This window comes from Scyliorhinus canicula, chromosome 11 (genome assembly GCF_902713615.1).
Source record: "Scyliorhinus canicula chromosome 11, sScyCan1.1, whole genome shotgun sequence".
Taxonomy (NCBI): domain Eukaryota; kingdom Metazoa; phylum Chordata; class Chondrichthyes; order Carcharhiniformes; family Scyliorhinidae; genus Scyliorhinus; species Scyliorhinus canicula.
In genome coordinates this window covers 152,774,178-153,753,969 of record NC_052156.1, presented here as the reverse complement: position 1 = coordinate 153,753,969, position 979,792 = coordinate 152,774,178, and the positions used below count along the sequence as shown (strand labels likewise).

Here is a 979,792-nt window from a genome sequence, read left to right as displayed (position 1 = left end):
GACGGAACTGGAGGTGAAAGTTGAACTGAAGGGAGGGAATGAATTTAGGAACCTGCAGGTGTGAGACTTCCTACGCAGGCAAGTCGCCACCGTCCCGCTCCTACCATCAAGGGGGATAAAGGATAGGGTAGTGTTTTTGCAAATTCACCACTCTTCTTAGAATTCCCCCTATACCGAAAAGGGAGTGAACAGGGATTCTCACTCCCTGACTCCGATGCAGGCTTCTGTGGGTGCTATTCAGGTCAAACTATCTTTTCAAGTTATCCCCCGGTATAACCCATACCTTCACCGAAGAATTTTACCTACTTACCCCTTAATAGCATCGATGTCCTGGGTCCTGCGTTATTAAGGAAGTGAAGTAAGCTAATAACCACTTTTTCAGGTTAAGTTATTTTATTATTATTATACTTTTTTTTTCTAAGTTGCAAACACTTTCTTTACAGAAAGGTAAAAAGATTAGTGATTCTGGATGCTGTCTGGTTGGTTGTAGGGACCTTCAGACCCACCTTAGCATTTTAACTTTAAATCCTAGCCTTCTTTAAATCTATTACAGTTTATACTCGGCTGCTTGCCTTGCTTTTCCCATGACCGAGTTCTCTCTCTCTCTCTCTCTCTCTCTCCTCTTCTCTCCTGATGCTGGTTCTCTGTTTTCTGTCCTCCTTCCTCTGTGCTCCGTTCTGACCTCTCCAGCTGCTGCTCCCTCGTGTTCTGCTCTCCTGATTGCTGCTGCCTCATGGCTGGGGGGAAGGAGGAGCCCGCACTTGATACTTTTTTGGCGGGAAAAATCGGGACCTCCGATAGGGGATGGGCTGCGGGGCTTAAAGGGGCATGGTAAGTGTCTTATTTAAAATGTTTATTCTTTCCCTGTACCCTCTCAGACCAGATATTGCCAGACTTCAATGTTTCAAATGACACCTTTTCTATATTTTCCAGAACAGTAGTTTCCAGAGTGTAGGTGGGAGAAGGGAGGGTTTCAAACATTTATAAGGAGCTTATGGGGTCAGAGGAAACATAGGGCGAAATTCTCCGCAACGGCCGATGCCGGCGTGAAACCCAGAGTGTTTGACGCCGGCGTTGGAGGCCGGTCCTCGCCCCCTATTTCCCCCCCCCGGGGGGCTAGGAGCGGCGTTGGGAGAAACTCGGCCGCCGGGCCTTGACGCTTGCATCAAGGCAGCGCGCCGAGAATGACACGGCCGCCGGCGCCTAAGTGACGTCAGCCGCGCATGCGCGGGTTGGCGCGATGCGTGGTTGCCGTCTTCCCCTCCGCTGCCCCGCAAAACGTGGCGGCTTGATCTTGCGGGCGGCGGAGGGGAAAGAGTGCGTCTCTTAGAGACGCCGGCCCGACGATCGGTGGGCACTGATCACGGGCCAGTCCCCTCCCGAGCACGCCCGTGGTGCTCGTTCTTCTCTCCAACCCCCACAGGCCCCACACTTACCTGTCGCACGCTGTTCACGCCTGCAACGACCAGGTGTGGTTGCCGCCGGCGTGAACAGGTCGGGATCGTCGGGCCCCTCGATCCATCCGGGCTGGAGAATCGCTGGTCGCCGTGAAAAACGGCGACCAGCGATTCTCCGAGCGGCATGTCGCAAAACGCAACACGCCATTTTGGGGGGGGGGGGGGGGGGTGGGAGAATCGTGGGGGGTGCCAGAGCGGCCCTCCCGCGATTCTCCCACCCGGCCTGGGGAGCGGAGAATCATGCCTACAGACTGAGGAGCTGAAACACAAATGGGAAGAGGAGTTAGGTGGAGAGTTAGAGGATGGTCACTGGGCGGATGCGTTGAGTAGGGTCAACGCGTACACAACATGTGCCAGGTTCAGCCTGATACAATTTAAGGTCGCTCACCAGGCTCACATGACAGTGGCCCAGATGAGTGGCGCCAAGTCCAGAGGTGCCGATTTTCTGGGTGTCGGAAGATCTGGGATTCCAGGAAGAGAAAAAGGCAGACGTTCTGGCCTTTGCCTCTCTGGTAGCCCGGAGACGGATATTATTAGCTTGGAGTGACTCAAAGCCCCAAAGTCGGAGACCAGACTAACTGACATGGCTAGCTTTCTCTGTCTGGAGAAAATCAAGTTCGCCTTGAGATGGTCAATGCTCGGGTTCGCCCGGAGGTGGCAGCCGTTTGTCAACTTCTTTCGGGAAATTTAACCGTCAGCAGAAGGGGGGGAGCTGTGGGGATAGTGTAGAGTAGGAGGCTAGAAAAGGTGGGACCTGTGAGAGAGGAAGACAGCTTTTGCACTATGTTCATAATTGTATGTACACTGTTTCTTCTGTTAGTTATAAAACCATAAATACCTCAATAAAATGTTTATTAAAAAAAAGAATTGACAAATGTTTCTTCCTCATGTTGATGGTCCTGGAGAAACGTGACGATTTTTGATGTGCCTCCCTCTCCTCGCTGTATTCCAAATCAAATTCTGGCATCACTCCGCCACCCTTCTTGATTTAACTTGTCATCTGTCCTAACTCCTCCAGGATACTGTCAAATGGTCATTTGTATGAATCAAGACAGTCAGCCTGAGCCAATATTTATCACTCAACAAACATCACAAAAAGTGTTTCGCCGGTTACTATGACATTGCTGTGTGTAAATTGGTGTCTGTTTTTCCTACATTACATTAGCAACCACAATTCAAAAGCACTGAAATTACTATAAAGCACTTTGGGATATTCTGAAATTGCAGAAGGACTGATGTAAATGCAATTTAGTTCTTTATCAGAAGATCATCTGTTTCCACACATCTATTGTTGTCTCTCTCTCTCTCTCTCTCTCTGGGAACACCAGTTAAAGATCAAGAACAGAAGCTTTAGCTGTTTAATCCCCCTCCGTAACCTGACTGAGGCTCATCATAATTCCCTTCATTGGGATCATCTGCTGCAGGGTCGGAATCTCGGGCTCTGGAGTAGCATGTGTCCCTGAGGTCTGATATGTGGTCATCCCGAGTAGCTTCTGAATGAATATACCTTTCAAACATTGACTAAATGTGTTGTCAGAGAACTGACAAATGGATTATAATGTGGGAAAACATGAAATTGTCCATTGTGGCAGGAGGAATAAAAAAGCTTATTATCTGAATGGTGAGGGATTGCAGAGCTCTGAGATGCAAGGGCATCTGGGTGTCTTAGGGCATGAATTTCAAAAGATCAGTATGCAGGTAAGCAAGTAATTAGGAAACCTAATAGAATGGTATTGTTTATTGCAAGGGGAATTGATTACAAAAATAGGGAGGTTATGCTTCAATTATGCTGAGCATTGGTGAAACCACATTTGGAGCACTGTGCGCACAGCATCGGTCTCATTGGATGCAGTTCAGAGAAGGTTACGAAACTAATACCTGCAATGAGCGGGTTGTCTTATGAGGAAAAGCTAGACTTATATCCACTGGAGTTTAGACGAGCAAGAGGTGACTTAATTGAAACATAGGACCTTGACAGGGTGGATGTGGAGAGGATGTTTCATCTTGTGGGAGGATGTATTGGCATCACTCTTTAAAAATAATATTTAAGATGGAGAGGAGAAGAAACCTTCCCTCTCAGAGGGTTGTGAGTCTCTGGAACTCTCGTCCTCAAAAGACAGAGATAAGGAGAATGTATTTGGAACCCTCTTCCTTAAAAGGCAGTGGAAGCAGAGTCTTTGACTATTTTCAAGACGGAGCTAGATAGGTTACTGGGGTAGGTGGGAATGTGGGATTGAGGTTACAATCAGGTCAGTCATGATCTTATTGAATGGTGGAGAAGGCTTGAGGAGCCAAGTGGCCTAATCCTGCTCCTAATTTGTATGTTATTTCCCCCCAATGTGCTCCCAATGCAGAAACATGAAAAAAAACCCAGCAGTTATCTCAAATTTCTTAAATAAGCAAAATACTGCAGATGCTGGAATTTGAAACAAGAACAGAGGAAGTGAAAAAAACTTTGCAGGTCTGCCAGCATCTATCAGGAGAGAATCTATCAGTGCCAATGCCCCGAGTCCAGACCCTTCAGCGGAAATTTGTCTAAAATTTCTTGTCTAGCGAATGCTTCACCAAGGAAAATGGTACCTGGCACTATTGACCACCATCCAATCACACGGGACACAGAGGAAGGTACATGAATCAGTAGACATGGCACTTACTCTGATCCTGGTTGTTCAGGATCGAAAATGGCACATTCTGACTGGTCATATACTTGGAACCTGATTGGAATTAATGGGTTAGCTCTCTGCTATTGGATGGATGTAGAACAAATAGGCTAATTAGTCAATTGCAATTCAAGTCCTCTTGATGTTCAGGGGGTGAGTGTGTGCAGACATTCCTCAATAAAAACGTGCGCTCATTGTGGCCTTGGTGCTAGAGACTGTGTTGAGGAGCGCATGTGGCACATGCAGTGCGGAAGATAAATCATCAAAGGAACAAACTTGTCCTGGTCCTTGCTTTGAGGCTGCTTTGGAAATGGCTGCAAAGAGAAGAATCAAAGAGGCAAATCGGGAATTTCAAGATGAATGGACTGATTCATTCCCATGCATCCCGAATTCGGCTGGTCTCCCTGTGCGTCTCATTTGCATGGGAATTTCACCAACAACAAGAAATCAAATCTTGAAAGGCATTGGACAAAATTGCACAGTGCCTTAGCTGAAAGTTATCCAGCTGGAGAAGCCTAAAAGAAAGTGGTGTTGCGGGGGAAGAACAAGGCAGAGAAATAAGGAACATATTTGCTAAGTGGGCAGCTAAACTACTGCTAGTGTTGTGGCAACTCAAGAAATTGTTCAATGAGGAATGGCGTTCACAGATGGTGAATATGTAAAACAGTGCTCGATCAAAGTCTCAGAGTAGCTGTACGTTGATTTGAAAAAACAAAACTGAAATTATTTTAAAACATTAAAAAATGCTTTTATCTGCAAAGACTGAGGGATAGAGCAATGAAAATGGCCACAGATATCACCAGGCAGTAGATTGCGCATATAAATTCAGCTCCACAGTAAACAAGCATTTTCAAATATGCATTTCTTAAAAGCCAGTCAAGAAGCCAATTGATGAACGTTTACCACCCTTTCTGTAAATTAAAACAACAACTTTGGTCCAGAACTTCCCATTTGGGTTGGAATTCCCATTTCCCACCCAGATTAGACAACAGGTTACCTGGGATATCTTCTTCCAATTTTTTGGGCCTGTCTTCCAATGGAGGGTCCTTCCAAACTCAGGCAGTGCCGCACTCCTTGCAGGAAACAGTGGAGAGAATCCTCTTGGAAGCTATGCCCCCTTTTTATGGCACTACTTGTCGTATTTCGGTAAGTAACACATTTAAAGGTCACAAAGCCAATTTGAAAAGCAATGCGGTGAGGGGGTAGGGTGATAGGTAACCAAAGAGAAAATGCTGGGAAATGTCAGCAGGTCTGGCAGCATCTGTAGGGAGAAAAAAGAGCTAACGTTTCGAGTCCAGATGACCCTTTGTCAAAGCTAAAAGACAGAGAAAGTGGGAAATATTTATACTGTGGAGTGAGAATCAAAGATGAATCACAGAAACCCAGGGAAACGGGGTGCTAATAACCACAGAAACTAGGGGAAGGAATGCTAATGGAAGTCCCCAGAGAGAACAAAAGGTATGAAAGGCCAAACAGCAGAAAAACTAACATCAGAGGGTAAACTGTGACAGATGTAGATGTGGGGGGAGGGGAAGGGGGAAGCAAAGGGGAGAAAGGGTAAGGAAAGGTGGATAAGATGGGGGGGTGGTAAATATATATAAAGAAAGAAGGAAATGGTAAAATGAAATGGGATGAAAACAAATGGGTCGAGGTGAGGTAGAGCTAACAATATCCAAATGGCGAAGACAAAATGGCTCCTATGAGGTAAAAAAAACCAAACCAAAATTGATTGTTCTTCTTTCTTTCTCAGATTCAAGTGTGACACGTGTTGTGTGATAAACGTGTACACTTGGACCTCCAGTATTGTTGCTCAGCGCAAGTCAGGTAGCATGCAATGTGTAAGAAGCATCTGCTAAGACAGATGAAATCATTTCTAATTTCTAATTTCTGTTATGTAAGTTGAATGGGGGTAGAGTTTAATTGCTATTGAAGCTAAAATCTCAACCCTTCAGTCTTTTTCTCTCAAGTGTAATTTGAAAGGTCATTCAGAGGTTATGGACAAGCTGCCTCAGTGTCAAACAACTGTCATTGTTTTCAAGTGTCTGGATTAATTCTTTGAGAATTTACAGCGGTTATGGCTCCTATTTTGAGAAAGGGGTGGAATAGTTTCTTTTTGATGGACAGAAATGCACATTACACATGTCATTTTAAAATATTAGGAATATAGAGAAAGATAAAGCTATTTAAAGAAGAGACAGTTGGTCAAACACCATCTGGAATATTTGCACAGTTCTGATCACCTAATTACTGTTTTTGACAAGGTACAGATGAACCAAGATGAGGCAATTTAATTTCCGACAAAAGGTTAAGGAAATGGAGCTTGGAAAAAGGAAAGACTTTGGCGTTTCTGTCTCAGAATTTCCAGATTATGAAGGGGATTGACAAGATAATGAGACAAATTGTTCAGAAGGGGTCACAAGTTGAGAGTAATTAAAAAACAACTCAGATGGAATTTGTTATGCACAAAGAAAGAACTTGCATTTATGTAGTGCCTTTCACTACCTCAAGATATCCCTACGCTTTTTTGCAGCCAATGAAGCGGCATCATTGTTGTATTGTCACTAACGTGGCAGCCAATCTTTACACAACAAGCTGCCACAAACAGCGGGGCAGGCATGACCAAGTCCAAAGATGTGCAGGCTAGGTAGATTGGCCATGCTAAATTTACCCTTAGTGTCCAAAAGGTTAGCTGGGGTTACGGGGATAGGGTGGAGGCATGTGCTTAAGTGGGATGCTCTTTCCTAGGGCTGGTGCTGACTCGATGGACCAAATGGCCTCCTTCTGCACTGAAGGGATTCTATTGTATTCTATCTGCTTCTATGATGTTGCGGGGAACAGATTTACTATATATGTTACCAAGGAGAGCAGACAACGTATAGCTAACTGACCATAAAATACATACTTTCTTGGACTATTCCTAAAAAAGAACCCTCCCCGATCTGAAATAATTTATCTCCAACAATGAACTGGATTATTTTCCATTTTGGTTGGAGCTATTGCGACATTGCAGTTTTCTGCACCATTGAATGGGGCTTTCTGATATTCTGCTTTCCCTCATTATTTTTTGTATTTGCATAAATGTTGATGACCTCGAGAGACGCTTGTTTTGGGTCACAGATTCTTCAACAGCTGCTATCAATTGTTCCCGCCTTCAGAGGCAGCTGGGACAATTCAAGTGTGGTGAGTCTAGACAGAGACCTGAATCGTGTTCTTTTTCAGTGGCAAATCCATCAAGCAGCTCGGTTGGGATCTATGAAAACTCAGCCAACTGAGGCAAGACAACTCGGAGTGACAGGCGAGCCCCCAGACTCCAATTCACAGCCTTCTAGTCAATAGTCAAGAACTCAAATGAATCAAACTCCCCTAACATGCTGAATTTACTTCCATTGTTAGTTGGATGATTTGATACTTCCCTGTAAACTGACAGTAGCGATGATTGCAATGCAGCCCTGTGGAAAAATGTAGGCAGGTTGAAACCTACACTAAACCATTCAATGCAGGATTAACGTTCATGCTACACAGACTTCCGGTGGCGGCCATGGAGAAGTAGATCCCGCCTGTGACTGACTTTTGGACCTTTTTCTCCCGTTTTTTTCTGGATTTTATTGGCTAAATCGTTGAAGAGTGAGACTGTAAGGAGAAATCCCCCTCCAGTGTATGGAGAATTGGACCAGAAGTGGCTGTTTGAGAAGATAATGTTGTACAAGGAAGACGTGAGCAGAGCGAGCAATGCGGGAAAGTATTGCAGAGAAGCAGGTCCCCGGGGAGACAGCACAGTGGTTGACGGAGCAGCTGGTGAAGTTTTTTGAAGATTGCTTCGCCAAGCTTAAGAAGGACACACTGGACCCGATCAAGGCTTTGATTGATCAGGTGGTGCAGAATCAAGTAAACCCACAGACGTGCGATCCAGGAGGTGGAGAAAAAGATGTCCGAGGACGAGCAATACCTAACCGTGCTGGAGACCAAGGTGGAGATAGCACAGAATTTACAGTGCAGAAGGAGGCCATTCGGCCCATCGAGTCTGCACCGGCTCTTGGAAAGAGCACCCTACCCAAGGTCAACACATCCACCCCATCCCCATAACCCAGTAACCCCACCCAACACTAAGGGCAATTTTGGACACTAAGGGCAATTTATCATGGCCAATCCACCTAACCTGCACATCTTTCTGACTGTGCTAGGAAACTGGAGCACCCGGAGGAAACCCACGCACACACGGGGAGGATGTGCAGACTCTGCAGACAGTGACCCAAGCCGGAATCGAACCTGGGACCCTGGAGCTGTGAAGCTATTGTGCTATCCACAATGCTACCGTGCTGCCGAGATGATGATTGACCACCAGAAAAGAAAGCAGGAGAAGCTGGAGGACCTGGAGAACAGTCCAGGAGGCAGAACCTGAGAATCGTCGGCCTCCCTGAAGGCAGTGAGGGATCAGATGTGAGGGCCTATGTGACAAACATGCTGGAGAAGTTGATGGGGGCTGAGGCATTCCCTCGGCCCCTGGAGGTAGATAGAGCGCACAGAGCCCTCGCGAAGAAGCCCCGAGTGAACGGGACGCCGAGGGCGATGGTGGTACATTTGCACCGTTTCCTGGACAAGGAACACGTTCTGCAGTGGGCCAAGAAATAACGGAGCAGCAGGTGGGAGAAATGTGAACTGCGCAGTTATCAAGACCTGGGCGCGGATTTGACCAAGAGGTGAGCTGGGTTTAATCGGGCAAAGGCGGCCCTCTTTAAGAGTGGGTGAAATCTGGGATGTTGTACCCAGCCTGTCTGTGAAACCTGATCTTTACTCCAAAACACCAGACGATGTATTGATTTTCATCAAGGTAAAAAGACTGCATGTGAACTAATGACACTGAATCCTTGGGGAGAGTATTGCAGAGGTGATTTGTTGACAATCACTTTTGTGCTGGTTTGAATAAGTAGTGTGATGTGCAATAAGGGGCTGTTTCGATGGCTAAACTTAACTTTGTCTTACTGGGAGCTGGGTGTTGGGGGTGTGGTTTCTGTGGTTTTTCCACTGTTTTTTCTGTGATGCTTTGAATATGTTTGCCCAAGTGGGGGGAGAGGGGAGAGAACAATGGGGAGACAGACTGTTTGGTGCCATGGCTGGGAGCTATCAAATCAAGTCAGCTAGGTCAGCTGACTCACGGAAGCACAGTGGGGGGCGGGGGGGGGGGGGGGGGCGTGAAGATGCGTTAAGCTGGAATTTGATATGGAGCGGTTGCGTTTCTGGTGCTGTTACCGGGGGAGGGGGGAGGGAAGGGAGCAGGGTGGGGGGGGGTGAAGCTGCTTGCTGACAGGAGAGGAACTGTTACTAGGGAACAAATGGGAGGTCGGGGACGGCGAATGCCTGAGGGGGGAACACGCGGAGGCCGGGGACAAGGCTGGCCTAAAAAAGGTGATGGCTAGTCGGCAGGAATGGGGTGGGGGTGGTGGGGGGAAGCTCCCCAACCAGGCTGATTACATGGGGGGTAGCGATCTTGATCAATAAACGGTGGCATTCAATGCAGAGAGAATCGTGTAAGATACGGGGGGGGTAGGTACATAATGGTGAGTGGGAAGCTGGAGGGGTGCAGGTGGTACTCGTGAACGTATATGCTCCGAATTGGGACAACGTGGAATTCATGAGGCGGGTGTTAGGTAAGATCCCAGACTTAGAGTCACATAACTCGATCATGGGGGGAGATTTTAACACAGTCATTAATCCGGAATTGGACCGGTCAAAATCCAGGACATGGAGGGTGCCAACCGCGGCAAAGTAATTGAAGGGGTTTATGGAACAGGTGAGGGGAGTAGACCCGTGGAGGTGTGCATGGCCAAGGGCGAAGGAGTTTTCTTTTTTCTCCCATATCCACAAGGTATATTCTCGCATCGATTTTTTTGTTCTGAGCATGGCTCCAATACTGGGTTGGTGGAGACTGAGTACTCGGCAATCGCAGTGTCGGATCGTGCCCACATTGGGTGAATCTACGGGTTAGTTTGGTGAGAGGACAACACCTGCTATGGAGGCTGGATGTGGGGTTGTTAGCGGACAAAGCGATCTGTGGATGGGTGAACAAGTCCATCCAAAACTACATAGAAACAAATTATACGGGGAGGTCTCTGCAGCAACGATTTGGGAAGCTTTGAAGGCAGTGGTCAGAGGGAAATTAATCTCAATACGGGCCCACAGAGAAAAGGCGGAACAGGCTGAGAGGGGTATGTTAGTTGAGGAGATACCCAGGTGGACTGGAGATACTCGGAGGCCCCAGATGCGGGGCTACTGAGGGAGCGGCGGAGATTACAGGTGGAGTTTGGGCTGTTGATTACAGGGAAAGCGGTGGGACAGCTGAGGAAGGCAAGGGGGCGATTTATGAGAATGGGGACAAGGCAAGCAGAATGTTAACGCACCAGCTCAGATAAAGGGAGGTGGCCAGTAAGATAGGAAGAGTAAAGAGTAGGGGTGGGATTACAGTCCTGGAGCCAGTGGGGGTGAATGAGATGTTTAAGGACTTTTACAGCAAATTATATGAGTCGGAACCCCGGCTGGGGTGGAGGGGATGAGGCAGTTTTTGTGTCAGTTGAGGTTCCCGAGGGTGGATGAGGATCTGGTGGAAGGGCTGGGAGCCCCAATTGAAATTGAGGAAATAATTGAGGGGCTGGAGGGCATGCAATTGAGCAAGGCCCTGGGGCCGGATGGCTGCCTGGTGGAATTCTATCCGACGTTTTCAGAGATACTGAGCCCACTGCTGCTGAAGACATTTAATGAAGCAAGAGAGAAGGGAGTCCTCCCCCAACTATGTCGCCGGCCTCGATTTTATTGATCCCGAAACGAGAGAAGGATCCGGAGCAATGCGGGTCATACAGGCCAATTTCTCTACTGAATGTGGGACGCCAAACTGCTGGCTAAGATACTGGCCACAAGGAAAGAGGATTGTGTTGTGGGGGTGATAGGGGAAGACCAGACGGGAGTTGTAAAGGGCAGGCAACTCAGGGCCAATGTTTGAAGGCTTTTCAATGTTATTATGATGCCCTCAGAAGGAGGGGAGATGGAGGTGGTGGTAGCTATGGATGCGGAGAAGGCTTTTGATCGGGTGGAGTAGGATTACCTACGGGAGCTGCTGGGAAGGTTTGGGTTTGGTGAGGACTTTATTGACTGGTTGCGGTTGCTCTATCAGACACCAGTAGTGAGTGTGTGCATGAACCGGCTGAGGTCGGTGTATTTTAAACTACACCGAGGGACGAGGCAAGGGTGCCCCCTCTCCCCGCTACTGTTTGCTCTGGCCATGGCGTTAAGAGTCTTCAGGAACTGGAAAGGGCTGGTTCGGGGGGGGGGGGGGGGGGGGGGGGGGGGGGGATGGAGCACCGGGTCTCGCGTTACGCAGATGACCTGCTCTTGTATATTTCAGACCCTTTGGAGGGGATGGGGGAAGTTATGCGGATCCTCGGGGAATTTAGGAATTTTTCATCGTATAAATTGAACATAGGCAAAAGCGAATTGTTCGCGATCCAGGCAAGAGGGCAGGAGAAGAGACTGGGAGAGCTGCTGTTTAGAATGGTCGGAAGGAGCTTTCGATATCTGGGAATCCAGGTGTCCCGGGAATGGGAGGCACTGCACAAGTTAAACCTATCCCGGCTCGGAGAATAAATGAAAGAAGACTTTAAGAGATGGGACGTACTCCCGCTATCACTGGCGGGGAGGGTATAGACTGTGAAAATAGCGGTCCATCCAAGATTTCTGTTGTCTTTCAGTGCCTCCCCATCTTCATGCCAAAGGCCTTTTTCAAGCGGGTGAATAAAGTTATTTCGAGCTTTGTGTGGGCGGGTAAAACCCCGCGAATGAAGAAAATGTTGTTGGAACACAGTTGGGGGAGAGGGGTGGGTCGGCGCTGCTGAACTTTTGCAATTACTACTGGGCGGCTAATATAGCCATGATCAGGAAGTGGGTAGTGGGGGAGGGGTCGGTGTGAGAGCGGATGGAGGTGGCATCATGTAAAGACACAAGTTTGGGAGCACTGATAATGGCACCTGTCCCGTTCTCGCCAGCCCGATACTCCACAAGTCCAGACGCGGTGGCGGCTCTGAGAATCTGGGGGCAGTGGAGGAGATATAAGAGAGTGGGGGAGCATCAGTTTGGACCCCGAGTTATAATAATCTTCGGTTTTGTACCAGGTAGGCTGGATGGTGGGTTCCAGAGATGGCAAAGGGCAGGAATTAGGAGGATGGGGGATCTATTTATAGGTGGGAGCTTCCCCAGCTTGAAAGCCTTGGAGGATACATTTGAATTGCCAGCAGGGAATGGGTTTAGGTATCTGCAGGTGCGAGACTTCTTGAGAAGTCAGGTTCTGACCTTTCCACTGCTGCCACTACGGGGGATACAGGACAGAGTAGTCTCCAGTACCTGGGTGGGAGAGGGGAAGGTTTCAGATATTTACCACAAACTTTTGGAATCGGAAGAAACTACAGTGGAGGAGCTTAAGGGCAAGTGGGAAGACGAGCTAGGAGGAGAGATAGAGGTGGGTCTGTGGGCGGATGCCCTAACGCATCCTCATCATGTGCCAGGCTTAGCCTGATACAATTCAAGGTAGTCCACGAGGCACACATGACGGTGGCCTGGATGAGCAAGTTTTTTGGGGTAGAGGACAGGTGTGCTAGGTGCGCGGTAAGCCCAGCAAATCATGTCCACATGTTTTAGGCTTGCCTGAAGCTTAGAGGGTTTTGGCAGGGTTTCGCTAAGGCAATGTCCATGGTACTTGAAACACGGGTGTTGCCGAGTTCAGAGGTGGTGATCTTTGCAGTGTCGGAAGAGCTGGGAGTTCAGGGGGCAAAAGAGGCTGACGTCTTGGCCTTTGTCTCCCTGGTAGCCAGGAGACAGATCTTATGAATGTAGAGGGACTCGAAGCCCCGAGTGCAGAGACCTAGGTTAGTGACATGGCTGGGTTTCTCAGACTCGAGAAGGTAAAGTTCGCCTTAAGAGGGTCAATGGTAGGGTTCACCCGGAGGTGGCAGCCGTTCGTCGACTTTCTCAGGGAAAATTAAAATGTCAGCAGAAGCAGAATTCCAAAAGTGTGGGAGGGAGTGGGTGGGGGGGGGGGGGGGCAGACTGTTTTTTTTTTCTTATTGTTGGGGGGTGTGAGGAGTGGGATGGGGGTGGAAATGCTTGTTGTACCATGTTTATGTCGCTGTTATTGTTATTATTATAAAAACTTGCAAATACACTAATAAAAATATATTTTTTTAAACTTGTGCGACACAAATGCCAGGCAATGACTATTTGCAGCACAGTAGAATCTAACCATTAACCCATTAACATTCAATTACATTACCAGTGCTGAATTCAACATTCTTGGGGTTACCATTGACCAGAAACCTAAGTGGACCAGCCATAAAGATACTGTGGCTACAACAGCGGGTCAGTGGCTGGGAATTCTGAGTGTGTAACTCACATCCTGACTCCCCAAAGCCATCTACATTTGTTATGGGCCAGGGTTTAGAGAACCCCAAAGTGTATCATGGAGTTCACCTGACCCACAACTTTTACTAGATTGTGGTATGAGGAGCACACGGCCCACTCTACAGATGTGGTAGAGCAGAAATAGAAAAGTATTTTTTAAAGCAAAACAATGTTTATTCTATGAACTCAAGTTAACCTTTTTAAAACATACAGTGAACATCTTAGCAAACATTAATTCAAATACAACCCCCAAAGAATACAACACTAAGTAATCCTTTAAGCTTTCCTTTTAACATCCAAAAGACTTAAAACACCTTTTACCAGAAGCACATCAGGTTAAAGTCACCACTGTTATTAGTTTTAAATCACCAGGATCGATTTACACTCTTTAGATTACAGATAGAGATTCATACACCTTCTGGCTGTGACTGCAGCTATCCAGCTCTGAAAACTAGACTAAAACACACCCTGCAGCAAACAGCCTAAAACAAAAGTAAAAAGCCAACAGGCAGCCCAGCTCCACCCACTCTCTGCAGTAATAAACACCCATTTCATAAAGGTACTCTCACTGCAGATACTTATATACACACCCATTTATAAATACCCATTTCTTAAAGGTACTCTCACATGACACAAGGCACAAGCTTGTTAGGAGTTAAACTAAAAAGTAGGACCTCAAAGGTAGTAATCTCAAGGTTGCTACCAGTGCCATGAGCTAGTCAGAGTCGGAATGTCAGAATAGGTAGGATGAATGTGTGGCTCGAGAGATGGTGCAGGAGGGAGGGATTCAAATTCCTGGGGCATTGGGACCGGTTCTGGGGGAGGTGGGACCAGTACAAACCGGACGGTCTGCACCTGGACAGGACTGGAACCGATGTCCTAGGAGGGGGTGTTTGCTAGAGCTGTTGGGGAGGGTTTAAACTAATGTGGCAGGGGGATGGGAACCGATGCAGGAAGTTGGAAGGTAGTAAAACAGGGACAGAAGCAAAAGGAAGTAAGGGGGGAAAGTGCAAGACAGAGAAGACATAGTCAAAAATCAAAAAGGGCGACAGTACAAGGTACAGTGACTGAGGGGACCTCAGTGAATAGGCCCAGTAATACTAAAAGGAGTAAAACTGGAGATGTTAAGATTCAAAACAGAGGTAAAAAAACCAACATAAGTGTACTTTACCTTGTAGTATTCGGAATAAAGTAAATGAGTTGATGGCGCAAATCATCGTGAATGACTATGATTTAGTGGCCATTACTGAAACATGGTTAAAGGATGGTCACGACTGGGAGTTAAATATCCGAGGGTATGAAACTATTCGGAAGGACAGAGTGGATGGTAAGTGTAGCTCTGTTATTTAAGGATGACATCCGGGCAATAGTTAGTCGGTGCTATGGAGGATAAGGTTGAATCCAATTGGGTGGAAATCAGGAATAGTAAGTGAAAAAGTCATTGATAGGAGTAGTCTATCGGCCACCAAATAGTAACGTTATGGTGGGGCAGGCAATAAACAAAGAGATAACTGATGCATGTAGAAATGGTACAGCAGTTATCATGGGGGATTTTAATCTACATCTCGATTGGTTTAACCAGGACGGTCAAGGCAACCTTGAGGAGGAGTTTATAGAATGTATCCGCGATAGTTTCCTAGAACAGTATGTAATGGAACCTACGAGGGAACAAGCGGTCCTAGATCTTGTCCTGTGTAATGAGACAGGATTGATTCACGATCTCATAGTTAGGGATCCTCTCGGAAGGAGCGATCACAATATGGTGGAATTTAAAATACAGATGGAGGGTGAGAAGGTAAAATCAAATACTAGTGTTTTGTGTTTAAACAAAGGAGATTACAATGGGATGAGAGAAGATCTAGCTAAGGTAGACTGGGAGCAAAGACTTTATGGTGGAACAGTTGAGGAACAGTGGAGAACCTTCCAAGCGATTTTTCACAGTGCTCAGCAAAGGTTTATACCCACAAAAAGGAAGGACGGTAGAAAGAGGGAAAATCGACCGTGGATATCTAAGGAAATAAGGGAGAGTATCAAATTGAAGAGCATATAAAGTGGCAACGATTGATGGGAGACTAGAGGACTGGGAAATATTTAAGGGGCAACAGAAAGCTACTAAAAAAGCTATAAAGAAGAGTGAGATAGAGTATGAGAGTAAACTTGCTCAGAATATAAAAGCAGACAGCAAAAGTTTTTACAAATATATAAAGCAAAAAAGAGTGGCTAAGGTAAATATTGGTCCTTTAGAGGATGAGAAGGGAGTTTTAATAATGGGAGATGAGGAAATGGCTGAGGAACTGAACAGGTTTTTTGGGTCGGTATTCACAATGGAAGACACAAATAACATGCCAGTGACTGATAGAAATGAGGTTATGACAGGTGATGACCTTGAGAGGATTGTTATCACTAAGGAGGTAGTGATGGGCAAGCTAATGGGGCTAAAGGTAGACAAGTCGCCTGGCCCTGGTGGAATGCATCCCAGAGTGCTAAAAGAGATGGCAGATGCACTAGTGATGATTTACCAAAATTCACTAGACTCTGGGGTGGTCCCGGTGGATTGGAAATTAGCAAACGTGACACCACTGTTTAAAAAAGGAGGTAGGCAGAGAGCAGGAAATTATAGGCCAGTGAGCTTAACTTCGGTAGTAGGGAAGATGCTGGAATCTATCATCAAGGAAGAAATAGCGAGGCATCTGGATAGAAATTGTCCTATTGGGCAGACGCAGCATGGGTTCATAAAGGGCAGGTCGTGCCTAACTAATTTAGTGGAATTTTCTGAGGACATTACCAGTGCAGTTGATAACAGGGAGCCAATGGATGTGGTATATCTGGATTTCCAGAAAGCTTTTGACAAGGTGCCACACAAAAGGCTGCTGCATAAGATAAAGATGCATGGCATTAAGGGTAAAGTAGTAGCATGGATAGAGGATTGGTTAATTAATAGAAAGCAAAGAGTGGGGATTAATGGGTGCTTCTCTGGTTGGCGATCAGTAGATAGTGGTGTCTCTCAGGGATCCGTGTTGGGCCCACAATTGTTCACAATCTACATAGATGATTTGGAGTTGGGGACCAAGGGCAATGTGTCCAGGTTTACAAATGACACTAAGATGAGTGGTAAAGCGAAAAGTGCAGAGGATACTGGAAGTCTGCAGAGGGATTTGGATAGGGTAAGTGAATGGGCTAGGGTCTGGCAAATGGAATACCATGTTGACAAATGTGAGGTTATCCATTTTGGTAGAAATAACAGCAAACGGGATTATAATTTAAACAATAAAATATTAAAGCATGCTGCTGTGCAGAGAGACCTGGGTGTGCTCGTGCATGAGTCACAGAAAGTTGGTTTACAGGTGCAACAGGTGATTAAGAAGGCAAATGGAATTTTGTCCTTCATTGCTAGAGGGATGGAGTTTAAGACTAGGGAGGTTATTCTGCAATTGTATAAGGTGTTAGTGAGGCCCCACCTGGAGTATTGTGTTCAGTTTTGGTCTCCTTACTTGAGAAAGGACGTACTGGCACTGGAGGGTGTGCAGAGGAGATTCACGAGGTTAATCCCAGAGCTGAAGGGGCTGGATTATGAGGAGAGGTTGAGTAGACTGGGACTGTACTCGTTGGAATTTAGAAGGATGAGGGGGGATCTTATCGAAACATTTAAAATTATGAAGGGAATAGATAGGATAGATGCGGGCAGGTTGTTTCCACTGGTGGGTGAAAGCAGAACTAGGGGGCATAGCCTCAAAATAAGGGGAAGTAGATTTAGGTCTGAGTTTAGGAGGAACTTCTTCACCCAAAGGGTTGTGAATCTATGGAATTCCTTGCCCAGTGAAGCAGTTGAGGCTCCTTCATTAAATGTTTTTAAGGTAAAGATAGATAGTTTTTTGAAGAAAAAAGGGATTAAGGGGTATGGTGTTCGGGCCGGAAAGTGGAGCTGAGTCCACAAAAGATCAGCCACGATCTCATTGAATGGTGGAGCAGGCCCGAGGGGCCAGATGGCCTACTCCTGCTCCTAGTTCTTATGTTCTTATGTACCTGTGGAGCCTCATGATTATCGCCCGCACTGATTCCCCAGCCCTGGACCGTTGTCGAAGTGACATGTGGGCACGGTCTACATCCGGAGGCAGTAAGGGGGAATGTGTAAGGCAGAGAAGCCATAGACAAAAATCAAAAAGGGCCACAGCACAGGGTACAGTGACTGAGAAGAGTGTGAAAAGGGAAGTGGTCAATGCAGGATTGAGGGTGTTGTACCTAAATGCGTGCAGTATAGGGAACAAAGTAAATGAGCTTGTTGTGCACATTGAAATTGGCCAGTACGATGTTGTGGGCATCACAGAGACGTGGCTGCAAGGAGATCAGGGCTGGGATCTAAGTATCCAGGATATATGTCCTACCGAAAGGACAGGCAGATGGGCAAAGGGCGCGGGATTGCATTGTTAGTAAGGAATTAAGTTCAATCGATAGCAAGGAGTGATATAGGATCAGAAGGCATAGAATCTCTGTGGGTAAAGTTGAGGAATCGCAAAGGTAAAAAAACCTTGATGGGCGTTATGCAGAGGCCCCTTAGCAGGAGCCTGGATGTGGGACCGAAAATAAATCATGAGATAGAAAAGGCATGTATAAAAGGCAATATTACAATAATCATGGGGGAGTAAATATGCAGGTGGACTGGGGAAATCAGGTTGGTAGTGGATCCCAAGAAAAGGAGTTTGTGGAATGTCTAAGAGATGGCTTTTTGGAGCAGCTTGTGACAGAGCCTACTAGGGAACAGGCAATTCTGGATTTGGTGATATGTAATGAGGCAGACTTGATTAGGGAACTTAAGGTGAAGGAACCGTTAGGGAGCAGTGACCACAGTACGATAGAACTTACCCTGCAGTTTGAGAGGGAGAAGCTGCAATCAGATCTAACGGTATTACAATTAAATAAGGGTAACTACAAAGACATGAGAGAGGGGAGGTTCAGTCGGCAGTTAAGAAGGTAAATGCAATGTTAGCATTCATGTCAAGAGGCTAGAATACAAGACCAAGGATGTACTTCTGATGCTGAACCTGCACATTAACCTTCAGAGAATCATGAACATGGACTCCCAAGTCCCTTTGTACTTCTGATTTCCTAAGCATTTCTCCATTTAGAAAATAGTCTATGCCTAAATTCCTCCTTCCAAAGTGCATAACCTCACAGACCCCATTTGGAGTATTGTGAGCAGTTTTGAGCCCCGTATCTAAGGAAGAATGTGCTGGCCTTGGAAAGGGTCCAGAGGAGGTTCACAAGAATGATCCCTGGAATGAAGAACTTGTAGTACAAGGAACGGTTGAGGATCTGTACTCGTTGGAGTTTAGAAGGATGAGGGGGGATCTTATTGAAATTTACAGGGTACAGCGAGGCCTGGATAGAGTGGATGTGGAGAGGATGTTTCCAATTGTCGGAAAAAGTAGAACCAGTGGACACCATCTCAGACTAAAGGGATGATCCTTTAAAACAGAGATGAGGAGGAATTTCTTCAGCCAGAGGGTGGTGAATCTGTGGAAGTCTTTGCAGCAGAAGGCTGTAGAGGCCAAATCACTGAGTGTCTTTAAGATAGTGATAGATAGGTTCTTGATTAATAAGGGGTCAGGGATTATGGGGAGAAGACAGGAGAATGGGGATGAGAAAATATCAGCCATGATTGAATGGTGGAGCAGATTCGATGGGCCGAGTGGCCTAATTCTGCTCCTATGTCTTATGGTCTTCTTCGATCTAGCAAAGGCCTTTGACTCTGTCAACCGTGAGGGATTGTGCAACAGCTGTTGCACGTTTTGCTATGGGTGTAAAACGCGTTTATTGGAGTGTATTAACTTGCCTCCGTTTAAAGGCCGTGTGCTTAACACTACTAGGCTCTGTGTATGTATTTTTCAGCTCAGGAGTCGCCAGATGCCGTATAGACACCACAAATATTCCAAGGTCAGGTTCAAAGTAATAAAACGATACACCGATTAGTAAGTTCCAAACGATCAATATTTATTATACAATTATAATAAATACGCATGCACACGCTAAGGGACTAAGCTATGACTAAACTAAGCAATCAGAATACTTAACTAAACAGGAACAGGCAAGGTCAGGGAGCGAGGCCTTCGTTCCGGTCTTGGTCTGCAACCTTCAGAAAGCGTGCTGGTCACTGGGGGTCTAGTGGGCCTGGTTCGCGTAGCGAGCGTCGTATTGGCACTTACGGTTCGGCGGCTGGTGCTCAACGGCTGGAGTCAGGATACAGTTCGAAGTTCTTGGTCAGAGCCGGAGCACGAAACAACAGACAGGACCATGTGTGGGGGTCTACTTTTATAGGGGTCCCCAATGTCCTTGCCTTTTCCTGGGCGGGCTTTACCTTCAGGTATCGATTGGATCGCTCCCAATCGATATCTTTTGAATTCCTCCAATGTGAGGGTCTCTCTTGATGGCGGGGGCGGTTTCTATAGTGGATACTTCTGGTGCCGCTCTGTCTGGACATCCACTTAAAGTATCTTATTCAAACCCAAATGTTGCCATTGTGTGTGCCTAGATCTGGACTGCCTCATTAGTATGTAAAACGTTCTGCCATTATCACCTTTGGTTTGAGATCTTCCACCTGACCAGAAACTAGTTTTGCTGCTTGCAAAATGCTAATGAGTGTTTGCAGGCTGCTGCCTTGGCTAAACTGTTTTTCCCTGCAGTCTTAGCGATTCTCCATTTTGTTTAGTTCAGTGTCCATTTTAGGTGGCTACAGTGGCTACATTCCCTCCTTGTGATCCTCACAATCAAAATATTGTGAAGGATCACCTATGCACGTTGCCTCGAGTGCATCTGGGTTGCCTTCTTTGTGTTCCCTGACCTCGGCAAGCTCCTGAGCGTCTACTCTGTCCTTAACTATGGGAAGAAAAATTTTTTAACTGACATCTCTACTTGGCGCTATGTCAAAGGGGACATGCATTACCAAAAACCGGGAACCTCTACCTATTACAACTATCCTTATCTTACCTTAAACATTTAATTACAGACTAAACCTCATCCATTCATACCACATCACATAACATTTCCTGACTCGGCAGTCGAGTTCAGGACAATATAATACATGGGTATATTTTATTTTATTAACACAGTGCTTTATTATTCATTGAGGGGCTGGGGGGATTGGTGGAAACCGAAGATAGGAGATTGAACTCCATAGACGGTTGAGGGGCAGGAACGGGAGGCTCTCCTTTTCCATTTCCTCAACCTGAGGGTCTGTACGAGTATGACGAGGATCACAATCACTAGCAGTGATTCAATCACGTATGACATGGAGTACCATGTCATAAATTTTGTGCACCAGGTCTGAACCTCACTGATCAGAGCTGAGCACTGGGGAGTTGCTGTAAGTGAAACATTTACGGCAGAGGTTGTGGGGGAAACGTGTCTTGCTTCCACACAAACAAATATAACATTTAAAAGCAATAAGTAGGCTTCTATCATCTTCTCTTCGTTCTCCTTTTTCTTCCTCCTGTATGGCCGATCCTTGCTGTGATCCCTGTTTCGTCCTTCGAAAGCTATGGGATCAAGCACAGTATCTGTCAATACAGCTTAATATCCGTACTTGTTAGTGTATCTGTCTTTCAATTCCAATTGACCCATTAAAAATGACTGGCCAAGTCACACCCTGTGACTCCCCTCATTTTTTTTTTCAAAAGCGAATTTAATGAACACAATACACCTAACAACTCTCCTCCTGCGAGCCGTCTCGCAGGCTTTGCTCATTTACCATCCGAATGTTCCTGGATGTAAATAGCATGTGGGGCCTAAGGGCTGCCTAACGAAAAATGAAAACAAATTGGAAACAAAAGGTCGAATGGGTTGCGTATGGGCCGCTACGGGTACGATTTGAATGGGATCCCCGGGTAGGGCGTGCTGTGCCATACCCGAGCTTGGCTGACCAAAGTGGGTTCTCAGACAGGGCGGGTCCTCAGTGCCGTTTGTCCACTGCCTGAGTAACCTGGAGTAAACGGGCAAGAATGTGTTTACCGTGGATTTGCAGCCTCTATTCGCCGAATAGAGGGGCACCTAAAAACAATGGAGGAGTCAAGATGCTCCTTCATCTGAAAACAGGGAACAAGTCGTGAACCGTGTCGGTTCACCAGAGGATACACCTGAAGTTCTCAGAGGTATCTGCAGACAAACTAACGTGCGTGCGAGGTTGTCACAATCTTTTCAGCTGAAAAGATCTGCAATCAAACCCTTAACATATTAACAAACAAACATAAACTGACAAACAAACATGCGTGCAGGTTCCATCAGAAAGGACATCGCTTCCCTCAAACGATTCCTATTTTACATCATCTGGACACCTCACTTTTCCTCTGTCTCTGTGAACAGGGTCACAAAGGGGTTGCCGTATCGGGATTCAGACACCGTGTCGTCCTGCTCTCCCGGATCCCACACCCTTGTGTGGATCAGGCATGATATCTTTGAATTGTGTGACTGGGGGTCACGTTCGTCATTGCGGACAAGTCGGTACGAATTGTCCCTGTGCCAGAGTGTTGGGTCCAAAAGTGAATGGGTATTGTCGGGGTCGTCGGGGTCGGGTGGTGGGTCTGGGTTTTTAATGTAAGTGACTTCCATGGGGTCACTGTAGTCGGGGTCACTGTCGCTGCAATGTGGGCTGTAGTGTGGTGTGCTGTGGCTGTCCTCAGAGTCAGTGTCTGTCTCGCTGTCTCTGCTGCGGCAGCTTGTGGGCGTTTCGGGGCGTGGTCTGTCATGGTCAGTGGGCGGAGTCGTGGGCGAGTCCGATGAAGAACTGGTCTGTGAGGGGGATGGTGGAAACGTGTCTCTAGTGGGTGGGGTGAGGTGTTCTGCTGCGTCTAGCAGGACATGGTGTGCATGGTTGGCCTGTGTTCCATATGCCTTTAACTGGTTGATATGGAACCACGCGGTCTTACCGTTAGGATATTTTATCCTATAAACTGAGGGGCTAATTTTATCCGAAATTGAGTATGGGCCAGAATATTTTGGTGCCAAAAAACTGCTGGGGTTGTATACAGATAGCATTACCTGTTGCCCAACCTGGAATTCTGTGGGGTGTACGGTCTTATTAAAGAATGCTGTGCTTTGTCTACGGCGTTTCCCTAGCTGAACTGCGGCTGCGATCTGTGCAGACCTCACAGTCTCAACCAGGTCTTTAACCGTCTTTTCGTGTGTGAGGGCCGTCACTTCGGGGCTAGTCATGTCCAGTCCTAAAAGGAATTCTGTACCTTTCATAGGGCGTCCGGTCATGAGTGTGTGTGGTGTGTATCCTGTGGAAGTTGAAACTGTATTTCTGATGAACATGAGTGCAAATGGGAGCACTGAATCCCATGTGGAGTTGTTCTCCTGAACCATTTTTCGAAGCGTGGATTTTAGGGTCCGATTCATGCGCTCTACAATCCCGCTGGACTGTGGGTGATACGCAATATGAAAATTTTGTTTTATGCCAAATATTGTCAGGACGTTCTTCATGACCCGTCCTGTGAAGTGAGATCCCTGGTCCGAATCAATGCTTCGGGGTAAACCCCATCTCGTGAAGATGTGGTGGGTCAGGATCTTTGCAGCTGTCTTAGCTGTATTCGTTCTAGAGGGGAATGCCTCTACCCATTTGGTAAAGGTATCGATGACCACCAGAACGTATTTATAGCCATTCCTGCAAGGGGGCAATGGTCCTATAAAGTCGATCTGGAGGTTTGTCCAGGGGCCATTAACTGGTCGAGTATGCCGAAGTTGTGCCTTTTTAGAATACCTCTCCGGGTTATTCTGGGCGCAAATAAGGCAATTCTCGATGTAGTGACTTACATCTGTCCTTAGTTGAGAAAGGACGTACTGGCGCTGGAGGGTGTGCAGAGGAGATTCACTAGGTTAATCCCAGAGCTGAAGGGGTTGGATTATGAGGAGAGGTTGAGTAGACTGGGACTGTACTCGTTGGAATTTAGAAGGATGAGGGGGGATCTTATAGAAACATTTAAAATTATGAAGGGAATAGATAGGATAGATGCGGGCAGGTTGTTTCCACTGGCGGGTGACAGCAGAACTAGGGGGCATAGCCTCAAAATAAGGGGAAGTAGATTTAGAACTGAGTTTAGGAGGAACTTCTTCACCCAAAGGGTTGTGAATCTATGGAATTCCTTGCCCAGTGAAGCAGTTGAGGCTCCTTCATTACATGTTTTTAAGGTAAAGATAGATAGTTTTTTGAAGAATAAAGGGATTAAGGGTTATGGTGTTCGGGCCGGAAAGTGGAGCTGAGTCCACAAAAGATCAGCCATGATCTCATTGAATGGCGGAGCAGGCTCGAGGGGCCAGATGGCCTACTCCTGCTCCTAGTTCTTATGTTCTTATGTTCTTAGGTTAGGCCACCAACAGAGCTGCCTGAGGTGCCTCGTGGTTGCGTCGATCCCTTGATGCCCGTGTCCATCATGGAACAAAGCAATCATTTCATTCCTGTCCTGCTGCGGGACCACATAAAGCTGATCCTTTATGATCACACCCTCATGTGTGGTCAGTGCGTGTCTGAATTTGTCATACTGTGGCACAAAGTTGCCTTTGAAAATCTCCCTGAGATCCTCATCTTGCTTCTGTGCCTCTACTAAATCCTTAATATTGGTCTGTGAGACTTGAACTGCGCTCACAGGGGCGCTAGCTGGTGCGCTAGCTGGGGGTGTCCACAAGTGTCCTCGCCTGGAACCTGCCTTAGCCAGTGCGTCGGCTTTTACATTCCCAGGGGGGGATGACCTATGGTGGCTTCTTACTTTGATAATGCCGAAGGTCCTGTCCTTCGCTTTCTCTAAAATGTGTTGGAGTAAAGGGGCTGATGGAAGGGGTTTCCCATCTGCGGAGACAAAACCTCGTGTCCTCCACAGGGGCAGAAAATCTGTTAAACTATTACAGACATATAGACTGTCCGAATATATGTCCGCTGGGCTGGGGAAAGAATCGGGGTGGTCCACTATATAAGCTATGGCCGCGAGCTCTGCTGCCTGCGCGCCTAAGTGTCCTGGTAATTTTAAAGCTATCTCTTCGAGAGCGCGCCCCTGCGCGTCCTCGACATAGATGCCGCATCCTGTGATACGCTCACCTTCTAAAACTGTGGATGAACCGTCTACGTATATCCGTAGTGGTCCACACGGGTCTGTGGGTTGGGGGCTTTGTTTTGGGTTCCCTATCTTCCTGGGGGGTGTCTTTGCTATAAAGGGTCCTGTGTTATGTAAGGGGGCTACAATTTCACATTCATGGGGCTGTCCTGGGTATTGGAGGTTGTCGGCTAAAAATGTGTGTGTGCGGGTCCGTTTTACTGTAATGTCCCGTCCTTGTAAGAGTAGTGTCCACCTAGCTGCCCTAATCTGGCTAACTGAACCGTCCTTCAGTCGACCGTCTAGGAGTAACTGTGTGGGAGTGTGCTCGGTCAAAATGGTGGTGGGGTTGAGTCCGGTAATGTACGAAAAATATTGCACTGCCCAGAAGACAGCAAGGAGGTGCCTCTCGCAGGCTGAAAATCCTTGTTCAACTGGGTCTAACAGTCGGGAGGCATAAGCCACTGGTCTTAGCTGCTCGTGCCGTTCCTGAAGTAACACGGCCGAGAGGGTCAGATCTGTGCTCGCTACCTCTATTGCATAGGGGGAAAGTTGGTCTGGGACTTGTAGCGCGGGTGCTGCGCTAAGGGCTTTCTTTAACTCTTCCACAGCCTCTGTATGCTGCGGAAGCCATTCCCAGGGGGCTCCTTTCTTAAGGAGGTCTGAGAGTGGGGCGGCTTTTGTCGCAAATCCGTCGATGTGGTTCCGACAATAACCAACCAGTCCTAAAAACGACCGGAGGGCTGAAACATTCTGGGGAAGAGGGCAATTTGACAATCGAATCAATTCTTTTGAATTCGATCTCGCGTTTGCCGTGTGTGATGACTGTTCCCAAATACATCACTTTATTTTCCAAAATCTGGGCCTTTCTTGGGTTAACTTTACAGCCAATTGAGGTTAAAAGTTCCAGGAGTTCGGCCAGAAGCGTAATGTGCTCTGCCTTTGTGTCTGTCTGCAGTAGTAGGTCGTCTACATACTGTACCAGACATTCGGGGCGGGAAAATTTTTCTAAACCATTCGCCAGCTGTCGGTGGAAAATGGAGGGGGAATTGTGGAATCCTTGTGGAAGGCATGTCCACGTATACTGTTGTGCTTTGAAGGTGAAGGCAAATTTGTACTGGCACGCCTTTGCCTATGGGATTGACCAGAAGCCATTGCTAATGTCCAAAACCGTGAAATATTTGGAGTTGAGTCCCTGTTTGAGCATGGTCTCGGGACTTGTTGCTACCGTGGAGGCTACTGCTGGGGTTACTTTATTGAGTTCCCGATAATCAATGGTCAGACGCCATGATCCGTCGGGCTTCCTCACTGGCCAAATAGGGGCATTATTGGTCGAGGCTACTGTTCTAAGCACACCTTGCTCCAATAAGCTACCTATCACTTTCTCTATTTCTCCCTCTGCTTCTAGGGGAAATCTATATTGTTTTTGTGGTCTGGGGTCAGGTCCGGTAACGTGAATTTGTCCAGCCATTCTGCCGCAGTCATGCCGGTGACTGGCAAATGCTGTCCTATGTTTGTTGAGTACTGCCTTAACTTGTCTGTCCGTGTTTAGTGTAGTCGGGTCAAATGAATAGTCTCCTACTGCGCTAATCCTGTTAGCGTACTCTCCTACTGTGAGGGTAGCGGGTGCTCTGTCCGATCTTGCCATTCGCCAGACACACTGGTTCACTGGGTCGAACGACAGGCTATGTGCATTCATAAAATCTATCCCTAGGATGTGTTCTGCTGTCCGGGGAAGATTTACTAGAACAACGGGGTGTTTGGTGGAAATGTTCCCTAGCTGGATTGCTACGGGTGCTGTGATATGTCCCTGCTGCGAGTGTCCTGTGAACCCGCTAAGTGTGATGGTGGAGGTGGTCGGCCACGTGTCTGCTTGTGCCGTGGTGGTGGAGTTAATTGTGGTGCGGGAGCCTCCTGTGTCCCAAAGTAACTCTATGGGCTTCCCTCTTAACTTTGCCGTGACTACCGGTCTTCCTGATGGATCCCATAGTGTGTCACAGACCCAAGTGGGGGAGCCCGAACACCGTCAGTCCGTTCCGTCCACATTGGTCTGTCCTGACTGGATCCCTATACTATGGATCGGTTTTGTTTTATTCCTGTTCAGAGTGCCTGTCTGCTGGCCTCTCTGTGATCTCTGGGGTCCATTACATTCCTTAGCCCAATGTCCTAACTGTCCACAGTTGTAGCATTCCTGCGACTTCTGTGGAGGGCTGCTCTTTCCTTCATTCACCCACGCGGGTTTTTGGTGCTCTCTCACTGCCTGTATGTCTGCTGCAGCCTGAGCTTCTTCTGGGGATTTCACTTTACCTCTGCCCTGAACTGATTGCTCCCAAGCGCGGGACAATCTTTTCAGGACCCACTTCTCATTATGGGCCTCCTCTGAGGGGTCATAGCTGTTGCAAGCACTCTGTCCTGCTTCTGTTGCATGAGAAATTATGGTGCGCGTCCATTTAACCATATTTTCACGGTTCAAATGGGCTCTATTTAAATCGCCAAATACTGCGTTAAAATGGATCCACAGCCTTCCGGCGAATGCTGTGGGGTGCTCGGATTTCTTCTGCCGGCACTTATTATGTCCTTCTACGGGGTCACCTCGATTATACCCTATGGCATCTAAAATGGAGGTGTGCATTTCCTCTAGGGTGCCTCCGCCAACGTTCTGTGGGTCGGGGAGGGCTGCTACAACCGATTGGTCCAAACTCAGAACTGTGAGTTTAACCTGCTCTCTCTCGTCCAGGCCGTACATGGTAGCCTGTTGCTTTACCTTCGCGAAAAACTGGTGGGGGTCTGCGGTGGGGAGAAACGGAGTGATCTTCTCACACGCGTCCCTGAGTTGGGTTACAGTTAAGGGGGTGGTGTAAGTTATATCGGGTGCACCTTCTGTGGTCGCTTTTCTCTGGGTGGTGACTGGATTCATTGGAACGGTAAGGAGCTGATCTGTGGGGGGTTGGGGTGCTCGCCTTTTCTGCTGCGCTGCTGGCGCACATGTTCCCTGAACATAACGCTGCGCTGTCTCACTTAACTCTTTCCAGTCTGGGGCATTCTCCTCATCTAACTGCGTTCCAAAGGTGCTTTGAAACCCATTTTGCACCGAAAGCAGCGATTGCAGCTCTGCAATCTGCTTCCTGCATTTCGCGTGATCTACAGTACTCTGTCTTTGTTCTGTGGTGGCAGCATGGAGTGCTCTCAAAGCTGCTTTAAGGTCAGAGCATTGCCTCTGCAAAGCCTCTACCTGCTTCTCTGATTCTTCTCTTATCAGGACGGCACGTGGCACGTCCTGATAGGCCTTTTCGTACTGGGTCTGGGAACTGCTGAGATGGGCTAGACAAGACTGATGTGCCCTCTTGGCATCATCCACCTCTCTACCTTTCTCTGCCAACTTCCCTCTAAGTTCCATATTTTCCTTTTCGATGTCCCTGACATCCACTTTACTCATTCTATTTCTTTCTTCTAATTCTGCCCGGAGCGTCTGAACGACCTCCTCTGTGCCTCGCAATTGTGCCAAACAGGACACAATCGCCATCGGCTTACGTGCTTTACTCATATTTTTCTTGTGAATTTGAGAGAGGTTCTCCCACCAAGTATGTCCTATACTTCCGGGACCTGTCTCCTCATTCAAACAAAACTCTTTCCAAAGGGGCCATCCCTTTCCTTGCAGATACTTGCGGAGTTCCAGCTCCCACATGGGACACTGACCTACCCGGCTACTGCTGGTCGCTGCGACCACAAACCGTTCTGGGTTCATGAGGCGTTCCATTGCCTGCATGGCCATTTTTCTGACTCACTTTAATTTTTAGAACAGGGGGTGTTGAGGTTATGTCTCTCGAAACGGGTAAGGCTTACGCTATGTTCCGTTCACAAAACTACCGAAAGTTTGTCGCAACAAAAATGCTTTCAGGTTTTCCTTACAACCCTGTTAGTACGCATGCACTAAACACACTTCCGAATTACGTTTATTCCTTTGAACACCTTGAATGTTTGTGATTTCTTTCCTTTTTCTTTACCAGATTTCTAATTCAAATTTCAGGGTCCTCGACGGAGTGGGGGTACCACTTATAACCGTGTCCCGGCGGAGTCGCCACTAAATGTTGCACGTTTTGCTATGGGTGTAAAACGCGTTTATTGGAGTGTATTAACTTGCCTCCGTTTAAAGGCCGTGTGCTTAACACTACTAGGCTCTGTGTATGTATTTTTCAGCTCAGGAGTCGCCAGATGCCGTATAGACACCTCACAAATATTCCAAGGTCAGGTTCAAAGTAATAAAACGATACACCGATTAGTAAGTTCCAAACGATCAATATTTATTATACAATTATAATAAATACGCATGCACACGCTAAGGGACTAAGCTATGACTAAACTAAGCAATCAGAATACTTAACTAAACAGGAACAGGCAAGGTCAGGGAGCGAGGCCTTCGTTCCGGTCTTGGTCTGCAACCTTCAGAAAGCGTGCTGGTCACTGGGGGTCTAGTGGGCCTGGTTCGCGTAGCGAGCGTCGTATTGGCACTTACGGTTCGGCGGCTGGTGCTCAACGGCTGGAGTCAGGATACAGTTCGAAGTTCTTGGTCAGAGCCGGAGCACGAAACAACAGACAGGACCATGTGTGGGGGTCTACCTTTATAGGGGTCCCCAATGTCCTTGCCTTTTCCTGGGCGGGCTTTACCTTCAGGTATCGATTGGATCGCTCCCAATCGATATCTTTTGAATTCCTCCAATGTGAGGGTCTCTCTTGATGGCGGGGGCGGTTTCTATAGTGGATACTTCTGGTGCCGCTCTGTCTGGACATCCACTTAAAGTATCTTATTCAAACCCAAATGTTGCCATTGTGTGTGCCTAGATCTGGACTGCCTCATTAGTATGTAAAACGTTCTGCCATTATCACCTTTGGTTTGAGATCTTCCACCTGGCCAGAAACTAGTTTTGCTGCTTGCAAAATGCTAATGAGTGTTTGCAGGCTGCTGCCTTGGCTAAACTGTTTTTCCCTGCAGTCTTAGCGATTCTCCATTTTGTTTAGTTCAGTGTCCATTTTAGGTGGCTACAGTGGCTACACAGCCTCCCCAAATTTGGCTGCCCGCAGAAAGTCATCACCATTCTCTGCTTGCTCCATGATGACATGCAAGCCGTGATCCTCAAAAATGGAACCACTACAGATGCTATTAGTGTGCAAACTGGGGTCAAACAGGGCTGCGTCATCACACCAACACTCTTTTCCATCTTCTTTGCCCCATCATGCTGAAGCTCCCTGCTGGAGTGGTGCTAACCTGCGGGACAAGTGTGAAACTGTCAACTTCCTATGCCTCCAGGCCAGAACCAAGACCACCCCAATCTCTGTCATCGAGCTGCAGTATGCAGACAATGCCTGCGTGCGCACATTGAGGCCAAGCTACAAACCATCATCGAAGCTTTCACTGAGGCATGTGAGAGAACAGGCCTCAGACTAAATTTCGGAAAATAAAGGTCCTATATCAGCCCGCTCCTGACATAGAAGACTTCCACTGACCATCAAGATCTATGTTTAGAGCCTGGATAATATGGATCAATTACCATACCTCGGGAGCCTCCTCTCAGTGCAAGCAGACATTGACAATGAAATCCAGAAATCCAGCATCAACTCCAAGGTGCCAGTGCAGTCTTCGGACGCATAAGGAACAGGGTGTTCAAAGACTGAGACCTGAAATCCAGCCCCAAACTCATGCTCTACAGAGCAGCCGTTGTCCCCACCCATCTGTATGCATGAGAAAAATGGACAATGTGCATCAGACACCTCAAATCCCAGGATAGACATCACCAACGTTGCCTCCGCAAAATCCTGCAAATCCACTGGTCGCCATTGACCAGCTGCAATGGGCGGGTCACATTGCCTGCATGCCCAGCATAAGACTCCGAAAGACTCCGAGCACGGCGATGGCTGGCGGTCACTAGGAGGGCAGAGGAAACACTACAAGGACACTCTGAAAGCCTCCCTAAATAAATGCAACATCCCCACCGATACGTGGGAATCTCTTGCCTTTAGAACGGACAAACTGGAGAAAAGGCATCCGCGAGGGCGCCAATCAGAAAGAGAATCCAGAGTGCCCCACCCACCCCACCTCATCACGCACCAGCTGCCAAACCTGTGGCAGAGTCCGCGGATCGGACTATTCAGCCACCACCGAACCCACCTCCCCAGAGTGGAAGCAAGTCACCCTCGACCCTGCGGGACTCCTCAAGAAGTCGCCACCCTCTCCAATACCTTGATAACCTTCTAACCAGAGTTCCTGCTCACACCTCAGAGGCAGGAGCCCAGGTGAACTGCCTCTCATTAAGGTTGAATGTAATGTCAATCTCACCCTCTATGATCTTCCAATACTTGTCAACAATGTACAAAATATTATCTTTAGTTTCTTTTCCCCCCACCCTTGTATGTTTACCTGCACAAGAAAACATTTCTGTAATCCAGTACCCAACTGTCACTCAGTGAACTCTAGACTTCAAGCCAACATCCCAATGCACGAGGTAACGTAAATGCGCATGCGCGCCCGCGGCGCATTGTGGGGGTTGTGGTTCCAGGGGGACTACACTTCCCATGGGGCATCGCGGGTCGGCGCCGCCTCCCGCCCGTCTCCTAGCAACAGCCTAACAACAAAATGGTGGCGCTGGGAGTAAGGAGGTAAGGTTCGCTGCCTCCAACCGGGGAAGAGGCTTCCCGCCCGCCGTTCTTGTTGGTGTGGTTCGAGTTGATGGAAGCAGCAACGGTGAGCGAGGGCGAGATGACGGGCAGTGAGCCGCCGCCAGAGGAGGGAGAGGAGGAGGACAACATGGAAGAGGAGGAGGAGATTGTGTGGGAGATGCTGGACGAGATGGTGCGGGAGAGCGCCGAGGAGGCCCTGGAGGAGGGGGTGCAGGAGCTGGCCCGGCTCCTGCTGTGGGAGCTGCTGGACGACGAAAGCGGGGAGGTGGTGGAGCAGTTCTACCAGGAGCTGCTGGACAGCGCCCTGAGCAGCAGCCAGAGCAGTAACCTTGAGGAATGCCAGATACCAGAAGAGGAGGAGATGCAGGTTTGTGACCATTGCAACGAGAACGGAGTCACTGCAAAGGGGCTTTAGTCATTCCAACAAGAATTGAGATCAAGATCAAGGGGTGGCACGGTGGTGCAGTGGTTAGCAAGGCTGCCTCAAGGCGCTAGAGACCGGGGTTCGATTCCGACTTTGGGTGACTGTCTGTGTGGAGTTTGCCCTTCCCGTGTCTCCGTGGGCTTCCTCCGGTTTCCTCCCACAGTCCAAAGATGTGCATCGCTAATTGACTATGCTAATGTGTCCCTAGGTTAGGTTATGGGGTGGGGAATTGGCCGCAGGTTGGGTGCTCTTTGATGGCCTGATGGCCAACTTCTTGGTGGCGACTTCTTGACATTCTCCTGATGGCCCCTTCTGCACTGTAGGGATTCTAAGACATTCCAACTGGACACCGCCCCACTCCACGAAGCACTTCATTGACTGTCCAAGTGGTTTGGAAGTTCCTGAGGTTGTGGAAGGCACGATAGATCTCTGAACTTTTCCCATCATGAATTGAATCACTCCGGTTGGAACTGAGTAGCTGTACAACCAAATTGTTCCGGTGGAAATTGAGCCCTCTGTAATTGGAACTGAATCAGTCTGATTGCAGGGACTGGTTCCAATGGGAATCATTTTGTAATTGGAATTGAGAAAGAAAGCAATGTTAATGAAAATCAAATCACTGTAGTCGAACTATGCTACTGTCGCTGAAACTGGCTCACTTTAATAAAAATTGAGAAACTCAGATTTGGACTGTTATCCCTTGGTAATAGACTCTAATCCAAAATCTGAGCCGAGCAAAACGGCTCTACTCCAGGATACCTTAAAATGATTGACTCACAAGTTTTTTTCTTTAATGGGGCTTGTAGGAGGGAGACCAGCATCTCTTGCTGTGCTATGTCTGACTGCTATAAAAAATTCCCTTGACCATTTTCCAATTCACATCTTGCCATCACTGCACAGTTGACATTGCTGTGATGACTGGGACATTTAGCTGTGAATTCCCACAAAAAAAACACCCTTTTATTTGGTGTATCTCAGGAAAACACTAGACAATTTCAACAAGTGTCTTCTTTTCCAGGAAGAATTTGATGGTATATTGACAGAAAAAGGACTAGTGAAAGGTTTATCAAATCTGAGCCACACGGCAGCTGGATTGGAACTGGCCTATTGCAGACTCTCCCTGCCGGTAAGTTTGTTGGCATAAACTCTTACTGAGAACAAAGTGATATCGGCCGATGAAATGGGCTGAGAATAGTTTTCCTAAATACAAATTATAACTGTTGGTCAACTAAATCTATGCATGTGAGACTATGCAGGCATGATACTCAGCTCTATACTGCCTACATTGAGCTATCCAGTTATATTTTGGTGCCAGGGCAATATTAAGATTTATCCTCCGTTTTCTTCTATTCACCTTAGCTATGGAGCAGTGCTGGAAATTTCTGTTGCTGAATCTTGACTTAAAGCCAGAAAAGTTTAAACATTAAAAGCATTCACTTACACACTTCCAGCCTGGCTGTTCAGTGTTGCATTTGAAATCACTGCTGGTCATGCACATTCTGCCAAATACCTTCGTTACTGTGAATTAAAATTATATATTTTTATTAATTTACGGGATGTGGGCATCGCTGGCTAGGCCAACATTTATTCTTCTAAATACTGCTTAATAGAAGAGCTTGAAATTTTCTTTATCACCATGCGCAGTATCTTTCATTAAAGGTCATCAAGTCTCACTTGTTGACTTAATAGCAGAGATATTTGCTCATGAAAAAGGAGCGCTTGCAGGTGCTATGCACTTCATTTCAACAAGGACACAGTTACAGAGCTGTGCCATCTTCTTTGACCCAAGACCCACCATAGCGTTGGCATTGCCAGTGTGGTCAAGATGAGCATGTCACTCAACTTTTATGCCTCTGCGCTTTCCAGATTGGAGACTATCTGTATTAATCAATTTGTTGCCAAATAGCTTGTGCATTGTCCAGTAAAGCAAAAATTTTAATCTCCTTTCCCACTGAACTGCAAGAGTACAATTGTGGCATAGCTACCTAATTTCAAGGTGTTACTAGATTTTCCAAGAGGCCAGCCTAACCTACATGAGCTGAAAGGGGTTCTGCTCTACAGTAGCCACCAGTGCTATATTATGGCGGCCAATACCCGCTTCCAAAGCAGCACCATGGGTAGAACATTCAGACTTTGCTAGTTACATCCATAAACAGAAATATAGTGCAGATACAATGACCATGTAGCTATCAGGATACTTAAACAGCAGACCACCAACATGTTAAGGGCAGTACGGTAGCATTGTGGATAGCACAATTGCTTCACAGCACCAGGATCCCAGGTTCGATTCCGGCTTGGGTCACTGTCTGTGCGGAGTCTGCACATCCTCCCCATGTGTGCGTGGATTTCCTCCGGGTGCTCCGGTTTCCTCCCACAGTCCAAAGATGTGCAGGTTAGGTGGATTGGCCATGATAAATTGCCCATAGTGTCCAAAATTGCCCTTAGTGTTGGGTGGGGTTACTGGGTTATGGGGATAGGGTGGAGGTGTTGACCTTGGGTAAGGTGTTCTTTCCAAGAGCCGGTGCAGACTCGATGGGCCGAATGGCCTCCTTCTGCACTGTAAATTCTATGATAATCTATGTTAAAGTAGTCCTTTACATGTCAAGTTCATGTCAGCTAGTGGTCCACCTTGGGTTGTTTTATCGATGGTATGGTAGGATAAAGCTATTTGCCAGCTAGTCCCTGTTATTTCAGTCCACATTAGAAGGTGAATCTCCAGTGAACCAACTTGGACTAAAGCCTCCCAGGATAAAGATGGAATATCTATTGTGAAGTGGCTCCAGTCCACTTAACGTGGCTACAGAGCTTCGAGTCCCTTTCAGAACTACTGCAACTGACCTTTTCTAAAATCTTTGCTACTGAAGAGTTGCTGAAAGGCTTACAATGATCTCCAGCAGAAGTTTCAGGCATTCCCTTGTTGACATCCAAGGGGACAATTTCTCGCTTTATAGCTTAGCCACTCTCTTTATAGGTCCCTTCAGAAACAGCAGCCGTGGCCAGGCTTTAGCCCATGACAATGAGAACAAATTTGCAGGGTAGTGGGGAAAACTAGGGGGAGTGGGGTTAGGTGAGTTGCTGTTGCAGAGAGCTAGCATGGAAATTGGGCTAAATGGCTTCCTTTTGTACTGTAACCATTCTGTGGTTGCTGTTTTTTCACATTACTCTCCACAATGGGAAATGTACTCCTGCACCAATCTCAAATACATTGGAAACAGCTTGATATATTGATGAATTATATTAGTGTCTTTACTGGTTGTGCTTCCCATCAGCACTGATATGTTCCATGCGACTTCAAATCCTTGACGGTGACTTTTTGGAATTGATTCACCAGCAGATGGAATGAATGTGCTGGTTGATTACTAAGCAAAGGAGGATCAAACTCGCAGTAAATGCCAGTTGGTGCTCAAGTGCCTTATACCACTTTATTCTAGTTCCTAAAATGACTTGAAAACTGATTTAGTCACAGCTGGCACTGCTGCATGTGATGCATTGAACATCAATGTATGCCTGTACGGGAGTAATCTAACAATTCGAATGACGGGGTTAATCCAAGCAACCCAAAAAAATTTTTTAAAAATGAACGAAGGCTCGAAGCATTCATATGCTGTGATAAGTTGATGAAGTTTAAATTTTGAACCAAACTCTTACATAAGATATGAATCTATTTGTATTCATCTTATCCAGTAAGCCCTCTTTTCTATTTTACAGAATTACGAGCTTCATGACATTACTATTCTTTACAATTGCACTCACCTCCAGAGGTTGGAACTTCCTCACAACCATATAACAGGTATAAATATTTAGATAAATGCACTGGAGGTGATCTTACAACAGGATCTCAAGAAAATTTCAGGGACATGGTGAAGTCATTACTCCAGTCCAGCCTAATGCTGCTTTCCAGATGGGATGCACACCTAAGTGGCAAATTGGCCTTGCATGATAGCACAGAGATGCAACTCATTTAAATACTTTAATAATGCTTCGAGGATTTGGTGCATGACTCGCTGGGAGTGCTACAGGGATCAAGGCCGGAATGCCATGTGCTGGTTGAGAGCTGAGTTTTGTTTATTGGTGTGTCATAGAGTCTTCATTGAAGAATAGACCAGAGAAGTGGTGGAGAAAAGTAAAGATGGTCTTGTAGAAAAAAAAAGTCACATAGAACATAGAACAGTACAGCACAGAACAGGCCCTTCGGCCCTCGATGTTGTGCCGAGCAATGATCACCCTACTTAACCCACGTAACCGGTATACCCGTAACCCAACAATCCCCCCATTAACCTTACACTACGGGCAATTTAGCATGGCCAATCCACCTAACCCGCACATCTTTGGACTGTGGGAGGAAACCGGAGCACCCGGAGGAAACCCACGCGCACACGGGGAGGACGTGCAGACTCCGCACAGACAGTGACCCAGCCGGGAATCGAACCTGGGACCCTGGAGCTGTGAAGCATTGATGCTAACCACCATGCTACCGTGAGACCTTGGATCAATTTCCCCATGCCTCTCCATGGGCATCCACTGAAGTGTCCATTTCAACAAAGAACAAATGGACTTTTCTTTCACAACCTCGAACGACCGCAAAGCACTTTGCAGCAAATGAAGTACTTTGAAGTGTAATCAAGGTTCAAATTTATGAAACACAGCAACCAATTTGTGCACAGTAAGGTCCCACAAATAGCAATCTGATAATGGCCAGATACATTTTTTAAAAAAATGATGTTGATTGAGGGCCAAATATAGGCCAGGGGACTGGTTAAAAGCTCCTCTGCTCTTCTTCAGAATAGTGTCATGAGGTCTTTTATGTCCATTTAAGAGGGCAGAAGGGGCCTCAGATGTAAGTCTCATTTGAAAGACCACCTCCAATGTTACAGCACTCCCTCCTCCTAGATTTTGTGCTCCAGTCTCTGGGATTAAACTTGAAACCAAAATCTTTTGAAATGAGAGAGCTACCAACTGTGCAATAACTTTTATGGGAGGAATTCTCCCATCCCACCCATGGTGGGTTTAGTAATGGGCAAGAGCAGAGAATCTAGCAGGAGCAAAAAAGTCAGAAACCCGCCAGGGTAAAAACAGGTTGCAATTCTCCCAAGGCAGTTTAATGGCGGCTTGGTTATCCCACTGCCTGGTGGTGTAAATACCATTTGCATCTCATGAATGCTCATTAAAACCACCGCTTGCCAGAATCTACCCATTTTTTCCAATCTTGCGTCACACCAACATGAATTCACATCTGCTTCAAACCCATTTTGGAAATGAGTGGCATGCCCAAGTTGGACCTCCGTTCACTCAAGGATTTGAGGTGAATGCTACATACATAATCTACCTGCCACAGCAGTGTCGAACACAATAGATGAGATCCAGAATAATTGGGGGAGGCTGGAGAATAACAGGAGTTAGTTCTACCTTCGCATCGTGGTGCTCTAGGTAAATGGGAGGTACATGGATAGCGAGGGAGTGAACGTCAAATTTGATTCTAAAGCAGAGGTGTAGTAGCATCACCTTGACCCCTTGAACGATGGGGTCCGAATCAGTTCTGTCTGGGATGGGTACGTGGCAGTGTAGGAGAATCGCTAAGCTGGGCTATGCAGCCCCTTTTGGGATGGAGAATCACTTATTGGTGCCACAGTAGCAGATGCTTGCCTTCTTTTTCAGGGTGGTGGCCTTTTACTTCTGGCTGAATAACATTTAGCAGTCTCCTGTAGCCAGGTGGACTGGAGAGAGTGAGATGTATGTCTTGGACTGTCATCTAAATTTGGCACCGGGATCTTCGAACCCACCAGCTAATGATGCGTGGTCAAATCAGCTCCTGAGCTGCCAGGTGATTGGAGATATGCTTGCCTTTAATTAATTAATTAATGAGGTTCCAAACCTGGAATCGTGTCACCATCCTGGCTCGTGGGAGTTGCGCCTCTGGAACCACCTGCCACTGCAATATCCTAAGCGTTTGAAGTGCTGTTTAGGGAATCCTTTCTTCTATTAATTTATTCATGGGATGTGGGGTTTGCTGACAAAGCCAGCATTTGTTGCCCATCCCTAGTTGCACTCTGGAAGGTTCTTGAAGAAAGGGAGTTCATATGGTATAGGTACACCTACAGTGCTAAATAATCTAATGACTTGGTTTAACATTGATTAATTAAACTAATAAAGATAGAAACGATTTAATAATTAAAATACAGGAAATATATGGAAGCATCAACTCTAATCACAAAGTCATTTTTAGGTGTATGTTTACAAATATTCTAGAAAGAATATTGCACCAATTGCAAGCAGTAATTTCAAAATAATCAGGGCACAATCAAACAAGAATAAAGCTGAATTTGTTTGTTCCCTCTGATCTCAATTTCAGTTTTCTCTTTGTTTCCATTAGTTTTTTGAAGAAGAAGTTTATATTTTGTTGAAAAAATGTTAAAATAGAATTTGATAAAAATGCAATCTTTTCTATAACCTTTGGACAAACACTTTTATGGTTTACAGATTTGCGCTGTGTAAGCCGTATGCCCTACCTATTGCAGCTGGATGCCTCTCACAATCAACTGAACTCACTTGCTGACCTAAAACTACCCAAAAATATTAAGGTAAGTGTTGAGTGGCTCTTAAAGATTAAGAACCATCCAGTTTGGAAAGGGTTGAAATATGATAAATAACATACAAACAAAGGAGGTTTGAATGAATTTGATAAATATGGTACTGAATGTATTTCCGGAGGCGGCATTTAGAGGGAAAGTCACACGTTGGGCAACTCCTGCTCGAGGCTTTTTTAGGAGTTTGAATGCCCTGTCCCGGGGGCAATTTTTTGATGAGCGACTGTAGGAAGGCATAAGTCGCCATGAAGAAGGGAGGGAGTGAGGGTTCACTGAGTGAAAAGGCCAGCCCGGGAGCTGGCACGATGGCAGATGCTGGACCGCTGGGTGGGGCCTCCCTGCTTACGGCAGAAAAGATGACCGAGGTGATGGCCTTGACGTTGGAGAAGCAGTTTGCGAAGCATATGGAGGTGCTGAGTGAGGAGATGACGGTGGCATTAAAGATGTCCGTGGACGAGGCAATTGCCCCAGTGAAGGTGGCTGTGTCGAAGGCGTTGGCAGAGGTGCGGGAACAGGGTGAGAAAATGAAGGGAGTGGAGGAGGCCATGTCGCAGCACAACAATCAGCTCACCTCGATGGGGGAGGAACTGCAGAGGGTGGTCGAGGCCAACAAGGGACTGCAAGCAAAGTTGGAGGCTTGGAAAAAAGTTCAAGGCGGCAAAATTTGAGGATTGTGGGCCTGCCCAAGGGGGTGGCGGGCCTGAGCCTGACTGAGTACTTGGCCAAGATGTTGGCGGAGTTGATGGGGGAGGGAGATGATCCCTCTCGGTATGAGCTGGACCTGGCTCATTGGTCGTTGAGACCAAAACTGAAGACAAATGAGCCATCAAGAGCAGTGATTATTTGTTTTCACAAGTACCACATGAAGGATAAGGTTTTGAATTGGGTGAAGCAGAAGCGGTGCAGTGGGCTGGGGCTGGTGCTGGTGTACGCATTTACCAGGACTTAACGGTGGAACTGGCAAGGAGGCAGGTTGCTTTTGGCTGAGTAAAGACCACACTGTATAACAGTGGGGTGCGGTTTAGTGTGGTGTATCCAGCAACGTTGAGGCTGACATACAACTCCAAGAGAATTTTACTTTGAGGCAGCGGAGGCGTTTATGAAAGCGGAAGGCTTGGGGCAGAAGTGAGCAATGGGACTGAAGATGGGTCATGGACTGTGAGGAGAGGAGTTGGAAGAGTGTGTGTATATATAAGTTCTGGTTTCTATTTTTACCTCGCGCTGTTATAGAGGTTAAGTTTTGTTTTTTTGTAGCGATGGATTTTCTGAACTGAAATTTGTATGTGTGCATGGGATATGTTGAGTTGAGGAGGATATGTTTTTTCTGGATATTTTCCCGGGACTGGGTGAGGGGAGGGGGGAGCTTGGGCAGTGGACCCCGTACTAGAAAGCTTTAGTTAGCTAGTGAACGGAGGTGTGGTGGGGGGAGGAGCTGCGGACATTGGAGCATGGTGAGCAGGTTTCGATGGGTTTAGGAGGTGTGAAGTGGGGGGAGGGGATCAATACTGGGTGACGTGTTTTCGAGAGGACGTGCGGAGGGAGGGGGGGGGGGGGGGGGGGGGGGGGGTTCAATGGTAACAATGAATGGGGGCAGGTCCGGCCCAGAGGGCAGGGCGCGGAGTTATGATGATGATGGATAGGAAGGGAGGGAGGGGGAAAGACCCTCTGTTAGGTTAGTCACGTGCAACGTGAGAGGGTTGGGAGGGCCAGTATAGAGGTCGAGGGTGCTTGCACACCTGTAGAGTTTGAAGGCAGATGTTGCAGGAGCCTCATTTGAGGGGGAAGGATCAGGTGAGGCTTAGGAAGGGCTGGGTTAGCCAGATGTTTCACTCGGGCTTTGATGGCAGTCTTGGTTAGTAAAAGAGTACAGTTCCAAATGAAGAAAGTGGTGGTGGTCCAGGCTGGACAGGCCGCAACCACGCTCGCTTGCCCAGCCAGGGAGGGGGTTTAATTGTAAGGGGAAGGTTTTGCAGGCGCTGGTATGGGAAGCTCTGAAGATGGTGGGAGGTGATACCGTTTAAGGCAAAGGTGGACAAGGAGGAGAGGGTGCAGAGGCAAAGGTTGATAGACGAGATATTGGAGGTAGTTAGCAGGTATGCAGAGGACATGAACCCAGCATTTTTGGAGAGGAGGAAGGAGTTGCAGACGAGTTTTGATCGGTTGTCTACAAGGAAGGGGGTGCGCCAATTGAGGCGGGCGATGGGAGCAGTTTATGAGTATGGGGAGAAGGCATGTTGGCAGGCCAACTTCGGAGAAGGGTGGCGGCGAGGGAAATTGTTCAGGTCCGGGATAGTATGGGGAAATTAGTGGTAGCCCTGAACCAAATTTATACGGCGTTTGAGAAGTTTTATGAGAAGTTGTATAGGTCGGAGCCACTGGGGGAGGATCGGCAGATGTAGGAATTCCTGGATGGTATGGAATACCCAAGGTTGGGGGAGGAGGATAGGACCACGTTGGAGGGGGGCGATAGGGGAGCAGGAGATAAAAGAAGCGATTGGGAGCTTGCAGTCAGAGGAAAGTAGTAGGGCTGAATGGGTTCCTGGGTGAAATACTAAAAGAAATTTAAGGATACGTTGGCGCTGTTGATGGTGGGGATATTTGAGGAGGCGACAGGGAAGGGTGCTGCCACAGACTTTGGGGTAGGCATTGATCTCCCTGTTGCTCAATAAGTATCAGGATCCAAAGCAAATATTTTGTGTTGTTCAGACTGTTTTAGTTTTTATTCCAGTGCCTGCCGATCATTTTGCCAAAGGCGTTTGTATGGAGGTGGAGAAGATGATTACCTCATTTAATTGGGGGGGAGGGGGCGGGGAGAGGGCGGGGAGAGGAGGAGAAGAGGCTAGGATTAGAAAAGCGCTGTTGCAGAGAAGACGACAGGCAGGGGGGTTGGGCTTCCCGAATCTATTATATTAATACTGGGCGCCGAATGTGGAAAAGGTGAGGAGCTGGTTCAAAGGGCGGGACTCCCAGTGGATTAGAATGGAGGAAAGTTTGTGCAGGGGATCAGAGCTGAAGGCGTTCGCAACAGCGCCGCTCCCGATGACCCCGAATAAATATTCGGGAAATCTGGTGGTGGTGGCGACGTTGAAGATCCGCAAGCAGTTGAGGCAGCACTTTAAGTTGTGGGCGGGGTCGCGCGGGGTCAAGAGAGTTGCCGATTTGGGGGAACCAGGGGTTTGAGCCAGGGAAGTGGGATGGGAGTTTTCGGAGAGGGGAGTTAGGGTATTAAAGGATTTGTTTCTGGGAGCCTGGAGGAGTTGGGGAGAAATGTGGACTGGGGCAGGGTGAGGTATTTAGATAACTGCAGGTCCAAGATTTCACCAGGAAGGAGGTTCAGAGCTTCCAGATAGCGCCGGCCTCCGTGTTGTTGCAGGAGGTATTGGCGAAAGGAAGAATGGAGAGGTGGGGGTGGTGTCGGTGATCTACTAAACTATTCTGGAGGAGACTAGGTATCATTGGAGGGGATTGAAGCAAAATGGGAGGAAGAGTTGGGGAGGGTATGGAGGAAGGGCTGTGGAGTGAGATGCTCCAGAGGGTGAATGCATCAACCTCGTGTATGAGGTTGGGGCTCATACAGTTGAAGGTGGTATATCGGCCGCACCTCACGAAGACAAGGATGAGCCAACTCTTTGAGGGGGTGGAGGATGTGTGTGAGCGCTGTGGGAGGAGCCCCACAACCAATGTTCTCATGTTTTGTCCCTGTCTGAAACTGGAGGGGTATAGGAGGGAGGTCTTGAACGTCATCTCAGGGGTTGTGCATGTGAGGTTTGAACCAGGGTCCCTAGAAGCCGTATTCGGGGTGTCGGACCAGCCTGAGCTGGAAACAGGGGCAGATGTCTTCGCCTTTGCCTTGCTGATTACACAAAGGCGGGTCCTGTTGGGGTGGAGGTCAGCTTCTCCATCCTGTGCCTCAACGTGGTGGGTAGACCTGTTCGAATTTTTAACACTCGGGAAGGTGATGTTTGAGCTGATGGTGAGGATGGAAGGGTTCTACAATCATGGTCATTGTTTATCATGCACTTTCAATAATTGGATGCCATCGAACATTAGGGAGGAGGGGGGGCGTTGGGGGGGGGGGGGGGGGTGTTGGGGGGGAGTTTGAATGTACGGTTTATTGGTTACCATGTGTGGGATGACCGTGGATTCTCTTTTGGTCTGTCTTGTTTTGTATTGGGGATGTAGGGGGGAGGTTTGGGTTTGTAGGATAAAGGAGCTGTTGGTCAGGGGATTGCTATTGTATTTGCTATTGTTGGTTATCTGTTGTTGGCTGTATATTTGATAAAATGTGAAAAATTAGGCGAATAAAAATATTTACAAAGAAAAATGCTATTGAATATGTATTGTTCAGTTTATAAAAGCGTATTACTTTTATTTCAACTTGGGGCATGAAACATAGCATATATTTCTTTGACTAAGTTTGCATTTGTCAGGTTTCTGAGCTTATCCCACTGGCAAGGATCCTTGAGAATCAGCTGAACCTGTTTGGAAATCATGGACAGAATATTTGGGATTTTCTGATGTATACATCAGGATTGGCTGCATGACAAGTGCTGGCTATGCTGTGCTTCAATGCACTGAACATTAATGACTGACCTTGCAGGCCAGTGACAGCAGAAAAGGCTTTGAAGGAGCAAAGCTTTAATCCAGCTCCCACCCTGAACCCCTAAATAAATGTAGCAGCAATTGATCTTGGTTTACAACATTTACATTTGATTATGATGGGTTGGGAATTTGGTAAACTTTTCAAAAGGAGCAGTAATGGAGGTGAGGGTATAGGATAGAACAGAACCAAGACAGGTTCCCTATTTCAGAGGACAATACTGCAAGGTATTAATCAAGTAGTAATCTTCCATTTTATACTCTTGTGCAACCATAAATATCCAAATTGTTTTTTTCCATCCACTTTTCATTTGTGTTTATCATAGGAATATATTTTAGCTATACAATTAATTCCACTCCCTACTCATCAAATATCTGTTTTGTACCACTGTTATGCTATGGTTAAGTATTGGTGTTGTGAATGTGGATGAAGTAGTTTGAACTAACGTTGTTCTCAGATGTACATGGCCCAGTTATATTCAAGACAAGGTTACTATGTATTTTATGTTGCAGGAAGTGGACCTTTCCTACAACCAGTTAACTGGAATGAAGGAGCTGTCAAACTATCGCTTCCTCTTTAAGTTGAATTTGGACAGTATCCTTTACCTATTTCCCACATTTGGGAGAAATATTAAGAACAGCTCTTGTTTTGTTTTGCTTTGAAATGTTTTCATATTTTCTTTAATTACTATTAGTTGGTCTATGGTTCCAGTTATGGGTATGAGTGACAAGGAAATCAAATCAACCCCAATCTTATGAGTGGGGATTTGATGTGCCAATTGAGGCTTACCAAATATAGGAGGGCATAGAAATCAGGAAAGAGGGATTGGGAACAATTATGGCATGGTTTAAGTCACTAAGGTTAAAGAGATGTTTATTTAGCGACCGAGTGAGGAAAATAGGGAAGATATTTTAGGATGTAGGGCTTGGACCTCAACTACATTGTGGCAGCGAATTCCACAGGCTCACCACTCCCTGGATGAAGAAATGTCACCTCATGTCAGTCCTAAATAGTTTGACCCGTGTCCTTAGACTGTGACCACTGTTTCTGGATACCGCCACCCCCAAGAACATCCTTCCTGCATCTACCCTGGCTAGACCTGTTGGAATTTTATAGGGTTCTTTCAGATCACCTCTCATCCAGCGAATATAATCCTAACCGACTCACTCTCTCCTCGTACGTCAGTCCCGCCGCCCCAGTAATCAGTCTGGTAAACCTTCCCTCTATTGCAAGAACATCCTTCCTCAGAAAAGGAGACCAAAACTGCACACAATATTCCAATGCGGTCTCACCAAGGCCTTACATAATCACAGCAAGGCATTCCTGCTCCTGTACTCAAATTCTCTTGCTATGAAGGCCAATATACCATTTGGCTTCTTTACTGCCCGCTGCACCTGCATGCATACCTTCAGTGACTGGTGTATCAGGATACCCAGGTCTTGTTGCAAATTCCCCCTCTCGATTTATAGCCATTCCAATAATAATCTGCCTTCCACTTTTTGCTACCAAAGTGGATAACCTCCCATTTAGCCACATTACACTGCATCTGCCATGCATTTGCCCAATCACTTAGCTTGTCCAAATCACACTGAATCTCTGCATCCTCCTCACAGCTCACCTTCCCACCCAGCTTTGTGTCATCTGCATATTTGGAGATATTACATTTAGTCCCCTCATCTAAATCATTAACATATCTTGTGAACAGCTGGGATCCTAGCACCGATCCAGCGGTACCCCACTGGTCACTGTCTGCCATTTGGGAAAAAACACGTTATTCCTACTCTTTGTTTCCGGTCTGCCAACCAGTTTTCTATTCACCTCAATACACTACCCATGCGTTTTAATTTTACACGCTAATCTCTTATGTGGGACTTTGTCGAAAGCCTTCTGAAAGTCCAAATAAACCACAACCACTGGCTCCCCCTCATCAATTCTACTAGTTACGTCCTCGAAGAATTCCAGCAGATTTGTCAAGTATGATTTCCCTTTTATAAATCCATGCTGACTCTGTCCGATTCTATCACTGTTTTTCAAGTGCTTTGCTATACGATCTTTGATAATGGACTCGAGAATTTTCCCCACGACCGATACCTGGCTGACTATTCTATAATTCTTGGTTTTCTCTTCACCACCTTTTTTTAAAACAGTGGGGTTACATTAGCTACCGCCAGTGTATAAGAACTGTTCCAGAGTCTATAGAATCTTTGAAGATGACACCAATGCATCAACTATTTCTAGGTCCACTTCCTTAAGTACTCTGGGATGTAGATTATCAGGCCCAAGGGATTTATTGGCCTTTGATCCCATCAATTTCCCCAACACCATTCTCTACTAATATCGGTTTCCTTCAGTTCCTCCCTCCCCCCCTCTAACGCATTGGTACGTTATTTATGTCCTCCTTTATGAAGACAGAACCAAAGTATATATGCAGTTGGTCAGCCATTTCTTTATTGCCCATTATAAATTCCACTGTAAGGGACTTGCATTTGTCGTCTTCAATCTTTTTCTTTCACATACCTATAGAAACTTTTACAGTCAGTTATGTTTTTATGAGCGCGGAGACAGATAGACAGGTGAGACTTCAGTAAAGATCGCAGAGAGAGAGGTGAGACTTCAGTAAAGAGCATGGAGAGAGAGGTGAGACTTCAATAAAAAGTGCAGAGAGAGGCACAACTTCAGTACAGAGAGCAGAGAGTGAGGCAAGACTTCAATAAAGAGCGCAGAGAGAGAGGCAAGGCAAAACTTAAGAAAAGAGCACGAGAGGAGTCGGGAGTTTAAAAAAAACGCAGATGATTGGTGAGCAAGTCCTGGTGGGTATTTTTCAAACTATATTAAATTGTAAGTCTTTTTAAGCAAGGGTAGGGACTTAGTCAATTAGTTAATTGATTAAAAAATATATATGAGCCTTAAGTTGTAAATTTAAAGGGTTTAGTCATGGCAGGAGAGCTCAAAGCCATGGTATGCTCTGCCTCTATGTTGGTAGCCGGGCAAAGTTGCAGTCCCCAGGAACAGCATGTGGCCAGTTGCAGCTCTTGGACGCTTGGGTCTCAGAACTGGAAGAGCAGTTAGGTAATCTGTGGAACATCTGCGAGTCTGAGAGCATCGCGAAAAGCACATCACACCACCGCTGAAGGGAATTGAGGAAGGAAGGAAATGGGTGACCGCCAGGAAGTCCAAGAGAAACAGGCAGGTAATTCAGGAGTCCCCTAGAATCCCACTTACAAATCGGTATTTTATTTTGGACTTGCTGCAGACAGAGCCATGCTTCTGGCACCACAAGCAGCCTATGTGTATGGGTGGGGGCGGGGGAAAGCTGCACTGATAGGAGTTTATTATAGACGCCCCCCCCCCCCCCCCCCCCCCCCCAAGGTGGTCAGCAGGAAATTGGGGAGCAAATATGTGTGCAATTCGCAAGAGGTGTGTAAAAATACAAACAATAAGGTGATTCCAACTTTCTCAACATTAATTGGGATTGTCATAGTGTTAAGGGCTAGACGGAGTGGAGTTCTTAAAATATACACGGTAGTTTTAAGAACCTTTTAGGTCAATATGTACAGGGCCCAACAAGGGTGGCGCAGTGCTGGACCTAATTCTGGGAAATTAAGCTGGACAAGGGTCTGAGGCATTGGGGGGTGGGGGGGGGGTAGCATTTTAGTGAGTGTGACCATAACATGGCACAATTTAAGCTTGTTGTAAACAAAGAAAAAGACAAATTGCAAAAAACATTTTTGGATAGGGGGAGACCAGATTTTAGTAAAATAAGGCAGGATTAAGGCCAAGCTAGATAGAGAAGCGTTACTTGCGGGAAAATCTCCAGATGAGCAGTGGGAGGAGTTCAAAAAGAAAATAGGAAGGGTACAGGCCCAACATCTTGCTATTACCCTTTGAAAATGGAACTCTGTGAGAGAGACAGTGAGCAGATTGACACATGGACTAATAAGGTATTGGGGTGTTGGGGGTCTTAAAAGTGGACTAATCTCCAGGTCCAGATGGATTGTGTACCAGACTGCACTGGGAAACGAGGAAGGAGATTGCGAGGGATCTGCCCCAAATGTTTAATTCCTCTCTTGCCACAGAGGATTGGAGAAAAGCCAATGTGGTTCCACTATTTAAGAAAGGTTGTAGTGATAAGCCAAGGAACTACAGACCAGTGAGTCTCACGTCAGTGACAGGGAAATTATTGAAGAAAATTCTGAAGGAGAGAATCTTGGTGCGATCTCAAGAAAGAAAAGTGTCCATTCTGGACGGGAAGTGCCCAGAATGACCATTATCTAATGGCACTCTTTCTACTGGCCTCAACGGTGAACGCCGAACTGAGGCAACACTCCGTTGCATTTCCTGCACTTAGGATCTCCGACAAGCGGGTAAATGGTGTCCCGATCTCTCGACCCCCCCCCCCCCCCCACCCCACCTCATATGGGCAGGGCACCCCCTGCGTTGATGGTAATGGCGGATGGGTAGGGGGGCGGGGGCGGGGGGGGGGGGGGGGGGGGGGCGTGAGAGAACCATGGCCGGAATGGTGAAGTGGAATATGAGTGGGTTTAGTGGACTGGCGAAGAGAGCGAGAGCTTTTGCGCATCTGAAGAGTTTAAAGGTTGATGAGATGACGCTGCAAGAGATCCAACTGAGGACCAGGTGAGGCTTAGGAAGGGTTGGATGAGCCAGATGTTTCATTCGGGGTTTGATATTAGAGCTCGGGGGATGGGGGGGGGGGGGGGGGGGTGTGATTCTGGTGGGTAAGCGGGTGAGGTTCTAGATGGAGAAGTTGGTGGCGGATCAGGAGGGCAGGTATGTTGGAGGGGTGGTCAGTGCCCTTGGCAAGCGTATATTTAGGATGACGGATTCGTGAAGCGTACGTTGACTGCCATTCCGAATCTGGATACCCATGAGTTGGTTTTGGGAATGGATTGAATGGATTGAAACACAGTGCTGGAGTCGAGGGGGGGACAGGTCCCAGCCAAGTCCCTCACTTGCATATACCTGAATTTGCTTCCCTTCAGCAGCTCCACCCTCTCCTGAGTCTCTTCTAGACTTGGAAACCTCTCTTCCAGGTACAAATCCCTCGCCCTCACCACCCCACCTCCCTCCACATCCTATACATGCCATCCGTCTGATCAAGACATTCTTGACCCTAGTACCAGGGAAATAGCATACCATCCTGGAGTCTTGTTTGCGTGAAACGCTTATCTATTCCCCTTACAATTAAATCCCTATATAACTATTGCACCCACAGTGTTTACTCCTGCTTTGTGCAGCGGAGCCAATGTGGTGCAACAAATTTGGCTGTTTCTGCTTTACCCTGAGAGGTCATTCCCATCAACAGTATCCAAAATGGTGCGTCTATTTTGCTGGGGAATGGACATAGGAGATTCCTGCCTAGTCGTCTTGCTCTGCCTGGTGGTCACCCATTCCCTTCCTGCCTTGGAGTCTGAGCTTGCAGTGTGTCCACCTATCTATATGTCCTAGACACAATGCTCTCCGCCTCACAGATGTTCCACAGTGTGCTGTGTTCAACTCTGAAACCTAGGTTTCCAGGAGCTGCAGCTGGAGACACGTCCTGAACACGTGCTGGCCCCAGGCATTGGTGTGTTCCTGGCTTCCCGCGAGGAGCACACAACAACTTTGAATTCTCCTGAAATGGTTATTTGGAAGATGCTTAATAACAGATAATATCAATTACTTCAGGGCCCTTCTTTCCTGGTTTTGTTACAACGGAATATAGCCATTACAAACTATAGGCCACAAAATACAGACCTCCCTACGTGTACCCGAACAGGCGCCGGAGTGTGGCAAGTAGGGACTTTTCACAGTAACTTCATTGCAGTGAAGAAACAATAATTTTCACTGTATACTAATACATGTGACAATAATAAATCAAATCAAAATCAATGTTAATGTATGCCTACTTGTGACAATAAAGATGATTAATTTTACCCAACCTTACCCATTACTTATCAATCTGCTCCCTCCCTTGTAGCCTGTAGTGCTGTAGCAGGGCAAGACCACTCTCTGAAGATTTAAAAGTTAGAAAGCAAAGGAAAAAAATAGCAAATCGCACCGCTTTCCCCTCTGCTCCAAATTCCCGATACCCACACATTCTGGCTGTCTCTCACTCATAATGTGCTCTCTCCCAGTGCTTGCGCTTCCAATAGTCCCTTTCTTAAATAGAACTGAGGTGAGCTGAGATGACTCATGCACTAGTTAAGCTTCAAATCTACTGAGGCCCTAATCAGGCACGAATGATTAATAAATTTAGAGTACCCAATTATTTTTTCCAATTAAGGGGCAATTTAGAGTAGCCAATCTACCTATCCTGCACATCTTTTGGGTTGTGGGGGTGAAACCCACGCAGACACGGGGAGAATGTGCAAACTCCACACGGACAGTGACCCAGGGCCGGGATTCGAACCCGGGTCCTCAGCGCCGTAGGCAGCAATGCTAACCACTGCGCCGCCGTGCTGCCCTGAAGATACAAGTCAATTGGCCAATATTATTGCAGAGGAAAATGAAAACAGAAAAGTGCTGGAAATATTCCGTAAATCAGCCAGCATCTTTGAAGATCAAGACAGTTAACCTTTCAGATTAATTACCTTTCAACAGAACATTCCTGAGTTGTCAGATTTGGTTCAGGGAAAAGGCAGATGTTGCTGTATCACTAGAACACATAGCTATATACGAAAAGATGATATCTACAGCAAACATAAAGTAGTTTGTCCGCCAGATGAGGGATTGGGAGTCTTGCCTGCTGGCTGGAGAGCCAGCAAGAGACCCTTGCTGCCTCTTTTCGGGAAGGCCTACTGAAACTCAACCGCCAACCACTTATGGGCCTCAATTAGCAGTGTGGCACAAAGATTGACCATGGGTCTTCCCACCCATAACTTAATTCTGATGCAGGTTGGAAGGTGGCAGGGTTAAGATACACCACCATCCCACCTAATTAAATGTTTTTCCTGCCTCCAAGCTCATCACCAGAAAGAGCAGAAGATTTTGCCTTAATGTAGGAAGGGCATAAATAGAGGGAATTTTCCCTTTTTACTGTGGAAAGAAATCCCAATTACAGCAGTTGAATGTGAGAGTCCCGAAGCCTGATTTGCAGCTTAAGTAATGAAATAAAATTAATTGGACTTACAGGGGATTTGACTTGTTCAATATTTCTGGTGTATTCTTCTTTATGAGTAATTGCTGGTTCACAGACAATCAAATCCAGGCAATTGAAGGCTTGAAGAACTGCATAAGTCTCCGCTACCTCAGTCTTGCAGAAAATATGATTTGCGAAGTTCAAGGTTTGCACAACTTGCCGATTAAGCTCCTTTGCCTAGTAAGTCATGACTTTAATAAGCCTTGTTGCTTGTCTCTTTCTCTTTCCCTTTTGTTTCTTGTCTAGACATATGAGGAACAATCTTTAAGCATTGCCCATTGTTCCTGACATTTCTGATATTTCAGATAATGGCTGGGAGAATCCTCAGGATATACTCTGAAGGCAATAGGTGTTATTAATAAAACTACAGATTTCTTGGGCTTGACAAGTCAGTACTTCTACCATCTTCATCCTCACCATGTCCCTTAATTCCTTTAATTTTAAGAAACACATCTAATTGTCCTTAAACCAATTTATACTTTCTGCTTCAATGGTCACTATTTCACCATGCCCAATCATAGAATTTATAGTGCAGAAGGAGGCCATTTGGCCCATCGAGTTCTGCACCAGCCCTTGGAAAGAGCACCCTACTTAAGCCCACACCTCCACCCTATCCCCGTAACCCAATAACCCCATCTCACCTTTTTGGACACTAAGGGAAATTTAACATGGCCAATCCGCCTAACCTGCACATCTTTGGACTGTGGGAGGAAACTAGAGCACCTGGAGGAAACCCACGCAGACACGGGGAGAACGTGCAGACTCTGCACAGACACTGACCCAAGCTAGGAATCGAACCTGGGACCCTGGAGCTGTGAAGCAACAGTGCCAACCACTGTGCTACTGTACTGCCCATCCATTCCTTTTCTTTCTATTAATGTCAAATATGTATTGTCGAAAAGAATGGGAGCAAACTTTTAACAGTTACAAGTGGTTCATGACATTGCTGCAAAGTCAGTTCTGCAAGTTGGAGGCAACATTTTAAGAACCAGCTTCCCATACTGTTTAACCTGGATGGGATATACAGTACCAATTTGTAGTATAAATTGGAGGTGATCCTGTGTTGCGGTATTTGGAGCCTAGATGCTTCCCATGTTGTAGTAACAATTAGCTGCACTTTTATTTTAGCCACTGAAGGGCCTTAATTGGCTTAGAAGCGGGAAGGCTGAACTTGACTATCCCCACCCAGAATTAACTGGAAGAGTCAGGAAGGCGTGACTCTCTGCCTTCCTGCTCCATTAAGTGCCCACCCCACTTCCTAGTCTGCTCCCTGTGGGGCCATTACATTCCATTCATAAATGTGGGCTGTAAAGTACCATGCATGTATGAGAAATGTAGCGAGAAAATAATATATTTTCCTTAATCTTTAATTAATTATAAATTCCTCAAAAAATATGCATCTTTTAAAAAAGATTTTGTAGAAGAATCGAGTACAAAGATACAATTGCAAGGATGACTTTTAGATAGTTCTCTGATTAGTAATATTTATTGGGAACTCGGGTGTCAATTAAAGGTTGTCTAGGCTCATAAAGCCCTTTGGCAGATTTCAAACGCCGTATTCAAGTCTTTATTAAGCTTTTAATTGGAAATGCCATCACGTTAAACAGCCTCCAGAAAACTGCTGCATAATGCCATATGTTCACTGCAGTGAAGGAAGGTGTAAATAATCTTTAAATAAGGAGCACTCAAAGGAGTCTGGATGGTTGAGCTTGATTTTGTGACAGGTAAGTACTCTTCCTGAATTTGTGCCAAGTATGTGTCCTCCATATCCTGGCTCGTGTTAAAGATTGATATTGGTCAAGATTTTTAGGACAGTAGGGTTTCCTGTCCTGCCATCCTAAGAGTCAGAGAGGACACTTCCCCGCCAACACTGCCTGCTCTGCAGTCACTTCGTGCTTGAATAAGCGTTAATTGGCTGCAGTCAGGACTTTCACGCCTCACTCAGGACAGGTCCTGCATTTGGAAACTGAACTGATTGGCCAACAGCTCGCTAGTCTGCAGCAACAGAAGATGCAGTGGCCAGAAGTGTAAATTTCTGGTGTACGAAGCACAGGTCCTGGAAGAGCACGGAAAGGTGGGTTTTCAGAATCTCTGGGCGGGGAGGATAGGGAAGACATATCCTCTGGGGGTGGATAGTTCGGCACTGGGGTGTCGGGATAGAGGCCAGAGGTGGGGAGGAGATCCAGTGGCTACGTAAGCCCAAACTTAGAAGGTTTCTGATGGAGGTCCCCATCCTCCACCCCCAATCATTTTTGGGCTTCTCCCCCACCCTCACTCTGCCCCCCCAGAGACTCCTTAAGTAGGGGGCTCCCCCCAGAGACCCCTTAAGTCAGGGTTACCCCCAGAGACTTGTCCACTGACTGTGACATTTCTTATTATTCGCAGAATCATTGATTATTACAATACAGAAAAATAGGCCATTTGGCTCATCAATCCCATGCTGATGTTTTTCTCCAGATGAAGAACTTGGTTCCATTCATTTTCAGTATTCCTACTTTCAAACAGACATCTGATTCAATAGGAATTACTTCTGGACTCAGCCTCAACAGTGGCCCAGTTTCACATTCCAACTGAAAAGAGTTTATTTAATTCATCCAGACTCTAAACTTTAGCTCCTTCTCTCTCCACAGTTGCTGTAGGACCTGCTAAGGTTGTCCAGTATTTTATGTTTTTGTTTATTTAATTCTTCTTGTGCTTATCTTAAATTTTAGTTCAGTCATTGCAATCTTTTTTTTACTTTACTTTTAATCTTTATTTATTTGTAGCCCTTCAGACCCTTGAGGATGTCTCTCGAGTCATCCCATTGAAAACAAAGAGCTCTGACTTCTCAAAAGCAAAATACCGCAGATGCTGGAAGTCTGAAATTAAAACACTCAACAGGTCTGGCAGCATCTGTGAGAGAGAGGAATCTCTCCACAGATATTGCCAGAGTTGCTGAGTATTCCTTGCATTTTCTGTTTATATTCCTGACTTCGCACAGCTCCTGTCATTTCTGGTAATATCCCAAACCTTCCTACTATGAACACCTGAAAGTGATAAACGTTAGACATTTAGGGCGGGATTTACTGGCTGTTCACACCGGTGAGAAATTCCGGTCCCATGCTGGTGCACAGGTTTCCCGGCGATGAGGGGTGCTGTCAATGGGAAGTCCCGTTGACTGGTGGGACCGATGGATCCCTCTGGCAGGCCGCCTCCACCGCCGAAAAACATGCGGCAGAGTGGTCGGTAAATCCAGCCGTTAAAGTCTTAGAAAATTCAACATTGCGTTTCTTTTTATTCTTTTTAATTGTATGTATCCGAGCTGCAGGTCCTACTGCTCCTTTGCTCCATTTAAGACCATTTTAACATAAATAGCCGTGTACCTGATTCGAAAAGAAATTGAGTTAACAGTTCCTTGTCTTTTTTCTTTCCTCAGCATTGCTATTATTTTTCTTAAAATGCTGAATGTAACTATGCAACTGAGTCTCTGAAAAGATGCAAAATTTTTTGTATAAAAACAGGGCATCTGACAGTGCCATGGGGAATAGAAAATCAAGAACAAATTATCTCAAGATGCCAAATATTTTTCTTTCCTATGTTTGTAATTGATTCACAGCGAGGTAACAAGATCACAAATGTGAAGGGACTGGCACAAATGGGACGCCTGCACAAGCTTGATTTGTCAGACAATAGAATAGAAAGTTTGAAAGGGCTGGAGGACCATGACCTGCTGGAAACCATCAGTCTGGAGAAAAATCAGGTAAAAATCTAAGCTGGCCTCTGTAACAGTGACTGACCGCTATCATCGATTTGTTGGAAATGCCCATCTGGTTCATTCATGTCTTTACGGGAAGAAATCTGCTGTTCTTAGCTTGACTGACATGAGTGTGACTCCAGATGATAACAGCCTTCTGAATTGACCTTGAAAGCCACTCATTTCAAGGTCACTTAGGCATGGATAGCAAATGCTGACCTTGCCAGTGACCCCCATATCCCTACAACATTAAAAAAAGAGTGGATTGCAAGGTTTGCAGAATTCCAATCCAACCTGATTTATTAATTGTATTGTAATTACATACTTTTGTGCAGTTCTCAGTTAGTGCATTCCTGTGCAGCTAACCATTATGCTGCCTTCAGAATGCACACGTGTTGAAAAATAGGTACATTGTGACTGAGTTAACGGCTTGGTATGTGGAGGGTGGAATTGCTTTGACTGAATTTTCCGCTCTATAAATAAAGGTTGTTCATCCTCTTAATTGAAACATTTTTACTCTTTTCTCATTCAATATTGACATTTCATATTTCCAAGTTTAATGTATGATGAAGAAGAGGCTGAATAAAACTTCTTCCACAACGCAACATTAGTGTACCAGTTATTTCCGCTCTACACCATCACTGTTCCATAACTTCAATCTCTGGAGCACCATCTTCACCAGTAGAGGGATAATTAAATTTCCTCCACTTGCTGTTGCTGCTTTCCTGTCAATAAAATTATTAAATGATGACTAATCCGAAGATACTGGGCGGGATTCTCCGTGAGCCGACGTTGAAATCGGGAAAGGCGATTGGGTGGCACAGTAGCACAGTGGTTAGCACTGTTCCTTCACAGCTCCAGGGTCCCAGGTTTGATTCCCGGCTTGGGTCGCTGTCTGTGCTGAGTCTGCACGTTCTCCTCGTGTCTGTGTGGGTTTCCTCCGGGTGCTCCGGTTTCCTTCCACAGTCCAAAGATATGCAGGTTAGGTGGATTGGCCATGCTAAATTGTGCCTGGTGTCCAAAACGGCTGGGTGGGGTTCCTGGGATATAGTGGAGGTGTGGGCTTGGGGAGGATGCTCTTTCCAAGGGTCGGTGCAGACTCGATGGGCTGAATGGCTTCCTTCTGCACTGTAAATCCTATGATTCTATGAATTGGTCGTAGGCCAAAATCGTGACGGACGGGAGTGGGGGCGCATCAGAATGCCATACTCCAGTGCCTCGACAGCGAGGTCAGTGCCTCGTCAGCACGGTCAATGCATTCTGCATATCATTAGCGAGACTGACCTGGTATTCTCCAGGGCCGCCGCAATGCTCTGCCTCCGCCAGGAGATGTTATCAATAGCGAGTTTCACTTGTGGATTTAGAAATCAGGAAACAGGCACCGTGACCGATGAGTGAGAGAGAGGAGGTAGGAGATGCAGAAGTTGCCATTCCTGCCGCTGGAGGCTGGTGGGGTGGGGCACCCCCATCAGTCCCGGGGGGGGGGGGGGGGGGGGTGACCAAATTGCTGCTCCTGAGGCCATGTTGACACCATCGAAAAATACGACGGCGTTTACGACGGCGTCAACACTTAGCCCCCCGGATCAGAGATCCCGTTCCAGCCTCGGAGACTTTCAACGGGTTTGACGCCTGACGAGATTCCGGTTTTGGCCCTCGCACCTGATTCAGCGGGCTGTCATGATTCCCGCCTGGGGCTAGCGACTCTGGAGAATCCCACCCATCCTTGGGACTGGATATTTGTTTCTGGGTTTGGGTTAGAGTGGAGGCTGGCAAATGATAAAATGGCGCTCACATAATGTGTGATGATTTCCCACCTTCATTCCTTCCCCTGCTAATCTTTACACCTTTACGAGGATTGGGGAAGTGGGGGGTTGGAGGGAGGTGTTGATTTGGGGGAAGAGCAGGGAAGGGCGGAATGTGAAGTTGCCCTTTGCGATCATTGGGTGCATATAGGTAATTCAGCAGCTCCTTAATTCATTGCCTTCTAAGGTCTTGACATTTTTGCAGGGACTGGCGATCTTTGGGAGCTCTAGCCTGTCGGGGACAAGAACATGGAAGGGTTTTATTTGAAAAAAGTGGATGTTTTGAAAAAAGTATATTCTGCAGAAAGAAAATGTTAATAACATTAATACTTCCCCCCTCCCATGGCAGTTTCCACCTCTCCATCTGCCTGGCCAATTTCAAAATTCAGGTGCTTTCATTTTTTTTCTTGAATGGTGCACAAATGATTTGGGCCAGAACACGCCTTGATTCCCTGACATCCCACCTCCATTCCTGCCCTTATGCCACTAATTAACTGCATCAATTAGCTCATCGTCTCCATCAAAAATTGGAAACTTTATCTGCTTCCTGTTCGGGGCACGTTTGCACCCAGAAACGTACCCACCTTGGCAGCCAAAATGCAGCCCTTGGTGTCCTCTCCAATTACTTACCCCTTCGACTAGCTTCCTAACGGCTTACAAAGAGGAAACCTCCCTTCTATCAAATCGCAACAAACACAATTAATAGAAGATTTATGTCACTTAAAGCTGATAAATGTTGACTGGCAACCTGGACGTAGCGATAAGCTTTAAAGACATCCAGATATAAAGATCTAAGAGTTGTTTAAAAATAAGTCCTTTTATTGATTTTTGTCTTCTTTCTAGATCAGAGATCTGAATGAAATAAAGCACATGCAAAACCTTCCACTTCTACGAGTCCTGAATCTACTCTGGAATCCAATACAGGTACTCAGGTAGCAGAGGGAAATTGGTGGTTGGAGCAAGGGTTGAGCGTGCTGGGACATGGGTAGGATTTGTGAAGAGAGGGACTATATTCAATTGGTGAACTTCCTTCACCAGCCATGTGGATGAAGCACGCTGCCTACAATTCTGATCTATATGTATATTCATATGATTGGAGACAGCTATCTTTGCATTATCATTGCATCAATTCTAAATTTCAATTGTGCAGTTCAGAAATGTTTAGAAAAATCTGATTCATTACAATATTGTCCCTTTCAATGCCCGTTGATTAGTAGACACAGAACCCATGGTGCTCTATCTCTTAGAATTGTATCCTACAAAAAAAATAACTGAACAAAAATCTGCCTATCCAGTATCATGGATGTTTGTTTCAAACACATTGTTTCTTTTGATTTCTCTTTGTTCCATTTCTGTTCTTTCCTTTTGAGGCAATCTTAAGAACCATCTTTGGACAAAGTTGTTTTGATTGGCTGGCTGACAACATGTGAGTTGGCCCGAGACAGTGTTTTGGCTGACAACAGTCAGTGATTGGTTCCTATCTAATGATTGTGAGAGAACCTCTGATTAGACCTTGAATAAAGAAGGTCTCTCTCTCTCTCTCTCACACATACACCTGAAGTAAAGGATGTGTGATTGTTCTAAAACCAATGAAATGATCTTGAAAAACCGCTCGAGCTTAGAAGGAAGAAGCATCAAAGCAAAAGTTTTTATTATCATAGAATTTACAGTGCAGAAGGAGGCCACTCGGCCCATCGAGTCTGCACCGGCTCTTGGAAAGAGCACCCTACCCAAGGTCCACACCTCCACCCTATCCCCATAACCCAGTAACCCCACCCAACACTAAGGGCAATTTTGGACACTAAGGGCAATTTATCATGGCCAATCCACCTAACCTGCACATCTTTGGACTGTGGGAGGAAACCGGAGCATCCGAAGGAAACCCACGCACACACGGGGAGAATGTGCAGACTCCGCACAGACAGTGACCCAAGCCAGGAATTGAACCTGGGACCCTGGAGCTGTGAAGCAATTGTGCTATCCACAATGCTACCGTGCTGCCCTAATGAACTTTTGAAAGATTTTAACTGAAAACCACCATAGTGGATTGGAGATCTTTTATCTTTTTTACTTTATCACTACTTTTCTGTCCTCTCCAACACTCTTTCCCTCTGTTTTTTTAAATGTAAATTTAGAGTACCCAATTCATTTTCACCAAATAAGGTGCAACTTAGCGTGGCCAATCCACCTGCCCTGCACATCTCTGGGTGTGGGGGCGAAACCCATGCAAACACGGAGGGAATGTGCAAACATCACATGGACAGTGACCCAGAGCCGGGATCGAACCTGGGCCCTCAGTGCCGTGAGGCAGCAGTGCTAACCACTGCACCACCATGCTGCCCCCTTTCCCTCTATGTTGTCTGCATGTGTGTGTCTGTATAGAGTGGGGCATGTTGGAAAGGGATTGGTGGGGAAGGGGTATTAGGTAGTCAGTTATATTTTTGTCAGTTGAATCATTTTAGTGTTTAATAACAAAAGGTTATTTGTGTTAAATTTACAAACCTCGGGACTGCAGTTTATTGGGCTCAACCAAGGTCCTCGGGTATTTCGAAATAACATCTAATTTCAATTGTATTGTGACTCCTGGTCAAGTGGGGTTGAAATTGACTGTGCACTAGCCAAGGGAGTGGTAACATAATTTGGGGGCATCGTCCGAGGATCTTTGGAAAGATAGACAGCGACGTTTGTGATGCAGTATATAATAAAGAATTTAAGAGTTCACTCCGTTCTGTGATAAGAACCCATGTTGAAGACAAAAGGGTTATGTCCGCTAGACAAGCCGCACGAATGGCTGACGATTATGAGCTGATCCAGAAATTTTAATCTTTGGTCTGTCACCCCCATAATTTTCAAAAGGATAGGAAGTGGGAGAGTGAAAGGAAGGTAGGTAGCCAAAGTAAGGAATGGATAGCTGGAACTTCTCCGAGATATCCTTCTCAGACCAGGAAGGAAGGTACTAAGAGGTGAGACTCTTAAAGCCTAGGTGTTACCATTGCAATAAAGTGGGACACGTTCGTTCAGCATGTTGGAAGCTGCAAGAAAATTCCAAGGGAACGCAAGTGGAGAGTACTATAGGGTAACTGTACCTCTAACTAGAACTAGGAGATCTGAGATAAACACTGCTGTGGTAGCAGGTGCAGCAAATGAGATAGATGGGAGATATAAAAGGTTCTTTCCAAGAGAAAGATCACCCCATTTTCATCAGATGATGTAGCCAAACCCAAAACTATTTTAAGGGACACAGGTGCTACGCATACTCACTTACTGGAGAGGGATTTGGTTTTCCCTACGGAGAGTTTGATGAAATCTAAGGTGTTAGTGAATGGGATAAGTGGAGATTATATCTTAGTTCCATTATATAAAGTAAAATTGGAGTGTGATTTATTGTCAGGTCCAGTAGTTGTCGGAGTGGTTAAGAAGTTACCAGTGGATTATTATCTGTCTTTGGGAGGTAGGAGAGCGGTCACGGGCAACGGTCGCGTCCCGTTCCCAGGGGTGAGACAAAAAAAATGAAACAAAACGCGCAAACCGGCCGGACTGCTCTCCACTCCGCCCCCCCCCCCCCCCCCCCCCCCCCCCCCCCCCCCGCGCACAGCAGGAGAAAACGCAGGGACCGAGCGAGGACTGAGCCAGCGATGGGGATCGAACCAGTGGCAGGGATCGACCCCCCCCCCACCACCACCAACGGCAGGAAAGGCAGGAGAACGCGGGGGCCGAGCGAGGACTGAGCCAGCGGCAGGGACTGACCCCCCCCTCCCAAGCCGGCGGCTACCACAAGGCAGGCGGCGGAACAAAGGAGGACACCCGGCCCAGCCAGAAGCCTCTCTCTCTCTCGACCCTCCTGACCCGGCGTGTGGGTTAGTGAGAGGAAAAAAAAAGAACTTCCCCAAAAACATTTTGAAGAGGAAACCTGTAAAGAGAAAGGGGGGAAAACATTTCTTCCTTTTAAAAAAAAAAAAAAATCTTTTGAAAAGGGGTTTAAGAGGGGGAAAAAAAGTGTTAAAGGAGAGAAGGGAAGGAGAAAACAAAAGGGAAAGAGGGAGAGAAAAAAGGGGGGAAATAATGCCAGAAGGTAGCCATAGCAGAGGGAGAAAGGGCACCGGAAGCAGAAAGGGCCATGGGCGAGCCAACTCAGACGAGCTAACCAGCAAACAAAGCAGTGGAACGGAAGGTTCGCCGCAACAAAAAGAACTGGGCAGACAGGAGCTATTTCCCCTTGGGGCAGGGTGGAACTGGAACTGGAAGGCAGCCTTTGCCAAGGCGCTGAGCTGGAAAACAAGGCAGAGGCTCGGGCAGACATGGAGGCCACGGTGCAGGCAGCAATGGCCAAAGCCCTGGTAGAGGTGCAGCTCGCCCTGGGCAGAGCAGAGGAGAGACTGGAAGCCTAAGAGGAGAAGCTGGAAGCCCAAGAGACAACGATTAGGGTGGGGGGGGGAGTGGGGGTGGTGGCGTTGGGCGTTGGGGGTGGGGGGGGGGAACCACCACTCAACAGAGACAGGAGAGCAAACGGGGATAGGAGCAAGGGAAAGAGGGACAAAAGAGAGGTATATGGGAAAGGGGAGTAAAAGGGGGGGAAAGGGAGGGACCAGGAGGGGGACATAGGGAAGGAGCGACAAACAAGGCTAGAAAGAGAATAACAATAGAGCTACAAAGTGCCACAACCAAAGGCTCGGAACAAGGAATCGCTGCAAGCATCCACCCAGTACGGTCTAGGGCGAAGGGAGACTCCAGAGTGCAGAGGACTACCCGAGTGGCGGATGCACAGTGGGCGGCCATGTCGGGTGCCCCCTGGACAAAGAGAAACCCCGGAACGCAGGGATCTGACCGCATGGAGAGAGCAGTGACAGCGGCCATCCTGGACAGCCCCCTAACAAAGGGAACCCCGGAGTGCAGGGACGCGTCCACCAGGTAAATATGGTTAATCCCACAGGAGCTGTGTACAGGATCCAATGACTGATAGATCAAGCTCTGAAATGGGGAAAACTTCAAGCATGGCAAGGGAACTCGATGACTTTATGGAACAGGTGGGAGCGGTGGACCCCTGGAGGTTCACCCACCAAGGGGAGAAGGAGTTCTCCTTCTCCCCAGTGCACAACATATACACCAGAATTGACTTCTTTGTGGTAGAGAAAACGGTGCTTCCAGGGATAGACAAAGTGGAATACTCCTCAATTGTGATATCCTACCACGCTCCACACTACATGGACGTGAGGCTGGAGACTACATGGCAGTTGCACATTGCCCTACTAACAGACAACGCCTTCAACGAAAAGATATCACAGGCCATAGCAGAGTACACGGAGAACAAGCAAAATGGAGAGGTCTCACCCTCCACGTTCTGGGAAGCGCTAAAAGAACAAAGAGGGGAAATTATCGCTTTCAAAGCTCGAAGAGACAGGGCGGAAAGGGCGGCCAGGCAGCAGCTGGTCAACTCCATACTGGGGATAGACCATAAATACTCCGAGGCCCCGACCATAGAACTCCTGGCGGAGAGGAAAGAGCTACAAAGGAACTTTGATCTGCACTCCACCAGGAAAGCAGTGCACCAACTCCACCAGGCACGTGGGACCCTATACGAACACGGAGACAAAGCCAGCCGCCTGTTGGCACACCAGCTTAGAAAGCAGGCAGCCACCAAAGAAATTGCACAAATCAATGATCCCAGAGGCACATTAGAAACCGAACCGGAAAAGATTAACAAAACATTCAAAGCCTTCTACCAAGGGCTGTACACCTCCGAGCCCCCAATGGGGGACTCTGGGATGAAACGGTTCCTTGATGGACTGGACATACCAGTCGTGGGGGAGGGCAGAAAACAGGGCATGGAAGCACCAAAAGCACTGGGAGAGATCATGGACAGCATTAGCTCCATGCAGGCGGGGAAGGCGCCGGGACCAGACGGGTTCCCGGCATACTTCTACAAAGAATTTGCGACAGCACTGGCCCCGCACCGGCGGGAGATGTTCACAGACTCGCTAGCGAGGGGCACACTGCCACCTATGCTAGCACAGGCCTCAATCTCACTGATACCTAACAAAGATAAAGACCCATCGGAATGTGGGTCATACAGACCCATCTCACTGCTGAACGCAGGTGCCAAAATACTGGCCAAAACCCTAGCCAAAAGGCTAGAAGACTGCATACCAGAAGTGGTCGCAAAGGACTAGGTGGGTTTTGTCAAAGGTAGGCATGCTAACCTCGAACATCAGGCGCTTGCTAAACATGATAATCCCATCCGGGGAGAGAACACCAGAGGTGATCGTCTCCCTAGACGCAGAAAAGGCCTTCGACAGGGTTGAATGGAAATACCTCATAGAGGTACTGGAGCGGTTCAGGCTTGGACCAGGGTTCACCTCCTCGGTAAAACTCCTATACAACGCTCCTATACCTATGCAAGGCGAGCGTACGGACTAACAACACCAACTCCCGATACTTCCAGCTGCACAGGGGCACCAGACAAGGATGCCCACTGTCCCCGCTGCTGTTCGCTCTAGCGATCAAACCACTAGCAATTGCTCTCAGAGCATCATAAAGCTGGAGGGGGATCCAAAGGCGCGGCAGAGAGCATGGAGTCTCACTCTATGCTGATGACCTGCTCCTCTACATTTCGGATCCACAAAGCAGCATAGACGGAATCATCGCGCTCCTGAAAGAGTTTGGCAACTTCTCGGGCTACAAACTCAATATGAGCAAAAGCGAGATCTTCCCGGTTCACCCACAAAGAGGGGGGGCAGCACTAACGGGACTGCCGTTCAAACAAGCCCAACACAAATTTCGCGACCTGGGGATCCAAATAGCCCATGACTGGAAAGAGATCCACAAATGGAACCTCACCAGTCTGACAGAGGAAGTAAAAAAGGACCTGCAAAGATGGAACACACTCCCACTCTCCCTCGCGGGAGAGTCCAGACGATCAAAATGAACATGCTGCCCAAGTACCTCTTCCTACTTAGATCCATCCCGATCTACTTTGCTAAGGCTTTTTTCAAAGCACTAGACAAACTAATCATGGCGTTTGTATGGGATGGGGGGGGGGGGGGGGGGGGGGGGGGGGGGGGAGAATACTAGGATCCCAAAGCAGGTCCTAAAAAAACAAAATCGGGGGGGGGGCTAGCCCTAGAATTCTACCACTCAACGGCGATGGCGAATAAGGGGATGGATCAAGGAACCAGAAGCTGAGTCGGTGCGTGTGGAAGAAGCCTCCTGCATGGGGACCTCCCTCCGGGCCCTCGCTACAGCGGCACTCCCATCCCCACCCAAAAAACACTCCAGCAGCCCGGTGGTGACAGCCATCCTCCAGTCCTGGAACCAACTGCGGCAGCAATTTGGCCTGACCAAAATATCGGACAAAGCTCCCATCTGCAACAAGCATAGGTTCACACCAGCGCTGACTGACGCCACCTTCAAAAAGTGGGGAGAGGACGGAGGGACACTGACAGTCAGGGACCTATACACAGATGGCAGGGTCGCAACAATGGACAGAGAAATTCCAGCCGGCCAGGGGGAACGAGCTAAGGTACCTGCAACTCAAAAACTTCCTACGAAAGGAGACAAGGACGTATCCACAACGACAGATATTACTGGAAGAGTTACTGGACGCAAGCATCCTACAAAAAGGGAACTGTAGCGACGTGTATGACTGACTGGTAGAAAGGGCCGACACCGTACTGGACGCAACAAGAAAGAAATGGGAGGAGAACCTGGGGATTGAAATAGGGTGGAGACTCTGGAAGCACTGCATATGGTCAACTCCACCTCCACGTGCGCAACTGAAAGTGGTACATAGAGCCCACTTAACAAGAACTCGTATGAGTAGGTTCTTCCCGGAGGTGGAGGATAAATGTGAATGGTGCCAAGGAGGCCTGGCCAACCACTCCCACATGTTCTGGTCTTGCCCCAGACTTGCAGGGTACTGGACAGCCTTCTTCGAGGCAATGTCCAAAGTAGTGGGGATTAGGGTGGAGCCATGCCCGAAAGTGGCGGTCTTCGGGGTATCAGACCAGCCAGATCTATTCCTGGAGAGGAGGGCGGACGCCCTTGCCTTTGCCTCCCTGATCGCCCGCCGTAGAATCCTGTTTGGCTGGTGGTCAGCAGCACCACCCAAAGCTGCAGACTGGCTGTCTGACCTCTCAGAATCTCTCCAAATGGAGAAAATCAAATTTTACCATCTGAGGATCTGACGACGGCTTCCACAGAACATGGGAGCCGTTCACCCAATTGTTCCGCGACCTGTTTGTGGCCAACGAACAAGCAGAAGAATAGCCAGGTAGCCAAGAATCAGGGAAAAATAGCCGAGGCGGGGGAGGGAGGGATAGACCGGGGGGGTGGGGATAGTAGCCAAACCTAAGAGAAAAGAAAGGTGAACCACAGGAGAAGGAAGAGGGAGGAGACAGGGAACAATAGAGGGGAACCAGTGAGGTGGGGGGGGGGGGGGGGGGGAGGCAAGGGAATGATAGCTGGAAGGAGGGCACAGGAAACAATAACAAACTTGGCATCTACAGGAGCAGAGAACAAGGAAAATCCGGCAAAAGACGCCACGAACGGCTGAAGCGGAGGTGATCACGAGATGACAACGGCAGCGAAAACCGTCCGGGAGAAGCAATCGACAACACCAACACCAGATCCATTCGCGTATTGCCCTCTGTAATTGTTCTGTATCTGTTTCCCCGGCGCCCAAATGTATATATACCCCCACCCCAATTTCCCACGCCCCCCCCCCCCAAAAACAGATGCCTACTTATGTGCTAAAAACAAGATTGCCAATTGTACAGAGCGGCTGTTGTTGAGCTAGCACATAATACCCTACTAGGGTGTTCCCTTTTTGTGCGTGTTCCCTTCTCTTCTATGTATATGTATGTATTCTATTTTCTGTACATAACGGTAAATATACTTTATTCAAAAACCCAATAAAAAACATTTATATATAAAAAAAGAAGTTTACAGTGGATGGAGTAGATATACTTTTGAGGAACGAGTTGGCAAGAGTGAAGGCTGTGGTTTCACCCAGGGAGGGAAGATAAGCAGACAGTACAATTAGAGGAATAGTTTCCACATATTTCTCCAATATGTGTGGTGACCAGGGCGATGGCAAAACAGAGTCCACCACCAGAGATGGAAGTCACACCACAATCATATTTTAGAGTAGCAAATCAATTTTTAAAAAATTAAAACGCTGAATGCTTAGAGTTGGAGTTTATTGTTGCAACCTTTTGATGTTAAAATTGTACGTAATAATAATTGCTTATTGTCACAAGTAGGCTTCAATGAAGTTACTGTGAAAAGCCTCTATATCCCTGGAAAGAACAATATGGTGGATGGATTGTCAGGAAATTCAGCGGCCCTATAGTTAAGTTTAAATGTTGATAAGCGGCAGATATAAGAATTAGGGGAACTGGTAGTGGGAAAGGAAGGATGAATGGATGTGTGTTTTGTGTCATGTACCTTGGTATGAAATGTCCTTGCGAAGATGTTTCATCCCTCTATGTTAGAGTCCTTCCTTTTGATTTCCCTTTGTTCCCATTTCTTTTCTTTTTATTATTTTTGGACTCAAAATCTGAATGCGCCTTTCAAGCAGTGAACTTAAGCTGAGGTAGCTTGCTCGTCAGGGCACTGTGATCCAAGATTTATATTTTTGGAGAGAAAAATGGAGACCCATCGGCGCTGAGGAAATCTTAAGAACCTGCTTTGGAAGAAATTGATTTGATTGGCTGGCTGGCAACTGATACGTTGACCAGGGACAGGGTTCTGGCTGACAACAGTTAGTGATTGGTTCCTGCGGGATGCTTCTGAGAGAGCTGGGCTGAAGTGTTTAAACCTGAACAAAGAAGACATTTTCTGTACTCTCTCTTTTCCTGCTGAAATAAAGGTCTGCCTTATCGTTCTAAAACCCGTGAATGCTGGCACATCTTCACTATATATTTGAAATGATCTTGAATCTACAAAGAAAGTAGGCAGCCTTGCCAGAGAAAACCCCCTCAAGCTTAGAAGGAAGAAGTATCGAAGCAAAAGCTTGAACTTCTGAAAGACTTTAACTGAAACCCATCATAGTGCATTGGAGACCTTGGCCGGGATTCTCCCCTAGCCGGCGGGGCAGGGGTCCCGTGAACCACTCCGGTGTCGGCCCTTTAGGGGCCAAGCACTAACCTTGAGGGGCTAGGCTCACGCCGGAGTCGAGGCCGAAGGGACTTCGCCGGCCGCGCATGCGCAGGGGAGGGAGTCACTTTCGCGTCCGCCATCGTGAAAGCTATGGCCAACGGGGAAGGAAAAGAGTGCCCCCACAGCACAGGCCTGCCCGCCGATCGGTAGGCGCTGATCGCGGGCCAGGCCACCGTGGGGGCACCCCCTGGGGCCAGATCGACCCGCGCCCCTCCCCCAGGACCCCGCAGCCCGCCCACGCTACAGTCCCGCTGGTAAGGGAGGTGTTTTAATTCACGCCGGCGAGAGAGGCATTACAGCAGTGGGACTTCGGCCCATCGTGGGCCGGAGAATCGCCGGGGGGGGGCCCCACCGACCGGCGCGGCGCGATTCCCGCCCCCGCCGAATCTCTGGTGCCGGAGACAGCGGGGGCGGGATTTACGCCTCCCCCCCAGCGATTCTCCGACCCGGCCGGGGGTGGGGGGGGGGGGGGGCGTCGGAGAATCCAGCCCCTTGTATCCTTTTCACTTTATCATAATTTTTCTTCCCTCTCCACACCCTTTGCCTTTATGGTGTCTTTGTGAGTAGAATGGGTGAGCTGGAAGGGGGGGGGGGGGGGGGGGTATTGGGTAAGGAGTATTAGGTAGTCACATTATTAGGTCGGCACATTTTGTCAGTTGATTTCTATTACTGTTCAATAATAAAATGTTATTATGTTAAAGTTACAAACCTGGGGACTGCAGTTTATTGAGCTCAACCAAGTCCTCAGCAATTTCAAAATAATATCTAATTTCACTTGTGTTACGACTCTAGGTGAAATGGGGCTGGAATTGACACACCAGCCTAGGGGCTCATTAATAACACATCAACGACCTGTAAATAATTTATGATTTAAACAGGTGCTAAAAGTTTGTATAATATAACAACAGTTATTTCTCGGCTGCTATTTTTAATCATAAAAAAGAGCATTAAGGTCAAATTAAAATCTCTGGTGCTTGGTTGGTCACTCATTTTTGAAGAAACTATAGTTTGATACAAAGTTGATGTTGTCTTAATTGCGTTCTTGAAACTACTGTTAAGAGAGCAGCACAGGTGGTGCAGTGGTTAGCACCGCTGCCTCACGGTGCTGAGGACCTGGGTTTGATCCCGGCCCCGGGTCACTGTCCATGTGGGAGTTTTCACATTCTCCCTGTCTGTGTGGGTTCACCCCCACAACCCACAATTGGGGAGAATGGGATCAAAGGCTATGTGTAGAAAGCAGGATTAGGCTATTGAGTTGGATGATAGGCCATGATCGTGATGAATGGCGGAGCAGGCTCGAAGAGCCAAAAGGCCTCCTCCTGCTCCTAACTTCTATGTATCTATGTAACACAAAGATGTGCAGGGTAGGTGGATTGGCCAAGTTAAATTGTCCCTTAATTGGAAACCGGGATTTGGAGTATTGGGATCCAAGCTCGATTCCTGGCTTGGGTCACTGTCTGTGTGGAGTCTGCATGTTCTCCCTGTGCCTGCGTGTGTTTCTTCCAGATGCTCCTGTTTCTTCCCACAAGACCCAAAAGATGTGCTTGTTAGGTGAATTGGACATTCTGAATTCTCCCTCAGTGCAACCGAACAGGTGCCGCAGTGGGGTGACCCGGGGATTTGCACAGTAACTTCATTTCAGTTAACGTAAGCCTACTTGTGACACTAATAAAGATTATTAAAACATTTTTAAAAAAGAACTATCGTTAAGACCCGAGTTATGAATCTTCCATTGGAAGGGAAGAGCTCCATGGTGAAGTTCAATCATTTAAAGGGAGACTGAGCCTAGGACTTGCCATTTCTGCTTCATCTCCGGCAGTGAAAATCCTTCAAATCTGTGGGAAATGTTATGATTTTTCAAATCTCCACCGCTGCTGAGGGAACAAAAGGTCAGTGTCCTTTGTCAATTCAAAAAATCCAGGACAAACCTGGTCTTTTCAAAGGTGCAGAAAATAAAAGGAATAGAATCTAAACTTGTTCAAGAAACCTTATCAGAAAGAAAAAAATAGGGTTTGCATATGAATACTTTATTAAAAATGTTATTAAGTGTTTTTCTGCAAAATTTAGCTCCGCTCATATTTTAATTAAGTAAGGACTGATCTCATTTATAACATGAATATCGTTATTTATTTGAAATAATTTGAAACTTACGAGACATTTTTATTTTTATCTGCATTTGACATATGCTTCACAGTTTTTAAATGCTCATCTGCATTACATACTTACTGTGAATTTTAAGTTATTAATCATCTACATTTGTTTAATTTTAGTTCTGATATGTGTTGCAGATTTATTTTAACTATTAACAGTGTGAGGTATATGCCTTCCCTCCCCACAAATCCACAATTCCTCCACCACCTGAAGCTAAGCAACTCTTGTAACCTTGCCCAATTAACTACATTTTAATGAATGATCTTCAAATGCCAGTGTCAGCAATATATTGCACCCTAAAGACACCCCAACTAAGCACATCTCTATTTTTGTTCCAACATCCAGAACAAATTCACTTAAACCAGGAGTTTCTGATCAGTTTTTCATTGAAAGTGCCATTCCTCTGCCATGGTCCAATGATGCTGAGGCCATTTGCAATCCTATTCAATGCCATCCTGTCTGAGATCAGACTTGGTGCACGGCATAGGGCCCTCCAGGTCTGTGTGAGTTATTCCTCGGAATAGCATTCACCTTTAACTCCAAATACAAAGTCTTGCAACCTATTCCTCCTGTTGTATTCTGACAATGTTGAAATGAGACTCTGATCGAATTCCTTCCCATGATCACAGAACTATTGAGCTCCTTATTTCCCTTGAGCTGCCTTTCCTCCAAAAATCTGCAGAATTTTCAAACCAATGCTACTTCTGGTTTCTCTTGTCTGTCTATTCTTTTCAATCTTGGTGATGTCCAAAGCCACGTTGCATCTCAACAGTTCAAAAAAAATCTTCCAGTGCACAGTAAGAAATATAAGTTTCTTGGAAATAAATTTCACAGAGTATTCAAATGTTAGAAATTAAACCACAAAAAGATCCCAGGGGAAAACCGCTTGGCTGTGTGCCCAATCCAGTATAGTACTTTCTATGAAGCTATTCTAAATTCAATCCTTGCAGTAAGCCATATCTTGTTGTATTTTCCAAAAAGGAATATCCTGATTATTTATTCTGGATCCTCTTCATGGTGCAGAAGCTGACTGAACTGGATTATAAAAAGGTGAAAGCAACGGATAAGGTAAATTGAATAATTCTTTGGCAATTACTAATAGGGCCAACTATATGGAAATGCTCGTGTTCCTGTAATGCAACTTTACTCATTGGAATAGACCAGTTTTAAAACATTACTTTTATTATTGGGCCTCAGTGCACTTGCATACAAACTGCTGAACCTGCTGTACATTTACAAACACACTACAGTTTTTCATTGTTTTGTTTTGTTTCTGTAGTCACAGTTTAGTTTTGTTGGAAAGTTTTAATTTCATGGCAGGTTCTGAAGATTAATTTATGACCACTCTAAACCCCAAGGAATGTATCGCGTGAACGCTTTTTAAACCTTATGTGCCGAATCGTCCATAAGGTTGACCTGCGCACTTTTGCAGCTCACAAACTACACCTGACCCACATGACTCCACACACTGATTTTGTCATTTCACACCTGAGTTCGATATGCAGTGTAGTTTACGAGCCGAACTGGAATGCATGAGGAGTATGGGTGTGGAGACAGGCCAGTGGAAAGGCACGCCTTGGTTCTCCAACACCATATCCCTGTTCCAATAGTGTTTTAAGGTCCCTTAAAACTCATTCCTCAACCCCTACCCATCTCTTGCCAGCACATGCCTCTTCAGATCATCCATGCCAGCGAAATGCTCTCATGTATTTTCCATGCCCTCTCAGATAATCCTTGCCACATAAATAAATAATAAAAATAATCACCTATGCCGTATTTGTGTTCCCATGTATCCTACATGCCCTCTCAGATCAGGCGTGCCACCTTTCTGCCACCCACATATCCTCTATTCTGTTATGGGCTAGAGCTTAGAAACTCCAAAGTGTATTCTGAAGTTCACCTGACCTACAACCTTTATGTTGAATTTGGCAAGGATGAGCACAAAAGCCTTCACTGTAGGTGTGATTCATCAATCTTCCTCGACACTTTAATCAAAACAAGATTTATTCTAAGAATGTAGTTAACATATATATGTTATATATGTAACACAGCAAGAATTTTTATCAATTACGAACATGAAGACGCCACACAGTTGCAGTAATCTATGTATAACACTTTTTTAAAAAATAAATTTAGAGTACCCAATTCATTTTTTCCAATTAAAGAGCAATTTAGCATGGCCAATCCACCTACTCTGGACATCTTTGGGTTGTGGGGGCGAAACCCACATAAACACGGGGAGAATGTGCAAACTCCACACGGACAGTGACCCAGAGCCGGGATCGAACCTGGGACCTCGGCGCCGTGAGGCATCAGCGCTAACCCACTGTGCCATCGTGCTGCCTGTATAACACTTAATAAATTCCCCCTTAGCTGTTCCAATTCAATAACAAAATCCAATTAAACCAAAACCCCTTTTCAAGGGCGTGGCCAGCCCACTGTATTCTCACTTGAATGGGGCTGGTCCCTTTCCTGAAATTCTGATCCAGGTCCAACCAGCAGATTCAAACTCCTTCCGGAAAGCAACTATATCTGTAAAGTTACCAAGGCAGTTAGCCACAACCAAAGTGCTTTTCACTGGAACAGCGTTTAAAATGAAAACAGAGAAACATGCTTATTTCTCCTTCTGCAATCCAAAGCAATCAAACTGAAACTGAAACCTAAAAAAAAACCCTTTCACCTGACAGCCGCAACCCAATGGGTTACAAGTCACATGATAAGAGACTAAACCTTTCTTAAAGGGACACACATGACAATAGTCACTCACCGCGTTTGCATTATGTGCAGTCCTCGAATTCCATGTACCACCAATGGAAAATATTTTACATTCCTTGGGGAAAGAAATTAATAAAAGAGCCTCCATATCATTGATTGAGAAAAAAGGATTCTGCCATGTGGAAAAACTCTTTGTAATATTTGTAATCCTATTAACTTATGCCAACAAACCCGGAATCACATTAATGGGACAACATCTTATTCCAACGTCTTGAAAGTGTCATTCATTCTCCGATGAATGAATTAGCTACTGTGCTAAAGCACATTAACGCTTGAAAATTTACCAAGGGTCACGGCTGTGCAAATAGACTTCTCTCTAGGAAGGAAAGAACAGCAAGTGCTCGCTTCGGTTTCAAAGCTGAGTAACCATCGATTAGAATTTCTTCAAATGTACATTTTTTTCAGGTGTCAAAATAAGGTATTTTTAAATCAGCCAGAGCCATTTAAATCACAGTAGAACAGTTGACAGCACAGACTGATAGAACATTTAGTAACATTTTTAACTGCATTATGGTACATTTTCCATTGGGAAAGCACTGTAATGTATGTGAACAAATTGACAAGGCTGCTCAATGTAAATGTTTTTTTAAAAATAATTTTTATTTAGATTTTCACAAAATATCAACAACACAAAATATCAACAAGAAAACAGTATTGACAAAAATAAAAACCCCCAAAACCCAACCCCCCCCCCCCCCCCCCAGTAACTACAAAAAGAAGAAATAGATTAGCACCCGGCATATTCAACAAACACATGTACACATTTCTCCCCTCCACCGAAACAGCCCCCCCCCCCCCCCCGGATTGCTGCCGGCCTATTTTCCTATCGTTCTGCCGGGAAGTCAAGGAAAGGCTGCCACCGCCTAAAAAACCCCTGTACTGATCCCCTCAGGGCAAATTTCACCCTCTCCAATTTGATGAACCCCGCCATATCATTGATCCAGGCCTCCGCGCTTGGGGGCCTCGCATCCTTCCACTGAAGCAAAATCCTCCGCCGGGCTACTTGGCACGCAAAGTCCAGAACACCGGCCTCTTTCGCCTCCTACACTCCCGGATCCACTGCTACCCCAAATATCACGAGCCCCCAGCCTGGCTCGACCCTGGATCCCTCAACACCGTGTTTGCTACCCCCTTCCAAAATACCCTCAGCGCTGGGCATGCCCAGAACATATGGGCATGGTTCGCTGAGCTCCCCGAGCACCTAGCACACCTGTCTTCGCCCCCGAAGAACCTGCTCATCCTCGTCCCGGTCATATGAGCCCTATGTAACACTTTGAACTGTATGAGGCTAAGCCTCGCACAAGAAGAGGAGGAATTCACCCTTTCCAGGGCATCTGCCCACGTCCCCTCCTCAATCTCCTCACCCAGCTCCTCTTCCCATTTACCCTTCAGTTCCTCCGCCGAGGCCTCATCTACCTCCTGCATTACGTGGTACACGTCCAAAATCCTCCCTCCTCCAACCCACACCCCCGAGAGCACCCTGTCCCGTACCCCACGTGGGGGCAACAGAGGGAACCCCTCCCCTTGCCGCCTGGCAAACGCCTTGACCTGCATGTACCTAAACATGTTCCCCGGGGGGAGCCCAAACTTCCCCTCTAACTCACCCAAGCTCGCAAACCTCCCATCTACAAACAGGTCCCCCAACCTCTTAATACCTACCCTGTGCCAGCTAAGAAACCCGCCATCAGTGCGGTTTCTGGAACAAACCGGTGGTTCCCCCGTATCGGGGACTCCGTCGAGCCTCCCACCTCCCCTCTATGACGTCTCCATTGCCCCCAAATTTTGAGGGTAGCCGCCACCACCGGGCTCGTGGTATACCTCGTTGGAGGGAGCGGCAACGCGCCGTTACCAGCGCCTCCAGGCTCGTGTCCACACAGGATGCCATCTCCATCCTCTTCCATGCTGCCCCTTCCCCGTCCATTACCCACTTATGCACCATCGCTGCATTGGCAGCCCAATAGTACCCACAGAGGTTGGGCAGCGCCATCCCCCCCTATCCCTGCCCCGCTCCAAAAACACCCTTCTCACCCTCGGAGTCCCATGCGCCCATACAAATCCCGTAATACTCCTATTGACCTTCCTAAAAAAGGCCTTCGGGATAAGGATGGGGCGGTACTGGAACAGGAACAAAAACCTCGGGAGCACCGTCACCTTGACTGACTGCACCCTGCCCGCCAGCGACAGCGGCAACATGTCCCATCTTTTAAACTCCTCCTCCATTTGCTCCACCAGCCTTGTGAGGTTAAGTTTGTGTAGAGCCCCCCCCCGCTCCTAGCCACCTGGACTCCCAGGTACCTAAAGCTCCTCCCTGCCCTTTTCAGTGGGAGCCTACCAATCCCCTCCTCCTGATCCCCCGGGTGCCGACGAACAACTCACTCTTACCCAGGTTGAGCTTGTACCCTGAAAAGCCCCCAAATTCCCTGAGAATCTTCATCACCTCCGGCATTCCACCCACTGGGTCCGCCACATATAGCAACAAGTCATCTGCGTAAACTGACACTGGGTGCTCCTCCCCACCCCGCACCAGACCCCTCCAATTCCCCGACTCCCTCAATGCCATGGCCAGGGGCTCAATTGCCAACGCAAAGAGCAAGGGGGACAGGGGACACCCCTGTCTCGTCCCCCGGTACAACCGAAAGTAGTCCGACCTCCTCCTATTCATGGCTACGCTCGCCATCGGGGCCTCATATAACAGCCTCACCCAACTGACAAACCCTTCCTCGATCCCAAACCTTTCCAGCACCTCCCACAAGTACCCCCACTTAACCCTATCAAAGGCCTTCTCCACGTCTAATGTCACCACTATCTCCGCCTCCCCTTCTACCGCTGGCATCATTATAACATTCAGAAGTCTACGTATATTGGTGTTCAGCTGCCTTCCCTTCACAAACCCCGTCTGGTCCTCATGAATGACCCCCGGCACACAGTCCTCTATCCTTGTGGCCAAGATCTTCGCCAACAGCTTGGCATCCACATTTAACAGCGAGATCGGCCTATATGATCCACGCTGCAGGGGGTCCTTGCCCGCTTAAGGATCAAGGAAATCAGCGCCCGTGACATAGTCGGGGTAAAGCCCCCACCTCCCTTGCCTCGTTAAAGGTCCTAACCAACAGGGGGCCCAGCAGGTCTGCGTACATTTTATGAAATTCGACCGGAAACCCATCCGGCCCCGGCGCCTTCCCCAACTGCATGCTGCCTATCCCAGTGACCAGCTCAATCGGCGCCCCCAGCCCCTCCACCTGCCCCTCCTCCACCTTCGGAAATCTCAGCCTGTCCAAAAAGCGTCCACCGGGGGTTCAGACCTGTACCATTCCCCATAAAAGTCCCTAAAGACCCCATTAACGTCTACCCCCACCCCCCCCCTCCCCGGCACCACACTCCCTCTCCTATCCTTCACTCCACCAATCTCCCTGGCCGCGTCCCGCTTACGGAGCTGATGCGCCAGCATCCTACTCGCCTTCTCCCCATATTCGTACACCGCTCCCTGTGCCTTCCTCCACTGAGCTTCCGCCTTACTGGTGGTCAGTAAGTCAAACTTGGCCTGAAGATTACGCCGCTCCCCCAGCAATCCCTCCTCCGGAGTCTCTGCGTATCTCCTGTCCACCCTCACCATCTCTCCCACCAACCTGTCCCTCTCTCTTTGCTCTCCACTCTCCCTATGGGCTCGGATGGAAATCAACTCCCCTCTAATCACCGCCTTCAATGCCTCCCAAACCGTCCCCACTCGGACCTCCCCATTATCATTGGCCTCTAAGTACCTCTTGATACACCCCGAACCCGCCCGCCTACCTCCTCATCCGCCAGCAGCCCCACCTCCAGGCGCCAGAGCGGACGCTGGTCCCCCTCCTCCCCCAGCTCTGTATTAAAGTCCCCCCCCAATATCAGGCCCCCCGTCTCCAGATCCGGAATGCGGCCCAACATGCGCCGCATAAAACCCGCATCATCCCAGTTCGGGGCATAGACATTCACCAGCACCACCCGCTCCCCCTGCAGCTTGCCGCTCACCATCACATACCTCCCTCCACTGTCAGCCACCACCTTTGACGCCTCAAACGACACCCTTTTTTCCCACCAGGATCGCCACCCCCCGATTCTTTGCATCCAGCCCTGAATGAAACACTTGGCCCACCCATCCCTTCCTCAGTCTAACCTGGTCCGCCACCTTCAGGTGCGTCTCCTGGAGCATAGCCAAGCCCGCCTTCAGCCCCTTCAGGTGCGTAAACACTCGGGCCCGTTTGACCGGCCCATTCAGCCCCCTCACATTCCAAGTTATCAGCCGGATCAGAGGGCTCCCTGCCCCCCTCCCCTGCCGACTAGACATAACCCATCCACTGCCCGCCCCAGGCCAGCGCACCCCGCTCGGCCCGTTCCCCACGGCGGCAAACCCCCACCCCGGCCCCCCCGCATACTCCAGCTCCTTCCTGGCCATTTCAGCAGCAACCCGGTAACCCCCCCCTCCCCCAGGCTAGGACCACTCCCAGCCGCGTTACTCCCTCCATAGCATTCCCGTGAGCCAGCTAACTTCTGCTGACCCCGGCGACTCCCGCCACACCTCCGACCCCTCCTAACGTGGGGCTACTTCTCCTCCCCCATGCCCATCAGCAGATCCTCCTCTTCCCCCTCCCGCTCTCGCGCGGGAAAAAAGTCCGCGCTTCTCAGCTCCGACCCCGCCCCCATCCACCCTCAGCGCGGGAAACAAAAGAAAAGCCCGCGCTTTCACCCTGCCCGACCCCGCCTCCTCTAGGGTAGCTCCCATTGTCGGCCCCCACCACCAGATCCCCTCACTCCAAGTCTACCCCCCGACTCGAGCCCATCCACCGAACCCACGCAATAAGACAGCGCCCCACCCGCCCTAGAAACAACACACAACCCGCATAAAACAGAGAACCCCCCTACCAAAAATTAACACAGTTACATACAAACCCCCACCCCCAACCCTCAGTTAGAGTCCAACTTCTCGGCCTGCACAAAGGCCCACGCCTCCTCCGGGGACTCAAAGTAAAAGTGACGGTCCTTGTAGGTGACCCACAAACTCGCCGGCTGTAACATGCCAAACTTCACACTCTTTCTGTGGAGCACCGCCTTCGTCCGGTTGTACCCGGCACTCCGCTTAGCCACCTCCGCACTCCAGTCCTGGTAGATCCGCACCACCGTGTTCTCCCACTTGCTACTCCGCTCCTTCTTGGCCCACCTAAGCACGCACTCTCGGTCAACGAACCGGTGGAACCGCACTAGCACCGCCCGTGGCGGCTCATTCGGCATGGGCCTCCTGGCCAGTATTCTGTGGGCCCCCTCCAGCTCCAAGGCCCCCTGGAAGGACCAGCTCCCATCAGCGAGTTCAGCAAGACGACCACAGGTCTGACCCCTCCAGCCCCTCCGTGAGGCCCAGGATCCGCAAATGTTTCCGCCTCGACCGGTTCTCCATCTCCTCGAACCGCTCCTGCCACTTCTTATGGAGCGCCTCATGCATCTCCACCTTTACCGCGAGGGCCGAGGCCTCATCCTCTCTTTCGGAGGCTTGTTGTCGGAGCTCCCGGATTGCCACCCCCTGGGCTGTCTGCATCTCCAGCAGCTTGTCAGTAGTAGCCTTCAGCGATTCTAGCAGCTCCACTTTGAGCTCCCAAAAGCAGCGCTGGAGAGTCTCCTGCTGCTCCTGCGCCCACTGCCTCCATTCCTCGAGGCCTCCGCCGGCCGCCATCTTGTTTTTCTTTCCCCACTTTTTCCTAGGCGCTGCCACCGCTATTTTGCTGGCCCCACTCCTGGTCCAGACCATAGAACACTGGGGATCTGCTGCTGACACCTTCCCACGTCGGGAACCGTCGATCAAGTACCGCTGGGGGCCCTAAAAAAAGCCCAAAAGTCCGTTCCTGGCAGGAGCTGCCAAACGTGCGGCTTAGCTCCGCATAGCCGCAACCGGAAGTCCTCAATGTAAATGTTAACTTACCTTTAATGGACAGATCCCTAAGATGAATAACTGCATTTAAAACACATCTATGTTACAATGCATCACCTAATAGTGTAATTTGAAGGTGTGAAAACATATTACACTTACCTTTCGGAATATTCCAGATTGCTCAGCTACTCTTCTATTTTCTTCACACACTGTCACACCCGGCATGCTTTTATTTTTTTGTTTGATAAACCACTGCTGTCTTCTTAACTGTCCCCCACCCCCCATTGCTGACATCTTAACTGTTCTCGATGAAGTTGATGAAAGGCTGCCACATCTGGGCATACTCCTCCACGGACCCTTTCAAGGCAAACTTTATTTTTTCTAGCCTGAGAAACTCTGCCAGGTCACTCACCCATACCCCCGGTTTTGGGGGCCCTCAGTCCCTCCTGGGCTACGAGGGAGGCAAACGCCAAGACTCAGCCTCTCTCGTCCCCTGGACTCCTGGGTCTTCTGACACCCCAAAGATTGCCACTTCTGGACTTGTGACCACCTTCACCTTCAGGACCTCCGACATAAAGTTGGTAAATCCCTGCCAGAATCCCCCAAGCTGTGAATATGATTCATGGGCCCATCTGTACAACGCCCACACCTATCTTCCACCAAAAAACCTGCTTGTCTTGGCCACAGTCGTATGTACCCTGTGGACCACCGTAAACTGGATAAGGCTATGCCTAGCGCACGGCGAGCATGCATTCCCCCTCCTCAGGGCCTCTTCCCACAGCCCAACTCTCTCCCCAACTCTTCCTCCCACTTGCGTTTTATTGTTCCTAGCAGGGCTCCCTCCTAATCCATCAACTCCTTGTAAATTTTGGATACCTTTTCCTCACCTACCCCTGTCCTTGACCTGTAGTCTCTGGGGCAGCAGGTGAGGAAAGGATGATACCTGCTTCCGGACAAAGTCCCTCGCCTGCAAATACCAGAACCCATTCCCAGCAGGCAACTCAAATTCCTCCACCAACTCCTCCAAGCTCGAAAAGCTGCTTTAACTAGTAGATTCCCAAACCGCTCAAACCCCGCCCGTTGCCAAGCCTGAAACCGCCCCCATCCAGACCCCCCCCCCCCTCCCCCCCTAGAACAAACCAGTGGTTCCCCCAAATTGGTGCCCAAATCGAGGTCCCCTCCATCCTCAGGTGCTGCCACAACTGACCCCAATCCGGGCCACCACTGCTACCGGGGTTGTTGAGTATCTGGCCGGCGAGAACGGCAATCGCGCCATCAACAATGCCCCCAAACTCGTATCCTTGCAAGAGGCTGCCTCCATCCACTCTCATACCGACCCCGGCATGCTTTTAATAGCCTTTCAAAACTCCGTGCCACGAGACAAAAAGTGCGGAAAGAAACCTGATCTTCTTTCCCCCATCTAAAGACTCACTACAAATGGGGAGCATTTGAGTTTGGAAAACCAGGCATTCCCAACCCCACAAAAATACCAGAGGAAAATGTTGTTGGTTTTGAAATATGGAGGAAAATCAGATGTCCCCAAAAGCTAAATGTGGCTGTTCACGTATCACAACACACCCCCGCACCAAGATAGAAATTTGGCTCCTTGTCAGCAAGGCTAAGCCATCTACCAACTCCCCAAACTGTGTCAGCTCTTAGTTAAACTTAAAATATAAACAGGAACTAAACATTTCTGAATGCAGTGATAGAGCACGGGTTATATTTATATTATCAGCAGATAGCCTTAATTCTCTGAAAATGGTGCAGGAGATAATTGCGAAGGCTTGCCTTCTCATTGCGACTGTTTGAACCATTAATTTGTTGTCCTTGTGTTCTGTGGCTTTCATAGATTATTGCCTCAGGCCGAAGAGATGTGAAGAGTTATTGGCATTCTATAGGAGGTGATTGGAAGTCTTACAGCATCTCACAAGATATTCTCAATTCAGTTTGTTTGCCATCAATTTGTGTGGCTCTCAGTAAATGTTATACAATCTATTACACTAAGCACTATACTTAATTTCATTTAATTTAAGTGACTCTTTGTCTTCACTGTGGTGTAACAATTCTTGCAGGATGCTTTGACTCATTGCCTCTGGACCTCAGCTTCCCACTGTGGTTCTGTAATATTGTCTGACTCAGCAGCAACTACATAAGACAGTTTTATTAAAAGGGCTAGAGGCAAAGAATCAAAACATCTTGAAGAACTTCCACAACGAACTGAAGGCAACAATACTGTAAATCCAATTAATCATATCATATATATGTGTTCCAAAACCAATTTGGGTGCATGAAAAATTACACGATTCATTAGATTTCTGACTAATTCCTGTCTTCCATAGTATTTAAAATATAACCAGGCCATTTAGACTCACTGCCTCACATCTTCTTAGTAAAACAATCAGTTCAGGGGAGACTACTCCTTATACTGGTGATGAGGTCTGGGAGATGGGGGGTGGGAGGGGCGCACCCTTTAAAGTTGGCACCCTGATCTCTGTGAAACCAGACTTGCCAGCTCTATCAGGTTCTGCCCTGCCAGAGTGATGACGCAAACCACACCCGACAGATTTTCTGTGCACTTAGGTGCCAGAAAATCTAATTTGGAAACTCGGCTCCTCTGGAGAGAGAATTGCCAGTATTCAGTCAGTGCCTGACACTGACAAATGTTGGTAAAATTCCAGCCTGTGATTCATTTGCAGATTTTCAAAACAATATCTGGTCAGTTTAAAGTAGTGATTTATGATTCGAGCTAATTCATAGCACAGTATTCATCTTCAAACTGTTGGTTCTGTGCCAGTTACTTGACCTGAAAAGTTGCAGTTTATTTTATTAAATAAACTTTGTTATTAAATCAGCTTTGACAAAGGGTCATCTGGACTTGAAACGTTAGCTCTTTTCTCTCCCTACAGATGCTGCCAGACTTGCTGAGATTTTCCAGCATTTTCTCTTTAATTTATTTTATTTATTTGATATCCTAAAACAACACAAAACATTGTTCTTTGGTGGAGGAGGTCGCATGTTGGATGGCTCCTGCTCGAGGCTTGATTTTTTAAGAACTTATTGCCTGGTCCCAGGGGCAATTTCTTGTTAACTAAGTTCAGGAAGACATAAGGAACAAGGATGTCCAAAACCCGAAGGAAAGCCACCGTGAAGAAGGGGCGAGTGGCGGTTCGTCATCGAGTGGAAGAATCTGCTCGGCAACTGGAAGGATGGTGGAGGCTGGGTCGCTGGTTGGGGCCACACTGTTCACGGCAGAAAAGACGACTGAGGTGATGGCTTTGGAACTTGAAAAACAGTTTGCAAAGCACGTGGAGGTGATGAGGAAGGAGATGATGGCAGCTTTGAAGGTGCTGGTGGAGGAAGCGATTGCCCCGGTGAAGGCGGCGGTGTCGAGGACATTGACAGAGGCGCGGGAGCAGGGTGAGATACTGAAGGGAGTGGAAGAGGCCTTGTCACAACACAGTGATCAATTCACCTCGATAGGTGAGGAGCTGCAGAGGGTGGTGGAGGCCAACAAGGGTCTGCGAGCCAAAGCGGAGGACTTGGAAAATAGATGTAGGCAGCAAAATCTGAGGATCGTGGGCCTGCCCGAAGGGGTGGAGGGCCTGAGGCTAACAGAGTACTTTGCCAAGATGTTCGTGGAGTTCCAGTGTGCATTATCTGTTTAATCACCCAAGGCCAAAAGGTGAGTAACGGTAGTTTTGTAAGGGGCACCAAAAAGAGTCCTCGATTGTCGAGAAAAGCAAACTTATTTTTATTTAACACATTAACTATAAACACAGGTCCAGTTAGTTGGTGCCTTGGCTGACTCTATTTTTGAAATGGCACATTGCCTTAGTTAAGGATTCCCCGCCCCCTTATCGTGGGAGATTGTATTCGGCAAGCTCCGTGAGTAGTGGATCATCCCTAGCCCGTAACACCTGTGCGTCACAACAGGTAGGATGGGTGTGATGGAGTCGGGATCACGGGAAAGGTAGGCCGGAGGCCAGGGAAAGGTGGTGGATTTCTGCAACCTCCACGTCTATTGCACTAATGTAATGTATGTGTACATAAGTCATTGAAGGTGGCAAGGTATTTGCAAGAGCAGTTAATAATGCATATAGTATCTTCGGCTTTATTAATAAGTGCATTTAGTATAAGTGTAGGGAAGTCATGTTGAATTTGTATAAAGCATCTGTTAGGCAGGTGTTTTTCAAACTTTTTTTCCCGGGGACTTACTTTTCCCAACCGGCGGACCTTTGGGACCCATGCCGGCTGACAGCGACCCACGCCGGCCGACCTTCGCAACACACCATTATTGCTTACCTTTAATGCGGCTGGTGAGCCTGCTTGGTCCTCACAATCTCATTTGGATCATCATTCAATGTTACATTTCTATGAAGGTCTTCAACTGATTTAAGTTCTCGCTGCATCCTCTGAAAAAAAATCAAGAGGTTTGAACTCGAACTCACCGTGCTTAGTCTTCAAATGCCTTTAAAGATTGGAGGGTTTTAACCTTTCATTTGCTAGTACTTCCCTGCATACAACATACATGGGCTTTGCATCCTGATTTGCATTGGCACTATTAAAGCCATACCTCAAGAAATCATCTTTCTCCTTTTGTTAACGATTTCTGTTTCTTCATTTTTTGTTTGCCAAAGGCCCTGGAGCTCTGGATACAGCTTACACCAGCACTGCTTTGTCCTGCCATGGACTCTCCTGTGAAGCTCTCACCAGGAGATTCAATTGAGAGATGCTGGTCCATTTATGTCTCTGGCCCTCTCTTCCTTATTACAAAACAATCCTTCTTCAGTTGAGGTGGAGCAACTGAGGGGCATCATCTGCCCTAGAAGAGGGCATCGCCACCCTGCCAGCATTGTGCGATGGGCCTGGCGTGAGGTGGGCACGGCAGTGAGTGCTGTGGGGCAGACTCCTCAGTCTGGGGAGCAGTGCCAGAAGAAGCTCCACAACCTCACCAGGGCTGCCAGGGTAAGTGCCAAGAGGGTGCCCCCGGGTCACAACAATCCCCCCCCCCATTTGTCCCTCATCACCCACATCCCCCGCCGGGCACGAGGGGGAGGGGGTGGCGAGAGTGAGTGGAGGGTGGTTAACAAAGTTGTCACAGACCCACATGAGCGCTGGGACCCCCTGGAGAGATGCCATGGTGTAGCTGCAACTTTTCCCCCCAACCTGTGCCAATATCTGAACGCCCTGATGTTCCCTGCCGAATTGTGATGATCTATCTATGCGCCCCCCCAACAGGACAAGATGGCTCACAACAACCGGGAGAGGAACAGGACCGGAAGGGGTTCACCCATTCTGCACCCCCTGACAGTGTATGAACAGAGGGCACTGGACCTTGCTGGGGGATCTGGCACCCGGGAGGTCGCGCAATGCGAGGTTGGAGGTGCTGAACCAAGTGAGACAGCCCTGCATGACAACCCCCCCCCCCCCCCCCCCCCCCAGCCCATCCTCTGTCCCCTCACACTCTACCCACTGGATACTCCATCCTTTGTCCCCTCACACTCTACCCATTGGACCCCCCATCCTCTGTCCCCTCACACTCTACCCACTGGACCCCCCATCCTCTGTCCCCTCACACTCTACCCTCTGGACCATCCTACGCCCGGCCGAGCATGTCTAACTAACCCTGTATTATCCTGTTCCCTAGGGCATGGTGACAAACGTCCAGGGCCGTCTGCTGCCACACATGGGCGCCCATCTGCCACGACCACCGCACCCAGGGCCGCGCGCCAGAGGATGGCAGGAGGTCAGCCAGGAGTGCCATCCTCCCAACCCGGGACCATCGAGAAGGATGCACATAGGACGGCGACACACTCAACAGAGTCACCTGAGGGAGAACCAGACTTGGGCCACGTGCAGCCTGCGCTCGGATATGACTGGGACGAGGACACTGCTGATTTTATGACGGACGAGGACCTAGAGCTTGCGGCTGATGAACCATCAATTGGACTCAAGTCATGAAGAAGTTCCAAATATCAGGCTTTAATGAACTAGTTGTGTGCCCGGCAGTCGACTTACAGAGAAAGGCCGACTGCCGGCTGCTACGGGTTCTTAGCAGGAGGCCCGCCTCGTAGGAGGGGATACCGGCCTCTCGGCCAATCGGCGAGCAGTCACATGACTAGCCTCAGCCAGTTGGCAGAGAGACACATGACCTGTCTGAGCCAATGGGCAGCGAGTCCTCTGCACCAATGGTACTACTCTGAGGTACCGTAAACCTCCTAGTCATACCACCACAGCGGCACTGCTGTCTCCCACACCATCCACCATTCCAGAGACACTCACCTCGATTGGGCAATTAAGTGATGAGGTCACGGTCTGGTGTGCAGCACACAGCTGAGCCGGTACAGCAGGTGGAGGTCGGAGCAGCTGAGGGGCTGGACGGTCGGAGGGCAGCCCAGGCCCATCATTCAGCTGGCTCCCAGACGTTTCCCGGGTTCCTGGATTTACTCGACCCACGTGGACAGCCGATGCATTTTGAAACCCAGGGACACAATGACGGGATGAGGGCCGTCTTCCAGCAGCTGCAGACGCAGTTAGCGGAGTCAAACCGCGTCCAGGAGCAGGGAGTGGTGCCGCTCATGGCAGCCACCCAGGCCGACACCGCATGGGTGGCGTCCGCGGTCGAGGCAATGGGTGAAATGGTTTCGGCCATGGGTCAGGTTCTGCAAGGCATTGGGCTTAATGTGCACGCGTCATCCTCGGCCCTGGACAGGGCTGCCCTCTCACAGGCAGCAATGCGCCAGAGCCAAAACGACATTGCCGGCGCGCTACGGGCCCTGGCCGAGTCTCACCAGGCCATGGCCCAGTCCCAGTAGGCCATGGCACAGTCCCAGCAAGCCATGGCACAGTCCCAGCATGCCAAGGCACAGTTCCAGTCAGTCCCGGAGAGCATCGACCACCTGACACACGTGCTGGATGGCGTCGCGCACTCACAGGTTGAGGTCGCACAGTCCCTGGCGGGAATGTCTCACTCCCTGGACTCCATCTCAGCAAACCTTCGGACTCTGGTCGATACGGTTGCAGGCCTCCAGGGCTGGCAGCGCCAGGTGTTGGTGGGGCGACGGGGCACCTTCCCGCTCGCACCTCCGTCCCACAGTGAGGCCCAGGGGCCACCGGGCTCCCCGTGGGAGGAGGAAGTTCTGGGGCCCGTCCAATTAACTCCATCACGGGATGTCCCTGAACGCTCGGCCTCCCCCTGTCCCATTCCTGGTGCATCGGGTGGGCAGCGGGCAGAGCAGAGTGGCACCATGTCATCCGAAACGCCCGCAGAGCAGCCTGGCACATCAAGGCCGGGTCGCCCCTGGAAACGAATGCCGACGGGGAGACATTTCACAAGATATGATTCTCAGCAGTCCGCCTCCCCTCCAGCTGTATCACCTGGGGATTCTTAGACGTAGTGGTAGGGTCCGTAAGGCAATGAATAGGGACACAGAGTAAGTTGACACGGATGAAGGGCACAGTTTAGTTGTAGGGCATCTAAGATGCTAGGGCATCTGTACATAATATTCACCATTAAACTCACTGTTGCACCTAAGACTGTGTGATTTTTCCGTTGCTACGGGGATCGTGATGGTGACCGAGTGTTGCTGGGGTTGACGAGCGGTGAAACTTCGGTGCCGGGTGTGCAGTTCTTTCTCCCCCCCTCCCACAGCTACCCCACGCGGGCACGTGATGGAGTGTCCCTGACAAACGCAATGACCACCGAGATGGATGGTTCAGCTATTGCCATGAGTCAGACTTTGTCTAACGATTCTGAGCTCACAGCTCATCGCAGAGCGGGCTGTCATCATTCAACAGGGCACTGATCACACCCGCTGACACAGCCATCAATGTCGTGCCATACCGTTTTGCCGCAGTGGTAAGGGTGATCTCGAAGAGCAGCAGTGTACGCAGTGCCGGGGAGAGGGAGTGGTGGTGGTGGCAGTTGTGTGCTGACCGTCTGCGCGACTGGCGATGCTAGTGGTAATGTTCAGTGGTGCCGTCGCATACGACGCGTGAACCTTGCTGCCACCAAGGCGTTGCGTGCCCGCTGTCCTCGCCGGTGCGGTTGTGCAGTCTCTTGGACATTACCAGCACCCGGGTCATGTCTGCGTGCTGCGCCCGACGCACCACCAACCTCCCCCTCCTCCGTCTCCGTGTTGGCACCACTGCCAGTGGCTTCTGCCTCCGACTCCTCCACCAGGGCATCTCCCCACTGCATCGCGATGTTGTGCAGCGCACGCACACCACGACAATGCGAGCGACCCTCTCAGGCTGGTACTGCAGGGCCCCTCCGGAGCGGTCCAAGCACCTGAATCGCATTTTCAGCAGACCAAAGAAGCGCTCCACCACACCCCTGGTTGCTGCATGGGCCTCATTGTAAAGGGTCTCCGCGTTGGTCTGAGGCCTCCGTATGGGCGTCATCAGCCAAGACCTCAGTGGATAACCCCTGTCGCCCAGCAACCAGCCCCTCAGCCGGGGGGGCTGTCCCTCAAACATAGCAGGGATGAATGACTGCGCAAGAATGTACGCATCATGCACACTTCCAGGGAACCTTGCGCACACGTGCATGATCTTCATGTGGGGGTCGCATACCACCTGGATGTTCATGGAGTATGTCCCCCTCCTGTTTGTGAACACTTCCCTGTTGCCTGCAGGCGGGCGCATGGGGACTTGAACACAATCAATGACCCCCTGGACCATCGGTATCCCGCCCATGTTGGCAAATGCATGGGCTTGTGCGTCTTGATTTGCTGTGTCCTCGGGAAAGGTGATGTAGCCGTCGGCGATGGCATGCAGGGCGTCGGTCACATCCCGGATGCACCTGTGCACCAATAACTGCGAGATCCCGGATAGGTCCCCGCTCGGAGACTTGAAGGAGCCCGTCGCATAAAAGTTAAGTGCCACCGTCACCTTGACGGCAACCGTTATCGCTTTCCTCCTCCCGTTCCACGTGGGGCGAGGTGCGACATTAGTTGGCAGATATGTGCGACCGTCTCTCTGCTCAACCGGAGTCTCCTCCTGCAGGTGATGTCCGGCATTGTCTCGAAAGAGAGCCGGCCACGGTACACTCTAGGCCTCGCTCGTCGCCTCTGGCGCCCTGGCTCCACCATCAATGCCTCCTCCTCCCCCCCCATGCTACTCGACGACGGGCCACTCCGCGGCCATTCCCTCTGCTGCTGCAGCTGCCCCTGCTTCCACTGTGGGATGTGGCTGTGGACGCTGCTGGATGTCCAACTGCAGTGCAGCGGCCCCAACCACTGTGCTGAACATAGCCGTTCGGTTAGAATACATTATGGTCAACTACAGAAGGGGGGGGGGGGGGGGCAGAGAAACGACATGTTAGACGGAGGTTAGTCGACACCTTGGCAGCCGCCTGTCACGGGATACCTGTGTGTCCCGGTGGCCTGGTCGCGCTGCTGACACGCGGCCAGCCTAACCCCTGGTCACTTTCTGCATCCAACGGGCAGTTAACAACACGTCCTCCTCACCGGTGCGTCAGTGGGCTGTGGCCATCAGCCATAGGGCAACTAGCGGTCGTGTCCTCATCACCGTTCTGCCATGGCAGGGCGGCTGAGATGTTGCATCCGGGGGTGGACGACCCACTCCACTCGCTCCCTCACCCCCCCCACTTCTTTCTCTCCCCCTCCCACTTCTCCCTCTCCCCCCCTCCCACTTCTCCCTCTCCCCCCTCCCACTTCTCCCTCTCCCCCCCCCACTTCTCCCTCTCTCCCCCCCACTTCTCCCTCTCTCTCCCCCCCCACTTCTCCCTCTCTCTCCCCCCCACTTCTCCCTCTCTCTACCCCCCCCACTTCTCCCTCTCCCTCCCCCCCCCACTTCTCCCTCTCCCCCCCTCCCACTTCTCCCTCTCCCCCTCCCACTTCTCCCTCTCTCTCCCCCCCCACTTCTCCCTCTCTCTCCCCCCCACTTCTCCCTCTCTCTCCCCCCCCACTTCTCCCTCTTTCTCCCCCCCACTTCTCCCTCTTTCTCCCCCCCCACTTCTTCCTCTCCCCACCCCCCCACTTCTCCCTCTCCCCCCCCACTTCTCCCTCTCTCCCCCCCCACTTCTCCCTCTCTCTCCCCCCCACTTCTCCCTCTCTCTCCCCCCCCACTTCTCCCTCTTTCTCCCCCCCCACTTCTCCCTCTCTCTACCCCCCACTTCTCCCTCTCCCCCCCTCCCACTTCTCCCTCTTCCCCCCTCCCACTTCTCCCTCTCCCCCCCCTCCCACTTCTCCCTCTCTCTCCCCCCCCCACTTCTCCCTCTCTCTCCCCCCCCCCCCACTTCTCCCTCTCTCTCCCTCCCCCACTTCTCCCTCTTTCTCCCCCCCCACTTCTCCCTCTCTCTACCCTCCCACTTCTCCCCCCCTCCCCCCCCCCGATGGAACCATCAATTCTACGGAGACGTGCTTGTAGGATTAGAATAGCGGTTTTAATATACTTACAACAGAGCCAGCCTGTTAGCCGTTGATCTTTCGGTGAACTGGCTGGCTGACTCTGTGGCACGGATCTTTATACAGTAGCTCCAGGGGGAGGAGTTCTGGGCGGAGCCAAGAGGGGAGCCCAGTACAAACTCTCGAGTACTCCCAGAGCTACTCCCCCTGGTGGTCAGGTAGTGCAACTGCACTTACAGTATTGATGCACATATATACTTGGAACAGAGTGACATTGGTAACTATAATGCCGTGTGAATCTCATTCACCACATTCACCCCCTGTGAAAAAAATTGAGTCTGGCGGGGGTGGTGGCTCACAGAGTTAGTCTGTCTGGTGGACGAATTGTTCGTTTTGATCTATGGAGCACCGGGGTTGCAGCCTCTTGCGGAGGCTGGGTGGGTGTTGAGAGCTGGGGTACGATGGCAGACTCCGGGGCGGGTCTCGTCCAAACTTCATACACCTCTGACTCGACTGGGGGCGCTGGGGGCGGGCTGGTGCTGGCACGTGGAACAGGTGGGGCGAGCTTGCGGAATCGAGGGCGCAAGGGGGCGGCAGCATAGGGAACAGGGTAAGGGGTTCCTCAGTGGGGGTGGGGGGGGGGCTGGATCCAGCGGGTGTCAGGTCCCGAAGGGATACTGTGTCCTGGCGACCGTCCGGGAATTCCACGAATGCGTACTGGGGGTTGGAATGGAGGAGGTCAATCGAGGTTGGAATCGACAAGGGGGTCAGTTTTGTGCCCCGTGGTAGTGCCCCTAGAAAAAATAAAGAGCCGCTCGTGAGGGGTTTGTGCGGAAAACGCATTTCTCCTTATTATAAGTGAGGTTTAATTTCTGTGCCGTCTGGAGAAAACGGTGGAGGTTGGCGTCGTGGTCCTGCTGGTCATAGCCGCAGATGGTAACATTGTCCAGATATGGAAACGTGGTCCGCAGCCCGTAATGGTCTACCATTCGGTCAATTGCTCGTTGGAACACCGAAATCCCGTTAGTGACGCCGAAGGGAACCCGGAAGAAATGGAAGAGGCGGCCATTGGCCTCGAACGCCGTGTAGTGGCGGTCCTCCGGGCGGATTGGGAGCTGGTGGTATGAAGACTTCAGATCCACCGTGGAAAATAGCCGATATTGGGCGATCTGGTTAACCATGTCTGCAATTCTGGGGAGGGGATACGCGTGTAGGAGCATAAAGTGATTTATGGTCTGGCTATAGTCGACGACCATGCAAAATTTTTCCCCGGTCTTGACGACCACCACCTGAGCTCTCCAGGGACCATTACTGGCCTCTATGATCCCCTCACTGAGCAGCCGTCGGACCTCCGATCGGATAAAGACCCTATCCTGTAGGCTGTATCGCCTGCTGCGAGTAGCTACTGGTTTGCAATCTGGAGTGAGATTGGCGAAGAGAGGAGGGGGGGCGATGCGCAGCGTGGCGAGGCTGCAGATAGTGAGTGGGGGCAGGGGCCCGCTGAGGGTGAGGCTCTTGAGGTTGCACTGGAAATCCAGGCCTAATAGGAGTGGCCGCAGAGGTCAGGCAGGACGTAAAGTTTAAATTTTGAATAACTAGCGCCTCGAATTGTGAGCGTAGCGACGGTGCGTCCTTGGATTTGGACTGAGTGGGAGCCCGAAGCGAGGGCGATAGTTTGGCACACAGGAAAAATAGGAAGCTTGATGCAGGATCGCTGCGCTGAGTTGCGGGCCGCGTGATGAGTGCCCGGGGAAGTCGTAGTCTTCAGATGAGCTTTCTGAGCATGCCGATGCAGATGGGGCCCATGGATTGCACGTAGTGAGCGGTGAGGAAGATGGCGGCCCCCATGAGTCACACATGGCCGGCCGCATGGTGGGGGTTTGCCAAGATGGCGGCCCCCATGGATTCCACGTGGCGGGAGGGATGGAGTCGGGGCGTAGGCCGCAGCGTTTCGGGCCCCCTGGTGTTGGGAGCGATTTGTTCTCTCTACTGGGGAGTTTAAAACTGGGGCCCTTTTGGCGAGGCACACTCTGGCATAGTGGCCTTTCTTCTCGCAGCTGCTGCAGGTCGCGGATCGGGCTGGGCAGTGCTGCTGCGGGTGCTGGCTTTGGCCACAGAAATGACAGGCTGGGGCAGCTGAGTAGCTGGCTGGAGCAGCTGAGTAGCTGGCTGGGGCAGCAGAGTAACTGGCTTTGGCAGCGCGGTAGCTGGGGGGCCGTGCGGCACAGGCCTGGGGGGATTGTTGGTCGGGGTCCACAATGAGGTCGCGCGGTCCGCGGGAAACGAGGTGAGGCTGCGGAAGGAGACCTCCATAGTGGTAGCAGCCTCCACAGTAGTATCCAAGTCCTGGGGCCCCTTTTCTAGGAGTCTTTGGCGCATATAGTTAGATCTAAGGCCCGCTACGAAAACATCCCGCACAACAAGCTCCCTATGTTCAGCCGCGGTAACAGCTTGATAATTACAGTCATTAGAAGATTGTTCAGTTCCCGTACAAACTCGGCTAGTGTTTCTGTAGGCCGCTGACGGCGAGTCGTAAACACGTGGCGTGCATAAACCTCGTTAATGGGCCTAACGTACATTTTGTCAAATATCGCCAGCGCTGCGGTGTAAGAACCGGCCGGATTTAGCTGTGTGGAGATTCTGTGGCTTACCCTCGCGTGCAGTAGGCTGAGATTTTGTTCCGGCGGTGCTGGCTTCTGCCAGGTAGGCCTTAAAACATCTCAGCCAGTGGGAAAAAATGTCCTTAGCCTCTGCATCCTGCGGGTCGAGTTCTAGGCGTCCGGGCTTGAGGGCTGCTTCCATGATTTACTTCGACTGTTTCGTAAGTATATTAAATTGATGGAACCATCAGTTCTACGGACACGTGCTTGTAGGATTAGAATAGCGGTTTTAATATACTTACAACAGAGCCAGCCTGTTAGCCGTTGAACTTTTGGTTAACTGGCTGGCTGACTCTGTGGCATGGATCTCTATACAGCAGCTCCAGTGGGAGGATTTCTGGGCAGAGCCAAGGGGGGAGCCCAGTACAAACTCTCTCTGCTACTCCCCCTGGTGGTCAGGTAGTGCAACTGAACTTACAATTTTGATACATGTATATACTTGGAACAGAGTGACATTGATAACTATAATGCCATGTGAATCTCATTCACCACACCCCCACTTCTCCCTCTCCCCCACCTCCCACTTCTCCCTCTTCCCCCCCCCCCCGTCCCACTGGTCGCTGCATTCTCGGGGATGCCTTCCCACGTTTGCGGAGACTCCAGGACGGTCCGCTCACCTCCTCAGTCCTCGTCAGCCAGCACGACTGGCTGGCGACTTTAAAAAGCAGTTGTGAACGGTGACGTCGTGACCTTGTGTCACGACGTCGGGACTTCAGCCCATCTGGGCCGGAGAATAGGGGGGGTGCTGGAGAATCGCCATTTTGGCTGCATCGGGCGATTCTCCGTGTTTTTGCGCGCGAAACATGATGACAAAAATCTGGCCGGTTGGGAGGATAGCGGGAGCGTGTCGGACCGACATCGTGGGAAAAAAACGGCACGGCACGCTATTCTCCCAACCGGCGTGACATCGGAGAATCGCGCTCCTGGTTTCTCATCCTAGCAGGGGTCTGTTTAGGTGTCTGAAGGCTGGCAGCAGGCTGAGGAATCCGCATTCTAGGCAAGTCAAATGCCCCTTTCTGCTTGCCTAGGTGTGGGTGCAGCCACAGGCCACCCTGAAGAGGGATTCCCCCACAGTGGTAGCCAGGCTGCTGTATTGTTTTTATTTAAAGATTTTAAAACATTTGGAGAGAGGCGCTTCTATTTTGAAGCATGCTCTCTGTTACTTACCATTACAGCCTGCTGCTGCTCTTAAGTTAGAAGGCCTCTGATTGGCCCTCCAGCTTCGATAGCCTGTCCGCCACCCTTAACTAGGCAGGGAACCTGATCACTAAAATAGGGGACGCTCTTGTGAAAATCCCTGACAGTGACTGTTTCCCCTCGGAGGGATTCCAATCCTGAGTTCTGTCCCTATCCTTGGAGGAAAAATCCAGCCCTATGAGTCACTTCAGCACAGAAGGAGACCGTACCGCCCATCAAGTCTTGCTGCAGAGTTCTGGGCAAGAATTGAAGCTGCTAAAGTAGCCATGGCCTTCTGCTGCCTCTGCTTGACAGGAAATCAACTTATTGGCGTGACTTCCTATTGGACTTAAGCGCCAGGTTAAGATACGTCCCAATGTAATTTTCTACATATCATATATAGAATACATTGATAATATTGATTGGATGTGATGCATATGAATGTGGCTCTTTTTGTTTGTTCTTGGGATACGAGTGGTGCTGGCAAGGCTGCATTTAGTGCTGGTCCCTATTTTCTCTGAGAAGGTGGTGATAGATCTTTTGGGAAATTGATACAACCCAGTATCAGGACATTTCATAGAATCGTAGAATCATAGAATTTACAGTGCAGAAGGAGGCCATTCGGCCCAACGAATCTGCACCGGCTCTTGCCAAGAGCACCCTACCCAAGCCCACACCTCCACCTATCCACATAACCCAGTCACCCCACCCAACCGTTTTGGACACTAAGGGCAATTTAGCATGGCCAATCCACCTAACCTGCACATCTTTGAACTGTGGGAGGAAACTGGAGCACCCGGAGGAAACCCACAGAGACATGGGGAGAACGTGCAGACTCCGCACAGACAGCGACCCAAACCTGGGACCCTGGAGCTGTGAAGAAACTGTGCTAACCACTATGCCACTGTGCTGCCCAAATATCATTTGGAATGTCAGAATGCTATCCAGAAGGCATTTTATGAGGTGCTGCACAGAAGGTTAATACACAAGGTTACATCACAAGGTTAGGGGTAATTTATTAGCTGGATAGATGACTGGATGATGGACAGAAGACAGAGAGTCAGAATAAATGGGTCTTTTTCCGGTTGGCAAGATCTAACTAGTGGGGTGCCACAGGGTTTGGTCCTTGAGCTCCAACTGTTTACAATCTATATGGATACAGGGATAGGACGTTCTACAGCCAAATTTGCAGATGACACTAAAATAGGTGGGTCAGTAAGTTGCAAGGAGGAAATAAGAACCTTACAAATAGATAGAGATAGGTTAGGAGAGTGGGCAAAAATGTGGCAGACAGAGTTTAATGTGGATAAGTGAGAGGTCATCCATTTTGGTCAGAAAAATGGAAATGTAACTTGATGGGGACAGAATTCAGGGTGCTCCGGTACAGAGGGATTTGGGTGTCCTCGTGCATGAGCCACAGAAAATTAGACAGCAGCTACAGCAGGTAATAAAGAAAGAAAATGGAATGTTGGCATTTATAGCTGAAGGAATAGAGTATAAAGGTAAGCAAGTGTTGTTGCAACTGCACAAGGCATTGATGAGGCCGCACCTGGAGTATTGTGCACAGTTTGGGTCACCTTATTTGAGGAAAGATGTAGTGGCATTGGAGGCAGTTCAGAGGAGGTTCACTGGATTGATTCCAGAGATGAGGGGTTTGTCTTACGAAGAGAGATTAAGCAGTGTAGACTATGCTCTCGGATTTAGAAGAATGAGGGGAGATCAAATTGAGGTATAAGATAATAAAAGGTATGGATAAAGTAGACATGGAGCAGATGCTTCCTCTAGACTGAGAGGTCATAGTCTCAGGATAAGGGGTAGCAAATGTAAAACAGAGATGAGGACTCCCAAAGAGTCATGAATCTGTGGAATTTGCTACCCCAAAGTGCAGTGGATGCTGGGACAGTGAGTAAGTTTAAGGAGTTAGACAGATTTTTAATTGGTAATGGGTTGAAGTGTTACAAAGAATGGGCAGGACAGTGAAGTTGAGGCTATGATGAGTTCCGCCATGATCGTAATGAATGTTGGAGAAGGCTTGAGAGGCTAAATTGCCTTCTCCTGCTCCTAGTTTTTATGTTCTAATTCCACCTTCCAGCTCTTGGTCTGCAGCCTGTCGGTAACAGCACCTCAAACACAAATCTGGTGTTCTTGATTAAAAGGGGATTTCTTGATTAATAAGGGGATCAGGGGTTATGGGGAGAAGGCAGGAGAATAGGGATGAGGAACACATCAGGTATGATCGAATGGCAGAGCAGACTCAATGGGCCAAATGTCCTAATTCTGCTCCTATACCTTCAGGTCTTCTCCTCAAACCAATTCAGTGTGTGGGGATATGATCTGCCACAGTGGTGTTAGGTGGGTATTCCTGGATCCTGTCCCAGTGATGGTGGAGGAATGGTGATGATGTATGTTAGAAGATGGTGTGTGACTTGGAGATGTTGCTGTCCCCATGATATTGCCCTTGATGGCAGTAGAGGCCAGAGAGAAGTGTTTAGTCAACTTTAAGTAGAAAGCAAAATACTTTTATCGAAAAGAGTAAACTTTCTGTGCACACACTGGTTAAAAGGCATAACGCACCTATCACCATACATTTCAGTAAATCATGCCCAAGGAGCAACGGTGTTCCTTACCACCAAAAGGCCTTAAGGCCCAGATTTCACACAGAATATTTTTATTTTGTTTTCTTAATTTGTTTTACATTAAAGATAGACTGAACAACCTTGCCTTACTGCGGGAGAATGGTACTAATAGTTTATACATAAGCTAAGAAGAATAATTCTGCTTCTCTTGATGGCACAGCACTGTAATGGATTATGAAAAATATATTTACATCCACTCTTTCTTTCCCAGGTTCTGGCAATCAATAAATATAATCCCCCAGTTGAAGTGGTGGCTGCCAGCGATCACATGACCCATATTATGTATGGGTTTCAGCAGCACCAGAAGATCTATGACAGGTATGTATAATGTCCTTGACTGAAAATGTGTTCTTCACCTGTAGAGGGTGCTTAAACATTGCAAAATCTTAAGCCTGAAGGCAGGAATTTGAAGTTGTCTGAACTTTTAATGCTTTTGCCCATTGAAATACCTCCTCCACTTTCATTTGGTGCCCCATTTTGTTTTTATGAAGCATTTTGGATTATTACATTTTGGTGAATTGTTCTCAATGAATGTAACAAGGCTTTTGAACAAGTCTGATTTGTCTGATTCAGCATTGTTGAGCACCTTGGGCGTGATCTACGCAAAGGTTTCTAAGTGTCATTTGCAGCAATGTTTGAAAGGGTGTCCTGATCTTTAAGTGGGCAATGTCGCATTGCTCACACACATGGACATTACCCTACTGTGGAGTCGCTGAGGGCCCCCCTTTTCAGGCCTTCCCCCAACCTTCTGGAGGCCCCTTCATACTCGCCCTGCACCTCCCCTCCCCTCCCCTTCATACCTCCCCATCCACCTCCCTACCCTTCATACCCCCCATCCACCTTCCTTTTATGGGTATGGCCCTGTTCAGACCCTGACCACCATGGCACCCTGGCAATGTTCCTGCCGGCTTTGCAGAGTCAGCCTGTAACATTGGCAGTGCCAGGGCAGTAGTGCCAAGGTTCCCATATTCAACAGTTAGGCCAGGGGCCATCCTACCCTCTCCCTGACCACTCATTTCCTGAACGGTGCCGGGCTGGGCTTTACCTGGGAGATGGGTAGATGCTGGTAGCCGTTAGATCCAGGGTCAGCACGACTAAACGGGTTTTAAACCTACTTAGGCGTGTGAGGCTTGGTCCCACCCATTGTGGGCGGGATCCTGATTGATACGCCTCGCGAGACCTGGGTAGATCTTGCGAGGCGAGGTGTACTGGTTGTCGGGACTCCCGCGGGTGGCCCCTCCCGGCATCTACTGGTCATGTCACCCTCCCATTCAAGCGCAACGCAGCCGGAAGATTGCAGCCCTTGTGGACTTCCTGACAATGAGTGTCGACTATAACATTGCCTAATCTGAGTTTCTCAGCACAAGGATTTATTTTCCAACATTATACATTCCACCGATGCTGTGATTGGCATCTCTTCAGGGTTGTATGTTTTAATTATTGGAGAATCATTTAAGGAACAGAAGATCAATTTAGATGGGCCATGGACTTTCTTTATCTGTATATATATCTTGCCATTAGCCTTTTATTGAGTGCCTTACTATCATAAACCCTTCCAGCTATTTTAGAAAGAAAAGAAAAATGTGTTCCAATATCTGCTTTCGAGCTGTTGGGACAGCCAGCATTTTTCAAGTGCAGTCACTGTTTAAATATCAGGAAAGCAGCAGCCAATTTGCACACAGCAAGATCCCACAGTGAGGAATGACCAGATAGCCAACATTGTCAAAGAAAAAACAGATTTAGTGCTAAGAACTAGTCAGGGTATATATTCTCGCTCATTATTGCCAAATTAAAGTCAAGCCCCAAATTTCCACAGGTTTTCTGGTGCACTTCTGCCTTAAGTCCACTTGGAGTACAGTGGGAGGATTGGGCAGAAGTATGTAAATTATATTCAAATGAGGGGACTATGGTCTCTGTCATTTGCACCCCGAGAGTAGAAACCGGCGGAATGGGGTCAGGGTTTTTCAAAAGATTAATCAACAATATTTGTTTGATTATTCCAAGCATTTGTATCACTATTGGGTGATTGGGTGATGTGCAGGAGACAGGAACTGGAGGAGGCCATTCAGTCAACTCCCCCACCCCCAGTCTGTTTCACTGTTCAGTTGGATCATGGCTGATTTGTTTCAGAACTCCATACTGGTGTGGTTCTGTAACCCCTGTGACATTATACAAATGTACAGCATGTAAAAAGTTAATGTTATGTTAAGCCTAGCCACTAGAGGGAGCTATGGGACAGTGCTATATATTGCACAGGCTCTTGGACTTCTGGGGGAGATTAGGTTGGAGCTCGAGGAGATTAGATTCATAGTGTATTGCAGAGTTAGTTAAAATATAATTGTTATAGTTAATAGATATAGATAGTGTTAGTGAGTGTAGTTTAATTCTTATCGATATGTTTGCCATTTGGAATAAGTGTCAAACTCGTATTTAGTAATGTTAAAATAAAGTTAGTTTAGTTCTTTAAAAAGAGCTTTGTGTATCTTTGTGACCACTACATCTACCATCCTGGAAACCCCTCACAAAGATCACCACAAACCCTACTGAAAAAAACTGTAAACTCCTTTAGAAATTTTGAACTGACCATTCTGCAACCCATTTTGCATATTTGCTGCCTGAGCAAGGTAGTTTTCTATACAATGTCACGGTGGTATTAGAAAAATTGCTTTTTGAGTGATGCATATAATTTGGTTACGATTAGCCAACAGCTATTTTCCCCTCTGTATTCTTGATTCTAAGAGATCATCCACAGCAGTGAAGGCATATTTATAGTACATGGCTTAGCCCAAACCATCTTAACTACTGTCTGAAGCTATAGAAAGAGAACAACTGATTTATTCTTTCTTAGTTCCATTGCTTTTTATTCTCCCAAGTTGTCATCAGACAATCTATTCAAAGATGAGCAGTTTAGCCTTCTTTGCAAAATAGCTGCTTTTCCCAGCTGCACACAATTACCAGTGCCTCAAATGCACAGTAAAAAATGCATTTTTAACCTCTGACTGATCTGTCAACTGTTATATATTGCCCAAATGTTTTATGGCTCTTAATTCTAGATTGACTTGGTCCTCAACCATTTCTCAGGTTATTTATTATTTATTTAGCGGATGCAAATCCCTGAAGGCAAGTGCTAGCCTCCTCATTTGCCAAGTTTAGGGTGACTAGTCTGCCACTTAGCCTGAAGAGGGGACATTCCTCAGAAATGTGCAGCATTGTTTGTGTCTTTCCACAAGTGCATAAAGAGTTTGTACTGAAGTCCCAGCAGTGAAGGTTGGCTACACAGGGTCTCTGGCCTATCCTAAACCTATTTAGCAGGGACTACTCTCGCCGTGGTGGTTCAAAGCCTACCATTCAACAGATGGGCTTTGTCATAAGGAACTGCTTAGTAACTTCCTCTGTTTCCCGTTCCTTGATCTAAAGGATTTTAAAAAATATATTTTTTAATGAGATGTGGGCATTGCTGGCTGGGCTGATTTATTGCCGATTAAAGCCCTCCATTTCAGAGGGCATTTGAGAGCCATCCACCTGTAGACCTTGTTGCACGTTTTACTTGAGTGTATTACGCGTTTTATTGGAGTGTATTAACACGCCTCCGTTTAAAGGCCGTGTGCTTAACACTACTACAGCTCTGTGTATGTAATTATGCTCTGAGTCGCCAGGTGCCGTATTTAGACACCTCACAAGAACCTCACCTCACAAGGTCAGGTTCAAAGTAATAAATCTGTACACCGATTAGTAAGTTCAAACGATTGATATTTATTATAACAAATATAATAAATACACATGCATACGCTAAAGAGACTAAGTTACTTCTAAACTAAACGACTAAAATACTTATCTAAAACAGGAACAGGCAAGGTCAGGGAGCGAGGCCTTCGTCCCGTTCTTGGTCTGCAACTCTCAAAGTGTTAAGGTCGTCAGGGTCTAGCAAGTCTGGCTCACGTAGCGATCGTTGTGGTGAAACTTACAGTTCGATGGCTGGTGGCTCAACGGCTGGTGATGGAACTGGAGTCAGGATGCGACGTATCAGCAAAGCGATGAAGACAGCAGAGAGCCGGAGCCAAGACAACAGACCGGACCATGTGCGGGGTCTACTTTTATAGGTCCCCCCCAAAGTCCGTGCCTCTTCGGGGCGGTCTCTACCTGCTGTATATCGATTGGGTCTTCTCCCAATCGATATTTTCCAAACCCCCCAATCTGAGGGTCGCTTCTCGATGGGTGGGGCGGTCTCTATGGTGCTTTGTGATGGATACTTATGGTGCCGTTTCGTCTGGGCGTCCACTCAAAGTATCCATTCAAATCTAAATGTTTCTATTGTGTGGGCCTAGATCTGGATCACCTCATTACTATGCAAATCGTTGTTGCCATTTACACCTTTAGCTGAGATTCTGCACCTGGCCATAAACTGGTTTCTGTACGTGCAGAATGCTAATTAGCCTTCTGCAAACTGCTTGTCCTTGCTAAGACTGTTTTCTCCCTGCAGCCTTAGCAGTTCTCCATTTTGTAGCCCAGTGTCCATCTTAGGTGGCTACAACCTGACCTGATAAGGATGGCAGATTTTCTTCCCTGAAAGACATTAGTGAATGGATTGGGTTTTTATGACAATCAACAATGGTTTCAAGGTCATCATTAGACTTGCACTGAGCCCAGTGGTAGTTAGTTGGCCTGTCTTTGCGAACTGTTGGAAGTATTCTTGATAGCTTTAAGAGCAGACCAATGTTCCATAGTGTGCCAGTGTCCCATAGTGTATAAGAAGCAGCTGTGAAATGGAGTACCATTATGCCTGTCTTCAGGTTGTTTTGGAAGCTATTTTCAATGCAGATGGTGAGTGCCAGAACATTTAACGGTTGGTCACACATTCAAGTGTCTTTTAGCGGTTTACTTCTTAGTTTCTCCTAAAGTATAACTCCAGTATTACCTCTGTTGTTTATTCCAAACTTTCTTCACTGCATGATGTAAACTGGAGGAAAACCCATCTCAAGTCAATTTTGACTGAGATTTTGGTTGACACTGATTGGCTGCAGGTCATCAAAATAGCCATCAATTCATCTCAGTAGCCAAACTCCCATTCTGTTCAGAGTGAAAACCACCTTCCTAAATGGATGCTGAGCCTCACACCTCCATTTCAGGTGTGGCATGTATCGATTGACATTTCAAATTAATTACAGTCTGTCTCATATGCAGCTAATGTTCGATTACCGCGGCAAAAATGTTAAAATTCATCATCAACAAAGTACTTCAGAACGCAGTGGTATGTGTGATTGATTCCACTTTCAGCCGGTACTTTTGAGAAACTGACATATTTTCTGACTGGTGTGGGTAAGCAGAAATCACAAAATTGAGTGGCTGCTGATCGTACTCATTTGGATTGACTGCAATCACTATGATGCTAACAGCCAAATCAGCAGGATCTGGCCCTGATGCGTGGACCTGACAATCGCTCTAGAGACCTTCATACCAGAAAATGTGCTTCAAAAACCAGTTGCTGAGCCATTGTTGTCATTTGCTGCAGGAAACCTGCAGTGACCAGTACCATAGGGTTGGCCATAGGGTTGGCATTGCCAAAAAACCGTAAGCAATTTTACCAACACACAAAAAAACATTTTGTCTCCATCACTTTCCATCCTAGCATTTACTCTTTTTATCCGTGACAAATCAATGTGCTGTCCACAGAGGTCTGAAAGGATTGTCTGATGCATTGATCAGCTTCACTAACGATTTAATTGTCTTTCCTACTGACATATAGCAAAAATGTGGCATTGTTACCTAATATCACTGCACTGCAACATTTGCTCAAGTACAAGAGCTCCTTGATGGCGACCAGCAGGTCCTTACTCCTCTAAAAACTGGCTAAATCCAATTAACTAATTAACAAGCTGCAGCTGCAAGGAGAGCCTGAGTAAACTGTTTAAAGCTGGTTTAAAAACTCAGCTTCTTCTAATCCAAACAGCAACTTTTACGTTAATTTACTAAATAATACAAAGGCAAGGCTTTGGATAAAAATGAACACTTAATACCTCTCAGTTCCAGAATGCCCACTTTAGCACTCTTATTCAGCCCAAAGACAGCACTCCAGTGCAAACAAAGTCAGCACTGTGAGATTATCCACGTTTATGCTGTCTAACTCTAGCCTCTGAAAACTGGCTTAATCCAATTAACTAGTAACAAGCTGAAGCTGCAAATAGAGCCCCTCTTTAAAGCTGGTTTATAACTCACCTTCTTCTAACGCAAATAGCAACTTTTAAGTTAATTTACTAGATAAATGAAAGACTAGACTTTTGATAAAAATGAACTTTTCATATCCCTCAGTCACTGAATTGCCTACTTTGGCACTCTAATGCAGCCCAAAGTCAGCACTGCAGTGCAAAAAAAAAGATACGTTTTTCAAAATCTCACTATGGCTGGCATCTAAAATGTTTCTGTGCATTTCCCAGGCTAAATGTGGGTCAAAATTCTCCATTTGGGAGACTAAGCGTGCAATTCTCCCCCAAAAATTCTAATTTCATTTGTAGCGGGTTTTTCAGGAATTTCCCGTCGGCTCTGCTGGTGATTTCTCCACCGCTATTCAATCGCACTTAGTTATGTTTTGGGCCGTGGGGAGTTTCTCATCAGTTTAGCCCACACTTAGATTTCTTTTGGCCTTGGGGAGCTGCCATTTTGAAAGGGTGCCCCGGTCTATAAGTGAGCTTGCGGGTCCCCCACATCCCTCACCCTTGGCAATCTCACCCCCCACCCACATGGGCACTACCCCACACCTCCCAAGTGAGGACACCCGCTATGGGGTCCTTGCGGGTTCTCCCTCTTCAGGACCCCCACAATCCCCTTACAGCATCCCACCCTTATCCCCCAACCTCCCAGAGGCCCCTATTTACACCCAACTCTTCAAACCTCCCCCCATCACCCTCCTTTCATGGGCATGGCCCCCGTTGCCCCTGACCCTTGGCAGTGCCACCCTGACACTCAGGCACCCTTGCACTGCCACCCTGGCATCCAGACAGTGCTCCTGCCAGCTTGGCAGTGCCACCAGGGCACTTTGGCCGTGCCAGGGTGGCAGTACCAAGACATCAGCTGGGCAGTCCCATGGTGCCCATGTTCCAGGGGGAAGGCCAGGGAGCCACCCTACACATACCCTGACCATGCAGGGGTCTCAGACGGGCCGGGAGACCCCCTGGGTGCCATTCCATCTGGTCCACATTTTTGTTGACCAGTGCTGAACGGCGCCCGGCTGCAGCCTCGCGGGGGAGGCCAGCGAATCGAGAGAGGCTGGTGGATGCTGGGTAAGTTCATTGAATGTCGGTTTAAAAATGGTGCTTCAGCATTTGATCCCGCACCTTGTTGGCAGGATTCTGACTCCAACGCCTTGTGGGACTTGGGTGAATCCCACGAGGCGTGAAGACTGCTGGGAGGGGTGCTCCCGGCATTCACAGGCTACACTTTGCTCAAAGAGTGGGCAACACAACCGGTGGGTAGCGCCCTAAGTGTTGACGCCAAGACTGAATTGTATGCGGTTCGCATTCCCATTGGGGGCGCTATTTTTGGAGCAATTCAGGACATGCTAATGGGCCAGCACTCTGCCTACATGAATCTAGAGCAATTCTCTAGATTCCTGCCGGCGTCAGAATTACTGGGGCCGGAATTCACACTGGCAAGCTTGACAAGCTTATAAGCATTCCATTCCCCACACATTCTCATTGTAGCCACGAAGATAGCTCAGAGAAGACCAGCACCACGCTTCACTGAGTCGGAGCTCGAAAGAATGTTGGATGCGGTAGAGGAGAGGCGGGACACCCACTTACCCAGGGTGTGCAAAGCTCCTGTCTGCAATCGTCAACCAGGCCTAGACAATCAGTGCTGTGAGCCTTATCAAGCAGACAGGCATGCAGTGTTGGAAGATGAATGGCTACCTTAGGGCAGCTCTGCTGAGCCACTACATCTGTTGCTCATGCATCATTCTTGGCTCTCACTCCCTCACATCACACCCCCACTCCCATAGAGGCAAACCAAAACCCACCTATCTGCATCTCCCTCATCCCACCCTGTACCAAACTCCAACAGCCATAATGCATCTTTGCCCAGGTGCCTAGTTGACACATGCCACCAGCTGCCCAATCCAAAGAAACCAAGTCTGGACAGGTATCGCGCCTCTGGAAATTATGATCCCATCGCTGGTGGAAATGCAGACGCAGAGCCAGGATTTACAGGAGGGACTTTCAATAACTTTCAGCACCTGCAAGTGTAGCTGGAGGTGTCCAACCACCTTCAGGTGCAGGAGATGGTGCTGACAATATGTAATACCCTGGCCAACTACGAACAAGTAGCATCCACGGTGGAAGCCCTGGGTCAAAATGTCACAGCCATAGGTCAAGACATCCAAGCTTGGGGCACACTGTGCGGTCATAGAATCACTACAGTGCAGAAGGAGGCCATTCGGCCCATAGCCGACACTCTTAAAGAGCACCTTACTAAGGACCATGCTCCCACTCTATCCCCGTAACCCAGTAACCCCACCTAAACTTTTGGACACTCGGGGGCAATTTAGCATGGCCAATCCACCTAAGCTGCACACCTGTGGGAAGAAACCGGAACACCCAGAGGAAACCCATGCAGACATGGGAGAACGTGCAAACTCCACACAGTCACCCAAGGCTGGAATTGAACCCAGGTCGCTGGTGCTATGTGCCACTGTGCTGCCGGTGATGGCTGAGGTTCAGGACAGGAGAGGCAGCCAAGTACCAGGCCCACATGGACATTGCTGCGGTGCTCCAGAGCTTGGGCCATTCATAAAGGGCCATGGTAGAGGGCTGGGCTTTGACTGACTTGGACCAGTCAAGAAGGACATGACTTAGGCAGAGAATCACTGGCTGAGGGGTGTGGCCCAGTCTCATTGCTCCATGGTTGAGGGCATTGAGACACTGGTTGAGACAAGGGCGGGGCTCCAGGCCTGGCAGCACCAGTTGAAGGTAAATCATCCGGAGCCCCCTCTGGCTTCACCTCCATCCCATGGAGCAGCCCGGGGACCATCGAGCACCCCGAGGGAGGAAGAAGTGATGGGCCCAGACTGGTGTCTGCCACAGGCAAGATAATGGACCACCTCAGTGCTTCTGAATCCCCCCACCTGACACTGGCACACCTGATGGGCAGCGGGCAAAACAGTGTGGCACCTCGTCACCTGTGACACCCGAAAGTAAGACAAGGCATCAAAGTTCAGGCCCTCCAGAGGACAGCCACCAAAAGCATCTCAGGTCAGAGGCGAGATATGCAGCAGGCCACGTCTGATATGCTGTCTGGGGGTGACGCCTAGAAGGAGCAGTAGGCCACATAAGACAAAAAGGTTAGACACTAGTTAATGAAAATGAAAAATGAAAATTGCTTTATTATCACGAGTAGGCTTCAATGAAGTTACTGTGAAAAGCCCCTAGTCGCCACATTCCGGCGCCTGTCCGGGGAGGCTGGTACGGGAATCAAACCGTGCTGCTGGCCTGCTTGGTCTGATTTAAAAGCCAGCAATTTAGCCCAGTGAGCTAAACCAGCCCCTAAGTTTGAAGTTAAGTTGGCACGAGTGCAACACATAGGTTAGAGGTAGGGTGAGGGCACAATAATATATACCGTCACTATGAAACACCTTTTCATCGATATTCCGACCTGCCTCAATCCTCTGTCTGAAGTGTATTAGGGATGGGCTGGGGTGGGTGTAGTGCAGGGGTGGACAAACTTTTCCGTACAAGGGCCACATTCAGAAATTCACAATTTTAAAGGGCCGCATAGTATATTAAGTAAAATAATTAATATTTTAAATAGTCAAAAATAAAAGGTCTTTAAAGAAAAAAAAGCACATTTATTTGAAAAACAAAGTAACTCAGTAAGTAACAGAACAATGTCGATGAGAATGATGCATCTGACTGCAGTCATTTACCAGTTTGTTGAAATCAGGTGTCAAGTTGCTTGTGCTGATCCTTAACCCTGACAGAAGCACAGCCTGGCCGAGTCAACGATAAAAACGTGCGTAGTGGGGTTGATGAGTGGGGCTGTCTCATTGGTCGGTTTAGTTGGGGCTGGTTTAGCTCACAAGGCTAAATCGCTGGCTTTTAAAGCAGACCAAGCAGGCCAGCAGCACGGTTCGATTCCCGTACCAGCCTCCCCGGACAGGCGCCGGAATGTGGCGACTAGGGGCTTTTCACAGTAACTTCATTGAAGCCTACTCGTGACAATAAGCGATTTTCATTTTCATTTCATTTTTGAAAAGCCGCCGGGGAAAAGCCGCTGAAGTAAATGCGCTTATTGAATAAGCGCATTTACTTCAGCGGCTTTTCCCCGGCGGCTTTTCAAAAATGCCAGTTATGATTCCGGGCAACTCATTGGCGGGCCGCATAAAAACCTTTGTCGGGCCGCATGCGGGCACCCATGGTGTAGTGGGTGTGCCGGGTATGGGAGGTTGGTGGTGTGGGAAAGGGGCACCACTTGGAAGGAGATGGGGGTATCCAGAAATAAAAGGCTTGTGTTCTTGAAGCACTTCATCATCTAGTTTCCAGTATAGAATACAGTTTGAAATGATTCTGAAGCCGTCTGATTAAATTTATAATTCTGAACATGCGGAAGCCAAAACTTAGCGCACCTTAGAAACAGGATGGATTTTACAGGAGGAGACAGATTACCTGCCAATACCCCCAACCACCGAAAGGTCTTTCGACACTGCGTCAACCAGAAACCTGGGGCAGCCTTAATTGTTTTAGAATGGAACTTGTGCCCCTATCTGGGAGGAAGTCCCAACCTGAAGAGAGATGCCGGCCAATCTAAACGGCTGGCAGCCCTGTAGTCCCAGCAGCAACCACTACTGGGACTCCAGGTGGTGCCTGGAGACGAAGTGTCATGAATGCTGGACTTCAAGCAAGTCTGAGAATTTTGAACAGGCCTGCCTGGCAGATGCCAACGAGAGGGGGAAGGGGAAACGTATTTAAAGGTTGAGGTGGGAGACCTAAATGGTGAGGGGTGTATGATGTTGTGAAGGGAGGATGCCTCTGATGGGCACAGGATATCCCCCAATAGAGGTAATCATCCCCTTTCCTGCCAGCTGCTCGTCATGCCTTTGCCTTCCCTACCATGTAAAATTTGGCAGAGGCAGAATTGAGGCCCTTCAGTATCCATTAATCATGTTTGCCTGTAAAGAAAGTAGGAAGTAGCATTTATATGGCATTTTTCAGGCTGTCCCGAAGTGTTTTTCCGTCAATTAAATACTTTTGAAGTGTAGCCACTGTGTAATGTAGGAAATGTCACAACCATTTTGCACACAGCAAGATCCTGCAAACAGCAAGGAGATAAAGACCAGATAATCTGTTTTAGTGATATCGATTGAGAAATAAATGTTGTCTGGACAAGGGAGAATTTCCTTGCGTTTCTTTGAAACAGTACCATGGGATCTTTTACATTTACCGCAGAGGCCTAAATTTAATCTTTCATCCAAAAGACACTTTGTACAGTAAAACGTTCCCAAATGTTTCGTTCTCTCACACCTCTGTTATTTCACTTATTTCAGAAGTTCTGACGGGAGCTTTTTAAGAGCCTGTAACTTTTTTTTCTCTGCAGCACCTTGCCTAACTTCGATATTCCATATCCCATGCTGGTTCTGGTGGGGCCCCAGGCTTGTGGAAAGCGGGAACTTGCTCACATGCTTTGCCAAGAATTCAGTGACTATTTTGGATACTGGTAAGAACAGACAAATAGTGATGGTTATTCATCAGTACCTCATGAAATAATAAGTAAATGACTTGTAAAAACAAACAAAAATGTTATCTGTGTACAATGTCCGTCTATTTCATATATATTCTACGTTAATCCAAGCAATATCTTGACAATGCTCTAACGGTAAAAGGTGAATGGCTCTGACTATGGTGACATTAAGATTGAACAGCATTTGAAAATGGAAAATGTAGGTGAGTATGGGTGGGGGGGGGGGGGGGGGGGGGTGATCAATCTTGTTCTCTTTCTACATGCCAGTTTTGACACTTTCCAGTCTTCTCATGAAGAACAAATCCTGATCATCCAGTAGCAAAATAGGTTCAAGTGAGATGATTGGATCCTTCCAAAATATTACTGCATCACCCTGCTCCTTGAATTAGTCTGGAAAGCAGGACTTGCTTATTAGAGATGCACAATAAATGCAGACCTTACCAGCACTGCCCATATCCCATGAAGGAGTAAAAAGTGTAATATGATCACCAGAGATGCAATATGGTGCATCATTTGAAAAACAACACCCCGAACACTGCTGCATTCTTCAGTATTGCACTGACGTGCCAGCCTGAATATATTAAAGTGTTGGAGCAGGGTTTGTGTCCACCAAATGAGCCAGGTTGACATTGGAGATGCAATGAGACTTAAATGTTGGACAAGATCTGACCCAATCCAAAAATGCTAAATTATGTGCCTTATATGTTCTAACTTGACGGGCCTGTAAGTTCCTGGACCTCAGTGTCAGATTTGGGATGGTGCCCCAAAGAGGCGCTGTGGAATCCTTCTCTGGAGTCCCCAGGTAAGTGTTTACATGGCAATTTTATAATAATTTTTATTATTGTCGCAAGTAGGCTTACATTAACACTGCAATGATGTTACAGTGAATCACCACATTGCGCCTGTTTGGTTACACAGAGGGGGAATTCAGTGTGTCCAATTCACCTAACAGCATGTCTTGTGGGAGGAAACCGGAGCACCCGGAGCAAACCCATATAGACACAGGGAGAACGTGCAGACTGCACACAGGCAGTGACCCAAGTGGGTCTCGAACCTGGGTCCCTGCGCTATGAAACAACAATGCTAACCACGCCGCAATGCACTAACTTCCCCTGGACAATTGTTGCATACCATTGGAATTAAATTTAAATCACTAACGTTGCATCGTTCTGCCAGTCTTACACCAATAGTTACACTGAAAGCGTTAGGAGAAATAAAACCAACACTTCTCACTTCAGACTGAGCCCCGCACAGGTCATCCTGCACTCTCCAAGCCCCCAACCCAGACTAATCAAATCCCTTGAAATCCCCCAGCCACATGGGACTCCCCTGCCCCTCTCCCTCCAACCTGAGGGCCCAACTCGCGAAGCAACTCCTATGGTGGTATGCATGTACACATCAATATAGTTGTCTGTCAGTGCACATAGCTATTGGTACAACCTTTGGCCAGCAGGTGGCTTTAGAGATTTATTTCGTGACTCGAGACACCTGCCAGTTGGTAGCAAGTCGTACAAGAGGATAGTCACACTTGGAGTAGCTCCAGGAGAATTCAGTGAATTCATTTAGTAGCCATCATCTGTATTATAGTTCATCAATTATCCTTCCACAGGTTTGTTAACAAATTATCTTTATCGTCAAACAACTATATAGATAAAACAGTACAGCACAGAACAGGCCCTTCGGCCCTCGATGTTGTGCCGAGCAATGATCACCCTACTCAAGTCAACCTATCCATGTAACCCAATAAACCCCCCCCCCCATTAACCTTATTTTTTAGGACACTAAGGGCAATTTAGCGTAGCCAATCAACCTAACCCACACATCTTTGGACTGTGGGAGGAAACCGGAGCACCCGGAGGAAACCCACGCACACACGGGGAGGACGTGCAGACTCCGCACAGACAGTGACCCAGCCGGGAATCGAACCTGGGACCCTGGAGCTGTGAAGCATTTATGCTAACCACCATGCTACCGTGCTGCCCATATGTTCTGTGTACATCGTTACAACAGGTCAAAGCACTTTAGACCCTTGTAATTCCAGCGGACCATCACTTTACACCACTGAGTAGAAGCCACGTCCATTGTATTTTTAGGTAGAGATTTGTTAGGGGTTGATGTGACCATCAATTCACTCGGAACACGATTGGAAGTAAACTGTGGTTTTAATAGTCTTACAACTGAGTCTGCCTGCGACCAGAAGAACTGAGGGCAGGCTCACACGGCTGCAGCACTTTATACTTCCGGTCGTGGGAGGGGCCATGGGCGGAGCCAAGGGTGGTGCCCTGTACAAGCTCCTCATCTCCCCCTATGGGCAGAGCCGCGCAACGGCTCACAGACAGAGCCCACAAGGACACAATACCATGCAATACAATACAGTGTGAATTATATTCACCACATTCACCCCCTGTAAAAAAATCATGTCCGGCAGGGGTGACAGGTCTACAGGTTGAGCCGGTCTAGTGGCCGAGTCGTCCTTTGGGATCGGCGGAGCACCGGGGTTGCAGCCTCTTCGGGTGGCTGGGTGGTGATGGTTGATGTGGGTATGAGGGTGGACTCCGGGGGTGTTTCGGTCCGAGCTTCGTTCCTGGCCAGTGCAACGGGCGAAGGGGGGCGCAGGAAACCTATAGGCGCGGGGGCGCAGGGCGTGGGGGGTCGAGTGGGGTGTAGTGTGAGGGGTACCTCGGTGGTGGTGGTAGTGGTGGATCCTGCAGGCGCCAGGTCCCGGAGGGAAACGGTGTCCTGACGGCCGTCGGGGTATTCAATAAAGGCGTAGTGTGGGTTCGAATGTAGCAGTAGTACCCTCTCTACGTTTTGTGTGTCCGGACATGCTTCCGGAGGAGAACTGGGCCCGGTGTCCTCAACCAAGATGGGAGCGAAGCTCCCGTGATAGTGCCCCTAGGCACCCTTTACCTTCTCGGTGGAGAAAGGCAGATTTTGGGCTTTGACGTAGTGGGCGAGCCGGGTGACCCCCAGTTGGCAGAGGTCCTTGTGGATAGCCTTCAGGCGGTCATCTTGCGTGCTGGCGCATGTGCCGCGGGACAGGGCATCTGGGGGCTCGTTGAGCTTCCCCGGTCGATATATGATGTCATAATTATAGGTGGAGAGTTCGATCCTCCACCGCAAGATTTTATTGTTTTTTATTTTGCCCCGTTGCGAGTTCTCGAACATGAAGGCAACCGATCTTTGGTCGGTGATGAGGGTAAACCTCCAACCTGCGAGGTAGTGCTTCCAGTGCCGTACGGCTTCCACAAAGGCTTGAGCTTCTTTTTTGACTGAGGAGTGTCGAAGTTCCGAAGCGGAGGCGGTCCGGGAGAAGAAGGCTACTGGTCTCACTGCCTGGTTCAGAGTGGTGGTGAGAGCGACCTCTGAGGCGTCGCTCTCCACCTGAAAGGGGACGGATTCATCCACCGCCCGCATGGCGGCTTTGGCGATGTCCTCCTTGATGCAGTTGAAGGCCTGGCGGGCCTCAGCTGACAGTGGGAAGAGTGTGGTCTTAAATAGTGGGCGGGCTTTGTCCGCATACTGGGGGACCCACTGGGCGTAATAAGAGAAGAATCCCAGGCACCTCTTGAGGGTGCTGGGACAATGAGGGAGAGGGCGCATACGGTCCGGGTCGGGGCCCAGGATTCCGTTTTCCACGACATAGCCGAGGATGGCTAGTCTGGTAGTGCGGAAAACGCATTTCTCCTTATTGTAGGTGAGATTGAGTTTCTGGGCGGTTTGGAGAAATCGGTGCAGGTTGGCGTCGTGGTCCTGCTGGTCATGGCCGCAGGTGGTGACATTGTCCAAGTACGGAAATGTGGCCCGCAGCCCGTACTGGTCCACCATTTGGTCCATTGCTCGTTGGAACACCGAGACCCCATTCGTGACGCCAAAGGGGACCCGGAGGAAATGGAAGAGGCGGCCATCTGCCTCGAACGCCGTGTAGTGGTGGTCCTCCGGGCGGATTGGGAGCTGGTGGTATGCAGACTTCAGATCCACCGTGAGAATATGCGGTACTGGGCGATCTGGTTGACCATGTCTGCAATTCTGGGGAGGGGGTACGCATCAAGGTGCGTGAACCGGTTAATGGTTTGGCTATAATCAACCACCATCCGGAACTTTTCCCCGGTCTTGACGACCACCACCTGAGCTCTCCAGGGGCTGTTACTGGCCTCTATGACTCCCTCACGTAGGAGCCGCTGGACTTCGGCTTTGATGAATACTCTATCCTGCAGGCTGTACCGCCTGCTGCGAGTGGCTACTGGTTTACAGTTAGCGAACAGTGAAGGGGGGTCGATTTTTAGAGTCGCTAAGCTGCATATAGTGAGTGGAGGTGGAGGTAGAGGTCTACCGAAGCTGAGTGTGAGGCTCTTGAGGTTACATTGGAAATCGAGCCCGAGTAATAGTGGTCGGGGAGTAGGTACAGCTGGAAATTAGAGTAGCTGGTGCCCTGAATCGTTAGGGTCGCGACGGTGCGCCCTGGGACCGAGTGCGAGCCTGAGGCGAGGGAGATAGTTTGCCGTGCAGGGAAGATAGGGAGGGAACAGCGTCTTACCAGGTCAGGATGTATGAAGCTCTCGGTGCTCCCGGAGTCGAAGAGGCACGGTGTCTTGTATCCGTTGATTTGAACGGACATCATCGACCTCTAGAGGTGCTTCGGACGCGACTGGTCCAACGTGACTGCGTTGAGTTGCGGGTAGTCGGCGGCTTGAGTGGCCCCGTGATGACTCAGCAGTGCTGGAGTGGCCCCGTGATGACTGTCCGCGGAGGTCGTAGTCATCGAGGTGAACATCGGGTGATGGCCAAGATGGCGGCCCCCATTGATCGCACGTGGCAGGTGATGAAGAAGATGGCGCCCCCATGACTTGCACATGGCCAGCCGCGTGGGGGAGGATTGCCAAGATGGCGGCCCCCATGAGTCGCACATGTCGGGCGGAGTCGGCAGACACGCTGCAATGTTGCGGGGCCTGCGGGCCTGTGAATTGGGGGAGCGATTTTTCTGGACTGCGGGGGAGTTACTGGGTTTCGATTTCGCCAGGCATACTCTGGCATAATGTCCTTTTTGACCGCAGCTTCTGCAGGTCGCGTTGCAGGCCGGGTAGTGCTGCCGTGGGTGTTGGGGCTGGCCACAAAAATGGCACGCTGGTGCTCCATAGTGAGTGGGTGGCCGCGCGGTGCAGGCGTGGGGCAGTCGCTGGTCGGGGGTCCACGATGGGGTCGCTTGGTCCGCGGGGAATGAGTTTAGACTTCGGAATGCAACCTCCATAGTAGTTGCTAGCTCTACCGTGTCCTCCAAGTTCTGGGCCCCTTTCTCGAGTAGTCGCTGGCGCACATAGTTAGACCGGAGCCCCGCAACGGACACATCACGGACAGCGAGTTCCATATGCTGGGAGGCCGTTACAGCCTGAAAGTTACATTCCCGAGCAAGAGCTTTTAAGTCGCGCAGGAAGTCGTCTAGCAACTCTGCGGGGCGCTGGCGGCGGGTAGTGAAAATGTGCCGCGCATAGACCTCGTTTACCGGCCGCACGTACAATCGGTCAAGCATAGCAAGGGCCTCAGTATAGGAGTCGGTACAATTGAGTTGCGTAGAGATACGATGGCTCACCCGTGCATGCAGTAGGCTGAGTTTCTGCTCCTCTGTAGTCTCGAAGGTGATCGATTCAGCCAGGTGGGCCTTGAAACACCAAAGCCAGTGTAGGAAGATTTTCTTCGCCTCTGCAGCCTGCGGGTCGAGTTCTAATCGATCAGGTTTGAGGGCTGATTCCATAGTAGTTTTCTTCAAGTTTTCTAAGACTATTAAATTGATGTGACCATCAATTCACTCGGAACACGATTGGAAGTAAACTGTCTGCGACCAGAAGAACTAAGGGCAGGCTCACATGGCTGCAGCACTTTATACTTCCATAAGTGGGAGGGGCCATGGGCGGAGCCAAGGGTGGTGCCCTGTACAAGCTCCTCATCTCCCCCTATGGGCAGAGCCATGTAACGGCTCACAGACAGAGCCCACAAGGACACAATACCATACAATACAATAAAGTGTGAATTACAGTTAGTTTCTTTTCTCTGCCAATTCATAGCACAGATGAATTTAAGGGGAAGTTAGATGACCACGAGGGAAAGTAGAATAGAATGTTCTACCAATAGGATCAGGCGAAGAGTTGTAGATGAAGGCTTGTATGGTGAATGTCATTTGAAAAGGACTGTTTCTGTGCTGTACATTTTATATAATGTAATTGCAATCCTGTGAGAATTGTAAATGGAGTCATAGCTAAATCGGTTATTTCATTTAATTGTTAGGCAATAATGATATCTTAAATAATGCTCATGCGTGTCACACAAGTAAAGAATGAACCAAGGACTTCCGGTCACACATTTGGCAGCTCCCGCTCATGGTGGTCTTTTTGTGGCTTTTACACTAGATTATTGCAGAAAATTTGTAAAGTAAAGGTGTAGAAGTGAGACAGAAGGAGTGGACCCCCAGTTTATGGAGCTGCGGTCCAGAAAAAATCAGAAAAGGAGGAACCAGAAGGTGGTGGCGAGTGAGGAGCAGACATCGAGTGTGGAATTGGTAGATGGGCAGGGTCCAGCCCCGTCAGTTCAGTGGTCGACGGCCTAGTTGGTGAGCTTCCTGAACTAGAATTTCACCCAACAACATAAGGAGTATGCGGAGGACCTGGCCCAGGCAGTGGACTTGATCAAGGCGGTGGTTGTCCGTGTGGAGACGAGACTGACGACAAGAGGCTGGAGGAATTGGCGGCGGAACGTGAAGAGCATTCCACCTCGATGGCAGCAGGGATTGGGATGCTGCAAGATCAGCAGAAGCGGCTGCTGGAGAAAGTGGAGGACTTTGAAAACCTTTCTCGGAGGCAGAACATTCGGGTCGTGGGTCTGCCAGAGGGAAGAGAAGGATTGGACGCTGATGCGTATGTGGGGAAGTTGCTGGAGAAGCTGCTTGGAGAAGGTGCGTTGGACTGGGCCCACAGGGTGCTGATGTGCAAGCCCCAGGGGGGTGAGCCCCCGAGGGCGATGGTGATACGATTACATCGGTTCCTGGACAAGGAACGTATTATGAGGTGGGCCAGGTGGACGGGGCGATGTACGTGGGAAGATGTCGAGATCCGAGTGTACCAAGACCTGGGAGCAGAAAGAGGAGGGCGAGCTTTAATAAGATCAAATTGGTCCTGTATAAGAAGGGCATAAAGTTTGGACTGTTGTACCTGGCCCACCTATGAGGGCCGGGAACTATACTTTGGCTCAGCGGAGGATGCAGCAGACTTTATGAAAGGGAATAAACTAATAGGAGAAGGAGGACCTTGAACTTTGCCTGCGGGGAACTGAGCTATGCTTTGTAAAACTTTTAACTTTTTATTTGCGATGTTCAGACGTATCTCGGAGGTACTGTTTGTTTCTTTTCATTTTTTCAGTTCTGTTTGGGGTTAGGTTAGTATATAGTACTTTGTTCAGGGAGATGGGGTGGGTGTTTGTGCTCGGACCTTGGGAGGGATTGTTTGTTTTTGCTTCTTGCCATTGTTTTAACTGTTTGCACTAAGAGCGGGGGAGGGGAATCAGTGGGGATGCTAGGCACCAGGGGCAGGACATGGGCCAAAGACTGGCCTAGGAGAGGTTATGGTTGATTGGCAGGGGAGGGGGGCGGGGTTCCCCTGACCAGGCTGGTCACGTGGAACGTTCGTGGACTGAATGGGCCAGTCAAAAGGGCTTGTGCGTTCACGCATTTGAGGCAACTGAAGGCGGACGTGGCTATGTTGCAGGAGACACATTTGAAGGTGTGGGACCAGATTATGTTGAGGAAGGGATGGGTCGAGCAGGGGTTCCATTTTGGATTGAGCATTAAAACATGAGGGGTGGCGATCCTGGTCAAATGAACGGGTGGCATTCGAGGTGGGGAAGATAGAGGTGTACCCGAGGGGTAGATTCATTATGGTTAGTGGGAAGCTGGAGGGAATAGCCGTGGTATTGGTGAATATATATGCCCCAAACTGGGATGATATTGAGTTTGTTTAGAGGGTGCTCGGGAAGAGCCCGGACCTGGATTCACATTGACTGAGCATGGGGAGACTTTAACACGGTCCTGGATCCGAGGCTGGATCGGTTGAGCCCCAGGTCTGGAAAGGTGTCAGCTGTGGCAAAAGAGCTGTGGGGGTTCATGGAACACATGGGGGGCGGTGGATTTGTGGAGATTCGGGAAGCCACGGAGTAAGGAGTTTACATTTTACTCCCATGTGCATACGCTGTACTCCTAGATAGACTTTTTGTGCTGGACAAAACGCTGTTGGCTGAGGTGGTGGATACTGAATATTCAACAATTGTGGTGTCAGACTACGCCCCACACTGGGTAGATCTGCAAGTTAGCAAAGGGAATAATTTCATGGACGGGTTAAGTAACCCCATTTATGAATGGTATAAACGTTATATTTGATGTATTAATATTAAGTGTGCTATTTCTACTATAAATATAATTGGAATATGGATTTCATTATTACATCAATATCATTACAGTCTATTGAATATACAAATCTTGTTGCATATGAAATGACTACATGGGCGGCGCGGTAGCACAGTGGTTAGCACTGTTGCTTCACAGCGCCAGGGTCCCAGATTCGATTCCCGCTTGAGTCACTGTCTGTGCGGAGTCTGCACCGGAGTGTGAGGACTAGGGGATTTTCACAGTGACTTGATTGCAGTGTTGACATAAGTCTACTTATGACAATAATAAAGATTATTATTATCACGTCTCTCCAGAAAATCAAGTGAGTAGTGATTAAAGCTGATCGTTATAAGCAAGTACAGCTCCAATAACCAAATATTTCTTGTGAACCTTTAGGCACGTTTAACAAATTTTAGGCAATTGTGGGAAAGAGGGACAGGATAATAGTCAGTGAGAGGGACAGGGTAATAGTCAGCGAGAGATGGAAAGAGGGACAGGATAACAGTCAGCAAGAGGCCTTTTTTGTCACCACTCCTTTCAAAATTTATTTTTATTTGAACATTCTCAGTCCCAGTATCCAAGAGGAATTTAGACAATGACTATGACAAATTATTACGGTAAACGGCTTTTGATGAATAAACTGAGTCAGTTCTGGGTCAATGTAAAGTGATAAATTACACAACTAGAAAAAAATTACATTTTTGTGGTACACCCACACGTGAACAAGAAAAATAAAATCTTCTTTCACTGAACAAAAAGACCTCCAATTGAATGGACAGTTTTTCTGTGCCAATGGAATACTCTGCAAAGTTTATTTCTAAAGGTTAGGTTGTTTTTCTGAGTTTGTCATGTTCACATTCCCTCCCCTATTTTCTTTCCTTATTCTCTCTCTCTTGACTCCCAACACCACAATGTGCTCATTCCACACAACAAAAAATGATAATTGTTCTGCAGTATAATGTGTGCGTTATGAGCATCTCACAATGGAGAAGAGGAAAAGGTGGATGAATCTCACACGTTTTTGTAAGTAGAATAGTGGTTAGCAATCCAGAGGTCAAAGAAAGTTTTAAATATTTTATGAATTATTTACTATAAAACAAATAGAACAAATACAGATGCAGCACCATGATACTTGAAAGAGAAAACATATATATTCTAATGGCAAGGAAATAAACTAAAAAATAGTATTACGGTCTGGCACATTAAGATAATGTGGGACTGAACACAGTACTGCCTGCACTGATGTAAGAGAACACATGACCAGCATCTCAGGGGTTAATGCAATGTTGGACATGTGAAGAAGTAAGCATGGAGACTTCTCCTAATTGAGACCTTTACTGTATCTATGTATAAAGTTTCTAGTAGTGAATACATACTTACTTTTGAACTATCTGAGAGTATGACTACCTTAATAAGACTTGCTGAACTACGCTCAACACCTTATAACATGGTGGCAGTGAAAGGAGCAACTCAAAACATAGCAGAGACTGCAGAAAAAAAAAATCCTGGAGAACTGAAGAAAGAAATCAAAGAAGCATTCTGACTGAAGAAAAGCTCAAGATGCAAAGGCACAAAAATAAATTGTCAGGGAAAAGTTCCATAGAAAGACTTTTTGAAGTTGAAGGCAGAGATTAAATACCTCACTGCAGCAGAAGACTCCATTGAATCCCATGGAAGCTCCTCTTCAATACCCAGAATGTGCAGAGTCAGCAGACCTAGCAGGGGTGAGCTGAACATTTTAAATTCCTACCCTGAAAAAAGTTAAATACTACAGTATTCAGAAATTGAAGCTTAAATCGCAGTCCATGAAACGCAATTACTGAGTTAGCACTTGAACATGTGGCCGCTGAGCTCGCTCTGAACAAAGAAAAACAAATTTAAAATGAATCGTGACTATAGTCGCCCAAGAAACACGAAGACAAAGGATAAATCAAATTTATTTTAACTGAAAGTATAGCCGCACCTGCGGCATACAACACTAGTGACCCAGCCCGGGAGTAACAGGAACTCCCAGACTGGGTCGGGACAGTATTTAAAAGGCTCGACAACGATTACCAGCTGGATGGGCCTCTGCCTGTTACCATAGGAACTCTTACTCAACGAGCCCCACAGGAAGATCAGTGAGCAGGTTCAGGGACGTGATGCCAGCTTGGAGGTGCCTGAAGGTTCCCAAGTCCATTTCCGTTTCCAAGGGGTGACCGTTGACCCGGAGATTAATTTCGATAGGGGCAACTTTGGAGTGGTGATGCATTAGTTCGTCCTGTTTGGGATGGTGGATTTGCGTGGCCCGGGCCTGAGGTAGCATTGGCTTCCAGCCTGGGTGGCATGCATACTGACGATTCTGGGAGCCTTGCCTTGGGCATATCCTTCAACCACAATTACAGCACTCTCGTGACTGCTCCCAAAGTCCTCTGGGGAAGCTTCTTTAACACTCCGGTCATCGGTCCCATGTCTTTGTGTGCCGTGGCTGGGTAATGACCAGGTGGTGGGCGGGGCACGGAGATGCTGTCTACAGGGAGTCCAGTTTTCCGATGCAGGGGACATCCAACACTGAGCATACTGCAGTCCATTTAACATTGGAGTTCCTGGGTCCCTTTGTTGGCATTTTCTAGGGATAGGCACAATTCTATGGCTCTTTTAAGATACAGGGTGGGCTCTGCAAGCAGTTTTCTCTATGTCGTGACCACACGAGTTGGTATCTCTGGCAGGGATAGCCATTCTCACAGTACTCGGCCATTTTCATGAGCCTCGTTAGGAACTCCATTGCAGGCTCTCTAGGGAGTCTTCCGGCTGCATTAAACCTGTAACGCTGGACAATAACTGATGGTGTAGGGTCATAGTGATTTGCCACTAGGTCCACCAGTTCAGTAAAGATTTTTGAGTCCAGGACCGCTGGGTGAGTCAGGCTCTTAATGATGTTGAATGTCTGGGCTACACAGGCAGTCAAAAAGATTACCTTCTGTCGGTCGTCACCCTCTATGTCATTTGCAAGAAAGAAATCGCGCATTTTTTCAGTATACTGGTACCAATCCTCCACACCTGAATCATACAGCTTGAGTTTCCCAAATAACGGCATTTCCCTTCATACACTTCACAATGGAGGTGTTTGTCTTTTAAGTAGTGATGTCCCGTTCTTGCTCCTCATCGCCAGTGAAAGTAATCCAGGAAACACAAAGCTAAAGGTTAAATCAAATTTATTTGAACTCTAAAGTAAAGCCTCTCCCGCGGAATACAACACGAGTGTCCCAGTCTGGGAGTAACAGGAACTCCCAGTCCAGGTCTGGGACAGTATTTTAAAGCCTCAACAATGAGTCCGAGCTGGACAGGTCTCTGCCCATTACCATAGGAATTCATACTCAACAAGCGCACACTGAGATCAATGAGTCGTTCCGCATGATCCTCGTGAGGTTTATCACAGCGACTGAGTAGGCAGCTTTAAATGTCCAGAAAAAGCTGGGATTCGATGCTCCCAAGAACTGAGAACATTGCATTAAAGCGAGGAGGACACTAACCAATCAAGCTAGGCAGCCGTCATTGAAAAATTTTAAATGCTGAGATTGTGAATCTTAATTGTGGGAATCAACCAAAACAGGCAACCGTGGAAAACCCGCTCGGTGCAGAAGCATACTGTGGTGGTATGATTAAAATAGCTGCCTGCCATTGGTGCAGAACACCGGCTTACCATTGGCCCTGGTCGGTCATGTGCCTCTCGACCGATTGGTTGAGACCAGTCATGTGACGGCTCCCCGATTGGTCGAAAGGCTGAGTTAACCCCGCCTCCAGGGCGAGGTATAAATACCCAGCACAGCCTGCGGTCGGCCATTTACTGTAGTCGACCGCAGGGCTAACATCTAGCTTATTAAAGCCTACTTTTGTACAGCAACTCGTCTCGCGTTCAATTGATGGTTCATCACATACCGTGGCGCTGTCTTAGATTTTTTTGACACCTCTTAATTTTACCCATGGATCACAAATCCACTCTGACTGCCTGGAAGCTGTCAATTACAGCCTACTAAATGCTATTTCTCTGTTAAGTGAATAAAAACTTTGCAGATCAACAGATCTGAGAAGTTTAAAGCCTTGTGATGTGGTTTTGGCTTTTTATGAAGTCAGATCAATTTGGGCTTATTCAAGGTCCAGCTGAATCACAAAACTGGGGAATCTGGAGAAAGAGATTTCTTAAAAACAGGATTGCTTCAGGTCTGGATAAAAACAGAAAGTTGAACAAGTGAAAATGCACTGTTTTATTTAGTAGGCCAGATAGCCGAAGACGCAATGGGCTGGATTCTCCATTTGGGAGACTATGTTCTCCCGCCGAAGCTGAATCGTTTCTTGTTTGCGCTAACGCTAGGAGCAGCGGCCAGAAGCGATTCACTTTGCCCAGCCAAGCAAATTTATGCATTGTGAGGATTGCAAGAGATTCTGTTCTGAATCTTGCTATCGGGCCGCCATTTTGAGTGGGCGACCTGATAGCGAGGTTTGGCATTTGGCCCCCCTCCCCTCACAATGCTAATCCTGCCTACACCCCCTGCTGACAAGTAGGGGCATCAACCTCTCCCTCCTCCACCACGGGAATTGCCGTGCACTGCCCCCCCCCCCCCAATAGTATGGACACAAGAGGGTGATGAGACCCACCCCATATCAAAGACCCCCACCAGATCAGAGACACTTTCTGCATAACAGAGAGCCCGCCCCCAGTTTCAGAGAACCCCTATCCCATACATTTCATAACAGAGACCCCTCGCTTCCCTCAGTCACACCTGTCTGGAAGCTAAAGAGCATTCCAGGCAGAAACAGTGAAAGAAAACACTGCTTTTTCACTCACCTGTCCCTTACACCTGATGCCTCAGACAGTTATCTCGAAAGCAGCAGCTCTGACTTCATAAAAAGCCAAAACCACATCACAAGGCTTTAAACCCTTTCAGGTCTTTTGATCTGCAAGGCTTCTATTCACTTAAAAGAGAAATAGCGTTTAGTAGGCTGTAATTGACAGCTTCCAGACAGCCAGATGTCTGGATTGTTTATTTTATCATAGAGTTTACCGTGCAGAAGGAGGCCATTCAACCCATCGAGTCTGTACCGGCCCTTGGAAAGAGCACCTGATGAGCCCAAGCCTTAACCCTATCCCCGTAACCCAGTAGTCCGGCCTAACCTTTTGGACACTGAGGGGCAATTTAGCATGACCAATCCACCTAACCTGCATTTCCCTTCATGCTTGAATGAACCTCAAGCAGCTTGCTGTGAACCTAACTGCCATGTTTATAAACATCTTGCTGTGATTGGCAGGTGCTAACCACATCAAAAGTAGTTTGGTACAAATAAACCTCACTGCCCAGTTAGTGAAACAGCACAGAAACAGGGACCCTCTCGGCCAAAAGGAAGCAAAACACCATGGAGCACAGCATCTCAAAGCGTGATCAATGTCCAGCAATTGCAGCCCAATGCTTTCAATATAACTAAATCAGACACTTCAGGAAGCTGTGCAAAGCCAAAACATCAAAATGTACAGGAAATCCCAAGCGTATTCACGAGATCAAGACAGCACAGCAAGAGGAAACACATTCATGCCTATGTTGAGGTAGAAAATCCTGGATTTTCAATTTGGAATGTGGACATCTCGGTGAATGCCCATCTCACAAACTTTAAATTGGACATGGAAGTCAGTGTTATGGTCCTACTGGACAAAGCACTGTAGTTAAGAAATAAAAGCAAATTACTGCGGATGCTGGAATCTGTCAAAAATAGAAAATACTGGACAATCTCGGCTGGTCTGACAGCAGCTGTGGAGAGATAAGGGAGCTGGCGTTTTGAGTCTGAATGACTCTTTGTCAAAGCCTGCTAATAGATAACTTTCTCAATGAGCAACAGACAAACCACTTTCTGGGACTGGAGGAATCTAGCTCCTACTCATAGGCATAATTCTGGAACCATTAACATATAGGGGTGTTAGAGAGAATGGATCCGAAAGAATCACTCGACACTCTGGTCTGCTCCAAAAGTCAATCGGTTTATTAATTACGCTGGCGGTAAGCAAAACACTGGGTACACCATGCGCACCTGCACTGAACAAAGTCAAATCATAAACACTTATACATTTTCAGTTACTCAGCCCACCTCGGCTGGACACGAACCAGTTGTACAGATTATAGAATATGTTTCGATCCAATGAAATTACTTATTAGACATGCTGGGGCTGCATGATCAGCTTGTGGACAGGCAGACGTTTCTTAATGATATTACCCAGATGTCTTAGCAACCGTCCTGGGCCATTACAACACCTCACAAGCTTGAGACTTCCTTATCTTAACTTTGTTAGTTGGTTCCATTGTTTGTGAACAACTTAACCTTGTCTAACTTGAATGATTTATCCTTAACTTCATTAGTGGCTGGTCCCATTGTCTGTATTCATGAAGATAGTATGGGGCTGTTAGTACAGGATATTTCTGCTTAACAGGCTGCTTCTGTCTGATTCAGTTTGAATCTGCCTTACCAAAGAATGTGGTCAAGTTATTGATATTTGCTACAGATATTAAAACACATTTGGTATTTAGAACCTGTTAATTATGCAGGTGCTTCTGCCCGGGAAGTGCACTTTAACATCGGCAAACAAATCTTCAAGCTAATGTATGTCATCCATAACCAGACTTTTTCTCTTGAGAGGAGATGCATTTGTAGCCCAGAATCTCCTCAAAACGGCAAAAGTTATCAAGACAACGACTGCCATAAATTATACAAAATCGCAATATCCAAAAAAAGTCTTGACTGGGATTTCAGTGCTCTGCATTGTTTTCTCTCTTTGCAGAGTGTGTTTGTCCATGTTAGTTACAGGTGCCAGAAGTCTCAGATTGGCCAGACCAGCCAACCACTCAGATGGTTACCATAACATCTTGAGTAGATGACAGTCCAGAAAGGCACCAGCAATGCAAGAGGTCTCAACCTCCAGTTCCAATGCCATTTGGAGAGATAAACCATAAGACAGATGCTGCAATCCCTAACCAGCATGACAGTGCTAAAATCAATGATGGAACCGAGTAGCAGCCAGCCAATGATGAGCCCACCGCACAGCCAAATGCAAAGGTGTACTTATTACCAAGTCACATCTTTGCAACAGGAAGAGCTATCTCAGTGAGCTGGTCAAAGGAAGAAGAGGAAAAAACAGTATAGAGACAAGCCCAGAGTTTACCTGTTCCATGAAGAATGTGATAAACCAATCACCATCTATCACTACAATTGGGGAATCAATAAAGAGCGATCCAGTGCCAAAGAACGGGAAAAGAGGATGAAAAGAGACCCAGATGCCTGAACAACCTGTGATTCAGCAAAGTTTACTTGCAACGACAGAGCCTATCTCTTCTCCGACAGTAGTAAGAACAAGATATAGAAGGATTATAAGGCCACCAGAGACGTATGAAGAAGCAAGTATGGTGACAGCTCCTAACTCAGACCTTTAATGTACCTATGTATACAGTTTATTGTAGTTAATAAATACTTACTTTGAAGTATCTAAGGCTATGACTATCTTGATCAAACTTATGGACTGCACCCAACATCTTAAATATCCTCATGTTAGTCAGTATATACTGTCAGTTGGCACATAGAGCTTATACCAAAGAATAGTCAGGTACAGGAAGTCATTTATATTATTGAAAATAAGGGGGTGAACTTCTGACTATTGCAAAGATTGTGATGTTGAACAGATGGTTGTGCAAGTGCATTAAGATGCTTTGTAACATATTTTGTGTGGTTGAAATGAAACATTGGGCCAACTGAAAAGGAAAGCATTGAAATTAATTAAAGCAGTCAGCAGGGTGCAGATGACCAGGGGACTTTAATTCTTTGTCATTGTGCTGTTCAGTTTTGATCAGTGCAAACTTTTTATGATGCATGTGGCAGTCAGTCTTTATCAGACTTTTCATCCTTTGTGGTAACCCCATTTTCTGCTTTGTCCTGTACACAAAAAGCAGGACAAATCCAACCTGCCCAATTACACCCTATCAGTCTACTCTCCATCATCAGTAAAGTGATGGAAGAGGTCATCAACAGTGCTATCAAACACCATTCACTGAGCAATAACCTGCTCACTGACGCTCAGTTTGGGTAACGTCAGCGCCACTCAGCTCCTGACCTCATTGCAGCCTTGGTTCAAACATGGACAAAAGAGCTAAACTCTTGAGGTCAGGTGAGAGTGACTGCTCTTGACATCTAGGCAGCATTTTATCGAGTATGGCATCAAAGAGCCCGAGCAAAACTGGAGTCAATGGGAATCATGGAGAAAACTCCACCAGCTGGAGTCATACCTAGCACAAAGGAAGTTGGTTGTGATGTTTGGGGGTCAGTCATCTCAGTCCTGGGACATCACTGTGGGAGTTCCTCAGCATAGTGTCCAAAGGCCCAACCATCTTCAGCTGCTTCATCCATGACCTTCCTTCCAACATAAGGTCAGATGTAGGGATGTTCATTGGTGATTGCACAATGTTCAGCATCATTGTCAACTCCTTAGACTCTGAAGCAATCCACAAGCACATGCAGCAAGACCTGGACAATATCCAGCTTGGGCTGACAAGTGGCAAGTAACATCGTGTCACACAAGTGCCAAGCAATGACCATCACCAATAAGAGAGAATCAAACCATCACCCTTTGATATTCAATGGCATTAACATCACTGAATAGCCCCCTATCAACATTCTGAGGTTTACCATTGACCAGAAACTGAATTGTATTAGCCTTATTAATACTGTGGCTACAAGAACAGATCAGAAGCTAGGAATCTTGCGGCGAGTAACTTGCCTCCTCACTCCCCAAAGTCTGTCCATCATCTTCAAGGCATAAGTCAGGAGTGTGATGGAATACTCGCCACTTGCCTGAATAAGTGCAGCTTCAACAACACTCAAGCTTGACACCATCCAGGACAAAGCAGCCTGCTTGATTGGCACTCCTTCCAATTTACTCCCTCCATCACCAATGCACAGTAACAGTACCATCTACAAGATGTACTGCAAGAACTCCCCAAGGCTCCTGAGGCAGCACCTTCCAAACCCACAATCACTACCATTCAGAAGGACAAGGGCAGCAGATGCCTGGGAACACCACGACCTGCAGGTTCCCCTCCAAGTCACTCACCATCCTGACTTGGAAATATATCGCTGATCCTTCCCCGTCACTGGATCAAAATTCTGGAACTTCCTCCCTAATAGCACTGTGGATGTACCTACAAACGGACTGTTGTGGTGTAAGAAGGTAGCTCAGTAGTGCCTTCTCAAGGGAAATTAGCGATGGGCAACAAAATACTGGCCCAGCCAATGAAGCCCACATCCCATAAAAATCAATTAAAAAAAAATTAAACGTTAACCATCTAGGCTACGATTCAACAATCCTGTTGCATTCGGGTGAATTGCCGCGAGCCCAAATCTGGCTCTGCACTGGGCGTGAAACCTTGCGCAAGTCACTTGGCTCATTTTACCTGCCGTGATCTGGATCTTGCTCTCACTGGGTGTGATCCAGTTCTTAATATTTAAATCAGCCTCACGGCTCATTTAAATACCCAGATGCTGGATTTACCCGGCATCCGGGACTCACCAGCCGTGCCTGGGAGACCTCACCAGGGCACGGTTTAGAATTGGCCCATACAAACGTGGACAGTCATAACAGCACCAATGGCAGTTTTCCAGGGCATTGGAGACCCCCGACAGGGCAAGGTGGCACCCTGGCACATCCTTGACACCTGGGCACTCTGGCAGTGTCCTCCAGGGTGTCAGGCTGGCAGTGTCTGGGTGCCTAGATTCCAGTTTGGCACTGCCAGTGGTCAGGCCCGGGGGCGGGGTGCTTTGCCAGGTAGAGGGGATGAGGGAGGTTCCAAGAGACCTCTCCAAGGTGGAGAATGTGAGGAGGGAAAGGGGTGGGTCAAAAGGGCGTGTGGGGGCTGAAGTGCAGGGGGGCAGATCGGGGCTGCCGGACAAGGTTGCACCCTGATCTGCGAGGAGTCTTTCCAGTTGGCACTGCCAGGGTTCCCGGGGCACTGTCCTGGTGCCAGGTTGGCATGGCTAAGCCTCGGGGCCTGAGGAGGGCTATGCCTTCCACGGGAGTTCACTTCCGCCATCATCACAGCGGTCTACATCCCACCTCAGGTGGAGGTGAAGAAGGCGCTTGATTAATATAAATAACAGTGAAACAGAATACCCAAGGCTTTGTTCATTGTGGCCAGGGACTTCAACCAGGCCAACCTCAAGTGTGTACTGCCAAAATTCCACCAACACATCTCCCACTATCTTTGTACACCATTACACAAACATCAAGGATGCCTACCGATCCATCTCCCAACAACACTTCGGAAAATCGGACCATAGGACTCTGCTCCTTCTCCCAGCATACTAGCATAAATGTAAGGGGGGAATCCGGTTAAGAAAGTCATGCAATGCTGGTGCGAGGCAACAGAAGAGCTCCTATGCGACTGCTTGGAATCAGTGGACTGGTCCATATTCAAGAACTCAGCGGCCAACCTAAACGAGTAGCCCACCACCATCACAGACTTCATCAGCAAATGTGCAAAGATTGCGTGCTAAAGAAGGTAGTTAGTACGTTTCCGAACCGGAAACGATGGTTTAATCGGGAGATACACTCCCTACTGAAGGCCAGGTCTGAGACATTCAAGACAGGCAACCCTGATCTATGCAAAAAATCCTCTGTAAGCCAAAGTCACAGATTAACAATACGGACTCTTGTCAGTTGTGACAAGGCTTAAACAACATAATGTCCAACAGCGCATTCCTCCCTGAGGAACGCAATGCATTCTATGCTCGTTTCAAGCAGGAAATGAACAAACCGTTATCAACTTCTCCAGCAGCCTTGGACGCACCCATACCTAACATCACAGCTTCCGAAGTCAGATCAACCTTCTTGAAAGTGAACCCTCAGAAAGCAACGGGTTCTGACGGAGTCCCTGGTCATGCACTCAGAACCTGCGCGGACCAACTGACGGGTGTGTTTGTGGACATCTTCAACCTCTCCCTATTCCGTTCCGAGATTTCCACAAAGAACAATGAAAGATTACAGCACAGGAACAGGCCCCTCGGCCCTCCAAGCCTGCGCCGCCAGATCCTCTATCTAAAACTGTCGCCTATTTTCTAAGGACCTGTATCCCTCTGGCCCCTGCCCATTCATGTATCTGTCTAGATACATCTTAAATGATGCTATCGTGCCCACCACTACCACCTCCGCCGGCCAATGTGTTCCAGGCACCCACCACCTTTGCGTAAAGAACTTTCCACGTATATCTCCCTTAAACTTTTCCCCTCTCGCCTTGAACTCGTGACCCCTAGTTATTGAGTCCCCCACTCTGGGAAAAAGCTTCTTGCTATCCACCCTGTCTATACCTCTCATGATTTTGTTGACCTCAATGATATCCCCCCTCAACCTCCGTCTTTCTAAACAAAATAATCCTAATCTACTAAACCTCTCTTCATAGCTAGCGCCCTCCATACCAGGCAACATCCTGGTGAACCTCCTCTGCACCTTCTCCAAAGCATCCACATCCTTTTGGTAATGTGGCGACCAGAACTGTACATAGTATTCCAAATGTGGCCGAACCAAAGTCTTATACAACTGTAACATGACCTACCAACTCTTGTACTCAATACCCCTTCCGATGAAGGAAGGCATGCCGTATGCCTTCTTGACCACTCTTTCGATCTCCGCGGCCACCTTCAGGGTACAATGGACCTGAACACCCAGATCTCTCTGTACATCAATTTGCCCCCCCAGGGCTTTTCATTTACCGTATAGTTCGCTCTTGAATTGGATCTTCCAATATGCATCAACTCGCATTTGCCTGGATTGAACTCCATCTGCCATTTCTCCGCCCAACTCTCCAATCTATCTATATTCTGCTGTATTCTCTGACAGTCCCTTCACTATCTTCTACTCTACCAATCTTAGTGTCATCTGCAAACTTGCTAATCAGACCACCTATACGTTCCTCCAGATAATTTATGTATATCACAAACAACAGTGGTCCCAGCATGGATCCCTGTGGAACACCACTGGTCACAGTTCTCCATTTTGAGAAACTCCCTTCCACTACTACTCTCTGTCTACTGTTGCCCAGCCAGTTCTTTATCCATCTAGCTAGTACACCCTGGACTCCATGAGACTTCACTTTCTCCATCAGCCTACCATGGGGAACCTTATCAAATGCCTTACTGAAGTCCATTTATATGACATCTATAGCCCTTCCCTCATCAATCAACTTTGTCTCTTCCTCAAAGAATTCTATTAAGTTGGTAAGACATGACCTTCCCTGCACAAAACCATGTTACCTATCACTGATACGCCCATTTTCTTCCAAATGGAAATAGGTCCTATCCCTCAGTATCTTCTCCATCAGCTTCCCTACCACTGACGTCAGGCTCACCGGTCTATAATTACATGGATTATCCCTGGTACCCTTCTTAAACAAGGGGACAACATTGGCAATTCTCCAGTCCTCCAGTACCTCATCCGTGTTCAAGGATGCTGCAAAGATATCTGTTAAGGCCAGCTATTTCCTCTCTCACTTCCCTCAGTAACCTGGGGTAGATCCCATCCGGATCTGGGGACTTGTCCACCTTAATGCCTTTTAGAATACCCAACACATCCTTCCTCCTTATGCCAACCCGACCTAGAGTAATCAAACATCTATCCCTAACCTCAACATCCGTCATGTCCCTCTCCTTGGTGAATACCGATGCAAAGTACTCGTTAAGAATCTCACCCATTTTCTCTGACTCCACGCATAACTTTCCTTCTTTGTACTTGAGTGGCCAACCCTTTCTCTAGTTACCCTCTTGCTCCTTATATATGAATAAAAGGCTTTGGGATTTTCCCTAACCCTGTTTGCTGAAGAAATTTCATGACCCCTTTTAGCCCTCTTGATTCCTCGTTTCAGATTGATCCTACATTCCCGATATTCTTCCAAAGCTTCGTCTGTCTTCAGTCGTCTAGTCCTTATGTATGCTTCCTTTTTTCTCTTAGCTAGCCTCACAATTTCACCTGTCATCCATGGTTCCCTAATCTTGCCATTTCTATCCCTCATTTTCACAGGGACATGTCTGTCCTGCACTCTAATCAACCTCTCTTTAAAAGCCTCCCACATATCAAATGTGGATTTACCTTCAAACAGCTGCTCCCAATCCACATTCCCCAGCTCCTGCCGAATTTTGGGATAGTTCGCCTTCCCCCAATTTAACACTCTTCCTTTAGGACCATTCTCGTCTTTGTCCATGAGTATTCTAAAACTTACAGAATTGTGATCACTATTCCCAAAGTAATCCCTGACTGAAACTTCAACCACCTGGCCGGGCTCATTTCCCAACACCAGGCCCAGTATGACCTCTTCTCGAGTTGGACTATTTATGTACTGCTCTAGAAAACCCTCCTGGATGCTCCTCACAAATTCTGTTTCATCTAGACCTCTGACACTAAGTGTATCCCAATTTTGGGAAAATTAAAATCTCCTATCATAGAACAGTACAGCACAGAACAGGCCCTTCCTCCCTCGATGTTGTGCCGAACAATGATCACCCTACTTAAACCCACCTACTTATCACCACCACCCTTTTGCTCCTACATCTTTCCATAATCTGTTTACATATTTGTACCTCTATCTCACGTTCACCGTTGGGAGGTCTGTAATACAGCCCCAACATTGTTACCGCACCGTTCCTATTTCTGAGCTCTGCCCATATCGCCTCACATAGTCTTCCATAGTGCCCTCCTTCAGTGCAGCTATGATATCCTCTCTGACCAGTAATGCAACTCCTCCACCCCTTTTACCTCCCTCTCTATCCCGCCTAAGCATTGATATGCTGGGATATTTAGTTACCCTTCCTTCCTTCAACCAAGTCACAGTAATAGCAATAACATCATACTCCCAGGTACTAATCTAAGCCCTAAATTCATCTGCCTTACCTACTACTTGCATTAAAACAAATGCACCTCAGACCACCAGTCCCTTTGTGTTTATCATCTGCTCCCTGCCTACTCTCCCCCTTAGTCATGCTGACTTCATGATCTAGTTCCTTACAGGCTTTAGTTACTACCTCCTTACTGTCCACTAACCTCCTCATTTGGTTCCCATCCCCCCTGCCACATTAGTTTAAACTCTCCCCAACAGTGTTAGCAAAAGCACCCCCAAGGACATTGGTTCCAGTCCAGCCCAGGTGTAGACCATCCAATTTGTACTAGTCCCACCTCCCCCAGAACCGGTCCCAATGTCCCAAGAATCTGAACCCCTCTCCTGCATCACCTCTCATGCCACGCATTTATCCTGCCTATTCTTTCATTTCTACTCTGACTACCACGTGGCCCTGGTAGCAATCCTGAGATTACTACCTCTGAGGTCCGACTTTTTAACTTGGCTCCTAACTCCCTAAATTCTGCTTGTAGGACCTCATCCCGTTTTTTTACCTATATCATTGGTGCCTATATGCACCACGACAACTGGTTGTTCACCTTCCCCCTTCAGAATGTTCTGCAGCCGATCTGAGACATCCCTGACCCGTGCACCTGGGAGGCAACATACCATTCGAGAGTCTTGTTTTCGACCACAGGACCGCCTATCTACTCACCTACTCCCTTTATTGAATCCCCCATGACTATAGCCCTTCCACTCTTTTTCCCGCCCTTCTGTACAGCAGAGCCAGCCATGGTGCCATGAACCTGGCTACTTTTGCCACTGGTGAACCATCTCCCCCAACAGTATCCAAAACGGTATACATGTTTTGGCGGGAGATGACCGCAGGGGACAGCTGCACTGCCTTCCTGTTTTTTCTCGGCCTTTTGGTCACCATTCCCTTTCTCCCTCAGCAATTCTAATCTGTGGTGTGACCAATTCGCTAAACGTGCTATCCACGACCTTCTCAGCATCGCGGATGCTCCAAACTGAGTCCATCCGCAGCTCCAGAGCCGTCATGCGGTCTAACAAGAGCTGCAGCTGGACACACCTGCTGCACGTGAAGGAGCCAGGGACATCAGCCATGTCCCTGAGGTCCCACATTGAGCAAGAGGAGCACAACACGGGTCTGAGATCTCCTGCCATTTTTAATGTTAAGCTTAACTTAGTCCAACTATAATATCAAATAATAAATAAATGAAAAAGAAAAATTGTTACCAATCACAAGATAAAATAGAAATAGAAAAACCTTACCTTATCAACACACCTCAGGGAAAAGAAAAACTACTTACCAGTCAGCAGCCAATCACTTACCTGCTGGTTGTGACATCACGGTTCAACTTCTTTCTACTTCTACCTGCTCTCAAGCCTCCCTCTTGATCTTAACTCGGCTGGGATCCTTACAGTGATTTTTTTTGGTTGGAGGAGGAGGTAGGGAGGGAAACACTGAAGAAGTGTTTGGGGTTTACCTGTCACTTGACAACAGCTCCTCCACAAACCACCTTCTGGATACAGTGACCGCAATGCACCGATGCAAATTTTCCCCGCAACCGCAAATCAGTGGCTCCGCTCTGTTCTCCTCTGCTGGATGCTTGCGTTCACTTGAAACGGAGGGTGTCTTGCTCAGGTACCCCTTCTGGATACAGTGACCTCAATGAACTGATGCAAATTTTCCCCGCAACAGCCAATCAGCGGCTCTGCTCTGCTGCCTTCAGCTGGATGCTTGCCTTCATTGAACACGGAGGGTGTTTTTCTCAGGTACCCTTTCTAGATACAGTGATCGCAATTCACTGATGCAACACAGCCTAATCCATCACGCAAAACCGCCTCCCATCCATTGACTCTGTCTACATCTCCTGCTGCCTTGGGAAGCGAGCAGCATAAACGAAGACCCCTCCGCCCGGGTTATTCTCTCTTTCAACCTCTTCCATCTTGCAAGAGATACAAAAGTCTGAGAACACATGCTAACAGGTTCAAAAATAGCTTTTTCCCCGCTGTTACCAGACTCCTGAATGACCCTCTTATGGACTGAACTGATCTCTTCACACATCTTCTCTACTGAGTCGTACTACACTCTGTATGTTTCACCCAGTGCCTGTGTCTATGTATTTACATTGTATATTTATGTATGTCTAATGTTTTTTCATGTATGGAATGATCTGTCTGAACTGCACGCAGAATGATACTTCTCACTGTACCTTGGTACACATGACAATAAATTAATCAAATCCAAATCCCATGAAGGGGCCTCAAAGATTGGGGGTAAAAGGGGGTTCATGTATGGGGGGGGGCAAAAGGGATGTGGGGGCCCTGAAAAAGGGAGCCCTCAGCGACCCCATAGCGGGGTGTTCTCACATCAGGGGGGGGGGGGGGGGGAGGGTGATGCCCGTGCCTGTGCAGGGGGCATTGCCTGTGGGTGGGGGGTTTAGGACACCCTGAAGCTGACTTAGAGATCGGGACACCCTTTCAAAACAGCACCCCGATCACAGAGGAGCTGGTCTCCCCAGCGAGTTCAGCTCCCCACTGCAGAAAGTGTGGGCTGGAGCAGGAAGAAACTCCCCAAGGCCCAAATAAACGATTAAGTATGGATGAATACCGGTCTGGATCTCACCCAAAACACCAGCAGGAAACATCCTGCCAAACTTGTCCAAAATGACACTGAAAAATTATTTGGTTGAATCATGCACCCAAGGTATCACTTTAGTAAATCTATGCCCCTATTTCCTCACAGGTCACACAATCCATCCAAAGGTGAGGTGCCAAAAGGTGAACAGGTGCGGTCTAAGCAGGGCTTTGCATGTCTGCAGCATGACTTTTATTTTAGTGCTCTAGATAAAAGGTCAACATTTCAAAGTCTTTTCATTCATTTTCTGTATCAATCAATTACGTTTTAGCCATCTGTGCACATGGACCTCTAAGGGTCTTTGGATGACCACTGCTTCCAACTTTTCACTGTTAGAAAGTACTCTGATCTATCCTTTTCAGTTCCAAAGCAGGTGGCCCCCTTGCCATTATTGAAATCCATTTGCTACCGTTCTGTCCATTCACTTTTCTATTATAATCAGATTTAAGCAATCTAATGTTTGAGTAATAGTTCTGCATGTTACTCGACATTTTACCCATTTTTCTGGTGCTTCCAATTAAACAATTCTGTTTGAACCTCATCTGACAACCAGTTTTCTTTGACTGTGGTTTGCTTGTGGTTCCAGTGTCAATCAGCCATTTGTGCAATTTCCTGTCACATGGCTTTTTAGTGTGATCACTCAGAATTCCACTGTTAGCCTTATCGATTTTCCCAACATGCAGAAGACTAGTTCAGGGAGTCACTTTCCAATTACGGAATTTAGTGCTCTGTGATTTATGCACAAACCAAGGTTTAGAATTTTGGTCACATTTTAATTAGGTGCTTGTGGGTCAAGAGGGGAATGGAAAAAACCTTCCTGCAGATGAAGAATAGCCCTGGTGGCTGTAAGTAAGGGCATAAAGATTTCCTTCAGTCAACATTACCAATAAAATCATAAACAAAGTCTTTAACACTACAATTTCAGTGAAGCACTACCCAGAGGAAATCCTCATGAATGTATTTAAAACTTCAATATACATAATAGCCAAAGCAAACCTTCCCCTTGGAGATTTGTAGGCTCGATGAACTCATGGCAACACTTGGAAAATTTCCTTTTATTTATTTCCAGAATAGCAAAACTTCAGTCTGAATATGGAATGTTCTTGCCCCCTACTGATGGCATTCAGCTAATGCTGCGTACAAAAAGTCTGCGACTACATTCAGATAGGGGAAACTGTTTCTTTCTAGTTTACTGTCAGACATGTCAGTCAACACGTACTGTATCTCCATTATATTATATTAGGCTGTCAGCAACCTTGAAAGACAAATCAGTTGGCAGCATTTTCATTAAGTGTGCTTGGGCAAATTCTGTTTCTGTCGAACTCCGCTGTCTTGGTTCTGAAAAGAAACTAGATTTGCATTATCATGTAAGTGATGGAAATGCACTTCTTTGTGGTTTTCCGTGAGGCAAATTTGCCTGGCCTAGTCTTTGAATTCTCAACTGTGCTGTATTTGACCTTCATTCAAAATTCCCATTTTTACTCAAAAGGATATATTTTCTAACTTTGCACGGCAGGTGCGGTGTCTTCAGCACCGGGGATGCATGCATGAAACTTGTGTCTTTGCTGCACACAAACTTTCAACCAGTACTGAATGAATGTAACATTTTGGGCATGCTCATCTGAATTTCTGATGCACATCTTTCCAAATTGAGCAATGCCAGAAACTGGTCGTGATCATTTCTGGAATTTACCGGTCTCGTCGCGCCCAAATTTATGATGCGTGAGATTCAAATCTATCGAGAGGCCTCTCGTTGGATTTGGAAATGTCTTGCGAGATGTAGGGTGAGGGTTCGTCTTCCCTCCAGGTGGGAGGGGGAGGGGGAGGGGGGGGAGAGAGTACGGTTACGGGTGTGGAGGGGGGCTGGTGCCAGGAGCGCAGTGTTGCCTACTCATCCTGGCCTCCCTGAGGAGGTTGTGCAGTTTCTTACGGCTGGTCTGGACGGTGTTTCTGACAGTGTTGACTGCCTCTGCCATCTGTGCCCAGGCACGGCAATCGGCAGCAGTTGGCAGCCTCCTTCCCAAGCTGGGGTACAGGGTCACCTGCCTCTCTTTCACGGCGTCCAATAGGGTCTCAAGCTCTCCGTCCATAAAATGGGGTGCCACTCTCCTCGCTGCCATCTTGTTGGCTGGGATGGCATGTGTGGGGAGTGAAGTGTTTATATGCGGCTGCAGCTTGTCAGCCTCATAATGTCAATCGTGAACCCGCCAAATCCCTCACAGTTTCTCATTGGAATTGAATGTGTTCCATGTGGCGCCGGTATTAGCCTCTTCACAGTCGTTGAATCGGTCCAGGTTGGGAGCCAGATTTGCTGTTGTGGAACTCCGTGAATCCTGCCCTGGCTCAGGAGCAGAGAATTCCAACATCAGGATTTGCTTAACCAGGAACCAGTGTAGATAAGCAAGCACAAGGGTAAATGGGATTTGGTGCAAATTAGGACATATGCGTTTTGGATGGGGTCAGGTTTGGGAGTAGGTGGGTAGAATGTGGGAGAGCAGCATGAGAATAGCCAAGTCTCATAAGAACATAAGAACTAGGAGCAGGAGTAGGACATCTGGCCCCTCGGGCCTGCTCTGCCATTCAATGAGATCATGGCTGATCTTTTGTGGACTCAGCTCCACTTTCCGGCCCAAACACCATAACCCTTAATCCCTTTATTCTTCAAAAAACTATCTATCTTTATCTTAAAAACATTTATGAAGGAGCCTGAACTGCTTCACTGGGCAAGGAATTCCCGATGCACAACCTTTGGGTGAAGAAGTTCCTCCTAAACTCAGTCCTAAATCTACTTCCCCTTATTTTGAGGCTATGCCCCCTAGTTCTGCTTTCACCCACCAGTGGAAACAACCTTCCCGCATCTATCCTATCTATTCCATTCATAATTTTATATGTTTCTATAAGATCCCCCCTCATCCTTCTAAATTCCAACGAGTACAGTCCCAGTCTACTCAACCTCTCCTCGTAATCCAACCCCTTCAGCTCTGGGATTAACCTAGTGAATCTCCTCTGCACGCCGTCCAGCGCCAGTACGTTCTTTCTCAGGTAAGACCAGAACTGAACACAATACTCCAGGTGTGGCCTCACTAACACCTTATACAATTGCGGCATAACCTCCCTAGTCTTGAACTCCATCCCTCCAGCAATGAAGGACAAAATTCCATTCGCCTTCTTAATCACCTGTTGCACCTGTAAACCAACTTTTACGACTCATGCACTAGCACACCCAGGTCTCTCTGCACAGCAGAGTTTTAATATTTTATCATTTAAATAATAATCCCTTTTGCTGTTATTCCTAACAAAATGGATAACCTCACATTTGTCAACATTGTATTCCATCTGCCATACCCCAGCCCATTCACTTAACCTATCCAATTCCCTCTGCAGACTTCCGGTATCCTCTGCACATTTTGCTTACCACTCATCTTAGTGTCGTCTGCAAACTTGGACACATTGTCCTTGGTCCCCAACTCCAAATCATCTATGTAAATTGTGAACAATTGTGGGCCCAACACTGATCCCTGAGGGGCACTACTAGCTACTGATTGCCAACCAGAGAAACACCCATTAATCCCCACTCTTTGCTTTCTATTAATCAACCAATCCTCTATCCATGCTACTACTTCACCCTTAATGCCATGCATCTTTATCTTATGCAGCAACCTTTTGTGTGGTACCTTGTCAAAGGCTTTCTGGATATCCAGATATACCACATCCATTGGCTCCCCGTTATCTACCGCACTGGTGATGTCCTCAAAATATTCCACTAAATTAGTTAGGCATGACCTGCCCTTTATGAACCCTTGCTGCATCTGCCCAATGGGGCAATTTCCATGCAGATGCCTCGCAATTTTTCCTTGATGATAGATTCCAGCACCTTACCTACTACCGAAGTTAAGCTAGCTGGCCTATAATTACCCGCTTTCTGCCTACCTCCATTTTTAAACAGTGGTGTCACGTTTGCTCATTTCCAATGCGCCGGGACCACCCCAGAGTCTAGTGCATTTTGGTAAATTATCACTAGTGCATTTGCAATTTCCCTAGCCGTCTCTTTTAGCACTCTGGGATGCATTCTATCAGGACCCAGAGGCCTGTCTACCTTTCGCCCCATTAGCTTGCCCATCACTACCTCCTTAGTGATAACGATCATCTCAAGGTCCTCACCTGTCATTGCCTCATTTCCATCAGTCACTGGCATGTTATTTGTATCTTCCACTGTGAAGAACGACCCAAAAAACCTGTTCAGTTCCTCAGCCATTTCCTCATCTCCCATTATTAAATCTCCCTTCTCATCCTCTAAAGGACCAATATTTACCTTAGCCACTCTTTTTTGTTTTATATATTTGTAAAAACTTTTACTGTCTGTTTTTATATTCTGAGCAAGTTTACTCTCATAATCTATCTTTCTCTTTATAGCTTTTTTAGTAGCTTTCTATTACTCCCTAAAGATTTCCCAGTCCTCTAGTCTCCCACTAATCTTTGCCACTTTGTATGCTTTTTCCTTCAATTTGATACTCTCCCTTATTTCCTTAGATATCCACGGTCAATTTTTCCTCTTTCTACCATCCTTCCTTTTTGTTGGTACAAACTTTTGCTGAGCACTGTGAAAAATCGCTTGGGAGGTTATCCACTGTTCCTCAACTGTTTCACCATAAAGTCTTTGCTCCCAGTCTACCTGAGCTAGCTCTTCTCTCATCCCATTGTAATCCCCTTTGTTTAAGCACAAAACACTAGTGTTTGATTTTACCTTCTCACCCTCCATCTGTATTTTAAATTCCACCATATTGTGATCGCTCCTTCCGAGAGGATCCCTAACTATGAGATCATTAATCAATCCTGTCTCATTACACAGGACCAGATCTAGGACCGCTTGTTCCCAGGTAGGTTCCATTACATACTGTTCTAGGAAATTATCGTGGATACATTCTATAAACTGCTCCTCAAGGCTGCCTTGACCGACCTGGTTAAACCAATTGACATATAGATTAAAATCCCTCATGATAACTGCTGTACGTTTCTACATGCATCCATTACTTCTTTGTTTATTGCCTGCCCCACCATAATGTTACTATTTGGTGGCCTATAGGTGACTCCTATCAGTGACTTTATTGCCTTACTATTCCTGATTTCCACCCAAATGGATTCAACCTTATCCTCCATAGTACCAATGTCACCCCTTACTATTGCCTGGATGTCATCCTTAAATAAGAGAGCTACACAACCTTCCTCACCATCCACTCTGTCCTTCTGAATAGTTTGATACCCTTAGATATTTAACTCCCAGGCGTGGGAGTATTACTGGACCCATTCACTGAGCTCCCCTCAGTCACTGTACCTTGTACTGTCGCCCTTTTTGATTTTTGACGATGGCTTCTTTGCCTTACACTTTCCTCCTTACTGCCTTTTGTTTCTGTCCCTGTTTTACTACCTTCCCACTTCCTGCATCGGTTCCTAGCCCCCTGCCACATTAGGTTAAACACTCCTCAATCGCTATAGCAAATAGCCACCCCTAGGACATCAGTTCTAGTCCTGCCCAGATGTAACCCAGTTTGTCCAGATCCCACCTCCCCCAGAACTGTTCCCAATGCCCAGGAATCTGAAACCCTCCCCCTGACACCATCCCTTCAGCCACGCATTCATCCTATATATCCTGTAATTTCTACTTTGACTAGCATGTGGCACCGGTAGTAATCCTGAGATCACTACCTTTGAGGTCCGATTTCTTAACTCCCTTCCCAGCTCCCTGTATTCTGCTTTTAGGACCTCATCCCTTATTTTACTTATGTCGTTTGTACCGATGTGTACCATGACCATTGGCTGTTCACGCTCCCCCTCCAGAATGTCCTGTACCCGCTCCGAGACATTCTTGACCCTTGCACCAGGGAGGGACACAACATTCTGGAGTCTCGTTTGCGGCCACAGAAATGCCTGTCTATTCCCTTTACAAGGTAGCAGGGTAGCATGGTGGTTAGCATAAATGCTTCACAGCTCCAGGGTCCCAGGTTCGATTCCCGGCTGGGTCACTGTCTGTGCGGAGTCTGCACGTCCTCCCCGTGTGTGCGTAGGTTTCCTCCGGGTGCTCCGGTTTCCTCCCACAGTCCAAAGATGTGCGGGTTAGGTGGATTGGCCATGCTAAATTGCCCGTAGTGTCATAAAAAGTAAGGTTAGGGGGGGGGAGGGTTGTTGGGTTACGGGTATAGGGTGGATACGTGGGTTTGAGTAGGATGATCATTGCTCGGCACAACATTGAGGGCCGAAGGGCCTGTTCTGTGCTGTACTGTTCTATGTTCTAATTGAATCCCCTATAGTTCTTGCAGTGTCACACTTATCACCCCTCTCCTCTGCAGCAGAACCAACCGTGGTGCCACGAGTTTGGCTGTTGCTGTTTTCGCCTGAGAGGCCATTCCCCTCAACAGTATCCAAAGCGGTATATCTGTTCTGCAGGGGAATGGCCACAGGAGTTTCCTGCACTACCTGCCTCCCTCTCTTGCTCTGTCTGGTGGCCACCCATTCCCTTTCTGCCTGCGGAGTCTGAACCTGCGGTGTGACCACCTCTCTGTATGTGCTATCCACGATGCTCTCCGACTGGTGGATGATCCACAGTGTTTCCAGCCGCCGTTCCAGCTCTGAAACAGAGCTTCCAGGAGCTGCAACTGGAGGCACTTCCTGCACACATGCTGACCCTGGGGACTGGAACTGTCCCCCAGCCCGCCACATGGAGCAAAAGGAGCAGTCTACGCCTTGGAGCTGTCCTACCATGAATTAGTCCTTTAAATTAAACCTTTGAAATTAAACTTTAGAAAGATGTTTTTGTGTCAGATTAAATTCAATCCCCGTGTACCATTTAATTAGATTTTTTTTTAAACTGAGTATTTATCTCTCTTGATCTGACAACAAATTAAAAATAGTGATTTAATTGAAATTTAAAAAGTCATTTAAATCAAATTAAAAATAGTTATTTAAGTCAAATTTAAAATTTTAAAAATAGTAATTAAAATCAACTTAAAAATGGTAAGCTCAGTCAAATCAAAACTAGTATTTAAATCAGGAACTCCAGATATTCAAATTTCGCCCTGTCTGACTTTCAGCCAATCAGGTCACAGTCTCGTGTGACATCACAATACTGTTTTTTTTTCCAATTTTGAAACAAACAAACAGCTGTCTTATCCGAGAGTGCTCTATACTGAAGTCACGCCCTCTCTCTGCGCTCTTTACTGAAGTCTCGCCCTCTCTCTCTCTCTCTGCGCTCTTTACTGAAGTCTCGCCCTCTCTCTCTCTCTGCGCTCTTTACTGAAGTCTCGGCCTCTCTCTCTCTGCGCTCTTTACTGAAGTCTCACCCTCTCTCTCTGCGCTCGTTACTGAAGTCTCACCCTCTCTCTCTGCGCTCTTTACTGAAGTCTCGGTCTCTCTCTCTCTGCGCTCTTTACTGAAGTCTCGGCCTCTCTCTCTCTGTGCTCTTTACTGAAGTCTCGGCCTCTCTCTCTCTGCGCTCTTTACTGAAGTCTGGGCCTCTCTCTCTCTGTGCTCTTTACTGAAGTTTCGGCCTCTCTCTCTCTGTGCTCTTTACTGAAGTCTCGGCCTCTCTCACTTTGCGCTCTTTACTGAAGTCTCGGGCTCTCTCTCTCCGTGCTCTTTTCTGAAATCTTGGCCTCTCTCTCTCTGCACTCTTTACTGAAGTCTCGTCCTCTCTCTCTCTGCGCTCTTTACATAAGTCTCGCCCTCTCTCTCTCTGCGCTCTTTACTGAAGTCTCACCCTCTCTTTCTCCACGCTCTTTACTGAAGTCTCGTCCTCTTTCTCTCTGCGCTCTTTACTGAAGTCTCGCCCTCTCTCCACGCTCTTTACTGAACTCTCGGCCTCTCTCTCTCCGTGTCTTTACTGAAGTCTCGCCTTCTCTCTCTCTCTGCGCTCTTTACTGAAGTCTCGCCCTCTCTTTCTCCACGCTCTTTTTTTTTATAACTTTAGATTACCCAATTATTTTTTCCAATTAAGGGGCAATTTAGCATGGCCAATCCACCTACTCTGCACATTTTTGGGTTGTGGGGGCGAAACCCACGCAAACACGGGGAGAATGTGCAAACTCCACATAGACAGTGACCCAGAGCCGGGATCGAACCTGGGACCTCAGCGCCGTGAGGCGGTTGTGCTAACCACTAGGCCACCGTGCTGGCCTTTCTCCACGCTCTTTACTGAAGTCTCGCCCTCTCTCTGCGCTCTTTACTGAAGTCTCACCCCCTCTCTCTCTCTGCGCTCTTTACTGAAGTCTCGGCCTCTCTCTCTCTGCGCTCTTTACTGAAGTCTTGCCCTCTCTCTCTCTGCGCTCTTTACTGAAGTCTCACCCTCTCTCTCTCTCTCTCTGCGCTCTTTACTGAAGTCTTGGCCTCTCTCTCTCTGCGCTCTTTACTGAAGTCTCAGCCTCTCTCTGCGCTCTTTACTGAAGTCTCGGCCTCTCTCTCTCTGTGCTCTTTTCTGAAGTCTCGGCCTCTCTCTCTCTGTGCTCTTTACTGAAGTCTCGGCCTCTCTCTCTTTGCGCTCTTTACTGAAGTCCTGGCCTCTCTCTCTGCGCTCTTTACTGAAGTCTCGCCCTCTCTCTCTCTGCGCTCTTTACTGATGTCTTGGCCTCTCTCTCTCTGCTCTCTTTACTGAAGTCTTGATCTCTCCCTCTGCGCTCTTTACTGAAGTCTCGTCCTCTCTCTCTCTGCGCTCTTTACTGAAGTCTTGGCCTCTCTCTCTCTGCGCTCTTTACTGAAGTCTCGTCCTCTCCCTCTCTGCGCTCTTTACTCAAGTCTCGGCCTCTCTCTCTGCGCTCTTTACTGAAGTCTTGGCCTCTCTCTCTCTGCGCTCTTTACTGAAACCTCGGCCTCTCTTTCTCTGCGCTCTTTACTGAAGTCTCGTCCTCTCCCTCTCTGCGCTCTTTACATAAGTCTCGCCCTCTCTCTCTCTGCGCTCTTTACTGAAGTCTCACCCTCTCTTTCTCCACGCTCTTTACTGAAGTCTCGTCCTCTTTCTCTCTGCGCTCTTTACTGAAGTCTCGCCCTCTCTCCACGCTCTTTACTGAACTCTCGGCCTCTCTCTCTCCGTGTCTTTACTGAAGTCTCGCCTTCTCTCTCTCTCTGCGCTCTTTACTGAAGTCTCGCCCTCTCTTTCTCCACGCTCTTTTTTTTTATAACTTTAGATTACCCAATTATTTTTTCCAATTAAGGGGCAATTTAGCATGGCCAATCCACCTACTCTGCACATTTTTGGGTTGTGGGGGCGAAACCCACGCAAACACGGGGAGAATGTGCAAACTCCACATAGACAGTGACCCAGAGCCGGGATCGAACCTGGGACCTCAGCGCCGTGAGGCGGTTGTGCTAACCACTAGGCCACCGTGCTGGCCTTTCTCCACGCTCTTTACTGAAGTCTCGCCCTCTCTCTGCGCTCTTTACTGAAGTCTCACCCCCTCTCTCTCTCTGCGCTCTTTACTGAAGTCTCGGCCTCTCTCTCTCTGCGCTCTTTACTGAAGTCTTGCCCTCTCTCTCTCTGCGCTCTTTACTGAAGTCTCACCCTCTCTCTCTCTCTCTCTGCGCTCTTTACTGAAGTCTTGGCCTCTCTCTCTCTGCGCTCTTTACTGAAGTCTCAGCCTCTCTCTGCGCTCTTTACTGAAGTCTCGGCCTCTCTCTCTCTGTGCTCTTTTCTGAAGTCTCGGCCTCTCTCTCTCTGTGCTCTTTACTGAAGTCTCGGCCTCTCTCTCTTTGCGCTCTTTACTGAAGTCCTGGCCTCTCTCTCTGCGCTCTTTACTGAAGTCTCGCCCTCTCTCTCTCTGCGCTCTTTACTGATGTCTTGGCCTCTCTCTCTCTGCTCTCTTTACTGAAGTCTTGATCTCTCCCTCTGCGCTCTTTACTGAAGTCTCGTCCTCTCTCTCTCTGCGCTCTTTACTGAAGTCTTGGCCTCTCTCTCTCTGCGCTCTTTACTGAAGTCTCGTCCTCTCCCTCTCTGCGCTCTTTACTCAAGTCTCGGCCTCTCTCTCTCTGCGCTCTTTACTGAAGTCTTGGCCTCTCTCTCTCTGCGCTCTTTACTGAAACCTCGGCCTCTCTTTCTCTGCGCTCTTTACTGAAGTCTCGTCCTCTCCCTCTCTGCGCTCTTTACATAAGTCTCGCCCTCTCTCTCTCTGCGCTCTTTACTGAAGTCTCACCCTCTCTTTCTCCACGCTCTTTACTGAAGTCTCGTCCTCTTTCTCTCTGCGCTCTTTACTGAAGTCTCGCCCTCTCTCCACGCTCTTTACTGAACTCTCGGCCTCTCTCTCTCCGTGTCTTTACTGAAGTCTCGCCTTCTCTCTCTCTCTGCGCTCTTTACTGAAGTCTCGCCCTCTCTTTCTCCACGCTCTTTTTTTTTATAACTTTAGATTACCCAATTATTTTTTCCAATTAAGGGGCAATTTAGCATGGCCAATCCACCTACTCTGCACATTTTTGGGTTGTGGGGGCGAAACCCACGCAAACACGGGGAGAATGTGCAAACTCCACATAGACAGTGACCCAGAGCCGGGATCGAACCTGGGACCTCAGCGCCGTGAGGCGGTTGTGCTAACCACTAGGCCACCGTGCTGGCCTTTCTCCACGCTCTTTACTGAAGTCTCGCCCTCTCTCTGCGCTCTTTACTGAAGTCTCACCCCCTCTCTCTCTCTGCGCTCTTTACTGAAGTCTCGGCCTCTCTCTCTCTGCGCTCTTTACTGAAGTCTTGCCCTCTCTCTCTCTGCGCTCTTTACTGAAGTCTCACCCTCTCTCTCTCTCTCTCTGCGCTCTTTACTGAAGTCTTGGCCTCTCTCTCTCTGCGCTCTTTACTGAAGTCTCAGCCTCTCTCTGCGCTCTTTACTGAAGTCTCGGCCTCTCTCTCTCTGTGCTCTTTTCTGAAGTCTCGGCCTCTCTCTCTCTGTGCTCTTTACTGAAGTCTCGGCCTCTCTCTCTTTGCGCTCTTTACTGAAGTCCTGGCCTCTCTCTCTGCGCTCTTTACTGAAGTCTCGCCCTCTCTCTCTCTGCGCTCTTTACTGATGTCTTGGCCTCTCTCTCTCTGCTCTCTTTACTGAAGTCTTGATCTCTCCCTCTGCGCTCTTTACTGAAGTCTCGTCCTCTCTCTCTCTGCGCTCTTTACTGAAGTCTTGGCCTCTCTCTCTCTGCGCTCTTTACTGAAGTCTCGTCCTCTCCCTCTCTGCGCTCTTTACTCAAGTCTCGGCCTCTCTCTCTCTGCGCTCTTTACTGAAGTCTTGGCCTCTCTCTCTCTGCGCTCTTTACTGAAACCTCGGCCTCTCTTTCTCTGCGCTCTTTACTGAAGTCTCGTCCTCTCCCTCTCTGCGCTCTTTACATAAGTCTCGCCCTCTCTCTCTCTGCGCTCTTTACTGAAGTCTCACCCTCTCTTTCTCCACGCTCTTTACTGAAGTCTCGTCCTCTTTCTCTCTGCGCTCTTTACTGAAGTCTCGCCCTCTCTCCACGCTCTTTACTGAACTCTCGGCCTCTCTCTCTCCGTGTCTTTACTGAAGTCTCGCCTTCTCTCTCTCTCTGCGCTCTTTACTGAAGTCTCGCCCTCTCTTTCTCCACGCTCTTTTTTTTTATAACTTTAGATTACCCAATTATTTTTTCCAATTAAGGGGCAATTTAGCATGGCCAATCCACCTACTCTGCACATTTTTGGGTTGTGGGGGCGAAACCCACGCAAACACGGGGAGAATGTGCAAACTCCACATAGACAGTGACCCAGAGCCGGGATCGAACCTGGGACCTCAGCGCCGTGAGGCGGTTGTGCTAACCACTAGGCCACCGTGCTGGCCTTTCTCCACGCTCTTTACTGAAGTCTCGCCCTCTCTCTGCGCTCTTTACTGAAGTCTCACCCCCTCTCTCTCTCTGCGCTCTTTACTGAAGTCTCGGCCTCTCTCTCTCTGCGCTCTTTACTGAAGTCTTGCCCTCTCTCTCTCTGCGCTCTTTACTGAAGTCTCACCCTCTCTCTCTCTCTCTCTGCGCTCTTTACTGAAGTCTTGGCCTCTCTCTCTCTGCGCTCTTTACTGAAGTCTCAGCCTCTCTCTGCGCTCTTTACTGAAGTCTCGGCCTCTCTCTCTCTGTGCTCTTTTCTGAAGTCTCGGCCTCTCTCTCTCTGTGCTCTTTACTGAAGTCTCGGCCTCTCTCTCTTTGCGCTCTTTACTGAAGTCCTGGCCTCTCTCTCTGCGCTCTTTACTGAAGTCTCGCCCTCTCTCTCTCTGCGCTCTTTACTGATGTCTTGGCCTCTCTCTCTCTGCTCTCTTTACTGAAGTCTTGATCTCTCCCTCTGCGCTCTTTACTGAAGTCTCGTCCTCTCTCTCTCTGCGCTCTTTACTGAAGTCTTGGCCTCTCTCTCTCTGCGCTCTTTACTGAAGTCTCGTCCTCTCCCTCTCTGCGCTCTTTACTCAAGTCTCGGCCTCTCTCTCTCTGCGCTCTTTACTGAAGTCTTGGCCTCTCTCTCTCTGCGCTCTTTACTGAAACCTCGGCCTCTCTTTCTCTGCGCTCTTTACTGAAGTCTCGTCCTCTCCCTCTCTGCGCTCTTTACTGAAGTCTCGGCCTCTCTCTCTCTGCGCTCTTTACTGAAGTCTTGGCCTCTCTCTCTCTGCGCTCTTTACTGAAACCTCGGCCTCTCTTTCTCTGCGCTCTTTACTGAAGTCTCGTCCTCTCCCTCTCTGCGCTCTTTACTGAAGTCTCGGCCTCTCTCTCTCTGCGCTCTTTACTGAAGTCTCACCCTCTCTCTCTGCGCTCGTTACTGAAGTCTCACCCTCTCTCTCTGCGCTCTTTACTGAAGTTTCGTCCTCTCTCTCTCTCTCCGTGCTCTTTACTGAAGTCTCGCTCTCTCTTTCTCCACGCTCTTTACTGAAGTCTCGTCCTCTTTCTCTCTGCGCTCTTTACTGAAGCCTCGCCCTCTCTTTCTCCACGCTCTTTACTGAAGTCTCTCCCTCTCTTTCTCTCTCTGTGCTCTTTACTGAAGTCTCGCCCTCTCTCTCTGTGCGCTCTTTACTGAAGTCTCGCCCTCTCTTTCTCCACGCTCTTTACTGAAGTCTCGCCCTCTCTCTCTCCACGCTCATGTTAACAAAGCCATGGATGAGGGTTTCACCAGAGGATAAGCTGAGGCAGGGGAAGAGTCAGGCAATGTGATGGAGGTGGAAATGGGCAGTCTTTGTGACAGCACAGGTAAGTGGTTGGGAACTTGATTCGGAGTGGCATGGTAGCACAGTGGTTAGCACTGTTGCTTCACAGCTCCAGGGTCCGAGGTTCGATTCCCGGCTTGGGTCACTATCTGTGCGAAGTCTGCATGTTTTCCCCGTGACTGTGTGGGTTTCCTCCGGGTGCTCCGGTTTCCTCCCACAATGTGCAGGTTCGGTGGATTGGTCATGCTAAATTGCCCTTGGTGTTCAAAAAAGATAGGTAGTGTTGCTCAGTTACGGGGATAGGGTGGAGGTGTGGGCTTGAGTGAGGTGCTCTTTCTAAGGGCCAGTTCGGACTCAATGGGCCGAATGGCCTCCTTCTGCACTGTAAATTCTGTGAACTCATCTTGGTCATAAGTGACCCTTCTGCCTCATTCAGGGAGAAGGATGGAGTTGGTGGCTTGAAGACATTGAAGGAAATGTTAATCTCCATGGGGATCGGGAAATGCGGATGGATGGAAGATCAAAAAATACTGGTGTATCAGGAACTCGTCAAGAACCGGCCAATTCCCACATTTCTGTACTTACAAACTACAGCATTACCTCCAGGGACGCCTTCAAGAACTGGGATACAACCTTCCCAAGTTGAGGCTTCATTAGTACTGTTTCTGTCCTGATAATTACACATTGGATCCATTCTGATCTTGCTGGAGTTCTTTCAAAAAGTTAAATATGAACAGTCAGGTGCAGTTTGTGATCATGCGCATCTGTTCTGATTTGTTGAGAAACCCAGAATCAAGATGCTAATTTTGTGGCTGAGTTAAAAAACCATGGCAAGGCCCGTTCTACCAGCTTTCAGACTTCCAACTTTGCCGTTTCCCCTGCTGGGAGCAGGTCCAAAGGTTAATATTCTGCCCAAAGACTTTTTAATTGGCAGAAATTTATACTCATCTCAAACTGGATGTCAGACTGCACTGTCACAAACTTAGATTAAGTGGCAACCACTTGACAGTTTTGACTTAATTCTACAAGCTTCTAAATATGGTATGTTATACATAATTTTATTCATCAGAGTCTCCATTTTTTTGGTTTGCCTGAGGTTATTGTGAAAACAAATAGCACCATCAAAGCATAGCGGCTACTTAAATAGCTGCATCAATTACACATGTACAAGTTAACAGCAAATACAGAAAGATGATGGCCAGGACTTTCTGCTCCCATTCACGTTGGGTGGGTTTGGTGACGGGAGTGGAAAATATTGCGAGAAGGCCAAAATCGCATTCTACATCAGCGTAAATGCGTGACGTGATTGTGTCCATCAGTGACGGGCGCATTTCCTGATGTTCTACACTGGGAATATCATTCAAATATATTAATAAATAATTATCAGGCCCCTACGCCTAATTAATTCCTCCGAATCAGAAAATCGGTATGACGGTAGAATGGTTTGAAACTCAATGGTTTACCAAGGTGTGCACCTGGTGAGCAGACCTCCCTGGGAGCTCAGGTGAGTGCAGTGTTCAGGGGGAGAGAGAGCCATGGCCCGGCAGTGCCGAGGGCGGTACCAGGGAGGGGGGCGACCGCTGGGGTGGCCTTTGAAAATAGTGGCCCGATCCTTGAGTGACTAACTTATTGGCTGGAGGGGCGAATCAGAGGCCGCCCCACCAGAGACACGTCAAGGGACCTGCTCGCTGCTTTATGTTTTTCCTTCAAAGTCCGGAGAAAGGCGCTATTGCTGTCAACAGCTTCAGTGTCGCTTTTCCCGTCTTGCCGATTTCTGGGAAAATCTTACTTGATGGGTGGAATTTTCCCATTTCTGCACAGTGTTGGCTGAGGCAAGAAAACTGGCATGCAGCTCACCAACGGTGCAGCCGACTTTACTCGCCACATTGTGCAGCACTCTGTGCAAAAAGAAAATACAGAGGTCCTGATCTCTGACTCCCCCTACAAAAAAGGGTAACTCCCTCCCACGTCCCCTCTCCAATGGAGCTCATCAGAGGCACCTCCCCACCACTGCCCCTGGTACTGTCCCCGGCCATGTGCCAGTGCAACTGGGGCAGTGGCAATGTCGGGGGCAATTCCATGAGGCAGTGCTAGGGTACTGCCCAACCATGTGCCTCTCCCCCCAAGACCTATACTTAGCTGTGCGCCCCTGGTGGGTTTCCTTGACCGTATTCATGTTTTTAAGAAAATGTGGTAAACCTAATGTGGAGGAATGATATATTGGGAAGTCCGCTAATGATATTTAAATGTCTTGAAATGAGGTTACTGGGCGGGAACCCTGTTCCATCTTTTGAAGGGGGGGTGGGAGTTGGCTGGGAAATTAAGAAAATGAGATACCTCACTGGCATGATTCTTGTGTTCCAGTTCTCTTGGGATTTTACGCCCATGTCACCATTTGTGTTTGTGGCGAATGTGGGCACAAAATCCCACCAATTTCTCTTTAAAGGAGCACAGTAAGAAGTCTTACAACACCATCACCTGAGGAAGGAGCTGCGCTCCGAAAGCTTGTGTTTGAATCAAACCTGTTGGACTTTAACCTGGTGTTGTAAGACTTCTTACTGTGCTCACCCCAGTCCAACGCTGGCATCTCCACATCTTTAAAGGAGAGTGCATATCTCGGGAGGACTACATTTTGCCAGAAGTGCATTTCTATTATTGTGAGGAAATAGAGATAGTTTAACTAATTTCTAATTGTATTGTGTATGTTGGAAAAATTGACGTAAATTGAAATAAATTTATTTTGTGTTTCTGTATTTGTATGCTAAGAAAGGGTTAAAACTTCAGTTCAGCTTCATATTAAACAAAAGTGCTGATAAGTCTATAGGTTTTAGTTTCAATTTAAATTTTGCCTGCATTGTAATCAATGTTTACAACATAAAAGTACTTACAGGCTTTAAAAAATCTAAGCTGTTGCTCAGCAAGTAGAGGTCCACAAGGAAAATCAGAAGCAGTTACAGTTCAGTTGGAACCAGGTAACTCAGAGGCAAGGAACATTCAACGGAAACTGCCAATACCAGCAGGACAATGCAGAAGGACTGACGCAAGAACCAGAAGCTAAAGAACAGTCAGAAATCAGGGAATGTGAATTCCAGGAAGTTACAGGAACAAAGAGCAGGGGCTGGCTTCTCCGACCCCCCCCCGCCCCCCCCCCCCCCCCCCCCCCCCCCCCCCCCCCCGGGCCGGGTCGGAGAATCGCCGGGGGGCGGCGTGAATCCCACCCCCGCTGTTTCCCGAAGTCTCCGGCACCAGAGATTCGGCGGGGGCGGGAATCACGCCGCGCCTGTCGGCGGGCCCCCCAGCGATTCTCCGGCCCGCGATGGGCCGAAGTCCAGCTGCTGTCACGCCGGTCCCGCCGGCGGGAATCAAACCACCTACCTTACCAGCAGGACCGGTGGCACGGGCGGGCTCAGGGGTCCTGTGGGGGGGCGCGGGCGATCTGGCCCCGGGGGGTGCCCCCTCGGTGGCCTGGCACGTGGTCGGGGCCCACCGATCGGCGGCGGACCTGTGCCTGGGGGCACTCTTTTCCTTCTGCGTGGCCATAGCGTTCACGATGGCAGATGCAGAAGTGACCCCCTCCCCTGCGCATGCACGGAGATGACGTCAGCAGCCGCTGATGCTCCAGCGCATGCATGAACGTCCGCCGGCCGGCGAAGTCCATTCGGCCCCAGCTGGCGTGGCGCCAAAGGCCTTCCCGCCGGCTGGCGGGGCGCCAGCCACTCCAGCGTGGGCCTAGCCCCTCAAGGTTAAGGCTGGCCCCTCCGCACCTTTGGGGCGGCCCGACGCCGGAGTGGTTCACGCCACTCTATCCCGCCGGGACCCCTTGCCCCGCCGGGTAGGGGAGAATCCTGGCCCAGAAATCTGGAAAAGAGTTCTGTTCATTGAAGTCAGAAGCAGAGAGAATGGCTTCCAGTTGAAGACAGGGCTGCAAGGTGCTGACCTGGAGATGTCAGCTAATGAGAAACCAGACGTCTGTGGTGACACTTTAATATAACTTGTGAAGCAGTGGTGCTCTGGTGGCGTGGCTTTGTACTTGAGCGATTGTGTGGAAACTAAAATGCATTTAGTAATCCAGGGCAGGGGAATACCAAAAGGGGAGGTTGAAATCCTGGATGTGGATCCTTGGTGAAGGCATCCAAGAAAAAGCCTTGTGTGGAAGAAGATTCCAAAGTGTGTTCTTCAAAAGTGAAATTTGGAATCCCTCGTGTGAAAGCCAGAGTTCCACTGAGACCAGTTGACTGACAGTGTAACAAGCATCTGGGGGAATTTGAAGAGAAACCAACAGAAGTTGTTTAGGTTGAATCTGTCAGTTTGTGTCTGAGCACATTTCATCTGTTGGTTTACGGGAACTGTGTACTTACTGAGAACATTAGAATAGGTTTCATAACTTGTGTTATCCTTACAATGCTGTAAATATCTGAAAACAATATAGCTGGTTTGAAGGAATAGTGCATTATAGTTATTCTTTACTTGTTTAATAAATGTTTTATTCTTTTGTTAAAAGTTAATCCACATTCCTGTGACTGTTCATCCACGTCTCCGAACAAAAAATAAAAGTTAGGATCTATCGAGACTCGTTCCTCTCTGGAACCTGAAAGTCCAGTAGCAACATCAGTTGGGATCACAACATTATTTATCTAAGAATAAATACGCTGGATGATGCCCATCTTGGCTATTGGAAATCAATGGGATGAAAATAGGGTGCATGCTTCAATGGACAGGTGACCTCATTACCAGATTACCAGCTAATGAATGTGAAAGTGATGAGAAAGCATTTCCTTTTTAGACGTTCTCTGAGCTTTTGTCTTAATTGGAGTAATCAGCTACTCCATTGGTGTGCTGCAGTCATAATACCTCAGGAAAGACTTACAGCATGGCTATCAATTTGATATTGGGCTTTGGCATGAAATGAGTTGTCACCATCAAGTCCATATTGTTATGGCCTTCACTGAGTCCGGGGGAGGGATTTTCCGCCCCTTCCCACCAGTGAAATCTTTTGGTCCTTCCCAAGGAGACCCCTGCGGCAGGCTCCTCTATTGCAGAATGGGCGAGCCACACAAAACTCTGTAGGCATCAGCTGGACCAGAAGATCCAATAGCTAGCCACTTCAGCCACCGAAAAGCACTACAGGGGCAGCTTATGTGTTTGCAGACCTTTTACAAGGCTTAAAAGAAATATGGAGCTAATCAGTTCACAAGGAAAATTTTAAGTAACTTTTTCATGATGGTTATTAGGGAAAAAAACTACTGTTGACCTTGGAGACCAAAAATACTGATGCATTAAAACTGTTTCTTAGAATCTGCTGTTCTCAAATGCCATGCTTACTATGCTTGTCTGGCCACAGCATATGAACAAAGTGAGGAATGTTGTTAAATTTAGACAAAAGCATTTTTCTGTTTAGTTGATTCAATGCACATGTAGTGGTGGAATCTGGTACTTGTTTCTGGCATATGAGCATTCATGATATGATCCATTTATCTTCAGTGTAAATGTCAAGTACCTCTTTAGAATAAAACAGCTGCATCAGAGGCTTTGAGCTGAGCATTTTAAGATCACCAGCAAGCTGTATTATTCTTTAATACGTTGTTTTTTAATTGATTTAATTTCATCTTATTCCCCTTTCCTGAAATCTTCATGCAGCCCTTGCCGTTTTTTAATGGCAGAACAGTTTTGATGGGGAACTCAATGCACAGGAAAGCACCAACTAAAATTCTACTCTGTGCAACTGCTGAGCAATTTTCTTTTGCTACAAATGTATGTATGGATTTGCAAACGAAAGGCAAGTGATTTGCGACCGCTCAGACTCTGGCACCTCCACCACCTTTGAGATTTGCCATGAATGCTTACAATGCTTAAACTGCAAATTGCACGACATGTTCATTTTGTGAACTGCCACACCACACCAGATAACTTCCTAACACATTTCATATGTTAGCAAAGCTTCTATTGTAAATAACTCCATGCTGATCTCACAAGAACGAAAGAGATAGGAGCAGAGAGTAGACTGTACGGCCCGTTGCGCCTGCTCCTCCATTCAGTACGATCATGTCTGCTCCTCAGCTTCCTCACCACTTTCCCATCCTCTTCCCGTTTCCCTTGATCCCCGGAGAGACCAAAGACCTGTCGATCTCAGCCTTAAATATACTCAAGACTGAATTGTATTTCCTGGTGGCAGTTGTACTGGATGTAAACATCTCCAAATTAAATGAGATAATATTAAAGTCGCCTACCAGAGTCTGCTGTCGTGTGTCAAGAATCCTTTGTATTATGGTATATTGACTAGCCACTGAAACAAGAAAATAAAGGAAATTCGCCCTGAAAATATGATGGCGTGAAACTTCAAGGCTCTTTGTGACCAGTACTAATTACAGGGCCAGCCCTTTCGAAGGCATGTTTCTTTACAGAATTGAATATATCACACAAGATTCAGCATCTTTCTAACTGTTCCACCACTAACAGATCTGATATTTTGAAGCTCAGGGTTCATAGCTCAGGGACCAGCTTTAGCTGATTTTCCGGCTGCCTACATTGTTAGATTAAGGTCTTAAATATGATTGTTAGTGACAAATGCTGTTTTAACAGAAGCATTCACAATTTTATTTTGAATAGGTTACAACTTCTGTTAAAGTGGCAGGAATTGTATAGAAGCATGTTAAACATGTGTCCATGAATTTAACTAACAGTAATTGTTAGGCATAGAAGTCAAAATGGAATGAATTGCTCGCATATTTAATATTCTGCCTTCAGATATCTTTAAAAGCTATACTTTAGGAGAGCTAAACTTTTGCAAGAGCATACTTAACATAAATTCATGAAGCTTTATTTTATGCTAGTCGCCTGTGGTAATAAACATTTTTTATGATTTATTCCATGCCACCATAGGAGGGATGTGATATATGTAAAAATAAGAAAAATCATCCCGAATGGGGAATGTTCCAATTTAGATTGTTTCTGCCACTAGCATATTTAGCAAATAATGTTGCAGAAATCAACAGTTGTTCAGTACAAAAAACAATAGATTGGCCACTCATCCTAAAGTTCAAACCACTGTTGTTGATCCTGTGCTAGCCTTGCCACTTAATTAATATTCATTACAGAAAAAAGGGACATGTCAAAGCTTTCCGCACAGCACTCATCAGGACACTTTGCAGGAAGGCCAGTATAAGTGGAAAGCAACAATTAATACTGTTTGAGAAGCGAATGCTTATTGGTTGGCAAGTTGACTCTGTTGGATGTGATGCCAGGGAGAATGCACCAATTGATGGTGGCTGACAGATAATAGACTTTACCAATCAAGGTCCATTTGTCAACCAATCGGTATCCTTTTGTCATACAGTATAAATGGCTGCCCTCGCCACACCCCCACCCCACCCCATATATTGGTATTCTAGCAAAGTATCCTGCTGAATGCAAGACTGAAAGGTTCAACATATCTCTTTTTTTCAGCAACACTCAATGTTTTGTACTATCAAATACCGAATAATTGTTTCACAGATTTGGGCTAAATTACAGCCACTGGCAAAGTTCCAGATGTGAAATAGTAGCTTTTCCTCTTTCAATAAATTCTTGACTAGAATTTGAAACCTGAGAAAACAATTGAGTAAGTAAAGGGTTAACAAATAGTCCAAGTGCTCTCGGGCTTTTGCCTTCAGGCCTGAACAATAGCGACCAAGGCAATCTGCATTTATCTTTCATTACTTGAATATGCTATTGTTTGTTTAAAGAAGATGAAAAAGAGTGAAAGCAGTTAGACATAAGCTTTTTACTATTTAATCTTGAAAAATAAATCAAAACCTTAATAATCAAAATAAATTTGCCCAAAACAGCCCTTCTCCCTATTCAATTAGAGTGTGGCAGAAAAACAGATCTGAAACATTCCAACTCTATGTAAGCATTCAGGTATGCAGAAGTGTCAAAGGTGCTGAGCGCTGGAGCAGCATGGTGTTGCAGTGGTTAGCACTGCTGCCTCACGGCATCGAGGTCCCAGTTCAATCCAGGCTCTGGGTCACTGTCCGTGTGGAGTTTGCACGTTCTCCCCAAGTTTGCGTGGGTTTCGGCCACACAAGCCAAAGATGTGCAGGGGAGGTGGATTGGCCATGCTAAATGGCCCCTAATTGGAAAAAAATAATTGGGTACTTCAAATTTATTTTTTAAAAAAGGTGCTGAGCAGGATTCTCTGTAGGCCGACGGCGAAATCGGGATAGGTGATTAGGCAGAAAATCGATTTTGACGTCAAAATCATAGCGGCGCCGGGTTCACGCCAAATCGCAATTCACCCGTGTTTGCAACACCCTCCATGATTTCTACCTGCCTCACTACGGGGTGCAGGCCTTCGGTTGGCAGTAACAGCAGGTCTGGTCCATGGGGAGGAGGATGATGATGACCTGTTCAGGAACGAGCTCTGGCGCACAGCACCATTTGACAACGTCTGACTCCTGCCCACGGTAGCACTTTCCACCATCCACCTGGGTGATCCCTCCATGCGAGCTGGTCATTCCATAACACTGTCCCATCGATCCCTTGGGGTTGGGGGAGGGGAGATGCAGAGTGATGGGACACCAGAACGGTGAGCGCTGGCTGAACTGGGGTCCTGGCCCAAGCCCGACGCCAATATGCTCCCCCCCGCTCTCCCCCAGCGTCCCTCTGCGGCCAGCCCAGATCAGCCCATCCCTCACACCCTTCTGACAGAGCACCATTGCACGTTGTAACGTCATGACCATGGGTATATTGTGAACAAATGAACATATACATACATATACATGTTTGTGCCCTGGCCCCTATCGCTATTTCTATGTGCTGCACCCATGACAACTTAACTGATGTCTACCTTTCTGGCCTTACCGGCTCTAACGCTACACCTAGGTGGTTTCAATGGCAGTACATCAGGAATGGAGGCAGCCTGCAGCAATTCCCGCTTTGTGATCTGGATCCTCTTTGGCGGCCATCTTCATGGGCTACCGGGCCTGGATAGGCCCAGCTGCTGCTCAGGTGTCCCAGGTGGCATGTGCTGGCCCAATCTGCTCACTGCCCACAAGATGCGCCAGGGACATGAAGGGGGGAGTCTGAGGCGCTGTGCTGTTCTGGCACCTTTCCTGTGGGAATCATCAACACTGGCCCCATAACCGGCACCTCCCACGGGCTGCTCCAAAGGATGGGGGTGCTACCAGAGCTAACCACTGAGGCTCCCCAGCCACCTGGGACACCCAAGCACTGTGACTGGAGGGCTGCTGCAATGTCCAGTTGGCCCTGGCACATGGCTGCCTGTGAGAGGACAGCCTCCTCCTGGGTCTCAGCCACTGTCAAGGTGCCCAGGTGGCATTGCCAAGCCAGCAGGAACTGTCAGGGTTGCAGTGCAAGGTTACCTAGATGCCATGCCCATGAAATGAGGGGGGAGGGGGGCATGGAGGATGTGAGAGTGAAGGATTGGTACCCTGGAAGCGGGGGCATGTAAGGAGGCATGGGGGGCCTGAAGAGGGGGACTCCAGGAACCCCATAGTGGGGCATCTTCAATTGGGGGGAGGCGTTGTGGGGTAATGCCCATGGGTGGGGGGATGTGGGGGATCCACAAGCTCACTTAGAGATCAGGGCAACCTTTCAAAATAACAGCCTGATCTCGGGAGTTCAGCTCCCCAGTGATGAAAATAATTCGAAGTGTGGGATAAACCGGTGAGAAACCCCCCAGGTCCCAAAAAAGTGACTAAGGCCGGAATTCTCCGGTTGTTCCAATTCAAGTTTCACGGCGGTGTGGAGTGGTTACAATGGGAAATCCCATTGACAATTGGTGGGAAGTGGAATCCTGCTGCCAGCAAAGGGCACGCAGCCGAGAAACAGGTGGCTGGCGGACGGAGAATCTCAGCTTTAAGTGTCGTTAGATAGCGGCGTGGAATTCGCCGGCAGAACTGGCAGGTAACTCCCAACCAAACCCTGCCACAAATGACACAGGGTTTTACCATTAGATCGTGTCCATTATTCTCATTTATTACTGTGGACATTGCTTTCATCATTCTTCATCCTAAAACATGCCGCTTTACTATTATTAATAGTGGCAAGTACTTATAAATGAATTTTGTTCCCCTATACCGGAAAGGTTAAGGTGAGCTTTGTCTTTCCAGTTACACTCAATAAATTGAGTGATTGAATAATTGTGGTGGAATTTATTCAAAGCAATCCATTATTCTCTTTATTTTACATGACTATAAATCGAGATGTTATCGAGAACTCGTAAATGTAGCTCTTTTACATAAATCTGGTTAATTCCAAACTTTTTCCTTCATTCTGGCTTGTATGTCACAGGGTTTTACTTCTGATTCTGCATGAGATATTTAATTTATTTGATTCCATTCATGTGTTTTTGTAAAGCCTATTCCGCTGAATGCCTCCAGGTAGAAGTAAATACATTACAATAGCAGGTGGAATTTTCACAAATGTCAAAGTGCCATATTTGGTGAGAACACCTGGTGTGATTCCCCCCGGCCCCGGTGGTGCAATCCAGATCGCAATCCCCACATGAAAACAAACGTGTCTGAGGCACAAATGCCGGGATTCTCCAACCTGCCCCGCCGCCGGCTTCCCTGTTCTCCGGCGCCGTTTTTCGGGCGCCAGCGGGATTCCTGTTGCGGCAGTCGGGGGCCGTTGATAGCGGCCCCCCCGGCGATTCTCCGGGCCTCGATGGGCTGAGTGGCTGATGAGTTTTGGCCAGTCCCGCCGTTGTGGATTACTCACGTCACACACGGCGGGACCTGGAAGGTAAGTGTGCGGGGCTGTCCTTGCCGGAGGGGGGGGAGGATCCGACCGCGGTGGGGGGGGGGGGGGGGGGGGGGGGGAGGCTCCCCATGGTGGCCTGGCCCGCGATCAGGGCCTACTGATCTGCGGGCGGGTTGGTTCCGTGGAGGTCTACTTTACTCCATACCGGGCCCTTGTAGGTCTCCGCCATCTGGCCCAAGGGCCGGTGCGGAGAAGGGAACACCCGCGCATGCGCGGAAATACGCCGGCCATTCCGCACATGCGCGAACTCCCGCGGGCCGTTCGGCGCCGGCTGGAACTGCAGGAACCACTCCGGTGGCAACCTAGCCCCCTAGAAAGGGGAGAATTCCTCACTTTCGCGGGCCGTTGACGCTGGAGTGGTTGGCACCGGTTTTCACGCCAGCGTGGTGACATAGCCCCATTATTGGAGAATCTCGCCCAAAATGTCTGATTTGCCAGCCCCGGGAGTTATCTGAGCACTTCAATCAAGGGGGTGCTGCATTCATTTAAATGGCTCCACAGTAGTTGCTCACAGTCAAGCCAGGAAGATGGCGGCCAAGAAGCTAGCTCCACAATTCACCGACGAGGGCCTCACAAGAATGTTGGATGCCGTGGTGGAGAGAAAGACAACTATTTCCCCTCAGACAGACAGGAGACCATCCAGCAACGCCACTTGAGAGACAATGACAGCACTGGTACGGAGTGCATTGTCAGAAGAAGATGAATGATCTACTCCAATCAGCAAGGGTAAGTGCTCCCTCTCTCCTCTTGGCACTCAGTCACCCCAGAATATCACTTAGAACCCATAAGCTTCCATCTCACTGGTTTCTAGCACTCGATCTCCTTGAGCACCATGGCTGAAGGGGTTCAACACCATGGTTCAGACATTGGTGGGCCTCCACGACTGGCAGCGCCAGATGACACGAAGGCTTCTGGAGCTCACTCCAGCTCTCCCCTGTCCCATGGAGTAACTCAGGGGCCCAAGAGCTTCCGGAGGGAGGAGTAACGGTTGGAGCACCTCCCGGAGACTTCCACTCAGGAGAGCGTTGGAGTGACCAGCCCTTCTGAATCCCCTCTTCCTGATCCTGATACTGGCGCACCTCGGACGGAGCAGGCAGAACAGGGTGATGCTGGAACACCAGTAGTACCCAAGTGCAGGCCAGGGCGCAGCAGGCCCCGGCACTCCAGAGGACACCTGCCAAGGGTATCTCAGGCAACACGGCCTGGAAGACAGAAGGTCACCTCCACTGATGATTTGTGTCCTGGGAATACACCTGGATGTAGTGGGAAGATTTGCAAGTCTCAAGAATTGTAGGGGCACAAGTGCGCATAGATAGCTGGGGGTCTTTATCAAATGTCACAAGTGCACATGTTGTCACGTTAAAAACTCTTGTTCTTCACAACCTTTTACCGTATTAACCCTCCTAGTGGCATACTGCTCAACCCCATCTGGACACAGCTTCTGGTACAAGCTTGGAGGGCCGAAGGGCCTGTTCCTGTGCTGTATTGTTCTTTGTACAGCTCTTCTCTCAGGCCCTCAAAGTCAGGCAAATGGTTGGGCCCACTCAAAGTGAAAATAGCAGAATTCTTGAATGGACTTGGGCATTCATCAGTGAGCCCTAGATTCTCACCCCTAATCCCCCTCTAGTGCTATGGAACAAGGGGATCTAGGGCCTAAACTCACTCGCCCATGAGCCAGCGAGTCCGCGTTCTGGCAATAGACCAGGCAACATAAGCAATAGCTGAGGAACATCACAGAGCTTCCCTCACTGTGAGCCGTCGTCATCCTCTTGCATTTTCTGATCAGTCGGCACAAGGATTCCCCGGGCCAAGCACCCTGATGAATAAGGTTTACTGCGACCCATAAAGCGATGCGGGCAGCCCTGGTCCTTCTGCTCATGCGAACACTTGCCCCCACCGACCCTCCGGTTCCTCTCTAGCCTCTCCCTTCGCTCCCTCCTGGTCTTCCTCATGAGCAGGGTTAACTGGGCGGATCTGTCCAGCTCGAGGGCTAATGGATCGTCAATGGTAGGTGCCCCCCACCCCCATGAGGCTCTTTTACATAAATCTGGTTAATTGCAAACTTTCCTTCACTCTGGCTTGTCCGTCACAGGGTTTAACTTCTGACACTGCATGAGAATTGGCACCATATTGCCTTCTCTTTCGGGGTCTCATTTACCTCTCTTCATCCTTTTCTGTCTTCCCCCTCTCCTTTTAATTGGATCGTAATTTCACATGGTCTTATCCACCATGTGAATGCTCTGGAATTTCTCAGGTACTTAGTTCGAAGCTGAGTTGAATGTATCAGTTTCCAGAAGCCAGTTGGACTCATGTCTCCTAATTATACAATGTCGCAATCTTTGATCCTGAAATTATCAAACACCTGAATTAAAGCTTTACTGAATTATCCTGAAAGCATGAGGGGTGCAGTCAGCTTTTTTACCTCATGCTTTGCCAGTTTGATTGGTCTTGGAAATTTTCTAAAATAAAAGAAAGACAGTAACCATGTTGGCGTCTTGTATCAAAGTGTCCCTGAGGCTGTTCACAACTGCACTTAAAAGGCTTGACTGTATTTATAACTATACTTTTTGTAAAAAGTCTTTGAAAGTAAGGATTTCCAAATTATTTTGAATTTGCAAGAGCATCTTTTGAAATATTATTGTATTGGTGCCTGTAGTTTTAGAATTGTGTGGACACTATGTACATCTGAAACTAATAGCTTTGTTCTCTTTATGTCAGTTTAACCAATTTGTACGAGGACATCCGTTTTCCATTGGTTTCACCACCTTTTATGGCCAGACAGCACAGTAAAGTTTCTTAAAATATAGGTATTGAGGAAAGACAAAGGAAACAAGCCTAGCCCACATTAATACAATGAAAGTCTTCTCTCTTTGTTAATAAATTTATAATAATATTAATAATAATCTTTATTGTCACAAGTAGGCTTACATTAATACTGCAATGAAGTTACTGTGAAAATCCCATAGTCACCACACTACAGCGCCTGTTTGGGTACACACAGAGAGAATTTAGAATGTCCAATTCACCTAACAAGCACGGCCGGGATTCTCCCCTACCCGGCGGGTCGGGGGTCCCGGCGTAGCGGAGTGGCGCCAACCACTCCGGCGTCGGGCCTCCCCAAAGGTGCGGAATTCTCCGCACCTTTAGGGGCTAGGCCTGCGCCACAGTGGTTTCCGCTCTGCCAACCGGCGCCAACGGCCTTTGGCGCCCGGCGTCGGGGCTGGCCAAAAGGACTTCGCCGGTCCGCGCATGCGCCGGTGCGTGAGCGGCCGCTGACGTCACCACTGGCGCATGTGCGGTGGGGGGGTCACTTCCGCCTCCGCCATGGTGGAGGCCGTGGCGGCGGCGGAAGAAAAAGAGTGCCCCCCACAATACTGGCCCGCCCGCTGATCGGTGGGCCCCGATCGTGGGCCAGGCCACTGTGGGGGCACCCCCCCGGGTCTGATCGCCCCGTGCCCCCCCCCCCCAGGACCCCGGGGGCCCGCTCGCGCCGCCAATCCCGCTGGCACCAGAGGTACTCCAATTTTCGCCGACGGGAGAAGCCTGTCAGCGGCGGTACTTCGGCCCATCGTGGGCCGGAGAATTGCCGCGGGGGCACGCCGATCGACGGGGCGTGATTCCCGCCCCCGCCGATTCCCGGGTGGCGGAGAATTCCGGCCACGGCGGGGGCGGGATTTACGCCGGCCCCGGGCGATTCCCCGACCCTGCGGGGGGTCGGAGAATTCCGCCCCACGTCTTTCAGGCTTGTGGGAGGAAACCGGAGCAACTGGAGGAAACCCATACAGACAGTGAGCCAAGCCGGGAATTGAACCCAGGACCCTGGAGCTGTGAAGCAACAGTGCATGGAGCAGCAGCCAAACACTACCCATAATACAATACTAATTAACAGCAAGACAATATCTCACTCAGAGAGACCATGCAGATGATTTGTACAGTAAGTAAAATGTTGCAATTGAAGTTATGGCATGTTGTGGGACTAATTCTTCTGCCACTACATGTGCAATATTGTAAATGTGTTCTTCTCTGTTTAGTGCTTGTTTATTTTTTCATTTCTGGGGAGACAGAAGTCAAAGTAAATCTGATTTCAGCAAATACATGCTAACCAAAGTTATCACTTTTTAAAATTATGCACAAACTCTCAACCTAATTACAATTTTTAGGCAAAGCTTTTAAAAACCAAAGTGTTTACTCGACCTTAATTTCAACACTATTTTCGATGAAGCACTCTAATAATGAAAAATCGTTTTCATTATGCTTTCGAATTATCACTGCTGTGCCCATAGAATCGTAACTATTATTTTGGAATGCATTTACAATGTGACTACACATAGCAACTAGGGCATTTTGTCTCTCTGCATTGACCTGAGACTGCCTGATAGCAAGCATAATTGGCTGCAAAAAAACCCCAACAAATATCATCATCCTTTTTCCAAACGTTTGGTGAGTATGAAAGTCACCAAATTATAAATTAAGTTGATAGTTCTACAGGAGAAAACAATCGAAGCTCAGTTTGCGTATTCCTGTCAGTATTTGCCAAGATATCTGGAATTTTAAACAAGCTATTTCCTTTTATTTTTACATCTGTTACATAGATCCATCTGGTATCAAGTACCTTCAGAGCTGCCTCTCTGATGTGGCAGATCCAGAACAGGATCCTGTATTAGCAAAATGATTGATGGAAGCCTATATTTTAACTTTTCTAGTATCAATCACACAAGCCGAAGTCCATATTTTGGAGAAGAGGATGGATGTGATTATCATTTTGTAACTGAGCAAACATTTGAAGAAATGATCCAACTGGTAAGAACTCTCTTGACATTGGAGACACATATAAGGAATTGGACATAATGAATGCATAATGTTTTTTTATTTAACACCTTGGGAAATCCAGAATTTTTAATAAAGTGGAATTGGTTGTGGGTTTCAGTCAAAATGTGCCAAATACACTTTATTGTATTTCCTTAAACAATAAGGACATCTGTTTGAATGCCTTGAGTTTATCTCTCATTCACTATTTACTTCCTGTCAGCCTTACACAGCACCAAGATGTTGCTAAGTGTGCTTTACACTTAATTTGCTCTGTTTTATAACCTTGCTCTAGAGTCGCCAGGTATCTTTATGATACCACCACGAGGTTCAAGTTCAAGTGCTGATCAATAACTCAATACACCAGTTAGTAAGTCTCAATCAAAACACATTTAATATATACACAGTCAATCGCTACTCATGCATAAAATACTACTCACTAGACTATCTCTAACACGAAAAGGCCAATACTTAGCTTTGGATACTGGCCCACCAGGTCAGGGGAACAAATGGCCTTTCGTTCGATTCTGAGTCTGCAGGCTTCCAGCTGGTATGGACTAATGGTTAGGAGCGCCTATCTCGTAGCGTGCGTTGACTGGACACTTACTTGGTTGGTGCAGCTGCTAGGCAGGTCACGGTCAAGGGTTGTTTCGAGCTGCTGAGAGACCCTGCCAAGAAGAACAAATTGAACTTGGGGACTCTATTTTATAGTCCCCAGGGGCTTCGCGCCCTTTTGGGCGGACCACCGTATCTGGTTCCAATTGATTCGACTAAGTTCCAATTGCTTCTATCGATTTCTCTAATACTGGAGCTGTTCCCTGATCGCTGGGCGGTTCCTAAGTGTTCGTTGGCCTTCCTTTGTCTTGGCTCCTGCTGGCGCCGAGGAGTCTGGTTTGGTCTTGATTACTCTTAATGTTATCAATTGTTCCCGGGGATCGCTCGCAGATGGTTTTTGGTTTTGGGTCTGTCTGGGTTTCTGCAAGTCCTATTATACAGGAAACTTTGCACCTGCTTGTTTTCCTGTGCTTGGCCATTTCTCCCTGCATTCTTAGTGGATCTCCATTTTGGAATCGGGAAGTGGCCAAACCAGGTGGCTACAAAGACTACTTTGGTCAGAAATGCCACTATGTCCTATTTGACTCCAACTCTGCTGCCTTATCCTTTTTTGTCCTTTTCAAAACCTCTCTTTGATTTGATACACCAACTCCATCCTTCTGGAGTCTTTCCATTCGATGGTCTACCTCTATGGTACTACTTTTTCATGGCTTCACACATACATGTCTCAGTTTACCAGCACATTTTTAAATGGTTTCTTCGCCTATGCTGATACAGTCTTTGCTATTATGCCACAAAGCTCTACCCTCCTAGATTTTCTATTCCTCCTAGCTTTTCTATAACTCAATAACAACGTAGCAATGTTGTTTGTTACGATCCTAGTTAATGTTATAACTGGACAGGAAGATCCTAGAATGGCTCAAAAGACCATAACTTATTATTTTTACAAAATGTGGAGGAACAAAATCACCGGACTGCTAATTAGTTTTAACAACATGAATTTTTTGAATTAAACATGATAAAATTGGATTATGATACAATATGCGTTAGTTTAACAATTCCACAAAGGTTTTAGGATTATAACGGATTAGAAAATACATCTTAAGAGACTTCCGGTTGCGGTGATGCGGAGCTAAGCCGCACGTTCGGCAGCTCCCGCTATTAAAGGACTTTCGGGCCTATTTTAGGGTCCCAAACGGCGCTGTTTCAATGATTCCCGGTGGGGGAAGGTGTTTGGAAGAACATTCCCCGAAATTTATGGTGCTTACCCGGAGTGGGGCAAAGAAAAAGGCTGCAGCAGCTCCCCAGGAAAAGCGGGGGAAGGAGGACAAAATGGTGGCCGGTGGAGCACCCGAGGACTGGTGGAAGTGGGCGCAGGAGCAGCAAGCTGCTCTTCTGCGCTGTTTTGCGGAGCTGAAGGCTGAGTTGCTGGAGTCCCTGAATGCGACTACCAACAGGCTGCTTGAGACCCAGACAACCCAGGGGGTGGCCATTCAGGAGTTGCAGCGGCAGGCCGCTGAGCGGGAGGAGGAGGCTGTGGTCGTCGTGTGGAAGGTGGAGTTGCACGAGGCACTTCACAAAAAGTGGCAAGACCACTTGGAGGAGCTGGACTTTCGCACGAGGTGAAAGAATTTGAGGATCCTGGGCCTGGCGGAGGGGCTGGAGGGGTCGGATCTTCCGTCTTATGTGACCACGATGCTGAGCTTGTTGATGGGAGCGGGGTCCTTCCATTTGCCCCTGGACCTTGAGGGAGCCCACAGTGCTGGCCAGGAGGCCCAAGACGAATGAACCCATGCGGGCGGTGCTGGTACGGTTCCATCAATTCAGTGACCGGGAGTGTGTGCTGCGCTGGGCCAAGAAAGAGAGGAGCAGCAAGTGGGAGAATTCGGTAGTACGAATCTACCAGGACTGGAGTGCGGAGGTGGCTAAGCGGCAGGCCGGGTTTAACCGGTCGAAGGCGGTGCTGCATGCCAAGCAGGTCAAATTTGGAATGCTGCAGCCTGCACGTCTGTGGGTGACATATAAGGACCGGCACCACTACTCCGAGTCCCCGGAGGAGGCATGGGCCTTTGTACAGGCGGAGAAGCTGGACTCGAACTAGGGTCTGGGGGCTGCAGGGTCCGATGCACTACGGTCGTTACTGTTTTTGCTGTTGCTGTTTTTGTAATTTTGACATGTGTTTTCTATGCTGGTTTTTGCTCTGTTTCTGGGTGGGTCTGTTGGGTATGGTTTTGTGTTATGTGGGGAAGGTTGGGGGTTTCTTTTTTTATTTTCTCTTCTGTATGGGGCTGGGGGATGGGGTGGAGCTGGAATTTGGGGCGCTGCGTCAGAAGGATGGGGTGGGCAGTGTGAAAGCGCGGGCTTTCCTCTGGTTTTCCGTGCTGCGGGGCAGGGTGGGTGAAGCTGGCGGTGGGGGCGTGGCCTCTACTGGTTTTTTCCCGCGCTGAAGCGGTGCCAAGGAGGTGTGGCAGGAGAGGGGATGACCCCATGTCGGGAGGGGCCGGGTTTTGGCGGGAGTTGCCGGGGTCAGCAGAAGTCAGCTGACTCACAGAAGTACCATGGAGGGTGCGTCGCGGCTAGGAGGGGTCCTAGCCTGGGGGGGGGGGAGTACCGGGTTGCTGCTGGAAGGGCCAGGAGAGAGCTGGTGTGGCCCGGGGGGGTGGAGGGGAGGCGGTATCGTCATGGGGGACGGGTCGGGCAGGGTGTGCTGGCCTGGGGCGAGCAGTCGATGAGCTATGGCTAGTCGGCAGGGGTGGGGGGCGGGGTGCCCTCTGATCCGGCTGATCACCTGGAACATGAGGGAGCTGAATGGGCAGGTTAAGAGGGCTAGGGTATTTTCTCATTTGAAGGGGCTGAAGGCGGACATGGCTATGCTCCAGGAGACCCACTTGAAGGTGGCGGACCAGGTTCGTCTGAGGAAGGGGTGGGTGGGGCAGGTTTTCCACTCAGGATTAGCGAAGAACCGGGGAAGAGGGTGGCGTTCGAGGCGTCTGAGGTGGTGGCGGACAAGGAGGGCAGATATATTATGGTGAAGGGTAGGCTGCAGGGAGAGAAGGTGGTGCTGGTTAATGTGTATGCCCCGAACTGGGATGATGCCGGCTTCATGAGGCGCATGTTGGGCCGCATTCCGGACCTGGAGGCAGGGGACCTGATCATGGGGGGAGACTTTAACACGGTGCTAGATCCCCCACTGGACCGGTCCAGTTCAAGGGCGGGTAGGAGGCCAGTGGCGGCCAAGGTGCTGAGGGGGTTTATGGACCAGATGGGAGGGGTGGATCCCTGGAGGTTTGGGAGGCCGAGGGCGCGGGAGTATTCCTTTTTCTGCCATGTCCATAGGGTTTATTCCCGAATAAATTTTTTCGTCCTGAGCAGGGGATTGATCCCGAAGGTGCAGGATGCCGAGTATTCGGCCATAGCAATTTCAGACCATGCTCCGCACTGGGTCGATTTGGAGATGGGGGAGGCACGGGACCAGCGCCCGCTGTGGCACCTGGATGTGGGGATGCTGGCTGATGAGGAGGTGCGTAGGAGGGTCCGGGGAAGTATTGAGGGGTATCTTGAGACTAACGACACGGGGGAGGTCCGGGTGGGGATGGTCTGGGAGGCTCTGAAAACAGTGATCCGGGGGGAGCTGATTTCCATCCGGGCCCATAGAGAAAGGAGGGAGAGGAGGGAGAGGGAGAGACTGGTGGGGGAGCTCCTGGACGTGGATAGGAGGTACGCGGAGGCCCCGGAGGAGGGGTTGCTGGGGGAACGGAGTAGTTTGCAGGCCAAGTTCGACTTGTTGACCACCAGAAAGGCGGAGACACAGTGGAGGAGGGCGCAGGGCGCAGTATATGAGTATGGGGAGAAGGCGAGCAGGATGTTGGCCCATCAGCTCCACAGGCGAGATGCGGCTAGGGAAATTGGTGGAGTGACGGATAAGGGTGGGAATGTGGTGCAGAAGGGGGCAGAAGTGAACGGGGTCTTTAGGGACTTTTACGAGGAACTGTACCGGTCGGAGCCACCGGTGGGGGGATGGAGAGCTTCATGAACAGGCTACGTTTCCCAAAGGTGCAAGAGGAGCTGGTGGAGGGGCTGGGGGCGCCGATAGAGTCAGAGGAGTTAGTCAGGGGAATTGGTCAAATGCAGTCAGGTAAGGCGCCGGGGCCGGATGGGTTCCCGGTGGAATTTTATAAAAAGTATGCGGATCTGGTGGGCCCCCTGTTGGTGCGAGCCTTCAATGAGGCATGGGAGGGGGGGTCTTTGCCCCCGACGATGTCACGGGCGCTGATATCTCTGATCCTGAAGCGGGATAAGGACCCCCTTGCAGTGTGGATCATACAGGCCAATCTCGCTCCTCAATGTTGACGCTAAGTTGCTGGCGAAGATCCTGGCCACCAGGATAGAGGACTGTGTGCCAGGGGTGATACACGAGGATCAGACAGGATTTGTCAAGGGAAGGCAGCTTAACACGAATGTGCGGAGATTGTTAAATGTTATTATGATGCCGGCAGCGGAGGGGGAGGCGGAGATAGTGGTGGCGCTGGATGCAGAGAAGGCGTTTGATAGAGTTGAGTGGGAGGTGCTGGAGCGGTTCGGATTCGGGGAGGGGTTCATCAAATGGGTGAGGTTGCTCTACGAGGCCCTGATGGCGAGTGTAGTTACCAATGGAAGGAGATCAGAGCACTTCAGGCTGTACCGTGGGACCAGGCAGGGGTGCCCCCTGTCCCCTTGCTTTTTGCACTGGCGATAGAACCTTTGGCTTTGGCGCTGAGGGAGTCGGGGAGGTGGAGGGGCCTGGTGCGTGGTGGGGAAGAACATAGGGTATCGCTGTATGCGAACGACCTGCTGTTGTATGTGGCGGACCCAGAGGGGGGAATGCCGGGGGTGATGGAGCTGTTGGCTGAGTTTGGGGGCTTCTCGGGCTATAAGTTAAATCTGGGCAAGAGTGAGGTATTTGTAGTACACCCGGGTGATCAGGAAGAGGGAATTGGGAGGCTCCCGTTTAAGAGGGCAGTGAAGAGTTTCAGATACCTGGGGGTGCAGGTGGCCAGGAGTTGGGGGACTCTCCATAAGCTTAATTTTACCAGGCTTGTGGAGCAGATGGAGGAGGAATTCAAAAGGTGGGACATGGTGCCGCTATCGCTGGCGGGTAGAGCGCAGTCCGTCAAAATGACGGTTCTCCCGAGGTTCTTGTTCCTCTTTCAGTGTTTGCCCATCTTTATCCCTAGGGCCTTTTTTAGGAGGGTGACCAGCAGCATCATGAGCTTTGTTTGGGCGCATGGGACCCCGAGGGTGAAGAGGGTCTTCTTGGAGCAGGGTAGAGATGGTGGGGGGCTGGCGTTACCCAACCTCTCGGGGTATTATTGGGCGGCCAATGTGTCGATGGTGCGCAAGTGGGTGATGGAGGGGGAGGGGGCAGCATGGAAACGATTGGAGATGGCGTCCTGTGGAGGCACAAGCCTGGGGGCCCTGGTAACGGCGCCGTGGCCGCTCCCTCCTACGAGGTATACCACGAGTCCGGTGGTGGCGGCTACCCTCAAGATCTGGGGGCAGTGGAGGTGACATAGGGGAGAAGTGGGGGGCTTGATGGAGGCTCCATTAAGGGGGAACCACCGGTTCGTCCCGGGAAACATTGATGGGGGGTTCCAGGGTTGGCACAGAGCGGGCATCAGACAACTGAGGGACCTGTTCATTGATGGGAGGTTTGCGAGCCTGGGGGAGTTGGAGTAGAAATTTGGGCTTCCCCGGGGAACATATTCAGGTATCTGCAGGTAAAGGCGTTTGCTAGGCGGCAGGTGGAGGGATTCCCTTCGCTTCCCGCGAGGGGGGTGAGTGACAGGGTGCTTTCGGGGTCTGGGTCGGGGATGGGAAGATATCTGATATCTACAAGGTAATGCAGGAGGTGGAGGAGGCGTCAGTAGAGGAGCTAAAGGCTAAGTGGGAGGGGGAACTGGGGGAACAGATCGAAGATGGGACATGGGCTGATGCCCTGGAGAGGGTTAACTCTTCCTCCTGATGTGCGCGGCTTAGCCTCATCCAATTCAAGGTGCTGCACCGGGCCCACATGTCCGGGTCTAGGATGAGTAGGTTCTTTGGGGGCGAAGACAGTGTGTGTCAGGTGTTCGGGGGTCCAGCGAACCATGCCCATATGTTCTGGACATGCCTGGCACTGAAGGAGTTCTGGAAGGGGGTGGAGAGGACGGTGTCGAGGGTGGTAGGATCCAGGGTCAAGGCAGGCTGGGGGCTCGCGATTTTTGGGGTTGGGGTGGAGCCGGGAGTGCAGGAGGCGAAAGAGGCCAGTGTGCTGGCCTTTGCTTCCCTAGTAGCCCGGCGGAGGATCTTGTTACAGTGGAAGGATGCGAGACCCCCAAGCGTGGAGACCTGGATCAATGACATGGCGGGATTTATCAAGCTGGAGAAGGTCAAATTTGCCCTGAGAGGATCGGTACAAGGGTTCTTTAGGAGGTGGCAACCTTTCCTCGACTTTCTGGCTCAGCGATAGGATACTGGGTCAGCAGCAGCAGCAACCCGGGGGGGGGAGGGGGGGAAAAGGGGGGAGGGGGATGTTGACTATGTTTGCTTATTTAATTTAAATTTAATTTATTTTCTCTTGTTGTTTACTGGGTTTGGGGGAGTGGGGGGGCAGGGGGTGTGTGTGATACATGCGATGATACGGTCTTGGGGGTGTTACAGTTATTATGGTGTTTTATTGTTGCTTTTCATTGTTTGTTGTTATATTTTCTGTAAAAAATTTCAATAAAAATTATTTAAAAAAAAAAGAAAATACATCTTAATCAGAATCATCTCATTAACACAAAGTCCCTTTTAAACATACTACATGACTGTGGGCAAATAAACTCTCCATTCTGAAACACAGGGAATATTTCTGGATACCGCCTCAGAATCCCCCCCAGATCATTGTCACGTTAGAGTTTCCAAACTCTACTTCCAAAAATATGCTTTAAAATCTTCTCTCATAATTAGCAGTTTGCATTCCAAAATCCATACCGGATTTTCTAGATGACAACAAAGCTTATGCTCCACTTTTACCACCGAATCCAGTTCAGGATTTTACACCAACTGCTGTGCAAACTGCTCGTAATTGCGGCAACTCTCGATTCCCAGACTGTGGGCATGATTCAGCAGACTTCAAACTAAGTCCGCTATCGAGTGCATTTAGCCGGATGTTTCTTGGCGGCTGCAGTGCCCTGAAACATCTTGCAATGAATGGTTATCTTTGGCCTCAGAGTGTTTCTCTCAACCAAGGCTACACTTTTTGCTGGCAAGCTTTGATTGGGGTGCCATTTTGACCTTAGGGAAGTCCCTGGGAATCCTCCCTCACCCACATCCCCTCCAAGTGGCAAGGCCCCTCTGGGCCTGACCCCTGGCAGTGCCACCCCAGGTGCTGCCAGGCTGGCACACTGGCAGTGCAAGGGTGGCACTGCCAGAATGCATAGGTGACACTGCCAGGGTGCTTGGCTGGCAGAGCCAAGGTGCCATGGGGAGTGCCAGGGTACGACCCGGCCCTGTCCCCAACCACCCGGCCTGAGTGGCCTGCTTAGGTGCCGTCACGACTGGTCCATGTTTGTGTGGGTCAGTAATAAACGGCGTCCTGGCGTGGTTTCCCAGGTACAGCTGTTGAGTCCTGGGCGCCAGATGAATCTGGCGGCCGGGTATTTAAATGAGCAAGCACGGACAAGATCCTGTTTGTACCGGGCAGAGTAAGTTGGGTGCCTGGAGCGGAACCCGATTTGGGGCTCTCGCGCGATTCCCCCATTGCGCCTGGCTCTAAAACAGGTGCAACGGGGTCACTGAATTGTGCCCTGTATTAAAATGGCATCAGACATTTGATTTGAAGGCTGCTGTCTCATTTTAAATCTGGTTATTGTAATTGTCTCTTTAAATCACAGCACTTTATTTACTCGTCCTTGAATTCTTCTGAACAATACCTTGGTCCCTGTTCACTTAACTCCAGTCATCTTAAACATTCTTTCTGCCCCAATTCCCTGGTTATCTGGGCTGCAACTTGTACTTTAGCAAGCCTGCCTCTTTGCAGCTCCCTTCCTGCCCAGTCTTTCTTCTGGTGAAGAGGAGAGATGCTCACTCCCCAAGGTTCTGTCTCCAACTGTCAACAAATTCAGCTAAAACTTAAAAGCGTTTTTAAGATCTTTACAAGGGCCTCTAGTTGCTAAGAAACCCCTGCTAGTTCTATTTATTCTTCACACTGTAACCCTCACTAAGCACAATAGAATCACATGTTGGAATTGAAACCAACCCCCACACATACAACATCCTTGTCCAGCAGGAATCTAACTATGGGGTTTACCCTTCCAGGCACAGAAACATAGGTGCGGAATCGGACCATATTTTTCAAAGTGTCAGGCGCAGACTGAAAATTGGCATGATGCTCTCCAGTTGCACTGACCAATTTTCACTCCAGACCTTGAGCCTCTTTAAAGAAAAATATGTGTGGGCATGGTTTACGCCATCATTCTGGCGGGACGAAGCCTGATATAACCGGCACCCAGCTCCACAGAGATCGGGGCACCATCTTTAAAGGGTTCCCTGATCAGAATAAACTGTTAATTCCCCCCTCCCACTATGAGAGTATCAGGAGCACTCCCCCCCCCCCCCACCCACCCCCAACACCACCACCACCACTACGAAGGTATCGCTGGCATTCCCTCCTTCAATGCCCACTTCCCCTGTGCCTGTAAGTGTTCCCCCTCATTGCACACTCGTCTTGCATCACAGATAAATGGAAGCCCTCCCATTGGGGCTTACACCAGGGCCCACTCTGGCACAGGGTGGAAGTGCCAGGCTGGCATGACCAGATTGGGATTGCCAGGTTAAAGCTGATGTCCCAATCTCTGTGTAGCTGGGTGCGGGTTATATCAGGCCCTGTCCCCCAGAGTGACGGTGTAAACCTGGTGTTATATTAGTCTTTGGTAATATATTGTTACTCTTTGCTTTTTCTATCCAGAATGATCTGATGCTGTGATTCTCAAGAAACCACCAATCTTCAACTTAAAGCAAAATAGATTTAATGAATAACGAATAGATTAATATTGAGTTCGCACACTCAACAGAACTAAAATTAGTAATCAAGTAATTCAGAACAAAGTATCAACTATTTTAAACTACACGTGCTAACTATGCTGTGATCTATCTCTCTAACGCTCTGCTGTCTCGTCACTGCTGGTTCGAAGAGACCCAAGATCCTTTGAGTTCTCATATTCATACAGGAATCTAGTGTTGCCATCTAATGGTTGTGTTCCACCAAGATGTAGTCATTAACCCTTTGTATGTCTCTCTATATATACATATCACTAAACCTGGCAGTGCCAACCTGTGCCGGGGCAATGTCAGGGCATTGCCTGGGCATGTACCACTCCCCCGTGGGCTATATTTACTTTCACACCCTTAGAGGGATCCCCTCGAATGATTCACGTTTTTAAAACGCTGTTGTAAACCTCACCGACATGACTCCTGTGAAAAAAATATCTTCTATTTGTACAGTAGGCCCCCATAATATAGGGAAACTCACTTCGCTGGGAAGGTGACACTTAGACATCAGTTCTTGTGACCTGGAATTCAGCGTTTTGGAGTGACAGTTTTCTGTAACTCTTCTTCCATTCTTTTTCACATTTTAATTCTGTTATTGAAAAGTGAAAACATGACTAAGTTGTATAATGTAATGTATAGAACTTTTTAAATTGCACTTTATAATCCTAGCGTTGGTGCCTTTTATCTTATTGGCACAATTTTTTCCCTTTGAACATTTGCATTCCCCTTTTATTTAAAAAGCAAACCACATCTTCTCTCCTCTTGTACGTACACAATTGAGTACTTGGGAGACCAACTATCTGGAGCTCAGCAGGTGGTGCTTTGTCATATCTCCAGGATATAATAGTTGGGTTGTTTTACTCTTTGATTCTTCATACCTGCTCTCTCTCCTGTGAGAGTCACCTTGAATATGTTAACCATCTAACTGACCATGCAACAACTATGTTCAGAGGTTGTGCATGAGACTTGCTACTAGGATTCTACTTCGGCATCTTTGAACAGGAGATGAGCCTGAATTAATTCAGACATCATTCAGCCTTTCTCACCATGAGATAGCACCTTGTATTGCCTACCTTTATAATTCTCTATTATGGTAGAGCATGGTAAGTAAGCTTAGTAAGATAGAAGAATTGTATGTCTAACTCTTAGCATTGCAATATCTGATTAAAATTCACATCTGAGCCCAATTCTGATCAAAACCTAAAAATCTCGTGCTTCAAAACCTAATGCCGAGTTTGTTGAAGGACGTAACCATTAAAGAGAGGGTAAATCACTGTGACGACAGGGATACTGTGTGTATTTCACCACAGTGAAGAAACGGTTACTGATAAGCCTCAAGTGCTCTGTACTCTGCATTCCATCTGTCACGCTTTGTGACTCTTTATTATACACTCGTTCACCCTAATTGCTGTTTAGCTCACAGGGTTAAATCGCTGGCTTTGAAAGCAGGCCAAGGCAAGCCAGCAGCACGGTTCGATTCCCGTAACAGCCTCCCTGAACAGATGCCGGAATGTGGCGACTAGGGGCTTTTCACAGTAACTTCATTTGAAGCCTACTTGTGACAATAAGCGATTTCATTTCATTTCAGTGTTTTCCAATTTTCCCCTGCCCTGAAGGTGATGAGTCATGTTGGTCTACAGCTGGTGACTCATGGCAGCTCAAAGCCCTCCGGAAGCTCACTGGCGAGATCAATGCTCAAGTCTGAATTAAGGCGGTGATCTCAGCAGTGATCTTGGGAAACATCGTGGCAGAGTCCAGTCCTATCGTTCCTCAGCATCCAGGCAAATTACTTCTCAGGAATTGAATTGGTGGAGCAGGGAAAAGGAGGAGGAAAATGGTCAGGCTTGGAAGCTTACTTTTTTTACATTTCAGCCTGGCAAATTGAGGATGGCGTTGGTTGTCTCATTGCTGTACAGGCTTAAAGCAGTTGATTAGACATGGATTAAGAATCTGAAATAAAAACAGAATATGCCAGAGATACTCAGCAGATCAGGCAGCATGTGCAGAGAGAAAAACAGAATTAATGTTTCACGTCAATGACCTTTTGCAAGAACTAGTGAATAGGAATCTATAGGAATATGGAATGGAAATCAATCTGGGGGTTCTTCTTATTGTGTTTGGGACAGTACCAAGCCATGTATGCACTTGCCAATTTTGAAGTCACAACATTTGGAAGGAAATTCACTGGCCTTTAGATAGCTAGACTTGCTGGGAAACCTTTTTGATCACACATCGCAATGATTGTAGGCTTTCGTGTACACATGGCGATGATTCATAGATTCAAAAGAGTTTCAAAATTTATCTAATTTGCTTTTATTCGTTTTCTATATCATTGTTTGGTATTTGTCCCATGTATCTGAAGGGTCTAGGGTTATTCATTATTGTTAAAAGTTCTGAATAAATGCAAGTTCTCACAACTTGTATGTTTGGCTCTTGACTTGGGCTAGTGGTGTTAGCTTGGTTTAAGTGGTAACTGTGTCAGCTCCCTTCAGAAGGTTATGGATTCAAATCACTTAAGGATAATCTGGGCTGGGAGTCTAGTTCATTACCAAGGGAATGCTAAATTGTGAAAGTCACTATCCCTTCAGGTAAACCTAAATGTTAACGCTATAATGGAAAGGTCGTAGAGTTACGTACTCTGAAAATATGAGATCAAATGCCCCCCCCTCCCATCTGAATGTATTTTGTGACCTAGTTTTCCAAAGTGATATGATATTTAGAATCATGCAGACTTTTGTCTACATCACAAGCCTGTATGCTAATTTTCAATAGACGTTTATCATTGGTGAAATACTTTATTTTCAGCTTCAAGCGTTTTTTACTTTGGCACATATAAAGTTAATATACTGCTAGGCTTTGATTTTCTTTGGATCTCTCCACCCCAACTAAAATTAAGCTTTCTTATTTTTGTTTTTTTTGCTGATCAAATGAAGTGATTTAATTATTTTCAAGGATTATCTGCCCAGAATAAAGAATAGGTGTTTTGTTAACTTGTGATAAATTGACTGAATCTTGCATTTCAGCAAAATATGCATAATTAATGCAGACCCTGAGGCTATTCAAATAAATATATATATATATTTTAAGTAGACTGGCAGTGAAATCGCACAAGGGATTTTTCCAGACACTCAGCTGAAAGTCTGCTTTATGGGAATGTTACCTACCTTAAATGGATTAATCCCTCAGCTGAAATTGTAGAGAGGATTTTCAGATAAATGCTGTGCTTTTGTTCTCTCATATCTTACTGAGTACTATTAGGGCCTTTATGTCAAACTGTTTTTTGCCTCCTGGTGCCAATAGCAGAGTTGCCAACAAGCACAGATTTTCAATATTTTGTTCAGAAAATCAGTTTGAATATGGAAGTACACTTTCTCTCATTGCAATACGGAAAAGGAGACAACTGATTTGTAAGCCACCTCCTGAAACATGTTATTTGGTTTCCTTGGTGACAGGGGCCCACACAGAGGCCCCGGCCTCTCTCTTCTCCACACACTAACAGCATATGCATGTCTGACATATGCAAGACCGCGCAAAGGTCAGGATCACTTGAGGTGATCACCTGAGGCTTTTTGCTGTGAGCATGAAACAAAAATGCTGAAAAATCAAATCTGAATCATCATGCATCTATTTAACCATACATTCTGCTTTCTACTTCTTGTAGCCATTCTTTTCTTTGTGCTCTTTTACCTTGACTGTCATAAACCCTAATTTGAACATCAAATCTGTTAGTGCTACTTCATGAAAATATTTTTTGAAAGAAGGAAATGCACTGGATTCCTTTTGTCTATATACAGTTTCTTGTAAGAATTCAATTAAGTCAACCAAGCGTTCAGGACAATTTTGAACTTGAAATGTGAATGTTTTGTTCACATTTTTCGTTCTTAGATTTATTGAATGTTTGAAACTTAATTTGAAAACACCCACTCATTATGATGTACATGTATGAAGCATTGGATTTGCATTTTCCCTTTGTGTTTTAGATTCGTGCAATAAAGATGTAAAGCTATACTTCAGATAGGTGGGCATTTTTCCTTTGACATGAAAATCCCGATTTTATTGCCAAAACTGATTTTTGGTATCTGGAATACTGATTTCTGTTGGGAAAGGTTGGCAGCTCTGTGGATGGGTGCAGCTGACCCATACTTTTCTGATCAGAACCTTCACGTTTTGATGGACTCCAGGAGAGAAGAGCAGTCCTCTACCCTGCTGACTGGCATAATCCATTTGCAGAAACCAAAAAGTCCATCAGCGCTCATAGATCCAGTGCCAGGAAAGGTTCAATGACTTGCTGCTTTCCTGCAAAATGATTAGCTCCCCTCATCTACAGAGAGGAGCAAAGGAACCTTCCCTTGTATTTCCTCCGAGTGACATTCTACGAATAAAAATGTATGGTGAAAAGGGTCATAATTTGCAGGCAAGATATGGCAATTAACTCTGCTTCAGCATTGAGGCTTTTATGTGTAAGCAGGTCATGTAGCTGTGCACAGGACACATGCGGATGAGCACTATTACACACTGACACAATGAAGAGCAATATTCCTCCATGCACCTTTTTCAGTCTAACAGAAATTCATGTTATGGTTGCAGACCATAAGGTCGAAGAATAGCATGGGGATCATCCAGGCTGGGTGCCCGTCATTTGATGAGATGACCATGGAGATTGCCAGGGTGCATGACCAGTTGTTTGTTGGCGATTAGCAGGTAGTAAAGGCGATGCTGAAATCACCCAGGCGCATGGTAGTAATGGTGGAGGTAATGCTGCCACTTCTCGGGAAGGGGCCATACTGGACCTGGTATTGGGGAATGATCCCGGCCAGGTGGTTGATGTTTCAGTCGGTCATTACTTTGGGAATAGCGATCACAATTCCGTAAGTTTTAGAATACTCATGGACAAGGACAAGAGTGGTCCGAAAGGAAGAGTGCTAAATTGGGGAAAGGCAGAGTATAACAAAATTCGGCAGGAGCTAGGGAATGTGGATTGGGAGCAGCTGTTTAAGGGTAAATCCACATTTGAAATGTGGGCGTCTTTTAAGGAAAGGTTGATTAGAGTGCAGGACAGACATGTTCCTGTGAAAATGAAAGATAGAAATGGCAAGATTAGGGAACCATGGATGACGGGTGAAATTGTGAGACTAGCTAAAATGAAAAAGGAAGCATACATAGGATCGAGGCAACTGAAAACTGATGAAGCTTTGGAGGAATATCGGGAAAGTAGGACGAATCTCAAACGCGCAATAAAGAGGGCTAAAAGGGGTCATGAAATATCTTTGGCTAACAGGGTTAAGGAAAATCCCAAAGCCTTTTATTCGTATGTAAGGAGCAAGAGGGTAACTAGAGAAAGGATTGGCCCAATCAAAGACAAAAGAGGGAATTTATGCGTGGACTCAGAGGAAATGCGTGAGATTCTTAATGAGTACTTTGCATCGGTATTCACAAAGGAGAGGGACAAGATGGATGTTGAGGCTAGGGATGGATGTTTTTTTTAAAATAATTTTTATTGAAGAAATTTTTCAAAATACAAACATTTTAACCCCTCCTACATTTACATTTAAATTATAATAAAACAAAATCAAACCCCCCTACTTAACAAGAAAAAGAAAAAAGTCCCCCCCCCCTACTCGCGCGTCCCCCCCACCCCCCCCCCCCCGTCTTTGTCCCCCCTCCCCCCCCCCCCTCCTCCCCCCTCCCTCCCGCCCTCCCCTCCCCTCCCGGGTTGCTGCTGTCACGGCCTCAGTTTCTATCTCTGATCCAAGAGGTCTAGGAAGGGTTGCCATCGCCTGAAAAACCCCTGCACCGACCCTCTCAGGGCGAATTTGATCCTTTCCAATTGGATGAAGTTTGCCATGTCGTTTAACCAGGTGTTAACACTCGGAGGCCTTTCGTCCCTCCACTGAATCAGGATCCTCCTCCGAGCCACCAAGGACGCAAAGGCTAATATTCCAGCCTCCCTCGCCTCCTGTACCCCCGGTTCCACCCCAACCCCGAAGATCGCAAGTCCCCATCCTGGCTTGACCCTGGGCCCCACCACTCTCGACACCGTCCCTGCCACCCCCTTCCAGAACTCCTCCAGTGCCGGACATGCCCAAAACATATGTGCATGATTCGCAGGGCTTCCCGAACATCTAATACACCTGTCTTCACCCCCGAAAAACCGACTCATCCTTGTCCCCGTCATGTGGGCTCTATGCAGTACCTTAAATTGAATGAGACTTAGTCTCGCACATGACGACGACGAGTTGACCCTCTCCAGGGCGTCTGCCCATGTCCCGTCCTCTATCTGTTCCCCCAGCTCTAACTCCCACTTATCTTTCAGCTCCTCTACTGGTACCTCCTCCACCTCCTGCATAATCTTATAGATGTCCGAGATCTTCCCCTCCCCGACCCAGACCCCTGATAGCACCCTATCACTCACCCCCCTGTCGGGGAGCGCGGGGAACCCCGCTACCTGTCGTCTGGCAAATGCCTTCACTTGGAGGTACCTGAACGTGTTCCCCGGGGGGAGCCCAAATTTCTCCTCCAGCTCTCCCAGGCTCGCAAACCTCCCCTCTATAAACAAGTCCCTCAGTTGTCTAATACCCGCCCTCTGCCAGCTCTGGAATCCCCCTCCTGTGTTTCCCGGTGCAAATCTGTGGTTCCCTCTTAGTGGTGCCCCTATCAGACCTCCCACTTCCCCCCTGTGTCGCCTCCACTGCCCCCAGATCTTGAGGGTGGCCGCCACCACCGGGCTCGTGGTATACCTCGTGGGAGGGAGCGGCCATGGTGCCGTTACCAGTGCCCCTAAGCTTATGTTGCCGCAGGACGCCCTCTCCATGCGCTTCCAGGCTGCCCCCTCCCCTTCCATCATCCACTTTCGTACCATCGATGTATTTGCCGCCCAGTAATATCCTGAAAGGTTGGGTAACGCCAGCCCTCCACTATCCCTACTCCGCTCCAGAAAGACCCTTCTAACTCTCGGGGTGCCATGTGCCCACACATACCCCATGATACTACTCGTTACCTTCTTGAAAAAGGCCCTGGGGAGGAAGATGGGCAGACACTGGAACAAAAACAAGAACCTCGGGAGGACCGTCATTTTAACTGACTGCACCCTCCCTGCCAGCGACAGCGGCACCATGTCCCACCTCTTAAACTCCTCCTCCATCTGTTCCACCAGTCTGGAAAAGTTCAACTTGTGGAGGGTCCCCCAGTTCTTTGCCACCTGCACCCCCAAATACCTAAAACTTTTAACTGCTCTTTTGAAGGGGAGCCTCCCAATTCCCTCCCCTTGGTCTCCCGGGTGTATTACAAAGACCTCACTTTTCCCCAGATTTAATTTATATCCCGAAAAGTCCCCGAACTCCGCTAGTATCCCCATTACCTCCGGCATTCCCCCCTCCGGGTCTGCCACATACAACAACAAATCATCCGCATAGAGCGAGACCCGATGTTCCTCCCCTCCCCTTGTCAGTCCTCTCCACCCCCCTGAACCCCTCAGTGCCATCGCCAACGGCTCAATCGCTAATGCAAAGAGTAAGGGAGATAGGGGACATCCCTGCCTAGTACCTCGATGGAGCCCAAAATATTCTGACCTCCTCCCGTTTGTGACCACACTTGCCATCGGAGCTGAATAGAGCAGTTTTACCCACTTGATAAATCCCTCCCCAAACCCAAACCTTTCCAACGTCTCCCACAAGTATTCCCACTCCACCCTGTCAAATGCCTTCTCCGCGTCCAGCGCTACCACTATCTCCGCCTCCCCTTCCACTGCTGGCATCATAATCACATTTAACAATCTCCGGACATTTGTGTTAAATTGGCGTCCCTTCACGAACCCCGTCTGGTCTTCATGGACTACCCCTGGCACACAGTCCTCTATCCTGGTTGCCAGGACCTTTGCTAACAGCTTGGCGTCAACATTCAGGAGGGAGATGGGCCTGTAGGACCCGCACTGGACCGGGTCCTTGTCCCGCTTCAAAATCAAGGAGATCAGGGCCTGCGACATTGTTGGGGGCAGAACCCCCCCCTCGCGCGCCTCATTAAAGGCTCGCACCAGCACTGGACCCACCAAGTCCACAAATTTCCTGTAAAACTCCACCGGGAACCCATCCGGCCCCGGCGCCTTCCCCGCCTGCATCTGGCCTATCCCTTTAATTAGCTCCTGCAGCTCTATCGGCACCCCCAACCCTTCCACCAGCTCCTCCTGTACCTTTGGGAACCCCAATTTGTCGAGAAAGTTCTTCATTCCCCCTCTCCTCTTCGGCGGTTCAGACCTATACAATTCCCTATAGAAGTCCCTAAAGACCCTATTCACCTCTTGCCCCTTCTGCACTACGTCCCCACCCCTCTCTCTCACTCCCCCAATCTCTCTGGCTGCATCTCGCTTACGAAGCTGGTGTGCCAGCATCCTGCTCGCCTTTTCCCCGTACTCATACGCCGCACCCTGCGCCCTTCTCCACTGCATTTCCGCCTTCCTAGTGGTCAGTAGGTCGAACCTGGCCTGCAAGCTACGCCGCTCCCTTAATAGCCCCTCCTCTGGTGCCGCCGCATATTTCCTATCTACTTCTAGGAGCTCCCCCACCAGCCTCTCCCTTTCCTGCCTCTCCTTCCTCTCTCTGTGTGCCCTTATGGAGATCAGCTCTCCTCTAATCACTGCTTTCAAGGCCTCCCAGACCGTCCCCACCTGCACCTCACCTGTGTCATTCGTACCCAGATAGTTCTCAATGCCCGTTCTCACCCTTCTGCACACCTCTTCGTCCGCCAACAGCCCTACATCCAGGCGCCACAACGGGCGTTGGTCCCGCGCCTCCCCCATGTCCACGTCCACCCAATGTGGTGCATGGTCCGATATCGCAATGGCCGAGTACACCGTGTCCTGCACTCTCGGTATCAGCCCCCTGTTCAATACGAAAAAATCGATCCTAGAGTACACTCTGTGGACGTGGGAGAAAAAAGAATACTCCCTCGCCCTAGGCCTACCAAATCTCCATGGGTCTACCCCTCCCATCTGCTCCATGAACCCCCTTAACACCTCTGCCGCTGCCGGCCTCCTATTCGTCCTGGAACTCGATCTATCCAGCCCAGGGTCTAACACCGTATTAAAGTCCCCTCCCATGATCAGGCCCCCTGCCTCCAGTCCCGGGATGAGGCCCAGCAGGCGCCTCATAAAACCCGCGTCGTCCCAGTTCGGGGCATACACATTTACCAGTACCACATTCTCTCCCTGCAGCCTACCCCTCACCATCACGTACCTGCCCTCCTTGTCTGCCACCACCTCTGCCGCCACAAACGACACCCTCTTTCCCACCAAAATCGCCACCCCCCCGGTTCTTGATATCCAAGCCTGAGTGGAACACCTGTCCCACCCACCCCCTTCTCAGGCGGACCTGATCTGCTACCCTCAAATGAGTCTCCTGCAGCATTGCTACATCAGCCTTCAGTCCCTTCAGGTGTGAGAAGACCCTTGATCTTTTGACCGGCCCATTCAGCCCCCTTACGTTCCACGTGATCAATCGGGTCGCAGAGCGACCCGTCCCTACTCCCTGTCGATTAGCCATGTCTTGTCCCTTGCTCGCCCCGGGTCATCCCTTCTTTTCTGACCCGCTTCCCATAGCGATGGCCCCCCCCCCCCCCCCACCCCCCCGGCTCTCCCCTTCTCGTCCCTGGTCTTTCCAGCAGCAACCCGGTGTCCCCCCCCAGCCCCCCCCCCTTCCCCCCCCCCCCTTCCCCCCCCCCCCCCCCCCCTGGCTAGGACCCCTCCTAGCCGCGATGTACCCCACATCGTACTCCCGAGAGTCAGCTGGTCTCCGCTGACCCGGCTGCTCCTGCCACATTCCGACTCCTCCCGGTTCACCCCTTCTGCGCCCGTGAAAGATCCCCTTAAAACCCCCGAGAAAGACCCGGATAATCAACCCGCTCCCCCCCGTCCCGTCTCCCCAACTTAACGATATAAATACCCAATGGCAACTAAATACATAAATACTTAACTACATACTTAAATAACAAAATAATTAACTAGCTATCAACTAACAGTGTGCCCAACCATCACCCTCCATCAAACAGTATAAATAACCGCAGATAACCATAACCCGAAAAGAAAAAAGAACAAAAAACCCCCCCAAGCACCCAAAGAAAAAGGGTAAGAGGGGTAAATAACTAAGGGAAATTGGAAACGGGAAGAAACACCCCATAAGAAGCCAACGACCCACAATAGAGATTTCAACAGTACAAATATACAGAAACACCCAACAACTCGAAACCTTCAAAATATTCAGAAAAGTCAACCGTTCGAGAAAAAACACCCCAAACAATCCACGAAACTGTTACCCAGTTCCGACCTGGCCTGAAAAAGAAAAGGGCCACTTGCTCAATCAAGAGTCCCCCGGCGGCTACGACCGCCGGTGCTCCCAGGTTTTAGTTCGTGTCCAACTTTTCCTCTTGTACAAAGGTCCAGGCCTCCTCTGGGGACTCGAAATAATGATGCTGGTCCTTGTAGGTGACCCACAAGCGCGCCGGTTGCAGCATTCCAAATTTGATCTTTTTCGCGTGTAGCACCGCCTTTGTCCGGTTGTACCGGGCCCGCCGCTTTGCCACCTCCGCACTCCAGTCCTGGTACACCCTTACCGTCGAGTTCTGCCACTTGCTGCTTTTCTCCCTTTTTGCCCACCTCAGGACTTTCTCTCGATCACTTAGCCGCTGGAACCGCACCAGCACCGCCCTCGGGGGCTCGTTTGCCCTAGGCCTCCTGGCCATGACCCGGTATGCCTCTTCCAATTCCAGGGGCGCCGGACCGGCCCCTTCCCCCATCAGGGAGCTCAACATCTCCGCCACATATCCCGGGAGATCCGACCCCTCCAGGCCTTCTTTCAGGCCCAGGATCCTCAAATTTTTCCTCCTCATCCGAGTGTCCAGCTCCTCGAATCGGCTCTGCCACTTCATGTGGAGTGCCTCGTGCACCTCCACCTTTGCCCCGATGACTGTGGCCTCCTCCTCCCTCGCGGTCATCTCCTGCTGCAGATCTTTAATCGACGCCTCTTGGATCGCCTGGGCTCCCACCAACCTGGTGGCCGTCGCGTTCATGGACTCTAGGAGCTCCACTTTCATCTCCGTGAAAAAACGGAGGAGAGCGGCCTGCTGCTCCTCCGCCCATTTCTTCCACTCCTCCGATGCACCGCCGGCCGCCATTTTGATTTTCTTCCCCCGCTTTTTTTGGGGAGCTGCTGCCGTTTTTTTTGCCGCTCCACTCCGGGTACCGACCATAAAATCGGTCTAGTTCTCCTCAGGGGACCTTCCCCCACCGGGATTCGTTTTTTCAGCGCCGTTGGGGCCCTCCAATTGGCCCAAAAACACCTTTGTTGCAGGAGCTTCCAAATGTGCGGCTTAGCTAGTCATAGCCGCAACCGGAAGTGCTCTAGGGATGGATGTTTAAATACTCTAGGTCAAGTTGTCATACGGAAGGGGGAAGGTTTGGGTATTCTAAAAGACATTAAGGTGGACAAGTCCCCAGGACCGGATGGGATCTATCCCAGGTTACTGAGGGAAGCGAGGGTCGAAATAGCTGGGGCTTTAACAGATATCTTTGCAGCATGCTTGAGTACGGGTGAGGTCCCGGAGGACTGGAGAATTGCTAATGTTGTCCCTTTGTTTAAGAAGGGTAGCAGGGATAATCCAGGGAATTATAGACCTGTGAGCTTGACGTCAGTGGTAGGCAAACTGTTGGAGAAGATACTGAGGGATAGGATCTATTCACATCTGGAAGAAAATAGACTTATCAGTGATAGGCAGCATGGTTTTGTGCAGGGAAAGTCATGTCTTACAAACCTCATACAATTCTTTGAGGAAGTGACAAAGTTAATTGATGAGGGAAGGGCTGTAGATGTCATATACATGGACTTTAGTAAGCCGTTTGATAAGGTTTCCCATGGCAGGTTGATGGAAAAAGTGAAGTCGTATGGGGTTCAGGGTGTACTAGCTAGATGAATAAAGAACTGGCTGGGCAACAGGAGACAGAGAGTAGTGGTGGAAGGGAGTGTCTCAAAATGGAGAAGGGTGACTAGTGGTGTTCCACAGGGATCCGTGCTCGGACCACTGCTGTTTGTGATCTACATAAATGACCTGGAGGAAGGTATAGGTGGTCTGATTACCAAGTTTGCAGATGATACAAAGATTGGTGGAGTTCCAGATAGCGAGGAGGACTGTCAGAGAATACAACAAAATATAGATAGATTGGAGAGTTGGGCAGAGAAATGGCAGATGGAGTTCAATCCAGGCAAATGCGAGGTGTTGCATTTTGGAAGATCAAATTCAAGAGCGGACTATATGGTAAATGGAAGGGTCTTGGGGAAAATTGATGTACAGAGAGATCTGGGAGTTCAGGTCCATTGTACCCTGAAGGTGGCAACGCAGGTGGATAGAGTGGTCAAGAAGGCATACAGCATGCTTGCCTTCATCGGAAGGGGTATTGAGTACAAGAGTTGGCAGGTCATGTTACAGTTGTATAGGACTTTGGTTCGGCCACATTTGGAATACTGCGTGCAGTTCTGGTCGCCACATTACCAGAAGGATGTGGATGCTTTGGAGAGGGTGCAGAGGAGGTTCACCAGGATGTTGCCTGGTATGGAGGGTGCTAGCTATGAAGAAAGGTTGAGTAGATTAGGATTGTTTTCATTGGAAAAACGGGGGTTGAGGGGGGACCTGATTGAGGTCTACAAAATTATGAGAGGTATGGACAGGGTGGATAGCAACAAGCTTTTCCCAAGAGTGGGGGTGTCAGTTACAAGGGGTCACGATTTCAAGGTGAGAGGGGGAAAGTTTAAGGGAGATGTTCGTGGAAAGTTTTTTACGCAGAGGGTGGTGGGTGCCTGGAACGCTTTACCAGCGGAGGTGGTAGAGGCGGGCACGATAGCATCATTTAAGATGCATCTGGACAGGTATATGAACGGGCGGGAACAGAGGGAAGTAGACCTTGGAAAATAGGAGACAGGTTTAGATAAAGGATCTGGATCGGCGCAGGCTGGGAGGGCCGAAGGGCCTGTTCCTGTGCTGTAATTTTCTTTGTTCTTTGTTCTTTGTTCTCTGAGCACAGTGAGATGTTGGCAAGAGAGGGAATGCAAGGATGGGGTTGTGACATATGGGCAATGGCATGCATCAGAGCGTGTTTCTGCTATGAGAGCGGCTATACCTAAATAACCCTGCATCTCACACAGGTCTCAGCTCTGCGACCACACCACCCTGGGTCAGATCCTCTTGGGAAATGAGGAGAAAATTCATAGAATTTACAGTGCACCTCTGAGGGATGTAGCACATGTGTAGAGTCGGTGGCACAGCGTTAAGGGCATCACACTAGAATACATGGGAAGGTGTCAGAGGCATCTGTGCATATACCCCCCCAGAGGAGGGGGAAATGTCATGGTGATGCTCCTGTGAGCAGGAATATGGAGCCTCAGAAGTCACTTTTGGGTCACAGTATTTAGATAATCAGCAGCCATGTGCCTCACCCCCGGCATGGTCATCACAACTGTTATTCATTTTTGAAAACAGTAGTGATTCATGTTAGCATGACATCATGCCAACTAGGCAGGAGGATAACAGTCAAGGCCGGTAAGTAAATGTTTGGAAATCTGCGGTACGGGCAGATCTCAAACTGAGATCTTGCCGGTGCAAATCCCCTTTTGGCACTCGCGGGATGTAGCGACCATTACGGAACTTGCACCCTAGGCTAGATTGGCCGCTAGATCATGGCCACATGTTACTAATAGTATTCTGAAAACCAAACTTGCAAAAAATAGAAAGAAAGATTTGCATATACGGCCTATTTATGACTTCAGCATATACCAAGGCACTTTAAAGCCAATGAGACACTTTTGAAATATTGTTATAATGTAGGAAACATTGAGAGCCAATTTGCGCATGGCAAGTGATTAACTTGACTGTTAAGTTTTTCCCATCTATTTTGATTTGATGAATCCTTTTGTTAAATAATGAGTGCTGTTGGCTCCATTCAATGAGAATTATTTTCTATAAGTTATTGAAGGGAGCATGCAAAGGACAGACAGTAACTTTTTCAGAATGGCAGAATTGTAGATGCAACTTTTGTTATTGGCTTGCAGCCTGAAATGAAATTCTCTGTGCGAGTATTAGTGTATAAACACATTTGTATGCAATTCTTTGGTCCACTATTTTAACTTAAGAGTTAATCTGTGGAAATAGCAGAAACAGACAGTTCAAACATTCTAATATCTAGACATACTAATATCAAGACATCATAATTTCAAGACTAGAATCTCTAATGATGTTTATTTGATTTCCCATATGGCATGGTTCACTGTTTCTAAAAACCAAGCTAGATGTTTGGAACCATATTAACTTACAGCACAGAAGGGCAACACTTCATCCATCTGTGTCTGTGCTCACTGATTCAATTTAAAACTAACCTGACTTCTTGGTTCTTTCCCCCCTAGTCCTTCATCTAGTACCCCTTAAAGGATACAGTGGTTTCCACCTTGACTTTGGTCCATGGCAAAGCATGCCATGCAGCAACGGCAGCATAGAAACAGACCAGTTAGCATCTTCAACCTGTTTCAGAATTCAGTGAGATCAGGGCTGATACTGATGAATCAACAAGGCACTCTCTCTGACTGTAATGCCCTTTCTACAATGGGGCATTTTAAAACTGTTCCTCAGTGTAAAAATATTTGCCCCAGAAATGGATGTGAAACAAACAAAAGAATATTAGATGGTGAGGCGTGCTTTTTAATTTTGACTGATGCATCTGTTTTCTGAAGTTGAATTACAGAGTCCAATTTATCCTCATTTAGCTGGTCCAGCCAGGGGATGCAGCAACTTGTTCCCGGTTTGAAGCATGAAAATATATCAAATGTCTTACCTGGCCGTATCTCTGGTGTGAGCATGTCTGTGTTCCAAAGGTATTCCAAAATAGACAGTGTGCAGAAAGCAGAGATGGGATTCATGAAATGTTTTAAATGTGATCTTTTAAGAGTAAAAGCAAACATTGTGGCCAAAATGTTCCTGCCCTTCCCACTGACGGGATCTTCCCATCCTGCCGATGGCGACCTCCCATCACAGTTTTCCCGGCGGCGGAGGATGCGAGCAACAGGAAAACCGTTTACAGCAGTGGGACCGGAAGATCCCACCGCCTGCAATGGTGGGCTGCCTCCGCCACTGCAAAACGTTCTGCGGAGGCAGCAAAAAAAAATCCCACCCCCTAAAGGGTAGATTAAGAAATATTTTGCTCTAAATTTCCCAAAATTATTGTTGCATCATAGTGGGGAAAATCCCATTGTCACTTCATGTGTTTATACAATACATTGAGATGTTGGCTGCCATCTCCATTTTAATTTTTTTGTCTTTTTGTGCAGGGGAAATTTATTGAGACAATAAAGTACGATGGAAATTATTATGGGCTCAGCAGGGAGGCATTAGAAGCTGTCGCCAGAGAGGGCCTGGCTTGCTGTATTCATATGGAACTAGAGGTAGGTGTGAAGGCTATATTTCAATTGATTTGTGGGCTTCTTTGTGAATGATAACATGCCTGTAGTAGTGCTGGATACTAAATCCCATCACAGAGAATATTAAAGATAAGCATTCTGCATGGTGGTGGAGATCTTGTGTTGCAGTGGGTAGCGTCCCTGTCTCTGGGCTGGAATCTCTGAGTTCAAGTCCAACTTCAGGACTTGAACGCCACGGAAGATGCATAACATGGCCAAACTGATTATCAGCCTGCAAATCCTTCCAATATGCCCGATGGCAGGCAGCAAGAGTGGAAAAATTCTTTGGTCAGCCACACTGCAGAAGGCAATGGCAAACAACTATTGTGAAGCATATTCAAGGACCAATCCAATGGAAGTCCATAGTCGCCAGTGCCTTCTTAGGGTATGGTACCTGAAAGAAGAGGAGGATTCTGCAGTAAACAGCGTTTTGTCAATGAAAATATTTCAGATTGTGGTAAAGCAGGAAAGGCAACCAGGCCAAAACACGTTAAAGTTATATGGCTTTACTTGTGTGATACTAATTCATCACTTCAAATCGCTTCTACCACCACATACTTTACCGGCGATAGATCTGCAACAGCTCAAAATTCTCCCTATGAAATTAACTTTAAAGTCCAGAGGGAATATCCCTTTTATTACACTGCTAAGTGTTTCCCCACATCAGAATTTTATAGTATAAAAACATCGCTAACTTACCACTATGTACCAGTGAAATTCGCATGGTGACAATGGTAAGCACTTACACTTGAGTTGTCCCAAAATTGTAACTATCCACATTTACAGTACTCCCCCAAAACAGGTTGGGGGGGGGGGGGGGGGGGAGGGAAGTATTTTTCAGTGCACCCACTCCCTCACATCAATCTGTTTTCAGGAAACCTTTCACCTTCCATAGAGTTTTGCTGCATGACAAGCTGATCTCTGACATACGACTCCCAAAGAGTTGACAGAAATAGAAGTTTGTTTTAACAAGTGAAGATGGATTAAGCAGCCGCCTGTTTTTCACAAGGTGGATTAACAATAAAAAAGGCTGCGACTTGTGTTTTATTTATGAACAACCACACTTAATTGGTGTCAGGTTACCAGTTTGAGATTGCCATTTAAAGTTAACAACTTGATTCAGTCAGATGTAGGTTCCTGTGATTTCCTATATCTCAGCTAACCTATGTGTGAGAGATTGGAAAAAGAAATTTGAAGAAAATATAAGCGAGGGCCAACCTAGACCATTTTTGCTGCCAATTGTTAAGATAACTTTCAGTATTTGTCAACTCTGAGGCAGAACTTTACTTGATGTCAGTGATTAGATTGCAATACAAAAAACTCTGGGCACTGAAAGGATAACAAAAATTTCTGAAAATTGATTTACATCTCCACTCCGATATGAGGGAATTGGTACCATTCCTTTAAATGCATACCAAACTCTGTGCCCAATTCATAGCTTGCACCATGTCCTGTTTACCCTTCGGCCTCGTGTTCGCTGACACCAACTCTTGGTCTGGCTTCACCTTGATTTTAAAATTCCATCATTTTTTTTTATTCCCTCCATGATCTCACCCTTCCCTATCTCTGTGGCCTCCTTGAATCTTGCAACCTTTCAAAATTGCTGCACACGACCAGTTCTAGCCTCTTGCACCATCCCGATTTTAATTGCTCCACCATTATTGACACACAAACTTCCTGGACCAAGGCTCTTAAATTCCCTTTCTAAGCCTCTTGCCTTTCTATCTCTCTTGTCAGGTGGATGTACCTTTAAGAAATGGGTGTTTATCAAATAGCTGCAGTTATGTCAGTGTGTGGGTGGAGCTGGGTTCTGCTCTGCTTTTTACTTTTGTTTTGTGCTGAAATCTGGTTTTGGCTCTGTGTTTAGCTTCGCTTTCAGTTGGAGAGCTGCATGTGAACCAAGCAGATGAGTGTATTGATCTTTCTCACTACATGCTAATGAAAGTCTTCAGCTCATTGATGATTTCAAAGTAATACCTGTTTCTGTAGAGAATTTAAACCTGCTGTCTTTGTTAAAAAGTGTTTTGAGCTTATGGTTGTTGTTAGAAAAATTACTAAGGGTTACCTATCGAGTATTGTATTTGGGAAAGTATCAGCGTTTGTAGTTGATAAGATGTTCACCGTGTGTTTATAAAGTGTTAACTGAATTCATAGAATAAACATTGTTTTGTTTTTAAAATACTTTAGATCTCTGTTGCATCACACCTGTAGAGTGGGCCCTTGTGCTCCCCATAACCAAAATCTATTAAAAGTTGTGGGTGAACTCCATAATATACTTTTGAGTTTTATAAACCCTGGTCCAAAACACTATCTCCTCATTTAAGACACTCCTTAATAACCTATTTGACCAAGCATTGTACCAAGATCTCCTTGCATTGTCAAAATTTGTTTGATACTGCTCCTGTGAAGCACTCATTATAGAAAATCTTAATACAGTTACAATAGGGTAGCACGGTGGCCTAGTGGTTAGCACAACCGCCTCACGGCGCTGAGGTCCCAGGTTCGATCCCGGCTCTGGGTCACTGTCCATGTGGAGTTTGCACATTCTCCCTGTGTCTGCGTGGGTTTCGCCCCCACAACCCAAAAATGTGCAGAGTAGGTGGATTGGACACGCTAAATTGCCCCTTAATTGGAAAAAATAATTGGGTAATCAAAATTTATTTAAAAAAAATACAGTTACAATAAGATTAGTGCATAATTTTACTATGATACTGAATTTAATCACGTGCTGATATGTGCAATTTTTACTTCTCCGTCAACAGGTGGAAGGTGAGCTAAGTTAAAGTATTTAAGTAAGTTAAAAATTAGGCTCATGGTGTCGAACAAGTAAAAACCTGTGCATTGAAACAGAAAAAAAAACTGATTAGGTGACACCATACTTGGATTTAAAAGTCTGAAGTTATACAGGGAAGGATAGACAAGGAGTTCCATTATGTTGAGATCCAGGTTGAGAAAAAAAAACATGCATTTATAAAATACGGTAACTCATCCCCAGGACATTCCAACACACTTTATGTTCTATGAATTATATTTGACCTATGAATTATATTTTAAATGCAGTTACTGTTGCTATAGCACAACTGTTGTTGATGCACCACTGTCAATGTACTCTGTCGATTATTTTTTTGTCTAGTATGCACATATTGTGTACGTCCCCTTGGCCGCAGAAAAATACTTTTCACTGTACTTTAGTACATGTGGCAATAAATATCAAACAATCGATCAACACACCAGCCATTGTTTTGGTTGGTACAGTCCTACAGGAGATGATTGTTGTTTACTGAATTGTGTGTGGATTTCAGAGTCGAACACTGTTCAAACATCTCTATAGATCCATTGAATCCCTGCAATGCAGAAGGAGGCCATTCGGCCCATCAAGTCTGCACCGACCCTCTGAAAAAGCCTCTCACGCAGGCTCACTGCCCTGCTCTATCTCCGTAACCTGCAGAATGTTTGACACTAAGGGACAATTTAGCATGGCCATTGTTATCCTGAGCTCTCTCCCAGACAAGAGAGGAGTCATCCACTCCTGCCAGCAATGGGAATCATGATACTTGGAGCACTTAATTTGCCAAGAGTGAAAACGTCAGTTTCCTAAAGCTGGAAAAATCTTTGGAATTTTGTTCTCCCAAAGTTAAAGGAGGACTAAAAGTGAGTCGAGCTGCCCAATGAGCAATGTCGGGAAGTACATTTGCATTTGTTAGCAGGTCACGAATGCTCATTAAAAGACCACCTTGCTGGAATGATATGTCTTCCTCCACTCTTCAGTGAACCAGGGTTGATCCCTTGGCTTGGTGAAATGATAGAGTGGGGGACATGCCATGCCATGAGGTTACAGATTGTGGCTGAGTACAATTATGCACCAATTCTCACCCATGTGAGGCCTAACCATCGACAGCTCTGCTGCCCTGTCCGACTTTGCCATTCCCCCCGCACCAGCCCCTTCACCTTGGAGTACTGTGTGCAGTATTTATTTAAAACATATATATTTAGAAGCAGTTCAGAGATGGTTCACCGGGCTCATTCCTGGGATGAAGGGATTGTCTTATGATGAAAGGTTGAACAGGCGAGGCCTATATCTATTGGAGATCAAATGCCTTTTGGAAATCCAAGTACACCACCCAGTTCCCCTTCATCCATCTTAAATGTTACTTTGTCAAAAAACTCTAACAGTTATGATTTCCCTTTCAAGTCTTGAAAGCCCTGTCTGATCAAATCAGGATTATTTAAGTGTCCTACTTTAACCTCTTTACTAATGCCTCCTTAAACCCAAGATTGGTAGCATCTAATGAGTATTTTCTCTTCCACCACATCTCTTTACTTGCTGTTCCATACCATAAGCAGCCTTAATTTAACTGATCTTCCACTTTAAAAAAATAGAAATCTATCCATAAGAATTAGGAGCAGGAGTGGGCATTTGGTTCTCGAGCCTGCTCCACCATTCGATAAGATCACGGCTGAAGTGATTACAACTCAGCTTTTCTGTCTGCATTCGATAACCCTTGACTCCCAGGTCGATCAAAAATCTAAGTCAGCTTTGAATATATTGAATGACTCAGCTTCTACTGCTCTATGGGGAAGTGAATTCACATATTGACGATCCTCTGAGAGAAAGTAATTCTCCTCATCTCACTCTCACATGAGAGAACCCTCATTTTTAAACTGTGTCTAGAGTCCCCACAAAGAGAAACATCCTCTCAAGTGTCCTCAGGATCTTTCTTATACATTTCAATAAAATCACCTCTCATTCTTCTAAATTCCAGTGGACAAAGGGACAATCTGCTGAACCTTTCCTCATAAGAAAGGGACTGAGTGCTGTATAGAATTGTGATTTGTTCCTAATTCCACCATTGAATAGGGAGTACGCAGCTTGAAGAAAACATACTTAGAGCCTCGATACATTCTGCTGATCCCAATGAAAACAGAGGAGCACCAGAGAAGATTGCACCTGAGAGGACTGTACACCAAATCACAAATCGATTTTGCCACATCCAGAGTTGAGAGCTATATCAGCATGAACCAGGATTACCCAGGATACTTTGATGCTGTTATTAGCAGTGGTAAGAGACTTTCTCTTTGTTACCTGATTATTGAAAAGAAACAATTGCAAAGAGTATTCGCTCCTAAGCAGTTCTTTCAAAACCCCGTATGCCACTTATTAACCTGTTGGATTTGTCTCACTGCTGTCAGTTCAACATTTATCAGCCAGTACTGAATTGCAAAAGTGTTAAGAGTTGAAGTGTGTTATAACAGAAATTCTCTACTTGACATTTTTTCAGAGTATATTTCTTTTATTCAGTTGTTTCCTCTCCCTTTCCCCAGTAGGGTCATCCAGTGGCTAAGAGATTTTTTCCAGGCCTCTGCTGGTGCGATTCTAAAGCTGTGTCACCAGGATGTCACTTCTTATTTTCTCATCCCAATATTCTTAAATTGTGAATTTAGCACTTATTAATTTTAAAAATATTTCATAGTTTATATTTTTTGTTATAGATGCCATTCATGGGTTATTTTCTAAATGGGAGGTGAATGAGTACCCTTTTACATATCCCCGCCTATAATTACTGCCTGGGATGATTGTCTCCTTCTGAAAGTTTGAAGTGAAAATAGTTATTTTTCTCCCAAGATTAAGGCCAGAATTTTACTTTTGAAGGTCAGCCGCATCCTCTATCTGAGCAAATGTAAAATAGCATCAAATGACGCTGGGCGTTTTCCCAACATTATCGTGCACAAGTTCGAGGTCCGCGGACACACGGGTTTCCAACAATTAAAAAGACAGTAGACAGCGATTTTACGCTGCTCATGCGACTTTTAGTTCATCACACAGGCAAAATGGGTGGATGAAAAATAAGTTTTTATTATTTCCTCACCCAAGAGTGGAATAAAAGGCCCCCGGAGCACAAACACTTTTTCTGTCATTGCGGGTTCGTCGCTGTCTGACTGCAGTTATCCCAGAGCTTCTTTGAGTTTCGGTAGCCTTTCAAGCCTGCCTTCCTGCATTTGAGAACCTAATCTTCCCTGGAAGGTTTCCCTATGGATTGCGGCACGGTGCTCCCTCTTTTGCAAGGCACTTGTCCTTTGCATCTCCTCCAATGGAGATAGTGTATTCAGCTGGTGGGACCTCATCTGAAGAGGAAGAGAGGGGGAGGAAGCCAGTTGAGCATGGCCTGCATCCCAGGGAGAGTCCTTCAAGAGGAGAGGCATTGCCTCAGTTAGTGCAGGACGAAGAGGGAGGTGAAGGTGTGAGGATCTGCTGAAGGCGCCATTATCCAGCTGCTAAAGTCTACACACAGCACTCCAGCAACCTTCAAATCTCCGATGTCCAGGACTTTACCAGTTCGTTCCAGGACTCAGTGGGGGATCTGTGCAACGTGTCTCAATCAGCTGCACATAGTTGTGTCAAGCTGGTGACTTATGTTATCTTCAGGCATGTCTATATATTTATCCACTACCAGACAGATGACACGAGCCAGGCAGAGGGAGCCCGAGGCTTCGCAACAATGGATTGGTTCCCCTGCATGCAGGATATAATAAATTGCACTCAGGTGGCCATCAAGGCACCAGCAGGTAAGTGTGAGCTTTTGTTAACCGAAGAAGTTCCACTCATGGATGTGCAGATTGTCTGTGACCACAGGCCACAGATTCTCCAAGTTTGTGTCCATTACCGTGGCAGCTCACAGGTACCAAGGCTGTTCATGCCTCCTGTACAATTGGATGGATGGCTGTTGTGTGACAAGGGCTATCTCTTTGAAGGTGTCTCATGACCCTCGTCACCCAAGAACAGGCAGAGGAGAGATACAGCAGGAGTCATGCCTCCACAAGGGCAGTGCTGGAGAGGACCATCAGACTGCTCAAGATGTGTTTCTGATGCCTAGACCAATCAACAGGAGCATTGCAGTATCGTCCAGAGTGTGTCTCCCTCCTAGCCAGTGGCTTGATACTCCCTGCACAATCTGGCTCTGGCAAGGGGGCACCCAGCGGAGGCTGAGTAAATTGAGGCAGTTCCACAGGCCAGGCAGGAGGACTCCAATGATGGGCCTGAGGAAGGGCCTAGGGAGATGTAGCGTGAGGATGTCAAGGCAGGTGACAGGAAATTTCAGGGAGGCAGCGACACCAGAGATAGTTTGATCCTGCAAACCTGCAGCTAGCCATCCAAGGCATCAGTGCTTTCTTATGCCAGTGTCTCCTCTGCAAACAATTGTTATATGATAACGCAGCCCAACAGTCCAGCACCATACACGCCATAGTTACAAGCCTGTGTTGCATTTGGCACCCAGGTACTCAGCCCATTAAAACTAAATAAATGTTTGGGTAGGGTTTTCTGGCGACGTCATGGTGTGTTTTCTGGCGATGTCTTTTGGCCAGCAGAGGGATCTTTCGGTCCCACTGATTTCTATGGGGCTTTGTATGCCTCCACCTTCTGCTGCAAGGGAACCCGCCACGAGGGTGGGGGGGGTGGGGTGTAACCATTGGCTGAACTGGAACATCCCGATGGCGGGAAAGGTGAAAAATGTCACCCTTTCAGGTAAAGAATGTACAGGGTTGCCATCCCTAACATAACTTTCAAAATAATGAACACAAATAACGTCACCCGTGTTGTTCTCAAATTGACTTCAAGTTACATCTGCGGATGTTACATCTTTGTGCCCCCCCTCCCGTGCCTCGCTGGCAGCGGCACTGGAGGCAGCCTGCTGACTTCGCTGCCCACGTGGCCATGATAACCTTGATGGTCATCCTCTGGGTGGCAGAGCCTGAGCCTGAGTTTATCTAGTTCCTTTTTGCTAAACCGAGCCAGCAGCCATTGCAATGAGTTGCAGACTGTCCCAATTCTAAGCATGAGCTAGCTATTCCTCAAACTGAGTTTAGTTGATTGTTTCTTTAGCCAATAATCATGGCCTCTGGTTCTTCTATAAATATATCTTCATATCCACAGCAATGATCTCCTTCATTATTTAAAAAAACATGCACCTGCCCCTGTTTTTGGTTGTCCTTGGACCTCTCACCATAGCTCAATGATGTCAATCCAAATTATCTACAGGTGCTGAAACTGCCATAGTTATTTAAGTGTGTTCATCTCTAACAGGTTAGAGTGTCACTGTTAAAGTTAAAAGGCCGTAACTTGCTCGAAGTGGCAGTCGGTGTCAGATTGCCACTCTGTGCCCAATTACTTCACGTGGATTTTTTTTTCTGCTCCTGTCTTGTCCGACCTTCTGATTCAGGCCGGAAGAAATCCAGGCAGTGCAGCATGTCTTTGAGGCCATGAGACATAGAATCAGAAGTCGGCCATTGGGCTATTGAATCCGCTCCACCATTTCATGAGATCATGTTGGTCTGATATAATCCTCAACTTCATTTTCACGCTTTATCACCATAACCCTTTGTTGTGTTATCCTTCTTCACGCAGCATAAACTGCTTCCTTGATGTATGCACTGACAAAGGAAGATTCAGACTTGGAGATAGATTTAACACATTTATTGAACAGTTAACAATTCTCCTATTTGGGTTCGACTCTCCTGCTAATCTTAGTAAAGTAACTCGATCTAACTAACCAGTCTGCTCCAATCCATGCGGTGGGTGTGATGCTTCCCTGATCTGCCCCTGTGTCTCTGAATGTCGCCTATGGAAAGAGAAAGAGCACGTGTGCCCTGTCCTTTTATATGGGTAGCCCTCTTGTGGTATTGTCACCTCTGGGTGTGTCTTGACTGCCCATTGGTTGTGTCCTATCTTTTTTTTAATAGAATTTACAGTGCAGAAGGAGGCCATTCGGCCCATCGAGTCTGCACTGGCTCTTGGAAAGAGCACCCTACCCAAGGTCAACACCTCCACCCCATCCCCATAACCCAGCAACCCCACCCAACACTAAGGGCAATTTTGAACACTAAGGGCAATTTATCACGGCCAATTCACCTAACCTGCACATCTTTGGACTGTGGGAGGAAACCGGAGCACCCGAAGGAAACCCACGCACACACGGGGAGGATGTGCAGACTCCGCACAGACAGTGACCCAAGCCAGAATCGAACCGGGACCCTGGAGCTGTGAAGCGATTATGCTATCCACAATGCTACCGTGCTGCCCACTACTGGCCTATTGGTTGAATGTCTGTGTTCTTGATGTCTCTAGTGCTCCCTCTAGTGTTTATTTAGTCCCAGTGTATTTACATTAACCCCTTGTGTATTTACAGTGATGCATATCATCACACCCTTGATTCCCTTACTGATGAAAAATTTGTCTCTGTCAGCCTTGAACATACCTAATGCCCCAGCCTCTACAGCCCTCTGCGGTAAAGAATTCCACAGATTCACTGCCCGCTGAGAGAAGAAATTCTCCCTCATCTCTGTCTTAAATGGGTGACCCCTTACTCTGAGATTATGCCCTCTGGTCCTAGACTTTCCCACAAGGGGAAACAACCTCTCAGCATCTACCCTGTGAATCCCTCTGAGAATCCTGTGTGTCTCAATAAGGTTGCCTTTCATTCTTCTAAACTTCAATGAATACAGGCCCAGCCTACTCAACCTTTCCTCATAAGAAAATTGCTCCATACCTTGGAGCAACCTAGTGAACCTTCTCTGGGCTGCTTCCAATGCCTGGGCTGCCTCCAATGCCAGTGTATATTTCCTTAGAAAAGGGACCAAAACTGTTCACATTATTCCAGGTGTGGTCTAACTTGGCCCAGCACTGAAGTGCAGCTTAGTCAATTGGTCTGGGTCTATACAATTATTACCAAGAAGGTAGAAGTGGTTTTTAGCCCTTCTAACATTTTCTGGGTAACTAGTGGCGTAATCCAGTGGGATCCATCCAACGTTTGAGATTTAAATTGCATTTTGCATGGTTCCCAGTGCAGTACAATTGCCCAGGGGAAGTTTGCAGTTTGGGGCAATTGCCATGCAAACTTTATCTGGAACCTCCGAAAGAGGATTCTTCATTGCATCTGTGGGATACCCTCCCAATCTAATGCTGGGAAGCTTGGAAGCTATGATCCAATATGAAAAATATGCACAAAAAATGAGGAATATGACATGGTAAACAGCTAAATGCTATTACTAACTACAAATTTTATATACTTAAATAATGTTGGAGAATTAAAGTGATAGTGTTATACTTACTTTTCTGTTTTTCTATGCAGATAATCTTATGCATGCATACTTGCAGCTGAGCCAGCTGCTCAGGGAGTACCTGAGCCTCAGTAATCAAGTAAGCAATGACATTGACAGAGTCATAAAAAGGGACAAATGGCAGATGCCTGGTGAGTGTACGCTGGGATGTCAGAATGCTGATAAATAGCTGAGTTTGCTGTGATGAATTGATGAACTTGTACTTCTGTTGCTGCAGTTCTGAATCTCAGTGGTGTTTATGCTTGCACCAACAGAAGTCTAACATTTGGTTTAAAGATAACTCCTGCATAACATAAATGATATGGTCAACCATTGTATAACACTGAAAGCTAAAATATATACAAGACTCTGCAGACTGCAAAGCCTTTCTCCTTCCTGTCATGTGATGCCACATGGCGCTTTTTGCCTCAATGCAAGTTTTGTGCTTGTTCCTCCTGTGTGATTAATTATTCCACTCTCACGAGGGAAAACCTATTGTCGCTTTTTTTCTCAACCCGCAAAGATAATTACGCAAATCTTTATAACATTTATTTTTCTTCAGGCCTCTACTGTTCACTTCCAATTGGTGCTATGTCCTTTGCTCCAATAGCACAGAAATCATCTCGTTCCATTCAGTATTTGGGCAGCACGGTAGCATTGTGGATAGCACAATCGCTTCACAGCTCCAGGGTCCCAGGTTCGATTCCGGCTTGGGTCACTGTCTGTGCGGAGTCTGCAAATCCTCCCTGTGTGTGCGTGGGTTTCCTCCGGGTGCTCCGGTTTCCTCCCACAGTACAAAGATGTGCAGGTTAGGTGGATTGGCCATGCTAAATTGCCCGTAGTGTTGGGTGGAGTTATGGGGATAGGGTGGAGGTGTTAACCTTGGGTAGGGTGCTCTTTCCAGGAGCCGGTGCAGACTCGATGGGCCGAATGGCCTCCTTTCTGCACTGTAAATTCTATGAAAATTTGCTTGACTCTGCTCTATTTAACCCGGGGGCCTTAAGTCCCAGTCATAACTTGGTATTTACCCAGCTCTTTTTGAAGGAATTACTTGCTGCAGCACGGCTTGTATTGCTGGCATACGGTTTCGTAAGAACATCACTCTGTGGTGGAATAAAAGATTTCTCATCATTGATCTAAGTCTTTTTATACTTCTGTCATAACAGAAGTATGAAGCAAAGGGAAGAAATCATTAGCATGTAATGCCGAAGATAAAAAGAAAATCATGTTTGATGGAAATCTGAGATAGAATCATACAATTCCTACAGTACAGAAGGAGGCCATTTGCACCAAGACTCTGAAAGAGCACCCTACCTACACCCACATTACCTGCCCTATTCTTGTAACCCCATAACACCACCTAACCTGCGCATTTTTGGATTGTGGGAGGGAAAAAGCACCTGGAGCAAACACATGCAGACACAGGGGAGAAAGTGCAAACTCCACACAGACAGTCATCCAAGGCTGTAATTGAACCCGGGTGTTGCACTATCAATTATGATGAGACGAGAGTAGAATGTAATCGAGGCTTTATTACACAGAGATGTGTGGCCTCCTACAGCAGCTGATGAAATGGCTGCTGCTCGGAGAGCCCACACATTTATACTCCGCCTACTGGGCGGAGCCAGCAGGCAGGGATCTACCCCCGTACCTGTAGTACAGGGGCCTTACCGTAATACCCATATATACAATATAATACAACAGTGGCGACTACCATATTCTCCCCCTGTTAAAAATGAGTCCAGCGGGGGTGGTGGGAAACTATATACATACAGATTGGTTTTAAAATTACAGAGAAGGTTACAAATTTAGACGGTCGGCGCCTTGAACTGTCGTTGAGAGCGCCGCAGTGCTGGTGGCGACTCAGGCGTTGGCTTGGTCTTCGGTGACTCCGGGAGCATGTCAGATCCTCTTCATCCCCGGGTGGGAGCAAGGGGAGGACAGATTGTCCTGGAGCGGAGGCTGCGGTGGGGTGAGTCGGGGGAAGGGAGGGTGGCGCCGGGGCGGGGGGGGGGGGGGGGGGGGGGGGGACCCAGCTGCTGCCAGGGAGCTGGGAGGGAGACTGTGTCGTGGCGGCCGCCGGGGTACGCTACGTAGGTGTACTGCGGGTTTGCGTGGATTAGCTGTCATCGGTGGCAGATGTCATATTGGGGCATGGGACAGCGAAGGGGAATCGGGAATACTCGTCGACCACACTAAGAAAGTACGTGTTGTGGTCGGTGGAGGGGAGGGGCCCTTTCTCTCAACCAACGGGTCCGCCTTGTGGAGTCGCACGTGTTTACGGAGGAGAACGGATCCTGGAGCTGCCAGCCACGTTGGGTGCGAAACCCCGGAGGTGGACTTCCTGGGGAAGGCAAAGAGACGTTCATGGGGGATTTCGTTAGTTGCGGTGCACAGGAGCAACCGAATGGAGTAAAGTGCGTCAGGGAGGACCTCCTGCCAGTGGGAGGCCAGGAGGTTTCTGGACCATAGGGCCAGCTGGACGGCCCTCCAGACTGTCCCATTCTCCCGCTCCACCTGCCCGTTTCCCCTGGGGTTGTAGCTGGTCGTCCTGCTTGAGGCAATGCCCTTGTTGAGCAGGTACTGGCGCAGCTCATCGCTCATAAATGAGGATCCCTGGTTGCTGTGGACATAGGCGGAGAAACCGAACAGAGCGAAGATGCTGTTGAGGGCTTTGATGACGGTGGCAGATGTCATATTGGGGCATGGGACAGCGAAGGGGAATCTGGAATACACGTCGACCACACTAAGAAAGTACGTGTTGTGGTCGGTGGAGGGGAGGGGCCCTTTGAAGTCCACGCTGAGGCGTTCAAAGGGGCGGGAGGCCTTCACCAGGCACGCACGGTCTGGCCGGTGGAAGTGCGGTTTACACTCCGCGCAGACCTGGCAGTCTCTGGTGATAGCCCTGACTTCCTCGATGGAGTTGGGCAGATTGCAGGCCTTAATGAAGTGGTAAAAGTGGGTGACTCTAGGAACTGGAGGGGGAATTGTGGGGGGGGGAGCACCGGCTGTCGCTGTATGCGGACGATTTACTGCTGTACATTGCGGATCCGGCGGGGGGGATGCCAGAGGTGATGAGGATCCTGGGGGAGTTCAGAGACTTCTCTGGCTATAAGCTCAATGTGGGGAAGAGTGAGCTGTTTGTGGTGCATATGGGGGACCAGGAGAAAGAGATAGGGGAGCTCCCGCTGAAAAGGACAGAGAGGAGCTTCAGATACCTGGGAGTCCAGATAGCCAGGAGCTGGGGGGCCCTGCATAGGTTAAACTTCACGAGGCTGGTGGAGCAGGTGGAGGAGGAGTTCAGGAGGTGGGATGTGTTGCCACTCTCCCTCGCGTGCAGGGTCCAGTCGGTTAAGATGACGGTGCTCCCGAGGTTTTTGTTTCTCTTCCAATGTTTACCCATTATGATTCCGAAGGCTTTCTTTAGGAGGGTTAACAGGAGCATTACGGGGTTTGTGTGGGCGCAGAAGACCCCGAGGGTGAGGAGGGTATTCTTGGAGCGAGGCAGGGAGGTGGGTGGATTGGCGCTGCCCAACCTGTGTGGGTATTACTGGGCTGCGAATGTGGCAATGATTCGTAGGTGGGTGATGGAGGGGGAGGGAGCCACATGGAAGAGGATGGAGGCGGAGTCTTGTGTGGGCACGAGTTTAGAGGTGCTGGTGACAGCCCCGTTGCCGCTCCCCCTGGCAAGGTACTCTTCGAGTCCGGTAGTGGTGGCTACCCTCAAAATCTGGGGGCAGTGGAGGAGGCATAGGGGGTAAGTGAAGGCCTCGGTTTGGTCCCCGGTACGGGGGAACAACCGGTTTATACCAGGGAGGAGTGATGGAGGGTTTTTGAGTTGGCACAGGGCAGGTATCAGGCGGATGGGGGACCTCTTTCTAGACGGGAAGTTTGCGACCTTAGAGGAGTTGGAGGGGAAGTGGTGTCTACCCCCAGGGAATTCCTTTTGGTACATGCAGATTAGGGCGCTATTTAGGCGGCAAGTAGCGGAGTTTCCGCTATTGCCGCCAAGGGGGGTTTCAGGACAGGGTGCTCTCGGGGACGTGGGTCGGCGAGGGTAGGATCTCTGCAATTTATCAGGTGATGCAGGAGGGGGAGGAGGCCTCGGTGGAGGAGCTGATGGCGAAGTGGGAGGAGGAGTTGCGGGAGGAGATTGACGAGGGGACATGGGCGGACGCCCTGGGGAGGGTAATTTCCTCCGCTTCTTGTGCACGGCTTAGTCTAATCCAGCTAAAGGTGCTGCATAGGGCGCATATGACTGAGCCGGTTCTTTGGGGGTGAGGACAGGTGTGGCAGGTGTTCGGGGAGCCCAGCGAATCACATCCACATGTTCTGGGCGTGTCCGGCGTTGGAGGGTTTCTGGAAGGGGGTGGCGGGGACCTTGTCCAGGGTGGTTGGCCCCAGGGTGGAACCGGGCTGGGTGCTCGCTATTTTTGGGGTAGCATCGGAGCCGGGAGTGCAGGAGGCGAGAGAGGCCGGTATTCTGGCCTTAGTTGCCTAGTAGCCCGGCGAAGGATCCTTTTGCAGTGGAGGGACGCAAAGTCCCCGAGCCTGGAATCCTGGATCAACGACATGGCCGGGTTCATTAAACTGGAGAGGGTCAAGTTTGCCCTGAGGGGCTAGGTGCAAGGGTTCTTCCGGCAGTGGCAGCCTTTTCTTGATTTCCTGGCGGAGCATTAGAGGGTGGTCAACTTCAGCAGCAACCCGGGGGGGTGGGGGGGGGCGGGCTATGGGTTTGTTATGGGGGTTTGTTCTAATGGTTCTATGTTTATTACTCTTTCTTGTTGTTAATTTATTGTTTTTGTATTGGGGGAGGGGTTATTGTTTTTCTCTTTTCGTCGTTGGGATTAAATTTGTTGTTGGAAAATTTGAATAAAAATTATTTTTTTTTAAAAAGTGGATGACTCCTGGGTGACAGAGATTGTCGACCAGGGTCCGGAGTCGGTCCACTTGTGCGCTGGCACATGTACCTCGGGACAGGGCATCGGTGGGCTCGTTGAGCTTACCGGGGCAATACAAAATCTCGTAATTGTAGGTGGAGAGCTCGATCCTCCACCTCAAGATTTTATCATTTTTGATCTTACCCCGCTGTGTGTTGTTAAACATGAAGGCAACCGACCGTTGATCAGTGAGGAGAGTTAATCTTCTGCCGGCCAGGTAATGCCTCCAATGTCGCACAGCTTCAACGATTGCTTGGGCCTCCTTTTCGACGGAGGAGTGTTGAATTTCGGAGGCATGGAGGGTGCGGGAAAAGAATGCCACGGGCCTGCCTGCCTGGTTGTGGGTGGCGGCCAGAGCGACGTCTGATGCATCGGTCTCCACTTGGAAGGGGAGTGTCGCGTCGACCGCGTGCATCGTGGCCTTGGCGATGTCGTCCTTGATACGATTGAAGGCCTGGTGAGCCTCGGGCTTCAGTGGAAAGCGGTGAATTGAATTAGTGGGCGGGCCTTGGCTGCATACTTTGGGACCCACTGGGCGTAATACAAAAAGAACCCCAGGCATAGGGGCAGTGGGGGAGGGGGAGTTCCATGAGGGGGCGCATGCGGTCGGGGTCGGGTGTTAGAACTCCGTTCTGAACCACATAGCCGAGGATGGCTAATCGGTTCGTGCTGAACGCACACTTCTCCTTGTTGTAGGTTAGGTTGAGGAGAGTGGCGGTGTGGAGAAATTTGGAAAGGTTAGCGTCGTGGACCTGCTGGTCGTGGCCGCAGATGGTGATGTTGCCCAGGTATGGAAAAGTGGCCCGCAGTCCGTACCGGTTAACCATTCGGTCCATTTCCCGTTGGAAGACCAAGACCCCGTTGGTGACGCCAAAGGAAACCCTAAGGAAATGGTAGAGGCGGCCGTCTGCTTCAAACGCAGTGTATGGGTGGTCCGCCTTACGGATGGGGAGCTGGTGGTAGGCAGATTTCAGGTCCACTGTCGAGAAGACCCGGTACTGTGCAATCTGATTGACCATGTCAGATATGCGTGGGAGGGGGTATGTGTCGAACTGCGTGAACCGGTTGATGGTCTGACTGTAGTCACCGACCATCCTGTTTTTCTCCCCAGTTATCACCACTACCACTTGGGCTCTCCAGAGGCTGTTGCTGGCCTCGATGATACCTACCCGTAGCAGCCGCTGGACTTCAGACCTGATGAAGATCCTGTCCTGGGCGCTGTACCGCCTGCTCCTGGTGGCGACGGGTTTGCAATCCGTGGTTAGGTTTGCAAAAAGGGAAGGTAGGTCGACCTCATGGGTCATGAGGCCGCAAACAGTAAGGGGTGGTAGGAGCCCGCCAAATTTCAGGGTTAGGCTCTGGAGGTTGCACTGGAAGTCCAGGCCGAGTAGCAAGGCAGCGCAGAGGTTGGGATGGACATAGAGCCGGAAGTCGCTGAACTCTACGCCCTGGACAGTGAGCGTATGGCGATGCAGTACCCCCAGATCGCCACGGAGTGGGATCCTGGAGGCCAGTGCGATTCTTTGGTTAGCAGGGTGTACCACGAGGGAACAGCACCTTATCGTATTGGGGTGGATGAAGCTCTCAGTGCTCCTGGAGTCCAGAAGGTAGGATATCTCGTGGCCGTTGAGCTTCACCTTTGTCGAAGCGGTCGCGAGGTTGTGCGGTCGAGATTGGTCGATCGTGACCGAAGCGAGACGCGGCTGGTCGTCGACGGTTGCAGGCGATGAGCGGCCCGATGAGGTGGCCAACGTGCAGAGGTCCTGAGGCGGGTAAGATACACACGCCCACGGGCCTCACAAGTCCTGGGGAAGGCAAGATGGCGGCGTTCTCAGCCGGCACGTGTCCTGGGGCAGGCAAGATGGCGACGTCCATTGGTCCTGAGGCAAGCAAGATAGTGGCACCCACGGGCTGCCATTTGTAAGTGGAGCAAGATGGCGGCACTCACGGGCCGCACGTGGTCTGAGGAGAGGATGATGGCTGCGCCCACTGGCCGCACGTGGGGGGTGCCGGGACAATAGCGGTGATTGAGCGGGCCTGGCACACTGCAGCGAAATGTCCCTTCTTGCCACAGGCCTTGCAGAGCGCTCTCCGCGCCAGGCAGCGCTGCCGGGGGTGTTTTGTCTGTCCGCAGAAGTAGCACTTGGGTCCCCCGGGGTTGGTCGGCTGTCACACTGCGCAGGCATGGGGTTGGCTGAGGGCGGTCGCTGATGGGGTCCATGATGGGGTGCCCACTGTCGGGGTCCACGATGCACGGGGGGGTGGGGGGGGTGGGCCGTGCGGTCGGGGACATGAGCCTGTACGTTCCATGAGGAGACCGTGAGCGAGAGCGCTAGTTTCTTGGTCACCGCGAGGTCAAGCGTGGCCCCTTCTAAGAGGTGCTGGCGGATGTAGTCAGACCCTATGTCCGTAACGAACGCGTCTCTCATTAGCAGGTTCGAATGTTCAGTGGCCGAAATGGCCTGGCAGTCACAGTCTCTCACCAGGGCGAGCAGTGCATGTCAGAAATCTTCCACAGACTCACCGGGAGGTTGGTGCTGCGTAGACAGGAGGTGCCTGGCGTAGATCTTGTTGGTCCACTGAGCGGAATTCTCCTTCAGTAGCGCCATGGCCTCTGCGTAGGTTGGCGCATCCTGGACGAGGGGAAAAATGTTGGAGCTCAGCCGCGTGTACAGAATCTGGAGCTTCTGTGCTTCTGGGATTGGGTCTGGCACAGACCCGATGTACGCTTCAAAGCAAGCTAGCCCATGTTCAAAGTCTTTTTTGGCGTTGTCTGCTTGAGGATGCAGCTGCAGGCGCTCCGGCTTAATGCAGTGGTCCATCTCTGAAAATCTCTGTGTAATAAATTGATGCATTATCCAATTACGACGAGACGAGGGTAGAATGCAATCGACGCTTTATTACACAGAGATGTGTGGCCTCCTACAGCAGCTGACGAAATGGCTGCTGTTCGGAGAGCACACACATTTATACTCCGCCTACTGGGCGGAGCCAGCAGGCAGGGATCTACCCCCGAACCTGTAGTACAGGGGCCTTACCGTAATACCCATATATACAATATAATACAACAGTGGTGACTACCACTGAACCCGGGTACCTGGCACTGTGAGGCAGCAGTGCTAACGACTGTGCTGCCTTGCTGCCCCTAAAAACTCAAATACTTAAAATGCTGGAATTGTCGGCTCAGGCCGATCAGTACCTGAAAGAAAATGGGCTATCATATTTGGCTGTACACTTTCGCCATTGTTCATTTTGAGGCCAGCACTATTTTGTTAGATATTCATACGTAGGGCCAGATCTTGTTGGAGCTGTGCATTGTGTGATATCACCTTGACAACAGCTACCTTCATGACCATCTTTGTTTTCTTCTCTGTTGATCCACAATTAGAACATGATTAAATTAATCTTCACAATTGTTTTGAACTCATAGGGCTGAATATTTGCTTCTAGGTTAGGTGCAGAGTCAGGAAAATTCTGAATTCCCCAAAGCCGACTCCGCATATTTTCTCCTGGGTGGTGAGGCCTAACTGTGGTCAGGCCTGCTACCACCAGAAATAGTACAGAGGCGGCCTCGGGCTGCCAAGTGTTGTGGCAGGCTCTTTAAAAGGTTATCCTTGGTTCTCTGATTGATTGATTGATTTGATTTATTGTCACATGTACCGAAGTACAGTGAAAAGCATTTTCTGCGCCAAGGGAACATATACAGCACATACATAGTAGACAAAAAAGAACAATCGACAGAGTGCATTGACAAATGAGACATCGACAAACAGTGATTGGTTACAGTGCGGAACAAGGGGCCAAACAAAGCAAATACATGAGGAAGATTAGCATAGGACATAGAGAATAGTGTTTTTATACGGAACAGATCAGTCCAAGGGAGAGTCGTTGAGGAGTCTAGTAGCTGTGGGGAAGAAGCTGTTCCTATGGCTGGATGTGCAGGTCTTCAGATTTCTGTATCTTCTGCCTGATGGAAGGGTCTGGAAGAAGGCAAAGCCTGGGTGGGAGGGGTCTCTGATAATGCTGTCAGCCTTCCTGAGGCAACGGGAAGTGTATACAGAATCAATGTGAGGGCGACAAGCTTGTGTGATACATTGGGCTGAGTTCACCACACTCTGCAGTTTCTTGCGATCTTGGGCCAAGCAGTTGTCATACCAAGTTGTGATGCAGCCGGGTAGGATGCTCTCTATAGCACATCTGTAGAAGTTTGTGAGAGTTGATGCAGACGTGCCGAATTTCTTCAGCTTCCATAGGAAGTAGAGACATTGTTGGGCTTTCTTGACTGTTGCATCAACGTGAGTGGACCAGGACACACTGTTGGTGACCTCTGGGACTTGCCCCAATTATAGTGAAAACAGTGTGGTGATATGCCTGTGAACAACATTGCGTACACTCAGCAATGTGATCTCTAACCAGTAGGTGGCGGTAGACATCAGTCATGTTACTTCCGGTTTTCGGCAGAAGATTGTAAGGCGTACACCAGGACAGTCGCACATAGGGATAGTCCCAGCAGAGTCCATGGAACTCTATCAGTAACATAGTCTGCAGAGCATTCTGATTGTTACTTTACCACATGTGCATCAATAAAACATCATTCTAGTTAAGTCACCAGCAGTTCTGTAGGAATCATTGCAAAGATAAGGGGCGGGATTCTCCCGTACCCGGCGGGCTGGGGGGTCCCGGCTGGACGGAGTGGCGTGAACCACTCCGGCGTTGGCCCGCCCCAAAGGTGCGGAATCCTCTGCACCTTCAGGGGCTAGGCCGGTGCCGGAGTGTTTTGCACCCCGCTGGCCGGCGTGGAAGGCCTTTGGCGCCACACCAGCCGGGGCCAAAGGGACTCCGCTGGCCGACGCGGGTCCACGCATGCGTGGGAGCGTCAGCTGCTGCTGACGTCATCCCCGTGCATGCGCAGGGGGGGTTCACCTACACGTCGGCCATCGTGGAGGCTGACACAGCTGGGGCGTAGTAAAAGAGTGCCCCCACGGCACATGCCCCCATGCTAACTCATGCCAACCCATTCAACCATGCCATCCACCACCTTTTCTCCTCACATCCTCCATGTTAACTCTAAAAGGGTGCCTGACCTTATCAAAGAATGCTGGTAGGTTTAGACCTCTTCTTCAAATTCGTAAAGCACACAAGCTTAATTTCAGAAACTTGGGTGATGAAAAGTGCCTCTGATTGAAGGCAGTTGCACATTTAAGTGCTTCATGAACTTCAAATGTATAAAATACATCCTTCCCCCTTTCCGACACCCCCTCCCCCACAACCATATACTGTAAGCATATTGATCCTAGTAACAGCAGCCATTGAGACGCTGTCAGTTTCTATATACACGTTGAAACTGAAGACAACTACTTCCACCTATCCACCACCACAATTAATTGCACGATCTCCGGGCCATTTGACTGCTTTGCAGCAAGTCATTTGGACGAACAAGGACTTCCTCCAATTTCTATGCCAGGTCCATGATTAGGCGCTGAGCGCCTTTTAATGAGAGGCCCCTTCCCCAGGAGCCTGACAGGGTTTGCTGTTTTCAGGCTCCCTGCATTGGTGAATGTCAGTGTCAATGGGATGAGGCACTCAAGTGGGCATTAATTGTCATTAATTGTCCACTCGAGGGTCTCAGTTTGTGGCAGAACAGGGAGGCCGTCAACGCGATGGACCTAATTGGGCAAAGGGGAGGTTGACAGGATTCCCACATACCACCTGCCTGCCTGATTAAATGTCCCCCACCACCAAACTTACTTTGGGGAAGGGCCTTAAATTGTGTCCTTACACAGGGCTGTGTTCATGACTCATTTAAGTTACCCCCCAAATTCTGCCTGAAGTGGAAGGGTATAGGATGTGCCAATCTCAGTCAAGGTGGAGCATTACTTGTTTGCTTTTAAAATTCCAACACTTTCTGCTTGTATAGATTTGCCAAAGAGCACACCAACCGAAAGTAACCCTTCAAACTGGAGTAAATCATCACCATCCGATGGACTGCCTGTTGGATTTGTGGACTCCTCTACAAGGAACTACTCTTCAAGAATACAGGCTAGACTGTCAGCAGAAAAAACTGACTTGGTAAGAAACAAAACATGTGTTTTACGTCAAAATCCATAACTGCCTTTACAGCAGGTAAGCTAATTAATTCTTGTCACCAAGAGGTGAACTAACTCATTTTTGTTCACTTTGATTCCTTAACTGTTCACATGTAGATCAAAATGAAACCTGGTAATCTGATGTGTTTGGCTTGTATCTGCAGTACACTGTGATGTTCCTTGTGTCTTAAAGCTCGTAGTCTCAAAGGTGGAGAAGATGCTTTATTGTGAATTTGTTCTGTCTTCAGATCTTAACTTACGGCTACCTCAAATGCTGCCTGCCTGTGTGTCTGTGTCTTGCTACCAGTTCTCCCTTCCGTGAAGTGTGTCCTCACTTCCTGTCCCTATGTATTTGTAGCTCTCCCGTGCTCCCTCTAGTGCTTGCTCAGTTGTATTGCATCTACACTGATACACAATCACCACATACACATTGAATGAGATGAATTGTACACTTTTATAGTGTACTTCAGTGGACATTTGTATCCAACATTGGGGTGGTTGGCAAAAAGGGAAAGGGGGTGACTCCCAGCAGCCCACCCGCTTTCTATGCCAGATCCATGATTAGGCGCCGAGTGCCTTTTAATGAGGGGCCTCTTCTCCAGGAGACTGCAAGGCACCCTGGCTGGGGTTGTTTTTTTCGGGCTCCCTGCATTGGTGAATGTCAGCGACAATGAGATGAGGCACTTAAGTGGGCATTAATTGTCATTAATTGTCCACTCGAGGGTCTCATTTTGTGGCAAAACAGGGAAGCCATCAACGCGATGGACCTAATTGGGCAGAGGGGAGAAGTTGACAGGATTCCCACATACCACCTGCCTGCCTGATTAAATGTCCTCCACCACCAAACTTAGTTTGGGGGAGGGCCTTAAATTCTGCCCTTACACAGGACTGTGTTCATGGCTCATTTAAGTTACCCCCCAAATTCTACCTGAAGTGGAAGGCGGTAAGATGTGCTAGTCTCAGTCAAGGTGGAGTATACTAATAATGGATTTAGGCTAAGGGTAATTCTTTTCACCAGGTGCAGACTTTGGGCAGCCAAGATGAAGAAGACCTAGTAGGGCTAAAAACAGCTGTGAAGAGAGTGCCCCAGGACACACTCATCAGAGAGACTTTCAGCAATGTCTGATATTGCTACGCAACATCTGTAATAACCAGGTTGCAGCACATAATTTAAACCTACAATTCTTTGCAATACATCATTGTATTGCACCCTACCACCTCTACCACCCTCCCAGGCAGTGCATTCCAGACCGACAACATGCTCTGGGTAAAATAGTTTTTCCTCAAATCCCCTGTAAACCTCCTGCCCCTCACCTTGAACTTGTGTCCCCTCATGACTGACCTTTCAGCTAAGGAGCAACTCTCTGCGCTGGAAGACCAACAAGTTTTGGGCATTAGGTTAAACTATGTTTTTTTTTGTTAATCATTGATTTTGTTTTTTTGTCTGATGACATGATCTGGGAACGAGAGCTCTCTCCCTCTCCTAAGGTCCTCCTTAAAGCAAGTCTTGCTGTAATTGTACAGGGCCTTGGCGAGACCACACCTGGAGTACTGTGCACAATTTTTGTCTCCATATTTAAGAAAGGGTATTCTTGCCTTGGAGATGGTACGGAGAAGTTTCACTAGATTGGTTCCTGGGATGAAAGGGGTGCCGTAAGATGAGAGACTACGTAAATCGCGTCTACACTGTCTAGACAGAGAGTAGGAGAATGAGAGGTGAGCAGCACGGTAGCATTGTGGATAGCACAATCGCTTCACAGCTCCAGGGTCCCGGGTTCGATTCCCGGCTTGGGTCACTGTCTGTGCGGAGTCTGCACGTCCTCCCCGTGTGTGTGCATGGGTTTTCTCCGGGTGCTCCGGTTTCCTCCCACAGTCGCAAAGATGTGCAGGTTAGATAGATTGGCCATGATAAATTGCCCTTAGTGTCCAAAATTGCCCTTAGTGTTGGGTGGGGTTACTGGATTATGGGGATAGGGTGGAGGTGTTGACCTTGGGTCGGGTGCTCTTTCCAAGAGCCGGTGCAGACTCGATGGGCCGAATGGCCTCCTTCTGCACTGTAAATTCTATGAAATAGGTGACCTCATTGAAACATACAAGATTCTTAAGGAGCTACACAGGGTGGACATTAAGAGGTTGTTTCTCCTGACTGGGAGATCGAGAATACAGGGCTCAGTGTCAGGATAAGGGGCAGATAATTTAGGGCTGAGGTAGTGAAACATTTTTTCACTGAAAGAATTGTGAACCTTTGACATTCTCTATCCCAGAAAAATGTGGATTCTCCATTGTTGAATATATTTAAGGCTGAGGTGGACAGAGTTTTGCTTTCTCAGAGAATCAAGGGATGTAGGGAATAGGCGGGAAAGTGGAGTTGAGGCAAAAGATCAGCTGTGATCATATTAAATGGCAGGACAGGTTCAACAAGCCATGTGCTCTACTCTTGTTTCTGGTTCCTATGTTCTTAACCCAGCGCTGAGACTAAGTATTTGGCTACCCATCCTAATTTTTCCTTCTTTGGCTCTGTGTCACTATTTTCTTATCACTCTACGGGGAACCTTGGATAATGTTTCTACGTTAAATGTGCTTTATAAGTACAAGTTGTTGTTGACATGGTTGTGATGCTGTTGCAATGCTCCATGGTGCATTAAAATTTAATTAACATAGTTTAAATGATATGATTACTAGCATACCCTGGGTACATGACTAGTAATTAAGCTTCTTAATGTTGACAACCATATCTTTTCAGTGCAAAGTCCCCTGTTTATATTTGTCAACAACATCAGTATTTAAATACAGTAGTTTTTAATTCTGCAGAATGACTTTGAAGTACATCATATCTCTCGCAAACTCTTTACTGCCCTCTTTCCAGCTATCATTCTCTTTGCTAGTCTGTCAGTCACTTTCGACTTGTATAGAACGCTTAACATAAACACTCCAAGGCACTTCACAGGAGCCTTACAAAGCAAAATATGATACTGAGGCACAGTAAGGGATATTAAGTCACTGAACAAAAGCTTGGACAAAAAGGTAGGTTTTGAGAAGATATTAAGGAGGCAAAGATTTTTAGAGACTTCCAGAGTTTTGGGCGTAACGATCCTGAAGGCACAGCCACTGATGGTGGAGCGAATAAAATCAGGAATGCTCAGGGGCCATGATTAGATGAGTGCAGATATCTTGAGTTGCAAAGCCAGAGAAGAATAGGAAGGGTTGAGGCCATTTAGGAATTTGAAAACAAAGGTGAAATTTCAAAATCAAGAGGTTTCTTGACCAGGATCCAATGTAAATCAGCGAACACAGGCATGATAGGCGAATTAGGACTTAGTGAAGATAATAGAGGCAACAGAGCCTCAGATGACCATATGTTTATGGAGGATACAGTATGGGAAATCAGCCAGAAGCACATCAAGTCTAAAAAGTATTGTAACTATGCTGTATATTCCTAATAGATCTAATGTATTTTTGCTAACTGGGTGATCGCAACATATATTAGTTTAACATATGGCTCAAACCAGTGTCTTATCAAATTTGCCATATTCTCTTTGCTCTTTAGCTCTATTTTAGAGATTATGTTAGGACCAGTTGCACATTATTCAGGTCCAGTATGTTTATCTGGAGATCTTTGTACCCAAATAATGTACTTCAAGCCCATTCATATTTAATCAATTTTTCCATTTTGCCCCGCAGTCACCTTGGAGCCTCTCTGGGTGAGATTGCAATTGGTTTGAATTCACAACAGGTTGGATCTTGTGCCTTTTCCCACTAGGGATTCATTACAGACAAAGGAAGCCTTTCCCCTTTTTGGGTTTAGAATTGGATGGCATTATAATTGGGTCCAATATCCATATGCATATTCCCCAGCGTGGGTCATAAATGGGGATCAAGCATGGCAATACTGATCAGTGAACACATCAGAGATAAATTGGATTAAATCTGGCACCTTTGGTTCTTCTGGTTCAGTTTATGACAGTGTCTTTGCCAACTAGGATACTTAAACCTTTCCAAATAATTCTAGCCTTATAGAAGGTTTAGAGGGGAATTAAAAAGGCAAATAATAGAAGCAAAGAGGGATTATGAAAATACACATTATCCCAACCCCATTCACAGTAGAGAATGATCATCATTCCACATATTTATACAGAGAAGACCAGCAGCTATAAACTCAAGGTTATGGTCAGTGTAGTCAGCACTTCCCAACACATTAAACAAGAGAAGATAAAAAAGGGAGAGCTACAAAAGCAAAAGTTCTCAGGATAAAAAAAGACCAAGATACAACCATAAGTCTGTTTTCCTGCATCCCACGCCCACCCCCAAGGATGGAGAAGATGAAAAGCTGCTCATTCATATAAGGGAACATCCCAACCATAAGGGAGGCAACAGGATATCAACCACAGTACAGGACTAAGCTCAATCCCATGCCCTTGTGCACCCAGGAATAAACCAGGGATATTCAAGCACATCAAAAAACTTAGCCTCACCGGCGTAAGGGAAGGAAACAGAGGTGGTTGTGGCATTGGATGCCGAGAAGGCGTTTGACCTGGTAGAATGGGGGTACTTGATCGCAGTTCTGGAGCGGTTTGGAATTGGACCAAGATTTGTGAACTGGGTAAAGCTATTATATAAGGAGCCGAAGGCGAGTGTCTGCACAAACATCAGCTCGGAATACTTTTCTCTCCACCGTGGGACGAGGCAGGGATGTCCTATGTCCCCCCTGCTGTTTGCACTTGCGATTGAGCCGTTGTCCATCGCATTAAGAAGTTCAGGAGCATGGAAAGGAATAGTGCGGGCATAGGGTGTCCTTATATGCCGACGACTTGCCGCTGTATGTGTCGGAACTGAGTGCGTCGATAGGAGGGATATTGGAACAACTGCGAGTATTTGGGTTTTTCTCGGGGTACAAGCAGAACCTGGACAAGAGTGAGTATTTTGTGGTGTCTCGGCCGGGGGTGGGGGCTGCCATTCCGTAGGGCAGGGACACACTTTAGGTATCTGGGGGTGCAGGTTGCCTGGGAGTGGGGGAGGCTTTGCAGATACAACATCACTAGTTTGGTGGGGAGAGTGAAAGCTGATCTGGCAAGGTGGGATGGTCTCCCTCTGTCACTGGCGGGTCGGGTACAGGTGGTTAAAATGAATGTGTTGCCGTGATTTCTGGTTATTTTTCAATGCCTACCGATTTACCTGCCAAAGGCTTTTTTCAGGGAGATTGAGAGAAGGATTACCTCGTTCATATGGAAAGGGTAAGTAGCCAGAGTGAGAAAGGTGCTGTTACAGAGGGGAAGGCAGGCAGGGGGTTTGGGTCTCCCGAACCTGATGTACTACTGGGCGGCGAACGTGGAGAAGGTGCAGAACTGGGTCAGAGGGGTTGATTCCCAGTGGGTCAGAATGGAGGAGAGTTTGTGCAGGGGGTCGGGGCTGAAAGCACTAGCAACGGCCCCGCTCCCGATAGCTCCGGGGAAATACTCAGGGAGTCCGGTAATAATAGCTTCATTGAAAATCTGGAGACAGTTTCGGTTGGGGGCAGGGTCAAGGGAAATGCCGATTCGGGGGAATCACAGATTTGAGCCAGGGAAGTGGGATGGAAATTTTCGGAAATGGGAGGAGAAGGGGATTATGACGCTAAAAGATTTGTTTCTTAAGGGTTGGTTTGCAGGATTGAGGGAGCTGGAAGCGAAGAATGGCCTGGAGCAGGGAGAAATGTTTAGATACATGCAGGTTCGAGATTTTGCCAGAAAGGAGATACAGAGCTTCCCGGAGGAACCAGCCTCCACATTGCTGGAGGAGGTACTGACGACAGGGGGACTGGAGAAGGGGGTAGTGTCAACGGTGTACGGAGCTATTTTGGAAGAGGATAACGCACCACTGGAAGGGATCAAAGCAAAGTGGGAGGAAGAGTTGGGAGAGGTTATAGAGGAGGGGGTCTGGTGTGAGGTGCTCCAGAGAGTAAATGCCTCCACCTCATGTGCGAGGTTGGGGCTGATACAGCTGAAGGTGATATACAGAGCACACCTCACGGGGGCGAGGATTAGGGGATTCTTTGAAGGAGTAGAAGATGTGTGTGAGCATTGCGGGGAGGGGGGTCCGCTAATCATGTTCATATGTTTTGGTCCTGTCCAAAGCAGGGGAGTACTGGAAGGAGGTTTTTAGGGTAATTTCCAAGGTGGTGCACGTGAAACTGGACCCGGGTACCCGGGAGGCCATATTCGGGGTGTTGGATCAGCCAGGGTTGGAAACGGGTGCAGAGGCAGATATTGTAGCCTTCGCCTCGTTGATCACCCAAAGGCGGATCCTGCTGGGATGGAGAGCAGCCTCTCCACCCTGTGCCCTGGCGTGGCGAGGGGACCTGTTGGAATACTTGGCCCTTGAGAAGGTTAAGTTTGAACTGAGGGGAAGGACGGAGGGGTTCTACAAGTCATGGGCATTATTCATTCTGCACTTTCAAGAACTGGATAACATCGAACTTTAATTGGGGGGGGTGGATGGGAGGGTTGGGGGGGAGGGGGGCTGTGTGTATTAAGGGTGACTATATGTAATCCCTGATTCCTTTTTGTCATTTGTTTATGTGAACATGCGGGCTGATGTTTGGGGGTTGGTGGGAGGATGGGATCATTGTTATTGTTATGGGGATTGACATATTTGTTGCTGATTATTGTTTATCGTTGGTGGGTCTAAATTCGGGAGAAAATGTGAAAAAGGAGAATAAAAATATATATTTTTTAAACTCAGCCTTTCAGGATGTCCCTGATAAACGCCTTTGAGAAGGGATGTCCCAAGCATAAGAGGACAACAGGATATCAATCAATTTACTTTGCCTAGTCCAGCACGCTCTGAATCAAACAAGTCAACTCCCCCAAGACACCCAGCACACGCCAGGAGTCACCACCCAGCCGGCCCTGCAACTCACTACCCACACAAACGACAGCCCACCATCCCACTGACCAAAACAGCTAATAACAGCACGTTAATCACCCAGATGAAGAGAAAAAAAACTCCCCCAATGGAGGAATGCCCAAGTAAACCCAAGAACTTAGACACAGACTAGCACTGTATGCATTTTAAAGATGTATATTAGGAGACAGGGCAGCATTTCCTCAACAGCTACTAATGCACTGCCTCCCCATGGAAGACCCAACCATAATGAAGAGGACATTCAGGAAACCAATACATAAGACCACTCGGAGGAGGCCGCCCAACTCTCCCATCAAGCCAAGCACCAAACCAAAGAAGGGTTCTGACAACGCAAAGGCAGAACATACAGACTCTTGCTTAAACAAATCAAACAGGGTGGTATGGTGGTAAAGTGGTTAGCACTGCTGCCTCACAGCGCCAGAGACCCAGGTTCAATTCTGGCCTTGTTTCTGTGGACTTTGCCTGTTCTCCCCATGTCTGCGTGAGTTTTTTCTAGGTGCTCCAATTCCTCTCACAGTCCACAGATGGGCAAGTTAGCTGGATTGGCCATGCTAAATTTTCCCTTAGCATCCAGGGATGTGCAGATTAAGTTACAGGGTTATGGGGATTGGCAGGGGAGCATGGACCCCTCTTTCGGAGGTTTGGTGCAGACTTGATGGGCCAAATGGCCTCCTTCTGCACTGTAGGGATTCTATGAATAAAGTGACCATGCCTTGGCATGCATCACCACACATTTCCTCCTCCTCCCCCAATAGCTCTAAAGATACCAATCGCAAAAAAGAATCAGAAGCAACCCAGTCCTCTCCAGGTTATTGATCTGCACAGGCCTTCTAAGGAGAAAAGTATGGATTTTCAAAATAAAAGCAAAATAATAATGCAATACAATTAGCTCTAACTGGGGGTATCCTCAATCCAAGTGAGGACTTATCTAACCCTACCACACCCCCCCACACCAACCATCCACCCAACATGCCGCTGAAGCTCCACTCAGCTTCCCTATAAATGAGATAAGAGGTGTCAAAAATGTACTCTCTTCTCATGGAAACAAGAATTACAGCACATTAAAAAAAGAATAAAACTGCACAAACCACATCACTTGACCGATTCAGTATGGTTTTTGCTAAAATATGATAACTAACGACCCTCGTCCTCATGCTCAAACATTGTACACCCTTGTCAGGAGGAAAGACAACAACATGAAATCAACAAGAAATAAACTCCAGGATTATTGATGAATTGCAGGATAATAACACCATCTATGTCGCTTGAAATAACCAAGGCCATGACAGGATCGTCATACAACACTCAGGATCTCTCAAAGGTTCCATTGGCCAAAGTATCTTCACCTCTGCTACGCGTGACCCTGACACCCAGGTGGCCAGAAACCCAGGACCTGGTCGAGTCGGATGACTCGTCATGGCCAGCCACTTCCAACCCCTCACGACGAGCATCGCGGACAGGACATGGTCTTGGCCACCACCCGACCCCAGGCCTCAAAGACTGGATACAATGTGCTCCGTTGAACCTCTCAAGTATACTTCGCAGTTCTTCAAAGTGAGCACCAAAAACCTTCACCGCAGAGCCGAGATAATTATCCAGAACATAATTTGCAATGTGGTCATCATCCCGATGCATAAAGTATCGCCGCGGTGTCAGCCCACTCAGCAGCAAAACCACCAATGCAAGCTGGGCCCCACCCCCGCCATCTCCGGCCACCCAAACAAATGAGGATTCTCATTTGGTTCAACTCAGCACTTCACCAGCAAAACTGATCTAGATCATCTAGGGACATAGTGCAAGACATATATTCCCCAAAAAGATAATTATGCAATGTGCATTGAGATGACAAAAACAGGATTAAAAGACGAGTGGAGCCAGAGCTCTTGAAAACGCAGCTGCTCTCGTGCTCACATTTCATGACCCTCCCCACTTGCCAGAGATTTCTGATGAGATAACAGAGAGGCTTGATGAAGGTAATTCTGTTGATCTAATGTACATGAACTTCTAGAAGGCATTTAATAAAGTGTTGCACAACAAACATATGAGCAGGTCGGAGCTCATGGAATAAAAGAAACAGTAACATGGATACAAAATTGGCAGCGTGACAGGAAACTGAGGGCGCGATCTTACCAAAAGGAATAAAGTTCCCGAGCGAGCCAAGAAACACATGGCTATTCAACGAGATTCACTTTGAATAAGGGGCCTGAACGGGGAATGCGCGGCCGACGCCACACATATCCCTGTTTTTTACAATGAAGTACTCCGCTCGCCAGAACTCCCCATTTTAGCGAGAGATCGGGACACCATTTTTGAGTATAAAAATTGGCAAGTCATGTTGCAACTGTGTAGAACCTTAGTTCGGCCACACTTGGAGTATAGTATTAAATTCTGGTCGCAACACTACCAGAAGGATGTGGAGGCTTTAGAGAGAGTGCAGAAGAGATTTACCAGGATGTTGCCTGGTATGGAGGGCATTAGCTATGAGGAGATGTTCAATAAACTCGGTTTGTTCTCACTGGAACGACGGAGGTTGAGGGGCAACCTGATAGAGGTCTACAAAATTATGAGGGGCATTGACAGGGTGGATAGTCAGAGACTTTATCCCAGGATAGAGGGGTCAATTACTAGGGGGCATAGGTTTAAAGTGCGAGTGTCAGGATTTAGAGATGTACGAGGCAGGTTTTTTTACACAGAGGGTAGTGGGTGCCTGGAACTCGCTGGCGGAGGAGTTGGTGGAAGCAGAGACAATACTGACATTTAAATACATGAATAGGATGAGAATAGAGGGATACGGACCCCAGAAGTGTAGAAGATTTTAGTTTCGACGGGCAGCATGGTCGGCGCAGGCTTGGAGAGCCGAAGTGCCTGTTTCTGTGCTGTACTTTTCTGTGTTCTTTGTACTTTGTTCTTGTAAATGGTATTCCGCTCTCCCAAAAAAAATCCCCGACTTCCCCCCCCCCACCCGATCGCAACATGGGAGGGTCCCCGCCACCCCCCCCCCCCCTCCCCCACCCCCCGCCACCCCCGACATTCCCGAACGCCCACAGCAGGCAATGCATCCTGATTATGCGCGTGCAAAAAGTGGCAGCTTGGTATCATAGAATTTATAGTGCAGAAGGAGGCCATTTGGCCCATCGAGTCCACACTGGCCTTGGAAAGAGAACCCCACTTAAGCACACACCTCCACCCTACGCCCGTAACCCCACATACCTCTTATTTTGGATACAGGGTAATTTAGCATGGCCAATCCACCTAACCTAACCTGGACTGTGGGAGGAAACTGGAGCATCCGCAGGAAACCCACGCAGACACGGTGAGAACGTGCAGACTCCGCACAGACCGTGACCCAAGCCAGGAATCGAACATGGGACCCTAGAGCTATGAAGTGACAATGCTAACCATGGTGCTACCGTGCCGCACTCTCTTAGTGCCAACCTGGTACATTGGCAGTGCCCCTGTCAGTGCCACCTGGGCACCTTCACAGTGCCAGGCTAGCACCAAGGTGCACTGGCATGGTGTCAGGCTGGCACTGCCAGAGTACCTAGGTGGCACAGTGCCAGGGCACCACCCTGCCTAAAGTGCATGCAACCGGGCTCTCCAATCCCCTTGGAGACCCCCACATGTGCCGTTCCGTCTGGTCCTCATTTGTGGGGACCGGTACCAAAGGGTACTCGCCCGAGGTCCACGAGGCGAAGGTATTGAATCAGGTACTTCAGAAATCTGTACATTAGAGTAAGGCTTACTGCCTCGCTCTAATTTGCAGATTTGCTAAAAGGTCTCGCGAGATTGCGTTGAACCTCACGAGGCATTGTGAGCCGGGTAGATCCCGGGAGCGTGGTCTCCTGGCTTCACCGGCCACGCTGCGCCACGGGGAGCTGCTTTTCCGGCGCAGCATGGCTAGAGGTTCGCACCCTGAGAGTAGTGGTTTATGGAAGTTTTTCAGACTGGAGCAAGATTCATAGCAGAGTTCCCAGCGATTTAAGGCCCTGCTCTTCTTGGTGTATATTAATGACCCAGACTTTGGTGTGCCGGGCAGAGTTCAAAGCTTGCAGATCATACAAAATTTGGACCTATTATGAACTGTGAGGAGGTTTGTAGAATTTCAAAAGGACATATACGAGTTGGTGGAATGGGCAGACAAGTGGCAGATGAAATTTAATGCAGAGTGTGTTCTTCCTACATTTTGGTAGGAAGAACGTGGAGAGACAACAAAATAAAGGGTACAATTGTAAACGGTGTGCAGGAGCAGAGAGACCTAGGTGATGTAAGACAGCAGTGGGCTGAGTTAGGGAGGTGTAGTACTTCTCCGCACATTTCATCTCAGCTAGAACTACACAGCAGGTCACACACACACTGTGCTTCCCAGAATGCATCTCATTGGAACAGGAAGTGGGGCGGGTATAAAAAGAGAGGGCTTGAGCTGTGCTGGCTGAGGACCTGCAGAGGAATATGAGTTGGGACTGTCTGAGCCCCTGCAGAGGAATACGAATGGATGCTGCCTGAGTGCCTGCACAAGTAAAATGATATGGTGGAGATGACCTGGTGAGCAACCAGAGAGGAAATTAGTTTGACTAACTGTCTTTGAACTTTGTTTGGCATCTGAGCTCATATTCTAATATGAACTGAGACTGATTGAGAACCCAGCCCTGGTAGAGCTTTAATTTTCTGAACACGGAGACAAGACTCCCTTTCTATTTTGATTTGACTGCACTGGTAAATAATATGGCTAGCCGGTTAAAGATATTGGAAGGATAATCAATGTAAAGATAACGTTCAATTATAAGAGCTGATGGAACCATCAATTCAGCGAACACGTGTAGTTGGATCTGAACATAGGCTTTAATACACTTACAATAGAGCCAGCCTATTCGTCGTTGAATCTCCAGAGAACTGGCAGGCTGGCTCTAAGGCACTAATCTTTATACATCGGTCCCAGGGGGAGGAGTCCTGGGTGGAGCCAAGGGAGGAGCCCATTACAAACTCTCGCGTACTCCCAGAGCGACTCCCCCTGGTGGTCGGATAGTGCAGCTGCACTTACAATGGGTAGATAATGAACATATATACATGGAGTGATATTGGCAACTATATATAGTGTGAATCACATTCACCACAAGAGCTAGGTTTTTAATTGTTTGATTTCTGTATGATTTTAAAGTGGCTCGCTTATGTGAACAGACCTGTAAGGAACCAGACAAGCAACCACCAGGAAGCAATATTGGATGTAAAACAAGAGGTTTAATATACAATAGCTACTTACACTCATCACTCCCTGAAAGGTCTCCCGTGCCCGATCCACTTGGGTTAGGGTGTTTGTGTCCGCCCAGCTTCCTGGTTAAAGGTTTAGCCCCATCCCTTCATCGGGGCAGATCATGTTTAGGCGAAGCTACGGGAAACCTAATAATCATTGACTGAAACATGGCACTTGAGAATATTTTGTTGGCAAAACGTTCAACATTAACAAAGATTTGAAAATCAGCTACACAACATTTCACATATCACACTAACCAATAAACAACAAGGAAATGTCACTGTGGCATATTAGTACAAATATGAAGCTATATCAGCTCATTTTCACCAAAAAACCAAACACGTGGTATCACCTCTCGCAGGTTCCTCAACAGAAATGGAGAACAAGCTTGAGAATGTTTTATCATGTCCAGAACTTTGTTGTAGAAATGATCTGTCCATCAATACATTACTTGTTGGTTGTTCCACGTATCAGTGCCATTCTCCATTCATGTGCCACAGCTATACAGGCCCTCCCACAGGGCCCAATCTCATTGGAACCAAATCCTGGCATCCACCTATTTCACTGGCGCTCAAGGTGCAGTTGAGCATCCTTAACTTCCAGCTTGTTTGGCCCACGGTGCTGTGCTAGTTACATGCAGCACTCACCACAGCAACAAAACCATCGGCAATCTGCAAAAGCATTTCTTCAACGTATGCAGTAGGTTGCTCATTTGGATTAATGTCGCGCACCAGGTCCCGCAGCATCTTCTTATTTCAAACCCGATTACCTTCTGGACTCATACGTCCTCCTGTGTTTCAAGTTACAGGTATCTAAGAAAACTTTATCCTTCTTTCCGGCTAAAGAAGGAAGCAGAAACAGCAGTCTTTAAGTAATTTGCAACAGTAAGCAGCAAACACAACCTGCAGCTGTGAAGTGTTCTCACAAAGAAAAAGGCCAATTCCTCATTAGAAATAGCCTTCAACTGTGAAGATAGAGGCTGCTCACAGTCAAAGTGAGTTAAAGAGACCTTCAGCATAGAGCCAAGAGCAGTGTTCTGTCCTGAAAGTGATTTGTGGGACAGACAGGCATCAGCTGCAGTTGCCCCTGTTATGGGTCTCCACAATATTTACAGATGGTTTGAAGACCTCACAGACACAAAGCCTCAAGCTTCATCCCCCTGACCAAGCCCATGCCCCACCCCGAGTGCATGCCAGAATATGGAAATAGCTATTCACTTCCTCACTTCCCCTCAGTAGCTATTGTTTTTAAAAAGGAGTACTAAACGACGCCCACGTGATTTCTCACTAGGGAGTCAGTTAAATCTTGGGAGGCGTTGCATTTGTCTTCAATCTCGCTAATGAATCATAGAATCCTAGAATTCCGACACTGCAGGAGGAAGTCATTCAGCCCATCAAGTCTGCACCGACCATGTGACAGACCACCCTACCTAATCCCCCTCCCTTTTCCTGTAACCCCACCTAACCTTTTGGACACTTAGGGGCAATTTAGCATGGCCAATCCACCTAACCTGCGCATCTTTGGATTGGAGATGGAATGAATGCAAATGAGGGTTAATGATATGTGCAAATTATGATTTTCCCGCTGTTCAGCCGCTGCAGCCAGATCTGCGCCAGGTGCAACACGGTGGTTAAATCATGCCTCTTGTGCCCATTTCTGGATGTAGTACTTTAGGAAGAATATGAATGAACTGCAGATAGTGCAAAAAAGATTCATGAGAATGATTGCAGGGAAGAGCATATTAGTGAAATTGGAACTATTTTCCTTGGAGTAGGGAAGGTTGAAAGGAGATTTGGAATCATAGAATCACTATAGTGCAGAAGGAGGCCATTCGGCCCATTGAGTTAGCACCGACCCTCTTAAAGAGCCCCATACCTCGACCCACACCCCCACCCCATAACTCATTAACCCCATCTAACGTTTTGGACAATAAGGGCCATTTTAGCATGGCCAATCCACCTAACCTGCACATCTTTGGGCTGTGGGAGGAAACCAGAGCACCCGGAGGAAACCAACACAGACACGGGGAGAAAGTGTAAACTCCACAAAGACAGTCACCCAAGGCTGTAAATTAACCCAGGTTAATGGTTGCTGTGAGGCAGCAGTGCTAACCACAGTGCCTCCATGCCACCCCAGGCAGGGGGAATAGAGGTATTCAAAATCACTAGAGGTTTGGATAGAGCTGATCGAGAAAAACTGTTCCATTGGTGGAAGGATTGAGAATGAGAGACCACGGATTTACGGTGATAGGAGTAAAGAAGTGTCATGCGAGAGTACCTTTAAGAAATGGGTGTTGATAAATGGGTGTGTATGTAAATATCTAGTGAGAGTACCTTTAAGAAATGGATGTTTATTACTGCAGTGATGTCAGAGTGGGTGGAGCTGGGCTGTCTGTCAGCATTTTACTTGCGTTTTAGGCTGTTTGCTGCAGGGTGTGTTTTAGTTTTGTTTTCAGTGTTGGATCTGAAGCCAGACAGAGCAGGTGTACTGTTGATCTCTCTGCCATGAAAAGACTATCTCTTGATCATTTGGTGAATTCAGAATTATAAATGTTCTCAGTAGTGAATGTAACCCTCATGTGCTTCTGTTAAAAGGCGCTTCTTTTGTCTTCTGGATGTTGTTTGGGAAGTTATTAAGGATTACTTAGTGTTGTATTCTTTGGGGGTTGTATTTGAATTAATGGTTGCTAAGATGTTCACTGTACGTTTTAAAAAGGTTAACTTGAGTTCATAGAATAAACATCGTTTTGCTTTAAAAAATACTTTCGCATTTCTGCTGTACGACACCTGTAGAGTAGGCCGTGTGCTCCCCATTCCACAATCTATTAAAGTTATGGGTCAGGTGAACTCCATGATCCACTTTTGGGTTCTCTAAACCCTGGCCCATAACAGAAGCAATGGTGACATCTTAAAACATTTTGACACAGCTGGTGGTCAGGGTCTGGAATGCACTGCCTCACAATGTGGTGGAGGTAGTTCAGTCGAAACATTCAGGAGGGAATTAAATTATCATCTGGAAAAAAAAATATGTGCAGGGCTACAGGGAGAAGATGGGGGAGTGACACATGGTGAATTACTCCTTCGGAGTGGCAGCACAGACATGGACCAAATGACATCCTTTGGTGCTGTAACTATTCTGTGAATCTGTGATACTTTATTCCCCATTCTCAGAATTTGGATCGGACTAACCCTGCAGACTCACTGTATTCCCTATTTCTGCAGCCCCTTCAGCCCTACATATCAGCCTTTTTCACTGGCCCACCCACCTGTGCTGCAATCCATAAAACCTTCAGCCAACTTGACTCTGATATACTCTCACTGCCATTTCATCTTTATCACAGCTTCAAGCCTTTCCAACCTACCGTTTGGCCTTATCTTTGGTTATCTTCTCCAAATCTCCAGCCCAGCATCTGTTCTCACCTCTGTGACATGCCTGGGGCTTTAACCACTTTAAGGACACTATTTATGAAAAATGTTTTTAGCTGATGCTGGGATCCATGCAACCATATCAAAAACATCATGGCATAATTGGGGCACTTTATATAGAATCCCCGCGGAGATAGTGGTGGCATTAGATGCGGAGAAGGCCTTCGATAGGGTTGAGTGGGAGTATTTGTGGGAGGTGTTGGAGAGGTTTGGGTTTGGGGAGGGGTTTATCCGGTGGGTGAGACTGCTCTACGAGGCCCCGATGGCGAGTGTAGCCACAAATAGGAGGAGGTCGGAGTACCTTCGGCTGTACTGGGGGACGAGACAGGGGTGCCCCCTGTCCCCCTTGCTCTTCGCGTTGGCGATTGAGCCCCTGGCCATGGCATTGAGGGAGTCAGGGAACTGGAGGGGCTGGTGCGGGGTGGGGAGGAGCATTGAGTGTCGCTGTACGCGGACGACCTGTTGCTGTATGTGGCGGACCGATGGGGGGGATGCCGGAGGTGATGAGGATTCTTAGGGAATTCGGGGGTTTCTCGGGGTATAAGTTGAACCTGGGCAAGAGTGAGGTGTTTGTGGTGCATCCGGGGGATCAAGAGGAGGGGATTGGTAGGCTCCCATTGAAGCAGGCAGGGAAGAGCTTCAGGTACCTAGGGGTCCAGGTGGCGGGGAGCTAGGGGACCCTGCACAAGCTCAACCTCACAAGGTTGGTGGAGCAGATGGAGGAGGAGTTTAAGAGGTGGGATATGTTACCGCTGTCACTGGCGGGGAGGGTGCAGTCCGTTAAGATGACGGTGCTCCCGAGGTTTTTGTTCCTGTTCCAGTGCCTCCCCATCCTTATCCCGAAGGCCTTTTTTAGGAGGGTCAACAGGAGTATCACGGGATTTGTGTGGGCACATGGGACTCCGAGGGTTCGAAGAGTGTTCCTGGAACGAGGCAAGGATAGGGGGGGCTGGCGTTGCCCAACCTCTGTGGGTACTACTGGGCTGCCAACGCGGCGATGGTGCGTAAGTGGGTAATGGACGAGGAAGGGGCAGCATGGAAGAGGATGGAGGCGGCGTCTTGTGTGGGCACGAGCTTGGAGGCGCTAGTAACGGCGCCGTTGCCGCTCCCTCCAACGAGGTGTACCACGAGCCCGGTGGTGGCGGCTACCCTCAAAATTTGGGGGCAATGGAGACGGCACAGGGGAGAAATGGGGGGCTCGATGGAGGCCCCGATACGGGGGAACCATCGGTTTGTCCTAAGGAGCATTGATGGCGGATTTCTGGGCTGGCACAGGGCAGGGGTTAGGAGGTTGAGGGACCTGTTTGTGGAGGGGAGGTTCGCGAGTTTGGGGGAGTTAGAGGAGAAGTTTGGGCTCCCCCCGGGGAACATGTTTCGGTACATGCAGGTTAGGGCGTTTGCCAGGTGGCAGATGGAGGGGTTCCCCTTGTTGCTCCCATGTGGGGTATGGGACAGGGTGCTCTCGGGGGTGTGGGTCAGAGGAGGGAGGATTTCGGACATATACCGGGTAATGCAGGAGGTAGACGAGGCCTCGGTGGAGGAACTGAAGGGTAAATGGGAAGAGGAGCTGGGTGAGGAGATTGAGGAGGGGACGTGGACGGATGCCCTGGAGAGAGTGAATTCCTCCTCTTCCTGTGCGAGGCTTAGCCTCATACAGTTCAAGGTGCTGCATAGGGCCCACATGACTGGGTCGAGGATGAGCAGGTTTATCGGGAGAGAGGACAGGTGTGCTAGGTGCTTGGGGAGCCCAGCGAACCACGCCCATATGTTTTGGGCGTGTCCAGCATTGGGGGAGTTTTGGAAGGGGGTAGCAAGGACGGTGTCGAGGGTGGTGGGATCCAGGGTCGAGCCAGGCTGGGGACTCGCAATCTTTGGGGTTGCAGTGGAGCCGGGAGTGCAGGAGGCGATAGAGGCCGGCGTTCTGGCCTTTGCGTCCCTGGTAGCCCGGCGGAGGATCTTGCTCCAATGGAAGGATGCGAGGCCCCCAAGCGTGGAGGCCTGGATCTCTGATATGGCGGGGTTCATTAAATTGGAGAGGGTAAAATTTGCCCTGAGGGGATCAGTACAAGGGTTTTTCAGGCGGTGGCAGCCTTTTCTGGACTTCCTGGCGGAACGGTAGGGAAATAGGCCGACAGCAGCAGCAACCAGGGAGGGGGGGGGAGGGGGGGGGGGTAAGGATTGGGGGGAGGGAGAACTGTGCACATGGGTTTGGGGAGGGTGCTATCTCTTTCCCCTTCGTTGTCTGGGTGCTCTTTTGTTTTTTTTTGTTTTTGTTCTTTCCTTTTGTTTGAAGTTGCTCTTGAAGCTGGGGGGGTATTGTTCATGGGGTGTTACCGCGGTTGTTTGTTAATAGAGTTAAGATGTTTATATTTTGTATTTTGTAAAAATTTCAATAAAAATTATTTTTTTTAAAAAATATATAGAATCCCCGCAGTGCCAGAAGCTATTCAGCCCATCGGGGCTGAAAAGACCCTTCAAAAAAGCACTCTACTCTTGTCCACCCCACCCTATCCCTGTAACTCCATCACCTAATGTGCACATGCCTGGACATGAAGGGGAAATTTTTCATGACCAATCCACCTTACCTGCACATCTTTGAACTGTGGGAGGAAACCGGAGCACCTGGAGGAAACCCACGCAGACACGGGGAGAACGTGCAAATTCCAAACAGACAGTCACCCAAGGCCAGAATTGAACGGGGGTCTCTGGCACAGTAGGCAGCAGTGCTAACCACTGTCCTATCATGTCGCCCCTTGTGATTCATTTTATTTCCACTATGTCTTGTACTATGGAGTTACCTTCAACTTCCAGGACTCTGACTTGCTTATTTACTGTTTTTTTTTGGTAGTTTGTCCTTTAATTTGTGTATATTAGTTGAGACAATACAAGCACGTACCTTCTATTGAGTCCCTGAACTTGCTTATCTCATGTCACAGTGGTCAAAAAGCATTAATTATGATAAATTGCACTCTGTGTATATGGACCAGCATAGAAGCACAGCTGTCACAGTTGTAGTGATAGCATTGGTAGCCACAATAACATTTCCACTTATGTAAGAGATTTATTGGGTTTATGTGGTCATAAAATCTGCTTTTTCCCCCCGTGGTTTATGAGCTCTACTTTGATTTGGTTACCTCTCATTTAGAGACCTTTTGCGATATTATCTTATAGTTGATTTTCATTGTTATTTAGGAACAATGTTCTATTGAACAACGTCAGAAGGTGGCACGGGAAGCTGTGAAGGGTCAAACTGCAGGTCCATACACCTCCCTGTTCAAAAGGTGACCAGTATTTCCTTCTTCTAATACATGAGATTCAGCTCAATGTGTTGACCAGAGCTGCAGCTCACTAATTTGACATTGCTATATTCCTAATGGAGAGAGTTAGACAAGTTCTGGTTTCATTAGACGCATTAGCAATTTATTTCAATGTGGCAAGAACTGCTGATTAATATGTCGACCTTCTATTATAAAGTCTCTGCCCATTAGCAGCAGAATGCGAGTTTTCTTCCTATTTTTTTGTGTGGGAGGCCAAGGTTGTGTAATATCCCACCTCTAGCATCATTTTACTTCTTTCTCTGAAGATGATGGGCGCGATTCTCCCAAACAGGGAGAAATCGTAAGGCTGGCGTCAAAAACGGGCGGGTTTGACGCCAGCCTCCCCCCCCGACCGGGAACCGATTCTGGTCCCCGGTCGGGGCTAGCATGCCGCGGCCGTGAACTCCGGCATCGCGGGCTTAATGAATTTCGTTAAGCCCGCTTGCCAGAGTTTGCGACGGCTGACGCGTCACATGACGCCAGCCGCGCATGCGCGGATTGGAAGACTCCAACCCGCGCATGCGCGGATGACGTCATTGCGCATTTGCGGGCCGGGATGCCCCTCAGCTGCCCCGCGAATGGATACAGCGGGGCGGCGGAAGAACAAAGAGTGCGCGGGAATCGGACCCGCTGCCCGCGATCGGTGGGCACCGATCACGGGCCCATGGCACCCTTGGCACGGCCGTGGTACCGCCGTGCCAATCGGTGGCATGGTTGCCAAGATCCGAACTTTACGGCCGTTTTTACGAACGGCCAGACCAGGTGTGTTTGCCGTTCGTAAAAACAGCCGTAAAGGGCTTGGACTTCGGCCCATCGGCCAGCTGAGAATCGCTGCTCGCCGTAAAAAAACGGCGGCAGCGATTTGTGTCAGGAATCGGGCGTGGGGGGGGGGGGAGAATAGCGGGAGGGCGTCAGACTAGCGTGGCCGTAAAAATTTACGACCCCCGCTATTCTCCGCACCGTCGTGAGTGCGGAGAATTGCGCCCGATAACTCTCACTAGTGAATCAAATGCAAATAACTCTGGTAGCAATCTCCTCCGCTCCTCCCATCCTCACTGCTCTTATGTGAGCCTATACAGTAAATGTTGGCAGGCTTTCCAACAATGAGGTGCTTTGTAGATTATCCTGTTTATCAATACATGGATACAAAATTGGCTTTGGATACAAAATTAGCTTGGCCACCAAAGCCTAAGAGTGGTTGTGGAGGGTTGTTTTTCAAACTGGTGGCCTGTGACCAGCGGTGAGCATGCTAGGTTTTATTGGTCAGAATATTGAATACAGGAGTTAAGACATCTTTTTGAAGCTGTAGATGACATTGGTAAGACCACACATTGAATACTGTGTTCAGTTCTGGTCACCCTATTATAGGAAGGATATCACTCCGATGTCATGAAGAGGTTTACACGTTGACAGAGAGATACCTACACACAACTGAAATGGATTTATCGAATAAGCCTTCAAGGAATCATTATTAACCAGTAATTTATTGTAACATTTTGGGTTTAGAATATTTTGAGCCATCTGATACAAGGCACTTGCAGTAAGGCCCAAGGTCGATTGTCTAACATGCCTCTGTGTGCACCAGCCTCCTCCCACCAAATCAAATGACCAACCAATCAGAAAAGCATGGACAGACAAAAATGTCATATTATTTATATTATAGATTGTTAAAAGTAAACATGAAAGACTGCGACAAGATTTCTGTTATGATTGGAAAAAAGGGAAGAGAACAGATTTGATTGATGAATATTTTGAGATATTTTAAGTGGAGAGGAAATTAATTAAGTGTTAATGAATTATCTTACTGCAGGGTTCGAAATGTCCAGTACATCACAAGCACCAGCGGTATTATATCAAGTTTCACATCCTACACATCTCTTATCCCCATTGCCAGTAGCACTGATTATGACAAGATGTCACGCAGTTCATCTGATTTGCCCAGGTATGCCTATTCTGAATTAGTTTCAAGTTCTTTGTCAAGAAGGGGTACATTGTATAAATGGCTCTTCATTGTCGATTTTGTGCTCTTGAAGGTAAAAGATACTAATGTTAGGGAACAGAGCTTCAAGTAGCCCTTGGCCAGGAATAGGACTTTTAAATGCAGATAAGAAGCCTTGTTGTTGTAAACAATATCCCAATCTCATAATAGCATCACATACACACCTCCCCCCCAACACGCACATACACATCATACCATGTCCCGCGACTCACACCATCCATTAGGTGACCTCTCCAGTTTTGCCAGGTAGGGGAAGTTTGATTCCAGAGGTCCATATTTAATAGAAACTGAATTTACATTCCCCAGATTCATTTAATGAAAGCAGCAGGACACACATGCATCCCACACCCTTGTTGGATTTGATTAGATAAAATAAGTGACTGTGGAGCACTGAAACTCCGATACAAAATCTGTATAAATCCTATTCTACTAGTTTGTAAGATTCATCCCATCTCTCTTGTAAGAAAGTAAAGCACAAATTGATAAAATGTAAGAAAATAGTTATGAGTTCCCAGTCAGCTCCTGATCTCCAATGTGTCACCACATAATAGACAAAGAGGACAGACATTCAGACGGCTTCCCCAATACGCCCTTAGACAACATTAATAATGACCAAACCAAACATTTATTTTACTGCCAAACTAATGTTATGGTGTTCTCAATTTTTTATTACCAATACTTCAGAGATACACAATGCACAGTCAGTGTACTGGCCTTGCCTTCTCTTGTGTAATGGAATAGGAATTATCTTCCACATCCCAGAAAGATAAATTGAAAATCCACATTCCGCATTCCTGCATCTAGATTTGATCAGTTCCCCAACATACCAATTACTGTGTCCAGTTTGCAGATTTTGTTTTATTTTCTGCACAGAGGGTGGGGAGGGTGGCCTTTGCATCGTTTGAGGCCTTCAAGCCATCTTTAAATGTTGTGGAGACACATAACACGGACAAGCTGCAGCCTGGCTGTCCCACCAAACGCTTCCAGGACAGAGCCTCGTGGTGCCTTACATGCTGAAAATCAATTTCATTCCCTTTGACTATGAGCAGCCACTAGATGCACAGCTGAAGGCTACTGCAAATGTCAAATTAGCCTAAAACCCTTTATGGCAGCTTCGTCCCAGGCTAGGTTTGTTGAATCATTAAAGGAACACTTGTGTTCTTTTAAAGTGTGAGGGCACTTCACAGCTGCTGGTTGTGTTTGCTACTTGTTTCTGCTGGTGGCTGCAGATGCCTGGAAGCTGCTGTTGCTGTTTCCTTCCTTTTCTGTAGACGGAAAGAAGGGCACTTTTTTTCCAAGATACCTGGGTTCTGGAACACCGGGCTCTGGGGGACGTATCCAGAAGGCAATCCGGTTTGAAGCAAAAATGCGCTGCGGGACCGGGTGCACAACATTGATTCAAATAGGCCACCTGATGATGCCATTGACTTTTGCAGATTGCTGATGCTTTTGTTGCTGTGGTGGTGAGTGCTGCATGTAACTGGCATGTCACTGTGGTTTAATCACGCTGGAAGTCAACGATGTTCAACTGCATCTTGAGTGCCAATGAAATATGTGAATGCCAGGATTTGGTTCCGGTAAGATTGGGCTGTGTGGGAGGGGCCTGCACAGCTGTGGCTTCTGGACGGAGAATGACACTGATATGTGGAACAAGTCACACATTGATGGACAGATCATTTCTACGACAAGGTTCTGGGCATGATAGCACATTCTCAGGCATACCCTCCATTGCTGTTGAGGAACCTGCGAAGGGTGATACCATGTGTTTGGTTTTTTGTGTGACAATGAGCTTTGTATTGGTACCAATATGGAATGGTACAGAGTTGATTTTCAAATCTTTGTTACTTTAAAAAAAAATTTAAAGTGCCCAATTCTTTTTTTTTCCAAATTAAGGGACAATTTAACGTGGCCAATCCACCAACCTGCACATCGTTGGGTTTTGGGGGAGAATGTGGAAACTCCAGATGGACAACGACCCAGGGCCGGGATCGAACTCGGGTCCTTGGCTAAATCTTTGTTACTGTTGACCGTTTAATAAACAAAATCTTCTCAACTCTCAAGTGCCTTCTTCAGGGTACATGTGCCATGCTTCAGAGGAGAATTAGTGCTCAGCATCTCAAGGAAGCTTTGAAGCCTGAACACTCTAGACATGTCAGCCTAATAGAGGCAGGAGCCCCTGGGATGCAAGCCCCAACAGATTGTCGATCTCTCTCCTTCTCCAAATCCTTCCAGTTTAAAAAGTGTTTGCTGGTGTGGATCCCACAGAGGCTGCCCTCGCGTTGCTGGTGGCAGCCGAGACAGGCAAGAGAAGGCAGCAGCAGTGACGATGCAGGCTGGAGGTGGCACCCCATGTGCAGGGGGTTGCCGCACACCCTGAAGACCCGGCTGCCCATCAGAACCCAGAGGGGGAGGCTAGCAAAGTGTACAGACGTCATTCGTCTTTCAATGAGATGATCGACAGCATGTGTCGCAGGAGACTGTCTCAACAAAGAGACAGTGCGGCACCTGTGCTATGTACTCGCAGACATGGCACCCCGTGGAGAGGAGGTCACCGCAGCCCTGAACCTTTATGTAACCAGATCATTCCAGGGCTCAAGCAGGCACCCATGTGGCATTTCTCAAGTTACAGCCCACGGGTGGATTTGGGAGGTCATCCAACTGCATGACCTTCAACCTGGAGCAATCCCATCAAGAAGGCTGGGCTGCAGAGTTCTCCGCTCTTGGCCTGTAAAATTGTAGGAAGCAGATGACGAACACATCAGTCATGATAGGATGGTGGAGCAGACTCGATGGGCCGAATGGCCTAATTCTGCTCCTGTATCTTATCTTACGAGAATCCCAGCGTACTGTATAATCTTTATGCTCTGCTCCCAAAATGCTGCACTAAATTGATGCCATGAGTTGCTTGGGCCTATTCAAAAACAAAAATTCCAAATAGTTGCAGCTGGATTCTCCGTCAGCGGGATTCTCCGCTTTGCCGGCAGCGCACTCATGCCCGTGGATTTCTTGATGGTGTGGAGGTGCCCACAATGGGAAACCTCATTGGCCGGCTGCTGGGACAGAGAACCCCACTGCCAGCGGGGGGGGGGGGGGAGGGGGCCGTACCAGAAAACGGGAGCGGCGGGATGAAGAAAACTTACTGTGATTTTAAATTTAATAATTTGATTGCATACAATTTGATTATGTGCAAGTTTCTCAGAAAAATTTAGTAAATCTTCATCATTGACAGTGAGACTGATCATTTACCGAGACTTCCAGTTGAGTGGACTTGTATAATAAATAGTACATGATTTATTATGTTGTAAAACAGTGTATCTTTCGAATCACCATGGGTAGTGCCTTGCAGCGTTTCTGTAAAACTTGTGTGCCACTTTATCATTCTAAACCACAACCTTCCCCAATATCATAACACTCCATGAGCAGGTTGGGAATTCATCCAGCCCTTAAAACAATCATTGCCAGAAAAACCCATTTGTATTTTCCATCAGCAACACAGGCAGTGAACAAAGTCATCTTATACAACATAATGGTACCTCCCTCTGGAAGCCAGCACAGCAAGTTAATAATCATTCAGAAACGTTATCAGAAAATCTGAAGTGGGTGGGATGTGTAACGCTCAGTGAAGTGAAAGGGATATTCTCTTTTCATTTGAAGGGAACACTCTCCTTTCGTTTTATTCAACCCTCTTGACATCCAACATCCCAAGAGCACTGCCTTTGTTGTCTCATATTCATTGCGGGCACAGGCTGGCTTTGGGAGGTAATCCAAGTTTAGGAAGGATGATTAATTACACCTTAACGAGATGTCCTTAAAAAATGGCCACATCAGATATACTGACACCTCTCACCAGCCTGGACTGTGAGATTTATAGCTTTTCACTGACAATGCCAAACAGCTGTAAATATTCTCATGCTATTTTAGACATCAACTGCCAAGATTTTTGTTCTTCTGCACTGCAATTCTGATCTTTATGGATCCTTCTTTGTGTAAACGATATTGTGATAACATTTAGCATTTCCCCAATTCTGATCAATGAATATTTTCTCCAATGGCCTCTCCTTTGAAAGGAATTGGATTTTGGACCTTCCAATGACACTGGGGGGATTCTCCAGTCCGCCAGCCACGTGTTTCTCGGCCATGCACCGTTCGCTGGCGGTGGGATTCTATCTTCCCTCCGATTAGCAATGTGATTTCCCATTGTAACCACCTCACGCTGCTGTGAAACCTGCTGGCGGGGCTGCACTACCAGTGGGAGAATCGCAAGGGCCGGAGAATTCTGGCCACTGAGTTTATTCTAAGGTGCAATTCCACAGATACTACCAGAAGTGCCTTTCTTCATGTGCTGGTCCTGCTAATGGGCTTTGGTAGTGGAATCACTAACCAGCCTAATCCTATTAATAACAGCAACACAACAACTTTCATTTATAAAGCATAATAAAAATGTCGCAATGTGCTTCACAGGCATGATTATCAAACCAAATTTGACACTGTAGAGGGTGGTTTTCCCAATGGAACCAGAATGCATTTCCCGATTCTCGCCATATATTGCACCCACATCGCCATTCTCGCTGATAGCTAATGCAAAAATCACCGCCAAGGTGTGGCTACTCTCCATTGCACACAGAACACGTTCAATTTTCATATAGTCCACTAGAACGTAAGGCCACTGTTGGGTCATCGGGACAGCATCACACTAGGGATCATCCAATTTGGTCCAGAGGTCCATGCTTTGCAACACCATGCCCCAGAAATAATACCGTATAAAGACATCCTCCACTGTGCCGCTATTTGTAAGATACTTGCAATCTACCACATGAGACTAGATGGCTTGGTAACACCAATGGTTTGTGCTCTGAGAAGAGTATCAATAGACATGAAGCAGAAAGTAGTCAATGAACTTCATTGAATGATGGCACTGTGTCATAACTCCCATAGACGAGGCAATAGAATGGTTTGCAGCAATGGTGGCTGCAGTAGAGAAAAATTGTTTTCTGAAACAAGGTGCTGCTCAGACCTCATCACCCTATGGAGACAGAGGAACAACTGAGAGCAGACATGCTTAACTCCAAGGTGTTGAGCATCCTGGCTGCAAAATGTGGGCTCTGACAGATCACGCAGTTTACTTCAAAGAAGTTTGAGGACTACTTGAGAGGGAAAGGTATACACCATATCAAGTCAGCTCCATATCATCCGGCAAGGAATGGATTGGCCGAACGTTTTGTGTAACCATTAAAGCATTCTATCAAAGCATTGAAGGACCAGGATACATTATCAAGAAGAGTAAACAAATTTCTAATATCTTATCAGAACACTCTACAGGGGCTGTTTAGCACAGGGCTAAATCGCTGGCTTTGAAAGCAGGCCAAGCAAGCCAGCAGCACAGTTCGATTCCCGTAACAGCCTCCCCGAACAGGCGCCGGAATGTGGCGACTAGGGGCTTTTCACAGTAACTTCATTTGAAGCCTACTCGTGACAATAAGCGATTTTCATTTCATTTCATTACATGCTAACACGCCATGTTCACTGGCAATGCTGTTGTTCAAGAGGAAACTTCACAACAGTTTGATTTGTTAACTCCACCTGATACTTCAGAGATTATCAAACAAAAACATTAAGCTCAAATTGCTATGAGGGAGAAAATCTGTTTAAAAAAAAAAAAAAATTTTATATTCCACCAGCGAGAAAATGTTAGCTTGGAATTACACCACTAACGAGAAATGGGTACCAGCTATGAACCTCACGAAGACTGGCCCAATATCCGGCATTGTACAGATTTCGGGAAAGTTTTTGATGCCCTGCTGTTTCAGAAACCTCTCAAGAGGTTCTACCTTCTAGAAGATCTGGACAGCTACACTTTGGAATGGAGACCAGAGACAGTGACGAGTTCCGATTCTGTTTCTCAGCACTTTTCAATGTTTATAGTGACAGATGTCAAAATGACTACTGAAGAATTACCATCTACAGAAAGGAAGGAGGACACTTCTGAGGTCACAAGTTGAAAAACTCAGAATTCTACCAAAAAACAATAGACGTTCTCCCACAGAAGATGTCCACCACAGAGGCTTCCTCATGGAAATATATGCATAAATTACATATCAGGGGATCTGATATATAAATGTTAATTGTTGACATTGCACTAATGAAGAAAAGGGGTTTAGGGGTATTGTGTATCTGGGAATATATTCTTGCTGGTTCTGTGTCCTGTGATGTGTAGTGACATCAGCAGAGTGTTTGCATGGGCTTTAAGTAGATCACCATCTTGATTGTATTGCGCAACACATTTATTAAACAGCTCATCATGTTTTGCAAGAATCCAGAGTGTGGCACCTCCATACCTTTTCCCTTTGCGGCAACAGAGAAATGTAACACACTTACAACATTCATGTCTCTGATAAGCAGATATAATTTGATTCTCTCCAGAAGCTTCCCACACTGAACCTGGCATTCGCCATTCTCGCACTTTAACACCTAAAAAAAATCAAAACGATAGGAATACCATATGCTGTTAAAAAAATTAAAGTAAAGGAATAATTTAAACCTTGAGCCTCGATTATTTCTTCTTTCTTCAAAGTATCTTCTCAAACAACGGTACGTAAAAACTGAAGTAAAAGTGACTTTCACAGCGACCTCACACGGGGAGAGGAAACAAAGGGAGTCTTCAAAAATTCACTACCAGAACAATCAAAATGACAAAGCTTTTCTTTATAAAAATTTAGAGTACCCAATTCATTTTTTCCAATTATGGGGCAATTTAGCGTGGCCAATCCACCTACCCTGCACATCTTTGGGTTGTGGGTGCGAAACCCACGCAAACACGGGGAGAATGTGCAAACTTCACACGGACAGTGACCCAGAGTCGGGATTGAACCTGGGACCTCGGTGCCGCGAGGGAGCAAGGCTAACCATTGCACCACCGTGCTGCCCAAAATGACAAAAGCTTACAATCACAGCCACATTGCCACGTTACTTTAATGGTCCACATGAATCAGTGCATTCAAAATCCCACTTTGAAATCACATCAGTTCGAATGATTTTCTTCAATACAAAGCCATCAACAAATTATAAATGACACAGGATATAAATGCACCTAATTATTTAGAACAATTAATTGCTTATATGTAGTATCTGATGTGACTGAACAGGAAGAACACACAATATTGTACCAGAATCTAGCGTGCATTGCTTTACTTCCAACTTAAGATGCTGAAGAAACATAACAAACTTGTCACTATTATCTGAAGATCAAAAAGCTGGATTACAGACTTTCTTTGGTTCTTTCACGTTGGTTGGTTAGGGGAAGGTGTTATTTTCATCCCCCCTGCTTGGACAGTAAGCTGGTGGATCAAAATCAATGGAAATGAAATTCAGGAGAGTTCTATAATGGGCACGCGATCTGCTCTCCCAGGTTTGTATCCTATTGATAAAGGAGAAAATATGCTCTACCATCTCCCAAGTTGAACCAAGATTCCTCAGTGTTCAGATGCTGATGGGCCTACTATGCATTTCCAATATTAATTTTAGATTTTCATGTTTTCTATTTGGCAAATGGAATCAGGAATACTGAGTAATCCCTTTGGATTTGACATGTTCCTTCAAGGTCCATCTCTTGAAATTCACCCTTGATGCTGTTGACCCAATTTTTATTTTTTGCCAGCACATTTGTTCCAAAGGATGATGGGGGATGGTGGGATCTGAAACTCCCAATGGCCTTGTGGTTGAACACACTTCCAAGGATACTGAGGACCATTCAGTCAGCAGGCAGAGGACCAAACACAAAACAATGTTTAGTTCCCATGAGTGTTTTTGCACTTGTAAATAGAGATACTGATGAAAGTTGACTACTTCCATGTTATCCTGGCCTCTAAACATGTTACTGCTTTTCTCCACCAGCTCTGAAGCAACACACAGCACTCCTCGAGTATCATCACTTTCGTCAGCTGACGTATTTTCGGAAATTATCAAGCCTGTAGACCTAGATACTGACTCCTCGATGGACACGGCCTCTCCGATATTACTATCCGAGTATAAATTCTTGTCTATTCCAGGTATGAAGAAATCAACAGAAGGTTTGTTTACTCACAAAAGCAAAGGTAGCTGTCAAGTAAGGCATGGTAGGAAGAATTGAGGGGGTGAAGAAGAGAAAGGAATTTTGTGTATTTTTTTTATATATAAGTTTTTTAAAAAATTAATCCCTTTTTACATAAAAAGTAAAATTATAAGGGAATGTAAGAAATGAAAGCTGCTTTCGCCTGGCTCATGTAGTACTCAAACACTTTCAGGAGAGCGGGGCTGTTGCAGTTTAGAACGTCTTCATCAGTTTTGTGTAGGGCTGACCGTTAGCAGATCATCACAAAGAATTACCTCAGCTCTTGGAAAGAACACATGAAATAGCTTGTTGTCTGAAAGGTAATTCTCTGTAAGCAGCTCCATTTTATCAATACTACTTTGGTCATTGCCCTTCTGATACTTTGCTGCTTGATCCTCCTCTTCCATGGCACGATTAAAATCAGACTCCTAGAATTCCACTCATAACTCAGCTCCCAGTAAACGCTGAGGATAATTAAAATATCCGATTCAAACTTTAATTCCCGGACAAATATCAGCCAGTGCTAGGGTCTTCAGCACAGCGCCATGGATCACTGACAACAGAATGAGAGGCCGAATTTGTGACTGGATTCAAATCCCAAATCCTATCACAATTTCTTTTCAAATAGAGGTGTAGGCTGCATGAAAACTCTGTAGTTAAAATTCCTGCTTGACCATGAGGAAAGCGAGGGAGATATTTACAAAACAAAATCCTTCAAATAAACTTTACCTTAAATTCTCTCGAGGCCTGAACAGGAGAACAGCTTGACCCACTGACAGAAAACAAGAAGGACCTGTAAATCTGGCGCTGAGACCAGACACACAAACACCACGATCCTTCTGATCCACACATTGAAAAACCCTGCTTTTATAGTGGGTGACCTGAATAACTCAATTGCACATGATAGTGTATGAAATGTGCCTTTTGTTCTTTATCAAAAGAAGGGATGTTTAACTTTTGAAATGCAATTGTTACTATATGTCCTCCCTGGCTTGCTTAGCCGTGTGAGCTCTGCCATTAGGGACTCCTTGCAAGCAGCTTTATTGCATTCAATTTAATAAAGACACTCATTGGAAAGGCTTCTTCAAGCTCATAAAAGAGCCTATGCCAGCCCATTGAAAAAGCTATCGAAGTAGTCCCATTCCTTTGCTTACCCTATAGTTTGCTCGTTTTCCTTTTCCTTCAAATATTTATATGATTGACTTTTGGAAATTATTATCTGCTTCTATTATCCTTTCAGATAGTACATTATACAAACTGTATAAGAAAGGTTCCTTGCAAGCATGTGCATCAGGAGCAGGAGTAAGCCCCTTCCCTTCGAGTCAGATCCGCCGCCATGCAATAAGATTACGGTGGATCAGATAGTAACCTCAATAACTACCTGCTGACCTGCAATACCTTTTTGCAGCCCCTTCTGCCTTAAAAATAGTTAAGGACTATTTCACTGCCCTTTGAGCAAGAGTTCCAAAGACTCATTAACCTCTGAGAGACAGTGGGTGAGATTCTCCCATCCCGCGGTAGAGTGTCCACGCCGTCGTAAACGCCGTCGCGTTTTACGGCGGCGTGAATGGGCCGCTGCCAGGACTAATTCTGGCCCCTACAGGGGGCCAGCGCGGCACTGGAGCGGTTCACACCGCTCCAGCTGCCGATCCCGACGTGAACTGGGCGCTGCGGGATCAGCGCATGCACAGTGACGCTGGCGCCAACACGCACATGCGCAGTGGCCTCCTTCAATGCGTCGGCCCCGACGCAATGTGGCACAGGGCTACAGGGGCCGCGCGTAGGAAAGGAGGCCCCCAGAGAGAGAGGCCGGCCCGACGATCGGTGGGCTCCGATCGCGGGCCAGGCCACATCGGAGCCCACCCCCTCCCCCGGGGTCAGAACCCCCCCCCCCCCCCCCACGCCGCCACCTGACCCTTCAAAGCTGAAGTCCCGCCAGCTCAGAGCAAGTTAGAACGGCGCCAGCGGGACTCGTCTTTTTTTTTCACGGCCACTCGGCCCATCCCGGCTGGAGAATCGCGCAGGGGGGGGGGGGGGAGGTCTGCATAGAGCGGCCCACGACTGGCGCCGTGCGGGGATTCTCCGGCCCGACCCAGGGCTGGGAGAATCCTGCCTGATATTTCTCCTCATCTGTCTCAAATGAGTGGCCCCTTATTTTTAAACATCGACCCTTAGTTCTAGATTCTCCCACAAGAGGAAACATCCTCTCCACATCCATCCTGTCAATACCCCTCAGGATCTTAAAGATTTCAATCAAGTCCTCATGTAATTCCTGTTTTCTTCATGAATCACCCTAAACGTGTGTCATCTGATCACTGACCTTACTGTTACCAGAAAACCATTTTTCCTTATTTACTCTGCCAAAGCTGTTCATTACTTTGAAAATCTATCAAATAACAGCTTCTTCTCCAGTCTCTCCACATAACTGAAATCCTCCATCCTGTTACCATTCTAATTGCTTCACTTCTGATTTGGCCAAGTTAAAATCAATCCCATCTGGGTGTCAACACAGGGAGCAGATTGCCAGGTATATGGAAGTCTTTGCACCATTTAATGCTCAAGTGAATGTCTTGATTGTGGACAGGGAGGAATAGTATGCCTTTTTGTGTAGATGGTCTTGCTCTCTCTCCAGGCTGACGTTGTTACTGCGTCAAATCTGAGTTCTTAATCCATTGCTGCACCAAAGCAATTCTTTATTAAAGAATAGAAATTTCTATATGTGCGATTGGGAAGGGGAAGCAGAAGGGGGAGTGGTGAGATGTTTTAACAGGGTTCGGCAGCACGGTAGCACAAGTGGATAGCACTGTGGCTTCACAGCACCTGGGTCCCAGGTTCGATTCCCCATTGTGTCACTGTCTGTGTGGAGTCTGCACATTCTCCCCACGTCTGCGTGGGTTTCCTCCGGCTGCTCCGGTTTCCTCCAACAGTCCAAAGACGTGCAGGTTAGGTGGATTGGCTATGCTAACTTGCCGTTAGTGACCAAAAAGATTAGGTGGAGTTATTGGGTTACGGGGATAGGGTGGAAGTGAGGGCTTAAGTGGGTCGGTGCAGACTCGATGGGCTGAATGGCCTCCTTCTGCACTGAATGTTCTATGTAGGTTCACCAGAAAGATAGCTGATTGCTAAATTATGTTGAAACATTTGCTTTAAAATATTGCAGGCAATCAGATGTCTTCACTCATTCTCACGGAAGGATTGGAGTCCTATAAAGAATTACAGGTTACTTCCAAGTATCCTTCAGTCCAAAATATTCAGGCTCCTTCTCCTCGACTTGGATCCAATATCAAGCCCATTCTACCTCCAATTCCATCAGGGCGAACAAGAGCTGAGATCCCAGAAAGCCCTCAGCAAGCTGCTTGTACAACAAAATGAAAGCTTATTGATTCCAGTTTTTAAACTTTCTCTGAAATACTGACATTAAAAGTTTTATTATTGACGCTTTGCTTTTTATTTATCTCTTTCTACCTCTGTCTCCACCAGCAACAGCTCATTTATATGTTGACTTTAGAATCATAGAATCCGGGACTTCCGGTGTCGGTGATATGCTGAGTGGAAGCACATCAGGTGGCTCTCCTCCAAACCAGAACCAAAAAACTTTTTTGTCGATTTTGCCCAAAATTCAAACACAAAACTACCTCAACAGCACCTGGAGACGGATGGAAGAACTTCCTTATGAAGCAGCTGACCGCCATGAAAGAAACGATCAAGTTAGAAATCCAGGTGGCAGTCACGGTGGCGAAGGCAATGGCCACCATGCTGGAGACAATCGAAGGACTGGGGAAGAAAGTGGCGACCCAGGAGAGGACAATCCTTGACCTGGCGAAGGCCTCGATGGACCAGAGCGACAGAATGCAGAAGTGAAAAGGTTGGTGGCGGCCCAGGGGAACTTAAAGGGGAAAGTCAAGGACCAAGAAAACAAGTCCTGATGGCAAAATATTCAGATCATGGGTCTGCCGAAAGGCATCGAGGGCAGAGATCCGACTGGCTATGTCACCCAAATGCTGGGCAACCTAGTAGGGAGAGACAGCTGCCCCAACCCCCCAGAGCTTGACAGAGAACACAGATTGCTCTGGGTGAAAGCTAAAGCTGGGGAGCAGCCGAAGGCATTCACCGCAAAGTTCCACTGATATCAAAATTGTGAGAGGATGCTGCGGTGGGCACGTCAGACGAAAGCAAGAACCCGGGAAGGTCACAAAATCCGAGCTTATCAGGATTTCGGGACAGATATAGCAAAACGCAGGGCTGATTTTTATCAGGTGAAGTCAGCCCTGTACAAGAATTGGGCATGTTTCGGTATGCTGTTCCCAGCCAGGCTCTGGGTCACGTACCAGAAGAAAGCAAATGAATTTGTATGAACCAAAGGCCTGGACAAGGGACAGGCGAGGCAATAATGAGGGTTGAACAGAGAAAGATTGCAAAAGAATCAGACTCATTGGACAGTGAGCATGTTTCAGCGGGACTGTGCTGCCTCACTGATCATGAAAAAAAGACTGGTGCACAGAAAGAAGCGAGAACAGGAGAAGGCAGGTGAGGTTACAGGCAGCGAAAGCCAAGCCAACCCCACCCAACTCTCCCTTACCTCCCTTCAAACTCCTCCCCTGGTCCTCAACGTACTTGACCCTCCCAGCTCTATCACTACGTCTTGGTGTTTTCCCAGGATTCATTGGGTGGAGGCAGCCAGCTGCTTACCACGTCTCGTGGACTTGGACGTCCCTGGCGGGAGTCCTCTGGGGACTCTGGTGCCTGAGGGCCCCGGCTCACTTGTCCGTGGCACATGCACAGTGGTGCCGCCCTGCCCCGTGTGCTGACTACGAGATACGATCTCATCAAAGGGGTGGAACTCAGGGAAGTTGATGCCCACCATCGCCACTTCATGGGACGGGTCCGGCTTGGCACCCGGCACCCCCTCCTCCCGATTGGTGCCCTTAGGGAGCTGTGAAGTTCAATGAACAAATAATCCATTTTGTTTGCCCTTGCGATTCTTGAATCGCAACAAGAATCAGAGGTTTGTAAACGGGGACAGCTGTTCCTTGCATCTTTGCCTTCAGCTATGGGTGAGAAGGCCTGGACCACATCGACATGACAGACGTTGCTAGTTGCAGCAGGGCTTCGTGTGAAGATGCCCCGCATATGGAATTTCTGTGCCTCCCTCCAGTATGTCATCCACAAAACTTGGGGAGTGACTGCGTTTCTCAGGGAATATTTCCAGACTTTTCATTTATATAAGTCTTAACAAAGTAAAATAACAGCAGGGCAATTATTTTGCTGGTGGAAATATTCCTTCAGGGGCACTTCATTGGGTGATGGATAATTCCTGCCTGTTGGCAGCATTGACAAATATTTATAGGTTGCATGCAAACACATTCAAATTTGTTCTTGGGAGGTGAGCGTTGCTGTCAAGTCCAGAGATTATTGGTCACCCTTATCAGTCCTTGAGGTGTTGGTGTATCGCCTTTCTGAACCACTGCAGTTTGTGTGGTGAAGGTGCTCCCTTGCAGTGACCCAGCAACAATGACATATGTCCAGGTTTGGGGAGTTTATGACTTGAAGGAAAATCAGGTGAACAATCTCTCATTTCCCCATTTTCTACATCCAATTCCTGCCCATGCAACCTATCAAAATTTCTTTGCAGCTAAATTGTAGGGGTTTTGCCAGCTTGTGTTTGGAGGTGGAGGTGGAAGCCATGAAGCTTTAAAAAATGTACGGGTTAGTTTGCCGGTATGTTCCTGCCTCCAGCTCCTTTTCCTAAGGGCAAGCTTGTTGAGGGTGCAATCATCAACAATTTTCTCACCAATTTTATCAGCTTTGTTCAAGCCCCATGCCATGTCAACAGCCAGCAAACTCAGAGGAGGCGAAGCTCAGTAAGATTTCAGTGCTATTGAATGTTTACCACCATAAAATGGCAAGGATGATAAAAAGCATGTCAAAAGTTTGCACTGAGTGAGGATTTCCTGGTGTCCAATATCTCGAGTAGACTTGGGACTGATGCAGCAGCAATAACGCTCCTGACACTGATGGTGCCTCCACCGTGGCCATGCTGCTTCTGTTGCCTGGCTCTCAGCAGCATTCTCACTGTGATAGTGAGGGAAGTTGAGCACCGTATAAATGGGGCTGCCTTCTCCTGAACCTATCTGCCATCCCCAATTGACTGCATCCTATAAAACCTCGCTGGAAGATGCATTGCTTCTCTCAATACGATCAGGATCCAGAAATCAGCCCAATGTCGCGTTTGTGACATACCCGACAAAAGTTCAGCAGATTGAGTCCTTCTCACAGCTGACTTTCCCACCTAGTTTTGTATTGTTGGCAAATTTGTTAGGATACATAATACACGTCTAGCAGCATCCTTGGAGAAACAGTTAACGCTCTAAAGAGTCATACGGACTCAAAACTCTGCTTAATTCTCCACAGATGCTGCCAGACCTGCTGAATCTTTCCAGCATTTTCTGTTCTTTAACTAATCCCCTAACCCTGCTAATATATTACCCTCAACCCCATGAGCCCACAACCTTTTAGAACACAAGAACTAGGAGCAGGAGTAGGCCATCTGGCCCCTCGGGCCTGCTCCGCTATTCAATGAGATCATGGCTGATCTTTTGTGGACTCAGCGCCACTTTCCGGCCCAAACACCATAACCCTTAATCCCTTTATTCTTCAAAATATTATCTATCTTTATCTTAAAAACATTTAATGAAGGAGCCTCAATTGCTTCACTGGGCAAGGAATTCCATAGATTCACAATCCTTTGGGTGAAGAAGTTCCTCCTAAACTCGATCCTAAATCTACTTACCCTTATTTTGAGGCTATGCTCCCTAGTTCTGCTTTCACCCGCCAGTGGTAACAACCTGCCCGCATCTATCCTATCTATTCCCTTCATCATTTTATATGTTTCTATAAAATCCCTCTTCATCCTTCTAAATTTCAACGAGTACAGTCCTAGTCTACTCAACCTCTCCTCGTAATCCAACCCCTTCAGCTCTGGGATTAACCTAGTGAACCTCCTCTGCACGCCCTCCAGCGCCAGTACGTTCTTTCTCAGGTAAGGAGACCAAAACTGAACACAATACTCCAGGTGTGGCCTCACTAACACCTTATACAATTGCAGCATAACCTCCCTAGTCTTGAACTCCATCCCTCCAGCAATGAAGGACAAAATTCCATTTGCGTTCTTAATCACCTGTTGCACCTGTAAACCAACTTTTGCGACTCATGCACTAGCACACCCAGGTCTCTCTGCACAGCAGCATGTTTTAATATTTTATCATTGAAATAATAATCCCTTTTGCTGTTATTCCTACCAAATGAATAACCTCACATTTGTCAACATTGTATTCCATCTGCCAGACCCTAGCCCATTCACTTAACCTATCCAATTCCCTCTGCAGATTTCCGGTATCCTCTGCACTTTTCACTTTACCACTCATCTTAGTGATGTCTGCAAACTTGGACACATTGTCCTTGGTCCCCAACTCCAAATCATCTATGTAAATTGTGAACAATTGTGGGCCCAACACTGATCCCTGAGGGATACCTCTAGCTACTTATTGCCAACCAGAGAAACACCCATTAATCCCCACTCTTTGCTTTCTATTAATTAACCAATCCTCTATCCATGCTGCTACTTTACCCTTAAAGCCATGCATCTTTATCTGATGCAGCAACCTTTTGTGTGGCACCTTGTCAAAGGCTTGCTGGAAATCCAGATATACCACATCCATTGGCTCCCCGTTATCTACCGCACTGGTAATGTCATCAAAAAATTCAACTAAATTATTTAAGCACGACCTGCCCTTTATGAACCCATGCTGCGTCTGCCCAATGGGACAATTTCCATTCAGATACCTCGCTATTTCTTCCTTGATGATAGATTCCAGCATCTTCCCTACTACTGAAGTTAAGCTCACTGGCCTATAATTTTTGCCTACCTCCTTTTTTTAAAACAGTTTGATTCCCTCGGATATTTAACTCCCAGTCTTGAACATCTTCTAACCATGTTTCAGTAATGGCCACTAAATCATAGTCATTCATGATGATTTGCGCAATCAACTCATTTAACTTATTCCGAATACTGTGAGCATTCAGGTAAAGTACACTTATGTTGGCTTTAATACCTCTGTTTTGAATCTTAACACCTCGATCAGTAACCTCTCTTAAGTTATATTCCCTCTTAACTTTTCTCCTAATTTTCCTTGTCGTTGAACCCATACCTTCATGTAACAACCTGCCACGTCGCTCATTTATGTTTTTACTTCCCGTTTTATTGCTTTTAGTATTACTGGCCTATTCACTGAGCTCCCCTCTGTCATTGTACCTTGTACTGTCGCCCTTTTTGATTTTTGACTATGGATCCTCTGCCTTACACTTTCACCCTTACTGCCTTTTGTTTCTGTCCCTATTTTACTACCTTCTCACTTCCTGCATTGGTTCCCACCCCCCCGCCACATTATTTTAAACCCCCCCCCCCCCCCCAACAGCTTCAGCAAACTCCCCCCCCCTCGGACATTGGTTTCAGTCCTGACCAGGTGTAGACCGTCCGGTTTAGTCCCACCTCCCCCATACCAGTTCCAATACCCCAGGAGTTTGAATCCCTCCCTCTTGCACCATCTCTCAAGCCATGCATTCATCCTATCTAACATTCCTATTCTGACTAGCTCGTGGCACTGGTAGCAATCCTGAGATTACTACCTTTGAGGTCCTACTTATTAGTTCAACTCCTAACTCCCTGAATTCAGCTTGTAGGACCTCGTCCTGTTTTTTACCTATACCGTTGGAGCCTATGTGCACAACGACAGCTGGCTGTTGACCCCTCCCCCCCCAAGAATCAAGAATGTCCTGCAGCCGCTCCGAGACATCCTTGACCCTTGCACCAGGGAGGCAACATTCCACCCTGGAGTCTCGATTGCTTCCGCAGAACCGCTTGTCTATTCCCCTTACGATTGAGTGCCCTATCACTATCGCCCTGCCATTCTTCGTACTGCCCTCCTGCGCAGCAGAGCCAGCCACGGTGCCATGAACCTGGCTGCTGCTGCCTTCCCCTGGTGAGCCATCTCCCTCAACAGTATCCAAAGCGGTATATCTGTTTTGCAGGGAGATGACTGCAGGGGACACCTGCACTGCCTTCCTACTCTTGCTCTGTCTTTTGGTCACCCATTTTCTATCTCCCTCAGTAACTTTGGTGTGACCAACTCGCTAAACGTGCTATCCACGACGTCCTCAGCATCACAGATGCTCCAAAGTGAGTCCATCCGCAGCTCCAGGGCCATCAAGCGGTCTAACAGGAGCTGCAACTGGACACAGTTCTTGCACGTGAAGGAGCCAGGGACAGTGGATGTGTCCCTGAGCTCCCACATTGCACACGAGGAGCATGACACGGATCTTGGATCTCCTGCCATGTCTTAAACCTTCGGTTAACTTATACAACTACAATTCCAAAAAAAAACAGGAAAAAATAAATAAATGTACCAATGAAAAGAAAAAAAAAGGAAAACTACTTACCAGTCACTTACCAGGGATGAAAAGCACCTCCTCCCCCCAAGCTTCGAATTCCCACCTAGCTTCAAATTCCCAAACTCACTCTTTGCTGTGTCTCAATCTGGCTGTGTCCCGTCTGGCTCACTGGGAGAACTCCTTTTGTCTGACAATTTATAAAATTCCTTTTGAAAATCCATATACTACTGGTACTCTTCCCTACTAATCTTAATTAATCTGTATTATTGTCACATTAACACTGCAATGAAGTCACTCTGAAAATCCTCTGGTTGCCACACTCCGGCGCCTGTTCAGGTACACGGAGGGAGAATTCAGAATGTCCAATTCACCTAAAAGCACGTCTCTCGGGACTTGTGGGAGGAAACCGGAGCACCCGAAGGAAGCTGATGCAGACACGGGGAGAACGTGCAGACTCCACACAGACAGTGACCCAAGTGGGAATCGAACTTGGGACTCTGGTGCTGTGAAGCAATATTGCTAACCATACCAGTTACATCCTCAAAAATATTCAAACACAATTTCCCTTTCATAACATCAGGTTGACTCTACTCAGCATTATATAACCTTCTAGGTCTCCTGTTACCACTTTCTTGAGAATAAACACCAGCATTTTTCTGACAACTGATGTCAGATGAACCAGTCTGTCGTTCCAGTTTTCTCTTCCTCCTGTCTTAAGTGGGTTACATTAGCTACTTTCATTCACAGGGACCATTTCTGGCTCCAAAAGAGTGAACCGATCTATAGCTGGCTCATTCCCATTGTGGCTAACATCGGGCTGGATTCTCCCCTACCCGGCGTGACGGAGGGTCCCGGCGTAGGGGAGTGGCGCCAACCACTCAGGGGTCGTGCCTCCCCAAAGGTGGGGAATTCTCCCCACCTTTGGGGGCCAGCCCCACGCCGGAGCGGTTGGCACCAGAAGACTGGCGCAAGAAACCGCCAGCTTTCGCCAGTCGGCGCATGCGCCGGCGGTGACGTCAGCGGCCAGCTGCCGCTGACGTCACCACCGGCGCATGCGTGATGTGGGTTTCTCTTCCGCTTCCGCCATGGCGGCCGCGGAGGAAAATAGTGCACCCAGGGCACTGGCCCGGAGTCTGAGCGGGGGGCCCCAATCGCGGGCCAGGCCACCGTGGGGGCACCCCCCGGGGTCCGATCGCCCCCCGCCCCCCCCAGGACCCCGGGGGCCGGCTCGCGCCGCTGATCCTGCCGTTACAGAGGTGGTTCAAACCTCGGCGGCGGGAGAGGCCTCCCAGCGGCGGGACTTTGGCCCATCCGGGCCGGAGAATCACCGCAGGGGCCTCGCCGATTGGAGTGGCGAGATTCCTGCCGCCGCCACTTCCTGGGTGGCGGAGAATCTCTGCCACGGCGGGGGCCAGATTTTCGGCGGCCCCAGGCGATTCTCCAACCCTGCTGGGGGTCGGAGAATTTTGCCCATCATCTCCGAAAATTTTATTTCATTCTTCCTATTTGAGTTTCTGCCTTTTCATTCTAACCGGATATATTGCACACATAGGGCTGGATTCTCCAGCCGTAAGAACACCACAGGCGAGCCCAGTAGAATGGAGAACTCCATTGACCTCGGGCAGGATTCTCTGGCTGCCTGGCGTATCCGGCCGGAGAATTCTGCCCATGATGTACACACACCATATGCATTTATTTATACTGTTGACCATTGTTTTATACAGCACCATTTCCATTTCATTATTGTGACTTCACAAGGGGCAGTAGGGTTGCCATCTGTGATTGAATGCATCGCTGGAGGTTCAATCACATGACTATCGCCTCGCTCCAACGTCACCACATCCATCCTTGTGACGTACTGCCTCACTAAGCCAAATGGAAAGCATAAAGACTCATTACCAATTGGGTGGTGCTGGACTGTTAGTCAAACAGCACTTTTTCAATATTTTTTAACACCTGGTAAAAGGAAATGTTCAAAGAAAATGACAGAATAAAACCAATTTAAAAAGAATTGTCCTGATGATTTTTCTCTTGGGTTGCACACAGCAGTGTCCTGGAGATTGATCTTCAATTGCTGGAGACTCCGAAAGAGTTGGCAACCCCAAGTCATTCGACCCACTGCGCCACTCAATCGCTCAGTGTGTTTAACTCCTAACTGGGTTTGTCAAAGGATTTGGGTACATTTGAGGCCCCACCCATATCATTGTGTGGGATACTAAAACAAACATAATGTTGAGGAAAAGGTGGAAGACAATGAAGAAGGCAAGATTAAAGGATGATGATGATTGTCTCAAAAGTGTTTTTCAATAACATACTGGTCCCGGTACCAGTAATTTGGACGTTTTACTGTTTTTTTCACCTGTGAGCCTTAGGTCAAAGCCAGTTAGGCTTCTGATGATCGGTTGGACACAAGCAAAATGAGAAAAGGAAACTGAACAGTGATGTACCTTCAATTCACCAAGAGGCAGAGAGAGCGAGTGAACATTAGGCTTTATTAGTCATGAACTTGCCGAGCCAGAATCGGTTGTACAGATGAATGCCGGCTACAGGCGGCGGCCCAGTGAGGGCGGAGCCAGAGGTTGTACAGTACCTGGAAGCAGCTCGTATCACCACTTCCAGGTCATAGGTCATAGGTTACAGTATCATACATGCATTAGGTGAATACATTCACCACAAACAGCATGAGGTTTATGGAGGTAAGAGGCGGCACAGTGTATTGCACCACAGACGAGAGCACGATTGGACAGGAGCTCAAAAGAGCTGCCATATCAATGCCTATATTAAATAGCAGGGATTTCAGACAAAGTGATACTCTGAAAGCAATAGTAGTCTCATTGAGATAAAGGCTCTCCTATCGTTAATTTTGCTGAGTTGTTATGATGGCAAACATCTGCATTTTAATCACTCAGTCTTAAGTCATCAGTGTTAATTGTTTTATGCTGTTGAACTGCCAGAGGCAGACAATGTGTGTAACTTCACCTGGTGTAACTTCACCTGGTTTGACACCATAAATGAGGATACCTCCTACTTAGCAGTTTATGAAGGGAGGGCAGCACACAAAATACCTATCCCCAGGCAGCAATTTTAAAACATATAAATCATGGTAACGGAGCTGGAAAAGACAGTCGTGCTGTTGCACTTTGGCTGCAGTTTTTGCCCTATGGTTTAACAAGCAAGTTTTACTGCGATGGGGGGAAATGGGGGGGGGGGGGGGGGGGGGGGGGCGGAGCTGCAGACAACATGAGCTAGTGAGAAATCATTTCCCATTTCAGAAAACTGCCTATTATCAAAATCACAAGTGGCAGCATTTCTGAAGATCCCAGGATATGGACAGGTGTAAAACAAACTGTGCGGATTCTGCATGTCCTCCCCGTGTGTGCGTGGGTTTTCTCCGGGAGCTCCGGTTTCCTCCCACAGTCCAAAGATGTGCGGGTTAGGTGGGTTGGCCATGCTAAATTGCCCTTAGTGTCCAAAAGGCTAAGTGGGGTTGCTGGATTGCGGGGATAGGGTAGATACGTGGGCTTGAGTGGGTTGCTCTTTGTAAGGGCCGGTGCAGACTCGATGGTCCGAATGGCCTCCTTCTGCTCTGTAAATTCTATGAAACCATTATAATTATACAGCACCTTTCGCCGTCATAGAAAGACTTTAAAACCCTTCACATTATGAATTTCCTTTCAAGCGCAGGAAAGGTAGTGTGGATGTTCACCCTAATTTGTTACAACAAGAATTGTGTGAGCATTCGTTGAGTATAACACAACTTTTATCATACATCTTTAACACAAAAATAACAAACTAAATTAGTAAGACATTTTCTCTGAGAAACAATATATATCGGACTCATTTCTATTCAATTCTGTGTTTTTCACTATCTAACTCGTCCAATTCCATAATATATATACACATAGTACATTTATTATTTTATCATGTTGATCTTTATTTTATACAATAAAATTAGCATTTTATAGTTACTTGATACCTCTTAAGATATAGGAGTAGGCCCACTGCCCCATCGCTCAATCTGTCAGTGCGTTAATTCACCACACGGCTCAATCTGTCAGTGCTGACTCACCACACGGCAGACTTCCGCTTGCGGCTATGCCCGGGTAGGTTGCACGGTCGGCAGCTCCCGCCAGCAACGGACTTTTGGGCCTCGTACGGAGCTCCAGCGGCACCTGTACGACGATTCCCGGTGTGGGAAGGAAACAGTGAGGATCCCCCAGCTCTGTATGAAGTGGACCAGGAGTGGGGCGATCAAAAAACCTGCTTTGAAGAAGAGAGGAGAACGGGCGCGAAAAGGCAAGATGGCGGCTGGCATGGATCAGGCAGCATGGGCCCAGTGGTCAAGGGAGCAGCAGGAGTTTCTTAGAAGCTGCTTCACTGAGTTAAAAGCGGAGATGCTGGCCCCTATGAAAGCTTCTACTGAAAGGTTGGTGGAGACCCAGAGGAAAAAGGGGACGACGATTAAGGAGGTGCAGAAAAAGGCCTCTGACAACGAGGATGAGATTTTGGGCCTGCCGGTTAGAGTGGAGGCGCACGAGGCCCTGCACAAAAGATGGCAGGAGAAGCTGGAAGGCCTTGAAAACAGGTCGAGGAGGCAGAACCTGCGAATTCTGGGTCTCACTGATGGCATGGAGGGGTCGGATGCGAGTGCGTTTGTGACCACGATGCTGGGAATGCTGATGGGCGCGGGGGCCTTCCCGCGGCCCCTGCAGCTGGACGCGGCGCACAGAGTCCTGGCAAGGAAGCCCAAAGCGAACGAGCCGCCGAGAGCTATGGTGGTAAGGTTCCACCGCTTCACCGACAAGGAGTGTGTCCTGCGATGGGCAAAGAAGGAGCGAAGCAGTAAGTGGAAGAACTGTGAGATGCGTATCGACCAGGACTGGGGTGCAGAGCTGGCTAAGAGGCGTGCGGGATTCAACTGGGCCAAGGCGGTCCTTCACAGCAAAGGGGTGATGTTCGGGCTGCTACAACCGGCGAAGCTGTGGGTCACATACCAAGACCGGCGCCATTACTTCGATACGCCGGATGAGGCGTGGACTTTTATTAAGAACGAGAAGCTGGACTTGAGTGAATGGACAGCTGTATGTTGTTGGGGCATCCCGGTGGGGCGGTGGAGGCTGGAGGGGACGGTGTTATGTTGGTTTCCCCCGTGTTTTCTGTTTTTTGCCCCTTTGTTGTGGGCCCTCGAGGTTCTGGGTCTGTTTGCTGTTGGTATAGAGCCGCGTCACAGGCAGTGGGGACGGGCCGGACAGTGAGAGCAGTTCGCGGGGCGGGGAGGGTTTGCTCATCGTTGTGGATAGCACCTGAAGTTTGTTTGAGCTTTTCTTTGACACATGGGAATAAAGGCAGGGAGGCGGGGGGGGGGGGGGGGGGCTCTCTCCTCACTTGGTTGGGGGGGGGGGGGGGGGAGGAGGTTGGAGGCCAGTAGAGGGAGCCAACAGTGGGATTGGAGGTAGAGGCGGGAGCGGCTGGGGTCAGCATGAGTGTGGTGATATAACCACTGTAGATATGCGTGCTTGCAGTAGGGGGATGTATGGCCGTACCTTTAATACAGGTTTCTCCGGTAAGCCCTTGCCAGTTAGCTCCGCCCACAGGGAGCTTGTGTATAAATATGCACTAGCTTCACTGAGATACTATTCTACAGCTGCTGCCGGAGGAATAGCATCTCACAGCAATAAAGCCTCTCTTGTACTTCACTCGAGTCTTTGTGTACAATTGTTAGCGCCACAATGAGTCAGCTGACTTACGAGAGAGTAATGGGGGGGGGGGGGGGGAATTGGGGTTAAGCGGATGCTTGACTTAGAAGAGGGGGATTGAGGGGGTGGGGGGGGCTGGGATGTTGCTTTGCTGGCTGTAGAGGAAGCAACTTTCGGAGTTAAAGGGGGAGTCGGGACGGGGAGCCTCCGGCTGGGGGGCTGGAGTGTGCGGGAGGTGCGGACGTGTAGCTGGACTATAAATAGGGGATGGTTAGTTGGCCGGGGCGGGGGGTAATCAACCCTCCGACCAGGCTGATCACGTAGAACATGAGCAGCCTGAATGGGCTGGTCATGAGGGCGTGTGTGTTCTTGCACTGAAAGGGGCTAAAGGCAGACGTAGCCATGCTACAAGAAACGCATCTGAAGCTCGCTGATCAAACGAGGCTGAGGAAGGGATGGGTGGGGCAGGTTTTTCACTCGGGGATTGCGAAGACCGGGGGGGGGGGGGAATCTTGGTGAGCAAACGGGTGGCATTTGAGGCAGGGGGGGGTGGGGTATTGTGGCGGATAAAGGGAGTAGATATATTATGGTGAGTAGCAAGCTGCAGGGGGTCTGGGTGGTGCTAGTGAACGTGTATGCTCCGAATTGGGACAATGTGGATTTTATGAAGCGAGTGTTAAGTAAAATCCCAGACCTGGGCAGGGATTTTCCCCTACTCGGCGGGGCGACGGATCCCGGCGGGACGGAGTGGCGTGAATCACTCCGGCGTCAGGCCTCCCAAAAGGTGTGGTGGAAGTCCGCGCATGCGCCGGAGCGTCAGCGGCTGCTGACGTCATCTGGACGCATGCGCAGGGGAGGGGGTGTCTTCTGCCTCTGCCATGGTGGTGACCATGGTGAAGGCAGAAGAGTGCCCCCACTGCACAGGCCCGCCCGCCGATCGGTGGGCCCCGATCGAGGGCCAACTCACCATACGTCTTAATCAGTCAGTGCGTTAACTCACCACACGGCTCAATCAGTCAGTGCGTTAACTCACCACACGGCTCAATCAGTCAGTGCGTTAACTCACCACACGGCTCAATCAGTCAGTGCGTTAACTCACCACACGGCTCAATCAGTCAGTGCGTTAACTCACCACACGGCTCAATCAGTCAGTGCGTTAACTCACCACACTGCTCAGTCAGTCAGTGCGTTAACTCACCACACTGCTCAGTCAGTCAGTGCGTTAACTCACCACACGGCTCAATCAGTCAGTGCGTTAACTCACCACACTGCTCAGTCAGTCAGTGCGTTAACTCACCACACGGCTCAATCAGTCAGTGCGTTAACTCACCACACGGCTCAATCAGTCAGTGCGTTAACTCACCACACGGCTGTCAGTCAGTGCGTTAACTCACCACACGGCTCAGTCAGTCAGTGTTAACTCACCACACCGCTCAATCTGTCGCTGCGTTAATTCACCACACGGCTCAATCTGTCGGTGCGTTAACTCACCACACCGCTCAATCTGTCGGTGCGTTAATTCACCACACGGCTCAATCTGTCGGTGCGTTAACTCACAACATGGCTCAATCTGTCGGTGCGTTAACTCACAACATGGCTCAATCTGTCGGTGCGTTAACTCACAACACCGCTCAATCTGTCAGTGTTAACTCACAACACGGCTCAATCTGTCGGTGCGTTAATTCACCACACCGCTCCAATCTGTCAGTGCATCAACTCACCACACCGCTCCAATCTGTCAGTGTTAACTCACCACACCGCTCCAATCTGTCAGTGTTAACTCACCACACCGCTCCAATCTGACAGTGCGTCAACTCACCACACTGCTCCAATCTGTCAATGTTAACTCACCACACCGCTCCAATCTGTCAGTGTTAACTCACCACACTGCTCAATCTGTCAGTGTTAACTCACCACACTGCTCAATCTGTCAGTGTTAACTCACCACACTGCTCCAATCTGTCAATGTTAACTCACCACACCGCTCCAATCTGTCAGTGTTAACTCACCACACCGCTCCAATCTGTCAGTGTTAACTCACCACACCGCTCAATCTGTCAATGTTAACTCACCACACCGCTCCAATCTGTCAGTGCGTCAACTCACCACACTGCTCCAATCTGTCAATGTTAACTCACCACACCGCTCCAATCTGTCAGTGTTAACTCACCACACTGCTCAATCTGTCAGTGTTAACTCAGCACACCGCTCAACCTGTCAGTGCGTTAATTCACCACACCGCTCAACCTGTCGGTGCATTAATTCACCACAGCGCTCAATCGGTCAGTGTTAACTCACCACACGGCTCAATCAGTCAGTGCGTTAACTCACCACACCGCTCAATCTGGCAATGCGTTAACTCACCACACAGCTTGATCTGTCAGTGTTAACTCACCACACGGCTCGGACAGTGCGTTAACTCACTACACTGCTCAATCTGTCAGTGCGTTAACTCACCACACCGCTCCAATCTGTCAGTGTTAACTCACCACACCGCTCAATCTGTCAATGTTAACTCACCACACCGCTCCAATCTGTCAGTGCGTCAACTCACCACACTGCTCCAATCTGTCAATGTTAACTCACCACACCGCTCCAATCTGTCAGTGTTAACTCACCACACTGCTCAATCTGTCAGTGTTAACTCAGCACACCGCTCAACCTGTCAGTGCGTTAATTCACCACACCGCTCAACCTGTCGGTGCATTAATTCACCACAGCGCTCAATCGGTCAGTGTTAACTCACCACACGGCTCAATCAGTCAGTGCGTTAACTCACCACACCGCTCAATCTGGCAATGCGTTAACTCACCACACAGCTTGATCTGTCAGTGTTAACTCACCACACGGCTCGGACAGTGCGTTAACTCACTACACTGCTCAATCTGTCAGTGCGTTAACTCACCACACCGCTCAATCTGTCAGTGCGTTAACTCACCACACCGCTCAATCTGTCAGTGCGTTAACTCACCACACCGCTCAATTCCTCACTGTTAATTCTAGTTGCAACAGGTGCAGAAAATGTCTGTGATAAACGTCCCAATCTGGAAGGAATTGGAGATATTGGGCAGCAATCCAGAGAAAGGGAGATGCTGCACTGGAGACCTTAGTGCTTGTGGTGGAATCAGAGAGGGGTCATCATTTCACAGTGGACCTGGAGCTGTCTCAAATATATGCTGGTGAGGCAGGGAGCATATAGCCACCAAGATGAATGCTAGGAGTCTAGCGCCAGAAACTTGGCTGCAGTGTCACAAAAACATCAGATGAGTAGTGAATGCATCTGCAAATGCCATCTCCTACCAACTGCACCACAGTGCCATCAACAAACTCTGGACATCAGGCCTCATACCCAACATTCATATGATCCATTTCAATCTCGCACATGAATTCAGCGGCTGAAAGCCTAATTCTCCCAGCTATACGTGGCTGGGACTCATTTAAGTGTGTGGGACATTTGAATTTTTGATAAGAGCTGCACGCGTGCTTTAATTTAGAGGCCATTTTCTGCTCAGTCTGCACGAGAACCTCTGGATTGCTTTGCATCTGCTCACAGCCTCCACATAACTTCAGGTATTCAGCTATGATAGGCACATCACCATACGCAATGCAATCCACTGACCGACATTCATTCCTCGCTCTTGCAGGACACATGGGCACATAACAGGAGGAAGCAGCAAACAGGCATAGGCACAACATGTCCTCAAATGCAGTCAGTACTCAGCATTATTGGTGCAGTTGTCAATGAAACCATCCAGGAGCTTTATGCTCCTTCTAAAATCCCACTTTTACCTACATCCCTCAATTTGGTATTATGAACAAACTGCAGATGGTGTAACCATGCCCCTCTTACTTTCCACTCACCCACAGCCCCACGCCTTTGTGCTTTCAATTACCCCAAGACTTGCCATCTGGGTAGTCAATGCTGCCCAAGCATAAAGGCCCAGTGGAAGAGTAGACTTAGGAAGCAGCAATCTCACTTGACCAGTCACGCACAGCCATCAGCTCAGATACAGGCACAGCATGTACCGTAAAACAGAATCTTGATGCTGTGAATCACTGGCTGCCACAGGTCAGGAGGAAGGCAGCACATGTGCTAGCTCACTGCTGGGTAAAGTCACAGACGAGCTCTGCTGCAGAGGACTCAGACAAGGACTTCAATGGGGCTGTGGACAGGAAACAGCAAATAGCGCTGGCACAATGCTTTGTGTATTGGCAGGCATGGCAGACAGCCTGCTTTCACTATCAACGAGTGTGGAGGAGTCGTTTTAAATTGACACGGAGCTTCGTACAGACCTTGGGTGTCCATTATTTTCATTCTGGAAATAGTGGCCAACTCCAAGACAATACTCACCTACGCAGGCACGATGTAACACCTGATGGTCAATATCTCTGCTTCTATTGCAGCACAGACAGAAGCCACCCAATAGATATGTACACCAATTGAAACAAGACAGCAATTTTCTTGTTGCCATGCAAGCCCAGCTTGGTGCCATGGCTGCAGATACCAGTGGTCAAATGAGTGTGCAGGGTCTCACTGCAGATTAATAATCTGTTTGTCCAATACATGATGAGGATCGTTGAATTGCCACTTCAGGGAATTGCCAGCATCTCCATGAAGCTCAAACCTGTTGTCCTCTCTCACAAAGACAGTATACGTGTCCTGCCATGGTCCCGATTGTTACCTTTCAGCAAAGACTGATGCGGTGCTGGTACAGTCTGAGGCCAGACCCTCAAAGGCAGCTGGAGGGCATCCTGCATAGCCATCTGCAGTCTCCCCCAATGTAAATTAGCAGCCTTCCACCATCTATGCACCCCAGTGCTGTAGTCACTGGGACAACACTGTATCGGAGCACTAGGCTATTTTTTATTCTTGCACAGGATGTGGGCGTCGCTGGCTGGCCCAACATTTATTGCCCATTCCTAATTACCCTTGAACTGAGTGGTTTGCTCGGCCATTTCAGAAGGCAGTTAAGAGTCAACCACATCACTGTGGGTCTGGAGTCACATGTAGGCCAGACCAGGTAAGGACGACAGATTTCCCTTCCCTAAAAGGAAATCAGTGAACCAGATGGGTTTTAATGACAAAATTGACAATGGTTTCATGGTCATCATTAGACTTTAAATTCCAGATTATTTAATTCAAATGTCACCATTTGCCGTGGCAGAATTCAAACCCAGGCTCCCAAAGCATTACCCTGGGTCTCTTGATTACGAGCCCAGTAATAATACCACTACACCACCGACTCCCCCAAAATAACTGCTTTGGGGGGGGGGGGGGGGCGCAGAGCAGGGATTGGTTACCAAATGGCTGGAAAGCTGATTCTTTATGTGGATCGGCGGTAACAGCTTGGGATCAACAATTCCCGCACTGGCTGAGCTTATTCACGAAGGCCCCACCTTCTCCATCTTACCCCTTGTTTGAGGTGTGGTGACATTAATGTTAAATCACCACCAGTCAGTTCTCTCTCTCACCGAGGGCAGATCAGCCTATGGGCCTCTGGGATGTTGGTGAAGCAATTCAAAAGGTTCACTGGACTTCATTCCTGGGATGAATGGCTTATCTGATGAAGTAAAGATGAACAAGTTTGGGCATATCCATTGGAGTTTAGAAGAATGAAAGGTGATCTTAGCGAAAGATGAAACATCCTGAGGGGACTGGATAGAGTAGAGACCAGGAAGATGTTTCCACTAGTGGGTGAGACTAAAACCGTTTAAAGACAGATGAGAATAATGGTTTTTCTCTCGGAGCAGTGTGGAATTCTCAACTCAGGAGGTAGTGGAGGCAGGGTCTTTAAATCTGTGCCATGGCGAGCAAGATAGATTTTTGAGACAATGGAGTCAAGGAGGCAGAGTGGATCTGAGATGACAACCAGATTAGCAGTGATCTTATTGAATGATGGAGCAGGTGAAGCAGGCTCGACGGGCCAGATGACCAACTCCTGCTCCCAAATCCTGTGTTCTTATGTTCCGATCGAGCTTCACAGTTTGCCCACTCTGCACGTTTCTAGCATATGGACAGGGTGCCAGCTCTATTATACTTCAAACCATGGTGGTCAGTGCTGGCTGTGCCAGAAACAAACCCATGGCTATTATTTTTCCGACCCAGCTCCTCTGGCGTTGGAAGCAACCACAAAAAGCAGCCACCCACAGCACATTTCCAAACTCATCACTAAGTTACTTAGAAGCATTATTTTAACAGTACCTTCACATGGTTCGGGCCCTTTTGTCAATGGCAGCAACTTCATATCAAACGCAGATCAGAAGCTCAGAAAGGAAATGAGGGAGGAGGCAAATCATACATTTACAAAATAAGAGTTTTCGCAGGAAATAATTAAAATTTATTCTTCGACAGTCGCTGATTTTTCTAAAAGGAAAGTGTTCAGGAGGAATGCCCGAACCTGGCTCAGCTGCTGTGGAGAGGATTATTGCTCTTTTCTCTTCCTGTGGAACAGTAGCATGAAAGTTTTCCAAATTTCAGCATAAGTGAGAGTCCCGATAAAGACCACTAGGGTCCCAATCCAGTGCCAGAAGGTGAAAGGGTTCTTGAAGTAAACAATGGAGAAGATGAGACTGATGAATTTGCGAAGTGTCACAACGAGCGTGACCGTCAGGGACGTGCACTCTGTTGTGAGGATAAAAACACCACGGATGCAAACGTATCTGAGGAGGCAAGTGGTTAAGGACTGTTGCAATGCCACACAATAGATTCTTCCACCTTCTTACAAACTGGTCTTTGTTTGGGAATAACCTATTTCTTGAAGTTAATTTGGCAGTCAGGAGTATTTATTGAAAAGCAAATCAATGAAGCTGTGTGACTCAATCTCAGCTGTGCTGGAAATTTAACTCATATAACATCTTAGATCCACTTTCCCTCTATTACTGCAAATTTCTCCAATACTCCTATTTATCCAATTCCCTTTTGAACCTGCTACCAGCCTCTTTTCAGGAAGCCTGCAACATAAATTCCCATCTCCCCATGATTCCTATGCCAGTCAATCTCTGCCAATGGTAAGTCTCCATTAAACCCTCTCCAAAGACCTTGACACTATTCCTGAAGTGTGGTGTCCAGAATTGGATGCAATAAAGGTATAAGTGACGCATAAAAAATTACCGCAAGGATTTGGCAGGGAAGTCTAGTCGATTTGGAGTTTCCCTATGGTGGATTCTGAGAGGATACAAACTTGGGGGTAAAAATATAAGGATGTGTGTTTCGGTAATATTGGGATGGAAGCAGATGACATTATGGAGATGAAATGTCTCAATGATAAGACTTGTAGCTCAGGGTCAAACAGAAGACTAAGCTGGCACAGAAGGGGAACAATTGTTTTGTCTGTGCAATTGAGAAAGAAGCACATGAATTGAGTGTGTTAAAGGACAGAGAAGAGGGGATATTTCGAAGACCAGACAGGAGGATGGTGGGGGCTGATGGATTCAGTTTAAATGAGCAACTGGGGGTTGGGGATGGAATGGGAGACTCAGTTGCTGGTGAGTATCAGGGAAGATTCAAACCTTTAGCTGGAGGATGTTGCAGCTCACCTCAGACATAACGCTCTTGGATGAAGTCAAGAGGTAAGCGCAAGCATAGTGCACACGACAGAAATTAATTCAATGCTTGCGGATTTTTGATAGAGGTGTCATGTGAATAAGGAACACAAGGAATAACCTTGGAATAACAGAGTATACCATATGGAAGGAGAAGCCATTGCAGAAAATATGCTTACTACTTTGGGGCAGATAGGAATGAAGGAGAGAGAGAGATTCGGGAGAGGTAAGGCAAGTGTTAGGTATAATGTGCAAGAGATGGGAGCGGATTAATATAATTTTCCACTTCATTTAATGTCAGGCAGAAATTTCTGTTCTATCCCTAGTACCAGGAAACTCCAAACCTAACTCTCAGGGATGGAGAAACCTCCCCTATGAAGACAGTCACTGAGGTAACAGAATGGATTCTTGGCAGTGGAAAGGATACTGAGTTAGAACATTCATCACCAGATAAAACCACATGATTGGTACAGCGATCCCCAGGAGTGCAATATCCACCTGTTCTGTGGGAAAAAATATGATACAAAACACAGGATCACACACCTACAGCAAATTTTCAAACAGTACACAAACATACACGGAGTTAGTATAAAACACACAGAATTATACAGCACAAAAACAGACTATTCAACTCAACAGATATATACCGCTTCTGCTCAATGAACCTCCTCCCACCATACTTCACCCCACCTCACCAAGATATTTTCTCTTCCTCGGGTCTTGATCTTGCTTCCATCTTAATGCATTTATGTTATTCTACTAAACTACCCCTTGAAAGAACGCATTCCACATCCTCAACATTTTCTGGATACAAAAAGTGCTTCTCCCACATTCTTATTGGACTTATTAATGACCGTCCTGCGTACCGTAAATCACAACATACAAGTCGACCTTGCGTATCGGACAATCGTGTTTTTTTGGCCTCAAAAAACATGTTTTTGCATATACGCCGACCCCACCCCCCACAAAAAAAATTATTTTTTTCAGCCATGACACACTATTCTTCTATTCGTAGTCGGCCTCAATTTCTCACCCCTCAATGTTTTATTTACTGGTACCTTATAACCAGGCATAAGGCATCAAGCAGGAGTTATGGGCTGTGTTGTGAAGACACACCCATGCACTATGTTAGAAGCAGGTGACATTTCAAAATGGTGACCACCTACATCATCATTTCAATTTCATACTTGGTGCACAAGTTGACTTCTGTTTTTGGGGGGATTTTGAGGCTTCAAAAGTCGACTTATATGGCAACATCTACAGCATATGGGCTCTGATTCTAGATGGTGTCACCTCCTTTATGTCTATTATATCAATCACCGTCATAATTTTAAAGACCTCCCCTCAGCCTTTTCTGAAAAGAAACGATTCGGCCTGTTTAACCTTTCTTGATGGTTGTACCTTCTTGGTTCTGGCATCATAAGACCACAAGACATTGGAGCAGAATTAGGCCATTCGGCCCATCGAGTCTGCTCTGTCATTTGATCTTGGCTGATATGTTTCTCATCCCCATTCTCCTGCCTTCTCCCCATAACCCCTGATCCCCTTATTAATCAAGAACCTATCTTTGTCTTAAAGATATTTAGTAATTTGGCCTCTACAGCCTTCTGCGGCAAAGTGTTGCACAGATTCACCACCCTCTGGCTGAAGAAATTCCTTCTAATCTGTTTTGAAGGATCATCCCTTCATTTGGAGGCTGTGCCCTCGGGTTCTAGTTTCTCCTACTAGTGGAAACATCCTCTCCACATCCACTCTATCCAGGCCTCTCAATAGTCTGTAAGTTTCAATGAGAATTCCCCCCACCCCAAACTTCTAAACTCCACCAAGTACAGACCCACTGCATTTGCCTTCCTAACTGCCAACTGAACCTGCATGTTAACCGCAAGAGAATCCTGAACTAGGACTCCCAAGTCTCTTTGTGCTTCCATGTTCTGAAGCAATCTCCCATTTAGAAAATAGTCTATGCCTCTATTCTTCCTATCAAAGTGCACAACCTCACACTTTTCTACATTGTATTCCATCTGCTATTTCTTTGCCCACTCTCCTGGCCTGTCCAGGTCCTTCTGCAGTCTCTCCGCTTCCTCAACACAACCCATCTCTCCTTGGTGATCTTCATTTTGAACCTCAGCCACTGCTTCTATATCTCTTTTGTAATATAGGGACCAGAACTGTGAATGTATTCTGAACAGTAACTATAATGGAAGTATCAATTCTACTCCAGTTGGTAACTCCACAATTTCCATAACTCCAAACTTAATCTTCCCAAACCCAATTAATTAGATTCCAGTCTATAGTTCACTCCTGGGTATTCAAAATTCTCATCAACAACCATCTGGTCCCTTAGATGAGTTGTCAGCCTGTAATTCACTCCCAGGTAGCCAGAATTATTTTATATACAAACCAACCCATCCGCTTAAGTTAGAATACAGCCTGTAATTCACTCTCAAGTTGCAGCATTGTCCACTCCGCTGTGCCTCTCTGCTTCAACATCCGCTCACACAAAATGCCCCAATTTCCCTGCAGTGTCTTTGCCTCAGACACAGCTCAGATTGAAGTCCAACTTTCATCGGCCTCTGCTTGGTAGCACCTGGGGACACCTCTGTAACACTTACTCCACTCAAAACCACCTCCCTCACTGTTTCCATAAGCACAGTAAGAAGTCTTACAACACCAGGTTAAAGTCCAACAGGAACTTCATCTGAGGAAGGACCAGTGCTCCGAAAGCTCGTGTTTGAAACAAACCTGTTGGACTTTAACCTGGTGTTGTAAGACTTCTTACTGTGCTCACCCCAGTCCAACGCCGGCATCTGCACATCATGTTTCCATAAGCATTTAACTTCATATACACCACTGTCTACATACCATGAGAAATTGAACTTATAAAATAGATTAAAGTTTTTAAAGTATTTTATTTTTAAAAAGCAACACTCACTGGATTGGTTGAAGAGAACTCCATGATTGTAAATGTCAGATGCAAACAAGAGGAAGGCTGGTAATGGCAGGAAATGCTGAGTGAAGAGTAATAGACAGTGAGCATCTGAATCAGCACAAGAATATTTAGTGACAGCTCAAGAGTAACATGTTGACTTTCGCCGAGAGTGTGCTTGTCCAGTGTTCTCTTGTAGATGCATGTGACCTTGGTTTGAGGGAGACATGTTGGACTGAAAAGATGGAATGTCTCAAACTGCTCAGAGACATACAATGACAGGGAAGTCTCCGCAGGAGCATCAGGATTGTGTCAAATTACTTCACAGCCAATTAAGTATTTTTTAAACCTTAGTCCCTGCTCTAATGGAGGAGTTGTGACAGCCGGTTGGTCCACAGCCAGCTCCCAGCAAGAACAATGAGATACTGAACAGTGGATGTTACGTTTGGCCAAAATACACCAGGCATAAACCTCAGCGCTCTCCTCAAAACAGTATATGGGATCTTTTACATTCAGCAGAGAGGTTTAACGTCTCATTTGAAAACCAACATCTGGGACAGTGCAGGCCTCCACTAAAACGTCAGTCCGGATTGTGTGCTCCAGCTTCTGGAGTCTGGTTTAAAGCTACAAGCTTCTGGAGAGGCAAGCTCAATAGGTTCTGGGAAACCACACATGGAGCATGCACGTTAAGGACACATGCATGCACACCACATATGGGATTCCAGTTGGTCGTGTGTTCTGGAGCATATGTTAATACTGAACTTAAAATAACTGGCTAAACAAGAAGCCTAGGGCTTTCACAACATTTACTTGGTCGATCACAATGGCAACTTACATTTTGCTTCTTAAACTAATTATATTACAAATCAGATCTGATTACTATAAAAGTTTGCAGTTCAACTTTGACCACATTTACCGCCGACAGTTCCAATAAGATTTCATTTTTCTTGGTTAATTACAAACTCGTGATGTCCTTAGAAACTGCAGAAGGAGCATCTTCTCAAAATCAGGAGCAAGCCATCATTAGTGTTGAAATCATTACTCACATTATAAAACAATGCTTCTTTGGAATGTTTCCCATACTGCTTATATAACATCTCCTGAAAGAGTCCCATTCTGGCTGACATGAAGAGTGCAAAGGTCAGCATAGCAATACCTCAAGAAAGAAAAAAACAAGTGATTTCAATAATGTTTTAGTAGTGAAAGTAGAAGATTAATCCTGCTGCTGCAGGAGGCAAATTGGAGGGTAGAGTACCAAGCTAACATTAGTAGATGAAACCTTCTAAGATGCACGAGTGGAAAGCAGTCTTTGAAATCATAAAACCATGGAAAATCTTTGATTTAGTGAGCATGTACAGGTTACAATGGGACGTCGGAGCTTTTGCCTTCATGGGGTCACATGCAGTTGAGCCACATATAAAAGATTCAAACTCACGTTCCCACTATTTTGTATTAGCTCAGCCTAGTGAAGCTCTCTAAAGCAGGTACATTAGATTTTGTTCTTTCCAACTCAATCTGACTGTTTTCTCCTTTTACCTGAAGCCATTGCTGGGGTTTGGGAAAGGGGGCGGGGGGGGGGGGGGGGGGTGGGGGGGGGAGGAAGAGAAAGAAATGCAGGGGACGTTATCACACAAAACGAGGAGATATGGCCTCAGCTGGCCAAAACCTATAGGTTTTAAAGAGTGTCTTGAAGGGAAGAGAGGTTTAGGGAGGAAATTCCAGAGCTTATTGCCCTGGCAGTTGAAGACATGGGTAAAAGCAGGGGTGCCCAAGAGAACAGAGTTGAAAGAGTGTAGATGTCTGAGGGTGGAGGAATTTACAGAGATAGAAAGGGGCAAGGCCATTGAGAGATTTGTAAACAAAGATGAGAACTTTAAAATCGGAGCTTGTTTAACAAGGACCCAATGTGGATCAGTGAATGCAGCTTGGTGCTTGTTCGGTCACATACTGCAAATCTTTGGATGGCTTGGTGTTTATGGACTGCATCATAGCTTCAGTCTTGCCTTCACCCATTTTGCACACTTCATTGGTACAGTATAGAACAATATCCAACCCGATGACCTATAAGAGCTATCTGATTCAGTACACAGGCATTGCATTCTTCCAATGAACAGTCAGGACACATCCCTCATTAAATTGTCACAAGAATGGTTGTTATGAGAAATGGAAACAGCTGTGACATAGAGTGCACCTCTGAGATTAGGGTTCAGGTACCTTATTGGGATTGGGTACAGGTAGAAGAACTTTTATACCATATCTTGGAGCAGCACAGTGGCTAGCACTGCCTCACAGCGCCAGGGTCCTGGATTCAATTCCATCCGTCGGTCACTGTCTGTGTAGAGTTTGCATGCACATTCTCCCCGTCTCTACGTGTATTTCCTCCGACAGTCCAAAGATGTGCAGGTTAGGTGGGTTGGTCATGATAAAATGCCCCATAGTGTCTAAAAGGTTAGGTGGGGATAGAGCAAGCGGTGGGCCTGGGTGGATTGCTCCTTCAGAGGGTTGGTGCAGACTCGATGGGCCGAATGGCCTCCTTCTGTACTTTAGGGATGATCCAATCCATAACCTACTCTCACAGGATTTGGATTTGATTTATTGACATGTGCACAGAGGTACAATGAAATGAAAAATATTGTTTTGTTTCCAGTCCAGACAGATCATTGTATACATGAAAAAACATTGATAAATACACAATGTAACTACACAGACATCGTGTGAAGCATACAGAGTGTAGTACTACTTAGTAGAGAAGATGTGTGGAGAGATCAGTTCGGTCCATAACAGGGCCATCCAGGAGTCTGGTAACAGTGGGGAAGAAGCTGTTTTTGAACCTGTTAGTGCTTGTTCTCAGACTTTTGTATCTCCTGCCTAATTGGGTGAAAAATATGCATTCCCAGAACTCAAATCGACTGAGAAATAAGGGTTGACAGACAATAAAGTAGCAGAATTGAAACAATGTAATATTGTTACCATGTCACGGTGCCCCAACCCAGGCAGCTTTGTTTCAGTGAAACTCAATCCAATTAGTTGGACTGGACTCCACACTGATTTCAACAACTTCAGGCCATGAGCACTGTTCTTCATATATCATTTCTTTTTTTGCCAAGTTCCAGTTTGTATCTCGTTTTCATGTCTTGCTTTCACACAGAGCTGTCTACTAACACCTACTTTGGACCAATGCTCTATTTCTTCATGACAGTCATTACTACTCCCCATGCATTTTGTTCCAAAACATCTTTGTCATTTAATCTCTCATGCCTTCTAACCTATCCCAAAACTTTTTTTAATTGTCCCCGACCCGCTCCCCACCCCCTTTCCAACAGCATTAAATCCATCACATTTCTATCTCTTTTTGGTTCCAAAGTCATGTAGGACTCTAGACGTCAACTCCGTCTCTCTCTACAGATGCTGCCAGATTTTCCAGCACTCTCATATACCAGGCAGCTTTGACCTTTTTGATGGTCAAGACTGAGAGGTCAGTTCTCAGCATGCTCTTGGAGGGGCACTCAGGCCCAACATGGCAGATTCATTTGAACTATTGAGTAAAAAGAAAATTCCATCTGTCAGCTCAGCAGTGGTGCCATATCTGAATGAATTTATTCCATTCTGTACCAGCGTGTCATCTGCATCCCTTTCTGGGACAAGTGTCACAACATTTTCTATCCTTGGTATTCCTTGGCATCTTGTTCTATGTACCTTGGTGTGACGGGCAATGAAAGCTATTCCTGTTGCTACCATTCTTGAAATGTACCCAAGTGGTCAAAATCAGCTTTCATAGATCTTCTGTATAAGCATTTGTTTCTTTTTTCACTATTCTTGTTTCTTTACATCCTGGGTACTCAACACTATTCCTCTCAAGTTTCCATCTTTGATATCTTTTGCCTATCAATCATTCTCATGCCCATATAATATGGGATACCACTGCCTGTAAACTCTTGCTTTTGTTCTTATCAAAGTATCTTTAGCCCTGCCTATCCTCCGTAATCTTCCAAAAGAAATGCCCAACACTTTATTTGGTGTCTTCATCACAACTCCCATCTCTGACACTAATCCACCCAAACGTCAACTCCATCCCCTCCAATTATGTGTACATATGCTGTCACTACTGTAAGACATATCTGTAAGTTGTGATTCAAAAATTCTTTTTAATTACACAATTGCTGGCTTTCCAAAATATACAGCCAAAAGAGAAAAGTTCTTATTCTGCACTTCTCTCCTGCGGTCTCTGCTGCCTGTCCAGATCTTTCTCAATCAGCAATTTTCCCTTTTAAAAAATCGTTCTCCTGTGAAAAATAAAAATCACTTATTGTCATGAGTAGGCTTCAATGAAGTTACTGTGAAAAGCCACATTCCGGCGCCTGTTCGGGGAGGCTGGTACGGGAATCGAACCGTGCTGTTGGCCTGCTTTAAAAGCCAGCGATTTAGCTCAGTGAGCTAAACCAGCCCCTCAGTGAGCTAAACCAGCTAAACGCCAGTCTCTGCAGCATATGGTGCAACCATCCACTTCCTGTTCCACGTAGATTGCCTGTCATCCTCCGAGAGACTTGTGGCCTTTCTCTCTCTTCTATAGTTCTTTTCTCCCTTGCAACACCTGGGCTATCACGTCACATCGATCCCAGCCCATTTGTCACACTTTCACAGTCCAGGGCTCGAAACTGCTTAAAGTCAGAAGCTCAACAATAATCACTGTCCTCACATGGAATCATCACCCTTCTGTCTCAGGTACCCTGGCAGAAGTGCTGAGGCACATATTTAGTTTCTTGTTTAAGGAATAATTTTACCTGGCACAAGAATTTATGGGGAGAACAAGAAATTAAAAAATGAATCCAATGTCAGTGTTCGAGTTGAAGCGCGCCTTCAGCTGCTAGATTGCGAGCTCTAAACCTCTCTCCCCTTAAGGTGCTCTTAATACCTTCCTCTTTGGCCAATGTTTTTGCCTAATATCTGTCCTAATATCTCCTTCAGTGACTTGGCTATACCTAATAGGCACTTCACGAGGGCATTAAGCACATTTTACTCTGTTAAAGGTGCTGTACAAATATGGGTGTCATTGATGGAATCAACAATGTTAAATGAAGAAATTGGAAGAAATGTAATAAAGACCAATGATGAAGTGAAGCGAATTAATTGAAATGAGAGGAACCCAATTCGACTGTGCTGAAGTCAGCTCAATTTATATTTGGAAAGCAATGGAGGTAATTGAGCAATCAGGTAAAGATTGAACATTATACATTGGACTGATAGTCTGCTTATCTTTCTGCATGTGGGAGGGAGCAAGAGAATTATTGGTAATTCGCCTCAAGATTAAGAGTTTCTTTTGACAAACCCAAGTTTTTGTATCTGTGTGGAAGTACTCAGACATAAAGCATGTTTCTTGGCAAACTCAAATGCCAAGCAAATTACAGGGTACGTTGTATAGGTCCTGTATAGAACTTACAGCATAGAGACTGGCTATTCGACCCAACTGTTCCCATGCTAGTGTTTATGCTGCACAGGATCACTCTCCCACCTTATTTCATCTAATCCAATTGGTATATGCTTAAATCCATTTCTCCCTCATGTATTTAGCTAGCTCTCCCTTAACCTATGTGTGTCTAATTAAAATCAAATTGCACCGAATGCATCAGCTTACCCATCAGCCACTGTAAGAATACATAGTAACTGTCATCGTCAGAGGTATCTGTACGTGAAGACTGCAACAGAAAAGAAAATGAACAGTAACAACAGCAGTCGAATAGGGTAACACTAAACAGTCTGAATCATAATGCGGAGGAGCATCTCGCCAAGCAGGGCCGACAAAGCTCCCTAATGCCCTTCAGTTCATAAACTGCCAACATCATCATCTTACACGTGAAGAATGGCCACTTGGGTCAGGTGCAAGAGGAATGTTGTGCCCATGGTGTTGCACTTCAGCGTTTATACCGCCTAATTCCGGGCCGTGCAAACTGGGAAGGGTCTCTAGTCCGTTTATTTAGCTGACCTCTTTGGGTAAATACAGTGATGCTGCAATTGGCCTCAGCCACCGTGGTTTACTAAGGCACGGTGAGGCGGCGGCAGCTGAAGGATATCCAGGATGAGTCTGGGATCACTGTCTTCGCTGCTGTCCAGTGATCCCGGCTGGAACATGCACTTACACACCTGACAATTAGATCACAATGGGGTCAACAGAAGCAGTAAACAGGTGGGCGGGGATGAGTCACCCGCTATGTTCCCTGCCCAATTCCAGAAAGGAAAAACTGGGAAGAGAACACTCTGCAATTGCTGCCTATTCTGCTACTCTACATTCTAAGAGCACAAATTCTATAAAAGGGTGTGGGATGGAAGGAACAAACTGCAGAACAAAAAGGTGAACAATTTAGATTAATTAGTCAGCAGTAAATATATGAAACAACTGCCCAGGTGAGGGGCAGAGAGCATCAGCAAGTTCAAAGGTGAATGTAATAAATAGTTATCAGAGAAATGATTGATGGGTGTGTCGGAGCTTTCAAACTTCAGGAGTGACCTGGGGTTGATATCTCCTGCTTCTTTATGTTTCGAAGTTCTTATCTTCAGGGGAAGTCTGCTAGTTGCAGATAAGCCCTTGCTGTTCATGCAATAGAGGCATGTACACAATGCACACACAGTAAACTAGTTGGGTTATATTTTAAACCTGGGTCAAAGGCTCTTATAATTTCAAACACACACCCAGAAATTCCTAGAATTAATAAAATGACGGATCCTTATTCATACAGGAAAGAGGTGGGGTGCTTGCGAAAGAAAGATAAATTAGACAGTTATCCAAACAACAGGCATTAGCGCAGAGCATTAATAAGGTAACCAAACAGCATGACCTTGTTGAACGAGGATTGAGAGTCAAGTGCACAGTGGTGAAAGTCACCTAGAGTGCAGAGAAAGAATTTTTGCAGATGTTCAAAGTGCGGGACAACAAACATGTACAATTCCAAAAATTCTCAGCGTATCACATTCACCTCCTCTACAATCCTATTAGTGGCAGGACACACACCTCCTTGTTAAGTGGGTGTAAAGAGGCATCATTTAATTTGAGTAAACCCTCTAGCAGCACCTTTGATAAATTATACGTCAAATCCACAGCAATGCATTAAATCGTCTACACATGGCAGCACAGTGCACATCGCCAGAGACCCAGGTTTGATTGCGACTTTGGGTCACTGTGTGGAGTTGGCACATTGTCCCCATGTCTGCCTGGGTTTCCTCCCATAGTCCAAAGATATGCAGGTTAGGTGGATTAGCCATGATCAACGCACGGGGCTATGGGGATAGGTCGGGGTGGGCTTGGGGAGGGTGCACTCTCAGAGGGCCGGTGCACTCGATGGGTCGAAAGGCCTCCTTCTGCACTGCAGGGATCCTATGGATTATGGAATTTTACAGCATGAAGGTCATTTAAGCCCATCATGTTTGCTATCATCCTTTTAGTAAGAAGTCTTACAACACCAGGTTAAAGTCCAACAGGTTTGTTTCAAACACGAGCTTTCGGAGCACGGCTCCTTCTTCCGAAGAAGAAGGAGCCGTGCTCCGAAAGCTCGTGTTTGAAACAAACCTGTTGGACTTTAACCTGGTGTTGTAAGACTTCTTACTGTGCTCACCCCAGTCCAACGCCGGCATCTCCACATCATGATCATCCTTTTAAACAGCTATCTAATTTGACCCTCGCTAGGGAATTCCCATAATTCTTCAAAGTTTTCCTTTTCATATGTTGACAATGCTCCTGTGAAGGAACTTGGGATTCTTTCCCTATGTTGCAGGTGCTATATAAATGCAGCTAATTGATGCTGTACCCAATTCTGCTTTGCAAGACAGTATGAAGTCGGCTTGCACCACCCCTTCAAGCAGCGAATTCCAGATAAATTGTCATGCAAAGGTTTCAATAGATTGACTGCCGTCTTACCACTTGTTTTGCCGACATGAACGTACAGATAAAAATTCCCAAAGAGATCAGGACAATCGAAATGTACTTCGCCACTGTGTATCTGTGAAGGATGGAAAAAAATAGAATCCTGCTTAATGATGGATCAGTTTGCAGATTGAAAACTACTGACAGCAACACTAGGTGGAAAATGGGTTCTAGTTTATCCCCCACAGATTGGACCCAGCTTCGCTACCTCATTATCGGTTAGGTGCTTCTGTTGCTCCGCAAGTACTAGGAATCTCAAGTTAAAGGAGCCCAGTCAATCTAGCAAGACCTGTCGAAGTTAGGCACTCAGTAAAGCTCAGATCACTGAGCTACATAGATAGATCCGACCTTTAGATTTCAGTAATTCATTCTCATGGTGTGGGAATTTCTGGCAGGGCCAGTGTTTGTTACCCATTTCCTATTCGATCTTGGGAAAATGGTGAGCCTTCTTGAATCAAGTTATGCACAAAACTGTTGCATACAACCAAATGGCTTCAGAGGAAAGAGTTGGACCTGTTGGTGTGGGATTGGGGTCACACATAACCTAGATGGGTAAAGAACTGTAGGTTTCCTGCTATGGAGAACTCTGGTGTCCTGGTATTTATCCCTCTAACTTTGGATACAATGATTCCTCACATTACCGCAGAAACTACACTTCAGAAGTGTAGTTCATTGATTGTATAATACTTGGAGATGTCCTGAGGACCTGAAGTAGATGTTTTAGTGTCAGCCCTTTCTCGCTCCCTGGTTTTCTTTAACTGAGCACTGTGCTGACAGTCTTTTCCTTTTTGTTCCAATGTAATTGCATGAAGCTTTTGCTTTGCCACCTACCCATTTCAATCACCTTCAGCATTCACCTGCCCCTGCCTACAATCTTGTGATTAATGCTGACTTGATCAAAATATAAATCGAAAACAGACACAGCACCAAATAACTGACCTTTTCTTCAAAATGATAATCCCCAATACCATGCTGGCTATCAGGGAACCCTGAAAAACAAAAGTTTGATGTTACGCAAACCAGTTGCACAATTCCTTCATCAGCATCAGTTGCATGCATTCAAGTAATTGTCATTAAGCTAAAAGGCTTGGAAAGATGGCACAGAACATGTAACGGTCATTTAGCATTCAACCCATTTCTTACACAGGCCATTTTCAGTTATTGGGGCCTTCAGTTATTTGTACTCCAATGATCTGCTTCCCTGATTACCCATCAAATCTTAATGGAATAAAACTTCAAGAGTTTTGTTTGTTTCCGATCTGCACACAAACTTCTTTTCCCTTTAGGGAATTGTGAAGAAGTGTTGGAAGGGTTAGCAAGTAGGTTGAGCTGCAACATGAATGTTCCTTCCATAGTCAACAAGTCCTGAGGGAGCCCTGATCCAGGAATTACTGGCTCAGAGGGGGCAGAGGTGCTACCCGAGTCACAGGACCTCATTCTACCCTAGAGATGACACAAGCACTTTTCTTTTTTTGGGGGGACGGGGGTAATTTGCCTTCATTGTAATAAACAAAAGATATTGGATGGGTGAGTAAATGCCCAGTCATTATGAGTCCGAATGGACAAGATCATTTACTGTCCTATGTATGCACTGGCCCATGCTGCGTGCAAGTGCAGGCGAGGACAGAACTGAACTTGAAGTGGTCCTCTCCACTGTGGAAAATTCTGCTGTCACGGGCTGTCTAGGTTCATGTCTGGGCGAGGTACCTTGAGGGATAGGGGGCAGACAAAGGGCTGCAGTGTTTGGGGGGGGGGGGGGGGGGGGGTCATTGTTGCTGCTGGGTGGGGAGTAAATTAAAGAATGAATTGTAACAAGATTGAAGACTGCAAGTGATCAATCAGCACTGGTTGAAAAGTTTTAGTCAGAGTCCCAGTGAAATCACAGGCACATCATTTGTGGAACAAAAATTGCTCGGAGTTGTACAATATTCCTATATTGTAAGACGGGGCTCTCAGACATTTAACTCGATTTGAAATCATACCGAAAGTGTGCAAACCTATATAAGGTGCCACTTGATATTCAAGTGAAGTCTATCCTGATGTCAAGGTATAAGGACCAACATAAGAAATGAGCTTCATGGCCAAATTATCGTATTCATTTGTTACCCATTTTCTCTTTGCGGTTAATGATGCATGTACAATCCTGGAACACAAACCTTTTACAATATCACAAGCTTTAGCTCAGTTAATAGCTTTTGCATTGAAAGAAGATAAACTCAGGGAGTGTGTGTCACTTACTGATCTGAAGATCATGTGCAACGGCATTGGGATGTTGAAGTTGAGGGCATAGTTATTGACCATACTTACGACAAAAAACATGGACACTGTAATGAAGTAGCTCCTATGGGAATAAGAAAAAAGGAAAAGTTAATTAGAGCTTAATCTGCAGAGAGATGACTGTCTTGCAAAATAATATATCAGTAAGCATTCAAACAAAATCAAAATAATTTTTTTTTTTTTAAATGTCCCCGAGTAGAAACCAAAATTTAAAAAGAGCCAGACAAGCGATCTGGCCAGCTTCTCTGAGCTGTTCTGAGGGGACCCCCCCACACACACAACCGCCACCACTCCTACCCCTGATATGACGGGTTTTAACCCACATAACACAGCGCTGATGGTTTTGACACAAATTCCTATGTTCTACTGAACAATTCAGCAGCTGAGGGAAGGAATTTCAGAGCTCAGAGCCTACACTGCTGAAGGCACGGCCGTCAGTGGCGAGAACAACTTAAATTGGGTCTGCGCAAGAGGCCAGAATTAGAGAAGCGGCAAGAATTCTGAAGGGATTTGAAGGCGAGGTCTATTCTGAAGCCTAGGTGCTGCTAAACCGGAGATGTTGCTGGTTAATGCAGATGAGCGCCGTGATTCATAAACAACAGAATTTCTCCATTACCTTAAAGGAATTGCCCGAGGCTCTGTTAAAAAGCGAGCTTGAAAGATGAAACCTTCCAGTGCTATGAACAGAAACTGCCCAAACGTAACAATGTTTCCACATCCTGGAAAATCTCTGAAGAAAGAAAATTATTTTTTAAAAATTGTGTGTTTAATACGGTTGATGATGGAACAGTATTACCCTATTTCCAAAGGTTTTTCCTATAAGACAAGCCACACAAATAAAACTAACAGGAACAAATGATAAAACAAGGATTAAAGTTTAGCTGAATGACTAAACAAAAGTGCCTGGACAGGACCAAGAAAGGCCTTGGCTTGAGACTAACTATAATATACAATAGGGTGGTCAACATATCATAGATCGAACTCGCGATTTTTGGGGTTGGGGTGGAGCCGGGAGTGCAGGAGGCGAAAGAGGCCGGTGTGCTGGCCTTTGCGTCCCTAGTAGCCCGGCGAAGGATCTTGCTACAATGGAAGGATGGGAGGCCCCCAAGCGTGGAGACCTGGATCAATGACATGGCGGGTTTCATTAAGCTAGAGAAGGTCAAATTCGCCCTGAGAGGGTCGGTACAAGGGTTCTTTAGGCGGTGGCAGCCTTTTCTCGACTTTCTGGCTCAACGATAGGGTACGGGGACAGCAGCAGCAGCAACCCGGGGAGTGAAAAGGGGAGGGAGAAGGGGGGGGGGCCGACAATGACTATGTTTGTTTATTTAATTTTAATATTTTTTAAGTTCTTTTGTTGTTCATTAGGGTTGGGGGGGTGGGGGGATGTGATACATGCGCCGATACGGTCTGGGGGTGTCACAGTTATTATGGGTTATTTTGTTGCATTTCATGGTTTATCGTTATGTTTTATATTTTCTGTAAAAAATTCCAATAAAAATTATATAAAAAAAAACATATCATAGATCGCAGCATATAAGTCAACCCGATGTACAATGAAACCTTATTATTGGCACCAAAATCAATTATTAGGTTTATAGACGGCGTACAAGTCATTTTCTGTTGAGAAATGCTATATTCACATTAAGAGGTGGCCTGAATTTTTCACCTCAGAAATACACATTACACTCACCTTATTTTGGGACATAGGATCCACCAGGCAACATGCCAAGAAGATGAGTGGGAGCTTCAGAACACACACGCGCACCAAGTAGACTGTGCCTGGAGAAATGGTTCCCCTGCCAAAGTCAAGTGCGAAGCTGACACGAGAGCATTTACTAATTTGTCAAATAACCGTTGCAACGAGGGAATTCAGTGCTAGTGGAAAGCTGGTGTACGAATGGAAGAAAGGATCAGATGCCCACGACCAAATGGGCCACGAGAACAAGAACCATGGGCCTGATCTTAAGAAACATGCATCTTCATGAAAAAAATATCGCACATTGTCACCAGAAATGCAATGTGCATATACGCACTTAGTTGGGCCAAATCAGACCTGGAATGAAGCAAAAGATTTCAGAACAGGCAGTTGTTGCTTCCTTTTTAATCAAATTAAAATTACTATTGGCACGGCAGAAGATCAAGTTTGTTTAGAGACGAGATCACAATGCCAAAATTACCAGTTTCCAACCAATGGCCAAAGTCCCAGTACCTTTATGTCACATGGACAATATCAATGAAATGTCCATGTATTTGGTGATCAGCAAACGAATGATAGAGTGGAAAGGTTAAAAATAAAACCCTTCCAGAGGACACCAGAAGACAAGATGCACCATGGTACTTCCCTACAGGACTGACTGAAAAGCCTTTTTTAATTTTTCAAATGTAAAACCATGATGAAAATCCAACTTCCTTGCAAGAGTTTTTTTTTAAAATACACACGTTTGGATGGGTGAGGCTGGAGCGAAGTTGTGGATGAAATATCCTGGTAGCCCATGCAAACAATGCAGCTTATTAGTGTGTTCAATCAGTGGAAATATGCGTGCTGCACCCTTTGATGTTTTATGTGGTTTCTTCATCAAATCATGGGATGCTATTAATGCACAAACTGTCATCAGATCGTTCAGAAAATGCAGAATGTCCAATTCAACGAATGGAGAGGAAGATGATTTGTTGTGCAGGGATGATTAAGAAACTGAAAGTGTAGGGGCAGCACGGTGGTGCAGTGGTTAGCACAGTTGCTTCACAGCACCGAGGCCCCGGGTTCAATCCCGACCCCGGGTCACTGTCCATGTGGAGTTTGCACATTCTCCCCGTGTCTGCGTGGGTTTCACCCCACACCCAAAGATGTGCAGGTAGGTGGATTGGCCATGCTAAATAGTCCCTTAATTTATTAAAAAGAAACTAAAAGTGCCAAATCTGGCCCAGAGCGCGATCCTTTTGATGATGCCACAGCCAAAGTGACTCAGAATGAATTTGATGCCCAAGACAATTAATTTGGTGGTTTTTACAACATTGTGGTCAAAGATATCCCTTTAGAATTAATGAATTCAATAAAATGTGTTGCATTGATTTAATTTGAATTATTGGTGCTATTTCAAAATGGCAAACACCTATGCCAACATTGGCGGTTCACATTTTATATTCAACTTACACTCAGCGTATAAGTCAACCCTGTTTTTGGGAAGATTGAGGCTTCAGAGGTTGAGTTCTGCATTGCAATCTACGGCAGATGGAATTAATGGCTCGAGGTCTCAGCCTCATATTGTGGGGTGCGAGAAACTCCCGCCAGTGGGATCTGCTGATCCTGCCGTTGTCAACAAGATTTCCCATTGACAGCACCCGTCATCACCTGGAAACCCGTGCTCCGGCATGGGTCCGAGATTACCCGCCGGCGTCGACAACCGGTAAATCCACTTAGATCTTTGTTTTTGTACATCACTCTCCTCTGCAACAGCTTTCCCACATAGGGCCCATTCATTTCTCCCACAATGTACTATTTCGCACTGAACTGCACCTGTCATTTTGCTAACCCGTTTACACCCTACCGCAAGTAACTGTAACCTCCCTCACAAGCTTCCCAATTTGATTATATTAACAATCGTTGACACTGTCCCGTCTCCTGCCAATGACAAATCACAGCCCAAGTCTCTGCGTAATCTCATCTGTCCAGTGGGAAAACAAATTTTCACACTACTGTGTGATGGCTGTTGGTGAGCTATTTCTCTACCTGTCTCATTACATTCCCTTTTATATGAACAGTAAATGTTGGAAATACTCAGCACATCAAGTAGCATCTGCGGAGCGAGAAACTGTGGAGAGAGAAACTAAGTTAACCCTTCAGGTACATGCCTTTCGATAGAGCTGCCAAGAGATGTAGCAAGTTTCTAGCAAGTATAGGGGTAGGGAAAAGGGAGGGAGGTCGGCAAAGAAAGAAAAAAAGATCTTAGATAGGTTGGGAGGCAGGAGTGATTAAATACAAAAAAGCATGAAGGTGCAGTGGTAACAGGACACATTTGGGCAGCATGGTAGCACAAGTGGATAGCACTGTGGCTTCACAGTGCCAGGGTCCCAGGTTTGATTCCCTGCTGGGTCATGTCTGTGTGGAGTCTGCACGTTCTCCCCGTGTCTGCGTGGGTTTCCTCCCGGTGCTCCGGTTTCCTCCCACAGTCCAAAGACGTGCAGGTTAGGTGGATTGGCCACACTAAATTGCCCTTAGTGTCCAAAAAGGTTAGGAGGGGTTATTGGGGTACGAGAATAGGGTGGAAGTGAGAGCTTAAGTGGGTCGGTGCAGACTCGATAGGCCGAACGGCCTCCTTCTACACTGTATGTTCTAGGTTAAGTAAAGAAACAAAAGAAGGGTCTATGAGAGATGTAAATGACTATTAAGTCATTGTTAGCATCGGCCACCTAAACAAAAAAATGGAGCACTGATTGTTTTCTGAAATTGCTGAATTCATTACTTAAATAAAAGTAAAATACTGCGGATGCTGGAAATCTGAAATGAAAACAACAAAAATAAGTTGGTTAAACTCAGCGGGTCTGGCAACATCTGAGAGAGATTTTGAGTCCAATATGACTCTTCAGAAGACAGCGACTCGATTTCAGAAAAAGGACTCAAAACATTAACTGTGCTTCTTTCTCCGCAGCTGCCTGGCCTGCTCGGGTTTTCCAGTATTTTCAGTTTTTATTGTTGAATTCATTGTTAGGTTCCAAGGCTCTCGAGGATTGAATCAAAATAGATGAGATGCCATTCATCGAGTTTCAGACAAACTATATGAGAGGTTGAGGACAGAGAGGTCAGAGTGGAAATGGGATGAAATTAAATTTCCTTTAATACCCTGTGCCTCAATTTTCATAAAATGTCTCTTATATGGCACCTTACCAAATGCTTTCTGAAAATGTTTATACATAACATCCATTACATTCTCTTTATCTGTACACTCTGGGATTTCTTCCAACTCCTCCATTAAATTAGCCTAGTATGATAAGCCAATGCCATTCTAAATGCTCACTAATTACATAATGGGTTTAAAATAGTTGATTTTAAGTGTTTGCCTAGTAGACAAGGTTCCTTGCCGAGAGCACATCTTCCTAAAGTTAGAAATTTGTCTACCACAGGCAAGATTTCACATTCTCAGCTTACCCCTTTTCCCTTTTGTTAGACAGTCTTTAAGTAATCCTGAAAATAAGAGACATGGTGTTGCAGCAATATGCTGCTGCTGTCAAGTGACATTCAATATGCATCCGGGACGCCTTTTTTCTCGTAATTCAGAGTTTTAAATCTTATGCGTGTACAGTACCCGCTGTTTCCGTTTGCGCCTCTTGGAGCCCTGCAACCCACCACCAACGAACCCCTGTTCTAATGGATCCACGTGCCATTTTTGTCTGCGAGAGTTGGTCACCCTGTGCACAAATTCCCTTCCGTGACGTTCACTCGGCAAGTACAATTTACACTCATCAAATAATGTCTCAAGGGTTTGTGTGGCTATCCAGAAATTATGCAGTTTGTTACAAAATGTACTATACAGAATATTACTTTCTAATTTTTTTAGCTGGTCATATACATAATATATGGATATATAAAAGCTAACACTTCTAATGAAAGATGGGATACTGACTTGCAGCTGCTAATTTGCACGTACAAAGTCATGTTCCATTCCAGAGATGAAAAATCTACAGAAACCCCGACACAGAGACAATGGCAGCCCTGAAGGCGTTAACAGCTCCGTTTTATCTCATCATGATGGAGGATGGATCATTCAGGAGTTAAATGCATGGGACATTAAAAAATTATTTTGAGTAAAAGAAACTGGCTAACATTCAGCTCAGACACGGGTGTGATGAATGCAGGATTTTCAGATATATTGTATTATGTGTAGTTGGTGCAGAAAAAGTTAAGAGCCTGGGTTGTGTGTGACTGCTGCAATCATGTTTTTAAAAATTCTGGTTTGAAAGGCAGCGGGATGTTTGGAGACAGAGGTGCAATTAAAGCAACGTAAAAGTTATCTAATGGAATCTGTAGGCCCTGGGTAGTATATGATTAGAGACATTGTGTTTAGCTTAGTAAGATAATGTAATTAATGGGAGGAGCCAGGGAGTGCAGCAGTCAAGTGTTGAGTTTTCAGTTTTGAAATTCAGTTTTAGGTTGGGATGTGGACAGACAAGCAGCTTCTCTCAAAAGCGAGTTAAAAATTTGCCTGTGAAGAGGGCGGGAGCATTTTCTCAAAGCTGACAAGTTAAACAGTAGTTTGAGACAGGCAAGAATCTGCAATCTGGGTACTGAAAGATATCTTTCTCAAAGTAGAATATCCAAGCAATCTCAATTAAGCTTCTCAAAGTAACTTCATTGAAGCTTAAGTGATTATTATTAAGCAAGTATTCCTGGGTCAGCTAACTGCATTTAAAAGAGGATTTTGACTGGAGATGGGTGTTCTTAGAGTGGAGATAAATATAGCCGTTAGGAGTTATTTCATTATATTGCTAAGCATTGTTTAACTGGTAATTGTAAGCTATAGTTTTTATGATATTAAAGTTAATGAAAGTTGTTTTGATATACCAAATCCCTATTTGTGCGTGGAATCACTCCTGGAGCAAAGTTTCCTTTCCTCAGAGTCAAAAAATTTAATAAAATATTTGGGTAAATAAAAATAAAGATAAATAATCTTTATTGTCACAAGTAGGCTTACATTAACACTGCAATAAAGTTACTGTGAAAAGCCCCTAGTTGCCACATTCTGCCGCCTGTTCGGGTACACAGAGGGAGAATTCAGAATTCTCAGCTGGTACGGGAATTGAACCCATGTTAATGGCCTTGTTCTGCATCATAAAACCAGCTGTCTAGTCCACTGAGTTAAACCAGCTAAAAGGTTTCTCAGTATCCTAGCAGATGCTGGGGTCTGGTCCGGGATCGTAATAAAAGTAATTAGCATTAGCTATATTTTGGAATTCAGAATTAATTTCTTTGATAAAAGCAAAATACTTTGGTTGCTGAAATCTGAAACAAAAACAGCAAATGCTGAAAAAAAACTCAGCAGGTCCAACAAGATCTGCAGAGAGAGAATGTAGAGTTCACGTTGAGTCGTAATGACTCCATCGAATCCCTACAGTGCAGGAGGCCATTCAGTCCATTGAATCTGCACTGACCCTCTGAAAGAGCACTTTACCTTGGTCCACTCCCCCACCCTATTCCCAGCTAACCTGCACACATCTTTGGACACTAAGGGGCATTTGGCATGGCCAATCCACCTAACCAGCACACCTTTGGACTGTGGGCGGAAATTGGAGAACCCGATTAAACCCACACAGACACGCGGAGAACATGCAAACTCCACTCAGACAGTCACCAATACAGGAATCGAACCCAAGTCCCTGGCACTGCGAAGCAGCAGCGCTAATCATTGTGCTGGCTCTTGTTCATAGCTGAAGAGAAGGTGAAATGTGTTGATTGTATACTGTATAAGGGTACAGCAAGTGGAACAGAGCTATCAGTGAGAGCTAGGAGTTTGCAACAAAGATATGTAGGTCACGAGACAGAGGTGGTTACTGGTTGAAGGTGCTGGTCGTTGCACAAAGGTAAAATGTCAGAATGTACAAATGGAGATCAAGGTCAGTGCTCAGGTGAAAGCAAAACTTCAGAACAAGTGGCAGATGGCCCGATGGGAGACGGAGTTTTTGCATTGGGACAAAAAATGTTTTGGATTTTTTTTTTTTTTAAAAGGTGAAAATGGAGGAGAAAGGTCAGTCTAAAGTTGTTGAACTCAATGTTGATTGCTGTAACCGGACTGATCGGAAGATGAGATGCTGTTCCTCCAGTTTGCATTGGGCTTCATTGGAACATTGCAGCAGGCTGAAGATGGACATGTGGGTATAAGAGCAAGATGGTGAGTTGCAATAGCAATAACAGGAAGGTTGGGTCGTGCTTGCGGGTTGAGTGAAAGTGTTCAGCAAAGCGGTCACCCAGTCTGTTTTTAGTCTCTCCGATGTAGAAACGACCAAATTTGGGGCAGCGGATACAGTGGATCAAATTGGAAGAGGTGTAAATGTTTCACCTTCTACAAATACAAGGGAATGAGCTGTGGAAAGGAGGCGAGGAGTTGGGGTGGCGGAGGAGTTGACCAGGGTGTCAGAAGGGAGGAGCCCATGTGGAATGCTGGCAGAGGAGTTAGTAGGGGTTGCAATGCATACCCAACACCTCCTCTCAGACTCAAAACAGGAGGGATGGGAGGGGTGAGTGGAAGGTCCAAGGTCAACAGGAGACAATTACCGTCAGGGAAGCATGTTTCCAATTTCCAATCCTCTCTTGCCTTCACATATCTTAAGAATCTTTTTCCCCCCTTCCTCCACCACTCTTTCTGAGGATAAGCTATCAACCAATAATCACTTCAGCTCACTAATTCCTGTAGTTACTTTGACTACACTTCCTTATACCTTGCTTTCTTTATGGACTCCATTCCATTATTTCAGTTTGTTCATCTCCATCGCATTTGTTCAGGCAATGCAACATTCTGGCACTTTTGACATGTCTTCCTTTTTCCTCAGCCAAGGACAACCTCCACTGTCATTGACAGGGCCTTTACCGAGTCCAACCTGGCTCATGCAGCTCTGCTCTCACCCCTTCCCGAAACAGGGTTCACCCGCCCTCATCTTCCAGCCCACAAGCCCACATCCAACAGATCACCCTCCGTCATTTCTGCCGCCTCCGGAGTGATGCTGTCACCAAATACATCTCCCCACATCCCTTTTCAGTGTTCTGAAGAAGCCATTCGTTCAAAAATACCCTGGTCCATTCCCTACAACACTTCCTTTCTCACGGCACCTTTTCATGCAAGCACAGGAGATGCACAGCAGCCCTTTTACCTAGCCCTCCTCACCATCCAAGGCTGAAAGGAACAGAAGGAATTGGAAGAGTCCATATGGCCTATTGAGCCTGCTTCAGTAAGATCATGGCTGATTTGATTGTGGCGCTAACTCCATTTTCCTGCCTTCTTCACATTTCCGTCAACTTCCTTGTAGATCAAAAACGTGTATAACTCAGCCTTGAATATATTCAATGACGAAGTCTCCATTGCTCTCTGGGAGAGAATTCCAAAGATCAACGAACCAATGAAGAATTTCACCCTCATCTCCACCTTAAAAGGATGACACGTCATTTTGAAACTAGGGGAAACATCTCAGCATGCTCCCTATCAAGTCCCCGTGTTTCAATAAGGACACCTAACCCCAGGTCTTCTAAACTCCCAATATAGCCACAAACTGCTCAACCCTTCATCACAGGTAACCCCTCCATCTCAGGATTCAACCTTGAGAACATTCTGTGAACGTCTTCCAATGTAAGTACACCAAGAATAAGGAGACCAAAACTTTACACAATATTCTAGGTATGGTCTCACCAATGCCCTGTATTGCTGCAGCAAGATTTCCTTACTCAGTTATACTCCACGGCCCCCCCACAACCCGCAATAAAAGGTAGAATTCTATTTAATTTCCAAATTACTTGCTATACCTGCACCACCTAGTTAGTTTGCTAATCTGAAAATGACCCATTCATTCCAACTTTCTGTTTCTTGTTAGTTTATTCTGTTGGTTAGCTAATCCACTATCTTAATACATTACTCCCAAGCGTGAACTTTGTCTTGTGGTAACCTTTGATGTGGCAACATATTGAATGTCTTTTGGAAATCCAAATACATTACATTTACTGGTTTCCCCTTTATTCAGCCTGCTCGTTACATCCTCAAAGAACTCGAATAATGCTACCAAGCACAATTTCCCTTTCATCAAACCACGTTAACTCTGCTAGATTGCATTATGATCCTCTAAACATCCTGATAATTATCTGGTTAGTTTACTTGTCTAGGTGGTTCAGAATAATGTCAACAGTGAAAGTTTGATTCCCATTCCAGCTGGGATAGAGACTTGGGACCTGCTGCCTTGGCTTGCCCGAGAATAGAGGGCAATGGCAAACCACCAGTGACAAAAAGTGTCAAGAAAATGACTCACATTGATGTATCAGCAGACAGTGAGGACTGGTCTTCAGACAGAGCACACATGACAATGATGCAATGTCCTGCTACTACTTCCTTAATAACGATTCTAGCAATTTTCTAATGACAGATGTCATGAAAACATGCTTTATGCTAAGTAGTGATTTTTAATCCAACGGCTAGAAAATTGAACTGAAATTTTAAGAGACTTATTAAAAACAAAAGCTAAAAGTGATTTATGCTCGAAACAAATGCGACCACCCTATTTTTATCACTGAATCTTCTACATTGTAACTCACTAAGATAAAGACACCACATTTGCAAAGACCAATCAAGGACTATGGTCTCAGGAGAATATTTGAGTGAGCCATAAATCCTGTCCATCAGCAAGATGTCGAGAGAATTGCCTTAGTAATGGCCTCCTTTTATGTTTTAAGACGCTAATTTTAGACCCACACTCTCAAACACAAAGGTGGAATTCTATCATGCTATGATCACTATTGTCTCGAGGATCCTTTGCTGTGAGATCATTTAAAAAAAAAATTTTAGCAAAGGATCCTCTAGACAAGAGCGATCATAGCATGATAGAATTTCACCTTCTGTTTGAGGGTGAAAAGCGTGGGTCTAATCCCCCAATAACTTCCAACGGGTTTGATATATAGAGCAACTGATCATCCGCGTACAGAGACCCTATGATCCACCGCCCCACACACTATCCCCTGCCAATCCTTTAACGCTCTTAAGCTCCATTGCCAATAGCTCTATTGCCAAGGCAAAGAGCAATGGGGAGAGTGGGCAACTCTCCCTCGTCCCATGGTGCAACCCAAGCTCAGCCCATTCGTTCGCACACTTGCTGTCAGTGTCTAGGACAACAGCTGGATCCAATCCACAAACGCCTGCCCAAACCCAAACCTCCCCAACATCTCCCACATATAGTCCCTCTCTACCCGGTCAAAGGCCTTTTTGCATCCATAGCAACCACTACCTCCACACTTCGTCCCTCCAGGGGCATCATTTTAACATGTAACAACTGCCTGATGTTAGCCGACAGATGCTTCCCCTTTACAAACCCTGTCTGATACTCTCTCGCCTCATTAAACGCCATTACCAGTAGGGGCCCCAGGTACCCCAGAAACTTTTGATAAAATTCCACCGGGAACCCGTCTGGGCCTGGGAGCTTCCCTGCCTGCATCGCTCCCATGCCCTCCACCACCTCTAGCAGCGCAATGGAGGCTCCCAGTCCCTCCACCAGATCCTCCTCCACCCTAGGTGTTTCTTATAAAACACCCATTCACTCCCCTGAACACCCATTCACTCCCACCGGGTCCAGGTTCGTACTCCCCCTTCTATCCTTCACCTTTCCGATCTCCCTTGCCGCCTCCTGCTTCCTCAATTGAGGTGCCAGCATCATACTCGCCTTTTCTCCATATTCATAGACCGTCCCTCTAGCCCTCCTCAACTACTGTACTGATATCTACCCGTAGATATCAGTCCAAACTCCATCTGAAGTTTTTTGATTTATTATTGTCATATGTATTAGTATACAGTGAAAAGTATAATATTAGTCATAGCAAGGTGTAGAGAAAAGATCAACGTAATACCAGGCAGGTCCATTCAAAAGTCTGATGGCAGTAGGGAAGTTTCTGCTGCTCCCCCAACACCACAACCTCTGGAGCCTCGGCATACCTCCTATCAAGTGCAGAATCTCATCCACTAACCTCGCCATCTCCGTCCGCTCCGTCTTGTCACTATGCATCCGTATTGAAAAAAACTCACCCCCCTCACCACTGCCTTCAGTGCCTCTTATAGCATGGCTGCCGACACCTCAACAATGTCAAACAGCCTCACATATCCCCGAATAGCGGCCCTTACCCACTCACAAACCTCGTCATCTGCTAACAGCACCACATCTAACCTCCACTGCGGGTGCTGCTCCCCTTCCCCCCGATCCACTTGCAAGTCCACCCAATGCGGCGCGTGGTCTGAAACCACGATCGCCGAGTACTCCGAACCGACCACAACCGCCAACAACATCCAGTCCATCACACAATAATCGATCTGGGAGTACACCCTACGTACATGGGAGAAAAACAAAAATTATTTCACCCTCGGCCTACCAAACCTCCACGGGACCACTCCTCCCATACGCTCCATAAACCCTTTCAATTCCTTGGCCACGGCTGATATCCTTCCCGACCTCAGGACTTGACAGATCCAAATTTGGCTCCAGAACCGTGTTAAAATCCCCCACCATTATCAGCCAGTGCGAGTCCAGGTCAGGGATTGCCCCCAGCACCCGCCTCATAAACACTACATCGTCCCAGTTTGGGGTGTAAACATTCACTAACACCACCGGAATCCCCTCCAATTTCCCACTTACCATAACAGACCTTTCCCCTGTAGTCTGCGACTATGTTTCCCCACTTCAAACGCTACCCGCTTATTTATTTTTTTTTTAAATATAATTTTTATTGGAATTTTTTACAGAAAATATAAAACATAACGACAAGCAATGAAATGCAACAAAATAACCCATAATAACTGTAACACCCCCAGACCATATGTATCCCATCCCCCCACCCCCCCCAACCCCAATGAACACCAAAAGAACTTAACAATAAATTAAAATTAAATAAACAAACATAGTCATTGACCCCCCCCCTTTTCCCTCCCCCTTCCCCTCCCCCTTCCCCCCTTTTCCCCTCCCCCTTCCCCCTTTTCCCTCCCCCTTCCCCCCCTTTTCCCCCTCCCCTCCCCCCTCCCCCTCCCCCCCTTCCCCCTCCCCCCCCTCCCCCTCCCCCCTTCCCCCTCCCCCCCTCCCTTCCCCCCTTCCCCCTCCCCCCCTTCCCCCCCTCCCTCCCCCCCCTTCCCCCCCTCCCTCCCTTCCCCCCCCTCCTTCCCCCTCCCCCCTTCCCCCTCCCCCCCTTCCCCCTCCCCCTCCCCCCTCCCCCCCCTTCCCCCTCCCCCCCTTCCCCCTCTTCCCCTTCCTTCCCCCTCCCCCCTCTCCCCTTCCCCCCTCCCCCCCCTCCCCCTTCTCCCCCTCCCCCCCCTTCTCCCCTTCTCCCCTTCCCCCCCCTCTCCCCCTCTCCCCCTCTCCCCCTCTCCCCCTCCCCCCCTTCCCCCTCTTCCCCTTCCTTCCCCCTCCCCCCTTCCCCCTCCCCCCCCTTCCCCCCCCCTCCCCCCCCCTCCCCTTCCCCCCTCTCCCCCTTCCCCCCTCTCCCCCTTCCCCCCCTCCCCCCTTCCCCCCCCCTTCCCCCCCTCCCCCCTTCCCCCCCCTCCCCCCCCTCTCCCCCTTCCCCCCCTCCCCCCCTTCTCCCCCTTCTCCCCCTTCCCCCCTTCTCCCCCTTCTCCCCCCTCTCCCCCTTCCCCCCCCCTTCTCCCCCTCTCCCCCTTCCCCCCCCTCTCCCCCTTCTCCCCCCCTCTCCCCCTTCTCCCCCTTCCCCCCCCCTCTCCCCCTTCTCCCCCTTCCCCCCTCTCCCCCTTCTCCCCCTCTCCCCCTTCTCCCCCTTCTCCCCCTTCCCCCCCTCTCCCCCTTCTCCCCCCCTTCTCCCCCTTCCCCCCCTCTCCCCCTTCTCCCCCTTCTCCCCTCTCCCCCTTCTCCCCCTTCTCCCCCTTCCCCCCTCTCCCCCTTCTCCCCCCCTCTCCCCCTTCTCCCCCTTCCCCCCCTCTCCCCCCCTCTCCCCCTTCTCCCCCTTTCCCCCCCTCTCCCCCTTTCCCCCCCTCTCCCCCTTCCCCCCCCTCTCCCCCTTCCCCCCCTCTCCCCCTTCCCCCCTTCCCCCCTCTCTCCCCCTTCCCCCCTTCCCCCCTCTCTCCCCCTTCCCCCCTCTCCCCCTCTCCCCCCCCGGGTTGCTGCTGCTACTGTCCCTGTACCCTATCGTTGAGCCAGAAAGTCGAGAAAAGGTTGCCACCGCCTAAAGAACCCTTGTACCGACCCTCTCAGGGCGAATTTGACCTTCTCGAGCTTAATGAAACCCGCCATATCATTGATCCAGGTCTCCACGCTTGGGGGCCTCGCATCCTTCCATTGTAGCAAGATCCTTTGCCGGGCTACTAGGGACGCAAAGGCCAGCACACCGGCCTCTTTCGCCTCCTGCACTCCCGGCTCCACCCCAACCCCAAAAATCGCGAGTCCCCATCCTGGCTTGACCCTGGATCCCACCACCCTCGACACCGTCCTCGCCACCCCCTTCCAGAACTCCTCCAGTGCCGGGCATGCCCAGAACATATGGGCATGGTTCGCTGGACTCCCCGAGCACCTGACACACCTGTCTTCACCCCCAAAGAACCTACACATCCTCGTCCCAGTCATGTGGGCCCGGTGCAGCACCTTGAACTGGATGAGGCTAAGCCGCGCACACGAGGACGAAGAATTAACCCTCTCCAGAGCATCAGCCCATGTCCCGTCTTCGATCTGTTCCCCCAGTTCCCCCTCCCACTTAGCTTTCAGCTCCTCTACTGATGCCTCCTCCGCCTCCTGCATAACCTTGTAGATATCAGATATCTTCCCCTCTCCGACCCAGACCCCCGAAAGCACCCTGTCGCTCACCCCCCTCGCAGGAAGCGACGGGAATCCCTCCACCTGCCGCCTAGCAAATGCCTTTACCTGCAGATACCTGAACATGTTCCCCGGGGGAGCCCAAATTTCTCCTCCAACTCCCCCAGGCTCGCAAACCTCCCATCAATAAACAGGTCCCTCAGCTGTCTGATGCCCGCTCTGTGCCAACTCTGAAATCCCCCATCAATGTTCCCCGGGACGAACCTATGGTTCCCCCTTAATGGAGCCTCCATCGAGCCCCCCACTTCTCCCCTATGTCGCCTCCACTGCCCCCAAATCTTGAGGGTAGCCGCCACCACCGGACTCGTGGTATACCTCGTAGGAGGGAGCGGCCACGGCGCCGTTACCAGGGCCCCCAGGCTTGTATCTCCACAGGACGCCCTCTCCATCCGTTTCCATGCTGCCCCCTCCCCCTCCATTATCCACTTGCGCACCATCGACACATTGGCCGCCCAATAATACCCCGAGAGATTGGGTAACGACAGCCCCCCCCCATCTCTACCCCGCTCCAAGAAGACCCTCTTCACCCTCGGGGTCCCATGCGCCCAAACAAAGCTCATGATGCTGCTTGTCACCCTTCTAAAAAAGGCCCTAGGGATAAAGATGGGCAAACACTGAAAAAGGAACAAGAACCTCGGGAGAACCGTCATTTTGACGGACTGCACTCTACCCGCCAACGATAGCGGCACCATGTCCCACCTTTTAAATTCCTCCTCCATCTGCTCCACCAGCCTGGTAAAATTAAGCTTATGGAGAGTCCCCCAACTCCTGGCCACCTGCACCCCCAGGTATCTGAAACTCTTCACTGCCCTCTTAAATGGGAGTCTCCCAATTCCCTCCTCCTGATCATCCGGGTGTACTACAAATACCTCACTCTTGCCTAAATTTAACTTATAGCCCGAGAAGCCCCCAAATTCCGCTAACAGCTCCATCACCCCCGGCATTCCCCCTTCTGGTTCCGCCACATACAACAGCAGGTCGTCTGCATACAGTGATACACGATGTTCCTCCCCACCCCGCACCAGACCCCTCCATCTCCCTGACTCCCTCAACGCCATAGCCAAAGGTTCAATCGCCAGTACAAAGAGCAAGGGGGACAGGGGGCACCCCTGCCTGGTCCCACGGTAGAGCCTAAAGTACTCCAATCTCCTTCCATTGGTAACTACACTCGCCATCGGAGCCGCGTAGAGCAGCCTCACCCATTTGATGAATCCCTCCCCGAATCCAAACCGCTCCAGCACCTCCCACAGGTACCCCCACTCAACTCTATCAAACGCTTTCTCCGCATCCAGCGCCACCACTATCTCCGCCTCCCCCTCCACTGCCGGCATCATAATAACATTTAGCAGTCTCCGCACATTCGTGTTGAGCTGCCGTCCCTTGACAAATCCTGTCTGATCCTCGTGTATCACCCCTGGCACACAGTCCTCTATCCTGGTGGCCAGGATCTTCGCCAGCAACTTAGCGTCAACATTGAGGAGAGAGATAGGCCTGTATGATCCACACTGCAAGGGGTCCTTATCCCGCTTTAGGATCAGAGAGATCAGTGCCCGCGACATCGTCGGGGGCAAAGCCCCCCCCTCCCATGCCTCATTGAAGGTTCGCACCAACACGGAGCCCACCAGATCCGCATACTTTTTATAAAATTCCACCGGGAACCCATCCGGCCCCGGCGCCTTACCTGACTGCATTTGTCCAATCCCCCTGACTAGCTCCTCCAACTCTATCGGCGCCCCCAGCCCCTCTACCAGCTCCTCTTGAACCTTTGGGAAACATAGCCTGTTCATGAAGCTCTCCATCCCCTCTCTCCCCATCGGGGGTTCTGACCGGTACAGTTCCTCGTAGAAGTCCCTAAAGACCCCATTTACTTCTGTCCCCTTCTGCACTATATTCCCACCCCCATCCGTCACTCCACCAATTTCCCTAGCCGCATCTCGCCTGCGGAACTGATGCGCCAACATCCTGCTCGCTTTCTCCCCATACTCATATGCGACCTCCTCCACTGTGCCTCCGCCTTTCTGGTTGTCAACAAGTCAAATTTGGCCTGCAAACTACGCCGTTCCACCAGCAACCCCTCCTCCGGTGCCTCCGCGTATCTCCTGTCCACATCCAGGAGCTCCCTCACCAGTCTCTCCCTCTCCTTCCTCTCCCTCCTTTCCCTATGGGCCCGGATGGAGATCAGCTCCCCCCGGATCACTGCTTTCAGAGCCTCCCAGGCCATCTCCACCCGGACCTCCCCCGTGTCGTTGGTATCCAGATACCCCTCAATACTTCCCCGGACCCTCCTTACCCGCTTATTTATTAAGACCACCACCTCCCTGGTCTTCAAATTTAATCCTGAATGAAAAACCTGACCTACCCACCCTTTCCTTAGTCTAGTGCGATCCCCGATCTTCAGGTGCATTTCCTGCAAGACTGCCACATCCGCCTTTAAGCTCAAATGCGCGAACATGTGGGACCTCTTGACCGGCCCATTCAACTCTCTCACATTCCATGTGATTAGCCTGTTGCTATGAGATCATTAATTAACCCCATCTTATTACACACTGGCAGGTCTAAAATAGCCTTTTCCTTAGTTGCTTCCTGAAATATTGTTCTCAGAAGCTGTACCTAATACTCTAGTGAATGTATTCCGAAGGCTACCATTGCCAATTTGATTTGTCAAAACAATTCCTTCTGTTTGAAACAACAATTTACTACTTTGTTCCAGTTAGTAAACTGTATTCACTGGTCTCAACATGGCCTCCTTAACATTGGGGATACCAAATGCAGACTGGGCGACCATTCTGCAGGTGACTTCCATTCAGTTCACAGACCGCACCTTGCACTTTCTGTTGTCTGCCACTTAAATTATCTACCTTACTCCCATTGAGTTTCCTGTCCCTGGCCTGCTGTAATGTTCCAATAAAGTTCAACACAAGGTTGAGGAACAGCACCTCATCTTGTGACTAGGCTTTTTATAGTTTTCTGGAATCGACATCAAGTTCAACAATTGTAGATCAATCTCTGGTTTCATTTTGGGGGTTTTTTTCCTGCTCGTTTCTCTGTCATTTCCTTTTCATTGCTTTCAGACAGCAGCTACTCAGAATCCTACCAGTCACTCCTATCATGTGAGAGTACCTTTAAGAAATGGGTGTTTATAAAAATATCTGCAGTGAATGTTTGTCTGCTTCAAGTGGTTGCAGTGATGTCGGTGGAGCTGAGCTCTGGCTCTGCTTTTTAGTTTCGCTTTGAGGAAAAGCTTGGGTATCTGTTTTTTTTAAATGTTGTTTTAGTGTTGGAGCTACAGACAGCCAAAGAAGGTATAATTTTGATCTCTGCCATCTATCTCTAGATCATTTGGTGAATTCAGAATGATAACTGCTCTCAGTACAGAATTTAAACCTGATGTGCATAAACCTGATGTGTGTGTAAAAAGGGCTTTTGTCTTATGGATGTTAAAAGGAAATAATTAAGGATTACTTAAGAATGTTGTATTCTTTGGGGGTTGTATTTGAATTGATGATTGCTAAGATGTTCACTCTATGTTTTTAAAAGGTTAACTAAGTTCATAGAATAAACATGGTTTTGCTTAAAAAAATTACTTTTAGATTTCTGCTGCACCACCTGTAGAGTGGGTCATGTGCTCCCCATACCACAATCTAGTAAAAGTCATGGATCAGGTGATCTCCACGATATACTTTGGAGTTCTCTAAACCCTGGCCCATAACACGCCTCCTCTGGACACACATTTACTTTCTTTACCTGTCCCATTACAACTCAATTTGGCCACACACCATGAAGCATTTGCAATTTAACCTCTTGCCTTCTGCCCTATCGTAGACCTTCCCTTTCGTTCGGTTTCCCCACTCTCATCCCTTCACTTTTTAAATGCACATGACATTTCTAACTTTTCGCAGTACTGATTAAATGTCACAGACCTGAAACATTAACTCTGTTTCCCTCTCCACAGATGCTGCCAAACCTGCTGGATATGTCAGCATTTCTGCTTTGATTTCCAGAGTTCCAGAATTCGTAGTAATTTGTTTCAAGAATGGTCATATCCCTTGTGCTCACCTGCATTAAATAAAAGGCAATCATCAGATCCCGGGTCTCATTTAGATTTAAGTAAATGCAATGTTCAGACCCCTGGATCTCACCTAGATTCAAGTGAAGGCAGTGGTCATCCTGGTTCTCACCTAGATTCAAGTGGAGGCAGTGGTCAGACCCCTGGATCTCACCTCGATTCAAGTGAAGGCAGTGGTCAGACCCCTGGATCTCACCTCGATTCAAGTGAAGGCAGTGGTCAGACCCCTGGATCTCACCTCGATTCAAGTGAAGGCAGTGGTCAGACCCCTGGATCTCACCTAGATTCAAGTGAAGGCAGTGGTCAGACCCCTGGATCTCACCTCGATTCAAGTGAAGGTAGTGGTCAGACCCCTAGTTCTCACCTAGATTCAAGTGGAGGCAGTGGTCAGACCCCTGGACCTCACCTAGATTCAAGTGAAGGCAGTGGTCAGACCCCTGGACCTCACCTAGATTCAAGTGAAGGCAGTGGTCATCCTGGTTCTCACTCACCTGACCAACAGTTCCAGAAACACAACGTTGCTGGTGCAGCCCAGGAACACCAGGCCAATGGCGAAACCCGGGTGCATGTTGCCGGACACCTGCAGGGATGGGGTAACGATACCCCGATCGAGCTGACCCCACTCGCTCCTTCTGCTCCTCTCACGGGGCCCAGGGCCATTCCGTCCACCGCCGAGCCGCCATCCCCGATCTCCCGTATCCCCTCCGGACAGGACCCGCTGCGCATGCTCGCCGCGCAATGCCCGCCGGGTGTTGAAGTTCTTGGCTGGCAGGGCGGACACTGCGTGCGCCGTGCATGCCGGGAGTTGTAGTGCATGCCGGGGGCTGTAGTGCACTCCTGACGGGCGGACTCTGCGTTCGCCGTGCATGCCGGGGGTTGTAGTGCACGCGTGGAGGGTGGCGACGGCCCGGCTGACGTGACTACAGTTCCCGGCGGTCATTGCAGGTTGCCTGGGAAACCGTTGCGGTAACGGTGAGTGAACCAAATGTCAGGCCATCGGAAGGGTGGATGGACGTAACGAAAACTATCAATTGTTTCGTTTCCTATGTTTTGGGGGATATGGGGTATTTTAAACATAGAATTTATTGTTATTCGTGGGAGCCAGATTTACATTCTGACCATTCTCTGGGTCGAGTAGTTTCTGCCGAATTTCCTATTCAGGAGAAACATATTTATGGTGAGAGTATGCAGCTTGCTGTCACAAGAATGAATGTAGTGTACATACATCTGTGGGGAAGCTGGATAAATACACGAGGGACAAAGAACAGAAAGTGGATGATGAGGAGAAACTACAGCACGAAATATAAAAGCAGCCGATAATAGCTGAGATATATACAAAAAGGAGGAGAGTAGCTAAAGTAAATGTTGCTCCCTTAAAGGATGAGACTGGGAAATCAATAATAGAAAACAAGGACATATGGTAGAGACTTTGTATAAATATTTATGTCATCACAGAAGACATTGAATGGATTCCAATAATGATAGAAAACCAGGAGGCAAAATAGAGCGACAAATTTAATCTTACCACTCGAGAAAGATACATAGCCAACTAATCAGGATCAAAGATGACAGGTTCGCTGGACCTGACATCCTGCATTCTGGGGTCGCCAAAGCTCTCAGTGCACACCCCTGCTTCCCATTGCTGAGCCCCTTAATCAGGCACTGGGCACCTGACAGCAGGGACTATAACCTCTCCCATCATGAGCCCACAAGCAACCTGGACAGGGAGAAACATATCAGCCATGATTGAATGGCAGAGCAGACACAATGGACTGAATTGCCTAATTCTGCTCCTGTATCTTATGGTCTATGATGGAGCATGCTCGAAGGGCCAAATGGTCTACTCCTACTCCTCAGTCCTATGTTCCCTTGAATCTGGACTTGGTCTTTCCGAAGTCTATATGTGAGTCTTCTAGTTGGATAATGATTAGGAGCAGGAACCCAGCTAATTGCTTCTCCTATTTCAGGTTGCCAACTTTGGTCAAACATATTTCTGGAGGTGTCATTCCATGACCAACTGTCTCCAAACACCACCCCCACCACACAGCTTTGCATTTACACCATTGTTCACCCAACATGCCCATTCTCAAGGTGCATCAATTGGAAAGCAAATATTTTATAACTAATTAACAGAACTGCTCAAAGAATATTTTTCAAAGAACAGGCCACAGAAACTAATTGTAGCACTCTCTCTGCCACTGAGGTAAGATCAGCATACTGAGACACAATCACGGTCTTCCTGGTCATGAAGTATCAGAAGTATATTCCATTGCATCAACCCATGGGAATTTTATTATCTGTTTTTCAAGCGCTGGCTAAATAAATAACCATTTTTTATTCTCTCATGGGATGTGGGCGTTGCTGGGAAGGCCAGCATTTGTTTCCCACGCCTAATTGCCCATGAACTGCCTTGTTATGCCATTTCAGAGGGAAGTTAGGAATAAAACACATTGTTGTGGGTCTGGAGCCACATGTAGGCCAGACAATATAAGGATGGCAAATTTTCTTCTCTAAAGGGCAATGGTGAACCAGGTGGGCTTTTATTACAATCAATTACACTTTTATGGTGACCATTACCAAGACTATTTTCAATTCCAAAATGATTAATTAATTGAACTTAAAATTCTGCTAACAGTTGTGGTGGGATTCGAACAATGCCTCCAGTGAATTAACCTTGTGCCTTTGAATTAGTAGTCCAATGACATTACAACTATCCCACCATCTCCCCTGAGTTAACTGCCCATGAGTTAACATATTTCTTCTTTCAGTTAGAAGGCAAGACCTTGATAAGTCATTAAGAATGGCTGGAAATATGATTCAACATCAGTTCATTGAAGACCGTTGCACTGAAATGACCCTAATTCCTTTCACCTGGAATGTTGGAAAAGATGGACCACACTTCTTTCTTGACATGAAAATGTCTCGTCTGAAAGAACTAGTATTTAATTCTATGGTTGGAACAAGAGCCCGCAGGTACATTTATAAGGAAAAAATTGTACCCCAGGATTGTGGAGAGATACATTTTGCTGTATTAATTAATTAACTTTTCAAGAGTAGTATAGATATCACACATACATTGGGTAATATCCACTTACCATTCAGGATAAGAAAGGAACCCTCCCTTATTTCTCAAGTTTCAGAATGTTTTAGTAATTATAATTCTGGATCTCATCATCCAGTTTACAAATAAGAGTTCCTGTGGCTCTTTGATTTGATTTTAAACTCACACTCACCCATCTATTAAGTAATAACTCAATGTAAAATTAAGTAAAATTAAGTAATTAATCCATGTCAATGTAATGGTTTATGTGATGCTCATACCTTAGTAATTGCAACTGAAAACGGAATACACTTTCCCCAGTCTGTACAAAGTTAATTTACTTGGCCCAGGCAGAAAACTGGGAGATTTCAGGCACGATGTGTGCTGTGTTCGGATGACTCAGTAGATCTTTGAAAAATGGAGAGCAGGACACCATTACTGGCAGATTCCACTCTTATCAATGAGAAGTCTTACAAGACCACGTTAAAGTCCAACATGTTTGTTTCAAACACTAGCTTTCGGAGCACTGCTCCTTCCTCACCTGAGGACATGTTGGACTTTAACCTGGTCTTGTAAGACTTCTTACTGTGCTCACCCCAGTCCAACGCCGACATCTCCACAATGAGAGGAAGGGAGGACGTGAATCAATAGGCATGAAACAAGAATCTTCCAACTATTTGGAGTTCAAACAGACCCCGTTTTACTGTTCCAAGAGCCTTGACCCACAGTGTAGAAATTACGATTTAATAAAGGAGGCATAAAAGATTGTGAAGAGTGTGTTTAAGATGTGTTTAAGTGGCTTGATTTGAAGTGATTTAAATCCCCATTTGTTTAAAATTAGAGGGAAATAAATAGTCTGCAGCTTTCACAGTTAAAAAAATACATCTGCTGCAGTGCATTGATTGACAGGTCTTCTGGTATAGCTTTAAAAAACTATTAGCCCCGTTTTTGCAATTTCAGTACACTTTATTGTTTAAAATATTGTTTATTGTAGCTGAGCCCTTTATGAAAGTTTGCCGAGTTTCAAACCACATATCTCAGCTGGATAACCCTAATCCAGATTCTGTATAGACATTTGATTTGACAGTTTTAAGAGTCTATTAAATGATTAGCCGGGTTTGTTATGGTCGATAAAATAGAAGTTCATTTGTTTTTCAACAGATTGACTATTTCAGGGGCTATGGATTTCTTTAATGGATTCATGAATGAAAGATTTTCAGTATCAAGTGTGTTTGAGTGAGAACCCGATTAGATTGTTCGAAGTTTAATTTTGTTTCATCTCCACATGGCTCCTGATGACTGCGCATAGTGGTTAATGGCTGAGTAACTATGAAGGGAATGGGGAATATGAGGGGTCAATAAAGTGTCATGGGGAAGATGAAGGGGCATGGTGCATGAGGGAGGGGGTGAGGACGTGTGAAGGAAGAGGTCCAGAGGGACTAATAGCCTTTAATAGAACAAAGCTTAAGTCTCAGAGAACAGGGAAGGGCTCTCTAACAAGTCTGCCTTGGCACTCACCTGCCTCCATAGCCACCCCCGAACTGCTTCTGGCATTGGTGGGCCCAATCCAACCCCACCCCCGCCTCCAAGGATCGAGAATAGCGTGCACGATGTTATGGGCCAGGGTTTAGAGAACCCCAAACTGTACCATGGAGTTCACCTGACCCACAACTTTTAATAGATTGTGGTATGGGGAGCACACGGCCCACTCTACAGATGTGGTACAGCAGAAATGCAAACGTTTTTTTTTAATAAACATTTTATTGAGGTATTTCATTGGCATTGTAACAGCAACAAAATCAACAATGGACATAACAAGGAAAATATTAACATAGTGCAAATACCACCCCCCTCTCCCACAGGTCCCACCATTACTTACCCCCCCCAATCTACGCTAGCCTAACGCCGCCCCCCCCCCCCCCCCCCCCCCCCCCCTACTGCTGACGATTAATTCTCTGCGAAGAAGACAACGAATGGTTGCCACCTCCGGGCGAACCGTAACAGAGACCCTCTCATGGCGAACTTAATTTTCTCCAGGCAGAGGAAGCTACCTTTGTCAGATAGCCAGGTCTCCGATTTTGGGGGCTTTGAGTCCCTCCAAGCTAATAGTATCTGCCTCCGAGCTACCAGGGAAGCAAAGGCCAGAACATTGCCTCTTTCTCCTCCTGGATTCCCGGATCCTGCAACACCCTGAAAATCGCCACCCTCGTATTTAATACTTTGGACATGGCGTCAGCAAACCCCTGCCAAAATCCCCTCAGTTTTCGACATGCCCAGAAAATGTGGACATGGTTCGCTGGCCCCCCCGCACACTTCGCACACCTGTCCTCCTCTCCGAAGAATCTGCTCATCCGGGCCACTGTCATGTGAGCCCGATGAATTACCTTAAATTGGATCAGGCTGAGCCTGGCACATGTTGCGGTCGTATTGACCCTACCCAACATGTCCGCCCAAAGGCCCTCCTCTATCTCTCCCCCCAGCTCTTCCTCCCAGTTTCGCTTCAGCTCCTCGGTCTGCATCTCCTTCAAACCCATAAGCTCCTGATATATGTACGAGACGCTCCACTCTCCTATCCATCCTCTAGAAACCACCCTATCCTGAATCCCCCTTAGCAGCAGGAGTGGGAAGGTTGGTACCTGCCTCCGCAGAAAGTCCCGCACCTGCAGATATAAAAGCTAATTTCCCCCTGCCAGTACAAACTTCTCCTCCAGCGCCCTCATATTCGGGAAGCTTCCTTCTATAAACAAGTTTCCCATCCTGTCAATCCCCGCTCTCCGCCAAATTCGGAACCCCCCGTCCATCCTCCCCGGGGCAAACCGATGATTATCGCAGATTGGGAACCACACCAATGCCCCCTCTGCTTCCACATGTCTCCTTCACTGCTCCCAGACTCTCAGGGCCACCACCACCACTGGACTGGTGAAGTATCGCGCCGGCGGGAACGTCAGAGGCGCTGTTACCAATGCCCCCAGACTTGTGCCCTTACAAGAAGCTGCCTCCATGCGCACCCACGCCGGCTCGCCAACCACCAGCCACCTCCTCAACATGTCTATATTAGCCGCCCAGTAATAATTGCTGAAATTCGGCAGCGCCAGCCCACCCTCCCCCGACTCCGCTCGAGCATTGCCCTCTTCACTCGCGGGGACTTGAACCCCCCCCCCCCAGAAAAGTATTTTTTTAAAGCAAAACAATGTTTATTCTGTGAACTCAAGCTAACCTTTTTAAAACATACAGTGAACATCTTAGCAACCATTAATTCAAATATAACCCCCAAAGAATACAACACTAAGTAATCCTTAAGCTGTCCTTTTAACATCCATAAGACTTTTAAAAAACCTTTAAACAGAAGCACATCAGTTTAAAGTCACTACTGAGAGAAGTTATTAGTTTTAAATCACCAAAGGATCGATTTACAGGCTTTAGGTTACAGAGAGAGAGACTCATACACCTTCTGGCAATGACTGCAGCTATCCAGCTCTGAAAACGAAACTAAAACACACCCTGCAGCAAACAGCCTAAAACGAAAGTAAAAAGCTGACAGACAGACCAGCTCCACCCACTCTCTGCCATCACTGATCAACACCCATTTGTTAAAGGTACATTTCTTAAACACCCATTTCCTAAAGGTACTCTCACATGACAACTGTGCCCATTTATATGGAGAGTGCTGCCTTATTAGTGAAAATCTGGCCCTAGACAGATTCAGTCTGAGTGGATATAAATAACTAACAGCCGGATTCCCCTGCTGGTCTTTCCTTTGCAAGAGCCTCTAGGATATTTGAGTTTAAAATGTACAACACCAATTACTAGCGTGAAAATGAATCTCATTCTGTTTGCAATGCAGGATTCTAAAAATCAACATCTCCTTAAATGAATTGAAAGAACTGCAGTGTGAGAGCCTGTCTCCCTTTGTGAATCTACATGAGCTGAATGTGTCACTCAATTCACTGCGCAGGTAAATGCTAGTTTCATTAATAATCATCAGTAAGTTACCTGAATGGCTAAGGGCTCATGAGTCCTCATGTTCCTGTGAGGGCTTCCTAACCTTTTCTTTCCACTGATTTGCAACATCTTAGTTTCAAAACTTATCATTGTCATTGATTAGCCCTTGAATAAGCCAGGGCATCTACAATCCTCAGACTATGACACAACAGCAGTACTGAACAAGTCAATGAAAGAGCGACAATGGATAGGCCGGCACGGTAGCACAGTGGTTAGCACTGTTGTTTCACAGCTCCAGGGTCCCAGGTTCGATTCCTGGCTTGAGTCACTGTCTGTGCAGAGTCTGCATGTTCTCCCCGTGTTTGCGTGGGTTTCCTCCGGGTGCTCCGGTTTCCCCCTACAGTCCAAAGATGTGCAGGTTAGGTGGATTGGCCATGATAAATTGCCCTGCGCAAAAAGGTTAGGTGGGGTTACTTGGTTACAGGGATGGCGTGGAGGTATGGGCTTAAGTGGGGTGCTCTTTCCAAGAGCCGGTGCAGACCCGATGGTCCGAATGGCCTCCTTCTACACTGTAAGTTCTAGGATTGTATGAAATTAAAAGCACATAAGCAAAGTCAAAATCCTTGCTTTGAAACAGTGTGGAGGATAGTGAAAGAAATTCCGAGCTAGTTAGGGTTGAATTATGTAAATTACAATGTTAGACTTGGAGCCTAATATCTCATTGGATTATTTTGTATCTCAGGGAAGAATTTCACAAAGGATTAACTCCTTGAATATTTTACTTTTGACTTAGCAGATCCTGCAGGAGTTTAAATAAATGGAGAAAATAATCTGCAGAAGGAATGTAACTGATGGACTGAATGGCAGTTCCCTTCTACATTGTGGGCCTTTATCTCAAATTATTACATTCAGGCCACTGAGACTTTAATTCTAAACATAAACTTTGTGCTATCCAGCACTTACCATCCAGAATGCACTATTAGCAGAGATTTGAACAGGCGCCGGAATGTGGCGACTAGGGGCTTTTCACAGTATCTTCATTTGAAGTCTACTTGTGACAATAAGAAATTTTCATTTCATTTCATTTCTGACAGCCCGATTTTGTTTCAAAAGTTGCTCTGATGATTGGAAGGGGAAAGTCAAATGGCATTCGTTGTGGTGCTGATCTGTTTGGTTCCAGCCAAAAATCCATGAGGCTGCACAAAGGTCAGAAGCAACAGATATCACTCAGAGCACCTGTCAGCAAAACTGACAGCTCAATTTGTTGTTTAGAAAGTCAGTCAGCGTGGTCTTCAGTTGTGGTGGTTTTACTGTTTTGCTCTGCTACAGCTCAGCAGCTTTCCCTCACCCCTCAACCCCTCAAAGACAGAGCCGCACCTCTTCTCGTGTCTAGAGTAACGTAACTCCTTGTTAACCGGCATTTTTTTTTTTTAAATAATTTTTATTGAAATTTTTCGATACAAACATTTACCCCTATTACATTTTAAATTATAACCCCACCAGTCCCCCCTGGAAAAACCTCCCCACGCCCTCCCCCGCGCGCACCCCCCCTCCCTCCCTCCCCCCCCCCCCCCCCCCCCCCCCCCCCCCCCCCCCCGCGCTATCAGTCTAGCAACCAAACCGTTTTTCCCTTCCTGCCGATGGCCTCGGGCAGTCATTGCCCGAGACCCCCCGCTGACGTGCTCCCTTCGTTGCTATCCCCCCCCCCCCCCCCCTTTTCTCCCCGGGTTGCTGCTGTTTCGGCCTCCAGTTCCTATCTCTGATCCAGAAAGTCAAGGAAGGGCTGCCACCGCCGGAAGAACCCCTGTACCGACCCTCTCAGGGCGAATTTGATTCTTTCCAATTGGATGAAGCTTGCCATGTCGTTTAACCAGGTGTTAACACTTGGTGGCCTTGTGTCCCTCCACTGAATCAAGATCCTTCTCCGAGCTACCAAGGACGCAAAGGCCAATATTCCGGCCTCCCTTGCCTCCTGTACTCCTGGCTCCACCCCAACCCCAAAAATTGCTAGCCCCCACCCTGGTTTGACCCTGGTTCCCACCACTCTCGATACCGTCCCCGCCACCCCCTCCCAGAACTCTTCCAGTGCCGGACACATCCAGAACATATGTACATGGTTCGCAGGGCTTCCCGAACACCTAACACACCTGTCCTCCCCCCCGAAGAACCGACTCATCCTAGTCCCCGTCATATGGGCTCTGTGCAGCACCTTAAATTGGATGAGGCCCAACCTTGCGCACGACGACGACGAATTGATCCTCTCTAGGGCATCCGCCCATGTCCCATCTTCTATCTGCTCTCCCAGCTCCGCTTCCCACTTGTCTTTCAGCTCCTCTATCGGTACCTCCTCCACCTCCTGCATTATTCTGTAGATGTCCGAGACCTTCCCTTCTCCGACCCAGGCCCCTGACAGCACTCTATCACTCGCCCCTCCATCGGGAAGCATGGGGAATCCTTCCACCTGTCGTCTGGCAAATGCCTTCACCTGCAGGTATCTAAACGTGTTCCCCGGGGGGAGTTCAAATTTCTCCTCCAGCTCTCCCAGGCTCGCAAACCTCCCCTCTATGAACATGTCCCTCAGTTGCCTGATGCCCGCCCTGTGCCAGCTCTGGAATCCCCCGCCAGTGTTCCCCGGGACAAATCTGTGGTTCCCTCTCAGTGGCGCCGCCATCAGACCCCCCACTTCCCCCCTGTGTCGCCTCCACTGCCCCCAGATTTTAAGGGTGGCCGCCACTACCGGACTCGTGGTATACCTTGTGGGGGGGAGCGGCCATGGTGCCGTTACTAGCGCCCCCAGGCTTGTATTGCCGCAGGACGCCCTCTCCATACGTTTCCAAGCTGCCCCCTCCCCCTCCATCACCCACTTGCGCACCATCGATGCGTTCGCCGCCCAGTAGTATCCGGAAAGATTGGGTAGCGCTAATCCTCCACTGTCCCTACTCCGTTCCAAGAAAATCCTTCTCACTCTAGGGGTGCCATGCGCCCACACATAGCCCATAATGCTGCTAGTTACCTTCTTGAAGAAGGCCCTGGGGAGGAAGATGGGCAAGCACTGGAACAGAAACAAGAACCTCGGGAGGACCGTCATTTTGACTGACTGCACCCTCCCTGCTAGCGACAGCGGTACCATGTCCCACCTCTTGAACTCCTCCTCCATCTGCTCCACCAGCCTTGAAAAGTTCAGCTTGTGGAGGGTCCCCCAGTTCCTTGCCACCTGCACCCCCAAGTACCTGAAGCTCTTTACTGCTCTCCTAAAGGGGAGCCGCCCAATTCCCTCCCCCTGATCTCCCGGGTGTATCACAAAGACCTCACTTTTACCCACATTTAATTTATATCCCGAAAAGTCCCCAAACTCCGCTAGTATTTCCATTACCTCCGGCATTCCCCCTTCCGGATCCGCCACATACAACAACAAATCATCCGCATAGAGTGATACCCGATGCTCCTCCCCTCCCCTTGTCAGTCCTCTCCAACCCCCTGAACCCCTCAGTGCCATCGCCAACGGTTCGATCGCTAATGCAAATAGTAAGGGGGATAGGGGGCATCCCTGCCTGGTACCTCGATGGAGTCCAAAATACTCCGACCTCCTCCCGTTTGTAACCACACTCGCCATCGGGGCCGAATACAGCAGCTTCACCCACTTGATAAATCCCTCCCCAAACCCAAACCGTTCCAGCGTCTCCCACAGGTATTCCCACTCCACCCTATCGAATGCCTTCTCCGCATCCAGTGCTACCACTATCTCAGCCTCCCCCTCCACTGCTGGCATCATAATTACATTCAACAGCCTCCGGACATTTGTATTAAGTTGTCGTCCCTTTACGAAACCCGTCTGGTCCTCATGGATTACCCCTGGCACACAATCCTCTATTCTGGTTGCCAGGACCTTTGCCAACAGTTTGGCATCTACATTCAAGAGGGAGATAGGCCTGTAGGACCCGCACTGTACAGGGTCTTTGTCCCGCTTTAGGATCAAGGAGATCAGGGCCTGTGACATTGTCGGGGGCAGAGCCCCCCCCTCTCGCGCCTCATTGAAGGCTCGCACCAGCACTGGACCCACCAAGTCCACATACTTCTTATAAAATTCCACCGGGAACCCATCCGGCCCCGGCGCCTTCCCCGCCTGCATCTGGCCTATCCCTTTAACTAGTTCCTGCAGCTCTATCGGCGCCCCCAGCCCCTCCACCCGTTCCTCCTGGACCTTTGGGAACCTCAATCTATCGAGGAAGTTCTCCATTCCCCCCCTCCTCCTGGGCGGCTCAGACCGGTACAATTCCCTGTAGAAATCCCTGAAGACCCCGTTCACCTCTTGCCCCTTCTGCACTACGTTCCCTCCCTTCTCTCTCACTCCCCCAATCTCTCTGGCTGCATCTCGCTTGCGCAGCTGGTGTGCTAGCATCCTGCTCGCCTTTTCCCCGTACTCATAGACCGCACCCTGTGCCCTTCTCCATTGCGTCTCCGCCTTCCTAGTGGTCAGTAGGTCAAACTGGGCCTGTAAACTGCGCCGCTCCCTCAACAGCCCCTCCTCTGGTGTCTCCGCATATCTCCTGTCCACTTCTATAAGTTCCCCCACCAGTCTCTCCCTTTCCTGCCTCTCCTTCCTTTCTTTGTGTGCCCTTATGGAGATCAGCTCTCCTCTGATCACTGCTTTCAGGGCCTCCCAGACTACCCCCACCTTCACCTCGCCCGTGTCGTTCGTGCCCAGATATCTCTCAATGCCCTTCCGGACCCTTCCGCACACCTCATCGTCCGCCAGCAGCCCCACATCCAGGCGCCACAGCGGGCGCTGGTCCCGTGCTTCCCCCAGTTCTACCTCTACCCAGTGTGGTGCATGGTCCGAGATCGCAATGGCCGAGTACTCCGTGTCCTGCACTCTCGAAATCGGCCCCCTGCTCAGTACAAAAAAGTCTATTCTGGAGTACACCCTGTGGACGTGGGAGAAAAAAGAATACTCCCTCGCCCTTGGCCTGCCAAATCTCCAAGGGTCTACCCCCCCCCCCCATCTGCTCCATGAACCCCCTTAGCACCTCCGCCGCTGCCGGCCTCCTATTCGTCCTGGAACTCGATCTGTCCAGCCCAGGGTCGAGCACTGTGTTGAAGTCCCCCCCCATGATCAGGCCTCCTGCCTCCAGACCCGGAATGAGGCCCAACAGGCGCCTCATAAAACCCGCGTCATCCCAATTCGGGGCATATACATTTACCAGCACCACATTCTCTCCCTGCAGCCTACCCTTCACCATCACGTACCTACCCTCCTTATCTGCTACCACCTGCGCCGCCACGAACGACACCCTCTTTCCCACCAAAATCGCCACCCCCCGGTTCTTTGCATCCAAGCCTGAGTGGAACACCTGTCCCACCCACCCCCTTCTCAGGCGCACCTGATCTACTACTCTCAAGTGAGTCTCCTGCAACATTGCCACATCCGCCTGCAGTCCCTTTAGGTGTGAAAAAACCCTTGATCTCTTGACCGGTCCGTTCAGCCCCCTCACATTCCAAATAATCAACCGGGTCGCGGAGCGACCCGTCCCTTTCCCCTGTCTATTAGCCATGTTCTGTCCCCTGTTCGCCCCGGATCGACCCTCCCCTTCTAACCCGTTCCCCATGGCGATGGCCCCCCCCCTCTCTCCTCCCGTTCTTCCCTTCCCGTCCTCAGCCTTTCCAGCAGCAACCCGGTATCCCCCCCTAACCCCCCTTCCCCCCCCCCCCCCCCCCCCCCCCCCCCGGCTAGGACCCCTCCTAGCCGCAGTGTATCCACCATCGTACTCCCGAGAGTCAGCTGGTTTTCGCTGACCCGGCTGCCCCTGCCACACTCCGACTCCTCCCGATGTGGGGGGGGGAGGGGCCTCCCCCCCCCCCCTTGCCATCCCTCCCTGACCCCGCTTCAGCGCGGGAAAAGCCGCCATTGCTGGCCACACCCCACTCTTCTCTCCTCCCCCCTCCTCCGTCCCGCGCGCGGGAAACAGGGGAGAGCCCGCGCTTTCGCCCGGCCACACCCTACCCCGCCATCTTCAATTCCACCCCCGTCCCCATCCACACCGATAACAAAGCCCCCTTAAAACGAGAGGAAGAAAAAAGAGAAAAAGAAAACACGCATAACCCACTTGCTCCCCCCCCGTCCCGCCTCCCCAACTTAACAATATAACAATATAAATAACAAATCGCAAATAAATACATAAATACATAACTATGCCTGCATAACTAAATAACTAAATACCTACCCAATAATAACGTACTTAACCAACAGTAACCATAACCCTTAAAGAACAGATCAAAAAACAGTAAAAAAGCCCCCCCTACAACAACAATAATTAAGGGAAGTTGGCAACGGGAAGAGACACACAAAAAGGAACAAAGAAACCCCCCATAACACAAGTTTCAAAGAAACCAAACGATCCATCAACTTTAACCAAGTTCCGACCTGGCCTAATAAAGACATGGGCCGCTTGATCAGTCAAGGGTACTCGGGCGGCCTCGACCGCCGGCGTTCCCAAGTTCTAGTTCAGGTCCAGCTTTTCCTCCCGAACAAAAGTCCATGCCTCCTCTGGGGTCTCAAAGTAATGGTGCTGGTCCTTGTAGGTGACCCACAAGCGCGCTGGCTGCAGCATTCCAAACTTGATCCTTTTTGCGTGCAGCACCGCCTTCGTTCGGTTAAACCGGGCCCGCCGCTTTGCCACCTCCGCACTCCAGTCCTGATATATCCGCACCGTCGAATTCTCCCATTTGCTGCTTTTCTCCCTCTTGGCCCACCTCAGCACTTTCTCCCGATCGCAGAAACGCTGGAACCGCACCAGCACCGCCCTCGGGGGCTCGTTTGCCCTAGGCCGCCTAGCCATGACCCGATATGCTTCTTCCAGCTCCAGGGGCGATGGACCGGCCCCCTCTCCCATCAGGGAGCTCAACATCTCCGCTACATATTTCGGGAGATCAGGCCCCTCCAGGCCTTCTGCTAGGCCCAGGATCCTCAAGTTCTTCCGCCTCATTCGCGTGTCCAGCTCCTCAAAGCGGCTCTGCCATTTCAGGTGGAGTGCCTCGTGCACCTCCACCTTTCCCACGAGGACCGTGGCTTCCTCCTCCCTCACCGCCATCTCCTGCTGCAGCTCTCTTATCGACGTCTCTTGGGTCGCCTGGGCCCCCATCAGCCTTGTGGTCGGCGCGTTCATGGACTCTAAGAGTTCCACTTTCAGCTCCGTAAAACACCGGAGGAGAGCGGCCTGCTGCTCCTCCGCCCATTTTCTCCAATCTTCTAGTGCGCCACCGGCCGCCATTTTGGTCCTCTTCCCCCGCTTTTTTTGGGGAGCTACTGCCGCTTTTTTTGTCGCCCCTCTCCGAGTACCGACCATCAAGTTGGTCTCACTCTCCTCAGGGAGCCTTCCCCCACCGGGATTCGTCTTTACAGTGCCGTCGAAGTTAACCGGCATTTTTAATGAATGGGCATCATACATTCTTGGAACATTCAGGTAACAAAAATGTTACGGTAATGGAAAATATATAAGAAATGAATGTAAGGAAAGCTTGTCCTCAAATAATTGTGTTTGGGGGTTTTGCCAGAATAAATAGAGAGAAGGGCCTGTTCTGTACTGTTCTAAATTCTAAACTATTTCCACCTACAGGAGTATTGATAACCAGAAGGCACAGACATTCAAAAACACCCACAAATGTTCACTCCCTCCACCACCGACACACAGCAGCAACAGTGTGTACCATTTACAAGATGTACTGCAGGAACTTACCAAGCCTTCACAGACAACATCTTCTAAACCTCCAACTGCTTTCATCTTCAAGGACAAGGGCTGCAGATACATGGTGCACCAACATCTGGAAGACGCCGCCCTCCTCCCTCCCAAGCAACTCACCCTTCTGACTTAGAAATGCATCGCTGTTCCTTCTGTGTTCATAAAATCATAGAATTTACAGTGCAGAAGGAGGCCATTCGGCCCATCGAGTCTGCACCGGCCCTTGGGAAGAGCATCCCACCCAAGTCCATACCTCCACCCAAGTCCATACCTCCACCCAAGTCCATACCTCCACCCAAGTCCTGGGTCAAAATCCTGGAACTCCCTCCCTAACAGCACTGTAGGGTATACTTGCACTAGATGAACTGCAGCAGTTGAAGTAAGCCGCTCATCACCACCTTCTCAAGGGCAATTAGAGATGGGCGACAAATGTTGGCCTAGCCAGCGAAGCCCACATCCCATGAATTAATTAAAAGAAATCGCAAATAGGGTGGCACGTGGCACAGTGGTTAGCACTGCTGCCTACGGCACTGAGAGCCCAGGTTCGAATCCCGGCCCTGGGTCACTGTCCGTGTGGAGTTTGCACGTTATCCCCGTGTCGCATGGGTTTCACTGCCACAACCCAAAGATGTGCTGGTTAGGTGGATTGGCCACGCTAAATTGCCTCTTAATTGGGAAAAAAATAATTGGGTACTCTAAATTTATAAAAAGAAAATGGCAAATGAACCAGAGGGGAGAGGAGGAAATGTATTCTTATGCAGCAAGGTGTTATGATGTAGAACGCACTATCTGAAAACAAGCAGATTCACAAATAACTTTCAAACGACAATTGGAAAAGGAATATTTTTTAGGGCTATGGAGAAAGAAAGGTGCATGGGACTAATTGGGTAACTCTTTCAAAGAGTTGACACAAGCTTGATGGATTGTATGGGTTCTTTTGAGATATAACATTCTCTGAATTAGAGTACAGATAGTGTCTGTTTCAAACTGCAATAAAATTGGTGACTGAATATATTAAGGGACTCTGCCTGTCTCTTGCTGGTGTAGTGTGCAAGCAAACGTTTTCGGACAGCAGTTATGTCCTGCAGATGCAACTTTCTTCCCTCAGTTTAATAAAGTTATTACTTAAGTGCACCTTTCTGTTCATACTTGCTGCAGAATTCACTTACAAGGACAAGTATTCCAACTTTACATGCTCTTTCTCCTCACTGAACGTTCACTGAGTTAACATCTTCCTGCACTCTACCCTTAATTCCCTTTCGTTGTGTCATCAAACATGTGTCATTCGTTCCCTCAGTCAGAGTTTACAGGCTTTTAATTGGAGTCAGTTGAATTAAATATTGGTTATATTATGGGCAGGCAATGCAATATCGCCCATTCTGCAGTACTGCCCAAGATGAATTTCTACCTCTAAGTGTGTGAAAATTGCCACTGAAATGATTAACCTCAGTTAGTAAATCACCAAGCACTTGTGTTGAAGTTTATTCTCTCTCTCTTGATACGTGTGTGTGTTTTTTATTGCAGTATTTCATGGCTCATTGCCTTACCTCACCTGATGGTATTGAACCTGGCGCATAATGATATTGAAACTCTCCACGGGTTAGAAAGCTGCAAGACGCTGACAGTTCTGAACCTCTCTCACAATGGGATCAGGAGCATTGCCAACCTACCCTTTCTCAACAGCTTGATTGAATTGTATCTCAGCGGCAATCAGGTAACAATTTAGTGACCACCTGTCCAACTGTCTAACATTGCGCATTGCCTTGGGATATATTTACTGTGTTAAAGGTTCTGTATAAACGCAACTTTTGATGGGTTGTGCTAAAGACCAGAACTGAAGATGCACAGATCTCTGGGAGATTTGTATGACTGGAGGAAATTACAGAGCTAGATAGGGTGGCACCATGGCGGATTTTAAAACAAGGATGAGTGCTTTAAAGTTGAGGTACAGAGCGACACTATTGTGCGATCAGAAGAGAGTAAGCGTGAATTGTGTAATGCAGTTTCCGCCAGGATGGGTTAACAGTTTTACTTGAGGGGACATTGGGTAATCGCACTGTACAATCCTGAAACACATACTTTAAGAAATGTTCCAGGCATTAGCCGTGTCCTTGACCATAACCAAGAGTGAAGGTTTTAGTGGGGGGCTGGTGAAAGAATCAGCTAGTCAAATTCTGATTGCGACCCATTGAAACCTGTCGGAAAGTGTGTATCAGGTAAAGACAGGATTGGACTTGACTGTGCAAGAAATAGTAGCCTGTGAGGGTTGCTATACAAGCACAGACATGAAGAGCAGATAATTAGGCAACATGTTTGAGAGCTGCATGTGACCATCCATCTGTACCATAGCACAGGTTGATGTATTATTCATTGAAATTCAAAAGTCTTCTAAGTACATTTAAATGGAAAAAGGGTAGCAAGAGATAGGGTGAGCAATTTAGGAATCCGATTGCATTAAGATTTTCAAAGTCCCCAGCTATAAACTACTTGATTATTGTTTCCTGAATTTTCCTCATGACAGATATTAGGAGAACCAGCCTATAGTTTCCTGCTTTATGTCTCCCTCCTTTCTTGAAGAGAGGGGTTTCATTTATCATTTTCCAGGGCGGCACGGTGGCGCAATGGTTAGCACTGCTGCCTCATGGCGCCAAGGACCTGGGTTCGATCCAGGTCCCGGGGCACTGTCCGTGTGGAGTTTGCACATTCTCCTTGTTTCTGTGTGGGTCTCACCCCCACAACCCAAAGATGTGCAGGGTAGATGGATTGGCCATGCCAAAATTTCCCTTAATTGGAAAAAAAAATGAATTGGGTACTTTAAATTTTAAAAAGCATTTATTATTTTCCAATGTGATAGGACCTTTCCAGATTCTATGGAATTTTGGAAAATTAAAACCAATGCTATCCTGCTATCTCAGCAACCACTTCTTTTGAGACCCTAGGATGAAGTCCATCTGGACCTGGTTGGTCAGGTTGGACCTGCATACATTGGATTTTAGGAGAATAAGATGTAATCTTATTGAAACATACAAGTTCCTGAGGGAACTCGATAGGGTAGAAGCTGAAGAGATGTTTCCACTTACGGGAGAGACTAGAACCAGGGGACACAGTACAAAAATAAGGGGCTACCCATTTGAGATGGAGCTGATGAGAATTTATTTCTCTCAGTGGGCCATTAGTCTGTCCAGTTCTCTTCCCCAGAGAGCAGTGGAGGCAGGATCATTGAATATTCTTAAGGCTGCATTATATAGATTCCTGAATGTCAAGGGAACCAAAGTGTCTATAGATGGTAGACAGGAAAAGAAAGGTTCACAATTAGTTCAGCCGTGATTTTATCAAATGTGGAAGCCGGCTTGAGAGGCTGAATGGCCTACTCCGACTCTTATTTTATATGCTTGCATGTTCATAGAATCAGATAGGATACATTTGGTTAGCACTGCTGCCTCAGAGTGCCAGGGACCCAGGTTCGATTCTGGCCATGGGTGATTGTTTGTGTGGTGTACAGGGTCGCTGGTCGGACAGCATGTGCCGCAGGAAGCTCTGCCTCAACAAGGGTACGTTGTGGCACCTGTGCCATGTCCTTGCGGACTTGGGACCATGTGGGGGGGAGGGGGGGGGATACCCACTACCGGTCAATCATGACCGCAGCCCTGAACCTTTACACCTCGGGTTCATTCCAGGATTCAAGCAGGGACTTTTGTGTCATATCCAAGCATGGAAGTCACAGATTTGTCCTGGAAGCTGAATATATAAAGTTTTACCTGGATCCGGCTCATCAAGATGCCTGGACAGCAGGATTCTCTTCCATCGTCGGGATGCCCCAGGTCCAGGGGGTAATAGATAGCATGTATGTCGCTTGCGCTCACCGGGTGATCCGGGAGCACTCTTCATCAACAGCAAGAGGTTCCATTCCCTGAACGTTCAACCTGTGTGTGACCACCACCTCTAGATCATGCAGATGTGTGCACGGTTCCCTGAAAGTGTGCACAGCAGCTACATCCTGGGGCAGTCAGACACCCATGTGGTCACCCAGGCTGTCATTGAGTGGTGCATCGGACTGCTTAAAATGCGGTTCCAATTCCTCGACCGCTCTGGTGGTGCACTGCAGTACATTCTCTGGATGGTCGCCTGCTTTGTGGTGGTCTGCTGTGCCCTCCACAACCTTGCACATCAGTGGGGCAACGTTCTGGAGGTGGATGAGGAGGAACATTTAGCCTTGTCAGTGGAGGAGGACGAGGAGGAGCCGGTCCAGGAGGGGCTGCAGAATGAACCCAGGGGAGGACCCGCAGGAGCAGCCAGAGAATGGAGAACAGGCAACAGCGGCGAAGATACAGCATGCCCGGCACAGCTTCATCTGTCATCTCACCTCTTCCCCTATTCCCACCTACTGTCCCTGCCCACCCATCCCTCCTCTCCCGGTTCCACCCTCCCAGGCCCTGTGTTACATCACTCAAGGTTGTTAGGCCTATGTCGGCATTGTCAGCAGGTCAACAATATACAAGGCAAGAGGATGGTGATGACCCACTGTGACCTGAGCTGTGCTGCTCCTCAATCTATGCCATAGTCTGACTCCTGTCTGTCTGCTGACAGCGCGCTCACACCGGTCACCTGCATGTGGTATGTCTGAAGGAGGGAGGGGCAGATGGAGGACCACCGTACCGGGGTGTTGGGGGGGGGGGGGGGGGGGGAGCGGGTCCTGGGATCGGGGCTGGCGGAGGGCAAACGGGAGGGGGGGTTCAGGCCAGCCCGTAGTGTAGAATGATGTGACAGAGCTTTCACATATCTTGCGTGTAAAGTGTTTTACTGCTGTACAATCATGACCCTTACTCTCCCTAGCTATCGATGGTGCCGCACCCCTACCCACCGTTCCCCAACAGTGATCTTCAATCTTCTTAGCCTTCCGTGCTCTGCCACTACGTCTAGGTGTGTCCCCAGGATGCCAGGATGCGCATCAGTGGTGGAAGTAGCCTGCTGCTTCCGCATCCTGTGGCCATTGATGCCGCTGGCGGGCGTCCCCTGGAGCGCCTGGGGCCAGAGGGCCCCCTCTGACTTGCTGGTGGCACATGCCTCGCCGTGTCACCCTGTTCCACCCGCTGACCTGAAGACGCGCCATTGTTAGGAGCAGGGACTCGTGAAAGCTAGTGACTGCCGCCGACACCCTGTAGGGCGGCTCTGGTTCGGCCTCGAGGGCTCCTTCCTACCAGTCCTAAGCGCCCTGGGGGTCGCCTTAGGGATGTATGGGCAGCAGGTCGGCCAGTTCCTGCCCACTACCACACTTTAAAACCTCACCGTTAGATCGTGCCCTATATGTTTCCATGCAGGACCTAGCCTGTGCTGTAAATACCATGACATTTAATGTATTTAATATACTTGCTGTCCTCTGCTGGAGCTTTGATCACCATATTTTGTGCTTTTAATCTGTTTCAGTTGGAGTCCCTAGAAGGTATTCAGCATGTTCCCCAACTCTGCGAGTTGTACATCCAGGGTAACCGTATCTGCAGCTTACTGCCTCTGTCCAGCTCCCTGGCGCTGTGTGTCCTTGATGCTTCGGACAATATGATTCCATCCCTCACTGACACCCTGCATGTTCTCGGAAACCTGAGGAGACTGAAGCGGCTGAGACTCAAAGTAAAGATAGATTTTTTTCCACCTAACTTGCTTTTTAGATTCAATGTTGGGAAATTTGTTGAACTCCATGGAAATAAAAACCAGGAACGATATGAAATTGACTGCCCATTCACTTCCTGGAAAAAACAGGCTTGAGGGGCTGATTGACACTGCTGTGTTCCCAATATCGCCTCTTTTGCACTATTGCACAAAGGCAAAATTATCTCCAGTAACAATTAGCCATTAGTAGTAATACATCGTGGTCAGGCATCATAGAAAAGTCTGTGTCTTTCTACTGTAGCCATTACCCATGTATGTAGAAAATGGAGAAGTAGTAGCACTCGTGGTCATTTTATCATAGAATCCCACCTGTGCAGAAAGAGGCCATTCAGCCCATCAAGTCTGCACAGACCCTTTCGCTCTATCCAGATGATCTGCTTCTGTACGTTTCGGACCCAGTAGAGGGGATAGAAGAAATCATGAAGGTTCTAGGGGAATTCGGCCGGTTTTCGGGGTATAAGCTAAATATGGAAACGAGTGAGATGTTTGTGATCCAGGCGAGGGGACAGGAGGGGCGACTGGGAGAGCTGCCGTTTAGGTCAGTAGGGGGAAGCTTTAGGTACCTGGGCATCCAAGTGGCGCGGGAATGGGACCAGCTGCATAAATTGAATCTGACCCAGCTGGTGGACCAAATGAAGGACGATTTTCGGAGATGGGACGCGCTTCCGTTGTCTCTGGCCGGAAGGGTGCAAACGGTGAAAATGGCGGTCCCCCCCAAGATTCCTATTTGTATTTCAGTGTCGCCCCATCTTTATTCCCAGGTCCGTTTTTAAGCGGGTCAACAGAGTGATCATGGGCTTCGTCTGGGCCGGCAAGACCCCGCGGGTAAGGAAGGTAATGCTTGAGTGGAGTCGGGGAGAGGGGGGGTTGGCGCTGCCAAATTTTAGCAACTATTACTGGGCGGCTAATATAGCCATGATCAAAAAGTGGGTGCGTATGGAGGGGGGGCGGCATTGGTGCGTATGGAGGCGGCTTCAGGCAAGGGCACCAGTCTGGGGGCATTGGTAACTGCGCCTCTGCCACTCCCGCCGGCATGGTACTCCACCAGCCCCGTGGTGGCGGCGGCCCTGAGAGTTTGGGGCCAGTGGAGGCGGCCTGTGGGAGCAGTGAGAGCATCGGTCTGGGCCCCAATTTGTGATAATCACCGGTTTGCCTCAGGGAGTATGGATGGGGGGTTCCGGTTATGGCGGAGAGCGGGGATTGAGAGGATAGGGAATGTGTTCATAGAGGGAGCTTTCCGAGTATGAAGGCGTTGGAGGAAAATTTTGGGTTGGCGAGGGCAATCGAATTCAGGTATCTGCAGGTGCGGGACTTCCTTCGTAAACAGGTGACAACCTTCCCGCTCCTACCGCTGAGGGGGATTCAAGACAGGATAATTTCCAGAGGGTGGGTAGGGGAGGGGAGCGTCTTGGACATCTATAAGGAGCTTATGAGGTCGGTCAACACGTCTGCAACATGTGCCAGGCTCAGCCTGATACAATTTAAGGTTGTTCACCGGGCTCACGTGACGGTGGCCCGGATGAGCAGATTCTTTGGGGTTGAGGACAAGTGCGCAAGATGTGCGGGAGGACCAGCGAACCATGTCCACATGTTCTGGGCATGTCCGAAGCTTTGGGGATTTTGGCAGGGGTTTGCGGATGTCACGTCCAAGGTTTTAAAAACAAGGGTGGCGCTGAGTTCAGAGGTAGCGATTTTCAGGGTGTCAGAAGATCCGGGTATCCAGGAGGAGAAAGAGGCAGACGTTCTGGCCTTTGCTTCCCTGGTAGCCCGGAGACGGATACTATTAGCTTGGAGGGATTCAAAGCCCCTGAAGTCGGAGACCTGGCTATCGGACATGGCTAGCTTTCTCTGTACGAAGAAAAGTAGGTTTGCCTTGAGAGGGTCACTGTTAGGGTTCACCCGGAGATGGCAACCATTCGTCAACTGCGGAAAATTAATCGTCAGCAGACGGGGGGAGGGGGGGGGAGTAGTTTAGGTTAGAGTAGGGAGGTAATAAGGGTGGGACCTGTACGAAAGGTAAATTGCTTTTGCACTATGTTTATGATTTCATGTATATTGTTGATTTTGTTGTTGTTACTATACCAAAAACATCTCAATAAAATGTTTATTAAAAAACAAAGTCTGCACGGACCCTCCGGAAGAGCACTCTAACCTGGGCCAATCCGCCGCCCTATCCCAATAACTCCACCTATGCTTTTGGACACTAAGGGGCAATTTTAGCACGGCCAGAACAACTTAACCTGCACATCTTTGGACTGTGGGAGGAAACCGGGGCACCGGGAGGAAACCCACACAGACACGGGGAGAAAGTGCAGACTCCACACAGTCAGTCACGCAAGGCCGGAAATGAACCCGGGTCCTTGGGGCTGTGAGACAGCAGTGCTAACCACTGTGCCACTGTGCCACCCATTATTTTATTTTAAAAACAAATTTTTAAGAAATCTTGTTCAGTCATCATTCCAGTCCATAAAGTGCCCACCATTTGTAGAAGATAGTAAGCATCCCAGCAGACACTGCATGCTCCTTCTATTATGTATTTCCTTTTTATTTTATTTTATTTTCACGTACTATGATCTGTTTGAGTTACTCGCAGAAAAATACTTTTCGCTGTACCTCGGTACATGTGACAATAAACAAATACAATCTAATCCAATCCAGGAACATCAGGCATAAATGGAACTGTGCAAGAGAGGCAGACAGCCAGAGGGACCATCCCATGAGCTGTATCCAACTTGGACCTGACTTTTGTGGCAGACACAGATTTCAGATTTGTGCTGCAATTCAGTCTGTCAATAATTTGTACAATACATGCTTTCACTGTGCAGTATCGATCTGTTTGAAGACAAATTTCTGCATACTACACTAACTGTTGATGTTGAAAGATGTCGAGCTGAGGTTTCCTATTCACTGTAAACTTGTCGATTAAACATTTATGCGTGTCCTCACAGCAACTGAGCACATTCCAAAACAACAAGCAACCAATGAGGTGAGAATGTAAGGCGAAGTAACCTATAACAGAGGTCTATAAATTTATGAAAGGGTTTGACAGAGTAGGGCGCAGAGAAAGTGGAGAAATACTTTTGCGGTCTTTCTGAAATCGGGGGATGTAAGTATAAGATAGTGACTAACAAATTCAGCAAGGACCTAAGGTGAAACCTCTTTACCCAGAGTGGTTGGAATGTGAAACATGCGACCACCGGGAGCATTTGAGGCAAGGAAGCACTTTGATAGCACCTTCCAAACCCACAACCATTACCACCTAAAGGGACAAGGGAACCAGTGCATTGGAATGCCACCACCTGCAGGTTCCCCTCCAAGCTGCGCACCATCATGACTTGGAAATATATCGCTGTTCCTTCACTGTTGCTGAGTCAAAACCCTGGAACTCCCACCCTGAAAGCACTATAGGTGTACCTAAGCCACATGGACTGCAGCAGTTCAAGAAGGTAGCTCAGCACCTTCTCAAGGGCAATAATGGATGGCCAATAAATGCTGGCTTAATCAGTGACACCCACATCCCATGAATGAATTTTTAAAAAGCACCCATTGTAAAATTTAAGAGGAATCTAGATAAGTGGGGTGGCACAGTGGTTAGCACTGCTGCCTCACAGTGCCAGTCACCCGGGTTCAATTCCAACCTCGGGTGACGATAAGACGTTGCACTTTCTCTCCATGTCTGCATGGATTTCCTCCAGATGCTCTGGGTTTTTCTCACAGTCCAAAGGTGTGCAGGTTAGATGGATTGGCCATGCTAAAACTGCCCCTTAGTGTCCAAAAGGTTTGGTGGGTTACTGGATTACAGAGATAGGGTGATGGTGTGGCCTAGGTAGGGTACACTTTCCAAGGGTCGGTACAGACTCAGTGGGCCAAATAGCCTCCTTCTGCACTGTAGGAATCTATGATTCCATGAAGGGCATGAAGGAGAAAGGTTCAGAAGGTTATGCTGATGGGGTCAAATGCACCAATATAAACCAGCTGGATCACATGGCCTGCCTCTGTGCTGTCAATTCTACTCAATCTAGGAAAGTGCAGGGGCTAGTTTATCAATCCCAGCTACAGGAATAAGAGTGGTGCACCACAGTACAAACAAGGTACGGTAATAATTGTGCAACCCTGCCTAACCTGTACTACCTTCTTTACCATGGCCTCTGTCAGTAAGTGTTTCTCCAAATGCCGTGGAAGCAAAACAGCAGCTGCGCTAGCATAGAAGCCCTGTGAAATTCAGATGCTCTTCTGAAACTGTGTTCTCCAGGAATGGAAAGTGATCTTTGCATTTTTTAATTCTTGCTTAGGGCAATCCCTTAACCCGAGACAAACATTACAATACTGCCATCAGGCAATCCACAACAACCGAAATCCTGGACAATGTCATTCTAAGGGACTGGCACGCGGACGGGTCAATGTTTGCACCTCATGCAGATGTACAAGGCCAGACAAAGGAGGACCTGAAAGGGTTAGCACGGTTGACATTCCAGAACAAAGTTCAAGAGAAACAAAGTGAGACTGAAAGTGCCAAACATTACCTTCACAGCAAGATACTGTAAGTACATGTCTGTACTCCATCCGTAATCCTTTATTGATGCTCTTGCTTACTGTTCGGAAATGAAACTCCCACATCCCTGAATCTGGCTCCAGGTTGTTGACTTATCACTTATGTACCAAATAATTATTTTCTGCTCAAAAATCTTTAACTCTCTATAAAATCAAAGTCCATCAATGATGGAACGATCAATATGTGTCTTGGGAGGCTCTTCAGACACTTCCCTTGCTCTTACAATAGGTCAATGGATGCTATTTACTCATCTCTAGCCTCTGTCATAATCATTTTTTATTCTATTGATACCACCAGGTCATATTGCTTTTCTGACCTTCCTCCTCCTATTTAATTTAAGCTCCAAATACACTTTCTCCCTGCATCACCATTGTATTAAAATAAAGATGGATTGCCTCAACTCAAGGACTTCAAAATACTTAGAATTACAGTGGGCGGAATGATTACCATATTTTTTCAAAATTCAGACTCAAAACCAGCGTGTGGCTCCCAGCTGCACAGATGAATGAAATGAAATGAAATTCTCTGCCTTGCCGCTCCAGAAACAGGAATCGCGATTGGGCGGAGAATCGATGGTAATCAAAAGATTGAGGTTTGGGTGGCACGGTGGCACAGTGGTTAGCACTGCTGCCTCAGGGTGCTGAGGACCCGGGTTCGATCCCGGCCCCGGGTCACGGTGTTTGTACATTCTCCCCGTGTTTGCGTGGGTCTCACCCCCACAAAACCCAAAAGATGTGCAGGTTAGGTGGATTGGCCACGCTAAATTGCCCCTTAATTGGAATAAAAAGATTTGGGTACTCTAAATTTATTTTTTTTAAAGATTGAGGTTTGCCCCCGCCACCTATTCCGACGCTATGCTCTGGTCCCTCGCTGATGCCGATATCAATGTTTGCGCACCGTGCTGGTGGATCCCTGCAAAACCATCATTTGCATGGATTTTAATATCATTAGTGGCTTGGACACTTCACGCTCCGCTCTTCTATGGTGCACGGCCCCTTGTAGGCGGAAGTCTCGGGAGTGCAAATTAGTACAAGTATTTACAAGCGGGGCCTGGGCTTTATGGCTGCAGAGGGAGAGTGGGAAGCTAAAAAAAACACTGACAAACCCTCAAAAATTGTCAGGCTTGCTGGAGGGTGGCTGCCCGGGCGGGGGGCAGTAGCAGGGATTGGCTTGGCGGCACGTCCATGCCCTCGGTGTGTCTCCCTCGGTCAGGGTGGCCGGCCTAAGCCAGTGTTACAGTCTGTCTTTTAAACCCACCCCTTTGGTGTTACTTACAGGCTCCTGGCTGTTCATGCTGCTGAGTGCTGCCTGTGTCCATCTCATTACTCATAGCAGGGGAGTAGCCTTTGGTCATCTGGGAGCCCATCCAGACCACCCCTCTGGACACCCTCAGACCCCAGCTGTTGCATCAAGGAGTTGGGCGTAGTCAGACTCAATCAAGGGCCCACCAGGTGTTGCCACTCCTCAGAAACGCTGCCCTACTACAGAGGAAACAGGGGATCAACAGAGCTCATGCCAACCAGAGGACCCCTGCACCATGGCCTTTGGAATTAAATGTCTAATGATGACCATGAAACCATTGTCAATTATCAGAAAAACCCAGGTTCACTCGTGTCCTTTAGGGAAAGAAATCTGCCATCCTTCCCTGGCCTACATGTGACTCCAGGCCCACAGCAACATGGTTGACTCTTAACTGCCCCCTCAAAGACAATTAGGGATAGGTAATAAATGCTGGCACAGCCTACGACGCCCAGTAAACACATGCACAGTTTATGGAGAACGTACCCCGTGTTCCAAAATTTATCTATGATTCCTGTACTCCTTAAGACTTTCCTTTTAGCCAAACAACATTCAAATTAAATAAATCTATAAGTCAAATCCAGCTTATAGTTACCACATAATACAGGGCTGATAATCAAGTCTGTGAAAAGACTTTTCCTGGTCCAATGAAGACATCCAAACTGCCTCCAAGAAGGTTTTTACACGGCCTTGGCCCTAAGACCTAGATGCAGGCCTATCCTCCTGGCTGTGAGTTGTGGACTGGCCTCTCAGGCTGTTAGATGTAAAACTGGCCTCTCTGCTTCTGAGGGTGCTGACTATTATACCATTTTTCCCCTTTGATTCTTCATTCTGTGTACTTGGCTGCCTGCTTCTCTCAACTTCCTTGATTAGCATGTGTATACCTCCACCGATGTCTCAGTCCTCTAGGTAAGCTGTTTCAACTAATAGGTCGATTTACAACTGATTCTGTCCAGATTCTTGCTAATCTCATTACTGGGAAAGTTGCACCTCATCATGCCTTTTGAATGCTGACTACTGCTGTCACTAGGCAGATTTCTACCTGATGCTGGAGATTGCATCCTATCATTCCTTGCTACATCCATTTTACGGCTGTTACGCAGCCGGTCCATGACAGAGAGGAATTATCTTTGTAATCAAGGGTAGTTTCAGCAGTTCAGACTCAGAAATGAACCTGAGACCTTCTTGGGCTGAACAGCCTACTGCCATGGCATTTAATCACAGAATATTTTTCTTCTATTTAAAGGACTTTATTGCTATTATTTTACACAAAGCAACAGGAGAGGTAATTAAGATGTTTGTTTTGTTATATAAATTGTTGATCTGGAAAGAGACTGCCTGAAAGCACTCCAGAGACCCACAACCTGGATAGATATTCCCAGTGCTGTACTAAGGGAGTGCTGTATTGTCAGAGGTGCAATCTTTCAGCTGAACTGAGATCTCGTATGCTCTCTCAGATGGATATAAAATATCCTATGGCACTATTGTGCAGAATAGCTGGGGAGTAATCTGTGATGTTGAGGCCAATATTTATTCCTTAACAGCGTCACTAAAAAAACACGATCTGGTCATTGTCACATTGCTGTTTGACAGAGCTTGATGTGTACAGTTTTGGTTGCCGCATTTCCTCCCTTCACTTCAGTAAAATACTTAGTTGGCTGCAAAACTGTTTGTAAGGTAATGATGAAAGATGCCATTTCAATAAATGCAAGTTCCATTTATGCAAATGTTTTGGAAACAGATTGAGTTGCAAATTTAAAAGTGAGACTCGAAAAGGAAAGGTCTACAGGCTATTCAGAACCATAGAACCAGAGAACAGTTACGGTGCAGAAAGAGGCCACTCAGCCCATCAGAAAAAGAAAATTAGCCACTCACTTTAATCCCATTTTCCAGCACCTAGTCTGTAGCCTTGCAGGTTATAATACTTCAGCGGTAGACACAGATGCCTTTTTAAATGAGTTGAGCATTTCCGCCTCAACCACCAACTTAGGTAGTGAATTCCAGAAGCCCACTCCCTCTGGGTGAAAGAGCATTTCCTCATATCCCCTGTAATCCTTCAACCGATCACCTTAAATCTGCCCTTGATCCCTCACTCGGGGAAACAAGTTTTTTCTGTCTACCCTCATCATTTTGTGTCCCCCAATTAGCCTCCTCTGTTGTAAGGAAAACAAGCTTATCCTATCCAAGCTCATCTCATTACTCATAGCAGGGGAGTAGATCTAATTGGAGCCTTTTTAAAGAGCCAGCAAAGTTATGATGAGCTGAATGGTCTCTTTGTGTCCTGAAAGATTCTATGGTTAGGCTTTAACAATTCCCTGTCTTTTGTTCTTAATCACAAGATCTCCAGACCAAGAGGTAGATATGGATGAGGGAAGCCATGAAGTCCATCATACCCCATGTATGTACTCCTACAGTCACACCATCTGTCTCCCATGCGATTCCTGGATTTTTTTACCTTTTCTACCCTACCCATTCCAATGAGTTCACTCATCTTGAAGTGAAGAGCTGTTGTCAAAATTTTGGTTTTAATTTGTGCCATTGTGCAGTGGCATACTCTATTCCCCATTTTCTAAACCCAGACTGATGCACTTCACAGGAACCTTCAAGAAGAACAGCAGGATTATGAAGACCACTTAACAATGGAGTTGGAAGCATACAACAGGTACCTATAGCAGATGTAGCTTCAAATTCTTCAATAATTTGGTGTGCACAACTTGAGTAGATTTTTAATGAATTTTGCAATTATTATGAATCAAAATTGTGTTTATTTTAAACTAACAAACAAACAATATTAAATAATAATAATCTTTATTATTGCCACACGTAGGCTTACATAAACACTGCAATGAAGTTACTGTGAAAACCCCTGAGTCACCACACTCCGGCGCACATTCAACAGGCATCTTGATTTTACTTCAGGTTAGGTCGCACCTGCCCTTGCTGCACTATATGGGTATTGTTTCAGTGATGCAACAAAAAACTTGTTGTTTTTCACTGGTTTATAATGTTGTTCCCTCCCCGATCAATCAAACAGATGCGCTGCTTCAAAATATAGTCGGTGCGCCCCCCTGTAACCTGGTGAGTTTGTGAACTACATTGTGCCCATTGTTGCAGCCTTTTTTGCCTCTGAACCTCAATGACCTGTCCCTGTATATATCGGCGCCTGAAGTTCCACACAGAATTTAATCATCTCCATTTATACTTATCCCTCGATATCTGACCAGATCTTTTTGTTAAACTGATGTATCATTATTTTCTTTCATTGAATTTCTATTCAACTACTCTGGGAAGTAGAATCATTTTCATCCCTAGTTTTACTTCAGGTATGTTGATGTCCTATGCATTGATGGTGGCATTTTCTGTTCCATATTTATCAAAAATTATGCCCTTCCAGCCTGTAATTTTCAAGCTATTAATTTTAATAGTTGGAAAATGGGAGGCTGGAGATGCTGGATTTTGTGATGGGTTTGTTTGGGTCTTGGAATGGGTGACTTCCTTGCTTCTGCATCCCCGATCCCATTTGCCACCAGGAGCACTGCGGTGGAAAATCCCAGCACATGACTTATAGTTCTACGAGCATGGGAACTGGGAGAAGGCCATTCAGCCCCTCAAGCCTGTCCCACCATTCAGTTAGATCATGGTTTATCTGTCCGTCAACTTTATTTGTTTGTCTTTGCTCCAAATTCCTTCATATTCTAACACAACAAAAATCCATTGAACCTGGTTTGCTTTTGCAGCCCAAGTTACTAATTTACCAGAATCCCTCCTGCATTTCACAAACCTAGATAATATCCCTTCTAACTCTCTTTTCCTCTAGTGAAAATAACTTTAGTTCTGGGGGTCTTGCCCTACAAAAGACCCTTTAATTACTCATCTTTTTAAAACAGAAATCCAATTAAGGGGCAATTTAGCGTGGCTAATCCACTTACTCTGCACATCTTTGGGTTTGTGGGGGTGAGACCCACGCAGACATGGGGAGAATGTGCAAACTCCACATGGACAGTGATCCGGGGCCAGGATCGAACCCCGGCCCTTGGCGTCGTGAGGCAGCAGTGCTAACGACTGTGTCACCATGCCACCTCTCTAATTACTCTTCTTCTCAAGATCTTTCCTTGCTACAATGTTCTTCTGAGGACAGGTAATGTTCATAATTGCTCTGTAAACTAGGTGAAGATAGTTGATTTGTGTCTCGTATAAGAGACATTATTCTGGTGGAATTCTAACTGCCGCCGTGTTTCACAAGTGAGTTTGCTGGTGATCTTCATAAGGATTTTGTTTTGATGAGATGTATAGCAGAAATTAAACAAATGCCCTGAAATCTTCCCCTCAGGTATTTGGACATTATTCCCACTGAAGATCATCACAGCATTGATTCCATGAAAATTCCCAGTGCCATGGAAAGGTACATGTTCACCAAGTTTTTTGAAAAGTGGGATCAAGGGAAGCGAAGACAAGAAAAGTGTCCATTCGGAGACCTGGCAAAACCGGATGAGGTAAGACCCAGACTCCGGGCCTCGTCAATCTTTATTTGGGCAGCAAGTTCAGTTTTTACCTTCCCCCTGCAAACTTCGGCAGATATACTTATTATCAAAAGAAGCAGCAGTGCTGAATAAATGTATTTGATATATACAGTTGCACATTCATTACCTAGTTATATCCCCCAGTGAATGACATAATGATTCAAATACAGTAATTACATTGTCCTGAATACACCCTTGCTGACTCTCAAAAGGCCTGCTGCCATTTAATGCTCTAACGAGCAATGATTGCCAGCAGACGGGACTCCCATCCGTTATGGGGAGGAAGTCCTGCCTTGGAGAGCTGCTGGCCAGCCAGATTGGCTGCCAGCCCTCCAGGCCCTCCAGGCACAGCCCTGCAGTGGCCGGAAGAGGTGGGTTTTCCCACAGCAGAGGCAGCTCGTCATTTGTCACCGGCGAGATCTCCGGGTCCTGCCGAAGTCAATGGCAATGTACACGGCTCACCATCCCACCACAGTGAAACCCATGCAGGGGCCAACTATGGAAGAACCAGAAGATCCCACCATAAGTGTCGGGACATGGAGGGGACGCACGACGCGGGGATACCTGGGAGGTGGTGAGGTTGGGGTGGGGGGGAGCAATTGGTGTTCCAGGGGATTCAGAAGGGGTCCTCTGTTGGAGGAGCTACTTCCTTTCCAAGCCGGGATGTAGGTTTTTGAAATTTCCTAATCCTCCCAAACCGATCTGTCATCCTCCGACCAGCTGAAAAATTGAGGCTGGGTGGGAAAATGCTCTTAAGTGGCCATTAAGTAGAAAATAAGGGCCTTAACTGGGGCAAGGGTGGGCATCCACCCAGGGGCCCTGCTCCCACACCATAAAATTGCTTTCAAGTCGAGGAGGTGGGATCCTGGACGAGATGTCTTCCATGCAATTTCATGCCCCTCCCCCACCTCAAAACCTGCTGGGGAGAGGATAAAACTCAGCAGCTCCCCAGAGGGTAATTTAGCGAAGTCCCACACTCCCCACATGGAGTCAGCACTCAATGAAACTTCTCAATCATGCCACCTGAAAAATTCCTGTCCAGTGAAATTAATGGTTGGAAAATCTTGTGGTTTAAAGATAAACTGTGCCATTAAGCAGGGGCAGACTAGACTGGCCACGGTAAACTGGAAGTTTCCCAAGAGCCCTTGTGAATGGTTCCATAAAACTGCGACATCAGCATCCCTTTTTTTCCTCCAAACTGGCCAAAGAACCATACACCCTTTTAAAGGAAACCAGTCCTTTAGCACCTTTCATTTAGTAAAATATCCCAAGGTGCTTCACAGATGCAATTATCAAATGAAATTTGACACTAAGCAACAGAAGGCGATAATAGGACAAATAACCAAAAACTTAGTCAAAGAATTAGGTTTCAAAGAGGCAGCAGGATTTAAGAAAGGAGTTTCAGAGTCTATAGTCTATAACTGAAGACACGGCCATCAATGTGGAGTGATCAAAATTGGGACTGTGCAAATGTCTATGGATGAGAAATTCAGAATTGAGTGTTGCCATATGAGGAACCAATGTAGGTTAGTGAATGAGGCCTGGTGCAAGTTAGGATAGGGCAGCAGAGATTTGGATAAGTCCAAGTTTATAGGTGAAATATGGAAGTCATGCCTGAAGGCAACACAGGGTCAAAGTAATAAGCGTCAAATTTAGGAATGATGTGTTGCAGTTCATGTAAAATGTGGTTGGTCCTTGGAATAAATTCCACGTGGGCTAGTTACGGATCAAACTTTGGACTTATTTAAAATATGTTTGGAAGGTGTGGTAGATGGGTGTGAGCTTTTCTAGATGTTTGAGCTCAATGACATCCTCATCTTCTGATCTAATTTGCTTCTCATGTGCTTAAACCTTTTACCTGCTGGGAGCTGGGTCCTGTACCTATGTTGGTGCTGCAGATTCCTGCCTTTACCTGTGCATTTTCTGTCACTGCCTGCATGTGGAATTTAATAAAAGGCTAATTAGGCACATCGATTCATCCAGTACATTTATTACCTTCAAAGTTGTGCTGACAGAGCCTCAGGCCCCCCCCGGTACTTATGCACTTTCTAAGGAATGAGCACAAATGTGGGTCAGAAGTCCTTAGTTCACACCTTCACTGCTGATAAACCCCTTTTGAATTAGAATCTTGGAGGAATATCGTGCCATGATGTTTTCCCTCCTGTTTCTATTCCACCTGGAAAGTGGACAATGAGGTCAAAGTAGAGGAACAGGTAACACAAAAATACCATGGTATAAAGAGAGCCAGAAGAATGGTCTGGAGACTGGGTCTGGGTCAATGGGGTGAATAGCACAGTGTGTTTCGGTAGTTGGAACACGCACCTAGACGTGGGTAGATTGCTCACTACCGCCCTGACCTCATTACACGCTGAATAAAACAGCAATAAAGCAGCTAATGGTGACAGGGCGTGTTTTCAACCTGCAACATCGCTGAATTGTTGTTCCCCTGCCCAATTGAAAATGGAAAACGGGATGTCCAGCAGCCGAAATCAAAGGTCATGACCTGGAAGGCGGTCATGGCCACTCATTCAAAAGGGTACCTGACACGGGACAGTGGCAATTGACCCAGTGAATTACTGAAGTCCAAAATCAGAAGGTGCTTTTTGTTTTGAGCAAGATTCTCCGGTATTGACTGAAGTGGGTATTATTATTCTGAAAAATGTGTCAAATTATACAGAGGCTTGGAACTAAGTGAACACGCATGGCATGAATTTGGATCATTTCTGAAAAGGGATAGGCAGTCGGGGGGGGTGGGGGGGGGGGGGGGGCGGGAGTTGGCACTACCTAATTTGTTCTGTTACTATTGGACGGCAATATAGGTGGATTGGCCACATGAAATTGCCTCTTAATTGGAAAAACTGAATTGGGTACTCTAAAAATGTTTTTTAAAAATAAAGAAAAAAGATTCACTTCGAGCCCAGTGGTGGTAACCACTTTGAGGATTTGGAATCAGTTCAGGCAGCATTTTAAACTGAGCTCCATGTCACAGCTGGCTCCGATTTGCAGGAACAATAGGTTTGTGCCGTCTGGCTTAGATTCACCTTTCAGAGCATGGGAGAGAGAGAGGTTGTGGTGGTATGGATATGAGCACTGCCATTGGTGCAGAGCACTGGCTTCCCATTGGCTCTGGCTGGTCATGTGCCTCTCGTCCGATTGGTTGGGACTAGTCATGTGACTGCTCTCCAATTGGTCGAGAGGCAAGTAGGCCCCGCCTCCGAGGCGGGGTATAAGTACCCAGAGTTCCTGGCGATTAGTCATTCTCTGTAGTCGGCCACCGGGCTAACAACTAGCTGATTAAAGCCACAGTTCGGATCCTAAATGTGTCTTGAGTCGAATTGATGGTACATCAGAGGTTAGAGCGGTTTAGGGACATGTCTCTTGAAGGTGGGTCCGCAGGCCTAAATGAGTTGTCAGAAGAATTCCAGCTCCTAAGAGTGAAAGTATTCAGGTACTTCCAGGTACATGATTTTTTATGTAAGGAACTTCCCTCATTTCTTCTGGGACCGTCACGCTTGCTTATGGACAGGGTCCTGTCCTTGACCGAGTTAAGGGAGGGTAACATTTCAGATATTTATGGGCAGATGTTGGTGATGGAGCAGGCTTCGTTGGAAAGCATGAAGGGGAAGTGGGAGGGTGAGCTAGATTTGATCTTTCAGGGAGGGTGTGGAGTGAGGCTCTCCACAGGGTCAACTTAACCTCCTCATGTCCGAGGTTAAGCCTGAACCAGTTCAAGGTGGTGCACAGAGTGCACCTGACTTGGGCCCATATGAGTTGGTTCTTCTCGAGGATGGAGGATAGTTGTAAGCGGTGCTCTAGGGGGCAGGCGAATCACATGCTCATATTTTGGTCTTGCCCCAAGCTTGTTAGTTTCTGGGTCTCCGTTTTTGACAAAATGTCAGGGATTTTGTGCATTCAGCTGGAGCCATACCGTTGGTGCCCATTTCTGGACTCACCGATGCTGCAGACAGGGATAGAACATATGAAGGCAAATGTTCTAGCCTTAGCATTGCTAATGGCGCGGAGGCGAGTTCTGCTTGGGTGGAGGTCCCCGGTGCCACTTAATGCTTCGGCCTGACTGGGTACCTGATGGAATTTTTGTATCTTGAGAAGATCAAGTATACCACGAGGGGTTCGGTGGAAGGGTTCTACTCAAAGTGGCAACCTTTTTCAGGGAACTGGTTACCGTCCGCTATTGGATGGTGGGATTTGTCCTTTTGTTAAGGCTTTGCTTTCTTTATGGAGCGTGAGGGGGAGGGGGGACTGGGATTCAGGGTGTCGTTTGTGAACAATATTGTGTTGGGATTTGCTGTATCGTTGTTGTTTTTGTTATAATGAAAATCTTGTTTGAATAAAAATATATTGTTAAACAATTCATTACCTGCCTGTGTACTCGATTGGCAGGATCAATCTTTAAGCTCTGCACTTCTGTTGGTGTGGCATCATGCTTCCATCAGCTACTTTCTCTGGCGTATGTCTTTCACCCTGTGATCCTGCCCCTAACCATCTGCCCTTCTTCCACTTCTACTTAATCTTCTCCTTCTCTTCACTAGAGGTTGTCTCCCACGGACACCAGTCATCCCCATCTTTTTACAACCAAACAGAATGAGGTGCAGTTGAGGCTCTAAATGCATTTTTCTGCAGGCTAAACAAAGCCTTAAAACTGCAAGAGATATCTTCTAGAAACACCACTTCCAAAGGCAACTTGCCAGCAGCCTGAACTGCTGAGGTCAAACTAAGAGCCCAGCTGGTGACTTTTAACCCATCCCTACAATCTTTCAGTGCAAGAAACGAGATCCCCACCTGAAACATTCCCTGAATGTTTTATTGCTCTCAGCATATATTATTCCAGTCAATTGCCACATTAACATGCTTAACAAAGCAATTGAATTCAATTTGAATAACATGGGCAGGCTCTCGATTCCGAGGCCCCGCCTGCCTAACATGCTGTTGTGTTCCAGCATGATATCGGGAATGTGACCCAATGTCATCGTGCTAAATAATACATTGGCGTGGGTATGGTACAGGCCACATATTATTTAGCTCAGTGACTTAGCCTAGAGTCTGGTTTAATGACATAGCCTAGGGCCTGAGCCAGCGACACGACTTGAGGAAAATTGTGCTCAGAACACATGTACATTTTCAACCGTGTTTTTGTCAGGCAAGCCTCCCCACAGAGAAAACAAAGTGACAGAATTGAAATTGCAGGCTTGGTCTCCCACCATTCATCTTCACCGTCGATGGGTGCAAAGCAAACCATTTACAGTATCATTGCCTAACCTGCACTTCCAAAGATTTGCATTGATACAGCTTCAAAAGAACCAGCAAAAGTCAAAATTCAGAACTGCTGCAATCACAGAACTCAGTGTGGCATCAGGTTCTCTTTTGTCAAGAATTTCCCATCTTCATGTTTTTTTTCTGTCTGTCATGACTGTTCCCTCCCACCACCATATCAAATACCAGAGGCTTGGGGTTAAAATTTCATCTTAGATTAACAAAAATATTGCCACGATATACACTGTGAATCTTTGGATATTTTTCTGTACGTTTCTCAGTACATTAAGGTGAGAGTTGCCCAAGCGACACTTTCCCATTTCAGGCATCAGAATCATAAACAGCCCCAAGTCATCGAGTGAAGTAGAGAACAAAGCTTCTGCTACTGCCCCTGAACAACATGCTCAAGTAGTCCCTATCTTAGACGACTCCAGTGATACCAAGTTTGACATTTCAATCAACTTTGTGGTATCTTGGAATGAGATTATCAATTAGCACATGAGCAGAAGCCTAGTATTCGGAGCTGCTGTTCACTCGGTAAGAAAGTAAATTAAAGTTGCCAAAGTCCCAGATGACCAAAGGCTGCTTTCCCCTTTAAGGGGGAGAGCTGACTGGTGGTGATTTAACCTGATGATCACCACACCTCAGGCGGGAGGTCAGGTTGAGAAGCCGGGCTTTCATGAATAACCTCAGTCACTACAGGGATTGAACACCCGCTGTTGGCCTTGCTCTGCATCATAAACCAGCTGTCCAGCCAACTGAGCTAAAAGTAGATTTTGTTTGTAGCTATTGTGGTGAAATATAAACCTCAGTAATTCACACTGCATTGTACCACATGTATTGAGCCTGTACTCTGTACCGAATTGTGTGTAATCGCGCGGCCCTGCCCATAGGGGGAGATGAGGAGTTTGTACTGGGCTCCACCCTTGGCTCCGCCCATGGCCCCTCCCCCAACCGGAAGTATAAAGATCCATGCAGTGAGCCTGCTGCCAGTTCATCTCGAGTTCATCTCGTCACAGGCAGGCTCTGTTGTAAGACGATTAAAACCACTGTTCACTTCTAACCACGTGTCGTGTGAATTGATGGTCTCATCAATTTAATCGTCTTAAGAAACAGTAATAAACGACTATAGAATCAGCCCTCAAACCTGATCGACTAGAACTCGACCCACAGAATGCAGAGGCGAAAGAAATCTTTTCACACTGGCTCAGATATTTCAAGGCCTACCTGGCTGAAGCAAGCACTACAGAAACTACGGAGGAGCAGAAACTCAGCCTACTGCACGCAAGGGTGAGTCATCGTATCTCTACTCAACTTAATTGTACCAACTCATATACGGAGGCCCTGGCCCTGCTCGACAAAATGTACTTGAGGCCTGTCAATGAGGTCTACGCGCGCCACGTTTTTACGACTCGCCGCCAGCGCCCCACAGAATCGCCAGAAGAAGTCCTGCGCGATTTAAAAGCCTTATCCCTGGACCGTAATTATCAAGCTGTAACTGCTATCCGAGATGTATTCGTTGCTCCAACTACGTGCGCCAGCGGTTGCTTGAGAAGGGGGCCCAAAACTTAGAAGACACTGTAGAACTCGCCACTACTATGGAGGTCTCATAGAACAGTACAGCACAGAACAGGCCCTTCGGCCCTCGATGTTGTGCCGAGCAATGATCACCCTACTCAAACCCACGTATCCACCCTATACCCGTAACCCAACAACTCCCCCCTTAACCTTATTATTAGGACACTACGGGCAATTTAGCATGGCCAATCCCAATCCACCTAACCCGCACATCTTTGGACTGTGGGAGGAAACCGGAGCACCCGGAGGAAACCCACGCACACACGGGGAGGACGTGCAGACTCCGCACAGACAGTGACCCAGCCGGGAATCGAACCTGGGACCCTGGAGCTGTGAAGCATTTATGCTAACCACCATGCTACCGTGCTGTCTCGTTCCGCAGCCTCAACCCTGCGGACCCCGTGACCCCGTCATGGGCCCCCGACCAGCGACTGCCCCAGGCCCGCGCCACGCGGTCACCCAGCCACTATACTGCACCAACGTGCCACTTTTGTGGACAGCCCCAGCACCCGCGGCAGCACTGCCCGTCCCGCAACGCGACCTGCAGCAGCAGCGGTCGCAAAGGACACTATGCCCGGGTATGCCTGGCAAAGAAAACTCCTGCCCCAAACTCTCCTGCAGCCCAGAGCACTCGCTCCCCGAACTCGCAGGACCGCAGGCCCCGTAACGCTGCCGCCTGTATTCCGACTTCGCCCCCAACCGCCACGTGCGACCCATGGGGGCTGCAATCTTGGCAACCCCCCACCACGCGGCCGGCACGTGCGACTTATGGGGGCCGCCATCTTGGACGCCATCTTCCTCGCCGCCCGCCACGTGCGATCCACGGGGCGGCCATCTTGGGATCCATCCTCTCCAAACTCAGAAACTCAAATCGAAGACTGCGACTTAAGCGGGCATTCAACACGGGGCCACTCCAGCACAGCTGATCGAGCCGCCGACTACCCGCAACTCAGCGCGGTCACGTTGGACCAGTCGCGTCCGAAACACCTCCGCAACTCGTTGATGACCGTTAAAATCAACGGGTACAGTACGCCGTGCCTCTTCGACTCCGGGAGCACCGAGAGCTTCATACACCCAGATCTGGTAAGACGTTGTTCGCTCCCTGTTTTTCTTGCAGTCGGGGCTAGCATCGCGCGGCCGTGACCTCCGGCATAGCGGGCTTAACGAAGGGCCCGCTAGCCAGAGTTAGCGACGGCTGACGTGTTAGATGACGTCAGCCGCGCATGCGCGGATTGGACGACTCCAACCCACGTATGCGCGGATGATGTCATCACGCATATGCGTGAAACCCGCGCATGCGCGGGCCGGTATGCCCCTCAGCCGACCCGTGAATGGATACAGCGGAGCGGCGGAAGGAGAAAGAGTGCGCGGGGTAAGTACCCGCTGCCCGCGATCGGTGCCCACCGATCGCGGGCCCATGGCACCCTTGGCACGGCCGTGGTACTGCCGTGCCAATCGGTGCCATGGTTCCCCAGATCGGGACTTTACGGCCGTTTTTACGAATGGTCATACCAGGTGTGATTTACGTTCATAAAAACGGTCGTAAAGGTCTTGGAAATCGGCCCAATGGCCAGGGGTGAATCGCTGCTCGCCGTAAAAAAACGGCGGGCAGCGATTCGTGTCGGAAGGCGGGCGTGGGGGGGGGAGAATAGCGGGAGGGCGTCGGACCAGCGTGGCCGTAAAAATTTACGCCGCCCGCTATTCTCCGACCCGTCGTGAGTGCGGAGAATTCCGCCCGGTGAATCAGATCGCCCAGTTTCGTATTTTCTCCACGGTGGATCTGAAGTCTGCATACCACCAGCTCCCAATCCGCCCGGAGGACCGCCACTACACGGCTTTCGAGGCCGATGGCCGCCTCTTCCATTTCCTCCGGTTTCCTTTGGCGTCACGAATGGGGTCTCAGTGTTCCAACGAGCAATGGACCGAATGGTGGACCAGTACGGGCTGCGGGCCATGTTTCCGTACTTGGATAACGTCACCATCTGCGGCTATGACCAGCAGGACCACAATGCCAACCTCCATCGATTTCTCCAGATGGCCCAGAAACCCAACATCACTTACAACACAGAGAAATTTGTTTTCCGCACGACCAGACTAGCCATCCTCGGCTATGTCGTGGAAAACGGAGTCCTGGGCCCAGACCCGGACCACTTAGAACTCCCTCTCCCTCATTGTCCCAGGGACCTCAAACAGTGCTTGGGATTCTTCTCGTATTATGCCCAGTGGATCCCTCAATATGCGGACAAAGCCCGCCCACTATTTTAAGGCCACACTCTTCCCTCTATTGGATGGGGCTTGTCAGGCCTTCACTCGGATCAAGGAGGACATCGCCAAAGCGGCCATGTGGGCGGTGGATGAATCCGTCCCTTTTCAGGTTGAGAGCGATGCCTCAGGGGTAGCTCTCGCAGCCACACTGAATCAGGCAGGGAGACCAGTCACCTTTTTCTCCCGAACCCTCTCCGCTTCGGAACTTCGACACTCCTCGGTCGAAAAGGAAGCACAAGCCATTGTGGAGGCTATACGACACTGCAGGCACTACCTCGCAGGTAGAAGGTTCACCCTCATCACCGACCAAAGATCGGTTGCCTTCATGTTTGACAACTCTCAAAGTGGCAAAATTTTAAATGATAAAATCCTGAGGTGGAGGATCGAACTCTCCACCTACAATTACGACATTATGTATCGACCGGGGAAGCTCAACGAGCCCCCAGATGCCCTGTCCCACGGTACGTGCGCCAGCGCGCAAAACGACCGCCTGAAAGCCATCCACAATGACCTCTGCCACCCGGGGGTCACCTGGCTCGCCCACTACATCAAAGCCCGAAATCTGCCTTTCTCCATTGAGGAGGTAAAAGCCATCACCAGCGATTGCCCGATCTGTGCGGAGTGCAAACCGCACTTCTATAGACCAGACAGGGCCCACCTGGTCAAGGCTTCTCGGCCCTATGAACGCCTCGCTATCGATTTCAAAGGGCCACTCCCTTCGCCTAATTGGAATGTGTACTTCCTGAATGTCATCGACGAGTTCTTCCGCTTCCCCTTTGCTATACGGTGCCCCGATATGACCTCCCACACAGTCATTAGGGCCCTGCATAGCATCTTCACCCTGTTTGGTTTCCCCAGCTACGTACACAGCGACAGGGGTTCGTCCTTCATGAGCGACGAGCTGCATCAGTACCTGCTCGACAAGGGCATCGCCTCGAGCAGGACTACCAGCTATAACCCCAGGGGGAACGGGCAGGTGGAGAGGGAGAATGCGACGGTCTGGAAGACCGTCCTACTGACCCTCCGGTCCAGGAAGCTCCCGACCTCCCATTGGCAGGAGGTCCTCCCCGACGCGCTCCTTGCTATTAGGTCCCTCCTATGTACGGCCACCAACCAGACCCCTCACGAGCGGCTCTTTGTTCTTTTCAGGGGCACAACCACGGGGACTTCGCTCCCAGCATGGTTGAAGACACCGGGCCCAGTACTCCTCCGGAAGTACGTCAGGGCACACAAAAATGACCCACTCGTAGAAAGAGTGCTCCTGCTCCACTCAAACCCCCAATATGCCTTCTTAGAGTACCCTGATGACCGTCAGGACACTGAATCCCTCCGGGACCTAGCGCCTTCAGGATCTAATCCCACCACTACCATCGCCGAGGTACCCCTCACACTACACCCCACCGAACGCGCTGCGCCCCACGCCCCCGCACCTACCGGTTCGCTACCAATGTTCCCGCACCTGCGCCCACAAGCTTCCAGCGCTCCCCGTCACCAGTCGAACCAGTTGGGTACGAAGCTCGGACAGAATCACCCCTGGAGTCCGCCATTGTACCCCAACCAACCGTTATCGTCCAGCCACCAGAAGAGGCTGCAACTCCGGTGCTCCGCCGATCGCAAAGGACAACTCGGCCACCGGACAGACTCAATTTGCAGATCTATCACCCCCGCCGGACTTGATTTTTTTCACAGGGGGTGAATGTGGTGAATTATAAACCTCAGTAATTTACACTGTATTGTACCACATGTATTGAGCCTGTACTCTGTACCGGATTGTGTGTAATCGCGTGGCCCTGCCCATAGGGGGAGATGAGGAATTTGTACTGGGCTCCACCCTTGACTCCGCCCATGGGTCTACCCATGGCTCCTCCCCAACTGGAAGTATAAAGATCCATGCTGTGAGCCTGCTGCCAGTTCATCTCGAGTTCATCTCGTCACAGGCAGGCTCTGTTGTAAGACGATTAAAACCACTGTTCACTTCTAACCACGTGTCGCGTGAATTGATGGTCTCATCAGCTATTCTGTGCTGCATTGAGCTTGGGGGCACTGGGTGGGAACTATCCTGTTCCCAGCACTAACATTCCAGATAGAAAGGAACACATAAATACAAAATGTTAATAAGAAAAAAAAATGGCACAACTAAGGGCTGGGATTCTCCCAATGGGCGGCTAAGTGTCGACACCGCAGTAAAAACGGGAGTGTTTTACTCAGGTGTCGGCGCACATTCCGGGACCCCATTCTGCGGCCCACAGGGGGCTAGGATGCGCTGGAATGGCCTATGCCGCTTTTCAGCTGCCGATCCCGGCCCGAACCCGGCGCTGCGGGGTCGCGCATGCGCAGTTGGTCCGGCGCCAACTCGCGCATGTGCAGTGTCCTTCTTCCCTGCGTGGCCCCGACACCAAATGGTGCAGAGCTACAGGAGCTGGCGCGAAGGAAAGGAGGCTGGGGGGCAGAGAGGCCGGCCCGCCGACCCCCCCCCCCCCCCCCCCAGGGTCGGACCCCCCCCCCCCCACAAGCCACCCCCGGACCCTTCAATGCCGAGGTCCCGCTAGCTCAGAGGATGCTAGAATGGCGGCGGTGGGACTCGGCTTTTTGTTGACGGCCGCTCGTCCCATACCGGTCGGAGAATTGGCGCGCTGGTCCGGGCCGGAGAGTTGCATACCCCGACGCGATCGCGCGCGATACGCGCGGCACCAATTCTCCGACCCAGCGGGGGGGTTCGGAGAATTCCGCCTAGGATTTTTGTAGCTTGAAACATTACAGGATCAGCACCTCCTGAACTGCTTTATTGTGAATGTATATCACTTGTCCCCTGAGGCACTGGACTGTGACTGAAATATTTCCAAAAATAGTGACCATTGATACGCTGTTTATTGGCCAGGTGCACAGAGGAATTTAACATTTGGTCAGAAACTTCACATTGTTTAGGAATTTGTAGAAAAGTTATCTATTGTTTATGTTTGTAATATAATTTTACATATTTTTGGATGGTTTCTACACCTTCACGACGTTAGGGAGAGTTTGTTTATATCTTGATGCTGTTGTATTGAAACTTGAAAGGTCATTATGCCCAATAAGCATGGCTACTGTTTCATTGATTAATTCCGCCTACCCATCCTCTCAAGATATCCCATAATCCTTCCTTTCTCTAAATCACAAGTGTCTCTCTAACCCATTTCTTACTCTTTTAGAAAGAAAAATAAACGTGGATGTATCTAGCATCTTTTACAATCGCAGGATAACCCCCCAAAGCACTTTGCAGCCAATAAAGCACTTTTGAAGTGTGGTCATTAGTGTAAGAAAAGAGGCAGACAATATGTTCACACAAGGTCCTACAAACAGCAATGCAATTAGGACCAAATCATTTTTCTTTAATGTTGTCGGATGAGGGATAAACAAAAATACTAAGAAGAACTCTCATGCTCTTCCTCTAAATAGCATCCGAGGATCTTTTACGACCATCTGGTATTTGAAGCTTGCACGAAGGTGAACAATGTTCCTGAACATTTGTTAATTACTTTTTTCAGCTCCTTTCAACTTCTCAGATAAGCCCTTTTATCAATAACCATTGAGTTCACAATATCTAAGAGTAGGTGAAGAGCATGAAGGTGGGCTAATAATGGGTTGGGACGCGATCTATGGATGGATAGACACTTATTGGTCTGGACTTATTTGTATTTAATAAGTAACAATTGCAGTGAAAGCTAGGACCCAGTATATAGTGATTAATAAAGGAACAAGGAAATCATGGCAGATTGCAGTCGAGCTAATCTCTGTTGAATCTCCTAATGTATACGTACTCTTGGAAGGGTATAAGATGACATTGAGCTGAAAATTGGTATGAAAAAGGAAACTCAGCAGTCATTAAAGGGAATCTTTAAAATGAGAAGGACTTAACACATGGGTTAGCCTTGGGACCAGCCATAGGCTTACACATCACAGATGCCCTGTGTGCCTATTCTTTGAAATAACTATCCAGTTAACCCTACTTCCCTGTTGTTTCCCCTGCATGTGTTTCCTTTTCAAATATTTATTCACTTTCCTTTTGAAAATTGTAATTGAATCTGCTTCCACCAGTCTTTTCAGGCAGTGAATCCCAGATCACAACAACCTGCTGCATTAAAACATTCTCCTGAACTCCACTCTGGTTTTCTGACCAGTTTTCTTAAATCTGTGCCTTTTAATCACTGATCCTGCTGCCACCTCCTTATTCTCTCAGTCAAAACCCATTCCATTCTTTTTTTCCAATTAAGGGGCAATTAAAGAAAAAATTTAGAGTACCCATTTTTTTTTTCTCAATTAAGGGACAATTTGGCGTGGTCAATCCACCTACCCTGCACATCTTTGGTTTGTGGGGGTGAGACCCACGCAGACATGGGGAGAATGTGCAAACTCCATACGGCCAGTGACCCAGGACTGGGATTGAACCCGGGTCCTCGGCGCCGTGAGGCAGCAGTGATAACAACTGTGCCACCAAACCTATTCCATTCTTTAAAGTCAAAATCCTTGTAGTGCTGGAATGTATGTGGCACTTTATCATGCTATAGTGACTCCAAACACGTTGTGCAATAATTTACTTTGATGTGTATAAAATGTTGTTACACATCACAAAATGGTGTAAAACACATGCAATTTTTCAACCTTCACTGAGAGCGGACAAAGTATTTTACCATCAGCGTTGAGAAAGAAAGCTTAGATTTATTTGTATTTGCAATCATTTTTGAAAAACTAATTGAATGTCCATCAACCATCGTGCGGGACATCACTAAAGGCAGACAGAGTTGAAATGAAGATTAAATACATTTAAAAGGTGTGGATTGGTGATAATCAGGCTAAGGTTTAATGGCAGAAGGAAAGGAAGACTGAGGAGATGAGGAATTCTGAGAACTCTAATCAACCCCTTTAGGTTAGAATAGGAGTTGGCAGTGAGTCCGAATTTCAGATTAATGTTATGTTGAATTTTGTATTCATCAAAGTGAAAGACATCTGTACTGAGGAATAAAACACTTGTAATACGAGATCAAAAGAGAGACTTGAATTTATATAGCACTTCAGGATGCCCCAAGGCGCTTGAAAGCCAATGAAGTACTTTTGAAGTGTTGTAATGTAGAACGTGTACAGCCAATTTGCTCACTAACAGTAATGTAATAATAAGCAGGTAATCTGTTTTTAGTGATATTGATTGAGAGATAAATATTGGCCAGGACACCAGAGATAACTCTCCTGTTCTTCATCTGAGTAGTGCGGTGGTATTTTGTTATGTCCACTTTAGAGAGTAGATAGGCTCTCAGTTTAATGTCTCATCTGAAAGCCAACACTTGAGTGTCAGCCTATGGCCAGAGTTTAATGCATCCCCATTGACGGAGAAGCTTGAAGCTGAAGGGACGGGATTCCCTCCGGGTTCCCGTCCCCCCAACCTCGCACCAATTATACACTGGGATAGGCAAGGCCTCAGACAGGAAGGCAGCCCTTGCCCCAATTGAGGCCCTTAAGTACAAGACCAGAAGACATAGGAGCAGAAGTAGGTCATTTGGCCAATCGAGTGTGCTCCGCCATTCAATGAGATCATGGCTGATTGAATATAATCCTTAACTCCACTTTCCCACCTTATCTCCATAACTCTTGATTCTCTTACTGATTGAAAATCTATCTATCTCAGCCTTGAACATACTTAACAACCCAGCCTGTACAGCCCTCTGCGGTAAAGAATTCCACGGATTCATTACCCTCTGAGAGGAAATTCCTCCTCACCTCTGTCTTAAATGGATGACCCCTTACTTTTAGATTATGCTCTCTGGTCCTCAAAGGGAAACAACCTCTCAACATCTTCCCTGTCAAGCCCCTTGAAAATATATGCCTCAATAAGGTAATTCTTCTAAACTCCAATGAGTACAGGACCAACCTACGCAACCTCTCATGACAAAATCCCTCCATTCCCAGGATTAACCTGGTGAACCGTCTCTGGACTGCCTCCAGTGCCAGAATATCTTTCCTTAGAGAAAGGGACCAAAACTGTTCACAGTATTCCAGCTGCGACCTAAAGTGCCTTGTACCGTGAGGGCAGCACGGTAGCATTGTGGATAGCACAATCGCTTCACAGCTCCAGGGTCCCAGGTTCGATTCCGGCTTGGGTCACTGTCTGTGTGGAGTCTGCACATCCTCCCCGTGTGTGCGTGGGTTTCCTCCGGGTGCTCCGGTTTCCTCCCACAGTCCAAAGATGTGCAGGTTAGGTGGATTGGCCGTAATAAATTGCCCTTAGTGTCTCTTAGTGTTGGGTGGTGTTACTGGGTTATGGGGGTAGGGTGGAGGTGTTAACCTTGGGTAGGGTGCTCTTTCCAGGAGCCGGTGCAGACTCGATGGGCCGAGTGGCCTCCTTCTGCACTGTAAATTCTATGGTGGTCTATAATGGTATAATTGTAGCAGGACTTGCATATTTGTACACTCCATTCTCTTTGAAATAAAGGCCAACATTCCATTTGCCATCCCTATTACCTGCTGACTTTGCATGATAGCTTTTTGTAATATTTTCACGAGGACCCCCAAATCCCTTTGTGCTACAGCTTTCTGCTGTCTTTCCCCATTTAAATAATATTCTGCTCCTTTATTATTTCTACTAAAGTGCACAATTTCGCATTTTCCTACTTTATATTCCATCTGTCAAGTTTTTGCCCACTCACTTAACCTTTCTACATTCCTCCATAGGACGGCACGGGAGCACAGTGGTTAGCACTGTTGCTTCATCGCGCCAGGGACATGGGTTTGATTCCCGGCTTGAGTCACTGTCTCTGCAGAGTCTACACATTCTCCATGTGCTGCGTGGGTTTCCTCCCCCAAGTCCCGAAAGACATGCTTGTTAGGTGGATTGGACAATCTGAATTCTCCCTCAGTGTACCCGAACAGGCGCCGGAATGCGGCGACTAGGGGATTTTCACAGTAACTTCATTGCAATGTTAATGTAAGCCTACCTGTGACACTAATAAAGATTATAAGACTCTTTGTGTCATCCTCACCACTTGCCTTCGCACCTATTTTTATGTCATCCGCAAACTTGGCAATAGTATATCTGCTTCCTTCATCCAAGTCATTAATATATATTGTAAATAATTGTGGCCCCAGCACTGATTCCTGTGGCACTCCGCAAGTTACAGGTTGCCATCCTGAAAATGTCCCTCGTAACCCAACTCTCTGTCTTCTATTAGTTAGCCAATCCTCTATCAATACACTACCCCCAATATCATGGACTCTTACCTTATTAAATAGCCTTTTGTGTGGTACCTGTGGTGAATGTGATTCACACCGGATTATAATCTGTATATACATGTGTCTATATTGTGAGTGCAATTGCACTACCTGACCACCAGGGGGAGTAGCTCTGGGAATGCTCAAGAATTGTACTGGGCTTCTCCCTTGGTTCCGCCCAGGACTCCTCCCCCTGGAGCTGCTGTATAAAGATCAGTGCCACATGGTCAGCCGGCCAGTTCACCGAAAGTTCAATGGCTAATAGGCTGGCTCTGTTGTGAGTATATTAAAACCGCTATTCCAATCCTACAAGCACGTGTCCGTAGAATTGTTGGTTCCAATAGTACCTTAACGAACGCTTTTTGGAAATCCAAGCATATTACATCTACACGTTCCCCCTTATCTATTCTGCTTGTTACCACCTCAAAGAATTCTAATAAACTTGTCGGGCATGATTCCCTCTTCATGAAGCCGTGCTGATTCTGCTTGATTATATTATGCATTTTTAAATGCTCTGATAGTACATCCTTTATAATGGACTCTGACATTTTTCCAATGACAGATGCTGAGCTAACTGGCTTATAGTTGCTGTTTTCTGTCTCTCTCCCTTTTTTAAAATAAATTTAGAGTGCCCAGTTATTTTTTTCCAATGAAGGGGCAATTTAGCGTGGCCAATCCACCTACCCTGCACGTCTTTTGGGTTGTGGGGGCGAAACCCACGCAAACACGGGGAGAATGTGCAAACTTCACACGGACAGTGACCCAGAGCCGGGATCGAACCTGGGACCTCGGCGCCATGAGGCAGCAGGGCTAACCCACTGCGCCACCGTGCTGCCCACCCTCCATTTTTGAATAAGGGTGTTACATTGGCAGTTTTCCAAGCGCTGGAACCTTTCCAGAATTGAAGGATTTTTGGAAGATTACAACCAGTGCATCCACTATCTCTGTGGCTATTTCCTTTAATATCCGAGGATGCAACTCATCAGGTTCAGGACATGTATCTGCCTTTAACTTCACTAGTTTCCCTAGTACTTTTTCTCTAGTGATAGTGATTATTTAGTATTTTTGGAATGCTATTAGTGTCTTTTACTGTGAAGATTTACACAAAGTATCTATTTACCTCCTCTGTCATTTCCTGGATTCCCATTATTATGTCACCAGTCTTATTCTCTAAGGGGCCTATGTGCACTCTCACTTTTTTTTTAAAAAGCTCTTACTGTCTGTTTTTATATTACTGGTTAGTTTACCTCATAGTTTATCTTCTCTCTCTTTAGTTTTTTTTGGGTTTTTTTTGTATTTTTAAACTTTCCCAATCCTCTGGTTTACCACTAATTTTTGCCACATTATATGCTTTTTCTTTCAGTTTGATACTATCCTTAACTTCCTTGGTTAACCATGGGCAATTATTGGCGATTTAAGGGCCATTTCTCACCCAGCCTCAATTTTTCTGCTGGCGGGGGGATTGATCTGACCTGGGGGAAACCCAGAAATCAACTGACCTAGATCTTGGGTCGGAAAGGAGGTGGAGGAGGGAGTGCACCTCTATCAGAAGCCCTCTGGACCTCCTTCCCCATGGCCTCTCCCCCGACTTCCCACTTCCAGCCTCTCTGGCCTTCCATGCCCTCCCTGCCCGAGGACCCCTTGAACATGCCTTGGCCTCTGCTACTCAGACTTAGGCTGCAAAATTAATCTGAACTACTTCTGTCCTTTGCCACGCTGTTGTTGCAGGGACTAGAGGGCTGCCAGCCAATTGGATTGAGGAAGGACATCCACGCCAGTGAGGGGCATAAATTGGATACAGGACATTCGGAGTTCGCAGGGATGTGTTCCCTGCTGACTCTTCGGATGGGAGGAAGGGATCTGAAAAATTTAGGCTGATATTTTCATGCTTGTCTCTGCAGTGAAGTTATGAACCCATAACCTTCTGATTTAAAGGCAAGAGTGCTATCAAATGAGCTATGGTTGAATCCTGCAGACACAGGCACACTCTGGCAGAAACAAAACTATAAAATGCTGGAAGGATTAAGCAGGTCATGCAGTATGATATAAGCTTTCCTCAAATCTGTTACGGCAAAGGGTTATTATACCTATAACATTAGGTTTTTTTCTGTCTATGCTGCTTCATCTACTGAGCATTTGCACTATTTTCTGTTCTTGTTTCAATTTTCCAGCACCTCCACTACTCTGTTTCTCATCCCGCATTAGATAAAGACTCAGATGGAGATTAGTGAAGCCATAACTTTAGAAGTACACACCCAACTATACCAGTTAAAAAAGAAAGACTTGCATTTCTAATGTTCCCTTCATGATTTCAGAACATCCCAAATTGCTTTGCAGACAATGAAGTACCTTTGCCCTGCAGACAACGTTGCCAATTTGCGCCCCAGCAAGCTCCCACAAATAGCAATGTGATAACAACCAGATGATCTGTCTTTTGGTGACATTGGTTGAGGCATAAATATTCTCCAGGGCATTGGAGGAAATCCCCTGCACTTCTTCAAAATAGTGCAATGGGATCCTTTACATCCACCTGAAAGCACAGGTGGTGCTTCAGTTTAACACTGCATTCGAAAGACAGATATTGTTATGACCCTTAACTAGACCCCCAAGTTGTTAGAGTGATCTGATTCCGGACCAATAATGCTTTGTTTAAAGTAGACAGATTCAAGACACTTACTAATATAATAAATTCACAGATTCCACAGGTTTTGGCAAAACAAAAATAAATTTGCTACATAAAGTCAGAATTCTCTGTTTGTGAGACTCTGGGCTGGATTCTCCGATTTTGAGGAAGTGTCTAGTCTTACAATGAAAAAGTCGTCGGCGCCCCGCACTGATGCTCTGCCCGGTGGAGGACTAGCAGCCGTGCCACGTGAAGCCCCCGGCTTTACCTGCAGATACAGATGGAAAATTGCCGGGTCCCTGGCCCAGCATGCGCACGGTGGCGACCTGCGATGGCGGACCCGGCCTGCCAGATAGTGCCCCCTGTAACCGCCCCCCCAACCCCGCCAAAGCCCCCCCACCCCCCGTCCAGCAGAACGACTCCCCCCCCCCCACCCCCCCCACCTCCGACTGTGGCACCGCTGGACATAGTCCACAGCTGCCACGCGAGGTCCCCGAAATCTGAGGACACACGACCGACGGCGTTGGGAAGTCGGCCATCGGGGGCGGAGCATCCGAAACATGGCGCCGCCCCTGATTTTGGTGTAAAAACGGATTCTCCAGCCAATCGCCGAACGCAACTTCAGCGTCAGCAATCGAAGAATCCCACCCTATGTTCCTCCACCAGCGCCGAATTGTGCAAATGAATAAGCGATTCCCAATCCTTAACCATGCAAATTTATGCATGGTGAGGATTGCGAGGGATTCCCAAGGGAATCCCACTATCTGGCCACCATTTTGAGTGGGCAGCCCGGTAGCAAGGTCCCACAGCTGGCCAACCCACCTGCATCGAAATTCAGCCCCCACAGCGCAATTCAGCCCCTCCACCCCCGGATTTTCTGGTTTCCCCCCCTATCCCAGTATGGACGTGACCCAACCTGCCCCACCGCACACCCCCCTCCCCCCAACGCTCTAAATAAAGAGCCCCACAGAGACCCGCTAAATAAGGAGATCCCCGCACAGAAACTCCCTAAGTAAATACACCCCCCTCAGACACCCCTTAAATAGGGAGACCCCCCCACAGACCCCCAGAGGTGAGACCTCTGTTGGGAAGTCCCCCAGACCAGTCAGGAAGCCTCACAGAAAAGAGACCTCTCTCACGAAGCCCCCCAGAAAAGAGATCCCTGTCATAAAAGACCCTGAAAAGAGATTTCTGTAAGGGAGCCCCAGAAGAGAGACCCTGTCTAGAAGCTAGAGAGCAGTCCAGATAGAGAGAGTGAAAAGAATTACTACTTTAACACTCACCTGGGCAATACACCTACTGGTTCAGACACAGGAAGCACCATGTGTCAATTCCTGGAAAGAGAAAACCAGTCAGCTGTGTTTAAACCCCCTCAGAACTTTGAGCTGCAAACCATTCATTCATTTTTTAATACGTTGATTTTACTACGCTGTGATTGACAGCTTCCACACACAGCTGTCAGCATTGCTCCATTCATCTTCCTTCATGGTTGATGAACTCTGAAGTGCTCTAACAGCAATGTTTATAAACATCAAGCTTTTATTGACAGGTCCTGGACCACTTCAAACAGAATTAAATGCTGTCAATTTACAGCTGACCATTTCAAAATCACTGAAGCATGAAGGGAGGTGATGAGAATCAACAGGCAAACTGTGGGCACACACATCATACTGCTAAATAAATGGCAGATGCGACCAGAACAAAATTCCATGGACTTCTCAACAACAGACCCAGACATTAATCATACTTGTGAGTCAACCAATCTCACTGGAACTCTATTTTCAATCTTCACCTTCAAGGATCTTGCCTTGGAATTCTATCCAAAGGTCGTTCCAGCTCGGACGAATTCAATGACAGCCCACCTCGCAGGATTTCCATCTCACCTTCTGAGCTTCAGTTCCCCTGGATTCCCGAGTACACTCAAGCACCGATTCGCATGCAAACTTTCAGCTGTTAAAAGTTTATTTCTAGACCGTTCCAAAGGCTTCCGAGATGCAAAACATGAATACTAACCCACACTCCATCCAGCATGCTTGAACCATACTTCCATTTGGCTTCAAAGTGTGAGTTTAGGCTTTGGATGGATTGTGGGTTAGTATTCATGTTTTGCATCTACACCTTGTCCTGGTGCTGTGCATGTTTGAAATAAGTTTTGCTGTTTTCCCTGGAGAATAGTTTGAAAGAAGGGGCGGCATTCAGGAAAGCTCGCAAAAAGATTCTGCTTTTAATTTTGTTGCTAGTAAATTTTCCCTCCAGCTCCAACAGTAACTGAATAGTTTCAATTATGGGTATGGAATAAATTCACCTTAAACATGTAGGTTTTGGCAGCTTGTTGCAGCGAGACATCATTTAGATCAATTCTACGACCAGCATGCCATTAATGGTTCTGTAAATCTCAGCCACTGCTTGGAGCCTTGGGCTTCATTCTCGTTAATTGGAAGACTGCTTTGTTAAGACATTTGTGAACTGAAATTATTCTTGGAATCGAATTTTTATATAGCCTGGCTATAAAAAAGGAAGTTTTATGATATTTGTCCCTCAGCCTATTTAATCCTTCTTTCTGTGAGCACAACACTGAACAGACTGAACCCGAATATAAATGATCGGCAGTCCATCCAATGACTCCATTGGTTTAAATATTGATCAAACATATAAACCATGAAGATCGACATCCCACTGGGTGTTGCCATCAGCACTCCTAGCAAAATGTACAGTGATAACCATAGTGACCACAGTACTTATTGTTTTATCCCAACTACCTGACACGAATCCAACACCCCTTCTTGTGCATCAAATTAGACAATTCCTACACCTGAAGAACCGTACATATTTACATCAAAGAAGGGGGCCATTTAACCCATCATGTCAGTGCTGGGTGTAGCAATCGTAAACAGATCCTGCTGCACCCCGACTGGTTATTGGTTTGTATCTTCCTTTGCTTCCTTTACTCTTCGCTGAATAGCTGCACTATCTCAACTGTGTAACATGGGAACAGGAGCAGGCCATTCAGCCCCTCGGGCCTGTCGTGCCTTTTAATGAGATCATGGCTGATCTGTGGCCAACTCCATATCCCTGCCTTTGGCCCATATCCCTTAATATCCTTGCTTAACAAAAATCTATCTCAGATTTAAAATTAACAACTGTTCTCGCTTCAACTGCTGTTTGTGGGAGAGAGTTCCAAATCTCTACCACCCTTTAGTGAAGAAGTGCTTCCTAACATCTCTCCTGAATGGTCTGGCCCTAATTTTTAGACTATGAACCCTAGTTTTAGAATCTCCAACCAGTTGAAAAACGTTTATCTTTATCTACCCTGTTTTTCCCTATTAATATCTTAAATACTTTGATCAGATCACCCCTTAACCTTCTAAACTTGAGCAAAAGCAGTCCTAATTTGTGTAATCTCTCCTCTGAGCCCTGTAACTTGACCCCTGTAGTCCAGGTATAATTTTAGTAAACCTGCACTGCACTCTCTCCAAGGCCAAAATGTCCTTCCTAAGATGTGGTGCCCAGAACTGCTCACAGTACTCCAAGTGGGTTCTAACCAGGGGTTTGTATAGCTACAGCATAACTGCTTTTTTCTATGTAGTCCAATCCTCTAGCTATAAAGGCTAACATTCCACTAGCGTTTTTGATTATTGTCTGCACTTGATCCTGGCATTTTAAAGATCTATGCACCTGAAACCCCAAATCTCTTTCGGTATCGACTGTGCCTACCCTCTTTCCATTTAGAAAGTACCCTGCTCTATCCTGTTTTGGTCAAAATGGATAACCTCACACTTGCTTACATTAAATTCCATCTGCCACAAATGTATCTATTCACCTAGTCTGTCAATATCACTGTCAATATCACCTTGCAATTTTATGCTATCATCTAGGCTCTCTACAATACCACCTAACTTTATATCATCAGCAAATTTGGATATATGACTTTCTATGCCATCATCCAAGCCATTAATAAATAATGTGAATAATGGAGGCCCAACACAGATCCCTGTGGTCCACCACTAGTCCCCTTCTGCCAATTAGAGTAAATACCCATTTTCCCCATTCTCTGTCGCCTGCCACTCATCCAATTTCCTAACCATGTCAATAATTTGCTCTCAACTCCGTGTGCTTCCACATTATTTAACAGTCTCTTAGTTGGGCTTTATCAAATGCCTTCTGGAAGTCCAGATAAATAACATCCATAGATCCGTGTTCACTACCTTAGTCACCTCTTCAAAAACGTCAATAGGATTAGTCAGGCATGAATCCATGCTGACTCTCCCTGATTGACCAAACTTTTTTGAGGTGTTCGGTTACCCCCATCCCTGATTATAGACTCCAGTAATTTCCCCAGCACAGATGTTAGATTAACTGGCTGATACCCTGGTTTCCCCCTTTTTAAAAAGTGCTATGTGCAATGTTCCAACCCAGAGGGACTACACCTGAATCTAGAGAATTCTGAAAAGTTATAGTTAGGGCTCTACAATGTGCTCCCCTATTTCATTCAACACCGGCAGATGGAAACCATCAGGTCCTGGGATCTGTCACTCTTTAGCTCCATTAATTTTCCAGTTACTGATGCTATATTAATGTTATTTGTATTAAGTCCCTGTCTTGTATTGACTGATCATTTTTTGGAACTTCTGGCAAGTTATCTTCCTTTTCAACTGTAAATACTGAGGCAAAGTAATTGTTCAACATGTCTGCCATTTCCCCATTATTACTGACAAAATCTCAATTTTCAGCTTTTTAGTGGGCCTACTTGTTCTTGCCCATCCATTTTCCCTTTATATAACTACAACATTTATTCTTACTGATTTTGATGTCCCCTATAAGTTTCCTTTCATAATACCTTTTAGTAGCTCTGATACGCTGCTTTGTGACCCTTTGCTGATCTTTGCATCTATTCCATTTGTCCGGATCTGTACTTCCATTTTTGTAAGCCCTTTCTTTCAGTTCTAATTTGTCCCTAACCTCTTTAGTTGTCAATGGCTGTTTTGTTTTGTGAAGTGGAGCTTTTTCTCTCACTCGCTCTGTAGCTCGTAAAATGTTTCTTGAAATATTCCCCACTGATCTTCAGTCATTTGACCCATTGACAGATCTTCCCAGTTTACCGTCTCCAGTCTCTGTTTCATTCCGGTAAAGTCAGCCTCACCATGTCTAAAATTCTAGTATCTGAATCATGTTTTTCACTTTCAAACGCTACACTGAATTCAGTCATGTTGAGATCACTATTTGATTAATATTCGCGTACAGTTAGGCTACTAATTAAATTTGACTCATTACTCACAGCTAAATCTAATATTGACTGTTCACTTGTTGCATCTGGAATATATGCAGGAAACTATCCTGGACACATTCCAGAAACTCACTATCTTTCTGACAGGTGCTTGTCTGCCTCTCCCAATCTATGTGTAAGTTGAAACCCTCGATTAATATTACTCTGCCATTGGTACACACTTGACTAATTTCTGCATCTATACAATCTAACAGTTCAGAATTGCTACAAGGGGATTGATACACAAACGTGGAAGTGCCCTCTCAATTCTCAGCAGAAATACAAATCACTCTTAGTAGAAATTTTAAATTGAAAACCCCTTGTCGCTGATTCTCCAACAAGAAAAAAATTAAATTTCCGCATGTCTCCACCAATCATAAAATGTTGCAGCCCAGTAGAAGTCCATCTGGGCCATCTGTTTGAAAATCCCACCAGCATTTTGATAATTTAGGTTTAATTTCCTTTTAACCATCTCTGCCCCAGTGGAAATAGCCCCAGAATCTCAAGTCTCTCTTTAGCAATCCCCCATTCCAGGCACCATCCTGGTGAATCTCCACTCTGTATGGTCCTGATTTTACAGAGCACTGTGTTCCCTGCCTGCCCCCCACACAAATAAAATTTTGGTGGAAGCCCACTCACCAAAAGACCAGCAGTCTCAGTCATTTTACTCCAGAAGGAGTTTTAATAGCCTCATGTAGAGACTTCTGCCCCCATCTGGGGAGAAGGTCCCGTCTTAGCTAGCGACCAATCTGATTGACCAGGAGCTCTGTACTCCCAGCAGCGCCAGGTTCAAGTGGTGGCCACTGTTGGGACTACAGGCAGTTCCTGAAGAAGAGGAGGTTGTGGAGCCAAACTTCACTTTTCTGATTGGTGGGCTATGACTAGTGGTGTTCCGCAGGGATCAGTGCTGGGACCTTTGCTGTTCGTAGTATATATATATGATTTGGAGGAAAATGTAACTGGTCTGATTAGTAAGTTTGCAGACAACACAAAGGTTGATGGAATTGCGGATAGTGATGAGGATGGTCAGAGGATACAGCAGGATTTTGATCATTTGGAGACTTGGGCGGAGAGATGGCAGATGGAGTTTAATCCAGACAAATGTGAGGTAATGCATTTTGGAAGGTCTAATGCAGGTAGAGAATTACAGTGTATGGTAGAACCCTCAAGAGTATTGACAGTCAGAGAGATCTAGGTGTACAGGTCCACAGGTCACTGAAACGGGCAACACAGGTGGAGAAGGTAGTCAGGCATACAGCATGCTTGCCTTTATTGGCCGGGGTATTGAGTATAACAATTGGCAAGTCATGTTGCAGCTGTATTGAACCTTAGTTAGGCCACACTTGGAGTATAGTATTAAATTCTGGTCGCCACACTACCAGAAGGATGTGGAGGCTTTAGAGAGGGTGCAGAAGAGATTTACCAGGATGTTGCCTGGTATGGAGGGCATTAGCTATGAGGAAAGGTTGAATAAACATGGTTTGTTCTCACTGGAATGACAGAGGTTGAGGGGCGACCTGATAAAGGTCTACAAAATTATGAGGGGCATAGACAGAGTGGATGGTCAGAGACCTTTTCCCAGGGTAGAGGGGTCAATTACTAGAGTGCATAGGTTTAAGGTGCGAGGGGCAAGGTTTAGAGGAGATGTACGAGGCACGTTTTTTACACAGAGGGTAGTGGATAACTGGAACGTGCTGCCGGAGTAGGTGGTGGAAGCAGGGACAATAGTGACGTTTCAGGGGCATCATGACAAATACATGAATAGGATGGGAATAGAGGGATACGGACCCTGGAAGTGCAGAAGATTTTAGTTTAGACGGTCAGCATGGTTGGCACAGGCTTGGAGGGCCGAAGGGCTGTGTTTGAGGGTCTGGGAGGGGTCAGAGGAAGGTTAAAGGGAGGATATGTCCTCAGAGGAGTGCCTCTGATGAGTGTCGGGGACTCCCAAGAGAGGTTCCCCCACACCTCCATTTGTCACATAAGCCATTTTGCTGACCCTTCTCGTATTCATTTTCCATCCATTGTGGAAACTCAAATCCTCTTCACTGATTTTTGTCTGAAAACAATGGCCAAAGAAAAGAATCTAAAATGCCTACTCTTGAGGATTGTGAATGTGGATGGACTGCTCCTGACAGAAGAAATCAGCAAAACATCTGAGGAGAGCAAATACAAATGCACCAGGGGGTCAAGTTGACCTTGTGCGTTATTTGTTGAAACACTTTGTAGACTGTGGATTCTGTGATGACCCAGCTAGTTAAGGGGTCACGTGTTGGTAGCACAGAGGTTCTCCCTATAGTACAGGCAGAGTTGCACTGTAGAGTACTTTAGTCCCAAGGGTTAGCACGTAATATTCTACCGCCAAGTCTTGGAAGTCCACTGCCATTTAACACTCACTTGAGCATTGATCAGCAGTGGGCGAGGCTTCCATCTGCCCATTGAAGGAAGTCACGCTCATGAGAGCTGTCAGTTAATCTGATTGGCCAAAAGCTTAACCCAGCCAGACACTGCCCTTCATTGGCCAGAATTGATACTGCGGCACTCTGCTTAGAGCTAAGTCACATGGTGGGGTCAGGAGTGGGGTGATTGCGGCATCGGTGTGGGGGGCTGGGGAGTCGAGGAGGAGGCCCGGAAGGGAGAGAATTCAACTTTGAAGGGGCCCCTCCCCCCAGCACAAGGTGGAGAAAGGTTTTTTTTTCTCTGATCCTACCCTGTCCGCACCCACCAGCCTAGGCTGGGCAGGAAAATGCCCTTAATAGGTGGCAGGACGGGTTTCCCACCTGAGGACCTGTCCACCCATGCATGAAACTGAGTCTGGGTATGGGTAGGCGGGACCTCAGGGGGCTGGGGAATTCCATCCATTCAACTCTTAAATTCCCTCACCCCGCCTCAGAACCTGCCTTGGGTGGGGGGGGGGGGGGGGGGGGGGGGGGGGGGGGTGGAATGCATAAACTTCTGCCCACGGTGTTGGGTCCATTTTAAAAACTTTTTAGCTGAATGTTCTACAACATACTGGCCCCATAAAGAGATCATTCTAAATTGAAGAGGGAAACACGTGACCTAAAAACTCCATCTGTCAGAAAATGGCCTGCCACCTGTCATAACCTGGGATTAAGCAGGTCATGCGACACTAATGAACGCCACTTCAGACCTTATCAGGTTATGGGACACTTATGAGATAATGGGGAATATGCACTCCCCTACTGAGGGACAGGGCTCCCCTTCTACATCCTGTTAAAACCGGACGGCCATGAACTGTGAGTGGCTCCTGTAGTAGAATAACTGCTCTGTACTCTTGTTCTGTTGCATTAAACGTTTTTCCTTTTGATTCAATCTGTTCGGCTCAGTGTGGACTCTTTTTCAGACCTTATAATATGGCGATGAGGAGTAAATTCTGGTCTCTGTACGATGTTGCAGCCTTTGGCCTCTGTCGATTCCAAAGCCCCGAGTTCCAGTTGGGTTATTCCGCACTCCAGGATGCCGTTGTTTGGTTAGTTGGATCCGTTTGATGTGGCTTGGGTTAGTTGGGTCCGCTACGCTGAGCACATTCGCTTCTTCCTTCAGGCCAATGCCATTGCTGAGAATGAGCTGCAAGTCATGGTGTTCCTCACCGTGGTGGGGGGCGGAGACTTACAGTTTGATCCGAGACTTGGTTTTTCCCGCCGCCCCCGACTCCCGCGCATTTGAACATCTGATTGAGGTGGTCAGCAGCCATTTTAGCCCACCACCTTTGGTAATAATGCCGCGACGCAGACTTCGGAATGCCTCCAGCAATCCAGGGGAATCGGTGTCGTGTTGGTGGCCTGTTTGCGCCCAATGGCCAAATTCTGTTAGTTTGGAGAGTCCTTATCGGTTGGTATCGGGTATCAGTGACATGGAGACGCAGTGGCAGCTGCTGATGGAACCTTCTCTGACAGTGTCACAGGCCATCCAAATAGCCCAAGCAAAGGAAGACGCAGACCAGGGAGTCCAAGAACTAAAAGCAATGGAGGTGAATGCCGTAGGGTGTGGACCCCTCCTTTTTGTTGGATCAGCGGCAGGTCCCTGAAATATGGCTGCATACATCACCAGGTCTCCCGGGGACACAGCCTGCCCTAATCACGAGTGTTGGATCTCGGTGTCCTATTTGTGGTTGCTCCTACTGAGGGGCCCGTCAACAGACCGGGATATGTCGCCCCCAATGATCCGGCCGTGGCTGGCATTCACCTAAGGCCTGGGCCTGGGCCAACTGTTTAGAAGATCCGGCGGAGGAGGAAGAGCTCCTTTTACACTGTGTCTCAGCACCTCAATTAGCCCCCATCACTGTTCCCATCCAGGCAAATGGAATTTGACACCGGAGCGGCAGAGTCGGTGGTAGATTTTAAAACCTTTGAAGATATTTGAAAGAGCACCCGGGTGCTGGACCTATCCAGCACACTCGTTGCCTATACTGGGAAACAGCTCCGCATTGCTGGAACAATGAAGGTCCCCATTCTGTACGGTCACTAGGAGGCCCAATTGCCTTTTACAGCGGTTAATGGGGACGGGGCTAGTTTGTTGGGCTGCTATTGGTTCCGCCATCCACACTTAGATTGGAGCTAAATTCTACAGGTCGTCTGGGGCAGTTTATGTGCTGATTTGGGGAAGTTTCCCGAAGTATTGCGCCCAGGGCTCGGCACCATCAGAGGAGCGGTGGCAAAGATTCACGCCGATCCTCTGGCCCAGCCTCGGTTTTTCCAGGTCGGCCCTGATCCGTACGCCACAGTTGACAGAGTTAATGCAGAATTGGATCATCTGGAAGCATTGGACATAATCTGGCCTGTTCGTTATGCCGATTGGGCTGCTCCCATTGTTCCTGTCCTCAAGCCAGACAGCTCTGTCTGCATTTGAAGGGATTATAAATTAACCGTGAAAACCGCTTCCCGCCTGGACAAATATTTGCTTCCACAAATAGAAGATCTTTACGCCAAACTGGCGTTACATTCACAAAGTTAGACATGAACAACGGTATGCAGCTGCCGTTGGATGAGGCTTCATGGCGTTATATCACCATCAACACCCAACGAGATCTATTTGAATAAATGTATTTGCATTTTGGGGTATCTTCTGCATGCGCCATTTTTTAGCTCACCATGGAAAACGTGCTTTTTGGGTTGCCGCGAATGGCCGTTTATCTGGATGATGTTTTGATCACCGGCATCTTGGAAGAGGAACACCTGACATATCTGGAGACAGTGCTCCACAGGTTCTCGGACATCGGCATTCAACTGCACCAAGAGAAGTGCGTTTTTCATGCGTGCAAAGTGGTCTACCTGGGGTACCGAGTATATAGCGCTGGCATCCACCCCATGGTGGACAAGCTGAAGGCCATCCAAATGGCTTCGGCTCCCACCGAAGCCATGACTCTGAGGTTGTTCTTATGTCTCGTTAATTATTATGGAAAATCTGTTCCACACCTGGCTGTATATCTGACCCCTTTACATTCTCTTTTGAAGAAAAATTCTGAATGGCATTGAGACCCCGACCAGGAAGCTGCCTTCCGGCGAATAAAGAGGCTGCTGGCAACCTCGGGCTTGCTGAAGCACTATGACCCTCGAAAACCATTGATCATCACCTGTGACGCTACCCTGTACGGGATCGGAGCGGCGTTGGAGGATCAAATGGCGGATGGCTCAGAGCAGCCAATTGGCTCTGCTTCTAGGACCCTGTCAGTGCCCGAGCACCATTATGCCCACATCGAGAAAGAAGGCTTGGCGGTGATCTACGCCGTCAAGAAATTCCATCAATATGTGCACGGATTGCATTTCTTATTGATCACCGACCACAAACCTCAGAAAAGGCCATTCCGCCCATAGCCTCGGCTTGAATCCAACGCTGGGCGCTGCTCCTGATGGCTTATGAATACACGTTCGACCCTGGGACCCAGATTTCCCACGCCGTGCACTGAGTCGCCTGCGGCTGCGGTGCGTCATCACCGTGTCGACGGATTAGCGGCCATATTAAATTTTATGGATACTCTGTCTGTCACGGCCTCACGTATCCACGAATGGACACAAAAAAAATCCCATCTTGGCGAAGCTGCAAAATGACATCCTCGTTGGTGGCACTGCAGATCTGTTATCTGGGGAACTGCAGGTCATCGACACCAAGTTCACCAAGTTAAGTGCGGAAGATGGCGTCTTACTCTGGGGAGCCCAGGTTGTGATCCCGGAGAAGGATCAGTCATTAGTTTTAAGTGACCTCCATAGTAGCTACTCCAGGGCCTTGTGGATGAAGATGTTAGTTTGGAGCTATGTCTGGCAGTCTGATATGGACATAAACATTGAGACGGTGGCCCGCCAGTGCGACGTCTGTCAGGAACGCCAGAGGCTACCCGCTGCTGCACCCCTGTACATGTGGGAATGGCCTGGCCATCCTTGGGCCTGTGTCCATGTCGATTTTTCCAGTCCCTTTCTGGGCTCAATGTTTCTTCTAATCAACGTGCACTCCAAGGGTATGGAGGTCCACTGAATGCCATCGATCACCATGTCAATGACGATGGAGAAACTCCGCCTCTCCTTCTCCACCCACAGGATTCCGGAGGTCCTCGTGTCCGATAATGGGCCCTTTTTAACGAGCCAAGATTTCTCGGCCTTCTTGTGCTCCGACAGGGTCCACCATGTCAGGGCAGCCCCCTACCATCCAGCGTTGAATGGGTTGGCTGATCGGGCTGTACAGACCCTGAAGCATGGTTTGAGGAAACAGGGCACTGGCTTGGTGGATACCAAGTGGCCCGATTTCTGTTTGCTTATCGGACTACCCCACCATGCAGTTACTGGGATTGCCTCTGCGGAGCTTCTGATGGGTTGACGTCTACGGACCAGATTGGGGTTGCTGTTGCCCTACATAGGAGCAAAGGTGCGCAAGGCACAGTCTTCAGACTGGTTCCGCATGCCAAACATCCAGTTCGTGTTTTTGTCCCAAGGGGGCGAGATTTATATCTGTAACTATGCTCTGGATGACCATTGGCTTATGGCACTGTTCTGCGGCAGACCAGGCCGAACTTGTATTGCCTACGAGTGGGAAGCCAACAGCTGAAGCGCCTTGTGAACCACCTTAGAGCCAGGTGCCCGGCAGCACACTCAGGGTTAGCTCCGACAGCCCCGCAGGCCCTGTCGGACGCCTACAACGACTCTGACTCAGCTGTGCCACATGGCGGCCATGCCGCCTGCCTCCCCATCAAATTCCTCTGATTCGGAGATGGGCCCGACTCCCCGGTACCGGGGCCGCCGGTGCCTCCCCTGCCGACACTACAGGTGCCCGAAATTCCCCGTCGGTCTGGGCGGAAGAGGCGCACCCCACTCTACTACTCGCCGCTGAACCCCACTCTACTACTCCCCCGTCTGCCCCGTTGAGGGAAAAAAATGTTTCTTAATGACGGCGGCGTCCGCCCTTGCTTCCTGTCTCCCCCATCTCGGCCCAATCGCAATGTGCCACCACGGACTTCGAGGGGTGGGGGGAGGAATGTCATAACCTAGTGTTAAGCAGGTCATGGGATATTAATGAAACCTTAAGCACATCATTGGACACTTATGAGATTGTGGGATTTATATTCCCATAGGACTATGGGGCATATGCACTACTCCACTGAGGGGTGGGGCACCTCCTTCTACATCCTGTATAAAACCAGAGGGCCATGCACTGTGAGTGGCTCCTGTAGTGGAGTAACTGCTCTATATTCTTGTTCTGTTGTATTAAACCTTTTTCTTTTTGATTCAACCTGTTCAGCTCGGTGTGGACTCCTTTCTGGATCTTATAATACCACCCACGTGGTGTGTTTGGGGACTCATTACTATATTTGCTGTAGATATTTTTGCCTTTCCAAAGCAACATTGTACAAAGGTGCAAAAAAGAACCCTTCGCCTTTACTGTCCACCCCTCCTCATCAGCCGTATTTTCTTTTCTGATAAATATTTTTGCATCTCAGTCCAATTGAACACCTGGCTAGAAAGATTTCCTGGAATGTTAATTGTCGTGATTCTTTTGACCTTTTTGTAATAAGAAGAGAACATGGGAGGGTTACTTTGGGTAGCTCATTCCCAAAGGCATAGCCACGCACAGACACCCAATCACTCATCCATACAACATTAGCACACTTCTGTTCAGATCATTTCACACTTTGCTTTTTTCCACTTGACCTGTACAATGATTGAAAGTCCTTTGGGACTACAGTGTGTTGCGGTATCTTTGCTTTGATCTCACTCCTCAAAAATAATCTCAGCTGTAACAGACTGAAAAACAACTGTTTCGTTTGGTACAAGAAATCACTGGGTTATCATTTCGATAAAAGTAGTTTTCACTTTTTGGCTCATTTTGTGAAACTCTAAAGTCATGAATCGACTATCTGAACATTGGAATACACAACCATATATTTACAGAGGCTAGCTGTTCTGATAGTAACATTGGACATGTACCCTCATACTGCAATGTGTCACTGGTGAACCTGAGTTATACTACTGGTTTCTGCATCAGTCTCGGCCAAGCAACAACAGAACTAACCAGATTTTGAGTGAGATGGTTAACTATTAGGAGAATGCTGATGAGTCTTTGTGTTTTTCATGGTGTTGTCTGAATTTTGTTTTTAGTAACCTTTATTGTCACAAGTAGGCTTGCATTAACACCGCAGTGAAGTTACTGTGAAAATCCCCTAGTCACCACACTCCGGTGCCTGCTCAGGTACAGAGGGAGAATTCAGAATGTCCAAATTACCTAACAGCACGTCTTTCGGGACTTGTGGGAGGAACCCGGAGGAAACCCAGGCAGACACGGGGAGAACGTGCAGACTCCGCACAGACAATGGCCCAAGCCGGGAATCAAACCAAGGTCCCTGGCACTGTGAAACAACAGTGCTAACCATTGTGCTACCATGCCGCCCTGGGACATTGAATCCTCCAGCCTTTTGCTGGCAGCGGGATTTATTTACCGCTGGCTGGGCACCCTCACCCGTAGGTTTCCCAGCGGCACGGGGTGGCTTCAATGGGAATTTCCATTGACAGCAGTGGGAACAGAGAATTCCGCCTCCTGCTGCCAAGAAACAAACGGCTGGGAGGCCGAAGAAACCCATCCATTATCAGCAGACACATGATGCATTTGCCTAAAACTAATAGGTCTGCGCTTCGTGAGTAATTCATTATGAGGAGTCTTTTGAGATATTTTGATGTGAAAGGTGCTATAAAAATTAAAACAACTTTTAATGTACTATTAATAAAATTCTTTAAAATTAAGTACGACAAATTCATAGATGGTCTATGGATGACCTGGAACCACTTTTTGCAAACTTCCGAGAACACAAGAATAGAACACTCAAGACCCTCTGCATATCAACATCCCGGTCTCTCACCATGTAATAAATGGTCTGCTTTTCTATTTATTTTATCAAGGTGAATAACTTTGCACTTCTCCACATTATGGGCGTGATTCTCCGAGGCCGCGCCGGTTGGGAGAATCGCCGGCCGCGCCAGTCTTCCACGCGACGCCGGTCTGACGTGCTCCCGCGATTCTCCCAACAGGCGAAATCAGTCCCGTCGGGTTCCGCGCGGCGCAAGCCAGAGAATCGGCCGAGACACCTAAAATGGCGATTCTCCGGTACCCCCACTATCTCCGGCCCGGATGGGCCGAAGTCCCGACGACGTGACCCCAGTTCACGCCGTCGCCGTTCACACCTGCTAATTACAGTCGTCAGCCAGTCGTGCCAGTGAGTGGAGGTGGGAGAGGGAGGGAGTGAGTGGAGGTGGGAGGGGGAGAGGGAGGGAGTGAGTGGAGGTGGGAGGGGGAGAGGGAGGGAGGGAGTGAGTAGAGTTGGGAGGCGGAGAGGGAGGGAGTGACTGGAGATGGGAGGGGGAGAGGGAGGGAGTGACTGGAGGTGAGAGGGGGAGAGGGAGGGAGTGAGTGGAGGTGGGAGGGGAAGAGGGAGGGAGTGACTGGAGATGGGAGGGGGAGAGGGAGGGAGTGACTGGAGGTGAGAGGGGGAGAGGGAGGGAGTGGAGGGGGTCGTCCATCTGTGGACGCCACATGTCAGCCGCCCTGCCATGGCAGGACGGTGACGAGGACACGTCCGCAGTTTGTCGTGTGGCTGATGGGCAGAGCCGACTGGTGAGGGGGACGGTGCTAACTGACCGTCGGACGCAGACAGTGACCAAGGGTTAGGCTGGCCACGTGTCAGCAGCGGGACCAGGCCACCGGGACACACAGGTATCCCATGGCACCCGGCTGCCGAGGTGTCGAAGAACCTCCGTGTAACATGTCGTTTATCTGCCCCCCACCACCCTTCTGCCGGTCACCATGTATGCCAACCAGACAGCGATGTTCACCGCAGTGGTTGGAGCTGCTGCACTGCAGTTGGCCATCCAGCAGCGTCGACTGCGACAGCCCACAGTGGATGCAGATGCAGGGGCTGCTGCTGCAGCAGAGGGGATGGCCGTGGAGTGGCCCGTCATCGCCGCACAGGCCGCTGGCGCTCATGGCCGGTATGTTCAGGGGGATGCCGAGGGGAACATTGACCCCCCAAACGGTGAGGAAGGCACAGGATGCGGGCACTGATATCGAAGTGCATGGGGGGGAGGAGGAGGAGGAGGAGGATGGCATGCAGCAGGGTGGGACGTGGGACGCAGGACACAGACACGACCCGGGTGCTGGTAATGTCCAGGAGGCTGCACGACGGCACCGTTGAGGAAGCGGGCACGCAACGCGTTGGTGGGCGCAAGGTTCACTCACCGCGTGGGAGGGGATCGCTGAACACTACCACTTGCATCGCCAGTCATACACACGGACACCACACAGCCCCCACCACCCTCCCGCACCCCCGCTCCGCGTACACGGCTCCAAATCCTCACCACCTTACCACTGCGGCACTACGGTATAGCACTACATTGATGACTGTGTCAGCGGGTGTGATCAGTGCCATGTTGAATGATGACAGCCCGATCTGCGATGAGCTGTGAGCTCAGATTCGTTAGACAAAGTCTGACTCATGGCAATAGCTGAACCATCCATCTCGGTGGTCACTGCGTTCGCCAAGGACACTCTATCCTGTGCCCGTGTGGGGAGCTGACGTTGGAGTGCTGAGAACTACGGTGTCCGACTGTGGGAGGGGAGGGGTGGGAAGGGACTGCACACCCGGCACCAACGTTTAACCGCTCATCAACCCCAGCGACAGTCGGTCACCATCAGGAGCCCCGTGGCACCGGACATAGCACAGAGTCGTACAAGTTAGGTGCAACAGTGAGTTTAATAGTGAAAGTTACATACAGATGCCCTAGCCCCTACAACTAAACTGTGCCCTGCACCCGTGCCAACTTACTATGTGTGCAACTTCCTTGCCTAACGAGCCCTATCACTACGTCTAGGCGTATCCCCAGATGGTATAGTCGGAGTGGAGGCGGACTGCTGAGAATCACGCCCTGCGACATAGCTCCCCGTCGGCACGCGTTTCCTGGGGCGACCCGGCCTCAATGGGCCAGGCTGCTCGGCGGGCGTGCTGGGTGACGTAGTGCCACCCTGCTCTGCCCGCTGCCCGCCAGATGCGCCAGGGACGGAACGGGGGGAGGCCAAGCGTTCAGGGACGCCCCTTGATAGATAGAGATAGATAGAGAAATACAGCACAGAACAGGCCCTTCGGCCCACGATGTTGCGCCGAACTTTTGTCCTAGGTTAATCATAGAATTTTGGACAATTTGTCATGGCCAATCCACCCAACCTGCACATCTTTGGACTGTGGGAGGAAACCGGAGTACCCGGAGGAAACCCACGCAGTCACGGGGAGGATGTGCAGACTCCACACAGACAGTGACCCAAGTCGAAATCGAACTTGGGACCCTGGAGCTGTGAAGCAATTGTGCTATCCACAATGCTACCGTGCTGCCCTTAAGAAGTTAACCTACACTCCCTTATTCTACCCTAATCCAAGTACCTATCCAATAGCCGTTTGAAGGTCCATAAATTTTCCGACTCAACTACTACCACAGGCAGTGCATTCCATGCCCCCACTACTCTCTGGGTAAAGAACCTACCTCTGACATCCCCTCTATATCTTCCACCATTTATCTTAAATTTATGTCCCCTTGTAATGGTGTGTTCCACCCGGGGAAAAAGTCTCTGACTATCTACTCTATCTATTCCCCTGATCATCTTATAAACCTCTATCAAGTCGCCCCTCATCCTTCTCCGTTCCAATGAGAAAAGGCCCAGCACCCTCAATCTTTCCTCGTATGACCTACTCTCCATTCCAGGCAACATCCTGGTAAATCTCCTCTGCACCTTTTCCAAAGCTTCCACATCCTTCCTAAAATGAGGTGACCAGAACTGCACACAGTACTCCAAATGTGGCCTGACCAAGGTTTTGTACAGCTGCATCATCACCTCACGGCTCTTAAATTTAATCCCTCTGCTAATGAACGCTAGCACATCATAGGCCTTCTTCACAGCTCTATCCACTTGAGTGGCAACTTTCAAAGAACAATGAACATAGACCCCAAGATCTCTCTGCTCCTCCACATTGCCAAGAACCCTACCATTAACCCTGTATTCCGCATTCAGATTTGTCCTTCCAAAATGGACAACCTCACACTTGTCAGGGTTAAACTCCATCTGCCACTTCTCAGCCCAGCTCTGCATTCTATCTATGTCTCTTTGAAGCCGACAACAGCCCTCCTCACTATCCACAACTCCACCAATCTTCGTATCATCTGCAAATTTACTGACCCACCCTTCAACTCCTTCATCCAAGTCGTTAATGAAAATCACAAACAGCAGAGGACCCAGAACTGATCCCTGCGGTACGCCACTGATAACTGGGCTCCAGGCTGAATATTTGCCATCCACCACAACTCTCTGTCTTTTATCGGTTAGCCAGTTTGTTATCCAACTGGCCAAATTTCCCACTATCCCATGCCTCCTTACTTTCTGCATAAGCCTACCATGGGGAACCTTATCAAATGCCTTACTAAAATCCATGTACACTACATCCACTGCTTTACCTTCATCCACATGCTTGGTCACCTCCTCAAAGAATTCAATAAGACTTGTCAGGCAAGACCTACCCCTCACAAATCCGTGCTGACTATCCCTAATCAAGCAATGCCTTTCCAGATGCTCGGAAATCCTATCCCTCAGTACCCTTTCCATTACTTTGCCTACCACCGAAGTAAGACTAACTGGCCTGTAATTCCCAGGGTTATCCCTATTCCCTTTTTTGAACAGGGGCACGACATTCGCCACTCTCCAATCCTCTGGTACCACCCCTGTTGACAGCGAGGACGAAAAGATCATTGCCAACGGCTCTGCAATTTCATTTCTTGCTTCCCATAGAATCCTTGGATATATCCCGTCAGGCCCGGGGGACCTGTCTATCCTCAAGTTTTTCAAAACGCGCAACACATCTTCCTTCCTGACAAGTATCTCCTCAAGCTTATCAGTCTGCTTCACGCTGTCCTCTCCAACAATATGGCCCCTCTCATTTGTAAATACTGATGGAGTTAAGGGGACGGGCCCCAGAACCTCCTCCTCCCTCGGGGAGCCCGGTGGCCCCCGGGCCTCACTGTGGGCCAGAGGTGCAATCAGAGACGTGCCCCATTGCCCCACCAACACCAGGCGCTGCCAGTCCTGGAGGCCTGCAACCGTATCGACCAGGGTCTGAATGTTCGCAGAGCTGGAGCCCAGGGAGTGCGACATTCCTGCCACGGACTGTGCAACCTCTACCTGTGAGTGCGCGACGCCATCCAGCACATGTGTCAGGCGGTCGATGCTCTCCGCGACTGACTGCAGGGACTGTGCCATGGCCTGCTGGGACTGGGCCATGGCCCGGTGAGACTCGGCCAGGGCCCAGAGCGCGGCGGCAATGTCGTTTTGGCCCTGGCGCATTGCTGCCTGTGAGAGGGCAGCCCTCTCCTGGGCCATGGATGATGCGTGCATGTGAAGCCCGACGCCTTGCAGAACCTGACCAATGGCCGAAACCGTTTCACCCATTGCCTCGACCCCAGACGCCACCCGTGTGGTGTCGGCCTGGGTGGCTGCAATGAGCGGCACCACTCCCTGCTCCTGGACACGGATGAACTCCTCCAACTGCGTCTGAAGCTGCTGGAAGATGGCCCTCATCCCGTTATTGTGTCCCTGGGTTTCCACATCAATCGGGTGTCCGGGTGGGTCAAGTACATCCAGGAACCCGGGAACCGTCTGGTCTGCGGCTGGATGCTGGGCCTGGGCTGCCCTCTGACCGTCCAGCCCCTTGGCTGCTCCGAACTCCACCTGCTGTACCGGCTCGGCTGTGTGGTTCACACCAGACCGTGACCCAGGAGCCTCATCACTTATTTGCCCAACCGAGGTGAGTGTCTCTGCGATGGTGGATGGTGTGGGAGACAGCAGTGCCGCAAGCTCTAGGTCCTCGTCCGTTAGGAAGTCCGGTGTGTCCTGGTCCCACTCATGGCCCGGCGCAGGGCACACGTGGCCCATGTAATGTTCTGCAGCGGGTGACTCCGTCAACTGCGTGGCCGTCCCCTGTGCGTCTACGTCCACTGTCCCTGTCCTTTCCCCGTCACTGTCGTGGCTCATGGCCCGACCTTCGGGCAACGCACTCGTCACTGTCCGTCCTATGGGCAGCAGTATCGTGTCTGTCCGTCCTCTGTGCGTCCCCCTCCAGAGTCCCGGAATGAGAGGATGACCCTCCTGGCCGACCTCCTGCCACCCTCTGGCGTACGACCCTGGGTACGGGTAACGTTGCGGATGGTCGGCGCTGTGTTGGCCGAGACGGTCCTGGACGTTCGGCGGCTGGCCCTGGGGAACAGAATGATACGGGGTTTGTTAGACACGCTCGGCTGGGTGTATGGTGGTCCAGTGGGCAGAGTGTGAGGGGAGAGAGGATGGGTGGTTCAGTGGCCAGAGTGTGAGGGGAGAGAGGATGGGTGGTCCAGTGGGCAGAGTGTGAGTGGAGAGAGGATTGGTGGTCCAGTGGGCAGAGTGCGAGGGGAGAGAGGATGGGTGGTCCAGTGGGCAGAGTGTGAGGGGAGAGAGGATGGGTGGTCCAGTGGGCAGAGTGTGAGAGGAGAGAGGATGGGCTGGGGAGGGGGGGGCATGCAGGGTTGTCTCACTTGCTTCTGCGCCTCCAACCTCGCATTGCGCGAGCACCCGGGTGGCGGATTCCCCAGCGGGGTCGAGTACCCTCTGTTCGAAAACGGTTTGGGGGTGCAGCACAGGTGAACCCCCTCTGGATCTCATACGCTCACGGTTGTTGTGAGCTGTCTTGTCCTGTTGAGGGGGTGGGGAGTGTGGTGAATTCATACTGTATTGTAATTCATACTGTATTGTATTGCATAGTATTATGTCCTTGTGGGCTCTGTCTGTGAGCCGTTGCGCGGCTCTGCCCATAGTGGGAGATGAGGAGGCTGTACAGGGCTCAGTTGTAAGACTATTAAAACCACAGTTTACTTCCAATCATGTCTCAAGTGAATTGATGGTCACATTAATTTAATAGTCTTAGAAAACTTGAAGAAAACTACTATGGAATCAGCCCTCAAACCTGATCGACTAGAACTCGACCCGCAGGCTGCAGAGGCGAAGGAAATCTTCCTACACTGGCTTCGATGTTTCAAGGCCTACCTGGGAGAATCAAGCACATCCGAGACTACAGAGGAGAAGAAACTCAGCCTACTGCACGCACGGGTGAGCCATCGTATCTCTACGCAGCTCCCACCTCATATACTGAGGCCCTGGCTATGCTCGACCGATTGTACGTGCGCCTGATAAACGAGTTCTACGCGCGGCACATTTTCACTACCCGGCAGCGCCCCGCAGAGTCGCTGGAAGACTTCCTGCGCGAATTAAAAAGCCCTTGCCCGGGACTGCAACTTTCAGGCTGTAACGGCCTCCCAGCATATGGAACTCGCTGTCCGTGATGTGTACGTTGCAGGGCTCAGGTCTAACTATGTGACCCAGCGATTACTTGAAAAAGGGGCCCAAAACTTGGAGGACACTGAAGAGTTAGCAACTAATATGGAGGTCGCGTTCCGCAGTCTGAACTCATTCCCCGCGGACCAAGCGACCCCATCGTGGGGCCCCGACCAGCGACTGCCCCAGGCCTTCTCCGCGCGGCCACCCACCCACTATGGAGCGCCAGCGTGCCATTTTTGTGGTCAGCCCCAACACCCACGGCAGCACTGCCCGGCCTGCAACGTGACCTGCAGCAGCTGCGGTCGCAAACGACACTATGTCCCAGTGTGCCTGGCAAAATCAAAACTTTCTAACTCCCCTGCAGTCCAGAGCACTCGCTTCCCAAACTGGCAGGCCCGCAGACCCCGTAATGCTGCAGCGTGTCTGCCGACTCCACCACCACCCGACACGTGCGACTCATGGGGGCCGCCATCTTGGCAACCCTCCCCCACGCAGCCGGCCATGTGCGAGTCATCGGGGCCGCCATCTTGGACGCCATCTTCCTCGCTGCCTGCCACGTGCGATCCACGGGGGTGGCCATCTTGGACGCCATCTTCATCACCCGCCACGTGCGATCAACGGGGGCCGGCATCTTGGCTATCATCCGAAGTTCACCTCGACGACTACGACCTCAGCGGACAGTCATCACGGGGCCACTCCAGCACTGCTGATCGAGCCGCTGACTACCCGCAACTCAACGCAGTCATGTTGGACCAGTCGCGTCCGAAGCACCTCCAGAGCTTGATGATGTCCGTTAAAATCAACGGGTACAGGACACCGTGCCTCTTCGAATCCGGGAGCACCGAGAGCTTCGTACATCCTGACCTGGTAAGACACTGTTCGCTCCCTATCTTCCCTGCACGGCAAACTATCTCCCTCGCCTCGGGCTTGCACTCGGTCCACATACAAGGGCGCACCGTCGCGACCCTAACGATTCAGGGCACCAGCTACTCTAATTTCCAGCTGTACGTACTCCCTGACCTCTGCACCCCACTCTTACTCGGGCTCGACTTTCAATGTAACCTCAAGAGCCTCACACTCAGCTCGGGCGGACCCCTACCTCCACTCACTATCTGCAGTCTAGCGACACTAAAATCGACCTCCCCCTCCACTCTTCGCTAATCTAACGGCTAACTGTAAACCAGTAGCCACTCGCAGCAGGCGGTACAGCCTGCAGGATAGAGTATTCATCAGAGCCGAAGTCCAGAGGCTCCTACGTGAGGGAGTCATAGAGGCCAGTAACAGCCCCTGGAGAGCTCAGGTGGTGGTCGTCAAGACCGGGGAAAAGTTCCGGATGGTGGTTGATTATAGTCAAACCATTAACCGGTTCACGCACCTCGATGCGTACCCCCTCTCCAGAATTGCAGACATGGTCAATCAGATCGCCCAGTACCATATTCTCCACGGTGGATCTGAAGTCTGCATACCACCAGCTCCCAATCCGCCCAGTGGACCGCCACTACACGGCGTTCGAGGCAGATGGCCACCTCTTCCATTTCCTCCGGGTCCCCTTTGGGGTCTCGGTGTTCCAATGAACAATGGACCAAATGGTGGACCAGTACGGGCTGCGGGCCACCTTTCCGTACTTGGGCAATGTCACCATCTGCGGCCATGATCAGCAGGACCACGACGCCAACCTCCACCGATTTCTCCAAACTGCCCAGAAACTCAATCTCACCTACAATACGGAGAAATGCGTTTTCCGCACTACCAGACTAGCCATGCTCAGCTATGTCGTGGGAAACGGAGTCCTGGGCCCCGACCCGGACCCTATGCGCCCCCTTTTACAACTCCTTCTCCCTCATTGTCGCAGGGCCCTCAAGAGGTGCCTGGGATTCTTCTCTTATTATGCCCAGTGGGTCCCCCAGTATGCAGACAAAGCCCGCCCACTATTTAAGACCACACTCTTCCCACTTTCAGCTGAGGCCCGCCAGGTCTTCAACTGCATCAAGGAGGACATCGCCAAAGCCGCCATGCGGGCGGTGGATGAATCCGTCCCCTTTCAGGTGGAGAACGACGCCTCAGAGGTCGCTCTCGCCGCCACTCTGAATCAGGCAGGGAGACCAGTCGCCTTCTTCTCTCGAACCCTCTCCACTTCGGAACTTCGACACTCCTCAGTCGAAAAGGAAGCTCAAGCCATTCTGGAAGCCGTACGGCACTGGAGGCACTACCTCGCAGGTAGGAGGTTTACCCTCATCACCGACCAAAGGTTGCTTTCATGTTTGACAACTCGCAAAGGGGCAAAATTAAAAACGATTAAATCTTCAGGTGGAGGATCGAACTCTCCACCTATAATTACAACATCACATATCGACCGGGGAAGCTCAACGAGCCCCCAGATGCCCTGTCCCGCGGCACATGCGCCAGCGCGCAAGACGACCGCCTAAAGGCTATCCACAATGACCTCTGCCACCCGGGGGTCACCCGGCTCGCCCACTACGTCAAAGCCCGAAATCTGCCTTTCTCCACCGAGGAGGTAAAAGCCATCATCAGGGATTGCCCGATCTGCGTGGAGTGCAAACCGCACTTCTATAGACCAGACAAGGCCCACATGGTAATGGCTTCCCGCCTCTTTGAACGCCTGAGTATCGATTTCAAAGGGCCACTCCCCTCGACCAATCGAAATGTGTACTTTCTTAACGTCATTGATGAATTCTCCCGCTTCCCCTTTGCTTTCCCCTTTGCTATCCCATGCCCCGATATGACCTCCCACACAATCATCAGAGCCCTGCACAGTGTCTTCACCCTGTTCGGTTTCCCCAGCTACGTACACAGCGACAGGGGTTCGTCCTTCATGAGCGATGAGCTGCGTCAGTATCTGCTCGACAAGGGCATTGCCTCGAGCAGGGCTACCAGCTACAACCCCAGGGGGAACGGGCAGGTGGAGAGGGAGAACGCGACGGTCTGGAAGACCGTCCTACTGACCCTACGGTCCAGGAATCTCCCGACCTCCCACTGGCAGGAGGTCCTCCCCGACACGCTCCATGCAATTGGTCCCTCCTATGCACCGCCACCAACCAGACCCCTCACGAACGATTATTTGTTTTCCCTAGGGGCACTACCACGGGGGCTTCGCTCCCACCTTGGTTGAGGACACAGACCCTGTTCTCCTCCGGAAGCACGTCCGGGCATACAAAACGGACCCGCTAATAGAGAGAGTGCTGCGACTTCCGGTGGCGGCGATGACGTAGGAGCTCCCATTTCAAACGGACTTTTCGGCTCTTTTTAGAGCCCGAAACGGAAATTTTTCGACGTCTCCCGGTGGGAGAAGGTGTGCTGATCGACTTTCCCCGCAGTTCATGACTCGAACTCGGAGTGGAAAGGGGGAAAAAAATGGCAGCAGCTCCCCAGAAAAAACGGGGGAAGGAATCCAAGATGGCGGCCGGCGGAGCTCCAGAGGAGTGGAAGCAGTGGGCCCAGGAGCAACAAGCTGCTCTCCGCTGTTTTGCAGACTTCAAGGCTGAGGTACTGAGCTCTCTGCAGGAAACGAACAAAAGGCTCTCGGAGATTCAGACGACCCAGGGTGCTGTCATCAAGGAGTTGCAGACGCAGGCCACTGAACGAGAGGAAGAGGCCGGGATCCTCGTGAGTAAGGTGGAGGGACACGAGGCGCTCCACAAGAAGTGTCAGGACCGCTTCGAGGAGCTTGATCACCGCATGAGGCGGAAAAATCTGCGGATCCTGGGCCTTGCGGAGGGGCTGGAGGGGTCGGACCTGACAACCTACGTGGCTGCGATGCTGAACTCGCTAGTGGGGGCCGGGTCTTTCCATCTGCCCTTGGAGCTGGAGGGAGCACACAGAATACTGGCCAGGAGGCCTAAGGAGAATGAACCCCCCGCGTGCGGTGCTGGTGAGGTTCCACCGGTTCAGTGATCGGGAGTGTGTGCTGCGCTGGGCCTAGAGGGTGAAGTGCAGCAACTGGGAGAATGGGGGAGTACGGATCTACCAGGATTGGAGTGCGGAGGTGGCTAAGCGGCGGTCCGGGTTTAATCGGACGAAAGAGGTGCTTTACAAGAAGAAGATTAAGTTTGGAATGTTGCAGCCTGCGCGCCTGTGGGTAACTTATTCGGACCGGCATTATTATTTCGATTCCCCGGAGGAGGCGTGGGCTTTCGTGCGGACGGAGAAACTGGACTTGAACTAGGGGTTGCGGGGTCGGTTGTAATACTTTATTGCTGGATTCTGCTGTTGCTCTTTTTCTGTACTTTTACAATTTTGATATGGTTATTTATGGGGGTGTTCTGGTATGTTTTTTGCTGTGGGGCATTGTTTGAGTTTTGTATCTTGCGGGAAGGGTTGGGGGGGGTTTGTTGTATTCTATGTCGGGTTGGGGGTATGGAGTGGGGCTGGTATTTGGGCGCTGCGTCAGAAGGGTGTGGTGGGGTAGTGCGAAAGCGCGGGCTTTCCTCCGGTTTCCTGAGGGGCTGGGGGGTGGAGACGATGATGGGGTGAGGCGGGGCCTTAACTGGTTCTTCCCCGCGCTGGAGCGGTGCCTGGAGGAGGGATAGGATGGGGGACTTTGGGAGGGGTCGGGTTATTGGCGGGAGTTTCCGGGGTCAGCAGAAGTTAGCTGACCCACGTAAGTATAATGGAGGACGGTTCGCGGCTAGGAGGGTTCCTAGCCTGGGGGGGAGGGAGGGGGGGAAAGGGGAATACCGGGTTGCTGCTGGCAGGGTCAGGAAGGAGCTGGTGGGGGCCGGGGGGACAGAGGTGAGGTGTTGTCGCTGTGGGGACTGGGTCGGGCAGGGGGTGCTGGCCTGGGGCGGGCAGTCGACGGGCTATGGCTAGTCGACGGGGGAGGGGGGCGGGACGCCCTCTGATCCGGTTGGTCACCTGGAATGCGAGAGGATTGAATGGGCCGGTGAAGCGGTCGAGGGTACTGGCTCATCTGAGGGGTCTAAAGGCAGATGTGGCAATGCTTCAGGAGACCCACCTGAAGGTGGCGGACCAGGTCCGTCTGAGGAAGGGATGGGTGGGGCAGGTTTTCCACTCTGGGTTGGATGTGAAGAACCGGGGAGTGGCGATTCTGGTGGGGAAAAATGTGTCGTTTGAGGCATCGGAGGTGGTGGCGGGTAAGGGGGGTAGGTATGTTATGGTTAGGGGCAGGCTACAGGGAGAGAAGGTGGTACTTGCTAGTGTGTATGCCCCAAATTGGGACGACGCGGGCTTTATGAGGCGTATGTTGGGACGGGTCCCGGATCTAGAGGCGGGAGGTCTGATCATGGGGGGAGGGGGGGGGGGGGGGGGGGGGGGGGGGACGGATTTCAATACAGTGTTGGATCCTTCACTGGATCGCTCCAGCTCTAGGACGGGTAGGAGGCCAGCGGCGGCCAAGGTACTGAGAGGGTTTATGGACCAGATGGGTGGGGTGGATCCATGGAGGTTTGTGAGGCCGAGGGCACGGGAGTACTCTTTCTTCTCCCACGTACATAGGGTCTACTCTCGGATAGACTTCTTCGTGGTGAGTAGGGGATTGATTCCAAGAGTGGAGGAGGCCGAGTATTCGGCCATTGCAATCTCCGACCACGCTCCGCATTGGATGGAGTTGGAGATGAGGGAGGTGCGGGACCAGCACCCGTTGTGGCGGTTGGATGTGGGGTAGTTGGCGGAGGAGGAGGTGTGTAGGAGGGTCCGGGCAAGTATTGAGGGGTACCTCTAGGTGAATGATACGGGGGTGGTTCAGGTGGGGGTGGTCTGGGAAGCCCTGAAAGCAGTGATTCATGGGGAGCTGTTATCCATCCGGGCACACAGGGAGAGGAGCGAGAGGAGTGAGAGGGATAGACTGGTGGGAAGGATGCTGGAGGTAGACAGGAGGTACGCAGAGGCACCAGAGGAGGGACTGTTGGGGGAGAGGCGCAGCCTGCAGGCTAAATTTGATTTGCTGACCACTAGAAAGGCGGAGGCACAGTGGAGGAAGGCACAAGGGGCAGTGTACGAACATGGTGAAAAGGCGAGTAGGATGCTGGCTCATCAGCTCCGCAAGCGGGATGCGGCAAAGGAAATTGCTGGAGTGAGAGACAAGAGTGGGAATGTGGTGCGGAAGGGGGTAGAGGTGAATGAGGTCTTCAAGGACTTTTACGGGGAACTGTACCAGTCGGAGCCAACGGTGGAGAGGAGGGGAATGAAGAGGTTCCTCGACGGGCTTTCTTTCCCGAAGGTGCAGGAGGAGCAGGTGGAGGGGTTGGGTGCGCCGATTGAGCTGGAGGAGCTAGTTAAGGGGATCGGGCAGATGCAGTCAGGGAAGGCACCGGGGCCGGATGGGTTCCCGGTGGAATTTTATAAAAAGTTTGTGAACCTAGTGGGCCCCTTACTGGTGCGGACACTTAATGAAGCGTGGGAAGAGGGGACTTTGCCCCCGACGATGTCGCGGGCGCTGATCTCGTTAATCTTAAAGAGGGACAAGGACCCCCAGCAGTGTGGTTCATACAGGCCCATATCTCTCCTCAACGTAGATGCCAAGGTGCTGGCAAAAATCCTGGCCACCAGGATAGAGGACTGTGTGCCAGGGGTTGTACACGAGGACCAGACAGGTTTTGTGAAGGGAAGGCAGCTGAACACGAATGTGCGGAGATTGTTGAATGTCATCATGATGCCGGCGGGGGGGATGCGGGGGATGATGGAGCTACTAGCTGAGTTTGGGACCTTTTCAGGTTATAAACTAAATTTAGGCAGGAGTGAGGTGTTTGTGGTGCACCCTGGAGACCAGGAGGAAGGAATTGGTAGGCTCCCGCTTAGGCGGGCAGGGGAGAGTTTTAGGTACCTGGGGGTGCAGGTGGCCAGGGACTGGGGGACTCTTCACGAACATAATTTCACCAGACTTGTAGATCAAATGGAGGAGGAGTTCAAGAGGTGGGACATGTTGCCATTGTCGTTGGCGGGGAGCGTGCAGTCCGTCAAAATGACGGTGCTTCCGGGGTACTTGTTCCTCTTTCAGTGCCTGCCCATTTTTATCCCCAGGGCCTTCTTTCGGAGAGTGACTAGCAGTATCTTGAGCTTTGTGTGGGCACATGGGACTCCGAGAGTGAAGAGGGTTTTCCTGGAGCGAGGGAGGGATAGAGGCGGGCTGGCGCAGCCCAACCTTTTGGGGTACTATTGGGCGGCCAATGTGTCAGTGGTGCGTAAATGGGTGATGGAGGGGGGAGGGGCGGCGTGGAAAAGAATGGAGATGGCGTCATGTAGAGGTACGAGCCTGGGTGCCATGGTAACGGCGCCGCTGCCGCTCTCCCCTAAGAGGTTTACCACGAGCCCGGTGGTGGCGGCGACCCTAAGAATCTGGGGACAGTGGAGACGGCATAGGGGGGAAACAGGGGGCTCGATGGAGGCTCTACTGGGTGGCAATCATCGGTTCATCCCGGGGAACAAGGATGGGGGATTTAGGGGGTGGCAAAGGGTGGGTATCAGTAAATTGAGGGACCTGTTTATTGGCGGGAGGTTTGTGGGCCTGGGGGAACTGGAAGATAAATTTGGGCTTCCCCAAGGGAACATGCTCAGATACTTGCAGGTAAAGGCGTTTGCTAGGCGACAGGTAGAGGGATTCCCTTTGCTGCCCTCGCGGGGGGCGATGGGCAGTGTGCTTTCGGGGGTGTGGGTCGGAGAGGGGAAGGTGTCTGACATCTATAAGGTAATGCAGAGGTGGAGGAGTCGTCAGTGGAGGAGCTGAAGGCTAAGTGGGAGGGGGAACTTGGGGAGCAGATAGAGGACGGGACTTGGGCGGATGCCTTGGAGAGAGTCAACTCTTCCTCTTCATGTGCGAGGCTTAGGCTCATCCAATTTAAGGTGCTGCACCGGGCCCACATGTCCGGGACTAGGATGAGTAGGTTCTTTGGGGGTGAGGACAGGTGCACCAGGTGTTCGGGGAGTCCAGCGAATCATGCCCATATGTTCTGGGCATGTCCGGCACTGGAAGAATTCTGGAAGGGGGTGGCGGGGACGGTGTCGAGGATGGTTGGATCCAGGGTCAAACCAGGGTGGGGACTTGCGATTTTTGGAGTTGCGGTGGAGCCGGGAGTGCAGGAGGCAAAAGAGGCCGGTGTCCTGGCCTTTGCGTCCCTAGTAGCCCGGCGGAGGATCTTGCTACAGTGGAAGGATGCGAGGCCCCCAAGTGTGGAAACCTGGGTCAATGACATGGCGGGATTTATAAAGTTGGAAAGGGTTAAATTTGCCCTGAGAGGATCAGTACAAGGGTTCTATAAACGGTGGCAGCCTTTTCTGGACTTCCTGGTTCAAAGATGTATCTTGGTCAATAGCAACAGCAATCCGGGGGTGGGGGGGGGGGGGGGGGGTGGAGGGAGAGTGGGGGGGGGGGGGACAAGGGACAAGATATAGTTCCCAACTATAGTTTCTATATTTTTTTTGCTACGGTTATGTAACTTAACACTGGGTTAACTTAAGTTGTTGTTAATATGTTGGGTTGTTCATTGAGGAGGGGCGAAGGTTTATGATTGTTGTTATTACTGTTATCGTTGGTATTTTAGTATGGCTAGATGTTGTGTAAATTCAAAATTTTTCAATAAAAATTTTTTTTTTTAAAGTAGAGAGAGTGCTACTGCTTCACTCGAACCCCCACTACGCCTTCATTGAACACCCCGACGGCCGTCAGGACACCGTTTCCCTCTGGGACCTGGCGCCTGCAGGATCCACCACCACCACCACCACCGCCGAGGTACCCCTCACACTACACCCCACCCAACCCTCCACGCCCTGCGCCCCCGCGCCTATAGGTTCCCTGCCCACGCCCTGCGCTCCCACGCCTATAGGTTTCCTGCGCCCCCCTTCGCCCGTCGCACCGGTCAGGAATGAAGCTCGGACCGAATGAACCTCAGGGAGGCTCTTTGGGGCTCGGCCATCTCTCCTCCTTCTTCTGTTCCCGGGTCCTTCCGTGCGCGGACCGCGCCCTTTAAGACGCGGCGCGGCATCATTCGGGCATTGCGCGCTGACAACGCGGATTTCACACCACGCCCCCCGTGTTCCTCGCGGCCGCGCTCCGAGCCCATTTCCGGGGCCAGAATTGGTCGCGATCGGGGCCGTTTCGCGCCATTGTAAAACTCGATGGAGTTCACGATGGCGAGGTCTCTCCGGCGCGGCCTCGGAGAATCCCGCCCTATATTCCATCTGACACATTTCTGCCCATTCACTTAACCTGCGTATATCCAATGCAGCCTATCTGCATCCTCGTAACAGCTAACATTTCCACCTGATTTTCTATTGTCAGTAAATATAGAGACATTATACTTGGTTCCCCCATGTAAGGCATTAATAGATTGTAAATACACAAATCATGTATCCTTATGGTACTTTATTAGTTACAGCCTGCCAGCCCGAAAATAAACCGTTTATTTCTACCCTATTTTCTATTATCAATCCTTAATTCCTGCTAATATGTTGCCCTAATCCCATGAGCACTATTTTAATGCAATAACTGGCACCCTATTAAGTTCCTTCTGAAATTCCAAATATACTACATCCACTTGTTATCCCTTATCTACCCTGCCAGTTGCACCCTCAGCTAAATAGATTCTGTCCCTGGTCCCTCTGGGATATTGTCTTTCTCCAGCATCCCAATGCTCTCCTGAATCAGTACCCTCACTCTTCCCCTTTTCGTCCTTTCCTATCTTCCCTTGTATCCTGGAATATTTAACATCTTGTACTGCCCTTCTTCGAACCAGGTCTCTGTTATCGCCACAGCATCTTTATTCCACAAGGCAAATTAGCACCTGCAACTCACCAATCTTTTTTGTTACACTCCACCCATTCACATGCATGCACAATAACCCTGATTTAGATTTTGTTACTTTCCCCCTTACTCTGACCCAATCTATTAATTTACTATTCCCTACTCTAGTGCTTCTGCCTTTCCCAGTATTCTGATCTTCCACTCTGATATTATCTCTTGGTTCCTGCACACCTGCCAAGTTGGTTAAAATCCACGCCAGAATGTAATCTGGCCTGCAAGTTTGTCATCACACAAACTGCAGCCAGTAGGGGGATCAAACCCACAACTTTGATGTTATGAACGCCACATCCGAACCATCTCAGCTAACCAGCTGCGCATTTTGCATTTACAATTACACACTTTTCACAGGATATGCACAAGAAGAAATGCTTGTTAACGTGTAATAAAGTTCACGTGATGTAATTCCATGTGTTCCTGCAACAGTTACTAGATTGCTTTATGCACAATTTACACAATCAATAATTATTACGATAGAGTGGGATTGATCAAATTATATTCTTTGATATTATTTACTGGCTCACAGTTTTGGAACAGTGATTTAGATGTGCAAATTTACAAAACTGTCGTGTGAACAGAGTGAGGAATATGTGATAAAATTTTGGGAAAGATTGCAATGTAAATACATGCAAATCTATATCTACGTCAGTATATTTGGATAATGTATCAGAAGACATTTCATATCCACTGCTGAAGCCAGTTTGTTTGTTCATGTAGTTGGATGAATATTAAATTCAGCTTTTTGCCCCGAGAAGGCTGCTATTGCTTATTGTACCCCAAAAGGAGACGGGGCGATGGTGGTTGGGGAGGGGGGGGTTGTTGTTGGTGGGAGAAAAGCGAAAGAAATAAAATAACAGATTAAAAGCACAAGAATGATGGGCTTCTGTGCTGCATCATTCTATGATTCTAAATGTATATAAAAATGTAGGCATTATTTTATTTGACCATGTTTTGCAGGTGATTCGAACAGCAGCAAGGCTCCTTTTGAATCCACATGCCCAAGCCCCTCAGTCAAGCAATACCTGACAAACACTGTGGTTCTGGAAAACATCAGGAAACCATCTGCAAAGTTGAGGAGGCCCAGAGGACAAAACCTTTTCTGAAAACCAACCCCCCCCCCCCCCCCCCCCCCCCCCCCCCCACCCCCTCCAATCCCCCACCGCCAACCGAATTTCTTTCAAATCAATCTGCCATTTGTAACTATTTCCAGCTGCTTCAGAGGTTTTGAACTGTTGCAGGAAACCTGTGACTAATTACTACTGTACTTCTGATTTACAGGCCGTGGATTCTCATGTAGAAACTGTAGAATGGATCAAAATTATCCTTCAGATATTCATTGGACTGTTTGATTCCTTACAATCATTTCCAATTGAAGCCACTCCACGCTGCAGGGGAACCTGCGGGCAGGGCTGCACTGCCAGCAGCAAAAGAGAATCCCAACAGCCGGAGAATTCTGGCCTCAGTGTCCGACGTGATTCCTGTCACCGACAAAGCCCAAGTGTACCTAAAGTAAAACCGGTCTCTACTTGGCTCAATAGGTGTGATCCCCACAATTGAACTAGACACACAGACTACGGGGGCGATTCTCCAATATTGGGCACAAGCGTTCGCGCCGACGTGAACTCCGTCGCGTTTCACGACGGCATGAACCGGGCCTGGGTACGACAGATTCGGCGCTGGAGCAGTTCACACCACTCCAACCTCCTTACGCGGCGCGCCAACCCGCGCATGCGCAGTTGGGCTGCGCCAAACTGCGCATGCACGGGGGACTTCTTCAGCGCACCGGCCCCAACTAACATGGGTTGTTCAGGGGCCGGCTGCGCCAGGACGTAGGCCGGGGGGGGGGAGGTCGGCTCACCAATTGGTGGGCCCCGATTGCGGGCAGACCCCATCGGAGGCCCCCCCCCGGTGAAGGAGTCCCCCTCCCCCCCCCCCCCGCAGGACGCTGCCCCCCCCCCCCCCCCCCCCATCCGACCATTCCCGCAGAGTTCCTGCCAGCAGCGACCAGGGGTGAATGGTGCCGGCGGGACTCTGTCACATCGGCGCGGCCGCTCGGCCCATCCAGGCTGGAGAATCGGCGGCCCGATCAGAGAATCAGGTTGCGGTGATTCTCCGGCCCGGCGCGGGGCTCGGAGAATCGCCCCCTTCATCTGATCACTATTCAGCAAGGATGTTGCAGGCAATACTGGCAAAGCAAGACTTGTCATGACTCCGGAAGGCATTGAGACATAAACAATAGTGTTGGGAAGATCAGGTGGGGATGGTAGGTTTCCTTCCCTGACAGGACATTAATAAGATAGCTGAATTTGTATGATGCACGATTATTTTCCTGGTGCAAGTCCAAAGTTTAGAACATTTAAAAAAATTACACTTGCTGCGGACAGATTTGAATAAAGCAATCTCGAGGTTACTGGTCCAGGATATTCACAAATAATGACCATGCAGGCGACAACCAGCTCCTGGTCACTGGCACTCGTGATTGTGTGGTGTTTTTTTACTGCAAATGTTTTCAGTATTTGTTCGCATCAGTTTTCTCTTTTCCCGAACTGTCTTGGGATATTGATCCCTTTGAGACAAGCTTTTACCCACACCATAACTTTACCCAGGGGGCCATTTCTTCAATTGTGAGCTTAGTGACATGCGCACAGGACATTCAACTGTGACGTAGTGGCAAATTCTGAGGCACAGGAGCCTTAAGAAAATGTGTTGGCCATATTATTTCTAAATCTACTATTGCATTGTTTTCCTATGTATTAATCATTTGAGTCTTTAGAAATGGTTTTTAAGTGAAAAATATTAGTGCCTGTCCGCAGTAGACATTTTATTTTGAACCATGTGATATTTGAATAATTAGTCTTTAGCAGAGCTACAATTTCATTTTGTAACATTTTACAGGATGAGCATCCGTTATCTGAAATCCTCGGGATCGATTGCCTTTCGGATTTCTATCATTTTAATTTTCAGATACTAGGACTAGGCCAATATGCATTACAATATCCTAAGTCAAAACTGGCTGCGTTCTAACAGGAGTAAAATGGCTAGAAAAGTAAAATGTATCACCGAATAATAATTGCAGGGTCCCTGTAATAAGTTCCCACCTGTGGCACCATCTTCGTTTCTGCTTGTAGGAGATGATTCAGAATGTTGATGTACTGTGCTGGAAGGCATTACTGAATAGTTCTCCCAGCTTCATCTGCCTCATCAACATTTGTTTTTGTCTCATAAGTTTGTCTTTTATTTTATAGATGACATTATTTCATGCTCACTTATAAGTGCATGTTGTTCAAGTGCATCCATCAACCCGTCACACATCTTAATAAAATCGTTCATGAGCACTTTCTCTACCGGATTCACTGTGTCATCCTCGTCATCACTAATTTTATCATTTACATTTCATGGGCCAAAAATAGCTTTGGTCCATTGGCTGAATTAATGACATGAAGTTGGAGAGATGTGGAGAAGGGTGGTTCTGAGGGTGTGCGGTTTGTGTAGGGGAACGTGGAAGTAGACAGCAAAAACATTGGGTGGGAGTCTCCGATATCCAACGCCAAAATCGTGTTCGGCGATTGGCCGGAGAATCCCTCTTTACGCCAAAATCGGGGGCGGTGCCGATTTTCAGATGCTCCACCCCCAATAAAAAACATTTACATTTTTTTCCTTAAACTTGTCATGGCAGCTGCGGATTGTGTCCAGCGCCACCATGGGAGGGGGGGGGGGGGGGGTTCCATTCTGCTGGCAGGGAGGGCTTCGGCGGGAGCTAATGAGGGGTGGTCCAAGGGTGGCGAGGGGGGGGGGCAGTTTCTGGCAGGCTGGACCCACACGTGGCTGGCACCATGTAGTACAGCGTGGCCACTGCCGTGCGCATGCGCAGCCACGGACCCGGCCATTCTGCGTCCGTACCAGTAGGTAAAGCCGGGGCTTTACGTGGCCCGTCTGCGAGCCCCTCACCGGATGGAGCATCGGTGTGGAGGTGACGCCGACATTTTGGTGAGAAGATCAGACGCATCCTCCGGACATAGCCGCAGAATGGGAGAATCCAGTTCGAAGGGGAATGTTCTTAACAATTGTCCATGAATAAATTTTGCAGCTATCTTCAATACACGACAATACCCATGTGCCTCGGGTTGTGATGCTGATCAGAAAACATGTCCCTGTTTACCAAGATTCTCTTATTGGAGTAATAGTAAACAGGTAACATCCAAACACCCTTGAAGCTATCGAAACATTTGTTCTCCTCATTAGCAGCTAATTCACACTTGTGTATGCCAGCCACATTGACACAACCAAGGACCTATCCTCAGCCTTTGCTAGTGTTTTCCCAGGGAGGTACTGCCTGAACAGACTCATTTTTGCAGCATTGTAAATCCATTCAGGCGCAAGGTTTTCATCTGAAATTAGCACAGCAAACTTCCTAGTGGCATCATGGTCTGCAGATACTTTAACGTCACAAACTTTCAAAAACTTGATGCCATGATGCTTCTTGAATTTCTGCTACCAATGCTTTGCAATAATTTCCACAAAAGGTCTGGTTTCACCTTTGTGCTCGAGGCGGAGGCTGATCTTGTCCTTGAGTCCTCTGCCAATCGGTGACATTGCAGGTAGATTGTGACAAATGGGGCTGGATTCTCCGTTCGGTAAACTGTGTTCCCGCCAGGACTGAATAGTGCGCGATTCACATTCCCGTCGAGGGCACTATTTGTTCCCTGATTCAGGACATGCAAATGGGCCAGCACTCTGCTGGCATAAATTGAAAGCAATTCCCAGCCCAGGGAGTGATGTAAGCATTGGGGCCAGAATTAGCGCTAAAGAGCCTGTGTGATGAATGGAGGATTTTAGGAATATTGGATTCTAAATATTGGGGCAATTTAATGGTTACCAGCCTGGGGTTATAGTGTGTTTGACTGCAGTGGTCATGTTTTTAAAAAGGGTTTTTTGCAGGGTCTGGGAGCTTTTAGGAGCCAGAAGGTGAAATTGACCAGAGGAATGTGTTTTTCAGTCTGGGGTAATGCACTGCGGTTTGACTGAGGAAAGTCCTTGGGGAGTTAATGTGTTTTCAGCCCGGAGAGTTAATTTTTTTTCGGCTTGAGGAAATTATATATTTGCTGGGTGGAGCTAAGGGATCCAGAGAGATTTTGAAAAAGCTATGGAGAGGAATTGAAGTCTGATCTGCCTTCCCAGTGGGTTAGTTATAAAAAGAGTAATAATATTTAAAGCAGCGCAGTCTTGTCTGAGGACAAGGAAGAAGCTGAAACACAGAGGTGAACCAACTTTTTGAAGACATTTCTTGTTGTTTAATTGGGAATTGAGTAGGATTAATTAAGGGGTAATTGGAAGTTTTTTTTCAGGTTTGAAGTTAAAGAGTTTAATATAGCATTAAGTTTTGTTTTAAAAATACCAAATCTCTATTTCTTCATGTAATCACTCCTGGAGCGAATCATTCTTCCCACACAATCTTACAAAATAAAAGAAAATATTGGGGTTTCGCTCCAGTATCCTAGCCGCTGTTAGGGTCTGGTCTGGGATTGTAACACCTGACAAGCTGGAGCTGCCCATAAGCACACCACTCAGCACACATTCGGCAGCAACAAAGGTGTGTCAAAGAATGCGTGTCTCCTGATTTCTGGAGTCTGATGTGGACCCACTTCCCAATGCCAATAAGGAGAGGAGGGATACCCTTCTACCCCAGGGTGGATCGCAGACTCAATGCCGCCTTCCTGAACAGCGCCTGGCAGGAGGTGGCAGAGGCAGTCAGTGCTACCAGCCTGGGTGGGTTTACATATCACCGGAGACTCTCTGAACATTGACCAGTCAGCAGTGTGAGCAGCCAGGAAGATGTAAGTAGCACCAGAGGGGCACGTTTAATCACATACTGTAGCAACGGTGGTCTGAGCCAGAGGGGCCATCCCAAGTCCACGGACTTGGTACCAAGTCATCCCCCTCCCTCACTACTCCCTCGGCCCAGACAACCACCCCACAGCAAGCCCAACAGTTTCAAAGTTTGCCTTACCCTCTCGGTCCCCTTCAACAGCCTTGGCCCTACTTGTAAAACCTTGCATCAATTAATGCCTGTGTGACTTCCACCTGAGAGGGGTGGAGCTTTGTGGAGAGGTGGAACATGAAGTGTCCAATCCTCAAATGAGATTTAAATCCATGTAATTGATGGTTTTGCATGCACCCGCCAGAGCGGGCGCAAAATTCACTAACGCCGCCAGCGGGGGACCGGAGCATGGCGGCAGAATCGGCGGCAGGCACAAATTGTGATTTTTCCATTGCGGTGCTATTCTCCACCCATCGCAAATCTCACTGCTGGTGGCAGGAAGCAGACTGGTCAGAATGTTAGACTACACAGACCAATATATCAGGAGGGGGGTCTGTTTGGCCCAACATTCTGACGAACTGCTGATGTGAGAAATCTTGAACGCTTGTGTGCCATAATTAAGTCCATTTGATTGAATTCTCGCCCACATTCTGTAGGGCTGCTTAGCGCAATTTAGAAATGCTCATAAATCCCGGGGAATGCGTTGTCTAGCTTCCTTCACATAATTTCTGAATGCATCGATTACAGGAGTAGATGGCAATTTAAACCCTTGCAGAGGGAAGCTATTGCCAATTCTCCATAACTTGGTGGCATTTCAGCTGGCTAACAGTCTTTGTCAATAACGTGCAATTGGTCGATCAGAGATGCACAACTGGTTTAGGCTGCAGAGGCTGAATGAGAGCCTTTCAATGACATGGTTCTCAACATTTAATTTTCTAAATTATTGTTGAAACTGGTAAGAAACTGACAATCTTATTGCTGCTCCCTAATAACCATTCCAAACTTTCCCTGTGTGACTACAGTTTTGGCCACAAGGGTTTTTGTGCAAGGTGGTTCTTTCAGTCCAAAAGAATATGCTGCAAAGGAGTTTGCTTCCACAATTGTTGTGTTGCATTTCTGCAAACACTCTGGGAGCTTACCAAGTTGATGTAATGTGTCATACATCATAGCCAAGTTTAATAGAAACTGTTCGAGGGGAAATTCTCTTTAACAGACTCTCACTGGTTTTCCTGTCAGGAGTAAACTTGTTTCATCTTTCATTGCCAATTCAAAATGAGCGCATAATGCTTCACAGTTGCATCACATGGCCTGCACTGATTGGAATGAACTTGCCACCCAATAGGCGCTTATAAGGCGGCCTACTTTGGAAATTTGTTGTGCTAATTCAGCAGCACATTCTGCCAGTTGTCTCTGTTGGACGGAATTCTTACCACACCTCGCCCACCATGACGGGAATGTAAAATTTCACCGAGAGTATAATTTGTCCATAAATTAATGGAAGTGTCATCAAATCGTCCACTTAATGGGCACTCAAGGGCTTCACCCTGCTGCTGCTGGTACTAACCCAGCAGTGGGTAGTGGAACAGCCATGAGGCAAACATGACTGTGTGGAGCTGCTTGCAGGCTCCCTTTATTCAAAGGCAGTGTCTGATCAAGGGACCTGGCACCGGGATTGGGGGTGGGGCAGAAAAGTAATTCTCCTCATCTCCCTTCCTGGCTTCATTGCCAATTAATTTACATTTGTGTCTTTTAGTTACTGACCCTCCTCCCAATATAACAGCTTGTTCCTTTTTACTCTGCTCAAACCCCTCATAATTTTGAATATTGTTTCCAAGAAAATTCTGTCCATGTTTAAATCTTAACATTTCGGTGAGTATTTGATCACTGTAACATCCCGCACGGGGCCTCCGGGATGGGAATGATTATTTGCCCGTTGTCCTCACAGAGTACGAACTCCCCCACTAGGGGAGGGAATTCTCTATTATCCTCTGTATAAAAGGTCATCCAGTAAGGCACTGACTAGAATAGGAACCCGGTAGATCAGCCGGTGTGTATATATTGTGGTGTAAATAAAACTTTTTTTATTTTACCTGTGTCCTTATTAAAATCGTGTTTTTTTTAGTCCTCTCAAAAGTGAGGCCCTATTGTCTGTAACAGACTGAACGAGGTTCCTGGAGGCTTCTTTTTCAAATTGCATCCCTCACTTTTTATTTGAAACAATGCACTGAAGAATGTGTGAACACGGTCACGTGTTTATTTGGCTGTAAAGTGCTTTGGGTCATGAGAGGCGCCATATAAATGTAAATCCTTTCTTTCTGTTTTAATTGTCTTCATGTTTTAATTGTCTTTGGACACTGAGCAGCGCTGGGGCTGGTGGGCGCAGGGGAAGTGCTATCAGGGGGGCTGGAAGGTTAAAATATATTAATTGCCTTCTTGATTAAACTGTATCTCTTCCATGTGTGCTTCACTGATGATGCCACATGTGGAAACAGGGCTGATTACACAAACCTAAACTCTGTGCGATGCTATCCTGGAGGTGTGCTGCTGATTACAAAGTTCAGATGGTTGGGGGGGATGGGAGCTGCACCTGCAGCGCTGTGAACGACCCAGCTATCTAACGGGACCGTGACGGTTCTTTACGGCCTCGGCGAGGCCGCACTTACCTAATTTCCTGCACTGACGAGCTCTGCCCCGTGGTCAGGCCTGAGGTAAGGATTTTTATATCGACCTAGAGGGAGGCCACCGAAGAAGAGAGAAGCTGCAGAAAAGACTATTGCTTCAAGAACCAGGAGGCTGTAAAATTCTTTTAAAGAGCCACCCAGCCCGATTCCATCTGGAAAGGAAGTGGAACTCTTGATATTGAAGCCACAAATGCCTTACTTTGTGGCCTACCGACCGTCATCTCTTTGAGGTAATTCTGCAACAATCCAGACATCTGGGACATGACTTAACCACCGCATTGCGCCCGGTGCCAATCTGGGCGCTGCGGCTAAATAGCGGGAAAAGCTAAAATTGAGACTCATGCCCAGTGCAACAAATAGTTCACTATCTATCCGGCCCACTCCCCATGGCGAGTTCCAGATCTCGCACCAATATGGCAAGAATATCATTAACCCTAATTTGCATTCATTTCTATCCCATTGGCGAGATTGAAGTTGAATGCAATGGCCTCCCGGGTATTAACTAGTTCCCAGCAAGTAATCACGCGGGTGTCCTCCGTTTTCAAAACGTGAAGCTGTCGCAATGGCTGTTGAGGGGCTCTGAGGAGGTGAGTAGCCAGTTCCATTTTCTGGCATGCAGCTCAGTAGCATGGTGGTTAGTATAAATGCTTCACAGCTCCAGGGTCCCAGGTTCGATTCCCGGCTGGGTCACTGTCTGTGCGGAGTCTGCACGTCCTCCCCGTGTGTGCGTGGGTTTCCTCCGGGTGCTCCGGTTTCCTCCCACAGTCCAAAGATGTGCGGGTTAGGTGGATTGGCCATGCTAAATTGCCCTTAGTGTCCTAAAAAATAAGGTTAATGGGGGGGGGTTGTTGGGTTACTGGTATAGGGTGGATACGTTGACTTGAGTAGGGTGATCATTGCTCGGCACAACATCGAGGGCCGAAGGGCCTGTTCTGTGCTGTACTGTTCTATATTCTATAAGGGCACAGGTGTTGCTGCAACAGTGTTCGGGGGCGGGTGGGGGGGAGGGTTGATCGGGGGACTGGAGCATTCCTGGTTGGGAGTCTGGGCCGGGGGTGGGGGTGGGGGGGGGGGTCCGCTTTTTGTCCGTGAGGCCTTCAAGGCAACTTTAAATATTATGAAGACCTTTAACAGGGGCATCTCCAGCTGCTGCCTGTCTGTCCTACCAAAAGCTTCCAGGACCGAGCCCTCTTCTTGGTTTTATGCTGACGGTCACTTTAATTCCCTTTGACTGAGAGCAGCCTTTATTTTCACAGCCGAATACCGTTGCTAATACGGAATTGGCCGTGTTAGTTATGAGAGCACTTCACAGCTCTCAAGTGGATTCTTGATGTCCACTGGCACCATTACAGCCTTCCGTGCCTCTGGGCGCTGCAGGATCTGCGCTGCTTTATAGACCCTTTTGATTACATTTTTGTTTGAGCTTTTTAAGTTTCAGTTGATCATTATCTTAGTTTGAGTAGTGCCCCCATCAGGAGCAGTCCCTTTTGATTTGTCCCTTAATTTGTTTACTTCTGTTTAATTGGTTGGACTTCAAAAGAGCTCAAGGGATTCTCATGGGTACACCGTGCCGTGGGGGGATTTGAGGCTCCTGGGATGGAACCCGAACCAATTGTCATCTCTTTCCTTTTCCAATTCCTTACAGGTGCCAAAATGGATGATGGTGTTGGTCCCGCAGAGAATGTCCTCGCGCTGCTGGTGGCAGCCCAGGTGGCCAGCCGCTGGAGAAGGCAACAGCATTGTTGCAGACTGTGTTCAGGGGGCCGCTACAGACCCAGAAGTCCCGGCTGCCTATCAGGCTGAGGAGGAACCCAAAGGGGGGACACCAGCGACAGGCCGAGGTGTGCAGGTGACGTTGGCCTTTCGAGGAGACGATGGACAGGATGCGGCGCAGGAGACTCCGTCTCAACAAAGAGTCAGTGCGGCACCTGTACCATGTCCTCGCGGTCTTGACACCCCATGGAGAAGGAGGACACCTGCTCCCAGTGGCCATGATGGTCACCGCCGCCGTGAAGTTCTATGCAACCGGTTCATTCCAGGGCTTGAGCAGGGACTTGTGTGGCATATCAAAAATTGCAGCCAACATGTGCATCCGTGAGGTCATGGATGCCCGGGCATCAGATTTTATCAACTTTGAGCTGGACCAAACCCACCAAAATGCCTGGGCTGCAAGATTCTCTGCCGTCGTCAGGATGCCCCAGGTCCACGGGGTAATTGAAGACATGCATGTCGCCATGCGCGCACCGGGTATTATTAAAAGGAAGGGGTTCCACTCCTGAATATTCCTGAATATTCAACTCGTGTGTGACCCCCCCCCCCCCCCCCCCCCCCACCGGCCTCTGGATCATCCTCTTGGGTGCACACTTTCCAGGGAAGATGAGTCGATCCTCAGAGAGCCTCGGTGTCTTCGAAGACCACCCCAGAATAACAGGTAGGCTCTTGGGAAATAAGGGGCTCCCGCTGAGGTCCTGGCTGATGACCCCAGTGCGGAGGCCAGAGACCGATGCGGAGACCCGATATGATGAGGCCCATGCTGCCACCTGTGTTGTCATTGAGCGGTGCAGCGGACTGCTCAAAATGTGGTTCCGATGCCTGGACCACTCTGGTTGTGCCCTGCAATACACCCCCCGGAGGTTCTCCCACTTTGTGGTGGTCTTCTGTGCTCTCCGCAACCTGGCACAGCAGCGGGGTGACATGCTGGAGGAGGAAGAGGGACATGCAACCTTGTCTGAGGATGAGGCAGACCAGGAGGGGATGAAGGACAAGACTGGGGAGGAACTGCAGGAGGAGCTGGAGGATGGAGGTCAGACAGCAGCGAGGGACGGGCATACCCAGAGGAGCAGGAGGCCCTCACACGATTCTCATAGGACAAGGCTTTGTCCAACCGTTCCCCCCCTCCTCTTTCATTCCCCTCCTTCCCCTCCCTCCCCCCATTGCCCTAATTGCTACCACCTTCCCCCCCCCTTGGCTCACTGACCAGCGTTCCCGGGGACAGGGAGCGGTGTCGTGGAGAGCAACAGGGTGTGTAGGCAAGCCCGCTATGAAGATTAGTATGATAGAGGCTTCACATGTATCAAGTGTAACACGTTTCAATAAACCTGAGTCCCTGGCACAGTGCCATAGTCCAAAGATGTTAGGGGGGGATAGGGCAGGTAATGGGCCTAGGTAGGGTGCTCTTTCAGAGGGTTGGTGTAGACGCGCTCGGTCGAATGGCCCCTTCTGCATTGTAAAGATTCTATGATGAAGAGATTCTATGAGCTGCTCCAAATCGCAGATCTCCCTACCTAACAGCATTCTGACTGAATACGTGGATTCTAGTGGTTCAGGAAAGCGGCTCATCACCACTTTTTGATAGAAAGTGGAAGGGGCCAATGACCAATAGCCATTCCAGTGATGCCCACATGCTGCGAATTAATAAGAGAAATTCTCCATCCACCATCCTTGCTTCCATTACGCCTAGTACCCCCACCCAAAATATATATCAATCTCAGTGTTGAAATTTTGAATAGACCCCCCCAGCCTCAACAGGGGGAGCAAGTCCCAGATTTGCACAACTTTTTTGTGAAGAAGTGTTTCCTGACACCACCCTCAAACAATCTCGCTCTAATTTTAAGGTTATGTCCCCCATCAGAGGAAATGGTTTTTCTCTTTATCTAACCAATCTACTCCTTTTAATCATCGTAAAGACCTCAAAGACTTTCACCGGATTGATACCAGAGATCTTACGAAGAGAGATTGAGCAGTTTAGGCCTTTACTAGTGTGGTGAATGTGATTCACACTATATATAGTTGCCAATATCACTCCATGTATATATGTTCGTTATCTACCCATTGTAAGTGCAGTTGCACTATCCGACCACCAGGGGGAGTCGCTCTGGGTGTACTGGGCTCCTCCCTTGGCACCCCCCAGGACTCCTCCCCCGGGACCGATGTATAAAGATCAGTGCCTTAGAGCCAGCCTGCCATTTCACCTGAAGTTCAACGACGAATAGGCTGGCTCTATTGTAAGTGTATTAAAGCGTCTGTTCAGATCCAACTACACATGTTCGATGAATTGATGGTTCCATCAATTTAATACACTTAAGAAGCTGCCGAAGTAAAGCATGGAATCCGCTCTAAAACCAGGACGTCTAGAACTCGATCCGCAGGATGCAGAGGCGAAAGAAACCTTCTGCCACTGGCTGAAATGTTTTAAGGCCTACCTGGCCGAAATCAGCACCGCTGAAACTACGGAGGAACAAAAGCTCAGCCTTCTGCACACGAGGGTAAGCCACAGAATTTCTACACAACTAAATCCAGCCGGTTCCTACACCGCTGCGCTGGCGATTTTGGACAAAATGTATATTAGGCCCATGAACGAGGTCTTTGTGTTCACGACTCACCGACAACGGGCTACTGAAACTTTAGCTGAATTTGCACGCGAGTTGAACAATCTCTCAAATGACTGCAATTACCAGGCCGTAACCATGGCCGAACATAGGGAGCTTGCTGTGCGGGATGTTTTTGTAGCGGGCCTTCGATCTAGCTATGTACGCCAGAGACTATTAGAAAATGGGGCCCAGGGCTTAGAGACTACCGTAGAGGCTGCTATCACAATGGAAGTTTCCTTCCACAGCCTCAACTTGTTTCCTGCGGACCCCGCTAACCCCGCATGGGCCCCCGACCTAAGGACCCCCCAAGCCTGGCAAACCTCCACCATGCGGCCGGCCACGTGCGATTCATGGGGGCCCCCAGTCAAATACTCAAGCTATTCAGCTGCTCCAGCTAATTACTCAGCTCCCCCAGCCAGCTACTCAGCTCGCCAAACCAGTTATTCAACTGCTCGAGCCTGCCACTATTCAGCTCCCCTAACCAGTTATTCAACTGCTCCAGCCTGCCACTATTCAGCTCCCCTAACCAGTTATTCAACTGCTCCAGCCTGCCACTATTCAGCTCCCCAAACCAGTTATTCAACGGCTCCAGCCTGCCACTTCTGTGGACAAAGCCAGCATCTGCGGCAGCACTGCTCAGCCCGATCCGTGACCTGCAGCAGCTGCGGGAAGAAAGGTCACTATGCTAGAGTGTGCCTCGGCAGAAGGGCCCCAGCCCTCAACACTTCAACAGTCCAAAAACATCGCCCCCAGCACCAGCAGGCCCGCGGGGCCCGAAACGCTGCGGCCTATGCTCAGGCTCCGCCCCCTCCCGCCACATGCGATCCATGGGGGCCGCCATCTTGGCAAACCTCCACCATGCGGCCGGCCACATGCGATTCATGGGGGCCGCCATCTTGGACGCCATCTTCATCACCACCCTCCACGTGCGATCCACGGGCCCTAGCTGCATCCCCAGACTCAAACAGCTCATTGGAGGAGTACGACCTCCCCGGGCAGTCACCACATGGCCCGCAACTCAGCGCAGTGTTCCTGCATCAAGCTCACCAGAACGCAGAGGCATCTACTCGACAGGACGCCCAATCGGAAGAATTCGATTCCCCCAGGCACCCACCACGCGGCCCGCAACTCAACGCTGTCACCCTCGACCAATCTCGCCCCAAGCATCTGAGAAATTCGATGACGGAGGTCCAGATCAACGGGTACAACACGTCGTGCCTCTTCGACTCCGGGAGCACAGAGAGCTTCATGCACCCAGAGCTGGTAAGATGCTGTTCCCTCCCTATTTATCCCATCAACTAAACTATCGCCCTCGCTTCGGGCTCCCATTCCATCCAAATCCAAGGCCGCACTACAGCAACGCTAACGATTCGAGGCGCTAGCTATTCCAAATTTAAACTGTATGTCTTGCCCGACCTCTGCGCGCCACTCCTCTTAGGCTTGGATTTCCAATGTAACCTCAAGAGCCTCACCCTCAGCTTCGGCGGGCCCCTGCCCCCACTCACTATCTGCAGCCTCGCCACACTGCGCATCGCCCCCCCTCCTCTCTTCGCCAACCTCACCCTGGATTGCAAACCGGTAGCCACCCGCAGCAGGCGGTACAGCCTGCAGGATAGGGTATTTATCAGAACGGAGGTCCGAAGGCTGCTCAGTGAGGGGATCATAGAGGCCAGCAATAGTCCCTGGAGAGCTCAGGTGGTGGTCGTCAAGACCGGGGAAAAACTCCGCATGGTCGTCGACTATAGCCAGACCATAAATCGCCTTACGCTCCTAGACGCGTATCCCCTCCCCAGAATTGCAGACATGGCAAACCAGATCACCCAATATCGGGTATTTTCCACGGTGGATCTGAAGTCTGCATACCACCAGCTCCCAATCCGCCCGGAGGACCGCCACTACACGGCGTTCGAGGCCGATGGCTGCCTCTTCCATTTCCTCCGGGTTCCCTTCGGCATCACTAACGGGGTTTTGGTGTTCCAACGAGCAATGGACCGAATGGTAGACCAGTACGGGCTGTGGGCCATGTTTCCGTATCTGGATAATGTTACCATCTGCGGCCATGACCAGCAGGACCACGACGCCAACCTCCACCGTTTTCTCCAGACGGCCCAAAAATTAAACCTTACATATAACAAGGAGAAATGCGTGTTCCGCACAAACAGACTGGCCATCCTCGGCTACGTCGTGGAGAACGGAGTCCTGGGCCCAGACCCGAGAACTCTCCCTCCCCCATGGCCCCAAGGCCCTCAAACGGTGCTTGGGGCTCTTTTCGTACTACGCCCAGTGGGTCCCCCAATATGCGGACAAAGCCCGCCCACTCTTCAAGGCCACACTATTTCCCCTGTCTGCTGAGGCGCGCCAAGTCTTCAGCTGCATCAGGGACGACATCGCCAAAGTAGCCATGCGGGCGGTGGATGAATCCACTCCCTTTCAGGTTGAGAGCGACGCCTCAGAGCTAGCGCTAGCAGCCACTTTAAACCAAGCAGGGCGGCCCGTTGCATTTTTCTCCCGTACCCTATCTGCTTCAGAACTCCGACACTCCTTAGTCAAGAAGGAAGCACAAGCCATCATGAAGGCTATCCGACACTGGAGGCACTACCTCGCAGGTAGGAGGTTCACCCTCATTACCGACCAATGGTCGGTCGCCTTCATGTTCGACAACTCGCAAAGGGGAAAAATTAAAAATGACAAAATTCTTCGGTGGAGGATTGAACTCTCCACCTACAATTACGATATCAAATATCGACCGGGGAAGCTCAACGAGCCCTCGGATGCCCTATCCCGCGGGACATGCGCCAACGTGCAAATCAGCCGCCTAAAAGCCATCCATGATGACCTCTGCCACCCAGGGGTCACCCGGCTCACCCACTACATCAGAGCCCGAAACATGCCTTTCTCCAACGAGGAGATAAAAGAGTTCACCAGGGACTGCCCGATCTGTGCGGAGTGCAAACCGCACTTCTATAGACCAGACAGGGCCCACCTGGTCAAGGCTTCTAGGCCCTTTGAACGCCTTGTAATTTGATTTCAAAGGGTCACTCCCCTCCACTAACAAAAACATTTACTTCCTTAACATTATTGATGAGTTCTCCCGATTCCCCTTCGCCATCCCATGCCCCGATATGACCTCCCACACAGTCATTAGGGCCCTGCATAGTGTCTTCACCCTGTTCGGTTTCCCCAGCTACGTGCACAGCGACCGGGGTGCGTCCTTTATGAGTGACGAGCTGCGTCAATACCTGCTCGACAAGGGCATCGCCTCGAGCAGGACTACCAGCTGTAACCCCAGGGGGAACGGGCAGGTGGAGAGGGAGAACGCGACGGTCTGGAAGACCGTCCTACTGACCCTCAGGTCCAGGAAGCTCCAAGTTTCCCAATGGCAGGAAATCCTCCCTGACGCGCTCCATGCAATTAGATCTCTTCTGTGTACAGCTACCAACCAAACCCCCCACGAGCGGCTCTTCATTTTTTCCAGGGGCACTACCACAGGGGTCTCACTTCCGGCGTGGCTGAGGACGCCAGGCCCGGTTCTCCTAAGGAAGCACGTCAGGGCGCACAAGACCGACCCCATTGTTGAAAAGGTGCGCCTGCTTAATTCCAACCCACAGTACGCATTTGTTGAGTTCCCAGACGGTCGCCAGGACACAGTATCCCTCCGGGACCTGGCACCCGCTGGATCCAGCCCCCCATCTACCCCCACCGAGGAACTCCTTTCCCCGTTCCCTATGCGGCTGCCCCCTTGTGCCCCCGATTCTGCGAGCTCACCCCACCAGTCCCGAGCGCCAGCACCAGCCCGCCCCCCGCGCCCCCAGTCTCCATTCGACCAGGAGGTGTATGAGGCTCGGACAAGACTCGCCCCGGAGCCGCCAACCGTACCCCAGACCTCGACGCCCGCCCAGCCACCGCAAGAGGTTGCAACCCCGGTGCTCCGCAGATCAAAACGGACAATTCATCCACCGGACAGACTGACTCTTTGAGCCATCACCCCCGCTGGACTTGATTTTTTTAACAGGGGGTGAATGTGGTGAATGTGATTCACACTATATATAGTTGCCAATATCACTCCATGTATATATGTTCGTTATCTACCCATTGTAAGTGCAGTTGCACTATCCGACCACCAGGGGGAGTCGCTCTGGGAGTACGTGAGAGTTTGTACTGGGCTCCTCCCTTGGCTCCGCCCAGGACTCCTCCCCCGGGGCCGATGTATAAAGATCAGTGCCTCAGAGCCAGCCTGCCATTTCACCTGAAGTTCAACGACGAATAGGCTGGCTCTATTGTAAGTGTATTAAAGCCTCTGTTCAGATCCAACTACACGTGTTCGCTGAATTGATGGTTCCATCAACTAGCTTGAGTTTAGAAGAATGAGAAGAGATCTAATTGAGATATATAAGATGAGAAAAGGTATTGACAAAGTAGACATAGAGCGGATGCTTCCTCTTGTGGGGCAATCTAGAACGAGAGGTCATAGTCTCAGGAGAAGGGACAACAGATTTAAAACAGAGATGAGAAAAAAAATTACTTCCCTCAAAGGGGGGGGAATCTGTGAAATTCAGTCCCCCCCAGAGGGCGGTGGATGCCGGGACATTGAGTAAATTTAAGGAGGAGATGGACAGATTTTTAATCAGTAATGGGTTGAAAGGTTATGGAGAACGGGGAGGAAAGTGGAGTTGAGGCCGAGAGGAGATCAGCCATGATCGTATTGAATGGCGGAGTGGGTTCGAGGGGCTGGACTGCCGACTCCTGCTCCTACTTCCTGGGCTGGATTCTCATTAGAGCCACCCCACGTCATCGGGAAACCCGGGGGTGCACTCCTGACGGAAAAGGAGAATCCCAACGGCCGGAGAATTTTGGCCCTTATATTTTTATGTTTTTATGAGGTCACCCTTTCATCTACTCTGCTCTGGCAACTGTCTTCTAACCTTAATCCTTTTTGGCTGTGGTATCATTTTGGAATTTTCACTGCAGGCCCTACGAAGGTGTTTAACAGACTTTTCTACTTCCCTCCACCACAGTGAACAGGTATCTTCCTTCTGTATCTGAGATAGCAGGCTGTTAATCATTCTATGTTTTTTAAAGGGTCTATGGGGGGGGGGGGGGGGGGGGGGCGTGATGCACAAGTCGGCACAGGTTACAAATTAAAGATTCTGGTCCTGGAGTCTGCCTTGGGTAGTTTCGAGATTTCTGCATTTATTTGAGAACAATACAGATCAGGCGATTTTCCTCGGGCACTGTAAGCTTCTCCTGAACCCAGAAGGTAAAGAAAATCTCCCAGATTCTCCCAGTTGTCACCCACACAAGACAGCCTAAGAGAAAAGAAGGGCTGCAAGAGTTCTGCCAAGCATTCTTTCGCTTCTCACGGAATTGCTTTGCCTCTTAGGTAGATTCACATTCCAGCTTGTCGTGCAAAAGGATTCAAGTTGCAAGAAGCATACATCACTGACACTGTCATCTCCTCAAGTGTGAGCAGTGTGCCGAAGGAACTCCTCCCACTGACTGGAGTTCTGGCTCCCTCCAGCTTTCTACAGTCGCTCGCTCCTCTGTCAAACCCTCCACTATAGCCACAGGGAGGAAAGAAGCTGACATCAAACCCAAGTCTCTCCCTTGTGCCTTGTTGAAACTTTCTCCTCGGAACCAGGTGCTTCTAACTGAAAAGTTTTCATCGCAAAGCATCAAAGGCAAAAACTTTTGTGACTTGTCTCATTCAAGGGGTTCGGAGCTGCCGTGAATTGTTTTTAAGTTAGGATGGTTGTAATCTCTTAAATTGAACAGGTAAGTGTCTCGCTGTTTCTCCTGCATTGCAATATTTCAAGAAAGTTTTCCCCCTCCCCAATTATTTTTTAGCCACAAAGTGAGCAGAATTGTTCGTATGGAGTAGTTGTAAAGTTCAGAAATGTATTTCTTAATTGATTACTTCACTAAGCTGGGGTTGGGGGGGGGGGGGGGGGGGGGCGCAGGGGGGGGGGGGGGGGGGCAGTGAGACGGATTAGTTTAGCGAATAAATTATTGATCCAGCAAGCGCGCTGAACCAAGCAAATAATCCTGCGTTCTTGGACTGCAGTTATACTGCGTACAGATACACTGAGCCATGCTGATGTGCCTCAGCAACAATAACTTGCATTTATGTAGCACCATTAACATCAATAATAACATCCCAAGGCATTTCACAGGCTGTATTAACTGAAGTAGTTCTGTATTGGTACAGATTGCATTCGATATTGTTATCCATATGGTGGCCTCCATTCATCCACCTAGAATTGCCAACCCTCCAGGATTGCCCTTGAGTCGCCATGAATTCAAGATTAATTTTCAGCCTGGAAGAAAAATCATGGGGTCATGAAAGAAAAATTGTGTGCTGTTTTCATTTTCTTTAAACCATTTTACTTATTAATTACAAAGATATTGGAAACGGGAAGCTATTGGCTGAATGGTTGGAGACAGAAGGTCACGTAATGAAATCTCCAGGCATGCATATAACCGAGTTGGCAACCCTTTCAGCGCAAAACACAGGAAGTGAAAACAAGATGTAATGATGAAAGAGCGATCCATCAGCAAACACACACAGTGCCTGTGGTAAATAAGATAAGAGCCCATGGTGTTAGGGGCAAGGTACTGGCATGGATAGAGGATTGGCTGACGGACAGAGGGCAGAGAGTGGGGATAAGGAGGTCTTTTTCAGGATGGCAGTTGGTGACTAGTGGATCAGTGTTGGGATCAAAGCCATTCACGATATATATTACCAACTGGAGGAAGGAACTTAGGCATTGTTGCTTAGTTTGCAGATGATACAACAATATGTAGAGGGACAGGTAGTGTTGAGGAAGCGGAGAGGTTGCAGAAGGACTCCAAGAGGCTAGGACGGTGGGCAAAGAAGTGGCAGATGGTATACAATGTGGAAGAGTATGAGGTTATGCACTTTGGTAGGAATTATCGAGACATAGACTATTTTCTAAATGGAGAAAGGCTTCGGGAATCTGAAGCACAAAGGGACTTAGGAGTCCTAGTTCAGGATTCTCTTAAGGTTAACGTGCAAGTTCAGTTGGCAGGCAACTGCAATGTTAGCATTCATTTGGAGATGGCTCGAATACAAGAGCAGGGATATACTGCTGAGGTGGTCATAGGTCTCTAGTCAGACCACATTTGGAATATTGTGAGCATTTTTGGGACCCGTATCTCAGGAAGGATGTACTGGCCTTGGAGGGGGTCCAGAGGACGTCACAAGATTGATCCCATGAATGAAGGGCTTGTCATATAAGGAATAGTTGAGGACTCTGGGTCTGTACTCGATGGAGTTAAGAAGGGTGAGGGGGGGAATCTCATTGAAACGTACAGAATACTAAGAGGCATAGATGGGTTGGATGTGGAGAAGATGGTCCCAGGTTCGATTCCCTGCTGGGTCACTGTCTGTGCAGAGTCTGCACGTTCTCCCCAGGTCTGCGTGGGTTTCCTCCGGGTGCTCCGGTTTCCTCCCACAGTCCAAAGACATGCAGGTTAGGTGGATCGGCCATGATAAATTGCCCTTAGTAACCAAAAAGGGATTTGGAGGGGTTATTGGGTTACGGGGATAGGGTGGAAGTGAGGGCTTAAATGGATCGGTGCAGGCTCGATGGGCCGAATGGTCTCCTGCACTGTATGTTCTATGTTCTATAGTTAGATTCTTGATTAATAAAGGGATGAGAGGTTTTGGGGAGAAGGCAAGAAAATGGGGATGAGAAACATATGAGCCATGATCGAATGGCGGAGCAATCTCGATCGGCCAGGTGGCATAGTTCTGGACCTGTAATCTTGTGGTTTTATGGATACTGGGACCTTCAGCAGTGAGGCTGGAATTAACTTATCCTCCAGAAAGGTCAATAAGAATGAAAATGGATGAGGGTGCATTCAAAATACTTTGTAGTCCTATCCTTTGTAAAGCTCGGGTTTGGCCAAACCTAGAATATTGGGTCCAGTTCTGGTCACCAAACTTTAGGAAGGATGTATAGAGGAGATTTACCAGAATTGCGGCAGGGAATGGGGGGATTTAAGCTGCAATGTTTGCTTTGGAAAAGCTGGGGTGGTTCTCCTTGGAGTAAAGGAGAATGAGAGGGTATTTGCCAGAGGTGTGCAAGGTTATGGAAGGCTTGGGTATAGTAGATAAGGAAAAGCTGTCACTATTAGCTGATAGTGCAAGGACTGGGGGACACAGATTTATGGTTTGGGGCACGAGATGCAGCGGGGGGAAATGTGAGGAAGAACATTTAAATGCAGTGTATGGTAATGACCTGGAACTCACCCCTTCTGAGGGTGGTGGAAACAGACGGTGAGTGATTTCAAAAAGAGCTAGCAGAGACCTGATGGGCTGAATGGCCTCATTCTGTGCTGTAAATTATTCTCTGTCTTTAATGAAGGATTTAGGATTGAAATTGCTTCACATGATACAAGAGAACCTGGCAGCTCAAGAGTGTTCAACATTTAAAAAATGTGCTGCAGTTCTCATTGGGGATAAACAGGGGTCGTCTTTAAGCTCTTGGAATATACATTTCCCCAGATGAACCCATATTGATAACTACTTAAGCACTTAACTCTAAACTGAATTGCCAACATGCATTCCTGGTGGATGGAGCTATTTGCCCAGACCTAAATTTGTAAATTTACACCTGCATTTTGTGTCTTCCCAACACTGAAACTATACCTTCTATTACAGATACATAATGGTAGATCCTCCTGACTTTGACCAATAGAGGATTAGCAGCCTGTTTTACCTCTTTCTCAGGTTTTATTACCATTAAGTCATGGGACTGAGACATTGAGGGAGAATCTTGCGGCAATGTTTAGAAGCAGCCGTACATTTTAAAGTGCCTATCGCACGATCAATAAATAGCCTGGATTTCTGTTTTCAACATAAATTAATAACACCTTTCATAGTGTACTGGTTTTCTTTAATTTTCTTACTACTCGTGTCAGCAAAATGTTATGTTACATTGAAAAAGCCTTGGGCAAATACAAAATGAGCACATCCTTCAACCTAAATATTAACCCTGTGTGTGATTCAGCGCTCATGTGAGAGTTCGCTGGACTGTAGGAGTGATGGGGTGTTTCTCAGTGGCCGCAGTGCCAAGAAGCATCGCGCTATTCAACGGCGCTTTATGTTTTTTTTGGCCTGGGGTGGGGAGGGATTCTCCCCACCAAGGCCGCACTTAGAGGGAGATCCTGTTGGCAGGCTGATTTCACCAGCAGGAAAGGATCCTTGCAAATCTCAGCAGCATTTTAGAAGATTGCCCAAATCTTCCCCCCCCCCCCACCCACCTTTCAGGACACCCCCTGCTCTTTTGACTCCCCTCACCCCCAAAACCTTAAGGCCCCCAGAAACATGCCCTGACCCCTTCAACTGGACAAGCCCCCCCCCCCCATGCCCACCTCCTGGCAGTGCCAATGGGTACCTGGGCACCCTGGCACTGCCTCCTGGTACTGCCAGGATGCCAAACTGGTAGTGCCAAGCCTCCCAGATGCTGGGGGAGTGCCAGAACAGCATCCTACCCTGTCCCCAACCTCCCAGAGGTATCCAGTAGCCTGGGAGACCCATCCCCCCCACACACACACACACCTCAGGGTCCCTGGCGCTGGATGAATCTGGTGACCGGGTATGGTTCACTTAAATATTCAGATTTGGAACTCGCGCAGCCAGAGTGAGATCCAGATTGTGCCGGGCAGAGTGAATCGCATGATTTGCAATCTGATGGATCTAAACAATCCCAGAGCCACTACTTTGAAGGAAAGCAGGGAAGTTCCCCCGGCCAATATTTATCTTACAACCAACAGCACTAAAACGGATTGCCTGGTCATTATTGTGAATCAAATAGGAATTTCAGATAAATTGTATTACATGTATTTGGTGCAATTCGGGTTAAAAGCCTGGGTTAGTACTTGTGTGCATCTGCTGCAGTAGTCTTTTTTAAGTTCATTCTGACCACACCACTTCATGCTTGAGTGATTTTAGACTGCTGAGTTGGGAATTGACAGCACTTAACTCTCTTTGATGTGGTTGGCATTTGTGAACATTATGATTTCAGCGCTTATTTTAAAAAAGTACAATATAAATGTAAGTTATTTCATTTTGAATTCAATTATAAGCCAATGGTGTACCTGGCTTTGGAATTTACAAGCATTTCTCCTTTAGCTTTTTGATTAGAGAACAAAAGAATGCCTATGAGCAAGATGGAAGTGCAGCTATGTCAGCAGTCAAAGCCACAGTCAATGCTCTCTGCAAAAAATAGCACAATCTATACTTCTATTGAGGACATTCACAGGCTCAATTAATTCTGGACCAATCCTATCTTCATTGTAGGCCTTTGCTTAGAAGTGGACAGAAAATCTTGGACTGAACATGCACGGGTTCCTGATATGTGCCGCTGGCAGAGAATTCTCTGAAGCAGACAGACAGAAGCAGAAACCGTCTTTGTGTTAATGTTTATGAATGGTTTAGACGTGGGAGTATTTAGTGTAGAGATATTTGTGTGAGTATTTGTGTAACTGTTTCTGAATGGATTAAGCAAGAGGATATTTAGCGTGGAATGTTTTTGAGTGGTTGAGGTTAGTGCAAGTGTTGACTGTTAGAAGACCATAAGACATAGGAGCAGAATTAGGCCACTTGGCCCATCGGGTCTACTCCGCCATTCAATCATGGCTGATATTTTTCTAATCCCCATTCTCCTGCCTTCTCCCGATAACCCCTGAACCCCTTATTGATCAAAAACCTATCGATCTCTGTCTTAAAGATGCTCAGTGATTTGGCCTCCACAGCCTTCTGCGGCAAAGAGTTCCACAGATTCACCACCCTCTGGCTGAAGAAATTCCTCCTCATCTCTGTTTTGAAGGATCACCCTTTAGTCAGAGATGGTGTCCTCTGCTTCTAGTTTTTCCTACAAGTGGAAACATCCTCTCCATGTCCACTCTATCCACCATCCTGCAAGTTTCAATAAGATTCCCCCTCATCCTTCTAAACTCCAATGAGTACAGACCCAGAGTCTGCAACCGTTCCTCATAGGACAAGCTCTTCATTCCAGGGATCATTCTTGTGAACCTCCTCTGGACCCTTTCCAAGGCCAGCACATCCTTCCTTAGATACGGGGCCCAAAACTGCTAACAATAATCCAAATGGTGTCTGACCAGAGTCTTATGCATCCTCAGAAGTACATCCCTGGTCTTATATTCTAGCCCTTTCGACATGAATGTTAACATTGCGTTTGCATTGCTAACTGACAACTGAACCTACATGTTAAGAGAATCTTGAACGAGGACTCCCAAGTCCCTTTGTGCTCTGATTTCCTAAGCATTTCCCCTGTTGAGGAAGACTGCTGAGGAATGGGAACATGTCTAGTGCCTACCATGGTTGGGTTTCAGAGAGGCAAACAGCCACTGCTGAAGATCCATATCTGAATAGGTGGAAATACTAAAAAGAAAGACCCACCGGCCGGGACCTCAGGATATCTAAAAGGACTTCACAGTCAATAAATTCTTTTGAAGTGTCACTGTTGCGATGTAGCAAACTTAGGAGACAAAGAGCTCCCACAAACAGTGATGTGAAAATGGCTAGATAATTGTTCTGGTGATATTGACTGAGGGATCAATATTGGCCAGGACACCAGAGATGACCACTGAGCTTAAACAAAATAGTGTAATGGAATCTTTTACAACCAACTGAGAGGGCAGATAGGGGCCCTGACAGCACCTCCAGCAGTGCAGGCTTCACTCAGTACTGCACTGGAATGTCAACCTAGCCTTTTTTTATTTTGGTGTCTGAACTTATAATCCTCTGACTCAGGAGAAATGGAGCCACTAAGTGAGCCTCAGGCGACACTACTCAATGGGGTGTAGTTTGTGTCTATGCTGTGGTCAGGACGACTGTGGCTATACAGGAACAGATTTTACAGCAAGTTGTATTGCTTGCCTGGCCACAGGTGGCCTCTGAAATTTGATGTGCATCGAGCAAGGGCTCAAACTGCAGGTACCATTTATCGAATGACCAGCTAGGAGGCGACTGGATTCTTGGGGGTTGAGTTGGCTCCGTGGTGACAGATCAGCTGGAAGAACAATGGAACTCAGCGGCAGCTTCAGTCAGGCAAGCAGGTATTCCAACCTACCATTGTCGATGGATCAGCTATGGAATTCACCATTGGAACGAGCCTTAACCCAAAATCAATTGCAAGTTATTATACAGGTCTTGTATGACTCTGAGGAATAGACCCTGCAGTATCTCGTACAGGACCGACAGGGTGGGAATGCTTGTCTTCCCAGTGCTCCTTGTGGAGTATGAACTCCCCCGGCTCGGGCTGGGGTATCTCAATTACCCAATGTATATAAGGTCGGCCAGTAAGGTACCGACCAGAGAGACACCCGGTAGGGATCTGCCGGGTAGTGGATGTATCTTTTGTACAAATAAAACTTTGTTCTTATTTAACTCGGTGTGGATTCCCCGTGCCCTTGTGAATTGGGGCACTTGTTGCTTGGCTCCAGATAATACTGCAAGTCAGTTCCTGAGTTGCCGAGGTGGTCCTTGTATAATAAGCATCTGGAAGGCTATCAGCGGTCTTTGCAGACAAACTACAATGTTTTAGCTGGTTAAGTTACAACATATGAATATTTGGCATTATACTAAGGGAGGGAGAACTCTTGCCAATACCAACAGATTGAGTTAAGTAACTATGCAGATAATTGTTACTAATATTCATTACCGGGATGTAGCCATTGTTGGCAAAGTTGATATTTATCACCCATCTTGAGCTGCCTGAGAATGCAGTGATGGGGTAGAAAATCGATACAACTGAATTGTCGGCTTGGTCACTTCAGAGAGCAATTAACACGCGATCATGTTGCGGTGGGGCTAGAGTCACATGCTAACTGGACAAGGTAGCAAGGCTGGGTTTCTTTCCTTAAAGGGAAGATGGATTACTACAACAAACAATGCCATGGTTACTTTTACTAAGCCCAGTTCTTTATATTCTAATACTTAAAAATAATTCAAATACCCAAACTGTCACTGGTGGGTTTTGCAGTCAGGTGCTCTGAATGATTAATTTGGACAGTCTAGTACAGTGATGGAATTTAACCATGAGTGAACTCCATTTCAAGTATGCAGATGTTCTACCTCTGAAGTTTTGTTTGGAGACTTAAAAGCTTAGACCTCTACCGCCGAGAAGGGCAGCAGACCCGGCTGGGTCACTGTCTGTGTGGAGTCTGCACGTCCTCCCCCTGTGTGCGTGGGTTTCCTCCGGGTGCTCCGGTTTCCTCCCACAGTCCAAAGATGTGCGGGTTAGGTGGATTGGCCATGCTAAATTGCCCGTAGAGTCCTAATAAAAGTAAGGTTAAGGGGGGGGTTACGGGTATAGGGTGGATACGTGGGTTTGAGTAGGGTGATCATGGCTCGGCACAACATTGAGGGCCGAAGGGCCTGTTCTGTGCTGTACTGTTCTATGTTCTATGTTCTAGATGCATGACAACACCACCAGATGCTCGTCCCACCCAAGACACACACCATCCTGACTTGAAACCATATTGCCACTTCTTCATTGCCGCGAGGTCAAAAACCTGGAACCCTTTCCTAACAGCACTGTGGATGTACCTACTGCAGCAATTCAAGAAGGCAGCTCACTACCACCTTCTCAAGGACAATTAGGGATGGGCAATAAATGTTGGTCTAGCCAGCGAAGCACACATCCCATGAACAAATAAAAAAAACAGGTTTACATGTGTTGGACACCAGCTAATTGAAATAAGAAACAGAAATGTATTTGTTAATTATAACAAATTATAACAGCCTCGGGTGACTGTTGATTTTGAGCTTTCTCCCCGTGTTGGCGTGGGTTTCTACCGGGTGCTCCGGTTTCCTCCAGGTTAGGTGGATTGGCCATGCCAAATTGCTCCTTAGTGTCCAGGGATGTGTAGGTTGGGTGAAAGGGTTATCGGAATGGGGCTGGGAAGTAGCCTTGGGTGGAATGCACTTTCGGAGGGTCGGTGCAGACTCGTAGGGCTGAATGGCCTCCTTCTGCACTGTAGGGATTCTATGATAATAATACCTGAGTGCAATGAAGCTTTTTTTCCCAAAAGGTCATGAAGTAAGTTAGGCCACTTGCTCCATCTATCCATAAATACAATGTATTTATTGTGGCAGATGATGGAAACTCATTGAACTGGTAATACATCCATAGTTCATCCCTCCAAAACAATCTTTCCAAGTTCCAAAATTACATGGGATGAGATTCTCCAGCCTTTAGAAAGGTTGAAAATGGTTTGAAAATATTAGTCAACCACTTCAAAGTGTATGAGAGAAAGAGTCAACCGGGGCTAAACAAAGATATGTAAAGTCGCCATAGTCCCAGGTGATCATAGGCTGCTTTCCCCTTTAAGGGGGAGAGGTGACTGGTGGTGATTTAACCTGAGGGTCACCATACCTCAGGCGAGGGGCAAGGTTGAGAAGGCGGGGCCTTCATGAATAACCTCAGCCGGTACAGGAAAGGAACCCACGCTGTTGATATGTAAATCCAAATTAAAAGACCCAGGATAGAGTCTGTGACCCAAAACAGCATATTGCAGAATATTGTTTGTCAACTTATTCCATTCCTTTGTACAAACAGTCTGATTCCCATTTAAAGCAATTAAGGTTCAGGCAATCAATTCTGTGAAGGCATAAATGTTTGCTCAGGGGTTTATGACTTTTGGCAAACCTGGAGAAATACCCAGCCTGTGTCTTCATCGAATGGAAGAAACACAGAATCCATACAGTGCAGAAGGAGGCCATTCGGCGCATCCGACCCCCTGAAAGAGCACTGCTCCCCCATCCAAACCCCGAAACTCTGTAACCCCACCTAACCTTTGGACACTAAGGAGCAATTTAGCTCGGTCAATCCACCTAACCTGCACATCTTTGGAATGTGGGAGGAAACCGGAGGAAACCCGCACCGGCACGGAGAGGACGTGCAAACTCCACACACTCACCCGAGGCCGGAATCGAACCCGGGCCCCTGGCACTGTGAGGCAGCAGTGCTAACCACTGTGCCACCATGCTGCTCAATCTATGTGTTAACCTATGTGCCAGACCCACTCCAGCCAGCAGATCTCCACAAAGGCAAATGGAGCACACAAAATCAGAGTAACGGATATGTTATTTCTTAAAACAGCTTTTTGCAACATTCCTGAAAATGCAGCTGCTGCAAGCCAGAACTTGGAGACGCAGTGAGCAACACTGACTTAAACTAATAGCACCAGGCACTTGTCAGGACTTGTGTCCATGCCTAAAGTGCCACCTACTTTCTTTTCTTTTGGTGCTTTCCTTTCCATCCAGGAATACCATCAGACAGGTCTCAGTGAAGGGACAGGGAGTCATAATTCCACTCCCGGGCTTTAGTACGGTGAGGGTGTTCCTGAAGATAGACTCCCTGTCCAGCTGTGATGGGGTATTATCCACAGTAATGCTAACCAGCCATCTCCTCTCTTATTGCTAGAGAAAGTTTTAGCTGCAAATTATGTCCAGGCATTTCCTTTCATCTGGTCCCTATTTTGTCCAGGAATCTGCAGTTCATAAAACATCATCATCTCAGGTGTTACTGCATCCTGACAACATTTGGTTCCACTTTACTTATCCAAAGTGCAGACATATTTAATCAAAATCAGCTTCAGTGTCGAGCTTTCTCTGAATGTTACTTGGCCTATTTCCATCTCTTTCTATCCCCTGAAATAAATGTAATCCTTCTCGATGTGGCTGCTGTCTTTTGATTTATTCCCCTCTGTTTGTAAAGTTCTTCCCACTTTAAAAAAAAATTTTATTTTTATTTTTATAAATTTAGAGTACCCGATTAATTTTTTCCAATTAAGGGGTAATTTAGCGTGACCAATACATCTACCCTGCACATCTTTGGGTTGTGGGGGGGCGGGGGGGGAGCGAAACCCACGCAAACACGGGGAGAATGTGCAAACTCCGCACAGACAGTGACCCAGGGCCGGGATCGAACCCGGGACCTCGGCGCCGTGAGGCAGCAGTGCTAACCACTGCGCCGCCGTGCTGCCCTCAAGGTTCTTCCCACTTGGCTGCAAGTAATTTTTCTGGGCGGGAGAAGCAGTCCGTAGGATTTTGTTGGCGTTTCACTGCGGCCCAATTGAAGCCTTTACATCTTTAAGATGAGGGGTGGTTTAGTGGCCACGGAGGAGTCCAAAACAAGAGGCATAAAGTAATCTACATACAGTACACTTCAGATCCCAGCTGGGACTACTCATACCAGGCTTCCATCTGGGCCGGCTATTATGCAAGAGTCCATTCACTTCGCCGATGGGCCCCTGCCCCTCAGCAGGGAGCTCATATTCTAAGAGGCTGATGGGAAGGCTAATTGGTCCGTCCCTGTGGGCGTTGTGCGGGTTATAACAGGTGGGACTTTCCACCTCCCCCCGGCTGATTTGCAGCGATGGAGGCGGCCTGCCATCGACTGCTTACGGAATCTTCTGGTTTCGCCAGCGGTCAATGGGATAACAATAATAATTATTAAAATTTATAATAATCTTTATTATTGTCACAAGTAGGCTTACATTAACACTGCAATGAAGTTACTGTGAAAATCCCCTCATCGCCATACTCCGGCGCCCGTTTGGGTACACAGAGGGAGAATTCAGAATGTCCAGTTCACAAGTCTTTCGGGATTTGTAGGAGGAAACCGGAGCACCCGGAGGAAACCCACGCAGACACGGGGAGAAAGTGCAGACTCCGCACAGACAGTGACCCAAGTGGGAATCGAACCTGGGACCCTAGCGCTGTGAGGCAACAGTGCTAACTACTGTGTTACCGTGCTGCCGTTGTTTGCACCCTCTGCCTCCGGGAAGCCGCCAGGTCGCCATCAGCGACAATAACCAAAATATCCTGCTCAAGGTGTTAAACCGACATCCCATCTGCCCTTGAGGGTGGAGTTAAAAGATGCCATGACACTAATTCTGAAGATACGCACAGTAGCTCTGCCTGCGCCCTGGTTAATACTTAACGCTCAATCTTTACCACAACAACAGATTATCTACTTATTATCACTGCTGATGGTGGAAGTTTGTTCTGCACATGTTGACTGTTGAGTTTCCTACATTACAACTGTACTTCAAAAGTACTTTGCTGGTTGTAAAATCCTTTGGGATATCTGGTGGTCAAGAAAAGGGCTATGTAAATGTGAGTCTTTGTGGAATGTTTATTGAGTGCATATTGACAGAATAGAACAGGGAAGAATGTCCAAGTGAAAACGAGAGTTCGGCTCCTTGAATCTGCTGTAGGATTTTAGAATCCTGCTCCCAAATTTGGCATTCACTAGGTAAAGCCTGCACTGCAGATGTGTTGTTCTGCTTTTCCAGGACTATTCTTAAAGGGATTTCTGGAAGCCGCAGCCAAAAATGTGTCTTTATTTAATTTACCGTCATGCATACAGGGAGGAAGTCTCCCAACCAACTTCGAAGTGTGGTGTCCAACGGGATACAAGATGCGTTTCCCAATGGGTGTTTGAGCGCAATCCAGATCGCAGTCCAGCCACACTTAGAATTCTTTCTGGAGGGGGGAGAATATTGCACTGGCTCTGGGAGCGGCAGGGCCTAGACACGCTGGCCAGCCCAGCTTTCTAAGTGACAGTCAAGGACCATTCCCCCCTTCCCCCACCAACATCACTTTCTTCATGCTTCCTTTTTCTGAAGCCTTCCATGCTGTTCACCAGCCATATGGCTTCTCCATGTTAACTTCCTTCCAATTGGTACTGCTTCCAGGTCAAGTCATCTGGTCACATGGACCAATATTTCTTATTATTTGATAAAATTACAAGTGATCCCTTTACAATTGATGGAAATTCTTGAAAGTCCTTTTCAAACATTCTTAAATTTCAGATTCTACAGATACTTTGAAGGAATTACAGATTTTCGCTACTGTACTTCTTCTGGGTTAAAGGGTGTTACATACCGCGTTTTTAAACTCCGGGGTCTGTGCAAATCAATCAAATTGTTTTCCCCCCACATATCCCTTCCTGCCTTAACCACATTATGGCCTCCATGTTCATTATTGTACCTAAGGTAAGGAAATATAGGAAGAAATCAATAGCATGTTACACGATAACATTATTAACCTGAGCAGCATTTCCCTGTACGCCCAGAAGCCCAGCTTAGTTCTGTAGATGCTAACACCATATGACTTTCAATTGCTGTTCTCCATTATTGGTGTAAATGCATCAGGGTCACTTTGATGAGCTTGGATCCTGCAGCACAAACGTCCAGGTAGCCAGAAGAGGAAACCCAATTAATCCCTGCTTCATGTATTGGTTGGGACAGTTCTGACAAGAATCAATCGATCTTAGTTTTGAAATTTGAAATTTTTCCACAACATCTCCATCTCTGGAGAACTCCAGACTTCCACTACATTTGGGCTGGCTTCAATGACTTTGAAGGTGGAGGGAGGGTCTCATTAACTTCAGTGGGTGACCAGCCCCTGCCCTCACTTCAAGTATATCAGTGACTAGAGTGGGAGCCCTTAAGTGGGCAATTAATTCCCACTTAAGGGTCTCAACCCTGGGATTTAACAGGCGCCGGAAACTTCCAAGCGCTCAGCCTAACAGGTGGTGGGCAGACAGATCCTTTTTTAATAAGTCCCCAAGCCCGTCAGAGGGCCTCGTTCAAGGTTTTACCCCTTCAAGTTGCCCTCTTCCCTTGGTCCCTCAAACTCCATCCTGCCATCTCCCTTGCCTCCTTCACCCCGGCCTGCCAGCTTGACACCCTGGGCGAGACCCACATCCAGTGCCTCACACGTCTGACCCAAAGCACTGGAGAGTGGGGTGACTCTGAAACTGTCTCCTAGTTCTATATTCTCCCAAGAAGGGAAACATTCTCTGAACATCCACCCTGTCAAGGCCCCCTCAGCCTCTTTTATGTTTCAATAAGATTATCTCAATTTCTTCAAAACTCCAGTTTGCTCATAAGAGAGGAGTCAGCCTAGGAAAGGAGATCAAAACTCTACACAGTACTCGAGGTGCAGTCTTATAAATGCCCTGGACATCTAGAGCATACCTTCCCTTTTCAACTACATCTCCTTTGCAATTAAATAGCCGTGGGGCAGCCGACGTTGCCCTCGAACGAAAGGGAAAGTGCTGGAAAATCTCAGCACGTCTGGCAGCATCTGTAGGGAGAGAAAAGAGCTAACGTTTCAATTCCGATGACTCTTTGTCAAAGCTAACAGACAGAGAGACATTGCCCTCGATGGGCTCTCCCTGACCTTTCAGCTGGGGTCGGACTGGGGAATCCTGATGCTTCCAGCATCACTCCTGAACAGCCTAGCGTTAATTTTAAGGTTAATGCCCTTTGTTTTTACCTCTCCCACCTGGGGAAAGCACCTCTTTCTATGTGTGTCAGTTGGTAGGACATTTGCCTCGGATTCACAAGGTTTAAGGCCCACTTCAGGACACAAGGGTTGCTCTCAGCAGGCAGAGTATGGAGCTTGAGTCAGGGTGTGAGCTGAAGAAGCAGGAGTGGGCAGAAGACTGGCCCTGAACAAGTTGAAAGAGGGCAAGGTGAAGACAGTGAAGGATGTTCAGCCTCTGTCCCTGGAGGAGCAGTTAACAAAGAAGAAAGCTGCAGAGGTGACAGCGTCTAAGCTCAACTTCCCCTGAACAGTCGGACGAGGTCCTCCAACGATACCAGCAGGAGGTCGACAAGTGCCGTTGGGCATAGGAGGACATGCAAAGGAAACAGAAACTCTTCCAGGAGTTGAGGAGAGAAATGCTGGAGAAGCCTGAGAGAGAGAGCTGGGCAGCAGCATGAAGCAAAGGAAGAAATCTGAGACTGGTGATTCACAGCATTGAGGAGACAAGGCCAGAATAGGGTGGGCTGAAGCCTCTGACAATGGCTGCAGCATCGGGAAATGGTGATGGTGCAGGCAAGAACCTGCTCTAGACCTAGGCAGACCACATGGACAGTACCATAAGACCACAAGACATAGGAGCAGAATTAGGCCACTCGGCCCATCAAGTCTGATCCGCCATTCAATCAATCATGGCTGATACTTTTCTCACCCCCATTCTCCTGCCTTCTCCCCATAACCCCTGATCCCCTTAGTAATCAAGAATCAAACAAATCAGTACTCCTGCGTTCAAGGGATCACGAGAAGAGGCTGACCCCCTTGCGTCATGGAGTCAAGGTAATCTGGGCCACATGGTCATGGGAAATTAGCAATCGAAGCTCCACCAACTGAACTCTACTGCCCGGCTGATTAGAGATCAAGATTTAATATCGTGATGGAATCCTGGTGGATTAGAACATGAACATCCATTGGAAAGAGTCCATTCTTCTAAGTTAAGCTTTCCATTAATGTGTATAAAGATTTGATGTTAGTAAAATAAAGAACCCCTGTTTTACAGTCCTTGTGCGACCGTGGGCTTGAGCCTCACGTTACCCTTAGATTACAACACTTCACAAGTACTTGATCGAACGTAAAGCAATTTGAGATGTCCAGTGGTCGTGAAAAGTTCTACATAAAAGCAGGTCTTTCTTTCAAACCTTTAATCACCTGACAAGGCTCAAATAGATCATTCCTTGACCCTCTGTACGCAAGAGAATCCAAGCCTAGTCTATGCCACATGTACTTATAATTTAACCATTTTAGCTCAGGTATCATTCTGGTAAATCCGTGCTGCTCCAAGGCCATTACACCCTTCCTGAGGTGTGTGCAGAATTGAATGCAATTCCATTAATGGGGCTGTAGGAATGTTGCTGTTGTCCTACAGTGGCTCCTGGGTTAGAGAGAGTAAAAATAAATCATCCAGGTTTCCCACTAATGCCAGCTGTGCACTGACTCCTGGCGGAACTGTTTTTCGGATAAGCACAGGGAGACTGGGATCGGTTTTCTGGAATAACTTGCAAAGGCCAGATTTTCCTTTCTCTGGCTGGGAATTTCGCCTGCCTCATCTACCTTACTGTCACTCGAACCCATCTCCCTGGGACACTGAACATGAAGGGCAGGTTCCCGGCTGGAATGCTGTCACCAAATGGAAGTTGCCTCTGACAAGAGGACATTCCTGGTAATGCCCCACAAGGGCCAAAGTAGGTGGCGAGGGGGCATTGCAGGGTGCAGGAGAACCCGATAAAGGTCAGAGAGCGGCAGGAGAAACTTCCCGAAGCAAGAAGTGAAAGGTTATGAAATTCACTTCTCGGGGAAGTGGCTGAGACAGAAACAACATTCAAAAACAGATTGGATAGACTGATGAAGGAAAAGAGATTGAAGGAATATGAGAAGAAGGTGGATAAATGTTGTTAAAATTGTTTGCTCGCAGATGTTGTAGCCTTCGCCTCGTTGATCGCCCGAAGGTTGATCCTTTTAGGGTGGAGATCAACCTTTCCACTCTGTGTCCTGGCATGGCGGGGGGGGGGGGGGGACCTGCTGGAATTCTTGACGCTTGAAAAGGTCAAATTTGAACTGAGGGGAAGGATGGAGGGATTCTACAATTCATGGGCGTTATTCATTATGCGCTTTCGAGAATTGGATTACATCGAACATTAGGAGGGTTGGGAGGAGGGGGACTGAATGTGTTAATGGTGACTATGGGTGATTCCTGATTCCTCTTTGTCTTTTTTTAAGTTAACATGCGGGCCAATGTCTGGGGTTTGGTGGGAGGATGGGATCATTGTTATTGATATGGGCATTGACATTACATTTGTTACTAACTATTGCTTATTATTGGGTGTACATTTGGGAGAAAATGTGAAAAAGGGGGAGAATAGAAAAATATTTTTTTTTTAAATAAATAATAATTTGCTCGCATGGAGGATAAATGCTAACCTAGACAGGTTGGGCTGAATGGCCTGTTTCTGTGCTGTAACTTCTATGTATTTCTATGGATTTAGATGAAGGTTTTGTAGGCTAAGAGTGCAGTTACGTGTGGGAATAGTTAGAAATTTCTTGTGGAAAACAGGGCTCTAAAGATACGTGACGGGTCCATGGTAGCTCTACCCTGTAAATCTATTTCTACTTTTGATGCATTTCCTGTTCCTGATCCTGTGCTTTTCCCCAATTACTTTCAGATAAGGAATCAGAAGAAGGAGCCAGTACTCCACGACTGAATTAGAGCTTCAACATGAAGCAAGGTGTGAGGGGAGGACTGTATGTGGCGGCCGTCACTCTATTGGCAACACTTGTCCACTGCAGGGTCCAAGTTCAGCCAGAAGGTATACTTTTTCTTAATAGAACCACAAGGCGACACTGTGTTATCCTAATGCCACCAAACAGAAAATAAAAGAAGTGTCTCTTTTTTATAACGAATAAAGAGCTAGCCCATAAGACAAATGTCAGTTCTAAAATTGGCTCCAATATCTGGTTGGTTTTATTCCGTGGCCTGGATTTTGACCACCAGTGTGTTTCTGAATGAATTAATTTCCTGTTTGAAAAATTAGACAGAAATAGATTCAAAATTGATTCAATCAATTCTTGGACTTCAGATGAAATGAAAATCGCTTATTGTCACGAGTAGGCTTCAAATGAAGTTACTGTGAAAAGTCCCTAGTCGCCACATTCTGGCGCCTGTTCGGGGAGGCTGTTACGGGAATCGAACCGTGCTTCTAGCTTGCCTTGGTCTGCCTTCAAAGCCAGTGATTAGTCCAGTGAGCTAAACAGCCCCTATGGGTTGTGCCGTGTCGGCTGTGGCTCAGTCGGTTCCCTTCTCACCTCTACGTCGCAAGGTTTTGAGTTCAAGTCCCACTCCGAGGCCTGAGTGGAAAAATCAAGGTTGACACTCCCATTGCAGTACTGAGGCAATGCTGTACAGTCAGAGGTACTGTCTTCCCGATTAGATGTTAAACCAAGGCCCCATCTGCCTACTTGGGTTGATGGAAAAGACTCCAAGGTGCAATTTTGGAGAAGAGCAGGGGAGTTCCCCCTGGCATCCAGCCCAATGGTTATCCCTCAATCTGCATCACAGAAACAGATTATCCAATCATAAGATAAATAACCTTTATTGTCACAAGTCGGCTTACATTAACACGGCAATGAAGTTACTGTGGAAAGCCCCTAGTCGCCACATTCCGGCGCCTGTTCGGGTACACAGAGGGAGAATTCAGAATTCTCAGCTGGTACGGGAATTGAACCCACGCTGCTGGCCTTGTTCTGCATCACAAATCAGCTGTCTAGCCCACTGAGCTAAACCAGTCCTGTTTGTCACATTACTGTTTGTCGGAGCTTGCTGTGCACAATTTGGTTGCTATGTTTTCTACACGACAACAATGTTTACACTTCAAAGGTACTTAATTGGCTGTGAAGTGTTTTGAGATCTCCGGTTGATGTGAAATGTGCCACATGAATGCAAATCTTTCCTTTTTTATTGGCCAGCAGACAAGGTAATCGGAGTCAAGAAATTCCACTCTCTAGACCAGTGTTCTTCAAAGTTGGGTGCGGGTCGCGGGCAGGTGTCGGGAGGGTCGCGGGCAGGTGTCGGGAGGGTCGCGGAGCCGTTGTCCGCGGCGCTCCTGACTGTGCATATCCCCGAAAAGCTGGCTGCAAGAGGCCCTGAACATGTAAAAAAAATATTCGGCCGCATTGCGCACGCGCGCCGATAATCGGGCACGCATGTGCAGTGCGACCGCTATTTTTGTTAACGGATGCAGCTTTTTGTTTTGCAAGTTTAATTTTTATTTTTTAATTTATTTTATTCATTTTTTTTTACAAGTTTGGGGGGGGGTTTATGTGATAAAATTTTACAGGAAAAAAATTCAGAACTTTGGACAGATGGCGACTCCATACTTTCTGACACCGGAAGGCTTCACCTTCATCCAACAGGTTCCATTGGAGGAGCGTGTACGAGGGCCAAAGGGACCCTAAACCATTTCCTCCATTTTTGTCAGCAGCAAACAAGGTAAGAAAAAATGGTGGGTCGCGAAGGTCGGCCTGCGTGGGTCGTGAAGGTCGGCCAGCGTGGGTCACGAAGGTCGGCCGGCATGGGTACCGAAGGTCGGCCGGCATGGGTCCCGAAGGTCGGCCGGGTTGGGTCCCGAAGGTCGGCCGGGTTGGGTCCCGAAGGTTGGCCGGTTGGTAAAAATGGGCCCCCGGAAAAAAAGTTTGAAGAACACTGCTCTAGACCACTCCTGGAAAGGAATGAGCTAGACTGTAGAAAGCAGAATGAGTCTTCAATTGTCGCTTGTTTGGCATTTGGAAAGCTGCCATTCAGCCCATCAAGACAATGCCCGTGTTTGTCTCCAAGTGAGCCACCCAGTCTATTTCCAATCTCCTGCTTGCTTCCCATTGCCATTGAGTCAACGCCGTGAGGAGGAGGAGGATGTGCATGTGGACTGAATCAATCTTTGTTACTTCATCCTGACTGATTGCATTATACCAATGGTTGTTGAGTTGATCAGTTCCTCTGGGCAGATGAAATTAACAGCAGCAAACTCAGAACATCTGGAAGATAACAGAGGGGCTAATGGACACATGGTAGTGATTACAAGGCAGTAAAAGAATGAAGTCTGAGCAGTTTATAACTGCCACTGTAAATAATTCCCAGAGCATCCATTATTTCTATGTTATATGGAAAGGTCACGAGGACAATTTTATTCGTCTTTCAGACAAGGGGATCTGATTCCAGACATCAAACAATGTACTGAGTTGTGATGCGGGAGTTATTGATTCAATAACAATTTTGATGACATTGCAACAATTTTACCACCAATTAAGATGATAAATTCTTCTGCGCTACATGGCATTTGCTTGTCTTGGTCCAGTTGGGTTTCAGGGCCACCGTAGAATTTTAATACCCTCTCTACTTTGATGAATTTTTTACACCAAACAGTTCCGAGATGTGTTCTGAGTTTGCTGCAGTTACTTAGAACAGTTTAAAAGAATTGCCCAACTGAATAACAATTGCTGAAGGGTAACCAGTCAAGACTGAGTAGTTTATTACTCTATTCCAAAAAAATACCTACAGAATAGCTGAACCATCAGTGCAAGCTTTGACCCTTAGACCATTAGATGTGGTTTACTGTCCCTCGCCCATCTCTACCTGAGCTGTGCACTATCTACAGCTAATGCTGTGGAGACTGCTTCCCACTATTGGTGACTTCTTCCTATATTGTCACCGATGCAACTCCAAGATCGACTGTTAGGAAAGGCACACAAAACAGCCCAGGAATTCCTGCTAATTCTTCCCTCGTTTCTGATGGAGAGGGGAAGGAAATGCCTGGATTTAACCTCGAGCTCTTCTCAGTCACTCAGCATTATATATGTGGTTTTAATTTGTTTACGGGATGTGGGCGTTGCTGGTTAGGCCAGCATTTATTGCCCATCCCTAGTTGCCCTTCAGAAGGTGGTGGTGAGCTGCCTTATTGAACCGCTGCAGTTCCTGAAGGGTAGGCGCGCCCACAATGCTGTTAGGGAGAGAGTTCCAAGATGTTGCCCCAGCGACAATGAAGGAATGGCGATATATTTCCAAATCAGGATCGTGAATGACTTGGAGGGCAAACTTCAAGTGGTGGTGTTCCCAGGTATCTGTTACTCTTGTCCAGCGGATGTAGGTTTGGAAGGAATCTTGCCGAGTTTCTGCAGTGCATCGTGTAGTTGGTACACACAGCTGGTGGAGGGTTTTAATGTTTGTGGAAGAGGGAGCAATCAAGCAGGGTGCTTTGTCCTGGATGGTGTCGAGTTTCTTAAGTATTGTTGGAGTTGCACTCTTCCAGGCAGGTGGAGAGCATTCCATCATGCTCCTGACTTGTGCCTTGTAGATGGTGGACAGGCTTTGGGGTCAGGAAGTGAGTTACTCGCCGTAGGATTCCTAGCTTTTGACCTGCCCTGGTAGCCAGAGTAATAATACTGTATCAAGGACTGCAGCGTTTCAAGAAGGCAACTCACCACCACCTTCTGAAGGGGAAGTAGGGATGAGCAATAACTTTTGGCCTAATCAGCAGCGCCCACATCCCATAAATGAATTTAAAAAAAAAATTTGGTCAGTCCAGTTCAGTTCCTGATCATTCGTAACCCCAGGATGTTGATTGTGGTCATGCATTAGGCAGTCTTTACATTCTATGCCATTGCATTGCCTTAGAAAGCATAATGACCAGGAAACGTCCCTGCATATGAATGTGTATCTGTGTAAATGAGCCAAGTTTCGAGCTTGACTAATGATCTTAAATTGGTTCCGTAAGAAGTCTTACAACATCAGGTTAAAGTCCAACATGTTTGTTTCGAATCACTAGCTTTCGGAGCACTGCTCCTTCCTAAGGTGAACCTTAAATTGGTTGTTAGTGTAGCTATTAGCACATTCAGAATTGTTCAACAAGTGCTGCCCAATCACAGAATCACAACCAATAATAATCAGTATGTTTTGGTTTTACATGTATGGGCTGCTTGTGTACAGTCTGTACTTTGCCAGTTACAAGCAGTCAGAGGACCATGTTGTTTGACTCTGTAAACTAATTGTTGGGATGTGCAGCCTACATACCTGGCATCGCACCAGCGCTGAAATTCATACACAACATTGCTTAACTGTTTGATAGGCAGCCATCTTTTTAGACATTTTATTAGTGGAAAATATAACTTGAATTGCCACTGCATTGAGGCAGCATGAAATGCCTTGCTTAACCTGTTGTTCAAAGTTTTGAGATAGTTTGCCTTTGTGGGGAAATTCGAGGTTGACGGGGCACTTTCCAGGGCTGAGAGTGATGGCCTTTGGCCTAGTGTGACGTACACTGAACAATGATCTGACCAGGATATCTGCTTTCAGCGTAAGACAACAAGATTCAACGGCAAGTTGCTCTTTTCAGCAATACTGTATTCAAACGCAATTTATTTTCTTTACCTTTGCCGCTTTCATCTTTGCTGTCCTCGGACATTTAACTAGAGAATTTAAAATTTAAAAGGCTGTAAAAATGAATTTAAGAAACGTTGTCTGCTGCACAAACCCAGTAATCTGCGGAAGAATGTATTGCGTGGGTATTAGTGTGTGCTAGTGTGTGGGGGTATTAGTGTGTGCTAGTGTGTGGGGGTATTAGTGTGTACTGGTGTGTGGGGGTATTAGTGTGCTAGTGTGTGGGGGTATTAGTGTGTACTGGTGTGTGGGGGTATTGTGGGGATATTAGTGTGTGCTAGTGTGTGGGGGTATTAGTGTGTACTGGTGTGTGGGGGTATTAGTGTGTGCTAGTGTGTGGGGGTATTGTGGGGGTATTAGTGTGTGCTGGCGTGTGGGGGTACTGTTGGGGTATTAGTGTGTGCTGGTTTGTGGGGGTATTGTGGGGGTATTAGTGTGTGCTGGTTTGTGGAGTATTGTGGGGGTATTAGTGTGTGCTGGTGTGTGGGGGTACTGTGGGAGTATTAGTGTGTGCTGGTGTGTGGGGGTATTAGTGTGTGCTGGTGTGTGGAGGCACTGTGGGGGTATTAGTGTGTACTGGTGTGTGGGGGTATTAGTGTGTGCTGGTGTGTGGGGGTATTAGTGTGTACTGGTGTGTGGGGGTATTGTGGGGGTATTAGTGTGTACTGGTGTGTGGGGGTATTGTGGGGGTATTAGTGTGTGCTGGTGTGTGGGTGCACTGTGGGGGTATTAGTGTGTGCTGGTGTGTAGGGGTATTGTGGGGGTATTAGTGTGTGCTGGTGTGTGGGGGTACTGTGGGAGTATTAGTGTGTGCTGGTGCATGGGGGTATTGTGGGGGTATTAGTGTGTGCTGGTGTGTGGAGGCACTGTGGTGGTATTAGTGTGTACTGGTGTGTGGGGGTATTAGTGTGTGCTGGTGTGTGGGGGTATTAGTGTGTACTGGTGTGTGGGGGTATTATGGGGGTATTAGTGTGTACTGGTGTGTGGGGGTATTGTGGGGGTATTAGTGTGTGCAGGTGTGTGGGGGCACTGTGGGGGTATTAGTGTGTGCTGGTGTGTGGGGGTACTGTGGGGGTATTAGTGTGTGCTGGTGTGTGGAGGCACTGTGGGGGTATTAGTGTGTACTGGTGTGTGGGGGTATTAGTGTGTGCTGGTGTGTGGGGGTATTAGTGTGTACCGGTGTGTGGGGGTATTGTGGGGGTATTCGTGTGTACTGGTGTGTGGGGGTATTGTGGGGGTATTAGTGTGTGCTGGTGTGTGGGGGCACTGTGGGGGTATTAGTGTGTGCTGGTGTGTGGGGGTTTTGTGGGGGTAATGGTGTGTGCTAGTGTGTGGGGGTATTGTGGGGGTATTAATGTGTGCTGGTGTGTGGGGGCACTGTGGGGTATTAGAGTGTTGGCGTGTTTGGGGGTATTGTGGGGGTATTAGTGTGTGCTGGTGTGTGGGGGTATTAGTGTGTGCTAGTATGTGGGGGTACTGTGGGGATATTAGTACGGGCTGGTGTGTGGGGGTATTAGTGTGTGCTGGTGTGTGGGGGTATTAGTGTGTCCTGGTGTGTGAGGGTATTAGTGTGTACTGGTGTGTGGGGGTATTGTGGGGGTATTAGTGTGTGCTGGTGTGTGGGGATTTTGTGGGGGTATTAGTGTGTGCTGGTGTGTGGGGGTATTGTGGGGGTATTAGTGTGTACTGGTGTGTGGGGGTTTTGTGGGATATTAGTGTGTACTGGTGTGTGGGGGTATTAGTGTGTGCTGGTGTGTGGGGGTATTAGTGTGTGCCGATGTGTGGGGGTATTGTGGGGGTATTAGCGTGTACTGGTGTGTGGGGGTATTAGTGTGTGCTGGTGTGTGGGGGTACTGTGGGGGCATTAGTGTGTGCTGGAGTGTGGGGGTATTGTGGGGGTATTAGTGTGTGCTGGTGTGTGGAGGTATTAGTGTGTGCTGGTGTGTGGGGGTATTTGGGGGTATTAGTGTGTGCTAGTGTGTGGGGGTACTGTAGTGGTATTAGTGTGTGCTGGTGTGTGGGGGTTTTGTGGGGGTATTAGTGCGTGCTGGTGTGTGGGGGTATTGTGGGGGTATTAGTGTGTGCTGGTGTGTGGGGGTATTGTGGGGGTATTAGTGTGTGCTGGTATGTGGGGGTTTTGTGGGGGTATTAGTGTGTGCTGGTGTGTGGGGGTATTGTGGGGGTATTAGTGTGTACTGGTGTGTGGGGGTATTAGTGTGTGCTGGTGTCTGGGGGTACTGTATGAGTATTAATCTGTGCTGGTGTGTGGGGGTATTAGTGTGTGCTGGTGTGTGGGGGTACTGTGGGGGTATTAGTGTGTGCTGGTGTGTGGGGGTACTGTAGGGGTATTAGTGTGTACTGGTGTGTGTTGGTATTGTGGGGGTATTAGTGTGTGCTGGTGTGTCGGGGTACTGTGGGGGTATTAGTGTGTGCTGGTGTGTGGGGGTATTGTGGGGGTATTAGTGTGTACTGGTGTGTGGGGGTATTGTGGGGGTATTAGTGTGTGCTGGTGTGTTGGGGTATTGTGGGGGTATTAGTGTGTTCTGGTGTGTGGGGGTATTAGTGTGTGCTGGTGTGTGGGGGTATTAGTGTGTACTGGTGTGTGGGGGTATTAGTATGTACTGGTGTGTGGGGGTATTAGTGTGTGCTGGTGTGTGGGGGTATTGTGGGGGTATTAGTATGTACTGGTGTGTGGGGGTATTAGTGTGTGCTGGTGTGTTGGGGTATTGTGGGGGTATTAGAGTGTACTGGTGTGTGGGGGTATTAGTGTGTGCTGGTGTGTGGGGGTATTGTGGGGGTATTAGTGTGTGCTGGTGTGTGGGGGTATTGTGGGGGTATTAGTATGTACTGGTGTGTGGGGGTATTAGTGTGTGCTGGTGTGTTGGGGTATTGTGGGGGTATTAGAGTGTACTGGTGTGTGGGGGTATTAGTGTGTACTGGTGTGTGGGGATATTGTGGCGGTATTGGTGTGCTGGTGTGTGGGGGTACTGTGGGGGTATTAGTGTGTGCTGGTGTGTGGTGGTATTAGTGTGTGCTGGTGTGTGGGGGTATTGTGGGGGTATTAGTGTGTACTGGTGTGTGGGGGTATTAGTGTGTGCTGGTGTGTGGGGGTATTGTGGGGGTATTAGTGTGTGCTGGTGTGTGGGGGTATTAGTGTGTGCTGGTGTGTGGGGGTATTAGTGTGTACTGGTGTGTTACCAGGTTATCAACCCTTTGCCACAGGAACTTTGCTAATACATGAATTTTGTGAGCCACTTTCCCAGTCTTCTCATAAACCAGGCAGTTCATTGTCTTGCAACATTCAGTAAGGACCTACTTTATTTCACTACATCCATCACTGATTGATTTGTTTATTCAGCTCCAGGTTTTTTTTCAAATATTCAGAGTCCTGTTAAGTTCTTGGAAGCAGACATCACTTTCACATCTGGCTGCATTTGTCTAGATTTACTGGTTTTATTCTTCCAAAATTTCTTGCCGTTTGTCATTTTGATTGATTTCAGAGGTTTAACAACATGCCTGTCGGGAGTGGGTGATCCAGTAAGCCGGCACACAATCCTTTCAATTCTGGGACCCAGGGAGAGAGGACGAATGCTCCTCCCTTGCTAGATCTCAAGCCCCCTGGGTGAAACAGCCTTCATCTTGACTCCAATTGCAGCTGTCACCTGAACTTGAAACCTAGGCCGATGCTCGGGTGCCGTACTGAGGGAGAGGTGCACCATCAGAGGTGCCGTCTTTCTAATGAAACATTAAACGTCTCAGATGGATGTAAAAGACCCTATACTGCTATTTTAAGAAGTGGCGGGATGTCCTGGCCAATATCTATGCCTCAACCAACACAACTAAAACAGATGATCTTGTCATTATCTCTTGGTTGTTTCTGAAATCTTGCTGCAGACTTCAGACCATTAGGTGGCCCTGACGTGTTGGACCGTGCTATGGGCCAAGGGGGTAAACCCTTAAGGAAGTTGCACCCAAAGTCCATCCTCCGCCCCCACAATGCCATACCTGTGGGGAGAACCACAACAGAGACCCCCGAAATAGGGAAGCCCCCCTCCCACAGCAATTCTCTAAATAATGGGACACCCACAGACCCCACAAAAAAAAGACCCCTGTCTGGACACTAGGAAGCAGTCCAGACAGGGGCAAGTGAAAATAATTACTGTTGTAACACTCACCTGGGCATTCAGCTGCTGGCTCAGACAGAGGGAGCACCATGTGTCAATTCCTGGAACGAGGAAACCAGTGACCTGTGTTTAAAGGCCTCAGATCCTTGAGCTGCAAGCCGTTCATTTATTTCCCTTTGTGAGCTGTGATTAACAGATTTCACAAACGCAGCTATGAGCCTTGCTTCATTCATCTTTTTCATGGTTCAGAACTCTGACGTGCTCTGACCACAATGTTTACAAACGTCAAACACCTCAAAGAGAGTTAAGTGCTGTCAATCTCCTGCTGAGCACTCAAAATCACTCAAGCATGAAGAGGGGGTGAGAAGGGGGTAGTGTCAGCGGTGTATGGAATTATTTTGGAAGATGATAAGGCATCACTGGAAGGGATCAAAACAAAGTGGGAGGAAGAGTTGGGAGAGGTTATAGAGGAGGGGGTCTGGTGTGAGGTGCTCTGGAGAGTAAATGCCTCCACCTCATGTGCAAGGTTGGGGCTGATACAGCTGGAGGTGGTATACAGAGCACACCTCACGAGGGCGAGGATGAGCTGATTCTTTGAAGGAGTAGAAGATGTGTGTGAGCGTTGCGGAGGGTGGTTAGGCTAATTTCCACGGTGGTGCACGTGAAACTGGACCCGGGTCCCCGGGAGGCCATATTCGGGATGTCGGACCAGCCAGGGTTGGAAACGGGTGCGGAGGCAGCTATCGTAGCCTTCGCCTCGTTGAAGGCTACGATAGCTGCCCGAAGGCAGATCCTGCTGGGATGGAGAGCAGCCTCTCCACCCTGTGCCCTGGCGTGGCGGGGGGACCTGTTGGAATACTTGGCCCTTGAGAAGGTTAGGTTTGAACTGAGGGGAAGAACGGAGGGGTTCTACAATTCATGGGCATTATTCATTATGCACTTTCAAGAACTGGATAACATCGAACATTAATTGGGGGGGGGGGGGTGGGAGGGTTGGGGGAGGGGGGCTGTGTGTATTAAGGGTGACTATGGGTAATCCCTGATTCCTTTTTGTCATTTGTTTATGTAAACATGCGGGCTGATGTTTGGGGGTTGGTGGGAAGATGGGATTGTTGTTATTGTTATGGGGTTTGATATATTTGTTGCTGATTATTGTTTATTGTTGGTGGGTCTACATTTGGGAGAAAATGTGAAAAAGGAGAATAAAAATATTTTTTTTAAAAGCTTGAAGAGGGGGTAATTGGAATGCACTGTGGGGTGGGGTGTCCCCCTATTTAGTGGGTCCTATGGTAGTCCCCCCTCTTAAAAGGATTTCTGTATGGAGTTCCCCTATTCAGGGGATCTCATGGGGGTCCCTTATTTAACGGGTCTTGGAGGGACTTTCCCCATCTAGAGTGTCTCGGGGTGAGGCAGGTTGGGTCACCCCTGTACTTGGGGGAAGGGGAGACCCAGAAAGTCAAGGAATGGGGGGGCTATTCGTGACGCGGGGGGGTGGGGGGGGGGGGGGGGGTGGGGGTGGCAAGACGCAGGACCTAGTTATTATCCCACCCTCTCAGAATAGCAGCCTGGAAGATGGAATTCCTTCGGGAATCCCTCATAGACCTTGCAATGCATAGATTTGCATGGCGAGGGAGTCTGAATTGCTTTCTGGGAGCGCAAATCAGTTCCAGTTCACATCCGGCCGGAGAACATTCATCTCCCAAATGGAGAATCCTGGCCAGCATCTCTAACAATACAATACTCCCTCAATTCTGCATTGAAGGGTCAGCCTGGATTAATAAATTCTCTCTATTTCCTTCCTGTTTACCCAGTGCTCAAATAAAATGTATTGCGGTACCTGCCACTAATCAATTCTTTTTCAAGATCTCTCCTCAGACTCTTCTTCTACAATCTGTAAACTTGTAAAACCCAAATTCAGAGTTACCCTACCGAGCCACTTTATCGTCACTTTTTAAACCGGGTGCCGTCTGGCATTACATGCACCGGCCTTTTCATGTGTGGGGTTCCCCTATTCAGGGGATCCCATGGGGGTCCCTTATTTAGGGGGTCTTGGAGGGGTTTTCCCCATCTGGAGTGTCTCAGGGCTGAGGCAGGTTGGCTCAATTTTGTTTCAGAAAAGGCAAACTCTCCAGAGTTAATTCGGGTAGGTTACTGTTTAATAGCTTGTGTTTTTTGACAAGGTTAGGATGCGGGGACAAGGAAGATTGTGAGCATTGACTATAACAGTATTGATATATGAATGGCATTATGTTAGAGAGAGATTCAAGGCTACATAATAAGATGAGTAGTGTTTTCTTGTCTTCTGTGTTGGAATTCATCCTACATGTCAGAGGGCCTCCCAATACGGAAGCACAAGATGGATTTCATACAGAGGGTGGAACTTAATTCCTTTCCCCAAGGCGAGTTTGGAGGCAGGGAAAAGAAAGAGTGAGAAGAAGAGCTGGGTACAGAATAACACACATCTGAACACAAAGGCATTCTCAAAGTGTTAAACCCACAACACAGGATGACTGGAATCAACATACCACCATTTGTTTGGAAAATGGACTCTGAACTTGGAAAAGGTCACATGAGGAGACAGATGTGTTTGCAGTCTACTTTAAAAGCAGCTGCTTGTTGAGAGAGTTCCGCCAAAGCCTTTGCACTGGTTGTATGTGAAGCATCCAAGGAAATAAACAACAAATCCTTGAATGTGAGATATCTTCACAGAAAAGGTTCCTCCAACCTATTCCAGTTAAAGGTCACCTGAGAACCAACCGCCTAGAAATTCCACTACAAGGACCCTCACAGCCTGCCGGGAAGTCTTTGCTTTCCAATATCCTTGCTTCAGGGCATTGAAGCCATCTAAGAAACCAGACTTGGCTTGTGGGGAGACAGAGACATAAACTGAGTTGACAATATTTTTTAACAGTATATTGCCTTAATCTAAATTTAATTTTTATGTGTGCATGTGAGATGAGTGAATGAGATATTGCATTAAATCTGAAAATAAATAACCCTCTTTATTTTTAAACTCACAGAAGCTTGCTGCTGTAATTCTTTAATTAGGATATACACTTCAAGGATAAGGAAATGCACACCCCTTACATACAAAATAACTGCTCCCAGGAAGCTAGCACATAAATTCTGCCCATGACACTAAGCTGCCTATATCGTAACCTGTTCCAAATCTCATTCACCCATCAGCTCCATGCTTGTTGACCTCCATTGGCTCCCCGACTGACAACATCTCAATTTTAAAATGCTCCGCTTTGTTTTTAAAACAATCAATTAACCACATCCCATGTTGTAATCCTCAAAAGCCATATGAATCTTAAAGGCCCAGTAATCTTCTAATCCTGGCCTCTTGAGCATCCCTAATTTGAATCTTTTTGTTGCTGGTAGCCCTTCCATAGCTCTAGAATTCCCTCCCTAAACCCTTTTGCCTCTCTTCTTCTCTCTCCACTTTTGGATGCTTCTTAAAATCTACCTCTTTGGTCATGCTTTGGTCATTTGGCCTGATTTCTCCTGTGTGTTGGCGTGAAAACTGTTTTATTGGTATCACCCTTATGGAGCATCTTGGGCTGTTTTATCATGTTAAATGTACTTTGTAAATGTAAGTTGCTGCTGTTGATTATGGTGGTTCAAGAATAAGCATTGACTAGGACACTGGAATAACACCAAGTCTTCTTCAAACAGTGCCATAGCAACTCGTATGTCTTTTCCATGAGATAGCTGGAACCTTGGCAGATTGATTCTCTGGCCAAGTGGAAACCACCTCTTCACTCACTTGATGAAGGAGCTGTGCTCCGAAAGCTAGTGATTTGAAACAAACCTGTTGGACTTTAACCGGGTGTTGTAAGGCTGCTTACTGTGCCCACCCCAGTCCAGCGCCGGCATCTCCACATCATGTTTCCCAGCAGCGGGAGGCGGCCTGTGGTTGGCAGGTATCGGGTTTTTTTTGTCCCGTTGCAGTCAATAGGATTTCCCATTGAATGCACCCCACGCCAGTGGGGAACCCACGGTGGGCGTATGCTGTCAGCGGGACCGAGAGATCCCGCCAGTGTGATGAGCCGGAATTCTCGCCCACCACCTCTGTCAATGCAGCCCTCCCTCTGTACTGTACTGTACAGAATTCTCTGGCTGTCGCGATTCATTTTTCCCACAGGCAGCCCATCTCCGTCCGCGGGTTTCTTGGCGGTGTGGGGTGGCTTCAATCCCACTGACAAGCGGCGGGAATGTAGAATCCCACCGCCAGCAAACGGCGCACATGGCTGGGGGATCGGAGAATCCAATCCTCGATATTTCGTTCCGTGCCTCTGGAGTGAATTTGAATCTACTATCCTCGGAATCGGAGAAGTTGCATGAAGCAAACAGAGAGTGAAGGGATAAGTGAGGAAGATTGAATGCAAACAAAATGAGGGAGAGCCATTGGAAGATTTACAGTAGGGGAAAGAAGCAGGATGACATTTGCAGGTCAAGGGAGACATTTGCAACATTTTTTAAACATACTTGTGACTTTTACGCAGCCTCATGCTGTCCAGTGAGTCAGTGTTAATGAAGGCAGGTGTTGAACATATGACTTGGTGGGGCCCCTGGACATCTGGGATGGGTTTAAAATAGGTATTCAACTAGTCATCTGGAAATTATTCACAATAGCTTTGTCCTTTGGAAAACAAGAAAATTTAATAAATCAAGAAAGAGGTTAATGTAATCTGCTGAAAAATGTTGGAATGGACAGATTTTAAAGTTAGGGAAGCAGGGCATTGTAGTATTGTCACTGAATCATAATATCGGGGGGGGGGGGGGTGTCGAATCTCACCATGGCAGATGGTGAAATTTGAATTTGATAAAGATCTGCAATTAAAAATGACGACCATGAATCAATTGTTGCAAAAACCTATCTGGTTCGCTAATGTCCTTCAGGGAAGGGAATCTGCCATCCCTACCTGGTCTGGAGTACATGTGACTCCAGATTGGCAGTAAGTGGTTGACTTTTACCAGCCTCCTGGCCGAGGAAGGCACTCAGTTCAAGCGCAGTTATGGATCGGCAATAAATACTGGCCCACGATGTCCACATCCCATGAAAGTGTTTTTGAAAAGTAAGAACTGCAATTGCAGAGAGTTCCGGAGATCCTCAAAAGGGAATGAGAGGATATATGCTTTTGGGTTTGAAGCGCAAATACATCACTGGAGAGACATTTGCCAAAAGATCCGTGGTTCAACAGAAAAAAAAATCTATGTCCGGTTTTGGGTGCATTTAGTGGGTGTTTCTCAGTGGCTGCAGCACCGAAAGTTACCCCACTCTTCAACGGCACTTTGCGAGCTTGTTTTACCCTCAGGACGTTTCTCTCTGCCGAGGCCATACTTGAGTCATTTCCAGCTGGCAAGCTGAGCAGGAAAGGCTCCTCGCAGATCGGGGCGTCATTTGTCTGGCTGACCGATCAGGCCTCCCCCACCCACACACTTTCAGTCCCCCTATTTATGATCCCACCCCCCCCCCCGACCTTGGGGAGGCCCCGGGAACACCCTTCAACCCCCCCGACACCTGGTAAGGCGCCCCCGCCAGGACCGGTTCCTGGCAATGCCAACCTAGCATCCGGGCATACTGGCACTGTCACCCTGGCACCCAGACAGTGCCATGGCGGCTTTGCCAGGGTGCCAGCAGAAGTGCCACGCTGCCCTGTACCCAACCACCCGTGGGTCTCTAATGGCCTGGGAGACCCCTCCAGGTGCCATTATGACTGGTCCATATTTGTGGAAACCAGTACTAAACAGGTGAGGTTTAACAGACGCGACCTTTGAGATCGGCCGCAGGAGTATCCCAGGAACGCATATTTAAATGTGCCTAATAGTTTATCTAAATATGCAGATCTGGAACACGGCCAGTGTTAAATCTCACGAGGTTTTTCGAGCATCGCAAATCCCACGAGAGGCCTCTCGCGCGATTCAATGGCCTTGTCCCACCACCAAGCCGGGTGCACGAGGCCACTAAACTGCGCCCTTAATGACCCCTTTCCCATTTTTCAGGTGCTAAATACCCTTACAGAGGGTGGGTGAGCAGTCATAACACATTGGAAGTGTGCTGGCTGCAATCTTCGATACGGCTTCTCTGTAGGTGTCCAAAGTAATTGCCAGAACTACTTAAATCACTGGTTTAAATATTAAAATAAAGTTCCCACATGAGAGCCAATATCTTCTATGACCTTGGGCTATGGGAGCAGGGTCTGTCACGTATGGAGATAATGTGGAGCTGAGTACAGTACTGCCCACACAGTGATATAAGACAGCACGTGAACCCAGTGTTGGACAGAGCGGTGTGTACCAGCAAGCATGGAGACAGCTCCTAGCTTGTACCCCTGACTGTATATATCTAATTGATTCTAAGAGCCAATGAAAACTTACAGATAATCTACATATGACTACGAGGACTTCTTCAAATCTACTGGACTGTAACCAACATCCTACAGCATGGGCTACCTGAGTGTCTAACACACCACATGATAAACCCACCCAATTACTCTTGGTGGTAATAGACAGGAAGGACCTATTGGCAGCACTATTTACTGATCTCATCCAGATGCTGGTTTGTCAAGTGAGGCTGTTGGACAACCTCTGGGCGATTGTTTTCGAATTGTGGCGACAGAATTGAATGTTGAGAAGCGCTCTGAACCGCTAGCTGTCGCTAATGGACGGTCTGTTGAAATGATTCTGGGTCTGAATGAGGATGGCAAGCATCAAGGAAGAAAACAGAGAGCAGCTGGAAAGAGGGTGGAGGAGGACATTGAGAGAGCTTTTCATCAACACGGTCATGCCCAGTACCGGCCTGTCAAACTAATTTTATATTTTAAAACTGGACAGAAAATGGCTGGAAAGGATGGCCGTCCAAGGTCAACTGACTTATTTTGTGAATTAAAGCCACTCCTTATTGTCTCAAGAGGGCACAAAAAGAACTTTACAGACTGATATGAGTCAATGCCCATCCCTGAATCCAACCGAAAGGGTATTTAACCCTCAGAGGTGTAATCAATGTGAACATGCCATATTATCTGGGGACAAAATTGAACTTGGGGGAAAAGTCACCTGGCAGAAACCATGTTGTCTTTCTGTTTAAAAGAGCAGGTAGGAGCTGTTTGCAGTAAATCCCACCAAAGCCATCGACCCATCAGTTCAGCCAGTTTATAAACCAGTCTCGGAAACAAACTCCAAGATACCAGGCAGCCAAAGTCTGTCCCCGTTAAAGTACACCAGAGAACCATTGATCTAGAAATTTAACTACACAAAATCTCATAATCTGCTGTGAACTCTTTGTTTTACTTCAAAGCACCAAAATCATCCAAGAAATGTAAGCCCCGTTATGACACTAATAAAACTTATTATTATAGTGTTTTATGGTGCATAAAATGATGTTGCGATTGGTTAATTTAAAAACTAATACATTTGCTTTTTTTTTAATAGAATCAAACGAGCTTCTCCGCAGAATGTGTGAGGGGCATTGATGGCAGATCCAGCTGAACCAGGTGTTGTCTTACTACGTTTGAAGATATTTGACATGTATGCATACCATACCATTAAAACTAATTTATTAGATATGAGATCCTCTCGGACCCTTTGAATGATGCCATATAAACGCAGGTGGAAACCTGACATTGGACCAGAGTGACGGATGTTAAAATACAGCGTAGAAATTCTGGTGAGCCAATATTGTCAAGGGTGTCAGATGGGGTTTCTGATTCTCTAATTCTTAAAATATTTGGTCCACATGGTATGTATACATGTCAAATATCTTCAAATATCTACCACACATTCTGCGGAGAAGCTCGTTTGATTCTATTGAAAAAAAAAGCAAATGTTATCAAATGCTGTGAATTTACTTTTAAATTACATAGATACATAGATTACATAGAATTTACAGTGCAGAAGGAGGCCATTCGGCCCATCGAGTCTGCACCGGCTCTTGGAAAGAGCACCCTACCCAAGGTTAACACCTCCACCCTATCCCAATAACCCAGTAACCCAACACTAAGGGCAATTTTGGACACTAAGGGCAATTTATCATGGCCAATCCACCTAACCTGCACATCTTTGGACTGTGGGAGGAAACCGGAGCACCCGGAGGAAACCCACGCACACACGGGGAGGATGTGCAGACTCCACACAGACAGCGACCCAAGCCAGAATCGAACCTAGGACCCTGGAGCTGTGAAGCGATTGTGCTATCCACAATGCTACCGTGCTGCCCTTGAACTTATTGAATTTATCTGAGTGGAAACTCAGTGCTAGGAAATGGAGCACTTTCTGGTTTTGGCACCCATGGTTAATGTGAGGAATTCCCGGCTCAGTTCTGGCTGGGTTGAATGCACAATATTTTAACTCTTACACTGCTGTAGAAACATGGCTCACTCACAATCTCAGAGGAACATCCCCTGAAGTACTAGTGTGACACTTTCCATCTCTTCCCTCCCCGATGTTTGCTGAAGATGTATTGACACTAACATTACGAGAGTGACCATACTTCAAAAGTACCTCATGGACCCTAAATTGCATTGGGGCATCCTGAGGTTGCGAAAGGTGCTATACGAATGCAAGTCTTTCTTTCCGTACGTTTCTTGCCAGTGTCAGGCAGAAACAGCTAAATTTGTAAATCTGGAGTCAAAGAGCACACATGCTGAACAACTTGGGGACAGGATCGGGAAAGCTCTCTCCCGCCCTCCCCTCTTTTAAGTCGCTCCTTAAAACCTACGTCTTTCACCAAGCTTTTGGCCGCCAGCTCTAAAAATCTATTTATTTGGTTTTTCGTCAAAATTTGTTTGATACTTTCTCCTGTGAAGTGCCCAGGGGCATTTTACCATGTTAAAGGCGGTATATAAATGCAAGTCTTTGTTGTTGTTTGGCTGTGATTTCACCCACCTCCCCATACAATCAAGTAACTCCCAAGGTTCAACATCCCTGCTCAAGCATTAAATGAAGCCAATTAGGTTGATCTTCATACAAACAGGCGAATTAAGAGCAGGGCCCTCTAGCCCTCAGACTTGTTCTGCCAGTCAGTAAGACCGTGGCTGATCTGATTGTGGCCTCAATTCCACATTCCCGCCTATCCCCAATAGACTTTTATCCCCCAGCTTACCTAGAATCGACCTACCTCTGCCGTAAAAATATTCAAAGACTCTTCTTTCACTGCCTTTCGAGGAAGAGCTCCAAAAACTCACTACCCTCAGAGAAAACAATTCTCCTCATCTCTGTCTTAAATGGGTGACTGCTTATTTTTAAATGGTGGCCCCTAGATCTAGGTTCTCCCACAAGAGCAAACATCCTCTCCACATCTTTTTGATGGGCTTTAGATTGGTTTCATAGGTCGGCGCAACATCGGGGGCTGAAGGGCCTGTACTGTGCTGTAATGTTCTATTGTACATCCACCCTGTCAAGACCCCTCTAAGTTTCAATCGAGTCGCCTCTAAACTCCAGTAGACACAAGCCTAACCTGGCCACCATTTCCTCATAAGACAAACCGCCCATCCTTGGCATTAGCCTGGTAAACCTTCTCTGAACTGCTTCCAATGTATTTACATCCTTCCTTAAATGAAGAGACTAATAATGTACACAAAATGCCAGAGGTGTCTCACCAATGCCCAGTATAACTGAAGCATAACCTCCCTACTTTTGTAATCAATTAGCCCCTCAAGATAAATTATAATTTTCTAATGGATTTCCTAATTGCCTGCTATACCTCCACACCTGCTTCTTGTGATTCATGCACCAGGACACCCAGATCCCTCGGCATCTCAGAGCTCTGCAATCTCTCACCATTTGGATAATATGCTTCTTTTTTACCTTTCCTACCAATATGGACACTTTCACATTTTCCTACATTCGCCAGATCTTTGCCCACTCACTTAAAAGGCTGAATGATATGGTTGCACACCGATGGCATGTCCCGTCCCCAGAAGGCAGCAGCATTCCAACTTCCACGCCCGCTATCGGAGCGCACGCAACAATGCATGAATTGCCCACCAATTAGTAGCAAGGGAGGGATCCAGACCATCATCTCGCCCAATGACTGCTAGAGGGTGGTATGTCCAGTCTCAGAGGCTGCAGGCCATGACTTGGAACAGGGTCACGAGCATCACTTTAAAAGCCCCCTGGCATAGGGCAGTGTCAGGTGGCCCAACGGGTGAGCAATCTAGTGTATTTATTAAGCAGAGAGAAATTTTGGGTATTTCCCACTTGGGCCAGTTAAGTGCAGTTAAATTTTAGTTCATTTCTGTAAACTTCATCATTCTTCACAGGAATTTCAAAGGTCGGCAGTTGCACGCTTGGAGCCCTCCTGCATGCAGTTTATGATCGATGTGCCCAACTCATGCCAACCAAAGCAGCCCACGCAGGCTCGTGCTGTGTGGGGAGAGGTGGCCAAAGAGGTCAACAGTGTAGGCGTCGGGAGGAGGACTTGGCCCCAGTGCCACAAAAGGCTCAGTGACCTCATGAGTTGGCCAGCGTCAGTGTGGGATCAGTCTGGTCAATCTTGGTTCACAAGCAGATATCAGAGATAACTGAGGTTTGCTACTTGTCAAAGATAGCATGATTCCACAGGGATGCAGCTGCCCCAGACACTCAGGACTTTCTTCTCATGCAGCATAAATTGTTGCTTTCCCCTTATATCTGTATGTTTGTCCTGATGATTGCCAGACAAAAAGCTTTGACATGTCCCTTTTTACAGAAATAACCCTATCTCGTTGCACAATACCAGGTCCAGAGCAGCCTGCTCACTGCTTAGATCCAGGAAGTGATGTTCTCAGAAACTATGCCGGAAACACTCTCTGAATTCCAGTACTGGAGGGCTGCTGGTTGGTGCTGGTGGGATTCACTCCAACCATTCTCGGCAGAGAAAACCAAGGGGAAGAAAAGGAAGCAGAATGAACTTGAAGTAGAAAAATATTCTCATTCAATTCTGTGAAGAAGTGACGACACTTTTCAGAAATGTGGTGCATTAATAGGAATTGTGGTTGAATCAGAAATTCCTGTAAATTGAGGTTAAAAATGATCGATTTGCATTTTGATGCTGCATCATTTGGCAACACAAGACAATGAGTTATATTTTTGATCCAAATTAAACTATGGTTCACCGTGCTGTTGTCTCTGGATGGATTTATATAATGGGTTAGCCAGGGAACAGGTGCACAGGAATTGGTGTAGATGGTGTCAATGGATGGAAGGCAGGTTTGTGTGATGGACTGGGCGGTATTCACGACTCTCTGAAGTTCCTTGCGGTCCTGGGCCGAGCAGTTGCCATACCAGGCTGTGATGCAGCCCGATAGGATGCATGAGAGAGGACATTAAATCAAAGATAGCAGAGAATGTGTCCGCATAAAGGTGGGATATCCGAGAACAGTCAGGCCATTTTTCAAATACGGTGCGGAGGTCCACGCGTAAAATCTTGACTAGCTGTGCAGTTTAAACACCAGTTTAATACCATCTGTTGTGCAGGTGCTCGGAGAGGAAGGGAAGGTGGGAGATTAATTCAATGTTTTCTTCAGCTCTGAGTTATTGATGGTTTGAATGAAAGCTTGTCCTTCACATTGATGAGTCTGGCATTAATGTCCAAGTTATTTTTTTTCTCTGATTTTTTAATAATTTGAATGGATTTTATTCATAACTACAGTATCTCCATCCAAGCAAGAAGCAGGGAAGAAATGATAAAGTAGAGTATGTCGGATCTAAGAGATTTAATTTGCTGGGAACTTGACGGGATCAGAACACACTGCCCCGTTTTACAACCTGGCCTATTTTACATTCCATTGACTTCAAACCAGGTGGGATGGTGGAATGTAAAGCAGGAGATTCGGTCAGTTGCTCACCAGATAGGTCAACTAACACTTGCTTTCATTCATGGAACGTGGGTGCCGTTTGTAACGTCGGTATTCACTCCCCATCCCTAACATCGCTTAAGAAAGTGGTGGTGAGCTACCTTTTTGAACCACTGCAATCTGGGTGGTGTAAGTACACCCAGTGAGCTGTTAGGGAGGAAGTTCCAGCATTTCACTAAATAATAATGAAGGAACTGTGATGTAATTCCAAATCAAAAGGTTGTGTTACTTTGAGGGCATCTTGCAGAAGGTGGTGTTCCCATGCGTCTGCAGCTCTGGTCCTTCTAGGTGGCAGGTATTGGGGTTTTGGCTGTCGAGAAACCTTGAAGGTTGCTGAAGCATATCTTATAGATGGTATAGACGACTGCTCCTGTGAGCTGGTGATGAAGCGAGTGACTGTTTAAGGCGTTCATTTTGTAATAGTTTGCTTAGGGTTAGAGTTTGCTTAGCTGATTGTTACAGTGTGCCTGGCTTAATATCACTTAGGTGGCAAATAAAATGGTTTTAACTGCACTCAGCTGACTTGAGAGGGTGGTGTGTAGAGAGTGAGGGAGATCGCAGAGAAGGGAAAGATATTTAAGGAAAATACATGGGGAATAAGGGCGATATGGTGACACAGTTGTTAGCACTGCTGCCTCAGCGCCAGGGACCTGGGTTCAATTCTGACCTTGGGTGACTGTGTGGAGTTTGCACGTTCTCCCCATATCTGCGTGGGCTTCCTCCGGTTTCCTCCCACAGTCCAAAGTTGTGCAGGTGTTAGGTGGATTGGCCATGCTAAATTCCTCCATGGTGTCCAGGGATGTGCGGGTTAGGTTACAGGGATTGGGCCGGAAGTGGACCTCCTTAGAGTGCACTTTCGGAAGGTTGATGCAGACCTGATGGGCCAAATGGCCTCCTTCTGTATTGTGTTATTCTAGAATTTTGACTTGCGTCTTTGGGTGGGAAAACCCATGGAAACAGTTGGAAATCTAGTTTCACAACCTGTTTAATATTATTCTATATTGACTTTAGTTTCCCAAAGGATAGATGAGGTTAAAATTACACCATCATAAAGATTTGCAGTACAGAAGGAGACCATTCGGCTCACTGCACCTGCCCTGGATCTTTGAAAGAGCTAGCCAATAATTCCCATAACCCTGCTCTTTCCCCTATAAACCTTTCCCTATATATCCAATTCCTTTTTGAAAGTTACACTTGAATCAGCTACCACCATCCTTTCAGGCAGTACATTCCATTTCACAACAGGCAATGTAGAAACAGGAAGAGGCCATTCAGCCCATTGAGCCTGTTCAACGTTTAATTAGATCACAGCTGATCTGTATTTTAACTCCTTTTTTTCCCACTTTTAATCTTTGAAATTGCGAAACAGCTCACTGAGTAATGATGCAGGGGCATCCGTTAGAACTGGAACTGATTCTTACTGTAAATTCAGACACTTAATCCTCACTGTGACACTGGTAAGGTGGTACTTTTTGTTCAAACGTTCCCTTAGATTTTGTTCCAGGAATAATCTTGACCATTCACTTCAGAAGGGGCTAAAATATGTTTCCCCCTTCAACATCAATATGTAGTTGAATGGCACAGAGCCTTTGGGTTGTGTGACTGAGATAGCTTATTGTTAACTATCTGACGGATGTTGCTGTGATGTGTTTGTTACTCTTGTCACAGAGAAATCTTCAAAACTGAGCTTTAGAAAAGGGATTGGTTGGTAATGATGCGGTGTAAACAGAGTTGTAAGGATGGGCCAAGGGAAGTAAGTGGCTTGTCAAGCTAGCCCTCTTTGGCAAAGAATAGAAATGCCTCTGAGGGGACTTTCAAGGTCTCTCTCCTTATATAAGATGCTATTTACAGCCCACCTCTTTAACAGAGCTTCAGATGGCACTGTCCAGTCCTTGAACCATGGTTCTAGCTACACAAAAACGTGCAGCAAAACAGACTGATTTTCAAAATTTCCGACACAAAGTTATTTAATGCAACACAAGCTAGAAAAATGAAAGGTTAATGCCTGAGGATTCAGTAAGAAGTGTTTCCTGTGCCATAGTTATTTGTTTCACCACTTGTAATTAGGGAGTCCCAGGTTACCAGAAGCAGGTTTGTTGCTGTCACAGTTGAACATTTGTTTGAAAGGGTCAGTGCTCAGCACTCGTAACATTTACAGTTCCTGAAGACTGGACAATCACAACAACTTGCATTTGTGTGGTGCCTTTAACACAATAAAAACATCCCAGTGTGCTTTACAGGAAGATCATCAAAGGGAATCTGCCACTGAGCTGCCATAAGACGGAACAAGTAGGCCATTCAGCCCATCGAGGCTGCTCCACCAATCAATGAGATCATGACAGTGGGGATCGATGGCCTTGAGTTTACAAAAGGAGATGGGAGTAAAACGATAGAGATAATTAGGGAGGACTTTATCGAATTTAGGGCCAGCAGATGTGCAAGTTGTCAGAAGCAGGGGAGCTCCCCTCTATCTCTTAATTCCCTGAAAATCTGTCTCTCCCAGCTTTAAATATATTCAGTGATAGCACAAAACACAATCCTCTGAGGTAGAGAATTCCAAAAGATTCACAACCCTCTTAGTGAAGGAATTTCTGCTTGTCTCGATCCTAAATGATCAACTCCTTATCCTGAGACTGTGCCTCCATGTTCTAGATTCCCCAGCCAGGGGCAACAACTTCCCAATGCCAACCCTGTCAAGGCCCTTCAGATTCTTGAATGTTTCAATGAGATCACCTCTCATTCTTCTAAACTCCAGAGGATATAGGCTCAATTTATTCAGCCTCTCATCGTAGGAGAACCCTCACAACCCAGGAGCTACAGCATAATACAATGTTATGGTTTTTGGCATATTATTATTATGTGCAGAATGAAAGTGACACGTTGATGGCATCAGGCCAAATATTTTAGTTCCATGTTGTAAATTCTGTCTAAATGCAAGTTGTATGAGTTGAATGGGTTGCCCTTCTTTCTATCTTTCGTTGGTCTAGTATTATAGAGTCCTAGAGAAGGCCCTTTGGCCCATCTCGTCTGAACTGGCCAGTAACAACCACCTAGTTATTCTAATTCCGTTTTCCAGCACGTGGCCCATATCGTTGTGTGCCTCGACACCGGAAGTGCATGAGCAACACGGTGGCACAGTGGTTAGCTCACAGCGCCAGGGACCCGGGTTCATTCCAGTCTTGGTGACTGACTGTGTGGAGTTTGTACGTTCACTCCATGTGTGTCTGGGTTTCCTCCGGGTGCTCCAGTTTCCTCCCACAGTCCAAAGATGTGCAGGTTAAGTGGATTGGCCATGGAAAATTGCCCCTTAGTGTCCAGGGATGTGCAGCTGAGGTTATAGGGTTCTGGAGATAGATGGGGTGGACAGGTGATTGGACATAGGCAGAGTGCTCTTTCAAAGGGTCGGTGCAGACTTGATGGACCAAATGGCCTCCTTCTGCACTGTAGGGATTCTATGATGATGATATCTAAATACTTCTTAAATGTTATGAGGGTCTGTGTCTCCATCACCCTTTCGGGCCATTGATGTTATCTTTATCGGGGCTGCCTGAGGGGTGATGATGCAGTTTAGCTGCATTGTTTTGTCCTCTATGGGCTGATAGACTTGTCGGCCCGGGCCTGAGGTGGCTTTGGCTTCCGGTCTGGGTGGCATGCGTATACTGATCCTGGCAGGTTTGCCAGGGTTGTGTCCTTTGGCCATCCTTACAGAAGCCTTGCAGCTGACACTGTAGTCCTCTGGCAAGGCTTCCCTGGTTCTTCCAGGATTATCCGGGTGTCTTTTGAGATGCCAGAATGTGCTGGTTGAATTTTGAGTTGGTGATAGGTGAGGCATGTGGGAGCCTTTGCTGGGAGTTCTGTTTTTTCTGTTTGAGGGTCCTCCCCCCCCCCCCCCCCCCAGCCTGAAAACGGACTGTCCAGAGTCCTTTGGAGTTCTTTCTCAGCATTGTCCAAGGATAGTGGTAATTCTATAGACCTTCTGAGGTCTAGGGTGGGTTCTGTCAACATTTCTTTTTGTATTGGGACATTATTGATCCCACACACTAACCGATCTCGTAGCATCTCGGTCAGGAATGGTGAAACTCGTGGTGTTCAGCCAGCTCCCTGAAACTAGCCATAGATTCTATCATGTGCTCCCCAGGTGACCCCCAGCCATGTTGAATTAGTAACACTGGATGATTACGGACGGCTTTTGGTCGTAATTGTTCTTCCCCAGATTCACAAGCTCGTTGAACGTTTTAGTGTCAGGGGCTGCAGGATAAATTAAACTGTTAATAATGCTGAACGTCTGGGCCCCACCTGCTGTCAAAAGGATTAGCTTATGTCTGTCATCCCCTCTATGCCTTATGAGTGGAAAAAGTAGCGCATGCTTTCGGCATACTGGGGCCAGCCCTCCATGTCCGCACCATAAGGCTCGAGTTTCTCAAACAAGGGCACCGGTGTTTTTCTTTTTGGTTTGTTTCTTATCGGAGTTGCTTTCGGGGAGTTTCAAAGAGGCTGCTCAGAATTCCGTGCTTGATCCTCATCACCACTGTATTAATTCCAGGAGATACGGAGTGAAAACCAAACTGGTTTATTTTCAACTGAAATAAACTGAAGCTGGATGGCTCTCCAGCTTCCAGACAGGAGTGTGTCTTCTGAGGGGATCTCTTTGTTTAGGACATCTCAGTAGTGTGGGGGGGAGGAGAGGGAGGGTTGGGTCACCCCTGCACTAGGAGGGGAGGGACCCAGGAAATCCGGGGGGGGGGGAGGTGAATTGCACAGCTGGTGGGGGTGAGGGGCTGAATTGCACAGTGGGAGGGGTTAGCCAGCCAAGGGACATCAGTATAGGGCCACCCACTCAAAATGGCGGGCCAAAAGCGGGATTCCCTTGGGAATCCCTCAGAATCCTCGCCATACATAAATTTGCATGCCGAAGGATTGGGAATTGTTTCCTCAAATCAGGTGCAATGCAGCTCCGGCACGACAATAATGGACACGTTCTAACCAAATTGGAACAGAATCCCGTGACAAGTGCATTTAGCCGGGTGTTTCCCGGCACTCGCAGCACCAAGAAAGACCGTGCTATCTATCGGGACTCTGTTTCAATTCGAGGTCTCGGCGGCGTCCATTTTTAAATCATATTTGCGATGCTGGTTCTCTGTTGCCTGGTAGCACTGGAAAGCCGAGTAAATCGAGCGCTTCTCCACAAGTCTGTTACAAACGGGTATTTGACTTGAGAGATCTATACACACCCTTCCTGGGCAGACACATTCACATGGGCTGGGCACCCCCGGGCTCGATCCCCGTCACGGGAAAATGCCAGCCTGGCAACACCATGCAAGTGATCGGGTTGTACTGTTATTAACTTCGGAGTGCATCATCCTAACATTGGGTGGCCAAAGAAGAAACATGTTCTGTCCTGGAACCAACATCAAATAGCCTGACATGTACATCTGGAGCCAACAGTGAAACGGAGCTAAATTTAGCATTCATCAAAACAGATAGATATTGAAAAAAATCAATTTAAATCAGGTTTACAAGACATTTGTTGAGTGAAATTTATGGTGGTTGTATTTTATTGCTCAGTGCTGGTCATAGTCCAATTTCTCACTGAGTATCTCTTGTTCACACATGTTGGAAATTAAAGACTGCAGCAAACATTAGTGTGGTAGTGCAGCCTCTTTAAGGATGCGGGCTTTGCGGTCCACATGACTAGCTTTTTACTAATTGCTTAGGAGCATGTGTATATATTCAAAAGCTTACATACTACACTTGCACATTCAGAAGCTGTACTGTACTGACAACACCTTAAAGATTCACTGAAGATTATTCTAGATGCAAGTAACTGGAATCCATTTTAAGCATATATGTCGAAGTCACGCAATATTGCATGCTTAAAAGCAGCTCAGATACAAACCAGATTAGTATTAAATTAGTTTGGTGAAATATCAAAAATACGCCCCAATTTCTTTTCAAACTCTCCACTTCCTAATTGCTGATGATCTGCTGAACAGATTCCTCGTTTTTGTCTTCCATTACCCTCCAGATCCAGTGTTCTATTTGCTATCCAAATACTGAGATTCAACCCTCATTTTGCCAACATGTACATCCCCAAGGTTGGGATACCCACTAGTAAATGCAAGCACGAACCAATATTTGTGTTTCCAACAGGTTAGAAACATTAGCGATAAGCACGGTAGCACAAGTGGATAGCACTGTGGCTTCACTGCGCCAGGGTCCCAGGTTCGATTCCCGCTGGGTCATTGTCTGTGCGGAGTCTGTACGTTCTCCCCGTGTCTGCGTGGGTTTCCTCCGGGTGCTCCGGTTTCCTCCCACAGTCCAAAGACGTGCAGGTTAGGTGGATTGGCCATGGTAAATTGCCCTTAGTGACCAAAAAGATTAGGAGGGGTTATTGGGTTACGGGGATAGGGTGGAAGTGAGGGCTTAAGTGGGTCGGTGCAGACTCGATGGGCTGAATGGCCGCCTTCTGCACTGTATGTTCTATGCTCTATGTGACCCCCCAACCATTAGCGATTAAGCACAGAGTCCTTGAAGCAGAGACCCGGGTACGAACAGTGTGGACCCTGGAGCTGGAGAGTCAAGACTTATCCAGTATTCTCTGTGCCTGTATATCTTTGCCCACTATTAATAACTCCCTTTTAGTTGTTAATGGGAGCCTTCAGTGTATTGTCTTGAGCCACCACAATTAGTAATAAAAATTACAAGAAAGAACATATAACTATATCATACCTTTCATAGCCTCAAGACCCCCAAACACTTTACAGACAATGACTATCTATTGAAGTGTAGGCACAGTTGCAATGTGGGAACATAGTAAGATCCCACAATGGCAAAGCAATAATGACTTTCTTTTATAAGGATAAATATCAGCTTGGACATCTTGGAGAACACCCCTGGTTTCCCAAATCATTACCATGTTAATTTTTATGCCGTCCCAAGAAGGCAGACATAGCCACAGTTTAGCATTTCATCTGAATAGCTGCACATCTGACAGTGCAGCACTCCCTCGGTACAGAACTGCAGTGTCAGTTTAGGATTTGCTCTGCGTGGGATTGGAATCCACAGTATTCTGGCTGAGTGGTAGGAATGCTACCGACCAAGCCACATCTGAGGCCTACCCATATCTCAGCGGGGGTCTGTGGAGCACTAGATTTCAACCAGACCTTTTAGGGAAGAATGAACAAACGCATGCTCTCTTTCAAACATATTTTTAGGTGAGTCTTATTTTGAGATTTCTCCTCTGCTAAAAGAGGTAGCTGGTGCTGAGACACTCAACATAAATAGTGTTCTTGAATAGCCATATTTCATTTGTGGGTTTGCATAGTGAATATCAGATGATATTGAATTGCAATTGAGGTCATGACTGGACTGCATATTCATGCATATTCCTGCAGGGATCATTAGTAGTAATCTATGAGCAGGAACCCAGGATGATCATTTTTATATCCTCCAAGCTCCAGTATCATTGAGTTCATCAGGGAAGCACTAAGCTATTAGCATTCAACACTGGTTTTTAGAGGGCCTGTACCCATAAATAATTTGGCCTGGATTTTCACCGAGTCGGGGTGACTCGGGCGTCCTTCTAAAATGCTCCCCGATTTTGTGATTTCCCCATCCCATTCCTGGGCTGGTTGATTTTCAGGAGCGCTTTGAAGGGCGAAGCCTGGTTTCTACCATAAGCTCACCAGACCTGGCTGGCTCCATTGTGGGGTAGGCATGTTCCATCAAGACTCATTATGCACGCTCTGCTGAGAGACGAGGCAACCTTTGCTCTTGCTGAAACACCTGTGCCCCAGAAAAAAAACATTGCTTGATCGGCAGCTCAGGTTCTCTGATCTCTGCTGTCAATTTCACAATGTTTGTTCACACAATGTTAAGTGGTTTCAAGAGTTTGTGGTTTTTGTTATTGATAATGTTCTGGATGATTGACACTTTTATTGGCTTGCAGTGAAATGACCATTTTTCAACGGGTGGGGCAGCGTTTGAAGGGTGATGGGCTGAAGGCTAGACGGCCTTTATATTTTCATTTTAACTGTGACAAAGTCCCAGGCACCTTTTAAAGGTGCCTTTTAAACAACCCGTCTCTGCATCTGGTAGCCCATGTGGCTGCCTCCAGACGTTTCTTCTGGGTTGACTGGCCCAGTTCTAGCCTCCACCGACCCTCTCGGGAATGTAGATTCCGCCTTTTTTGACACATTCTCCCGGGCTGTTGTTGAAAACTCACCGCTATTCTTAGAATTCCCCCTATACCAAAAAGGGCCGACATTCTAAATGGTGAACAGGGATTCTCACTCCCTGACTCCTATGCAGGCTTCGGTGGGTGCTATTCAGGTCAAACTATATTTTCAAGTTATCTCCCGGTATAACCCATACCTTCACAGAAGATTTCATCTACCTACCACTTAGTAGCATCGATCCTGGGTCCCGCGTTGCTAAGTAAGTAAAGTAGACTTTGGAATAACCACTGTTTCAGGTTAAAACTTTTAAGTTATTTTATTGTAATATTTTTTTTCTTTTAAAAGATGTAATCACTGTCTTTACAGAAAAGTAAAAAGATCTTGCTTCTGGATCCTTCTGGTTGGTTGAAGGGACCTTCAGGCCCACCTTGACAATCAATCTTTTTAAAGTCTGGTCTTCTTTAGATGTATTCGCTGGTTAGCTCAGTTGCTATGCCTTGATCCCATGTACCGAGCAATGAGAGCTGACTCTGCTGACTGTCTCTGAGCTGACTCGAAGCTGACTCTGCCTCCTCTTCTGGTCTTCCTTAGATTAACTATTTTAGCTCGGCTGCTTTGCTCTGTCCCTTTCTCATAACCGAGCTGACTGTAATATGACTCTGCTTGCTTCTCTTGTTCCTTCTCTGCTTCTCTCTTTCTCTCCCTCGCTCCTTCTTTGCCCGTTTCTCAGGGTTTATAGATTTTTCTGACAGTTATTAAGTTTTTTATGACTTTATTGTAAAGTAACTTTTATTTCACTTGGATTGTAAAAGGTACCTTTAATCTACATTTCTCTAACACGACTAAGTATTCATTTTGATATGACCTCAGCTCATAGGGCGAAATTCTCCGCCCCCCACGACGGGTGGGAGAATAGCGGGAGGGCCTTCCCGACATTTTTGCCGCCCTCCCGCTATTCTCCCCCCCCCCCCCCCCCGCTGAAGTCTCGACCCGAATCGCTGCCGCCGTTTTTTTACGGCCGGCAGCGATTCTCAGCTGTTAGATGGGCCGAAGTCCCAGCCCTTTCCGCCGTTTTTACGAACGGCAAACACACCTGGTCTTGCCGTTCGTAAAAACGGCGTCACAAACTCGCTATTAATAACCATGGCACCGATTGGCACGGCCGTACCACGGCCGTGCCAAGGGTGCCATGGGCCCGCGATTGGTGGGCACCGATCGCGGGCAGCGGGCCCGATGCCCGCGCACTACTTGTCCTTCCGCCGCCCCGCAGTATCCATTCGCGGGGCGGCTGAGGGGCAACCCGGCCCGCGCATGCGCGGGTTTCGCGCAAAAACGCGGTGACGTCACCCGCGCATGCGCGGGTTGGAGTCTTCCAAACTGCGCATGCGCGGCTGACGTCATATGACGCGTCAGCCGGCGCTAACTCCGGCAAGCGGGCTTAACGATTTTCGTTAAGCCCGTGATGCCGGAGCTTACGGCGTCGGGCTGCTAGCCCCGACCGGGGACCAGAATCGGTCCCCCGTCGGGAAGGGGCGCGCTGCCGTAAAACCCGCCCGGGTTTTACGGCAGCTTTACGATTTCTCCCGTTTTGGGAGAATCTCGCCCATAGTTCTCTGATTACATTGTTTCCTTTGTGATGTTCAAAATGCTTTGATTTCAATAGGGGTGTGAATTTTGGTTTGGTTCCTGTCATTTCTATAGTTTTATTATCGAATTCTGTCCCCAGATCATAATTTTGACTTTGATTTGGGTCTAATTTGTGTTCTTGTAGACAGGTTGTCTCCAGTTTTCTTTAGTTTACCTGGTGTTAGCAGAATTTCACACCTATATATTTGCCCCCCTAGTCATTCTTTTCTATCTGCTGATTTTACTTCAATGACGGTGTGAATCATTGCTTTTAGCGTAATGCTAAAATTCCACTTGGTTTTAACTTGAAAGGTTTACATTTATCACGTAGCTCAACTGAAACCCTCATCCATGCTTTTCCAGATGCTTACTACGATAGTGAATTTCAATGAAGGTGTGAGCCATTGTTTTTAGCTTCATACAAAAATCCTGTGTGTTTGCTAAGCCTGTTTGGGAGAAGGAATCTGCATTTTATAATCCTGCTCTTTGCAGCTGCTGTTAACCCTTCGTGGGACCTTTCCCTGTATCCTCTCATCTTTCTTAAATCAGGTATTGCCAGACTTCCATGTTTCAAATGACATATCTTTCCATATTTTCAATTACAGGGCAGGCAGGCCGAGTTGGGAAATTTCCCAACATCTGCTACCTGCCTTGAGGATGAAAATCCAAGCTCAAGGAATTTTCAGCAGTTATGCCTTGAAGAGCAACAGATTACAGCGAGCCTCTTGGAAGTGAAAAAGTGAAACTTTGAAAGCCAGCACAGCCTTTGGAAGATGATGAATCTAGACAGTTAATAGACACTCCTGTCACCTGCTAATACTTGCAATATCTGGATCAGCATTTTTCAGACATCTGGTCAAGAGGGAAAAGAGAATTCATAATCACTTCCATTTCATGTTGGGTTAAAAGTCTATGCCGGCGCTAAATAATGAAAACATTGAGCACCAAGACCTGATTGTGGTTATTTGGGTTGGCTGTGTTCTGTCTCTCAACATTTTATGAAGCACGGATTTTCCTGGCACTGTGCTGTCAACCAACACTTAGCTGCTGTGAGTTGAGAGGATCCCACCTATATATTTTAAATGTTATTTTAAATCATCAAATCAAATGGCCCAGAGAGCCTAGGTCACCTCTTTGAAGGATCTTTCCAATTACCACTGTTAAATCTGCTTCTACCATCATTCAGGCAGCGGGGCGGGATTCTCCAATCCTGGGGCTAAGTGTTGACGCCCTCGTAAACGCCGGAGCATTGTACAACGGCGTCATCTGGCTCCTAGGATCAGCGATGCTGCGCTGCATGGCACTGGAGAGCCTCACGCTGCTCCAGCTGCCGATACGGGCGTCAGCAGAGCCAGCGCGAGTTCGCACATGCACGCCATGGCCGGTGCGAGTTCGTGCATGCACGCCATGGCCGGCGCGAGTTCGTGCATGCACGCCATGGCCGGCGCGAGTTCGTGCATGCACGCCATGGCCGCCGCGAGTTCACGCATGCACGCCATGGCCGGCGCGAGTTCGCACATGCACGCCATGGCCGGCGCGAGTTCACGCATGCACGCCATGGCCGGCGCGAGTTCGCACATGCACGCCATGGCCGGCGCGAGTTCGCACATGCACGCCATGGCCGGCGCGAGTTCACGCATGCACGCCATGGCCGCCGCGAGTTCACGCATGCACGCCATGGCCGGCGCGAGTTCGCACATGCACGCCATGGCCGGCGCGAGTTCACGCATGCACGCCATGGCCGGCGCGAGTTCACGCATGCACGCCATGGCCGGCGCGAGTTCACGCATGCACGCCATGGCCGGCGCGAGTTCACGCATGCGCGTGGGTTGCCTTCTCCGTGCCGGCCCCGACGCACCATGGCAGAGGCCTACAGGGGCCCGGCGTGGAGGAACATAGGCTCCCACCGGGATAAACCCACCAGCCGATTGGTGGGCCCAATTGCGGGCCAGGCCTCCGCAAAGGCCCCGCCCAGAGTTGGATCCCTCCTCCCCCCACCAGGCCACCGCCCGCTGCATGAATGCTGAGGTGCCGATGGGTAGGACCACATGAAAAAGACGCCGGTGGGACTCGGCCGAACTCGGTGGGCACTCGGCCCATCGCGCAGGGAGAATCGCTGGGCACCGTGCCGACCGCGCCGGCACCACTGGCACTGGCGTCAGAGCGGCGTCACGTGATTCATGCCACCCCGGTGATTCTTCAACCCGGCGCGGGGTCGGAGAATCCTGCCCCATGTTTCAGATCACAGCAACTTTCTTGCACGACGTACATGTAACATTTAAAATATATAGGCGGGATTCCCCGGTCCCCCAGCCGCGTGTTTCTCAGCCGCTTCCCATTTGCTGACGTTGGGATTCTATCCTCCCACCACTTGTCAATGGGATTTCCCATTGAAATGCCCCACGACGCCGGGAAACATGCAGGCGTCGTACACTGCCGGTGGGAACAGAGATTCCCAACGACAAGAGAATTCCGGCTTATATGTATCATTTTGGATACACAGCATTTCTGACTCTCTGTTTTGAATAAAATGTCTTATATTCTATAATAAAGTCCTTTGGTTCCTGCTTGACTTGCAGTAGAATACCCATAAAGAATTATATTTTACGTTACACTGATCTTACCCAATATTTTAAGGGCATGCTGGAAACATCTAGGTGCTTTTAGAGAAGGGTATTATCACATTGGAATGAAAAGAGTAGGGTTGTCATTTTGAGTTTATGAATGCACAGCATGATGAGCTAAATGGTTATGAATGATAACTGTGATTACTGCGCTCCTGACACAGAGCTGTCCTTCCTTCAAGCGTTTGCGAAATGTTATCAAACCAATGTTTAATAAAGACGAAAAGGAGCGACGGGTAACATTAAGAAGACAAAAATAGAAAATACTGGACAATCGCAGTAGGTCTGACAGCATCTGTGGAGAGAGAAGGGAGCTGACGTTTCGAGTTTGGATGTCTTTGACAAAGAGTCATCCAAACTCGAAACATCAGCTCCCTTCTCTCTCCACAGATGCTGTCAGACCTGCTGGGATTGCCCAGTATTTTCTGTTTTCGTTTCAGATTCCAGCATCCGCAGTAATTTGCTTTTATTTATTTATTTATTTTTAAATTTGGAGTACCCTGTTGTTTTTTTCCAATTAAGGGACAATGTAGCGTAGCCAATCCACCTACCCTGCACATTTTTGAATTGGGGAGGGTGGTGGTGGGGCGGGGGGAACGCTCCACACGGATAGTGACCTGGAGCCGTGATCGGACCCGGGTCCTCGGCGCTGTGAGGCAGCAATGCTAACCACTACGCCGCCGTGTCGCCTCTGTAATTTGCTTTTATTAACAATAAGATGTTTATTTCTGATGAGACCATCAATTCACGCGACACGTCGTTAGAAGTGAACAGTGGTTTTAATCGTCTTACAACAGAGCCTGCCTGTGACAAGGTGAACTCCAGATGAACTGGCAGGCAGGCTCTCAGCATCAACCTTTATACTTCCGGTTAGGGGGAGGAGCCATGGGTGGAGCCAAGGGTGGAGCCCAGTACAAACTCCCGTACACTCCCAGTGCATCTCCCCCTAGTGGCAGAGCAGCGCAACTGCTTGTGTGCCGAGCTTACAGAGACATAGTACAACATGTGTAATAAAGTGTGAATTACGCTACTGTGATTCACCACAATTTCTAACCTGTTCTATGTACAAAGGGGCCCAGTTAGACTTGATCGGGTCCTCTCTCTCTGCCGGTCGGTTCCTATCTGGCTGACCTTATATGCACATGGTAATAGCCCCGTCGTTAGCGGGGGAGTTCATACCCCTTGAGCTACACAGGGAAAACAATCGAGCCATCTCTGTGTGCTCCACGCAGGTTATTACGTCATGGTTTAATGGGGCATTAAAGTCAAGACTGTCAGATAATTTGATTCTGTACTCCAACCATGATTTAGAGAGTTTTAGTCCGTATCCTTTCAGACCTGGGGCGGGATTCTCCCCTACCCGGCGGGGCGGGGGGTCCCAGCGTTAGGGAGTGGCACCAACCACTCCAGCGTCGGGCCTCCCCAAAGGTGAGGAATTCTCCGCACCTTTGGGGGCTAGGCCCGCGCCGGAGCGGTTGGCACCACACCGACTGGCGCCAAAACCGGCACCAGCGGCCTTGGACGCCTGCCCCCCGGCGCCGGGGTTGGCCGAAAGGCCTTCGCCGGTTCTCCCATGCGCTGGTGGTGACATCAGCGGCAGCTGCGACTGACGTCACCACTGGTGCATGCGCGCTGGGGGATTCTCTTCCGCCTCTGCCATGGTGGAGGCAGTGGCAGCAGTGGAAGAGAAAGAGTGCCCCCACGGCACTGGCCTGCCCGCCGATCGTGGGCCCCGATCGCGGGCCTGGCCATCGTGGGGGCACCCCCCGGGGGTCCGATCGTCCTGTACCCCACCCAGGACCCCGGGGGCCCGCTCGTGCCACCGATCCCGCCGCCACCAGAGGTGGTTCAAACCTCGGCGGCGGGAGAGACCTCCCAGCGGCGGGACTTCGGCCCATCGCAGGCTGGAGAATCGCCGCAGGGGGCTCGCCGCTCGACGTGGCGCGATTCCACCCCCGCCGTGGCAGATATTCTCCGCCACCCGGGAATTGGCGGGGGCGGGATATTCGGCGGCCCCGGGCGATTCTCCCTGTGTGGGGTCGGAGAATTTTGCCCCATGTCTGAATTTGATATTGAGATCAGCTGAAATGTTATATTAAGACAAAGGAAACACTTGCATTTATATTTTGCCTCCAACAACCACAAGACTTTCAAAAGTTCAGCTCATGAAAAAAGTTTGAAAGTGTAGTTTTGGTTATAATGTAGGACACATGCAACTGTTTTTGGCACAGGAAGGTTTCACATAAAACAAGATGAAAATTAGCAGAGAACGTTTTTTGTGATGTAGGTTGAAGAATAAATATTGGGAGAACTCCCCTGCTTGTCCTTGAAATATTGCCATGGAATGTTTTATAAGTGGCTAAGAGAGAAGGCAGGACCTTGATTTAATGTCTCATTGAAATATGATACTTCTAAAAGTGCAGCACCCCCTCACTCAGTCGGGCACAGGAATTTAGTGCTCAAGCCTTGGAGTGAACTCGCAATCTTCTAATTCAAAGGGGGGAGTGCTGTCAACAGATCCTTGAAACATTAATGAGGGGTTGGTGGAGGTCATGCAAGGTAGGGAGGCGGAAGGTAGTGGAGGGGCAGGGTGATGGGGAAAGTGGCGACCACGGAATTAAGCGGATGGTTTTCCAATCAAGCCAAAGACTTTGAACTGAAACTAGATCATCTCCAGTCAAACACAATCTTTTCCATGATGCAGTGTGCCTTGTATACATCATGCTCCACGTTCATTACGTTTCACATTTACCTCATCTTGGACCAGACTTACACCAGATATCAAATACGCATTCAACCCCACACTTCAATATGGTGTATGGGAGGCAATCCTACTAATGCTCCATCTGCAAGCTAGGTCCCAATCTTCTGCTTGGTTATCAGTACAACTCAGCATCTTGCTCTCAAGCCCACCTGCCTGTCCCCGGTCCTCTGCAATGCTCCAGTGAAGGCCTGCACAATCTGGAAAAACAACGCCTCCACTGCCGATTAGGCACAGTACAGCTTTCTGGACTCAACAGTGAGTTCAGCAACTTCAGACTGTGAACTTTCCCCTCCACCTTGACTCCCCCTTTTCGTCCCCTGGCTTGCCCTGACACAACCCACTCCTCACCCACATGACCACAGTCCCTTGTTATTCAGTTTTGCTCCCACTGAGCATTAACCTTTATTCTCCGATTAACACATTATGCTATCCTACCTTTACCACTATTAACACTCTTCGGTCCCTTATGGCACCATTAACAGCCCGTTGGGTGGAATCCCACCATATTTGCCAAATCAGACTGAAAACTGGAAGGTAGCTCTCCAGTTGCACAGATCAGTTTTCTCACCAGATGTTGAGCCTCTATAAAGAAAGAAAATGAGTGGACATGGTTTGCCCCTTTGCTCTGGAGGGGGGGTGCCTGATAAAGCCGGCACCCGGCTACATAGCGATCCGGATGGCATCGTTAAAGGGCATGCCAATCAGAACAGAAGCATTAATACTCCCCCCTCCACTCCATCACAGAGGTAACGGGGCCCCTCCCAGGCAATCATCGGGGGCTCCCCTCCCAGACCATCATAGAGGGTTCCCCCCACGCCCTACCACCTCAGAGGTATGGCTTCCATTCCCCTCCCCTTAATGGCCACCACCCTCACCATGGCTGTAGGTTCCTCCTCTCACTGTCTGTTGCACCCACTCCCCCACCCCCCCCCCCACCACACTAAAAGGAAATCCCCCCCCCCCCCCACCAACCAGGGCTCCCATGAGGGCTCACTCCAGCACTGCCCCTGGTACAGGTTGGCACTGCCAGGGCATGTACCTCTCCCCCCAGGGGCTATACCTACCTTTACGCTCCCTGGAGAGATCCCCTCGACTGATTCACATTTTAAACAGCCGTTATAGACATCACACTGGCAAGGTCTGAATAATTAGTGAGGGGGGGATCATGTGGCCGGGGGAGACCCGTTAATAATATTGAAGTTTTGAATAATTCATTTAAATGAAGTCCCCGCCCTTTGTGGATATGAATCTCATGGCATCGCCGGCGAGGTGTCGGGAAACTTGGAAAACGCGATCTCTCTGGGGACAATGCGTTTCCCAATCCTCTCCGGATTTTCCGCCCACGTTACCGTTCCCTCGGACGGTGATGGTGGGCTAGAAATTGCCCCTGTTGTCTCACGTCCATGACATCTTTGTCAACCTCACCTTAACTCCGACCTATCACTGACTTTCCGTTCTGCCCCATTCCCCCTCTCCCAAGTATATAATTCAACACATTTCTATATTTCCCACATTTCCCGTACCAGCCTCCCCGGACAGGCGCCAGAATGTGGCGACTAGGGGCTTTTCACAGTAACTTCATTGAAGCCTACTCGTGACAATAAGCGATTTTCATATATTTTTTCCAGTTCTGTAGAAGGGTCAATATGGACTTGAAACGTTAACTGTGTTTCTCTCTTCACAGATGCTGCCAGACCTGCTGAGTTTATCCAGCATTTTCTGCTTCTGTTTCGGATTTCCAACATTTGCATGTTTTTTGCTTTTTTTAAAATACTAATCTGGAATCAGTCAAAGAAACTTGCCACCAATGATTTGCAGCTCTTGCTGACAATTACTTACTCAATTCATCTGTGCTGCTGTAAATCCAGCCAAAGGCAGACGATGGCTGCGAGCCTGACAAATTCAAACCTCTCGCCAAGACTGGAGACATGACATAGGTGGCGGGATGATGGAGAGAAAAGAGTGGAGTTGGGGCAAGAGAATGGGGAAGAGAGAGCGAGGGAGAAAGAGATATAGATAGACATACAGATAGACAAATTGAAGTGAAAGACAAGAGGGAGAAGAGACTGAAGTAAAATAAGAGAAGGAGCTTGATGGGCAGACTGAAGTCAAGGAAAAGTGAGACACTTGAACAGCCCTCAAAGCATGGTTGGAACAAGCTGCATTAAATACCCAACAGATGACTGACATGACAGCCTAAAAGCATCAAACAATCTGCTAATATAATGAGCATAGAAATGAAATGAGATATGGAACTGTTGTTTTGCCACAAGATATGACTGGCATATTAAATAAATGCTACATTTTATCATTGTTATACAATGTAAAGATAAATCATAGGACAAGATTCTGTGGAAATTGGACTTAGAAGTGTGAAAAGAATCACAATTTCCAAATCTGACAATAAGAAGAGTTTATGGCTCACTTGCCTTGATCAGATGTAAAAATGCCCTAACAAAGCCTGTGACAATTCTTCATTCTTCAACAATTCTTCAGGGGCTGGTTTAGCACAGGGCTAAATAGCTGCCTTTTAAAGCAGACCAAGGCAGGCCAGCAGCACGGTTCAATTCCCGTACCAGCCTCCCCGAACAGGCGCCGGAATGTGGTGACTAGGGGCTTTTCACAGTAACTTCATTTGAAGCCTACTTGTGACAATAAGCGATTTTCATTTGATTTTTTTCATTTCATTTCATGATCCCCTGCTACCAATAATAGCACGCCTTCAGACAATAACACGGCTTACTACATTCAGTATTGCAAAGGTGTGAACACTTGGATAATGCAAAGAATTCCAGCCGCAACTCTCAGTTTACGAATAATTGGATCTATTCTGGACCAAAGTTATAACTTTGTCCAGGGCTTAAGTGCTGATTTGACTCGGGGTAGTACTCCTGCCTCCGGCTCAGTCGGTTGTAGGTTCAAGCTCCAGCCCAGGCATTTGAGCACAATATCTAGGTGACATTCTGGTACAATGCTAAGGGAATGCAGCATCGTGAAAAATGTCATTCTTTAACTGAGACCTTCTGATTTGAGCTATGAAGATAATGCTTTTTGAAGAAGAGCACAATTTGAGCAACATTGATCATCATCAGTATCACCAGAACAGATTATCTGGTGGTGATCACACTGTTAATTTGTGTAAAATTGGCTGTCACGTTACCGATATAACAGCAGTAAATGTAGTTCAAATATACTTAATTGGTTGTTAATTGGCACAAATCAAGATTATGATCAGTGTTATATAAATGCAAGTCTTTCGTACTTATTTATCCTTAATGTCACCTTGAGTCCCTCACAACGTGTAGAACGAGAAAACTTTCAGCCTGGTTGATCTGAATGGGATTTGTTTCCTGGTTGAGAAGCAATTAGGCCACCCAATGTGCGACACAACTTCCCTCATGTGTCATTGGCTTCTAACCTGGGCTCTGTATTTTATTTCAGTGTGTCTCACAGCAGTAGCAGCTGATATTATATTTACGGTGGATGAATCGTGGAGTGTGGGAGAGGTCGACTTCCGAAGTGTAAAGGAATTCCTCAATGGCATCGTAACATCATTCAAAAAGGCTCCAGTAGGAAGGGATGGCATCAGGTTTGGAGTCATCCTTTACAGTGACCATCCCAGGTAAATCATAACATTTCAATTTCCTCTTGCGACTGGGTTAATTTTACCCATTACCCCAGTGCTGATGAATCTACAATGGCTCCCAATCTGGCATCGTCCCAAATTTAAAATTCTCATCCTTAAATTCAAATTCCTCCATAGCCTTGGTGTACCCTATCGCTTTCATGTTCTTTAGCCCTACACCTGTTCAAGATCTCTGCGTTCCTCCAGTTCTGACTTCTTAGCATCCCCTATTTCCATTGTCCCCATTATGGACATCAGTGCCGTCAGTCAGAAAGAAAAGTGGCGGGGGGGGGGGGGGGGGGGGGGGGGGGGGGGGGGGGGGGGGGGGGGGGGGGTTAGGACCAGTTCCACTAAGGATCCGGCACAAGAATGGGCTGAATGGCCTCTACAATGTAGGATTCTATAAACCCAGGTAATAGTGCATATCTGGTGGCAGGTTAATGAATTAAAAGTCCTTGGGGGCGATTCTCCGAGCCCCGCACCGGACCATGACGCAGCGCGTGATTCTCCGCGGTGCAGAGAATCGGCGCCATTTGTGCCGGCGCATTTGGCGCGGCGCGGCTGCTGGAATCGGTGGGGCTGCCGATTCTCCAGCCTGGATAGGCCGAGCGGCCGCGCCGATAGGACAGAGTCCCGCCAGCGCCGTTCACCCCCTGGTCGCTGCCGGCGGGAACTGTGCGGGAACGGTCGGGGGGCGGTCTGTGGGGGGGGGGCTCCTTCACCGGGGAGGGGGGAAGCATCCGATGGGGTCTGGCCCACGATTGGGGCCCACCAATCGGCGGGCCGGCCTCTACCCCCCCCCCCCAGCCTACTTTCTGGCGTGCTGGCCCCTGAACGCCGACTCCATGTTGAGTCGGGGCCGGCGCGCTAAAGAAGTCCCCCGTGCATGCGCAGGTTGGCAGGGCGCCCATTTGGCGCCGTGGAAGGAGGCTGGAGTGGTGTGAACCCCTGTGGTGGCCCCCTGTGGGGGCCAGAATCGGTCGTACCAGGGCCCGGTTCGCGCTGTCGTGAAACGCGATGGCGTTCACGACGGCGCGAACACTTGGGCTCCATATTGGAGAATCGCCCCCATTAGATTTGCAGAGAAGGAAAGAAGTTTGGCCATTATTGCCACCTAGTACTTTCATATCCCATTGCTCATAATCTCCAAGTTGTCTTTCTGACAGGTTTCTCCTCTCCCTTCATCCTCACTGTACTGATTTTGACTTTCCTTCTCTTGTTGGTTTTGGCGAGGTTCTGTTCGGTGGATCTTAGTCCTTAACCTTAAGATTTATCAATCGAAAAAATGGAAGATGCATGAGGCAATAGGGGCCAATGGTTTGTCTTTGATATGTAAATTTAATTTGCTAAACTCTTGCTTCTAGAACAGCAATTGAACTTACTGACTATGGGACAATTGAAGAAGTATTAGTGGCCATCAGAGACATTTCGTTTCAAGGGGGAAACACAAAAACAGGAGCTGTCCTTTCCTTTCTCGCACATTCTGTATTCAGCTCTACAATGACAAGAGAAAGTGCACCTAAGGTTTGTAATACTAGCAATAGCTACCTTCAGACTTAATGACCCAACTGTGCTTTGATTCATCCTCAGAATGTCAGCTGCTACATTCGTGCGGCAACTGGAATAAACCTCTTAAGAAGGTGGTGGAAGCAGAATCAACAGAACTTTCAAAGGGATTGAATAAATACTTAAGAGGAAAGAATTTACAGGGATAATGGAATGAGCAGGAGTGGGACTAATTTTCAAAGGCACAAGAGACCAATTGGCCTCCTTCTACACTATGCTTCTGTGATTTCCCATTTTCAGATATCGGCCATACTTGTAGCCTCTTTAAGTGAGGTGGCCAAGTGTAGATTTTCTGATTGGGTTCTCTCCAGTAAAGCTGCTGTAAACTGAACAAGGGCGATTGGAACGTTGGGTGGCCATCTGCGATGCCAGATCTCCATAACCATTCAGCGCATTGCGAGCATTTTGAGGGAGAGGGGAGAATGGGGGCTGGAAATGTCCACCTGGAAAGGGCAGATCCTTCCTAGGAATGTTAAAATGAAGGTGGCAATATACATATCCACACAATGATGCTTCTGGCTACAATATTGGGCAGGGTTCATTATGGGGCAGCACGGTAGCATAGTGGTTAGCACAAATGCTTCACAGCTCCAGGGTCCCAGGTTCGAATCCCGGCTTGGGTCACTGTCTGTGTGGAGCCTGTACGTTCTCCCCGTGTGTGCGTGGGTTTCCTCCGGGCACTTCCGTTTCCTCCCACAGTCCAAAGATGTGCAGGTTAGGTGGATTGGCCATGCTAAATTGCCCTCAGGGTCCAAATTGCCCTTAGTGTTAGGTGGGGTTACTGGGTTATGGGGATAGGGTGGAGGTATGGGCTTGGGTAGGGTGCTCATTCCAAGAGCCGGTGCAGACTCGATGGGCCGAATGGCCTCCTTCTGCACTGTAAATTCTATGAAATTATGTATGCAGGGTTGCTATGGAAAGTACGACATAACCATAGGAGGGGTATTCATTCAATGAGCTTTGCTGTGCCATTTTAGTTTGTTTTATCTCTCTGCTGTCATATGGATTTCAGGGGACAATTGTTCCAGTGCCTCTTTTTGAACCCTCTCTGCAGTTCCAGTGCTCTGACTGATCCCCATTGGGATTCCCCCTTTTTTGAAGAATTTTGCAGGTAGAAGGGACAGGCCATTGGAGTGCAGCCAGGTTCGTCAGGCAATACGCTAGTTTAGCAGATGGTTCATGGCTGGGGAGGCCATGACACCAGACTTGAGGGTACAGAAACAATAAGTGAATGCCTGTTAACTGTGATGCAAAGATGGATTAATTGTTCTTGTTATTGTAAGGGACAACAGAAGGAGTTCACAGAAGGAGTAGGGGGCAACAGAAGGAGTTCACAGAAGGAGTAGGGGGCAACAGAAGGAGTTCACAGAAGGAGTAGGCGAAGAAACAAAAGCTTATTTTATTTAACAAGGTTAACTATATGCACAACTCCAATATTACCCTACTGGGTCTTCTTTAGCCAGTGTCTGACGGCAGACTCTATTTATACAAATGCACGGCACTTTGTTAAAGGACCCCCATCCCTTTATCGGGGAAGCTCATATTCTGCAATTTCCACGGGGTAATGAATCATTCCTACCCCGTTAGTCCCTTGTGGGTTAAAGCACTTGTGTAAGGAATATGGAGCAAAGGTGGAGCTCAACAATGACCGTATGAAATGGCAGAGTAGTCTCGAGAGGCTGAATGATTAGCTCCTCCTGTTGCAATGTGTCGATGAGAGTGAACGGTTCTTTGGGCCCAATCACACCATATGATGCCTTGAGTGATATTTCATCAAAAAAGGGATGTCACAGGGTAATTAACAACCCTCTGAGCTGCATTGGCCACTGATGTCAACATGTCACAAACAATACTTGCTTGGCCTGGCTCACCTACTTGGAGAAGGACTGTGGGTAATAATATTCAAAGGTATTTAGGGTGTGGTGCTTAACTGGATAAGTGAGGTTGATTTATGAGAAGAAACATTGGACTGGATCTGGCCAAGAGTCTTTATCTTGTTCTTAAAAATGTATCTTCAAAATGTTCCAAAAATTGTGCACATGCATCTTAATTCTTTGAACCTCTTCACATTGTTTCCTGTGCTAAATTTTGCAGGTGATGGTTTTGATCACAGATGGAAAGTCTGCAGACTCAGTTGAGGAGCCAGCCACAAGGCTACAAGACAAAGGGGTGACAGTGTATACAGTGGGTAAGTATTCCGTGGCCATGCCTATAATGGGTTAATATTCAGTGATGCACTATCAATTACTACAAAGACCAGAGTAGTGAATAATCGAGGCTTTATTGGGCAGAGATGTGTGGCCTCCTGTAGCTGCTATGGAAGCAGCTCCGGTGAGCACGCACATTTATACTCCGCCTACTGGGCGGAGCCAGCAGGCAGGGATTTACCCCTGTACCTCTAGTACAGGAGCCTTACCGTACTACATCTAGTATACAGGTACTACATCTAATATACAGTTAGTGGTGACTACCACATTCACCCCCTGTTAGAAAGGAGTCCGGGGGCCGGGGGGGGGGGGGGGGGGGGGGGGGGGGGGGGGGGTGGGGGGGGGGGGGGGGTGGAAAAACATACAGCTCAGGCAAAATTTACAGGTTCAGTCGGTCGGGTGCCTTGATCCTCCGCTGTAATTGCCTCGGTCCCGCGGTAGTGACGCGGGCACCGGCTTGGTCGCCTGTGACTCCGGGAGCATGTTGTCCTCGTCTTCATCCCCAAGTGGAACCAGTGAGAGGACGGATCGTCCTGGGGCAGGGGCTGTGGTTAGGTGCGCTGGGGGGGAGGGTGAGTGGCGCCGGGGCAATCGGAGGGGGGGGGGAAATCTTTGTGATGGGCCGCGGGTGGGGATCCAGCTGGTGCCAGGTTCCGGAGGGAGACTGTGTCCTGGTGCCCGTTGGTTTGCGCCACATAGGCGTGCTGCGGGTTCGCGTACAGTAGCTGTACTTGTTCGACCAACGGGTCCGCCTTGTGGGTCCGCAGGTGTTTGCAGAGGAGGATGGGTCCAGGAGCTGCCAGCCATGTTGGAAGCAAAACCCCGGAGGTAGAGCTCCTGGGGAAGGCAAGGAGACGTTCATGGGGGGTTTCGTTAGTTGCAGGCAGTGCAGAGTAGTGATCGAATGGAGTGGAGCACGTCGGGGAGGACATCCTGCCAGCGGGAGACCGGGAGATTTTTAGACCGTAGGGCCAGCAGGACGGCCTTCCAGACTATCCCATTCTCCCTCTCCACCTGCCCGTTTCCCCGGGGGTTGTAGCTGGTCGTCCTGTTTGAGGCAATGCACTTGCTGAGCAGGAACTGACGCAGCTTATCAATCATAAAGGAGGATCCCCGGTCGCCGTGGATGTAGGTGGGAAAACCGAACAGGGTGAAGATGGTGTTGAGTGCTTTAATGACTGTGGCAGACATCATATCGGGGCATGGAATGGTGAAGGGGAATCGGGAGTATTCATCGACCACATCCAAGAAGTACGTGTTTCGGTCGGTGGAGGGGAGGGGCCCTTTGAAGTCCATGCTGAGGCGTTCAAAGGGGCGGGAGGCCTTCACCAGGTGCGCTCGGTCTGGCCGGTAGAAGTGCGGCACTCCGTGCAGACCTGGCAGTCTCTGGTGACAGCCCTGACCTCCGCAATGGAGTCGGGCAGGTTGCGGGCCTTTATGAAGTGAAAGAACTGGGTGACCCCCAGGTGACAGAGACCATCGTGTAGGGCCCGGAGTCGGTCCACTTGTGCACTGCCACATGTACCTCGGGATAGGGCATCGGGGGGTTCGTTGAGCTTCCCGCGGCGATACAAAATCTCGTAATTGTAGGTGGAGAGCTCGATCCTCCGCCTTAAGATTTTATCATTTTTGTTCTTGCCCTGCTGTGTATTATTGAACATGAAGGCAACCGACCGTTGGTCAGTGAGGAGAGTGAATCTCCTGCCAGCCAGGTAATGCCTCCAATGTCGCACAGCTTCAACGATGGCTTGGGCCTCCTTTTCGACAGAGGAATGCCGAATTTCGGCGGCATGGAGGGTGTGGGAAAAGAATGCCACGGGCCTGCCCGCCTGGTTGAGGGAGGTGGCCACAGTGACGTCCGATGTACCGCTCTCAACCTGAAAAAGGAGGGACTCGTCGACCGCGTGCATCGTGGCCTTGGCGATGTCTGTCTTGATGCGGTTGAAGGCCTGGCGGACCTCAGCCATCAGGGGGAAAACTGTGGAGTGGATGAGTGGGCGGCCTTGTCCCCATAGTTAGGGACCCACTGGGCATAATAGGAGAAAAACCCCAGGCATCGTTTCAGGGCCTTGGGGCAGTGGGGGAGGAGGAGTTCCATGAGGGGGCGCATGCGGTCGGGATCGGGCCCTAGAACTCTGTTTTCCACAACATAGCCAACGATGGCTAAGCGGTTGGTGCGGAACACGCACCTCTCCTTATTGTATGTGAGGTTAAGGAGTTTGGTGGTGTGGAGGAATTTTCGAAGGTTAGCGTCGTGGTCCTGCTGATCGTGGCCGCAGATGGTGACGTTATCTAGGTACGGGATGGTGGCCCAAAGTCCGTACCGGTCAACCATTCGGTCCATCTCACGTTGGAAGACCGAGACCCCGTTAGTGACGCCGAAGGGAACCCTAAGAAAATTATAGAGGCGGCTGCCTGCTTCGAACACAGTGTATTGGCGGTCCACCTTGTGGATGGGGAGCTGGTGGTAGGCAGATTTTAGGTCCACTATGGAAAAGACCCGGAGCTGCGGCTGGTGCTGGTAGGTCCCGGGTCGGTCGGCGGTGGTGGCAGGCGATGAACTGCCAGACGAAGTTCCCGACGAGGAGGGGTCCTGAAGGAACTGTCCAAAATAACGTTGAAGGTGCCGGCGCCCATGGCGGATGGCGTTAAAGATGGTGGCGCCTATGGGCCGTACGTGGTCTGTAGAGAAGAAGATGGCGGCGCTCACGGGCCGCATGTGGTCTGCGGGGACGAAAATGGCGGCGTCCACGGGTTGCACATGGGGGGTGTAGGAATGCTGGGCCTAGAAACAGCAGCGATTGACCGGGCCTGGCACACAGCAGCAAAATGTCCCTTCTTTCCGCAAGTCTTGCAGATTGCGCTCCGCGCAGGGCAGCGCTGCCGGAGGTGTTTGGTCTGCCCGCAGAAGTTGCATTTGGGCCCCCCGGGGTTGGATCGCTGCCGCGCGGCGCAGGCTTGGGGTGGGCCGGGGGCGGTAGCTCGTGGGGCCCACGATGTCCATGAGGATGCCGTGCGGTTGGGGGACTACAACTGTACTTTACGGGAGGCTACTGTTAGCGAATTTGCGAGTTGCCTGGTTGCTGCAAGGTCAAGCGTGCCCCCTTCCAATAGGCGCTGGTGGATGTACGCCGACCCTATGCCCGTAACAAAAGCGTCTCTGATTAATAGTTCTGTGTGCTCGACTGCCGAAACTGCCTGGCAGTCACAGTTCCTTGCCAGGATGTGCAGGGCATGCCAGAAATTGTTTAAGGTCTCACCGGGAAGTTGCTGTCTCGTGGATAGGAGGTGCCTGGCGTACAGTTTGTTAACCAGCCGAACGTAATGTCCTTTCAGGAGCTCCATTGCTTCAGCATAAGTGGGCACATCCCGGATAAGGGGAAAAATATCAGGGCTCACCCGTGAATAAAGGACCTGGAGCTTCTGTGCGTCCGAGGGTTGTTCAGCCGATAATTGGAGGTAGCTTTCGAAGCAGGCTAGCCAGTGGTCGAAGGCCGACGTGGCGTTGGCTGCTTGAGGGTGCAGCTGTAGGCGATCAGGCTTGATACGAAGTTCCATCGCTGTAAAATCTCTGCTCAATAAATTGATGCACTATCAATTACTCCGAAGACGATAGTGAATAATCGAGGCTTTATTGGGCAGATATGTGTGGCCTTCTGCAGCTGCTACCAGAATGGGAGCAGCTCTGGTGAACACACACATTTATACGCCGCCTACTGGGCGGAGCCAGCAGGCAGGAATTTACCCCGTACCTCTAGTACAGGAGCCTTACTACTACATCTAATATACAGTTAGTGGTAACTACCACATTCAGTGACACTCGTTACAGTATGTTAGTGTTCACAGTCGAAAGAGAAAATGCTGGAAAATCTCAGCAAGTCTGGCAGCATCTGTAGGGAGAGAAAAGAGATAAGGTTTCGAGTCAAGCTTTGACAAAGAGCCATTGGACTCGAAACGTTAGCTCTTTTCTCTCCCTACAGATGCTGCCAGACTTGCTGAGATTTTACAGCATTTTCTCTTTCGTTTCAGATTCCAGCATCCGCAGTAATTTGCTTTTATTAGTGTTCATAGTTCCTAATTTAAATGGTTTAATGTTCAGGATTCGCTGTATACAATGGATTAGTGTTCAGGGTTCCTGTTTACAATGAATGAGCATCATCAAGATGCAAATAACATGGAGGCAATGTCATGATATGTATACTGTCTCACTGGGTCTACCAAACAAATGGATATTCATGGTTTCTGGATACTGAATCATACATGGAATATATACAATCTCTGTATCCTGCACTCACCTCATTGTCTTGCATCTTCTTTGGCTTGAAATATGAATCTATCTCCCCCTTGAAATTGGCAATGTTATCCACCTCAACCATTCCGCGTGGATAACCTTACGCTCCAAAAGCTCAATGCAAATATATTTTACTGAACCATGTTCTCCTGATTCTCTAAGTAACAATTGTAAATTGATGACTCCTAGTTACTGACTCCCCAACCGAGGGAAAGCCTTCCCACTTACCCTATTGAAACGTTTCAAAAATTTTTAACATCCCAATTCGATTTTATCTTAATCTTTGCTACTCCCGTGGAATATAGTCAATTCTTTGTTAACTCAAAGCCATTTCACCGAAAAGAAAATGAAATTAAGCAGCACTGTGAATCAAGCAATTTGAATAAAACAGCATAGGAGATTGTCACTGCTTGAGAAACAAATCACACTAGGCTAAATCGCTGGTTTTTAAAGCAGACCAAGGCAGGCCAGCAGCACGGTTCAATTCCTGTACCAGTCCCCCCGAACAGGCGCCGGAATGTGGCGACTAGGGGCTTTTCACAGTAACTTTATTGAAGCCTACTCGTGACAATTAGTGATTTTCATTTTTCATTTGAAATTAATATATAATTTGGAAAAGATAAGAGCCCGACCATAGAGAGACGCCAGGAAGCATTTCTTCGCACAAGGATGTTAAGAATTTGGATTCTCTCCCCCAGCAATTGAGATTGAAATATTTGCGTTGGCTGAGGGTATTAAGGATTACAGAGTGAAAGCAGGTGGTTGGGAGTGAAGATCAGCCAAGATCTAATTGGGATGGTACAACAGGCTCAAGAGGCTGAATGGCCTAGTCACAATTATCAAAATTAAAAATGATTAAACAATAGTCCCAGTATCTCTGCTCATAATGACAGTTTTTCATTCCTAGTATCATTCATGGGGAGCACGGTGGCACAGTGGTTAGCACTGTTGCTTCACAGCAGCAGGGTCCCAGGTTCGACTCCTGGCTAGGGTCACTGTCTGAGCGGAGTCTGCATATTCTCCTATGTCTGGTTGGGTTTCCTCCGGGTGTTCCAGTTTCCTCCCACAAGACCCGTAAGACGCGCTGTTAGGTGAATTGGACATTCTGAATTCTCCCTCCGTGGACCCAAACAGGCGCCGGAATGTGGCGACTGGGGGATGTTCACAGTAAGTTCATTGCAGTGTTAATGTAAGCCTACTTGTGACACTAATAAAGGTTATTATTATCATTCTGGAGAATCTGTGCTGTACATTCCTGAAGGCTTTATAGTCCTTTCTGCCATAGGTGTATTAACTGCATGCAAAACTGTAACAGTCGTTTAAACATTGCCTCATGCACCAAATTTATCATTATCTCATTACTCTTGTATTCTGTGTCTCTATTTGTGAAACTTAAAATACGACGAGCCTGGTTTTTTAAAAAAACGCACCTTTAACAAGCTATGTTCACACTTTCAAGGAGTATTTTATGTGTTAGGTGGCATTAAGCAATGACATTTTTACAGCCCCGCCATATATTGTGATGTTAATTGTTTCACTGTGATACAAATTACTGCACCATGTCACGTGACCTCGACCTGCGACAGAAAGAATTTGCCGACGTTCCTCAGGGGTGACTCTGTGCGGAACGGATGCAGTTGTTCTGAGCGCATTTGTTGCTGAAAGCCAAATGCTACGTTATTAATGGTTTGTGTTAATATCTTCATTGCAGTTTAATTGCGCTCATTTTCCTGAAGCCTCCCGTGTGTTGTTCGCTGCATTCGCTTAAAAGCCTTCCTCTGACTGCCAGCGATTTGAGAGTTGCTAGGCCTCTTGCCGCCATCTGGTGGTTACTTTGAATATAATTGTCAAAACTGGTTACGAACTTGGCTTGGAAAATGAGGAAGGCCATACATAGAGGGAAAAAGAGAAGTGTTTTCACAACCTCAGCACTCACTATGACATTTCACAACCAATGAAGTACTATTAGTGGTGCGGTCACTGTCGTAATGCAGGGAATTTGGCGTTCAGCACAGAAAGATCCCACAGTCTGTAATGAGATAATGTCCAGTTTAGGGATGTTGGTTGAAGGACATCTATTTATCCGGGTCACTAGGGAGAACACTCGCTTTTCGTCTTCAAGAGAGTGGCCGTAATATCTTTGACGTCGCCCAAGGGGGCAGATGTGGCCTTGGTTCCATGCCTCTTCCAGAAAACAGTCCCTCTGACATTGTGGCATCCCAACCCCACCCCACCAGTACTGACACTCTCTGAAACGGTGTTTGAGCACATGAGAAAATGGTGCCGATTCTGTTGCCCTAAAGGTGGTGGTGGTGGAGGAGGAGGGGGAGGGGGGCTGGGAGGGGTGGGTGTTGGGGGGACTGGGAGGGGTGGGTGTTGGGGGGACTGGGAGAGGTGGGTAGTGGGAAGGGATAGGGGATGGTTGGTGGAGGGCCTGCAGCGTTTGAGAAGAGTTGTGAATTCTCTAAGAATATTTTTTCAGCGTCTAATTGTATTGACATTGTTGTCTTGCCTACCTACACCTCCAATCTCACCCCACCCTACCCCCGCACAGAGATCCGCGTGCTGGCCTCTTAGCTGCAATCAGACTGGATGAGACAATCAGACAGATTATTGTTTCAGAAACAGGTGGTGTTGCAATGTCATCATGGTAAAGGGAATTACTTTTAATCTTTGATTGCTGTTAATTATCTTCTTTTTCCTCATCTCCTCTCCTCGAGGAGTTGACTTTTGCTGATGTTTGATATTTGTCACCACCTAAGGTACAAAAGGGACACAATGGTGACAAACATACAGCGGACACGGAGGGATACGGAGTTAACGTTTCAGATCGTTGACCTTTTGTCGAAACAGGAGACCTTGCAGATGAACAGTTTTCAAGCCAGCTTGGGCCCAGGGAAAAGGGGAGGGGGAAACAGGCAAAGAACCAAAGGAAACTTTTGTTCAAATGTCATTATTGGGAACTGCCAGGCTATTTGATTGTGGGTGCATCACAAATGATCCAACAGACACGTAGATAAAGGTTAAACTAAATTTATTTTTACTCAAAAGTGTGATATTATCATAACTGCAGGCACTGCAAGCGTTAATGAAATGCCTAGAGTAGCCACGAGAGGGAGCTACAGATACAAGTATATGAGGCATTGATGCTGAGCCTTGTGAGTGAGGGTAGTCAGGAGTTAGCTAGAGAGAGTCAGTATTAGTAGTGTGCGATAGAGCAGATCATAGTTTATACCAGTATTAAGATTAGTTGTAGATGAGTGTAGTTTATATGTTGACAATCAACTGTGTATTATTTAGATTTATGTGTCGAATCCAAATTAGTAGTGTTATTAAATTTATAGCTTTGTTTAAGTTCAAGCTATTTTGTGGTCTTTGTGAGCACTACCCCAACCACCCCGAATTAACCAACACAAAGAACACCACAAAAAGTAAAGCCGCACGAGTGGCTTACAACACAAGTATCCCAGGACTAGAAGGTCCAGGCTTGGGATGGTATTTGAAGGGCTCGATAACAAGTACCAGCTGGACAGGCCTCTTGCCATTTCCATGGGAACTCGTACTCCATGAGCCCCACGGGGGGTCATAAGTGACCTGTCGTAGCCCTCACAAGGGTTATCACACAAAGTGTTACAAACCCACAATGTAGGGCCCCGATCTAACGGAAAGGTCTCACAGGGCGGAAGTTACCGGCTGTTCACGCTGTCGTTATATTCATGTCCCACCGATATTACACGGCTTTCACGGTGACGAGGTTTGCAGTCAACGTGAAATCACGTTGTCAATGGCAGGACCGGAAAATCCCGCTGACGGGCTGCCTCTCCCACTGAAAAACACGCGGCCGGTTGCTCGGTAAATCCCGCCCTCAGCGTCATTTGTGATGTTTTTTTTCTGGGAGTTTCTCCCTGGCTTTGTTGGCGGGTTGCCCACTGCCGTCTCACCACTCGGTCACTTTTCTGGGCCCTGGGGATTTTCACACCGGGCTAGCCCACACTTAGGGTGGGATTTACTGACCAACCCGCTGTGATGACACCCCGCTATTGGGTTGCTGAGGGCCTCCCCTTTTCAGGCCTACACAGCCCTTTTAGGCCCCCCTCCATTCCAGGATCCTCATCCTTCACCCCCCCTCCCCTCAACCTTTCAGAGGATTCTTCATACCCCCCTCCACCCTCCTTTCCCACCTCAGGCCCTGACTCTTGCCAGTGTCACCCTACCACCTGGGCACCCTGAGACTGGCACCCTGGCAGTGCCCCTGGACACCTTGACAGCCAGGTGTTCGCATTGCAGGGGGAGAGCCAGTGGGCCACACTGCTCCGTCCCTCACCACCTAGGGGTCTCTGATTGCCCGGTAGACCCTCCGGGTGCAGTTCCGCCTGGTCCACATTTGTGTTGATCAGTACTAAACAGTGCCTGGCTGGGATGTCCCTCCGGAAGCCGGAGGCTGGGAGCCCGGTACATCCCACATCCCGGGTAATCACGCCTAAGTGGGTTCGTGAGGCTTGGCCCTGCACATTGTCGGTGGGATTGTGATCGCGACACCTCGTGGGATCTGGTTAGATCCCTCAAGCTGTACTGGCTGTCGGCAAGCTCATGGGAGGCCTTTTCCGGGATCTACCGGCTGTGCCGTGCTCATGTTTGGGCACAATGCAGATGGTAGATTGTGCCCCAAGTCACAAACAAGCCCAACTATCCATGTTTATGTTCCACATGACCCTCCTCCCAGTTTATTTCATTACATCCCAACAACATATCCTCCTACATATTGGGCACGAACTACCAGCCACGCTAAACCCGAAAGTCAGCACGGTGCAGCTGGTAGATGCCGGGAGATTCCTCTTCCAGAATCTCTCCGGCTCACCACGCCTCGCAAGATTTAACGAGATCTCGCGAGATGTCACGATCTGAATCCCGCGCATTATGGGCAGGATAACTATTTAGCATATTAGAGTGAGACAGTGAGTCTCCCTCTAACATGCATTTCCCTGAAGTACCCAAGGCGCTAGGATCTAGCCCCCTCACCTTGGAGACCTAGGGCAAGCGCCATTGAGTGCAGGTCTCCACAAATGGGGGAACAGACAGAACGGCACTCGTGGGGGTCTTCCAGGGGATCATAGGCCCACCGGTGGTTGCCCTCTGGACAGGGTGGTACCCTGGCATTGCTGGTGCCTCCCGGCACCCTGGCACTGCGAGCCTGATGCTATGGCAAGCGGAGCTCCTCCGAGCAGGAAACGGGACTTACTGCTGCCTCGTCGGGGAGTCCTGCTGAGGCACCAAATAGAACCAGAGTCCCGGTAAATAGTGTGTGCTTCTCGGCCCGCGTGCGCCAGGGTACACCCAGCTAATCGCCCTCGTCCCGGGGCTCTGTTCCAATTCGGTTCGGTTGCTCCCATTATTTTCTCTCTCAGATGGATATTTAGCTTTACTTTAAACACTCAACTATTCTCTGTAGTCGCTGATTCCATATTCTACCTGCTCTCTGGGTAAAGAAGAATCCCAATTTAATTGAACATACTTATGGTCGCTAGTTCTGATTTTATCTGCCACTGGTTTGATCTTACCTCTGTTTCAGTACTCATACACTTCCCAGCAGAATTTACTAGACAGAGTATGGCATTCCTGATCTGCATGGCTGAGTCCTACCCCCTTTGATTATTTACTAAATGAGTTGCCTTGACTTGGCTTGGGTCTGGATGTTACAGTGAAAGGAATTGTGCAGCACTTATTCCACCATCCAACAACATTTTGTGACCTGGTGGGGCACCATACTTTGTATGTATGTGAAAAATAAAAATTCAGGCACTGTATGAATTCGAGAGCTGGATTGCTCTGGAATCTCGGTTCACATCAATCACAAACAGATGGGTTGGAAGTGTCCCTTGCTGGCTGTAAGGAGTTTGGAAAATGTGAATCCAGGGACATTGCTCTATTTGCTAATGGACACGGGCAGCACATAATAGCTTCTAATGCGGCGCTAACTGAAAATCTCACTCACCGAGGCGCAGGATGGCTGTCACGTTACAGTCGGGAATGTTCTTCGAAGGTTTGGGACACGGCAGCTTAATGGGCCAGTGTATAGGGTGCTTTGTTCTACTCTCACTACACTGTGCCCGACTTAGAAAGCTGCTGTTGGGGGCTTCAAATTAAAATGGTTCCGTTCCCTGGATCTAAAACATTTCACCGCGGCGATGCTGGTCACCACAAAATAAAATACAACATGCATCAAGGCCCATAGCCTCAGATTTGGATGTGTACGTCTTCATGAAGTATTTCTTGTCCTTACTTTTTTTAAGGAATTAAAAATGCAGATAAAATGAACTGAAGAGAATTGCTTCCGATCCATTCGAAGAGCACTATCTATTCGTGGAGGAGTTCAATCTACTCAACACCATTTTGGCCAAACTTTCGAGAAGGCTTTGCTTCACAACTTCGGAGCCTCCTCGGCCAGTGAGGCCTACACCACGTAAGTAACTGTGAATGATGATGTGGGAGTACCTTTCAAAGCAGTACAGAATGGCACAGTGCATTTTCACCTCCAGCAGTGGCTGGCCCTCAACTGCAGAATTAAATGTTGGATCCCAGGGGGAGGAAGATGCGCCGGTTTTCAGATGAGATGAATTTGGACAGTTTCAATCCAGAGCCGAGAGAGAGCAGACTTATGCTGCCAGACTGTTCCTTTCAGGTCTCCCAATGACCGTAGGGAGTGGAACTGGCATTTCCCAAATCACTGGGCAGCCTACTGAAGCACAGGACTCTAATTTGCATAATTAAACCGCATTAGGCAGGCATGCTAAGTGGCCATTGAAAGGCCTGCCTGGGTGGTGATTCAACATCAGCTTGCATTTATAAAGCGTGGTTAAACGCAATGACGATTTTTCCGAGATGTTTCTCAGGAGCTCAACCAAACAAAATTTGACATCAAGCTATATAAAGAGAGAATAGGGCAGGCAGGTAACAGAAAGAAGCAAATTCAAGGAAGAAAGAAAGTTTGAGGAGGTGAGGGATCTATGCAGCTGAAGGCACAGATGCCAATGGTAGAGCAGGGCACAGCAGGGATGTACAGGAGGTTGGGAGCAACAGAGAGACCTTGGAGACTTGCAGGGCTGGAGAAGGTCACGGGGATAAGGAGGAGCAACACAGCGAAAAGATTTGAAGACAAGGATGAGAATTTTTATATCAAACCAGTCCTGTACTGGGAACCAAATTTGCACTCCAGAAAACCAATTGGGGAAGGATGTTACTGGAGCCAATCATTACTCAGTTTTGCATTTATTTACAGAGTGAAACCTTACAAGCATGGACCAAATCTAACCAGCCCCTAATTTCAGTACATGTCTTTTTAAATGTGTTTAAGTAAAACCGCAATGAATGCCCATCACTTGAATACAATTGAGCACAATTGTAGCTTCGGGAGAACAAGGGATGGTGCGGCTTTGATGTGTGTTTGGGTGCAGGCCACTGAGGTTTGGATGAGTGCAGGCTTATGGAGAGTAGAACCATAGAATTCCTGCAGTGCAGAAGGAGGTCATTTGGCCCACGGGGTCTGCACAAACCCTTTGAAAGAACACCCTACCTAGGCCCACTCCCCTGCCCTGTCCCCTTAACCTAAACTGTACATCCTTGGACACTAAGGGATAATTTAGCGTGACCAATCCACCTAACCTGCACATCTTTAGACTGTGGGAGGAAATCGGAGTACCCAGAGGAAACCCACACAGATACGGGGAGGAAGTGCAAACTTCACACAGACAGTCACCGAAGGCCTGAATTGAACTCAGGTCCCTGGCGCTGTGAGGCAGCAGTGCTAACCACTGTGCCACCGTAACGCCCGTGGCAGGCCAATCAGAAGAGAATTGGAATAGTCACGTTTGGGACTAACAAAGGAACAGATGAAGGTTTTAGCAGCAGTGTGCTGAGGCAGGATGGAGAAGGGCAATGTTACGGAGATGGAAAGAGGCGGTCTTGGAGGAGAGCTCCTGGCAGACGTCAGGGTGCACAAGGCCCCCACCGGACCTTCCACTATCGGACGCCCAGGTATTTAGGAGGGAAATAGGTTCAGTTCGGAGTCAAAAAGTATTTCCTGAAATCTCTCGCTCAACATTGCATTCGACATCCTGCAATGGGCCGCCTTCCTTGGCACGGAATCTCCCAGTTGTCAGCAGCTGAAGAACAATTATGTTTTGCAAAGTGTCGGGTTGTCTTGGTAATTATCCTTATAAACTGCAATTCCCTTGCTAATCAGACATTCATACAGACCTTCTTAAAGGTGTTAATCAGAGTGCTGGGAACCGAAAGGAAATTTGAAATAAATATCACCTCTCAGGGGAACTCATGAGTAAATAGGACAGAGGCAGAACTGCATTATGGTAATGAATGTGCTCACCGCCTTGCGGTAGATAAATCTAATCCTTTCTGTCCCTACTTCTCACCAGTGGCAGAGAAAATCATCGGCCCCCGGGACTTGGTGATTAGTGGATTGAGTTACAGCTCAATGAGACTGTCCTGGACTCCAGCTACAGGAAACGTGATCAGCTATAGAGTTGTCATCAGCCCATATTCATCTGCCGGACGGCTGGTAGCAGGGGCAGAGAGGCAGGTGGGTGATGCTGGGTTCTATCCAGCCCCTTTATTTCACAGTTACTTGCTCGGGGAGGAAGGGGCAGTGGAACAGAGCCTAAAGTGGTTGGATCAGAGAAAAGAGTGAAGGCTGAGAGCGGTGCTCAATCAGGTGTTTTCTCGCATAATTTCCAACCCATACCGCAAATGGCAACGCTATCAGCAATGACGGCCCATTTGTTTAACTTAATTTCGCTGTGAAGCAGCTGTAATTAAAAGTCTTCCATAAATGAATGTGACAATGCTATCACAAAGAACACACTTCAAATACCCTCTGAAACTTTCCTTGAAGTACGGCAGCATTGATATTAATGACAGGGAGGGGTTTACTGCCAATCCATCAAATTAAAGACAAATTGTCCATCACATTTTGGGTCACAACGTCTTGCGGTAGAGTGATGGCAGGGGAGGGAAGAAAAAGAAGCAAATCCTACACCAGATCCCAGTCCCTCATGGGATGTCGTACTTCATATGTCCAAAGACCTGTGGGCCTGGGATTGTTCGGTCACATGAAGGCCCACAGCAGAAAATGGCGACCCTGGGTAGACGTCATTCTCGAATCGAGGAACAGCAAATCACAAAGAGAACCAAGAACAAAGAAAAGTACAGCACAGGAACAGGCCCTTCAGCCCTCCAAGCCCGTTCCAACCACGCTGCCTGACTAAACTACAATCTTCTACACTTCCTGGCTCCGTATCCCTCTATTCCCATCCTAAAAGAACAATAAAGACGATTAGTAATGGTGATTATATTGGTTGTGGTGATATTAATAGTTGTGGCAATGCTGGTGGTACTGGCAACGGTACTGATAGAAGATTCACAATTTGTGGGTCTGAGTCATACAAACGCGATGGGTCGAATGGCCTCCTTTTGCACTGAAGGGATTCTATGACAATTCTATTCTATTCAATGAAAAAAGCTGTGCCGTTTCCTAAATCCAATGCCCATAGGGCAGCATGGTAGCACGTGTGCAGCACGGTAGCACAAGTGGATAGCACTGTGGCTTCACAGAGCCAGGGTATCGGGTTCGATTCCCCGCTGGGTCACTGTCTGTGCGGCGTCTGCGCATTCTCCCCGTGTCTGTGTGGGTTTCTTCCGGGTGCTCCGGTTTCCTCCCACAGTCGAAAGACGTGCAGGTTAGATGGATTGGCCGTGATAAATTGCCCTCAATGACCAAAAAGGTTAGGAGAGGTTATTGGGTTACGGGGATAGGGTGGAAGTGGGTCGATGCAGACTCGATGGGCCAAATGGCCTCCTATACTGTATGTTTTATGATCTGTGTCTCAATTAACTAATCTTCACCCAGGTAATGTAGGGGCACTATCACTGGCCAGTCAAAGGATGACGGGCCTCTGATGGGAGGAGCAAAAAATATCAGTGTCCTCATTCCTAGTCGCTCAATATAGCATTCTACTTTCACACCATGTCATACCACTCAGAGTGTAATTTAATGGCCTCCCCCATGGTGAGTTTGATGGTGGTGGGGTATCATAGAATTTACAGTGCAGAAGGAGGCCATTCGGCCCATCGAGTCTGCACCAGCCCTTGGAAAGAGTACCCTACCTAATCCCGCGCCACCACCCTATCCCCATAACCCAGTTACCCCACCTCATCTTTTTGGACACTAAGGGCAATTTATCATGGCCAATCCACCGAACCTGCACATCTTTGGACTGTGGGAGGAAACCGGAGCACCCGGCAGGAACCCACGCAGACACAGGGAAAACATGCAAACTCTGCACAAACAGTGACCCAAACTGAGAATCGAACCTGGGACCCTGGAGCTGTAAAGCAACTGTGCTAACTACTGGGCTACCGTGGGAAGTTTGTGGATGGGGACTTTACCACCTCCCTACCTTCCCATCTCTGCCCTGATTAGGCCTTTGGCAAGAAGACTAGTGGATGGTCTTCCTGCCCGTCCTCAATTCAAGCTGTTACGGGGTAATTATTGCTCCTTTCGGGGCCCGCTGCTGCTGATATTCACCCCGTGGTGGGTGGAGGACTTGCCATGCGGGAAACACAAAGAGCAAACCCTGTTTGGGTTGATTCTGGCGGTGTTCCTCATGCAAAGGCACTCAGTGCCTGATTGAGGGATTTGGTGTTGTGAAACGGTGATTTCCGCTGTGAGCCACAACCCTGCCCTTGCTGCCGATATTCCTTTCTGTGGCCCCCACCTACGATCCCCCTCTTGCCACCATTCGCCTGTGGCCTGTGTTGCTCAGTGCTCCTTGGCTTTGGATGGGTGCATTCCCAGCAACAGCCAGCACCTCCCTGGCGGCATTGCTGAGCAATGAAGAGACTCTGATTGGCCAACAGTTCTTGGCAGACAGCATGTCCACTCATGGGATCCATGTTCCCCGGGAAGGTAGGATGTCCACTCCTGGGATCCATGATCCCCGGGAAGGCAGGATGTCCACTCCTGGGATCCATGATCCCGGGGAAGGCAGGATATGCACTCCTGGGATCCGTGATCCCCCAGAAGGCAGGATGTCCACTCCTGGGATCCGTGATCCCCCAGAAGGCAGGATGTCCATTTCTGGGATCTATGATCCCCCGGAAGGCAGGATGTCCATTTCTGGGATCCGTGATCCCAGGGAAGGCAGGATGTCCACTCCTGGGATCCGTGATTCCGGGGAAGGCAGGATGTCCATTCCTGGGATCCGTGATCCCCGGGAAGGCAGGATGTCCATTCCTGGGATCAGTGATCCCCGGGAAGGCAGGATGTCCATTCCTGGGATCCATGATCCCGGGGAAGGCAGGATGTCCATTCCTGGGATCAGTGATCCCCGGGAAGGCAGGATGTCCATTCCTGGGATCCATGATCCCGGGGAAGGCAGGATGTCCACTCCTGGGATCCGTGATCCCGGGGAAGGCAGGATGTCCCCTCCTGGGATCCGTGATCCTGGGGAAGGCAGGATGTCCATTCCTGGGATCCGTGATCCCGGGGAAGGCAGGATGTCCATTCCTGGGATCCGTGATCCCCGGGAAGGCAGGATGTCCATTCCTGGGATCCATGATCCCCGGGAAGGTAGGATGTCCATTCCTGGGATCCATGATCCCGGGGAAGGCAGGATATGCACTTCTGGGATCCATGATCCCCGGGAAGGCAGCATGTCCATTCCTGGGATCCGTGATCCCGGGGAAGGCAGGATGTCCATTCCTGGGATCCGTGATCCCGGGGAAGGCAGGATGTCCACTCCTGGGATCCGTGATCCCGGGGAAAGCAGGATGTCCACTCCTGGGATTTGTGTGATCCCCGGGAAGGCAGGATGTCCGTTCCTGGGATCCGTGATCCCGGGGAAAGCAGGATGTCCACTCCTGGGATCCGTGATCCCGGGGAAGGCAGGATGTCCACTCCTGGGATCCGTGATTCCGGGGAAGGCCTGCTGTTGCCTGGTTTAGGTTCCTGGTTGGTGCGGCTCTCACTGCTTCTCCAATTAGTGGGCGAGAACCCCTCACCTTCACTAAATTCCGCTCTCACACTGGGCCATCCCATTCTCACAAATCAGTGTTACGCTTTGGGTAAAGGTAATTAGAGTGTGACAGGAAAGGACAGAATGTTTAACAGTAGTAGTGCATCAGTAAGGTCAAATCAGAAGAAAAATTAAAGGTTCTTTATGTGAATACATGAAGCATCCATAGCAAGATAGATGAATTAATGGCACAAATAAAGATACATAGATTTGATCTAATTACGGAGACATGGTTGCATGGTGACCAAGGTCAGGAATTAAATGTTCCAGCATAACTGATGTTTCAAAAAGTCAGACAAAATGCAAAAGGAGAAGATGTCAGTCATCTTGATAACAAAGAATAACATAACCATAGAACTACAGAACCATAGAAAAGGCACAGCTGAGAACGAGGCCATTCAGCCCATCTTGTCTGCATCGGCTGTAAAAACGAGCCATCCATTCTAACCTAACCTTGCAACACCCGGTCTATAGGCTTGCAGGTTACAGCACTTCTGTCCCAACCTGTAACCATGCAGCGAATCCCACACACCTTCTAATATCCCCTGTAATCCTTCTCCCAATCATCTTAAACCTGTGCCCCTGGTATTTCTGCTAGAGGAAACAAATCTTCCATGTCCATCCTTTCTGGCTCCTCATAATTTTGTGCACCTCAATCAAGACACCCCTTTGTCCCCTCTGTCCTATAGAAACAACCCCAGACTATCCAATCTTTTCTCAGAGCTCCAATTTCCGCACCCTGGCAACATTCTTGTGAACCTCTCCAGGTCAATTGTGTCCTTCATGAGGACAATAGGGAGGAATGATCTTGGATCTCAACAAAGGGCGTAGTCTCACGATAAATGATGACAGCTGTTTTGGACTGGGATGAGGAAATAATTCTTCACTCAAAGTTGTGAATCTTTGGAACTCTGCCCTCATAGAGCTGTGGATGGTCAGTTGTTTACTATATTCAAGTTTGAGATTGCTCGATATTTGGCTGCTTGGAGATCAGGTCGGAAAGTAGCGTTGAGATAGAGAATCAACCATGATCTTATTAAACAGTGGGGCAGGCTTGAGGGACCATCGCTGGGATTCTCCGACCCCACGCCAGGTCGGAGAATCCCCGGAGGGACGCGAGAATCGTGCCCCGACGCCAGCTTACCAATTCTCCCCCGCCAATTCTTGGGTATCCGGGGGATTCCCGCCTCGCCGGTCGGGGGCCATTGAAAGCGCCCCCCCCCGGCGATTCTCCGGGCCCCGACGGGCCGAGTGGCCGCCGAGTTCGGCTGAGTCCCGCCGGCGTGGGTTACTCAGGTCCCACACGGCGGGACCTGGAAGGTGTGTCTGCGGGGGCCGTCCTGGAGGGGGCTACGGGGGGGATCCGACCCTGGGGGTCCCCCACAGTGGACTGGCCCGCGATCGGGGCCTACCTATCGGCGGGCAGACTGGTTCCATAGAGGCCTATGTTTTTCCGCGCCTGGCCCCAGTAGGGCTCCGCAATATTGCACAGGGGCCTGCGCGGAGAAGGGAATCCCCGCACATGCGCGAACTCGCGGCAGCCGTTGATCGTCGGCTGGAGCTGCGGGGACCACTCTGGCGCCAACCTAGCCCACTAGGAAGGGGAGCATTCCTCATTATCGGGGACGGTTGACGCCGGAGTGGTTGGCGCCGCCTTTCACGCCGGCGTGGGGGACATAGCCCCATTATTGGAGAATCACGCCCCATATCTCCTACTCCCACTCCCATTGCGTAGGGCTGGTTGGCCAGCTAGCTTGTGATGCATGCAGAGCAAGGCCAGCAGAGTGGGTTCAATTCCTGTACCGGCTGAGGTTATTCACGAAGGCCCCTCGATTGAGGTGTGGTGATCTTCAGGCTAAGTCACCATCAGTCAGCTCTCCCCCTCAAAGCAGCCTATGGTCATCTGGGACTATGGTGACTTTACCTCCATATGTGTGTTGTTACATGGTCGCTTTACGAGTCTGTGAGGTCAGCGGCTATTTCACGGGCTTCCTCAGTCTAGATCAGGTCTTTGTACAGTTCACAACCATCTAACAAACCTCCATTGATGACTGTGTTCAACCCCACGTACTTCAGCATTTCTATTCTTTTATCTTGCAAGTACAATACACACCAATTTCTTATTGTCTTATGTTACGTACTCTCAAGCCATGTTATCCTACTGATGGAATATGCAAATGTTGAAGGTTTACATCCTCAGTGGAATCTCACTGTTGAAATAAAAAATCACTTCACCATCAACTCGTCCTTTCCCGAGATCCCGAGAACTTTCCTCTCCTCTGCTGAGTTTATAAATCGAAGTTTCGACCAATCTAACCTTTGTTTCATGATTTACCACAGCTTCTGCTGTAGTCCTTTCTGGGTGAGCCATGACGACCCCCCCCCCCCCCCCCCCCACCACCACCACCACCACCACCCCCATCGCCTAAAATAATAAACAGCAAAGATTTTTTTCTGTGGACGGTGTTCTGTATGTCAATTTTTCACAGAGCTTTCCCCTCTGTTTCTGATGGCAGATGGTTACAGATGGTGATGAGCATGCAATACTCGTGACAGGCCTAAAACCCAGCACTGAATATTCCTTCACTGTGGTTGCTGTGTATGCAGATGCGATTGGGGACCTCACCACTGCCAGCGGAAGAACAAGTAAGAATAAACGTCCAAAGTGATGAAAGCTAGGAGGAGATAGAAATGAACATTTTCCTCTGGTGGGAGAATCTGGCACAAGAGGCTTGTCAAGCCTGGCTCGGTTGGTGGTCGCCTGCCCTCTGAGTCGCAAAGTTTTGGGTTCAGTCCCACTCCTGGGCTTGAGTACAAAAATCAAGGCTGGCTGTTACTGCCAGAGAGAGATACTGAGAGAGTGCTACGGTGCCAGAGGTGCCTTCTTTCAGATGAGATGTTAAACCAGGATCCTGGCTGCCTGCTCCCTGATCTTTGGGCCAAAATCAACATCCAATTATCTGATCATTATAATATGGCTGCTTGTGGCAGCTCGCAGTGTGCATCAAAATAGCTGCTGTGTCTCCCACATTAAAACTGTGACTCTACTCCGAAAAGTACTTCATTAGCTGTAAAGTGCTCTGTGGCGCCTGGTGGTCGTGTAAGGTGGTATATAAATGCAAGTTTCTTTTCCTTTTTTAAATTAGAGCCAGGCCTTTCAGAAGTGAAATCAAGAAACACTGTAATAGAGTAACAACAGACAGTAATGTTAAGATGTGTCAATTAACTGTACGTAATGAAGTAACATCATTGTAGATTAACGGTTGACATTGGAGCTACAGGGCGGCACGGTGGCACAGTGGTTAGCACTGTTGCTTCACAGCTCCAGGGTCCCAGGTTCGATTCCCAGCTTGGGTCACTGTCTGTGTGGAATCTGCACGTTCTCCCTGTGTCTGCGTGGGTTTCCTCCGGGTGCTCCAGTTTCCTCCCACAAGTCCAAAGATGTGTAGGTTAGGTGGATTGGCCGCGCTAAATTGACCTTAGTGCCCAAAAAGGTTAAGTGGAGTGACTGGGTTACGGGGATAGGGTGGAGGCGTGAGCTTGAGTAGGGTGCTATTTCCAAGGGCTGATGCAGACTCGATGGGCCAAATGGCCTCTTGCTGCACTGTCAATTCTATGATTCTATGGTAGAGTCTCTGGATTTGATACTTTGATCTTTTCTTTCTGTTGTCTTGCAGGTGCCTTACCTCGTGTGATTAACTTCCGAGTGATAGAACGAGGGTTGTTTAGCCTGAAGGTGGCCTGGACTCTTCCCCTGGAGCCATTAGTGGGTTACAAGATCTACATACCGAGAAGTAAGATTTAGTAAAGAACTGTAGCTTAAACCCTGAGGGCAAGAGCCAGGTTCTGTCATTGAAAAATAAGAAATGGACGATGAAGGTTCGTCTTACAGCTGCAATTTTGAAAAGAGGTACAGATGATGACATTGTCTTTAACAATGGAGACACCATCAGAAACCATTGTTAAAACTCAGACTGTGGTCACAGATGCCATTTCTTTCCGTTCTGCCAATCTAATTTTCTCACCATTGTCAGGGTCGTAATACCAAACAACGTCATCCCTCTCAGTGTTAAAATAAGAATTTCAAAAAGTGATTAGAACTGAAAGGAACATAAAAAAGGGTTACCGAAGGCGACAGATTATTTGTCACTGTTTGATTAAAAAATGGTCTGGATGACAAATCTGTGTTTCAGTGGCATTGTGGCTCGAGGGAGACTTTGGGCATGGTCAGTCCAGCAATCTTCCTGTGAACAGCCAGCTTTGAAAATGTCACTGTGGTGTTGCTCCATTGGCTGCCCAGCAAAGCTATGCTTCAGCTGATGTTTTAACATTGCCCCATCCAAGTGGGAAATCACGATGTGTCAACTTAAATAATGAGTATCAGTAGGCAATTTGGTGGTGTGCCCCATTGTAGCTGAGTATCATTCCTGTGGCTGGTATAAATAAACATACATGCACGTACACACACAATTGCATGTTCGCATACACACACAAGCACACGCACATCTATGCTCACGTGCACACATACATGCATACACACATATGCACATGGGTGCACACATGCGTCAGACATGTTACACACATGTTGCTCACAAACATGCACGCGTGCACACACAATTGAAGGCAGCACATATAGAGATTAAGCTCCGGGTCTACCTTATATAGATGAGTGAGAACCATGTTAGCATTTACCATTTATGCATTTAGAGACCAGGGAGATTAACATTTTCACAATGTTTTCAATAAAGTGTAAAACTTTTCAGTGGCAAATGCACTGAGGTTACAGTGTCAGTGAGTGTCTGTTAACAAAATTTGTAGTCTCGACACCAGGGTAACAGTGATCTTTGAAGCGAGCTGAGATGTGAAGTGTAAATGGGCAAATGGGCAGCAGCCGCTTCCCCACATTAAAACCACTTTGCCCTTCAGTCAACAGACCTGGACTGGCCTATGAGCAGAATATCAAAGGAGATGTCTCGTTTCACCTGATAGACAATCTGCAGGAGGACAAGGACTACACCATCAGCATCTACGCCGTGTATCCGGAGGGCCCCAGTGATCCCGTGTCCACCAGTGGCAGAACACGTAAAGCAAATCATTAACATTTACCGTGTAGCCGAGCATTGAATTGCAAATGACTTGCCTCCTGTGTTGTGTGCAGCATCATTGTAATTAAACATAAGCAGTCCAAAATTAGTCAGATTAGACACACGATTTGTTAAATAATATAAACTAAGCTCTGAAATGCCACATCTGAATGTCATGGCTTGTATTACATTTGGTATTTAGTTTAGGGAGATGTAAATGGTAATTTTTTAATCACATTAAGTAGGCTTGGTTTTCCATCGCTAGCAACCTAAAGTATTAGGAACTATCCAATCAGATAGCGTAGGGGTCAGAGGTGACGGTGAATCCTTCTGCCATTTTTAGGATATTTGCATATGGATTATCTTTCCTTTAAATCGCACTTCAAATTAGTTCTGCAAGTATTCCAGCAAAAGCATCTTATTCAACACCTAATAGTCTTGCAGATTCTTTAAAAATTGTCTATCTGTTCCGGTGATGCTTGAGAACGGGACGGCCGCATCGGGGAGAGCTCCTGCTGGTGGCCACGATTTGCAGGGCTTTGGGACCGTCACGGGCAGCTAGTGGGGCCGGTTTGAAAACCAGCGAAGAACCCCGCGCGGGGGTCGGGCGGCGGGTGCCGAGGTGTCGGGCCCAGCGCGCGCTCGTAGGGCAGAGCTCGGGGGGGCGGAGCCAAACGGGGGCCGAGGCGGCAGGCCCGAAGCCAGGGCGGGATGTAGAAGAGATGTCTCACGTCGGATGGCTCCCACCTAGAGCGTGCTCAGAAGGTTGAAGTCCAGTCCCAGGGAAAGTCTGGAGGGATGCAAAAAAGAAGAGAAAGAAGAAGTTTTAAATAAGTTTGGTGAAAGTTTTTTTTCTCCCCCCCCCACCCCCTTTGAAAAATTGACTGTTTTTCAAAGAAAAAAATGGATTGAAGAAGGACAGGAGGGTGAAGGGGGGAAAAGGGGAAAGAAAAAAAAAGAAAGGAAAAACAATACGCCGTTAAAGGATGCGAAAAGCAGCATCGAAGAAGGGAGGAAACGCGGGCTCGCCGCTGAATGAGAGGACGAGCAAAAGTGCTGACAGGATGGAGGATGCCGAACCGCACGGTGGGGCCGCACTACTTACGGTGGAGAAGATGACCGAGGTGATGGCGGTAGAGCTGGAAAAACAGTTTGCGAGGCACATGGAGGCCTTGAGGAAGGAGACGGCGGCCGCATTGAAACCAATGGTGGAGGAGGCAATCGCCCCGGTGAGGGTAGCTGTGGCACAATTTGAGAATTGTGGGCTTGCCCGAAGGGACAGAGGGCCCAAGGCCAACACAATACTTCGCTAAGAAGTTAGCGGAGCTGATGGGGGAGGGTGAGAGCCCCTCCCAGTACGAGCTAGACCGAGCTCATCGGTCATTAAGGCCGAAGCCCAAAGTGAGCGAGCCACCAAGAGCAGTAATTATCTGCTTCCATAAGTACTGCATGAAGGAGAAGGTGTTAAGCTGGGCGAAGCAGAAGCGTGAGGTGCAGTGGGATATATATATATATGCAGTTCGGATCTACCAGGACTTGACGGTGGAGTTGGCAAAAAGACGAGCGGCATTTGGGCGAGTGAAAGTGGCACTGTTCACAAAGAGGGTGCGATTTGGTATGGTATACCCGGCGAAGCTGAGGGTGACGTATGAGGCCAAAGACTTTTATTTCGAGACAGCGGAGGGGGCTGAGGCGTTCATGAGGGCAGAAGGCTTGGGACAGACGTGAGGAGCAGAGCTGGAAGAGAGACTGTGGACTGTGATTGGGGAGCTGGAAAATATATAAATGCTACAGCTTTCTGTTTACTAATGTGTATTGTAATTTACTTCTCTTTACATTGTTATAGAGTTCAAGTTAATGGTTGGGTTGATTGGCGTTCTGAGTTGCGACGGTTATATCTTATTTTAGTGAATTGTATGGGTTGGATTGTTGTTTTTGTTTTTTCTTGCTCTGGGACTGGGCGGAAGGGGATGGTATATCTTGGCAGGGGGAGCCACCCGCGCTAGCTAACTAAAGTCGGCGAGTGAATGGCGGTGAGGTGAGAGGAGGACTGCGGACATTGGAGCCTGGTTAGCAGGTTTCAATGGGCCTATGAGGTGAGCAAGGGGAGGGGAAGGGATTGATGCTGGTAGATGTTTTTTCAAGAGGAAATGTGGGGGGGGGGGGTTCTTGGGAGGAGGGGAAGGGGTTCGATGTTAATAATGGATAGGGGCGGGTCAGGCTTATGGGGCAGGGCCTGGTGGTATGATGATGGTGCATAAGAAGGGTTGGGGAGGGGGGTGGTGAGAGACCCCCAGTTAGGATAATCACATGGAACGTGAGAGGGTTAGGAGGACCGGTCAAGAGGTCAAGAGTGCTTGCGCATCTTAAAAGTTTGAAGGCCGATGTGGCAATGCTGCAGGAGACTCATTTGAGGGTGAAGGACCTTAAAAAGGGCTGGGTTAGTCAGGTGTTTCACTCTGGATTTGACGGAAGGGCTCGAGGGGTAGCAGTGTTGGTCGGCAAAAGGGTACAGTTCCAGATGGAGAAGGTGGTGGCAGATCAGGGGGGTAGATATGTGATTGTGACAGGGCACTGGAGGGGAGGTTAGTGGTGCTACTAAGTGTATACGGTCCCAATTGGGATGTGTGGGATTCGCAAAGAAGGTGTTCGGGGCCATTCCCGACTTGGGCACACACAAACTGATTGTGGGGGAGGGGAATGGAACTTGGTGCAGGAGCCAAGGTTGGACGGGTCATGGCCGCGCTCGCTGGTCCCATCAGGGGGGGGGGGGCGAAGGCACTGGCTGAGCTAATGGTGGAAATGGGAGGGGTGGACCCTTGGAGGTTTCTGCAGTGTCAGATCATGCTCCGCATTGGGTGGATATGGTACTGGAGAAGGGGGTAGCGCAGAGGCCGGGGTGGAAACTGGATGTGGGGCTTTTGTGGAACCAATTGTTCTGTGAGAAAATTGAAAAGGTAATTATGGAATATGTAGGTTTCAACTGTACGAATGAGGTGTCGAAGACAGTTGTCTGGGAGGCTCTAAAGGCGGTGGTGAGGGGTGAGATAATTTCGTTTAAGGCCAAGGTGGACAAAGAGGACAGTGTGGTAGTCTGTGTAGAGGTATTACGGTACCTAGTAATGCTGGAACACCATTGGTAGATAATGTATGCTTTCCATTGGTTGAGCCTGTATGGTAGCTCCACCCTGCAAGGCGGGGTATAAGAGCCCGTGCCACCCTAGCAGCATCCTTTCTGTACCTGAGCTGCTGGGGAAACATCTAGCTTATTAAAGCCTTCAGTTGGACTACAACCTTGCTTTAGTAGTCATTGATCGTACATCAGAGAGGTTGGAGCGGCAGAGGGTAATAGATGAGATGTTGGAGGTGGATAGGAGTTATGCAGAAGTTGGGGACCCAGCGAAGCTGGAAGAGAGGAAGGAACTAGAGGCGAGTTTGACCGACTATCTACCAGGAAGGCGGTGCGCCAACTGAGATGAGCAAGGGGTGCAGCTTATGAACATGGAGATGGAGTATGTTAGCACGTCAGCGGCAAGGGAAATTCTTCAGGTGAGGGATAGGGCAGGGAAGTTGGTGGTGGCTCCGGAGCTGATTAACAAGGTTTTTGAGGAGTTTTCTGAGAGGTTGTACAGGTCAGAGCCACCCGGGGGAGACCGTGAGATGCAGGAATTTCTAGATGGGTTGGAGTACCCGAGGTTAGGGAAGGGGGACAGGGCTACATTAGAAGAAGCAATAGTGGAGCAGGAGATAAAGGATGTGATTGGAAGGATGCAGTCGGGGAAGGTGGCAGGGCCGGATGGGTTTCCGGTGGAATATTATAAAAAATTCAAGGATAAGCTGGCATCCCTGATGGTGGGGATGTTTGAAGAGGCGATAGGGAAGGGGATGTTGCCACAAATCTTGGGGCAGGCATCGATTTCATTGTTGCTAAGAAAAGATAAGGATCTGACAGAGTGTGGGTCATATAGGCCCATATCACTTCTGAATGCGGACGCAAAAGTTTTGCCGAAGGTACTGGCGGGTAGGCTGGAGGAGTGCCTTCCGAAGGTGATAGGTGAGGAGGATCAGACGGGGTTCGTGAGAGGGAGGCAGCTTTTTTCGAACATTAGGAGGGTTTTGAACGTCGCTATGGCACCGGCGGAAGGGAAGGAAACCGAGGTGGTTGTGGCATTGGATGCCAAGAAGGCGTTTGACTGGGTAGAATGGGGGTACTTGATGGCAGTTTTGCAGTGTTTCGGGATTAGAACATAGAACATAGAACATTACAGCGCAGTACAGGCCCTTCGGCCCTCGATGTTGCGCCGACCTGTGAAATCAATCTAAAGCCTATCTGCACTGTTCCATTATCATCCATATTTTTATCCAGTGACCATTTAAATGCCCTTAATGTTGGCGAGTCCACGACTGTTGCAGGCAGGGCACTTCCCGCCCTTACTACTCTCTGAGTAAAGAACCTACCTCTGACATCTGTCCTATATCTATCTCCCCTCAATTTAAAGCTATGTCCCTCATGCTAGCCATCACCATCTGAGGAAAAAGGCTCTCACTGTCCATCCTATCTAATCCTCTGATCATCTTGTATGCCTCAATTAAGTCACCTCTTAACCTTCTTCTCTAACGAAAACAGTCTTAAGCCGCTCAGCCTTTCCTCATAAGATCTTCCCTCCATAGCAGGCAACATCCTGGTAAATCTCCTCTGCACCCTTTCCAATGCTTCCACATCCTTCCTATAATGTAGCCATCAGAACTGCACGCAATACTCCAAATGCGGCCGCACCAGCTGCAACATGACCTCATGGCTCCGAAATAGTAATTATATTTCCACTTATAAACCTAGTGACCGTAATTGTTGGGTAGCCAAGGGTAAAGATGTTGAGAATTTATATAAGAATTATTGGTTCCTTCACTTGTTGGACCAAGATTTGTGAACTGGGTAAAGCTATTATGGGAAGGCGAGTGTTCGCACAAACAACATCAGCTCGAGATACTTTTCTCTCCACTGTGGGACTAGGCAGGGATGTCCAATGCTGTTTGCACTTGCGATTGAGCCATTGGCCATCGCATTAAGAAGTTCGGTAGCATGGAAAGGAATAGTGAGGGCGGGATAGAGCACAGGGTTCCCTTATATGCCGACAACTTGCTGCTGTATGTGTTGGAACCGAGTGTGTCGATAGGGGGAATATTGGAGCTACTGCGAGTATTTGGGTTTTTCTCGGGGTACAAGCTGAACCTGGACAAGAGTGAGTATTTTATGGTGTCTCGGCCGGGTGTGGGAGCAGGGGTGGGGGGGGGGGGCTGCCATTCCGTAGGGCAGGGATTCACTTTAGGTATCTGGGGGTGCAGGTTGCCCGGGTTTTGGGGGGGGGGGGGGAGGGCTCTGCAGGTACAATATCACTAGTTTGGTGGGGAGAGTGAAAGCCGATCTGGCAAGGTGGGATGGTCTCCCTCTGTCACTGGCGGGTCAGGTACAGGCAGTTAAAATGAATGTGTTACATAAGAACATAAGAACATAAGAACTAGGAGCAGGAGTAGGCCATCTGGCCCCTCGAGCCTGCTCCGCCATTCAATGAGATCATGGCTGATCTTTTGTGGACTCAGCTCCACTTTCCGGCCCGAACACCATAACCCTTAATCCCTTTATTCTTCAAAAAACTATCTATCTTTACCTTAAAAACATGTAATGAAGGAGCCTCAACTGCTTCACTGGGCAGGGAATTCCATAGATTCACAACCCTTTGGGTAAAGAAGTTCCTCCTAAACTCAGTCCTAAATCTACTTCCCCTTATTTTGAGGCTATGTCCCCTAGTTCTGCTGTCACCCGCCAGTGGAAACAACCTGCCCACATCTATCCTATCTATTCCCTTCATAATTTTAAATGTTTCTATAAGATCCCCCCACATCCTTCTAAATTCCAACGAGTACAGTCCCAGTCTACTCAACCTCAAGATGTGTTGCTGCGATTTCTGTTTATTTTTCAATGCCTGCCGATTGTCCTCCCAAAGGCTTTTTTCAGGGAGATTGAGGGAAGGATTACCTCGTTCATATGGGTGGGGGGAAGGTGGCCAGAGTGAGAAAGGTGCTGCTACAGAGGGGAAGGCAGGCAGGGGGTTTGGGTCTCCCGAACCTGATGTACTACTACTGGGCGGCGAATGTGGAGAAGGTGTGGAGCTGGGTCAGAGGGGCTGATTCCCAGTGGGTCAGAATGGAGGAGAGTTTGTGAGGGGGGTCGGGACTGAAAGCACTAGCAACAGCGCCGCTCCCGATAGCTCCGCGGAAATACTCAGGGAATCCGGTAATAATAGCTTCATTGAAAATCTGGAGGCAGTTTCGCCAACACTTTGGGTTGGGGGCAGGGTCAAGGGAAATGCCGATCCGGGGAACCGCAGATTTGAGCCAGGGAGGTGGGATGGAAGTTTTCGGAAATGGGAAGAGAAGGGGATTAAGACACTAAAAGATTTGTTTCTTAGGGGTCAAACCCGATTGGGAGAGCTGGAAGCGAAGAATGGGCTGGAGCAGGGAGAAATGTTTAGATACATGCAGATTCGAGATTTTGCCAGGAAGGTGATACAGAGCTTCCTGGAGGAACCGGCCTCCACATTGCTGGAGGAGGTGCTGACGACAAGGGGACCGGAGAAGGGGGCAGTGCCAGCGGTGTACGGAGTTATTTTGGAAGAGGAGAAGGCACCACGGGAAGGGATCAAAGCAAAGTGGGAGGAAGAGTTGGGAGCGGTTATAGAGGAGGGGTTCTGGTGTGAGGTGCTCCGGAGAGTAAATGCCTCCACCTCGTGTGCGAGGTTGGGGCTGATACAGCTGAAGGTGGTATACAGAGCACACCTCACGAGGGCGAGGATGGGCCGGCTCTTTGAGGGGGTAGAAGATGTGTGTGAACGTTGCCGGGGTGGGGGGGCGGGGGGGGCGGGGGGGCTAATCACATTCATATGTTTTGGTCCTGTCCAAAGCTAGAGGAGTATTGGAAGGAGGTTTTTAGGGTAATGTCCAAGGTGATGCACGTGAAACTGGACCCGGGTACCCGGGAGGCCATATTCGGGGTGTCGGACCAGTCAGGGTTGGAAACGGGTGCGGAGGCAGATATCGTAGCCTTCGCCTCGTTGATCGCCCGAAGGCGGATCCTGCTGATGGAGAGCAGCCTCTCCACCCTGTGCCCTGGCGTGGCGGGGGGACCTGTTGGAATACTTGACCCTTGAGAAGGTTAAGTTTGAACTGAGGGGAAGGACGGAGGGGTTCTACAAGTCATGGGCACTATTTATTATGCACTTTCAAGAACTGGATAACATTGAACATTAATTGGGGGGGGGGGGTGGGCGGGTTGGGGGGGAGGGGGGCTGTGTGTATTTAGGGTGACTATGAGTAATCCCTGATTCCTTTTTGTCATTTGTTTATGTAAACATGTGGGCTGATGTTTGGGGGTTGGTGGGAGGGTGGGATTGTTGTTATTGTTATTGGGTTTGATATATTTGTTGCTGGTTATTGTTTATTGTTGGTGGGTCTAAATTCGGGAGAAAATGTGAAAATGGAGGAGAATAAAATGATTTTAAAAAAAATTATCGATCTGCTTCTCCACTGTATCTGTTGACACCGCCATTTCCATTAATCCAAGCACCAGCATCACAAAATCTGCTGGATTCCATTCAATTCTGTCCCCATAAAATTCAAACCGTTTCCCAGTGCAATATTTATCCAGACCTCTCTTATGAAGGGATTATTCAGCACAGGAAAAATTCTGGTGCTGGCACTGATCTTTGAGAGCATCGTGTAAGGGTGGATGTTGTTTTCAAAGATTACTGCAGGTGAGGGTGGGGGGGGGGGGGGGGGGGGGGGGGGGGGGGGGGGGGGGGTGGTTAGCTTGTCCGCCTCGCTCAGCCTCCTGCAGAAATGCTTGGTATTGGTATCGATCACAGCACCTGACTGCTTTTGGATTGGATCAGGAGATTGACCTTCCACCCCACTCACCCTGGAATACCCGCAATTATAATATGAAATGTAATTTCATTCAAACACCTTGGTTCATTCGTTGCTCATGTCACAGCACAGTTTCAATCCCGATTTTATATTTGTGGGGCTGCTGCTCTTCATCTACTCAAGGTTGCAGTGTTTGAAGAACCAGCGACGGACTCTCTGTTCCTGAGACTAAGTGTTGATTCCAGGGCAGGATTTGTGGATTTCTACAACAGGAAAACTGGCGCCGCACATGGACGGATTCAGCGACTGTGGAGGGGCTAGCACCGGCGCCATGTGGAACACAGTCAATTCCAATGAGAAACGGTGCAGGATTCGCCAGGTCTGTGATTGACACTCGGGAGGCTGACAAGCTGCAGCCGCAAATACACATTACGCTCCCTGCCTACACTCATCCCAGCCAACAAGATGGCACTGGTTGCATTGGAGTGTGCCCATCCCGCTGATGGGTTAGCTGGGCTAGAGGGCACCTCAGGGGGTGCTTTTGGGGGACACCCATAGGCCCTGTGGCCCTAAATTCAGAGTGAGCAGTCATCGGCGTGCGCAGCTGCATTGCTGCATTGCTGCCATGGCAATGGTGCTACGTGCCTGTCCACCCCGACAGCACAGCCCACATCCTGCCCCCCCCCCCCCCCGCTACACCCCCTGACTCTGGCAGAAGCCCCCCAGCCTGTGGCACCACTGTCAGAAAACTATAGAGATGTTGGACACTCTCCGCACACCCCTCCCTCTCCCTCAGCAAACACGGCGCCTGTTTCATGATTTTTAAAAGCACAAATGAACCTCGCCATCTGGAATTCGCCCCAGTGGAGGGGGAGCAGAGCGGACGTCCTGGAGAATACAGGGTCAGGCCTGCTAATGATATGCCAACGCCGTTTACGGTACGTGAATTCTGGAACACATTAACGCCGCTGTCAAGGCGCCGGAGAATTGTGATTTGGCTTGAAACCGGCCCCCGCCACGATTTCAGCGTCAAAACCGATTCTCCGCCCAATCGCATTCTCCGATTCCAGCATGAGCCGACGGCGAATCCCACCCCAGTTATTCAAACCTGGATGAAACTAAAAAACTTGCACTGGTACATCACCTCTCACATTGCCCCAAAACTCTTTACAGTCAATTAAGTACTATCAAAATTGTTGTAATGTAGGAAAAATAGCAACCAATTTACACTCTGCAAACTCCCAGGAACAGCAATGTGGTAATGACCAGGTCAGCTGTTTTAATGATGTTGCCTGCTGGATAAATGTGACGGGGACATAAGGGAGAACTACCTTGCTTTTTGAATGGGACTACGGGATCTTAAATACTCACCTGAAAGGGGTAATGTTTCATCTGATAAAAAGCACTTGTGACAGTCCGGTACTCCCTCAGTAATGAACTGAGGTGCTAACATAGATTATGTGCTCAAGTCGCTGGGGTGGGGCATGAACCCACAACCTTCTGACTCAAAAGCAAGAGTAATTGCTGACATTATTTGAAAGAACACAAGTTTCCATGTTGTACAATAATCACTCTTTAATAATGAATAGGTTCTCTATAATTCATTTCCTGCAAAGGGCAAGCAGGACATTCATTGTTAGTGATTGGGAGCACAGCACCGTGTTGATGATGGACGGGTAACAGAAAGTGTTTGCATGTTTCCATTTGGGTAACAGTTTGGGTTTAAGAAAATCTTTCTCCTTTATGCAGTGAAACTCATGGCGGTGGAGGAACTCATCTTGGAGAAAGCCACGACAGATACCATACAAGCAAAGTGGCTTCCAGTCAAAGGCGCAACTGGCTACAGACTTACCTGGGGATCTTCAGGTACTGTCCCTGTGAATGTGCATTCTAGATCATACGTATTATCGTACTATAACATTGGTTTGTGAATGTAAATGCAGTGTGAAACTGAACCATCCACACCTATGCTTCTAATTAATTTGGCCTGTAGACCAGTTCGACAATTAGTTTGGAGAGTGTGGTCACTCAGACTTTTCTCTTTGTCAGTGGAAATTTTGAACTTCACGGGCGAAGGAAAGGACAAAATAAATAAAGGGCGCGATTTAACGGAAATGAAACAGAGTCCCGTGATGAGCGTGTTTAGCCGGGTGTTTCCCGGTGCTGGCAGCGTTGAGAACAAACCCACTAGTAAACAGGATTGTGCTTAATTTCCGGGCCTCAGTGAGGAACATGCTGCCGAGACGGCACTTAGTCCTGCTTCCCTCATTAACACTCCAGTCGTCAGTGCGGGAAGAGATCGCATTGATCTCTAGCCCCCCCCCCCCCCCCCCCCCCCCCCCATCCCGCAGCCTCCGGAACCCTCCCAACTCAAAGAGGCTCATCGAGCAAAGAGGCTCATCTGGGAATCCTGGGTGGCACCCAGGTGACACGGCCATGATGCCAGGCTGGAAGTTCCTAGGTGGCATCGGGGGTGCCAGGGTACCACCCCACCCAGAATCTGACCACACAAGTGCCCCCAATAGCCTGGGAGGCCCCCTCAAGTGCTGGCACACCTGGGCTATGTTTGTGGAAACCAGTGCTCAACGGTGACCGCTCAGGGTCTCCGAGGCGAGGCAGTTGGGGGCCGGGCACTGGGTAGGTCCGGTGTAGACATATTCAACTGAGATGAACTGTTCACCTGAACATGGAAATCTGGGTACCGATCTTAATGGGTGGCATCCAGACCACAACGCCTCACGAGATCTCGGGTGTGAATTAGTGGAAATGAAACTGAGTCCCGTGTCGAGTGGCTTTAGCATCTAATGGGATCTCGCGAGGTGTGACGAGGCCGGTAAATCTTGCCAGAAGCCACTTGTGAGATTTACTGGCCTCGCCGTGTCCCCAGTCGGGTGCGGTGAGGCCAATAGATCGTGCCCAAAGTCTTTCCTTGTTAACAAATTCAATCGATTGTTCTACGTATGCACTTTGTGCAGACAATAATTTTTAGTGGCACAGTGAAGGGAACCAAATTCTGGGCAAAGTCTTCAAAACTATTGAGTATTGAGTATTAGTTTGATGATCAATGTTACTGTATTTTCTTACCGTCAGAGGGAGAGCTGCAGAATGTGAATTTGGGTGATTCCTACCAGTTCTATATGATCCGGGGTTTGCAGGTTGGGTCTGAATACACTGTTACTGTCAACCCAATCTTTGGTGATGTCGAAGGCCCAGTAATTTCCGGGAAGATGAAGACTTGTAAGTATTTTTGGCATGACATCTTCTATCACCACACAATGGAATTGTAGTTCTGGGCTCACTGGCCTTCGGTTGGTTCCCAGTTCCAGCAATGTCACGATTTAAAGATTTGCATCTTTGCTTTCAAATCCCTTAATGGCTTCACTGCGCCTCCCTATCTCCCCCCCCCCCCCCCCCCCCCCCCACTTGCCTCTGTAACCTCCTTCCTGCCTCACAACCCTCTGAGGTCCCTGAGCAACTCCAATTCCTAATCTCTTACGCAATCCCAATTTTAATAGACCCACCATTTAGCTGCCAAGGCCGTAAGCTTTGCAATCCTCTCCCAAAACTTTTCTATCTCTCACCTTTCAGGCTCTCCTTCACATGAATTTTTTACATAGAATTTACAGTGCAGAAGGAGGCTATTCGGCCCATCGAGTCTGCACCGGCTCTTGGAAAGAGCACCCTACCCCCTACCCAAGGTCAACACCTCCACCCTATCCCCATAACGCAATAACCCCACCCAACAATAAGGGCAATTTTGGACACTAAGGGCAATTTATCATGGCCAATCCACCTAACCCGCACATCTTTGGACTGTGGGAGGAAACCTGAGCACCCGGAGGAAACCCATGCACATACGGGGAGGATGTGCAGACTCCGCACAGACAGTGACCCAAGCCGGAATCGAACCTGGGACCCTGGAGCTGTGAAGCGATTGTGCTATCCACAATGCTACCGTGCTGCCTGTCTTTCACCTTTCTTTCACCTGTCCTAATATCCCGCTGCCTCAGTGTCAGGGTTGGTTGATATTCACTCTTGTTGAGCACGTTGGTGTGTCCTGCTATGATAAAACTGCTGGGTAAGTGTAAGTGCTATAGGCGACAGCAACAATGCGCAGCAGAATGTGTCAAAGTGCATGTCACAATCTCGCGCTTGTATGTTTGCGAGTTTTCATTATAAATAATGCTTGGATTGAGGACCAACTGGTTTCTTTCTTGAACTCAGTTTCCAAGTGTGTCCCAGTTCGGCAAGTGATGCACTGGCCTTTTGAACTGGTCATTAGGAACAAGAACACCTTCCTCACAATTGTCTCGCCTGTCTCAAGGTCAGGATCTCTGTGATATGAAGAATCCCAGCTGTGGCAGATGACGCCAGCCATTGCTCTTGGGCGATGGAAATATAGATTTTTAAGTGCAATTCAGAATGGATTCTAATCCTGAGGTCTGTGTAAATGAAAATTAGGAGATGTGAAACATGAACTCAGCCTTACAATAGTTCTCCCAGATTGTCCAGTGACTAAGAAAAAAGTAAGGTTAAGGAGGGGGGGGTTACGGGTATAGGGTGGATACGTGGGTTTGAATAGGGTGATCATTGCTCGGCACAACATCGAGGGCCGAAGGGCCTGTTCTGTGCTGTACTGTTCTATGTTCTATGTTCTAAGACAGCAGGGCAGCACAGTGGTTAGCACAATTGCTTCACAGCTCCAGGGTCCCAGGTTCGATTCCCGGCTTGGGTCACTGTCTGTGCGGAGTCTGCATGCTCTCCCCGTGTCTGCATGGGTTTCCTCCGGGTGCTCCGGTTTCTTCCCACAGTCCAAAGACGTGCAGGTTAGGTGGACTGGCCATGATAAATTGCCCTTAATGTCCAAAAAGGTTAGGTGGGGTTACTGGGTTATGGGGATAGGGTGGAGGTGTGAGTTTAAGTAGGATGCTCTTTGCAAGGGCTGGTGCAGACTCGATGGGCTGAATGGCCTCGTTCTCCACTGTAAATTCTATGATTCCATAATTCTAAGACACACAGACCAGAAAAATTCCCCCACCGACCAAGCACACCACCAGGAGAAAGGTATTGGAATTTGTGGGTGTGTCAGGCGAGGACAACTTCAAGATGTGTTGTGATGCTCCCTAAAGTCAGATAAGTTTGCACTGGGGCTGTTGAACCGCTTGCTGCACTGAGGGTTCTCGAAGGGCTTTTCTCCAATGTGGAAATGCTGGTGCTGGGTGGCTGGAGGTGATGAAGCGCTTTGTGCAGACTAGGCATTCAAATGTCTTCTCCCCCCAATGGAACTGCTGGTTCCTGTCTAGGTGATTGGAAAGGTAAAAACACTTCTTGCACAAGTTGAAAGATATATAATGATAGCCTGGGCATGGTTCTGGTGGGCGGTCACGGTAAATGGAACAATGCTACAGCAAAGAGTCAATGATTTGAGGAAGAGGGGAGTAAATTCCTATCGCCCCTCCATTTATTCCTGCCTTGGCTTCTGATTGCCCAATTCGTCCATGTGATTGAATTCCACAGCCCTCCATAACTCTGTAATCACCTCCAGCCCTCCATAACTCTGTAATCACCTCCAGCCCTCCATAACTCTGTAATCACCTCCAGCCCTCCATAACTCTGTAATCACCTCCAGCCCTCCATAACTCTGTAATCACCTCCAGCCCTCCATAACTCTGTAATCACCTCCATCCCTCCATAACTCTGTAATCCCACAGCCCTCCATAACCCTGTAATCATCTCCAGCCCTCCATAACCCTGTAATCACCTCCAGCCCTCCATAACTCTGTAATCACCTCCAGCCCTCCATAACTCTGTAATCCCACAGCCCTCCATAACTCTGTAATCACCTCCAGCCCTCCATAACTCTGTAATCACCTCCAGCCCTCCAGAACTCTGTAATCACCTCCAGCCCTCCATAACTCTGTAATCACCTCCAGCCCTCCATAACTCTGTAATCACCTCCAGCCCTCCAGAACTCTGTAATCACCTCCAGCCCTCCATAACTCTGTAATCCCACAGCCCTCCACAAATCTGTAATCCCACAGCCCTCCATAACTCTGTATTCCCACAGCCCTCCATACTTCTGTAATCAGCTCCAGCCCTCCATAACTCTGTAATTCCACAGCCCTCCATAACTCTGTAATCCCACAGCCCTCCATAACTCTGTAATCATCTCCAGCCCTCCATAACTCTGTAATCACCCCCATCCCTCCATAACTCTGTAATCACCTCCAGCCCTCCATAACTCTGTAATCACCCCATCCCTCCATAACTCTGTAATCACCCCCAGCCCTCCATAACTCTGTAATCCCACAGCCCTCCATAACTCTGTAATCACCTCCAGCCCTCCATAACTCTGTAATCACCTCCAGCCCTCCAGAACTCTGTAATCACCTCCAGCCCTCCATAACTCTGTAATCACCTCCAGCCCTCCATAACTCTGTAATCACCTCCAGCCCTCCAGAACTCTGTAATCACCTCCAGCCCTCCATAACTCTGTAATCCCACAGCCCTCCACAAATCTGTAATCCCACAGCCCTCCATAACTCTGTATTCCCACAGCCCTCCATACTTCTGTAATCAGCTCCAGCCCTCCATAACTCTGTAATTCCACAGCCCTCCATAACTCTGTAATCCCACAGCCCTCCATAACTCTGTAATCACCTCCAGCCCTCCATAACTCTGTAATCATCTCCAGCCCTCCATAACTCTGTAATCACCCCCATCCCTCCATAACTCTGTAATCACCTCCAGCCCTCCATAACTCTGTAATCACCCCATCCCTCCATAACTCTGTAATGACCTCCAGCCCTCTATAACTCTGTAATCACCCCCATCCCTCCATAACTCTGTAATCCCACAGCCCTCCATAACTCTGTAATCACCTCCAGCCCTCCATAACTCTGTAATCCCACAGCCCTCCATAACTCTGTAATCCACAGCCCTCCATAACTCTGTAATCACCTCCAGCCCTCCATAACTCTGTAATCACCTCCAGCCCTCCATAACTCTGTAATTCCACAGCCCTCCATAACTCTGTAATCACCAGCCCTCCATAACTCTGTAATCACCTCCAGCCCTACATAACTCTGTAATCACCTCCAGCCCTCCATAACTCTGTAATCACCTCCAGCCCTCCAAAACTGTGTAATCCCCAGCCCTCCATAACTCTGTAATTCCACAGCCCTCCATAACTCTGTAATCACCTCCAGCCCTCCATAAATCTGTAATTCCACAGCCCTCCATAAATCTGTAATTTCACAGCGCTCCATAACTCTGTAATCACCTCCAGCCCTCCATAACTCTGTAATCACCTCCAGCCCTCCATAACTCTGTAATTCCACAGCCATCCATAACTCTGTAATCACCTCCAGCCCTCCATAACTCTGTAATCACCTCCAGCCCTCCATAACTCTGTAATTCCACAGCCATCCATAACTCTGTAATCACCTCCAGCCCTCCATAACTCTGTAATCACCTCCAGCCCTCCAAAACTGTGTAATCCCCAGCCCTCCATAACTCTGTAATTCCACAGCCCTCCATAACTCTGTAATCACCTCCAGCCCTCCATAAATCTGTAATTCCACAGCCCTCCATAAATCTGTAATTTCACAGCCCTCCATAACTCTGTAATCACCTCCAGCCCTCCATAACTCTGTAATCACCTCCAGCCCTCCATAACTCTGTAATCACCCCCATCCCTCCATAACTCTGTAATCACCTCCAGCCCCCCATACCTCTGTAATCACCTCCAGCCCTCCATAACTCTGTAATCACCTCCAGCCCTCCATAACTCTGTAATCACCTCCAGCCCTCCATAACTCTGTAATCACCTCCAGCCCTCCATAACTCTGTAATCCCACAGCCCTCCATAACTCTGTAATTCCACAGCCCTCCATAACTCTGTAATCCCACAGCCCTCCATAACTCTGTAGTTCCACATCCCTCCATACCTCTGTAATCACCTCCAGCCCTCCATAACTCTGTAATCACCTCCAGCCCTCCAAAACATGGTCGCCACCCAAAACCTGTATTCCTCCAACTTGACCTTTTGTGCATCACCCCACCTTCCCTGTTCACTCCTTACGCTACCACTGGGCTCCACAATCTTACATTGCAGGATAAAACTATTCTGCCCCTCCCTTCTTTGAGACCCTCCTAAAAATCCTTTTCTAGAATTTCCTTCTTTGGCTTGGCCCCCATTTATGTCTGAGTTATGGCTCTGTGAATCACCTGGGGGATGTGTTTCTGTGTTATACGCACCATATAAATACAATTGCTGTTGCTGCTTTCTGGGATTTTATCAATGGCCTGACATTCCTGATGCTGAAACCAGAACTGCACGCCACTTCCTCGTTCCCTCTTTTTGCCTTTTACCATCCAATGGTAATTAAATTCTATGTGCCAGTGGCATTTATGCAATACACATTCGATTTAGCATCTGGGGAAGCTTTTCATTGGTAAAACCCACCATCAGCTGACAATGCTGCATCTATGGGCATTCCATTAGTTTCCTGCACCGGCAGGGAGTCCCTGCAGCACAGTCACAACTTTCCTGCCCAGTTACATTGCCATGGACATAAAACATAGCACAGTGCTTTTTTCCAAAATTATCTCTCACTGGTAAATATTTCAGATTATAATGATTTCATTTTATTCATGTGTGCATCCCTGTTATTTGTTGAGACCAGCTTAGTCAGGCATGCCTAATAGTTGGCACACATTGACGGTTACAGGGGAGCTAGGGAAATTTACTTATTGTGGAAGAAACAATTTTGTGTATTTGGGTTCACTTTATTGAATATTCATGTTCTTGTCCAGTGTTGTGCTCACCACTGTGAAGGTTCAGCTGGCCCTCTCTTTCATGTATTGTAAAGGACATAACCGTAAACACTGAATGATCTGTTGAGCTGCTTGCAGAAAAATACTTTTCACTGTACCTCGGTACACGTGACAATAAACAAATCCAATCCAATCCAATCCAACAATCTCAGTGAGGATAATTGAAATATTTTATATGACTACAAAGCCCCTTAAGCACTTTGCTAACCAATGCCCTGAGATATGTGTAGATGTTGTGTGTTCTCTGAATCACTCAAGGACATTCGACAGGGTAGTTTATTCACTAGAGCTGCAGTTACTTCAACACTTATGCTCTGCCCGCACTCCCGGGGATAACTCCCTCGCTCCCGTCACGCGACCTCTTTTGTAGCCGTGTCATCACATTCTCATGTGACCACTTGGTCCAGATCTTCGCCGTTTATTTGGGATACCCGATGGCGTGAGATGTAACAGTATGCAATTAGGAAACTATGCACAGACCATTGTGGATGTACAATTGAACGAGCGAACAATGTGTAACTATTTACATATATATTGAGGCACGTATTAAGCTGTAGCAACTGCTGCATGGCCTATCGCATCTACTTCTCCCCGCCCTTTTCTGTTAGAAAGAAAACTGAAATCCAAAAGTCAGTCCTACGCTAAGTGGTAAATAAAATCCAGGAATTTGTGTTCAGCCTGTACAGGCGCTCTGACCATGTGATTCACTGGTTGCTGGTGTTGTAGTCTTTCAATGGCCAGTGTCCTCACTGTTAGCAACACAAGACATTTCCTCTGTGTGTTCATCAGGTGCAGGATTCACTGCTTTGGTCTCTGTAGAGTACCTGAAGAAGGAGCCGTGCTCCGAAAGCTCGTGTTTGAAACAAACCTGTTGGACTTTAACCTGGTGTTGTAAGACTTCTTACTGTGCTCACCCCAGTCCAACGCCGGCATCTCCACATCTTGGTCTCTGTAGGAACATGGAACATAAAACATACAGTGCAGGAGGAGGCCATTCGACCCATCAGGTCTGCACTGACCCACTTAAGCCCTCACTTCCATCCTATCCCCATAACCCAATAACCCCTCCTTACCTTTTTGGTCACTAAGGGCAATTTATCATGGCCAATCCACCTAACCTGCATGTCTTTGGACTGTGGGAGGAAACCGGAGCACCCGGAGGAAACCCACGCAGACACGGGGAGAACGTGTAGACTCCGCACAGACAGTGACCCAGCCAGGAATCAAACCTGGGACCCTGACGCTGCAAAGCCACAGTGCTAACCACTGTGCTATCGTGCTGCCTGTCCGCAAATGCAGGGGGCTGGTGCCATTGGCTGGATAACTGAAGTGCTGTGTTATCTGTTGGTAGTGGTTCTGATACTTGCAGAAGGCGATGGTGATTGCATACATGGTGGTCACCATTTGAAGCTACCACATAACTGTTTGGTTGTGGGGCATTGCTATGCCATTGCCAACAGGTCATAGTCATATGCGGTCTGAATTCTGACTGGAAGATCAGGTGTTAAAGGGCCGGGCCTGTGAGCATCTCGATCACAGTGCATTTTGCTTCACAATCTCCATTGCAGGAGGGCATCTTTCACGTTAGTTTCAAGCTTGGGCTTCTGCTGAGCCTCAGCAGTAAGAGTCACAGTCCTGGTGCGCCTGGAAATTTGTTGATGTGCTGATGGGGGCAGGTCCTGTCGTGGTAGATTTCACAGGCTGAGGAGTGCAATATAGGAGTCTGTGCGATCCCGTACATTTCTCTGGAAGATGTTGCCTGAGTGTAAAGCCCAATCCACCAGGACTGTGGATATAGGGGGTTGCTCATGATGTGCTCAAAATCCCATGTGTGTGCAAAATTCCGAAATTCAGTGGCGCCAATTTGCGAGCGCAGTCTGTCTTGAGTATCTGTGGGATGCCATGTGTGGCAAAGTGGCTCCTGAACTTGATGACTGTGTTACTTGTTATGATTGGAAAGTAGTCGAGTTGGCCTCCCGGAAAACACCCAGAGTATGAATCAACTAAAACTAAATGTTGTTTACCATTCCACTTGAAGGTATCAGCTGCTGTCAGTGACCATGGGAGGTCCGTCACCACATGTAAATGCAGCGGGTCTTTTACTTTGATGCGGCTTGAGTGTATTGCATGGTGCCCATTGGGTGATTTCCCTATCCGTGACTGTGTACATGGAGGACCAGTGCAGTGATTCCTTGGCCCTCTGTCTGATCGCTTCCAACCTGGGGTGCCCTTAGTGCAGTTGTGTGTAGTACCTCTGGAGGGCAGTAGTGATGACAAATCGCTGGCCACGCAGTATTAGTCCAACTCATACAGCCAGTTCATCTCTAATGGCGAAGAATGTGCAGATCTTGTGGGGAAGGTCCCTTGAGGATTCTGACCACAATAATGACATTGTGCAGTTGCCTGCATGTCATGTCTGCTTGTAAAGCCTGTTTGAGCTCCTGAATTCGACAAGAATACAAAATGTTTATGTTTTCCTCACACTCTGCCTGGTCTGTGGTGGATGGCAAGGCTCTGGAAAGGGCATCAGCCAAGTACAGCTCCTTACCACATTTGTAGGCGTGGTTGAGATTATAATGTTACAATGTTAGCATCATGCGTTGCAGCCGTATAGGTGCTGTGGAAGGGCATTTTTCAGATAGTTGTGAGTGGCTGATGGTCAGTATCAACAGTTGCAGGACGACTGAATATGAAGTAGTGAAATTTCTGACAGACAAAGACTAGAGTGAGGACTTCCTTTTCAATCCGGGCCTGACGAGTCTCAATGTCAGTGAGGGCACTTGAAGCAAAGGTTATTGACCTGACATTTTGGATGAAGACTGTATCAAGTCCGTGCTTGGAGGCGTCTGCTGATATGAGTATGGGTGGTCGAACGTCAAAGTATTGTCCCACTGGTGGGGCTGTGAGCACTTATTTGAGTCTGCTGAAGACGGCTGTGTGATTCTCTTGCCAGCACCATTCGACCTACTGGTGGAGAAGTTAACGAAGAAGTCCAGCGACCTCACTGTAACATGGAATAAATTTACAAAGATAATGGGCTGGATTCTCCGTAGCCTGACGCCACAATTGTGATCGGCGATTGGGCAGAGAGTGGATTCTGACGCTGGAATCGGGGCCGGTGCCAGTTTTATGCCGGTGCGCCATGCTCCGCCCCCTCCAAACTGCCGTCATCATGACATGCGCCGGCCCACTGGCGATGCTCCGCCCCCGATGGGCCGAGTTCCCGACGGCACGGGCCACGTGTGGTACCAGCGGTCGAGAACCCGGCGTGCCAACTGCGGACAGTGTCCAGCTCCGCCACAGTCATCCGGGATCCGTTCCGCTTGCCGGGGGATGCTTCTGCTAGGGCTGGAGGGACTGGTGCAGGGTGGCCAGGGGGTTGGCTGTGGGGTCGCGGTTGACGGGTCAGGCTTCGAGCATGGCCAGCGCCATGTTTTATGGCGCAACAGGTGTGGGTCGGCATCCCTGGGCAGGCGTGGCCTGGGACCCAGCCATTCTCCGGCCGTTTTCGGCATGATCCGCAGGAGTTTCACATGACTCCGTGCTAGGCCTTCACCGGAGAGGGGTTCGTGCTGGTTTTCCTGTTGTGAACATCCTGTGGATTCTCCGTTTGCTCCGGCACTTAGACTCATAAACGGAGAATCCAGTCCAGTATGTCAAACCAAGAAAGCGCTGTGAAGTGTGCTTGTCCACCGGAACGGTCATCTGACATATAGCCATTGTCTTGTCTGGAACATCGGTTGTGTACAAATGGCCCAAGTAAGGAATCTGGTTGTCCCTGAATCTGCATTTTGCAGGGATGAGCTTCAATTGACTGGTCCTGATTCTGTCAAGGACGAGAGATGAACAAGTGCATCACGTTCTTGTAGAGTACAACCCCAAACTAGAATGTCATCAATAATGATCTCGCGAGATTGGCCTGCAAAGAGTTGCTCCATGCACCGCTGGAAAACCTCACAATTCCTCATCTAACAGGCTCTGCCAGAACCCACATTTTGCATCGAGATTACTAAGCACCTTGGCATTTGATGTGTCTGTTATCACCTATTCCACTGTCAGTTATCACCTATTTCACTGTGAGTTATCGCCTATTTCACTGTGAGTTATCACCTATTCCACTGTCAGTTATCACCTATTTCACTGTCAGTTATCACCTATTCCACTGTCAGTTATCACCTATTCCACTGTCAGTTATCACCTATTTCACTGTGAGTTATCGCCTATTTCACTGTGAGTTATCACCTATTTCACTGTCAGTTATCACCTATTTCACTGTGAGTTATCGCCTATTCCACTGTGAGTTATCACCTATTCCACTGTCAGTTATCGCCTATTTCACTGTCTGTTATCACCTATTCCACTGTCAGTTATCACCTATTCCACTGTCTGTTATCACCTATTCCACTGTCAGTTATCGCCTATTTCACTGTCTGTTATAACCTATTCCACTGTCTGTTATCACCTATTCCACTGTCTGTTATCACCTATTCCACTGTCTGTTATCACCTATTCCACTGTCAGTTATCGCCTATTTCACTGTCTGTTATAACCTATTCCACTGTCTGTTATCACCTATTTCACTGTCAGTTATCACCTATTTCACTGTCTGTTATCACCTATTTCACTGTCTGTTATCGTCTATTCCACTGTCAGTTATCACCTATTCCACTGTCAGTTATCACCTATTCCACTGTCTGTTATCACCTATTCCACTGTCAGTTATCACCTATTCCACTGTCTGTTATCACCTATTCCACTGTCAGTTATCGCCTATTTCACTGTCTGTTATCACCTATTCCACTGTCAGTTATCGCCTATTCCACTGTCTGTTATCACCTATTTCACTGTCTGTTATCACCTATTCCACTGTCTGTTATCGCCTTTTTCACTGTCTGTTATCGCCTATTCCACTGTCTGTTATCACCTATTCCACTGTCTGTTATCGCCTTTTTCACTGTCTGTTATCGCCTATTCCACTGTCTGTTATCACCTATTCCACTGTCTGTTATTGCCTTTTTCACTGTCTGTTATCGCCTATTCCACTGTATGTTATCACCTATTCCACTGTCAGGGTGATGTGGTCTGAGTAGCATTTTGTTCAAGTGCACTGGGTCAATACATATCCTGACCGTGCTGACTTTTGTTACTGTGGCGACCATTGCTGAAACCCATTCCGTGGGCTTATCTGTAGGAGTTGTGACACCCAGTACTGTCATCCGATGCAGCTCATTGGCTACTTTCTGCATTGTGTCTACTGGTACTCTTCTCAAAGCACAGAGTGTTGGTGGTACCGAGCCATCGAGTCTCTTGTATACAGCTGGTAGCTCCCAATGGCAGCACAGTTGAAGAGGGTCTCCATATGCTGTCATCTCTTGGGCTTGGTGTTGTAGAGCACACACTTCTGGACCAAGTTGAATGAACCCTGTTGCAATCTATCTCAAAGCCTCAGTAAAGGCTTTACATTCTGGTCAACTATATGGAACTTGAAATTTCCCGATGTGCAATGGAACATTGCTTCACATTCAGTGTGGATTATCTGTCTGCCACAAGCCACGAGGTGCGAGTGGGAAATGGGATCTCGTGCATACAGGTCTATTTCCTGTAACCTTTGGCTGAATTGTAATTATCCTTTGCCCCAGTGTCAATCTTGACTTTATGTCTGGCGTAACCGCTAATTATGTTGAGGGTGGTGAAGATCTCATCCTTTCCTGTGAAGTTGTCAACACTGTGGCAATAGATTGTTGTTGGAGGCTCTGTAGCTGCAATGCTTTGGTTGAACTCCAATTCATTTACCTTTCTGATGCTGCAACACCTGGAGGATCAGCCAGTGTCCTTGTTGCTGATGGCAGAGGAGAGCGGCTGTGGTTTGGATCTGCAGCACTTAGCAAAGTGGTTCCACTTCCCAGGTTTGTGCATCTTTTACCAAATGCAAAACAAGCTGTTCTGTTTGGAGGGTACAGGCCCCTGCAATTCGGGTAGAGTGCCCCTGCATTGCAAATACTTTGGTTTCCTACCTAAAATCTCTGTCTCTTTTCTCAGATTGTTCGCTTAACTTCCAAATATTAATGGCTGCTGGTAACACTCAGTCTTTTTCACACGGCCGCTGCTTGCTGAATAAATCACTGTGAATTCCACCAGCTGCCTCATCCCTGACTAAATCTTCAGTGAGTGTTCCGAGCGCACATTCCTTTGTCAACATTTTTAGGGTGGACGTGTAAAATAATATTGGCTCAGCTGCTCTTTGGGTCGTTGAATTGAATGCGTGTCTCTCAAGGATTATGTTTTTTACTGGGACTCAGATGTTCATGAACCTTTAAAGGATTATCCTGGGGTCTTCTTCCTCCTCTTTCTGAAAACCAAGAGACTCAAATGTTTTGACAGCCTCAGGGCCTGTGAGGGACAATAGGGTGTACGCTGGTACATTTTTTGACTTGTCAGAGAATGCAGCACTGAAGTTGCAGTATTAATGTCAGCCTACTTGTGACAATAATTAAGATTATAAATATGCCACCCCTTCTGAAACTTTCCCAACTATCTGCAATATTTTCATCAAAGGTGAGAGGGTCAATGCAGCAAAGTCCTTGTGCCATACAGCCCACATCTGGCACACTTCCGATTGTGGGCTCCCTGAAATACTGGTAACAAGGACTTTCAACAAGGTAGTTTATTCATTAGCTCTGCACCTACTTCAATACTTACGCTCATCCCAAGCTCCCAGGGAAAACTCTGACACTTCCGCCATGTGACCTCTTTTGTAGCCACATCATTATGTTCTCATGTGATCACTCAGTCTACAATATGGATACATTTGGACAGTGCTGACACTGCCCTTTAGGCCCCTCATTTTCTTACTGACCTGTCCCACCCCCACCACACCCAGACCCATTTCACTCCTTCATGCCCCAGCCTCCGTCTTCCCCTGGATGCCCCTTCCAATCCTCCGTGCTCCCGACTCCACTCCACACCCCCTCTCACCACTGAGATGGTCCAGAGACCTCCATTGCAAGCGTCTCTTCTATTGCCTCCCTTCCATGTGCTGTAGAATTAAAGAAGGAAAACTGCTGACCTTACACACAGCTGGACAAAGCCAACAGGTACACACCACTTTTAAATGATCGTGAAGGAGGTGCTATGAAATTCTCGGGTGCCACCAACTTTATCTTGAAGGTAGGATTTTATTGAGAACTGTTTCACGTTCTTGAGTATTCAGGGAATGCAAATGTATTCAAGTATGAACCTGCCACTTGGCGGTGTAATTTTGACATGTCGCTGACTTTATCATTGCATCACCACCATTGGGAAATGGAAATTTTGCATCCTGCTCAATTAAAGTCACCTCATACGGGCTGTTTCCTGCAATTGTGGGATCCATAAAATCCTCCTCCCCCCCTTCCCGAATTAAGAAAGGACTACACTTTTGTTTGGAAATTCTTTGGTGACTTATTGGCTTCTGTATTTTTTTCAGTGGCAGCCAGTTCTGTTCACACTTTGCGAGCGTCGTCTATCACTACGAGCAGCGCTGTTATCACATGGAATGCTGTCTCAGGTTCCACAGGATATAGATTGGCATGGGGCCCCACACCAGGTACTGGATACATTGCTGAGGATTGAGACAAAGGAATGCGTTGATATTAGTAGTATTGTTGGTTTGATTTGAGAACAGCAACTTTTTTGCTGTGTTTTAATTGTACAGATGCACCGCACTTACCTCACTTGTGTCCTCTCAGTAATTCCCCATGTCACCGGCCCCTGGGTAGGACAAAGGCCTATTCCTGGATACTGATCTCAGCCAGATGAGCACCTGACTTGAGAGAGGCTTTTAAAATTATGAATGAATTGGACAATTAGGTAAATGTGGAGGGAACGTTTCCACTTGTTGGAGAATCCTAAACTAGGGGCTGTGTATACAAGATAGTGACTAATAAATCCAACGAGGCAAATACAGAAAAATTCCTTTACTCAGAACGTATTTAGAATATTAGAAAATTTCTACCATAAGAAGAGATTTAGGCAAATAGCTTAGATGCTTTCAAAAAGAAACAAAATGAGCATTAGAGAAAAAAGGAAATAGAAAGATGTGCTGAATGGCTGAGATGAGATAAATGTAGTAAACATGCGGTGTATAAACACCAGCTCAGACTAGTTGGGTCGAATGGCCTGTTCTGTACTCTATATTCCATGTAGTTCTATATGCCAGGGTTTCCCAAACTGGATTCCGCAGGATTCTTCTGAGGTAGCTGTGGCCATTTAAACATTTTTAAAAAGCTGCCCTTTTTAGCTTGACCAATTGAAGGTGGGTGTTTCACTTTGCTGGCTACTGATAGGCCGAGTAGTCAGCCTATCAACAGCCAATCAACTTAGATACTGGCATCTGATTGGATGAGCTGGAAATGCTTTAAAATAGCACACAGACAAGTAGGAGTTGGGGATGCGGGACTTGGAGCGAGGGCTCGAGAGAGGGAGCGGGGGCCCGAGTGAGGGAGCGGGGGCCCGAGTGAGGGAGCGGGGGCCCGAGAGAGGGAGCGGGGGCCCGAGTGAGGGAGCGGGGGCCCGAGACAGGCTGGAGCCATAGGGGCCTGACAAGTCCAAGAGGGGTCAAGGCCATGGGGCACAAGAGAACCCAAAAGGGACAGGGTCACGGGACCCGAGAAAGATGTGTGTATGAGGTGAATGGTGTGTGTGAGGTGAATGTGTGTGAGTGTGAGATAGGGTTGGTTGTGTGTGAGAGAGAGAGGGGTAAGTGTGTGTGTCTGTGTGTGTGAGAGAGGGGGGTGTATGTGTGTGAGATAGGGGGGTGTATGTGTGTGAGAGAGGAGCGAGTGTGTGAAAGAGAGAGAGAGGTGAGTGTGTGTGAGTGTGAGAGAGACTTTGTGTGTATGTGTGTGAGAGAAGGGTGAGTCTGTGTGTGTGAGAGAAGGGTGAGTCTGTGTGTGTGACAGGAGTGAGTGTGTGTGAGAGAGGCATGTGTGTGCGTGTGTGTGTGTGAGAGAGAGAGAGGTGTATGTGTGTGAGAAAGACAGTGGGAGTGCGCGTGTGTGAAAGAGAGGAGTAACAGCGTGTGTCAGAGTGGTGACTGCGTGTGAGAGATGAGTGAATATGTATGCATGAGAGAGAGATGAGTGTGTGTCAGAGAGAGTGGGTCACCATGTCTAGGTGCGAGGGGTGACTGTGAGAGGGTTAAGTGTGTGTGTGAGAGACAAGTGAGTGGGTGTGTGTGTATGAGAGAGAGGTGTGTGGGTGTGTGTGTGAGAGAAGATAAGTGTGTTTGTGAGAGGGGGTGAGTGTGTGTTTGTGAGAGATGGGTGAGTGTGTGAGAGAGGGGTGAGTGTGTATGAGAGAGGGGTGAGTGTGTGCCTGAGAGAGGGGTGTGGTGTGTGTGTGGGGGGGGGGGGGTTGAATGTGTGTGTGAGAGAGGGGTGAGTGTGTGTGTTTGTGTGAGAGAGGTAACTATGTGTGTGAGAGACAGGCGAGTGTGTGTGTAAGAGAGAGAGGATGAGTGTGTTTGTCAGAGTGGGTGGGTGTGTGTTTGAGAGGGGGTGAGTGTATGTGAGAGAGAGGAGTGACTATGTGTATGAGGGAGGGGTGGGTGTGTGTCTGAGAGAGGGGTGTGGGTGGGGTGAATGTGTGTTTGAGAGAGGAGTGTGTTTGTGTAAGAGTAGGGTGGGTGAGTGGAGGTGTGTGTGAGAGAAGATAAGTGTGTTTGTGAGAGGGGGTGAGTGTGTGTTTGTGAGAGATGGGTGAGTGTGTGTGAGAAAGAGGGGTGAGTGTGTGTATGAGAAAGGGTTGAGTCTGTGTGTGTGAGAGAGGTGTTGAATGTGTGTGTGAGAGAAGAGTGGATGTGTGTGAGAGAGGGTGAGTGTGTAAGAGAGGGGTGAGTGTGTGCCTGAGAGAGGGGTGTGTGTGTGTGTGAGGGGGGGGGGGGGTTGAATGTGTGTGTGAGAGAGGGGTGAGGGTGTGTGCTTGTATGAGAGAAGGGTGTGGAGGTGTATGTGAGAGAGAGGTGAGTGTGTGTGTGTGAGAGAGGTAAGTATGTGTGTGAGAGACAGGCAAGTGTCTGTGTGTGTGTGGGAGAGGATGAGTGCGTTTGTCAGAGTGGGTGAGTGTGTGTTTGAGAGGGGGGTGAGTGTGTGTGAGAGAGAGGAGTGACTATGTGTATGAGGGAGGGGTGGCTGTGTGTCTGAGAGAGGGGTGTGTGTGTGGGTGGGGTGACTGTGAGTTTGAGAGAGGGGTGTGTGTGTGGGTGGGGTGAATGTGAGTTTGAGAGAGGGGTGTGTTTGTGTAAGAGTAGGGTGGGTGAGTGTGGAGGTGTGTGTGAGAGTTGCGTAATGTGTGTGTGTGATAGAGAGCAGTGTGTGTTTGGTGCGTGGTGATACTCTGTGTGCACCTGTATTAGGGGATGTAAGGTAGGACCTGCACTACAGGTTCACCGGTAGCCCCTGCCAGCTAGCTCCGCCCACAAGGAGCTGTATAAATATGCATGACCTGCTCCTGATCAGCCATTTCACCAGATGCAGTAGGCCACGCATCTGACTGTAATAAAGCCAGTTGTACCAATCTGGGTCTTTCGTGCAATAGATTGTGCATCAGTGTCTGTGTGAGAGAGAGAGGTGTGTGTGTGTGAAAAGAAGGGAGGGATGATTGTGAGAGGTGTGAGTGAGCTAACCACTGTGCCACCATGCCACCCCTTTCTGTTTTATATGAATTTGTGAGCAAAAGATCATTACAATTCCCATTAAAAATTATAAAAAGACAAGACTTGGAGGTATTTGTTGAATAACAGAGATTTTAATTATAATAAATGTATACATGTAAGACATAGAAACATCTTTAAAGTTTGTTTTTGTATGTTTGTACCTATCGCGGAATAATTCTGTGTGTGGTTAATTGTTCAATATGATACGGATGTTTCTTCGGGGTTCTATCGGTCCATTTGAGAGTTTCTGTGGCTCTGAAACCCGCTATATGCAATTTCCATTAGCATCACTCCACAGCGAAATGCTTGATTTCAGCACAGTGCTTCCTGCATAGTTCAGTACATTCACTGTGATAAATAATCCACTCATGATAGAACCTAATTGACTTTTATTCCATTGAAGATCTATCTGGGAGCTACAGGGAATTTCAAATAATCCCTGGATATGAAGTCTTTGAATTTCTGCAGGGTACTCCTGGTCCCCTGCTGCAACTTTGGAAGGTGTCGATGTGGGGCTGGAGGGCAGCTCGCTGCCTCCCCACCTCCTCCCACCCCCACACAACAAGGTTTAAACATTGAGAACCCTCCCCTCTCCCCCACAAAGTAAGTGCAAATGACAGTATTTAACTGTTTGTGTTGTTTCCTTGATCGCTCAAAGGAGAATCTCTGACAAGATTCTAGGTACTAAATCTGATCATGGTACATTAAGATCATTTTACACTTACCCCTTGAACAAGCTATTTCGTTCTTTACTGTTGTAAAGTTTTTGAAAATTTCACATCATTGTGGGAAGCCTTGAATTGCAGAGCTTCAAGGGGAAGGCCAGCATCTTCTCAGGGCAATTAGAGATGGGCAATAAATGGAGCTTTTTTCCAACATTCTTCATATTCCGTGGACAAGAGGACAGCACAGTGAGGGCCCTGGGTTCAATTCTGGCCTCGGGTGACTGTGTGGAGTTTGCAAGTTCTCCCCGTGTCTGCGTGGCTTTCCTCCGGGTGCTCCGGTTTCCACCCACAGTCCAAAGATGAGCTGGGGTAGGTGGATTGGCCGTGCTAAATTACCCCTTTGTGTCGAAAGGTTAGGTGGGGTTACGGGTGTAATGATGTGCAGACATGTAACCAATGTGGCATCAGAACAAGACACAACCAATGGGTAATCAGAACACCCAGCAGTGGCGTCACCACACCACAAGAGGGTACCACACGACCACTATAAAAAGGACAAGGCACACAGGCCCTGCCCCTTCCACCGGCAGAAACCTAGAGAGCAAGACGTGTGGTTCGTAGCACCGCCACACCATGGCATGTGGTCTAGAGCAAGTTCATATAGTTAGTAGAGTGTACTGTGTTACTAGAGTCATATTAGTAGAGTGTAGAACTCATTTAGGAGCTTTGTTAATCGCTCAATAAATACGTTCAACTTACCTCAAGGTCTGGAGTATTCTTCAACAACGCCTACACCAAGTAGCGGCTAATGTTACTCAAAGTAACATAACAACACATGGTACAGGATTGGCTACTGAATCTGCCTAGTTCAACTCAGTAAGGTCAGAGACAAACTCAGACAGCTCTTTGTCAACAGAGACAACACAAACAGCGACCGAATCCAGGCACAATGGACAAGACACAGGCTCCTCGCCACCTCAGGACCACCGGTAATCTTAGTGCTAACTGGCATTCGTTTAATCTAAAATTCCAACTATATGTAGAAGCATCCGACTTGAACGGTGCGACCGATGCTCGGAAGATAGCTCTCCTACTGACCACTGCGGGTGACCACGCAATAGAGATCTTCAACTCGTTTCAATACACAGAAGGGCAGGACAAAACGAAATACCAAACTATCCTGGAACAATTCGACAGCCACTATGAGGTTGACACGAACAAAATATTTGAGCGCTACATCTTTAAACAAAGGATGCAAGGTAAAGATGAATCCTTCAATAGTTACCTCACTAACCTTAGACTGCAAGCGCAATCCTGCAATGTCGGTGACATAACTGACTCCATGATCAGAGACTAAATCGTTTTTGGAATCCACTCTGATCCTCTGAGAGAGCAATTGCTAAAAATTAAACATATGACCTTAAAGATTGCTATTGAAAATGAAAATCGCTTATTGTCACGAGCAGGCTTCAATGAAGTTACTGTGAAAAGCCCCTAGTCGTTACATTCCGGCGCCTGTCCGGGGAGGCTGGTACGGGAATCGAACCGTGCTGCTGGCCTGCTTGGTCTGCTTTAAAAGCCAGCGATTTAGCACAGTGAGCTAAACCAGCCCCATATTGAAACATGCACGTAAATGAACATTCAAAAAATCGCTACTCACAATACAGAAATGCTGAGAGTGAAAAACAAACCTCCCACAAGGTGGAGAGCATTCAAGCCATCTCCCGTATGCAGCGCCTCCACATCACCGATGGGGCCTGGCGCATGCGCAGTACGACCGGGAATACGAATCGGCCGTGAACTGCTCCGCGTATGCGCAAACGGCCGAGATCCGCACTGCGCATGCGTGACGACGCATGGAACGTCATGACGTGTACAAACTGCGGAACCGCCCATTTTAGAAACAAATGCCCTGCAAAAGGCAAACAATGTTTCCAATGTGGAAAGCTCAACCACTATGCAGCCGTGTGCAGATCTGCACCACAATTCAGGAGTCAGCAACCACAGTTCAAACAGAACCGCATCAGAAGTGTGCAACACCTAACGCATGACTCTGATCAAGGTAGTGCAACAGATCCAGACGATGACTACCTGGATAAAATATTCCGAGTAAGCATCATCACGAAGTGCGATAACTCCACACCAGACACCTCGCAAGTCCAATCAATCCTTGCCATTGATTCCGAGGATGAATGGAACGCAGTGATGGATGTCAACCGATGCCCCATCCAGTTCAAACTGGACACGGGTGCCTTCGCCAACCTGATCTCAAAGCTGGACGTCACGAATATCAAGAAGGCTCGCAAAATTCTTCCAGCTGCTTGAAAACTCCAAGACTACAATGGAAACACAATCACGGCACTGGGGTCATGCCACCTGACAGTGTCCAACCGACACATAGAGACAAGCCTGAGATTCAAGATTGTCCAACCAGACAGGGTGTCCCTGCTAGGTGCGCAAGCCTGCAAGCAACTGAACCTCATCCAAAGGGTCTATACCATGATGCTGTCTCATCCGGATCTTCAGGCCAGCGTCAACGACATACTGACCCAAAACCCAGATGTCTTCAGCGGAATGGGCACACTTCCATATGAGTGCAGGATTCTACTGCGGTCTGACACAAAACCAGTGGTCCACCCGCCAAGGAGAGTTCCTGCTCCACTGAGGGATCGACTGAAAGCAGATCTCACAAGCCGACAGAAGAAAGGCATCATCTTGAGAGGTCACTGAACCAACCGACTGGGTCAGCTCGATGGTGTGCGTCAAGAAGCCTTCGGGGGACCTACGAATCTGCATTGACCCCAAGGATCTAAACAAAAACATTATGCGGGAACATTACCCACTCCCAAAAAGGGAAGAAATCACGAGCGAAATGGCACACTCGCGCTTCTTCACAAAACTGGACGCATCCCAAGGATTCTTGCAAATTCAACTCAAAGAATCCAGCAGAAAGCTCTGCACCTTCAACACGCCTTTTTGGCAGATTCTGCTACAACTGAATGCCATTTGGCATCATCTCGGCATCAGAAATATTCCACCGCATAATGGAACAGATGATGGAAGGAATAGACGTTGTTCGTGTCTACGTTGACAATGTCATAATCTGGTCTTCAACTCCGGAGGAACATGTGTCGCGACTGAAGAGAGTATTCCGACGCATACATGAGCATATCCTCAATCTAAACAAATCCAAGTGCTGCTTTGGGACATCCAGGCTGAAACACTCCTGGGTGATCAGATATCGAAACACGGTGTACGCCCGGACACGGACAAAATAAAAGCCATTGAGTGGGAAACTTCCCAGGCAAATTCATCCCGGATTTGGCCACACACACAACGTCCCGAAGAAAACTGATAAAGAAATCAACCGCCTTTGGGTGGAAGACGGACCACCCGACAGAGTGGTTGGAGCTGAAGGCCAAACTCACCACTGCACCCATCCTCGCATTCTTTGACCCAGATCGCAAAACAAAGATCTCGACTGATGCGAGTCAGGATGGCATTGGAGTGGTACTGCTACAGAAAAACGACACATCGTCATGGGTCCCAGTAGCATACGCATCATGGGCAATGACACCGCCGGAGACCAGGTGCGCGCAGATTGAAAAGGAGTGTTTAGGTCTTCTCACCGGCATCCTCAAATTCCATGACTGCGTCCACGGACTGCCAACATTCACCGTTGAAACAGATCACAGACCTGTGGCCCACATCATCCAAAAGAACCTGAACGACTTGACGCCCCGATTGCAGAGAATTCTGCTCAAACTCCAGAGGTACGATTTCAATCTTGTGTACACGCCTGGCAAAGAGCTCATCATTACAGATGCATTGTCCCACTCTGTCACCTCACCGAGTGAGCCACTGGAGATCATCCAGCACATTGAATTGCAGGTGCAAATGTGCACAAGCAACCTCCTGGCAACAGATGCAAAACTCGTTCTCATAAGAAAAGAGACGGACAAAGACCCCCTGCTGCAGCGAGTCATCTACAACCTCAACAATGGGTGGCCGAAAGGGCAATGCCCTAAATTCTATAACGTCAAAGACGACCTAATGATGATCAACGGAATCCTGCTAAAGGTGGACAGAATAGTGATCCTGCTGCGTCTCCAGCACATGGTACTACGGCAAATTCACGAGGGACACCTGCGCAAAGAAAAATGCAGACGCAGGGCCCGACAAGCTGTCTACTGGCCCGGCATCAACCACGACATCACGGACATGGTACTGGACTGCAAGACCTGTCAGAAGTTCCAGCCAGCACAGGGCAAGGAGACACTCCAACAACACGACCTGGAAACCTCGCCATGGTCCAAGGTCGGCATTGACCTATTCCACGTGAACGGTCGCGACTACATCCTACTCATTGATTACTTCTCAAACTATCCTGAGGTGCTGAAGCTGTCCGACCTCACCTCAAAGACCGTCATCAAAGCGTGCAAAGAGACGTTCTCGCGGCATGGCACCCCGAATACTGTCATGAGCAACAATGGCCCATGTTTCCACGATCGAGAATGGATCACGTTTGCTAAAGGCTACAACTTCAAGCACGTTACCTCCAGTCCGCAGTCCAACGGCAAAGTCGAAAAGGGGGTGCACATTGTCAAGCAACTTATCCACAAAGCCTTGGACTCCGCCTCCGACATACACCTTGCACTACTAGCGTAACGGACGACTCCCTTATCAACTGGCATGTCACCAGCTCAACTGCTGATGAACAGGGACCTGAGGACAACACTTCCAGCCCTACAACAGCCCAACCCAGATCACCTACCGGTACTACAAAAGATGCAACAGCGTTGTGACAGTCAGAAACAGAATTGTGACGCACATGCCACTGATCTGGACGCGCTATCCCCAGCAGAAACCATCAGGATCAAAACATGAGTGGTATGCCCCAGCTGTCATTATTTGGCAGGCCGCGCCCAGATCCTATGTGATACAAGCGGCTGACGGCACCGTCATTCGACGAAATCAAAGGGCACTTTGGAAAATCATACACCGCAACCAATTCCCCCTCTACTTCCGTCTGTTGAAGCACCACCTCAAGACACCATGAACCATGTTTCCACCAGTTGTGACTCCCACACACTTATCAAGACACCGGCATCCCCTCTGCCACCCCAGGAAGTCTTCAAGGAAAAGACGGAGACAACAAAGACTAGACTTGTGAACATTTGCCTTCTTATGTCTACTGTATATCCAAGTCATGCATATCATGTTATTTTCTTTAATGCTGTCAACCATAGCTACCATCACCACATTAGACAGGCACACAACAAAAACAAAAAAAAAGCGGGGGAGATGTAATGATATGCAGACATGTAACCAATGTGTCATCAGAACAAGACACAACCAATGGGTAATCAGAACACCCAGCGGTGGCATCACCACGAGAGGGCACCACACGACCACTATAAAAGGGACAAGGCACACAGGCCCTGCCCCTTCCACCGGCAGAAACCTAGAGAGCAAGACGTGTGTGGTTAGCAGCACTACCACACCATAGCATGTGGTCTAGAGAAAGTTCATATAGATAGTAGAGTGTACTGTGTTACTAGAGTCAGATTAGTAGAGTGTAGAACTCATTTAGGAACTTTGTTAATCGCTCAATAAATACGTTCAACTGACTCAAGGTCTGGAGTATTCTTCAACAACGCCTACACCAAGTAGTGACTTATGTTACTCAAAGTAACATAACAACATAACGAGTTTGCGGGACAGAGAATGGGCCTAGGTAGGGTGCTCCTTCGGAGGGTCAGTGCAGACTTGATGGGCTTAATGGCCTCCTTCTGCATTGTAGGAATTTTATGATTCTATGAAGTGGAATAATGATTCAGTTGAACCCAATGCAGCACAGTTCAATAAGGGGCGCTTGCTTTAATGTTATGTTTCCTTGTTGTCAGAGTTCACTGGGAGAGATCGGCCCCGTCAAATAGCACTGAACAGCAGCACAACATCACAGCAACTGAAATATCTGGCTGCCAATACAGAATACGTCTTGTCACTTTATGTGGTCTTCAGTTCTGTTGTTGGCCCTGGGATAACAACAACTATGAAAACAAGTGAGTGACACCAAACGACATTTTTTAACTGCTGTACAGGTTAACATGGAATGGGGAGATCCTTTCACGTGCGATCAAGATAACATCCTGTTCATAAAGACTGTAGATATTACTGGGAGCATTTTCCATTACAGTCATCAATTATTTCCAGGTCAGGTCGTGGCCAGAGTAGGAGGTTAGCTCTGTGTACTCTGCTCCAGCAATGTCCCTCAGCTCCAGTCTCAGAAACATCAGAATTGCATTACTTATTTCCCACATCAGTCAACCTCCTGGTGTTATAATGCAGCATGGAAGGAGGCCATTCATGCTATCGTGCTTATGCTGGCTCTTCAAAGATTAGTCCCACTCCGCTGCTCTTTCCTACAGCCTGGTTCCTTCTGAATGGGATGATTAGCAGCTGTTCTGTACTGTGGACCTTCGCTCACCCTGTTGAGACTACCCAAACTCTGAAAAGATAGTCTTTAATGTGCAGTGTGGATAAGAGATTAAACTTCAATCAGTGTGCAGGTGTTAAATTAATAAGAGCTAACTTTGCAGCAATTCTTGCCATTATATTATAATAATGCATATTCTCACATCGTAGCACCATACCTTTAAAAACTCTTCCTCTCCCTGTCATACTGCACGAGTCATGTAGTTGTAGAGGCAGGTCGATTACCTCCAACTAGGCCTGCCCTATATCAGTATGAATTTAGTGATTGGGCTTTGTAGTTAGCCTGATTTCTCCCCCTTTCTTTGTAGAAGCTCCCAGTCTTCACCACTCTCCAGCACAATAGTTGAGACGCATGTTTGTTGTGTTGAGGATCATGTCACCGTTCTGAACTCTCAGCATGCAGCATATTCGAGAGCTTTGTTCCATCCACCTTCAGAATGGAATTGGCAGAGCGAGTACCATTGAAGCTTTTCGCAGAAGATTAAAAACATGGGGTAGTCCATCGTTGAACATATGGGCTGTGGAAGGATGGGTTTGATGGGCTAAAGGATGGGCCCAGGATGGGTTTGATGGATCAAATTACTTCACTTTGTGTCAGGATTTCCGTTCTTAGACTCACATGCAGACATGATCAATGCAATCTATCCGAACATTGGAGCTGAATACAAATAAGCAATTCATCCAGTGCCTCGGAGAAAGGTGATAGTTGGTCAATCGTCAGTATGTTGGCAAGAGGTTGCAGTACACCATTGATCCAAACCCTTGGTCAGAGATTTAAGTACTCAGTTAATCCTCAGTATATTGGAGAGAGATTGAAATGCCCTGGAGACAAACTCAAAGATGAGGAGAATCCAGGAGAGTGACACAGGTTGTTAACATAAACTGGTAGGATTATTCACAAAGGCGCAGGGAACAGTCAAAGTTGTTAGAATCCAGAGAAAGTGTTTATGTAGGCACAACAGAGGAAACTATTAGGTGTGAATCGGAAGTACGGAGGACAGTGGAATGTATTAACACAGATCAATGTTGAACTGTTAGCGCCTTCATCAGACACGTGAACATTCAGAGCTATAAGACTTTACCCTGAGGCCTGAGATAGCACTGGCTGTATGTGTGTGTACAAGATGATAGAGGTCAGTGCAGCATTCAGTTGTTGTAATCATGCGAGTGAAGATGCTGCAAGCCTTTCCAACATGTCCATCCCCTTTGCCAGTCCTACTGATACGTGTCCACTGTCACAGTTTCATTCATATCTTGATGTAAACCAGAAGTTTAGAAACAACCAAATGTAGCTATATGTCTAGTATCTATAATCAGGAGAAAGAAACCAGTAAACATGTTCATAGGTGAGGAAACTGTGATCTAAAAGTAATCTAAAAAGAAACTGTTTCATACTCATTAACATTTGGAACAATCTATTGCCTGATATGCTAGACAGCGGCATAATTTAACAGGAAATGAAGATCGAAAAGAACTGGTGTGAGATCAGGAAGGAGAAGACAACATTGTGTCTTGGTCATGACAAGCAGTGGGCCTGGATTTATTCAGATATAGTCCACTTGTTCATCTACTTCTAAGTGAGTGAAAGTAACCCCAGCAGTTCATGTGACGAATCCAGTCTTAAGACATGCAACTCAGGAAGACTGACCTTTGGTCTGTGCTCAATTATCTGATCTCAACTGGGATACAAGTTGGAGGGCGAAAGATTGTGATGCCAATGCGGAATATTGGTGGGAGCCTTGGAGGAATGGCACAGTGTTGCTTAAACCTTTCCCTCAGCAGTTTTCACCAAAGCTACACTGGATGACCAGAAGAACCCCCATTAGAAATTCTATCCCAAAGAGTTGCCATTCCTGATCACTACCCATGATTGTGCTGGAAAGGAGTATGTGGGGGTGAGGGGGGACATTGGATGAGTACAGGCTGTATCTCGACTGTGATACCTTACCCTCGATGAAGTGGAATATCCTCTCAACACTTGCTGTCTAGACTCGCATGTAAATAATGACCACATGGGCAAACGGACAAGATTGATACGATTATACCCCAGCGAGGGGTATAATCCTTTGGATTGGGGAAGAAACGAGAACATCCTGGGGAATTGAATTAACTGATGGCTTATTCTGTATTGCAGCTCCACTTGACTATGTATCAAACTTCAGGGTAACCACATACACCACCACCGTGGTGTCTGTGGTGTGGAGTGCTACTGTTGGAGCCACAGAGTATAAGATAACGTGGAGCCCAGCATCAGGTAAATAAGGAGAAACCGGTTCTCTAAATTGGGTGGCTAACGAACACCTTTTGTTGGTGTTTCTCTGATTTTTATTTGTGACCGTAAGCAATTATTGTTGTTGCTGAATCATAGGCGTTTTTTGTTGTACCTTATCTAAATTGTTTTTTTTTTAACTTCTTATCAACTGCTTCCACTGTACATCTTTTATCTGTCCTCTTTAAGGGATTCTGTAAGATTTGTAATCCGTTGGTTGTGGAAAATGAAAGGGAAATCTAATTCAAGTGTTTAAGATGATTAAGGGAGTTGATCGATTAAATAGGGAGGAGGAATTTCCTCGGCTTGCGAGTTCCAGAACAATGGAACAATAACCTTAGAACCAACGCTAGGCCATTCAGGTGCTGTCAGAAAACACTTCTCCTCACAAAGAGTAGCTGAAATCCAGAGTTCTCGTCTTGCTGCTCCCCCACCCAATAAAAGCTGCTGGGGCTTGGGATCAATTGAAAATATCAAAACCAAGAATAATGGAATTTGTTAATCAATACAGAACATTTAAGGCATACAGAACCAAAGTACATATGCAGATTAGCTATCATCTAATCAGATGGTGGATCAGACTCAAAGGACTGAGTGGCTTATTGTGTTCCTATGTTCCTTAGTTGGTCAAGTGCAATCCATATTTTTGAAATCTCTACTGACTAACCAGCATTGATTTATGTTTTGTAAAATATTTAGTAAATTGGCCATGTATTATTGAGGCCAATGGCAGATACAGGGAATGCTGGAGTGAATTGTACAGTGCGGAGCCTGAAGCTTACTCAGCCGACTGAATTTTATTTCCGATATTAGCTCTGGGTTTTTCTCAGCTTTGGTGAGTGGAATGGGGAAGAATATGATATGAATCAGTTTGGTGACATCAAATTTGAGCATAAAAAGCCTGCCGAATAGTAGAAGTGGAAAAGACTGAATTCACAGTTCAATGATTGTAGTGTTGAAACATGTTAGAGAGTTGTAATGATGTACTTTCACAGACTTCATTAGAAACACTAAAAGATTTATTAGTAAGAACTGTACAGCAATACAGCAGTTGCACCTATTTCCCTACATACCTCCTGCTTAGGAAAGAGGCTTGATCCACTCCCTATGGTGATTCCCGACTCTGAGCCCCCATTGGTCCCTCAAGCCAGGTGACCCTTACTTTGCTGTGTTGCCCTTAAATGGACAATCACCACAAATCATCACACCCCTCCTTTATACAACTCGGTCCTAAATTCTAACTAAACATTATATACATGAGTTGGACAATTATTAATATAATAATAATTATTAATAAAGTCTTGAGGGGTTTTTCTGTTTCTTGTAGAGTGCCATAATTCTGTTGTCTGCGATGCTTCCACGGGATCGATGTTAACTAGAACTGCAATAATGATAGTTCATTACTACTTGCTTGTATGGAGACATCATTTATGTCTATAACAGGTCAATCAGGTACTTCAACGCTGACTATTGGAGCATCTCTCTACTCCTCAAGACGATCTGTCCCTCCATGTCTACTTGGCACGACAGGAACCTGGTCTCAGAGACAATAATTCCGGGGATCTAACTTCATCCACTCCCGAAATTTCAGATTTTGACACCATATCATTTGTACTTAATATTTTTAAAAATAATGTATGGAGGCACATATCAACACAATACAACAAAGTCCTATGTCTTGACAGTTCTTTCGCAATCTTGATCTGTCATGTGTGAAGAAATAGATGTGGTACTCAGTTTCTGGTACTTAGGTTATGTGATAAAGTTTCTTCTCTTTCCAGCATTTCAATTCAACATCTTTTTCACTGACCATTTTATCATATTGGTCCTTGGGAATTTCTATTAGTGTGAGCATTGCAGAAACCTCAATATATTTCTCTGTCTGAATTGCTGATTCTAATAATAATAATCTTTTTATTGCCACAAGTAGACTTACATTAACACTACAATGAAGTTACTGTGAAAAGCCCCTAGTCGTCACTGCCTGTTCGGTTACACAGAGGGAGAATTCAGAATTCTCAGCTGGTACGGGAATTGAACCCACACTGCTGGCCTTGTTCAGGATCACAAACCAGCTGTCTAGCCCACTGAGCTAAACCAGCCACTGTTGTCAGTTTCCGTGTTTTTGCCTCTTCAGTTAATTTCTCATTGCCAAGCTTCCCTATATCAAGCTCTTATTCTCTCGATTCAATTCTTCACTGGACTTGTTCTTATTTTCTAGTTGCTTTTTCATGGCGCTCAGCTTACATTGGGCGCAATTCAAGTAATTGGAAAAAAGTCCTGTAGCGAGCGCATTTAGCTGCATGTTTCCCGGCCCTCGCAGCACCGAGAAACACATGGCTATACAATGCGACTCGTATTGTATAAAGGGTGTCGGCAGGGAATGGACAGCCAAGGCTGCACACAGCCCTATTTTATACACTGAGGAGCTCTGCTCGTTGGAGCTCTCCACTGTAGTGAGAGATCAGGACGCCAAGTCCAAGGCCCCCGAAGCAACCCCCGAACCTCCCTAACCATAACACACTATGGGAGGGTCCCTGCCCCCACCCCAACCACCACCCCCAACACCTTAAAAATGGCGTCCTAATCTTTTCCTGCACTGAGTTCTTGCGAGTAGATGTGTCAGGCTAGAGGCTGTGGCATGGTAATTTTATCCTCATCGCCAGATGTAATGGTGCATGTTCAGAGAACAGAGAAGGATTTACTAATGAGAAGAACTGTGCAGTAGTACTGCAGTCCCCAGCTGCATCTGGTTCAATACATTTCCCCTGCCTAAGAGAGGGCTCTATCCCCTTAGGTGATTCCTTATCCTGAGTCCTCATTGGTCCACCAATCCAGGTGTCCCTTATTCTGCCATGTTGCCCTGAAAGTGACAATCACCTTAAATCACCACAGGAGTAGGAGAGAATACGATGGGTGGTATTTAATGGAGATGACAGGGGTCTTTCCCGTCGGCTGGAGATCTGTTGAGAGCCCAACATTGCCTCTTGTAGGGGAATCCCGCTAAATTAAGTGGCACTCTGCTATGATCCCAGTTGTTGTTATAACTGGATAGGAAGATCCCAGAATGGAACCATGGCTCAAAAGAATGTAACTTTTACTTTGTATAAAACGTGAAGGAACAGAATCACAGGACCACTAATTAGTTTTAACATCCAGGAAAAAAATATATTAAACATGAAAAATTGATTATACAATACTCCTTTACTCTCCCATTTGTTCAACAATTACGCACACATTTTAAGATTAACACGGATTACAAAGTACATTTTAAACTACAATAGTCTCATGAACACAAAGCCCCTTCTAAGCACACAAGATGACTGTGGTATGACACACTCCTCTATGAACCCAAGTGAATATCTGTGGATTTCTCCTCAAAATCCCCCCCCAGATGATTCTTATCCCATGAGCCACTTTGTCTCACTGAACTCCGGCCTCCACACCAGTTATTTCAAATTCCGCTTTCAAAATTCAAATCTTCTTTTAAATTATGTTTTCCCTCCGCGGCTTCCATCAGGTGGCCTCCTGCATACCTCTGCAAGGCCTATTTATTTTTCACGCTGTAGTCCTCTCTAAGCACAATTGAAACGCAGTTGGAACTTGACCAACTCACACACATACCTTTGTTCAACATGAATCTAACTATATGCTTTACCCTTCCAGTCATAGAAACATTAATTAAGCTCACTTAAAACTATACCTTATTTCTAATGTTTACCAGTCCAAATATACATCTCTGAAAATGACTTTTGTTTCCCTAACAACGCAGGCACTCAAGTGGACAGCAATAGGCCTTTCCTGGGGTCAAAGACCTGAGGGATAGATGTCCCACCCAACTAGAGTCACTGGCCAATCAGAGGCTGATGTCTATATTGAATGGCGGTGCCACCGGGGAGATGATGGCCACTGCTGGTTCAACACCCACCGGAGGCTTAATGTCGTTGAATCCCAAGCCGCATGTTTGAGCAAGGGCGTGGGGGTAGGGTTTGCGAGCAAGTTCAGATTGTTGGCACTGAGCAGGCCCCCCCTTTCTGGATGCTAGTTCCCTCAAAAAGGCACCATGTGCCTACGAATAAGGACACCCCTGGGGGCTTGCAAGAAACTCTGTGCTGTCCACATGTAGCACAATGGTTAGCACTGTGGCTTCACAGCACCAGGGTCCCAGGTTCGATTCCCGGCTGGGTCACTGTCTGTGCGGAGTCTGCACGTTCTCACCGTGTCTGTGTGGGTTTCCTCCGGGTGCTCCGGTTTCCTCCCACTAGACCCGAAAGGCGTGCTGTTTGGTGAATTGGACATTGTGAATTCTCCCTCTGTGTACCCGAACAGGCGCCGGAGTGTAACGACGAGGGGATTTTCACAGTAACTGCATTGCAGTGTTAATGTAAGCCTACTTGTGACAATGAAGATTATTATTAAACTATCTTCTGACACTAGACGTCGCCAGGCTACTCCGTATATACAGAAAACAGGCTGGGTGGGAGAGTGGGTTAGAACTAACCCTTGTGATCTGGGGTTTAATCCAGCCCTACCTAACTGGGTTAACATCCTCTCTTTCTCTCCTTGACTCAAGGACCTTTTAACCTGACTTTGGGAATGCTGTAACTTCCTTTCTCGTGGGTGCAAAACTAAAATGTTGCTGAATATTTAGTAGGCATTTCACAAAAAAATAGAATTTCTTAATTTACAGGACAGAAGCAATCCAACTGGTCCAGGCCTTTATCCAGGCTCGATTAGACCCTCCTCTCTCCGTCTTTACCTGACCCCATCAACGTAGCCTTCTGATTTTTTCCCTCTCATTCGCTCATCCAGTTTTCCCTTGAATGTAGCTAAGAAATTCAGCCAAAGAATTTACTGTGTTGTCAATTCTACACCCTCACCACTCTCTTGTGAAGAAGATTCTCCTGAATTTCCTATTGGATTCGTTAGTACATCTTACAGGGACACAGTCTCAAATTAGGTTTGTCTGCCATTTGAGACGGAGACGAGAAGGAATTTCCTCTCTCAGAGGGCTGTTAGTGTTTGGAATTTCCCCCCATCCCCGCCCCCACCCCACAGCGAGCAGGGGAGGCTGGGACCTTGAATATATTCAAGGCCGGATTGGGCAGATTGGGGGGGGGGGGGGGGGGGGTTGCAGGCAGGAAAGTGGAATTCGGGCCACATCAGATCAGCCATGATCTCATTGAATGATGGCCACAGGCACGAGGGGCCGAATGGCCTACTCCTGTTCCCATTTCTTATGTTCTTATTGAAAAGCTTGGGTGTTGTACTTGCGAGTGTCCCTGGCCCAATCATCAACCAGTTTATTCTGTTACTGACAGTGATCCACAAAATAGAATATAGACTCACTGGAGAAGGCACGTTTTTTTAATATACTAGAACGTTAGCAGAACTGGGAGATTATACCTATCAGGAAAGATTGGATTTCTCTGGGAAAGGTAAGATTTAAAGTGACTTGGTGGGGTCTTCTCGATCATGAAAGGCTTCGATAGATTAGTCATTGAGAAAATGTTTTCACTTGATGGGAAGACCAGAATTAGGGGCTATAAACATGAGATGGTCACTAATAATCGGGAGAAATTCCATTACCTGGAGGGTTGTTAGAATGTGGAATGTGTTACACACGGGGTAATTGAGGCAAATGGCATAGATACATTTAAGGAGGAGGTAGATAAACACATGAGGGAGATAGGAATTGAAGGATAGATTACGGAGGTAGATGAAGCAGGGTGGGTGAAAGGCTGTGTCAAACATAAATACTGACCCGAACAGGTTGGGTTGAATAATCTGTTTCTGTGCGGTAAATGCGATTGAATTTGATGCTCTCAAAGCATTGTCCTGGCTGCAGTGACACAGGGAGCCTGTATGAATCTGTTCCAAATTCCTCCTGTTTTAAAGTTTATTTTCTCCTTGCTAGGAAGAGGTGGTACTCAGAATGAATATGTGGATCGCTACACTCTGTCTTACCACATTGGAAAGCTGAACCCTGGGACTCGCTATACAATTAGCCTCAATGCTGTGTTTAGAAACTCCGAGGGACCTGCTGTGTCCCTATCTCAGATGACAGGTAAGGACTGACGGGGGCAGTGGGCCACTGGTAATACCTATGCTTCAATTCTTGCGGAGAGGAAGATTGCTGTTTCATCGGGGAGTCAACAGAACAAAACTGAGGCTTGGAGGGTTAAATTACAAGGACAGAAAACATAAACTTTGGAGTGGATTCCCTTGATGATAAAAGACCGAGGGACAGCCTGATTTGAGGGAGTAAAGAGTTAAAAAAGATTTAGTAAAATCCCGCATGTACCTATGGGGTGGGAATTTTTCCCGTGATCCCCGCAGAGTATGAGCTTCCCAGCTAGGGGTGGAGGAACTCTAATTAACCTCAATATAAAAGGTGGGCCAGGAAAGCACCAACCAGAATGAGAGCCGGTAGGGATCTACTGGGAACTGTCTATATCGTATTGTAAATAAATCTAATTCTTGACTCAATGTGGGGGCTCCAGTGTCCTTATTAAAGATGTCAACAGAATTGGTCTGGAGAAACGATTTCTTCTGATGAGTGAATCAGAATGAGGGGAGATAATCAAAAATATAAGGTTAGGCCCCAGACAGAAGTGAAACCCAGGAACGCCTTTTCTCTTGAAGGCTTGTGGATATCTGGAACATTCTTCCCCAAAGAGGCTGTGGATGCTGAGGGAAAACCAGGGACATGAATCTCCGCTGGGGGAATTCCCTATTGCGTCGGCAGCGCACCCAGTCCTGGGGATTTCCCGACAACGTGGGGCTGCCCACAAAGGGAAACCTCATTGGCCGGCTGGCGGGACGAAGAAGCCCGTGTGCCGCACCAGAAAAATGGTGCAACAGGGCGGAGAATTCCGCCCCAGGGCTTTCAGGACTAAGATCATTATAGGGCAGCACGGTAGCATGGTGGTTAGCATAAATGCTTCACAGCTCCAGGGTCCCAGGTTCGATTCCTGGCTGGGTCACTGTCTGTGCGGAGTCTGCACGTCCTCCCCGTGTGTGCGTGGGTTTCCTCCGGGTGCTCCGGTTTCCTCCCACAGTCCAAAGATGTGCGGGTTAGGTGGATTGGCCATGCTAAATTGCCCGTAGTGTCCTAAAAAGTAAGGTTAAGGGGGGGGTTGTTGGGTTACGGGTATAGGGTGGATACGTGGGTTTGAGTAGGGTGATCATTGCTCGGCACAACATCGAGGGCCGAAGGGCCTGTTCTGTGCTGTACTGTTCTATGTTCCATTTATTGCTGTTTGGTATCAAGGGATGTTGAACAAAAGCTCTTATCAGTTTCGGGTATAGATAGGCCATGATCTAATTGAAGAGCAGTGCAGCCTCGAGGGGCTGAATGGCCGCCCCCCATTTCCTTTTGTTATTAAGCGGTTGGGTGAAAAGCCACAAACCTTCATGCAGGACACCATGAAAGCTGAACACAAGAGAGAAGACTTGATAAATCAAATAGCAGTGGTGAGTTACACCACTTGAGTTAAAAGCCTGTTGGATTGTAGAAGGAATGAAAGACAGAGAGAGAGAGAGATTATGTTCTACGGCCGTGAACTCTTGAGACGAGATGAATTTGAGTTGGAGATGGTATGAAGAGTCTTGAGTTCCACACATTGTCAGAGAGAGAACGAATCAGAGTCCCTGTGATCAATCTTACTGCAGTAAGAACTTCAGGAGGAGGAAACACATCTGGGACAAAGTATTAGGAATTTGGAAGGAATCTGAGAGGAAGATTTGCTTGCACTACAAGAGTAACTACACTTCGAAAGTACTTCATGGCTGTAAAGTGCTTTGGGACATTGAGGCATTAAATGGTGTTATATAAATACAAGTTCTTCCTTTAAAGTTCAAGGAAGGAAATAATAAGCTTGCATTTATATGGTGCCGTGTAGAATTTATAGCGGGAAAGGTTGATTTCATGGGGCTCGAGAACCGGTGAGAGATCCGTGCAGATAAGCCCCGCTGCTACTGAATGGCGTCCAGTGGCCCTTCCCTGGGAGCCAATCAGAGGCCAGCAGCTCTGTTGCTCACCAGGGAGGCAATGGTTGCTGCGGTAACAATAGCCACCAGGGGCTTAGAATCGAGGAGTGACCCAGGGCTTAGGTGCCTCTTGGCGAGGAGTTTTACAGGAGGAAGTTCATGGGGCAGGGGTGTTTGGGGATGGTCAGCAACAAGGGCAGGGAGGTGGTGTCAGTGGCTCCTCACCCCATCCTGACGCTAGGCCTCTTGATCAGGCACTGTGCACCTTTGAACAAATCCTCCACCCTGAGAGAGCACACTGACCTGCACATGTCTGCCTATGATGCAAGCCACATGGCGACAGGCCCGTCCACCGCTGGGTTAATACCAGTGGTGATGGAATGACATCCTTAGGTGGTCATTAATTGGCTACTTAAGGGCCTCAAGTGGGAGCTGAACAGCAAGTCTGACCATGGGCCTTCCCTCCCCAAGCATAATTCTGCTGGAGTCAGGAAGGCAGTGGGGTACTTGTACACTACACTACCCCCTATTCCCACCTCAAACACAGCACAAAGAAGGGCCTAAAATTTCCCCTTTCAACACGGATAGTTGTCATCTTATTCCACACAAACTGCCTCCCACTCTAATAACTTCTTCATACTTACTCTCTGAACTTGGCCCTGTGATTGTCGGTCGTGGTTTGGATTCAGGAAGGGGGGTACTCACTGCTCCCCGAGCTTCACTGTTAATGGTGAGAGTAAAATGGCAGAAGAATGTTCCTGATAATGTTAGACCAGCTCTTGGAGCTGTTTAAAGCTGGTGATGTTTTGAACATCCTGGTGTCTCCGTGCGCTCTGGATTGGCCATGCTAAATTGCCCCTTAGTGTTCAAACGTTATGCAGGTTAGGTGGGGTTACAGGGTCATGGGAATAGGGTGGTGGAGTGAGCCTATGTGGGGGGCTCTTTCAGAGGGTTGGTGCAGACTTGATGAGTCAAATAGCCTCCTTCTGCACCGTACGGATTCTATTCTATGCTTGCATTCCTCTGTTCACCTCTTTACGCAAGTATGCATTATCCATTCCTCATACAAGTCCTCTTCTTCAACCAATGAATTCCACATTCTTATTACTTTCTGTGCTAACATATTCCTCTTAAATTCCTTACTTGATATGTTTTTAGCTTCCTTATCTTATATCCATCAGATTTGGGCTGTTCCACACACAGGTTTCCCCATATCCACCCTATCGATGTAGCCCCGGCCTGCGCAATCTTTCCTGATGGTTGCCCCCAAAGTGCTTTCCCAACTAATGAACCACTTTCAAAGTGCAGTTGTTACGTTGATAATCACAGTAACCATTTTACACTCAGTAATCACTGTCACTCTCTGATTGAAATGCTCCATTGCAGATCACATGAATAAAGCATACAGGATCCATTCATTGTTTTTAACCATAACCTGTCCTTTCATCACTCACAGCTTCTCTGGATTCTGGACAGGTCCAATCTGTGAAAGAATTGAAGGTCATAGAAACCGGGTCCAACAGCTTAAAACTCTCTTGGAAAAAGGTGCCTGGCACTTCGGGATATAGAATATCTTGGGCTCTACTGCGAGGTATGGACTTTGTCTTGATCACTTAAACCTTTGTAAGGCAGGGTTCTACCTGTATTTGCCTAATATATACTTCACATACTTGTTTAATGGACCACCAAACATATTCAGTGACTCAGTGACTAATGACTGAGTGGGTTTGTGTATGTTTGTTTATTCAATAATGTCAACTGACATCTGACACAACATCTGCCATATAGACCAGTTAAGTCACAAGGGAGTTTGGCAAGATTGGATGGTATTTGTTTTAAATCAAGCAGTCTGACGAACAAGGCAGATGAGTTGAGGGCACAAATTAAAACATGGGAATATCATGTCATTGCTGTCACTGAGACATGTTGAGAGAAGGGCAGGATTGGCAGCTCAATATTTTTGAATATAGGATCTTCAGGTGAGCCAGGCAAGGAGATAAAAGAGGAGGGAGGTTGAAAATTTGATCAGGGAATCAATTACAGAAGTAAGGAGGGTCAACATCTCAGAAGGCTCTTCAAATGAAACCATATGGATAGAACTAATGTGGCGCAACTACATTGCTCGGCCCCTGAACAGTCGGAGAGAAATAGAAGAGTAGATATGTCGGTAAATTTCAGAGAAACATAAAAGTAGTAGGCTCGTGCTATTAGGGGATTTCAACATCCCCAAGATTAACTGGGGTAGTCATAGTGTGAAGGGTTTAGAGGGAGCGGAATTCTTAAAATGAGTTGGGGGGGGAGGGGGGCTGGACTTAACTTTAGGTAACAAAGCCGGGCAAGTGGTCGAAGTATTAGTGGGGGAGCATTTTGCAGACAGCGATCATAACTCCATTAAATTCAAGATTGCTTTGGAAAAGGACTAGGATGGGCCTGAGATCAAAGTTCTAAACTGGGGGAAGGCCGATTGTAATAAGATCAGATATGATTTGGCCAAATCATTCAGGGTAAAAGGATAACTAAGGAAAGAGTTAGGCCCATTAAGGACCCCAGTGGAGGAGGTAGGTAGGGTTCCAAATGAGTACTTTGTGCTGGTGTTCACTAGTGAGATGGAGAATGTGGGTATAAAAATCAGGGAGAAGGACTGTGATGTAAATAAAGGAATTAATATGGACAAGGGAGGAGATTCTGAGTGGTCCAGAAAAATCTTCAGAACTAGATGAAATATATCCCAGGCTGTTGATTGAGGCAAGGGAGGAAATAGCAGGGGCACAGGTAATAATTTTCAATTCCTCTCTGGCCACAGTAAAGTGCCAGAGGATTGGAGGATAGCCAATGTGTACCATTATTCAATAAGGGAGGAAGGGATAAACCAGGAAACTACAGGCCAGTCAGTCTAACCTAAGTGGTGGGGAAACTATTGGAAGCATTTCTGAGAGACAGAACGAAGCTGCATTTTGCAAGACAGGGATTAATCAAGAGCAGTCAGCATGGTTTTGTTAAGAAGAGGTCATGTCTGACCATGCTGATTGAATTTTTCGAAGAGGTGGCCAGTGTGTAGATGAGGGCAATGCATTTGACGTGGTTTACTTGGACTTCAACAAGGCCTTTGATAAGGTCCCACATCGGAGATTGATAGCGAAGGTAAGAGTCCATGGGATCCAAGGAAATTAGACAAATTGGATCCAGTATTGGATAAGTGGCAGAAAGCAGAGGATGATGGGTGAGGGCTGTTTTTCTGACTGGAAGCCTGTGTCCAGTGGGGTCCTGCAAGGATCAGTGTTGAGGCCCTCACTGTTTGTGGTTTGTATAAATGATTTAGACATGAATGTAGGATAGTTGATCAGTAAGTTTACAGATCATAGAATTTACAGTGCAGAAGGAGGCCATTCTGCCCATCAAGTCTACACCGGCCCTTGGAAAGAGCACCCTACTTAAACCCACCTTATCCCCGTAACCCAGTAACCCCACCTAACCTTTTGGACACTAAGCGGCAATTGAACATGGCCAATTCACTTAACAAGCACTTCTTTTGGGACTTGTGGGAGGAAACCGGAGCACCCGGAGGAAACCCACGCAGACACGGGGAGAATGTGCAGATTCTGCACAGACAGTGACCCAAGCCGTGAATCAGACCCGGATCCCTGGTGCTGTGAAGCAACAGTGTTAACCGCTATTCTACCGTGCCGACGGGTTTGAAAGCAGAGGGGCTCGCAAGTTCCATTGGTTGCCATGCTTGCTGCCAACCGCCCACCCCTGCCACCACCCACCACTGCGTTCATACCAGCTGTAGTGATGACGTTGGGTGGTCCGCCTGCCAGTAGACCAATTGAGGCCCTTAAGCAGGCATTTAACACCACTCACATTTACCCAGTGATGGAAGTAGCCAGCCTGGCAGGTTCCCCAGCGTGGGCTGGTGATGGGTGCTGGGTCCCCCCTCAGCTGGCCCTGGGCCCACTGGAAAGTCCCCCCCCCCCCCCCTCCGCCCGCCCCCCCAGGTGTATCTTTCCCAGCTTTCCCTCCCACATTGGCTTCTCAAACCCCAATCCTCTCAGCCCCCTTGCCGACTCACTAAATACTTACAAAGTTCTGATACATTGCAGCTCACTGCCTCATCGCCCGAGTACAGTACCACAGTGCCCCATCTAATTCAGCCTGTCGCCCTGAAATTACCCTGGTAGGGCAATGGCAAATCGCTGATGTCTGTAATCTGAGGTTCTGTGTCGGACTGTCTAATCGTCAAATCTTTCCTGGATTCTCCAGCAGTTAAATGTTAACCTCTGGGGTGCTGCTGTGAGAAAACCCAACAGAGAATTGAGGTTTTAAACAAAAAAAAAAATCTTTTTCATTTTTCTTGAACACTTTGACAAGTAATTAGAAGAATGTTGAAGATTGGAACAAAGGCTGAGATGAAACCTTCAACAATGCTTACAGCAAAGTTGGAAACTCAACTTCCACCATAAGTAGGGCAAAGTTGCAGGAATGGAGAATGAAGAGCTCTGATTCCTGACTATTGTGCTGTGCTTGAACCAAGAATGATACCACACTGCCACTGTTTAATTCTCTCTTCAGGAGGCCCTGAGAGGACAAGAGTTGTCCCAGCTGATACAACACTTTCCGTGATAGGTGGATTGGAAGAGAGTTCCACATACACCATCCGAGTTTCGGCTATGGTTGGAAGCAGGCAAGGAACGCCCATAGTTGTCTCGGCGCAGACACGTGAGTGCACTTCATTGCAGCTTAAGAAGCCAAGCAGATTCTGAGCTATCTCGCGGGATAGGCCTCAAATGCTGCTTTTGGATTCTGTAAACACACAGATTCTTTCCCACCTACACCATGTCACACTCACACCTACTTCAGAGGAAGGCCATCTTTAACCATTGGTTTGATAACATTAACAGATGAGGTCAGTTTAGGCCATTATAGTCCATCTCGGGGCCCATTTATTCTGTACTGCAGCCTTCTCAATCTCTCCTGGGATGCATCGCTAACCCCCTCAGCCTGTCTCAGAACCGCTCATGCTTTGCTTCATGCTACTCCTGATTGACACAGCTCCCAATGTCTAATAAAGCCACAGTGCAACTTAATTACATGGGTGGTAATTGAATCATTTCAGTAAATAATTGTGCATGTCCACTTGTCAATACAAGCCCAAGACCCTTGCATCGATAACGGTCATTACTGTATGATATGCCCCCAAGTCTTCCCTCTGACCAGACTGCCCTTAACTACATTTGTCTGAAGGTATGCAATCTCTCAAACTCAGGCTATTCAAGCTGCAGGAAAACATCCACCCTGGATTATCGGCATCAGGAAGGGTATCACTGGAATAGAAATACAAAATAAATAACATTCTGGATGTAGCAGGTTCAGAAAGCAACCTGCAGTACTGCAGCATACCCACCAGGGGGCACCAAGGGGTTTAGGTGACCATACCAGCTCAACAGCCCCATGGTCAGGAAGTGGAGTGAATGTTCAGTTCAATCTGGTTATAAATTCATTTAAATGATTTGTAATTGAGATTAATTTCTTGTAACTTTATCAATGAGTTCCAATGTTACTTTTGCTTTTAATTATAAGGTGTTTTTAGTACGGACACGGGGAGTCCACACGGAGTAAAATAAGAATATTGTTTTATTTGCACAAACAATGTGTACACTACCCGGTCCATTTCTACCGGGTTCCTATTCTGGACGGTGCCTTACTGGCTGACCTTTTATACACTGGGTAATTGAAATACCCCACCCGAGCTCGTACTCCACAAGGAGCACGGGGGAGGCGAGCATTCCCACCCCTTCTGTCCTGTGCAGGATATTACAGCATTCTCAATGCAAGGCTCCATTCACTCCAGCCTTGGCTGAGAGTGTCAACCACCACAACTTTGTCCCAAGCCTTGAACAATTCCCGGCTAGAACCAGGGCTAGAAAAAAAGAAAGAGAACACCCCCCCCCCCCTCCCCCACAGCTTTTACCTTCCGAAAATGACAGTGAGGAACTGTATTCAACTGCTCATCTAGTATTGGGGGCTCACGGAGTGAGGAATTGTATCCCAATTCTCCCCAATATTGCAGAGACTGAGTGCTCGAAATGATTTGACTCGGAATGACTTCCATTCAGAAAGCAGTACCACATCCCTTGCCACCCACCCATCCTCTGGACTGGCTCATTTGAACAGAAAGTCAGACTTTAAAGGAATGACCTATTCACAGATTAAAGGTTAACGGTCAAAAGTCTTTCCTTAATTGAAATGCAGGGATGATTAGGAACTCAAAGTTTTATATAGAATAAAGGCAGATCTTAAAAAATAACCATCTTGTCTGAAAAAAGTGATTTCTAGGCTTTAGCATCGCTGCCTGGAAGAATTTGCCTCTGTTTTGATCTTTCCTCAGGCTCCAAAAGGAAACTTTCAGTCACAGCAAAGCCAATGGTTATTTCGCCAGTCGTCCTGGCAACCAAACCTGCCCTTGCTTCAACGTTCCGATCCGATGCTGGGCAACCAAACAGCAGCCGAGGCAAAGTGACCTCACCGCCTACAACCAGCACCCCATCCGCCAGGAGAATCACTGCCACCACCAGTCCTGCCACCACCTCTGCCCCTGCCAGGAGGCAGCCACCTCAGGCCGTGCAGGATAGACCTGGTAAGTGGGTGACCCGCTTACGGAACAATTGGGCAGGGAACACAGTCAGGATTTTGGCCCCCTGTTTGCTGCGGGCTAAATGGCGACGGGGGCACAACGTTTTGTGAGAGGCTGAGAATGAGATTCACACCGGCGGAATTTCACGCTCAATTGTCCCCGCCCCCGGCAATGACATGATACGTTGAAACATCATTAGCGGGCATCCCAGCTGTATCATTCCCCCCACATTCAGATGCTCCCCCTCCTTCACACTGGCAAGGGTTACAACAGATCTGGAGCAATGTGAACCTGGTGAAGGAAACCCGCTGGGGGCGCACTGGTAAGTACAGACGACAGCAGGGAGACCAATTGCCCAGGCAGTAGCCTGGCACTGCCCCGGCACTAGGGAGGGTGATGCCAGGGGATAGTGGCAGCGTTGCCAGGGACTGTGTTGGAGGTGGGGGGCCTTCCTCTGGGGAGGTCATGGGTGGTGGTGGGGGGGGGGGGGGGGATCTGTATCCTTGGGTTTCCCTGTGTCCGTGGTGGGGTGTTACCCTTTTTGGTGGGCGGGGATGGTTCTCCATGTCCATGGAGGCATCTTTGGTTGTACTTTTCATTCTGTTAGATTGGGGCACCCGGTAAAACCGTTCCCCGATCTCTGGAAGCCCAATGTTGCCAACGGGATGGACTCTTTCAGTGTGACGGTGTGGGGGCAAACCTCCAGCATTTTCTTTCTCAAAATGTTGGATAATGTGGTGGGAAGAGCTGGCAGTGTAGCTGGCGGACTGCACTGCTCATTCCTCACCTGAACCAACACTTTGGAGAAAAATATGAAAAATTCCGCCCCTTATATTATTCCATGAGGGTATCAATTGAGAGCTGCTGGTGATATCGACCCTCCTGGGCGAGCCATTTTCATGAAGTTTATCGACTCATGATACAGAAACAAAGGACAAAGGCAAGTGGTGCTCAACATTACAAAATGTTTCACTAAAACGGGGCTGAACGGTCCGAGGAACAGTACAAATTCGGGTTGGATTTCCTGGGATTTAGAAGGCGAAGAGGTGAATTGATCAAAACTTACAAGATCTTAAGTGGATCTGATAGAGAGAAGCAACTTATATTGGCTAGAGAGTCTACGAGGGAACATAAAAATATTAGAGACCATACCAGAATCTGGGTTATGGGGAAAAGATGGCTTTATGGAGTTACGGCACCGACTGCCCATTATCTGATTGAATGGCAGATTAGGCTTGAGGGGCCAAATGGCCTCCTCTTGGCCCCATTTTCCCAGGAAAATTAGGATATTTGGATAAGAGCGAATGATGTTCCTTTTATTTAACCTTCATAGAAAGATAGTTGGAGCTCCTGAATATTTCTGTGTGCTTCTGATCATTGGAGTATATTAAACAATGTCCCTGCCCCAGAGTTCATGACATCAAAGTGGCTGGTCTAAGACGAGCCATCACTGCCGAGCTAGATTCTGCCCTCTCCTGACGCCCACACCTGAGCACTTTGCAGCAGAAAGTGGCCACCAGAGAACAATCAGTGGCACGAGTCCTTGGGCCGAGAACGCTGAGGCCAAATGTTGATCCTTAACTGCTGATCTAACTGAGATCAGCTAACCCTCAACTCTAAGAGTCAGATCTCATTGGGCTGTTTACCTTTTGCGTCATCATGGGCCTGCCAGCGATAGTGTAATCCATCTTACACCTTAAAGGGAAATTGCCTTCACGGGAGTATGGCCAACAAACCAATCAACCTGTGATTATAATCAAATGATACAAAAACTTAAGTATGTCCAAATGCGTCAACAAGTGACTTGTTCATGACTTAGTGTCAGTCAAGATGACACAGGACCTTTCTTCCAAGTTTCCCTAAGCTTTTCATGAAGTCAAAGTGGGACAAGTTTTCAAGAACTTGCTGCCTGTTCTCCCACGCGGGGCTTTTGATAGTGCAGACACTGAGAAATTGTTTTTACTTGTAGCAGGGTTGGTAACCGGAGAACACGGGTTTGACATAATTGGCCAAAAGGATCAAGGAGGAAATGAGGGGAAAAAAGATTTACTCAGCGAGCTGTGATCTTGAATGGACTGCTGGAAAGGTTCATGGAAGCAGATTCAACAGTAACTTTCAAAAGGGAATTAGGTATAAAACCTGTAAGGATAAAATGTGCTGGGAGGTGGGGGAAAGAGCAGGAGAGTTGGACTAATTGGATGCCTTTTTCTAAGAGCTAGCACAGGGGTAGGTGGGCTGAATGGCCTCCTGCGTCGCCTAATTCCGTAAAATCTGGAATATGCTTCCACAAAAGGCTATAATTGCTGTGTCAATCGAAATTTCCTTCTGTTACCCTGCCAACTAACTGCTCTAATTTCGAAACCAAGAGAAACGCAAAGAGGTTTTGTAGATAACCAGGATTTTATCATTCCTGCTCTGGACTGACTACTCGCTGTTTTTTCCTTTATCAGTTTGTGGCAGAGCCAAGGCCGACATAGTGTTCTTAGTGGATGAATCCTGGAGCATTGGCCAGGATAACTTTAAGAAGATCCGGGATTTTCTCTTCAGGATTGTCTCATACATCCCGAAGATTGGGCCTGCAGGAAGCCAGGTAATGAAAGAATTCTCGACTGCTGAGTCTGTGGGAGGAAGAAGACACTCAGTGAAATGTTGTATGTTTTTTTAATGTTTTGTAAGTTTCTTATTCTACATCGTGCAACTTGAGAGAAAAACGGCTGTCCGTCCCACGTCTGCTTGTGTCAGTATCTTGTTGGACTTGTCCCCATGCTTTCTCACCCCCTTCCCAGGAAAGGCAAATAACAGAGATGCATGGATAATTCAGGAAAGCACTGTTAAAATTCTTCCCCAACCCTGGAAAGGCTGGCAAGTGAACCACATGGAGCCCAACTTGTTGGTTATTCCCTAAAATCTCCCTCATTTTTGACACAATCAAATTGTTTTACAAAGAGGTGCCTCGCTCCTGGTTGAGAGTTGCAATTATTCCCTTTTCACTCTGGAATGCTGCCCATCTGTTAACATCCAGTTTTACCCCATGTTACCGGAGTTTAATTGGGTGGCCTCCTGTTTTGCCTCGTCCCAACAGCTTAAACATTCCAGTCTCATGTATGTTATTTATGCCGTTAATAATATCAAGGAGCTGAATCAGATTCGCTCTAAGTCCATCTCTCTCTCGCTAGCAAATTAAACCACGGGACATCATCTATCTCCACAGTGCCTAGCCTTCCTTGCCCTTCTCTGAATTGCCTTTGGTACTAAAATATCCTTCTTGATGTTGGGGAATTCTCTAAATGAAATTGTCACAAAGCCCTGTTGTTTGGTGACATCAGTGAATTTTTAATCAAATAGTAGGTTACCAATTCACAGATCCTTTAGGCTGACCAATACTTGTTAGTGAGGCTATGTCATTGGAACAGTAGAATGTTAGATAATTTGGTAGTATGAAAAGCAGTTTGACCAAACAAGCCTTCCCACATAGTGTTTGATTTGAGGGAAATGCAGTCAACATTTCCACTTCTATCCCTGAGGCGCTGAGGCCTGTTGCGACAGCTTTAGACCTCATCCCAGCAGAGGTCAGTTGACTGTGGGCAGGCAAATTATTGAGCCTGCGATCTTTTTGGTTGAACAGCTAAATTCCACATTTTTCCCTGGCGCCATCCAAAATATAAATGTTCTTTCTGGGAGATGAAGAATTTGGCACGTTACTCATTGGGTTGTTGCTGCTAATCTTGTTGCTAATCTGATAATCCCCTTCTCGGTTGATACATCTTCACAGATTCACAGAAATTACAGTGCAGAAGAGGCTCTTCAGTCCATCGAGTCAGCACCGACACATAAAAAACACCTGACCTACCTTACCAATCCCATTTGCCATCACTTGGCCCATAGCCTTAAATATTATGTCTTCGAGTGACAATTGGTTATGATTTTCACTTTGAAGTTGCTAATTGGTCTCTAGTTGATATTAACCTTTCCTGTGGTTCCTTTTGTTGTGTTATGCTGCTTCGGATAACACAGGCTGCTACTTGATGCAGTCTTAACTAAAGGATGCTCCAGACTCTGAAATGAGTTCAACGTGTTTATTGAACTATTAACACAGTTCTCAAATGAGTTCGACTCTCTGCTAATCTAACTGTAGTAACTCATTCTAACTGTACCAGCTTGCTCTAAGCCACATGCTGGGGAGTGATGCCGCTGATCAACCCTGTCTAACTCTCTAGATGTCTGTCTGTGGAAAGAGGCAGGGTGTGAGTGCCTCATCCCTTTTATAGTGTTTATGTCATGCCCCCTTGTGGTGATGCCACCTCTGAATGTCCTGACTGCCCATTGGTTGTGTCCTATTCTGAGTGTTCATTGGTTGCATGTTTGCATATAATGACACCTTTGTCTTGTGTAACAGGTCGCAGTAGCTCATTACAGTGACAATCCCAGGACAGAGTTCCAGCTTAATCAATACAAGGACAGAAACTCAGTTTTAAGAGCCATCAGGGGAGTTCAATATGGTGGAGGCAACACCAGAACAGGTGATACTTTTGAGATATCTATCGGTATGAAATAGACAGAGGGAGAGGATAACGCCACTCTCCCCCAGAAAAGGATTGTGTACTTTCACTTCTTGCACAACAATCTCCCGCTTGTTTGGGTGTAATTGGGTGATGTATTGATCTAGTTTCTCAGCATGATGGTCACTGTATTCGAGGCAATAAAATGTTTTTTTGGTGCTGTTTTTTCTTCATATACTGACGTTTACAATTACTGAACCTATTCATCGAATCTCTGTTAGCTACCCACTATCCACCTCTATTATCCTCTCACTACCCATTCTCAATATTCTTTTACCAACCATTTCCATATCGACTCACCCACATTATTTATCTCCATTATCCATCCATATTGAACATATATAGGCTGCATTGTTCTACTTTGTCTTAAATTAGTCATTTTACATTGCACACAAAATCTCTGTTGTCGAGAAGCTCCATTTGCAAATTTACCTGAGGGCCTTGTGCTTACCTTCTCATCCTAACTTCAACCTATTTCTCGCACCAGTCTTCCCTCATCTATGCATTTGTCCACCTTTCCTTGCACTATTAACTAGGCCCAGTTGCCCATTGGTTTGGCTAATGCTGCGTAGATCACATCACATTTTTCTAGGTCTTGAATTCCAAGAGGTTTTAATATAAATTCTAGTTCCTAAGAGGAGGGCTTTCTTCTTTGAGATTCCTGAATGACACACTTCCAGACCTATCTGGCTTCAGTCCTTGAGAGGTACCTTGTCCACAGTTTTTTGCCTGAGTGTGCACATTATGTTACGTATTTGTCCCGATTTTGGCATCTTATTTGTTCCTCTCTTTTCGCAGCCAGAGGCATTGGTTACGTATTAAAGGAGCTATTCCAGACAACTGCTGGGATGCGACAGAACGTCCCACACATCCTGGTGCTGCTGACTGATGGACGATCTCAGGATGAGGTGGAACTGCCAGCAAGAGTGGCGTTTGGTTTAGGTATGGCTCTGTTTGGACACAATCTATCAACCGTTAATAGTTCACATCTGATGGGGAACTAGAATGGCCCTTAAAATAGGCTTCGTCCTTGTGGCCAATGGGAACTCCTGGCTGACTTCCTCACTCAGTGCACCGGGAAAATTGAAGCCAGTGATGACGTCCTGGCAGCAGCTTGCCGAGCTCAGTACAGCACTGGGATCTAAACTGGAACCCGGCGGCGGTTCACCCTCCTGAACTGCTGCAGGTACTCCCACAGTGCTGCTAATTAGGCAGCTCCAGGATTTTAATCCAGTGATAAGAAAGGAACATCAATATCTGTCCTTACCAGCATGATGTGTGGTTTGGAGCAGGGTTTGAAGGTGATGGCATTCCTATCTGTCTACTGTCCTTGTCCTCCTGGCTGATAGAAGGCATGGGCTTATGAAGTGCACTTCAAGAAACCTAGGATGATAAATAATTGTAAAAGGTTTATTGTATTATTGACTTGTGACAGCATATAGAGTGAGGATGATTGGTTCCTTACTCGACAGCAACAATCTCATTCTTTGACTTTTTCGTGATGTAACATCATGGAGACAAGGATATGGAAAGGTCCCTGTTAGTCCCTAAACAGCAGCTTCCACATCCAAATCCTCAGTCAAGGGGAAATCAAGAATTGTCAGCAAAAAGCTATTAAACAACTGAAAAGATGGAACTGACTACTCTTTGGAATTCTCGTCCACAAACAGCACTGAAGGCCCAGTCATTGATTGAATGTAATCAAGGCTATGTTAGATAGATTTTGATCTACAAGGGAGTCAAGGGTGTTGGAGGGCAGGCAGGAACTTGGAGTTAAGGCCACAATCAGATCTTCCATGATCTAATTGAATGCCACAGCGGGCTCAAAGGGCTGAATGGCCTGCTCTTTCTTATTTCTATTTCTTATTCCTATTCCTCTCTGTTCCTATTTCTTATGGCCTTATACTTAGCTGCTTGCTTGTTGTGCGCATAGCCAATCAAAGAGAGGTATTGACAAGGGCCTGGATAGAACTCAACCCTCCCTCAGAGGAGATGTGCAAGGCAGGTTTTTTACACAGTGTGGTGAGTATCTGGAACGCGCTGCCAGGGGAGGTTGTGAAAACAGATACATTAACGGCGTCCAAAAGGCATCTTGACAAACACATGGGTAGGGTGGGTATAGAGGGGTATGACACAAGGAAGTGCTGAGGGTTTTGGCAAAGGTTGGTATCATGACCGGTACAGGCTTGGAGGGCCGAAGGGCCTGTTCCTGTGCCGAATTGTTCTTTCTTCTCAGCTTTGCTGCCAGCCTGCAGTGAGAATGGTGCAAGAGGCCGTAAAGAAGGAAGAGGGAATATTAACTGCCAAGGAATAAACATAGAATAAAGTACACATTTATGCTATCTGAACTGGGTAACACCTTTTCCAAGTTCCATGAAGGCTTTAGACAGAATAATATTGTTTCCTTTGGCGGAAATATCAGTAACCTGAGGCTACCGAATTCAGCCTGATACCAGGAAAAAAATAGATAGTAATTTTTTTAACGATCAGGAGTACAATACCTGTAAGACTGGTGGAAGTGGATTCAAAAGTATTTTCAAAAAAGGTTATAGAGGATAAATACTGAAGAGGAAGAATTTTCAGGGCAACGGGGAAAGAACGGAATCACTGAGGATTAATTGACCTCCTTCTGTGCAGTGATTTACAATCTAAATTCTACATTGTGAACAATGATGGCAATAATGTTTTAATTGGATAGAAGAGTGCGGACTTGAGACTGACAACGAGGAAATAATCTTATCAAGAGATCCATACGACTTCACAAACCATGAGATGGAATCACAAGTATGAAACAATCTGTATCTTTCAGGTATTAAGGTGATCTCTGTGGGCATTGCAAGTGCAGATCTAGAGGAACTCAAAAAAATCGTCTACCGTGGCCCACGCAGTAATATATTTTTCGCGAGTACGTTTGATGATTTGCCTTTGATCGAAAGAGAGTTGATAGAAAGAATCTGTGCTGATGCCACCGGGATTGAGGTAGGAGCTGTTCAGACTTGAAACCTTTCAATATTTATTCACGTATTTTGTCCCATCCATACTGGATTACATCGATCTGTCACAGTCAAGAATAGGTTATGATGTGGAGATGCCGGCACTGGACTGGGGTGAGCACAGTAAGAAATCTCACAACACCAGGTTAAAGTCCAACAGGTTTCAACAGAGGATGCAGAGAAGATTTACTGGAGCGATACTGGGGTAAGGGACTCGTTATGTGGAGAGACTTGAGAAACTGGGGTTGTTCTCCTTAGAGCAGTGTCCTTCAAACTTTTCTTCCGGGGACCCATTTTTACCAACCGGCCAACCTTCGGGACCCAACCCGGCCGACCTTCGCGACCCACCATTTTCTCTTACCTTGTTTGCTGCTGCCAAAAATGGAGGAAATGGTTTTGGGTCCCTTCGGCCCTCGTACACGCTCCTCCAATGGAACCTGTTGGATGAAGGTGAAGCCTTCCGGTGTCGGAAAGTATGGAGTCTCCATCTGTCCAAAGTTCTGAATTTTTTCCTGTAAAGTTTCATCAAATAAACCCCGCCCCGAACTTGTAAAAAAAAAATGAGTAAAATAAATTTTAAAAATGAATAAACCCCCCGACCTTGTAAAACAAATAAAATGAAAAAAAAAATGAAAAAAAAAATGAATAAAATAAATGAATAAATGAATAGAAACCACTACAGAACTTGTGAAACAAAAAGCTGCAACCGTTTTAAAGAAATAGCGGCCGCACTGCGCATGCGGCCCGATTATCGACGCGCATGCGCAATGCGGCCAAATTGTTTTTACATGTTCGCGGAATGCGCATGCGTGCCGATCATCATGCGCACATGCGCAATGCAGCCAAATTTTTTTTAACATGGTCATGGCCGCTTGAAGCCGGCGTTATGAAAAGCTGGCTGCTGACGCAGGGATTTGCGTGATCGGGAGCGCCGCGGATAACGGCTCCACGACCCTCCCGACACCCGCCCGTGATCCACCCGCGGGTCGCGTCCCCAACTTTGAAGAACACTGCCTTAGAGCAACTAAGCGGAGGTTTGATTGAGGCATTCAAAATCTTGAAGGGATTTGATAGAGTAAACAAGAAGAAACAATTTCCAGTGGCTGAAGGGTCAGTAACCTGGTGACAGATTTAAGGCCATTGGCCAAAGAACCGGACATGATGAAGGAACCTTTTTCTTATACACAACGAGTTGTGATTCAGCTTGCACTGCCTGAAAGATTGGTGGAAGCAGATTCAATAATAAGTGGATTTGGATAAATACTTGAAGGAGGAAAATTTGTAGAGCTAACGGGAATATGCAGGGAAGTGGGGCCAAGTGGTTAACTCTTTCAGAGTACTAGCACAGGCACGATGGGCTGAATGGTCTCTTTCTGTGCTGTAGCTGTCTATGAATCCTCAGGTGGCGTCAAATTAGAGACAGTCGGGCAGTTTGGTGGAATGAAATTCTGCAGATCCAAACTGTTGGATGGTAGAGTGCCAAGCCTCATGTTCAGGCCTGTATGCTGAGTCAACGTGGGGAGGTGCCCAACTGGTGCTTCCCATGGAAGTGGGTTTGGGAAGGACCATCAGAGGGAGAGTTAGTCAGTGTTGGCATGTACATTGTTATTAGACAGTAATAGAATGAACAGAGGTTTTTGAATCTGCTTGTCTGCCCATCTTCCTATCTTTTTGGTTGTGGCAATAGAGATGAGACTGAGATTAAGCATTTAGAAATGTGTGTAGGGCATTCAATGCAGGAAGCCCATATATCTGATCCATCCCAAGGACCACCCAGTCCTTTTGCATTTCCCTTGACTTGTCTTGTTACAGATTGCAGGTGTCCATGTCTTGTTTGAATGTTGTAGCTGAGTCTGTGTTCACTCCACTCAGTGTCAGTCTATTCCAATAGAGAGCTCTGCTGGGGGCAGGTATTGGGAAACTGAACTCAGGATCCCATGATGTTCCATCTATTTGAATTGCATCTATTCCAGTGGATATGCTTTCTGTTTGCTGCTGACACCGAACCTTGGCCATTAGGAGCCGATATTTGACAGCCCATCAAAATTTGAATAGATGGGACATCATAAGATCATGAATGCAGCTTTCCAACACTTGTTCCCAGCACAATTTTCCAGTATAATTTAGCAATGGGAAATCTTTTACTCATCGGTGTGGAGTAGTATCTCCATAAGTTACATTTAGCTTGAGATTTCCTCTAATGGCTCCTGGTCCTCCTGCCCTTGTATAGTACAGAGAACCTCTTTCCATTGATCCCACCAAAACACTGTAACTACCATACAAATATAGAAACATTGAAAATGGGAGCAGGAGGAGGCCATTCGGCCCTTCATAGCTGCCCCACCGTTCATTATGATCATGGCTGATCATCCTACTTAATAGCCTAATCCCACCTTCCCTCCATAACCTTTGATCCTCATCGCCCAGAGTGCTATATCTAACTGCTTCTTGAAAACATAAGTGTTTTGACCTCAGCTGCTTCTTGTGGTAACGAATTCCACAAGCTCACTACTCTCCGGTTGAAGAAATTTCTCCTCATCTCTGTCCTAAATGGTCTGCCCCGTATCCTCAGACTGCCACCCCTGGTTCTGGACACACCTATCATCGGGAACCTCCTTCCTGCATCTGCTCTGCCTAGTCCTTTTAGAAATTTATAGGTTTCTATGAAATTCCCCTCATTCTTCTGAACTCCAGTGAATACAATTCTAACTGACTCAATCTCTCCTCATACTTCAGTCCTGCCATCCCAGGAATCAGTCTGGTAAATCTTCTCTGCACTCCCTGTATAGCAAGAACATTCTTCCTCAGATAAGGAGATCAAAACTGTGCAGAATATTCCAGGTGTGGCCTCACCAAGACCCAGTATAATTGCAGCAATACATCCATGCTCCTGTACTCGAATCCTCTCGCTATGAAGGCCAACACACCATTTGCCTTCTTCATTGCCTGCTGCACCTGCATGCAGTGGTTGGTGTACGAGGACACCCAGGTCATGTTGTGCATTCCCCTCTTTTAATTTAGGGCCATTCAGATAATAATCTGCCTTCCTATTTTTGATAAAGGTAATAATTATTGAGTTGAAATGATCTGATGTACTTATCAATTCAACTCTGATTTGTCTTTTTTTGAACGAGTCCACACCCTAATGCAGCCAACTATGGTTGGTTACCACGGCAACTGGTGATATCACTTTGCAGTGCATTGCTTCCTCCAACTATAAATGTTTTGTTTGGGTTGCAGTGCCTGGTTTTTGATCACTTATCTGCTTTTTTAGTACCCTAAACAAGGTGCATCTGAAACCAAGACCTATGTAGACAATCAACAAACCGAATCTGTAATATCAGAAAATGACAAGCATGAACCTGAAGATGTCAGAAAACCTGAAGGCCCCTGTGCATCCCAGTGCTCAAAGGTGAGTTTCTAAATGACACTGCAGTTAGTTATCTGTTACTGAGGTGGAATTCATCATCAACTGGAGCGTAACATGGGTGCTGGTGGGTTTAACTGCCTGTTCCATACCACTCTCTCATTTTCCTTTCCAATAGTTCAGTGAGATGGGGTGTATAATGGGAGCCTGAACTGCCACCATCAGAGCTGACCATATCAGAAGTGAAGTCAGATTGAACTATTCCATCTTAAGGGTTGACATTCCCATGAATCTGGCCTTATGAATATAGCTCAATGGATCTTTATTAGATTAATCTCATTTTTTTCAATGGCATGAGGGACAGAAAAGCAGATTTTACATATTGGCACTCTGAACGAGGAGTTCCTGACATTGGGAATTTGGGTTTGGAGGGCCTCACAGAGTTTTCCGTTCATTAATTTTATTGGGCTGAGGTTCTTTGGGTGGCCTGTTAATCTCTGCACCTGAATTTCTGATATGCACATCCAGACACAAAGCTCTGTGTGGAAATCGAAAATATCCTGTTGAAGTACTGTTCCCACATTTAGCAATAAAAGCACTCTGCATTGGAAGGTTTATCTGTGCTCTGATCTGGTCGCAGTTGATGCTGACATTGGGAGGCAATGGTTTCACTTTCACAAGCATAGAAACGCTGTCAAAGACAAATGATAAAAAAAACTCTATAGGATATAAATAGGTAAATATTTTCTAATAGTAATTTGTTTTAAGATTTAAAAACACCTAATTGTTTCTTATATTTTATTTTTGCAGGGTCAGAAGGGAGAACAGGTGACAGCATTCACATATTTATCTTGTGTTTTGTATATTTTCTCATTTTATTTCCTAAACTACCCAACTAGTGGCCAAACGGACTACGGAGTTACAATGGATGTTTCTCTGTCCTGTGTTTTTATATCACTGCACTCACTCCCATGCCAGCACAATCATTCGCAATGTTTCAAATATTCTCATTGTCCATGCTGCTTGCATTCCTTGGGTCCGTTTCCATTGCTCGCAGCTGACCTGCTCACCCACTTTCCTTTTCGGTCTCTCCGTCACTCCTGAATCCCTTTCTTGCTTTGCCTTATTTCTCTCCTGTCCAAAAGCTCTCCTACAAGCTCTCCTGAGTACAAGAATAGACAGGTCATGTTACTTGAGTACAAGAGTCGGCAGGTCATGTTACAGTTGTATAGGACTTTGGTTAGGCCACATTTGGAATACTACGTGCAGTTCTGGTCGCCACATTACCAGAAGGATGTGGATGCTTTAGAGAGGGTGCAGAGGAGGTTCACCAGGATGTTGCCTGGTATGGAGGGTGTTAGCTATGAAGAAAGGTTGAGTAGATTAGGATTGTTTTTGTTGGAAAGACGGAGGTTGAGGGGGGACATGATTGAAGTCTACAAAATTATGAGAGGTATGGACAGGGTGGATAGCAACAAGCTTTTTCCAAGAATGGGGGTGTCAATTACAAGGGGTCACGATTTCAAGGTGAGAAGGGGAAAGTTTAAGGGAGATGTGCGCGGAAAGTTTTTTACGCAGAGGGTGGTGGGTGCCTGGAATGCTTTGCCAGCGGAGGTGGTAGAGACAGGCACGATCGCATCATTTAAGATGCATCTGGACAGATATATGAACGGGCGAGGAACAGAAGGAAGTAGATCCTTGGAAAATAGGCGACAGGTTTAGATAAAGGATCTGGATCGGCGCAGGCTGGGAGGGCCAAAGGGCCTGTTCCTGTGCTGTAATTTTCTTTGTTCTTTGTTCTTTGTTCTCCACTGATTCCACTCCTGCCGGGCCGTACCTTCATGGCTGGAACGCGCAGTTCAGCTAAGTCCTGATCCTGTAGCGCTGTCTCAAAAACAATATCCCAGACAGAATACACCTCAGCACGAGCATGCATAGAGATTTCAACGGCATTTTCTTTTGGGAGCTTTTACCACATTAAAGGTGTCATATAAATGCATGTCATTATACTTGATCGATGCTGTGAATGAGATAATGGAACTGATGAGGCAGCTGTCTGATATCACTAATTATGGATCCAAATTAATTACCAATTGAGCAATTTATATGTCTTCACATTTATAGCGATTTCTATCTGTGCATTTGTCTAAATTCCCTTCTCTCTCCTTTTCACAGTAACTTCATTGAAGCCTACTCGTGACAATAAGCGATTTTCATTTCATTTTCATATCTAACTGTGTATATGTGCACTCATATTTCAATCTCTCAAGTTCTCATGCTCCAGCAATCAATATGATGCAAATAATAATATTATGGCTGAAGTCTCAGAAGCTGGCACCGTGCAGGTCTGTGCCGGAACTAATGCTTTGACTGCCTCTGAGACTTTCTAATGCCACAATGTGCTGGTGGGGCAGAAAATCATGTTACACACGATTTGTAATAATGTTGATAGTGTAAAACAGACAATGTCAGGTTAACCACCACAGGGCAGCACAGTAGCCTTGTGGATAGCACAATGGCTTCACAGCTCCAGGGTCCCAGGTTCGATTCCGGCTTGGGTCACTGTCTGTGCGGAGTCTGCACATCCTCCCCGTGTGTGCGTGGGTTTCCTCCGGGTGCTCCGGTTTCCTCCCACAGTCCAAAGATGTGCAGGTTAGGTGGATTGGCCATGATAAATTGCCCTTAGTGTCCAAAATTGCCCTTAGTGTTGGGTGGGGTTACTGGGTTATGGGGATAGGGTGGAGGTGTTAACCTTGGGTAGGGTGCTCTTTCCAGGAGCCGGTGCAGACTCGATGGGCCGAATGGCCTCCTTCTGCACTGTAAATTCTATGTAAATCTATATGTAAAAATCCCTCTCCCCTGTTATAAAATTCTCCTGATTCCTCTCCTAATTTTCCTTTTCATTAATTTCAAAGTATAGAAGTAACAGACTTTTTCTGGGACGTTGCATCCCATAAAATCCCTCCCCCAGATTGTAGTACTTACATTTTTACTAAAATATTTTCCCCTTGTTCTGGCCTGATTGTTGAGAACAGTTATCGCAATGGCAATGTTACTGGAGAAATCCTGAGGCCTGGACTGAGGAAAAACAAGTAAAACTTGGGAAATGACTGGTCTTCCCAGTTCAGACCAGTGCCAGCCATTTCAGGTTTTACTGGATTTTCCTGCTGGTAATGCTCCAAAGAGGTGAGTTCGAATCCCATGACAGCTGGAGAACTTAGATTCAATTAGTCAATAAATCAAGAATAAAAATATAATTGATTAATACTAATAATTGACTGAATACAAATTTATTAATTTTAATAAGTATAATTTATTAATACAAATAAAATCACCAGATTGTTGTAATAATGCATCTGGTTGGTGAATTCCCTTTAGGGAAGGAAATCTGCCATCCTTACCTGGTCTGACCTACATGTGACTCCAGATCCACAGCAATGTGGTTGATCGACTCTTATCTTCCCTCTGAAATGGCCGAGCAAGCAGTCAGTTCAAGGGCAATTAGGGGTGGGCACTAAATGCTGACCCAGCCAGCGATGCCCACATCCCAAAAACAAATTCAATAAGAGGTATATATATGACCAGAGAAGGCCACTCTTGACCATCGATATGGTTGCTAAATTACAATATCCTATACTCTCTCTTTCATACCCCACAGGAGCATCTTCCCAAAATAAAAACCACCCCACAACATCTTGGGTTTCCCCACACACTGTCCAGATTCACCGACAAGCCTGTCCCACAGCCCTTTATTAATTCACCTGCCTCCTTCTGAATCCAATCCGTTCCCCATACAGTAAAGTATGATTTATGTAAATAAAGTCCCTAGATAACACTTTAAATAAAGAATATCAGAGGTACTGTACTAAGAGAGACTTTAGAGTTAGAACACTATCACCTCTGAGATACCTTATCATACAATGGACATTTCTCTCTTCTGCTGGTTCTAAGGATCTTCAGGTAAATGAGTTTTGACCCTGTAGTAATCCACGGGAGGCAGGAGTTCCGTCACCACACCAATATTTATTTACAATAACGATATTACAGGAGCAGCTACAGGCAGTGCTGCTAGCAGTCCAGTCAACTTAAGACTGCTCACAAAGCCTACACAGGTGATTATATGGGCCCCCTCAATGAGCTATCATTGAGGGAGCTCATACTCCAATTGGCCAACCAATAAAGCCAATTGGAGTTCATTACAGACCCAGTTCCTTCTGGCTGTGGATTCATAAAATAAAACTGGGCAATAATTTGGGGACTTTATCAGGGTAGTGGGAAAGAGAAACATGGCTGTGCACGAGGGTTTTCTCAACAAAGTGCTTTGTGCTGCACCTAGTTTGTACAGCGGCTGAACCAGACCTTTATGGATTCACCAGCATGGACCATCTCTGACAAAGTCGGACAGTCTCTGTAAAATCTTTCTTTCTTATTTCCAGGGCGAGGTGGGGCCACCAGGAAGTCCGGTGAGCGTCTAAGAGATCTGTGCGAACTGGATAAGAAGCACTTCTTTTTAAACAAAAGTCAACTATAGCAGAGAGAATGATCGAACAATCACTTTGTAATCCTGGAAGGGATTGCAAGGCACTCATCTCATTGAGAAGATCAGTCATTGTTCTCTATGACTGCCATGGAACTCTGGGAACCCATTAAAATGCCTTCAAATTCAAATTTTGGATATTTGAGAAAAATAATCTAGTTGTGGTTGTCCACTGTGTTTAATTTATTTTGTTATTTCTCCTCTGACCCATGTTAGAATATGGTTCTGGATCTGCTGACTGTACTTTGGTATCACCATGAGTGACCTGCTTTGGAAGGCAATTTGGCTGGAGAGGTGTCACAACTAAGCCCAATCATGGTCTCCAATGACACCCCTACACATTCCAGCAGCACCCATTGGGCAGTATTCAGAAGTATTCCCGCTCCCTCCATAGTCATATTTCCACTGAGGCCAAGTATATCCCTCTGGTCCCCTTGACAGAATCAGCTATCAGCTAACTCAGCACCAAGCAGGGATCTAAACTGGGACCTCTCCAGTCTGTACAGCTCAGTGTCAAAATATTTATACATTCAGAAATTGGAGCTAAAGTGATAAGTGAGTCCGCAGAGATGTAGCTATCTCATTTACTGTTGGGTGAATGATACTGCCTGATGTCCTATGTTGATAGAGCTGTAACCAGTGGTGAGTGGTTGGAAATATCACTATTAATATGCTGCATTGATATATATTTCAGGGCCAACAAGGCTTCACTGGTTTACACATGAGCGGAGGATACGATTCATTTGCATTCGCCGAGAAGGGAGAAAAAGGAGAAAGGGTAACGACTGCCATTAGTTCACTTTTTATTGTGTTGCTCAACGTGCTTGAAGAGGCAAACAAAAATAATCCCAAAACAAGGGATGACACGCTTCAGTCCAATGCAATCATGGAATCTCTACAGTGCAGAACGAGGCCATTCTGCCCATCAAGTCTGCACCAACCCTCGGAAAGAGTCCCCTACCTAGGCCCATTCTCCCGCCTTATCCCCGTAACCCCACCCAACCCTTGGACACTTAAGGGAACAATTTATCATGGCCAATCCACCTCACCTACACATCTTTGGACTGTGGCGGAAACCGAAGTATCCCGAGGAAACCCACGGAGACACGGGGACAACGTGAAAACTCCACACAGTCAGCCTTATTCTCCTTAGAATAGAGAAGGTTAAGGACAGATTTAGTAGAAGTGTTCAAAATCAGGATGGGTTGTAATAGAATAAGAAAGAAGCTGGAGTGGGGTTCTCCAATAATGGGGCGATGTCCCCATGCCCACGAAAAACCACGTGCAAATCATTCTGGACTTACCTGGAGAACGTTCAGGGTGATTCACCGATTTTCAGGGGGCTAGCAGGGCCCCGGAATAATCCTCGCTGAACCAGCTGCCGAAACGGGGCCCTGCACTTCCGATCAGGGGCCCATGTATGCACACGCAGGTGGGCTGCTTCGGCCGCCCCACATGACATGACCAACCCACACCACGGACCGGCAGCGAAAATATAGGCCCCGCCCCAGATCGCGTGCACCCGCGGATTCGTGGCCCCCGATTGGTAGCCTGGCCGTCCTGGAGGCCCCCCGCCAGTGAATGATCCCCCCCCCCAACCAGGGTGGCCGCAGACTGAGTCCTTCACAACCCCTTCACCTTCCAAACACTCCCATGCTCCATTCATGAAACCTCATGCCCCACCCAGCCCACGTACCCCTCATGCCCCCATGCCAAATTCTAACCTTCAAATAACCCCCTGTGCTGTTTCTTTCTGTTACTCAAATAGATACCTGTGGTCTCAGGCAAGCCCAGATATCCATTAGAATAACAGAACACCTGCTCCCCAGAGGAAACATTGTTTCATTGACAGCTCAGGTTCTCTGATCCCTGCGTTTCACAATATTTGTTGACAAATGGTTTCAAATATTCGTGGTTTTCGAAACTTCAAATGGGCATCACTGACAAACACATTTATTAGAATACTGTCCAGACTTTTTTTTAATTGGCGAAAGCCATCAATGGATTACAATTTTTTAAAGCTTTCTTTCACTTCAACTATATCCTGTGGTGTTCATTGGTTCTCAAAAGTGTACAGTAGGACAATGGGCATTGAAACCCCAGAACTTGGCATAGGGGTCATGAGGGGCCAGAGAATGAGGGTGAAAGATCAGAGCTTGACATAGGGGACATGGGGTTGGGTGTGGGAACAGAGCTGGGCATGCTGCAATGGAGTCAGCTGAGTCGAGAATGCTGGATGCAGACTTCTGACAGGAAGTAACCCGTACCCTTTACAGGTACTCGTGAAAATTAGATTACTTGGGAATAGGGTCGGAAATCCTGGAATTCAGATGTGCCTGCCATTTTTAAGGGCTCACAAGTCAACCCAACATTTATTGCCCATCCTTAATTACCCTGGAGTGAGAGGCTTGCCAGGCCTTTACAGAGGGCATTTAAGAGCCACCCACATTGCTACCAACATGATGCCCTGCATTCCAAGGATTGGCAAAGAGGTGAGTACCCTCCCTACAGTCATCAATAGGGTGCCATTGGAAAGTGGCGGTCGGACGAGGGGCTCTTGTGCTGGACTGGAGGGACTCAGGGAAGCGCCTGGTCCTTCTAAGAAGATCTTCATAACAAAGAGACAGCTCTTTAAAAATAAAAACTGTGATTAGAAAAAGAGCTGTTCCTCAGAGTTAATGGACCCATGTAGAACTTCTAAATAAACAATGGTAAGCCTTCCTTTGAAACTGCCTGCACCTGTCAAACAAAAGGGGCGCGATTGTCCGCTGCCCACGACGGGTCGGAGAATAGCGGGAGGGCGACCCCGACATTTTTCCCTCCCTCCCGCTATTCTCCCCCCCCCCACAGCCGCCCCACGACATGAATCGCTGCTCGCCGTTTTTTACGGCGAACAGCGATTCTCCACAGACCGATGGGCCGAGTTCCCAGGCCTTTACGCCCGTTTTTACGGCCGCAAACACACCTGCTTGCTGCCGTCGTAAGAACGGCCGCAACATGCCCGTTCTGGGCATCCAGGGCCCCGATTGGCACGGCAGCACCACGGCCGTGCCAAGGGGGGCATGGGCCCGCGATTGGTGCCCACCGATCGCAGGCAGTGCGTCCATAATGGACGCACTCTTTCTCCCCGCGCCGCCCCGCAGGATCAGTCCGCGGGGCGGCCGAGGGAGATGACGGCCCCGCGCATGCGTGGGTTGGAGCCGTCCAATCCGCGCATGCGCGGCTGACGTCATCGTGCGCATCAGCCGGCGTGACGCTTGGCGCGCGGACTTAGCGACGGTCGCTAAGCCCGCGATGCCATGCTTCACGGGGCCCCGCTGCTAGCCCCGCCCGGGGGGGAGAATCGGGTCCCGGGAGGGGGCGCGGAGGCTGCCGTGAAACACGGCCAGTTTCACGGCAGCCTTTACGACTCGCCGCATTTGCGGAGAATCGCGCCCATGGCTTTTAAAAGGCAATGGTCCAAGAAATGGAATGTAAAAAATGCAGTTCAAAGTTTTTAGGCTTCTCGGCATGCACACAGACGTGAAAAAGATAAAGGGCAATGAAATTGACAGTGAAAAAAACACTTCAAAGGTTTCCACCACATTAAAGGGAATACTTTTACCTTTGTCTCACAAATCTTTGAATTCGGTATGCTGACAGACAGTTTAAAGACTGCAGATGGGAATTCTTTCACTTCATTCTGAGAGAACTTTAATATTGACATGGAGACAGGGTTCAAGGCTGCGGATGAGAAGAATTTCACTGTCTTCTCAGAGATCTTTCACTTTGACATGCTTACAGACAGTTTAAAGAGTTTAAAGGCTGCAGATGGGAAGATCAGCCACTCGCCCCCTTTCCAAACCCCCCCCCCCCCCCCCCCCCCCAGAGTGCAAGTCACCAAGTCCACATTTCTTAGGACTTGCACCAATTCATGCCAGTGGGACTTCTGGCTGGGAAGGTTTGAGTATCCCAGGAGGCAGGTGAATTGGGCGTCCTGCCTGATAATTACATTCAAATTTGGTATAATCAGCTATTTGCATTTCCCCACCAGGTCTGGGTGGGAACATTGTCGGGGTACGGTAGGGTGGGCCGGGCAATTGGTTTGATGCCCTTCGTTAGACCCATTTTTTTGCCTGACGTCCAGTTCCACGGGTCGTCGTGAAACCCACTAGTAGACCCTGGGTATCCACCCTCCCATGAATCTCCCTGTCTTTCCCTTGTTCCAGACTTGGTTGCTTCTTGGACTGTGGGTTTTGACTTGCCTCTTGAGGTTTCTCTTTTTTAAAATAAAACTCAAATGTTTACCTCAGATTCCTTTCAAAAAGCAAAAGGTTGTACTGAAAGAAACAAGAAGCAAGGCAGCAGGCAGTTCATTCATTGCCTTTTCTGGAAGTTAAAATTCTGTATTCAGTCTTGGGTATTAGGAAATGTCATTTTGGATAGTTGGAAACTATTTGCTAAGATTGAACTGATTTGTAACCGTGCAGGGCCTACCAGGGAAAGATGGAATCCCGGGCCTCCCAGGCAGGCCAGGACGCACAGGCACACCAGGTTCACCTGGACCGAGGGTAAGGAATTCAAGTCAATCAAACACCATTCTCCTTCTTTCATGTTCCTCAAGGAAAGGCTGGCCCTTCCAGGATTGAATCTGGACATTTGGATATGAGATGTAAAAAAAAAAAACCCACCATTAATGCTGCATTGCTAAACAACTTTAAAGACGAGCTGGATGGGTATTTGGTTAAAGCCAGGATTGAGGGTTGTAAGGATAAGTACAGAAAGAGAAGATTTGGTGTGCGGAGAATAGGATAGTCCCTGAGCTGCTGGGGTCAAAGTAGAGATAATGGACGAAATTCTCCGTCTCGTGACGCCTCAGAGGCAAACTGCGCTGGGGCGGTGAATAGGGTCTCCAGCCAAAGTCGAGATCCATGCCCGTTGCCAATTCGGATGCCATTTATAGTTTCTCGCTGGGGATAATAATGAGGTTTGCGCTGGTGGGGGGATGCAACATCGGCATTTGCATTCATTTCAATGCGATTAGCATGTTTGATCCAGTTTCTCCGTGCCTCCGTGATACTCTGCCACTCTCAGGCAGAATTCACGTGGCCACGGTTTACTACAGGCATTTACAAACAGGGACTGGGCGCCATGGTTACCGAAGGGGAGAGAGAAGGTAAGCAAATTTGAAAAACTGTTAAATATTCTAGCACTTGCTGCCGGGTTGGGGGGAGTAGTGGGGAGCGAATTGGTGACAGCCCTGTGGATTCGGGGTGTCCCCCTCGGGATCGGAGTGGCCTGGATCAGGCTGCCATTGCTGCAGTATGTGTTTTAAACACGCCCATTTGGGACAAGTTACAGGCCCCTGGCTGCTCACTCTGCTGACTGCTCACTGAGTCCTGTAAATGTTCGCAGAGCCTCTGGTCATTTGGGAGCCACCCAGGCTGCCCCCTTGGAAACCATCAGACCCCAGCTGACCCATCAATGAGATGGGTGTGGCCAAGCTCAATCAGTGACACACCAGTGAGGAGACCCACAGTACACCCCACCGGGGAGACAGGCCAGGGGCCGCAGAGCCTATCGCTGACACGGTACCCCTGTTGGCAGGGACGGGTCATGAGGGTAAAGGGGTGGACAGGGGTGCAGTGTGGAAGGCAACACATCGGGGGGGAACGGCTGAAGGGTGGGGGGTGGGATTGGGGGGACCATGTGGAGGATGGAGCTGAAGTACAACTCATGTCCCTGTTGGAGCTGGATGCACAAGGGAGCACTCATCTTGCTAACACTTCTTCTCTTTTGCCCCCTGCAGAGAATGAATTTCGGAGTGCAGGCAGGAATGCTCGCTATCTACCTGGCTGCAGCTGCCGTTGCGGACGTCTGGATGCTGGAGGCACAGGGCCTGCTCGGGGTCGACCCTGCACAAGTGGAGCCTGTGCCAGAACAGCAGGGCCAGTATTCAAGTGCGTCCGCACTTCAGGAGGCAGCTCTTCGTGGAACGAGAGTGTGTGGGAACGGAGTGCTTACAATCAGCTTGTTGAGCTCTCCAGCGCCAATTCCGCTCTCAGCTAATTTGATGCCGGCGCAAATGAGAATTTCTCTGGATTCACATGGGCAGAGTGCTGGCCCATTAGCATGTCATGAATTGCTCAAGAATTTGCACCCCCAATGGCAATGCAAACCACACACAATTCAGTCCTGACGCTAACATTTAGGGCTCGATCTAATGGCCACTCTGCGCTAGAAAAGTAGCTCACCGCAGTGCAGCATGGCTGATAAAAGCCAGGAGCACCTACTCCCGGGATTTACCCAACTCGTAATGCTTTGGAACTTGCGAGACGTTGTGATGTAAATCCCGCCCACAATAGACGGGATCTCTTTCTGGAAAATCTGCATTTTACAGTGAGACAGTTAGTCTCACTCTAATGTGCAGAGTCCAGAGGTACCTGAGGCTTTGGGATTCATCCCCTTCACCTTAGTCTCTCAGAGAATTTCGCCCAATGGATCAATGATAATGCAGAGGGTGTCGAATGGGAATTAAATTCAACATAAATTAGTCAATTTTCTGGCATATAATAGGGACCAAAATGGTGTGTCGATCTCCTGTAAACAATTAGCCCCAGCAGTGTGCCTCGACACACAAATTATATGAGTCACCAGGGCATCCAGCCCAAAATAGACTGATTTGATTGTGCAAATCAGGTTCCCAAACTGGCTGGAGGATCAAGGCAGAGCTGGACAGCAACCGGACGCAACGTGCACCAGGCAAGTACCGATCGGTAATTCCAGTCAAGAGTGACTTAACCTCCTGAACTAAAAGGAATCGCTGCAAGCCACTGGGAAAAAAAGCCCCAAAACTTTGTTTTGTGTTTTGTGCCAAAGAAGCCACACAGCCTTTGCAGGATCGACCTGAGGGCTACTGTCAATCTGGGCTTACCCTTCACACACACACCCACCACGGCAATGCATTTCCTCCTCCTCACAGGATCTCCTTGAGTGTCACTGATGTCTTCCTGGCCCCTCTCAGCATCGCCCACTCTCCTCGCAGCACCTTCTTGAGGGTCGCTACGGGCCCAAATTGCTGCAATTGGTTACGCGTGATCAACAACTTGTCGGCTAAATGAATTGAAGCTCTCGTTCTGTAATTGGAGTGGTTGGGCACGGAATGCCACATGGAGTGCCCACTCCTCTGAATTAAAACCCTATGTTTGCTGTAAGTGAGATGTAGATACGGATTTCAGAGTATGGGAGAAATTATGCGGAACTCTTTGCTCAGGACATTAAATTGGCTGCTTGACCCACTATGGAGTCGATTATACATGGATTATGACAATAGGCCTTGCTCATCGTTCTGATGTTTTGTGCTTGTATCTCATTCACTTACAGTCACTAACAGGAGCTTTTGCTTGTATTTCTACAGTAACTTTACATTTAAGAACAAGAAGTTTTAACTGAAGTTAAGTCCTTCACCATAATATAGAATTAGTAAAACACTGAGCAATTTGCCAAGCAGCCATTTTGAATTGGTGGGCAAGTGGTCACACATGTCCGAGTCCATCAATTTACCTCTTTATAAGCATAATGGGCTGGATTCTCCAGTCCCTCAGCCGTACGTTTCACGGTGGCATGCCATTTGCTGGCGGCGGGATTTTCTCTTCCCGCTGCTTGTCAATGGGATTTCCGGAGTGACCCGGAGTTTCTTATGTGGACAATCATTACAGTTAGCGAATTATGGCCAAAGAAGCTCAAACATAACTCGCATACCCAATTTCCCATTGAAGCCGTTCCACATTGCCGGGAAACCCGCGGGCGTGTGTGTGCTGCCGGCGGGAAAAGAGAATCGTAACTGTCAAAGAATTCCGGCCAACATTTTTGTTCCGGGGATTGAAGGCCTTGAAAGGGAACATTGTACTCATTGAATTATAATAGAATTGTTTATAATTTAGCAGAATCTTTTTCAAACTGGATTGAATTCAACTGTAAAATTGCGGTTATTAAAGTAGAACTGCATGCTGTGAACATCTCTTTGTGCGTCAGAGTCTATTGAAGTGAAATCAGGTCGCACAATTTTGGTACACAGATGTTAACCATTTAAAATAAATGAATTAATGCAATCAACAGAAGTGCAGTTTAACAAATTAATCTGAAATTACAGCGTGATTGTTGGATAAATCTCAAAGCACAATTTAAACACATGCTTGATTGAATTATCAACTTGAAGCTTTGTCAGCCATCAATTATTATCCTTTCTAACGATGGTTATAAATACAGTCGGGGCTGGTTGAGCTCACTTGACTGGGCAACTTGTTCACGTTGCTGAGCGAGGCCAGCAGCCCAGGTTCAATTCCAGTACCGGCTGAGGTTATTCATGAAGGCCCTGCCTTCTCAACCTTGTCCCTCACCTGAGGTGTGGTGACCATCAGGTTAAATCATCACCAAAAAGTTCTCCCCCCCCCCCCCACCCCCCCACCCACACAAAGGGGAAAGCAGTATATGGTCATTTGGGACTAGGGTGAATTTACTAAGAAATACAGATCCATAGGAGCCATCTTGGTTGGAGCTACTAAGATTTTAACAATATTTTTCTTGTGTTGTAGGGTCCCCAAGGAATACAAGGGGATAGAGTAAGTAAATAAACAAAATCGAATTTCATCTGTTAAAATGTGTGGTATTCTCTTTCACTGAATTCTGGAATAGAATGCAGATTATTGCTTATTAAACCTCTCAAGCTGATAAGTATAATCATTAACCCTTCAGAGAAGATGCCCTTTAGCCAATGTGCGGACTGACCTAAATGTTTCATGGGACAAACCTCTGCTGCAACCTGTGTGCACCCTATTACAGGCCAGGGTTTAGAGAATCCCAAAGTGTATCATGGAGTTCACCTGAGCCACAACTTTCAATAGATGGGGATCACAAAGGCCCACTTTACAGGTGTGATGAGATCTAAAGTACTTTTAAAACAAAACAATGTTTATTGTATGAATCCAGTTAACATTTTATAAACACACAGTAAACATCTTAGCAACTATCAACTCAAATACTTCCCCCAAAGAATACCGTACTCTATAAGTAACTCTTAATCTTTCCGAGCAACATCCATAAGACAAATATCCTCTTCAACAAAGGCAGCAGGTTTAAATTCTCTAGTGAGAGCAGTTAACACTTTTAAATTAGCAAGTGATCTGAAGACATTCTTTTCCTGCAGAGTGAGATCAAAATTACGCCTTGTTTGGCTGGATGCAGCTCCAACTCTGAAAACTAAACTAAACACACACTGTAGCTGCCAGCTCAAAAACTAAAGTAAAAGCAGACAGACAGCCCAGTGCCACCCACACTCTGACATCACTGCAGCTATTTGATAAACACCCACTTCTTAAAGGTACATCCACTACAGCTATTTGATAAGCACCCATTTCTTAAAGGTGCACTTGCATGACAACCCAAACCCTGGTTTTCCTCCTTGTCTTCATTGTGTATGCTGGGGGGAGGAATGAGGATCAAGCTCCTGGTGGGATGTCTGACACTGTGGGGAGGTGTGAGGGACCAGAAGAGGAGTGCTTCAAATTTTAATGGAGGCGAAAGAGGAGCCCAGTGTTAGGTCCATTCCCATCATCAATTGATTGGGGGCTAACAATAATATCTTGTTGATGCCTGCCACCAACCATCTCTTGCCAGTCCCTTGGGAGCTGCTGATATCAGCATTGATCAATGGGAAATTTGGTTGGGTTCTTGGGGCCTGCTTCAGGATTACTTGTGGTGGAACAATGAAGGTGTCGCCAGTTCCCTTACTGCTGTTGTCTCCCTCTGGACGTCCTGTAACTTCCAATTTTGGCCCTAAAGGTGTCATGTTCCAGCTGTACACTCCCAGCAGATAGCCGAGCCCACTAAGAACACAAATCGGAAACCCTGCGATGTACTGTGCCCAATTCTCCAGCCACGAATTCAAAATCAAAAGTAACTTTCAAAAAGGCAATTAGATTAATGCTTGATGGGGAAAAGAAATTGCAGGAATATGGGGAGAGAGCAGTGGTCTGGGACTAAATAGATTGCTCTTTGAAAGATCCAGTCCAGACTCAATGGACTGAATGGCCACCTTCTGTGCTATACTATTGCATGATTGTAAGTGGTCAGAAATTGATACGGAGCAAGTTCACAATCTGTTGACACATCTTGTCAGGGTGCAAAGTCAGAACAATTACCCGTTAGAAATCACTGGCACATTTAGATGAGTAAAATCTGCAGCTCAGCACAGACTGATAAAGCATAGCAACGATATGTAGACACATATATCATTGTTGGTGTTGGCACAGACACATCTATCATTACCAGACATCTTGACTTCTTAGCTCGCGTACCAACTTCCTGACATCAAATCTCATGGAACTGTTGGTTTTAGCATCTGCTGTAAACAAGGGTTTCCCCATGGAAATTAAACTCCTTTAATGGTTAGACAATGAACGATTGAGGAACATTGATAAATACTCGAACACAATTCACCAGAGAATGGCAGAAAGGCTTGAGATAATTTTAAAGAATTGTAAATTTTCTTACGAGCTTCCATCGCAAATCTGAAATGGAAACAGGAAAGGCTGGAATTGCGCTCCAGTGTGAGTCGGGTTTAGGTTTAGGTTGGGACCCTGTGTCAGAATGCAGTACTTTTCACAAGATCTGATTGAGAATCCCACCTTCACTGCCGAGCAGACCTTTCTCGCTCAGATGTTGTCAGATTCCGCTTTACATTGCTATCATTTTGTTTTTGCGATGGAAGGGATGAGGAGGATTTCTTCAGACTCCAGATCCCTTGCCTGCTCTCAGTTTCGCACAGAATCACATTCAGGCCCTCATTATTGCTTCCATATTTTGCCTCCTGCACTTTCTGTAACCTGTGGACTTTCTTTCCCTTAGGGGCTCCATGGGTTCAAAGGACCTCCAGGTCCCAAAGGTGACAGGGTGAGTGTGGTATTTCACATATTACAATACCTGGTGGGCAAAAGGCAACAGTTTACAGAAGTTATAATAAGAAATAAGTCCCTCTGAGGATGGCAATGTTATGAACTGTATCCACTGTGGGAGGGTGGGTGGAGGCCACACATTTAAGACAGTTGGCAATAAAAAGAGGTCACAGAAGGAAATTATGTTTTTAATGCAGTGAGTTATGATCTGGAATACACCACCTGAAAGGGAGGTGAAAGCGGATTATGTGGTAACGGAGAATTGGGTATATATGTGAGAAGGTGAACAATATCAGGGCAATGGGTGATGGGAAAGGACATTGCTCTTTCAAAGAGTCAGTGCTGACACATTGAGCCAAATAGCTTCCTCCTCTGCTGTACGAATCTGTGATTAATTTGCCGCTGCTGTTGTTGATTATATGATACGTTCTAATATTGGTTCTAGTCACAATACAAAGCAACGTGACATCCAATAGGACAAACCAGTCCTATGAGCAGAAAACTGGCATGCTGCCCTCATAAAATCGGTGTATGTTGGGGGACGTGGAACGTGAGCATCGCTGGCAAAGCCAATATTTGTTGCCCATCCCTAATTGCCCTTGCAAAGGCAGTGGTGAACTGCCGCCTTGAACTGCTGCAGTCCATGTGGCATACGGTGCACGCACAGTGCTGTTACAGATCAAGGTAAGAAGTCTTACAACACCAGGTTAAAGTCCAACAGGTTTGTTTCAAACACGAGCTTTCGGAGCACGGCTCCTTCTTCAGGTGAACCTGAAGAAGGAGCCGTGCTCCGAAAGCTCGTGTTTGAAACAAACCTGTTGGACTTTAACCTGGTGTTGTAAGACTTCTTACTGTGCTCACCCCAGTCCAACGCCGGCATCTCCACATCATGGTTACAGATCAAGTTCCAGGTTTTTGCAACAATGAAGGATGGTGCTGTCGACAGAGGTTTGGCAAGTTGTTGAGGTACATATTCTGGATGGTACACACAATTCAGCTTCAAGACGGAGATCAGTGATTTTTGTTGGGTAAGTGTATCAAGGGATATGAAGCTAAGCAGGTAGATGAAGTTGAGGCACAGACCAGCATGATCTAATTGAATGGTGGAATAGGCCTGAAGGGCTGAATGGCCTCTCCCCTTCCTATATTTTCTGCTCCTAGGAGAGGGTGAGGTCCAGTAACAATACAGAACCAGGGATCACAGTCTGAGGATATGGGGTAGACCATTTAGGACAGAGATCAGGAGGAATTTCTACACCCAGAGCGTGATTGGCCTGTGGAATTCGTTACCACAGGAAGTAGTTGAAGCCAAAACATTGTATGTTTTCAAGAAGCAGTTAGATATCGCACTTGGGGTGAAGGGGATCAAAGGATATGAGGGCGGGGGGGGAAGCAGGATTAGGCTGTTGAGTTGGATGATCAGCCATGATCATAATGAATGGCGCAAGAGGCTCGAAGGGCCAAAATAGCCCCCTTCTGCTCCTATTTTCTATATTTCTATGTAATATCAGGAGAGCATGAGAGTTATTCATCTTGAAATGAGGAAGGTAGCGTTATAGAACTCAACTCCGTCACACCCAAGTGAGCATCAAAAATATTTAAAGTTTGTTTTATTTTGTACAGACTAACAAAGTCCGGCCTCAGTGTCTTGTCAGTTATCCCAGTCAGCTGATTTCATTGTCTTTTTAAAGGGAGAACCTGGATATGTTCTGGGAGGAACCAATGTTATTCCTGGACGGAGAGGAGAACCTGGATCTCCAGTAAGTATTGGTTAAACAGCAGGAAAATGAAGCCAAAACTGCATGATGAGGTTTTGTTCAGTTGTTTATTTTGAGACTCTTAAATAGGGTCATGATTTTCTCACCTGCTACTGGTGAATAACAATGGATGAAGGAAGTAATTTATTTGACGTATTGTTCCAAACATTTTAAGGAGATGAACAGTGCATTGATTTCAGTTGCTTCAAAGTTGCAACAGTTCCGAAGAAGAATCATATTGGACTTGAAACGTTAACTCTGTTTCTGTCTCCACAGATGTTACCAGAACTGCTGAGTTTTTCCAGCACTTTCTGTTTTTATTTCAGAATTTTGGCATCCGCGGTATTTGGCTTTATTTTAGAGGTTGAAGAAACCAATTTGTGTACTGGTAACTTTCTTCACCTCACCCAAGGTTTGCAGCATATCAGCTGGTGAGTTTTTCATTTTAATGAGAATTCTTTTTGCCTGCACTGCTTATGCAACTTTTTTACGTTTAGGGTCCGAGTGGTGAGCCAGGATTTCCGGGGGTGGCAGGTCCACCAGGGCTTCCAGGTCAGCCAGGGCCTCAGGGACAGCCAGGCCTCTCTATTAAGGTCAGTAACAGTGCAAAGTCAGAATCATTCTGAACATTTATTAACTGTATGTTTGGCATTGCCAACTCTGTTTGGAGGCATTCCTGGAGGTTTTGTTGCTCGAGTTCCCGACCTTTCCCCTTGCTCCCACTGTTAGTTTTACAATACCTCTACCCTTACATTGCATTGGCTTCCAATGACAATTGAAAAGTAAAGACTCTCTTATTTATTCATTCGCAAGATGGAAGTATTGCATTTGTTGCACAATCCTAATTGCCCTGGAGAAGGTGGCAGGTGAACTGCCTTTTTGAAATTCTGGTGAAGACAGGCCCAGTCGACCCAATCTCTCCTCATGCAACAATCCAGCCATGTTTTCTATAATTAACAAATGAAAGTGTTGAAAGTAAAGAAATACAGAAATACAATGGGCAAAAACAGAATTTGGCAAAGTCAGGTTCAGAAAGAAACTGACCCTAACTCTCCAGCTGCACAGACATTTTCTCACGGAATCCTCAGCCTCTCGGCCAAAAGCAATGAGTGAGCGTGGGAAAGGCGGTCACTCTGGCAGGGCGGGGCCTCAGAGCCGGGAACCCGCGCCAAAAAGATTGGGCTGCTAACTTTAAAATACGTCCTGATCAATGCTGCAGCCTAACGGCCTCAGCCCCCATCATGGAGGTACCCCCAAGCGACATTCACCACCATCATCCCCTCCCTTTCAGTGTCCGCTCTCTCCCACCCACCACACATCCACGAGCCCCATGGGGCTCCCACTAGTGTCCACTAGCAGTGCAAACCTGGCAGTTTCAACCGGTGCCAGGGGTCAGTTCCAGGGTCAGTGTTAGGGCGCTGCCTGAGCATGGCCCTCTCCCCCTGGGGCTATACTTACCTCTGTGCCCCCAGAGGGATCCCCTCAACTGCCTCATGCCTGGCCCAATCTGTTGTAAACCTCGCTGACGTGACGTCATGTCGGCAAATTATGAATATTTATGTGGGAGGGATCATTTGGAGTGGGGGCTGTTATTGAAATGTATTAAAATTTATTAAATTGAGGTTCACGCCCTTTGTGGACATGACTCATGTGACATCGCCAACAAGGGGTGGAGGAAATTCTTGCGAGATCTTCCACCCACGCTGCCGATCCCACGGACAGTGAATGTGGGCTCAAGATCACGGCCAATTTATTTTTAAGCACTTAGGATTTTTCTTTTGATTGTTATTCTTAGCAAGGTCTGGGGGGCTGATTTTTAATTCCTGGAAACTCAAGGACAATCCTGGAGGGTTGACAATCCTCCTGTACACAGGACTATATTAGCATGGGCTGTGTTTGATCAACGGGTCGAGGCAAGAAATCTCTTTAAACTGGTGCAATTGAATAGTGGGTGCAAAGACAATTTTACTTCCATTAATGATTTGCATTTCGCTAAAGAGTTCATCTATCAGAGCCGTGGTAGAGTTTTCATTCTGCAGCTGGCAGTCTCTCGATTAACACTGTGATCCACTCCAACCAGTACTGAAGACAACCAGCCAGCTGTGACTTCACTGGGCTGGATTTCGTGGGTTCGTGGACAGCGGACAGCAGTGAATTGTCTGCCTGTTTCCCACCTGTCTGTGTTTTTGTTTCTCTTGAAGCCAGTAAGGTGGGATGTGAAGTGGGCAGCAGATACACTGTCACCTGTTTTACAGTGAGCGCAAAGTCAAGACTCATTATCAGTCACTGCTGTCTGCAAACAAATGCGAGCAAGGGTTATAATCTGTACCTGCTGAATCTGAAAGGCTGGAAATGTACAAAATCATAAAGATCAGGTGCTGTTTCTTGAGCTTCCAGTCAGGACAGAATCAGAAAAGATTATAAATAGTTCATCCCCGACAACATGAGAAATGACCAGTCCATTACAATAATAGAAGAAATTTCCTTTCAAAGTGATTGTTTTCAAGATTCCTCCAAACCTTTTTTTAAAAATGTATTTTTGAGATGTGGCCCTCGCTGGCTAGGACAGCATTTATTGCCCATCCCTAATTGCCCGTTGGTGAACTGCCTTCTTCAGCCGCTGCAGTCCCTGTGGTGCAGGTACACCCACAGTGCTGTTAGGGAGGGATTACCAGGATTTTGACCCAGTAACAGTGAAGGAACAGTGATATATTTCCAGCCCAGAAGGTAAAAACAGTAAGAATACTGGTCCAAACTGTTTTTCCCTTCTGGGAAGTCAGGATGGCGTGTGGCTTGGAGGGGAACTTCAGAAGTGAGATATTGGTGGGATTTGGTAATTGGCAAATGAACTGTGGGAGGAGACTTTCTTTTTCGATGCGAGCTCTGATGCTCTAATACGCTGCCTATAAGGAAACAGGGGCGCGATTCTCCGCTGCCCACGACGGGTCGGAGAATAGCGGGAAGGCCTTCCCGACAATTTTCATGGCCTACCGCTATTCTCCCCCCCTCCGGCCGCCCCCGACACGAATCGCTGCTCTCCGTTTTTTACAGCGATTCTCCGCAGGCCGATGGGCCGAATACCGCGGAGTTTACGGCCGTTTTCACGGCCGCGATTACACCTGCTTTCAGCGTTTGTGAAAACGGCCGCAAAGTGCCCGTCCCGGACAACCATGGCACTGATTGGCACGGCCGCACCATGGCCGTGCCAAGGGTGGCATGGGCCTGCGATCGGTGGGCACCGATCGCGGGCAGCGGGTCCGATACCCGCGCACTATTTGTTCTTCCGCCGCCCCGCTGGATCAGTCCGCGGGGCGGATGAGGGGCATGACGGCCCGTGCATGCGCGGGTTTGACGCGTCTGCGTGATGACGTCATCCGCGCATGCGCGGGTTGGAGCCGTCCATCCCGCGCATGCGCGGCTGACGTCATCGTGCGCGTCAGCCGCCGTGACTCTTGGCGGGCGGAGTTAGCGACGTTCGCTATCTCCGCGTCGCCGTGATTCCCGGGGCCCCGATACTAGCCCCGCCCGGGGGGGAAAATTGGGTCCCGGGACGGAGCTCCGAGGCTGGCGTGAAACACGGCCAGTTTCATGCCAGCCTTCACGGCACGCCGGATTTGCGGAGAATCGCGCCCCAGATTCTTCAGCAGTCATTTTCATAACAAAATTGTGGAGAGTATTTCCCGCCTCCATTTCTGGGGCGTGGAAATAGTGGCGGGGCAGACAAGTATCTCTTTGGACAAATATGGTGAAGTAGGTCTTGAATGCGGCCGGCAGGCTACACACTGCTTTTCCCACCTGACTTGAAACATTGTCAAAAATAGAGGAAATTCTTTCCTGTATAAATACTTGATGGGGGAAATTTGCAGAGTTATGGGGAAACAGATAGGGCCAGACTCACTAGATACTGTTATCAAAGGAACAATTTTACTGACCCAGTGACAAGGGCCCCAATAATTTCTCCAAGTGGCCTTTCTGCCACTTAACTATCCACTCCGACCTCCGCGGGGAGGGTGCGGCCGATAGCTGCCACCGGCACTCAACCCAGTTGAGACCCTTAAGTGGTCAGTTATTGATCACTTAAAGGCCATTATCTTCCCAACCTCAGGTTTGAGGAAAGTGGGCGGAGGTCAGGGGCAGAGAAAGCCTAGCAGCCACCCTGCTCAAGCCTTGAGTGAAAGAGGTTGGCGCCTTCATCCTTGGTCCTCTTTCCATATCGAGTGTCCTCCTTAAGGCCTTCTCATCCTCCATCACCCTACCAACCCCCAAGCTGCTCCCCTCCCACATGGCCTTGACATCAGGACCTATTTCCTCTTTTCCCCCCACCCTGGGCCACACCTCCCATCTTTGCGTGAAAGCTGCTTGATCCTGCAGGCTCTGGAACGTAAGACTACAAGCAGACCAACCAGTCTAGGAGCGGCCACTACGCGTGCTTGTGGGGAGTGGGGGGTGGGGGGGGGGGACCGTGATCGGGCAGGAAACCCCGCAATCTGAAAGCTATGATGGGCCAAATGGTCTCCTTCTACACTGTATGATCCCACTTCCCATGCCAGCTGTAATATGATCTGACTAACTGAACTTTCCAGCGTTATGAGGTGGACCCACACCCATAGATTAAAATAGTAGCAACATCATTGTGCATAGGGCCGCTGTACTTGAAAGGAGACAGGTCTTTTGTCTCATCAGTGTGTGCTGCACTATGACCTGGGCCAGAGGTGGACTGACCATGTAGGGTATTAGGGGATGTCCTGACTACCCCCCCCGTGAAGGTTTCCATAGCCCAGTATTATCACTCCATCTCCTCCCTCTGCTCCCTACCACCTCTATCCCACCCTCTTCCCATGAAAATCACAAAGAACTCTGGGCCTTTTCAGGGCTGCCAAACCACCAGCGATCAGGTCCCAGAAGACGGAGCCACTTTGTTCATCCATTGCACCATTCAGTCCCCATCATCTGTCAACGTGTATCCCCTAAACTGTCAATTGTGTTTTACAGGGCGAGCAAGGAACTTCAGGTACTCGGGTAAGTAATTACTGATTTTAGCTTTGCGTGAAAACCAGTGCTGTAACTCCCCTCTGGGGATGAAACCGGTGGTAATGTTGATAAAACAGTCAGCTGAAGCACAAAGGGGAGATCCTCAAGTTAACGTTCACAAAAATCAGCGTGGAGAGGGCTATCTTTATGGAGTAACTGGAGTCAATTTTGAAAACTTCACATTTCATCAACTTTATTTTAAGTTAAATTTTTGTAAGTAATTTGTTTTCCCTCCCAGTTCCGATCCCTGTCCCCATTCTTCACACTATTGACTGAGTCAGTCTTTTTTTTGGGCCTGTTGAAATGTAATTGGTTGCTCGGAGAAAGCAGGAAAGACTCTGGGCGCGATCCAATGGCCATGCTGCACCCAAAATGCAGCTCGCTGCGGTGTAGCGTGGCTGATAGAGGCCAGGCCTCATTCCCGGGATCTACCCGGCTCACAAAGCCTCGCAAGATCACGTTGCGATGTAAATCCCGCCCATTGTGGATGGGATCACTTTTTAGTAAATCTGTATGTTAGAGCGAGTCACCGTGGGCGGGTCTCTCTGCGCCGGCTTGGAGAATAGGCGTTGACACCGAAAGGGCCCACCAGGATGACCGAGCAGTGGCTTTCGCTGCACTCGCCAGGATATCATGGTACAGGAGCGATCGATGGCTTGCAAGGCTCCACGCGGCCACCATCGCATAACAGGCCGATGTTCATGAACAGGAAGGGGTCCTACTCCATGAACGTGCAGGTGGTCTGTGACCACCAGATGAACATTCTGCACGTCTGCGCCCGGTATCCGGGTAGTGTACATGACTCGTTCATCCTGGCCCAATGGTTCATCCCCGGCATGTTCGAGGAACACACCCCCCCCCCCCCCGGCTGCGGAACTAGTTGCTGCTAGGCGAAAGGGGTTACCTGTTGCGGTCGTGGCTGATGACGCCTATACGGAGGCCACAGACTGACACAGACACCCGCTACAATGATGCCCATTGTGCGACCGGGGGTGTGGTCGAGAGGAGCTTTGGGCTGCTGAAGATGCGCTTCAGGTGCCTTGACCGCTCTGGAGGGGCCCTCCAGTACCCGTCAGAAAGGGGCGGCCACACCGTTGTGGTCTGGTGCGTCCTCCACAATGTACCCCAGCAGAGGGGCGATGTGCTGGAGGAGGAAGGGGAGGAGGAGGATCACAACGAAGGGCACACCTCTCCAGATGAGGAGGATGGGGTGTGGTGGGGTAATGCACGGGACATAGGGGCTGGACATGGACGGGAGTCTGCCCAACGCCACCGGCTGGGCCAGCGATCACGGGATGAGTTGATAGCCACACATTTCACCAACTGGGGGGGGGGGGGGGGGGGGGGGGCGGTTTGCTGGCCAGGAGCATGGACACCACAGTGCGGCACCACCTCACCACCCACCGCCCTCACCACCCACAACACTCATGAGACCCACCTCCCCCACCACCGATCACCCGCACCTTCCACACCACCGCATCGCCCGCATGCACACTACCCCTCCATTACACATCCATCTGCGACACAATGAGCTGGGCTCACATGGTTGCTAGGGAAAGCAGGTCTGGTCCATGGCACGGAGGATGATGACAGGCCACTCTGCGATGAGCTCTGAGCTCCACATTGTCAGGCAATGTCTGACTCCCGGCCACACTAACACCCTACACCTGGGTGGTCACTGTATGCGGGCTGGACACTGCATCACATGGTCCTCTCGTCTCGCTGGGGGAGGGGTGGGGTGGTGGCGTGGCCGCCCTTGGTGGGGGGGGAGGACGGGACACTTCACATGCAACGATGTTCGACGTCCCAGCGCCCCTCACCCACAGTGGCACTCGGTTCCTGCCCCACACCCATCGGACAGAACGTAGATACAGCTTTTATTCGTGTTACAGTGTGTTTATTTACAGAAGTTCTGTACATGTGTCCTAGCCCCTATTACTAAGCTGTGCCCTGCACCCATGCCAACTTACTAAGTGTCCACTTTTCTGGCCTTAAGGGCCCTATGACTAGGTCTTGGTGTTTCCCCAGACGGTACAGCAGGAGTGGAGGTGGATTGCTGTGATCCCTGCCCTGCGGACTAGGGTCGCCGTTGGCGGTCGTATCCTGGAGCACCCTGGCCTGGATGGGCCAGGCTGCACCTCGGGCGACCGGGATGGCGTGCTGCCACCCTGTTCTGCCCGCTGCCCACCAGGTGCACCAGGGACAGTAGAGGGGGAGTCCAAGGTGCCGCAGTGTTCCGGGACCTCCCCTGCAGGGGGACCCAGGACGGGCCCGAGCACCTCCTCCTCCCTCGGGGTGCCCAATGGCCCCCAGGCTTCTCCATGGGATGGGGGTGCGAGCGGAGACAACCACCGAGGCACTCCCAGCATCTGGCGCTGCCAGTCCTGGAGGCCCACTCTGGTATCGACCAGGGTCTACAAGTTAGCAGCCTTGGAGCTCAGGGAGTTGGCCATCCCTGACTGGGTCTGTGAACACCAGCCAGCGCCTGGGCAATGCCGCTGATGCCCTCAGCGATGGCCTGCTGAGACTGGGCCACAATGAGGAGCGCCGCTGCGATCTGCAGCTGGCTCTGGCTCATGGCTGCCTGTGAGTGGGCAGCCCTGTCCTGGGCCACGGAAGCCACATGCACGGAAAGCCCCATGCCTTGCATACTCTGACCCACGTCCAACACCGTCACCCCCGTTGCCTCCACCGCGGACGCCACCCGTGCGGTTTTGGCCTGGGTGGCAAGCATGACCGTCACCATTCCCTGCTCCCGCACATGCCTGCACTCCTCCACCTGCGTTTGCAGGTGCTGGAAACCGGCCATCAGCCCCTTCTCTTGACCCTGGGTCTCTGCCTGCATCGGGTCACTGGGTGGGTGTGCGAATTACCGGAACCCGGGACCCGTCTGGGTGGCAGCTGGGTGCTGGGGCCGGTCTGCCGTCCGACTGTCCGGCCTCTCGGATGCTCCTATCTCCACTTACTGTACCAGAGCAGCTGTGTGGTGCTCACCAGTGAGTGTCCCAGAAACCTCATCACTAAAGAGACTAACCGAGGTGATAGTCTCTGCGATGGTGGAGGGTGTAGGAGATAGCAGCGACGTACAGTCCAGTATGTCCTCGTCAGATCTCTTGTGACGGTCCTGGTGCAATGGCCCCTCTGTCACCGTCCTGTGCGTGTCGGTCCTCTGTGTGTCTGTCCTCTGTGTGTCTGTGTCCTGGGTGTCGGTCAACAGCGTTCCTGTTTCCTGGGAGTCCGTGTTGGGTGCAGGCCTGCTGTGACGGCTGCCCTTCCCGTTGTTGCCTGTATTCCTGTGGGCCACTGACCCTGGCACTGGCTGGGGGCGGGGTGCGCCGGATGGGCCGGCACCACCACATGCTGGTCCTGTAAGACACAAGACAGCATATATGGTTAGACAGCCGGACGGGCATGAGCAGGTGGATTGAGGGGTGGGGTGAGGGGCAGAGTGAGGGGTCCGTGGGGCCAGGCAGGGGGCTCTCACTTAGTTGCGCACCCCCGTTCTCGGCATTGGCAACCTCCCGGTCCTTAGGTCCGTCAGCGAGGTGCAGTGCCCTCTGCTCATGCACGGTGAGGGGGTACAATACAGGTGCACCCACTCCGGTTTTCTCCCGCTCCCTGTGATTATTGCCGTTCTTATCCTGGGAGGGAAACACAAACATCAGCAGTGTTAGGCGGTCCGCGCATGCAGCCCAGAGGTTGGGTCTACGATGGCATAGGTGCACAGGGCACCCGGCCAATGCGGCTGGCATGGGTGGGTGCGGTCATGTGGGTCAGGGCGGGGCTTGTACTGTCCCCTGAGGGGGGTGGGCGGTGTCACATGGGTGGTGGGTAGGGGGGTTGGTGCCAGGCGCACAGTTCTGGGTACTCACCTTGCTGCCCGGAGTAGGTCGTTCAGCTTCATGCGACCCTGGCCGCCTGTCCTGGTTTTCAGCCCGACGGCGCGGATGGCTTCGCCGCCCACCTCCCTCCACATATGCAGTACGGTGCTGCGTGAGGTCCTGCAGCTGGGTCCGGGATTCAGAGACCCCCTTCCTCTGCTCCACGGCATCCAGGAGCATGTCAAGGTCGCCATGCCGGAAACGTGGCATTGCGCGGCAGGTAGCTATCTTCCCAGTGTCAGCTGTTTGTGGGGGGTCGCGTTATTTCATTGCGCCGTTGACGCGGCGTGCGTACCGGAAGCCGGTCTGGAGCCCCCACGCTTCTCGTGGCGCCCGTGCTGGCCCCTTGTGGGCCGCTGTGGGGCCTGTTGACGCTGGCATAAAACTGTCCGGTGTTTACGCCAGCATCAACACTTAGCCACGATACCCGCCCCTAGTATCACTTTAAATTGCAGACTCCTGAAGTACTCGAGGCGTTGAGATCTATTCCCTTCACCTTGTAGACCTCGGGCGAGCGACAAATGGGGACCAGATGGAGCGGACTCATGGGGGTCTCCCAGAGGATTGGAGACTCCCTCTGCCCGGTGCATGCCCTTTGGGCAGGGTGGTACACTGGCACAGCTGTGCCACCCAGGCACCCTGGCAGTGTCCGCCTGACACCCCGGCAGTGCCACCTGGGTGCCAGCTGGCAGGGACACTGCCAGGGTACCTGGACTGCAGCTGTGGTCCACCCCAATCAATGACTCACATCATTGAAGACCGTCCCGTGACAAAATTCAGCAGAGGACTCAGAGAGCTGCAGTTATCCATTATGGAAGCTATTGTCTGGTGATTACTGTACATGTAAAAACATTTTACAGACTGCAGCATTACTCATGTACGTTGCATGCCTAATAATCCCTACAATAAACAAATAAGCAAATTAACAAATTAAATTGAAGTGATAGCCCCTTAAAGGGACATCGGAACAGAAACCAAAACCCCAAAGAAGACTTACCTAACAAAATCAAAATGTGGTTGTGCAGGTCAGTGATACACTCCAGACTCCACAATGCCCACCGGTCACAGAAGGATCAGCCATTATAGGCGCTCTAAGTACTTAATTAAACATCGCCACTCACCTGTATATCTTAACAATGTAATTAACATTAAATTAACATGACATTTCATCCAATCATAATTCAGTAACTGATTAATCAACAGGGTCAACGTGGGAAACCTGCTCCTAAAGGTGACAAGGGAGATTCTGGAATTCCTGTAAGTATTGCACTTTGCAACGGTGAATGGGGAGAGGCAAGTGTTCTGACATCGCCATAAGCAGAGTCATTGTATTAGTGGTTGGCCACAGGGTAATCTGGGCTAAGACTTGCAATCAGCAATATAGCCAGTAAATATAAAGATATTGGAAGGGAGCAAAGAACTACAAGAATAAATGCTTGCTTGTTGCTCATTTTTCTTGTTCAGGGAATTGCTGGTTTACCTGGACCAATTGGACTGGATGGAGTTCCTGGGGTCCCAGGATCCAAAGGAGAACAGGTAACAGACTCAGTTGGGTTCCAGTGTTTCGACATATTGGCATGTTCTTAACTAAGGCTTGTATCATGGAGCACACCTTGCTATTCTTTCAGAAACTGTAGGCATTCCTTCTCGTAGCTCAACTCAACTTTCCTGGTTCCCAGTCCTGAGCAACATCCAGCCCCCTCACATAAGGAAGGAGATTGCAACAAGAAAGCTCCTGGAGAAGTATTACATCAACCCAAGCTTATCGCTCCACAAGGACAGGAAGGAACATAGAAACAGGAGGAGGCAATCCATCCCCTGAAGCTTGTTCCACTGGGCAATTGGATCATTGCTGATCAGTAACTTAACTCCATCGCCCTGCCTTTGTTCAGTAACCCTTACATAATTAATTGATACATTTCCTTCCTATTGAGGAATAGAGACCAGGAGGAATCCTGGACTCCTCTGAACCAGCCATAGTGTCAGTGAGAACATTATAATGATGATTCACCCTATACAACGTATTAGGGAGATGGAAATCAGACGTATTTGTGACACCCTCCTCAGATTGTCCCCGGTTGAGGAGTCCGTTAATATTCATGATCCAGGTGCACAGGTGAATTGGTCACTTGGGTAAGGGGGTGCCTGATGCATGGAGGTTACCCCTCTTCTCAATCAACACCTTCAGAATGTTAGCATTGGCTCAGTGGGTGTCCTTAAGTCAGCAGGAAGTAAGTTCAACTCTCTTTCCAGATGCTTGAGCTCATAATCTAGGCTAACACTCCAGTGCAGTACTTACAGGGCACTGCACTGTCGAAAGTGCTGTCTGTTGGATAAAGCATTAAACCAAGGTTCTGTCTGCCCTTGCAAGTCGATGTAAAATATTTCATGGCACTATTCGAAGATATGCAGGGGCGTTTTCCCTGGAGTCCTGGCTAATATTTTCCCCCAACCAGTATCACTAAAACCTTGCCATGTACAAATAAGCTGCTGCATATCTTACATCATCATCATAGCCACGACAGATCATAAACACTTCATTCACAGTAGAACACTTGAGTTTATCTTGAGGCAATGAAAAGTGTTGCATAAAGGCTGACCATTTCTCAAAAGGGACAGAACACTAAATGATATAAACAGACAAGTGCTGTTGGAATTTTATCAATCCATTAGCGATGGGCTGGGAGATAAGGAGGCTGGCAAAATGGTGCAGACTGACATGGGTGGGTGAATGCTGCTTCATGTCTTCCAGTTGCTGTTCCATTTTGTTGGTGCTGGGAAAATTGGCAGATCAGCCATCTGTTGGCAGTTCAACTGAGGCATGGAAGTGGTCAATTCATTCCTCTTCCTGCCTCTGCAGGCATATTTTCCCATGTGGGAAGGGCCTGGTGCTGTGTGGGGAAAACTTCCAATGAGACCTGACAGCCCCTTATCAGGCGTTGAAGAGGGCAGCCCTCTTTTTGGGCACTCCATGACCCATATAAGGACCCCCGGATGGCAAAGTCCATCTCCATTGCAAAGGCACTGCCTGCACTCTGCAACCTCCGCACTGTGCTGAGCATCGTCCAGCCTGACTCCAGCATCCCCAAACTGCATTTATCCTTTCTCGAGTCCCTTTGAGGCACCCTTTCCTCACAGGTATAGTCTCAGCACTGGCCATTGTGAGCAATGTTGAGGCCTCTGAGCTGCTGGCTCTGTGACTGGGATGGCTGCTCTTGGCAAGGTTTGGGGGGGGGGGGGGGGGGTGAACTGCTATCCTTAATTGGAATGGCCACTATAAAATCTTCATAAGTCCCAAGAAGGTGATATAAATGTAAGTTTGTTTGTAAAACATAACTAAAGGCCACAACCGGTATACAGCAGATAGGTCCCAACAAGGACTACAGATCATGCTGGTCCCAATCTAGCCTGGCTTTTAAGCGTTAATTTCACAAGCCCCCACTGCTAGGCCTCCCCCCTCAGTGGGGGAGCTTATATTCTACGAGCCCCACAGGGAGGTCAATTGGGTCTAAGTGGAGTCTCTGGGCGCGATTTAACAAAAATAAAACAGAGTCCCTTGTCAGGTGATTTCGCCAGGTGTTTCCCAATGCTGCCAGTGCCAAGTACGCCCCTGCTATTAAACGGGACTCTGCTTCATTTTTGGGCCTCACTGAGGAACGTCCCACAGAGGCCACACTTAGGCTCACTTCCTGCACTAACGCGCTCTGCACACCAGTGTAGAAAGAGATTGAGGTGCCCTTTTTAAATGGCGGCCGGATTTCTGGATCCTTCACCACGGCCTCTGGAACCCCGAAACACCCCAACTTACCAATGAGGGGGTCCTTGAGCCACCCCGCACCCCACCTCAAGGGCAGGGCACCTCCAAGCCGATCCATAACATGGGCAAGATGCCACCTGGGCAGCTTGGCACTGCCTGCCTGGCAGTGCTCCTTATAGCCTGGCAGTGCCACGGTACCTGGATGGCATTGAGCTGCCAGGGTACCAACCTGCCCAGAGTCCGACCACCCCAGGTGCTCCTGATTGTTTGGGAGACCCCACCAAGTGCCCGTACACCTGGTCCACATTTGTGGAAACCGGTGCTAAACGGCACCCACTCAGGGTTTCTGAGGCAAGGATGTTTGATCCTGGGTGCTGGGTAGACATATTCAAGTGAGACTAACTACTCATTGGAATATGTAAATCTGGACCTGCCTCAATGGGCGGGATCCAGATTGCGATGCCTCGCAAAATTTTGTTAGATCTCCGAGGCGTGACGAGGCCGGAAAATCTGGGAGATTTACCAGCCTTGTCATGTCTCGAGTCGGGCGTGAAGAGGCCGATAGTTCACGACCCAAAAAACTGGGCCTGGCCTGTGCACCATTACCAGTCACAGGCAAACTGATTGCTGCCTGTAGGTAACCGGAGTTGTCATTGTCCCAATGATGGTTAGTGGCTCTCCCGTATATACTGCCAACCATACCTTAGTGCCCCTTAGGCCCAGGCGTTGGATCCCCATACGAACCTTCTGGTACGTTTGTTGTCCAATAGCCGAGACAGCAGCCCCTCTATCTATTTCCATCTCAAATGGGTGGCCATTTACCTGGATGGTGATCGTGATGAGGGCTACCTTTGGTGCCGTAATACAATTTAGTTGCATGCAATCATCTTCATCGTACTGTGATAAGTGTAAAACCCTGACTCTGGGTAGCTGTGCCATCCAATCTGGGCGATGCACTTGTTGTCGATTCTACTGCCCCCCGGCCCCCATGGTTCCTGCAATCCCAAGTGCAGCACTCATGAAGTCTTCTTCCTGGACCTCAGGAGAGATGTCTCCATTCGGTTGCGGTGCTTGTGGCCAATGGGTCTGACCACAACGTTGCTCCGGTAGTGACTGGGTCCCATAGGCCCTCTTCTTGGTGGGTGTTACTTGCCAGAATGGGGGGGGCGACCAATGCTATGTACATTCATATCCATGGAGCCTTGGAGTTCCTGGACTCCCTTTTCCGCATTTTCATACGAGATGATAATTCCATGGCCCTTTTTAAGTCCAAAGAAGGTTCAGCCAACAACTTACGTTGGGTTGCCATGTTGTTAATGCCACACAGAGGCGATCTCGCAGTATCTCTGCAAGGGATGGCTCATAGTCGCAATTTTCAGCCAGCTTGCTCAGCCGTGTCAGGAATTCCATGACCGACGCCCCCAGGATTCACCTGGCCATGATCTGCATGATCTGTAACAAGCGCCAACAGCTCATCAAATATCTTTGAATCTGGGGCCGCTGGGTAGTTAAGACTTTTGATCACACTGAAAATTGAAGCTCCACAGGTGGTATGGGGTATTACCTTTTGTCGGTCATGTCCTATAATATCACCCGCTTGAAAGAAATATCGCATCTGTTCAGTATATGGGGCCCAATCTTCCACATCTGCGTTGAAAGCCTCAAGTCACCCAAAAAGTGGCATTTTTAAATTCACTCCGACCTTCCTTTCGTGCTGAGTAATTCAAGTGTGGCCTGGGCGTCCAAAATCGCAACAGTAGTTTTTCCTCATCTTCAGTTTAAAATCTTCAGGAGTCCTGAGAAGGTGATATGAACATAGGTTTGTTTGTAAAGCAAAAGTAAAGGCTGCAAAGCAGCATACAGCTCATAGGTCCCAGCCAGGATACCGATCATGCCGGTCCCAATCTGGGCAGGCTTTTAAGCATCAGCTTCACAAGCTCCTGCTGCTGGGCCTCTGCCCCTCAGAGGGGGAGCTCGTATTCTACGAACCCCCGTGGGTCTCATGAGGTTTCTTACAGCCACCAGGTCTGCCATCACTGTAAGTGTTTCAACCCTCGTCTTTATTTACTTACCTTTCCGTTCATCCAGTGGGGTTGAACCATTTAAAGCTGACACTGCAAAGTCCATGTCCTCCAAAACATAATAATGTCTGGCCAAGTCACAGCCAATCTGCCATTTAAATATTAGATGGTCTACCTTCATCATTCTGGTTTAATTTTGAAGTAATGGTTATTGATTCTTCCTGTAAAATATTTTAAACAGTGCTGTGTATTGCAATCTTGCAACTGTGCATTGCAATCTGACTGGGTGAATTCACTTTTGAAAGCAGATATGGGTCAATACATCAGCTCTTGAGCTGACCAGCCCTGGGTGAAAGATTGTCTCGCAATTAGTGAATTCCGTCACAGTGTGGTGACATTGCACAATTCACAGATTTGTCTATGGTGAGAGGTGTTTTGGTTTAAGAAAATTAATTTTGATGATGAATTCTTTTCAGGGAGTTGACGGGATTGGCATCCCAGGAATACCAGGACAGAACGGATTCCAGGGAGAGAAGGTAAAATAATTGATTCCACAGCTTGAACGCTACACAACACCGGATATCAGCAAATCATGAGCTCGTTGCCTGTGATTTAGTTCCTAGACACATCCTGGAAAAGGCCACCATTAATTCAAAGATAGAAAACGAATCTCTTGAAACATAGACATCGAAAAGAGCAGCAGAAAGAGGCCATTCAGCCCCTCAGCCCTTCGAGCCTGCTCCGTCATTCACCGTGATTATGGTGGATCCTCTATCTCAACACCATGCCCCTGTGCTCTCCCCATACCCCTTTGCACCCTTAGAGTCGATCTATTTCCTTCTTAAATATATTCAGTGATTTGGCCTTGATAGCCTTCTGAGTGAGGAGGTTTCACCTCATCTCAGTCCAAAATGGCCAACACTGTATTCTGAGACTCTGACCCCCTTGTTCTAAGCCCCCCAGCCAGAGGGAACAACATCCCTGCTTCCAGCCTGTCCGGCCCTGCCTGGATTTTATATGTTTCAATTAGATCCCCTCTCATTCTTCTAAATTCCAGTGAGTACGGGCCCACTCAACCCAATCTCTCCTCATACGACAATCCTGCCATCCCAGAAATCAGTCTGGTGATTTCAAATGTTTAATTCTCAAGGTCAATTAGGCAACAAATGCATAGCTAGTCAGCGAAGCCCACATCCCATAAAAAATGCATTAAAAAAATTAATGGATAGAGATGAAGCTTTTCTTATATTTTCAACCTGCCCCTTCACTCATTTGCTTCAAATGTTGTTCAATGCGTACATGTCCAAATACTCTAAGTCATTGAGCGGTTAACAATAAGGATCTATTAATATAAGATTATGTGTCAAATAATGTTCATGTGAAGCATCTGGGGATGTTTTTCCTATGGTAAATGTGCCATATAAATGCAGGTTGTAGTGCATAATGAGGGGTTGAAGCAAAGGAGAAAAGTATTTACCGAGAGGATTCTGAGACTGGGGAATGCCCCCCTGGAGCCAGGTTTGATTGCTGGGACTGGGTGAGAACAGAGGAAGTGTGATTTTTAAAAATGAAACCAGCATCACACGTGACAATATCCTGCCTCCATTCCTGCCCCTGACAATATTCATGTGGGCAAAGGGAGACAGCATGGATGGTAAGAAAGTGAAGTCACCCTTTGATGCACTATCAATTACGCAGACAAGAGTAGGATGTAATCGAGGCTTTATTACACTGAGATGTGTGGCCTCCTACAGCAGCTGACGAAATGGCTGCTGTACGGGGAGCACACATATTTATACTCCGCCTACTGGGCGGAGCAAGCAGGCAGGGATCTACCCCTGTGCCTGTAGTACAGGGGCCTTACCATAAAGCACCTATATATACAATATATACATCAGTGGTGACTACCACACCCTTATTGTTAATTGGGCATATTTAGGTAATTAAGCATTTCCTTAAGATGTTGCGTTCGAAGGTCCCAATATTTTCGAGGGTTTGGGCGGCCATTAGAAGCTGTGTAAATCTGAGCAGCTCCACTTTGTTGGGAACAGGGTCATCAGTGTAGAAGAAAACATTGAAGAAATAACATTTTAATAACTTTAATATTTCCCTTCCCTGTCCTAGGTCTACCTGGTCTGACCAATTTGAATGTTCAGAACATGGCCACATCCTTGGTGTCCCATCTCCATTCCCATACCACCACTTGCCAATTAATCCCTTGCCTCAATCAAAATCCGAAGCTTTCTCTGCTTCCTCTCAGGGGCAGGTTCGCGACCCAGAAATGAACCCTGCCTCCTCAACCAAAGCCTGGCCCCTGGAGCTAGCGGGTGTAGATAAGACTGCAGGATGAATTTTGCCAGCCCTCTGTTGATGGTCAGGGAGGCAGAGGGTGGTGTATAACCTGGTGAGATAGCTGGATTGCCTGTTGTCTCCCGCACGCATTGCCATCTTGCCAGCACTAGGGAAGGTGGCAGATGACCATCTTGCCCAGAGGCCAATTAAACCATTTATGAGGCCAATTAAGGGTCCTTTTCTGCCAGCCGTGACATTTTTCTGGCAGTGGGTCACTATTTGTCACATGGGGAATCTGCCAGATAAATCTCAGCAGGCCAGGCGTGTTGCAGCCCTCTTATTTTGATGCTCTTTCCCACAGATGTGTCCCAGCGACACTCTCCATCCCTAGAACAATGGCACTGCTTTCCTCATCAATACACTCCTCCCCCTCACCTGGACCTGACTAGCCCCGGCATCTCCAGTCCTACTTACCTGGTTGAATTGACGGTGTTCTCCCATAGTGTCCTTTTCTTTCCTGAGTGGTCCCAGAAGTTGCCGTTATTCGTGTTCATGCTGAAACCCCTGAGCTGCCGACCCTCTGAATTACCAGCAACCTCTCGGGGTGGAGGTGAACATCCTTGCGAGGGACTTTAACTTTTCTGTGACCCCAAAAAATGAGGTTCCGGGTCCTGCAGACGGCTAAGGCTGGTTCACCCTCAGCTTTCGAGCTTGTTGTCAGGACCACTGCCGTGACAATCTCAAATCCCAGCTCCTGTGTGGGAAATCCCTCAGAACAAACCCCGCTCCGTCATTAAATGAGGCGGAAACCCCATTCTAACCCACAAATGAGATTTGCACTGCACTCCTGCCGAGTGAAGCTGCAGTGGGCCATCATTTCCCAGAACTCTTCCCAATCCACTGGGGAATAATGACCTGCCCAATTCCAACAGTTGAGAATAAATTAATTAGGTGACTAATGATAATGGGAATATGGGGATATGGCAGGAATGTGGGATTCAATGCTATTGGGGGAAGAATGAGCACCAGTCGGCCTGTGTCCACGCTATACATTTTACTGTCAGGGGTTGAAAAGGAAAACAATTGCAGTATGAAATAAAAACAGCTTTGAACTAATTCACTGTATAATAATCTTTAAAGTTATCCATCAAAATCTGAGATGTATTAAAGTTTAGGTTAGAGCCATTTTGCTGTTAGTGTTGCTCAAAGTAGCCTCTATAACCTTAAAAAATAAAACCAGTTGGTATTTAATCTGATTAAAACGCCTGAATCAGACGGTCCTTAATATTTTAACCAGCTGAATATTCCGCATGTTGAACAGGAAGAGGCTCTGCTGATAAATATAGTTGTCTGTGGTCTTCGGAATTTGGTCGTGCAAGGATTAATCTGCCCTAGATTCAAGAACTGCCTTCACTTATTGTACTTAAGAAATAAATCTCTGTTTTTTGTGGTTTTCCCTTGAAAAGGAGCTAATGATCATTTTGTCGTCTTTAGGGGATGATTGGACCCCCAGGGATCCCTGGCTACAAGGCAAGTCTTTAATAGTTTTAAGTCTTTCTTTAGTATTTTCAATGAAGAGCTCTGCCTGGTGCCGAAACCAATGTTCATCCCTCGGCCAACATCACAGCTTCTTTCCAACTTTGTTCCCTCAGAAAAGTATTTTTAAAAATGTTTTGTTTAATTCACTTCTGTCTTCCACCGGTGTTATCTCAAAGATACCATTTTCATGTGACAAGCTTCACAGTAACGAGAAAGCTTCAGCAGTTACTGTGTTTTTTTCTGGTTTCCAACATCTCCAGAGTATTTTACTTTTGTAGTTGTGACTCAGTTGCCTCTGCATCGCAAATTTCCTGGGTTCTCAAAACTGATATTTCATTGCAATACGGACGGAGCATTGCACTGTTGGAGGTGCCAACTTGGGATGAGACATTAAGCCAAGATCCCGGTGTAATTTAATGGCCCCATCGTGCCCAACTTACTGACGCGATGAGGCTGTTTAATCTCGCAAGAGGCCTCTCGCGATATTCGTGACGCTGGAGATATCTCGCGAGATTCATCTGAACCCCACAAGACGTCATGATCTGGATCTTGCCCTCCCTGGGGCAAATGGCACATCCAAATATGTCTGCACTAAATTCTCCCAGTACCCAGGAACTAGGGGCCTCCCCCGCAAGATCTGGACCAGGTGCCGTTTAGTACTGGTCCACACAAACATGGACCAAATGTAGCAGCACCTGAGGGGTTTCCCAGGCCATTGGAGACCATGGTGGTCAGGGACAGGGCAGGGTAGCCCCATGGCTCTCCACCTGGCATCTGGACACTTTGGAACTGCCAGCTGACACTGCCAGAGTTCCCAGGTGGCACTGCCAGAGTTCCCAGGTGGCACTGCCAGAGTGTCCAGGTGGAACTGCCAAAGTGCCCAGGTGCCAGGGTGGCACTACCAAGGGCCTGGGCATGAGGGAGGCCATTCCCATGAAAGTGGGGATGAGGGGGAGTATGGAGGGATGAAGAGCGGGTATAAAGAGACCTCATAAAGGCTGGGTGGGGTTAAGGGTGGTGGTCTTGAAGGGGGGGCCTGAAAGGAGGGGTGGGGAATTCTGAAAGGGGGGGCCCTCAGCAAACCCATAGCGGTGTGTCTTCACTTGAGGGAGTGTGGGGTAATGCCCATGTGTGCTGGGAGGGCTGACATTTCCCGTGGGGGGGGGGGGGGGGGGGGGGGGGGCACAAGTTCACTTGGAGATCGGGACACCCTTTCAAAATATCTGTGGAGCCGGTCCGGTCGGTGTGTTCACCATTCCATGTCGATAAAAGTGAGGGCTTGACCGGAGAGAAACTCCCCAAGGTCCCAAAAAATGACAAAGAGTGCAATTTAAAGGAAACGAAACACAGTCCCATGTCAGGCGCGTTTAGCCGAGCGTTCCCGGCACTTACAGCTCCGAGAACGATCCCGTTATTAAATGGGACTATGCTTCATTTCCTGGCCTCGGTGAAGAACATCCCACCGAGGCTGCACTTAGTGCCATTTCCTGCACTGATGTGTTCCACACCGCAGCCTCCATATTCCCCAAAGTCCCAACTTACCACTGAGGTTATCAAGGCCCCTGCACCCCACCTCATAAGGGCAAGGCACCCCCGGGCTGAATCTCCAGTGCAAACAAAATGCCACCCAGTCACCTTGGCAGTGCCAGCCTGGTAGCACCGTGCCAGGCATCCTGGCAGTGCCAGGAGGCATTATGTTGGCACTGCTAGGGTGCCCAGGGAACCACCCTGCCCAGAGCATGACCACCCAAGGATCCCCGATCTGGGAACCCCCTGGAACCTCCACCCCAACCCAGATTGGTGAAGGCTAAGTGGCACTCGCTCGGGGTTTCGGAGGTCAGGGGTTAGATCCCGGGCCTTGGGTAACTCCAGTGAGAGCATGTTCAAGTGAGCCTGACTGCAAACTTGAATATGCAATTCTGGCTCCCGACCTCAATGGGTAGAATCCAGATCACAATGTTTCACGACACCTCATTAGATCTTGCGAGGTGTGGCAAGGACAGTAAATCTCGCGAGATTTACTAGCCTCGTCATATCCCTAGTTAGGCGTTCTGAGGCTGGTAGATCGCGGCCTAAGTGTGGTTGAATAGCGGTGTGGATCTCACCCAAAAAGCCGGCAAGAAACACCCTGCCAAACTCACCCAAAATGGCATTAGAAATGTTTTGGTTGAATCAAGCCTCCTCACCTGCCTGGCTGGGTGGTAAAAGATCCCAATTTCAAAGAGGAGTAGGGGAGTTATCCTCAGTGTCCTGAACAACGATTGTCCCTCAATCATCATCACAAAACAGATTTTTAATCACATTACTTTTTTGTTTAGAAATGTTGGCATAATCCGAGAGTTAGTCTGTGATGCCGACACGACAGAAACACGATAGAGTTCCACAAAATGTTTGATTGTCTGGCCCAGGTGCTAAAGGTTCCCATTTCTCTGTTTTCCGCCCATATCCCGCTGGAGTTAGGATGGCTAAATCATTCCTTGTGGAATTTCAAGTCTCCTGTGTTTATTCTCATTTACTCAAGGATATTAGTCCAGCATTTTATTATCTCATCCTCTTTTCTTTAGGGAAATCAAGGGGACAAAGGGAGAAATGGAGAAGTAGGCCAAAAGGTAAGAGCCACATTGGCAACATTAAATCACAGCATTGGATAGGCTGATGGCTTTAGAGACTTGTACACTTACAGAGGCTCTGCACATTGACTATTGGAATGTCAGTGCAACATCCAGCTTCTGCACTGAGCGAATGACCAGCACCTCATTTCACAATGTGAGGAGTTAAGAACCTTTCAGAACAGGAAAAGGCCTCTAGGTTCAGCAATATATTAATTTTTTGGATTGATCTTCACTCTATCACCATATCCTTCCATCCATTCAGTCTTCAGACTTGTATCAAGTTGTTGTTTGAAGTCAATTCTATTGTCTTCCTTCCATCTTCCCGTATAACTGCATTACCTTTTGCTTAGAAGCATCATTATCCTTCATACCTATTTACTTTTAACTCTTATTCATGCCCTTTTCACCCCCAGTCTTGATTGATCTCCCCACTGCCTCCCAACCCTCTGAAAACTTCAGCTCTTCCAAACCTCTGTTGCCTGTATGGTATCCCAGTAAGCAATGACCTCATTGAATGGCAGAGCAGGCTTGAGCGGCCGAATGGCCGACTCCTGCTCCTAATTCGTACATATGTATGCATTTATAACCTTGCTCATTCTACATTGGCACTCAATTCACCAATGCCTCAAATTTGAACTTACCATCTTTGTGTGTAAATCTGTTCATAACATCACCCTTCCCTATCTCTGGAGCTTTCTCTCACTCTACAGTTCCAACCATCTGTCCCAAACTCTCCATTCCTCGTACTCCGACCTCTTCTGCATCCACTTGTTCTTCATCTCACAATTAGCACCTGTGCCATTAACTGCCTAGAGGCCCTAGGCTCTTGAACTTTCTCCCTTAGCACTTCTACCTCTCCTTCTTTAAGAACGCAATGAAAATTGAAGACAGTAAGTCTTATAGTGGTGGCTGTATTCCTGTAAATCACAACTTTTAGTGAATCAACTTTAATTGAATCATGGGTTCCTATAAGAATTAATGTTAAAGCTGAAGTTAGATCCGTTTAGATATTTCTTGCCTGGTGGCTCGGTGGCACAGTGGTTAGCACTGATGCCTCACAGCGTCAGGGATTTGGGTTCAATTCCGGCCTCAGGTGACTGTATGGAGTTTGCACTTTCTCCCCGTGTCTGCGTGGGTTTCCTCTGGGTGCTCCAGTTTCCTCCCACAGTCCAAAGATGTGCAGGTTAGGTGGATTGGCCGTTCTAAAATTGCTCGCTAGTGTCCAAAAGGTGAGGTGGGGTTACGGGGATAGGATGGAGGTGTGGTACTAGGTCGGGTACTCTTTCCGAGGGTCGGTGCAGACTCGATGGGCTGAATAGCCTCTTTCTGCATGGTAAGGATTCCATGATTTAATGATTTGGGGCATATTTAATTACGGTTCACTGTTGTTGTGACTAGTTTACTTTGAACAATCTCCTTTTTTGGTGAAGGTGCTGTCAAAAGAATCCAATATTTCCACTTTATTTTGAACTGCTTAGTGTTTAAGCAGATGAGAGTGGAATTTGGTCCAAACAAATTGAAAAATCATCCACTTCCCCATGTATAATTGTTGGATTTCAGTAAACAATCAGTTGATCGAACAGAAGAAGTGTTTTATTGTCTGTTCGTGAATCTAACGTATTTTTTGAATTGTGTAGGGGAAACGAGGAATAAAAGGAGATAGAGGGGAAAAGGTAAGATATTTGAGAAGTCACTTTTATTGGTTCACCTGATGTAGGATGTTGACACAACATTGACTGATACTGTAGTGAATTCTATGAGGTACCTTGTTGGCCAATAATGTAAAACCTTGCACTAATTCTCACCACTTTTTAATGTTATCTACAGGGAGACCGTGGAGAAACTGGCGAACTGGGACCACAAGGCATTGCTGTAAGAAAATGTTATCCATTTTGATTTATTTTGGGCTGGATTCTGCGCCAGCGGGATTCTGCATTGCACTGGCAACACACCCACACCCATGGCTTTCCTGGCAGCGTGAGGCCACAATGGGAAATACCATTGGTAGGTGGCGGGAACGGAGAACTCCGCTGCCAGCGAGAGCGTTCTGCCCAGGAAAACGCGGCTGGGGTATCGGAGAATCCCGCCCATTTTGTCTGCAACATTATTGGCCACATTGCTCATCACCTGCTGGAATGTAGTTTGACGGTCCATTTTTGTGTTCGCTCATGGGATGTGAACATTACTGACGAGGCCAGCCTTTGTAGCGCATCCCAAATTGCCCATGCAAAGGTGGTAATGAGCCAACTTCTTGAATCGCTGCAGCCCATCTGGTGAAGGCATATCCAATGTTGTTAAGAAGGGAGCACAGTAAGAAGTCTTACAACACCAGGTTAAAGTCCAACAGGTTTGATTCAAACACGAGCTTTCGGAGCGCAGCTCCTTCCTCAGGTGAATGAGCAGTGGTCCGAAAGCCCGTGTTTGAATCAAACCTGTTGGACTTTAACCTGGTGTTGTAAGACTTCTTATTGTGCTCACCCCAGTCCAACGCCGGCATCTCCACATCATGGTTAAGAAGGGAGTTCCAGGTTTTTGACCCAATGACAGTGAAGAAATGGTAATTTAGTTCCAAGTCAGGATGGTGTGTGCCGTGGAGTGGAGTCTGCAGGTGGTGGTTTCCCCATGCATTGGCTGCTCTTGTCCTTCTCGGTGGTAAAGTTTGCAGGTTTGGAAGATGCTATTGAGTAAGTCTTGGTAGTAGCTGCAGTGCATCTTGCAGATGGTACACTTCTGCCAGACTGCCACTGTGCAATAGTGATGGAAGCAGTGAATGTTTAAAGTGATGGATGAGGTGCCAATCAAGCCATTCTTTGTCCTGGATGGTGTTGACCTTCTTGAATGTTGCTGGAACTGCACTCATCTGGGCAAATAGAGTGTATTCCATCACACTCCAGATTTGCGCATTATAGATGGATGGGTAGGCTTTGCGGGAGGGAGGGTGTTGTTGGTCAGGAAATGAGTTACTTGTAGATCTTGGTATTGAGGTTCAATCTCAGGAAGAGTGTATGGTGTTTAGATGGAGCAGGCAGTGAGTTAGGTGACTTACTTGGCTTGAACAGTGGCTAGTATCTGTGATTACTGGAGCTGAGATTCTCCCATTTGTTGAAGATCCTTGGGTTACTTCAATTTTCAGAGTGGGTCAGGGGGAGTGGTATGGAATATAATGGGAAAGGAAAGGATGGGATGGACTTTCCATATGGTAGTCAGAAGGATCATATCTCATGATGTATCTCCACAGGTAGAAGTGAGTGTTGAGTCAGCAAGCTATCAGGGGTCCAAGTCCTTGTCGGAAGAAGGTCCCATAAGCTAAAAAGCACTGTTATTATTTGCATCTGAATATTTGACAGTTCAGACTGTTGCAGCACTGAGCTATTGACATTTTATTCATAAAAGTCCTTCAAGTATTCTGGTACTTCGTGATACTTTTGGCTCACCCAGTCTTTCTTAATTTTCCTCTTTGACAGGGACTCCCAGGCCCCATAGGTTTGAAAGGAAATACAGTAAGTGAATTGCTCAGTGTTATTCTTGGCTTGAACTGATTCAATCTGAGTGCTGAACTGGAGTATCATTTTTGTTCTGTGTGTTTTTCTGACAGGGACATAGAGGCTTTCCAGGTGATCCGGCGAAAGGGGTAACTACTGTGTTTCAAAACAGACCTAATTAATTAATGTCTTTCTACCTCTCCAACTTTCTCTCTCCAAGCTTTTGGTGTCCTGACTGAGGGCTCGATTCAACTAATTGGGAACAAAGTCCCATAGCGAGCGCGTTTAACTGCGTGTTTACCAGTGCTGGCAGTGGCGAGAAACACATGGCTATTCAAATCGACTTGCATTGTATAAGGGGCTTTAGTGGGGAATGCACTGCCGAGGCCACACATGGCCCCGTTTTGTACATTGGGGAGCTTCGCTCGCTGGAACTCCCCTGTGTAGCGAGAGATCGGGGAGCCATTTTTAAATGATGTCCTGATCTCTGAGGCCCCCTAAGCGACCCCTGACACCCCCAGCCTGAACGCACCAAGGAAGGGTCCCCACACTCCGCTCCTAGCCCAATCATGCACGTGCAAACAATTCCAGTTTGGCACCTTGGAAGTACCAACCTGGCGCCCTGGCAATGCCTATCCCATCTGGCAGTGCCAGGCTGGCACACAGGTGGCGCTACCAGGGTGCCAGGCTGGCACCAGCATTGCCAGGGCATCACCCATCCCAAAGGGCTTGCAGCCGGGGGTCTCCAATCCCCTGGGAGACCCCTACAAGTGTCGTTCTGTCTTGGCCCCATTTGTGGTTGTGCTGAATGGTGCTCGTCCAAGATTTCCGAGGAAAAGAAGATGAATCCCAAAGCCTCGATTACCTCAGGAATCTGCACATTAAAGTGAGAATAGCTGTCTCGCTCTAATATGCAGAATTGACAAAAAGTGATCCACCCACAATTAGAGAGATTTACACCACAATGTCTCGTGAGATCATGTTAGATCTCGGGAGGTGTCGAGAGCCGGGTAGATCCCGGGAGTGGGGTCTCCCGGCTTTTATCGGCCTTGCTTGCCACAGCGAGCTGGGTTTCCTTAATACCTCCTCATATAAAAACAGAAAAATGCTGGAAGAACTCAGCAGGTCTGGCAGCATCTGTGGAGAGAGAAAAAGAAACATTTCAAGTCTGTACAACTCTCGTTAACTCCTCCTCTCTCCGCTGATGCTGCCAGACTTGCTGAGTTTTTTCAGAATTTTTCTGTTTTTATTTCAGATATCCAGCATCATCAGAATGTTGCTTTTATATTTCTAACTGCTTATATGGCGCGGTGTTAAATTTTGTTTCGTAATGTTCCTAAAAAGCACCTTGGAATGAGATCTCAATCCAACATGGAAGTTAATTGGCAGAGTTTCACTCCTTTTTCTGGGAGTCTGTTTCACATGTCCACTCTCTTGCAAAATTAAATCTTGAAATTAAACATTTTTTCACCCTAATTTATTTGAAGCTTCGCAATTTAAAACCCTTGTCTTGTAGTTCTGTGTTAAATGGCTCATTTACATTTCTCAACATCTTAAAGGGCTCCTTACAAAACTTCATCTACGTCTTTGTGCATTACAGAAATATAAATGCATTTAATCAGCAATGAGAAATAAATAGATCAATATAAACCTTTTAATTATATGTTTTGTTCAACTTAGATAGTAGGACCTATCGGGAATAAAGGTGCCCGGGTAAGTATAGTTCAATTCTTTGCACCATAAGTTGAAATTCGCAATTTGGTCTATGGATATAACCTGTAAAATGGGTTCAGCATTATTCTTTACTAGATCGCTTAGATTCATAGAAGGGAATTCTGATTAGTTGATGCGTGACAAATAGTTACCAACTCTGGTTCGATGTATTCTTAGAGGTTTAATATCATATCCTTCCTCCCAGTCTCTCCATCATCTCCAGCAATATTATAATCAATCAATTAAAGTGTTCAAAGAAAATTCACACACACACACACACTTAACAGTAACAGAAGTGGATATCAGTTCATGTAATTTCAAGAGTCCAGAAAGTCAAAGTTCAGAGGTTGGGGTTCCTTCATAGAGAAGCTCCAGTTCCTGTGGGCTCCTAGAAAAGGACAGCAGCACAGAATCCCCTTTAAAGTGGATGGCGATGCAGCAAGGTGAGATTGCTGTGCATAAACTTGATTTGCTTGGCAGACGATGGTGAGAAACGTCCAGATAAATAGGCTTTGAGCAGCTGTGCCTTGCCACAGGTTGTTCAGTCAACCTAGGGTCCTACTGTTGGTCTTGCAGATTGGAAGTAAGTTAGCAGAGTGTTTTTTCTGAGTTCTCAGCTGAATAGAGAGATTTCAAAATGGTCACTCAAGCCTGTGATCTCCTCCCTCCACAATGATTTCCTAAAGGAATGTGTATCTGGTGTCTGGACCTGGCTTTTGTTCTATGGCTTATATTGTCCTAGTCTTTAGCCTTTGAAAGATTCATTAATAGGTACTGTCTTGTTAGATCCTCAGACTCTGCTCGAGGGCTAAGCTTATAAAGTTGCAAATTATGCCCATGTCCCTTCTGTAGTTCCTTTTTGAAATGGACCTTGACAGTCCCAGATGTGAGATGGTGGCTGTTAGAGCCTCTACAGGTATAACAAGTCTCAATGTCTCTCTCTATTCTAATCCTCTGATTTTGTGGATTATAATGGGTCCTTACAATGAAGTGTGAGATTCCACAAGGGTGAGGGTGCAACGCCTTTGTTTTTGCAAATGCTGGTGGAAAATTCCAGAAACGATGGCCAGTCTTGTGAGTCATGTGACCTGTAGCTATGATTTTTTTTGGCTCAGCAAAGTCCATTCTTAAATAAGCAAAAAGAGTAAAGTTTGATTTGCAAAGTTTATGGTTTATGTCATGTCTTACTGAAATGTCACTGGTCAAAAACATTCCAAAATGATAGCATCTGTGTGGGGGTAGTATTGGTAGGCACTATTCTCCTCATATTCTCCTCTAATAATTTGATTAGGATAGTCAACATGGTTTTGTGAAGGGTAGGTCGTGTCTCACAAACCTCATTGAGTTCTTCGAGAAGGTGACCAAACAGGTGGATGAGGGTAAAGCAGTTGATGTGGTGTATATAGATTTCAGTAAAGCGTTTGATAAGGTTCCCCACGGTAGGCTATTGCAGAAAATACAGAGGCATGGGATTCAGGGTGATTTAGCAGTTTGGATCAGAAATTGCCTAGCTGATAGAAGACAAAGAGTGTTGGTTGATGGGAAATGCTCTGACTGGTGTCCAGTTACTAGTGGTGTGCCACAAGGATCTGTTTTGGGGCCGTTGCTGTTTGTCATTTTTATAAATGACCTGGAGGAGGGCGTAGAAGGATGGGTGAGTACATTTGCAGATGACACTAAAGTCGGTGGAGTTGTGGACAGTGCAGAAGGATGTTACAAGTTACAGAGGGACATAGATAAGCTGCAGAGCTGGGCTGACAGGTGGCAAATGGAGTTTAATGCAGAAAAGTGTGAGGTGATTCATTTTGGAAGGAATAACAGGAAGGCAGAGTACTGGGCTAATGGTAAGATTCTTGGTAGTGTGGACGAGCAGAGAGATCTCGGTGTTCATGTCCATAGATCCCTGAAAGTTGCCACCCAGGTTGAGAGGGTAGTTAAGAAGGCGTACGGTGTGTTAGCTTTTATTGGTAGAGGAATTGAGTTTCGGAGCCATGAGGTCATGTTGCAGTTGTACAAAACTCTGGTGCGGCCGCATTTGGAGTATTGTGTGCAGTTCTGGTCGCCACATTATAGGAAGGATGTGGAAGCATTGGAAAGGGTACAGGGGATATTTACAAGAATGTTGCCTGGTATGGAGGGAAGATCATATGAGGAAAGGCTGAAGGACTTGAGGCTGTTTTCGTTAGAGAGAAGAAGGTTAAGAGGTGACTTAATTGAGGCAGACAAGATGATCAGAGGATTAGATAGGGTGGACATCGAGAGCCTTTTTCCTCGGATGGTGATGTCCAGCACGAGGGGACATAGCTTTAAATTGAGGGGAGATAGATATAGGACAGATGTCAGAGGTAGGTTCTTTACTCAGAGCGTAGTAAGGGCGTGGAATGCCCTGCCTACAACAGTAGTGGACTCGCCAACACTAAACGCATTCAAATGGTCATTGGATAGGCATATGGACGATAAGGGAATAGTGTAGAGGGACTTTAGAAGGGTTTCACAGGACGGTGCAACATCGTGGGCCGAAGGGCCTGTACTGCGCTGTAATATTCTATGTTCTATGTTCACCTATGCATTGTAGGGTCAATATATATAGATATTTCCCAAAAACCTTCTGGCCATTGCAATTCACTTTTCCCACCGGCAACGCACCCCCGCCCATAGGTGTCCCGGTGGCGTGGGGTGGCTTCAATGGAAAATCCCATTGACAAGCGGATGGAAGACAGAATCCCACCGTGAGCAAATGGCATGCCAACGAGAAACACGTGGGGTACCAGAAAAACCAGCCCCTCATCTTGTGTGAGTTGGTTGTCAGTTTGGTGATCTCCAGTAGAGGCAGCGGGAGCTGAACTTTGAAACTTTTGCTGATTATTAATGTTAACTCTGGATGTTGACAGCTCTGATATAAATGGTGTATGGCCATCTGGCCCAACTCTCTTCTCCTCTACTGCAGCTACATTTGCAACCGGATGCCCCTGGAGAGGGAGCACGTGCCTTCCACCAGCACCATCAAGGCCTTTGCCTGTTGGACACTCTGGGGACTGGGCTGTTTTATCAACCCTTTTTATATATTCAGTAGTCCAGCAGCTGGTGATCACAGAATAGTGCAGCACAGAAGGAGGTCATTTGGGCCATCAAGTCTGTGCCAGCTTTCGATGAGACTTCTCTGATTTTTCCCCCATATCTCTGTGATTTCTTATTTCCATAAGTATTCATCCGATTTCCCTTCCCTTCGAAAGCTAATGTTCTATCTGTTTCCACCACCCTATTGGCTAACGATAAAAATTTGTTTCTGGTCTCTGGTAAGGGAGATACTGGACCACCCGGACCTCATGGACCCAAAGGTGACCAAGGGATTCAAGGGATTGAAGGTGAAAAGGTATTGACATCATTTATCCAATTACTGAATGGGCTTTACACACAATGGGCACGATTTAACGGGACACGTTCTAAGTGCCAGAGTGAGCGGGATTTCCCGTTAGTATCTCGACGGCCGAGTTGGAGAGCACCTGACCGCTCTCTAACAGCTCTTAATTATTTTTTGGGTCCGTGTAAGTTCCTCTCCGGGTGAGCACACACCTAGAATTATTTTCATTCCTGGCAAACTGATCTTGCTTCCCAGGAGCTGTTTGAGGGTGGGTGGGATAAGGGGATTGTTGGCTAGGGGGTTGCCATTGTATTTGTTGTTATTGTTAATTATTTGTTGTTGTAAATATGATGAAAATGTGAAAAAGGAGGAGAATAAAAATATTTGTTAAAAAAAAATTGACAATTCTGAATTCTCCCTCTGTATCCCCAAACAGGCGCCGGAACGTGGCGACTAGGGGCTTTTCACAGTAACTACATTTCAGTGTTAATGTAAGCCTACTTGTGACAATAAAGATTATTATTATTATGTGCGGCAACACAAGTTCACGAGTCCAGAAAATTATAGGCTAAAGATGTTGTGTAACAACTGTACTCTGCCAAGTTGTGGGCGATATGTGGGCCCAATTGACAGTGAGTCAAGGAAACTGGAGCAATACTTTTACTGATTTTATACTGGTGGAACAGGACTTTATCCTGCTACTGTTTGACCACAAGAATAAGGTGGTGCCTCATTTCCTTATACAAATAATGCACATGGGACTAGATTGTTGATGAATAAGTGGGAAAGGCACACATTCTGCCCTTCTGTACAAGGCAGTGAGTGGCCTACCTAGCAGTCTGGGGACATCTGGAGACTACTCATGGAACAGTCCAACCTGGGCCCAGTAGAAAAAAAACCTGGGCTGCTTCTGTCCTGAATATGGTACAGAATCAGGTACTCGGCCCAACAGGTGCATACTGTCTTCAGGCTCCTCTCATCTTTTCTCTTCTACCATTGTAATTATATATTCCTTTCTTCCTCAAATGCTCATCTAGTTTTCCCTCTCATGTGCCGTACCAGTCTTTCTATTTGGAATATGGTTCTTCCCAACAGTATCCAAAATCTTTTTACATAGAATCCCTCCAATGCAGAAGGAGGCCATTTGGCCCATCGAGTCTACCCCGACCCTTAGAAAGACCACCCTATCAAGGCTCAAACCCCCACCTTATCCCTCTAACCCCACACTTAGGGGCAATTTAGCCTGGCCAATCCACCTAACCTGTCCACCTTTGGACTGTGGGAGGAAACCACAGCACCCGGAGCAAACCCAAAAAGACACGGGGAGAATGTGTGAACTGCACAGAGACAAGTCACATGAGGCTAGAATCGAACCGAGTTCCTGGCGCTGTGAGGTAGCAGTGCTAGTGACATTTATTCCACACATTTAAACTATCTGTAAAAGATGCACATTTTTTTTAAAACTGTTGTATATTTATCTTCAAAGGGAAGTCCAGGATTTGGAATTCCAGGCCAGCCCGGTCTCAAAGGAGAACCAGGCGAAAGGGTGAGTAACAGAAATGCCCTAACAGGGAGACAGCTTTGTCCAAACAGTAGTTCCAGTGGATTGCGTTTTCTAACATATTAATCGATTGTGAGCTTCACATACTTTGAATTTAGCCCATATGATCTGCTAAATGTACCTGTTATATTGTTATGGGCCAGGGTTTAAAAACTCCAAAGTATATTATGGAGTTCGCCTGACCTCTAACTTTTTGTTGAATTTGGCAAGGATGAGCACAAGAGCCTTCACTTGAGGTTTGATTCAACAGTCTTCCCAGACACTTTCATCAAAATAAGCTTGATTATAAGAACTGAGTTAACATTTACATCAACACACAGCAACATTTTTTATCAATTACAAACATAAAGACACCACATAGCTACAATAATCTATGTATAACACTTAATGTATTCCCCCTTAACTGTTCCAATTCAAAAACAAAATCCCATAAACCAAAAACCCCTTTTCAAGCGCATGGCCCAGCACTCCGCATTCTCACTTGAATAAGACTGGCTTTCCCACAGGTTCTGGCCCCATCTCACCAACAGGTTTAAACCCTTCTGGAAAGCAAACTATATCTTAAAAGCCACCATCAAGGTGATTTTTACTGGAACAGATATTTAAAATGAAACTAGAGGGAGACAGGCCAAAACACGTCTTTCTCCTGGCTAAGTCCACAGCAGTCAAATCAGAAAGCGAAAGCAAGACTCACAGCCACAGCTCAGCTTCACCCACACAATGACATCACTGAAGCCATGTGATAAGACAAAACCTTTCTTAAAGGTACACTCCCATGGCAATATCCCTGTGCGATGCACCTGTTCAGAAATTGTAGGTTGTACTCTATGTGCTGCTTAGTTTAAATATCTGAATTTAGATACAGTTCAGACCAATGAAGATAAGTCTCCCCTTTTCTCACTTTCAGGCTAATGGGAAACAAAATTGAACAAAATCTTGATTTTAATAAATGGGCACTCATCAAACAAAGCAGCCCCGCTTTACTCCTTGTCCAGGCACCATGCCCAAGGACACTGGATTGGTCTATGATTATCTTTGGTGGAATACTGCAGTGGTTTGCCATTGACTTCTGCAGTGTGGTTGACCAGGAAACTCTCCCACTCTTGCTGCCCGCCATCAAGCATATTGAAAGGATTTGCAGGCTGATAATCAAGTGATTGTCCATGTTATGAACACACCTTCTGTGGCCATCAAATCCTGGAGTGGATCTTGAATCTGGAGCTTTCTGGCCCACTGCATCACAAGATCTCCATCCCTCCTTCCCACCGAATCCTGATTGATAACAACATCCTAAATTAATATAAACCCCATTTAGTATTAATCTATAATTATTGAGGACTCACTGGCAGCTACAGGAGGGTTGGTGAGGAAAATAGGACTGTCACTTGCTGAGGTAAAAGGTATTTTTCTGAGTTTGAGCATTTTACTCTATGCTCTATCTGACCTGGGAGTGTTTGAGATGGGCAGAGACACAGGAGAAATAGTTTGGTCTCCTTAATCGCCTGCTGCTTGATGTTTAGTGGGGAAGTGGTACATCGTCTCTGTTGCTCAGCGTTTTAATCAGGAAGATTCCAGGTTTGATCACTGGTTTGTGCCAAAATACAAGATCTCAACTGAAGCCGAAATGGAAAGTGGAGGAATGGTGGAAATGACCTGGATGTTGCCTTAAGCATTTCCAAGGAGCGACAACACGCACTTTTACAATCATTTTGTGGCCTACAGCTATGAAGAGTGATGGTAGAGGCTCCAAATTTCTTTTTATCACATGACTGATTGGGAATTTCTCCTGCCCTTATCACTTACGTGTGTTCGAAGGATTTGTTTGTTGTTACTCAACATTTTGACTGTGCGATGAACGCACTTTCCTTAGCCATTAAGTCCTGGAGTAGGAATTTATTCTGAAGGGTTTTGGCTTTCTGGAAAGGACACTACCCACTGCACAACAAGACCTCTATTCAGCCATCATTAATGCTGTCTATTTCCATCTCCATAGCATTGCTTAACTTTGCCCCTGAGTCAGCTCACCTCCTACTGAAACACTCTTCATGTCTTGAGACTCGGCTATTCCAATGCTTGTCTCCCATATTCTACCTCCATAAACTTGAGGTCATCCAAAACTTTGCCGTCCGGGTCTTTCATGGCCGGTCCTGTTCACCTATCACCCTACTGCCCACTGCCCTACATTAGCTCATAGAATATCACGATTTGAGAATTCTCTTCCTTCTTTTCAAATCCCTCCTTGGCCTCGTTCATCCCTACCTCTGTAATCTCCTCCAACCTAATGACCCTCTAAAGTTTCTGTGTTCCTCTAATTCTGGCCTCTTGTGCATTCCCAATTTTAATTGCTCCACCATTGATGGCCGAGCCATCAGTTTCCTCAACCTCAAGCTCTTGAATTCACCCTACACCATATACCTCTATTCCTCACTTGAAAAGATTTCTTAAAACCTCCCCCATTGACCAGCAACAATAACTTTTATTTATATTGTGCCTTTAACATAATGAAGCACCCAGGGTGCTTCACAAGAGCATCATAAAACAAAGTGTGACACTGGGCCATGTATGGAGATATTAGGTCAGCTGACCAAACGTTTGCTTAAAGAGAGAGGTGCTAGTGAGCTGGGTGTCATCAGCGTACTTGTGAAAACTAGCACAGTACTTTTGGATGACGTTACTGAGTGGCATCATGTCGATCAGAAATAGGAAGGGCCAAGGATTGATCTTTGGGGGACACCAGAGGTAACGGTGTGGGAAGAGGAAGAGAAGCCATTGCAAGTGGTTCTCTGGCTGCAATTAGGTAGGTAAGAAGGGAACCAGCTGAGAGTGGTCTCACCCAGCTTGACGACAGTGAAGAGGCATTGGAGGAGGATGGAGTGATCAAATGTATCAAAGGCTGCAGACAGGTCAAGAAGGACAAGGAGGGAACGTTTACCTTTGTCAGTCATGTAGGATGTGATTTGTGACTTTGATAAGAACTGTTTCAAGCGCACAAAACTCACTGGACGAACCAAGTTTTTGGTCACTTGACCTAATGGCCGGAAGTCTCTGGACGTTGCGATTCGCTGTTCCCGCCATTAATGCATCCCCACCTATGGGTTTCCCAGAGGCCTGGGGTGCTTTCAATGGGAAATCCCTTTGACAAGCGGTGGGAATAAGGACCGGCACACCCCAAGAAGCACAGGGCTGGGGAACCGATCTATCGAGCCCAATATCTCCATGTGGCTTGGTGTCATTGGATTTGGATTTGGGTTTATTGTCACATGTACTGAGGTACAGTGAAAAGTATTGATCTGCGTCCAGTCTAGACAGATCTTTCCATACGTGAAAAAACATAGGGCGTATGATAGTTACCCAATGTAAATGCTTTGTTTTATAATACAGTTCAAGTGATGCAGGTCCTCCTCCGCCTTGACCTCCATCATGGCCTACATTGGCTCCCGGTTCCACAATGCTTGATTTTAAATCCTTACCTTTGTTTCCAAACCCGGTCTTGGCCTCACACCTTCCATATCTCTGTAATCACCTCTAGCCCGAAACCTTCCAAGAACTCTGCAGTCCTCCATTTTTAGCCCTTTTCCGATCCCCTATTTTAATTGTTCCACCATTGACGGATGTGTCTTCAGCTGCTTAGGCCCTAAGCTCAGATTTTCCCTCCCTAAACCATTCTACCTCTCTCTCCTCCTTGAAGACAGTACTTAAGACCTACCTCTTCCCCATCTCTTTTAACTCAGTATCAAATTCTGTTTGGTAATGCTCTTGTGAAGCTTCTTGGGATTTTTTACTGTGCCAAAAATGTTACGTGATTATAAATTCACATTGTTAAAGTGAAATAGCTAGGTAGTATGTTACATTTTCACAATGGACAAATAGCATGGAAATGACAATATGGTACTTAATTGGCTCTATTATAATTTTATCACAATGCTTCTGTAAAAATTGCAAAACTCTGCTTCATTCGTTTTTATGGGCACTGATGGCATTTCACTTTATTAGGAAGTTGGTCTCTTGTCTCTCAATGACATTGTATGTTCATGTTATTTCAACAGGGCAATGTTGGTTTATCAGGCCGACCAGGTGAGAAGGTAAGCTCAAATTGTCCCTTTCGTACTCAATGAAACTACTTTCTATTCTGCTGACAATTGGTTTGCAACGGCCAACCCAATAACAGAGCTGACGTTTTCTTGTTCAAATAGGGTGAAATCGGCAAGGACGGTGAACAAGGGAGACCCGGAGCTCCAGGAAGCCCAGGGCCAATCGGACTAAGAGGTAAAGATGTAAGTAAAAGTTCAAGGCCATGTCTGACCTTTAATCAGGAAATCTCACCAACACAGTCCTCACAGAAAATCATTGGCAAGGAACTGCAGATACTTCCAGCATCCTTTATGCTCATCGAACTCTCCACCAGTGGGCTCTGCTCCTATGTCCACTGTGTCTCCTCCACCTACACCTCCCTCCTTAAACCTTCGGCTTTACCTCCTCACTGCCTGTGGTTTGCAAGATGCTGACAGATGGTTCTGTCCAGCCCCTATTTTTCAACAGCACTCACTTGAACTTTCCGCAGGCATTCTTCTAATCTCCCTCTCTAACGCCAGAGGAAGATTGATGGAGACCTGCAATGGGCAATGTAAACATCGAAAATAGGCTAGGAGATCGGGAAAGGCCAGAAATGTTATCTTTTTTAATCCTCTATTTGACCTACTCATTTTCCTTTGCCTCACCATCAATTTTATTCTTGAATCTTTAAAGCACTGGGAACTCTATCTAAGATGTGCACCATGGTGTAAATGCATTGCCCTGTCTGTTTCTGTTTGGAGGGTGGTTGATTGTGATAGGTGATGGGTGGAATCTAAGATAATATACAACACACAGTAGGGTTCACGATGACACGTTGTAATATTAATTCAAATCTCTTGCAAAGTGGGGTTCGGTGTCATACCTCAGCTTTTCTGTGATGATAAGAGCAGCACTCACTGTTAAAATTGAGGAATTGGCATATTTTAAACAGAGATGTTACAATAATACAAAAAAAACTCAGAAGGAGTTAAGTGCTCCTCGTTGTTAGTATCATAACAGGAGGAGGCCATTCAGCCCACCATTCCTGTACTGATTCTTTCAGAAAGCTATCCAATTAGTCCCATTCCCATGCTCTTCCACCATAGTCCTACAATTATTTCCCTTCAGGCATTTATCCAGTTCCCTTTTGAATGTCATTTGAAACTGTTTTCAGCACACTTTCAACTAGTGCTTTTCAAATCATAACAAACAAATTAGCAATTGGTACCAGAACGCCTCAGCATTGTTGCCATGTTCAATAACTCTTTAACTGTTGTTACTACTGTCCAGACCTTCTCACCAACCACACACTTTTCCTTTTCTAGTTGACGCTCTTTACATCACTTGCTTAAAGTGGTGAGGCACAGACGCCCTTCTCACCATAATCTTCCCACCACAACCTTCTCACCATTGCTAGAGGGATGGAGTTTAAGACTAGGGAGGTTATGTTGCAATTGTATAAGGTGTTAGTGAGGCCACACCTGGAGTATTGTGTTCAGTTTTGGTCTCCTTGCTTGAGAAAGGACGTACTGGCACTGGAGGGTGTGCAGAGGAGATTCACGAGGTTAATCCCAGAGCTGAAAGGGTTGGATTACGAGGAGAGGTTGAGTAGACTGGGACTGTACTCGTTGGAATTTAGAAGGATGAGGGGGGATCTTATAGAAACATATAAAATTATGAAGGGAATAGATAGGATAGATGCGGGCAGGTTGTTTCCACTGGTGGGTGAAAGCAGATCTAGGGGGCATAGCCTCAAAATAAGGGGAAGTAGATTTAGGACTGCGTTTAGGAGGAACTTCTTCACCCAAAGGGTTGTGAATCTATGGAATTCCTTGCCCATTGAAGCAGTTGAGGCTCCTTCATTAAATGTTTTTAAGATAAAGATAGATAGTTTTTTGAAAAATAAAGGGATTAAGGGTTATGGTGTTCAGGCCGGAAAGTGGAGCTGAGTCCACAAAAGATCAGCCATGATCTCATTGAATGGCGGAGCAGGCTCGAGGGGCCAGATGGCCTACTCCTGCTCCTAGTTCTTATGTTCTTATGTTCTTATTACACACACTCCCCTCATTGCACAAGGAATAGTTTCCAATACTTCTCTGTCAATCACTTAATCTTTTCCAAATAAACCACCAGCATCTTTTCTGAAAGGACATTCTGAAAGCTTTGGATCTCTGTTTTTGTGCCTTCAAGTTCTGAGCAACATGACTTCCAGCCAGAGTATTTCTTTAATTGTTCCTCACTGTATGAGGCACACAGTTCTCCAAATGTATTACGTCTATCGCTTATCTGTTCTACAAGTTTGATGTCTTCATCATCTTTTATGCCCGCATGCATGACCAAAATTTTAAAAGCGGGATTCTCTGTTTCCAGGATGCCCAGAATGCATTCCCTGATGGGACTGAGATTCGGGCATCGGGCATAATCGGGATCGACGCCATTCTCCGACCCCTCGCTGGTGACGTGAATGAGTTTCACGGCGCACGCCAACGGGAGCATGTAAATAAATGCGAATGGGTCGTAATAACCCACTTGCATCTATTTAGCAGGCCCGGCGCCCTATGCTCCACCCACTTTTGATTCTCTGGTCCCTGCATTCGGGAATCACATCGGCGAGGTTCATCCATGGTCTCTCCAGTTGTGAACCTGAAGTGGTGTTGGGCCAAAGGGGCAACCAGGCTCCCCTTTTCTCACCGCGAGAACAACCATTGGAGAGAACATCCCAGCCTATACCCCCCCGCGCACCACAAATCAGTCTCGGCCTCCACCCCCCTCCCCCACACCACACCGCACAGCAGCCCCCAACCCCCGGATTGCCTGGGTACCCCACCCCTCCCACCAGGAACCCCTGTATTAGGTAGACCCTTTACATGGGTCGCTGTGATAGGGAGAGCCCCCAATGGGACCCATGTGAAAGGGAGAGCCACCCCCCACAGCATCCCCAGCGAGAGGGAGACTGCCCAAAGGGACCCTGTGATAGGGAGACCCCCCAAAGGGACCCAATGACTTAAGGGACCCTCCCCCAGGGACCAACTGACTAAAGGGACCTACCCAGAGACACACTGAGGACCCCCTGACTAAGGGAACCCCTTCCATGGTCTAACTGGTGAAACCCCAAGGTTTGTAATTTTACAAGGACTCACTCGTCTTTTCAGTGATTTAAGGGTATTATCATCCCCAAACTGAAACTTGTGGAACCTCAAATTCTTTAACTTTTGTTCCAATCTTTGTTACTTAAAGAGTCCAGGTAACAATAAAACCAGTCTACTCCACACAGTATAGATGTACACCGCTGTCTAATACGGCACAATTGATTGAATCTGCAACCAGCACCTTCATCACCGGACTAAACTTCTTGTTACTGAGACAATGCTTCTCGTTGGTCAATATCTTCCTCTTCTTCTTCCAAGTCTTCCGCCTCATGTTTGGTTTCAAACACCCTATTACATCGCTTGGGACAGTATATTGCATAATGGAACTTTGAATCACATCTAAAGCACCGATTGACAGTACCCTGGGCATTTCTGGGCTTTATTTTCCTGTTGACATTTCCCAATTCATTTGTCCTGCCATAATTGGTAAAGGAGTTTCTGTGCTTAGTGATAAATCTTCTTTTTTGTGGACACCTGCAGCCTATTTCTAATCTAGATCACCCTGCCGTCCTGTCAACTGTTATGGGCCAGAGTTTAAAAACCCCAAAGTATGTTATGGAGTTCATCTGACCTGTAACTTTTTTGTTGATTTTGGCTAGGATGAGCACAAGAGCCTGCCTGTCAGACGTTTTTAATAATAAAAAAGCTTTATTCTAAGAATTTAGTTAACATTTGTACAAACACACAGAGCAAGAACTTTTATCAATTACAAACACAAAGACCCCACACAGCTACAGTAATCTATGTATAAGCCTTAATGAATTTCTCCTTAACTGTTCCAATTCAATAGCAAAATCCAAGTAAAACCAGAAACCCCTTTTCAAAGGTGTGGCCCAGCACATGACATTCTCACAGGTATAAGACTTGTTATTGATACTCTATTCCCCTTTTCAAACTGCAGATTTGAATTCCTTCCCAAAAGCAATTATCTCTTTTAATTTAGCAAGCAGTCTGGAAACAGCTTTTAAAATGAAAACAGAGAAAAACATTTCTTTCATCCTGTGCAGTTTAATCCAGTCCAAAACTCAAAGGGAAAGTAAAACTCACAGAGCCACAGCCCAGCTCCACCCACACAAATTACATCACTAAAGACAGGAGATAAGACAAAACCCTTTCTTAAAGGGACATTCCCATGACACAACATAGTGTCTTCCATCATCTTATTACCGAATGGCCCATTTGTGTTATGGACACCGCCGGGAAAGAATGTTTCCCCAGGAATGTTTTTTAGAGCCTCCCGCATTTGTTCTAACAGGGTGTGTCTATCCGCAAATTTAACTCCCGTCAAAACCATAACCCTATTCCTAATTTTAGCAATAGTTTAAAAGCCAGTACTGATGATGGGATTCTTAGACATAATTTCTGTAGCCTATTATATACTCTACTATGGAGATATCCTCCGACTTTCTAAATTTGTCAAAGTCAAACCAGGCTTCATATGCACTTAATAAGTCATCCTTTAGGAAAATCTTATCCATAAAAGTCACTAATATCTCCAAATCTTCATCTGAGTTCAAATGCTATGGATCCAGTTCGAGATGCCTTGCACCGTATTTTCATTTTGTACTGTAGCAAAATTGCCAATGCCATCCTTGCTTCTTCTTGGGCACAGGACATAACCATCATCGACATGCTAACTGCATTCTTCCACGGGGCACATGGTTGACAGTCATCAAATAGCAATGGGTAGTCACAACCTGATATTTTACACTTGGCTTCAGCCATTTTTTCCAAGTTAATTCAAAAACTCTTCCAGGTTAGAAATTAAATTTGCAGTCTTTCCTCTGAAGAAATTTTAGATCACAATCCTTTTTTATTTACTCGCAGTATTATCTGCTACCACTGTTAAGCTCCAACGGTAGCTCTGCCAAGAAAAATAGAAACCAAATCTTTGGCCGGAATTCTCCACCATTGGGATTCTCTTCTCCCACTGGCAGAGCACCCTCGCCTGCGGTTTTCCTGGCAGCGTGGGGTGGCTTCAATGGGGAATCCCATTGACATGTGGTAGGATGAGAGAATCCTGCCGCCAGTGAACGGCGCTCCACCGATAAACACGGCGCTGGATTCCTGTCCCTTGACTTCTACAAATCCAGGTTTATTCTGGACAGGGATCAGTTCTCCATCAATTCACCCAGTGCCTCCTAGATTTCCTTTATTTATATGGTGCAGTATATTTAAACATTAAGTGAAAACAATAAAACAATTAAAACACTAATTCTAACTCAAATGCTGGGGTACGTAACTTTTTCCTAACATCCTGGGTGCTTTCTAAACCAAGGATGGTGGATAATGAAAGCAGACTGAAATGTGGGAAAATCAAGGTAAGTGCTTTTGAAACAATTTGAATTATTCCCTGGTATAAAAACAGAAAGTGCTGGAAAAACGCAGCAAGTCTGGCAGCATTTGTGGAGAGAAAAACAGAGTTAACATTTTGCACCTAATATGATTTATCTTTGGAACTTGGGGAGTTCTGAAGAACAGTCAAACGGACTCGAAACATTAATTGTTTCTCTATCTGTAAAAGCTGCCGGACCTGCTGAGTTTTACCAGGACTTTCTGTTTTTATTCCAGATCTCCAGGGTCCACAGTATTTTGCTTTTATATTAGGATGATTAAATGGCTTGTTCCAACAGTCAAAGTTTGATTTAACCTTCGTGTGTTGTTTCTGACAGGGTATAAAAGGGCAGAAAGGTGAACCAGGCAAGGTACTGCCATCTTACATAGCTTCTGTTTTACTGCAGCGGATGCTGTATTAATGATTTAATCCCATTGCCACATCACTGTTAACTGACGGACTTATTTTCTAATTAGGGTGAAATGGGTCCTCCAGGTTACGCGGGGGAGCGAGGAATAAGGGTAAGAATTAAATAATTTCTTTGATTTGCTATTTTAATTGCTATCAGTGGGAACTATCTGCAATCTTTCTGACTGAAGTAATTGTTCTGAGATGGTCCTTCTATATATGGACTCTAGGGCCGTGGTTTTCATGCCCTGTGGCGGGTTCCTCTGCGGCAGATGTGGCGAGACATTCAAATCTCCATTGACTTCAGTGGAACCAAAAGCTCCCTCTGGTGGAATGGGCTGGAAAATCGTGCCCTAAGCATGGCACCTGGTTAGTGGACAGGCTGTAGTCAGACTCTGGCATCTGCTTAACACTTGTTTATTGTACTGCGTCCAAACAGGTTCCAGAGTAGGCACATAGCTCCTAAGCATGATTCCAACCTCTCTCTCTTTAATGAGTTTAACACAGTCATGAGTTTAACACATGACTGACTGGTGTCAAGTGGTAGATCATCATCATGTCATATATTAGCATATTCCATCTCTTAACCTTTTATACCACATCTCCACCAAGTATTCTGTCTTCTCTCTGCCAATGGTATGAAACTTAACTATTTACATAGCATTTCTGTCACTCTTTTCTTACAACTTCAGATTCTACCCAAATCCAACTCCTACTCCTCCCAGTCTCCAAGTCACAGTCCTGAAGGACTCAATCTCCCACAGTATTATCAGCCCATGGGAAAGGCATCTTGGAGACATGTGGAGTTTCTTCTGCATCTGGCAGGACATCACCATCTGCAGAATTGGACAGTCATTTCACAGCATCGCTTTTGCTCTTTAGAGTGAAGATCTTATGCTGGTTAATGCCGGAGTAAATGATATTTCCAGAACTCCCACTGTTGGCCTTTTGCGAGCCCTCGGGGCAGTCAGATGGACAGGGTAGGGTGAAGGGACTGCTCACCAGGCACAGCCATCACCTGCTCTCGTCACTGTGCCTCCTCTTTCTGTTGATTCGTTATGAGCTGCTATCAAGATTTTCTTTATTCTGTGGTTCCATCGATAACGCCGATATATGTTTTATATCAATGTCTCCACTGCTGTAACCATGTTCTGAGCTGGTCCTTCTAATCTGTGGACTCTAGGCACAGTATTCAGTTAGTAGGCAGACTGCAGTCATACTCTGGTAGCTGCTGAACACTTGTTTATTTCAACTACATCTAAACAGGTCATAGAGTAGGCACGTTGATCCTGGGCATGGTGATTCAACTTCTCTTTCTTTCTTGAGAATCTAATACATGACACCGCCATCTTCTCCATCACAAACCACATGCGGCCCGTGGGCGCTGCCATCTTCGGCGCCATTTTGGACCACACCTCAGGACCCCTGCTCGTCTGGCCATTCACCGCCTGCTGCTACCTCTGCCACTGCTGATCAGCCCGGGACCTCCCAGCATTTTCCGCAGCTCGCCTCCATCACCCTGGATCAGTCTCGGCCCCGCAACCTCGCGACCGCTACGACGACGGTGAAGATCAACGGGCACGAGATGACCTGCTTCTTTAACTCCGGGAGCACAGAGAGTTTCATCCACCCCACTATGGTAAGGCGCTGCTCCCTCCCGGCACTCCCCGTCACCCAGAAAATCTCCCTGGCCTCCGGATCCCATTCCTTGGAAATCTGGGGGTACTGTGTCGTGACCCTCACCATTCAGGGCATAGAGTTCAGCAACTTCAGGCTCTACGTCCTCCCCCATCTCTGCGCTGCCCTGTTACTAGGTCTTGACTTTCAATGCCACCTCCAAAGCCTTACTTTGAAATTCGGCGGACCCCTGCCCCCCTCACCATCTGTGGCCTCACGACCCTTAAGGTCGATCCACCTTCACTGTTTGCAAACCTCACCCCAGACTGCAAGCCCGTCGCCACTGGGAGCAGACGGTACAGTGCGCAGGACAGGGCCTTTATCAAGTCGGAGGTCCAACGACTTCTGCGGGAAGGGATCATTGAGGCCAGTAACAGCCCCTAGAGAGCTCAAGTGGTGGCAGTGAAGATTGGGGAGAAGCACAGGATGGTCATTGACTATAATCAGACCATCAACCGGTACATGCAGCTCGACGCATACCCCCTCCCATGCATAGCTGACATGGTCAATCAGATTGCGCAGCATCAAGTCTTCTCCACAGTAGACTTGAAGTCCGCCTACCACCAGCTCCCCACCTGCCCGGGGGACAGCCAATACACTGCCTTCAAAGCAGATGGCCGCCTCTATCATTTCCTTAGAGTTCCCTTCGGTGTCACCAATGGGGTCTCAGTCTTCCAGCGAGAAATGGACCGAATGGTTGACCAGTACGGGCTGCGGGCCACGTTCCCGTACCTAGATAATGTCACCATCTGCGGCCACGAGCGGCAGGACCACATCGCAAACCTCCAAAAATTCCTCCACACCGCCAAACTCCTTAACCTCACCTACAATAAGGGGAAATGCGTGATCCGCACCAACCGCTTAGCCATCCTTGGCTACTTTGTGGAAAATGTAGTCCTAGGGCCCAACTGCATGCGCCCCCTCCTGGAACTCCCTCTCCCCCACTGCCCCAATGCCCTGAAACGATGCCTGGGGATTTTCTCGTATTACACCCAGTGGGTCCCTAATTATGTGGACAAAGCCCGCCCACTCATCACGTCCACAGTTTTTCCCCTGACCGCTGAGGACCGCCAGGCCTTCAACCACATCAAGACAGACATTGCCAAGGCCACGATGCTTGCAGTCGAAGAGTCCCTCCCCTTTCAGGTGGAGAGCGATGCATCAGACGTAGCTCTGGCCGCCACCCTCAACCAGGCGAGCAGACCACTGGCTTCCTTTTCCCGCACCCTCCATGCCTCTGAGATTCGGCACTCCTTTCTCAGAAAGGAGGCCCAAGCCATTGTGGAAGCTGTGCAACATTGGTGGCATGACCTGGCCGGCAGGAGATTCACACTCCTCACTGACCAACGGTCGGTTGCCTTCATGTTTAACAATACACAGCGGGGCAAGATCAATAATGCCAAGATCTTGAGGTGGAGAATCGAGATCTCCACCTATAACTATGAGATCTTGTATTGCCCGGGGAATCTCAATGAGCCCCCGATGCCCTATCCCACGGTACATGTGCCAGCGCACAAGTGGACCGGCTCCTGGCTCTCCACAATGACCTCTTCCACCTGGGGGTTACCCGGTTCTTCCACTTTGCCAAGGCCCACAACCTGCCCTACTCCATTGAGGAGATCAGGTCCGTAACCAGAGACTGCCAGGGCTGCGGAGAGTGCAAGCCGCACTTCTACCGGCCAGATAGAGCACACCTGGTGAAGGCCTCCCACCCCTTTGAATGCCTCAGCATGGACTTCAAAGGGCCCCTCCCCTCCACCAACCGCAACGTGTACTTCCTCAACGTAATTGGTGAGTATTCCCGGTTCCCTTTTGCCATCCCATGCCTCGACATGGCTTCTGCCACGGTCATCAAAGCCCTGCACAGCATCTTCACTCTGTTTGGTTTCCCCTACTACATCCACAGCGATCGGGGATCCTCTTTCATGAGTGATGAGCTGCGTCAGTTCCTGCCCAGCAAGGGCATCGCCTCGAGCAGGACGACCAGCGACAACCCCCGGGGAAACAGGCAGGTGGAGAGGGAGAACGGGGCGGTCTGGAAGGCCGTCCTGCTGGCCCTTCGGTCTAGAAATCTCCCGGTCTCCCGCTGGCAGGAGGTTCTCCCCAACGCGCTTCACTCCATCCGGTTGCTCCTGTGCACCGCCACTAATGAGACCCCTCATGAACATGTGTTTGCCTTCCCCAGGAAGTCCACCTCCGGGGTCTCACTCCCAACATGGCTGACAGTTCCTGGACCCATCCTCCTCCTGAAGCATGTGCGGAGCCATAAATCGGATCCCTTCATTGAGAAAGTCCACCTCCTCCATGCAAACCCACAGTACGGCTACGTGACACACCCCGACGGGCGACAGGACACAGTCTCCCACCGGGACCTGGAACCCACTGGGTCCCCACCCTCAACCCTGACCTGATACCGCTCTCCTCCCCCCCGGTTGCCTCATTCACCCCTGCGCCATCCACCCTCCCACCAGCGAACCTCACTACAGCCCCCACCCCAGCAGGATCCGTGCCCTCACTGGATCCACTAAGGGGTGATGAAGAAGGGGACAGCACGCTCCCGGAGTTGCAGGTGACCACATCGGTGCCCACATCACCACCAGGACTGAGGCGATCGCAGCGGAGGGTCAAAGCCTCCGACAGACTCAATCTGTAACGTTTTTCTTCACCCCCGCCGGACTCTTTTTTTAAACAGAGGGTGAATGTGGTAAACACCACTAGTAACACATTGCATGTATTACGGTACTGCCACTGTATTACAGGTACCAATAAATCCCCTCCTGCTGGCATTCTGGTACCAGCTGCAGGAGGCACAACATCTTGTGCAATAAAGCCTCGATTGTTTCACCATTCTCGTCTCGTGGTAATTGACGGTACATCACATACATTAGCTTAGCCCATCGGTTAACCCTTTATACTCCAGCAATCAATGGAATGGTTATTTTCAACCTTTCCTGGCTTGAGGATCAATCAGAAATATAGGCGGCTGTAAAATAGCCTGATTGGTTGACAATGCTGAAATGGCTGTCTGGGAGTATTGGGATAAGAACAGAGGACCAGGAGGAGTGCAAATGAAGCCTGCACTATTCTTGTCAAAGGTAAGTTGGGCAGATGACAGACGTCCTGAGTCCTTTGATCCCCAAATCTCATTTCAGCTTTGCAATTCTTTGTGCAACAAATAAAATCATAGAATCCCTACAGTGCAGAAGGAGGCCATTTGACCCATCAAGTCCACACCAACCCTCAGAAAGTGCACCCTACCTAGGCGCACTCCCCCCACCCTCCTTATCCACACACTGTCACCCAAGGTCGGAATTGATCCCAGGTGCTGTGAGGCAGCAGTGCTAACCATTGTTCCACCGCACTGCTCTTATATAATATCATGCCATGTGAATGGACTCCTGTCATTTTTCTTTTACTTCTCTTTGACCCAAGTTGAAGAATTCCAACAGCAGACCATCTCTTGTGGTTAAGACAGAAAAAGATTCACCCATTGAGGGTAGCTGAGTGGGAATATAGGTGAAGGTGTGAATCTCAGGTTAGGCTCTAGACCATGTATCAATGCTCTGTTGCTAAAAGCCACTTGGCTAGTTGATGATCATTGATGGAAATGGGACCAGGATCTTTGTTTGGTGAGGGGGTATAAAGGCAAAGTAAGTTACTGGAGCCATTTAGCAGGTCTTTGTAACTGTGAGCGTATTTTTAAAAAATTCATTCAGGGGATATGACCAATGGTAGTATCCATTCTCATACCTTTTTACACTTAACTAGATGGTGGTGCACCTTCTCCTTGAGCCACAGCTATCGGTATAGTGAAGGTGCTCCCGCCACAGCACCACAGAGTGTAAAGTAGGGAGTACTCGGATGGTAACCCAGTGAGGATGAAAGAACTGTGATGTGTTTCTAAGTTGGGATGGTGTGTGATATGGAGGGGAACCTGCAGACAATGGTGTTCCCACACAACTGGTGTCCTTGTCCAAGATGGTGGAGGTCACAGGTTTGAGAGATGGTATCAAAGGAGCCCTGGTAAGTTACTAAGCATAATGCTGTGGAGTTCAGGACGTCGTTTTGATATTTTGATTTCCTGAGTCTCCAACAGGCAACTTTGCAAAGGTAAGGGTGATCACTTTTCAAAGACCTCCCGATCGATGGGCAAGAGTGACTGATACTGGCCGCCTCGGAGGTAGTCATCGGGTAGCTAGTGTGGAGCAAGTATAAATGTAGGGTACAGTAAAAACAAAATCAAAATGAGGAATGCCTGTTAATTCTTCATTGTTACATATTCTTTAAATATTTTATAGGGGCCTTTAGGGCTGCCAGGCCGACCTGGAGAAAAGGGATACAAAGGAGATTCTGGAAACCCTGGAGAGATGGTAGGTACTAAACGATATATAGAACATTCCCTCCTAATCACAGGAAGTGCTGTGAAGGTAACCCGTTTCTTCACATGTTGAAGAGAGCTTGCTTCCCAACTTGTTGGATCTGGACTTGGTTTCCAGAAATGTTCATCACTACAGTTTGTTCATTTGACCTGGAAGTGCTTGAGTCACAGCTCAAGTCTAATTTCCCTGGCATTGTCTTGAACTCAGCTTCAGAACAGTGCCTCCTGTTGCATCACTACACCGTTTTTCCATCAGTGGATTGAAGAGGCTTTGAACAATTCTTTTTTAAAAAACAGGAGATTTTCCAGGAATTGGATTGAGATCCAGTTCAAAGATAGAAAAATGAGATGATTCTGATAAAGTGAATGAAGACTAAATTAGGGTTGGATTTTTATGGAATTGGGAAGACTGGGGGGGGGTGGGAAAATGGTGGCCGGGCCCTGATTCCAGGATTTCCAACCCCATACTCGGGGCTTCCAATTTTGACCAGTGTGGGTTAAATGTGTGAGCTGCTGTGGGTCACGAGCCCACATCCTGCACTCCCGATAGCTGGGGATTCAGGCCAGCAGTTAAAGGACTTGTGAAACTTGGGAGGTATTGGGAACAATAGTCTTGTCGGAACCACAGTCTGGTAGAAGGAAACTTGTTTTTTGAAGCTAAATTGAACAGGATTATCCATGCAACCCCCCCCCCCCCCTCCCCCCAACATGCAAATCTAACCTCCACCCACAGCCCCCCCCAAGGACCATCATACTCTCCGTGTCATGCTATGGCCGCCCACCCAGCCCAAGCTAGGCACTCCCATGCCCATTCACCGACTAAAACTCTATACAGAAATAATGAACCTTACAGTGCAAAAAGGATTTGTTATTTGTTAAAACAAGTTTTTAAAGAAGTAATTCATTCACAACTTTCCGTGTTTTTCAAGAAATTAAATTCACTACAACCGAATAACCGTGCCATTCATCTTGAAAATATTAATGGCAGAAACTAGAAGACAATTTGGCTCACTCAAAGAGTTAAAGCAGGCATGATGGGCTGAATGGTTGGCATATAATCTCTGCAGTGCAGGAGGAGGGCTACCGACCCATCGAATCTGCGCCAACCTTCTGAAAGAGCACCCCTCCTAGACCCACTCCCCCACTCCATCCCCGCAACCCCACCCAACCTTTGGACATTAAGGGGCAATTTAGCATGGCTAATTCACCTAACCTGCACATCTTTGGACTGTGGGAGGAAACGGGAGCACCCGGAGGAAACCCACGCTGACACGGGGAGAATGTGCAAACGCCACACAGTCACCCAAGGCTGGAATCGAAACCGGGTCCCTGACTCTGTGAGGCAGCAGTGCTACCCACCGTGCCACCCTTAAATGGCCACCTCCTGTGCTGAAAGATTCTCTGATTTAAAGATTCACAAATAAGGCTCAAACATATAGCTGCTGGATATAATGGGGTAACAATTTCACAGCCTCCCTGGCGAGCATTGGGAGGACATGCCATAAATTTATGTTTTTTTTCAAGCTGAGATGTTGGAAGCATTAACTTGAGAGGATGAAAAATGATGGGCTCGGGAACACGCAAGGAAATGATACGTGCTCCTGATATGCATTCGCAAGCATGGACGGCAGAACTTTCACACCATGTAACAGAATTAAGCGAAAGAAGCAAGTGTATATCCATTTATGATCAGTAACTATGCCTTTCTCTTTCAGGGAGTAATTGGTCCAAAGGGACAGAAAGGCGAAACAGTAGGTTCTTTACATGTATAACTTCCTTCTAGCGCCAGTTCAGTCTTGACAGTCAAAAGCTAATTTAAATAGGTTTGTCAATTGTGTTCTGATTGGAATTTGTATAATTGCAGGGCAGGCCGGGGTTGCCTGGGCAATCTGGATTCACTGTAAGTATTCGTTAAAGAATATAATAAATCTGGATGTACATACGGGGGCTCATAGCATTCTGAGAGACAGTAACAGCCCCATGATTTTCTCAATTGTTGACCCCCAACTCTACCTGAGTGGGTGGATTTATTATCAGTCAACAAATTGATGCTCATCTGCATAGCAAGACTAAAAAGATGATTGGGACTGGGTGGGTTCATAAAATACGTAGACTCCATGCACTCTCATACCTCTGTTTCCTTCCCAGCTATCTATCCAGTTCTTTTCAAATGTTAACAACACTTTCACTGTACTCATCAGATTTACAGAACTGAGAGGGGGCAACTGTCAAACAGACTGAAGAGGTCTGTGACTCTTTTCCCCAGAAGTAAGAGATGACCTAATAGAGGTCTTTAAAGCAGAAAGCAGTTCGAAGGTTCGGCGGAGAGAAAATGGGCTGAATTTTGTCTGTAATAGTGAAGCCCTTCTGTTCAGGCTGAAAGCAGGGCGCATGCCAACTTCAGCTGGCAACAGACTCCTGGGTGGCATCTTGCTGATGACGGCCAATTAGAAGGCCACTGCCAAGGCCACTGTCCAATTAAGGACAGTGGCCCCTCCTCAAAATCTTCCAGTCCAATCAGAGGGCTGGCAGCTGGCAGTCTCAGCTGTGCCACTTTTGATAGTGCCCGTTGCTGCAGCTGCAACATCAGGGAGCCTCAATGGTTGGGGGAAACCACAGCGAGGCCTTGGCAATTGGGGTTGGGGAGGTGGTGTCTTGGGGCACTGGTGTCGTCTTTGCCACAAGGGTGCCACTGCCATTGAGGAGCCCTCTGCTGGCCATGGAGCGATCATAAAGGAGGCTCCCACCCTCACCAAAAATCTGCTGCCCCCCCCCCCACACAGAGCACAGTCTCCTGACACCAGCAAAATGCCCATGGAGGCAGGATATGACCCTTACTTAGCCCAGTTACATGGTTCAGTTGAATACCCGGTGGGCAGTGGAACTGCAAGGTTTCCTTTTTTTTAAATTTTAGAGTACCCAATTCATTTTTTCCAATTAAGGGGCAATTTAGCATGGCCAATCCACCTACCCTCCACATATTTGGACTGTGGGAGGAAACCAGAGCACCTGGAGGAAACCCACGCAGACACGAGGAGAACATGCAAACTCCACACGGACAGAGCCGGGATCGAACCTGGGACCTCGGCGCTGTGAAGCAGCAGTGCTACTCACTGAGCCACCGTGCTGCCCACTGCAAGGTTTCCTGCTGCTGGCAGTAAGGTATGCTGACCGGAAACCCTCGGGGTTTCCTCCTAACATCTCCCTCCACCATTCTGCCAGCCCTCCCTCTTCCCAGCCCATCGCCAAATTGACATGAATTTGAGTCACTAATAAATCCAATGGGGATTCAAGAGAAGTTTCTTTATCCAGAGAGGGGTACTCTCAATATCACTGGGAGCAGTTGAGGTGACTGGCAGAGAGACATTAAGAGGAAGCAAGGTAAACATATGAGGGAGAAAGGAACAGAAAGATAAGTTCATGGTGTTTGATGAAGATTGATGGAAGAAAGTTTGTGCAGAGCATAAACACCAGCATGGATGAGTTGGGCTGGATGGTCTGTTTCTGTGCTGTAAACTCTATGCAACCTTCTGAGTAACATAGTTATCTCAAAGTATCCTGTTCATCTTCCCTCTTCTGCGATTTACTCTATTCCCTATGTAAATCTTTCACGTAGTTAATTGGTGGTTAATCTCATGATTTTCTCTTTCACATTTCAGACCAACTTCCTGAACAACAGTGTTATTATTAAAGGTGAAAAGGTAAATAAAATAGCCTTTTAATGTAACTTTGTGTTGTTAATAACTCTGTGGTGGCCAAGTAAGGTCAGGAGCTTTACCACTCAGTTCTGGGAACCCCAAAGCTGGTGACTGATAATTGGATTGTCCATTAATTTAGAAAACAATCCTCCCAATTCCCTTCCCTCCACTTTTAAAGATTCTGCCTCATGTTGGTGTTATGATCCCTTGGGCACCAAGGACTGTGCTCCATTCAATTTCCCACTTACACAGCTGAGTCTGAACTCCCCCTTAAGAAGGGGAAACTACTCTGTCTGAAAACGCTGACCTAGGTGCAGGTCAGGGAGTGTGGCCCTTCAGGAAGAGGAGTAGTAGTTTTGTGATTTTGTGTATACTGTAATAAACCAGCCATTAATTTCTACCCTATCGTGTGTTCCTGTTGTCTCTCCCATCCGGATTGGCATCACGAGTCCTTTGCAACAGACGGAGATCAGTCAACTCAATGCAAATCAGCAATCACAGGTGAAACCTTGCTAATTGTCACCGATTCATTCAGTGAATGACACAGCATAGAAGCAGGGCATTTGGCCCATCAGGCCTCTGCTACCCCTTTGAAAAGCCCTGTTTTCTATTCATAATCCTGTAAACTCCTCCTCCTCAACAACCGCCAACTCCCTTTCAAAATTATCCCAGAGGGTGGTAGGAATCTGGAACTCGCTGCCTGGAAGGGTGGTAGAGGTGGGAACCCTCAACATTTAAGAAGCATTTAAATGAGCACTGGAAACACCATCGCATTCAAGGCTATGGAGAAAGTGCTGGAAAATGGGATGGGAGTTTCTTTTCATTTATTTTTTTTTTACAAATTTAGAGTACCCAATTATATATATATGTTTTCCAATTAAGGGGCAATTGAGCATGGCCAATCTACCTAACCTGCATATCTTTGGGTGCAGACATGGGGAGAATGTGCAAACTCTACACGGACCGTGACCCAGGGCCGGGATTCGAACCCGGGTCCTCAGCGCCGCAGTCCTAATGCTATCCACTGCGCCACATGTCGCCCTGAAAATGGGAAGAGAATTGATAGGTGTTTTATGGATGGCACAAACATGATGGGCCAAAGGGCATCTTTCTGTGCTGTAAAACACTTTGACTGAACTCTATGACTGATCTCTGAAGTCTGCTTTTATGAGCTTTCCAAGTAAAGTGTTCCACATCCCAACAACTGTGTGAAAACAATTCTCCTCATTAGCCTTCTAGATCTTTTGCCAATGGCATCAATAGTGATAATATTATAAACATTGACTATCAGTAGTCTGCAGTTAAAATTAAATTAATTCTTACCATGTTGTTCTGCAGGGTGATACAGGACTTCCTGGGGAGTGGGGTCTTAAGGGAGAGCCAGGTGATTTTGGTATCACTGGTCCTCCAGGACCAAGGGTGAGTGGATTACTGCTGGATGGTCACATTGTCATACATGCTGCAGCTTGGCTCTGTACGCTAATACTGCTCTGTAGTGTTTCATCGGATTGATTTAGGTGGTAAGGTAATGGGGCCCAATTTTAAACCTGTCCACAAATGGGACAATGATTTCTTTACTTACCATACTGGATGTGTGGCTGTAACTAGCAAAGTCAGCATTTATTGTTAATTCCAGGTTGCCCATTGATCATATTTTTGAATTGTCACATTCCATGTGGTTAAGGTACATCCACCGTGCTGGCTTTTAACCCAACAACAAAACACCGATGTATCTACAAGTCAGCCATGGAGCCCCTCTTAAAGGAAATGTTACCCTGCGACTCCTGCCTTTGTCCTTCTAGATAGGAAACAAGCCTTCAGGCAACTGAAAGCTGAGGTGCAACAAAGAACACAATCTAAAGAACTGATGGTGGGTGGAAAGAGCTTTGGAGACTCAGCAACTCGCCGACAACCATGATGTGCGCGGCTTCTTCAGCGCAATTATAACCATCCACGGTCCGAGTAGTCAGGAATCCACCCCACTGAGAGCCTAAAATGGAGAGGCGCTCATCAAAAACAGAGAAGCAGAAAACGCCCGCTGGAGAGAGCACTTTGAGCACCTCATCAGCTAAGACACAGCCTTTGATGCAAGTGTCCTCGACACCATCCCATCGCCACTATCTCAGCGCAACCCCAGCTCACCATGAGGTCGAAAAAGCCGTCCCACAGCTGATAAACAACAAGGTCACTTGTGCAGCTGTAATCCAGAGGGATTTTCATACAGTCCACTACGGGAAAGATCATTGGGAGAATATTCCTTAGCTACCCCCTTCCAGTAGCTGAAGAGCTCCTCCCTGAGTCTCAGGGTGGCTTCCGCCCATCAAGAGGCTCAATGAACATTGTGGTAGTCACCACTGTTGTATATATCACATACAAGATGTAATACGGTAAGGCTCCTGCACTACAGGTACAGGGGTAGATCGCTGCCTGCTGGCTCCGCCCAGTAGGCGGAGTATAAATGTGTGTGCTCACCGAGCTGCAGTCATTTCGGCAGCAGCTGCAGGAGGCTACACATCTCTGCTTAATAAAGCCTCGATTACACTCTACTCTCGTCTCGTCGTAATTGATAGTGCATCAATTTATTAAGCAGAGATTTTACAACGATGGACCTCCGCATCAAGCCAGATCGCCTGCAGCTGCACCCTCAAGCAGACAACGCCAAGTCGGCCTTCGCCCACTGGCTAGCTTGCTTTGAAGCATACATTGGATCTGCGACAGAACCACCCACAGAGGCACAGAAACTCCAGATCCTGTATACACGGCTGAGCTCCGATATCTTTCCCCTCATCCGGGACGCGCCCACCTACGCTGCGGCCATGCCGCTTCTGAAAGAGAACTACACCCAGCAGACCAACAGACTCTACACCAGGCACCTTCTGCCCACGCGGCATCAACTCCCCGGTGAGTTTGTGGAAGATTTCTGGTGTGCCCTGCATGCCCTGGCGAGGGACTGCGATTGCCAGGCCGTTTCAGCATTGAACATTCCGAACTCCTAATCAGGGACGCTTTTGTTACGGGCATAGGGTCGGCGTACATCCGGCAGCGCCTCTTAGAAGGGGCTACCCTCGACCTTGCGGTGACCAAGAAACTCGCGATCTCACTAACGGTCGCCTCCCGTAATGTACAAGCGTACGCCCCCGACCGCATGGCGCCCCCCTCCTGGACATCGTGGACCCCACCGGCGAACACACCATCGTGGACCCCACCAGCGATCGCCCCCAGCCAACCCCAAGCCTGCGCCGTGCGGCAGCCAGCCAACCTTAGGGGACTCAAGTTCTACTTCTGCAGACAGACAAAGCACCCCCAGCAGCGCTGCCCGGCGGGGAGCGCACTCTGCAAGGCCTGCAGGAAGAAAGGACATTTCGCTGCTGTGTGCCAAACCCGCTCAATCGCCGCTGTAACCAGGCCGATTGTTCCTGCACCCCCCACCTGCGGCCATTGGGTGCCGCCATCTTGCTTGCCTCAGGACACGTGCAGCCCGTGGGCGCCGCCACCATCCCCCCCATCAGGCCTCATGTGGCCTGTGGGCGCCGCCATCATTAACGCCTCAGGACCCCTACTCGTCGGGCACCTCATCAGGCCGCTCATTGCCTGCAACCACTGCTGACCAGCCAGGGGCCTTCCAACACCAGCCACAGCTTGCCTCCATCACAATCGACCAGTCCCGACCGCACAACCTCGCAACCGCATCGACGACGGGAAAGGTTGATGGGCACAAGACATCATGCCTTCTTGACTCCGGGAGCACAGAGAGCTTCATCCATCCCTATACGGTAAGGCGCTGCTCCCTCGCGGTACACCCCAGTACACAACAAATCTCCCTGGCCTCTGGATCCCACTCCGTGGAGATCCAGGGGTACTGAACCGCCACCCTCACCATCCAGGGCGGTGAGTTCAGCGACTTCCGGCCCTACGTCCTCCCCAACCTCTGAGCTGCCTTGCTACTCGGCCTGGACTTCCAGTGCAACCTCCAAAGTCTCACTCTGAAATTCAGCGGGCCCCTACCACCCCTCACTGTCTGCGGTCTCACGACCCTTAAGGTCGACCCACCTTCTCTGTTTGCAAACCTCACCCCGATTGCAAACCCGTTGCCACCAGGAGCAGACAGTACAGTGCCCAGGACAGGACCTTCATCAGGTCTGAGGTCCAGTGGCTGCTGCGGGTAGGCATCATTGAGGCCAGCAACAGCCCCTGGAGAGCCCAAGTGGTAGTTGTGAAAAGTGGGGAGAAAAACAGGATGGTCGTTGACTACAGTCAGACCATCAATCGGTACACGCAGCTCGATGCATACCCCCTCCCACGCATATGTGATATTGTCAATCGGATTGCACAGTACCGGGTCTTCTCGACAGTGGACCTGAAATCTGCCTACCACCAGCTCCCCATTTGCAAGGCGGACCGCCCGTACACTGCGTTTGAAGCAGATGGCCGCCTTTATCACTTCCTTAGGGTTCCCTTTGGCGTCACTAATGGGGTCTCGGTCTTCCAATGGGAGATGGACTGAATGGTTGACCGGTATGGACCGCGGGCCACCTTCCCGTACCTGGATAATGTCACCATCTGCAGCCATGACCAGCAGGACCACGACGCTGACCTATCCAAATTCCTCCACAACGTCAAACTCCTCAACCTTACGTACAACAAAGGGAAGTGCGTGTTCAGCACCAACCGCTTAGCCATCCTTGGCTATGTGGTGCAAAATGGAGTTCTAGGGCCCGGCCCCGATCGTATGCGCCCCCTCATGGAACTCCCCCTCCCCCACTGCCCCAAGGTCCTCAAACGATGCCTGGGGTTCTTCTCATACTACGGCAAGTGGGTCCCTGACTATGCGGACAAGGCCCGCCCACTCATTCACTCCACAGTTTTCCCCCTGATGGCTGAGGCCCACCAGGCCTTCAACGGTATCAAGGCCGACATCGCCAAGGCCGCGATGCACACGGCCGACAAGACACTCCCCTTCCAAGTCGAGAGCGATGCATCAGACGTCGCTCTGGCCACCACCCTCAACCAGGCAGGCAGGCCCGTGGCATTCTTTTCACACACCCTCCATGCCATCGTAGAAGCTTTGCGCATTGGAGGCATTACCTGGCCGGCAGGAGATTCACTCTCCTCACTGACCAACAGTCGGTTGCCTTCATGTTTAACAACACACAGCGGGGTAAGATCAAAAATGATAAAATCTTGAGGTGGAGGATCGAGGTCTCCACCTACAATTACGAGATTTTGTATCATCGCGGGAAGCTCAATGAGCCCCCCGACGCCCGATCCTGAGGTACTTGTGCCAGCGCAAGTGGACCGACTCCGGACCCTACACAACGCTCCCTGTCACCCAGAGGTCACCCGGTTCCTTCCCTTCATAGAGGCCCGCAATCTGCCGGCCAGACCGTGCGCACCTGGTGAAGGCCTCCCGCCCCTTTGAATGCCTCAGCATGGATTTCAAAGGGTCCCTCCCCTCCACCGACCGAAACACGTACTTCCTTAACGTGGTTGACGAATACTCCAGATTCCCCTTTGCCGTCCCATGCCCCTGTATGACGTCAGCCACAGTCATCAAAGCACTCAACACCATCTTCACCCTGTTCAGTTTTCCCGCCTACATCCACAGCGACTGGAGATCCTCCTTTATGATTGATAAGCTGTGTCAGTACCTGCTCAGCAAGGGCATCGCCTCGAGCAGGACGACCAGCTACAACCCCCGGGGAAACGGGCAGGTGGAGAGGGAGAATGGGACGGTTTGGAAGGCCGTCCAGCTGGCCCTATGGTCCAAAACTCTACCGGTCTCCTGCTGGCAGGAGGTCCTCCCCGACACTCTTCACGCCATCAGATCAATACTTTGCACTGCAACTAATGCAACACCCCCACGAACGTCTACTTGCCTTCCCCAGGAAGTCCACCTCTGGGGTTTCGCTCCCAACGTGGCTGGCAGCTCCAGGAACCATTCTCCTCCGCAAGCACGTGCGGCTCCACAAGGTGGACCCGTTGGTCGAGAGGGTACAGCTACTCCACGCAAACCCGCAGTGTGCCTCCGTGGCATACCCCAACGGCGCCAAGACACAGTCTCCCTCAGGGACCTGGCACCAGCTGGTTCCCCCCGTGCCACCCTTCCTCCCCCCCAGCGCACCCCACCACAGCCCCCGCTCCAGGACGATCCGTCCTCCCTTTGGTCCCACCAGGGGATGAAGATGAGGTCTACACGCTTCCGGAGTCACCGGCGACCGAGCCGACGCCTGCATCACCACTGGAACTGCGGCGCTCACAACGGAGGATCAAGGCACCCGATCGGCTGAATTTGTGAACTTTCCCCAAATTGTTAACCTTAAAATGCCTGTAAATAGTTTTCCACCAGCCCCGCTGGACTCTTTTTTTAACGGGGTGAATGTGGTAGTCACACTTGTATATATCACATGCGAGATGTAATACTGTAAGGCTCCTGTACTACAGGTACGAGGGTAGATCCCTGCCTGCTGGCTCCGCCCAGTAGGCGGAGTATAAATGTGCGTGCTCACCGAGCTGCAGCCATTTAGGCAGCAGCTGCAGGAGGCTACACATCTCTGTGTAATAAAGCCTCGATTACACTCTACTCTTGTCTCGTCGTAATTGATCGTGCATCAATTATCTTCAGTGCTGAACAAATCCAGGAAAAGTGCAGGGAGCAGCATCAACCTCTGTACATGGCCTCCTTCCATCACGCAAAGGCCTTCGACTCCGTCAACCGTGAGGGATTGTGGAACATCCTCCTCAAATCTGGATGCCGGCAGAAAGTCGTCACCATTCTCCGCCTGCCCCACGATGACATGCAAGCCGTGATCCTCACAAACGGAACCACCACAGTGTGCAAACTGGTGTCAAACACGACTGTGTCACCGTGCCAAAACTCTTCTTCACCTTCCTTGCAGCAAAGCTTTACTCCATCACCCTGAAGCTCCCTGCTGGAGTGGAGCTAATCTATTGGACAAGTGGAAAACTGTTCAAGCTCCGATGCCTCCAGGCCAGAACCAGGACCACCCCAACCTCAGTCATTGAGCTGCAGTCTGCCGACGCCTGTGTGTGCACACATTCAGAGGCCGAGGTACAAATCATCATCGATGCATTCATGGAGGCATAGGGGAGAATGGACCCACATTAAACATCCGGGAGACAAAGCCCACTTCTGCCACACAAAACTGTCCCCAATAATCAAGATCCACGGTAGCCCCTGGACAATGTGGATCATTTTCCATACCTCGGGAGCCTCCTCTTGTTACGAGTAGATATTGCAACAAAATCCAGCATCAACTCCAATGCGCCAGTCTTCGGATGCCTGAGGAACAAGTGTTTGAAGACTGAGACCTGAAATCCAGCACCAAGCTCATGGTCTACAGAGCAGCCGTAGTTCCCACTCTCCTGTGTGCATCAGAAACATGGACAATGTACAGCAGACACCTGGAGAGATATCACCAGAGTGGCCTCCGTAAAATCCTGCAAATACACTGGCAGGAAAAGCGTACCAATGTGAGCATTCTCTCCCAGGCCAATATCCTCAGTATCGAGACACTGGTCACCCTCGACCAACTGCAATGGGAGGGCCACATTTCCTGCATGCCCGTCACAAGACTCCCGAAACAAGAGCTCCACTCCAAGCTCCACAATGGCAAGGAGGGCAGAGGAAACACTACAAGGACACTCTGAAAGCCTTCCTACATAAATGCAACATCCCCATCAACACGTGGGAATCACTTGCCTCAGAACGGACAAACTGGAGAAGAAGCATCGGCAAACGTGCCAATCACCTCGAGCATCGTCATGTGGAGCATGTGGAGGCCACGCTTAAACAGTGAAAGGAGAGCGCAGAATCCAGAGCGTCCCACCCTCCCACCTCATCAAACCTGAGACAGAGTCGGCAGATCCAGGATTAGACTAATCAGCCACCACAGAACCCACCTACCCGGAGTGGGAGCAAGTCATCTTTGACGCTGAGGGACTGCCCAACAGAGAGAGAAGAGAAGAGATAGTAGAGGTTGTGGCTTTGGGAGGTTCTGTTGAAGAAGCTCTGATGGGTTGTCGTCGTGTTATATTGTAGATGGTACACACTGCAGCCAAAGTGAGCTGGTGGTGGAAGGAGTAATGATCAAGATGGTGGATGGGATGTTGATCAATTTGATTCATGCACTCCAGCTGCTATTATCTTCGAAAGGGCCTTTATTTCTGACTGGCAGTCAGCTTTCCGGCTAGTTTAAGAAGGTAGGCCCGAGAGAGATCGGCCAAAATCTTTCCTTTATTTCATGCACTTCTGCATGGGTTCAGGAAGAGCAGGATTTCTCCGAATGCCAGAAAGAAAATACCGTGGACGGCTTTCCCCAAAATTAGACTTTACACAATGGTTTTAAAAGCAAAGTTGGTATCTGTCTGAGTTACTTCCCTTTACCAAAAATGGTTGTCATGTTGGATGTTGCCATGGAAAAGGGTTACCTGGGACCTTCTCAATGGAATGTGGCGGATGTGTAATAATATATCGGATGGTACAGGCATTTCCTTGGATATCCTTCTCTATCCCTGGGACTAGCCTTGGCTGTAATCCTCACCCTATCTAATTGTCTAAGATCAGAAAGCTCAGTATACCCCAGCCTCACTCCTTGGTTGTTTTGGTCCAAGACTGCTCCATATGGCCTGGGTACCAATGCTGAGCAGTCCATCCAGCAACTGGATCTTTCCCCTATTACCAAAAAACAAAACATGCTTCAATCACAATTTCTTTCCTCAACAAACATTTTAAACTTAAGAGAATTAAAAAATAGGTTCCAGAAGAAATTATTTATGGAGTCTGCAGCTCAGAATCAGGCCATTTGGCCCAACCCGTCCATGAGTCCATTATACTCTACATGAGCCTTCCCACCCAGCTTCATCTTAGCCTATCGGCATATATTTCTATTAATTTCTCCTTCATTTGCTGACCTAGCTTGTTTTTAAGCGCATCAATGGTTTGAGTGCAGGCTCTACTAGATCTGCTGTGATTTATATATATATTATTCATTGCTTGTTTCTTTCATAATATATTATGATCTATTTATGTTCTAGGGTCCAGCAGGCCCTCCAGGGCCACCTGCTTACAGAACGGTAAGTTGAGACTGTCTTTGGCTTTACTGAAAGGTGGAATTTTATATTTCCTTCAGCTTGAACATTCCCAATGTAAACACAATGCCCTATTACAGATTCGAGGGGGAATTGATTTAAACGGTCTTGATATCTCCTCTCGTTCCCTGTCCATAAACAAAAACGTGTTTTTGAGTTTTGATTGGTGGTATATTTTCCCCAACTCTTCAGTTTGGCATAACCCAATCCTCTATTAATTGCCCCACAGCACACTCGAGATAAGATAGAGGGTTGGTTTAATTTACATGCACACAAAACACGGGAAGGATTTTTGTAATGTCTGCCCCTTTTGCATTCATACAATAAACGAGGGCTAAGGTAAGAAAGGGTCTACAGGGGCAAAGGTGACACCAAAGTAAGTTACGGTTCTACGCGAGTCCAGAATCTAGAATCAAATGTCCAGTGGTGTATTCCTTCAAAGGTTAGCAGGCTGATATTGTTGCAGGGTGATCTGTCTTCCCAGAAGCAATGACATCCCAGATATATGAAGGCCAGAGGGATGAATGAGGCTTACAGACACTGATACAGAAGTTCCAACGTTCCAGTAGTACACAGTGTAGATGAAGGCCAGGCAATCTACCTGGACAGAGCTATTTCTGCTGCTACTTATTAAGTGATGTAATAGTAGAATGCGTGGGTTCAGTTGCACACGGCAATATTACAGGTTCTAGTAGCTTGGGAGGGGCCATGTGACATACCTCGCACTTCTTCTCATTGGTTTTAGAGAAAGGTTTGGAATCTTGAGGTGTTTAATAGAGGAGTCAGGGTCCTTTTTTCCTTGCAGACGTACTGGCCGTGATTCTCCCAATTGATGACTAAGTCCTCCCGTCAGTGAGAAAACCAGATGGATTCCTGCTGGCGCTAGGAACAACCCCGCCTGCCTCTTTGTTCTCAAATGTTTCCGAGAAAGAGCTGATACCGAGGCAGCCTCATTAAAGAATCTGTGGTTAGAAAATCACCTGCTTACCTGAGTTAATGGATCCCTCCAGAGCTGTATAAATAAACAATCTTAATCTCCCCTTTGAAACTGTTTTGACCTGTCAATCGAAAAGCTTTTATGAGGCAATTGGATGTGAAATTGAATGTAAACAATGCAGTTCAAAGCTTTTAGCCTTCAAAGCATTCAAACAGACTTCCAGACTTTAAAGTGGAATGGAATTGACTGAGAAAACCACTTCAAAAGGTTTCCACCACATTAATGGGATTACTTTTACCTTCACCTCACAGATCTTTGAACTTGGCATACTGACAGGTTGTTTAATGGGTTTAGCGGCACAGATGGAATCACTTTCACTTTATTAAAAGAGATGCGTGTTTTTGAGATATTGGCGGTTTAAAGAGTTTAAACGCAGAAGATGACAAGAGGAATCAAATGACAGAGCAAGGTTTCTTTTGGCCTCTTGGAGTTTCTCTCCACCGACGCAGCACTGAGATTAATTTCCTGCTGGCGCGTCCAGCAGAAAAGACTCCTTGCAGATCGGGCCACCATTTCGGAAGACTGTCCCAATCTCCCACCCACCCTTTCAACGCCCTGCCCCCATTTTTGACCTATCCCCTACCTCTGGGAGGCCACCAGGCACACTCCCTCACCCTCCTCCTCCTGTAAGGCCCCCCCTGAGGGCCAGAACTCTGTCGTGCCAACCTGGCACCTGGGCACCATGGCACTTCTACCCTGGCAGTGTACCTGCCAGCCTGACAAAGCTGCTGAGGTGCCCTGGCAGTGCCAAAGTGTCCATTTACCAGATGGAGTGCCAGGGTGCCCTGCCCTGTCCTCAACCACCCGGGGGTCTCTAATGTCCTGGCAGAGCCCCCAGGTGCCATTACGACTGACCCACATTTGTGGAGACCAGTGCGTGATCCAGATCGCAAAGTCTCGCGAGGCTCTGTTAAATCTGGCGTGCCGATTCGAGTGTTGCTAATACACCAATCTGAGGGCGATGAGGCAGTTAAATTGCAACCCAAGTTTCAGGTCGATGACCTTTCATCGTAACTCTTAGAGAAGAATTGTTGAGCATAGATTCACTGCAACTCATTCTGATCTGAATTTATTTGTTTTCCAGCATGGTGATGTAAAGAATGGAGGTGTGAAAGGAGAGAGGGTAAGTTTCAAGTCTTATCTGATGTATGAAACAATGTTTTTTGTCCAGAGATCATGCAGCTCACTAAATCCCCACTCAAATTCTAACCAATAATCTTCTGACACCTTGTTGAACGACGCAGAGGAAGGCCATTCGGCCTACCATATCTATGCCATTTTGTCCTCACATTTCAAAACCAACTCACTGCATAAAGAAAACCTCCTTATCTCCTCTCGGATTCTTTTGTCCATTATCTTAAATGTGTGTCTTATGGTTCCCAACTTTAGTGCCAGTGAAAACAGTTTCTTCCTGAATCAAAATTTCTCAGAATTATGAACTTTATTATTAAATCTCCTCCTGAGTCTTCTCTGTGCCGAGGAAAGCAATCCCAGTGGATGTTTGTCCTCTACTCTCCCAAATAGTCATTATTGATGTCTGACCCCTGATAATGACCCAGTGTGGGAGAGGGTGGTTGGTGCTGTCACAGCTGAGGCCCTGCAGTACTTGATCTTAACACAAGGGGCTCAGAGGTTCAGGAGAGAGTCACTAAGTAGTGACAAGAGGGAGAACTCTGACTGACCTTCCTCTCCTTAGCACCAATATACTGAGGGTATTGACTGCTCCTCATCTGCTGCCCTAATTCAATTAGTATGGGGCAGGGATGGTCTGTGCACCTTCCTCCTCCTTGTAGCTCAGCCACTGATGAATATGGGGTTGATTTTCCAATATGGCTGGTATCACCTTGCTCATGCACAGTGAGAAATTGGACATATATTGTGTGCAGTTTTTCATCCATTGATTTTTAAAGCTGCGCAAAGCACACGTTTGTTCTGCCCCAGTGTATGCTCAGTATGGAAAGCTTTTGAACCCTTTATGGACCCTTTGAACTGTGAGAACGCCCTCTGCCCCCACTTGGACTAAAGATTCAGTAGAAATTAATGGTGGGGAATGTCGAGGAGATTATACAACAAACATATTTTCAGAGGTGAAGAGTAAACAAGGTTTCCTCTCCGTGATTTCTGATGACCTTCATTCCACCAGAATCTGTAGTGAATACATCCGGATTTGAGTGAAATGGAGAACATTAAGACATGGGATCCAGCGAGTGAGAATATACAGAGGAATGTTTTGCCGGGGATGGGACTTCATTTTTAACTGTGAAATAATTACAAGAAATTAAATGATTATTTAACAATGTTCCTCCTAAAGGAAGACAAAATTGCATTGTATAGCGTCTTTCACAATCTCCGGATACTCCAAAGCACATTAAGGAAAATGAAGTACTTTGAAAATGTTATTACTGTTGCAATTTAAGAAACGTGGCAGCCAATTTGTGCCCAACAAAATCCCACAACAGCATTGACCATCTAATGTTGGTCAGGGGATCAATATTGGACACATTGCAAAGTCCCTGCTCTTGAGTGCCATGGGATATTTTACATCCACGTGAGAGGACAGATGGGGCCTTGGTTTAACATCTCAAGTGAAAGACAGCATCATGAAGGACTCCCTCAGTACTGCACTGAAGGGCAAACCTAGATTGTCTGCTCAAGTACCTGGAGTGGGACTTGAACATGTAACCTGTGGACTCAGAGGTGGGAGAGCTATGATTGACGAGTAGCTTTTTCTCGTGCCCTGCCTGGAAAAGTGTCAGGGAGGGAGAAGAAGACCCTCCCAGGCATGGAAGTCTGGAGAAGACTTTGAGCATTCTCCAGAGTTAAAAGAGAAGGGGTTGTTACAAGGTAAATGGTTGACATTTACCCACAAAAGTTCAAGTGTTGAGCAATTTCTGAAAAATCTAACTTCTTTTTATGTTTTTTAATTGTGTGATTAGGGTGAGCCTGGAAGGAAAGGTGAAGCTGGGAAGAACGTAAGTTCCTGTAACACTTCAGTGTGTACCGGGAAGGGGAAAGGATCTTTGTATTGGATGTTGGAATTGGGAGACAGTCACACCCAACTGAGACCAGGCCAGGGTTGATATAGACTGTTTTGTTCAGAAAAAAACCCAAATCTATTCAAGATTTTCTGATTTTCACTCCTGAACAATGTTAACGTTTCAGTAATTGCATGCTTTGGCAAGTGCATTGTTTAGCTAATTGTATTGTCAAAGACAGGTGGTGATCATTGGCTGAACCTCCAAAAGAGTAAACGGATACAGTTGGAACAGGGGGAACCAAAAGGTGTTTGTAACTCTACTGAGCTGTATGTTGAATAAACTTGCTGAAGGTAAAATACAAGCTGCTGTATTACTCCTCCCCCATATACTACTATGAATCTGAACAGATGAGACACGTATATGAATCCTCAATATTCCAAATCCCATTTCCAGTAAAAGCTTTGGACCCGGTTTCAAGGTTGATGGCCTCAAGGTAGCTCAGGTTCTCTCATTCTATCATTGTATCCAGGTTGGTTAAAAGTGCAGAAAGATCTCTTTGCCAATACCTCTAGCAGCCTGAGCTAGCCATTTATTCAGATCTTCTCAAACACGCCACCATCTTCTCGTGTTTTCGTGCAACACATTCCAGCTCAACCAATTCCATCAATTCTGAGAGTATGGACCTTCAACCATGTAGATTGCAAATCTTCCTCATTGTAGTTAACTCACTGTAACATGCTCTAATGTTACTGTGAAACTCTTGGTTAAGAGCATGTCTCAATAGAGGAGCTTTGCAATCTTGCTTGCCCAGCCCATGAGTCTGCAGATCAGGAACAATCACCAAAGTTCAATCTCTGATTGCTGCCTTTTGAGAGCATCGCATTGTGGAATCAGCCTCAGCCCTTCCAGATATATATTTTAGGTTCCTACTGTGACAGGAAAGAAACTACAGAAACAATGCAATCAACTGTTCTCTGTAGCAAGGAGCAAGGTCCAGTTGGTTGTGTTGCCTTCCCAGTACCATGGTTCAGGACATCTGCTCAGGGCGGGAGAGGAACGTGCAATGGTCATGGTCCATGTACGTATCAAAGACATTGGAAGGACAAAGAAGGAGGCACTGCATCGTCAGTATGAGAAGCTAGGCACCAGATTAAGAAGCAGAACCTCAAAGGTCCTAATTTCTAGATTATTAACCGAGCCACGTACAAATTGGCATAGGAAAAGTATGATTGGAGAAATGAAAGCGTGGCTCAACGACTGGTGTGGGTGAAGTGAGTTCTAATTCATGGGCCACTGGCGTCAGTAATGAGGAAAGTGGGACTTGTACCGTCTCCCCAAATGGCCGTTCAATAGTGTGGTGTTTCCCGGCACTCTGAGCGGTGGGAAACACCCAGCTAATCGCGTGCTATGGAACTCTGTTCCCATTTGAGTAGATCGCGCCCTAAGTGTTCCCGCCAGGACTGAACAGCATGTGATTCACGTTTCCATTCGGGGCGTTATTCAGAAAGAGAGTCAGGCATGCAAATTGGCCAGTCCTCTGCCGGCGCAAATTCAAAGCAATTCCCCGCCCAGTGGGCGTTGTAACTGTTGAGGTCAGAGTTAGCGCTAAAGAGCCTGACAGCTGGAGCTGTTTCTTAAGCGCTCCACTTACCACACACTCACTGCAGCCACAAAGATGGCTCACAGAATACTTGTTCCTCATCCCCCCCTCGCCTCAGGTTCGGGAGTCCGAGGTGGACCCGCCGTTCCGTGCCAGTGGAGGGACACCCTCCTCACCAGGGTGGGCCGCAGACCCGAGCCTGCCCTCCTGAACACTGCCTGGGAGACGGTGGCAGGGCCAGTCAGCTCTGCCAGTCTCGGTAGCAGGAAACAGCTGGGGATCCTGTGGGGTGAGGGTCACTGATGAAGTCTCCGCCTCAGTGAGACAGAGAACCAGAGAGGGGCAGGAGGGTTCCAAAGGCCATGGTGCAGGTTTCCTTTGGTTGAGGTGAGTTGTGTTGATCTGCTTCCTCTGCAGTTTGACAGCGATTCTGAGGAGTGCCAACACTGGTGGACCCCTGATTGGTCATGCCCATCCCCTTGATGCAACGGCTGGGGTGTCCAGAGGGGTGGCCTGGGTTGACTCCCAGATGACCAGAGGTTCCCTGAGCATTCAAAGTACATTCTATAAATTTCTATGAATGGCCTCCTTCTGCACTGTATGTTCTATTTTCAGTGTTTTTTTAGTCTCTCACTACCCTTCCACGCCACGGAACTCAGGCCCCGCTTGTCAAGACTTGCACTAATTTGCACCTGCGATACCTCCATCTAAGAGGGGTGGGCATCACAGAGGGTGAAGCATAATGTGTCTAGGCCGCTAATGATATTTAAATCCATGTAAATAGCATTTTTGCATGGATCAGCTGGCGCGGGATGCAGACAACTATATTGCCCCCAGCGAGGGTCGGAATTGGCACCATGCGCAAACCTCCATTTTTGGATTACCCGCGATTCCCAGCCTGATTGTGATTCGCATTTCCGGCATCGTGAACCAGAGAATTCAGTCCAATATTTAATTAAGTGACATGCGCAGATGTTCCAAGGGATAATGACCCCCAACTTCCTGTGCTTAATTTCACCCATATCCACGCTGTCACACTTACAGACCCTCCGCTACATCTGGGTGTGTTCTGGGTGTGTTCCTACGATGCACATCAGAGGCGGAGGTGACCTGCTGCCTCCCACATCCTGTTGCCAGAGATTCCCTAGGTGGGTGTCTACTGGAGGATGGGGATCTGGAAGGCCCCGGCCTGCTTTTCAGCGGCACTGGTGTTGCTGTGTCAACCTGTTCTTCCGTCCGCAGCACCTGGGTTTCTCTGGCCTCAGGAAGGGGGATTCAGATTGGGTGGTCACTCCCAGAGTCTCTTCAGTGGCAGAACTCAGGCTATGCTCCTGCAGATTCTCCTCGTTCCGGGTGCTTGTGGGCTCCTGCGTTACTCCACAGGATGGAGGGGCAGCTGGAGTGAGTTCCAGAAGCCTCAATGTTATCTGCCACTGCCTGTCCTGGAGGCCCGCCATTGTCTGCACCATGCAGATGAAGCCCTCAGCCATGGTTCTCGGGGACTAAGCCATGCTTCGGATTTCTCCCTTGGCCTAGGCTTTCCACTGCGGACACCACCTTCGCAGTGTTGGATTGGGTACCGCACATCGCCGGCAACATCTGCAACAGAAGGTTTTGGGACTCTTCCAGTTGCTTTGTAGTCTAGGAGTGTCACTGACAACCGCTTATGGTATTCCTGGCTCCTGGTATCTCCAGTAGCTGAGGGCATTGTATCTGGCTGGAACACAGCCAAGCCCTGGGATACAGCAGACCTCTGACTGTCGATGAAACCTGGCATGTGCTGGCACATTAGCAAGGAGAGGCTCCGATGAGGAGTGCCAGCCCGAGCATGTATTGTAGCCCACCTCTCCTGCACCATCCTGCTGAGGGCCCCATCATAATTCCTGGAGCCTATTTCCTAGCAGCCATCTTCCTGAATGAGAGCTAGTGCTGGGAAGCCGTTTAAATGCAGCACCCGCTACAATGAACTGCCCAGATGACCCCAGGGGCAGGCAAATCAGACGCTTTGCACCTCAGGTACGGCATTTTTCACGCGGGGTAAATACATTTTCGAAGTGCCTGAAAATGGCAGACCCGGATCATACCGCCAGGGCCGGTGGGAATTGCACCAATTTTCTTGCCAGAAATGACACTTTCTCACGTTTTCAGAAAATTCTGCCCATCATCTTTGGTGGCTTTTGCAGATATGCTGGTGGGAATTCTCCAGCTGCTGGGATTCACTTTCCCCGCTGGCAATGTATCACGCCTGCAGATTTCCTGCCGGTGTTGGTGGCTACAGTGGGAAATCCCGTTGGCGACTGGCGGGAAGATAAAATCCCACTGCCAGTGAACGGTGCACAGCCGAGAAACATGTGGCTGGCGAAGCAGAAAATCCCGCCCACTATCTTTGTCTCAATGGGGATTGGAATGTGGAAGGTACAGTAATACAAATTAGGCAGCCATCTTGGCTGTGAGGTCAAGTCACTTTTCATCTGTGTTTTTAAAAAGTTTTTTAAAAAAAGGTTCAATTCATGTTCCTAACCAGTTAATTAAAAATTATTATTTGGCATAAAGCACATCTTCATAATAAGTGTGTTCAGCACCATAAGTATGGTTGTTTAGTATGGATATGGGAAGGAAAGATGCTAACTTGCAGAGGTTCATACATACTTTAATGTTACTTCCAGGTCTTAACCGGACATAAGGGTTACCCCGGAGCTGTTGGATATCCAGGACTCCCTGGTGTCCCAGGCATTCCTGTGAGTACAATGCTGAAAATTTACTACATCCTTCATATCATTTGCTGGGCTCCGGTCATTCCTTAGGAAGTAGCCGCCATTACATTATAAAAGGTTTTACCAACGATCATTATTTATTTTTATTTTTTACCTTTTAAATAAATTATATTGCAAATCCCACAGTTCCCATCCCTATTTGTTTTCCCTTAGGATCTGTGGACCTGGTTCTACCTAAGATCATTTCATACTCCAGATCATGGTCTTAAGCATTTGAGTGTTTGCCAATCTTTTTATGGAAGGAGACTTGAGCACAAAATCCAGGCTGACACGCCAGATCAGTACTGAGGGAGTGCTGCACTGCCAGAGACACTTTGGAAGAGACGTTAAATCAAGGCCCCACCTGCCCTCTAAGGTGGGCGTAAGGTATCCCATAGCACTGATTCAAAGAAGAGCAGGTTGTCCTTGTCAATATTTACCTCTTAAGCAATATCAGGCAAAAATCTTGTCACTGCTGTTTGCCAATTGGTATTCCTGATTCCTACAACAGTGACTTCACTTCAGCAATTACTTCATTGGCTGCAAAACACTCTGGGATGCCCTGAGGGTCTGAAAGATGCTCCATAAACGAAGTTCTTTTCCCTTCAGTTCTCCCCGCCATGTGAGCTAGCTGAAGCACAGGGAACAGTGTATCGTTTGTGTTGTGAAACCAGAGCAGCCAATTCCTGCTGTGAGGCACAAAAATGTTGCAACGTGAGGGCTTGTTTTCTGAGCACCAAGTGACAACAGTCAGCCGAGCGACTCTGGGAAATGGCAAACGCAGTGCCCACAGTTTAGCATCGGGGCTGGAATATTTGAGCAAGCTTTCCTAACCTGGATTTCCGGCAGATGAACGTCAAGAGACGGGAAGAAAACTCCCTGTTGTTTGCTGCCTCTGGTGGCATCATTGGGAATCTTTATTTGTTCTTGACTTTTCACACCTCTGTGGTTGGGCTCCTTTGGTAACTGGAATGCTTCCGTGTATCCTGATCTTCCTGAATCTTGTGTCAAAGTGCACTTCCAGTCACATTATTCAAGGTTGTTCAAACAGTGAATCTGATACTCCGTTATAGGGAAAGCCAGGAACTGATGGAAAACATGGACCATCTGGAAAGGATGTAAGTTGACTGCACTTCCTTTGGACATAACAATGCAATAAGAAAACTCTCCTCCTGAAATCAGTAATGAAGTTGTTGTGAGTTCTTTGTTGGGGGAAGTGTTCTGCACCCCATTCACCCTCCCAATGCACCCTTTTCCAGGCTCCTAACAGGAGCCATCCCAAAGCAAGAAAGTGAGCAGATTAAATGATTTTAAATCTTATCGACGGTGGCCTATTGATAGAAAGAGAATGGCTTGATGCCTTTGACCTTCCCTTTCTCCAAACAGCGAAGGCCTTTGCCTTTTCAGTGTCTCCCAGGTGATGGTACAGCAGTGTCAATAAGTCACTGAGGTGGATCTTGAACTTGTGTGCAAGTGTAAAATTGTTGATAACACGTTGGCTGCCCGCTTACACCTCTCCAGTTTATATTTTCGGGAATTATGTGAAATAAGTTGTTCGTTCTTTGAACCGTTGCACCAAGTCAGGATCTACCCACCCACCGTGTGGGTAGCCTTTCCCTGTTTCCCTCCATCCTTGGTTCATTTTTAAAAAATAAATCATTTAACAGATCATGGGCATTGCTCGTTAGGCCAGAACTTTTATTGCCCGTCCTTAGTTGCTGTTGAGAAGGTTCATGGACGTCACCTAAGTGGAACCTAAAGCTACTGCGCGGAGGGAGTTGTTGTACTGGACAGGACTGGATAAACATTCAAAAGGGGGGAAAATTTACAGGGCGACAGCAAGAAAGCAGAGGAGTGGGATTAAGTGGATTGCTCGACCAAAGAGCCAGCACAGGCATGATGGGCTGAATGACCTTCTTCTATGCTCTGCTGTCCTGTGATTCTGTACCAGAACCTATGTTTTTTTTAAAATAATTTTTATTGGAGTTTTTTATAGAAAATATAACAAACAATGAAATGCAACAAAATAACCCCATAATAACTGTAACACCCCCAAGACCGTATCACCGCATGTATCACATCCCCCCCACCCCCCCAACCCCAATGAACAACAAGACAACTTAAAAATAAATTAAAATTAAATAAACAAACATAGTCATCATCCCGTTCCCCCCCTTCCCCCCCCCCCCCTTTCCCCCCCTGTATGATCCACACTGCAAGGGGTCCTTATCCCGCTTCAGGATCAGAGAGATCAGTGCCCGCGACATCGTCGGGGGCAAAGCCCCCCCCTCCCATGCCTCATTGAAGGCTCGCACCAACAGGGGGCCCACCATATCCGCATACTTTTTATAAAATTCCACCGGGAACCCATCCGGCCCCGGCGCCTTACCTGACTGCATTTGTCCAATCCCCCTGACTAGCTCTTCCAACTCTATCGGCGCCACCAGCCCCTCTACCAGCTCCTCTTGAACCTTTGGGAAACATTGCCTGTTCATGAAGCTTTCCATCCCCCCTCTCCCCATCGGAGGTTCCGACCGGTACAGTTCCTCGTAGAAGTCCCTAAAGACCCCATTTACCTCTGGCCCCTTCTGCACTACATTCCCACCCTTATCCGTCACTCCACCAATTTCCCTAGCCGCATCCCGCCTACGGAGCTGATGTGCCAACATCTTGCTCGCCTTCTCCCCATACTCATATACCGCGCCCTGCGCCCTCCTCCACTGTGTCTCTGCCTTTCTGGTGGTCAACAAGTCAAATTTTGCCTGCAAACTACGCCGTTCCCCCAGCAACCCCTCCTTCGGTGCCTCCGCGTATCTCCTACCCACATCCAGGAGCTCCCCCACCAGTCTCTCCCTCTCCTTCCTCTCCCTCCTTTCCCTATGGGCCCGGATAGAGATCAGCTCCCCCGGATCACTGCTTTCAGAGCCTCCCAGACCATCCCCACCCGGACCTCCCCTGTGTCGTTGGTATCAAGATACCCCTCAATACTTCCCCGGACCCTCCTACACACCTCCTCATCAGCCAGCATCCCCACATCCAGGCGCCACAGCGGGCGCTGGTCCCGCGCCTCCCCCATCTCCAAATCGACCCAGTGCGGAGCATGGTCTGAAATTGCTATGGCCGAATACTCGGCATCCTGCACCCTTGGAATCAATCCCCTGCTCAGGACGAAAAAATCTATTCGGGAATAAACCCTATAGACATAGGAGAAAAAGGGATACTCCCGCGCTCTCGTCCTCCCAAACCTCCAGGGATCCACCCCTCCCATCTGGTCCATAAACCCCCTCAGCACTTTGGCCGCCGCCGGTCTCCTACCCGTCCTTGAACTGGACCGGTCCAGTGGGGGATCAAGCACTGTGTTTAAGTCTCCCCCCATGATCAGGCCCCCTGCCTCCAGGTCCGGAATGCAGCCCAACAAGCGCCGCATGAAGCCAGCATCATCCCAATTCGGGGCATATACATTAACCAGCACCACCTTCTCTCCCTGCAGCCTACCCTGCACCATAATATATCTGCCCTCCTTGTCCGACACCACCTCAGCCGCGTCGAACGCCACCCTCTTCCCCACCAGAATCGCCACCCCCCGGTTCTTCGCGTCCAATCCTGAGTGAAAAACCTGCCCCACCCACCCCTTCCTCAGATGAACCTGGTCCGCCACCTTCAAGTAGATCTCCTGGAGCCTTCAGCCCCTTCAGATGAGAAAATACCCTAGTTCTCTTAACCGGCCCATTCAGCCCCCTCAAGTTCCAGGTAATCAGCCCCCCTCCCCCGCCGGCTAGCCATAGCTTAACGACTGCTCGCCCCAGGCCAGCGCGCCCCGCCCGACCCGTTCCCCATGGCGATAACGCCTCTCCTCTACCCCCCCGGCCCACACCAGCTCCTTCCTGGCCATTCCTGCAGCAACCCGGTATCCCCCCCCCCCCCAGGCTAGGACCCCTCCTTCTGCTGACCCCGGCAGCTCCTGCCAAAACCCATCCCCTCCCGGCATGGGGTCATCCCCCTCTTGCCACACCTCCTTGGCAACGCTTCAGCGCGGGAAAGAAGACCCGTAGAGGCCCCGCCCCCACTGCAAGTTCCACCCCCCCTGCCCCGCAGCGCGTGAAATCAGAGGAAAGCCCGCGCTTTCATACTGCCATACCCAGCGCCGGCCCTAGGGTTGCTGGCGCCCCGGGCAAGCTGAACTTCGGCGCCCTTCGGGGAGGGGTCGGGGGTGTAGGGGGGGCGGGGCCGGGGGGTAGGGGGGGCGGGGCCGGGGGGGCGGGGCCGGGGCCGAGGGGGGGGGGGCCGAGGGGGGGGGGCTGAGGGCGGGGCCGAGGGGGGGGGGGCCGAGCCCGAGGCGGGGGGGGGGGCCGAGCCCGAGGCGGGGGGCGAGCCCGAGGCGGGGGGGGGGGCGAGCCCGAGGCGGGGGGGGGGGGGGGCCGAGGGGGGGGGGGGGGGCCGAGGCGGAGGCGGGGTGGGCGGGCCCGAGGCGGGGTGGGCGGGCCCGAGGCGAGCCCGAGGCGGGCCCGAGGCGAGGGGGGCGGGCCCGAGGCGCGGGGGCGGGGCCGAGGGGGGGGCGGAGGGGGCCGCCCTGGGGGAGGGTGGCCACCGCGCATGCGCATTTGGCACCGGCCCAACTGCGCATGCGCGGGACCCGAGTCTGGCGCCCCCTAGCACATGGCGCCCCGGGCGACTGCCCGAGTTGCCGATGCCTTGGGCCGGCCCTGGCCATACCCCACCCTTCTGACGCAGCTCCCCAAAATCCAGTTTCACCTCAACCCCGTACAGAAGAGAACATATAAACACAAAACCCCAGCATTCCCCACATAACCCACAACCATACCCAACAAACAGACCCACCCGGAAACAGAGCAAAAAGAAAACCAGCATAAAAAACATGTGTCAAAATTGCAAAACAGCAACTGCGAAAACAGCAACGACCATAGTGTGTCCCCAGACCCTAGTTCGAGTCCAGCTTCTCCGCCTGTACAAAGGCCCACGCCTCCTCCGGGGACTTGAAGTAGTGGTGCCGGTCCTTATATGTCACCCACAGACGCGCAGGCTGCAGCATTCCAAATTTGACCTGCTTGGCATGCAGCACCGCCATCGTCCGGTTGAACCCGGCCCGCCACTTAGCCACCTCCGCACTCCAGTCCTGGTAGATTCTCACTACCGAATTCTCCCACTTGCTGCTCCTCTCTTTCTTGGCCCAGCGCAGCACACACTCCCGGTCACTGAATCGATGGAACTGCACCAGCACCGCCCGCGGGGGTTCATTTGCCTTGGGCCTCCTGGCCAGCACTCTGTGAGCTCCCTCAAGCTCCAGGGGCAAATGGAAGGACCCCGCTCCCATCAACGAGCTCAACATCGTGGTCACATATGACGGAAGATCCGACCCCTCCAGCCCCTCCGCCAAGCCCAGGATCCTCATATTCTTTCACCTCGTGCGAACGTCCAGCTCCTCCAAGCAGTCTTGCCACTTTTTGTGAAGTGCCTCGTGCAACTCCACTTTCCCCACAAGGACCACGGCCTCCTCCTCCCGCTCAGCGGCCTGCTGCTGCAACTCCCGAATGGACACCTCCTGGGCCGCCTGGGTCTCAAGCAGCCTGTTGGTAGTCGCATTCAGGGAGTCCAGCAACTCAGCCTTCAGCTCTGCAAAACAGCGCAGAAGAGAAGCTTGCTGCTCCTGCGCCCACTTCCACCAGTCCTCAGGTGTTCCGCCGGCCTCCATTTTGTCCTTCTTCCCCCGCTTTTCTTGGGGAGCTGCTGCAGCTTTTTCCTTTGCCCCACTCCGGGTGAGCACCATAAATTACGGGGAATGCTCCTCCAGACACCTTCCCCCATCGGGATTTGTCGAGACAACGCCGTTTGGGGCCCTCAAATAGGCCCAAAAGTCCTTAAGTAGCGGGAGATGCCGAACGTGCGGCTTAGCTCCGCATAGCCGCAACTGGAAGTCACCGGAACCTATGTTAAGGTGCAAAGGATCAGCTGGGTGAAGAGCACAGAGTGAACACACGGTCACAATGGAACATATGCGATTTTCCACCCATTCATTTAAATGGGAGATCATCAAAACAAAAGTTCAACAACATTTTTTCTTTTGTCCCACAGGGTGCAAAAGGCGTCCGTGGATTGCCAGGAATTGACGTAAGACAGAGTCACCATAAAATTGCTTCAACTGCTCCAATTGATCAATGCCCAGAGCGGGGTTTACACTGAGGAAAATATTCTGTATTCATCTGTGTTTGTTTCTGAGCAAGAGCCAAGTTTAGGATCAGGGAGTGAGCAGGAGTCCTTTCACCATATCCCTCCTCCAGTTTTGGCTCATGGCAACAATCAGGGAGATAAGCAGACCTCTTAACAAGGGCACAGAAACTGCTGGCCAGTTTCCAACCCTCCAGTGTAGTCTTCAGCAATTAAACATTAATCGGCGTTCAAAGCAAAACCCAAGAGAAAAAAATATTAGGGAGGGGCATTCAAATAAATTGTGTTTTCATAATTTTTCATTGGACAGTTTCCATTTGTGGCTATTAAAATAATGCAGATGTGGGAAATATGCCCAACCAGCATTGGCAACCATGGCCTGAAACCAGCTGCCAAGAACACCAAGGTTGAGCATGGAGATGCTGCACATAGAACAGCAGCTGTTGGGATGCCAGCTGTGGCTCAGCAGAAAGACTTTTGCCTCTGAGTCAGAATGTTGGGGGTTCAGCTCCCACTCCACACACACTGGGTGAAATTTTCCAAAAAGTTGGCAAAGTTTCAGGTTCTGACTGAAAGCTGCCGTGTTTCTCTCCAGGAACGTGGCCAGGTTTTCTGTCCAGATATTCTAACTCTTTTCCAGAAGAAAATCGGTGGGTGTATTTTGCACTGTCCATCTGGGCAGGGTGGGGCAGGGTCTCCTAGAGGTGGCAAGCTGGGCTACACAGAGTTCAGGGTGGCATCTTTAAAGGCACCTCTGCACCCTGGCGTCGTCATCGCGACCCGTTTTCAATTTCGAACACCAGGAGTGATTCGCGCCAGTGTCACGTCACATCACCAGGGGATAGCAACACACGGGGCTGGAAGGTATGGCGCAAAGCCATTTAATTATATTTTAAAATATTGAAATTGATGGGAATCTGGTTCACGCCCTTTCTGAACCTGATCATGTCACTGGTGGGGGACAAGGGAGATCTCATTCTGAGATCTCATCGATGCAAATCCCAATATGGCCCTCTGGCGAGAGTTAGCGGTCATAATGGGAATTGCACTCTCGTCGATCGGGCCTGAAAAAGTGTATGTCAATAATTCAGTGCATATTGAGGGAATGCTCATTGTTGGACGCACTGCATTTTGGATTTAGATGTTGAACTGCCACCAGTTGCTCCCCCTCACCTGAATGTAAAAATTCCTATGGCACTAATTTTTAACAGAGCGAAGAGCTGGAGAGAATTATCCCCTGGGTTTTAGATGTTGCAATAAAGCACTAATTGGAAGAGAACTGGGAGCGTGTCACCCTGCTTTCAGTCACAGTCAGTGTGTGGGTTTGGGGAAGAGGGGGTGTAGTGAGCGGAAGTACTGGGTGGCACCGGGGGGGGGGGGGGGGGGGGGGGGGACCCAGGAAAAAATGGGGCGCAGGCTATTTGAAGGAACTGGTGCAGGAGTTAGCATGTTGTAAATTTCCTCCCAGGCCCACAATTACAAATCAGGTGTGAAATAATATTGAGCATTCTTAAACCACTTCCATGTGGATATGAGCACGTGAAACAATCACCCACAATTTGCTTCTCAATTGACAGAAAATTTAAAGTCATAAACTAGGCGATATTCCTGTGAGACTGCGGTGAAAGTGTGTTGTTGGACCAGAAATTATGTACCTTAAATCTTGCTGGGGTGAGGCATCTGACATTCTGACCCAATAGTTGGATTATCTCTGGTATCCTTTGCTGGAAGCGTGAGCTGTTAACGTTGTCATGAGGGCATCCAGGCTCTCAGCGAAGGATGGGAGCAACGGTGTTATCTCCTTAAATTGTGAGATTTATGGATTGAGAAAGAAATAGAGGGTGTCAGAGAAGGGTGAAATGGAGTCAGATCAGGTACAGAAAGAGGAAAAAGGAAAGGGAAAGAAAGATTTGATTAGGAGAGAGAGAAAATAGAGACAGAGGGGAGGGGTGGTGGCTAAGAGCAAGATGGTGTCTGTATGGAATAAACAGCAGTGAGATTAGACAGCAGGTTCTGGCAATTTGCAACTCCTGCCTTATCTCTTAATCCCCTGAATATGTTGGCTAATCTCTGCTTTAAATGTGTTGTTCCTTTTCCAGAAAGTTCTTGCCCATTGTGAAGTAAATGTAAAGTTGAAGTACTGTTAGGATTTGATTTTTAATTTGAATGGATCACTGGGACTGTAAAGCCTTTCAGAAAGCAAGAGCTGTGTTGTTGATCTCAAACAGTTTTCCTCTTGGCCTTTCTCTTTCCTTCTTAGGGAAAAGATGGTGTGAAAGGAGCACCTGGTTTGCCTGGACCTCCTGGACCGGGAGCATTCCCAGGAGCTCCCTTACCTTTCAATGAGGTATGATTACTATGAAAACCTGTCCCATCATTGATGGATACCTCCACATCATTAATTTTATACTTGAAGGGAGTAGATGAGGCGTGGGGTTGGGAGCGGGGTGGAGGGGTGGAGGCGAGGAGGTAGTTGGAGCCATTTTTACGCAATCAGAGGTTAAATGACAGGAATGACTTTTAGAAATGTTTATGTGGGATACTGCAACACGTTAACAATGAATATGGCATTGACCAACTTATCATTGCAGGAGACCGGGTTCAATTATACAGATTTGCCACTCATTCCTTTGCCTGCTGGACCCCCTGGTATACCGGTAAGTCATTTGTTTAGGTATTTATATTCATCAAACCCATCCATCATTAAGTCCAGCACGGTGGCACAGTCATTAGCACTGCTGCCTCACAGCTCCAGGGTCCCAGGTTCAATTCTGGCCTCGGGTGACTGTCAATGTGCAGTTTGCACTTTCTCCCCGTGTCTGCTGGGTTTCCTCCGGGTGCTCCAGTTTCCTCCCACAGTCCAAAGATTAGGGGCTGGTTTAGCACAGGACTAAATCGCTGGCTTTGAAAGCAGACCAAGGCAGGCCAGCAGCACGGTTCAATTCCCGTACCAGACTCCCTGAACAGGCGCCGGAATGTGGCGACTAGGGGCTGTTCACAGTAACTTCATTTGAAGCCTACTTGTGACAATAAGCGATTTTCCTTTCATGTGCAGATTAGATGGATTGGCCATGGTAAATTGCCCCTTAGTGTCCAAAATGGTTAGGTGGTATTATGGGGATAGGGTGTAGGTGTGGGCTTAAGTCAGGTGCTCTTTTCAAGGGCCAGTGCAGACTTGATGGGCCGAATGGCTTCTTTCTGCACTGTAAATTCTATGATTCTAAGATGCACCAATATTATATGGTTTACTCAAGCAAAATGTCTCTTGGATAAACAAAAAATCTCTTCCTTAAAAACATGAGAACTAGGGGCTGGATTAGACCATAGGGCCCTTGAGCTTGCTCCACCATTCAATATGATTGTGGCTGACCTTCTTTCCACTTTTCTGTCTGCTCTCCATATCTCTTGATTCTCTTCACTGACCAGAAATCTATCAATCTCAGTCTTGAATACGATGGTGGAGCATCCACAACCCTCTGGGGTAGAGAATTCCAAACACAGCACCTTGAGTCAAACATTTCTCCTCATCGCAGTCGTAAGTGGTTTAGCCATAATCCTGGGGGTGTGCCTCCATGTTCTGGATTACCGAGCCACTGGAAACAACCTCTCTGGGTCTATCCTGTCAAACCACTTCAGAATGTGTATGTTTCAACTAGATCACCTCTCATTCTTCTAAATTCAGGCGGGTAGAGGTCCAATTTACCCAGCCTCTCATCATCAAGAACTTGTTGGATTCAAGGGAAATAAATTCCGGAATAATCTTCTTTTGGAAGCAGAGACCACCTGGAATTCTTGGATCAAAAGGAGTGGAGGTTGCTTCTGTACATTGCTGCTGTAATACACTCACCTGTTATACAGTCTCTTGTAATACTCACTCCTATAATACACATTCTTGTAATATCTGCTCTTGTAATAAATGCTGCTGTAATACACGACTCCGGTAATACACGACTCCTGTTGTATACAGTTCCTGTAATGCCTGTTCCTTTAATACACAGCTCCTGTAATACACAGCTCCTTTAACACATAGTTCCTGTAATACACAGCTCCTGGAGCACCCGTTATTGTAATACGCGTTTCCCGTAACACATGGTTCCTGTAATATACGGTTCTTGGTAATATATGGCTCCTGTAATATACGGTTCTTGGTAATGTATGGCTCTGTAATATCTGCTCTTGTAATACACAATCATAAAATCAATGCTGCAGGAATAATCTCACCAGCAAATCACATTCTTGTAATACACTCACAGGTAACACACAGCTCCTGCATTTGCTGCTATTGTAATAACTTGCCCCTTGTTGAAAATCATTGTGATGACTGCAATCACTGGCAGGCCTAAAATTCTTGGATTTCTCTGCTTTGACCTATAGGGCGAGAAAGGAGAAAGGGGGCTCAAAGGTGAACAAGTAAGAAGCTTTGTTAATTAATGGCTGCTTTATTTTATTGAATTGCGTAAAAAGTAACATTTTGCAGAAGTCCTGGTACAATACAGAAGATCTTTGACATGTAGCTGCTTATATTATGCTTGCAGATACTGCAAGTCTGTACATTTCTTTAGATATCAGTGGCAATGCTTATTGCTAAAGCCTGGTTAATCTTTGGCAAGGTTGAGCAAGAGGAAACAAGCCTTAGACTCTAGATTTGGGGATGACTCAGTTCTGTTCGAATTTTCATTGGGGCTTGAGGTAGGTGGAATGAGGATAACGCATAACCATTTTTTTTGTAGGGTGACCCTGGAACACAAGGAAAAGGCATTGATGTCAAGGTAAGAAAGTACTACAATAAATAAGTCCTATATGAAATAGATTTAGACTATATAGTATACAGAAACTTCACAATCTCCCAGTAATAAGTTCAAAATATTTCAGTTTCCTTTAACATGAAGTGATAGAAATGATGAAGCTACAAAACAGGACTCCTTGCATGCCGAACAGCAGAATCATCATTCAATAAACTGAGCTAAGCAATCCCACAACCAATGGATCAGATCTAAGCCCTGCAGTCCTGCTACATCCAGTCGTGAATGGTGGTGGACAACTAAATATCTCACTGGAGGAGGAAGCTCCACAAATATCTCTGTCTTCAATGATGGGGGAGCCCAGTACATCAATGCAAAAGATAAGGCTGAACCATTTTCAACAACCTTCAGCCAGAAGTGTTGAATGGATGATCCATCTCGGCCTCCTTCGGAGGTTCCCAGCAGCACAGATGCCAATCTTAAGCCAATTTGATTCTCTTTGTGATGGCAAGAAATGGCTGAAGGAACTGAGTACTGCAAAGGCTTTGGGCCCTTAGAATATTCCAGCAATAGTACTGAAGAATTGTGCTCCAGAACTTGCCCCACCCCTAGCCAAGCTGTTCCAGTACAGCTACAACACAGGCATCAACAGGCAATGCGGAAAATTGCTCAGGTCCTGTACACACAAAACAGGGCAAATCCAACCCTGCAAATTACTATCCCATCAGCCTACTCTGTGGCATCAGTAAAGTGATGGAAGACAGTCATCAACACTTACTTAGCAATAACCTGCTCATGGACTCTCAGTTTGGGTTCCACCAGGGTCACTCAACTCCTGACCTCATTACAGCCTTGGTTCAAACATGACAAAAGAGCCGAATGCCAGAGGTGAGGTTAGAGTGACCATCCTTGACATCAAGGCAGCATATGACTAAATCTAGCTTCAAACCCAGATCCATTCTCATCTAGAAGGACAAGAGCAGCAGATACCTGGGAACCCCACCACTTGGAGGTTCCTCTCCAAGTCACTCACCACCCTGACTTGTAAGTATATCGCTGTTCCTTCACTGTCGCTGGGGCAGCAGCCAATAACTCATCCCCTAACAGCACAGTGGGGGTACCTACACCTCAAGGACTGCAGCAGTTCAAGAAGGCAACTTAGCACCATCTTCTGAACAGCAACTAGGGACGGGCAATAAATGCTGACCTATCCAGGGATGCGCACATCCCATAAATGAAAAAAAAAGAGCCTGAGTAACACTGGAGTCTATGAGAATCTGAGTGAAACTCTGCTGCTTGGAGTCATACCTGGCACAAAGGAAGATGATTGTGGTTGTTGGAGGTCAGTCATCTCAGATCCAGGACCTCCTCAGGATAGTGTCCGAGGGCCGATCATTTCAATTGCTTCATCAATGACCTTCCTTCCATCTTAAAAGTCAGAAGTGGGGATGTTTGCTGATGACTGCACAATGCTCAGCATCATCCATGAGTCCATGGATACTGAAGCAGTCCAGGTCCAAATGCAGCTAGACCTGGACAATATCCAGGTTTGAACTGACAAGTGGCAAGTTACAGGTGATTAAGAAGGCAAATGGAGTTTTGTCCTTCATTGCTAGAGTGATGGAGTTTAAGACTAGGGAGGTTATGCTGCAATTGTTATAAGGTGTTAGTGAGGCCACACCTGGAGTATTGTGTTCAGTTTTGGTCTCCATACCTGAGAAAGGACATACTGGCACTGGAGGGTGTGCAGAGGAGATTCACGAGGTTAATCCCAGAGCTGAAAGGGTTGGATTGCGTGGAGAGGTTGAGTAGACTGGGACTGTACTCGTTGGAATTTAGAAGGATGAGGGGGGATCTTATAGAAACATATAAAATTATGAAGGAAATAGATAGGATAGATGCGGGCAGGTTGTTTCCACTGGCGGGTGAAAACAGAACTAGGGGGCATAGCCTCAAAATAAGGGGAAGTAGATTTAGGACTGAGCTTAGGAGGAACTTCTTCACCCAAAGGGTTGTGAATCTATGGAATTCCTTGCCCAGTGAATCAGTAGAGGCTCCTTCATTAATTTTTTTAAAGACAAAGATAGATAGTTTTTTGAAGAATAAAGGGATTAAGGGTTATGGTGTTCGGGCTGGAAAGTGGAGCTGAGTCCACAAAAGATCAGCCATGATCTCATTGAATGGTGGAGCAGGCTCGAGGGGCCAGATGGCCTACTCCTGCTCCTAGTTCTTATGTTCTTAAGTTACGTGTGTGCCGCAGGCAATGGCCGTCTCCAAGAGAGCACCATCACCCCTTGACATTCAATGCCATTACCATTTGCTGAATCGGCTACTATCAACTTCCTGAGGCTACCATTGACCAGGAAATGACCTGGATAACCATATAACTACTGTGGCTATGAGAGCAGGTCAGCGGCTAAGAATCTTGTGGTGACTCTCCCAAAACCTGTCAACTATTTACAAAGCACAAGTCAGGATTGTGATGCAATAGGGTCCACTTGCCTGGAAGGTTACAGCTCCACCAATACCCAAGGAGCGTGACACCACCCAGGACAAAGCAGCTCACTTGATTGGCATCCTTTCCACAAACATTCACTCCCTCCACCAGTAACGAACAGCGGCAGCCGTGTGTACTAGCTATAAGATGCACTGCAGGAATTCAACAGGAATCCTCAGTCAGCACCTTCCAAACCCACAACCATTACCACCTAGAAGGACAAGGGCATCAGATACATGGGAACACCACCACCCGCAGGTTCCCCTCCAAGTCACTCTCCATCCTAACTTGGAAATATATCACTGTCCTTTCACTATCGCTGAGTCAAAATCCTGAAACTTCCTCCCTAAAAATACTGTAGGTGTATTCACACCACGTGGACTGCAGCAGTTCAAGTAGCTCACCACCACCTTCTCAGTGGCAATTAGGAATGGGCAATGAATGCAAGTCTGGCTACTGATGCCCATATCCCATGAATAACTATATTGATTACGATTCGTACGATTAGTTTGTGTGCAAATCTGGTCTCATCCTGTCATGTGAAATAACAACATTAGAAGAACTTAGTAAGGAATTGCATTCCAGACATGACACTATTAGTCTCTTTAAAGGACTTTGGAGGAAACATTTTCTGTCTGTGGCAAGGACGTCCTTGAAGCTTCTTATTCATTTATTGCTTTGGCTTATTTTGTAATTCCTCCAATTTATCTCCATGACGTTACCCACTGTCCTGTAATATCTGAATATTAAAAGGTCGATATCTGCTCCTGGAGTCCAGCTGTGCTGCTATAAAGATGTGAATGACTGCAGCCTGCAGTTGATTCTCAGGTTTTTATTTTCCTCTATGGACAGTACAGCACCTCCTACAGTAGCCCTGAAGAGATCAGGATCACCATCTATGTGAAACCATAGATGCATCTCCACATCCCACTATTTAATGATGTGATAAATTGCTGCTATGAATTCCAACCTGTATCTCCTCCGTTTTCCTGATGAGAAAGAATTTTACTTGTGCTGTAAACTCTGTGGCCTGACCCTTTGTGAGTCAAGCCTTTCATTTCTCCATTATTCCCTTCCCACTGAGCAATGATTTCAGGAAACGTGGGAATGAAACTCAAGTCTAATTGCTCACAATTTAAAGGAGAACTTGGGGTAGATTTTGGCTGGACTTATTGTCAAAGAGCATTAGGCCCCTAATTAACATATTAAGAACTGTTTTTAGCAGCGTTGAGGAAACTTGAAGAATCCAATTATCTTTTGGACGTTATTATTGGACCTGCTTTCAACGCCCTTTTAGGCATTGCATTCCCGATGGTGATAATCTACTGATTAAAAATTCTCTTTATTGTCTCCCCTGGTTCTTTTGGCAATTATCTTAAATTTGTGACTTCTGGTTACTGGCCATTCTGCCAGTAGAAACAGTTTATTTTAATTTACTCTATTAGAACCATTCATCATTTTAAACACCGCTATTAAACCATCCAAGCTCCTCTGTTGTAATAAGAACAATCCCAGCTCTACTAGTCTCTTGACATAACCTAGTATGTGGGATTAGAAGAGATAGGTTCTTGATGGTGGGCACAGACACAATTAGCAAAAGGGCCTATTTTTGTGCTGTAAAACTCTATGGCGGAATTTTCCCCAAAAATGACAAAGGGCTGGATTTTCAGGACCCATTCCCCGTGAGTGCAAATTCCGTTATGGCCACTCGAGCTCGTGAGAGAACCATAACGAGATTCGCGACAGCAAGATTTCCGAGCACGATGCTCCAGGGCCCTCCCAAATCAGGTTCCTGCCCAAAAAGGAAGTGAACCTGATTTCAATAAATTAGAATACATTAATACATTAACACTTCATTAAACAACTTCATGCCTTATCTTTGGGCAACGTCAAATGATTCCCCCGCCCCCCCCTCAGTGGCGATTACTATTGGTTTCCAAAAGCGGAACCAGTTGTGATTACCACGGCGGGGGTGCGGATGTGAGTATTGCCCCCTTGTGGTGAGGGACCTGGCTGTACAGTGCCCTGGCAGTGCCAGGTTGGCAGTGTCAGGTTGACAGTGCACGGGCGAGGCCTTTAGGGAACACCATTAGGCAGGGTCTCATTATGTAGTAGGGGAGGATAGTGGATGGGGGTTGAGAGTGAAAGAGGGGAGAGATTGGTATCTGAGTTTCTGAATCCCAGCTTTGCTGGCAAGGGGTGGCACAGTAGCATAGTGGTTAACACTGTTGCTTCACGGCAGCATGGACCTGGGTTCGATTCCCGGCTTGGGTCACTATCTGTGTGGAGTCTGCATGTTCCCCCCGTGTCTGCGTGGGTTTCCTCCGGGTGCTCTGGTTTCCTCCCACAAGTCCCGAAAGACATGCTTGTTAGGTAATTTGGACATTCTGAATTCTACCTCTGTGTACCCAAACAGGTGCCGGAGTGTGGCGATTAGGGGATTTTCACAGTAACTCCATTGCAGTGTTAATGTAAGTCTAACTTACAATAATAAAGATTATTATTAAGTTTAGCCCCCCCCCCCCCTCCCCCCCAGATGACTGTGAAATCCTCGCCAGCACTTTGAAATTGCAGAGTGCTGTTTGATCTGACTAGAAAGGCAAGTTTCACACGGTTTTCCTCGTCTGATCCATTACTCTGCAATATTTGGAAAATTCCACCCAAAGTGTTTTTTCAATAAGCAAATCGGTGGGATTCCTGCCAGCACTGATGGCACAATCCAGACCACAATTTTCAGGCACTTGAAAATGTTATTTTTCCCCACGTGAGAAACACCACACCTAAGGCATGAAGCGTCTGATTGGCCCACTCCAGGGTCATCTGAGCATTGCAATGAAGGGGGCACTACATTCAAACAGCTCCACGACGTTTGATCTCATTCAAGCCAGGAGGATGGCAGCTAGGAAACCAGCTCCTAGATTTACAAAGGGAATCCTCAGCCATTTGCTGGATGCTGTGGAGGAGAGATGGGCTGGAATATACCCTCGGGCTGGCAGAAGGCTCTCCTGCAAGGTGACGAATCCTGCCCAAGTGGCAGCATTGATCAGTGGCAGCAACTGAACCAAGAGGATGGAGCATGGTGCAGAAAAAAGATGAACGACCTTCACTGATCAGCCAGGGTAAGTTCTCCCTGTCTCCTCTCTGCACTTCCATCATCCCTGGAAAGTCACCTCAATTGCACATGCTGCCACCTCGCAGGGCCCAGGACACAACCTCCCACTAACATTCTCAAACCCCACCTCCCCCTCAGCACTCCTCATCAGAATCTCTCCTTGCTTAGGCACAGTGCCCACCTCTGCATCGACCTCTGACCCACCAGGCATCCAGCTCACATTATACCCATTTGTGTTTCGATAGGAAAAGCTCACCCACAACCTCCGCGAACGAGAGAAAATGGGCCATGGGATGCCTGAGCTTATGATCCTGACTCCATGTGTGAAGAGAGCCATGGAGCTCACATGGGAGGAGCAGGAATGGGTATGTGCTGAAAGCGAGTTTGGCCTGCAAGGGAAAAGAGGAGCCACTGCACCTTCACCCAGATGACTAGTCTCAAGTGAGTTCTGTGTAGTCCAAACCCTTGACCAAGCCATGTACAAAGACCATGTCCCTTGCCTTGAAGGAACATCAGCCGAAGAGCCTGGCCCATCAACCAGCAGTGTCCCATCTCCCAGCCTTGGCATCACCACAGAGGAGACCTCGGAGGAGGGCAAGGATGAAGCAACACAGCTATCAGCCGAAGCATCCACCATCACAGAGACACACCTCGGTGGGCAAACATTGCAGGCAGGCTTCTGGGTCACTATCTGGGTCACAGCTTCTGATGCACATCTGGTGGAGGCAGGAGCGTCCCAGGAATCAGAGAGTTGGAGGTCTGCTGGATTCCCGGATGCAGCTGTGCCCCAGCCAGGTGCTGTGCCTCTGGAAACATGTCCTTCAGCTGCTGGACATGCAAAGGCAGAGCTGGGAATATCAGGAGGGATTGTCAGCAACACTCCTGAGACTATGAGGCCTAATGGAGGAGTACCAAAGCCTTCTGTCACAGGAGTTGTTGCCAACGATGTGTGTGACCCAGGTCAACACTGTAATGGTGTCATCTGCAATGGAAAGCCTGGGGCAAGAGCTCAGATCCATGATGGGAAAACTCCGAACCATGGCTCAGCAGGGCTTCAACTGCATGGTTCAGACAATGACCGGCCTCCAGGACTGGCAGCACCAGATGATAGTGAGGCTTCTGAAGCTCACCCCAGCTGCCCCTCCATCCCATGGTCCATGAGCATCTGGAAGGAGGTGGATTCACTGGAGCACATCCTGGTGCTTTCCACCCAGGAGACCCTGGGAGTGACCACCCAATCTGAAACCCCCCCTTCCTGAGACCAGCACACCTCAGACACGGGACAGAACAGGGTGACGTGGCAATACCAGTGCCACCCGAAAGTAACACAGGGTTAGGGTTAGGGTTAGGGTTAGGTCTCTGGTCTCCACACTGGTGTCATCAGCCAAGACCTCAAGCTACTTGTCCCCTCAAGCTACTCCTGTAGCCTGGGGTGACCTTTGAAGATGCCCTGGATCTGCAATTGCTCCCTGGAGAACGTGCACACACATACATAAACCTCATCTGGTGCTCAGAAACCAGCTGCACATGGAGGGAGTGGAGCCCATTCCTGGTTATGATGGGGTCTCCCTGATGCCATGGATGCACAGAATGACATGGGTACAGTCGATCACCTTCTGCACCTGTAACAGACCAGCTGTGGTGAATCCCATAACCCTCCTGTCTTGTTGGCCTGGTCCAGGTCAAAATGAATAAAGTCCAAAGCCTGTGTATCTAGTATATCCACGAACCCGTGTATGCACTCATGGGTGGATGCCTGTGAGATGCCGCACAGGTCACCCATGGATCTATGGAATGTTCCCATTGCGTAAAAGATGAGGGCTCCCATGACCTTCCTACACTACAGGGAGCAGGTGTCCTCCGCCGACAAGTGACGGCAAGTTGGCAACCGTGTGGCACAGGTACCGCACAGTGGGCCCCCTGCTCTCCTGCTGGATCTACTCTGGGATACACTGCACGTTGCTGCTGGAGTCTGTGCTCTTCCAGTATTGCAATAAGAAGAATAGCAGCTCCACTGGCTCCATAACCAATTTTGCTCGGTTATCTGTGAGTGAACAAGAGAAAAAGACAGTCAGATTGGTGTCGAAGCTGGATATCACCAGTACCTAGCCTGACCTATTGGCCCCTGGACCAGGAAGCAGTCAGCCCCTGACCTTCTCTGGCTGCTACTGTGCATCACAGCCTAGGAGCCCTCCCATCTTCATAACTGGCCCTGGCCTATGTCCTCACCCAGTTAGAGCTGCCTTTGGCCTCCCATGTGGTCTCTCATTCCTTATTCTCGGTATCACTTGGGGGTTCTGACAGGAGGTCTATGTGCTCACACATCCCTAATGGGCAAGGCCAACTGCGTGTGATGGGGGGACGTGGCTTCAGTCCCGACAGGGGATCAGGTACCAGGTTCAACTCTTCTGGTGCAACAAACATGTGCCGCCAAGTGGAATGGGTACAACACAAGCACGGGAACTGGATGTGGCCTTTTATTTCTCCATTTTGTTGTCAGAGAAAGGACACAGGAACGGGGACACAGTGCTAGGAAAAGCCAACACTGACCGCTTTGGGGGCTTTTAGATCCTTACTGGCAGGTATTGGGGTCCCACACAAGCAAGCCCAGTGCCTCACGATCCCATGTACCCAAGCGTTTAACCTTGAGCCCATTAGTTCCATTCCTTGACTTTGAGACTGGGGCAGCTGACATTGCTAAGGGTTAACTCTCCATGACCGAATAGTTGGATGAACATGAGTCTGAGGAATGTTAGAGGGCACTGTTGCTTTCTGCTTCAGGGATGGGCAAACCTAATGGCAACCTTTCTTACTCGGGAAGCATCTTTCTGAGATCTGATTTGCTGTTATGCCTCTACACTGAAAATGCTTGGACAGCCACTCCAGAGTTTTTGGCACTGCACCATGTACCTGGTCCCGTTTACAAAAAGCAGTAGTAGTTCATGCCAGCATGACGTCACGCCAGGTGGGTGGGAAGATTTAATGAGGGCCGAAGATGCAACGTTAAACACACTAAGTACATTCAAACTCAGGCACATCAGGTTTGCACCCCCTTCCTGGACATGAAGTTGGTCGTATCATCGGGGAGGACCCAGGAAGATCGCATTACGAAATCTCACCGGTGCAAGTCCCATTTTTGGCCTCTCGCGATTTGTGCTAGTGGATAACGCAGCCGCTAAATCGCATCCCATGACCTTATCCTGGGCATAATTCTGGTAAATCTCCTTTTCGCTCTCTTCAAGGCATGACATCCTTCCACATTTGCCAGAATTGCACACAATACCGTAGCTGAGGCCTTAACCAGTGTTTTATAAGGTGTTCATTATAACGTATTTTTGCATCCTATTCCTCTGTTTATCAAGCCCAAGATAACATCTGCATTTTTAACAGTCTCCGTAACTAATTCTGCCACCTCCAAAACCTGGGGGGTGGGGAACACAACACAATGAAACAGGTGAGAGGATAATGGGTGGAGACCCTGCCATCTCCGCAGCTAATCCCCAATTCAGTCCATGACGGAAAAGCTCGTGGGACACTCCTCCACTAACTCAGGCTGTGAAATGGCCACATAATGCCCAGGGAATGACCTCTGGCCTGCCGTCACAGGTATTCATCTAGTGGCAGCCAGGAGAATCGTTGTGCAGGAATCCTGAACAGTAAACTCTGTCAGGGCTGCTGATGGGCTTCCGGTGAGTGGGGGAGAGGGGGGTTGGGGGGTTCCTTAATTCAAAGGCACTCCCTCGGTATTACCAGCTGCAATCACCACCTCCCCAGTGGTACTTCCGAGCAACAAAGAGCTGTGGTCCTCTGATAGCTTGGCAGCTCTTGGCAGCGGGATCAGCACCTGCAGGGTCCTTGTGTGGCTGGCCTGACCGAAAAGTGTTGCCACAGGGCTCTCGGCAGCTCTCCAGCCAGCGGGCGAGACCCCTGTAACCTAAATCCCACCCATTGTCTGTGTATGCACTCTTCAATCTCCCTGTTCCTGAGCCTTCTTTAAAAAAAACAACAAATTAATTTATTCACCAGAGGCCTCGGCATCACAGTTCTGCTCGCCTTTGCTTTAGCGATAAATTGACCAGTGAGAAAGCTTCAAATTGGTGTGCAGCAGGAGTGAGGGAGGGGTGAGAAATATCTGTTAGTGCTAAATATTTCTTCATATACCTGCCTGTTATATAGTGCCACATGTCTTCAGTTAACCCTGTCAGTATTATTCATTAACCTTTCTTTTCACTCCACAGGATTTAGAAAAGCTTTTTGACATTTATGGTATAAAGGTATGTAGATGGTTTACTATCACAGAATAAGAATACTTAACAACTTGGGCAGCACGGTAGCATGGTGGTTAGCATAAATGCTTCACAGCTCCAGGGTCCCAGGTTCGGTTCCCGGCTGGGTCACTGTCTGTGCGGAGTCTGCACGTCCTCCCCGTGTGTGCGTGGGTTTCCTCCGGGTGCTCCGGTTTCCTCCCACAGTCCAAAGATGTGCGGGTTAGGTGGATTGGCCATGCTAAATTGCCCGTAGTGTCCTTAAAAAAAGTAAGGTTAGGGGGAGGGGTTGTTGGATTACGGGTATAGGGTGGATACGTGGGGTTGAGTAGGGTGATCATTGCTCGGCACAACATCGAGGGCCGAAGGGCCTGTTCTGTGCTGTACTGTTCTAATTCTAATTCTAACTACCGTAACTATTTCAGTGGTATATCCATTATCTGGTTGGAACACAAACATTGACAGTCAGTAAACCTTAGGTTAAGAATAAAATCAAAGTTCAATTGCCCAGATTTATGAAGAGGAATGTGAAGTAGATTTTGCTCTTGGCCTATTTTTAACAGAAGATAGGTCGCTCATTAACTCGTCAAACTATCTGATCAAAGGACCCAGCATTGGGAGGGGGCTCAAAGGTTCTGAGAAAATCATATTTGACTCAGAACATTTTTCTCGCCTCGGAAGTTGCCGGCCTGCTGAGTGCTTCCAACACTGTCTGAGCGGAATTCTCCCAAAAACTACTAAGGATGCGATCTACCTGCCATGTCCCACCAGAACCAGGGTGCGATGTGGCCAGTAGATTCCGGGAGTGACTCCCCCCAGGATTCCCGACGCCATTTACGCACAATGGGCGGGATCCAGTCGGGTACAGCTAAGTGAGTTCAAGAACCCACTCAGCCATGCTTGCACCTGATCAAGCGGCTGCCCGGCATTTACCAGCCTCCCTGCGGAGACCTCAGCCGGGTGCCACTCAGTACTGGTCCTCAGTTGTGGGGACCTGGGCGGGGTCTGCCAGAGGTTGAGAGGCCCTCTGGGCAGGGAGGCACCCTGGCATTGCTGGTGTCAGTGCCAACTAAACACCCTGACACTCTCACCTGAGTGTCAGCTCGGCACTGCCACGTGCCTGAGTTAAACTTCCAGGCTGGCAGGGGCAGTGCCAGGGTGTCAGGCTGGCATATTTCCTGTGCCGAGGATCGGGCCTGTAGTTTCCCTGCCCGTGTGAGGTGGGGTGTGGGGGGGTGGAGGGGGTTCCTTACAGGTGAGTTGGGGCACTGGGGGGTCTGGGGGTTGTGTCAGAGGGTCGAGAGATTGGGACGCCATTTACAAATGCATCCCGATCTCATCCTGCACTGAGCTGAGCTCATTAGTTGCAGGAAATGCCGCTGGGTGTGGCCTCAGGAGAGGGAGAGGTGGAGGGGTTCCCCACTGGAGCACTGAAACAAAGAGTGCCGATAGAAAGCGGTGTTGTTCCTGGCGCTAAAAATGCCGGGAACGACCCTGCTAATCCCCCCCAGAATGGACCCTTTTTCAAAAAGTTAGATCGCACCCTAAGTGCCATCTTCAGTGTGAAATACAGTGCGATTCCCGTCGGGCAGATGGGGGCGATCCTGAATGCAATCCACACACACTTAGTCATTTTTTTTGTGGGGGGGGGTCAAGTTGTGCTCTTTTTAAAGGGCACCCCAATCTCAGAGTGAAGTGAGCCATCCCCCCCCTCCTCCCCAAGGATATTGTGATCCCTCACAGACAAGGGGAGCATCCAACCCTTCACCACGGAGGGGCAAACTCCCCCTCCCCGGCACCACTAAATGATCAGGTCACCCCCCTCCCCCACACCATGCAGGCATTAGGGTGACCAGACCACCCCCATCCCACCCCCAGTCAGAGGCATCATCCTTCTCCCCACTGCCCCACAAGAGAGATACACTCTGCTATGAGGCCACCAAACGCCGTGCCTCCTTCAGGTTGTGCCCCTTGGCAGTGCCAACCTGGCACTTCCCCAACCCTCTAACAGTTGCAACCTGGCAGTGCATCAGGGTGCCAGGTGGCATTGCCTGGTCACCCAGGGGCTTTATAGGTCTCCAATCTGCTCCACCCCCCACCCCCAGCCTGGCACCATCATAACATTTATCCAAAGAATTAAATGGTGGCTGCAGGAAGGACCTCATTGAGGAACCCTTGGACTTCAATCTGTGAATTCCTTAATGACTGAATTCCTCAGTACAGGCATGCTGTTCCAGCATTAGAGGATGAAAAGGACCCATTATTTTTAAAAAGCTGTTCAGAGCACATGGCCTTTATCGGAAGCACTTCACAGTTAATGGACCATGAACAGCTATAAAATAAAGCTAATCCCTCCTTTGAGATAGCCTGGACCTGTCAATCAGGAGGCTTGTGAAAGGTAATGGGCCATGAATTGAATGCAAACAATGTAGTTCAAAGCATTTAGACCATAAGACTGTAAGATATAGGAACAGAATGAGGCTATTTGGGCCAATGTGTCTGCTCTGCCATTCAATCTTGGCTGATATGTTTCCCATCCCGATTCTCCTGCCTTCTCCCTGTAACCCCCGATCCCCTTAATAATCAAGAACGTATCTATCTCTGTCATAAAGACACTCAGTAACTTGGTCTCCACAGCTTTTTGTGGCAATGCGTTCCACAGACTTGCCGCCATCTGGCAGAAGAAATTCTTCCTCATCCCCGTTTTAAAGGATCGACCTTTCAGTCTGAGGCTGTGATCCCGGGGTCTAGTGTCTCCTATTTATGGAAACATCTTTCACGTCCATTCTATGTAGGCCTCTCGGTATTCTGCAAGTTTCAATGAGATCCCCTGTCATCCTTCTGAACACCAACAAGTGCAGACCCAGAGTCCTCAACCCCTCCTCGCATGACAAGCCCTTCATTCCTGGGATTATTCTTGTGAAACTCCTCAGGAACCCCTCCAAGGTCAGCACATCCTTCCTTAGATATGGGGCCCTGACTAGAGCCTTATACATCAGCAGTACATGCCTGCTCTAGCCCCCTCGAAATTAATGCTGGCATTGCAATTGCCTTCCTAAATGCCAACTGAACCTACATATTAACCTGAAGGGAATCCAGACGTAGCATTCCTAAGTCTCTTTTTACTTCAGATTTTCAAACCCTTTCCCCATTTAGAAAATAGTCTATGCCTCTATTCTTCCCACTAAATTGCATAACCTCACACTTTTCCACATTGTATTCCATCTGTCCCTTCTTTGTCCACTGTCCTAGCCTGTCCAAGTCCTTCTACAGCCTCCCCTCTTCCTCAGCACTACCTGTCCCTCAACATATCTTTATATCATCTGCAAACTTTGCAACAATGCCCTCAGTTCCTTCTTCCAGATGCTTAATGTATATCGTGAATAGTTGTGGTCCCAACGTGACTACTGCAGAACACCACTAGCCACCAGCTGCCACCCTGAAAAAGACCCCTTTATCCTCACTCTTTGCAGTCAGCCAATCCTCTATCCATGCCGGTACCTTGTCCCCCAACACCATGGGCTCTCATCTTATTTAGCAGCCTCCAGTGAAAGGCCTTCTGGAAATCCAAATGGATCACATCCACTGAATCTCCTTTGTCTAACTTCCTTGTTACCTCCTCAAAGAATTCTAACAGAATTGTCTAGCGTGACCTCAGTGGCATCTCAGCAAGCCTAGAGGCTTTCAAAAGTTAAAGGGGAGTGAAATTGAATGTGAAAAAAGCACATTAAAGGTTTGCAACACATCAGAGAGAAGACTGCTAAGGTGACCAGGTGCGCACTGCCAAGCTGGCATTTTTTGTGCACATGCGATCAGGCAGGGGTGCCCCGGGTGTGTGTGTGTGGGGGGGGGGGTGGCGGGAACCCTTCCATAGTGTGTTCGGGCTGGGGGTCAGTTTCACTTCGGGGGTCATGGAGATCGGGATGCTACACTTGTCAATGGCATTTCCATTGAAGCCATCCCACTCAGGTGGGAAATCCACGGCTGGGGTTGCACTGCCAGCAGGAAAAGTGAATCTCAACAGTCGGAGAATTCCGGCCAAGTTTTAAAAAGAAATGTTGATCCCTATTTCATCAGCTGTCTTTCGTGAGAAATCACAAGGCTACCCACCTGTTCATGGAGACGAAGGCTACCACCTACTTAAGGCAATTTCAAATGGGCAATAAATGTAACCTTGCCAGCCTTTACAATGTCCTGAGCATAATGTTTTATATGTGGCTGTATCGGAGTAGACGTTCGGCCCCTCTCTGCAAGACCACTGGCAAAAGGTGAACCGGCAATTGTAAGAACTCACTCAGGTGGGACCTTGCATCTCAGATCTTAGTCTTGACCAGTGTACAAACCTTATTGGCACTGAATTTATTATTTTCTTCAAAGTGAAAAATACATTTTTGAATTAAAAAGCGAAACAAAACGCAAAGATTTTCATTTTTTTTTGTTTTCTTTATTATTACAATTAAGGGGCAATTTAGGCGGCAATCCACCTAACCTGCACATCCTTGGGTTGTGGGGTTGAGACCCACCCAGAAACGGGGAGAATGTGCAAACAAAATGCAAAGATTTTGTGACAGCATTTTGTGCATTTAGTGTAATGTAATCTGCGCTTGTGTAAGTTTATTTATATTCCACGTCTGGTCAATATTCCAGCCTATTGATTCCTGAAGCCATGAATTGATTAAATTTGATCTGTTTTGCAGCTGTCTCTTTTGAAGAAGTTAATCGATAAACTTCTTCAAAGTGGCGTGGAGGAAGTTCTGCAGCAGCTCTCGAGCTCCAAGAAAGAAAAGACCACAAGGAAAATCCAGGATTTAAAACATGTGGCTGAGTTAAAAGTGAGTGCAGATACGTTTTGTCTGAGGTATATGGTTATTAATAGGGTGAGGAGAGGTGCAGTCCCACTGTTTAGTATCCTGATTCCCACAATGCTCATCCTTCTCTTCAATATCCAGTAATCTCTGTAAATTCTCTCCAAAACCCATTATTCCCTGTGTAATCAGTCCAATACCCATTGTTCTCTATATTCACACCGATATCATTATTCTCTACATATTCACTCCAATACCCATTATTCTCTGCATATTCGTTCTAATGCCATGAAACGGCGGAGTCGGGATTCCTAATTGGGGGGAGAATGGAGGGTCGAATGGCAAACCCGTTGCACTGCTCTAATCCCCTGCCGGCAGCCTCAAGGCACTACCCTTCCCACTCTTGTCATAATTGACAGCTCTTTACCATATCGAAAGCAGCTAAGTGCTTTCTGCTGTGAAAAATAAGCTGCTTTTGATATGGTGAGGAATTGTCAATCATAGCAAGAAACATTGTGGTCAGCATCAAAGCAGGGTACTTGAGATGCATTCAAGCATGAAAGGAAAGATAGATCAACAATTCACCAAGCACCTGTCTCTGGAGCATTAAAACAGTCAACCACTGGGTCGTGCAATGTATTGCTGTGTGAAATTCAATGGAGGATTTTCATTTCGAAGGCTGTCAAGGGACTTGAAGCCCTTGAAGTAAACTTGGTTTTGGAGGAAGCCTCTGACATTTGTAACAGCTGCTGCTTTAAACACTTTTGTCTAAGGCAGCAGATGTTAGGGAAGGGTAAGTGAAAATGCACTGATTTTTCACTCTACTGCCTGGACTGCTCTTCAGTTTTTAGGCAGGATGACTGGTGGGGCGGGGTGGAGGGGGGGGATTCTAATGGGGCCCACTTATGGGGGAGGGTCTGCTAGGGGGGAGGGGGTCAGGTCACCCTCATGCATGCTTGCTATGGGGGGGGGGGGTGTTGACTGGTATTCCTGTGATGGGGGGATGCCTCTAGTTGTCAGTGCGGGGGTTCATAGGATTTGAATTGTGGAGGGGAGGGTGACCTGCCGCTGGACCTCGGTATCAGGCCACCTGATCAAAAAGGTGGCCCGCTACCAGGATTCTGACAGAATCCAGCAAGCTCTTCCCCATGCATACATTAGCATGGTAAAGGGAAGAGACTTGCACCTGCACACTGCTCCTAGTGCTAGTGGAGACCAATAGTGATTCTCCACTGGCGAGAAGTCTCCAAACGGAGAATCCAGGCCCATTCTTCTCTGTATATTCATTTTAATACTCATTATTCCTGCATATTCACTCCAATGCCCAATTTTTCCCCCTTGTTAGTAATTATCAAAATTACCCTTTTGCCAGTAGAATCAGACCCTTAATAACATCCTGCCAATGGCATTTTGTTCTCCCTTTTACACAGGTACAGGGCTCTTCTCTGAAGTATGATCTATCTAGCCAAACTCTACCTGAAATGGAAGGGATGGTAGAAGAACCCGATTCAGATACAGCAGATCCTGACCATCTGGGTGGAGCTCATTTGTACCAGAATGGAAACGTTTCATCACCTGGTAAAAAGCTGAAGGTAAGAAGAGAGTGGATGTGGGCAGGGTGTATCCTCTTGTCAGGTAATCTGGAACTAGGATTCACTGTTTAAAAATAAGAGGTCCCTCATTTAAGACAGAGGTGAAGATAAATCTTTTCTCTCAGAGGGTTCTGAATCTCTTCCTCAAAGGGCAGTGGAAGCAGAGCTTTCAAATATTTTTGAAAGTATATTTATCGACCAACAGGTACAAAGTCAAAAGTTACAAACAATTCCCCAATAAAAAATGCAAACTAAAACCTAAACACTGTAACTAAATCCCCTGAAAGCTGACAGTGTCTAGATCTTTAAAAAAGGAAATAAAAGGTTGCCATCTCAATTAGAACTTCTCCACTGACTCCCTGATGGTATATTTAATTTTTTTCTAAGTGCAGGAATGTCATTAAATTGCCCAGAAACATTGGGCGGGATGGGAGACCTCTAGCTAGAAATATTCGCCTCCGGGCCACTGTGACGCAAGGGCGACAACATCCATCCCTACCCCAGAGTGAAACGCCGGTGAATCTGAGATCCCAAATATGGCTACCAATGGACATGGGTCCAGAACCATCTGACAAACCTCTGATATAGTGTTGAAGAAGCAAACTGGGGCAGGACCAACACATATGTGTGTGGTTAGCTGGGGTGAGAAAACATGGATCACACTTATCCTCCACGTTTGGGAAAAGCCCACTCATCCTTGCCTTGGCCAAGTGCGTCCTGTGTAACACTTTGAACTGGATTAAACTCAACCAGGCACAAGAGGATGTGGAGTTAACCATGTAGAGGCCCTCCCTCCAAGCCTCATCAGTAAGCACAGAACCCAGCTCCCTCTCCCATCTCGCCCTCACCGCATCCAATGGGGTGCAATCCGAACAGAGAATATAGCCATATAGTTCTGAGATAGACCCCTCACAAGCTTGAGCCAAGGATAAAACCTTCCTCAGCAAGGAGGAGGGCAGGGCCAAAGGAAAGGAAGGAAAAATTTTACAGGAAAAGTCACAAATCTGAAAATAATGAGAGGCTAGAATTGGGAAACTGAAATTTGTCAACCAGACTTTATTGTCAAGGCAAACAAAAGTGGGGAAAGAGGACAGCCCTGTCTGATACCCCTATGAAGAGGAAGTATCTGAGTGCATAATGTCCATGTGAATACTGGCAGTTAGGAACATTATACAACAGACAAATCCAGGAGGAAAATTTATGTCCAAATCCAAATCGCCCAAGAATCTCAAATAGATATTCCCATTCCACCCGATCAAACACTTTTTCAACATCCAGAGATTCTATAACCTCAGGCTCGGGTGCTGGGGAAGGGGAAAGAATAACGTTTTTAAGGTGATGTAGATTGGCCGACAATTACCGGCCCTTCACAAAGCCTGTTTGATATTACGGAATTATAACTAGGCGGCAAAGCTCCAGCCAGAGCACCAGGACCTGAGCCAGCAGCTTAACGTCTGTGTTTAAAAGTGAGATGGGTCAGTGTGAACCACACTCAGCTGGGTCCTTGTGCTCCTTAAGAAGCAAAGAAATAGAGGCTTAAGTGAGGGTCGGAGGCAATGAACTCCGAGACAGTGGGTCATTAAACATTTCCAATATTAAGGGTAGGAGCTTGTCTGAGAATTTTTGTAAACCTCGACCAGGAAGCCATCAGGACCAGGGGCCTGACCAGATTGTATCAGCCCGTTACATTTTAAAATCTTGCCCGGGAGTAATGGGGAATCTAATTCACAGCTCTTGCCCACTTCAACAGTTGGGTTGTGCAGACCACCCAAGAAGTCAGTCATGGTCAATATATCTGCAGGGGTTTCTGACTTATATAGGTCGCAGTAATAAGATCTAAAAGCTGCGTTGACCTGGAGAGGGGTGGAAACAAGATTGCTGCCCTTATTGTGAATCTTTGGGATCTGACATGAGGCTGCTTTCCATTTGAGGTGATAAGCAAGAAGACAACTGGCCCTCTCCTCATGCTCATAAAAAGTACCCTGGAGCGTTGTAATTGACGCACTGCCTTACCAGAGGATACCAGCTTGAAGTGGATCTGTCATTTTTCCCTGTTTGCCAATAGCTCCAGAATAGGAGTAACAAGAAATTTAGGTTTGGAACGATCCAATTTAGGATCCAAAACATAGTTCAGGCCACCTTCTGAAATCAGCTGGGGCAAATCCATGTTGGGGAGAGAGATAAAAGAGAATTGATAACATTTGTGTCAGCCCAGTTAGGGGCATAAACGTTAACCATGAGTACCAGAGTGTTAACCAGGGAGCCACAGATAATAGTATAATGACCATTAGGGTCAGCTATAATCTGAGAGGAGGAGAATTAATCTTATTAATTAAAATTGTTGTTCCCCTGGTCTTGCCATTTAAACTGGAGTGAAAAACCTGCCCAAATCAGCCCTTACATAACCTGGTCTGGCCGTTGACACGCAAGTGGGCTTACTGCAAGAAAACAATATCAGAGTTTAGGCTCTTAAGATGGGCAAATGCCCTCGATCATTTTACTGGGCTCCTGAACATTCCAGGTAACCAAATGAATTGAGGGTTTCCCACCATCCCTTAATCAGGAGTCAGCCATTCCCAAAGAGAAATACCAAACAAGAGGCACTGAAAAGGTAAAAAAAAATCCATGCAAGACGGCCACTGAGCCAAGTCAGATGACTCGACAAAGGAGAACCCACAAACACCGTCAGCAAGCTCACACTAAAATCCCTCCCTCCCCCACCTCAACAACACCATATTGAAAAATTAAAAAGCAATACCCCACCGAAAAACCTAGTTCACAAAAACAATCTAACTTTACACTCTTAAGCTCATTCTCACAGATTGTTGTAAAGAGCTGCAGTAAACCCTCTTTCTCCATTTCCGTTAGCTAACCACTTTGTTAGCAGGGTGACTCCCGACTGAAAAGTAAAGCCTTATCTAGTTTACAATGCCACATTAGTGTTCAATGATCATGTGCAACAACAACAATGAAAAGAGCAAGAAAACAATAAACTGGTAATGAAAGAAAGGACCTGAGAGCAGAAAACCCTCAAATGTAACCAAAGGTGTTGTGAGGACTCCCAAATCCCAAACATGAAAAACATAAAATATGCGTGTCCATCCAGAGGGCCATAAAACACATTAAACATAGATTAAAAAGTGCCCAATTTGAGCTTTCGACCAGAGGAATCTTCAGCTTCCAGAATATCAAGAAAACGTTCCTTTTCCCCAACAGTCACCTGAAGGCGAGCCAGGTAAGCCATTCTGAATATGACTCTATTTCTATACAAAGTGGCTTTAACTCCATTGAAGGCATCTCTTTGTTTTGCCAGGTCTGCACTCAGATCTTGGTACAGCCTGATGGAGTGGCCCTCCCATTTGATACTTCAATGCTGTCTAGCCCAACGACTTGTTCCTTTTCCTTGAAGCTATGAAATTGTACGATAACCGCACAAAGCGGATTTCCAGATTGAGGCTTCGGTCGCAGAGAACAATGGGCCCAATCTAACTCTGGAGGGGATGCGAACGCACCCTCACCCACAATCTTGCAAAACATATTCAAAAAATATTCAGTAGGGTTACGGCTTTCAATCCCCTCCAGCAACTCCACAATGTAAATGTTCTTCCTCCTGAATCTATTTTCCAGGCCTCTGAGTTTGGTCTTCAATGACTTATTACATTTGACCACTGAAGTAAAATCGGCCTCTAAAGAGGTGATCCGATTGCTGTGGTCTGTTAATGCCGTCTCAACGCATTTAATTGTGGCTCCATGAGCTTGATGGTCTTATTCATGCATTCTAAGGCCAAACGAATGCGAGCCAAGGCCTCTCAATCAATCTTTTAAGATCTATCACCAAACTTTGACAGTTCGCTCACCAAAATGCAAGGTTTCAGAATGTTTGACAGATTTCAGCCTGAATCCTTCTTATTTTTGGCTCTTCTGGGCATCTCCGTAAGGTAGACGCTCTATTTCACTAAATTATGAGATTTCTAAATGATAAATGGTTTGTGGTGCCAGAAAAAGGGGGTAAAAAAAAAAAATCAGCTTTCCAGTGGGAGCACCTCATGCATGTCCTCCCCCTAAATTACTCCACCTGATTTCCAGTTTTGAATATTTTTAAGGCAGATCTAGATAGATTCTTGATTAACAAGAGGGCGAAAGGTTATCAGGGAGATGCAAGAAGGTAGGACTGAGGTTACAAGCCATGATCTTATGAGAAATATCTTAGGATTTGGATCTGACCAGCTATCCTTGACTACTAAGTGAGTTAGAGCACCATACCATAACAGTTGGTGATGCGGATTTCATTTTTGGCACAAAATTTAGGAAGTAATTGGCCGTCTTCATTGATCTTACCCCATCATGATCAAGAAGGCCAAGAGGGTGCTTACAAGAGTGAAATAAAAGTCCTAACCACTGATTTTCACAGGTGGGAAACACTAGCCAATGACAGAAGCAAATGTCTACGTATGTGTGTGACCATGGCAATAAGTGTCTACAGTGGCTTGGCAAGACAGCAATGCTGAAAACGCAGCAACCACAATGACCCCTGATAATGACCTCATATGTGATACCTTCCTCTCACAGATTGGTTTCTTCAGCTACCAGCAAAAGTGCAACATCTGGAACTATCCCATGTATTTGCGACACGCCCATCATCTGAGAGAGATGGAAGGATGACGACAATGCTACATAGCCCATTGGGTTTACCATCCTACGGATTTTGAAGTAGAATGGTTGAAAAGCAGCACCTCAGGCAGGCTGTGCTAAACAGACTCACCACCCCCCACCCCAGCCACCATTGTATGAGTCAAATATAGCATAGATGTGCTTTTCACCGCATTTATCTTTTTGATCTGCTGGATGCCATCAACATGGCTGAGAGTTATCCTGATAGGTCCATTTTAAGCATTATTCCTTTCTTGCCATGCCTGGTCACTAAATTTAGTTATTTGATTACTGAAAGCCTCCAGAAGCAAAGGAAACAACCCTTTGGCAGTTTGCAAGCCTTTAAATGACTTCAAGCCCTTCCAGTTAAAATGTCATTAGCAGGCTGAGGGGCGTAGAGGGGCTGGTTTAGCACACTGGGCTAAATCGCTGGCTTTTAAAGCAGACCAAGGCAGGCCAGCAGCACTGTTCAATTCCCGTATCAGCCTCCCAGAACAGGTGCCGGAATGTGGCGACTAGGGGCTTTTCACAGTAACTTCATTGAAGCCTACTCGTGACAATAAGCGATTTTCATTTCATTTCATTTTTCACTGGACCCTCATTATTGATCCTGTTATTCCTCCGGTTACCCATTATACAGATGTTGAACTACTCTGAACTACCCTCAACCAATCACTCTCTTAAGTAAGCTGTGACATAATGTACCGGTCCTGAAATACCATCAAAATGCCCAGAAAACAAATGTTTTTATCTGTTTATGTCATTGTCATGGAGATCTATTCACCTTGCTGGGAGTTACGAAGGGAATCAGAACCAACGCTGCATAATTTCTGGCTGCAAAATCTGTACACAATGCGGTTCAAATAACTAATCTAATTGTAACCTAACATGCTCACCTTTTTTGTTTTGTGCAACACTAAAGTTTTCCTTTTTTTTTGCATTTATAAACAGGAAAAGCAAAAGGAAAGGAGACATAAAGGCAAAAAGGCATCAATGGTAAATGTCCTGTCTTGTTGCTAAATAGCCTCTTCCTCCTCCCACGTGTTGAAATCAAGACTCACAATCTCGGTAAAATGTGCAATGTCATATGGAATTTACTGGGGGCAAGCATAAGGTTGTTCATACAGGACCAAAAAGATTAATTTTTGAGCATTTTCTAAGATGATGATTGTAATAATCTTGCCAAGGCCAGTCTCCCAACTCCATACCCCTTTATTTATGGAGTGGAAAAGGCCGAAGCCATGGCTTACATCACACAATCCAAGCCCAGGGATTTACGGAATATCAGCCTGGGTTGAAGCAGCGTGTTTTAAACTCTTGCTGCTCGTTTCCCTTTAAACAAGCTCCTGCCCCACAATAGGGAAGTTCATATTCCACAAGGCCCACGGGGAGATCTAGTCAAAGCCCTCCATGTCCTTTGTGGCCGACATAACATCTCTCCCCTCTTAAGTCCATTTCATCCCCAGCATCCCTGCTGTGAGAAAGTCCCTTCTGCTGCAAGAAAATCCCTTCCACCACTTGGCGATCCGTCTGAGGTCAGTCGAGGGTGGGAAAAGGTCTGGTGGTGTGAGCCGAAATACTTTGTTTCTGGAGGAAGTACCGAAGAGTTATGGACCCAGGTTCCCTTGGGGCACCAGATTCCTCTGCTTCCATCTCAGGATCCGTATCCCTGTTATCCGGACAGGCGGACGGACGGTCGCTGGGTCAGCTTCAAGCTATTTCCCGATTCTGACAGCTGCCACCGCCAGGGCTGCTAACGAGGTTTGCTCGGGGTAGACTTCCTGCTCCTGAGGTGGTCCAGGTGGTTCCTCACAACCTTATCTTGGACCTTTACTTTGTATGACAGTGACCTCATTTTCTCCATTATGATCCCTGGGACCCAGTTGGGACAATCTCCAAAGTTCCTCACGTAAACCTGATCACTGTTTCCAATGTTATTTCTGTTCCTGCAGAGTTGTAATTTATTTTCTGGTCCTCCTGTTGGGACTCCACCCTCCCCACCAGGTTTGGGAATAGTGTGGTTAGGATTAGTCTCGTACAAAACTGCTGTTTGTTTAGCAGTTCCGATGGGACAATTCCTGTTCTGTGAGGACTGGTCCTACAGTTGAATAAAATGCAAGCCAATTTAGTCTCTATGGATGCCCTATATTGTTTCTTCATGCCAGTTTTAAAAGTCTGCACCGCCCGTTCCAGCAGTCCATTTGATGATTGGTGATGAGGGGCTCTTCTGATGTGTCTGATGCCATTGGATAACATGACATTTTGGAGCTCACTACCAGTGAAAGGCAGTGCCGTTATGGGAAACCAGGACTTCTGTTATTCCATGAGTGCAGGAACTCTGTCGTAATTTCTCAATTGTAGCGTGGGAGGTAGTGGAGCTTATGTGGTGTATCTCCAACCATTTGGAGTGTGAATTTGCCAGGATCAAAAACACTCACACCCATGGCCTGCCATGCCACTATCATTGACGTGGGGAGAATGAGGGAGGGAGATTTTCCTGGCGTGGGTTGCACTGTCTTGCCATGCCGTGATATCAGAGCTGAGGTTGGGCTACCATCACAACCTCTTCCAATGCTGGTAAAGGAGCCAGGCTTGTGGGCAGCAGGAGGTGAGTCAACGCATCAGCATTAGCTATCCAGGTTCCAGGGTGATATTCAAAAAGGTATTCATAAACTGCAAATAACAGGGCCCAACACTGTATCTAGGTGGAAACAATAGGGATATTTCCATATCTTCCTTAAAAAGCCGGTTACTATTATGAAACGCCTACCCTGGATATATTGGTGGAATCTTTCATACCAAACACAATCGCCAAGCGCTCTTTCTCAATTTGAGAATACCTCTGCTCGACATCCGAAAGGTTCCTGGATGGGTAGATCATGGGCCTTTCTGTTCTGTCTTTCCAACGGTGGGAAAGTACCGCCCCAGCCCCATAAGGGGAAACACCACATGTCAAAATGAGCTCTTTCTTAGGGTCAAGATGGGCCAATGAGTTGGATGAAAGCAATTGTCATTTAATGCTATTGAAAGCCTTCAACTGTGGTGCCTCTCAAGACCCTATTTGGTACTACCGTAGGAGGGTATGCAAGGGAGTCAGTAAGGAAGCCAAATTCGGTAAAATTTTTCATAATAATTTATTAATCTCAGGAAGGATTTTAACTCCATGGTGTTTCTTGGAGTTGGTGCTTCCTTGTTGTTCTTTACCCTTGTCCTCTACTGGATGTAAACTCTTTTCATCCACCCAATAACCAAAGGAGGTTCATTTTCTCGAAAAACACATTGTTCCCTCTTCAGGTGTGCCCCAGCTCTCGAGAATTTCTGCAAGATTTCTTCTAGGTTTGCCAGATGCTCACATCCTGAAATCCCCATGACCAAGTACATCGCCACTTTGGGTAACCCTTGGAGTATGTTCTCCAAGATCTATTGGAATATGGTACACGCTGATGAGACCCCAAAGGGCAAGCGAGTATACTCATATAGGCCCTTGTGTGTGTTGATTGTAAAATACATGGGGGAAGACTTGTCTAATTCAAATTGAAGATAGACGTGGTTTATACCCAACTTAGTGAATGTCCAGCATCTGCTAAATTGGCGTTCAAGTCTGTGGAGTTAGGTGAACAAATCGAGTTCTAATTGACTGGTTAATTGCAGACTGGAGGGGTTGAATAGCCTACTGATTTTCCTCTGGCTTCTGAACTCCCGTGGGCATCAGATTGGACCGCAGAGGCATGTGCATTGGGCAAATATCTGTGATCAGTTATTCCTTGCGTTGCAGGCAGATAGTCCCAGTCTGGATTCCATTTTCAATGTCACTGATACAGATCTTCATGAATCAAAGGTAAGAGCTATTCAGATCAAGCAATGTACTAATCATAACCTGAGATAGTAACATTGATACTGTGGACAATTCCAATCCCAAATGACAACTCTGAATGGTTTCAGGAACCAAAAGGGAATTGCGTAATAAACACTAAGTTTAGTCCTTTGAATGAATCTCGTCACCAGCTGTTACCTATTATTCTCCATTCCAATACCCTTCATTCTAAATATTAACAATTGGGTGATTTTACAAAGTGACGCAGATTGCATATTTCTTGAGGAAAACAGAGTCCAATTTTTTAAGAATGGGATACAGAGGAAGAGTTTATGGTTTTCACAAAAGGACAGACTGTTATCAGGAAGGAGGCTAACTGGACTGTATTTAGGAAGATGCAACTAGATCGCAATGAGTGCCATTATGATCATTCATCCAAAACAGGTGATGAGTCAGAGGTGAATCCACCAAAAGGATGAATGAACTGGAGGCTGGGCCATATTCAGCTTCAGTATTTGAGTACCATCGGGGGACTTCCTCTGCCCCAACTGGAGAGTTTACTGAATAGGCAGAATGCGGAGTGGGCAGAAATAATGGCAGCTCCATGAGCAAATAACGCCAAAAGGTGGCAGTAACAGGGAGCGGCGGTAGACTGGAATGGAATTGACTTCCTGGATGGCAGTTAACCTTAGTATTATTGTGTAGTCAGGAGAAATACTTGTCCACATGTACTTGAAAATTGTAAGTTGTGTCCTACAACTATTGTAGCTTTTAATTTATGGGCTTTTAACATTTATAATACTGTTGCTGACCCAAATATCAAGTCTTGACTGCCGTAATCATTTACCTCTTCTTTGTTTCAATAAGTATGTGTTTCAACCTGGTTAAAAAATACATTGTCCAAGGTTTGCTAAACTATTTGAGGTGTAAATGATTTCTTGCTCAGCTGCAGGCCTTCACATAGAAGATGCCTCTCTGCAGAAGCTTTCTAGTGCCTTAAACCAATTTCTTTCCTTCACTTACACAGGATCATTCACATACTCACACAGATCCAGATTCTGACAGAGATTTGGGAAATTAAGCTGCTCCGCTCATTTACCAATTCAAATGCGAACCTTTAATTGCTGGGATGTTTTGACAAGTGATCTGGACGTCAAAGAGAACCTATAGCTCTTCACACATAATTACATAGACAGGCTTCTCTTTATAAAAAAAGGAAACTGATATGGATTTGTAACAGCTGTAATATGTCAGCGATTTATTGCTTACGGCACATAAAAACGTAGATTGAATGTGGTAAAAAATATGAAATGGTAGATGGGTCTGATACATAGGAAGATTAAGAGGGAAAATGACGGGTTTGCTAAATGGAAATGAAATGAAAATCGCTTATTGTCACAAGTCGGCTTCAAATGAAGTTACTGTGAAAAGCCACATTCCGGCGCCTGGTACGGGAATTGAACCGTGCTGCTGGCCTGCCTTGGTCTGCTTTAAAAGCCAGCGATTTAGCCCTGTGCTAAACCAGTAATTAGGGCAGTTTGAGTCACCTGGAGGCAACTCACTGTTTAATCTAATGGCCATTTAAAATGCAGTGAATTCATTCATTGGTCTTTTAGGAATGGGCTTGTTGCAATGCCAAGGAGCAAAAATGTTTATGTACGCTAATCCCCAAACTGCTTTGGAACAGAGTCTATTCAGACAGTTGACTGAATAGTTGGCAAAAGTTGACTTGAGAATAGGATACATGCACTAATATTAGGCTGTTTGAATATTAATGTGTGAATGCTTAATTAATTCATATGAAATTCATTTCGGAGGTGTTACCCAGCTATATTAAATAGGTTAACGCTACTATTAAAATAGACGTCCAGGATACAATTAGATATTTAAATAACAATTTAACTTCAAGGCAAGTTTTATTCCTCATCACATTGGCAAATTAATCTGAAAAAAAAATTAATCAAGAAATTATATTGTTTTTATGCTGTAGGTTATGCTTCCTAATTGATCTATAATTGTTGCAATGAAGCTATGGAATATTTTACGATTAAATAAAAGTAATTGCCCTCAACCTAAATGGGAAAAAGTAGCTTTTAATCATTAGAAAGGAAATTTCTCAAGAAGAAAAACAGATTTTTGCTTTACAGTGTCGTCGAACATAATCCACCTGATTCAAATATTTAAGCATTAAAAAAGAAAGGGTGATTGTGAATGATTAATGGATCCTTTTTTATTAAAAATGTGTATTGTTATGGGCAAGGTTTTGTCCAGGATTTTTAAAAATGTTAATTTCATCCCTCACCATTACTGTGTAACTAAGTGAAGTGGAAGTGATGTCTTTTCTGAAAATGTATCCACTGACAGCGGATACATAGCTTGTTGAAGAGGTTTGCTCTATTCTGCCATATTATGCTGTGCGAATAACTGCATGGGACTTGAAATTAATTAATCCCAGTGAAAAGAAACCCTCTAGCAAAATCATGGTTAATGTCTGTTCATTCTTTCAGCTATCCAATCCCAACAGAGTTTCCCTTTCACTCTGCCGGCATTATCACACAACAGACCGACTAGGTTTGAAATGTTGCCGTCCTATAAATTTGAAGAGCAAATGTATTCATTGCACGTTCACATGCTCAGATGATGATCCAGGTGCTAATGTGATCTTGTGTCAATGGATGGAAAATTATGTGGTACGAGCGCACTGAATCCCTTTAGTTACTCCGCTGAGCAAGACGAATTCCTGGCACGCACATTCACCTCAATTTTTTTTTACAATCCAATTGGCGGTAGCCTCTTCCGTCCATTCATTCTTCTGCGTGTATATTGAATGAACAAAAATGTTAGGGAGTGGTGGCTAGTGGTGTAGGTGAACAATGGGATTTAGGATCTGGGCACATATGAAAGGTTAGGTTAAAGGCACAAAACAGGATCGGAAAGATTAATTGAATGCTGACCTTCAGGATGGTGAAGTATTTTTGAAGAACACGAACAAATGAACAGGGTATATATGTACTGACTACTCCTTGCCCATGGGAATCCAGAATCAGGGGCAAGGCAGACAAATTTGCTCATGTTGCTTTGCAGACTTGCTTCAATTCCTGGGCAGCCTGCACAGTCCTCTTCATTGATATATTTGAAGTACACCTGAGTAGGGTATTGGCCCACACTGTTGCTTCCCTTGGAGAACTGATGCAAGTCTGTGCAGAACGAACTTCTTCGCTATAATTTTAAAATGAGAATTAAACTAGTAAAAAGTAAACCCAGCAAACAAATCATGAAAAGGGATATGAACGTGTGGAATGCGCTGCTACAAGTACGATAGATGGTCATTTAATTGAGCTATTTAAAAGAGAAACACTTATTAAAGGATATTTAGAGCTAGCACGGATAACAAACTACCATTGTAATCTGAATTGATCAAGTCACCTACTTCTGCTCCTATGTTTAAGGATGAGGGCTAAGTCAGATGGCTCATTGGCTTAAAACAGTACTCTTTTATATTTGGAATTTTAGGTCAAACCTAACCTACTATGAAGGGATTCAAGCCTTGAGAATCATGGAATGATACAGCACAGAAAAGAGGCCATTTAGCACATTGTATCTGTACTTCTGTTTAAAAGAACTATCCAATTAGTCCCACTCCCCTGTTCTTGCCCAAGGACATGTTTTCCACTCCCAGTATCTAACCTACTATGTTTTGAGCCTATATCCAACATCCATTCAGACTTTGCATTCAGCTTATAACTTGCTGATTAAAACACTTTTTTCCTTATGGCTACTTTGTGTTTTTTTTTTGTCAATTGCATTAAAGTTCCAATCTGGTTCCGCCTGGATCAAGTCAACAGTTCAGAATTGCTCTGATATGACACTAGCAATCTCGTTCTGATATCAGTAATTTGAAAGTGAAAAAACAGCAAGAACAAGGTGTTGTGCTGAGTTGGACTGAAGGCAGTTGTTGTGATGGAGCTTTACACTGCAACTAGCCCTCATTGTCCATGACCCACAAGTGACGATAGAGAATGAATCGGTCATTCCTCATCAACATCATCCCTCATCTAGACAACAATTATTTGAGGATTGTTCAATACAGCTTATACAATGATTTTGCTTTGGGGTGGGGCACGAGGCAGACCCCCCAAGTCTACCTTAGCTGGCACAGGGATCGAACCCTGCCTTGTTGCTGTTGATTCCGGACCAGTCATCTAGCCAACTGAGCTAATTAGCTCCCGACAAACACAATAACTCACCCAAAAATGTAAGAACATTACAGACTAAAGATACACACTGAAGTTTATCAAAGATGAATGGATTTGTCCAGCTCCCTTTCCTGAATATTCACACTTCATTTAATCCAGCTCTCGGTGAACAGACCGCACAGCATAATATCAGCAAGGTTTTCACCTCTGAGAAAAGGTTCTGAACCAAATTTGCGTCCAAGAAATTCAGAAAAGAGTAATAATATTCGAAGAGTTTCTAAATTGGATTTGCCAGTGTGTATTTTCAACCCATATAAATAAATTATCTTGTTTTATAAGAGTATTTTCTTCAGCTGTGTTAAAGTGTGATCTAACATCGGAAAGGAAATGTTTTATTAAGTTGCATTTTGTGTTTGTGTTTAAGTTTTGGAAGATAAAAATAAAATATGTCTTGTTAAATAAAAGAAATGAATAAACTATTCTTGTCTTCAAAAAAATTCTCCTTGTGAACTTTATTAAACCATTTGGGTGTTAAGCATCATCTAAATGAGTTTTTGAATGAAATTCTGGTAGGGAAGATCACATGATTAATGGAACCCACTGGGTTTTCTCCCACTGTCCAAAGATGTGCAGGTTAGTTGGATTGACCATGATAATTTGCCCCTTAGTGTTTAGGGATGTGCAGATTAGGTTATGGGGTAATAGGGATAGGGAGGGGTGGACAGGGGCGTGGACATGGGTAAATTGTCCTTTCAAAGGGTCAGTGCAGACTCCGTGGGCCAAAAGGCCTCCTTCTGCATTGTAGGGATTCTATGATTCTCCTGTTTAAATCAAATAGATCTAGTGGACATGAGACAGACACTTTAAGTTTGTTTGAAAAGTTTGCATTAAATGGCTGAGTGCCAAATTCACCGTCCTCGCTTGCAGCGGTAGTGGGTATGGACTTGCAATGGCGAATCCGGGCCCAGATCTTTTAGGGCTGAGGCAGCAGAAGGCACGACTACCAATGTTTAGAGTGATAAAAATCATAGATGTGCAAGATGCGAGAAATGGGGGAGGGCACAGATGGTGGTGGGCTGGAGGAGACTACAGTGATAGAAATATTACCTAAATATTACTTGGGGCTTTTTAATGGGAATAGACTTTCGGCCTAATCATAATAAACGGGTGCAAAATCTACACGTCACATTTTGCAACACATATCTCAGCTTTCAATTAATACTTTAAAAAAGGGCGTGTTGAATGATGTCAGTTTGGCATCTTGACAATTTATATTTTGCTGCACAATTATAAAAATTATAGAATGATTACAACACATAAGGTGGCCATTTTGCCCATTGTGTCTATGCCAGCTCTCTGCAAGAGCTATTCAGCTTGTGTCCTTTTCCCTGCATTTTCCCTGTAGCCCTGCAAATTCTTCTCTTCAGATAATGATCCATTCTCTTTTGAAAACCATCATTGAATCTGCCTCCACCACACTTGTAAGCGGTGCATTCCAGACTTCAATCAACCACAGTGTAGGAAGGATTTTTCCTGAAAAGGCAACACCTTAAATCAGTGTCCTGTAGTTCTTGATCTTTCGGCAATAGCCATGATGTGGAGATACCTGAGGAAGGAGCAGTGCTCCGAAAGCTAGTGATTTGAAACAAACCTGTTGGACTTTAACCTGGTGATGTAAGACTTCTTACTTTCACCAATAGGGAAGAGATTCTACTCTGTCCAGACCCCTTGTGATTTTAAACACTGTTATCTAACATCCTCTCAACCTTCTCTTCTACACCTTCTCTGATCTTTCTACATGATTGAAGTTCAGCATCCTTGGAATCATTCTTAGGAAAGTTCTATTCACCCCCTTCACATCTTTCCTAAACTGTAGTGCCCAGAAGTGGACACTATATTGCAGTTGAGGCTAAACCAATTGTTTTATACAATTAAAAAGGAGTTACAACAAAAGTTCTCTTGGGGGGTTTTTCAAAGCACATTGATAAATTTGGAAGTATAAGTTCTGAATTGGCCATTGGATAGACGTATAAAGCAAAATGTCATGTGGTGCTGAAAAATAGACCTAAACATTGTACCCCACAATGGCAGTTCTTCAGGACTGTGAGTCTTGCTGTGGTCTTGGCCTCATGAGGCATATGCAGCACCAGAGTCATACCTTAATTTGGATGCAATCTTCATTTTCTTAGGTCAGGCAGACCAGGAGATCCCAGTTTCAATTTCTGCTCCCCACCTCAGCCAGAATGATTGTAATACTGCAGCTGGCCTCAGTACCACAGGAGATGGAGGAGCAAAAAGCAGCAAAAGCTCCTGTTTCTTGTCACTACCCGTTGCCCCACGTGCCCCCCCCCCCCCCCCCCCCCATAAAGAATTAGCAGATATTAGTTGAGGATTGAATCGCGCTTGGCTGAGATGCCAGAGTAGCCAATTCTGGTTGGGGCATATTCCTGGAGGGTGCATCACTCAGCTTCCTGTCTCATTTGCTCTGCCCCCACACTCTTACCATCAGTCACCCAAAGTCCATCTGGCAATGCACTGACTTCCCAAGCCAATTGGAAAGGACGTAGCCTCTTAGTCGCCCTATTAGACTGTTAGTCAAATAGCCTTTCCAATCCCTCTCTGATACATTTTCAAGACAATAAATGAAAGCATTCAAAGGAACTGAATAAAAAACATTGGCCGAGATTTTCTGACTCCCACCATGGCGGGACCCATAGCCGGGGATGCAGCGGAACTGCTAAAACCCAGCGGACAATTCCGGAGGGGGATGGGGCCAGAAAATCCTGCCCTATATCTTTTAAAATATCCCATCCCCGGAGTTGCTCGTCACAGTGTCCTGGAGATTAACCTTCCATTCTTGAAAACTTCAAAGAAATCGCACGGGCTTGGTAACCTTTGTGAGCTCCTCGCAAAGTCAAACAAACTGATAAAATCTTAGCTCAAGATGAAAAATGCAACTTTGTTGAGGTATCAGGTGGGGGTGTACATTACCCTTGTAACTGCAGCTCAACACAAGCCAGTGCCTTCAGATCAAAAAGCAAATAAGCAAAAAAAAACCCCAATAAAATGCATAATTATTATAGCACAGGGGACTATTCAGCCCATTGTATTTGTGCTGATACAAGCACTCCTGCTAGTCTACTGCTATTATATTCCACATTTTAAAATGCATTTCAATTTTTTTCAAAAGGTGCTACAGTCTCAGTCACAGATACTTATTGTGGTTAAGCATTCTATGTTCTAGCAATTTTGTGAAAAGAATCTTGGGCGCGATCCAGCAGACTTAAAAGTAAGATCCCTCCCCAATTTCTGGAACCCTCCAATTTCTAGACCTCCTCCAATTTCTGGATCTCCCCTCCCCTCACCCCCAACCTAGGCCCCTGGGAAATTCCCCCTTCCAATTAGCAAGGCCTTCACGGACCTGACCCCTGGCAGTGCTAACCTAGCACCCGATTGGCATTGCCAAGGTTCCAGGCTGGCTGTGCTGGGCGCTCGGGTGCCGGAGTTGTGCTAGGGTGCCACCCTGCTCTGTCCCTGGCCACCCGGAGGTCTCTAATGCCCTGCGAGACCCCGCGAGGTGCCGTTGTGTCTGGTCCACGTTTGCGTGGATCAGTACTGATCGGCGCCCTGGCGAGGTCTCGCAGGCGTGGCTGTTAAGTCCCAGGTGCCATATGAGCCGTTGCCCAGGAATTCAAATCAGCCACTAGGCACATCTAAATATACAGATCTGGATCTCGTCCAGCGGTGGGTGGAGTGAGTTGGGGGGCTCCCAATCAACCTCATGCCTGACTTGGAGCCCGATTTGGGCGTCTCGCGCAATTCACCCCTCTGAACCACGCCCTTCTTCTGACAACCTTTGAATGATAATCCTAAATCTATGCCTCCTTGTTAACTCTTAACCTCTGATGCAATAGAGAAGAAAACAAAATCTGGATCTGTCTTTAGCAGGATCCTTAAACTGCATGCAAAATTCTAATTGTCACCAAAGGGAGTCATTTTAACTAATCCCCAAGACCTTTTAGGTTCTTCACCTTTGAGATGCAGGCATCCGCCATAGCCTGAACCTCAGAGTGGGCCTCAGTTCCCCCAGGTTAGGATGTTAATAGTTGGTGAGACATGCATTTTTAAAAATAAATTTAGAGTATCCAATTCTTTTTTTCCAATTAGGGGGCAATTTAGAATGGCCAATTCACCTACCCTGAACATCTTTTTGGGTTGTGGAGGTAAGATTCATACAGACACGGGGAGAATGTGCAAACTCCACACAGACAGTGACCCGGGGCCGGGATCGAACCCGGGTCCTCGGTGCCATGAGGGTGAGACATGCATACCCACACCAATTGCATGCCAGGTTCAGGTTAAGGTCAGGGCACAGGAATTTCCAATTTAGGATTTCCCCACCGCGGCTCCATCTTGAGGAATGGCAGAATTCCCTGTCAGCCGGGACTTGGTGGAGACAGGATCCAGTCACAAATACTGCACCCTTTTGTCTTGTAATTTGGTCCCACTGTATTTAAACTTTATCTTACCCCTTTTGTGTTTAAATATCTCCTACTCCTGATCCACTGTTTGATCTGTCACGCCTCCAACCAATTATTCTGAGCTATCCTTTCATCCAATTCAAATTAGATCATTTCCAGTCTTTATCCCGGACTCTCGTTGCTCTTTATTTATTTTCACTGGGAACGTAAATAGGTTACCTAAAAGGTTCACTATTTCCCAAGTGCCTTTTCCCACCCTCCCTCAGTATTTCCACGTAATTACATTAGTTTACCACCACAACCCTCTCAAATTTTCCAATAAATATCATCCCCAATTTCTTTCTCACTATTTAGTAGTCTAAAATGTACTCCTAATATAGCATCAAATTCATTATTTGTTTTTGCCTTAATACATTTCCTCGAGTTTCCTTCCAATGGCTGTAATTGTATCTTTGATGAATAATTCTTCCCATGTTTACTTCTCAATCTTTGAGAATATTTTAGTCTGGAATAGTTAGCTGCCAGTCTGTCCATAGCTGAAGCTAAGTGTCCTTCCATTACAAGCAGTGCCTCTGGTTCCTTGACTCCAAGCTGCTGCACAATCACATCTAAAAAACCTCAACTATTGGCCTCTCTTGCACCTCTTGCATGTCTTTTACAGCACCATGCCTTAAGTTTCCTATTCTTAAGCTACTTTGCCCTATCCCCACATTGGCCGGAATTCTCTGGCCGTATGCTTGTGGCAGGATTCTCTACTCCTGCCGCTTGTCAATGGGATTTCCCATTGAAACCACCCACATCGCTGGGAAACATGTGGATAAGGGTCCGCTGCTGGCTGGGACAGTGAATTGCAACAACCGGAGAATTCCAGCCTAATTAGTTTTATTTGTTCTCCCCATTCTCCCACATGTCAAACCCCTTGAATCACCCCGTAGCCTCTCGATATCATGTAGCTTCCCAGGCTGAGAACGTGGTCCAGACGGCCACAAGGAGGTAAGCATACTTGCCTCTCTACTTCTTTTCTCCCTTGTTATGTAAAGGTACCTGGAAGATGAGGAGATCAATACATTCCTACACTGGCAGAGGAGTAAACCCTCACCTCACCAGTTCACACAGCAGAATGTTGGAGGTCCAATGAGCTGGGCCATTAAACTGCACTTGCATCATTTCCTCTTTCACCCCTATGTTGAATTGGAGCAACAGATTGCTCTCAAGGAACTGGGGCTGTTGTAATGAGTTAAGGCACATTTTTAACAAATAATAAATACAGAACTTTTTTTCATCGAAACTCTTGATTGTGCCACACTGACAGTTTGTTGGGCGGCACGGTAGCACAGTGGTTAGCACTGTTGCTTCACAGAGCTAGGGTCCCAGGTTTGATTCCCGGCTTGGCTCACTGACTGTGCGGACACTGCACATTCTCCCTGTGTCTGCGTGGGTTTCCTCCGGATGCTCCGGTTTCTTCCCACAAGTCCCTAAAGACGTGCTTGTTAGGTAAATTGGACATTCTGAATTCTCCCTCCGTGTACCCGAACATGCGCCAGAATGTGGCAATTAAGGGCTTTTCACAGTAACTTCATTGCAGTGGTAATGTAAGCCTACTTGTGACATTAATAAAGATTATTATTATTAGACATGATACCCAGAGTAGCATGCTGTATTTGCATTTTGCATTCTAGTCTGCGCATTCACTGGTTTTCTCCCATTCTCTAATTAGACAAAGTATGTTGATTGCAACATCAAAATGCAACAATTTGCATTTACATAGCACCTTTAACATAGTAAAATAGAAGGTTGTAATATGCACCTGGAGCAGGTAGATAGCCAGAGACATAGCAAGGCTATTGGAGTGACTGCGGGGCATTCTTTAAAGCAGTAATAGGTGCATCAAAAGTGCCAAACGTGTTCAGCTTGACAATTACCTTTTGCGATTATTTTTTTCTCACAGTATCTCTTTTCAAACAGGTAGAGCAAAATCCATCAGAGAGTTCGGGAAAGATTTTAGTGAGGGTACGAAGGATGGATTCATGGAAGGAAGACCAGGTAAGTCAATCTGTGTTCTCATCGTATTCCATTTTCAAGTTCGCCTGTTGGCTCTTATCCTGGTTTGGATGGTAGAATTGAGAGTTTTATATAAGAAATCACAAAAATGATTGCAGGCTAAAAATCCTGCTCCTGCATGTAATTATGTATCCCATGCACCTCCTAAACCATGGGGGCGTTTTTACGGCAGTGTTGTGCCCAGTGCAAATTCCACTATGTCGGGAGAGCCCAAAATGGCATTTGCGCTGTGCACAAAACAGTTTCCGATGCTGCCAGCCCGTTTCAGCTGGCATGATCAGGATCTCGACCAGAAAATGAAAGAAACTGATCATTGCCCATTTTGCATTCATTTTAATCTCACTCGTGACAAAAGCTTTCAAAAAGGAATTGAATAACTACTCGAAGGTAAAAAAAATTGCAGGGCTCATGGGAAAAGGCAGGGCTGTGGGATTAACTGGATAGTTGTTTCAAAGAGCTGATGCTGGCACAATGGGCAGAGTGGCCTCCTCTGTGTGTGTCTAATATTCTGCACAATAACTGTAGTGATGAAAAACCACAAAGATTATTTTAATGAAACAAATTATATATGGCAGGATTCTCCAGTCCCCAGCCACAGGTTTCGCTGGCGCGGGATTCTCTCTTCCCGCCACTTATAAATGGGATTTCCCATTGAAGCCACTCCACGCTGCCAGGAAACCCACGGTGAGGGGTGCGCTACCAGAAGGAATAGAGAATCCCAAAGGCCGTAAAACTTCGGCTGTTGGGAATAGTGGCAAACGTTCAGATCTTTGCCGCTGTTGAGCATTGGGCCCCAACGGAAGTCCCATCCTGTGTTAATCTAGGGCGCTTATGTGAAAACGTCTACCTTCCAGAGTCAGAGATACGCTACCCAAACTCCTCTGTGGATTCCTCTGACACTGTAATGCTTTTCATCGAGAGACTTAGTGCGCTATTTAACGGAACAGAACAAAGTCCAGATTTGGAGGGGTTTAGCGGGAGTTTCTTGGCACCTGCAGCACTGAGAAAGTCCCTGCTATTTCACGATACATTGCCTGTTTTGGCCTTCGCAGGGAATGCTCTTTCATCTAAACTCTTACATCACTTTGTGCACTGGCAAGCTGAGTATACAGGAAGAGTATTCACCGCCCCAATCTTTTGAGCCCCCTCAGCCACTCCACCACAGTCTCCGGACCCCTCCCGCCCAACATTGCGGACAACGTACCTCTTCCGGGGTCCTCAAAATCCCCCTCACCCCACCTCTTATGGGGAAGGTAGCCTGGGCCTGATTCCTGGCATGGGCATTCTGGTACCTGGGCACCTTGGCACTGCCAGCCTGGCAATGCCCCTGCCAACCATGCAGTGCCACCTGGGCACCTTAGCATTGCCAGGGTGGCACTGTTAGGTTGCCTGGGTGGAAGTGCCAAGGTACCTGAGTGCCAGCAGGAGAGCCAGGGTATCACCCTGCCCAGAGCTCAACCACCTGGGAGTCTCCAGTGGTCTGGGAGACCCCCCCAGGTGCCATAAGACCTAGTCTGTGTTTGAGTGTATCAATGCTAATCGGCACCCTGGCGAGGTCACCCAAGCGAGGCCGTTAGCTCCCGAGCAGCAGAGGAATATGGCACAGACATATGAAATAAGCCTAATGACTCACTTAAACATGCTAATCTGGATCTTTCCCAGGGAGGGCAAGACCCTTTTTTTCACAGTATCCAGACCCAGATCACAACGTCTTGAGAGATTCCATTAAATCTCGTAGACGTTTTGAGCCTCTTGCGAGATTCAATGGTCTCCTGGCGTCACCTAGTCGGCCGCGACAAAACCGTTAAATTGCCCTCTTTACCTAGATGCCCTAAACTTACCCAGAAATTTACACCAGGATGTGTGGAAGGTGGTTGAAAGTGATTGACAGCAGAAGCTGTACCAGGAATTAGTTTTCTTAAATAAAGGGTGAAATTCAACTAAAACATTTCTAGGAGCGCAATTCTCTGGCCCATTATGCTCGAGCAAGAGGACAACATGGCCGGAGAAGCTTGGGAGAGCCATCAAGCGGGCTTCCCGGCACCCTCTGCACCTCGTGGGATTCACTTGTCCCGCGAGGCATCGGATTCGGAACTCCGTCCAAAAGGGACGGGACCAAATGACGCTTGCTGAAGTAGGTCGGAAACCTACATAAGGCCTCCCTACCCGGGATACACTGACTTCCCGAGGGAGGCTGCAGCATGGCGCCAATCAGTGCTGGCCCACAAGAATGTGGAATGGCACCTGGGGGTCACCCAGGCCATGTGTGGCCTCTGGGTGGTCAGGGTAAGTGCACAATGGCCCCTTAGCTCTCTCCCTGGAACGTGGGCAACTTGGCACTACCCAGCTGGCACCTTGGCACTGCCACCCTTGCACTGCCAAGGTGCCTGGGTGGCACTGTCAATCTGGCTAGAGCACTGCCTGCATGCCAGTGCAAGGGTGCCTGGGTGCCAGGGTGGCACTGCCAAGGGCCAGGCCCTGAGGGGGGCCATGTCCATGAAAAGAGGGTGGGAGGATTTAAAGGGTGGATATGCACAGGGCATGTAAGTAGAGGCCTCTGGGAGGTTGGGGGTTGATGGGTGAGGGTCCTGGAAGGGAGTGGGATCTGGAAGAGGGCTTGGGGGGGGGTGGGGCTGAAGAGGGGGCCACCTCAAGGGCCCCATTGCAGGGCGTACTCACTTGGGGGATGTGGAGTAGAGCCCATGTGTGTGGGGATGACATTTCCCATAGGTGGGGATGCAAGCTCACTTAGAGATCGGGGCGCCCTTTAACATGGCTCAATCTCTGAGTTCAGCTCTGCCGGTGAGTTCCCCACCATTATTCAATGACACTTCGTCACTTTTTTGGAGCCTGGGGAGTTTCTCAACGGTTTAGCCCACACTGAGCACTGGGGAGCTGAACTCCGAGATTGGGCCGCCATTTTGAAAGGGTGCCCGACGAGAGTGAGCTTGTGGGTCCCCCAAACCCTCAACATATGGGCAATATCATCCCCCACACACATGGGCAATACCTAATGGCTCATTTAAATATGACATCTCGCGAAGTTTGGTTGAATCCCGTGAGCAGAACCTTGCAAGAAGCCTCACGCAAGATTCAACAGTCTCGTTGTGGCACCAAGTCGGGCTGATTAATCTCAACCAAAATGCATCTAATAGCAAACTTATTGAACAATCCCCAACCTCTCCCTTCAACACCCTCGCACAACAACGACCCTCCCAGCCAACCCTCTCAGGTTTTTATCTGAAGCTTGTAATATTTACAGGTTAACAATTCTATGTCGCAGATGCGTCTACCGGGAGCTGCAGGAATGAGAGAAGTAAAGAAGAAATTGGGGGTAAGAAACGGTCTATTTTTGACAGCGAAGGTGCTGTATGTAATTCATCCATAATTAACCAGCAACTGAGAAAATCACATTCTTGAATTTCAAAACCAAGCTGCAACAAAATGGCTTTTGTAACAACCATGAGAGAGGTTTATTTTATAAATATGACTTTGCCAGTCTTCCATCCAGCCTCCGGCTCCTCCTGCGAGATCATAGAATTTACAGTGCAGAAGGCCATTCAGCTCATCGAGTCTGCACCGGCCCTTGGAAAGAGCACCCCACTTAAGCCCACCCCGCATCACATCCCTGTAATCCCACCAACCTTTTTGGACACTAAGGGCAATTTAGCATGGCCAATCCACCTAACCCGCACATCTTTGGACTGTGGGAGGAAACCGGGGCACCCGGAGGAAACCCACGCGGACACGGGGAGGACGTGCAGGCTTCGCAGAGACAGTGACTCCGCTGGGAATCGAACGTGGGACCCTGGAGCTGTGAAGCAACAGTGCTAACCACTGTTGTCACACATGAGTTGAACATTCAGGGAATGGTACCCCTTCCAATTAATGAAGGGCACTCGCTGATGGCCCGGAGTGTGCAAGGAGACATGCGTGGACTTGGGATATTCGGGGGATAGCGGAGATTCCTGCAGGTCGGGCATTTTGGTGGGCCTGGTCCAGCTCAATGTTGATAAAGTCTGATGCCCGGGCATACAGGGCATCCGTAACCTCACGGATGCACTTGTAGGCTGGAGCTTGGGAAAAGTTGCACAAGTCCAATCGAGCCCTGGAATGAACCAGTTGTGTAGACGTTCAAGTCTGCAGTGACCTTCATGGCCACCGTGAGCAGGTGTCATCATCATCCATGGGGTGTTCGGTCCACGAGGACATGGCACAGGTCTTGCACTATCTCTTTGTTGAGACGGAGTCTCCTATGGCACATGCTGTCCGTCATCTCCTCGAAAGACCAACGATGCCTATAGACCTTGAGCTGTCACTGGCATCCCCCTCTAGGTTCCTCCTCAGCTTGATGGAACGTAGGGTTTTCAGGGAGTGCAGCGGCCGCCTGCACATGGGGTGCTGCCTCCAGTCTGTGTTGGCGCTGCTGTCGCCCTCTCCAGCATTTGCCTGCCTCGGCTGCCACCAGCAGCGCGAGGGAAGTCTCTGTGTAACCAACATAACCAGTCATAAGCAGCCGTATTGTCATATCTGTAAGCAATTGGAGAAGGAGAGAGACCGAAAATCAGTTAAGGCTTACACCCTGGGATTCTTAAATCACCCAAGCGTCTCCCACTCTTGCGTGTCACGCCTTCTCTCAGAGTGCTATCCACCAAGCCAGTTGTGCTGGAAAACCTCTGCACACCCACCCCGGCCACAGCTGTGCAGGCCCCTCCCACACGGCCCAATGTCAATGGAACCAAACCCTGGCATCCAGATATTCCACAGGCATTCAAGTAGTAGTTGGATACCCTTGACTTTCAATGTGTTTAACCTGCGGGGATGTGCCAGTTACATACAGCACTCACCACACCAACAACAAATGCATCGGCAATCTGCGAAAGCATTGCTTCAACGGCATGATCAGGTGGCCCATTTGGAATAATGTCACGCAGCAGGTTCCACAGCGTTTTCTTGTTTCAAACCAGATTGCCTTCTGGACCCATACGCCTCCCTGATCCCGGTGTTCCAGGACCCAGCTATCTTGGAAAGAAATAGTTCTTCTTTCCAGCTACAGGAAAGGAAGGAAACAGCAACAGCAGCGTCCAGGCACCTGCAACGACCAGCAGGAGCAAACAACAAACACAGGCAGTGTTTGGTAGGACAGACAAGCCATAGCTATGGTTGTCCCTGTTATAGGTATCCACAATATTTATAGATGGCTTGAAGGCCTCACAGACGAAAAGCCCCTTACCTCCCTGGCTCAGGAGCGACCCCTGACTTGGATCGCTTCAGCCCTCCGACCAAGCCTAACCTCCCGTTACATTAATTTCAATCTCGCTAATGAGATGGAAATCAATGCAAATGAGACTCAATAATATGCTCGCAATATCTGGGTGAGATCCGGAACTCGCCAACCAGAGTGGGACGATTAGATGGCAAACTGGTTCGCGTCTGGCGCGAATCTCGATTTTGGCCTTTCCCACTATTTACTCCCCTCGCCCAGATACGTGCCGGGCGCAATGCGGTGGTTACTTCGCGCCCAAAGACTAACATTTGCATGTTATTGCTCTTCTCCTTATCTGTGAGTGGACAATTTATATAAAATTGCATTATTTTCTGAGGCGCCTATACAATTAATTATTATTGAATACCATAAAATAGATTTATTTTGTTAACTCTTTCCTCAGGAGTCTCATCTCAATATCAGAAAGTTGAAAAGAGAGAAGGTAAATTGCTTCCAATGAAAGAAAATGTACTCAATCATATCTCAGATGCTTTTGCTACCTGAACTGTGGATCCTTGCTTCATTTAGCAGGATAAGGTCATGAAGATTGCTGCTCCCGCATTGGAATTGTCGTCACGGAAAGGTCATAAGGTAAACATTTTATCATTCAAAATTCCGTTACCCGGTCCAATCAGAATCATCTTCATCTGTTAGACATTTGCAGTTACCTGGAGCTGAGTGGGAAGAATCCTGATCCTGAGGTGACAATTTCACACACCAGTTTCAACAGTGAGTCAGGTTGCCTGCCCAGCCAACAACGTTGTGTTGCTATAATGAAATAAGCAAAATACTGCGGATACTGGAATCTGAAACAGGAACCGAGGAAGCTGGGAGAACTCTTCACCTCCGCCAGAATCTATCAGGAAAGATACAGAGTTAACGCCTGGAGTGTGGACCCTTTGTCAGACTGGATGGGAGGGAGAATGTAGAAAATGAAACAAAGAGTAGAAACTTTAAGAACAAGGACCAGATGGCCTGCTGCGTGAGGGGGAGGGATGCTTTGCATTGAGACAATACATACGTGGAATATTTTTTTAAAAGAGAAGAAAAGGCGGGTTTGACGATGGGAGCGAAAGGTCAAAATCTAACATTGCCGAATCCAACGTTCAGTCCCGAGGGCTGCAACATGCCCACCCAGAAGATGAGGTGCTGTTCCTCCAGCTTGCGTTGGGCTTCACTGGAGCATTTCAGCAGGCCAAGAGTGCACATGCGGGCATGAGAGCGAAGTGTTGAGTTAAAATGGCAAGTGACACTAAGGTTGGGGTCATGTTTACGGACTGAGTGAAGGCGTTCCGCATAGCGGTCACCCAGTCTGCGTTAAGTCTCCCCAGTGTAGAGGAGACCACATTGGGAGCAGCGAATACAGCAGACCACATTGAAGGAGGTACAAGTGAAACACTGCTTAACCTGAAAGGAGTGTTTGGACCTTGAGCGGTGAGAGGGTAAAGGGGCAGGTGTTGCATCTTCTGCGATTGCTTGGGAAAGTGCCCTGAGAAGGGGATGGGGAGTTGGGGATGTTCCTTTTAATGCGGAGGCTGGTGGGGTGAAAATAGAGGACAAGAGAGACCCTATCATGGTTCTGGGAGAGAGGGAAAAGAGTGAGGGCAGAGGTCCGGCAAATGGGTTGAACCCGGTTAAGTGCCCTGTTAACCACAGCTGGGTGAAACCTCGGTTAGGGATAAATGCAGACATGTCAGAAGGACCAGTTTTGAAAGTGACATAATCAGAACACATGCGACGGAGGTGGAGAAACCGGGAGAATGGTATAGAGTCCTAACAGGGAGCAGGGTGTGAGCAGCTATAGTCAAGGTAGCTGTGGGAGTCGGTGGGTTTGTAATGAATATTGATGGTCAGTCTATCACCAGAAATGGAGGCAGAAAGGTCAAGGAGGGGAAGTTAAGTGTGGGAGATGGACCATGTGAAGATGAGAGAGGGGTGTAAATTGGAAGCAAAACTGATTAATTTGTCCAGGTCCAGATGAGAGCATGAAGTGGCACCAATACAGTCATCGATGTTCTATGGCAGATCTGCTTGGTTCAGGTATCAGACTTCTGTGTCTGCGACAGAGATTGACTTGTTTTCTCATTGTCAAGCATGCTTTCTTGGTGTCTATTTGTCTCTTAAGCCAGTTGTTTACACATTCACCCGAACATTCATAATTCATGCCAGAACTTCCGAGCTCCAGGACATTTTATCTGTGTTGGGGGGGGGGGGGGGGGGGGGGGGGTACCCCAAAGATGCCCAGGAGAACCACCTCCCACACTCCCCACACCCCGCCAGAAATTGCTAGGTAAGGTTTGCATGGAAATCGGCCAGAAAGTTCAACAGTTTCGCTGCAATTGAATCCATCCGAATGTATGATATAAATAACAAATTTCAGATGGTCCGAACTGTCTTACCAGAGTAGTTACCCAGGATAAGTAGAATAATTAAAACCATTCCTAAATCCTGGGAAACTATAGTACTGTCCCCTACACAACCCTCCACGGATCTCCACACATCCCCTGACATCCTCATAGGACGCCCCCCCCCTTGTGATCAGCATGTCTCCCAATGACCACTCACGCACTGACCAACCCTCCTGACCACCTACCCCCCTACTGACCACACAACCCCTCACACCCTCACTGACCACCTGATCCTTGTCTCCCCACTAACCATTGACCACATGGCTGCCACACCCGCACTGACCACACAATCCCCCCCCCCCAATACCCAATCCCCTGAACACCCAACCCTCTCCCTCATGGATCATCTGACTCCCCCTGACCACCCTCCCCCTCCCCCACTGATCACCTGATCTTCCGACAGACCGAACAGCCATCCCTCCCCAAGCACCTGATATCCACCCCCCCCCCACTAACCACCTGATGCCCACCTCCCCACTGACCACCCGATCCCCCAACTAACCGATGCATCCCTCCAACCAGCAGAACCGCCATCAACCAACCAACCGATCTATACCTAAACCAGCCAAACCCCCCTCACTTACCGCAACCCCCACCCCCCATGATTGAAACCTCCCTCCCTGCTCCCCACTACCCCTCAGAAACATGCCACACTGGACTAGACAGTTCTGATCCGATCTGAGTCAGATATCAGATGAGGAAAGGAGTGGCTGAGTTTCCAGGTAATAATTTAGGAGTAATCTGGTTGCCACTTCACGGAGGTTCAGACCCAGTATTTCCGACTTTCTGTATTGTAGGAAATTGAGTAGACCATTCTGCTCCCATAAAGCCACTTCCACCATTCATTTAAATTATGGCTGATCTGTGACTCTGCTTCTCTTCTACTCTTTAACAACACATCATTTGAAATACGATTGTTTCACCAGCTGTAAAGTAGTGCGCCCTTGACTGGCTCCCTTTCAAAGGGAATTGGCCCATTTGTGTGAAATTATCTGTCTGATTTCAGGTGTCATATAGTTACCCTAGCCCAGTAAGTAATAAGAGGAGATCCACTAAACGCTGTGTTCATTACCATATTTTAGATACACATATCGGAAATTGTAATAATGCAGATATTTTTAGAAAACAATACAGTCAAAATGTTTGCTATTGTGTGTGTGTTGGCAAAGTGAGCAGAGGAGAGTCCAATCAGGAGAATTACTCGCTGGTAATGATCACCCCAAATCTTTCCTTCATTTAAATGAATGGATGGAAAAATCAGGCATGCGATCTTCACCACAGGGATATGCTAATGTAATTGATACATTATAACATGATATAACATTGCAGCCGTACAAACCAATGCTTCTTCCCAGGGTGAAAGTACTGTGTGTGGCCATACTTTCAAAGTTTCTTGCAGTGGAGTGTGGGGAAAGCTTAGCCCATTCCCTTCAGTTGCTGTCAGCAGCATTGAGGATCTGGTTCTAATTCCATCAACCTCCCCAAGCGCTGTCACAGGCTGAGTTTAGGGGTGCAGAACCGTAATCCGATGGACTCAGCTGCCTCCCCCACAACAGGTCTATTTCTGGAATTATTTTCTTCCACTTGTGCAACATTTCCCATAATTTTGCTGCTATCTCTACCCTTCTGCTGCCTTCGTCACATCAAAATTTAACATAGTGAGGCAGCACGGTAGCATAGTGGTTAGCATCAATGCTTCACAGCTCCAGGGACCCAGGTTCGGTTCCCGGCTGGGTCACCGTGTGTGCGTGGGTTTCCTCCGGGTGCTCCGTTTTCCTCCCACAGTCCAAAGATGTGCGGGTTAGGTGGATTGGCCAGGCTAAATTGCCCATAGTGTTCTAAAAAGTAAGGTTAAGGGGGAGTTGTTGGGTTACGGGTATAGGGTGGATATGTGAGTTTGAGTAGGGTGATCATTGCTCGGCACAACATCGAGGGCCGAAGGGCCTGTTCTGTGCTGTACTGTTCTAAATCTAAATCTCTAACATCCTGCTAGCTGGATTCCCCCAATACCCTTCACAAGATTCAACTCAGCCAAAAGGTTGCAACCATGTCCTCACCTGCACTATGGGCTGGATTTTATGGGGCTGGGGTGGCAGGGAGAGCATACTGCTCCCCCCCCCCCCACCCCCCCCCCCCCCCCCCCCCCCCCCCCCCCCCCCCCCCCCCCCCCCCGCCTTAGAAAAGTTGGGCGTGAGCCAACCGGCTTGAAAAAAGGGTTAAGTCTGCCGGCGGCGATAATACACTGGAGGTAGACTTAACAAGATGAGAGCACAGGACGTCCCGCCCGTGGGAACTCCAAAATGACCTTCTGCACAAGAGGAGCAGGGTATAAATGCAAATTGCTGTTGTAAGTCTGTAAGATATGACCTTATTTCACCAAACCAAAGTAACCTTTATTAAATTTCTCGGGATGCTGTTATATGATGTCATTTCTACACAATAGTACCTTTCCTCACTTCAGGATGACCCAAAGCACCTCACAGTAATGTATTTTCAAAATGCAGTTCCTGTTGTAGAGACCATGGTCACTAATATACCCACAAATAGCAAATGCGAGGAGGTGGTGGCACAGTGGTATTTTCACTGAACTAGTAATCCAGAGACCCAGGATTATGTTCTATTCGAAGCCAGCACAGCACTGGAGCGACCCACGCCGCTCCAGCTGCCGATGCCAGCGTCAAATGGGCGGCGCAGGTCTGTGCATGCGCACTGCGAGTGGCTCCCTTTCCTCACCAGCCCCGACGCAACATGGCGTAGGGCTACTGGGGCCGGCACGGAGCAAAAGAGCCCCCAGCCCGGGCCAGACCCCCCCCCCCCCCCCCCCAAACCAGGCCACCCCCAATGCATGCACACCGAGGTCACGCCGGGTAAGACCACATGTGGACGGTGCTGGCGGGACTCGGATTTTCTGTGCGGCCGCTCGGCCCATCCTGGGCGGAGAATCGCCGGGGGGGGGCGCGTAGAACGGCCCCTGACCACCGCCACGCCGACTGCACCAGTGCTAATCTCCGCTCTCTGGAGAATCGGTGGAGCAGCATCGGGGCAGCGTCGAGTGAGTCACGCCCGATTCTCCGGCCCGGCGTGGGTGGAGAGAATCCCTCCCATATGCTTTAAATTCAGTTCTACATTTACTGCCCCCCCAAGATTTTAGTTGCAAAATCATGAAGCTTGATTCTTTTATCCTAGGGTCCAACCCAAAAGATATGCCGCAGCCCTACGGAATTAACTTGAATTCTCCTTTATGATGTGCAGGTTAGGTGGATTGGTGATGTTAAATTGCCCCATAGTGTCCAAAGATGTGCAGGTTAGATGGGGTTATAGGGTTACGGGAATAGGGTGGGGGAGTGAAAAGGTAGGATGCTTTTTCAGAGGGTTGGTGCAGACTCAATGGCCAAATGGCCTCCTTCTGTACTGCAGGAATTCTATGGTTCTATGGTTATTTTATGGTTTATATTACATATATTCCTAAAGATACAAATGACATTGGGATCCTTCAATTAGCTTTTGGCTTGCGGGTTCTCCAATTTTCTTTAAAGACCTAACGACGGTCTTCAGCACCTTGTCTTGGCATTGGACATACATTACATTGCTTTTTCCCAGTCTGCTTACACAGCTTCTATACAGCTCTTGCCAAGCTAACTACTCATAGAATCCATAGAATCCCTACAGTGCAGAAAGAGGCCATTCGGCCCATCAGGTCTGTGCTGACTCTCCGAGAGAGCACTCTACCTAGGCCCACTCCCCTGCCCTACCCCTGTAACCCCATGCATATACCATGGCCAATCCACCTAACCTGTCCACCTTGGGACACTAAGGGTCAATTTAGCATGACCAATTCACCTTACCTGCACAGCTTTGGACTGTGGGAGGGACCGGAGCACCCGCAGGAAACCCTCGCAGACACTGGGAGAATGTGCAGACTCCACACAGTCACCTAAGACTGCAATGGAACCTAGGTCCCTGGGGCTGTGAGGCAGCAGTGCTAACCGCAATGCCAATGTGCCACCCAAGCTGATTGTTTGTTGACACAAGCCTCAGAAATGTCTTCCATTAGCTGAAAGCTGGAGCAAATCTCACGAATGTTTCATAGATTAAACATTAAAATAAATTATGTTCATCTTCTATCCTTCGCCACCTCCTCAATTATTGGGTTCAGTTTGAACTCACCTTGAGCATGAACAACTTAAACATTCTTTTGTTGCCAAGGAACTCTGAGTACATTTGAATAACAGTAGTTAAACCCCATTGGATGCATTTCTTACTTCATTCAGGAAAGTCAAGCTGATTATTGACTTAAATTCATTATTTTATGTTAATTAAGCAATATTTGAATTTTTATCTATTGTCTGATGTCCCATCACAAAGATAGTCAAAAATATATCCTTTATTTGCAGGGAGAACCTGGAACAGCAGGAAACCAGGTATGAATTATCTTTACCAAATCGATTTTGAATCTCTGCCTCAAGGTATGAATGTTAATTCATCACATTAATATGAATAATTATGGATATTGTACCAGCTTGTTTGGAGTAAATACATTATATAAACAATCAATAAAGCGATCAAAAACCTCTGTTGATCACAAGGTTAATCAATCTTTCTCTGATTCATTCTTTGTGTCATGAATCTGTAATAACCATTTAATTTTATTTCAGGGTGGCAAAGGGGAAACTGGTGAAAAAGGTCAAAAGGTAAGATTAGAATTTACATGAATAGTTTTTAGTTTAATCTATACTTTTCTTGTTTTTTTTGTGCTGATCAAAAGTGGGGATTGTAACTGATGGAACATGAACCAGGCTCCTATATTTAATAGAATTTCTATCCAATACCGTTGGCTTAGCATCAATTACAGCCAGGTCAAGCCCACCATTAACAAATGCAGAAAGTACCATCTACTGGTCGCTGCAATGGGTTTGGTTTTCCTGTCTATTAAGTCTTCCGCTGGAAAGGAAGTGGATTTTGGGGGGGGGGGGGAGGTAGCTCGCCAGCAGGAAATGACTCCTTAGTGCGGTCTCAGCAGAGAGAAATTCTCCGAGGCGATAAAAAAGGCAAAATGCCATTGAATAGCATTGCAACCGGCAAGAAATACCCCAAAATAAAGATGCCCAGAACCGAAAACACATTTCTTTTCTGGTTAAATCACATCCTATGTCTACAATGAATTGGAAAAAAATGATTCACATCATAATTATCGGGTGCACATTATAATGGCTCCATTTTGTTTCCAGGGAGAGCCTGGCATTGGTTTCAGAGGCCCAATTGGTCAATCTGGATCTCCTGGGCCTAAGGTATGTAGGTTGCTTCATCACAGCATGTGTTTGATTTGTGCATGACCCGTCAAAAACATAACATACCATCTTGTTATATCGCAAGTTTCTCCTTGAGTTTAAAGATCAGTAGTTCAAAGGATACCACTTTCAGATCATGTATATCACACATAATTCCCACCAAGGAATTCTGCCCACCAACAACAGTTTCTGAAGGGATTTATTCTAAATGGCATCAGATGGAAAGGTTAGCTCCATAGAATCCCTACAGTACAGAAAGGGGCCATTTGGACCCTCGAGCTTGCACAGAACCCCTAAAAGTGCACTCTACCTAGGCCCACTCCCCCACCTTATCACTGTAACCCTGTGCATTGATCATAGCTGATCCACCTAACCTGCACATCTTTGGACAGTGGGAGGAAACCGGAGCACCTGGAGGAAACCCACGCAGACATGGGGAGAACGTGCAAACGCCACACAGACAGTCATCCAAGGCTGGAATTGAATTCCCTGGTGCTGTGAGGTAGCAGTGCTAACCATTGTGCCAAACGTGCTGCATTATTATTGGAGATAATAGGAGGTTAACTGCTTAAAACCTGATTCATGAGGCCACTACAAATTTCCAAACACTCAACAAATTGCATATAATAAATTAGCAGCCATTCATTTCATTGCCATTGTGGGACTTTGCCAACACAGAATGACTTCAATGTTTGATTGTCAGTCGCTGCATTACACAGGAAAACAGGGTTTGCTTCTATTGTGCTTAGAGAAGGTTACAGCATGCAAGCTAAACATGCTGGGAGAAATAGAAGTTGTTGCTGAGCAAACAAGGGCTCCTTTTTAGAACAAGAAGGCTTTTTGAATGTAATTTTTAGTTGAATTCACAGCAGTGGGTTTTAGAAGGCAAGTGAAGGAACATCTCTCGGCTTTGCTAGAAGAAAGGTCCTACAATAGAGTAATGGTTAGGAAAACAAGTGCAAGAAGCTTAACGAACAGTCAGTTAAGGAAACTAGAAAAATGAACAGAAGTTTCCACAAAGTCTGAAGTTAAAGGAACAAAGAAGAATTGTAACTAGAACAGAGTACTGTTCAGTAAAGCTCCAGATAAAACCAAAAGAAAGTTGTCTCATGAGAGTCCAAAAACATATCTGCCATTGTTCTAAGGTTTACGAGAATTTACCATAGTCTGTGAGACATTAATTGAAATAGTTGTGAAAATCGGTTGCTGGATCTCAGAGTTGGTGTGAAATAATTTAAGACAAAGGAAACCTGAAAGGAGAGGTGAAAAACCTGGTGGAAACCTGGGTTCCTTGTTAGAAAATGGAGTGGATACTTGGTTTGAAAGGATAGTTGGAAATCCTGGAGCGGATTCTTAATGCAAACAACTGATGGAAAGCATTATTTGAAAGAAGATTTTAAAGCCTATCCTTTTGGGAGTAGAGTTTGGGAACCCTCATTTGACAATTATCTGGAGGGATTGTGAGAGAAATTCATAGAAGATCAGTTGGGTAGCATCGGTCATTTGGTTCGGCGTGGGATGTTATTATTGAAAACTGTACATAGTTATGGGACTAAGGGGGAAGTAATGGAGTATTGTATTTTAATCACGTTTTTCATGTTTAATTTTTTTCTTGTTGTTAAAAACTGATTGGCCATCCTGCGACGTTTCTAAAACAATAATTTTGTTTTACAGCTTCACAGCTCCAGGGTCCCAGGTTCGATTCCCGGCTGGGTCACTGTCTGTGTGGAGTCTGCACGTCCTCCCCGTGTGTGCGTGGGTTTCCTCCGGGTGCTCCGGTTTCCTCCCACAGTCCAAAGATGTGCGGGTTAGGTGGATTGGCCATGCTAAATTGCCCGTAGTGTAAGGTTAATGGGGGGATTGTTGGGTTACGGGTATACGGGTTACGTGGGTTAAGTAGGGTGAGCATTGCTCGGCACAACATCGAGGGCCGAAGGGCCTGTTCTGTGCTGTACTGTTCTATGTTCTATGTTCTAATAATAGTTATGAGACGGGCTTCTCCATCCCGCCGCACCCATTTTCTGGTTAGCGCCCCCCCCCCCCCCGCAGCAGGATTCTCCATCCCGCCACACCCATTTTCTGGTTGGTGCGCCCGCCCGGCAGCGGGATTCTCCGTCCTGCCTGCCAGCCAATGGAGTTTCCTATTTTGGGCATATCCATGCCGTTGGGAAATCCGCGGGCATAAGCGCGCTGCTGGCGAAACAGAGGATCCAGCCCAAGGAAAATCCAGCCAGGGTTCCATTCTGGAATCTTCCCATCTCGTAGCAGTAACACCAATTGGGAATGTGGCACAACACGCTGCTCACTGAGTGAATCTCTTTGAGTCATTTTGAGAAAGTAATCATCGAGGCCTATGTTCCAAAGTAAACACTCATACACTTAACAGAATATAATTAAAGTCAGTGCCGAAGCATTAGATCTATGTGTTTTATTGTAAATTTATCATGAACCTTAATATGAGACAATAGCTAAAGCCAACAGGGCTGTACGGTGTATTCACTACCAAGCATAGCTTCTTACTATCTGTTCTTGTACAATTCTGAGCCAAATTGAATTAAAACCAAAATCCAAAGCAGGTCAAATTTGAACAAAAAACCTTAAATATTACACCAGTACTAACTGTGTTTATTTTTAATTAGGGTGAACCAGGCATAAAAGGTCCTCCAGGGGCTCAGGGTATTCAAGGCATCCCAGGTAATACAGGTATCCCAGGATCCCAGGGCATGAGAGGTCCGCCAGGAGTGCCAGGATTTTCAGGAGTAAAGGTAATTATTGAAAGAAATTCTGAACTTTTTTGTTTGAACCTCTCTTTCATAATCTCCACTCTTTCTCACTGTTTATGTGTTAGATGTTTGGGTAATGATGGATACCTGGAAGTGATTGCAAATCCATAGAATTACAAATGATAAGAATAAAGTGTCAGTCAATTATAATCACACCACTTTCAAATGTTCAGCAACTGGTAAATGTATCAAGCCAATCAAATATTATTTCTATTGATGGAATAATCCCACCAACCAGAGTTCTCAATGTATCACTCAATCAACCTCTCTCTTCAGAGACCCATTCAGCATCCAGTTTATTTATGTACTTGAGTCCAATGAACAGGGCATATCCGGGTGGCTTTTTGTGGGATGAGGTTTTGCAACTTTTGGACCTGGGAGTGGAATTTAACAAAGCCCTGTTTATGCCATCAAAGTCGCAAACATGATTTTGCAAGGAACCATTTTGCAAGAAGAGTGAAATCTGGGCCCAGAATGGGCTGACATTAATCTATTGAGTTCTATCGTAGCATCTGCTCACCTCAACAATTCAACTGTTGTTGGGGGCAATAGCTTGCAAGGATCAAGTGACGTGAAAGCTGAGTGTGCTCGTGGGAAGAGTCTCCTCCTACGGGTGGCATTGGTGGACAGAAGTCCTTGCAGAGTGTAAACTACTATTACCCCAGGATTTCTGTCACTCTTCACTGAGGTTACAGTGGGAGATGGATACCTCCCAAAAGAATTGCCTCTACTTTGAACTGCTCACTTTACTGACAACTTATTCCACAATCTATACTTCTTGTGTGAAAAAGGGCACAGTGCTCCCAGAAAGTGTCATCTCCTGTGGGAAAAGCGGTGCGATTCCGGCCAGACAGACTGTGGCGATCCAAGTTGCAATCCATCCCCACTTAGTCATTTTTTTGGAGGGGTGCGGTTTGCAGCAGCATTGAGAGGTGCAGGGCCTAAAGATCCAGCTCCTCAGAGAAGACACCCCGATCTCAAAGTAAAGTGACAGGCTCCACCCCGCCCCACGGACATCGGGACCCTCTCCTCCATCAATGATCACTGGCATCAACCCTGCCAAGGGTTGCTGGCATTAATCCCCCCTGCAAGGATTGCTGTCATCAGCACACTCCCTCCCAGCAAGGATCACTGGCATCCGAGCATTGGGCCCTTCTAATGGGTCTAACTATAAGCCCTGCCCACTTCAGGTCCTGTCCTTTGCAGTGCCAGGTTGGCAGTACCCTGCCATGTCACCGTCTGCCCAGGGGCTGCAATGACCTCCAAGCCCCCCGACGTGATCATTATGTGTGATCTTCCTTTGTGGAGAGCAGTAGTGAGTCCCTCTGGTGCCACGTTATGCTGGCAGGTACGCAAATTGTGCAGCCCCGGAAGATTTGCCGTTAAGTTGGCTTTGAATATTTAAATTCACTGGGAATTTAAATTCGCTATCCTTACCTGGTCTGGTCTACATGTGACTCCAGATCCACAACAACTTGGTTGACTCTTAACTGCTTTCTGAAATGGTTCAGCGGAAAGGGTTAGGCAACAAATGCTCGCCTAGCCTGCAACGCCCACATCCCATGAATGAGTAAAATAAATTATGGACATTTTTTGGGCATGCAGGAAGGATCTGATAGGGAGGGTCCTTCTCACCACGAGCTACGTTAAGTCTTTAGTGTGGCCACATTGCTGTGGAATCCATTCAATTGGACTGCGACACACCATGCAAAGGTTTATGCAGAAAAACATCTTTTCATGTGAGAAAAGATGATGGGTGGGCTGGGGGCTTAGGGAGCATCCTGTTGGATGATTCCCTGAGCAGACTGTTGAAGTCATTTGCAGAATACATCAGGACCTCAAAGTCTCTTCATTTCAAAAGTAAAACAGTCCAACTGTTCCTCTTCCTTCCTCTGTTACTAATAATCTTTCTTGTTATCCTTCACGTCTGTGCCTTTCAAAGCAACAGTACCTTATCTGTGACTTGGTAAGCAGAACTGGAAAGTGTTACAAATATATGACAAACACTTTCAATTGAATGCTTTGCCCCTTTAATTTCTTTGTACAAAACATTAGGTTATACTGACAGTTCTTCATCAACTGTTCAATCACCTGGAGTATTTACTGAGAATACTCACTTCACTGAATAACTAGCAGATCACACACTGTGAAACATTTTCATTTTTGTCCCTGGATTATAATTAAAAGTCATTCACAAGCAGCATGTTTCTGGAAATTAACTGTGAAAATTTTAATGATTGTTCAAGTATCCAGTACAGGTGCAATGATTAGGTTAGGGAAGGTTTTCTGCTCAGAGTTGAAGCAGTCACAATGCTCTTAATCACACTATCTTGATGTAATTGTCAGGGCGGCTCAAGGTAATACTTGCACGGTGATACCTCATCAACCAGTACGTTTGAGAAATAAGAAACATTTAACCTATTGACTGTTTAATGCACACACATCAATGGTGAACCTGGAAGATTTTTCATCTCATTCTTGAGTCATCAGTCACTTCCTGTTATCTACAAGAACTGTTAATTTAAAGAAAGTGACTTGCATCCAAATGTCTCAGGCAGAGAAATAAATATTTCTTCAGAGAATTGTCACAGAACAGAAGGATGCTATTCGGCCCCTCATGTCCCCCACTGGTGGGCAGCACGGTGGCACAGTGGTTAGCATTGCTGCCTACGGCGCTGAGGACCCGGGTTCGAATCCCGGCCCTGGGTCACTGTCCGTGTGGAGTTTGCACATTCTCCCGTGTCTGTGTGGGTTTCACCCCCACAACCCAAAGATGTGCAGGATAGGCGGATTGGCCACGCTAAATTGCCCCTTAATTGGAAAAAAAATAATAATTGCATACTCCAAATTTATAAAAATAAAAGAAATATATATGCCCCCCACTGGCTCGCCGAATGGGCAGTTTGCCTAATGTAATTAGTGTACCCCACTAGTCACTGCCTGCCATTTAGAAAAAGACTTGTTGAAAAAGTTTATGACAGAGTTCAACTTTGAAACTATTCAACTATTGCATGAACGTCGTTTTGGGAAAGATTCTTCCCACAGATCTAGGATTGAATCATTAGCATTCATGTGTGAAAGTTTAAATTGTTATATTTTTTTTAAAATTCAAATGTCTAATATTTGCATGTCATTCATTCTACCATGTGGATTGGAACTAGTCCGTTATTCTCAGTTCCCCAAACAGTCTCAGTTGCTGCTCTTAAAGTTATACTTTTTCATTAAGAAGTCTGAATTAGAACACAAGAATCTTTGAGAGTGGGAAAATGCCTCTTATCTTAACAAGTCTGTCCTTTCTTCATAGATCAGTTCTAACTGCCAGTATTCTGGCCTTTCCATAATATTGCTCAATTCCTTCCATAAGTGAAATTCATTAGGTGCCTCTTGAACATATTTATACTGTCCATTTCAATGGCCTTCTGCTAACCTGGAGAAGGCAGCGGTGCATGTTAAGTAATGGGTTAAGAGACATTGCAATTAGTTGTCTCATTTATGTTAAGTGTTCAATGATTGTCTCATTTATGTTAAGTGTTCAATGATTGACACTGATATGTAAAGGGGCTTCAGGTGGACTCTGGAGCTTGTGATGATCTGTAGAGTTCTGTGCAGAGTGAGTTTGAACCATTAAAGGTGTGTTGGTGAAAAAGGAGTTGAACTCTTGTCTCTTCATACCACAGCATCTAGTACATGCTAACAGCGCAGTGGTGTTGACACTGGACTAGTAATCCAGAGATTCAGAGTAATACTCTGATGACAAAGATTTAAATACCGCCTTGGCAGATGACGAAATTGGAATTCAGTAAGAATCTGGAATTAAAAATCTAATGATGACCATGAAACCATTGTTGATTGTTGTAAAAACGCATTTGATTGGCTAATGTCCTTTAGGGAAGGAAATCTGCCATCCTACCTGGTCTGGCCTACATGTGACTCCAGGTCTACAGCAATGCGGTTGACCCTTAACTACCCCATCAAGGTCAATTAGGAATGGGCAATAAATGGTGGCCCAGACAGCGACACCCACATCCTATCTCATGGATGAATTTTTAAAAACTTATTCAACAAAGAATATAATTCCTAAAAGTTTTTCCTGATTTCCTTTCACTCCAATAATTCACTGGGACTGAATGTTTTGGACAAGAAGTGAATTGGGGATATTTTCTGACTCCCTACAGTGTGCACTTAGCAGTAGTTATATTCTATCCCTTATTTTCATGTAGATGTTGATTCACTCTGGGCTATGCCCCAGAAAAAAATAACAATAATTGGATACATTAGCCAAGGGCCCAGAACTAAATTAACAGATGCTTTGGGCTGGATTCTCCGCCGGCGGGATGCTCCGATTGCCGGCAGCCCGGGGGTTTCCCGACGGCGTGGGGCAGCCCCACAATGGAAAACCCTATTGACCAGCCGGCGTAATGGAGCATCCCACCGGCGGGTTAAAGCAGAAATGTGGCGGGGCGGAGAATCCAGCCCTATATGAAGGAGTGGCAGTGCTAATCCTGATCTAGTCCTAACACATCTTTGGACTGTGGGAAGAAACCGGAGCATCCGAAGGAAACCCACATAGACAATAGAAGAATGTGCAGACTCCACACAGACAGTCACCCGAGGTTGGAATCGAACCCGGGCCCCTGGCGCGGTGAGACAGCAGTGCTAACCACTGTGCCACCCATGATGGAATTCATTCATTATTGATATTCATTTATTGTGATGTATAAACAGTATTAGTAATGGGCCAATGATACAAATTAATAGTGCTTTTTTTGAACAGGGTGCCCGAGGTAGGAGAGGCAAAAATAGTTCGCCTGGACAACCTGGAATTATGGGGTCACCTGGCAGGAAGGTATGTGTTTAATCAGCAGCATGAATGCTGCCAGACTAAAGGTCAGGAATATCGACATTAGGAAGGGAAACACTGCTTTCCACTTTGACCTCCCATGCATCAGGCATTTCCACATCAGACATAGGTTGGAATTTAGAGCATCTCCAAGAGTGAACTGGCAGGCAGGTGGCAGTAAGGTTAGATACATGGCAGTGGCACTGTGTACGTCACTTACTTGTGTCCACTGGTGTTGTACCAGCAGTAGTGGAGGCATGAACGGCCCACCCAACCTTGGGTCAATTGAGGCTCCTTAAGTAGCCAGTTACTGACCACTTAAGGGCCTCTGACTGCTGCCACTGGTATTTTGCCAGCAGCGAGGGCTGCCCACACTATGTGGCGAGGCTGCTGGGTGAGACCAACGATCTTTGTATGGGTTGAGGATATTCTCTGTTCATCTGGAACCCTTCCTGGCTTCCTGAACCCAGTCCTCCACCCCCCCCCCCCTCCCCCTCCCCCTCCCCCTCCCCTTGCTAGGGTCTGCAAGACTGGCCCTGGCAGAAAACCCCAATTTACCTTGTAACCCAGCTCCTTTGACGATCATCATTGGAATTCACCTGTAGTCCCAGCATTGCACCCACTGACACTGCTGGGGCTCAAGCATTGGTGGTTACCTGATTGGCCGGCAGCTCCCAGATTGGGGTGAAATTCTTGCCCTAAGTCAATTAGCAGGCTGACAGCCAAGTGCTGGTGGGCTAACTCCTGACAGGAGGTGTGGGACCCCTGCCTCCACTTAAAGTTCGGTCACAAGATACATTGTTCAACAGTGTGCTTCAAACCTCATGGAACAACATGCTTACTGGGCCAATAGGAATGTTTCTACTTCCCACACTGGCTGTTGTTAAGGCCTTTGAGTGTCAACTAATAAGGAAGATGATAAAAGCTGGAATTTCTCTGGTCTATTATGCTCCCCTATTCACTGAGCTTTCAGGGATCTTCTCAATAGCTTCTGTGTCTTGCTGTAACCTCTTTTTTCTTGTTTTGGTTTCTGACATAAGATTGTGGAGGTGCCCTTGAAGGCAAGCTGCACTTTTGTATTTATCATTCCTGGGCTGAACCATGGGGGTGGTCATTGCCATAAGGGGCCCCTCAATGGATCATAGAGTGACCATAAAGGAGGGCCACACCCTTCCCAACCCCAGCCCACCACCTCCGTCCCTAAAGAACCCAATGGGATACTGCCAGTGTTTACTTGGTCATCTCCCCACACAGGTAGCAGGCAGAGGCCCCTCCCTGACACCGGTAAAATGCCAGAGTGGGCAGGAAATTAGCCTTTTAATTGGGTTAATTGGATACTCACCTCCGGTTAGCAGACAGCCATGCAACAAGGCTCCCTCCATTGAGAGTATACTGTTGTGATAGGAAGACATTGGACTCCCTTCCCAAGACCACCATTTCACAAGGCTTCCTGTTTCCCAACCCATCTCCAGAGGGATGGTAAAATCCGATCCATATACTCACCCCCCACACACACACACACATGGGCGACACTCACAAACACGCGTGCGCGCACATACACACACACACACATACATAGGCATACATACAAAAATGCATACATACTACACCCTTATCTCTGATTGGCCACATTGTAATGGGAGTTGCCCTATTGGATTATTCTAAGAGTCCCTGTAGTTATCACCCATAAATGCATATTTCCCTTTTATGGAGCTCATTAATTTTTATGGCTCTGTACCCTGCTCAAAATCTTGCTGGTTTCTTACTTTTCAAACTTTTATATGTGCTGAAATTAATGCAAATTGAATGAATTATGCACCAGTGCCTGCGTTTGTTTACATTGGGTTTGTCAAGTTTCATTAAGCTGAAAATGAATGATTCTACCCATTGATAATGCAGACTGCTTGAAGCAATTCAATTGTGAACAATTGGCATGTATCCAAACCTTTGTTTCATTAATTACCATTCTAGTTAAAACTGTGTTGATTAAAAGTGATAGACACCCAGCCACAAATATCTTCAACAAGCGCTGCTTAGAAATAATGCTACTAATTCTGTCCCTAAAAGCCTTTATTATCTATCCATCTCCTACATTGGCAGTCATTTTCTGGTTTTGCGATTCAATTTTCCCTCCCTCAGCGCAATCCCGTCCGTGTGTTCCCCGGTGGCGTGGAGTGGCTTCAATTGGAAATCCCATTGACAAGCGGCGGGAAGATAGAATCCCTGACAAAGAGTAATCGGAATCGAAACGTTAGCTCTTTTCTCTCCCTACAGATGCTGCCAGACTTGCTGAGATTTTCCAGCATTGTCCCTTTCGATAGAATCCCTCCGCCGAGTAACACGTGGCTGGGGGATTGGAGAATCCAGACCCTTATCTTTTTCTTCTGCATCCTCTCCATGTTCAAATCAAAATCTCATTGCACCTTTACCTGTTCTAATTTACCTTTTCCCAATATCTCAAGTCACATGAGTACCTTCTCATCCAGTCTGCTCTTTCTCCTGCAATCTCTCTCTCTCTCTCGCAGTCCCTTGAAATGAGGAAAGTACTTGCCACAGAGCCTGTGGAGTCTTTTAATGTGGGAAGGCTGTTAGAACACTGTTAATACATGGCTCTGGCTGACTAGGAAACACTCCTACTCCTACCTGCCTGCCATAGGTGTATCAAAAGGATATACAGGTTGTTAATTGACCTGTTTGGCCACCTTATGACTACACCTTCCGTGGTCATCAAGTCCTGGAGGTGGGACTTGAACCTAGACCTTCTGGTTCAGAGGTAGGGGTGATATCAAGTGCACCACAAACCCTCCTGCAGCTCCTGCAATCTACAGGAATCTTAAACCCAAATATAGTACTAGTTCCTCTTTGGATTTATCTCATCTGCCCAATTTTGAAGTGATGATCAACACTATTTTCATAAGGCCATAAAGAAGTTCACACCGAGTAGTTCAATGAAACTCGGTTTATTTACAATATCTATTATATACATCACCCCGTAGATCCCAACTGGGTCTTCCTTGCCAGTGCCTAACTGGCCAGCTTTATATACCATACAAATATACGTTGTTTAGTGGTCCTCCCTTTAATGGGGGAGCTCGTATTCTGCAAGATTCACGGGGAAGTTCATTGTTCCCACCCTGTAAGGTATTTGTGGATTATAACAATTACGAGCGTGGCACTCAATTGAGGTTTCTGCATTAAAATCCAAATGACAAGTTACGAAAAATTATTTACAATATACATTCTGCCCAATAGGGCCATGCCAGGGTTTAAGCTCCACGCAATTCTGCTCTCAACCTTCTTCATCTAATCCCATCAACATATCATTCTATTATTTTCTCCCTCATGTGTTTATCTAACTTTCCTTTAAATGCAAATGTATTTTTGCCAATTGATGAAAGGTGTTGCCACAGTGCTATCAAGCAGCACTCACTCAGCAATAACCTGCTCATCGATGTTCAGTTTGGGTTCTGCCAAGGCCACTCGGTTCCAGATCTCATTCTAGCCTTGGTCCAAACATGGACAAAAGGGCTGAATTTCCGAGGTGAGGTGAGAGTGAATGTCACTGGCATCAAGATGGGATTTGATCAAGTGTGATCTCAGGCAAAACTGAAGTCAGTGGGAAATAGGGGGAAACCCTTACTGGTTGGAGCCATTCCTAGCTCAAGGGAAGATGGTTGTGTCCATCAGAGGCTCAACATCTCATTCCCAGGATCTCACAGCAGGAGCTCCTCAATGCAGCATCCTCAGCCCAGATATCTTCAGCTCAGCACGACTGCTATTGTTGCTGTTTCATGCTAAGGTTTTTAATGAATAGATTATGCAGGTGTTGTTTGGACTTACATTGTCCAAATTTGGCATCCTGACATTACATCAGCCAGTTAGTCTGTGTGACATCAGGGTAGCGTCAAGTCAACTTGTTCCAGTGTATTCACGGGACGCACATACATGCGCCACATCCTCAGAGAAGGAACATGTGGGCTAGGCATGTGGCAGCCAACAGTACAGCCTACTTTCAATAAACTCAGGTGGATCTTCATAGTGCCACTAGCAGCGCTGAGAAAATATATTTTGCATCCCCGGTACAGTATCTGTTTCTCAAAGACGTTTCTTTTCCTTCTTATCTTTCAGGGTCTTCCAGGGAAGCCTGGCATCAAAGGCAGCAAAGTAAGTTAATTTGAGCCATCTTTCCTTTTGTTTTTTCATTCCTTACCTTCTATCATATTCCAACATGGGTTGCAGTAGTGTTGTGTTAAGTAGCAATCCAGAAGCCTGAACTAATAATTGTGAGATATTGTTCAAATCCCACTCTGGCAGTCTGAAAATTAGAATTCAGATTTTCTTTTGAACTGATGTCAGTGAAAGTGGCCATGAAGCAGTTGGATTGTTGTTTTTAAAAAAAAAACTGGTTCCTAGGAAAACTATCCATTCTTTATCCAGTCTCACAGGCCAAGTGGCTGGCTCCCACCTATCCCCTAAAGTAGTCTAGCAAGCCACTCAGTTGTATCAAGCAATTACAAGTACTTACACCAGAAAGGCTGCAGCAACCAAGAAGAAGGTTCACCACCACCTCCTCAAGGGTAACTTGGGATGGGCAATAAAAGGTTGGTTAAGCTAGTGTTACCTACACTAAATGAGGAAAGTGTTTTAATATGTGTCCAGCCAGCAAGGTTATGCGAGATAGCTGATGCCATAAATTAATATTCCTGCTGGATATTTCAGGAGTTGACAATGGCATTGGAACGTCAAGGGAGGCTGGAGTTCTGTTCTTCAATCTTGGCTGGGGGTGGGAGGGACTCTTCCTTATTCTGCTTTCAGGCAGAACAGGGGCTGGAAAAAAGTTAACATGTTGGAGAAGAATGGGTGGCTATGGGAGATGATCAGATTTCCCACAGATTGGCTGATGGATAGTCACAGGCACAAGGTGGGGGAGGGGCGTGGGGAATACTGAGGGTGGATGAGGAGCTCACACTTCCTTTGAAAGAATTTGGTGACGTTATGATGGGAAACGACACATACTTTCTAGAGCCCTTATTTCTCTGAGCAAGTGCTCAGCTTAGTGGAAATCTAAGATGGCAGGCAGAACAAAACTCCGAAATTATTCTGATTGATTTGATTGGCCTACTTTGTGCCTTTTTCTTGTATTCATAACTCTTGCTCACTGCCTGTATTTGAATAATCATTTCATGATTTTCATTGCTGCTCGCGACTTCTTCATGGCACACCACTACTTACTGAGCTCTGCTTCATTTTGTTTGTTAATATGAAAGTTGGACAACCAAGGCACAACATTTGTATATAGATGAACAAACATGGATGTGAAATATTATTGTAGATACTCACATGGATGTGGGTGCACACTGTGGTCATTAGCTGATTGTCCAACTCAGTTCTGGGCCCAAAGTTTAAGCTGTACAGGACTCTCAAGTTCATATGCTATCATGATGTTCAAACTGAAAGATCAGTAACACTGGTTTTGATTAAAGGAAATATTGATTGTCAGCTTTACCTGGTTTTGTAATGTCATCAGCTCCTTAATTAAATTTGTTATGTCTCAGGGTTGGATGTTTTACATCCGAACTCAGAGCTGGAATAGCCCATTCGGCCCCTGAACATCCTCTGGCATTCGATAAGATCATTGGCTAATCTGATTGTGGCCTCAATTCTTCTTTTCTATCTACTCCCTATAACCTTTGACTCCCTTGTCAATTATTCATTTATCTAACTCAGCTTTGAAGATATTCAATGACTCTACCTCCCACTGCTCTCCAGGGAAGAGAACTCCACAGATCACCCACCCTCTGAGAGAAAGTCTTTTAATCTCCTCCTTTAATAGACCTCTTACTTTCAAACTGTGTCCCCAGTTCTAGTCTGTCCCATAAGGGAAACATCCTCCCAGCCAACTTCCTCGGGATCAATGTTTCAATAAGATCACCTCTTATTCTTCTAAACTCTAATGGGTACAGGTCCAACCTGTCTAACCTTTCCTCATAAGATAACCAATTAATCTCAAGAATTAGTTGAGTGAACCTTCTCTGCTTCTAATGCAATTGTATCCTTTCTTAAGCAATGACACCAAAACTGTACACAGCACTGCAGATGTGGTCTCACCGACAACTGTAACAGAACTTCCCTACTTTTATATGCTATTCCCCTTGCAATAAAAAACAACATTCTATTTGCTTTCTTAATCACTTGTTTCTGCAACTAACGTTTTGTGATTCATGTAGTACAACACTCAGATCCCTCTGTACCACAGAGTTCTGCAATCTCTCTCCATTTAAATAATGTTCTGTTTTTTTACCCTTCCCGCCAAAGTGGATAAGTTCGCATTTTCCCGCATTATACCCCATCTGCCAAATGTTGGCCTATTCACTTAACCTGTCTATATTCCATTGCATATTCCATACGTCTTCTTCACAACTTACTCTCCCACCTATTTTTATGCCAATCAGCAAATTTAGCAAGCGTATATTATGCCCCTTCATCCAGGTTGTTGATGTAAATTGTAAATAGTTGAGGCCCCCCACTGTTTCCAACTTGGCAACTGGAAAATTACCCATTTAGCCCTACTCTCTGCTTTCATTAGTTAACCATTATTCTGTCCATGCTGATATGTTATCCCCTACACCATGAGCTCTTCTTTTGTGTGTCTTTTTGAAATCCAAGGGGCGCGATTCTCCGCTGCCCACGCCGGTTGGGAGAATAGCGGGAGGGCCTCCCGACATTTTTCACGCCCTCTCGCTATTCTCCCCCCCTCGCCCGACCCACGTCACGAATCGCCGTTCGCTGTTTTTTACGGCGAGCGGCGATTCTCCGTGGCCGATGGGCCGAGCGGCCGGGCCTTTACGCCCGTTTTTTCATGGCAGCAAACACACCTGCTTGCTGCCGTCGTAAAAACGGCTGCTGGATGCCCGTTTGGGGCATCCAGAGGCCCGTTTGGGGCGGGAGCACCACCGTTGTGCTCGGGAGGGGACAGGCCCACGATCGGTGCCCACCGATCGTCGGGCCTGCGTCCAAAAGGGACGCACTATTTCCCCTCCGCCGCCCAACAAGATCAAGCCGCCACATCTTGTCGGGCGGCGGTGGAGAAATGCGGAACCGCGCATGCTCGGGTTCCGTCAATGGCGTGATGACGTCACCCGCGCATACGTGGGTTGGAGCCGGCCGCGCGTCATCCTGGCACGCGGCCTTAACGACGGTCGTTAAGGCCGCGACGTCGTGATTCCCGGGGTCCCGCTCCTAGCCCCGATGGGGGGGAGAATCGGGTCCTGGGAACGGGCGTGAAGGCTGCCGTGAAACACGGCCGGTTTCACGGCAGCCTTTACGACTCTCCGCATTTGCGGAGAATCTCGCCCAAGATTCCCACATCTATAGACTCCCCTTTATTCATGTTACTTGTTACTTTCTCAAAGAACTCTAATACGTTAGTCAAATGTGATTTCTCTTTCACAACATCATACTGACTCTGCCTGATTGTATCGTACGTACCCTGCTATAATCTCCTTAATAATATCTGGCATTATTCCCGTGACAGATGTTATGCTAATTAATTAGTTCCCTCCTCCTTTTCACTTCTAGATGTATTTCTGGGATACATTTGTGTCTCCTACAGTGAAGACAGAAACAAAAATAACAACACTTCCACCATTTCCTTATTTTACATCATTAATTTCTAGACTTATTCTCCAGAGGACCAACGGTCATTACTATTACTTTTTTCTTTATTAAATATTTGTAGAAGCTCTGGGTATCTGTTTTTATGTTTCTAACTATCTTTCTCTCAATCTCTATTTTCTGTTTTTATTAGACTTTCTTTGCTGTTTATTAAGCTCTATCCAATTTACTGACCTACTACTAATCTTTACACAACTGTACACTTTTTCTTTCAATTTGATATTACTCTTAACTTCCTTAGTTAGCCACAAGCAGTGCATCGTTCTCATTGTGTCTGTTTTTCACTGTAATGTATCTCTGCTGAGAGCTATGAAATATCTCCTTAAATGCCTGCCACTGTATCTCTACTGGCCTACACTTTAACCTAATTTCCCAGTTCAATTTAGTCTGCACTGTCTCCATACCCTTGTATTTGCCTGTATTAGTTTAAAACACAAGAATTAGATTTACACTTTTCATCCTCAAACTGAATACGAAATTTAATAATTTTATGATCATTGCTACCTAGAGGCTCATTCACTATGAGTTAATTCTATCCCATTGCACATTAGCAGGTCTAACATTGCTTGATCTCTGGTTGGCTCTAGAATGTGCTGCTCTAAGAAATTGTCAAAAATACATTCAATGAACTCATCTTCCAGATTCCATTTGCTAATCTGATTCGTCCAATCTACATGTAGATGAAAATCACCCATGATTATTGTGATGCGGTATTTACAAGCATCCATTATTTCTTCCTATACATACTGCTGTCCTAGAGTATTAGAGTATAGTTATTGTGAGGGGAGTTATAAACTATCTAACCAGTTAATTATTTCCTTTGCTATTTGCGATGTCTACTCAAACTGATTCTACATCTTGATTTTTAAAACTAAGGGCATTTCTCAGTATTATACTAATGTCATCCTTAATTTACAGAGCTGCTCCTTTTCCTACCTCCCTATTCTTCTGAAATGTAAACTGCCCTTGAATGTTCAGGTCACAGCCTTGGTCACCTTGCAGCCATATCTCTGGTCATACATATTTATTCCTAGTTGTGCTGGCAATTCATGCAATTTGTTACGAATGCTATGCACATTCAGATACAGAGCCTTTAGTTCTGTCTTTTCACTATTTTTGCAAACTCTGGCCCTGGTGCGCTCTTCAATTTATTATTATTTAACCATAATAGATAAATGATTGTTGTTTATTGCAGGGTGACATTGGACTAGGAGCCCAAGGACCAAGGGGGCGCCGAGGCATTCTTGGGCGAAGGGTGAGATATGGAAATTCTTCCATTTAAAAACTTATTCTTCCCACTCTCTCTTTCTCCCTCACTCTCTCTCTCTAGGGGCGCGATTCTCCGCCCCCCACGACGGGTCAGAGAATAGCGGGAGGGCCTTCCCGACATTTTTCCCGCCCTCCCGCTATTCTCGCCCCCCCCCCCCCCCCGCCCAACTCCCGACACGAATCGCTGCCGCCGTTTTTTTACGGCCGGCAGCGATTCTCAGCTGATAGATGGGCCGAAGTCCCAGCCCTTTACGCTGTTTTTACGAACGGCAAACACACCTGGTCTGGCCGTTCGTAAAAACGGCGGGAACAACTCGCTTTTTATAACCATGGCACCGATTGGCACGGCAGTGCCACGGCCGTGCCAAGGGTGCCATGGGCCCGCGATCGGTGGGCACCGATCGCGGGCAGCGGGCCCGATGCCCGCGCACTATTTCTCCTTCCGCCGCCCCGCAGTATCCATTCGCGGGGCGGCTGAGGGGCATCCCGGCCTGCGCATGCGCGGGTTGGAGTCTTCCAATCCGCGCATGCGCGGCTGACGTCATATGACGCGTCAGCCGGCGCTAACTCCGGCAAGCGGGCTTAACGAAATTCGTTAAGCCCGTGATGCCGGAGCTTACGGCGTCGGGCTGCTAGCCCCGACCGGGGACCAGAATCGGTTCCCGGTCGGGAAGGGGCGCGCTGGCGTCAAACCCGCCCGGGTTTGACACCAGCCTTACGATTTCTCCCGCTTTGGGAGAATCGCGCCCTAGATCTTTCTTCTTTTTTTCCATCATCCCTTTCTCCCTCTATCCATTTCTTCTTTCTTTCTCCATCTGTCTTCAATTTGTGTCGAGCCGTCTTTCTTTCTTCCTCTCTCTCCATCTCTCTCTTTCTTTCCCTCCCCTATATATTTCTTTCTCTCTACAACTGCCCCTCTCCCTCTCTATATAAACACGTTTCTCTCTTGCCCACCAGTTTAATTTTACTTCTCCACTCCATCTCCTCTTTCTTTATCTTTCTCTCTGTTGCTCTCTCTCTATCTTTCAATGGTACCCCGTTCTCTCTATCCATTCCTATAGGGGTTGGTTAGCTCAGTTGGCTGGTCGGCTCGTTCATGATGTAGAGTTCTGCCAACAGTGTGGATTCAATTCCTGTGCTGGCTGCGGTTATTCATGAAGGCTCAACCTTGCCCCACACCTGAGGTGTGGTGACCCTCAAGTAAAATCACCACCAGTCTCTCTCTCAAAGGGGAAAACAACCTCTGGGACTGTGGCACCGATAACGTATCTATCTCTCTATCTATATATCAATCTTTAATTTCTTCTTTCAATTTTTCTCTCCCTCGCTCTCAATCAGTATTTCTCTATCCATCTCTCTCTCTTTCTATTCCCCTCTCACTCTGAGATATGGGAGGGTACCATCCCCTATTGTATTTTAAATGTGGACAGTAATCTTAAAACATATATAATAAATCATAACTAGTGTTACAGCCCATATTATGTAATATTATTATGTAATATTTTCAGCTGCTTTGAAGAGCATGGCAGAAATCCTGCTCCTGATAGAAATAGTATTCCCTTCTTGAAGTAACTTTCTGGTTTTAAACCTATTTTAGTATTAAAATATTTCTAGTCTTAGATTGAATGAAACGGAATGAATTTTATGGTGGTCAAGGAGGAGTCCGGAAAGAAGAGTCATCAATGGTTTATTCTTTTTCAAAGCGCTGGACAAACTCATCATGGCGTTCGTATGGGGGGGTAAAAATGCTAGGATCCCAAAGAAGGTCTTACAAAAAACAAAAACCAGGGGAGGGTTAGCCCTCCCGAATCTACAATTCTACCACTGGGCAGCAACAGCCGAGCGAGTAAGGGGATGGATCCAGGAGCCAGAAGCTGAGTGGGTGCGTGCGGAGGAGGCCTCCTGCATGGGAACCTCCCTCCGGGCCCTCGCCACGGCAGCACTCCCATCCCCACCCAAAAAACACTCCAGCAGCCCAGTGGTGACAGCCACCCTCCAATCCTGGAACCAACTGCGGCAGCAACTTGGCCTGACCAAAATGTCGAACAGGGCTCCCATCTGCAACAACCATAGGTTCAAACCAGCACTGACTGACGCCACCTTCAAGAGGTGGAGGCAGGACGGGGGGACACTGACAGTCAGGGACCTATACACGGACGACAGGATCGCAACACTGGACGAACTGACAGAGAAATTTCAGCTAGCTGGGGGGAACGAGCTACGGTACCTGCAGCTCAAAAACTTCCTACGAAAGGAGACAAGGACGTACCCACAACCGCCACGACAGACACTACTGGAAGACCTACTGGACGCAAGTATCCTAGAGAAAGGGAACTGTAGTGACATGTATGACCGACTGGTAGATAGGGACGACACCGTACTGGACGCAACAAGGAGGAAATGGGAGGACGACCTGGGGATGGAGATAGGGTGGGGACTCTGGAGCGAAGCACTGCATAGGGTCAACTCCACCTCCACGTGCGCAAGGCTCAGCCTGACGCAACTAAAAGTGGTACATAGAGCCCACCTAACAAGAACCCGTATGAGTAGGTTCTTCCCGGAGGTGGAAGACAGATGTGAGCGGTGCCAAAGAGGCCCGGCCAGCCACGCCCACATGTTCTGGTCTTGCCCCAGACTTGTGGAGTACTGGACAGCCTTCTTCGAGGCTATGTCCAAAGTGGTGGGGGTGAGGGTGGAGCCATGCCCGATAGTGGCGGTCTTCGGGGTTTCGGACCAGCCAGATCTATTCCTGGGGAGGAGGGCGGACGCCCTTGCCTTTGCCTCCCTGATCGCCCGCCGTAGAATCCTGTTTGGCTGGCGGTCAGCAGCACCGCCCAGAGCTGCGGACTGGCTGTCCGACCTCTCGGAATCTCTCCAAATGGAGAAAATCAAATTTGCCATCCGAGGGTCGGACGACGGCTTCCACAGAACGTGGGAGCCATTCATGCAACTGTTCCGGGACCTATTTGTGGCCAATGTACAAGAGGAAGAATAGTCGGGGGAAGGTAGCGGGAGGGGGGGGGGGGGGGGGGCTACAGGTTCGTTACGGGGGTTCGATGGCTAGCTAAGGCCCAAAACCAAGCTAAATAAACATGTTGAGGGGGGGGGGGGGGCGCAGTTACTACTACGAAGATGCTTACCTGTAAATATGTATGTTAATTTTTGCGTGTTTGTTTTTGTTTGTTTTTTTTTTTGTTTCTCTCTCCTAACAATTTGTAATTTGTTCAATATAAAATACGAAAACTGAATAAAAACATTTATAAAAAAAAAAAATCAATGGTTTATTTTCAACTCTTGTTTTAGGAAAAGTATGGAAAAGGAACAGTCCAGGTCCAGCCGGGACTATTCTGGTACCTAGTTTCAGGGATCGCCATTTTCATGATGACTGTCTGTGGGGGTCCCACTGGTGACTGACCCCTGGCAACATCGCCAGCGGAAACTTTGGATGCCTGCGTCTCCACCTCAGAATCCGAGTTCACCACCTCTCACATCTCAGTGTCGGGCCTCCAGGGGGGGCGACACCCCCAGCCTCCCATGTGCCGGGCTGATGTAGTTCGAAGACGGTTCCTCTGGTAGGGTGTGCCCAACACTGTCCCCCTACTCCAGAGGTGATCAAGGCCCTTTTGCACTGTCCATTCCCAATCGTTTACTTGGTATGTGACTGGCCCAGTCTGTTCTACTACAGTCCCTGGAATCTAACGGTTCCATCCCCGAAGTTTCAGACGTACACCGCATCCTCCGGTCGGAGCCTTCCGGTCAGTGCCCCCCTGCCTCGGCCTTGCCTCTGCAGGTCCTGACTGGTCGCACTCTCCCACCAATATCGGGGAACTTGAGGCTAAGACGGGTCCATCAATAGTTCAGCTGGTGTTATACCGGTCGTGGCATGTGACGTGGTTCAGTAACTAAATAAAAATTATGTCAATCTCATTTCCATGGATCCTGTGCTCTGTTTCTTCATTCCTCTCTTGAAGGTCTGCACCGCTCACTCGGCCAACCCATTCGGTTTGGGGCTGTCCGGATGTTTCTCACCCCGTTGCCTTCATAAAGTGTGCAAACTCATCACTGGCGAACGGGATACCATTGTCCGTAACTAGCAACTTCAGAATGCCGTGGGGGCTAAAGGAGAGTCGTAGCTTCTCCATGGTGGCCATCGATGTGGTGGAGTACATCCAATGGATATCCAGCCACTTGGAGTGGCCGTCTACCACGAGTCAAAACACAGAACCTTGGAAAAGCCTGGCTAAACTGGTGTATGGGCGCACCCAAATCTTGCCCGGCCATTCCCATGGGTGCAATGGTGCGGCTGGCGGAAGCTTCTGATGCTCCTGTTGGGCCAGTCATTCAATCTTGGCATCCAGGCCTGGTCACCACATACAGCATCTGGCCAGCATCTTTACTTTCGACACCCATGAGTGCCTGTTGTGCAGGTCCTGGAGTATGGCCTGAGGACCCTGGCTTAGGTCCATGACACGAGCCCCCGCAGAAGGTTTCCGTCTTCCACACTGAGCTCCTGTCAAAGGCCTGTACTTCTTTGGGCAGCTTCCCAAGACAATGTGGTGTGTTTTCGCCAATACTGTGTCCTTTTGCATCCAGTCACGTATCTGAGTGGCGGTGACTGGCAAGGTCTTGTCAGCTCTTGTTGGGGATGGGGTCATGCTGGTAATGGGAGCCAGCTCAGCGCATCGTATGCCGCTAGCGATAAGGCCCAGTGTGTATCCGGGCAGACGCTATTTGCGGGATCGCCTTGTCCTCTTTAAAAAGCCCTAGCAAAGGCTTGTGGTCTGTCACAATGGTGAATCTCAGTCCATTTACATATTAACCAAATTTCTTCACCACAAAGACGATGGCCACCCTTCTTTATCAGTTTGGGTGTAATGGCGTTCAGCCGCAGCCAAAGTCTATGATGCGTATTCTATTGAACTCTCCCATGCTTCCTCCATCTGTGGAATAATACTGCCCTGATGCTGTAAGGCGAGGCGTCGCACATCACCAAAAGGGACTCGGAAGGATCCTAATGGGTCAACAACCACGACAATGTTAGCTGCAGCTTTACCCTGGCAAAGGCTTTCTCCTGAGACGCTCTCCATGCCCATTCTTGGTGTTTCTTCAGCAATGCGTGTACCGGTAAGAGTGTGGTCACCAGTCTAGGAATAAATTTCCCGTAATAGTTTACGAAACCTAAGAACAACCGCAACTCTGTCGCGTTTTCCGGAGTGGGTGTTTGTCTTGTCGCTCGCACTTTCTCCTCAACTGGGTGTAGGCCATCACGGTCAACTCGATACCCCAAGTATGTGACTTCCTTGGCATAGAAAATGCACCCCCCCCTCTTTAGCGGATGCTCATCTCAGAAAACCGACAGAGGACGTCCTCCAGATTGCACAGATGCTCCCTGTCCAAGGCCCTGGTGACTAGGACGTTGTCCTAGTAGACCGCCACACCCGGGAAGCCTCTGAGAATGTTCTCCATGATCCGCTGGAAAATGTCACAAGCCAATGGCCCTCCAAATGGCAACCTCATATGTTCATGGAGGCCGCTCTGGGTATTGATGGTCACGTAACATCTGGAATTGGCATCCCACTCCAACTGGAGTTAGGCGTGACTCATATATAGCTTGGAAAAACAATGACTTCCAGTTAGCTTTGCGTAAAGTTCTTCAGATGGTTTCACAGGTCGGCGCAACATCGAGGGCCGAAGGGCCCGTACTGCGCTGTAATGTTCTATGTTCTATGTTCTATCTTCGACATTGGATACCTGACCAGACTAGAGGTCTTGTTTACGGTCAACTTATAATCCCCACACAGGTGTACAGTTTCGTCATGTTTTAGTACCATGTCTACCGGTACTGCCCAATCGCCAAAATGTACCGGCCAGATGATACCGAGGCCTTCCAATTGGCTTAGCTCGTTCTCGACTTTTTCCAGCAACACAAAGGGAACCGGGCAGGCCCTGAAGTATTTTGGCTGGGCCTCAGGGTCTACGTGTATCTTGGGCAGAGCCCCTTCAATTTTGCCCAGGCCTTCTTGGAAGACCTTGGTACTTCTCCAAGATTTGTAAAGCCCTCCAGCACCCATCCAGAAGACCTGCTGCCAGAGGCGTTGTAGCCAATCTCATCGCAGCAGAGTGGATGCAGGGCCCCGCATTATTATTAGCAATAGCCTAATGGATGTTGTGCGTAGGTCACTGGGGTCATAGTCGTGTCTGCTACGGTTAGGCGTTCTCCCTTATAGGTTGCTCATCTTGCCTTGATGTCCCAAAAACCCAGCTGTTAAATCCCCGTCCTAATTTTCTCGAGCGTTTGTCTCTTTATTACTGAACCCATGACCCCAGTGTCCAGCTCCATATCCAGTGGATAGCTGTTGATGTGGATAGTTATTCAGATGGGGCAACCTGCAGTCTGGAAATGTAAGTTAATTGCATGCACTCATCTTCACCAGGCTGTTTTAGGTGGAGGGTCCTGGCTCAAGGCTGGTGTCTCCCTCGGAATGGGTCTTCTGGCTGACCCGTGATTTCCTATCTCTGCGGTTTTGCTGGCCACAAAGTGCTGCACCACCGTGAATCATCCTGCATCGACTCCGGGAGGGAGGGGGGGGGGGGGGGGGGGGGCTCCTGCCTGCTTACAGCATCCCTTGGCCAATGAGCCTGGTCCTGACAGTATTAGGGCCAGGGTTGGGTTCCAGGGATCCCACCTGTAGGAGGTGCCGTGCATCTGAATGGGTGGGGGTGCCAGACACTGTTTACTTCCATTCCTGACATCTCCTTGTGTTCCTGGACTGCCTTGTCTGCGCTCTCCCATGAGGGGGAGATCTCAGTGGCTTTTTTTTAGTTCCAGCAATGGCTCGGTCAGTAATGTCCGCTGGGTCGCCATATTATTTACTCCATATAGAAGGCGGTCCTGTAGCATTTCCTGCAGGGATGACCCATAATTGCAATAATCGGTCGGTTTGCACAATCGCGCCAGAGATACGGCAATGGACTCCACTGAGGTTCTTTGTCTGTATTAAATCAATACCTTTGCATAATGACCAATGGCTTGGGGGTCACAGTAGTTTGACACAAGCGCCACTAGCTCTTCAAACATCTTTGGAATCTGGGGTTGCGGGATATGTTAGGCTCTTTATGACCCTGACGGTGGGGGCCCTACAGGCAGTCGGAAGAATTATCGTCTGGCGATCATCCCCAACAATAATGTTCACCTTAAAAAAAAACGCATACTCTCTGCATACTGAACACAGTGAATAGATTGAGTTTGCCAAAGAGGGGCATTTTCAAAATGGTAGAAACCTTACGTAGGGAGGTTGCTGTACTCCAAATGGTTAACAGCACTGACTGCAGTTCCGTTTTATCCTCATCGCCAATATGTTAGTCAAGGAACAATCCAGAAAGGAGAGTCAAAATGGTTTACTTTCAACCCTTGGTTTCGGGAAAGTATCTCCAAGCAAAAGTCCAAGTTGCAGCCGGGATTATTCTTGACCCCCAGTTCCTACCTGGCCCAGGTTTTATCCTGTGGAATAAACCAGTCCACTAGTGGCCTTCCACCCCTCAATGTGGGAGCTCGTGCTCCACGAGGCTCAAGGGGAGATTAATCGGGTCTCGTGGAGGTTATAACAATTTTATTAAAGGATAATGTTATCAACACCAGCAGTCAATTTAGCTCATAAAACCCATCTTTGTGCTCTGTCTGGATGTTTCACACTGGTCATGTCAGATTGTCAATTAATGTCTCACACTCAATATGTTGAATGAATACAGAAAGGAATATTAAACACTCATTTCATTAAATATATTGCATTGCAGATCAAAATCTAACTTCTGTTCTTCTTTAAAATTCTAGGGAGTTAATGGAGCTCCTGGATCTGTTGGTGGCCCAGGACCCATGGTAAGTTGCTGCAATGTGAGTTGTCAATCAATATGAGTAGATATGTCTCAAAGTAGTGTTTTTTCAGAAGTCAGGGTCCTAAATTATATGTATTTTGTTTTTTTTCTCAAATAATTTCCTCCTTCTCTACTCTCCCTGCATTGCAGTAATATCGCTATTCTGCTATCACAAGGGTATAGTCCCTGCCCCTGTTGGAGTTACCCTGTAATCAGACTACTTGTGTGCCAAACAGCATATTCAGAAAGAAATAGACAAATACCACAACCAATGGATCAGATATAAGTTCTGCAGTCTTACCACATCCAGCCGTGAAAGATGGTGGACTGTTAAACAACTGACTGGAGGGAAAGGCTCCACAAATATCCCCATCGTCAATGATGATGGAGCCCAGCACAACAGTGAAAAAGACGAGGCTAAGGTATTTGCTAACAATCTTCAGCCAGAAGTGCTGAGTGGTGGATCCATCTTGTCCTCGCCTGGAGGTTCCCAGCATTCATCCAATTTGATTCATTCCACATGGTATTAAGAAACTGGATACTGCAAAGGGTATGGGCCCTGACAATATTCCAGCATTAGTACTGAAGACCTGTGCTCTAGAACTTGCTGCACCCCTAGCCAAGCTGTTCCAATACAGCTACAACACTGGCATCTACCCGGCAATGTGGAAAATTGCCCAGGTATGTCCTCCATACAAAAGGCTGGACAAATCCAACCCGACTAATTACCGTCCTATAGGTCTACTCTCTATCCTCAATAAAATTATGGAAGGAGTCATCAACAGTACATTAAGTGGCACTTGTTTAATAAGAACCTGCTCACTGACACTTGGGTTCTGCCAAGGCCACTCATATCCTGACCTTATTCCAGCTTTGGTTCAAACATTAACAAAAGAGGTAAACTCCAGAGATGAGGGAAGAGTGATTGACCTTGATATCAAAGCAGCATTTGACTGAGTGTGACACGAAGGGGCCCAAGCAAAACTGGAGTCAATGGGAATCAGGAAGAAAACTCTCTGCTGGTTGTAGTCATACTTGACACAAAGGAGGATTGTTGTGGTTGTTGGCAATCACTGTACTAAGCCCAACCATCTTCAGCTGTTTCATCAATGACTCTGTTCCATCATATGGTCAGAAGTGGGGATGCTCGCTGATGATTACACAAAGTTCAGCACCATTCGCGACTCCTCAGACACTGAAGCAGTCCATATGCAAATGTAGCAAGACCTGAACAATATCCAGGCTTGGGTTGACAAGTGGCAAATAACACTGACACCACGCAGTGTCAGGCAATGATCATCTCCTACAAGAGAGAATCTAAACATTGCCACTTGACATTCAATGGCATTATCTTCACTGAATTCCCACTATCAACATTCTGAGGACTACCATTGACCAGAGACCCAAGTGGACTAGCCATATAAATACTGTGGTTACAAGAGCAGGTCAGAGACTAGGAATCCTGTGGCAATTAACGCAACTCTTGACTCCCCAAAGCCTGCCACAGTCTACAAGTGAGGAGTGTAATGGAATAATAGATGAGTGCAGCTTCAACAATATTCGAGAAGCTTGACACCATCCAGGCAAAGCAGTCACTTGATCGGGACCCCTTCCACAAACATTCATTCCCTCCACTGCCACACAGTGGCAGCCGTGTGTACCATCTACAAGATGCACTGCAGGAGCTCATCAAGGCTCCTTAGACAGCACCTTCCAAACCCACTATCACTACCATCTAGAAGGACAAGGGAACACCACCACTTGGAAGTTCCCTCCAAGTCACTCACCATCCTGACTTGTAAATATATCACCATTCCTTCACTATCGCTGGGTCAAAATCATGAAACTCCTTCCCTAACAGCACTGTGGGTATACATACACAACATTGATTACAGCAGTTCAAGAAGGCAGCTTTACACCACCTTCTCAAGGGCAATTAGGGTTGGGCAATGAATGCTGGTCTGACCAATGATGCACACATCCCTTGACTGAATTAAAACATAATTCTGATTATTGATCAGATTCAAATACCTATAGCTGGCCGGTGTGGCTTTATCTCCCTTGTTGAATATGGGAGTTACAGATACTAAGGGGCAGCAGGGTAGCATGGTGGTTAGCATAAATGCTTCACAGCTCCAGGGTCCCAGGTTCGATTCCCGGCTGGGTCACTGTCTGTGTGGAGTCTGCACGTCCTCCCCCTGTGTGCGTGGGTTTCCTCCGGGTGCTCCGGTTTCCTCCCACAGTCCAAAGATGTGCGGGTTAGGTGGATTGGCCATGCTAAATTGCCCGTAGTGTCCTAATAAAAGTAAGGTTAAGGGGGGGGTTGTTGGGTTACGGGTATAGGGTAGATACGTGGGTTTGAGTAGGGTGATCACGGCTCGGCACAACATTGAGGGCCGAAGGGCCTGTTCTGTGCTGTACTGTTCTATGTTCTATGTAATTATAAGTCTCTTGTAAACTCGTTGATTGACTCTGAATAATTCTCGCATCTGCTCACTTGTTTGTTGATGTGTACAGTTCATCCATATTAGGTGGATTTCTGCCCCTTTAGTTTCTTGAGAACCTGTGTTTCGCCACCTCAAAGCCCCAAAGCCTGATTAACACATGTTTGAAGTTGAATGGTATATTGTTGGTGCCGTTCCGAATAAAACGCTCCAAAAATAGACATTTTAGCAAGTTTAGCGCCATTCTTGGTCTTCATGTTCTATTCCACTTCAGTTCTTTAAGGCAGGGAGATCCTGTGGCCTGTGAGCTACATGTAACCACTGAGTCCTACAAATATGACACTGCAAGACCAGGTAACTAAGCCCTCAGCCCTCACTGGGCATGGTCCAGGTCAGCATATTCAAATGAGCCATTTGACATATTTAAATATGCGTTCACAGGATTCTCCCAGCGTCTGGGACCTATCGGCCGTGCCTGGGAGAACTCGCCAGGGTGCCGTTTACTACTGGTTTCCTCAAATGACGCCTGGGGTTGGGAGGGTCTCCTAGGCCAGTAGAGACCCCAGGGTGGTCAGGGACAGGGCAGAGTGGCACGCTGGCACTCCCTCTGGCACCTGGGCATGTTGGCACTACCAGCCTGGCACTGCCAGGGTGCTGGGTGGCACTTTCAGCCTGGAAGAGGCACTGGCAGAGTGCCATGCTGGCAGTTGCAGGGATTAGGCCCAGGGGGCCTTACCAGGTGGAGGGGGGTGAGGTGGTGTTCCTGGGTGCCTGCCCAAGGTTGGTGGGGGAGGGGGGGATCGAAAAGGGGGATGAGGGTGTCGATCGGGACAGCCAAAGAAAATGGAGCCACGATACGTGAGGAGCCTTGTCTGCGGGCGAGCTTCAGTTTACCAGCAGGAAATGACTCTGAGTGCAGCCTAGACCGAGAGAAACTCCCCGAAACCAAAACAAACAGTAAAGTGCCGTTATATAGCGAGGCGTTTCTCAGCACTGCAACCACTGAAAAACACCCCACTAAATGCACCAGGGCAGCACGGTAGCATAGTGGTTATCACAGATGCTTCACAGCTCCAGGGTCCCAGGTTTGATTCCTGGCTTGGGTCACTGTCTGTGCGGAGTCTGCACGTTCTCCCCGTGTCTGTGTGGGTTTCCTCCGGGTGCTCCAGTTTCCTCTCACAGTCCAAAGATGTGCGGGTTAGGTGGATTGGCCATGATAAATTGCCCTTGGGATAGAGTGGAGGCATGGGCTTAAGTAGGGCGCTCTTTCCAAGAGCTGGTGCAGACTCAATGGGCTGAATGGCCTCCTTCTGCACTGTAAATTCTATGATTCCAAAGTGAATGTAGATTTTGTTCCAGTTAAATCGCGCCCAATATCTTTATGTGAAGAAGGTTAAGGCAGGGAAATGTTTCAAGACAGTGTAAAAACCCATCAGAGCTATATTGTAAAACCTTTGGAAGATCTGGGGCTGGATTGTCCGATTCTGGGGCTATGTCCCCACATTGGCGTGGGAGCGGTGGGTTTTACGCAGGAAAACATGGCGTAAAACGGCCACCGATTCCCCGTTTTGCCGTGTGCTAGCATGCCGGCAGCGTAGAGCACCCGGCTCTAGCTGCCGATACGGCCCAGAGAATTGGCGGCTCCGTGGCTGCGCATGCGCACGGATGTGGCCTGCGGCGGCCGCACCGGCAATGGCCTGAGGCCAATCGATACGTGGCGCGTACGCCACTTTGGAGGGGGCGGAGCATCGCAAAATCGGTGCCGCCCCCAATTTGGTCGGGTGCTCTGATCCTCCGGCCGTTCGCTGAACACGATTTTGGCATCGACGACCGGAGAATCCTGTCGCCGCCTTTTTGTAAGTGTTGAATATAACTTATATAATAGATAGAACAGTACAGCACAGAACAGGCCCTTCGGCCCTCGATGTTTGTGCCGAGCAATCATGACCCCACTCAAACCCACGTATCCACCCTATACCCGTAACCCAACAACCCCCCCTTAACCTTACTTTTTAGGACACTACGGGCAATTTATCATGGCCAATCCACCTAACCCGCACATCTTTGGACTGTGTCAGAGGAGCTCTTCATAGTTTCTGAGTGTACCTTTCTGAGTTTTATTCATTTATTTCTTTTCAAATTTCACTAGCCTGGCGTAATCTTCTGTTGCCTTTGCTTTTCATCATAACAGAGGCTAATGCATTGAAAAAACTGCTTCTTATGTTCTCTTGACAGGGTCTGAAAGGATTACCCGGTCAGAAAGGAGAAAAGGTACAAACTTCAGCAAAATAGGTGAAGTAAAAGTCTGAGTGATTAATTCATAGAATTGCACAGCACAGTCAGAGGCCGTTCAGGTCTACGTGTCTGTGCCAGCTCTTTGAAAGAGCAATCCAATTAGTTCCAGTCCTATGCTCTTTCCCCATTGTTTTCAAAATGTTTTCCTTCTTCCCTGGCTGTCATCCCTTATCCGCTGATTACAAACTTTTATTCCCTGGTTACTGACCCCCTTAACCAATGGCTGTGTGTGCAGCTGGATGGAGACTGATTGCTGCCAGGTTCTATTTGCCTTTGTTAAATTGGTTCAAAGAACGATGACAATTGTGAACACTTTCCTGCATGCAGTGCGAATGTTCACCAGAGACTTGTTGGATTCTGCCATTTTTACTGTTGCTCTCATGCTAAGGAGAGAATGTCATGCCTCATCCATAACTCCGCACCCACTCTGGTCCATAGGGCAAAATTCTCCCAAAGGGAGACAAACAGCCGACGGCGGAATGAAACCCAGAGTGTTTCACTCCGGCGTCGGAGGTCGCTCCTCGCCCCCTATCCCCCCCCCGGAGGTGGGGGGGGGGGGTGGGGCTAGGAGCGGCAACGCGTGAATTTTGCATGCCGGGCCTTGACGCTTGCGTCAAAGTGGCACGGCCGGAATGACGCGTCCGGTGCAGCCTAAGTGACGTCACCCGTGCATGCGCAGGTCGGCCGGCGCCAACCCGTTCATGCACGGTTGCTGTCTTCCCCTCCGCTGCCCGCAAGACATGGCGGCTTGATCTTGCGGGGCGGCGGAGGGAAAAGAGTGCGTCTTTAAGAGACGCCGGCCTGACAATCGGTGGGCACTGATCGCGGGCCAGACCCCTCCTGGGCATGCCCCTGGTGCTCGATCCTCCCTCCGCCCCCCACAGGCCCCACATGCAGCGATCGCGCGATGTTCACGCCGGCAGCGACCAGGTGTGGTTGGCGCCGGCGTGAACCGGTCGGGTTCGGCAGGCCGCTCGGAGAATCGCCAGTCGCCATTAGAAACGGCGAGCGGCGATTCTCCGAGCGGCCTGTCGCAAAACGCGACATGCCATTTTGGGGGGGTGGGAGAATCGTGTGGGGGTGCCAGGGGTGCGTGGCATGATTCGCCCGGCCCTCCCGCGATTCTCCCACCCGGCGTGGGGGTCGGAGAATCGCGCCCATAAAGTCAGAAAGAAAATCCTTTGAGTATTCCTGCTGTGGTTTAAAATTCCTTTCTGGCCCCCAGTTAGCAGAATGTATCAAATATTGCTGTAAAATTAAATAATTTATCCTTCACTGACATCAATGGTATCTTTGAGTTCTGGAGATGTTAATGCAGAGATTGCAGTGTGTATGTATTAAGTTCATTGCAAGCAGTCTCATTTACTCTTGTTTGTGTTCTGAATGGCATTTCACTGGAGAGACAATCCAAATCAGGGTGATTCAACTTAGAAACAATGCACCTAGAATCATAGATTCTCTACAGTGCAGAAGGAGGCCATTCGACCTATTGAGTCTGCACTGACCATCCGAAAGAGCAGCCTCTCTAGGCTCATTCCCACACAACTTTGTAACCCCATCAAACATTTTGGACACTAAGTAGCAGTTTAGCATGGCCAATCCACCTAAGCTGCACATCTTTGGACTGTGGGAGGAAACCGAAGCACTCAGAGGAAACCCACTCAGACACGGTGAGAATGTGCAAACTCCACACAGATAGTCACCCAAGATGGGAATTGAACCCGGGTCCCTGCCGCTGTGAGGCAGCAGTGCTAACCATTGTGCTACCATGCTGCCTGTTTCACTTTATAGAAGAGAAGCATGCGTGGACATGTGCGGAGGGGGTGTGACTAATTTAATTTCATCCAGTTCCTCCTCCTCCATTCCTATGAATATCTGGTTTCACAGTTACAAGTTCTTTTTTGGTAAATTGGCTCAGTGCTCATTTCCTATGCAATTGAATGCTGGAAATTTTCAACTTGGTGGAAATTATGGCTCATCTTCAGTGGAACGCAATTACCGTTTGCTCACGTAACCGCTCTCTGACCCTGCTTGGTGGCTGGGGTCAGGGGAACAACCTCATTTAAGAAGGTTCCCTGCAGGAATCCCACCTTATGGGGGGGGGGGGGGGGGGGGGGGGGGGGGGGGGGGGGGGGGGGGGGGGGGGGGGGGGGGGGGGGGGGGGGGGGGCAGGATATTAATAAGTCACATCCGCAGCTGAAACCTTCGTTTAAGCCTTTGTCACATTTAGACTAAACGATTCAAATATTCTCCTCAAGGACATACCATCCTCCCCCCTCCATTGAATTCAGGTCATCAAACCTCTGTTAATTGTGGTTAATTGTATTACATCTTGCACAAAGTGCTGCTTGTCCATCACACCTGTTGTCATTGACTTACATTAGCTTCCAGTTAAAATTCACATCCTCGTTTTTAAAAATTCCCTTAATAGCCTCAAACCTCCCTACTACAGTAACCACCATCCACCTTTACCCCCTTTGACACTGCTATTGGTGGCCGTGCCTTCAGACCCCGCATTCTGGAGCTCCTTCCCACAACCCCTTCATCTGTCAATCTCCACCTCCTCTTTTAATGACCCTGTCTCTTCCATATAAACTGTGGTATGAATATTTCCATCTTCTCCAGTTCAGTAAAAACTAAGAATTGCTAAAAGATTTTTCAGTTAGAAACCGATGGTGCAGATGTGTTTTTGCTTGCATTTCAGGGAGCTAATGGGATACCAGGATTTAAAGGTGATAAGGTAACTACTTGTGGTAGAATTGTTTCTAAACTATGTTTTAGGATACATTTCTAGTGTAGTAATAGGCCAATTGGCCGAGCAAGTCTTTATCACTGTTTTATTTCAAGTGAATAATTTAGTCCATTCTTGATCCTGTTACCCTTTGATATTCCCCTTTCATCAAACTACCAGCTAATTACCTTTGCAAATGATTTAAGGAATTTATGATTTTTTAAAATAAATTTTGAGTACCCAATTAATTTTTTCCAATTAAGGAGCGATTTAGCATGTCCAATCCACCTACCTTGCACATAGAATTATCATAGAATTTACAGTGCAGAAGAAGGCCATTCGGCCCATTGAGTCTGCACCGGCTCTTGGAAAGAGCACTCTACCCCCTACCCAAGGTCAACACCTCCACCCTAGCCCCATAACTCAGTAACCCCACCAACACTAACAGCAATTTTGGACACTAAGGGCAATTTAGCATGGCCAATCCACCTAACCCACACATCTTTGGACTGTGGGAGGAAACCAGAGCACCTGGAGGAAACCCACGCACACACGGGGAGGATGTGCAGACTCCGCACAGACAGTGACCCAAGCCAGAATCGAACCTGGGACCCTGGAGCTGTGAAACGATTGTGCTATCCACAATGCTACCGTGCTGCCACATCTTTGGGTTGTGGGGGCGAAACCCACACAAACATGGGGAGAATGTGCAAACTCCACACAGACAGTGACCCAGAGCTGGGATCGAACCTGGGACCTCGACGCCATGAGACTGCAGTGCTAACCACTGCGCCACCTTGCTACCCCCGATTTAAGGAATTTATAATAGTTATCATATATTTCACATTTTGGCCACTTTCCTGTCAGTAATGATTTATATTTTTTACCTTTAGGGAGACCCACAAGGTATTTCCGGACCCCAAGGATACAAAGGAGACAAGGGAGAACAAGTAAGAATATATTGGTTTGTTCTAATGTGTGATATTATCTTATCTGTGTATCTCTACGATCCTAACTACTAGACTTTTCCAGTTACTGTTCCAGTCACTATAAACCAGTGATGGGTAACCTAGGCTAGTGAGTGGGTCACATGAGTGGCCCGCCTTCATCTCAGTGGGACGCAAGATTGAAATAGGGCACGTCCACTAACCATGGCCCTTGAATAAGATTGAATACATGCCACATATTTCATATTAATAAATACTTAATCATTCATATATTAATAGAACTGTCATCAACATCAAGTGCTAAAAACAAAAAAAAATTAACGCTTGAACAAAGAACAAAGAAAAGTACAGCACAGGAACAGGCCCTTCGGCCCTCCAAGCCTGCGCCGACCATGCTGCCCGACTGAACTAAAATCTTCAACCCTTCCGGGGTCCGTATCCCTCTATTCCCATCTAATTCATGTATTTGTCAAGATGCCCCTTAAATGTCACTATCGTCCCTGCTTCCACCGCCTCCTCTGGCAGCGAGTTCCAGGCACCCACTACCCTCTGTGTAAAAAACTTTACCTCGTACATCTCCTCTAAACCTTTCCCCTCGCATCTTAAACCTATGCCCCCTAGTAATTGACCACTCTACCCTGGGAAAACGTCTCTGACTATCCACCCTGTCTATGCCCCTCGTAATTTTGTAGACCTCTATCAGGTCGCCACTCAATCTCCGTCGTTCTAGTGAGAACAAACCGTGTTTATTCAACCGCTCCTCATAGCTAATGCCCTTCATACCAGGCAACATCCTGGTAAATCTCTTCTGCACTCTCTCTAAATCCTTCTGGTAGTATGGCAACCGGAATTGAACACTATACTGCAAGTGTGGCCTAACTAAGGTTCTATACAGCTGCAACATGACTGGCCAATTTTTATACTCAAAGCCCCGGCCTATGAAGGCAAGCATGCTGTAAGCCTTCATGACTACCTTCTCCACCTGGGTTGCCTCTTTCAGTGACCTGTGGACCTGTACACCTAGATCTCTCTGACTGTCAATGCTCTTGAGGGTTCTACCGTTCGCTGTATATTCACTACCTGCATTAGACCTTCCAAAATGCATTACCTCATATTTTCCCGGATTAAACTCCATCTGCCATCTCTCCGCCCAAGTCTCCAAACGATCTAAATCCTGCTGTATCTCCTGACAGTCTTCATCGCTATCCGCAATTCCACCAACCTTTGTGTCATCCACAAACTTACTAATCAGACCAGTTACATTTTCCTCCAAATCATTTACTATGAACAGCATGATCCCTGTGAAACACCACTAGTCACAGCCCTCCAATCCGAAAAGCTACTCTCTGCCTTCTATGACCTAGCCAGTTTTGTATCCATCTTGCCAGCTCACCTCTGATCCCGTGTGACTTCACCTTTTGTACTAGTGTGCCATGAGGGACCTTGACAAAGGCCTTACTGAAGTCCATACAGACAACATCCACTGCCCTACCTGCATCAATCATCTTTGTGACCTCCTCGAAAAACTCTATCAAGTTAGTGAGACACAACCTCCCCTTCACAAAACCGTGCTGCTTCTCGCTAATACGTCCACTTGCTTCCAAATGGGAGTAGATCCTGTCTCAAAGAATTCTCTCCAGTAATTTTCCTACCACTGACATAAGGCTCACTGGCCTGTAGTTCCCTGGATTATCTTGCTACCCTTCTTAAACAAAGGAACAACATTGGCTATTCTCCAGTCCTCCGGGACATCATCTGATTGGATCCAGAGGGAGCACATGATTTTCACAGTCAACGTTGTGAGCAATCAGCACATGCCTCACTTCACTTGCCCTTGCTTTACGAGCGTATCACTTCAATTATACCGGAAGGAAAGAAGCCGAGCAGACGGAAGCCAGTAGAACGTGGAAACTCTGTGTGTGGGCAAAAGCCAACAAAATATCTCGTAAGCCGCACTCAGAACCCTGATGGGTCACATGTGCCCCCGGGTTGCTGCTTAACATTCCTCAAGTGAAGCAAAACATGAAGACAACTTACAGAGTCATGGGGAAAGGGTAGGGGCATGGGACACATTCAATAGCTCTTTTAAAGAGTCAACATGGGCATGATGGGCCAAATGGCCAACTTCCGCCCTGCATCATTCCATGATTCTAAGAGTTCCGTCTCCGTAGTGCCTGTTTTGGTGCATTCAGTTCTGAGAAATTCAGTACTTACAGCAGATGGATTTCGATCACTAACAAGTATACAATTAACAAACCAACAGGTGAGATCTGAAATTGAAACAATCATTTATTTTTTCTGGTTATCAGGTGTTGGCGTTGACTCAATGGTATTACTGCACCAGAAAGTTGGAGTTTCAGGCCTCACTCCAGAAACCTGACCACAAATTCTATGTTGACACTTTAGCATAGTACCCAGAAGAGATAACCAGAAGCTGCAATGGACATGTTGGCTCCTTAGCTGCTGGGTTTGGGGAATGTCACACCATGAAAGAAAACTGGTCAAGGATGTATAATGCAGGATTGAAGACCAGATAGGAGTTCAATGTTTTGCTTAAATAACTTCACATAACTTTATCTCAAGAGATTAAATTTATTGAATGGAGTCCATAATAGAGCACATTTTCCATGGCCTGTGGAATGAACGAGCTTAATGGGGTCTATGGATGTTGTTTTTTAATCATGCAGCTTCTTTTCTTGCAGGGTGATAGAGGTCCACCAGGGTTTGATGGTGATAAAGGAGAGAAAGGTGAAGATGGGCCTCCAGGAGTTAAGGTGAAAATTTCACTGTCATCACTGGTACGGGTTGTGAACAGTCAATAAAGTGTTGCGTTTGTCAAACCAAATGATTCTAATAATTTCTGATTCCAATAAATATTAAAGTGCTTATCATAATTGACACAATAGGCAACGTTATCTTAAAACAATCAGGAGTCACTCTGTCAATGGATCAGCAAGTGCATGTTTTGGCAATTACATTGTTAAGTTAATTGTCTTATTAAAGGAGGGTAATGGTTATTGGCTGAACCTCCAAAGACTCGAAATGGAAACAGCTGGAACATTTGTTGTGGGGAAATTATGTGGAGCTTGTGGGCGCGATTCTCCGCACCCCCACGCCGGGTGGGAGAATCGCGGGAGGGCCGGGCGAATCACGCCACACCGCCCTGGCACCCCCCGCGATTCTCCCCAAAACGTGTCGCGTTTTGCGACAGGCCACTCGGAGAATCGCCGCTCGCGTTTCTTATGGCGACCGGCGATTCTCCGGCCCGGATGGGCCGAGCGGCCTGTCGAACCCGACCGGTTCACGCCGGCGCCAACCACACCTGGTCGCTGCCGGCGTGAACAGCGCGCGACCGGTGAGTGTGGGGCCTGTGGGGGGCGGAGGGAGGATCGAGCACCACGGGCGTGCTCAGCAGATGTCTGTCCCGCGATCGGTGCCCACCGATCGTCGGGCCGGCGTCTCTAAAAGACGCACTCTTTTCCCTCCGCCGCCCCGCAAGATCAAGCCACCATGTCTTGCGGGGTAGCGGATGGGAAGGCGGCAACCGCGCATGCGCGGCTGACGTCACTTCGGCGCCGCTGGCCGCATCATTCCCGGCACGCCGCTTTGACGCAACCGTCAAGGCCGGCGCGCAGAATTCACGCGCCGCCGCTCCTAGCCCCCCCCGGGGGGGGGGGAGAAGAATAGGGGGCGAGGAGCAGCCTCCGACGCCGGAATGAAACACTCCGGGTTTCACTCCGCCGTCGGCTGTTTGTCTCCCTTTGGGAGAATTGCGCCCTGTATCTCTGCTGAGCTAGCTGCAGAATAAATTTGCTGATGGTAATAGACAAGCTGCTGTATTATTCCTCCCTCATATACTAACAGTTAATATTAACAACTCAACCAGCCTGTAACAGCTCAGATATTTAAAAAGATACGAAGGCAGAAAACCTCACTTGATGCTAGATGAAAGATTGTTCCTTCGGAAGAGTGGAGATATGAATTGAGCAAATTCTCAACAAGAACAGTCAATGCAGGGTTTCGTGGTAACAGGCACAAGTATAGACTGAGATGATCAAATGTTACATAGGACATATTCAGGTAAATTCACTAATCCTGCACTCAGTGCAGGGAGACTCAGTTGTATGGAGCATCGGTTAGAGAAAGGACTGTAATATTGCTGGAAACAATCTGGTCTACATTCCCTTTAAGAATAGTTCTCTGCTGCAAGAGTGGGATCAGGAATCTTACTCACCGTCTTCTGGTACCTGCAGATTGGGCGTATAGATGAATAATCTGAAGTTTAGTTTAGTTTTGCTGAAGATCAGCCTATTTATTTGTCTGTACTTGGACAAATCATTTCCAGATGGGTGGGTAAGATAGAGTTGATGAGTTGGTTAATTGTTCATGATGGGAGAAAGTGTGGGCTTGATTGGCTGAATGCTTTTTTTCTCCTTCCATGCTCTCTGATGGGATCTTTTTCAGGATCGGTGCATAGTACTTTAATGATCTACATTATTTTTGTGTTTCTAAGGGTCACAAAGGAGAGCCGGGATCAAAAGGATCAATGGGGTTATTTGGGGCCAGAGGTCCTGCAGGACAGAAGGTTTGTACCTGTGTCGAGTCTCGGTTCCTCAGAGAATACTGGCTTGTTTGAAATGATGACACAATCTGTGATGGAGAAGCTGGAGTTGTTTTAAGTGCCATCTGAAGCCCTTACCTTGGAGTTACTAACTCATTTCCAGTTATATCTGATCATATAGTTGATTTTCCAGTACATTGATCCAGTTTTAGTGCTTGTAATAAATAGGTCATGATGGTTTACATTCCACTGTGAAGAACGAGAGCCATTTTATATCACCTCAGACACTTGTTCACAGTTAGCCAAAGAAGATGGACCAAGGGAACGTGAATAGGCCATTAAGTCCCTTAAGACCTTTCAGCCATCCAGGAGCCCACAAGCAACTTCAACCAGTTTTGATTTTTGGGCTTTCCGCGTGGTGGCTAACCCACCTGCCACTAGCTGAATGCCACCACCTGCCCCCTATGTACCTAATCAAATGCCCTCCCACCTCCAAACCTGCCACCAAGAGGGGCCTTAAATTCTGCCCTATGTTTCTAGAATAATTGAATTAACATTGTGATGGTAAATTTGATAAATTAGGATTCCTGTCCTACCAAGGTTATTCATCCATTAATTACAGAACTGAGTTCAGCTGTAACGCCTCTCACGGTGGAGTAGCTTATTGGCAGATTGCTGTTGGATCTTTGATGCCACTTTAGAGTGCTGTCGGGAAACTGTACCCAGGAAAAGGATGAGATCCTACTGGTAGAGCAAAAATAAAAAAATGGAATGGATGCAGCGAGGACAGGGTTGGGGGAAATTTATCAAATAATTAAAAGAACCTCCAAACGTTAATGTGACAGTGCAGGGAAAGATTCCATCCAACAGCGAATTCCAACACCCTAACAATGGGAGACCAGGAAGTCATGAGGAACTCTAAATATTAGAAGTTAAGTTAACAATATCTATAGACCACTAAGGAATCAAACAATGCAGAATCATAGCAACGAATTGAAGGACGCAGTGATGGGATTTGATTAAGAGGAGGCTTGTACGGCACGTAAACACTGCTATGATATTTTTGGGCCGCAGAGCTTGTTTCTGCGCTGTAAATGCTTTGTGGTATCCCAATGTGTTAATTACTGATCAAGTTTGAGGTTATGATTGTTTCGGGCGGCGCGGTAGCACAGTGGTCAGCACTGTTGCTTCACAGCGCCAGGGACCCAGGTTCGATTCCCGGCTTGGGTCACTGTCTAGGCAGAGTCTGCACATTCTCCCCATATCTGCAGGGTTTTCTCCGGGTGCTCCGGTTTCCTAGCTCAAGTCCCAAAAGACGTGCTGGTGGGTGATTTGGCCATTCTGAATTCTCCCTCAGTGTACCCGAGCAAGCGCAGGAATGTGGCGACTCGGGGATTTTCACAGCAACTGCATGGCAGTGTCAACGTAAGCCTACTTGTGACACTAATAAAGATTATTATTATTATTCTATTTCAGGGTGAAACTGGAGAACACGGCAGCAATGGAATTGCAGTAAGTTTAGATGAAGGCTTTGGCTAAAAGGAACCTATGTTGCATTACAAGAGGGTCAGTTAAAACGATAGGAAGCTAAGTGTATGAATAGAAAGCCTGCAGAATGTTTTAATGCATCATAACAAGTTACTCAAGAAGGCTGCCTCACAGCGCCGAGGATCCGGGTTAGATCCCGACCCCAGGTCACTGTCCATGTGTAGTTTGCACATTCTCCCTGTATCTGCGTGGGCCTCACCCGAAACACCCCAAAAAAATGTACAGGGTAGGTGAATTGGCCAAGCTAAATTGCCCCTTAGTTGGAAAGAAAATTGGATACTCTAAATGTTTAAACGTTACTCAAGAAGATTCTTAAGCAGATAGTACAAATAGGTTCAACAGACAAAATAATTGAATTTGCATTGTATTAAATACAATGTGCAATTTACAATAACATTACTGACAGCAATTTGTAGCCCATGCAATTTTTCCACATATTTCCGTGTTCTCAGCAACTAGTCCTGTCTTGGAAGGTTCTTTTGTACTTCTCGATAGAAATCTGGATCTCTGCTATAGCTTTCAACCCCTTGTTCTGAGCCACACCTTTCTCAGCGTAGCATGACACATAGTCTGCATCAATGGCTCCTAAATGGAGATGGTCGATCGCTTTAAGTTCCTGGGGTCACTATCCTGATCCACTCACGTTGATGCATCAGTCAAGAAAGCCCAACAGCGTCGCTACTTCCTACGGAAGCTAAAGAAATTTGGCATGTCTGTATCGACTCGCTCAAACTTCTACAGATGTGCCATAGAGAGCATCCTATCCGGCTGCATCACAGCTTGGTATGGCAACTGCTTGGTCCAAGATCGCAAGAAACTGCAGGGAATGGTGAACTCAGCCCAAAGCATCAAACAAGCGTGCCACCCCTATATTGATTCTGTATACACCTCTCGCTGCCTCAGGAAGGCAGACAGCATTATCAGAGACCCCTCCCACCCAGGCTTTGCCTTCTTCCAGACCCTTCCATCAGGCAGAACGTACAGAAGTCTGAAGACCTGCACATCCAGGCATAGGAACATCTTCTTCCCCACAGCTACAAGACTCCTCAACGACTCCCCCTCGGACTGCTCTGTTCCCTGTAGGAACACCATTCACGACGCCCTATGCTGCTCTTGCTCATGTATTTGCTTTGTTTGGCCCCTTGTTCCGCACTGTAACCAATCACTGTTTGTCGATGTACCATTTGTCAATGTTCTCTGTTGATTATTCTTTTGTCTACTATGTACGTATTGTGCACGTCCCCTCAGCCGCAGAAAGATACTTTTCACTGTACTTCAGTACATGTGACAATAAATCAAATCAAAATCATCACAAGCATTTCATCTTCATCACATTGAGAGTAGTGTTTCCGGAACAATCCATAGAATCCCAAGAGTGGAGAATGAGTCCATTCAGCCCATAGGGTCTGTACCCATCCTCCGAAAAAGCACTCTACCTAGGCCCAGTCCCCCATCCTAACCCCACGCATCGATCATGGCCAATCCACCTAACCTGCACATCCTTAAACTGTGGGAGGAAACTGGAGCACCCGGAGGAAACCCACGCAGACACGGTGAGAAAGTGCAGACTCCACAGTCACCCAAGGCAGGAATTGAACCTGGGTCCCTGGCACTGTGAGGCAGCAGTGCTAACCACCTGCCATCCATTACAATCTTCTCAGGTCAAATAAGAAGGACAGTAAATGCTGGCCTTAATAAAAATTAAATGCTGTGGTGCTGGAAATCTGAAATAAAACCAAAGTACTGGAAAATCTCAGCAAGTCAATCAGTGGGCGATAGCCTCTGCCTTGCGCCGTCAGTCACAGAATTCCCGGTAAGGCGGAGAATCCAGTGTCTGGGAGAAAACGGGTTACACACCAAGTGCCGATCCATTTCCGATGCTCCGACCCTCTGCTGATGTTGGGATACAGGTTTGCACCGGCACACCAGCGGGAGGATACCAATGGGTCATTAAGACCCATTTTCAGCCACTTGGCGGATTGGGCACCATATTCTCTGGGCCCACGTGATTCTTCGATCCTCTGGGTCGGGAATCACATGGGCGAGAATTACTACAGGTATGGACAAGCGTGGCCCTGGCGTGGTGGACCATGGGAATAACTCCTTGAGGGATGTATCGCCCAGTATCCATGGAGAGAGGAACAGAGTTAATGTTTCATGTCCAATATCACTCTTCGATGGAACTAAACTCTGTTTCTCCACAGATGCTGGCCTTACCAGTAATGCCAACATCCTGAGAACTTTTTAAAAAATTGTTGATTGTTAGCAGGTTGCCTGCAGTTTTTGTCCATATGGAACAAAGACTGCCTTCAAAAAGTAAATTCCATTATTCTAACGTGTTGTGGCAACATGATCAGGAGCTAAATAAATGTAAAGATCTCTTTCTACCCTTTCTCACTGGTGCCCTGCATTATGGTGCTTGTTCCTTCAACGAGCTTCAACCTTCTGGTTTTTTAATTTAAAAAAGAGTAATTTGCAATGCACCATTATTTAAGTTCATATTTATGTCAGTGCCTCACATGGCTTGTTTGCTCTGGAAGTGAAGTGACATTTTTATATTTGTGGTGCTTTGCACGTTGCTGCTGCTGTCCTCAAGGATAAATCTATTTGCAGTGTCACTAAACAGTAGCAAGACAAACAGGCTACAAGCTGCATAATGCTTTAACTGAGGTCCCTTCTTCATCTTGTTTTATGATCTGTGAATGTCAGTGGAGTTGGAAGTAGAAGCGGTTTAATTATAGTAAAACTTGTCTTAAAGACAGCGTACGCCAGGATTAAAAACACTAATTCAGGGGCAGCACGGTGGCACAGTGGTTAGCATTGCTGCCTACGGCGCTGAGGTCCCGGGTTCGAATCCCGGCCCTGGGTCACTGTCCTTGTGGAGATTGCACATTCTCCCCGTGCCTGCGTGGGTTTCACCCCCACAACCCAAAGATGTGCAGGTTAGGTGGATTGGCCATGCTAAATTGCCCCTTAATTGGAAAAAAATAATTGGGTACTCTAAATTTATTAAAAAAATTTAAAAAACACTAATTCAGTACTGATTTGCAAACCAAAGACTGTCGGAGCAGGTTCATGTTAAAGCACCTTATAAGACCATAGGCGTAGGAGCAGAAGTAGACTATTCGGCCCATCGAGTCTGCTATGCCATTCAATAAGATCACGGTTGATCTGATACGATAATCCCCAACTCCATTTCCCACCTTATCCTCATAACCCTTGATTCCCTTACTGATTAAAGATCTGTATAGCTCAGCCTTGAACATATTTAATGACCCAGCCTCTACAACTCTCTGCGGTAAAGAATTCCACAGATTCACTGCCCTCTGAGAGAAGAAACTCCTTCTCATCTCTGTCTTAAATGGGTGACACCTTATTCTGAGATTATACCCTCTGGTCCGAGACTCTCCCACAAGGGGAAACATCCTTTTGGCATCTACCCTGCCAGGCTCCCTGAGAATCCTATGTGTCTCAACAAGGTCGCCTCTTATTCTTCTAAACTCCAATACAGGCCCAATCTACTCCACCTCTCCTCAAAAGAAAATCCCTCCATACCTGAGATCAACCTAGTGAGCCTTCTCTGGACTGCCTTCAATGCCGGTGCATCTTTCTGTAGATAAGGGGACAAAATTGGTCACAGTATTCCAGGTGTGGTCTAACTAGTGCCGAGTATAGTTTGAGCAGGACTATTTTTATAGTCCATTCCCTTTGAAATAAAGGACAACGTTCCATTTGTCGTCCCAATTACCTGCTGAACTTGCATGCTAGATTTTTCATGATTTATGCACGCGGAGTCCTAAATCCCCCAGTGCTGCAGTTTTCTGCAGTCTTCCTCCATTTAAATAATATTCAGCTCCTTTATTCTTCCTCCCAAAGTACATAACTTCACATTTTCCTGCATTATATTCCACCTGCCAAGTTTTTGCCCAGTACTCACTTAACCTGTAAACTCTTTATGTCTCCCTCACCACTTGCCTTCCGACCTATCATTGTCATCTGCAAACTTGGCAATGGTACATTAATACATCCACTTCCCTTGCCCAAGCCATTAATGTATATTGTGAATAATTGTGGCCCCAGCACTGTTCCCTGTGGCATTCCACTACTTCCGGTTTGCCATCCTGAAAATGCCCCTTATCTCCCTTCATTTGGCTCTATCAACAGCATAATGGGTGAAATATCACATGGAATTGCTGTCCTGAGTCACACAATAATAACCTACATTTATAGAGTGCCTTTGTCATAGTAAAGCATTCAAGATTTCACCCGATGTTCAATCCTTTACATTTTGGAGCTGTTTACTCTCTTATTGGCTTCCCAATGCCTTTTCACAGTGTTATGGTGGACTTTTCCCAACTAACCACAGGGGACTCCGGGACATGTTACAACAGTTTATTACCCAGAACTACCCCAGAGAAACCTCTTTGCAGATTCTCTCGGTGTCTGCGTGGGTGCACTGATTTCCTCCCACAGTCCAAAAATGTGCAGGTTAGGTGGATTGGCCATTCTAAATTGCCCTTTAGCGTCCAAAAGGTTGGGTTGGTTTACTGGGTTAGAGGATAAGGCAGGGGCGTGGGCCTAGGTAGGGTGCTCTTTGCTCTTTCCAAGGGTTAGTGCAGACTTGATAGGCCAAATGGTCTCTTACTGCACTGTAGAGATTCTATGATTCTATTCTATTGATTATATCTGTCTCTGCCACATCAAGCATTATCAGGCCTCGACTCTGCTCTGCTTCCCCCATCTTCTTTTCTCCACTATTCACTGCCCCCTTGTACCCCTCCCTTCAACATCAATTTGCAAGTTATTCCGTGGATTTTCTTTGTCATTAATATCATACAGAGAAGTTCAAAATCAGAGGAAGGCCCTGAGACCCAAATACTGTATGTTGTTGTATACCCTACACATGATCAAGGCCAACATTCAACTGCTTCTGTCACTTCCCACCAATCCGGGGCTCCCCCAGTTGCTTCCAACTCTAGCCCTGAAAATGCACCTTTCTCTCTGAGTTTCACTATCTTCCTTCATACAATCATACACCAATACAGTACAGACATGAAATTTTTTTTAGTCATTCATGGGACATGAGCATCGTTGGCAAGGCCAGCTCTTGAGAAGGTAATGGTGAGCCACATTCTTGAACTGCTGTACCCTTATGGTGTAGGCAAACCACTGATGCTGTTAGAAAGGGACTTTCTGCTCAATCCTGGGCCTTTCTTGTCCCCTCTGGAATCACTCCGCAGGTCTGTGCTCCTGCCTCAGCACTGAAAGGGCTGTGAGGAGCCACCAATTATATCCTCTGCGATTGTGACCATGTGGCTTTTGTTTTCGGCATTTTCTCTTACCATTTTGCTCCAGAGAGAACCCATCCAAATAGCAGTTGGAAGCAACTTCAATCCTAACTTTAAAAAGGGATTGGATAAAAACTTTCAAATTGTGAAGTACCAGAGGGAAACAGCAGGGGGGTGAGGTTAATTGGATAGCTTTATCAAAGAGCCAGCACGGGTATGGCTCCCTATTGTGAGTTTCTATGTTTCAAAGATTCTTCATAGAACCGAGAGCCGTACTTCATTATTGGATAAATTGTGATTCCCTCCACCAGGGGGAGCCTTTTTATTACATCTTTCTACAACAGTAAACGACCAAAAAATGCGTTTAACGTTTTTCAAGCTTCCCAAAATTCTCTGCTGCACTTTGTTTGCTCTAATTAAATTTGATTATGGAGAAGAAATAGATCTGTTTTTCTGCACAGTGAGTCATGTCATAAGCTGGGCCTTGGGTGAAGTTGTTTCTATATCTCAAGTACATAAATATATATGCATGCTGACATTCTTTGGCGATAGATTAATCGGTAAAATTCCAGTTAGCAGAAGGATATGTCACAAAGCATTACTGCAATGTTGGAATATTTATTTTAGCACAGTAAATGAGCAATTATCCTGAGTATCTCTACTGAGCTCTTCAGGCCTGTCCAATGTTTCGAAAGGACGGCTTACTGAAAAATAAAATAACTGCAGAAGTTGGAAATCTGAAACAAAAGCAGTAAATGCTGCAAACATGCAGCAAGCATGTCAGAAGGCATCTGGGGAGAGAATAGTTAATATTCCAGGTATGGACCTCCATCACTCCTGCAGTAGAGTTGGCACCTGAAATATTAACTTGTCTGCTCTCTCCACAGATGCTCTCTGACTTGTTGAGCATTTTCTGTTCTGACTTAAAGACTCATTTCTCAGGGCCGTATTATTTTAATCAAACCGTTTTGGCTGGTAGCATTGCCTTTAAAAATGCTTTTCTTTGTAAAATGGCCACTTAAATTAGTTAGAAGATTGTTGATGACACATCAGGTTGAGTGGTGACTGGTTGTTTAAAAGGGGGCTGACAATAATCTTTCTTTGACATATAGCTCCCGTAACGAGACTCCTTCCCTAAGCCCTAAGGCATGGCTCTCTTAAAAGTCAGTACCAATAACGTGGCTCCTTTTTTGAAACATAGATCTGCCTTTATAGAGAACCTTACACAGTCTCAGGGTTTCCCAAACTACTTTACATTAACTGAAGTACTTTTGAAATGTAGCCATTATTGTAAGGTAGAAAATGCAGGTAATTTTCACACAATAAGGTTCCACAGGCAGCAGTGAAATGTTTATACAATCGTCTCTTTTAATGCTATTGTTTGAGGGATGAATATTGGCCAGGACTTTCCAGCTCTTCTTCAAACAGTAGCGTGGGATTTTTTGCTTCCACCAATGTTCCTTCGCAGTAATTACCATATTGAGGAGCCAGCATTGTAGCATTATGTCAATATTCAAGAAGGCTGGGTCCCTTTTCTCCAGTAGGGCAGCACGGTAGCATTGTGGATAGCACAATGTCTTCACAGCTCCAGGGTCCCAGGTTCGATTCCGGCTTGGGTCACTGTCTGTGCAGAGTCTGCACATCCTCCCCGTGTGTGTGTGTGGGTTTCCTCCGGGTGCTCCGGTTTCCTCCCACAGTCCAACGATGTGCAGGTTAGGTGGATTGGCCATGATAAATTGCCCTTAGTGTCCAAAATTGCCCTTAGTGTTGGGTGGGGTTCCTGGGTTATTGGGATAGGGTGGAGGTGTTGAACTTGGGTAGGGTGCTCTTTCCAAGAGCCGGTGCAGACTCGATGGGCCGACTGGCCTCCTTCTGCACTGTAAATTCTATCTATCTATGAAAAGAGAGAACTAGTAGAGGAGCTTAAAACTATGAAGGGACTTGACAGGGGAGACAGAGAGAAGATGGGCCAGGTTTTCATCATGGGGGTGGGAATCGGGAATTCCTCTGGCATCGTGGCCCAACCTCCAGCTTGGCAATGCCAGCCAGTGGGATTTCCATCCAGTAGACCCGGGGATGACCTGGGATCACGTGGGGCAGCAGGCTCGAGACTGGCCGATACCCAAGCCAGATTAAAAGGCCTGCAACCGTTCACTGACACATCAGTTCCCACTCCAGCTCCTTTCCAACACTGAAAATTGTCAGAGACGGAAGTGGGGGGCAGGATTTCTGGATCTGACCCCAGTCGTCATTTCTTCCTCCCGCCCAACTCCATGTAGCCCTGAGTCAGCCACTAATAAATCCGATATAGAATTCAAGAAACAGTTATTTACCCAGAGAATGGTTAGAATGTGGAATTTGCGGTCACATTTTTGAGGAGTGTAAATGAGTGAGAGATGGAGTGGTTCAGATGAATAGCATAGAAATATTTACGGGAAGTTAGATAAATGAAGGAACAAGGAATTAAAAGACATACTGATGGGGTTGGATAAGTTCTATTAATGTAGTAAAGATATTCTTGTGGTACAATGGGCAGTGTTTCTGCCTCTGAGACAGAAATTCCAGGTTGAAGTCCCACTTCTAAGGAGGTTATTTCATAATGCAATCAAATACACATAATCATTTGGTAATACAGAACTTGAGTATTGCTGAAAAAATGACATGTCAAAGCTTTTCATCTTGCACTCATCACAACACTTTACAAGAATACAAATATAGGGGGAAAACAACAATTTCTACTGTATGAGAAGAGAATGTTGGTTAGTTGGCAGGTGGACTCTGGTTAGCAGAGGCATTGCCATGGGGAATGCACCAGTTGATGGTTACTGACAGTTAACTGCCAAGTATTGTTTGAAATTCAAACCAGGCAGCTTGACCCCGATTGGCCAAATTATTGCCCTGGGGAATGAATCAACAAATTGCTGTCACTTTTATTTTGACAATCTTTCAACGTACACCAATGGCAGGTGGTAAGAGCAGGAGAGATTCCTGGTTAGCCATTTGATGGAAAGAAACTGGAGTCTCCACCATAATTATTCGTAGCTCCAGGCTACAACATGCAAATAAGGGTGGCTAGGTGGCACAGTGGTTACCACTGCTGCCTCGCACTCCAGGGTCCTGGATTCAATTCTGGCCTCGGGTGACTGTGTGGAGTTTGCATGTTCTCCCCGTGTCTGCGTGGGTTTACTCCGGGTGCTCCGGTTTCCTCCCACAATCCAAAGATGTGCATGTTAGGTGGATTGACCATGATAAATTGCCCCTCAGTGTCCAAAAGGTTAGGTGGGTTTACTGGGCTACGGGGATAGCGTGGAGGCATGGGCTTAAGTAGTGTGCTCTTTCCAAGGGCAGGTGCAGACTCAATGGGCCGAATGGCCTCCCTCTGCACTGTAAATTCTATGATAAAAATGTATGTTGCCACAGAAACTCGGACTCCTGGGGCGGCTGGTTGGCTTAGTTGGCTGGACGGTCGGTGTGGATTTGGTTGGTGCTAAGAGCACAAGGTTTGATCCCCATTCCAGTTGGGATGGATTCGGGACCTGTCTCCTTGTGCTAACCTTGGTGGAAATTGTAACGCTGAGGGTCAGGCCTGCCTTCAGGCAGAGAACTGAAAAGGAAGATTAATATAATCATTATTACTCTGTGTTACCAAGGGTTCATTAATTCTTTCATTCCATTGTAACTGATAAGGGCACGAAACTTGTTGCTTGTACATCTCACACGAACTTATTCAAGGCTTAATTGGTGAATATATAAGATTGACATCTCCTGTGTCCTTAAAGCTCAGTATCCTCTTTCTTCTTTCTTTTCCTCTCCTATTCCAGTAAAATGCCCCAGCCGATTCAAGATGTAAAGTCCTCCTCTAAATTTACCGTCCCTGTTCTTGTTAATCACCAAGTAAGCCATCCTGCATGCTAATTTGCTCCTTTACATATCTCCATTTAAAAGCACCTCATTACTGTAGACCTCAATATTGTAGAACTTCATACCCACCTCGGTTTTCTCATCCTCTGCGGTTTTCAGGATTTTAACAAAACTTAGCATCGGATAATGACAACAGTGGTTTTAATGCAGTAAGAAATCCCAAGGCCCTGAAAGAAAATCCAAGGCGTGTTATCAAACCGAATTTGACATTGCCATGTTAGAAGATATTAGGGCAGGTGATGAAACATTTGATTGAGGCTTTAAAGAGATCTCAAAAGAGGTGAGAAAGTTACAGAGGCAGGGAGATTTCAGGAGGGGACTCCAGAGAGTAGGCTCCAGCCACTAATGGCGGAGAAATTCAAATTGGGAATGCACAGGAGACCGGAGATGGAGCAGCACGGAAAACTTGAAAGGTTGTAGAACTGAAAACAAGAATGAGTATTTTAAATTGAAGCATTGTCGGATGGGGACCAATGTAGGCCAGTAAGCACAGCACTAATTACTTCACGATTTATCTTCTCACCTTTGCTAGTAGCATTAACAATGACAGTTGATTCTACTCTATGTTTTACCATTAATAAAAGACATGATAGTAAGTGGAAATAAGAGGCGAGATCATATGACCTTGTCGAGCACGACATGGGACACAACAAGGCCATTAAATCTTACGAGAGGCCTCTGATGAGATTTGCGATGCTCAGGACACCTCACGGGATCTTATTTGATCTCATAAGATGTCGCGATCTGTATCTCGCCTTCGCTGGGCGTGATCCAGAGTTGCATATTTAACTGAGCAGTTAGCCTCACTTAAGTATGTCTGCGCAGGAGTCTCCCAAGGTCCGGAACGTTCATGCCTGGCAGATCTCGCCGTAGTGCTGTTTAACACTGGTCCACACAAACATGAACCAGGCATAACATTACCTGGCAGAGTCTCCCAGGCCATTGGAGGACCCCAGGTGGTCAGGCTCTGGGCAAGATACTCCTGCTGCCACCCAGGCACCTTGGCATTGTCAGCTTGCCACCTGGGCAGTGCCAAGGTGCCCGGGTGGCAGGTTGCCCTTACCAGGGATCAGGCCTGGGGGTGCCCTGCTCTTATGAAGTGGGGTGAGGGGGGCTTGAGGACCCCTAACACGTATGTTGGTGCATTGGGAGGGTTCCAGAAGCTGCGATGGGGGTGTTGAGACATTGAGGCAGCATTTAAAATTGGTGCCCCAATCTCTTTCAACCTGATGAGCTCTGATAAGCTGAGTTCGTCAGTGCAGGAAATGAAGATAAGTGTGGCTTCAATGGGGCGTTCCTCACCGAGGCCAGAGAAAAAACAGAGCCCCATTTGATGGCGGGATTGTTCTCAGCACTGCAGGTGCCTGGAAACACCCTGCTAAACACACCCTAAACAGGACTCTGCTTTTTCACCGTTAAGTCGCGCCCAACAGCTTCCAATTGAAACTCTGATCTAAGGATGGGATTTACTGTACCCGGAATAGAGGTCAGAGAGACAGAGAATGGGGGGGGGGGGGGGGGGGCGTGTGATCGGGTGGGAAGACGTGAGTTGGAGAACACATTGCCTTCCCAACTCAACCCCCCCAACCCCCTCCCCACTTAAATCTAGACTGGGGAAGATCGGGATCAGCCTTCCGACATTAAGCAAATCGTGGTCCCTAAGTGACCAATTAAATGCCACTTAAGGGCCTCATCTGCCATCCCTGGCATTCATGGAAATGGCGGTGTCAACAGATACAGTGGAGAAGCAGATCGACAATTTTTTTAAAAATATTTTTATTCTCCTTTTTCACATTTTCTCTCAAATTTACACCCACCAACAATAAACAATAATCAGCAACAAATATGTCAATCCCCATAACAATAACAACGATCCCATCCTCCCACCAAACCCCAAACATCAGCCCGCATGTTCACATAAACAAATGACAAAAAGGAATCAGGAATCACCCATAGTCACCATTAACACACACCGCTCCCTCCCCCCAACCCTCCCACCCACCCCCCCCAACTAATGTTCGACGTTATCCAGTTCTTGAAAGTGCGTGATGAATAATGCCCATGAATTGTAGAACCCCTCCATCCTTCCCCTCAGTTCAAACTTAACCTTCTCAAGAGTGAAGAATTCCAACAGGTCCCCCCGCCACGCCAGGGCACAGGGTGGAGAGGCTGCTCTCCAACCCATCAGGGTCCGCATTTGGGAAGCGCAGGCTACAACATCTGCCTCCGCAGCCATTTCCAACCCTGGCTCATCCGACACCCCGAATATGGCCTCCCGGGGACCCGGGTCCAGTTTCACGTGCACCATTTTAGAAATTACCCGAAAAACCTGCTTCCAGTAATCCTTCAGCTCTGGCCAGGACCAAAACATATGAACGTGATTAGCCCCCCCGGACCCCGAAGAAACAAATGTTTTAATGTCTTAATCCCCTTCTCTTCACATTTCCGAAAATTTCCATCATCCCACTTCCCTGGCTCAAATCTGTGATTCCCCGAATCGGCATTTCCCTTGACCCTGCCCGCAACCTGAAGTGTTCGTGAAATTGCCTCCAAATTCTCAATGAAGATATTATTACCGGACTCCCTGAGTATTTCCCCGGGGCCATTGGGAGCGGCGCTGTTGCTAGTACTTTCAATCCCGACCCCCTGCACAAACTCTCCTCCATTCTGACCCACTGGGAATTAACCCCTCTCACCCAGCTCCGCAACTTCTCCAGATTCGCTGCCCAGTAGTAATACATCTCCCCTACCCAGCGGGGCGGGGGGTCCCGGCGTAGCGGAGTGGCGCCAATCACTTCGGCATTGGGCCTCCCCAAAGGTGCGGAATTCTCTGCACCTTTAGGGGCGAGGCCCGCGCCGGAGTGGTTGGCGCCACGCTGACTGACGCCAAAACCGGCACCAACGGGCTTTGACGCCGGCCGGCCGACGTCGGGGCTGGCCGAAAGGCCTTCGCCGGTTCGCGCATACGCCGGTGTGTCAGCGACCGCTGATGTTACCACCGGCGCACGCACGGTACAGGGGTTCTGTTCCGCCTCCGCCATGGTGGAGGCCGTGGCGGCGGCGGATGAAAAAGAGTGCCCCCACGGCACAGGCCCGCCCACCGATCGATGGGCCCCGATCGCGGGCCAGGCCACCGTGGGGGCACCCCCGGGGTCCGATCGCCCCGCGCCCCCCCCACCCCCCCCCCAGGACCCTGGGGGCCCGCTCTCGCCGCCAATCCCGCCGCCAACAGAGGTGGTTGAAACCACGTCGGCGGGATTGGCCTCTCAGCGGCGGGACTTCGGCCCATCGCGGGCCGGAGAATCGCCGCGGGGGGCCCGCCGATCGGCGCAGCGCGATTCCCGCTCCCGCCAATTCCTGGGTGGCGGAGAATTCCGGCCACGGCGGGGATGGGATTTACGCCGGCCCCGGGCAGGGTCAGAGAATGTTGCCCCAGGTTTGGAAGACCCAAACTCCCTGCCTGCCTTCCCCTCTGTAGCAGCACCTTTCTAACTCTGGCCACCTTCCCTCCCCATGTGAATGAAGTAATCATTCCCTCAATCTCTCTGAAAAAAGCCTTTGGCAGGAAAATTGGCAGGCATTGGAAAATAAATAGAAATCGTGGCAACACATACATTCTAACCACCTGTACCCGACCCGCCAGTGACCGAGGGAGACCATCCCACTTTGCCAGATCAGCTTTGATCCCTGGCATTCTAACATGTGCCATATGGGGATGCTCCTGGGTATACCTTGGCAGCTTCCCTGTGCGATCAGGCAGGTGTCTCCCGATCGGGCTCCTTGTGCCCAGAAGAAGGATCCCCAGTAGCAGGAGAAGTCCATGCTGGAAGAGCACCCCTGCCCTACACGGTGCCCCCAGCAGCCTTTGCCAGGGCCTGCCACAGCAAGCCCATCCCACTCACCTCCTTTGTTGACCGCAATCGCTCCCCGTGGCTCAGAAACCCTGTCGGTGGCAGTTAAATCTCTGATTGACATTTAATCCCATCAGGATCTCTGGAAATGGCCAGGGCAGAGTTGCCATCAGCTTTCTGGCCAGAGGATTGGTTCATCGCTGCGGCCATTTATAAATTCAGCCCAAAGACTTCAACAAATTGGCAAGACCAAGAATGCTTATTTAGAAGATAAAGAATCTCTCAATCCCCAATTTAAAAGCAAGTGAGTTCATTTTTATCAATCGCCTTTTCATATCAGTTAATTTCAGAAAATGTCCCTATGCATCAGTGGGAAAATGCACTCCCTAGTATGGTTCTGACCCAAACAGGTCAAAAAGCCTTTCTCTTTGATATTTGGTGATCTTGGTAAAAGGAGCCTTGCTGCTATCGGTTTTGCCATATCTAGGACAGAGAAAAGATTTACACTTCTGATCATTATCCAGTAATCTCTGCTGGAAAATGTTAATGAGCAAGTTGTGGGTGAAGACCATAAGGATTTGACTCCACACACTGGAGGTAAATAGTCTCCCTATGACACACTGCTACACTGCTTAATCATTTGAAAGGTCACTGTAAGAGCTACTAGGTGACCATGAATGCCATGAAACCTTTCCTCAAGTCAATAGACAAATAATATTGGGGAGAACATTGGTTAAAGTAAGGCTAAAGGTCGTTTGTATTTTGGTACGGTGCCATCTGTTGACATTGACCTTTTGCTAAATTACCACATCATACTGCTGTGTCGTACAATTGCTCTTCAACTTTCAAAGTCATTTTTCAAAGACAATGTGATGAGCAATTATTTCCAAGCATCTAATGTTTTTGATGATAGTTTTACTGTTAATTGGCCATCAAAATGAAATCTCTCAGCTTGGGTTAATACACATTTAATTATGTGCAAACTGGTCCCTGTTGACCAGTTAATCATGGTTAAGGTTGATCGTCATCAAAACTATGTTCATTCTTATTCATAGATTCCTGTTTATATTGAAAAACTGTAATGTTTACATTTCCTACCCTTCCTATAAATCCTGCGTTGTACCTGTGGGATTATAGTTTTTGGGAGCTATTTCCTTCAGACTTTTAGGTACTTATATAGTTCCTTTTATCACTTTTTGAAAGGTCTCCTTGTTTGAAGTATTATTCAGCAATTAATCAAATGACTTCTCTCCCTTCTTGTGAGAAGGTTGGCAGAATATACCCAGATGGATAAATTAATCAAGAACCATTTTTTCCTTTGCACTTAAAATATGTCAGCGGCAACATTTTTCTTTGAACATTTCATCTGCAGAGAATATTATGTTCACACAGGCTTAAATAGGAAACCAATGCACAGATCTGTAAAATTAGTATCGTCTGGCATAAGAAAGAGGCCCAGTACCATTATACTGTTACACTTTGTCAAATGTATTACCGATGGCAATTATGTGCCCATCCTACAGCCCATCATAAGATGTTATAGAATACCTACAGTGCAGAAGGAGGCCATTCAGCCCATCGGGTCTACACCGACCCTTCGAAAGACCACCTAAGCACAATCACCCGCTCTATTCCTGCAACCTAAGAGGCAATTTAGCATGGCCAATCCACCCAACCTGCACATCTTTGGACAGTGGGAGGAAACTGGTGCACCCGGAGAAAACCCATGCAGACCCGGGGAGAATGTGCAAACTCCACACAGTCACCTGAGGTCAGAATCGAATCCGGGTCCCTGGCCCTGTGAGGCAGCAGTGCTAACCACTGTGCCACCTTGGCATTAGTAAGTGATCATGTGGATAGGTGGGGTTACAATGGTTTAAAGATACAGATTTGTCGGGTGTCAGCCACGAATTGAAACTTGACTGCGTGCCCTCCTACACAAAAGCAATGTAAGAGGGATTGAAAGCAATTTGGACAAGCAGAGTAGGTATGTGAGGGGCTAGGTCGGTCCAGGTGGGGCAAAGAAAGATGCAAACAAAAAACCAATAGCAGGATTTCACGGAAATATTCACTTTGATTGTTGTGTGTCACTGGAATTTGTAGGTTCAGCTGAATTATTGTTGCCAGTTTCAGGACCTTTAATACAAGGTTATCAAAATTAAAGTGCATTAGAATGATTTCCTCTGAGGTATTCCCAATACCACTCTAACTGCATCAGCTTTGCATCAGAAACCCCCATTTACGCTCAACGGCTTTTCATCACACTTCTGACAAAGCTAGAACCACAGAATGAGAGCAATGCCGAGGAAATTCCGGCCTTCATATTCACAAACTCATCTGGCATTAAATTAGCAGACTGATGAGCTTGACAATCCAGATGCTCGTGATTACTTGGGCACTTTAGTCCAGATTTTCCATCACAACCCATCCAATGTGAGATGGGAATCGCAGAGCCAGGAAAAAGAGTGAAAACTCGGGGCCCACTGGAGCTCAGCCCACTGTGCGGCCAATGTAGCTCCAGGGATGGGGCTAGGACCAGTACCAAAGGGAGCATCTCATTCAAAGAGTCAAGTACATCACAATTCCCAATGTTCTGATGTGCAGGATGTCAAACATTAATGGCACTCATCTGACATTCAGTGCATCCAGGCAACAGGAAATGCCTTGAAGATCATGAAATGAACATAGTGACATTTTATAAAATGTGCGTCTTTCAACCAGTCCTTAACTTGAAAAAAACTGATTTGAGTATTTTCTTTCCCTACAGGCAGGTTAGTTTCATGAACCATTCTGGTGACTGTGTATCACCTGATGTCCTCAGCACCCTTACTGTCACCAATTTGCCTTATTTAATGTGCTTAGTAAAGAGGAGGGCCAATGGACAAGAGGTGCAATGTGCACATCAGTTGTACCAACTCACCCACACATGAAAACACAGATAGATAGACCACACCCTGGACAATTACTAGTTCACGTGGAAGCTCCTAGTTCCAAACACATGAGAACTTTTGGTGGGACCCAGCTTGATTATAAACAAGTTAGTATTAATTAACACAAAAACAATTCTATTTGGCAGCACACTTGGTTCCTACTTTGAAATAAAGACTACTTCATAGAGCAGTGCACCATGCAACTGATATACTTGTGGAAAAATGGCCCATTTACTACGGGCGCGATTCTCCGATCGCGGGACACAGTGTCCGCGCCGTTGTGAACCCCGTCACGTTTCACAATGGCGCGTTTCAGGGATGGCACTAGCAATTCTGGCCCCCTGTGCGGCGCTGAAGCGGTTCACGCCGCTCCAGCCTCACTTCCTGGCGCGCACTGGGGGCGGCGGCAACCCGCGCATGCGCAATGGCGATGCGCCAAGCCACGCATGCGCGGTACCTTAACGAAATGTGCCGCCCCCGAAGCAACATGGTGCGGGGGCCGGACGCGCAACAAAGTAGGCCCGGGGGTGGGGGGTGGGTGGGAGGGTGGGGGGTGGGTGGGAAGGAGGGAGGGGGGTGGGGGGTGAGTGGGGGGGGGTGGGGGGGTGCGTGGGGGGGGGGGAGGCCAGCCTGCCAATCAGTGGACCACGACCGCGGGCCAGACCCCATCGGAGGCCCCCCCGTGGACAGAGCACCTCCCCCTCCCCACAGGCCCCCCCCCCCCCGACCCTTCGTGCAGAGTTCCCGTCGGCAGCCCAGGTGTGGATGGCGCCAGCGGGACTCTGCTTTTTCCGCCCGGCCGCTCGGCCTACCTGGGCTAGGGAATCGGCGGCCCGGCCTTGTACAGCGGCCCGCGACCAGCACCGCTCCAAACGTCCCAGCGCAAATGGCGGCAATTTTCCACACCTCGGAGAATCGCACGTCGGTGTCGGGGCGGCGTGGCGCGGTTGCAGCGATTCTCCGGCCCGGCTCGGGGCTGGGAGAATCGCGCTCCACATCTATCTTGAAGGGTATGACTAGACAACACTCAATTTAAAAATGTCTCAAATCATCAAAATTATTTTCAACATGTGAGCTCTCTCTGTTCTGCAAAATTAAAAAGTAACTGATTTACATGTATCTTCTCCTGATGGTGTACTTTAGGGCAGAGCTGGACTTGATGGTAAAAGTGGAGCTAAAGGAATGAAAGGAGACAGAGGTTTGCAAGGATGGAAGGGTGAATTGGTAAGGCAAAACAATTCAATTAAGCTTGTGCCTCAATTCATCTCATTTACTTATTTAGCTAAAGTAAAAAGCCAGACCTTAAACGTGCATCAGATTTCTATTTTTTATATTTTTATTCTCCTTTTTCATATTTTCTTCAAAGTTTACACCCACCAACAAAAAAATCAACAGTAACGAATACAATGTCAATCCCCTTATCAACAACGATCCCATCCTCCCACCAACCCCCAAACAACAACCCACATGTCAACACAAACATCAAATAAAGAAGGAATCAGGAATCACCCATAGTCACCATCAACATACACAGTCCACCCTCCCCCCTCTAATGTTCGATGTTATACAATTCTTGAAAGTGCATAATGAATAACGGCCTTGAATTGTAGAACCCCTCCATCCTTCCCCTCAGTTCAAACTTCAAGGGCGCAATTCTCCGACCCCGATGCCGGGTGGGAGAATCGCGGGAGTGTCGGGTGAATCACGCCACGCCGCCCTGGCACCCCCACGTGATTCTCCCCCCCCCCCCCCCCCCCCCCCCCCAATGGCGTGTCGCGTTTTGCGACAGGCTGCTCAGAGAATCGCCACTCCGGTCGAGCGGCGATTCTCCGGCCCGGATGGGCCGAACGGCCTGCCGAACCCGACCGGCTCACGCCGGCGCCAACCACGACCGCTGCATGTGGGGCCTGTGGGGGGGCGGATGGAGGATCGAGCACCAGGGGTGTGCTCAGGAGGGGTCTGTCCCGCGATCGGTGCCCACCGATCGTCGGGCCGGCGTCTCTAAAAGACGCACTCTTTTCCCTCCGCCACCCCGCAAGATCAAACCACCAAGTCTTGCGGGGCAGCGGAGGGGAAGACGTCAACCGCGCATGCGTGGGTTGGCGCCGGCCAACCTGCGCATGCGCGGGTGACGTAATTTAGGTGCTGCCGGCGGCGTCATTCAGGCTGCGCCGCTTTGACGCAAGCGTCAAGGTCCTAGCCCCCCCGGGGGGGGAGAATAGGGGGCGAGGAGCGGCCTCCGACGCCGGAGTGAAACACTCCGGGTTTCACTCCGCCGTCGGCTGTTTGTCTCCCTTTGGGAGAATTTCGCCCCACCTTCTCAAGAGTCAAGGATTCCAGCAGGTCTCCCTGCCACACCAGAGCACAGGGAGAGAGGTTGCTCTCCATCCAACAGGATCCGCCTTCGGGTGATCAGCAAGGCTACACCTGCTTCCAACCCCGGCTGAGCCGACACCCCGAATATGGCCTCCCGAGGGCCCGGGTCCAGTTTCACGTGCAACACTTTAAAAATTACCATAAAAACCTCCTCCCAGTAATCCTCCAGCTTTGGACAGGACCAAAACATATGAACATGATTTGCGCCACCCCCCCCCATCCCGCAACGTTCACCCACATCTTCTACCCCCTCAAAGAGCCGGCTCATTGTTGTCCCTGTGAGGTGTGCTCTGTATACCACCTTCAGCTGTATCAGCCCCAACCTCGCACACGTGGTGGAGGCATTCACTCTCCGGAGCACCTCACACCAGAACCCCTCCTCCATTCCTCCATACCCTCTCCCAACTCTTCCTCACACTTTGCTTTGATCCCTTCCAGTGGTGGCATCTCCTCTTCCAAAGTAGCCCTGTAAACTGCCGACACTACCCCCTTCTCCAGCCCCCCTGTCGTCAGCACCTCCTCCAGCAATGTGGAGGCCGGCTCCACCGGGAAGCTCTGTATCTCCTTCTTGGCAAAACCTCGAACCTGCATGTATCTAAACATTTCCTCCTGCTCCAGCCCATACTTCACTCCCAGCTCCTTCAATCCTGCAAACCGACCCCCTAGAAACAAATCCTTTAGTGCCCTAACTCCCTTCTGCTCCCATTTCCGAAAATACCCATCCCACTTCCCTGGCTCAAATCTGTGATTCCCCGAATCGGCATTTCCTTTGACCCACAACCCAAAGTGCTGGCGAAACTGCCTCCAAATTCTCAATGATGCTATTACTACTGGACTCCCTGAGTATTTTCCCAGGGCCATCGGGAGCGGCGCTGTTGCTAGTGCTTTCAATCTCAACCCCCTACACAAATTCTCCTCCATTCTGACCCACTGGGAATCCACCCCTCTGACCCAGCTCCACACCTTCTCCACGTTCGCCGCCCAGTAATAATACATCAGGATCGGGAGACCCAAACCCCCTGCCTGCCTTCCCCTCTGTAGCAGCACGTTTCTAACCCTGGCCACCTTCCCTCCCCATATGAATGAGGTAATCATTCCTTCAGTCTCTATAAAAAAAGCCTTTGGCAGGAAAATCGGTAGGCATTGGAAAATAAACAGAAATCACAGCACACGTTCATTTTAACCGCCTGTACCCGCCCCGCCAGTGACAGAGGGAGCCCACCCCACCTTGTCAGATCAGCTTTACCCCACCAAGCTAAAAATGTTGTACATGCACCCCCAGATATCTAAAGTGAGTCCCTGCCCTACGGGATGGCAGCCCTCCACCCCCCCCCCCCCCCCCGCATCCCTGCCTCCACCCCAGGCTGAGACACCACAACATGCTCACTCTTGTCCAGATTTAATTTGTACCCAGAGACTGAAACACCCGATACAGCTTCAATATTCTTCCTATCGCAAATCATCGGCATATAAGGACACCCTGTGCTCTACACCTCCGCAAGATCCCTTTCCGTATCCCCAAACTTCTTAATGCGATGGCCAGTGGCTCAATCGCGAGTGTAAACAGCAGGGGGGACATAGGACATCCCTGCCTAGTCCCACGGTGGAGAGAAAAATATCCCAAGCTGATGTTTGTACAGGCACTCGCCCTCGGCTCCTCATATAGTAGCTTTACCCAGTCCACAAATCTTGGTCCAATCCCAAACCGCTCCAGACCTGTCATCAAGAACCCCCATTCTCCAGCCAAATGCTTTCTCACCATCCAAGGCCACAACCACCTCTGTTTCCCTCTCCTCCACTGGTGCCATAACCAGGTTCCCTTCTAATATACAAAAAGAGCTGCCTCCCTCTCACAAACCCCTTCTGATCTTCACCTTTGGAAGGCACTCCTCCAGCCTACCCGCCAGTACCTTCGCCAACACCTTTGCGTTCACAGATAAAAATGGTATGGGCTACACGACCTACACTCCGTCGGATCCTTATCTTTCTGAAACAACAAGGTATCGATGCCTGCCCCAATTTTTGGGGTAACACCTCCTTCCCTATCGCCTCCTCAAACATCCCAACCATCAGCGGTGCCAGCTTATCCTTGAATTTTTTATAATATTTCGCAGGAAACCCATCCGGCCCTGCCACCTTCCCCGACTGCATCCTCCCAATCGCATCTTTTATCTCCTACTCCACTATCGCTCCTTCTAATGTAGCCCTGTCCCCCTCCCCTAACCTCGGGTACTCCAACCCATCTAGAAATTCCTGCATCTCCTGGTCTTCCCCAGGTGGCTCCGACCTGTATAACCTCTCAGAAAATTGCTCAAAGACCTTATTAATCTTATCCGGAGCCACCACCAACTTCCCTGCCCTGTCCCTCACCTGAACAATTTCCTTTACCGCTGCCTCCCTCCGGAGCTGACCTGCTAACATACCCCCGCCATATCTCCATGTTCATAAACTGCACCCCTTGCTCATCTCAGTTGGCGCACCGCCTTCCTGGTAGATAGTCGGTCAAAGCTCGCCTGTAGTTCCTTCCTCTTTTCCAACTTCGCTGGGCCCCCATCTTCTGCATAACTCTTATTTACCTCCAGCATCTCATCTGCCGCTCCAATCTCTCCTCCTTGTCCACCCTGGCCTTAAACAAAATCACTTCCCCCCTCACAATCGCCTTTAGAGTCTCCCAGACAACCGCCTTCGACACCTCACTCTTGTGGTTAAAACCTACATATTCCTCAATTACTTTCTCAATTTTATTACAGAACCCTCGGTCCCCCAACAGTCCCATGTCTAATTTCCACCCCGGCCTCTGCACTACCCCCTTCTCCAATACCATATCCACTCAATGCAGAGCATGATCTGATATTGCAACTGCTGAGTACTGAGTACTCTAACCCCTTAGCCTCAGCCAGCAGCGTCTTCCGCACCACAAAAAAGCCGATCTGCGAATATACCTTCTGGACCGCAGAGAAAAACAAGTACTCCCGTTCCCTCGGGTGCAGAAACCTCCAAGGGTCCATACCTCCCATTTCCACCATTAGCCCAGCCAACACCTTCGCCCCCCCCGATGGGACCAGCGAGTGTGGCCGTGGCCTGTCCAGCCTTGCCTCCTGCACCAAGTTCCACGCCCCCTCCCCCCCACTGCCCCTCACCATCAGTTCGTCTGAGTCCAAGTTGGGGATGGTCCCACACGCCTTCTTCGTGAATCCCAATTGGGACCATACACACTTAGCAGCGCCACTAACCTCCTCTCCAGTGCCCCTGCCACAATCACATACCTACCCCCCTGATCTGCAACCATCTTCTCCATCTGGAACTGTACCCGTTTGTTGACCATTACCGCTAGCCCCCGAGCCCTTCTGTCAAATCCAGAATGAAACACATGGCTAACCCAGCCCTTCTTAAGACTCACTCGGTCCTTCACCCTCAAGTCAGTCTCCTGTAGCATTGCTACATCGGCCTTCAAGCTTTTAAGATGTGCAAGCACTCTTGACTGGACCTCCCAACCCCCTCACGCTCCGCATGACTATCCTAGCCGGGGGTCTCTCACCACCGCCCCCTTCTTATCCACCATCATCATACCACCGGGCCCTGCCCCAAGAGCCTGACCCGCCCCTATCCATTGTTAACATCGAACCCCCTCCCCCCTCCCAGAATCCTCCTGTGTACTTCCTCTCGAAAAAAATCTCACCCAGTATCGATCCCCCCCCCCCCCCCCCCCCCCCCCCCCACTTACTCGGCCGAACGCCACTCGCCTCTTTGCCAATTCCACCGTCCAATCCTGGCATATCCAAACTCCCGCATCAGTCCACTGCACCTCCCGCTTCTGCTTCGCCCAGCTTAACACCCTCTCCTTCGTGTGGTATATATGGAAGCAGATAATTACTGCTCTTGGTGGCTCATTTAATTTTGGCTTCGGCCTTAATGACCAATGAGCTCGGTCCAGATCATACAGGGAGGGGTCCTCGCCCTCCCCCATCAACTCCGCCAGCATCTTGGCAAAGTACTCCATTGGCGTCGGGCCCTCTGCCCCTTCGGGCAAGCCCACAATCCCCAAATTGTGCCACCTCGAGCGGTTCTCCAAATCTTCGAGCTTTGCATAAAGCCATTTGTTAGCCTCCACCACCCTCCGCAGCTCGTCTCCCATCGAGGTGAGCTGGTCTCTGTGCTGCGACACGGCCTCCTCCACTTTCTTCATCATCTCGCCCTTTTCTCTCACCTCAGCAGATGTCTTTGCCACAGCCACCTTCATCGGGGCGATTGCCTCCTCCACCAACGATTTCAGTGCGACCACCATCTCCTTCCTCAAAGACTCCATGCCCCTCACAAACTGCTTCTCCAGCTCCACAGCCATCACCTCTGTCATTGTTTCCACCCTAAGCAGTGCGGCCCCACCACACGGTCCAGACTCCGCCATCTTGCCAGCCCTTTTCCTCAATTGAAAATTCACTCGACGACAAACCCTCATTTCCTCCCTTCTTCACAATTTATTTTTGTAGTCCTTTTGCCTCCTTTGGCGACTTTTTATCTCCCTTTCTTCAATCCTCCAAAAATTACCCCCGGGACCGGACTTTAAACCTGCTAAAAATATACCTCAAGCGGGAGCCACCCGACGTGCAACTTCCCCTCTACATGCCGCCACCGGAAGTGATCTTCATCAGATTTTTAATCAATCTCCACCATAAAGATTTATGTCTTGAAATTTCTGTCCAATTATTTCATTGGGATCTACTAAGGGCCCCAAAAATTCATGTATGTTCCAGTGTTGTTCCAGTGTAATTCTGGGTTGAATCCACTGGAATTGTCTGGAACTAGTCCAGGACTTGGAAACAGTGGGATTTGGCCTTTTGTCAAGAACTTTACACTTCCCTAAGGTGGGTTCCAAGGAGGAGGGAAAGCATAAGTTTGCACTGGGATTCCCTCCAGGATCCCAGCTCTGCAACCCAGATACAACCTCATGGGAGGGGATCGGAACAGAAGACCGCCCATGCCTCTAAGTTACGTAAGTGCCCACTTAAAGACTACTTAAGTCACCTTTCACTCTCGGCCTCAATCTTTAGGTTGGTGGACAATGGTTAGATCAGGGTGCCAAATAGAAAAGGTGAACTTTCTTGATCGCAGGCGGGAAGTGTGGGGAGTGGTGCCTCTTTCTAAAGGTCCCTTCGGATTTGCGGCACCCTCTGCTCAGGGGCCTGGGTGCTCAGGCCCTCCGCCCCGCCCCCCAACCCCCGGTCACCCGCTTGGCCTATCCCCCTCAGCACCGAGATCAGCCCCTACTCCTGACCCCTCAGGGTATCCCCTACCATCCTGCCCCCAGGCACCCTGGCATTTGGCTGAAATGCGTTCCCAGGACTTAGGCTCAGGCACAGCATTACAGTACCGCTTCTGGCCACTGCAGCCCACGTGGTGCAAGTCTTACACAGTGCTATTGGAAGTGAGTTCCAGGATTTTGACCCAGTGACAGTGATATATTTCCAAGTCAGGATGGTGAGTGGCTTGACTCAAAGTCTGCCATGTGAATTTTATGAGCACAATTGAAGGCTGGGAGGGCAATCGAAGAGTGCTGATGTAACTTGGCACTCACCATTAGCTCCACCATTTGAGGTCATGCCTTTAGCACGGTAGCATTGTGGGTAGCGCAATTGCTTCACAGCTCCAGGGTCCCAGGTTCGATTCCGGCTTGGGTCACTGTCTGTGTGGAGTCTGCACATCCTCCCCGTGTGTGCGTGGGTTTCCTCTGGGTGCTCCAGTTTCCTCCCACAGTCCAAAGATGTGCAGGTTAGGTGGATTGGCCATGATAAATTGCCCTTAGTGTCCAAAATTGCCCTTAGTGTTGGGTGGGGTTACTGGGTTATGGGGATAGGGTGGAGGTGTTGACCTTGGGTAGGGTGCTCTTTCCAAGAGCCGGTGCAGACCTGATGGGCCGAATGGCCTCCTTCTGCAGTGTAAATTCTATAATTCAAATGTATTGACAGTAAGCTCTGTGATTACCTTGTTAAACCTCTCCATCTCTTTCTCTCCCTTGAAGACATTCCTCCAAACCTTCCTCTTTGATCAAGATTTTAGTCACCCTTTCTAAACTCTGCTTATGTGGATGATTTTAATACATACCTCATAGAATCTGTCCTTATTCATATTTCCAGTTACAGTTTGCATTGACACTCTTCCTATCCCAGAAGCAATACAGGTGCACTCTCTCAAAACCAGCTGCCCAAGGCCGGATTTTGGAATTTGTCAGATTTGGGGTCAGATGCTTTGGGCTGTGATTGGTGGAGTCCAGAGTCACTTGAAGCGCGGGAATGGACTGGGTGAATAAAGAATTTACAGTGCAAAAGAAGACCATTCGGCCCATCGAGTCTGCACCGGCCCTTGGAAAGAGCACCCTGCATAAGCCCGCACCTCCACCCCACCTCCATAACCCAGTAACCCCACCTAACCTTTTTGGACACTAAGGGCAATTTAACATGGCCAATTCACCTAACCTGCACATCTTTGGAGTGTGGAGGAAACCCACGCAGACACGGGGAGAACATGCAGACTCCGCACAGACGGTGACACGAGCAGGGTTTCGAACCTGGGATTCTGGAGCTGTGAAGTAACAGTGCTAACCACTGTTCTACCATGCTGCCCTATGTGTGCGTAGCAGTGAAATAAATAACAAGTCCGGCACCATGCAGTACCTAGCCAAATTGGCACATTCTAATAATGTCGGGATTTTGGACATGTCCAGTTTTTAGACCGCTACCTTTGAGAGAGTGTATTTGTCGATTTAAAAGGGCACTCAACCCAACTGAGAGGGCAATTCTCAGATCATTACATTTCCATCCATTTGCGGTATGTCCATTCAAAATGAAGCAGCAGTTTCATTTTGTGCAAGGAGTTAGTTGCACACACTGCACCCGACAGCAATGCTGGAGAAAATCATTGATGCCCGGACTGCCATTTCCCGCATGGCAGCAAGTGGGCGTGAAAATTACCAGCAGTCCGAATATAGGCCTCTGAGAACCTCTTCGTCAAATTGCTTAATGAGGTACTTGCTTCCCAGCTTCACAGATGCACACCCACGCAAGCTCACACAGACAGCGGGTTCAATTAACACGTGACAGCTTAGCTTAAGCGCGAGATACTGCAGCATAGCAGAGGATGTCACCTGGAAAGCTTTGAAATGTTTTTGTCGTGTTGTCCTGGAAATATAAAATCTTGATTTTCTTTGTCACAAATCATGTAAGCTGACAAGTCAGGTACCCTCTTCTGCTGCTTTTTCCAACTCATCAAGTAGGAAGGCTTTTCCAGTCAAATGGTCGGAGAGATGGACAGAAAATTGCTCTGTGCGAGATGTGGTGAAACCTTAAACCATAAATTTGGAAGATTTCTTAACGCCTTTCCCAACTTCGCAATTTTTTCTTTCAAATTCCTGATTTTCCCTCACCGCACTGAAAGTGCCATTGGGCAATTTTCCAGCTGAATATTAATTATCACAAATGTGCACAAATGCAGTGGGAATGTTCTGAATGGGTCATCAGGGCCAGAATTCTCCGGCCGTTGAGATTTACCTTTCCCGCCAGCAGAGCACCCACCCCCCACGGGTTTTCAGTGGTGTGGGGTGGCTTCAATAGGGATTCCCATTGACAAGTGGCGGGATGGCAGAATCCCACTGCCAGCGAATGATGTGCCACCGTGAAACACACAGCTGCAGGAACCGGAGAATCCAGCCCTAGATGTATTGTTCACAATCTAATGCTCATTAAAATTCAGAAAACAAAGATTGTGAGTCCACAATGTCCTCATTTACAAGTCTGTTGGTCACAGCTTTCCACTGGTAGGGTAAACCTCAGCCCTTTTGAATTAAGTCATTGAAGAAATAGTATGGAACCTGCGCTGTACAAGGCTGTACAGGGCACATGATCTGGGGCGTACGACTGAGGCAGTCTGGCATTGCCACCTTTTGGATGTGATTCAGTTTGTCTGTTCTACCCGTTCAGTTGGCTATTGAAGGTGGCCATGCTATTTTTTTTTAGGTACGCAGAATTTTCAGCTATCCCAGTCAACATTCCTCCTGAATAAACACCACCACAAAACAAAAACTGACCGTTCGTAGAATCATAGAATCTCTACAGAAGGAGGCCATTTGGCCCATCGGGTCTGCACCTGCCCTCTGAAAGAGCACCCTGCACATGCCCACTCCTTGCCCTATCCCTGCAACCCCACCTAACCTTTCGACACTAATGGGGAAATCTTTAACATAGCCAATCCATCTTCGGATGTACGCATCTCATTGCCGTTTGCAACATATTCTGTCTTTAGATAAGTCACTGATTCGTTGTACATAGAGTACCTTGAGGTATTTTTGAGATATGCTAAGATGATTTATTCAGACAAGTCTTTCTTTCTGCTTCAGGGGGATAAGGGTGATCAAGGCTTAAAAGGAGACAGTGGTCCCAGAGGTGAGAAGGTAAGGAAATATTAATACTGTGCATGTTAACTGTCTGCTGGAACAGTTTTTTAGAAGAATATTTCTCAGACAAATTTCAATCCTGTACCATGGTAAAGCAGATTGAGGCACCCCCAAACTATCATGGAGTTGTGGGACAAAGGTTCATCTACCCTATCTGAGGTCTCAGCCATACGGGTCACTGTCCATGCGGAGTTTGCACATTCTCCCCGCGAATGCATGGGTTTCGCCCCCATATGGGAGCAGCAAGGGAAGATGCAGTGTCTCTTTAAAACAGAGTAAGAAGTCTTACAACACCAGGTTAAAGTCCAACAAGTTTGTTTCAAATCACTAGCGGATATTGTGGGTGGGCTTGGCTCAGGGACCACAGTTCAGCCTGCGCTCACCGCTCCGGTGTCCCACCCCCATCCCACAACCCCCTCCCACCGTTCCCACATCCGCCACCTCAGGGATTTAATGGGACTGTGTGATGGAATGGCCAGCTCACATGCAGGAATCACCCAGGTGGACGGAGGAGAGTGCTATTGTGGGCAGGAGTCAGACGATGTGGAGTACCAGAGCTCATCCCTGAGCGGTTTGTCATCATCCTCCAGTACATCGACCAGACCCGCTGTTACTGCCAACCCATGGCCCGCACCCCGTAGGTATCATGGTGGGGGTTGCAAGGTTGGGTGAGGGGATGGAGGTTTCATAGATAGAATGGGGGGGGGGGGGGGGGGGTGTTCATGGGAGGGAGTCGTCGGCCAGGGGGTGGGAGGAGGGATGGGGGATAGGATGCCCGTGCCGCTGGCCAATCCCTCTAGTCGGTGAACCTGGAGTCTATCAGAGCGTCCCATGCGCGTTGGTCCTCGAGCACACGTTGTGCCTGCCCAGGCCCCATGTCCTGCAGATCTTCGCCCATCCCCGCCTCCTCCTCGTCGGACAAGGACTGGCGTTAATCTCCCTCCTCCAGCACGTCGCCCCTCTGCTGTGCAGTGTTGTGGAGGATGCAGCAGGCCACCACGAGGTGGGAGACTCTCCTGGCGCTATACTGGAGTGCCCCTCCAGAACAGTCCAGGCACCTGAAGCACATCTTCAGAATGCCGAAGCACTGCTCGAACTCGCCTCTGGTCGCTGCATGGGCGCCATTGTAGTGGATCTTCGCATTGGTCTGTGGCCTCTGAATAGGCATTATCACAACAGGTAGCCCCTGACGCCCAGGAGCCAACCCCTCAACCGAATGGGCGCCTCAGGCTCGAAGAGGTCAGGAACCGTCGAGTGTGCCAGGATGAAGGCATCGTGAACACTGCACGGGTATCACACACCAGCTGCACGTTCATCAAGTGGAACCCCTTTCGACTCCTGGACCCAGGGCATTTCGGCGAAGAACCGCTGACCGGGCATCCCGGTGGGCTCGGTCCACTTAAAATTTGATATATTTGGCGACCGGGCATATAGGGCGTCCATGACGGCATGGGGGCACCTGTGCACCGAGCTTGGTGAGATTCGAAACAGGGGCGGAATTCTCCGACCACCCGCAGGGTCGGGGAATCGCCCGGGGCAGTCATGAATCCCGCCCCCGCCGAAGCCGGAATTCTCTGCCACCCGGGAATCGACAGTGGTAGGAATCACGCCCCGCCGGTCGGCGGGCCCCCCGCGGCGATTCTCCGGCCCGCGATGGGCCGAAGTCCCGCCGTTGTCAGGCCTCTCCGTCCTATGTGGTTTAAACCACCTCTGTGCCGGCGGGATTGGCGGCGCGAGTGGGCCCCTGGGGTCCTTGGGGGGGCGGGGCGATCGGACCCCGGGAGGTGCCCCCACGATGGCCTGGCCTGCGATCGGGGCCCACCGATTGGCAGGCGGGCCTGTGCTGTGGGGGCACTCTTTTTCTTCCGCCACGGCCTCCACCATGGCGGAGGCGGAAGAGACCCCCTCCACCGCGCATGCGCCGGTGGTAACGTCAGCGACCGCTGACGCTCTGGTGCCTGCGCGGACTCACGCCGGCGAAGGCCTTTCGGCCAGCCCCGACGCCGATCGGCGTAGCGCCGAAGGCCGTTGGCACCAGTTTTGGTGCCAGTCGGCGGAGCGGGAGCCACTCCGGCGCGGGCCTAGCCTCTAAAGGTGTGGAGAATTCTGCACCTTTAGGGAGGCCCGACGCCGGAGTGGTTGGCGGCACTCCGCTACGCCGGGACCCCAACCCCGCCGGGTAGGGGAGAATTTCGCCCCAGGACCCTACTCGGCGTCTGGAAGGACCCCGTTGCGTAAAAGATCAGGGTGACCATCAACTTGACGGACAGCGGAATCCCGGCCCTGAGTTTGCACATTCTCCCCGTGAATGCATGAGTTTCACCCCCACAACCCAAAGATGTGCAGGTTAGGTGCATTGGCAATGCTAAATTGCCCCTTATTTGGAAAAAAAAGTAATTGGGTACTCTAAATTTAAAAACAAACTTGACAGACAGCGGGAGCGGGTGTCCTGCCCCATTATCCCACACTGCCAGGAACACCATGATCCGGCAGATATGTCATACTGACCCCCTGCTGAGCTGGAGTCTTTGATGGCTTGCCCAGTCCGGCAGGTCCTCGAATTACGGGGACTGGCAGTACACACAGGGCCTCATGTGGCGGCTCCTTTGCACCTCCTCATCCTCGGCCTGTTGGGCAGCTGGCTCTCCATCTTCACCGGTTGCCTCCTGTTCCTATGGGGCAGGCTCTGCTGCTGCAGTGTTCTCCTCAAGCAGCTCCAGCTCATACAGCCTCAGCGCCCAAGGCTGCGGCGACTAGGGTGAAGCTGGTTGAATTCCGAAGTCCATTGTCTGCAGGGGTGAAATTCAGACATGTTAGCATGGTATATACCTTCTTGCCAAACCAGGTCCTCTGGGTTACAAGGTGGCTCCGGTCTGCACTGCAGCCTCTGCCCCTGCTTCTCCCCCTGCCCCGCTCCCCCATCTCCACAAAAACTGATCCCCTGGCACTCTGCCCACTGCACCCCTAACGGTGTCTGGCACTGTGGGAGCCTCTAGCCCTGATATCCATCCTTGCTGCCAGGGATACCGGTTGTTGGTGCTACCCTACACAGGGAGGTATGCTCCACAGCCCCTGTCCGGGTCTCTACTGCAGGGGCTACTGTGGGTATTGCCCTTGGGTGGGCTGCATGCTTCCCCGCTGGCGGGTGCCGGCTGGTGGGGGTGGCAGGAGTTGGTTGGGGGCTGGGGGGCCTGGGGTGATGGGGGCACCTATGCGGCAGGTGTCACTTAACATGACCAGGGGCCACGATGGGCGGGCAGTGGCGTTTGCAGCAAGATGTCTACATTGCAGGTTGCGGCAATGGCGGACCATGCCTGGACACCCCAGACTCACTGCGGGGGGGTCACCTCAACCCCTCGGCCCATCCCTTGGTCACCCCCACCACGCCCCCCCCCCCCCCACCCCCCCCGGGCCCCACACACACACACACATACACACACACACAGAAGTAGTGTAAATTTTATATAGTCTCAAAAGGTGCAAAGAAGCAAAATGGGCTCGGAAAATGAATCCATTCGTTTACATTTATACTAACGCCCTTCAATGCTGTAGTATTTTTGTTTTATCTTGTTAGTTTATTCCATGTTTTTTCTCTCTTCTTTCACTTATCGTTTTGTTCTTTTCATTATTACGTTTTTCCATTGTTCTCCATATATGCTTGACAACATGATAAATTCAGACTAACAAAATTAATGTTGTCTTTCTACATGATCTTTGTCACAGTCACGAGGATCACACAGAGCAATGCCATTCGAATAGCCCTCATGTGTACGCAGTGTGAAGGTTAGCATTAACAAGTATTTTCTTCCTATGTAGGGATCACGGGGCCTTCCAGGACAAAGAGGACAACCAGGGATTGGGGCTGGAAAGGTAACTGCCGATCTTTTTCTCAGTTCTCTATTGATACAGATTTTGGTTTGTCTTTTCCGTGAAACATTCTGTTAGCTATGTGATTCAATGTGGCACTAGTCAAGAATCAGTTTTTACATTGCTTTCAATAAAGGATGATGTAGATCTTTGTGTATCACTTGTTCTTCAATGTCAAGTCCACTACCTCTGGCCAGCAGCTCCCTATTGTGGGACTTCCACCTTCCAGCTGAGTGAGGGGTGGGGATTCCAACTGCAGCTAAATGACGGCTACTCAAAACATTGCCAACTGAAATATCCTGGCCAAGGTTTACCCTCTTGGTGAGATTGAAAGAAAAGTTGTTCTTTGAGGAGGTGTGTGGTACATATGAGACTCACTTCTCCCACCATCTAATAGAGCAGTTATAGTTCACACCTTATTTCACTTTTAAGTGTTTCTGGTTTTACACATCATCTAGATTGACACCCCAATGCAATATTGAGAGACTGATCCTTTGTCATGAGGTATTTTGGAGAAGTCAAGTCTTGAAGTGACAAAGGTGTGGACTAGAGTTTTGATGACAGTAGTGTCCTAAGTGGGTGGCACGGTGGTACAGTGGTTAGCACTGCTGCCTCACCACCAGGACCCATGTTTGATTCCGACCTTGGGTCACTGTCTGTGTGGAGTTTGCACGGTCTCCCCGTGTGTGCGTGGGTTTCCTCCGGGTGCTCCACTTTCCTCCCACAGTCCAAAGATGTGCCGGTTAGGTGGGTGGGCCATGATAAATTTCCCCTTTAGTGTCCAAAGAGGTGCAGGTTAGGTAGTTGTCCATGATCAATGCGGGGATAGGGAGGGGGTGTCGGCCTACCTAGTGTGCTCTTTCGGAGGGTCGGTGCAAACTCAATGGGTCAAAATGCATTGGCATCTCTCCAGAGACTTCAGGAAGAAGCCTGATTCCAAATCCTGGGACCAGATGGCAAGGTAAGTTTAAGATGTCCCAAGTTGGAAATGTAAAGACCTGGGGAGCATGAAGTGGATGATCGAGGAGTCAGGTGAGAGGGAGTCAGGAGCAAGGTCCGAGGTCAGTGGATCTTAATGGGGGAGGGGGTGCCCAAAGTTAGAAGGGGCTTCTGATGGAGGTGACTCGCATCCCCACCCCTTCCCAGCAAAGATCTAAGCCAGTTCATTTCCGGATGCCAAGGGTGCCAGGCTGGCAGTGCTAAGGTTTTCCCTGCCAGGGATTGGGCCCTGGGTTGCCTTGTCCTTATTAGATAGGGTGTGGGTGGCATGATGACGGCATTATATTGGACATTAGGGAGGTCCGGAGGTCACATTGGGGTTCTCGAGAATGGGGCACCATTTTAAAATGGCACCGATACCTTCCTGCACTGGCGGACAGCGCTCCTCAGTGCAGGAATTGAGACACGGTGGACACGGTGAAGTGCAGTCACGGTGGGGTGTTCCCCACTGAGGCCCCGAAAGAAAGCAGGGTCCTGTTAGATAGCTGGGTCATTCTTTGTGCTACAAGTGCCGGGAAACACCCAGCTAAACGCAGCCGACATGGGACTGTTTCATTTCCGTTAGATCGTGCCCTAAGTGTGGTTAAATAGCGGTGCGGCTCTCACCCAAAATGACACTTAGAAATATTTTGGATGAATCCCGCCCATAGGTTTGAGGAGGGTACATCAGGGCAGAGGCAACAGCTGAGACTTGGCTCAGGTATCTGTCAGTCTGACCATTAAACATGTTCTGTCTTATTCTTAAAGGGTGAAAAAGGTGAACCTGGGTTACCAGGAAAGTTGGGTTTAGACGGCCTTATGGGACTAAAGGTTAGTATCTGCCTTTCTATATCATAACGCAGGTTCCTAATATGTAAGGTCCCTGGCTGCGGGAACCTAATGCACGTGCAAAGACTTCAGTAAAATTCAATTACTTGTTTTGATGATAATTCTAAATGCTGAATAAGCCCTCATAATTATTTACACTGAATGATGATCCTGAGAATCTCACTGTAAAGGTGCATGGTGAGAATATGAAACTCACTCCAACATCTAATGGTAGGGATGAATAACATGGATGAATTTGAGGAGGAGCTGGATAACTCTATGAAGGGGAAAACAATTGAAGGAAAAGGTGCAATGAATTAACTAGCGCTGAACATAAGCCCTGGTCTAGCCTGCTTCTGTACTGAAAGTTTTATGTAATTCTATATAAAACTTGGTGGATTAATTTTTGAGTAAGGTACAGATAGATTATGATAAAATTATATAGATTGAATCCGAATAAAAATAATGAGCAGGATTCTGTTTGAGAAACTTTGGTGCAGGACTAAAACTGTCAAAACAGGACTCCCCCCTGTTGAAGATGAAGCCTGAAGCAGACTTGATGAGAGCTAAGCAGATTAAAGAGCACTCACTGTTTAATTAAATATTGCAGATATGAGGATAGATTGGAGAGGTTGGGTCAGTTGTCCTTGGAGAGAAGAATGATAAGAAGAGATTTGAAAGAAATGTCCAAAATGATGAGGGGGCTGGACAGAGTAGACAGAGAGAAACTGTTCCCTCTCATGAAAGGATCAATAATGAGAGGGCACAGATTTGATGTGTTGTGAGAAAAAACACTTTCACACAATGAATGGTTGGGGTCTGGAATGCACAGCCTGGTAATGTGGAAGCGGGGGATCAATCGAGGCATTCGAGAAGGCATTAGAAGATAACCGGGTGCTCCGGTTTCCTCCCACAGTCCAAAGATGTGCGGGTTGGGTGGATTGGCCATGCTAAATTGCCCGTAGTGTCCTAAAAAGTAAGGTTGGGGGGGGGGGGGGGGGGGGGGGGGGGGGGGGGGGGTTTGTTGGGTTACGGGTATAGGGTGGATACGTGGGTTTGAGTAGGGTGATCATGGCTCGGCACAACATCGAGGGCTGAAGGGCCTGTTCTGTGCTGTACTGTTCTATGTTCTATGTTCTAAGATGTGCAGGGGATAGGCAGAATGACCGAGGAATGGCACTAAGGGAGGATGTTTGTTTGGACAATGAGTCTGTCATGATTTGCAGACATGCAGATAATGATATACAGACAGGCACAGACAGGCAGCTAATGAACACAGGGAATAGGACATGACCAATGAACAGACAGGACACTCAGGGGTGGTATCTCACTATAAAAGACACGAGGCACTCACACTCCGCCTCTTTCCACTGGGACATCTACAGAGTGAGTCAGGGTGTATTTACAGTATCACACTGTGGTGAACCCCTGTGTGCACCTGTATTAGGGGATGTACGGTAGGACCTGCACTACAGGTTCGCCGGTAGCCCCTGCCGGCTAGCTCCGCCCACAAGGAGCTGTATAAATATGTGTGTCCTCCTCTGATCTGCCATTTTGCCAGCTGCAGCAGGAGGCCACGCATCTGACTGTAATAAAGCCACAGTTGTACCAATCTGAGTCTTTCGTGCAATTGATCGTGCATCAATTTATTACAGTCAGATTTTCTAAGAAATGGATATCAGGATCAAACCAGATCGCCTGCAGCTGGATCCGCACTCGCCCGCCGCCAGAAAGGACTTTAATCACTGGCTGGCTTGTTTTGAGGCCTACATCAATGCTGCAACCCCCACGCCGACGGAAGCTCAGAAGATTCAGGTTTTATACTCCAGGTTGAGCTCCAACGTGTTCCCGTTGATCCAGGATGCCACCGAATTACGCGGAAGCGATGGCATTCCTAAAAGAGAACTACGCACAGAAAGCAAACACACTCTTCGCCAGGCACGTACTCGCCACTCGCTCTCAACTCCCTGGTGAGTCTATCGAAGACTTCTGGCGGGCCCTAATTCCACTCGTATGGGACTGTGACTGTCAGGCCGTTACGGCCACTGAACATTCCAATCTCCTCATGCGCGACGCGTTCGTAACGGGGATTGTGTCGGACGCGATCCTGGAAGGGACCACGCTCGACCTAACGGAGACAAAAGCTTTAGCGCTCTCCATGACGGTCGCATCTCATAATGTCCAGGCCTACACCGCTCGCCGCGCGGCTCACCCGTCCTACCCCTCCTGGACCCCGCAAATGACCCCCCCAGCTGGGGCCGCGCCTAGTCAATACGCCTGCACTGCCCGCCAATCCGCGCTCCCCGGGGGTCCCTGCTGCTACTTCTGCGGTCAGCAGAAGCACCCCCGCCAACGCTGCCCAGCCCGCGCCACCACTTGCAAGTCCTGCGGTAAAAAGGGCCACTTTGCAGCTGTGTGCCAGGCCCGGGCAGTCGCTGCTACCACGCCCGCAATCGCCCCCTTCCTCCGGCCGAATGCACAATGGGCTCCACTACCGGGGCCACGTGCGGCCAGTGGGCGCCGCCATCTTCTCCTCCCAGGTCCACGTGCGGCCAGTGGGCGCTGCCATCTTCTCCCCTCCGGGCCATGTGCAGCCAGTGGGTGCCGCCATCCCCGCCCCTCAGTCCACGTGCGGCCCATGGGTGCCGCCATCTTGCCCCACCCCCGCAACATGCGCCCCATGGGCGCCGTCATTTTGTTCCACAGAGGACGTCCGGACGCTGCCATCTTGTCGTCCCCACGGGGCTGAAACGCCAGATCTGGGTCGCTGACACTCTCCATCTGAAACCTCGGACGACCACCCGCAGCTCGCCTCGATGACACTGGACCAGTCCCGTCCTCACAACCTGGCCACCGCTTCGACGACGGTGAAAACCAACGGCCACGCGATCTCTTGCCTGCTGGACTCCGGGAGCACTGAAAGCTTCATACACCCAGATACGGTAAGGCGCTGCTCCCTCGCGGTCCACCCCGCCAATCAACGGATCTCCCTGGCCTCCAGATCCCACTCTGTCCCGATCCGAGGGTTCTGTGTGGTCAATCTCACTGTCCAGGGCGTAGAAATCAGCGGTTTCCGTCTCTACGTCCTCCCCAACCTCTGCGCTGCACTATTGCTGGGCCTGGATTTCCAGTGCAGAGCCTCACCCTCAAATTTGGCGGGCCCCTACCTCCACTCACCGTTTGCGGCCTCACGACCCTCAAGGTTGACTCCCCCTCCCTCTTTGCCAATCTAACTGCGGATTGCAAGCCCGTTGCCACCAGGAGCAGACGGTACAGCACCCAGGAAAAGACCTTCATCAGGTCCGAGGTCCAGCGGCTGCTTCGGGAGGGTATCATCAAGGCCAGCAATAGCCCCTGGAGAGCCCATGTGGTAGCAGTAAAAACGGGGGATAAACATAGAATGGTCGTGGACTATAGCCAGACCATCAATCGGTACACACAGCTCGACGCGTACCCCCTCCTACGCATATCTGATATGGTCAATCAGATTGCACAGTACCGGGTCTTCTCGACGATTGACCTGAAATCCGCCTACCACCAGCTCCCCATTCGTAAATCGGACCGTCCATACACTGCCTTTGAGGCGGACGGTCGGCTCTATCACTTCCTCAGGGTTCCCTTCGGGCGTCACTAACGGTGTCTCGCTCTTCCAAAAGGAGATGGACCGAATGGTCGACCGGTACGGTTTGGGGGCCACATTTCCGTACTAAGACAATGTCACCATCTGCGGCCATGACCAGCAGGACCATGACGCCAATCTTGCTAAATTCCTCCGTACCGCCACTCTCCTCAACCTTACGTACAACAAGGAGAAGTTTGTGTTCCGCACGACCCGCCTAGCCATCCTCGGCTATGTAGTCCAAAACTGACTTCTGGGGCCCGATCCCGACCGCATGCACCCCCTCATGGAGCTTCCCCTCCCCCACTGCCCCAAGGCCCTCAAACGCTGCCTGGGGTTCTTCTCCTACCATGCCGAGTGGGTCCCAAACTATGCAGACAAGGCCCGCCCACTCATACAGTCCACTCAATTCCCCCTCGCGGCCAAGGTACAACACGCCTTTGCCCATATCAGAGCAGACATAGCCAGGGCCGGGATGCACGCAGTAGATGAGACACTCCCCTTTCAAGTAGAAAGCGACGCTTCAGATGTCGCTCTCGCCTCTACTCTAAACCAGGCTGGCAGACCCGTGGCATTCTTTTCCCGCACCCTTCATGCCTCTGAAATTCGGCACTCATCCGTCGAAAAAGAGGCCCAAGCTATCGTTGAAGCTGTGCAGCATTGGAGGCATTACCTGGCCGGCAGGAGATTCACTCTCCTCACTGACCAACGGTCGGTAGCCTTCATGTTCAACAACACGCAGCGGGGTAAGATGAAAAATGATAAAATCTTGCGGTGGAGAATCGAGCTCTCCAACTATAATTACGAGATATTGTATCGCCCCGGCAAACTCAACGAGCCCCCAGATGCCCTTTCCCGAGGTACATGTGCCAGCGCACAAGTAGACCAACTCCGGGCCCTGCACGACAGCCTTTGTCACCCGGGGGTCACACGACTGTACCACCTCGTCAAAGCTCGCAATCTGCCCTACTCCGTCGAGGAAGTACGGACAGTCACCAGGGACTGCCAGGTCTGTGCGGAGTGCAAGCCACACTTTTACCGGCCAGACTGCGCGCGCCTGGTGAAAGCCTCCCCGCCCCTTTGAACGCCTCAGCGTGGATTTCAAAGGGCCCCTCCCCTACACCGACCGCAACACATATATCCTCAGTGTGGTCGATGAGTTCTCCAGATTCCCCTTCGCCAGGCCATGCCCCGATATGACGTCTGCCACCGTCATTAAGGCCCTCAACACAATCTTAGCTCTGTTCGGATTCCCCGCCTGCATCCACAGTGACAGGGGATCCTCATTCATGAGTGATGAGCTGCGTCAGTTCCTGCTCGGCAGGGGTATCACCTCCAGCAGAACGACCAGCTACAACCCCCGGGGAAACGGGCAGGTAGAGAGGGAGAACGGGACGGTTTGGAGGGCCGTCCAAATGGCCCTAAGGTCCAGGAACCCCCCAGCCTCTCGCTAGCCGGAGGTCCTCCCTGATGCACTACACTCCATCCGGTCACTACTGTGCACTGTCACAAATAACACACCCCATGAACATGTTTTTACCTTCCCTAGGAAGTCCACATCCGGGGTGTCGCTCCCGACTTGGCTGGCAGCTCCAGGACCAGTCCTGCTCCGTAGGCACGTCCGACTCCACAAGGCGGACCCCTTGGTGGACAGGGTACACTTGCTCCACACCAACCCCCAGTATGCCTACGTGGAGTTCCCCGACGGCCGCCAAGATACTGTCTCCCTCAGGGACCTGGCTCCCTCAGGTTCCACTCCAACAACTCCCCCACCCACGCGCCACCCTCCCCTCCACCGGCGTTCCCATTAACCCCACCAGGTCCATCCCTCCTTCCTCTGCCCACACAAGAGGACGATGAAGATTTTGGCATGCTCCTGGGGTCATCTGACTACTGGCCAGCGCCAACACCGCCAGCACCGATGTCGGCGACACCAGCACCGACATTGCTGCCACAGTTACGTCGCTCCCAGCGAACCGTCAAAGACCAGATCGACTGAACCTCTGGCGGGCACCGGACCGTCAAAATGGACATTTTTTTCCCCCTCCCCATTGTAAATTATTTGCAACATTGTATATAGTTCCACGCCACCCCTGCCAGACTCATTTTTAACAGGGGGTGAATGTGGTGAACCACTGTGTGCAGCTGTATTAGGGGATGTAAGGTAGGACCTGCACCACAGGTTCGCCGGTAGCCCCTGCCGGCTAGCTCCGCCCACAAGGAGCCGTATAAATATGCGTGTCCTCCTCTGATCTGCCATTTCACCAGCTGCAGTAGGAGGCCACGCATCTGACTGTAATAAAGCCACAGTTGTACCAATCTGAGTCTTCTGTGCAATTGATTGTGCATCACATATCTCCAGCATGTGGCTAAGAGCTAGTCTGGTTCAGTCAGACAGTAACCACATTTAGGTTAGCAGAGAGTCGAACTCATAGAGAACTGAGCTAACTGTGCTACTGGTTCAATAAATCAGATTAAACTAACTTCAAGGTCTGGAGTATCTTTTGGTTAAAGCTGCATCCAGTTGCAGCCTGTGTTATCCCAGAGTACATAACACGACAGAGTCATCCAGACTCAAAACGTTAGCTTCCTTCTCTCTTCACTGATGCTGTCAGACTTGCTGAGATTGTCCAATATTTTCTGTTTTTGGACATTTGGAGAGCTGGTGCAGACACAATGGGCTAAATGGCCACCTTCTGTGCCATAACAATTCTGTGAGAGTTATTTCATGTTTCACTAAATGTTTTTATGTGAACTAGGGAGCTCGTGGATTTCCAGGCCTTCAAGGATCCAAAGGAGTTCCGGGGGAAAAAGGAGAAAAGGTTTGTCTTTCTAACATGCTGTCATTTCATCCAGTAATATTAATGAGTGTCAAGGCACACATTGAGGTGGATTTTAATGTTTTTAAACCAGGGGCTGGTTGAGCACAGGGCTAAATCGCTGGCTTTTAAAGCAGACCAGGGCAGGCCAGCAGCACGGTTCAATTCCCGTACCAGCTTTCCCGAACAGGCGCCGGAATGTGGCGACTAGGGGCTTTTCACAGTAACTTCATTTGAAGCCTGCTTGTGACAATAAGCGAATTTCATTTCATTCAATTTTATTTTAATATAACTGACGCAGATCCAGACGGCTGGTTGGATCATAAGACCAAAACAAATAGGAACGGAAGTAGGCCATTCGGCCCTTTGAGCCTGCTAGAACTGTTGGGAACCCTGCGTCACTTCTGAAGAGGATCTCAAGCACTTAAATGGCCAGAGTCCCCAGGATTTGGGTGCTGTCAGCCAATCAGCTCTCCCTTTCTGGCAGCGGTAGCTGGTGCCGACCCTGCTCCAGGAACTTCATCAGGGATCATTGTGGAATTCCTGGACCCAGGGGAGTGAGGGCTGAATGATGGTGACGAGGAGGGATCATGGGAGAGGGGGACAGGAGAGCTTGAAGGCAAGGACAGGTGGGTAGCCTTCAGTTGATTCAATGATAAGCCTAATTGACATCCCATCGCATGCGTGAATTCCAGCCTCCAACTTAATCGTGGGAGGTTTTCCTACCGCCAAGAGATTGCTGTGCGGCCTCACCTCTGATAAAGTGGCCCAGCCGCCATGTTCCTCACAGTGACAGTCTACATTACACTCAACCAATCGTCAATGGTAGAAATTCCAGCCTTGTGACTGAGGATTAAACCATCGTTCACCACAGTTAATGTGCCTTGCAACCCCAGCAAAGACGCAAATTAGTGGAAAAGTAGTTTTGAAAATGAGATGAAATTGGACAATAAAGGGTGAGATCTTCAGGGGAATTAAGTGAACTCGGTTCCCAAAGAACACGTCAAATTAGCACATGGTGATGGCATCAAATAGCAAAAAATAGCCAGTCAAGATTTTTACAAAGAGACAGGGAGGGAGCAGGAGGGGGTACCTGTGGGTTGTGGCTAGAGGCTGACAATTTATTCAAATTGGATAGTAAATGGCTGGGTGCCAGCTCTAGGACATCCACACTGTCATTACTATGAAAACATGTTTCTGTCATTGGCTAACGCCTTTTAAATATAGAAATCTACAACAATAGTATCATCAGGATTCCATAAAGAGAGATCCTTGGCAGGATCACAAGAAATAAAATTAAAGCTCAATTCTACTCAACTACTGACAACAATAGAAATAGAAGAAATGTGGAGTAAGGCTGGAACTAAAACAGCACAATAGAGCGGGGCGATTTTGCGCCACTGTTCACAGTGAGCGCAAACAGCGACGTGGGCATAAAATCTTACGCAAATCGGAAAACTAGATTCTCACCAGCAAGATTTCAGTTTCCGATTTTCCCCACCCCTCATGGATTAATAAATTTTAATAGAATTGTCCCCCCCCCCCCCCCCCCCCCCCCCCCCCCCCCCCCGACAGTGCTACCATAGACTCTCTGGGAGCTTCATTGGCAGAGTTTTCCTTCATGTTTGGTGGAGAGGGTTGCCCCGGTGCTTGGCGGGAGGTGGCTTCTCCCATTGAGGGGTGAGGGGCTTGGAGTTCTTTTCGCGCAGATTGGGGCACCCTCCCAATCTCTGTGGAGCTACCATTGCTGGCTCTATCAGGCACCATCTAACATAATGGCCAAGACCACGCCTCCAGATTTTCTGTGCTTAGATTGGAAAATTCCACCCATAGAGTGGGACTGAGCCAAGTAAACACCAGCTAGAAAGGCAGGGCAGAATTCTTCCATGCCCCCGTCGACAAGATCAATGGTGAGGGTTGAGGGAGGGGTTTAGAATTCGTCCGGAGGCTCAAAAATCAGTTTCATGCCAGCATGAATTTGCAGCGGGATCTTCCGATGGTGCCTGCCATGGTGGATCAGGAATACCACTGAAGGCTGGTGTGAAAAAGAAATGAAATGAAATGAAAATTGCGTTTTGTCATAAGTAGGCTTCAAATGAAGTTACTGTGAAAAACCCCCTAATCGCCACATTCTGGCGCCCGTTCGGGGAGGCTGGTACAGGAATTGAACCGTGCTGCTGGCCTGCCTTGGTCTGCTTTGCAAAGTCAGCGATTTAGCCCAGTGTGCTCAACCAGCCCCTGGTGTGAAACCGACTTTCATCCTGCTAATTGATTACAAATGAAGGCCTCACTGGAATCTTGCCCCCACACCTGATTCCCTGGGCAAATACGCGGGTCCAGAACACGTCTGCACCAACGTAGTGTGCAAAAGTTGAGACTTATCTTCAGGGCCTTGATCAGATCATAGACGTTAAAAGAGAAAATGATGCTGAAGGCCTGCAACTACTGGACCCTAGAGGAACACGTTCATCACATGGTGGGTGGCTCTTTCTGCATATGGTGCCATCACGAAGCATCTCTCAGAACGTAGGAGGTCTCCACACAGCAGCTTCACCTTCACTGATCTCTGACCTGATCTGGAACTTCAGGGTCTTCGCCATGGGCTCACAGCATCTTCAGTGGTCTTCATCAATGTCTCAGACCTGCTTTGGAATTCAGGGTCTTCGCAATGGGCTCAAAGCATCTTCTGTGATATTCATCAATGTCTCAGATCAGCTTTGATACTACAGGGTCTTCACCATGGGCTGATAAGGAAGTGGAAAAGGGTGGCGGGAGGAAGATCTAGGTGTGGGTGGGAGAGGAAGGTCTTGTGGGGGAGTGGGGCGCGTGTGTCAGGAGTAAAGCTGGGTGGAGGAATGGGGTTCGGAGGGCGTAAGGTGTGAGGCAGAAGGAAGGAAGGAGTAACGGGGGGAGAATGGTAAAGTAAAGATATAATTGTAATGGAAGAGGAAAGAATAAGACAGGGAATTTGTTGGGGGGAAGGATTTAAAGGGAAGGAAGGAGTAAGGGAGGGAGCACGCGTGGGGAAAAAGACTGATGAGATCTACAATGCGGTCTTGTGACACTAAAACTCAGTCGAAATTTGAGTTAAACTTCTCGGATGCAAACAAGAATCTTTATTGTCTCTATTTGATTACAATTGAGAGAAACTTAAATCTAGTCTCAACAAAGTCCGGCTAGCAAAAGGACTTAAAGAGAAGTAATTTGTAGACAATTTAACTTTCAAAATAATACAGAAATAGTATCCTGCTTACGGCAAAACAGTTTGCATTTACTTCAAGAGTTAGAGTGGAAAAGTGAAAATCTGAAAAAAATAGAGATAGTAAATAGTTTAGATCAAAGTATAGAATGATCCTGGATAAAGATGACCCTACGGACCATCGCGTTTATAGGAAATCTTATCTCTCTTGAGCCATCCATCTACACCTCTATGTCGTCCTAATTGGTTTGGGTTGGAATCAAATGTATTTGATTCTACGGTTAGCTGTCAATCCTTAATGTGCAACATAAGTTCTGAATGTTTCATGTTTGAATATTTGTGTATGCTATGGAATGCGATTCTGTGCTATTATCAAGACTGGTTTCTACTGGTTTTCTGCTGACTTCACTTTATCCACATTATGAACAATAGTGCCTTCATGTTGCTATGGCGCCTGCTTCATCCTTGATCAGATTACTGGTACAGCTCATGTTTTAATGTCAAACTGTCTTTGAAAATATGTTTGTCAGAACAATAGCTTTTTCATCTTTGCTTAGTAAAAATGTTGTTTTAATCTCCAATAACTTTATGCATATCTCAGGCTTTTTGTGTCTCTGTTGAAGCTATGTGTTTTATCATGATCTGAGGTTCTGAGTGCTGAAATCCTCAATTTAAAATGGGTATTAAAACTGGGGCTTAATATTTACACTAAATAGCCTTCTTTTACCTATGAGATCTATCAGGAAATAGTCGATTCCTATCAAAGACATATGGATGGGGGAAGGAGTAAAGGAGGAGGTGGAACGTCTAGATGAACATGAAAGGGAGGAGTCTGTGGTGCCGGTGACTGCCTCCTGGGCGGCAAACTGAGGGTGGGTTTGATGGGATGTAAGTGTGAGTGGATTCAGAGGGAGCCAATGGAATTATTTGCTTGTTGCTTTTGATGACTTCAGCGGCTATCCTCTGGAGACCCGAGGCATGGAGGGCCCTTACTTACTTTGACTGTCCACCAGAGAGCCAGCTGCTCCTTCTGTAATAAAAATGAACAAGGTTGAAGGTATCATGGCCGAGGGGATTCAGACAACCTCAGAGTCCTGAGTGGATGACCCAGGGTGTCCAGCTGCTACTCGTCCTCCCTACGGGTGCCCAAGGGCAGCGCCTGACTCCTTGAGGGGAAGGGACACCTGGGGGGTATCAAGGTGCCCCATCCCCCTCTCGCATTGCCACTGCATGAACTCATTCATGGCAAAGGTGATGGTCTGCACACATCTCTGGATGAAACTGGGCGGTCTGCTGGACCAGGGTCTCCATGGCATCCATCATCCTCCCCATGGAGACCTTGAGGCATGTACATATGGGCACCACTTCATCAGAGACCAGGTGGAATAGACTCGTTTGAGTTGTGTGCCATTCTGTTGAGGGCTTCCAATAGCTCTGATATAGACCTGCCTCTAGTCGACACTTCACTATAGTTGGAAAGCAAATTCCAGAGGCTTGTCGTTGGATTTGGAGCCTCATAGGTGCCTCTTTTCTTGCAGTCCTCTGTGAGCTGGGGAGCTCGGCTGAACTTACCACTCCTGTTGCGGACATGTGTCTGTGTGGTGACGGCCAGATTGTGAGACCTTTCCTGAATTGGCACTAATACCCACTGTGGTGTGAGATCCTGATTTGGTGGAGTTAGTGAGTTACAAGTGTGGAGCTCTCCTCTTCCATTCTCCAGGCTCATCTCTGGGCTGAGGCTGGGGCTTGATCGGGAGTCCTCCTCCCCAAGCCTTGGTCACTTCTTGCAGGTGCCTGTAAGTGAGATAGGGGAATCAAGTGACTCCAACCCTTCAGTCTGTATTGAATAGATCAATCCCTGCGAGGCGGATGCCCAGGGCCAAGCTCCCCATCGCCAATGGCTCTAATTTGCTCTGCCCACGAGGGTCAGGTGCCCTCTCCTGGGACCAAGGTTCAATTGTGTTGAGTTTGTACATTCTCCCCGTGTCTGCGTGGGTTTCCTCCAGTTTCCTCCCACAGTCCAAAGACGTGCGGGTTAGGTGGATTGGCCATGTTAAATTGCCCTTTAGTGTCCGTCCAGGGATGAGCAGGCTGCCTGGATAGGGGATTTTTGCCAAAGGTAAGGCAGCAGAAGTCTCCAGGATATTCAGCCACAATGCATCTTTCACTTTACTTGGAAAGCCTGTCCCTTTCAGATCAAAGCTGTTTTATATAAACGGGTTCATCTGGACCTTAAATTAAAGAAGGAAATTAATGATTTATGTAGTTTGAATAAGGAACTGCATAATATTCATGTCTTGTAAGAAATGCTGTTTATGAAGGAATGCATAGGAAGGAACGTTTGACTATCGTGGCGTGGCACAATGGGCCAAATGGCCACCTTTTCCTACCCACTGAAGTTTTTTGAAAGGGAAATAGTCCATGTGTTCACTGGGCATCAAATATGCTCCCATTCATTTTGCACCACACCGAAGTTGAATTTCACCCCCTCATTACTGTATTTACATAGAACCACTCTTAAACATACAAGATCTATTTAGCACCATTTTGTAAAATCTTACTGAGGTCACCAGAATACATGGTTTTTACTTAGTTTGAAGCTATCATCCTGAATCATGTCAAAATCTACTCGATTAGTGCTTATGTTGTACTCTGCACAACCATGAAGATCACATTGTCCTCTGCACAACCTTGAATCCAAAGATGTGCGGGTTAGGTGGATTGGCCATGCTAAATTGCCCTTAGTGTCCAAAAAAAGGTTAGGTGGGGTTACTGGGATAGGTTGGAAGTGTGGGCTTAAATCGGGCGCTCTTCCCAAGGGCTGCTGCAAACTCGATGGCCCGAATTGCCTCCTTCTGCACTGTAAATTATATATATGTGTGTGAATATCACATTGTTCTCTGCACAACCTGAAGATCACATTGTTCCCGGCCCTGTCTGTGTGAAGTTTGCACATTCTCCCCGTGTCTGCGGGGGTTTCACCCCCCACAACCGAAAAAGATGTTTTGGTTAGGTGGCTTGGCCACACTAAATTGCCTCTTTATTGGAAAAAAAATAATTGGGTACTCGAAATTTATTTTAAATGTATTCGGTACAACCATGAAGATCACTTGTGCTCTGCACGACCTTGAAGATCACATTGTTCTCTTCACAATCTTGAAGATCACTTTGTCCTCTGCACAACCTTGAAGATCGCAGTTGCAGATTGTTTGATTGAGACGGCCATCTAAAATGGCTTTCCCCACCTCACACCTGCTCTTGTGCTTGAGGTCTGCTTGGAAGCAATTATGCAACATGGATGCTATTTCACTGCCCTTTTCCAAATCTCTGATGGCGACAGTAATTATTCTTTTACAAGACAGCTGTTGGAACTCTGATTGACATGCTCCTCTGAGTCAACTCTGCTTCTATCCTCAAAGCATCAATCATTGGTAAAATGTTCTTTTCCAACCTTGATTCCTTTTGCTCATCAAGGTGAGAACATTTGTTTTTTTACCCAGCTCATGCATCGTCTTTTCGCATCAACTATCTATGTCTAAGTCAGGTGTGGTGCTAGGTAGATGAAAAAAAAACTTTCTTTGTCTCTATCGCAATAATGCATCTTACCCTGTGTTCATTTGAACATCATTATATTTTCTATTTTCCACTAGCCTCAGATTGATGTAAGATTACATCAGTTGCTAAATCCCATCCAGCACATAAGGAATATGTTATCCAAATTACTAATATTTGTCAGCCCCATCTTTGTCCTTTTTGCAAACAGGTATACAAAGTAACTGTAGTGGATTTCTACCAGACGTGTCTATATTATAGTAGAAGTCCAATTTTGTTTGTCTTTGAACAGTCTTGGAAACCTCACCCAATGCATCTTCAACAGCTCTTATTGCAGATTTCCAGAAACCACAGTACATTGCTATTGCTAATAGTTGTATATTGAATCACTCATCACATAACAGTATAGCCCCCAGTGGAAAAAATGTTAACTTCTTGAGGAGGTCATTATCTATATAGGCCAGGATCTTCCAGCCCCACCTGCTGCTCGGATCTTCCAGTCCTGCCAAAAGTTGATGGATTTTTGGCTCGCCCGCCACATTCATCCCACAATGGGTCCTACCACGGTGGGGTGAAAAATCCTGGCCTAAGTCAAATACCAAGATGCATTCATTTACACCATATCAGTTCAGGCAACATTGTCATTGCTTGGTTAGGTATTTAGAATTACAATCGGCACTTCGAGTGGTTAATAAATCATAGTGTCATATGCGATGAAACAAAGGTAGTTTTAAGGGGTTCTTTGCAGGGGTATTGGAAAACATTAGAAATAAGGTATAGTTTTAAGTGGGTTTAATTTAATGTTTCAGTGCCTGGTAGGGTAAAACCTATAGTTAGATTCATGCTGGACAAAGGTGTTTCTATGTGTGGGAGCTGGTTAAATTCCAACTGGGCTTCAATTGTACTTAGAGAGGGCGACGATGTGAAAACTAAATTAAACGCGGAAGTATATGGCAGTTGCTTAGCAACAGGAAGCCAGCTACTTTTATCCTTTTTTTAATTATAAATTTAGAGTACCCAATTCATTTTTTCCAATTAAGGGTCAATTCTTTGGGTTGTGGGGCGAAACCCACGCAAACATGGGGAAAATGTGCAAGCTCCACACAGACAGTCACCCAGAGTCGGGATCGAACCTGGGACCTCGGCACCATGAAGCAGCAGGGCTAACCCACTGCGCCACCATGCTGCCCCTTTATCCTTAGTTTTAACTGGAAGCCAGAGTAGTTGGAGCCAGAACCTTGGGGAGTGAATACGGTATCTCTTAATCCTGCCAAAAGAAAGACCGGATAGGGCGGGAATATCCAAATTACTTAACAGCACGTCTTTTGGGACTTTGGGAGGAAACCGGAGCACCCGGAGGAAACTCACGCAGACACAGGGAGAAACTCCACACAGTTTATGTTACTGGGGAAGGTTTTCCCCTTTCTCCATCCAGGTGTATAGAATTATATGCTCAAAAGGGTCTCGACTACCACCACCAACTTAAATACGTGTAAAGTCAGTTCCGCTACAAATGTCTCAACCTCCCTATCTGATTTTATTATTCACTGTACCAAAGTGTTCCAATATACCCAGGTGTATCATTGTATTATAGGTAACTTAACAGCTTTCAATGCACTGTCTATCACAGTGCATGAGCACTAACATATGACCTTGCCCTGCTATTTGATTTGATTTTTCCTATCTCAACTATGCTCACCCTAACCTATCCAAATCACAACAAGTTGTATTCCATGGTCGCCATCTCTCTTTGGGCTGTTCTCAAGGGCTGCTATGGATGGACAACAAATGTTGGCTTTGTCAGCACCGCTTACATCCCATGAAATAATTTTTAAAGAATCCATTGCAAGGTACAAATCAACCAGACAGCCTGGGCGGGTTCTCTGATCCTGGGGCTAAGTTTTGACGTTGTCGTAAACGCCCGAGCCTTTTACATCGGCATCAACAGGCCCCGAGGAGCAGCGATCCTGTGCCGCACAGGGGGCCAGCACAGCCCTGGAGAGTCTCGCGCTGCTCCAGCTACCGATACCGGCATAAGAATGGGCACTGCGGATCCGCGCATGCGCGCTATGGCCGGCGCCAGTTTGCACATGCGTGCTGCAGCCAGCGCGAGTTCGCACATGCGCATGGGTTGCCTTCTCCGTGCCAGCTCCGACACAACATGGCAGAGGGCGACAGGGGCCCGGCGCGGAGGAACATACGCCCCAACCAGGATAAGTCTGCCTGCCGATTGGTAGGCCCCGATCGCGGGCCAGGCCATCGTGGAGCGCCCCCCCCCCCCCCCCCCCGCGGTGACTTTCCGACCCGATGCGGGGTCGGAGAATCCCGCCCCATGTGTCTGAAACTAGAATGGTCACACAACAATGTGTCTTGATGAAGACCAGGTTTCGTGTTCATGCCATTTCCTCTTGTTTTTCTGGAACTTAAATTAAGACCAAAATATAATCTGATGACACTGAAAAGCACCTGTTTATTTCACAGCCGTTTTGGAAACAACTTGACTCATTGAGGTATGCTATTTCTGCAGGTAAACTGCACCGTAGTACCAGGATTAATTTAAACTTTTGGGTTTGGGCCTGCCCTTTGTCTCAGATATTTTGCCCCACAAGGTTTTGCTGGTTGCCCCAGAATTACAGGGTTAGAAATTGATTCTTGCCTATTTTTGTTCATTTATTTATTCGAGAGATGTGAGCATTTTGCAAGGCCAGTATTGTGCATCCTTAATTGCCTTCGAGATGGTGGTGAGCCACCTTCTTGAACCGTTGTCGTCAATGTTGTGTAGCTACATGCAAGTGCAATTGGTACGTTAGGGAGGGAGCTCCAGGATATTGGCTCAGCAACTGTGGAGGAACGGTGATATGATTCCAAGTTAGAATGGTGTGTGGTTTGGAGGAGAACTTGGAGACAGTGAAGTTCCCATCCATCTGCTGCCCTTATCCTTCTAGGTGGTAGAGGCCTTGATGAGTGGCTGAGTTGTGTTGTGGCCATAACGTTCCTACCGAGGCCCAGGGCCAGTCAGAAATTGACTTTCATTACTATTATTATGTTTTGTCATCTGTTGAGTCTCCACAGTTAAATTGTCCCTTTGCTGATGGTGAATGCCAGGCTAACTATCTTCCTGAACAGGCCCAAAGGTAAGTCACCGAAGGGGCCCGTGCAGCAGCAATTGTGTGTGTGGGGGGGGTTAAGTGTGAGTTCTGTGGAGTCAGGGAAGCCTTGCCCCCATAGTCAGATGAACCATGGAGAGACAGAAGTAAAGAAAAAGGGAGGGAATAGAGAAAGACACAGAAAGTCACTTTTTGGAACTATTGGATCTGCAAGTGACAGACATGAAATGTAGATGAATACAACTACCCTCTGGTGCATGTAATAGATGGAGCTTGCTAAATTTAACCACATTTATGTTTTTGGTGTGGTGCATTGACTTTTGCATGTCACACAATGAAAAATGTTCTCAAACCCAGGAGTTTGACAACAATGGAAATGGTGTTCATCTATAAATGACCATGCACATGAACATAAACCAGCCAATTATTTTGTCTTGCATCATATTAATCATCTTTTTATTTCTGATTTTATTGTGCAGAGTCCTCGGGGTGTACCTGGACTCACTGGCTTCAAAGGGGTGACTGGTTTACCTGGAAAGCCTGGCCCCCCTGGACCACCAGGCTTGCAAGGGCCCAAAGGTGAACCTGCAGCAAAGGTAAAATGGGCAATGGAGAACATAACTTATTGCTTTGCTGATTGTTCCCAAGGGTTTCTATTTTTACTTTCAATTTTCGGCATTCGCGGTATTTTGCCTTTGCATTGTATTTCTCTGTTATTTTTAAAACACTTTTATTGTCTCCTGAATGCAATAGTTGATGATTGATAGCTTTGAACAGGCACCAACCAATCTTTGTATCCTATCCACGTAGCCAGTCTTAAAGTTACATGGTACCAGAAATTTACAAACTGATCTCTCTGTAAACTGAAAAATGTCAAGCAGCAGCCTTGAATGAGTTTGCCAATGGATCACACTTGAGAGCAGTCTATACATTGAAGAGTGCATTTTATTAGGGAGGTGTTTCACCTAAACATTTGTCACACCAGAGGTTGGCTGCAATTAATGTGATGAACTTAAATTCTGGACAGGAATAATACAGCCACTGTCGCTCTGCAATCTTACAGTTGAGATGTTTTATTTATAATGGAATACATCAGCACATACCTAGAGTTATCAATTCACTAACTGAAACCAGACCATGCAAATTAATTAGTACCTTGGGGCTTATCTTTTTCATTAGTCCATGTGAAAGTCCTAGGAGAAAATGTGATATGTCAAACGATGCCACCTTCTTACTATAGATTTTAAATGCAAATTACAAAACATCCTGAAATTGCAATGCAGTATCAATTAGTGCTACAGTTGAGGTAATTTTGTGCAAGGGCATCCACCTGAGCTTTCTAAACCCATTTGGCCTAGTACTATTCATGCCCAACGAACAGTTATCAATCCAGGAAGGGTCTGAACCAAGGGTTCAGAGGTGAAGAAAAAGTTGGTTAATTATTTTTTCCCAAGCTTTTTATATTTTTCTGGTGATGGGCGTTTCACAGTTATATATTGTCCACCCATTCGCGGCCATAGCTACCTGATATCTACCATATTTCTTCCCACCCTCTCTCCTATATAACCTCTTACATTTCTTTTAGAAAAACAAAAGTAGTTTTTTTTTAAAATTCAAAGTGGCCAATTCATTTTTTCCAATTAAGGGGCAATTTCGCGTCGCCAATCCACCTACCCCGCACATCTTTGGGTTGTGGAACCCATGGCGGAACCCATGCAGAGACGGGGAGAATGTGCAAACTCCACACGGACAGTGACCCAGAGCCGGGATCGAACCTGGGACCGCGGTGCTGTGAGGCAACAGGGCTAACCCACTGCGCCACTGTGCTGCCCTAAACAAAAGTAGTTTTAAGGGTTTTATAGCTCTATTGGTCAACATTAGAAATAAGGTATAGTTTTAAGTGGGTTGATTTTAATGTTTCTGCATAAGGAAGGGAAAACCTATGGTTAGATTCATGCTGGACAAAGGTGTTTGGCTCAGTTCCAATTGTACTTCTATTGTGCTTAGAGAGGGTTATGGTGTGTAAAGTAAATATGAGGTTGGAGAAGCATGAGTCATTGCTTAGCAACTGGGGCCCTTGTAAGGTAGAAAGATTTTTTAAAGTTAATTTTAGCTGAATTTGTTTGCATTTGGAAAGGACACCGGGGAGTGGGCATCTCTCAACTCTGCCAGAAGAAATGCTGGACAGAACAATGGAGATACAAAGTGTCAAACTTCCCAAATAACCAGATATAGTCCAGATAACCAGGGAACTGGGACAGAAAGAATATCTTAGGAAGACTGAATTTAAGAAAACAGAGACCAAGGTACGGTTCAGGAGAATCTAAGAAAGAACCAAAAGTATTGGGCAGGATACCCTGGCTGCCCGGCGACTGGAAAATTCCGCCCGCGATAAATGGGGTTTTCCATTATACACAGCTCGCCTGTGTCGTTATTGTGGTGGGTGGGGCAGGAGAATCCAGACAATTGTGAAAGAAATGCAATAACTAAAGCTAAAGTGGGAAAGCAGACTTCAAAGCTAAACCAAAAGAATGATGCCATTCTCATAGAGTTTTGGAATTGATGGTTCAAGCAATTTTGAACAGTTTTTATAATAGTCAAGACAAAGAAATCCTAAAGGGGAATTGGTAAAACCTAAATTCTGGGTTATTTATTAAAACCACTGATGGAAAGCATTGTTGTGAAATAAGATTTCAAAGCAGTATTTTGGCAATAGAATTTGGAAACTCTCATGTGACAATCATAGAATCCCTACACTGCAGAAGGAAGCCATTCACCCATCGAGTCTGCATCAACCCTTTGAATGACCACACTACCTAAGCCCAATCCCTGTCCTATACCTGCAACCCCACCTTCAGGGGCAATTTAGTATGGCTAATCCACCTAACCTGCACAACTTTGAACTGGGGGAGGAAACCGGAGCACCCAGGGAAACCCACACATACATGGGAAGAATGTGCAAACGCCACACAGACAGTTACCCGAGGTCAGAATTGTACCTGGGCTCCTGGCGCTGTGGTTAACCACTGGGCCACCGTGCCATCTCTGAGGAAATTCTGGGGAGAAATCCACAGATACTACTTTGGGTTCAGATCGGAATGCGTGTTTTAACAGAGCCAGTCTTTGTGTTTAAAGATACTTTGTGTTGCTGAGGCCATTGCAGCTTAAGGTGTGCTTTGTAATCCATGTTAAGAGGAGTATTGTATCAATCCAACTTTTCTTGTTAATTTTTCTTCTTATTGTTAACACTAATTTGTGACTCTGCTCCTCCACGTTTTCTTAAAAAAAAGTAATAGTGACAGTATGTTCAGCCAGGGTTCTGTTGCAATACGGGATTTTCTTGTTCAATTATAACATCAACTGGGATTGTAACGTTTCTTGAATCCATTGAGTCCTTGAATGGGTCTCCCCTCATTTACCAAAGTTTTTTGTTTATGCCCCCATTATTCTCTCACATTCTGGGGTGGGAGGACATCAATTTATGGACTTTTATTTCTTTCATTCATTAGCCTTTCTGCATAAGCATAAGATCTAGAGCATTGATGCAACTTTTTAGGTGAAATTCTACATCCTTTCCTCCAGTCTAGCGGGGTTCTGTGACAGCATCACAATTTCTGCCCCGTTGAGTCCTCTGTGGGACTACTGGAAATTGGTCATGGGTGTTGTTTTCAAAATCTATTACTAGCTTCAGACTCTAATGTAATGCTAGTAACCTTTAGAAAATCAAAGCTAATAGAAAGTTAACCCAGATTGGAAAATGTAGCTTGTGTGCTGGGTGCCAACTCTAACCAAGCTCACAGCATTCTGATTGGCAGTCTTCCCAGTGCAGAACCATCCTGATATTTCAAAAACATAAAATTTCCTAAATAAATAAAAACTTCTGCAAAGTTAAAATATTTACAAAAGTCGGAAAGGTTTGAAGGTATGTGATGGACTCCTCCCCAATGCAATTTTGTGAATGACGATTAACAGCTAACAGTCCCATTTATTTAAACAGATGAAAGGTCTTCCCACGCCTCCCATTGATCTTCATGTACTTCAGAGGGAATGGAGAATGGAGTGTTAGGCTGCCACTATCAAAATACAGAAAGTTGTGTGGGTGGACAGTAAGGAATGATTGATGCATAAGAAGGTTCCCAGAGCTTAATCACTTACAGTTTTTACAATTCAAATAGATTTCATTTTTAAACACAAATACGCCAAGTGAAACAACTAACTGTGGGTAGCTTGAGCTGGGAGGAGGAAGGGCTCTTGGATAATGCAAGACCCTGAATATGTTTAAGATTTTAAAATATGTTGAGCAAGATTTACTAACTCAGTTAACCATTCTTCTGCTAGTTCCTATGGAATTGTGATTATTCTTTTGTCTGATTCATGGAAAAATCTCAGTTGGACACCAACATTTCTCAATAGAATGCCTGAGAAAGAAAAAATGACTTTGGGTATGCACTCCAGCTGAATTGTAGTGTTGTCCATAATTGAATAGCCTGCACATACTGCTCATGGTTACTTCTGAAGAATATCCACTATGGGGAAAAGCCAGAGGACTGGCGGCATTCGTGGGACCATACCCTTGAAATGATGAGCCTCTTCAGGGGGAGTCTGAAAAATGTACAATTTATTAAAATATTTAATTTTGAACGATTGATGCCTTCCTATTGTTTTATTGATAGGGTGAAGCAGGGAAGAGGGGGAGAACACGCTATGGCCAGAGAGGATCTCCAGGGATTTCTGGAGCTAAAGGAGATCAGGTTAGTAAACACAAATGACAGGGGTTGTCACAGAATACAACGTGCCGGTTATAGACAGACATAAAAGAGCTTGGGATGGGTTTTCCTGAGTCTAGGAGACTCCATGGAGGCAAAATATATAGCAGGTGGGAACCGATTCCAGGTTTCCTGATCCCATTTTCTTCAGTGCAGGTCATGAGCCCATGTACCATGCACTCCCAACCTGGCTGGCTTCATTGTGGAGATAGACATTTCCTAGTTGCGAACAATTTTCACAGAGTCGGGCCATTTTTAAAAGACCCATAATTCACGGCCCCTCAGTCATGTTGTGAATTATACTCTGGATGAGGGAACCATTTGAAAGCTACGTTTCAAAATTACCACATGGTCTCCATGCCAAATTATGGCTATCTACCCATCCATTCCCCCTTGGCCCCTCACACCCTCCATGCCAACCTGTGCTCCTCTACCCACCTTCCATAGACCTCATACCCACCTTGCCCAGGCATGGCACTTCCTCTGTACTGATCAGATTACTCCTATAGCAACAACAGGGAGTGTGAATAAGCTTTCAAAAACAATCGTTCATAAATCTCTAGTTTGGAAATGGTATCCTGCAGTTAGCTTCACAGTGAAGCAGTCTGAGAATGGAGCTGTGCATTCAGCATCGCAGTGGAGTAGTCTGGGAACAGTGTCCTACAGTCAGCATTTCAGTAAAGCCGTCTTGGAACAGTGTCCTGTGGTCAACATTGCAATGAAGAAGTCTGGGAACTGTGTTCCACATACAGTGCCCTACAGTCAGCATCGCAGTGAAGCAGTCTGGTAACAGTGCCCTACAGTCACATTCGCAGTGAAGCAGTCTGGAAACAGTGCCCTACAGTCAGCATCTCAGTGAAGCAGTCTGGGAACAGTGCCCTACAGTCAGCATCTCAGTGAAGCAGTCTGGGAACAGTGCCCCACAGTCAGCATCACAGTGAAGCAGTCTGGGAACAGTGCCCTACAGTCACATTCGCAGTGAAGCAGTCTGGGAACAGTGCCCTACAGTCAGCATCTCAGTGAAGCAGTCTGGGAACAGTGCCCTACAGTCAGCATCACAGTGAAGCAGTCTGGGAACAGTGCCCTACAGTCACATTCGCAGTGAAGCAGTCTGGGAAGAGTGCCCTACAGTCAGCATCGCAGTGAAGCAGTCTGGGAACAGTGCCCTACAGTCACATTCGCAGTGAAGCAGTCTGGGAACAGTGCCCTACAGTCAGCATCACAGTGAAGCAGTCTGGGAACAGTGCCCTACAGTCACATTCACAGTGAAGCAGTCTGGGAACAGTGTCCCACAGTCAGCATCACAGTGGAGCAGTCTGGGAACAGTGCCCTGCAGTCAGCATCACAGTGAAGCAGTCTGGGAACAGTGCCCTACAGTCAGCATCTCAGTGAAGCAGTCTGGGAACAGTGCCCTACAGTCAGCATCACAGTGAAGCAGTCTGGGAACAGTGCCCTACAGTCACATTCACAGTGAAGCAGTCTGGGAACAGTGTCCCACAGTCAGCATCACAGTGGAGCAGTCTGGGAACAGTGCCCTGCAGTCAGCATTGCAGTGAAGCAGTCTGGGAACAGTGCCCTGCAGTCAGCATTGCAGTGAGGCAGTATAGGAATGGTGCCCTGCAGGCAGCATTGCAGTGAGGCAGTCTAGGAATGGTGCCCTGCAGTCAGCATTGCAGTGAAGCAGTCTGGGAACAGTGCCCTGCAGTCAGCATCACAGTGAAGCAGTCTGGGAACAGTGCCCTGCAGTCAGCATCGCAGTGAAGCAGTCTGGGAACAGTGCCCTACAGTCAGCATCGCAGTGAGGCAGTATAGGAATGGTGCCCTGCAGGCAGCATTGCAGTGAGGCAGTCTAGGAATGGTGCCCTGCAGTCAGCATTGCAGTGAAGCAGTCTGGGAACTGTGTCCTGCAGTCAGCATCACAGTGAAGCAGTCTAGGAATGGTGCCCTGCAGTCAGCATCACAGTGAAGCAGCCTGGAAATGGTGCCCTGCAGTCAGCATCGCTGTGAAGCAGTCTGGAAATGGTGCCCTGCAGTCAGCATCGCTGTGAAGCAGTCTGGGAACGGTGTCCTGCAGTCAGCTTCGCAGTGAAGCAGCCTGGAAATAGTGCCCTGCAGTCAGCATCGCAGTGAAACAGTCTGGAAATGGTGCCCTGCAGTCAGCATCGCTGTGAAGCAGCCTGGATATAGTGCCCTGCAGTCAGCATCGCAGTGAAACAGCCTGGAGATGGTGCCCTGCAGTCAGCATCGCAGTGAAGCAGCCTGGAAATAGTGCCCTGCAGTCAGCATCGCAGTGAAGCAGCCTGGGAACCGTGCTCTGAAGTCAGCTTTTGTTGAAAATAAGTTACTGAGAAGCATCAGGGATAAGTAGGCCTAAGTAGAGTTAGTCAAGGAAACTAAGTTAAAAGACTGCAGGACGCAATTGCAAGATGTTCCCAAGTCTTAAAATGCTGAGATTAAGTAATTTGAAAAGTGTCAGGTGAGAGTACCTTTAAGAAATGGGTGTTTACTACTGCAGTGGTGTCAGACAGTGGGTGGAGCTGGGCTGTCTGTCAGCTTTTTACTTTTGTTTTAGACTGTTTGCTGCAGGGTGTGTTTTAGTTTTGTTTTCAGTTTTGGAGCTGAAGCCAAACCAAGCAGGTGTACTGCTGTTCTCTCTGTCATCAAAAGACTATTTCTTGATCATTTGGTGAATTCAGAATTACAAATGTTTTCAGTAGTGACTTTAACCTCATGTGCTTCTGATAAAGGTTTTGTTTTTAAGTCGTATGGATGTTAAAAAGGAATGTTAAAGGTTTACTTAGTGTTGTAGTCTTTGGGGATTCTATTTGAATTAACGGTTGCTAAGATGTTCACTGTATGTTTTGAAAAGGTTAACTTGAGTTCATAGAATAAACATTGTTTTGCTTTAAAAATTACTTTTCCATTTCTGCTGTACCACACCTGTAGAGTGGGCCGTGTGCTCCCCATACCACAATCTATTAAAAGTTGTGGGTCAGGTGAACTCCATGATACACTTTGGGGTGCTCTAAACCTGGCCCAGAACAAAAGTTAGTGAGTAAGACAAAGTAGATTTAAGTTTAACACATGGCAGGTGAGGTCAGCTGAGTGGAATGTGTGACCCATCATATGTGGGAGGTCATGAACCATATCAGCATCCTAGATGACCACATGTGCAGGAAGTGTTCCCAAATACAGAAACCGGGGTTCGGAGCTCGAGTGGTGGTTGGCGACACTATGGCACATCCGCAAGGCTGAGAGTTGCATGGATAGCATGTTTAGAGAGGTGATCGCATGCAGTTGTAGAAAGAAGGGTGACCACAAGGCAGTCCAAGAGCAACAAGCAGGTTTTTCAGGATTCCCCTGGGGTCTCGCTCTGAAATCAGTTTTCCATTTTGAAAGCTGATTAAGGTGTTGGTTCCTCAAGAGAGTGCAGTCAGAGCCAATCTTCTGGCTCCACAACTGACCTGACTTTAAAGGATAGGAGGAAGAAGGAAGGAAGAGCGATAGTGATAGGGGATTCATTAATTAGGGAACAGACTGGCGTTTCTCCAGCCACAGACGTGACTCCAGGATAGTGTGTTGCCTCTGGGGCCCAGGTCAGGGATGTCACTGAACAGGTGCAGGGCATCCTAAAGGGGGAGGGTGATAGTCAGAGGTAGTGGTACACATTGGTACCAATGATAAAGGTGGAATGAAGGATGAGGTTTTGCAACAAGAATTCGGGGAGCTAGGTAGCAGATTTAAAAAACAGGACCTCAGAGTTTATAGTCTCTGGATTACTCTTGGTCCCATGTGCTAGGGAGTACAGAAATAGGAAAATAGGGCAGATGAATTCATGGCTGAAGAGTTGATGCAGGAGGGAGGTTATTAGATTCCTGGATGACTGGGACCATTTAGGGAGAAGACGGGACATGGACAAGCGGAACAGCTTGCACCTGAACCAGAATGGGACTAACATCCTTGCAGGTGGATTTGTTCATGCTGCTGGCTCCACTTTTCAAGACGAGTGGTAGAGATAAACCAGGGAATTACAGACCAGTGCGTTTCACATCAGTGGCAGGGAAACTATTGGAGAAAATTCTATCGGGGGAAATGAATCGCCACTTGGAGAGGCACGGTTTGATCAGGAAGAGTCAGCATGGCTTTGCCGGAGGGAGGTCATCTGAACGAATTTGACTGAATTGTTTGAGGAGGTGATCGATGTGTAAATGAAGGTAGTTTGTATGGATTTCAGAAAATACTTTGACCAGGTCCCACTTGGGAGAGTGATAAAGAAAGTAAAAACACAGGAATCCAGGTAATTTGGCAAGTTAGATCCAAAACTGGTTTAGTAATCGGAGACAGAGGGTGGTAGTGGAAGGCTATTTGTGTGAATGGAGCCCGGTATCCATGGGCATATCACGGAGATCAGTGCTCTGTCCCTCGTGGTTAGGATATATAGAAACGATGTAGATGCGAATGTCGGGGGTGAGGGGAGATGATAATTAAGTTGCAGGAAGGCATAGATGGGTTGGTCAAATGGACAGATCAGTGGCAGATGGAATTTAACCCTGAAAAGTGCAATGTGATGCACTTTGGAAGGAGTAACAAGACAAGGGAATACTCAATGAATGGCAGGGCACAAGGAAGCTCAGAGGAACAGAGGAATCTTGGCATGCTTATCCACAGATCCCTGAAGGTGGCAATACAAGTAAATAGGGTAATTAAGAAGGCAAATGGGACACTTGCCTTTATCAGTCATGGCATAGATTATAAGAGTAGGGAGGTTATGTTGGAGCTGTACAAAACTTAGGTTAGGCTACAGCTGGAGTACTATATGCAGTTCTGGTCGCCTCACTATAGGAAGGACGTGATTGAATTGGAGAGGGTGCAAATGTGATTCATCAGGATATTGCCTGGGATGGAGCAATTGAGCTATGGAGAGAAGCTGGATAGGTGTGGGTTGTTTTCTTTAGAGCAAAGAAGGTTGAGGGGAGTCCTGACTGAGGTGTATGAAATTATGAGGGGTATGGACAGGGTGGATAGAAGTAGCTGTTCTCTTTAGTTGAAGAATCAATGGCGAGGGGGTATAATTTTAAGGTGAGTGGCAGGAGGCTTGGAGGGGATTTGAGGAATTCTCAGATCTACGATGGTGGGACTATGCGTACGAGAATCCAAACAATTTGTAAGACTATGAGGGAAGAGTACTAAAGCACTTGAGTGATAACACTGACCAGGTATATTTTATGTTAAAACGGACTTTAAATTGAAACAGTCCTACAACCTGCTTAGCTAGGACAAAACACAATCCCTCATAAATTATCCACACTCCAAGGAAGCTCTTAAACATAAACAATATTCCATTGGCCATCCATATGTAGACAAGTAAATGGTTAAAATCAATTATTACTTCACCTTTTACGACCCCTTAATCACAGATTTAGCAGACAAACTGACTGCATGTACCTGAACCCATTTTTTAATAACATTACTGAGAACAAAATATAAAATATGACAATTTCTTACATTAATCACACCTCTCCCCTGAAATACAATAATCAATATCAAGAGATGGCTTCATTTTCCAAGGCCTTTTCAACTTTAAACACTACTCATTACCAGACACTACTATTATACTGTCTGATACATATCACATCATAATTATGCATGCAAATTTAAAGATCAGTTTAGTCCTTTTATTTCCCAACTTTGAATGTTCCATTCTTCTCACATCTCAAAGTCATGATAATGCATCTACAATTTTGTTTTCTCTCCCTGTTGCACGTATAATTTTCAAGTTAAATTGTAGCAGTACACACCATCTAAACAGTCTTGAATTTCGATCATTAAACTCCTCCAGAAGCTTGTCTGGATTATGGTCTGCCTAAACAATTGTCTCCGATGAACTGTCAGCAACATTAATATCAAAATGTTGCAAAGCCATGAACAAGCTCAACCTCTCCTTTTTTGATGGTCAAATGCTTATATTTTTTCAGTTTTTGTTTATAAATTTAGAGTACCCAATTATACTTTTCCAATTAAGGGGCAATTTAGCGTGGGCAATCTACCTAACCTCCACATCTCTGGGTTGTGGGGGTGAGACCCACGCAGACACGGGGAGAATGTGCAAACTCCACAAGGACAGTGACCCAGGGCTGGGGTTGGCCCGGGTCCTCAGCGCCATGAGGCAGCAGTGCTAAGCACTGTGCCACTGTGCCACCCAAATGCTTCTTTTAATGAACATTTTGTTTTCTGACAAAATAATCAACAGGTCTTTTGATACCTTCATCGTCACCTTGAAACAGTATAGCACCAACGCCCGAATCACTCGCACCAATGGTCACTGTAAATTGCTTGTCATAATTTGATGTTGCCAAAACTGGTGCAGTGGTTAACACACTTTTCAGATCGTCACTGCTCCCTGACATCCTGACGTTCAATGAAGTTTCCAGGGTGTTTTCAAACGTTGCTAGTGGAGCAACCACACTGCAACAACTGAGCCTCTATAATAGGCAAACCCCCTCCCAGGGACCCCTGTAATAGGGAGAGCCCCCCCCCCCCCCCACACACACACAGTGACCCCTGTAATAGGGAAACCCTGCACAGGAACCCCTGTAAAAAGGAGACACCCCTCAAAGGACCCCTGTAATAGAGGTATCTCCAAGAAGAATTACAGCTATAACTCTTATCTTGAAGCTCCACGTGTCCTTAAAGGAGAACAGCAGCATCTGGTTCCCACAGATCCATTAGCTGCAGGCCATTCATAGCTTTCTAGTAGTGGTCTGTGATTGACAGCTTCTACAAAACATCTGCAGCTTTGATTCATTCACCTGCCTTCACAGTTCACTGGCCTAAGTGGTGAAACACCAATGTTTACAAACATTGACAACATTAAAGAGAGGTAAGTGCAGTGCAATCACATACTTGAGTGATTGGAAAGCACAATGCTTGGAATGCACTTACCTCTCTTTTACAGGTCACAGCTGCTCTCCTTCCAGGAATGGACACCTGTAATTCCTCTCATTGCCCCTGTTTGGACAGCTCTCTGATTTCCAGACATCTCTTTTCTATGTGGGGGGTCTATGTGGGGGGGGGGGGCTCTCCCTATTACAGGGGGCCCTGTGGGGAGTCTCTCTGTTACAGGGCTCCCTGGGAGGGGATTTTCCTATTATAGAGGGGTCTCTGTAGGGGGTCTTCCTATTATAAGGGTATCTGTGGGAGGGGGGGGGGTCTCCCTATCACAAGGGTCCCTGGGGTGTCTCCCTATTATAGGGATCCCTCTGGGGGGGGGGGGTTCTCCCTATTACAGGAGTCCCGATGGGGGGGGGGGCTCCATTACAGGGGTCCCTGTGGGGGTCTCCCTATTACAGGGGTCCCTGGAGGGGTGGATCGGGTCGCCCGGAACTTGGGGATAGGGGGGGGGGGGGGGGGGGCACCCATGCAATCCAGGGATTGGGAGCTGCTGGAGCCAGGTTCTGCCAAGCCTTGCCACTTCCAGAAGTTGAAGTTGTGAAAGTGAATGATTATAAGCCTGGGTTGTTGATTGTCCCTAGGCCTCAAAGACAGGAGATGGGACTCCCTTTCCAGCTTGAAACGCCCAGCTTTCACATCCAGCTCAATGAAACATGGTTGCCAGCTCTCAAAAAGCGTAACAAAGATCTTACCCTCCACTCCTTCTGGCAGGTGATGGCCCAAACATTCTCTCTCTGTCCTCGGTTCTCCACATCCTCCAGAATTTCTGACTTATCATGTAGCTGGTCTTCAAAGGATTGAATGTGGTCATCGGCTGAGGAAGCAACAATGGATAGCACCTTAGCACTCGTACGAGCTGCTATTCCCAAGCCCACATCACGTGATCCCCGGGTTTAACATTCTAAATTGTGGATGCGTGAAATTTTGGGGCCTCGAACCATGGCTACGTGTAAAAATACATCAGCGCGAGTAAACAAATTCACGATAAAGAGGGTTGAATACTACAGGAGTTGACTGTATTTCATTTTATAATGCCTCTGTATAGCACCTTGGGATATTTTATTACATTAAAGGTTCTGTGTTGTTTCAAGTCCTTGTTATAAATTAAAACTCCTCTCTCTTGTGTCACTCACAAATAACCTGCTCACCTACACTTAGATCAGGTTCCATTTTCACTAATTTATTTCTAACCTCATCATGGAGCAGCTCAATGGCACAGTGGTTAGCACTGCTGTCCCACAGCACCAGAGACCCGGGCCCAGTTTTGACCTTAGGTGACTGTGTGGAGTCTGCTCTTTCTCTCCGTGTCTGTGTGGGTTTCCTCCGGGTGCTCCGGTTTCCTCCCACAATCCAAAGATGTGTAGGTTAGGTAAATTAGCCATGCTAAATTGTCCCTTGGTGTTCAAATGATTAGGTGGGGTTGTGGGGATAGAGCAGGGGCATGGGCCTAGGTGAACATAGAACATACAGTGCATAAGGAGGCAATTCGGCCCATCGAGTCTGCACCGACCCACTTAAGCCCTCCCTTCCACCCCATCCCCATAACCCAGTAACCCCCCCTACCTTCTTGGTCACTAAGGGCAATTTATCATGGCCATTCCACCTAACCTGCACGTCTTTGGACTGTGGGAGGAAACCGGAGCACCCGGAGGAAACCCACACAGACATTGGGAGAACGTGCAGACTCCGCACAGACAGTGACCCAGCGGGGAATCGAACCTGGGACACTGGCGCTGTGCAGCCACAGTGCTATCCACTTGTGCCACCGTGGTGGGGTGATCTTTCAGAGGTTAGGTAGACTCAATGGGCTAAATGGCCTCTTTCTGAACTGTAGAGATTCTAGGTGAAACTCTCAGCCTCGCAATGCCACAAATGGAACCGCGATTGGACAGAGAGTCAGTGTCCAGCCAAAATCAAGGTTCGCGCCCGGCACCAATTTGGACGCCATGCTCCGGTCCCACGATGGTGGCAATAACCAGGTTAGGGCCTTGCCCTGGCGGCGGCATGCCAAATCGGCATTTTACAGTATGCTCCTCTCTTGTGCGATGCTCTGCTCCTCTCAGGATGTTTCACATGGTGAATTACTACAAGTATTTATAAACGTGGACTGGCCGTCATGGCTGATGAGGGGGAGCGCAAGGCTAAACAAACACTGAAAAACAATTGAAAACTGTCAGGCTTGCTGGGAGTGGTAGCCCAGGGCAGGGGCAGTTACAGGTAGTGACTTGGTGCCAAGTTCATGGACTTGGGTTGTCCCCCTCGGGATCAGACTGCCATTGCTGCAGTCTGTCTTTTAAACACATCCCTTGGTGCTCCTTACAGGCTCCTGGCTGCTCACTCTGATGAGTGCTGCCTGTGTCCTTTAAAGACTCAGAGGTTCTCCAGTAATCTAGGAGTCAACCCAGACCACCACCCTGGACACCCTCATACCCCAGCTGCATCATCAAGGGCCAAACTCAAACCAGGAGCCCACCAGATGTTGGAGCTCCTCAGAAGCACTGCCCATTGCAGACAATCAGCCGGGCTCACCCCAACCAGAGGCCACCTGCACTGCGGCCTACAGAATCCTCCCTGATTCCTTGCCCTTCTCAGAGCAGAGGGCTCACCAGTCACCCCCACCCCTCCAGATCACCAGCTGTCTCCTCCTGGTGAGACTGGCAGTGCTGACTGCTGTGCATTTCCTTCTCCCAGGCAGTGTTCAGGAGGTCGGCACTGAGTCTGCAGCCCACGCTGGTGAAGAGTGTGTCTCTCCGCTCCTCATTGGCATGAAGCTGTGAGTTGACCTCGGATCCCCGACCTCAGGGGGCAGGTCTTCTCTGAGCCATCCTGGTGGCTGCAGTGAGTGTGTGGTAAGCGCTTAAAAACTGCTCCAGCTGCCAGGCTGTTTGGCGCTAGTTTCAGCGGTTGGAACGCCCGCTGAGCTGGGAATTGCTCGGCATTTGTGCCGGCAGAGTGCTGGCTCATTAGCATTCCTGATTGCTGCAGAAATAGAGCGCCCGAAGGGAACCCAAGCTACATGCAACTCAGTCGCAGCATCAACACTTAATCTCCCAAACTGAGAATTTTACCCTCGATGATTCACTACCTGAATCTATACGTGGGCAAAAGAGAAAAACACCTCAGGAGAGATGAGAATACTGTAACTACCCTTGACAATAAGGCAATATTTGACCAACTATGGCTCTAATAATCAATATGAATGTCAATTGGGCTCAATGTGAAAGAAGTTTAGTGGCTGGACTCTAAAATTATACAAATATATTGGTGTCATCAATGTAACCAAGTTCATCTCGGATGTATTACTAACACATCAAGGCATCATTTTTACTCAGTTAGGGTCAAAACTAACAGTACAGCTTGAATTATTCTCGTTGCCCCTCTTCACTTTTCTCTTCTCCTGTGAGTTTCTTTCTAGTCTTACACTCAATGGTTATTCTGTATGTGTGAGCCTAGACCGTGAGTTTTCAGCTTTTTTATCCCGGGTACCATCACAGCTCAGCATGATCCTGTGTTCAGGGAAGATGCCCGTACAACAACTTACAATTTATGGTGCCCATTTCATAGAAAAGAAGGCACATCTCTGAGTGGTAGACAGAGAAATCAGGAGGCGGTGGGGTGGGAAACGGAAGGGGGTCAGAAGGAGACAAAAGCAAAAGAAGAGAGTGTTAGAGAGTGTTATAGAGTTAATGAAGGCAAGACCGAGCTGCTGGAGCACAAAGTACCAGAGGTCAAGGGACAATCGTGCTTTTGAGCAGCTGCTGACGGAACAGAAGCAGGCCTGTGTTGCAGGACTGGAGAGTGCCAGCAGGAATATAGGGCTGGAGGATATCGCAGAGGGAGGGAGGATGAACCTGTGGAAGGTTATGATATGAGGACATAAGAAGCCAGTGGAGTTTGGCCAAAATCGGGATGGTGCATAGGCCACTGTATTGCAATCAGGAGCAGGGACCATGACTGAATTTTTCACCTCGATACAGGACAGGCATGTTTTTCGGAGATGTTGTTCGGAGATGTTGTTCGCTAATGGCAGGATTCTCTGTTCCCGCCGCCTGTCAATGGGAATTCCCATCGAAGCCGCCCAAACGTCGTATGGAAACCCGCAGCTAGGGGCCTGCTGCCAGCGGGAAAAGAGAATCGCAACAGCCTGAGAATTCCAGCCAGGTATTCCTGTTCTCAACAGATAGGCTGAATGGTATTCCTCATCGGTACTTTTTATGTGGTTAAAATACCAACTGAAACATTATGTTGTTTTATTGTCCCACAGAATTCCTGACAGGTGCTGGAAAAACTTGATATTTGGGATAGTTCTCCTTTGGCCTTGTATTTTATTTTAACTTTAATTTTCTCTGAACTTAATTCGATCCATTCTAGTGCTTTCATCCTATTATAAAAATATTTTACTTACGTTAGCCTTGCTGCCTCCCATCTTCTACTTAGCAGACTGGAGATGGTGTTTTAAAATGTAATAAATTGCATTAAACTAATTTGAAAACAACAGATGGCAGTTATATCAGAGCTGAACCTATTGCTCATCCTTGCAATGGACATGATCACACAAGTTAATGACGTGGACTCAAAAGATTCTTACTCATCCAGTTCCTCAGTTCCCCTGCTCCCCCGTCCTCCAGCGAGTGCTTGTTATTTTATTTCCAAGTGGATAAGCCGCACGGACTGGCAATCTCAGTATTTTGCAGTAAAGAATGAATCATTACACAGAGCAGCAAAACACAACCAATTAGTGTCACATTCAACTTCTGTGGTATTTGATTGTGATGCTGAAATATTTAATTGAAAGTTCAATGATGACCCCCTACCAACACCACCCTCCCTCCTCAACTTTCAGAAAAGGGGAGAATACTTGTTAGTTTTGCACATTCCTGTACGTTCTAGTTTTGCTCCATGAGTAATCCATGTACCTTCTGCCACCCACTCACCCACATTGCGTACAGTTTTTATTTTTTTATTTTTACATTTGCTAAAAATAGGAATCCAAAGCCACATTGTATTACCATATATCCAAGCGTTGATGATGTCAATGCACTATACTAATAAGGCAACAAATTATAATGCGTCATAGAGATGTGCAGCACAGGAAAGACCCATCATGTGTGCCAGTGTGATGAATTTTAGGAAAATTTGATTGTAAGCGTATTGGCAAATTAAGGGTTATAAGCCTGGTTAGAGTGTGACTGACTGCAGTGGTCCTGTGTTTTTTTTAATGATTTTATTTTTCCACACAAGCTTTTAGCAGCCAGAAACTGAAATTGACCAAGAGGAATATGCTTTTCAGTCTGGACTAATGTACTGTGGTTTGACTGGGTACAGTTTCTGGGAAGGTACTGTGCTTTCAGTCCCTGGAAAGTTTATTTGTTTTCAGCTTGGAGTGATGATGTCAGTGCTGGGTGGAGCGACGGGAGATGGAGACATATTTAAGAAACCTTTGGGAGTTGAGATCCGGTCTAGCTACTACAGAGTTGACAAGTAGAGGCAGTTTGCTTTCCCAGTTGGATACTTTAAAAGAGAGTAATAATATTTTGAAGCAGAACAGTCTTGTCTGAAGACAAGGACGAGGTTCAAACAGCTATTTGAAGATAGCCAGAATCTGCAGGGGTTCTAACGGGGACCAAATCTGTTCTGGGAGGAAACCGGAGCACCTGGAAGAAACCCACCCAGACATGTGCAGAACGTGCAAACTCCACACAGACAGTCTCCAAAGGCCGGAATTGAATCCAGGTCCCTGTCACGGTGAGGCAGCAGTGCTAACCACTGTGCCACCATGGGACTTTTTCTGTCCCACTCACTGGCTTGGCACATTCTACCTGTATTACTCCCTTGCCCCATACCTCTGGGGAATTTCACACTTACTTCCTCTTGTTTTCCTTTTGTGCAGTTGCATAGTGCTGGTTTCCGATATTAAACAATTCAAAACACAAGCGGGCGGCATGGTGGCATGGTGGTTAGCACTGCTGCCTCACAGCACCGGGAACCGGGTTCAATTCCGCTTGGGTCACTGTGTGGAATTTGTACTGTTATGGACCAGGGTTTAGAAAACTCCAAAGTATATCATGGTGTTCACCTGACCTACAACTGTTTATCGATTTTGGTTACAATGAGCACAAGGGCCTGCCCTTCAGGTGTTATTCAACAGAGGCCTTAAGCACTTTTAATCAAAAACAAGCTTTATTCTACGAATTTAGTTAACATTTTTATAAACACACACAGTAAGCATTTTTATCAACGACAAACATAAATGCCCCCCACACAGCTACAGTAATCTATGTATAACCCTTAATAAATTCCCCACTTTAACTGTTCCAATTTAATAACAAGATCCCATAAACCAGTACCCCCTTTTAAAAGGTGTGGCCCAGCACACAAGACCATATATGAATTGCACGAATCTAGGTGAGTATGGGAGAGAGCCATAAATAGTAGGCTGTGCCAATAGAATTGGACAAAGTAAGGTGGTTTATGTGGAGCATGGGCCAGTTGGGGAATGGTCTGTTTTGTGATTGGGCTGGTTAGGGAATGGTCTGTTTTGTGTTTGGGCTGGTTGGGGAATGGTCTGTTTTGTGTTTGGTTGGGGAATGGTCTGTTTTGTGTTTGGGCCGGTTGGGGAATGGTCTGTTTTGTGTTTGGTTGGGGAATGGTCTGTTTTGTGTTTGAGTCAGTTGGGGAATGGTCTGTTTTGTGTTTGAGCCGGTTGTGGAATGGTCTGTTTTGTGATTGGGCTGGTTGTGGAATGGTGGGCGAGATTCTCCCAGAGGGGGAGAAATCGTAAGGCTGGCGTCAAATCCGGGCGGGTTTGACGCCAGCCCCCCCCCCGATGCCATAAACTCCGGCATCGCGGGCTTAACGAATTTCGTTAAGCCCGCTTGCCAGAGTTTGCGCCGGCTGACGCGTCATATGATGGCAGCCGTGCATGCGCGGATTGGAAGACTCCAACCCGCGCATGCGCGGATGACGTCATCGCGCATTTGCGCAAAACCCGCGCATGCGTGGGCCTGGATGCCCCTCAGCCGCCCCGCGAAGTGATACAGCGGGGCGGCGGAGGGACAAAGAGTGCGCGGGCATCGGGCCCATGGCACCCTTGGCACGGCCGTGGTACTGCCGTGCCAATCGGTGCCATGGTTTTAAAAATCGGCACTTTACGGCCGTTTTTACGAACGGCCAGACCAGGTGTGTTTGCCGTTCGTAAAAACAGCCGTAAAGGGCTGGGAACTCGGCCCATCGGACAGCTGAGAATCGCTGCTGGCCGTAAAAAAACGGCGGAAGCGATTCGTATCGGGAGTCGGGCGTGGGGGGGGGGGGGGGAGAATAGCGGGAGGGCGTCGGACGAGCGTGGCCGTAAAATTTTACGAGCCACGGTATTCTCCGCACCGTCGTGAGTGCGGAGAATTGCGCCCGGTGTGTTTTGTGTTTGGGCCAGTTGGGGAATGGTCTGTTTTGTGTTTGAGTCGGTTGTGGAATGGTCTGTTTTGTGATTGGGCTGGTTGGGGAATGGTGTTTTGTGTTTGAGCCAGTTGGGGAATGGTCTGTTTTGTGATTGGTTGGGGAATGGTCTGTTTTGTGTTTGAGCCAGTTGGGGAATGGTCTGTTTTGTGATTGGGCTGGTTGGGGAATGGTCTGTTTTGTGATTGGTTGGGGATTGGTCTGTTTTGTGTTTGGTTGGGGAATGGTCTGTTTTGTGTTTGAGCCAGTTGGGGAATGGTCTGTTTTGTGATTGGGCTGGTTGGGGAACGGTCTGTTTTGTGTTTGGGCTGGTTGGGGAATGGTCTGTTTTGTGAATGGTTGGGGAATGGTCTGTTTTGTGTTTGGTTGGGGAATGGTCTGTTTTGTGTTTGAGCCAGTTGGGGAATGGTCTGTTTTGTGATTGGGCTGGTTAGGGAATGGTCTGTTTTGTGTTTGGGCTGGTTGGGGAATGGTCTGTTTTGTGTTTGGGCTGGTTGGGGAATGGTCTGTTTTGTGAATGGTTGGGGAATGGTCTGTTTTGTGTTTGGTTGGGGAATGGTCTGTTTTGTGTTTGAGCCAGTTGGGGAATGGTCTGTTTTATGATTGGGCTGGTTGGGGAATGGTCTGTTTTGTGAATGGTTGGGGAATGGTCTGTTTTGTGTTTGGTTGGGGAATGGTCTGTTTTGTGTTTGAGCCAGTTGGGGAATGGTCTGTTTTGTGATTGGGCTGGTTGGGGAATGGTCTGTTTTGTGTTTGGGCTGGTTGGGGAATGGTCTGTTTTGTGTTTGGTTGGGGAATGGTCTGTTTCGTGTTTGGGCTGGTTGGGGAATGGTCTGTTTTGTGTTTGGGCCGGTTGGGGAATGGTCTGACTTGTGATTGGTTGGGGAATGGTCTGTTTTGTGTTTGGTTGGGGAATGGTCTGTTTTGTGTTTGGGCTGGTTGGGGAATGGTCTGTTTTGTGTTTGGGCTGGTTGGGGAATGGTCTGTTTTGTGTTTGGTTGGGAAATGGTCTGTTTTGTGTTTGGGCTGGTTGGGGAATGGTCTGACTTGTGATTGGTTGGGGAATGGTCTGTTTTGTGTTTGGTTGGGGAATGGTCTGTTTTGTGTTTGGGCTGGTTGGGGAATGGTCTGTTTTGTGTTTGGGCTGGTTGGGGAATGGTCTGTTTTGTGTTTGGTTGGGAAATGGTCTGTTTTGTGTTTGGGCTGGTTGGGGAATGTAATGGTTACAGTACAATGAGATTTCCTCAGTTTTGTACCTGACTGTTGTGAGACAAAACAAGGATAACTGGAGATATATCCATTTATAAAACATGGAACTGTTCACTGGCGAATCATTTTGTTTCCTTTTGAGCAGGGAGAGGTTGGCCCAACTGGTCTGAAGGGTGAGAAAGGGGATCCTGGACTTTCAGTAAGTAACCTTCGGTAAAAGTGAGTCAGAACACTTGCCTTTTATCCTGAGTGCCCTGTACCCAAGACTGGCTGTTAGAATAGAAGTCTCTTTTGTAATTCGATCTCTTTTGCTCTCCACCCTGTCACAGACCTTCCTTTTAGTTCTGCAACCCACCCCCCACCCCCCCCCCCACAGATGGTTTCCCTCCCAGATCCTACCTTGCTTATTGATTGTTATCTCTCTAACTTCTTCCAGTTCTGAAACCCTAACAACTCTGTTTCTTTCCCTACTAATGCTGCCTAACCCATGAAGTGTTGCCAGAATCATCTCTTCTGATTTCATATTATCAGCATTCACAGTGTCTTGTTTTTGGCGTAACAATCTCCTCTTTCTCTCAAGCCATTGTAAACCTATAAGGGACTTCTGACAGCCACCTCCCATTTCTTCTTATTTTTTTTACTGAAAAGTACAAAGCTGGCCTTCCCAATTCTACCAATCTGGCCATTGTAGCTACATTGGGCAGCATGGTGGCACAGTGGTTGGCACTGCTGCCTTACGGCGCCGAGGTCCCAGGTTCGATCCCAGCTCTGGGTCACTGTCCGTGTGGAGTTTGCACATTCTCCCCGTGTTTGCGAGGGTTTCGCCCCCACAACCCAAAGATGTGCAGGGTAGGTGGATTGGCCACGCTAAATTGCCCCTTAATTGGAAAAAATGATTTGGATGCGCTAAATTTTAGGGCAGCAGGGTAGCATGGTGGTTAGCATAAATGCTTCACAGCTCCAGGGTCCCAGGTTCGATTCCCGGCTGGGTCACTGTCTGTGTGGAGTCTGCACGTCCTCCCCCTGTGTGCGTGGGTTTCCTCAGGGTGCTCCGGTTTCCTCCCACAGTCCAAAGATGTGCGGGTTAGGTGGATTGGCAATGCTAAATTGCCCGTAGTGTCCTAATAAAAGTAAGGTTAAGGGGGGGGTTGTTGGGTTACGGGTATAGGGTGGATACGTGGGTTTGAGTAGGGTGATCATGGCTCGGCACAACATTGAGGGCCGAAGGGCCTGTTCTGTGTTGTACTGTTCTATGTTCTATGTTCTAGTAGTGTAATGGTTATACTGGACGAGCAGCACAGAGATTTTCTCATCAGAGAAGACTGAAATTATCAGATAAATTGTGAGATTGCACCAGTAAAAATGACCGTATAATCGGTTGGCTAGCCATAAAAACTGATTCAATTAGTGCAGTAATGTCCTTGAGGGAAGGGAATGTGTTCGGCATAGGCTGTTTGGTTCTCATCCACATTGCGTAGGTGACTAACAACCCTTTGATTTGGTAGAGTTGTGCCAACAATGGACATGAGCAATAAATGTGGCCTGAGCAATGCCAACCACATGTTCCTACTCGCTGGTCCACCTTTTCCACTTCATTTCCCATTTCCGAAAGGACTTTCACATGTCAAATGGAAAGGTAACTTACTAGGCTTCAGAATCTAGAGGGAATGAGCCATATAGCCATTCACCATTCTGTTAATCCCATTTCCCTTAATGGCTGCTCTGCACAATAATAATCTTTATTAGTGTCACAAGTGGGCTTACACTAACACTGCAATGAAGTTACTGTGAAAATCCCCTAGTCGCCACACTCAAGCAAGCGCCTGTTCGGGTACACAGAGGGAGAATTCAGAATGTCCAGCTCACCTAACAGCACGTCTTTCGGGACTTGTGGCAGGAAACCGGAGCACCCGGAGGAAACCCACGCAGGCACAGGGAGAATGTGCAGACTCCGCACAGACAGTGACCCAAGCCGCAAATCGAACCCTGGTCCCTGGCGCTGTGAAGCAACAGTGCTACCGTTGTAATGCAGAACATCTAGAGAAAACAATAGCACTTTTAACCAAGCCCGGATTGAGAAGAGGGAAGAGAGTACACCGATTTTATACTGAATTATTTTTACACTTTCTTTTATGTAGGCAATGAAAATCTGAGATATTTTTAATGATTCAATGATGCACTTAACGAATGACATGGTGCCAAGTCATTCAGAACAGGAAGGCCCCAGGTTTGATCTTCAGTCTGTGCTGAGGTCGCAGATTTCAGAATGGATGGACGATTTTTGTCCTAAGGGAGAGCAAAGTTTAGCCAAGATTCTTTTCTCCTAGTTATGTCAAATGACAATTTGAACGTCAGCATAGGGGGCTCCCTGCCCCACAGTCAAATAGGTTGCCAGCTCTCACCGGCCGAGTGCACATGTAGATAACAGTCATTTGGGGCAGAGATCGAAGGATTGCCTTTGGAACTGTGACTCCTCAGGGCATCCTGAGATCATGAAAGGTGCTCCGTGAACCCAAATCTTCATATTCTTATCCTTTGTATTGCAGGAGGAAGAAGTGAAAGAAGTTGTCAGGAAAGAAATGAGTGACAAATGTGGTAAGTGAATTAATGTTACTGTGCTCTTGAAAATAAAATGAGATTTTAATAGAAAGCAATTCTCAAATGAGTTCACAATATGTCAGTGCAGAGGCAGCATGGGTATGTATTTGCATGTATGTGTACAGATGCAATTTATCAACATGAAAGTTACATATATCACAGCTCTAACAGTTCCTGTTACTAAATGGGCCCAAAAGGCAGTAATTCCCCAGGTATTGTGTTTGTCCTTATTGCAGATGGAATCTGTGCATAATTAAATATTACAGAAGCACGAGCCCTCAAACTAACATATAAAATGAAAATTGGATCTATTTGCATTTACGTATAATGAGAGGTAATGGAACTTTATTAAAGGGCTGCACATGTAAAAGATTCAGACTTTAATAATTATTTAAAGGTCATGGATGCTTCATAATGTGACTTTCTTTCCTAACCGCCTTTCAAACTGAACTTGGGAATTCAATGATTCATTACATTGAAATCTGTAGTCCAGTTTCTCCAATGGGTGGGTTGCCACAGTCAGAATGAAATTAAGCCACAGGAGCAGATGATATCAGGCTTGACTGTCAAAGTATCCGATCTGAGCCAAATTCACTTCTGGTTTGAAAAATGCCACATGTAAGCCCCAAAGTGAAAAGCAGTAAGGAGTACTCACCTTGACGACCAAAAATGGTCATTTATGTGCTTGAAGCTCTGGATCCAAGTTTGGAGAGTTACCCCATAGCTACTGATTCTTCTGAGATCTCCATCCAGACCTCATTTCATTTCATTCATTTTCATTCAGTAATTTCATTTCATTTCATGGTCAGTCAGACAGATCTCCTTTTCCAGTCCTGGGGAAGAAGACTTCTGGCTTTGTCCTTGCAGCCTGTAGGAGAGTTTACTGAACTGTGGGTCCACCCAGCATCTCCCTTCTGCCATTCTGGCTGCAGGTTCCTTTAAACTTCTCAGCTTTTCAGACAGTCCTCATTACATACAATGATGACAGCCCTTTAAATATGGTGCCCGCACATGCTGCGACCTCTCATCCCACCTCCGCACCCTTCGTGATCTACCCCTGCACCCTTTGCTGTTAATTGGCTGGTTGCCGGAAGATTGCTTACGGCCGGCCAATCTCTGCCAAAGTGAAACCCCCACTCTGGGCTAGAGGGCAGTGAGTATCTGTAGCATTCCTACTAGTGCAGAGTGCTATCGACTGCACACATGTTGCAGACAATAAGCCCATGAACCGCAAAAGTTTTCACGCCCTTAATACCTGATCAGGCAGATGAGTGTCCACTTTCTATGACAGCTCTTATAATATCATAGAGTCCCTACAGTACAGAAGGAGGCCATTTGGCCCATCGGGTCTGCACCGACCCTTGCGCCAATACAGCACCCTACCTAGGCTCAATCACCTACTCATATCCCCGAAACCCCACCTAACCTTTGGGCAATGTTAGCACGGTCAATTCAGCATGGTGGTATGCTGGGTTTGTCACTGGACCAGTAATCCAGAGATCCAGGGTAATGCTTTCGAAACCCAAGTTCAAATCCCACCACCTCAGATGATGAAATTTGAATGCAATAAAAATCTGGAATGAAAGTCTAATGATGACCATGAAACCATTGTTGCAAAACACCATCTGGTTCACTAATGCCTTTTCGGAAGGAAATCTGATGTTCTTAACTAGTCTGGCCTAGATCCTGGCCTAGTCTGGCCTGTGACTGCAGATCCAGAGCAATGTGGTTGGCTCTTAAATGTTCTCAGGGATGTGAAATAAATGGCAACAATGCCCACATCCCATGAATGAATGAAAAAAAAATCCATGTTCAAACCAACATCCCTTTTTTTATGAGAAGCAATACGAGAGAATGAGGAGAGCTGAGGTTGATCCTCTTAGAGCAAAGAAGGTTGAAGGGAAATTTAATAGGGGTGTAAGTGTTTTGTAGAATAGATAGGGAGACACTGTTTCCATTGACAGGGAAGTTGGAAATCAGAAGATACAAATTTAAGGTAATTGGTAAAAGAACCAGAGGGGTGATGAGGAGAATTTATTTTATTCAATGAGTTAGAATCTCGATGCACTGCCATAAAGGATGGTGGAAGCAGATTTAATGGTAACTTTCTAAAAGTAATAGATTCAATAGTGACTTGGATATACATGTAAAAGCAAAATTTGCAGGACTATGGAGAAAGGGCAAGGAAGTGGAACTAATTGGATCTCTATTTCAAAGGGCAGGCACAGGGACAATAAGAATAGCTTCATTTTTTAAAATTTGTTCAAAGCCAGAATTTACAGCCTGAAGGGGTCTTCTTGGTCTATGTTTTGCAGGTACACTCCAAGTGCCGTTAGATTGGGAGTTCCAGGACTTTGATGCTATTATGAAGGAATGACAAAATGTTAACCCAATGTCAATTGGGAGTTGAGTTAGGACAGGACCACACTCAACTGTAATGTCCTCAGAGTGGAATAGGGGCCGATACTTAATGTCTCCTTCGAGTGGAGGAGTGTGCAAATGCCACCTAGGCTCACGCATGAAGAATTATGTTTAGCAAAGTCGTAGTACGATACATTATTACAGAGACAGATGACCATTTAAATCATCAGCTGCCTCCATTGAAATGGGATTTTGGTAGGCCAGGAGTGCAGAAACGGGAGTATAAGGACTAGATCAGGTAAAAGCTAGTCTGGATTTGGTGGGTTCATTTGGATACCTTTGGACAGAAAAATAATCCCTTTAGATATTGTCCCGGGACACCTTTGGAGGAGATAAGGAATCCTTTAGGAGAGATAAGGCATCCTTTGGGAGAGGTAATGACCCCTTTACGATTGTTAAAAGTAAATTGTGGGTAAAACATGCAAAAAATCATTGGAACTGTCAAAGAACATTCAAGCTGTCAAAGAATTGTCAAAGTTGTCAAAGAACTGCCAAAAATGTCAAAGAACTGACAAAGGATAATTGGAGAGTTGCCTTGGGGAGTCTAAGGGGAAATGGTGTTGGGTGGGGGAAACAGGTTGACATGAGTTGGCACTCAGTTGGCATAGAGGCTATATAGAGCCATGGGAATGTATGGGGGAAGGGGGTATGAGGGGTCATGGGGATGGGTAGAGGGACATTAATTGCCATAGGAGGCATAAGAGACCATGGGGGTGGATAGAGGGGAATGGGTTGGCATAGGAGCTATGAGGGGCCATGGGGGAAATAGGGTGGCATACTTTGGCATGGATGGGACATATGGGGCGGGATACTCCGACCCCCCGCCAGGTCAGAGAATCGTCGGAGGGCGGTGTGAATCCCGCCCCCGCCGGCTGCCGAATTCTCCGGCGCTGGGGTTTTGGCGGGGGTGGGAATTGCGGCTAGCCGGTCAGCGGCTACTGGCAGCGGCCCCCCGGCGATTCTCCGGCCTGCGATGGGCTGAGTGGCCGCTCGTTTTCGGCGAGTCCCGCCGACATAAATCCTTACCGGCGGGACCTAGCTGCACGGGCGGCCTGCAGAGTCCCGGGGGGGCACGGGGGGATCTGGCCCTGGGGGGTGCCCCCACGGTGGCCCAGCCCACAATCGGGGCCCACCGATCCGCGGTTGGGCCTGTGCCATGGGGGCACTCTTTCTCTCCGCACCGGCCGTTGTCAACCACTGCCATGGCCTGTGCGGAGAAGAACCCCCTGCGCATACGCTGGGATGACGGCAGCACACGCTGGCGCTCCCGCGCATGCGCCAACTTGCGCTGGCCGGCGGAGACCCTTCCACACCGGCTGGCGCGGCGCTAAACACTCCGGCACCGGCCTAGCCACTGAAGGTGCAGCGGCCCGACGCCGGAGTGGTTCACGCCACTCCTCGGCGCCGGAGTGGCCCACCCCGCAGGTTCATGGATAATCCCGACCATGGAGTGTATGGGGTTGGGTGAGGGCTGAAGGGTTGTTTTCTGTTTAAATCATTTGTTAAAATTTAATTTAACAAAGTGTGGGAGCACAAAGGCAGACTTTCCATCCAGGTGACTGCACAATATTCAGCACCTATCGCGACTCCTCAGATACTGAAGCAGTTAATGTCCAAAAGCAGCAAGGCCGGTACAATATCCAGGCTTGGGCTGACAAGTGGCAAGTACATTCGTGCCCACAAGTGCCAGGCAATGACCATCTCCTACAAGAAAGCATCTAACCATCACCCCATGACATTCAATGGCATTACCATCACTGAATCTCCCACAATCAACAGCGTGGGAGTGACCATTGATCAGAAACTGAACTGGACTGGCCATATTAATACTGTGACTACCAGAGCAGGTCAAAGGTTAGGAATCTCACGGCGAGTATCACCTCCTGACTCCCCAAAGCCTTTCCACGTCTATAAGGCACAAGTCAGGAATGTAATGGAATACTCTCCCCTTGCCTGAATGAGTGCAGCTCCAACAACACTCGAGAAGCTTGACACCGTCCAGGACAACGCAACCAGCTTGATTGCTACCCTCCCACAAACATTCAATCCATCCACCACCGATGAACAGTGGCAGCCATGTATACCATCTACGAGATGCACTGCAGGAACTCGCCAAAGTTCCTTATGCAGCATCTTCGAAACCCATGACCATTTCCATCTAGAAGGACAAGAGCAGCAGATACCAAGGAACCCCACAACCTGGCAGTTCCCCTCCAAGTCACTCACCACCCTGGCTTGGAAATGTATCCCCATTCCTTCACTGTTGCAGGGGCAACATCCTGGAACTCTCTCCCTAACAGCACTGTGGGTGTGCTGACACCTCAAGGACTGCAGCAGTTCAAGAAGGCAGCTCAGCACCACCTTTGTGTCTGTGTGGATTTCCTCCGGGTGCTCCGGTTTCCTCCCACAGTCCAAAGATGTGCAGGTTAGGTGGATTGGCTGTGCTAAATTTCCCTTAGTGTCCAGAAAAAACGGTTAGTTGGGGTTACGGGGATAGGGTGGAGGTGTGGGGATCGGGTGGAGGTATGGGCTTAAGTCGGGTGCTTTTTCCAAGGGCCGGTGCAGACTCGATGGGCCGAATGGCCTCCTTCTGCACTGTAAATTCTATAATTCTATGATTCTGAAGGGCAACTAAGGATGGGCAATAAATACTAGACTAACCTGCGACATCCGCATCCCATAAATTAATATATTCAAAAATTTTAGATAGCCGATCTCTGCACCCGCCATCCTCCGCAGCTCTTTCTGCGGATGGTGGGCCTGACTTTTAATTGAGCCCCCCCCCCCCAACACACACAAAGAAAATCAGACATGCTGGTGGCCATTTTTAATAATTCGCAGAGCTGCGAATTCTCCCATCTCTGCACACCCAACCCAGGAATGAAAATCTGGGTCTTCATCTCCTCTCCACAGATTTGTTTTGCCAATTACCTTAAATCTGAGTCCTCTGGTACCAACCCTCTTGTCATTGGAAACAATTTTCTCCCTATTTGCTCGAGCAAACACCCCCTCCTCCCATAATTTTGAAACACTCTATTGAACTCCCCTTACCCTCCTTTTCTTGAAGGAGAAAAGTGTCTGTTTCTGTAGTGCCTTCACATAACTGAAGGCTCTCATCTATCATACCAATCTGACAGTTCTCCCTTGCATCCTCTCCAAGGCCTTAATACCTTTCCTCCTCAAAATTGGCCACAATATTTAAGCTGATGTCTACTTAGGCCTGGAACAAAGCTATGACCATGGCACCATACCTGGACACCTTCAGGAGAGATAGGGAAATTAAATAGAGAGAGAAAACACAGGAGACCATATTGTGAGCTTGCACATTTCTGATTCACTTTGTCAGTGCTCAGAGAGATTGGATATGCAGGTCACCAGTGGAAATGAAAAGTCACATCAACTAAGTTAATACTAACAAAAAACTAAGTTAATACAGATACATTTCCTTTGAATAGTGAGGCATGATGTGTTTCGTGCTAATGAGTTAAAATTTAATGAAAGCAAGTCCCACTTGAGAGTTCTGTAATGTATTTAACATGGGAAGAAATTGAACTAATTTGATTCTGAGCACAAGACTGTTTGATACTATATTGCTGACTGAAAATGTTATTTGATTAGGGAGCAATAAAGAGAAAAGCGGCTTTACTGGTAAATAAATGCCAGCATTAGTTTAAGCACGAGGCAGGACTTGAATGCTTAAATTGATATAAAGTTTCGGTTGACCTTTGACGCTTACAGATTTATAACTTACAAGATGAAATAATATCTTCTATGTGGGTACTGTTAATTGTAATGCTCACTGGAAAGTTATTGCTGAGGAATGATTTTAATTAACATTTATTCTGCAAAACAAGAGCTCTCATCAAAGAGTATATTCAACCTTTAAAGTTGTCCTTGATGGCTGAGTGGAAAAATCCACCATTCAGCACGTTACTGAGCCACATAGACCAGAAAAGGTTTCATCTTGGGTCAGTGCTAAGTTAGCCGATCTCAAACAGTTTTAAAATCAGTGAAGGAGAAGGGAGAATTTAGCTCAACTTTCCACTCCCGGTGACGTTCCAGTGACTCCAAATCTAGAGTGCATATGTGTAGGCATTGGGTAGTAATAATATTAGGCTGAGTTACAATGCCTATAAATATATATATGTGCACTCTGTTCAGGAAAACGTGGCATTCAGAAGGTTGGGTAGGCCAGCGGTTTATCTAATAATTCATGGCCTAGATTCAGCAAGTTATATCACAACGTTGTTTGGAACCTGAAACACATCTCAGATATGAATGGAACCCGGCCCTCAACATTGTAGGATAAAGAGTTACCCAAGTGCAATTTGTGGAGGCCAGCAATTATAGAGAGAAATGCACCATTCGTTGTCAATTCAAGGTTAATTTTGTTAAGGAAACTGTCACTGGCTGAACAAGGAACAGCTTTAACTTGGATGAGTGGTCGCAAGACCTTGGAGTGACCAGGTACCTTGTTTTGGGAGCTGGCCTGATGCCTCGATGTCCAGATCTTCTTTACCAGTGTATTTCCAGACTTTCCTTGATGCCTCAAAATTGCCTGATTCTGGGTGCACACTTAGCTTAACAGTCATGCCTTCTGTACACCTCATTTCTGTTTTCACAAACACACACCGATTCAGAAAGAGATGGATTAAAGTCTTCTGTTGTCATTATTTTGTCCAATCTTTTGAAGTGACATTAATTTAAAGTTATGGGGTAGTATTCTCTGGCCTCCCAGCGGCATGTTGCTCGTCGGCGGGAGGCAGCCTGCCATTGGCCAGTGGCAGGATCTCACGGTCCCACCGCTGTCAATGGATTTCCCATTGAATCCACCCCACGTCACCGGGAAAATGCGTGGCAGGGCTGCAGTCGGCGGGACCAGAAGATGCCCCCGGCGTGAACAGCTGGTAGATCTCGCCCACTATTTCACTAAGCTGTAGGTTTGTTTGTTGACTCAATTCCGTCTGAAAATTGTCTCGGCCATTAAGTCGTTGTCCGTGGCTTCTCAACACATATTTGCTTTGAAGTCTCAGCTCTCTGATCACTGAATTTACTTTGACGTCTCAACCAGAATTATTCCTGATGGTTACATGAAGAGAAAGGCTGTCGTATTTCACCCAAAGTTTAAAATCTGTCCCTTCCACCTCAACGTCGATTTGAAAATTGGACAGTTAGATAAAGTACTGACGGGTTGCCAGTGTCTATCAGCATTGCCACAGCAAGAGTCAAAACCTTCAACAATAGCAAGCTGCACTAATAAAATTCAATGTGACAAAATATCCCACCACTCTTAAACGTAAAGTGGGGGAGAGGTTGCTGAAGGTGATAAACAAACATTTGGGCAAGTATGTTGAGAAAATGATTGAAGGTACAGCTAAAAACAAAGCTCCTGAGGGTTGATGGAAATGTAGCAAGGTTGGACAGGTTTTGCAGAATTCCAAAACAGAAAAGTGACAGGAGAGGAGAAAAACTGAACAAGTAACACATGAGCGTCGTCGCGAGTGTACCAAATTGTGGAATATGCACAAAAGGAAAAATATCAGTGTTTTCAGATTGGTCTTCCCAAGCAAGGGCTGGAATTCTCCTGTCGTCAGGATTCACCTTTCTTCCCGGCCAGCAGGTTTCACGACGACATGGGGAGATTTCAATGGGAAATCTCGTTAAGGGTCGGTAGGAGGGCAGATTCCAGCCGCCAATTAACAGCGCACCGCTAAGAGGCACATGGCCTGGGAGGCTGAAAATTCCAGCCCAAATTTGCATGTTATTTGAGATGTGGGACTGTGGGTGGCAGCATGTAGAGGGAGGTCACACACAAGGTAGCTCCCGCCAGAGTCATTGTTTTATGGTCCTTTTAGCCCGGTTCCTGGGGGGGGGGGGGGGGGGGGGGGGGGGGGGGGATTTGTGTACAGACTTGGCCCATTAATAGATCTTTGTGAGATAATGTTAAATACCGCAAAAAAGAATATTGGAAAGAAGGGTACGAGTGGTTACCCTTCAGAGGAGATGGGGAAGTTGTGAAGCCTGTTGGGAGCAAACAGCTAATCTAAGTATTGTTTCCAAGTCAGAAGACAACTTCTCTGTGTGCATCTTTGTGATAATTCAGAGCAGCTGAAATCTCAAATTAATCAACCCTGTTATTTTCTTAACAGCTTGTGCAGGTGAGTCTGAATAGACATGGTTCAACAGAATGGTGAGAAAGAACCCTTTACTTGAAAGTATTATTTTACGCATACATAGTATTTGTGTATAAATTAAGAGGTTATTTACATTTGGCTGAGGTTTCCCCCTCGACATCCTTCTGGAATTGTGCCTTTCCCAGCTGTTTCAAATGCTGCCCCCTAAAGTCGCCACAAGGAAGAAGCTTTCACAAGAGAGCTCAGATCAGATAAGGAACTCACTGTGTTGTTCACGACTGCACTCCTTCCCCCAGGCCTTTCAGTTCACTGAAGAGCTAATCTGCATACAATTCATAAAAAGAAAAGAAACTGCAAATGCTGGGATTCTAAAATAGGCCTTTTGTCAGAACTGGAAAGGGAAAGGTCAGTAACCTGTTAATAACACTGACCAAGAGGAAGAGAGGTGAGCGTCTCCTTTCTTTCTTCAGCGCAATGAAGGGACTCACTTACATTCTATTAACAGTTCTCACAATTAATCCACAGCTGCAACAAGCTGTCTTTGCTTTTAAATATTGCATTTGGGAGCTTTCGACCTGCTAACTGGAAACTTGTAAATAATCTACCTGCATGCTCTATTTTATTCCTTCACTACCTGTCACCTATACGGTGACCCTTATTTTCATTACATGATTAAAGACTTTTGGGCGGGATTCTCCCGTACCCGGCGGGGCGGGGGGTCCCAGTGGGACGGAGTAGCGTGAAGCACTCCGGCGTCGGACCGCCCCAGGGGCTAGGCCGGCACCGGAGTGGTTTGCGCCCCGCCGGCCGGCGTGGAAGGCATTTGGCGCTGCGCCAACTGGGGCCGAAGGGACTCCGGCGGCCAGCGCGAGTCTGCGCAGGCAGCGGCTGCTGATGTCATCCTCGCGCATACGCAGGGGGGGGGTTCACCTTCGCGCCGGCCATCGCTGGAGGACCACATGGCTGGCGCGTAGGAGAAGAGTAACCCCACGCCACAGGCCCGCCCGCGGATCGGTGGGCCCCGAACACAGGCCAGGCCATTGTTGGGCCACCCCCTGGGGCCAGATCGCCCCGCGCCCCCCAAGACCCCGGAGCCCGCCCGCGCCGCCAGGTCCCGCCGATAAGGGACCTAGTCTAATTTACGCCGGCGGGACTGGCAAAGATCAGGTTGGACTTTGGCCCATAGTGGGTCGGAGAATCACCGGGGGGGTGGGGGGGGGGGGGGGGGCGCCGTGAGCGGCCGCCGAACGACGCGGCGGATTCCCGACCCGCCGAATCTCCGGTGCCGGTGAATTCGATGGCCGGCGGGGGCGGCGTGATTCCCGCCATTAGATGTTCGTCTGACTTTAGTGAATCCCACCCCCGCCGGCCACCGAATTCTCTGGCACCGGAGATTCGGTGGAGGCGGGAATCGCGCCGCGCCTGTTTGGGTTGCCGCTCACAGAGGGCCCCCACCAATTCTCCGACCCGCAATGGGCCAAAGTCCAGCCCATTCTTTGCCAGTCCCGCTGGCGTAAATTAGACTAGGTCTCTTACCGGCGGGACCTGGCGGCACGAGCGGGCTCTGGGATCCTGGGGGGGAGGGGGCGCGGGGTGATCTACTGGCCCGTGGTCGGGGCCCACCGATCTGCAGGCGGGCCAGTGCCATGGGGGGCATCTTTTCCTACGCGCCGGCCGTAAGGTCCTCCGCAATGGCTGGCGTGAAGGTGAACCCCCTCCCCCCCCGCGCATGTGTTGGGATGACTGACGCTCTCGCGCATGCGCGGACCGCGCTGGCCGGCGGAGTCCCTTCGGCCCCGGCTGGCGTGGCGCCAAAGGCCTTCCACGCCAGCCGGCGGGGCGCAAACCACTCCGGCGCCGGGTTAGCCCCTTAAGGTGCGGAGGGTTCCGCACCTTTGGGGCGGGCCGACCCGGAGTTGTTCACGCCACTCCGTCCAGCCGGGACCCCCCAGCCCGCCGGGTACGGGAGAATCCCGCCCTTTATTTCTGCGCAGTGCTCCCTTTATGGTGAGCAGAATTGCTTTGTTTTCAATTGCGTGTCCAATATCTTCTTATCATGTTTGGTTGCTATGGAGCCCAAACTTTCTTTACGAAAATAATACTGCATGTGCTTCTTCCATAGTTAGTGATCCACAAACAAAACATAAGAAAGTGGGTTTGAAATTTCTGGAGTGTGATTCCATTAACCAGACCTTAATTACTAAGGTATAAAATTCAATTTACATCTCTGCAGCTTCAATCAAGTACATCGCTGATGGTTCTGAGTGAATCAAATTGTATTTCACTTCAATGCCCTCGCAGAGCTCAGGCACCATGTGGCTTTGGTAATCGATGCCACTCTGCCACATTATCTTGTTTGCACCCAGATTACAGTATATCTAGGTTTATCTGTGGAAATTCCGGATCGGGAAGCTCCTAATTACTTATGTGCAAGCAAGACGAAAATGCGACTAGCAGAAGAAATTGTGACAACAAAATGTTCTACATCAGTCATTTCCTACATCAGGGTGGCACCCGCAGGTGGGTCGTGGGCGAATGTCGGGAGGACAATGGGTCTCAGCATTCCTGATCACGGGAAGAAGTGGCCAACAGCTGCAACTGGCTTTAAAAATTGTCGGACGCAACCAGCTTTCAGAATACCGGCCGTCCTGCGCATACGTGCCCCCTCAGCAGTGTGCAGGACTGGAGCCCAATGAGTCAGACCACCACCTCCTGTATCAGTGCGCTGACCCAGGAGCAGATTCTTTTTAAAAACGCGATGGAGTCTTCTCTCCAGAAGCGGCGGCACAGAGCAGGTCACGCATCGTGTACACTGCGTCACGTGCTCTGGACGCAAGAGAGATTCTTTCATTTTGTAGCTGCAAGCAGTGCTGATGTAAGCACCAGAGTCTCTGGTGAACAACCCATGAAGAAAAAGCTGAAAAGAGGAACAAAACAGCATAAAGATGATTTCTTGAAGTATTGGTTTATTAGCTGTGCCACTTCAAATCAGGAGGCAAAACACATGTGCGTTATAGAACATAGAACAGTACAGCACAGAACAGGCCCTTGATGTTGTGCCGAGCAATGATCACCCTACTTAAACCCACGTAACCCGTATACCCGTAACCCAACAATCCCCCCATTAACCTTACACTAGGGGCAATTTAGCATGGCCAATCCACCTAACCCGCACATCTTTTGGACTGTGGGAGGAAACCGGAGCACCCGGAGGAAACCCACGCACACACGGGGAGGATGTGCAGACTCCACACAGACAGTGACCCAGCCGGGAATCGAACTTGGGACCCTGGAGCTGTGAAGCATTGATGCTAACCACCATGCTACCGTGAGGCCCCTATGTTATGTGCAGGGAAGCACTGGAAACTGAAAGATTAAAACCCTCCAAACCTCAAAGGCATTTCAAGACTAAACGTGGCGAGTTACATTGCAGTAGAACATTTGGTTAAGCTTTAAAATGTGTGTATTATTTTAATCTTTAATTGCATCCTATGGGAAATGCAGCAGAGCAAGTTAAAGTCATCTATTTTTCTCTCCTTTTGACTTGATGATGATGATTGTTTCGGAGATACAATTCCATGGCTTAAAGGCCTTCAGTACCTCACGCAAGTGGTAATTATTTATGTGTGGGTCAGAAATGTGTGTTGACAGACTATTATAACCTTGGTAGCACTGATATCCATTGGATTGATTGAGAACTGGGAAGGTTGGCTGAGTTTTCCTAGCCTTAGCCAAAGCATCACCCCAATAATAAGCAATCCATTCTGAAGTTTACATCATCTCAGTACAGCTGCTCGATTGGACTGAACAAGACATAAAATAACTCTTCAAAATGTCAGATAGATTGTTGAACATTAGGAAAGATGTTAAGCCCTGAAGAGGGAGCAGACGAGATTTACTAGAATAATACAATAGCAGAAAGGCATCAGGCCTGATCAACTAGCCTCGTTGCACCCAACTTGCGACACAATGGCTGGGATTCTCTCAGCCCAGGGCCAGGCCAGAGAATCCCCGCGACCGGGCCACGCCGCCCCGGTGCCGGCACGTGATTCTCCGCAGAGCTGGCGCCGGCTTGTTTGGTGCGGCGCAGGTCGCGGGCCACTCTATGCGGCCGGTCCACCAATTCTCGACCCGGGATGAGCTGAGCATTAAAATGCTGCGTCCCGCCGGCGACGTCCAACCTGCTCGCAGCCGGCAGGAACTCTGCGTGCATGGGTTGGGTGGTGGTCTATGGGGGGGGGGGGTAAGGTGGCTCCGACCCATGGGGGGGGCCTCCGAGGCGGCCTGGCCCGCGATCGGGGCCCACCGTTCAGTGGGCCGGCCTCTCTGTCCTCTTTTCCTATGCGCGACCCCTGTAGTCCTGCGTCCTGCACCATGTTGCGTCGGGGCCGTTGCGTTGAAGGAGGCCACCGCGCATGCGCAGGTTGACTCCGGCGCCACTGTGTATGCGCGGATCCCGTGGCACATAGTTCACACCGGGATCAGCAGCTGGAGTGGCGTGAACCGCTCCACGCCGGCCGGTTCACGCCATCGTATAAAGTGTCGCTGTTTAAGACGGCATGGATACTCAGCCGTGATATGGGAGAATCCCGCCCTATGAGGCCGGTAAATCTCGTGAGAGGCCTCTCGCGAGATTTAATGCCCTTGTTACGACTTGCAAGATCTCATGAGATGTTGCGAGGCTTCGCAATCTGGATCCTGCTTACACTGAGCAGGGCCTGAATTTGTATATTCAAGTGTGCAGTCAGGCTAACTTGAATATACTCTTGCCGGAGTTGCCCAAGGCGCGGGATCTAACGGCCATACCTCTGAGACCCCAAGCGAGCACCGTTTAGCACTGGTCTCCACCAACGTGGACCAAGCGTATAGCGCTTGAGGATGGTCTCACAAGCGATCAGCGGCCCCTGGGTATTCAGGCTCTGGACAGAGTGGTGCCCTGGCACCCTCATCCAAGCAGGGTACCCTGGTACTGCTGCAGAGGCAGTTCCAGGATGCGCAAGTGGTATTGCCAGGTTGGCAGTGCCAAAGGGCCCAGATAGCATCTTGCTTGTTCTGGGGATTAGGCCTAGGGGTGTGCTGCCCTTATGATGTGGGGTGTGGGGGCTCGAGGACCATCTCATTGGTATGTTTGGGCATTCGGGGGGGGGGGGGGGGTGAGTGGGCGGCATGATAGCACAATGGTTAGCATTGTTACTTCACAGCGCCAGGGTCCCCAAAAATGGCACCCCAATCTCTTCCTGCACTGGCAGGCAGAGCTCATTAGTGCAGGAAATGTAACTAAGTGTGGCCTTGGCAGGGCGTTCCACTCCGAGGCCGAAAATAAAGCAGAGTCCCATTTAATAGCAGGGTCGTTCTCGACACTGCAAGTGCCGGGAAACACCCAGCTCAACACGCCCAACATGGGACTCTGTTTCATTTCCGTTAAATCGTGCCCATCAGTTAGGTGGAGAGACTGGAGAAATTGAACAGAAAAAGGAAAACTTGCATTTCTCGCCTTTTACAACGACTGCAAATTTCAAAGCTTTCATAGCCAATGAAGTAGCTTTGGTTATGTATGAAATGAGGTAGCCAAAGTCTTCCCAACGTCTACAAAGCACATCAGAGTATAATGGAATATTCTTCATTTGCTTTGATAAGTGCAACTACAACAAAATTCAAGGAGATTAACACATCAAGGACAAAGCTGTTCATCTCCCCCACACCTGCATCACTATGCCCCCCACACCCCCCCCCCCCACATCGCCCCAACCAAATCACAGTAAGTTATTGTGAAATACATTAACATTCCTTCATGATCGCTGGTTCAAACCTGGATCTCCTAACCTAACAGTATTGTACATGTACCGACACCACACAGACTGCAGCGGTTAAAGAATATGTTGCACCACCAATTTCTCAAGGGTATTTAGGGACAGGCAATAAATGCCAGTTTTGCCGGTTACACCCACATTCCCTAAGGCCAGGATTTTCCGACCGTTCCTGCTGGTTCTTCCAGTTCCTCCGATGGCGCCCCCCCCTTCCCCCGCCTCGGATTCCACAAAAGCGGAGGCCAGAATACAACCCTGTTTGACCCCAATGCAGATCTGAAAGGATTGCGATGTTGCCCCATCATAGCTGACCTTATCCATCATGTTGTCATCGAAAGCGATCACATTGAGCAATGTCGATGGGCAACCTTAGAATTTAGCTGAATCATCTTTTACAAACATATTTAATTTCAACCTGAACTAGAAGAATTTCATTTCCCTCATTTTCTCAGCTCCCCAGGCCTTCCCCCATTCTGTCAGCCACCTACACACTTCTTAAATATTGCAAAATCTTTCGTCCATCACTAGATTGAGATGATCTGTTCCATCATTTATTTCATAATTCTACTCTACTCTGGTTTTTTTTACGTATCTTTATATCAATTTTATATATCTTATGATCATATTACTATGCCTCTTCACCTCGATTGTTTCAGTTCTGAAGACGAGTCCATGCCCAAAGTGCCTGTTCCCGCCAATAATGCTGGCTGGCTTGCTATGTGCTTGCAGCAATTTTAATTATTTTTCTTCTCTCATGCATTGAGGTCCAGAACAGACATTTTCCCTCTTCTGGGGGTGTTCATTAATACTGAGGCATAGTTCTACAGGCACTCAGAGGAGACTGGAGAGTAAGGTGGCATCACATCTTAGCCCAACCATATCCTCACCAAACATCAACACTTGAACTCCATGATTGAGATCAGGAATCGTTGGCTGATTTTTAAAAATGTGTCCCTACATGAATCTCGTGGGCAATTATAGTTATCCAAGAACTGTTTGATTTGAGAGTTAACTGAGCACACGATAAGGATTGAATTGGAGGTGTTATCTTTACCAGCTGAACAACTTGGGGATCTTGCAGGCCAGATTCTCATTTTATTTTGTTACCAGATTAACACATTTACCACAGATCAGTACTGTTAAATTGGTCATAGGAAAGCCAGGTGATTTCTCAGTGGGCAAGTCAGTCCAATACACTCTGCTTGGGAAACCTGCATGAATGTTTAGACTTAGGTATTCAGGCCTGGAGTTTTACAATAATGCAATTTAGAGAAGTACTTGTATTGAATTGTGCCTTTATACCTAGAAAACTTTTCTTTTACTTAAAAATTTCAAATGGTGCAGTCTGTTGGAACTGAGCAATGTTCTGCAAAGGGGATTATATCAGGATTGAAAGTCTCAAGGCGGGATTCTCCATTCCTGAGACTAAGTATTGACACCAGGGCCGAATTTGTGGACTTCCACGACAGCAAAACTGGCGCTGCACCTGGACCAATCCAGCGACTGTTGAGGGGCTAGCTCCGGAGTCTGGTGGAATACAATCGATTCCAAAGAGAAATGGTGCCAGATTTCCCGGATTCGCGATTGACACTCAGGAGGCTGGCAAGCTGCAGCCACAAATACACACTTCACTCCCCACATACACTCACCCAAGCCAACCTGATGGCAGCGAGGAAACCAGCATCCGTTTCACAGACACAAGCTGGAGATCCTCCTGGACGCGGTGGAGGAGAGACCATGTACCCCAGCTGCCAGCTGCCACCGTTCGTTGGCGTAGGGGCTACAATGGGCTTTACCTTGAGTGGTCCGCCTAATGCTCCACTGGTGGGTGACAGCCGGTTGGGTGGTGGGGGATATGGCAGGTGGCACTCTGCAGAACCAGTGACCACGTTTACTGGCGTGGTAGTCCTGACGAAGGCAAGACATGTTCATGCAGGAGAATGAAACTGGTTTTAACTCGGGTTTGAAGGGTCGGATGGCCTCCTCCTGATCCAATTTTTCTATGTGTTTCTAACTCTGTATCGCATTTCCAAAGGCAATATGCATATCCTTCATCCTACAAATAGGTTTCAACCATTCAATAACTAATAGTTCTGCACCTAGGTATCTGTCTAAAACCTAGAGAATGCTCGGTCATAGATGCATAGAAGATAGGAGCAGGATGAGGCCTTTTGGCCCTTTGAGCCTGCTCTGCCATTCATCACAATCATAGAACATAGAACATAGAACGATACAGCGCAGTACAGGCCCTTCGGCCCTCGATGTTGCACCGACATGGAAAAAATCTAAAGGCCATCTAACCTACACTATGCCCTTATCATCCATATGCTTATCCAATAAATTTTTAAATGCCCTCAATGTTGGCATGTTCACTACTGTTGCAGGTAGGGCATTCCACGGCCTCACCACTCTTTGCGTAAAAAACCCACCTCTGACCTCTGTCCTATATCTATTACCCCTCAATTTAAGGCTATGTCCCCTCGTGCTAGCCACCTCCATCCGCGGGAGAAGGCTCTCGCTGTCCACCCTATCTAACCCTCTGATCATTTTGTATGCCTCTATTAAGTCACCTCTTAACCTTCTTCTCTCTAACGAAAACAACCTCAAGTCCATCAGCCTTTCCTCATAAGATTTTCCCTCCATACCAGGCAACATCCTGGTAAATCTCCTCTGCACCCGTTCCAAAGCTTCCACGTCCTTCCTATAATGAGGCGACCAGAACTGTACGCAATACTCCAAATGCGGCCGTACTAGAGTTTTGTACAACTGCAACATGACCTCATGGCTCCGGAACTCAATCCCTCTACCAATAAAGGCCAACACACCATAGGCCTTCTTCACAACCCTATCAACCTGGGTGGCAACTTTCAGGGATCTATGTACATGGACACCGAGATCCCTCTGCTCATCCACACTACCAAGAATTTTACCATTAGCCAAATATTCCGCATTTCTGTTATTCTTTCCAAAGTGAATCACCTCACACTTCTCCACATTAAACTCCATTTGCCACCTCTCAGCCCAGCTCTGCAGCTTATCTATGTCCCTCTGTAACCTGCAACATCCTTCCGCACTGTCTACAACTCCACCGACTTTAGTGTCGTCTGCAAATTTACTCACCCATCCTTCTGCGCCCTCCTCTAGGTCATTTATAAAAATGACAAACAGCAACGGCCCCAGAACAGATCCTTGTGGTACGCCACTCGTAACTGAACTCCATTCTGAACATTTCCCATCAACTACCACTCTCTGTCTTCTTTCAACTAGCCAATTTCTGATCCACATCTCTAAATCACCCTCAATCCCCAGCCTCCGTATTTTCTGCAATAGACGACCGTGGGGAACCTTATCAAACGCTTTACTGAAATCCATATACACCACATCAACTGCTCTACCCTCGTCTACCTGTTCAGTCACCTTCTCAAAGAACTCGATAAGGTTTGTGAGGCATGACCTACCCTTCACAAAACCAAATCATGGCTGATCATGCAACTCAATAGCCTAATCCTGCTTTCTCCCCATAGCCTTTGATCCCATTCTCCCCAAGTGCTATATCCAGCCGCCTCTTGAATATATTCAATGATTTAGCATCAACTACTTCCTGTGGTAGTGAATTCCACAGGCTCACCACTCTTTGGGTGAAGAAATGTCTCCTTATATCTGTCCAAAATAGTTTACCCTGAATCCTCAGACTGTGAACCCTGGTTCTGGACACACCCATCATTGGTAACATCTTCCCTGCATCTACCCTGTCTAGTCCCGTTAGAATTTTATAAGTCTCTATGAGATCCCCCCTCATTCTTCTGAACTCCAGCGAGAACAATCCCAACCTAGTCAATCTCTTCTCATATGGCAGTCCCACCATCCCTGGAATCAGTCTGATAAACCTTTGCTGCACTCCCTCGAGAGCAGGAACATCCTTCCTCAGAGAAGGAGACCAAAACTGCACACAATACGCCAAGTGGCCTCACCAAGGCCCTGTACAATTGCAGCAACACATCCCTGCTTCTACACTCGAAACCTCTCCCAATGAAGGCCAACACAGCATTAGCCTTCTTTACCGCCTGTTGCACCCTCATGCTTACCTTCAGCAACTGGTGCACAAGGACACCCAGGTCCCGCTGCACACTCCTCTCTCCCAATTTACAACCATTCAGGTAGTAATCTGCCTTCCTGTTTTTGCTTCCAAAGTGAATAACCTCACACTTATCCAAATTATACTGCATCTGCCATTGGTTTGCCCACTCACCCAACCTGCCCAGATCATGCTGTGGGATCCTGTCACAGTTCCACTCCCACCCAACTTGGTATCGTCTGAAAACTTTAAAATGTTACATTTTGTTCTCTCATCCAAATCATTAGTACATATTGTGAATAGCTGGGGTCCCAGCACCGACCCCTGTGGTACCCCACCAGTTACTGCCTGCCAATTTGAAAAGGACCCATTAATCCCTACTCTTTGTTTCCTCTCTGCAAACCAGTTTTCTATCCAACTCAATACATTTCCCCCAATCCCATGCGTTTTAATTTTTCACAATAATCTCTTATGCGGGACTTTGTCAAACGCCTTCTGAAAGTCCAAATATACCACATCGACTCCCCCCCCCCCCCCCCCCCCCCCCCCCCACCCCCGTCAACTGTACTGGTTACATCTTCAAAGAATTCCAACAGATTTGTCAAGCATAATTTTTCTTCATAAATTCATGCTGACTCTGACTAATCCTACCACTGCTTTCTAAATGTTCCGCTATAAAGTCCTTGATAATAGATTCAAGAATTTTCCCCACCACCGATTTTAGGCTTACTGGTCTATAATTCCCTGCTTTCTCTCTACCTCCCTTTTTGAATATTGGGGTGACGTGAGCTACCCTCCAATCTGCAGGGACTGTTCAAGAGTCTATAAAATCCCAGAAGATGACCACCAATGCAGCCACTATTTCCAGAGCCACCTCCTTAAGCATTCTGAGATGCAGATTCTCAGGCCCTGGAGATTTATCCGCCTTCAATCCCATCAATTTTCCCAGCACCATTTCTCTACTGATGTTGATCTCCCTCAATTCTTCCCTCTCACTAAACCTTTCTTTCTCCAACATTTCTGCTATCTGATTTGTGTGCTCTTTTGTGAAGACAGAACCAAAGTATGTATTCAGTTGCTCAACCATTTATTTTACCTTATTGAGCATTCCCCAGTTTCTGTCTGTAGGGGGCCTACATTTCTCTTTACAATCTCTTTCTCTTCACATATCTATAGAAACTCTTAGTTTCAGTCTTTATGTTCCCTGCAAGCTTCATTTACCCTTCTTAATCAATCCCTTTGTCCATCTTTGCTGAATTCTAAATTGCTCCCAATCCTCAGATCTATAAATTTTCTTTGCCAATCTATATGCTTCTTCCTTCGATCGGATACTATTTCTAATTTCCTTTCTAAGCCAAGGATTGGCCCTCTTACCCCCTTTGTTTTTGTGCCAGACAGGAATGAACAATTGCTGTAGTTCCCCCATCCGCTCCTTGAATGTTTGCCATTGCCTATCCACTGTCATCCCTTTGAGTAACTCTCCCCAATCTATCAAGGCCAACTCACTAAGATTCAGCACCCAGTCTCCGAATCAACTACTTCACTCTCCACCTTGATAAAAAATTCTATCACGTTATGGTGGCTCATCCCCAAGGGATCTCATACATCAGACTGGCAATGATTCCCTTCCCATTACACAGCACCCAGTCTAAGATGGCCTGGTTTCTAGTTGGTTCCTCCCCATATTGATCAAGAAAACCATCCCGCATACACTCCAGGAATTCCTCCTCTAATTGTAGCTAATTTGATTTGCCCAATTTATGTGAAGATTAAAATCACCCATGATCACCGATATTCCCTTATTACATGCATCTCTAATTTTGTGTTTAATGCCATTCCCAACATCACCACTACAGTTTGGGGGTCTGTATATGACACCCACTAATGCTTTTTTCCCCTTGGTATTTCTCAACTCTACCCATACAGATTCCACATTGTCAGAGCGAATATCCTTTCTCACGACTGTGTTAATTTCCTCTTTAACCAGCAATGCCACGCCTCCACCTTTTCTTTTATGCCTGTCCTTCCTAAATACTGAAAACCCTGGGACATTCAGTTCCCATCCCTGGTCACCCTGCAGCCATGTCTCCGTAATCCCCATTATATCGTACCCATTTATATCTATCTGCGCGATTAGTTCATCCACTTTATTGCAAATGCTCGGTGCATTAAGGCACAGAGCCTTTAAGTTTGTCTTTTTCACATTGTTTGTCTTGCTCCCAATATTTTTCTCTTTTGCTCTGTTTGAATTTTGCCCATTTCCTCCTATCACTTTTCATATTCACTTTTCTACCTTTTCTTTTTGTCCTTGCTCTCTCTTTCTCTGACACCTTGCATAGGTTCCCATCCCCCTAGCATATTAGTTTAAACACTCCCCAACTGCACTAGCAAATAGGACATCAGTTCCAGTCCTGCCAGGTGTAACCCGTCTAGTTTGTACAGGTCCCACCTCCCCCAGAACCAGTCCCAATGCCCCAGGAATCTGAAACCTTCCCCCGACGCGTATTCATCCTATATATCCTGTAATTTCTACACTGACTAGCACGTGGCACCGGTAGTAATCCTGAGATCACTAACTTTGAGGTCCGATTTCTTAACTTCCTTCCTAGCTCCCTGTATTCTGCTTTTAGGGCCTCATTTCTTTTTTTACCTAGTTGTTTGTATGATGTGTACCATGCCCACTGGCTGTTCACCCTCCCCCTCCAGAATGTCCTGTATCCGCTCCGAGACATTCTGACCCGAGCACCAGGGAGGCAACATACCATCCTGGAGTCTCATTTGCGGCCACAGAAACACCTTAAAGCAACAAAGCAGATTGATAAAATAGGCACATGCTTTAGAAATAAATGACTAGTTCGTACATTGTTTTAAAATGAATTTTAATAAATAATTATTGCAGTCTTACACAGATGCAGAGCAACAGCATGGTAGCATTGTGGATAGCACAATTGCTTCACAGCTCCAGGGTTCCAGGTTCGATTCCGGCTTGGGTCACTGTTTGTGTGGAATCTGCACATCCTCCCCGTGTGTGCGTGGGTTTCCTCCGGGTGCTCCGGTTTCCTCCCACAGTCCAAAGATGTGCAGGTTAGGTGGATTGGCCATGATAAATTGCCCTTAGTGTCCAAAATTGCCCTTAGTGTTGGGTGTGGTTACTGAGTTATGGGGATAGGGTGGAGGTGTTGACCTTGGGTAGGGTGCTCTTTCCAAGAGCCGGTGCAGACTCGATGGGCCGAATGGCCTCCTTCTGCACTGTAAATTCTCCGAAGAGCAATTTACAATTTATCATTGTAAAAGGTTAAGACGCTTCACAGCAGCATTATCAAGCAAGATTTGATACCAAGCTACAAAAGGTGATTGGAGGGCAGGTGACCAAAAGTAATGATCAACCAGGTATAACTTAAGGTGTGGCTTAAAGGCAGAAGGAACAGAACTTACTGGTTAGAGTTTGTTCCAAGTTGGTAACATGTCAAAATATTTGAGCAGTTTATTAATGCCACTTGATATGTAATTGCCTGACAATGAACCTTTACCTGTGGTAACCTGTGCAATATATGCAGAAACTGTAATTGTTACTGGAGTTTTTGTTTCTACGACAATTCTTTTCAAGACACGGGTTGCCGTGACAGAACATGTTTTTTGTCATAAGTTACTGCTTACAGTTGATAGATTTTTGGTCGGTAAGATTATTAAGTGTTATGGAATCAGGTTGGAAAACCCACCAGAGGCATGGATATAATTTGCATGCTGTTAATGGGATGCAGATGAAGGCCTGACACTGCCCCCCCCCCCCCCCCCCCCATATCCCAGATTGTCTGCCATGCCGGTATGAAACACATTTGGAACTCCATGTTGTGGTGATGTCGGGTTCCAGCTGAATAATGCCTGGGGCTGCCTCCAGCGTTCAGAATGTAGGCCGCCTATAACCCTGGTGCCTGGAATACCACAGCAGTACATGTCCTGGAAGGTGTCCATCTTCCAGCCTCCATGTTCCTGGAGATCTTTTATGATCACAGAGGAGTCAGGTACGAGAGTACAACGAAAACGATTTACTGTTTGGTTTAAATTAAATTTAGAGTAACCATTTTTTTTTCCAATTAAGGGGCAATTTAACATGACCAATCCACCTAACTTGCAATTCTTTGGGTTGTGGGGGTTGGTGAGACCATCAATTCACGCGACACATGGTTAGAAGTGAACAGTGGTTTTAATCGTCTTACAACAGAGCCTGCCTGTGACAAGATGAACTCCAGATGAACTGGCAGGCAGGCTCTCAGCATCGACCTTATACTTCCGGCTAGGGGAGGAGCCATAGGTGGAGCCATGGGCGGAGCCAAGGGTGGAGCCCAGTACAAGCTCCTCATCTCCCCCTATGGGTAGAGCCACGCAACTATACGTGATCTACTACAAGTACAGGCTCAACACATGTTGTACAATACAGTGTGGATTATTAGTGTTTATAATTCACCACAGGGGTGAAACCCATGCAGACATGAGGAGAATGTGCAAACTCCACATGGACAGTGACACAGGGCCGGGATTCGAACCAGAGTCCTCAGGGCCGCAGTCCTAGTGCTAACCACTGTGCCACATGCCGCCCTATTTATTGTTAAAGCAAACTATTTACAGGTCACAATCCAGGTCCCAGCTGGGATTTCTCTGCTCAGTCTCCTTACTGGGCCGGCTGTTATGTCCGCCTTCAATTACCTTGCTGATGAGCCCCCGCCCCGTCACGAGGGAGCTGGTATTCCATGAGGTTTACGGGGAGGCTAATTGGTCCCTCCCATTAGGTCCCATGAAGGTTATAACAAGATCCATCTTCATTTTCAGGAGGTCCATCTTCCAGTCTCAGTGTTCCCCGAGACCTATCTTCTTTTCAGGAGGTTAGCCTCTCTCTTCAATAGTGGGTCAGTGATATTGGATGCTTTTGCAACATGGCACCCGGACACGACGACCATCCCCGTGCCATCCAGGCACACCCCGCCACTGAATATCAAACGACACCTAGGTGCATAAGTAATGAGGTTGGGCTGGAAGATTTGGCATGCTTTTCATTCTACGTCCCCACCCCGACCACAGCAAGTCTCAAAATGGGAATGATTTTTAATTCCATGATATTTATCCACATAATTAATGGAAAAGTTTAATTGGTGGTGAAATTTCTCTGAAATCAGAATGTGAATGTCTTTGGTTTGACTCTGTAATTAGCAACCCGCCAACAAAATTGCAGAATGTTCTGCTTGAAATATTTCTATCTTTGAGAATGAAATTCTGTGGCAAGGCTTATTGTTACAAAGAGAAGCGTCTTACATTATTCATAAAAAATCAACTTTATCTGATGTTTTTATATCTGCAATATCCATTGCTTTAATATTAAATGTGGCTTTGGAGTTGGACACAATGTAGAGTAGGATCACCGATAAGTGCCGACTACACGCTGACATAAAGCACTTCTGCACGTGAAGAGATGAGTAGAGGTGAGACCTTACCATATTTGAGAACCCTGCTCCTACTATTGAAACATGTAAAGATCCCAAAGAGACTTGACAGGATAGATACCAGGAGGACGTTTCCACTTGTGGGGACACTAGGACAAGGGGACAGAATTTCAGTTGGGCTTTGTGGAATTCTCTGCCACAGAGAGCAGTGAAGGCTGGGTCATTGATTTTCAAAGTTAAGTTAGATAGATTCTCGATACAGAAGGGAGTCAAGGTTTATGGGGTGGGGTGGGGGGGGGGGGGGGAGGGAGCAGACAGGACAGCAGAATTGAGACCACACCCAGATCAGCCATAATCCTATTGAATGGCAGAGGAGGCTCAAAGGGCTGAATGACCTACTCGTGCTCCTAAATCCAGTGTTCCTACTATCTCCTGGATTGTCCATGCATTAAAGCCATACACACGAAAGGAGAATGGATCCCAACTGTATATCCTTTTGATTGTATTAATACTGCACTACTGATTGCAAACCAGTCACTGTAAAAGGCAAACCAACCTGGCAAGATTAGAGTAACAATGCTTATGTACATTGCTTTTTCCCAGTCAATTAATTTTCTACACTGGAAATAATTGATTTCTCATAATGCAAAAAAAACCAATATTAAATTTGTAATGTGATCAGAAGATGGGTTGCCTGAGCCATTCTTTAAATCTGGCTTCATGTGGCTTTAGGGGGGGGTCAGTCTAAAGTAAAGTGCAAGCAGTGACAGGAAAGAGTAAATAGTCAGTTGAAGCTTCACTCCAGAAGTTGGCCACATTGTCTGCTGACAATCCTGTGCTGTGTTGAGGGAGTGCTTCATTTTGGGAGACACTGTCATTGGGATGGAACAGCAAACTGAAGCCCTGTTTGCCAATTCCCGTCGATACTCTTTGAAGGGCAGCCAACATTCTTTCCTCAACACCACTGAAATAAATTAGATGGTCATTCATATCATCACTGTTTCTGGGATCTTGCTATCTTTGCCTACATCCCCACAATCAATGTACTTTGCTGTATATGAAGCAATTTTGCTGTTTCTAAGATGGGATGAGATGCCACAAGTCTTTCTTCTTACTGTTTCTTCTTTAGGAAGAGATTTCCAACTGATAATTAGAACGGATGATTCTGATGAAGACTGGGGGAAAGTTGCAGAAAGGAAGAAAGACTATGAAGATGACAGTGAAGAAATTGAGTTTGAAGATGAAGTTGACTTTGGAAATGCAACAGAACTTGAGAAACGGACGTCCAACACTACAGGTGAAGTGCAGTTTATTAAAAAGTATATTGTGTTCAAACTTTGGTACAGGTACGAAGAAGAAGAATATCCAGTACAAACCTCTTAAGATTCAAAGATCAAACAATACCGTACCATGTTGTCTATCTTGTATCTCTCAATCATTTTATTTGACAAATAAACTATCCAGCTGGTTCCAGAATTTGTTGACATTAACCCCATGCAGTATCTATCTGACAATCTGTTCCTCAAATTCACCTCTTTCAATGTGAAGCATTAATTCTCAATGGTTGCGCTTGCATCCTTTCCAGTTAAAGTACTTGTGCCTACATCACATAGCATTTACAGCTAACATTTGGCCAACAATTCTATGCCCGTGTTTACACTCAAAATAATCCTTCACCTGCGCAACAACATATGCTTCACTTCCTTTTGTTCTCATGTTTATTTATCTTCTCCTGAAAATGCCTTTACGTGCATCCATTAGATGCACCCCAACTTGTGGCAGTGAGTCCCCCAAATTCCCTACTGGGAAAGGATGAGGTTACACCCCAAAAAAAGTATCTTTACAGATGCCAATTTATGTATTGTATACAAAAGTTTCTGCTTTTATTTCTTCCATCATATTCAGTTTTTCCTTAAAACGCCAGAATTCTATGCCCACTGTATTTGACCGCCTTGCTTCCTCTGATATATTGACAACGTGTACAGTGGATTATTCTAACTGGACCTGAGAGTGCAATGATATAGAGCTGAATTTACTGAAAAGCGTTGTCCTGCTGGCCGGCACCACTGCTATTCCTGCCATTTTTTGAAACTAAGTTCAAAATAAATCTGGAGGCAGGTCCCACAACATCATGCAGGCGGGGTGGGCTCTGAATAAGGTCAACCGCCAGCAACCTCAGCCTTCAAGGGGAACCACCTCTTCCCACACAGGGGGAACCACACCTCTCCTCCATGCACAGGGGGAATGAGCCCTCTCCCCCTCGCACACGGGGAACCACGCCCCTTCCCCACGCACACGGGGAACCACCCCCATTCCCCACGCACACGGGGAACCACCCCCTTCCCCACGCACACGGGTAACCACCTATTCCCACACACAGGAACCACCCCTCTCCCCCACGCACAGGGGAACCACCCCCCCCACACACACACACACACACGGAGAACCACCCCTCTCCCCCAGGCACACGGGGAACCACCCCTCCCCCCCATGCACGGGGGAACAACCCCCATTCCCCATGCACAGGGGTAACTACCCCGTGCACAGGGGGAACCACCCCTTCCCACACACGGGAACCACCCCTCTCCCCCATGCACAGGGGGAACAACCCCCATTCCCCATGCACAGGGGGAACCACCCCTCTGCCCCAGGCACACGGGAACCACCCCTATCCCCCAGGCACACGGGGAACCACCCCTCTACCCCAGGCACACAGGGAACCACCCCTCTCCCCCATGCACAGGGGGAACAATCCCCATTCCCCATGCACAGGGGTAACTACCCCATGCACAGGGGGAACCACCCTTTCCCACACACGGGAACCACCCCTCTCCCCCATGCACAGGGGGAACAATCCCCATTCCCCATGCACAGGGGTAACTACCCCATGCACAGGGGGAACCACCCCTTCCCACACACGGGAACCACCCCTCTCCCCCATGCACAGGGGGAACAACCCCCATTCCCCATGCACAGGGGGAACCACCCCTCTCCCCCATGCACAGGGAGAACAACCCCCATTCCCCATGCACAGGGGGAACCACCCCTCTACCCCAGGCACACGGGGAACCACCCCTCTCCCCCATGCACAGGCGGAACAATCCCCATTCCCCATGCACAGGGGGAACCACCCCTCTGCCCCAGGCACACGGGAACCACCCATATCCCCCAGGCACACGGGGAACCACCCCTCTACCCCAGGCACACGGGGAACCACCCCTCTCCCCCATGCACAGGCGGAACAATCCCCATTCCCCATGCACAGGGGTAACTACCCCATGCACAGGGGGAACCACCCTTTCCCACACACGGGAACCACCCCTCTCCCCCATGCACAGGGGGAACAACCCCCATTCCCCATGCACAGGGGGAACCACCCCTCTCCCCCATGCACAGGGAGAACAACCCCCATTCCCCATGCACAGGGGGAACCACCCCTCTACCCCAGGCACACGGGAACCACCCATATCCCCCAGGCACACGGGGAACCACCCCTCTCCCCCAGGCACACGGGGAACCACCCCTCTACCCCAGGCACACGGGGAACCACCCCTCTCCCCCATGCACAGGCGGAACAATCCCCATTCCCCATGCACAGGGGTAACTACCCCATGCACAGGGGGAACCACCCTTTCCCACACACGGGAACCACCCCTCTCCCCCATGCACAGGGGGAACAATCCCCATTCCCCATGAACAGGGGTAACTACCCCCTCTCCCATGCACAGGTGGAACCACCCCTTCCCACACAAGGGGAACCAACCCCCTCCTCGAAGCACACGGGCAACCACCCCACCTTCCCCACACTGGGATCCCTACCCCATGGACACAGGTTTCCCCCCCCCCCCCCCCCCCCCCCCCCCCCCCCCCCCAGGAAACCCTACCTCCCCATGAACCTCCCAAATGGAAGCCCCCTCCCCGGCAGTGCCCTGGGAGCTCAGTGCCTGGGAACTGCTAGGGTACCGCTTGGGCATGAACCCCCCCCCCAGAGGCTGTACTTATCTGTGCACCCCTGGTGGGGAGCCGTTCATCAGGTTCCCATTTTAGAAAACCTGTTGTAAAGTCCACTGACGTGATGTTATGCGAGTGGGGGGAGTTGGCGGAATCCTACATTGGGGGGGAATAAAGTGGGAAGGCCCACTAGGTATATGGTAACGCATTGTAATGGAGTTCCCAACATCATTGGCTGGGGGCGGGGGCAATTGGATGGGGAAATCCCGCCAGCGTGAAAGCCGTTTTGGGACTCCTCGGTTCACCGCCCCTATCATCATTCCAGATTGCCAAATGTTGGGTGGAAAATTCCCCCTTAGTGTGCGCAGTTACAGCTGTTATTTTAGTGGCAATGTTTCTTATCTATTCGAGCATGAGTATTTGTAAAAATCCCCTTAAAACAAGTAGCCGATAATATATCAGTTAGGTATTATTAGTAATAATAGTTAATGTTTCAGTCAGCTAGAACTCAAGTAATGAAGTCTCCAGTGAGCTGCCTAATCTAATTATTTCAAACCTTTATAACCCTTTTTGTGATTCATATCTCCTTCAAGGTTATATTTATTAAACCTGGAAACTAGTTCAGCATGAGAGCTCTACAGTAAATTGTAACTTCATCTGTGGGTATTAATGTCCAGTTTAACTTGTGCAAACAATGAAGGTCATAAGTTTGAGGTTTCTTACCGCTCGCTTGTAACAATGAATTGGAACTACAGATGGAACTGATCCTATACAACAGAAACAAAGCTATTACAAAACAACACAACATAGTATGCCATATTAAGGGCTAGCTTTTATGCAGTAATATTTCTTCCATGTAACAGTATATACTTTAATTGTAAAGGGTGTCAGCTTCTTAATTTGGAGCATTTTAGATAACAATGAATGAATATAATAAAGTAAACTCCAAAAAAGTATAAAACGTTTTTGAGATAACAGTTTTTGCTGGAGTAGAGGTGGGTGCATTCTGGTTATTGATTCATTTCTGCCCATGCTGGAGATATGGTGCCATTTGTCAATGTAACAAGTATATGCTTTGGCTTTTCCATTGGTTAAGCTAATTGCCTTATTAAAGACAGGTAATGAATTTTGGCTCAACCTCCAAAAGAGTATATATGGACACAATTGGAATTGTTGCTGTGGGGGAACGGTAAGGAGTTTTGTATCTCTACTAAGCTCTATGTAGAATAAACTTGCTGAAGGTAAAAGACAAATTGGTGTATTATTACTCCGTCATATACTATTGATGGAATTAACATGGTAGGTGAGGATGATTTTTCTGCCTTGGTAACTGGTTGCTACCAAGGAAGTTTTTGACTCCACCTTCTGAAGCAAAAGAAGTATACGGCTGCTGACAAATTTAAGTTACAGTTTGGCGGAAGGATGATGCAAAATATCAGGCCTGGGTTACCCACCAATCTTCATGGAGGAAAAATCATATCGGCATATGGTGGAGTTTCAATTCAATTCAATAGAAAATCAAATCAGGAATTAAAAGTCTAATGATGATCATGAAACCATAGTTGATTGTTATAAAACCCCGGCTGGTTCACTAAGGTCCTTTAGGGAAGGAAATCTGCCATCCTTACCTGGTCTGGCCTACATGTGACTCCAGACCCACAGCAATGTGGCTGACTCTCAAATGGCCTCTGAAATGGCGTATCAAGCCACAGTTGTATCCAACTGTTACAAAGAAAACAAACATAATGAAACTGGATGGACCAACCTGCTATACCACTACCATCTAGAAGAACAAGAGTTGCCAAATACCAGGGAACACCAGCACCTGGAAATTTCCATCCAAGTCACTCACCATTCGGACTTGTAAACATATCGCTGTTCCTTCACTGACATAGGGTCAAAGTCCTGGAACTCCTTTCCTAACAGCACTGCGGGTGTACCTACACCTCGGAGACTGCAGCAGTTCAGGAATGCAACTCACTACCACCTACTGAAGGACAATTAGGGATAGGCAATGAATGTTGGCCTAGCCAGTGAAGCCTACTTCCCGCAAATTAATATGAAAAAAATTGAAGTCTTCATTAACCTGAAAGAGGCAAAAGCTTGTCATGCCCTGAAAACAGTAAGATTAGGCGTATTTTCCAAGTGTAACATGAAAAATTGGGACAATGAAGAGGCATTGAACCTTCAGTTACTGTTTTCGGATAAATTTTACAAAAAGGATGATTTATTAAAAGCATATGAATTTTGATCAGCCTTTGAATGATTTCAGAAAACTGATGATTAGTCCATGGAGGAATATGTCATGGACAATGGCAGAAGGTATAAGAGACTGAAGAGATTTGAACTTGGCATCGCAGAGTCCGTATTGGTATTTAAGTTATTTAATTGTGCACGCATTTCTCATATCGATAAAACTTTTAGTAATAATTGGGATCCAATTTCAAAGTAAAAACTCTGCTACCCTAAAAACATTTACTTTCCTACTTAAAGCAGGCAACACTGCGATAAAGCAAAGGATGGAGGATTTAATGGTGGCCGGGTTTCAAGGTCGACAAAACATTAGAAAGTGATTCCAGTACAAAGATGGGGTTATAGATGGGTGGTCGGAAGATGGTCGTACTTTTAACCAGCTTGAGAGTCGAGACAAAAAGCGGGCCTGGGAAGATGTTTAAATCCGAGAAATGCACGGGGAATGGTTCATCGATGTTATCAGTTTGATTCTAAATATCATTACGCAACGTTTGCCCAAAGTGAAAGGATCAAGTTCTTGAAATAACCCATGAAACAGATCATTCCAAGGCTGAAATGATGATGGAGAACGGCCATGAAGGAATTGTGTTGGTCACAAATGCAGTGATGAGTATTTTAATTGCTGATTCATTCAACTGTGCAGTTTTAGGTAGCAGTTGTACTTCCACAGTGTGTGGGGTGGATTGGCTTAACTACTATCTGAGGTCTCTTGAGGCAGATTAAGGAGTCGAGTAGCATGAAAGCTCTGTGTGCTTCAGATTTGGAGATGACAACATGCTAATGTCTTCCAAAAAGAAAGTCCTCCCTTGCACGATAGCTGCAATGAAGAAAGTGCAGATGTCATTTTCAGGAAGGCTGTGGATCTACATTTTAGCAGGTTAGGCTATTACTGCCTGCCATTAAGGAAATCAGAAATTTGTCATCAAATAATTCAAGAAGCCTTGCTAACGTCTGGGAATAAGAATTTGATCTGCAAAAAGAAGATCATTTGGAAGTTTTCACATCTGGGGACACAAAGCTGAAGGTTTTACTGCAAAATGCTGGAGTGCTGGATAAAGAATGGGATGACATTATTGAGCAAATCAGTGTGAAACTTGTATAAAATATTGAAAGACATCAACATGTCCTGTTGTGGGTTTGCCACTAGCCAGGGAGTTTAATGATACAGTGCCAGTGGATTTAAATGTATGGAACAAAGATAAAGGTATTTTTCTGCTGCACTTCATAGATATGGGGACCACATTTAGCCTATCTACTGTAATACATGGTAAGAACAAATGGGCCATTGTTGATAAGGTCACGAAGAAATGGAACAGGATTAGGGACACCAGTGAAATTTCTGACAGAAAGTAGAGGGGAATTTGCTGATGAAGAATTTTGAGACATGTGTGAAAATCTGAACATCATAGTTTGTTATGTACACTGCAGCTAAGAGGTATGGTCTATGGGAGAGAATCCATACAGTGATAGATGTTACACAAACTATTAGCTGATCAACCAGATTGTAAATTGCAAACAATGCTGGCATGGGCAGTGCATGCAAAAATCTCTTTGCAACAGGTTAGGGGTACAGTCCATACCATTTGGAGTACAGCAGGAATCCGAAGATGGCTTTAGTCCTATCAGATGCTTTCCCTGCTCTTGAAGGAACCAGCGTTAGCTCAAATTTTTTTTATGCTCATCTGACTGCTTTGCATGTAATCGGAAAGGCTTTCATTAAAGCTGAGGTTTCAAAAACGTTTGGCGAGCCTTACGACATGGTATGAGGTCATCAGCCCTACAGTTTTGACAGGGAGACCTGGGGCGGATTCTCTGTTTTAGCGGCAGAGTGTTGACGCCATCGTAAAGGTCAGAGCGTTTTACGACGGCCTCATCTGGCCGCTAGGAGCAGTGATCCCCAACGCACAGGGGGCCAGCATGGCACTGGAGCGCCTCATGCAGCTCCAGCTGCCGATATGAGCCTCAACACTTACAACCGTGGGTCCGCGCATACGCACCACGGCTGGCGCGGAGCTGGCCCCCACACAACATGGCGGAACTATACAAGGGCCCGGTGTGGGGGAACATAGGCCCCCCCCAGAATGAGGCCGCCCTCCGATTGGTAGCCCCCGATCGCGGGCCTGGCCACTGTGGAAGCCACCCCCCCCCCCCCACCCCCGGAGTCGGATCCTCCCTCCGCCCACCAGGTCAGCCCCCGCAGCCAGAACGCCGAAGTCCCGCCAGGTAAGACCACATGCGAACGACGCTGGCGGGACTCGGCGGGCACTTTGCCTGTCGAGCGCGGAGAATCGCCAGGCGTGGCTGCCAACCGGTGCCGTGGCGACCGCACCGGCGCGATTGGCCCCGGTTCTCCGGTCGCTGGAGAATCAGCGGCCCAGCGTCAACGTGGCGGGATTGCCCCCCCCCCTGCCGATTCTCCGACCCGGCGCAGGATCAGAGAATCCCGCCCCTGGTATATTACAAAAATGAAGAATGGAACAAATGAAAAGATCATCGTAAAGTGATAGGCAATGAAGGAAAAGTAGGAACTGCACAACACGGGAATCAAATTGTTAGTGTTGATATTTCGAGGCTAACTGGCACTGATTATACCGCTGCAGATCTGGAACATAGAGACTGAAGAGGCACTGTCCACTTCACAAATATTGGGCAATTATGAGGAACCAACTACAGCAAATAAAGAATTGATTGATGATGAACAAAATAACATTGAGGCGCAGGATAAGGCTATTTATTCAAAAGGTCAACCAGCCAAACTAGGAACGAAGATAACATACATGCCAAAAGGGGCCAATGAGTGCAGGGATGCCACCATCTTAAGAAGAGCCAGAAAGGCCATCAGCTAAATGTCAGGAGGTAAAACAATGTGGATGTGGGCGCCGACATGGTCACCTGCGACTCCAGGTGCGCGTTGTCCTCATCTTTGTCACCCTGAGTTAATCCAGTGGGAGGACGGATCCTGCTGGGGTGGGGGCTACGGTGAGGTTTGCTGGAGGGAGGGTGGGTGGCGTCGGGGTGAATGAGGCAACCGGGGGAGGGGGGGGGAAGGGGGGAGGAGGAGCGGTGTCAGGTCGGGGGTCGTGGGTGGGGAACCAGCGGGTGCCAGGCCCCGGAGGGAGACTGTGTCTTGGCGCCCGTCAGGGTGTGCCATGTAGGCTTACTGAGGGTTTGTGTGTAAGAGGTGGACTCTCTCGACCAAGGGGTCCGATTTATGGCTCCGCACATGCTTCCAGAGGCGGACGGGTCCAGGAACTGTCAGCCATGTTGGGAGTGAGACCCCGGAGGTGGACTTCCTGGGGAAGGCAAACAAAGTCCGTGAGGCGTCTCATTAGTGGCGGTGCAGAGGAACGACCGGATGGAGTGGAGCACGTCGGGGAGGACATCCTGCCAGCGGGAGACCGGGAGATTTTTAGATCGCAGGGCCAGCAGGACGGCCTTCCAGACCGCCCCGTTCTCCCTCTCCACCTGCCTGTTTCCCCGGGGGTTGTAGCTGGTCGTCCTGCTCAAGGCGATGCCCTTGCTGAGCAGGAACTGACGCAGCTCGTCACTCATGAAAGAGGATCCCCGATCACTGTGGATGTAGGTGGGGAAACCGAACAGAGTGAAGATGCTGTGCAGGGCTTTGATTACCGTGGCAGAAGTCATGTCAGAGCATGGGATAGCGAAAGGGAACCGGGAGTACTCATCAATAACGTTGAGGAAGTACACATTGCGGTCGGTGGAGGGGAAGGGCCCTTTGAAGTCCATGCTGTGGCATTCAAAGGGGCGGGAGGCCTTCCCCAGGTGCGCTCTATCTGGCCAGTAGAAGTGTGGCTTGCACTCTGCACAGACTTGGCATTCTCTGGTGACGGTCCTGACCTCCTCAATGGAGTACCGCAGGCTGTGGGCCTTGACAAAATGGAAGAACCAGTTGACCCCCGAGTGGCAGAGGTCATAGTGGAGAGCCCAGAGTCGGTCCACCTGTGCACTGGCACATTTACCGCGGGATAGGGCATCAGGGGGCTCATTGAACTTCCCCGGGCAATACAAGATCTCATAGTTGTAGGTGGAGAGCTCGATCCTCAACCTCAAGATCTTGTCAGTTTGATCTTACCCCGCTGTGTATTATTAAACATGAAGGCAACCAACCGTTAGTCAGTAAGGAGAGTGAATCTCCTGCCGGCCAGGTAATGCCTCCAACACTGCACAGCTTCCACAACAATGGCTTGGGCCTCCTTCTCGTCAGAGGAGTGCCGAATTTCTGAGGCATGGAGGGTGCGGGAAAAGAAAGCCACGGGTCTGCCCGCCTGGTTGAGGGTGGCGGCCAGAGCTACATCTGATGCATCGCTCTCCACGTGAAAGGGGAGGGACTCTTCGACTGCAAGCATCGTGGCCTTGGCGATGTCTGCCTTGATGTGGTTGAAGGCCTGGCGGGCCTCAGCCATCAGGGGAAAAACTGTGGACGTGATGAGTGGGCGGCTTTGTCCGCATAATTAGGGACCCACTGGGTGTAATATGAGAAAAACCCCAGGCATCGTTTCAGGGCCTTGGGGCAGTGGGGGCGAGAGAGTTCCAGGAGGGGACGCATGCGGTTGGGCCCTAGGACTCCATTTTCCACAAAGTAGCCAAGGATGGCTAAGCGGTTGGTGCGGATCACGCATTTCTCCTTATTATAGGTGAGGTTAAGGAGTGTGGCGGTATGGAGGAATTTTTGGAGGTTTGCGATGTGGTCCTGCCGCTCGTGGCCGCAGATGGTGACGTTATCTAGGTATGGGAAGGTGGCCCGCAGCCCATACTGGTCAACCATTCGGTCCATCTCTCGCCGGAAGACCGAGACCCCATTGGTGAGTCCGAAGGGAACCCTAAGGAAGTGATAGAGGCGGCCATCTGCTTCGAACGCAGTGTATTGGTGGTCCTCCGGGCGGATGGGAAGCTGTTGGTATGCGGACTTCAAGTCTACTGTGGAGAAGACTCGATACTGCACAACCTGATTGACCATGTCAGATATGCGTGGGAGGGGGTATGCGCCGAGCTGCGTGTACCAGTTGATGGTCTGATTGTAGTCAATGACCATCCTGTGCTTCTCCCCAGTCTTCACTACCACCACTTGGGCTCTCCAGGGACTGTTGCTGGCCTCAATGATCCCCTCCTGCAGAAGCCGTTGGACCTCCGACCTGATGAAGGTCCTGTCCTGGGCACTGTACTGTCTGCTCTTAGTGGCGACGGGTTTGCAATCCGGGGAGAGGTTCGCAAACAGTGAAGGTGGATCGACCTTAAGGGTCGTGAGGCCGCAGACAGTGAGGGGGGCAGGGGTCCGCCGAATTTCCAAGTAAGGCTTTGGAGATGGCATTGAAATTCCAGGCCGAGCAACAGGGCAGCGCAGAGGTGGGGGAGGGCGTAGAGCCTGAAGTTGCTGAACTCTACGCCCTGGACGGTGAGAGTCGCGATACAGTACCCCCGGATTTCAACGGAAGGGATCCGGAGGCCAGGGAGATTTTATGGGTGACGGGATGTACCAGCAGGGAGCAGCGCCTTACCATAGTGGGGTGGATGAAACTCTCTGTGCTCCCGGAGTTAAAGAAGCAGGTCGTCTCGTGCCCGTTGATCTTCACCGTCGTCGTGGTGGTCGCGAGGTTGCGGGGCCGAGACTGATCCAGGGTGATGGAGGCGAGCTGCGGAAAATGCTGGGAGGTCCCGGGCTCCTCAGCAGTGGCAGAGGTAGCAGCAGGCAGCGAACGGCCCAACAAGCAGGGGTCCTGAGGCGCGGTCCAAAATGGCGCCAAAGATGGCGGCGCCCACGGGGCGCACATGCCGGGTGGCATCAAAGGTGGCGGCGCCCACGGGCCGCACGTGGCTTGTTGTGGGGAAGATGGCGATGCCCACGGGCAGCATGTGGCTTGCGCATGGGGAAGGTGGCGCGCCCCTGGGTCGCATGTGGGGGGTGTAGAATGCCGGGCCTGGAAACAGCGGCGACCGACCCGGCCTGGCAAACGGAAACAAAGTGTCCTTTCCTCACACACCCGTTGCAGGTCACGCTACACGCCGGGCACGACTGCCTGGGGTGTTTGCTTTGTCCACAAAAATAACGCGTGGGCCCCCCAGAGTTGGCTGGCTACCACGTGGCGCAGGCTTGCGGTGAGCTGGAGTCGGCAGCTGGTGGGGCCCACAATGCCCACGAGAGTGCCGCGCGGTCGGGGGTGTAGGACTGCAGGTTACGGGAGGCCACTTCTGATGAATTAGCGAGCTGCCTAGTCCCCGCAAGATCAAGCATACCCCCTTCCAATAGTCGCTGGCGGACGTACGTAGACTTCATGCCCGTGACATTAAGCGTCTCTAATTAAAAGTTTGTTGTGTTGGACTGCCGAAACTGCCTGGCAGTCACAGTTCCTACCGAGGATCTGCAGGGCCCACAAGAAATCATCCAGAGTCTGCCCCGGGAGTTGCCGTCTCATGACCAGGAGGTGCCTGGCGTACACTTGATTCACCGGTTTAACGTAATGTCCCTTCAGGAGCGTCACCGCTTCGGAGTAGGTGGACGCATCCCAGATCAGGGCTCACCCGTGAGTAGAGGACTTGGAGCTTCTGCGAGTCCGAGGGTTCTTCAGCGGCTGCTCTGAGGTGACCTTCGAAGCAGACTAGCCAGTGGTCGAATTGGCTGCATGAGGACTCAGCTGCAGGCGATAAGGCTTGATGAGGAGATCCATCTTTTAGAATCTTGTTCAATAAATTGATGTACCGTCAATTACCACGAGACAAGAATGGTAGAACAATCAAGGCTTTATTGAACAAGATGTTGTGCCTCCTGTAGCTGGAACCAAAATGGCTGCAGCGCAGGAGAGCACACATTTTTATACGCCGCCTACTGGGCGGAGCCAGTAGGCAGGGATTTACCGTCTTACCTGTAATATACGGACAGTGCCGTAATACATGCAATATATCACTAGTGGTGTTTACCACAGAGGCCAAACAAAAAGAGCTGGAAAGTTGAAAAGAATTTGGAGCATATTCTGTAATTGCAGACGGGACAGCCAGCCTTATCACACATGTGGATATGCATTGAGAAGGTGCTCCCTGACTGCACACACAAAGCTAAAACAGGACTGGTAGCTTGGGGTTTTGAGGAAAGACATGGGAATCAAGATATCAGACTGAACTTGCTTACTGCAGGGAATGTAAGCTTGAAGATTTTTTTGGCTATTTTGGCAACATACTCCCGGGAGTACAGATCAATAGATATAAAAGTTGCATTCTTGCTGGTGAGCAATTTCGAAGGGAAGTATTTTTGAAACCACCAAAAGGAACCTCCGATATAGAAGGAAAATTGCAGAAATCAAACAAGTGTGTTTACGGATTGAATGTGTCAAGAAGTATGGTATCTTTCTGTGAGGTCAGTCCTGTTGAGAACTAGTTGCTTCCAGTTAAAAGCAGACCTCGTAACATTCCATTGGTATTACAAGGAGACACTAGCAGGAATCTGGGGCTAGATTCTCTGAGTTGGAGACTAAGTGCTGACGCTAGCGGGGGAACAGTGCCGTTTTACGCCCGAAAAAGCGATGCAAAAGCTGCACCCGATCCTCCGTCTGGTGTGAATGCTAGCTGTCATGCAGTGTAAAGCCCCCGGCTTTACCTACGGATACAGCCGGAGAATTACCGGGTCCGTGGCCGCTCATGCGCACGGCAGCGGCTGGCACCATGCAACATGGCGCCGACCGCGTGCGGACCCGGCCTGCCAAAAACCGCCCCCCCTGTAATCAGCCTCGCCACCCCTGGAACAGCCCCGGTGCCCCCAGCCCCCTCCAAAGCCGCTCCTGCCCGCGGAACGGCTCCCCCCACCCTCCAACATTGGCGGCACTGGACTCAGTCTGCAGCTGCCACACGGGTTCACGGAAAAAAAGGATAAGTGTTCCACGCCATCGGAAACATGGCCCATCGGGGGAGGGCCTCGGGTGACGTCCTGACGCCGATGGCGTGCAGCGTACTCGCCGTTTTTGAGGGGGCAGAGCATTGCAAAAGCGGCGCCTCCCCCGATTTCAGCACAAACAGGGATTCTCCGGCAATCGCCGAACGCGATTTTACCGTCGGCGACCAGAGAATCCCGCCCTGTATTATGCAGGTGGATGATTTTCTGCGGGGAGGTTCTGTAAAATTTGAACAACGGGTTATCAATAAAATCAAGAAGGAATTCAAGTTTGGAAGTGGCTTCAGGGTCTCTTCAATACATGCGTTTAAACATTTAAGCGAAACGAGTTAGGCACGGCATTGAACCAACAATCCTATCTAGAAAATGTTAATTGTATCCCAATAAATCGGGTCAGATCTTCACATAAAGAGAATGCAACGATCAAGGAAGAAACTGATAAGTTTAATTGGGCAGTTGAACTGGTTAGGCACTCAGACTAGATTTGAAGCTAGTTATGATGTGTTGGAGCTGAGTGCTATGATGAAGCCACAGTAGAGGAAGTTCCCAGCCTTGGGTGAACCTGATGATATGGGATTGGTCACCTTCAGAAATGCTTTACATGCCAACCTCCTAGCTAGAGATTCAAGCACCACAGGATTCATCAGAATTTTGGTAGAAAAAATTAAAAAATGTTTGGGAAAATAAAAAATTAAAAGGGTAGTGAAAAATCCCTGAGCTGCAGAAACCCAAGTGCTGGTTGATGCTATAAATATGGGGGTTTATTTATCCAATGTACTGACAGAAATATTGTACAAAGCAAAAGTGAGAAAAGTGAGAAAGCTTTTCCCATAAAGTGCTATGTTGATAACCAATCCCTGTGGGATGATGTCCATTCAACGAAAAGTGTCACTGAAAAACAATCTAAGAATAGACCTACCTGGAATAAAAGAAATGTTAGAAAGAAGGGAGATAAGACAGCACGGTGACACAGTGGTTCGCACTGCTGCCTCACAGTGCCGAGGACCCGGGTTCGATTTCCGCCCCGGTCACTGCCCGTGTGGAGTTTGCACATTCTGCCCGTGTCTGCGTGGGTCTCACCCCCCACAAGCCAAGAGATGTGCAGGGTTGGTGGATTGACCATGCTAAATTGTCCCTTAATCAGAAAAAAAAATGCTTTAAAAGAAAAGCGGGCGACCTCTAGGTAATGATGGGTTGACAGAAGTCACCAATTACCACACTGTTTTCAAAAAGAAATGCCTGCTCCAAACGGAATGTGGGATCTATAATACAGTACAGCACACAACTTACATTTGTTTGGAGTGAAAGAAATGTGTTCTTCATGATTAGAAAGCTCTAATTGAAAAGAAAAAGAGGGTAATCTGTCGATGTAACAGAAAGGGCCTGCTTTGGCAACTCTGTTGTAAAGCTAATTGCCTGTTAATGAATGTGAAGTTAAAGACGGGGAGAACGTGCAGACTCCGCACAGACAGTGACCCAGCGGGGAATCGAACCTGAGACCCTGGCGCTGTGAAGCCACAGGGCTAGCCACGTGTGCTACCGTGCTGCTATTTAACAACTTGTTAAGTCAAACCAACTATCAACTGCCCAGTTAGTTATCTTTGACTCAAAGCAATACAGCATGAAAAAGAGCGAGATGATCATTCTTAAAATAACCTGGATTTAAGCGGACTGGCTTGTGGTTAAGCTATAATGTTAGTATCAGTGTCTGAACTGGTAAAAGCTGTTGCTGGATTGGTGGCAATTATCTTTCTCTAAAAGTACAGGTTGAGCATCCCTTATCCGAAATTCCGTAAACCAAAAAGATCTGAAATCTGGCCTGTTTTTCGAGCGCCGACGTGATGTCACACCTGGGAAATCCCACAGTGCTCCTGGGCAATGTGCATTTCCCAATGTTCCACACATTTGCAGTTCCCAACATATGCTGCACATGCGCAATTCCCAATGTTCAGGACATGCACAGTTCCCAACGTGCGCTGCACATGCGCAGTATATTCCAAAATCCGAAAGATTTCAAAATCTGATACACACTCGGCCGCAAGCATTTCAGATAAGGGATTTTCAACCTGTACAGAAAAGTGACATCTTGGTAGTGCCAAGCTTTCTAGAGTCAATATAACTTTGGTGGCTATTTGGAGTTTTGTCTTTACTATTTTGTCATCACTGGTGACTCTAACATTTGCTCTGTGGCCTCCAGGTGCCAGCACCTTGATCTCCACAGGTAGTGCAAATGTTATCTACCCAATTGTATCCACTGCCATTTGAAGAGCTCTGCACAAGAAAAATCACTTCAGGGACGGCACGGTGACGCAGTGGTTGGCACAGTGGTTAGCACTGCTGCCTCACGGCTCCGAGGACCCGGGTTCGATCCCGGCCCCGGGTCACTGTCCATGTGGAGTATGAACATTCCCTCTGTTTGGGTCTCTCCCCCGCAACCCAAAGATGTGCAGAGTAGGCAGACTGGTCACGTTAAATTGCCCCTTAATTGGAAAAAGTAAAGAAAAAGAAAAGTGCACTTTGCCAAAGAACCAACAGGACATCGCTGTGACCTGCTGCATGAAAAGAACTGCTTTAAACATGAATGGGCTGTGTGCCTTTATTGCTCCCTGACTGATGTTGTGGAGAAACCCCCCTGCTTTCCTGCAAGACTCTGTGACAGGTAAGTGGAGGGAAGTAGGCACCTTCATTGCCACTGACAGCCTTGCAGAGAGATGAGACCAGCTGTAGGTTTTGCAAAGCACGTTAGCATCTTCAAATTCATTGTAAAAATAGAACCCTTTCAAGTATATTTATACAGATACTATCAAAGAGTAATCAAGGAGAGCAGTCAGAAGGAAAATAATAGACATCTTACGATGGCTGGTGCCATTTTTAGAAAGACTGAACGATCACCAACATCAATTTGGTTGCTGCTAAAATATTCTGAGCTCCTCTAGCGCAGGAGCTTCAAGCAGAATCTTAAATTACATACATTTTTTTTAAATATCTAAAACCTAACTTGCACACCCCAGAGTATTCTTTTAAAATGTATTTAAAATGTTGAAAATGGCAATTATGTTTCATGGAAAAAGTAAAAACATTAGAGATTATTTTTAGGGTGCTTTGCTTAAATAGTTTTTTTTTAATTGTTAACATCAAACCATTGATTATTAAATAGATGTACACAACTGCCCTGCTACTCTCCATTTATCGGACTAATGAGACTTTCTGCAGGATTCTCCGTCGGCAGGATCCTCCGCTTCACCGGCAGTGCACTCACGCCCAAGGGTGTCCCGACAGCGTGGGATGACCACAATTTGAAACCGCATTGACCGTCTGGCAGAATGACCCGCTGTCGGCGGGAGTGTGCTGCGCTGGAAAACTGGGCTGGCGGGACAGAGAATCCCGTCCTTTGTCTTTAAAGGATATGAGATGCATATCAGTCATGAATGAACTGGCTCACAAGGGTGAATGGCTTTCTGTCAGAAGTATTATTAATATTGACTTTTTTTTTTCATTAAAACTTAATGGCTGAGGAATTACTTTCCATCTGTTTTCGGGCACAGAATGGTTGAAGTTAAAAATGGCACCAGGAGCATGTGCCAGAAGTCGTTCCAGAACACCAAATGGGTCCACCTGATTTGCCAGTAGTAGCTTTGGGTTGGCTTGTGTGTTGTGTGAGTTTTGAGGGGTGGGGGTGGAGGAGAATAGGAGGCTATGGATCGGCCCTCCCCTGACTGTGGCGGTGCTGGACTGAGTCCGCAGCCGCCGCACTTAGTTCCCGACGGATGAGACCACACATGCCCGTCGGTAGCTCGGCCGCTCGAGGATGGAGCATCGCAGGCCAGGCCTCAGGCAAGGGCCTGAGGCCGTGTATACGGTGTGCGTCTCAGGGGGTGGAGCTACGCGAAAGCGGCGCCGCCCCGGATTTCAACGTCATCAGGGATTCTCTGCCCCGTCGCTTTGGTAGTCACCACTGTTGTATTATATTATATATATGGGTTTTACGGTAAGGCCCCTGTACTACAGGTAGGGGGGTAGATCCCTGTCTGCTGGCTCCACCCAGTAGGCGGAGTATAAATGTGTGTGCTCTCCGAACAGCAGCCATTTCATCAGCTGCTGCAGGAGGCCACATTACTCTTTGTAATAAAGCCTCGATTACATTCTACTCTCGTCTCGTCGTAATTGATAGTGCATCAATTTATTACACAGAGATTTTTCAGAGCTGGACCTCTGCATCAAGCTGGAGTGCCTGCAGCTGCATCCTCAAGCTGACAACGGCAAAAAAGACTTCGAACAAAGCTAGCTTGCTTTGAAGCGTACATCGGGTCTGCGACAGACCCAATCCCAGAAGCACAGAAGCTCCAGATTCTGTACACACAGCTGAGATGCAACGTTTTTCCCCTCGTCAAGGAAGCGCCGACCTACGCAGAAGCTGTGCGACAATGGAGGCATTACCTGGCCAGCAGGAGATCCACTCTCCTCACTGACCAACGGTTGGTTGCCTTCATGTTTAACAACACACAGCGGGGTAAGATCAAAACTGATAAAATCTTGAGGTGGTGGATCGAGCTCTCCACCTACAATTACAAGATTTTGTCTCGCCCCGGTAAACTTAATGAGCCCCCCGACGCGCTATCCCGAGATACATGTGCCAGCGCACAAGTGGACCGACTCTGGACCCTGCACGACAATCTCGGTCACCTGTTTTTAAGGCGGGCAATCCTGCCCTACTCCATCGAGGAAGTCAGGGCTTTCACCGGAGACTGCCAGGTCTGCGCGGAGTGTAAACCGCAATTCTACCGACCAGACCGTACACGCCTGGTGAAGACATCCCGCCCCTTTGAACGCCACAGCGTGGACTTCAAAGGACCCCTCCCCTGCACCGACCGCATCACGTACTTTCTGAGTATGGTCGACGAAAATTCCCGATTCCCCTTCGCCGTCCCATGCCCCAATATGACGTGTGCCATCGTCATCAAAGCCCTCAACACCAACTTCGCTCTGTTCGGTTTCCCCGTCTACGTCCACAGCGACCGGGATCCTCATTTATGAGCGATGAGTTGCGTCAATTCCTGCTCAACAGGGGCATTGCCTCTAGCAGGACGACCAGCTGCAACCCCAGGGGAAATGGGCAGGTGGAGCGGGAGAATACGGTTCAGAAACCTCCCGGCCTCCCGCTGGCAGGAGGTCCTCCCCGACACACTTCACTCCACACGGTCGCTCCTGTGCACCGCGACTAATGAAACCCCCCCCATGAACGTCTCTTTGCCTTCCCCAGGAAGTCCACCTCCGGAGTTTCGCTCCCAACGTGGCTGGCAGCTCCAGGACCCGTTCTCCTCCGTAAACACATGCGACTCCACAAGGTGGACCCATTGGTTGAGAGAGTACAGCTACTCCACGCCAACCTGCAGTATGCCTACGTAGCCTACCCCGATGGCCGCCAAGACACAGTCTCCCTCAGGGACCTGGCACCAGCTGCGTTCCCCCCGCCCTGGTGCCACCCTCCCTTCCCCCGGTGCACCCCACCGCAGCCCCCGCTCCTGGACAATCCATCCTCCCCTTGCTCCCACCCGGGGATGGAGGATTTCGACACGCTCCTGGAGTCACCGAAGACCAAGCCGTTGCCTGAGGCGCCACCAGCACTGCGGCGCTCTCAACGACAGATCAAGGCAATCCTGAACCCAGGAACGCCGCAGCAATGGGTGGGGGAGGCGCGGGGATTGTGGGGGCCACCTACTGGTGGATCTTCCGGATCCGTGTCCTGGAGGAGGTCCATCTTCCAGGCTGGAGTACCATGTTCTTTCTGCGGAGGTCCATCTTCCGGCCTCAGATTGCTCCTGGGGGGGGTCCATCTTCATTTTCAGGAGCTCCAACAGTGGCTTCATGGTTTTGGACACCATTTCTATATGGTGCCCAAATACGACACGGACTGCCCCACCATGAAATATGGTGTAAAATACCCGGTTGCATAATTAATTAGGTCAAGGCCGGAAGAAACATCTCACCTGGCCTCTCTTCCAAACCATGGAGGCCCCAGACATTGTTCAGGTGAGTCCCAACTTCTGAAAACATGTTGCTCCAGACATGTTTTGAATTGGTGTTTTCCCGCTGGCATTGCAGACAAGGTGGGATAGGTGGGAGATTCCGGCAGGGCTTTCATGTGCATCCCATTAACGATAGGCAAATCAGTTTCAAGCCGGTCTCCAACATGTTCCCTTATCTGCCATGGCGGGCACCAGCAGAAGATGCCATAGCAAATTCATGCCAGCCTGAAATGGTTATCTGCACTCCCTCCAAATCTCCCCCTTCTCCCGCCATTGAACCCACCAGCAGGGCCATGGGAGAATTCCACCCTTAGTTACATTTTGCAAGGGAATTCATCTTAAATGATGTTGCTTTATGGGTCCACATAGTTACCAAGCTAAAGGGTTCAGATTGAAGAGTGTTGAAAAACACACAGGTCGACTTAAGGGATAGGAGATAGGTTAGAAGTGGATTGAAGTGGCTTAAAAAGTAATGGAAGAAAGATAGAGTGAAGAAACGGTACTGAGCAAATGTGGATGAACATCTTAATGAGATTTTGAAAAATTGTTGGGAAAATAGTTAACCAGTCTGGATATAAATATAAGATGGACTTTAAAGAAAAGTGGGATAAATTATGCATAAATATCGGGATAAATTATGTATAAATATCGTTAATAAATCAAAGTCTGTTTGACATTTTTAATAGTGTAACTGTAACAAAAAAAATCAGACAATTTTCTTTTATGAACCAGGAGGCCCTTTAACGGAAATAACAGGAAGCAATTATAAATCTGATTGGTTCAGCAACTAATTGTTCTGTGACATTTATCAAGTTTAACTAAAAGACTTATAACCTTCTGAAATACGTTAGATGGCAGGTACAATTGTTGAAATAGAGTCTAATCCAAAATGCGGCAATCATTATTTCCTGAAACTTATGTCTCCAACTAGTTCTGTTGAATAATGAAAATTTAATGGGCACATCCTTTAAGAAGGAGCTTCTGGAGAGCCCATTAACAGGTAAAAATCCTTGTATTAACTTCTTGAGAAGCAAGTCACATTCCCTGTAATCAGTGCCTTTCTGTGCTAAGTGAAGGGTTTGATCCTTTAAGGCAGAAATGTTAGCTCATTAATGTATTGCAGGGAAACAGCGTGACCAGTAGGCTATTGGATCAGAATGAGACCAGAATGGCTCTAATTACAAATTTTAATCGGTGCGGGATCCTGAGATTGCCCAGCAACTACTATCAACGCTTCAGACCTCACTATTGTCGGAACTTCATGGCTGCTGCCTGGCATGTCAAGATGTATTTAAAGTAAACAGCTGGATTGAATGGATGTGGCATCGACCTGCATGAAAAATGATTTCTCCGTCCATAAATCGCCTGTTGTGGTACAACTGCTGGACATTTCTTTGCTACGATCTCCGTAGAGATTGCAGCTTTTAAAAATAAATTTGAACTTACAGTTATAAATACAAAAATGCTGGAAAAACTCAGCAGATCTGGCTGCATTGGTAGAGAAGAGAAACAAAGTTAACTTAAAATTCAGAAGTGTCATGTTGGACTCGACACATTAACTCTATACCACAATGAAAATCTCATGCTTGTAGCCACTTTCTCCTGAGGCCTGCAGGCCAAACCAGGAATTTTTCTGACTCCCGCTACCCAGCTCAAGATAAAAACAAATCCAGCCCATAGGACCCAGGAGGGACTTGATAATCATAGAATTTACAGTGCAGAAGGAGGCCATTCGGCCCATTGAACCAGCCCTTGGAAAGAGCACCTTACCCAAACCCACACCTCTTACCCTCCCTGTAAACCAGTAACCCCACCCAACCTTTTTGGACACTAAGGGCAATTTAGCATGGCCAATCCACCGATCTTTGGACTGTGGGAGGAAACCGGGTGTAATGACGTAGGCCAGGCCTTTGATATTGGCTAATTAGAATAAGAGTTCCCTGATTAGTGGCCCAATCAGGGAACCCCTCTCTGTGTATATAACAGGGAGTATCAGACCCTCTGTACTCCTGGTGTAGACAGCAGACTGAATGGTCATGTTTGTTCTGCTGTTGGGTTTGTAAATAAAAGGATTTCTGATGATGGGACTTCTGCCTCCGTGGACTTATTACACCGGAGCACCGGGAGGAAACCCGCGCAGGCACAGGGAGAACGTGCAGACTCCACACGGACAGTGAACTAAGCCGGGAATCGAACCTGGGATCCTGGAGCTGTGGAGCAACTGTGCTAACCACTATACTACTGTGCTGCCATACTGGGAGGACTAAAACTAGGGGACATAGTTTCAAAATAAGTGATCTCCCTTTTAAGGAGATGAGAAGAATAGTTTTCTCTGAGGGTAGATAGTCTGTGGAATATTCTTCCCCAGGAACCGGGGTTTTGTTATGCTGCTTCCTTGATGTGCACTCTGACAAAGGAAGGTTCAGACTTGGAGATAGCTTTAACACATTTATTAAACTGTTAACGATTCTCCTACTTGGATTCGACTCTCCTGTTAATCCTGCTATAGCTACTCAGACTGACGAACCAGTCTGCTACAATCCAGGTGGTGGGTGTGATGTGTTCCAAGTCAACCCTGTGTACTCACTGAGAGTCTCCACTGGAAAGAGAAAGATCATGTGTGCTATGTCCTTATATATGGGTTGGTGTGATGCCCTCCTGTGGTAGTGTCACCTCTGTGTGTGTGTCTGCCCATTGATCGTGTCCTATCTTACTGGCCTATTAGTTGAGTGTCTGTGTGTCATGTCTCTGGTGCTCCCTCTAGTGTCTAGCTAGTCTACGTGTATTTACATTAACCCCTTGTGTATTTACAGTGATGCATATCACCACACCGGGCAAGTGGACAAAGTGGTTAAGAAGGCATATGATATGCTTGCCTTTATTAGCCGAGGCATAGCGTTTGAGAGATTGTGCTGGAACTGTATAAAATGTTGGTGAAAGCCACATCTAGAATATTGTGTGCAGTTCTGGAATCCACATTATAGGAGGGATGTGGAAGCACTGGAAAGGGTGCAGAGGAGATTTACCAGGATGTTGCCTGGGCTGTAGAGTTTTAGTTATGAAGAAAAATTGGATTGACTGGTTATTTTCCTTGGTAGAGGAGACTGAGGGGGGATATCTTTACGATGTATAGAATTATGAGGGGCATTGATGGAGTAGACAGGAAGAAACTTTTCCCCTTGGTGGAGGGGCCAATGACCAGGAGGCAGAGATTTAAGGTGAGGGGCAGGAGGTTTAGAGGGGATGTGAGAAAAATCTTTTTCACCCGGAGGGTGGTGGGAGTTCAGAGGGTGGTGAGAGTCTGGAACTCACTGCCTGAAAGGGTGCTGGAGCCAGAGACCTTCATAACATTCGATAACTATTTAGATATGTATTTGCAATGACAAGTAATACAAGGCTATGGGCCAAGTGCTCAAAAATGGGATTTGAATACTTAGATGGTTGTTTTTGTGCTTTAGACCTCTGTGACTCTGACTGGAATTCTTTGGCCACTGGGATTCTCTTCCCACCGGCAGCGTACCCCCAGTCCAGGGGTTTCCTGGTGGTGTAGGATGGCTCAAATGGGAATGGCAAGCGGTGGGAGTAGAGAATCCTGCCGCCAATGAATGGTGAGCGCTGAGAAACACACGGCCGGGGAAACCGGAGAATCCAGTCTTATTACTCCATGATAGTATTAGTGCAACAGACCCAAAGGACTGTTCCTGCTCCTAAATTCCAATGTTCTGAAAGCAGACATTTGATTCTCACAAAATTAGTTGAAATGTTTCTTCGCTCCCAAGGGTTTACTTTTGTTCTGTTCCTTTCTCAGCCTGGTAAATTCTAACCCAGAACTGTCCTTAACAATGAGAATATTATTGGAGACCCTACCTCTCATGCAAACTAGGCAAATCTTCCAGCTTCATTTTAACTCCTCACAAAGTAGGTATTTGCTAAGCCAAGCTTGAGCTGCCACCCATACTCTAGCACTGGGCCAACCTGAGTCTTTCAGCTTCTAGTTCCTCACTTTCCCCTAGACCTTGGTGGACCATCTGTGTCTGTGAGTTTTCTCGAAATCCTTCTCCTCCCAAAGACCACTTCTGTAGCATCTCAAATCGCATGGGTCTTGTATCCAGGGAAAGATAAGCTTGAGAGGCAAACTTTCTTTCATCTTGGAACTAAATGTACAGTTCAATGCTCAACTCTTTACTATCCAACATTTTCAAAACTTTTCCTGGACTTTGGAAAGTCGCAGTCTATCCAATGTTAGCACAGGCTGCTGCCATTGTCTCCTAGCATAGCCACTTGCACCTTCTTCCAGTAAAACAATCTAACCCCCTTTAATTTGTAACAATCAAACCACCCAGGTTTGCTGTCAGGCAGACTTCATAACAGGTAACGTGAATTTAAATTAAAAACATAGCCCAGAACATAACAATCTTAGAAACCTCATAATTGTAGCACGTTTTTGATAATCAGATAACTGTGTGGCAGCATTTCTCTGCTCACCAGAGGAGTGTGAATCCCACGCGCAAGGTTCTCTCCTGCTGATCCAATCCAGAAATATGTTCCCTGTTAATTGGAGCTCCAGAACCAGAGTGTTTTTGAGAGAAACAGCATCTGCACTTTGGACTGCTATCTCCGGAATCGACCTTGCCAATTCCCATGGAGTTTCCACTGAATGCTTGGATGGCTGCAAGTTTACGAATCCCTCAGGTGCTGTTGTAGGCTTGTCGCTGAGTTAATTCCTCAACAGCTTCACTGCATCGTAATGTCCATAAGACTCAAAAGAGATCAGAAACCTTAAAATAAAAAGCAAAATACTGTGGATGCTGGAAAGCTGAAATAAAAACCAAACATGCTGGAAAAACTCAGCAGTTTGGCAGCATCTTTGAAGGGAGAATCAAATCTTACTTTCTGCTTATTTAAAAATGGTCTTTGCTGACCAAAAGCATGGCTGCGACTGGTCACACAATTTGCAAGTTGCAGTTCTGAAAACATCCAACAGCAATTTCAAGACAAAACTCAACTCTCATCCTTGTAGAATCAGACACCTATCATTGTGTTGGATTGCAGAGGTGCAAACGGCCATCATCTATCACCGAAGACGAACTATGGATTTTGACCGGAGACATCATGCAGGATTTTCTCTGCATTGCGCTAAGTGCAGCAGTGGGCGTGAAAATCAGCGTTTTTCCCAGTGACTGCAATGGCAGGCTAATTGTGCCGTATCATCTACTCTCCACCTCATTAATTATGCAGGCATGGAAAACACTCCGGATCGCTGGTGAGCGGCCCCTGATTTGTGTGCCACGCTGTGACCTCATTGCTTCCTCATGCCAGCACCATATTTTTCATAGAATTTACAGTGCAGAAGGAGGCCATTCGGCCCATCGAGTCTGTCCCGGCTCTTGGAAAGAGCACCCCACTTAAGACCACACCTCCAGCCTATGCCCGTAACCCAGTAACCCACCTAAACGTTTTGAACACGAAGGGCAATTTTAGTATGGCCAATCCACCTAACCTGCACATCTTTGGACTGTGGGAGGAAACCCACACGGACACGGGGAGAATGTGTAGACTCCACACGGATAGTGACCCAAGCCGGGAATTGAACCTGGGACCCTGGAGCTGTGAAGCAACTGTGCCCATACACACATATCTCAACCCATGCAGCTCAGGACTGCTGCAAACGGAGCAATAACCCCCAAAGGTAAGATCACTGTTGCCCTGAAGTTTAGTAGCAGCTCCCTGGAATGCCTGCTGGATGATGTGGAGGTCTGCCACGATGCCTCCCACATCTGGCCACAGTAGGTCCACAGAACTCACCAAAAAAGACTTGGGAGATGGCGGCAGGTGTGGTCTGCCCCAACGCCGACAGAAAAGGTTGGCTGTCCAGTGCAAAAAGAGGATGAACAATCTCATCCATGCCACCAGGTTAAGTCAACTAATTCATCACTCTCAACTCACACTCACAAGCCTATCACACATTCACAATATAGCTCACTGCCAGCTCAAGAGACATCACCACTCACTATCTCACACATCCCTTCATCTCAAAACCAGGCGTCCAACTACATTTCAGGTGTCCTTCTCACCTGGCCTGGGATGCGTTTTTGATCACACTCTCTCCACTGTCTTTATGCAGGAGACAATTGCGCATAAAAACAGGGATAGGCCCTAGAGCAGATATGGAGTGCAGGAATGCAACATCCTCACTGAAGTTGATAACAGAACCATCATGCTGCCGGAGAGGACGTAACAATTCCTATAGTGACGGTGAGGTCGCGGCAAGCGTCCATGTGAGGATGCTGCACCTGGTCATCCATCAGTCCACACTACTGTGAGTGTACTCTCCAGTTTTTTTACTCGGCTACCATGCACTAATTATCTCTAATTTCTGTCATAGGCACCTCTGCCAATTGCCCGACGCCCTCCCCCAGCCAGGCTCTCAGCTCCAGCCCCAAGATCCTTGGATCAGGAACTCAATATTAGCAGCCTTGAAGATCTGTCACAACATGCCCTCTACAACACAGACCTTGGTGGGACCTAGATCTAGAGCAGGCTCAGGGTCAGAATCTGGAGAGCACAACCTGCTCCACAGCAGGAGGAGGCAGTGACATCCGAGGTCACCAGCACTCTGAGAGCTGCTGGAGGCCAATATTCTGCTGGGTACCAGTCAGATGACAAGCCTCCAGACACAGTCTTAAATCAGTTGCTGGAGCTGCAAAGGCAAGCACGGGATAGGAAGGGATGTCAGCTGCATTGCAACAAACAATGGCCGTCCATCCACATGCAGACTGACGAGATTTTACTGTCATGCCAATGCACCGAGGTCCACATTGGTAGCATGGCGGTGGCCTTGGAACCCTTGGTCCAGGACATCGGCCCTGTACTGCTGCAGGATTCGTCGGTGTAGGCAATAGTGTCAATGCAAGAAGTGCATAGGCCAATTCGATCTTGCTCCAACTGCCCTTCTCCTCAAGGTGTCAGCCAGGGCCTCTCGAGCACCCATAGAGAGGAGGACCAACACATGGACATTGCAAGGCCATCAACCTAGGGGACTGCAGGAGTGTTGGCTGATCCAAGTCACCTCCTACTGTGACCTCATCACCTCCAGATCCATAACCGCACATTAGGAGACCCAAAGCAGGCTGGAACCCTCTAGGTCTCGGTCCTCCAGAAGACGCCAATAAAAGCCATCCCAGACAACAGGGCATTGCAGTCAGAAGGCTGCCTCTACCTTTGCTGTGGATGTCTGCAATGCACCCAGATGTAGTGGTAGGATCAGGACATTGACAAAATATTAGGAGCACAAAAGTGGCACTGGTGTTCATTACTGTAATATGAAATCACAGCCATTTCAAATCTCCTCTTAGCAATACCTTTGTATTATGATGAGCGGAGTTGAAGTCATGGAGGTTACTGGCTATGATTCTCCCACTTGTTGGAGGTGTCGCTATCGTGGGCTTCTTGCCATATAGCCTGATTCCATTTCACCACAGTGTGTAACTGTTTCCAGATCATTGCCAACATAAGTGATGCCTCATCCTTAATTTAAAGTGTGCTTGTGGAAGGCGCATTGTTCACATACGTTTCAGGGTCAGGTCATATTCACTCTTGGCTGTGTAACATGGAGGTGGAGGTACTCTTCCATCTCTTCGGCGTCATTGAAATCTCAAGGATTAGGGTAGAAGGGCAGATGTGTTAACGCCAGGAGAAGGACCATATATCCTGGAACTCCATGTACTCTGTCATCCACCAGGGCTTTCACGCCATGAACCCATAGTTAAAGCTCGTGTGTGCTCCTGTCTGGCAAATGCATTTGAGACATTCGGCTGTACATCAATGAAGCTGACCAATACATGTGAGCACCTTGTCACCTCAGGTTGATGAAACTCTGCCCCTACCAGTCAAATTTGTGACTGGGTGCTTGAATTTACAGTCGTGAGCGTCTCCCACTCTGTATTTGCCCATATCAAGACCACAAGGCTGCTGTTAGTAGGGGCGCAGCACTTTGCGTCCCCTTGTCTGGGCACTGGTCGACATCAGTAATGCAATTTCCAAATGATACTTTTTGGTGGGTAATAGAGCCTTTGAGGATTCTCTGGGCGCACAAGTTGTTGTTTCAGACAATGCTGAGGGGAACATAGGATAGGAGCTGAGGTTTGCGCTTTATTAGAAATGACACATGACTGAGAGCTTCATGATGTCTGCGCATTCTTCAGTTCATAAGGGCCAGGGATGGCATTGAGTGCACAATGTCTGTGTCAAAGAGGAGGTATTTTAATGTCTGGCAGGCAATTGGTTGAATATCATCATCAGGTGGTCCACATCCAGCTAAAAGTGAGGGTAATCCAGGCCAGCATCCCAAACTGAGTGTGCCGTCTGTCAATGGAATTGAGAAGAAGGTGACACCATTAGACTGACTCATCTCTAAAGGGATTGAAACCTACAAAATGGCCGCCTTACCCTAGTATCATCTTTAAGTTTCACCATCGAGGATACACAGAATGCATTGTCCCGTTGCTGGAGATGGACCACTTTGAGGAGCCTTATTCAGTTGAAGGATACCACCTACAAGCCCACACAAGGTAGTCAAACAGCTGCTGCTTCTTGTAAGCTGTCATAGTGACTGGGATGCTGGAAAGGTACCGTGTGGGTGCGCCAATGTTATTAACAGATATCAAGAAATGCAGTGGTCCCAGTATTGACCCACAGGGACCACCATTGTATAACTTCCTCCAGTTCGGGAAACAAATAATTGCCAGTATCCTGTTTCAGCCACTTCATACCTGATGAGCCATCAATTGCACGTGAGACGAGTTGCTGTACAAAAGTTAGGCTTTAATAAGCTAGAACTTAGCCCTACGGTCGACTACAATAAATGGACGACCGCCGGGCGTTCTGACTATTTATAGCTCGGTATGGAGGCGTGGTTAACTCAGCCTCTCGACCAACCGGAGAGCCGTCACATGACTGGTCTCAACTAATCGGTCGAGAAGCACATGACCAACCAGGGCCAATGGTAAGCCGGTGTTCTGCACCAATGGCAGACAGCTATGCAAATCATACCACCACAATACCCATGCTACAAGCCTGTTGTGCGGCACTTTATCAATAGCCTTTTGGAAGTCCAGATGCACCACATTACCCATTTATGTTACCTCCCCAAAAAACTCAATCAAGTTAGTCAAACGTGATTTGCCTTTAACAAATCCACGCTGACTTTTCTGAATGAATCAATCCACCCTTACCGTTCATTTTGTCCTGGATTATTCTTTCCCGCCACTGAGGTTAAACAGACTGGCTTTTAGTTGCTGGGTTTATTCTTACACTGCTTTTGAACATGGGTGTAACGTTTACTATGTTTACCTTTATCTCAAGGCGGCTGGAATACAAAGGACTGGAAGTCCTTTGGGCAGCACGGTAGCATGGTGGTTAGCATAAATGCTTCACAGCTCCAGGGTCCCAGGTTCGGTTCCCGGCTGGGTCACTGTCTGTGCGGAGTCTGCACGTCCTCCCCGTGTGTGCGTGGGTTTCCTCCGGGTGCTCCGGTTTCCTCCCACAGTCCAAAGATGTGCGGGTTAGGTGGATTGGCCATGCTAAATTGCCCGTAGTGTCCTTAAAAGTAAGGTTGGGGGGGGGTTGTTGGGTTACGGGTATAGGGTGGACACGTGGGGTTGAGTAGGGTGATCATTGCTCGGCACAACATCAAGGGCCGAAGGGCCTGTTCTGTGCTGTACTGTTCTATGTTCTATGTTATATTGCAGTTGTATAATCTCTGTGCGGACCACATCTTGAGTACAGAATTTAGCTTTATAGCAACTACTTGCATTTACATAGCACTTCTAGCCTAGTAAAATGTGCCAAGGTGTTTCACTGCATCATTCTCAAACAAAATTGTACACTGGCCACATAAGGGGCTTCATTTTACAGCCACCCCATCCCCCCTGATGCCCAATCAGGTGTGATTTTGGTGGCGGGGTGACACATGAAACAAAGGGCTGGCAAACCCACCACTTTCCCACCCACCACCATGCTGTCCCTGATAAGATGGTAGGTCGCAGGGCACTGTAATCAGCGGCCTACTAGCCATTTTTATATAAACAATTAAGGGTCAATTGAGCTTGTACCATGCCAATTGATGCAGATAACTTGCTGCCAATGCTATAATAACATTGACATTGGCAGGTGAGCGAGAGCAGGCAGGTATTTTTCTTTAACAAGGGCACCTCACCACCCCTCCCAACCCCACAAAATGAAACACACACCCCTTGTTTCTTCCCTTCTGGCCTCCAAAAGCTGCCCACCTCCACCCTCCCTAGGTTCCACTGTGGGCAGCATGGTAGCACAATGGTTAGAACTGTTGCTTCACAGCGCCAGGGTCCCAAGTTCAATTCCTGACTTGGGTCACTGTCTGTGCGGAGTCTGCACGTTCTCCCCGTGTCTGCGGATTTCCTCTAGTGCTCCGGTTTCCTCCCACAAGTCCCGAAAGACGGGCTTGTTAGGTGAATTGGATATTCTGAATTCTCCTTCAGTGTATCAGAACAGGCGCTGCAGTGTAGCGAGTAGGGCCTTTTCACAGTAACTGCATTGCAGTGTTAATGTAAGCCTACTTGTGACAATAATAAATATTATTATTATTATTATTCCCCACCAAAAACCCCAGACGTAACTCTCTCCAGTGGCCATGGGTCTACGTGTAACCCTGGCAACGTCCATCACAGGTCTTCTGGCCTTGCTGTGATTGCTAGAGCATTCAGCTCTAGAGGGTATGACTGCCGTCCCCCTGCTACCCCCCCTCACTGAGGGGCAGAAATCCCATGCTCACCTTGTTCACACCGTCTGCAACATATTATTGCGGATGTTTAACGTAGGCCAGCTGGCTTCTGATATTTCTTCCTGTTTGAGGGATGGGGTGTTGGCAGCAATATTCACTCTCCCTATCCCCTCTGTAAAATTCAAGGAATTCCTCAAGCACTTTGTGTGCATGCATTCAGATGCTAACAATCCTCTGAGTTAAAACACTGGTTCAATTCATATTTAACATGAGAAGCCATCTCGGTAAAGGAGTTGACACTAGTGCTGGGTGCAGCCACCCCGAGGTTTGTTAAATCGATATTTACTGGTGTACATTAAAGAAGCCACATGGCATGTTGTTTTTTCCACACAGCAACCAGTTGTTTGGAAGTAATCATGGCATCAATGTCTATTTCAATTGCCACGGAAAGTGATTATGACCGTTTCATGATCACTTGTTGGAGCTGTGAACAGAACTCCTGAAACACATGTGCCGACATTTTCCAGCCGGTCCTGCCTTCTGGTCCCACCAACAGCGACTCTCCTCCGCTGGTACCCGGCGGCGTAGGGTGAGAACAATGGGAAAGTCCATTGACCGCGGCAGGACCAGAAGATCTCACCGCCGGCCAATGACAGGCCAACTCCCCTGCCACAAAACACACCGCGAGGCAGGAACTCCTGCCCTTTGGGAAAATTTCTGGAATAATGTATCAAGACTTCAATGAGTGGTACAGAGAAATTGAGCTCAGTGCAGGATAGCATGAGGGTAGCAAAATAATGGACACGTTTTAATTATGGTTTACATTAATATGGAGCTCACCATTCATCAACTTAAATCATCCAAAACAAATTAATGGTTATTCACATCATTATAAGTTGTGGGGTCTTACTGAGTGTAGAATGGCTGCTCCATATCCCTATCTAACAACAAAGTAATTAATTGTATATGAAATGCTTTGAGATGATTCTAAAAGATTTTAAATAAACCTCAGTCTTTCTTTTTTTAGACTGCAGCTGACGTGCACAATGTAGAGCTACTCTTCCGAAAGAAGAAAGTCCTTATCTCATAAGCAACAAATTGACATGCCTCACATAAAATACCCTGGGAGAAAATCTGTTGGCTTTGCGCATGGAACCCATAGGCATTCTTTACATGCATATTATGTCATGTATTTTCACATTACCCACTCGTACAGAAGATCAGATTTCAATAAAGACTTTGGCATACTTAACTCAAAAGTAAAAGATGGATTGTAAACATATTGGTGTTGGCATTTGCATGTCAATGATTTGTATAAACAGCCAGTATAAATTTCTGGGAATGATAATATATAAGGATGTTTCTTGACATTTTCACATCAATAAATGCTTCATTGTGGCTGGAGTTAAAAGCCAGATTGATTTAAAGTTTGTCTTTCTCTTTTATGCCTAAATAGCTCCTTGTAGCAAACTGATGGATGAAGGTTCCTGTTCACAATATGAGCTGCTGTGGTATTATTCCCCAGAAAGCAATGAATGCAGACCATTTGTGTACAGTGGCTGTGGAGGAAATAGCAATCGCTTCCCTTCAAAGCAAGGATGTATAGATAGATGTGTGCAAGGAAAAAAGGTATTATTTTTCTGGACTCATTGATTTCAGTTCAATTTTGTTTTATTGCATTTTGAAACTCTCGGCATCACGCGTTCCTCAGGCAATTATATATTGACGTGATGCACAGTATGGCTTACCCTGCTTTTCACCAATCATAGCAAAGCTAAAAAACATAAATTTTCCTTTTCCCACGCGTTTGGCCTACCCAAGTGACAATGATAATATGGTAAGAAGTCTTACAACACTAGGTTAAAGTCCAACAGGTTTGTTTCGAATCGCTAGCTTTCAGAGCACAGAAGTGATCATTGGGGGAACAGAATGGTGAGCAGTGATAGGATGAGATGGTGGTGGTGGGGATGGCAGACAGAATTCGAGGTTGTGATTGGAAGGACGATTACATGTGAGGGAGAGTGGTATTTAGAGGTTAGCTTGTTAGGCCTAGAAGAAATACATTTCCTCTTCCTGGCCCACTAGCAGTTCTGTAAATATTCTTGTCATAACTGATTCAACCTCTCCATTTCCTTTTACCTGCCAAAATTCCAGAGATTAGGGAATGTAGCCAATGCTATTAAAAATAAGGAGCGGGATTCTCCGTCGGCAGATCCTCCGTTTCGCCGGCAGCGCACTCACGCCCATGGATTTCATGACGGCTTGGGTGTGCCCACAATGGAAAACACCGTTGCCCGGCAGCGTGAATGGAGAATCCTGTTGCCGGCGGGGGCAGGCCGCACGAGGAAATGGGTGACGGAGAATTCCACCCAAGATGTTAAAATGGAGGTTTGCAGCTCCCTTAACAGCTTTAATCAACCAACCTATCTCCTAAGGGTGAAATGACGATGGAAACATGTTATTCTGTAAAGAATGTTCTGTGTAAATGATTTAATTAAGCTGGGAAAAAGGTTAATGGAGACCATTTGTCCGGAAGAGAAAAAGAATAAAGGTGCTAGATGTATGCAGGTCAAATGCTTTATAGGTAAATATCAAAGGGACGTCAGAGAGGACAAGAAACATTTTGCATCTTACAGGAGTTACACAGATAAACAGTAGAGGATGCATTACATTTTATTGACCTGAAAGCAGAACATGAAAGATTTTTATATTTTGGAAAGGAGTGCGGAGAACAATGGAATCAAAAATGAAAAAGAAAAGGGATATTTAAGGAGCGTTGTGGAATTGAGTTGTGCATGACTGTGTGAGGAAGATTTCCTAGCAACTGTTCTGGACTGAGAAAGATGCAGTTTGAGTCAGCCAACCAGTCAAGCCAGAAATATTTTTGGCTGCAAAAAGTAGTCTTGCTCTGAAGTTTCTCCACAGCAGAGTGGAGAGGTTTGAGTTTGAGAGGTTATATGGTATACTTTATTAAAGTGACAGCAGCTTTGCCTTGTGTAATATTACTGGATTTTTATAATTAAACATCTGCAAGGGAGTGTTGCCTGGATGTTGTTTACTTGTAGATCTGACCAAGTAGAGAGTCTTTTGCAGGGAAGTTTTGTAAGACTACTTTTAGAACATACAGTGCAGAAGGAGGCCATTTGGCCCATTGAGTCTGCACCGACCCACTTCAGCCCTCACTTCCATCCTATCTCCGTAACCCAATAACCAACCCCTCCTAACCTTTTTTGATCACTAAGGGCAATTTATCATGACCAATCCACCTAACCTGCATGTCTTTGGACTGTGGGAGGAAACCGGAGCACCCGGAGGAAACCCACACTGCAACTGTAATTGTAATCTTGTGAGTTTAAGTTTTCCTTTCTTCTTGTTAATAAACCTTTTACTTTTAATTTTAAATCCCAGAAGTGTTACTGGACTTATTTTTGCTGAGATCAGTATGTTTCCCTCTCATTTCCAGATTACAAAAAAAGGATATGGCCCATTGCCAAGTTTCCCTCTGGGCTTTAGTTTGCTCAGAAATTAACATATGCTATGGTCATAACATGGATTAGTCACCTGACCCATTTCCCACGCGTGTTGATTTGATTTTTTAAATTAAAATTTTCAACTCATCCCAAATGAGTCTATTTTTGGAGATTAAAATTAGCCATGGGGTTAAAAGTTCATTCTAAGGAACCTAAATAGTAAAGAAAATATAATGCAGCAAAGCATTTTGAATTTGACAGAAGCCAAGGAAAATCTTTGTAAAATCTTTCTTCAGGAAATGTGATCGGTTAAACACTAAATTAAAAGCAAAATACTGTGGATTATGAGAGAAAGTGCTGGGAAAACTCAGCAGGTCTGGCAGCGAGAAGCAGAGTTGAGGCCAAAATTTCCCGCCTCATCCCGGCGGCATGATCGTCTGATGCCGTTAATGTCGGCAGGGCTTTGCATTCGCTGCCCCCTCCGCTGCCGGGAACACGTCACAGAGTGTGCAGGGCACACAACACCCTGCAGACATGGACAGAACCAGAAAACAATGGCCAGCAGCCTTCACCACAGGGAAATACACTGCTGGGGGACCAGAAAATTCTGCCCAACAATTTAAGTTTAATGTGACATTTCTTCTGTAGTTTATGTAAATCTGGGTGAAATTCTGCGTTTTGGAGACATGGGGCTGGATTCTCCAATTTTGCGGTTGTGCCCTGCAAAAGGGCATGGTCTTACGACCAAAAAGTCAACGCCGCCCCCGCACCGATGCTCCACCCGATGGGGGACTAGCAGCCGTGCCAAGTAAAGCCCCCAGCTTTACCTGCAGATAAGGATGCAGAATGGCCAGGTCCATGGCCATGCATGCGCACGGCGGCAGCCGTGCCATACAACATGGCCCCAGCCGCAAGTGGACCCAACCTGCCAGACAGTGCCTCCCTGTAACCCCCTTGCCACCTCCTGAATACCCCCCACCAGTCCCCCCAGCCCCCTCTGCCAGCGGAACTGCTCCCACCCCGACTGTGGCGGCACTGGACACAGTCCGCAGCTGCCACACCAGATCCCCAAAAATTGAGAGGACACACGACTGACGCCGTCAAGAAGCCGGCCCATCGGGGTCGGAGCATCAGCGAGCGCTTCAGGTGTTGTCCTGAGGCCGTCTCAACGGCATGTGGCCTACTCCTTGCAGCGCATCCGAAAATGGCACAACCCCGAGTTTGGTGTAGAAACGGATTCTCCAGCCAATCGCCAAACACTATTTCAGGTCATCAATCGGAGAATCCCAGCCATGTTCTCCCACCGGAGCTGAATTGAACCTGATTTGCACTCTCACTGGGGCGGAATAAGGAAGCGATTCCTAATCCTTCGCCATGAAAGTTTCTGCATGGTGAAATCTTGGATTGTGGGAGAGGGTGGCCCTCGGATGGACGTTGGGGGAAACTTCCTTAAAGAGTTAATCACTTGGCACACTGCATCAGGGCCACACTTGTCAAGACCTGTAGTGATTCTTCCCAAGGTGATTCCCGGCCCAGAGAACAGGAGAATCACTTGGGCTCGAAGAATGAAATGAAATGAAATGCAAATCGCTTATTGTCATGAGTAGGCTTCAATGAAGTTACTGTGAAAAGCCCCTAGTCGCCACATTCCGGCGCCTGTCCGGGGAAGCTGGTACGGGAATCGAACCGTGCTGCTGGCCTGCTTGGTCTGCTTTAAAAGCCAGCGACTTAGCCTGTTGAGCTAAACCAGCCCCTGAATACGGTGCCCCGGTCTTAATGACCAATTTGTATCTTCCCGCTGGTGTGGGGCAAAAAACCTTCTATCCCGACGCCAGCGAGGGGCTGGGGCTGACCCTGTTTTCTTCATTACCGTTAGATTTGCCACCTCGCCGGGAAGTCTGCTACCGGCGGCGCGAGGCATAGAATTTTGTCCTCCATTTCTCTCTCCACAGATGGTGCCAGACCTATTGGAATTCTCTTTTCCCGCTGGCAGTGCACCCCCGCCCACAGGTTTTCCAGCCGTGTGTCGTTGCTTCAATATAAAATCCCATTGACAAGCTGCGGGAGTAGAGAATCCCACCTCCAGCGAACGGCGAGCCGATGAGAAACATGCGGCTGGGGGACCGGAGAATCCAGCCCACTGAGTTTTTCCAACACTTGTGTCTTTGTTAATGGGATGAGTTCATTGGACTTGATCTGTGGCAACAGGCTTTTCCTGTTATCCTCCTTTTTAAAATATTTCTCATTAGCGATTTCCCAGGATCTTAGATACCCACTGAATGCTGATCCTTATTTTTTTGTTCAAGAGCAAACGTTGTATTCACATGTCTGGGAGGGGATTTAAAGTTGATCTGTACCTAAATTCCAATTACCCTCCTTGCTTTTAGCCCGTACCTGACAAAATGTCCAAAATGATTTGTCCTGATTCCTCGGGCATTACAGTGGATATTATATAGGTCTTTTCTAAAAGTCATGAAAGGCGACTGACTTCAGTTTTATTTCTTTATCACAGGATTGACATGAGGAAGATAAATGATGACCTGCTACTTTGAAAAAAAATGAATTTATTTTGGACCTTTATAGTCAATGAATGTGCATTCAACGAGATAAGACATGAGACAACAAAGTGAATAAGATGGCAAGGACATTTTTAACTGAGACTGACATACCCTGATACACAAATGCCAACAGTTCAGAAAGTCTGCAGATGTTCACGTGTAAGAGCGCCACAGAATGTGAATTTGACTATCACTTTAATGCACCGATGACTAATGTATTTGATTTATTTTTCTGTTTTGACTTTCTAGAAATTAATTAATTTTGATATTTACTTAAAAGTTGAATAAAACCTTGGATTTTTCATTTGCTGTACATAATGATATGTGGGCCTGTTTAAAAAAAAATCTTTTATTTCAAGAAAATTAACCAAAAGTAAAATGGAAAAAATACAGGCAAACATTTCATAAGTAATATAGTTATAAAGCTTAAATTTTTTAAAAATGCAAAAGCTTGATTTTAGCAAGTAAGAAATTGTACACAGATTTTTACAACAATATCATACTAATATATATTCTCAGCATGGCATTTTAAGGGACATTGACTGCCTATCCGTGCAGTGTTAACTTCCTTCAGGCCTGAAGTGGACTGGGAGTGACCAGCACAGCCACCGATGGGAAATCATAGAATTTATAATGCAGAAGGAGGCCATTCGGCCCATCGAATCTGCACTGGCTCTTGGAATGAGCACCCTACTTAAGCCCATGTCTCCACCCTATCCCTAATAACCCAACCTAACCTTTTGGACACTAAGGGACAACTTAACATGGCCAATCCACCTAACCTGTACATCTTTGGACTGTGGGAGGAAACGGGAGCACCCGGAGGAAACCCACGCAGACACGGGGAGAAAGTGCAAACTCCACGCAGACAGTCGCCCGAGGCCGGAATTGAACCCTGACCCTGGAGCTGTGAGGCAACAGTACTAACCACTGTGCCACCCATAATTGAGGATTTTTCCATCTGGGCTTTGACATACGCAGAAAGAAGAAAAATAGACTTCCTAATATTGCCCTTCTGCCAAACAGAAAATTAGAATTACATTAGACAAGTCAAATTTGTTAGCTAAAAGGATGTTGCCAGCTGTACAGATTTGCTACATAAGCAGTTATGTTGAATATATAACACACAAACAGGTTATTCAGCCCAACATGTCCATGTTCATGTTTATTCTGCACTCGAGTCACCTCCACCGCTCCTCATCTAACTTTTTTTTAATATATTTTTATTCAAGGCTTTTCACATATATACATAGAATGTGAGAACACATCAACCCAAACAAATAACCAAAGATTTCCGAACCCTCCTGATAACCCACATCCCACCTTCCACTTTTTAACCCCCTTACTCCTCTCCCTTGCTGACCCTTTCAATTCTCTTTGAAGAAATCAATGAACGGTTTCAATTTGCGGGTGAACCTCCCTACCAACCCCCGCAGAGCAAACTTGACCTTCTCCAACCTCAGGAATTCTGCCAGGTCGCTCACCCACACCCCAGCCTTCGACATCTCCAAGGCACTCCTCAGCTAACTCCATCAGCATTGCTCTCTATTTCCTTCTCCTTCAAATTATTATCTAGCTTCTCCTTAAATTCATCAATACTATTCATGCCAACTATTCCCTGTAGGAATGAGTTCCACATTCTCTGGGTGAAAAGGTTTTTCCTGAATTCCCTGCATGATCGCTTCATGGCAATTTTATATTCATGATCTCAAGTTTTGCTCTTCCCCTTCTGGAAACACTGAGAATCTAATCTATCAAAACTTTTCATAATTTTAAGGGCGTCTGTTAGTTCACCCCTCAAAAGTTCGGTTTTCAAGAGAAAAGAGAACCAGTCAGATTGTCCTTTCCTGACATTTCTGTTATAATTCTTGTGAATCAGTTTTGTACCCTCTCCAGTACCTTGTTTTATAATATAGTTACCAGAATAGCATGTGAAGCTCCAAGAAGGTGAAACTAGGCTCCATAGGACTGGTGCCAATGCTACAGCAGCCCCAAAGTCTGTACATGATATGCACTGCGCTTCTGGTTCCATCTGGCTAGTTTAGCCAGTTCCTCACGCTCGGAAGGGCATGAGCATTGGTGTACCAGGCCTGTGCTCAAAGGGTCAGGAGCAGTCAGTGTGATGTCAAACAGCTGTTCCAGCTGGTTTAAACGCACATTATGGAAAATGGAAGCCCAGTGTACGCATGTGATAATCACTCTCAGCTGAACATGCGTTCAGCAGTATGAGGCACCAGCCCATCTATTCAAAGGGACAGTTACCATCTTCCAGGTGAGATGCTTTTGACTTACTTCTGCTGTGGCAAAATTTGTAAAATTGACTTGGCTTATTTTTGGAGAACTTTTGGTGAGTTGGTGTACCCTTTCAGCGATGGCAGGAAGATTTGGCCACCTGTCATACTAAATTTTCAAGGCGACCTAGGACTGTACTTCTAGTGTCTCTAGGTCTTCAACATTACCAACAAACGTAGCAGTGGCTGCAAAGAGGAGGTGAACTGTGAAGAGAAATGCAGAATGCAGCACTCCACAGAAAGACATATCCACCATGAACTTTCAGAGAGCACTGCTCAGACTTCCACCTCACCAGGAACAATGCCTATGGAAACACAGGTTTAACAAGGATGCGGTCAAGGAAGTGTGCCATCTCTTTCGCAAGGGCCTGCAGCCTCACACCAGAGCAAGGGTGGTACTGCCAGTCACTGTAAAAGGTCAGAGTTCTACATGATTGGACCATCTCAGGCTGAATGGGCAACAGCAAACATCTCCCAATATCCGTCCAGCATCCGGGAGGTGAAAGAGACTCTGTATACTGTCTTCACTCCTGAGCAGAGAGAAGCAGGATAATGGGCACATGGATTTTTCAGGCTAGTGGGATTCCCAATTGTGTATGAAGCTATTGACTATACAAAAGGCAGTTCTACAGTCTCCATATGTCAACAAGGAGAGGTACATTTCATCAATGTGCAGCCATGCACAAACCATAATGTTGATTAATTCCCATTATTTTGGTAGCAGCCACCATGCCTACATCGTAAGGCAGTTTTCTAATCCTGCCTTCTTGGGACATCCGGTGGCGACCACGACGTAAGCAGCCGCACACAGGACAGCTCCATTTTAGGAATGAAGATTTCTCCTTCCATCACCCAACCATCACTCGGGAGGCACCATACAATATGCCACATTTGTCATTTCTGCTGTATACTCCATACCCTCCAAGATGCCAAGATGCAGCCATTGCCATCAGGCATTCGAAGGATATATCAGGAAGTGGAGGAAGAAAAGGAAGCAGATAAAGCAGGGATGATGCAGCTGGGCCCTCTTTGCTCTGGAAGTCCTGACTGAGAATGCTTGCTCAGTCTCTGTTCCCTGAGGGAAACTTCCCTTCACCACCAAGGCTTCACCTTTCCCCACATACTATATATGGAATGCCCCATCACAGTACCACTCTGATCAAGATCTTTTTCCAAAAACACATCCACATATAAACAAAAATGAACTTTCATCGTTGTACATTCCCTTAGTTCCTGTGCTATGGCTGCCTTAGCCAGTCCTCGTGCTCCGACGCAATGTTATCCCACTGGCCATAGAATAGCTGGTGGAAAGTAACTTTCACTGGAGGAGATTGCAGATGATCTTTCAGGATGGCCTTGAGCGGCTCTGGCTCTACAATCCCAGCTTCCGACAGCAAAATCTCAAGTATGTGCAGCAGCAGTCTCGGCTGTCTCGGCTGAGAAGCAACAGCAAATGCATTGGCCACGGGGCAAGCCTAAATGCTGCCATCTTGGGAGAGGGAAAGAGGTTTATGCATGATGGTGCCACTGCCATTGGCAGTGTCTGATCAATCCTAATAATCTGTGTTGGAACATTCATACCTCTGAGCTGCAGACATGACGCAGTAATCTGACCCTGCATAGCAGCAAATATGGATCCCATGACTACTGCCTGAGCTTCCATTGCAGCACCGAGACATTTGGTGACTTCTGCCTTTACAAAAGTGGAAGCTGAGATAGCAGCCACTAGACATTGCATGGTTGGGTCCCCAAGGGCTGTTATGAAGCTGGCAATCATTTTGACACTGTGAAGGTTAGACTCCAGGTTCTGCACAATACCCTCTGCTATGTTGAAGACTCCTCCACATGCCTTAATAATAAGAGGCTGCCTGGCAGGCTTGCCAATGAACCAAGCATCTCAGGATGCATCCTCATCAGTATTCTGCCTCATCAAAGTCCTCATTTGTGGTCTTTGCTTCTGTGGCCTGGAGTAGGGAAAGGGAGAATGATCTACTGCCAGTTCTGGAGAGGGAGAAGGGGTGGTGTTTCTCCCTTCTGGTGTGCTCTGCGTGGTGTGACTTCCACTGTTGAGAATCTACTGCTGGGAGCTGCAGGAGGAGGAAAGAGAGAGAAGGATTGATCCAAACGCAACTGCAGCTGCCTGGAGGCTGTGTGTTTGTTTGCTGCCACACTTTGCTTTTGTGGCCCAGAATAAGGAACGCAAGCATGTCAAATGACCTTTGCTTTGGCAAAGCGTAAACCAGACTCAATGTTAGCTCCCTTCTCTCTCCACAGATGCTGTCAGACCTGCTGAGGTTGTCCAGTATTTTCTGTTTTTGCTTAAGATTCCAGCATCTGCAGGGATTTGCTTTTATCTTTATGTAATATAATCTGCTGCCAGTGCTGGAGAAGGGGAAGGGAGCTCTTCCTCCCTTCTGGTGTGTTTTGCTTCGGTGTGACTTTCCAGTTTTAGTTACACGACCCCTTGAGAGTCTACTGCTGGAAGCGTAGGGGGAGGGGGGGCAAAGAGAGATAGATCGATACAAATGAGCAATTTGATGAAGGTGTTGAAGAAATGCTTTTGCAGATTGCTGGTGACTTGTGTCCTCTGCATCGATGTGACTTTTCAGTGTTACTTACATGACCCCTGAGCAACTTTCTACTGTTGAGAGTCTATTATTGGGAGCTGTGGGAGGGGGAAAGAGAGGCGCGTTGATCCGAATGTGCAACTTGATGAAGGTGTTGAAGAAATGCTTTTGCAGATTGCTGGTGATTGTATTGTACTGTTGATTGTTGAATGTTTCTGTGAACTTCTGTATCTTTGTGTTTGTACTGATATTCTCAGAAAGGTGCTTGTATGTGTGGCATGGTGCCTTTTCCCTGTTGGTTAATTTTTGTTTGACTGTATTTTATTACAAACATGTATGAAAACAGGTTACAGCAAATAAACACCCTGGGAAACATACTTCTCAACAATCAACTATACAATCTGTACAATTTCCCCCCCCCACCCCCCCACAATGAACAGTCCCTTAAACACGGTCACAAGCATCCCCCACCTTTCCCCAAACCCCACTGAAGAGCACCTTAACTCACACTTTATCTTCTCTAATCGCAGGAAGTCGTATCGGTCACCCAACTAAACCACTGCCCCAGTGGCGATGCCGACTGTCACTCCAGCAAAATTCGCCACTGTGCAATCAGAGAGGCGAAGTACAAGACATCGGCCTTATTCCTCTCCATGAGCTCTGGCTTCTCTGAAACCCCAAATATCACCACCAACGGGTCCAGGTCCATCTCCTCCTCCACTATCCTGGCTAAGACCGCAAACATTCCAGCCCAGGATCTTCCCAATTTTTCTCAACCCCAAAACATGTGCGCGTGATTCGCTGGAATCCACCCACACCTTTCACACTCATCTGCTACCCGCTGAAAGAACCCACTCATTCTCACCCAAGTCACCCTGTGCACCACCTTAAACTGTATCAGGCTTATCCTGGCACAAGAAGAGGTCCTGTTTACCCTACGCAGTGCCTCACTCCATACTCCCCAATTGATCTCCCTTCCCAACTCCGCTTCCCATTTCTCATTGATCTTCACAACCCGCTCGCCTCCCTGCTACCCCAGCCACTTGTATGTATCATCAATTCTTCCCTCTCCTTCCACATCCAGAAGCAGCAGTCGCTCCAGCAGAGTGTATCCCGGCAACCTAGGGAACCCCCTCCAGATCTTTCACGCAAAGTCCCTAAACTGAAGGTACCTGAACTCACTCCCCCTCTACAGCTCTACCGTCTCCCTTAGCTCCTCCAGACTGATGAACCCTTCCTCCAAATACAGATCCCTCACCTTGACCAGCCCCACTTCCCCCAACCTCCTGTATACACGAACCATCTCCCCCGGCTCAAACCCATGATTCTCGCACAGCGGCGTTATCACCGACATCCCTTCCACCCTAAAATGTCTCCTCAGCTGATTCCATGGGCAGGATTCTCGATCCATGGGCGGGATTCTCCAATAATGGGCGATGCCCCACGCCCGCAAAACACGCGCGCAAATTACTCTGGACTTACCTGGAGAACGTCCAGGGTGATTCTCTGATTTGCAGAGGGCTAGCAAGGCCGCAGAATGCACCTCGCAGCTCCAGCTGCCGAAACGGGGCCCTGCACTTCTGGTCGGGGGTCCACGCATGTGTGCGGCGGCGGCGTGTGCCGGCTGCCTTGGTGACATGGTCGGCCCACACCGTGGGCCCGGGGCCAAGAAGATAGGCCACCCCCATGTTCGCGCGCGCCCACGGATCAGTGGCCATCCTGGAGGCCTCCTGCCGGTGAATGATCCCCCACCAGGGTAGCCGCAGACTGAGTCCGCAGCTGCAACACCGAGTGCCCGGCGTGTGGAATCATGAGAGAACCCCCCCCGGCGGGAACTCGGCCGGCTGCACTTGGTGAATCGCCGCGGGGGCCTCTTTCAATGGCCCCTGATCGGCGCCGCATCAGGTTTGACGGCCATTCTCCACCCCTGCTCTGAGCATGATTTTGGCGCGGAGGCTCAGAGAATCCCGTCCCATATCTTCACCGTGAACTGCACCACCAGCCTCCATGAATACCTACTCTGAGCCATTGGCAATGCTGCCGTCACCATAGCCCTCAAACTAGACCCCTTACAATTTCCTCCTCCATCCTAACCCACTCTACCCCTTCTGCTTCCACCACACCCTGTCCACATTCACCACCCAATAATAATGAAGCAAGTTCGGCAACGCCGGCCCCCTCTGCTGCCACTGCAGCAGGGCCCTCCCCACCTTCCCTGCCCATACAAAGTCAGAAATGATCATCTCCACTTTCCGAAAAAAGGCCTTTGGTATAAAGATTTGGAGACCTTGAAAAATAAAGAACCTCGGCAAAATATTCATTTTCACCACTTGGATCCTCCCCGCCAGTGTTAAGTGCGGTGTATCCCATCTCTTAAGATCCTCCCTAGCCTCCTCCACCACCTTCGTTAAGTTCCACTTATGGAGCCCCGGCCATTCCCTCGCTACCTGAATCCCCAAATACCTAAATCTATCCCTCGTAAATGTCATTCCCCCCCCTAAATTGGCCCGCTGTGCCAGTTCATTCACCTGGAATGCCTCGCTTTTCCCTACATTCAGCTTATACCCTGAGAACCCTCCAAACCTCCCTAGCAGGCCATAATCCTTCCCATACTCTCCAACTGATCCGAAACTCTCCAACGGATCCGAAACATAGAGCAAGAGGTGATCGGCATAGAGCGACACCCGATGCTCCCTCTGTGCCCTCATAATCACTCGCCACTCTGCGATCCCCTGAGAGTCATCGCCATAGGCTCTATGGCCAGCGCAAACAGCAACGGTGACAGCGGGCACCCCTGCCTCGTACCCCTGTGTAAATCAAAGCTTTGTGAGCTGATATCATTCGTCTTCATCCTCGCCCTTGGTGCCACATACAGCAACCGTATCCATGCCACAAATCTCAGCCCAAACCCAAACCTCCCCAAAACCTCAAACAAGTACCACCACTCCACCTGATCCAATGACTTCTCCGCGTCCATGGACACCACCACCACCAGTACCAGAGCGCCAAACAGATTCATCACCACATTCAACAGCCGTCTTATATTACTTGCAAGCTGCCTGTCCTTCACGAAGCCTGTTTAATGTTCTGCAACCACCTCCGGGACACACTCCTCCATTCTCCCCGCTCCTCCATCCTCCCTGCTCCTCCATCCTCCCCACCAACAACTTAGCCAATAGTTTCACATCCGTGTTCAATAGTGATATGGGCCGATACGATCCACATTCCACCAGGTCCTTTCCCTTTTTCAGGATTAGTGTGATTACTGCTTGCGTCATAGTCTCCGGCAACTGTCCCTTCTCCACTGCTTCATTAAACGCCCTCAACAGATGTGGTGCCAGGTCTGTTGCAAATTCCTTATAAAATTCCTCCGGATACACATCCGGCCAAGGGGCCTTCCCCGAATTCATACCCCGATACTATCCAGCAACTCCCTCAGCCCCAAGGGCTCCTCCAACACCTGCCTCTTTGCTTCCTCCATCTGGGGAAATTCCAGCTTGTCCAGAAGTCCTCCCGAGTCTGCCTCATAAAGTCCCTGATAGTACTCCCTAAATGTCTTATTTATCTTCCCTGGCTCCAGTCTGTATCGTCAATATATCCCTAGATGCAGCCTGCCTCCACAACTAGTGCACCGGCATGCGGTTCGCCTTCGCCCCATACTCATATTGCACCCCCACTTGCCCTATGCAGTTGCCCTACCACCCTCTCTGTTGTCAAGCCTGTCAAACAGCCCCTGCAACTTTTTCCTCCTCGCCAATCCCTCCATGGAGGACACCCTCGAATATTTCCTGTCCACCTCCACTATCTTGGTCATGAGAGGGTCATGTTCCTCCCTCCTTTACCTATCCACACGAACCTTAAACAAAATAATTTCCCCCCGCGGACCACTACCTTCAGTGCTTCCCAAAAAATGGCCCCCAACACCTCCCCATTCTGATTCAACTCCACATACTCCTTCATCGCCGCTCGCACCTCATCACAAAAACCTCCATCCGCCAACAACCCCAACTCAATCCTCACCCCGACCTCTGCTCTCGTCCCGATCTAAATTGAAACTCCAGCCAGTGCATGGTCCGAGATAACTATCCCCGCATACTCTGCCCCATCCACCCTAACCAAAATCTCCCGACTCACTACAAAGTAATCAATCCTCAAATACACCTTATAGACATGAAAAATGAAAAAATGAAATGAAAATCACTATTGTCACGAGTAGGCTTCAAGTGAAGTTACTGTGAAAAGCCCCTAGTCGCCATATTCCGGCGCCTGTTCGGGGAGGCCATTACGAGAATCGAACCATGCTGCTGCCCTGCTTTCAAAGCCAGTGATTTAGCCCTGTGCTAAACAGCCCATGTGAAAAGAAGAAATATTCCCATCCACCTGGGTTCTGAAAGCACCATGGATCCACTATACCCATCCTCTCCACAAAGCCCCCCCCCCCCCCCCCCCCCCACTCCCTTGCCATTCGTACCCTACCCATCAATTTTGGGCTCGACCTATCCACCCTCGGCTCTAGGACACAGTTAAAATCTCCTTCCATGATCAATTGGTGCGTGACCAAATCCAGGATCGCTGCCAGCAACCCCCCTCATAAAACCCACATCATCCCAATTTGGGACATACACATTTATGAACACCGCCAGTGCCCCTTCCAATACCCCACTCACAATCACATATCTCCCACCCCGATCCCTCACCTCCTTAGGACTCACATGTCCCATTTTTATGCTCATTAAAATTGCCAGTCCCCTTAATTTCAAATCAAACCCCGAATGAAAAACCTGCCCGACCCACCCCTTCCTTAACCTAACCTGGTCCTTCACACAGAGGTGCGGTTCCTGCAGAAAAACCACCCCCGCTTTCAAGTTCCTGAGGTGCGCGAACACCCGTGACCTTTTAACCGGCCCAGTCAGTTCCCAGACATTCCACGTGACCAGCCTTACCGGAGGCTTATGCCTCCAATCCCCTCTACCGTCTATCATCTTCCCCACTTAACTCCCGTCCCTTTAATTCCACCCTGTACATAGCCCAAGACAGATAGCCCCTTTCTCTGCCAAGACCATGTAATCTCTCACCCCCTGCCACATCACAACAACCTTCCCCACTCTTTTCCCCATCCCCCTCCCTGCCTTCTCCCCCACCACCTCACTTCTGTTCATCAGCATAACCTGTTAGCGCAGCAGCACCTGTCCAAAGGCACTTACCAACGACCTCCCCTTCCCCCTCCCCTCCCCAACTCCTCAGCTCAAGGAGGAAGGCTCCCTCCCCACCCCACCCAAAGAAAGACACAAGAGGCATAAGCATCCGGTAAGGCTGGTCACGTCCGCGGGCGGGCCTGTGCCATGGGGGCACTCTTTTCCTACGTGTCGGCCGTGTCAGCCTCCGCGATGGCCAGCGCCTAGGTTAACTCCCCCTCTGCGCATGCGCGGGGATGACGTCAGCAGCCCCTGACGTTCCCACGCATGCGCGGACTCGCGCCGGCCGGCGGAGTCCGTTCGGCCCTGGCTGGCGTGGCGCCAAAGGCCTTCCACGCCAGCCGGTGGGGCGCAAACCCACCTTTGGGGTGGGCCGATGCCGGCGTGGTTCATGCCACTTCGTCCCGCCGGGACCCCCCCCGCCCCGCCGGGTACGGGAGAATCACACCCAAACAGTCCCAGTAAACAGGAGGGGGGGAATGGGAACATCCATCCCCACATAAACGTTCCACCCCTTACAATCCCAACAGTAAACAGCAAACTCACCCCCTCCCAAAAGAAGATGAACATTACCCAATCCCTACCTCCACTTCAAACATGCTCCCCAACCATTACAAAGTGCCAACAACCCGGTTCCCAAGCATTGTCCGTTCAGTTCTCCCACATGAAGGGCGCGATTCTCCCAAAACGGGAGAAATCGTAAGGCTGGCGTCAAACCCGGGCGGGTTTGACGCCAGCGCCCCCCTTCCCGACCGGGAACCGATTCTGGTCCCCAGTCGGGGCTAGCAGCCCGCGCCGTAAGCTCCGGCATCACGGGCTTAACGAATTTTGTTAAGCCCGCTTGCCGGAGTTAGCGCCGGCTGACGCATCATATGACGTCAGCCGCGCATGCGCGGATTGGAAGACTCCAACCCGCGCATGCGCGGATGATGTCATCACGTATTTGCGCGAAACCCGCGCATGCGCGGGCCGGGATGCCCCTCAGCCGCCCCGCGAATGGATACTGCGGGGCGGCGGAAGGAGAAATAGTGCGCGGGCATCGGGCCCACTGCCCGCGATCGGTGGGCACCGATCGCGGGCCCATGGCACCCTTGGCACGGTCGTGGTACTGCCGTGCCAATCGGTGCCATGGTTATAAAATGCGAGTTTTTACGGCCGTTTTTACGAACGGCCAGACCAGGTCTGTTTGCCGTTCGTAAAAACAGCGTAAAGGGCTGGGACTTCGGCCCATCTATCAGCTGAGAATCGCTGGCGGCCGTAAAAAAACGGCGGCAGCGATTCGTGTCGGGAGTTGGGCGGGGGGGGAGAATAGCGGGAGGGCGGGAAAAATGTCGGGAAGGCCCTCCCGCTATTCTCTGACCCGTCGTGGGGGGCGGAGAATCGCGCCCGAAGTCTTCGGCTGCTTCTGGAGTCTCAAAACGATACTCCCAGCCTCCGAACGTCACCCATAATTTCGCCGGGTAGAGCACCCAAACCTGATCTGCCACCGGTATAGCACCGCCTTGGCCTTGTTGAAGCTTGCCCGTCACTTTGCCAACTCGGCTCCAATGTCCTGATAAATTTGGACCTTATTCCCCTTCCAGTCGCAGGTATGCTTCTCCCTGGCCCTCCGCAGAATATTCTCTTTCTCTTCAAATTTGTAGAGTTTCACGATCACCGCCCATGGCAGCACTCCAGCTCTAGGCTTCTGCCTCAGGGACATACCCACTCGGTCCACTTCAGGTGCCTTATCTAGCACCCTTTCTGCCACCAGCCCCGCCAGCATCTTCGAGACGTACCTGGTGGCACTCACACCTTCCACTTTTTCAGGCGGGCCCACCATTCGCAGGTTCTGCCTTCTCGAGGCATTCTCCTGCTCCTCCACCTTTCTCGGAGCCCCAACTCTGCCTCCAGAGTCACCACATGATCGCTGGGTCCGAGATCATTCCTTCAATCTCCCAAATCTGTGACCCCGGCACCTCCAAACACTTCTCCATCCGTTCCACAGAACTCTTCAGGGGTGCCACAACTTCTTGAATGGCCTTTGCACGATCTTCCAGCATTTGTTCCCTCTGCTGTTGGAATTCAGCTTTAATAAAGGCCATCAAGTCAAGTTGAAGCCTTCCAGCTTGCATCAGCCCTTCCCCGTCTGCATGCTTAAAGTGGTTTTTGCTGTTGCTGCAGCACAAGTCTGCTCCAGCTTTTCAACCAAATCTCTCTGTTTTCTGCCGGGTCTGGTAACCAGCAGACATACTGGGGTAGCACGGTAGCACAGTGGTTAGCACAGTTGCTTCACAGCTCCAGGGTCCCAGGTTTGATTCATGGCTTGGGTTACTGCCTGTGCGGATTCTGCACGTTCTCCCCGTGTCTGCGTAGGTTTCCTCCGGCTGCTCCGGTTTCCTCCCACAGTCCAAAGATGTGCCGGTTAGGTGGATTGGCCATGATAAAATTGCCCTTAATGTCCAAAAAGGTCAGGTGGAGTTGCTGGGTTATGGGGATAGGGTGGAGGTGTGGGATTAAGTAGGGTGCTCTTTCCAAGAGCCGGTGCAGACTCAATGGAGTCTCAACTCCCTCTGCACTGTAAATTCTATGATTCTATACCGGGCGGGATTCTCTCACCCCGGGACCGGGCCGTAAAATCGCTGCGACCGGCGTGAATCATGCCACGCCGCCCTAACGCCGGGACGCGATTCTCCGGAGAGCAGAGAATCTGCGCCATTGTCGCTGGCGCGGTCCGCGTGGCGCCAGTCGGGGGACCACTCTACGGGGACCCTTCCTGCAATTCTCCGCCCGGGATGGGCCAAGCGGCCGTACCAAAAAACCAGAGTCCCGCCAGCGCCGTTCTAACCTGGTCTTACCCGGCGGGACGTCGGCGTGGAAGGATCTAGGGGTGGCTTGGCAGGGGGAGGGGGGGGGGGGGCGAGGAGGGTGGAGGGAGAGGGTTCCGACCCTGGGGGGGGCCTCCGCTGTGGCCTGGCCCATGATCGGGGCCCACCGATCAGCGGGCCGGCCTCTTGGGCTGGGGGCAGCCTGTGGGGGGACCAACTCTGTGGGGGAGGGGGGGGGGGGGGTTGCGGCATCTCCTGTGGCCTGGCCCGCAATCGGGCTATCTCCCTACATATCTTTGTTACTCAAATTGTACTTTGATATATGAGAGTGCTGAAGTAATTGAGACAGACATGATGCTGGGGGAAGAAAAAACAAAATTGCCGGACAGAGGCGCACAAAGAAAATTGGAAGAATCATTTGAGAACGGGGTAAAAAGAGAGAGGTGAACAAGGAGAAGGGGAGTGACTGGGCCATATAGGAACAGAAAGAGAAACAAGGAAAACAAATAATTTCCTGGTGCTAAAGGGAAAAACAAGAAAAAGAGTCATACTTTAGGAGAAAAGAGACGCAATACATACGCTAGACATTGAAAAAGGGAAATAATGACACAGGCATGGAGATAAAGACAACCAGACATGGTGGGAGATGCAGGACAACCTGTAGGGAGATGAACATAGATAGGGAGAGAGCAAAACTGAAATTATTATGGATAGCCCAGAAATGGGGAGGGGGGTGGGGGGTTGAGAGAGAGAGAAAGAGAGAGGTGTGTTTTTCTTCTATGTGCTCAGATACAGCCGGGGGCGTTCATCCTTCCTCCTGTCTTGCTGAACCTGAGGGAGGGAGGTTGGGCGCATGGTGTGAGATCGTGACGACTAAGCAGGATCACCCGTCACATTAAAGGTAAGCGAACATAGCATGGGACCCAAAGTTTGGTCGGTGTAGGTCCCCAAGGTCAGCCAGTTGGCAAAGCTGGGTCTGGGAAAAAAGTTTGAAAAATATTGGCCTAGAGTACAGGAGATGCCTTTTAGTTGTTAATACTGTGAAATTTGCATAATTATGTTAGAAGTAAACTGGATACAGAGAACAGGAAGGCAATTTGGTATGGAAGTCAGGCATAAGAACAAAATATCACCGGAATGTAATCTGAGTGTCTGCTCACAGAAGCCCCCTATGTTGTGGATATGCATAGAGAGTAATGGGAGGGATTCTGAAGTAGCTCGTATCTGTCTCCAAGACAAAAAACTCCATGATAAGTTTTGAAGTGATATTTGAAATGTTAACTTCCTTTCTCTCCCCACAGATGCTGCCAGACCTGCTGAGTATTTCCAGCCTCCGCAGTATTTTGCTTCCATGATAAACTCACATTTGGTATCAAAGGTTTGCACAGTAGAAGCTGAGAGACAGAGAAAATAACTTCTAATTAAAAGGATTTGGGGATTATCTCTGCCATCCAGGATAAGCTTGGCATGGTAGAAGAATTGGCTGTGAGGAAATAAATGCAGTTTTTAATATGGTGTCATGCTCATATTTGCCCGTAAATAAAAAGAACAGCTGAGCACGAAGCCCTGTAATTCAGAGGAGGGGGAGTTCAGCTGTTCCTCACGAGGATCCATCTCCAGGATTTCCAACATTTCTGCATTCCTTTTGTCTTCAATAGCCACGAGATTTCAAACTTTCATACAATCTCTCAGGTACCCAGTCCCCAACCGAATACTATTGCTCCAAAGATTGGAATAAGGATGCCAACCTTAGGACTGCTTCAGGTATCTGCCTTTTCTCTAGCAAATTTCACCCAGTCTGGCCTTTCCAGTTCTGTGTGTAACTGCTCAGATTCCAGTTCATATTTTCATTTTTACTTCAATCTTTCTGGAAATCTCTCTTCATTCTCTGGTTTCTAGAACTAACGATCCTTTAGTTTCAGGGACTTGCATTCTTGCCCGTTACTCCATTGTATGGCTTTCCTGCTTCAAGCAAGGCTGTGATAGCTACCTTCTTTCTCACTGTCCAGCATCAACTGCCTTGAAATCAGTTAAATACAATCACAAGATCTGTCTTGCTAAGGAACACCTCATTCTTTCTCCAAGCTCGTGTTTATTTTTCACGCCATAAACTCTTTCAGCACTAGAGACACAGCTTAAAATGAAACCAAAAAATTTGTTCATGCAAACACCTTTGTTTAAGATGAATCTAACTAGAGTTTTAACCTTTCTTACCCAGAAACACTAAATTAAACCCCCTTTAATCTATACCTTATTTTTAATATCCAACAATACAAACATAGATCACTATTCTTCCTGACGATGGTTCTAACCCACGTACGTCCAGATTCACTGATGTTGTTTGACAAAGTTAGGGAAGGGAAGATTGTTCTCCTTGACACAGAAAATTGTGGCTCAACATGCAGGACAGCAGAGCTGCCAAGAAGATGACTTTGGAAAATCAAGAAACTGGCAGAACTAAGGAAAGCTGTCAATGGCAACTTTTATGCTAAGCAACTTACTGAAGCATAACTCTCTAAGATTCTCTGATTTTCATATACTTGTATAAGTCAGTTCTAAATATTTAAGAATGCTAAGAACTGCCAACTTTCCAGCACTTCTACTGTTACTTGCGAAGTGAGGGTAGATGGTTGCACTGGTCACCGAGAGAGGCCACAGCCTGTAGGAGGCATGGGTCTAATTATCCCTTATTACGATCACTAATCTATCTACAAACAGGCCTTTGACCACCTGTAGATTTATGATTGCATTGCCGGCTTTGATTGTCTTAGGAATCCATTATATTGCATTTCACAACCAATTCCAGTTGTCTTATGCAGTTTAGAACAATGAGGGCTCCTGCATTCGTTCCAGAAAAATGCCACTCAGCACATTCCTATATTTCAACTCCTTGGATACTCACTTTATTGAGTTTGTAGTAGTCTTTAATGTGCAACTTCATTAGAAAGATTTCTGGTAGTAGGCACATTTTCTTGGGAGTAACAGAAGCTACATGCTAAAACATTTCTGTAGGTGCTCATTTCGTTGTTGTCAAACCTTGGTACATGTCATGCTTTTTAGTTATTTGTATTTACTATTGCAAATTGCTCTGTCAACATTTCTCATTAAATTTTGTTATATCAATTGTTGCAATGTAGGTGAGGTCTGGCTACCAGCTAACTCTGTGGAGAGAGTTTACAAATATTATCACAATTTCACTGTTGTCTTGTTTGTGTGTATGTATATAATGTATATCTGACTAAACAGTGCCATGGGAAGTTTTAATCCTGCACCTTTACTATTATGTCACAGTTGCTGCACTGTGGCTTACTATTACAGCGAGGCACGTGGAGATGTTAGACCAATAAGAACTAGGAGCAGGAGTAGGCCATCTGGCCCCTCGAGCCTGCTCCACCATTCAATGAGATCATGGCTGATCTTTTGTGGACTCAGCTCCACTTTCCGGCCCGAACACCATAACCCTTAATCCCTTTATTCTTCAAAAAACTATGTATCTTTACCTTAAAAACATTTAATGAAGGAGCCTCAACTGCTTCACTGGGCAAGGAAGTCCATAGATTCAACCCTTTGGGTGAAGAAGTTCCTCCTAAACTCAGTCCTAAATCTACTTCCCCTTATTTTGAGGCTATGTCCCCTAGTTCTGCTTTCACCCGCCAGTGGAAACAACCTGCCCGCATCTATCCTATCTATTCCCTTCATAATTTTAAATGTTTCTATAAGATCCCCCCTCATCCTTCTAAATTCCAACGAGTACAGTCCCAGTCTACTCAACCTCTCCTCGTAATCCAACCCCTTCAGTTCTGGGATTAACCTAATGAATCTCCTTTGCACACCCTCCAGTGCCAATACGTCCTTTCTCAAGTAAAGAGACCAAAACTGAACACAATACTCCAGGTGTGGCCTCACTAACACCTTATACAATTGCAGCATAACCTCACTAGTCTTAAACTCCATCCCTCTAGCAATGAAGGACAAAATTCCATTTGCCTTCTTAATCACCTGTTGCACCTGTAAACCAACTTTCTGTGACTCATGCACTAGCACACCCAGGTCTCTCTGCACAGCAGCATGCTTTAATATTTTATCGTTTAAATAATAATCCCGTTTGCTGTTATTCCTACCAAAATGGATAACCTCACATTTGTCAACATTGTATTCCATCTGCCAGACCCTAACCCATTCACTTAACCTATCCAAATCTCTCTGCAGACTTCCAGTATCCTCTGCACTTTTCGCTTTACCACTCATCTTAGTGTCATCTGCAAACTTTGACACATTGCCCTTGGTCCCCAACACCAAATCATGTATGTAAATTGTGAACAATTGTGGGCCCAACACGGATCCCTGAGGGACGCCACTAGCTACTGATTGCCAACCAGAGAAACACCCATTAATCCCCACTCTTTGCTTTCTATTAATTAACCAATCCTCTATCCATGCTACTACTTTACCCTTAATGCCATGCATCTTTATCTTATGCAGCAACCTTTTGTGTGGCACCTTGTCAAAGGCTTTCTGGAAATCCAGATATACCACATCCATTGGCTCCCCGTTATCTACTGCACTGGTAATGTCCTCAAAAAATTCCACTAAATTAGTTAGGCACGACCTGAACCCATGCTGCTTCTGCCCAATGGGACAATTTATATCCAGATGCCTCGTTATTTCTTCCTTGATGATAGATTCCAGCATCTTCCCTACTACCAAAGTTAAGCTCACTGGCTTATAATTTCCTGCTCTCTGCCTACCTCCTTTTTTAAACAGTGGTGTCACATTTGCTAATTTCCAATCCACCGGGACCACCCCAGAGTCTAGTGAATTTTGGTAAATCATCACTAGTGCATCTGCAATTTCCCTAGCCATCTCTTTTAGCACTCTGGGATGCATTCCATCAGGGCCAGGAGACTTGTCTACCTTTAAGCCCCATCACTACCTCCTTAGTGATAACAATCCTCTCAAGGTCCTCACCTGTCATAGCCTCATTTCTATCAGTCACTGGCATGTTATTTGTGTCTTCCACTGTGAAGACCGACCCAAAAAACCTGTTCAGTTCCTCAGCCATATCCTTATCTCCCATTATTAAAACTCCCTTCTCATCCTCTAAAGGACCAATATTTACCTTAGCCACTCTTTTTTGTTTTATATATTTGTAAAAACTTTTACTGTCTGTTTTTATATCCTGAGCAAGTTTACTCTCAAACTCTATCTTACTCTTCTTTATAGCTTTTTTAGTAGCTTTCTGTTGCCCCCTAAAGATTTCCCAGTCCTCTAGTCTCCCACCAATCTTTGCCACTTTGTATGCTTTTTCCTTCAAATTGATACTCTCCCTTATTTCCTTAGATATCCACGGTCGATTTTCCCTCTTTCTACCGTCCTTCCTTTTTGTTGGTATAAACCTTTGCTGAGCTCTGTGAAAAATCGCTTGGAAGGTTCTCCACTGTTCCTCAACTGTTCCACCATAAAGTCTTTGCTCCCAGTCTACCTTAGCTAGTTCTTCTCTCATCCCATTGTAATCTCCTTTGTTTAAACACAAAACGCTAGTATTTGATTTTACCTTCTCACCCTCCATCTGTATTTTAAATTCCACCATATTGTGATCGCTCCTTCCAAGAGGATCCCTAACTATGAGATCATGAATCAATCCTGTCTCATTACAAAGGACAAGATCTAGGACCGCTTGTTCCCTCGTAGGTTCCATTACATACTGTACTAGGAAACTATCGCGGATACATTCTATAAACTCCTCCTCAAGGTTGCCTTGACCGACCTGGTTAAACCAATCAACGTAGATTAAAATCCCCCATGATAACTGCTGTACCATTTCTACATGCATCAGTTATTTCTTTGTTTATTGCCTGCCCCACCATAACGTTACTATTTGGTGGCCGATAGACTACTCCTATCAGTGACTTTTCCGCCTTACTATTCCTGATTTCCACCCAAATGGATTCAACCTTATCCTCCATAGCACAGATGTCATCCCTTACTATTGCCCAGATGTCATCCTTAGATAACAGAGCTACACCACCTCCCTTACCATCCACTCTGTCCTTCCGAATAGTTTGATACCCTCGGATATTTAACTCCCAGTCGTGACCATCCTTTAACCATGTTTCAGTAATAGCCACTAAATCATAGTCATTCACGATGATTTGCGCCATCATCTCATTTACTTTATTCCGAATACTACGAGTATTCAGGTAAAGTACACTTATGTTGTTTTGTTTAACCTCTGTTTTGAATCTTAACATCTCCAGTTTTATTCCTTTTAGTGTTACTCTTACAGCATAAGTGGTTCATATCTGCCATCCTTTAGGTGATAAGCTTAAATCCCAGCAGTACCAATGTGAATGGTAATAAACACAGAGCAAAGGGATAGATCTTTTCTCACAAACGTGACGGGAAATCTATGAACGGTAAAGCAGGCTATATTTTGTACATGCTAGTTGGCAGTTGTAGAGTAACATTAAGAGAGACCAAGAGCTCAAGACAGATTTTGGCAAAAAAAAAGAATGTGAGGAAAATAACAATATATATACTATTGTATTCATCTACCAAAAAAGTTTGATATGAATTTCTGTGGGATAATTTATTGTAAGGTAGCTCACCAATAAATTGATTGAATCTGTGTATTAACCTCCATGTTCTAAGTGAGTGATGGGCAACCTAGACTAGTAAGTGGGCCGCATTAGTGACCCTCCTTTATCTCAATGGGCTACAAGATCGAAAATGGGCTTGTTCACTAGTATGATCCCATGAATAAAATTAAATATAATTAATACATGCCGAATATTTCATAACGAATCATAGAAAATGCTTAAACATTTATATATTAATTGAATTATTGACAACTTCAAATGATAAAAACAAAATAAATATTTACACTTTGGACACAGACTCTCGCAGTCAATGTTGTGAGCGATTAGCACTCACCTCACTTGCCCTTGCTTTGCATCTGTATCACTTCAGTCATACCAGTAGGAAAAACATTCCGCGGATGGAAATGAGCGGAATGTGGCAACCCGCGCATCGGAAACAGTCAACAAAATGTCTTGTGGGCCGCACTCAGAACCCAGATGGGCTGCATGTGGCCCCCAGGCCGCAGGTTGCCCACAACTGTGCTAAGTGATATAAGCACAGAAATGCTATTGCTAGGTATTTTAGTGAATCGTGAATCACTTTCTGTTTTATTTTTGTTTTGACATGAGCAACTCTCATATCTGTCAGATGCTTTGACTAATTAGCATCTGCAGGCTTTGAAACATGTATCCTGTACTTTGATCAGGCAAATTAGTGAGGAAACTTCAAGTCTAATCTCACATAATATGAGAGAAGCAGTACGTGTTTTCAAAGGTTATGGGGTGGGGAAATGTATTTACTGTAGAATGCAGGCATGGAACTATACAAACATAGATGGAAGGGATGTTAGATGGAAATGTAAAGAAACAGAAAGATCAATAGATAGTAAGGCTAATTGGCAGAAAGATAAGTAGAAATCACAGGCTTTGGCTGAGTTCTGTACCAGCAGTATTAATCAACTGGAAAGAAATCGGGCAGATATCCCATTTCTGATCACAATCACCTGTGGGACTAATATGTATATTTTTATGTGCTACCCAACTTGTCAAACAGGAGCTGCAAATTCAATCAAGGATCCAATGATGTTGGCCACTGATAGACATACAGGGCTAGGGTTAGTAAAAAAAACATGCGGAATCTCAATTTACAAAAGAAGAAAAACTGTTGGGTGTGTGAAACTATATACCAGCATAGGTCAGCGAGATGAAACAAACTGGGAGATAGAAAGAGACTTCCACTCTGCCTCAAATATCAATCTTTAAGATCATGTTCAAAAGTTTTCAAATTAATCTGCAACTACAAATATTGAACTAAATTTCAGTTGTCAGTCAATAACTTCTCAGATATGAATCCATATTTATTTAATTCTGTTTTTTTAAACCTATATCATCCTTGACTTGTTTCTAGGTTAATATCACAGTGGAACATACTGGGAAATGACACACCATGTCTTGGAATTCATTAGAACCAATAACTGCTGCAGTTTGATGAGCATGATTTAATGGCCTGTGGTTCATCATGCGCACAGTTGAGTTGTTGCCCTAATGAGATAGCACCAAATGGGGATGAAAAAATAATAATTTTCACCAAAAAAAAAACAAGCTGGGAAAAATGCCATATGAGATTTGGAAGAAATTTTATTTTTACTTGTTCAGAGTTCTTCTTGTGATGATTTCATCATGTATGTATTTTCATGCTGTATGTATCATTAATGTGCAACACTCAGTGTTAAATTATATTTTTCTCCCTATCTGAAGTATCCTGGATAAGCTTTCTTCATTCACAAACATCCACAAATCCTCTTGGAGGTTCAACTCGCTCTGTATAGTCTGACTGCGCTGTCAAACATAAGGCTTTTTTTAACTATGTTCAAAAGCATTGCTAATATTTGAACAGCTAGAACCCAAGTATTTCAGTTCTCTGTGTGAAATAGAAACAGAAATTCTTGTAAAGCAGATTTGCTAGCATCTGAAAAAAGGAAGATCGCTAATAATTGCATAGCATGTACACCCAAGAGCTATTTATGCTCCACTCAAGCCTCCCCTTATCCTTCCTCATCTAACTCAATTAGCAGAACGCTCTATTCCAGTGTTTTTCAAACTTTTTTGCCCGGGACCCATTTTTACCAACCGGCTATCCTTCGCGACCCACACTGGCCAACCTTCACGACCCACACCGGCCAACCTTCGCGACCCACACCGGCCAACCTTCGCGACCCACACCGGCCAACCTTCGCGAGCCACGGCGGCCAATCTTCATGACCCACGCCAGTTCATACATAACCTATCAAATTCACTATCAAAGAGAGTTCTGCCGACTCAACCATTGAACATATTCAAGACAGATGCAGGAAGACTGAATTGAATTTTTTTTTAAATCGTCTCCTGGCGTCAGGAGGAGGCGGTGTTTCGCTCTGGGCATGCGCACTGATGAGTGGGCACCCATGAGCAGTGCGCCCGCATTTTTAAAACCGGTCACAGCCGGCATTTTTAAAACCGGTCACAGCCGGCATTTTTAACAGCAGCTGCTGTGGCCGTTGTGCCTGAATTCCCGCGATCAGGAGTCCCGTGATGGATGGCTCAGTGACCCTCCCGACAGCCGCCCGGGACCCACCCGAGGATTGCGACCCCCACTTTGATAATCCCTGTTCTATTCCATTCTCTTTCCCATTCTTATTTCACTTCTGCTTAAATGTATCAATTCCATTTGCCTCAATCGTGCCCTGTGGTAGCAAGGTCCACATTCTCACACTATCTGCTATCTAGGCAAAGACGTTTCTCCTGAATTCTTGATTTGATTCCTTAGTGACGAGCATAGATTGATAGCTTCAAGTTATGGTCCTCACCAGAAATAGTATTTCTCTCTCTCTACTCCATCAAAATTGTAAAGACCTGTCCTATATCACTTCCCCCAGCCTATTCATTTGAATTGAAAAGAGTCCCAACTTGTTCATCCCATCCAAATAAATGTAGCCCTGCAGTTCTAGTATTATCCTTGTGAATCCTTTTTTCACCTTCTCCAGTGCCTCTGCATCCTTTTTATAATATGGCTCGAAGGATGGTCGAACAAAGGTTTAACACCAGTTTGACATAACTTCCTTACTTTTCAGTTCTATACTAAATCTTACTGCTTAGTTTGCTAATTCGATAACAGTCTTATAACCACTTTTAGTAGCTTATGTATTTGTACCCCCCCCAGATTCCTTTCCTCCTGAGTCCCAATTGGATTCTGATTTTCCCAGTAATATGCTACTGTCTTTTATTTTTCTCACCAAAATGTAATGCCGCACACGTCCCACGTTAAAATTAATTTGCCATTCTGCATGTTTATTGATGTCTTGTAATTTGTTTCAGTCCTGTTCAGTATTATTACCTGCAAATTTAGAAGTTGTGAACGATATTTAATCGTGGTGACGAGGGGTCTTATTTTAGGGAAGGCTGACAATATTTATGTGCCAATCAGACACATAAAGGACCAGTGGGAGACCTTCCCCAGGATCAAAGACCGGGAAATCATCCCCTCCCAAGAGATGCTGGCCAATCAGAGGCCGGCAGCTGTCCACTGAAGGCAGTGGGAGTGGTGGTAGAATCAGACCATAGGTGAGTGAGGGTAGGTTTGGGTTGGGTGTCACAGAAAAAGAGACGACGGGTTGGATAGCAAGGACAGAGAGTTCACTTTCACCATTCGTAGGACTAATGTCCATTAGGGAAAGAAATCTGCCGTCCTTACCTGGGCTGGTCTACATGGGACTCCAGGTCTAAGCAATGTAGTTGATTTTTAAATGCCCTCTGAAATGGCTTAGCAGGACACTCAGTTGTATCTAACCACTACAGAAAATTGGATAAGGAATGCAACTGACAGACCACCTGGCATTGAAATGAAAATGAAAAAATGAAAATCGCTTATTGTCACGAGTAGGCTTCAATGAAGTTACTGTGCAAAGCCCCTAGTCGCCACATTCCGACGCCTGTCCGGGTAGGCTGGTACGGGAATCGAACCGTGCTGCTGGCCTGCTTGGTCTGCTTTATAAGCCAGCGATTTAGCTCAGTGAGCTGGAAACGACAACAGCAAACTCAGCACTGTCTACCCTGAAAAGTCCTCCTTACTAACTTCTGGGGCTTGTGAAAAAACAAGAAAGCTATTCCACAGAATAGTCAAGCAACAGCCTGACCACTAGCCATACCATACCTTACAGATAAAGTCCCAGACACCACCATGACCATCGCTGGGTGTGTTCTGTCTCAACAGCAGGACAGAACCAGCAGAGGTGGTGGCATAGTGGTATACTGACAGGAGGGAATTGCCCTGGGAGTGCTCAACCTCGGTTCCAGGCCCATAAAGTCTCATGGCATAAGCTCAATGAGCAAGGAAACCTCCTGCTGATTATCAGATACTGCACCCCCTACCCCTCAGCTGATAAATCAATATTTCTCCATGTTGGACACTACTTGGAGGAAGCACTGAGGGTGGCAATGGCACAGAATGTACTCTGGGTGGGGGACTTCAATGTTACTCAATAACAATATGAAAGGTCAAGCTGGCAAGTCCTAAAGGCCATAACTTTTAGACTGTGTTTGAAGCAATTGGTGAGGGAACTAACAAGAGGGAAAAACATACAACCTCATTTTCACCTGCCTGCCACAGATGTATCCGTCCATGACAGTATCGGTAGAAGTGACCACAGCACAGTCCTTGTGGAGACAAAGTCCCATCTTCACACTGAGGATACCCTCCATCATGTTGTGTGGCACTACCACTATGCTAAAAGAGATACATTTTGAACAGATCTAGCAACTCAAGACTGGGCAACCATGGGGCGGCACGGTAGCACAGTAGTTAGCACTATTTTTTCACAGCGTCAGGGTCCCAGGTTCAATTCCCGGCTTGGGTCACTGTCTGTGCGGAGCCTGCACGTTCTCCCCATGTCTGCGTGGGTTTCCTCCAGGTGCTCCGGTTTCCTCCCACAAGTCCCGAAAGACGTGCTGTGAGGTAATTTGGACATTCTGAATTCTTCCTCTGTGTACGCGAACAGGCACCGGAATGTGGTGACCTGGGGCTTTTTCACAGTAACTTCATTGCAGTGTTAATGTAAGCCTACTTGTGACAATAAAGGTTATTTAAAAATGTGGTCCACCAGCATCAGCAGAATTGCACTCAACCACAAGCTATACTCTCATGGCCTGGCATATCCCTCACCATTACCACCAAGCCAGGAGGTCGATCATGGTTCAATGAAGGTTAAAAGAGGACATCCGAGGAGCAGCACCAGGCAGACCGAAAAATGAGGTGTCAACCTAATGAAGCTACAACACAGGACTACTTTTGTGCCAAACAGCATAAGCAGCAAGTGATAGATAGCTGAGTTAAGTCTAAGCTCTGCAGTCCTTCCACATCCAGTCCTGAGCAAACAATTAAACAACTCACTGGAGGAAGAGGTTCCACAAACATCCTCGTCCTCAATAATAGAAGAGCCATCAGTGAAAAATAAGAGGCTGAAGCATTTGCAACAATCTCCAATCACAAGTGCCAAGTGATGATCCATCTCAACTTCCTCAGGAGGTCCCCAGCTTCACAATTGCCAATCTTCAGCCAATTTGATTCATTCCCTGTGATATCAAGAAATAGCAGAAGGCATTGGATGCCGGAAAGGCTATGGGCCCTGACAATATTCTGGCAATTGTACTGAAAACTTGTACTCTGTAACTTGCTGTGCCCCTAGTCAAGCTGTTCCAGTACAGTTACAATACTGGCATCTATTCAGCAATGTGCAAAGTTGCCCAAATTTATCCTGTACACAAGAAACAGGATAAATCCAACCCAACCATTTACCGCCCCATCAGCAAAGTGATGTAAATGGCCATGAACAGTGCTAACAAGTGGCACTTGCTTCACAATAACCCACTCGGGGACACACAGTTTGTTATCCACCAGGGGCACTCAGCTCCTGATCTCATTGCAGCCTTGGTCCAAACATGGACCAAAGAGTTGAATTCCAGAGGTGAGGCGAGAGTGACTGCCCTTGACATCAAGGCAGCATTTGACCGAGTGTGGAATCAAGAAGCCCAAGCAAAACTGGAGTCAGCGGAAAGGAAGATGGTTGAGTTCAATCATCTCATAAGAGTTCCTCAGGGTAGTGTCCTAGACCCAATCATCTTCAACTATTTTATCAATGACATTCCTTCCATTCCAAGGTCAGAAGTGTGAATGGTTGCTGAGGATTGCACCATGCATGACTCCTCAAATACCAAACAGTCCATGTTCAAATGCAGCAAGATCTAAACAATATCCAGGCTTGGGGTGACAAGTTGCATTTTCAACGCACAAGTACCAGGTAAGGAACATCTCCAACAAGAGAGAATGTAAACATTGCCCCTTGATATTCAATTGCATTACCATCGCTGAATCTAATACTGCAGCGAGAAGAGCAGGTCAGAGGCTTGGAATCCTGTGGGGAGTAACTCCTGACTCCCAAAGCTTGTCCACCATCTACAAGGCACAAGTCAGGGATGTAATGGAATGCTCTCCATTTGCCTGGGTGAGTGTAGTTCCAACAACACTTAAGGAGTTTGACCATCCACGACAAAGCAGCCCCGCTTGATTGGCACCCCTTCCTCAAACATTCACTCCCCCCACCACTGATGCACAGTGACAGCAGTCTGTATCAACAACAAGGTGCACGACAAAAACTCACCAAAGCTCCTTAGACAGAACCTGCCAAACCCTCAACCACTTCAATCTGGAAGGATAAGGGCGGCAGACACAGGGGAACACCACTGCCAGCAGGTTCGTCTCCAAGCCACTTACCATCCTAACTTGGAAATATATCACTGTTGCTTCACTGCCACTGCAGTGGTAGATCACGTGATGCAGGCACTGGAATAGTAGCGCTTCCATGGGCTCTGCCGCTACTCGTCCTTTAATCCACTCATTTATCCTGTTTACGTGGCACATGCTTACCTAATCCGGGGGTGAATACTCCATACTGTGCCCCGAGTAGATTTCCAGCTAAGTGTTGCTGACAAAATGCCAAGGAATCCTTAAGAAAATTGGCGACAAAAGGTCTGATGCAACCGGGGTGGAGCTGACTCCTCGAGATGAAGACCTGATCCTCGAGCACTTGATGTGACATTCTGGAAGGAATTGCTGCTGAGGTCTGCAAACAGCATTAAAGCCATTGATGATAAATTTGGCTTATTGGGACAGAATATTAATGCTCAGGAGACTGAGCTACAGAATTTTTTTTTATAAATGTTTTTTATAGAATTTTTGAACAAAGTATATTTACAGTTATGTACACAGAATAAAATATATGTATATATAGAAGAAAACACAGAAAAAAGCTGGTAGGGTATTATGCACTAGATCAACAACAGCAACTCTGTACAGTTGGCAATATTATGTTTTTAACACACAAGTAGGCACCTGTTTGTGGGGGGGGGGGGGGGGGGGAGAACTGGGGAGGTACATATACATTTGGGTGTTGGAGAAACCCTTACATTAGTTATGTCCAATACAGCTATAGAATATTAATAAGAGGTTTGATGAAACAGAAGAGAAAATCCTGACTGCCAAACAATGTCACTTTCTCAGCTGAGACCCACTTGCAATCCTTGGAAAACCAGCTATGTGGCATGTCAGAAATCCTGGAGGATCTGGAGAACCGAGGTCGTAACAAAAATGTCCAGGTCGTCGGTTTGCTAGGAGTGGAGGGTAAGCTCCCCATTAAATTCTTTTGAGAGCTGTTTGCCTCGTTTTCTTAAGCTGGATACGGAAGCTGGGCATATTGGAAAGGGCACATTGTATCCTGTCTTTGAGGTCTCGGGACAAACATCATCCCCAATTTGGTGGCGAAGCCACAGACGTGTAGGGGCCTTGATGAAGTTGGAAAACAACTCAAGGCGGTTGGCGTGAATTATGCCCTGCTTCATCCTGCGACACTGAGGGTGGAACCTGACAACTCAGTAAAGACATTTGACATTCCAGCTAAGGCCTTGGCTTTTGTGAAATCCATGGAAGGCAATAAACTTGAAGTCTGCAGCTCACTGTAAAATCCAACTCTATCCCTGTTATACTGCTTCCGTCTTGATCTTATGTTGCTATTTATCATGTTAGAAGGGAGGTGTTAGCAATCGAGCACTATATTGAATGTTTTATCCTCAGGATTCTCATGGACTTCCATTTATTTTGAATGGTAAACACCCTTCAGCAGGCTCCTTCTAGCTAAGGGGTGCACTTGGTAGTTTGGTATTGGGGCTGCATGATAGATATCCGTACTTTCTTCTTATCCACATGTCTATGACAGTAATCTATGCTTTAGGACTCCTTACCTTATCATGATAAATGAGTACCGCTGCTGCCGGGAGGTCTTTTGAGGTCTAAGGACAATCAGCACCACAAGCCCGTAATTATCCATTTTCATAACTTCGGAGATCACCAAAGAGTTTTGGAAGTGGTGAGGTGTGGTAGGATCTGACTCTATGAGGGGACAAGGGTCTCTTTCTTCCAAGATTTCTTGGCAGCGATGCAACAGAAACGTTGAGGCCGCGATGAAGTTAGAAAACGACTCAAAGCGGTTGGTCTGAATTATGCCCTGCTTTATCCTGCGACACTGAAGGTGGCATCCGACAACTCAGTAAAGATATTCGGCAATCCAGCTACGGCTGGAGTGAGTGGTTTATGTCTTCATGGGTGGGATCAAAATGCAGGAGGGGCTTTTGGCTCCCATTCTCATTCTGTCTTATACTTTTGCCTCTTTTCTGGGGATGTCTCCTGTGTGCAATGAAGGAAAGGTTTTAGGGAGAGCCTTACAGGCCCACACATACGCTGAGGAATGTCTGCTTAGAATTATTGTTGCCTCGATTTTTTGTATTTTTTTCATTTTGGGGTTAAAAAATTGTAAACTGGATCCTGTAATGGTACAGCCAGGCCACTTATCTGAGAGAAATACATTATATTCTGTATATTATTACGATCCTGGAACAGACCCCAACAGTGGCTGGGATACTAGACTGAAATCCCAATATTTTATTTTAATTTTGTAAGACCGTGAGGAAATAATTTTTCGCTCCAGGTGTGATTTCATGAAGAAATAGGGATATGGTATATTAAAACAAACTTTATTACTAACACAGTATTAAAATCTTTCACATCTCACCAGGAAATAACTTAGAATTACCCCTTAAACAATGCTATTCAATACCCTTACTTGCTGTCCTTATTTCCACTTAAACAAAATAAGACCATCTAGGCTCTCAATCCACCCTAAATGCCAGTGGCACAGAGGAATACATGCTTTCCAGAGTTATTCGCTGAAAAAGAGATCTCTTGACACTGCTTTACAGAACAGATCTGACTGTGATCCAAATCCGTGCAAAAACTCTGGCAGGATATCTTCAAACGCTATTTTCAGCTGGCTTGCCCTCTGACCTGAGATGCCTTTTAAAGGCCGTTCTCTGAAGGGCCTGGAATTGGATGGGCCTGTGTTGTTCCTCGTGTCTTAATAAAGCTCGTAGTCTCAAAGTTGGAGAAGATGCTTTATTGTGAATTTGTTCTGTCTTCAGAGCTTAACTTACGGCTACCTCAAATACTGCCTGCTTGTGTGTCTGTGTCCTGCTACCAGTTCTGCCTTCCGTGAAGTGTGTCCTCACTTCCTGTCCCTGTGTATTTATAGCTCTCCCGTACTCCCTCTAGTGCTTGCTCAGTTGTATTGCATCTACTCAGATCTACAATCACCACATCCCCCTTTTCTCTTTACATATTTTCTGTACATCGTTAAAGAAAATTGTACAAAACAGTTACTTATGATATGTGTATCTATACAAGTGATGGTGCTATTGCATATTTTACAAAACCAAGTTATATTTATGAGTCCAATCTTAATAAAAACATTTATGAGTCCAAACTTGATTAATTTGTTCACTGAGTTTTTTGTTTTGTTGTTGTTGACATGGTGATATTGATATTGCAACTCCGTTGTGAATGTTGTCAGTGTTCTTGTTATTTTAAGTAACCAATACGTCATCCCATGGTGTTTGCATGGTCGAACCACTGATGTTGACTGATATGGACTTTTTTCTGTGCTTGTGGTATCGATTTAGTATGTCATCTGCCTTGAAAGCTGGTGTGCTTGCTTGTTCTGGAGCAGATGTGCGTTTGTGCAATTCGTTGTCATCCCATGGCATGTTTGTAGTCTTGTCATTGTTTTGCAGTGTGATGTGGCATTGTCCTTCATGTGCAGAGTTGTACCATTTTGTACAAGTCGTTGTTTCATTGCTGTTGTTTCTGTCGTTCCTGTCTTTGTTGTTTTCATTGCCGTTCTTGTTGCTGTTTTTGTTGTTTCTGTCTTTGTTGTTGTCGCTATCTTTGTTATGCTTCTTGTTGGTTTTGATGTTCTTCTTGTAGTTTTTGTCGTTGTGCTTGTAGTTTTTGTTGGTGCTGTTGTTCTTGTTTCTGCAGTGCTTCTTGCGATTTTTGTTGTTCTTATCGCACTTCATGTTGCTTTTGTTCTTGCTGTTGTTGTTCTCATTTCTGCTGTGCTTCTTGTGGCTTTTGTTTTTCTTGTTATGCTCAATGAGTGTCCCGTGTGGATAATTTGAGTCATTGTCACAGTTATTGGTGCGAGTGTCCTTTGTGGAATCTGTTACATTGAACGTTTTGTCTCGAGAATGGTGAGAATGATCAGATGTTGCATTGTTGCTGGTGACATCAGTCATTTGTGGTGGATTTGATTCCTCATCTTTGCTTTCTTAGTGCTCCTCTTCTGGAGTCAACTTCTTCACGATTTCATTTGACGCGGTCTCTCTGGACTCTTGGTGCTCCTCTTCCGGAGTCAAAATATTCATGATTTCAATTGACGTGGTCTCTCTGGACTCTTGGTGCTCCTCTTCTGGAGTCAAAATCTGCATGGTTTCTATTGGCGTGGTCTCTCTGGACTCTTGGGTGGCCCTACTCTGTGCTTCTGTACAGACAAGCTGAGAACTGTCAGTCTCGCTGTGATCCTGTACCTCCTGTATGTCGAGTGTGATCACCTTGTCACTGTTTTCGCATGCAGTGGGTAGATGTACATTGTCTTCTTCTTGATTATGTGAGCTTGGTAGACTTTCATAGTCTGCTTGCGGTTGCTCAGATACGGCGGGTTGACCTTCATGGTCTTGTTCATGCATGGTGTTCGGCAGGGAGTGTTTGCTTGCTTCCCTTTTGGAGTCTTTCATCACTCTCACTGTGGAGCCTGTCATCGCTCTCTCTGTGGAGTCTTTCTGTGCTCTCTGTGTGGCGTCGTCTTCGTCTTGGGTATTGCTGTCATCCAATGTATCGACGATCTGCCATGGCACCATGGTGTTGGATTCATCTACCACGAGTAGATTCGTGTTGAGCTTTGCGACCGTGTCGCTGATGCTGTGATCAGCATATCCGAATAACTCAGCCATGTCTGAGTAGTATTCTTCGAAAACCAAATCATCTTTTTTTGCTTCGGATTTGGCATCGTTGTCTTCATCATTTTTTGCATATCCGAATAACTCAGCCATGTCTGAGTAGTATTGTTCGAAAAACAAATCATCTTTTTTGTTTCAGATTTCTTTTTGTTCTCTTCACTTTGGGTGGTGCAGACTGCTTTTTCCAGGGTGTTGTGAGAGTTATTTTCAACTGCTGGTTTAAGTTCATGCGTTTTTCTGTCTTCTGTGGCAAGAAAATTTGGTTTTACAGCTTTAAGTATCTTGTTTTCAATTTTCAGGCATTTCCCTTTTAAGTAGGCGTGGTCCGGATCCTCAGACGTCATGACGCTCATGACGCCATGCGTAGGAATCGATTGCGCATGCACAAATCGGCCTTCCTTTACTGTGCGGTTTTGTGTCCACTGCGCATGTGCGGCTTGCGCATGCGCGTAACGATCTGCGACCAAAACGTTTTGAGACTGCGCATGCGCGGCTTGCGCATGCGCATAACGATCAGCAACACAAACTTTTTTAAACTGCGCATGCACGGCTTCTGTTTCCTGCGCATGCGCAGACGCAGATTTTAGTTCTTTGTCTTCCAGAGACCGTAAAATGTGCTCCGACGCCATTTTATCGCGGATTTCAGCGTTTTTTCTTTCTGAAAGTTGTAAGTTACCTTTTCCTTTCGATTTGTACTGGATTTCTGCGTTTTGGCTTTGTGAAAAATTCAAGTTATTTCTTCTTTTTGATCCGTACTTTTCACTCGCGATTTCTTGACTGAACCTTTTCTGTTTTAGTGATTGTTTAAGTTTTGCACCACTCAGTCTCTGTGCAGTTTGGCCTCTGAGCATACCGTGCTGTTCAAATTCCATATAGTACTCTTCAAATTTTTTTAGTATTATTTGTAAGTTGTTGCTGTCTTCATCTTTTGAGTATTTAAATCCATTATATACTTTCCTAGCTTAATGTCCTGCGATGAGCATTGCTATTTTAATTTCATCTGAGGCTGCTGCTACATCATTAGTTATGATATAAAAATCGAACATTTGTTTAAATATTTTCCAGACATTTCTTACATTGGCGATCATGTCCAGCTGAGGTGGGCGTCCAAGCCACATCCTCGAATAAGCGATGTCTTCCCAAGACGAATGTCCAGTAGAAGTTTTTCTTGCCATTTTGGTCTTTCTGTGTCTGCAGCTGAGTTGTCTTGTAGTAAGCGTCTGAAGCAACTCCTGGTACCATGTGTTGTTCCTCGTGTCTTAATAAAGCTCGTAGTCTCAAAGTTGGAGAAGATGCTTTATTGTGAATTTGTTCTGTCTTCAGAGCTTAACTTACGGCTACCTCAAATGCTGCCTGCCTGTGTCTGGGTCCTGTTACCAGTTCTGCCTTCCGTGAAGTGTGTCCTCACTTCCTGTCCCTGTGTATTTATAGCTCTTCCGTGCTTCCTCTAGTGCTTGCTCAGTTGTATTGCATCTACTCAGATCTACAACCTGAGATGCCTTTTAAAGGCCTTTCTCTGAAGGGCCTGGAATTGGATGGGCCCAGCTGACTTTTGGGTGTCACAGGCAGCAAGGTGTCACCCTGTTCTGCCCGCTGCCTATCAGGTGCACTAGTGTTAGATATGGGGCATTCAGAAGCACTGAGGTGTTTCAGAACCTCCGCTGCAAGGGGCACCAGCATGGGCTCTATCACTTCCTCCTCCCTTGGGGTGCTCAATGGCCCCCGGAATGGCGCTGAGGCCAGAGTGAGCACCAGAGGCTCAATTGTCACCAGGCACTGGCTATTCTGGAGGCCCGCCCTTATCTGGACCACGTCCCTCAGTAAGTGAGTCATGTACCTCACTGCCTCAGTCATGTCCCTCTGGGATTGGGATACATCCCTTTGTGACTGGCCCAGGTCAGTCAGCACCCAGACAATGCTCTCAATGCCCTCAGCCATGATCCTTTGTGAATGGGCCAAGCTCTGGAGCCCTGTCGCAATGTCCAAATGGGCCCGGTAAATGGCTGCCTATGACTGGGCTCCCCTGTCCTGAGCCTCAACCATCAACTGCCTTGGATGTCTTGACGCATGGCTGTGATTTTTGAGCCAAGGCTTCCACTGCAAACACCACCCATTCAGTATTGGCCTCGGTACCACGCAGTGTCGGCACCTAAAGGTGGTTGGACTCCTCCAGCTGCACTTGCAAGCAATGGAAAGTTGCTGACACCCCCTCCTGCAAATACTGGCACCGCACTGCATCTCCACCAGTGTTGGGATCATACTTTCCAGGAGCACAATATGTCCGGATTACAGCAGTTTCCTGGGATCAGGCAGTCTTCCTACTGTCTGCTCCCTTGGGAATCCCTACCTCCACTAGATGCGCGACAGCATGTGTGAGGTGCGCACCAGAAGGTGACCCAAGAGCCTCCTCATTAAAATGCCCCACCAACGTAATAGTCTCTGAAGTAAAGGGTTCAGGTGACAGCAGTTGGTGTCTTCCCCAGACTGGTGCTCTGGGGTATGCTCAGTTTGTGGCTGGGGGAGAGGTACCACAGAGAGACAGGCATGGTCTGATGGTGATCCTGCAAGATAAAGGCCAAGAGACATGGTGAGATCTTGGGAAGGAGTGGTCTGGGGGTGAGGGGTGACTCACTTGCTTTTGGGGCATCATTTTGCATTAGGGGTTCACTTGGTTGCCACATGCCAACCTCTGTGCCAGTTATAGCCCCCTCCTGCACCTCCTTGGCTAGCTCCATCACCCTCTGCTCGGGGCGAGTGAGAGCCCTCAGGTCCGAGATGCCCCTCCAGACTTCTCCAGCTCTCTTCACTTTTCCTAGCTGACACATAAAGGATATGGTGAGACGCATGGAGGTGAATTGCACAGGGGGTGGGATTCGCCATTGGCTGGAGCCAAAATCTCAAAACGCGATTGGGCAGAGAATACATTCCGACGCCAAAATTGCAGCAGGCGCCGATTTAACGCCAAATTGGAATTCCACGTAATCTCAACAGCGGCATCAATGCCCGGAACGCACCATTTACATGTCATTAACGGGCCCGACCCAGTATTCTCCGGGGCCTATGTGATGCTCCCCCTCCGATGGGCCGAGTTCCCGATGGCTCAGTTCAATGTGCTTTTAAAAATCGTGGGGGGCTTCTTCCAGGGCCGGGGGAAGCAGCGGAGGTGAGCTGTGTGGTTTGAATGGATGGGTACAGACACCATTGCCGCAGTCGGCAAGGCAACCATGTAGCTGCGCACACCACTAACTGCCCACTGTGAACTTAGGGCCGCAGGTCACATAGGTGCCCCCCAGGGCATCCCCCGAAGTGCCTTCTGGCCCCAGCCGACCCATCAGCGGGATGGGCTTGCACCAGCGCAACCAGTGCCATCTTGTTGGCTGGGATGAGTGTGTGTGGGAACTGTCATGTGTGTATGCAGCTTGTCAGCCTCCCGGGTGTCAATCACGGACCTGGCAAATCCCGCACTGTTTTTTATTGGCATCGATTGTGTTCCACGTGGCGCCTGTACTAGCCCCTCCAGTTGCTGAATTGATCCAGGTTCGCCGCCAGTTTTGCTGTCGTGAAAGTCCACGAATCCTGCGTCAACGTCAATACTGAAGCCGGAGAATCCCACCCAGGGTGTCTGTAGCTGGTGGTGTGTGTGTGTGTGCAAGGCACCTGGCCAAAGAGGACAATACAAGTATTGGGGTTTGGTGCAGCGTTGAATGTGAGGGGGATGTAGGCAGGTAGGTTTTGATTGGCCTCTATGGGAGTGGAGTTGTGATGTGAAGAGCGAGGGACACGCATGATACCAGAGGAACAGAGCTGGTGACTTACTTGAGCTGCCCTAAGGAGGATATTAACTGTTGTCTGGACCGCTGAATCTCTTGTGGCGAGGCCCACCACGACATGGCCAGAAAATCCTGCCTTCTTTCTGGGTCATTTTGCACTGACCACACCAGAGTTCATGACATCTGAATCTCTACTTCCACATTCTTATGACATGTTCTATAATAATTCATGTTGCCCCTGGTTTTGACCTATATCTACATCTCAGACATGATCGAGTACGGGGAGGATGATAGATTAGTAAATCTACCTGTATATAGTCTTATCTTCAAATAACAACCTCATATAATTGTTTCACCAATCATTGTGTGTTTGGTACGTTTACGTCGAAAAGGAACATTGCCGATACTGCATGAAAACTTGATTGTTGGTATTCCTATGGTCAACTACCAGCTGCACGTTGATGGAGTGGTAGCCCCATCTGTTTTCATATGCTGCTGGCTTGTGCTTTGGTGTCCTGATAGTGATATGTGCAGTCCATGATGTGCTGTCGTACGTGAGGAAAGGTGGCCACTGTTGCAGAGCACCGATCTATCCAATTGACTGCTGAGGTCAATAGGAAAGGTAATGTGTTGCCAAGCCCTGGCAAAGAGGGCATTGCTACCAGCTTAATGCCAGAAAATGATACATTGTAGGATGAAAGGATCCCAAAGGAAATAAATTCAAGGTTCTGGTAACTTTGAGAGCCAGTAGTGAAGCATGTCCCTTGGTCCAGTGGACAAGTACCGTTTGTGACACTAGAAAGCCTGAAATAGCTTGCATGACTGCTTAGACAGTCGGGTACAAGGAGGTGACTTTCTGGTCCTTCTGTAAGTAAACCTCCTCTCCCCCCACTCCCACCCTGAAAGGCTCACTTGGTGGTCGTGATGGCGATTGCTCATCCAAGTATTCCTCCACCCAGAAATAAATCAATAATTAAAAACGTCCGAAGGACCAAAAACATACTAATTGTTGTGAGAGGAAGTGAAAGAAAGTATGAAAGCAGCAATTTTAAAACAGGAAACTCTCCTGGACAAAAAATCCTCTGATTGAGTGAGCTGCATCAGAACGATCGTAGGCTGGATTTCCCGATTCTGAGACTAAGGGCGCGATTCTCCGCAACCACGATGGGTGGGAGAATAGCGGGAGGTCCGCTCCCGCACCTCCCGCTATTCTCCCACCCCCCCAAAATGGCGTGTCCGGTTTTGCGACACGCCGCTCGGCGAAACGCGGGCCGCCGTTTTTCACGCCGGCCCGCGATTCTCCGGCCCGGATGGGCCGAGCGGCCTGCCCTTCCCGACCTGTTCACGCCTGCGGCAACCACACCTGGTCGCTGCCGTCGTGAACATGGCACGCCAGGTAAGTGTGGGACCTAGGGGGAGTGGATCGGGGATCGAGCACCACGACCGTGCTCGGGAGGGGACTGCCCGCGATCGGTGCCCACCGATCGTCGGGCCAGCGTCTCAAGGGGACGCACTCTTTCCCCTCCGCCGCCCTGCAAGATCAAGCTGCCACGTCCTGCGGGGCGGCTGAGGGGAAAGACGGCAACCGCACATGCGCGGGTTTGAACTGCCCAACCCGCGCATGCGTGGCTGACGTCATTAGGCGCCGCCGCGGCGTCATTCTTGGCGCGCCGGGCCTTGAAGCCAGGGACAAGGGCCGGCGGCCGAGTTTCCCGGTACGGCCCTCCTATCCCCCCGGGGAGGGGAGAATAGGGGGCCGGGAGAGTCTTACAATGCCGTCGTGAACCTCTCCGGGTTTCACGACGGCGTCGGGCCTTGCGGAGAATTCCGCCCTAAGTGCTGATGCTGGCATGGGAAATGTGGCCTTTGACGACGCAAAAAACGGCGCAAAACGGACACCGATCCCACGTCTGATGGGGGGCTAGCAGGTACGCAGCGCAGAGCACCCGGCTCTAGCTGCCGGTATGGCCGATAATTGCCGGGTAAATGCCCACGGTGGCGGCCACGCCGTGCAACATGGCGCTGGCCGTGCGCGGATCCAGCCTACCAAATAGTGCTGCCCTTTGGCCAGGCTCATCACGCCCGGACCACCCCCCATCAGTGCCCCCAACCCCTGCCAAAGCCCCCCCCTGCCAGCGGATCGGCTCTCCCCCGACTGTAGCGGCGCTGGACGCAATCCACAGGCGCCACGTCGAGTTTCCAACAGAAAATAGCCTGAGGGACCCATGCCATCGAGAACTCAGCCAGTTGGGCACGGAGCATCGGGGGGAGGGCCTCAGACAACATCCTGAGGCCGTCCATATGGCATGCGGCGTACTCCTCGAGTACGGTTTCAGGAATTTGCATAAATCATTCCTGTTTGGTGTTATTCGTTGATCCAAAATGGGCAGCACAGTAGCACAAGTGGATAGCACTGTGGCTTCACAGCGCCAGGGTCCCAGGTTCAATTCCCCACTGGGTCACTGTCTGTGCAGAGTCTGCACATTCTCCCCGTGTGTGCATGGGTTTCCTCCGGGTGCACCGGTTTCCTCCCACAGTCCAAAGACGTGCAGGTTACATAGATTGGCCATGGGAAATTGTCCTTAGTGACCAAAAAGGTTAGGAGGGGTTATTGGGTTACGGGGATAGGGTGGAAGTGAGGGCTTAAGTGGGTCGGTGCAGACTTGATGGGCCGAATGGCTTCCTTCTGCACTGTATGTTCTATGTTCTAAAATCTAAAAAATGGTCAGTTAAAATGGCAGTGGCTCAGAAAGGTTGGTGAGAGAGTAGAGAGTACCCGATACTATTTGAACCCCCACATACACTGTTGCCGCGAATAAGTTGGGTTAAAATTGCTGTAACAGAAATTGAAGGGCGGTACAAATAAACAGAAGTGATGAAGAAGAGATAGCAGTTAAGGAGGAGACAAACAGAGAGAAATAAAAAACAGAAGGAATGAAGACAGAAATAAAAGTCCAAGAGAAGAGAGGGAAAGAAGAGACAGAGATGGAAATGCCATGTCCAAGAAATATTAAATAGACTGGGAATTGGATGTATTCCTTTATCATGATTCTGTCCGATGAAAACAATCAGACACACTCCACTTCTCTAGTTATGTGGCAAGGCTCCAGAAGGTTAGATATCCCTGCTGTAGAGTTAACTCCATCATCTCCATTTCCCTTTGTAGGGAAGTTAAAGGGGATGAGGAAGTATAAATCATTATAGTGACATATATAAAATATAATTTGTGACTTTGTTTTTGGTGCTGTGAGATGTGTGGTAGTTGGACTGGAGGTATGTACACCAATACAATGATACAAGCAGAGAAGTACGTGCTCAAACATTATTTATAGTTGTAACTACTTGAAGTATATGAAAGGATTTACTGTTGATTACTGGCTTATTAGTATTCATTGAATATTAATGGAAACAAATTCCAGGAATTAAGCACTTGAGATGTTTGTAGAAATGAATCACAAAACCATTTGACATCTGGACGTAGAATCTGCTGTTACTATGACGAGCAATTAATTAGAGATTTTTTTTTCAGTCTGTGATGTTAAATGACGCCTGATATGGTTAGTTAATTACCGGAAGGCCTGCTCTCAAATGTTGGAATTAGTCATGATTTGGGCAAAATATATCCTTAGGAGAAGTTAGTAATAGCCACAAATTACAAGACAAAGTTGCTTTTGTTTATTACACTACTTGTGCAGACTTCTTTGTACTCAAGAATAAATGTAAGCAACCCTGCTGCAATAAACTAAAGGTCCATTCTTATCTGTATTGAATTTGCAATATTCCTCCAAAGATCACCACCATTAACATTGGAAGTTTAAATTGTTAAGCTGCTATGCTAAAGCTTTTATAGTTTTGTATGTACATCAAACCATGTCCCAGAAGCGAAGGAGGAGAGAAACAGAATGAAAAGGCAAACAAGAGACAGAGTGAAGACTCTATCTGACAACATGCTAGCCACCACCATCTCAGCACAGCCCCAAACTAGCACAAGGTAGAAAAGGCCATCCGACAACTAAAGAACAACAAGGCATCAGGAGCAGATGGAGTCCCCATGGAAGCACTAAAACATGGCAAGGAAACACTATCATTGTGAATATATTACCTAGTTTCCCTTATCCAGTAGGAGAACTTGCCAGATCTCAGAAATGCCATAATTGTGACCATCTTCAAAAAAGGTGACAAGTCCAACTGCAATAACTACTGAGGAATGTCCTGCTGTCAGCCACAAGGAAGATCATCCCAAGCATCTTCCTTAACCACCTCCTCCTGACTGAAGAGCTCCTCCCAGAGTCACAATGCAGATTCCGCCCACTTAAAGGACACAACAGAGATGATCTTCACTGCACGGCAACTACAAGAGAAATGTACGGAACAGCACCAACCCCTGTGAATGGCCTTCTTTGACACTGTCAGCCAGGAGAGATTATGGATCACCCATCCCCATTTTGGCTGCCCCAAATGTTTGTCACCATCCTTCGCCTGTTCCATGACGATGTGCAAAGCCGTGATCCAGACCAGTGGATCCACCACAGACTCAATTCACATTTGGCCTGGGTCAAACATTATCGCACCATTGTTCTTCTCTATCTTCCTTGCTGCAATGCTCAATCTCACCCTCTGCAAGTTGCTGGAATTGAGCGAAGCAGCATAAACAAATGGGAATCTGTTCAACTCCTGATGCCTGCAGGCCAAATCAAAGGTCATCCCATCCTCTGACATTGAACGACAAGATGCAGACCATGTTTGCACCTACGTACAATCAGAGGCTGAGCTCCAAGACATCATCAACACCTTCATCGCAGCATCCAAGAGCATAAGCCTTATACTAAACATCCATAAAAGAAAGGTTCTCTCCCAACCTGCCTCCACCACAAAACGTTGACTTCTGGCTATTGTTATGACACTGGGGGCAAGCGCACGGTCAATTCCAGCCTCATTCTCCCCAGAGTCACAACACAAGTGAATTAATCAATAATTCTTATAACAATTCCCAAAGCTTTTGGCCCTTGTCTGCCCAATAATAACTGTCACTAGGTTTGTAAGTTCAAACAAAATTACTGTTATATTCACCAAGAACTATCATGAACTATGCAGTAAATCCAATCCTCCACCTATACACACACATATACAAAAAAAGAGGGGGATGGAAAGGGGTAACAATAATAAAGATTAAAGTCAAAAGAAAAGAGCATTTGCTTCAGATGGTGGATCTTTAGCACACTTTCTTCACTGCATGCTTGCTGGTGAAAGTCTCTGTTTTTCAGCAGGTAAAGGTCTTCTTTGTAGAGTCATTCATTCAGGGTCCCTGCAGGTTAGAAATGCGGTGCTCACTGGCAGCAGGCTTTCTGGAGAGACACTTTATTTCTCATCAAACTGGGTCTTCAGCTTGTGGTTTTTCTTCAGGCATCTATCTTTTTGTCGAGACACTCTGTTTAACATCAAACCTTGCGCTCAGTATGTGGTTTGACTTCAGGCCTCTGCAGTCTCCACAGAATGGCACCCAGACTTGCTGGAGAAAGAGTCAGCACTCACAGTGGCCTCCTAGAGTGAATTAGTTGGATCACTTTTGGAGCGAGTTTGTTATATCCTTTCATCTAACTGCCAGTATCAAAACTGAAACCAAACTGGAACTTCAGGACTCTGAATGGTCTTCCAGTGGAATAAAATCCAAACACCACCTGTTGCCAGGCCGGGCACAGCCTTTTGGGCCCATTTATTGACCACCAACCAAAACAATCAAACCGAGTCATCGCTAATGCTGGCTAGTCTGCCATCATCAGTCTAAACCAGCACAGCCTTCTAGATTCTTCTGTTTTAATTAAAGGTACAGACTTCTTACAGGCTGTTTGTCTTAAAGTGGCAAGTCCATTAATCATCCATGGAATTAATAATGTGATGATAAAAATAAAAGGGGAAATAAGACTGTAAACAGAGAATAAACAGAACGGGCCCTTACACTATCAAAATCTAAAGAGACCTTGGACAACATTGTGGTGATATGATCTGCATACCTGTCTGCCATTGGGCCAGAACGTCAGCTTACCATTGGCCCTGGTCGGTCATGTGCCTCTCGACCGATTGGCCGAGAGGCTGAGTTAACCACGCCTCTATTAACGAGGTATAAATGGTCAGACGCCTGACGATCGTCCTTTCCATTGTAGACGATCGCAGAGCTGTGTTCTAGTCTAATAAAGCCGGACTTTGGTAAATCACTCGCCTCGCGTACAATTGATGGTACATCAATTTAATAGACTACGACTTTGAAGATGGAGTTCCGCATCAAGCCCGAATGCCTCCGCATCAGCCCGCAAACTCTGAACTCTGCAGAACTTTTCCAACTCTGGCTGACTTGCCTCGAAGGGTTCCTAGCATCTACAACCACCCCCCCCCCCCCCCCCCCACCGGGGCACAGAAGCTGCACGTCCTCCACTGCAGCGTGGGTATCGACGCCTACGCAATAATCAAAGAGGAAACGAATTATGATGACGCTATACAAAAGCTAAAAGGACAATTCATCAAACCGGTCAACAGGGTATTCGCTCGACATCTGCTGCCCACCAGAAAGCAGGTCCCCGGTGAGTCTCTAAGCTAATACGCCTGGGCTATCTATGCCCTGGGGAGAAGTTGCTCCTGTGTAGCAGTCTCGGCTACAGAGCACATGGAGCTACTGATCAGAGACGCTTACGTGGCTGGGATGCTGTCCCCCGTGATCTGCCAGCGGATGCTGGAAAGAGACGAACTCAGTTTAACTGAGACGCTGACTCTCTCCTCCTCTCTGGAGGTCGCAGATCAAAGCGCTCGCATCTATGACCCTGGCCAGGCCTCCTGGCACGCTTCCCACCCGCCACCCGCCGCTCCCGGGCCCCGGCGCCCGACCGGCTCGCCTCTCCGGGCCCTCCCGGTCTCTACCTGCCCGCCACGCGTACCTCTCCCCCCCGCCCCCGGGCCCCGGCGCCCATCCTGCGCACCTCCCCGGCCCCTCCAGGTCTTTGCGAGCCCGCCGCGCACGTTTCTCCCCCCCGCCCCCGGGTCCCGGCTCCCGACCGGCTCGCTTCTCCGGGCCCCCCCGGTCCCTACCTGCCCGCCGCGCGAATCTGCTCCCCCCGCCCCCGGCCTCCTGCACCCGGCCTGCGCGCCTCACCTCCTCCGCTCGCAGCTGCTCCACCCGGCTCGCCGGCAACACTAGCTCCGCCCCCAGCGGCCACGAGGGCTTCCTGGGCACCGCCATCTTGGAGCGCCGACGCCACGTGCGGGTCCTGGGCGCCGCCATCTTGGGGCGCCGACCCCACGTGCGGGTCCTGGGCGCCGCCATCTTGGGACGCCGACCCCACGTGCAGATCCTGGGCGCCGCCATTGTGGGGCACAGACTTCACATATGGATCCTGGCCACCGACTTCCAGGACTGCCACGCAAGGTCCCTCCAGCATCGACTCGGACGGCGACGACGGATGTTCTCCACGGCTCGCGGCCGTTCAACTCGACCAGTCACGTCCACGCACGCTCGCCAAAACGACAACGCTGATCAACCTCAACGGCCACGAGACGGACTGCCTGCTGGACTCCGGGAGCACGGAAAGCTTCGTTCACCCTGACATGGTAAGACGCTGCGTGCTCCCTGTCCATCCTGTAACACACAAAATCGGGTTAGCCTCAGGTTCGCACTCCATCCACATCACCGGGTGCTGCATCGCAGACCTCACGGTCCAAGGGAAGGTTTTTAAAAATTATACATTCCTTGTCCTCCCTGACCTTTGCGCACCGGCACTCCTAGGACTGGACTTCCAGTGCAACCTGCAGAGCTTGACCTTTCAATTCGGCGGCCCTATACCCCCTCACTGTCTGCAGCCTCGCGTCCCTCAAAGTGGACCCCCCCCTCCCTGTTTGCTAATCTCACCCCCGATTGCAAACCCGTCGCGACACGAAGCAGATGGTACAGCGCCCAGGACCGGACCTTCATCAGGTCCGAGGTCCAGAGGTTGCTGACGGAAGGGGTCATCGAGGCCAGCAACAGTCCCTGGCGAGCCCAAGTGCTGGTGGTCCGGACTGGGGAGAAAAACCGGATGGTCATCGATTATAGCCAAACCATCAATCGGTTTACGCAACTGGACGCGCATCCTCTCCCCCGTATTTCCACCATGGTAAACGAGATCGCAACATACAAGGTCTTACCACCAGCTCCCCATCCGCACGAGTGACCGCCTGTACACCGCGTTCGAGGCTGATGGGCACCTCTACCACTTCCTTAGGGTTCCGTTTGGTGTCACAAATGGGGTCTCGGTCTTCCAACGGGAGATGGACCGAATGGTCAACAAGTACGGATTACGGGCTACCTTCCCGTATCTTGATAATGTCACCATCTGCGGCCATGACCAGCAGGACCATGACGCCAACCTCCAGAAATTCCTCCAAACCGCAAAACTCCTTAACCTCACGTACAATAGGGATAAATGCGTGTTTAGCACCGACCGCCTAGCCATCCTCGGCTATGTAGTGCGTAACGGAGTGATAGGCCCCGACCCCGAACGCATGCGCCCCCTGATGGAACTCCCTCTCCCCAATACCCCCAAATCCCTCAAACGCTGCCTGGGGTTCTTCGCATACTACGCCCAATGGGTTCCCAATTACACTGACAGGGCCAGTCCCCTCATGCAAACCACGACCTTCCCGCCGTCGACGGAGGCCTGCCAGGCCTTTAGCCGCCTCAAAGCGGACATCGCAAAGGCCACGATGCGCGCCATCGACGAGGCCCTCCCCTTCCAGGTCGAGAGCGACGCATCAGAAGTAGCTCTGGCGCCCACCCTGAACCAAGCGGCAAGTCCCGTGGCCTTCTTCTCCAGAACTCTCCAGGCTTCCGAACTCCGCCACCCCTCTGTGGAATAGGAAGCCCAGGCCATAGTCGAAGCGGTGCGACATTGGAGGCACTATTTGGCCGGCAGGAGGTTTACCCTCCTCACAGACCAACGGTCAGTAGCCTTCATGTTTGATAATGCACAAAGGGGCAAGATCAAAAATGACAAGATTTTACGGTGGCGGATCGAGTTGTCCACGTACAACTATGATATCTTGTATCGTCCTGGGAAGCTCAATGAGCCTCCTGATGCCCTGTCCCGCGGTACCTGCGCCAGCGCGCAGACAGACCACCTCCTCTCCCTCCACGCAGACCTCTGCCATCCAGGGGTGACCCGCCTACACCATTTCATTAAGGCCCGGAACCTGCCCTACTCCATCGAGGAAGTCAGGTCAGTAACCCGTGACTGCCACATCTGCGCCGAGTGCAAACCGCACTTCTACCGCCCCGAGCGCGCACACCTGATCAAAGCATCCCGCCCCTTCGAACGTCTTAGCATTGACTTCAAGGGGCCCCTTCCCTCTAACAACCGCAACATTTACTTCCTGGCGGTTATCGACGAATACTCCCGCTTCCCCTTCGCCATTCCCTGTCCCGACATGACCACATCAACCGTCATTAAGGCCCTACTCTCCATCTTCTCACTGTTCGGCTACCCCGCATACATACACAGCGATCGGGGGTCCTCATTTATGAGCGACGAGCTGCGTCAATTCCTGCTCGACAGGGGCATCGCCTCTAGCAGGACGACCAGCTATAATCCTCGGGGTAACGGACAGGTCGAGCGGGAGAATGGTACCATCTGGAAGACCATACTACTGGGCCTCCGGTCCAGAAATCTCCCTATTTCCCAATGGCAAGAGGTGATCCCGATGCCCTACACTCTATCCGCTCACTCCTCTGTACCGCAACTAATCAGACACCTCATGAACGTCTTCTCATTTTCCCCAGGAAGTCATCCTCCGGATCCCCTCTCCCGACGTGGCTGGTCACCCCCGGGCCCATCTTGCTCCGGAAGCATGTGCGGGTGCACAAGTCCGACCCGTTGGTGGAGCATGTCCAGTTACTCCACGCTAACCCACAGTACGCGTATGTGGAGTACCCCGGCGGTCGGCAGGACACGGTCTCCCTCCGGGACCTGGCACCCGCTGGCGTGCACCCCCCCCCCCCCACCACAGACCCCCCTCCCCTTTTTCACCCCAGCACCCCACTCAGCTTCCCCTCCCTCATCCATGGCGTCTCCGCAGCCAGCTCAGGTGACGGAGACTACTCGAAGTCCATCGCTCCCGGACTCCTGGACATCAGCAGGACCATCGGCCGATCCGACGTCAACTCCTCCACTGCGGCGCTCTGCCAGGACGTCAAGGACCACCAAAAGACTGATCGAATCCTTTTAGAGTTCTACAGCCCCATGGACCTTTTTTTTGTAAATTCGATAAGGGTAAGGAGAGAAAATTTATTCTCCCGACGGCTACTCATATCACCAGTTCTCCCCCCCCTCCCCACCCTGGGTCTCGTTCACAACCCCCCCCCCCCCCCCCGCCTTCCTTCTCCGCAAGGGGTGAATGTGGTGATATGATCTGCATACCTGTCTGCCATTGGGCCAGAACGTCGGCTTACCATTGGCCCTGGTCGGTCATGTGCCTCTCGACCGATTGGCCGAGAGGCTGAGTTAACCACGCCTCTATTAACGAGGTGTAAATGGTCAGACGCCTGACGATCGTCCTTTCCATTGTAGACGATCGCAGAGCTGTGTTCTAGTCTATTAAAGCCGGACTTTGGTAAATCACTCGCCTCGCGTACAATTGATGGTACATCAAACATGAACAACTTTTCATACCTTGGGAGCTTACTGTCAACATGGGCAGACATTGACAACAAGGTTCAATACCACCTTCAATGTGCCAGTACAGCTTTGGTTGCCTGAGTCTTTGAAGATCAGAACTTCAGACCCGGCACCAAGCTCATGGCCTACAGTGCAGATCACCCTCCTATATGCTTCAGAGCACTGGACTATGTACAGCAGGCACCTCAAAACCCTGGAGATATACTACTAGCGCTGCCTCTGCAAGATCTAACAAATTGATTGGCTGGATAGGCGCACTAACGTCAGTTTTTTCGCTTAGGCCAACACCCCCAGCATTGAAACATTGACCACGCTCGATCAGCTTCACTGGGTGGGGAATTGTCCGCATGCCTGACACATGAGTCCTAAAATTAGCACTCTAAACAGAGCTTCAACACAGGAAGTGAGCCCCAGGATGGCAGAGGAAATGCTTTAAGACACCCTCTAAACCTTCCTGAAAAAATGCAACATTCCCACTGAAACCTGGGAATCCCTGGCCCAAGACCACCTAAAGTGGAGGAAAAGCATCCAGGAAGAAGCTGAACACTTCCAAGTACCATCACCAAGAACAAGCTGAAGCCAAGCGGCGACAACGAAAGGTGCACATGGCAACCATGGCATCTCACCACCTGCTTCTCCAATCACCATCTGCCCCATCTTGTTTTAGCTCCTACAGTATTAAAAATGGCACCTAAAATGTCAAAGGCTCACTGCTCCTGGTCCTTACCCTCAATCCTTCACAGTTTAGTGGGGGCAACAGTGTAGTTCAGCAGCAATCACAATCTAGGCCTTGCTGCTTTGTAACTCCAAGAAACACCCAGGCCAAAAGGTTTGTTTTTCCAGGGCTGTTGAGAAGATGTTATTTACTGAAGTGCATTTAAAGAACCTTGAAGGAAGACTTGCAGCAACATCCTGTGACTGCTTCTGAACATTCTTTCCCGTCTTCACTCAAAGCTTTGCCTCAAGCCTTTTTTTAATAAATTTAGGTTACCCAAATAATTTTTTCCAATTACGGGGCAATTTAGCATGATCAATCCACCTACCCTGCACATCTTTGGATTGTGGGACGAAACCCACGCAAACATGGGGAGAATGTGCAAGACAGTGACCCAGAGCCAGATCGAACCTGGGACCTCAGCACCATGAGGCAGCAGTGCTATCCACTGCGCCACTGTGCTGCCCGCCTTGCAATGTTTTGACAGATCTGCAATATTGGGACATAATTATCCAATGTGAGACTACCTAAAAGATGCAGCAATAGATAAATGCCAGGTCAGACCAGAACGGAGTTGAATTAACAGCTTAGGGGCTGCAGCGATTCAAGAAAGCAACTCATGACCATCTTCTGATGGGCAATAAATGCTGGCCTTACCAGCGATGCTTGCATCCTGTAAATGATTTTTTTTTTAAACTAGCTGCTTATAGTCTCTCAACTGCACTTACAGATTGAAGACCATTTGGAAATGAGTCAAGTATTCCAAGCCTTGACAGACAGCCAGATTCAGACTATAATGCCTGCTGCAAGGATTTCAGCAGCAATATTCACATATGGCTTGCACTTCTGATTTTCTTTCAAGTCAGCTAACTGCAGTTTAAAATCCCATTTCCTTTTGGCTGCATGATGCAATGCAGTCCCGCACTGTGCAAATGACGTTGACTGTACGTAATCAGGCAGTCAGCATACTAAAGGTCAGGTGGGCACTAATAACACACTGTCTGATTAATGACCAATTGGAAAATCTACCCTAGTGTTAATTATGCAAAGGAAAACAGTGCTGACATTACAGAAAATATTTTAAGTGATGTACGGAAATCCCAGAAAAGGGTGACACGGTAGCACAGGAGTTAGCACTGTTGCTTCACAGTACCGGGGTCCCAGGTTTGATTCCTGGCTTGGGTCACTGTCTGTGCGGAGTCTGCACGTTCTCCCCGTGTCTGCGTGGGTTTCCTCCGGGTGCTCCGGTTTCCTCCCATAAGTCCAGAAAGACATGCAATTCGGTGATTTGCACAGTCTGAATTCTCCCTCTGCATACCCGAACAAGCGCCGGAATGTGGCGATTATGGGATTTCATAGTAACTTCATTGCAGTGTTAATGTAAGTACTTGTGATAATAAAGATTATTATTATATGCCACTAAGTCAGCAAATACAAAACAAAGAACAAAGAGAATTACAGCACAGGAACAGGCCCTTCGGCCCTCCCAGCCTGCGCCGATCCAGAAAAGGATATAGAATTCTCCAGGCACTCATCTTATGAGGTATGGTATGCCTGGATCTGATACATATAAAGATGTAGACCAAGCGCGGCATGGTGGCGCAGTGGTTCGCACTGCTGCCTCACATGCTGAGGACCTGGGTTCAATCCCGGCCCCGAGTCACTGTCCATGTGGAGATTGCACATTCTCCCCATGTCTCTGTGGGGCTAACCCCCACAACCCAAAAATGTGCAGGGTAGGTGATTTGGCCACACTAAAATTGCCCCTTAATTGAAAAAAAAAGAATTGGGTACTCTACATTTATCAGAAAAAAAAGATGTTGACCTTTGGCTTGGCTAAAAATCGATCCTAAGATTTACACATCTTTCCCCCCCATTTCATTCCTTATTTCACTGGTAGCTCAATGGGTAAAGTTGCCTTTTGGTGATACTGAGTCACCCGATCAAGGTTTTATTCTCCATTTTTGTTGAGTCAGCTGATCGCAGCTCTGGTTGTTGTAGGTGTGTTGTTATTGTGCTGCACATTCATGTGTAAGAAATAAAAAAATCACCCAGGAAACCCATTGCTGACATTGGTCCAATGACGCTCTACTAGAAAATGCAGTTATGTGGGTGTCATCACAAAATCAAATGTTTTATCTATCATGATCAAAGGTCTGCCAAAATTCAGCCATTAGATTTTTACATGAAGAGGAGTGTTTCGGTAAGCTAGAGGACTGACAGAACAAATCAAGGTAAATGGATATGATCTTATAGCTATTACAGAAAGATGGTTACAGGGAGGTCAAAACTAGGAATTGAATATTCAGGAATATTTGACCTTTCTGAAGGCAGGGGGGAAGGAAAATATGGTGGGGTTGCACTGTTAATGAGAGATTAAATGAGGACATTTGTGAGAAACGATCTAGACTCGGACGACGTAGAGTCCATTTGGGTTGGAGATTTTAAAAAGCAAGGGAAAGAAGACATTGGTAAGAGTAGCGTACAGACACCCAAAACAGTAGCCAAATAATAAAGCATGTAAAAATAATAGAACAATAATTATGGGTAACTTTAAGCTTCGTGTTGATTGGGTTAATCAAGTTGGAAAGTCTACGACAATTAATTCATAGAGTTCATTAGGGATAGTTTCCATATAGCATGACTCAGAAACAGGGGGCGCGATTCTCCCAAACCGGGAGAAATCGTAAGGCTGGCGTCAAATCCGGGCGGGTTTGACGCCAGCCCCCCCCTTCCTGACCGGGAACCGATTCTGGTCCCCGGTCGGGGCTAGCAGCCCGACGCCGTAAACTCCGGCATCACGGGCTTAACGAATTTCGTTAAGCCCGTTTGCCAGAGTTAGCGCCGGCTGACGCGTCATATGACGTCAGCCGCGCATGCGCGGATTGGAAGACTCCAACCCGTGCATACGCGGATGACGTCATCGCGTATTTGCGCGAAACCCGCGCATGCGCGGGCCGGGATGCCCCTCAGCCGCCCCGCGAATGGATACTGCGGGGCGGCGGAAGGACAAATAGTGCACGGGCATCAGGCCCGCTGCCCGCGATCGGTGCCCACCGAGCGCGGGCCCATGGCACCCTTGGCACGGCCGTGGTACTCCGTGCCAATCGGTGCCATGGTTATAAAAAGCGAGAGTTTACGGCCGTTTTTACGAACGGCCAGACCAGGTGTGTTTGCCGTTCGTAAAAACAGCCGTAAAGGGCTGGGAACTCAGCCCATCCATCAGCTGTGAATCGCTGCCGGCCGTAAAAAAGCGGCGGCAGCGATTCGTGTCGGGAGTTGGGCGTGGGGGGGGGGAGAATAGCGGGAGGGCGTCGGAACAGCGTGGCCATAAAATTTTACGAGCCACGCTATTCTCCGCACCGTCGGGAGTGCGGAGAATCTCGCCCAGGATATCTTGGATCAATTAATGAGTAATGAGTTTAATAAATGACCTCAAAGTAAAAGATCTGCTGGGAAGTAGTGATCATAACATAATAGAATTTAATATTTCATTTGAGAGTGAGAAACTTGAGTTGGAAACAACTGCATTTAACTTAAATAAAGGGCACAGCAAGAAGTCTTACAAGACCAGGTTAAAGTCCAACATGTTTGTTTCAAACACTAGTTTTCGGAGCACTGCTCCTTCCTCAGGTGAATGGTGTTGTAAGACTTCTTACTGTGCTCACCCAAGTCCAACGCTGGCATCTCCACATCATTAAATAAAGGGAATTACAATGAAATGAAGGTAGAATTGGCTGACATTTCTTTTTTGGAAAAAGGTTTGAATCAATTATTAAGGAAGTAACAGCAGCACATTTGGAAAATCATAATTTAATCAAGCAGAGTCAGCATGGTTTCACAAAAGGGAACTCGTGTCTGACAAATTTATCAGAGTTTTTCAAAGAAGTTTCAATCAGAGTGAATAGAGGGGAACCAGTAGATGTGTTGTATTTGGACTTCCAGAGCCTTTCGACAAGGTACCTCACAAAAGGTTAAGTGATAAGATAAGAGCCCATGGTGTTGGAGATAGTCTATTGGCATGGACAGAGAATTAGCTAATGGGCAGGAAACAGAGAATGGGGATAAAGGGGTTATTTTTCAGGTTGGTGACTTGTAACCATTGGAGTTCCACAGGCATTAGTTCTGGTACTGCAACTGTTTACAATATATATTAATGGCTAGGAGGAAGGAATGGACTGTAGCCAAATTTGCATCTGTCACAAAAATAGGTGGAAAGACAAGTTGCGAGAAGGATTCAAACAATTTGCAAAGAGATATTGATAGGTTAGGTAAGTGGAAACCAAGTTGGCAAATGGAGTACAATGTGAGAAAATGTGAAGTTGTTCATTTTGGAAGGGAGAACAAAAGAAGAGTATTATTTAAATGGAGAAAAACTGAAGAAAGCTGCAACACAAAGGATCTTGGGGGTACTTTTGCATGAAACACAGAAGCTAGGACACACGTGCAGCAGTTAATCAGGAAGGCTAATGGAATGTTGGCCCTTATTTCAATGGGGTTGGAGTAGAAGAGTAGGAAGTCTTGCTGCAACTGTACAAGGTACTGGTGAGACCACATCTGGAGTACTGTGAACAGTTTTGGTCCCCTTATTTAAAGAATGATATTATTTAATTGGAGGCGGCTCAAAGAAGGTTTACAAAAATTATCTCTGTTATGGAGGAATTGTCTCATGAGAAAAAGTTAAACATGTTGGGACTCTACTCATTGGAATTTAGAAGAATGAGAAGTGTTTTCATTGAAACATAAAGGATTCTTAAAGTGCTTGAGAGGTAAATGAGGATGTTTCCCCTCAAGGGAGAGTCTAGGACCAGAGGGCATGGTTTCAGAATAAAATGGTGCCAATTTAAGACGGAGATGAGGAGGAATTTCTTCTCAGACGGTGTGAGTCTTTGGAACTCCTTGTCACAGAGAGCTGTGGTGGCAGAGTCCTTGTGTATATTTAAGGCGGAGATAGATGGATTCTTGATCAGTAAGGGAATCAAGGATTACGGGAAAAAGGCAGGAAAGTGGATGTGAGGAATGCCAGATCAGCCATGATCCTATTGAATGGCGGAGCAGACTCGAGGGCCGAATTGCCTACTCCTACCTCTTATGGTCTTATGCAGACACCCTGACACTGTTACTCTATGCAAGTCATTCGAAAGAAGAGATGATTGTAAGAAATTAGAATGTTTGATGCAAAATTAAATAGATTGAAGAATAACAATGATGTGTCAGAGATGTTGACCGTGAGACAATATTAATTATTTAAAATTATGGCTTTAGTTTATTTCACAAAATAGCATAAACTCCCATTTGTCAGAAAACATAAATGGAATTTGTTAGTAATTTTATTTGTAGGGCTAACGAAGGCAAAAGAACCACCTACACAATGAACTTGGAACTGCAAGCCTTCTAATGTCGTTAATTCTGCTGCATCTTTCACTGCAAATTGATTTATTTTTGTACAATGCCATATGGTCCACTTTCTCTCAACAGTGATTGTTTCGAACAGATTAAAGCACCCCTCAAATGTGCATTCTGGAATTCAACAGTTTGTGTAATATTCATATATTTATTTATTTCGGAAGCAAACATACAATGAATCAAAACATTTTTGTGAGCAGGTTTCAAATTCAACCAGGCTGATGAGACGTAAAGTTCCATGCATGATCTCTCCCTCTCTCCTATTGTTGAGGCCCAAACTTAAAATGAGCTTTTACCCTGCCTCAGTCCAGGTACACATCGGCTGCTTTGAAATAACTTTAATGGTTCAGAGAACTTGCTGCCAAACCAGTTCTTGAGCCCCTCCCACTTCACAATGCTAGTGATCACCCTTCCCCCATCTCCTCTTGTCGAATCACCTATTCATCGATGTTTCCCCAGTCTTCACTAACCCCCAGTTTATGGGTTCCTGACTGTTATCCCCCTTTGCCAACATACCGGTTCCTGACGCTGTCATTTATCATCACTCCACTCGAACCATCTCAGTAGTAACCAATCATAAGACCATAAGACATAGGAGCAGATTAGGCCACTCAGCCCATCGAGTCTGCTCCGCCATTCAATCATAGCTGATATTTTCTCATCCCCATTCTCCTGCCTTCTCCCCATAACCCCTGATCCCCTTATTAATCAAGAACCTATCTATCTCTCTCTGACTTAAAGGCGCTCAGTGCGTTCCACAGAAACATCGTCTCCACGTCCACTCTATCCAGGCCTCGCAGTATCCTGTAAGTTTCAATAAGATCCCCCCTCATCCTTCTAAACTCCAACGAGTAGAGATCCAGAATCCTCAACCATTCCTCATACAACAATCAGTGTTCCTCTCTTTTTTTTTAGGAAACATATTTTTGAAGCATTTATAATTTTAATATTTTAACATTCTAAACAAGAGAGATATCCGACACACGCAAACTCCCCCCCCCCCCCCCCCCCCCCAGTAACATACCCAACTTCCCCCCCGCCCTAACTCCTAACCCATGTGAAACAGACTGGTAAGCTCGAGGAGATACTTGTTAGGAAGGAAGATGTGTTGGGCGCTTTGAAAAACCTGAGGATAGACAAGTCCCCTGGGCCTGACAGATATATCCAAGGATTCTATGGAAAGCAAGAAATGAAATTGCAGAGCCGTTGGCAATGATTTTTTCGTACTCGCTGTCAACAGGGGTGGTACCAGGGGATTGGACAGTGGCGAATGCCGTGCCCCTGTTCAAAAAAGGGAATAGGGATAACCCTGGGAATTACAGGCCAGTTAGTCTTACTTCAGTGGTAGGCAAAATAATGGAAAGGGTACTGAGGGATAGGATTTCTGAGCATCTGGAAAGACACTGCTTGATTAGGGATAGTCAGCACGGATTTGTGAGGGGTAGGTCTTGCCTTACAAGTCTTATTGACTTCTTTGAGGAGGTGACCAAGCATGTGGATGAAGGTAAAGCAGTGGATACAGTGTACATGGATTTTAGTAAGGCATTTGATAAGGTCCCCATGGTAGGCTTATGCAGAAAGTAAGGAGGCATGGGATAGTGGGAAAGTTGGCCAGTTGGATATCGAACTGGCTAACCGACAGAAGTCAGAGAGTGCTGGTGGATGGCAAATATTTAGCCTGGAGCCCAGTTACCAGATCAGTTCTGGGTCCTCTGCTGTTTGTGATTTTCATTAACGACTTGGATGAGGGAGTTGAAGGGTGGGTCAGTAAATTTGCAGATGATACGAAGATTGGTGGAGTTGTGGATAGTGAGGAGGGCTGTTGTCAGCTTCAAAGAGACATAGATAGGATGCAGAGCTGGGCTGAGAAGTGGCAGAGAGTTTAACACTGACAAGCATGAGGTTGTCCATTTTGTAAGGACAAATATGAATGCGGAATAGAGGGTTAAAGGTAGGGTTCTTGGCAATGTAGAGGAGCAGAGAGATCTTGGGGTCTATGTTCATAGATCTTTGAAAGTTGCCACTCAAGTGGATAGAACTGTGAAGAAGGCCTACGGTGTGCTAGCGTTCATTAACAGAGGGATTGAATTTAAGAACCGTGAGGTGATGATGCAGCTGTACAAAACCTTGGTCAGGACACATTTGGAGTACTGTGTGCAGTTCTGGTCACCTCATTTTAGGAAGGATGTGGAAGCTTTGGAAAAGGTGCAAAGGAGATTTACCAGGATGTTGCCTGGAATGGAGAGTAGGTCTTACGAGGAAAGGTTGAGGGTGCTAGGCCTTTTCTCATTAGAACGGAGAAGGATTAGGGGCAACTTGATAGAGGTTTATAAGATGATCAGAGGAATAGATAGAGTAGACAGTCAGAGACTTTTTCCCCGGGTGGAACAAACCATTACAAGGGGACATAAATTTAAGGTAAATGGTGGAAGATATCGGGGGGGATGTCAGAGGTAGGTTCTTTACCCAGAGAGTAGTGGGGGCATGGAATGCACTGCTTGTGGAAGTAGTTGAATCGGAACGTTAGGGACCTTCAAGAGGCTATTGGATAGGTACATGGATTAGGGTAGAATAATGGAGTGTAGATTAATTTCTTCTTAAGGGCAGCACGGCAGCATTGTGGATAGCACAATTGCTTCACAGCTCCAGGGTCCCAGGTTCGATTTCGGCTTGGGTCACTGTCTGGAGTCTGCACATCCTCCCCGTGTGTGCGTGGGTTTCCTCCGGGTACTCCGGTTTCCTCCCACAGTCCAAAGATGTGCAGGTTGGGTGGACTGGCCATGATAAATTGCCCTTAGTGTCCAAAGTTCTATGATTAACCTAGGTCAAAAGTTCGGCACAACATCGTGGGCCGAAGGGCCTGTTTTGTGCCGTATTTCTCTATCTCTGTATTTCTATATCTCTATAAAGTCCTTCATAATGGGTTCAAGAATTTTCCCCACTACCGATGTTAGGCTTACTGGCCTATAATTCCCTGTTTTCTCTCTACCTCCCTTTTTGAACATTGGAGTGACATTAGCTACCCTCCAATTTGCAGGGACTGTTCCAGAGTCTATAGAAGCCCGGAAGTTGACCACTAATGCAGCCACTATTTCCAGAGCCACCTCCTTTAGCATTCTGGGATGCAGATTATCAGGCCCTGGGGATTCATCGGCCTTCAATCCCATCAATTTTCCCAGCACCATTTCTCTACTAATATTGATCTCCCTTAGTTGTTCCCTCTCACTAAACCTTTCATTCTCCAGCATTTCTGGGATCTGATTTGTGTCCTCTTTTGTGAAGACAGAACCAAAGTATGTATTCAATTGCTCAGTCAGTTCATTGTCCCTTATTATATATTCCTCTCTTTCTGTCTGTAGGGGCCTACATTTGTCTTTACCAATCTCTTTCTCTTCACATACCTATAGAAATTCTTAGTGTCAGTCTTTCTGTTCTTTCATTTTCTGTACCACCGACCCCACTACTCACGACCTCAAATCTTCACCTATAGGGCGCGATCTACTATCCACATCCCCTCGGAATTTGGGAGTAATGCGGCCGGTAGACCGCGGGAGAGGCCTCCCCCGGAATTCCCAAAGGCCGTTATGTCTCACGAGGCCTAACCAGATCTCACAAGACGTCGCATTTCTCAGTGAGTTTAAGAACCTACCTAGCCTTGCTGACGCCAGATCGAACAGCCATCCGCCATCTATGCCCTTGCTGAGGAGACCCCAACCAGGCGCCGTTCAGTACTCATCCCCACAAATGAGGATCAGGTGGAACAGCACTTGTGGGGATAGGGGGATTCTCAGGTGATCAGAGGCCCCTGGGTGGTCAGCCTCTGGGTCGTCAGCCTCTGGACAGGGTAGCACCCTGACATTCCTGGTGACACCCCAGCACCAACAGCCTGGCAATGCCACCCTGGTGGTGCCACCCATGTGCCACCCTTGCACTGCCAAGTTGCCCAGGTGGCACTGCCAGGCTGGCAGGGGCATTGCCAAGGTGTCAGGCTGCCATTTTGCCCACTCTGAGGATTGGGCCCGGGGGTGCCCTGCAGTGTAAAGTGGTTGCAGGGGAGCCCGATGATTCCCTTATAGGTGAGTTGGAGCATCAGGGGTTCTGTAGCTACAATTCGAGAGACTGGGGAGCCAGCATGGGAATGACCTCATTAATCCCGTCCAGAGTGGGCTCTTTTTTTTAGTTAAATTGCACCCATAATCTTTCTACTTTCATTTTTATCCTCTTCCCGATGCTCAAACTGACATTCCATAAATCGGGTCTGTGATTTACTGATCTTCATACCTATCTCTTCCAGTTATTTTCACCAGTTTTCCATATTGAGTCATGTTCTCATCATCTTCATCATCTTTGACTCTGACTCTAGCACTTTCTGTCTCAGTTGCTCAGTTCGGAAATCCATGATGAGGAAGGGCTCAGTGCCGATCCTTGGTGCAATCTAACTTTGGTTTTGAAACTCTCTCTCTCATCCACGCTGTTTTTTATTCTTGTCGGACACTCCTTATAAATGTTCTGTAATAGTTGTACGTACTTTTCAGGACTCCATGAATTCTAGCACATCTCCAGACTTCCTTTCTAGGTACCTAATCATAAGCTTTCTCTAGATCAATAAATACAAGTAAAGCCCACCTGCTGGCATTGAAGGGAGTGGGTGAGCAGCAATTAGGGTGGTTTCACAGTGAAGAGGAGCCAAGGGAGTAAGTCAAGAAAAGCACAGGCCCAGATCTTCATTGTGGTGCCCAGGGGAGCAAGCTTTAGATCCACCTTGGAGAGACTCCTCTTCTTCCCTGCAAGGATTTCCTGAACGGGCACCCATAGTGGACGCCTTGCTCAATAGGTCATTAATATGTTATTGAGATTCTAACTACATCATACTATCTTTTAGGAGCCACGATTAAAGCCACATGTAGATTTGCTTATCTTCAACGCTATAGCCCCAACAGTGGAGGTCAAGACAACCTAATTCTACTGTGAAGAAAAAGAGAGTTTTTATTTTGTATTTCAATATCATAGTCATATTATCATATACTAGAAAACAAGCTTGTGTCTGTTTGGGTGTAACTGGTTTAATTAAAACAGATACAATGGGCAGGATTAGGGCCTGATTTGCAGAATTAAACGGCCTCCTATCTGCACAGAAATTAGGAAGACCCATTTAAAGCCCTGCCGGAAAATGGAATAGCGTCCAAGCTGCCTGGTATTTTTTTCAAAAAACTGTGAGCAACATGAATATTTTCCCAAGTTTTTTTCTCACATCTTCCCAGTTGTATCTCAGAGATTTTACATGACCCTCTCTGATTGGATTTCCAACTGACTCTGATTTAAACATCATAATCGCTTTAATGACGTGGTAAATTACTGAGATTTTCTAGATTTCGAATATTTGACATCTCAAATTCAAAAGTAACCTGTTGGTAAGTACAAAATTAACCCAATCACACAATTTAGTTTATGTTTTGAATTATTTTTTTCTCTCTCAAGCTGTAGCATTGTATTGGCGCACCCGTGGCATAACATTTCCGGCTTTCGCTGGTTGCTCAGCTCTGGCAGGATTTCATGGCTGCCGCTGTGGATTTTTTTTGATCTCTGGAATGTTCCTGGCATCATGGAGCAAGTCTGGGTGGGCGAATTGAAAAAAAATACAAATGACGGAAATAAGTCATTTGTGTCGTTGCAATACTGGATGCCAAGGGCAATGGTACCTAATTCTACTGTGAGGAAAATGAGAGTTGTTAATTTTGCTTTTCAATATCATAGTCATATTATCATATACTGGAAAACAGGCTTGTGTCTGTTTCAGTGTAACTGGTTTAATTAAAATAGATACAATGGGCAGGATTCTCAGTCGGCCGAAATCGGCAAAGGCGATTGGGCGGAGAATTGGTTTTCACACCGAAATCGTGGTGGGTTCATTCCAAATTGCAATTCCCCGGTGCCTCGATAACAGCATCAATGCGTTCCACTCCACACGTATAGTAAACGCTGTTTGCACATCACTAGAGGACCTGATCTCCAGAGCCTCTGCGATTCCCCTCCTCCAGGATTTCCTGACGGTGAGGTTCACTTGTGCTTTTAAAAAATCAGGAAACAGGCGCCGTGGCTGATGAGGGAGAGAGAAGAGGTAGGACACGCAGAGGCGCGACCGTGGGTTGCCTCTCCTGGCGCTGGCAGGACTGGCTGCGGGGGAGGGGGGTGACAGGGGGACGATCTGTGGGCTGGGGTCCAAGCATGGACTGCCATTACCACGGCCTGCAAAGAAGCCATCTTGCTGACCACTCCACTGACCACCCGCCTTGCTCCTTGGTTCTGCAGAGCGCTACCGCCCGTATGGGTGCCCCCACTCCACCATCCCTGTATCCCCACCATCTACCCCATCACCCCTGTCCCCAACCACGCACCCCACCCTCCACTATACCACTCCAACTGCCGCCACCTGCCGGCAGGGCATTAGATGCCCGTCCAAGGGCAATGGTCACATTAGCCCCTACCGGGGGGGGGGGGGGGGGGGGGGGGCGCCAGACGAGGGCTGAGGAGCGTACCACTGGCAAGGGCCTCGCCAGCCGACGATAGGGGTGCAGGGATGGGGAGGAACATGCAGGGACAGAGTCCGCAGTGCCAACCGGGGCCACCGTGAAGCCCATCAGACTTGGTTGGACCCGGGGGTACAAGGCTACACGAGCTAGTTTCTTGAGCAGGAAGCTGCAGCAGCAGAGCTTGCCCCAGAGGAACAGGAGAAAGCCGCTGAGGATGGAGAGACGGCCGCAAAACAGGCCAAGGAGGAGGAGGAGGATGAGATACAAAATAGGCACCACATGAGGCCTCATGTGTTTTTGGCGCCATCTGTCATTTGAGAACCAGCTGGACCAGGCATGCTGTCAAAGACTTCAGCTGAGCATATCTGCCAGAGCTTGACGCACCTAGCACCACGGAGGAATGCGGGTGGAGACCCACTCCCAGTGGCCATTAAGGTGAAGGTCGTCCTGAGCCTTTGCGTCATGAGGTCCTTGCAGGCACCGAGTGGGGATCTCACAGAGCAGTGTATAGGTGCATCTGCGCCGTCACAGAGGCCTTATATACCTAGTCAACACAGTACATAGATTTCAACGTGGGAACCCACCAGGAAGCCCAGCAGGTTTCCCCGCTATCGCCTAGATGCCCCTGGTCCAGGGGTGATCGACGGGATGCATGTCGGCCTACGCACAGCTGCAGATGACAGGCTGATCTTCATAAACCGAAAGGGGTTCTAGTCGATGAATGTGCAACTAGTGTGTGACTATGAGATGTGCATCATGCCCGTCTGCGCCCGATATCTGGGCAGTGTGCACAACGCCTTCATCCTGGCACACGTGACGATTCTTGGCCCTCTTCAAGGCCCCCTCCGTCCCTTGCTGGGGCTTTGGCTCCTGGGCGACAGTGTTTATCAGCTGCGGTGGTGGCCTGCTTTGTCCTCCACAACATCGCGCAGCAGAGGGGCAACATGCTGGAGGAGCAGGATGATCACCAGTTCACATCCAACAAGGAGGATGCTGGTGAGGCTGAGGATGGGCAGACCATGGGGGCCGGGTAGGCACAGGAGGCCACACAATATACGCCCCATCTAGGCGATAGCGGGGAAGCCCGCCGGGCTGACTAGGCATATAAGGATGCACAAGGGATGCTCTGATCGTCGCCAGGTTCACCTACTAGACGGGAGGGGAACTGGCTGGAGACACAGACACCACATCCCAACCCCTCCATCCACCCCTGGCCACCCCCAGCCTTGAACCCCCCTCATGATACATACCTACCACACTATGGAGTGTGGGCCCTGCGTTGGCAGTAACAGTGGGTATGGTCCATGGGATGGAGGATAATGACAATCTGCACTGGGAAGATTCCGGTGCTCCGCAGTTTGACAATCTCGGACTCCTGCCCACGGCAGCACTTTCCACTGTCCAGCTGGGTGATCCCTGCATGCGAGCTGGGTGATCCCTGCATGCGAGCTGGGTGATCCCTGCATGCGAGCTGGGTGATCCCTGCATGCGAGCTGGGTGATCCCTGCATGCGAGCTGGGTGATCCCTGCATGCGAGCTGGGTGATCCCTGCATGCGAGCTGGGTGATCCCTGCATGCGAGCTGGGTGATCCCTGCATGCGAGCTGGGTGATCCCTGCATGCGAGCTGGGTGATCCCTGCATGTGAGCTGGGTGATCCCTGCATCCATCACAAGGTCCCATCGAACCCTTGGGGTGGTGGAGGTGGTGGAGGTGGAGATGGTGGGGTGGGGGACATCAGAGCGGTAAGTACTGGCTGAGCTACAGTCCCTCAGCTGAGCCCATACCCAATTTTTGCCCATTCCCTCCCCCACCCCCGACACCCCTTCGGCGGCCAGCCCAGACCAACCTACCCCTCACACTCATCTGACCGAATACCGAGACAGGTTGTACCACTGTGCATCACTGTGCATAGACAACATATCTACAGATTTGTGCCCAAGCCCCTATCACCGAACTGTGCCCTTCAGCCGTGCCAACCTAACTGGTGTCTACTTTTCTGCCCTTGCGGACCCTAACGTTATGTTTAGGTGGATCCCCAGACAGTATATCAGGAGTGGAGGCAGCCTGCTGTAATTCGCACCCTGTGATCAGGGTTCCCTTTGGCGGCCTTCTTCTGGGGCAACCAGGTCTGGATGGTCGGGTGTCCCAGGTTGCGTGGTGCCTCCCTGTTCTGCCCGCTGCCCAGGTGATGTGCCAGGGCAGGAGGGCAGAATCCAAGGTGCAGTGGTGTTCCGGCACCTCCCCTGCGGGAGAATCCAGCTACTCCATGGGACGGGGGTGCTAACCACGAGGCTCCCCGCCACCTGGAGGCCTATCCTTGTCTCGACCAGGGTCTGCATGCTCGCGGCCATGGAGCACAGGGAGTGGACCACCTCCGTCTGGGACTGCGCAACATGAATCAGCGACTGTGCCACCACCTTCTGGGTTGTGCCACATCAGCCAGTGACTGCGCCATCTCCCTCTGAGACTGGGCCACCTCACTCTGGTCTGTGCTACGTCGGCCAGCGCCTGGGCAATGCCGCCAATGCTCTCAGCCATGGCCCGTTGTGACTGGGCCATGCTCAGGGGCGCCGCTGCAACATCCAGGTGGCTCTAGCACATGGCTGCTTGTGATAGGGCTGCCCTGCCTAGGCCTCGGCCACCGCCTACACAGAGTGCTCCAGGCTTTGGACATGTTGATCCATGGCCGAAATCCCACTTCCCAAGGCCTCCAACGCGGACACCACCTGTGCGGTGTTGGCCTGGGTGGCATGCATTATCGGCACCACCTCCTGCACACGGTTGGACTCCTCCAACTGTACCTGCAGATGCTGGATTCTCGCTGACAGCCCTTTATGTAGTCCCTGGCTCTGCAACTGCATCTCCACAATCGATGGGACTGTCTGTTCCAAAAGCACGAAAACCATCTGGATGGCAGCTAGTCCCTGGGGTCAGCCCGCCCTCCGACCATCCCCTCGGGAGTTCCTATCTGCACCTGCTGCACTCCTGGAGCATGTGTGTGTGGTGGCCAGGAGTCGCATCACTAAGGTGCCAACCAAGATGAGTGTCTCTGGGATGATGGAGGGTGTTAGTCAGCTGTGACATGAAGTCAGTGTCATCCCTGGACTCGAGCTCCAGGGTATCGCGGGATGTGAGTTGATGGCTTCCATCCATGTCAGTGTTGTCCTTGTCCTTGGTTGACATCAGAAGGGTCCACCTCATCACCAATCGCTCCTGTCAGACACAAGACAAGATGCATGCTTGCATCGTGAGCTGGTGGGGAGGGGAGTGGGATGGACTGTAGTGGGGTGTGTTGGAAAGGGGAGAGCGGAGTGTAGAGGTGTTGGTGATGGTAGATTGGGGTGTGGGAGTGGTGTGGGTGTGAGGGTGGTGCGGGTGTGCGATTGGAGTAGGGGGTCGGGGTGAAACACGTGTCGTGGGGAACAACAGGCTCTCACTTCCTTGCCCGATGCTGATCTCCACCCCGGCGACCGCCCTTTGGTCCGCCAACCACATCCAGTGCCCTCTGCTCTGCTGCAGTGAGGGGCCACGGGACCGGCATTCCCTCTCCAGTCTTCTGCTCCCGGCGGTTATGAGCGGCCTTCTCCTGGGCGGGGGGGGCACAGAAAACGCACACTGTTAGACAATCTGATGCATGCAGCCTAGGAGTAGCTGGTGGCTTCAGTGGCCAGGGCACCCGGCCATGGTGGCCAGTATGGGTGCCGGCATGTGGTGCAAGGTGGGGGTTCGACCACTCCCCGGGTGAAGGGGGTTATTGGGTTACAGGTGTGTGGGACGGGGGCTGGTGCTAGGGCACAGTGCTGCACACTCAACCTGGCTGCCCAGAGGAGGTTGTGAGGTTTTTCTGCCACTGCTGGCTGGTCCAGACGTTGTTGCCCATGGCACTGACCACCTCTGTCACCTGTGTCCCGGTCCGGCGAATGGCGGCAGCTGGCAGCCTCCTTCACACCCCGGGTTACAGAGTCACCTGCCTATCCTCCATGACGTCCAGGAGGATTTCCAATTCCGCATCGGTACATCACGGGGCCGCACATCTTGCTGCCATCTTGTTGGCTGAGATGGTGTGTGTGGGGAGTGAAATGTGTATTTGCAGCTGCAGGTTGTCAGCCTCCAGAGTGCCAATCCTGGACCCGGTGAATCCATTAGTGTTTCTCATTGTAATCGATCGTGTTCCATGTGCCGCTGGTGCTAGCCCCTTGACCGTCGTTGAATCGGTCCAAGTGCGGTGCCATTTTTGCTGTCGTAGAACTCCACAAATCCTGCCCCGGCGTCAACACTTAGTCTCAGGAATGGACAGTCTGGCCGACTTTTTTTTTGGAGAAGATAAGGGGCGAAATGTTCCCCTACCCGGCGGGACAGGGGGTCCTAGCGTAGCGGAGGGGCGGCAACCACTCCGGCGTCGGGCCTCCCCAAAGGTGCGGAATTCTCCGCACCTTTAGGGGCTAGGCCCACGCCGGAGTGGCTCCCGCTCCGCTGACTGGAGCCAACAGCCTTTGGCGCTACGCCGGCCGGCGTCGGGGCTGGCCGAAAGGCCTTCGGCAGCTGCCGTGAGTTAGCGCATGCGCCGGAGCATCAGCTGACGTCACCACCGGCGCATGTGCGGTAGGGGGGTCTCTTCCGCCTCCGCCAGGATGGAGGCCGTGGCGGCGGTGGAAGAAAAAGAGTGCCCCCACGGCACTGGCCTGCCTGCCGATCGGTGGGCCCCGATCGCGGGCCAGGCCACTGTGGGGGGCATCCCCCCGGGGTCCGATCGCACCGCGCCCCCCCCAGGACCCCGGGGGCCCGCTCGCGCCGCCAATTCCGCCGGCACAGAGGTGGTTTAAACTACGTCGGCGGGAGAGGTCTGTCAGCGGCGGGACATGGCTGGGTTCTTTAAACTGGAGAGGGTCAAGTTTGCCCTAAGGGGGTCGGTGGAAGGGTTCTTCCGGCGGTGGCAGCCGTTTCTAGACTTCCTGGCGGAGCATTAGGGGGCGGTCAACTTCAGCAGGCAACCCGGGGGGAGGGGGGGGAGATGGGGGGGGGGTCTACTTGTTTCTATGGGGGGGTGGTTTCATGGTTTTATGGTCATTCTTTTTGTTAATTTATTGCTTTTGTATTTGGGGGGGGGGGGGGGGGGGGGGTTTACTGTTTGTCTTTGTTTTGTTGGTTGAAATTTGTTGAAAATTTGAATAAAAATTATTTTTTTTTAAATTATTATTATGGTCGAGTGTCTTTCTTGTTTGGTTGGTGAGGTGGTGATGTTGATGGTGGCATTGCTTTGTAAATGCCGTCAGTGTCCCTGTGCGTAAGGAACCAAGAAGTGATCAAATCACTTTGTTGTCTGATTCAGAGTCTTTCTTTCTTCCGCTGCCTGTGGTGTATGCAATCTGTGTCGTCCTGCCATGGTATGTCATTGTATTGAGCTGAGCAGTAACAATGTCCCTCATTTGCAGAGTTGTATCACATCGTACCAGTCGTTATTCCATAGGTGTTGTTTTTGTCGTGCTTGTTGTCGACGTTGTTGCCACTGGTACGCTTCTTGTTATTGTCTTTGATGTGGTTTTCATAGGTTGTGTTGTTCTGTTGGATGGTTTTGTTGTAGTGTTTGCTGCACTCAAGGACCACACTGTGGATAATACGAGTCCTTCACAGTTACTCGTGTCAGCGTGCTTTGTGGCATCTTCTGTTTCCTTGAGCGTGCCGTCACTGAGTTCGAGGCGTTCCCCGTCTGGAGTCATGTCCGGCTTACTTGAATCAGCTTTGGCTTGTCAATTCTCCCCGTCTGGAGTCTGGTCTGTTTCACCTGAGTCAGTTTTGGCTTGTCAATGCTCCCCGTCTAGAGTCTGGTCCGTTTCAACTGAGTCAGTTTTGGCTTCTTGCCGCTCCCCGTCCGGAGTCATTGCAGGTTCACTTGAGTCAGCTGAGATTTCTTGATGCTCCATGTCCGGAATCATTTCAGGTTCACTTGAATCTTCTGAGGTTTCTTGATGCTCCACGTCTGGAGTCAAAACATTCAGGAATGCATTTGCTTGTGGAGAGGCTCGAGCGGGTGAGGTTTGAATTAACGTGGTGTCACCGGAGTCACCAGTAGTCTCACTGTGATTGTCGAGTGCCTCTGTACATTGTACCAGAGGTCTGTCACGTTGCATATCTGGTATGGGAAGTGGGATGCTGTCATCACTTGTCGCACATACAGTGGGTAGAGCCTCAGTGTCTTCTTGTCGTTCACTTGAGCTGGGTAGACTGTCAGAGTCTTCTTCTTGTTCACTAGACCGTGGTAGACTGTCAGTCTTTCTGTTGTTAACTTGAGCATGGCAGACTTGCATCGTCTGCTGCTGGTTGCTCAGAGGAGGTTGCTAGACCCTCATGGTCTTATTCATGCAAGGACTGCGCTCTGGGGTCTTACGTTCTTCTATCATGGAGGCTGTCCACGAGCTCGCTGAGGAGGCTTGTGTATTTCAAGTCACTTCTTGTTCATGCAAGGACTGCGCTCTGGAGTCTTGCGTTTCTTCTATCGTGGAGTCTGTCCAGGAGCTAGCTGTGGAGACTTGTGACACTGGAGTCATGCTCTGTGGAGACGAGCAGTTGTCTCGCTGTGGAGTCTTTCATCGCTTTCTGTGTGGAGGCGTGGACCACTCGCTGTGTGGAGTCGGGTACTCTTCGGGGTGCATGGACCACTCTCTGTGTGGAGTCAGGCCGCTCTCTGTGGGCTTGTACTGCTCTCTGTCTTTTGGCGTCAGGCCGCAGCATAATCCTGCACTCACGAGTCGGGATGTCATATATGCTGGGCTGAAGATTCTCCAATCTGAAGAACACGTCGTCGGGTTCGTCAATGTACAACACGTCTAGTTGCGGTTCGATTTTGTACTGCGGTAGCCACCTCCCAAGGTGAAATCTTCGTCTGAGTCGTTGTTTTCCAAGCAGAGATTAGAGATCTACCTGGTAGCGTCTGACCTAGATGGCGTGGCGAATGCAGAAAAAATAAAGCTTCTACTTACCATCGCAGGTCCAGAAGCAGCTGAAATCTTCCAGACCTTCAAATACTCACAGGGGCAAAACAAGAGCGATTTTCACAGTCCTGGACAAATTCCAAGAATTCTGTGAGGAACATACAAGAAGAAAAGGTAAAAGAGACGCCAAAACTCACCACGAGGGGAAAGTAGGCTTTCCATTGAAGAAATCTGCAGTTTTGAATTGCAGCCATCTTGTTTTGTTATGCTCTTGACGTAGCATAAGCTGCTTCCTTGATGTGCACTCTGACAAAGGAAGGTTTAGACTTGGAGATAGCTTTAACACATTTATTAAACTGTTAACAATTCTCCTACTTGGATTTGACTCTCCTGTAAATCCTGCTATAGCTACTCAGACTGACGAACCAGTCTGCTACAATCCACATGGTGGGTGTGATGTGTTTCAAATCAACCCTGTGTACTCGCTGAGAGTCTCCATTGGAAAGTGGAAGATCATGTGTGCTGTGTCCTTTTATATGGGTTGGTGTAATACCCTCCTATGGTGGTGTCACCTCTGTGTGTGTCGTGAATGCCCATTGGTCATGTCCTATCTTACTGACCTATCAGTTGAGTGTCTGTCATGTCTCTGGTTCTCCCTCTAGTGTCCATCTAGTCTACGTGTATTTACATTAACCCCTTGTGTATTTACAGTGATGCATATCACCACATCACTGGCTTTGCAAAATTTGTCGAGAAGGTCACCTGGCTCCCTGCAGATAGGTCACGGTTCTCCTCTCCAAGGCATCTGGTGCAGCGTCAGGGAATTTTAGAGCATGTTTTCTCCTTTGTTGTGCCGTAACTCACTCTTCCTCCTCAGACACTCTTCCACAAACAGTTTCAGCACCTGTTCCAGTCAGAATTCACCTCCCTTAAAGTGGAGAGGAGATCAGCTTCAAGTGATGTTAGCCTCACACAAACTTAGGCCCACCTTCCGAGGGATGCTATCTTTCTACAAATGAAAGGAAGATTTGCATTTACAAAGCACTTTTTATGTCGGAAAACACTTTACTGCCAATGAAGTAATTTTGAAGTGTAGCCACTGTTGTAATGTAGGAACCACAGCAGTTACTATGCACCCAGCAAACACCCAGAGACAGCAATCTGATAGTGGCCAGATAGCACGGTAACATAGTGGTTAGCACAATTGCTTCACAGCTCCAGGGTCCCAGGTTCGATTCCCGGCTTGGGTCACAGTCTATGCGGAGTCTGCACGTTCTCCCCGTGGGTTTCCTCCAGTTTCCTCCCACAGACCAAAGATGTGCAGGTTAGGTGGATTGGCCGTGCTAAATTGCCCTTAGTGTCCAAAATTGCCCTTAGTGTTGGTTGGGGTTACTGGGCTATGGGGATAGGGTGGAGGTGTGGGCTTGGGTAGGGTGCTCTTTCAGGGAGCCGGTGCGGACTCAATGGGCCGAATGGCCTCCTTCTGCATTGTAAATTGTATGAACTCTGTTTTCTGATGTTGATTCAAGGATAGATATTGACCAGGCTGATGAATGTTTAGCACAGGGCTAAAGAGGCTGGTTTAGCACAGGGCTAAAGAGCTGGCTTTTAAAGCAGACCAAGGTAGGCCAGCAGCACGGTTCAATTCCTGTACCAGCCTCCCCGAACAGGCACCGACTAGGGGCTTTTCACAGTAACTTCATTTGAAGCCTGCTTGTGACAATAAGCGATTTTCATTTCATTTCATTTCGGGCCACCGGGGATAACTCCTCTGTTCTTCTTTGAAATAGTTAGTGTCTGGGTTGTTTACATCCACCCAAGCAGGCAGATGCGGTCTCGATTTAACATCTCATCCAAAAGATAGTACCTCCAAACGTGCAGCACTCTGCTCCCTCAATGCTGCATTGGAGTGTACTCAAGCTCTGGAGACTTGGACCCAAAACCTTGTGCCTCAGAGATTCCACCAGCTCAGCCACTGCTGATACTACAATGCATTTAGCACTAGCTATGCACAGCGATCATGCAAATGAGCACGTTCGCGTGTTGGCCTGCATCAGAAGCAACAGGCACCACGGCTTAAGTAAGCACTGTGACACCTGCACCCATTTTTGGAACTATCTAATTTTGTTTGCTGTAATTTTTCCTTTTAATGAGTGCTATTGTCCACTTGTGCGGCAAAAATATAGACCCACATTTTCCACTTTAGCATTTCTGGCACAAACTGGGAGCATAAATCAAGAAATTCCAGACTCCTAATTACAAAATCAAAAGTATTGTTGGAAAATATCAGACTAAGGGGTAGTTTCTTAGTATTTGCTCCTGGCATGGTGTAACAGTATTGAAGAAGAATATCTGACCACAAGTGGAAGTTAATTTGATATGAGAAAGGAAGGGCTGCAAAGTATAATGAACTAAGTATAATGTGCCCTTTCAGAAATGGAATATTAGATGGAACATCTCTAATGAGCTGAAGTGATATTTATTGAGTTTAAATAGCCTTTCCTTGCACTGCTCTATAAGCATAACTGACTTTAAAAATATATACATTGTTCGTTGCAACATAAAAATGATCGCTAATCAAACATTCATCAGATTACGTTTGTGTTTCAGCAGGCAAATGAGCTACAAAGTTCAATCTCTGATGTATTAGGAGTTAAGCTGATATCAAGCAGGGCATCGGTGGGAACACTGTAATTAGCCACAATGCTCCCAACCTAATAGGAAAGGTAAAAGATTCCAGCAGCCCGCAGCCGGTGCCGCGCCAACTGCACCGGCGCAAATGACGCCGATTCTCCACACCTCAGAGAATCGCGCGCCGGGGCGTCGTGGCGTGGTTGCGGCGATTCTCCTGCAGTTGGGCCGCACCGGCCCCGACTCAACATGGCGTCGGTGTTCAGGGGCCGGCTGCGGAGGGAAGTAGGCCTGGGGAGGGGGGTGGGGAGAGGCCGGCCCCATCGGAGGCACCCCCCAGTGAAGGAGCCCCCCTCTTCCCCACAGGCCGCCCCCCGGCTGTTTGCGCAGAGTTCCCGCCGGCAGCGACCAGGGGTGAACGGCGCCGGCGGGACTCTGTCGTATCCCCGCAGCCGCTCGGCAGCCGGCGCCGCGCCAAGCGACCGGCGCAAATGACGCCGATTCTCCGCACCTCGGAGAATCGCGTGCCGCGGCATCGTGGCTCGGTTGCGGCAAATCTCCGGCCCAGCGCGGGGCTCGGAGAATCACCCCCCTATTATCTGTTGATATTCATTGTTTATGTTAACCCCTCAAGAATTGCCACTTGAATGCAGTAGCAGAAACTGATTGGAATCAGTGCCAGTATCTTGGCATGATTCATCATCTTAAATGGAGGCAATAAGTAATGTAAAAACAAAATTATTCCTGTTTCAATCAGACAGGTTCAGTTCTAGACCATTTCTTTATATTAATGGGCATAGCTCAAAGTGGCAAACTGCAAAATACCTAAAATTATTCCCCGAGCAGTGCATGTAATTAATTTATTACAGATTGTCTTAAAAAACGTATAAATTGATTCTATTTTTAGGTCAAATAATTGTCAAAACTATAGGAGGAATAATAACCACTGAGACCTTTCCTACCACAAACTATTATTTGGAATTAGAATTATACAAAGTTGACTCATTCATTAGTTCCTCAAAGATTTACAGAGCAAATGTAAAGATACTATTTCAAGCTATGTCTGGTCAATATCAATAATAAGGGGCTGGTTTAGCACAGTGGACTAAGACAGTTGGCTTGAAATGCAGAACAAGACCAGCAGCACGGTTCAATTCCTGTGCCAGCCTCCCCGAACAGGTGCCGAAATGTGGCGACTAGGCTTTTCACAGTAATTTCATTGAAGCCTACTTGTGACAATAAGTGAATATTATTATTATTATATCCTTTAATGATTACTTACTTTCACTTTCTTACTTCTTTGCTTATTGCTTTGATGTAAAATTGAGTGAGGAAGAGATACTGGACAATGAATTAACACACAATTCTGCCTTTCACCTCTGTAATGTGGTTTTGAATCCAAACCAGGAGAGGAGCAGAAATCTCCTTTATCTGACTCATTTGCTGAGTCATTCATCAGGGCAATGCCTTGACCAATCAGGGTGAAGCAGCCTGGTTTTAAATTTCAAACAATGCCTGGTGGTTAACTGTCAGTCACCATCAACTGGTGCATTCTCCATGACCATGACTCTACCAATCAGAATCCACTTGCTAACCAATCATCACTCTCTTCTCATACAGCATACATTGTTGTTTGTCCCTTATTCTTACAAGTGTCCTGATGAGAGCAAGATGAAACATTTCGACGTGTCTCTTTTTTCATGAATACATATTTTGTTACATTAAAGGTAGCCTATAAATGTAATTCTTTGTTCCATTACCTGGACAGATCATTTAATCAGATTCCTCATTTCTAGGAGTGAGAGCTTATAGTGAGACTGTAAGACTATACTTCAAAAAAATACTTCCTTGGCATTAAAGCACTTTAGAGCACTGAGATTCTGAAGGAAATTATGTTAATGCTACTCCTTTACTTTCTCCTTTCCTAAATTCAGGAATCAACAATTCTACTCCTTCCAAACTCCATATACAATCTATCCTAACATGGACTCTAGTCCACAAATGAGAGAAATATCCAAGTCAAAACTCTGTTGTCCAAAGCTGATTAAGCAAAGCTCCTGTAATATTTACCCATCTATTTCTATACTGACTTGTTTCCCATGTCTTAAGACCAAACATTCTTATGCCAACTTTCTTCACCACCCATTTAATATTATTGGGCACCTCCAAAGAAAACAAGATCAATGAATGAAGCTATAACATATGCGACCTTCAATAAGTGAGGATAAGGAGCAGGCTGGTAACCTGCTTCATACTGAATAGATCACAATGCTCTTTTCACCTTGACATTTTCGGCTTTATTATAATTCCCATTACAGTATGCATGCCGTAATTCAATTTTACTGATCAGTTCAATCACACACTAAAATCTCATAACACCTTAGGTGAAGAAATTTCTTTTCAGAAATGTATCTTTTATTCTAATCCCCAAACTGAATTATTAGGACCTAATATATGCAATGCATATAGTAGAATTAATAAATCTATAAAGGACAGCAGATTAGTCATCAAACTGCAAAAGTATATTGTTTAAAAAAATACTGAGAATGCATCTCATTATTTTTCCATTTTTGATAATATGCTATTATAAGCTCTACAAAAGAAAGATGTTTATTATCTTGTTTAAATTGCGCAAAAGAGATGGATCTAAATGCAGTTATGACAATCAGCTAATTCTGGCCAAACATTTGCAAACTACGTCCAATGATTTTAATTTGAAATTAAGCCAATGCACAGATAGATGAACTTGAAAGAAATGATTTTAAGGGATGAAGGAAGGAGGTTGATGGAGTATTCAGTTACAGCAAAGGGAATATATTTAAAGGTATCAACAGAAAATGGAAGATGAATGACGATAAATCCCATTAAAGTCAATTTGCAATTTTGACATAAAAATTCATATTTGGGTGAATTTAAGGTTCTTCTTTAATAATCAAAGACAAAAAGAAACTGGTGAGAAGTGATAATCAATTCTTGATACAGGCCGGTAAATTGCTTCTTGTTTATAGTCTTGGAGTGGCTTCAAAGCCAAGGTCATAAGCATTTTAAACTTTTTTTTATTTGTTTGAGTCCATAAATTAAAGCCAAGTATTGATTTTAAAGTTTTTACCAACTCCAGGATCTTCATAGGGCCTCAGTCTGCTATTTTCTCTGATTCTCAAAACATTGCTAGGGCAGACATACTCAGAAGATATGAAAATCAGGTTGATACCCCCATTTGTAAGCCCAATACCGGACAGAGTGGAGGCAATTTTGTGATGTCTTGTGCACTAGGTCCTCTGCATTAGTTCCTAATATAAGATACCCTGGGTGGGAATCAACCAAAACATTTCAAAGTGCGCAATCCAATATCATGCTGCACCGAAAAAGGTCGCCGCGGCGCAGCATGGCCGATTAAAGCCGGGAGACCCTGGTCCTGGGATCTATCCTGCTCGCAACGCCTCGCAAGATCCAACGCGAGTTTGCAAGATGTTGTGATGCGAATTGTGGGCAGGATCACTTTTTGGCAAATCTGCATATTAGAGTGGGACAGCTTAGTCTCACAGCGGATTCTCGAGGTACCTGAGGCTTTGGGATTCATCCCCTTTGCCTCGGAGACCTTGGGTGAGTGCTGTTTGGTACTGGTCTCCACAAACAGGAACCAGATGGAGCGGTACTCATGGAGGTTTCCCGGGGTGGGTGGAAAGGTGGGGGAAACTCATGGAGGTTTCCCGGAGGGAGCTGCATGCCCTTTGGCCAGGGTGGCGCCCTGGCAGGCACCCTGGCAGTGCCATGTGGGTGCCAGCCTGACAATGCCCAGGTGGTGCTGGCATGGGCACTGAAGGTTGGCAATGTGAAGGTGCCAAGGTGGCATTTTTTGTGTGTGTGTGATCGGGCTGGGAGTGCATTACTTGGGTGCTCGGGGGAGGGGTTTGGACCTGGGGGGTGGGTTGGGAGTCGCTTTGGGGGCCTCTGATCAGGATGCTGTTTAAAAACGGCATCCCGATCTCTTGCCATCCCCAGCACTGCTGGTGTCACCCAGATACCTTGGCACTTCCAGCCTGACACTGACACTTGGGCACCCTGGCAGTGGCTCCTAGGTATCAGCCTGTCATGCCAGGCTGATTGGGTCACTGCCAGGCTGGCAGAGCCAAGGTGCCAACCTGACATTTTGCCCACACCGTGTATCGGGCCTGGGGGTGCCCTACCAGTATGTGGTGGGGGCAGGAAGCATGGGGACCCTCCAATAGGTGAGCTGGATACATAGCGAGGTCTTTCCCAGCGCTTGACCCCTTGAGTCCCACCCTGGGGAGTTTCCCCCCACTTAAGTTCACAGAAATGCTTTCAACTCTGGGGAGCTGAACCTACCTAACGTCCAGATACAAACGTTATAACAGCCAAGATATCAAAAGATAAAGGGAATACACAAGGGAAATAAGGTTGAAATAGGAGGATCCTTTCACCTCAGAGCTCTCCTCCGAGGTGTTCTCTTGGTTGGCAGAGGGGGCACAACTCCGGATGGCCCAGCCGCATCAGATAGTGATTATGCAAGACAATGAAGATCTGGGCCTTGATTCTCTGAAATCCTGGCAAAGTGTTGACGCCGACGTAAACACCGGAGTGGTGTACACCGGCTTCAACGGGCCTCCTGGCCCAGCAATTCCCTGATTTTTAGGGGGCTAGCACGGCGCCGGAGTGCTTCACACTGCTCCAGCACTAAAAGGCAGTCCTGCATGGCCAGCGCGGGTTCACGCATGCACGCCATGGCCAGCGCGGTTCCGCGCATGCGTACAACATCCGTCTCCGCGCGGGCGCATGCGCGTGGTTGCCGTCTCCGCGTCAGCGCAGAGCAACATGTCGGGGACCTACCAGCGGGCCCACGGGGAAGGAGGTAGGCCCCCTCCAGATCGCGGCCACCCACCAATAGGAAGCCCCAGATAGCGGGCCTGGACCCCGAGGAGCCCCCCCCCCCCCCCCACGAAGACAGATCCCCCCGCCCCCCCCAGTAGGCCGCCCACAGGTCCGAGCCCCCGCCGGGTGGTACCAGGTTTGAACCACACTGGCAGGACTCAGCAGGAGTTCAGCCCAATGCAAGCGGAGAATCACCACGGGGGCCTATTTCAGTGGCCCCTGACCGGCGCCGCGGCGGGCACGATTGGCACCGATTCCCCGGTCACTGGCCTGGCATTGGAGCAGTGTGACAGGCATTTCCCGCGCCCCCGCGGGCTCGGAAAATTCCAGCCGTGGTTCCTGAGAGGGAAGGATCATTTTATCTGGCATGAAGAACTCATTTGAAACCGGGCTTCTTGGTGATGAGGCAGTGAATCCTCACCTCTCTGGCGCAAGGGAACCTCATTGGCAGTGACTGCTCTTTCATCGGGCAACCCCTCGATTTTCAGGGCCCATTCCTCATCGGGGGTGAGGACTCAATACTTTGGGATTCCTGCCCTCCCCTATCTTTGCCCTTTCCCATTTATTATAGGTTAGCTTCCCCTGCAGGGACAAAGAGAGGGCATTGTGAGCTGCACGCTTAATGGGCCAGAGGTATATAACAGGTGGCATGTGTGAGTTCTGCACCTGGACATAAAGGGGTTGTGCTTGTGGGTGCCAGGGACTCTAAGGAATAAGCATGAAATTGGATGTGGGGAGGGTGCGAGGTGTCAGTCAATTGTGGTTGGAGAATGGGGTTTTGGGAATTTGAGGGATGGCAGGTGGTGACTGACACTTGCAGTTTGTTGGAGGTCATTAGTCTTCTTTCAACATTGGACAGCAGCCCTGTTGAACATGCTGCTCGCACTGACAGCTGCTGCCACTGCCTGCCTGGTGGCATAGCTGACTCTGCTGCTGATCCCAATCGGGGGAATAGTGTGCCTCACCTCTCACCACAGCATCAAGAGTCCTTGTGAGGTCAGCATCCCCAAAGGGAGGAGCAGGTCTGCTTATGTGTTGACTGGGAGTGAGTGGTGAGAGAGTTCATAAAGCAGCTCCCCTTTGTTAGCGGTGAGCTGCTGAGGTGCGAATCGGACGAATCAGACAGCCAGGGAGCGCGTGATGTTGAGAATCTCATGGTTGTTCATTTCTATCATTAAGTGCCATTGAATACGGGCCATGATCTCGCCAACGTGACCATTCCAAAACTCCCCATCAAACGCACCCAAGATTAAGCTTTAAAAGCTTGTTTTCATAAGTCAAGCCATAACTAACAATACAGGTGGTGCAAAGTTTATGTTCAGAAAATATATTCTGTTCGTATGATACTATCTTTCTATACACTGATAATTATGCACACGAGATCCAAGTTTCAAAACATATTCGTTTTCAGCATGTACTCAAAGAAAGATAAATGTATCTGAAATAACTCTCATTATCTTTACAAGACAGAGAAACAGAAAAAAATGGAAAAGTGTTGGTTATAGTCAGAAGTATACTTTGAAGTATAGAGCCTAGGAATAGGAATGTCATAAAACTTAAGCAAAGGGGCACAGATTATGCAGTGTGTGGGGGTTTAAGGCATATCAGTTTGTACTGCCTAACAACGCATACTTGAATCATAAATTGCTTTAGTTGAGAAGATGCAAACTAAAAAAGTGGAGTACCTATTAAATTGAGATTTTTGGAATGTTATTTTCATATAACTGAATGGTCACTTGGATGGGTATTAAAATCATAACTTAGATGCAAAGAATACCTTTGTTTTTTTCTTTCCCCATTTCTTTATGTATCCTGCTTCAGTTTGGCTTTAGAAACTCTCACTTGGGCTATTCCACAACCTTTGGGGTAGAGATTCACAACACTGAGTGAAATAATTCCTCCCCATCTCAGTCCTGAATAGTCTGCTCCTTGAGTCTGTGCCCCCACCAGAAACGATCTCTACCCTATCAGCATCTACTCTACCAAGCCCCTTCAGGATCTTGTATGTTTCAATAAGATAGCTTCTTATTCATTTAAACTCCAGAGAATATAAGCCTGATTTACTCAGCGTCTCATCGTAGGACAAACCCCTGATTTCAGGGACCAATATAGTGAATTTTCACTGGATTGCCTCCAATGCAAGAATACCATTCCTTAAATATGGAGATTGTAGTAGGGCAAACCCAGGGAGTGTGGGCTGCAGCAGGAGTGGAATGAATGGAAAGAGTTAAACAGACAGCCTGACTGTAGTATTCACACTCACAATGGACAGACACGACAAATTACCACATCCCAGACAGCAGTAACCCAGTTGCACCCTGTGGTGATCCGCTGTGTCATTGTGTGTGTGCCTATATTAGGGGATGTACAGTAGTACCTATACTACAGGTTCGCCGGTAGCCCCTGCCGGCTAGCTCCACCCACAAGGAACCGTATAAATATGCATGACTTCTCCTGAGCAGCCATTCTACCAGCTGCAGTCGGAGGATAAATATCTAACTGTAATAAAGCCTCTATTGTACCCATTCGAGTCTTTAGTATGTTTGATAGCGCATCACACCCCAGGTGAGATCTTTCCAAGGCTAAAGCTACAGTAAGAAAATCGCTTCTACTTATGGAGGCTCCAAAGCGTTGATGCTGTTTTTCTCTTTCCACAGATGTTTCGACATCAACTCAAGCTCTACTATGAATTGCCGGAAATGTTCATTCATAAACTGTGGACAGTTGTTTGAAACTATCTCATCTGGGATGCCATGGGTTGAATCGATGTGTTTCAAAGCTTTTACCACAGCTTCTGCAGTTGTGGCATGGAGTCCGCTGATTACCAGCTGTGTCTGAGGCGCCATTGTGCCTCTGGAAACTAATCAAATATCAGGGAAATGGGGACAATTAACATACCATCGAAATCGGTTTGACAAACACAACGCTTTGGTATTGTAAACAAGTAGAGAGCAGATGTCCAGAAAACGATTCAAGTAAAAGCACACAGGACAATAGTTCTGCATAATGTGATGAGAACAGAACTGTAACAAATTCAAAGTAACAATATGATGAGCTAATGTAAAAGTAACACCTTGTAACATAAAGGATACAAGAATGTGTAAGAACTTTTGAGGAGCAAAGTAGCTCGGAAGCAAGCTGGAATTACAGCTCTGAGTCCTGCTCTCCCTCATGCATGTTGAATAAAAGCCCTTTTAGTTGAAGTTCGATACGGTCTTAAAAGACAGTTTGTTTATTCACTCCAAAACTGTACAAATTATTGCAGATTTGGTCTCATCAATACAATTGTAGTGGGACTTCTTTATTCCTGTACTCCAATGCCCACACTGACTATTAGTAGTCATCGACTGTTATTCTCAATAGCTGGTAATCGGCAGACTCCGTGCCACAATTGCAGAAGCTGTGGTAAAAGTTTTGAAACCCATCAATTCAATCCATGGCATCCCAAATCAGGGAGTCTCAAACAACTGTCCACAGTTTATGAACGGACATTTCCGGCAATTCATAGTTGAGCTTGAGTTGATGTTGAAACATCTATGGAAAGAGAAAAACAGAATCAACGCTTCAAGTCGAATATGACTCTTCACAATTACTTCTCAAAACATTTACTGTGTTTCTCTCTCCACAGATGCTGCTATATCTGCCAAGTATTTCTAGAGATATGGGTCAGTGTTTAGAAAACTCCAAAGAATATCATGGAGTTCACTTAACCTAAAACTGTTTATTGATTTTGATTACGATGAGCACAAGGGCCTGCCTTTCAGGTGTTATTCAACAAAGGCCTTAAGCACTTTTAATCAAAACAACTTTATTCTACGCATTCTATAGAATCCAGTACCAGGGTCCTATGCTTGAACAAAGGGGACTACGATAGAATGAGGAAGGACCTCGCTAAAGTAGACTGGAAACAAATATTTTATGGTAGGACAGTTGAGGAGCAGTGGAGTACTTTCAAAGAAATCTTTCATAGTGCTCAACAAAAGTATATTACAGTGAGAAGGAAGAATTGTAAGAAAAGAGGTAATCTACCATGGGTGTCTAAGGAGATACATGAGGCTGTCAAATTGAAAGAGAAAGCTTACAAAGTGGCCAAGATCAGCGGGAAACTAGAAGATTGGGAAAACTTTAAAAGTCAGCAGAAAGCCACGAAAAGAGCCATAAAGAAAAGTAAGATAGAACACGAAAAAAAACTGGCACAGAATATAAGGATAGATAGCAAAAGTTTTTATAATTATATAAAACTAAAAAGAGTGGCTAAAGTAAACAGTGGTCCGTTAGAGGATGAGAGTGGTCATTTAGTTATGGGATATGATGAAATGGCGGAGGCATTGAACAAATATTTTGTATCGGTCTTCACAGCGAAGGACACTAATAACATGCCAGCAATTGACCGAGAGAAGAAGGTAGGTGAGGACCTGGAAACCATTACTATCACGAAAGAGCAAGTGTTGGGCAAGCTAATGGAGCTCAGGATAGATAAGTCTCCTGGCCCTGATGGAATGCATCCCAGGGTACTGAAAGAGATGGCTGGAGTAATAGCAGATACACTGGCGGTAATTTTCCAAAATTCGCTAAACACTGGGGCAGTCCCAGAGGATTGGAAAACAGCAAATGTGACGCCACTGTTTAAAAAGGGAAGTAGACAAAAGACGGGGAATTATAGACCGGTTAGCTTAACCTCTGTCGTGGGGAAGATGCTTGAGTCTATTATCAAGAAAGAGATAGGAGGGCACCTCGATAGAAATTGTCCCATTGAACGGACGCAGCATGGATTCATGAAGGGCAGGTCATGCTTGACGAATCTCTTGGAATTCTGTGAAGACATTTCGAGCAAGGTAGACAAAGGGGACCCAGTGGATGTGGTGTACCTAGATTTCCAAAAGGCCTTTGACAAGGTACCGCACAAGAGGCTGCTGCATAAGATAAGGATGCATGGTGTTAAGGGTAGAGTACTAGCATGGATAGAGGATTGATTGTCTAACAGGAAACAAAGAGTGGGAATAAATGAGTGCTATTCTGGCTGGCAATCAGTGACGAGTGGTGTGCCTCAGGGATCGGTGTTGGGACCACAATTATTTACAATTTATATAGACGATTTGGAGTTGGGAACTACGTGTAAGGTATCCAAGTTTGCAGATGACACGAAGGTGTGTGGCAGAGCAAAGTGTACTGAGGACTGTAAAACCTTACAGAGGAACATTGACACATTGAGTGAGTGGGCAAAGGTCTGGCAGATGGAGTATAATGTCAATAAGTGTGAAGTCATGTATTTTGGTAGGAGTAATAGAACGGACTATTATTTAAATGGTAAAAATCTGCAGCATGCTGCTATGCAGAGGGACCTGGGTGTACTTGTGCATGAGTCACAGAAGGTTGGTCTGCAGGTGCAACAAGTAATTAGGAAGGCAAATGGAATTTTGTCCTTCATTGCGAAGGGGATTGAGTTTAAAAGTAGAGGGGTAATGTTGCAGTTGTACAAGGTGCTGGTGAGGCCACACCTGGAGTACTGTGTGCAGTTTTGGTCTCCACACTTGAGAAAGGATGTGCTAGCACTAGAGGGGGTGTAGAGGAGGTTCACTAGGCTGATTCCGGAGTTGAGGGGGTTATCGTATGAGGAGAGGCTGAGTACATTGGGATTATATTCACTGGAATTCAGAAGGTTGAGGGGGGATCTAATAGAAACATATAAAATTTTGAAGGGAATGGATAAGATAGAAGTAGAAATAATGTTTCCACTGGTAGGTGAAAGTAGGACAAGAGGGCATAGCCTCAAGATTAGGGGGAGCAGATTTAGGACTGAATCAAGGAGGAACTTCTTCACTCAGAGGGTGGTTAAAGTATGGAATTCCCTACCGAAAGGGGTAGTAGACGCTACCTCATTGAATATGTTTAAAGATGTGGTAGATTTTTTTTTGAAAAATAAAGGAATTACGGGATCTGGCGAGAATGCAGGTAAGTGGTTCTGAGACCACGAAAAGATCAGCCATGATCTTATAGAATGGCAGAGCAGACTCGAAGGGCCGACGGTCTACTTCTTCTCCTAGTTCTTATGTTCTTATGAATTTAGTTAACATTTTAATAAACACACAGTAAGCATTTCTTTCAACTATCCATTTAAATACTCCACACAACTACAGTACTCCATGTATAACCCTTACCAATTTCCCCCTTCAGCTGTTCCAATTTAATAACAAGATCCCATAAACCAGAAAGCCCTTTTCAAAGGTGTGGCCCAGCATACAGCACTCAAGACCTGGAATGGATGCTCCTGTTTCATTTCCAAACCAAAGTTATCAAGCAGTCTGGAAACAGCTTTTAAAATGCAGATAGAGAAAAAAAAACCTTCTTTCTAGTTGTGCAGAACAAAACCAGTTCAAACTCAAAAATGAAAGTAAAACCAACTCCCCGAGCCACAGCCCAGTTCCACCCACACAATGACATCACTGAAGCCATGTGATAAGACAAAAACATTTCTTCAAGGGACACTCCCATGACAGCAGCCCACTGTTTTTAATGTATCTTATTTAAATCCATTGCGGACATCATCAGTTAATTGCTGTGATGTCAAATGCATGGAAGCATCAGCCAACGGCGCATGGCTTGGAAAGCTCAGACCAGGCAGAGGGGCAATATTACATGTTTCATATGAGTGAGGTGTGTGCAGAGCTTATTTATGATGCAGTGGAGATCGAGGGACAGAAAATCCCAATGGAGGTGGACACAGGACCCTCTGCCTTGGCAATCAGTGAGGAGACCTTCAGGAAGATTTGCAGCTCTAATCATGCACCAGCCCTTACTCAGGCAGAAATCAACCTTCAGACATACACTAGCGAGATGAGACCATTGCTTGGAGTTAGAGATAGATATTGCATAAAACAGCCACAAAGCAAAAGCACAACTCCTGGTGGTAAAAGGACATGGGCCTAATCTACTCGGGTGTGACTGGTTCAAGAAACTTCAGTTGAACTGGGGGAGGCGGGGGGGGGGGGGGGGGGGGGGGGGGGGGAGATAAAACACACAAAGTATCAGAGGATGTCATTCAGAAATATCCTGCGGTTTTCAAAGGTAAACAGGGTACATTGCGGGGTGTAGCCACCTGGCGTGTAGCCACCTGGGGTGGCCTCTGCCCAACACAAAATGGAAGATTGCAAAGAATGCAGGGAAAATGGACATGTTGGAAAACAAGCAGCTTGCAAGGCGATTGTGTATTGGGACGACTGCAGAAACCGGTTTTGACTGCTGCAGAGACCAGACAGCACTGTGAAAGAAAACCCGTTAACATACTAATGAGGCAATACCGGGCGAGTCCCAGATACAATGGACACAAGTTAAGCACAAATCGGTACATTCTATGGAAGGCCAGACCCAGTGACGCCAGAGAAGCCCAAAACAAAAGGTCCCAAGAACCGCCCCAGCAACCAAGGAACTACCCTAGGATTGGGGGGTTCAAACATATCGATTGTGAAGAGACCCAATCGATTCCAAGCAGGTAAGGGAGTCCGCCCAAAGGGGCGCAGACCCCCTGGGACCTATAAAAGAAAGGTCTGACACATGGTTCAGTCCCTGTCTCCGGGCTCCTGTCTTCTACAGCCGTCGAGCAGCAGCCACCAACAAGTAAGTGCCTAAAGACAACGACCGCTACCAGACATAGGCACTCCTGACACCCTTGGCAACTGATAGCAATCCGAAGTCTGCAGACCAGAGCAGAGCAAGCCTTGTTCCCTGACCTAGCAGTTCCTTCGAGATAAGTATTAGTTGTTTAGCGGTAGGAGTAAGTTTAATTCTTTAACGTGTGCATGGGTAGCTATTATAATTGTATTATAATAAACTCTAGTTGTTTGGACTTACTAATTGGTGTACGGTTTTTATTGCTTTGAACTTCACCTTGAAACTTGTGGCAGTGTCTTAACGGCACCTGGCGACTCCAGAGCTTAGAACGAGAAACAGAGCCAAGTGAGTGATAAGCACACTCACCCAGAATGACCAACAGGGGCATTACAGTTAAATTGTTCATAGATCCTCAGGCCACTCCTCGCTGTTTCAAATCGAAGACAGTGCCCTGAAAGGCAAATTGGAGGAGTTGATGGGAGTCACCAGTGTTACTGCTCAGATCACAGTGTAGTCGCAAAGCTCCGGAAGACTGATGTATAACTAAGGCATTAGTTTCATTGTATTTCTGTCATTAAGGGGGTTTAAAATTTATGGGGAAAAGTGTTACAGAGTATTATTTTTAGCTTTGACAAAGGGTCAACTGGACTCGAAACGTTAGCTCTTTTCTCTCCCTACAAATTCTGCCAGACCTGCTGAGATTTTCCAGCATTTCCTCTTTTGGTTTCAGATTCCAGCATCTGCAATAATTTGCATGTATTATTATTATTATGCATCATCAGTAAGTGCTGTGACATCATTAATTCTTGCTGTTACCTGTGTATATTCGTATGTAACTGCTGTTAGTTCTAGATCTATTCAGTTACTTTATTTCAATGTTCAACTAACTGCTCCCATTTTTGAGTCCACACTGTATTTTAAACTTTGTTATTTTTATATATTAAAGAAGATTAATTTAATACGTGTGTTCGACCACCTTTTTGTGGTCGTTACCACATTTTTATTTCGGATTTCCAGCATCTGCAGTATTTTATTTAAGGCTTAAGAAACAGTTTAAGTAAACTAGTGGCAACCCAAATGAATTGCTGCATAGTTGATTATTTCTCATTTTTTATTGCCTTCCCACCCACCACCACCACCTAAGGTTTAATTATTCAAAGATAGAAGCCAAGGCCTAGCAACCTATCCCAGTGTTTTTCAAACCTTTTTCCGGGGACCCATTTTTACCAACCGGCCAACCTTTGGGACCCAACCCTGCCGACTTTCGCGGCCCACGTCGGCTGACCTTTGCGACCCACGCCGGCTGATCTTCGTGACCCACTATTTTCTCTTACCTTGTTTGCTGCTGACAAAATGGAGGAAATGGTTTTGGGTCCCTTTGGCCCTCATACACGCTCCTCCAATGGAACCTGTTGGATTAAGCTGAAGCATTCCGGTGTCACCATCTGTCCAAAGTTAAGCTCCACAGCACAATTGTGGCACAGAACATGCGGAAATAAGGCTGTCAGCGAGATTGTCTTTCCCAATATTAAATGCGACACCCAGATACTGACCATTCTTGGAGTAAGAGATTTCCACTTCACCAGCATCAAAGTTCAGAAAGCAACCAATCACATCATTCTCTCCGAACATTTTGCAGCCAGCTTTTAACAATGCCGGCTGCGACGCTGCGCACCGATAAGCGGGCACACATGCACAGTGCGGCCGCATTTTTTTAATATGCTAGCTGCCTTTCTGAAGGCTGCAGCAGCCGGCATTGTTAAAAGCCGGCTGCTGTGCGCAAATTTGCGCAATCGGGAACGCCATGACGGACAGCTCCGCGGCCCTCCCGACACCCGCCCATGAGTCGCGCCCCCGACTTTGGCAATGCTTGACCTATCCAGTAGTCTTAGAAGTCAGGAAATTCTCAGGTTCAACTCTAATTACCTCTGCTGAACTGACTGATTTTGACTGGATCTTGACTGATTCAGCAGAACTATGCCGCAGCCAAGAATCAACATATCCAAGCATCAATTTGATGCAACACTTTGGGAATATTTTCCAGCAGTGTATCAAATATTCATAAAATCATAGAATCCCTACAGTGCAGAAGGAGGCAATTTGGCCCATCGAGTCTACACCGACCCTCCAAAAGCGCACCCCACCCCATCATTGGATACTAAGAGGTAATTAAGCATGGGCAATCCACCTAGTCTGCACATCGTTTGGCTATGGGAGGAAACCGGAGAACCCAGAGGAAATCCGGGAGAATTTGCAAACTCCACACAATCACCCAAGGCCAAAATTGACCAGGGTCCCTGCCACTGTGAGGCAGCAATGTTAACCACTGTGTCCCCAGCTATATATCATCCCTCACTTACAACTTTAAAAATCACTAGATTGATCAGTCACGTGCACAAAAGATGATGCGCAGGATCCTGTTAAACTGAGAAGGGTTCCGTGGTGTTGCTATGACAATCCTGGGCCAGGTTCTCATTCTCGAACACAAAGAGCCTTGCACATCCAAAACAACAGTGAGTCAGATACAGACCCCCACCCCTGGCCCAGTACAGACTTCACCCTATCCCAGGCCCCACTCTTGGTTTTAGGCCATATCTTGCCTCCTCTTATTTCTTCTTTGGCATTACAGAGAATGTCAAAATGGTTGTATTGGTCGTTGAGCAGCTGATCAAAGCGGTTGGTGACAACGCAGCCAATGGTCTCCTGTATGGCAACATCAGGAATGCCCAAATAAATGCTCATCCACCATCAATCACACGTTCCTTTGTTCTGACCTTAGCTGCTCTCCCAATCATAGATTAATGCCGGGATTCTCCGAGCCTGCGTGGGGTCGGAGAATCGCCGGGGGGTGGAGGGGGCACGAATCCCGCCACACCGCTCCGACACCGGGCCACCAATTCTGAGGCGACCGGAGAATTGGCGGCAGTCGCGCCGTGAAAGCTGCCCACGATGCGTTTCTGCACGCTCAACGGGCTGAGTGCCCGCCGAGTCCCGCTGGCGCCATTTGGATCCTACCCGGTGGGACCTCGCCATTCTGGCTGCGGGGGCTGTCCTGGTGGGTGTGCAGGGGGGTCTCCACAGTGGCCAGGCCCACGGTCGGGGGCAACCGATCGACGGGCGTGCTATTTCCAGGGGGGAGCCTATGTTCATCCGCATCGGGCCCCTGTAGGGCTCTGCCATGTTGCCCGCATGTCGGTGCGGAAACGGCTGTGGAGCGTTTGCATCCACAATGGCACACATGCGCAGACCCATGCCGGGCAGCTTTCGGCGCCGGAGCTGCGCACAGCACTCCGTGGAGGCCCCTTGATGCTGGCATCACTCACGCCGGTTTTGACGCCGGCGTCAACACTTGGCCAGGATTTCGGAGAATCCCGGCCCATGTCTCTAGAAGAGAGTAAATGGAGCAGTTGGAGCTGCCAGCATGGAAAAGCTAGAATCTGGATTGGAGGAGCAGTTTCTCACAGTTTCGGTCTCTCCCACTCTTGCAGATAGATCATCGAATCCCCATTCTGCATTATTTTCCCACTCTTGCTGATGCTTGCATTTTAAATTATTGCGCTCTATTTGGGCTAGCCATGTTGGACTACAGAGATGGACGTCAAAGACATATTTGGAATGGCAAAATCCCCAAATTCAAGTACGGAAATCTGCCAAACAGCAGAAATTTCTCATCCTGGGCTTAGCCCTCCTGATTGGCGTACTCTGCAGGCAGCAAATACTGCCTAGAGTGAAAGAGCTTCTTTGCCCTCTACACCAACCTTCAACACCCAGCACCCCTCCCTGCCAAATTGGGGCCTGTCTGAAGTACATCAGTGGTCACTGCTCCAGAGGTGCTCGACACTGAAGCACTTCCATTTTCTGATTCATCAGCATCTCTTGGAGGTGGGCACTCACCTTTAAAGGCCCGGCAACCCCAAAATCAGTGGGCAAACTGCCCGATAAGCACTTAATTCCACTGGAGCTCCCGGAAATGGCCACGGCAAGATTGCCCCCAGCTTTTCAGCCGATGGATGGGCCACCGCCATTAATTTCAGCTCACAGCCTTTGACTGCGAGTCCAGAAAGCTACTAGGCTACAATTCCATTACCTTGCCAACCTAGTGCAGCCATTAAAAACTTCCAATACTCTAATACCAATCATGGGGTGGCTTGTTTGGTCATGACTATCCGTACCATCCTTTTCAGCGGATTCTTGTTAATGGTTTCAAATCCTCTTGCCGTTCCTTGTCCCTCTTTTCCATAAATCCCTGGAAACATTTTCAAATCTTGGGGTCTTAACCATGACAGATAACCAGATTCCAGGCCCTTTTCTGGCATTCTTCTCAGCAACATTTTAAGTGCAAGAGTCAAAACAAGAGTCCACCCTAGTGGCATGGAAGCAGTCAGCAACAAAATCCGTTGAGATCTGCTTGCTGTTCACACCGTTGGACCCGCCAATGGCGCACTCCTACCGCTGTTTTCCTGGCCGCATGGGGTGGATTCAATGGATAATCCCATCGACTTTAAGATTCGAACGGCAAGCCGCTGAGAAACACGCCACGGTGAGGGCTGAGAATCTCACCCTTTGCCTTTAATCCAACCTGCATATTTAATTCCCTTCAGGAAAATGCAGTTGATTGGACACAAGTTCCTTCCTACCATCTTTCTGTTGTGTAAGGAAAATACAGGCATATTCTCATTAGGATACAACCGCAGAATAGTGATACACAAATTACATATTGAACACTTGATATTGTGCATGAATAAAACAAAACTAAGGACAAAAGAATAGTAATAGAAATACACAGCAGTAATCTTATTTTTCCAATGAATCTATGGTAATTAACTGATAATGTGTAGCCATGCCATATTTAGAGTGAGTGGGTGCAGCAGTGAACTAAGTGAACCCAGAAGATTGAAGCTGCAGCTGTCATAGGTCATTAGAATGATCACATCATTTATATCAAGCTCAGAATTCCATCATTTTACTAAGTGGATGTTCTTGAAACATAAAATTGATTGTTAGCTTCTCGGTTGTAGTTCTTGTTATATTGTCATATTATTCCAAAATGACCTGAGGACTATATTGGCATACGCAGTACACTTGCATATCCAGGATGCCACATTGCTCATTACTGAACAACAGTTAGCGTACCAAAGCAACAATGTATTGTTCCACAGCATTATGGAGAGATCTGGAAAAATATAATCAATGAAATTACGTTTCTTAAAGTGTCATTATTTTCAACCTCCGGGAATGACAAGATTTACATGGTGACGGCAGGTGTTTAAGCAAAACCCAAGCATTATAAATAAAATGCTAATTAGATTGAGAAAAATCACTTGAGTTAGTGCCAGGGAGAGAAAAAAATTGAATGAATCATGCAAAAACAAGATGGTCGTCACCAGAGAATTGTATGCGCAGTTCCAGCCCATGACAAATTGGGGGGCTGTTAGTGAAATTGAGGTGTCTGAGAAGATTAAACAAAGTGCAGATTGACATCCAGGAGAGAAAATTTCAGATCTGTTCAATAGCTGGAAAATGAATAAAGACAACAGTAAAAACCCAGACAAAATTTGAGATATTCAGCACACTTCTCCGGCCAGTCAAACCATTAGATCTGAAATGAATTTTAGAGTTTAAGGTACATCACTCCACCAATTTGGCTTAAATAAAATGGTGTGATTTTCATGTCACTATAACCAGGTGAGCCTGTCGACAATTTTTAACGAGATTGAAAAATATAGTCAGCAACTGTAAATTCAAAGGAGCAGAGATGAATGTGCTGGTCACCTAAATTAAGACCTATTCAAAAATTATATTGTTGGCCTCAGGCAATAATTAATTATTTTAGGGTTTGCACTGGTGTCATACATCGCCGAGGACCCAGGTTCGATCTTGGCCCTGGGCCACTGTCTATGTGGAGTTTGCACATTCTCCCCGTGTCTGTGTGGGTCTCACCTCCACAACCCAAAGATGTGCAGGTTAGGGAGATTGGCCATGCTAAATTGCCGCTTAATTGGGAATTTTCTTTTTTAATAATTATTTATTTTAAATTTTCATCTTGCTGCAACCCTGTTAACACAGAGCAAGGTGATAGTGAAATGAAAGTCACACCATTTTATTTAACTCAAAATGGTAGAATGATGTGAGAAAGCACAACAATTCATTAAGGAAATATAAGCTGTACTGTTTGAATTAAGTGATCATAACTATTGTTCCAAATGTTTATTTGCTGTGAAATAAAATAGCCCAAAATTGATATCTGGCCTCATCTTACCATACATAGATACATAGAAGATAGGAGCAGGAGGCCTTTTGGCCCTTCGAGCCTGCTCCGCCATACATCAAAATCATGGCTGATCATCCAACTCAATAGCCTAATCCTGCTTTTTCCCCATAGCCTTTGATCCCATTCTCCCCAAGTGCTATATCTAGCCGCCTCTTGAATATATTCAAAGTTTTAGCATCAACTACTTCCTCTGGTAATTAATTGCACAGGCTCACCACTCTTTGTGTGAAGAAATGTCTCCTTATATCTGTCCGAAATGGTTTACCCTGAATCGTCAGACTGTGACCCCTGGTTCTGGACACACCCATCATTGGTAACATCTTCCCTGCATCTGCCCTATCTAGTCCTGTTAAAATTTTAGAAGTCTCTATGAGATCCCCCCTCATTCTACTGAACTCCAACGAGAACAATCCCATGCTAGTCAATCTCTCCTCATATGTCAGTCCTGCCATCCCTGGAATCTGTCTGGTAAACCTTCGCTGCAGTCCCTCGAGAGCAAGAACAAGCTTCCGCAGAGAAGGAGACCAAAACTGCACACAAAATTCCAGGTGTGGCCTAACCAAGGCCCTGTATAATTGCAGCAACACATCCACGCTTCTATACTCGAAACCTCTCGCAATGAAGACAAACAAACCATTAGCCTTCTTTACCGCCTGCTGTACCTGCGTGCTTACCTTCAGCGACTGGTGCACAAGGACACTCAGGCCCCACTGCACACTACCCTCTCCCAATTTACAACCATTCAGGTATTAATCTACCTTCCTGTTTTTGCTTCCAAAGTGAATAACCTCACACTTATCCAAATTATACTGCATCTGCTATAGATTTGCCCACTCGCCCAACCTGTTCAGATCATGCTGTCGGATCCCTGCATCGTCACCACAATTCACCCTCCCACCTAACTTGGTATCATCTGCAAACTTTGAGATGCTACATTTTGATCCATCATCCAAATCATTAATATATATTGTGACTAGCTGGGGTCCCAGCACCTATCCCTGTGGTACCCCACTAGTTATTGCTTACCAATTTGATAAGGACCCATTAATCCCTACTCTTTGTTTCCTCTCAGCCAACCAGTTTTTTATCCACCTTAATACATTTCCCCCAATCCCACGTGCTTTAATTTTGCACAATAATCTTTTACGCGGGACTTTGTCAAACGCCTTCTGAAAGTCCAAATATACCACATCGACTGGCTCCCACTTGTCAACCGTACTGGTTACATCTTCAAAGAATTCCCAACAGATTTGTCAAGCATGATTTTTCTTTCATAAATCCATGCTGACTCTGACTGATCCTGCCACTGCTTTCTAAATGTTCTGCTATAAAGTCCTTGCTAATGGATTCAAGCATTTTCCCCACTATCGATGTTAGGCTTACTGGTCTATAATTCCTTGCTTTTTCTCTTCCTCCCTTTTTGAATATCGGAGTGACGTGAGCTACCTTGCAATCTGCAGGGTCAGTTCCAGTCTATAAAATCCCGGAAGATGACCACCAATGCAGCCACTATTTCCAGAGCCATCTCCTTAAGCACTCTGGGATGCAGATTCTCAGGCCCTCGTGGTTTATCCACCTTCAATCCCATCAATTTTCCCAGCACCATTTCTCTTCTAATGTTGATCTCCCTCACTAAACCTTTCAGTCTCCAGCATTTCTGGTATCTGATTTGTGTCCTCTTTTGTGAAGACAGAACCAAAGTATGTATTCAATTGCTCAGCCATTTCGTTGTCCCTTATTATGCATTCCCCAGTTTCTGTCTGTAGGGGGCCTACATTTCTCTTTATCAATCTCTTTCTCTTCACATATCTATGGAAACTCTGAGTGTCAGTCTTTATGTTCCCTGCAAGCTTCCTTTCGTACTGTACTTTCCCCTCCTTTATCAATCCCTTTGTCCTTCTTTGATGAATTCTAAACTACTCCCAATCCTCAGACCTATTATTTTTCTTGGCCAATCTGTATGCTTCTTCCTTGGATCGGATACTATTTCTAATTTCCTTTCTAAGCCATGGATTGGCCCTCTTACCCCCTTTTTTTCCAGACAGGAATGAACAGTTGCTGTAGTTCACCTCTGCGTTCCTTGAATGTTTGCCATTGTCTATCCACTGTCAGCCCTTTAAGTAACACTCCCCAATCTATCAAGGCCAACTCACGCTTCATATCTTCATAGTTCCCTTTATTAAGATTCAGCACACTGGTCTCCAAATCAACTACTTCACTCTCCATCGTGATACCTTTTCGCAAGATGACTAATAGATTATTGTTAGTCAACAGTGTCAAGAAATATGGAGTAAAGACTAGAAATTGGAATTGATATACAAATCGATCATGATCTAATAGAATAATGTAACATGTGCAAGGGCCTTAAAGAATCAGGGGTTATTAACATCTTCACCCACACAATTGAACTTAAGAGAAAAATGGTCCCAGAAAGACAACTTAATTTGTGTCGATAGGGGGAATATTGGAGCTGCTTCGAGTGTTTGGGTCTTTCTTGGGGTACAAACTAAATCTAGACAAGAGTGAGTATTTTGTGGTGTCTCAGCCGGGGCTGGAGCCAAGGGTGGGGGGGCTGCCATTCCGTAGGGCAAGGACTCACTTTAGGTACCTGGGGGTGCAGGTTGCCCGGGAGTAGGGTGGGGGGCTCCGCAGGTACATTTCTAGTTTAGTGGGGAGAGTGAAAGCTGATCTGGCAACGTGGGATGGTCTCCCTCTGTCACTGGCGGGTCGGGTGCAGGCGGTTAAAATAAACGCGCTGCCACAATTTCTGTTTATTTTTCAATGCCTGCCGATTTTCCTGCCAAAGTGAATGCCTCCACCTCGTGCACGAGGTTGGGGTTGATACAGCTGAAGGTGGTATACAGAGCACACTTCACGAGGGCGAGGATGAGCCAATTCTTTGAAGGAGTAGAAGATGTGTGTGAACGTTGCGTGGGGGGGGGGGGGCTAATCATGTTCATATGTTTTGGTCCTGTCCAAAACTGGAGGATTACTGGAAGGAGGTTTTTAGGCTAATTTCTAAAGTGGTGCACGTGAAACTGGACCCAGGCCCCCCGGATGGCCATATCAGAGTGTCGGACTAGGCAGGGTTGGAAACGGGTACGGAGGCAGATGTTGTAGCCTTCGCCTCATTGATCGCCCGAAGGTGGATCCTGATGGGATGGAGAGCAACCTCTCCACCCTGTGCCCTGGCGTGGCGGGGGACTTGTTGGAATTCTTGACTCTTGAGAAGGTTAAGTTTGAACTGAGTGAAAGGATGGAGGGGTTCTACAATTCATGGGCATTATTCATCACGCACTTTCAAGAACCGAATAACATTGAACATTAGTTGGGGGTGTGGGTGGGAGGGAGGCGGTGTGTGTTGATGGTGACTGTGGGTGATTCCTGATTCCATTTTGTCATTTGTTTATGTGAACGTGCGGGCTAATGTTTGGGGTTTGGTGGGAGGATGGGATCGTTGTTATTGATATGGGGATTGACATATTTGTTACTGATTATTGTTTATTGTTGGTGGGTGTAAATTTGGGAGAAAATGTGAAAAAGGAGAAGAATAAAAAATATTTTTTTTTAAAGTCAACTTAATTTGCAACAGTTGCTTTCTGGCTGCCCGATGCACAAAGAAAATTATACAAAAAGTTCAGCTTAGCAAATGTGAGTACTCAATTTTAAAAGACAAGTTCAGGAAATTACATTGCAATGAGGAAATGGGCTGAAAATCATATAAGGATTAATAACGGCACTTCTGTGGCATGAGAATATTTTGAAGCTCTTATTGGAAGATTCCTGCATTTGCCATCAGGTTCATTGATTATGTATGTGATGTGTAAAGGCGGCAGAAACCAAATATTACAGGTCTGTTGTCCTTTTCCCAATGCGTAGTACTCCAGAATATAAAATAGTGTAGATGGGCTTTAGAGTGGTTTCACAGGTTGGCACAACATCGAGGGCCGAAGGGCCTGTACTGCGCTGTAATGTTCTATGTTCTAAAAGCAAATTATTGCGGATGCTGGAATCTGAAACAAAAACAGAAAATACTGGACAATTTCAGCAGGTCTGACAGCATCTGTGGAGAGAGAAGGGAACTAACAGTTTGAGTTTGGATGACTCTTCATCAACATCTAGACTCAAAACATTAGCCCCCTTCCCTCTCTCTACAGATGCTGGCCTAAGTTCTCCGCCTCGCGGCACCACAAACACAAACTGCGATCAGGTGGAGAATCAGGCATCCGGCCAAAATAGAGGTCCGTGCCTGGGGCCAATTCGGGAGTCATAGAATTACATAGAATTTACAGTGCAGAAGGAGGCCATTCAGCCCATCGAGTCTGCTCCGGCTCTTGGAAAGAGCACCCTACCCAAGGTCAACACCTCCACCCTATCCCCATAACCCAGTAACCCCACCCAACACTGAGGGCAATTTTGGACACTAAGGGCAATTTATCATGGCCAATCCACCTAACCTGCACATCTTTGGACTGTGGGAGGAAACCGGAGCACCCGGAGGAAACCCACGCACAAACGGGATGTGCAGACTCCACACAGACAGTGACCCAAGCTGGAATCGAACCTGGGATCCTGGAGCTGTGAAGCGATTGTGCTATCCACAATGCTACCGTGCTGCCCATGGTCCAGTCACTCCCTCTGACGATAACGAGGTTTGTACTCCGCGGCAGCATGCAAAACCGGCATTTGCATTCATTTAAATGTATTTAGCGCATTTGACCCAGTATGCCCCCACGATTCTCCACCCCTCTCAAGCGGAAGTCAAGTGGGTCCAATTTACCTACGGTAGTTACAAATTTGGACAGGGTGCTATGGCTAGAGGTGGATTGAGAAGGTTAGCCAAGTTGAAAAATTGTGGAAAATTTTAGCGTTTGCTGGCGGGTGGCTGCCAGGGCCGGGTAGATTAGCGGAGGCAAATTGGTGATGGGCCGTAGATTTGCGGTGTCCACTCGGAATCGGGGTAGCCTGGCTCAGGCTATTGCTGTAGTATCTGCTTTAAATGCGCCCTTTTGATACACGTTATTGGGCCCTGGCTGCCCACTCTGCTGACTACTCAGTGTGTCCTGTAAATGTTCAAAGAGCTTCTGGGTGAAGACGGAACCCACCCAGGAAACCCCTCTGGAAATCCTCATACCTCCGCTGACCAATCAATGGGTTGGGTGTGGCCAGCTCAATTAGCATCACACCAGGTGCTGGCATTCCTCAGTGCACCCATCAGAAGCGCTGCTCCACTGCAGGGAAATAGCAGAGCTCACCCCAAACAAAGCAACATGCACCGTGGCCTTTGGCACCATCCCTGGCACTGTCCCTCTCAGAGCAGAGTGACACTATCAGCTAGACCATTCCTCCGGGCCACCAGCTGACTCCAAGCCCTGCATGCCCACTGCGCCTCTGCTCCCATCTTTACTGCCCTCGACAGGCTATCACAATCTGTGTCACACTCGGGACCAAATCACACTGCAGCAATGCTCCTAGTAGACGCACACTTCCCTGCCTCATCGCCGACTGTAAGACCTGTCTACACACAAGCCTCTAAGCATGGAGGCGATTGGTGACACACGGTGATTCTCTGCACCGCACAATCAGGTGCCACCTGCTGGCAAGATAACACACGCCAACCCAATGAGGACCCAGAGTAGACTCCACTTGAGGAATCAGGACGGGAGCCATAGAGTCTATAGCTAACACAGATTGCAACAATCACCTGTTGACAGGGATAGGTGGTGAAGATGACGCACCCCGGTGCCACTCACGGATAAGGACACAGGTTCAATGCGGAAGGCAACGTAGCAAGAGAAATGGCTGACGGGTGGGGGTGGACATGCGGAGGGTGGAGCTGAAGTGTAACTCAGTGTCACCATGTTGTCTGTTGGATTTCGATGGACAAGGGAAAACTCATCTTGCTAACATGTCTTCTTTTTTCCTCCCCCTGCAAAAAATGAATTACGGAAGTACATCAGTAATGCCCGGTATCTAAATGGCCGCAGCTACCGTTGCAGTCACATGGAGATGCGAGTCACAAGGCCTGCTCGGGGTGGACCCTACACAAGAGGAGCCTGTCCCAGAAGAGCAGGGGCCAACCGGTGAGGCTTAAGTGCTGGCTGCCCAACAGGCCAAGCAGGAGGTGCGAAGGTGGTACCGCATCAGGCTGCATGTATACCGTTAGCGCCTGTCCTTCGAGGACTGTGTGTGCCTCAAAGACTTCAGCCAACCAGAGAGACCATGCGCCACCTGTGCCAGATAATAGCGCACCTGCCACTACAGGGGTATGGAGGAGGATACCTTTTTCAGTGGCCATAAAGGTGATGGTTGCCCTGAACTTGTATGCCTCTGGGTCTTTCCAGGGGCCGAGCGGGGATCTGTCTGGGATCTCTTAGACATGCGTTCACATGTGCATTTGCCGTGACAGATAACCTATGCGCCCAGGCAGCAGAATATACAAACTTCAGTCTGGACCAGGGATACCAGGATGCCCAGACAGCAGGGTTTGCCACCATCACTGGCATGCCCAAGATCCAGGGGGTGATCAGTGGCACACATGTCCCCCTTCATCAATCGGAAGGGCTTCCACTCCCTGAATGTGCAATTGGCGTGTGCGACCACCAGCTGCTCATCATGCACATCTGCGTCCGATATCCAGGCAGCATGCATGACCCATACATCCTGGTGCACTCTTCAGTTCCTGGTACCTTTGAGGCGCTCCTCGGGTGCTGAATTGGCTCTTGGGCGACAAGGGTTACCTGCTGAGGTCTTGGCTAATGAAGCCTGTCCAGAGACTCCAGACCAATGCGGAGAACAGTTATAACGATGCCCATGCAGCAACCAAGGCCATCATTGAGCAGTACATTGGCGTCCTCAAGGTGCACTGCCAATGCCTATACCGTTCCGGTCAGGCTCTCCAATATAACGCCAGGAAGGTCTCGAACATCGTACTCACCTGCTACATCCTGCACATCACGCAACAGAAACAGGACATGCTGGAGAAGAAAGAACTTTAGGCCTCATCGGATGAGGAGAATAGCCAAGAGGCATGAAGCCCAGGCTGGCATGGCAGGCAGCCCACGTATGCTCTAGGGACAACCTCACCACCTCTAGATTTTCTTTTAATAATAATCTTTATTAGTGTCACAAGTAGGCTGACATTAACGCCGCAATGAAGCCACTGTGAAAATCCCCTAGTCGCCACACTCCCACGCCTATTCAGGTTCAATGAGGGAGAATTCAGAATGTCCAATTCACCTAACGGCATGTCTTTCAGGACTTGTGGGAGGAAACCGGAGCACCCGTAGGAAGCCCAAGAAGATACGGGGAGAACATGTAGACTCCGCAGTGACCCAAGCCAGGAATCGAACCTGGGACCCTGGAGCTGTGAAGCAACCGTACTAACCACTGTGCTACCGTGCCGCCCACCTACTCCACCACCCTGCCCCACCTGTCCATACTCTCCCCACCCTCTCCCAAATGGCGCCCCCTTTCCCACAGCTGCTCACATCCACCCCATCCCTTCACTCCATCCCACTACTCCAGCTTCCCCTCTCCCCTCCGAAGGTCTACCAGCATCACTATAGGGTGTTGGCCCTGGGCAGGCAGTAACAGCAGATCTTGACCACGGAGCAGAGGATGATAACTTACTGTGAGATGAGCTCTAGTGTCCTCATAGTTCAACAAAGTCTGATTCCTGCCTTCAGGATCACCTTCCACCGTCAACCGGGTGATCCCTGCATGTGCACTTGCCATTCCATCTCACGGGCCCATTATCCTTTGGGGTAGGTGTGCAGTTATGGGGATGGTGAGCGGTGATGGGACACTTACTGGTAAGCTGTCCAACACGGCAGCCTCGTACTTCTGGCCCTGTTCCATCACCTCTGAGGGTGACCCCAGGTGGAACGTTCAACTGTCCTGGTGGCCCTGCCCTGTACCATCCTCCAGCACCCACACTCCACATCCCTTACCTTCTACACCCAGCACAGCCCATCCCTCATACCACTCTTACAAAAAAATTGAGGCAGGTCGGAATGTTGGTGAAAAGGTGTTTAATAGTGACTATATACATTATTCTGCCCTCACCCCAAGCTCTAACCTATGTGCTGCACCTGTGCCAACTTAGCTGTTGTCATTACTTCCTCATCTTACGTGGGCTATCGCTCCTTCTAGGGGTGACCCCAGACAGCACATCACATGTGGAGGCGGCCTGCACCGTACCTTGCCCTCAAAAAAGAGATGCCTTTGGCGGCCTTCCTCTGGACGGCCTGGATTTGGATGGGCCCGGCTAACTTTCGGGTGTCACACGTGACAAAGTTCCACCCTGATTTGCCTGCTACCTATCAGTTATGCCAGTGTCAGGTGAGGGGGATTCAGAAGCGCTGAGGCTTTCCAGCACCTCCCCTGCGAGAGACACAGGGATGGGCCCCATCTCTTCCTCCTCCCTCCGGGTGCCCAATGGCCCTTGGGCTGCTCCATGGGATGAAGGTGAGGCCGGAGTGAGCTCCAGAGACTCCACCGTCACCTGGAGCTGTAGTCCTGGAGGCCCGCCAGCATCGGAACCATGGTTCTCGATGCCCTTAGGCATGGAGCAGTGTGACTGTGCCACGTCCTTCAGCGAGTGAGTCATGTCCCTCTCTGCCTCAAGTCATGTCCCTCTGGGATTGTGCCACGTCCCTCTGTGATTGGCCCAGGTCAGTCAGCACCCGGCCAATGCTCTCGATGCCGTCAGCCTTGACCCTTTGTGAATGTGCCAAGCTCTGGAGCGTTGCATCAAGGTCCATGTGGACCCGGTATATGTCTGCCTGTGTTGTTGCTCCCTGCCCTAAGCTCAACCATCGAAAGTACAGATTTCCCCAAGCCTTGGACGTTATCACCCATGGTTGTAAATTTTTGACCCAAGGCTTCCACCACGGACACCACCCATTCAGTGTTGGACTGGGTGCCATTATTGGCACGATCTCCTGCACCTGAAGGCAGTTGACTACTCCAGCTGTACTTGCAGACGCTGGAAATTTGCTGACACCCCCTCCTGTAGATCCTGGCTTTTCTTCTGCATCTCCATCAGGGATGGGATCATACTTTCCAAAAACGTGATACCTGTCTAGGCTACATCTGTTTCCTGGAGTCAGGCAGCCCTCCAACTGTCTGTTCCCTCGGGTGTCCCTACCTCCACCTGATGTGTTGTAGCATGTGCGAGATGCCCCACTAAGGTGATAGTCTCTGCTATGAAAGATGCAGATGACAGCAGTTGGTGTCTTCCTTGGACTGGTGTTCCAGGGTATGCTGGAGTTGTGGTTGGGAGCGAGGTACCCCAGGCGGGCCGGCATGGTCCAATGGTGTTCCTGCAAGACAAAAGACAAGACACATGGTGAGATCTTGGGAAGGAGTGATCTGGGGAGAGGGGTGACTCACTTTCTATTGGGACATCACTACATTGGAAACTCACTTGGTTGTGACAAGCCAACCTCCGCCTTGGAGATAGCCCTCTCCTGCACCTCCCAGGATTGCTGGCTAGGTCAGCATTTATCGCCTAATTGCCCTCAAGAAGGTGGTGGTGAACAATTAACTGTACCCCTACATCAGCCACAGTGAAGACAGTTCAGGAAAAAACTGCTTTGTGCATAAACGTGCATTCACATTAAAAATACAAGGATTATATTCAGATTGCCTAAATTTGTCACTGACGCAAGATTACTTGGCATTTACAAAATTCAAAGCATAGGTTGACATTATTCAGAGTGAGCTGGAATGGACCAGAGTTGGGCTGAACATATCTGATAAGATTAAACGCGTGTAGGTGTTGATATTAATTCTAATGACAAGATCAATGGTCGCAGGAAGTGGTGGGTTGTGGATGGGAGAAGGGATTGGGAATGTTTTATGCTGGAATCCTGCAGTGTGTGATAGTGATTAATAACTCAACAGAATGTTACGGGGCAGTGCCAATAGCATGGAGTCCAAGTTCAAGCATGTAGTTTTCAGTCCGTGTTACAGTTTCCAAAAAAAATCTTTCTCTTATTACATAATAACTGACAAGTGTTTCTTGGTTTCGTTCACATCTTAAGTTTAGTCAAATAAAACTCCACAGAAATGATGCATTATAAAGAAAAGGGCCAAATTTCCTGCTCAACCACTCTACTGGATCACAGGATAATTCATAGAATTTACAGTGCAGGAGGCCATTCGGCCCATCGAGCCTGCACCGGCCCTTGGAAAGAGCACCCTACCCAAGCCCACACCTCCACCCTATCTCCCTTAACCCAGTAACCCCACCTAACCTTTTTGGACACTAAGGGCAATTTAGCATGGCCAATCTATCTAACCTGCACATCTTTGGACTGTGCAGAAAGTGCAGACTCCGCACAGACAGTGACCCAAGCCATGAATCGAAACTAGGACTCTGGAGCTGTGAAGCAACCGTGCTAACCACTGTGCTACCGTGCTGCAAAGGAACTCAGAAAATGATTTGCACCCAGATGCCCAGGTCCCAACTTTCTTTGAGAAATACTGTTCAATCTCGTAAAGACTGGAGTCTCCGTGCACTCCTCATAAGGCAACCAATATTAAAACGGATAGGGCAGGGACTCCTTACATTGGGAGTTCCCACGTTTCAGGTTAGAAAAGATTTAGCGTAAGACTGAAAACAGTATGCCATGGTAAATGAGGAATCCTGCCCTCCAGAAGGGCCCAAGTACACACAAGGGTGAAACTGAAGGCTAGGGAAGCACTTTAGACTTTTTCTGTTTCAAACAAATGAGTTTGTGATTGCATAACAGAATAGACAGAAATATTGTACACACGAATTAGGGCCAAGGGGGTATGTCCCTCTCCCCTGGGGTTACATTTACCTCTGCACCCCCGGAAGGATCCTTTCGACTGAATCTCGTTTTAAAAATCTATTGTAAGCCTTGCCAATATGACATCACGTCAGTACGGTTTGTATATTCATTGAGGGGCATCATGTGGCTGGATAATGATATAAAATGTCTTCAAATCCATTAAAATGAGGTTCTCTCTCTTTGTGGGCACGAACCTTGTGACATCACCGGCGGGGAAATCGAGAAACGTGATCTGTCTGGAGAGAATCGATTTTCCCAATTCTCTCCAGATTTTCTGCCTGCTGTGCCATTCTCTCTGATTGCAAACGCAGGCTGAAAATTGCCCCCTATGGGTGGGATATTCCTCCCCCTCCGCGGCCTGTTCTGCAGCAGCGGAGGACAGCTCGTCAGTGGTGGGATCTTCTGGTCCCGCCATTACCTGCGGGCTTTCCCGTTGAACTCACCCCTCGCTGCTGCGAAACCCGCACTGGGAGTGTGCCATCAGCGGGACCGTAAGATCACACCAGCATGAACCGCCGGAAATCCCTCCAACAGGCCACATAATTTTTTTAAGCCAAAAAAATGGGTTATCTAGACTAGACTAGCTCCAAAACTGCCATCAATGATCAGCAAATTGACTGGCAGGAAAATCACAGCGTTTAATTGAAAGTTGATATATGTCTATCATTAAGTGAAAGTGCAAAATAATTTGCTCCAACATTGTGGCACCATCCGATTCAGGCACCATGCTCCTGTCCCTCCCTGGTGGCAAAATCAAGATTTGCACGGCCGCTGCAAAACCATCATTTGCATTCATTTACATGTACTTACCGGCTTGGACCCTGTATGCTCAGCCCCTCTCAGGCGGATGTCATGCTGGTGCAATTTACTACAGTTTTTACAAATGGGTCTGGGCGCTTTGGGTGATGAGGGGAAGAGAGAAGGTAAGCAAAGTTTGAGAAAGTGTTTGAAATTGAAGCACTTCCTGCAGGGGTGGCTGCCTGGGCCGGGAGGAATAGCAAGGTGCACCTTGGTGACACCTCCATGGATTCAGGAAGCCCCCTCAGGATTGGGGTGGCCTGGCTCGGTCGCCATTGCTGCAGTATTTGTTTTAAACGCACCGGTTTTGTACACATTATAGACCCCTGGCTGCTTAAATTGCTGACTTTTCACCGTGTCCTCTAAATGTTTAGAAAGCTCTTGGTCATATGGGAGCCCACTTAGGCCACCCCTCTGGAAACCCTCAGACCCCAGCAGACCGATCAACAGGATGGGTGTGGCCAAGCTCAATCAGTGTTTAATAAGGACACAGGGAGTCCACACCGAGTAAAATAAAGAAACATAGTTTTTGATGTACCATCAATTGAACGCGAGGCGAGTTGCTGTACAAAAGTATGGCTTTAATCAGCTAGATGTGAGCCCCGCGGTCGATTACAGTATAAGGACGACCGCCGGGAGTACTGGGTATTTATACCCTGCCCTGGAGGCGGGGTTAACTCAGCCTCTCGACCGATCGGGGAGCCGTCACATGACTGGTCTCAACCAATCGGTCGAGGCACATGACCGACCAGGGCCAATGGTAAGCCGGTGTTCTGCACCAATGGCAGGCAGCTATGCTAATCATACCACCACATTCACCCCTTGCGGAGAAAGAAGCCGGGGAGGGGGTGTCAACGAGAGCTGGGGGGAGGGGGGGGGGGGGGAGAACTGGTGGTATGAGTAGTAATGAGAGAAGGAAAAAAAAAATGTATCCTTGGCTTCCCACTGGCCCAGACATTTAACAACAGTACATTCTGTCCATACAAGGTCCATGGTGGTGTTGAAAGTTAAATGGACTCGATCAGCCTTTTCGTTGCCCGTGACGTCATGGCAGACTGCCGCAGTGGAGTTGGTGACGCTGGTTCAGCCGATGGTGGTGGTTCAGCTGATGTCCTGGACTCCGGGAGCAATGGTCCTTGAACTGTCTCCGTAACCCGGGCTGGTGGTGGAGACGCCATAGATGGGGGAGGGGTGGCCTGGGTGGGGCGCTGGGGGAAAAAGAACAGGGGGGGATCTGGAGTGAAGGGGGGGGGAGGGCCGCTCGCCGGCGGGTGCCAGGTCCCGGAGGGAGACCGTGTCCTGCCGACCGTCGGGGTACTCCACGTACGCATACTGCGGGTTAGCGTGGAGTAACTGGACTTGTTCCACCAACGGGTCGGACTTGTGCACCCGCACATGCTTCCGGAGCAAGATGGGTCCGGGGGCGGCCAGCCACGTCGGCAGAGGGGATCCGGAGGACGACTTCCTGGGGAAAACAAGAAGACGTTCATGAGGTGTCTGATTTGTTGTGGTACAGAGGAGTGAGCGGATAGAATGTAGGGCATCGGGGATAACCTCTTGCCATCGGGAAATAGGGAGATCTCTGGACCGGAGGGCCAGTAGTATGGTCTTCCAGATGGTACCATTCTCCCGCTCGACCTGCCCGTTACCCCGAGGGTTATAGCTGGTCGTCCTGCTAGAGGCAATGCCCCTGCTGAGCAGGAATTGACGCAGCTCGTCACTCATAAATGAGGACCCCCGATCGCTATGTATGTACGCGGGGTAGCCGAACAGGGAGAAGATGGAGAGGAGGGCCTTAATGACGGTCGATGTGGTCATGTCTGGACAGGGAATGGCGAAGGGGAAGCGGGAGTATTCATCGATCACCGTCAGGAAGTAAATGTTGCTAGAGGGAAGGGGCCCCTTGAAGTCAATGCTGAGACGTTCGAAGGGGTGGGATGCTTTGATAAGATGCGCGCGCTCGGGGCGGTAGAAGTGCAGTTTGCACTCTGCGCAGATGTCGCAGTCACGGGTTACTGTCCTGACTTCCTCGATGGAGAAGGGCAGGTTGCGGGCCTTTATGAAATGATAGAAACGGGTCACCCCTGGATGGCAGAGGTCCGCGTGGAGGGAGCGGAGGCGGTCTATCTGCGCGCTGGCGCAGGTACCGCGGGACAGGGCATCAGGAGGCTCATTGAGCTTCCCAGGACGATACAAGATATCGTAGTTGTGCGTGGACAACTCGATCCGCCACCGTAAGACCTTGTCGTACTTAATCTTGCCCCTCTGTGCATTATCGAACATGAAGGCCGTTGGTCTGTGAGGAGGGTAAACTTCCTGCCGGCCAAATAGTGCCTCCAATGTCGCACAGCTTCGACTATGGCCTGGGCTTCCTTTTCCACTGAGGAGTGGCGGAATTCGGAAGCCTGGATAGTTCTGGAGAAGAAGGCCACGGGTCTGCCCACTTGGTTCAGGGTGGCCGCCAGAGCTACTTCTGATGCGTCGCTCTCGACCTGGAAGGGGAGGGACTCGTCGATGGCATGCATCATGGCCTTTGCGATGTCCGCTTTGATGCGGCTAAAGGCCTGGCAGTCCTCTGACGACGGCGGGAAGGTCGTGGACTGAATGAGGGGACGGGCCTTGTCGGCGTAATTGGGAACCCATTGGGCGCAGTAAGCGAATAAACCCAGGCAGCGTTTGAGGGATTTGAGGGTATAGGGGAGAGGGAGTTCCATCAGGGGGCGCATGCGTTCGGGGTCAGGGCCTATCACTCCGTTACGCACTACGTAGCCGAGGATGGCTAGACGGTCGGTGCTAAACACGCACTTATCCTTATTGTAAGTTAGGTTACGGAGTTTTGCGGTTTTGAGGAAATTTCGGAGGTTGGTGTCATGGTCCTGCTGGTCGTGGCCGCAGATGGTGACATTATCGAGGTACGGGAAGGTAGCCCGTAATCCGTACTTGTCAACCATTCGGTCCATCTCCCGTTGGAAGACCGAGACCCCATTTGTGACACCGAATGGAACCCTGAGGAAGTGGTAGAAGCGCCCATTTGCCTCGAACGCGGTGTACTTGCGATCACTCGCGCGGATGGGGAGCTGGTGATAGGCGGACCTGAGGTCCACAGTGGAGAAGACTTTGTATTTCGCAATCTCGTTTACCACGGCGGAAATACGGGGGAGAGGATACGCATCCAGTTGCGTAAACCGGTTGATGGTCTGGCTGTAGTCGATGACCATCCGGTTTTTCTCCCCAGTCCGGACCACCAGCACTGGGGCTCGCTAGGGACTGTTGCTGGCCTCGATGACCCCTTCCTTCAGCAACCTATGGACCTCGGACCTGATGAAGGTCCGGTCCTGGGCACTGTACCGTCTGCTCCGGGTCGCGACGCGTTTGCAATCGGGGGTGAGATTAGCAAACAAGGAAGGGGGGTCCACTTTGAGGGACGCGAGGTTGCAGACAGTGAGGGGTGTATAGGGCCGCCAAAAAGGAAGGTCAAGCTCTGCAGGTTGCACTGGAAGTCCAGTCCTAGGAGTGGCGGTGCGCAAAGGTCGGGGAGGACAAGGAGTTTATAATTTTTAAAAACCTTCCCTTGGACCGTAAGGTCTGCGATGCAGCACCCGGTGATGCGGATGGAGTGCGAACCTGAGGCTAACCCGATTTTGTGTTTTACAGGGTGGACAGGGAGCACGCAGCGTCTTACCGTGTCAGGGTATACGAAGCTTTCCGTGCTCCCGGAATCCAGCAGGCAGCCCGTCTCGTGGCCGTTGAGATGGATTAGCGTCGTCGTTTGGCGAGCATGCGTGGACGTGACTGGTCAAGCTGAATGGCCGCGAGCCGCGGAGAAGATCCATCGTCGTAGTCGTCGTCGGCCGAGTAGGTGCTGGCAGGACCTTGTGTGCCAATCCAGGATGGCGGTGCCCAGGATCCGCACATGGAGTCGGGGCCCCAAGATGGCGGCGCCCAGGACCCGCACGTGGAGTTGGGGCCCCAAACTGGCGGCGCCCAGGACCCGCACGTGGAGTTGGTGCCCCCAAGATGGCAGCGCCCAGGACCCGCACGTGGTGTCCGGGGCCCAGGATGGCGGCGCCCGCGGGTCCCTCGTGGTTGCTGTGGGCGGGGTTAGCGGTGCCGGCCGGCCGATCGGAGCGGCTGAGAGCGGGGGCAGAGAGGCGCGCAGGCCGGGCGCAGGGGCCGGAGGCGGGATTGGCGCGGTGCGCTGGAAGGGCCCGGAGGAGGAGGAGAGGCGCGCAGGCCGGGCGCAGGGGCCCGGAGGCGGGGGGGGGGGGGAAGAGATTGGCGCGGTGCGCTGGAAGGGGCCCGGAAAGGCCCGGAGGGGGGGATCCCCGGTCGCTGCGTGGCACAGCAGCGACCGGTTTGGCCTGGCAGACCAACGAAAAATGGCCCTTCTTCCCGCAGCTCTTACAAGGGGCGGAACGGGCCGGCACCGCGGGCGAGGGTATTTGGCGAACCCACAGAAATAGCAGTGGGGCCCCACGGACTTGTCAGGGCGTCCCGCGGCGCAGGCCTGAGGGGGGTCGGAAGCGGCGGATGGCGGTGGGGAAGCTAGCCAGGAGGCCCATGGCGCTGCAGCGCAGCTGGGGACATAGGTGCGGGCATTTAAGTCGGCGACCTCCAGGGAGGTGGAGAGAGTCCGTGCCTCAGTTAGGCTGTCGTCTTTTTCCAGCATCCGCTGGCGGATAGTGGCGGACTGCATCCCAGCCACGTAAGCGTCTCTAATCAAAAGTTCCATGTGCTCAGTGGCTGAAACTTGGAGGCAGGTGCAATTCCTCCCCAGGACAGCGAGGGCCTGGTAAAAAACATCTCAGGACTCACCGGGGAGCTGGTGTCTGGTAGCAGATGTCAGGCGAACACTCAGTTTACCGACTTAAGAAACTGTCCTTTCAGCTTATCCATGGCCGCGTCAAAATCTTTTTCTTCCCCTATCATCGCGTAGGCCGCCATGCCCACACTGGAATGGAGAATATGAAGCTTCTGTGCCATGGTGGGGGGGCTGCTGGCGGACGCCAGGTAGCCATCGAAACACGCCAGCCAATGTTTGAAGATTTCCGATGCGTTCTGAGTTTGCGGGCTGATGCGGAGGCTTTCGGGCTTGATCTTCAAAATTCTAGCTGATTAAATTGATGTACTATCAATTGAACGCGAGACGAGTTGCTGTACAAAAGTATGGCTTTAATCAGCTAGATGTTAGCCCTGGTTATTGAGTGTTGAAAGATGTAATGCAGGGAAGCTGACAACAGTAGTTGAAAGTGTTTTGTTAGGTGGCATTGAGAGAGGTGAAGAGATATGGGGCTGGTTTAGCTCAGTGGGCTAGACAGCTGGTTTGTGATGCAGAACAAGGCTAGCAGCGCGGGTTCAATTCCCGTACCAGCTGAGAATTATGAATTCTCCCTCTGTGTACCCGAACAGGTGCCGGAATGTGGCGACTAGGGGCTTTTCACAGTAACTTCATTGCAGTGTTAATGTAAGCCTACTTGTGACAATAAAAGGTTAAAATAAAGAGGTGTTCAATCCCTTTCTACTATCAGCCCAGGTCCTGGAAGTGACCTTGCTGGCAATGACCCTGCCAATAGCCTGACAGCAGCCATGGGAACACCCCTATGAGCGCTGGGATGGAATACCCCTCTCCTGGCTCTCACTTCCCCACTAAAATTTTTGTGGGTGCATCAGGAAATTTAGGGGACAGTCTTCAATTCACCCCTGCAGTCAACAAGTTTTCCAGATTTGTGAGAAAAATGCAGCGACACTAACATCCCATGCATGAGTCAAAAAAATACCATTTCTCTGCCTAATTGCTTTCTGTACCTGCACATTAACTTCATGTCATTCATGTACAAGTGCTAAATTCAGAAAACCAAGCAGTAAAGGATAGAAACACTGACAAGTCATTATTCACTTTTATTTGCAGAGATACACAATACATACCATATACCCCAAGCAGGACAGCAGATTTTACAGCCTTCTCCTATTTATACTCTTTTTAATAAAACAATGATCAATAAATTAAGCAAAAATTACACGGGTGATAGGTGGAGCCCTGTAACTAAAATAAGACATCAAAGGGAAACTTAACTAATTAAATTAAAATATCAATCCTGAGGGTGATGAAGCACCCAGCCCCAAGCCCAGCAGCAGGCTGACATGGTCTTGCTCCCTCCATGTCCCCCTCCATACCAGGTGACCAAAGATTAGGAGCATGGGTTAAAGTGCAACCACAGGTAGAGGGGCAGCCTCTTCAAATAACTAAAAAGGGGCTGCAATCTCAGACATTCTACATAAATGTGGAACAGTGATTCTCCTTGGCTGCAGAAAAGGCATGCTGCATGGGAGTCTGTAACCTCCTTAATCGACTGACATGGTCTTGCTCCCTCCATGTCCCCCTCCATACCAGGTGACCAAAGATTAGGAGCATGGGTTAAAGTGCAACCACAGGTAGAGGGGCAGCCTCTTCAAATAACTAAAAAGGGGCTGCAATCTCAGACATTCTACATAAATGTGGAACAGTGATTCTCCTTGGTTGCAGAAAAGGCATGCTGCATGGGAGTCTGTAACCTCCTCAATCGACAAGTGAATGACACTACTGCATGCAATACCCTCCATGCCAGATCGCTGATGGAAAAAGGGAAGACTGCCAGTAAAGAATCCTCCACTGGGGACCTCCCCCACCATCAGGCAGTAGGACGGACCGCCAAAGCGTGTCCTGACGAAAGAAGGTGAGGGGTGTGGAACAGGAGGCCATACAGGAAACCCCGCCACGCCAAATGGAAAGGCACGGAGGGAATCTCATATTTACATGGGCACATCTAGGCAGTCCCCAATTAATACACTCCAACTGAAAATAATTAACAAACAATTGGTTTACAATTAACAGATTTCCCTTCTCTCACAAATAAAATTAACAAAAATAGACTTGCCATACAACCAAAATGGCAAAAAAATAAACAAGTTCCAAACTCTACACAAAGCATTACACTGTGAGAAAACCTACTCCTCCAACAATTCATTTGTTGTTGCATATCGTCAAGTAAAAAATCTGACTTAATTTCTCTTCAGCATGTGTTTCAAACCATCAAGGGCAACACATAATGTTTCATCATTCATATTTTTCGTACAGTGTACATTATCCCATAATAAGCAATTTTATACCCATTGAATGTTGCACATAAAATCTTCGTACTTTCATTGTTGTCACTTGAGGTATTTGCCAAATAGAATCCCATATCCATCACCTCCACAAGAGAGATCTTTCAGGAGCTAGAGTACTTTTTGCAAACCTAAATATTTTCTTTCCATTCTCAGTAACAAGAAATATTATGAAACCAGGTGCATTAAAATAGCCATCAGGAAGATTAGCATGCAAAAAGCATTGTTAAAAATGACTAGCTCAGTTCAGCTGAGAAAGCTAAGGGTGAGAACTTAAGTGCGTTTTTATCCAGATTAAATTTCCGTAATCTTTTATTTGCCTTAAAACATTCTCTACTTTAGAGTGTTTTCTCGAAATACTTAACTCAAACATTTCTAAACTGACATCTAGACTCATCTGGATGAACAACCAGTTCAACTGCTCAATTGAGTTTCGCAATTGCTCTGGTCTACATCATCTTTCTGTGATGATCGAGCATCATTAAGAGATGGGAGTAACAGCTTATTAAATAGGACTGTTGATTTAAAGTTATACCAGCCCCACTTTCTTTAATATCTAAACCAGTATACTTAAAGCCTCCAAAGCTTTACTCTCAAGTTTAATTTCTAACTAACCTTATCAATGACATTCCCCAAATTCTGCATTTCCACCCGATAATAAATGATCAACTTGCAAAATGAAGATCACTGCAAATTCTCCTTTAATAAAATATTGTGGGATCTGATTTTAGCTGAATACAACCTATTTTCAACAAAACAGAGTCTGAGATTTAAAAATGATTTCCAATAATCATGAGCAATAAACCACAACAGTTTGACTGCCATTTGATTATCAGGATCTATTAGTTTACCAGCATCTTTCCATTTCCTATGATCTTTACTTTTATAGTTACTCAATCGCTTGAACTGAACTCTGACTCAGATGGGAATCCAGCATCGGGGAGAAAACAGGTTCGGCGCAGGACATAGAACATAGAACATAGAACAGTACAGCACAGAACAGGCCCTTCGGCCCTCGATGTTGCGCCGAGCAATGATCACCCTACTTAAACCCACGTAACCCGTATACCCGTACCCCAACAATCCCCCCATTAACCTTACACTACGGGCAATTTAGCCTGGCCAATCCATTTCCGATGCTTCAGGCCCATGCGGGTGTCGAGATCGAAGTTCATGCCCCACGCCAGCGGGAGATGAAAATGGGTCTTATTAATGTGCTAGGCGCCATATTCTCTGAGTCCGTGTGATTCGCTGGTCCTCTGGGCCGGGAATCACGTAGGCGAGAATTGGTGCTGGTCCTGACAAGCGTGTATTTGACACAGTGGACCTCGCGGTGGGCCAAGGGGGTAACTCTTTAAGGGAGTTGTCGCCAAAGTCCATCACCCTCTTCCCACAATACAAGACCTGCCTACCATACCCCACCAGACATCCCCCCAACCAGAGGCCCCCTAAATAAAGAGACCCCCCACAGACCCCTAAATAAAGAGATCCCACTCAGACCCCTTAAATAAACATAATCCCCCCCCCCCCCCCGTCACAGACCTCCTAAATAAAGAGACCACCTAAATAGAGACTCCCCACTGATACACCCTAAACACCACAAGGGTGTGTAGAAGCTGTCAATCACAGCCTAGTAAAATCAATATCAAAGATAAATTAATGAATGGCTCGCAGATCAAAGATCTGAGTTTGTTTAAACCCAGCTGACTGGTTTTCTCTTTCTAGGAATTGAAAGGTGTTGCTTCCTCTGCCTGAGCCAACAGATGTAATGCCTGGGTGAGTGTTAAAGCAGTGATTTTCTTCTTTCCTCTGTCTCTCCAGTGATAGCCACCTACCACCGCCAAGAAACACACCACGGGGAGGCACAAAAAGTCACCCCCATAGTTTTTATTCCTCACGGGAATGTATAGTTGTTGGGTGTTATTATTTCCTTAAATGGTTGACATTGCTTAGCAACCATTATATCTTTTAATCCAATTTCCCCATCTATCTCAGCCAATTTACTTTGAACAGTTTAAAGTCTCTCAGCTTTTTTTCATTCCACTCAGATTAGATTTTAATTATCTTCGAGCTAGGTCAACAGCTTCTGAGTTTTGAATTTTTGCTTTATTCACAAACATTTGAAACCTACTCCTGAGCTAACAAATTATTTTTATCAAAATCATGGTTTAAACCGAGTTCCGTGTCTCTTAGTTTCTTCTGTGGCTCCACTTTGATGGGTGTAGCTACTTGCTATGCTGCTTCAGCACAGACGGAGCCAGTTATTTCAAGGACAGCAGCGAGTAACCCTTTGGATCACTCTGAGATCTCAAACTTTTCTGTGAGACATTTTGATTTGGGAATTCAGAAATCTCTTTTCAGCCTCTTTTAACTCATTTGACCCTTAGGCTATTCAACTGAATGGAGAACGTCTCTCGCTGTCTTTTGACCAGTTTGTGAATTTCCTTGGTCCCTGTTTAATTCGATGGGCTCTGGCTTAGCCATTTCAACCGTTATAGGTTGCATCATCCCATATCGGGTATCTAAAACCTTTTCAGCTATCTGCAACTTTGCAGATTCATGCTGCTGAAATTGTTCAATTTGCTCATTTCCTCTGGACTGTTTCTGCGTTTTGTGAAGTAACATCTTCCAGCCTGTGAGGTCCTTTCCCAGCAGGTCAACCTCATGCATTGGCAAGCTTGAAATTGCATCTACTGTAACCAATCTGGTGACAGGTTCACTCTTTCAAGTAAATTTTCACCAATTGTTCCTCGACACCTTCTCCAGTTAGTGCTATGGCTTTCACTTGGACTTTGTCCTGTTTCTGCATAGAAATTCCTCAATTTTCCCAGCTAGCATTATCTGTAAACAACCTTTATCCTGAAGAATGCTAATCTCCTTTCCTGTTTCTTTGGAACCCCTCAGGGCAATTTCCCCTGATAATTCTGATAAGTTTCTGTGCCTTAGCATTTGCACCAAGGGTTAGGATCTTCGTGACTACAGAAATGGGCTGCGTTGGAATACTGTCTGTGGCTTCCTTTGTGTGTCAAGTTTTCTTTTATATGACCGGGTTTGCCACAATTAAAACAGACAGGGCACAGTCCTGCAGCTGTACCGTATACATTTCTTCTGTACAAGGTTGGGGAGGAGTTTTCCCATTTTACCCCATTCTCTTTTCCCTTAGGATCTAATTCCTGCTCCTCTGTGCCTCTCTTATCTTTCTCTGCTGGTTCAAACCCCTTATCTCATTCCTGCTGTGATTCAGAGGTCAATTCATAATCCTCGGCCTTCCTGGCAGTTGCCCTTGCTGAGGTAACCTTTTTTTCCTCAAGGCGCATTTTAATATTGTAAGCGAGATAATTTTTGAACTCACTGCGACTGGGACTCACTTAGTGCTAGGGACTTGGATGGGGCAGATTTTGTAAGGTGTATCCAGGAAGGCTTCTTGATGCAAGATGTAGATAGTCCAACTAGGATTGGGGCAGTACTGGATCTGGTATTGGGGAATGAGCCTGGATAGGTGGTTGAGGTTTCAGTAGGGGGACATTTGGGGAGTAGTGACCACAATTTCGTACGTTTTAGGGTACTTTTGGATAGGGATGAGGGTAACCCTCGCGTTAAAGTGCTAAACTGGAGAATGGGAAATTACGATAACATTAGACGGGAATGAAGAATTTGGATTGGGTGTGGCTGTTGAATAGTAAATCAACAGCAGACATGTGGGAGTCTTTCAAGCGAGAGTTGATTAGGTTTCAGGAAAGTCACGTTCTTCAGAGAACAAAGGATAAGTATGGGAAGTTTAGGGAGCATTGGATAATGAGGGATATTCTGAATTTCTTCAAAAAGAAAAAAGAGACTTTTGTACGGTCTGGAAGGGCGGGGACAGTCAAACCCTTGAGGAGTATAAAGAAAGTAGGAAGATGCTTAAGCAGGAAATTAGGAGGGCTAGGCAGGGTCACAAAAAGCCCTTGGCAAGAAGGATTAAGGTGAATACCAAAGCTTTTTATTCATATATAAAAAGCAAGAGGGTGGCTAGAGAAAGGTTTGGACCACATAAGGACAGTGGGGGGAATCTATGTGTTGAGCCAGAGGAAATAGCGAGGTACTAAATGAGTACTTTGCATTAGTGTTCACCAAAGAAAGGGACTTTGTGGAAGATGATTCTTGGGTAGGGTGTGTGGACAGCCTGGATCATGTTAGCATCAAAAAGGAGGTACTGGGTCTTTTAAAAGATATTAAGGTAGATAAGTCTCCTGGGCCGGATGGGTTTACCCCAGAATTCTGAGGGAAGCAAGGGAGGAAATTGCTGAGGCCTTTGACTGACATCTTTGTATCCTCATTGGCTACAGGTGAGGTCCCAGAGGACTGGGGAGGAGCTAATGCAGGGGTGGGCAAACTTTTCCGTGCAAGGGCCACATTCAGAAATTCACAATTTTAAAGGGCCGCATAGTATATTAAGTAAAATAATTACTTCACCCGGTTATGATTTAGAACATAGAACAGTACAGCACAGAACAGGCCCTTCGGCCCTCGACGTTTGGCCGAGCAATGATCACCCTACTCAAGTCAACGTATCCACCCTATACCAGTAAGTAACCCAACAGCCCCCCCCCCCCATTAACCTTAAAAAAATAATTTAAAATTTTTTAAAAAAAAATTTTTTTTTTTTAATGACTTGGTGGGCCACATAAAGACCTTTGGCGGGCCGCATGCGGCCCACGGGCCGTGGTTTGCCCACCCCTGAGCAAATGTGATACCACTATTTAAGAAAGATAGCAGGGATAATCTTGGAAACAATAGACCAGTGAGTCTCAAGTCAGTAGTAGGTAAATTATTGGAAAGAATTCTCAGGGACAGGAATTATATCCATTTGGAAACAAATGGACTCATTTGCGATAGACAGCATGGTTGTGTGAAGGGGAGGTCATGCCTCACTAACCTGATTGAGTTTTTTGAGGAGGTGACAAAGACGATTGATATGGGGAGGGCTTTGGATGTTGTTTACATGGACTTCAGTAAAGCTTTTGACAAGGTCCCTCATGGCAGACTGGTACAAAAGGTGAAGTAATACGGGTTGAGCTTCTGGGCCGTCTGGAGAAATCGATCGAAGTTAGTGTCGTGGTCCTGCTGGTCGTGGCCGCAGATGGTGACGTTATCCAGGTACGGAAACGTTGTCCGCAACCAGTACTGGTCCACCATTCGGTCCATTGCTCGTTGGAACACCGAGACCCCATTAGTGACGCCAAAGGGAACCCGGAGGAAGTGGAAGAGGTGGCCACCGGCCTCAAATGCCATGAAGTGCCGGTCTTCCGGGCGGATTGGGAGCTGGTGGTATGCAGACTTCAGATCCACCGTGGAGAAGACTTTATAATGGGTGATCTGATTCACCATGTCTGCAATTCTGGGGAGGGGATACGCGTCAAGGAGCGTGAACCGATTAATAGTCTGGCTATAGTCCACTACCATTCAGAATTTTTCCCCGGTCTTGACGACCACCACCTGGGCTCTCCAGGGACTGTTATTGGCCTTTATGATCCCCTCACGTAGAAGCCTATGGACCTCGGTTCTGATAAACACCCTGTCCTGCAGGCTGTATCGCCTGCTGCGAGTGGCTATGGGTTTTGTAATGAACTCCAATTGGCTTTATTGGTTGGCCAATTGGAGTATGAGCTCCCTCAATGATAGCTCATTGAGGGGGCCCATATAATCACCTGTGTAGGCTTCGTGAGAGTCTTAAGTTGACTGGACTGCTAGCAGCACTGTTTGTAGCTGCTCCTGTAATACCGTTATTGGAAATAAATATTGGTGCGGTGACGGAACTCCTGCCTCCCGTGGATTACTACAGGTTTGCAGTCCGGTGTGAGATTGGCAAAGAGTGGAGGGGGGTCGATTTTTAGTGTGGCGAGGCGGCAAATAGTGAGTGGGGGCAAGGGCCCGCCGAAGCTGAGTGTGAGGCTTTTCAGGTTGCACTGGAAATCGAGTCCCAGTAGGAGTGAGGCGCAGAGTTCAGGGAGCACATACAGCTGGAAGTTTGAAGAGCTGGTGCCCTGGATCGTTAGGGTCGCGACGGTGCGCCCTTGGAGGTGAACAGAGTGGGAGCCCGAAGCGAGGGAGATAGTTTGCCGTGCAGGAAAAACAGGGAGCAAACAGCGTCTTACCAGTTCTGGGTGTACAAAGCTCTCGGTGCTCCCGGAGTCGACAAGGCACGGTGTCCTGTATCCGTTGATTTGAACGGTCATCATTGAATTTCGGAGGTGTTTTGGACGCGACTGGTCCAGTGTCACTGCGCTGAGTTGTGGGTAGTCGTCAGCACGATCAGCTGTGCTGGAGTGGCCCCGTGATGACTGCCCTCTGAGTTCGTATTCTTCTAGACGAATTTCTCAGTTGGAAGAAGATGGGCGCCCCTGTGGATCGCACGTGGCAGGCGGCGAGGAAGATGGCGCCCAAGATGGCGGCCCCCATGAGTCGCACGTGTCGTTTGGGGGCGGAGTCGGAGTACATGCCGCAGCATTTCGGGGCCTGCGGGCCTGTGGATTCTGGAAACGAGTGCTCAGGGCTGCGGGGGAGTTAGGCGAGGAGGCCTGCTTTGCCAGGCAGACCCAGGCATAGTGTCCTTTGCGACCGCAGCTGCTGCAGGTCGCGTTACGGGCCGGGCAGTGCTGCCGTGGGTGCTGGGGCTGTCCGCAAAAACAGCACACTGGGGCTGTGTGATGGCTGGGTGGCCGCGCGGCGCAGGCCTGGGGCAGTCGCTGGTCGGGGGCCCAGGATGGGGTCGCTTGGTCCGCGGAGAACGAGGTGAGGCTGCGGAATGAGACCTCCATAGTGGTAGCTAGTTCAACTGTGTCCTCTAAGTTCTGGCCCCCTTTTTCTAGCAACCGCTGGCGCACATAATTCAATCTGAGGCCTGCCACGTACACATCTCTAACGGCAAGTTCCATGTGCTGTTCGGCTGATACAGCCTGGTAATTACAGTCCCGAGCTAAAATCTTTAACTCCTGCAGGAATTCTTCCAACGACTCCGCGGGACGCTGGTGGCGGGTCGTAAAAATATGGCGCGCGTAGACTTCTTGATGGGCCTCACATACATTCGATCTAGCATGGCTAGGGCCCCCGTATACGAGTTGGTACTATTGAGTTGAGAAGATATACGGTGGCTCACCCTTGCGTGCAGTAGACTGAGTTTCTGCTCCTCTGTAGCTTCAGCAGTACTTGATTCAGCCAGGTAGGCCTTGAAACATCTGAGCCAGTGCGAAAGATTTCTCTTGCCTCTGCAGCCTTCTAGTCGGTCAGGCTTGAGGGCTGATTCCATAGTTGTTTCTTCGATTTCTTCTTGTTTCCAAAGACTATTAAATTGATGTGACCATCAATTCACACAACACGTGGCTGGAAGTGAACACTGGTTTTAATAGTCTTTCAACAGAGCCTGCCTGCGACGAGATGAACTGGCAGGCAGGCTCACGACTGCCAAGCTTTATACTTCCAGTTAGTGGGAGGAGCCATGGGCGGAGCCATGGGTGGAGCCCAGTACAAACTCCTCATCTCCCCCTATGGGCAGAGCCGCGCAGCCGCTCGTATACCGAGCTTACATAGACACAGTACATCATATATAAAAAGTGTGAATTACACGGACTGTGATTCACCACACAAAGATATTTTAAAGCTTTGGCGATATGCCTTTTATGTACTGCATCCAATTGATGGAGAATGCGAAGCCAGACATATTCACGACGAGACATGTACCAGCTCCATTGAATGACAAATTGAAGTCTGAGTTAGACAGAATGGCAGCTCTAGGAGTTATCAAACACATAGAGGAACCTACAGCCTCGGTTAACTCTATAGTATGCGTCAAGAAGAGGAATAATAATGTACGAATATGCATGGACACCAAAGACCTGAACCTTAACATCAAGAGAGAGCACTACCCGATTCCGAAGAGGGAGGAAATAACATGCGAGATGGCTGGAGCGACATGTTACAGCAAGTTGGACGCGTCACAAGGCTTTTGGCAGCTCAAACTGGACAAGATGAGCACAAAGCTGTGAACATTTAACACATCCTTTGGGCTCTAATGTTTCCTTTGTATGCCATTTGGCATAATTTATGCTTCAGAAATGTTGCATTGTGCCATGGAGCACATAGTAGAAGTGTTACCAGGCGTCCAAGTCTCTGGATGACATTATAATTTGGGGGTCCACATGCAACGAGCATGACAAAAGGCTTCTCAGGTTTCTCAGAGTATAAAGAAGAATGGCCTAAAATCTAACAAAGCAGTGTCAAATTGGGGTTGACAGCATCACCCTCTTGGGGAATAGGCTCTCTGCACAAGGCATGCAGCCAGATCAAGAGAAGATAAAGGTTATTTTGATGATGCCACATCCCACAGATAAAAAAGGCATCCTACAGATGTTAGGGATGATCAACTTTGTTGGCAAATTTATTCCCAGCCTGGCATCTAAAACCTCTCACCTCGAGATACGATCAAAAAGGACGCAATGTTCCGATAGTCCCCCAGACATGATCAAGAATGGCAAGCGCTGCAAATCTCCTTGACTACAGCGCCAGTTCTAACGTTTCTTGATCCTGCGCAAAAGACCAAAATTTTAACCAATGCATCTAAGGATGGACTGGGGGCAGGGTTACTGCAGCAGAATGCAGAAGACAACTGGCTGTCTGTGGCATATACATCAGAAGCAATGTCAGAGAAGGAGCGCAGGTATGCGCAAATTGAAAAATAATGCCTTGGGTTAATCGATGGTTTGCCCAAGTTCCATGATTATGTATATGGTCTTTCAACATTTCTTCTGGAGACTAACCATAGGCCACTCATCTCAATTGTACGGAAGAATTTAAGCAAAATGTCCCGAGGATCCAGCGCATGATGATGAAGCTCCAATGCTACGATTTTGACCTAATCTACATACCAGGCAAGCATCTCATTGTCGCTGACACACTTTCTCGAGCCAGGGGCATAAAAGAGATATATCTGGTTGATGAGGGCGGGCAAATCCATGTTAATCTCGTCACTGCGTCTTTTCCAGTCTTTGATGATAAGTCGCGTCTAATCAAGGAGGAAACAGCCAAGGAGACAGTCCTTCAAAAAGTAATAAAGTTTTTCCACGAGGGATGGTCTAAGGCAAGGATTTTCAAACTCAGGGTCGCAACCCGCAGGTGGGTCACGGGTGAGTGTCAGGAGGATCGTGGAGCGATCGGTTATGGAATTCCCAATCGTGGGAAGAAGTTCCCATCTGCAGTCCCCAATTAGTTGCGTTGTTTGAGGGGGCAGGCGGCGCGAGGCTGGGCTGTATGCTGGTCACCGCGTGCAGAGTGTTGGGGGGGTATGGGTTGACGGGCGTTCACATGAACGCGATGCTAACAGTGGTGGCCCCAGCTTGGAGATCCGCTCTGGTGCTCGTCTTTTGCGCACTGCTCTGCTCGTGCCCCGCCACCGATCGGCAGTATGCAGCCTGCGGCTACTTGGTCAATCCGTTCAACGGCCAGCACAAGATCCTGCACTCCACAACTGTAAGTACTGGTCGGGATGCAGTCTGTGACTGGTGTGGGTACAGTGAGAGGAAGCCAGGCCAATTTTCTTGGAGTACTGATTAACCGAGGCCAGTCAATAAGGCTGACATATGTGAACACTGGAAGAAACCTACAGTCATCATTTTGTGTCGACACTCTTTGGAAACGAGGACGTCAGAGCTTTTGGTGACAGTGGAGCAGGAGGTGACTTGGATGTTTGAATAGGGCAATGCAGTGGAATCAGTAAGAAATAGTGCGACATTGTGTGTGTTTGACAAGTTACTTCATCTCCTGTAAAGTAAAAACAAGTGTACTTTTTTATAATTGGTTAAATTTCTAAAGAAATGGGAACATATTTAAAACAAAGTTTGTGTGTAAATGTAAGGCTGCACATGTTCAACTGAAGTTCAACTGCAAATTTTTTGCAGTAAAGGTCATAAATTTGGAAACATTAGGGGCGGGATTCCCCGGAAGTGGGGGGGGGCTCCCACGGGGGCCTGGCCCGCGATCGGGGCCCACCTATCCGCGGGCGGGCCTGTGCCATGGGGGCATTCTTTCCCTCCGCACCAGCGCTATCAACCTCTGCCATGGCCAGTGCGGAAAAGAACCACCCTGCGTATGCGCTGGGATGACGCCAGCACACGCTGGCGCTCCCGTGCATGCGCCAACTCGCGCTGGCCGGCGGAGGCCCTTCGGCGCCGGTTGGCGTGGTGCCAAGCCCCTTCCCCGCCGGCTGGCGCGGCACCAAACACTCTGGCGCCAGCCTAGCCCCTGAAGGTGCTGAGGATTCCGCATCTTCGGGGCGACTCGACGCCGGAGTGGTTCACGCCACTCCTCGGTGCTGGAGTGGCCTGCCCCGCTGGTTCGCGGAGAATCCCCCCCTGGGTATTAGAAATAATGTTTCACAGTAAAAAAAAGAATGCCGGCCGTGACCAGCCTTTAAATATGAACGATGAGTCTTTCCACCAGAGGCAGCGGCAGAGAGAAGTTCATGCACCCGGCACCCAATGCTTTGGGCGCAAAATCATAGAGGTGAGATTACTCCATTTTGTAGCTGCCAGTAAGCAAGCAAGAGGACTGTGTGAAGAATTGAAGATGGGTCATTTTGTAATAAGGTAGAGAGGGCCAGAGATACAAACAAAGCAGGAACTCACAACTAAATCTGCTTGGGAGAGTTTAACAGGAGAGTCCACGGTAGGACAAGGCAGTGCTGGTGTGAGCTGTATCCCAAGCTTCAGGGCCTCTGGTGAACAAACAATTAAGAAGAAACTGAAATCAAGAACAAAGCAGATTTCTTGAGGTATGGCGCTAATTGTGCCAATGCAAATCAGGATACAAAGCCTATGTGTGTTATATGCAGGGAAGTGCTGACAAATGAAGTTTAAAACCCCAAATCTTCTAAGACATTTAAAGACTAAGCATGGCGTGTACGAGGACAAACCTCTAAATTTCTTTTCAAAACATGCAGGAAGAACGTAAATAGACAGCTGAAGTCCTTAGCTGAAATGTAACATTGAATGACGAAGCAAGAGATAGCATGAGGACCAAGCAGGCTCACCTGCCACATTAAAGGAAAGCAATAATGGTATGTCGCGAAGGTTGGCCGGCATGCGTCGCTAACGTCAGCTGGCATGTCTCGGAAACGACGGCCGGCGTGGGTCCCGAAGGTCCGCCGGTTGGTAAAAGTGGATCCCGGGAAAAAAAGTTTGAAAAAAACGAGTCTAAGGGTTCTGCTTGGGTTATTACAATATGAGGGCAGAGTTGGGTGAGGCAAATGGATTTCTACTGCGACAGCACAGGATTGTGATTCCGCATTCCTTGAGGCCATTCATTCTCAAGAAGCTCCATGAAGGGCACCTGGGTATTGAAAAGTGCAAGAGCAGGGCCAGGAATACAGTTTATTGGCCAGGTATCACTCAAGACATTGCAGCCATGGTTGATAGCTGTGACACTTGTCGGAAGTTCCAATGCAAGCAAAGCAAAGAGCCGATGCACACAGGTGAAAGCATCACAACTCCTTGGCAGAAGATGAGCGTGGATCTTTTTTACGTCAATGGAAAAGAATACCTTTTGGTCATCGACTACTTCTCTAATTATCTGGAGGTAGCACAGTTAGCGAACTTGACTCCTCGGTGTGTTATCCAACATGCTAAAGAGATTTTTGCCCTGCATGGGTTACCAAACACTGTTATGACTGACAATGGTCCCTGCTTCAAAAACTGAGTGGACTGAGTTTGCCTGTCATTATGACTTTAAGCACATTACTTCAAGTCCTTTATATCCTCAATCAAACGGGAAGGCAGAAAAGGGTGTGCACATTGTTAAAACAGCTGCTGAAAAAAAACATTGATAGCCAAGAAGACATGTATCTGGCACTTTTGAGTTATCGTTCTGCACCATTTGTCAATGGGCTGTCACCAGTGCAGCTGCTGGCAAATAGGCAGCTACGAACGACCCTTACTTCCATTATGACTGTGGATCGAGGACTGGAGCGGAAACTACTTCAGAAAAGGAGGCAGAATGGGTTCCGTGCTAGATCTGCAAGCAAGCTCCAGCCAGTGCATCCAGGTGACCCGGGTAAACTGGAGGATGCAAATGGAAACGGACGGTCAAGGCATGCAAAGGTACTGCAACAGGCAGGTCCATATTCATTTCTCGTCATCAGAGGATGGCTCAGTCTTGCGGAGAAACTGAACTGTGCTGTTGAAAGTTTAACGTCCCTTCATTTTGAGTCCAACAGAAGAGTTGGTATGTAATCCAAAAACACTTGAAGAGGATAAAGACCACCAATCAGAGCCAGCACTCAGTGAAACATCCAATAAATACAGAACAAGCAGGAGCACCAACAATGAATGAAGGCAGAACACGATCGCCTATTCAACCATTGCTCAGATCAACCAGATTGTGTTGTAAATCTGAGAGAGTGAACTTGCAGTGAACCATGTACAGTTACATTTTTGAAATTTTTTTGCCTATCATGTTTGGTAGAGCATATTTGTATATGTTACATATTTGAAATTGTTATGCATATTATGTTTGGTGAAGCATAGTTACATCCAAAGGAAGGGGGGTGTGGTGATATCCAAATGCACAGTAATGTATATAGTTACCTATTAATGTTATCTATACGACCTCCGACCAGCAGGTGGCGATAAAGATCCACCGTGACTCCAGAGATATGGCAGCTGTTAGTAAGTCGTACTAGAGGGCAGTCACATTAGAAGTAGCTCCAGAATAATTCACTTATTCACTACCGTTTGTACTAGTGTTATGGGCCAGGGCTTAGAAACTCAAAAGCGTATTATGAAGTTCACCTGACCTATAACCTTTATGTTGAATGTGGTTAGGATGAGCACAAAAGCCCTCACTTCAGATAGAACATAGAACATAGAACAGTACAGCACAGAACAGGCCCTTCGGCCCTCGATGTTGTGCCGAGCAATGATCACCCTACTTAAACCCACGTAACCCGTATACCCGTAACCCAACAATCCCCCCATTAACCTTACACTACGGGCAATTTAGCATGGCCAATCCACCTAACCCGCACATCTTTGGACTGTGGGAGGAAACCGGAGCACCCGGAGGAAACCCACGCACACACGGGGAGGACGTGCAGACTCCACACAGACAGTGACCCAGCCGGGAATCGAACCTGGGACCCTGGAGCTGTGAAGCATTGATGCTAACCACCATGCTACCGTGACTTACTAGGCGCTTTAATCAAAACAAGGTTTATTCTAAGAGTGTAGTTCGCATACAGCAACATTTTTAAAATCAATTACAAACACAAAGACAACACAACGGTTATAAGTATATAACACTTAATGAGTCCCCCCTTAGCTGTTCCAATTCAGTAACAAAATCCAATAAACCAAAATCTCTTTCAAGGGAGTGGCCCAGCACACTGTATTCTCACTTGAATGGGACTAATTGCCAGTTCCAACTAGCAAATTCAAACTCCTTCCGGAGAGCAACTCTATTTGTGAAGCTACCACGGCAGTTTGCCACACCAAATATGCTTTTTCACTGGAACAGCATTTAAAATGAAAACAGAGAAAATATTTATTTTTCCTTCTGCAGTCTAAAGCACCAAAGCAAAACTGAAATCAAAAAATCCTCTCACCTGACAACCATAGCCCAGCTCCACCCACAAATGAAGCTATGCTACAAGGCACATGGTAAGAGATCAAACCTTTCTTAAAGGGACACTCACATGACACCTCCCCCAAGAAAAAGATTAACCATCAACTTCAAAGAGGATTTCATTTTTCACCTTTTCACTAGCCCATTCCTAACACTTGACAATAAACATGCACACATTTTAAAAATCAAAACAGGCAAACATTTACAATATAGTCCATTTTAGTTCTTTGTCTTCCACCATCGAACCTGCTTCTCTTCATCACATTTGTGACAAAGCACCGGCTATCACTTCAAATGCTTGTTGACACTCCGCCATCCACTGAAATTTGCTACGGTTCTTCAGCAAGTCCGTCAGTGGAGCAACCACGCTACTAAAATTTGGCACAAATTTACGGTAAAAACCACACATGCCAAGATATCCCATTATTTCCCTTTGTGTCGAGGGTATTGGGAACTCCCCAATAACTTGTTTTCACATCCCGTGGGACCATTTGTCCATGCCCATGGCCAAGAAATGTGACTTGAACTTTTCCAAACTCACTTTTAGCTAGCTTTACCACTTAGCCCGCCTCCTGAGTTCAATCAAATAATTCCATCAGATGCTACAAATGTTTTTTCCATGTCTAACTAAGAATGACCAGATCGTCTATGTACACCGCACAATTCGGTAATCCTGAAATGACTTTGTTAGTTAATCGTTGAAATTTGGCTGGGGCATTTTTCATGCCAAACGGCATAACTTTGAATTGGTATATACCAGTTGGAGTCACAAAAGCTGAAATCTCCTTCACCCTTTCGGATAAAGGTACCTGCCAGTAACCTTTGAGTAAATCCAGTTTGGAGATAAAAGCTGATTGTCCCCCCTTCTCAATGCAGTTCTCCAACCATGGGATGGGATAAGAGTTTGTTTTTGTAACTGCATTAACCCTTCTACAGTCCACTCACAATCGTTGGGTACTGTCCAATTTCGGAACCATCACAATGGGTGAACTCCACTCGCTGCAACCCACTTCAATTATGCCATTTTCAAGCACACTTTCAATTTCCTTTTGAACCTGTGCCAATTTTAGAAGGTTAAGTCTATATGGGTGTTGTTTAATTGGAACAGCATTTCGCACATCCACATCATGTATAGCCATTTTAGTAGCTTCCAATTTATTTTCACAAACTTGCCCATGTGATATTAATAACTCTTTCAGGTCAGTTTGTTTTTCCTCTGGAAGGTAACTCAATAATTTATCCCAATTTTTAAGTTCATCCTCATTATCCAATTTAATTTGAGGAATGTCAAATTCAGAGTCATCGGGATTTGGTTTTGTCTCTTTGAAATACAATCACTAAATCTCCTCCTTTTGCTCTCCTTCCCTTTCAAAATACCTTTTAAGCATATTCACATGATACACTCGATGAGTTTTCCTTCTATTTGACGTTCTTACCAAATAATTCACCTCACTCAATTTCCTTTTAATCTGATAAGGACAAAACCTTGCTTTGAAAGGTTCACCTACCATTGGTAACAATACTACCAATCCTGATTGACAAAACTATGAACTTTTGCTTTCTTGCCCACAACCTGTTTCATCACATGCTGTGCAACTTTTAAATATTGTCTAGTCAATTCACCTGCTCTATTTAATCATTCTCACAAATTTGACACGTAATCCAATAATGTAGTTTCAGAATGCTCATTCACCAATTTCCCCTGAATCAATTTAAGTGGTCCTCTTACCTCACGACCAAAAATTAGTTCAAAGGGACTGAATTTGGTTGACTCATTAGGTGCATCCCTAATAGCAAACAATACGAATGGAATTCCTTTATCCCAATCCTCTGGATAATCCTGACAACAAACCTTCAACATTGCTTTGGCTTTTGGTGTCAGTGCTCTGACGCTCCCTGCGATTCTGGATGGTACGCAGTTGATTTAAATTGTTTTACTCCTAAGCTGTCCATAACCTCCTTGAATAACCTCGAGGTAAAATGTGATCCTTGATCCAATCGTATTTCCGTGGGTAGTCCATATCTAGTAAAAAATTTAAGTAAGCCCTCCACAATCTTTTTAGGTGCAATATTGTGGTGTACCTTTAAAACCTCTGATGCGTTCGACCAGTTTACTTACTCAAATGTTTTATTCAGGTGCCCTTAATTGCAAGATGAACAAAGGACAAAACAGGTTCACAGTTAACAGTTTTATTCACAATTCTATTACTCAAGAAAATATGACTCATACACACAGCTGAGCTTTCGGTTTTACCCATACTTAGTAAAGGAGGCTGGCAGGCTTCGATCACTTGATGTGGATGTCTTCTCTGGGTTCAAAATCCAGGGCCCTTTCTTCTTGCAATGGTTGTGCCTGGGCAACTCCCAGGTTCTCGCTCAAGATCTGTTCGATGCTACTTTCATATACTGGGAAGCTTGGATTGAGTCATATGTATACGCCCACCACCGACCATTGTCCTCGCCAGACCCCAACTGATTAATGGGAAATACAGGATACTCCTGTTTATCGATGGTGGTTCAATCAAGATCCCGTTGTCCTCTGAAACTCCCTTTGTCTGACCAGCATCAGCTCATTAAGAAATCTGATTATTTATTTTGTCTGTTCTTCGTCCTGCTGCAAAGTTGATCATCTGTGCCTGGAAGTTCGTTACATATTCATAGACTTGGAGTAGGTAACCAAAGTCCATATAGCAATACCAGGTTTATGCCTTGAGGTGGGTGTTTTTTTGGCAGCTGGTTAGTATTGATTCACGCCAGGGTCTAATGAGACAGTTTCTGTTCCTGGCCTATGTGTATCTTCTCAGCCTGTTTTCAGTACCACAATTGCTTAATGGAATAGCCTCTGGAAACCTGGTAGACACATCCCTTATAGTCAGAAGATATTGGTTTCCACCTTTCATTTTAGAAAGCAGTCCTACGCAATCAATTAAGATCCTTGTAAAAGGCTCCTCAAATGCTGGAATGGGTATTAAGGGTGCTGGTTTTATCACCACTTGAGGTTTCCCTATCACTTGACATGTGTGACGTGATCGACAAAATTTAACTAAATCTTTATGTAGTCCAGGCCAATAAAAATGTTTTTGTATTTTAGCTTGAGTTTTCCTTACTCCCAAATGTGCTACTCACACTTTATTTTGATATCCTACCGGCAATACCACTGACATACATAGATAGCTAGAAGATAGGAGCAGGAGGCCTTTTGGCCCTTCGAGCCTCCTCCGCCATTCATCACGATCATGGCTGATCATCTAACTCAATAGCCTAATCCTGCTTTCTCCCCATTCTCCCCAAGTGCTATATCTAGCCGCCTCTTGAGTATATTCAAAGTTTTAGCATCAACTACTTCCTGTGGCAATGAACTCCAACGAGAACAATCCCAACCTAGTCAATCTCTCCTCATATGACAGTCCTGCCATCCCTGGAATCAGTGTGGTAAACCTTCGCTGCATTCCCTCGAGAGCAAGAATATCCTTCCTCGGAGAAGGAGACCGAAACTGCACACAATACTCCAGGTGTAGCCTCACCAAGGCCCTGTATAATTTCAGCAACACATCCCTGCTTCTCTCCTCGAAACCTCTTGCAATGAAGGCCAACATAGAACATAGAACAGTACAGCACAGAACAGGCCCTTCGGCCCTCAATGTTGTGCCGAGCCATGATCACCCTACTCAAACCCACGTATCCACCCTATACCCGTAACCCAACAACCCCCCCCCCCTTAACCTTACTTTTATTAGGACACTATGGGCAATTTAGCATGGCCAATCCACCTAACCCGCACATCTTTGGACTGTGGGAGGAAACCGGAGCACCCGGAGGAAACCCACGCACACAGGGGGAGGACGTGCAGACTCCACACAGACAGTGACCCAGCCGGGAATCGAACCTGGGACCCTGGAGCTGTGAAGCATTTATACTAACCACCATACCATTAGCCTTTTTTACCGTCTGTTGCATCTGCATGCTCACCTTCAGCGACTGGTGCACAAGGACACACAGGTCTCCTCTCCCAATTTACAACCATTCAGGTAGTAATCTGCCTTCCCATTTTTGCTTCCAAAGTGAATAACCTCACACTTATCCAAATTATACTGCATCTGCCATTGATTTGCCCAATAAAGGGGGTGGGGGAGATAGCAGCTAAACCTAAGAGATAGCAGCTGAACCACAGAAGGGGAGGGGGGGGAAGGGGGCAGAAGGGGGGAAGAGGAAGGAGACACGGAACAATAGAGGGTAACCAGTGGGATGGGGAAGGCAAGAAATGACAGCCAGAAGGAGAGCACGCAAAACTTGGCATCTACAGGAGCAGAGAATGGGCGAAAGATAGGACGAACGGCTGAAGTGGAGGTGTTCGCGAGACAAAAACGGCAACGAAAACTGTCCGGGAGAAGCAAGCGACAACACCAACACCAGATCCGTTCGCGTATTGCCCTCTGTAATTGTTTCCCCGTTGCCCAAATGTATATGTACCCCCACCAGTTTACCCCCCCCCCAACAAACAGATGCCTACTTATGTGCTAAAAACAATATCGCCAATTGTACAGAGCTGCTTTTGTTGAGTTCGCACATAATACCCTGCCAGTTATTTTATTTTAACTTTTTTTTTGTTGTTGTTTGTTTTGTTTTTGTGCGTGTTCCCTTCTCTTCTATGTATATATCGGTAAATATACTTTGTTCAAAAACCCAATAAAAAACATTTATATAAAAAATATATATATATCGTGAATAGCTGGGTCCCAGCACCGATCCCTGTGGTACCCCACTAGTTACTGCCTGCCAATTTAAAAAGGATCCATTAATTCCAACTCTTTGTTTCCTCTCTGCTAACCAGTTTTCTATCCACCTCAATATATTTCCCCCAATCCCATGTGCTTTAATTTTGCACAATAATCTCTTATGGGGGACTTTATCAAACGCCTTCTGAAAGTCCAAATATGCCACATCAACTGGCTCCCCATTGTTAACTGTGCTGGTTACATCTTCAAAGAATTCCAACAGATTTGTCAAGCATGATTTTCCGTTCATAAATCCATGCTGACTCTGACTGATCCTGCCACTGCTTTCTAAATGTTCTGCTATAAAGTCCTTGCTAATGGATTCAAGCATTTTCCCCACTACCACTGTTAGGCTTACTGGTCTATAATACCCTGCTTTCTCTGTACATCCCTTTTTGAATAGCGGAGTGACATGAACTACCCTCCAATCTGCAGGGACAGTTCCAGAGTCTATAGAATCCCGGAAGATGACCACCATTGCGTCCATCATTTCCAGAGCCACCTCCTTAAGCACTCTGATGCAGATTCTCAGGCCCTGGGGATTTATCCGCCTTCAATCCCATCAATCTTCCGAGTATTTTTCTGTACTAATGTTGATCTCCCTCAGTTCTTCCCTCTCACTAAACCTTTTATTCTCAAGCATTTCTGGATCTGATTTGTGTCCTCTTTTGTGAAGACAGAACCAAAGTATGTATTCAATTGCTCAGCCATTTATTTTACCTTATTATGCATTCCCCTGTTTCTGGAAGTAGGTGGCCTACATTTGTCTTTATCAATCTCTTTCTCTTCACATAGCTATAGAAACTCTTAGTGTCAGTCTTTATGTTCCCTTTAAGCTTCCTTTCGTACTGTACTTTCCCCTTCTTAATCAATCCCTTTGTCCTTTGATGAATTCTAAACTGCTCCCAATCCTTAGACCTATTATTTTTCTTGGCCAATCTGTATGTGTCTTCCTTGGATCGGATACTATTTCTAATTTCCTTTGTAAGCCATGGATTGGCCCTCTTACCCCCTTTGCTTTTCTGCCAGACAGGAATGAACAGTTGCTGTAGTTCCACCATGCCTTCCTTGAATGTTTGCCATTATCAATCCACTGTCATCTCTTTGAGTAACTCTTCCCAATCTATCAAGGCCAACTGATGCCTCATACCTTCATAGTTCCTTTTATTAAGATTTAGCACCCTAGTCTCCGAATCAACTACTTCACTCTCCACCTTGATAAAAAAATTCTAGCATGTTATGGTCGCTCATCCCCAAGGGATCTCGTACAGCCAGATTCGCAATGATTCCCTTCCCAACACAGTATCCAGTCTAAGGTGGCCTGCTCCCTAGTTGATTCCTCCATATATTGGTCAGGAAAACCATCCTGTATACACTCCAGGAATTCCTCCTCATGGCACTGATGAACTTCTGCCACTGTTTATCCTCCTGCATATGTAAAGGTCCCCATTTCTCATTGAGACATCATTTTTAAGGTAATAACATGCTGGTATACACTCGGGTTCCTCTTCCGTGTATGCTTTCTGATACATCCGTTTTATTTCTCTATCTTTCTGTTGTAACCCTGCCAACTTTCCTGAACTAAAAATATCCACCTAATCCTCCACCTGTTCTTGTCCTTTTCCAACCATCTGATCAAAAATCGTTTCTGATTGTGAACGGTGCCAGAGGGACCCAGCCCCAAACGTGCTGGATTCTGGACAGCCTTCTCCGAGGCAATGTCCAAGGTCGTGGGGGTGAGGGTGAAGCCATGCCAAAATATGGCAATCTTCGGGGGATCAGAGCAGCCAGAGCTACACATGGTGAAGACGGACAACGCCCTAGCTTTTGCTTCCCTAATTGCATGCTGGAGAATCCTGCTCGGCTGGTGATCAGCAGCATCACCCAAAGCTGCAGACTGGCTAGCTGACCTTTTGGAATTTCTCTACCTGAAGAAGATAAAATACGCCATCCGAGGGTCAGCAGAAGGCTCACTTAGTGCATGGGGGTAATTTGTCGGTCTGTTCCAAAACCTGTTTGAGGCCAACAGCCAGTAGAGAGCGAACTGGAAGGATTAGAGAGGGAAAAAACAAAAGACAAGGAGGAACACCAGGGAAGCACAACCCAGGGGGAGGGGAGAGGGGGGAAGGAGTTAGAGAGTCTGAGACAGACAACGAGTGACAATGCAGGGGGAGGGGAGCAACCTCCCCCCAACTCATCCACACAAGAAAACCAACACAGCTGAAGCCAACAAAGGGAGAAGAGAAAGGGGGGAGCAAGGAGAAGGAGCACACCCCGATCAACCAGCGAGGATGGCAAGGGGGTGGGCGGGGGGAGGCGGGGAGGGGTTAGGATCAGGGGGCGGGGGGATGCGCAGAGGCGGGGGGGGGGGCATGCCGAACTAGACGGTAGCAATCTGTAAATAAAGTAATATAAGAAAAAAGCCTTTTTTCGTTACACTGTACAATAAATAAACACAAATATCAGTGTACATAATGTTCAAAATGCCAATAAAATCGCTGGCTTTGAAAGCAGACCAAGGCAGGCCAGCAGCACGATTCAATTCCCGTACCAGCCTCCCGAACAGGCGCCGGAATGTGGCGACAAGGGGCTTTTCACAGTAACTTCATTTGAAGCCTACTTGTGACAATAAGCGATTTTCATTTCATTTCAAAAAGATTTCTTTTTTAATTGTTTCTGATAATTGAACTTTAACTTTATCTTCACTCTTTGATTTCTCCTCGTCTTAACCGGTGACTTTGCGACCCTGTTACTACAGAATCCGGAAAAACCCCAGGATATTCGTCCTTCAACAATTCAGTTGTTTGATTTTGCACTGGCTTAGCAACCATAGTAGGCATTACTCCCATCTGCAATCCAGCTATATCATTACCCAAGATAAACTATATTTCTGGACAAGATAGTTTCTCTATTAGTCCTGCCACTTCACCACTCTTCACTGCACTCTCCAATCTCACCTTATATAACGGAACACTACTCCTCTCACCCTGAATTCCACATATTCCTACCTTTTCTGTCACCATTCCTCCCAAACTACATAACTCCTGATCTCTTACCATCAAAGATTGACTAACTCCCGTATCTCTTAAAATTTTGACTTCTTTACCTACTCATGGTACACATGAGTAAACGTTATCCACACAAGTAAATGCTTCAAAGAAATCTGCACTTCGTATCAATCACCTCTTGATCAGGCTGTACATTCTTTTGCACCTCCTTCGCTTCAATTGGACTTTCCTTTATCACTTTAACAAACCCCACTGGCTTATCCTGTTTTACCACATCAATCTTCCCAGTGCTTTTCTTAAACCCCCAACACGGACTTTACAGGGCCTAGTTTATTGCAGTAAAAAATCTGAAACATTTCATTTCTCTTCCAAGCTCCTGGATTTGTTTTTTAATTTGAGGTAAACTACCCTTATCATCCCCCAACAGATATCCTTTACCTTTACCACCTGAGTATTTCTCTTTACCCCAGTTTCTATCCCTCACAGGCTGAAACTGATGTCGGAATCCAAACTTTGAATTATGAACTAATTCATTATCATCAGCCATTTCTGCTGCTAATCTCGCAGTTTTAACCCTCTGCTTTTTCAAATGAGTTCTCACTATAGGAATTGAATTTTTAAACTCCTCCAAAATTATAATTTCTCTAAGAGCTTCATCTGTTTGGTCTATTTTCAAAGCCCTTATCCACCCTTCAAAATTACTCTGTTTAATCCTTTCAAACTCTATGTATGTTTGACCAGGTTTTTTCCTTAAATTTCTAAACCTTTGTCATTAGGCTTCAGGCACTAGTTCATATGCACCCAAGATGGATTTTTTTCACAACCTCATACGACCCAGATATCTCCTCTGATCGTGATGCAAACACTTCACTAATTCTACCTCCCAACTTTGTTTGAATCAGTAATACCTACATGTCTTGTGGCCATTTCATTTGTTTAGCCACCTTCTCAAATTAAATGAAAAAAGCTACTACATCCTTCTCATCAAACCTTGGCAATGCTTGGACATATTTAAATAGATCTTCACCAAGCCTTCGACTACAAAGCTCTTGCTCTTCCTCACTATCCTCATCACTATCCTTAGATTTTACTCTTCTCTGTACCTCCGCCAGTTTTACCTGACATTCACTTTTCATGGCCAGTTTCCGAAATTCAAAGTCTCTATTTCCCTTTCCTCACTCTCAGTTTCTCTTTCCTTTTCCTCTCTCTCTCTCTCCTTTTCTTTTTCCTTGATCTGTAATTCAAGCAGTTTCATTTCTTGCGCTTTTTGTTTCTCCCTTTCCCTTGATTTTTGTTCTGCTAGGACTATTCTTTCCTTTTCCTTTTCATCTCATTTTCTTGTGCCATGATCTGTAATTCAAGCAGATTTCATTGGATTGGATTGGATTGGATTGGATTTGTTTATTGTCACGTGTACCGAGGTACAGTGAAAAGTATTTTTCTGCAAGCAGCTCAACAGATCATTCAGTACATGGGAAGAAAAGGGAATTGAACAGAATTCAAGAAAATACATGAGAATACATAATAGGGCAACACAAGATATACAATGTAACTACATTCTTCTTCATGTTTAAGCTGTTACATTTATAATTGAATTCTTGCCATTTCCAATAATTCTGACGGTGTCTCAGGCAATTTTAAATGCTCAGGTACCGCTGCAATTACCTCTTCTTTCCGTACTTTGTCAAGCAATGTTAACTGCAATGTTTTTACCTATTCTAAAAGCCTTGTTTTAGTCACCGTTTGTAAGGTACGACGCGTGACCTTCTCCACCCCAAAAATGTCTAAGCCACTGAAAGACCCATTGTCCACAACACACTCCCCATTTAGACTGGAATACAACACCTGAAAAGCAAACACAAATATGCTCACCTCTCACTGTCGATAAGTTCACGAAGCCAACCCAATCATGAAAGATAGACTTTTATCCTGGACGGGCCCCCAATTTGTTATGGGCCAGGGCTTAGAAACTCCAAAGTGTATTATGAAGTTCACCTGACCTATAACCATTATGTTGAATTTGGCTAGGGTGAGCAACAAAGCCTTCACTTCAGGTGTGATTCATCAGACTACCTGGATGCTTTAATCAAAACAATGGTAGCACAGTGGTTAGCACAGGGACCCAGGTTCGATTCACAGCTTGGGTCACTGTCTGTGCGGAGTCTGCACGTTCTACCTGTGTCAGCGTGGTTTCCTCCGGGTGCTCCGGTTTCCTCCCACAAATCCCGAAAATCATGCTTGCTCGGTGAATTGGACATTCTGAATTCTCCCTCAGTGTACCCAAACAGGTGCCGGAGTGTGGTGACTGGTAGGCTTTTCACAGTAACTTCATTGCAGTGTTATTGTAAGCCTACTTGTGACACTAATAAAGAATTTTTATCAATTACAAACATAAGGACCATGATGTGGAGATGCCAGTGTTGGACTAGGGTGAGCGCAATAAGAAGTCTTACAAAACCAGGTTAAAGTCCAACATATTTGTTTCAAACACTAGCTTTCGGAGCGCTGCTCCTTCCTCATTCACCTGAGGAAGGAGCAGCGCTCCAAAAGCTAGTGTTTGAAACAAACATAAGGACAATACAACAGCTTTATGTAAATAACACTTAGTGAATCCCCCCTAAGCTGTTCCAATTCAATAACAAAATCCAATAAACCGAAACTCCTTTCAAGAGCGTGGCTCAGCACACGGTATTCTCACGTGAAGGGGACTGATTTTTTCCCCGAAATCTGATCCAGTTCAAACCAGCAGATTCAAACTTCTTCCAGAAAGCAACTCTATCTTTAAAGCTACCAAAGCAGTTTGCCACACCCAATGTGCTATTTCACTGGACCAGCTATGAAAATGAAAACAGAGAAACACAGGGAAAACATTTATTTTTCCTTCTGCAGTCCAAAGCACCAAAACAAAACTGAAACCAATAAAAAAAACCCTCACCTGACAGTCACAGCCCAGCTCCACCCACATATGACATCTCTGAAGCCGTGCTACAAGCCACATGACAATAGTTTGTTAGTTTACTTTCCGCGTGTTCATTTTCTCAATAAACTATCTTAGTAGCAAAGAACTAGATGTTCTGTCTGCATCTTTACAATGGCCACAACACAGAACATAACACTATCTTTTTGGTTTACTGTGAACTTCAAGTTGTACCTGCTTAGCAATGGCTTTTTGTTGCACCATGTCTAAGGATGCTAACTCCTGCCAATTCAAACCCTCCTGATAGATAAATTCTTGTACATCAAAAGTTGCCCTCTTAATATATTGCTTGTACTTTATTTTCTAAATAAAGCTTATTGCTGTAACTTCTGGTTTGGTTTTAAATATTTTAGACTATGTTAACTTCCCTTCTACTTCCAATTTCTTTGCAGTTCAAAATTTGGCTTTTTTCACAGTAGCTAAATCCTGGCTTTGAGTACAAATTTGGCTTTGGCTCGTTTTACATGGGTACAATCTGGACCCAAGGCCCTGTTTTCAGGTGGTCCACAGTGGATGTCTACTTATATCCCAGAAACAACAGAAATCTGTTTGGCCTTGGCCGCCAGGGATCCAAACCAACGGTGTGCCAATTCTTCATCAGAGTCTTTCTCCAGGAATCTACCAGTTACCGAGTGGAAGGAGGACATCTCCCTTTTCTCAGAAAACTCTAGATGTCAGAGATGATGGCATTTTTGGTTGTCAAATGCACCCTTAGCAGGGCCGGGATGCATCAGAGTAGGTGGATGCAGCTTTTGCAGTAAAGAGGACAGTAACCCATTTGAGGTAAAAGTTCAACAACTTGCAAACATTCGCCAAGGTCAGTTGCTGGTCAAATGGCTAAACAATGTCCTGGAACAACATATCTGTAATACTGGAAACATGGGATGTGAGAATTGCTAGCAAGCCTCGCATTTGTTGCCCATCCTTAACCTTCCTTGAATTTGTTCGGCCATTGCAGAGAAGATCCCTGGTTGTGAAACTAGAATCATTTGTAGGCCAGGCAGCGTAATGTCAGTAAATTTGCTTCCCTGGAGGACATTAGTAAACCTCATGGGTTTTCATAACAATCAATGATCGTTGTCATGGTCACCATTTCCAGGACATAATTTATATTCCAGATTTATTAATTGAGTTTAAATTCTACCAGCTGGTGTGTTGGGATTCAAAACCAACACCCTGCCTGGGCCTCTAGATTACTAGACCATTGACATTACCACTACACCACCATCTCCCCACAGAAATCTGTAGGAATTCTTAACTTTCTTAATTCAATTTCTCTTAGAATTGTGTAGGAAATTTACTATTGGTGTTTAAGGGTTATAAGGTGCTGAAAGTTGATCTCACTTGAGGGCAATGTAATGCAACAAAATTTAAAGTATATTAACAGTTCCAGACGCTAAATCAACCACAGTATTGACACAAACTAACCTTACCAGTTAACAAGCTAAGCTTACCAAATTTATGTCTGACGATAAAGTCAAACAGAGAATATTGCTATATTAATACACTTTGGAACACAATTACTAATGGAAGTATCAATGTTGGTCAAGGATAGTGTTCCTGTATCCAAGGTGAAAGGCTGAGTTCAAAATCAGCATCAGGTACTGCAGCACAAACTCTAGCCTGACACGTTTGTGTAGTGGTGAGGAATATGTTATTGGAGGTTGTCATTCAGGGGAGAGGTTGAACCCATGCCATTATTCATGTAGATATAAAAGACCCCATGATAATATTTGAACTGATGAGGAGGTGTCTGTCATAACCAAATTTAAAATCCGCCACCTGCATCAAAATAAACAGGAGCAATCAAACTCAATATCATTGGCTTTGCATTCTGTTGCTCAGCAACTCGTAACTATTTACCTCAGTTGCTCAAATCAATTTCCTGAATTTACAATTTTAAGCTTTGAACTTGATCAGAGCAAATACCCCTGTAAAAACGAATTATTTATTTAAAATGTAGAAGTATTGAGGGCACCTTTGGCTGTTTCATAATTTACCATGTCAACCCTGTTATAACTGAGCTAAATCAGTGTTATCGGGAACTTGAGTTTCCACTGTCCTAAGAACTCTCAAGTAACATTGTAAAATTACACAACATTCCAACATGTTCAGTAGCTAAGATGATTAAAGCATGAAACAAAGCTGTGAAATGTAATCAACTCAAGGTCCCCAATTCCAGCAATGAATATGCTTGAATGCTCATTGTAAGCATCTGCGAATAAGACAAATTTGAAAACTCCAGTTTGATAATCGAGACAATTGAATCTTAGCTTGCTTTAGAGGGCTTTGAGTCATTTTACTCCTTTAGGGATGCAAACCTCTCTCCATCCTCCACCCCACTATTTTGCTCCTGCTTTCATAGTTCAACTCATAGATTATAATTATGTTGAATGTTTAAGTAAATAAATGAGAAATGTGTAACTATTACAAAGACAATAAATGAGCAATGTTTAACTATTACAAAGACAATGTCTAAACAAGAATAAATTCATGAGTCAAGGATACAATGGAATGACTTTGGGTTGGTAATTAAATTGACTGTGAAATGGCCCTAACGTGAATGACATTTGTGCAATTTAGAAGCCCACTGGTACATCAAGAAAAATGAATTTTATAACTGAAAAACTTGAGGAAGTTGTAGAAGATAGAAATGTTTATTTCAGTTGACGTTG

The 979,792-nt window shown here is 47.8% G+C and overlaps 4 protein-coding genes across 6 annotated transcripts; 3 read left to right on the top strand and 1 right to left on the bottom strand.

Moving 5' to 3' along the window:
• Positions 1-31,239: 31,239 nt before the first annotated feature.
• lrguk (leucine-rich repeats and guanylate kinase domain containing) lies at positions 31,240-237,416 on the top strand. The gene is made up of 20 exons (XM_038811806.1): positions 31,240-31,666; positions 32,742-32,849; positions 35,432-35,513; positions 38,201-38,301; positions 43,420-43,501; positions 50,101-50,225; positions 53,641-53,784; positions 56,424-56,504; positions 68,868-68,954; positions 93,608-93,714; positions 104,974-105,093; positions 158,697-158,793; positions 183,759-183,872; positions 188,746-188,947; positions 194,012-194,131; positions 204,837-204,988; positions 223,771-223,859; positions 225,706-225,837; positions 233,785-233,939; positions 237,141-237,416. The coding sequence occupies exons 1-20, from the start codon at positions 31,349-31,351 to the stop codon at positions 237,350-237,352; spliced, it is 2,628 nt and encodes an 875-aa protein (XP_038667734.1). The 5' UTR covers positions 31,240-31,348; the 3' UTR covers positions 237,353-237,416.
• On the bottom strand, positions 217,121-289,120 carry slc35b4 (solute carrier family 35 member B4). Of its 3 annotated transcripts, XM_038811808.1 has the most exons (11): positions 288,876-288,952; positions 270,397-270,510; positions 269,742-269,844; positions 268,443-268,492; positions 267,498-267,579; positions 265,224-265,284; positions 260,638-260,747; positions 259,598-259,673; positions 257,093-257,168; positions 255,522-255,783; positions 217,121-217,992 (listed from the first exon to the last, which is right to left on the bottom strand). In XM_038811808.1, the coding sequence occupies exons 1-10, from the start codon at positions 288,950-288,952 to the stop codon at positions 255,546-255,548; spliced, it is 987 nt and encodes a 328-aa protein (XP_038667736.1). In that variant the 3' UTR covers positions 217,121-217,992; positions 255,522-255,545. The 3 variants fall into 3 exon arrangements, with proteins under 3 accessions (XP_038667736.1, XP_038667738.1, XP_038667735.1); XM_038811810.1 differs by lacking the exon at positions 217,121-217,992 and having other exon boundaries at positions 255,439-255,783; positions 269,811-269,844; positions 288,876-289,120; XM_038811807.1 differs by lacking the exon at positions 217,121-217,992 and having other exon boundaries at positions 255,439-255,783.
• A 205-nt stretch (positions 289,121-289,325) lies between these two features.
• LOC119973531 (protein phosphatase 1 regulatory subunit 42-like) lies at positions 289,326-318,984 on the top strand. The gene is made up of 9 exons (XM_038811805.1): positions 289,326-289,356; positions 291,153-291,357; positions 295,269-295,379; positions 304,627-304,816; positions 308,527-308,727; positions 313,059-313,306; positions 316,957-317,015; positions 317,214-317,279; positions 318,948-318,984. Coding segments are annotated over exons 2-8 (984 nt in total). The 5' UTR covers positions 289,326-289,356; positions 291,153-291,184; the 3' UTR covers positions 317,216-317,279; positions 318,948-318,984.
• A 77-nt stretch (positions 318,985-319,061) lies between these two features.
• On the top strand, positions 319,062-847,831 carry LOC119973530 (collagen alpha-1(VII) chain-like). Its single transcript, XM_038811804.1, is given in 96 exon segments — positions 319,062-319,110; positions 403,953-404,096; positions 443,312-443,492; positions 444,860-445,019; positions 447,156-447,249; positions 457,850-457,864; positions 457,867-458,019; positions 459,989-460,152; positions 466,162-466,291; positions 467,323-467,439; positions 468,572-468,727; positions 478,399-478,515; positions 479,740-479,886; positions 492,953-493,072; positions 502,752-502,910; positions 505,478-505,597; positions 511,530-511,679; positions 515,061-515,195; positions 518,174-518,320; positions 519,990-520,238; positions 522,686-522,825; positions 524,632-524,755; positions 525,593-525,736; positions 527,604-527,773; positions 531,062-531,199; positions 531,965-531,982; positions 535,591-535,617; positions 536,386-536,469; positions 540,161-540,241; positions 544,265-544,291; positions 546,576-546,620; positions 548,314-548,382; positions 548,877-548,972; positions 553,372-553,398; positions 558,495-558,548; positions 558,756-558,827; positions 563,546-563,605; positions 566,856-566,891; positions 569,465-569,509; positions 571,150-571,185; positions 571,340-571,384; positions 572,977-573,012; positions 573,108-573,143; positions 574,675-574,707; positions 578,009-578,080; positions 579,555-579,614; positions 583,676-583,711; positions 583,823-583,895; positions 599,323-599,330; positions 600,666-600,746; positions 608,382-608,420; positions 610,517-610,555; positions 612,369-612,404; positions 616,677-616,748; positions 617,837-617,881; positions 622,854-622,889; positions 625,207-625,293; positions 625,538-625,603; positions 627,321-627,356; positions 627,677-627,715; positions 637,536-637,571; positions 642,260-642,394; positions 643,798-643,959; positions 649,561-649,605; positions 652,385-652,447; positions 663,066-663,143; positions 666,445-666,495; positions 668,831-668,869; positions 668,956-669,018; positions 675,230-675,256; positions 675,491-675,526; positions 676,064-676,123; positions 678,763-678,888; positions 683,681-683,752; positions 687,875-687,910; positions 692,616-692,675; positions 700,521-700,565; positions 705,241-705,276; positions 708,005-708,040; positions 708,925-708,981; positions 711,681-711,752; positions 713,492-713,563; positions 715,016-715,051; positions 732,221-732,301; positions 741,840-741,893; positions 745,713-745,766; positions 747,510-747,572; positions 753,948-754,010; positions 764,345-764,461; positions 768,539-768,616; positions 784,389-784,442; positions 786,790-786,838; positions 795,412-795,420; positions 811,843-812,010; positions 843,056-843,228; positions 847,582-847,831. Coding segments are annotated over 95 exon segments (7,485 nt in total). The 5' UTR covers positions 319,062-319,110; positions 403,953-404,005; the 3' UTR covers positions 847,588-847,831.
• Positions 847,832-979,792: the final 131,961 nt, after the last annotated feature.

What these genes read in the sequence shown, in the direction of transcription:
- lrguk (XM_038811806.1), top strand. Translation starts at nt 31,349, where the DNA reads ATGGAAGCAGCAACGGTGAGCGAGGGCGAGATGACGGGCAGTGAGCCG. An exon ending in CTTTAAGTTGAATTTGGACA is followed by an intron (nt 43,502 to 50,100) that starts GTATCCTTTACC and finishes GCTGGTTCACAG; the next exon opens with ACAATCAAATCCAGGCAATT. An exon ending in AGTTCATCTGATTTGCCCAG is followed by an intron (nt 225,838 to 233,784) that starts GTATGCCTATTC and finishes TTTCTCCACCAG; the next exon opens with CTCTGAAGCAACACACAGCA.
- slc35b4 (XM_038811808.1), bottom strand. Translation starts at nt 288,952, where the DNA reads ATGCACCCGGGTTTCGCCATTGGCCTGGTGTTCCTGGGCTGCACCAGC. An exon ending in CCTCGGGCAATTCCTTTAAG is followed by an intron (nt 269,845 to 270,396) that starts GTAATGGAGAAA and finishes TTATTCCCATAG; the next exon opens with GAGCTACTTCATTACAGTGT. An exon ending in TCATGTCGGCAAAACAAGTG is followed by an intron (nt 265,285 to 267,497) that starts GTAAGACGGCAG and finishes TTTCTGTTGCAG; the next exon opens with TCTTCACGTACAGATACCTC.
- LOC119973531 (XM_038811805.1), top strand. Translation starts at nt 291,185, where the DNA reads ATGGCTGGAAATATGATTCAACATCAGTTCATTGAAGACCGTTGCACT. An exon ending in GTTGGAACAAGAGCCCGCAG is followed by an intron (nt 291,358 to 295,268) that starts GTACATTTATAA and finishes TTTGCAATGCAG; the next exon opens with GATTCTAAAAATCAACATCT. An exon ending in TGTATCTCAGCGGCAATCAG is followed by an intron (nt 304,817 to 308,526) that starts GTAACAATTTAG and finishes AATCTGTTTCAG; the next exon opens with TTGGAGTCCCTAGAAGGTAT.